This window comes from Chiloscyllium punctatum, chromosome 38, assembly GCF_047496795.1.
Source record: "Chiloscyllium punctatum isolate Juve2018m chromosome 38, sChiPun1.3, whole genome shotgun sequence".
Classification (NCBI taxonomy): domain Eukaryota; kingdom Metazoa; phylum Chordata; class Chondrichthyes; order Orectolobiformes; family Hemiscylliidae; genus Chiloscyllium; species Chiloscyllium punctatum.
In genome coordinates this window covers 37,205,339-38,284,917 of record NC_092776.1, presented here as the reverse complement: position 1 = coordinate 38,284,917, position 1,079,579 = coordinate 37,205,339, and the positions used below count along the sequence as shown (strand labels likewise).

General features: G+C 40.9%; 1 protein-coding gene across 3 annotated transcripts; it reads right to left on the bottom strand.

Annotated features, from left to right (window-relative positions):
- Window positions 1–227,414: 227,414 nt before the first annotated feature.
- Window positions 227,415–967,031, bottom strand: tcerg1l (transcription elongation regulator 1 like). 3 transcript variants are annotated; one of them, XM_072557635.1, is made up of 14 exons: window positions 966,471–967,031; window positions 963,024–963,446; window positions 945,596–945,730; window positions 920,168–920,357; window positions 871,523–871,717; window positions 809,908–810,051; window positions 494,336–494,412; window positions 492,912–493,000; window positions 435,297–435,451; window positions 388,935–389,001; window positions 380,672–380,807; window positions 350,819–350,908; window positions 340,112–340,230; window positions 227,415–228,887 (listed from the first exon to the last, which is right to left on the bottom strand). In XM_072557635.1, the coding sequence occupies exons 2-14, from the start codon at window positions 963,342–963,344 to the stop codon at window positions 228,731–228,733; spliced, it is 1,875 nt and encodes a 624-aa protein (XP_072413736.1). In that variant the 5' UTR covers window positions 963,345–963,446; window positions 966,471–967,031; the 3' UTR covers window positions 227,415–228,730. The 3 variants fall into 3 exon arrangements, with proteins under 3 accessions (XP_072413736.1, XP_072413739.1, XP_072413738.1); XM_072557638.1 differs by lacking the exon at window positions 966,471–967,031 and adding an exon at window positions 966,193–966,276; XM_072557637.1 differs by lacking the exon at window positions 966,471–967,031 and adding an exon at window positions 965,602–965,900.
- Window positions 967,032–1,079,579: the final 112,548 nt, after the last annotated feature.

Genomic DNA, 1,079,579 nt, shown 5'->3' with positions numbered 1-1,079,579 from the left:
CAAGTCCTGTGATGGATCATCAGATTATGTATATCTAAGTGTTTAGATCTATTTAAGTATTCATTTTCCAAGTAAAGGAAAACAAATAATTTCTACCTCCACCTATCCAATCTAACCTTGAATGTGATATTGCACTAACCTCAAATATTAACCTCAGATTGAATCCCAAAGCCTCAAAACTCTTCATACAAACAAGTTTTTCCTTCCCTTTGCTCTAAATAGTTTAGATTTAACCTTGTGGCCAATGGTCAAAAGTACAAGGAAGAGATTTTTTTCATGTTCATTATCTAACCTGTTCACAGTAGAAAACTCTTCATTTGTATTTCCTCATACCGGACAATATTTTAGTCAATCCGTAGTGTATTTATCCTTGATATAAGCTCGCAATTCACAACTCAGTAACTAGGGGTCACAATTTGAAGATTGTCAGTAAGAGAGCTTGGAGTGATATGAAGAGAAACTTCCTTACTGAGAGAGTTGATAGGATTTGGAATGTGCTGTTTGGGAGAGTGGTAGAGGCAGGTTTCATATGAGGTTTCAAAAGAGAGCTGGAAATATGTTTGACAGTGATGACTTTAGAGGGTTGTGGAGATAGAGCTGGAGAATCGGACTAGCTGGGTAACTCTTGAGAGCCAGTACAGACACGATGGGTCGAATGGCTTCCTGCTGTACTGTAAATTCTCTTATTATGAGATTGCTTTTGATAGGATGTGAGCCTTAGATACACTAATATCTGACAGCACTCCCTTCTCAAATTCGTTTCTCAGCCAATACCAACTGAAAGCACTGTTTGATAGACACAAAATGAATTCCATGGGTGTGAACAAAAATAACAGGCTAAGCAAATGAATTGTGAAGAAGAAAAAAAAAATCACTTGTAGACTTTCTGAATGCAGCTCTAATGAAAGAGCCACAGTTTAATCTTCATCCTCATGAATAAGTCATGTCTCACCCATGACAGGTATTTTTCTGATGTAGTAATAAGGAATCCACAAAAGAACTGAACTGTAATAAAAAAAACTAGCAATTAAGAAAAATAACAATTATCATCTATTCTTATTGCTGTATAATTATACCAAATCATTAACTAATTCCACAGGAACTGTTTCAAGATTTTTAACATGATTGTAGGGTGTGCCTGATGTATTAATTTGTACCAAAACACAAATCAAAAGATTATCCGTACATTTTAGGCTGGAATAATTGTTTAGTCCACTATTGCAGTGTTCCTATTTCTAATAAAAATTCCTATTTCCTACAGAAATCTACAACTAAATATGAATAAAGATAGAAAAGAAAAATAATTTAACTCACTTCTTGCTCTATTTCCTGCAGTTATGAAATATCTCCTCACCAGTGCCCTTCTACTTCAGAACATTGGGGCTGATTTTTCACCAGATGCCCTGCTGGTTATTATTTTTGGCATGAAAAGCAGAACCAAAATCAATGACATCAGAATTATGGTGTCCACCATCTTCCAACTATTATTTGGTGAATTGCATTTATGGTACTTGACATGACTCATCAAATGAAACAGCTCATGAGGAGGCCAAATCAAGAAAGTGCCAATACTGGCAATTAGTCCAACCACTCTACAAAGAACAAGCTAGAACCTGATCTTTATGTGCTCTCCAAGCTTTTGTTTGTAGCAAACTCATAGCAATCATACACCTATTAACCCAACCTATTGTTTAAGTCTGCTGTTATAACAACGAGGACCAGTAAATTTCCAATTAATGCCTACCACATGAATGAAAGCAAATTCTCAACTATTAAACAATCCTTTCTCTTCTAATTAAAAATCACACAATACCAGGTTATAGTCCAACAGGTTTAATTACAAGTACTATCTTTCAGAGCGCTGATCCTTCAGGTGATTGAAGGAGCAGCTTTCTGAAAGCTAGTGTGCTGCCAGTTAAACCTGTTGGACTATAACCTGGTGTTGTGTGATTTTTAACTTTGTACACCCCAGTCCAACACTGGCATCTCCAAATCATAACTTCTCTTCTACTTATTCTGAATGGTTGTTAAAATGATTTCCATCAACTATTTGTACAATTCCCTTGTGAAGGATGTTAAAGAAACTGCTTTCCCTTTCAGGAAGTGAATTCTGTACTGTAATGATTTGTCACAAAAGGCAGAATCTATTAGGGGCCTGAATCACATGGGCTATGTCAGATTTATGGTAGGTTCGAGTGAGATAACAGGTTAGGCCTCTCACAATGTTGGGAGCACCTTGCTGCATGTTTTAGACCATAACACGATAAGACACAGGAATAGAGTTAGGCTATTCAGCCCATTGAGTCTGATATGTTTATCAATCTCATTGTCATGCCTTCTCACTGTAACCCTTACCAATCAAGAAAATATCTATCTCCGTCCTATGCATTTGCCACGCAATGAGTTGGGATTCTCATCAGGCAACAGCAAGTTGCCAATTACAGGAGATCATTGCTTGTTGGATGCCTTGTTAAAAGCACAACTCACTTTATTCTTATTCTGTTTCCTTTCTTAAAAATATGTCAAACAAGGGAGACATCAAGAATTCTCGATATGCAAGTCAGAGCATGTACCTGATGAATTCAGCGTACTGCTCAATGTGACCAGCCTCCATGTTGCTCAGCACCACATAGCACCACAGGTAAAGATCAAGGAACATCAGCTACATGCAACCTTTGTTCACTGACATTGGCATCTGACATTTGCCAGCCCCTCATTATCCCTGTGCAGGCCACTTAGGAAGCACTGATCTACACTGCAGACTGCACCAGTGAGAAGTTTTGAAAGGCAGACTCAAGAACCCTTTGCCAAGACAGGCACCCAGCTCACAAATTAGACCCGAGGCTGTACCTCAAGGTTACTCACTTGCTCTCTTAGCACCATCTCAGGTAGTCGAGAGTGCAGTGCTAGAAAAGCACAGCAGGTAAGGCAGCATCCAAGAAGCAGGAGAATCGACGTTTCAGGCAAGAGCCCTTCATTAGGAATGACACTCATTCCTGATGAAGGGCTCTTGCTTGAAACATTGATTCTTGGAAGCTGTTTTACCTGCTGTGCCTTTCCAGCACCACACTCTTGACTCTGATTTCCAGCATCTGCAGTCCTCACTTTCTCCATCTCAGGTAGTGCCTACCTGTATGCTCACATCATCCATACCTTGCCTTACGATATATGTTGGGAGGTCAGCTCTCTGGTCAGAGCAAAAGACTATCGATACTACCATGTTAGCATGCTCTTTTGTGAAGATATACACACACAAAAACAGCTGGCTTGTCATTAAGGAACAGTCTTGGAGAGTGGAGGGTTGGGGAGGGGGACACATCTTGCTGTATAGCACATTGAGACATCAATCTCAAAGCTGCAGCATGTACCAGCTGCCTGCTTGGAGAATACACTGCACAATTATTCTATAAAATCCCCTGTTGGAAAGTGGATGGGGGCGAGTCTTCAGTCCGATTAAAGTGTGGACGGCGGCAGTGGGTGACCTTTGTGAGGGAGTTCCAGTACTGATTGTCACAGGCACAGTGTGCACACAGACAAGGAGCTTCTCCATGGTTAGTCAGCTGCTCGAGCCATTCAGGGTCATGGGATCTTGCCCAATTGTAGTCCATTAAGTAAGGTCATCACCTGCAGTCAGCAGAATTGTGAATCTTCTGTCAGGAAGCTGCAAACACAATGGTCACAGGTTTGGTCAGTCATGTCTCAAAGCTGTTTTAATCATAAGAATCATAGAAGCATTACAGTGTGGATGCAGGCTATTCGGCCCATCAAGTCCACACCGACCCTCCGAAGAGCGTCTCACCCAGAGTCACCCCCAACTCTAACCCTGCAACCATGCATTTCGCATGGATAATCCAGCTAACTCACATATCTCTGGACACTATGGGTAATTTAGCATAGCCAATCCACCTAGCCTGCACATCATTGGACTGTGGGAAGAAATCAGAGCACCCAGAGGAAACCCACACAGATATGGGGAGAATGTGCAAACTTCACACAAACAGTTGCCTGAGGGTGGATTCGAAACTGGGTCCCTGGCACTGTGAGGCAGCAGCACTAACCATTGCTTTTTGAAGTCAGTCAGAGGTATGAGGTGAACACAGTCCTGAAATTCTATCCATGAATCGTTGAGGAGAACCCAGAGTTGGGGGACTTGTAGGGGCACCCTTCCTGCCAAAGGGTGTGGAGATGTGAGGCTAGATTGGGAGGGTTGGAATGAGTAGGGTGGCAGAGGCATGAGTAGAGGTGGGGACAAGGATGGTGACAGGGGAAATTTAAGGTATGCAGGGGACATGCTAGGCTCTAGAAGGCATAAGGTTAGAAGTAAGTTATTCAGCCCATCGAGTTTACTCTGCCACTCAATGAGATCATGGCTGATCGATTAATCCTCAACTCCACTTTCTTGAGTTTTCCCCATAGCCTTTGATTCTCTTACTGATTGGAAATCTCAGCCTTCAAAATACTTAATGACTCAACCTCTATAGCCCTCTGTGGAAAACAATTCCAGAGATTCACAATCCTCTGAGAGAAGAAATTCTTCTTTACCTCTGGTTTAAACATGCGACCCCGTATTCTGAGGGAATGTGGGATTTGTTGTCAGTGACCACCTCCATGTTCTCTTCTGGGGCAGTTGCGTAGAAGAGCAGTGTAGACATTGTTAAGGTGTAAAGTTGGGGTTTAGGGAGCAGGGAGGATATTTGGAGGGAAAGTGCAATGTGTTAGGTCTCCACAAGATAGGGATGGGTGAAAATCTGCTGTTGGTGTTAAAAGTGTATATGGAGACTCTGGGGAGTACAGCCCCTTACTGATGATATCCACCATGATCTATATTCCGTGCCATCACTTGCTATTGTCTAGATGTGAGATGTAACTGGAACCAGGATGGGACAATTCCCAGGGTGGAGTCTGTTTTACGGATGGATGTGCACATCACAAGGACATTGAAGGGGAAACTACATGAAGCATGTGTTTGTAAACTGCAGCTACAGTTAATATGAATGAATGAATTATTTATTGTCACAGATATCTACGGAGATATTCTGTCACCACAATCTGGTGCCATTTTAAGGGACAAAAAAATAAAAAGGAAGTACGAAAAGAGAGTTCATCTTCATCGGTCAAGGTCCCAAATATGGCTCCAGGATGCAAGCAAGATCTCTGCAAGGTCCTTGCACATGGCCTACCCCAACTAGGAGTCCCCACTGCATCACTGTAGTTGATGCTTTACTGCCAATTCCAAGAGTCCATGCATTGGGCCTATGAAGCCAGGAGTTCCCACTCTGGTCATTGCCGACACCGCTCCGGCCTCCCTGTGATATCAGGAATGTGAAGAAAAAGAGAAAAGATGATAAGGAAAGAGAGAAAGAAAGAAAATGCAGCCAGCTTGGGGCAGACCGGCCTATCGTGTCTGTACTTTTATCTTGAATGGCAGGGCTCACTTCGCTCCTCGACGCTGCACCATCGATTCGCTTCTGTTGCCGCTGCTGCCCCACATTTTCTGGAGGCCAGGTGCAGTCACAACCTCCCCCTGATGCTGAGAGATTCCTGTATCACACATCCTGTATCACACAGCATGGAATCAGATGTGTGTTTGGGAGCAGGACATGGCACAATGGATTAAGAACCAGAAATCTCCCCTGACACTGAGAGGCACCTGTATCAAACAACGTATTGGAATCAGATGCTATCATTTCTTCATCCAATTTCAATGCACACAGAGTGAATGTGCTTCCGTATCAAATGCTGGTCAAAGGTAGATTACACCATGCCATTGGAGCCTACAATTCCATTACCATCATCTCAGTGATGCAGGAGTTAGTGGAAATAACCTGAAGGGATATAAATGAATCATTTCCAATGGCACTGTGTAATGAGGGGAATGTCGCTGCGTCATATATCATGAAAGTATGACAATGGGCTCTCCTGAATTCAATAACTTTCATGGTTGATGTAGCTCTGAGATGGGAAGGGGGTCAGAGTATCGAGGCGTTCATTTTTTGATGTAGTTTATTGGTTACTCAGCTGACGTGGCACCTTCACCAAGTTGTTGCACATGCTGTGACTAGGGCTGTACTGCAGCAGACGATAGGACTTCTGAAGCTGTGGTTCTGCTGCCTGAAGCAGACTTGGTGGCCTCTGGTATAGTTCAGACAGAGTGCATTGCTCTACCTTGGCATGCTATGTTCAGCACAACTGAAGCAGGCAGTGAGACAGGAGCAGTCTTCTGAGGAGGAAGACGAGGACATTGAGGAGAAGAAAGCTCTCCTTGTGCAAAAACTGAGCTCAGCTGTTTTGTGCACTAAGGAGCAGACAGAAACCACAGAATTAAGTGTTTGGAGTGGGCAGCTTTCTTGAAATGTTCACAAGAGATTTGTCTGTCAATATGTCAATGGTCCTATAAGGGCAGTGCAGAGCTGGATTTAATTCTGGGGAATAAAGCCTGACAGAAGTTCAAGGTGACAGTGGGGAACATTTTAGTGATAGCCACGTCAGCACTGAATGTCTTAACTTTGTTATGGAATAGTAGAAAAATTATCTGCAAAAAAAAACAGTTTTTGATTGGGGTAAGGCAGATTGAATTAAAATAAGAGAGGATATGGCACAAATAGACTGGGAACAGCTACTTGAGGGTAAACCTACAGCAGAACGGTGGGAGGTGTTCAAAACCAGGGGGAGTACAGGCCCAACATGTTCCCTTTCGGGTGAAATGTAGAAGCAACAAGCCCACAGAATCCTGGAGTCCGAGAATATTCAGGACTGAATAAAAAATAAAAGAAAGATGCATAACAAGTACAAAGGGAGCAAAACAACAGAGATCCTAGAGGAATATAGGAAGTACAGGGGGAGCTCAAGAAAGCAATTGGGAGAACAAAGAGGGGTCATGAAAAATATTGGTGGGCAAAATTAGGGAGAATCCCACGATATTCCATGTCAAGGGGAAGAGAATAACTAGGGAAAGAATAGGACTTATTAAGGACAAGGAGGCAATCTGGTAGGACGTTGGTAGAGTATTTAATGAGTAGTTCACTTCTGTCTTGACTCAGGAGAAGGTGGATGCAAATACAGATGGATTGTGAAGTTTTTGAGCCGATTGATTGAGAGTGAAGAGTTCTTGGAAGTTTTGGCAGATTTAAAAGGGGACAAATCTCCAGGTCTGGATGAGTTGAATCCCAGGCTGTTATGAGAGATGATGGAGGAAATTACAAGAGCTCTGACCTCAGTTTTTAAAACATCTCTGGCCACAGGGAAGATGCCAGAAGACTGAAGGACAGCAAATGCCATTCCACTTTTCAAGAAAGGTGATAGAAAGACCAGCAAGCCTCACATCAGTCTTATGGAAACTATTGGAGAAAATAGTGAAGGAGAAAATTAATCTCCATTGAGACAGACAAAGTTTGATCATGGATAATCAGCAAGGCTTTGTTGGAGGGAGGTCATGCCTGACAAATCTGGTGGGAAGTTTTCAAGGAAGTGACCAAGTGTTTGGATGAGAGTAGGGCATTTTATATGGATTTCAGCAAGACATTTGACAAGGCCCCACTTGGGAAACTGATAAAGAAGGTGAAAGTTCATCAGATCCAGGCTAACTTGACAAGATGAATACAAAATTGAGGATGGTGGTTACAGGCTGTTTGACTGGAGCTCAGTGTGCAGTGGCATACCATAGACATCAGTGCTGGGTTCCTTATTGTTTGCGATATTCTAATCTGACATAGATGAGAATGTGAGAGGGACGATAAGTAAGTTCGTGGATGACACAATGATTGGCTTGTGATTGACAGGAGGCAGGTGTGAGGTTATAGGAGAATATACAGTCAGATTGGCAGCTCAATAGCTGATGGAATTTACCCCTGCTAAACATGAGATGCTGCACTTTGGAAGAAGAAACAAGGGAATATTCAATGAATGGCAAGACACTAGAAAGCTCAGAGGTTCAGAGGAATCTTGGATTGCTTGCCCACAAATCCCTGAACACGGCAGGACAAGTTACTTGGGATGCTTGCCTTTCTAAGTCATGGCATTGATTATAAGAGAAGGGAGGCCATATTGGAGCTGTACAAAACTTAGGTTAGGTCACATGGAGTACTGCGTTCATTCTGGTCTCCACACTATAAGAATAATGTAACTGTACCGGAGAGAGTGCAAAATAAAAGCTTAACCAGAATATTGTCTGGACAGGATGAAGCGTTTGAGCTATGAAAAAGGTTGGATGAGCTTGGGTTGATTTCTTTGGAATAGAAAGGTTGAGGGTGGAGCCTGACAGAGGTGTGTAAAATTACTGACATGGTGATTATAATTCAACTGTTCCCCTGAGTTTGAAGGGTCACTAACAAGGCGGCATAATTTTAATGAGGAAAGTTTAGAAGGGATATGAGGAAAAACCTTTTCACCCAGAGGGTGATGGGCATCTGAAATGCACTGCTGGGAGGGCAATTGAAGTGGGAAACCTTACAATCTTTAAAGAATACTTGGATGATCACTTGGTGTGTCATTACATTCAAGGCTCAGAGTCTAATGCAGGAAGGTGGGACGGGTGTAGGTGCTAGCATATTCAAAGTTTGGTAGAAGATTTGTAGCTCGGTTGCTCGTTGTTGTGGTTCTGTTCGCCGAGCTGGGAATTTGTCTTGCAAACGTTTCGTCCCCTGTCTAGGTGACATCCTCAGTGCTTGGGAGCCTCCTGTGAAGCGCTTCTGTGCTGTTTCCTCCGGCATTTATAGTGGCCTGTCTCTGCCGTTTCCGGTTGTCAGTTCGAGCTGTCCACTGTTGTGGCCGGTATATTGGGTCCAGGTCGATGTGTTTGTTGATAGAGTCTGTGGATGAGTGCCATGCCTCTAGGAATTCCCTGGCTGTTCTCTGTTTGGCTTGCCCTATAATGGTAGTGTTGTCCCAGTCGAATTCATGTTACTTGTCGTCTGTGTGTGTGGCTACTAAGGATAGCTGGTCGTGTCGTTTCGTGGCGAGTTGGTGTTCGTGTATACGGATCGTTAACTGTCTTCCTGTTTGTCCGATGTAGTGTTTTGTGCAGTCCTTGCATGGGATTTTGTACACGACATTAGTTTTGCTCATGTTGGGTATCGGGTCCTTTGTTCTGGTGAGTTGTTGTCTGAGCGTGGCTGTTGGTTTGTGTGCTGTTATGAGTCCTAGTGGTCACAGTAGTCTGGCTGTCAGTTCAGAAATGCTCCTGATGTATGGTAGTGTGGCTAGTCCTTTGGGTTGCGGCATGTCCTCATTCCGTTGTCTCTCCCTTAGGCATCTGTTGATGAAATTGCGAGGGTATCCGTTTTTGGCGAATACTTTGTATAGGTGTTCCTCTTCCTCTTTTTGTAGTTCTGGTGTGCTGCAGTGTGTTGTGGCCCTTTTGAAGTGTCCTGATGCAACTTCGTTTGTGTGTGTTGAGGTGGTTGCTTTCATAGTTTAGGACTTGGTCTGTGTGTGTGGCTTTCCTGTAAACCTTTGTGGTGAATTCTCCGTTCGGTGTTCTCTGTACCATTACATCTAGGAATGGGAGTTGGTTGTCCTTTTCTTCCTCTCTAGTGAATCGGATTCCTGTGAGTGTGGCATTGATGATCTGGTGTGTGTTCTCTATTTCTGTGTTTTTAATTATTACAAAGGTGTCATCCACGTATCTGACCCAGAGTTTGGGTTGAAGTTGTGGTAAGACTGTTTGTTCTAACCTTTGCATTACTGCTTCTGCTATGAGTCCAGAGATCGGTGAGCCCATGGGTGTTCCGTTGATTTGTTCGTATATTTGGTTATTGAATGTGAAGTGTGTTGTGAGGCACAAGTCCAGTAGTTTAAGTATGCCGCCTTTGTTGATAGGTTCAACGTCCTGTTGTCTGTTATGTCTGTCCAGCAAGTTGGTGATTCACCAGAGAGGAAGAAAAGGACAACCAACTCCCATTCCTAGACGTGATGGTACAGAGAACACTGAACGGAGAATTCACCACAAAGGTTTACAGGAAAGCCACACACACAGACCAAGTCCTAAACTATGAAAGCAACCACCCCAACACACACAAATGAAGTTGTATCAGGACACTATTCAAAAGGGCCACAACACACTGCAGCACACCAGAACTACAAAAAGAGGAAGAGGAACACCTATACAAAGTATTTGCCAAAAACGGATACCCTCGCAATTTCATCAACAGATGCCTAAGGGAGAGACAACGGAATGAGGACATGCCGCAACCCAAAGGACTAGCCACACTACCATACATCAGGAGCATTTCTGAACTGACAGCCAGACTACTGCGACCACTAGGACTCATAACAGCACACAAACCAACAGCCATGCTCAGACAACAACTCACCAGAACAAAGGACCCGATACCCAACATGAGCAAAACTAATGTAGTGTACAAAATCCCATGCAAGGACTGCACAAAGCACTACATCGGACAAACAGGAAGACAGTTAACGATCCGTATACACGAACACCAACTAGCCACGAAACGACACGACCAGCTATCCTTAGTAGCCACACACACAGACGACAAGCAACATGAATTCAACTGGGACAACACTACCATTATAGGGCAAGCCAAACAGAGAACAGCCAGGGAATTCCTAGAGGCATGGCACTCATCCACAGACTCCCACACATCGACCTGGACCCAATATACCGGCCACTACAGTGGACAGCTCGAACTGACAACCGGAAGCGGCAGAGACAGGCCACTATAAATGCCGGCGGAAACAGCACAGAAGCGCTTCACAGGAGGCTCCCAAGCACTGAGGATGTCACCTAGACAGGGGACGAAACGTTTGCAAGACAAATTCCCAGCTTGGCGAACAGAACCACAACAGTGGTAGCATATCTTTGATGGTGTAGACCCAATGGGCCACTCTGTTCTGTACAATTATATGATCGTATGATTCTAATTTGAAGGCTCTTTAATTAAAAAGGCTCTTGTTTTTTCAATACTATGAAGTTAAATTCAAGCTCCAGGCAAGTACTCTGAACTTAGTTCTAGGTTTTCAAAATTGATCTTTCCATGAGATGGTCATTTGGCAGAAAGTCTAACTCATGACTAATCTGGCTTTGTGCTTCTTATTGGAAAACTTTGAGGAAGCTGAAAAGAAATAATAATACAACCAAGCTTCAAATCGTTTCTAAAAGAATCTGGTTGGCCCTGCAACTTGCCAATTCAGAAACAGAACATTTTACAAAGATTATTTCCACAGTAAAGAAAAAGATTAGACTTTTTACTGAGTCTTTGGACTGAATTTTCAAAGTCGGATTGGGATAATTTTCAGGTCTTTACCCTACACCACAACTGCATTCCTCATGCAGCACTATTTTGAATGTAAATGCACTAACTGGGCTGGATGCAATGGCCCCTAAAATAACTCCATGAAGGCTGGTGTCACCAAGTCACCCTTTATTTACATGTGAATAGTCATGACTCTGATTCAGCTAGTGCACAGCCAGCTCCTAGAGTGAACAGTACCTCTGACACTCCTGTTTATATCTGCCAGCCAGGTTGGATCAGGTTAACAGCCCCAATCAGGGAACTCATATTCTATGCGATCCACCTGGCTGACATTGCTCCAATTACTACAGCTGCTTGTAGACCACTGCAGTAAAAGCAGATTGAAGCCATAATAGGGTCTGCTGTTGCCTTGCCAGAGAGAGCAGGCAGTATCTAGATTGCCAGACAGCAGTGTTAATGCCTAAAAGGTGCACATATGTCCAAATGAGAAGTAATGCTCAGAATCCAATGATATAAGATTCCCTGTGTCCCATTCTGCTCACCACCAAGGAATCTTTAATTTGGGCTACCTTGAACCTAATAGCTGTGCACTAATATGCACTAGACTGCTCATGTTCAATGAAGTCAGTACTATAAATTGCATTCTTATCTTAGTAGTGCTCTTGTGGTACAATGATAGTGTCCCTATCTCTGAGCTAGAAGGCCTGGGCCATGACCCATCTGCACTGAAAGTGTGACATAATACATTTGAAGAGGTTGTTTAATTTTCATTCCTTATCCTGTTTGCTCCATTAACAACTCCTCAAGGAGCATAATGGACTGTTAACAAGAACCAATTACTTCCCCTGCCACCATACCTTTGAAAATTGGAACATGTCCTAGAGCTGTTAGGATGCAGAGAGACCTTCAATGATTCTTAAATCACACCCATATCTGTTCCTGATCCCACTGACATTTGAAATTATGGCTCTTTAACTTTGAAAGCAGCCTTGTTTAATATTCAGACTTTACGTTGATTTCCCCTCTCTGATTAGTTACCTTAGATTAAATAAGATTTGACAGTATTTAGCCTTAAAGGGTTTCATACCAGCTGTTAACTATAAATTCCGCTGAGTCATTCAAGAAGTTGTGGGCGGCACGGTGGCACAGTGGTTAGCACTGCTGCCACACACCGCCAGAGACCTAGGTTCAATTCCCGCCTCAGGCGACTGACTGTGTGGAGTTTGCACATTCTCCCCGTGTCTGCGTGGGTTTCCTCCGGGTGCTCCGGTTTCCTCCCACGGTCCAAAGATGTGCAGGTCAGGCGAATTGGCCATGCTAATTTGCCCGTAGTGTTAGGTGCAGGGGTATATGTAGGGGAATGGGTCTGGGTGGGTGCGCTTCGGTGTGGACTTGTTGGGCCAAAGGGCCTGTTTCCACACTGTAAGTAATCTAATCTAAACAGAAAAGGAGAATTCCTGGGATAGTCATGCAACATTTCTGGAGTTGTAGATGAGGGAATGTCATTAATGAAGCAGCTAAGGATTTGAATCTGGGATATTACTCTGAGCAATATCCGAGGCTTAGGAAAATGTATTCGAACAACTCCAGATATTTTCCTTTGCATTAGTTCTGATACCAGCTACTAATGTGATTTAGAAACCGATGAACATAAATGGGTGATTCAGGACAGTTTGTATATCCTTGACTGGTAAAAATCTTAACTCTAACTATTCACTTTGATTTGAAACTTATTACCCCACTTAAGAAAACATTAAGAATACCAGTTTTGGAATTTTCAATTTATCTAACCTCAGAAATATTTTGCTAATTAATTCACTTTTATGATGCTGTATTTGATTGCATGATGCCTTGATGTCAGTATGATCAGCACAGTTATTGGCAATGCAGATGACATTACTATGTAACATTATAAATCACACCATAATTCCTTACAAGGAATTTGTCTACTGATATTGTATCTTATTTTCTTACTGCAAAAATGTGAAAATGTGTGCTTAGCAAGGAGGGGCATGGTGGCTCAGTGGTTAGCATTGCTGCATCACACCACCAGGACCTGGGTTCACTTCCTGCCTTGGGTGACTGTGTGGAGTTTGCAGGTTTCCCTGTGTCTGTGTGGGTTTCTCCCACAACCCAAAGATGTGCAGGTCAGGTGAATTGGCCATGCTAAATTGCCCATAGAGTTTGGTGTATTAGTCAATGGTAAATATAGGGTAGGGGAGTGGGTCTGGGTGGGTTACTCTTCAGAGGGTCGGTGCGGATTTGTTGGGCCGAAGGAATCAATGCTACCTAAACATCCACCTCTGCAAAAGAGAATAATGACTTTCATCAAGTAAAGACTTCAAAATTACTTTTGTAACATCGAACCTCAGAATAATAGAATATTACAGCAGAGAACTCAATGATTCAGTGCTCAAAATTCCTCTGATATTCTTTCTTCCCACTTACCTCTTCCTATTTCGACTTTAACTTAACCGTTGATGCAATCTAAGCTTAACACAGAAATATTTAATCTCAAATTTTAATTCGGTGTTTCTAAGACCACCATTCAAAATGTGTTAAATCATTTCTCCGTTTATCTCCAAGGTTTGAATCCCACCATGGCAGATATTGGAATTTGAATTTAATAATAATAATAATAAAATCTGGAATTAAGAGTTTAATGATGACCACAAATCCATTGCCAATTGACAGAAAAACCCACCTGGTTCACAAGTGTCCTTTAGGGAAGGAAACTGCCATCCTTACCTGGTCTGGTCTACATGTGACTCCAGGCCCACAACAATGTGGTTGATTCTTAACTGCCCTCTGGATACTTAGGGATGGGCAATAAATGCTGGCCTCAGCAGAAACACCCACATCCGTGAGTGAATAAAAAAAGGATGGGAAATATTTTTGGTTGTAATGAATATTTCACACAATTGATAAATTGGTTATATATGATTTTATTGAGGATAAAAAGATTACCACTTTCTTCGCATCAACTAATTACTGACGCTAATGCAAAATTTGTAGGGAAAATTTCCCTCCCCTCTTCTTTTCTTCCTTCTCTCATACACAGATATATAAAAATACAAGTCCAGCCTGCACTTATCCCATTAAAGTTGCCAAAGCAAGTTTCTGGCCATATTTCACCTTTTTAATTGCATTTTAGCATGAAGGCACAATAATAGATGATACAGTTTTGGTTAGTGTGTGTTAATTATGATATTTTAATGAAATGGTCATTGGCATTTTGTCTTTAATCCACTCCCTGGTGTAAAACAGATTTGCTCTCAAATGAATTGTATTTGCTTATGAGTAAAGGGAATAGATGGGAGGAAAACAGAAGAATGAATATAAATCAAGCTGATGCACTGATGGAGGCAGCTTTTTTTTCAAAGACCACTATTCACTCTTAATATTTAAATTTATAAATAATTTAACAGGTTATATTAAGCTATTATAATAAATTTTGAGTTTTCACAAGAACAATTTAGTGGGATAGATCCATTAGCCGGCCATAGCTGATACAAATTCCTTGAGACACAATTGTGTCAAAATTGAGCAAGAAGACATGAAGATTTTATTATCTAAGACTGGAGTAAGTAAGTGCAATATGCTATTTGGAAGCTCATTGTGAACCAACTCCAAATGTATAAATTGATGCAAATTGCTGTTTGGGCAGTATATAAAATTGGACATCTGGAGCCTTTTCAGGGTAGTGTGTGGCAGGAAGAGTCCTGACTCCTCTGAATAATTTTATTCTTGACTTAGGTCTTCTGAATTTAATCAAACATCAGAAAATGGCTAATTATCCTTCATTAAATTAAATTGTATAAAACGAGAAAAATGTCATTAAACAAACATTTCTCCATGAAAATAGACTTGAAAGTATTGAAGTAGAAACTAGTATATAGATGAGAAAATGGTTCAAGGCAGCCGTGCATGTGGGAAGGTGTGCATTAGGGGTAATATATAGTGGCACAGTGGTTAGCACTCTAGCCTCACAGTGCCAGAGGCAGTAGTTTGATTCCAGCCCTCAAGTCTGTGGGAGCTTGCACATTTTTCCAGTGTCTGCTTGGGTTTCTACCGGATGCTCCAGTTTCCTCCCACAGTCCAAAGATATACAGGTTAGGTGGATTATGGGTAGATGCTGGAATAGGGTGGGGAGGAGGTAGTTCTGGGTGGGATGCCCTTTGGAGAGGCAGTACAGACTGAGTGGGCCAAGTAGCCTCTATTTGCATTGTAGGGATTCTGTGATTCACTTTTGAGAGTCACACCCCACTCCACATATTTAGCTCAAACTATAGATTTGATCCTTCATTACAGCACTGAGGAACCATTGTCAGATGTGCACCTTTTGGCTGAGATGTTAAACTGAGGCCTCATCTTTATACTCATGTATCACTTTTCTGGTGGGGCTTTATAGAAAATGTAGTGTCTTTTCATAGCAAACTAGGGGTACTTGCCTGCCACAAGCTAACATCTGTATTAATTGAGTGGAGCATATAGGGCAACTCTGATGATGTATGCCACCATTAATAAAAGGCACACTATTTTTGAGGGATTGCTACTCGTTGTGTGTAATTGTGAATTCAATGAAGGGCAAGGAACTGAGTCGTCCTGTTGCTCCCCATTAATGAAATTGACTGTGTTTTGGGATCTTGGAAGCAAGGCTTTTAGTTCCAAATCTGTGCCATTTTGCCCTTACTTCTTTTGGAAGCTGCAGTTTGATGATGTATTACAAAACATTCATTATAAATTATTGTTTCCAACTCCCAAGGAGTTGTGTCAAATCCCTCACTACTGTCCAGTTTTCAGTATTGACACAAACTTTCTTTAGTTTTCAGCAAACAAGTGTGGGGCAATGGGACAGGGTGAAGAAAAAAACATAAATGATGAAATGACAGGAGAGAAATCACCAACTAGGCAAAGTCTACAGATGTAATTGAATCCCAACTGCAATTTCAACTTTTACCTTGACAGGAAAGAAGAAAAGACACAAAGGAAGAGAGTCTATGGCTGGATCAGGCTCAAACATATAGTTTTTAACTTTACTTGGTACTATTCACTGGGACCCATAAGGAGCTATGCCCCACAATGAAATCCTAGGCCTCCCTTGCCATAGGCCTCCTTGTTCCTGGCTGTGTAGTAGTGTGTATAAGAAAGGCTATGAATGCAGTTGTCATGGAATGTTGTTGAAACAAAGGGCAAACCTGAGAGTTTCGTGAGTATGGGAGTATGGTGAGAATGGAAAGGAGAGGCTGATTTCATTGCCTAATTTCGACAGCCTCTGTGAGATCAGAAATTGAAAAACTACAGGAGGGCAACAGAAAGCCAACTGTGTACTGAGAGCTGGGGAAGAAACCAGTTGGTGAGTAACTGGTAAATTATACTATTTATTTTCATATTAATAAGCAGTTTATAAAATTAAGATGCGCCAGGTCAGCTCAACCAAATGGAATGTACATCCTGCGGTATTAGGAGTCACCTATCATAATGTATAAAAAGAACTACATATAATAATAATCAGCATAGATTTGTACTTTGGAAATTGTGTTCAACAAACCTGTTGGAATTTTATGAGGATGTTACTAACAAAGTTGATAAAGGGGAGTCAATGGACATGAAACCACATGGAATATTCCAGTATGCATTAAGGATTTGCTAACTACTAAAAATAGAGAGTAAGAATAAATAGGCCAGTTGCCTATTGGCAGGCTGTGATTAATGGGGTACCACAGGGTCAGAATTGTGCTCCAACTGTTCACAGTGTATATCAATGATATGGACATGGGGACGAAATGTAATATTTCCAAGTTCCCAATGACACAAAACTAGGTGGGAATGTGTTTTGTGAGGAAAAACAGCAGTTTAAAGAGGACTTGGACAGGTTAAGTGAGTGGTCAAATACATGGCAGATGGAAGAGAATATGATGCCATCCACTTTGAAGGGACAAACAAAGGTCTGGAGTATTTCTTAAATGGCTAGACATTAGACAGTCTACTTGTACAAAGCAAACTAGATGCCCATGTCATAAGTCGCTGAAAACTAAACACGGAGGCACAGCAAGCAATTATGAAAGCTAATAGCATGTTAGCTTTTATCACAAAAGGATCTGAGCAAAGGAGTAGTGAAGTCTTTTTTTAATTGTATGGCGCTTTGTTTAGATTACACCTGGAGCACTCTGCAATTTTGCAACTCCCCAAGAAGCAGGTAATTGTCATACAGTGAGTGCATTAAAGGTCCACCAGACTTGTTCCAGGGGTGTAGGACTGTCCTTTGAACAAAGATTTGCAACTGTACTTATATTCTCTTGAGTTTCATTTCCATGTTCCACCTTCTGAGTGCTTTTCCAGTTCTTTTTGGTCCTTTTCCTGGCCCCCTGCTGTCTAGAATTACACTCTGAATGTCTAGTCAGCTTCTGCTTTCTGTTTTCACAGAAAGGCAGCTGATTAAATGTAATTCTGCTGTAACCTGTGAGTTGAGATCTCCTGGGCCCCACTCTATTGTGATCAGGAATGTTGGTACTTACCTCTCTGAATGGGGGCCCTATTCCTAGGCCAGGTTAAAATCTAACTGCATATCTCTTACCAATTTGGCATTTAGAAGGTCAATTGATATTCAATAATTTTATTGATCAAAAGATTTCCACATTGTGAACTGAACAGAAAATTTAAGTATTTTTTGATATTTGGGGAATGTTTGGTATCTTAGATATTGGTCCATGTAAATTGAAGTAAATATATTAAACTTTATTCTTGATAGCTAATTATTCATTTCTCAACATCTCTCAAGTATTAGCTATGCATACATCATTCTGCTTAATACAACTTTACTGCACCACCTGCAGGTCAATATTATTAGCATCGTTAGTGCTGAGGTTTATATTGTCCAAAAATGTTCTATTGAAGAAGGGCATAGTGCCAATATCCACACAAGACTAAAAAATGTCTTTGTATAATTTGCATGACTGACAAAAGGCATGCAAAGAAATCTACATTCATATTAATTCAACACAGGACAAGACCCACAGACAATGGCTTCCTGTTTGAGTTGGATGCACAAGAATACACAAACAAGCTTCATTGCCAATTGAACATATTACAAACACATTCAAATACTAAGCATTCACATTTCAGTTTGAATAAATGTATATTGTGTGGTTAGTGCAAACTTTGATCACTTATCTTTTGGATAGAAATATACAAATAGAAGTTCTTACAGGTGCGATTATGCAAAACAAAAAAATCTGAGTGATGAACCTCAATTCTGTAGATAATCAACAGCCCAGACCTTCTGGTCTCTGAATCATCAGAGACTGAGCATATGAAGTTTGTGACACCCTGATTCCATGGGAATTGTCCAGGTGGACCAGAGAAGCTTCATTAGGCTGATACCAGGTATGGAGGGACTGGATTGAAGGATCTGTTTCCGTGCTGTGCATCTCAATGACTCTAAGTTGGGCCTGTGCTCCTTGGAATTTAGAAGAATGAGAGGCAGCTTTATTGAAACATTTAAGATACTTATGGGATTAATGACCAGAGGGCATATTCTCAGAATATGGGATTGGAAATTTGAGATGAGGAGCAATTTCTTCTCTCAGAGGGCAGTGAATCTCTGGAATTTTTTACCAGAAAGCACTGCTGAAGATGGGACACTCGGTGTACCCAAGGTTGAGATAGACAGATTTTTAAACAGTGAGGTCATCAAAGAATATGAGGAAAAGGCAGAAAAGCAGAGTGCAGGATTATGATTTCATTGAATGATGGAGCGGACTCAATGGGCAGAATGGCCTGCTTCTGCTCCTGCGTCTTATTGTCTTAAGTTTGAAATTCTGATGGACAATTTCTTTTCTGAGTGTTTAGTTTTGATATTGTTTTGCATTGTTATTCACTGAAAATAATTGTGTACAACTTTTACAAAGAAAGCCAAGCTACTCGTTAGGCACCAGATACAGACATCTCAGTTGATCCTATAAAGCGAAGTACTTTATACGCTCCAGCATGCTCTTAGATTTATTGAGGACATAGGAATATGACATCAGCCAACAACCCAGCTTGAACCTGCATGCATAAGTAATTGTCCCTTTAGAGAATTTGGGTCAGCTGGAATCAGTGTGACTGGCTCCCAAAGCAGGCTAAAGGTAGCCATGGGCAGATAATGAGTGTAGCATTACAGGAGACCGACCTCTGTTCACTGGGATATCATCCCAGCACTTAATGATTATTGAGCCCCTTAACCCTTACCCCTCATCTTGCACCTCTCACCGACACCTATACTCCCCTCTACAACCATGCCATATTTTCTATCCCCTTAATATCCCCATGCTCCTCTTAATCCTCCATGCCCACTCATTCAGTATCCACTATTGAAAGAAGTCATGAGTCTTAAAAAACAATGGGAAGTCTTTAAAATGCTCTTGGAATAAATAAATAAAATCATCCATTCAAACCTTACTTGAATAAAAATTCTTTTGGAGGCTCATGATTCTGTAAAATAATTATTTAGCAATGCTAAAGGTTGTCGTGGTTGCGGGTATGTTCGCCAAGCTGGGAAGTTGTCTAGGTGACATCTTTTCAGTGCTTTGGAGCCTCCTGTGAAGCGCTGCAGTGCTGTGTCTTCTGGAATTTATTTGATTCCATACGACTAAACACCACTACCAGCTGTCCCTAGTAGCCATACAAACAGATGACAGGGGCCACAAATTCGACTGGGACAACACAACAATCATAGGACAACCTAAACAAAGGACAATCAGACAATTCCCTGGTGCTTCCAGTAACCAGATCTGGTTGTTCCTTGTAGTGGCTGGTATATTGGGTCCAGGTCAATGTGTTTGTTGATAGAGTCTGTGGATGAGTGCCATGCTTCTAGGAATTGTCTGGCTGTCCTTTGTTTAGGTTGTCCTATGATTGTTGTGTTGTCCCAGTCGAATTTGTGGTCCCTGTCATCTGTTTGCATGGCTACTAGGGACAGCTGGTAGTGGTGTTTAGTGGCTCGTTGGTGTTTGTGGATGCAGATTGTTAGTTGTCTGCCTGTTTCCCCATATAGTGTTTTGTGCAGACTTTGCATGGAATCTTGTCAATTATGTTAGTCTTGCACATGATGGATATAGGATCTTTTGTTCTGGTGAGTTGTTGTCTGAGTGTGGCTGCTGGTTTATGGGCTGTCACGAATCCCATTGACCGGAGAAGTCTAGCTGTCAGTTTTGAGATGTTTTTTGAAATAAGATAGCGTGACTAATGAATTAGGTTGTGGCATGTCCTTGTCATGCTGTTTGTCTGTTTAGCATCTGCGGCTGATGTTGTGTGGATATCCATTCTTGGTGAATACTCTGTACAGGTGTTCTTCAACTTCCTTTCATAGGTTTGGAGTGCTGCATTGTGTTGTAGCCCTTTTGAGGAGGGTCATAATACAGCTCCTCTTGTGTGTGTGTTCGGGTAGTTGCTGTTGTACATGACCTGGTCAGTGTGTGGCTTTTATGTACACGTTTGTGGTACATTCACCGTTCTCTGTTCTTTGTACCATCACATCCAGGAATGGGAATTCATTGCTGGCTTCCTCCTCTCACCTAAATCTGATCCCCATGAGTATGATGTCATTGATCCGGTGTGTGTTCTCGATGTCTGTTCTTTTAATGATAACAAAAGTGTCATCTATATATCTGATCCAGAGTTTCAGTTGGATTTGTGGGTGAGCTCTTTGTTCCAGTTTTTGCATCACCGCTTATGCCATGAGCCCAGAGATGGGTGTGTCCATAGGTGATCCATTGGTTTGTTCATAATATTTGGTTGTTAAATGTGAAGTGTGTCGTCAAGCACAGGTCTAATAGATTGAGTATGCAGTCCTAGTTGATAGGTTCTCCGTCATGTTATCTGTTCTGCCTGTCCAGGAGGTTGGCTTTTGTCTCTCTGGCTAGAGTTTTATCAATTAAAGTGAACAGTGCCATTACATCAAAGGAGACCATTGCTTCATCCTTGTCTATGTTTATGTTCTTGATGTTGTCTAGGAATTCCTGTGATGACTGTATGGAGTATTTGGATCCACTGATAAGATGTCTTAGTTTTTGTTGGAGTTCTTTTGCCAGTTTATGCCGTGGCGTTCCCAGTACTGCTACAACATGTCTAAGTGGTATGTCTGAATTGTGTACTTTGGCTAATCGGTAAAATCTTGGAGTGATGTTGCTTTCTGGTTTCATCATTTGTAGGTCAATCCTGGTTATTAATCCTTTGTTTTTAAGGTTCCGGAGTGTGTTGTTTATTCTAATGGTTAGCTGTGGCGTGGAGTCAAACTCCCTCTGTAGGTACATGTCCGTATCTGCAAGTAGTTTCTCAGCTTTCTGAACATATTTGGTCTTGTATATGATCACCATCATTCTGCCCTTGTCCACTGGCACTATGATTATGTTCTTGTCACTTTTGAGTGTTTTGAGTGCTCATTCACTCAAACTATCTGTATCTCTTTGCTGATTCCTCATGCCCTCATAACAGCATGCACCCTCAACTATATCATCAGCAAATGTGGATACAATAATCTCTGGCCCTTCCCCCAAATCATGAAGTTAGATGGGAAATAATTGAGGCTGTGGGACTTATCCATGTGGCACTCTGCTAGTTATATCTCTTCAAACTGAAAAAAGACTAATTCCAATTCTTTATCTTCTGTGTGTTAACCAATCCTCACTCCATGCTAGTACGTCACATTCAATATGATGAGCTCATGCTTGATTAATCTAATTGTTTTTTAATCAATTAAAAGGGAAGAGTGAATATGGTGCTTGTTTTTTTCTATGGATTTTAAGAAGGTGTTTGATAAAGTACAACATTAAATGCATATTAAAAAGATTGAACCTCATGGAATAATGAGGATTACTGTCCAGTTGGATTTGAAAAACTGGCTTGAAGACAAAAAAACCACGAGTCATGGCAAATGGTTGTTTTTCAGATTGGAGGATGTGAGATATTGTTGTTTCTCAAGGGTCCGTGCTAGGGCCATTGCATTTTTCTTTTGCTATTTATAAATGACTGGAATATTGGAATATAGAGTGGCTTTCAAAATGTGCCAATTTTGAATAGCAAAAAAAGGGTGACTTGGTGGCTCAGTGGTTAGCACTGCTGCCTCACAGCATCAGGGACCCAAGTTCGATCCCTGCCTCGGGCAATTGTCTGTGTGGAGTTTGCACATTCTCCCTGTGTCTGCGTGGATTTCCTCCAGGTGCTCTGGTTTCCTCCCACAATCCAAAGATGTACAGGCCAGGTGAATTTGTCATGCTAAATTGCCCATAGTGTTAGGTGCATTAGTCAGGGGTGAATATAGGGTAGGGGAATGGTCTGGGTAGGTTACTCTTCGGAGGGCTGGTGTGGACTTGTTTCGCCAAATGGCTCATTTCCATCCTGTAGGGAATCTAATCTAATTATAATTACTTTGGAAGAGTGGCAAACAATGAACATGGCACAAATTGCCTGTTAATGTCAAAGAGAAGCCAATAGATTTTACTTACAAGTAACAAATGGAATCTAAATATGAAGAAGTGGGAAGAAGGAATTGAAATAGGCAGTATAGGCTTAATGGTATAGATCTAAAGAATGTACAGGAACTGGTGAACTGGGGTGAATTGACCTTTAAATATGAAGGGACATACTGAGAGTGTGGTTAGTGAAGTACTTGGCATCTTGTGTTTTATAAATTGAGGTGTTGAATACAAAGCCGTGACATTATGCTGAATCTTTAAAAAGTTCTGTTTGGACCATAATTAGAACAGTGTGTCCCATTTTCATCACCACATTTTAGGGAGGATGTGAGAGTCATGAGGGGTGCAAAGTGAATGAGCAGAATTATTGGAATTCTCTCCTCAAGAGGGCTGTGAGAATTCAATCATCGAAAATGTTCAAAGCAGGGATCAATGGATTTCTAGATACTAATGACATCAAGCAATATGGGATAGTATGAGAAAATGGCATTGAGGTTAATGATCAGTTATCATCTGGAATGGTGGAGCAGGCTTGAAGGGTTGAATGACCTAATACTGCTGCTATTGCATTCTGTATGAAACCCACTGGCAGCTAGTAATCCTGACTATTCATTTCTTTACTTCTCTAATTTTTTTTGACTCTTAACATTTGATCTTAAGTATCTACACCTCAGTATCTTTTTGCCTAACATGGTGCTGTAATGCGGCAACTGTAAACTTTTCTCTGTACTCATTTGAGTACGTGTGATAATAAATTCAATTCGATTCAATGCAGCACGTACTGGTCTGAAAAAACCTGTTCATCAAATAAGAATGCCTTCCCACCACAGCCACAACTTTCACATGCAACCCCATTGTCACTAATGCACAGAGAGCATTGGATTTTTCACAATTAAATTTCATGTGTAAATACTGCGCATGAAATTAATTCCACTTTACTCATGTACGCATCATCATTATTTGTTGAGGCGAGCTTGGTCAAGGAGCTGATTGCAATGGCACACCTCATAGATGACACGCATTGACAGTCACAGGAAGTTAGGACCATTTCCTTCACTTTGGAAGAAGCAGAATCTTCGCTAGTATTGAATGATGTGAACATTGGCAAGAAAGTTGGGAATTCACGACAGATAGAAAAATGAGGAGATTTTTGATGTCAAGAGCAAGAATCCAAGTGTTCAATGTTGAGATGAGATTGTCACTAGTGAGCAGTAAGAGACCTGTTTGTATGCATTTATGTGCATTAACATCCTTATCATTACAACACCTGCCTCAGTTATATATAGGTTCTTATTCTCCCAGCCCCTCACACAAATACTCAATTATAACATGAAAGTCAAAGCAAATACCTGATGGTGCAGCTTGCTGCTTACTCTTCTAGATCTCCAACAGTAACCCCAGGATATGATCTACAGAGACCAACAGCATGTATCTCCTTCTGCAGAAACTTAGTTCCTCATTGGCACAGTGGGTTGCCAATTACCACCTGTCCAACATATTTAGAGCGAATAAAATGAACCGTGCAGGGACAATTGCAAATTGTAACCACTTGACTGGGTGCACAAGCAGGGCTTTAAAGATGGTGCAGATGCCAGGAATCCCAGGAGGTCCTGGTAGTGGCCAGTACTTTTGCCTGTTGCCTGTGAAAGAGTACAACAAGCAGGCCACCATAGTGGCATGGTGCCCACAAAATGAAGTGAATTTAGGAAGTTGCATAAGAAAACTTGCTCAGGCTCATGGAGCGAAGCCTTCCATGAAACTTGCTAGAAATGACTTATAGCCAATTTTCAGCCAAAGAGATTTTTGTTCATTCCTTTTTGAACATTCATATTAATGTCTTAGGTTGTACACTTGTAAATATTGCTACCCTTGTAAAATTGGTCAGCCTTTTCTCTAAAGAATTGTAAAGGACATTAGTCAAGATTACATTTCATGAGAATAATTGAACTGGCATAGACTGAGTAAAGTGATGGAAGTTGTCATCAACAGCACTATCAAGCAGCATTTGCTTAGCGATAACTTACTTACTGATGCCCAGTTTGGAATCTGCCAAGGCCACTCAGCTCTTAACCTCACCCAGAGGTGAGGTGAGAGTGGCAACCCTTGACATCAAGGTTGAATATGACTAATTGTGGCATCAAGGAAACCTGATGAAAATGGAGACAACAGGAATTGGATGAAAGCTCTCCAATGTGAAGTGACACTTGGCACATAGGAAGATGGCTGTAGATGTTGGCGATCAGTCATCTCAGCTCCAGGACTGTGCAGGAATTCCTCAGTATAGTGTCCTAGGCCCAACCACCTTTATCTACTTCATCAATGACCTCTTTCCATCATAAAGTCACAGTTGGGAATGTTTGCTGATGATTGCACAATGTTCAGCACCATTTGCAACTCCTTGGATACTGAAACAGACAAATTCAAATGTAGCACAATCAGGACAATATCTGGGTTTGGGCAGAAAGGTGGCAAGTTACATTCACACCACACAAATGCTAGGCAAAATGCATCTCGAAAAAGAGAAAATCTAACCATTACCCCTTGACAGTCAATGCCATTACATTACAGAATCCTTACCTTATAACAATGTGGGGGTTACCATTGACCAGACTCTGAACTGAACATTTAAGTATCTGTTACAAGAGCAGATCAAAGGCTAGAAATCCTGCAATGAGCAATTCACCTCCAGACTCCTCAATGCTGCCCACCAATCATAAGGCTTGAGGAATTGATGGAATTTCCAAGACAACATCCCAGACAAAGTAGCCCATTTGATTGGCACCATATGCACAAGCATCCACTGCCCACACCAGTGACGCTCAGCAGCAGCAGTGTGTAACATTTTCAAGATGCATTGTAGAAATTCACTAAAGCTCCTTCGAAAGCACCTTCAAAGCCCATAAAACCTTCAACTCGAAGGACTAGGGCAATATAAACATGGACACATTCCCATCTAAACCAGTCATCATCTGATTTGAAAATATATTGCCATTCCTTCATTGTTGCTGTTGAATGAGGGAAGGAAGGAAAGAGCAGGGGTGCCTGGAAGACAGGTAATGTAGCTCAATTATTCAAGGAGAGAGCAAGGGATAAACCAGGAAACTGCAGGCCAGTAAATCCAACCTCTGTGGTGGGAAAACTTTGGGAAGCAATTTTGAGGGACAGATTTAATTTGCATTTGGAGAAGCATAGATTAATCAAGAACAGTCAGCATAGTTTTGTTAAGGAAGTCACTTGGTTGTATATCTCAAAGAGTTGACTAGGATAATGCTTTTGATGTAGTTGGATGCCAGTAAGGCTTTTGATAAGGTCCCACATGGGAGACTGATAGCAAATGTAAGAGCCCATGGGATCCAAGGTAAATTTGATCCACAATGAGAGAGTGGCAGGAAGCAGAGGGTGATCTTTGAGAGGTGTTTTCCCAATGGAAGTCTGTGTCCAGTGGAGTCTCACAGGGGTCAGCTTTGGGGCCCATACTGCTTGTGGTTTATGTAAATGATTTAGACCTGAATCTAGGAGGGTTGATCAGTATGTTGATAAATACTTGGTGGGTTTTAAATCGTGGAGAGGTTAGCCTCAGACTACAAGAGTGTACAGTTAGATGGGATGATCAGTAGCAAATGGAATTCAATCTAGATAAGTGTGAGGTTAGGCAGAAGAAACAAGACAAGGGAATACGTGATGAATAGTAGGACCCTGGGAAACACAGTGGATCAGAGCGACATCATTGTACTTGTACACCAGTTCTTTAAGGTATCAGGACAGGTGAGCAAAGTGGTTAAAATAGCAAATGGTACACTTGTCTTTATTAATTGAGGCATAGAAGTTAAGAGCAGAGAGTTTATGCTGGAACTGTATAAAATATTGATCGGGTATTGTGTGCAGCTCTGGAATGCATGTTAAAGGAGGGATGTCATTGTCCTGCAGAAGATTTTCCAGAATGTTGGCTAGGCTGGAGAGAAGTTGTCAGCCTGGGATTGTCTTCCTGAGAGCAGAGGAGATTGAGACAGATAAAACTATGAGGGAAATGAATTGAATAGACAGGAAGAAACCTTTCCGCTCGATAGAGGAATCAATGACCTGGTGGCATTGATTTAAGGTTTAAAGGAGGTGCAAAGGTAAACTTTTTCACACAGTGTGTGGTGGGAATCTGCAACTGTATGCTAGAGGCAAAAACCCTGATAATATTTAAGAAGTATTTAGATATGCACTTGGGATGCCAAGGCATACAAGGCTTGGCACAGTTGGTGGAAAGTGGGATTAGAATATTTAGATTGTTATTTCTGACCAACACAAACCTGATGGGCCAAAGGGTCTTTTTCTATGCTGTAAACCTCAATAATTCTATGACTGTAAAATCCTGGATATCCCTTATCGACAGCATTGTGGGTCTACCAACAGCAAACCGACTTCAGTGCTTCAAGATGTCAGAGCAACCATCACCTTCTCAAGGACAACTAGGGATGGACAATAACCGATGGCATTGCCGGTGCTGCCCACATAGCAAGAAAAACTAGGAGCATGGGTAGGCCATTCAATCCTTCGAGCCTGCTCCACTACTCATTCTGATCATGGTTGGTCCTCTGTGTTAATGCCACATTTTGCTTTCTCTCCATACACCTTGCTGGGGTTCTTCAGCTCACACAGAGAGACTGCAATAAAACTGACCTTCTTGAAGCAGAGAAGAATCAAAGGATTGCTGTGGTGCAGAAAGAGGCCATTTGGCCCATTGTGTCTGTACTAGCTCTCCAGTGAGCATGACAGCTTGATGCTATTCGCCTGCCTTTTCTCCACTACCCTTCCCTATGAGTGAATAAAAAAAAATTCTCATGATTTTGTGCATGAAGAATAGTTATGTTAGGAGGATTAAAAATTAAAAATATGATAGTAGACTGTAGGTTTAATTATAAGCTTTGTATGGCGGCATAGTGGCTCAGTGGTTAGCACTGCTGCCTCACAGCACCAGGGTCCCAGGTTCAATTCCAGCCTTGGGTGACTGTCTGTGTGGAGTTTGCACATTCTTCCCGTGTCTGTGTGGGTTTCCTTCGGGTGCTCTGGTTTCCTCCCACAGTCCAAAGATGTGCAGGTCAGGTGAATTGGCCATGCTAATGTTAGGTGCATTAGTCAGAGGGAAATGGGTCTGGGTGGGTTGCTCTTCGGAGGGTCGGTATGGACTTGTTGGACCTAAGGGCCCGTTTCCACACTGTAGGGAATCTAATCTGAACAGCACACACAAAGACAGATATTGTTTGATAACAGACAAATCTCAAGACTTGTGATCCAATATAATATTGAAATCAGCCTGCTGCCACATGTAATGGAAACAACTCACTGCTTAAAGTATAACAATAATTTTGTGAAACAATTCTTACATGAATCAGAATTATGCATGAACTGTTTCTGTCAGTTAGGTTGAAAGTATAACGTGCTTTTTTAATTGCATTCACTTTATTTTGAAATCAAGCCAGTCTGCATCAAAAGGACACAAAATGAGTTCCAAGTTCAACATTTGTTTTAAAAACAATCTTTTATAAAAGCCACATTTGCAGAATAAAATGATCATGGGTGGAATCTTCTTTGCCTCTAAAAGACTGAGTTAATGAGAAGTCAATTGGGAAAAAATGGCAAGAATGAAAATTGGGATTGTTGATGTTGAGGCATAAAGGATAGATTTTCCATTCAAGGTTTTACCAGTGAGATGAGAATCTTGCTATCGAGCAACAAGAAACCTATTTGCATGCATTAACATCTCATTATATTACCTGCTAATTTATATGCAGTTTATTCCTTTCCCAGGCAGTGGAGAGGAAGTACATGGAAACAATTTCTGACATGGAAGTCTGATTGGATATCTCGTGACTGTGACACATTCGCATTTTCTTCAGGCATTCACGTTGGCTAACGTTCCTCAACACCTCAGTGCCTGCCTTCATCCTCAGTCCATAGACATGAGCATTGGCAAGGCACCAGCCTCACCATATCGACTGAGTACCCTTGGCATTCATTTATAATAAAGTTCACCACTTCAATACTGCATTTTCGAGCTGTCCCAACATCTTATATCTTGCTGCTAGGCTACATTCCACACAGGGACAAGCACGCATTTGAATAGGGTACCTCTCAGGGTTGAAGCTTGCTTTCTTGGCATTCACTCACTTTGTGCGAATTTAGATGCTCAGAGCATCTCTGCCTTGCTTTGACTTTTAATGCAGAGAGATAGCCAAGCAGCTTGCCATGTTTCGCAGCAATGAGCAGTCAAGGAAGACTAGCTTCAGTCAGGTTGGGTTGGTCCTTTGAGATTTAGGTAAGGTGGGGAAGTGACCTGAATGAGTGAATAGGAAGCACAGAAGGCAGGAAGGGTTTGTAGTTTGAGGAGATGGGATGGATGACAGCAGTTTAGGAAAGATGCCGCATGAAATATTGAGTGTAGTAAAGTATGAGCTTTGGTGGGACATGGGAGCTATAGCAGAGATAGACTGAATGTGAGATATTGACAGAGTGCAGAAGATTACTAACTTTTCTTAAGGCCTTACTGCAAGATCCCCCAGACTGTGGACACCACATTGACCTGAGTGGCTACTTCACAACAGTCAGCAATGTCTGGCATGGTGTGCAGCAGAACTTTAAATATGTCACCCACAGTGTGAACCAGAAAATCCTGACTCCAACGAGCATTTAACTGCTGCTGACAGTAAGGTAGTATAAGAGCGGTGCTATAGGGGTGTGGGGTTCCTTGATGAATTGGAAAATTGTGAGAGATAGCACGATGAAACTCAGACAGCAATCCACCTTGAAACTCCCCATGATTGGCAATTAGGTAAAATTAACCCCAAATTTCTTATGTGCTGCTGTCTTATGCACCAGAGGGTGCCAATAATTGGGAGAAATACTACCCTTGAGTGCAAATTATATCATTCCATGTTATAAATTAATCAGGCATCATAAATCATGGAACAATTTTTATAAATTAAAATTCTGTACTTTTGAAAAATTTGACTGTACATATAATTAGAATTTAAATAGGTATTTTAGCCATCATCTAAGAAACTATTATTCTCGTATCAAGCTTTCTTTTCCTGCAATCTGACAATTATACAATTGTACAATTCTGTTGTCACATTGTACTGAAAACCTTTCTCTAGCTTGAAAACTAATGCGGAATACCACATACAAAAACACTTAGTAATTCTCAGTGTTTTAGATGATAGAATATATGGTTGCTAACATCGAAGTGTAGATAAGATCCATTTCAAGATTATGTGTTTAGTGTTGGATTACATTACCGAATATCTTGTTTCATCACAATTAGTGTCAGCCTAAAAGTTTGTTAGAGTTACGTGCTAAGAGGTTTTACATCAAAGTTCCTTTACCTCCTTTTTCATGGAAATTTTATTCTCTTTCAAATGAGTTAACAACTCCATTATAAGAGTGAAGAAAAAAGTCGCATGAACATGCGAGGGGCTTGAAAACTGATGCTGAGAATAATTTAACTGGTATTTAATTTTGCTACTTTTTTTATTGTCAAGAAAGATCCTGGTTAATTACAACACCTGATACACTCTATTAGTTTAGTTACACATGTTTGGTGAATTCTGAGTCCAATTACTCATTCGTTGCCTATTGGTTATTTGCTTACATTTTTTCCAGGGTATATTTATGTCTACTTCAGTCACCTTCTGGGAAGCTAACTGTGGTTCTAAACAGACTTTTATAGAATTTATCATTTGTTTTTGCCCTGCAGCATTGGTGTTTGTAATGGATTTATTGAATAAAATCTATAACGTATTATCATTTTTATTACTGAAACCTGTGGGGAACTAAACTGCCCGTGTCTCTTTGCATCACAGTGCCTATAACAAGATCAAATAACTTTTATAACAAGCAAAACATTTACTCAAAAACTTGTCTTAATGTGGGTGATATAAAATAAGATTTTGTGTTGTAGTTTAACAACTCCATCCCAATCTCAATTGAATCAAACAAGACACTTCCAGAGCACAGGCTACAGATTTGCTAGTGTAATTAGACAGAATTGTAGTTCAAAGTTACACCCTCACAGTTCGAGCTGGCTCCAAAGCATAAATGCCTAAGGGCTGGTGAAGCCTGCACCTAGGCCTCTAGAATCTGATTGTCATAAAACTCACAGAAAGGAAGAGGTACAAAGCATACAAAAATAAGAGGGAAGATATAATCTTACAATGTGCAAATACCATTTTAAATGAATGAATTTGATTGGAGCCAATATTCAACAAGCAAGATAATGAGGCAGTGCTTTAATTGTAGCAGGTAATTTATTGCCCAGATTTTCACTCCAAAACAACCTATCTTACAATTCAGTGGCAAGAAAGTGCTTGTTGTAATTAGAAGGATACTTGTAATATGCAATCCAGGATTTTATACCATCTTTAGGAAACTAGATTAATTTCAGGATGCATTTATGTGAAAGATATATGTTGCAGTTTCTGCAAATGCTTCTCAATTTGAGTGACCTAACTGCTTTGCACCCAGTGAACAGTGTTGCGCATAAATACTCACAAGTGAAATGGAAGGGTTCAGAATGCCAGTCAGTATTAATATGTACAGCTCAGTAATTTCCTTCCGATTGAAGTAAAGCTTGCAGAAGCAGATTTCTTGGGAATTGTGCCTGCACCTACACACATAAGGGCAGAGATGAGTGCACACTCCACCCCTAATGTGAAAGCACTAATCTTGCTTTTCTCTTTGAATCATTACCTCTGTTTACCAAAATACACAGAAAATGTAAGGACAAGCGATTGATGTCTGTATTCTGATTTCTTGTTAGATTACCTTGTATTGCAACTTTCAGAAAACCACAAATGGAAAAAGCAGGCAAAAGTAATCATCAGATATGTGTGAAGCTGTGAAAAACAAATGTAGCAAAATTGATGCAAAAACAAAAAATCGGCAAGCAAAATTATGGCACGTCAACATTTCTTTAAGAATTCAATATCTTGGGTTTTCTGGCTGGCTTTATTTTACTGTTAACCTTTACAGCCTGCTGGAAAATTGTGTTAATCAGAAAATCCAAATTAAACACGCAAAGGACAAGAACATCAATTCACTTGTTTCACATTGGGTTTTGCGGAACAAACCATTTCTAGTGAAGACAGCTGGACAGTCCAAACTTCAGGAATTGTAAAATGGAATTTTAAGCATAAGGGTAGCAGATTTAAAACAGAGTTGAGGAGAAATTACTTCTCTCAAAAGGTCATGAATCTGTGGAATTCACTACCCTAGAGTACGGTTGATGCTGGCACACTGAGTACATTTATGGAGGAGGTAGACAGATTTTAATCAATAATGGATTGAAAGGTTATGGAGAGCAGGCAGCAAAGTGAAGGTGAGGCTAAGATGATATCAGCTATGGTCATATCATATTGGCAGAACAAAGCTGACAGACTAAATTGCTTACTTCTATTCCTCGTTCTTTTGTGAAAAGCGAAACATGGTGGAAATCTGAAACAAAAACAGCAAATGCGAGACAAACTCAGTAGGTCAGGCAGCATTTGTGGAGAGAGAAACCGTGTTAACATTTTGATCTCAATCTTCTTTGGGAACTGAAAAATGATGGTTATCATACTATTGGAAAAGGGGGAGGAGGAGCAAATGAAACAGATGTTGGGGGTGCCCAAAACAAAAAACAAAGGGAGTGCAAATAGCGGTAAAGGAGGGATTGAGAAGAAAAATAGGCATTAATGATAAATTTGACCTAGGAAGACCTGCTCCTGATCCAGCCTTATAATACTAGGTAATCTCAAATAACTTGTCTTGTGTATAATTCTCTCAATCTATTGCAGGATTAATTCTGGCAAAGTTTCCATAACAGGTTGACTTTTCATTAATTAAAATAATTTAAAGGAATGCTATAGATTATTCATTTACTTTTGTCTCAATTCAATACTTCTAATTATAACAGTTAATACAGACTAGGAATATTAGTATATTTTGACATTATTTTTAATATAAAATCTACTGTTTACTAATATTCCTTTGCAGTTAGAAGATGGGAACTTTTAAAATTATTTAAAGCTAAGACTATTTTCTTTACATTTCTTTCAACATTAGAATACTCTAGAACATTGCTATAATTTCAATATAATTTTTACACATTAAAGTGTTATTCAGAAACAGTAAAGCATTATTGGTTGATAAATGTGTTTAATTAAAGTTTGTGATCTGGTTTTTGTGAGTCATTCATATAAATGTCACCACTGTTAACACGGATATGTTCTGTCCTTGCAATGTCCCATGGATGCAGTGGGATTTAAAACAATGAAATAAAAGGTTTGATTCAACAGTAGCTATCTCACATTTGTATTAATGCACTCCAACTCTCTGTCTAATGCTGTACCTCAGTTACATAGCAGTTACATATTATCTTTAACAGGGTGTTCATATATGATAAGCTAAAACATATATTAGTTTTGTAACATAAAAATGAGATAACATCGTACTGAAGGATTCAATAGATTTTTATTACAATTCTTGGTATCTACATAAAGTAAAGTCACAGACACTTGCTTATCTGGGTCAAGCTAAACAACTTGAATGTAACCTGAAGCATGTTTTCCTCCATGTGTTACGCCAAGAGTGAGACTGAGATCTTTGTACTATGAGATCACATGCTATGATATCATGACCATCTTTCTTAAAGGTTTATTGCATGTTAGCTATTAGGAACATCATAACACTTTGTCCTTAAAACTTCTATAAAATTACAATATTTGGAACAAAAGATTATTTGTCAGTTTGGAGTGATGAATAAAAGTAGATTCAGTGTTAAAAAACTTCTTCTTGTCCAGAACCTTACAGTATTTTCATTGATAACAATTGATTATAGTTATAATAATCAAATTGTTTTTCACCCAAGGTTACCACTTATTGAACAATGTTGACATATTAATTTACACTATGATGCAACTAAGTAAAAAGCTAAAAGAAAACATGTTTAAAAAGTCAACTATTTTCAATATTTGCTCTGTCAAGAATATCAGATCCTGAAAAGCGAGAGTAGTTTGCAATTTGGCTATGCTACAGATTAAGAGAATTAGACTGTTTATATTCAATATCTAATCCAGTTAGGTTGGTGTTGTTTCCATTCATAATTGACTGAGCTTCTTAGCAGCATCCATGGGTTAATGCTTTTAAATCTCCAAGTTCTTAGCTGGAAAATTAGCTGAATATCGTTGATCTTTGCACTCCTTGAATTATTTATACCCTTTGAGATCTTGCAGCAGAGAAACTTAAATGCCTTGCATGAAACAGCCAAATGCAAGGATGATAAAGAGATGCCAGTTCAGCAGCATCAGGGTTGATTTAAAACAATGAAATAAAAGGTTTGATTCAACAGTAGCTATCTCACATTTGTGATTATGCACTCCAACTCTCTGTCTAATGCTGTACCTCAGTTACATAGCAGTCAACCCACTGATGAAATAGATATAAAAGAACATTACTTTCCCTGTCCAAAGTTAAAAATCACACAACACCAGATTATAGTCCAACAGGTTTAATTGGAAGCACACTAGCTTTCGGAGCGATGCTCCTTCATCAGGTGATAGTGGAGGGCTCGATCGTCCACGCTGAATGATTGAGTTAATGTGTGTTGGCAGCGGTGCAAAAAAGTTCTTGGATTGCTCTTGCTTATGCTCTCAGGGAAAGGCAAGTATTAAAGAAGGAAAATAGTAGTTTTAACTTTGAATTTTGATGAACTATAAGAGCAAGTTTTATTTCTGTTCACCCTGTTTCTTTAAGTACTCATTATGCATTAACTACTAAATTCATAACTTAGGCTTGATTTCAAAGTGGTTCCTATGAACTGTTGTGCCATGCAGTTTCTTCATTGATGGAGAGCACATTATTTTGGTTGCTGATACTTCACTGAAGCAAGAAGAGCTGCAGTAAGCACATTTATCTTCTACATATTGTATTGGCATCAATGCAGATGCTATAAAGAAATATACAGGATAGCTGTATATAGGCGGCAACACTGGTAATGATGGAAGCCATTGTCATCGACGTTCAGAGGAATTGAATGGCAACTAAGGGTTGTTTGGAGAAATAGGGTAAGCAGGAAGTGCAGTGTTTATAAAATGTCCCACTTTAACTATGGTTTTGGCTTGTTTTTAAGATTAATTGTAGATTACAATGATTTAAGTATGCCTGGAGGCACAAAATCTGAGACTGATAAGTTTTACTGGATCATGTACACACTTTCAGTGAAGGTGTGGAGTGTACTGACTGTCATATGATAATGTGTAATAAGATGGTTCAAGCACAATGTGAAGGGATACAACTTCTTGGGATGACATTGGAAATCTGTTGGAGGAAATACAGTGAAGGAGTGACGAAATCTGTGGGAAACGAAGAATTCACAGAGTCAGCTATTATGGCAGCTATAGGAGAGAGTGTGATGTCCTAGTCGTATTATCACTGGTCTGTTGATCCACAGACCCAGGGAATATTCTGGTTTTGAATCTCACCATGGCAAGTGATGGAATTTGACTTCTGTAAATATCTGGAACTAAGGGTCCAATAATTGTCAGGAAAACCCATCTAGTTTGCTACTGCCCTTTAGGGAAGGAAACTGCTATTCATATCTGGCCTATGTGTGACTCCAGACCCATTGCAATGTGGTTGACTCCTATCTGCCCTCTAGGCAATAAATGCTAACCTAGCCAGTGATGCCTTCATCATGTGAATGAATATTTTCTTGTTCCGATTATATAGTTTACAACATTCGGACAGATTTCTAGCGAATCTGGTTCTGCCACTCTCAATCTTGTTACCTTAAGGCCTTCACTTCTTCCCTGTTATGTTTTACTGAGCATGCAAGTATTAGAGAAACACTTTGCAAAATATTTTTAATATGTCCCGCCAGTAGCACTTGGAATTTAACACAACCCCAGATGCTAATAAAAAGAATAAAACAACTATATAATTATTAAAGTTTGCATGTTAAAGATCAACATATGGTGTATTATGTATCAAATACATATTTATGTATCAGATAATGTTATATGTACATGAAAATCCATTTTTAAACGTACTTTATAAAATGCTATGATTTAATATATTTTTTTAATCAACCTGTTCAGAGGTGTAATTTCGCATTTCTGGATTAGGTGTGAATTGTGCTTAGGCCTCCTGGGTTCTGCAAGAGTCCCAGTGCTATTATTTTATGTACTTACCAGGCCTAATGACATTCATAAATATGCATGTTGTGACACAGTTCCTTAGAATCTGATTTGACAGGTCAGTATGGGCCCTCCCTGGATTTGATCTTAGAGAGGAAGCTCACTGTCATCAACATTTTCCAAACTTTGCCTGTGAAGAGAAGACCCCCTTGCATGAGAATTCTTCTGAAATACTGTGTCCAGTTCTGGGCCCCCAATTATAGGAAAGATACAACTAAGCTGGAGAGGGTTCAGAAGATATTTACCAGGAGTTATAAAAAAAGGCTGGATAGACTAGAACTTCTTTCACTGAAGCATATGAGGTTGAGACGTGACCTTATAGAGGTTTATAAAATCATGATGGGTATAGATAGGGTTAATGGTAGTTGTCTTTTCCCTAGAATAGGGGATTTTAAGACTGGGAAACATTTTTAAGATGAGAGGAGGGAGATTTTAAAAAGACCTAGGAGCCAATTTCTTTACACAGTGAGTGGTTCACCTAAGGAAGTGGTGGGTGTGGGTACAATTACAATATTTGAGATACTTGGATAGGTATATGGATAGGAAAGGTTTGGAGGGATATAGGCCAGGAACAGGCAGGAGGGGACTAGTTTGGTTTGCGATTATGTTCGGCATGGACTGGTTGGACCGAAGAGTTTGTTTCCATGTTGTATGATTCTATGACTCTATGACTCAGATTTCTCTCATTTCAAAGGCTGTGGAGTTGCAGATCAGGAGATTGCAAGGCTCCACTGCAGAAGGAGGGAAAGTGGTTGAAGGGCAACCAAGAGCTAAGCTGCAAAGCCAATACAAAAGAAAAGAATGGCAATAGAGGATGGGAAAGGGGAAACTGACTGGAAGAACAGTGAACTTACTAGGCAGAAGGTAGTAGTGATTCATTGAGCATGGGGGGGGGGAGGTGAAGCTGTCTTTGGAAGATCAGTGAACATCGTGTGTGCAGGAAATGAAGCTGTGAACGAGTATGAGGTCATGAATGAGTCACTACAGAAATTTTCAGAACTCTGGAGAGTCTGTAGATCATGGCACAAAATTGCTGCTCGCAGTTATGATTTCACAATGTACTGATGTGGGCTGTTTCCTATGGAAGAAATGCTATTCCAGTATCTGCAGTGACATTTAATGTCCTTTAACGTACTACACTGCATGGGATTAATATGATTTTATTTCTTGTGATTCCATTTGCTGATTCTGCTACACTACTTTGGACAGTGACCCATAGTTTGAGAACTGTTGTGTTAGAGGCTCCTCCCTGAGTGAAACTGGAGCTTTGATTGGCAAAATAAATTGGCCAATTGAAATGAGAATATGAATGGGGCTCAAGTCATTCAGAAATGATTTTAACTGTGTGACCATCCAATTGCATGGAAAAATTGATTTAAAATCAGTCCCATTTGTGTATCAAGTCAGTTGTCCTTTAATTATTATGCAAAATATCATACAAACATTTCTGTCTTTGTTTATACTCTTGAAAATATTGTACAATATGTCCAGATGGACAGTTTGTGGAATCTCCACTTTCTCATCATAGAGGTTAACATCACCAATAATACTAATGTGTGCGGATTGAACAGACTCGCTGCAGAACCGAGTTGCTGCAAACATAGGTAGGCCAACAGGCAAGACATCTAGATCTATGCACACTCCTTATTGTGCAAATGGGCCTCACAGTATTCCTGCAACTAATTCACCATGACCGCAAGTAAGAGACAATGTGTGAGGAATTATGCTGACAATCAATTTGAGGGCATTTACGTGCACTGGAGGCTACATATAGCAATACACAGGGCCTTGCTCTTTACAGATAGAGAGAACATCTGTACTGAGCCTATTTCAACTCAACAAAATAAAGTGACAGCCATTTGCTGGTTCATTTCTTAGAGAATGCCCTGACTAATCTGAATCAACCTGCCTTGTTTAAAATTTAACAAAGCCCTGCTGTTAACCATTAATCATCATTATTGGGTGCACTCTCCATAGCAATGTCTCGATCAATCAGAGTCTACTTGCCAAACAACGGTCACTGCTCATGTAGCATAAATGTTGGTTTTCACAGTGAATTTGTACTCTCGCAAAATATCCTGATGGCACAAGACAAAAACCTTCAACAAAATACATCTTTTTTTCCCAGTGATAGCCAAGTGGACTTGCTAAGAAAATGAAGCCTCGGATTCTTGAACAATGTTTTGTCTCCCTTCCCTTGTGCCAGTGATACATATCCTTAATCGATTTTCAGCAGTAATCTGGGAATTCTCTTGATCATATCTCATACCAGATTAGAGAAAGTTTAATCGCTGGATTCTGGAAGGCATCTTTGCAAACTCCTTTGTGTTCAATAAAGCGATCAATGGCTTGTGGACAGTTTCAATACAGACCAGTTGGTCTAAGATGTACTAAGAGAATTTTGTTTACATGCCCAGGGTACTGATAGAAATGTTTTTTCAATGATTACACAACTTTGTTCCTGTATGAGTTCTGGAAACATAGTAGACCACCATCCGATCCCATAACCGACTCTGAAATCAGATTGCTCCTGGATCTGTGATACGTTCACCACCATATAATTGGAGGGCAAGGAATTTCATTAAAATTAGCGTGTCTTTATTTGAAAAAAAAGTTTGCTATTCATGCTTCATCCAAAACACCTGATCTTGTTGCAAAAATTACCCAAGAAGTTTATTCAGCCAGTCTAAATGGAGTGAGTAGTTTCCCACCTGGTTCAAATGGTGGAAATGTCTAGATAGCTCCTGTCTTGTGCAGTTTTACCATAATCCCTATTGCCTCAACCACATGACCCAAACCATTATCCATCTCATTGTCATTGTCTGTCAACATAACATTCTGTAACTTTCTCAAACCCCACCTCACCCTGTCATCATATTGTGCTCAAGTAGATTCATAGGTGAAAATGTCACCCATGTGGCATGTGATGCCTTCCATAACTTTGAACATATTAGACGTCATTCATTGGAAGATCTCAGGTGCGGGCATGAGGCTAAAGGACAGGTGGTTAAGACAATAGCATCCAGATGATGTTGTGAGCATGGTTAGCAGCTTGGCTACCTCATCCAGAGAAAACTTCCAGAAGTCATTGTTCACCTTCAGTTTGGTGAGAAGTTGAGATCTATGTGTTAGCCACAGATTGGTCCCGTAATTGGGTTAGCCTTGAAGTACTTCCCCTGATACTTTCCACTGCTGTATAAGTTCTTCCCTTCTCTGTGTAAATTGCAGTGTTGGTCTTGTCTTTCACCTACTGTTTTGTACTGCTACTGGGATTGACTTTTGCACTGACTTGCTGCTTATCTGTAGTTCTGAGGGTCTAGTCACCAATTGTCACTATCTGGTAATATTAGGTCTACATTCAGGTGAGTAAACATTGACAGGCTTTAATAAATATAATTATGTGTAAAGGAAATTGATAGAAAACATCCTCTGTAACCTGACAGACATAGTCTCCACTTGCATATGATCCTACACCACTATGACATGTCTCCTTACCCACATGCAGAGTAGCTAGTTTTAATTCAAAGGTACAGTTAGACCTTATACTCTACTCAAAATGCTCCTCAAATTTCCTCTATACTCCTGTTACTTTTTTTTTCTCACTTCTCCTTTGAATATTCTAAACACACAATTGTATTTTCCACCCAAAAACGGTCAAACGGCTATTTCTTTCTGCTCCATCTTACTCTGACACTATTATCACCTGGGGAGCCCTGGATTTGTTTGAATTACCTTTCCCCCTCATATGTCTATACTTTGACTAAACTCAAACTATTGTCTCTTTGAAGACATTTATGACTGAGCACTTTACAGCCTCTGAACTCAACACTTAGTTCAATGATAGCAAATCATCATCTCTCTCCCTTTATTGTTTTGTGTTTCATTATTGGTTTGTTTTGTTTCTCTCATTTTTCTTATTTTCTTTACTTTGCATTTGGATAGTGTTGTCCTGTATTGTGCACCTCCTCTCATGCTTTTTTAAGTCACTCACTACTGCTCCTTTTGGCTTTGCGCCATGAAATATTTTCTTGTTTAATCTCTCCTGCCCTTCACCTGCTCACAGATGCTCCATTTTATTATTCTTTATATCACCCCCTTCACTTGTACAAAATTTAACATTTCCATCTTTTTCCACCACTCTGATGTGGGTCTGAAAGGTTTACTCTGTTTTTTTACCTCTCCATAGATACCCAAGTAAATATCCAGCTGAGTATTTCCAGCATTTTCTGCTTTAATGTCGGATTCTAGCATCTACAGTGTTTTTTCACATTGCTGTTTGTGGATCCTTGCTGTGAACAGATTGACTGCTGTTTTCCTACATTAAGACAGTGATTACATTTCAAAACATATTTCATTAGATGTAAAGTGCTTTGGGACATGCTGAGGTTATGACAGGCACTATATAAATGCAAATTATTTTATTTCTTTCATGCTAACATTCCTCGGAGTGTTTTGCCGCCCTGCTCTTGATTCAGTGAACAGCTTGCAGGCCTCCCATTGCCTTTATTAAATGGGTGCTGAAAGCCTGCAAGCTGTTTGTTGAAGGAATCCACCACATAATGGCAAGCTGCCATTTTCCAAGACTTGCATTCTGACGTATATTTCAAGTTGATAAATTATGTGTTGTACTTGGTGCATATTTTCCCTTGCTGTTTGCTGCTGTTTACCTTCAACTCAACACAGCTTTTGGTGCACATCTCCCCATATTGCATTTTTATTAGCAACATGCTTATTTGTATGCCTCAAAGAATTTATGACCACAGCCCTGTCCACTGGCCCTGTGCTGAAACTGGTGTCTGAAGAAGTACCACTACTGATGGTGAGTTAGGTTTCTTAATAAAAATGTTTGTGGAATGTGGGCATCAGTGGATAAGCCAGCATTTATTGCCCATGTGTAACTGTCCTGGAGAAAGTGACAGTAAGCTTCCTTCTCAAGCTGCTGCAGTAGTTGGAATGTAGCGATGTTAGGAATACAGTGCCAGGAATTCAATATAGCAACAGTGAAAGAATGATGATTTAATTCCACAACAGGATGGAATGTGGCTTGGAGGAGACATTGCAGCTGGTGGTACTCTCCTTACATCTGCTCCCCATGTCTCTAAATGGTAGAGGTTGCAGATTTGGATGGTGGTGTCTAAACAGTGTCAGTGAGTTATTACAGTGGTGCTCACAGGTAGTACACAGTGCCTACCAGTATGTGTGGGTGGCAGATGGATTGAAGGTGATGCATGGGGAGCTGATCAATTGGGTTGCTTTGTTCTGGATGATGTTGAACTTCTGGAGTGTTGTTGAAGCTGTACCCATCCAGGAAGATGAGGAAAATTCCATTATATTCCTGTACCATAACACCTAGGCTCAACCAATGTTGGCTTTAAATGAATGAGTAGCATGACAATTCACTTCAATGTTGACTTTAATTGCAGTAGACAATGCTCCACATTTTATCTCTAGTAGATAACACATCTTGTACTTGGAGTTACCCTGGGTCACATGACATAATTTTTGCATTGAGACTACAGACACATGCTGTGCCAGACCCAATCATCTTAAGCTGCTTCATTAATGACCTTCCCTCCCTCCACATTAGAAGTGGGATTGTTCACTGATGATTGTACGATATTCAGCAGATATTGGACAGGCATTGAGGAGACAGGGGTGAGATACGCACTGCAAAACATCTAGTCTCTGAACTGCTCTTATAGTCCCTGTATTTATGTAGCTGGCCCAGTTCTGTTTCTGATGATTCGTAATGCTTAGGATGTTATGGGTTCAGTCATGGTAATGCCATTGAATGTTGAGGAATATTGGTTAGGTCCTCTCTTTTTGGAAATTATCATTGCCTGGCATTTATATGATACAAATGTTGCTTGTCACTGGTCAGCCCAAAGTTTAGTCCAGGTCTTGCTGCATATAGACGCAAGTTGCTTTAGTGTCTAAAGGGGTGTTAATGGTGCTGAGTATTGTGCAATCATCCACAAACAAACCTCCATGGTGGAGGGAATGTCATTGATGAAGCAGCTGAAGGTGATTGGGTCGAGTACAGCAAATGTCTGGAGTCTCATGTGACCTTGGGCAAACCCAAATAAATGATGTGCCATCTACTGCAGATAAAATATGGAGCATTGTCTATTGCAGTTAAAACCAATATTGAAGTGAATTGTCATGCTGCTAATTCATTAAAGCCAACATTGGTGGCATTTATCAGAGAAAACCTGCATTAATACACCAATGCATCAAGTGATATTGTTCCCTTTCTGTCTCTTCTGCAGTCCTTCCAAGTGCCCAAATGAGAATGTCATGTTTTTTATGCTGACAGATGGTGTCCTTGTCCATCCACCTTTTTGTTTTATCCCATCTGTTTTTCGACTTGAATGGGGACAGATCCTGAGCTGGTATTAAACAGCATGAAGAGGGCCAACAACGTTTTCTCAAGCTGATCCTCTAGTTGTCAAGCAGTGATGAGAACTTTCTGTAAGTTACATCCCAAGGTCCCAGTTGTGGCAAATAAAGTTTTGTCAAGAAAGAATGCGCCATGTCTATAATCTTTGGCAGCTGTGCCATAGGCTGCTTTGTAATTGCCTCTGTAATTTTTAATAGGAGGAATATAATTGAGCATTCCATATAATTTACCATTTTGTAGCAAGTGTGATCGGATAATCAGGGAGTACGCAATTCATTTGTGGAAATGAGTTGGTAAAAATTATTCCAAAGATGCATATACTATAGAAATTCTTTCTCTTTAAAACTCACCAAATTAGTGTTGCAGCTTCAGGCACTTAGGTTTCAAATGGGAATGATGCTGCTTATTATTTGTAGGCTGAAGTATGGGCTAAAGTGCTTGCTATATAATACAGATTTTGTAAAAAATTTAACAGACACCTGTTAGACTCTCACACTTTTGTTTTCAGTGTGACAAACCCTTTAGACATTTACACCCATGAATGATATGGGAAGGAATCAGCTTTCATAGGATTGGTCACTTCCTATAATTTTTGATTTATGTGGTTCTGTTAAGAATATTTTGCTCCTTCCCAAAATTGTCACTTTCTTGTGGAGAACCACTTCCAGTGAAGGTTTCAGATTTACTGAAGGGGGCAGTCTGGGAACTTCTTCCAGCCACATTCTAATACCTCGGGCTTCCAAACAAGCTGCTACTTCTCATTAAGGTTATAAGATTAAGGGGTTTTGAGGTATAAAAGACACCTTCTGAAAAATTCAAAATTACCTTTTCTTAATTCATAACAAAGGGGCCTCAGCTGTGCTGGACTGACGGGAACGAATAGCCAGTAATCATGAATTATAAGATTATAAGAATTATAGTAGGGTTATATTATATAATGTATTATTTTTATAAATTCTTAAAAAATACGTAGAAAGGCAGCACAGAAGTTTCTTATCCTTCAAAGTCCAGGATCCCTTTAGAAATCCCAGCACAGAAAATGACTTTATTCTTACTTCTAAAGTGAAATTGTTTTGAAATTCCCAGAATTATAAACAGAAGTGGTAGCAAAACTGTGCCACGAAAGAACTTGAGTTTCCAAATTCTGAGAGCTGTGCATTCCTCAATCGGAAATGGTTCAGGTTCATTTTTTTCATTGGCTTAAACTGAATCATCAGGAGTTATCTCACCTCCAATAACAAATGACATCACTATCCCCTAAGCCGACTGAGCTAACATTTCAATGTGTGAAAAAATGAAACCTCTTTTTAGATATAGACAGTTGAATAAACAATATTGCATCCTCTTACCAATAATGAGTACTGATAAAAAAAATACTTATTTCTAGAAGCATTTACTCATCAGGACATTTGCTAAAATAACAATATAAAGGGGAACAATATTCAAGACTATTAGAAAAGTGCTGATTGGTTGGCAAATGGATTGTGATTGGTTAAGGTAATGCTATGGAGAATGCATCACTTCGATGATCACTGTCAGTTAACTGCCACAATTTGTTGAGATTTAAAACACCTTGACTCTGGAATGAACCAGAGAATGGCTGCTGCCTACTTTGTTAAGTTTGGACAGATGTAATATGTATATTTGTTCTGTCCACAAAGAACAGGGTCTTGTGTCTTAATGTATTTCAAATTTGCACAGAAGGGAACCAAAGAAATAAATAATGTCAATGATCTTAGTTCTTCTTTCTTCGAGGTATCTTTCAACAACTGAAACTTAAACTGAAGGAAAAGTGATTCTTTACGAAAAAAAAACAAAAGTTTAAATTTTCAGTAACAACATATTTTACAGCCATAGGTAAGTTCTTTAAGAGATGGAATGTTACAACCTTAGAATTCATTAATCAACTTAAAAGAAAACAGAATTCTGAAATCTCTTTCAATTTCTGATAAATGATCCTTTTTTTCAGTTACATTAATTGTAAAATATAATTGTGTAAAGAATTAAACAAACAACAATTCTAAAATCTCATGCAGGTGGTTTTGCTATAACATGACAGCTGTGTTCCTCTGCAACCTCGTGCTATTGAAAATTGTGCTCTAGAAAGTTGTGACAGAAAATCACACTGTTGAAGATCGATAATAGAAAATCGTTATACCCATTCATTAGAAAGTTCACCTGATCCAAACAGCATCCACAATTTGTCAATCGCATTATATCCAATTTGTGCTAATGAAATGCGCATTAGAGCAAAATAGCCTGTACAAAAGTAGGCCTTGGAGTTTAAAGAATTTTTAGGTTTCACAGACACCGGCTCCCAGACTTACAAAGGACTCAGAGGCAAAGAAATTACCCCTCAATAAAATACCCACCCAATCACAAACACAAGATGCAATTTTCCTTTTCCCACAGCATTGTAAAGCTCGATAGACTTTCCAACTTCCTCTAATTATTTCTATTTAAATTATGATTAAAATCAGCAAAACTTGGAAATGACAGCAATGATCGAACTTATCTTCTACGTTATAATATAGAACTCCAGAATGGACAGCATCATCACTTTACTGGCTTTAACTGATTTTTCTTTCTGGGCTTCTGAACTCCTGACATCCCACCCTTCCACCTATTTCATTGCTCACTGAACTGTGCAAAGAGATGGTTTAAATAACACAAGTTAGCTGACCCCATGAGATACAAAAAGATTGGACTATCAGTCTGGTAATATTGGTAGGCACATGACCAATCAGAAGTGCATGCTTATTGGATTAACTAGAGTCATAGGGCCATATAACACTGAAACCAGCCCTTTGGCCCAACATGTCCATGCTGATCAGGTTTCCTAAATGGTACTAGTCCCATTTGTCTGATTATGGCCCATATCCCTCTAAACCTCTCCTATCTGTGTACCTATTCAAATATCTTTTAAATGTTGTAATTGTACCTGCCCCTACCACGTTCTCTGGCAGCTCATTCCATATATGCACCACCCCCGGTGTGAAAAGGTTTCCCTCAAGTCTATTTTAAATCTTTGCCCTCTCAAAGTAAAGCTATTTCCTCTTGTTTGGACTCCCCTACCCTGGGGAAAATACCTTGGCTATTTACCTTACCTATGTCCCTCATGATTTTATAAACTGCCATAAGGTCACCCATCATCCTCCCATGCTCCAGGGGAAAGAAGTCCTAACCTATCCAACCTCTACTTATAGATCAAACCTTTCAGTCTTGGTAACTAAAATTGTCCTTAATATTACTGGAAGAGATAATTTTAATAAAATACAATACTCTAGGCTGGAATTGATAACCATGATGATTCACATTTAAGTTCTTGTCCTAACTTTCTCTCGTTATTCCTTATTCTTTGGAAGCAGGAAGTATAAGTGAACATTCTATAGATTATGAGACCCCTAAGATGATGATGTTTGTGCTTGAATGAGTGTATGGATGCTCTTGGATAATGCTGTCATGAATCATCTTCACTGGTTTGAATAACTTAACTTAAAGCTTTACTTGAGAGATTAGACGGTAGATAATAAATCTGTTTGACTTTGTTCTGGTCACAGATTCTTGCCTCACAACTGGTAGATGCGTGAACTGTCCTGTCTCTTAAATGTTAAGCTCTTAATTAATGAATTCTACTTGTATCTTTTTCAACAAGATGAAGAATAACTTTGGCATTTACCAGCATGACAAAGCTTTCTCAGACATCCAACATATACAGCCAGCTTGAAGATAATGCGACAAGACAAATTATATGCTAAAGACTTAGAAGTATCAAGTTTTCTGAAGAAAAACACTGCTTTCTTGTGAAACCATTTCGCTAAACTGGATGAGAGAAAAACATTAAAGTTTGGAAGGCCAATATATTGAATATTTGTCCCCGCATTCCATAAAACAATGAGGGTTGTTGAATCTTTCCTGTTAACCGTACAATCTGACTATTTCGTGATAGATGTGTTATTTTGAAACCAACAGCAATTCCAAAGGGCTTTCCGAGGAGTGCAGCAAATAGCTTTACTGACAACTCCCCCTCGCCAGAACCTCGGCAGGGAGAGAGCAATGGGTAAAAACAGAAAATTTCCTAAGCAATTATAAAATGAGAGAAAGCAAAATTATAGGCCAAACAAACAGGTTTGAGGGAAGTCTCGCATAAGAAGACCAATACTGCAAAGGCAGTCAAATTTCAAAGAACAAATGACCATGATAAGTGAAAAGTTTCGCCTGATAAGGGGAACAATTGTGGTAAAATAGAGAAACACAGAACCTGGGAGAAGAAATAGGTCATTTAGTCCTTCAAGCCCGTTCTGCTATTCAATATGATCATGACTTCACCTTAATGGCTATGCATTAGTACCTTATTTCTGCTTTCTCCCCATAACCCTTGATGCCTTTAAAATCTCACAAGTTACAGTAAATCTTCTGTATCTGTATAATCAAGAATCACAATTTGATTACCTGTGCCAAAAAAAAAGTATAAACAAAATTCAACCTCTGCGGGCAAAACTTGCATATCCATGATTTTTAGCTTATTTTTAGTGATTGCTGCATTCGCGAGTTTTATCATTCATGGGAGTTCTCAGGAATGGAACTCTCACTGGAATCACTGTATCCCCTCTTTTTCTTGAATATATTCAGTGAGTTGGACTCCACAGCTTTCTGTTTAGAGAATTCCACAGGGTTGCTACCCTTTGAGTGAAGGTATTCTTCCTCATCAGTTCTGAATGATCTACCCTGTATCCTGACACTGTGTTTCCTGGTTCTAGACCCCACAGCCAGAGATAATATCCTTCCTGTATCTAGTCTGTGCAACCCTGTTAGAATTTTATATGTTTCAATCAGATCCCTTTTTATCCTTCTAATCTCTAGTGAATTCAGGTCCAGTCAAACCAATCTCTCTTCACAGGACAGTACTGCCATTCACAGTATCAGCCAAGTGAACTTCTGTAGCTCTCTCTCTATGGCAAGTATATCCTTTCTTAGTAGGGAGAACAAAAGCAGCACATAATATTCCAAGTATGGTCTCACCAAGGCCTGTGTAACTGCAATCAGACATCCGAAGGCAGAAGTGGGTACTGCAGATGCTGGAGATTAGAGTCAAGATTAAAGTGGTGCTGGAAAAGCACAACAGATCAGGCAGCATCCAAGGATCAGAAAAAAAATCGACATTTCAGGCAAAAGCTCATTCTTGATTAAGGGCTTTTAGCCACATTGTACTATATCTGCCATGTGTTTTCCCACTCACCTAACTTGTTTAAATCACCTTGAGGTTTTGTTGCCTCCTCTTTGCAGCTTATAATTTTGTCATCAACAAACTTGGAAATGTTGCATTTACTTCCCTCATCTAGTTCATTTATATGTATCATTAATAACTGAGATCCAAGCACAGATCCCCCTTGTGGTACCCTTTTTGTCGCTGCCTGTTACTCAGAAAAAAAAATTCTTTTCCCAGTCTCTGTTCCTATCTGTCAATCAATTCATTATCCATGCCAATATATCACTCCCTATTCCACGAGCTTTAATTTTTCCTATTGACCTTAACAAAAGCCTGCTGAAAATCCAAATACTTCACATCCACTGGTTTGCTCTTATTTATTCTACTAGTTACATCCTTAAAAAAAATTGTTAGGTACAATTTGTATTTCATCATCTAATTCTGGCTTTATCCAATTCCATTGTTGCTTTACAAATGTTCTACATAGAACATAGAACAGCACAGCACAGGAACAGGCCTTTCAGTCCTCCATGCCTGTGCTGTCTATGATTCTATTCTAACCTAATCCCTTCTGACTTCACGTGGTCTGTATCTATCTATTCCCTGCTGTTCATCTTTTGGTCTAAATGTGTCTTTAAAACATTGCTATCATTTCTACTGCTACCACCTTCCCTGGCAGGTATTTCCAGACACCACTCATCCATCACTTGGCTTGCATATCTCCTTTAAACTGTTCCCCTCTCACATTAAACCTATGCATTTGACATTTCCACCCTGGGAAAAAGACTCTGACTATCCACTCTGTCCATGCTCTCATAATTTTATATGCTTGTATCAGGTCACCCCTCAGCAAAAACAATCCAAGTTTGTCCAACCTCCCCTGACAGCTAATACACTCCAATCTAAGCAAATCTCTTTTGCACCCTATCGAAAGCCTCTACATGCTTCCTACAGTGTGGTGACCAGAATTGCACACAATACTTCAAAGGTGACAAAAGTAAAGTTTTATACAGCTGCAACTTGACTTGCTAACTTTTATATTCAATGTCCCAACCAAAAGCAAGCATGCTGTATGCCTTCTTTACCAACTTATCCACTTGCAGGAATGATGGTGCTGTACCCCAGGATCCCTCTATATCATTGCTCTGAGCTGTCCTGTCATTTACTGTATACATTCCCATTGCACTTGACCTCTCAAAATGCATTAGCTCACATTTGTCCAGATTAAATTCCATCTGCCATTTTTCCACTCAACTTTCCAATTGATCTTTATCCTCCAGCAGCCTTTGACAACCTTTCTCACCATCCACAACTCTACCAATTTTTTTGTCAACTGCAAACTTATGAATCAGACCATGTATGTTTTTGTCCAAATCATTTATATATATATTATATGCAACAGAGGTCCCAGCACTGATCCTTGCAGAAAACAACTGGCCACAGACCGTCAGTCAGAAGAATGCCAATTTAGCATCCAACTTACCAACTCAGAGTGGAACCCATGTGACCTATTCTTCTGGAACAGCCTACCATGAGAGATCTAATCAAATGCTTTATAAAGTCCAAGTATATTTCATTCACTGCCCTACCCTCATCATATTCATCACTTCCTTGAAAAGCTCAATCAAATTTGTGAGATAAGACCTCTCCCACACAAAGCCATCCTGACTTCTCCAATAAGTCCATTCTTTTCCAAATGCAAATTAATCATGTTCCTCAGAATCTTCTCCAATAGTTTCTCTATCACTGGCCCACTGGTCTATAATTTCCTGGCATATCCCTTTTGCTCTTCTTAAACAAAGGAACAACATTGAATATTCTCCAATCTCGTCTGTGGCTAGACAAAAATACAAAGATCTCCTTCTGGCCCCAGCAATATCCTACATTGCTTCCCTTAGTATCCTGGGAAATGATCCCATCAGGCACTGGGGACCTACCTGCAGTAATGTTTTTCACGACGCCCTGCTTCTTAATAGCGACATACCTACAATGTCAGCATAACCCTTCTTAATCTTCTTTGTCCTTCTTCTTGGCGAATACTAATGCAAAGTACTCATTAAGCTACCCCCACCCAATCTAATTTCTTCAGTTCCTGCCTAATACTGTTATAATCAGCTTTCCCCAAGTTTAGCAGTTTCACTTGAGGACCAGTCTAATCATTATCCATAACTATTTTACAACTTATGGAATTATGATCAGTGCTCCCAAAAAGCTTCACTACTGAAACTTCGATCAACCGCCAGTCGTTTCCCAATACAAACTCTATTATGGCTCCTTCCCAGGTCAGAAAATCTCCATATTGTTTCAAAATGCCCTTCTGGATGCCCCTTACAAATTCTGTTCCATCTAAGCCCCAGCATCTAAGGGAATCCAAGCCAATATTGGGAGTTAAAATCACCCACTACAACAAACCTGTTGTATTTTACATTTTTCTACTTTTTTTAAAATAATAGATTAGCATTTTCATGACTACTGATATTCAGATAACATGTCTGTAACTGTCTGCATTTTCTCTCCCTCCCTTTTTAAATACTAAGGTTACATTTGCCATCCTTCAATCTATTGGAACTGTAGCAGGTCCACAGAAGTTTTTTCAAGTTACCCATCAATGCATCCAATATTTCCAGCGTCATTTCCTCAATCCTCTGTGATCTAGTTCCAGCCCTAGTGATGGTCAGTTCTTAACCCCATTCATTTCCCCACCACATTTCTTACTAATATAGATTTCTGTCAATTCATCCTTCTCACTAAGATCTTTGGCTCCCTAACATTTCTGGGAGGTTATTTGTGCTTTTTGTGAAGACAGAACTTAAGTATGTGTTTAACTCTTCTGCCAATTCTTTTGATCTAGACATTATCATTGTGTTTAATTTTATAATTATAATTTCCCAAGTTCCTGATTACAAGGTACCTAGATTTGTTTGTACTAATTTTCTTCCTTTCACATATTTATAGATACTTTTACAGTCAGTTTCTATGCTCTCTGCAATTCTACTCTCAAGACTTTATTTTTCCCTTGCAGTTGCTGAATTCTAAAAGCTCTCAGTTCTCAGGCTTGCTGTTTTTTGAGCAATTTTATATGTTTTCTGTTTGGATCTAATTCTACCTCAAATATTCTTTGTAAATCATGATTGAGCAACCTTTAATCTTTCATGTTTGTGCCAGACAGAAATGAATAATTGTTGTAATTCATGTACATTTCCTTTAAATATGAACCATTGCCTATCCCTCGTCAGTCCCCAGGGTTCTCCAATTCATCCTTGCCAATTCAATTTATTTAGATTCTGGACCCTAGTTTCAGATTCGACTACTTTTCTCCCCATTTACATGAAGAATTCTACTATGTATAATTGATCTTTCGCCAGTAACCTCACAAAGGAGATTATTGGATATATTTCTTTTCAGATAAAATTAGCTCCCATATCCAGACAAGCATTTCAAAGTTTCAAGCTTCTCAGTGAATGATGGGGAGTGTAAATGAGATCTTGGGTGAGTGGGTGGGTGATGGATGAGTGAGCCGGCAAGTCCGTAGTTGAGTGAATGAGTGCGTGAGGGAGTGAGTAGGTGAGTGAATAGGTAGATGAATAGCTGAATGAGTGAGCAGTTAGGTTAGGTCAGGTTGGGAGTTGTCGTCAGTGAGAAAGTTAGGTTGACTTTGGGTAGAGGAATGGGTAGGGGTTGGTTGTGATTTTCAGTTTAGTTACACTGGCTGAACGCTGTGAGAAAAGGTATCGACTGATGTAACATTTCCAGGGCAATCTAGAAGGTAAGTCACACTTATCTGGCCCAAATCTCTGAAGAGCTTAGTGTTGTTGGGTGAAATATCAAAGAGGAGTCTTGAGCTTTGTGTTCAGCCCTACAAGTGATCTTTATTCCAAGCTCTTTTACCACATATGTGGGAGAGGCCAAAGGCATGTCAAATCTGGTTTTCACATGAGGCCCAGTTCCCCTCTTAATAACACCCAGATCAGAGGAGAGGTCAATGACACCTAGGGACAACCTTTTCACGCAGAGGGTGGTGCATGTATGGAGTGAGCTGCCAGAGGAGGTTGTGGAGGCTGGTACAAATACAATATTTAAAAGGTATCTGGATGGTTATATGAATAGGAAGGGATTAGAGGGATATGGACCAAATGCTGGCAAATGGGACTAGATTAATTTAGTATTTCTGGTTGGCATGGATGAGTTGGACTGAAGGGTCTGTTTCCATGCTATACATTTCTATGACTCTAAGACTCCATGGTCTCATTGTTAGCCACATCCTCTAATCTAATCATCCAATCCCGTAAATTCACAATCTATAATGGACAATTCTATGGACAGTCCTAAGTCCTCCCATAATCTCATGATGTTTACCAGATACATCCATCATTTGTCTTTGGGATCTTTCGATGCATCTGACAGTTAATCTCCTGCCCAGTCATCGTCAGCTGTACCACATTATTTGCCAACAACTTAAATACTTGCTTATCACTGAAGACTCTTGCAAATTCTCTATCAAATTTAGTACATAATATTAGGAAGTATATAAATTTCTACCAATTGTTGTAAAGACTTTAAAATCAAGTTATATATATATATATATATATATATAGAGTGAATATATGGTGACTACAATTCTGTGATACAGCCACTAAATTGGGAACATCACCTTTCTCACTTCAAACTGAGAGATTAAGCAAACTGTCCCTCTGACTTGCAGTTGCCATTACAACCCCTGTTATTTGCATCTGTAAGTGAGTTTTAACCAGAGTTTAGTTCTTGAGTGAATCTTTACTGTTTCCACTCTAAACACTTCCCATTACCATTTTTGTTTCTTAATAGAAAGCATTTATCTAAATTCCACCGATGAGGATGAAATTCAATCACTTTACAATTTTACCAGGTTTTTAAATGAAACTTATTTAGATTCGGCAAATAACTAGGGGACATAACCGCATCTTCACTCTGCTGTTCTAATCTGTCTCTGGAACTCTTCCCTTGATCTTTGCATGTAAAACTCTGCACTTTAAGGTGCAGTTGTTTATCTCTCCTCTTTTGCCCTCTTAAAGGTTATCTGTTACAATATTTATTGTTCCATCTTCCCTCCCAGTGAGGGGGCATCTTTTAATGTTTACAGTTGACTGCTCATAAAATTCAATTAAATCTCTGCATGGATGCTTTTGAATTGCATTTCACAATACTCATACTGATATATTTATTATATAATGACAATTACCCAAAGAGGCTAAATTATTGTGGGATTATGTTTTTTTACTAAATTATAAATTGGGACTTTGGCTTATCTAGGCCTTTCAAAAATGCCCCTTATTAAAATGCTTCTGGTTGTAGAACTGCCTGTTTGCAAATACCCAAATAAGTTCCCTTATGTTTCTTCTCACCAGGACCCTTTCATGACCCTCATGGGAGCTTTCATTATCTTATCCATATATGGAGGCCACAAGTCTGGCAGTGAACATTTGCCTAATGTAGCCACCAACACCTCTTGTCCATCTTGTGTCAGGTTAAAAAAACCCAGGCGGCCATCTTGTCAACTTTAGTCATGGGCTGCTATAACATTCATATCACAGACTGTTGTGGAAGGTCTAAGGAAGTGGAAATCATCCACTTGGGAGTTTAACTTTGCCAGGGTTGGGCACTTGAATTAAAAGCAGAACAAAATAAAAGTTCAAACACTCAAAAACATTTGCCTATCATTGAATTGAAAGGAGACATTGTGTGTCATGTCTTCAGATTGCGGCATCGAACTAAGTGTGGATTTACTGCAACTGCAATTCACTACGTGACCTCTCCATTCACTTTGCCAATAAAATAACCGCAGCTGAGAGAGCAAGTTCTTGCAAGATACAAAATTTTGGCCATTATTATAGAACCTAAAAAAAAATCTGGGGCAGGCCTGACATATGTAACACCTGCAATAAAAACCATTGTAGGAGCATTTGCAAAAGAAGCGTTAAATTTTTTGATGATCCAGCCCTTTCTTAATAGAGTTAAAAATCACACAACACCTGGTTATAGTCCAACAGGTTTAATTGGAAGCACACTAGCTTTCGGAGCATCCCTCTTTCATCAGGTGATAGTGGAGGACACAATTCTAATGCACAGAATTTATAGCAAAGATTTATAGTTCGGTACCATAGGGAGGGCTTCAACTGGGTCCTTGGGTTCATGTCATATTACAGGTGACCACCATTGCACTACACACACACACACGCACACATGGACACACATATACACAGACAGGCACACAGACACTCACACACACCCTTACAGGCACATGCACTCCCACACTCACACAGGCATCCTCTCAGAGACTTAGACCACTCTACACTCACACATATACACTGTCTCTCACAGACACTCACAACCCCCCACCCTAGACATGCACACGCACTCCCACACTCACACATGCACCCCATCACAGACTTAAGACACTCTACACTCACTACACACACATATACACTCTCTCTCACACTCACAACCCGCAACCCAGACAGACAGACACACACAGACAAACAAAGACCCAAATCAATCTAAATATCATGGCATAGACTGAAAACACAGAGGGCTAACACCTTCAACATATTGTCTAGCTAACATCCATTGTTACAGCTAACCTGAGAATGCAATTTAAAAAAAGGTTTTGTGATTTATACATGAACGAAGTGAAACTATCATGGTATTTGAACAGATGAAAGACTCAACAGACAACCAAGATATTTTTCAATGTATAATTTCAGTTACATCACACTGTAAATTTTTGCTATAAGTTCTGTGCCTTAGAATTGTGTCCTCCACAATCACCTGATGAAGGAGCATCGCTCCGAAAGCTAGTGTGCTTCCAATTAAACCTGTTGGACTATAACCTGGTGTTGTGTGATTTTTAACTTTGTACACCCCAGTCCAACACCGGCATCTCCAAATCATTTCTTAATAGAGTTTGTTTCATAGAAGCACTGCACTGAATAGGAAGCTTCAGATTAAAGACAATAGGTGGCAGTGTAGAGACATTAAAGATATCTCATCTTCCATGTTGAATGTGAAATTGCAAAGTTCCTCCTCTTCGTGCTAGTTATATGTTACCGAAGGGAAAAAGTATCTGCTGATTACTTTAAATAATTGATAACAAAGTAATACTTTAATCTGTACACTAACACCACGGTGCATTTGCTGGTATTTAAATCAACTTTTTTCTACAATCAATTTTTCCATTTGAAATTATGAAACAAAAACCCTGCATAAAATATAGCCTCAAATCTTCCAGTCAATGTCACAACAACTGTGTTCGATGCTCATCAGACAGAATACTGAACCTGATATGTTTAAATATGTCCACCTTTCAACACTACAGAAATAACTCCCCAAATGCAGGAATACACTCAAAGGGTACTGATAAAAACCAGTGCAGAAGATTCACCCCTTCATACAGCATGGGTTGATATCAGGTAAGTTTAAATGTCCAGTGTAACTATAGTGACAGGGTGGAATGAGTAAATGTGTGGAGTGATAGGGTGTATTGATGGTTGAGAAAGTAAATGAATTCAATGGGAAGGATGGCAGCCGAGTGAAGTGATAAATGGGTAGCGAGAGGTGAGAGTGATGGCAAAGGGGTAACATGATAGGTTGGAAGGGTCGCAGATGATAGAATAGTAGGTGGATAGGGTAATAGAGGGGTAGGCTGTTAGGGTGGCAGGTGGATGAGGTGAGTGGGTGAGTGATTAGTTAGATGGGGGGAGTGGAATCTGACAGACTAATAAGGTTGTGGACAATGGTCGCTGCTAGCAGTGCAAGCATGATATCAGTTTAAGTGTGGAGCCTTCAGTGCTAGGTATGGAGGTCTTCTGTTGTGGGAGGCTAGGCACATGCTGGGGGTACGGGGTTTGGGATGTGTGGGCATCTGTTGGCAAGGCTAAATGAGGAGACCTTGGCAGAGGTGGTGACTGATTGGGAGGTCTTCCTCACCCAAACTACAAGAAGCATGAGTTGCCAGGCTTTCCTCAGTCCCTGAGGCTTCTGACCTCAAAATAGAGGGCTGGGCAGGAAGCAGCCCTTACATTTGTCAATTGAAAGGCAATGGAGAGAGATGGTGGTGAGGTATAGTGGAGTTTCAGCAGTATATATGTGCAGACTGATGCAGTCATCTTCAATGGTGCCATTGATGGGCAGCATGTAGATAAGAACTGGAGAGACAGGATAGATCCATGTGGGATACTAGTCTTTAACATGTGGGAGGGAGAAGTCAATCTATTGCGGGTGATTCTCTGGCTGAGACAGAGAAGAATGGAACCAAACAAACACAGTCCTACATGACGGATGGTGTGGGGAGAAGCTGAAATAGGATACTCTGGCCAGCTATGTTAAAGGTTGCTGATAGATTGAGAAGGATGAGCAACAGCCACATACAAAAGTTGGCTTACAATTTGCATTTTTCCCAAATCCTTTAAATCACTATGTATGTCTGTTTTTATAAGTTCAAAAGTTTCAGCAATTGCTTCATGATTTTTTTTAAAGAGATATAATTGAAAATTACCATTACAAAAGTTCATTGTGTGGTTTGAGATTCAAATTCCAATACAGTGATGAGGGCCTATGCTGCAGTAATTTCAATGAGATGTTGTTCATGTGGTGTATTTCATATCTATCTGTGATTTGTATATCTTAATATGATTTTTTAAGAGTTTGGATTTTCAGCTAGTGGCATGTGAGTATTGATATATTTGTGTGACAGGGTTGAATAATGAACGAAGTCAGTCTATCCTGAACTATGATTTTAAGCCAGCGTATGTCAGAGCACAGAAAACTCAAAACCTCCTGGAGTTTTAATTTAAATGTGTTTTTATGGTGAGGTTTTATCATAGAAGAGAGACAATTTTGAAAGACATTTGTTTGAAAATAATCAAGGAACAATGTTAACGTAAAAGTTCCCAGAGACTGAGAAGTTTTAGAATAGTTTGAAGAAGTCTTGACTGGCTTCAGATACAAGAATAGTTTTTTTTCTAGAAGAAGGAGATAGTTCAGAGTTGTTAAGGATTGAGTTATCTCAGTGAAGGAGTTTTTTTAAAACTTCCAGACCAGGAGTATTTAGAGTCAGAGAGTCAAAGAGATGTACAGCATGGAAACAGACCCTTCGGTCCAACTTGTCCATGCCGACCAAATATCCCAATCCAATCTAGTTCCACCTGCCAGCACCCGGCCCATATCCCTCTGAACCCTTCCTATTCATATACCCATCCAGATGCCTTTTAAATGTTGCTATTGTACCAGCCTCCACCACATCCTCTGGCAGTTCATTCCATACATGTACCACCCTCTGCGTGAAAAAGGTTGCCCCTTAGGTCTCTTTTATATCTTTCCCCTCTCACCCTAAACTTATGCTCTCTAGTTCTGGATTCCCACTCAGGGAGGAGACCTTTTCTATTTATCCTATCCATGCCTCTCATGATTTTATAAGCCTCTATAACATCACCCCTCAGCCTCCAACACTCCAGGGAAAACAGCCCTAGCCTATTCAACTTCTCCCTATAGCTCAAATCCTTCAACTCTGGCAACATCCTTGTAAATTCTTTCTGAACCCTTTCAAGTTTCACAACATCCTTCCGATAGGAAGGAGACCAGAATTGCACGTAATATTCCAAAAGTGGCCTAACCAATGTCCTGTGCAGCCGTAACATGACCTCCCAACTCCTGTGCTGAATACTCTGACCAATAATGGAAAGCATATCAAACACCTTCTTCACTATCCTATCTACCTGTGACTCTACTTTCAAGGAGATATGAGCCTGCACTCCAAGGTCTCTTTGTTCAGCAACACTCCATAGGACCTTACCATTAAGTGTATAAGTCCTGCTAAGATTTGCTTTCTCAAAATGCAGCACCTCGCATTTATCTAAATTAAACTCCATCTGCCAATTCTCAGCCCATTGGCTCATCTAATCAAGATCCTGTTGTAATCTGAGGTAACCTTCTTCGCTGTCGACTACACCAACAATTTTGGTGTCATCTGCAAACTTACTAACTTCTTATGCTCACATCCAAATCATTTATATAGGTGATGAAAAGTAGTGGAGCCAGCACCGATCTTTGTGGCAAACCACTGTTCTCAGGCCTCCAGTCTGAAAACCAACCCTCCACTACCATCTTCTGTCTTCTACCTTTGAGCCAGTCTGTATCCAAATGGCTAGTTCTCCCTGTATTTCATGAGATCTAACCTGGCTAACCAGTCTCCCATGGGGAACCTTGTTGAACACCTTACTGAAGTCCAAATCGATCATGTCCATCTCACCTGTGAAAATCTAAGATTTAAGTTTTGTGATTATTCAATGGAAAAGGCTTCATTGCTCATAAGGCTGGAATTAAGATTAAACAGTTAAGTCAAACAAAAGATTTGAAGGAAGGAATTTCTTTGGATTAACTGTAAAGTAATGGTATTGGGCTGCAGGCGAGATTTTGTTTGTCCATGTGTTTCGAAATCTTTCAAATTGTATTATATGTGGATAGCTTGATTTGCTTCACTTTATTTTTATTCCAAATAAGTTTTTATTCTTAAGGAATGAAAAATAATTTTAAAATGGAGGTGGGCACCCTGATGACAAGAATAACTGCCCATGGTGATTGGCTGAAAGGGTTCAGACAGGTGATTGGCACAGCAGAAATTAGATATGCATTAATTTGTACTGTACTTGGATGTTATTCAGTGCTCCAAAACATAAAACAAAATCCCTTTGTATCAATAGTATTAGTAAATAAAATTGAAAAACTTTTTTTGTCGATGTGAATATGCTAATAAGAAAGTGATCAGTACAAAGCACAGCTGTTTAAAATTCTCGCATTCATTAAGACAATACATTAGAAAGAAAATATGTTGATGAATTTGGCACTATCTAGTGATCTGCAAAAATAATGGATCCTTTCTGTATTATCATTTTAGGTGCAATTAGTGACTAATTGCACAAATATGTGGTTCTGTAAATCATTGAAAGAGTTATTCTGGCTTGTCTCTCTTATGTTTAAGTACAAAGGCTATCACAGCAAAGCAGCTCTAATATGAGCAGCTGTGGATGCCATTTTTCATAGTAATTAATTCTGCATTTTAATTAGATCATTATCAGAAGAAATTATGCTTTATCCACATCAATCAGAAATACATATTAAATGCATTAACAGCTTTCACCATCCTCACATGCCAGGTCGCATTTCAAAAGTAGCAAAACATAATGAAGAAAATGCTTTCTCCATACAGCCATTGGTGTAAAAACAATACACGCGCAGCAAGGGTGTATTAACATAAGAAAATGTTTTCTTGAAAGAAAAGTAAAGAATGCTGGAAATACTCAGCAAATGAGGGAGAATTGGAGGCATATGCAACAGAGCGCAACCTTTCATCAAAACTGAAAGAGAGATTTAACAGTTTCTAAGCAAGGTCAGAGCAAGGAACAATGGGGTATGGATGACAGGGGGATCAGGTTTGAAGGTTAAAAACAAGAGAATGATCTCTGAGATGAGGTAGGATAGGAGGTTTAAATGACAAAAGGGATGATGGTACAGGTTGACTGGGAATATGGGACAAGCAAGAAAAGAAAGGATCCATCCAGATGAGGTGTAAATGCTCATAGAAGAACTTATACAATGATCTTTTGTCCAGGCAAATGAGAGCAGTGATGAACTAAAGTTTTGAATTTAGTGTCAAGGCTGAACTGTACCTAATTGCAAAAGAGCACATGCAAGATGTTGGTGGAAAGGAGCAGATTGTAAGAGAGTACCAGTAAATTGTCAATTTACACTACACAAAGTTGGGTGGAAAGGAAGATGGAGAATGTTCCATGACACTGCAGCTGCCATAAATGTTGAAGGATGATCCATTGAATGTGGAAGCTGATGGAGTGGGAGATGAAAGACCAAGGAATGAAAGCAGAATAACAAGGAATAGGATGGACCTGACGAAGGATCCTCAACCACACTTGAGAGGACTTCTCAGTTGAGGCAAAAAAAGGACAAATTGGAAACACTGATGTGGAAGGTGACCATCTTTAAGTAGATGCAACAGAGATGAGGTAATTTTGATGAATGAAATACAATCCTACGGAAACATGACAGAAAGAATTTTAGTCAATGCAGCTGAGACTAAATAGTAGTAGATAGTCTACCCCAGAAATGGAGATGAGGATGTCCAAAATGGAAGATGAAAATCAGAATGAGTGCTAAGGACAGAGGCTTGGAAATGAGAAGCAAAGTTGATTAAATTTCCAGTTCAGGATGAGACCAAGAAATCACCTAAAATGGTCATCAATATACCAGTAGCGTGGATGAAGGAAGTGAGATGGATAGGACTGGGACAGAGACTGCTTCCCTTATCCTATTGTAAGACATAGCTATGACCCATAGGGGCTTCAATAGTAAATCAAGCTATATGGAAGAAATGAGAGGAGTTCAAGAGAAAGTTATTCAACGTAACAGCCTGTCCAGTCAAACAGAGTAGACTGGTGGGAAGGAAAGGAAATCTGTCCTTGCAGAGGTTGGGGGTTAAGAAACATGGACTGAGGCCAAGAAATTGTAAACAGTGATAGTGGTAGATAGCGCTAAAAAGCTGTTGTCATATGTCAAAATAGACTAGACAAGAAAACAAATGGTTGAGGTAGGAAGAAATAATTTCCATGGGGTGGAAACGAGCTGAAATAATGGGTCTACCCAGGTAGTTTGTTTCTGAACAAAAACAAAGAACCCCCTGAGGATGCTGGAGATCTGAAACAAAAAAAAAAGAAATTGCTGGTGAAATTCAACAGAACTGGCAGCATCTGTGGGGAGAAAGCTGGGGCAATGTTTTGAGTCTGATGACTCTTTATCTTAACTGTTAGCAGCTCAGAAACAGTGGTATATATGCTGAAGATGAGGTGAAGGAGAGGGTTTGTAGGGGGAGAGGTGAACCAATAGATGAAGGCAGAGCCTAGACAGATTTATGAAAGAGGTAGGCAGTTGAGGGGATTATTCATAACAGGCCAGGATAGAAGAGAATCCGAATAAGAGGTAAGGAGAGCTGAGAGTAGCAGAGAATGGACATGGTCTGCTGAAAGATTTTCCTGCTCCTCAGATGCTGCCTGACCTGCTGTGCTTTTCCAGTACCACTCTAATCTTGAAAGCAAGCCATGTCATGGCAGAATCAGGGTTGTGGGGGTGGGCAATGAAAAATGGAAGGATGGAATAAAACTCTAAAGTTCTTGAACTCAATGTTGAGTCATTGAGGCTGCAGGGTTCCCAAGCAGAAAATGAGATGCCGTTCTTCGAGTTTCCAGTTGCCTGCCACTTCAACACAACACTGCATTCTTGGCTAACATTTCTGTTGCAGGTCTGCTGCAGTGTTCCAGTGAGCCTCAGTACAAGCTTGAAGAACAGCACTTCATATGTCTTGCATTTGCTTTTGTGTCTGTGGCGTCCACCTCCACCTTCTAGAGCTACTGACTGGCCATGGCTTCAGGCCCTCAATGGGCCTCCTGCCCCAGGAGCCTGCCTGGCAGATAATTAGGAGCTTATCAGTGGACACCTTGATGATGAGCCTGAACTCAGGGCCCACATATGGTCCAAATGTCAGGCTGTTGGTGCCCAAGAGAAAGTTCAACTTGTATACCACGTTCTTTCTCCACAGATGCTACCTGACCTATTGCATATTATCAGCATTTTTTGTCTTTATAAAAATGATTTCCAGCACATACGGTTTTTTAAACATTTCATTATGTAGCCGATGAAAAGTCTGTAGGATGGCTTTAACAATTTAACTTCAAGCATCTGGAAGGGAAGAATTTGACAATGCTTTTCAGTAGATGTAACAAATGTACATACTATACAGATATTAACTGAGGCTTCCTGCAGTGAAGATAATTCAGAATTCCCTGATGTGAAGTCAACATAGCATGTATACATTAACATTTACTAAACAGCTGAGTCACACTTCCTTTATGGCTGCAAAATTTAACTATTTGAAATTCTTACAAACACTAATGGCAAGTCTCAAGTAGCCAATATAACTGCTTAAATGAGAATAATTCAAAATGGTATTATCATTACAGGAAGAAAGCATTGATAATGAATATGCATCACATCTTACAAGTGCTGCTCACACTCTTAAAAGGAATCTCAAAAGTGGTAGAGAAGGTTCAGAAGCTTCTTTTAAAATTGACTTGCAGCCTGTGAATAAAGACTCTGTTGCATTTCAGAGAAATATCTGTGGAATACAAAGGATAAAGTCAAGTTGACTCGCCTTCACTGAGGAGATTTTGTGATTTATTGATTAAGCTGCTGAATGAAAAATTTTATGGAAGATTACAATGTTATCTCAGTGCTGAGGAAAAGGTGTCAGAAACATCCCAAGCAATTGCTGCCAGAAAACCAGAGACATATGGATAAATGTTGAAAATTTCCTTGCCTTAGTGTGTTTCATATTCTTTCTGAATTCTTTTTGCTTTTCCAATCAAGGACAAGAGAAGGGCTATGAGACTACAAAATTTATACTATAGGTCATCAAAAAATGGAAAGGAGGTCAAAGAGTAGATTTGAAAGTAAGTTGAAGAAAATGCAAGAACTTTGGAGTAACAATAATGGAAATATAAATTAATCTAAATAGGTTGACAGAAATTTCCAAAATGTGCACAACTGAACATTCCTACAATTCCAGCTTAATGTGGAAGCACATAGTGCTGCATCTACCTTTGAAAAATGCAGTGGGACAAATGAAGTATGTTTCAACAGGAGAATATGTTGGAAAAATGATGGTATGTTTATGTAGTTGTGGAAAAAGATGAAGAAAATTCAAAAGTAAAAAGATGCATCAAGAGGAGGGCTAATTTCAATAATTTAAAAGTGATCTGATAATTTGAAATCAAAGATTAGATAAACAGTAAAAGAGCAATGGGAACTTGTAAAGAAGAGAATGATGCTAATGTTACAATAAAGGAGAATGAAGTAGAGAAATTGGATAGGATAAAAATGGATGAAGAATGGCAGCATTCAAAGGAGGAAACTCACCCAGTCTGAATGGAATTCATTCCTAGGTTACTGACAGCTGACAATGGCCGCGATTTTAAATAGTGCTTGGAATTGGGAGTGAGTCAGAGGATGAGGGCATTGAAAATGATGCTCTCCTGTTCAAAAAAAAAGGAAGAGGGTTAAACCCAGCATCTACAGTCAATTGCATAAACAGCAATGTGATGATGAGCACTTACTTTGTATTTTTCTTTCAATTGATCAATGTTTTGAAGAATAAATATTGATCAGGAGTTCAATACGATTGTGGGCAGGTAGTCAGACTGGGTGATTGGGTTTCACTGTGTGTAATTGGGGGAGTCAGTGCGATAAGATGGGGAGAGAAAGTGAGGACTTGTAGATGTTGGAGATCAATGTCGAGAGTATGGTGCTGGAAAAACACAGCTGGTCAGGCAGCATTCGAGGAGCAGGAGAATCAACGTCTCAGGCAGAAACCCTTCATCAGGAATGAGGATTCTCATCTCCTGATGAAGACCTTATGCCTGAAATGTCGATTCTCCTACTCCTTGGATGCTGCCTGACCTGATATGAAGCGAGGGTTTAGTGAGGAGGAATGAGGTTAGTGTAGATGCATGTGGGATCAGCGTGTGTGTGTAAGTGATTGGGAGTTAGCATGAGTGATTGGGAATTAATATGAGTGATTATAGGGTGTCTGTGTGAGTGATTAGGGATGTCAAGTATGGATGATTATATTGCAGGTTAGTAATAGCGATTGAGGGTTAATGTGAGTGATTGAGGGTTAATGTGAGTGATTGGGGGCGTAAATGTGGATGCTTGAGGGTTAATTTGCGTGATTGTGGTGTGTCAGTGTGGGTGAATGTTGGGGTATTAGTTTTATAGTTGACTGGAGTTAACATATTTAATTGCTCTCATGTTTCCTTATTAACTATTATGGTAAATAAGTTAGAATCCTCTGAAGCCAACAACTCTACCTTTGATTTGTGGACTTTTTCAGAAGGATACAGAAGGATAAACGAATACAAAACCTTGGAATAAAAATGCTTAGAAATGAACACAGTTGTCATACTAGGCCTCCATTTTGAAAACCACACGTCAAGCAAGTCTGTCTTATTTACTAGTTTTACTGCTTTTCTCTTTTACATAACCATCCTTTGGAATTTCAGGATTCCAAGAGGTCCTGAGGTGCGTCTTTCAGAATGTGTCCACTCTCCGACTATTCAGAAATCAGAAGATCTTGGTCGATCTGGATGTTCAATGAAGAATAAACTTGTGCATTCTTGTTTACAAATACAGGTTCCAAAGGTGAAAAGAAATGCAGAAACAATGCAGAAGCAAGTGCCTTCCTGCGTCTAACTCCCACTGAGAACATTTGAATGCCTTCATGTAGACATTTCCACCTAAATCTTTAGGGAAATGTATTGCCATCTCCAATAAATTAAAGACAGGGGAATTGATTAGAATTATTTGAGAAATATTAACAATAAGGGTTGTAAAAAATCTCTATCACAGATTGGGTGTGAAATTTAAATAATGCTAGCCAAAATATATATCTACAGGATGGGAATGAGTACCTTGCTCATCATTCTGGTAAGATAATGAAACAGTAACAGTTACAAAGTGAGAATAAAATCATCTCACATGGAGATGAAATTGCTAGCGTAATGCTTCTGAGCTAGATGCAGAAGAACCTCTAGTTTGGTCAAAGTTGTAGTATTTTTTTTAATTCTCATTGAACACAAACAACAGCAGACACCATCACTCATAAAGGTTTGGCAAATTCAAAGTTAACCCTTTCTGACAGCTTTGAGAAACAGACAGCTTTGAAGTGAAGTTCAGAATTTCTGACTTGTTTAACCAAAGGCTGTGAATGTAATAATGTGAGTGTAAAGTCTAAGCAGTAATGAGAATCTCACAAATGCATGAAAATGTACCTGCTATCATTGCAACAGTAATATTTCTGCAGACAAAAATGAACCAATCACTATGATAGTTAAAGTACAGGACATAGTAATAATGTGCAAGAACTTCCCTTCCCCCATCTTGCACCACCCAGTATCAGCTAAAAGTTGGAAAGTGAGTAACAAATTCCCTGTGCCAGGAAGTAGGCAGAGGTAAACTTGTTTCATAATGATGACATGATAGAAATTTTAAAATTAAGGGTGAATTGATCAAAGTTATCAAAAATGAAAAAGAACAGGTAGGTTACGTAGGAAGTTCAAGATTAAGGGAACCAGTTTCATGATGACACATCAGGCATATTTGTTTAAAGGGGCTCTGTTAACTGTACAGCTGGTTTGTAATGTAGAGTGATGCTAACCGTGTGGGTTCAATTCCGACACTGGCTGAGTTTACCAAGAAGGACTCTCCTTCTCAACCTCTCTCTCACCTGTGGTATTGTGACCCTTAGGTTAAACCTCCACCAGTTGTTTCAGTCTAATGAGGGAGCAGCTCTATGGTCTTGTAAGACAATGGCAACTTTATCTTTATTTGTTTAAATCAAAGACTGCAAGCCAGGCCTGGGTGATAATGCAACTTTGTGGAATAGACCTAACTGACTTTTGAAAGATTCACCGTGTGAACCCCCACAATATGGAACCTTGTGGGGTGCCAAGGAAGTTTCAAAGAGAAAGACTTCAAATGCAAAGATATAAGGCAACTTAATACATGTGCTCAGCAAGAAAACACCTACTATGGGTTATATTCCAGACTATGGAGAACACTTAAGAGACATGTTTGTGTTTTACCCTTCCTGGAACATTTTTAAAAAGGGGGTTAATAAAAGGACCTGCAACCTATTCTGTATGTGTTAGTGAGCTAATGTGCTAGGGTAGTCTCGTGAGCTGTGAAGGTTACAGATTGAATACTATTAAACACCTTGCATTGCAGTTAAAAAGAAAAACAACTTCCAATCGTCCGGGACCTTTCCTGACTCCAGTGACTCTTGAAAGATCTCAACCAATGCCTGTAATGATAATACCATTTTGAATTATTCTCATTTAAGCAGTTATATTGGCTACTTGAGACTTGCCATTAGTGTTTGTAAGAATTTCAAATAGTTAAATTTTGCAGCCATAAAGGAAGTGTGACTCAGCTGTTTAGTAAATGTTAATGTATACATGCTATGTTGACTTCACATCAGGGAATTCTGAATTATCTTCACTGCAGGAAGCCTCAGTTAATATCTGTATAGTATGTACGTTTGTTACATCTACTGAAAAGCATTGTCAAATTCTTCCCTTCCAGATGCTTGAAGTTAAATTGTTAAAGCCATCCTACAGACTTTTCATCGGCTACATAATGAAATGTTTAAAAAACCGTATGTGCTGGAAATCATTTTTATAAAGACAAAAAATGCTGATAATATGCAATAGGTCAGGTAGCATCTGTGGAGAAAGAACGTGGTATACAAGTTGAACTTTCTCTTGGGCACCAACAGCCTGACATTTGGACCATATGTGGGCCCTGAGTTCAGGCTCATCATCAAGGTGTCCACTGATAAGCTCCTAATTATCTGCCAGGCAGGCTCCTGGGGCAGGAGGCCCATTGAGGGCCTGAAGCCATGGCCAGTCAGTAGCTCTAGAAGGTGGAGGTGGATGCCACAGACACAAAAGCAAATGCAAGACATATGAAGTGCTGTTCTTCAAGCTTGTACTGAGGCTCACTGGAACACTGCAGCAGACCTGCAACAGAAATGTTAGCCAAGAATGCAGTGTTGTGTTGAAGTGGCAGGCAACTGGAAACTCGAAGAACGGCATCTCATTTTCTGCTTGGGAACCCTGCAGCCTCAATGACTCAACATTGAGTTCAAGAACTTTAGAGTTTTATTCCATCCTTCCATTTTTCATTGCCCACCCCCACAACCCTGATTCTGCCATGACATGGCTTGCTTTCAAGATTAGAGTGGTACTGGAAAAGCACAGCAGGTCAGGCAGCATCTGAGGAGCAGGAAAATCTTTCAGCAGACCATGTCCATTCTCTGCTACTCTCAGCTCTCCTTACCTCTTATTCGGATTCTCTTCTATCCTGGCCTGTTATGAATAATCCCCTCAACTGCCTACCTCTTTCATAAATCTGTCTAGGCTCTGCCTTCATCTATTGGTTCACCTCTCCCCCTACAAACCCTCTCCTTCACCTCATCTTCAGCATATATACCACTGTTTCTGAGCTGTCCTATTAATAATACCCATGACACTGTCAGATTTAGTAGGACAGGAGGTGAGAGCAATTACTAAAGAAGATGGCTGTAGTAACCCCCTTGTTCAAGAAAGGATCAAGGCAAAAGATGGAAAATTATAGGCCAATCAGCTTAACCTCGGTTGTTGGTAAAATTCTAGAATCCATCATTAAGGATGAGGTTTCTAAATTCTTGGAAGAGCAGAGTCTGATTAGAACAAGTCAACATGGATTTAGTAAAGGGAGGTCATGCCTGACAACCTGTTGGAATTTTTTGAAGAGGTAACAAGTAGGTTAGACCAGGGGAACCCAGTGGATGTGGTCTATCTGGACTTTCAAAAGGCCTTTGATAAGGTGCCACACGGGAGACTGCTGAGCAAGGTGAGGGCCCATGGTGTTCGAGGTGAGCTGCTGGGATGGATTGAGGATTGGCTATCTAACAGAAGGCAGAGAGTTGGGATAAAAGGTTCTTTTTCAGAATGGCAGCCGGTGACGAGCGGTGTCCCGCAGGGTTCGGTGCTGGGGCCACAGCTGTTCGCATTATATATTAATGATTTGGAGGAGGGAACCGGGGGCATTCTAGCGAAGTTTGCCGATGATACAAAGTTGGGTAGACAGGCAGGTAGTACTGAGGAAGTGGGGAGGCTACAGAAGGATCTAGACAGGTTGGGAGAGTGGTCCAGGAAATGGCTGATGGAATTTAACGTGAGCAAGTGCGAGGGCTTGCACTTTGGCAAAAAGAATATAGGAATGGACTACTTTCTAAATGGTGAGAAACTTAATAAAGCCAAAGCACAAAGGGATCTGGGAGTGCTAGTCGAGGATTCTCTAAAGGTAAACATGCAGGTTGAGTCTGTGATTAAGAAAGCGAATGCAATGTTGTCTCTTATCTCAAGAGGGTTGGAATATAAAAGCAGAGATGTACTACTAAGACTTTATAAAGCTCTGGTTAGGCCCCATTTGGAGTACTGTGTCCAGTTTTGGTCCCCACACCTCAGGAAGGACATACTGGCACTGGAACGTGTCCAGCGGAGATTCACACGGATGATCCCTGGAATGACAGGTCTAGCATATGAGGAACGGCTGAGGATACTGGGATTGTATTCGTTGGAGTTTAGAAGATTAAGGGGAGATCTAATAGAGACGTACAAAATAATACATGGCTTTGAAAAGGTGGATGCTAGAAAATTGTTTCTGTTAGGCGAGGAGACTAGGACCCGTGGACACAGCCTTAGAATTAGAGGGGGTCATTTCAGAACGGAAATGCGGAGACATTTCTTCAGCCAGAGAGTGGTGGGCCTGTGGAATTCATTGCCACAGAGTGCAGTGGAAGCCGGGACGCTAAATGTCTTCAAGGCCGAGATTGATAGGTTCTTGTTGTCTAGAGGAATTAAGGGCTACGGGGAGAACGCTGGCAAGTGGAGCTGAAATGCGCATCAGCCATGATTGAATGGCGGAGTGGACTCGATGGGCCGAATGGCCTTACTTCCACTCCTATGTCTTATGGTCTTATGGTCTTATGGTCTCTGAATGTTGGAAAGTATAAAGAATTTCAGGTAATCTACAAAGCCAAGACTGCTATTCGACCAAGATCAACGTAACAGGTGTCTCCCAATATCACAGAGAGCAAAAATAAACAGCAATAGTTGGAAATGAATGTACTGCTTATATCCATTTTGAAGTATAAAAGAGGGTTGGATCCAGAAATCTTGTTTGCATTTTTACAGCTTTATTTGCTCTGATATATGGTCATAATATACCACCATCTATACTTCTTGAACAACCCAGACACTAATCTGTGTATCTTTTTTTGGACTTGTTTCTAATTTCTCATCTGAGTGTTGAATTATTATTCCTTCTCATGTTCAGTAACCCTTAACCCCCTCTTTTTTTCTCAAGAGTGACTTTAAATTGGCTACTTTTTAAACATATAGTCTGGCGGAAAGGTTTCAAATTGGGGAACCTCACCTCAGATTGCTCATAATCATAAATGATAGTTATAGCTAGACCATTTGGGATTGAATTGGTCAAACTCTTGTACAGACAAAGGGTAGTAGAAATCTGGGATTCTCTTTGACAATGAGGAATTGATACTACAAGCAATGTTAATCTTATGAGATGAATGATTTTATATCTGATCAAATGTTTAAAATGTATGAAGCAAAGATAGCTACATGGACTTTGAAAGAAGTGTTACAAAGCAGAAAGATGCCATTTGGTCCATTGTGCCTGCACTGACTCTCCAAATGAGCACCACGACTTAGTTTCCCAGTTTTCTCCGTGCCCTTGCACATTGTTTTTGGATAAATAATCACCCTCTGAAATACCTGCCTCCACTATACTTCAAGACATTCTAGGCTGAACCACCTGTGTGAAAAGCTTTTTTTCTCACTTTGCATTTGCTTCTTTTGCAAATCACTTTAAATTGTTTTAATCCTTTTGTCCTAAACAGTTTTGCCCTATCTATTCTATTGAGCTCTATCATGATTTTGATGTCCTCTTACCCTTCTCTCTAAGGAAAACAGTCCAAACCTTTCCAATCTACCTGATTAAAGGAGATTTCTCACCCCTGCATACTTGCATAAATCTTCTGCACTCTCTCCAATGTGTTCACATCTTTTCTATAATGTTGCATCCAGAACTGTTGTCAATACTCTATGCAAAGTCTAAAAATGTCTTATACAAGTTCATTTTCATCTCCTTGCTCTTGTACGCTATGTCCTATTAATAATACCCATGACACTGTCAGATTTAGTAATTGCTCTCACCTCCTGTCCTACTACTTTCAATTATATATGCACATACACATACACTGCCTCTAGTCCTGCACCCCTTTTGAACAATATTCTTTATGTTATATTGTCTTTCCATGCTCTTCCTGCTAAAATGCTTCTCTGCACACTTCTTGCACTGGGAATAATTGGAGATTACTACAGTTGAGGTCCTGCTTAACAATTTTCCACCTACCTCCCTAAATTCTGATTGCAAGACCACATCTTCCTTCCTACCTATGTAATTGATATCAGCATAGTCCATGACCTTGTCATAGTCACGGAAACAGACCCTTCGGTCTAACCTGTCCATGCCGACCAGATATCCCAACCTAATGTAGTCCCACCTGCCAGCACCCAGTCCATTTCCCTCCAAACCCTTCCTATTCATATACCCATTCAGATGCCTTTTAAATGTTGCAATGTACTAGCCTTCACCACTTCCTCTGGCAGCTCATTCTAAACACGTACCATCCTCTGCGTGAAAATGTTGCCCCTTAGGTCTCTTTTCTATCTTTCCTCTCTCACCCTAAAACTATGCCCTCTAGTTCTGGACTCCCCCAGCCCTTCAGCTGTTTACATTATTCCAGAAGAACCTCTGCAGTCTCTGTGTGACATCCTTGTTCCTCCCACCAAGGATGCGACAAACCATCCTGAAGTCACACAAAAAGGCCCATTTGTTCTCCAGCTAATGAAATCCCTAATCACAATTGCTTTGTCTTTTTTTTCCCTCTCCTCAGTTGGCCTGCTTGTGGTGTCACAAACGTAACTGTTACACTCCCTTGAGGAACCAGCTTGCAAAACAGAAAATCGATTTGTGAGTGGGACCTCCAGGGACTCCTGCATTACTTACCTGTTTCTCTTGGAGTGCCTGGTGGTCACTCCGTTCCTTTCTGCCTTAAGATCCTTAAACTGTGGTGTGATCATCTCTCTGAACATGCAATCCGAATAACTCTCAGCCTTGAGGATGTGCCACAATGACTCCAATCGCTGCTCAAGCTGCATTAGCTGGAGCTCAGGTTTCTGCAGCTGGCAGCACCCTCTCCTCATGTGGCTTTCTTGGACAATGGCAGGATCCATAACTTGCTATTCATTATAGACTGATGCAGGGAGATAGTAAAAACAGCATAAATTGTTTATAGCCCGCAAGCTTTTGCAGAAGAGCAAACATTGATGGTTAAATAATGATTCACATCATTTCCCCTCTCGCAAATAACGTTTTATTTTAAATTTTTTTTAAAAAGCCATTCTTTCCTCCTTATCTGTTTCATGTATTCCTTCTTCCACCAGCACCTAAAGTATTGAGTTAATTTGGCAGATTTTCTCTACATTCAATTTGTTTCTTTCTCCATTAATTAAGTTCTGTTCACAAGAAAACAGTCAATGGTAAAACATGAAGGAATGTTTAGGATATCTTGGCCTGTACATTAAAACGGCACACTGCAATAATTTAGTAAGATGACTGATGGCTGGTGTAAAGAAAAAATTGCTCTGAGTATTTTGAAAGCACATCTGCTGATGTGAAAGCTGGAAATCTAAATTCTTTATTTTTTAATATATGTCTAACAAACATTGAAATGGTTATCAACAGAAATTTCATTGAAGTTGCAAAGAAATGATAGTAGGCCCACACAAATGCAATGACATCAACTTTGTATTCTTAGAGCCTGAGACATGCTTTGTGCTAATATCTTTGTGTGTCTACTAATAACCCTTAAAATTGGATGGTACATTTCCAGAATGCCCTTGATGTCACCTCACTGTAAGTATCAGGCAGTTTTTGGTTAGTTACAGATTCTGTATTCATTCATCATGTGCAGATAACATTTGTGAGTATAGCTGAGCTACAGGAAGATTGTATCATTATCTGATAGATGTGGTGATTGTGCGAAAGCAAAAGCAAACAGACACACATGCTGTGCTATTTAAAACTTCAGGAGAGCAGTCTAGTGTAGCACTCAAACAAGCACAACGACTGTCTCCTGTGATTTACGTTCACACAATGTTACATGTGGCAGTGATTGAAATATTCATTTTATGCACCACATCATTCCGAATACCTTTTTCCACTTTGTGCGAGATCTTGCAAGTAATTTAGCGCATGTAAATAGTGCAATATTAATTAAATTCTCAAGGGGAACAAAACCCCAAGAAGAATCATGTCAGTTTCACATTATAAACAGACTGTTGCTATGCAATGCACCATCTGAAGCTGCAAGTTAACTGTTTTCATTGCAGGTTAATTATACCTTATAGATTATAACTGTTACTAAAAAAAAATTATGCTTTAGGTACAGCACCCGAAGGAAATATTTAAAAACAATGGTGAAGCTTTGAAAACTTCGTGTGAAAAATATTTGAAAACCAATTCAAACAATTTGTTTAGGCCAGCTATTTGAATATCTCGAAGGTAAAATCAGTATTCGGAATAACAGCACTCCTAAATTAAGTGCACTCCAAAGAACAGTTACTGAATCATGAACAGTTATGTATTATAGCAGGAGACCAGTAGGATCCAGAAAGAATTGTAGCCTCACAATTCTAAAAATGAGAAAGGAAAGCAAAGCTACTAATGGTAAAATCAGAAAGAAAACATGAGTAAATTCTGGAAATAAACAACATACCCACTTATATATTAAAGACATTGGTCTCGCCTGCCATTTGGAGAGCCTTCATTAAGGAAGATCCACTGAATTACGTTCACATTAGTCACTTCATCAGCAAATGAGGCAGCCAGGGCACCTACTATTCAGGAAGCCTGAAAAGGAAGCCCTTTGACATTTTCCAGTTGGTTCCCAGGGAAAGGAGCCATCATTTAAAGGCCAATTGGTGATCAAGGGAGCAGCATTGGGAACATGGATTCCCCAAGAATTTAGAATGCCAGAGGCGCACATCTCACTCCTTGAAAAATGCTGGCTGACCATAAGTAGCCAGCTTGCCATTGCTCAAGAGCGCCACTGGGAGATATGGCAGCCACTGGCAATGCATCCATGGGAGACCCAGTATTATTGAAGCGCCTGACAACAAGGGTCACAGAGAGGATGTCTCTGGCTGAGGCTTGTGGGGAGAGATGAATGGGCAAAGGAATGGCTTTCAACCAGCTTCTCCCAACCATCGCACCTCCTCCCTCCCCATTCCCAATGCCATATCCCTTGATCAGACATTGTGCCTTTAAATGAGGGCCCTTTTCCTTGGAAACCCACTGGAAAATACAGAAGGGCTTCCTTTTCAGGCTTCCTGAATAGTGTGTTCCCTGCCTGCTTCTGGCTGAATACTAGCCCTAATGGCTACCTTAATCCTAGCTGTAAAAGCAGCAGGAAACTCAGTGCATTAGTAAGCTGATTGGTTTTAATGAAATGACCTTTGAAAGTGATTCTGCGTTTAGATTCAGTCTTTGGTTAATAATCTTATGCCTAATCTGTCTATTTCATGGTATGTGTCACATTTAGAATAGTAATGTGCAATCATATTTAGATCTGCAGAAATTCTGCAAGCCTGAATTTCTGGATATTTGATTTCAATGCTCCAAAATATTGTCGATCTTAAGTCTAGATCTTTAGCAATGCTTATATGGGTTTCCAGATGACCTATAGAGACATTCTTTGAGAGCTGTCTTTCCAAGACTTCCCACCCAAAATGATGAAGAACATGACTAATTTATTTGACTAAATATGGGTGAATAATTCAACACAAAACACAGAATTACATTCACAACATATTTCCTGTGAATTTAATCTTTGTAATTATGGGTTCGACAGACATTTCTGTGTCCCTGAAGTCCAATGATTTTAAGCACATTGAATGAAGATCTAAAGACCAAAAGACCAGAAAGCCAATGCAGTCAATTATAGGAATTTGTATTTTTTTAAAAAAAAGCCCTCAAGAAGCTGTCAGCCATTTTATAATGACTCCATTAAATAATTTGGTAATTTCCCAAATTTACCTAATCCTTGGTCATTTCTCCTTTCCCTTAGTTACCAAAGGAACATTTCAATTGAACTTCAATAGAAAAGATATTTACAACTTACACTGCTAATTTGTTTTAATGTTTTCCTTCTGTGGAGATATTCAATTCTGGTGATGGCAATGCCACAGTTAGCAGGGTGTTTTAAATCCTGAAAATCTGGCAGCTTTGTCTGCTGCAAATGTTGTAAATTTGTGTATGAACGCAATTTGTATGTTAATTTAGCAATCTGTTCAGATTCCAAGTTAGTATTTTCCAGATCAATCTCACACTGATTTTTAAATTTTAAAATGCATGGAGATTCTCCAAGACAACATCAGCTTTCCACTCCCTGCCCTAACCTTATTCAAGCCATGCAGAAAACAATATTTCTGCTCAAATCCTTCCCAAGTTTTCTTTTTAACCTGATAGATCTAAATTGCCTGTAACATTCAGACAAAACCTGCATGGATCCAATTCAGTATTGTTCAATGTAGCTAGAGCAACAGTATTCACCACAATTATGTTTTTGACATTTTATTGAACCAGCAGATAGATTTCATGTCAAGGCTAAATAGCCAGGTATAGACATTGTTTCACCAAAATAGAACAAACAGCACGATTTTCTTCAAAATGAGAATACCTTGGCACACAATTAAAAATTAAAATTTGATTACACACAGTTGGAGTAAATCAGGATGGTGACTATTAATTTTTTTCAAGATTGCCAATAGTCTAAATTGTTGAATTGAATTGAATTAAATTGAAATAAATTTATTGTCATGTGTACCAAGCAATGCAGGCAAATCACAGAGTTATAATTTGGAGTAGCATAGATAAGTAAATAATAGGCAAACAGTGGCAAAAACAAAAACACAGGTACAGGCGAATGTTAAGAGTTTGTGAGTCCATTCAGTATTCTAACAACAGTAGGGTAGAAACTGTTTCAAAACCGGCTGGTGCGTGTATTCAGGTTTCTGCACCTTGTTTAGCTTTGGCTGTTAATGAGCCAATTATGTTTTTGCTTAGCTACTTCCTTTTTAATAATAGCCATTTCTCCCCTTGAATGTATTTTAAAAATGTTCAGCTCCTTCCCAATCTTCACATCCACTTGGCTTCCAAATGAGTCACCTTATTTGCTCAAGAACACTATTTTCAATCATTAACTGGAATTTATTTCTGAGATCGCTTCATTTGAAACATTTTTTGTGATTTCAGCTTATAAGTGAATAGTTTCACACGGGGTTAGCACCTGCCTATGCACAACATAAATCAGGATAAATATTTAAGGAGCAAATTCAAAATTTGAAACAATTTTTAAAAAATACATCCAATTTAAAATAGCAGATTAAATTGTGATGCAGGCTGTTAGAGTTGCTGGTTTCATCAAATCTTACTCAACAAAAGTAATTTTATAATGCATAACAGAGCCTTTAAGCTGCTAACAAAGCTCCTTAAATGATTACAATACTGGAGTGCATAATTTGTGCTGGGCATGAAAGTTCATAATTTGTACAGAAATGCAAGGTTCGGTAATTAATGGTGCCATCCACAATTTCATAAAGATTAAATTTTCAATATAGAGAAAGAAACAATGACAAGTGGAAAGCAAGGTATTGAATGCGAAATGCGAAAGAAGATACATGACCTTAAGAGAAGTGTGAAAATGGTTAAAATTATCATCAGAAAGCTGTGATGGTCTATTTGTACCATGAGTATTTATCATGTGTATAGCTATATCCCATCAACGTTATTTTTAGCCTTGGTTTCTGCTGCAGGAAACTTCCACCACCCAGGAGAGCTAAAACCCACCTAGCTTTTAACCTTATGATCATGAAATGCCAATACTGCCAATATATTATTGAGTAGAGTGCTGCCCCCACCATCTTTTCTCACAAGGTCTACAGAGCCTACTTGTTCGAAAGTGGTGGAAGAAAACCACTAGAGAGTCTCATGAGAAGAGACTTTTGCTTTCAAAGGCATAGTTTATTGCATGTTAGCAGTCTGGTACAAGTTACATTCATAAGATAGAGGGTCTCATAGCATGTGGTAGTATCTCTACATTTGGAGTAAAAAGATCTGGATTGAAGTCCAACCTGTTCCAATGGGTGTGTTGTAACATGTAAGAACAGGTTGACCAAAAATTCTACAGTAATAAGATAGACTTTGTTATGAAAACTATAAGGAAACCAGATGATAGGTCTATCTTTCTGTAGCAGCAGAAACTTTGATTAAAAAAACATTGGCATAAATCTGGAAAAACAATGGTGCCATTGCCAATCCTTGAGGATATTGATGACAAGTCTTCCTTCAGCCCAAAAGTATACATCAAACTTGACTCTGTTTCCTATCACTCAGCCATTTTTGTATCTAACTTGCTAATGTCCTTTTTATTCCATGAGTTGTAACGTTCTTTTGGCATCACAGTATTGAACACCTTTTGGAAATCCATGCACACCACATCAACAGAATTACCCTCAACAATTCTCTTGGCTCCCTTTTCAAAGAATTCTATCAAGTTAGTTCGACAAACTTTCCATGAAGAAATCCATTCCATCTCTTCCATTATAAGCCAATTTTTCCATATGGCTATAAATTCAATCCTGAATGATTATTTCTAGAAGTTTCCACATCATCAAATTTAAACTGCCTGTAATGGTCAGGTTTATCCTTACCAACTTTGAACAATGTACAATGTTTGCAATTCTCCAGCTCTCCAGCGTCACTTCTAAATCTAGGGAAAGTTTAAATATTAGATCTGGAGACCTTGTCTTTTCCATTCTCATTCCTTCCATACCCTTGGATGCATTTCATTGAGTCCAGCCCTGTAACAATTCTCTGATTCTGTGATTATACCTTGGCAGATAGCTATAGATAACTATACCATGGCAGTTTTATTTTTAGCCTTGCTTTTTACTGCAAGAAACTTCCACCATCCATGCAGAGCTAAAGACATACCCCTGGAATAAAACTTCAAAGGAAGCAGTTGTTACCCAGGTCATGGTGATAAAGAAGGAAACTTGATCACAAGAGTAATTGAACATTGATAAGAAGGATGTGTTGGATTAATGAATCCGAGCAAGGAAGGTATAGTCATTGTATGCTGAAGGGCGCAAAGAGCCCCTCAATACGGGAAGATATATTGACTCAGATACTCCAATCAGAGTCATAAACCCGATTTCCAAACCTGATCACATTAAAATGTAGCCACTTCCTTTTAGATGTTTACTACCAGGTCAGGGGCCCTTTTCAATGAATCTGTCCAGAAATCCAGCTGTGAGGAAAATTTTCATAGACACCACTTTGTTTTGCAGAAGCTGTATCCTGTGGTTTAAATATCCCTCAGCACAATCATCCACTTTGAAAGCTCATTTGAAAGGATACAAATGTAAGGTACATATGGGGTTAGTGTGCGGTCAAGCAAGGGATTAGGCTGTCAGCTGGATAGGGTGCTAAGTAAGTAGGACATCAGTCAGTGTTGGTGTTCTTGGTGTGTATGTGTTGAAAAGTCAGTTGGCATGGAGTGTGTCAACTTCCTTAATGTTGTGAAGGCGCTTTCTCTCCCTAAAAGAAATTAACAAATTAGATGGGTTTCGATGCCCCCTGTCTCTAGCACTTATCAATATATTCTGGTTCTAGAAGCAAAAGAAAATAACTTGAAGCACAGTTCAATGAAATCTCATGCCATGAGATTGTTGAGGTTGTTGGAGGTCAGTCATTTCAGCTCCAGGGCATCTCCACAAGAGTCCCTCAGTATAATGTCCTAGGACCGAACATCTTTAGTTGCTTCATAATCTTCTGATGATTTTCCCTCCATCATGAGGTCAGAAGTGGGGATGTTTACCAATGATTTCACCATGTTCGGCACCATTTGCAATTCTTCAGATACTGAAGAGTTCACATGCAAAAAGATTGGGACAATCTCCAGGCTTGGGCTGCAAATGACAAGTAACATTCACACCATACAAATGCCAAACAATGACTATCTCCAATAAGAGACAATCTAACCACTGCCTCTTGACATTCAATAGTGTTACCATCTCTGAGTCACCCATTATCAATATTCTGGGGTTACCATTGATCAGAAATTCAAGTGTACTTGCCAGACAACCACAATGGTTACAAGAACAGGTCAGATGCTAAGAAAACTGCAGCAAATATTTCACGTCCTGACCTCCTAAAGTCTGTCCACCATCTACAAGACACATGTCAGGAGTATGATGGAATACTCCCCACTTGCCTGTTTGGGTGCAGCTTCAACAACACCCAAGAAGCTTGATGCCATTCAAGGCAAAGCAGCCAGCTTGAAAGGCACCACAGCCATAAACACTCACACCCTCCACCACTGATGCTTAGTAACAGCAGTGTGTACTATCTGCAAGGTGCACTACAGAAACTTAACAAAGATCCTCAAACAACACCTTCCAAACCCACAACAACTTCCATCTAGAAGGACAAGGGCAGCAGATATACAGGAACACCACCGTCTTAAAGTTTCCCTCCAAAACACTCACTATCCTGACATGGAAATATATTGCCGTTCCTTCACTGTCACTGAGTTAACGTCTTGGAATTCCCTCCTTAAGAGCATTGTGGGTCTACCTTCAGCACATATCTGAAGCAGTTCAAGAAAGCAGCTCACCACCAGCTTCTCGAGGGCAACTGGGAACAAGCAATAAATGCTGGACCAGCCAGCAACGCCCATATTCCAAGAGTGAATATAAGTAAAGCTGCATGGAAAATACAAGCAAAGGCTCAAAAGCATCAATTTTAAAGGGACTTTCAAACCGCTTTCTGGTTGGATGAGGGGACTGGCTCACTTGGAGGGTGAGTCAGGCCTGCATGGGCTGAGGGCATTGGCTCTGGGGGGTGTTGTCCAGATTGGGAATGGGAGAGGTGGTCCAAGAGCGGTTGGACCTGGATTATCAGGATCCAGGGGCGTAGTGGGTCAGGGAGGTGTAGTAGGGAGACTTTCAGGTGATCAGTTAATAGTTACCCAGGAACTCTAACTTTTCCTTGTAACTATTAATTTGCTTTTGTTGGAATCTTGTGACTCATGGGCTCCTTCACAGAACTCTGGAGGCAGGGAAATTGCCCACAGGAATCTTCAATTTTCTGGGCAGTTCCCATCGAATCTGCTGTGTCTGGGATTCAGCACGGTCCTGATGTGCAGTTCTAGAAAACACTACTCCAACAATTAACTCGCAATTGGAATGTCTAGGCTAATGCGTCCATGTATTCTGGAACCTATCTTGAAATGGGAAATATTATTTTGCAGCAAAATAAGGAAGAGGGTTCAATATGGCAGTTGAGTTATGTAATGGTGTAAGAAAAATATCAGTTTGAAAGCAAAACTAGAAATAAATAAGCCAGTATCCGCAAAATAAAGTGATCTCAAAGCTGTTTGATTGCTGTGAAAACCAAAATGGTTCACTAATGTCCTCTGAGTCTCGGATAATCAGGAAGATGCAGGGGAGTCATGGAAAGACAGCTTTATAGGTACTGTTATTTCAAGTCACCAAATTATACACTTAATTAAACTTAGTTCTTCTTAACTGTAATAAAAAGTGACTGAATGCAAAATCATTGATTTCGTTCTTTTTAAGTTTTTTTATCACAGTGTAAAAAAGGTAATGTACCCCACCTCAAAGTCTTTTTCTGAAAACAGAAAACTTAGTGCAAACACGACTCACAGGTCTATTATAATGCTCATTAATGTTTTCCTGGAAAGAGTCTTTTAAAGGTGAAATACCTGCTGCAACATATTGTGTGTTAATGTTGATGGAATCCTACAAGTCTGAACTAACAACAGAAACACATCCTGCCATTGTGATGGTAGGCACACGCTGTTACTTCAAGGTTATCAGTACTCTGTTTGAGCACAGAGTAGTGAATTGAAATCCCTGTATCCCTCATTAATTGCGATCCTGTTCCAACTTGTCCAGCACCGAAGCTGGTAATTATCACATTTTGGATTGCTGTTCACGGTCAAACAGAAACAATAGGGTGAGCATCCGTTTGAGAAGCATCTGAACACATTCAATCTGATTCTTCTCAACCCCATTGAGAGATGCTGCTTCATCAGATGTTCAGGGCTAGAGTTTTATCTTTGAGATGCCTAGTGGGAGCTGAAATTTTTTTTGACTCTGCAGACCTTGATAGAAAGTGCTCTGTAAAACCAACTTTTCATTCAGGAATTGGTGGTATGAGGGGAAAAGAGATGCAGGATGGAATTAGGCATATCGCAGAAGCAGATCTGAGGTGAACACAGGTGCGATTAAGTACTGAGACAGTCATCAAAAGGCCTGTCTGAGTTCGCTGGGACTTCATCTCACTCGTTTACTTGTAATTTAGGCGCTCTAGACCTTGTCCCACCCTTACCCATATTAGCTGATGCCCTCTCATCCTTTCCAAATGGCTTTCATATCTTCCACACTAAATCATTGTAATTCAATTTTCATTTGACCATAATGTTACGAAATATTTTGACAGGTACAGTTAAGGCTGCATACTCCAGTCTGTTGGAAGAACAATCTGCTGAGTTTGAAACTGTAAAAGGGACAATACTGAATGCTTACTAAATTGTGCCTGAAGCTTTTCATTTAAAATTTAGGACTGCAAGATAAGAACCTTATCGATCATTTGTGGAATTTGGAAGAAATGTGGTGAGATCAGTGATTTAGATCACACAAGTTAGAGAAAACAAGAATGAAGATGAAAGGGAAATTTTGATCATGGAAGAATTTAGAAAGAACATTCCTGCAAACCTTAGGACTAATTAAAAATTAGAAAAGCAGCAGTTCTGGCAAATAAATGCTTGAGGGACATTGGCTAAGTGTGGTCAGGTGGGACTAGTTTAGTTTGGGATTATGGTCGGTATGAACTGGTTGAATCAAAATGTCTGTTTCCATGCTGTGTGACTCTGACTCTAGAAGGCACAAGTTTAAGGTAAGAAGGGAAAGATTTAAAAGGCATATGGGGGGGAACCTTTTTCACACAAGGGCTGATGCATGTATGGAACAAGCTGCCAGAGGAGATGGTAGAGGTGGGTACAATGACTACATTTTAAAGACATTTGAAGAGGAACAGGGATAAGAAAGGTTGCCTGGGCCAAATGCAGGCAAATGGGACTAGTTTAGTTTAGGAAAACTTGTTAACATGAATGAATTGGGCCAAAAGGCCCCTGTATGCTGAATGCCTCTATGACTCTATAACTATGGTGTCTTGCATAATTACAGGTGGTGAGATGATCATTTGATATCGATAGGGAAATTGGAGGAATAGGAAATCGATGGTTGGAATAGTTATCAAATGTAGGGAACAAACAGAAGAATGCCAAAGTAATAACAGAGTAAAACTAGCACCAGGAAGTGATATAAAGTGATATAAAGAGATTGACATACTTCCATTGTAATAAGACTGGACATAATAAATGGAAATGCTGGTAGTGAAATGGGAGACTGTTTGTAGCACTGGCAATAACTTAGGGATATTCAGTAAAGGGGACATCAGGAAGGGAAATAAGTATTTAAACTGCAGTGTGGTGTGGAGAGAGCATGTTTCCTTGGAATGTACTAAAAATAGAGAGTTGGATCAAGACACATATCAATTAACAAGGAGAATCAGATCACAGGTGGTTTTTTTTGTAATAATCTTATGGGGCATGGGCATTACTGGCTGGTCAGCATTTATTTTCTGTCCCCAGTTGTCCTTGAGAAGATGGCGGTAAACTGCCTTCTGGAAATGCTGTATTGTAGATGGATCCACCATGTCCCTAAGGAGAGAATTCCAGGATTTTTACCCAGCAACAGAGAAGAAACACAATAGAGTTCCAAGTCAGGATTTGTGCCTTGTAGATGGTGGACAGACTTTGGGGAGTCGGGCATGAGTTACTCACCGCAGTATTCCTCGCCTCTGACCTACTCATGTAGCCAATGTGTTTACGTTGTTACGACACGGGGTAAACTGTCCTGCTTAATTTAAACCAGCAACACAGAAAAGATTTATCCCATGCAGGAATCTCTGAAAATTTGGGAGGCCAAGAGCTATTTAAATTAAAAATTAACAACTTTATTTCTTCAAGTATAACATGGAATAATTAATTAACAACTATTTACAACTCCTTCCTTTAACCCATCTTTTACTTTCCCCTCTACAATTCTAGTCCAATAAAAATCCTGATTAAGATTTACAAAACAAAACTTCTTATCTCAAAACTAGACAGCTTTTGGTTCTTCTCTGTATTCCTGTCTTCTTGGGGATTCTGCTTCACAGGTTACTGATCGATAAAGGTACCTTTAAGAGAGCTTTTTTCAGACAGTCTTTACATGCTGGTGGCATAGCAGTTCTCCTCCCAACTGCTCAATTTTCCCTGGTCTTATACCCCCAAAGCATTGGATTGTATCATTGGCTTTTAAGATTATCAATATATTCAATTCAAACTTGATTGGAGGTTGATATTTTTTGGAGTATGATTTAAACTAATTAGCCTAATTCAAATCTGTTTTTGTCTCTCGGCAACCATCCACACTAACTCCTGGACCAAAAGGTTACATTATATCTTTTTTCAGAACACTTGGCACTGTCAGGTAGTTCTCTTTTAACTCTTTTTTAGGTACATACACTCACATCTTCGCAACAATGTGGTCAGTCCAATTGAGTTTCTGATCAATTGATCAATGGTAACCCCCAGAATGTTAATTGTGGAGGTTCAATGATAGTAACACCATTAAATGTTAAGGTGTGGTGGCTAGATTGTCCCTTATTGGTGATGGTCATAGCCTGGCATTTGGGTGACATGAATGTTACTTGCCGCTCTTTGAATAAGAAAGCCTTTCCTCATATCAGTCCTAAATGGTCTACCCTGTATTATTCTGAGACTGTGCCCCCTGGTTCTAGCCTCCACAACCATGGAAAATTTCTTCCCTGCATTTACTCTGTCCACCTCTGTTAGCATTTTATATGTTTTAATCAGATCCTCTTTCATACTTCTAAACTCTAGTGAATACAGATCCAGTCCAACAATCTTTCAAGATACAATAATATTGTCATCCCCAGTAATCAGCTTAGTGACTCTCCACACACTCCCTCTTTGGTAAATATATCCTTTCTTAGGTGGGGAGACCAAAACTGCGTGCAATAGCCCAGTGCAGTTTCAACACCCTATATTACTGCTGTAAAACATCCCTACTTCTGAATTCAAACCTTTTTGCAATGAAGGCCAATATACCAATTGCCTTCCCAATTACTTGCTGTACCTGTCTGGGTACTTTCATCACCTGGTCACAAGGACATCCAGATCTCTTTGTGCATTCACACTTCTCAATATATGATCATTTAAATAATTCTCTTAGTTTCTGTTTGTCATAGAGTCATAGAGATGTACAGCATGGAAACAGACTCTTTGGTCCAATTCGTCCATGCTGACCAGATATCCCAACCCAATCTAGTCCCACCTACCAGCATCCGGCCCATATCCCTCCAAGCCCTTCCTATTCATATACCCATCCAAATGCCTCTTAAATATTGCAATTATACCAGCCTCCACCACTTCCTCTGGCAGCTCATTCCATACATGTACCACCCTCTGTGTGAAAACGTTACCCCTTAGGTCTCTTTTGTACATTTCCTCACTCACCCTAAACTTATACCCTCTAGTTCTGGACTCCCTCAAACCAGGGAAGAGACGTTGTCTATTTATCCTATCCATGCCCCTCATGATTTTGTAAACCTCTATAAGATCGCCCCTCCGCCTCCGATGCTCTAGGGAAAACAGCCCAGTCTACACAACCTTTCCCTATAGCTCAAATCCTCCAAACCTGGCAACATCCATGTAAATCTTTTCTGAACCCTTTAAGTTTCACTACATCCTTCTGATAGGAAGGAGACTAGAATTGCATGCAATATTCCAAAAGTGGCCTATCCAATGTCCTGTACAGCTGCAACATGACCTCCCAACTCCTGTACTCAATGCTCTGACCAATAATGGAAAGCATACCAAACACCTTCTTCACTATCCTATCTACCTGCGACTCCACTTTCAAGGAGCTATGAACCTGCACTCCAAGGTCTCTTTGTTCAGCAATACTCCCTAGGACCTTACCACTAAGTGTATAAGTCCAGCTAAAATTTGCTTTCCCAAAATGCAGCACCCCGCATTTATCTAATTTAAACTCCATCTGCACTTCTCAGCCCATTAGCCCATCTGATTTCTTAACCATGCCCTGAATTCATCTACCTTCCCTGTTAGGCCTCTTGCATTGAGCTTAATGCAGTTTACTTTAACAGTCCAACTTGTTCTCCGTTTTGTCCCTGCCTGCCCTCATTGTTTGAATCATTCCTTTTTTCAACTGTACCAGTCTCAGATTGATCTCTTTCCTCATTACCTCCCTGGGTCTGAGTCCCCCACCTTACTAGTTTAAATCCTCCTGAGCAGCTCTTGCAAATCTCCCTGCTAGTATATTAGTTCCCTTCCAATTTAGGTGCAATCCGTCCTTCTTGTACAGGTCACTTCTACCCCAGAAGAGATTCCAACGATCCAAAAATGTGAATCCGTCTTCCATCCACCAAACCCTCAGCCATGCATTCATCTGTTCTATCCTCCTATTCCTGCCCTCACTAGCTCATAACACTGGGAGTAATCCAGATACTACTACTCTCGAGGACCTCCTTTTTAAAGTCCTGCCAAAATCTCTATATTCTCCCTTCAGAATTTCATCCTTTTCCCTTCCTATGTAATTGCTTCCAATGTGCACAAAGACCACCTATTGGTCCCTCTCCCCCTTGAGAACATTCTGCACCCTCTCTGAGATGTCCTTGATCCTGGCACCAGGGAGGCGACACATTATTCTGATTTTTCACTGCTGGCCACAGAAACATCTGTCTGTGCCAAGGACTAGAGAGTCCCTAAACACAATTGATTTCTTGGAACCCGATGTACCCCCTTATTGCATTACAGCCAGTCTCAGTACCAGAAATATGGCTGTTCATGCTACATTCCCCTGAGAATCCATGATCCCCTACATCTTCAAAAACAACATACTTGACTGAAATGGGGATAGCCACAGAAGACTCCTGCATTACCTCCCTATCTCTCTTACATTTCCTGGAGTTAACCATCTATGTGACTGTATCTGTGACTTTTCTCCTTTCCTATAACTACCATTCATCACCTCCCGTTGCTCTTGTAAATTCCTCATTGGCTCATTGCCGTGGGCAGCATGGTGGCACAGTGGTTAGCACTGCTGCCTCACAGCACCAAAGACCCGGGTTCATTTCCCGACTCAGGCGACTGACTGTGTGGAGTTTGCACATTCTCCCCGTGTCTGCGTGGGTTTCCTCCGGGTGCTCCGGTTTCCTCCCACAGTCCAAAGATGTGCAGGTCAGGTGAATTGGCCATGCTAAATTGCCCGTAGTGTTAGGTGAAGGGGTAAATGAAAGGGAATGGGTCTGGGTGGATTGTGCTTTGGCGGGTCGGTGTGGACTTGTTGGACCGAAAGGCCTGTTTCCACACTCTAAGTAATCTAACTGTCTCTCCTACCCATCTATTTGGTTTATTGCAGATATAATCTTCAGTGACATGTAAACTCTCACATCTGACAAGAAGAGCTTATCACTCTACTAAGGCCATTTTTACTTCTTTCAATCTACAGACCCAGAAAATAGCACTGTCTTATTCCTCACAAAACACTGCTCTAGACTAACTAAATACTTATGGCTTGTATTTTTAAGTTTAATCCAGAGACATATCTCAATAAAACATATAATCAAGAAAGAACCCATCCTACTCATTACTGCGGACTTACTGTAAGACCACACTTAAAAATATTCAGTTAACTGTTTCTGTGCTGTGACCTCTCCCAAATAGGTTCCTCCAAGATTAGTTGCAAATTTCATTGTTTGTTAATTTTCCCAGACACACTCCAATGTCCAGCGATACATGAATTCAAACAGCAAAGGCAGTAACTGCACAGGTTCACACTGATGTATACAACTTAACATTTAGCCATGTTATGCTACATGTGTTTAACCACTCGCTCAACCTGTCTAAATCATCTTGGTACCTGCTTGCATCTTCGTCACAGCTTGCAATCTCACACAGTTTTCTGTCAAGAGCAAACGGCATTGCATTTATCTCCCTCATCCAGGTCATTTATACACATCATGAATAGTTGAGCTCCAGGCATTGATGTTTGCCTGCCACTCCTACTCTTTGTTTTCTGTCTTTCAGCCAACTATAGATAAAGCACTAACCAAAGCGTGAAGAGTGCATGTTCTAACTCTCAAAATGGGAGGTGGTGCTGATCATTCAGAAAATTGATATTGTTGGGGCTCTGGCTTGCATCAGAGCTCAAACATTGAAGAGATGAGATATCTTTATACAGTATCTAACTCCTTCTATGACATTGCATTTCTCCTCATTCCACAATCTCTTTTAAGATTCTGTTCCAAATTACAAACTGCAGATGACATAAGCAAGCACATCTTACTTTCTCCACTGCCCTTCATAACCATGACCTTCCCTTTGTGCCTTTTTCCATTCAGGTGCCCAGGAAGTGAAAAACCTGCTCAATCAATGGAGGAAGAGCCAAGACACCATAATGATGAAGATATCCTGTCAATGATTTCAGACTAGAAGCTATCAAGCCTGATACGTGACACTCTATGTAATTTAGAGGATAGCATCGAGATGAGATTCACTGTCATAAGGCACAAGTGGGCTGTAGTCTGGATAATAGCTACCAATTCATCAGAGGAAGAGGTCACTCATGACTTCTGCTGCAGAGGAATCAAAAAAGAATTTTGATCAGCTGGATGTGTACACAGTGAAATGCTTGGTACATTTGGAAACCAGCCAGATAATTTATTGTTGAGGAGCATCTGAGTACCCAGCAAGAATGTGGCATAGGGCTTTGCATAGAGCTTCAAGATCATTCTTTCTAGCATGGAACTGGTAGCAAAACCCATCTGCACGGCTGCATTCCCTCCACCATACATCACCGCTGAAGACCAATGTTGAATTTCCTTTGCCAGTCAGGAGTGGAAATTCATTCTGCTGAAAAGAAGGACCTAAGGAGCTTCCAAGAAATGACAGCAGCCTAGCAATCTGTCCTCAACCAGATTACTGGGGTTAATGCAGCTCCAGAGTGGGATAGTGGCACAAGGGGAGGGAAGCATTATCCTTCGTACCCATTGTTTATTCCTGTCAACTAGCTGACTCAGATCACTGTTACTCATTCCAAAATGGTAGCGGCCCTCTAGGCCTGGACTTGCTGTGGTCTCTTCATTCCCTCTCTCTCCTACCAATCAAATTCAGCAACTGTCTATAGTTCCGAACTGAAAGGCATAAGCCTTTCACCAGCCACTGGGGACCACTTGGACAACATGCAAGGAAATGCAATTAGTTTCATCTGACATGTCTTCATGAATATAGCTGATTTAGAATGTAGACCTTATGCTAATTTTTTATTTTCACATTGCATGCCATAGGACACTAGATGACCCATGGCAAGCAGATGGTAAGAAGGGTGGGACCTTTGGTGAATAGGAAATTATTCAATGGTGTGACACTTAAATTAGATCTTCAAGTAAAACTGAAGTAGTAAAGATTTTCTCAGTTGCAACATCTTCACTTCTTCAACCTACATTGCCTCCTTCTATTCATCATCTTCCTTTTCCTCCTGCTCATCTTCTGCTCCTCAGTTTTACAACTGCTTGGAAATGCCAGCAACTTTTTCCTCAGATTTGGCAAGCTTCCTCAGCATGTGACAATCCCCCACAGGCAATGGAATTGTTATTTCAATATGTCAATAACCTATTCTAATAGGCTTTCTTGCAGTATTCTGACTCTTGTTGTCTTCCAGATATGTATATGAGTGTGGCATGTGAACTGGATTCTGGGTTTTAAAAACAGAGACATAGATTAGTATGCGAGTGCCAGACAATGATAATCTTCAACAGGAGGCAATCTCAAATCCTTAATATTAAATGCCCCACAAACAATATTTTGGGTCATACATTGATTAGCACCTTAACTGAACCAGCTATATAAATACTGTAGCAATAAGAACAGGTCAGGGATTGTATTTCTGATGCATGTAATTCACCTTTTGACTCCCAAAGCTGTCTGTAAAGCATAACGTTCAGGTTAAGATTGGGATAGAATACACATCATTTGTTTGAACGAGTGCATATCCATTACTGCCCAAGTTGCTTGAAACCATCCAGAACAAAGTAGCCCACTTGACTTTTATTCCAGCTTAAACCAACTTAAACCTTCATTCTGTCCAGTTTAGGCACATAGTGGCAGCAGAGTACATTATCCACAAGGTGTATTTTGGCAACAAACCCAAACAAGTTCCAAGGACAACACCTTTCAAAGTCAGGACCTCTGTAAAGGGTGGTACACATATGAGAAGCCCACAATCTGCAAGTTTCCCTTTGAGTCACATATCATTCTGACTTGGAACTAGTTCACCATTCCTCCTGATACCTGGTCAAAATTCTGAAACTCACTTCCTAACAACACCTGCACCATACTAACTGCAATAGTTGAACAAGGGAGTTCACTGTGACTTTTCAAAGGCCATGAAGGATGGACATTAGATGCTGGCTGTGTCAGTGGAGCTGATGTCCCATGAACTAATTTAAGAAAATACAGAAGCAAAGAAGCTGTGATGAATTAAAAAAGAACCCGCTGGCTTGATCTTAACAACAGTATTGTATCCAATTCTAGATAGTGCTGTATCGGAAGGATATGAAAACCTCAAAGGCAATGCAAATAAGATTTAATTGAATTGTTCCTCTGATGAGGAATTTCAATTATGTCACATAGACTGGAGATGCTGGAGTTGTTCCTAGAGACGTGAATGTTGAGAGGGGGTTTGACAGATGCAACCAAAATTATGAAGAAACTGTTCCTATTGGCTGAAGGGTCAAGATCCAGAGAACACCGATTTAAGGTGTTTGAAAAAGAACCAATGGCAACATGAGGAAAAGTGATGAATCATTAACGTCTTGAATGGACTGCCTGAGAGCGTGGTTGGGACAAATCCTAAAAAGGAACTTGATAAACAACTGAAACGAGGAAAAAATTGCAGAGATTTGGAGGAACATGAGACTCTCTTACAGAGATTTTTATGACAGACTGAATAGTTTACTTCTGTGCTCTAACCATCCTATGAGAATACTCAAAATAAATCAATCAGCAACTAATCCGCAAGTAGTTAAAATCACTTTAAATAATCCTGGTTTTGTGGGGGCAGTTTATTCATGGAGGTTCCCCTCATCTTTTGGAGTACAAGATGTTGAGAGGATGTAACTGAAGCATAATGTGGCAACATTGCCTTCAAAAAACATTGCATGCATAATAACCTCTTTATACATTTGGCATCAGGCACACTTTCATATTGGGCTTCATTTTGGAAACTTAGGGAGTTTGACAGTGTCCAAAGCGATACAACCTACATTTTAACCCTGTGACAGCAATCTAAATTGAGGTACTGTGTTGTCACTTCATCACATTAATATTAAGCAATCACAGGACAGGATAGAGTTGGCTATTTCCTAACCATAGGTTCTGATTTATCAGCTGCCATAACAGTAAATCAGGGTATTTTATGACTATTAACTGGGAATCTAAATGAGAAGGTGCATAATCAGAAATTTCATTTGCAAAAATTGATATAGTGGAAAGAGATTACGAAAGAGATAGTGCTAGAAAAATTAAAAAGTCTTAAAATTGATAAATCTCCTGGCCCCGATGGGATACACCCTAGAGTTCTGAGAGAGTGGCTGAGGAAATAGCAGAGGCATTGGTTGAGATCTTTCAAGAGTCACTGGAGTCAGGAGAGGTCCCGGATGATAGGAAGATGGCTGTTGTAACCCCCTTGTTCAAGAAAGGATCAAGGCAAAAGATGGAAAATTATAGGCCAATCAGCTTAACCTCGGTTGTTGGTAAAATTCTAGAATCCATCATTAAGGATGAGGTTTCTAAATTCTTGGAAGAGCAGAGTCTGATTAGAACAAGTCAACATGGATTTAGTAAAGGGAGGTCATGCCTGACAAACCTGTTGGAATTTTTTGAAGAGGTAACAAGTAGGTTAGACCAGGGAAACCCAGTGGATGTGGTCTATCTAGACTTTCAAAAGGCCTTTGATAAGGTGTCACATGGGAGGCTGCTGAGCAAGGTGAGGGCCCATGGTGTTCGAGGTGAGCTGCTGGGATGGATTGAGGATTGGCTGTCTGACAGAAGGCAGAGAGTTGGGATAAAAGGTTCTTTTTCAGAATGGCAGCCGGTGACGAGCAGTGTCCCGCAGGGTTCGGTGCTGGGGCCACAGCTGTTCGCATTATATATTAATGATTTGGATGAGGGAACCGGGGGCATTCTAGCGAAGTTTGCCGATGATACGAAGTTAGGTGGACAGGCAGGTAGTACTGAGGAAGTGGGGAGGCTACAGAAGGATCTAGACAGGTTGGGAGAGTGGTCCAGGAAATGGCTGATGGAATTTAACGTGAGCAAGTGCGAGGTCTTGCACTTTGGCAAAAAGAATAAAAGCATGGACTACTTTCTAAATGGTGAGAAAATTAATAAAGCCAAAGCACAAAGGGATCTGGGAGTGCTAGTCGAGGATTCTCTAAAGGTAAACATGCAGGTTGAGTCCGTGATTAAGAAAGCGAATGCAATGTTGTCTCTTATCTCAAGAGGGTTGGAATATAAAAGCAGAGATGTACTACTAAGACTTTATAAAGCTCTGGTTAGGCCCCATTTGTAGTACTGTGTCCAGTTTTGATCCCCACACCTCAGGAAGGACATACTGGCACTGGAACGTGTCCAGAGGAGATTCACATGGATGATCCCTGGAATGACAGGTCTAGCATATGAGGAACGGCTGAGGATACTGGGATTGTATTCGTTGGAGTTTAGAAGATTAAGGGGAGACTTAATAGAGACGTACAAAATAATACATGGCTTGGAAAAGGTGGATGCTAGGAAATTGTTTCCATTAGACGAGGAGACTAGGACCCGTGGACACAGCCTTAGAATTAGAGGGGGTCATTTCAGAACAGAAATGTGGAGACATTTCTTCAGCCAGAGAGTGGTGGGCCTGTGGAATTCATTGCCACGGAGTGCAGTGGAAGCCGGGACGCTAAATGTCTTCAAGGCCGAGATTGATAGGTTCTTGTTGTCTAGAGGAATTAAGGGCTACGGGGAGAACGCTGGTAAGTGGAGCTGAAATGCGCATCAGCCATGATTGAATGGCGGAGTGGACTCGATGGGCCGAATGGCCTTACTTCCACTCCTATGTCTTATGATCTTATGGTCTTATGGAAAATATTCAGATGTGTTTTCTGTCCTTTATGTTTACAATTATTTTCAAACCTCAGTGTCAACTTTGTTCGGAGTCTCAAAGAGGAACAAAGCTATAGCTGAGAATAGGAACTTTAATACAAAGCCATTGGACCGAAGGAATTTTTATGTCTATCGGATTCTAAAGAATCAGAATCATTTTTCATGTCCCCAGCTCTAAAAATCTTCATAAAATCCCATGGTTTTCTGCATTGGTTCTAATCATATTCTCCAATGACCTTTTCACTCAGATTGATTGATTGATTGATTTATTGTTGTTACATGTACCAATATACAATGAAAAGTGGTGTTTTGCATGTTATATTAGTGGATCATACCATACAAATTGCATCAGGGTAGCAGAACAGAGTGCAGAATATAGTATTACAGCTGCATAGATGGTGCAAAGAGACAGATCAGACTTTTGAGAGGTCCGTTTAAAAGTCTGATAACTACAGGGAAGAAGCTACTCTTGAACCTGTTTGTAGATGCATTCAAACTTTTATATCTTCTGCCCAATGGAAGAGGGTGCAAAAGAGTATAACCCGGGTGAGAGAGGTCTTTGATTATGTTGGATGTTTTTCTGAGGCAGTGGGAGTATACATGAAGTCAATGGATGGAAGTCTGGTTTGCCTGATGGACTGGGCTGTGGTCATGACTCTCTGCAGCTTCTAACAGTGTTGGGAAAAGCAGTTACCATACTATGCTGTGGTACATCCAGATAGGGTGCTTTCTATGGTCCATCTATAAAAAATTGGTAAGGTTCATTCAGAATATTCTGAATTTTCTTCGTCTTCTGAGAAAGTAGAGACATTGTTGTGCTTTCTTGACTATCATATCAATCTGGGTGGACAGAACAAATTGTTGGTATTTATCACTCTCAGGATCTTGATGTTCTTCACCATCTCCACCTCAACTCCATTGATACAGAGCTGGGGGGTCCTCCACTCCACTTCCTGAAGTCAATGACCAGCTCCTTGGTTTTGCTTATGTTGATGGAGAGATTGTTGTCTTTACACTATGCCACCAAGCCTCTCATTTTCTTTCCTGTAATCTGTCTCATCGTTGTTTGACATCTGATCTACAATAATATTGTCGTCAGCAATGGAGTTGGAGTAGAATTTGGCTGCACAGCTGTGAGTATATAAGGAGTATATTAGGGGCTGAGTACGCAGCCTTGTGGGGCACCAGTGTTGGGGATTATGGTAGAGGAGGTGTTGTCGCTTATCCTTACTGATTGTGGTCTATGGGTCAGGAAGTTGAGGATCTAGTTACAGAGTGGGGAGCAAAGACCTAGGTCTCAGAGATTAGAGATGAGTTTGTTTGGGGTTATGGTGTTGAAGAAGGAACAGTAATCAATGAGTAGGAGCCTGACACAGGTATCCTTGTTTTCCAGATGTTTCAGGGATGAGTACAGGGGCCAGGGAGATGGCATTTGCTGTGGACCTATTATACCGGGAGGCAAATTGCAATGAATCAAGGCAGTTTGGTAGGCTGGAGCTGATGTGAGCCATGAGTAACCACTTGAAGCACTTCCTAATTATCGAGGTCAGAGCCACTGGATGGTTGTCATTGAGGTATGCTGCATGATTTTTCTTTGGCACTGGGATGATGGTGGTCTTCTTGAAGCAGGTGGGGACTTCAGATCTTTGTAAGGAAAGGTTGAAGATGTCTGCAAATACTCACACCAAGCAAGTTTGCATAAGATCTGAGTGCATGGCTGGGGACTCCATCTGGGCCAATCGCTTTCTTTCCCGGCTTTGAATAAGGTCTCCTTGGAAAGGATGAAAATCAATTCTCTCTGATAGCTGCAAGGCCCCCAAGTCTTAAGCAATTAATTTTTGCTACTTTCAACTTGCTGTTGGGTTTTAATCTCACACAGAAACATAGAAAATAAGTGCAGGAGTTGGCCACTTGGCCCTTTGAGCCTGCCCTCACCATTCAATATGATCATGGCTAATCATACAATCTCAATATTCCGTTCCTGTCCTTTCCCTATACCCCTTGACGTCCAGCTCCCTCTTGAGTATATCTAATGACCTGGCCCTAACATCTTTCTGTGGGAGAGAATTCCACAGGTTCACAACTCTCTGAGTGAAGAGACCTGAATTGCTTTTCCCTTATCCTTCGACTGTGACACCTTGTTGTGGATTTCCCCAACAATGGGGACATTCTTCTTGCATCTAGCCTGTCCAGTGCCATCAGTGTTTTATGTTTCGATGAGATCCCCCCTCATTCTTCTAAATTCCAGTGAATACAAGCCCAGTCAAAGTAGCCTTTCCCATGTTAGTCCTGCCATCTTGGGATCCAGTCTGGTGAACCTTCACTGGAATATCCTTTCTGACGAAACTGTTCAAATGTTGATACTAATTGCCAGTTCATCAGTAGCTTCAGAAAGTCTGAAAAAAAAGGCTGGGGTAGTTATGGAATCGAGAGTCGAGAGTGTGGTGCTGGAAAAGCACAGCTGGTCGGGCAGCATCTGAGGAGCAAGAGGATCGACATTTCAGGCAAAAGCCCTTCATCAGTTATGGAATGCAGACTGCCTTTTTAAAAATTGTAGTTATAGCATGCTGTCGAGGCAAGACAGAAATAAATATTTCTTCCATCTAGCTTGTTCTGTACTTGCCCTTGAAAATGCCTGATTTTGCATTTGAATCTAAATATGTATATGCATGTTTCTTATTCATATGGGGCAGATCAAATCAAAGTTCACATTGACTTTTTTATACTGCTGCTTTGAACCATATCATATCTACTTGTACAAGAAAGCCTTTCATCTTTAGTTAGACTTTTAAAACAAAATAGTTTTTCTACCAGCTTCACATGGTGTACCAAATGCAAAAACTGCTTCCCTGCTGTAAAATGTCATGCATATTGCCTCCAGGCCCTTCCTATCAACTGTGACTTTACTTCTTCTGAGGTCTGCACAAAACTCCTGAAGCAGCTAAAATAATAAAAGGTGCAAGTCACTACCATTCATCAGTATAGCATTGATTACTGAGAATAAGAAGTTGTCAAAGTGATCACATCAGACAAATACTGGCCTTCTTTTTCTGCCCTTCTGAAGTAAGCTCTAATGACTCAGTCTGTTCTGCCAGTTTTAAATCAAACTGGAGAACTGATTCCTGCAAAACTCATGAAAATTAGGTCATTAGAGTAGCTGGAAAATACTTTCCTTTCAATTTAACACATATCATTGTCACTTAGGTCAAAATCCTTACGATCAGAACCTGGTTTTGTTTTATGGAGAAGAATTTTAATATCCACTGGAATCAATTCCTTTTAGCCCTCCACTCACCCCTTTTATAATTTTTGATAACAGGCTTGGTCCCTGTGAATAGCCCCCAGGATACCCCTATCCATCAATCAGTGAACTCCCTACGAGACTTGTATAGCTTAGGGAGCATACTGAATATGTTTAAATGTGATCTGACATGTTGGAAGCAATAACACAAAGATCTTTGCTTAGAATTCTATGCAAGGGTCCCAAGGGTCTAGATTTTTGACTGGATGACAATTTCGCAGAATGGATGCATTTTCTTTAGAAAATAGCACCAATTTTCATTCCATTAATTTCAAGAATGCACAATTTGGTCTAGCAGCATTATTGCCCTGTTGGTGATTAGATTAGATTAGATTACCTACAGTGTAGAAACAGGCCCTTCGGCCCAATGAAGTCTACACAATGCATACTTGTGCTGCATATTATAGAACTTGCAGTGCAAATACGCACTATGGATCTGTTTCACTGTTTTACCTCCTGGTATGCAAGTAAGATGCTTTCTAACATCTTTTGAATTTATGTGAACATTTCTTTCTCCTCAACTTTCACAAGTGAGTGAAGAAGTAATTTTGTTAGAAAAGCTCTAATATTCCTTTATTCTAACATTAAATTATACATTCTCCTAATGTAAATAAACACTAACAAATAGTAAAGAAATATAGATGAGGTAAAAACAATGACTGCAGATGCTGGAAACCAGATTCTGGATTAGTGGTGCTGGAAGAGCACAGCAGTTCAGGCAGCATCCAAGGAGCAGCGAAATCGACGTTTCGGGCAAAAGCCCTTCATCAGGAATAAAGAAATATAGACGTCTTGTCTTCCTTGTGTTGTTGGGGTCACTTTTCTTTTTGAACAACACTGCCACAAGCATTCCATTTGCTCTAACGTTATTGAGTGAAATCTAAAGCTTGTGAAATATTAATGCAACTGATGGAGTCATAAGCATCTTTTGAAAAATTTACTCTCAATTCCTGTATGCACGCAAACAACTGGGTCATCAACAATAACCTGTTCTACTTCAAGATTCATGAATATGCTTGCCCCTGTTGAAAGATGAATCCTCACGACTGTCATTGTGTTGTATCAATTATCTGGTAGATTTGCTGTAACCATCCTGTTTCCTGGTAAGGGCCTAGATGATCTGCTTGATATTGTGTGGGTTATAACAATGCAGATGATGGAAACCAGAGTCTAGATCCGCCCCTCACATCATCGCTGATGTCACACGCTCAGTGACTTCCGCCCCCCCTTACTGCCATGTTTGCCACCACTTCTGCCCCCACCAACGCCACTCACCTGCATTTTGCTGACACAACCCCACAGATCCCACTGTCACTATCCCCGCCACTTCCCAGAACCCTGAGGGGAAAGCCACCCCTGCTAATGACTCTACCCCCAATCCCCCCACCACCACACCCACTCCAGTTACAGGCTCCGCCCCCACTCCCAGCTCCACACCCACACCAGATCCCAGCTTCCAGCCCTGCTGAGTTTTCACCATCCATCCAGACCTCCCCCTCACTGAGGACAAATGATCAGTCCTCAGCAAAGGACTCACCTTCATCCCCCTCTGTCCACCCCTCAATGAATTTTAATACACGCCGTGACGTCGAACACTTCTTCCACCGCCTCCGCCTCCGAGCTTACTTTCACACTCAGGACTCCTGCCGACCTTCCGAGGACCCCTTCGCCCACCTCCAACACACTCCATCCACCTGGACACCCCATGCTGGCCTATGACCGGCCCTCGACCTCTTCATTTCCAACTGCCGCCGGGAGATTAAACGCCTCAACCTGTCTACCCCCCCCCTCCCCCACTCCAACCTCTCACCCTCACAACGCGTAGCCCTCCAATCCCTCTGCTCTAATCCCGGCCTCACCATCAAACCAGCAGATAAAGGGGGTGCAGCGGTAGTCTGGCGCACTGACCTCTACACCGCTGAAGCCAAAAGCCAACTCGATGACACCTCTTTCTCCCGCCCCCTCGACCACGACCTAACCCTCCATCACCAAACCATCATCTCCCAGACCATACAGAACCTCATCACCTCAAGAGATCGCCCACCCTTAGCCTCCAACCTCATAGTCCGGGACCCTGCACTGCCCGGTTCTACCTCCTTCCCAAGATCCACAAGCCTGACCACCCTGACCGACCCATTGTCTCAGCATGCTCCTGCCCCACTGAACTCATCTCTACCTACCTCGACACTGTCCTATCCCCCCAGTCCAGGAACTCCCCACACATGTTCGAGACACCACTCACGCCCTCCACCTCCTCCAAAACTTCAATTTCCCTGGGCCCCAATGCCTCATCTTCACCACGGATATCAATCCCTCTACACCTCCATCCGCCATGACCAGGACCTCCAAGCCCTCCGTTTCTTCCTCTCCTGACGTCCCAAACATTACCCTTCCACCAACACTCTCATTCGTCTGGCTGAACTGATGCTCACCCTTAACAATTTCTCCTTTGAATCCTCCCACTTCCTCCAGACCAAAGGGGTATCCAAGGGCACCCGTATGGACCCCAGCTATGCCTGTCTCTTTGTTAGCTATGTAGAATAGTCCATCTTCCGTAATTACACTGGCACCATTCCCCACCTCTTCCTCTGCTACAATGATGACTGCATTGGTGCCACCTTGTACTCCCGTGAGGAGGTTGAGCCATTCATCAACTTCACCAACACATTCCATCCTGACCTTAAATTTACCTGGACCATCTCTGATACCTTCCTCTCCTTCCTGGACCTCTCCATCTCCATTAATGATGACCGACTTGACACTGACATTTTTTATAAACCCACCGACTCCCACAGCCACCCGGATTACACCTCTTCCCAACCTACCTCCTGCAAAAATGCCATCCTGTATTCCCAATTTCTCCGCCTCTGCCGTATCTGCTCCCAGGAGGACCAGTTCCACCACAGAACACACCACATGGCCATTTTTAGAGATCGCGATTTCCCCTCCCACGTGGTTAAAGATGCCCTCCAATGCATCTCGTCCACATCCCGCATCTCCACCTCAGACCCCACCCCTCCAACCGTAACAAGGACAGAACCCCCCTGGTGCTCACCTTCCACCCTACCAACCTTTGCATAAACCAAATCATCCGCCGACATTTTCGCCACCTCCAACGGACACCACCACCAGGGATATATTTCCCTCCCCACCCCTTTCCTCCTTCCGCAAAGACCGTTCCCTCCGTGACTACCTGGTCAGGTCCACGCCCCCCTACAACCCACCCTCCCATCCTGGCACCTTCGCCTGCCACCACAGGAATTGCAAAACCTGCGCCCACACCTCCTCCCTCACCTCCATCCAAGGCCCTAAAGGAGCCTTCCACATCCATCAAAGTTTTACCTGCACATCCACCAATATCATTTATTGTATCCGTTGCTCCCAATGCAGTCTCCTCTACATTAGGGAGACTGGACGCCTCCTAGCAGAGTGCTTTAGGGAATATCTCTGGGACACCCGCACCAATCAACCACACCGCCCTGTGGCCCAACATTTCAACTCCCCCTTCCACTCTGCCAAGGACATGGAGGTCCTGGGCCTCCTTCACCGCCGCTCCCTCACCACCAGATGCCTAGAGGAAGAACACCACATCTTCTGCCTTGGAGCACTTCAACCCCAGGGCATCAATGTGGACTTCAACAGTTTCCTCATTTCCCCTTCCCCCACCTCAGCCCAGTTCCAAACTTCCAGCTAGGCACTGTCCCCATGACTTGCCCTACCTGCCTATCTTCTTTTCTACCTATTTACTCCGTTCACTCCGCCCTCCCCCATTACCTATCACCTTCATCCCCTCCCCCACTCACCTATTGTATTCTATGCTACTTTCTCCCCACCCCAACTCTCCTCTCACTTATCTCTCCACCCTTCAGGCTCTCTGCATGTATTCCTGATGAAGGGCCTTTGCCGAAACGTCAATTTACTGCTCCTCGGATGCTGCCTGAAAAGCTGTGCTTTTCCAGCACCACTCTAATCTAGACTCTGGTTTCCAGCATCTGCGGTCATTGTTTTTATCTAGATTAGAGTGGTGCTGGAGAAGCACAGCAGTTTAGGCAACATCTGAGGATCAGTAAAATTGACGTTTAGGGCAAAAGCCTTTGGGAAAGCCAAACCACTTATTTGTTTCAAGAGAAAATTATGTTGTCTTAAACAAGCTGTAGTTAGAATAGAATAAAAATAACACTCAGGTATAAGTTATACTGATGTGATGGACATTGTTACAGAGACTATGAGGAAGAGCCAGACAGTAGGCCTTACTCCTTCAAGATCCTAACTTGATTTCCCTGCAAATCCATATGACATCATCATAGAGGGTGGTGCTCAAGGCATCCGTCAAAATTAACTCTTCCAGATCCTTACACCTTATGTAACAATCAGCTCCCAAATTTGTTCAAGTTTTCCCTGAACCTCTAGGTTTAAATTTTTCCAAACAGCTTTAAATCCCTGCCACAGTGATAGATCAGCCCTTACGAAAGTCACAACTGATGTCCTCCCTGTGACTGTCTTAATGGCACATTATCCTTGCAAGTTCTACATCTCCAGCTCATTTCAGTCTTTGACATGGTTGATCATAATTCTGTCACTTCATTGAAGCTGAGTGAAGTGACCTGTATGTAATTTCATCCATATTGCAACAAAGTTTCTGTGTGTCCCACCTCTGTAGGACGACATCACTCAGACCTCACCACCTTCGACCTTGACTCTTTTAGTGGCCCGTTGGCAAATTGGTAATGTACGAAATGTATTGTGCTTTCTACCTTGGGCATAAACAGAAATGAAATATATCAGGCTCCAGTGTGAATGGGACATTATCACAAAGATTTTGAAATGACATAAACTTTCTATTTCTGTGCAGCCACAGGCTTCACTAATAGCAGACAGCACAGAACGTAATCCGCATGCATACAATCAAATACTGAACAATTGATCACAACACAAAGAACTCTCCAATTTAAACGTTCTGCAAAAACTGGTGAAGTAGTTTTGGTCACAGTATATCCAGCCAAGTCAAAACTGAGTCTAGTGGTTTTCTTAATCCATACCAACAGCTTGCAAAAGGCATTTCAATTGCGTATCTAAAGTCATTGTCTCACAACTCCTGCTACAGCTCTTTGTTCTGTGATAGACAGCAATTTGTTTTCTGCCCTTTGCAGGGTCTTGGTTCAAGTACTTTCCCACACTTTCCACATTCTAACAGTTTATGATAAAATGCAAGTACTATAAATTGACACTCGATGTGTAACAGTGGATCAGCAGGCAGCACAGGGGACCTTTACCCATGATATCTTGATAGCTCAGCACTCACTTCCTTTGCTACACTACCATCAAATGCAAATGTACTGCACCCTGTGGTTCTTTATCCACATTAATGTTTCAGGCATTAATGTTGTCGATCTCTCAATCATTGCTTGTGCCAGTATGAATGACAATACAATACAAAGTACTGTTTGCTATTTTGTTATGCACTGTTTTACTATTGGCCTGTGAAGAAAAGAAACATAATCTTCTCAGCACCTTGTCAATTTAATTCGTTCCTTTTCAGTACACAAGATGCATGGTATCCATCAGCACTTCATAAATATAATATAGATATGGAAATTATTGTAAATGTTTTAATGCATTGTGATATCATAAATGTGTTTAAAGCAATGTATCTGCGGAGATCCAAGATGCTGGTCATCCAGTAGGTCTGCCCTGCGGAGATCCAGTGTCTCGGGCAGCGCATCGTGGAGGTGGAGCAGTGGCTTCCAAAACCGTGGCAGGTGGGGTCCAGGCTCTGGAATGGCAGGTACGAGCTTTAGTAGAGCAGGCCGACGACCTCAAAAATTGAGGCAGTCAGAAGAACATCTGTCTGATCGGGCTGCTGGAACAGGTGGAAGAAGGCCAGTTAGTCACTTTTTTGGAGCAATGGATACCATGCATCTTGTGTACTGAAAAGGAACGAATTAAATTGACAAGGTGCTGGAAGTTGGAGTGGGCTGGGTGCGGGTCACATGGGCCCACTGGGTCGCAGTGCGCAGGCCCGGGTTGGACCAGCACTCCCGCTCAGTCCTAGTGCGACTCCAGCACTACAGAGATAAGCAAATGGTGCTGAAAACTTCCAGAGCATAGGGGAAGGATCCACAGGCCCTGATATACATGGGATCAAGAATTATGTTTTTCCAAGATTTTTCTGCGGCTGTGATCTGCAAGAGAAAGACCTTTGATGAGGTAAAGAGGAGGATGAGGGACTTGAATATTCAGTACTCTGTAAGATATCGGGAAAAGGCAAAGGACTTCCTGGGCACCTTAAAATAGACTGGCTGGCTCAAATAATATGGGCATTAGTGTTCACTTTGTTTTCTCTGGGGTTTGCCTGGTTTACTGGTTTGTTCTTTTAATATGTAGGGGTCCCCTTTTTCTTTTTCTCTCTCTTCTCCCCCTTCATTGTCCCTTGTTTTTCTATCATTCCCTTTTCTTTTCTCTCTCCTGGTATGGGATGGGGGTGTGTGGTTTGGACGGTGGAGGGGCAAGTTTTTTTTAACTAGGATTCCTTCGGGTCAAAGTATGGATGGGACGGGCTGAATGCCCACTCCTAATTTTCTTGTTATAAGATACATGTAATTTCTTTTACTTTGCTTTGCCTGGGTTTGGGGTGTGGCTTCAGCTAGAAGGATCCATGGAGGGGTAAGTGGGTAGTGTGAGTGCCCCCTGTGGGAAAGGGGGAAAGTCTCCTCTTATTTGTTTGATATGTTGGTTCATTTTCGAAGCAGCTGTTAGACATTTTGATTTGGTAGTTTTTGTAGTTGTATTCTCAAGTTTATACTGTTTTCAATTGGCGCTACAAACATAGTTCTTCCTCCCGGGTGGGTGGAGCACAGATGGTTCTGGACGGCTAATAGTTCATTTAAATGGTGCACCTGGAATATTAAGGGGAGTCATTCACCGATTACGAGAAAGAAGATATTTTCAAGCCTCAGAAAAGAAAGGGTAGATGTAGCTTGCTGCAATAATCACATCAAACCGGTAAGTAACATTTAAAGTTACAGCAGGGAGGATTTGGCTTGGTGTTTTTCTCATCTTTTAATTCTAAAAGCAGAGGAGTTGTTACACTCATCCAGAAGAATATCCCATTTCAACTGTTAGACCAAATTAAGGACAAATATGGGTGGTTTCTGATCCTTAAAGCTTTAATACATGGAGAGCAATACAGGATTTTGAATGTGTACTACCCCCGGCATACCCACTCAAATCTTCAACAGATGCACTTTCCAGGTTGATGGCTCTTGGATCTCATCATATGTTTAGAGGGGGAGACTTAACTGTCTTATAGACCACAAAGTGGATAGGATGCCTAGGGATCTTGCGGGCATATCCCCGCAATCCAGGTAATTGGTGGACCTGAACAGGGAGCTGGGGTTGGTGGATTTGTGGAGATGTCTTCACCCTGAGGGTAGGAATTTCACCTTTCTGTCTAACCCACATAAATCCTACACTAGGATTGACATGCTTTTTGCTCCATTGGCCTTTTTGAATTCAGTGCTGTCCTGTAGGATTGGGAACGTAGCCATTTCTGATCACGTGGCAGGTTAAGGCTGGTGGTGATGGGACAGGCTTGTGGCATTGGCGCATGGATCCTTTTCTCCTGAAGGATAACAGGTTTACTGAGTGTTGTTCATGGGAATTTAAAATTTTTTGGGACATTAATTTGGGTAAGGCTAGTCCATTGGAGTTCTGGGAAACTGCCAAGGTCTATGCAAGGGGTTTGATTATTTCTGACTCGGCGACTCAGAAGCAGCAGAGGGGAGAGCATCAGCGTATGCTCAAGGCCCAGGTGAAGGCAGCTGAGACAGCATACTTTGACAGACTGTCTGCGACCAAGTTGCAATAGATTACAGCCCTCAGGGCTACTCTGAATGCTGTGCTCACCCAGACAACAAAGAGGGAATTTTCCTTTGCAGAACAGAGGTTATTCGAGTATGGTGATAAACCAGGTAGACATCTGGTGTACCTGGCCAGAAAGAAGATTGCCCCCTAGTCTATCACATCCATCAGATAATGTGCTGGTACTCTTACTTGCGATTTCAAAAAGATTAACTTGGCATTCAGGAAATTCTACTCTGAGTTATACCGGTTGGAGGGCTGTGAGGACAGATTGGCGAATATGGAGTCCTATTTTAAGACCTTGGACCTCCCAGGTGTAACTTCACAGCAGGTGTCTCTTTTGAATGCCCCTCTGATAATCTAAGAGATACAGGAGGCGGTGAGGCAGTTCCAGAGTGGTAAAAAGCCTGGCCCAGATGGATTTCAGAGTGAGTTTTATAAGGCATTTATAAACATGATGGCTGGGCCAATGTTGGATATGTACAATTAATCATACAGTCAGGACTGCTTCCCATCCTCTCTGAGAGAAACAAATGTCTCCCTTATTCTCAAGAGAGGGAAAGCCCCAGAGGATTGTACTTCGTACAGGCCCATATTGCTATTAAATATGGATTTTAAAATTTTGTTGAAAATGCTGGCGTTGAGGTTGGAGAAGGTCTTGCCTTTCATTGTGAAGGAGGACCAGACAGATTTTATTCAGGGTTGCAGATCTTCTAACAACATTAGAAGAGTACTAAATATGGTTCAGGTATGCCAGCAATGGTCGATTCCAAGCTTGGTAGTCTCCCTGCATGCAGAGTAAGTATTTGACTGGGTGGAGTGGCCATACCTCTTCTATGTCCTGGAACGGTTTGACCTTGGAGGGGTCTTTGCCAGGTGGGTGGCAGTGTTATATAGTGACCCTAAAGCAGCTGTTCTCACTAATGGTATAAGGTCTGACAATTTTAGAATTCACAGAGGCAGCCGACAAGGGTGTCCCCTTTCATCGTTACTATTTACATTGGTGATCGAGCCATTGGCAGAGGCCATCCAGAGGGACCCCAATATGATTGCCCTGGAAGTAGGATCAGGAGGGCTTAAGATCACCCAGTATGCAGATTATATTCTTCTCTTTCTAACTGACCCAATGATATCTGTGCCCCATTTAATACAAGTGATTGATCTATTTGGTTCTTTCTCGGGGTATAAAATCATTTTTATGAAGTCAGAGGCTATGCCTGTATGGGGTTTTGTCAGAGTACCTGATCTCAGGTGTGGAATCCTATTCCTTTCCGGGTGGTCACAGGGAGGTTTCCTGTATTTAAGCATTTTTATCACCCTGGCCTTTGATGAATTATATAAAGCTAACTTTGTGCAGTTGCTAGAGAAGATAAGACAGGACCTTCAGCGCTGGGAGGATCTTCCGATATCCTGGTTGGGTAGAATAGCTCTGGTCATAATGAATGTTCTTTCTCGTTTATCATATCCCATGTGAATGCTCTCTCTGATGTGCCTGGACGAGCGCTACAGAGGCTTAACAGTTGGCTCGGTTCTTTCATCTGGTGTCTTATTAAGCTTGCCAAATTGCAGCTTCTGTGTGGACTTGCCAGATTTTAAGAAATATCAATAAAGTTTCCAATTTCCTATGTGGCTGATTGACCACAGATCCTGGCAAGCCCAATCTGGCTGGACATGAAGGTCTCCCAGGCAAAATGCCCCCTCATTAATTTGTTCTTTATGGACAAGATGAGGACTGTCATGAAGCATTGCAGAAATCTGATTGGCCTTAACACGGTTAAAGCCTGGAGAATGATGCTGCAAAGTGAGGGCAATTTACAAAAAAACTTCCCCGTTTACTCCCATAGTAGGAATGTTAAGGTTTTGGCTAGGATCAATGGTTTCTGGCTTTCGGCTCTGGGAGTCTAGAGGACTTTCCTGTTTGGGAGATTTATTGGAGAGGGAGGTCATGATGTCTTTCGAGCCGTTGAGCCAGAAATATGAACTATCTCGGAAGGACCTCTTTCGTTACTTTCAGATTAGGGACTTTACAGAAAAAGACTACATTAATGGTAAGTCCCTATAGGTTGGGTGTGAAGAGGAGAGTATTTCAGTCCACGGGAGCTCTCTCGGTCAGCATCCTCTATCATTTATTAGGAGGTAGTATCTCGAAGGACATTGAGGGGCTGTGCGAGATTAGGACTCAGGAATTGAGGCTGGAGATCTCGTCAGAGACGTGGAAGGATATTTGGGAGAGCATAAGGAAGATTTTGATTTGCAGTAGGATAGAGGCTATGCAATTGCATTGGGCTTATTTGGCACCAGAGCAGCTTGCTAAATTTAAGACAGGAGTGTCTCCAATGTGCCCCAAATGTAAAACAGATGTTGGTACTCTTACTCATGTCACAATTGTAGATATTGGGGCACTGTAGCAAGTGTCTTGGAAGGGATCTTGGGAACCGAGGTCTAGGTAGATCTGGTGTCACTCCTCTTGGTCTGCTGAATCTCCTCTCTTTTGCCGTGCATGGGAAGAAACTGTTTAATATTCTTTCATTTTGTGCGAGGAAGAACATTCTGAGGAGTTGGGTGTCGGAAAATCCCCCAGGGCTCTCGGGATGGCATAGGTTAGTTATGGAGCACATCCCCCTGGACTTACTCACAAGTATGGTGCACCAGAAAACAGAACTCTTCTATAGGACGTGGCTACTCTTTTTTGAACTATATAGATGTAGGCTTGTCGCCTCTATTGGTCAGGGCCTTTGTGTAGTCGCAAGGGCTGTATCTCGCAGGCCGGGGGCCCCTGGGAGGAGGAACTCCAAATAAATACAGGTCTGCCAACTGATGCTCCCGGTGAGGAGGAGCTTGGTGGTGAATGTTGTAACTTAATTTAGTTTGATTTGCCTTGGTTCAACTCGGTTTAATTTAGTTTTTTAAATTTAATTATTTATTGAATTATAGTATGGGTATTTTTCTCATTTTTTTCTTTTCTTTTAAACTGATTGTGGAGTAGATTAGTAATGTATTTACTGTTATTGCTGTTATATTATAAGATTGTTATACTATTTCATAGTAATTTTATAATTTTGTAAAAACTTCAAAATCTTTTTCTCAATAAAAATATTTACCAAAAAAAAACAATGTGTCTGATTTTGCTGTGCATTGCAACCACAACAATTATCCCCCATGGTTATAAGTATTGCAGTTTTACTGCCAGCACAGCTGGATTTTTGAAAAGTATGCTATTTGTTGCATAAAAGTTAATTTATCAAATGAAAAGGGTATGATTGAAAGTAACCTGTAACTGGTCAGGTTAGTTCCATTAATGGAAGACAAACTGAAATCAGTCAAATGCTATGACCTTCGGGTTGTCACCAATGCAATTGCTTATAAAAGATAGTGGGGCAAGGGAGAGTGGTTTATTGAGATTAAATCTCCCAGCCTGCATGTGAAACTTAGTATCAAGGGGGAACTAAAATCAAAGCGTTTTTCTCCAGTCCACTGCTATTTTCAAGACAGACCACTGACTCAGACAGGAACCTTGCATGCTTACATGAATTGATGTCCTATTACTTAGCTGGGATCATACAGTAGCTGTCATGTCTTACAAATGGATCCAAATGCTGAATGGAAGTTATAAAACCAGACAATCCAAGAATGACTTCTTTCAAAAAGCTGAATGTTATGTGATCCTCTGCAGATATCCACTAGTCCCTGGCTACCATTCTGAAAAAGACCCATTTGTCCCCACTGTCTGTCTTCTGCTAGTCAACCAATCCTCTATCCATGCCAGTACCTTTCCCTAGCATCATGGGCACTTATCCTATTTAGCAGCCTCCTTGTGCAGCACCTTGTCAAAGATAGATCATACCCACTGGCTCTCCTTTGTCTAACTTGCTTGTTATCTCCTCAAAGAATTCTAACAGAGCTCTCAGGCATGACCTCTCCTTGACAAAGCTGTGCTGACTCAGCTCTATTTTACCACACAGTTCCAAGTATTCCACAATTTCATCTTTAATAATAGACTCTAAAGTCTTACCAACAACTCTCAGGCTAACTGACTTATAATTTCATGGCTTTGGCCTCCCTCCCTTCTTAAGAAGGGCTGTTAAATTGGGCTATTTTCCAGTCCTCTCAGACCTCCCATGATTGCAGTAATTCCTGAGAGATCACCACACAAAACCTCCACAATTTCTTCAGCTATCTCCTTCAAAATCTGGGGATATAGTCCATCCTGTCTGGGTGATTTAAACATGTTCAGACCTTTCAGCTTTCAAAGCATGTTGTCCTTCGTGATGGCCAATATACTCAACTCTGCCCCCTGACTCTTGAAATTTTGGCATGCTACTGGTATCTTCCACTATGAAGATTGATGGAAAGTACCTATTCAGTTCCTCCGCCATTTCTTTTTTCCTCCATTACTACTTCTCAAGCCTGCTTCTTAAAAACCCCAACATTGATACTCTACACCTACCTACCCCAATAGTGACCTCTAATACCTCCCCCAACTCCACCCATGATCCACTGATGCCTAAGACTGACTGTGGAGCACTCTCTGGGTTATATTGATACGGTCTTCCTGTTTGTGACAGTTCTAAGTGAGACCAACCATGCACCAGCCTCTGTATTGTGCATGGATACTACAAGTCGTTCTGCTATAATGTGCATATCATTAACACAAATTGGCTATAACGTGATTGACGAATTGTGGGCAGTGTTTGAATAAGGCAAACTTTCTACTGAACGAGTATAGTGATCTTCTAAAGCGATTTTCTACAGCATGATTTTCTATTTCAGTTCCCCATAGCGCAATTTCTATAGCACGAGGTTGCAGAATAATGCAACTGTTGCATTATAGCAGAATCACCTGTAATGTTGGCTGATTGCATCAGGATCTTCTGAATGACAGAGTCCTTCTTGACATGACTGACTCCCTGTCCCTTTGACTTAGAGACATAGCCATCCAGTTGACGCACATGCAGTGTGTTTGCTGTCTAAGCTGCTAGCATATGCTGTAGGTTTGAGATTGATGCAGCACTGTGCAGTGCACCAACATGTCCAACTCGTTGACTATGACTGCTGTCAGCATGATAAGCTGCCTGGCTTTGTGGCTGCACTTAGCAGCAAGGCAAACCATTCAGCTGTGCTAGAAGCACCAAGGCACAGAAGGCAAGGCAGGGCAACATTGCTGTCATCACTTAGGTAAGTCCTAAATAAGTAAGCGCTAAGAGGACAAGTAAGTAACTCAGAGATGCAACATGGTTCAATCAATGAGATGTGTACTTGTCTTTATGTGTAAAGTGTCCTCATAGCTACATTCTTGTGATAGTTGCTGGTGTGCTCTAAAGTGCAGCATTACAGTGCAAAAATGTCCTGTAAGTGGATTAGAAATGTGCAATGATAGTGTGGAAAGGCTTGGGAATGTCAGATGCCAGTGTCCACTGACATGGGGGATTATGCAACCACTGCCCATGGTTCATGCCCTGATACCTTGGTGATTGCTGACTAAGATAGAGAGCTGGAGGACCAAGCCATCAGCTGGAGTTGCTGGATATGTCAGGAATTCTCAGCATCCAGTTTCTATCTGGTATGTGATAGATTAGCACCCTGTATATTAATGAGACAAGATTTGGTGGTAATGAGGGAGACAGTGAATGATAATCCCTCTTAATAGGCCCCTCAATGCTCTCTAGTGAGAATCTCATCTTGATATCCAGAACTGGGTTGGGAAATGTGACTTGATGCTCCATACGCTGCAATGCAATTCTCTCAGTATTCTCACCAATGTCCATATCATTCAGGGCCTGGGAAGATTTATATCCCTAATTATGTCTCATTGACCAGAACTAGTATAATTGTGGTCCAAGTATAGCATAGTACAATTTAAACATAAGATCCTCAAGTTGGTGTTGACTATATAATGAAGCACTTCACTCTGTTGATCACCACTTCACATTGATAGCTTGTATTTGTGCATTTTGTTGACATTGCATGCACCTGCACATGAATTTGGAAGGGATAATGCAACTTTAGCTGATTTATAGAAAGTTAAAGCACTCTGGACATGTCACTCCCTCCAGTCAGGAGCAATAGAACCGGAGTACCAGATGACAGTGACAAGTTACCGGCGAAGTAACATGCAATTTTACAATTCAAGGTATCTCAGAGCTGCATTGGTGGAGAAGGAGACCATGTGGCCCATCAAGTTAATAATGGCTCTCTGAGCAATTGAACTTAATCCCAGTCATCTGCTTTTCCCCCATAGTTTGTTTCTATTTGAATAATCATCCAATGATCTTCTGAATGCCTAAACCGAACCTGCCTCCACCACACTTCCAAACAGGGTATTCCTAATCCTAACCACTTGCTGTGTGGAAAACGTTTCTTCTCGCCTCATGTTTGTTTCGGTTAAAAAACACCGTAAAACTGTGCTCTCAGGTTCTCTAAACTTTTATGAGCAAGGACAGTTCCCCCCTCATTACTTAGAAAATGTCTATCAAATTTCTTTTCCATTTCCTATCCAAGGAAAAGTGTTACAATTTCTCTAATCTTCACTCGTGACTGAAGTGTCTCGACCCTGGAACCATTCTTGTGTACTGTTTGTATATTCACATCCTTCTGGTGCCTAGAACTATAATCAAAAATCCAGCTGAAGTCTCCATCTGGCAGCAAAGGCATTGGACAAAGTGTGAGGGGAAACAGGGGTGGTCAGACTGTGGTTCTAAATGACCATACGTGGCTGAAGAAACGTGTAGGTCCTGCATCTTCTTCATAGGGTGGGTCTTTTGGTACATGCTATCAATAAAGAACACCTCAGGAACATGAGGATCTTTGGTCAGCACATCAAGTAACATGCAATACTGTCATCCTATGCATTCCATTGCTTCATTTTCTGACCCTATTGAGTATTGTATTTTGTAAAACACACAAACCTCACCTTTAGCTATTTCAACCACACATGAACGACTTATCCTGCAAATTTTGTTATTATGCAGTACTTGCACTTGTAATTTGGTAGTGCTCAAAAGTGGATAAATGGAGTTGATTTGATTGAATTGTTGCAAAGGGTAGAGGGGAGAAAGTAAGGACTGTAGATGCTGGAGATCAGAGTCAAGAAGTGTGACACTGGAAAAGCACAGCAGGGCAGGCAACATCAGAGGAGCAGGAGAGTCAATGTTTTGAGCATAAGCCCTTCATCAGGAAAGGGTAGAGGGCTGAATGGACTACACCTGTTCCAATATTCTTTGCAAACTGTTAGATTTCACTGCATCCAGTAGGGTAGCATCATCTATGAGTTTACATTTACCGCAATAGCTAACATAGATTGGAAACAAAATCACTACAGCATATTAACAGCAACAATGGATTAATTTTGTTGATTCCTATCAGTCATTCTGTGGCAGTTGAGGTGAGGCACTGGATAAATTGGAACCAGACTGATGAGGCTCCCGTTTTCAAAAATAGTCTCAGGCAGTTACATAGTTCTATCTGGCAAAAGGAGAAGAAATGTCAGCTGATTAATTGGATTAAAATTGAGATCTACCTGTATAATAATCCAGTAAAAAGAAGAAAATGGGTTTTCAGGATTCTTACATTTTTACATATTGCATCTTTGTTTCCTTTGAGGATACGGCACCCCAGGTACTTTGCATGAAAAAAAACTCTTTAAAAGTTCCTAACCGAAAGTCTATTAATAAAGCTTAAGATGTTTGTGTTTCATGTTTATAAATTCAGAACAGAGAGAGAAATATTTTGAGGGTAGGAAGCATTTTTTAGCTAAAGGCCATTTCATATGTAAAAAGCTCATGTGCCATTTTAACAAAGAAAAGTATTGAATTTGTCTCCTGGGATGTCCTAACTAATTGTCTTTTCTAAACCAACAGCACAGAAATAGATAACTCAATAATTCTTTTTTGGGATGTTGGTATACAACAATGAGCTGCTGCTTTTGACATCACACAGTTGTGACTACACTCAAAACAAAAACATTTAATTGGCTGTGAAGTATTTTGGGACATCCAAAGTACATTAAGTAAGTTTCATGAATGAAAGACTTTTACAGAAATATTAAATTATATAAAGAAATATAGAAATAGACCTTTGGTCCAACCCAGTTTCGATTCCCATCTACTCAATATAAAAGTAAGCAGTTGCAGTCAAAGTTACTTAATCTTGTTCCTAGTCCTTCATCTTCTGATACAGGAAGAATTTTTATCGAATCCCTGCAGTGCAGAAAAGAGACCATTCTCCTACCATGACAAAGCTACATATCCCTGGATACAGCAGGGAATTTTTAGCATGGCCAACCCACCTATCAGTTGGCAACCCACACAGACATGAGGAGAGTATGTAAACTCCAACACAGGCAGTTATCTAAGGCTAGGATTGAACCTGGGCCCCTGGTGCTGTGAGGCAGATAGTGCTAACTACTGTGCTATCCAATCAATTGTAATCACACTTTGCCATCAGAGTAGGATGCTTGTACAGTTATGCAAGTATGTTACAACAGAGACTGCATTTCCAAGTATTTTATTGTGAAGCATTTTGGGACATCCTGAGATTAAGATGTTGTATAAATGGTGCACAACAAAAATGTTTTCATTAAATTGTATTCCCATTTCTACTTAATTGTTGACCCCCCGCTATCTTAACTACGTCTTTTTTAAAAAAGTCAGGCAAAGTTCCTGTTTTGTTCAGCTGGCCGGTGGATTGTAATTCAGGTTCAACTATTAAAATCCCCCAGAGCCTGCAATGGAAAGACACTGTTGGGAAGGTCAAAGTGCGGACTGCAGATGCTGGAAACGAGAGTTTAGATTAGAGTGGTGCTGGAAAAGCACAGCAGGTCAGACAGCATCCGAGGAGCAGGAAAGTCGACGTTTTGGGCAAAAACCCTTCACCAGGAATGGAGCTAAAAGGGCTTTTGCCCAAACTGTCAATTTTTCTGCTCCTCGGCTGCTGCCTGACTTGCTGTGCTTTTCCAGCACCACTCTAATCTAAAAACTGTTGGGAAGGTCATCAGCTTTCAGAGTGCAGGAATCTAAGTAAGTTCAAATCCATCCCATCATTTTTGCCTCAGCCACTAACCCTGGAAATGAATCCCGCAGATTCACAACTTCCTGTGTAAAGGCACAGCCACTAAAACATTGATTTGGAGGCGCTGGTGTTGAACTGGGGTGTAGAAAGTTAAAAAATCACACAACACCAGGTTATAGTTTCCAAATAAACCTGTTAGATTGTAACCTGGTATGGGGAGATTTTTAACTAAAATACTGCTTGATGAAAGAGTCCTGAACACACTTTAGGAATTCTAATCCCTTTTCTCCACATACATAGTCATAGAGCTGTATAGCATGGGAACAGATGCTTCGGTTCAACTCATCCATGCTGACCAGATATCCTAAATTAATCTAGTCCCATTTGCCAGCATTTAGCTCATATCCCTCTAAACCCTTCCTATTCATGTACCCATCCAGATGCATTTTAAATGTTGTAATTGCACCGTCTCCATCACTTCCTCTGGCAGTTCATTCCATACTCACAACAGCCTCTGTGTGAAAATGTTGCCCTTTGGGTCACTTTTAAACCTTTTTCCTCTCACCGTAAACCTGTGCCCTCTAGTTTTGGACTCCCCCAACCAGGGAAAAGACCTTATATATTTGCCCTATCAATGCCCTTCATTACTTTATAAGGGGCACTCCAGGGAAAAAAGCCCCAGCCTACTCAGCATCTCTGTGTAGCTCAAACCCTCTAATCTTGGCAACATCCTGTAAATCTTTTCTGAATCCTCTCAAGTTTCACAACACTCTTCCCATAACAGGGAGACCTGCAAGGCCACTTTTGGTCATGGCTGGCAATGGGTTGCATCCTCCCTGTTCTAGCTTTCTCCTTCCCTGAAACAATATCATGCGTGACTGAAGAGACCAATACTGGAGTGACAGTCCTGGTCACACAGGTCACACCTCTATGTGATCGTTGATCTGCTAGAGTTGCTGCACTCCTTCCTGCGTGCCCATTTGTTTGCTGCAGCACTCATCAGGGAGACCAGATCTTTGCTATTCCAATTAAAAAGTGATTATTTAAAATCTCCCAGAGTACACTTTATGATATCTCTACTCAGCCCCAAAATCTGATAGCTGACTTCTTTCCTTATCTTTACATTATTTGAAGGGCTGGAATACACCTAACTTATGTAATAGGCTATGTTTCATCTTTGAAATTTATTGCTTCTGTCAGTACTATTTCCCTACTTAAATATAATTTTGACAGTATGTATTCCTCTTGCTTTATTAATATGGCCACCCTGCCTTCCTTTGTAGTTTTTGTTTCTCCTCAATATATTATGCCCTGATGAGGTTTGTTTTCTTCTTTTGTCCATTTTTTGGTTAGTTGGTGTAACTTTGTCCACCCTTTAAGCATGGAGGAGCTTAAAAATGTGTTGCTGGAAAAGCGCAGCAGGTCAGGCAGCATCAAAGGAACAGGAGAATCGACGTTTCGGGCATAAGCCCTTCTTCAGGAATGAGGAGTGTGTGCCAAGCAGGGAGGAGGGACTTGGAGAAGGGGCGCTGGGAATACGATAGATGGAAGGAGGTTAAGGTGAGGGTGAAAGGCCGGAGAAGGGCTGGGGGTGGAGAGGTCGGGAAGAAGATTGCAGTCAAGAAGGCAGTGCTGAGTCTGAGGGTTGGGACTGAGAAAAGGTGGGGAGAGGGGAAATGAGAAAGCTGGAGAAATCTGCATTCATCCCTTGTGGTTGGAGGGTTCCTAGGAAGAAGATGAGGTGCTCTTCCTCCAGGCGTGGTGTTGCCATGGTCTGGTGATGGAGGAGACCAAGGACCTGCATGTCCTTGATGGAGTGGGAGGGGGAGTTAAAGTGTTCAGCCACAGGGCGGTTGGGTTGGTTGGTGCGGGTGTCCCAAAGGTGTTCTCTGAAATGTTCCGCAAGTAGGCAGCCTGTCTCCCCAATGTATAGGAGGCCACATCGGGTGCAGGGGATGCAGTAAATGATGTGTGTGGAGGTGCAGGTGAATTTCTGATGGATATGGAAGGATCCCTTGGGGCCTTGGAGGGAAGTTAGGGGGGAGGTGTGGGCGCAAGTTTTGCTTTTCTTGCGGTTGCAGGAGAAGGTGCCGGGAGTGGAGATTGGGTTGGTGGGGGGTGTGGATCTGACGAGGGAGCTGCGAAGGGAGTGGTCTTTCCAGAACGCTGATAGGGGTGGGGAGGAAATATATCCTTGGTGGTGGGGTCTGTTTGGAGGTGATGGAAATGACGAAGGATGATACGATGTATCTGGAGGTTGGTGGGGTGGTAGGTGAGGACCAGTGGGGTTCTGTTCTCGTGGCAGTTGGAGGGATGGGGTTCAAAGGCGGAGGAGCGGGAAATGGAGGAGATGTGGTGGAGAGCATTGTCAACCACGTCTGAGGGGAAATTGCGGTCATTGAAGAAGGAGGCCATCTGGGTTGTTCGGTTTTGGAATTGGTCCTCCTGGGAGCAGGTGCGGCGAAGGCAATGGAATTGGGAATATGGGATGGCTTTTTTACAGGGGGCAGGGTGGGAGGAGGTGTAATCTAGGTAGCTGTGGGAGTCAGTCGGTTTATAGTAAATGTCCGTGTTGAGTCAGTCGTCCGAGATAGAAATGGAGAGGTCTAGGAAGGGGAGGGAGGAGTCTGAGACAGTCCAGGTAAATTTGAGATCGGGGTGGAAGGTGTTAGTAAAGTGGATGAACTGTTCAACCTCCTCGTAGGAGCATGCGGTAGCGCCAATACAGTCATCGATGTAGCGGAGGAAAAGGTGGGGGGTGGTGCCAGTGTAGCTGCGGAAGATAGACTGTTCCACATATCCAATGAAGAGGCAGGCATAGCTGGGGCCCATGTGAGTGCCCATGGCTACTCCTTTGGTTTGGAGGAAGTGGGAGGATTGGAAAGAGAAGTTGTTCAAAGTGAGGACCAGTTCAGTCAGTTGAAGGAGGGTGTCAGTGGAAGGGTACTGGTTGATTTGGCAGGAAAGGAAGAAGTGGAGGGCTTTGAGGCCTTCGTGATGGGGGATGGAGGTGTATAATAACAGAACCAGAACTGCCCTTTGATATATGGACAATTTCACAGTCACCCTCAGAGTCGCTGTATTCAGTAAAACATATCTAGCAGGGCGGCCCCTGCTTTCAGCTTCTATGACGGCCGTTATGCAATTCACCAACTTGTAGACAATTCCTTCAAACTCCTCCACTATCTTTGGACATTTCTTAGCAGCTTCAAACAGCAGCATAGTCTAAATCAGCCAGCTAACATCTGAGAGATTCAGAAGGTGAACCAACACCACACCGAGATGCCAAGATCTTTACCAATATACTGCATCGATTGCATTTTCCTCCCCTAAAGTCTGGCACTGTAGATAAAGTTATGTAAAAAATATTTAACTTTGAAAGAAAATATCCATTCCTTATTGTTAAGTTGATCAGGGCCAGAAAGCATAATGACATCTAATCACATTCAATCTGTTACAATGTCACATGTCACAAAAAGAAGCTCATCCATTGTTTGTAGACTTTTAGTCTTTATGCACTGGCGCATAAATTTTAGCATATTAATGTATAAAATGCCAAACATTCCCAGCTGTGTAAAAAAGATAAGGAAACAAGAAAGGTTTGCTTTTCTACAATATATTATCACATCTTTCAGAAAAGTCTAACGAGTTGCAAAAGCAATCAATTACTTTGATGTACAGTGACTTGTATTATGTAGGCAAAAATTATACTGACATAATAATGAGCAAACTCTTACATATCACCTGAACATGGCTGACCAGTTGGCATTCTACTTAATATAAGCTTCCCAGAAATTACAAAATATAAACCATGAATTAAAAAGTGCTAAATTTTGTGTCTAAATATTTATTTTGATGTTGTGAGGTGCATTTTCTGTGAGAGATGAAAGAAAGCAGTGAATATTTCTAGTTCACATTTAAAGTTATTGATGGGATTGGAAATGAAAGTGACTGCAGCTGTGGTTTTTCCCACTGATCAAGATTTCCACTTTCTGAACTGCCTGCGTTACCCACCTGTCCATAGATTTACACATGCTGTCCTTGGACAGTGTTGGACAGGTTCACTGACAGAAGAGGTTGTTTCAGGAGGTCATCTCACCTGATTTAGCCAGTCTGGATTAACATCACAGAGACAGTCAGTGCTACTGGCTTGTACCAAATAACTAGAGATCACAGCAACACAAAACTCAATAATCTCCTAAACACCACAAGGGTGAGTGGCACCATTTTCTCACTGCTAGCTCACATTCACAGGTACATCACTCAATTAAATAGCATCTCATGAAGTCTTCCCTTTGGACTGCAAACCTGAGCATCATAAGCCTGATATGAACGTGAATGTTACTTGGCGCTTGTCAGGCCAAGCCTAAAAGTTGTCTAGACCCTATTATATTTGAGCATGGACTGCTTCAGATTATGAGGAGTCATGAATATTGCTGAAAATCATGCAACCTTTGGCAAGCATCCCCCCTTTTGACCTTATGATAGAGGGAAGATCATTGATGAAGCAGCTGAAGATAATTGAGCCTAGGACACTACCCTGAGGAACTCCTGCAGTGATGGCCTGGAGGTGAGATAACTGACCTCCAACAACTACTACCATCTTCCTATGTGCCAGGTGTGACTCCAACCAGCAGATACTTTACCCCAATTCCAATTGATTCCAGTCTTGATAGCGTTCCTTGAAGCCACACTTAGGCACATGTAGCTTTGATCTAAAGGGCTATAGGATGAGGCTGAATAAGTTAGGGTGCTTTCCCTGGAGCATCAGAGGTTGAGGGGTGACCTTATAAAGACTTATAAAATCATGAAGAGCATGGATAAGGTAAATAGACAAGGTCTTTTCCTTGGGGTGAGGATGTCCAAAGCTAGAGGGTATAGATTTAAGGTGAGAGGAGAAAGATTTAAAAGGGACCTAAGGGGCAACCTTTTCACGCAAAGTGTGATGTGTAAATGGAATGAACTGCCAGGGGAAGTGGTGGAGGCTGGTACAACTCCAACATTTAAAGGGCATCTGGTTGGATATATGAATGGGAATGGTTCAAAGGGATATGGACCAAGTGCTGGCAAAAGGGACTAGATTAATTTGGAATATCTGGTTGGCAGAGTTGGACCAAAGGTTCTGTTTCTATGCTGTATATCTCTTTGACTCTATGACTGTCACTCTCACTTCATCTCTCGAATTCAGGTTTTTTTGTCCACGTTTGAACCAAGGCTGTAATGAGAACACAATCAGTGCATGACTGAGCATATAATTGCTGAGCAGGCACTACTTGATAACATTGTTGATGACATCTTCATCACCTTACTGATGATTGACCATAGAAAGATTGGGGGTAGTTTGCCAGGTGGGTTTTGCCCTACTTTTTGTTTACAGGACATACCTGGGTAATTTTCCCCATTTTCAGGTAGATGTCAGTGTTGTATCTGTACTGGAATAGCTTGTCTATGGAGGCACAAAGTTCTGGAGTATATGTCTTCAGTACCATTGCCAGAATGTTGTCAGGGCCCTTAGCCTTTGCAGCATCCAGTGCTTCCAACGTTTTCTTAATATCATGTGGAGTGAATCAAATTGGCTGAAGACTGGTATCTGTAATGATGGGGACCACTGGAGGAGGCCGAAATGGATTGGTTAATTGCACAATTGATTTTCAGATCAATATGCAAAGTTTAGACATTACATTTGCTGCAGTGACTTTCAAGCTCTGCCTGTGACCCATGAAATACCCTCAATACTTTGCATCCTTTATTCTATAGTGCTGTCTGCCCTGATGACCCCTCAACCTCCCCTCGCCTCAGCTGAGCGCCATCACGTGACCATTCATGTTGCTGTTTTACCATCCTTAACTTCTGAGGTGCTGATGGCCTTGCTGTCTCTGCACCTTTCCCCAAATGGAAGTCAGAGGGACAATGATTTGTCTTGACCTCCTAAGTTATCCATTATTCACTCTTTCAAACAGCTCCCAGCCGTTTATATTCAATAGCTTTCTGTGACTGTGGCCATTCACTAAGCCGTCCAAAACAATCAGGCCAATCCCCCTTAGACCTGAGCTGCCTGCAGCCTGGACATACCAAGAACTAGCCTTAAACCTCCATCAGACTATGTGTGAAACCCTCTCTCCTCCCCCACTATGTATGGCCCACTTTTGAAATGAGTTTTCAGACATCCTTGACTGACTGATCAGTAAGACTTGAACTGATTTTTTTTAGATTGCCTGACTGACCATGGCTTAATTTCTGGATGGAAACAGCAAGGGTTGCTGTTGGGCCAACCTGCCTAATTGGCTGTGAACAATTCCTATCTCCTCCCTCACCAACCTGGCTCATAGACTCATGGATTGACTGTAGCAGCACTCTCGAGGTGCCTTCCACATGCACTCCACAAAACATGCCTCCTGTTTTCCTTTCTCACACCACCACACTCTTGATGCACATGCAGTGTCTTTGTTGCATGTGCTGCAGCTGCATGCATCGCCTCTGATGCTGATGCAACACCATGCTGTTCAGTGACATGTGTCCTTCCCCTTTTACATTGATTCTTCACTGTTTCCTAAGGACACAAGCTCTTGCCTTGCCATCAGCTCTGAAGTGTCACCTGAGAGTTGTTGTCTGAATTCTCAGCCCTGAAGTGCCACTTGAGAAACTGATGTTGGTGCATTGCTGTTGCCCAGTTGGATGTAGCAATGGCCCATGCAACACTGTAAGTTTGCCAACATGAAGATGTTTATTGCTGTTGTTGCAGTTATGGTGAAGATGAGGAGCATTGTGAAGGTTGTCATTGGATACAGTGAATGTTGTGCACTCACCTAGATTGGAGGTAGATGACCCACATTAGCAAGTACACACTTGTATATGCTATTGGGTTTCTGAAGTATTGATTGAGCACAAGTTGATTCAGAAGGAGAAGTTAATTCGAGTCAGTAAGGAATTACTGAGATATAACTGTTTATATATAGGCTTTTTGCCACCTTCAGTGAAGGAGGATTTAATTGCGAAAGTTTGAATGTGATTCTTTCTTGCCCAATGAACTTATCACCATGTCAACTATCCCTAATTAGTCCTTGCCTTTCCAAGTACATGTAAATCCTGTCCTTCAGGATTCCCTCCAACAACTTGCCCACCACCAGTGTCAGGCTCACCGGTTTACAGTTCCCTGGCTTTTCCTTACCAACTTTCTTAAATAGTGGCACCACTTTAGCCATCTTCCTGTCTTCTGGCACTTCACCTATGGCTATTGGTAATACAAATTACCAAAATATTTTTTGTTTTACCAAATCCAATTTATTTTTCATCATCAGATTTTATGATCAATCATTGTCCTCATCCATTTCTCCGTCTCTAATCACTGAATTGTACTCTATTTTATTTACACTTGGTTGGCTCTCAATTTGAGACCTGTATCTTTGCCCACACTCTCCTGCCTAGCGTGTGACTCTCAGATGCCGAATTTCTGACAATGATTCATTTTTTATTTCAAACATAAGTAGAAATAAATCATATTTTGACGTTACATTATTCTTCATTATTTACAAATGCACTCAAGGATCTTCTGTTTAATTTGGCGACATTTGTAAAGTGAGCCAATTGTTTCACGTAATTAAACAAAGTCAGCACTCAACATGGGGAGATTTGCTGGCACTATCCTCATTATGTGTAGGGAGCTAAAGGAGCCAGCTTGGGCTTCTGTGGGAAAAGAAAACCACTGACTAATCTAGCTGGGAAGATGATGTGATTGCACGCTAACAAGTTCATTGAATGTTAGCAACTAGTTACTGACTACATTGATATGATAGACATTATTCTAGGAAGGTAAAAATCACACAACACCAGGTTATAGTCCAACAGGTTTATTTGGAAGCACAAGCTTTCAAAGTGAAGGGAGACATGACAATCAAACAAATTTAAAGGCTTTGAACATTAATGCTCAAAGCATTCAGAACACAGTTCGACAAACTGATGGTGCAAGTCGAGGGAAATCAAGGTCAAAAGGATGTGAAACTAGTTGGGGGGGGGGCTGCAGATGCTCAGCAGAAGTTAAAGTAACAGGACAGAGAGTTTGGTAAGGGTTAGGAATCAAACATCAGACACAGCAGACAAAAGAACAACTATGAGAAGGGGGCAGTCAATGCAGGACTGAGGGTAGTGGACTTAAATGCACATGTTATATGAAATAAGGTAAATGAGCTTGAAGTGCACATTGAAATTGATAGTTACAATGCTTTGGGTATCACAGAGACATAGCTGCAAGTGGATCAGGGCTAGGAACTAAATAGGTGATGGATTCTCAGGGGAATGTAGCACGAACAGCCATTTTTCTGGTATTGAGACTGGCTATAATACAATGAGGGGTATGTTGGGTTCCAAGAGATCAATTGTGTTAGGGGATTCTCTAGTCCGAGGCACAGACAGATGTTTCTGTGGCCAGTAACAAAAATTCAGAATGGTGTGTTGTCTCCCTGGTGTCAGGATCAAAAATGTTTCAGAGACGATGCAGAATGATCTCAAGGGGGAGAGAGCCCAGCAAGAGGTCATTGTACACATTGGAACCAATGACATAGGAAGGGAAAAGGTTGAGATGCTGAAGGGAGAATACAAAGAGTTAGGCAGGAATTTAAAAAGAAGGTCCTTGAGAGTAGTAATATCTGGTTCACTCCCGGTGCTATGAGCTAGTGAGGGCAGGAATAGGAGGATAGAGCAGATGAATGCATGGCCGAGGAGCTGGTGTATGGGAGAAGGATCTATGTTGGAATCTCTTCTGGGGTAGAAGTGACCTGTACAAGCAGGATGGATTGCACCTAAATTGGAAGGGGATTAATACACTGGCAGGGAGATTTGCTAGAGCAGCTTGGGAGGATTTAAACTAGTAAGGTGGGGGTTGAGACCCAGGGAGACAGTGAGGAAAGAGATCAATCTGAGACTGGTACAGTTGAGAAAGGAAGTAAGCAAACAGGGCAGGCAGGGACAAAGCAGAGAACAAGGTAGGACTCATAAATTAAACTGCATTTATTTCAATGCAAGGGGCCGGAAGGCAGATGAACTCAGGGCATGGTTAGGAATATGGGACTGGGATGTCATAGCAATTACAGAAAGGTGGCTCAGGGTTGGAGAGCACTGGCTTAATGTTCCAGGATACAAATTCTACAGGAAGGACAGAAAGGGAGGCAAGACAGAGAGTGGAGTTTTTGATACGGGATAGCATTACAGCTGTATTTAGGGAGGATATTCCCGGAAATACATTCAGCAAAGTTATTTGGGTGGAACTGAGAAATAAGAAAGGGATGATCACCTTATTGGGATTGCATTATAGACCCCTAAGTAGTCAAAGTGAAATTGAGAAACAAATTTGTAAGGAGATTTCAGTTATCGGTAAGAATAATAGGGTGGTTATGGTAGGGGATTTTAACTTTACAGACATAGACTGGGACTGCCATAGTGTTAAGGGTTTAGATGGGGAGGACTTTGTTAAGCATGTCCAAGAAAATTTTCTGATTCAGTATGTGGATGTACCAACTAGAGAAGGTGCAAAACTTGAGCTACTCTTGGGAAATAAGGCAGGGCAGGTGACTGAGGTATCAGTGGGGGACCACTTTGGGGCCAGCGACCATAATTCTATTAGTTTTAAAATAGTGATGGAAAAAGATAGAGCAGATCAAAAAGATGAAGTTCTAAATTGGAGGATGGCTAATTTTGACAGTATTAGGCAAGAACTTTTGAAAGCTGATTGCAGGCAGATGTTCGCAGGTAAAGGACGGCTGGAAAATGGGAAGCCTTCAGAAATGAGATAACAAGAGTCTAGAGACAGTATATTCCTGTCAGGGTGAAAGGAAAGGCTAGTAGGTGTAGGGAATGCTGGATGACTAAAGAAATTGAGGGTTTGGTGAAGAAAAAGAAGGAAGCATATGTCAGGTGTAGACAGGATAGATTGAGTGAATCCTTAGAAGAGTATAAAGGCAGTAGGAATATACTTAAGAGCGAAATCAGGAGGGCAAAAAGGGGACATGAGATAGCTTTGGCAAATAGAGTTAAGGAAAATCGAAAGGGTTTCTACAAATACATTAAGGACAATAGGGTAACAAGGGAGAGAATAGGGCCCCTCAAAGATCAGCAAGGCGGCCTTTGTGTGGAGTTGCAGGAGATGGGGGAGATACTAAACAAGTATTTTGCAACAGTGATTACTGTGGATTAGGACATGGAGGATATAAAATGTATGGAAAGAGATGGTGTCATCTTGAAAAATGTCCATATTAGAGGGGAGGAAATGCTGGATGTCTTGAAACGCATAAAAGTTGGTAAATCTGCAGCACTCGATCAGGTGTACCCTAGAACTCTGTGGAAGCTAGGGAACTGATTGCTGTGCTTCTTACTGCGATATTTGTATCATCGATAGTCACCGTTGTGGTGCTGGAAGACTGGAGGTTGGCTAACATGGTGCCACTGTTTAAGAAGGGTGGTAAAGATAAGCCAAGGAACTATAGTCCAGTAAGTCTGATGTCAGTGGTGGGCAAGTTGTTGGAGGGAATCCTGAGGGACAGGTTATACATGTATTTGGAAAGAAAAGGACTGATTAGGCATAGTCAACATGGCTTTGTGCATGGGAAATCATGTCTCACAAACTTGATTGAGTTTTTTGAAGAAGTAACAAAGAGGATTGATGAGGGTAGAGCGGTAGATGTGATCTATATGGACTTCAGGAAGGTGTTCGATAAGGTTCCCCATGGGAGACTGGCTAACAAGGTTAGATCTCATGGAATACAGGGAGCACTAGCCATTTGGATACAGAACTGGCTCAAAGGAAAAAGAGGATGGTGATGGATGGTTGTTTTTCCGATTGGAGGCCTGTGACCAGTGGAGTGCCACAAGGATCGGTGCTGGGTCCACTACTTTTCATCTTTTACATAAATGATTTGGATGTGAGCTTAAGAGGTACAGTTAGTAAGTTTGCAGATGACACCAAAATTGGTGGCGAAGTGGACAGCAAAGAAGGTTACTTTGGATTACAATGAGATCTTGATCAGATGAGCCAATGGGCTGAGGAGCGGCAGATGGAGTTTAATTCAGATAAATGTGAGGTGCTGCATTTTGGGAAAGCATATCTTAGAAGGAGTTATACACTTAATGATAAGGTCCTGGGGAGTGTTGGTAAACAAAGAGACCTTGGAGTGCAGGTTCATAGCTCCTTGAAAGTAGAGTCGCAGGTAGATAGGTGTGAAGAAGGTGTTTGGTATGCTTTCCTTTATTGTCAGAGTATTGAGTACAGGAGTTGGGAGGTCATGTTGCAGCTGTACAGGACATTGGTGAGGCCACTGTTGGAATATTGTGTGCAATTCTGGTCTCCCTCCTATCAGAAGGATGTTGTGAAACTTGAAAGGATCCAGAAAAGATTTACAAGGATGTTGCCAGAGTTGGAGGATTTGAGCTATAGGGAGAGACTGAATAGCGTAAGGCTGTTTTCCCTGGAGCATCAGAGGCTGAGGGGTGACCTTATAAAAGTTTGTAAAATCATGAGGGGCATGGATATGATAGATAGACAAAGATTTTTCCCTGGAGTGGGGGAGTCCAGAACGCGAGGGCATAGGTTTAGGGTGAGAAGGAAAAGATATAAAAGAGACCTGAGGTCAAACCTTTTCACACAGAGGATGGTGCGTGTATCGAATGAACTGCCAGAGAAAGTGGTGAATGCTCATACAATTGTAACATTTAAAAGGCATTTGGATAGGTCCATGAATAGGAAGGCTTTGGAGGGATATGGGCCGGGTGCTGGCAGGTGGGACTAGATTGAGTTGGGATATCTGGTTGGCATGGATGAGTTGGACTGAAGGATCTATTTCTGTGCTGTGCATCTCCTTGACTCTATGACGGGCAGTTGAGCAGAGGGGCTGGGGTTGCCTTGTTTGTAAGAAATACAATTAAATCAATAGCAAGAAGCGATAAGATTGGAAGGTGTAGAATCTGTATGGATAGAGTTGAAGAATTGCAATGGAATAAGGATCCTGATGGAAGTTGTGTACAAGCCTCACAGTAATAGTCTAGATATGGGGCAGAAAGTAAATCAGGATATAAAGGCATTCAAGAAAGGCACGATTACAATAATCATGGGGGACCTCAATGTGCAGGTGGAGTTGGAATATCAAGTTGGTAGCAGATCTCAAGGAGAGGCAGTCATGGCAACTCGACAAGTATTCGTTTTGGAGCAGCTTGTGGTAAAGCCCACTGGAGAATGGGTAATTCTGGACTTGGTGATGTGTAATGAAGCTGGCTTGATTAGGGAGCTTAACGTAAAGGAACTGTTAGTGGTCAGTAACCATAATATGATTAAATTAACCCTGCAATTTGAGAGGGAGAAGCTGGATTCAGATGTAACAGTATTACATTTGAGTAAAGGTAACTAAAAAGACATGAGGGAGCAGCTGGCCAGAGTTGATTGGAAGGGCAGCCTAGAAGGGACGATAATGGAGCAGCAATGGAGGAGTTTCTGGCAGCAATTCGAAAGGCCCAGCAGAAATTCATCTCGAGGAAGTAGAAATGTACTAACGGAAGGATGAGCCAATCTCGGCTGACAAGGCAAGTCAGGGAAAGCATGAAAGCAACAGAAAAAACATACAATGTGGTGAAGATTAGTGGGAAAACAAAGGATTGGGAAGCCTTCAAAAAGCAGCAGAGGCAACTAAAATAAAACAATATTGGTGGAGAAGATGAAAAATGAGGGTAAGCTGCCTAGTAATCTAAAAGAAGATTGCAGGAGTTTTCAGATATATAGAAAGTAAGAGAGAGCCAACAGTGGACATTGTACTGTTGGAAAATGAGGCTGAAGAACTAGGCATGGGAACAGAGGAGTGATGGAGGAATTGAATAGAGGAACTGAGCTGACACTTTGCATCAGTCTTTGCGATGGAAGACACCAGTGCATACTAGTACTTCAGAAGAGTCAGGAATCAGGGGGCAGAGATGACTGTGGTGACCATCAATAAAGAGAACATGCTGGAGAAGCTGAAAGGTCTGAAGGTGGATAAAGCACCCAGACTAGCTAGACTACACCCCAGAGTTCTGAAGGTGGGATGGCACAATGGCTCAGTGGCTATCACTGCTGCCACACAGCACCAGTGACCTGGGTTCAATTCCCCTCAGGCGACTATGTTTGTAAATTCTCCTTATGTCTGTGTGGGTTTCCTCTGGGTGCTCCGGTTTCCTCCCACAGTCCAAAGATAGGCAGTTTAGGTGGATTGGCCATACTAAATTGCTCACAGTGTCCAAGGATACACAGGTGGGTTAGCCATTGGGAATGCAGGGTTACAGAGATACGGTAGTTGGGGGCTGGGTCTGGGTGGAATACTCTTTGGAGGATCAGTGTGGTCTTGATGGGCTGAGTGGCCTGCTTCCACACTGGAGGGATTCTAAAAAATAGCTGAGGAGATTGTGGAAGCGTTTGTGGTGAACTTCCAGGAACCATTTAGTGAGGGAGCGTTCTAGAGGACGAGAAAATGGGTAACTTAACACCCTGTTCAAGAAGTGAAGGAGGCAGAAGACAGGAAATTGTGGGCCAGTTAGTCTGACCTCAGTTGTTGGTAAGATTTCAGAGTCCATTATTAATTATGAGGTTGCGGAGTACATGGAAGTGCGTGATAAAATAGGGCTGAGTCAACACTGAGTCAAGGGGAGGCCGTACCTGACAACTCTATTAGAATTCTTTGAAGAGGTATTGAGCAAGAGGGAAGGGGGAATCCTCATTGAAATTTATAGAAGTTAGACAAAGAAGAGCTATTGAACATTATCTATTTGGATTTTCAGAAGGTCTTTGACAAGGTGCCAGGCTAAATAAGGCAAGACCCTGTGGTGTTCGGGGAGGTATCGGTATGGAGAGGAAATTGGTTGACTGGCAGAAAACAGAGAGTGGGGATAAAGGGGTCTTTTTCAGGATGACAGCTGATGACCACAGGAGTTCCACAGAGGTCCATGTTGGGACAATTCACAACTATTCACATTACATATTAAAGATCTAGACAAAGGAACTGAGGGTGTTGTTGCTAGGTTTGCTTTAACAGAAAGATAGGTGAAGGGACAGATAGTGTTGTGGAGGCAGAAAGGTTGCAGAAGGATGTAGACAGACAAGGAGGGTGGGTAAATAAGTGGCAGTTGGAATACAATGTGGGAAAGTGTAAGGTCATTAACTTTGGGAGGAAGAATAGAAGTGTCGACCATTTTGCAAATGGGGGGAAAAGACTTCCAAAATCTGAAGCAGCAGGGGCCTTAGGAGTCCTGGTTCAGGATTGTCTAAAATTGTAGGCCAAATGCAGTTTCAGTTGGCAGTTTGGAAGGCAAATGCAATTCTAGTATTCAAAAGGGCTAGAATACAAAAGCAGGGATTTACTGCTGAGGCTGTATAAGACTCTGGTCAGACTACATTTGAACTATTGTGAGCAGTTTTATGCCTGGATGTTGCCTGGACTCAACGATCTGAGTTGGAGGGAGAGGTTGGGCAAGCTTCAATGTTTTTCCTTAGGGTATTGGAGATAGAGGAGGGACCTCATAGAGTTATATAAGATTATGAGAGGCATAGCTAGGGTGAATACACTCAGTCTTTTTCTCAAAGAATGTACTGGATTAGGACAGAGTGCAGAGGAGGTTTACAAGAATGATCCTGGGGATGAAAGACTTGCTATATGAGGAGTGGTTGAGGATTCTGGGTCTGCACACAATGGAGGTTCAAAGGAGGAAGAGGGAATCCTCATTGAAACTTATAGAATACTACGAGGCCTAGATAGAACAAACATGGAGAAGATGTTTCCACTTGTAGGAGAGATTAGGACCTGAGGGCAGAGCCTTAGAGTAAAGGCACTACTCTTTAGAATGGATATAAGGAGGATATTCTTAATATTGGCACTGATGGCAGTGGAGCCCAAGTTACTGAGTGTATTAAAGACAGAGATGGAGAGGTTCTTGATTAGTAAGGAGATCAAGGGTTGCAGGGAGAAAGCGGAAGATTGGGGTTGAGACATTTATCAGTCATGTTTGAATGGTGGACAGACTCAGTGGGCTGAATGGCCTAATTCTGCTCCAGTATTTTATGACTTTATTATCACCTGCAAATTATCTCTGCTGCCCTCCTTGTGTCACCAACATTTGCCATTTGGCAACTGTTTCATGTGTCCATGTGCATTGATAGCATTCAGTGCTACTCTCAATTAATTCCGTCAACCCTTAGATAGCTCTGTTTTTTTCAGACTACTTGTTTGTTACTGAGAACTTAGGATCCTGTTAAATCTGTGTTAACTCAGCATGCTGTATTTGGTATTTCCTGTGTAGCATGAGACCTCATTTAATGGTATCACGTTGGTAACTAGCCTTCTGCAAATGTAACAACTCTCTCTATGAGGAAAGAGAAGTCATAAAATTCATCAAGGTCTTGACTCATGCCTCAGCTGACTCTATTATCAATGTAGTGTATTGCAAATAAGAAGGCTTTGGTCTTAGAGTCATCGAGACCGGAACGGAGACAGGCTCTTTGACCCAAACTGGACTATGCCGACCAAAATGCCCATCTATGCTAACCACATTTCCCTGCACTTGGCCCATATCCTTCTAATCCTTTCCTATCCCTGTATTTATCCAAATGCCTTTTAAATGTGGTTAATGTACCTGCCTCAACCACTTCCGCTGGCAGGTCATTCATATGTGTTCCACCCTCTCTGTAAAAATATTGCCCCTCAGGTTCCCTTTCATTCATTCCCCTCTAATCATAAACTGATGCCCTCTAGTCCTCAATTCCTCAACCCTCAGAAAAAGACTGAGTGTATTCACCCTAGCTATGCCTCTCATAATCTTATGTACCTCTATGAGGTCCCTCCTCTATCCCCTATACCCTAAAGAAAAACATCTGAGCTTGTCCAACCTCTCACTCTAACTCACATCGTTGAGTCCAGGCAACATCCTTGCATATTTCTTTTGCACTCTTTTCAGTTTAATAACATCCTTCCTATAACAAGGTGACCAAAACACCATATTCCAAGTGATGCCTCGCCAACATCCTGAACAACTGCAACATAACTTCCTAACTTCTATAATCAATGCCCTGACTGATGAAGGCCAGTGTTTCAAAAGCCTTCTTCACTGTCTCGTCTACGTGTGACTCAAATTTTAGAGAACTGTGAACATGAATGCCAAGATCTGTCTGTTCCACTGCATTCCTTATGGCCTTACCATTCACCATGAAACTCCTACCTTGATTTGACTTTCCAAAATGCAAGACCTCACACTTATCGATATTAAACTCATTTGCCATTTCTCAGCCCTGTTCCCCAGCTGATCAAGGTTCTACTGCAATTTCTGAGAACCTTCCTCACTGTTCACGGTACTGCTTATTTTAGTGTCATCTGCAAACTTACTAATCTTGCCTTGAATATTTTTATCCAAATCATTGATATAGATAACAAACAGTAATGGGCCCAGCACTGACCCCTGAGGCACTCCATTAGACACAGGCCTCCAGTTTAACAAACATCCTTCCACTATTACCCTCTGCCTCCTACCATCAAGCTAGTTTTTTATTTAATTTGCCAGCTCCCCCTGGATTCCATGTGATCTAACCTTCCAGAGCAGCCTACCATGTGGAACCTTACCAAAGGCCTTACTGGAATCCATATAGACTACATGTACTGCCCTGCTCTTGTCAACCTTCCTGGTCATTTCATCAAAGAACTCATCTGTCATAGTTTGTGTATTTTTTTCTTTATCAAATTGCCTAATATGCCATATCTAAACTTCTGCTTCTCAACAATCTATCAAAGAATTGCAATAAGCCATTAGGTAAGTGTGATCACAAACCCCTGAAAATCAGCAATGTCCAGTCTTGCTTGAGTCTTAAACCCTGAGAAGACAAAACTATTTGTTCTTTAAGATCTTGCCCCATTTTTCAATTTCTTGATGGTTATTTATTTTCCTATTGCTGGAGCCCACTCCAGCCTTACAAAATCTGTGAAACTCTTGCTTCTTCTTGCACTGGCCATTGCAAATCCCCACCCCATACTTACTTTTATCCCTGTACCTAGTGAACACCACCAAAAAACAACACATACAAACACACTTTCTTGGATTTATGACTGACAGTCCTGACATTGGCTGTCTAGTATTGTCAGGAACTTGCTTTCTCCACTACTTGACTTCATGTATTCCTATAGCACAATCCCTTAAAACTCACATCATTATTCAAAATGTAGACCAGTCCTTCTAATAGCTCCTTCTTTGACTCTGCATCTACATTTATCCGATTAAACCTCCATGAGATGCTGGATGTTCTCCTCTGTTAGTGGCACTATATAAAGTCATCTCAGTGTGATAATAGATCTGTGCAAAGCCAATTGTAAGTTCAACTTGAAGTCCACTTTCAGATACAATTAATGATCTCTAATTTACCAATGTTAAAATAGGTTTAAAAAATTACTTTGTTGTAAGAAAGTTTGCATTAAACATAAGTTACTTTTTATCATAACAATCACAGTAAAATTCAGATATTAATGCAACTTCTTATTTGTTGTTGATGAATTCCTAACACTATGCAATATTGGAATTAATTTAAAAGCTACTGAATACCTGGCAGATGTTCTCAGACAAATAGATTGCTTTAAACAAACTGTATCTCTGCAGCATTACAGAGAGCTGGGCATTCTTTCACTGTGGGAAACCTAGTCATTATTCATGCACTGTGAAATACACACAGATTTTGTCTGTTCCTTGTGAAGGAACCACCTTAACTGTTAGGCACTGAGCCAGCCTATTCCCTTCACATGGAGCTGAAAATGTGTTGCTGGAAAAGTGCAGTAGGTCAGGCAGCATCCAAGGAGCAGGAGAATCGACGTTTCGGGCATCAGACTTTCTTCAGGAATGAGGAAAGTGTGTCCAGCAGGCTAAGATAAAAGGTAGGGAGGAGGGACTTGGGGGAGGGGCGTTGGAAATGCGATAGGTGGAAGGAGGTCAAGGTGAGGGTGATAGGCCGGAGTGCTGGTGGGGGCAGAGAGGTCAGGAAGAAGATTGCAGGTTAGGAAGGCGGTGCTGAGTTCGAGGGATTTGACTGAGACAAGGTGGGGGGAGGGGAAATCTGAGTTCATCCCTTGTGGTTGGAGGGTTCCTAGGTGGAAGATGAGGTGCTCTTCCTCCAACCGTCATGTTGCTATGGTCTGGCGATGGAGGAGTCCAAGGACCTGCATGTCCTTGGTGGAGTGGGAGGGGGAGTTGAAGTGTTGAGCCACGGGGTGGTTGGGTTGGTTGGTCCGGGTGTTCCACAAGTAGGCGGCCTGTCTCCCCAATAGAGAGGAGGCCACATCGGGTGCAGCGGATGCAATAAATGATGTGTGTGGAGGTGCAGGTGAATTTGTGGCGGATATGGAAGGATCCCTTGGGGCCTTGGAGGGAAGTAAGGGGGGAGGTGTGGGCGCAAGTTTTGCATTTCTTGCGGTTGCAGGGGAAGGTGTCGAGAGTGGAGGTTGAGTTGGTGGGGGGGTGTGGACCTGACGAGGGAGTCACGGAGGGAGTGGTCTTTTCGGAACGCTGATAGGGGTGGGGAGGGAAATATATACCTGGTGGTGGGGTCTGTTTGGAGATGGTGGAAATGACGACGGATGATACGATGTATATGGAGGTTGGTGGGGTGGTAGGTGAGGACCAGTGGGGTTCTGTCCTGGTGACAATTGGAGGGGCGGGGCTCAAGGGCAGAGGAGTAGGAAATGGAGGAGATGTGGTGGAGACCATCGTCGACCACGTCTGGGAGGAAATTGCGGTCTTTGAAGTTACAAGGTATCATGGATGGTTCATCTATTCTGATTGTATTTTTAGAATCTACTATGTATTGTTGATTTTATTCATTGCATTGTTACAATATTTGGTGATTTATTTGGAAAATTCAGATTTATTGCAAAACTTCAAGATGATGGTATGAAGAGACTTGAATACCTTTCACATTTAAAGGTTCCATGTAGTTCTGCATTTATAATTGCTTTTATAATTGTTCACGGGTGCCACTAAACAGCCAGCAGTTATTGACCATCTGTAATTGTGCAGAAGACAGTTAAAAGTCAAGCACATTGGTGTGGGTCTGGAGTCACATGTAGACTAGACCAGGTAAGGATGGCAGATTTCTTCCCCTATCTGAGGTTTACCTATAATGTCTGAGATGTCCAATTCATATGACATATACTTCATGTACAAGTCTTATGCAGTTGCAATGAATGTTGATAAAAAACAGGAAAAAGTACTCGAGGGTTTTACAATTCCAGTGCTAAAGTGACAGATCTCAGTGTGATAAAGGACCACTCAGTATCAGAGCACTTTAAGTCTTGCAGAATACAACAAGAAGCTTCTCTGGACTAGCTCAAACACTGTGAGGCTTGAGAGGCTAAGCAAGTATGAAAGTACTTTATAGAGTTTAAAACCTGCAGCTGATATTTAGAGGGATTAATTCATTTTTTTTCACAAAAGGAATAAGAAATTGCTACAGCAGAGAACATGTCAGTTCCACATCGACTGAAGCCTTTTGGATTTTTTTTCTTTTAACTAAAAGTGCAGCACAGTTACCCTTTTGGGTTGTTGCTGGATTTTCCTCTGCAATGAAGTGAGCATATAGCTGCATGGGAGGAGCTGTCAAAGTGCTCACTGTCTTCATCTTCCAGGAATAATAGGCAAACCAGTTCCCAGCGTCAGGATAGATGTCAAAGTAAAGCCAGCTACATTGCACTGTGTCAAGCAACCTTCACAGGACTGTTGTTTTAAATATCAAATAGCATTATCACATTCTATTTTCCAAGCTTGACATGTGTGCTCACAATGAGCAAGTCATTCTATTCTACTGCCACATAAAATCAATATAGTCATCACTTGACTACTTAGAAAGCAACCTCCATGAATCAAGCTTAGCCATCCATCAACTCTGCACTGCATGTTCACATACTGGCAAACAAGTTTATACTCACTCCACTCTGAGCTTTGCAAACAGGAAACATCACAGAATTTTCCTGAGGGGTATAATTGAACTTATGGGAGTTGGTTTTGGGGAATGGGGCTTGTTGGAGGGCAGTAGGCTGGTGTGCTATCCTAATTTTGAAGCTGCTGCTCCATCTGTTCAATTTTCTGGTTACCCATGCTACCTGGTTCTGCTGCAGGTTCACTGGGGTTCCTGGTCAGGCCTGAAGCACATTCAGGACAGCTACACGACTCTGTTTGGAATCAATCCCTGCTCTGTAGTGCCAAGGTCTGGGTAGATGTCACTGCAAGAAAAGTCACCTTTGGGTTTTATATGATTTTCCACCTTGCCCTGTACAATCTTCAGCTTCCAGAGGACAAGTTGAATATCAGGGCTAAGATATTCCTCAGAAGCAATGGAAGAGGATCAAGAGGCAGAAATAGGTACTTAGAGTGCTGAAATAGGATTTCATTGCTAAGTCAGAATACACATCATTGCAATACAATGTTTCACATTTTGGTTCATCGCATTTACACAGCCTTCTCATTTGGTCAGCTGATCACTATTTTGAACAATGAGCAAGTAACATTACAATGTGACAAAGAGGTGACAAAGCACTGTGTAACATAAACCAGAATCCTCGGGAGAACTACTAAAATTGACATTGGAATCTCTCTTATACTACTGCTCTGCAATTGCTCCTGGAACTGCCACTCAAATGTTGCCTGCACACTTTTGATTCATCCAAAAATGAGATTGATGGAATCAAAAGTGGGATATTATATAAAACGAGATAGATTGCAGAATGTGGCAATACAGAGGGATCTGGCTACATATATAAGAAAAAGTCAGCATATTGTTATAGCATGTAACTAGGAACACAAGTGGTATGTTGATCTTTATTGCAAGGGGAATGGAGTATAAATGTAGAAAAATTATGCTAAAACTGCACATGGTACTGGTGAGATCACATGGATAGTAATGTGTGCTGTTGTGACCACCTTATTTAAGGAAGGATATTGGAAGCAGTTTAGGTGAAGGACACTCGGCTGATTCCTCGAATGAGGGGTTGCTGATGGGGGACAGTTGACCGGGTTGTCCCCATACTCATAGGAGTTTAGAGGAGCAAGAAGCAATCATCTGATTGAAACAAAAATGATCTTGAGGGGGCTTGACAGGAGGATTGCTGAGAGGATGTTTCTCTCATGGGGCAGTTTAGAACTGTGGCTCATAGTTTGAAAAAATAAGGAGGTTTCTTCTTAAGAAAGAGATCAGGGTTATTTGGAGGGATAGTGACTATACACTTGCATATTATCATCTACATATGTTAACTAGTTATTGCACCTTCCCTGAATATGTTTTGTTTTCATAATAAACCTGGTTTTATTTTATCTTGATTTGTCTTTTTTCTTTTTACACCTGATTATAGATAGTGTATATGCACAGCCATCCCAGTAAGTGGATAAGTACTTTTATTTTGCATTATGATCTTGCATTATGGAATAATGAGACATGTATGCCTGCGTACTCCTGCAGCCTCAATTGTAACAGAAGTGACTCCTCTGGGGAGAGTGATCAGGAGATCAACACCCACACTAGAATCAGCAAAATAGTATTCAAGAGGATTCACTTGGTCAGGGCATCCAAGATCATCAACATGGCCATGCAGCTGTGACTTTACAGTCTGTAATAATATGAAGTGAAGTTTATCCCCGTGAGACATGGAAGAGAGCAGCAAATGGGTCACACAAGTTGGACATCATCCATCAGTGCTGTCGACATAAGATCTTGAGCATCACATGGAGAGGCATCATCACCAACAAGGATATGGTAAAGAGGCTTATCAGAGATATCCATGGGACATTGTGACAGAGAGAGATGACTGATATTGGCAAGACACATATTTTGCCTCTTTGATGTACATTGTGCCGGAGTTGTAATCCAGCGGTTGCCAAAAGACTCATAAAGATGATTCAATGAGGTACATTTAAGGAGGATCCTTAAAATGAGAGATTTCAAATAAGCAGGGCTGATGGTGGGAATCTTGCTGCCTATTGTCCTGTGCAGGGCCAGAGGAACTAAATCCAATTCTGAGTATGCTTACCATTCCACTCACGGTGTGGCACAACTTCAGAAGACTGCAAAATATATTCTTTTCTTGACACTTTAGCCAGGGAAATTTGGATTATTGACCTCTCCAAGCAATCTTTAGTGACGTGTTTCCTATTTCCCCTACTCACTTGTGTTAGTTGATCAACCTATACATTATTACTATGTCAATTCCTCAAAACAGAAATTTCTGTATTGAGCTTTGTGTAAGGAGATGCATTTTGACCATTCTCTGGCAAAGGAACCTCTTCCAAATTCCATATTAGATTAATTAGTGACTGTCCTATATTTATGAACTCCCCCTAGCAAGTGAAAACATTTTATTTGCATGTAACCTATTGACTCCTGCTCTGATCATAATGATTTCTTCAGGCCACTCCTTAGTTTTCTTTTCTCAAGAGAATAGAGCCCTGTCTGTTATCTCTTTCCCAATAGGTTTAAACTCGGTTCTGGCATTATTCTAGTAACTTTTTGTTGTACCTCATTCGATGCCTCTATATTCTTTCTGTAATATGGAGTCCAGAACTGTTCAATATTCCAAAGGTGATCTAATCAAGGATCTATACAACTTTTATGCAATTTGTCAGGTTATTGAATATTTTTCTAATTGGCCCTCACATTATCTGGCTGTTGCTGTTGGCATTAATCCTTTGGTCCATCTCCTACTGTATTCTTCTTCATCCAATTTTGGACATTTCAGAGGCTTGACATCAAGCAGCATTGTCTGCTTTGTTTGAATCCCTGCAGCAAAATCTCATGGTTGCCAGTAACAAAACAAGAGTCTCCTCCATTCCCATCCTTCCCATCACAACCTTCCCTCCACGTCACATCCCCATCTACCTTGACATGATATTCTAGAGAAGGCAAGATAAACATTCACAAAATCAGAATTGCAAATCAGCTTGTCACAATACTCACACACCCACCATAATTTTGTCCTGTTGCAACATAAAGACTTCTTCCTGAATGATGGCATGTTCAAACGTGGGATGAAATGTGCACCCAGGGCCTGAGTACTCTACGCAAAATATCTGAATGTGGAAACACAGGCAGGTACATTGAGGCAGAACACATTTGGGTATACGGCCAAAGGAACTTAGGTTCTTGTGATCATCACTAAGAAATTTTGTTTAACAGCAATAGTAACAGGTTAACTTGAGCAGCTTCACTCCACTGTAATTTATCAACCCTGCATGAGGAGCCCTACAGCAATGTCACTGAGTAATGAGAGGTTACTCCACTTGTCACACCAAATAGGGAATATTATCTAACTTCCAATGTCAAACTGATACTTTATTTAACAAAGGTTAGATAAGGCTGGGGGAGGGTATGACATATAGAATAACGTAATTATCCCACAGCCTTTTTATCTCTTAAATGAAGTGACATAAATTTAAACCTCCTGGTGTGAATATAATTGGATTTGACACAAATTTTTGACAGAAATTTCTTATTGTGAGTTTCATGCTGATTATGTGGGGATGAAAGACATTTTAAGCTTTGTTTTATATTGGTACGTAAGTAAAGAACTCTACATGATTTTTTTAAATGACAGATTTCTTTCCACAGTAAATTAATTATGGATTCCAGATTTAGAGCCCTTCATTGGAGTTTACAATAAAAAAAACATGCAATTATTAGTTAGTAGTCATCTGAAATGGCACAGATTGAGTACCAATGACATCTCTTTTCTTTAAGCCTCTTTAGTGATGGTAAAATTTTACAGTCAGATACAAAACTAACCTCTCTGTGATCAAACTATTCAGAAAGGGAATTTGGTGCAGAAGAAGTTTGAAGGTATATATCTTTTAAAAAATGTTTTTGTTATTCCCTGTGGGCCAGGACAAATGAGAAGGCAGAATCTGTCGTCTTTGTTTCTGAACACAAGTATTGCGCCTTTCCCATCAACTCCATTCATCTCTCTGGCAACTATCTGGAGATTTGACCAGACTAATTGCCATCTTGATGTCATTTTGGACCCAAAGGGAGTTTTCAATAGGTATCGCGGCTGACACTAAGACTACATCCACCTCCATAACATCATCCAACATGGCTCTTACCTCCACCCTTCTGCAGCTGAAACCCCTATCCATCTCTTGGCTTGACTATTGCAGCACATTCTTGACTGGCCTCCTACATTCTACCTTCTGTAAACTCGTGGTCATCCAAAACTCTGCTGTCCGTATTCTTCCTTACAGCAAGGCCCTGTCACATATCACTCCTGTGCTGCTGACCCGTGTTTGACCCTAGTCAAACAACTCAGTGATTTTAAGATTCTTAAACATGTTTTCAAATCCCTTCTACCTTTGCAAACTTATCCATAATCACACCCTCACCACATTCCAATGCCCCCCCTCTGAAATCGCTGTGCTCATCTAATTCTGCTCAGTTGTGCATCCACCTTTGGTAATGTGTCTCTAGCTGCTTAGGTCTGAAGCTTTGCAATTCCCTCCTTCAAACTTTCTACCTCTCTGACTCACTTGGGATCCTTTAAGATACTCTGTAAAGTCCACCTTGTTGGCAAAGCTTTAGGTCAGTAACTCTAACGTTGCCTAATGAGGTTTGCTGTATCACGTTGCTTTGGATTGCTCTTATGCCTTGGGACATCTTATTTCATTAACGGGTGACAAAAATGTAAATTTGCCATAATAAACTGAACCTTGAGGTTTTCCACTGATAGACATTAACATTCGCCCGGCAGCAAATCATCTCTATAGCAACAGTGTGAGGTCGAGGAACTATTAACTTCTGGGCCTCAATGGCAAAGTCTCCTTTCCAAAAACAGTCAGAGACTAATACGTGGAAGGAGGCCACTAGCAGGAATTGAAGGAACAGTCAACACCAGTGATAAAATGGATGAAATGTAAACATTTTAAGAAACCTTTATATATTATCAGCTAAAAGGTCCAGACAATCATATCAAGAGCATCTTTGCCATTGGCATATGTCTATTGTGGAGATGAAGAAGAACTGAAAGATAGGATTGATCACTGACTCCAACTAAATGTGTTATGAATCAATCAGATACTCTGGCAACTACAGTCTGGAAAACCTGGTGCCATTTAACTCTGCTACTGATCCCTAGAGTACATGTTCACTTATTTTTGAAAGAGTCAAAAAAAAACTGCAGATGCTGGAATCCAAGGTAGACAAGCAGGAGGCTGGAAGAACACAAAGCCAGGCTTATATAAATTAAGGGTTACACCCATAATGTTGACTTCTCCACCTCCTTATGCTGCTTGGCTTGCTGTGTTCTTCCAGCCTCCTGCTTGTCTGCTTAGAGCAACAGAAAGATCATGTTCCTTTTGTAAGTGTACAATAACCAACATTACAGATGTGATATTTCAATCAATTTCAGTCTCTTGGGTTACTTAGTGAAATTCTGCTTCTCTAGTAAAGAGGACTTTGCGTTTTCTTGAACAGTTAGGCAGAAATTGTAAAAGAAAAGAAACAGAATAGAAATAGAAGACAAAGACCTCTCACTTTCACTTTCTTGCTTCCAGTTTGTAACACAGCACTACATCAAAACGCCTCCATCGTTTTTTTGTCCCGCACCCTGTCAAAATTGATTTCTTTCATTTCACCACATCAGTAACCATTAGTACTGCAGACAGGCATTACCTGACCACCTCTACTGGATCCATGAGCTTCCAGAGTATTAGTTATTTATCTTTATCGTCTTTATTGGGTTATTCCATACTTTGATAGTCTACGATACAACGTTTATCTCTGAGTAAATGCCACCATTCATGGAACTATGATTTTGAATCGTTGGCCTCATTATGAACTCACTTAATGGGAGGGAAAGGATTGAAGGGTGAGTTAAATTTTGAAATGGGATAAATATCTCAAACTGGATGCATATCCTCAGGTAGCAGCAAGCTGATTGTGTGTGAGAGACGGCAGGAGACTTCACTAACATAGCAACGCAGAGCTGAATCTTAAGCTTTTTGGCTAAATGTCGGTTTTGTTGTGTTTCACGGTAGGTTTCTTGCCATGAGGCCTAGAGAAAGCTCTCACTGCATCTTACCAACCTCACCTCATTAATTAACTACCCCACCCTTATGGTGCCACTCTAAGCCAATTCTACAGTCCTGCTATACTCGTTGTTCCCAGAACAACTGGATATCCAATGAAAATCTGGAATCCCTGGCACCCATGCCAGCTTAAAAGACCACTGTGCACCCAGACAGGCATTGGCAATCTCTTCTTGCCCCTCACCAGTAGCAATGCCATAGTAGCCAGAAACCCATGTGGCTGACACTCCATTGCACATACAACAACATTCTCTCATCCTCATCACTGTTTAAATATCAGGCCACATAGTTCACTGGCCCATAGCTGCAACATGTCTAAACCTCTTCTAAGTCAATGCTGCTCTTAGTCCCCAGTGTTCACTGTGGAGCCATACTGTATCATTGTCCAGCAGGGGACCGTCACATACCAGAAAGTAACCAGACAATTTTACTTACACCCAGCAACAGTGAACACAAACAAATGAATAGTGGCTGCAGTTTGCCTGCAAAATGCAATCCAAAAGCAGGCATTTTGACCAATGACTATTTGACAGTTGATGATTTGCTGCAAATCAGTGGCAATCAGTCCTGTCGTGATTGGTGTGGCTGAGTTCTGTAATCCCAAGGCGAGCTTCATCCTCCCCTAGTATCCTTGTCCAGCTTCATGGAAGACAGCTCCCATTCCACCAGTTGCTAGGCACTCAGCACAATACCTCGTTGCAAACTTCAATTGTGCAGAATACAGCTAATCAGGATGATGTGGTGTGCTCTGCTGAGACTGTACTGGAGGGACTCATTCTCTCAACTGCATCTTCAGCAACTCCATAGTCTGGACCACCATAGCTCTGGTGAAAGCATGTATTGTGGACCAGGCCAGACTCCTCAAAATATTTTAAGAAGGTGGCCTAGACTCTAACTTTTTCTTATTCTTTCTTTAAAGGTGGATGTGAAGTACGTGTTCCCGGTGCGATGCAACTCGTCAAATCTCTCGGCTTTAAGCAAAATTTATTTAAACATTACTGTTAAAATAGGAACCAAAGAAAGCCATATTTAGAATAACTATTGGAAAACTTAACCGAATACTTGTTACAATAGCTTAACTAATTAACTGGTCCAATATCGTAACATCCAATAAATACACTCCTTGGCAAAATGGTAAATTCAAAGACAGATTCTTACAGGCAGGAGGGAACAATATCCAGACAGAGATTTCAGAGAATGTCAGTTAGGAATCATTTAATGAAACTTGCAACCTTTCTGGTACTCAAAAATTCTTATGACTGCTACAGCTAAACAAAAACTCGGAAGCCTGAACCGGGAGATCTGGCCACTCCCCTTCCATTGTACAACTGTTCTAAAAACTCTAAAGGCCACCTCTGATTGTTGACTTAAGGCAGTCTCTCATAGCCATTTTCAGCACCTCTGCCTTTACAACCTCTCTTCAAAGAAAAACAGGACATAAATAACCTTTTTAAAGTGACAGCATCATCACAATGGACAGTATTTTATCTGTACTCTGTGGCTGGGGTTGCCGAGCAATGGTTCTAATTTTCTTCCTGAAGTCAATGCTATGATCGGTGTTCTGACGTCAATCACTGTGTGTGGTACCTGGGGTGACTGCATGCGTGCACAACCTTGCAGCTTCAGGGGAATGTGAGTCATGAGCCATGATCTTCATGTGATTAAATTTACTTCTTAACCTCTTGATATAATGTATTCCATAACCTGACAATGCCACACTTGGAAAAAGTAATCCGACTGAGCTTCTGCTATTTTTAATCTCCTTCGAACTAATCTACTAATCTATAATGGAACACGCATTGAGTGTAATTAAATATGTGAGCATAAAATCTTGAGCGCATATTGTCCAGATTTGTGAGCAGTCCCTCAAAGCTACTTACCAAGAACACTGTACCGCTATTAGTTTACATATAAATTGATTAGATTCTCTACAGTATGGAAACAGGCCATTCAGCCCAACAAGTCCACAACAACCCTCTGAAGAGTTACCCACCCAGACCCTTTCCCCTAACTAATACACCTAACACTATGGGCAATTTAGCACAGCCAATTCACTTGGCCTGCGGGATGAAACCAGAGCACCCAGAGGAAACCCATGCTGCCACAGGGAGAATGTGCAAACTTCACACAGTCATCTGAGGCTGGAATTGAATCCGGGCCCCTAGCACTATGAGGCAACAGTGCTAACCACTAGCCGCTGTGCTACCCCTGACCAAACAAACAATTGACTGCACTCTGAGGTATAGCTGCAGAACATAACATCCTATCTTAAATGACAAGTTGCTTTCGAAAGATGCAGGCAATCCATAGTTCATTGGTGATGCTGGATGTTGTCATCCAAAATATTGGATCTCTTCTAACTTCTGCACTCATGGCGCAGCATTAGTTTTTATGTCAGTCAAGAGCCACAGCTATAGTGCCCTGGTCAGGAAAAAATGGAAACCATCTGTACTTCGATTTTTTTTGTCATATGCTAAGTAGGTTAGTTTAAGTTATTGAATTCACTGATATATTAATTTCATACCCAGGTGAGGAAAAGTAATCACTTTTAAAATCTCCTCCTTTGGTTAATCGGGTGAAGGAATTTTGATGCCTAGTGTGCAGTGACTAGGTAATTCCAGAATAGTTTTGTTTGAGTTTGTGGAATAGTGCACATTCCTTATCTTAAGACACCACTGAACTGATCAAATAATCATTTCATTTGTTACCAGATTTCTTGCATATTATATACTACCTAATTTTGACAGTGTCCCTGCTGACTGTATCTACGGAAAGGGCACCCAATTCCAGCTTCTCAAAAACCACGTTAGGCAACTGGAGCTGGAGCTGGATGAACTTTGGATCATTCGGGAGGCAGAGAGGGTTATTGCTATCTCATGCCCCCTTTTTGCCCTCCTGATTTCCCTCTTAAGTATACTCCTACTTCCTTTATACTCTTCTAAGAATTCACTCGATCTATCCTTACATATGCTTCCTTTTTTTTCTTAACCAAACCCTCAATTTCTTTAGTCATCCAGCATTCCCTATACCTACCAACCTTCCCTTTCACTCTGACAGGAATATACTTTTTCTGGATTCTTGTTATCTCATTTCTGAAGGCTTCCCATTTTCCAGCCGTCCCTTTACCTGCGAACATCTGCCTCCAGTCAGCTTTCGAAAGTTCTTGCCTAATACCGTCAAAACTGGCCTTTCTCCAATTTAGAACTTCAACTTTTAGATCTGGTCTATCCTTTTCCATCATGATTTTAAAACAAATAGAATTATGGTCGCTGGCTCCAAAGTGCTCCCCCACTGACACCTCAGTCACCTGCCCTGCCTTATTTCCCAAGAGTAGGTCAAGGTTTACACTTTCTCGAATAGGTACATCCACATACTGAATAAGAAAATTGTCTTGTACGCACTTAAGAAATTCCTCTTCATCTAAACCTTTAACACTATGGCAGTCCCAGTTGATGTTTGGAAAGTTAAAATCCACTACCATAACTACATTATTATTCTTACAGAAAGCTGAGATCTCCTTACAAGTTTGTTTCTCAATTTCCCTCTGACTATTAGGGGGTCTATAATACAATCCCAATAAGATGATCATCCCTTTCTTATTTCTCAGTTCCATCCAAATAACTTCCCTGGATGTATTTCTGGGAATATCCTCCCTCAGCACAGCTGTAATGCTATCCCTTATCAAAAACGCCACTGCCCCTACTCTCTTGCCTCCCTTTCTATCCTTCCTGTAGCATTTGTATCCTGGAACATTAAGTTGCCAGTCCTGCCCATCCCTGAGCCATGTTTCTGTAATTGCTATGATATCCCAGTCCCATGTTCCTAACCATGCCCTGAGTTCATCTGCCTTCCCTGTTAGGCTCCTTGCATTGAAATAAATGCAGTACAATTTATTAGTCCCACCTTGTCCCTGCCTGCCCTGTTTGATTCACTTCTGTTCTCAACTGTACCAGTCTCAGACTGATCTCTTTCCTCACTATCTCCCTGGGTTCCCCCCCCCCCCCTCCCACCTTACTAGTTTAAATCCTCCCAAGCAGTTCTAGCAAATTTCCCTGCCAATATATTAGTCCTCTTCCAACTTAGGTGCAATCCATCCTTCTTGTACAGGTCACTTCTACCCCAAAAGAGATTCCAATGATCCAAAAATGTGAATCCTTCTCCCATACACCAGCTCCTCAGCCATGCATTCATCTGCTCTGGCCTACATGTAACCCCAGACCCGCAGCAACGTGGGTGACTCTTAACTGCCCTCTGGGCAATTAAGGATGGGTAATAAATACTGGCCTAGCCAGTGACACCCTGATCCTACAAGTTAAATTTTAAAATATCAAGATGCTGTGTGTCTTGCAAGGTGATTTGCAGAGCATGGTGTCCCCATGTACCTGCTGCTCCTGCCCTTTTAAATAGTACATACAAACATAAGAACTCAGAGATTAAGTCAGCCACTCAGTCCCTTGAATCTGCTCCACTATTCAATCTACAGTGTGGTTGATGTGAATGCTCTAAGTTCCTGCCTATCTTCTTATAATCTTCACTTTTTTTTAATATCAAGATTCAATTTATTTCTGCTTTAAACTTATTCACCACCTTTGAAGCAAGAGAGTAGGAGTTCTCGTGTCTCAACACCAAGTGTTTGGTTAGCTTGAATGGCTGATTTGTAATGCAGAGTGATACCAACAGCATAAGTTCAATTCCTGCATCAATTGAGGTTATTATGAAGGGCTCTCCTTCTCAGCCTCTCCCCTTGTCTGAGGCATGATGACTCTTAGGTTAAATAACCACCAGTTGCCTCCCACTCGACTGGCTTTATCTTTACCATTACATTAACAAGACACATTGTAGCAAACACATAACTTTTGCCTTATAAATAGAGGGAAAATTCTGGGGAATCATCAGGTGAGTAACTCACTGAGAGATATCAAACATGTGACCTGTTCTTGTAGCCACAGTATTTCTGTGACTGTTCCAGTTATTGGTGACTCACAAGGACATTGATGCTGACTGTCAAAATGAGGTTATGAGCTTCAATAATAGTAATTTAATTGAACATCAACAGGAAATGATTCAATTCAACACAGACTGCTTCAGCATCTGTGGAGTTGTGAATTGAAGTGGACATTGCTGTTCTGGTCATAATAAACACGGACTACCGATATTTAACTTATATCAAATGATTTTAATATCTGAGGCTTTCATGGACAAAAATGATTTCTGGAGAGGATAAATACGGACCTAAAATGGCCGCTGTGATCACCTGGTCACATATTCCAACATGTCCTAAGAGCCCACGTGGAAATCACTGAAATCCACCTCTCTAAACTTACCATTTCATCCAAAAATTGTGAAGAAAAACCATTAAATCAGCATCAAGAAATCATGCATGCATAGTCAGTTCGTATATTGGGCGTTGAAAAGCTGGTTGTGGAACATTCAGTTTTGAAAGGCAATGGAGCTAGACTTGGAAATATGAAAATGAATCATCTTTTAGTTGCTTGTTTGGCAGTGCTGCAGGAGAAGATTATGGATTCATAAGAACAGAAACGATAAGACTTGATGTCTGCCTTGCTGCTTCTAACAACCTGGGAGGTCAGTGCCTGGAGAAAAAGCAACTTAATAAGGCAATATTCATTGAGAATGCCAGAATTGTACACATTGAAATATTACTGAGGACCAACACAACAGCCAAGGAGCTACAGACTCAGATTGTACTTTTGCAATTCAAGGACTCTTGTACTAACCCACTCCCCCACCCCTTTGTCTCAACTTATTACTTGTGTTTGTGCATGCTTTTGTTGTTTTCTTTTGGATTAGTAGTAATTTTTTATTTAAGAACATCTGGTAATTGACTCTTCCATTTCTTAGTGAATAATATTTTAACTGAAGTGTCACAGTTGATTGCTAAAAAGGAAATGCAAGTTATGAGCTATAAATGACTGAGAGGAGTTCAGTAGGGAGAAGCCAACTTCCCTTGTCCTTGCCTGGTCACAACATTATGCAATCATCAGCAAAAATTCCAATTTTTGACTCTACGTGGAGAGAAGATCATTGGTAAAACAGAATCATCAATGGTTCTCTGACACTGTAATTGGGAACTCCTGTAGCGATGTCTTGAAGCTGAGATGATTGGTCATTAACAACCACAACCACCATCTTTTATGCCATGATTCCAATCAGTTTTCTCCTGATTCACATTGATTTCAATTTTACTAGCATGCTTTGATTTTACATTGAGTCAAATAGTGCCTTGATGTCAAGCACAGTCATTTGAATCTCTGAAGTTTAACTCTTTTATCTATGGATGGAGCAAAGGCTGTAAAGAGCTTGAAGTGGTCCTTGTCAGCACTTATTGGTAACTACATGGCGATTGATTGCACAGTTGACGCCACGTTCTGCCTTTTTTATGATGATTGAGAGTAGATAGATGAGGAAGTAATTGGCTGGATTGCAGCTGTTTTGCTTTTTGTGCACAGCACAGACGCGGACAATTTTGCAATTTGTTGGGTAGGTGGCAGTGTTGTAGCTGCACTGGAATAGTTCAGCTTGAAGTGTAGCCATATCTGGAACAAAAGAACCTTCAGCACAACAGCCAGGATGTTGTTAGAATGTCTAATGGGCTCAACTCCTTGATATTACACAAAGTAAATCAAATTGGCTGAAGACTGGCATCTGTGATGGCACAGACCTCAGGAGGAGGCTGAGATAAATCATTCACCAGGTGCTGCTGGCCAAAGATAGTTGCAAAGTTAGCATTGCTGACTGGTTGTTTGTTTTTGCCTGTGAGGCTTCTCTTATCATTATCCTGAGAATGTCATCATAATAGCCTAGCAACCAGTGAGATGGCAGGTCTTGCAACAACATGATTTGGATTTATTTCCTCATCCTTTAGATTACATTTAATTTGCACCAAGACCTACTGGAAATGCAACTTGATAACATCACAGTGATTTCATTGTCACAATGGGACCTTGTGAACATTGATTCCAATACAGCATATCTCCTTAACTAATTAAATTTCAGGATGAAAGGAAACATAACAAATGATAGAGGAAAAGTGTAGAGCACCTGAGAGAAATTAGATACAGAAAGAGAAAGTGAAGAGAGGAAGAGAATAGATAAATATAGTGATAAAGAGACAGAAAGGAAAAGTAAGAAAATGATTAAAAAGAACATGCAGAAGAAGAGTGCACTGTAATCCAGTTGCATTTGATAATTGTTGTATCGTCTTTAAGAGGTTTTTAGAATGGCTGGATAAGTGCGAGAAGGATAGATCCTTCTCTGCAATCTGTAACATTTTAGAACATAGAACATTACAGCACAGTACAGGCCCTTCAGCCCTTGATGTTGTGCTGACCTGTGGAACCAATCTGAAGCCCATCTAACTTACACTATTCCGTTCTCGTCCATGTGCCTATCCAATGACCATTTAAATGTCCTTAAAATTGGTGAGGCTACTACTGTTGCAGGCAGTACACTCCACCCCCCTACTAATCTCTGAGTAAATAAATTACCTCTGACATCAGTCCTATATCTATCACAATGATACATTTGATGTTAAACAATCCAACCACAAATATTATTTCATTGCAATGACAAATATAGCAGTTGTCCTCCAAAAGGTCAGTTTTTGTTGTCTATATATTGCATATACAACATTTGCAATGTAAAAGCTTTCTCGTGAACATTTAAAAAAGTGAAGCTATTTAAAATTGAAGTTTGACTTAATGTAGGGCTAAAAATGACATGAAGCTTGAGAAATGTGATTGGCCCATGCCTTCTGATGTAGGGAGTGCTGAAACTTCATATTGCCTGGTCATTCACATTATTGCAGCAAACCTGAGCACAAGATCAAATCATGAGGGCTAGCATGAGTTACAGCTCGCATGCAGCACGTATGTTGCAACTTTGAAAGGGGAGGTACATTGTAGCACTGAAGTAGGTGCTGGAGCTCATACTGAAGGTGATTCTAATCAGGGCAATAGTCCCACTGCATTGGAGGCTTTAGTGCAAGTGGTAGAAAGCAGGATGTATGTGATTGATTCACTGTTCCACATAACATTTATCGACACAGTTAGCTATGGTGGTCAATTGACTAACCAAAAGAAATGGATGCAATGACATAAAAAGTTCAATAATCTGACTGACTGGTTTCTCAAAGAAATCCAAATGATTCATACTTCTGAATGCCCAATCAATTTTTTGCCCTTAAAATTATGGCATTCCAGCAATAAGAAGAATGTGAATGGAATAACTTCAAAAAATACTGCAAAGCCAGATAAAGAAAAGGACTAAAAATCTCTAGAACATTTCACTATCTACTGGAATTCATTCCACAGCTTTATCTGTCCTCTTTCTGTATTGGTTTCTTGTTGAGTTTCATGTTATGGATCAAAATCATTTAGAATAATTTAGAAGTTCCTTAAGACATAATGACCTGCCCCAAATGATGGTGGCGTTTATAGCACAGATTTGGAAGTTTGAAGCACATCACCCCCCACCTCCACCCCCACCCCCACCCCGAGCTGATATCAATGGATAAACTCATAGTGATGTTTAAATGAAGCTAATATTAACATGAACAGGAAAAGCTGTGGAGCCAAAATGAGCAGTCACACTGTTGAATTAAGGCAAAGGGTGAAGAATTAAGGCAACTAAATGAGATAATTGACATACTGGATGCTGGACTCTACCCAGAGTTAAAGTGGTGATAGAGATGTTTATCCTGTTCTATTAATAGGCACATTTGCATTTTTTTACATTTTTGTCAAGTGAAAGTTACCACTGTTTCAAAACTGTGTCGTCTTCAGATGATTGGGAAGAAACTAAAGAGCAGTTTATATTATACAATATACATCACAATTTTAATGATAAAATTTAAATCATGTATAGCATACTTTTATTTAGAATACATTTTTATGATATAGTACATTTATATTCTCTTCATGCATCAGAATGTCATGGATGTAGGAAAATGAAACAGCCAAGCATAAATGGTATCTTCAGAAAGAACCTTCCCACTTTTAAAACAACTGTAAAGTCTTGAAATAAGAAAAGAAAGAAAATTCAGAATGATATTGAAGCACACAAGATGTGTGGAAACATGGGGTGCTCTATTCCCTCATGAACAAGGGACAGAAGAAGTGTGCATCATTTATAAGGTACGCTGCAGAAATTCTCCAAAGCTCCTTAGGCAGCACATCCCAAACCCATGATCACTACCAAGGTCAAGGTCAGCAGATACATGGGAACACTTCCACCTGCAAATCCCCTTTGAAGCCAATCACCACCCTGACTTAGAAATATATCTCCCTTTAGTATTGTGGGTTAACATGCTGGAATTCCCTCCTTAATGGCATTGTGGGTGTACCCAGCACATGAACTGCAGTGATTCTAGAAGGCAATTCACCAGCATCTTCTCAAAGTGAACTAGGAATGGATAGGTGAGGTTAATCTATGGAAATATACTGGCTGATTGGACTGACTGCCATTATAGACATGCTATGTTACTTCATATTCTTCGATCTCGAGTAACTCTCATTTATATTTGAGAGACAGACAAATTGGAACAGGTTAGCAGTTAAATAGCTTTTGTTAAAGGCAAGAAGCTGGCTTACCTTAATTATTGAAAATTATCTTATTGTTTAGTCATTTCAAAGTTCATAAAGTATTGAGTCAGATTGGTGAGAAATCCAATAAATAAAATTCAAAAACTATAAATTGGAAAATGCTTTGAAGAAATTGTTAAGTAAACATAATAACATCTTAAACTAGGTTGTTTTCTGACATATACACTAGTACATAAATCTACTGAGAATTGGAAGCTGCAACTTACTTATCACTAGTAAAATGTAAATGTTACATTGTTGTCGCTTGACTGTCTCATTAACACATAACAGAATCCTGTAAGTTATGCAGAGCTCTTTACACAGTCACGAAGTTAAATGTGTCTGATTGCTGTCAAACCACAGAAAGTCAGGAGTGAAAGTTTTATATAAGTCTTTAAACTGTGCTAAAAATTGGTGTAAGCCTCCTTTCAGTTGCTTAGTTAAGTGCAGAAAGAAGTAGCAAGTATGATAGCTTTGTTACTATCTTGGCAGAAATCTCACTCATTATCACCGTAATGCTCCATAATGTGATTTCATGCACTTTGCTTTTACTCCAAGACTTCAGCCTCTCCACAAACATACAACATATTTCTATATCAGAAAAGCGGCAGATGGTGGGTGTCTCACTGGAGCCTTAGACAGACTTTCTTGTTTCTGTTTGATTTTATTCCCTGCAAATACCAATGTACATTGAGATAAAAAAAGACACGAAAGAAACCATACAAATACAGGGTTTTTTTTAGCATGGCTAGTGGCAAAACAGGTAAATAGACAATGTGATACAGACTGTTATTACTGTATTAAACAAAATCAGTAACTAATATGCTGAATATCAAAGGTCATGCAATGGCTTTATCATTTTTCCCCATGGATTGGAATGCCTTTTGAACAATGAGATCTCTCTTGCAGTCAAAACCTGAACGTAGCTCATTTATATAAGTGAGTTATCTCAGTCTAACACTAAGATGTTCTCTTTCCAATGGCACTTATAATAAAAACTGAAATATCAAATTTTGTTATGAATTATTCTTGCACAAAGAGAGAAATGATAAACAATTACTGTGTTTGGGCACAGAATTGGGCTTTGTAGTGTTATATCAAGTATCATTTCTGAAAGACTTAATGTTCAAGAGTGCATTGAACTCCAGCCAATCTGATGATGTCATACGTCTTCAGTGAGGAAAGGAGATGTCTAGCTCAAGGTGATGTGTGGGTCATCATGTCGCTGATCATCCTAAGTATTATTTCTGATGAGCCAATGTATCTTGTACCTACTGCTATCATGAAATAAATTATACCAAGTTTTGCTATGAGGAACACTTGTAGGTACTTGTGTTCCCATGTATCTGCTATCATGTTCTTCTAGGTGCTTGAGACTGTAAGCTTGAAAGATATTGTTGGAGGAGGCTTGATAAGTAGCTGCAATGTATCTTGTATGTGTTGCAGACTGCTACCACTATGTGTTGTTGGTGGACAAAGTAAATGAAGCGATGAATAGATTCTTGACTAAATAGACTGTTTTGTCCTAGATGATTGAGCTTCTTTAATGTTGTTGTAGCTCCACTATCCAGGGAGGTGATTCAGTAGGTGCAGACGGGCTGTGAGGATTATGTAGCTGAGTAACTTTCTGTAAAATTCCTTGCCTCTAACCTTGCTTTAGCAACCAGAGTATTATATGAGTGATTGCGTTTCTAGTCAATAGTAACCTGAAGAATGTTAAGAGTGGAAGACCTAACAGTGGAAATGTGATTAAATATCAAAGGATAATGCTTAGATCTCTAATTATTTGGAGTGAACACTCCCCCAGCAGCCTCGCTTAACTTTACATACCTGATGCAAATATGTCAAGCAACATGATGAATTACCACTAGCACTATTTAAAATAATTATTGACTACAGATATGTTAGTTGATTTCTCTTGGCTACTGCAATGATTGCACAATTATTCAGTCCTTTCTACACATCTTCCAAGTTGCAAAAATGGTTCTACAGATGTGATGTGGCAGATGCTAAAAGAACTTCTACTAATTTCAAGGATTCTACTCTAATCCCTTTCTCCAAACATTCCCCTTTGAATACAACAATGAGAAAACACCTTGCAGAGCAGGGCAAGTCAAAGTCCGAGGGAGGAGAAGGTGTAGGACACCCCTGATAGGAAACCATCCCCTTTATTTGCTATTTATGACATTCAGGGAGAAATTCTCCCTTCTGAAGCTCAGTGAGGAGCAACTTGTGTTATGTGTGAGCTTCAGTGAAGATATCTTCATTGAAATTTGCCACTTTATTGCTACATTCACTCTGCAACCCCTGAGCAGGCCAAGGGCAGCACTATGAATGGCTATGACTGTAATAGTGTAATGTTTTTGCACCTGGACTTTTTCAGGCTGAAGATATTTTTAAAATCTTGTGGTTTGCCACCTAATATTGTGTAAAGGAAGTCACTGACGCTCCCTGCAAAAAAGAAAGCTAACTATGTGTAATTATCTTTTGCTAGAGACCAACAGGTTATAGAGTCAAAGAGCTGTACAACATGAAAACAGACCCTTCAGTCCAGCTCATCCATGCCGACCAGATGTGCTGAATAAATCCAGTCCCATTTGCCAGCATTTGGCCCATGTCCCTCTAAGCCCTTCCTATTCATATGCCCATGCAGATACATTTTAACCGTTGTAATTGGACAGCTTCCACCACTTCCTCTGGTGGTGCATCCCATGCACACATCATCCTCTGCATGAAAACATTTAAAATGTCCCCGTTAAACCTTTCCCCTCTCACTTTAAACCAATGCCATCTAGTTTTGGACTTTACTATCCTGCGGAAAGGACCTTGGCTATTCACCCTATCTATGCTCTTCATGATTTTACAAACTTCTGTAAGGTCACCCCCTCAGCCTCCAGAATAAACACGTGGCCTTGCTCAGATTGCAAGCTTCCTAAAGAGTAGGATACAGAAAAAAAAACACAGACGTTATTTTGTGGACACTACATGTCAGCTCTACCGTACTCCAGAGGTAAAGGATTTTGTCAGAGTCTAGATTGTGTATGATCAATGGTTGTGAAATGTGCAGGTCAATGTATAATATTCTGACAGCAGTGAAATTACTCCTGCTCTGTGTGATCTGAGTGTCCTTCTGAATTTGAGCAACTAAAGCAAACCAAAGGATGACTATTGAATGCCAGTGAAATCACTCATGAATCTTGTATACAACTCATGTACTGAAGCACAACATGTGTACGGTGAAAGACATGCTACCATACGTATGGCAATAGATCAGACACCTGGTATAAAACAGCTGAAACAACACTTCTCCTACATGGACCAGCTTGGAGGAGTCAGTGCTGATTAGGTCTCAAGGTTTATGTTGTACGTTGCATTGTCTTGGCATCATAAAAGAACAGCCCTCACCATGTAAGGTGTTCAACTCAAAGGAGGGCAGAGTGAGGAAATAGCCTATTCAGCACCTCATTTGCATTAACAAATAAGTCTAAGTGTAATTCCAGCAATGGTAACTTGAATGTTTCTTCAAAAATTTCACAGCAATCTTCCACCCTGTCACTGACCATTACAGTGTCCACTTGGCCACACTGGCAAAATTGGAGAACCCACATTTTAAACTATAATTAAATGAAATCAATCCACTTTGTACACAAGCATAAACTAGTTATTTTGGACATTTTCTTACTGTCTGCCTTCTGGATGCTTTTGCCTGTTTTGCTGCTGTAATTTCTTCAGTACTTTATTAGCTGCAGCTTGGTTGGTGGAAGGTGTTTGACATGCTGAGCAAGGCACAGTGGAAGGACTTGGGGGTGATTTTAAGGTTAAAAGGTTTGGTTTAGACTGAAATTTATGAGAGGACAAATTGTTGGACTGCAGTGACACTTTGCACGTTCCTGGGGGCAGTGGTGGGAAATAGCATTTGATGATGTATTCATTGACCATAACCACTCATGTGAGATTAAACTTCTTGCAATACTGCATTCAGGTGCTCAGGGCTTGACTCTTCACTTTGACCTTCACAGCTCTCAGTGCCTTTGGCATGTCTGGAGGGCTTTCCAGTCCAATGAGGAATTGGTACATCTCTCCAACATTCCATCACATCCAGAAAGACATCCAGTGCAGAGTCTGAAACACTTTGGCATTCACTTTCTTTCCTGTAGCATTCCATGTTATTTACTAGCATAGAATCACTTTCTGCTTGACACTAACTACGTAACTAGCCACAATGCACTTTCTCTTTAAGCTGTTCAGGTGAATTTTTGTGGTGCTCAGATGTTATATTATTTGTCCCCTATTGATGCATTTGCAAATAATGTATTGGCTTATTGAAATCATTATAATAAAGCAGCACTAAATTTATCTGTGCTTCAATCAATTGCATGGGTTAATCATGCAGCATATTCCTTCACTGTAATCAGGGCTATTCAATTTAGACACCCTTTGTATTTCCATCTTGAGCACTTCCCAACCTGAATCCAGGATTATAAAGGACACAGGTCTATAGAATTATTTTTATTGAAGTTTCTTGCTAATGGGTCACATTGAGACATTAATTAAATCGCTTCTTGTTGTGCGAAGGTTTATAATTATGATTCTCTGCAGGGGATTAAAAATGACAAAGTCTTAAAATGCCTCATAAAAATGCTGAGAATTCTTTTGGAAATACTTTTCTTTTAACCTTACTGGAATGCTGAACCATTTTATAGAAAAACTTAACCGTACTTAGTTTCCGCTATAATTGCTAACTCAGAATCCTACTGGACTGGTTGTGTATTGGAAATGATTAAATCATCAGACTGTAAGAACACATGTTGTCCCACCCTGAACACAAGAAAAAAACCTACAATTTCCGAACCCGGTGTGCTTATCGGATTATATGTTCCTTGTTAATTATTCATTTTTTCTAGTGCAGTTGAGGATTTGGGGTTTTGCAGCTAACCATTCTAATTGTGATTCTCCAACGTAGGTAAATTGGGAGGCAACTGTTGGTAGAACTATTTGGCTCCAGTAGGAGGGAGGCTGGGATAAACAGGGACAGAAATAATCTCCTCAAAATGTTGGGGAACCAAGAGTCTAGTGAGATGGAGAAATTGAAAGAAATGAATATTAGTAAGAAAATGATGTTGGGGAAATTAATGGGGTTAAAGGATATAAAATCACTAAGGCCTGATACTCTACAGCTGAAAATGTGTTGCTGGAAAAGCGCAGCAGGTCAGGCAGCATCCAAGGAGCAGGAGAATCGACGTTTCGGGCATGAGCCCTTCTTCAGGATTTCTGAAGAAGGGCTCATGCCCGAAACGTCGATTCTCCTGCTCCTTGGATGCTGCCTGACCTGCTGCGCTTTTCCAGCAACACATTTTCAGCCCTGATCTCTAGCTTCTGCAGTCCTCACTTTCTCCTGATACTCTACAGCCACAGTATGAAAGGAAGTAGCCTTAGAAATATTGGATACATTGGTGGTTATCTGGAGTAGTTGCTATAACTGGGAGGTGACAAATATTATCCCATTATTTAAAACGGGAGGGAGAGAGAAACAGAGAACTACACACGGGCTAGCCTAATTTGAGTGGTGAGGAAAATGTTGGAGTCTATTATAAAAAAAAGATGACAGAACATTCGGAAAGCATTAACAGGACTAGATAAAGTCAACATGGGTTTAGGGAGGGCAAATCATGCTTAACAATCTGCCAGAGTTTTTTTGAGGGTATAATTAGTAGAACAGATAAGGGAGAGCTAATGGATGTGAGGTGTTTAGATTTCCAGAATGCTTTTGACCATGTCTCTCAGAAGAAGTTAGTGGGTAAAATTAAAAGACATGAGATAGAGGCCTAATGTAGTGGCATACATTAAGAATTAGTTAACAGACAAGAAACAGGGAGTTGGAATAAATGAGTCTCTTTCCAAGTGGCAGGCAGCAATTACTGGGCCTTGGCTGTTCACTATGTATAAAAGCGACCTGGATAAGGGAGTCAAATACAACAGTTCCAAGTTTGCTGATGACACAAAGCTGGGTAGGATTCAGTTGTGGAGAAGATGCAAGGATGCTTCAAAGACATTTAGACAAGTTGAATGAGTGGGCAAACCCATGGCAGATGGTAGCACAATGTTGCTAAATGTGAAGTTATACTCAATGGTGTTAGAAACAGAAAGGATAAATATTATTTAAATAGTGAAATATTGAGAAGTATGGATATACAATGGAGTGTATGCTAGTCAATGAAAGCACCCAGACAAATGCAGAAAGCAAATTGGGAAGGCAAGTAGTATATTGAACCTCATTGCACGAAGGTTTGAGTTCAGAAGTAGGAATATCTTACTGCAGTTATAAAGGAGCTTAGTGAGACCACATCTGGAATATTGCTTGCGGTTTTGGCCTCACTACTCAAGAATGATAATACTTGCCATAGGGAGAGTGCAGTGAAAATTGGGGTCGACAGGATAATCATATATGGAGAGATTGGTGCAGTTGGGGCTATATTCACTGGAGTTTGGAAAGATGCGAGAAAATCTGATGGAAACATAAAATTCAAACAGGATTGGACAGATTAGATGCAGGGAAGATGTTTTTCCTGTTTGTGGAGTTTAGAATCAGGGAACACAATACAGGGTAGACCATTTAGGAGTGAGATGAAGAAAAACATCTTCACTCAAAGGGTAGTGAACTTGTTGAATTATCCACCACAGAAGACTATGGAGGTCAAGTCACTGAATATATTCAAGAAAGGTACAAAACCAGGAAAATACAAACCAGGAGCAGGATTTGGCCATTCAGTTCCTCAGGCCTTATCCACCACTCAATATGATCATGACTGATCCTTTATCTCAGTGTCGTGTTTCTGGTTTCTCCCCATAACCCTTCATGCCTTTAATATCTAAAATGTATCAAAGTTGCAGCCGTAGAACTTGGCCAGGCAAGAGATGTGAGGTCAGAATTTCAGTAGGAAATAGAAGTCAGGAGGTCTCTCACTGTTATGAGCTTACCTGTTACCCAGTAGTGCATGGTGCACTATTTTCAACCAGCTGAGGCAGGGACATTCTGGCATTAGGCCTACTACTGGAGGTGGCCGGGTTAAAGGCGCAGTTTTTTTGGATGCAATCAGCTTAGTTCTGAGATAATTGTAAGGCCTCATAATCCTCACCCTCTAAAGTCTCCCTTCACCCAGTATCCACTATAAACAGAATTCACAATCCTTTTAATAAGATTGGAATGACATTAAGAAGCTAATACATTTGTCAGAATAATCAAACAAAAATTGAATATTTTGCAAAATAGGGTTAATCTTTTATCACCTCAAAAAATGTGAAAGCGAGCAAACATTACTTCAGCAATGATTTAATAAAAGTATCTTTTTACCAGCTCACAAATTTATCAAAATCAACGGACTCACACTCCCTTAACAGCTGTGTCAACAACTTCTGCTATGCAAAATAACTGAGGAGCTGGGAATCAGCCAAGCATTTAAAATGAAATTCTATTAAGCAACTGTATCAACTGTTGCAAGTCAGCCAACCATTTATAATAGGATTTCACAGTATCAACAAACTCTCCTGAGGACAACACATTAAATCCTTTGAAGACAGACGGAATTTGAGCTATCTATTGTAAATTTGAAATGCAACCAAACAGATAACTAATTTTAACTTCAAAGTAGAAGAAATCAAGGTTATGAGGTGTCAGAGCGAAAATGAAAATAAAAACTGTTAAGAATAAATTTAAGTAAGGAGGCTAGTGTCATTCTGAACATTTAAGACAGCCACTTTATATTCCTCCCCAGACATAAACATTTCATTATTGACACTTATCCTTCCCTTCTCTTTATATGTGTAAGGGCTGCCCATGGTGCTTAACATAAAATGGCTGTCCGCGGTTTTTAGTTGACACAAAAATGGCCAAAGAAGATAGTTAGCTGAAGCAGTAATTTTCACAGTCAGAATCATGGCCTTCATACTTATAGCAACCAGATAAGATATAAAGCCTCTTGTAAAAATCACACTACGTGATGTTATTATGAAGAAACAAAAATGTAGTCACTGCTGACATAGAGACGATTTTGATAAGAGACATCTGTGAGAAGTACCACTAGAAGCCTCTCTCCACCTCACCCCTCCCCCACTCCCCTCCCCATTCCCTTGCAAGCTGATTCAGAGTTTGCTATTTATTTTGGGATAGAAGGTGAAAAGCTTGACTCACATGAGTTAAGATCCTTTAGGACTGCAATCACATATACAATTACAGATACACAGGCAGATGCATTAGTAAATAATGGAGTTTTAAATGTGATGGATATTAAGGAATTTAACTGAGTTCCTGTGGATAGACAGCCTTAGGCAGTAGGGAGAAATCCCCAGCAGTATTGGAATCTGGTTGAATAAGATGCATTGTGAAAGCTAAGGATAGGGATAAGGATGTCTGATAAACGTAATGAGATCATGGCAAGATCTATAACTGCCCATCAACTCATCAAGCAGTCACATGATTGACCTGATTGGATGTGTATGTAATCAATGAACAGCACGATCAGTTTGCAGTTGTAAACACTCAGGTGGGATGAACCCAGATGTAAAGAAGTTTATGTCTTTCCTTTGTTCAATGAAGAAGATTTTGAGCCCCCTGAGTTTTTCTTCCCACTGGGGTAACATCGATAAACTCTCTGATACTGGAGTGGACTCCAGCGTTGAGTGTTTCATTTAGTCATTCCGCACCACATGATTAGAAATGGATTTCATAGTAATACAGTGCTATATCGAATAGAAAATGTACTTTAAGGCATCTGAAAACCTTCCCACTTTTAAAATACTCTTCTTTCCCTTGACAACTTGCCAGTTGCCAAAGGTAGCAATGAGGCAAGCAGAGTGTTTAATGATTGCCACTTTTTTCAAATAAAAGTCCAATCATCACTCATCAGATTCAGAACATTCATAACTCATGCTGTAGTTCATGATGGCATATGAAGTTAGCAGCAACTTTTGTATTTACCTTTCATTAGATTGCTGACTCCAAATTATGTTAACTATGGTTCATGAAATCGTTGTGCTGATGCACTTCACTCCCAACACAGGCCCAGCAAAATCAAAATTGTGGAAGATCTAAAATACTCACTTCTACAATGTTGTCAACACTTCCAAGAAAGCAGAGGAAAATACCAATTCCCGGTAAGGCTGTTTACTCACTTCCTTTTCCTCTCACAACTGCGTGACCAACCTTGCTCTACCTACATTTAAAAGTTTGCTGATGACACCACAGTAGTGGGTCAGATCTTAAACAAGCTGACAGAGTACAGGAAAGAGATCGATAGATTAGTGGCATGGTGTAAAGACAACAATGTCTCCCTCAATGTTACCAAAATGAAGGAACTGGTCATCAACATCAGGAAGCAGAGTGGAAGATGCACCCCTGACTGTATCAATGGCGCTGAGGTGAAGGTGTTTCGAGAGCATCAAGTTCCTAGTAATAAATATCACCAATGATCTATCCTGGTCCCTCCATGTCAATGCTACAGTCAAGCAAGCACATCAACACATTTACTTCTATAGAAATCTAAGGAAATACAGTATATCCACAATGACTCTTACCAATTTTTATAGATGCACCTTAGAAAGCATCCAACCAGATGCATCACAGCTCGGTCTGACAAGTGCTATGCCCAAGCCCAAAGGAAACTCTAGAGAGATGTGAGCATAGCCTCATCACGAATACCAGCCTCCCATCCACTGACTCCATTTACACTTCCTGCTGCCTCAGGAAAGCAGCCATCATCATCAAAGACCCATCCCACTCCAGTTATACCCTCTCCTACCCTCTTCCATTGGGCAGAAGTTACAAAAATTTGAAAACACGTATCAACAGATTCAAGAACAGCTTATTCCTTGATGTTAGACTTTTTAATGGACCTCTCATATATTAGAGTTAATCTTTCTCTGCACCTTCTCTGTAGCTGTAACACTATAGTCTGCATTCAATTCTTGATGTACTTATGTAAGGTATATTTGCCTGGATAGTATGCAAAACAATAATTTTCACTGTATCTCTGTATATTTGACAATAATAAATCAAAGCAAAACCAAAATCAAAATTCGGGTCCTGGCCATCATTCCTGAAATTCACATCATGCCCTTTGACCCTATGTGGGGTCAGGAGAATCAAGCCCATTGAGGTCTTACTGATATTAATGACAGCACCTCAGCTGAACAATTTCTGCCTGGCCAGTGGGCAGATGTAGAAGGGCATACTGCAAGGTTGTGGGACTGGTCACAATTAGGGTCCGTCAGTATAGGGTGTTGTAGAAATGTCAGAACCAACCTTATGAATCGTGAAGTCCGAAATTTTCCTTGAGGCCTGGGGAAAAGGGTACTTGCTCTTCCTAGCCTAAGATCTTGCAAGACGTTAGGCAGATACTTCAAGTCTGCTATGGGGAAACCAAAATTCAGACCTCCCCTCTGAGGTGCAGTTAAGCTAATGCATGTGACTTTTGAAAGTTAATTAGGCTGACTTTCATAGCAGCCATGTTGATGGCTGAGTGTGTTTTTAAAATAACTTATCAAGTGGGTATGGGAATGAATTCCCCAGATATTGTAATCTTCCTGACTCTGTTGGAGAAGGAGTATAAAATTAAACCATTAATGTTTCTCATAGGTGATACACATCAACTAAAACCTACTCCTAAGAAAAGACAGTACCGTGAAAGCTAACATGTTGAAAAGGTGAAGATGTCTTGAGAATTATCTATCTTTGCTGATTCTGTTTAATTGGTAATAGGTAAGGATAAGATCTTTGTACCTAGTCTGCATGAGACTTGCTTATAATCTCAGCTGAGTGACTCTGTGCTCATAAATTGTTTGCTCCTGGCTACAGGGTAATCTTTCATTAAAAGGTTCCTGTCCTGGATAGGAGTTCATTAATGAAACACCATCAAAAATAAATGACTTTACAATAAAATGTTTCCCTATATAACACAGCACAGGTACATAATATGTTCAGCTTACTTAGACAAAACACATCTATCACAGTTTGCTAAGTCAGTCACACTCAGAATAATTTTAATTCTGGAGGTAGTAAATTCAACCTTCAAAACTCACAAAATGAGGTTTCCTCTTACTTGCCCCAAATTTTGCATGAATTAGCCCCAGAACACTAGGGCCCAGAAAGGCATTTCCAAATTCAGTTCCAGGCTTTGAGAGTAAGGACTGGATTCTTCTCTTTGAGCAGATTTTGACAGGGGAGTTTTTTGCCCATTCCCTGCTCTGGGGCTGGTGGCTGATTCTGAAGAATCTTTGGCTCTTTTTAGATCCCAAAAGCTATTTCAATGGTTGCTTTAAGAGTGCTGCAGCGACACCAAAGGAGGAGACAGGGAACTTTCAAGAGGCAGTAGCAACCTCATTGTGCTCTTCACGGAGACCCCAGCCTTATCTTGGTTAGTGCTGATGACAATGGGAGGGAGAAGGAACCATTATATGTCCTACTCCAATCATTTCCTAACCTCAGGATTATTAACTACATTTCTTGAAGTCTATCTTTAACATGGCAGCCCTCAGAAGCAAATACTAAGTTGATAATCTTAGGAGAAATCCACTGGGCCCCGGCCATAGCCTGTCTCAATGCATTCCATCCTATCATTGTTTACTGACAGTGGATATATAAGGAGAAACTGAACACAAGTAATTTGGGCAGGGAAAGCCTGGTCAGACAAAAAGATGGGGCTGATTTACAGTTCAAATTTTCCACTTATTCTCTGTTTCTTTTGGGCAGAACTTGCAGAGCAAAATCCGACCCTCGTAATAACGGGATTCACAAAGCAGGTGTCTTTTATATATCGTATCTGGATAGCCCCAATCCTACTTCTGGGTGGTGAAGAATGGACTTGATCTGGATCTCTAGTCAGCAAATTGCTACTTCTTCTCACTAACGCCATGTGTTCCATCAAGGGCTTCCTCCCGGAGCTCGCCAACTGACTCCCCTCCAGTATATACATTGTCACTTGTGACATAGTTTGCTGGGAGGTGCTGGACTAACTTTTGGTAGCAGCAAAACATGTTACCCAGCATTATTGATGAGGCAGTTTACAATGTTCTCCAAATGCTGCGGTGCTTTGGAAAATATGGCAGTATGGGGGAAAGAATAAATCCGCAAATATAATGACCTTAAGTCTGAAGCAAAGCAGATTCCTCTGACATTATTATCTATTCTCAATGTTACTTTACCCAAACCCCTTACCCAGCTACCTCTTCACTTACCCATACACTCACCTTTTCACAGTAGCTTCCCAGTGGTTTGAACTGAAATATGGTGGAAAGTACGGTAGTGAGTGAGGTTGAAAGGTTAGGGTGATGGTGTTTGAAGGCTAGTGTGTCAGGTGGGCGAGGGGCTAATGTACCAGATTGATGTGGGGTTAGTGTGCCAAGTGAGTGAGGGGTTACACATCCAGATAAGTGAATGATTGCCCAGGGTAGTTTGAGGGGGATTTGACTGAAGATGCTTGGCCCAATGGAAGGCATTGGTTTAAATACCAGAGGTTGAGGCAGATCTGGAGTGGTCAGGGAGGGGATGATGTCAGTGTTGGCAGTGTGGAAGAGGTGCCAGGTCCAGTGGGGGTGTGGCAGTCAGGCTAGAATGAGGGTTGGTGCCAGGTTGGGATGATGGGAACTCTAGTTGGATGAGGGTATGAGGAAGTGGGTCCAGAGGGGGTTTCAGTTGTGAGGAGGGTTCTCAGGTCAGGGTATGTCAGGAGTTGATGAGTATCATGAGGGGTGTCAATAATGAGCTGTGCTGTTTAACGGTTACCCAGGAGTTAGAATGGGTTTCAATCCTCTAACCGTCTAAGTGGGTCAAGACCTTCAATACTCACCCTGAGGAGGTTGTTCAGAGGAGTCCAGATGAAGAGGAATTGCTAGATGAAAATTTTGATTTCCTGTCCAAGTTGGACTCAACCGCAGTGATATTTCCACATGGTTCCAACAGACAACCCTAGCCTACACCACAGAAACTGTTATCTGACCACTGGAAATTCCCAGCTGTTGATGTGCAAGATCGTGTGTCCTGAGCAGGGAATATGTTCCTGCTGCTACCCAGTCTGACAGCTCATGGGGAGACAATGGTCTAATGGTGCTTTCGTAGCCTATTAATCCAGAAACTCAGTTCTGTGGATCCCGGTTCAAATCTAGCTGTAGCAGATATTGGAATTTGAATTCAATAAGGAATCTAGAATTAAGGATCTGACTAGAATTGAATATTGTTTATTATCACATGTACTCAAGTGTGGAAATACAGGAGTACAGTGAAAAGTTACAGTGTCGCCCCAGATGCCGCCATCTCAGGTACAAAGTACGCAGGTACAGATCATAGGTACACAATGTAAAAAAAAGGGAAAAAGAAAGGAAAAAAGTTACATTGCTTACTATTATTCATAGTACAAGTTAGAAAAAATGAGAATGAAGTTAAAAAGATATATATTGCAGTCTTTCAGTCAATCAGTGCAGGGAGCTTTCACAGGTGGTCTGCCTGGACTCACAAGCTGCTGACCGCCCACATCGGTCTCAGTCCAACAACTCTCCCCCTCTGCCTGAGCCTCGAACACATTGCATTCAGGGTGCGAGCTCTGTTCCATGCTTTCAGCCCACTCTACCTCAGGAGAGAACACCAGGAGGAGAAAAAGGGAAAAAAAGAGATGAAAATGGGAAATAAACAGAAAGAGTGAAGGAGTGTGGTTGGACTGTCCTACTCGATTGCCATCTTGACATATGATGATGATCATGAAACCATTGTTGATTGTTGGAAAAACCCATTTGGTTCACTGCTGTTCTTCAGAGAAAGAAGTCTGTCGTCCTCACCTAGTCTGGCCTGCATGTGACTCCAGACCCACAGCAATGTGGTTGACTCTTAACTGTCCTCTGAGCAATTAGAGACGGGCAATAAATGCTGGCCTAGCCAGAGACACCCACATCCCATGAGTGAATTTTAAAAAAGCACCAACTCTAAGCAAATTTCACAAAGTAGAAGGAGGTCCATTCATTACAACCAGTTATTTCTGGTGCTCCTGACTTAAAAGTACTATCTGGAGAACATTTTTTTAATGTTCAAAATAAGAAAAATGTAAGTGATTTTCAACTACCATTATTAAGGTAAAAATAATTGCCAGCAAGGCACTGATGTTGTTCTTTCAAAAGGTCATACAAACAGAAACAAGTGTGAAAATGAGAAAGCCCCATCATATGGACATGCAACAGATAGATTAAGAGTAGGAATTGGCCAGTCAGCCCCTTGTGCCTACATTTAATAGGATCATGGCTGTTCTGATCATAACCTTAAATATCCATTCCTTTCTTTCCCAATAACATTCCAACCTCTTGCTTGCCAAGAATCTATCCACCTTGGCCTTAAAAATAGTAAAGGACTTGCTGTGTCTCCAGCTTTACAGGAAATGAGATCCAAAGCCTGTTCATCAAGCTTGTTGTTACTGTTTTATCATCGATTCTATGATGATAATTTTATTTCCTTATGGAAAATCCTGCAAAAAATTCTCTCTAAGTCCCAAAACCTGATGAGCAAATAATTCACTGTTTGTCAACATTGACCAATTGTCACGACTGCCATTCCATGGAGTATCAGGGTTATTTACATATTAAAGAATTAGCTAAGGCATTCACAAGGTGACAAACAAGGTCATTAACATCATGGGGGTATCCGGGCGGCACAGTGGCACAGTGGTTAGCACTTCTACGTCATAGACCCGGGTTCAATTCCCGCTTCAGGCGACTGTCTGTGTGAAGTTTGCTCATTCTCCCCGTTCGGCGTGGGTTTCCTCCGGGTGCTCTGGTTTCCTCCCACAGTCCAAAAATGTGCAGATTAGGTGAATTGGCCATGTTAAATTGCCCGTAGCGTTAGGTGAAGGGGCAAATGTAGGGGAATGGGTCTGGGTGGGTTGCTCTTTGGAGGGTTGGTGTGGACTTGTTGGGCCAAAGGGTCTATTTCCACACTGTAAGTAATCTAATCTAAGTGTATCAATTGTGGTGTTCACTTGGGAAAGGTAGCCAAAGGAATGCTGTCAGCAATTGTATTGGCTGTAGTTTTAGCAAATAAAGAAGAAGCCTCCAGGAGATGAACAACACCCAGAATTAATTAGAAATGAAATAATCATTTACCTTAAATAATGTATGGAAACATTACTGATCAATTCTGAAGTGAACTTTTACATTTCTGCAGCATAAGGCAAAATTAACAGAAAGCAAAATTAAATGTTTATTTTGGTGACAAATTGGAAAAGCACATTTACTGGGACATTTTTGTAATGATTTAAATCAAGATTACAGGTTTACAAAGTAGTTCATATTTAGAACAATGATTATGTATATAGGCAAGTTGAAAAATCAGCAGGACTTAAGGGAATACAACATTTTAAAATGTATTGGAGTTCTAATTACTGCCAATTTGAGACAAAAGTGCCAAATGTATTAAAATGATGTTAATCACAGTCAGAAAGAATTGTGGTAAATACATTTTACTGTAGCAGTTTGCAACAGAACCTACTCTTCACCAAAATGAAAACAGAAATTTCTGAAGAAATTCAGTAGGGTCTAGCAGCATTTGTGGAGAGAAAAACAATTAACATGTGGGTCCAGTGATCCTTTGTTGAAACAGAAAGCTGCTGGGAAAAGATGGTATTTATGCTGATGATGGGGTGGGGGTATGGCAGTGCTGAAATTAAGGAGTGAGATGGCGAGATGGAGACAGTGCCCAGAAATAAAGAAAAGGAAGCAGAGAAGAGGATTGTTGAGAGTAAGCCAGGGAAGAAGTAAATGCTGCCTGGGTGCTTAAAGGAAGCATGAATAGTTGAAAGCGCTGTGAACAAACCATGCAGAATAGGACCTGGGAATGTGAGAATGTGAATGAACATAGAGGATAGTACTGACATGGGTAGAGAATTGGTTTGCAGACAGGAAACAAAGAGTAGGAGTTTTTTTTCCAGGATCCAAGGGTCACAGGTCACAGGTCAAAAATATAGGGTAGACATTTCAGACTGAGATGATGAGCAAATTATTCACCTGGAGAATGGTGAGCCAGAGACTGTCTTACAATGTCTCCTTTATATGTATAAAGAGAACAAATTATTAACAAAAGAACTGCATCTATTATTCAGTAAAGTGGTTTGGAAAATTGATGCTGAAATTTATCAAAGTTTATGCTGAAGTTTCAGGAGGTTTACTTGGAAGCACATGCAGAATCTTCCCATTGAGAAGTGAAAATGCAAAATAACTTGGACTCAGTGGATTATGTTCAATGTTTGTAGTTGCACACTATACACTGGCAGAAGAGACAAAGTTGGTACCTTGTAAAATTTCCGAGAGATAGGAATACTTTGGATTGCACCTTCTGTGCTGTTCCTAGGGGAAGAGGAAGACCTCCTTCTGGATCACCCCTGTTCTGCCATGTCTGGGGCAAATGTCAGAAACTATGCAGGGCCATTCTAGACTGACAAGGCCTTGTGGGGGTACACAGCAGCCCTTAAAGATGGTGTAGGTATAAGGGACCTTGGGGAATTGTGGATTTCTGATTATAGCAGTTTGTTCTGGAAAGGATATGTGGTAAGATGGGACCAGAATTGGATCAAGGGAACCACAGAAATAGAGTAGATAGTTAATGAAGCAAGTTTGGTAAGATACACCAAGAAAGCCTATTTACACAGCATGCTGAAAATTCCTCCAAAAAGCTCAACATAACTTGGACTTAGCCAAAAAAACCATCAATTTCTTTCAGCCCTCTCCGGCACGTGGGTGGCACGGTGGCACAGTGGTTAGCTCTGCTGCCTCACCGTGCCAGAGACCCGGGTTCAATTCCCACCTCAGGGGGGTCGATGTGGACTTGTTGGGCCGAAGGGCCTGTTTCCACACTGTAAGTAATCTAATCTAATCTCTTTGTGTGTCTCTGTCAACCTAGAAGTCAATGTTCAGGGAAAGCCAACTTCGAATTACAACCATTCACTGAGAATTCAAGATCTACAAACTTTGCCGGCACTGCAGAATACAAGTTAACTATTGAACAACTGGCCTCAGGATTAAAATCTGATACTTCAAACAATCTAAAAGCTTTAAATTGCAATTAACTTCTCACTTTTCAACATATCCACCCCATGTTTTAAGCTTAATACCTATGTTTGTATGTGTATTTGATGTTTTGTTTATACTACTTTTTTGGAGTTATTAGGTAATAAAATTCTGCTTTCTTTCACTCAAAAAGCAATGTAATGTAGCTTTTAAATTTTGATCAAGTTAATTATATTTTATTTGAAATGTGATAACTGCATGCCATAAGGAAGAAATTTAAAATATTTTTTTATGACCAAAAGGGAGCAGAGAAGAGGATTGTTGAAAGAGGTTCTATAAAAAGAGGGAGAAGCTAGTTTCCTTTGTTCCTTGGTTGTAACAAATTGAATGTAGGAGTGTAATGCTATAGAATTTCTTGCCTTGCACAGCATGGATTGAATAATCTAGGTTCTCTGGAAACATGGTAATATTTTGAATTTCCAATTGTGAAAAGGATATTTTAGCTAAAGGGTTGTTCATCACTCTTGCAAGAATCTTGCTCATCCATCCTTGTGGTGCCCTACAAACCTGGCACTCTATTATAAGTTTGTCTTAAGGCGAAATTACTTTGTGTCAATTTAACATGAGCTACACTTGATTTATTTTCATTCCTGAATAGTTAGGTGAATTATAAAAGTGAAAGATTCCTGCCAGTCACACCTTATAGGTTTTAATTTAAATACTAATGTGTGTTCTTATTTTAAACCAGATATAAACTTATCTGAATTCAAGAAGGAGCTAGATATCGTTCTCAGGGCTAAAGGAATCAGAGGATATGGGGACAAAGCAGGAACTTGAAAGGTCACTTTCTTTTTTCTCAGATCTCCTCTAACCCACTTAGTCTTAGACATGTCTGCCATAGGGACTAGATTCTTAAGATCTTCCCTGCCTATGCCTCCATAATTTTGCATCTGATCCCCTCTCAGCCTTCTCTATTCCAAGGAAAACCAACCCAGCCTATATAGTTTCTCCTCATAACTGAGACTTCTCATCCCAGGCAACATCCTGGTGAATCGCCTCTGCACCCTCTCCTGTGCAATCAGATCCTTCCAATAGTACGGTGACTATACTGTACTCATTCCTCGGTACTCCCTAGGCAATTACTACTCATTTTGCAAATCCTTCCTTTATTAGAGCTCCCATAATTCATCATCTTGTAATTATCAGGATTAAGTTCCATTTGCCATTGCTCTGCTCAATTTATCAGCTGAACAATATCAGACTGCAGCCTGAGACCATCCCTCTCACTATCTACAACACCAATTTGTGTGCCATATGAAAACTTACTAATTATACCTTCAACATTCACATCCAAGTCATTAATATACTTAACAAACAACAAGGGTCTCAGCACTGGTCCCTGTTTTATTTGCTAGTCACAGGCTTCCAATTCTAAAACAACGCCCCATCTATTTAGAAGCCAATTTTCGATCCAGTTTGCCAACCCACCTTGGATCCCATGGGCCCTTGCCTTTTGGATAAGCCTTTCATGTGGGACCTGCACTACTCTTATCAGTATATTTAGTTACCTTTCAAAAACTCCATTAAATTAGTCAGACAGGATCCATGCTGACTATCCCTGATCAATCCTTGCCTTTTCAAGTGTTGATGAATCCTGTCCCTTAGAATTTTTTCCAATAGTTTTCTGAGCACTAATGTCAGACTAACTCGTCTGTAATTATCTGGCCTATCCCTGTTGCCCTTCCTGAACAAAGAAACTACATTAGCTATACACTATCTATCTGACACTGTGGCCTATGAGGCGTTGAATATCTCTGCCCAGCAATCTCTTCCATTGCCTCCTATGGCAACCTGGGATATATCTCACCAGGTCCTGGAGATTTATATGCCATATCATCGCTGCAACCATCTAATACCATCTCCTTATTAATCTTAACATGTACTAGAAACTCACCATTCCATCTGAAATCCCTGGCTATAAAATCTTTCTGCTCTGTGAATACAGGTGAGAAATATTCATTTAAGACCTCAACCATATCTGCTGGCTCCATGCACAGGTTGCCCCTTTGGTCTCTAATAGATCCCATTCTTTCTCTGGTAATCCTCTTACTCTTAATGTATTTATAAAAGGCTTTCGGGTTTTCCTCAATCCAATCTGCCAAAGATATTTTGTGGACCCTTTTTGCTTTCCACATTTCCCTTTTAAGTAACACCTTACATTTCCTATACATTTGAAGGGCTTTTCCTGCTTTTAATGTGCTGTACCTGAGATATGTTTCCTTCTTTTTGTTTACCAAACTTGCGATGTTCCTTGACATCCTGGGTTCCATGAACTTGTTGCCCTTTTCCTTCATTCTTAGAGGAACACACTGGGCCTGAATTCTCATGCTACTACTTTTAAAAGAGTCTCATTTTTCAAATGTAGACATAGCTGCTCTCAGTTTATATTCGTATTGTCCTGTCTAATGATATTAAAATTAGCCTTGTCCAATTTGGACACTTCACTTCTATCTTTATTCCTTTCCATACTGATCTTGAAGCTTACAGATTGTCCACTGAAACTTCAATCACCTGATCAACTTAATTCACCAGAATTAGGTCTAGCATTGCCCCATCAATAGTAGGGCTGCCTATGTACTGGCACAAAAAGAGCTTTAAAAGTTCCATGCTGTCTAATCCTTTCACACTAAGGCAATCCTAGTTAATGATGGCAAAGTTGACATTCCCTCTAACTATAACCCTGTAACTCTCACATCTTTCTGTGATTTACTTACACACAGGCTCCTCTATCTCCCTCTGACTGTTAGGAGGCCTGTAGTATTGTCCCAGTAGAGTAAACACCCCTCTTATTTATAAGCTCTTTCCAGGTGGCCTCATTTGAAGACCTTTCTAAAACATCCTCTCTCATTATAGCAGTGATGGGTTCCTTTATCAATAATGCAATGCCCCCACCTGTCTTACATCGTCACCATCCCCTCCTCCCTCACGACTGTCAGGCCTGTGAATGAATCAGAAGTAGCTATGTTTCAGGTAGGTAGGAAAGGGTCCTGTGATGAACCAGGAATGAGTTCATTATTCCTCCTTGACCAAATCATTCTAAACAATTATTGGATGAAAAACAATCAATCACCTTCAGACATGGATTCACACTTTCACCACTTTCTAGTGCTGAAATGTCAAAGGTGTGTAATATTTACAATAGTCCTTTAATTTCCAGATTCTTGAGATTGGTCATCTGTCTGTCATCTAAAACAGACAAGTATACAAATTAGGATTAGGAGTAGGACATTCAGCCCCTCAAGCATGCTCCACTATTCAATAAGATCATGGTTGATCGCATTACTCCATATTTCCAACTACCCCAAGAGCATTGCACCCCTCATTCATCAGAAATCTAACTATTCAAAGACTCTGCTTCCCTTGCCTTTTCAGGAGAGAAGTTCAGAAGGCTCACAGCCATCTTGTCTCTGTCTCAGCCAATTAGAAGAATAGCATTTCTGTTCCTGATAAAATCAGAAGCTTCACTGATGCAATAAATAAAGTTTGGAGTCTGAGAAACTTGACTTTATTAAATTTATGAAGAAGGTCCAAATCTGAAGTACAGTAGCTGGCAATGTAGAAGGCAAAATAACTTCTCCTAAGCAGGCTATCTTATTTTGAGAAATATTCAACCTGTTTAGTATGGGCTCATCTATTCAGAAAAGTTCAGGTCAGACCTCAAGGTGATTCTTCAAAAGTAGCTATGTTCAGGTAGAAAAAAAACACCAGTGATGTGCAAAAAATGAGTTAATCAAGCAGTATTTATATATAATACATATATGATGATTCGGCTGTTAGGATCTATGCCAGGGATTGCTTTAGATCCAACTTTCCAGGACAGTCTCAATTATATGACTATTGAGGTGACAGCAACATCACAGCATACCTCAAAGGTTCATCTGCACATTCATTTAACCCTATCACTATTTCGCCACCCAAATACATTTCCATTTCCACATTTCTTCCGGAAACTTTTTTTCAAACATATCATTAACTGAAAATGTTCCCACTTAATTGAAATTGTTTCCAGCCCTGGAATCTCCCCACAATGTTTGCTGTTCCAAGATTCAACTGTTGTGGCCTCACCGTTCTCTCAAATCTTGTCATTTGAAATAACATAGAAAAGTGATGGCGCTATACATTGACTCAAATGATGCTTTCATTCTGAAATTAATTCATAACTTATTCCAGACGCTATGATTCTGAAAAAAATTGTTCATCTCTGGGGGTTTTTTTTAGTATCAAAATTGATGGCCATTTCCCCAAAGGATACCAATTCCTTTTGACTAGATTTGGAATCATCTTATTTCTTTTATGATCTCTCATGTTAAAAAGTTCATTTGACAATGAAAACACATTAGAAACAGCTAATGGGTAGACGTGGTCCTCTACATGAGCAGTATATTGATACATTGAACTTTTTGCACCTTACTCATGGGTTGAGGAAGAAGAGATGACTGAATCATCAGCAAGAAAGTAAAGCATTGGTTTACGTCTTCAAAAGACTTGTACAAGGAATTATTGACAAAAATCTTTGCTGTTGGGACTATTGGGATCACAACTGCAGTTGACGTGAAACATCTGGAAGAGAAATACAGTGTGAGATGAGTGTGACTTTTGTCTGCTAACTGTTCTGACAGAATCCCCAGAAAACTAGATGAAGTTGATGAATCTGCTGGACATTCATACAAAAATAGATTATAATTCTATCTGTTAAGTACTGTTGATGGACTTCCCTGCAAATGTGGAGTTTGTTGCTCTCTATGATTCCTCACTATGTATAAGATTTCAACATGCTCCCGTTGCTTATCTTTGATTGAGAAAAGCTTATTGTGACTACTATGCAGAGTTGAAGGCATTGGTACTTCCATCACAACGTAAATAACCTTTTTCTCCATTCATTTATTGGACGTGAGTGTCACTGGCCAGGTCAACGTTTATTACCTGCCCCTAATTTCCCAGAGGTAGTTGTGTCAACCACATTGTTGTGGATCTGGGGTCACATGTAGGCCAGACCAGGTAAGGACAACAGTTTCTTTCCCTAAGGAACATTAGTGAACAAGATGGGATTTTCCAACAATCTACAATGGATTCATGGTCATCATCAGCCTCCTAATTCAAGATACTTATTGAATTTAAATTCCACCTTCTGCCATGGCAGAATTTGAATCCGGGTCCCCAGAACATGACCAGGGCCTCAGGGTTAATAGTTTAGCAGTAACGCCACTAGCCCATCATCTCCCCCCACCTTATTGTATTGATCTTAACTTGTTTGTCACATAAATTAGCAGTAGGCAGAGGATTCTGCTCATCCTACTCTACTGGAAAGTCAGAAGGATTTTGAAGAACGACATTAATGCCTGGAGAAAGACACCACAGAGCTTTCTTATTGAAAAGCTGAAACTGTGCCTGATAGTGGCACATTCTCTGGTTCACCCACTGGATATTTCTTCCCTCCAGGGATTTCTAAAGAAATAGATTCATCCTCAACGAATGATGGATGAACTTTATCATGAGGCTGACAGACTCTGAGAAAAACTGATGCAACTCTTGTCAATAAACATCACCCAAACTTCTCAGAATAAAACTTCAGTTGTCTGGAAAAGGTAAGATAAATGTTGACAAAATCTCTTGATTCAAAAGTGTGTGTATTCCTGAAGAGATTATGACAATCCCTAAGGAAATGGAATGTAGCCATCAGTATGGAGTGTCCAATACCAATTGTAGAGAACCTCGTTGTATGCTAGCATGCTACTCAATCTGTTCTGATTCTGTCAGACATAAATAACCTCAGTAATAGCTTTACCATTTGTGGCTAAGTGCTGCTGAAAAAAAAAACCTTTAACTGGAAGAGGTTTGCCTCTTTGACCTTGGATTCTACTATCTGATGGTTAAGGGTTTATACTCGATGGTACTTTCTAAGCTATCAGTTAGAACCATAATGGTTGCTCCGGAGCTCAGATAATATTTAGGATTGGAATTCTTGATTTTAAGCTAACTGATCAGCTCCTGCCAATGATTTCTACTAGACAAAGAAAGAGTCAAATTTCCACGCCCTCTACACTTTGGTTAATTTGTTTGGATTCTTCGTTAATCGTTGACTTTAAGCAATAATGTTGAATTACAAAATTATTGAAAATGACTGATTCTAAAGAATCACTGAATCACAGAAGAAGTGTAATGTGCCTACTGCTGGATAATTTTGTCACCTGCGTTACAATGTGGCACCATAAAACCAGCACTTCTAACTAGGTCTTCCTGCCTTTTCCCCAACTTTAGATGGCTTCTTGTTGGATGGAGGGGACATTGTTCGATCTAACCAACTGAGCCCCAGAGAAGCACTGTATCACATTTCAGTTTTGCATTCTTTGCTCATCTTGCCTCACATGCTCTGAAATTAAGTCTTCTTCAGACCGGAAAAAAAATCAGAATGCTTTTTCTTGACGACCAGGACCATTTTAAATAAAATCATTCTTCAGTGTGCTGTAAATGTGTGAACTAACCAATCTATACACATCATTAAGAAGGTTGCTTTCCAATTCTCCCAGCTTCTGGAATCACTGGTTAAACTGATATACTCAATAATGAGGTTCTTCGTGGGTCTAAAATAGTGGTAACCATTGCAAAAACTGACTGAAGATCTCATAATATTTCTTTAAACAATCTGATAAGGACATCATCCACACTGGGGCCCACTGCATATAAGGAAGTACTGGCCTAGAGCAATTGCTGCTGCTTATGGAGGTCATAAGCTGTACTATCCCTGGGCAAGTGTATCTTCTGCAACTCCCAACAAAAGGCATCAGAAGGCTGTGGAAGGTGTGTAGAGGTTGCTTAGCAGGCATGGACTTAAGGGCACAGTCCTCACTTCAGCTATGTTTTCAACTTAAAACACTCAGAAATTCTTCTCAGGATTTTTGCCGTGAGGTTTTGCCTTCAGATTCTGTTGAGGAAAGCATCATCCCCACCATGGTGTCTCCAGCATGTTTTAATATTGCTTCATCTGTTAATGTGAACTCAGGGAAGACCTCAAGGCATTTCTTGAAACACTATTTGTGCATATTGTATTTATGATGATCTAATTGATCTGGCTGGAGCAGTTCTAGTTCCAATCATCTAGCAGAGTCTCCATCATATTACTCTATCATAATACTGTGAACAGAGAACATAAAATATTAAACACAGAACGTTATAGTGCAGTGCAGGCCCTTCGGCCCTCCATGTTGTGTCAACCTGTGAAACCAATCTGAAGCCCATCTAACCTACTCAATTCCATTTGCGTTCATATGATGATTCATTGACCATTTAAATACCCTTAAATTTGGTGAGTCTACTATTGTGTAGATTAGAGTGGTGCTGGAAAAGCACAGCAGATCAGGCAGCATCCGAGGAGCAGAAAAATCGACGTTTCGGGCAAAAGTCCTGCTCCTCAGTTGCTGCCTGACCTGTTGTTCTTTTCCAGAACCACTCTAATTTAACTCTGGTTTCCAGCATCTGCAGTCTATTTTTTTAAACCGAGTCTACTATTGTTGCAGGCAATGCGTTCCATCACCCCTACTACTCTCTGAGTAAAGAAACTTCCTCTGACATCTGTCCTACATCTATCACCCCTCAATTTAAAGCTATGCCCCCTTATGCTAGCCATCACCATCTGAGGAAAAAGGGTCTCACTGTCCACCCTATCTAACCCTCTGATTACCCGCAAGTCTCAATCAAGTCACCTCTCAACCTTCTTCTCTCCTGATTTAATTGATATAAAATCAGTTATGTCACTGCATACCTCAAAGCCTCATCTGCTCATACACTGAAGCCCATCTCTTACATTGGAAAGAGCCTTTCTGGAATCCCTGTCGCAATGGATTTAGATCTTGTTAATCAACCTGTTCAAACATGTTGCGGCTCATGCTTGCAACAAATGAAACTTTAACTCTGTCCCTCTGGCCGGGGGCAGACTACCATTGTGCTACAATAGCCCTTGTAAATCAATGTATGACTGCCTTAATTGAAATAACATTTTACTTCACTGTATTTTATAGTTAGTGGTCAGCAGAGAAACAATAACCAGCACCTACACTTCCCTGACTTAAGATTCCCTGTACCTGAAACTGCAAAGTCAGATTTCAGACGTTCTCTGGGTAGTAATAAGAGTAACTAATTCAATCAAAGCACAAAAAAATCCATAATAACAATAAATATATGAAAACTTGTATCTTACTGAAAGATTTTAGCAGAAAATCAAGATATTTCCCAGAAGAAGCATGTGGGTGTGGGCAGTGTGTTTTTCTGCTGAATTTAATGACAGGCTGTGGTAACAAATTTTTTGACTCTTTCCTGCCTGTAGTCATTCTGCGGCTTAATTGTAGCCAGAGTTAAACTTTTGACATTTGGAAAGCAGCAAGGACATAGTGCAAAAAAGTCAAAACGAAGGAGGAATGAAATGGAGATCAGAAGGTTGAGATGAAGGGGGAGGGAAGATTACAAAGGCCCAGGAAGGGAAGAACAGTGGTGGGACAGGGTGTGGAAAGCATCCATTATGTCTCTGAGGGGATCGGGGAAGGTGTGAAATTGGATAGCGGATTAGGAGAATAACGTAACATAAGCATCACAAACAGGAATAGACAATTCAGCCTCTTCAGGAATTTAACCCACCTTTCTAATCAAGCTGCTCAGACACATTATGACATACCCCTGGAACAGGTGGGACTTGAACCCAATCCAGGGCAGGGACACTACCACTGTGCCACAATCATGACTGATCTGGTCTCAGTCTCTCCTTCACGTTCCTACCGATTACTCATTACCTTCAACCCATTTCTAATTAATAATTTGATGATCTGCTCCTTATACCCCAATGTGTTCTGGGGTAATGAATTCCACAGACTGACAACTCTTTGAGAGAAGTAAGTCCTCCTCATCTCTGTGTTAGATCTGCCACCCGTTAGCTGAAAACTATGACTAGATTATCTCACACGAGGAAGTATCTGCTTTACAGCTACATTGTCAATCCCCTTTTAACATCTTAAATACCTCAATTAGATTTCCTCTCATACTTTTAAACTCAAGCAAATACAGACCTAATCTGCTTAATCCCCTCATTAGATGCTGATTTTGATTAGAGGGCAGTGTGGAATGTGGTCCATTTGTTGCAATGGGCGAGGAGAGTTGAGGGAGAGCATGCCTTCTCCAGCATAGCTATACCAGTTCTGAGAAGGCACTTATGTTCCTCAGGTTTTCCAGGTCTGAGAAACAGCTGCTTAGTGTTAAATTTGAAATGGAGGTAAAAGCTGAGTCACAAAGCTTCATTAAAATATTTAAAGGAGGGACTTTCCGGCTGATAACAGGTTGCCTTCTCTCTGCTCCCCTGTCTGTTAAAATTGACAGCGGCTAAGTTCAAAATCGGTCGGATTTGAGGTTAGCATTACAACAGCACCAACCTGCCTGTTTTTAGAACTGGAAATATCCCCAGTGTATATGTTTTGAACCAAATACCTGCATTGTAGGCAACACCCCTAGTTTGTTTGAATAATGCCAAAAAAAAAACAAATGGATGATAAACTAAATGCCAAAAAGAACAAGTGGAGTATATTGATTTTCAGTGACTTTGAATCTTGAACTTGCATTCCTTTAATCATTCTTCAAATCATTGGGATCTCTTTTAAGCAATTTTGCAACTAATAGATTAAAGGCTGAGAGACAATTGTAGAGTGCAGGATATTGAGGTTGTGTGGTCCAGAAAGATGTGGACCAGCTAAATATTCTGCCCTGCCAAAGGTCACATGATTCACAAGAGGACAACATTTGGTAGGCTAGGGGATATAGATGAGAGTAACCCAAGTCTTTAAAAAGCTCCTTAGTGCAAGGTGAAAAATAATTCATTACAAATACATCAAAATCACAGCTGTGCTAAATTACTTTTGAGATAGTTAATTTCCTGCAACATTACCTACATTGTGATTTAATTTTACCATGTCATCTACTGCTGCTTTACATTCAGGTCCTTACACCTCCAAATTTGCTTGTTACAAAACAATGTTAGCTGTCCTCATGAAATTATCATTGTTACAATGAAGATTTCTTGTTTATTAGTATTTTTTATGAAGTGATGAACATATTCAACATAGTCAGTACTTCTGATTTTAGTACAAATACCAGGTAGAGAAAATTATTTCCAAATGTGCAGTAAATGGCTTTAAACAATATAATAACCATTACTGACATGACTTCTAATTTGTAATAAATGCTACCTCATTATGCTATTTTAAAATTGCATTTGTTACCCCTCACTGAGGTAGCCTGCTGGAAATTGAGCCTTGCTATTTCCCGAGTCATCATGTAAGTTAAATATTTTATGAAGTATGCGAAGTTCCTTAATTTACCTAATTTCCAGATCATGATTGATAGAAAGCACAGAAAAGGTTTGTATTGAACAAGAAATATTATTTATTACAAGTAATTAGACTCTAGCTACAGATAAATAGTGAGAAAACATCAGCATATAACACAACTAAATAAAATTGTGACCCCTTTATAAACTCTCCCCTTATAGACTGTCCCTAACACACAGATGGACAGGCAGAGAAAATTGATCATTGGGCTAAGGGGAAGTCTGGAAAGACTGGTTCAGTAGTCTTTGTTCCTAGGTTCTGTGGTTGAGAGATCTTCATGATTCATCTGCTGATCACCAAATTGCTTCATTTGCCTTTCTCTGAACGATTGCACATGTTGAGAAGAGACACAAGGTGCCCAGTTCATTTCTAAAATAAAGTTTCTGACTTATCAGATAAAATTCATAATATACACCAACTGTTGCAGGAAAGATAAACTGATTTTCTTTAGTTTTATAGTGAGGTTTGAAGACAGAGTTTATAGAGATTGTACCCGAGCTGGGGAGAAACTGAAAACTTCTCCCTCTCTCTCTGTAACTTGTTCCCAGCTCCAAGCTGTTGAGTTATTTGACAGCAATCTCACGGTTGTTGGCAGGCAAAAAAAGACATTGTCATTGATAACTGGATGCTAGTCCATAGACCAATCAATTTCTTTTCATCATCAAAAGCTGTTTCTATGCAACCTCAGCTACAAATGTTCTGCAACTCAAAATTCAATTACTATTTACTCAAATAATTGTTTACACAATGCCTGACATAGCTGTCAGGTTACTTGCTATTGAAAACATACAGCCACTCTTTCCGATGCTGATTCTAAAATAGCTCTTTCACATTTCAGTCCACATTCTTTTTTTGATAGAAGACACAAAGCAAAAATAGACATACTCTTTACAGATTGCAAACAAAACTACACCCATCCTTAATGCTGTTCATTTGAAACCATAATGCTAATTGTCCTAGCTGTGCTCCTGGACAATGGTTGGATCTACATATCAAGAAGTAAAAGGGCAGAAACTTGGATCACCAAGTCTGCCATTTCTTAGCATATCTCTGAGCCTTCCTGGGACTCTAAATCTAATCTGCACCTCTGTTAATGTACACTTATATTGACTTATTGTAAGGATCGGGAAAATAATCTGTCTAGGCCACTCATCTGCTTCACCTGATCAAACATTGATGGATAGTCAGGTCAGAAACACTTCAGCAATTTCACACCAAGGTCTCTCCACATTAGTCTCTTATTGATAAGAGTGACTGTGGGAGTTCCAGATCAGATTGAAGAATTACAGTTGAGAAATTGCCTTCCTGCTTTCCCATCAACCCACAATTTTTTAATGTATCTTTTGTTAAAGTCAAGCCCCTCCTACAGTTTCAGGTGGGAATAAAGAATCACCCCAGCTGTATTTTAAAGAAAATTAAAGGAATTATTACTAACATCCTTGTCAATCTTTATCGTTTAATCAGCATCACAAAACAAGACTATTCTGTCATTATTTGAGGGATCCAACTGTTCACAAATTGGATTCTAAATTTTTTTAACATTAACAACAGTGAATATACTTCAAAAGTACTTTATTGATTGACCTTGTAAAGTTCTGTGTTACAGAATGTATTTCATAATTGCAAGTTCTTAAAAATTTCTTTCAATTGAGACCTACATGAACAAAGAGTGGAAATCCATGTAATTCAAAGGCCGTGCGGGAGTAAGATATTTCATGTGCTCTATTCCTATGATTTTCTGGTTTGGATGAAGCATAAATATCAGCCTTAATTTTTCTTTGTGCAAAACCAGGTAATGTTGCAATTTAACATAAAATGATGAATTAGATGTATTCTGTCCCATCAACACAATTTTTTTCTTCCTCTTAGAAGTTATTTTTGGTTAGCAGACTGTTGAGAGAAAGACTTCTCCAAATTTAAGTTACTCAACAGTAACTTCACAACTATTAAAATAACTGAAGCTTCTGTCATATTTTTCCTTTGCTGAAGTAAGCTATTATGTGTAATTGAATGTTGCATTTAACTTGTAGTAATGTGTTCCACACCAAGACTTCATCATGTCAACTTGAAAGTTTGCCAGAATTGAGCAATATTAAGCTAGTGCAAACTTAACAACTCTGTAGGATACAGTGAATGTCTAAGAATTATAACCAGATTCCTGATGAAGTGCTTTTGACCGAAGCATTGAGTTTCCTGCTCCTCGGATGCTGCCTGACTTGCTGTGCTTTTCCAGCACCACTCTGATCTAAACTCAGAACTATAACCAACAGTTCTGTTTATCTAAATATTTAGCTGTAACTTTATAAGTATATATCTGACAAGACTTTTTGACAAAACACTGCAAAGGACCCATATTGTATCTAGGTATACAGAGCTGTGTTATAAATTCTATTGTTCTATAACAACCAAATATTAATATTTTGTTTGTATGTTTGCATTTTCATATTTTGATATCTAATCTGACAACCAAAGTAAAAGTTTACATAGTTGAGTTTCTTTCTGGGGTGGCTGATTGTAGCACTGACAGAACATAGAACATAAAACAATACAGCACAGAACAGGCCCTTCAGCCCTCAATGTTGCTCCGATCTGTGACCTAAGCACCTTTGTTTTATATTGTATTTATATTTGCAAAATACTTTAATACATAGAAGCAAACTTCCTTCTTAAGCAACCAGACACAACAACATAACAAAACCTGACAATCAAAGTAGATTTAGGCACACGATGCTCTTAATTTCCTAGCCATTTTGCAATCACCAATGGTATTCAATGAGGATGTGCACTTTCATCAGCCCCTTGTCATCTATTCCATAAAATGGGGCAAGACACTTGGACATTGGCATTCATGACTAATACTGTAGTTCGAGGAAACTTCAACTGAAAATCAGCCTCAATTAATACCACAGATTCTGTATATTGCATTGTTTGTAAATGAACAGTATTCTAAAGATATATATTCAGGTGCCTTTACTGAATTATTTTGCACAGCAACAAAAAAGCTGCCTGTTGAAGAAAAAAAAAACACCTGAATGTACAAAAGTAGAAACGATCATTTTGGTTCCAGCATTCAAAACCTAACATAGGAAGCATCTACCAATCAGTCTGATGAATGGACTAAGAACAAACCGCCACAGCCGAACAGATTACTGACCCTGCACAGCACAATACTAATAATATCAAATTAGTAAATGAACATGTCATAATAAATGACAATATGTTATCCTAGATCTGATCACACTTTGACCAGAGATGGGGGAGGTGTGGGATTAGGGTCACGAGAAAACTTAAAATAGAAGATTGTTATAATTAGTGCCCTTACGCACAAATGTGGAAGATAGATGTGCTACTGTTATCATGTTTGACAGCATCAGAATTTTTACCTTCAACACTTGAGATCCTTCAAGCACAGTAAGTGACAGGCAGAGTTAGCAGTTACAGAATCATTCAGTACACAATGAGGCTGTGCTGCACTGGTCAGAACAGATCACTCGTGTGGCAACTCCTGTATGCCAAAAGGATATTGAACACTGAGTTTGAACAGATCCAAGAGAAGCAAGGTACACTGCAGTACAAGGGCACACTCTCTCACATGTTGTTGAATAAGATGAAGATCTTATTCAACAACATTGCAGACAGCTGGAGAAGCTTGCTTCTGGTCATAAGATTGTGAGCAGTGGTACTTCTCAATATTGTCTAACTTGGGCAGGAGGAGAGTAATATTCTGAGGAAATCATGAGACCATGAATAATATGAGAGCAGCACTCCGTCTAATTAGAAGACATTAAAAGGAGGAAATATTCAACAATATGGAAGACTTCTTCTTAGATTTGAGGAGGCTAAGGGGTGACCTGTGAATTATTTTACAGGATTGACATAGAGAAAATGCTTCTACTTGTGGGTGAGACCAAAACTTGGGAACATGTATACAAGATAGTAACTTAATCCAAAAGGAAATTGAGGAAAACTTTCTTCATCCAGGGAGTGGTTAGAACAGGTGAAAGCTTAGGTGCATTAAGAGGAAGGTTTATAAATAGGTGAAGGTGATTTTGAGGTGCAGTGAATATCGTGTGTCTCCGAATGCAGAAGCTCCATTCTAGGACATAATGAGCATAGAAGGTGTGCTCATAATGTAGCCAAAATAAGTTTATTATCAATCTTTAAACTCTACCAAATATGTCTTTGAAAAGTAATAAGAATGGGAACATTCACAACTTGACTCAAACTGTAGCCTCTGGTGACAGACTGGTTGCCTGTTTCAGGAAAACTGGCTATGGAAACATTTATAGGCATTCGATTGTCTGTCTCAAATGTCACTGGCCCTGAGATGGAAAGAAAAATAAAGAAAGAAAATAAAAACATGATGGAGAATATGAAGTAAAGATATGAAACATGAGAAAATGAGAATTGAAGAAGTTGCTGATAGATGTAGATGACGAAGGATAGAGAGAGAGTCATATAGAACATGAATAAGGACATAAAGTTGTTGAGATGAAGACTTGTTTTGATTCTGTAAATTCAATGCCATTCTATGTAAAAATCTAGACCAGAGGCAGAACAAATTAGATGCTGAGTAAAGCTGTTTTTACACTGCCAAGTATGCAGGAGAGCACACTCTTCTCATATTAGCACTGACATCATCAGTATTGACATCAAGATTCATTGAACCCAAACATTCACTGACTATTATTAACTACAGTAGTGCTAGGCTCCACCCAAGGAAAGAGGAACCTCTTCCATACATCCTGCAAGAATATGGTGGTAAACTACTGACCCCTGCCCTACTGACTTTCATTGTCTGGGAATTGAGAAACTTTTGTTTTGATCCTGGGAAATCCAGGTCACAGCCTATGGCTAAACTCCCAGGAGGGCACTACCTCTGCCAATCAGCTGACCAGCAGGCCTGATTTCATTCATGCCCCTAGAGAAGGGGTCAGGAAGTCTGCAAATCTATCTCATGATTCTTTACACATGCACTTACGCTAGTGATGTATTGCACAGCCTGCCCAGTTTCACCTTCCTTCTCTTTGGGTTCATGATGACCTTTAACAATTAAGGGTCCTGGTTTCTGACCTATCCCCTTCCAGGATATTTTTTAAATGGCAAAAGCACGATATTGCTTGCTCCAGAAAACTCTCATCAGTCTGGAAAGTCAGGCTCATATCCTGCAACCAAATGTTAGTTGTTTACAATATATTTAAGAGAACATTGCTGAGAAAAAGACACATTTTATGGGTGGCACGGTGGCTCAGTGGTTAGTACTACTGCCTCACAGCATCAGGGACCTGGCTTCACCTCCAGCCTCGGGCGACTGTCTGTGTGGAATTTGCATACTCTCCCCGTGTCCGTGTGGGTTTCCTCCAGGTGCTCCGGTTTCCTCCCACAATTCAAAGATGTGCAGGTTAGGTGAATTGGCCAGCCTAAATTGCCCATAGTGTTCAGGGATGCGTAGGTTAGGTGCATTAGTCAGGAGTAAATATATGGTAGGGAAATGTGTTTACGTGAGTTACTCTTCAGAGGGTTGGTATGGACTTGTTGGACCGAAGGGCCTGTTTCCACACTCTGGGGATTCTAATTCTAATTCTAAAAAATTCTATTTTGTTGAAGCTTCAATGGAAGAGGGTGCTAATTAATTGCCAAATGAATTCTGGTTGAGGTATGCAATGGAGAATGCACAAATAATGACAAATGACAGTTAACTGATAGTATGGGTTTAAATTATAAACCTTTCAGTTTGTGGTTCACTTGCTGGTTCATTTTTAGAGGGTAATGTCCTGACCAATCAGTGTAAACCTGCCTTGTTTAAAATTTAATCAAAGCCTCACAGTTACCTGCCAATCAACATTAATTGGTGCATTTTTCACGGTAACACCTTTATCAATTAGAGTTCTCTGGACAACAAATCAACACTCTATTCTCAAGCAGTACACATGCTTTGAATTGATATTCTGGTGAATTGTTTTGGTGATTGCAAGAGAAAAGCATCTACAAAATGTATACTTTTCCAGAAATACACAATTATGTATGACCAACTTACTTTACTTACAATAATCTAGAGGTTCAGAGGGACACGAGAACGCCACTGGTTCTCACCTCAAATGAGCTTAAGCCTCCCTTCCCCAACATCTAAACTCAGAAGAACTACCCGACCGTCCAAATCCCTCCACCTGGGGATGATGAGCATTGCAAATGCTGTGAAGTCAGAGTCGATACAGCATGGAGCTGGAAAAAAGCACAACAGGTCAAGCAGCATCAGAGGGGCAGAAGAGCCAACATCCCAACTGGAAACATCGACTCTCCTGTTCCTCTGATGTTGCTTGACCTGCAGTGCTTTTTCCAGCTCCACGCATCCTCCACCTTCCTGATTGATAATATCACCCAACTATCATACACCATACCTGGTCACCTAGTACCGTACTGCCCCAACCTTCCTAATTTCTCCTCCCCTTCCTTACTTAACAGGGGGAGTATTACAACATCGGCAACTCTCCCATTATGAATGCTACACTGTTAGTCAATTGTCTGATACTTGCTGCAACTTCCCAGCTCAGTAAAAATATGATCCACAGCTCTCAGAATTTGCAACCATCTAAATGTTGCCTCTTCTCCCTTGCTCACAAAAGGTAACTGTGATCTTATTTCTCAGTAAACCTGTTTGTTTCTAATCATTCATTGCACAATATTACTCGCTACTTGTCATGAATTCATCCAGAATTATCAAGGCCCACATTTCCGACCAGTTTGGAAATAAATCAAGTAGTTAAGTGCATTAGGAGCTGGTGAACAGAAAGCATCAATCCAGTCTCAACAATATCCCACTGGAAATCTGCTCAAGGGCTCTCCAGTTCAGTTGTCTTAACTTCCGAGAGAGATAATACCTTTCTGGCTGTTCAGAGTTTAATCGGAGAAAGTGAGGACTGCAGACGCTGGAGATCAGAGTGCTGGAAAAGCACAGCCAAGGAGCAGGGGAGTCGACATTTTAGGTATAAGCCCTTCATCAGCCCTTCATCTGATGAAGGGTTTATGCTCGAAACATTGAATCTCCTGCTCCTCGAATGCTCTCTGCCCAGCTGTGCAGTTCAGAGTTTACACAAATCTTACAATTAAGGCAGGTGATTCTGCATAATCTTGAGACAGTTCTCACCGGTAGCATTTCTTCTGATTATACTGGACCTTTTTCTCTGCATCTGTTAAGGTTGCTCAACAAACTTTAATCAGTTTGCTGGAGTCATTAATCATTCCACTTTTAAAACAATGATGAAGAATGTCCTTTCACAGGCAGAAATCCAAAGGTGCAAGAATCACTTGGAAAGCACTTCATGGTAATCCTAAACAGATTGAAAATAAAACTCAGATGAGAATGATTTCAGGAATTGTAGTTATACAAGAGTTCAAATGGCCTCATTCGGATTATTAAGTATTTCCAGTGACATTTTAAATTCACTAGAGATGGTTCTTGTTCTAAGCAGATCTGGTGTTGTCACATATCTTGCAACTATGATCATTTCAAATGCTAAGGACACTATTATTATTGCTGTAGTGTTTTAACTTTCATATAAATTAATACAATGGATTTAGATAGAGCCATAGAGTCATAGAGATGTACAGCACAGAAGCAGACTCTTCAGTCCAACTCATCCATGCCGACCAGATATCCCAACCTAATCTAGTCCCATTTGCCAACACTTGGCCCATATCCTTCTAAACCCTTCCTATTCATATATCCATCCAGATGCCTTTTAAATGTTGCATTTGTACCAGTGTCCACCACTTCTTCTGGCAGCTCATTCCATAAACGCACCGCGCTGTGAGAAAATGTTGCCCCTTAGGTCACTTTTATTATTTCCCCTCTCACCCTAAACTTATGCCCTCTAGCTCTGGACTCCCCCACCCCAGGGAAAAGTCTATTTATCCTATTCATGCTCCTCATGATTTTACAAACCGCTATAAGGTCACTCCTCAGCCTCCAACTCTCCAGGGAAACCAGCCCCAGCCTGTTCAGCCTCTTCCTATAGCTCAAATCCTCCAACCCTGGCAACGTCCTTATAAATCTTTTCTGAACCCTTTCAAGTTTCACAACATCCTTCCGATAGGAAGGAGGCCAGAATTGCACACAATATTCCAAAAGTGGCCTAACCAATGTCCTGTACAGCCACAACATGACCTCTCAACTCAATACTCTGACCAATAAAGGAAAGGTTACAAACACTTTCTTCACTATCCTATCTACCTGCGACTCTACTTTCAAGGAGCTATGAACCTGCATTCCAAGATCTCTGTTCAGCAACAGTCCCTAGGGCCTTACCAGTAACTGTATAAGTGCCGCTAAGATTTGCTTTCCCAAAATGCAGCACCTCGCATTTATCTAAATTAAACTCCATCTGCCACTTCTCAGCCCATTGGCCCATCTGATCAAGATCCTATTGAAATCTAAGGTAAGCTTCTTCGCTGTTCACTACACCTCCAATTTTGGTGTCATCTGCAAACTTATTAACTGTACCTCCTATATTCACGTTTACATAAATGACAAAAAGTAGAGGACCCAACACCGATCCTTGTGGCACACCACTGGTCACAGGCCTCCAGTCTGAAAAACAACCCTCTACCACCACCCTCTGTTTTCTACCCTTGAGCCAGTGCAGTATCCAAATGGCTAGTTCACCCTGTATTCCATGAGATCTAACCTTGCTCACCAATCTCCCATGGGGAACCTTGTCAAACATCTTACTGAAGTCCATATAGATCATGTCTACCGGTCTGCTCTCATCAATCCTCTTTGTTACTTCTTCAAAAATCTCCATCAAGTTCACGAGATATGATTTCTCACACATAAAGCCAAGTTGACTATCCCTAATCAGTCCTTGCCTTTCCAAATACATGTAAATCCTATCCCTCAGAATTCCCTCCAACAACTTGCTCACCACCGACATCAAGCTCACTGGTCTATAGTTCTCGGCTTATCGTTACCACCTTTCTTAAATAGTGGCATCATGTTAGCCAACTTCCAGTCATCCGGCACCTAACCTAGGACTATTTATGATACAAATATCACAGCAAGGGGCCCAGCAATCACTTCCCTAGCTTTTCACAGAATTCTAGAGTGCACCTGATCAAGTCCTGGGAATTTATCCACCTTTAAGACATCCAGCACCTCCTCCTCTGTAATATGGACATTTTTCAGGATGTCACCATCTATTTCCCTCCATTCTATATCTTCCATATCATTTTCCCCCATCTTCTGGCTCCACACATGGGTCACCTTGCTGATCTTTGAGAGGCCCTATTCTTTCACTAGTTACCCTTTTGTCCTTAAAGTATTCGTAAAAGCCCTTTGGATTCTCCTTAACCCTATTTGCCAAAGCTATCTCATCTCCCCTTTTTGCTCTCCTGATTTCCCTCTTAAGTATACTTTTACTGCCTTTATACCCGTCTGAGGATTCACTCGATCTGTCCCGTTGATACCTGATATATGCTTCATTCTCTTTCTTAACCAAATTCTCAATTTCTCTCATTCCCTACACCACTAGCCTTTTCTTTCACCCTAACAGGAATATACTGTCTCTGGATTCTTGTTATCTAATTTCTGAAGGCTTCCCATTTTCCAGCCGTCTCTTTACCAGCGAACATCTGCTCCCAATCAGCTTTTGAAACTTATTGCCTAATACCGTCAAAATTAGCCATCCTCAAATTTAGAACTTCAACTTTTAGATCTGATCTATCCTTTTTCATCACTAATTTAAAACTAATAAACTTATGGTCGCTGGCCCCAAAGTGCTCCCCCACTGACACCTCAGTCACCTGCCCTGCCTTATTTCCCAAGAGTAGGTCAGGTTTTGCACCTTCTCTAGTAGGTACATCCACATACTGAATCAGAAAATTTTCTTGTACACACTTAACAAATTCCTCCCCATCTAAGCCCTTAACACTATGGCAGTCCAGTGTATGTATGAAAAGTTAAAATCCCCTACCATAACCACCTTATTATTCTTACAGATAACTGAAATCTCCTTTCAAATTTGTTTCTCAATTTCCTGCTGACTATTAAGGGGTCTGTAATACAATCCCAATAAGGTGATTATCCCTTTCTTATTTTTCAGTTCCATGCAAATAACTTCCTTGAATGCATTTCTGGGAATATCCTCCCTCAGCACAGCTGTAATGCTATCCCTTATCAAAAATGCCACTCCCCCTCCTCTCTTGCCTCCCTTTCGATCCTTCCTGTAGCATTTGTATCCTGGAACAATAAGCTGCCAGTCCTGCCCATCCCTGAGCCAGGGTTCTGTAATTGCTATGATATCCCAGTCCCATGTTCCTAACCATGCCATGAGTTCATCTGCCTTCCCTGTTAGGCCCCTTGCATTGAAATAAATGCAGTTTAATTTATTAGTCCCACCTTGTTCTCTGCTTTGTCCCTGCCTGCCCTGACTGACTCGCTTCTTTTCTCAACTGTTCCAGTCTCAGATTGATCTCTTTCCTTACCATCTCCCTGGGTCCCACCCCCCAACCTTATTAGTTTAAATCTTCCCGAGCAGTTCAATCAAATCTTCCTGCCAGTATATTAGTCCCCTTTCAATTCAGGTGCAATCCATCCTTCTTGTGCAGGTCACTTCAATCCCAGAAGAGATTCCAATGATCCAAAAATGTGAATCCTTCTCCCACACACCAGCTCCTCAGCCACACATTCATCTGTTCTATCCTCTTATTCCTGCCCTCACTAGCTCATAGCACTGGGAGTAATCCAGATATTACTACCCTCAAGGACTTCCTTTTTAAATTCCTGCCTAACTCTCTATATTCTCCCTTCAGAATCTCATCCTTTTCCCTTCCTATGTCAATGACCTCCTGCTGGTCCCTCTCTCCTTTGAGAGCATTCTGCACCCTCTCTGAGACATCCTTGATCCTGGCACCAGGAAGGCAATACAAAATTTTGATTTTTCACTGCTGGCCACAGAAATGTCTGTCTGTGCCTCTGACTAGAAAGTCCCCTAACACAATTGATAGCTGGAAACCCAACTTACCATTCATTGCATTAGACCCAGTCTCAATACCAGAAACTTAGTTGTTTGCGCTACATTCCCCTGAAAATCCATCAGCCCCTACATTTTCCAAAACAGTATACTTGTTTGAGATGGGGATAGCCACAGGACAGTACTGCACTACCTGCCTACTCCTCCAACCTTTTGTGTAGTTAACCAATCTACATGACTGTATCTGCCAACGTTTCTCCCTTGCCATAACTGCTATCCATCGCACCCCCGTCCTCTTGCAAATTCCTCATTGCCTCTAATTGTTGCTCCAACTGATCCATTTGATCTGATAGGATTCACAACCAATGATATTTGTTGCAGATATAATTCTCAGTAACACATAAACGCTCGCTGAACACCCACATCTGACAAGAAGAGCAAATCACTCTACTAAAGGCCATTTTTGCTCCTTCTAATCTACACAGCCAGAAAGTAGCACTGTCTTATTGCTCCACAAAACACTGCTGCAGGCCAACTTAACACTTATGGCTTATATTTTTAAAATGCAATCAAGAGACAGATCTCAATAAAAACATAAAATCAAGCAAGAACCCACTCTACTCGGCATTGTGGATTTACAGCAAGGCTACACTTAAAGTTACATACTGATCTGTTTCTGTGCTGTGACCTCTCCCAAATAGGTTCCTCCAAGATCAGTTGTGAATTTTGCTGTTTTGTTAAGTTTTCCTGGATGAACTTCGGTGTTCAACAAACCATGAATTCAAACTTTGGCAGTAACTTTGCAGAATCACATTACAATTCTCACTTGCAGAAAACATTGACCAACTCCTGGAGGTGTCAGCTTTGGACCATCCAGTAAAAAGTATCATTCAACAACGGCAATTATTCTATATGCTACTAATAGACCATCAAACATCTGCGTGACTTTATATTGAATATATTTGCTTTATAATATAGAAGTAGATGGGGCAGTTATTTATAAACATTTCATTATTCTTTCATTGCTATGTAGTATTAACACATTCATGAAAGGAAGAAAAATCACCAAGATAACTGTAAGCCATGTATAAAATGGAAGAATGCAATCTATTTCCTCCCATGTTAACAACACTGAATAACTTCAATGTCTGTTGAAGATTCATCTCGACTCAAAACATTAGTTTGCTGTCACCATGGATGCTGCCTGACCCCCTGCGATCTCCACCATTCATTGCTTTCAGTACAGGTTCCAACATCTACAGTAATTTGTTCCTACTTCAGTAATTGCCAAGATGAGAAATATGTGAATGTAATACAATGCAGACATTTTGTCAGCATGACCCAGAGGTAAAACTCTATCGTTCTGAGAAATTATTCTCAGAAAGTTATAAAACATAGCAAAACAGGCATTGTTCCTCATGAACCAGGATTTGGGATGAATTTAAGTGTCATTTTTTGTCTTTGTTTTTCCTTGTATAATTACAGAGGCACTTCAATTATCTGAATCTCGATTATCTGAATATTGAATTATCAAAAGAAGATTTCAAGGTCCTGCAAAAGCGTTAGATCAAAGAGGTAAGTGTAATCAGTTTACCTGTACTGATGAGAATGTGAACATGCTGGCAAAAACAAAGAAACCCAAACAGCTCAAGCGAGCAACTGGATATTTTTTAAGTAAGTGTTCTTACACAGTCCTTTTCAAAAGTAAGCGTTTTACAGTAATCCTGGCAATTTACTGGGTCATTCATTTAAAAACAAGGCTCAACAATGTAAACGTGTGCACGAGGCAGGACTTCCATCTTTCTGTCGCGAGACTGAATTCCCAGAAACTGATACTGTGAATGGTTGCGATTGTAGAAGCTGTTCGGGACCTTGTTTAATGCTGGGATTTCATGTTAAGAGTTTAGATTTCTCATTTTAACCTGTAATTTGCAGACTACAAAGACTAATTTGTTTAAATGGCAGACTCATTAAAATTATACATTTAAACAAATTCTCTGGTAGAGTACAGCATTAGATCAGTATGGCTTCCCCTGGTTGAGTTAAAATCGATTATCCGAATAATCAATCATCCAAACAAAATAGTGCCCGCCCATCTTGATCGGATAATCAAGGTTCCTCTGTGGTTACCTGGGAAGAACCCTTTGGTTGGATCAAAATCCTGAAACTCCCTTCCTAATGGCATTGTGGGTGGGCTTACATCAAATGGACTAGACCAGTTCAAGAATATAGCCTACCATCACCTTCTTAAGGTCAACTAGGTATAGGCAAGAAATGCTGGACAAGCTCGTGAAACCCACATCCCTTGAGTGAATAAAACAACATTGTTGTGGACCAATAAAGCTATTTTTCTTAATGTTCTCATATTTTGATCATCACAATATATTACTACCTTATAATGTTTAAATATTTATGCACTTAAATTTTGCTTCACCATAGTCACAACACAGACATGGCTATAAACAAAACATCTCAGACTAAAAAAAATTTCCAACTGGAAATTTTGCACAATTCACCCAGAATAGGCATAACTGAAGGAAAGTATTACTGTATTTTAACTGCAAATTGTGTCCAGCACAAATCAAGCTTCCATGATCTTTTGTGCTAATTTAAATGTCATTGCAGTAGAAGCAGACCCTATTCACAAAACATGCCATGGCCCCAGTATCATCTAATCACCACTGGCAGTTTCCATTAATTGCACTTGTCTGTAGGCCTTTCAGGGGGTTACAAAAAGAAGCTGGATTTCTAACAAGAACAGAAGAAATAGGAGCTGAAGTTGATGTTACAGCTCGTTTAGTACAATTGTGGTCGATATTAGTCTTCAAATCCACTTTCCTGCCAGCTCCTCATATCACTTGATGTACTCTGATGGCAAAAGTCCATCTAAAACTCAGCCTTAAATTTACAGTTGGTTCTCTTATAACTCGCCTTGCTTCAATGCTAATTGGCTATAATGCGATTGATGAATTTAGATCATTATTTGTAGAACGAGAACTTTCCTTACCTGTCTCATTGGTTTAAATGGTACTGCTAATACACGATTTTCTGAAAACGCAGGATCACACAGGATTGGAACCAACGCATTGTGTCAGAACAGACTGAACTGCTGCCTCACAGCGCCAGAGACCCGGGTTCAATTCCTGCCTCAGGCGACTGACTGTGTAGAGTTTGCACATTCTCCCCGTGTCTGCGTGGGTTTCCTCCGGGTGCTCCGGTTTCCTCCCACAGTCCAAAGATGTGCAGGTCAGGTGAATTGGCCATGCTACATTGCCCGTAGTGTTAGGTAAGGGGTAGATGTAGGGGTATAAGTGGGTTGCACTTCGGCGGGGCGGTGTGGACTTGTTGGGCCGAAGGGCCTGTTTCTACACTGTAAGTAATCTAAGAATTATGGAACAATCAGGGGCAGGGAATTCCAATGATTCAAAATCTTTTGGGTAAAATAATTTCTCCTCATCTCAGTCCTCAGTAATTAGACTCACGTGCTAAGCTCAGGTTCCATGTTTTAAATTTCCTGTCCCAGGGCTCACTGTAGTGAACCTCTACATTTTAAAGTTTATCAATAATAATATGTTCATTTTAAAAGGGTTTTGACTTCTTCTTGAAAAGGTCCAAATAAGTTTTTCTTAACAGTGCACAACAATCTCAAAAGAAAATAGCTCTGTATATTTTCCAGGGTGATTTTCAGTCATTGAACATTGGATTATTCATAGGTGCTAGATTAATGCCATGACTAAGAATGTATACATTTTGTGAAAATCTCATTTTTAGCTGGTCTTCAAAACATAAGGAATATATTTTAAAGCAAGGTCTGTGTTTTTTTAAAAAAAAGTGAACAATGTTTCATAGGCAGGATTTGCATTTGGCAAAGATGCAAGTAGGTTTCAGGGCAAACATGAAAAAGATTTGCAAACTTTGTACAGCTTGTGCTGAAATTGTGAAATATATTCAAAACAGAAACTCTGTCCCATCATACTTATTTATCTCTTAATGCAAGTCTGCATGCTGGATAACTTAGAAATTGGGCAGTTAACCGTTCTTAAAGGGCCATCGCAAGCTATAATAAGTTCTGTGTTTTGGGGTCTCATTTTGAAACGGGGACTGAAATCTTAATTTGGGTTAATGAATTAAAGATAAATAAAGAGCCACTTCTGCAGATATATTCATTCTTCTTTTGTAGAAAGCATTTTCCTTTTGTAGCAAATTGTGTGCATCCAACCCAATCTAGTGGGGGAACTAATAAAGTAACACATTGTACAGAATAGTTCAATTTGCAAAGAAAATAATCAATAGAAAACTCTACAGACTCACTTATAAAGTAATGACAGGGGGAAAAAGCTGATTGGGACAGATGGCTGCTAATGTCTTCCTGAATGTGTTTAACGTAAATACTAAGCCAGCACACAACCTGAAAGAAGAATGAGGACCAGCACGAGGAGTTGGGTCTAGATCCATAGTTATCGATGCAAGCAGGAGATTGGTGAGAATTGGGCCAAAGTGCCACTATCTAGCAAGGATCTTTCCAATATTTCTATTCATCCTAACACTGATCCATATAGTACAACGGGGACTGCTTCTGCAAGTCTGGCAAAAGGCACATAGAATGCCTCACCTTCTTACTTTTCTTTAAAGTTTTATGTCGGAGATGATAAATCTTTTCATTTTCTCAAGATGAGAAAACTAGTGAAATCATAACACTGATCTTGGAGCTTCACAGTACATCGCATCAAGTATTCTGCTGCTGTTTGCAAAGCTTCGAGCGCTTTAGAAAATGTTACAAAATTTAGTTAGAAGTTAAACTGGATGATTGACAATTCACAGCCTCAGGGAAATAGGTCAAGAGCTGCAAAAGAGGAAAAGTTGCCACATGAAAGACACGAGTTCATACGATTGGAGATAAGGTATTAGTATGGATAAATGATTAAAACTAATAATTCTTTTTTACATTGGCAAGATATAACTATTGAAGGGCCACTAGGATCAAAGCTAGGGCCTCAATTACTGACTATCTATATTAATAACCTAGACGAGGGGGCATCTTATTATATCCTTTTTTACCAAACACACAAAAATAGGTGGAAGAGCATGTTTTGATGAGGACATAAGAAATCTGCAAGGGGACATCAGATGACTGGGCAAAAACCTAGCACATGGAGTTTTATGCAGAAAAGTGTGAAGTCATGCACTTAGGTAGGACGAATCAAAAGACAGACTATTATGTGAATGGAGAAAGACTCCAAAATAGAACAGTGCAGAGAGATTTGTGTGTTCTTTTGCACAAAACTCAGAAAGCTTGCATGCAGTTGTAGCAATTAATTAAGAAAGCAAATGGAATTTTAGCCTTTATTGCTGAGGATTGGATTTTAAAAACAGGGAATGCTTGTTCCGATTGTACAGGATATTTGGTGAGACCACATGTGTAGAAATGTGTACAGTTTTAATCCTCATATTTAAGAAAGGATATATTAACATTGGAGGTTGTTCAAAAGAGATTCATTTAATTGATTCCTAAGATGAAGGTGTGGCATATCAAGAATGGCTAAACAATTTAGATTTATACACGAGAGATTAGGAGAATGAGGGATGACCTTATTGAAACATGCAAGGCACTGAGGGGGCTTGACGGAGTAGATGTTGAAAAGATGTTTCCAGTAGTGGGTAAGTCTTGAACTAGGGGATACAGATGCAGAACATGTTGAGTTAGACAAGACCTTCTTCTCCAAGAATGTAGAAAGTATCTGGAGAATTATGGAGCTAAATTACAGAAAGCATTGAAAGTTGAGGTAGGCAACTTTTGGCATAAAAGAAAATTCGAGGCCTGGGACAGATCAACCATGATCTTATTGAATGGTGAGGCAGGCTGAATGGCCTACTCCTGCTCTTATGTCATAGGTTCTTACCACGTTGACTGGAAGAACAATGGCTTGTTAGAATAATGGGCATGACTATAGTCAGGAGCAATAAAAGAGCAGAAAGGATTTTCCGCATCCATCGTATTGATCATGAGAAACCTGCAGTAAATAGCAGAGTGTATGTAGAAGTGATTCCAACATTCCTAAACTTCTATGTAAGGGATTTATGGATATAATGAAAAGGGGAGTAAAATATTCACAGCCATCTCTACAGGAATCATGAAACACAGGGAAAAGCAACAACATGCTTCAAGAGCACTGAAGCTGACATCTCTGAGAACTCCTGTATCAGTGATGCCGGTTCACGATGTATTATTTGGGTTCTAAAGTGGACAGAACCAAGAACAACCTTACATTTGATCTGTATTTTTATATTCTGTGGATTAAGAAAGGAAGACCATAGTTTTAGTGTCATTTTTGAGCTCTGTGAGTGGTCACTGATTGTCTGGAGGTTTGTTTTTATGCATTTAAATAAAGCTTTTAAGAAAACCCTGGAGAAGAATAATTCAGTCTTATCGAAAGCAAGGATAGAAGAGAAAAAAAGGCTAGCAACAAGGTTTTGTATGACATGGGGAGACAAAGATACAAAGAGGGTTTTTTTAAAAATATAAAGTATTATGTCCGAGTTTAGGGAACAGGCTGGTTTATTTCAGAGAAAGAAGCGAGTCAGCCAGAAAGAATAGGCCTGTACCAGTGGCAGTGCAGTTAAGCAGTCTCCAAAACATTCTGGGTCAGAGGAAAGACTCCTCAGTACCTTTAAATTTGTAAGAGCAAACTTCGAGAAAAAGAAAGCTTTAAGTATCAGAGAGGAAGACATCCTACAAGCTTGTTAAATATTTAAGGTTAAGGAACACATGATAAGGAGTAAGTGAGCTGTGTTCGCAGTCTAATCGTCTCAGAAAGAAATATTAACTAAAGAAAATGCTCTGAATTATTGCAGAAATTTGCTTAGAAAAATCTGACTATTGCTGTGCAAACTGAACAGGGAACTCTAAATTGGAAACAAGCTGACCCTTTCACAGGGGTTTGAATAGCTGAAAGCTTGTATTAAAGATAAGAAGGTTGATTTTTTTTTCCTGATATTCATAATATGATTATTTAAACCAGTTCTTACATTTTGTGAATTGGGCTGTGCTTTTGTTCCATTCATATGCATTAAACTTTGATATTGTTTTGTTAAAAGTACATTAACAGACTCTTGTGAATAAATACATCTGAATACTACAGTGAGCAAATTGCAAAAATAAAATCTATTGTCTATCAAGCCAGGTTTTCCTCTGGGAAATGACTTATCCAGTATTACAATCAATTGGGATCACATTGGTATCTGCTCCTGCCAAATGTGATCGAAAGGGACAATGTAGTACTCAACTGTTTATGGTTTGTTATGTTTGCCTGATGACTCTTCATTTTTCTGGGGCTGTTTGTCGTGATTTATGGGAAAGAATCTAAAATCAAGCATCAAGTTGAGGTTTGTATCTATGGCAGACATTTTAGAAGCACTAGAAGTCAAACTCTTATTCAGACATAGAAATTAGTATCAATCAACATATCTTTTATAGGTGTACAACACAACAGTTAAAAATCACACAACACCAGGTTATAGTCCAACAGGTTTATTTGGAAGCAGTAGTATTCAGAGCACTGCTCCTTCATCAGGTGGTTGCAGAGTATGGGATCGTAAGACACAGAATTTATAGCAAAAGTTTACAGTATGATGCAACTGAAATTATATATCGAAAAAGACCTGGATTGTTTGTTAAGTCTCTCATCTTTTCGAATGAACATGTTGGTTTTTGTTCTTTCATATGTAGATCGCAGAACATTTAAAAGTTACATTCTCAAGTGAACATCAACAATTTCAGGGATGCAAGATGGCACCGGCAAGCAAGAAGTTGGTTTGAAGTGTGTCTACTTCAGCGCCAGGAGCATCCGGAATAAGGTGGGTGAACTTGCAGCATGGGTTGGTACCTGGGACTTTGACGTTGTGGCCATTTCGGAGACATGGATAGAGCAGGGACAGGAATGGTTGTTGCAGGTTCCAGGATTTAGATGTTTCAGTAAGAACAGAGAAGATGGTAAAAGAGGGGGATGTGTGGCATTGTTGCTCAAGGACAGTATTGCAGTTGCAGAAAGGATGTTTGGGGACTCATCAACTGAGGGGTAGTATGGGTTGAGGTTAGGAGAGGTCACCCTGTTGGGAGTTTTCTACTGGCCTCAGAATAGTTCCAGAGATGTAGAGAAAAGGATAGCAAAGATGATTCTCAATCGGAGTGAGAGAGACAGGGTAGTTGTCATGGGGGACTTCAACTTTCCAAATATTGACTGGGAACACTATAGTACGAGTACTATAGATGGGATGGGTCAGTTTTTATCCAGTGTGTGCAGGAGGGCTTCCTGACACAGTATGTAGACATGCCAACAAGGAACCACATTAGAAGAAAGTGAGGACTACAGATGCTGGTGATCAGAGCTGAAAAATGTGTTGCTGGAAATGCACAGCAGGTCAGGCAGCATCCAAGGAGCAGGAGAATCGATGTTTTGGGCATAAGCTCTTCTTCAGGAATGAGGAGGGTGTGCCAAGCAGGCTAAGATAAAAGGTAGGGAGGAGGGACTTGGGGGAGGGGCATTGGGAATGCGATAGGTGGAAGGAGGTTAAGGTGAGGTGATAGGCCGGGGAGGGGGTGGGGTGGGGGCGTGGAAAGGTAGTGAAGAAGATCGCAGGTCAAGAAGGTGGTGCTGAGTCCAAGGGTTGGGACTGAGAAAAGGTGGTGGGGGGGGGGGGGGAGGGGAATTGAGGAAGCTGGAGAAATCTGCATTCATCCCTTGTGGTTGGAGGGTTCCGAGGCGGAAGATGGGGCGCTCTTCCTCCAGGCGTCCTGTTGCCATGGACTGGTGATGGGGGAGGCCAAGGACCTGCATGTCCTTGGCGGAGTGGGAGGGGGAGGGGGAGTTAAAATGTTCAGCCACGGGGCGGTTGGGTTGGTTGGTGCGGGTGTCCCAGAGGTGTTCTCTGAAACGTTCCGCAAGTAGGCGGCCTGTCTCCCCAATGTATAGGAGGCCACATTGGGTGCAGTAAATGATATGTGTGGAGGTGCAGGTGAATTTGTGACGGATATGGAAGCAACCCTTGGGGGCTTGGAGGGAAGTGAGGGGGAAGGTGTGGGCGCAAGTTTTGCATTTCTTGCGGTTGCAGGGGAAGGTGCCGGGAGTGGAGGTTGGGTTGGTGAGGGGTGTTGCGGAGGGAGTGGTCTTTCCAGAATACTGATAGGGGAGGGGAAGGAAATATATCCTTGGTGGTGGGGTCTATTTGGAGGTGGCAGAAATGATGGCGGATGATACGCTGTATATGGAGGTTGGTGGGGTGGTAGGTGAGGACCAGTGGGGTTCTGTCCTGGTGGCGATTGGAGGGGCAGGGCTCAAGGGCGGAGGAGCGGGAAGTGGAAGAGATGTGGTGGAGAGCATCGTCAACCACGTCGAGGGGAAATTGTGGTCTTTGAAGAAGGAGGCCATCTGGGTTGTTTGGTATTGGAATTGGTCCTCTTGGGAGCAGATGCGGCAGAGGCAAAGGAATTGGGAATATGGGATGGCGTTTATACAGGGGGCAGGGTGGGAGAAGCCACATTAGATTTGGTACTGGGCAATGAGCCCGGCCAGGTGTTAAACTTGGAAGTAGGTGAGCACTTTGGTGATAGTGATCACAATTCTGTTATGTTTACTTTAGTGATAGAAAGGGATAGGTGTATACCACTGGACAAGAGTTACAGCAGGGAGAAAGGCAATTACAATGCGATTAGGCAAGATTTAGGAAGCATAGGATGGGGAAGGAAACTGCAGGGGATGGGCACATTAGAAATGTGGAGCTTATTCAAGGAAAAGCTCCTGTGTGTCCTAGATAAGTATGTACCTGTCAGGCAGGGAGGAAGCTGTAGAGCGCAGGAGCCATGGTTTACGAAGGAAGTGAATCTCTGGTCAAGAGGAAGAAGGCTCATGTTAGGATGAGATGTGAAGGCTCAGTTAGGGTGCTTGAGGGTTACAAGGTAGCCAGGAAAGATCTAAAGAGAGAGCTCAGAAGAGCCAGGAGGAGACATGAGAAGTTGTTGGCGGATAGGATCAGGGTAAACCCTAAGGCTCTAGCAGTCCTTGTTTTTACCTAAACCCACAGGCTTTCTATAGGTATTTAAGGAATAAAAGAATGATGAGAGTAAAATTAGGGCCAATCAAGGATAGTAGTGGGAAGGTGTGTGTGGAGTCAGAGGAGATGGGGGAGCACTAAATGAATATTTCTCGACAGCATTCACTCTAGAAAACGACAATGTTGTCGAGGAGAATACTGAGATACAGGCTACTAGACTAGGTTCACAAGGAAGAGGTATTAGAAATCCTGCAGAGTGTGAAAATAAATAAGTCCCCTAGGCCGGATGGGATTTATCCTAGGATCCTCTGGGAAGCCAGGGAGGAGATTGCCGAGCCTTTGGCATTGATCTTTAAATCATCATTGTCGACAGGAATAGTGCCAGAAGACTGGAGGATAGCAAATGTGGTTCCCCTGTTCAAGAAGGGGAGTAGAGACAACCCTGGTAATTATAGACCAGTGAGCCTTACTTCAGTTGTTGGTAAAGTGTTGGAAAAGGTTATAAGAGATAGGATTTATAATCATCTAGAAAAGTATAATTTGTTTAGGGATAGTCAGCACGGTTTTGTGAAGGATAGGTCGTGCCTCACAAACCTTATTGAGTTCTTTGAGAAGGTGACCAAACAGGTAGATGAGAGTAAACCGGTTGATGTGGTGTATATGGATTTCAGCAAGGTGTTTGATAAGGTTCCCCATAGTAGGCTATTGTACAAAATGTGGAGGAATGGGATTGTGGGAGATATAGCAATTTGGATCAGTAATTGGCTTGCTGAAAGAAGACAGAGGGTAGTGGTTGATGGGAAATGTTTATCCTGGAGTCCAGTTACCAGTGGTGTACCGCAAGGGTTGGTGTTGGATCCACTGCTGTTCGTCATTTTTATAAACGACCTGGATGAGGGCGTAGAAGGGTGGGTTAGTAAATTTGCAGACGACACTAAGGTTGGTGGAGTTGTGGATAGTGATGAAGGATGCTGTAGATTACAGAGAGATATTGATAAGCTGCAGAGCTGGGCTGAGAGGTGGCAAATGGAGTTTAATGCGGAGAAATATGAGGTGATTCACTTTTGTCGGAGTAACCAGAATGCAAAGTACTGGGCTAATGGTAAGATTTTTGGTAGTGTAGATGAGCAGAGAGATCTCGGTGTCCAGGTACACAGATCCTTGAAAGTTGCCACCCAGGTTGACAAGGTTGTGAAGAAGGCATACAGTGTTTTAGCTTTTATTAATAGAGGGATTGAGTTCCGGAACCATGAGGTTATGCTGCAGCTGTACAAAACTCTGGTGTGGCCGCACTTGGGAGTATTGTGTACAGATCTGGTCACCGCATTATAAGAAGGATGTGGAAGCTTTGGAAAGGGTGCAGAGGAGATTTACTTAGATGTTGCCTGGTATGGAGGGAAGGTCTTAGGAGGAAAGGCTGAGAGACTTGAGGCTGTTTTCGTTGGAGAGAAGAAGGTTGAGAGGTGACTTAATAGAGACATGTAAGATAATCAAGTATGGTGATGGCGAGCACGAGGGGGCATAGCTTTAAATTGAGGGGTGATAGATATAGGACAGATGTCAGAGGTAGTTTCTTTACTCAGAGAGTAGGAAGGGTTTGGAATGCTTTGCCTGCGTCGGTAGTAGATTGGCCAACTTTAAGTACATTTAAGTCGTCATTGGACAAGCATATGGACGGACATGGAATAGTGTAGGTTAGATGGGTATGACAGGTTGATGCAACATCGAGGGCTGAAGGGCCTGTACTGCGCTGTAATGTTCTATTTTCTATGTTCTAACTGGTGTCACGTTAGCCCAGATAATGCACTTAACATGTGAGCTGCCCAGTGGGAGACTGTCTGTGCCACAATGGTCAGGCTGATTCTAATCTAAAAAATGGATTTACAGAATCTTACATGGATTCATGTAGTTTCTGAGCAAAGTAAAATATAATTCTACAAGAATATATTGGGTATTGTTAGTTTAAGGAACAAAGTGCTCATACAGGATTAAACAATGGAAGGAATATCATGGTGAGCTTTCAAAAACAATGCTAACTCACAGAATGTGATAATCACTTAAAGTTGTTCTGAAAAATAATGTTCCATTCTAATAGCTTTGACATACATTTGTTGCCTTTTTCATTTTCCAATGACTTTGTAACTCCATGGTGTCCTCTTCATCCTGATCCATGATCCCTTCCTTTTGGATGGTGTGTTATGGACCAGGCCAGACCTCCTCAAAAATGCTGATGTTATCTAATATGGTGATGAAACGTCTGAAATCAAACCTTACAGCTCAGTGAGCAAACTTACATCCAGCTCCTCAAAACATTTCAAGAAAGTAGCCCATACCCTAAATTTGCTAGCTGTTTTAAACAGGCGTAATGTGGATATTTCAGGAGGGATACAGCTGGTCAAACCACTTAGTTTTAAGCAAAACATAATTTATTTGCAAGATTACTAAATGAAATACAAACAAAAGAGAATGGAATGCCAAATAATTTTATCTATCTGAAAACACAACAGATTATCCCAACTCAATGATGCTGTTCCAAATACTTGCAACAATCCCTACAAACACCCCTTGGCACAAAATGTAAAATCAAACACAGGGTCTTACAGGAGAGATGTCAGAGAGAGAGCGAGAGAGAAAGAGAGAGAGAGAGAGAGTACCAGCATGAACCTGCTTAGAGCCATAGAGTCTGATTAGATTAGATTACTTACAGTGTGGAAACAGGCCCTTCGGCCCAACAGGTCCACACCGACCCGCCGAAGCGCAACCCACCCATTCCCTACATTTACCCCTTTACCTAACACTACGGACAATTTAGCATGGCCAATTCACCTGACCTGCACATCTTTGGACTGTGGGAGGAAACTGGAGCACCCAAAAGAAACCCACGCAGACACGGGGAGAATGTGCAAACTCCACACAGTCAGTCGCCTAAGTCGGGAATTGAACCCAGGTCTCTGGTGCTGTGAGGCAGCAGTGTGCCACCGTGCCGCCCATGAGTCATAGAGATGTACAGCATGGAAACAGACCCTTTGGTCCAACTTGTCCATCCTGACCAGATACCCTAACCTAATCTAGTCCCATTTGCCAGCATTTGGCCCATATCCCTCTAAACCCTTCCTATTCATATACCCATCCAGATGCCTTTTAAATGTTGTCATTGTACCAACCTTCACCACTTCCTCTGGCAGCTCATTCCATGCATATATCATACTCTGCATGAAAAAGTTGTCCCTTGGGTCCCTTTTAAATTTTCCCCCTCTCATTCTAAATCTATACCCTCTAGTTCTGGGCTTCCCTATCCCAGGGAAAATACTTTGTCTATTTATCCTATCCATGCTCCTCATGATTTTATAAACCTCTGTAAGGTCACTGCTCAGCCTCTGACACTCGAGGGAAAATAGCCCCAGCCTATTCAGCGTCTCCCTATAGCTCAAATTCTCCAACCCTGACAACATCCTTGCAAATCTTTGTTGAACCCTTTCTGGTTTTACAACATCCTTCCAATTGGAAGGAGTCCAGAATTGCACACAATATTCCAAAAGTGGCCTAACCAATATCCTGTACAGCCACATAATGACCTCCCAACTCCTATACTCAATGCTTTGACCAATAAAGAAAAGCATACCAAACATCTTTATCACTATCCTATCTACCTGTGATTCCACTTTCAAGGAACTATGATCTTACACTCCAAGGTCTCTTTGTTCAGCTCCCCAGGACCTTACTGCTATGTCTATAAGTCCTGCTCTGATTTGCCTTTCCAAAATTCAGCACCACACATTTACCTAGATTAAACTCCATCTGCCACTCCTCAACCCATTGGCCCATTTGACCAAGATCCTGTTGTATTCTGAGGTATCCCTTCTTCACTGTCCATCTTTGGGTCCAGCAGACTCAAACACTATCTGACTGCTTTCAATGAATAGCCAGACTACCAAAACCAAATCAAACCAGAGAAAAGCTGAGCTGGGAGGACAGGCCACTCTCCTTTTTATTGTACATGTTGTTTCTCATAACTCGAAAGTCTTTTGCCTGAGGCAGAATCTGTTAGCTGTAATCAAATTGGCCTTAAAACCTGTCGAAACCCAGACTTTTCAGAATCTTTGTTTTTACGACCTCCTGGAAAAAGACCAAGGACAACATAACCTTGTTAAAGGAGCGGCTTCATCACACCTTCACCTTTAAAAGAAATCCATCAAAATTCAATGATGGCTTCATTTTTAAAGCCCTTAATGCTAAATTGTTAGTACTCTACAACACCCATATACAGTACATTGAAAGGAATCATGCAAACATGCACTACTACATTTTGTTTTAGTCTGTTTACTCCTGCCACCGAATGCCCTTGTTTGTCATTTAAGTCTTGACAATACGTCGGCAATCATGTTTTCATGTCCTGCCACTTGCACAATTGTCAAACTGAATGGCCGTAAACAACAAGCTCCATCTAAACAGACTGGCATTTTTGTCCTTAAATATTCCCACAAACCTCAATGGGTTATGATCAGGGTAGATGATTGTCTCAGATACGTTACTGTTAACATAAACATTGAAATGCTGTAATGCCAAAACCAAGCACAAAGTCTCCTTCTCAACTGTCAAATATTTCTGCTGATGAATGCTCGATTTCCTAGAAAAACTCGTGATAGGTCTTTTTATCTTCTCATCGTCACCTTGTACGAGCACAACACCAACACCCACATCACTCGTATCGATTGAATGGCTTTGTGTAATTAGGTGTGGCTAACATTGGTGCAATGGGTAACACAGCATTCAGGCTGTCAAAAGCCTTCTGACAGCCCGCTGTCCACTGAAACCTCTTGCCTTTCTTTAGCGATTCAGTGAGTGCAGCAGCCACACTGCTAAAATTTGGAATGAATTTTCAAAAAAATCCATTCAATCCCAGGAAGCGTAATACTGCTTTCTTTGTCGGTGGTATGGGAAACTCCCCAAATAACTTTGTTGTTGCATCCCGTGGGGCCATTTGTCTGTGTCCATCAACAAGGCCCAGGTAAGCGACTTGGGCTTTGGCAAATTCACTTTTAGCCAGGTTTATCAGCAAGCCTGCCTTCTGAAGTTGATCGAACAAATCCAACAAATGTTGCAAATATTCTTTCCATGTGTGATAAAAATCACCAGGTTCACTTCATGGAGCTCAATATTTTTGACTAAAGCTTGCTCTGCCTCAAACACAGTTGCTTCTCTCCCTTGGTAGGCATTCCTGCAGCACTGGTGCCACTCCAGTGTAAAGGCAAAAGGTGGCCATTTACATGGGCTACAATAATCAGGCCATTTACATGGGCTACAAAGCTGGTTCCTTACCACCATATCTGATTAGATGGGGTTCCTAAAAGCACTAATTAAGATGCTAACTCCACAAGGTCCTGTGGCACAGTCAACATGTCCCTACGATTGGGCCAGAAGATCTGGGTTGAAGTTCCACCTCACATTGATTAAAAAGAAGTTGCCTCTGGAAGACTGCATCTGATGTCCTGACTATCATTTGTTCCTGAGCCAAACCTTTTCCAACATTCAGACTGGCAGACAAATGGCAAATTTCAATCTGTTAAGTACTACTCAGAATTAATACAACTGGCTGTTCTTGGCAGGTTATCCAAGATTAGTTAAGATATAAACAACAGCAGCTTTCTTAGAGGATCTATAACATATTAAAATATGCTACAGGAAGTCACTGTTGAATCCATTGGAGCCATTGAATTGTTTATTTGTACCTGGCTCTGTGTTGGCCATTAGACACAATAATTGGAGCAGTGTGTACCATGACAATTAATATATATGATAACACTTCTGCAGAACGTCCTATGAATGATGATTTTTTAGGAGTATGGATCACGTTCTCTTTAGCTAAACAAACTAAAATCAAGTTTGGGGAGCTCACTTCCACTATGTGCGGTGCAGCTCACTTATCTGAACCAGTCTTCTGGTTAAACTGATGTCCTGTTAATTCCACTTTTACCTTCACAGATTTTGCCATACATGCTGAGTATTACAAACATTTCTCCTTTCAGTTTAGATTGCCAGTATCTGCTTTTTGCTTCTGCATTCTTGGTGTGATATGTTGGTACATGCATTTGACTTAATCTGAGCAAGGATAGTTTGTACCATGCAATATATGTGCCCGAAGTGAACTTTGGTTCATCAATGGAATTTACATAGATTTTTGTAATGAACTGAGAGTGGGAAGAAATATTAAGAGGTAGCTAGAACATGGAATGACTTGCTGGGAATGTGGTTGAAGTAGAGCATCTTCACCTTTTAAGAGAAATTTGAATAAATAGCTGAAGTAGAGGAGGGTGATAGAGGTGAATGTAGAGCAGTGTGATTAGTTTTAGATTATTCCAGCAAAGAAACAGTACAAATGTGATGGGCTGAATAGCCTTTTCATGTACTGTAAATTTCTGAAGCTCGATGGTTCTGTGAGTGATTAGGATGATACCTAGTGAGGAAGAGTGAACGTCTTTTAATGGTTAATTTGAAATATCACATTTCATCACACCTGCATTTCATACATAGGAGCGAGTTGTAATAGACATGTACAACTTTTGAGAGGAGTTCTAATTATGAAACAAATCCCAAACACTCAGAACAGATATTAAGAAAAATGATAAAAATCTGTACTGCAACAGTTGCTGCTTAGCGACAGCACTAGCTCAGTGACTCCTGACAGTGAAATGCATATGGCATAACTATCATGCTATTGTTAAATATCAGACACATGAGAGCCTGTTGGAAAACGTGTGGTTATGCTTTTCAAATACTCATCAAAGGCTTAGAAAAAAAGTGAACGTGACCGTACTGCATATCCAGCTAATCCAGTTTATGTATGGTGAGCTTTGTTCTTTTATTTGATTAGCAATTTTCTTTCCTCTTGTCTTTATGAAATCTTTAACCTTCTTAAAAATTGTGTTGCATGATATTTCCTCTGTTCTGTATTAAATACTTGAAGGTCCATCACATTCAATCAATATGAATTTCCTCAGTTGTAGTCCCAATTGGTTATCAAAGAATTTGCAGAAACCCTGGATACATTGAATAATAACTACAGGAAACTCTATTCTAGCAATCAGTACAATTTGCAATCTGGACTGGGAGCCCACTACAAATATTCATGGAATGACTGCCAAGTCAGCAGGTACAAGGAAAATTTGGATAAGCAATAGTGTATGGTCAGTACAATGTGAGGATGAAAAATGTTGTTGCCTCCATTTAGTCTCATCTGAGAATTGTTCTAATAAAAATAATTTCTGGCAAAAGTAAAAGATTGTTTTTTAAAGAACCTAACAAATGGGAGCAGGAATAAGCCATATTGCCCCTAAAGCCTGCATGTTCATTCAATAAAATGATAGCTGATCTGATTTTGACCTGAACTCCATTTTTCTGTTTTTCTATCATTACCTCCATTCTAGCTCAAAGCTCTTCTCTATTTCAGACTTGAATATTCAATGAAAAGGCAGTACTACTTTTGAAGTAAAAGAAATCCAAGGATTAATGACCTTTTCAATGAAAAATCTTCCTCCTCATCTCAAGCTCAAATGGGAGGGTAACTCTTCGTAACTCTGTTCCATTGCTCTCTAAACCCCCACAAAGATGAAACATCCTAACAGTATTTATCCTGTCAAACCATTTGTTTCTACTTTTGAATTTTGAAATAATTTTTTGTTTCAACAAGATTACTTCTCATTCTCATAAACTCCAATAAGTATTGGCCCAAGCTGTTCCTAGTAAAACAACTCCTTCATCCCAGGAATTAATATAGTGAACCTACTCTGGACAGCATCCAGTGTAAATTTAGCCCTCCTCGAAGGAGAACAAAAGAGCATCTAGTATTACAGCGGTTTTCTCACCCATCCAGTTGTAGAAATCACCCCCGATCTTTATACTTTATCCCCTTGGGATAACAGTCAATTCAAGTCCCTAATTTCTTGCAGTTCCTGAATGCCAAATTTTATGTTTCATATATAACAATACCCAGATCTCTATGTGCCACACTGTGCTGCAGTTTCTTTAAATAATTTGTTGTGTTTTATTCTGCCTATCAAAGTTGCAATCTCACATTTTCTTAAACCAAGATGAATCTTCTGGCCACTCACTTAACTTCAGTGGTACTGGAAAAGCACAGCCGGTCAGGCAGCATCCGAGGAGCAGGAAAATCGACATTTCAGGCATAAGCCCTTCATCAGGTCGATTCTCCTGCTCCTCGGATGCTGCCTGACCAGCTGTGCTTTTCCGCTACCACACTCTTCAACTCTGATCTCCAGCATCTTGAGTCCTCACTTTCTTCCACTCACTTAACTTATCCGCTTTATATCCTCCTCACAGTTTACTTTCTCATTTCTCTTTGTAGCATTAACAAACTTGGCTGCAAATTCATTTATACTTATAATTAATTGAGGTCCAGCACCGATTCTTTTGACACACCATTAGTTACAGCTTGTCACCCTGAGAGAGATTAATTTCTGTTAGCTAATTCTCTCTCTTACACAGTAACGTTGCCTTGTCGAAAGGCTTTTGGAAATCGACCGATCTCTCTTTATTCCCGTCACTTGTTAAATATGCAAACAAGTCACACGTGCATAATAGCTACTAGAATGCTAATAAAAGCCTTAATAAAGACAGTTAAGAGCAAATTATGCAAATTTATAGGCTCATTAAAAACAACTTCTGTAAATTGCTGGAGAGGGTGTAGAGAAGGCTCGCTAATAATATAAAAATAACTATTGGATTCCAGGTCATACTTATCAAACTTACCTCATAAGAAGGCTTTGAAAGATCTATGGGAAAGTATGAGATATAAAGACAGCTATGAAGCTGCTTTAAGACATGGATGGAACTCCACATCAGCTGACAAGATGGATATATTTCTAGTTCCTTTCAGGCTGTTTTCAATGGTAGTTATCAGATCAATCTATCTCCGCACACCATTCATTGTCAGTCAAGATCAAGGGATACATTATGGGCTGGGTGCTGGCAGGTGGGACTGGATTGGTTTGGGATATCTGATCGGCATGAGTTGGACTGAAGGGTCTATTTCTGTGCTGTACATCTCTATGACTCTACGATTACAGCTCCTATGAGGATCATGTATAAATAAATGATTTCAGGTAGGTGGCTAATTTTTAAAGTTAATGAACCAGATGGTTGTAAGAATCATGAGTTTCCCCAATTTTCTGAGTTCTTTTCACGCCCTCAATGGATTTTATCATCTGGTCGAGAGGGCCCATGAAAATTCCTATGTTTCTGCCCTCTTTCCTTCTCCCATTTCCCAGATCCAGAAAGGGTTCCCCTTGTGCTTCTTTACCAGCCTCATTTGGCATATCGTCTTCTGTCAGTTAGGGATGGAGGAGAGGGACATCAGATAGTTGAGATGGGAAATAAGCTGGAAATATAATTAAATGATGGTCAGGCAGGAGGAAGGTGAATTGTTAACCACTGTACCTATTTCATACATAAAATCTGCCTTTACCAGTGTGATACTATTAAACATGTTTTCTTGTTTTCTTGACTTCTTTTAATTGTCAGAAGGAAATGTTCTCTCCATAACAACTTGGCCTACTTTTCCATGGCATTCAAAGTCTGTTCTTATTCTCTCTGCTCTCTCAGTGCAAGTAAATGAGATGCCTTTCATTCTGATACTGATGGACAAAATGTCACATTTGGGGTCAGAGATGGTTAAAGTCAGAAAAGCTTTAATACTAGCATATAGATGTAATTCAAACTTTGATGTCTTGTTAAGCCTTACAATTTCTTGGTGCCTCTCAAAATCCCTCTTTTCCTCTTTCTCTAAGTCCCTGAACTTCTCTCTTTTTAGATATCGATCAGCAAGGCTCATTTATTGAAGCATGATTCTGAAAAGAGGAAATATATGTGGCTGCAACCATTGCTCGGTACCTGGCAAGTACCTGGCAAAAGCAGCTCATGACCGGCTTGAAACAACTGTGTTGCTTCTGACCAAACTGTATCTCGAGGTATGATCCATGAACACAAGCTGCATGCTCTCCATCTCCATAGACATTGGCGTCTGTCATGTGCCAATATTTCATGGCCATCATGCACCCTTTCTATTATACTAGCAGGTGGCTAAAGAAACATAGATCTGCATGGCAGGGAGCACCATTAACTCACAATGAAAGGGATCATTTAGTGGGCATGGACAAGCACCCAGCTTTCAGATTGGACCAGCTAGCATCTCAGGGTTATTTGTTTGCACTCATAGTGCTCACTCACTTAACGCCTACCTTCATGCCCGCAGTATCCATGCCCTGCCTTTCCTTGCCGTACCTGTTAGTGCTTTGAAGCTTCAGCCAGATCTAAAGGCTATCTGTCCTGCCACATTGAGATGTTCCTTAGTGCAGACACACATGCAGACTGCTTTGTATACTTGACAGTAGGGATCTTGAAGAACAGCATACTGATATATCATAACAACATCTACAACAGGTACCAACTGTCTGTGGAGCAAACACACTGCATGAGTATTCAACTAAATGGACAGGTCAGATGCTATTTGGGTCAATCCTCAGTCTATTCAGGTAGGGGAGGGAAGGGGAAATGCAGGGGTGGGGGTGCTGCTCTTGCTGAAGAGGGTCTGGTACCATCAGTCATGGGCAAAGTCTCCACATATCCCAGAGGCTTAGACATGATCAGTTGTCCACTTGGCACACTCATGGTCAGGGGATCTTTCCGTTACAGTTTGGAGAGTAGGCAGCAGTCAGTCCTTTAGGATTATCACAAGCAGTAAATGGAATCACATATCATCAGTCGGGGAGCTTCAAAGACTGCAGTCTGGTATCTGGTCAGTCACGTCAAGTTGCTTGAGGTCTTGGATGATTCCAGTCTTGGGGTCCCTGGATTTAGTATTGCCTATGCCTCAACCAGGACCGTGTGGAGCAGACAATGGAGTGATTGAAAATGTGACTCCACTGCTTAAACCAGTCTGCAGGCAAAGTGTGCACTGTCATCCTGTTGTGCTGCGCTCTGCATAATTGGAGCAGGCAACAAGGTGGTGTGCTGGGCGCTGGGTAACTGAGGGAATAGGAGCAGGATTCTGAGGAGGAGAAGGAAGTAATTTGGGAGGAAGAAGTTCTCCTTGACAGAGCTCAGCTATATTGGGTGCTAGAAGCCACACAGAAGCTCCTAGACACTTACTGCCAATAAGCTAAGAGCTGAGTGCAGCAGACGATCACGGACTGTCGTATGTTCATTGTTCATGATACGGAAATATGCATTGCATTGTTGGGGCAAACTCCAACCTCTGTTAATTGTTTTTGCATTTGGTTTTGCTGACTGTAAATAAAAGTTCATGTGTGGGATTATCCAATTGCTTGCCTGTATGTGGTATTCCCGTTCTGGGCATTGACAAGATGCACGTCTACAATGGGCACTGAGCGGGTGTTCAGATGGGATATAATGTGTGGTGTGGTGATTAAACAATGACGAGAGTGAGAGAATCTTCCAAGAGTGGCAATGGCCAATGTATTGGTGCTTTGGATCTTACATTTTTCCAGGATGATCAAGTTCCATATCTCCCGGACTTCCAATCCCAGTTTCTACAGAAATGCAGAGAGAGGACATGAAACCGGAGCCCTTCTTTGCTGCACTTTCTTGTCAGTGCAAACAAAAAAAAAGCACCACCCTTTTTATTCTTTTAGTTGTTGCATTCTGCTGAGCTCACCAGTGAACAGTATTAAACATTAAATAGCTTTTCATTGAGTTCCTCACCAGGTGAGGAAAGTTGACAAGGGGTTAGAGTGGGTGAAGTATATGGGTAGGATGGCAGATGATGAAAGTGGCAGGGTGGGTCGACAGTGAGTGGGTCGGTGGATTTGAGGGTGGTTGTGTTGCAAGGCCAGAGTTGTCAGGTCAGGTCCTAAGTGGGGTTGGGCACGTGGGGTTCTTAGAAGCTGAAGGGAATTGGAGAGTTGGGGGTTAATCAGAGAGGTTGGGAGATAGGTCAGGGAGGGTGATCAGGAGCATGAGTCAGTGGGTTTAAGGGTTAGTTAGAGGCCTTCAGAGTGGTTAGTGACATAGGTACCAGGAATTAACCATAGTTTAAATCTGTCTAGTATCTCTTGGTAAATCATTCAGCAAAATAAATTAGAACTGACCTGTGTTTCTGACCCTAAATCAGGGTCAGAAGGAGAGTCCCAGGGATCAGTGGAATTGCCTGTTTGAAATGCAAACTTGCTGGGCAATTCCTACACAATTAATGCATCTGAGGGGTCCCAACGTGTATCTTTATGCAAGTCTGGTCTCAGACTCTCCAAACCTTGAAAGATCGGGACCAATATGTCCATATGATTATTATTTAACCAGTATTTTGCTAAGTTGTGGCATAACTACTCTCATTTTGTATTCTACTGCTGTAACAATATATCCTACCTTGCATTTTGATACTAAATTATTTCAGTTCGTTGTCCGGACATTGAAACTGACATTTCTATTATTGTCAAGTACTGTACAAAATCTCCCTCCCAGAATTAATTCAATTCTATTATTTATTATAGACTTTTGTCTCACATTTTTAATCTATTTATGAGATAGCACATTTATCTGTTAAAATGAATTTGTCATTTGACTTGCCAATTGAATGACTAACCTAAGATATTGTACAGATCTTTCATCCACAAATGGCAACATTGAATATGTTCTTCCTTTATGTGGTGTACTTTGTCAGAAGCATTTGGAAGCTTAAAAATAAATTGAATTAAAGCTGAAGCTATTGTTCACTTAATCTGAAACTTCAAGGACCTTTATTAAGCAGATGTGTTAATTACAATTACCAATTAACAATACTATTTTAATAAACCAATATCTTGGAATGATAATATTTTACAGTGGTCACATAATGTGTGAAACAAGCACAACTTTTCTGTTAATGTACAGTAATCATCGCAGTATTGAATGTATGTGCACAGTGCATTGGCATCACCAGCAGATTCATCATTGTACCAGAATCTATGAGTGGACCATCATTATGGGTAAACTGCAACAAATAATCAAATGGAGGAGAAACAACAAAACATGGGGCCCGCCATGGATTCTGCTCCACATTTGGAAAGAGAGGGAACTCACGTCCAATTTTAGGAATATGACAAATGTCATTATCTTAAAGAAGCAAAATAAGTCTTGCTGTAAAAATGATTGGAATATATTCCCCTTGTTCATAGCAGAGAAAATCCTCACACCCATTCTCCGGAATCACCCATTTTCCATGGCTGATGAGATTCTGCCAAAATATAGTGTAGCTTTCAACCTGACAGAGATGTGGTCTCTGTTGCCTGACAAACCTAAGAAAAATGTCAAGAACAACCCCAGAAACTCTTCATTGACCTGACCAAAAGATTTCATTCAGTAAATTGCCTGATTTTTCTCCAGAGATTTTAATGTTCAAGGAACGTGTTCATCACCCTGCGGCTGCATCATGCTAATGTGAGTACAACCATCTTAGGGACATTTGAAACAGGCACAGTCAAAGCTCAGTTTGGTGTCAAGGCAGCTTTATGACAGTATCCCTACTACTCACAGTCTGCCTGATGGGCGTCTTCAGAGCACAACCTAGCCAAATTTGAACTTTAGGCTCAAATTGAGGGACAGCCGATGATAACAACAGCGTATTGGTTCCACTTCAAGTTATAATCTGGATTTGTTTTATTTACTCATTCAGCAGAAATAGTATAAGTACTTAAGGATATGCTTTGCCAGTTAGATCACTTTGGATGCAGCAGATAAACATTCTTTGTACTCTGGTGGAATACACTTGTTCATAAAGGGAAGGAGCCTGGTGGAATATATTTATTACCTCAAGAGCAAGCACCAGGTTGTGGCTGCAGAGCAATGATAATGATGTATTTACGAGATATTGATATGGAGTTGCAGAAATCCTGTGATAAGTCTCTCTAGGATAATGTTACTTTACTTATGGTTTGTAAAGCATATGACTTTGATCTGCAGAATGCAAGATCACTATAAAAGTACATGATGGTGCACAAATCACACCTTGCATATATTTTTTGTTCCACCCTCTGACATTCTTTTCACCATTTAAAATTTGTGAAGGAAATAAAAGATTAACTGGTGTTCATCAATTTATTTATCTCTCAGATATCCAGCAAACACGCTATCATCTCAAGGTAGAGGTTGACAAAGTATATCAATTCTCAAATGCAGATTCCACTTTGTGATTCAGTTTGTCTTTGAGATTTTTAAAATTCATTGATGGGTGGGAGCCTTCAGTGAACTGGCCAGCATTTACTCTGTTATGGACCATGCCAGACCCCCTCAAAACATTTCAAGAAGATAGCCCAGACCCCAACTTTGCAAGTTGCTTTAAACAGTTGTAAGAAAAATATTACAAGAGTGATACAGCTGGTCAAACTTCTCAGTTTTAAACAAAACTGAATTTATTTACAGACTACTGAATGAAACACAAACAAAAGAGAACAGGATTAGAATAACAACTATTTGAAAACTTGACCAGCAAAATATCTCCCACAATGTAACAAAGAGCTGTTCCAATTTCCTACAACATGCTATAAAAATGCCCCTTGGCAAAATGATAAATGCAAACATAGGTCCTTGGAGGAGAGAAGTCAGAGAGACCATCAGCATGGAATCTCTTTTCACCCGAGCAGCTATTTCTCTAGGTCCCCAGATAAAACTAAATCAAACTAGAAAAAAAAATGATCTGGGAGAACTGTTCCCTACCCTTTTAGTGTACAGCTTTAAAAAAAAACTCTAAAGTCTCCTCTGTTTTGTTGCCTTAGGCAGTATCTGTTAGCCATTTTAAAAAGTAGCCAGTTCGGCACCTCTGCCTTTACGACCCCTCTTGAAAAACAACCAAAACCATAAGCAAAATGACCATGTTAAAGGAGCAGCATTGTCACAATTCACCATCCCTAATTTCCCCTGAGATGGTCACAGTGACCATCTTCTTGAACTACTGCAGTCTATTTGGTATGGGTACAAACACAAAGAATAACAGGGGAAAGTTTCAGGATTTTGACCCAGAGATAGTGACGCAGCAGTAATATGTTTCAAAGTCCAGATGGTGAGGAACTTGCAAGTTGTGATGGTGCTCCCATATAACTGATGCCCTTGTTCTTCTTGATAGTAAAGGTTGTGGATTTGGAAGTTGCCACCTTTGTATTTCTGTGAATTTCTGTTGTGTAGCAGCTACACAATACCGCTACCATGTATCAGTTGTGGAAGGAAGTGAATATTTGTGGATGTGATACCACTCAAGTTAACTGCTTTTCCTTAAATACTACTAAGCTTCTTAAGTACTGTTGGAGCTGCATTCATCCAGGCAAGTAGGGAGTATTGCATCACATTCCTGACTCATGCCTTATAAATGCTGGACAGGCTATGTGGGGGCAGGAGGTGAATTACTCGCTGCAGAATTCCTAGCCTCTGTTCTTGTGCCACATTATTTAAGGTCATTTCTAAGCTTGGTCAATGGTAACATCTGGGATGTTGATGGTGGAGGAAGTCAGCAATTGTAATGCAACTAAATCTCAATGGCTAGATTCTCTCTTGTTGGAGGTGGTCTTTACCTGACACTTCTGCGGTGCGAATGTTACTTGCGGTGCGCAGCCCAGATATTGTCTGGGTCATACTGTATTTGGATATGGACTGTTTCCAAGGAGAAGCAAACAGTGCTGAATGTTGTGCAACCATAAATGATTATCCCCACTTGCCCTGTGAGATGACAGATTTATTCACTTTCTTTTAAGTAAACAGTCAAGTTGTTGCTCCAGCAATAATACTCTTCTAATTTAATTGATTTAACCAAGTTAAATCCCATATTGTTCAAAATACACATTTCACTGAAATGCTGTGCCTGAGGTGACTTGCCTGAAATCAGTAAATTTCTTCTTCACTTCTTTGATGATGTAAATACAGAATGCAATAGCATTTCATCTCACACAGAAAGTTGTTGTTGTTGTGTGCCAGCCTTTTCCTAAAATGAATATTTGCTATCGTGACATGAAATGCACTTACAAAAAAAAATTACATTTTCAATACTAACATAACTAATGTAACAATTTCACCCTCTTCATGAATATCAGAATCTAGCATGATTAAAACTATAAATATGTCAGTCATTTTTTTGATGGATTTTTACTTTGTTTATTGTTTTTATGCACTTCACATTTACATGGTGAATCTTTTCCGACGAATGATATTCACCACACTTCTGCTTGAATCTTTCCGAATCATCTAAGATTACGAGGCACGTATTGAGTCATCAGCAAAACTAACACTCCAGAGTCTTCTGTTTAAACCTTTGCTGATCTGTGTCAAAGGACAACAGTTTTGGTACTTATGTGTGTTCTTGTAAATTGAATGTATTACAATTTGTGCAATGCTCATTAAATCTAAGTGATTATAGTTTGATATGCTTTGGTAATGTAATTCTATTCAAATATCTTCCAGACATAAAATCAATAATGGTTATGTGACTCAAATTTCAGGAGAGCAAGAGATTAGATATTGCAAACTGAATTCAGATGTGGACCAATAAAGTGAAAAAGGTGCGATGGAAGTGGTATAAGATCCAGCTAGAACAAATAACTTCTAGTCCATTTTATAAAACTCGATTGTTATGTCCAAAGACAAGGAACAGGCTGTAGGTGCTACAAAGTGAAAATGTAAGTGACTCAGATTACCGCAATATTTCTTTGCAGACCCACTTGTGAAAGTGGCTACATAAGTGGACAAGGTGGTCAAGAAGGCACATGGCAAACAGTTGGCTCTGACATAACACAATAGTTCCATTCCTGTGCAATCTTGTGTTATAAGAAAACTGTGTAATCGCCGCGCCACTTAAACTAATGGATCAGAATTGCATTATAGCCAGTACAGGAAAGGAAAGTTTGAATTCTGCAAATAACGGTCTGAATTCTTCAATTGCATTAAAGCCAATTCATGTTGAAGAAACATGTGCTATAGCAGAACCGATGGTATATGCCATCATCAGTCAGGGCAGAGGGTATAAAAATTGGCAAGTCATCTTGCAGCTGTACTGACTTATTTAGGCCACATTTGGAATATTGTGTACAGTTCTGGTCACCATGCAACCAACAAGATGTGGAAGCTTTGGAGAGGGTATTGAAACAGTTTGCCAGGATGTTGCCTGGTTTGGAGGCTATTAACTACAAGGAGAGACTGCACAAACCTAGTTTGTTTTCATTTGAATGTTGATGGGTGAGGAGTGACTAGATAGAAGTTTCACAATTATGAGAGGCATAAAAAGAATGGATAGTGCAGATTTTTTTTTCCCTAGGGTAGTAATGTCGATTATGAGGGGACATATGTCTACGGTAAAAAGGCAAAGTTTAAAGGAGATGTGAGAGGCAATTTGCTTTTTACACAGAGGGTGGTAAACGCCTGGAATGCACTGCCAGAGGATGTGGTGAAGACAATAACAATGTTTAAGAGTCATCTTGACAGGTATATGAATAAACAAAGAATATAGAGACAAAAAGGTTTTTTGTTTTGAAAAGCATCATGTGTCGGTACACTCCTGGTGGGTCGAAGGGTCTGTTCCTGTGCTTTACTATGCTTTATTCTTTGGCCACACAGTAAACTTGCACAGAGCAGTATTTCATAGTTGAGTACCACCAACCTGCTGAACAATTGAAGTGGGTTCGTGGTCAATGTTGCTGGCTCAATCAGCAGCATCAGCAACACAACCAGGGGCAAGTCAGGAACCTGAAGGTTCCTCAACATGGGGAGATCCTCATGAAGATCAATAAAGTTTTTAAAAAATATGTTTCCAAGGGCAGTAAGCACCACTGCTCAGAGGAAAGCTCAACAAGCTGAGTCTTTGAGTCATTGGTCATTTTTCCCAAATTGGCTGCTTGCCTCCAGTTGTTGGGCAGCTGATGTACTGTCCTTTCTATCACTGGGAAACTTCCCCAGTACCCTGACTGTGCCAGGAAACCACCGACGGTGCTGTCTTGACACTAATTCCCTATATTTTTGACACCAATTCCATTGTCCCAGAGCTGGTATAATCCCAGCCAGAATTATCGAGTCACTTACTAGTGCTTCAGCAACAATACACATTCCTCTTATTCAGATCTGAGGTCTATGGTGCAATAAATCAACAGGTCTTTACAAATTCATGTCCTAGTCTGACAACAGATACAGCAACACTCAATTAATAATGATTAACATCCGACTGATTTGAAACAACAGCACTGAGTGTGAGAAGCAGAGGGAGACACTTTAGCATTTGCTGAGAATTGATTGCTTTAGAAAGAAGTAAACTGAAAACCGGTCTTGACATGGAGAATACTGCCAATCCTGCAAAATTGAGAAAAGACTGATTGTCCGAGCCAATGATTGTCTGACAAACTGCGTTCTCTCAAGCACTGTACATGTGAACCCAGGAGACCAATAAATACCATCTTGTGTCAACAAAATTAATTGACTTTATACTAAGTTAAGGACAATCTTGTCTAACTTATTAGACTGGAACTAGCTGCCTGTATTCAGCCCAATGTTCATGGTAATATGGTGTTGTGAACAATAATTTAGTAAATGGCAGCTAGTCTTCAGTTATCCTCAAGAAATCCAATGTTGTTGTTGAGAGAAATTGAATCCTGACACTATTATATTCAAGAATTCAATTTACTGCTATTGTAAGAACACAATAAATGGTTTTCTAATGCTAACATACCAGACATCCAATACACTGCAATCTTCATAAAGAACCATTATTTCTGTCGATGCTAGTCAATCAATGACCTGGAGTCTTTAATTAAAGCTGAACCAGAGTTTTATTTAGAGTTATAGAATCATACAGTACAGAAGCCTTTCGGCCCATCGAATCTGTACTGCCAAAAATACACTACTACCTACATTAGTCCCACTTTACTGCACTCGGCCCACAGCTCTGCATTTTATCACACTTCAAGAATTCGTTCAAGTTTAAAGGTAGTTATTATGATTGGGATCCAGGTAAAAACATAAATATAACTCAGGTTTTATCAGGGATTTAAGTTGATTGATCGATTTGGGTGGAGGATGCACCCTCTTCATAGGGGCTACTGTCCAATGACTGAATCTAGATTTGAACAGTGTTATCTGCAGAAAGCTGGGCCTGTATTAAAGGAAGCTGCAATAGATTATAAGTGGTAGCGTACAGGTAGCTGAGAGCTCATCCCTGCTCTCTCGCTAACTGGTCTTTGCAGCCAAAGAGAGATTCTCATAGATCACCAACTGATTTAGCAGAAGTAGCACTGTAACAAGACAGTCACTGTAGAAATTCAGTCCTTTCATCGAAGAATAAGACTCTCCTTCAGTTATCACAAGCTCAAAGGATTACTGCATTATTTCACTAAAACTTCAAAAGTTTCAAAATTAATGGTCCCACCACCTTTGTGCATATTCCAGGATGTGCCATCTTGCTAAACTTTGCATAGTAGGAAGATGTATTACAATTTAAAGATGAACGTATATATGTTAACAGAGACAGATCTTAGAAACCATCATGGTGAAGAGGCAAACATTCCAGCCAAAAGTCTTCCTTTCTTGTATCTCTAGTTTTCAGCACTTCTTTTTTTCTTGTCTCAGTGGCTGTTGGCTCCCCAGTGCTGTATTTGATGGTAAAATCCTTTTTAATGTTGTCTATACATGACAATGAAAATAATAGTTTATACTATTTCATTGGCTGGCCTGTTCTGCAGCTATCAAAGATAGCCTTTTGAAGGATCAGAAATCAAATACAAAACTTCAATTGCACAAGCAGCATAACTTTCCTAACTGTTATGTTTTAAATTATTTGTGGTTATTTTCAAATATTTGAAGTAACATGCTGTGTGAAACTACTTAATTCAATAGTTTGATCCGAATCACTAAGCAATGCATTACATACTTAATGCCACACAACCAGAATGGAGACAATTTTACTTCCAGCATAGTCAGTAAACTGACTTTGCCTAGCCAGCTGTGTTACTCTGCTTTCAGTTCCATTGAAAGGAATGGAAAGGAAAATCGGTCTGGTCATGTAACAAAAACAGATGTTGCCAGAGAAATTTAGCCGATCTGGGAGCATCTGTGGGGACAGAGTTAATGTTTTGAATCCGGTGATTCTTCGTCATCAGTCAAAGATTAGATTACTTACAGTGTGGAAACAGGCCCTTCGGCCCAACAAGTCCACACCGCCCCGCCGAAGCGCAACCCACCCATACCCCTACATCTACCCCTTACCTAACACTACGGGCAATTTAGCATGGCCAATTCACCTGACCTGCACATCTTTGGACCGTGGGAGGAAACCGGAGCACCCGGAGGAAACCCACGCAGACACGGGGAGAATGTGCAAACTCCACACAGTCAGTCGCCTGAGGCAGGAATTGAACCCGGGTCTCTGGCGGTGAGGCAGCAGTGCTAACCACTGCGCCACCGTGCTGCCCGAAACTTCCACTTTGTTTTCTCTCCACAGATGGTGCCAGACCTGCTGAGTTTCTCCAGCAATTTCTGATTTGTTTCAGATCCCCAGCATCCTCAATCCTTTGTTTTATTTGGTTATGTGATGGGTGACTGCTCCTCAACAATCAGTTTATAGTCCACGCTGAACATTCATGTTATTCCCAAAATTATTTCTTACATCAAAATAGATTGGCTGCCTCCTTCAGAGATGGCAAGCATCACTCATGCTAGTTTTTTTTATCAGAATGACAATAAAGCTATTTTAAGTGGTGTCCATTTAGCTACGACTAGCCCAAACTGTTGAATAAGGACAGGTTGACATAAATGTACTAAAGTCAAGAGTGTGGTGCTGGAAAAGCACAGGTCAGGCAGCATCCGAGCAGCAGGACACTCTCGACTCTAATCTCCAACATCTGTAGTCCTCACTTTAGCATAGCATAAATATACTAAATATAGGTTGAATTGAAAATTTTCTCATGCAACATCAGTAAATCACAAACTCTGGGCCAGACTGCAGCTACTGATAACAGTCCAATTTGACTATGTTTAGTATCTTGACAGAAATGATGCAAGTTTATATATACTGCTCTGAGTTATCAGTTTGAGACCAGTGCTCATAATGATGTACTGAAGCTGTGCTTCCTGGAAAATGTATTTGGTATAGATTCAGATTATTTTCCCATCTCATTTTCACCAAGTCAGAGCCTACACCATTTTGTTGGCATGATGGCTACCTGTTGGCAGGCATTACCACTTGGTTTCTTGAAACATGAATGCAGCAGTTCACCCACTGAACTAAATCCATTCTACGTGTCCTGAATCACAAATTATATAAGATTGCATGCAACTTGATGAAGGTACTGGGTGACAAACACATTACATCCAACAGGGAGTGCTGCTGTCCTTTGATCCACTTCCCATCCCAGACCCATCTCTACCATTCCACTTCTGTTGCATTTGTTAGATTCCTTCATCATACTTACATGGCATATGACGTAGTGATGATCCCCTCGTCTCACAGCTTCCTTGGAAATTTCACAAGAGACCAGCATTCACCTCCTTTTAATTTATTACCTCAAATTCCTAACAATGTTAGATTAGCTAACACCATTGTCTGTTGCACTCTGCCTTTGATCAACATTTGACAAACAAGCATGTTCATTTTGCATACATTACAAATGTGTGAACAAATGTTTATAAATGAAATGTAGCTGGAGTTATTGAAACACATCATTCATGCATTTGTCTTGACAATTTCCCAATATCCTGCAGATGTGAATTTCATGCTTTTGTCCATTAAAGTGACACTGACTCTGCAAATATTTCTGAATACACAGGGTGATACATTTCAACAAGTACAAAAGGGACAAACCAACAGTTTGTGGTTAACTAGAAAAGTTAGAAAATTCATCAAACTTAAAGAAAAAGCATTTCATAGCACTATAGGCAAGTGGCAGGTCAGAAGATTAGACAGGATATAAGAAGCAAAGAATAATTACAAAAATTAATAGGGATGGAAAATAAAGTACAAAAGAAATAAAACAAAAGATAGTAAGAGTTCTATAAGCACATTTAAAAAGTAAAGAATTAACAAAATGCATGTTGGTCCAATAGAAGGTGAGCATTGATAATGCAAAGCAAAGAAATGGGAGATGAATTAAAGAGATATTTTGCATTAATCATTACTATATAGGATATATCCCTACATAGGTAATATTCCCAAAGGAGCTATAAATAAGGAAATGAAGGAGACAGAGTAACTCAGGAAAATTACAATCAAAAAGAAGAAGAAATGAGTAAATTCTAACAGGAGTCAGAAAGCAGGCAGAAATGAGAAATTTTCTGTTTGGCAAGTTGTAATGAGTGGTGTACAGTATACAAGAACAGCGTTTGGATTTCAATTGTTTACAATATGTATAAATGACTTAGATGAAGGGATAGAATGGTATGAATGTATAAAAAAAATGGAAACTGCTAGAGAAATTCTGTGACTATTTGACTCAAAATATTAATTCTGCTTTCTCTCCATTGATGCTGCCAGACCTACTGAGTTCTCCAGCAATTTCTATTTTGTTTCAGGTTTTCAGCATCAGCAATTCTTTATTTTAGTATAAATGCATAGATTTTCTGATGGCACAAAGGAAAGTGAATTGTGACGAGGACATAGGTGACAAAAAAAATTGATAGGTTGGGTGAGTGGGAAAAAATCTGGAAGATGGAGCATAATATGGAAAAATGTGAAATTGTCAATGTTGTTAGGAAGAATAGAAAACATTTTATCTAAATCTAACAATAGATATTTCAGGGCCTGAGATGCAAAAGGATCTGAGTGTCTTTGTGTATGTATCACAGGATACAGAGCGTGATTAGGAAAATTTATGGTGAAGGGAATTGAATACAAACGTACAAAAGTTACACTTCAGTTATACAGGGCACTGGCGAGGTCACATTTAGAGTATTGTGCACAGTATGGTTCATCTTATTTAGGAAGAAAGACAAATTCTTTGGAAGCAATTCAGAGAAGATTTGTCAGACTAATACAAATGGGGTTGTCTTATGAGGAACAGTTGGACAAGCAATGTTTCTATCCACGGGAATGTAGAAAAGTAAGAAACCACTTGGTTGAAGTGTATCAAATCCTATAGGTCATTAACAGGGTAGATGTAGAGAGAATGCTTCTCAGAGAGAGTTGTGAGTCTTTGGAACTCTCTTCCTGAAAAAGATGTTAGAAGCAGAGTCTTTGAGTATTTTAAGGCAGAAATGATGGCTTCTTGGTAAGCAAGGGGTAGCAACATTATCATGGATACATGGGAGTGTGGACTTGATATTACAATCAGATCAACCATGATCATATTAAACTGTGAAGCTGAATGACCAACTTGGATTTCACCTCATCTGCTGTGTCCGTTCCTCTCGATGTGGTCTCCTATACATTGGGGAGACAGGATGTGAACTTGTGGAGCATTTCAGGGAACATCTCTGGGACACATGCACCAAACAATCCCATCACCCTGTGGCTGACCACTTTGACTTCCCCAAGGGCATGCAAGTTCTGGGCTTTCTCCATCGCTAAATCCAAACCATCGGACAACTGGAGGAAGAACGCCTCATCTTGTGACCCTACAACCACACTGCATCAACGTTGATGTCACCAGTTTTCAACTCTCTGCTGTCCCCACCTCAGCCCAGATCCAACCCTCCAACTTGGTACTGCCCTCTTGACTTGTCCTATCTTCCTTCCTATCTATCTGCTCCACCCTCTCCACCAGCCTATCACAATTGCCCCCAGCTGCATCTACCTATCGCCTTCCCAGCTACCTTTCCCCCAGCTTCACACATCCCTCCTATTTATCTCTCAGCGCCCTTCCTCCCCGCAACATACCCCCTCCTACTGATCTCTCAGCCCTCTTCCCTCCCCCATATTCCTGATGAAGGGCTCATGCCCGAAATGTTGATTCTCCTATTCCTTGGATTCTGCCTGACCTGCTGAGCTTTTCCAGTGCCACACGTTTTGACTCTGACTCTCCAACGTCTTAAGTCCTCATTTTCTTCTTGAGGTCTAGAGGGCCTAATATCTTATAACACAACTGGAACAATATCCCAGAGACCTGAGGCAGCCTTCTAACCTGCCCTTTGAATGCCTGACAGCCCCCGAGGTTACGTCGTGCCTCCAGGGTCAAAGAGCCTAACTGCTTTGTAAACAAAAAGCACAAATGTCAGTAACTATTTAACAAAGTGGTTGGGAAACATCTTGAGTTGCCAGTCTTGGTAGTAAAAATTGAGGCTGTAGAATAAATGTGCAAAACAAATCTGGTCCCTCGAATTTCAGGTTCCCTCCTCTCCTACCTATGGTTTTTCATGAAGGCCTTGCCCAAAACTCAGGACAATACATATAAAGTGTAGTGATTGGAACGAGGTCATCACACAGTACGAGTGTCCTGATTGGGCCTGTTAATCGGATCCAATCAGGGAGCCCTGGTTGACAGGTATAAACAGGAGTGTCACCCGGTACGGAGGAGGGAGGGCAGGTCCGAGGACCTCCTCGTGGGTCTGCTCCTGGGCCTGGCCAAACTGGCCATCAACAGGTCCAGGCAGCGGGCCGTGGAGGGGGTCGTTAGGGCCGACTGCCTGCCCCTCTTCCGGGGTTACGTTAGAGCCCGGGTGTCCTTGGAGAAGGAGCACGCGGTGTCCACCGACACCCTGGAGTCGTTCAGGGAGAGGTGGGCGCCGCAGGGAGTGGAGTGCATCATTTCTCCCTCCAACTCTATTTTGATTTGATCCCTACCCTCCCCTTCACTGTTTTGATCACACAGCATTGCCCTGTGGTTTGAAGGGCAGTGCTTGTCACTGGCCACTCGGGTGTCTTTCCTATCAAAAAAAAAAAAAAAAAAGGAAAAAAAAAAAATAAAAAAAAAATAAACAGGAGTGTCTGCTCCCTCTAGAGCTAGCTGGGTCAGTGTCATGTACTATGCATGTGTAAATAAAGGGTAACTTGGTGGTGGGATGCCGGCCTTCGTGGAGCTATTTCATAAGGATGCAGCTGAAACAAATGGTAGTAATGTTAGGAGGACTCAGAGTTTGTCAAATACATCAACCAGAAGGTCACCAAAGGCTATCATTTTACTGATTGAACTTCAGATGAAATCTTAAACTTCAATTAATTGAAGAAATTGGATTTTTGACAGCAAAGCATCTATTGATTTTCCTCAGGATGATAACATTTTTATATTAATATTTATTGAGTTTGTTAATGTGGATTACAGTCGGTAATGAAATATGGCTGAGGATGGCAGGTGGATCAGAAGACAACTCCTTGAAAATGAGTCCCTTCTAAATGCCTATATTTTAGTACGAACAATCAATCAATACGCTGTGATTAATTCCACATGACTAGAATGGAGTCATTGCTTGTAAAATACTTCCTGTTAAGTAACCTGTTATCCTGGTCTTCATTGGGCGGCATTATCTTGAAATCAGTCATTGGATTCATCATTTTCATTCCATTACTATGTTGACTGAGGCATATTCCAGCTAGCAAGTATCAAGTGAAATCCCCACTTGAGGATCTGGGAGCAGAACAGTTTAACTTGGGGCATTCATCACCAATATTGCTTTGTTGTTAATTTCCAGCCATTGATTTTCACTTAACAGCTCAGATTGTCCATCTTGTTTCCTCAGTAACACACAATTTGTCCCAGTGAAACACTTATCAAAGAGTAAAATAAATGTTAATAAGACTAACTATCAGATTCTGATACCATCTTCTATTAAGTAGAATATGGTTTGTTCAATGGAACGGCCTTGCAATATTTCTGGTGTGCTGGACTAACCCTGACAATCGAACAGGAGATAATCCTGAAAAGCTAATTTAGTGCAACAAATTCTTAAATAATGCAAGGCTGCAATTTGGGGGTTTAATCCAGAAGAATTGTTACTTGAAAATGTTATTTTTGTGAGTGAACCCATGGAAAGCAACTGGCCCGGATGGAGTCCCGGGCTGTGTGCTAAGGTCCTGTGCACACTAGTGGAGCAGGAGTATTTGCTGACATTCCTACTCTCTCCTTACTACAAGCTGAAGTCCCCACCTGCTTCAAGAAGACCATCCCAGGACCAAAAAAAAACCTCATGCAGCGTGCCTCAATGACTACTGTCCAGTGACTCTGACCTCCATAATTATAAATTACACAACACCAAATTATAACTTTGTCTACCCCAGTCCACATCGGCACCTCCTCATCATGGCTTCATAATTAAGAGCTGCTTTGACCGGCTAGTCATGGCTCATTTCAAACTCTAGCCTCTCAGCTTGCCTTGATCCGCTACAATTTGCGTACCATCGCAACAACTCCATGGGAGATACCATCTTCCTTCCCCTACACTCATCCCTGGATAATAAGAATACCTACGTGTGCCTTTAACACTATAATTCCAACCAAAGTAATCTCCAAACTCAGACCCAGATCTCTGCTCTGTCCTCTGCAACTAGATCCTTGACTTCCTGACCTGCAGACTGCAATCAGTGAGAATAGGCAAGAACTGCTCCATGGTAATCCCTAACACTAGCACCCAACAAGGCTGCATACTCAGCTCTTTACTATACTCCCTGTACATACATGACTGTGTAGCCCAACTTCATCATAACTCCATCTATAATTTTGCTGACAACACCACCATTATGGGCTGGATTTCAAACAATGACGAGACGGAATACAGGAAAGAGATGGAGTACTTGGTGGCATTGTGTAAAGATAACAATCTCACCCTCAACATTAGCAAAATGAAAGAGTTGGTCATTGACTTCAGGTAGCAAGGTGGAGGGCACGCCCCTAACTACACCAGTGGAGCAGAAGAGGAGGTGGTTGAGAACGTAAATACCTAGGAGTGACAATCACCAACAATTTGGCCTTGTCCATCAACGTTGCTGCTATGGTTAAGCACAATGTCTCTACTTCATCAGGAGGCTAAGAAAACTCAGCCTGCCCATAATGACTCTTCTCAGCTTTTATAGATGCACCTTAGAAATCATTCTATCTGGATGCATCATGGCTTGGCATAGCAACTGTTTTGCCCAGGACAGTAAGAAACTGCAGATAGATGTGTGAACACAGCCCAGTACATCATGCAATCCAGCCTTCCTTCCATTGTCTCCATGGGTCCCAGGTTCGATTCCAGCCTCGGGTGACTGTCTGTGCGGAGTTTGCACATTCCCCCCATGTCTGTGTGGGTTTCCTCTGGTGCTCCGATTTCTTCCCACAGTCCAAAGATGTGCAGGTTAGGTGAATTGACCATACTAAATTGCCCATAGTGTTAGATGCATTAGTCAGGGGGAAATGGGTCTGGGTGTGTTACTCTTCAGAGGGGCGATGTGGACTGGTTGGACTGTAGGGAATCTAATCAAATCAAGTCTAATCTATACTTCTTCCTGCCTTGGGAAGGCAGCCAACATCATCAAGCATGCCTCCCACCCTGGTTATAATCTCTTTCAAACTCTTCTATTAGGCAGAAGATACAAAAGCTAAAACACACAGACCACCAGAATAACTTCTTCCCCATTGTTATTAGACTTCTGAATGGACCTTTAAAATTGCACATTTAATATTGACGTTGTTCTTTGTGCACCTGCCCTGTAGCTGTAACATCGTATTCTTCACTTCGTTCTATGGCCTTTTCAGCACTTTGTATGGTGTGATCTGCCTGTACTGCACACAAAACAAAACTTTTCATTGTACCTAGGTGCATGACAATAATAAATCAATTTTTAAAATTATTTGGTATACATTTACAAAGTGATTACAATACTCATTAGCAAAGTATATTAATGTAGATTGTTAAATTTGTGGTTTGATTATTTAGGGATGTTTAAGGTGAGAAATGTCAACATTAAGCATGGCCATCTTGGAAATGGTACTGTTTGGATACAAAGCAGAGCTTCTTTCCTTGGCTTTGGACTTCCACTTCAGTGTCACTCCAGATGGATATCATACAGCTCCATGCAGAGTCTCCAACTTTATTCTTAGGTTGCCCATAAATTGAATGCTCGTGCTCATGCCCACGACTTTTGTAATGCTGGGACACATTTATTATGATGCAATTTTGGATTTCTTGAAATTGTGTGGTCTCCCATTACAGTATTATCTATTTCCATATTCATTCAGTGCAATCGTTACAACTAGTGTCAACTTACACTGAATCAAAAGCATTTTTGTAAAGTGTGGGGTTGGCATTTTCATATTAAGCAGGGTTGGGGTCTCAATGCCTGGATAATTTCCAAGAATATGCCACCTTATCACCATTCCATCATTCTTGTGATGCTATTTTGAAATGGTAAAGTCCTAATAAAGCTAAAGGCAAATTTATTGTCCAATTAACATGTCCATGATTCAACAGTTACTTTTTAACTCTGTGGTAGGAAACAGGTCTAGGATTGAGAGTGGTTAGTGACGGCAAATACCAGGAGGTGAGCTGCATGAAGAAGGATGAATAAGTGGAAACAAAATAATGAATGGGAACAGAGGTAAAGATAGGCCACAAGCTGATAATCTCCAATGTCTTCATCTCTATCGATGCAAAATACTATCATACTGCATTAATTTTCCCATTCCTCTGGTCTCACATAGCCACCTTGAGCGCCAATTTTAAGCTACTATTAATGGATAGCTCTAAATTTCTATTCCTATCTGTCCCTGTCTTTTAAGTTCTGTTGTTATGAAAATATAAACAAGGAACAAGACGAGGCCATCTGACCCTTTGAGCCTGTTCCATCATTCAACAAAATCATGGATGATCTGATTTTAACCTCAACTCTATGTTCCCGCATACCTCCCATAAACTTTCATCCCGTTGACACTCAAGAATATATTCATCTTGGCCTTGAAAATATTTAAACATTAGCCTTTCTAGCCTTTCCTCACAAGGCAGTCCACTTATTCCAGGTATTAGTTTAGTGGATCTTTCTTGAATTGCTTCCAATACATGAACATCCTTCTGTAAGTAGGATGACTAGTACTGTATTCAGCACTCGAGATGCAGTCTCACCAAGGCCCTGTATAATTAAAGCATAACCTTCCTATTGTTGCATTCAGTTCTCCTTACAATAAAACATAACTCGCATTTGCTTTCCTGATCACTTGCTGTACCTGCATATTAACCTTCTGTGAGTCATGCAATAGGACATCCAGATCTCTCTGCATCTCAGAACTCTGCAAACCCTCACCATTTAGATACTCCGCTTCTTTTTTATTCTTTCTTCATATATTGACTATTTCATACTTTTCTACATTATAATGTATTCGCTAAATCTTTACCCACTGACTGAAACAACCCATATCCCTTAGTAGGCTTTTGACCCCTTTACATCTAGCTTTGTGTCATCAGCAAATTTAGCTATGATACCTTTGATCCCTTCATCCTAATTACTTATCTACATTGTGAAAAATTGAGGCCCCTGCACTGATCACTCAGCACTTGTGACATCCTGCCAGCCTGAAAAGCACTCATTTATTCCTACTCTTTGCTTCCTATTAGCTAGCTAGGGGAGGCGATGGCCTAATGGTATAATTGCTTGACCCAGGTAATATTCTGAGGACCGGGGTTTGAATCCCACCATGGCAGATGATGGAATTTGAATTCAATATACATGAAAAATCTAGAATTAAGAGTCTAATAATGGTCATGAGTCAATTGTTGGGGGAACAACACAGCTGATTCATTAATGCCCTTTAGGCAAAGAAACTGCCATTCTTACCTAGTCTGGCTTATGTGTGACTCTCAATTGGACTCTGGGCAACTAGGGATGGGCAATAAACACTGGCCTAGCCAGCAACATTCACATCCACGAATGAATTTTAAAAAAGCTAATCTTCTATCCATGTCATCTCCAACACCATGAGCTTTTATCTTCTAGAAGAACTAGATTCACAAACCTAGATGGACATTGGTACCAATCAACAGGAGACGATATAGTGAGCGTTGGTTTGGACGGTCAAATGAAGACAAGTAGTAAGTTCATGGAGATGAAGAATCTGAGGTCTGGACTCTGATATCTGTAAAGGAGCTTCTGAAGTAGACAGATCAATAGAATAATTGTCTTTGCCAAATGCTGCAAGTTAACTAATTGCAACTGGATATATCCTGCCAACTGGCTTTAAATTTTTTTAAATTCAGTTGTGGGATTAGGGTGTCACTGGTTCAGCCAGCATTTTATGTCCATCCTTAATTGCCCAGAGGGCAGTTAAGAATCAACTATGTGGATGTGGTCTGGACTCACATGTAGGCCAGATCAAGAAAGGACTTCTGCATCCTTGTACTCTCGTCGTCTAGATATATGGGCCAGCATTCCAATAGCTTCCTAATTATTTTCGGCACCAATAGCACATTTATACAAAATCTTTATGCATGTTAAAAATAGCTAGATATTTTCTAGAATTACTCACTGACCTTCTTAATTTTGGCAGTTGAAGATAATATTAGTTTTTTTTCACCAATTGAGTGGTATTACCATGATTAAAATTTTATATTCAACAGTAGCACACTGTATTTCCTTAATTTGTCCTGAGGATGGTGGTAAAATGTTCGTTATCACTGCTTTTACTTGGTTTGGAGAAAGAGTCCTTCAACACTCATTTTTATTCAAACTTGAGTCCACAATAAATGAAAATGGCTGATCAGCACCAATGAAGATTCCAATCAACTACTGATTCATTCATTTTCCCCACAGGATAATCTGTATCATGTAGAAGTGTATTCAGATCAATTATAGCAGGATAGAAGACGTAGCCTTCGGCACCCTGATTCCTTGGGTATTAAGGCCGCTTTTCTTTCAGATAAATCAAATCAAGCATTAAGTTCTTAAGTGTACAGCTTACCTGCAACTCTTATAACAGCTAATAACCCTTAACATTCTATCTGCGATTGAGGAAAGTACATAGAGAAGTCAGTATTTTTTCTAATTGTCCTTAAGAAAAGTCTTCTATAATTATTGCAAATACTTTTGGTGCACCTCCCCCCCGGGTTGCCATCAAAGCATTTAACTGGCAGACAACCCACTTCACATGGAATTGTAAGTGAACTCAGATTATGCTCAGGTATGTTCAACTCCCTGTGTCTCAGGGTAGCTTTGTGAATGCCTGTTCCAGTACTGATCTACTCAGCTTTAGTCGATATGAAATTCAAGCTCTGAATTCATAATTACGTTGCAATTTGGTGAACGAAATGCAGTGATTTACTATATATTCACATCTGGATAAGCACTGCACTTGGACAGACAGTTGTAATTTTTATATTTCTGACAGTTCTTCCACTGATTTAGCACGAAACAAAAACTGCTTTTCTTCCCATTGTTGATGTCAAAAACCATTGGTTCCTTAAAAAAAAAGAACTGTACACACTGGGATGGTCCAGACAGATCAATATTTTCAATGTTTATACCACTTCATAAGAAATTACTTCTACACCACCTCCTGGTATAATACTTAAGTCAGCTTCACCCCATTTGTCATCTGTTCCCAATAAGGAATGGATGGCTTGCGTATTATTATATCCTATGGGGAAGGGAAAGTGAGGACTGCAGATGCTGGAGATCAGAGCTGAAAATGTGTTGCTGGAAAAGCGCAGCAGGTCAGGCAGCATCAAAGGAACAGGAGAATTGACATTTCAGGCATAAGCCCTTCTTCAGGAATATCCTATGGGGACTCCTGCTCAAGGTATATCTGAGTCCCACAGGAGTTTGCAAAACTGTGAGAAATGACAAAACTCACAGAATAGCTTTGCAATTTCAGCCCTAAATAGTTATATTGTATGTTGAAGTTATCAAAACAGATTTCCCACAGTACTTATTATAGCAACATTTTTTCAACACATCTGAAGCATAAACATCCTGATGTTTCATGTGATTAATTTCTTAGGATGTTAGGGTGAATTCATGCAGAATTATATCAATGAGAGGACAAAGACTTTTTTTTGGCAGAAATAGCATTGATGTGGAAAAAAAAACTATCGATAGTCATTAGATTTCTTAATTTCAGCCATTATTTTGTCTATTTAAAACAGAATATTTCCTGTTTACATTTTTAAGATGAATTAATTCTTTTAGCCTTCTTTCCACATTCGCATTTAAATTCATGCAAGATCTGGTCAATAATGGCATTTAAAGAAAAAATTCCTTTCACTTCCCAAGGGAAAATTGGTTTTAAAAAAAACTACAATTCTTGAACACAAACAAGTAATTTTACTGGATGTCCATTTTACAAGACAAGTTGAGTCAGTGAGGTTCATTTGCAATTTTTACTGTTATTTTCACTTGGGGATGTTAGAAATGACAATATTATTATTTGTAATGTTGGTGGAAGCTGTATTGTTAAACATTTAGTGGAAATTAAGTGCTTTTGATAAATAATGTCTTGGAATAGAACTTTGATATATTTATTAATGAAAAATTGTGGATTATGTACATACTTTCAAAAGAAATCAGTGAACTTATTAAATGATAAATATAATGGAAATTGGTATTCCTTGTGATAAAATTAAAATACTGATTAATTTTTTTAGATGGTTGCAAAAGCTACTCAGGTGTTTTCTGAAGTCATTACACTACAAATCTGTACTGGAAATGGATTACTTTACCACAAGCACAGTTTAAAATCATCACATTATAAAAAGCCAAATTTTAGAATGTTCAGTCTCGTCTAATGCTTTAAACATCAAGCTAGCACTACTAATTAGGCACTCTGCACTTCATGAGCAATAACTCACTAGAAGCAAAACAAATAAAGAGCACACATTAATGTAAATAGTCTGTTATACTGCATGGTTTGCAACCTTTCCATCACTGTTTTCATACACTAATAAAAATACAGAATACATAACTGAACTAAACTTACCATATCATTTTCTTAAATACTGCAATTATAATTTTAAAAGTGCAATTTAATAAGCTGGTACTACTGGCAGAACCTATTCCTGCCCCACTGTTAGTGTGACTGGACGAATACTACCACATTTGTCTCGATATTCAGCAGCAAAGTTATCTGTTTGTGAGTTTACTGCTAAGAACTGAAGGCCCTATTTTTGCTTTTTAGAACTAGCTTTGTTAAAATATAAAACAATAACCAAAATAATGGCGTTCAAATCATGTCACATTATATTAATGCCCCAAAACACAATATTCTCAATCATAATTTGCAATCTCTGCTAGTTTAGAGGTAAAAATTTATGTGGATGTCACTATTATCACCACAATCTGCAGAGAATAATTCTACCCTAAAGTGCCAGTACACTAATCTTGTACACTAGTTATTCACACTGTCATCTGAAGGTCAGTGGGTTTAATCATTAACAAATGAAATTTCTTCAATCCTAAAAGAGAGCATTTTCAATATCATGGAGCTAATTCACTGTTACAGTGTACTGATTCTGAACAATTGATGAGTATTCACAGAAATTAAACGACATTCTCTACACTTAGCTTAATTGACAAGAAAAAACGTGATAGTTGTGCTTTAAATAACAATACAACTTTAGTAGAAAGTCAACACCGATGTAAATGTTTATAATGGAGGCGTGAACTGGTATTACCTGCAACTTTAAATTCAAAATATTATCTTAAGTTGTAAATGTTTTCATAATGTAATTAGCCAAAGACCACACAGAAAGGACTGTCTGAATTCCTTAGTCAACAATCCTGTCACAGCAGCTCAGTTTGTTCAGTGAAGCTTTAATAGAGCTTTATCTGATTTTCCTCAGTCGAATCCTGTTTTCTTTGTCCCTCTTTTTGAGAATATTTATGAATTGATTGAAGAAGTGTTCTTGATCTTTCCTCTTTTGCACCAGTCTAAATCGATGATCCCTTCCATATTTTTCTGCAAACTCCTGGAAAGTGGATCTTGACAAGAAAGACAAGAAACATAAAATGGTGAACACAAAGCACCAAACCTATGAACTCACTTTGAAAGGCACAAGAAAAGCTGCTGTTGGCTCACAGTTTTGAAGGTTTGTATGAAAGAATTTGCTTTAGAAGGTGAAGGCTGTTACCACTCAAAAGGGCTGTATTAAATAGACTGAGGAAGACAAAGAAAGTTTTAATCTTTTCCAGTGAAGCAAACTGTGATGAACTTTGTAAGAGTGACAGTGAGAACCATTTTATTTTTCCGTGGGTTAGGATTATTCAAAGCTTTGTATACTGTCCTTAGTATTTTCTAAGGAATGGAATAGTACTCATTCAATTTTATATTTCTTTGAAAAAATAAACTCAGTAGATTGGTATATTGACTAGTCTACATGGACAATAGAAAGTATTGTCATCATACATACTTGAAATGTGACAATATTCCAGAAGATAGTAGTCGTGTCCTTGCAAACTATAGCAACCATCGACCAGGGATGAATTATAAGTCTGTCATGCGTGGTTGGATGAATCATGTTAGAATGGTACAAATCTGACAGAACAGATGGAAACTCTCAAAACAAACACACCATCCCATAAAAGCACAATCCTAATCTGCCATTCAAAAACTAAACTGTTGTTGGCTTTGAAACAAATTTAATATCACTACTGTACCTTGAAAGCTTACTCACAATTTTTGCCCAGTTATGTTATAGGCTGAGCCACATCAAAATATGAAAAATTAATGCATTTGAATCAGATTCTTCAGTACACTATTTGATTAGAGGTACAGTATAATCATTTAATAGAACAGTATCTCCTGTTCTAGTGAGCTCAATTTAATGTGCGTTATGTGTACCTCTCAAAGCATTGCTCATTGTAACTTTAAAGCTATATTTGTTCTCAGTTAATTATTAATCTGACCAGCAGGGATTATGGGAAAGGAAGGTGTAGGGTGCAGAAACAAGAACAAAGTTACATTTCAGACTTTTACAGTTGGAAATAAGTATCTGCTGATAAGTGAAATGAGAATGGTAACCCTGATGAATGCAAATTACAGAACTGCAACATTAATCTGGACCCGGTCACATAAGGAGGCCTTAACTGTCAGAGGGATGAGCACCGGCTGGTTAAATGCGTATATCAAGCAAGTCATATATTGGCTTTAACCAATTGAAAAGTACACAGGAAACAAATCATCAACAGCAAAATGCTAAAAGAAGACCAGAGAGAAAAGTGAAATGGATTGTGAAAAATGTCAAGCCAATGTGGGAAGAGGAATTGATTCTCCAAGAATTGACAAAATTTATGTTGTTACTAATCAATGTGAAGTAAGTATAACTGGAGAAACTAATGGGGCCTTCCCATGTGATTGATACCCAGAACACTCCTCATGTCATTACTTCTCAATTTGTTTAAATCAATAAGAACTATTAAATAAAGGGATAGAAGACAGGATCTGAAGCTCAGCAACCTAACCCGATTAAACCTTCATCAAATAGATCACTGAAAAGATCAAGCATCATGCCCTTTAATGTCTTGTCAAAACTCATGATTCTGTTTGAAAATTAGGCATTGAACACAATGTTTGTAAATTTCTCTTCCCTGGAAGTGGTGAGAGAAGACTTGAGAAGAGGAAATAAAGGGTGAGTTGGCCCTGAAGAGTTACTCGTCCCCTTTTTACTGTCTCAGTAATTAGATGCTGAATGCCAAGATCCTATTGGGGCAATTAAGGAGCATACCTGGTTGATTAACAGCCACCTAGGGGCTTCAGCTTGCCATTGGTGAGATTACCTACCTCTATTTTGGCCTCTATTTGCTCCAATCTGGGGCGATGGGGCAATCAGTGCATGGATAGAGAGGCAAAGATTTGGCCTCTGAAAGCCACCACTACACTTTTGCCACCAACCCTCTTGCTGCTCTTCTGAAACTACTCCACAGAGGCCAGTATCGCGTCATCAAGTCACCCTTTATTCATACAAGGCAAATCTCTGATACTGATGCAGATCTCTCAAAGCCAGCTCTCAGTGTGAACAAAGCCTTTGACACTCCCATTCTCTTTTTTTTTGCCACCATGCTGCCCTACAGTCCTGTTTTTTTTGCAGGGATTCCTGCTACATTTTTTAAAAAATTCTTTAACCCCCACACTACCGCCTAAATGCGGTAGTGCTTATTTTTTCCCCAGCACCCACGGTGTGTATGTGCAGGTGTGAGACACAGTGAAAGACACAAAGTGCATGAATCTTTATTCAATTTCCACCACCAGGAAGATAGGAAAAACGCCCCAGTGGCCAGTGACAAGCACTGCCCTTCAAACTAAAGGCCAATGTTGTGTGATCAAAACAGTGAAGGGGAGGGTAGGGACTAAATCAAAATAGAGTTGGAGGGGGAAGTAATACACTCCACTCCCTGCGGCGCCCACCTCTCCCTGAACGACTCCAGGGTGTCGGTAGACACCGCGTGCTCCTTCTCCAAGGACACCCGGGCTCTAACGTGACACTCCCATTCTCTTTTTCTTCCACACAATGGGGGAAAAACACCCGAGTGGCCAGTGACAAGCACTGCCCTTAAATCCCCTGTTAATTTTTTTTTCTTTTATTTATATTTTTATTTAACCCCCACTCTACCGCCTAAGTGCGGTAGTGCTTATTTTTTTCCCCAGCACCCATGGTGTGTGTGTGTGTAGATGTGAGACACAGTGAAAGACACAAAGTGCACAAATCTTTATTCAATTTCCACCACCAGGAAGATAGGAAAAACACCCGAGTGGCCAGTGACAAGCACTGCCCTTCAAACCACAGGGCAATGCTGTGTGATCAAAACAGTGGAGGGGAGGGTAGGGACTAAATCAAAATAGAGTTGGACGGGGAAATAATACACTCCACTCCCTGCGGCGCCCACCTCTCCCTGAACGACTCCAGGGTGTCGGTAGACACCGCGTGCTCCTTCTCCAAGGACACCCGGGCTCTAACGTGACACTCCCATTCTCTTTTTTTTTTTGTTTTTTTTTTATTTTTTTCTTTTTTTTATGGTGTGTGTGTGCAGGTGTGAGACACAGTGAAAAGACACAAAGTGCATAAATCTTTATTCGATTTCCACCACCAGGAAGATAGGGAAAACACCTGAGTGGCCAGTGACAAGCACTGCTCTTCAAACCACAGGGCAATGCCGTGTGATCAAAAAGGTGAAGGGGAAAATCTCCTGTTTATTTTTTTTTTAAAAGACACAAAGTGCATAAATCTTTATTCGATTTCCACCACCAGGAAGATATGAAAAACACCCGAGTGGCCAGTGACAAGCACTGCCCTTCAAACCACAGGGCAATGCTGTGTGAGCAAAACAGTGGAGGGGAGGGTAGGGGCTAAATCAAAATAGAGTTGGACGGGGAAATAATACACTCCACTCCCTGCGGCGCCCACCTCTCCCTGAACGACTCCAGGGTGTCGGTAGACACCGCGTGCTCCTTCTCCAAGGACACCCGGGCTCTAACGTGACACTCCCATTCTCACCTGTCAACCAGTGCTCCCTGATTGGACCAGATTAACAGGCCCAATCAGAAAACTGATATTCTATGACGTCCACCTGGCTGACCTTGTTAGAATCACTACACCTCTCTCCTTGATCCCCTTTTCACAAGAAATGAAAGAAAACAATTTCTCATCCTGCCACTGAATGTGCTAAAGACCAGGCCTTGACAGTAGGCCTTTCGATATCTAAAAGCTGCTTACCTGTGGCTAGCCATCATGTGATGTTGACCTCACTACAGTGGCCTTTGATAGGCCATGCCATTCACTGGTCAGCTCTTAACAAGCTGTTTGGCCCATAATGCAGTGGGTTTTCTTGGTGCTGCAAGCAGCGAGTTAGTTGCTATGGAATACGACCACTCCAAGTCTTAGATGGGAAAATGGAAACTCCTGGCCTATATCCTCATATTTAAGGCCAAACAGAGAGGAATTTCAAGCCTCTGCACTGACCTTTCTTTTAACCAAGGTTATTTAGCTGAGGAACCACAAACCAATAAACTCGAGTGCACCCAAAACTCCAAAAGGACTTAAACCAAATTGTGTTTACTCATCATTCCTGGATTTGCTGACCTACACTTGTTGCCGAGAACATTTAAGATTTAAAGTTGCCCATTTTGTCATTCAAATCCCTCTGTATTCAATTCTCTTCATAACTGTTCAAATCTCCCAGCGTTTCTGCACCTCTAAGGTGCTGTGTTTCTCCAATTCTGGTCTTTTATGCATCTTTATTTCACTCTGGGTCATCGCTGGAAGTTTTGCTTCAGCTGTGTCCACTCTCTCTGGAATTGATTCTGACACCTCACTCTTCTCTGCAACTACTCTGTAAAACATACCTTTTTGACCAAGCTTTTGATCAGCAGTTTCAATGTCTCATTCTTTGATCTAATGTCAATTTTGTCTACATCCTATGAAGTGTCTTTTGATATTTTTCTGAGTTGATTTAGACTTAGAGGCTTTCCTGTGTCTAATCACACATGAGACAGACAAAGCCTGTGCTTATGTCTGTTTCCAAAGCTAGTTCTTTTTCTTAGAACAGGATACTAGCCTTTCACCAGAGGTGATAGCTTGAGGGACATTACTCCACATCAGGCATGACTGACCAAGTGTCTCTCCTGCTCTTACCACCTTCTCCAGGTAAAGTGGAACTATTTACAGGATGATAATCTAGCTGTTTGGCTATCTGTTAGTGCTGACGATGGTATTATCACTGCAGAGTGGCCACATCCAGGAGTCACTGAGGAAACCCTGCTGCAGAGAGCTCAGCTGCCATCAGTTTAGACACTGTTCTTGAATTCGATGGGTGACGAACATAGGTCGTCTTTGTCACTGCAGGAAAAGAAGGCTCAAAACAGTATGGAAAGGCAGTGTTTTTGTTTCTTAACACCTTTATACAGGAAGTATTGAAATTGCATGGGCCCTGCGCAGGGGCTGAAATTATGGGACAGCTTCAGCAGTCAGTGTGGATCATAGCCAGTGTGGTGGCTGCCACTAGGTCTGCTGGTGACATTTTCTAATCAATCTGCTCAGGGATGTTATTACATACCTCCGGAGCAGGTGGAATTTGAAACCAGAACTCCTTGCCCAGATGTAGGGATACTATCACTGCACCGAAAGCATCATTATCGTAATGCTGTACAGCTTCCAACAATGGCCATCCAAACAGCGGACCAGCAGCTCATTAGTGTCAATGGCAGTAATGGCTACAGCTCGAACTGTACTTGGATGATGCACTTGATAAAGGAGCAGCACTCCAAAAGCTTGTGAGTCTAAATAAACCTGTTGGACTATAATCTGGTGTAGTGTGACTTCTCACTTTGGATGATGAAGGGCATTGGTGGCTGTATACCCTCCACAGTAGGTGCGGACTTGATGTTTCGAGGCCATTTAAGCAGCATTCGGTGATTGGTGTGTGGATGACTAAAAGCAGGTAGTAGCAATGCCACAGGAGGTCCAAAGGGTGCCAAGAAGAGACTCTCTTCTGCGAAGCTAAACATTCCAGGATACAGGACTTTTTTTTAAAGGCTGACAATGGACAAAAGTATGGAGGCAATATATGTCTGACAATATATGATGATGCAAGGACAGCAATGAGGAAGGATGTAGTCCAGAAGATAAGGAATTAAAATTAGTAATTGTGAAAACAGAAAGAACTAAAGAGATAACAATGGAGTAGTTTATGGATCTCCAAGTAGCAGCTAAATTATTGGACAGAGTATTAATCAAGAAAGAATGGGAATTCATCATAAGGGATTTTAATAATCATTGGGATCTTTAATCTCCACATAGACCAGACACATCAAATTTGGAGGACAAGTTAATTGACTATATTCAAAACAGTTTCCTGGGACCAGCCAAGGGACAGGCTATTTTAGATTTTGCCATGTCTAAAGAAACAGGTTTAATTAATATTCTTGCAGTAAAGGATCCTATATGGAGCATAGCGATCATAACATAACAGTGTCAGCTGGGGCTCAGTTGGCAGCACTGTTGCCTTTGAGTCAGAAGGTATGTGTTTAAGTTCCACACTGCAACTGCACCACAGGGACCTGAACACAAGAATCAAGCTGACACTGTAGTCCAATGCTGATCGAATACTTCAGTCAAAGGTGCAATCTTTTAGAAGAGTTGTTATAGTGAGGCCCTATTTTTCCTTCACGTGAACATAAAGATCCCAAAATACTGTTTAATAGAAGAGCAAGAAATTATTTCCAGTGGCTTGATGAATATTTATTCCTCAAACAATATTACAAAAACAGACTGTTCATTCATTATTAAATTGATGGTTCTGCAAGCGTACTGTGCAAAATTAACTTCCATATTGATAGTTTATATCTAATCTAAAAGTGTTAGCTATAAAAAAAAGTAATGCCCTTGTTATGTGCAGGAATTTTGGCAGTTAATTTTACACAATAAGCTCTCAGAATAATCAAAAGTGCTTCATCAGCAGTAGGATCTCTGGTGATTGTGAAAAGTGCTACATAAATAGAACCTAAGGGGCAACTTTTTCACGCAGAGGGTAGTGGGTGTATGGAATGAGCTGCCAGAGGAAGTGATGGAGGCTGGTACAATTACAACATTTAAAAGGCATCTGGATGGGTATATGGTTAGGAAGTGCTTAGAGGGATATGGGCCAAGTGCTGGCAAATGGGACTAGATTAGGTTAGGATTTCTGGTCGACATGGACGAGTTGGACTGAAGGGTCTGTTTCCGTGCTGTGCATCTGTATGACTCTAATGGAATTTCACTCTGAGCTTGAGAGGGATCTACTTAGCCTTGGAATTGCAGTCCTAAACTTCAATGAAATTAATTACATTGGTATGAGAGTTAATTTGGGACTCACTGAGAAATGAAACAATTACATCTGCTCTGGGTTGAAGGATTGTAACAGGGTTCATAACACAAAACAGGGAACTGTGGGGTAGTAAGCCCAATAGATTTGAATGAACAATGCTGGTATCCATTGTTATTGAGGCTGGATATAGTCACATAGAAAATCACAATATGATTAGGCAGAGTCCAAAATGGTTTTATGAAAGGGAAATTACGCTTGATACTTCATTAGTTTTTTGAGGATTCATTTATAAGAGAGATAAAAGGATTTAGTAAGATACCACAGAAAACATTGTTGCACAAAATAAGGGCTCCTGGAATTGGGGATAACGTATTATCAATAGGCGATTGATTCAAAGACAGAGAGCTGACAGTAGGAGTAAAGGGGTCATTTTCAGTTGACAGGATAATACTGGTGTGGTGTTCCAATCTATAATAATGATTTAAATAAAGGTGGAAGTTAATGCCATCCAAGTTTGCTGACCATGCAAACCTAGTGAGAAAGAAAATGATGACAAGCACAAAGAGGCTGCAAGGTCACAATGACAGATTAAGTTAATGCACAAGAAAGGTGGCCAATGGAGTATAATGTAAGTTATTCATTTTGCTGGAAAAACTACATTTTTAAATGGTGAGTAGTTATTAAATCTTGTTCAGAGGGATCTAAATATCCTTGCCCACAAAAATTGATGAATTTAACATATATGTAGCAAGACATATGTGTTGGTCTTTCTTGGAAGGAGTTTAAGGTAAGGAGAATAAGGTACTGGCTACAGGGATGGTGCAACAAATACACAGTAGAATGGTTCCTGGGAATGTTAATGTAGATGACTATAGATTGAACGGAATGTACCTATATATTCCAGCATTTAGAAGAAGGTTTAGAAACATGAGAGGCCTTAACAGGGGAAATGTGAAAAAGCTGTATTCCCTTGCTAGAAAGTCTAGGACTAGGGAGCATGACTTCAGGATAAGGAGTCAGTCCTTGGGAGTGAGATGAGAAGTTTGTTTTCCCCCACATGGATGATATTTACTCATTGGAATTCTCTACCCTCCTTGGCTGCTCAGCTATTGATTGTTTTCAAGGCGGATTTAAGAAAGTAAGGGGAAATGGGGCTGAGGCAGACAAATAAAGCTGAAGTCTATGGTCAGGGTCAGCCATGATTCTATTGAATGAGAAAACTCTCCTATTTCTTAAGACAAAAAGAAACGTTATTATTCTTTTTGTTTATGGGCTGACAATCTGGATTGGAGTACTGCTGTTCTATTTTCTCTTAAATGGTTAGAATCTACCTGACAAATTGTATGTTTGACTGGTGCTCAGGGTGACAAACTTCAAATGTCAATTGTGTCTCTCCACAGATGCTATCAGACATGCTGAAGGCTTTCAGAATTTTCCGTTTTGTTTCAGAAGTCCAACAACATTTTGCCATTCCTCCCAAATTTTTTTTTTGGGGGGGGGAATGGGGGTGGGGGAGGGGGTTTGAAGAAGGTGCCAAATAAACATTTTGGGTCTACTTACTCCACCAAAGAAATCAGTTTTGATCCAAGTAAGATCGTGGGCCGTAACAAGTATCGACACCACAGAATAAAGAAGATCTGCAATATTGTCTTGGATAAGGGATAGCATTACAGCTGTACTTATGGAAGATTTCCCAAATAAATCCAGGGAAGTTATTTGGATGGAACTGAGAAATAAGAAAGGGATGATCACCTTATTGGGATTGTATTATAGACCCCCTAATAGTCAGCGAGAAATTGAGAAGAAAATTTGTAACGAGATTTCAGCTATCTGTAAGAATAATAGGGTAGCCATGGTAGGGGATTTTAACTTTCTAAACATAGACTGGGACTGCCATTGTGTTAATGGTTTAGATGGAGAGGAATTTATTAAGTGTGTACAAGAAAATTTTCTGATGTGCAATGTGGATGTACCGACTAGAGAAGGTGCAAAATCTGACCTACTCGTGGGAAATAAGGCAAGGCAGGTGACTGAGGTGTCATTGGGGAGCACTTTGGGGCCAGCAACCATAATTCTATTTGCTTTAAAATAGTTTTGGAGAAGGATAGATCAGATCTAAAAGTTGAATTTCTGAATTGGAGGAAGGCTTATTTTAACTGTCTTTGGCAAGAACTTGCAAAAGCTGATTGGGGGGGGGCAGATGTTTGCAGGTAAAGGAATGGAAAATTGGAGTCCTGAGATAGAATATTCCTGTTACAGTGAAAGGAAAGGCTGATAGGTGTAGAGAATGCTGGATGACTAAGAAATTTGAGGTCTTGGTTAAGAAAAAAAAGGAAGCATATGTCAGGCATAGACAGGAGAGATCGAGAGAATCCTTAAAAGAGTATAAAGAGAGTAGGAGTGCACTTGAGAGCAGGAAAATCGAAGTTTCAGGCAAAAGCCACACCCACTCCAGTTACAGGCTCTGCCCCTACTCCCAGCTCTACACCCACACCAGATCCCAGCTCCCAGCCCTGCTGAGTTTTCACCATCCCTCCAGACCTCCCCCTCACTGAGGACGAACGGTCAGTCCTCAGCAAAAGATTCACCTTCATCCCCCTCCGTCCATGCATCAATGAATTTAATACACTTGTGATGTCGAACACTTCTTCTGCCACCTCCGCCTCCGAGCTTACTTTCACAATCGGGACTCCCGCCCACCTTCCAAAGACCCCTTCGCCCACCTTCAACACACTCCATCCACCTGGACACCCCGCGCTGGCCTATTACCAGCCCTCGACCTCTTCATTTCCAACTGCCGCCGGGACATTAACCGCCTCAACCTGTCTACCCCCCTCCCCCACTCCAACCTCTCACCCTCACAACGCGCTGCCCTTCACTCCCATTGCTCCAATCCCGACCTCACCATCAAGCCAGCAGTTAAAGGGGGTGCAGTGGTAGTCTGGCGCACTGACCTCTACACCGCTGAAGCCAAACGCCAACTCGAGGACACCTCCTCCTACCGTCCCCTTGACCATGACCCCACCCCATCACCAAACCATCATCTCCCAGACCATACAGAATCTCATCACCTCAGGAGATCTCCCACCCACAGCTTCCAACCTCATAATCTGGGAACCCCGCACTGCCCGGTTCTACCTCCTTCCCAAGATCCACAAGCCTGACCACCCTGGCCGACCCATTGTCTCAGCATGCTCCTGCCCCACTGAACTCATTTTTACCTACTTTGACACTGTCCTATCTCTCCAGTCCAGGAACTCCACACATACATTCGAGACACCACCCATGCCCTCCAAGACTTCCGTTGCCCCGGCCCCCAACGCCTCATCTTCACCATGGATATCCAATCCCTCTACACCTCCATCTGCCATGACCAGGGCCTCCAAGCCCTCCGTTTTTTCATCTCCCAACGTCCCCAACAGTACTCTTCCACCAATACTCTTGTTCGTTTGGCTGAACTGGTCCTTACCCTTAACAATTTCTCCTTCGAATCCTCCCACTTCCTCCAGACCAAAGGGGTAGCCATGGGCACACGTATGGGCCCCAACTATGCCTGTCCCTTTGTTGGTTACGTAGAACAGTCCAATTTCCGTAATTACACCGGCACCACTCCCCACCTCTTCCTCTGTTACAGTGATGACTGCATTGGCGCCACCTCATGCTCCCGCGAGGAGGTTGAGCAATTCATCAACTTCACCAACACATTCCACCCTGACCTTAAATTTACCTGGACCATCTCTGACGCCTCCCTCCCCTTCCAGGACCCCTCCATCTCCATTAATGACGACCAACTTGACACTGACATTTTTTACAAACCCATCGACTCCCACAGCTACTTGGATTACACTCTTCCCACCCTACCTCCTGCAAAAATGCCATCTTGTATTCCCAATTCCTCCGCCTCTGCTGTATGTGCTCCCAGGAGGACCAGGTCCATCACAGAACACACCAGATGGCCTCCTTCTTTAGAGACCGCAATTTCCCTTCCCACGTGGTTAAAGATGCCCTCCAACACATCTCGTCCACATCCCGCACCTCCGCCCTCAGACCCCACCTCTCCAACCATAACAAGGACAGAACCCCCCTGGTGCTCACCTTCCACCCTACCAACCTTTGCATAAACCAACTCATCCACCGACATTTCCGTCACTTCCAAACGGATCTCACCACCAGGGATATATTTCCTTCCCCACCCCTTTCCGCCTTCCGCAAAGACCGTTCCCTCCGTGACTACCTGGTCAGGTCCACACCCCCCTACAACCCACCCTCCCGTCTGGCACCTACCACTGTCACCACAGGAATTGCAAAACCTGCACCCACACCTCCTCCCTCACCTCTATCCAAGGCCCTACAGGAGCCTTCCACATCCATCAAAGTTTTACCTGCACATCCACCAACGTCATTTATTGCATCCGTTGCTCCCGATGTGGTCTCCTTTATATTGGGGAGACTGGACGCCTCCTAGCAGAGTGTTTTAGGGAACATCTCTGGGATACCCGCACCAATCAACCACACCACCCTGTGGCCCAACATTTCAACTCCCCCTCCCACTCTGCCGAGGACATGGAGGTCCTGGGCCACCTTCACCGCCGCTCCCTCACCACCCGATGCCTGGAGGAAGAACACCTCATCTTCTACCTCAGAATACTTCAACCCCAGGGCATCAATGTGGACTTCACCAGTTTCCTCATTTCCCCTTCCCCCACCTTACCCCAGTTCCAAACTTCCAGCTCAGCACTGTCCCCATGACTTGTCCTACCTGCCTATCTTCTTTTCCACCTATCCGCTCCACCCTCCTCTCTGACCTATCAGCTTCATCCCCACCCCCATTCACCCATTGTACTCTTTGCTACCTTCCCCCACCCTCCTCCCCGACCTATAATCTTCATCCCCAAGCCCATTCACCTATTGTACTCAATGCTACTTTCTCCCCACCCCCACCCTCCTCTCATTGATCTCTCCACACTTCAGGCACTCTGCCTGTATTTCTGATGAAGGGCTTTTGCCCGAAACGTCGATCTTCCTGCTCCTTCGGTGCTGCCTGAACTGCTGTGCTTTTCTAGCACCACTAATCCAGAATCTGGTTTCCAGCATCTGCAGTCATTGTTTTTACCTAGTACACTTTAGAGGAAAATCAGGAGGTCAAAAAGAGCTTTGAGATCGCTTTGGCTAATAGGGGTAAGGAGAATCCAAAGGATTTTTATAAAAACATTAAGGGCAAAGGGGTAACTAAGGAGAGAATAGAGCCCCTCAAAGATCAGCAAGGCAGCCTATTTGTGAAGCAGCAGGAGATGAGGGAGATACTAAATGAGTATTTTCCATCAGTATTTTTTGTGGAGATGGACATGGAAGATATAGAATGTGGGGAAATAGATGGTGACATTTTGGAAAATATCCATATTACAGAGGAGGAGGTGCAGGATGTCTTGAAACACATAAAAGTGGATAAATCCCCAGAATCTGATCAGGTGTACCCTAGAACTTTGTGGGAAGGTAGGGAAGTGATTGCCTGACCCCTTGCTGAGATATTTGTATCCTCGATAGTCACAGGTGAGGTGCTGGAAGACTGGAGGTTGACTTACATGGTGCCACTATTTAAGAAGGGTGGTAGGAACAAGCCAGGGAACTATAGACCAGTGAGCCTGTTGGTGGACAAGTTGCTGGAGGGAATCTTGAGGCACAGGATTTATATGTATTTGGAAAGGCAAGGACTGATTAGGTATTGTCAACATGGCTTTGTGCATGGGAAATCATGTCTCACAAACTTGATTGAGTTTTTTGAAGAAGTAACAAAGAGGATTGATGAGGGCAGAGTGGTGGACGTGATCTATATGGATTTCAGTAAGTCGTTCGACAAGGTTGCCCATGGGAGGCTGATTAGCACAGTTAGATCTCATGGAACACAGGGAGAACTAGCCATTTGGATACATAACTGGCTCAAAGATAGAAGACAGAGGGAGGTAGTGGAGGGTTGTTTTCAGACTGGAGGCCTGTGACCAGTGGAGTGCCACAAGGATCGGTGCTGGGACCACTTCTTGTCAGCACTTATATTAATACTTTGGATGTGAGCTCAAGAGGTATAGTTAGTAAGTTTGAAGATCACACCAAAATTGTAGTGGACCAGCAAAGAAGGTTACCACCAGATCTTGACCAGATGGGACAATGGGCTGAGGAGTGGCAGATGGAGTTGAATTTAAATAAATGTGAGGTGCTGCATTTTGGAGAAGCAAATCAGAGCAGGACCTATACACTTAATAGTAAGGTCCTCAGGAGTGTTACTGAATAAAGAGATCTTGGAGTGCAGGTTCATAGTTTCTTGAAAGTAGAGTCGCAGGTGGATAGGATAGTGAAGAAGGCATTTGGTATGCTTTTCTTTATTGGTCAGAGCATTGAGTATAAGAGTTGAATGGTCACACTGCAGCTGTACAGGATATTGGTTCAACTACTTTGGAATATTGTTTGCAGTTCTGGTCTCCATCCTATCAGGAGGATGTTGTGAAACTTGAAAGGGTTCAGAAAATATTTACAAGGATGTTGCCAGGGTGGAAGGACTTGAGCTGTAGGGAGAGGCTGAGTAGGCTGGGGCTGTTTCCCTGGAGTGTCAGAGGCTGAGGGGTGACCTTAAAGACGCTTATAAAATCATGAGGGATAAATTGACGAAGTCTTTTCCCGGGGTTGGGCAAGTCCAGCGCTAGAGGACATAAGTTTAGGGTGAGAGTGGAAGGGTATAATAGAGACCTAAGGGGCAATGTTTTATTGCACAGGGTGGTGCATGTATAGAATGAGCTGCCAGAGGAAGTGGTGGAAGCTGGGTGGATATATGACTAGGAAGAGTTAAGAGGGATATTGGCCAAGTGGTGGAAAATGGGACTAGATTAGTTTAGGATATCTGGTTGGGATAGACAAGTTGGACTGAAGGGTCTGTTTCCATGCTGTACATCTCTATGACTCTATGACTCTATTGCCTCATTTCCTCTTGCTGCATGTCCCAACAAATTCACTGACAAGCTATCTCCTCCGATAGATTTGCACATAAGGGGACATTCCTTACAGGTGGCAAGACAACCGCCAATACATCATTGAGAATCTCACTAAGTCCTGCCAACAAAATATTGCCAACTGCAATCCTATGAGCCCAGGAAAACCATGATTCTTGAAGTGGATGCATCACAGCACGACCTCAGTGCATTTATTTTGAAAGCCAAAAACCTATTGCCTTTAGTTCAATAAACCTATCATCTGCGGAAGCCAACTACTCTAATATAAAGTGTGAGACATTAGCTCTGTAATTTGGAATTATGCTGTTTCACACCTACTTATTGGCAAGAAATTCACCATTGAAACAGATCATGAACCATTAAAATGATATATTGCAAACTGAAATGAGTGGCCCAGGAGGTTTACATCTGACATATTGAGCAAATTACCAACCGTACAGACAGCAAAATACTTCCCTTGATCTGATCATTGATGCCCTCAACATCAAACTTCCTAAATTATGCAATGGGCCCAGTTTGTACAAAATCATTCAGTAAGACTGAGTCGTGTGTTTTCAGGCCCAACTTCTACTGTCCAAAACTCCAACAGGGGAACAACATTGGAAATAATCTGATAAATTTCTGAAGAAATTGTTTTGGAAAATAAAGTTTACATCTAGCTTTCTCAAAAGTGTGAAAAAGGGATTGAGCCATCACTTAAGAAAACGAGTGGCAAGATTTTTATTTTTTTTTAAATGTTGAATTAATTTTCTTGTATTTTTTGGTCACAATTTATAAAACTGCCATATCACACAATAACAGGAAAACTTGTAAAGCTTTCCTTAAACTTAACGGTCTTTATTATACAGCTATCTAATGCGCATGTTACTGTATTGTGGCACATTCAGCAAAGAAGAGAGCTTTACATTAATGCATGTAAACATTGATTCAGCTTTCCGTCGTGTTGGAAAAGAAGTTGAAACCCCACCAATATCTGCTGCTTCTGGGATATTTAACAAACTCCCACACAAAAGTGTACATACTTAAATAGATAGTAGTGATGGAGAAAGGTCATTAATCATACTTTTCATCAGAAGCACACTGGATACTCAATAATGTCAGCACATCACTAGCTCCAGTTTTACCAAGGCCTTGCAGAAGACCATGTAAAATTAGAACCCCTCCACAAGGTGCAAAGGATTGCTGAGCAGTTGATTCATTCTATGCTATGGTTCTACGAACATTCTATGAACTTGTTGAAAAGGCACCTCTGTCACAATCCAGCCCTAAAACCAGGCAGTCCTGCTCGCTGCTGCAGAGACTGAAATCCTGCTTGGAGCTTGCCTGCCTGATACAATGATTGCAGGAATCTGCTGGATCAGTTTCATGGGAAAGGTTCATCTCCTCATGCTAGTGGGCAGCACAGTGGCACAGTGGTTAGCACTGCTGCCTCACAGCGCCAGAAATCCAGGTTCAATTCCCGCCTCAGGTGACTCTCTGTGTGGAGTTTGCACATTCTCCTCGTGTCTGCGTGGGTTTCCTCCGGGTGCTCCGGTTTCCTCCCACAGTCCAAAAATGTGCAGGTTAGGTGAATTGGCCATGCTAAATTGCCCGTAGTGTTAGGTGAAGGGCTAAATGTAGGGAAATGGGTCTGGGTGGGTTGCGCTTCGGCAGGTTGGTGTGGACTTGTTGGGCCGGGGGGCTTGTTTCCACACTGTAAGTAATCTAATCTAAACTCCAAGAGTAAAGCTGCCACTGAGAAAATAAATAATGGAATGGCCCACTGCCAAGTACATAAATACTGAGGTGATATTAGTAAAATATTAACAACTGTGAAATAAAAATCTGCAAATAATGAATAACGTAAACTAAATTTAAGAAAAGATGAAAGTGAATTTATCAGTAGTACACAGCAGCTTTCAAGAATCACTGATTGCCTAGGGTTATCAGGTTTGACTTGGAGTATCAAAGAATTAAAGACTAACCTCCAGGACCCCATGGAAAACAATCAAGGAACTAAAGCTTAGAGAAGTTTTGTAAATTGTTGTTCAATTTTTTTTCAATTGTTATGGTGGGTGATTAAAATTGAATAATAATTAAGAATGATTGAATGAGGTGATGAAGAATTTGGTTATGTTCCAATTGGATTGGGAAGATGATACATGGTGGGCAGAGACCCCTTCCAGCATCTGTGGAGAGACTGCAGAGCTAATATTTTAGGTCCAGTGACCCTTCAGAACTGTTCTGAAGAAGGGCCACTGGACATGAAATATTAACTGTTCTTCCTCTCCACAGATGTTGCCAGACCTGTTGAATTTCTCAGCTATTTCTGATTTTGTATTAGATCTCCAGCACCAGAGTTCTTTATTTTATTCACTTCTGGTACAGTGCTCATCTAGAATTGTCAATTCTAATAACCTCATATTGTGCTGTGGGCAATATTGTGGACTGTGGACTTTGGCACTGTGTGCTGTTAGATACTAGTCCTTGTCACATTGCTGCCTTCAGGTGAAGGCTGTGGGTCATGTTCTGCCTTTGTCTTCCCCATGACCACAATATTGTTAGCAATGTAAATACACCTGAGTACATTCTCAATAATCTATCCATGCGCAGTTGAAATTTATTTTGTCTAATTGATCGCTCAAGTTGCAACTGCCAAAAACTGTTGCATCCAAATACAGTCCTAAATATTCTTGGGATTCTTCAGCTAAATGGGCAGACTAATATTCATGTTTCACACCCAGCTTTGAAAAGAATCTTGCTGGAGAAAATTTCAGAGCTTCAACATTTTTCAAGAGAAAGACTGAGGTACCAGTCATTGAGGCATATGCATGCAGTGATATTTCTCTTTAAGATACATGTGCTGGAGCTACACCAATCTTCGTGCTGGTTCACTTTCCAAATTAAACTATTTCACTTCAACTTGTTCAGTGCCACATAAAGCTTCTCTTGAGTGTGCAAACTGCATTTCTTTGGAGGATCATTACATCGATACAATACTATCTCTGTCTAAGTAAAGACATTTGAACTTATTGGCTGATTGCACTGTATCAAATGTCATTTGTCCAGCACAATGCACATGCGTTGATCTCATGAACTGTGACAGACCTGAGGTAGGCAGCCTTGCCACTGCTGGACTGTTGACATCTATGAAACAGAAGACTTCAGAAAGCCAAGTGAGTATGCACAGCGGCTCTACAGTGTGATTCTGCTGGGAAGCAGTGATCCATCAAATGCTGTACAAAGCTCTCTCATCAGCTGTACCATAAAGTGCCACTTTCTAAAGTACATGTTTGTTAGAAATTGTGCTGGTAATATGTTGGTGATAGCTGCCACGTTGATTTTAGCTTTCTGAGTGTGTCCTGGTTTTTCAGGAGATGGGATGTTAATGTTTCTAAAACCTCTGATCACCTTATATTGTTTCTATATTGGTTCTTGTCTTAGAAGATCCCAAGAATAGAGTTCTAAACATCTTCCTTGCTGTTAGCAATCAGCGGCTTCATATAATTAAAACATCCAATATTTCAATGAATTTAGGGTGTAGGTTTGCTCGCTGAGCTGTAGGTTTGATATGCAGACGTTTCATTACCTGGCTAGGTAACATCATCAGTGGCGACCTCCAAGTGAAGTGAAGCTGTTGTCTCCTGCTTTCTATTTATATGTTTGTCCTGGATGGGGTTCCTGGGGTTTGTGGTGATGTCATTTCCTGTTTGTTTTCTGAGGGGTTGATAGATGGTATCTAAATCTATGTGTTTGTTTATGGCATTGTGGTTGGATCTAGATACCATTTATCAACCCCTCAGAAAACAAACAGGAAATGACATCACCACAAACCCCAGGAACCCCATCCAGGACAAACATATAAATAAAAAGCAGGAGACAACAGCTTCACTTCACGTGGAGGTTGCCACTGATGATGTTACCTAGCCAGGTAATGAAACGTCTGGATATCAAACCTACAGCTCAGCAAGCAAACCTACACCCTAAACCTTAACCTGAGCTACAAACCTTCACAAACATTGCAAAAATTTCAATGAACAATCAGGAATATCCAGAAAAGACCTAAATGGTTCTTAAAGATCTGTGCAAGTTAAAAATAATTTAGGATTAACCGTGTTACGTAGACAGTAACCCCAAATGTCTACTGACCGGTACAACATTGAGATTCCCAGAAGGCATACAATAAAGTGCCGCATCTCAGGCTATTGTAGGAAGTGAAAGCTCATGGTTTCAAGATAAAGATTGATAGAAGATTGTTTGGCTTATATGAAGCACAAAGTAGGCATAAATGCATATTTTTTAAAGTTGGCAAGATGTAAGAAAAATGCCACAGGGTTCATTGCTGGGACCTCAAACTGTTTCAAATTTATATAAACTACTTAGATGAAGGGACAGGAGGTGTGGTTGCCAAATTTGCTAATGACATAAATATAGTTTGGAATGTAGTTATTTTCTAATCAAACTGTTCAGAGATGTTATCTCACAATGCTGTGAAGAAGACAAAAAGCTAATAGATATGTTAAATGGGTAGACAAACATCTGTCTAATGACGTATATTATCTAAAGAGTGAGAAATTGCTGAGCTCTGAGCTGCAGAATGACTTATGTATCTGAGTGCCTGAATTATAGAAGGCCAGGATGTAGATTCAGAAAGTAATTAATGAAGCTCATATCATGCCATTATTTACTGTGAAGGGAATTTGAGTCCAAAGGTTGGGCACTGGTAACAGCACATCAGTACATGACTTATAGATTTATAGTCATAGAGATGTATAGCATGGAAACAGACCCTTTGGGTCCAACTCATCTGTGCTGACCAGATACACTAAATTAATTTAGTCCCATTTGCCAGCATTTGGTCCATATCCCTCTAAACCCTTTCTATTCAGACACCCATGTTTGGAATTGTACCAGCCTCCACCATTTCCTCTGGCAGCTCATTCCATACACGCACTACTCTCTGTGTGAAAAAGTTGCCCCTTGGGTACTTTCTCCAATCCTCTAACATACACCCTGACCCTTCTCATCAATGGACGGTCCTCATCCTTCACTTCACCTGGAGATCATGCAATCTTTTTTCTTACTCTGTCATCTCAGAAGGAAACGCCAGTAAAACCTGTGAATGAGACGTAGATGGAGTTGTATTTTGATAAATGTGAGGAAATGCATTTTGGTAATGCAAATCAGGGCAGGAAATGAATTAATGGGAGGGCCCTGGGGATTGTTGCTATCCAAAAGAGACTCAAGGTCGCAGACACACTGTTTCTTGAAACTGAAATGGCATGTAGAGAGGGTGGTGAAGAAGGTGTTTGGCATGCTTGCCTTCATTGGCCATAAATTGAGTCCAGGAGTTGGGATGTTCTGTTGCAGCTGGAGAGGAAGTTGGTGAGGCCACTTTTAGAATACTGCATACAATTCTGGTCACCCTTATATAAGAAAGCTGTTGCTAAACTTGAGAGGGTGCAGAAAAAGATTTACAAGGATATTGCTGGGACTGGAAGATTTGAGTTATAGGAAGAGGCTGAATAGACTGCAGCTTTTTTCTCTGGAGCATCGGAGACTGAGGCTTGATCTTATAGAGGTTTATAAAATCATGTGGGGTATAGAGAGGGTGAATAGTCAAGGTTTTTTTTACATAAGGTGGGGGAGTCTAAAGCTAGAGGGCATGGCTTAAGCTGAGAGAGTAAGGATTTAAGAAGGACATGAGGGGCAACTTGTTCATGCAGCGGGTGGTGCATGAACAAAACCAAATGCCAGAGGAAGTGGTGAAGGCTTGTACAATTCCATTTAAAATTCACCTGGATGGGTACATGAATAGGAAGAGTTTAGAGGGATATGGGCCACAAGTAGGCAAATGAGACTGGGTCAGATTAAGATGTCTGCTTGGTGTGAACAAGTTGGACCGAAGGGTCCACTGCTGTGCTGTATAACTCTATGAATCTATGATTTTATATGGTCCAATTGGTCCAATAAAATCCAATACTTCAAAATGGAGCTCCAGAATGACCAATACCTTCATTTCTAAAGATTTTTTAAAACTAGCTTTTACTTCCAGGATTTCTGGAGTTGCAGAAATGTGGAATTTTTATAATGCAGAAGGAGACCATTTGGCCCATCACTGCACACATCCCTATGCTCCACCGAAAAATTCCTAATATCTTTTTGAGACATTCACCTTGCAATTCATGCTCCGTATTGGGTTTGTTCTCCTTCCCCCAGTTTCAATGGTATTTTCATGGTCCCTTCCTCCCAATAAATTCTCATCTACTAAAGTCCACCCTACAAATGAAACTTTATTGGAAGATTGCATTTAACACCATTTGCAATACCACAGGAGCTCGGCAGAGTACTTTGTACAGCATTGGTCTCCTTACTTAAGGAAGGACATTAGTATGTTGGGTGCAGTTCGGAAAAAGGTTACAAAGCTATTATAAAACAAAGAACTGCAGGTGCTAGAGATCTGTAACAAACAGAAACAGAAATTGCTGGAGAAACTCAGCAGGTCTGGCATCATCTGTGGACAGAAAACAGAGTTAAGGTTTGAGTCTGGCGATTTTTCTTCAATTTTTAAAACAGAATGACCTCAAATTTTCATTAAAAGTGAGCACAATAATCTGGTCATTGAAAGCTGCATCATCACAAGAAAATAAAATTAAGTTTCAGTCTTTTGAGTGAGGTTGAACTAAGGAGACAGTTTGTGCTCAGAACATTATTCCCATCTTTATTTACTCCTCTGCTTTCCATTCACACTAAGCACATAAATGATGAGCAATTCTCTGACTTCATCTAGTATCAATGTTATTAATTACTTTAGGTTACTTCCTGGAACTTGTTGCTTAGCTTGCAGCCATATCTTTGAAGCCTCATACCTAATCCACTTCTTAGTAATCAGATTTGATGACAGTGATGTGATATGTGAAGAAACTCTCTAATTGCTGTAGTAATAGCTAACCACCTTTAGTCCAACCCCTCCAGCACTTACAATCTAGTCAATTTTCTGTTAACTTTGATGCATTGCACTATCCTCTCAACAGCAGATCAAATTTATTATTGGTATTCCAATTACATATCTGATATATGTTGCTTATTCTGTACACCTCTATCACTTGAAGTATTGCATTTTACTGTTAGTCTCAAGGGTGACATATAAATACTTTAAAAAGTTTATGTCCAGTTGCTAATGATTTTCTCAAATTCTGTAATGCTGAACAACAACACGTTTTAACTATAAAGGTATGTAAATGAAATGTAAAGAAAGAGAGAGCATAACATCCAATACCAAATTTCTTTGAATGCTACAAATTAACTTGAGAAATCAATAAAAGAACACTGAGCAATTAAACTATAGAAAATCCTTTTGAATATCCTTTCATGTTGCTTTCTTCACTAAACTGTGTGCTTTATCCATGTAATTCTGTACATAATTGCATTACAAACAAAATTCACAAGCATAATGCTATCTATGCAACTGTATTTTATATGATTTGCTAGTCATGGGTTTCTTGTCAAATTTCTGATCATATATGAATTATTGCCTGAAACTCTCTGAAATTCCCAGAGTCACCACCTTAATTGAGGAAACTGGCAAGTTATTGGTCTAAGTGGTCACTAGCATTGAGAAGGTCTCGAATAATACTCCCAAATGTTTTCTCATCGAGATCCTATTTTGAACATTGAAAATTATTTGATCCCAGAGTGATGTTGTGGTGTTGTGTAAGGATCTGAAAGGAGTACTGTTGAGGAATGCATTAAGCACTGCCCAATATGGTGACATCTCATGCACTTGAGCAAGAGAACAGCATTGGACCGCAAAGGAGTAAGGCTGCTAATATCAAGGTTTTCCTCATTATCTTAGTAACAAAGTCTATTATAATGATCTAACTTGTACCTAGTTGCTGTCATACATATAATTGAAATCTTGTTGAAGAGAAGAGTCTCTTCTCATTAGACTACTAGGTGTTTTTCCCCTTGCACATTCGACCACCTAGGCCCTGTGGATCCAATTAGCCCTTACTCCATGATGAACTGTGTTGAGGATGCATCAGCTATAGTGTGGTGTTCTAGAGTTGTGAGCATGGAGAGGGGATTGGGGGGAGGGTGAGTTGATTTGTAAGAGTGAAGGGTTTAGAGATTTGCAAGGGTGAAGTGAGGATGGGAGATTTGAGTGGGAAGTGTGAGATTGAGCATAATAGCAGGTGTTTAGATTGCAAAGTTTACAAAAACACTCTACCTTTTCAAAGTTTATTTTGCAGCAGGAATCAGGCACAGGTGATGCTTGTTAGGCAGTGCCTACTAATAGAAATGAAATGCAAGGACTTACAGAGACCTTGATAGCCTTTGCTGCCCCAGAGCTTGCAGTTCAAAGGTTGCATCTCATTGCCCCACCAAGAGGTCCTGATCCACAATTGGGAAGAATATGGTGCTGGAAAAGCACAGGAGGTCAGGCAGCATCCGAGAAGCAGGAGAATCTAAGTTTCGGAAATTTTCATGTACGTACTTACTTGACCATTCCAGAACCTTCTCCTGGCCTCTGGAACTGCTGTGACACTATTAGACACATGGCTACTCCAGCCACAACCACTGCGGAAATTATGACATCACTTCCATCCCCGCTGCCCCACAGCCCACAGCCACTGCCAACCACACTGCTTCCATGACCATCGTCCAGATAACTACCTCCACGATCACCGGGAAGATGACCACCTCCGCAATCACCGGGAAGATGACCACTGCCACGATCACCGGGTAGATGATCACCTCTGCAGTCACCAGGAAGGCGACAACCTCCACGATAACTGGGAAGATGACCACCTCCATGATCACCGGGAAGATGACCACCTCCTCGATCACTGGGAAGATGACCTCCTCCGTGATCACCGGGAAGGTGACCACCTCCATGATCACCGGGAAGATGACCACCTCCACGGTCACCGGGAAGATGACCACCTCCTCGATCACCCTGGAAGATGATCACCTCCTCAATCACCGGGAAGATGACCACCTCCACGATCACCGGGAAGGTGACCACCTCCACGATCACCGGGAAGATGACCACCTCCGGGATCACCGGGAAGATGACCACCTCCGTGATCACTGGGAAGATGACCACCTCCGCGATCACCGGGAAGGTGACCACCTCTGCGATCACCGGGAAGGTGACCACCTCCGCGATCGCTGGGAATATGACCTCCTCCGTGATTACCGGGAAGGTGACCATCTCCTCGATCACCAGGAATATGACCACCTCCACGGTCACCGGGAAGATGACCACCTCCTCGATCACTGGGAAGATGAAAACCTCCGTGATCACCGGGAAGATGACCACCTCCTCGATCACCGGGAAGATGACCACCTCCGCGATCACTGGGAAGATGAAAACCTCCGTGATCACCGGGAAGATGACCACCTCCTCGATCACTGGGAAGATGACCACCTCCACGATCACCGGGAAGGTGACCACCTCCGCGATCACCGGGAAGATGACCACCTCCGTGATTACCGGGAAGGTGACCACCTCCGCGATCACCGGGAAGATGACAACCTCCGCGATCACAGGGAAGGTGACCACCTCCACGATCACCGGGAAGATGACCACCTCCGCGATCACCGGGAAGATGACCACCTCCACGATCACTGGGAAGATGACCACCTCCTCGATCACCGGGAAGGTGACCACCTCCTCGATCACCAGGAAGATGACCACCTCCACGATCACCGGGAAGGTGACCACCTCCTCGATCACTGGGAAGATGACCACCTCCGCGATCACCGGGAAGGTGACCACCTCCGCGATCACCGGGAAGGTGACCACCTCCGCGATCACCGGGAAGGTGACCACCTCCTCGATCACCAGGAAGATGACCTCCTCGATCACTGGGAAGGTGACCACCTCCTCGATCACCGGGAAGATGATCACCTCCGCGATCACCGGGAAGGTGACCACCTCCGCGATCACTGGGAAGATGACCTCCTCTGTGATCACCGGGAAGGTGACCACCTCCGTGATCACCGGGAAGATGACCACCTCCGCGATCACTGGGAAGGTGACCACCTCCTCGATCACCAGGAAGATGACCACCTCCGCGATCACCGGGAAGATGACCACCTCCTCGATCACTGGGAAGATGAAAACCTCCGTGATCACCGGGAAGGTGACCACCTCCTCGATCACCAGGAAGATGACCACCTCCTCAATCACTGGGAAGATGAAAACCTCCGTGATCACCGGGAAGGTGACCACCTCCTCGATCACTGGGAAGGTGACCTCCTCTGTGATCACCGGGAAGGTGACCACCTCCTCAATCACCAGGAAGATGACCTCGATCACCGGGAAGGTGACCTCCTCTGCGATCACCGGGAAGGTGACCTTCTCGATCACCGGGAAGGTGACCACCTCCGCGATCACCGGGAAGATGACCTCCTCTGCGACCACCGCTGCTAGATCCACCGCCACCGGCACTGACATGATATATTAACCTGATGAAGGGCTTATGCCCGAAATGTTGATTCTCCTCCTCCTCCTCAGATGCTGCCTGACCCGCTGTGCTTTTCCAGCACCACACTCTCGACTCTGATCTCCAGCATCTGCAGTCCTCACTTTCTCCACATTTGGGAAAGTATGATCTAGAAGTTGGTCATTCACAGTATGTGTCAGGACACGTGGACTGTAAACTCCATCCATTAATAGTAAATTACTAGGATACCGACATCCCTGAGTTAATAAATGTTCAAAAACTTAAGTAACCAGTATTTGTTTTTGCAAATTGCTGTCACGCACAGAAATGTCTCACATTTCGAAATAATTTTCCCTCTTTTGGCTTATCTTTAAAACAATTCTGAAAATCTAGATGATTTCCTCAGAAGTGAGTATTACTCTGAAGTTATCAGTTCTAAACAAGAAGCCTCATGGTACCCTGGCAGCAAGCTATTATGTAAGTCAAATCAGTGATCATGTTTCAAGATTAACTTTTAAACTGAATGTTCGATATATTTATGTCCCAAAGAGAATATGTAAGTGCATAGCTACTGCAAATCTTTTATTTTCTCTTGATTTCAGTTAAGTTTGTTTCCTGGTCAATATAGCTGACTGGCAGCAAATAGCCGACACCATTATATAATAGCATCTGCAATCTTAAATCCTTTGAAAAATCAGAAGTGATAAGCAAAACATTGCAGCAAGTTAATACCTATTGGCACAAGTTCTCTGTTCCAGTTCTCTGAGTTTGCTACAATTATTAAGATTTGGGTCAGTAAAGATTTATAGAAAGTGGGGGCTGTGGGAATGGGTTCTGATACCAAATCCAAGAAAATGCCAAATATATAAAATGCAGAAAAAAAAATGAGGTTGCAAGGAACAGAATTATTAGGAATAACGTTTAAAGAATTGCTTGGGAGTAAGTTGAATGGTAAGGAACAATGAGAGAAATTCTACGCTGGTGGTTTCCAGATGTAAGACTTGCAAAGAAGCAAATAAGTTGTTCACAGATGGAGCAAGAAGAAGAAAAGAATCCATGCAGGAGGCCTCATCCACATGAGGGTATTCTTCAACTAATCCAGAAACTTACCTAGTCCATTTATACTTTATTAATGTTGTGGAGGTGCCTGTGTTGGACTGGGGTGGACAAAGTTAAATACCACACAACACCAGGTTATAGTCATTGAGAACTTGTTGAGTCAAGTGACCTGTTTCCACACTGTAGGGATTCTATGATAGGTCCAACAGGTTTATTTGAAAGTACGAGCTTTCGGAGTGCTGCTCCTTCATCAGTCTTAACCTTTGTAGTTGTATCTCACTATTGATTGCAGCACTGAAAGCCACGTCAGTATAGACGGTGGCACCATATAGAAGTCCACTATCCTGGCAAAGCCACATGCATTGTTCTTGCTGCTTCACCTTGCTCAGTGTGAACACAATGAGCTCTCTCTCCTGGCAATGAAGAATCTGTCCCCTTGCCAATGCAGCAGGGGTACTGTAGACATTTGTTCCAGCTTAGAAAGATCCTAACATAAGAAACTCCTTCATCAGGAGCAGTGCTCCAAAAGCTAGTACTTCCAAATAAACCTGTTGGACTATAACCTGGTGATGTGTGATATTGTACTCCAATAAGGAAGTGCTCAGCAAACTTAGCCACCTCTTGCAACCAGACTTTGGACTCAGGGAGAGCGAGAGAAGAGCTGCCAGTGATTATGAAGGTAGCTGTGGCCATGAGTTTCTTCATGTTAGGATCTTTCTAAGCTGGAACAAAGGTCTACAGTACCAATATTTTTCAGCTTGCCTTCCCCTACTGCATTGGCAAGGGGACAGATCCTTCATTGCCAGGAGAGAGAGCTCATTGTGTTCACAATGAGCAAGGTGAAGCAGCAAGAACAATGCATGTGGCTTTGCCAGGATAGCAGACTTCTATATGGTGCCACCGCCTACACTGACGTGGCTTTCAGTGCTGCAATCAATAGTGAGATACAACTACAAAGGTTAAGACTCAATGATTGTATGGTTGATTGTTGATTTAATATGTCAGACAGGGATCACATGTTCAATGCTGAAATGAGATGCATCAAAGAGCAGAATTTTGCGGTGTTCATGCAATAACTTTGCCATTTCGACTGGTGAAATAACAGCAACTGCAAAATAACAATTTTATAGCAACCTGGACAAACCATCCAGTATTCCATACAAACCTCAAAAGCCTGCCTTGTGGATTCACCTGCCTGTACAAACCTCTGGTCCGGCTGCATTTGGAGTACTGCGTACACTTCTGGTCGCTGCATTATAGGAAGGGTGTGGTAGCATTGGAAAGGGTGCAGGGAAGATTTACCAGAATATTGCTTGGTATGGAGGGAAGGTCTAAGGAGGAAAGGCTGAGGTACTTGAGGCTGTTTTTGTTAAGAGAGAAGTTTGAGAGGTGACTTAATAGAGGCATACAAGATGATCTGAGGATTAGAGAGGGTGGGCAGTGAGAGCCTTTTTCCTCAGATGGTGATGGCTAACATGAAGGGGCATAGCTTTAAATAGAGGGGTGATGGACATAGGACAGATGTCAGAGGTAGGTTCTTTACTCAGAGAGTAGTAGGGATATGGAATGTTCTGCCTGCAACAGTAGATCACTTGCCAACTCTAAGGGCATTTAAATAGTCATCGGATAACTATATGGATGACAATGGAATAGTGTAGGTTATATGGGCTTCAGATTGGTTTCACAGGTTGGTGCAACATAGAGGGCTGAAGGGCCTGTTCGATGTTCTATCTTCTATGTTTAGTGCTCCAATGCAGTTCTACTCTGGTGATTGCAGCAAGGCTGGTGGGTACTGCCTTTCAGTGGGGAAAACTGCAGATAGTCTTACTGGACAACCTTGAGCAAGTTGCACCCTTAAAAGCCTGGCCTCAGACTGCAACACTTTGTCTAGTGATAGCTCATGGGAACTGGGATGCTCTCATTCTGAGAGAGGACAATAGCTTTGAGTTTCATGAGGTGCAGCACCTCAGCCGTCCTAGCAATCTAGCAGAGGGGTTGCTGTTCTGCTGTGAGACATTGAGAGCCTCTGTGATGATAACACTACATGGCATCAGGCTGAGTGCTTGTGACCTTAGTCTGAGGGTTTACTGCAGCACTAAGGCATTGCCTGATTTTTGCTTTAACTACAATGAAAGTTGAGATACTGGCCATCAGATATTGCATCAACATTCTCAGGGATTTCACTTCCAGTCCTTCCTGGAAAGGGTGGACTCCAAGTTTTGCCCAAAGCCCAATACCAAGATTCTGCCAACCTCTTTGACAGAGACCGTTCCACCAATACATTAAGCTTCTCCATGATGAAAATTTAGGAGGCTTGATTAGTAAGTTTGGGGTTGACATTAAAATTGATGGTATAGTCGACAATAAAAGAAGTTATCTAAGATTACAAAGAGATCTTGATCAATTCAGCCAAAGGGGTGATAAATGGCAAATAGTTTAATTTGGATAAATGCAAAGTTTTGCATTTGATAAAACAAAAAAAGGGCAGGACTTATGCAGTTAATGGTAGGGGCCAGCGTATTGTTGTAGAACTGAGAGACCTAAAAGGCCTGGTATATAGTTCTCTGAAATTTGCATCACAGAGAGACAGGGTGGCTAAGAAGGTGTTCAGCATGCTTGCCTTCATTGCTCAGACCATTGAGTGTAGAGTTAGGACGTCATAGTCAGATTGTACAGATGAGGGCACTTTTGAATACTGTATACATTCTGGCTGCTCTGCTATAGGAAGGACATTGTTAAATTGGAGAGGGTTCAAAAAAGATTTGCCGAGATTTTCATGGGACTGTAGGGTTTAATTTATAAGGATAGGTTGGCACTTTTTTTTACTGGAGCATAGCAGGTTGAGGGATGATCCTGTAGAGGTTTATAAAATCATGAGGGGCATAGATAAGGTGATTAGCAAAAGTTTTTTCTCTAGGGTCAGCAAGTTCAAAACGAGGGGGCATATTTTTAAAGTGCGAGAACAAAGATTTAAAAGGGACCCAAGTGGCAACGTTTTCACACAGAGGGTGGTTTATATGTGGACTAATCTGTCAGAGGAAGTGATAGATGTGGGTACAGTTATAACATCTAAAAGATATTTGGATTGGTACACGAATAGGAAAGGTTAGAGGAATAGGGGCCAAACGCAGGCAAGTGGAACTAGTTTAGTTTGGGAAAATTGATTGGCATGGACAAATTGGACTGAAGGGTCTGTTTTCATGCTGTATGCCTCAATGTGCATACATCCATCAGCTCTCTTCTCTCCAACTCCTCATACCAGTCCTCTGCAGTAGAACTTGTGTACAATCTTGTCCTCCAGAGAACTGGCACTCACTCTTCCCTCACCACCATGGCTGCAGGCCACTTGTACCAGGTCACTCACTGTAACTGTGGTACACATATGTACTGTGCCAGTATCTAAGAAGTAATAGTATTTCTCCATTATCAATGTCCTGCAACACTTGGCCTTCAAGCTCTTACACTCCTACTTGCGCATGTGGCATTTGTTCTTAGTACCTGAACAGCCACAGACAGGAAGCTCAGATTGTAGTGAAGGAATGATGCAGGGGGTTGGAAGACAGGGCACTAAGGAAGTAACTATTGAGTAATTCATAGCTTCCAGGTTATATGGTGAGGAGAAGTGTCAGAAGAAGGTGGTTGAGGTAAAAACACCTTTAGTGATGACCACTCCAATGAGCCGGTCTCAGCTTACCTGATACTTAAACCGTAAACTAAGCTTCTGTTTCCTTTCTACTGTCTTATCCCTATGTATTCCTGGCTCTTGAATAAACTTTAACTCATCCAAAACTCCATTGACCACGTCACTCTTTAACATCATGTTTGATGCACTGGCTTCTAGTCAAGAATGGCTCAATTACAAATGATACGTCGATGAAATGGATTTCAAAAATTATATATTTCATTGTCTGAGAGAAATGGTGACTTCAACAGAGAATACAGATTGTAACTCAAATAAAGCATTCACCAGTATGTGTCAGTATCAAAGAAAATAGTCCATGATAGCCATTATCTCCATAACAAGATCTTTAAATGTGTTTGGAATATTTTTCATGGATTGTAAATTGTGTTAATTTTCATTATTAATTTCAGATTCCATATGCCAATAAAAGAGGGAATTTACCTGGCATTGTCAGCAAATGTACACATGAAAACAAATTTAAATTTAAAGAAATGCAACATGTAATTTCAGAATTCACAAGGCAATCATTAATATAGAAATGAATTTTTACTCAGATATTTTAACCTTTTTCAAAACACCTAAATTGAAGTTTGTTAATATGGTTAGATGTCTTCACACACCAAAATTTGTCACATTCAGACCAGATAGCCTCAATTCATTAAGGTTTCAGATGAGATAGTCGAAATTGTTAAGCTCACAGGTGAAGAGGGATGAACTGACTCCCCTTCTTTACTCACCCATGGTTGGCTGCCACAAAGTTCACTTTAAAATGATCCCTTCTATTGTAGACTGCTTTCACCCAGGTCACATTAACTTATGTTTTGAAAGCCAAATTTACCAGACCTTGTGTCGTTCATAAGAAGCATGAGTTTACTTCATGACTAACGCAACAGACATACGCAGAGAGTCGAATAGGTGGTGAATTGAAAGAGAGAAAAGCTTTAAGAAAAGGTTACATGGATCAGTCTCTGAATTGTTTGTGAAGAGCAGATAATTGAACATTGCAGCTATTGCAGCGAAGGTGACTGGTAGTGTTGTTGATAGGTTTCATGATCCTTAGTTTTGTAGATTGGTTTAGATTTGATTGTTCTGCTTCATTTCAACAATAATTGAATTCCAACATTCAAGTTTCAAAAGAGACTTTTTGGTGACCTATTGAGAGAGTGCAACATCAGGGTAACTAGGGGATAGTTCTTTGACTGTGACCTTTCTGAGAAAGAAAAGCTCCATGAGAAGGATGCATTATCTGTGGATAACTATGGAAGGTAAGGTTGGTATCAAGCTGAAGAAAAAAATGTACAATGCTGCAAAGAATAGTGATAGAATAGATGATTGGAAAAGTTTCAAAATCCAAAAAAAGCAACATTCTAACAATACTACTAAAGACTTGTATACAGAACCTGCCACACCTCTAGCCAAGCTGTTCCAGTACAGTTACAACACAATGTGGAAATCTGCCCAGGTATGTCCTGTATACAAAATGTAGGACAAATCCAACTCATTCAATTACCGCCCTATCAGTCTATTTTCAATTGTAAGTAAAGTGATGGAAGGTGTCATCAATAGTGCTGACACTATTGTGCTGTAACTGTATTGGAACAGGTTGGCAAGGGGAGTGGCAATTTCTGGACACAAGTCTTCAGTACTATTGTCAGAATGTTGTTTTTGCTGGATTTTGAAACTTGCCCTATCTTCTGCAGCAATGTACATTTCGTTTCTTCAGTTTGATACCAACCTTACCTTCCATAGTTATCCACAGATAATGCATCCTTCTCGTGGAGCTTTTCTTTCACAATAGTGCTGTCAAGCAGCATCTACTCAGCAATAACCTGCTCAGTGATGCCCAATTTGGGTTCTGCCAGGGTCACTCAGCTGCTGACCTCATTACAGCTTTGGTTCAAACATGGACAAAAGAGCTGGATTTCAGAGGTGAGGTGAGACTGGTAGCCCATGACATCCAGACTGCATTTGACAGAGTATAGCATCAAGGACCCCCAGTGGGAATCAGGGGGCAAACATTCCACTGGGTAGAGTCTTACCTAGCACATAGGAAGATGGTTGTGGTTATTAGAGGTCAGTTATCTCATCCCAAGGACACCTCTGCAGATGTTCCTCAGACTCGTGTCCTGGAACCCAACCATCTTCTGCTGCTCCATCATAAGGTCAGAAATGGGAATGTTTGCCAATGATTGCACAATGTTCAGCACCCATCGTGGATCCTCAGATAATGAAGCAGTCAATATTTAAATCCAACAGGATCTGGACAATATCCAGGTTTGGACTGACAAATGGCAAAGAACAGTTTCACCACCCAAATATCAGATAATGACCACCTCCAATAAGAGAACATCTAATCACCGCCCGATGGCATTCAATGGTGTTACTATCACTGAATAATCAACTATCAACTTCTTGGGGGTTACCATTGATCAAAAGCTCAACTGGACTCACTACATAAACATGATAGCTACAACAATAGGTCAGAGACTAGGATTACTTTGGCAAAGAGGTGCTTCTGCAGCTGTACAGGGCCCTGGTGAGACCACACCTGGAGTACTGTGTACAGTTCTGGTCTCCAAATTTGAGGAAAGACATTCTGGCTATTGAGGGAGTGCAGCGTAGGTTCACGAGGTCAATTCCTGGAATGGCAGGATTGCCTTACACGGCAAGACTGAAGCGACTGGGCTTGTATACCCTTGAGTTTAGAAGACTGAGAGGGGATCTGATTGAAACGTATAGGATTATGAAAGGATTGGACACTCTGGCAGGGGGAAACATATTTCCGCTGATGGGGGAGTGCCGAACCAGAGGACACAACTTAAAAATACGGGGTAGACCATTTAGGACAGAGATGAGGAGAAACTACTTCACCCAGAGAGTGGTGGCTGTGTGGAATGCTCTGCCCCAGAGGGCAGTGGAGGCCCAGTCTCTGGATCCATTTAAGAAAGAATTGGATAGAGCTCTTAAAGATAGTGGAGTCAAGGGTTATGGAGATAAGGCTGGAACAGGATACTGATTGGGAATGATCAGCCATGATCATATTGAATGGCGGTGCAGGCTCGAAGGGCTGAATGGCCTACTCCTGCATCTATTGTCTATTGTCTATTGTCTAAGTAACTCACCTCTTATCTCCCCAAAGCTCCTTTGCCATCAAGGCACAAGTCAGGAGTGTGATGGAATATTCTCCACTTGCCTGGATGGGTGCAACTCCAACATCACTGAAGAAGCTTGACACCACCCAGAACAAGGTAGCCTGCGAGTTTAGTGCAACATCCACAAGCATTGACTCCATCCATCACCAATGTTCAGTAGCAGTAGCATGTACTATGTATGAGTACAATCTGTAGAAATTCACTAAAGGTCCTCAAACAACACCTTTCAAACTCATGAGCAATTCCATCTTGACAAAGGCAGCACCTTCAAGTTCCCCTCCAAGCCACTCACCATTTTGACTTAGAAATATGTCGCCATTCTTTCACTGTCGGGTCAAAATCCTGGGATTCCCTCCCTGAGGACATTGTGAGGCAACCCACAGCAGGTGGACTGCTGTGGTTTCACAGGGCAGCACAGCACCACCTTCTCAAGGGCAACTAGGGACAGGCAATAAATGCTGGCCAGCCAGTGACACTCACATGCCACAAATGTATAAATAAAAAAAAGACTTAATGACAGAGAAAGTGAAATATTAGATATAACAATCAACAATTACATAAATATTTATGAAAGTATATATATATATCAAGACATTTATAGCAAAAATAAGCATTGGTCCCTTAGAAGATGAGACAGGAACATTCATATAAGGAAACTAGGAAAGTGAAGAGAGTTTGAACTAGCAACTTGTATAAAAATCATTCCAAGATTAAAGGAAAATCAGAAGGAAGGACTTAGGAAGATCATGAAAACTTGAGAAAAAGTACCTGGAAATCTTATGAGACTAAAGATTCACAAATACCCCACAAGGATCAGCGCTGGGTCCACTACTTTTTGTTATTTATATAAATGATTTGGATGTGAGCATAAGAAGTATAGTTAGTAAGTTTGCTGATGACACCAAAATTGGAGGTGTAGTGGACAGCGAAGAAGGTTACCTCAGATTGCAATGGGATCTCAATCAGGTGGGCCAATGGGCTGAGAAGTGGCAGGTGGAGTTTAATTTAGGTAAATGTGAGGTGCTGCATTTTGGTAAAGCAAATCTTAGCAGGACTTATACACTTAATGGTAAGGTGCTAGAGAGTGTTGCTGAACAAAGAGACGTTGGAGTGCAGGTTCATAGCTCCTTGAAAGTGGAGTTGCAGGTAGATAGGATAGGGAAGAAGGCGTTTGGTATGCTTTCCTTTATTGGTCAGAGTTTTGAGGTCATGTTGCAGCTATACAGGATATTGGTTAGGCCACTGTTGGAATATCGTGTGCAATTCTGGTCTCCTTCCTATCGGAAAGATGTTGTGAACCTTGAAAGGGTTCAGAAAAGATTTACAAGGATGTTGCCATGGTTGGAGGATTTGGAGCAGGAGTGGGCCATCTGGCCCTTTGAGCCGGCTCTGCCATTCAGTAAGGTCATGGCTGATCTTTTTGTGGACTTAGCTCCACTTACCTGCACTCACATAATTTCCCTTAATTCCTTTATTGTTCAAAAACAAAATCTATCTTAGTTTTAAAAATATCTACTAAAGTATTGTCAACTACTTCCCTGGGCAGGGAATTCCATAGATTCACAACCCTCTGGATGAAGTAGTTCCTTCTCAATTCAGTCTTAAATCTGCTCCCCCTAATTTTGAGGCTTTGCCCTCTGCCACCTGCAGTGGAAACATCCTCTCTACTTTTATCTTATCTATTCCCTTCATAATTTATGTGTTTCTATAAGATCTCCCCTCATTCTTCTAAATTCCAATGAATATAATCCTAGTCTACTCAATCTCTCCTCATAAACCAAGCCCCTCAACTCTGGAATCAACCTCATGAACCTCCTTTGCATCCCCTCTAGTGCCAGTACATTCCTTCTCAAGTAAGGAGACCACAACTGCTCACAGTACTTCAGGTGTGGCCTCACCAGCACCCTGTACAGCTGCAACATAACTTCTCTGCTTTTAAACTCAATCCCTTTAGCAATGAAGGACAAAATTCCATTTGCCTCCTAATTCCTAACACAGACCAACTCTCTGTGACTCATTAAAATAAAATTTCAGGTCTGGGCTATGTCTTTGATATATTTGAAGGAGGTTTTGTCTGATCCATAACACAGTACAGAGGGATCTGGGTGTATTTGTACATAAATCATAAAGTAAGCATGAAGGTTCAAATGGTAACTAGTAAGGTAAATGGAATATTGGCCAGGGAGATGACAACTGCCTTGGACCTATTGTGATGGTGGGTGAATGATAGTGGATCAAGGCGATCTTGGAGGCTGGCATTGATGTGTACCATTACCAGCCTTTGAAACCTATCAGAGCCACTGGGCAGTAATCGCTAAGACAGGCTGCTTGATTTTTCTATGGCACCATGATGATATCAGTCTCTTTGAAGCAGGTGGGAATCTCACATCGGAGTAAGGAGAGGTTAAAGATGTCTGCAAATGCTCCTGCCAGTTGGTGCGTGCAGGATCTGAATGCATGGAGGACTCTTTCCACCTAGTCGCTTTCTGTGCTTTAACCCTGACTTATGCCGAACTGATATCTATGGCGGTGACTGCGGGTACAGGTGCACCCGAGGATGTTGGGGCAAGTGACATCATTTCACTGACCTTCTTTTCAAAATGAGTGTACAACGCATTGAGTTCATTGGGAAGGGATGCATTGTTGTCAATTCTACTCGATTTTACTTTGATGCCAAGCATGCAAGTGTCAGATCAGTGGTTCCTTGACCTTTCCTGCAATCAGACTGACTAGTTGAATAGGATCCTAATTGAAATGCTGCACTGAGTAGTTCAGAAGGATTTTGGTGAAGATTTTGTTAGAAATGAAGAGGAATGAGATTCTTTTATGATTATTGAAGAATAATGAGTTCCTTTCTGAGCATACTGGTGGATAACAGAAATGTCTTTGTATTCTTGCAGGGTAGTTCCTGGCTCTCACATAAACTTTAATAACTCAATGAGCTTCTTCACCAAGAATTGGCCTCTGGCCTTGTGGAGCTTTATCATTCAACAGCATTTGATTGAATTGTCATTTCTAATAGCATGTAGGGAGCCAACATAAGAACAGCTAAAGGCAACCTATGCAGCTCATTCATTGCTTCTTCTTTGATACATAAAGGCTAATTGAGAATGTGATCAAAGTGTTCTGCATATTCTTCTCAAGTTTGGGCTTTTTCAGTTTTAGCCTATTGAAGATTGGTGATAAATCAATAGACTGGAGCCTTTTGGCAGATTTCATGTCTATGTAGAATCTCTCCTGATCTCTGTAGTCTGCCTATGGCTTTCTAGTGTCTTGCATCTCTCTGACCTCATACTGGAGAATTATCTGAATGTTTTGGTCAGCACCTTGTTGATTAATGATGACTGCTGTTGAGGTAAAACCTCTAGGGGCAATGCCTCTCCTGGTGTTTGGATTACTTCATTGTTTTCATCAAACTAATCTTGATGCTTACGACAGGTAGGGCCAAGGAACTATAGAGCAATGAAGCACGCTACATCCCTGGATATTTCTCAGTCATCCTCAGTGAAGTAAGGCTGCATTTTCACTAAACACAGACAACTCTCAATCTCTTGGTTAAACCTTCATGTCCTGGGGTCATCTTGGGGCAGAGATTTTTCATGTTTAGGTTTGAACCGATGAGATTGTGGTCAACCTAGCATTCAGTGCCACATGTGATGCTTGTTACATATACATCCTGATATCCCTCTACTTGGTAATAACATCGGCGAAAGTGAGGACTGGAGATTCGAGTCAAGATTAGAGTGGTGCTGGAAATGCACAGCAGGTCAGGCAGCATCTGATGCTGCTTGATAATAACAGAGCTGTTTCAATGCCAATATATGGAACAGGGCTTTTTCAAGATGTCTTGATCCAGTTAGAGAGTGGAAAACTGTTGGCAACTAAGAGTACACTTCAGCACAAACTTTTAGCATGAAGAAGCCACTGCAGTTACAATGACCAACACCATTTTTATTCTGATGTCCCTCTGCATTCTCTCGCACAGCAGAGGAGACAGGGCCATTGAATACATTCAAGGTGGAGTTGGACAGACGCTTGATCTGTAAAAGAATTGAGGGTTATGAGTAGTGTGTAACACAGTGAAGGTAACATCGACTCAGATCAGCAATGAACTTACTGAATGGCTGAGCAGGCTCAATGAGCTGAACAGCCTACTCTTGTCCTTTTTTAAATGAACTTATAAAATTCTGATATATCATGTAATGCATAATTATTATAGACTAAACTGAGTACTCAGTGTTACTTCAGATGACTTGGTATATCTACATGCTTGAGTTGTAGTTAGCAATAGCTGATACTAATTGGAGAATGGTTTGAGCATATACAGAAGAACCAATGGCTATCCGGTGGCATAATGGCAATACCCTTGTCTCTGGGCCAGGAGGCTCTGCTGTAGGGCAGTAGGGCAAATCACTGCCAAACAGGAGGGGTGGTCAAAGTTGGGTTGGGAAAGAAGAGGCATTTTCAGAGGTAGCGACAAGAGGAAATCTCAAGGTGAATGGTGGGGGTGGCAGGGAATGCAGCAATGATCAACATGGTGATTTCCACAGTGAGGAGCAGGCTGTGATTTTGGGATTCGGGGGCATGGAGGACTGTTGTAGGCCAACTTCAATGTGTCGGGCCTCTACAAGGGGCGGGGGAGGTATATGGGAATGGGCTGTTGGTGGAGTCTGAGGTAATGGGGACATGGGGATCTGGAGGAGTACCTGGTCACCAGGTGGGGCTCATTGTAGATGTTAGGAGAAAGTGAGGGCTGCAAATGCTGGAGATCAGAGTCAAGAGGATGTGGTGCTAGAAAAGCCCTGCAGGTCACGCAGCATCTGAGAAGCAGGAGAATCAATGGTTTGGACAGGAGCCTGATGAAGGGCTCCTGTCTGAAATGTTGATTCTTCTGCTCCTCAGATGCTGCATGACCTGCTGTGCTTTTCCAGCACCACACACTCTCGACTCATTGCTGATGTTGTCCATTGTAAAGTGTAGTCACGGCCATCACTTTCAAAGTGTGATAAGAAAACGGATGTGTCAGTACCACAGTGGGTGGAGTCCACGACAATTTCATGGGCAAAAGCATGGAATCCATCTTTGTTGGATGCTAGGACACTGAAGGTACAAATGCATGGAACAGGCAATTGCAAATCCCAGCTACACTTAATTTGCGACCATTTCATCACCCATTTGCTATGCATATGGTGTTAGGGTGCTTGGGTCAGAAGCTGGTTTGCTCCATGCCATTGGTGTTCACATATTGAAAAATGGCATCCCAATGACATTGGAAGTAAGCAGCAATGACATTAAGAAAGGCCAATGCTGACCAAAGGTGCTGCAAGGATGCTATAGGAACTGCACACCATGACTTTGTTATCTGTCATTTAAGTGTAATAGTAGTCTGCACTGAAAGCTGTGAGAAAGTGAATGATTCGTGTCGGTCTTCGATGGAAGGGGTCTCAGTGTGCAGCAGCCACTCCTTTTTTAATGAAAAGGTGTTGTCTCTCAGTCAGTATTGCACCTTCATCAAGTTGCTGCACGTTGAGGCTGAAATTAGATGGATGATGGAGACATGTCCCTGATCATTGGGACACTGTCTGCCTCACTGTATGGACAAATGTGCACAGCTCTCATCTGCAGGGCATGCCACTCAATGACATTCCTGAGATCTAAGAACTCCTTATGCTCCTTTGTGCTCCCAATGTAGGTCAGTCCCACTGAGTGCCTGATACCCTGCTGCTGGTGGCATGTTGGTCACTCGGGCAAACTACACAAAAAGGACCAGGGCAAGATCAGGAGCAGCGAGATCAGGAGCAGCAGCAGGTGAGTGCAGATGATGAATAATATCCAGCTTAGAGGCAAGATACTGTCACAGAATCCCTCAGGATGTGTGGGGCACCCAGGTCAGTCCTGACTCCATTTCCTTGACATGAGCGAGGTGCAGGTTCCAAATATCCCAGGACATCTGTGGTGGAACTGTGTGACATGCTGGAAGCCTACAGCAATAGGAGTACATCTCTGGCAGCTGTGAAAGTATCAGTAACTTTGAACTTCTATGTGAGTAGTTCAAAGTCTCACAGGTGTGGGATCTCTCAGCCATACATCCATCTGTGCAAGATCTCACTGGGTCACCTCTTTTCCGCATGCTGAGATCACTGCTGCAGTCAGGAACATAGTGATCTAGGATCACTGCTACCATGTTCTAGAGATGATGGCCCATTACCCTGGTCAGTGCCACAACTGCTAAACCCTGCAGCAGTCTCGTGCACTTGGCATTTTTTGCTTTCCGAGGCTGGTTATTGGGGGACTATGGTCCAACTCCTGACTGATGAGTAGCACAGGTATAACGTCAGCTATGCATTGACAAGGGCAGTGGTGGACCAGAGTGTACAGCTGTTAATATGTGATCCTGCTGCTTGGACGAGCTTGGGGTGGTCCTCCAGAATAGTCCTGACAGTGTGCAACATTATCTTGCAGCCTGGCCCAGTCCATGAGTTGTGTTTGTGCCCCTGATCGTAAAGTATCCTGCCTGAGGTGAAGCATAGAAGTACAGAAACATCCTCAAAGTGATTCAAAGATGTGCCATGAGGGTTCCCAGAGACTGGCAGATGCTCGTGTCTGTGGATGTGAGGTGTATGTGATTGGTGCCCTTGGAGTGTGCCTGAAATGTTGTTGCTCAGTGTTTAACATGAAGGCTCTTTGTAGCAAGCAAAATGTTGAAGCATCAGGAGCTCACTCTGGCTTCCATGTTGAGTTTTCCCAATGGCTAGTTGTTGCAGCGCGTTTGGTAAGATTGCAACCAGTGGCAAGCTGGGCTGTTAACAAGCTGTTTAACAAGCAATAAAGAGTGTCAATTGGGAGCTTGCTGCCCCTTAGAGAGAATCTCGCCACTATATCTGTGGAAAATAAGGGCGTTGTGGCTAGATGATCTCAATTTCAGGATGACCTTCTTGCCCATTATATCAATCACCTCACTACAGACTATTTCACTCTGAGCCTGGTAAGATTCCATCCAGAGATCTCATGTTTGTGTAATATTGTAAGAAATGTGCTGGCTAATCAGCAGACTTCAATCGAAATAAAAATTGTAAGAGATTTAAAATGGGCTGTTGAGAGTCAAGATTTCCATCTTCAATAATTTAAATTGACATGGTGTTGGAATAGGCATCTAAGTGCTGCATTTGAGATTTGAATGCTATGATAAAGTGACTGCAGTAACTGAAAGCTTGCACTAATTTAAATGCAAATTTATGATTCTATTAATTCTATATCATGTTTCATATCTGATGAAACTTTCATTTGCTCAAAACATCTGACTACAGGTATACAGAATCTCTTTTCCTATTCCACTAATCCACAGAATCCAAACCTCAACCTATTGCCTCAATCCCTTCACCTATATCTTCTCACTAAAAGTATAGATACATCAAAATGCAATTTTACTATAATTTTATGCAACTAAAATGTTCAATTACTTCAGCTGGAAATTGAACTCTATTGAGGCTCTTCAGTATTTTTACCAATAGTCAGGATTTGGCTTCCATGCAAAGTACTTTCCACAATGTATCGATGCAATTAATGTATTGTAACAGCGTATCGTTGAAACAATTTTGAATTCCAGTGCAAAGTTGCTGAAGTAAAATTTAAGCAATTTAAAAGTACTTGATAAACTACTCTCACAGTTGTTTTGCTTGAGTTGCACGATAACAGAAGTCTGTTGTGTTTCCAATAGCACACAGCCACAAAGTTCTTTTTTCATGGTTACAGCATGATATAGATCCTGGAGAAAGATTGCTGGTTCATCCACCATGCTTCAGTTTAAGCAAGTATCACTTTAAGCACTGCCTTTAAACTAAAGGCAGTGGCACAACTGTGCCTAACTACAATTTTTACCCATCCCTGAAGTTACAAAGACTCTTTATAAGATAAATAAGCAGAAACAAATTTCAATATTATGACATAATATTTGCTGTTGCTTACAGGTACCAGTGAATTTTTTTTTGAAATTGAATCTCTCATATGGTTATGAAATTCTGATGCATACTCTGCAGGAACCACTGCACAATATCAGCAGTAACTCTGACTTTCTTTCATGTATGAATGAAATTAGAGGAAGGAAGATACAGCAGCATGAATGATTCAAACTTCTCATACATGATTTTTCAAATTTCCATTAAAACCAATTGTTGTGTATTTCATCTCTTGAATTGACATCACAAATTCTTCAAGTCCCATTGTCTTGTTCCACGATAATGTCCAATTCATGCTGAAGTGTTCTTCATTCACCTATCACTCTATCCTGATGTCACTTTTCGGTGTGCCTAGCAACTACCTGAAGTCAGCAAAGGGCTCAGTTCAAATTAACTAAGGCTCTTTGATTAACTTTGGGCCCAAATTACTAACTTGGTTTGGCTGCTAGGAGATTGCAATGTACAAGTTTTAACTGGCATTTTAGTCTTGAGCTGATTAACCAGTGATCCTTAACATTATTGCTGTAGGCTGTTTAGAAAAGGGCACCAACTCACAACTGGCTCGAGTTATTCGCAAGGATGAAATTACTTCAGTCCTTAACTTTCTCCAGTGGAGTGCACTTTCTCTGTATGCTGCCAAATCATGCGGATGTTAGGGCACTAAGGAATTCAGATCTCTCTATATTTCATTTCAAGTGAACATAAATTGGACAATCAGAGATGTATGTGTTGCCTGTTGTGCTCTTTTGGGGTTGGGTTGTTAAATAAAATAAACACCAAAAAAAATTGTGTGATTTTAAATTGAAAGGATTAAATATATTTCTTAACTAATCCTTAGTACATGTTGCTTTTAACATGAAGTAGGGAAAGACTTTAACAAACAATATTAACTTGGAAATTCCTTTACTATTGCTGTGGAAAAGGGAGACCGCTTCCAGGTACAAACAATGACATCAAGCTTTTCTTTATTCTGCTGTGTGTGTGAAATCATACGGCAAGTATCCCCAACCATGTATCATTTATGAACAGTTCATGAATAACAATTTCATTTTCACTCATGAGTTGCTCAAAACTCTATAAATAAAGTGGAGTCCAGAAAGGGAAGAGAATTGGTAGAGAGGTCAGGCACAGTCTGAAGCCAAAGATAAGATTCTTGGACCACTCATCCCCTTTGTATATAATGTAGAACATTTGTTCAAATGTCTCCCTGGTGGCTTCGGGGCTGCTTGTAGCTGAACGTCCCATGCTGACTACTTTGCTTGCACCTAAAAACAGACGATGATAGGATGAAAATCACTCAGGAAACATCAGTACCAACTTAGCACTTGTTGGCAGACCATTTCTACTTCGGGGCAGTCTGCAATGTAGACCGTCAGGTGCTCCAACCAAGAACGGATAAAAGGTGGGTAGATCTCATGTGCAAAACCAATTGGGGTCAGATATGGAAGACACCTTTCATGACGCAATTTTCCTACCTCTCCATGTTGCTCCTGATTCTGCTCACAAAACAAGTTATCTGAATTGGCACTTAAAGGTGTCAGCAGCTTCTCTTGCATAAATGTTCTTTGATAAGATGCCAGATAATAAACTTGCCAGCATAGTTGAGGTACATAGAATAAAGGGACATAGCGTCATGGATACAATGTTAACTGAGTGACATGAGTCATATATTCAAGGTGAATAGTTGTTTTTCAGATGGGAGGTTAGTATACAGATGGGTTTGCCAGAGATTATCACACAGATCTCTGCCTTGCTTGGTGTTTATTAATAAACTAGTCTTGGATGTCCACAGCAAAATTTGAAAACATGAGGAGGATTTATAGACTTCAAGAGACGTAGAAATGCTGATGGTTGGGAAACTCACAACAGATTAAATTTAATAGTCAGGTCAATGAGGGGAAGGAAAACAATATAAATGGTACGATTCTAAAATGGATACAAGAACAGAGAGACCTGCTAGTATATGCGTGCAAATAATTGAAAGTGGCAGGGCAGGTCGGAGAAGTTGTTAAACAGAGATTTTGGGCTTTCAAAAGAAAGGCATTGCATATAAAACACCGGTTTGGCCTCAACTTGATATTGTGGGTAATCGTGAGTGGCGCTTTTGGAAGAATGTGGATGTTATAACATTTGTGCTGAAAAGTTTAGAAGAATGGTTTTTAAATTAATTCATGTGAGTAAATCGATGAAGCTGGGGTTTGCACCTTAACAAAGACAGGTGAAGTAGATATTTGTTAGAAGTGTTTAATGTCATGGTGGGGTCTTGGCAAATAATTAGGGGTGTTGTTGATTGTGAAGAATGTGGTCTCTGGCTCCATCAGATATTCAGCTGGTAAACTGGGCAGGGCAATGGCAGATGGATTTAATCCTGAGAAGTGCAAGGTGATGCATTTTGGGCAGTCTAATAAAGGAAGGATATATATAATAAATGATAGATCTGTTGGGAATACTAAGGAAGAAAAGGACCTTGGTGTACAAGTCCATACACTCCTGAAGATGTCAGTATAGGTACTCAGGGAATGTTTGCTTTCATTAGCAAGGGTGCAGAATATAGGAGCAAGGAAGCCTTGTTGCAACTTTATAAAACATTGGTGAGGTGAGGCCACAGATGGAATTCAGTAAGCAGTTCTGGTTGCCACACTATCGGAAGGAAGTTATTGCACTGGAGAGGGTGCAGAGGAGATTCACCAGGATATGACCTAAGATGGGATAGTCTCATTTATGAGGAGAGACTGGATAAAGCTGAGTTTGTTTTCCTTGGAGCATAGGAGGATGCGGTGGTCTGATTGAAGTATAAGAAATTATGAGAGTATAGACAGTGTAGGTGGTGAGAATCTTTTCCCTATGTTAGATGTGTCTAAAACTAGGCAGCATAAGCTGAAGGTAAGGAGTGAGTAGTTTAGAGAAAGGTGAGAGAAAGAATTCACCCAAATAGTGGTAGAATTTTAGAACACACTGTCTCAAAGGGTGGTGGAGGCAGCTACTCTTGCAATATTTAAGAATTATCTCAATCAGTGTTTAAAATGCCAGGGCATAGCAAGCTATGGACTACATGCATAGATTAGTGTAGTTTGGTGTTTGTTTGTCTGTTTCTATGCTGTGTGACTCTATGATGCCGCCCTGACTTGAGGAGAAGTTAGATGCATTAAATTAAATTTAATAGTTTACTGACTGCAATTAAATACATTTATAAACTTCTCATTTCTCTGGATGTTACTAATCATCAAGCATAGATTTGCACTTATTGTTTGCATGAATTAGGATAAATTAAATATCCGTATTTAATTTAATTAATTTATAGCTTGTTGGAATAAAGCTCTCAACATTAGATTAAAATCGTATTACATTTATTAATAAAATGCTTAATTAAGCTCACATAAATATTATACTCAGCTAAATCAAGAATAAATGAATTAAAATATAATCTGAATTTATCTTCATTGTCGTCATGTAAATATAAAATGGAGAAGTGGAGGAGACATTTCTGGAGATCATGTGGAAAAAATAAGAGATAATTTAAGGGAAGTCTTACTTTTGAATTAAAGTTGAGTCATTAATTTTCTTCCTCCACCAGAGTCACATCCTGACAATAATGCTTAGCTTTATGCTAACATCACTGCCTTGCTCGTTACTCTAACTGACTGTTATTTGCCCCTGAGATGTACAATATCTCTCTAAGTGGCTGCAGGCTGTTTTGAAGTAGTAACTGCTCTGGTGTATTTTCTGTCCTCTGTCCTAATCAGTGAGCTGCCTTTAGAGAATGTGATTAGCACTGGAAGGCTGCTGATTCAATCTAGATTACATGCAGTCATGAAAATAGCATGTCGCTATGCTGATTCCCAACTGGTAACATATAAAACACTTTTATATTTAATCCCAGTGCAATAGTCCATTGAATACTAAAACTGCAATTTTCTTAAAACTTCAATTACCCCATTTTGTATTTACATGATGACTATGAAGATAAATCCAGATTATGTTTTAATTCATTCGTTCTTGATTTATTGGAGCATAAAATTACAAGGGCTATAATTGAGCATTTTATTAATAAATGTAATGAGGTTATAATCTAATGTGTTGAGGATTATGCTGGCAAGCTATATATTAATTCAATTAAATATGTATATTTAATTAAACCAAATAAATGCAAACTGCAAATGCAAACCTTTACTTGGTGATTAGTAACATGAAGAGAAATGAAACATTCATAAAAATATTGTTTAATAACAGTCAATAAGTTTTAAAATTTAATTTAATAAATCAACAAAGTTTGTATTATGCTTACTTTACTGATGAGAATATATAAAATATATTCTTGGTTGAACTATATGCTGCAAACTCCTTTACTAACTCCTTTCTCCTTGCTGTTTCTCATCTATATGTTACCCCCTTGACAAGATCATCCAAAGACATAGCATTAGTTTTCACATGACAGTATCCAGATCTGCTTCACTGCCATTTCTTGTAATTTCTCCTATTGTTGCTAAATGATCAGACTATTTACTTATCACCCAGTGCTGGATGAGCAGGAGTTTCCTCCACTTAAGTACAGGTAAGACTGAAGCTGTTATTTTTGATCCTTGCTTCAAACAGCAACTATTGATTCCACCCCTCTCCCTGGTAATAAACTGCGATTAAGACTGTTCTCAAACTGGGTGTCACATTTGATCTTGAGATGATCTTCCAACCTCATGCATGAATATATTCATGACATCCCTAAGATAGCCTTTTTGTATCTCTGTAATATTATTCAATTTTTTTCGTACCTCACTGCTTTGCTGCCGCTGATCTTGTTACCTCAACATTTGATTATTGTATTCCATTACATTTCTGACTCATCTCCCACATTTTGACCTCTAAACTTGAGATCATCCAAAACACACAACAATGATGTTTTAAATACAATGATGTTTCATTCTGATGAAAGATCACCGATCTGAAGAAATCCTCATGATTTTGCTCCCTCAATGTTGGGGTGAAATGAGAGGGCAGAATCTTTTTGGGGTTGAGATCTCCCTCACAGCCAGTGAGTGAGTTGGCCTGCCTCTTCAAGTTAAACTAAATGCCAAATAGGAAGTGGCAAGGATAGTGAAAGATACTTCTCTGGAATTGAGACGCTGGGGCTTGAAGTCCCTCCTACAAAGGCCTGCCAGTCAATCAGAGATCAGTAACTCTTGTACTCAGCAGTGCCACTGAGGAACTTGTGTGGCCCCCCATAGAGACCCATGGTTACAGATGATGTGGGGAGGCGGGGGGGGGGGGGGGGTCTTACAGGGTTCATGGGAAGCGAGTTAGATCAGGAGTAGAGAGTGGCTCTCATCAGGGCTCCTCTTACTGAAGTATTTTGCCATGATAAGACACTGTATTTGATCAAGGTATTTTACCCAATTTCTCTCCTCTCCCTGAGGTTACAATCAGTCTGCATAGTTTGACTTTGACATTGTGCATACCACATCATAAGAAGTGGGCTTGCCACCAGGCTAATCTTAGTGATGGCAGCTTGATGCTCTTAAGTGCTTCTTAATTAGCAAAGTAAAGATTTCAACAGGATGCAAAGGTCAATTGAGAAGGTGGAATGCATTGCCTCCAAGTGATGGTGCACAATAAATTGAGCCGTTCAGTCGAGCATTAGATGATTATTGAAATAGAACTAATATTCAGAGCCATGGGGAAAAGGCAGGAGAGTAGCACTGAGCCATAATGCTGACTGACAGAGCTGGAGTATACACAATGGACTCAATAGACTCCTTCCACGCTGTAACCATTTGGAGATTCTGTGATGTGACTTCTGCCCAGAACGTTACTTGAGTGGAAGTGGGAACTGGCGGGTTCGGATACACCACCCCCTTGCCCATTTTAAATCTCTTCCTCAACTCCAAGCTTGCAACCAGTGAGAACAGAAATCTTTCTCCAAAGGGACACAGTGACCAGGTGTGCCTTTTCCACAAACTGGCAAATGAATGGGAGTAGGGTAGCATTTCCATTCAATTAAGGATGATGGACAAGCTCTTGTAACTGGGGAGCCAGTTAGACACCTTCCAGATTGGAATTAGCAGCTGCCAGCTGTTGCTTAGTTAAGATCGACGGAGACACACAGAGAGAGAAAGAGAGAGAGAGAGAGAGACTGCCTTCATCTTGAGATATCCTCTCTGCAATTTTTAGAAGTATTAAATTAAATTGAAAAATGTCCTCATATGTCAGCTTCCCAACACCTGGCAATTTTTAATACAGATTCAAAATTTTAAATGTATAATTCCAAAAAAGTGTTATATTTATACAATTGATTTGAGTGTGATTCTGACTGTTATATATTAACCACCTCAAAAATATTGTAAATTCTCTGATATTCCATATTAGCGGTAGATTCTGAAAACATTCACAATTTTTGCAACAAATGTTAATCAGAGCAATGCTTTCCTGTTGTCCCTTGTACGATAAACTGGGCCAGATAAATGATACTATGGAGAATACTTTAAGTTCAAAATTATGTGCAACTTGAAAACATTGAAATATTGGTCATCATGTTAGTGAAATAAACATTTACAAAGGTCGGAAGATGCAGGAGAATGGAAAGATATTTTAAGCTTCTCGGTGACACCCTAACTACATTAACAGTATATTACTGCCTCCTCATCTAAACATGGATTGCAGTTCAATTATTAAACAATACCTTATGTTGAGGAAGCAGTTATCGTTGTTGAGATTAACAGTCAGCAACTTCAACTGTGAATGGTTGTGATGCTATGATTTATGAATCTCTCAGGTCAGACGTTCAGTTTATTGATGATTGCCTGACTTAGATGGCCACTGTCACAAAACAAAATCTTGTGCTGATCCAATAGTACATGGCTGAAGAAGAACAGGGATTCTTTAAAAATAGATTTGTGCCTCCCCTGTGCAATAGGATTCACAGCCAAGAACATCAATAGTTATACTATTACTGTCAGATTGAATAATATTCATGGTACCAAAGCCAGAATGAGAAAGTGAATCATGAATAAAGACAGAAATTCATTATGCATTTGAATTGATCACAGAATCCGTACAGTATGGAAGCAGGCCGCTCATCCATCGAATCCACACTGACCCTTTACCTTATCCCTGAAATCCTGCATTTTCCATGGCTAATCAGCCTGCACAAGCTTGGACACTGTGGGCAATTTAGTATAGCCAATCCACCAAACCTGCACATCTTTGGACTGTGGGAGGAAACAGGAGCACCAGAAGGAAAACCACACAGACTTGGGGAGAATGTGCAAACTTCACACAGACTGTCGCCCGAGGGTGGAGTCGCACCCAGGCGAGGCAGCAGTGCTAACCACTGAGCCATTGTATGTCATAATTCTAGAAGACTGGGAAACAAGAACAGAAGCAACATGCACAGCAGCCACTAACCAAATAAGTTAGGCCAAAAAGGTGACAGATAAGATCTTGTTGGAGGCACAAGAGATACTACGTTTAAATACAGAATCCATGTCCCAGAGGTCAGAAGTCTAGGGGCTTAGGAACAAACAGTACTGAAGAAGAAAGAAAATTAATTAGAGTTCCTAGCTAAATTACTGTTTGGAAATGAGATTAAAAGCTGAGAAACAGAATCTGATGAAGTGGGAAGCTCAGGAAAGATTGGCAGAGCACAAAGACAAAAGAAAATCCAGTTATTTAACTGAATTAAATGGAGAATTTGGCAGCAAAACTTGGTTTCTCTGGATTCCTGCCCTTTGCCTCCATTCAATCAGAAATTCTAATTGAAATTGGGATGGGTGTATTAAAGTTATGTGTTCCTTGTTTTAGGATATTTAGATAGTTATGAAAGAAAAAGGTGAAGAAGAGGGTTAAAATGTTTTCCATCCATAAAAATTCTCATATGGTTAGCTTCTCATATAGTCACTTGAAATCAAATTCCTACTGCCTAGTGTTTGCATGCCGAATCATGTTTATACCTATTGACAGAGGTGAAAAGGTGAGTGTATACTGGGACAATACTAGGGTCATATGGCCCGCATCAGCCTTGATTCGCAGTCTACTGAGGAGAAAGAATTCTGCATTGACACCCAGCTAAGAGTTAAATAGTAAGATGACAGTGCAGAAGAACACAGACAGTGCCTAAAGGATTGGATGGTAACATAGAAAGGATAGGTGGGCTCTCTAATTCACATAGCAGTATATCTAGGAGGAGTACAACCCCAAATTAAAACCAGCCTCCTTTCATCTGTGATATACATTGAAGCAGTAAGTACCTCAGATGAGAGGGTAAGAATGTGAACAAATCTCATCACCGTTCCAAGTGGAGGTTGTTTTCAAAGGTGCCAAGTCAGTCTACCAAGTCCTGTCATGATGCAGACATTAAAAAGAAGAGCTGTATGAGACTTTGAACGTTAACACTGTTTCTCTCTCCACAGATGCTGCTGGACTTGCTGAGTTTCTCCTGCAACATTCTATGTTTGCTTCTAGTATCTGTAGTATTTTGATTTTATTTGAGTGTCTAAAAACCTTGATTTTTCCAAAGAGGAGCTACGAGAGAGACGCATTGAGGTAATCATCACACTTACACCCGAAAAAGCCTTTAGAAAGGATCGGTTGGTAAAATTATTATTGACGCAGTACTTGAGAATGAAGCATGAAGCCATATGACAGGCAAACAACAATACATGCTTTATGTGTAGCCAACACTATCGCTGCAGGCACTAATCTGAAATATGAAAGTTCATTTTGGCTTCTAGAAATTTTTTACCTGGTAGATACCAATAGTCCAGCAGTGGCAGGACTTCGAATATGCGCAGACCTCAGTACAGTGTATCAATTTGCGAGATCTAAACCACAGCCAATGAGGCAGAATGGAACACAAGTGACACAATCAAATCAATCAATAATCTGTGAGAATATGAGTTTGATACAAAATATAGCCAGGTATGTAGATCATTCTATCTGACACATTCAGCAGTATACCCAACCCAAGATATTCCTCTTGATCTACATGTTGACGCTCTTGATTATAAAGTTGAAGATATTCTCAAGGTTGATCTGTTACACTGTGGCCAGAACCTCAAACACAACCTCATCCTAATATCAAAAGCATTATATCATGCTATGTTCATATTGCATCAGATACTCATGGGTATTGAATGCACAAGATAGCCAGCATTGGACTCTGTGTGCGGTCCAGGGATGAATCGGGATATTCATTGACTCTTGAATTAATGTGAAGCATGCCAAACATATTGACCCCAGCAGCAAAGAGAGACTTTACATTCACTCAATGTTTCATCTGTCCTTGAACAAAAGTTGCAACAGACAAAGTCACCTTGCATGGGAAGATTAAATCCATGTGACAGATTGCTCTTTGAAATTTCCCACACTGGATGAATTACCATCACAACAAGTTTAAACCTTGTTGACACAATGAGCACTCTTTTCAGTTTATTCAGAGTCCTGGATCAGATGGTGTCAACACAGCACAATAGACAGGCAAAACGTTTTGAGACAATTGCACGAAGTAGGGAATGACCCATAAGCAAGTTCAAACAGCTAACAGAACATTTGGTGTGTATTATCAAATCAAGGCACATTAAATGTCATGCAACGATTTAAGATTTTAGTACTGTATCATTACATTTTCATGCAACATCAATGGAGAAAGGGCTACCATCTCAAGCACAATTTCTGTTCAGAAGGAAAGGGCAAATGACCATTTCCTGTGTAACTATTCCTAGGCATAAGATATTCTTCTTCAAAGACAGAAGAGAAATAAAGAGATACATGATGAGTGAGCAAGTACAGAAATAGCAAAACTGTGCACTGGGGAGACAGTGTGAGTTAGAAATACAAATACAAACACTTGGACACCAGAAAAGGTTTCTCAAAAAACTAGCCCAGATCATACAAAGTATTTCAATATTGTACTTAGATTTCCAGAAGGTGTATGATAATGTGTTACAAAGGTTCAAAGGCTACAATAACTGAATAATAACTCGAATATGACAGAAAGCTAGCCAGAAATATTAAAAGACAATAAGAGTTTTGATAAATATTTGAAAAAAGAAACAAGCAAACAAAGTTAGCATCAGTCCTAAAGAAAATGAGGTTGGGGGAAAATTGATAATGGAAAATATGAAAATGGCAGATGAATTGAACAGGCATTTTGCATCAGTCTTCACTACAGAGATCAAAGTGGAATCTCAAAAGCAGTATTAGATCAGAAAATGGAAGGGAAGAAGACCATGGGATAAACTGTTGGAGCAGTGGGCTGACATGTATCTGGATTCTGATGGATTTGATTCCCAGGGTTTAAAAGAAGTGACTATGAGATAGTTAATGCATTAATTTTAATTTTCTAAAACACCCTTGATATGGTGCCTTTGGATTAGAAAATGTTGACTATAACTTCTTTATTCAAAAAGATAGGAAGACAGAAAGTAGGAAGCTGTAACTTAATACCTGTCATAAGAAAATGTTAGAAGCTGTAATTAACGTTATTATTTTCAGGCATTTAGGTTGAAGGTTATCAGCAGAGTCAACATGGTTTTGTGAAAGGGGAATTATGTTTGACTCATCTATTGGAGTTCTTTGAGAAGGTACCATTTATTGTGCATAAAAGGGAACTGGTTAGTGTACTGTATTTAGATTTCCAGAAGGCCAGACAACGTGTCACACCAATGACTATTATGGAAAATAAAAGCTCATGTTGTTGGGGTATCATACTGACATGTCTAACAGGAAGCAAGGAATTGGTATAAATGGGTCTTTTTTGGGTTGGCAAAAAATAATGAGTAGTGTGCCACAGGGATCAGTGTTGGGACCTCAACATTTTACAATCCAATCAGCCAATTAAACAGCAGAGTAGGTTTCAAGGGCTGAGTGGCCTACCCCTACCCTTTATTTAAAAATACCCATCAAGTTAAAATCCCTGACACAGAAATTCTTACAAGGTTCCTTAAACCTGTTCTTGAGAGCATATTCATCAGAGCTCAGCTGGGTCAGCTGTGTGTCTCAAAGAGAGGATTTCTGTGTAGCAGGGGCTAACCTTTACAGGCAGCTGAACATAGTAACCTGTACCATGGGATGCCCAACATGGATATAAGGATATTCCAAAAACTAATCTCAATGCCTATAACTTGGACCCCACTATGCCTGTAAAGAAAAATAAACAGAGGCAACTAGAGAAGTGATTGCCATCAACCAATTTCAACATTTGAGGAAAACCAAGGACAAGTGAAAGCACTACAAAGACAGTGTACTCGCTCATCCCTCTAATAGTGACTAAAAACTATACCTGCAATTCAAACTGCAAATCAAGGTTTGGTTTAACATCACATATGAGACAACAACAAACTAGTTGGTGAACAGCTGGTCTCTGTGCTGACCTTCCATCTATCCAAATGATGTGAGAATCCATATAGTGATGCAAAGGAAACAAAGGAAATTCATCTTACAATGCATTCCCCTTTGTTTGCAATTGCATTGTCTACAGATGCACTGGAGCATCTTATCAAGGCTTTTGTTTTAAACAGCACCCACCAATCTGCAATATCTACAACTTACAAACAAGCTCACCACCATTGTCTCCGGAGTATTGAGAATTCGATAATAAACACTGGCTTTGCAAGTGCTATGTACAACCTACAATTGTATAAGATAAAATAACTGTGCAATAGCAATGATAAGCATAATTTTCATTTAATTACCACTGTAATCCAGCATTTAGGTGGATTTAAATTTTTAAAAAACCCTTTAAGCAAGTTTATTACAATGCTTTCAGGGAGGTGGCCTAACTGGAAGACGGCAGTAGTTAAGATTATCCTTTAGCATTCCAGTCTGACACTTCAGAGCCAGTCATAAGTCAGCAAGAGATTACAATGAAGTTTAGATTACATTACAGTGTGGAAACAGACCCTTCAGCCCAACAAGTCCACACCAACCTGCAACCTACCCATACCCCTAACCTAACACTACAGGCAATTTAGCATGGCCAATTCACCTGACCTGCATATCTTTGGACTGTGGGAGGAAACCGGAGCACCCGGAGGAAACCCACACAGACACAGGGAGAATGTGCAAACTCCACATAGTTAGTCGCCTGAGGCGGGAATTGAACCTAGTTCTCTGGCGCTGGGAGGCAGCAGTGCTAACCACTGTGCCACCGTGCCATTTACTCCCTGTGCACTACCCAGCAAGAACCTTTACAGTTTTATTGATGACCGCGGATGCCTGCTCACAATCTGTAACATTCCTAACCTCAGGGTATTCAATACAGCCAGGCATACATTTACCTCTACATCTCTGCTTGCAAAAGGTATCCACTGGAACTTGTTAGCTGTTTTGCCAAGTATTGCACTTAGCTTTCTTCTATAGTTCCAAATCTTTTCTTTGTATGTTTATTGTTTAGTGGCAGGCTTGCCAACCTGTTGTGTTAGAGAAAGCTGATTTTAAATTAACATTCATCATGCCAGGAACTGAAGGGACATTAGAAAGTTGAAATAAGTTAGAAAATAATAGAATCCCTACAATGTGAAAGCAAGTCCACAGTGACCCACCAAGGACATTCCACCCAGACCCACTCCCTGTAACCCTGCAATTCCCATGGCTAATTCTACCTGCCCTGCACACAATAGGAAACTTAGCATGGCCAATCAACTTAACCTGCACACTTTTGGATTGTGGGAGGAAACCTGAGCACTCAAAGCAAACCCACACAGGCATGGCAAGAATGTGCAAACTCCACACAGCAGCCTGAGTGTGGAGTTGAACCTGTGACCCGACTATTATGAGGTAGCACTGCTAACCATTGAGCTACAGAAACACTGGTCAATACTATTTTGGCAATAGTTTTTTGGATGTCCAAATTATTTTAAAGAAAGTGTGAATTTGCTACAACATTCACAACCAGCTTTGGTCACTATTAGGAATAGATATTGCCAAGGATTGAGAACAATTTCATAGATGTCTTCCTTTTTTATGAGTGTACACACCAATTGTTGATGACTCAGTGCCATCTAAATATATCACACCACAAAAAAAAATCTCCTTTTAAAACTTACACAGTTTTATTGTGAACTCACTCATCTTTAATGGCAAATGTTGAGCGAATTACTGTATCATTCCTGTCATTTCCATTAAAAATATTGATCTGAACTTTGTAATAATATTCACTTGTGAAATCTTCTGAATTCATGGAGCAATGAGAAGTCGTAATAGGAATTTCACTTATCTTCTCAGAGGATGATTGTTTAAAATGATAAAATGAAGCTTCTCCTCAAATACCATCACTTGCTGACAAGGTGACAGGAGCTTGTGATTTCAGAAAAATGGAATTTCTCAGAATGTGATCCTATTACCAGATTGTTATTCATGGAAAAGGAGAAATAATTTAAAGAAGACTTTCACTGACTGTCCCAAAGATTCTAGGCTGCAACAATTACCTAACTATTGTGAGATGATGCTAAAAACCAGGAATAAATTCAGAAAATGTAGGAAATGCTTGCCAATTCCATCAGAAGTTCTGATGAAAAGTCATATACTTCTGTTTTTCTCTTCACAGATGCTGCCAAACCTGATCATTGTGGACAGCACACTCTCTGGTCTAAAAGGAATTTGACCTCCTGGTTTCTTCATACACTACGGAACCGTGAACATTGACTTGCCTAAAATCTAAAGTCACATTACCAAGAAGTTTTGGATACCAATCAAGGCAAAGAAGGTAGTACAATTTTGGAGGTTATTCACAGCATTAATACTTTAAATTTATTACAAATGTTATTAGGGTCAAGCAGTATTATTGTAATTGTACAGAACTTAATGGGATTAAGCCTGGAGTACTCCATAAAACAAAGGCTACAGTTACCTTACAGTGAGTGTCACGAGATCAATTCTTGGGAAATGGGAGGATTTACATTTGTGAAGAGATTGAGCAGACCAGGTCGATTGTCCATAGAATTTGTAAAAATGAGAGGAGATCTCACCAAAACAAATAAAATTCTTGAAAAAACTGACACGGTTGTCCTGATCCTCCTCATCAACACCTAATGCCTGCATTTGAAAAGGTTGTTAGATAACGGCCCTACTTGGAAACCTTCTCGTTTGTCTTTTTGTAGCATTTTTACTGGCATCCTGACAGAGGTCACATAACCCAATACAAACTGGAAACTGAACCAGGGGATTACCTGGATAAATTTGCTTCTCAAGAAGTGGCTCATGGGTGCCACAGTAGTTAGCACTGCTGCCTCACAGTGCAAGTGGCCTGGGTTCAATTCCAGCCTTGGGTGACTGTGTGGAGTTTGCACATTCTCCCTGTGGCTGCATGGGTTTCCTCCCACAGTCCAAAGATGTGCAGGTTGGGTGAATTGGCCATGTTAAATTGCCCATAACCTACACAGGGCTGTATAAGTTTGGAGCATTAGTCACAGGAAATGTAAAGTAATAGGGTAGGGGAATATGTCTGGGTGGGATACTCTTCAGACAATTGGTGTGGACGTGTTGGGCCAAATGGCCTGTTCCCATAGTGCAGGGATTCTATGAATGAATTAACATTTATACTGAGTACCTACATGCTATCCTGTGAACAGACTTTTTTTTCATTTGTAAGGAGTGGGTTTCCATGGCAAAGCCTGCATTTACTACCATCTGTAATGGAGAAGCACAAAGAGGTAGCAGTGAGACACCTTCTTGTTAACATAAAGTGGTGTGCTATTAAGAAGGGAGTTCCAGGATCTTGATCAAATGACAATATATTTCCAAATGAGAATAGTATGTGGCTTGGATTTAAGTAGGCTTGGAACTGGTAGAGATCACACTTTGGAAAATGCTGTTGAACAAGAGAATGCTGCAGCCACTGTATGCTGTGAAGAAAATTAATATTTAAGGTTGTGGATTTGGTGACTATCAAGCAGAGGCACTTTGTCTTGGATGGTGTTGAGTGTTTTTGGAATTGCACTCATTCAAGCAACTGGAGAATACTCCAACACACACATGACTTGTGCCTTGTTGTAATTGGAAAGTACTTTGTAGTATTTCATAATCAGGAAGTGAATTACTCACCTCAGAATTCTCAGAGTTTAGCCTGTTCTTATAGCCACAGTGGCTGGTCTAGTTAAGTCAACTGTGACCCTTAGAATCTTTTTAATAGGGGATTCAATCAAAGTAAGGTCACTGAATATCAAGGGGAGGTGATTATATCCTTTTTGAAGATGGTCCACAAGCAGTTTACTATTTTAGTGTAGTGTATAATTTGTTAGGGTTGACTGCACAATCCTGTTTTTACTGTGGAAATGGTTCTGCAAACCTACACTCTTTACTATGGCTGAAGGATTCATAAATCAAAGAATTGGGGCTCTAATGTGGTGATTCTATCACTGATCTAAGCTGAAGGAGAGCACAATTTCACTGAAATCAATGTGGAATAACATTTTCTACTGTGCACTTTGGCAGAACATTCTGGTGTAATTCCACTGCCCCGCCAATGTGGTTCTAGTAGAAGGACCTGGAATTTGGTTTGATTCTGGATGTACAGTGCATTAGTTTACATTGGGATTTCTTACTGGCCCATGTAAAGAATGCAGATTGGCTTCAATGCCTCTCCACCTTGGTGCCAAATTATGACAGACCAGATATCAGTGACATCAAAAAGTGAAGTTAGAGGCAGCTCCTCACAGCCTGGGACTTTAGTATTTGCAGGAAACATGGAGAATGGGATGTTGAATGATACAAAGCTAAGTGACCTTCAGATGGGTGTAAGGAAGCCTGACTGTGACACTTTAAACAAACGCAGTTTGCATCCCAAAGAAAGGTAAGAATTAGAATCCCTACTGTGTGGAAGCAGGCCCTTCGGCCCAGCATGTCCACACCAACCATCCAAAGAGTATCCCACCCAGACCCATTCCCCTACATTTATCCCTGACACATGCACCTAACCGACACATCCCTGAGCACCATAAGCAAGTTAGCACAGCCGAGTCACCTGACCTGCACATCTTTTGATTGTGGGAGGAAACCGGAGCAAATCCACGCAGACATGGGGAGTGTGGACAAACTCCACACAGACAGTTGCCTGAGGCTGGAATCAAACCCAGGTCTCTCGTGCTGTGAGGCAGTAGTGTTAACCACTCAACCACCGTGCCACCCAATGATTATAGAATCCCTACTGTGTGGAAACAGGTCATAAAAACAAGCTCTGACATCAACAAAGTACCAGGGTTCCTTTGAACGTGTGGAAGTTGAACACTGAACGTGTGCCCAATAGTAGCATGGCTACTGCTTATAAGATATTCTCCTACTTATTTATTTAGTCCTTTTTGCAACAACTGAAGATCTCAAAGTTCTTAATTTTAAAGTCTAGCAACTGTCGTCATTGTTGTAATATAGGAAAATACAGCGTTACTTTGTGTTTAACTGCTCACAGACTGCAATGCGACAATGCCCGGAAAATTTGTTGAGGGATAAATGTGGGCAGGCTACTGGGATCTTTCACACGGATCCAGTTTAACATCTTATCTGGAAGATATCACCACCTTAAACAGTGCAATACTCCCTCAGCAATACGTGGGGCATTAGCTTTGAGTTATGTACTCAAGCCCAGAAATGGGATTTGAATATAAAAACTATTTGATTGGGAAGCAGATATGTTACCAACACAGCCATGCAGTATTAAAATCTCAAGTTTTTATTGCAATAATAATCCTGGATACTGAGTAGTTGGGACCTGAAATGAGATGGCTATGCTAACAGCACAAAAAACATTTTTGAAAATATCATCCATGTGTTAGTCAAGGTCAAAACACAACAGCAATCAGCAGGGGCTGGATATAATGTGATACAACATGGCTAACATAACAGTACTTTGAAGGCATCAGTTTCAGTTCACAAGAAACTGGAAAGAGTGACAGTCAATTAGTAGCTGACAGATGTTCTCCTTCTACAGCCTGATTGTTGTTTGCAATGATACATAGTGGTCTGCAAATTCATTGCTGTCTAAGCATTCTGCAACCTTATTGTAATTATTAAGCATGAGGTCTCATACCCAGACAGAATTAAAGGTCATAAATCTAATCTATTTTACTAAACGTGAATAATGGCATGCAGATATTTCAAATATGACCAATAACCTCAAAGGAGGAAGTGAAAAAGTCAAGATGCAATGTGTGTATGCCAATTTTAAGCTCTTTCATACATAAATTGGTAAACTGAACTGTGTGTTTTAGAATTAATTAAAACCACTTCCAAATAAACAGGTACAGATTCCAGCTAGATTTTGATCCTGTTTTAAAGGAAGATGTTCTGTAGACAGTGAAGGCTCAACATGTTAGAGAAAGAGCCCGTCCATGATCCCAATAGTTGAACTGCAACAATTTAACACTGGAAGAAATGTTAATGCATTTACAGTCATAACCCTTCCTATTCAAATACCCAGCCAGATACCTTTTAAATGTTGCATTTGCACCAGCCTCCACCACTTCCTCTGGCAGCTTATTCCATCCACGCACCACTCTCTGCATGAAAAATTTGCCCCTTAGGTCCCTTTTAAATTTTTCCCCTCTCACCCTAAACCTATGCCATCCAGTATGGACTCCCCCATCTCAAGGAAAAGCCCTTGGCTATTCACCCAACCCATGCCCCTTATGATTGTATAAACATCTATAAGGTCACCCCTCAATCTCTTATGCTCCAGGGAAAGCAGCCTAGCCTATTCAGCCTCAACCTATAGCTAGAATCCTCCAACCCTGGAAACATCCCTTGTAAATCTGAGACTTCTGACTTTATCTTGATAGGGACCAGCTGTGACCAGACAGTGGGTGTGTAAGGGGTGGCAAGGCCACCTGACAGATATTTCTTACCCTTTACCACCAAACTTGATCTTCAAATAAGTTGGTGGGAGAGTGTAAAATCCAGCCACAAATCCTATTTAAAATCAATGAAGAAGAGTCACTTACAAGGGCCTGATTATGCACTAAAAAGTAATGGTGAAAGTTCAACGCTCATCATTCTTTAACAGTAAAGTTTAGAGTAACCTCAGGTGACTGTGTATACACAGTGAGACATGGAAATCAAGAATCTTTCCTGCCCCTACAGAAGGCTAACATACTGGTATTGCCCTGGAAGATTCAACATTCAAATACATAGAAGGGTATGTAATAGCTGTACTTGTGTGATAAATACCCATTGAATTCAACAACAAAAACCTTAGTGCTTGTCTATTCCAGACAAAATTAAATGTTAATGCACAACAATGACAAGCTTTAAAGGCAGAATTTCTGTTGAGAGTAAAAGCCAAACAATTTCCAGACACTAAAGCTCAACTTTGCCAAGAATGGAATTCCATTGCTTCTGTCTTTAATTATTGATGGAAATTATTTTTTTCTCCCCTTTTTATCTTTTTTAATCTCACCTTTCCTATTTTATTTGGCTTTCCATATCTGAGTTTGCATTGAATTGAATATTCTAACTGATGCTTCCTCAGACTCAGATTCTGCACATCTCAGTAAAGCTTCTTCAATCTGATACGTTCAGGGTTAGACCATAAGACCATAAGACCATACTTGCCCTGTTCACTGGAGTCTCAGATTCGCTGCACACTATTTCTGCAGTTATGTTCTATTTGTAGGTCACAGCTTTCTGATATTAAGCACCTCTAATATTTAAGAGCATATATTATATAATTTGATATATGACTCAACAAATTTACAATCTAATATCAATAACGAACAAGACTTTATACTGAGTTTTTATCTTGAATAATATACATGTTGTTATATTTGCAGTCATAATATAGTAGCATTATGTTTATAATTGTTTAGCCTATATCTAACCTACAAACAAAAGGAATAAATATTAGCAATGTAACGAATACCAAGGTATGTCTTTTGACTGGATTTTTTAAACAACCCATTGCAATCAAAAATAAAGCACATGCTTACAGATCATAATGCTTTTTGGGGTTATGTCACATGTGTAAGTAAACAATCATACATATACCTGAACAAAGAAATGCAGAAATTCTTGGGTTTTCATAACAATTCCCCAGTTCGAGGATCGTTTACTATATTCCATTAAACCCTGACAAAATGTCAAAGACAACCAACTAGGACCAGCTACAAAATAACTGACTGCAGTAATGGATCTGAGGCACAACTCACATAATTTGCATGAGTCCTGTATTCATGTAAAAACGGATTTAGAATTGTATTAATTCAGTAGGTGCCTTATTCTATGTGCTCATGAGGCTCAGTGCATTCAAAATGATGCATGACACTTCTTTATTTCCATGTAGTTTCTTTGGAAGAAAATGGGATTGGCTGTAACTCTGTATTCATACAGTTAAAATCGCTGCTATTCAGCACTCAAACATCTAGAATTCTCATGCAACCAGCCAAAAATTTCAAAGAAAATTTACTATTTTTGTACAGATTCTTTAAAAACATCCATTTGAACGAGGCATGCCAATTTCTGATGCACATTTGTTCACCTGTTTCCAGAATTTCCAGAATCCAGCAAGTAAATTAAACTGTCCTTTTGGTATTTAGTTTTAAGATTTTTTAAAATTTAAAGAATACTAGATTGTACTGTATTGAATTTCAATAAGAATATTTCTCATGCAACCAGGAGATTCATTTAACCAGGCAACGCCATTCCTTATATGTTCTGGATGACAGGACCAAAAGAAGGAGGATACTGCATGAGGTGGGTGGTAAAAGGAGCTTCATTCTAGTTCGCTGAGTACTCTTTGGGTTCTAATAAAGTTAAGATTACATACTGGGGAGAACAGAATTTCTGATAGCTACTAACTGTGCGGGAAAGTCAATTGTAAGAAGTGAAAATGTAATTGGAACATGTTCTGCCCAATTAAATAAAATCAAAATACTGTGGATGCTGGAGATTAGAAATAAAAACTAGAAATAGAAACTCTGTAAAGAGTTAACATTTTGAGTCCAATATGACTCCTCTTTAGAACACTTCAGTTTGGAAGAAGTCATATTGGTCTTGAAATGCCATCTATGTTCTGTCTCCAACATACCGCTGAGTTTTTCCAGCACTTAATGATTTTTATTTTGTGCTCTTCCCATTGTTACCTCAGAATTGCATGCAATGCTGAGTTGTTATATTACATTGCTGACACATGGCCGTTCCTGTTAAAGACAATGAGGTAAATAGTGGCAGCCATCCCAAATGAAAAGACAGGTTGGGAAAGAAAAGGTCTAACCCTTAAAATGTTTATGTTTACAAAAAACAGCTACTCATAGACTTATATTCAATGATTATTCACTTATGGCAATTCTAAAGTTATTTGCATTGAAATGCTACTATGTATAAATATCCTTCTCCTGGTTTGCCATAGTTGCATAGCATCAAGAGACTGGCATGATTTAAGGACTATATGTACAATGGATTTGCATAGACTGATGTGAATAATAAGGCATGAGAACAGTTGTGTACATATTTGGTAACTTGGATAACTCAATGTGTTCATGATAATGAACACTATCATCTGCTTTGTACAAAAGGGGGAAATATTTGGATTGAAACGCAATAATGTACAAATGTCTCTCCTGGTCATGTGATCATGAGGAACATACACCATGGACAAACATCTTAAGCTCACCTCAATAAAGTCCTCATGTTGAATACACTGCCGAGTTGTGCACTTAAACCAGTTGTAGCATTGTAGGTGGTCTAATTATTTGGAGAAAGGAACAACCATGTTTCTGAAACTGCCCCATGTTAAGGAGTACTGAAAAAGTGAACTAACGTTGGTAAGTAAAAATAACATCCAGTAGAGTTTTATGTCCTTACTCCTTCTGGCAGTTAAATAAAGCTGTAAAATGGAGGGAGTTATTCACTGGTTGCAGGCATTAATGGGAAGATGGATACTGTGAATGGTTAGTGCAACTTAGCTGCAGGCTGCATGTCCTAAAGAGGAGTTGCAAAGAATTGTGGTAATTTTATCAAAAAAATCATCTGGGCTGTGTTTCTTTCGGCAATGACTGAACATCTGAATATTTGAACAGGTTTTCAAATAATGCTCTGGAGGTTTTGTTGCAAACATTGGAAAGGAGAAAAATACCTCATAACTATAGAGGACAGGAAGTCCTCTGAATCTATACTTATAACACTCACTGGCATACATTGTCAGTTAGGAGGCGTTGCATCACAGTAAGCAGCAGGAAAGTCCTCAATGAGGAAAAATGCATGTGCGCGTTTATACCCAATGAACAGGATGATATGGGAAGAAGCATTGCTAAAGCCAGAGTCAGCGGCAGAGTTGGAGAGGTGACTGATCAGAGTATCTGCTTATACTCGAACCTCTTTCTCTTGTTCCAATTGCCCTCATTCCTGAATCTCTTCTGACTTATATAAGTATATACTTCTTACATTCTCCTCTCCCCTTCTTCATTACACACATCTCAGAACTGGAACCCTCCTAGTTAATGGAGGAAGTGAGAGTGATGATGAATACACACTGTGACTTGATTTTAAACTAACAGCCACTGGTTTATATAATGACACTTTATGTATTTTAAAAGCTTAGACAGAAGAAGGATTTGCACAGAGACAAGTTTGGTCAGGTGATAGGGGAGAGCAGATAGCACAGCTGTCAACTTGCCAGATTGGGAGTTTGCATCGTAGTTCTGTTGAAAGATATAGTTAACAGTACTTTCGGTGTCAGAATGAACCTTACCTCTTTAATTTGTTTCCCATCTAAATGGAGGAGATTGTAAATACACTTAACATAATTAAAGAAATTCCGAAGAAGAAAGTGACCTTTTCCAGGTAAATACACTTCACCTTAGTACAATGGTGACAAATGTTCGTGTGTGCCTTTGTTGTTCTGTACAATGAGCAGGGAGCCAGTGTCAGTTCAGCTTAGTCTGCAAGGATAGGTGACCTCCACAACAAAATACTTTATTTTTAATTCCATAAGGATCAACGTTAGATTGTCTGCTCGCTGTGAAACAAAGTTCAGATGTAGTTAAACTGCACTGTCTCATTACAGTGGTTATCATGTATAGTAAGCAAATCAGGTTGGTATGAATTACGGTGCCTACTATGTGCTTTGGGACTGGAATACACTATGATTTTCTGTCTGCCACCATTCTGGTCCCATCAGGTGGAGACCAGAAAAACGTATCACATCAATGTGCATTAACCATTTGTGCAAAATCTATTGACTTTGTTCATTGAATACTTCACAAAAAACAACCTTATTGATTTTTAAAATATTTTTGCTTTTAGTGATTTTTGTAATCTCCTCATGAAATGGCCTTAAGTAAGCTTTAATTTGCTCCTTAAAAGTTGCTTCCATTTAGCCTTAATTCAATACTTTTATTTTCCTTGCCTCATGAAGAGTAAATGTTAATCAGAAGACCACAATATTAAAACAAATGAAGACCTCATAATTCCGTCATTCACAATGATTCTATAACTCTTCCCCAACTATACTCAACTATCATTAATCACCTATTTTGTAAATAGTATTAGGACTTTCAAACCTTTTGTCTGTTTTAAACTATTGATCCCTTGCCTTCTGTCATAGTTGAAGTTGAGATGCTGTTGTTGATTTAATTTTTCATTGATATCATTGAAAAATCCCATTTAAATCATGCAGGCAATGGTCCTTCCTGCATCAACAGTATCAAGGTAAGTTTACATAGCTTGAATTAGCTCATCACAAATTAAACTTGCATCTTACGTAAAATATTGTAGGTTCTGTTCCAAAGAAGTGATACTGGTCTTGAAACATTAATTCTGTTTCTCTATCAACAGATGCTGCCTGCCCTTTGAGTTTCTCCCGCACTTTCAGTTTTCATTTCAAATATTTAATGGTTCAATTAAATGTTCCATCTTAGCCTTCTCCTCTATAGGGAAAATATTCCAACTTCTCCAATCTGTCTTTACAACTGAACTTGCTCATCTTTGGAAACATGCTCGTAAAGCTCGATCACATATTGTCCAATGCAGTCACTTCTTTTTATTGAAATGCAGTGCCCAGAATTGGTGGCCACAATACCCCAGCTGAGGTCTGACCAGAGTCATTTGTAAGTTCAGCATAACCTCCTTGCTCTTGTACTTTAGAAAAGGATAATTTATAAGTTTGTGGGTGATGCAAAACTTGGAAGCATTGTAAACTGCGCTGAGATCAAAGCAGAAATCCAAAAGTGCATTGAAAAGTTGGTGGAATGGGCTAGAGGAAGTTCAGCGTGGAGAAATACAAAGTGATCCATTTTGGTAGAAAGAACATGGAGAGCCAGTGCCTCATAGAAGTTTGTAAGATTGTGAATGGCATGGATAGGCTTTTTCCCAGGTTGGACGGGTCAATTACTAGGCGCTACAGGTTCAAAGTGCCGGGGAGAAAGTTTAAAAGAGATGTGTGAGGTAAAGTTTTCACACAAGGGGTGGTGAGTGCCTGGAGTGACTTGCCAGAGGAGGTGGTGGAAGCAGACACAATAGCATCAAACAAAACATACCTGGATGAATACATGAATGGGAAGGGAATAGAGGGACATGGATCCTGTAAGTGAAGACAGGTTTAGGATGGAAGGGCAAATGTATCAGCGAAGGCTTGGAGGGCCGAAGGGCCTGTTCCTGTGCTGTATTGTACTTTGTTCTTCTTTAAGTCCTTATTAAGATTAATAAAGTCTGAAATACTGTATATTTAATTAATTGCTCTCTCCACATGTCCTGCCACCTTGCATGACATAAGCATAACCGGGTCTCTCTTCCTCTACGCACCCTTTAGAGTCATATCAGTGCAATGGCTCTCCATGTTCTTTCTATAAAAATGTTGGGCTGTATTTGTGGACAGACAGTAAATGTTTAAGGTCAGTGACCCACATCACAACTGGGAAAAGTTAGAAATATAATTTGTTAAATGGGGGCAGTGGAAAAAGAGTAAAAGGGACAGGCTCTGGTAGAGGGGCAAAAGGAGATTAAATGGCAAGAATTTTCTGTTGTCTTGAGAGATGTGGCAGTAGCTAGAAACATGGCAAGAATGAAAAAAAATTAGATTCCCAATGTCAAGAAAACAGTTTCTGATTGAACAGTCCATCCAGAATCAATGGGTCACTGTGTGACACCTTGCTACAACAATAACACATTTCTAGCATGAACCAATAACTTCTGTGGAATATACACTGCATGTGCTTCAACCAAATGGCCCATGTCTGAAAGTCAAGGGGGATCTAGTCCTTGGTGGAGTGAATGGGCAGCAGGGGCTAAAGTCAGGCAGGGGCTGCCATTACAGTCAGTCAATGGGATCTGCTGATGCTACAATGTTGGCCCAGTCCAAAGCAGAAGCAGTATTTATTACTCATCCCTAAATACCCTTAAAGTGGATGTTAGTCAGCCACTTTCTTGAACTACAGAAGGCATTGTGTCTTAGTTCAACAATGTGGCTTGTTTAGTCATTTTCAAAAACAGGTATGCATTGTATTTAAGTCATGTCTCTGTTAATGCCATCATACTTGCATCATTCCATGCTGCAAATCAATTGCAAAGCCTGGAATTCACAAATTTATTATACTGTTATACAACAAGCATTAATGTAGATACAAGGTCAGACCCACTTTACCATTTCTGCTGTTTTTCAATTTGATCCCTGCAAAGATTGGTATACCTGAACCTTACTTGTGTTCATGTCTGTTTGTCATCTGGTCTCAATGTTTTTACTTTTTCCAATTTGTGAACCTATTATTTCAGCAGTCATCATAAAAGTTAGAGATATTATTAAAATATACAAATTTCAACAATTTATCAGTCTTTTAGACCCAGTTTGACAGAAAGCCTGGATCAAGTATTTTTTGTACTTAACAAGAATTACTTTTTTTAAACAAATAAATAGATTTTAGCTATAAATAAACAACGGGAAACACCTACATATAACTACTCATTAAAATTCTAATGCCTTTATAAAATTCTCTCTCTACACACACATACAAACAGACACAACCAAAAAGGGTAAAAACAATGACTGCAGATGCTGGAAACCAGATTTTGGATTAGTGGTGCTGGAAGAGCACAGCAGTTCAAGCAGCATCAGAGGAGCAGCAAAATCAACATTTTGGGCAAAAGCCCTTCATCAAGATTAAAGGCAGAGAGCCTGAAGCGTGGAGAGATAAGCTAGAGGAGGGTGGGGGTGGGGAGAAAGTAGCATGGAGTACAATAGGTGAGTGGGGGAGGGGATGAAGGTGATAGGTCAGGGAGGAGGGTGGAGTGGATAGGTGGAAAAGCAGATAGGCAGGTAGGACAAGTCATGGGGACAGTGCTGAGCTGGAAGTTTGGAACTAGGTTGAGGTGGGGGAAGGGGAAATGAAACTGTTGAAGTCCACATTGATGCCCTGGGGTTGAAGTATTCCAAGGTGGAAGATGAGGTCTTCTTCCTCCAGGTGTCTGGTGGTGAGGGAGCAGCGGTGAAGGAGGCCCAGGACCTCCATGTCCTCGGCAGAGTGGGAGGGGGAGTTGAAATGTCGGGCCACAGGGTGGTGTGGTTGATTGGTGCGGGTGTCCCCGAGATGTTCCCTAAAGCACTCTGCTAGGAGGCGTCCAGTCTCCCCAATGTAGAGGAGACCACATCGGGAGCAACGGATGCAATAAATGATGTTGGTGGATGTGCAGGTAAAACTTTAATGGATGTGGAAGGCTCCTTTAGGGCCTTGGATGGAGGTGAGGGAGGAGGTGTGTGCGCAGGTTTTGCAGTTCCTGCGGTGGCAGGGGAAGGTGCCAGGATGGGAGGATGGGTTGTAGGGAGGCATGGACCTGACCAGGTAGTCACAGAGGGAACAGTCTTTGCGGAAGGCGGAAAGGGGTGGGGAGGGAAATATATCCCTGGTGGTGGGGTCTGTTTGAAGGTGGCGGAAATGTCGGCGGATGATTTAGTTTATGCAAGGGTTGATAGGGTGGAAGGTGAGCACCAGAGGCGTTCTGGGTAGGGTGGAAGGGCCCCTGGTGCTCACCTTCCACCCTACCAACCTTCGCATAAGCCAAATTGTCTGCCGACATTTCTGCCACCTCGAAACAGACCTCACCACCAGGGATAAATTTCCCTCTCCACCCCTTTCCGCCTTCCGCAAAGACCGTTCCTCTGTGACTACCTGGTCAGGTCCACACCCCCCTACAACCCACCCTCCCATCCTGGCACCTTCCCCCAGATGCTGCCTGAACTGCTGTGGTCTTCCAGCACCACTAATCCAATAACAACCAAAAAGGGACCAAGGGAAAGACTGAGAAAGCAATTCACTGGTTCCTGTCCACAGGGTGACTGAAATGATCCTCCTGGCTGTCAGGACTTGCAGCAACTTGACATTCCTTCTCCAGGTACTTTCACTTGCTTGCACGAGGCAAAGTATGAAGGGAACACACTAATTCTGTCTGTTACTTATCAGTTAAAAGTCACAGCTCACAGCAATTGATGAGGGAAATAAACTGGCTTTCTTCAGACTTGACGTGGTGTTTACTACAAAGAAAGGACAGCTCCTTCCTTCTGGAAGTATGATGCCTTCTGCCTAAACATTCACACTCACAAGCTGTTCAGCTTTTCCATCTGGGAGCCAGTCATATAATTGTTGGTAGTTAGGTGGCCTTTGTCATCAATAAGAGGTCACCATTCCACAGACCAATTGGTTACTGGCTAAATCTCCATTTGTATACACCCCTTGCTTCAGCCTGTCTGCAACTGGACAACTCCCCCCACCTCACTGCTTGAACAAACAGCAATGTAAACAGTACTTACAATGAGGTCAGGTAACTTGCTTTTAATAAATGCAGCAATCTTTGGTTTTTGAAACAGACCATTCTTGTTTTAGTCAACAATCAAAAATGCAAAAAAAAAAGACTTGGTCTTTACAGATCACCTAGTTCCGTCAATCATATACTGTTTGGTATGCAAGTACTGTGTTGTAGCTTCATCTGGTTGACACCCCATTTTTAGGTCTGTTTGGTGCAGTTCCTGCGTGTCCTGCATTTTTATACTGAACCAGAATTGATTTCCTTGCTTGATGATGATAGCAGACCAATACACATTGCCATAGACTTTTTTTATACTCTGTCTATGCTAAGTACTTTATAGCACATTCATTGCTTTAGTTTTTCCAAATGGATCTCAATAACATACTGACAGCAAATCACTCAGGTAAAAGTTGCTGCATCACTGTCTCTATTCCCTTTTTTCACAGTATTTTGCCAGTCAAATGGCAGTAACTGTGTGGGAGTGACAACACAACAGCTTGTCCATGTTAAAAGTCTCTAGGCACAGATTCTTGCCATGAGCAAATGTTGTCCTCATTCCAAGAGGCTACCAAACACAATGCAGCAAGATAAATGATCTGCAGAGTAGCAGCTGAAAATTCACCCAGCAGCAACATGGATTTGCATTTGCCAACAGAGCAAAATCATTTTTCTTGCGATGCAACATTTATAGAGCTCAGATCCTGATGAAACATAATTTCTTTTTGATTGGTAAGCAATTACATTTCAAGAGATAAAAAGTTATGATTTATTAAATATTTGCTTTCACTGTTCAGAATGAGGCCATTTTGAATCCATGAACTGCATTCTCATTAGAGAGCATTATCACATTCCAAAACGTAAAAGGATATTATTTGATATCACACAGTATTTGACAACTCCGTCTAAAAGGGTACTTAGCATAAACTTTCACTTTTGATGAATGTTTATCTTTGGGACATGTTGAAGAAAGCAGCCAATTTATTGTTCACGTGTTAAGAATTCTAAAGTTTGCCAGAAGCAGTTTATGGTAAAGAGACACATGATTTTGATCATGAGGAATGAGAACTGCAGGGAAACAATGGTTCGCATCAGCAGTTCCAGTGATCATTTCTTTAAAATTGGTTCAGACAATTTGATCTGGATCTTCCGATAGCAAGACAGCAGTCTTTTCTACAGGGGCGCTGGGTGTGGGTCGTTGCATAGCAGACTCTGAATGTATTGACTGGGAAATTGAAGATTACACTTGGAACCTTCCAAATGTATCCATTTAAATTGGAGCAATTGGAGAGTTCAGTTGTAGTTAACTGGAAGATCACTCAGGAAAAATTGGAATATTAAATTCCAAGACTAACTCCTGAGTAACTATTAAAAAAGACTCCAACAAACTTCATTTCCCCTAGACCACAAGCACTAACTCAGACAGCACACTTCCCGTCCCTGACATTCTCTGGGACCTGACATGAGAGGTTCAAACTCTAATGAATATGGTCTCACACTCCATCACCACCACCTCATTCACCATTGCTCTGACTGCCCCCATTCTCCCAATGACCTGCCTGCCCCTTCCCCTATCGCTCTCACTGCCCCCATCCCCCCATCACCCTCACTGCCCCCTTCTGCTATCGCCCTCACTGCCCCCTTCAGCTATTGCCCACACTGCCCCCATCCCCGATCACACTCACTGCCCCCTTCAGCTATTGCCCACATTGCCCCATTCCCCCATTCCCTGACTGCCCCAACCCCCCATCACCCTCACTGCCCCCTTCTCCCTTAATCGCTCTTATTGCCACCATCCCCCATCACCTTCACTGCCCCCATCTCCCCCATCGCCCTCAGTGCCCCCATCGCCCTCAATGCCCCCATCCCCCCATAATCCACACAGCCCCCATCCCCCACAATCGCCCTCACTGGCCCCATCTCCCCATTACCCTCACTGCCCCCATCCCCCCACATCCTCACTGCCCCCATCCTCCCATTCCCCTCACTGCCCCCATCCCCCCATCCCCCTCACTGCCCCCATCCCCCCAATCTCCCTCATTGCCCGCATCCCCCCATCACCCTCATTGCCCCATCCACAATTGCCCTTACTGCCCCCATCCCCCCATCGCCCTCACTGCCCCCATCCCTCCATCCCCCTCACTGCCCCACCCCATCAGCCTCACTGCTTCCATCCCTCCATCCCCCTCACTGCCCCCATCCCCCCATCGCCCTCACTGCCCCATCCCCCCATTGCTCTCATTGCCCCCATCCCTATCCCCCCATCGCCCTCACTGTCCCCATCCCCCTCATTGCCCCTATTGCTCTCACTGCCCACATTCCCCCCCCATCGCCTTCACTGCCCCCACCCCCATCTTCCCATCGCCCTCATTGCTCCCATCCCTCCCAATTGCCCTCATTGCCTCCATCCCCCCAATCGCCCCCATCCCCCCATCGCCCTCACTTCCCCCATCCCCCATCGCCCTCACTTCCCACATCCCCCCATCGCCCTCACTGCCCCCATCCCCCCATTGCCCTTATTGCCCCCATCCCCCTCATTGCCCCTATTGCTCTCACTGCCCACATTTCCCCCCATCGCCTTCACTGCCCCCATCCCCCATCTCCCCATCGCCCTCACTGCCCTCATCCCCCCATTGACCTCATTGCTCCCACCCCCCCAACTTCCCTCATTTCCTCCATCCCCCCAATCGCCACCATCCCCCCATCGCCCTCACTTCCCCCATCCCCCCATCGCCGTCACTGCCCACATCCCCCCATCACCCTCACTGCCCCCATCCCCCATCGCCCTCACTGCCCCCATCCCCCCATTGCCCTCATTGCCCCATATTCCTATCCCCCTCACTGCCCCCATCACCCTCACTGCCCCCATCCCCCCATCGCCCTCACTGCCCCATCCCCCCATCGCCCTCACTGCCCCATCGCCCCCACTGCCATCTCTGCCCCCATCCCCCATCGCCCTCACTGCCCCATCCCCCATCGCCCTCACTGCCCTTCCCTCGTTCACCCCAACTTTCCCCCTTACCCCATCACCCGTATCGCTCCTTACCTCCTACACCTTGACATCAGTTCTTTGGAAACTTTGAGCATTCAAAAAAAATCAAAGTGTTAAAAAACTAATTAAGAAGACTTCAAGCTGCTGTGAGAGAACACATCTCTGAAAAACTAAAGATTGAAGTCACGTTTTCACATCAGCAAATTATATATTGCCTAAATATAGAGGAACAACTGACAGAGATTACTGACTGTTTTTAATGAAGATCTTTTTTAAAAAAGGCAAATTTGCCTGATTTTTGGATGTGTAAATGCACTGATGGATTAGTTTTTATTCAGCTTCTTTTTTAAAAAAATAACTAGTTGCTGAGAGAAAGATGCAGGTGAATGCCAATGACTTGCTTGGCAAACTTTCCATTCATCTATCCTTCTTCTCCAATTCTGTGGCTGAAGGCAAATCCTTGACAATTATTTCTCTCAACATAACCAAGTGCCTGTGAATTTTACCGCAGGAAGGCAAGGAGGCAGACTCTGAGACCACTTCAGCAGGAACAGGAATTGAACCCTGCACTGATAGCATCAATATTGTTAGCGTTAACCCAGCACCACCCTCCCACTGCTTTACTGGCATTGGCGACACATTAATATCACACTAAAACACATCATCAGTTCACTTGAGGTAGCAATGTGAAGTTAATGGATTGCTCCTCTGGCTTTCCCAACAAAAAAAAGTAATAACATTTTCTGATTTCTTTTTTAATTTTAGCAGATATTTTCTAACTTCAAATATCTGGAGTATTTTCCAGCTTTATTGATTGATTTGACACAAAATGGTGAGGTTGGCAGTATAACAAAAAATTTACATAACCGAATTAGGTGCAAAGTGATTTCAAATTTGTACCAACATTTAACATGCAGCATAAATCTAACTTGAGACTCCAATTTAACAATAAATGGGGTGTAAATGCAGTACAAAATGTTGGATTGATCCTCTTGGATGCTTTTTAAATTTCTATGACAATCAATTTGAGTGTTTAGAGAAGGTGAATTTAAATTTTACTTGCTAGGGTTTATTGCAGGACAAGTAAATTGAGAACATCATTTGGCCAGTTTCTTTTTGCCATTCTCCCAATAAGGCAGACAAAAAGCACACACATGTGGGCGGCACGGTGGCAGTGGGCGGCACGGTGGCAGAATGGGTAAATGTAGGGGAATGGGTCTGGGTGGGTTGCACTTCGGTGGGTCAGTGTGGACTTGTTGGGCCAAAGGGTCTGTTTCCACACTGTAAGTAATCTAATTTAATCTAATCAAACAAACATTTCCGTTTGAAGTCTGTCACGCGGGATAACACTGATGTGCCACCGGCAGGAACGAATGCCAGAAACATTTTAAATGCTGAACGTTGCATTTCTATTCCCCATAGGAAAGGCAGAGGCACAATGCTGGTGTCACTAGACTAACATTCTGGGGACATGGGTTCAAATGCCATCATTGTACACGGTAAAATTTGAATTCAACAAAAAATCTGTAGTCATAAAAACCAATCTGGTTTGCAAATGCTCTTTAGCAAAGACAAGTCTGTCATCCTTACCTGGTCAGGCCTACATGTGACTTCAGGTTGACCCTTAACTCCTGGCTTAGAGAGCTAATCAGGGACATTCCATCAAGGTGAGGGAACAGATCAGTTTAAACAGCCAAGATAAGCATTCTTACTTGTCTTGGCCCACAAGCAAAACTGGAAAAGCACTCATGTATTCAATGCAGCAATTTACTGACCAGGGGTTTGCTACAGTGCACAAGAAGACTATTGTGTTTGTATCAATGCTCCAATGAGTATTGTCTGTGCTTTTACCAGTTTATGTATTAAAACTACTTTACCCAAGCGCGCTTGTCGATAAAGCAGATAATAGGATACAGAATTCAGTTTGCGGTTCAACTTGATTGTATTAACAAAATATTCCTTATTAGAAACACTGGGTGAGCATTTGCCCAATTCCCACAATATTTACTCTCTCTGTCTCTCTAGCTCTATCCATCTGAGAAAGGATATTACCCTCAATGACCCACATGCTTGAGCTGGGCAGTCGGAATCTCCTTCCTCTCTGATGTAGGGCTGGCTCTCTTCCATGAAGGTGGATCTTGCAGGTCAGGGCAGATCTCCTGGGACGTCTTGGATTGCCATACGGTCTTATATCATGAATCTTGCTGTGGGTCTTTGCTGGGGGGATGGCTTCCAGGTATGTGTTTGTATCCTCCTTGCCCCAGACCTTCCAGAATGTTCTATGGCCTTTGGCCAATAAGGTCATGAGCAGGGTTCAAATCATCCAATGGGGTTGTGCCAGTCCTTCACTCTTGCTATGCCTGGGAGATGGAAAGTGCACCATGCTCAGATACTGGCTGGAAGTCAAGATGGCAAAAAGGCTGATTAAAACTTCTCCAACACACAACCCTCTGTATGGTTGTAACTGGTTTCCCCTTTGTGACCTCTTTGACCTTGGCTTGTACTGTTCTCTGTAGCTGATAACTGCTTGCTGCTGTTTATTTGAGTTTGGCCAATCTTCTGTCAGGCCCAATTTCTCTGGCTGTGGATCACATGAGCAATTTACTTTAATAGAGATTACAGAATTTAGTGCATTATTATCCTGGATGATTGTAATATTGGACATGTCAGATCTTAGAGTGAAACGTGGTTTGATAGATTATGTTTTATCTTTACGGTTTGGTTACCATGGGGATCACTGAACATATTCATATGAGGCTGCAAAGATACTTTCTACAAAACATCCTAAGTTTATTACACAAAATGAATTTTTAAAAGAAAACTAAGTTATGCCTGTACAAGTCAATTTGAAAAGATCTCATCTTAAACAGCAAAAAGACACAATTCTTTTCCCAGCATTATGTTTATAAACATTCATTCCCAAGAAATATCAATCCCTTCTTCACTTTAAGATTTCTGACTTTCTGCACATTCATGAGATGCAGTTTTTCCTGCCTCTAGATTATAACTCAACTTTGTAAACATTCAGCAATTAACTTCCCAGGTCGCTGATTGGGTCAATTCAGCTTAATCCTCTTGTTTTATTGGAAAGGCAACCTTTACTCCACTGTCCTAAATGACTTCTGACCTTTCACAAAAGAAGTCACCTTAACAGAAATGGAAACTAAAATCTCTCTGCCGGACCTGCTGAGTTTCTCCAGCATCCCATGTATTTGTTTCGGATTTCCAGCATCCACAGTATTTTGCCTTATCAGAGGTGAGGAAAAATGTTTTTTTCTTTCAGAGGAACATCAGTCTGTGGAATTCTGTTCCCAGAAACCACTGAAGGCAGGATCAGACATGCAAAGTCAGACAGAGTTTTGACAGACAAGAGAGTCAAAAGTTATGGGCGGCTGTCGGGAAAGTGGAGTTGCAACAACTATCAGATTAAATAGAATTTTATTGAATGGTGAATCAGTTTAAATGGGCTAAACAGCTTATATCTGCTTCTAAATCCTGCATTTCTCTGTTCATTGTATTATCTTCTATGAAGGTTAGCTGCTTGATTAGGTTAAGATTTGGAGGTGCCAGTGTTGGACTGGGGTGCACAAAGTTAAAAATCACACAACAACAGGTTATAGTCCAATAGGTTTATTTGGAAGCACTAGCTTTTGGAGCGTTAGTGCTACAACCACCTGATGAAGGAGCAGCACCCTGAAAGCTACTGCGTCCAAATAAACCTGTTGGACTATAACCTGGTGTTGTGTGATTTTTAACTTTGGTTAGGTTAAAACTTTTATTTTAAGAAATGTATATTTAACTTAAATTTTTACATCCCACCCACTTTTGGTAATTTGAAATTCCTTGTTTAATGAGGTAAATAAAGATTTTTAAAAATAGCACTGGCTTTAGCTCAGTAGTTATTTTGCCTTACATTCTAAGATAGTCGACTTGTGTGCTTGGATCTATCTAACTAAATGAGGAAATTTAGCTTCACAAACTGATTGCTAAAGCAAAAGCAAAATACTGAGCACCCTGGAAATCAGAAACAAAAATCTGAAGAAGAAACCTACTTGGCTGGGAATGCTGATATTGTCTTCCTCTCTCCATAGATGCTGGCAGACTTATAGATGTACAGCATAGAATCATAGAGATGTACAGCACGGAAACAGACCTTTCGGTCTAACCATTTCATGCCAACCAGATGTCCTAACCTAATCAAGTCCTATTTGCCAGCACTTAGCCCATATCCCTCCAAACCCTTTCCATTCACATGCCCATCCAGATGCCTTTAAATGTTGTCACTGTACCAGCTTCCACCAGTTCCTCTGGCAGTTCATTCCATACACACACCAAAACTTGCCACTTAGGACCCTTTTAAATTTTTCCCCTCTCACCCTAAACCTATGCCTTCTAGTTCTGGACTCCCCTACCCCAGGGAAAGATCTTCTCTATTTACCCCTCATGATTTTATAAACCTTTATAAGGCCACCCCTCAGCCTCAGAAGCTCCATGGAAAACAGCCCCAGTCTATTCAGCTTCTCCCTATAGCTCAAATCCTCCAACCCTGGCAACATCTTTGTGAATCTTTTCTGAACTCTTTCAAGTGTCATAACATCCTTTCGATAGTGAGCATTTCCAGTTCATCTTTGTTTTTTATCACTAATCAACCAACTTTTGCTTCTGAGCAGTATCCAACCATAAAATAGGAAAGTGATCTATTCATAGGTGCTGATTCCTACAAGCAGTGGTCATGTTCTTACATTCCAGCATTGATTAACTGTCTTGGTGCTGACCAACTATAGTATCACCTTTATCCGTTGTGATGGAAGGGCCATACTGACTGCTCATTGTGTGGTTTAATTTGCTTCAGTCACATTTCTTTTGAATGACAGGTCATGTTTGGCTAACCAACCAATTCCAATACACCAAACACATTTCACCCTATCATCTGCCTTTTTCATTGCGTTTGCTATTCATTCAGGGATTAAGCCATTTATGGATCATTTCTTTTACAGTAATTCACTTTGCTCCACCATAAGTTAGAATTAATTTTTCTTTTCTGTAGGTCCTAGTTTTGACCAGTTCAGATAATGGGGTACCACATATTAATTGGGGTTTATGGGTTGGGGTGGGGCAGGGATTAAAATTGGAAACATCAAACCTGGGTGTTGTCTACATTTCCATTTTTTTTTTACCAGGATCACTGCCCAGAAGGCAGGCTGAGTAAAATTTAGTTAACAGGCATCCTAGAACAAACTATGGTACCAGGTAAAGAGCCTGAATCTGGGAGCGTAGCGGCAGCTGTGGTTTGTGGGTGCCTGATTTAATGATGGGGTTCAGGCCAGGGCTCTGATAGCATAATCTCAAGGAGTATTTGTATTGGGAGGTGGGGAGAATGTCCAATGCAAGGAACTAAGGTACAGGGTGTCCCCGACTTATGAAGATCCGACTTATGAATGGTTGTATTTACAGATCCACCATCCAAACATTTCTTGTTTTTAAACCATCCTGCATTTTGTTCTAACCTGTGGACAAATCAACTTGCAAACACAGCAAGCTAGGGATTGCCTGTAACTTGGGAACTGTGGAGACAGATTGCAGCTGTTCTGGCCTACAAGCTGAGCTATTGGACCTTGTGCCGAAAAGGACAAATAATCTGCTGTGCATAGGTCGGGTAATTACTACTGTCTACTGAAAGCTTCATGACCTGATGAGTAAAAGGAACTAACACTCAGCAGTTCATGCACCTCCAGCTCACTGACCTTTCAGCTTATTTGTGAGAACTGACATATTTGATTGCCTTTGCATGAGTCAAGGTCACAATCACAAAAGCTATCTTCAAGATGAACACTTCAAAGGAATATCAGGCACTCACATCATATAAGCTTTATTGATTTCCATCAATTCTCGCTCTTTGACAACCTTTCAGTCAGAACCATTTTAACTCCTATCTTCCCCCACACCACAGTATGCTTACAGGAACTCATGTGGACAATCATCACTGTGGGGATTCACAGCTCTGATCTGTACCCATGCTACTGCATCGTAATGCTTCTTTCCTTCTGCAGAAGGATGTGCAAAATAACTGTGAGACAATGGTAGGGGGATGCCAGAGATCAGGCTCCTCACCCACTTTGAGGAACAGACAGCCTAGGGCTGGCAGGCAAACAAGGAAAAAATGTGCCTATGCTTAAGGGGAAATTGGATACTTACAGCTATTTCATGAATAAAGCTTCCCAGTGGCCACTTGCAGCTGCACATCAAGCAGCAAACTCTTAATAAAACCCTGCATAAGGATGACTTGGAGATGTCGGTGTTGGACTGGAGTATACAAAGTTTTAAATCACACAACACCAGGTTATATCCAACAGGTTTATTTGGAAGCACTAGCTTTTGGAGCGCTACTCCTTCATCAGGTGTTTATGGAGTATGAGATACTCCACAACCACTTGATGAAGGAGCAGTGCTCCGAAAGCTAGTGCTTCCAAATAAACCTGTTGGATTATAACCTGGTATTGTGTGATTTTTAATTGGGTAAGGATGGTGGCTTATCACACTAATAGACATTTATGTTTTTCTCTGCCTAATCTCAAGTCAAGATGCAGAGAACCAAAAAACCCCCAGCTTCATTTCTAACAGCTCCCGACGACACACCCCTGAGGAGAAACAACTGGGTTCTCTGGAGGAAGGACTATACAGACATCCCAGTCGAGAGTGTGGTGCTGTAAAAGCATAGCAGGTCAGGCAGCATCTGAGGAGCGGGAAAATCGACGTTTCAGGAAAAAGCCCCAGGAGTGTAAAGACATTCCACCTCATCCTCCTCCATTGCAGACCTGTACACCTCGGTGGGTAATGTATCTAATGCAGGCTTGGTTAACAATCTGGTGAGCACAGTACTGACATATAACTGAGGCCTAGTAGAGGAAAAAATGATCTTTGACATTAGAGGACTGATGCTGAACCCAGTACAGGGGAGAGAGAGCAGCGTAATGTCACTGGACTAGTCATCCAGCGCAATAATGATTGTGGGTATGTGGTAGAATCTCAATTCACTTAACATAGCTGGAATTGAAAACTAGTCTCAGGAATGAATCTATCACTGCTGTCATAAAAACCTACCTGGATGACTTGATTCCTATTGGGAGAAGAAATCTGCTGTTCTTTCATAGAACAAAGAACATAGAAAAATACAGCGCAGTACAGGCCCTTTGGCCCTCGATGTTGTGCTGATCCAAGCCCACCTAACCTACACTAGCCCACTATCCTCCATATGCCTATCCAATGCCCGTTTAAATGCCCATAAAGGGGGAGAGTCCACCACTGCTACTGGCAGGGCATTCCATGAACTCATGACTCGCTGAGTAAAGAATCTACCCCTAACATCTGTCCTATGCCTACCACCCCTTAATTTAAAGCTATGCCCCCTCGTAATAGCTGACTCCATATGTGGAAAAAGGCTCTCATGGTCAACCCTATCTAAACCCCTAATCATCTTGTACACCTCTATTAAGTCACCCCTAAACCTTCTTTTCTCCAATGAAAATAGCCCCAAGTGCCTCAGCCTTTCCTCATACAATCTTCCTACCATACCAGGCAACATCCTGGTAAACCTCCTCTGCACCCGTTCCAGTGCCTCCACATCCTTCCTATAGTATGGCGACAAAAACTGCACACAATATTCCAGATGCGGCCACACCAGCGTCTTATACAACTGCAACATGACCGCAGGACTCCGGAACTCAATTCCTCTACCAATAAAAGCCAGTACACCATATGCCTTCTTCACCGCACTATTTACCTGGGTGGCAACTTTCAGAGATCTGTGTATATGGACACCAAGATCCCTCTGCTCATCCACACTACCAAGTATCCGACCATTTGCCCAGTACCCCATCTTTTTGTTGCTCATACCAAAGTGAATCACCTCACACTTACCCACATTGAACTCCATTTGCCACCTTTCTGCCCAGCTCTGCAGCTTATCTATATCCCGCTGTAACCTAACACATCCTTCCTCACTGTCAACAACTCCACTGACTTTTGTATCATCCGCAAACTTGCTCACCCAACCTTCTAGCCCCTCCTCCAGGTCATTTATAAAAATGACAAACAGCAATGGTCCCAAAACAGATCCTTGAGGAACACCGCTAGTAACTGCACTCCAAGATGAACCTTTACCATCAACTACTACCCTCTGTCTTCTTCCAGCCAGTCAATTCCTAATCCAAACCTCCAACTCACCCTCAATGCCATACCTCCGTATTTTTAGATCACATTATTCTTATCCAGATGTTCATAAATCCTATCCCTTACAATTCTCTCTGAGACTTTGCTCACAACATAAGTGAGGCTCACTGGCCTATAGTTACTAGGGTTCCCTTCTTGATCCTCATCTGATCTTTACGTGACTGCAGATGCACAGTAATGTGGTTGACGCTAATTGTCCTCTGAAGGAATCCAACAAATCTTTTAGTTCAAGGCCAATAATTACCTTGCCAGCAACATCCATATCCCATGAAAGAAAGTGAAAAAAAGATGACACCCGCTCCCCCACCCCCACCCCCATTAAGGAGCTGATGCAGTAAGATGACAGCCTGCCTCTCCCCCACCCCCACCCCCACCCCCACCCCCACCCCCATTAAGGAGCTGATGCAGAAAGATGACACCCCCCCGCTCCCCCACCCCCACCCTCATTAAGGAGCTGATGCAATGGCAAGCAGCAGAATTTCCACCAGTGGTGTCAGAGATCATTCACAGACTGGGAGCAGAGGGAGTGAAGTCAGCTTACGTTCTGGCTGATGTTGCAGCTCCAGGATACAAGCACATTGCAGCCTCCATGAACCAGTTGGTGGAGAATAGTCAGGATCTGGTATGCACCCAGTTTACCTCTCCATCACTCAGTTCGTGGATGCTTTCATTCATTATTGCAATGACAGGGGCCAGAAGAACACAGACCTCCTTCCAAGTGCCCCATTCCTTCACAGTTCACAACATGGGGGAGCAGCATCAGACTGGCACTCAGAAATTGTCAGCTATTTTTCCTATGTTACACTCAGTCTCTTCATCCAAGTCATTAATATAGATTGTAAGTATTTGAGAATCTGGCACTGATCCCTGTGATGTGCCATTAGTTACACTGTGCCAACCTGAAAATGAGTCATTAATCCTGACTCTCTGTTTTCTATTAGTTAGCCAAAACTCCAACCTTGCAAATATATTACCTCCCACACTATGGATTCTTGCCTTGCACACACATTACTTATGTGGGACCTTATCAAATGCAATTGGAAAAATCCAAAATGCAGTACATGTACTGGTTTCCCTTAGCCACCCTGTTTGTTACATCCTTGAAAAACTCGAATAAACTTGTTAGACAGAATTTTGCCTTCACAAGAATGCATTTATATTTCTTGTTTGGGTTAAAATTTTCTGAAAAGTCCTGCTCCCTGAATAATGGAGACCAGCAGTTTCTCAAATGTGTGTCATAAAATTAACACCTCTAGATGGCACAGGGAGTACAGAGGCTCAGAAATTCCACCCAGCACTGCTATGTCACTGTCAAATGGCAGATGTAGTTGCCTTCCAACCAGAAAGTTAACCTACTTAGCCAGCCATCAGGTGTTCAGTGAATCATGAGTAAAGTCCCCAATGCTGACAGCACTCCCCATTCATGAGGAGCTTCCCAGGTGTAATGCTCAATGGTCAGTATTAATTTCCTGGCCTTTGCTTCCACTCTTGGATTCTCAGATCCAGGCTCCCTTGGACATACAGAATTTCGGTCTCAGTAGAGTCAACTGCACATGCTCAGTCAGTGATGTCACTACACATAAAACATAACGTCATTGATTGCGCTACACTGACCCATCGGGTCTGTTGCCAGTAACTGATAATACTGGGCCTGTTTGAGTAGGCAGCCATTTTGACAGCCACCTTTGTGTTTAGACCAATTATTCCATCTTCCCAATGACAAATGTTAGAATAACTGGCCCATGGCTTTCTGTCTTCTTTTTTGTGCTCACCTCCACGTCTCCATGCCTAAATAAAGGTTGCTGTTAGTGTTGCAGTGAATTGACATCTACATCTACTTTGGTGGCGAGTTGCATAGAAATAGGCCCACTGAGATTACATTAAAATGATCCCGGCCTACTGATGGAAACCAATCTAGGAAGACACGGAGATTCCTAAGAGAGAAAAGATTTCTTAAAAACACATTGCTAGGTCCAGTCTGACGTTTACTGAGGGTTGCTGACTTCCATTGACACTGCTGCTGAGCAAGATCACCACCTTGTTCAAGCTTGCATCAGAAACTCCATTATCATCATGCTGTAGTACAGGGCTAAATTTAAATTACATTCCTTGTGGTCACAATCATCTGTGGAAAATATTGGCCCAAATAACATGATCATAACTTTGATCCTTAAAACCAATGCTGACAGTATGAAATCCATAATTAACCATTCCAGTCACTAACATAGTTCAAAAAAAGGAAACTTATGTAGAATTAATAATGAGGCCAAGTGAAATGTTCACACAAGGTGGAGGTCTCTATCCTATGGGCATGTATAAATGAACAGATATGATTTGTATTGGGATATCTATATTAATATTTCATGTACCAAGGATGTAAAATACATGGGCCTTTATCTTTAGAAGGTCCAAGTTTCTCCTACACTACAACGTGAAATGGATGGACCCAAGCCTCTCTCACTCAGTGGAAATGACAATCAAATATTAGGGCCAATGAAGTGGGAAGCCGGCATTGGCGAATCCTTTTCAATATAAATGGCCCACAAGTTAACAACTTTACTCCAGGAGACTGAGGTGTGATCACAAACTGAAGTTCAGTGCTGGTGCAATGTCAAACAGGCAGGCTGCATGTCCCAGTGATTGTCGTATTGAATCAAATGATACGTTCCTGTGGTTGTTTGTAATTGGCAGATTACAAAATGTACTCAACAAGGCTGCAAATGAGAAACACTAAACAAAACTTTGACTGCAGTACTCTGAGATGTGAGCCTGTGCTTACAGTATTTTTGAGCAATTCTGAGTGCAGTAATCGCTAGGCTAATGATCAGTTTAAAATAATCAGTCAAGCTCATTATGTGCTACAGTCATGCTCGCTTGAAGCAGCACACATTCATACATAGGGACTAGTTCTCTGCAACTGAAAGGAATAGGTTCAAGCCTTGCGCCTTTTTCAAATTATACAGGAGTTTGGAGTGCCTTGTTCCTTGGTGTTGTTTCCATGGTAACTTCTTAGCCAATCAGAATTGACTTACCAGCATCATTTTCCCCAATTTATGGGTTTTACATTTGACATCCTTGTATTGCTCTGGTGAGTGCAAAAAAAAAGCTTCCCTCTGTTTATATCTTAACTACATGTTTGGGATCCGACAACCGCAATTTGTTTACCTCAGGAGCTGAACTCCTCTTTTCAATGGTTATTCATTAAGCTCAAAAGAGCCCACACCAAAATAACATTAGTACAACTCAAGTTGGAGATAATTAAACCACACCAGATAACAACATAAATTTGGGACAGCATAAAGAAATTATATGTGTTGAATTGCTTCCCCATTAAAACAGCTTAAGCACAATGAGGCAGATATATATATATATATATATCCCACGTATCTAAAATCACCATTATTTATGAATGAATATAATAATGATTCAAACATATTTCATGCTGGAATAAAGGACCAAATACTTTAATCAACTGAAGGTCCCCTATTCAGGCATAAAATATGCTGCAATGCTCATTATTACCATAATAGTACTGCAGGGAAGACATTTCAAAGCAATTACTGAGATTTTTGATGTGATCTAATGGTACTTAAAAAGCATCATTCCTACAGATGCCATATGCAGTTTACTTGGGTGTATAAGTTGTAAACATTACAAATATAACAGCACATCCTGAGAACTGATGGCTATAAATTTTTCATACAGAACATTAAAATGAACGACTGCTTAGTAATGAAGTAATCTTGGCTGTTCACCCATAAATCTCAATCTCATTTGTTTCTTTAGCCAGCTGATTTTCATTTTTTACCTTTCTTTAATCCCATAACATTCACAATTTTTCCACAAAGAATACCTTTTCTAATAGAAATCAATATGCTACATTTAATAATGTAATGTTATAATTTTTCAAATTCAGCTCTCCCCCAGGTGTCATTAGTCCAATTTCAGCACACTCCAAATGGAACTCTTCATGTTCATATCTTTTGAGCATAATGAACTGACATCTTCTTAAAAGTAACTCCCTTTCATGTTCATTCTGTGCCACCAACCATTCCCTTCATCACAATCCTCACCCGTTTTTTAAAGGCTAATTGTAGCAATTTTCAGACCCAGTGATTAATAGTGATCAAACAAAATGAAAATCCCCATAACAAAATGGAATGTGCAATATTTTTGTATTTATTAGCATGTAGCAATTGTAACGAGGTCAGCTTAGCAGACTTCATAGAATATGAGTTTCCTGATTGGGGCTGTTAATCTGGTCCAATCAGGGAGCCCCGGCTGGCAGACATAAATAGGAGTGTCAGACATCTTGTTCACTCTGAGAGCTGGATCTGAGGGAGCTGGTTCAGTGTCAAGGACTCTCCACGAGTAAATAAAGGGTGACTTGGTAATGGGATACTGGCTTCAGTGGAATCATCTCAAGGTGATGAGAGAAAAGCACACTCCTGAAGAAATTCACTTGCAACAGTTGTCTTTGAGTTGGGCTAAGCATTTCTGGCATCATGCCATTATTTGAGAAGCTTGACTCATTCGATCCTGCCAGGAAAGACTGGGCCCAGTATGTGGAAAGAATATGTTTTGTTTTCAGGCAAATGACATTGAGGCAGATGAAAACAATAAGTAATTCTCCTGACAGCTTGTGGACCTGTCGTCTTTTTGGTTATTAGGAGCCTAACTTTCCTTGAGGCACCAGACACTAAAATCTTTCAAGAATTGATGGATTTAGTTAAGAAATATTATGACCCCAATTCTCCTCTAATTCGAGAAGCCATCTTTTTTACTCGGCAATTACAATCCGTATTGGAATTTTTGACTAGGTTAAGATGACTGGCAGAGGCATGTGACTATGGTTTAACCCTTAAGGAAATGCTGAGAGATCATTTGGTGTGTGGGATTAATGCTACAACCATGCAAAAGCACCTATTAGCTGAAGCCCAACTGGACATCAACAGACATTCCAACTGGCTTTATAATTGGAAAATGCAGGAAGTGGAGCATAGGAGTTGCAGGGTATTCAAATGGAAGTGGATACCCTCACAGTCTGATTGAGTCTGTGGAACACCAGTTGAGTGAAGGCAATTGCATAACTGAATAGACGGACTCTAGGTCAGCCCAAACCAAAACCCCAAAACAAAGCCAAGCCTTGGCCAAACAGTTAAAATTTTCTTCAAGATCTGGGCAGGAATGCCATTATAGTTGCTGTCAGTTTGCAGACACAAGACAGCAAGAGACCTCTATTAAAGCTAAACTGAGTATGGAAACTCATAGGCTAGTTTCTAGGAGAGTGCACACCCTGAAAAGTCCACTTACATCTGGTTTGGAACAGTTAAGTTGCATAGCAATGTCCAAATCCAAACCAATCAAAATAAACGGGTGGTTAAGTGTCACCCAGTTCTAATGGAGGTCGATACAGCCTGGCTCTTTCAGTGATTGCAGAACCAGTCTTTAACAAAATTCACTCTGGACTCCAACCCTGAAGTTGAGCAAGACCTCGGGCAGGCTGAGAACCTATATGAGGGAGCCCCTACAGATTAAGATGACAACTTCAGTTCTGGTGTCTTATGAGAAGCAGCTAGTTCAGTCCCCACTGATTGGAGTAAACGGCTTGGGCCCAAGCCTAATGGGGCAAAATTGATCAAGAGAGATTCACCTAGATTGGCTCCACATTTTTCAGTTAGAAAATGGCTGCCTGAGTCAAGTTCTAATCAAATACTTGGAAGTCGTTCAGGAAGGTATAGGGACAATCGAAGGAGCAAAGGCCTCTTTGCAAGTTGACCAGGAAGCAATTCCATGATTCTGCAAAGCCCATACAGAGGCATTTGTCTCACAGGCAAAAGCAGAGGCAGAAATCAGAGGGTTGGAAAGTTTGAAGAATGAGCAGCACCGGTTGCATCAATTGTGAAGCTCCAAGAGTCAGTTTGCCTTTGTGAGGATTTTAAACAGTAAAGTGCCAATAAGTACCCAATCCCTTGGATAGAGGATGTAAGTACAAAGCTGGAAGGAGGTCTATCCTTCACAAAGCTGAACATGTGCCATTTGTACTTGCAATTGCAGTTAGATGAAGATTCCCAGAAGTATGCTACAATTAATACCCATAAGGGTTTGTACCAATATCTGAGATTGCCACTGGGGTATCATCAGCCTCTGCCATTTTCCAGTGGATGACACAGATCATTTTACAAGGTCTACCCCAGGTCATCATTTATCTGGATGATGTGCTAGTAACAGGGAAGACCACAAGGGGCACTTAGAGAACTTGGACATATCCTTAAAAGAATATCCCAGGCATGCATACGCCTTAGAAGGGAAATTATGTTTAGTGGACATAATTAGAGTCAGGAAGTTCCACCAAAAACTTTGTGAACATAAATTTGTAAGAATAACAGATTACAAACCCCTGCTAGGTCTATTAAAAAGGACAAGACATTGCCACTCATACCTTCAGGCCAAATTTGGCAACGCACTCAAGTACTAAGTGTGTATAATTACAAGTTGGAGGCCAAATAGCAAATGCGGATGCATTGAATCATCTCCTGCTGCCAGATACACCACTGGTGGTACCAGCAGAGGAAGAGTCTGTAATGGTTTTAAATTTTCTGGACACCCTTCCAGTCACAGCTGACAACATCAGACTTTGAAGCAGAAAGATCTGATCCTGGCAAAACAGAAACCACTGCTGGTGATGGGGAGAATGCAAGGACCATCACAACCAAATTGAAACCTTTTTGGACTGGGAGAGACCACATCATCGTAAAGAATGGCATATTATTATGGCGAGCAAGAGTGAGTGTCCTGAACAAAGGTCCCCACCAGATATAGGTTGAACTCCACCAGAGTCATTCAAGGGTATCTAAAATGAAGATGTCGGTAAGAAGATATGTCTGATGGCCAGGCTTGGATTCATACATAGCTGCGTTAGTGGGGCAGTGCCTCGAGTACCAACAAGGACAAAATTACTGCCAGTAGCTCCCCCACATATGTGGGAATGGCCAGGTAAATCCTGGACTCAGTTACACGCTGACTATGCAGGTCCTTTCATGCGTTCTATGTTCTTAATCATTGTGGACACTCACTCAAAGTGGCTGGATGTGCATAGAGTTCATTTGTCAAACACTGGGAGACAATAGAAAAACTACTCGCATCTTTTGCAATGCACAGACTCCCGGAAGTATTGTTTACAGATAACAGACCATTGTTTACCAGCAGTAAATTTGACTATTTCCTGAACTTGTATGGTAATTCATCATATAAGTTCAGCTCCATACCATCCATCATACAACCTGGTGTTATGTGATTTTTAACTGTGTAAATAAAGGGTGACTTGGTGACGGGATACCTGCGTCTGTGGAGTTATTCCAAGTGTGTTGACCCTTTTTCTGAATGTTGACCTTATTTGGCCAAACAGATGTTGAAATGTTTGTCAGAGATGCTTGCTGACTTACATATCAGTGGGTAGTGAAACAGGAAAGGATACCCAATTAAACATCAAGCCCAAGCCACCAACAGCAAAGCAAGGGAAAAAGTTTCCCTCGTTCATACCTTCTGGTCTAGGTCAGGCCTATCACTGTTCTTGCAGCAAACACCAAAGTAAGAAGTGAAATTGTGATAATAAACAACATCCAAATATTTGCCGACTATTTGAATTAAGCATTTTCACTTCTGTCACAGGTGATCAACCGCAATGTGGGGGAATCAGTAGAACCTTACATAGTCTGACCTACTTAGTAGTGCACACAGGACCACAGGATTGGGAAATGGATCCTACTGGGGCAGCAAGGACCTCAACCTAAGAATAGAACCACCAAAGTAACAGACCCTTGATTACAACCTGAGTCATGAGCAAATTTTACATGGGGTAATTCAGATCAGAAGCTGAATGTCTGGCTCAAAGAGTGGTGTGTGTGAAATAAGTTTATATTCATGATACACTATCATCAGTACTGTGGATAGAGGGAGCTGTACCATTGGTATGGTCTTCATCTGAACTTCACTGGGAGCAGTGACCTAGCACATTATATAACTGTTGAAAGGTTTTAAACTGATGGGGGGTGGGGGTGGGGGGTGTGGGTGCATAGGAGTGGGGAGGCTACATGGAGGAAAATTTGAGAAGTCAAAGAGAAAAGACATCGCCTTCGTGCAAGGTACTGATATAGGTAATAATCAGAATGTGATAGGATGGGACAAATTGCACAAACATAAGAATGCATCACAGATTAGACAGTTTGTGGAAAAATGGCTTTAGACTAACAGACAGTAAGGAGGATACTGGTGAAGGCAGATTTAGAAATCCAATGGTAACAGTAGAGGCAATAGGAAGATGTATCTTTGTGGGTAAAACCAAGCTGTTTGTGAAAGGGAAGGACAGTGTTTTATGGCATAAGTCCATTAGAAAATGAGGCGAAAGCAGGGAATGATATTTTTTTAAAAACTGAAGTCACTTTATCTCTACATGTGAAACATCTGCAGTAAGAATGCTGAACTAATGGCACCAATAGAGGTTCAGAGCTAATCACCATTATAAGGTAATCAAGTGGAATACACCAGGCTACACATTTTGAAAAGGTAGATGAAATGGAAAATGAAGAGCGGTCACCTGAAAATAGAACAAATTGAAACAAGATTCTGAAGCGCTGTGACAGAGTAGACATTGAGAGGTTGTTTCCACTGGCTGGGGAATCTAAAACCAGTGGGGTAGGCCCGGGGAACAATGTCACAATAAGGAGATGCTCCTCTATGACTGAAGTTAGGAGAAACACCTTCACTCAAAGAGTTACAAATCTTTGGGATTCTCTACCCCAGAAGGTTTTTGATTCTTCACCACTGAATATATTTAAGGTTGAGATCGATAGATTTGCCGTCTCTCGATGGATATGGGAAGTAGGTGGGAAAGTAGAATTGAGGTTCATGGTAAGTATCATCATACTCATTTACAGAGCAGGCTTGGTGAGTCATGTGAACTGCTCCTGCACCAATCTCACGTGTCCTTATGCATCTCTTCATTCTTCTTGCAGGTTTTTAGATGGTTGCCCACACCCTCCTCCACTAATGCCACTCCCCCTCACCATCCAGTTGGGTAGGAAGCCATTTGACTATTTCCATTCTCATATACCGGCATCTAAATGTGCGAAGAATTCTGCGTGCATGTGTCTCTTCATGGTTACCTCTAGAGTTTTCCAAGGATTTATCCTTGCCTCCCTCCTACTTCTCATTTAAGCACTGCTGCTTCATGACATCATTGGAAACACATCAGGTTCCACATGAAGAGTGAAAACACCTAGTTAGATCTCATCATCGCTTCTTGCAATTCTGCCACGTACCTGCGATTTATGTCACCACTCACCTGTAAGTCAATACTGAACAAGCAGAAATTTCCTCCAAAATTCAGTCTTCAGTTCCTGGCATAAGTCCAGTCCCCAGAGAGAAACTGCATCTTTCTCTTAAGTTACTGCCTAAGGCTGAACCAAAACATTTGCAACTTCACCTTCCATTTGACCCAGTGATGAGCTTCCAACTACATACCTGCTCCAGAATCAAGACCACATACACTAATTTCATGCACCTAGACTCCAACCGCAGCTTATTTTCTGATGGTAATCTAGTCTATACCTTTGTTACCTGGGTCTGGCTGAGAAGGAGGTGTTTGTTGTGGGGATCGGGGTTAAGGGTGGGGGAAGGTAGAGGCAATCAGGTCTTGGCAGCTTGGCAGGCAGAGTTGGGTTTGGGATAGACGTCGTCAGCTCCTTTGGAGTCAAGGGAAGTAGTCATTGGTTACAGGTTTCTAAGGAGTCAGGCTAAGGTCAGAGGTCAAGTCTGGAGGGGGCAGATCTCAGGCCCAGTGGGTGAAGTTGGCAACAGTGCTGGGTGTAGGGTCGAACTCAGTGGGAGTAGTCGGAGGGTGAAGCAGTCTTATAGCTAGCCAGGAGTTAGGGGGAACAGGTTTTAATTCCTTTAACATTTCCTTGCTCGCTATTTAGATAAGTCAGTTGGAGCTATGCAAAGTCTCCAACTCAAGCTCAGCATTGGGAACACTTTCCAGGTGATTGTCTATTGGAAGGTTCAGCTTCCAGGACAATTCTGGCAGTGTGGGTTGCATCAAGAGTTGTAGTGTTGGGACTTCTGCATAATCTGAATGCATAATTCCTGTCTTCAGCCCCCTTCACATAGCAACAATTATCTTTCTATTGAAGGATTTGGTCTTGTGTCTTCAGCTACCGTAGCTTTAGAATTCTGACCTCTCTAGCTTCATCTGCTCCTTGATGACTTTGTTTGAAACTGACCTCTTTCCTAACACTGCACTCTAATGTTGCTTCCCATTCTGTATGATAGCCTTCTGGGAAATACCCTGGGACATGTTACCACGTTAAAAGTGCTGTAATAATGTAAAGTTATTGTTGTCTCTTTGAACTACTTAAACTGCGAGTGTCATAAATCGGGCAGCTTATTGGATAAAAGCCCTTCCTTGATCTGGGAAATTTAATGCAGCCGTGTTCATTTTCTTTTCAGAGTTGAACTTGTCTTGGATATTTCTCTTGAGTTTCAGTGCTGTAATTAACTTTTTCTCTCTGCCCAAGGCTACATTCATCACCATTGCTTCTTAACTACACCAGAGCAACAAATAGACTACTGTGCTGCTGACAAAATAACTCAAGTTCTGGTTCTTAAAAGTCTCAATTCAAGGATACAATGAACCACATATTGCCTACAGGATCAGGCATCAAGGTGACTCAAAAGTTATAAGGATTGATTCTGTGTTCTTCTGCTTCAGGTGGAGAGACACGTTCATGAAGAGTGTGTGTGTGTGTTCTCCCTTTGAGGCTGATTTCAGAATGAAATGGCCGAATATTTCGCTTCACCATGAGGAGTTTGATGGCAGACAGTGGGGCGGGGGGAACACTTAATCAGGTGGAAGGGTGCTCGGTGGGAGCCCTGGCAACTTCCCACCTCCAACTTGATTAATGCCCACCTGACTGCCTCATCCCATTTCTGTTGGCAAGACGTGCTGGTCCTTTCCACAAAGAGGTGACTCAGTCTAGCCAGTGGGTATTGCCTCCACAATGATTTGCCCAAAGTTACAGAAGACTCATAAAACTGCACGTGAGTTACAGTTCAACTATTATTCAAACTTCCTTCTATAAGAACAGTGATACCTTCTTTAATGATTAAAATACAGCAGGCTAACAATCTTAGCTAAATCAGTTCAGCACAGGAAATGTTTATTTAGCTTAAGTACAGTGAGCATGATGCAGTCAGCATGTACCCAGACCTACTGAGGCAGACAATAAGCACCTCTTATTCTAAACAAGTCTGACCCCCTCTGCTGACTGGATGTACATTGAAACATTGGCCCAGAAGCCTCAGTGTTTACACTTATTTAAGCTGGTTTGCAGATTTTAAAGACAGTCTGTCCTATTTAAAAGTGAAGCTGCCATCTTCTTACAGGATTCATTGCAACTGTCTGAGGAGGCAAAAACACAGAAATTGGAGCAAACTCAAAAAAAAAGCTTTCTGTTGGGACACTGCAGGCGTTATGACAGGCACTGGAAAGGAGGAAGAAAATGTTTTTGCAAGGAGTCAAAGCAGATCCTGAGGAGGGAGTGAAAGTAGTTGACCAGAGAAGTCAATTATTGGAGTCTAATTTTCAGAACCTAGCAGCACGGCTGCAAGAAATACACTGATCATATACATGTGGTCAAAGTCAGAGAATGCACCTCGACATGTCATCACCTAACCAATGAACCTCTCAAAATGTTCAAAGCACCACAGCTCCATCATTCTTTCATCAGGCTAGCAACCAGAGTAACAACCTCATATTTTGAAATTCCATCTTGCACCCACACTTTCCAAGGTTTCCAGCTTCAGACCTACCTCTCACTGCTTTTGTGTATATCTAGCCTTCCTGCTATGGCAGGGACATCAATCGAACATACTGCAACAACACCTAGTGACATTCCTCCGTCATGTGGGACAAGGTGTCGCACACCAGGAGGAAGTTGAGCAGAACCAGAGGAAAATAGATCGGCCTCTATCACCTGAACCTTTTGGAGGGACACTGCTTTGAACCATGGTCAAGCAGTGATGGAGGCCATTTCACATGGTATCATTGAGAACAATCAGGATCACAGTGTATTCCTGCCTTAGCATCTTCTCAAATCCCACCTCCACTTCACTAGGCTGATTGGAATTATCTGAAAGCTGTATGTGGTGTGACCATGGACCTTTTGTTGTCCATTCCAACACCCTTCAATCACCCCAAAACTGTCCTTCTGCACTTCTGCTCTCTGATATTGAATAATTGCTGTAACCAGCCATTGCAGTTGCATGGAGAAGGGTGACAGTATTAGCAAACATCTAATGTAGAAGCAATCAATTTACCAACGCACAACTATGTCGCAGGGAATAATGTGGATAATGACAGTATATGTGATGATTCACTATGCCTTAATGGGTTGCAACAAAGTATGGTCAGTTTGACAGCTCTCTGGAGATCTGCTGCAGGGGGCATGATGATGCGGGCTTAAATTGTCCTGATGGAAATGATAGTCATAGAGTCATGCAGCATGGAAACAGACCCTTCAGTCCAACTAGTCCATGCCGACCATGTTCTCAAACCAAATGAGTCCCACTTGCCTGTGTTTGGTCCAAATCCTTCCAAACGTTTTCTATTCAATGTCTTTTAAATGTTGTGACTGTACCCACATCCTCCACTTCCTCTGGCAGTTCATTCCACACACGAACCACATTTTGTGTAAAAAAGTGCCCCTCATGTCCTTTTTAAATCTTTCTCCTCTCACCTTAAAAAATATGCCGCCCTGTTTTGAATTCCCCCACCCAAGGGAAAGGATCCTTGCTATTTACCTTCTCTATGCCCTTCATGATTTTATAAAGGTTTCTATAAGGTGACCTCTATAAAGTCACCCCTCAACCTCCTACGGTTCAAAGAAACAAGTCCTAGACTATCCAGCCTCTTCCTCTAACTCAAACCTTCTGGAGAACATCCTGGTGAATCTTTTCTGTACTTTCCCCAGTTTAGTAATATCTTTCCTAAAGTAGCCTCACCAACATCTGTATAATCTTAACATGATGTCTCAACTCCAATACTCAAAGGTCTGAGCAATGAAGGTAAGTGTTCTAAATGCCTTCTTAACCACTGCCTACATGTGACACAAGTTTCAAAGATTAATGTGCCTGAACCACTAGGTCTCTCTATTCTTCAACATTACCCAGGGCTCTTCCATTAATTGTATAAGTCCTGCCCTTGCTTGTTTTACCAAAATGCAATACCTCTCATTTATCCAAATTAAACTCCATCTGCCACGCCTCAGCCCATTGACCCAATTAATCTAAATCCTTTTGTAATTTTAGATAACCTTCTTCACTAACAACTATACCACTGATTTTGGTATCATTGCAAATGTACAAACTATGACTCCTAAATTGTAAACCAAATTGTTGACATAATGACAACCAAAAGTGGACTCAGTGCCAATCCCTGTGGAACACCTGCTGGTCTCAGGCCTCCAGTCAAAAAAACAACCCTCCACAACCATTATCTAACTCCTACTGTCAAGCCAATTTTGTATCCAATTGACAAGCTCTCCCTGAATCTCATGTGATGAAACTTTACTAATTAGTCTACCATGTGGAACCTTGTAAAATACTTTACTGAAGTCCATGTAAGCAACATCTACTGCTCTTCTCTCATCAATCTTTTTTGGTTACTTTCTCAAAAAAACTCAATCAAGTTTAGGAGACACGATTTCCCTTGCACAATTCCATTCTGACTCTCCTTAATCAGTCCTTGCCTCTCCAAATGCATGTAAATCCTATCTTTCAGAATCACTTCCAATAATTTACTCACCACTGAGAGAGAAGCCTGATGGTCATGCACACTGAGATGTTTGGTGTTTCAGCAGACAGGTCTACCTGATAACATGCTGTCACTGTCAAGGATAAATGAGGATTTCCATTCCAATGTGGCTCAGAGCACTGTGTAGAGATGTACCACAGAGATCTGTTCTTTATTGCTGAATCACACAGTGCAGAAGAGGCCCTTCCCCCTATTAAGTCTGCACCGTCAAAGCTGCACTTCATCTACACTAGTCCCACTTTCAAGCTCTAGCCCTGCAGCCCTGAATTTTATGACATTTCAAGTTCTCATCCAAGTATTTTTTAAGGATTGTGGAGTTTACCACCTCAACTCCCCTCCCAGGAAGTGCATTCCAGATCTCCCGTCACTTTCTGGGTTGAATCATGTTTTCTCAATTTCCTTTCACCCTAAGTGTTTGTCCGCTTGTTCTTGACCGTTTGACAAAGGGAAACAGCTGCTTTCTATTCACCCTGTTCACACCAATATTATACACCAACCTGTTTATATCCCTATAATCTTTCTCACTGTCAATCACCCAGCCAATGTTCTTGTCATCTGCAAACTCATTCACCATCACCTCAACACTCTCGTCTACATTGTTTATATATATCACAAACAATAAGGGACCTAGCACCAATCTCTGTGGTACACCACTGGACACTGGCCTCCAGTCACACAAACAGCTGTCAACCACCACCCTCTGCCTTCTGCCAATAAGCCAATTTTGGATCCAGCTTCTCAAATTACCCTGGATCCCCTGTGCTTTTACCTTATCTTTCACTGTCCCACATGGGTCCCTGTCAAAGGTTTTATTAAAATCTATATAAACTACATCAACTGCCCTTCCCTTCATGCACACACTTGGTCCAATTCGAAAAAGTCAACCGAAGATTTTAGGTATGACCTCCTTCTGACAAAGACATGTTGATTATCTCTGGTCAAAGCTTGCTTCTCAAAATGGAGATTAATTCTTTCCTTCCGAATTTTCTCCATCAGGTTCCACACCACTGATGTGAGACTCACTAACTTCCATGTTCATCTTTACCACCTTTCTTGAACAGTGGAACCACATTAGCTGCCTCCAGTCCTCTGGCACCTCCCCTGTCTTCCAAATAAACCTGTCGGACTGTAACCTGGTGTTGTGCGATTTTTAACTTTGACCTCCCTTGTGGACAGGGAGGAATTAAGAATATTGGTCAGGGCCCCTTGTCTCCCATAGTAGCCTGGGATACCAGTTATTTGGCCCTGAGATTTATCCATGTTTAAAGTCGCCAAAGCCTTTGACACCTCTTCACTCCCTATATCAATCTGTTCAAGAAGCTCATAGTCCATCATTCTTCTGAGTATCGTCTGTGATAAATGTTGTAGATGAGAATGGTTGGGGGTGGTGGGGGTGGGGGGTGGGGGAGAGGGGGTGCAGTTGGCAGGGATGGTAAGTGAGTTCACAGATGACATGGATTGGCAGAGTGGTTGACAGTGAGGAAGACAGTCACAGGACGATATAAATGGATTGGTCAGACAGGCGGTGGCAGATGGATTTTAACCCTGCTAAGTAAACTGTCTGCCAAAGTCCAGATTCAAAAAACAGCATTACTATTTTATTCAACCAAGAGGACTACGAATTCCATTGGAATTTACCGTGATAAATAAATGAAGCAGCTATCATGTCAAAAACAAAGACCTTGAAGGGATGGGGCAGCCTGAGGAATGAATGAACAAATAACCTTTGGAGACCTTCAGCATCAAACAGCTTGTGCTGAAACTATGCAAAGCTGACGAGGCTGGTTAGACAAAGTAATAAACATGGAACTAAATACAGTGAAAATGAAGTTGGCTTGCTATAATCTACGTTATGTTGATTTTACCATCATTATGGTTAATGTGCCAAAAAATAGTTGATGCATGTCACCACCAGGATGATAATGCCATCTGTCACTATTGGAGAAAAAAATTCAACAACTACATAATCTTTGTGGCAGCTGTTATTCTCCAAGCTATTGCCAGTATCCTGTAACAGAATTCATGGTTGAACTACCATAAGTGGGAGGACTGCAAAAAACAATCAAATGGATGAGAAATGATAATATTGATGGCTTCTATGACATTCCAATTGAGATCTTCAAAGCTTTTGGTCTTTTTTTATTCTATCCTGTGATGTGTCATCACTAGTGAGGGCAGCATTCGTTTCTTATTTTTAATTGTTCCTGAGAATATTTAAGAGTCCAATACATGGGTTTAGGTCAGGAGCCATACGTAGACCGGACCAGATAAAATAGCAGATTTACTTCTTCAAGAAAGGACGTTACCAAAGCAGATGGATTTTTTATAAAAATCAATAATAACTGCATGGTCACTAGTTTTCAATTAATGAATGCAAATTGTATTCAATGTTCTTTCCCTATGCTCTCACCCCAATCTTTGTCACCACAGGGGCTGCTTTCATCATAGCCAATCCATTTTCACCCACCGATACATCCATGAGCAATTTTTCTTACTCTCCAGTTCACCATTACCCATTCCTTTGTCTGCCCAACTACTGTTCTCACTCTCTGGGTTCCACCTCCAGCTATCATTCACTTCCTCCCCCTGTCCCTTTCTCCTTCCTCACCCTTGGTTTCTAGCATAAATACAACCTGTTCTTGCTACACTCAGTTCTGAAGAAGAGTCAGTGGGCTTAAAACATTAACTCTGCATAGATGCTGAGTGACCTGCTAAGCTATTTCTGTTTTTGTTAATCTTTCTGAAGCCTTAAGTACTGACACAGTCCATTTCCAAATGTAGCAAGACCTGGTAATAATCCAGGCTTGGACTGCAATTGTTTTATGATGGTCCAAGTGCAACTTCCTTGAAATGGAGATCTGAATCAGGAGTATTAGTATTAGAATCCCTACAGTGTGGAAACAGGCCCTTTCACAATGGCCCTCCGAAGAATAAGCCACCCAGACCCATTCCCCTACCCTATATTTATCCCTGACTAATGCCTAACCTACACATCCCTGAAGACTATGGGCAATTTAACATGGCCAATCAACCTAATCTGCATACCTTTGGACTGTGGGAGCATCTAGAGAAAACCCACGCAGACATGGGGAGGCACCTGGAGAAAACCCGTGCAGACACGGGGAGAATGTGCAAACTCCACATGGACAGTCGCCCGAGGCTAGAATTGAACATGGGTCTCTGGCACTATGAGGCAGCAGTACTAACCACTGAGTCAGCATGCTGCCCAGCCACTTTCAAAACAGACACCTTCAAAATCCAGATCATGATCAAGAAAAGCTATGTGAAAGCCCCTTTACTAATGGTTAGTTATTCAAGGTCAAGAAAAAAAGACAGTGACATTTGTTCAATGCTCCCCCCATTGAATTGGAAGGATTGGCTGGAAGCATTATTGGTGGAATGTCTTGGATTCTTTGTTGCTGAATCACAGCTCAAGTTTTAATATACAAGGACATTAGCTGAATTGGGAAATCTTTGTTGTCAAACACTCACTGCCATAGGTCATAGAAAAGATTGAAAGAACAGCTGATAGCATGTTGGATCTCCTCATTATAGTGGTCTTTTGACAGAGGTCATTTCCAGCAAATGGAAGTGGTTAATATAAATAGGAAGTGGAAAATTCAGCCGATAATTAGATTGATATTAATGTTTTGTTTAGCAGTTCAAACACGGTCTCAGTTTCTTGTGCACAGAATTGAAGAGATCAAAGTATATCAGTCCTAATTTCTACCCAGATCGAAAACTCTTTAACCTCAGTTGTCTCTGTGCCAAAACCAACTGTCTTACCATAGTTAGACATGACCTCCAGTTTGCTGATGACTGCAGGATCATTGTTCACTCAGCATCAGATTAGCAAGCCACCCTTTAAAGACACACCTTCTCTCTTTGAAGTACAGCAGTATTGACATTAATGATGAGATGTTTGTTACCAATCATTCAAGACAACGAACAACTAGTCCACGAAGTTACATACACTTTGAGCCATAATGTCTTAATGATGAAGCACAGCAGCAGTAGCACTGCCAATGATATTGAATCGTTGACTGACACTATGGAACACAGATTCTGACATGGCACAAATATTTATCTTTAATCTTTAAAGGCATAGCTACATTGTGGGCAAATATTGCACCAAGTTGTAGTGTTGAGCTTAAAAATGATATCATCAAATGAGACCATTAAGGGTTAATGGTTATGGGCTAACTGGACGAGCAATTGAAACAAAGTGGAAAATTACATGAAAACAGGCATGATCTAAAAAAAAGCCAGTTTTGGCTGGGAGGTAACTGCAAAACCTTGACTGGCTGTGGAAGCCATTTTTAATGTAATTAAAATGGAGGCTGGAGATGCTTTCACCGTATCTTCTGCATAATGGAATGTTTGGAGAAGTACTGATGTAGTACGAAATGGTGATACAGCACACAACCAGAACAGTATTAATGTCAGGGACTCTGTCTCACCTCATTGGACTTACCCATCAGACTTGGTTCTTGAGACTGAGGACACGGAATCTGACATAGAGCTCCAAGTGCCAGCCATCCAAAGTCCTCAGCGTCAAGGCAAGGCAGTGAGACCCATTTGTTTGCATACATACATATAAAGCAGTTCAGGTAAATAGATTCGCTCGCTGGTTCGTATATACAGTAATTTTATTGTTTGCTATGAACTGAAGTGCCCACGTCTTCTTGTAATCATTTTGTTTGAACTTTAAAGAACCCGTTATATATTTTCAGTCTAACAATATACCAGTACACTATTATTTTGAATGTACAGGTATTAGAGTGTAAAGAGTCATTAATATTATAGAGTCATACAGGACAGAAACAGACCAATTGGTCCAACTTGTCCATGCTGACCAAGTTTCCCAAATAAAACTAGTTCTATTTGCCTGCATTTGGCCCAAATCCCTCAAAACACTTCTGAAATGTTGTCACAGTTGTAATGAAGGAAATGCAGAAACCAATTTGTGCCGAGTAAAGTATCCAGAATTATACACTTTGAACGTTGCACAAGATGCCAATAAATGGGGCGCTGTTAGCAGTGTGAAAGAGGAAGCTTTTCCATTAGGATGGAATCCCCTAAAAGCAGGCTGGAATCAATACCCTAACAAATGAAACAGCTGGTGCAGTAGACAGGGCTTTAACAGGAGTGACAGTTCAGTAAGGGTACAAAGTCAAGGCTAGAGAATAACAATGAGTAAAATCAAATAAATTGGTTGGGGGGCTAGTGTCATTGAGTTTAATAACGGTTATAGGGCGGTGGTCATTAAAGTCATATGAATAAAGAATAGTAATGTTAAAATTATTGGTGCCATATCTGACTCCACGAGGCATTGTAATGATATGCAGTAAACCCTTGGTACCCACGAGTTCACAACTTGTGAGTTCCAGCCACGCCAAAAAGTAAGTAGCAACAAAATTCAACAAGTGCAGGTAAACTCATGCATCTGGGATTTTTAACCCATTTTTAATGGGCTCCACACTTGCAAATTTCATTATTTGTGGGTTTCATATGGAGAAATGACTGTAGATGAAATAACAACAGAATTAAATAGTAGGGGTATAATCCAGTAGTTGTGACTGAGACGTAGTCACAGAGTAACTTTTTCAAATATCAAAAATGCCACCAACAGAAAAACAAGCAAAGCAAGACTGTGTCTCACTGCATGCTGAAAAGCTGCAGAGAAAGGTGGGGCCAGTCATTGTGGCTTGACATATCACTAAAATCTGAGAATCTACCCATCAAGATCATGTAGACAATGACAACACTGCAAAGTCCTAGTTTTGACTTGGAGATGCCGGTGTTGAACTGGGGTGTACAAAGTTAAAAATCACACAACACCGGGTTATAGTCCAACAGGTTTAATTGGAAGCACTAGCTTTTGGAGCACCGCTCCTTCATCAGGTGGTTGTGGAGGACACTATTGTAAGGCACAGAATTTCTAGCAAAAGTTTACAGTGTGATGTAACTGAAATTATACATTGAAAAATACCTTGATTGTTTGTTGAGTCTCCCATCTGTTCGAATACCATGATAGTTTCACTTCCTTCATATGTAAATCACAAAACTTTTTTTTAAAAGTTACATTCTCAGGTTAACTGTAACAATTGGTGTTAGCCAGATAATGTTGAAGGTGTTAGCCCCCACACACAAACCCACATACACTCATATACATATACGTTTGTGGGTGAATTTGTACTTGCAGAGTTACATTGTACTTTGCCCAAAAACTGCATGAATTCATGTAAGACTCTTAACTCACTTTTTAGATTAGAATCAGTCTAAACATTATGGCACAGACAGAGAACACAGGTAGCTAACACCTTCAACATAATCTGGCTAATACCAATTGTTACAGTTAACCTGAGAATATAACTTCTAAAAAAACGTTTTGTGATTTACATGTGAAAGAAGTGAAACTTTCATGGTATTCGATCAGATGAGACTTAACAGACAATCGAGGTATTTCTCAATGTATAACTTCAGTTACATCACACTGTAAACTTTTGCTAGAAATTCTGTGTTTTACAATTGTGTCCTTCACAACCACCTGATGAAGGAGCGGTGCTCTGAAAGCTAGTGCTTCCAATTAAACATGTTGAACTATAACCTGGTGTTGTGTGATTTTTAGCATCGTCCTAGAACACAGAACATTACAGCACAGTACAGGCCCTTCAGCCCTCGATGTTGTGCCGACCTGTGAAACCAATCTGAAGCCCATCTAACTTACACTATTCCAATGACCATTTAAATGTCCTTAAAGTTGGCGAGGCTACTTCTGTTGTAGGCAGTGCGTTCCATGCCCCTACTACTCTCTGTGTAAACAGAATATGTTAAACAAAGTTGTGTTCAGGCTTCCAAGGTCTTTGTAAACAAGTAAATTCAAGAAAAGTGTCAAGAACAACACCAGAATTCTTCACTGCATTCAGTAAACTAACCAAAGGATTTGATTCAGTAAATCATGAGGCTTTGTCTATTGTTCAGTAAAGATTTATATGTCTGAGAAATTTCATTGTAATCCTAAAACTGCTTCATGATGACATTACTATAACTTTTATTTGTTAAAAATTTACTTTATTTATAAAAAGTCTTTACGTACATACACAGATACTAAAGCAGTTCTGTACAGTCTTTGCGTATCAAGAAAAACAAACGTTGGAATTTGACAATTCCTGCGATTGCAAAAACAAAAGGCATTTCTTACTCGCGCAGGACACTACTTACACACATGGAGGCAATGAGAGGGTCTGTTAATTATGATTCTTAAAGGCAAAGAACAGAGAACCTCAGATGTAGAGTAACTAAAGTAGCTGCACATAACCTTACCCAAGACCTTGTCTTTGAACTTACACAACAGTATCCTTGCACATGGTGGGAAAATTCTGTGTACTTACATAATTCTGAATGAATAGCTTGGACAACTCTGATACCCTGCTTGGAAGGCAGCAGTCTGTCAGGCCAAACCAAAGCTGGGTTTGGAGCAGAACCTTCAAAGTTGTTTGCATCCAGAGGAGCCAACCTTTTCACATCATTCTGTGGATTTATACATGCAGTGCTCCTAGTAGCAGTTTCCAGACTTTGTCCTGGCCACCTGGTGGGTAGCCTGGACCAATATAAGATGTGATGGATTTCTGACATGGAATTAACATCCATGAACTCCACAGCATGTTGCACGCTCAGCTGAAAAATGGGGCCTTTGTGATCAAACTACAAGTTTACACTCTTTAGCTGATGGGAGACACTTGGTAACCATCAGATCCATGATTTTCCTAGGGGCTGTACAGAAGTATTAGCTGTGCCTAGCAGTAACCCTACGTCCACCAAATTCTTGTGATCTTATTTCTTGCTCATTTGTGGAAGGCTGCAGTGAGGTCCATAAGATCATAAGTCATAGGAGTGGAAGTAAGGCTATGTGGCCCATCAAGTCCACTCTGCCATTTAATTGTGGCTGATGGGCATTTCAACTCCATTTATCCGCACTCTCCCCGTAGCCCTTAATTCCTTGCGAGATCAAGAATTTATCAATCTCTGCCTTGAAGACATTTAACACCCCGGCCTCCACTGTGCTCCATGGCAATGAATTCCACAGGCAAAAGCCAATGTGTGGTATCAATATGACTCACTTTCATAGCTGGTAAAAGGGAACTAAATACACAGCACTGCTCTCTTGGTTGTGCCATATAATGCACCACAACTTAAACTTCACTGTCCAATCTGACTGCACCAGCTGATTTCTAATGCAACAGTTTTCCAGAATCTGTACTAGAAGAACACTGTGGAATTAAAACTCAAATCCACAAAAAAATCTATAATTTTCCAGATCTGCTTATTCATTCATGTAATGTGGGCATCATTTATCATTCATCCATAATTGCCCAGAAGGCAATTAGGAGTCGACCACCTTGCTGTGTGTCTGGAATCACAGGTAGGCTAGACCACAAGAAGATAGCAGATTACCTTCCTTAAGAAGACATTAATGAATGAGTTTGGGTTTTCCCTGACAATCAAGATTATTATTGAATTCAAATTCTACGATCTGCCATGAACTTGGTTTTGAGACCAGGTCCCCAGCATATCACTTGGCTATCTCAATTACTCGTGTAACAATAATACTACTTGGCTATTACCTTCCTCCATTGTCAACATTAGAAAAACCCACATCAAAATGGAGTATTGAGCAATGTAAATCAAGATATTAATGATATAGCAAGACAAAAATTAGTTTTAGCTTTGCAACCCAAAATCATTCTTCAAAAGCATGAACATTGTGTTCATGTTGATGGGCTACTGAACCAAATGACAGAATGAGTACAAGAAAACTAGATTAATTTTTCACCTCGTTACCCATAACATGCATCAGCTGACTTTCTGATTTTATCCTGTCATTTAGCTTTAGCAGTCAAATAGATGATACATAGGAACAAGAGAAACAAATGATTTGATCACACACTTTGTACCCAATATATTAGGTACTAAGTCAGATTATCAAGACAATGGATATGAATCATTTTCTTAATGTGACATCATACTAATTTCTATTTACTCATTCAACGGTTTCAAAGTTATTATGCAATTTTCCTTGTGGAAAGAGTTCCAATGCATTTGTCTGTGCTTTATGGAGTGTTTGCACATAATCGGATGAGCTTCGTTTTGTTTGTTTAAGTGGCTTGCAAGCACAGTCACATGTTTATTCCTGTAAATTACAAACTACCAATTTCAAAAATCAGAATACAGTCAGAATCAAAGTATATCCTTATATTTGTATTATTTGACATTAATAATATTCAAATCAGATCTATGTTCAGTCTATTAAATTTCCATTGCAGTGTGAGTGAGTTATAATGCAGGCCTAATGGCAGGAATTTTATGAGTGAGTTTCAGTGTTGACAGCAGGTCAAAACAGCTGAAACTCCCAGCATGATTTGGAGCAGCAGGAACTCACGAATATATTAATCTGAGTCTACTCTTCAGCAGATGGGAAATCCTGTGAGACAGAATGGTTTGCCATTTAAATATACTAAATAACTCAGAATTCTGACTTCAAGTTGAATGTGCACAGGTTTCCCAGGCTCATAGGACTCACATGGGATAACAGAACTTAACAGAGTTGAGAAATTGATGGGCAAGAAAGGCTTTGACAATGGAAATATGCTTCCTTGCTTAAGTGAGAGGCTTTTGCTCATAAAGCTTTAGGTGTGATTTCCAGGACATTGATGGTCATTGCTGATCTCTTAAAGTATTTTGCCTTTGATTAGCACTTCCCAGTTGTCAGCCTTTGCAGCAGAATGGGAGTCTGCAAGAATAACACTGACAGCAGTATTCTCTTCAACCCACCAGCTACTGCAGAGAATATAAGGCTCAGGAGGCGATAACCGCAATGCAAGGTAATATAGACAGAACATAATCACCTGAGCCATTACTGAACACAGTGCATCAGGAAGGTTATTGATATGCGTAACCTCCTCAAAGCTCAGGTGATAGTGGTTATCTAAATCACCAATTGTCATGAACCAGACCAAACCCTTTCAAATTATACTAAGAAGATACCCTAGACCTGAACTTATTCTAATTTTAAATGTAAGTGTAAGGTATTGCATTCCAGATGCAAATTAATTGGTCAGACTACTCAACTTTAAGCAAAACACATTTTGTTTCACATTACAGTTAAAATACAGACAAAATAAAATAATTGGCTTAACTGTCATTCTATTGAAATGTTTAACAAAATACACCTCTTAAAGTCACTAGACTTATTGTCACTAAATAAACAAAGAGCATGTCAGAGGGTAGGAATACTGCAGCAAGTAACTCACATCCTGACTACATAAAGCCTGTCCACCATCTACAAGGCACAAGTCAGGAGTGTGATGCAATATTCCTCACTTGCCTGGATGGGCACAGCTCCAACACTCAAAAAACTTGACATCATCCAGGACAAAGCAGCTTGCCTGACTAGCACCACCACATCCACATCCTTCCATCACTGATGCTCAGTAGCAGCAATGTGCACTATCTACAAGATGCATTGCAGAAATTCATCAAAGATCCTTAGACCGCACTTTGCAAATCCATGACTACTTCCATCTAGAAGGACATGGGCAGCAGATATATGGGACCACCACCACCAGCAAGTTCCTCTCCAAGCCACTCACCATCCTGACTTGGAAATATATCTCTGTTCCTTCACTGTCACTGGATCAAAATCTTGGAATTCTCTCCCGAAGGGCATTGTGGGTCAATATACTGCACGTGGACTGCAGCAATTCAAGAAGACAGTTCATCATCACCTTCTCAAGGGAAACTAGAGACAGGCAACAAATACTGGCCAGTCAGCAATGCCCACAGCCCACAAGTGAATATAAGTAAAGATTACATACAGAAAATTGAAAGTTCATGTTCCAGTCCAACTTCATGAGCACACAATCCAGGTTGACATTTCTGTGCACTACCAAGGATGTGCTGCACTGAATAACAGAAATGGTATTGCATGCAACAGTTATCCCTAAGCCAGTATTGTGAAACACATTATTTGGTTATCTATCTCATTATTGTTTGTAAGACAGTGCTTGATGTAAATCAAAATTCAAGCGTAGCTTTAGCTATGCAGTACTTTGGATCCTGAATCCTGAAAGATGCTATAAAAACACAAGATCAATTTAATTTTTAAAAATCCTTAAGGCAGTCCTAAATATCTCATTTAACACATCTGCAAACTCTCCATGTAAAATGATGAGATTGTGCTGATTACAAGAACAAAATATCCTCAAAACATTTCTTGGATACATAACTTTGACTAGAAATTAATCAGAACTGGAAGCATGCCATCCACCATATTGGGAAAATAATTCTCCCAGTTCCACTGTGGTGCAGAAGATGAATATTTGCCTCTCACCTCAGCTCAATTACAATTGCCCAAACCCTCCTAATCACCATCCATGGGTAGCTGACTGTGACAGAGTGGACATAAAGTCAATTACACTTTGTTGACCCAGTGCCTGGAGATGCCAGAAATTGTCCACAACTTACCTGTCTCATTGAAATGTAGGCTGTGTACTTCCATATAGGGTGTGCTTCAGATTTACCAGTTCTGGTGCAGGGGAAACTCCTTCAATGTAATTTCTTGGGATTTAGGTGAGATGGGAATGGTTAATGAAAGGCTCTTGCCCAAAACATCGATTCTCCTGCTCCTCAGATGCTGCCTGACCTGCTGTGCTTTTCCAGTGGCACACTCTCAACTCTGATCTCCAGCACCTGCAGTCCTCACTTTCTCCATGGTTATGCCACAGTACTAGTAACCTAAGGACCAGGCCTAATCCCCTCAGGACAAAAGATTCCAGTCATTCTATGGCAACTGCTGTAATTTAAATTTTATAAATCTGATTAATTTAAAAGATCCAGAGTTGAAAAACGGTATCAAAATCGGTAAGTGTTAAACTATTACTGATTGTTACAAACATCCATCTGGTTCACTCATGTTTGAGAAAGAAAATTGGTCACCCTTGCCTGGTCTAGCTTACATGTGATTCCAGATGCACAGGAATATAGTGAACTTTCAACTGCTCTCAGGGCAATTAAGGATGAAGAAGTAATGCTGAACTTGCCAGCAATACCTACATCCCATGAGCAAATAAAGTATATTTGGCAGAAAGAGCTAAACAATAGTCAATTCATCACTTTTATTGTTTACCAGATTGTAGAAATTAATCATTCATGCTCTGTTTAGTGCAGTGCACTCTTCTGAAGTTTAGCTGGAACACTTTCTGCATAGAATTTAACACCATTATAACAGGTACAATTTGCTCTAACTGTATTTCATTATTTTCAAAATATTGTATTTACCACGATGAGCACTGGGAAATGCATCAATTTTCTTCTTTGGGTGGATAATAAGGACTTTTGTAAACCAAACTAACATAAGCAGCAAGCAAACAAACAAAGCACTATGGATGCTGGAAATCAGAAACAAAATCAGAAATTGCAGGAAAATGTCAGCAAATCTGGCAGTATCTGTGGAGAGAAAGCAGAGTTAACGTTTCAGATTCCGTGACCTCTTCTTCAGAATGGTTCTGAAGAAGGGTCACTTGACCCAAAACATTCACTCTGCTTTCTCTCCACAGATACTACCTGATCTAATGAGTTTTTCCAACCATTTCTGATTTCATTAAACATAAGTAGCTTTCTTCACCGTCAACTGAATTCACAACAGGTGCTCAATGCAAAGAAAATCTAGTACACCACTAGAATACACTCATCAGTACATGGCACACTGTTAAATTCTAAATTTCATGTAAGTTTTCTCTTAATTTGATCAAATATATAGAGGGAGCACTTTATTCTGTACAACTATTATTCACTTACTAAAAAATACCCTTTGGTGGTTCTTGCGGTGCAGTGGTAACAATGAATTTAACAATGTGCCATGTGCTGATGAGTGTATTCTGGTGATGTACTAGATTCTATTTTCACTGAGCACCTGTTGTGAATTCAGTTTACATTGATGGTGAAGAAAGCTACTTATGTTTAATGAAATCAGAAATGGCTGGAAAAACTTATTCTGAGCTAGGGTAAAGTCCCACCTGTTGTGATGTGTGATACCATCTACTAACAGGTTGTTTAGAAAATGTATATAACAGAATTAGATAATGAACAAAGGTGAATGTATCAAGTTCTAGAAACAGATTTGCAGGGCTGAGATATTTGTGCCAATCAGAAGCTGAAAGGGTACGACACAATCTGTTATTCTACAAAAGATCTGTCAGAAAGGTAAACAAATTCTTGTGCACACTGTTTGGTACTTAGAATGTATTTTATTGAGAAAGAACCCCTAAAGCCCATAGATTTCTCATATGTAACAAAATCCATAATGTTGTTTTGTTGTTGCTTCAAGCACAAATTATTCATGCAATGGTACAGGATATTTTTATGTGAACACCTCAGGCACAATAATAAATCATCATTTTCTAGAACACTGTACACTCGAACTTAACTCATGCATACTATCACACATAAGAGGAAACGTGATGACACATTTTAATTAGGTTCTATGTGCTGAAGTCTTTGAAATAAGCCAAATAAAAAATATCTAAATCATAGGAAGCAGCAATTCGATCATCAACCAGTTTCATAAACTAAGTCTCCGTCATGAATACTGTATTTGTCAGCTCAGGTCTCAGAAAGCTAAATCTGCTGTGTAGCTTTGTATTAGATTTCCTGAGAATGTAATACAGAGGCAAACGATTGATTTATTGATTTTGCTTTACAAATATGATGTATACTCGCATTATAATGATATGCAGAATGTCATTAATGCAAGCATAACATCTTGAAATGCTTTGATTACAACTGTGTAATCCATTAAGAATTAATTTCTGATAATCCTGCAGTGATTAATTACATAATTTTAAATTTGCAGTGAGGATATCATCATATATCACGAGGGTATTATAGGGCCTACGGCATGACTATGGAAAATGTTCCATCTGTGTACACCTCCTTTCTATATGTCTTTTATTCCTATTGTTTCTGTAATATCTGTCACACATTCATAACAACTTTGCATACCATAAATTCTGATATCTATATTTATAATAACAGCTGCCCTGGCAAACATGCTATACAGTGAGTACTCTGTCCTTCCTGACATCATAGTACCTCAGTTATATTTCTTAAGCTCCTCAGCTGAAAATGGATAGAAACTTGCAGACTTAATTTGCTTTAAATTTCCCATTAATCTCGAAACAATAATGTAAAATCAGGACATATACAGTCAAAGACAGAATGCATGGCACTAAAATGGGACTGAAATAGACCATCATGCTCAGATTCAATGATCTCTTGGTCTTTGATCCAAATCTATGAAAGGTAAATTTATCCATGACCAAGTGTATGTAATGGCATGGAAGATCAATTGTTTTAAATGAAACATTTGGATTCATAACGAGCTTTTATAGTTCCAAAGATGATCGACCTGGTATCTTCCCAGCAGCTTTACTAACAAAAAGAGGAGAAAATAGTTCTGCATTTGGGGCCCGCTACAATAAAGCATTAGTATTTGGCATCATTAAAGATATTCAGGATGATGGTGTGTTCTAACTCTCACCAATCTCTTCCTGCTGTAATGGCATCGTAAGAAACTCAGATGGCGCCATGGTGGGCCTCTTGCCTTCCACCTCAACTCCAGAATTTACTTTCTCATGTTAACCTTTTAGGTTCCATGGTACTGACACTTGGTCAGCCACAGCAGGAGGTGGAGAGGGAGAGAGAGAGAGTTGCAGTAGATTTCTAAGGAAGATGTACTGCCACTTGGTTTAACATATGCTGCCACCAAGGTTAGTCTAGAGCCAGCATATACACTTGGTAAATCACCAGGATTGATCAGGCTGCAGCCAGACCAGCAGAAAGGACAGCACACTAGAAACCAAGAGCAGACATGTGTACTGCTGCAAGTGACTCAGAAGAGGACTGAAGCAGGGAAGAAAACTGATGAATATGCTCAGTGAGATTCTTGAAGCATTAGCTAGCATGGGAACCAGCACTTTGTCATGAAAATAAAACAAAGAATGGCAGTTGCTAACGATTTGAAACATAGAGAAATCACTGAACTCAAAACATAAACTCTGTTGTCTCCCCACAGATGCTCCAGACATGCTGAGTTCCTCCAGCAATTTCTGTTCTTGTCTCAACCTCTTGGCATTGCCAAGAAACATGGAGGATTCTAGATGCAATACGGAAAGGAGACAATTCAAATCTTGGACTCCTCTGTGGAAGTGATAGCTAACTCCTTGATACCATATGAGGTCCTCCTATGATACAGCACAAAGTCATAGGCCAATATCTCAATATATAAGTGTGAAAAGGAGCTCAGGAGATCTATGCTTGCTGTCATGCTAGTTCAGATTGCTGTCATCATGTCTGCATCATCCATGTGTAAAGGCTATGATCTTTGTTCCCAAGCAGCCACACACAGGTTATTCTTGAAGTTGCAAGCATGATGGAGTGGCTGACATACCTTAACATGAAGACAATGTGCCTTCTGCTAGGATAGCAGGTATTCATCAGTACAACACACTGTGCATATGCTCCATTGTCAGAAATGAGAAGGGGAGGTATGGAGAGTGCTACATGATCACATCTGCACAAATGATGGCAGTTCTGCTTTGTGGGGATCCAGGAGGTTTGCCAAAACCACACATACATTCTCATTCTACCTCTTCCCATTGTGGGGAAAGATGATAGGTTCACTTCCCCTGGTGTAGCTGACCTTTAATACCCACTGAATGGACAGATGGATGGTGTACTGGGAGATGTTGGACTTGTTGATCATGCCCACCTGATAAGATCCAATGCGTAGAAGTTTAATATCACTGTGGTCTCTATGGCTACTAGCCCTGTGCAAGGTTGCAACTAATATTTAGGGTGATGGCATGGTTCTGTGACTACCTTGATCCTAACTGGACTTGTGTCACCTCAGTTTCTCTTGGATTAGATAGAAATATGTGTGCTCTTAAAAACCATTGGCCAATGTGTGTAGAGGCCTTAACATCCTCCCACTTGATGAACATACCCTTCTCTGCAGCCTCCTCTCTAATTCTCAATCCTATTGTAGACCCACAGAAACTGCTGTGCCAGAGTTGGCTAACTGAATCCTCTGGCCTGAATGAATGCAAGCAGCTGCTCACAAGAAAGGCTCTAATGGCAAGTCACTGGCAGCTCTTCCAAAACCTTTGCCAGAGCAGAACTAAGTTAAAAGCAGATCACTTGCAAGTTGATGACAAACCTTTAAAAAACACTAGTCAGGGATCAATCATGCTACTGAATGCCTGTTTGGGTCTGAGTGATTAACACAAGCATTCAGTATGCACTCTGACAATGCTGCCCCTTTAACAAGGTTATTTTGACCTTGGGTTTTTTTTTTATAATGTCTGGGCAAGAGCCTAGTTTAACAATGGCAGGGGAGTGGTCAGTTCTACCAGTTCAGGTTTTTTCGAGTTTCTTTTAGTTGTAACACTGTCCAGAGAAAGGTTCCAAGCTTCGGCAGATGGTTCTTGACTGGCTTCTCTCTCTGCAATCGCTCCTGCCTCTTTGAACCTGTCTTCGAATTTACCTTTTGCCAAGAGGTTTGTTTATGGTATGTTGCGGGGATTGGACCTGCTCCTTAGCTAAGTTGCTATATCAAGTCAGTTGGGCTTTCAAATAGTTAAGTTATTCTAAATTATGTTTTCGTTTGCTTGTGTTTCAACTGTAGTGTTTAAATAAACTCTGTTTTGCTTAATGTTGAGTGGTTTGACCAGTTGCATTACACCTGAGATATCCATTTCACTTCTGCCTTCAAAATAAGAAAAGGTAGGGTCTGGGCTACCTTCTCAACATATGTTGATGGGGCCTGGCCTGGTCCATAACAACACACAGAGATCAATTTTCTGACATGTGAATGAAATCAGCTGGAATAGCCAGGTCTCACAATGGGACCCCTCCTTCAGCTTCCAGTGCATGTGCAGTATATACATATGAGCTCTTATCAGAGCATGCGGAGTCACACTGGAAGTGGTTGAAGTCTTCTGTTTCGGGTTTCTGTCATAACACCACCAGCAGCACTAGTGCAATTTCCCAGGCTAAGATTTCAAAAACTTTAAATATGGTTTGGATTTTTAAAAATAGAATTTAGTGTAGGATTAGCAATAAAACTAGCATTTCTTAATTGACTCAGTTTAGTTACAATCACACAAAGTATATTCTTTGATTAATCTAATATTTTATTCTTCTGCTTAACTGCAGCCAGATCTCAGGAGAAAGTGATGACTGCAGATCAGAGTCGAGAATGTAGTGCTGGAAAAGCACAGCAGGTCAGGCAGCATCTGAGGAGCAGGAGAATCAATGTTTTGGGCATAAGCCCTTCATCAGGAACGTTTCCTAATGAAGGGCTTATACCCGAAATGTCCTTTCTCTTGCTCCTCAGATGCTGCCTGATCTGCTGTGCTTTTCCAGCACCACACTCTCAACTCTGCAGCCAGATCTTGCCAAGATAACACCATGTGATTTACCTCAGCCGATATTGACAAAGAAATGCACAATGGGATTGTGAAGAGTCAAGTTAATAATGTTTTAGGGTTTCGGCTACGAGGCCAGTCAAACAAAAAGCCATTATCTCTCATATCCAAACCACGAAAATTGAGATTTGCTTCTCAAGAGTGGTAGATGTAGCTGGCAAGTGAATCGTGTCTGGGATTGAAATGGAAGTAGGACTGTTCAAGAAAAACACGGTATTACTGGAAGTTAAATAATTTATGATGTCTAATCTACTCATCCATTTTTGTTTTTGCATTTTTTCTTCAATTATCCCAAATTTCATATTGTAGTTTGTTCTGTCAACTTGAACTTTTTCTGCAAGTTCAACAAGTTCAGGAGTGGTATCCCCTCCCACTTCTGTGAGATTTGTAACATGGTTCACTGGGATCTATAATCTAATTGTTGAACACAAAGATGAATTTCAATTTATTGGAAACGGAGACTTGCCAATGCAAACATACTTTTGCAGACATCACAAGTACACAGTACTAGGAACTAGCATGACTTCCAGCATCCATCTAATCTTATTAACACCAAGAGAACAGCGGATACTGTATAAATCAGAAACAAAAACAGAAATTTCTAGAAAAGCTCAGCAGGTCTGGCAGCATCTGTGAAGAGAAATCAAGAGTTAAAATTTCGGGTCCTGAGGAAGGATCACTGGACCCGAAACATTAACTCTTGATTTATCTTCGCAGATGCTGCCAGACCTGCTGAGCTTTTCCAGCAATTTCTGTTTGTGTGCCTAATCTTATAGTTTGTAATGGAAGTCCTCAGGATGGAGTTCATGTGCTCTCTAGCTATTATGTGAGAAATGCAGGCGAGCACAGTGAATTCAGCAGATGCTGACTTGCCACCTACCCACCCACTCTTAACTCCTGCACAATTGTACTAACGGCTGGTGCAATGACCTGTCCATCAGTGTGCCAATTTAGACCTTTAAGTAGGTAATTAATGCCAACCACAGGATGTCATCCTGCCTCTGCTTCAACTTCTGTGTGTGGGCTGGGAGAGGGATTACTCCTTAATGAGCCCAGTGAGTCCATCAAAGTTCATACCAAACAAAAACAACATGCATGATATTTGGAATTTAACAATGTAACATGCTGATGAGAGTATTCTGGTGGTGTAGTATATTCTATTTTCATTGAGAACCCATTGTTAATCCAGTTTATATTGATGAGAGGCTCCCACTGCTGTAAAGCATGCCAGCTCATTAGTTTGTGGTTTTGTACTTTGAGAATTCAACAGACTTTTCTGATCTATTGTGCCAAGGTTGATCCTCTCCTCCGAGGGTTGTTCTGTGTTGCTTCCAAATTCTGGGTTCATTCACCATCTGAATGGATTTCTCGAGGTCAGGGACTTTTTTGACCACAATAAATCTGACAAAGACTCATCAGCAATTCCTAAAACAATTTTGCCTCTTATGAATTCTGACTTAAAGTCATCACATTTCACTCCTCTGCTGAGATCATTAAGAAAGAACAAATAAGGATTCCCCTGGATGCTGATCTCTTCTATTAAATCTCGCTCTTTCACAAATTTTATTAGTTTTGAGGTTGAAGTAATTATCAAAGGATTTGATTACCTTTAATCATCAATACAATATTCAATTACATTTCAAACTATAGGTTAGATTATCTTCCTGAAAGCGAGATGTTAGTTCACTGTGGAAAGCAAGATAGCTATTTTCCTGTTGGAAGAGATAATTCATAGTCAAATTAAGAAATTTTAATTACCATGTTCTGTATATGGCATTTAGAAATAACATACCTGGGAGTGAGTTTGGATTCTTCTAGAAGTTTTCTAAATTCTTCTTTGGCCTGAAGAAGTTTGTTCTTTTTCTCTTTATATTCTTCTTTTATTCTTGCTTTGATAAACTGTTCAAAAATCTTTAGTTTAAAAGGAATGTAACATGAGTTGTAAGCTAAAGGCCAGACACAGTGTTTTCTAATTCAATACATGTCAGAAACATTAATTTGATAATTTATGATGTTACTAAGAACATCAATAATTAAATGAGTATTAATTATAGAAAACAATTTTAATTGAAGCATTATTTTTATGAACTACAAAGATATTTTCATTGCTCTTCTAGGTGCTCACAGCATACATGTGTCATTTTTGACTGAATCATATATATTGTAACTTTATTTGATATTAACTTTCTCCCTGATTTTTAACCTGCCAAAATGCACCAGCTTCTGATTTAATTCATATGAAATACATTTATTGGATATCTCCACAAAAGTCCGCAATGTGCATATGAATGACCCCCCTGTAATGAAAGCAAAGTAGTAGCATAGAAAAAAGGATGTTATTTTTAACAAATGTACTATCAGGAAACAATTACCAGATTATGGAAACTAAATCACTCTTGACATTGACCACATAATTAATGGTTATTTTGTTTACAATGTGGCTTGGTATCCATTGATGGCATTGATTTTGTAATCCAATATACCCTACAGTGTGCTATATGCACTCTGTTTAACTTACTTTATTTGGACTTAGCCTATCAATAGGTGAATGGCTGGGAAGAGGAGACTCCATGATAGACTTTGAAAGGATTAATGGACTGCATGGCTCTTCCTTACTCATTGATTTCTTATGGTCTTATTGTTACAATAAAATTCAGAATGACAATTAAAATCAAAACATGATCAAGATGTAACAGCAAAAGGATAATACACTAGTATAGTCCAGTTTTTATATAGATTATAGAACATTCTTTAAAAAATGGTCAATTTAGATTGCCATGAGGAGCACACTGTTATAATAGGCTCACTCCTAAGTTGCATTGAGTTTTTTTGGAGGAATTCTCACCATGAGATTTTCTCTACATGTCTTAGCAAACTCACCAGATTAACTATCTACCCTGCCCCTATAGTGTCCCTCTCATCTTGTTCTATCCTTATCCTACCCATGTACTGTAGCTGGAACAATTCACACAGCTGGGATATCTCAGAACTGACTTGCATTCTTTGCAGTAATGTCATCTTTTTATGCACCTGGACATGCACTGTCAGTGTGGAGCTAACTGCACAGCTCCTGACATTTACCCCAGACATAGCAAAAAAGGGAAATCTGGCATGTTGCTTTGCCAGGAGGGGCTGGTAGGTCATGTTGAACGAGACTCGATCTTCCCTTCTGCACCACCTACTCACTCGCTCAGGATTAGATTAGATTAGATTAGATTACTTACAGTGTGGAAACAGGCCCTTCGGCCCAACAAGTCCACACCGCCCCGCCGAAGCGCAACCCACCCATACCCCTACATCTATATCTACATCTACCCCTTACCTAATGCTATGGACAATTTAGCATGGCCAATTCACCTGCCCTGCACATCTTTGGACTGTGGGAGGAAACCGGAGCACCCGGAGGAAACCCACGCAGACACGGGGAGAATGTGCAAACTCCACACAGTCAGTCGCCTGAGGCGGGAATTGAACCCGGGTCTCTGGCGCTGTGAGGCAGCAGTGCTAACCACTGTGCCACCGTGCCGCCCACCTGTACCTCCCCACCTGTACCAAAAAAAGGTAAGTCAAGGACCAAGCATCCAGGTAAGTTCAGGGTGTGAAAAGATATCATCAAGGTAACTGTGAGAGTTATTGAGTTGATTGTGGATAACCCAGCTGCAGAAATAGAAACAGTAAAGGTACAAAAGGGAAGGGAAAAGTCAGAAATGGACCAGTTGAAGGTGAGAGAGGGATGGAAATTGGAAGCCAAACTGACAAACTCTTCCATTTGGGATGAGAACAGGAATCAGCACCAATGACATCATTGGTTTATCAGAGAAACATTTGTGGGTTGGGGACCTGAGTAGGACTGGAACAAGGAATGTTCAATATACCCCACAAAGAGACAGGTGTAACTGGGATCCATGAAGGCACTCATAGCCATATCCTTGATGGGTCATGGAGCATGCCTTAAGATTTGGTCCTTAGTGTCCCTAGTTGCCCTCACGAATGTGATGGTGTGCTGCTTTCTTGAATTGTTGCAGATTTGATTTTGGTAGATCCACAATACTATGAGGAAGGGAATTCAGGACTTTGACCCAGTGACACTGAAGGAATGGTGATATACGTTCATGATGGAGAGGTTCCCATGTTGGACTGGCGTGAACAAAGTTAAAAATCATGCAACACCAGGTTATAGTCCAACAGGTTTATTTGGAAGCACTAGCTTTTCAAGCACTGTTCCTCTGTCAGGTAGCTAGTGGGGCAGGATATTGACAAAAAAGCAGCGCTCTAGAAGCTAGTACTTCCAAATAGACCTGTTGGACTATAACCTGCTGATATATTTCCAAGCCAGAATAGTGTGCAGCTTGGATGGGAACTTGGTGGTACTGGTGTTCTCATATATTTGCTGCCTGTGTCCTTCTAAATACTAGTGGTGATGGATTTGTGCTATTTGAGGAGTTTGGTGATGTTCTGCATTGCATCTTGAGGATAGTATTCACTGCTGCTACTGAGCGTTGGAGGGGAAGGGAGTGGCTATTTCAAGATGCTGCGCCAATCGAGTGAGCTGCTGTATCCTGGATAGTGTCAACTGGGAGCAGCACCCATCCAGGCATGTGGGGAGTATTCCATCACATTCTTGACTTGTGCCTTGTAGATGTTGGACAGGCATTCGGGAGATAGGAGGTGAGTTACTTGCTGCAGAACTCCTAAACTCTGTTATTCTATTATTGCCAGAAGAACTTATCAATACTTATTGATATATCTAACCAACTGTTTAAAGATGTCATTCCACATCTCTAGGGCAGATGGCAGTGAACTGGGCTTCCTGACTCAGAGGCAGGGATATGATTACTGCAACACAAGAGTACTTGTACATTTAGGAGAAAGTGAGGACTGCAGATGCTGGAGATCAAAGTCAAAAAGTGTGGCGCTAGAAAAGCACAGCACATCAGGCAGCATCCGAGAAGCAGGAAACATCGACTCTCCTGCTCCTCAGATGCTGCCTGACCTGCTGTGCTTTTCCAGCACCACACTTTGACTACTTGTACACTGAGCTCAGTTCAGTTTCTGGTCACTGGTCACCCCAGAATATTGACAGCAGGGAATTCAGTAATGATGATGCCACTAAACTTCAAAGATGATAGTTAAATTCTGTTTTGTTAGAGATGGTCAGTGCCTGGCACTTGTGTGACATGAAGTTTAATTGGCATTTGACTGCCCAAACCTGGATATCTTCTGGATCATATTCCATCAGCCCGGTCAGTAGTGGTGCTGTCTTGGTCCTCTTGAAGTCTCCCACTCACAGTCCGTTCTGCATGCATGCTACCCTCAGTGCTTCGTCAGTGTGCTGTTCAACATGGAGGAGGGCTGAGTCACCAGCTGAGGGGATGCAATACATGATCATCAGTAGAATGTTTTCTTGCCCATGTTTGACCTGCTGCCTTGAGTTGTCATGGGGTCCAGAGTCAATGTTGAAGACATCTAGCACAGTTCCCTCCTGAATGTGTACCACTGTATTGCCACCTCTCCTTGGTCTAGAGTGTGGTGCTGGAAAAGCACAGCAGGGTCAGGCAGCATCCGAGGGCCAGGAGAATTGATATTTCGGGCATAAGGAATGAAGGATGCTGCCTGACCTTCTGTGCTTTTCCAGCACCACACTCTCGATTCTGATCTCCAGTAACTGCTGTCATCAATTTCTCTAACTCTCCTTGGTCCATCCTGCTGGTGGGACTAGACATAGCCAGGGATGGTGGTGATGGTGGTGTCTGGAACATTGTCTGAAAGACGACTTGAGTATGACTATGTCAGGCTGTTACTTGACCAGTCTGTGAGACATCTCATAATGTTGGAATTAGACCCCAGATGTTAGTAAGGAGGATTTTGCAGGGTTACCAGGGCTTTGTTTGCTGCTGTTGTTTCTGTTGCCTTAGTCGATTATGGCCAGGTGGTCCATTAGATTTTATTCCTTTTTTACTTTTTCAACGTATGATACAACTGAATGGTTTTCTGGGCCCTTTCAGATAGCAGTCAAGAGTCAATGCATTTCTGTGGACATGGAATCATATTTAGGCTAGACCATGGAGAGAGGCAGTTTTCATCCATAACTGCTATTTGCAACATGGTGTTTTTTATGGCAATCAACGATGGTTTCATGGTCATCATTAAAATTTTAATTCCAGTCACTTTATTCAAAATCTGCCATCTGATTTCAGACCCAGGTTTTCAGAATGGATGGACCTTTGGATCAGTAAAACAGAAATTGCTGAGAAAAATGAAGATTCTCAAGAAGGGTTACGACATATGAAATGTTAAATCTGTTATAGAATCATAGAGTCATAGAGATGCACAGCATGCAAACAGACCCTTCGGTCCAACCCATCCATGCCGACCAGATATCCCAACCCAATCTAGTCCTACCTGCCAGTATCCAGCCCATATCCCTCCAAACCCTTCCTATTCATATACCCATCCAAATGCCTCTTAAATGTTGCGATTGTACCAGCCTCCACTACATAGATCATAGAGAAATACAGGCCCTTTGGCCCTCGATGTTGCGCCGATCCAAGCCCACCTAACCTACACTAGCCCACTATCCTCCATATGCCTATCCAATGCCCGTTTAAATGCCCATAAAGAGGGAGAGTCCACTACTGCAACTGGCAGGGCATTCCACGAACTCACGACTCGCTGAGAAAAGAACCTACCCCTAACATCTGTCCTATACCTACCACCCCTTAATTTAAAGCTATGCCCCCTCGTAATAGCTGACTCCATACGTGGAAAAAGGTTCTCATGGTCAACCCTATCTAAACCCCTAATCATCTTGTACACCTCTATCAAGTCACCCCAAACCTTCTTTTCTCCAATGAAAACAGCCCCAAGTGCCTCAGCCTTTCCTCGTACAATCTTCCTACCATACCAGGCAACATCCTGGTAAACCTCCTCTGCACCCGTTCCAGTGCCTCCACATCCTTCCTATAGTATGGCGACCAAAACTGCACACAATATTCCAGATGCGGCCGCACCAGAGTCTTATACAACTGCAACATGACCTCAGGACTCCGGAACTCAATTCCTCTACCAATAAAAGCCAATACGCTATATGCTTGCTTCACCGCACTATTTACCTGGGTGGCAACTTTCAGAGATCTGTGTACATGGACACCAAGATCCCTCTGCTCATCCACACTACCAAGTATCTGACCATTAGCCCAGTCCCCCATCTTTTTGTTACTCATACCAAAGTGAATCACCTCACACTTAGCTACATTGAACTCCATTTGCCACCTTTCTGCCCAGCTCTGCAGCTTATCTATATCCCACTGTAACCTAACACATCCTTCCTCACTGTCAACAACTCCACCGACTTTCCTATCATCCGCAAACTTGCTCACCCAACCTTCTAGTCCCTCCACAGGTCATTTATAAAAATGACAAACAGCAATGGTCCCAAAACAGATCCTTGTGGAACACCGCTAGTAACTGCACTCCAAGATGAACCTTTACCATCAACTACTACCCTCTGTCTTCTTCCAGCCAGCCAATTCCTAATCCAAACCACCAACTCACGCTCAGTGCCATACCTCCGTATTTTTTGCAGTAGCCTACCATGGGGAACCTTATCAAACGCCTTACTAAAATCCATATACACCACATCTACTGCTTTCCCCTCGTCCACCTCCTTAGTCACCTTCTCAAAGAATTCAATAAGGTTTGTGAGGCACGATCTGCCCTTCACAAAACCATGCTGACTATCCTTGATCACATTATTCCTATCCAGATGTTCATAAATCCTATCCCTTACAATTCTCTCTAAGACTTTGCCCACATCAGAAGTGAGGCTCACCGGCCTGTAGTTACTACGGTTATCCCTACTCCCCTTCCCTACTTCCTCTGGCAGCTCATTCCATACATGTACCACCCTCTGCGTGAAAAAGTTGCCCTTTACGTCTCTTTTATATCTTTCCCCTCTCACCCTAAACCTGTGCCCTCTAGTTCTGGACTCCCCGACCCCGGGAAATGACTTTGTCTATTTATCTATCCATGCTCCTCATAATTTTGTAAACCTCTATAAGTTCACCCCTCAGCCTCCGACGCTCCAGGGAAAACAGCCCCAGCCTGTTCAACATCTCCCTATAGCCCAAATACTCCAACCCTGGCGACATCCTTGTAAATCTTTTCTGAACCCTTTCAAGGTTCACAACATCTTTCCGATATGAAGGAGACCAGAATTGCATGTAATTTCCCAACAGTGGCCTAACCAATGTCCCGTACAGCCGCAACATGACCTCCCAACTCCTGTACTCAATACTCTGACCAATAAAGGAAAGCATAACAAATGCCTTCTTCACTATCCTATCTACCTGTGACTTCACTTTTAAGGAGCTATGAACCTGGACTCCAAAGTCTCTTTGTTCAGCAACACTCCCTAGGACCTTACCATTAAGTGTATAAGTCCTACTAAGATTTGCTTTCCCAAAATGCAGCCCCCCACACTTATCTGAATTAAACTCCATCTGCCACTTCTCAGCCCATTGGCCCATCTGGTCAAGATCCTGTTGTCACCTGAGGTAACCCTCTTCACTGTCCACTACATCTCCAATTTTGGTGTCACCTGCAAATTTACTAACTGTACATCTTATGCTTGCATCCAAATCATTTATGTAAATGACAAGAAGTAGAGGACCCAGCACCGATCCTTGTGCCACTCCACTGGTCACAGGCCTCCAGTCTGAAAAACATCCCTCCACCACCACCCTCTGTCTTCTACCTTTGAACCAGTTCTCTATCTAAATGGCTAGTTCCCCCTGTATTCCATGAGATCTAACCTTAGCAATTTCTGTTTTTGTTTCTGATTTCCAGCATATGCAGTTTTTTTTTCCCCCTCTGGATTGCCAGTCCAGTGACAATACCACGAGGTCATTGATTGGCGTGCTCCTTCTGATTTGTAGGTTGTATTAAGCACATGACTGCAGGATTCTGTTCACACATAGGACAGAGCAGGAGAGGGCTCTTGTGGTTCCGTGGTCGATGAAAACATTGGTGTGCATTGTAGAAAATAAGTCAGATCCCGTCTAAAGGGTATTTACAAACCAGATGGGTTTTTACAACCATGCTTTCATGATCATTCTTAGACTTTTAATTCCAGACTTTTAAAAACTCCACCATTTGCCTCAGAGCCAGGAAGTCTGGATCCCAGTGGTGTGTAATAACATTTCTGAACAGGCTGATTGGAAAATATCTACAGGCCAGACCAAGAGAAGGTAACAGATGTCCTTCCTTAAGGACAGCAGTGAACTGCATTGGTAATTGCAATAATTCAGTTATTTTAGGGTCACCATAAATGATATGAGATCTTTATTCACTCTTTTAGATTAACTACTTAAATTCCTCACTTGGACTGTTGTAATTCAAACTCAAGTCTCCATATTATTCATCCAACTATCTGAATTATGTTTTTTGGTGCTGTCTTCCCTCACATATGAAATAGAGCTGAGATCCTAATAGTGATCTTCGGCAACATTTGAGCAGTCTGAAAAATGATATTTTAAATCTTGCATTGACCTAACCTAGCTCACGGTAACAACACCCTCACTACTGTGATGTACTGCACTTTTTGTGCAAAGCTACAATAATTCTTGCCATAATCCAGGTCGTTCAGGTCCCTATAAGCACAATTTGTTCAATGAAATTATTTAAAGTTTAACAATATTTGGAACCAGGTAACTTGGGACAGCCATAGTCCCCCTGATTTGGGAATTCAAAGGTTGCAATAAACAAATATCAATAAAATATGAAGAAGATGGCAATTGGGAAGGCCAAGTAGCATCTGGAGGGATTCTAATAAACATCCAACAAGGTAAAGGTTTATCATTAATTAAAATAAAACAATCCATGTAATATCATCAGTTGAGAAGAACTGAGTTTTAAATGGATAAACCCTGATTTTGCATGGCAAACAATAACAAAGCAACAGTGTTCTGCTTTACTGTGGAACCAATCGTACAGCAACATTTTGGTGAGCCCACACAGACTTAAATGTGCAAATTCACAAGTTGTGGTCCATGTTCTCCTGCTCCTCCACAGGCTCCTACAACAGTACTACCTCAATGATAGACTGAAGATTCATGGAAGGGCATGAGATTGCATCACTTACCTGCAGGTTTTCCATTAAAGAATATTAGGGTTGATTCATTCAGATTTGAGTGAATTTTTAATGTCACAGTTAAGTCATAATTATTGCCTATTAACCTTTCTCTCTCCATGAAAGCTTAATTTTTACAAATGTGAAGTCACACCTCTTCAGAATTATTTAGTATTGGAGGTGCTACAAAACATAAAAAAATGTAAATATTTTGTTCTTATTTCACCAAAGTGGTGGCAGGCTTGGAGAAGGAGGTGATGGAGATTGGTTACATCATGACAGGCAAGGCACGATGGAAGCAATGGAGAATGAGTCGAACAAATGCTGTAGTTATCATTCTTTTGACCCTGTGTGAGCTGTGTGGGACTTGAAAACCACTGGAAACTCATCATTACGGGGAGCAACACGTTTGGTTGAGAGAGCATCTGTTTCACTTCAACTATGTCTCTCCAGCAGTGGATCATGCAGAAACAAGGGCTTCTGTTCTGCTGGATCTCTCAGAGGGTTACAGCCATCAGCAGCACTTTATCCAGCACACCCTCCACAAGTGAAGATATCCTTGCACAGTGAGTACTCTCATATCATGTGTATAGACTAGGAAGCAACAGCTTGTGACCAGGACCAGGTAGTGGAGGTTGTGAAAGATGTGGCCACTCCCTCTTGGAGGATGAGGAATGGCCTCACTGTGCTCAGCTCTGTGCAGGTAGTGAGCTTCAGTTAACAACAGCAAAGTAGTAGATCTTAAAATGAAAGCCTGAAATGTGACAGCGTCTGCCTGAGTTTCCAAAAGACCATTTGCTCTGGTTGTGATTGGTGTGCCACCCTGTCTGTGGCACATGAGCTCAACAAGGTAAGGTATCAGGAGTTAAGTGTCTTTACAACACTGTTTGAGAGTGCTTTTTCCCAGGCCAACAAGCTATCCAATCTACTCTCCTCGGGGATTAAAGAGGACCAGCCTCCCCATCTTCATAGCTTTCTGATCCTTCCGACCCATAATCTGCTTGCACACCTCTATGATCAGACCAACACTATTATCAGAGCCCTCACTATCATCTGCTACACTTTATTCCCCACCTTCCAAAACAGCACATTCTGACCCCCAACCACTAACTCACTCTTTCTCCTCCCCATGGCCTTGCTCATGTTCCCTCTCAGTCTGCCGTCCCCCACCAAAACCCTGACAGTAATCTCCTCTACTCTAGGTAATGGGGCTACCTGTCAGCCCAAAGCCCTTCAGAAGTGATTTTCCAGATAATCTCTTCTAACCTATAACTTCCAGGTTTTGTTCCCTACCCTAACATCTCTCCCAGCCCGCCCTGTACTATTATTCCAAAGTAACATTGGAGTTTACATGTTCAGATAAAGGTTCTTCAGTCAGATTGATTGAATTGACACATAATTGCGTGCAGTGCTCTTGCTGTTACTGCAAACTGAGGACAAGTCTTAGCTCAAAGACTTGCAAAAAGCTTGAGGGCAGTTGCCAGTTTGACAAACAATGAGAGATGCTCCATTGTCACCGTCCACAACATTTGTGCCATATATTTCTTCAGAAATTAACCTGAGTAAAATGATGATTGTAATCTTTTGTCTCTTTCTCTGGATCCGTTATCGCAAGATATTTCTGTAACATGTATTTCAGAGCGAAACTCTCCATGGGTTGCATTCTTTTCCAATCTGTAGGTTGGATCTGCTGTAGTCAACACAAACCTAACTACGGTTATCATTAATTCTGTTACTTCCCAAAAGTAGGCACAATTTAAATAGAATAAGCCTAAAACTCTTTCCGGTTTAAAATGGAAAATTCTAGTGCCATGTTGCAATCTATCTATTAAGTCAACCTGGTCAAAATAGGCATAACTTAGCTATGCACTGCTACTAAGTTTAAGTGATATACAACTTGGCTACTCAGTTATGTTCTTCTAAGTGACAATCAAGTGCTTGAACTAATGTGTCATTTTACCATAAATAATTTATAAAACTTCTTGAATACCTCAAATACAATTTTATACTTATTTGGTTAAACATTATAAGTTTAAAACAAGACAACCACTCTGAAACAACTGCCTGTTGTTTCAATATAACTAATTATTAAAAGAAACAAATTAATGACAGTGCTTTAAGGAATTGATGTCAGTACAAGGTTTAATTTACAATTGCTCAACTACTGTTGTAATGTAAGCTTCATCTATTTGCATCTTCTTCTTTATGAGAATATTTGTAAAAAACAGGAACCTTCTTAGATCACTTATGGTTGTTTTGTTTGCTTCATAGAACATTTGCCCATTTATAAAATATTTACTTCCTCATTAAAGATTTATCTCACTTGTTTAAACATATTTCTGGGCACTTAATGCTGATAAAAAGAAGTACCTGTTTACGTTCCTCAGGGTTTAAAAGGAGATAACGAGGGTCAAACACTATTTTATGCAGCTCCTTTTCCCAAGTAGAAAATGCAGAGACCTGAAGAAAAAAATTAAACAGGTTTATCTTTTATCTGGCAGAGTGCTTCCGAATCACATCACAATTCTGCAGTATTTGTAACTCATTCACCAGAATTTGGCAGCACTGTTACAGAAAAGGGCAGTGCATTCCATTCAGAAGGAACGCAACAAACAGGATACATTAAGAAAAGTTCCTTTGTACTGTGAGGCATTAATGGATTATTCATAGGTATAGGACTAACGCAAAGGTAGCAATTATCTTCCAATCCAACCACAACCATTCCAAGGATGATGCAACATCAGCATGAGAGCAAAGTAAAAGCAATTAACTCCAGTACAAACCTGAGATACATCACTGCCTTGTACTGCAGTTCAGCCACCGTTACTATTTGTAATAATTCAAAGACATGCTTTTATTACACTTGTGAGAGTTTATTTCTGGTAAATAGGTAAAAAGCACAGTAAGTTCCCATAATAAAATTGTGAATATTACTGTAAAAAGACACATTTTGTTGAAGCTTTTCATCTTGACTCATCAGGACAGATCACAATAAATACTATGCTATATGAGAAGCGAGTGCTGTTTGATTGGAAATGGACTCTGACTGGTTGAAACACTAGCATGGCGAATATATCAGTTAGATGATGAATGACAGTGAACTGCCAGTCCTTGTTCAAATTTCAAACCAATCAGGTTTACTGATTGGTCAATGCATTGTTGTTGAAATTAATTAGAGAATTGCTGTCACCTGTTTGGTTGAGTTGACGTATATAGAATTTGGGTTCATCTTCTTTTTGTCTACAAATAACAGGGCTCTGTGTATTAATATATGCATTTTCAAATATTTGCAAGCATGCTATTCTGTGAACCTGACTGACATGCTAAATTGTTAGTCAGCTTAATTCTTAGCAAATTCAGGATTATTCAGCAAACATTGTCTAATTGCAGAATCACATGTGATATGAATATTGGTTTTCCGTTACATTGATATTTCCTGGAAATGTTTTTATTCAGCAATACTGAGATTTTATGATTGGATTAGCATTTTACAGTCTGTAAATACTAGCTGTCTGCACTTGCCAGAATTATCAAGAATTCTAGTTGGCTTCAATTGTCCACAGTTTTAGAAGCAATGGTCAGTTGTGCATTTGGATTCTCACAATTCCACCTGAAGTGGATCAAATAACATTGGATGTGTAATGTTAAACCCAAAGTCTTAACTTACAAATGCTCAGGTTGTTCATATTAACATTGCTTGGTGTAACAATTTTGGATTCATTAATCCATGAAGCAACAGCATTCTGTACAGTTCCATCTAAATCACTCAGTCATGAGATTCAAACAGGTCAAGCAGCAAATAACATTAGGATAAAAAGGACGGAGTTGCTTGGGGTTCTGGCCAGATCTTAATGCTTAGAGGTTACAAACTAAATACTCCTGCCCTATGAACCTGCCTCTCATATTCTTGTGTTGTATTTCTTAACAGATTTACCACTCTCATGCTGATTGGTAAGTGATGTGGTTCAACTTACTTTACTAGAACATCGCAAAAACATTTACTTAATAGACAAACTGATAACTTGCAGTTACAAAGCAACTAATATGCACATCCTCAGAGCACTGCTGCTTGGTGTCCTCATGGTACTGGTCATGTGGTGTCATCCTGGCCCTTCATTCATTAGTGTACTCAGCTCTTAAACAATAATACAACAGTCACAACCAGTGTAATAGAATAAGACAATAAAATCTTCCAAATCAAAGGATCAGTAAATGTTGGCTTTACCTGCACTGAACTACATTTGTTGCTAGTGGAATTTCAGCTGACTATATCTGAAAGCACTGCAGTGATACATTCATCAAAACTTCACAGCTCAGGCTATTGCCAACATTCTGTGAAGAATGCATAATCTGTATTTCAATCATATAGGACCAAATTCAATAAACCTTTAGCAATAATAGCTAAAATATATGAGTCAATATGTGATAAATGTGTACGGACTGCCCCTTTTCACTTCTTTCTTAATGACTTAAATAAAACACTTTGTTTTTGAAATACCAAACAATCTCCATTTTTCTGAAAATGAAAGCAGTTCTCTAGAATCAGAGTAAAGCCCTCGGTTGTTAACTACTCTTCTCTGGTTGATGCATTTCAAAGGGTGAGGATACTTCTGTTTGCTTGGTGAGAAGAGTGATTGTTTAATGTAGAATATTGGAATATAGCTATCCATTTTGCAAATATTTATAACCTGTCAATCAAGAGAACAATTGAGGAAAATTCAACCATGTTTAAGATTAATCATGTCCCTCAGTAAATACCTGTGCTTGCTTTGGAATTAAGCAAATTGAAAGACACATGAACTATGTAAGTTTGCATTTCTATTTGATTAACCCAATTTTCCAATACTGCAGTGCTGTATCCAAAGGGCCATTGTTTAAATGTCTCTGTATCTTGTTATAAACTGTTTCAAATTGACAATGGAAATCCTTTTAAAGTATGCTTTTCAGTCTTTGGGTCCCTTGATGACATTAATCTTCTTCCAAATGTGTCAATAAGAAAGTGTTAGGGTTCAGCTAGATTAATGCTCTCAATTATTTTGTTTGCTTCTCTATACCTGACGGACTTTATTTGGCATCTACACTGAACAATGAATTCTAGGCACAGTGTCCTGTTAGTCCGGGGCATAATATGTCAGCTGGCTAACATCTTTGTCATCCCAGTGATTATTAAAATCAACTAAGTTTTATATCATAAGTTAATTCTGTAATCCAGCTCACCCTTAGGCCTGCAATGCCATAGCGCTACATATAACCAGCCCACATTTGCCTTCTGATTGTTGCTCTTACTTAGAAGTTTGTCACAGAATACAGTAAGCAAGCAGTTTCGTGCAAATCTGAAACATATTTTAAAGTTCACTTTAAGGGCTTCCATTAAAATTGTTGCATTTTCTGGGTCCAACAATAACATTCTCACTAGCTTCTAAGTTTTTGCAATATGAAGGAGTTAGCAGCAAATTACAAAAGAATATTGATCTAGTGAATGGACAGAATAATGTAAAAATTGCATGAAGCAGCACATAAGATTACAAGTTTGAAGTACAGTCACAAAAGACTCACATTCACGAATGGGGATACAGTTTTAAAATATTGTATACTTAATTTAGAGGGATGTTTTGTATCTCATTGATTCAGCTACCAGTTCAATTTAGTAGGGGGTCATTGAAAATTTATGCTGGTGGATTTCACATTGGGAGAGACACAATAGCTACAATATAAGCCATCATTAGCTTGGCCCAGAAGGTAGTTAAGAGTCAACTACATTGCTATGGGTCTGGAGTCACACACAGTCCAGACCAAGTAACGTTGGCAGATATCCTTCTCTAAAAATCATTAGTGAAACAGAGGGATATTTTCCTGACAATTGGGAATGATCATCATTAGACTCTCAATTGAATTCAAATTCCACCTCCTGCCGCGGCAGGATTTGAATCTGGGTCTCCAGGACACTGTTTGGTCTCTGGATTAACAGTCCAGCAATAATACCACTAGACTGCCACCTGCCCTTTTGAAACATAAAGTCTGTCAGAGGCTTTCATTGAGGTGAGGAAGTTAGAAACGCCAGTGTTAGAAGATCTCTTGGTTAAAACAAGTGAATGAAACATCAATGATAGTACACACATTCTTCATTTTATATCATTATGCAAAAACAGATAAATGAATTAACTAACCAAATTTAATCATACCTGTTGCTCTGTATGTTCATTACCTGTTAAACAAGGCAACTTAATGATTCACATCAAGCCTTACCTTAACAATTGTCTGCACAGTTTGCCTTCACATAGATTGAAAGAAGAGGGCATAAAAAGGAATGCTGTTACTCCATCTTGGGTTGTATTACAATACAAGGTGATGTGGGCCATCCTGAGTCCATTTATGGGAGCTATTGACACTTCTGAAAACAGAACTTGAACTTTGGAATTTCTAACAAACTGAAAACTTCTAAATATCTGGATATTTCTATTTCAACTGTTATGTAGCTATTTTACTATCAACTATGTAAAATGGTTTAAATGTTATCATGCCTGCCATATCTTGTCAATAGTAATAGTAGTTTAACACAATGGTTCAAAATTTCTGAAAGATGTAAAATCTTGAGGAATAACAAGACATAGCATTTAGAATCCCTAAAGTGCAAAAAGAGGCTATTTGACCCATTGAGTCTGCACCAACCTTCTGAAAAGAATTCCACCAACACCCAGCCCCTGTAACCACCACGACTAACCCATCTAACTACACACTGTGCATAATTTAGCATTGCCAATCCACCTAACTTATAGATTTGTTGATTGTGGGAGGAAACCAAAACACACCGTAGAAACCTAAATAGACACAGGGAGAACATGCAAACTCTACACAAACAGTCAGCTGAGGCTGGGATTGAACCTACGTCATTCGTACTGTGAGGCAGCCATGCTAGTCACTGAGCCACTCACTTACACAGCACTTTGACAGCAATAAACATTCCAACATGCTTCAGAAAAGAGTTCTTAAATAGAATTTGACACTAGGCCATGTGACAAAATATCAACACAGATGACCAACAAATTTATGGAGCTTTTGTTAAATGATGAAAGTTATGTAGAGAGGCTGAGAGATGAAGGGAGGGAATTGCAGACCTTAAGGTAAAGGCAACTGAAGGAATGGTCGCCAATGTAATCATTAATATCAGGAATACATGACATACTAGAAATGGAGGAGAGCAGACAACCTGGAGTACTGGAGGGCTGGAGGAGTTCACAGGAATAGGCTGGAGCCAGACCACGGAAATACTTTAAAAAGCAGATGAAACATTTGTAAAGCATGGAGCCAAGAGATCTCAGCCAGCATATGGGAGCTAAGGGAATAGGGCAATGTGAAGTAGGATGTGGATTACAGAATATTAGCGAAAGTTTAGAAGGTGCTAGCTATGAAGAGAGATTGAGCAGGTTAGGATTATTTTCATTAGTAAAAAGGAGATGGGGAGGATCCTGATTGAGGTCTACAAAATCATGAAGGATATAGACAGGGTTGATAGAGATAAGCTTTTTCCAGGGTGAGGAATTATAAAATGAGAGGTCACATGTTCAAGGTGAGAGGAGAAAAGTTTAAGGTGGATACACGCAGAAAGTACTTAACACAGAGGGTGGTAAGTGCCGAGAACGCATTGCCAGCGGAGGTAGTACAGGCAGGCACGGTAGATTCATTTAAGGTGCGCCTGGACAGATGCATGAGTATGTAGGGACCGGATAGATACAGATCCTTAGGAATTGGGCGATAGGTTTAGACAGTGGATTTGGATCAGAACAGGCTTGGAGGGCTGAAGGGCCTGTTCCTGGGCCATACATTTCCTTTGATCTTTGTTTAAATTTGGATGAGGTGGAAGATGGGAGGCAAGTCAAGATATAATAACGGTGTGGAGCAGCTTATCTTGGAGTTATTATAACTGCAATTTGCAAAAATCAGGTTTAATCTTAAACAACTGCTCGGTAGAGGGAAGGATTTAGTGGCGAGGGAGGTGTGTTTGTGACAAGAGACTGCATATAACCATTTGGCCTTCCTAATGTTTAGTTGAAGGAAATTTCTGTTCATCCAGTATTATAAGTTAGACATGCAATAAGAAATTGATTACAGCGATGGATTAGTGTGAGGTAGTAGCTAGTTAGAGCTTGGTGCAAACAGCAAATCTGTAAAAGCTGATCTGATCTTTTCAGGTGATGGAGAGCAGGATATAGTCTAGAAATAGGAGGGACCAAGGATCGATGCTGGTGAACTCCAAGTTTAGTGGTGCCCAAACAGGAAGAGAAGCTCTCAAAGGTAAAGCTCTAGCTCCAACTGGATGGATAAGAATGGAACTGGACAAATGCAGTCTTATCCAGGTGAATGGAAGCTAGGTTTTTCAATAAAATGATGCAGCTAACAGAAACAAAGGCTTCAGAAAGAGCAAAAAGGACAACAAATCATTGCTTATCACGTTTATCATCAAGTAAGATGTAATTTGTAACTTTTATAAGGGTTATTTCAGCGTTTAACCTATCATTGGATAGATTAATAGAATTTCGGGGAAGCTGAGCATGATTTTGTGATATGCAAGGGCTTGGGAGAGATAAGAAAGATTGGAAATGTAGCAACAGCTTGCAAAGACAGAAGAATCAATAGAGGTTTCTTAAAGATTATTGAGGGTGGCAGATATGAAGAAATGGCAATACTTAAGAAGGGAGACACACTAAGAATATCAGGTAATGTGGAGTCCAAAAACAATAGTTCAATGGTCAGCTATTTGCTGAGAATGTTGTTCATGAGACAGGAAATGATGCAGAAATGAAAGAAGAATGTGTCAGGCTGGAAGCAAACTTCAGGCTGGTGGAATAGTACAAGGAAGATGGACCTGAGCACATGATGTTAAATCTGAGTGAAAAGGAAGCCTTTGAGCTCCTTGTACTTATTGGAGGAGCCACGGATTCAAGGTGGTTTCGAGTGGTGAACAGCAACTAAGGAATTAACTGTGCATTCTCAGTATTCTCTTGGAATAACAAACAGCTTTCGTGAAGTGGAATAGATCCAATAGAGCAGGACCCAAAATTTCTTCTATCATTTTATCAGATTTGGTAATAGATGACTACCTGACCGCTCCCTTATATTCACTCTGTGACCCGGAGACCTATGGAATTGAGATGAATGCTGCATGAGAGAATGACCAAGGGACAAGAAATTAAGATTTTAATGGGGAACAGGCAACAGGAGGTCAGAGTCCGATTGAACATTTTGTTAGCTGCAGAATTGACAAGGTGAATGGTGGACCAAACCCAATAGTTGAGAATTTGAAAGCAGTTCTTAGAAATGCTTTGTTTCAGGAATAGAGTAAGCTGGTTTGGATGCAGAAGTGCGCTTGATACAGGGAAGTAATCAAAGATGGTCACCATAGTTGAAACCATGTGAGTAGTAAGACTGAGTGAGAGGGCAGGGTCAATGTGGGTGGTCATGAATATGTCTTGGAAAAGTTATATGGAGGGAGAGGTTTAGGGATGATAGTGGCATAATATTGCAATTCAAAACTTGGTTGCAGAATCATACTTTATTTCCTAATGTTGAGAACGTAATTTCTGTAGATCTCTTCATAGTTTCCCAATAGACTGACCATTGCCACATTTTTTAGAAGCTGGGAAGATTCTGCCCTAAGTCCCAAAGTCACCAAGGGCGCTAAGTTGTTTGGTGTTGTGGGCTAAAGTAATGAAGAAATCTCTTTTTTTTCATTAAACATAAGACTGTGGTATGGAAAGACTATTTTGATACAGAGTTTAGAAAGTTTGAACAAGGTGAGATATTTGGGAGAAGAAATGAATAGAAAAATAGACGGTAAGATCAATTGTGAGGTTGTGAATAAAGACATTAGTGTTCTCTACACAGACTGCCTTATAGATTTAGTGTTATGGGAAGGGAAATCATAATCAAATAAAACTAATTGAATAAAAATACATTTTAGAGTCTGGGAGTCATTTTGGCCCATGGAGATCGTGTATATTGATACAATATAGATTAGACCAGAAGATGAAAAGCAGATGCACTGTAAACCTTAGGGCACATGGTTGGAATTGTCATGCAGTTTCTGTACCAGTGCATTGCTCGAGCTCTTGGAAATAAACCGTATAAACTGTTAATATGTAAATGTTTCTGAGCTGCACTGTGTCACTGTCCCCAACAAATGTATGGCAAATACAGAGACACTTCTTAAGAAAATTTCTTAAACTACTTTTTCTCAATTTAAGTACAACATCTAGAACTGTGCTGGTTAACGACTGGTGGGAATGGAGGGGAGCAGCGGCTTTGCATAATAAAGGTTCGGATGCCATTTCATGGAAGGGGCCATCCTGCACCAGTCCAGGGAGGGGACAAGAAGGAACAGTTGAGCCAGAGATTCCATGAGCTATAGAATGAATAAAGGCAGAGGAGAGCATCCGGTTGCTGTAATGGGCCACCCAGAGGTGTGTGTCAGTCTGGCTGCCTGAGTTGTAATTGCTAATTACTTCCCTGAGATCTCTCAATCTTTGAGTGGCTTCAGCAGCACCCACCTCTCACAATACTCAGCCCATTTAGGATGGCCACCACTGAGAAAGCTGCTGAGCTGGTTCCAATGCCAGTGAGTGCAGGCTCGAGCTTACGCATCTGGGTACCAAAGCCAATGGAAAAATCCTGCCTGAGGACACCAAAAAAAATTAAGCTGGAGCGTCACTGCTGAGGGATATCATCAACACGACAACACTGCAGGAGAGCACCTTGATTCTCTAACCTGAAGCAAGTTCCATTTTTTGGCAGAGTGAAGTTTGATGAGAAACGCTCATGTTTGGAAATGGGAAAATACACGTTTGCAATATGCAGTCCCAAGCCCATTTATTTATGATTACTCTCAATAATGAGACATGTTGATATTAAAAAAAAATAATGCATTGGCTACATCTCTTCAACAAATTCTGCACAGAAAATTGCACACTAAGAAATAATCCAATTCTTTTCCCATCAGAATGCAAAAAATATGTTAAATATTATATTGAGGAAACTTTGCAATCCTCCCAAAAATACATTGTTCTAGTTCAATTGCTATGAAATCTATCAGAAACTGGATAATTCATTTACTTTTATTAGGACACCTGATTTATTTTTAATTTCCTAACCCATCTGATTTAATTGTGTCATCTGTGCAGTCCAGTTTGAAAAATCAATGCAGATCCCTGCGCGACAAAAGCAGATACAAATCTCTCTGACTGTGGGTAATTATGTGGATCAATTCAGACTTTAGTTCCTGTTTTAAACCACACAAAAGCTGGATAACCCAAATGCAGGAACTGTTATTTGTCATTCAAAATATTTTCTCGTGTATAGATCAATGAAACTGTCCACAATGAATGTATTAAAAATAAAGCAGGGATCCTGGAAATCAGAAATAATGTGGTGCCATGGAATTGAAAGCACGGATGACCTTGCTCTCTTGAGCGGAATTCTTTACCACAACCGACCCTCAACCATGAGCTTGGAACAATTTTCTAATTGGTTCCATCATATAATTAATATCTAAGGCCAGTCCTCCAATATACAATATCATAGGTGAAAATAAGGGGCAGAATGTCATATCGCGTCTTGTGATGCAATGGTAAGATCCCTGCCTCTGAACCGGGAGGCCTGGGTTCAACTTTCACATATCCCAGACATATGTCAGAACATTTCAGAACAGGTTGGTTGAAATATTTATCCTCCATGTTTCTGGAGACACGCACAATTCATTTTAGAAGGCAGGGGATGACTTAAGACATTGGATCGGTTGCTGGGGGTGGTGTTGGTTTAGGACCCAAAGACATTGTGGCAATATGCTCTCAGGGGATTTTGGAAATGCCTTGCTCCAACACTCCCCTCTGCCTTGCCCTCTTTGCCTCCAGCAACCCAGGAGGAAGAGAGTGCAGTCATATCCATCCAGCTCCAAAGCCAGAAGACGACGGCCAACCACGTCTTCAAAGTCATCAGGGCATATCACTCCAGCTGCAGATGTTGGGCTTGCACCTCGATATAATGGGAGGAACAGAAAGGAAGAAACCTTTGATAGTTCTATTGGTGACATGGGTGTTCAATCTTTGTATATGATCTGCACTACCCTCATTTGCATAGTTGTAACAACTGTTGCAGACTTATTCTCCCAATAAGACATGAGAAAGCGGTGAAACATCTTCAACAAGTAAAGGATGTTCTGAAGAAGAGTCATAACAGAGTGGAATACCTAACCCTGTTCCTCTCTCCACAGATGCTGCCATTCCTGCTGAGCTTCTCATGCATTATCCGTGTTAGTTTCAGATTTCTGGCATCCACTGTATTTTAACTTTAACTAAAAGGACATGCTCTTAACGTGTTTTGAGAAGATTTGTAGCTCAGATTGAGGTTCTGGATTTCTGTAGTTCAGTATTTTCAGCGAGCAAATCTACATCCAGAACTTCAATCTGAATTACAAATCTTCTCAAAACTCGCAAGCACCTCTGGGTGCAATACGCTAAAACTGGCCCAAAAATGGGAAACCAATGCCATCCCTCAGAGCACCACCCGCGAACAGCTGTACTTCCTGCATGAATGCTTAAAGAAGTAGGGACTACCTAAATGTCTTAAATACAAACCTCCCCTTAACAGCTCACTAGCCAAAAAAATAGCAGAGCAAAATGGCAGCAAAGTGCTTAGAGAAATGATTAATGATGCCCACAACAGACTCAGTAAATACAACCAGGAAATTTCACATCAAAAAACTTTACTCACCAATGCAACAGACCATGATTGGACAGACACAGGACAACAAGCCATAGACATTAGACGGCAACGAACACAGAAAATAAAAAAAACTAGACCTGCAGAAAAAAACCCGACAAACTTACACAAAATAGCAACATAGACAACACAGAAGCATAGATAAGAAAGTTATCTGACCAACCTTTAACAGACACTGAAAAAGCCATTTTAGTAAGAGGATTAGATTACAACTTCCAGGATGTGGGATAAGAAAGATTTCTTAGCGGCATTGGAAACAACACTAAAAGACAATCAACTCACAGACGAAACCCAGCAAACCATCAGACAGACAGTCACACCAACATTAAGCAGGAAAAAGGAAGGAAACACACTCAATACACAAGGAAGGAAAGCACTAGAAAGACTAAAAAAAAATGATAAAAACATTGTTATTCTACCTGCAGACAAAAGATGCTTGACAGTCATTTTAAATCAAAGAGATTACAGTGAGAAAGTGAATGTACTACTTGCAGATATCAACACTTACCAACAAGTGGCAATAGGCCTGTACCACAACTAGAGAACCAAATCACAGCCCTACTCAAAAAACTTCAGAAATCTGGAGAAATAAATAAGACCGACTTCCAAAAAATGAAATCATACGGATCCAACCCACTATGCTTTTATGGATTACCCAAAATTCACAAACCAGGAGCCCCCCTCAGACCCATAGTCTCACTACCTGGAACACCAATTTACTGATTGGCCAAGGAGCTACACCAAAGACTAAAACACTTAGTAGAAGACTCACGCCACTCCATCCACTCCACCCAAGAATTTCTGAAGACCATCAAAGACACCAAGATAGAAGAGGATGAAATAATGGTCTCCTTTGATGTAACAGCCCTGTTCACATCCATCAACATCAACCTGGCTAAGAAAACACTGACTTTATTATTAGAAGAACCAAAGACACATACACCAAACACCACCAACTTCATCAGCAAGGACAGTATTGTCAAGCTAGTGGGTCTATGCCTTACCACCCAGTTCACCTTCAACAACAAAACCTATAAACAAACCAACAGAACACCCTTGGGATCTCCAATATCAGGGTTATTAGCAGAGGTAGTAGTGCAGAGACGCAAACAAACAGTTCTGCCAACCATCCAACCCAAACTTTGGGTCCGCTACATGGATGACATCTTTGTCATCGCTAAACGAAACAAATTAGAGGAAATTTTCAAGACCATAAATAATACACTTACTGGCGTAAAATTCACTAAACAGGAGGAAAACAATAACAAACTGCCATTCCTAGATGTTGCAGTAGAGCGAACAGCCAATGAGAAACTTCAAACCATCGACCACAGGAAAACAATGCATTTGGACCAAATACTGAGCTACAGAAGCAATCATCCCAGCACCCGCAAACAAAGCTGCATTAGAACATTGTTTTAACAAGCCACCACACACTGCAGCACAGAGAAAGTATGCAGAGCAGAGGAAAATTACCTGAACAGTGTATTCAAAAAGAACAGGTACCCAATGAACACAATCTGCTGATTTCTCAACAACAAACCCCAACAAGCAGACAAAACACGTTCAGAAACCCTAGCCACTCTCCCCTACGTCAAAGACATCTCGGAAATGACTGCCAGACTACACAGACATCTTAGCATCATGGTAGCCCACAAACCCACCAACACACTGAAACAGCAGCTAATGAACTTGGAAGTCCCTATATAGAGAACAAGCAAAACTAATGTCATTTACAAAATACCATGCAAGAATTGTAACAAACACGACATTGGACAAACAGGCAGAAAACTAGCCACCAGGATACATGAACATCAGCCAGCCATAAAAAGACATGACCCATTCTCACTCGTATCCTTACATACAGATAAGGAAGGACACCAGTTCGATTGGGACAACACATCCATCCTAAGACAAGCCAGAGACATGCACAAGAATTCCTAGAAGCATGGCATTCCAACTAGAACTGTATCAACAAACACGTTGACTTAGATCCCATTTACCACCCCTGAGAAAAAGAACAGGAAATGACATCACCACAATAAATGACATAACCACAGGAAATGACATCACCATCCCAAGGAAACCCAAGCACATAAATAGAAAGTGGGCCATGCCACCAGTGCTTCATCCAGAGCCCGACTGATGATGTTACCTAATATGGTGACAAAACGTCTGAAAATGAACTTTCCAGCCAAGCGAGTAAACCTACATGCAGGTCATGGTCTGTTTTAATTGCACACCTCAAACCTATTACAAAATTAGGAAACAGAGACTAGAGAGAACACCATCGGCTGGGAAGCATACACTAATAAAATGACACCAGGTTATAGTCCAACAGGTTTAATTGGAAGCACACTAACTTTCAGAGTGACGCTCCTTCACCTGATGAAGGAGCATCGCTCCGAAAGTTAGTGTGCTTCCAATTAAACCTGTTGGACTATAACCTGGTGTTGTGTGATTTTTAACTTTGTACACCCCAGTCCAACACCGGCATCTCCAAATCATGACTAATAAAATGGGCATTGTTGTCAATGTGCTCCAATTTAATTTTGAGGAGTCTGAGGGTAATCGTAAGGCTCGGACCAAAGTCTAGAATTGTAATCCTTGAACTGACAATGGCAGTACTCACTTACTGACTAGAGTTTACCCTCGGCCCATTAAGCTTGTCTCCAGTTTCCCTTTAACACACTCCCCTGCTCTTCACCCACATGCAGTGCGTTTGCTGTGTAAGCTGTAGCCACATGCACCATGTCTAACAATGATGTAGTCCTTCCAGCAACATGCAACCTTCTTTTCATACTGGGACTTCACTGTTTCCTAAGCCACATGCTCGGGACCTGCTGTCAGCACTAAAGTGTCCCTGTCAGCCACAAGCAGTCTCATATGCCTGCACCAAAGTCCCATTCTGTGACAAAAGCTCTGCCTGACCTTGTCTGACCAGTAAAAAATTCTCCATTTGGAATGAGCAACACTCAAGGACATATCCTGCCTTATCCCACATGGAGACACCTGCCTGTGGAGATTGCAGAGAAAGAAAAAAGAAAGACAAATGATATGGTTTCCATAGAGACTTCCAAAGCTATGTACTCATGTGGACTGAAGGTTGAGTAGGGAAGTTGCCAGGTACATGTATAGTTTCTGCATTGTCTATCTTAGTTGGGCAGAAATTAATTGAGATGGGTAAGTTAATTCCAACGAATGGTGTAATTAATGAGATGCATGGATTTAGGGTTCTTCCTACTTGATGCTGTGAAAGTCATTTCCCAATCTAACGAGGAAGGACTGAATTGTGGAAGATTAACTTAATGGGTGAGCATCTGATTTTTTGTTTACTCTTTTCCAATTAATTTGTCATGCACCATTATTCTCACCACTGTAGGGAGTAGAAAATTATGTCCTGTGAGCTGATTTATCTTGGTTGGGGATCTAAAACACTTGGGCAAACCCTCAGGATAAGAGGTCAGTCATTTAGGTCTGATAAGAGGAGAACTTTCTTTACACAGAATGTTGTGAAATTACTTTAAGTTCTTCAATATTATTAACTTGCTTACCTATTATTTTTGGTATGTCATTTGTGTCTTATACTGTAAAAGTAGACATAAAATATATTGTTCGATATTTCTGCCATTACTTTATTACCAAAGAGAATATATTTTATCATTTCCCTCAGGAACAAATATCTATTTTAGTTTCTCTCTTTTTTTATACGCCCATAGAATCTCTTGTAATCTGTTTAATTGTCTTGGATAGATTGCTCTCATGTTTAACTTTACTTTTTATCAACTTTTGGTGTCCTTTTGCTAGTTTCTAAAACACACTCCATCTTGAGGTTTATAGTTATTTTTCCTTTCATCTTATCATCCCTAGTACTTTCTTCAGTTACCCAAGATGGAACTTTCTTGAGGAATTTAGGTTTTTAATGTAATGGAATATTGTTAAACGCAGAGTTGTTCCCTTGAATATTTCTCATTGTTCATTTATTGCCTTACATTGTAGACTATTTTTCCAATTAACATTCATCAGATTTCTCCTCATATTCACATGATTAACTTTGTTTGAAGTTAAGATTCTTAATATTGGTAGTTTCATATTGGACCTCTCTCAAATTCTGCCAAAAATAATATTGTAGCATTGATAAAGTTATTGGGTTGTCCAAGTAAATTTCAATGAGCTTCTGGACCAACTGTAGCCTTTACTCTAACACCACAAATAAACCTCATGCAGAGCATATAATGGGCACGCATTCACTTTTGCCTGTTTTATGAACCCACTGGAACTGAACTTGATAATACCTTACATTGATATTTATGTGTGCAATGAAGTCTCTTTTTTTTGTACTTCCAAGACAAAGATAATTGAAAGGGACTTAGCTGTTCACAACATTATACCTTTTCATCATTTTTGCAAGGTCAGGTAAAAACATTCATGCTTCTTCTCAACCCACAAAACTCTTTCATCCTCCTGCTTCCCCTGAGATCCATTCCATACTCTGTAGCCTTTAACAGGCCATACATACCAATCATCCTCACTTTCATCTGGATGATTTTCTGCTGTATCTGGCTGGTGAACTGCAGCAACAAGTTCACAGCTCAATGTTAACAATTAAATGAGGCCGAGCCCAAATGTAGTTTGGGTTCATTGTCTGTGACCGTGGGCAGCCATAGGTGCCCAGTTTAGGTCAGGTTTGATAATCTCCTATTTTTGTAGAATGAAGAAGAAAGAATTGTTGATAGACTGAAGAATGCAGACAGTGATGATAAGGAGGAGAAAGCTATTGATGAGCTTATATTCATGAAATGTTGTTTGCTGAGTTTAAAAACATGTGAAAATTAGGTAGCAAACACAGGGGAAAACATCACACATCTGAAGATTACTTCAGCAATGTAACAGACAGTGAATTATCAAGGGATATTGAAATACAGTAATATAAACACACCTTCTGTAAAACAGCAATGAGATACTTGTGAATCCATAACTTACCAAGTTTTTGTTTGATCTGTAGTGTTGACATGTATATTAATACTTACCTTTTCAACAGATGGTATATTCTCCTCATGGCCACACACACATATCAGGATATCTTTGTATTCCTCAGTATGACATTCAGTAAGCATACTCACTAATGACCAGAGAAACCAATGACACCAGTGACATATATTCTGAAACATCAATTACATCTAGGTGTTTACCCATCAGCTTTTGGCATAGCTCTTATTTATTTGGCATCACATTGGGAATTCAATTTTCTCTTTATTACTCAGCTCCATAACTGGTATTTTCAGACCCCACAACACTCAGATTTTCTTTCTAAAACGTGTGACATGAATTGAGATGTTGTTTGGTGACAACTTCAAATCAAATAGCAAAAGGAGTACGGTGAAATATATTACTGCTCTGGACACTCAGATTGATGATCTGGAGACATGAGTACAAATTTCACTGGGGAATTTAAATTCAGTTATGCAAATGCGGAAGTAAGTGTTGGCACGAGTATTGCTGGCAATGGAACTGCAGAATTGTTTTCAAAAGCCATCTGGCTCACTAATGCCTTTTAGCGAAGGAAATCTGCCCTCCTTACCTGGTTTAGACTATATGTGACTTGACTGAGGACAATGTTGTTAACTCTTGACAAATACTTAAGCTGCAGGATTGTGCAGCAACCTCCAACTCCTTGCACAGGCCATAAAGAGTTTGGTCTGTTTAAGTTACTGTTTGCACAGCCATGCGAAAAACGCAATTAATTAAACGGGCTGCACAGTTAAATAAATCACTGGAGCACTCCAAAATAAAAGTACAAATGTTGCTCTTTATGGCCCTCTTAAAATTTCTGGCAGTAAACCGTGACAAAAGGTCTATAAAGAATCACGGGGGCTCTTCTGGTGCAGTGGAAGTTTCCCTACCTCAGAGTGAAAGGACCTGGGTTTAAGTCCCACCAACTCCAGAGGTGTGTTGCAATACTTCTGAATTGTTTGACTAAAAATATCTGTAATAAGAATTAATTCAGATCAACGACCACCAACAACTCAAACATCAGATTTGACAAAGCCGTAACAGTCATTCCAAACAAAATCTTGCTCGACAGCAGATGGGCATGTTTGATTAAAATTGGGAAAGCTGCCCTGCAAACTGATTTTTGTTTTCTTTCATTTGCATGGGGAAGCAGTTATAGTTTGATGTCAACAGTTAGAAATCTGTACAGTGGCTTCAGTCGATATATGTAAATAGTTGTGAGGCCACCAGCAATACATCTCCCAGTGGGAAAGGTTCTATATATGGGCAGTACTCTGACTGGATGGCCACAGTCAAATTTGTGCTCTTCCTCATGTTCCATTTGTGGAGGAAGTGACCATGTCTTGCCCAGTATTTCTGTATAAGGTTGAAAACCCGGGCTTCACTGCTCAATTAGCTACCAGGTCATGGTTGATGATGCTTGCAGTTGAGAGTTGAGGCTGTTATCAGTTTGTAGATTGTGCAGTATGTTTCAATGGGGACTACTGGATTTCTGATTAACGTGTGGGATTTCTTTTGAGGCCACATGTTCATGGGAGTGCTTTTTTTTAGCTGCCATCAGCAATGCTCTTTGAGAGGATGTTTTTGCAGATATCAGGAAGTTCAATATGTGCCAGCACAGGAAGACACACAAACTGTGCTGGGTGCAACATTTGAGAAATATACTCATGATTTCCTGGAGTTAGATAGCTACCATGTTTCCGTGATGGTCCTGGGTCAAGTGAAGCAGCAGTACTCGGTTTCATAGACCGGGGCAACTGAAGTATAGTGTGTAGAGTGGTACCTACCAATTTCAACTTGAGATACATTCTGAAGGCGATGGATCAATGTAAAGAGTGACTCCTTGGTACTTTCAGTTGTGGGTGAATGGTCAGCCAATGAACTGATTAAGAAATTCTTTCCTGGTTGTTGAGTTGTTCTGATCATGAAATGGGTGAAAGATGACCTGGTTAGTTTACTCTGTTTCTCTCTGCACAGATGTTGTTAGCATAGATGTCCAGCACCAACAATGGCTCAATAACCCCACTCTTAATTGATCTGGTTGCATTTTGATTTAGTTGCTCATCTGTACCTTGTGAGCTGGTAAGGGAAGGAAACACTTGCTTGACTTTATTGTCACCAATCTACACATGTCATAGATACAACTATTTGTGATGTTACTCGTAGGAGTGACTATGCATTGTTCTTGTGAAGCTTAATTCTCACTTTCCCGCTGAGGATAGCAAAGTCGCTACATGTTCCAACACAATACTCACCCTACCATTCCCATCAAGTAGGTAGCCAACACAAGCTCAATACGTATGTCATGAACAACACCAGACGCACTTAAAAATTAGCTGCAACAGGAAGCTGTAACAGGAATAGAAGATTTTCTTATTTCCAAGCTTATGTGCAGAAAATCACTTGACATTTTGTTTCCCAGACCAATACTACTTTCTCTGCCAGGGCAGCTAACTTAGGGAGTGAAAGCAAACAAATCACAAAAAATGATTCTCTCCTTTTTCATTTCTTCCCCTCACCAACTGAATAGGTGCTGGTTAAACATAGAATTTGCACTATAGCTTGTCTAAATGTCAAATGTGAAAAAAAATACACAAAATTGCCTCTATCAACAAGCTCCATCAACAGGAAGGAACAAAAGCTTTATTTTGATGCTTTCCATTGTCTTAAAAAAAGACAGCCACATTTATGATTACAAAGGTTTATCACAGCATTACTGATCTAAGCCCAGGTGTTCAATGCATCATACAGTTAATGGAGCTGAAACACAACAGCTTTGATCCCTTTTCTCATTTATCCCTTTATGTGAAGCTTGCTCAGGAATGGAATATGCCTCATTAGCCTTTTCAAAGGATTCATTTGTCTGTCTACACATTAGAAATATCATGCTTTAAGGGAACATGGCAAAGGTCTGGCTTAAAGCATTCAAACAACCTAGCTGCTTTGGAAAGTGAATGTTTCTATCTGTGAGATGTTGGTAAAATTTTAAAACAAATTACACTCCGTACTCTGTCCATAAACAGATTATGATTTAACTTTTCTCCTTTTTATTTTAAACAGTCAGGGCTTTTTCTCCCAGTTCTTCTGTTGGTATATTCTGACTTTGCAAGGACCATAACAATACGTGGTAAAGTTAAGTCAGAGGTAGTGTTTATTTCATACACTCCTAGTTGTGAAAGAACTTTTGCAATGCAAGTACACCTACAAACATACAAGACAATATAGAATCAGAACAAATAAAGAATCATTCAATTAGTAATGATTTAAATGCAATTTATTAATCTCCTTGCTTTTAAGATGGAGCCTAAGTGGCTGAAGTTTAGTTTGCAATCTGGCATTCCTTTGTGAGGGTGGGTTTATTGATTAGCCAGCAGTTGAGGAGTTGTAGGCTGTTTCTTTTTCTCTTTAAAAATCTCTTTCAGTATCTCCTAAAGAAGTTTAGGATGGAATGTGACTTGTTTTGATGATGGGGTTTTTTTACTCGTAGAATGCACAAGATGGCTGCTTTTTTAGAGCAGTCATTTTGTTTGCACACAGGAGTTAGGGCTGTTGGTTTTGTCTGTGGGTGTGGTATGGAGCAGTGCTGCTTTTTCAAAACTGTACAAACACAAAGGCAGTTGGGTTCACTCCTGTATGAGTCATGTTATTGAGCATTGTAGAAGAAAAGAAACTATTATAATCAAGATAACGGCTTGCATTGCGATAGCTAACTGACTATGGCTCGTTCCAGGGGTTAAGTGGATAGTCATTAACATATCTTCTTGTAACATGGGTATAATTTGCAATTTAATTGTGTTAGGGTTTTACTTGGATACAATCATTTCTGCAGTCATTTCTGATAGAATATTTGCATTTAAGATCCATAAGCAGATACCTGAGTGTTTATTGTCTGGCTGTTGTTAACTTAGAGAAAGTTCTGGAAGGTTGCTGTTTGCAATCACCACTGTTGAGCTATTTCCTTTGTTGTTAAGAATAGAACAGCAGAGGGATGTATTAATTTTTTTGCTCCTTCTGTGGCACGTTTTGTCATGAGGAAAGAAAATTAATTCTACTTTTCTTTCACATATGTTCAATATGCGGGCGGCACGGTGGCACAGTGGTTAGCACTGCTGCCTCACAGCGCCAGAGACCCGGGTTCAATTCCCGCCTCAGGCGACTGACTGTGTGGAGTTTGCACGTTCTCCCCGTGTCTGCGTGGGTTTCCTCCGGGTGCTCCGGTTTCCTCCCACAGTCCAAAGATGTGCAGGTCAGGTGAATTGGCCATGCTAAATTGCCCGTAGTGTTAGGTAAGGGGTAGATGTCGATGTAGGGGTATGGGTGGGTTACGCTTCGGCGGGGTGGTGTGGACTTGTTGGGCCGAAGGGCCTGTTTCCACACTGTAAGTAATCTAATCTAAAGTAAGTAATCTAATCTAAAGAAAGAGGTATCCCCTGATTCTCTCATTCACTCAAGAAAATCAAATGCACCCATTTAGTTATTTGAAGCACTGTAATGTCACCATCGTAGATATGGATTTTTATTCTGGGGATTGGGAGGGGCAGGATGGTAGGGGGTGGAGGTATATTAATTTCAGAATTCTGTGGAGATCTTGTTCTTTGGGAAACTGAACTGCAAGGCTCATGCTCAGTTCAGCTGCAGATAAGAGTCTTCATGGGATTTGTGGTTAATTCCGCGATTGAACCGTAATGGTGGCTGTCACAAAGATGGTCAAACCTTAGTAAAGTTGGTTTGCCTAGTCCTGTTGCTTTGAGTAAGGGTCTGCTGAAACCTGTCCCCATTTTGATTGGGTTACCACTGCATTAAGGTGGCTGTCTACCCCGTCTTCTGTACTGCACTGTGGCTTTTCAACTGAGTGAGGCATCTCCTTCATGCATCTTGTCTATCTGGGAGAAGGCTCTCGGCAGCCTGATATCTTGTTCAGCCAGATAAAGATATAGGCTCTCTCTCATTTCAAAAGTGGATGAGATTCCAAACTCTGCTTGGTTTGGGCATTTTCTGAGTCCCTGGCAAATTCTGGAAAGGGGACACCAGCTGACCACACTTGGCTGGATATCCCCCGATCTTTGCTCCTTCAGCTTTATTGTCCTTGGCTTCTTTTGGTCCGAGCTTAGCCCTTTTAATTTCTGAGGTTTTTACCCTGGCTTATTCTATCCCTTCAGGAAACTGCTGCCCCCTGCAGGGCCACGGAAGCTTATCCAGCTTTCTGTATCTCTGCAGAACCTTGCTGAAGCTCTGAAGAAGGGTCACTCGACCCAAAACATTAGTTTGCTTTCTTTCCACAGATTATGCCAGATATGCTGAGTTTTCTGTTGTGATTTTGCTGACGTAGTTCATTTTGCACAACTCCTTTCCTTTCTCTGGCACAATTTTTAATTGCTCACAATTGCTCATAATTTTTAATTGATTTGAGTAGATTGAAGAATATTGGAATGATTCTTCTAGGAGAGCAGAAGGCGAAGAGGAGATCTGTTGGAGGTTTTCAAAATCACGAGTGGATTTATTAGAATAGATAGGAAAATCAAAAAACAAGAGGTCACAGATTTAAAGTGATGTGCAAAACAGGTAAGGGTGAAGTGAGGATAAACATTTTCACTCAGTTGTGGGTGGCACGGTGGCACAGTGGTTAGCATTGCTACCTCACAGCACCAGAGACCCGGGTTCAATTCCTGCCTCAGGTGACTGACTGTGTGGAGTTTGCACATTCTCCCTGTGTTTGCTCCGGTTTCCTCCCACAGTCCAAAAATGTGCAGGTTAGATGAATTGGCCACGCGAAATTGCCTGTAGTGTTAGATGTATGAGTGTGGACTTGTTGGGCCGAAGGGCCTGTTTCCACACTGAAAGTAATCTAATCTTTTACTCAATGGGTCTCTTTTTGCCATATAAAGTATTTTCTGAAGGCAAGTTATTGCTGGTGTCTCAATGTAAGAAACAGTTGGCAAGGCAAATACATACATCTGTGTGACAGACTTTCCCTTACATTTATAATATTTAGTGATTTTTAAAATTAATAAGTAAACAGGAATGTAATCCATCTGGATCTGAATCAAGTTACTTAAAATATTATGTAATTAGTCTTTGCTATAATTTTTGACATCTGCAATTTCTTTTGCCTCTTAGTTGATGGATTGTAAAAGCAGTTATTTTATATATATAAAATTATTTTTCATTATGTATACATAGGTGTCAAGAGCTGGTTTGGAGTGAAAGACTAATAGCAGCCATGTAAATGAAAGTTCCCATTAGATGATTATTGGAACAGAAACAATGTAAAAGGGAACAAGAAGAAGGCAGGAGAACAGTACTAAGTTGTAAAGGTCATTTTGAACATCAATACAAACAAGATAGGCCATAAGGCCTCCTTTAGCAACATAATGCTTTTGGAATTCTATCATTCACTGTCTGACCACCTCAAAATTCTGGATAGTCTGTGGTGTCAATGCACAATGAACTGAAGTAGCTTTTACCTGATAATAGGAGGAATTCTGAAAGGAAGCCTTAGCACGGATGTCTGCAAGGTTAAAAGGCACATTAGCATGTGTAGCCAATCCGTCATGCCTGTGACACTCAGGCACATGTTAGCTTCTTCACTTCTTTTATTGTATTAAAATAATTGGAAGAATCTATGTAAGGAATATAACTTAGCTAGTAAAATGATTAGCAGTAATCAGTAGGTTAAATGCACTTTTGTTACCCTATGTTGTTGGCTGTACTTTTATGTATCTATGCTTTACAATTGGTGGCGGGTGCGGAACATTGAAATCAAAGTAAAAGCAGTACATTAGCCTTACTTAATCCCTATCACTTAGACAGGAATCATGAATATAATGATATGTTGGTAAATGCCAGGTCCTGCATTGCCACGGTTTAATGTATGAGTGTGAATAATCTTTTACTTAAGGCCAAAACAAAGCAGTTGAACATCATGGTGACACTGATGTGATACTTTGAAATTTTATTCAATTTGGAAACAGTTGGTTCAAAGGTGCTTTCCACTTGCCGGCTGAGTATTCTCTTAACTTGAAGACATCTCCAGTTAATAATGGGAGGATAATTCTGAATGAGGTTCATTCATTTCTTAATATTTACTTTGAATGGCAAGGGGGCCCTAGTAAGAAACATTAACAGAGAAACAGAGAGAGGCACAACAGTGCATGATGAAGAGTGTCCAGTCGAAAGTGGTAGACAGATAAAGCTATTAGTGTTAAAAATGGTAAAAAGCTTAAAGCAACGGTATTACACTGTTTAATGCTGGGATTCAAAGATTAGGAGAGGTAACTGAGTCAAGAGATAAACAAGTTTCAGTACTTACTAAGTAGTGCACAAAATTTAGTGAGCAGCTAGTCACAGTCAGGGAAGAGCCAGGTGATTTCACACACTTGGGGTGACCAGGACTGTCATGACATTGAAACAGCATCACGCAAAGAGCAAAACATGAATTATGACCTACAGGCATTGCAATATGAATATCTGGTGGACATCTGACTGCGCATAATAGTCACAGTGGCTCTTATCAGCACAATTCCTCGGAATGGGGATGGAATGGGAGAGTGGCAAGTAGTGCAATTATGTAGAAATAATGTGATCTGGTGAGGTTCCAAAGCTTCACTTCATTCTGAAAGTTAACTTTCTTTCATTATATTTGTTATCTTTGCAGCCACTTGCAAAGACACATGAAGAAATAGGTTACAATTAACGTGCTATTTTATCATTTCAATTGAGTTTGGTAAATAAAATATAGGCTTGATTTAAATTAGAATGACTGAATTAATTACCTTAGCATTTGTTTATTAAATTCACAGAGTCACAGAAATGTTACAGAACTGTCGGAGGACATTCAGCCTATCATGCCTTCACTAGCTTGTTAAATGAGCATCATCATCGGATGCCAATCTCCTGCTTTTTTCCCAAATCCTTACAGATTATTTTTTATTCAAATAACTATCAATCTTCTCTTGAATGCATCAATTGAACTTGCCTCCACCGCACTTCCACTTACTGAGTGAAAATGTTTATCCTCACTTCAACCTTACCTGTTTTGCACATCACTTTAAATCTGTGACCTCTTGTTTTTTGATTTTCCTATCTATTCTAATAGATCCACTCGTGATTTTGAAAACCTCCAACAGATCTCCTCTTGGCCTTCTGCTCTCCTAGGAGAATCATTCCAATATTCTTCAATCTACTCAAATCAATTAAACATTGTGAGCAACACAATACAAACCGTAATTCTGGTTGCTACATACTGTCTAACATCTCTGGTTCGGAAAATAAGACTAGGTCAGAAGTCGTATGATATCAGACTATAGTCTAACAGGTTTGTTTGACATCACAAACTTTCAGAGCGCTGCTCCTTCATGAGGTGGAGTGACAAGAGCTCCACATAATGAAACAGCAGTGATTTCAAATAAACCTGTTGGACTATAACCTGGCGTCATGTGACTTCTCACTTTGTCCACCCCATTCCAACACCAGCACCTCCACATCATGAATATGAGGCTGTCAGACAAGTGGGCAGCACGGTGGCACAGTGGTTAGCACTGCTACCTCACAGCGCCGGAGACCCGGGTTCATTTCCCGCCTCAGGCGACTGACTGTGTGGAGTTTGCACGTTCTCCCCGTGTCTGCGTGGGTTTCCTCCGGGTGCTCCGGTTTCCTCCCACAGTCCAAAAATGTGCAGGTCAGGTGAATTGGCTATGCTAAATTGCCCGTAGTGTTAGGTAAGGGGTAGATGTAGATGTAGGGGTATGGGTGGGTTACGCTTTGGCGGGGTGGTGTGGACTTGTTGGGCCGAAGGGCCTGTTTCCACACTGTAAGTAATCTGATTGGCAAATTTTTGGAATTTCGGACAAAACCAAGCAGTCAGTTACTTGAAGTGATTCTGATTTTATAATTAGCAAAATGGCTTTAGATTGTGTGACAAGAAGGAAAAGGATTGGCGAATGCTACTTTTGTCAAACTGTATTATAACAGACTAAGGAAACTTGCAATTACATTGTACCATAGTTATGTTTCAAAAGATGTTTGAGTTTGTGGTTGTATTGCTAATTTGCCTTCTAACGAAGAAGTTGTGTTTTTATGGACAACTGCTTTCATTTAATTTTACCAATTAGCAACTTTTATTTTGCTGAAAGGCAAATTCATATAATTGGTATCAATAAGATAAATTAATTGATGTTTCAAATACTTAAGAAAAGAAGTTTAAGGACCTGAAATTTAAGAAAATTGTTAATATTCTTTGGGAGTGGTCTTTCTAAACTTGTAATTATATCCCTATGTGATTTCTTGACCATGAGGAGAGACAATCTTTCTAAAAGCATTCCCTTTCTCATTCTATTAATCAATAGATTGATCCAAGATAATTAGTTTGAATAATAGCTAGGCAGCCTCCTTTGGTAACGTCACTTATTGGCCCGATAACCACACCCCCTCAAGCCACTGTCTCTGCCCCACCTCGAACTCCAGCCCGACTCCAGGTCCTTGTTACCATCCCTCCTCGAACTCCAGACCCACTCCAGATCCTCGTTACCATCCCTCCTCGAACTCCAGCCCCACTCCAGGTCCTCGCTCCCATCCCTCCCCGAATTCCAGCCCCACTCCAGGTCCTAACTCCCATCCCTCCTCGAACTCCAGCCCCACTCCAGGTCCTCGCTCCCAATCCTTCTCGAACTCCAGCCCGAGTCCAGGTCCTCACTCCCATCCCTCCCCGAACACCAGCCCCACTCCAGGTCCTCGCTCCCATCCCTCCCCGAATATGAGCCCAACTCCAGGACCTTGCTCCCATCCCTCCCCGAACTCCAGCCCCACTCCAGGTCCTAACTCCCATCCCTCCCCGAACTCCAGCCCCACTCCAGGTCCTCACTCCCATCCCTCCTCGAACTCCAGCCCCACTCCAGGTCCTAACTCCCATCCCTCCCCGAACTCCAGCCCCACTCCAGGTCCTCACTCCCATCCCTCCCCGAACTCCAGCCCCACTCCAGGTCCTAACTCCCATCCCTCCCCGAACTCCAGCCCCACTCCAGGTCCTAACTCCCATCCCTCCCCGAACTCCAGCCCCACTCCAGGTCCTAACTCCCATCCCTCCCCGAACTCCAGCCCCACTCCAGGTCCTAGCTCCCATCCCTCCTCGAACTCCAGCCCCACTCCAGGTCCTAACTCCCATCCCTCCCCGAACTCCAGCCCCACTCCAGGTCCTAGCTCCCATTCCTCCTCGAACTCCAGCCCCACTCCAGGACCTCGCTCCCATCCGTGCCGTGCCTTCAACATTCTGCCAGTCCTCAGTAAAGGGCTCACCTTTAAATGTCTGTGTTCCCAGATTAGTGAGTTCAACACACGCTACAACCTTGAATGTTTCTTGCTCCGCCTCCGTGCCTACTCTTACAACCAAGACACCCACCCTCCCACCGAGGATTCCTTCTCCCACCTCGGACACACCCCATCCACCTGGACACCCCATGCTGGCCTGCTACCCGCCCTTGACCTCTTCATTTCAAACTGCTGCCGTGACGTCAACTGCCTCAACCTGTCCAACCACCTCACCCACTCCAACCTTTCACCCTCACAACACGCAGCCCTCCACTCCCTCTGCTCCAACCCCAACCTCACTATCAAACCAGCAGATAAAGGGGGTGAGTGGTAGTTTGGCGCACTGACCTCTGCATCTCTGAAGCCAGGCGCCAACTCGAAGACACCTCCTCCTACCGCCCCCTCGAACATGACCTCACCGCCCCCCCATCTCCCAGACCACACATAATCTCATCACCTCAGGGGCTCTCCCACTCACAGCTTCCAACCTCATAGTTCAGGAACCCTGCACTGCCCAATTCTACCTCCCACCCAAGATCCATAAGCTTGACTACTCCGGCCGACCCATCGTCTCAACCTGCTCCTGTCCCACCGAACTCAGCTCCACCTACCTCAAGACTGTCCTACCCTGGTCCAGGAACTCCCCATATATGTTTGGGACACTACCCACACCCTTCACCTCCTCCAAGACTTCCACTTCCCCGGCCCTCAATGCGTCATCCTCACCACGGACACCCACACCCTGTACACCTCCATCCGCCCTGACCAGGGCCTTCAAGCTCTCGATTTCTTTCTCTCCTGATGTCCCATCAATACCCTTCCACTGACATCCTTTTTATTTGACTGAATTGGTCCTCACCCTCAACAATGTCTCTTTCCACTCTTCCCCTTCCTTCCATGGGCACCCGCATGGGTGCCAGCTATGTCTGTCTCTTTCTCAGCTACATGGAACAGTCTATCTTCTGGAGTCACACTGGCATCATTCCCCATCGTTTCCTCTGCTACATTGATGACTGCATTGGCACCACCTCGTGCTCCCACCAGGAGGTCTAACAGTTCATCAACTTCACCAACACATCCCATCCCGACCTTAAATTCACCTAGACTATTTCTGACACCTCCCTCCCCTTCCTAGACCTCTCCATCTCCATCCACGAGGACAGACTCAACACTAACATTTTTTACAAACCCACTGACTCCCACAGCTGCCTGGATTACCTTCTCCCACCCTGCCTCCTGCAAAAATGCCATTGCATTTCCCAATTTCTCAGCCTCTGCTGCATCTGCTCCCAGGAGGACCAATTCCACCACAGAACATACCAGATGGCCTCCTTCTTTAAAGACCAAAATTTCCCCTCCCACGTGATTGAAGATGCCCTCCAATGCATCTCACCCATGTCCCGCACGTCCGCCCTCAAACCCTACCCCTCCAATCGCAACAAGGATAGATCCCTCCCCCCCCGGGTCCTCACCTTCGACCCCACCAACCTGTGCATAAATCACATCATCTGCTGACATTTCCTCCATCTACAAATGTACCCCACCACCAGAGATATATTTCCTTCCCCAACCCTATCTGCTTTCCGCAAAGACCGTTCCCTCCGCATCAGGTCCACGCCCCCTAACAAGCTGCCCTCCCCTCCTGGCATCATCCTCTGCCACCGCAGGAATTGCAAAACCTGCACCCACTCCTCCCCTCTTACATTTGTTCAAGGCCCCAGAGGGCCTTCCACATACATCAAAGTTTCACCTGCACTTCCACATGTCATTTACTGTATCCGTTGCTCCCAATGCGGTCTCCTCTACATTGTGGAGACTGGATACCTTCTCTCAGAGCACTTTAGAGAACATCTCCCGGGACACCCGCATCAATCAACCCACCACCCCGTGGCCGAACATCTTAACCTCCCTTCCCACTCTGCCGAGGACATGCAGATCCTGGACCTCCTCCATTGCCACTCCCTCACCACCCAACGCCTGGAGGAAGAATGCCTTATCTTCTGCCTCGAGACCCTCCAACCCCAGGGCATCAATGTGGACTTCACCAGTTTCCTCATTTCCCTGGCCCCCCACCTTACCCCAGTTCCAACCTCCTAACTCAGCACCATCCTCATGACCTGTCCCACCTGTCAATCTTCCTTCCCACCTATCCGCTCCACCCTCCTCTCTGACCTATCAACTTCACCCCCACCTCTATCCACCTATTGCACTCTCAGCTACCTTCTCCCCAGCACCATTCCCCTCCCATTTCTCTCTCCACCCCTGAGGCTCGCAGCTTCATTACTGATGAAGGGCTCCGGCCCGAAACGTTGATTTTCCTGCTTCTCAGATGCTGCCTGACCTGCTGTGCTTTTCCAGCAACACACTCTCAACTCTGATCTCCAGCATTTGCAGACCTCCCTGTTGCTTAAGCATAAAACTTCAGCCTTAGTAATTTGCTGAAGCCCTCAAAACTGAGGTGACATGTCTTAATGGCGTTGCTGACTTTGGTGAACCTTCTTCAGAAGCACCTGTCTTACATTTCCAAGGTTTACTCGGGCAATATCACATTCGTTCAAAATAAAAAGCAATTAAGAGAGAAGATGCCCAGAGCATCTGTAAGTTTGAGTAGCTGAAAATAATGGCAAAAAAAACCAAGCCAGCACATCTCATCAGAAGTAACAGAATTAACTGCCCTGGGCTAAGAAGCTTAGTGACCTGAATCACAGGATCCAGTCTGGTCCCAAGCAACCAGGAAGCATCAATCTTATGTCCAAATAGAAAAGACATTTTCTACTGATGTGTTACAGTGTTGGTGTTGGTACATTAGCTGGAGAGACTCATTACCCAGTCCTGCGCCACTATGTTTACTCGACAACAGAACATCACCTGCTAAGTATGGCAATGCAGACAATGTCTCAGGATAAGCAACAAACTGACTGAGGATTTTCTGAGAACAATTATGATTCCATAATCACCTTGTTAACCCCTCAACAGCAGTACCAGACAATGGAATTGCTAAGTCATGAACTGTTACAGGTTCACCTGCATACCTTACCAATACAGATGAGATGTATTGACCACAAAACCCAACCAGGGACACTTCCCAAGAACATATGCAGGATCATAACTGTTGAACAGTTGTGGAAATTAAATAATCATGGTTTAAATATGATGCCTCTCCCATTAATTGTTGTTGGCAACTCCTGGAGGACAGCTTGTATAAAAGTTTTTCTTTTGATTTGAATCATGAAGCAACATATTGAAACATGAACAGTTATTGAGTATTGCCACTCAAATTATTGATGGAGGCACTGCCATAGTTGAATTTGACCTGCCTGATTTATCTAGCTTGGCAGTTAACTGTCAGTCATTATCTATTTGGTGCATTTTCTATGGTAACCTCTCCACCAGTCAGAGTGTATCTGTCAGGCAACAAGCACTTTCTTCTCAAAGAGTATAAAATGGTGGGTTCCCTTTGCATTGGGATTTCTTGTGAATCACCTTGATGAATGCAAATCAAAAGGCTTTGAAAAAAAAGGCGTTTTCTTCAACAATATCAAGTTCTGAGCTACCCATCAACAACAGCAAACATTGTTTTAATTAGCACCTTATGAACTGGCACTCTTGATAAACCAACAAAAATGATCCACCTCAAATACTGTGGAGTTTACTGCATTATTCTGTCCAATTATTATAGTTTTTAACTTATTTACCTCAATGTAAATATACTTGTTGTTGAGTCAAATAGCTATATGCAATATCAACATTTGATTCAACTTCAAGTCAATTTCTCCTCAAATGCCACAATCTATTGTGATGTCTGAGTGGTTAGTTGGAGGTACCAGTGAAATGGTTCTCTGCTGATAAGTTTTATTTAAGGCAAAGTTGTACCATTATTTAAGAGATTTATGCTATAAATATAGTATAACAGTGATATGCAGATGCCCCTGCATTCTCTCTCTATTACTTAGTATGTGTCTTTACATTGATTACGAGGATCTCTTGATTATCCAGAATATTTGATCAATTTGCACATTCCTGGTCTCGTAGGTGCTGGATAACAAAAAGGTTTGCTGGACTTGTAAATGGTTTATGATTGAATTAACAGATTAGTGAAAAAAATTGCTGCAGAATGATTTTCTGTGCTCTTCTTACCCCTCTCTCCAGAAGCATATCCCGGAAATGATTTATACGTTCTTCTAACGGGACCATAGTCCGGTGTGGAGTATTTTCCAAACTTTTTCCATTCATTTCTTCCTTTGCTGAATTAGCAATCTCTGGTTGTTCAGTTCTTTAAAAAGAATTTTAGCATATTGATTTCATTTAAGGTAAGAAGGATACTTGGATTTTGTGCTTTTAGAGACAATAACAAATTGGAATCTTGTCAGTTTCCACGCTCTACAGGAAGCATTTGTCCAACAGAGTTTCATTGACTTCAATGTTGGAATCCATACCAATCACAACTTGCTCATTTCATGCTAAGCAATCACCTAGTCTTCTGGGCTAAAAGATCTAAAAAAAAGTTGCAATTTCAAACAGACCATAGCAAGCCAATGGCATTTCAATGATATGAACCTACTTTACCATAGGTAAGCAACAGGCTTGCACCCTTTTTGCCAGGAGTAGTATCTTTAAAGATCTCTTAAAAAATAAAATCCTAATCCTCAAAAAGTAAAATTGCTCTTCATTCTTTGTGCAGGACAGTGAAAAATATGAGACATCAGTTGCGTGCAGTACTGTGTGAGTTTGCCAGTTTTCCAACCCTTCAGGACTGCCCTGGAATATCCAGGAATTAAAGACTGATTTTCAGGACATGATTGCATACAACCCAGGTGAGAAAAATCCACTAATAAATTGTGGTTGTTTTAAAATTCTCTGAATACTTTCATTTATTAGTTATAAAAATATCTGACATGGGGAAAAAGAATAGCTGTTTGGATTATCCTCACTTCACAATCAGCTAATGAAGAGTTTATTCATTTTCTGATTAGTGTGATCAGCCAGTGCAACATTCTTTGTCTTTTCCAAATGAGACAAAACCTCCCAGCTGTTTTCGTCCCCCTCAGTCACCATCTGAAAAATCTTTTCCAATAAAACAAGGCCTAAACAGGTATCAGAAAGCAGCAACTGTCGGTCCACACTCTTGTTAAGGATATACTAGAAATATGGAATAAAGGTCATAACGGAGTAAACTGCCTCTTGTACCTGTTAATTGCTTTCTGTCTTTTTGGCATTTAGCAGTTCTCCACATGTGGAGCATGTTTTAAATTTTGTTGGAAAATATAGCCATTAGGTTATTAGATTAAATAGAAAAACAGTAAATTAGTGATAATCAATTTCTAAATTAAACATGCAACCAGAAGCAGGCAAGTTGAAATCATGGTGATATCATAATATGCTAAGTATCTTTAATAACAGATACTATGTATTCGTAAAATTACAGAATAGGGCTTGTGCCAATAAGCTTCTCAAAATTGGAGCATCTTTATGCATTATGTATCTTTGTACCATTTCAATTCAACATAATGAAACTTCATGACAGTGTCACTATATTAGGAAATGTTCTTCATTTATAACAGTTGTCTTGAGATTCATTACAGAAAATCTAACCAAGATAATGTGTAACAGTTTCAAATACTGCTGGATTTTCAGTTTCAGATCCAAAAATACCACTTTATACACTATAGAGAAGTGCATTCTTACATTCCCATAGCTGAGCATTGAATTGTCTATGAAAAAAAAACTCTGGAAACATCATCCAATTTAAGGCTGAGATCCCCATACACCTGCATAAAGATGCAGGGTGAAATCTTATTGAGACAATAAGGGTCTAAGCCGCTGGATGGACAGCCAACAGAGGTACCTGTGCTACCTCTTTGGAAGAAGGACAACTGCACTTTGTGCCATTCAGGCACTTAACTGGTCAATAGAGGGTCCTCGACAATCAAAGAATGAAGTGCTACCTATTGAGAGCTGTCAGCCAATCAAATGCTGGTAGCTTTTCAGCAGTGCTCCAGGGGGTGATGGTAGCTGCTGTTGATGCTACACCAAACCATGGCCTCCCACTGAGGAGGCTCTTAGGCATGGGTGAGGGTCACAGGGTGAGGGTGGAACTCATTAGGGAACAGAGTTACCCTTAAATGCAGACTGTGGCTTTTATCAGACCCCTCTTATCAATGCTGGAACCCTGAAACAGGCACACAAAGCAGCTTTGAATGAGACCTGTCTGGAAGCCCCTGAAGCAAGGGTATGCTATTCGTTCGGCCTGTTCCATCCTGGATCAATATGCTAGGTCACTATCACTCCACTGCTGGGTCAATATCAAGGTAATGATTAAGCTGTTGAGTGGTTATGTCCACTTAAATATCACAAATAACTGTGGGGTGGGAATCAAGAGTGTGGTGCTGGAAAAGCACAGCCGGTCAGGCAGTATCCAAGGAGCAGGAGAATTGACATTTCAGGCATGAGCCCATCATTAGGAATGAGGCTTGTGGGCTGGGGGCTGAGAGATAAATGGTAGGGGAGTGGGGTTGGGGGAAAAGTAGCTGAGAATCAATAGGTAGATGAAGGTGAAGGAGAAGGTGATAGGTCGGAGAGGAGAGTGGAGCAGATAGATGGGAAAGGTGATGGACAGGTCAAGAGGGCAGTGCCGAGTTGGAGGCTTGGGACTGGTATAATTTGGGGGAAGAGAAATGAGGAAACTGGTGAAATCCACAATGATCTCATGTGGTTGCGGGGTGCCAACGCGGAATATGAGACGTTCTTCCTCCAGGCGTCGGGTGGTTAGGATTTGGTTATGGAGGAGGTCCAGGACCTGCATGTCTTTGGCAGAGTTGGAGGGGAAGTTGAAGTGTTCAGGCACGGGTGGTGGGGTTGGTTGGTGCGGGTGTCCCAGAGATGTTCTCTGAAGCGATCCGCAAGTTGGCGTCCTATCTCCCTGATGTAGAGGAGCCCACATCGGGTGCAACGGATACAGTAGATAACATTGGTGGAGGTACAGGCAAATTTTTGTTTGATGTGGAAGGATCCTTTGGGGCTTTGGATGGAGATGAGGTGGGAAGTGTGGGCACAGATGTGCACTTCCTGTGGTGGCTGGGGAAGGTGCCAGGAATGAGGTATGGGCTGGTGTTGGGGGTTGGGGGGGTGGGGGGGGAATGTGGATCTGACAAGGGAGTAGCGGAGGGTATGGTCTCTCCGGAATGCAGATAGGGGTGGGGAGGGAAATATAGCTCTGGTGATGGAGTCCATTTGTACGTGATGGAAGTAGTGGAATATGTTGCAATTTATATGGAGGTTGGTGTGGTGGAGGATGAGGACCGGGGGGGGGGGGGGGATTCTGCCCTTTCTGCATTGTGGGGTGGGGTTCATGGGTGGAGGTGTGGGAAGTGGACAAAATGCACTGGAGGACATTGTCGACTATGTAGGAGGGGAAATTACGATCTTGGAAGAAGGAGCCCATATGGGATTTTCTAAAATGGAATTGGCCATCCTGGGAACAGATGCGGCAGAGGTGGAGGAATTGGGAATAACGGATGGCGTTTTTACAGGAGGTCGGGTGGGAAGGTCATCCATGAGCCTCCACATTTACTCCATCCCTCCTGATGAAATGCACCCCTTCTGACACCACTTGCCACTGGGAAGATTCTACCTGCACTTAACCTGCAAATACTGTTGAAGCCTACGGTCATGAGAGATCAACCTCAGTTTGTGAAAAACACACATGAAGCTGCTTGTGTAAGTAATACTAATTATATGACTACTAATTCCAAACTTATATGAATAGCTGTAAAGGCTTTTGTTGTTAATATTCATTACATCAGCAAATCTATGACATTCTTAAAACTTGACCTCATCAAACTCTAAATTGGGCAAGCATTTTAATTAAGTGCTCAATTCTACTGCAGTACCTCATTATGTAGAGGAAATAAATGCTTCCTGCACTCCACAGGCATCTAATTCAACAAATGTTCTGTGCAATTAAAACGTAGTTTTGGTCAGAGGGCAGGTTAAGATACTTATGATGAGAAGTGTTATCCATAACAATACAAAGCTAATGTTTAATTCATTACCAGACTACCTCTGGTCATCAAGATGCTTTCAGCACCACACTGGGTCAAATTATTGTCAAATTGTTTTCATTAATTTATGACAGTTTTCATTTCTTGAAAATCTGTCATAGTCCAGAATCTACATTTTAAACAAAATGATAGACAACTCGAACATTCAATTTCTCATCCAAAACAATGCAAACACAAAAGCATTTTGAAGTGGTTTTACTTTCTTGAAACAAATATAGACTTTGGAAATGGTAAATACATGTGAAGGAAATTTTGGTTGATTAGCTAATTTTGATGGTGCATTTTATGATGTTGCCTCTTTTCAATTAATCTGTAAAGATTACATTGGTTTACCCTGGTGACATTAACATGGAACATACTTTTTCTTTTGGTTTTAGGAGGCATAATTAATGAAAGCAACTTATAAAAGATATTCTGATTGTAATACCTGTGAACTGTCAACAATTCTCACCACTTCTGTATGCCAAACTGCCATTATGTGATCACCTTTAAATGCCTCACCTGTTAAACTTACCAAAACTTTTACCAAACTCTAAATTGGGCAAACATTTTAATTAAGTGCTCCATTCTACTGCAGTAACTCATTATGTAGAGGAAATAAATGCTTCCTACTCTCCACAGGCATCTAATTCAACAAATGTTGAGGGGTGGCACGGTGGCTCGCACTGCTGTCTCACGGCACCAGCGTCCCAGGTTCTATTCCAGCCTTGGGCAGACTGTCTGTGTGGAGTTTGCACATTCTCCCCGTGTCTGTGTGGTTTTCCTCTTACAATCCCAAGATGTGTTGGCCAGGTGAATTGGTCATGCTAAATTACCCAGAGTGTTAGGTGCATTAGTCAGAGGGAAATGGGTCGGGATGTGTCACTCTTCGGAGGGTCGGTGTGGACTGGTTGAGCCGAAGGGCCTGTTTCCACACTGTAGGGAATCTAATCTTAAAAAAAATGCAGACTGGAGATGTCAATGAGACTAAAATATAAACTGCTGCAATAGCTATATCTGATTGACAGATCCTGATTAGAAATTAAAAAGGGATGGGCTGTGAAGTATCAAAGAGGTCTTTACTGACATTCCCGAAGGGCTAGCACTGTGTCATTATGAATTCTTAGCTAAATTTCAAACAGTGAATTATCTCAGGAGACAGTTCTGACTTGACATTTGATTGACAGCTTAAAAAGCCTTTGATTTGGGGTCTGAAGAGAAGTTTGTTTTCTTTTCAAGTGATTAACCAGTTGAGGAAATTTAGAAATTTTATGTGAGTTTTATGTTTGGGCATTTTTAAAAATACATTAGACCTCTTCGTATCTTGTGTGTTTTTTTCATTTCACCATCTTGGATTCTGGGCGAATGGCTACATAATTTGCATCAAGGGTACAAGGGACCAGAAGGAGCTGGTTGGGAACAAGATCTACCATTGAAACGTTGAGTTTCCATGTAGTTTGAGGTGTCATGGTGGAGGGAGCATAAATTGGACCTGAGTTGAAATGATGCATTTGAGGGCCATAGGGTGGCTAGGGGACTTGAGCTGATGTAAAATGGATGAGCTGCCATGGAGCAGGAGGAGGGTGATGGGGAAGAAGGTGTTGGTGGAGGTGGAGAGGTGTTGGTGGAGGGGGTGGTGTTGGTGGAGGGGGAGGTGTTGTTGGAGGCGGGGAGGTGTTGGTGGAGGCGGGGAGGTGTTGGTAGAGGAGGGAGGTGTTGGTGGAGGTGGGAGGTGTTGGTGGAGGTGGGGAGGTGTTGGTGGAGGGGGGAGAGCTGCTGGTGGAGGCAGGGAGGTGTTGGTGGAGGCGGGGAGGTTTTGGTGGAGGCGGGGAGGTTTTGGTGGAGGCGGGGAGGTGTTGGTGGAGGTGGGGAGGTGTTGGTAGAGGAGGGAGGTGTTGGTAGAGGAGGGAGGTGTTGGTGGAGGTGGGGAGGTGTTGGTGGAGGCGGGGAGGTGTTGGTGGAGGGGGGGAGCTGTTGGTGGAGGCGGGGAGGTGTTGGTAGAGGTGGGGAGGTGTTGGTGGAGGCGGGGAGGTGTTGGTGGAGGGGGGAGGTGTTGGTGGAGGCGGGGAGGTGTTGGTGGAGGGGGGGAGCTGTTGGTGGAGGCGGGGAGGTGTTGGTAGAGGAGGGAGGTGTTGGTGGAGGTGGGGAGGTGTTGGTGGAGGTGGGGAGGTGTTGGTGTTGGTGGAGGGGGGGAGCTGTTGGTGGAGGGGGGGAGCTGTTGGTGGAGGCGGGGAGGTGTTGGTGGAGGCGGGGAGGTGTTGGTGGAGGAGGGAGGTGTTGGTGGAGGTGGGGAGGTGTTGGTGGAGGTGGGGAGGTGTTGGTGGAGGTGGGGAGGTGTTGGTGGAGGCGGGGAGGTGTTGGTGGAGGGGGGAGGTGTTGGTGGAGGCGGGGAGGTGTTGGTGGAGGTGGGGAGGTGTTGGTAGAGGTGGGAGGTGTTGGTGGAGGTGGGGAGGTGTTGGTGGAGGCGGGGAGGTGTTGGTGGAGGGGGAAGGTGTTGGTGGAGGCGGGGAGGTGTTGGTGGAGGTGGGAGGTGTAGGTTGAAGGGGAAGGTGTTGGTGGATGTGGGGAGGTGTTGGGAAGGTGGGAGGTGTAGGTTGAAGGGGAAGGTGTTGGTGGAGGCGGGGAGGTGTTGGTGGAGGCGGGGAGCTGTTGGTGGAGGGGGGAGGTGTTGGTTGAGGGGGAAGTTGTTGGTGGAGGCAGGGAGGTGCATGAGGGCTAGAAGGTCGAAGAATTCCTAGAACAACTGGGACCAAATTCCCACAGTCCAAGGTGGGCGTTCTCACCAGCCCCCCACAGCAGCTGCCCACACTCTGCTTTCAGAGTCAGTCTGTCTGATGCTACCCTGCTTCTGGCCCCAGCTCTCTGAATGAAAGCTGCCCATTTTGGGGTACTTTTTCACCGAGGTGGGTCTGGCAGGACATGAACTTTCCTGACTTGTACTATCTTCTTCTGTGCCTAAGTTCCACCTGATAAAATCGGCTTTGTTGGCCATACTTAATTCTATTTTTCTAATCTCAGGAAAAATGAAAGGTACATAAGCATTCCAGGAACTATATGCTGTTTATGTTTGCCTGGGAGCATTCCCATTAGGACTGTCATAAAACCGCCTGACACACTTATTGGCTAGATTTTCCTAAAGGATGCAGGACCCCAATGGCAAGACTAAACAGGAGTCCTGAGCCCCTATCTGCAGTGGTGGGACAAACTAAGCAGTTTCATTAGATGCAGTCTCCTGATTAAAGAAGCAGATGGACTCACAGTGCCGTTGGCATGATCAGAGCACCCTCAGCTCTGAGGCCGCAGTTATGAGATGGTGCGACTGTAGCAGAGCAAGAACTGAGAGGGTACGACAGAGGGATATGTGAAAAAATAATAAAATCAGAGGGACTGAGCAGGCAGATTCATTCAAATGGCCGAATAAAGTCCCAGGGTTGGCCCTCTATATCTGTGACCGCAGATTGAACTCCATTTTTTGGGGCATGGACGACCAAGCTCTAATGGCTCCGAGACAGTCATGAGGAGGTCATCTTCATAAAGATATCAGCTTCGCCAAATGGCAGGAAGCAACTCTGCCACCAGTAAAATGCCGATGTGGCCAGAGAACTGACCCTATTTAAAATGGATGCCTGCAATTTAGTGGGCAGTCATTGCGAAACTTGCTCAACATTTGGAATATACTGGCAAGTTGTCTTGACACAGCTCCCCAGCCTCAGTGTTTTTATTACTGCCCAACTCCTACTCTCTGCTTCCCAGCCTGACATTCTAGGATTGAGACAATTCGGCCCTTAGGAGCTGCAGCAAACTGAAGATGTGGCAGAATTAAAATAGTAACTTGCCCATGCACAACACAGAATCATAGAAACCCTACAGTGAGGAAAAGAGGCCATTTGGCCCAACGAGTCGCAATCGACCCTCTGAAAAGCATCCCGCTCTTCCCCTGTTAACCCACCTTGCTTATGCATCCCTGGACACTATGGGCAATTTAGCACTGTCAATCTAGCTAGCCTGCACATCTTTGGTTGGAAACGGAAACACCCAGAGAAAACCCAAGCAGACAAAGTGAGAATGTGCAAACTCCACACAGACAGCTGCCTGAGGCTGTAGTACGGATGTGCTTGTCACATATTTCAATGTTAAAACCCTCAACCAATAGATTAAATATAAATAATTGTTATTGCAAATCATATTTATGTATAAGTTCATTTGAACTTTTTTTCAAATGAATAAGAATGTGCTATTTTAGAAAACAGCTTAATAAACAAAATTAGATATTGTGCATTTACAGAGCAGGTTGTACAGTAAAGATAACGAAAACATCGTACAAATAATATCTATCAACACGAACAAAATAACTGACGTACTTGTTTCTCTTTGTTTTCAAAAGGTGTTCCTCATTTGCCTCCTCTTGATTAGAAGTTTCATCTTTTGCTAATGAAGTAGAACAATTCAAATTACATATTTGATTATGTCAGAGTTCATTTTTAAGGAGACCATTATAATAATTAATGCAAATTTTTGGAAGACTATAATTACATATATATTTAAGACAATATTGTTTTACACTTGATAATCTCCCAAGTAAAGAACATGAGATTAGTCGCAAAATAGATTTTAAAATTATCCATCGATGGTGGGCAAGTTGTTGGAGGGAATCCAAAGGGGCACGATGTACATGTATTTGGAAAGGCAAGGACTGATTAAGGATAGTCAACATGGCTTTGTGCATGGGAAATCATGTCTCACAAACTTGATTGAGTTTTTTGGAGTTATTTTTCCTTCAAAAAGAGGATTGATCAGGTCAGAGCGGTGGACGTGATCTATATGGACTTCAATAAGGTGTTCGACAAGGTTCCCCATGGGAGACTGGTTAGCAAGGTTAGATCTCATGGGATACAGGGAGAACTAGCCATTTGGATACAGAACTGGCTCAAAGGTAGAAGACAGAGGATGGTGGTGGTGGAGGGTTGTTTTTCAGACTGGAGGCCTGTGACCATTGGATCGGTGCTGGGTCCACTACTTTTTGTCATTTATATAAATGATTTGGATGTGAGCATAAGAGGTATAGTTAGTAAGTTTGCAGATGACATCAAAATTGAGGTGTAATGAACAGCGAAGAAGTTTACTTCAGATTACAACAGGATCTTAATCAGATGGGCCAATGGGCTAAGAAATGGCAGATGGAGTTTAATTTAGATAAATGCGAGGTGCTGCACTTTGGAAAAGCAAATCTCAGCAGGACTTATGTACTTAATGATAAGGTCATAGGGAGTGTTGCTGAAAGAAGAGACCTTGGAGTGCAGGTTCATAGCTCCTTGAAAGTGGAGTCGGAGGTAGATAGGATAGTGAAGAAGGTATTTGGTATGCTTTCCTTTATTAGTCAGAGTATTGAGTACAGGAGTTGGGAGGTCATGTTGCGGCTGTACATGACATTGGTTAGGCCACTTTTGGAATATTGCGTGCAATTCTGGTCTCCTTCCTATTGGAAGGATGTTGTGAAACTTGAAAGGGTTCAGAAAAGATCTACAAGGGTGTTGCCAGGCAAGCAGGATTTGAGCTATAGGGAGAGCTTGAATAGGCTGAGGCTGTTTTCCCTGGAGCGTCGGAGGCTGAGGGGTAACCTTATAGAGGTTTATAAAATGATGAGGGGCATGGATAGGACAAATGGACAAGTCTCTTTCCTGGGGTGGGGGAGTCCAGAACTAGAGGGCATAGGTTTAGGGTGTGAGGGGAAAGATATAAACGAGACCTAAGGGGCAACTTTTTTCACACTGAGGGTGGTACGTGTATTAAATGAACTGCCAGAGGAAGTGGTGGAGGCTAGTACAATTGCAACATTTAAAAGACATGAATAGGAAGGGTTTTGGAGGGATATGGGCCAGGTGCTGGCAGGTGGGACTAGATTGGGTTGGGATATCTGGTCGGCATGGTCAAGGTGGACCAAAGAGTCTGTTTCTGTGCTGTACATCTCTATGACTCTGTGACTCTAAACATCTGAGAGCTTGATCCAGAATGCATGCTACTTTGTACAGATCTCGTACCAGACCTCCATTTGACCACTTGGAACCAAAATACTTGAGAAAGAATATAAGAACTAGGAACAGCAATAGACAATTCCGGCCCTTGAGCCGGCTCCACCATTTAGTACAATCATGGCTGATCTCACCTTGACTCAACTCCATTTTCCTGTCAACTCCTCATAACACTTTAACCCATTATTAATTAAAAATGTCTATTTTTTCCTTAAATTCACTCCGTGTCCCAGCATCCACCACTTTCTGGGATAGTGAATTCCACAGCTTCAAGGCTTTTTGAGAGAAGTATTTTCTCCTCTTTCCAATCCCTTATCCTAAAACTATGATCACCCATTCTAGACTGCTTCACAAGAGGAAACATCCTTTCCACATCTACTTTGTCAATCCTCTTTTGCATTTTATGCACCTCAATTCGATGTCCTCTCGTTCTTCTAAACTTCAGGGAGACCAGACCGAAGCTGGTCAATCTCTCTTCATGAGACAAACCCCTCACCTCGGGAATCAATTTGGTGAACCTCTTCCGAACTGCCTCCAATGCAACTACAACCCTCCTCAAAACTGTATGCAATACTCCAGATGCAGTCTCACTAATTCCTGACACAGTTACTGAAACATTTCCCTACTTTTATACTCTATTCCTTTAGCAATAAATACCATAATTCTATTACATAGATTAGAATCCTGACAGTGCAGAAAGAGGCCATTCTGCCCATCAAGTTTACGCTGACTCTCCAAAGAGCATCCCACGCAGACCAGTCCCCTACCCTATCCTCATAACCCCAAGTTTATCATGTATAATGTGCCTAGCCCACTTACCACTGGACATTATGGATAACTTAGCACAGACAATCCACCTAACCTGCACAACTTTGGACGGTGGGAGGAAACCAGAACACCTGACAGAAACCCACACAGACATGGGGAGAATGGACAACCACCACATTGTCACCCGCAGTTGGAATCAAACCCAGCTCAGTGGCATTGTGAGGCAGTGAGTCACTAAGCCACCTTGCCTTCCTTATTACTTGCTTACTAGTTTTCTGTGATTCAAGCACAGATCCCTCTGCTTTTTCCAACCAAAAGAGATAACCCACACTTATCCATGTTAAACTTTATGTGCCAAATTTTGGCCTATTCACTTGACCTATTCATATCCATTAGTGAAACTCCTATTTCTTACTGCAACGTACTTTCTATGTATTTTTGTGTAAATTTGGCTATAGCACCTTTTATCCCTGCCTCCATGTCATTAATACAGATGGTAAATAGTTGAGCCTGAGGACTGAACCCTGTGGCCCCCAAATAGTTACATCATGTCAATCAGGAAGAAGACCCATTTATCCTACATCTCTGCTTTCTGTTGGTCAACTAATCCTTTATCCAAGCTTACAAATTATCCCAAACTTCATGCGATTGTGTCTTGTGTATCAATATTTTGTCCGGCTCCTCACCGAATGTCTTCTGCAAGTCCAGATATACTGCATCTACAAGATCCCCATTATCCACTTTGCTGATGACATATTTGAAGAACTTGAGCAAATTAGTCAAGCATGATTTACCCTTCATAAAACCATGCTGGCTCTGATGGATTGTGTTTTGACTTTTCAAATGTCCTGTTATTACTTCCTTAATTATCGATTCTAACAATTTTCTAAATGATTGATTTTAAATTAGCTGGTTTCCTACTTGTACCTCCCTCCCTTTTTGAATAAGGCTATTATAATCACATGAAAACATTTTCGCATCCAGGGAATGCAACTGGTGGATTCACTATCTGTGTTGCCACTTCCTTTAAGAGCTTAGGATGTAGGCTACCAGGCCCTGAGGACTCATCTGCCTTCAATCCCAATTGTTTGGTGAGTAATTTTATCTTGCGTGATGATAATTGTTCTCAGTTTTGTGGGCACTCACTGCAATGGGAGAGGATCTATGTCAAGAAGCAAGGCTGAAAGGCCTGAAAATACGATCTTACAGGTTGTAGTCACAGTCCTGAAATACCCTATGGGTGTTAGAATTCCCTGCCACAGGAAAAGTATAGGCAGGCTGTTGAGATGTACCAAAAATGGTTCAGGGGTTCACGGTCCCTCTCCAGACGAACTGTTCTCTTAACAACTCAACAAACCCTTGAAGGATCAGTGCTGGAGTGCGAATCAGTGTTATTCTCCCAATGCCCTGAATTAAATCCTTATTTCCATCCTTTTCATTAAATTAAAAATTGATACAGGTTCATTTCTAACGCTTTATTAATGTCAGCATTTACTGCGCAGTACATTTCATGAGCGTATTAACCGACTTTCAATAATCCTTGCTGAATTTCCCTAACGTTCATCATTCTCAATGTACGTTAGGAAGTCATCCTGAAGGAGTGCCATATAGGAGTTCAGAGAGAGCCCGTAGAAATGTCAGGAGTTGGAAAGTCAGCATTTGCTGACAAATATTAGCAATTACCAAGTCTGTTGTCACTATTCACATTTGACTGTTAATTCATTTCCAGAGACTACTTTCTACATTCAATTTCACATACCTGCTTTACAGTTTTGGATGTTTTGTTTCTATCTTTCCAATGCCAGTGAAAACATTTTAAGGGTACTTTCAGATTTAGCAACAGATACCTTCTTGGTTTAAAGTGGTCGTACTATTGTCAATTTGTTGCCATCTTTTGAAATCGTGAGGATAAAAATTGGATCACTTCAAATGAACATGTATATGAACAGAGGAACCTCGATTATCCGGGATTCAAGTATCCGAATAATGGATTATCTGGCAAGATGTCAAGGTTCTGATGCTTGGCTAAACTACGTTATCCTATATTCGATTATCCGGAATTCTCCCCGCTTGTGTCCTTCGGATAATCGAGGTTCCTGTGTGCACTCTCAGCAGGAGATTTGAATGATGTTATGATAGATTTCAACTTCCCTCCCACTTTGAAGCAAAGGCAGATTTTTCCCTGACTACCACCCATAACATCCTCAGGGACGTGGCTGAAAACCTTGGAGAAGGGGGATAGTTCCCCTCATCGTAGTCATCTTCCACATGCAGCACACAGGTAACTCAGGATGAAAACATTGTTGGAATTCAGCAAGACTAGAAGACTATAGGACATCACAGCAGATGTAGACCATCTTAATTTTCTTTTAAGAAATGCATTCACCATCTGAACATGTTACCTCAGAGATCCTGCCACAAATCATCAAGAGAAAACAGCCGCATCCCACTGCTGACATGGTCAACCCACCAACATTATATAATCTGGTCCCAGTGCTTTAAATCACTGGTTCTTTGTGTTGCTGGTATTTCTTAGGCATGCCATAAATCTACAGCACAGATAAAGGCTGTACTTGCTGGTCAGAAACAATCACCTAACTATTGTCCACCCCATCATGCATCACTCTGATTGTCTATTAAAATCAATCCCGTAAAATATGGATGCATCATTAATTGCATTATGTTCAGCATATACCTCCTTAGTTTGTAAACAGGCTGCCTGTATCTTTATCCTGGACTTTCATACAGTAATTCTCATTAATAATTCCCTTTACCTTGAATGATATTTCCTCTTTCAATGATTTCCCACTGAGAATAGATTTAATTCCTTAGCAGCTCTTCATCAATTAGTGATTTAAGATCTGGAAGCATTCATTTACATTTTGTTTGCTTTGGCATCTGCTGCTTGTACTAAGACAATTTGTTTAATGCCAGACTGACTATTGTACATGGAAAAATTCCTTATTAATTTTCTTTATTACTTTTGTAAAACTTAATATTTTTAGTGTATTCCTGCAATTATTTTTAGTGAAATGCCATTTGTGATCCTTTTGTGCACAATGAGATACCTCCACTGTTTACCATTTTCCTTTGAACTTGCAGTTTTCCTGCATACAGTACCTTGGTACATTCTGCACTTTAATGGTTTCATCAGATTTATTTTACTCAGAAGAGCAGAGGTTCTGGAAAGGTACCCTGGGACAATCTGTCTGTTGCAATTGTCCAAAAGAATGACTTCATTTACCTGTTTTTGTAACTTAATATGCAATTGACAATTTTCTCCTTTATCCGAACAGTTTCCACTTTAGGTAAAATGCATGTCTCCAAAACATCTTCTGAAAGTTTGACTTTGTATGTTTCCACCAACTTGGTTACAGTTGCGAGGGGCCATAATATATTATCATTTTAGAACTTGGGTTTTAAAGTTGGGGAGAAATAGATGTATTCGTTTTTCAGCTTTGTGAAGTTTATTCAGCTTTACTTTTAAAAAGGCCAGAAAGACATTTAGAATTTTCTTTTCTTGTTCACTTGTGGGTCGTGGGCATCACTGGTGGTCCATATATACTGCCTATCCTGAATTGCCCTTGAGAAGGAGGTGGTGGTGGTAAGCTGCATTCTTGTGGACCCACAAAGCCTCTAAGGGAATGACTTCTGGAACTTGATATAGAAACACTGAAGGAACAGCGATATATTTCCAAGACAGGATGGTGAGTGGCTTGGAGGAGAACTTGCAGGTGTTCCCATTTATCAGCTGTGCTTATCCTTCTAGATGGTAGGGGTCACAGGTTTGGGAGGAGGTGTCTGAGGATCTTTGGTGAACTTTTGTATACGTAGATAGTACACACTGTTGCTACTGGTCATCAATGGTGTCAATCAAGTGGGCTGCTTTGTCCTGGATAGCACTAAGCTTCTTGAGTGTTGTTAGGGCTTCACTCATCCAGGTTCGTGGGGAGTATTCTGTCACACTCCTGACTTGAGCCTTGTAAGTATTGGCCAGGCTTTGGGTAGTCAGGATGTGAGGTACTCACTGCAGGATTCTTAGCCTCTGACCTGTTCTTGCAGCTACTGTACTGATTACAACCGGTCCAGTTCAGTCCTTGGTCAATAGTAGTCCCCATCATGCCAATAGTGGGTGTGTCCGTGTTGATAACACCATTCAATGTCAAGAGATGGTGGTTAGATTGTGTCTCATCAGAGAAGGCCATTGACTGACATTTGCATAGCATAAGTGTCTGTTGCCACTTTGCAGCCTTGGTCTTGTCTAGTTCTTGCTGCATTTGGTTAAAAATCACACAACACCAGTTTATAGTCCAACAGATTTAATTGGAAGCACTAGCTTTCAGAGCGCCGCTCCTTCATCAGGTGGTTGTGGAGGACACAATTGTAAGGCACAGAATTTATAGCAAAAGTTTACAGTGTGATGTAACTGAAATTATACATTGAGAAATACCTTGATTGTCTGTTGAGTCTCTCATCAGTTTGAATACCATGAGAGTTTCACTTGTTTCATATGTGAATCACAAAACCTTTTTAAAAAGTTACATTCTTAGGTTAACTGTAACTGATGGTATCAGCCAGATAAGACATTAAGATATTGAAGGTGTTAGCCTCCTTTCTGCACCAGAATGTTTACACTGATTCTAATCTAAAAAGTGAGTTAACAGAGTCTTACATGGATTCATGCAGTTTTTGAGCAAAGTACAATGTAACTCTGCAAGTACAAATCCACCCACAAACGTATACATGTATGCGTGCATGTGGGTTTTTGTGTGCGTGTGTGTGTGTCTGGGGTGGGGGGTTGTGCGTGTCTGTGAGAGAGAGTGTGTGTGTGTGTGTGTGTGTGCGCCAAGGCGAGCAGAAAAGGAAAAGTGGCCAAGCAGAGGCTGGTAGCTAAGTTCAGTACCTATGGGGAGGGCCTCAACTGGGACCTTGGGTTCATGTCACATTACAGGTGATCACCATTGCACTACACATACACACACACACACACTTCTATATACACAGAGATACACGTATATACAGACACTCCTACAGACACACACACTCCCACACTCACACATGTATCCTCTTACAGACTTAGACCACTTTACTCTCACAGACACTCACAACCCCCCACCCCAGACACACACAAACCAACATACTCACATACACATATACGTTTGTGGATGAATTTGAACTTGCAGAGTTACATTGTACTTTGCTCAAAAACTGTGTGAATCCATGTAAGACTCTGTTAACTCACTTTTTAGATTAGAATCAGTCTAAACATTATGGTACCGACAGGGAACACAGGGGGCTAACACCTTCAACATCTTATCTGGCTGACATCAATTTTTACAGTTAACCTGAGAATGTAACTTTTTAAAAAGTTTTGTGATTTACATATGAAGGAAGTGAAACTATCATGGTATTCGAACAGATGAGAGACTCAACAGACAATCAAGGTATTTCTCAATGTATAATTTCAGTTACATCACACTGTAAACTTTTGCTATAAATTGAGTGTCTTACAATTGTGTCCTCCACAACCACCTGATGAAGGAGCGGCGCTCTGAACGCTAGTGCTTCCAATTAAATCTGTTGGACTATAACCTGGTGTTGTGTGATTTTTAACTTTGTACCTCCCAGTCCAACATCGGCATCTCCAAATCATTGCTGCATTTGGATATGGAGTTGAACATTGTGCAACCTCTGGTGAACTTCTCCACTTCTGACTTTACATTGGATGGAAGGCCATTGGTGAAGCGGCTGAAGATGGTTGAGCCTCAGACACTGTCTTGACAAACTTGTGTTCAAACAAACATTTATCAGAAGCAAGATGACATCAGTGAAATAACCAGCAGCCCACCTTGAGACATAATTGCTAAGGTATTTGTTGTCATGTGTTTTATGACTACCAGAGAAACAGAAAAAGAACCAAAAACAATTAACAATAGAATCATGGTCATTATTAGGCTCTTAATTCCAGGTTCTTATTGCATTCAAATTCCACCACCTGCTGTGATGAGATATGAACCCTGGTCCCCAGAATATTACCTGTATCCTTGGATTAATATTCTACTGATAATATCACTAGGCTTTTACCTCCCTGAAGAGGGTTAATGAGAAGAAAGTTCTAGATGCAGTTGCTCTGAGGATACTGGAGAGGAAGCCATCCTTTAAAGCTGTTGACGACATAGATTTAGGGAACCCATGTTAAGCAATAGACAGCTGAGTTAGCAGTTTATTTTAATGTTCTCAGGGACAGATATTAACTGAAGAAAATAGCATCAATTGAATGTTTAGCAATTATCTCAAAAGGAAACCAATCACAGTCATGCCAACACAGTAAGAAGCTTCAGCATGGAAATAGGTGTGAATTTTCACTGAGGTTCGAGCATTTGTACAGCCATTGCTGAGATAAAATGGAAGAATCTTTCCTTCTGATGTTCAGAATGAAATTGTTCCAATAGTTCTTGTCAGGGTAATATTGTTTGTATTTTTCTTTTTGTAATAAGCTTTTAGATTATTTTGCTGGAAGTTAATTGAGAGCATTTTGTGAATACATTCAGTGACTGTCCTCCATCATAAACAAAGAGAAAGAAAATGTATGGTCTACTCACTCAGTTTCACTCTGGGATCAGGCTTCATCAGTATTATTATCAGTGGGGATCCTAACATTTCACCATCAAAAGAACTTAAATTTGATTTTTAAATTTACTGAAACTGAAATGATTTCATTGTTCACAATAAAAGTTTTTATCTCTTCTTTCTTTATACCAGACACAACAATTGTCCAACTTTCAGTGTTAAATTAATGGATTTAAAATTGGTAATTTTAAAAATATTTTGCATTAATGTTATATTTAATGAGGTATAAAAACTTCAACACATTTTCTTTACTTTGCACTTTTTGTGGACACTATTCAATGATTCAAGCTTTTAAATTATCATTTATCTCATAAAGAAAATCTCTCATTATCTCACCTTCAAAACACAGGAAAAAGTTAATTCACAAAAAAGTTTGCATGAGAAAGAAACCACTGTGCAATTTGTACTCCTGGGTGCATTCACAATTGCTTAAACCAAATGTCTATTTATCTTGAACAAGCACTGATTGGGTAGTCCACAGTCAAAGGACTCATCCTAGTGCAAGATAGTGCAATACTCTGGAACAATGGTTTACCATTATTCTAGCCAATCTCCAATGGATTCTCCATCATTTAATTACCATCCTGCTACACATCTGCACAGACTTATCTTTGTTAACCTAATGAACTTGATAACATTCTTCTGACATGCAAAGGGATCCTTAGAGTTAAGAAAGTGTTACTTGTAGCCTATTGCTTCCAATTTACCCGGTCTGATGTGACAAAGGGCTCTTTGCTGCTACTCCAACTACTGTAAACCTCCTTTCTCTAATTTGATCAGCCAGACATTTAGATCAGCCCCACAGGTGGTGAGATGGTTGCATTTCTTCTTTAACACTGACAATTCTGTCTCTCTTTCAACAATCCACTCAATCCTATAGTTGCATGGAACCTCATCTCACTGCACTACTGCATTTTCTGAGCTCCCCAAGTGCATCTGCTTAGCACCAGCCACACTTGTCCTATCGGAATTATTTAAATTAATTGGCTACAGGATTTCTGACTGGTTGGTTAGCCCTGATTCAAAAGGTTTAAGTCTCACTCCAGCACACTTACAAAACCCCATTGGAAACCCTGGTACTTTCAGGGGTATTGAACATTCTGTCGATATAAAAATAATATTGTTCTTGTAGACTATACTTTGTACTAGGAGAAAGTGAGGACTGCAGATGCTGGAGATCAGAGCTGAAAATGTGTTGCTGGAAAAGCGCAGCAGGTCAGGCAGCATCCAAGGAGCAGGAGAATCGACGTTTCGGGCACAAGCCCTTCTTCAGGAATGAGGAAAGTGTGTCCAGCAGGCTAAGCATACTTTGTACTAAATTAGATTCAACACAGCCACTCTCTTCAATTCTAGTGTATTGGTTACTCAAAGATGTATCCCTTGCAAAGTAAGCAAATATCATTTAATGAAGGCTGCTCTTACGGAATGTCATCCTTTACATCAAAATTGCAGCTGACTTCTCTTCATCTTGCGGAAAAGTTGGATAAATTTTCTGCCTGACTCATCAAATCAGGAAATAATTGAGCTCGCAGTTTTTAAATGCCTGTGATGTTTATATGAAATATCGGCTTTGACTGAAGCAATTTGAAAAGAAAACCTCTAAGCAGTGGTAACTCAAAACAAAAATTGCAAGCTTTCAGCAGTTTCTTTGAAAGAAATGCTTAGCTTTCCACCATTTGTCATGGAGCCCCCTTGAATAGGGTCCATTAGGGAACTTCTATTTTAAAAATGAAGTTATTGCCTACGCCCAATTATTCTGCGAAGGTGTTTGTTAGTCTCCTTAAGCAGTACTACAGCACCATGGTAATGGTTCTGTGAAGTTGCTTTTCCTACATCCTAAACAGGAGCAGGAGGAAGAGGAAAAGATGGAGGCATGTGAGATAAAGCTAAGTTTTAGTAGAAACCATAAGCACAATACAAACATACAAATTTAGAGAAAGCAATGGGCCACTTAGCCCCTTGAACCTGCTCTGCCATTCAATAAGGTCTGGTCTGATCACTGCACATTCCTGCCTATCATGAAACACCAACTGGTGGCATATGTCTTATAACCAGTTAAATAAAGACACTGTAGATGCCAGACTGTTTGTACAATAAGCCTGTAACATGGTGTCAGAGGTGGAGCTGTGATTGAGTGTGTTGAGGGGCTGAATAGATGCATAGCTACTAAATGACGGATACAGGAATATTCAGAGCTGCTGAGAACTTCTAAAAGCGACTGAATAAGGACAAAGAAGAGACCCACAGCTGAAATATAGGATGAGGCACAATGGTTGCAAAATCTCCTCTCCTAGTGCTGGTCAAAATGTGAGATAACAGGAAACAGAACTGGCAGTTTTTTGATGTGTAATGGCAGAAGTACAAAACTGCAACAGATTTAATTAACAAATTGGAAAGCTATGAATAGCTACACTTTTATCACTGTTGGGGACAGGCTGTTTGAAAATGCTTTCCCTCTACACCTTTCCAAAGAACAGAAATGAAACAGACCATAGAAATTCAGAAAGCCTTAAAGGCAGGCTTTGAATCACAATTGCACACAGCCTATATATGGCTTGTGCTCAATATTAAGTCCCAAGATACCCAAGAGATTGATAGTGTGGCATTGCACACTAAACCATTAACTGTGAAATAGCTCCTAGAGGAGTGCATACAACAATGTGATTACAGATTTAGGATGTTTTCCTGGAGAATATCATCTTGAGATGGATTAGAATGCAAGACAGAACTTCAGCATCTACTGAAGTTCCAGTTGCCCTTAAGGCCACAGAAGAGAAGAGAAAATAATTTGAAAGGAGGGAGGAACAAAAGAAGTGACAACCCTTACAGAATGGATTAGCAGAATGGTAATAGAGAAAAAAAGCTGAAACCGCCCAGAAAGCTCAGAGAATGCATTGACTGAAAGAATCTGAATAAAACTCTGAAGAGATCTCACCAGATCATGCCAACCATCAAAGGAATTTTGTCGCAAACAATGAAAATATCTTTACTACACCAAATGGGAAGGATGGGTACTAGAAGCTGGAAGAAAGCATCAGCTGTAACTCCATTCTGGACTCCCTAGCAAGAAAGTACAAGATATTACAACAGATTGTAATGTCTTCCAGATCCAACTTGAAGCAGTAGCTCAACATGGTCTGGAAGTTATCAATCCAGCATAAATAATAAACACAAAGTACCTTGCTGAAACCAAGCAAACTATCCAACAAGTTGCAGCTCTCCGAGTGTTGGTGAAATCAGTAGTGATGAAAGAATGGCCTGAAAGCATCAAGAACTCTCCATGATCACAACATATTGGGCACATAGAGATGAACTGACAGCCCAGGATGGCATGCTGCACAAAGGAAATAGATTTGTTATCTCTAAGCAGTTAAAGAAGAAATGCTAACGCTTATCTATTTGAGGAACTAAAGAATTGAAGTGAATTTAAGGAAGGCAAGAAATGTGCTCTTCTGGCCAGACATGAGCAATTCAATCAAGGCCCACAGGGTGGCACAGTGGCTCAGTGGTTAACAGTGCTGCCTCATAGTACCAGGATCCCAGGTTCGATTCCAGCCTTGGGTGACTGTCTGCGTGGAGTTTGCATGTTCCCCTGTGTCTGTGTGGATTTCCTCTAGGTGCTCTGGTTTCCTCCCAGAGTCCAAAGATGTGTAGGTCAGGTGAAGTGGCCATGCTAAATTACCCATAATTTTAGGTGCTTTAGTCAAAGGGAAATGGGTCTGGGTAGGTTACTCTTTGGAGATGTGTCTGGGTAGGTTACTCTTTGGAGATGTGGTACGGACTTGTTGGGCCAAAGGGCTTTTTTCTATACTGTAGGAAATCTAATCTAATCTAATCACATCTGCATATTACAAGTTTATGTTTTAAAAAAGATCTGCTTGAGGTGCTAATCAAGCAGTTTTTCCCTTTTGAAATCTCCAAACGTCTTCTTAAATGCAACATAACTAAGAACAGTAAGCATTTTTTATAATTTCTCCGCTCACCTCTGCTGTTTATCCTATTATGCAAAGATACTGAAGATCTAGAGGCAGTACTGGAATTTCACTGTAGTGCAATATTAGAAGCATGTTGGAACTGATGAGTGCCATCTCAGGCTTCTGCTGATGGATCAGCATTCTCCAACTGGCTGCGTTACTAGTGCAGCTTTATCCCGTGTCATAACACATACATGAACAACAACCCCAGGGTCACATGAGTTGTGTTCAAGAAAAATCATTATGGCAAATGGATTGAGGTGCATTACTTAGGCTTACCCCTGGACGTACATGCCAGGTCTGACAGCATCAGCTAGGCCCTTTGATAAGACCATTTATCATTCTTCCCAACTGTTCCTCTAGGTCTGAAAGACAAGAGATTAAAAAGCATACCTTGTATGCTCCAATTAGTTTGGACGTTGAGATGGATGTAGATGCTCGTAGTGTTGTTTCCAGCATCAGGTTGCAGTACTGTGTGTGTTACCTCCTTCTACAGAGATGGCATTGGACTCTGAAATCCCCTGTATCTTCTGTGTTAACGCCTGTCACCTGCTATTTTCATATTTTATTGCTCTGAGACAAAATGAAGGAAGGAAGACCACAGATATGATGATACTGCAAAAGATACTCATGGCTAACAAGTAAACTATCTTGACTGTTCCAATGATGTCATTTAGTAAACCTGTAAATGAATTGTGGAATCCAAAAAATTGGCAATCTTCTCTCCTAAGTGTTAAGTGGGTTGACAGGCCCTGCATCTTCTTTCAGAGGTCATGCAAGTTCAGCACTCCGACATCTGCAGTGTATATCTTTGATCTGGTGAATGAGGTTGTCTGCTTTCTTCAGTGTTGCTATTGCTCCTTTAACAGGTTTATCTTCTCCCTGCTGCACAAGGTATTTGCCTCTTCTTTAGCTGTTTTCCACTTACAGTGGAAAGTAGTCTGAGCAGTTTTCCAAATGTCAGGCAGATACCGACTATACGTGATCCAACTAGATGCTTGTCCTTTTTACATAACATCCTAACAAAGGAAGATTAGTTGAGGAATAAGATAGTAAATAGAAAGTACCTGTTAGGATTAGACAAGGAGAATCTGGGCTGATGGTTTTGGGGGAAAAAAGATATAGCTGATTTACTTTCCAGATCCTATTCAAGGTAAAGATTCATCAATACATGAATGAAGTACAAGGCTATTTTGAATTTTAGAAGCCAATAGTCAGGAAAGACATTAAACTTACAGGATCTGTATCTGCCAGCAGAAATCTTAGAATGATTAGACAAAGGATAAAAATCACAGAACACCATTTTTAACTTATCCACCCCAGTGCAACGCCAGCACCTCCGCATCATAGATAAAAGATGGTTAGCTTAAATATATTCATCTATGTTGATAATATATTGACAAACCTTACAAAGAGAACTTTCAGTAATGGATTGCTAGTGACTGTACCAGGACAGATTGTCTGTCACAGTGAAGAGTGAGATTTTTGACTGAATCCATCAAAGGTTGATTAATGATTTGGAATAGGAAATCTTATCTCCATGGTGACCAATCATCAGCGGCAGTACCAGAGAAAAAGCCTTTGATGACCACACTATTAATTTGAACAGGGACTGCCGTGGAGCTCAGGCATTAGAAGTACCTTTTAGTTATCAACAACTATTCAGACAGGCCCATGTGTCAGATCTATCAAATCACTATGTTACTGAAAGGCAGAAGAATATTTTCATTCTTCCAGGATATCCCTGAGGAACATGCCAAGGCTAACAGACACAGTTAATAGTTTCCGAGGATCAAGCATTCACGATTCAACATGGTTTTACATATAGGGTTCTCATTACATGCAAGGCAGATGGAGGAGGTTACGAAGGCAGTAAATATTGGAAAAGGCTCATAAAACTCAGGAGTCCTTATTTTTATTGCCAAAGTTACACAGCAATGCCAAAAGCTGCTGCATTAAAAGTTAAGCTCATGATAGGATGATGCACTCACATTGTTAAGATAAGCCTCCACTCATCACAACATTTTACATGGATGTTTAGAACATCTCAGGCTGCGTATCCAAGTTGTGGTCTCTGTATGTGGTAGAGATCATGCCAGCACCAAGCTTGAATGTTGAGCAAATGTTTTGGATATTGTTTGCAAGTTTGCTGATAGGGCCATTCTTATAGCACATGGAGCTGTCAGAATGCCAAAGCATTTGTTGCAGTTCTCAAAATACATGACAGCAGTGGATGAACTATAACTGGAAAGCACCCAGAAAATCTTGGAAACTTCAATCAGAGGAACCACTAATCAGAAAAAAAGTCATCCTGAGGACATGATCATTAACAAGTCGCAAATGCAAGAGGGAAGCAACCAGCGATTGGAGGAACAGTGACCATTGGAAATAGCAACAATGACTTGCTTGCAGGAGGAATTTTTGTTGCCAAAGTGGGGGGGGGGGGGGTGTACATTTGGTGAATGAGGCTGAAAATGGGGAGGGGAGGGTTGTTCATGAGGGCAAGGGAATTGCAAGGGGATGTTGTAAGTGGGATGTGAGTCTCTTTGGTGAGTTGGGTTTAAGATGAAGACTGCAAGAGAGCTAGGGGACTGGACAAGAAGGCTGCAAGAGGGGTCTGAGGGTGTAAGCTGACCTCAAGGGATGGGAGGCAGTGGAGAAGGAGGCAGCAATTGGGAAAGAGGGAGAGGGCATGGTGGCACAGCGGTTAGCACTGCTGCCTCACAGCGCCGGAGACCCGGGTTCAATTCCCGCCTCAGGCGACTGACTGTGTGGAGTTTGCACGTTCTCCCCGTGTCGGCGTGGGTTTCCTCCGGGTGCTCTGGTTTCCTCCCACAGTCCAAAGATGTGCAGGTCAGGTGAATTGGCCATGCTAAATTGCCCGTAGTGTTAGGTAAGGGGTAGATGTAGATGTAGGGGTATGGGTGGGTTACGCTTTGGCGGGGCGGTGTGGACTTGTTGGGCCGAAGGGCCTGTTTCCACACTGTAAGTAATCTAATCTATAAGGGCAACAGTAGAGAGAGAAATAGTAAGGTAAAAGACAATGGCTATGAAGGAAACAATAGTTTTAAACCTGTCAAAAAAGGAATACTTGGTATACTGCAGGTCAGGAAAACCTGAAATCACTGAGGTGATTTCCTTAAAACTGAATGTGGATGCCTTAGCTTGAGGCTGCATCAGTTCAAAGGTGAGTGCAAATACAGTAAAAATGTATTAAATGCTACTGTATTAAATACTACATCAATTACAGCTGAGATTGAGATTGGAAACGCAGTAAAAAATAACTGACTGGTTAAAGTATTCCAGCTTTGTGCTTGTGCAAGGGAACCACATCAGCACAGACCTCACTTCACAGTCTGTAGAAGGTGTATTGAGAGTGATGGCTTTTGTGTCTCAAAATTTTTGCCAGCTATTTTGAAAATGTATCTAAGAAATTAAAGCCAAAACACAAGGAAAACATTAAGTTTAAAGAAGGGTGATAATTAAGAATATGGATGGATCTTTCTAATTCTATTTCTAGTCAAATCCAACTATTCTGCCTAGCAATACAACTTAAGCCATTGATACTACATGACAAGAGAAGAAAATAAAAGTATCCCTGAAAACCAAAATGTAGCCTCCAAAAATCAAAAAAAGTGTGTCTTGAGCAAATCTTAAGTAGAGCCTTCAGGGAAAAATAAAATCCAGCTCTTACTAAATTCATCAATGAAGAGTGGGAAAGAATTTGAGTAATGGTAAAATTTATGGGTCTCTATGAGATTCTTCAGGATATTGTAACTGGAGTATGACACATCTTTAAAAATTTGCTCATTATCAGTAAGAATAGTCATGAGACACCCTTGTTTTGTATTTTAGAACTACACTACTGAAGGTACCGATGTGATTTGGAAAGTAACAGTGAAGTGTTCCAGTGCAGTTTGCACTGCAGAATGACAACATGAATTCATATATCCAGGTAATGGGGAGAATGTGGAACAAAACCTAATATTTGCAATGTATTTTGCATGGCCAAAAGTGATTCATCTCCTCAAATCATATTCAATCTTCTTCCTACATAAATATTTAAAAGATCTGAACCTCTGGAAGATAAATCAAGACAGGAACTGCACTGGAAATTTGGCCAGCAGGTACTTGGCCTTGAGCAGCCAATAGCTTCCCAAGCTCAAGCATCTTGCATTAATATAACACTTTCCATGATGTCAGGATGTTCTGAAGTGCTTTATAATTAATGATACACATTTGAAATGGAATCCTCAAATGAATGTGACAACAGAGCATCCCTCTTTCTTCAAATAAAACTATAATACCTCAATATCAATATAACTACACAAATCATTGACCTAATCTATCCAAACTAAAGATTAAGGATTCAATTTTATTAATAAACTGAACACTTACGGGAGTCTTTTTAGCTTGTTTCTCATCCTCAGATGTCTACTTGGTGCTTCTGTAGCAATCTAATACAGTTTTTTAGACTTCAGACTTCTTAACTTTGTACATCATAATGGACATGAATCTGAATTCACCATAAAGTGTGCTGTGGCTGAGTGGACCTATTCATTTCTACACCCCTTCAAGTCCTGTTGAGAAAAGCAGGCATTCTGTTGAATCCGTTCATCTTGCACTCATCAGGAGAGATGCAGGAATATCAAGTTTCAACACCATATATTGCAGGATACATATTATGAGATGTTGGGATGCCTCCATCATGTGGTTTTGGTGTTCCTTACTCAGTTGGCACAGGAGACATGGGTGTCACTTCTTGTGTTGTGCTGGATGTCGTGTCACTTGCTGGTGATACTATTGGTGTTGTTTTGCTGGTTAGTGAGGTTGACGATGTTGTTGATGGCCTTTGCTGCTTTTCCAGCACCCACGTGGAGGTCAGATACTTGTTGATTTTCCTTTGCTTACCAGTTTCAGTTTCAATGATGTATGGCTTTGGAGTCTTAGCTCCAGCAACCACCTCTACAGGACTCAAGGTCTTCATATTAGACTCCACATGGGTGACTTTGTCCTTTTAACAGCTCAGACTTGGATTTTGCATGCTTGTAGAAGTGTTTACTTCTTTCTACTTGTGCAGAGAGATTTTGTCTTCCTTCTGGTCACTCAGAGGAAACATCTTGCATACTGGAGTTATCTTAGAATTTCTACCATTCCACTGCTTTGCAGGAGAATTCATGTAGATTGGACTGACAGGTTCCTCTTCAGTGTACTATGATAGGCTGTCTCTTTTAGACTACCCTTCAAATAGGTTGAAGCTCCATATGCCAAAAACATGATGAAAATCATTTCAGTTGTAGGATGCCACTACAGGAGTTCCTCGGGATATTGTCCTGGGCCCAACAATTTTCAGCTTTCTAATAAGTGGCAAGTTACATTCATGCCACACAGTGCCAGCAAACGACCCTCTCCAACAAGAGTATATTTGATCATCTCCCCTTGGCATTACCATAATTAAAACCTGTGCTAACAACCACACAAGGGTCACCATCAACCAGAAACTGAACTGGATCTGTATTAATACAATGGTTACAAGAGCAAGTCATAAAATAAGAGTCCACTGGTGAATAATACAACTCCTGATTCCCCAAAGCCTGTTCACTATCTACAAAAAGCTTAACATGATCCACAAAGCATCCCATCCAGCATCTTCAATTGTCATTCCCTCCCACACTGGTGCAGAGTAGCAATAGTACATACTATCCACAAAGTGCACTACAGAAAATCATGCAAGGCTCCTTTGATAACGTCTTTCGAACCAGTGGTCTCTATCACTTAAAACGACAAAGGCAGAAGATTCATGGAACACCACCACCTACATCTTCCCCTTTAAGGCACTCACCATCCAAACTTGGAACTATGTAACCATTACTTTGTTGCCACTGGGTCAATATCCTAGAACTCCCTAACAGCATTGTGGGTGCACCTACATCGCAAGGACTGCAATGGTTCAATTAGTGGCTTCACTCCTACTTCGAGTGGTAATAGGGATGGATAATGAATGCTGACCTAGCCAGCAATGCCATTTTGACTAAATGAGTAAAATGTGGTTTGAATTATTTACTCATTAAACTTAAAATTCTGTAGCTTCATCAAATGTATTACCTGCTGCTCTTCATTTGGCTAATGATCTTATAAACGTACACACTCTCATCATATAATAATGTAACACTCTGAAATATAACAGTTGGGGTTTCCCATTCTTTACATAGTCTAACAGTATAATCCACAGTCTTGGTTTAAAATCTCAACCAAATGACAGCACTTGCTCATTACAACAATAAAATGTCAGTAAAGATTTTGTGCTGAAGGCTCTACAAATCTCTAGAGTGGGACTTAAACTCAACCTTCTAATTCAGAGGCAGCAGTTCTACCAATAGAGCCACAAGTGACACAAAACATATTGGGATCTATCTACTCATCATATCCCTCCGATGTTGCAACAGTGCTGATATTTGACAGATAATTACATCTGACACTCTGATGTGTTAATTTTCTAGAGAGTACTGGATATAGCTTACGTCTTTTATGTCAGTCCTTAGACAACAGGACAGAATCATAGAATTGTTACAGATGGAGGCCATTTGGCATACCTTGCCTGTACTGGTTTTTCAGACAAACATGATTAATTAGTGCCAATCTCCTGCTAATCTCACTTTTGAAATATCACATAAATATTCCATAGACTTCCACTGCCTGAAAGTTTAGAGCTGAAATTCTAGGGATTCTGTTTTGATGGCACAAATGTTGTAGGCACTGAACTAACAATTGATTGTCAACCACCCCAGATATTGAGAGAGCAGTTCACAACTGCCATACCTGGCATGTGATTCCCCTCTTCTGGAATGTAGGAATATCATATAGTTATAGTTTTAAGCAACATTTTATTCCGGATAAAGAATAACCAATCCCTTTGATCCCAAAGTCTAAGTAACAATGTTCTCACAATACTTTTTGACTTAGTTTTTTTATGGTCAAAAAGTGTGGTGTTGGAAAAGCTCAGCTGATCCGGGAGCATCTGAGGAACAGGACAGTCAGCATCTGACAGGCTGTGCTTTTCCAGCGTCACACTTTTTGACTCTGATCTCCAGCATCTGGAGTCCTCACTTTCCCTCAGTTATTTTATGACCAATCTTTCATTTGGAACCTCATCACACATCCTTTGCAAACCCATACATACATTTACCATAATCTCATTATGTATACACAGATTTCTGCAACTGATTAACTTCAGACAGTAAAGCATAAACAGCCTTCACAAATCTATCATGATTGGCCTTAACATTCTGTCCTTGCCTTTTAAAGCCTAATTGCAAGTATTAATACAAGCTTAACTCAGTTGGTGCTGGCCTGGCATGTTTTTGTGACCATTTCATATAGCATGAGAAGAAGGTGCTGATTGGTCAGACTATCATTGGCATGCAGGCCCAGCAGAAACAGTTAACTGTCAATCTTAATTCACAGTCCAAGCAGATAGATTTTGATTGAGCCATGGGATGCAGCAGAATTTCAAATGCAAACAAGGTCAGCTCCCTAAGATTCACTAACCCACAGATGCCACTATTCTTCCTCCACTTCATACAATCATAAGATCATAAAACACAGGAGTAGAAGTAGATTATTCGGCCATCGATTCTGCTTGGCCACTCAATGAGATCATAGCTCACGTAAACATTCTCAACTCCATTTTTCAGCATTTTCCCCTTAATGGGGGAGGCGATGGCCTAGTGGTATTATTGTTGGACTGTTAATCCTGAGATCCAGATAATGGGGACTTGGGTTTAAATCCTGCCATGGCAGAATTTGAATTCAACAAAAAATAGTTCTGGAATTAGGGGGTGTAATGATGACCATGAATCCATTGTCAAGTGTCGGAAATACCTATCTGGTTCATTAGTGTCATTTAGGGAAGGAAACTGTCATCCTTACCTGGTCTGTCTCCATGTGACTCCAGACCCACAGCAATGTGGTTAACTCTTAACTGTCCTCTGGGCAAATTAGGGATGGACAATAAGTGCTGCCTAGCCAGCGATGCCCACAGCCCATGAATGAAGAATATTTTTAAAATCTTCGATTATCTTAATATCATAGCCTTGAATATATTTAACAATTCAACTTTGACAGCCCTGTGCAGTAAAGGAATCCACAAATTCACTATCTCTGAGAAAAATAAAAATCTTCTCACCTGTCTTAAATGGGTGACCCCTTAATCTGATTCTCTCACGAGGAGAACCAACCTTTCCACATCTATCCTGACAAGCACGCTAAAAATCTTTCATGTTTCAATACGGTTGCTTCTCATTTTGCTAAACTCCAATGAACACAGGCCCAAACTCCTCAACCTCTCCACACAAGAAAATCCCTCCATAACTAAGATCAACCTTATGAAACATGTCTAGACTGCCTCCAATGCCAGTTTATGTTTTATTGGATAAGGGGACTAAAACTGTTCACAGTATTCCAGGGTTGGTCTCATTAGTGTCATTGTCCTTAATTTTACACTGTATTTCTTTTGAAATAAAGGCCAACATTCCACTTGCCTTCCCTATTACCTGTCAAAATTGTATGCTAGCTTTTGTGATTTATCAACTAAGAGAAAGTGAGGACTGCAGATGCTGGAGATCAGAGCTGAAAAATGTGTTGCTGGAAAAGTGCAGCAGGTCAGGCAGCATCCAAGGAGCAGGAGAATCGACGTTTCGGGCATAAGGCCCCCTCCCACTCTGCCAAGGATATGCAAGTCCTTAGCCTCCTCCATCGCCAGACCATGGCAACACGACGTCTGGAGGAAGAGTGCCTCATCTTCCACCTAGGAACCCTCCAACCACAAGGGATGAATGCAGATTTCTCCAGCTTCCTCAGTTCCCCTCCCCCCACCTTATCTCAGTCCCAACCCTCAGACTCAGCACCACTTTCTTGACCTGCAATCTTCTCCCCGACCTCTCCGCCCCCATCCCCTCTCCAGCCTATCACCCTCACCTTAACCTCCTTCCACCTATCGCATTCCCAACACCCCTCCCCCAAGTCCCTCCTCTCTACCTTTTATCTTAGCCTGCTTGGCACACCTTCCTCATTCCTGACAAAGGGCTTATGCCTGAAACGTCAATTCTCCTGCTCCTTGGATGCTGCCTGACCTGCTGCGCTTTTCCAGCAACACATTTTTCAGTTTGTGATTTATCTCCAAGGACCCTCAAATTCCTCGATGTTGCAGTTTTTATCCATTTAAGTGCAGCTCCTCTATTGTCTGCCAACCACACATTTTTCCCTCATTATATTCTACCTGTTAAGTTTTTTTTTGCCCACTTGTTGAACCTTGGTTAGAGACAAAAAAAACCTGCAAATGCTGGAATCCAAGGGAGACAAGCAGGAGGCTGGGAGAACACAGCAAACCAGGCAGCATCAGGAGGTGGAGAAGTCGACATTTTAAGTGTAACCTTTCTTCAGGATTGGAGTTGGTTGTAAGGGGAGCTACAGATAAAGGAGGAGGAGGGGTGGGGATAGGTGAACACAGGCAGAGGGCAACCCTCCCATCGACCAACCAAGTCATACCCTCTACATGTCTTCACCTAACCCCACCTCACGACCATGCCCCCGTCATCCCCCTTATCTGCAACTCCCCCCACACATCCCCAGTCCAGAAGAAGGGTTATACCCAAAACGTTGACTTCTCCACCTCCTGATGCTGCCTGGCTTGCTGAGTTCTTCCAACCTCCTGCTTATCTCACTTGTTTAATCTGTCTACAACCCTCTATAGACTATATATCATCAGCACCATTTACATTCATACCTATTTTTGTGTCATCCACAAAATTGACTGGAGAAATTTCACATCCATCATCCAAGTCACTAATATATGTTATAAATAATTATGGCCCCAGTGTTCATTCTTGTGCCATTCCACTGGGTGCAGTACATTATCTTTATGCCCCCTTTATCCCAATTTTGTCTTCAATTAGTTAGTCAAATCCTTATCCATGTTGATATATTACCCCCAACACTGTGGGTCTCAGTTTTTTCAGCAGTTTTGTGTGTGTAGCTCTACTTCATAACATTTGGAAATCCAAATACACAACATTTACTGGTTCCCCCTTTATTGGTCCAGCTTGTTAACGCTTGTTAGGGACGGTCTACATCTGAACCAGACCTGAACCAATGTCCTTGGGGGAGTATTTGCTACTGCTGTTGGGGAGGTTTTAAACTAATGTGGCAGAGGACTGGGAACCAGAAGAGACAACAAGTAGGCAGCGAGGTGGAGACTGGAGACTGTAAGAATTATGAAGATAACATTAATAAAGGGAAGAATAGGCAGAGAGCAAGTGAGTGCAAAAGAACAGGTGGCTTGAAATGCATCTACTTTAATGCAAGGAGTATAGTGTATAAAGCAGATGAACTTAGGGCTTGGATTGGTGCCTGGGATTATGACATTATTGCCATCACAGAGATTTGGTTGAATGAAGGGCATGATGATTGGCAACTAAATGTTCCAGGGTACAGACGCTTCAGACAGGACAGGGAGGGAAGTAAAGGAGAAGGTGGAGTTGAATTGCTGGTCAGGGACGATATCATGGCTGTGCTAAAGGAGGACACTATGGCGGTCTTGGGTAGTGAGGCATTATGGGTGGAGCTGAGAAGTAAGAAGGTTGCAGTTACATTGTTGGGGCTGAATTACAGACCTCCCAACAGTGAGCGTGAGGTAGAAGAACAAAAAGGTAAACAGATTATGAATAGATGTAGAGGCAATAGGGTAGTGGTGATGGGTGATTTTAATTTTCCCAACATTGACTGGGATACACTTAGAGTCAGAGGTCTGGATGGAGTAGAATTTGTACGAAGAGTCCAGGAGAGTTTTCTAGAGCAGTATGTCAATAGTCCGATGAGGGAAGGGGCCATATTGGACCTGGTACTGGGGAATGAGCCAGGACAAGTGGCAGAAGTTGCAGTGGGGGATTTCTTTGGGAACAATGACCACAATTCTGTAAGTTTTAGAATACTCATAGATAAAGAAGAGAGTGGTCCTAAGGGAAGAGTACAAAACTGGGCCAAGGTCAATTATTTCAAAATTAGACAGGAGCTGCAAAATGTGGATTGGACACAGCTATTTGAAGGGAAGTCCACATTTGAGATGTGGGAGGCTTTCAAAGATAGGTTAACGGTAGTGCAGGATAGGCATGTCCCATTGAGGGCAAAGGATAGGAAGGGCAAGATTTGTGAACGGTGGATGATAGGAGAAATTGTACGACTAGCCAAGAGGAAAAGGGAAGCGTACATAAGGTCTAGGCAGCTAAGAACAGAACGGGCCCTGGAGGAATATCGGAAGAGTAGGACAAGTCTTAAATGAGGAATCAAGCGGGCTAAAAGGGGTCATGAAATAGTTTTAGCAAGCAGAATTAAGGAAAATCCCAAAGCATTTTATTCTTATATAAGAAGCAAGCGGGGAACGAAAGAAAGGATTGATCCACTAAAAGATAATGAAGGAAGGCTGTGTACCAAACCTGAGAGAATGGTTGAGATTCTGAACGATTACTTTGCATCAGTTTTCACTGAGGAGAGGAATATGATGAAGCTTGAGATTAGAGATAGAAGTTTGATTAGTCTGGATCGCGTTGGCATACGTGGGAAGATGTGTTGGGTATGCTAGAGGTTATTAAGATGGACAAATCCCCAGGACCAGATAGGATCTATCCCAGGTTGCTGAGGGAGGGGAGAGAGGAAATGGCTGGGGCCCTGACAGATATCTTTGTGGCATCCTTAAATACAGGTGAGGTGCCAGAGGACTGGAAGGTTGCTCATGTTGTCCCTCTGTACAAGAAGGTAAGTAGGGGCATTCCGGGTAACTACAGACCAGTGAGCCTGACGGTGGTGGGGAAGTTGCTGGAGAGAGTACTGAGAGATAGGATCTATTTACATTTAGAAAAGAATGAGCTTATCAGTGATAGGCAACATGGTTTTGTGAGGGGGAGATCGTGCCTTACCAACTTAATAAGAGTTCTTCAAGAGAGTGACCAAGTTGTTAGATGAAGGAAGGGCTGTTGATCTCATATACATGGACTTTAATAAGGCATTTGATAAGGTTCCCCATTGTAGACTAATGGAGAAAGTGAAGTCACATGGTGTGCAGTGTTTTCTGGCTAGATGGATAAAAAAAACTGGTTGAGCAACAGGAGACAGAGAGTAGTAGTTGAAGGGAGTTTCTCGAAATGGAGAAAGGTGACCAGTGGTGTTACATAGGGGTCAGTGTTGGGGTCACTGTTGTTTGTAATATACATAAATGATCTGGAAGAGGGCACTGTTGGTATGATCAGCAAGTTTGCAGATGACACAAAGATTGGTGGAGTAGCAGAAAGTATAAGGGACTGTCAGAGAATACAGGAGGATATGGATAGACTGAAGAGTTAGGCAGAAAAGTGGCAGATGGCTTTAAATCCAGGCAAATGTGAGGTGATGCATTTAATTCTAGAGCGAATTATACAATGAATGGAAGAGCCTTGGGAAAAGTTGATGGGCAGAGAGATCTGGGAGTGCAGGTCCATTGTACCCTGAAGGTTGCTGCACAGGTGGATAGAGTGGACAAGAAGGCATATAGTCTGCTTGCCTTCATTGGATGGGATATTGAGTATAAGAGCTGGCAAGTCATGATAACATTATACAGGATATTGGTTTGGCCGCATTTAGAATACTGTGTACAGTTGTGGTCGCCACATTACCAAAAGGATGTGGACGCTTTGGAGAGGGTGCAGAGAAGGTTTACGAGGATGTTGCCTGGTATGGAAGGTGCTAGCTATGAAGAGAGATTGAGTAGGTTAGGTTTATTTTCACTAGAAAAGAGAAGATTGAGGAGGGACCTGATTGAGGTTTACAAAATCATGACGGGTATTGACAGAGTGGATAGAGACAAGCTTTTTCGCAGGGTGAAGGATTCAGTAACGATAGGTCATGCTTTCAAGGTGAGAGGTGGAAAGTTTAAGGGGGATACACGCGGCAAATACTTCACACAAAGGGTGGTGGGCGTTTGGAACGCGTTGCCAGCAGAGGTGGTAGAGGTAGGCATGGTAGATTCATTTAAGAAGCATCTGGACAGATGCATGAGTAGGTGGGGAGCAGAGGGATACAAATGCTTAGGAATTAACCGACAAGTTTAGACAGTAGATTTGGATCGGCTCAGGCTTGGAGGGCTGAAGGGCCTGTTCCTGGGCTGTAAATTTTCTTTGTTCTTTGTTCTTTCAGAAATTCTAATAAATTTATCAGGCAAGATTTTTCTTTGAGTGAAATCATGCTGAATCCACTTGGATAATAAAATGTATTTCTAAATGCTCTACTCTTGCATCCTTTATAATAGACACAAAACATTTTTCCAATGACAGATGTTAAGCTAAATGATTTATAGTTACATGTTTTCTTGCCTTCCTGCCTTTTTGAAAAAGGGAATATTGGCAGTTTTCCAATCCTCTGGGACTGCTTCCAAATTTAAGGATTCTTGGGAGATTAATATCAATGTATCCACTATCTTTGTGGCCTTTTCCTTTAATAACCTAGGATGCATCACTCCAGGTCCAGGTAATATATTGGCCTTTAGCCCCATTAGTTTCTTGAGCACCTTTTCTCTAGTCATAATTATTGTATTTATTTCCTCCCCAACTCTTACCCCTTGATTTATTAGTTTTTCGAATGCTATTAGTGTCCTCCACCACTGATTAAAAATAAATTCAACTCCTCCGCCATTTTCTTATGCCCCATTATTATTTCCTGAACCTCATTCTCTAAGTGGCTAATGTTCACATTTTTATATGTTTAAACATCCTCTTAATGTCCAGTTGTATGTTACTTGCTAGCTTACCATTGCATTTTACTCCCCATTAATAACTTTTTGGTTTTTAAAACTTGCCTAATGCTCTGGTTACCACTAATCTTTACCACATTGTATGTTTTTTCTTCAATATGGATATGCTGCTTAACTTCCTTGGTGAGCAACAGTTTGTTTATCGCCTTCCTAGAATCCTTGTTTCTCAATGGTATATACATTTGATGAGTCATGAACTATTTCCCTAAGCGCCTATCATTTATTTTAGCACAGTGATTTCTGTCCCAAGTTTCTCACTCTCGAACTCAACACAAAATTCTATGATGTTATGGTCACTGTTTTCTACAGCAGAGTAAAATATCAGAGATGAAAATGTGTTGCTGGAAAAGCGCAGCAGGTCAGGCAGCATCCAAGGAGCAGGAGAATCGACGTTTCGAGCATGCCCGAAACATCGATTCTCCTGCTCCTTGGATGCTGCCTGACCTGCTGTGCTTTTCCAGCAACACATTTTCAGCTCTGATCTCCAGCATCTGCAGCCCTCACTTTCTCCTAAAATACCAGAGGAACATGGTCAGGTTGACTCTCATGTTGAGGGCATTGTAGGCTCTCTAGTACTTTTTGAAAGGCTCAAAACAAAATAAAAATGTAGTTATTTCAAAAGGTACAAGAATTTGAACAAAGAATCCAATCAGGATAAATGTAAACAGATTGCAATGTGCATTACAATCCCATATTTTATCAGGACCTGAAATGCATGGTGGTCCAGTACCATGCTATTCCTCAATTTCTACAGGGAACATGAAGTCAAAGCACTGGAAATTTCAGAGGTATAAAGTGGCATCTTCTGGAAGTGTACAGGAGCTACAACGGGAGTCCAAAATAGGGCGCTGGGTTCTGTTAGAGATTTGTTGTGATTCCAGTGGACCTACCAAGTGAAGTTGATGGCTACGTGCATCAGACAAAAAGATATTGCCCATTTCCCATTATACTGTCAAGGTAAACTGCCCTCACACATTTCTTTATGTGTCTTAATATCGCTCTTTCTTAAAATTTCAGTAACAGCTCTTTTATTTGATAATAATCTCCTGTGGGAGGTGAAAACAGAGATAAGATTCTATTTTTGCTAATGTAGTGAAGAAATATTCTGAACAAATGTTCTGTGATTCCCAAGTGCAATTGTGCAAATGTCCAAGAGATTACTACACGGGAATATCAATTCAGCATCTGAACATGTGTTATATTTTAGTAGAAATGACAGTTTCTGTTAAAAATGAAACGCAATGTATTCTAAACAGTAAAGCATTTTGCCCTTGGGTACAGGGGCACACAGTCCCTTTACAAATAGAAAAAGGCATATGGATATCTTCCTTGTTCTTGACGGGAAATGTAGTTGCTGCAGAACAGGTAAGCAGAGACAGGAAAATTGCATGGTTCATCATCAGCACTGCCCCAGATCTCTATCTTTCAGCAGATTTCTTTCCACTTGTGTTGCAAGTGATGTTTTGTGCTCCATTGGCTCTCACTTTGAGAAATAGCAGCTAACTTTCAATATTACTATGAATGATGAAGCTTCTTAACTGGATGGGAACATAGACTATGATGTCTTCCTCTGCATGACGTTGCTGCATATTTTGATTGGTCATAATAGGTGATCTGAGCTAGGATGACATCTTCATTGATGGTGTGCAACAGCTACTTTTCTCCTTCTTCCTCCTAAGCATCTGCACAGGTTTTGATGCAGTCAATACGCAAGCTGAACTAACTCCAAGAAGATCGGTATTCTGTCACCAAGTCACCTTTTATTTACACGTGCATAGTACATGACACTGGCACAGCTAGCTCACAGCTGGCTCCTAGAGTAAGCATAACCTCTGATATTCCTGTTTATATCTGTCAGCCAGCGCTCCTTGACTGGACCAGGTTAACAGCCCCTATCAGGGAACTCATATGAGGCCTGAACTTATCCCAATCCCTACACAGTCCTCCTCCACTGCTTCTCCCATGTTAACGTCCTTTAGTGGCACCACTCCTGTTACAGTCAGCACTGAAAACACAGTATTCCATTCCTACACTACTGTTTCTGATTTTTCCCAAGGATCTCTAAGGAAAGCTGCATCCACGGGCCTATTTTCAGGAGGCAGGCTTATTGATGCTATACAGATCTGACAACCCATGTGATAGAGGATATTAAATTCAGTGGTTGTCAGATTCTTATATTTTTGTGCTCCAATTAAAGCCATCATAGAGTCAATCATCAAATCCAATGAATCAACATTGAAACTATAGATCATTGGCTCATTGGTACAGTTTTCAAAACAATAAATAATCTAATCAAAAAGCACTGGAAACATTCAAGTTAGTTCTGATGAAGGGATACTCCTGAAATAGCCAGCTAGTTTTTACCATCCCCTGATTACACATTTGATAGTGGGGCAGGGGCGGATCAGTAAATTCAGTGCAGAGCTTTCTGAATGACTTGTCTTTGATTTTACGTGAGTGGGAAAGACGTTAGGTAGTCCATAGACCTGCTGAGGTTCTTTCGCACCTCACTCTGCCCGGCTGCTATGAGAAGACCTGCGCCTGAGCCTGGCAGCTTTCTCTGAGAGGACATTTATTGAGCAAGAAAGGGAGATACGTAGAATCTATATTAAGTCCTTCCACTGACCTCGAGCCCCCCACTCTCTTATCCTGTCTCAAGGATAAGGGGAAGTGGAGGAGGACAGTGTAGTGATTGGAATGAGGTCGGGCCTCATATGAGTTCCCTGATAGGGGCTGTTAACCTGGTCCAATCAAGGAGCTCTGGCTAACAGATATAAACAGGAATATCAGAGGTTATGCTTCCTAGTAGGCTGGTATTGCTAATACCTACACTACCTACACTTACCTTCAAGTCCATCCACATCACATGCGAAGGGTGCATGTAATCTCAGCTGTAGGCATACCATAATTCTGGTAGCACTGCTGGGAATAAAGAGTTAGCAGCCAATCTGACTAACTGACAGCTTTCTACAGTGGTGCTTCCTTCTCATGGGACCAGCGAGCTTGACCTTGGGAAGTGAACGCTTCTTCCACAATAAGATATCTGAGGGACAGCTGGCTTTTTGATGGGTGGACCACGACTCATTTTAGTTGAGTGGGTGGGGGTTTGCATGGGGGAAGTACTCTGTAAGGTCCAGCCCATTGTTAACTTTCCCTTGTTCACAAATACTACCCGACCTTTGTGTTTCTGATAATTCATGTTACTTTTTATCACAACTTAAACAGATTTCTTCACTACCTGCTGTACCTGCATGCTTGCCTTCATTGACTGGTGGACAAGAACACCCAGATCTCTTTGTACTGCCCCTTTACCTAACTTGACTCCATTTAGGTAGTAATCTGCCTTCCTGTTCTTGCCACCAAAGTGGATAACCATACATTTATCCACATTAAACTGCATCTGCCATGCATCTGTCCACTCATCTAATTTGTCCAGGTCACCCTGTAATCTCCTAACATCCTCCTCACATTTCACCCTGCCACCCAACTTTGTATCATCAGCAAATTTGCTAATGTTACTATTAATACCATCTTCTATATCATCAATTCATATTGTAAAAAGCAGCAGTCCCAGCATTGATCCCTGCGGTACCCCACTGGTCACCGCCTGCCATTCCGAAAGGGAGCCGTTTATCACTACTCTTTGTTTCCTGTCAGCCAACCAATTTTTAATCCAAGTCTGTATTTTGCCCCCTATACCATGCGCCCTAATTTTGCTCACTAACCTCCTATATGGGACTTTATCAAAGGCTTTCTGAAAGTCCAGGTACACTACATCCACTGGATCTCTCTTGTCCATCTTTAGAGTTACATCCTCAAAAAATTCCAGAAGATTAGTCAAGCATGATTTCCCCTTCATAAATCCATGCTGACTCTGACCTATCCTGTTACTGCTATCCAGATGTGTCGTAATTTCATCCTTTATAATAGACTCCAGCATCTTTCCCACCACTGAGGTCAGACTAACTGGTCTATAATTTCCTGCTTTCTTTCTCGCTCCATTTTAAAAAAGTGGTACAAATTAGCCACCTCCAATCCGCAGGAACTGATCCTGAATCTATCGAACTCTGGAAAATAATCATCAACGCATCCATGATTTCTACAGCCACCTCCTTCAGTACCCTGGGATGTAGACCATCAGGTCCTGGGGACCTATCAGCCTTCAGAGCTAACAGTTTCTCCAATACCAATTCCTGGCAAATATAAATTCCCTTCAGTTCAGGTCCTTCAGCCACTGTTACCTCAGGGAGATTGTTTGTGTCTTCCCCAGTGAACACATATCTGAAGTACCAATTCAACTCTTCTGCCATTTCTTTGTTCCCCGTAATATATTTCCCTGTTTCTGTCTTCAAGGGCCCAATTTTAGTCTTAACCATTTTTCTCCCTTTCATATACCTAAAAAAGCTTTTATTATCCTCCTTTATATTTTTGGCCAGTTTACCTTCGTACCTCATTTTTTTCTCTGCATATTTCCTTCTTAGTAATCCTCTGTTGTTCTTTAAAAGCTTCCCAGTCCTCCATTTTCCCACTTATCCTTGCTGTTATACTTTTTCTCTTTTAATTTTATATGTTTCTTAACTTCCCTTGTCAGCCACGGCCACCCATGCCTCCTCCTAGGATCCTTCTTCCTTTTTTGAATGACCTGATCCTGCATCTTCTGCATTATACCCAGAAATATCTGCCATTGTTCCTCCACTGTCATCCCTGCTAAGGTATTGCACCATTGAACTTTGGCCAGCTCCTCCCTTGTAGCTCCATAGTTCCCTTTATTCAATTGAAATATTGTCACTACCGATTGTACCCTCTCCCTTTCAAATTGCAGATTGAAGCTTACCTCCTAATGGCTCCTTCACTTCGAGGTCCCTGATCAATTCTGGTTCATTGCACAATACCAGATCCAGAATTGCTTTCTCCCTGGTCGGCTCCAGCACCAGCTGTTCAAAGAATCCATCTCGGAGGCACTCCATAAAGTCTCTTTCTTGAGGTCCAATACCATCCTGATTCTCCCAGTCTACCTGCATGTTGAAATCCCCCATAACAACTGTAGTAACATCTTTGCGACAGGCCAATTTCAGCTCCTTATTCAACTTACACCCTACATCCATACTACTGTTTGGGGGCCTGTAGATAACTCCCAAGAGGGTCTTTCTACCCTTAGAATTTCTCAGCTCTATCCATACTGACTCTTCATCCCCTGATTCTAGGTCCCCCCGCGCAAGGGACTGAATATCATCCCTTACCAACATTGTATAAAATACCTGCACAAACAGATGATGCACCTAGAGGAAAATGTTGCAAGTATGAGTTCCCAACTATATCCATTATCAGACAAACTGTCAATATTCATGTCACAAAGTGTTTCCTTTTTGCCTGTTTACTGTTGGTTCAAGTTAGGCTCTCTCACAATCTAATAGCATGTTTTTTTCCACTTAATTGGAAGAACAAATACTTTCAAGCTGCAACGTGCAATTGCAAACTAAACATCATAACGGGCTTCCTATTTATAACTATAGATACATTATAAAGCATAAAACCTAGGTGCCTGATTCATTACTGAAGCAGAGAGCTGAATGCTGGTTCAGCAGTTTTTTTTTCCTATTTCAGTATGTCAAGTCTATAGCGGCAATATTTAACTGGCACAGGGGATGGGATTGAAGGCAAGGCCTGATTGGAAAGTGTTACATAACGGGGGTGGCACGGTGGCTCAATGGTTAGCACTGCTGCCTCACACCACCAGGGTCCCAGATTCGATTCCAGCCTTGGGTGACTGTCTGTGTGGAGTTTGCACATTCTCCCTGTGTCTGCGTGGGTTTGCTCTGGTTTCCTCCCACAGTCACAAAGATGTGTAGGTCAGGCGAGTTGGCCATGCTAAATTGTCCGTAGTGTTAGGTCAGAGGAAATGGGAATGGGTGGGTTACTCTTCGGAGGGTCAGTGTGGACTTGTTGGGCCGAAGGGCCTGTTTCTACACTGTAGGTAATCTAGTAAAATAACTCCTTGAAATGAAAGCCAGATGTGTTCTGGCCACTGACAAGTAATGGGTGCACAAGCTTGCTTGGTGACTGCAGGCACACAATTAAGTCTGTTATAGGAACAAACTGAATGGTGTTTTGAGGAGCTTCCTAAATCTTGCGAGCGGTGTTTATAGTAATATGAGACCTATTCTCTTCTAAGTGACACCAGCAAGCCGTATTGATCACAACAATGCATAGAAGATGGTAAGAGAGGACATGTTTTCTGCACCTCTGTAGAACCAGGCTCCAATTCCATATCAGAGTCATAGAGAAGTATAGTACAGAAACAGGCCCTTTGGTCCAACTCATTCGTGCTGACCAGATATCCTAAATAAATTTAGTCACAGTTGCCAGCATTTGGCCCATGTATCTCTAAATGTTTCCAATTTATATATACCCATCCAGATACCTTGTAAATGTTGTAATTGTACCAGCCTCCACCACTTCCTTTGGCAACTCATTTCATACACGCACCACCCTCTGCCTGACAAAGTTGCCCTTAGGTGCTTTTTATATCCTTCCCCTCTCATCCAAAACCTATGCCCTCTAGTTCTGGACTCCCTGACGTCAGGGAAAAGATCTTGTCTATTTACCCTATCCGTGCCCCTCATGATTTTATAAACCTCTAGAAAGTCACCCTCAGCATCTGACACACCAGGGAAAATAATCCCAGTCCACTTAGCCTCGCCCTATAGTTAAACCCTCCAAGTCTGACATCATTGGAAATCCTGTCTGAACCCTTTCAACTTTCACAATATCCTCCCTATAGGAAGGAGACCAGAATTGAACGGAATATTCCAAAGATATCCTAAGCAATACCCTGTACAGCCGTAACATGACCTCCCGATTCCTATACACAATGCTCTGACCAATAAAAGCAACCTTACCAAGCACCTTCATGACTACCCTATTTTCCTGTGACTCCACTTTCAAGGAACTATGAACCTGTACTGCAAGGTCACTTTGTTCAGCAACATTAAGTGTATAAATCCTGCCTGATTTGCCTTTCCAAAGGCAGCACCTCATATTTATCTAAATTAAACTCCATCTGCCATTCCTTGGCCCTTTGGCCCATCTGTTCAAAATCCTTTGTACTCTGTGGTAAATGTTTTCGCTGTCCACCACACCTCTAATTTTGGTGCCATCTGCAAACTTCCTAACTATACCTCCTATGTTCACATCCAAATCATTTATATAAATGACAAAAAAAGCAGTGGACCCAGCACCGATCCTTGTGGCACACCACTTGTCACAGGCCTCCACCCTGAAAAGCAACCCTCCACCACCACCCTCTGTCTTCTACTTTCAAGCCAGTTCTGCATTCAAATAGCTAGTTCTCTTCTATTCCATGTGATCTAACTTTGCTAACCAGCCTACCATGAGAAACCTTGTTAAATGCCTTACTGAAGTCCATGCAGATCATGTCCACTGCCCTGCCCACCTCAGTCCTCTTTGTTACTTCTTCAAAAAACTCAATCACCTTAGTGAGACACGATTTCCCGTGCACAAAGCCATATTGGCTATCTCTAATCAGTCCTTGCCTTTCCAAATACATGTAAATCCTATCCCTCAGGATTCCCTCCGACAACTTGCCCACCATCGATGTCAGGCTCAGTGGTCTATTGTTACCTTGGCTTTTCCTTGCCACCCTTCTTCAATAATGGCATCACGTTAGCCAACCTCAGTTTTCTAGCACCTCACCTGTGGCTATCGATGTTACAAATATCTCAGCAAGGAGCCCAGTAATCACTTCCCTAACTTCCCATAGAATTCTAGGGTACACCTAATCAAGTCCCAGAGATTTATCCACTCTTACGCATTTTAAGACATGCAGCACCTCTTCTTCTGTAATGTGGACACTTTTCAAGTTGTCACCATCTATTTCCTCACATTCCATATCTTCCACATCCCTCTCCACAGTAAACATGGACACAGAATACTCATTTAATATCTCCCCATCTCTTGTGCAGCCATACATAGGCTGCCTTGCTGATCTTCAAGGGGCCCTATTCTCTCCCTCGTTACCCTTTTGTCTTTAATATATTTATAAAATCCCTTTGGATTCTTCTTAACCCTATTTGCCAAAGCTATCTTATATCCCCATTTTGCCCTCCTGGTTTCCATCTTAAGTATACTCCTACTGCCTTTATATTCTAAGGATTCACTCGATTTCTGCTGTCTATACCTGACATATGCTTCCTTATATCCTTGACCAAAATCTCAATTTCTCTAGTCATCCAGCATTCCCTAAACCTACCAGCCTTGCTTTCACCCTAACAGGAATACACTGTCTCTGGACTCTCGTTGACTCATTTTGGAAGGCTTCCCATTTTCCAGCCATCCCTTTACCGATGAACATCTGCCCATGAACTTTTGAAAGTTTTTGCCTGGTACTATAAAAATTGGCCTTTCTCCAATTTAGAATTTTAACTTTTAAATCTGGTGTATCCTTTTCCATCACTATTATAAAACTAATAATTATCATCACTTGCCCCAAAGTGCTCCTCCACTAACACCTCGGTCACCTGCCCTGCCATATTTCCCAGGAGAGGTTTTGTACCTTCTTCAGTAGGAGCATCCACATATTAATCAGGAAATCATCTTGTACATGCTTGACAAATTTCTCTCCATCCAAGCCTTTAACACTATGGCAGTCCCAGTCAATGTTTAGAAAGTTAAACCCTATTATTCTTATGGATGACTGAGATCTCCTTATAAATTTGTTTCTCAATTTCCTGTGGAATTTAATGCTTCTATTTTGTGTAAATTGTGGGGGTGGACACTGTTGATCTAAGTATTGGGTGGAGATTGGGGTGTCTACATACAATCCCAATAAGTTGACCATCCCTTTCTTATTTCTCAATTCCACCCAAATAACTTCCCTGGATGTATTCCCAGAAATATTCTTCCTAAATACAACTGTAATGTTATCGCTAATCAAAAATGCCACCACTTCCCCACCTCTCTTCCCCCACTTTTGATCTTTTCTATAGCATCTATAGCTTGGAACATTATTCTGCCTACCCTGACTTACTCATTTTTCCAACTGTACCAGTCTCAGTCTGATCAACTTCCTCACTATCTCCCTGAGTCCCACCCACAACCCCACCACCCCACTAGTTTGAATTCACCCAAGCAGCTCTAGCGAATCTCCCAGCCAGTAAATTAGTCCCCTTCCAATTCAGGTGCAATCTGAAGTCACTTGTGCCCCAGAAGATATTCCAATGATTCAAAAATGTGAATTCTTCTCCCCTGCATCAGCTCATCAGCCATGCTTTAACCTCCTATTCCTGGCACTGGGATTAATCCAGATATTACTGCTCTGATGTCTCTATGACATAGCTCCGTTTGCAGCTGCTCAGTAGCTTTAATAACAGTAAGGTATAATTCTCTTTATTCTAAATTCCCCCCAAATTCTTTTACAACATCCTTTCTTTTTTACCATTAACATATGATTGTTAATTTTTAACTTTTACTTTCCTCTTGTCCCATCAAAGTCTCTTTTATTTGCGTTACTAATCCCCACCAGCATTCTCTTAAAGGACATCCACGATGAATGTGCTCTCCTGTCACTTCCTTGAAGAGTCAACACTTTGATCAAGTGGAATGACTGCTTCTGGCCATGTCTGATCTTTGGACTGTAACACTCAGAAGACTTGAGTCTAGCTGCAGTGAGGATTAATCAAGGAGAGACGGATTTGAACAAGAAGACTCCAGGACATGAATGATCACAGCCTCTTGAAAAGGAATTAAAGTTATCATTCCCTTTTCTATCCGCTCTCTGATCTGGGATGAGTGTGACACAGGACATGCTGACAGCAATTTCTAACTTTTCAGCTTGAACCTTGCTTGATGCACTCTGTCATGTCAGTAAAATTACTACCCGTGTAGGGATATGCAAGTTTCTCAAACAGATTCAATAAACAGCATACATAGTTGGAACACATGGTAGCTCTGTCTCAATTGAATGCACAGTTTCTCAGGTCTTGTTACTAGTCTCAGGATCCCCCATCAAATTTTCAGACAGCAGCAATTCAAACTTTTGGTCTCATTGAATTCCTCACTGCACAGCTCACAGCTGTCACTCAAAACAGAACGCAACAGTGGCTGACATGGCCGGTGTCACTCCTTCCCCACAATGTCACAGAGGCTGAGTAAAGGTGTTAAATCTGCCTCATTGCACTCCCACAGCCACCATCCTCTGTTCCATGAATTCACAGCAGTCAGCCTGAGCTGTCCCCACAGGAACAGGAAGGCTGCAGCATGAAGCCATTGTCGTTCTCAGTGATCGAGAGCCAACTTCAGTTCGGCAGTTCTTTCTTAAACATCATTTGCCATGCTGTGGCTCTGTTCCTGTCTCTGGGACACTACGTAGGAGAAATATTACATTGCATGGCAGTGCACAGACAATATCCCAAAGGAAATTCAATGAGTGGAAGGAGTTAATTATATATTGAACAGGTGGATTTTCTGAACAATAACTGAAGTGACATGACAGTGTATGGTTTAAGAGAGAGGTAATTAATTTGTCATGAGGCATGACACCTTGATTTCAATCTGAATATATATAATGGCATAATGTCTTGCTCCAATTGCTCAGAGATTCAGTGAAAGTAAACCTGGAGTAACATGCTTTTTTGGCTTTGATATTTAAAGAAGAGTATACATATACTACAGGCGGTACAGAGAATATCTATTTGATTTATCTCTGAGTCAAGAGGGTTGTCCTATGTCGAGATGTTAGGCTCATGTTCTTCAGAGTTCAGAAGAATGACAAGGATTCTGATTGACACATGCATTATTCTGAAGAGGCTTAACAGGATAAACACAGAGAGCTGTTTTCTTCTCTTAGTTATCACAGGGGCATAGTTTCAGGATAAGGACGGATCATTAAAGACTGAGATAATAAAACAAATCTTCACACATAGGGTTGTGAATTTTTGAAATCCTTTACCTCAGCAGACTGTGGAATGCTCTACTGTTGAAAATACTTGAAGCTGAGATCATCAGCATTGCAAAGCACCAAGGGATATGAGGAGTGGGCAGGAAAGTAGCGCTGAAGTGAAAGATCAGCCACAATCACATTCATTCAAGGAGCAGGCTAGAATGGGCTATCTGACTCACTCCTACTCCTATTGCCTTTGATATTATGATGTTGCCGGAGATGGTTCTCACAGTTGGATCCCGACAATCCAAGGTCTTTTTGAAGACTCCTTATGTGGAAGCTTGGATATCATACAAAGGTTTCCAAATGCCCTCCTCCACTAGATAAGGTAGTTCAGTGGTTAGTACTGCTGCCTCACAGCACCAGGGTCCCAGGTTCGATTTCAGCCTCGGGCGACTGTCTGTGTGGAATTTGCACATTCTCCCCGTATCTGTGTGGGTTTCCCCCGGGTGCTCCAGCTTCCTCCCACAGTCCAAAGATGTGCAGGTCAGGTGAATTGGCCATGCTAAATTGCCCGTAGTGCTAGGTGCATTAGTCAGAGGGAAATGGGACTGGGTAGGTTACTCTTTGGAGGGTCGGTGTGGACTGGTTGGGCTGAAGGGCCTGTTTCCACACTGTAGGGAATCTAATCATACATAGAGGCCTGTTCAGTGAAGTGAGGATGTAGTTTGTTTAATATATCTTCCAGTGACTTCACCTTTCTATTCAGTTTTATTTGGTTGCCTTCTTGCATGAGATTGGCAACTTGCTGATGCTGGAAATTAAGTCTCAGGTCATCCTGAGATGAGCGCTGCAATGAAAACTGCTTGTTTCTCTTGTCATGATTGGATAGAACCAAGCAAGACCCATTTCAAAAGGCAATCAGAAGATGACTTTGGGGGAATGGGATGGCCAAGTGCCAAGAAAATTGAAATTTACTCTTTTTTCCACTTTCTAAGACACAGTGAGCAAACGTTTAACTTCCCCTCGTAGTAGATTGGCAGACAAGCATAAAGTTGGGTCTGATTCTATAGACCTCACCCAGCCCTTTCATGTGGCTGGTGGAGAAGTTTGAAACCTGATATACCCCAAACCTCCGGCTATTGGTGGGAAAGGAGGAGGCTCTTCCTTTATCAGTCCCCTGGGGTCAGAGACCTTTCCCCACAATCCAGGTTTATCCTCTTTTTCTGGCTGACGTCATGTCATTCCATCCTCAGCCCCCCTCCCCTTCCCCATTCCCCCACTCCCTTCAGAGACACACTCTATCCCAGCCTGGTCATCAAATCTCTTTAACTTTTCTTCTTGTTCAGCTCCAGCAGTGATCTTCACTGGCAAGGGGATGGAGTCAGGGTACAGCCACTGCTCTCAGTAGAACTAATGGGAGCAGAGAGAGTAACCAGTCGTTAGATTGACCAGTTTCAAACGGTGAAATATGCTCTCTCTGTTGGTGGTGGGTGAGAGGTGCTTGGAGGAAGTGTCAGCTGAGCCACTTAATGACCTCCCATGGGCCACTTGCTGGAGCTTGACATCAACCGGTTGTCTGGTTAAGGGGTTGAAGAGACAATCCCTAGTCTCTAAAACACCCCCAAACAGAAGTAAAACACTGTGGATGCTGCTAGAAATTGAAAAGACAGAAAAAAGGAACAGGCATATTCAATAGCATCAGTGAAGTGAAAACAGGGTTAACATTTAATATTGATGACTTTCTATGCTATATCTTTTGCTGACTTTCACAGAAGAGAATTCATGCAGAATATATAAGTCCACTGCTTACATGAACTATTCAATCTGACTCACGGCCAAAAATCTTTAGAACTCACGTACACTGAAAGGTTTTATCTTCTTCATTCCTTTGAAGATAGTGCAGTCAGTCAGTAATGATCAAAGCAACAACTGCACTGATTTCACTCATATTAATCACAATATCACAAAGAGCCCACAGAAAGATGAATATTCCTTGACCAGAATCCAGTTGGTTAGGCTCATCAGTGACTGCAGCAAATTGATTTGAAACATATCACTTGGCTATTTTCATACATATCGCTAGGTATTATTGGCATAAAACACATAAAAGTCTGACATTGTACATGACCAAAGCCTTTGTAAACAATACCTGATTGTACACTGAATGACAGGGAACAATTTACAAAGCAACCTTCCTCTCACACTGTCACATCACAGGAACTGGAACAAAATCAACTGCTTTTCCTTTGATGCAGAGATAAAAGACAGCCAATTCAAAGCTATTGGAAGCAAAAATAAACCAACACAAATTTTACAACTTGAGACAATATGCAATCCATGTGTAATGGATGACATAAATAGACAACATTTGGTATTCAGCATGTCACAGCCATGGCATGACTGAACTTTACTTGACTGATACAAGTTTTGGTTTGAAAAGTGTGGACTTTTCAACTCTGATCTCCAGCATCTGCAGTCCTCACTTTCTCCGGACACATGTTTTGGGCCTGGCTTTGAGATTCTCTTCTGTTCAGCAACAGGCATATTTGAAACATTTGCAGAATCATTTCTAGACTGCCCAATATCCAAACCTAGGGATTTTTAAACTTCCTTCAATTAATGAAGAAAACCAAGATGAATTCCAACATTGATATAAGGTCTAACTCATCTAACTCTAAGGTAGTCTCTGCACTCAAATGTGTCACTAAGATCTATACAGAAATGAATTTGGAATGAGTTAACTGACTCTTGGTTGTCTCTGTTTGAAGTAAACAATGAGTTAAGGTATTCCACAAACTGGCTGTTCTAGCGTGCAGATATCTTATGAATAACTATAGCATCATTTAAAGTCAACATAGCATGAATAATTCCTAAATCTTTTCCGTGATGCAAGAAAAAAACAAATATCTTGAGATGTATATATACTATATGCATAAATATCATATAAGTTTACATTTTAGCTCATTTACAAAACATTGACTAAGCTCTTTTCAGAGTTTATTATGGTCCACTGCTCTTCTCTCTGGTGTTTTTATCTAAGCATTTGTTTTTCAAGACATGTAATAGTCCCATCTTTGAGGCACATTATATCTGTATTATTACAAACAAAACCTGCCTTAATATATCTTGCAATTATTAGCATGAGCTGTTATGAACACACTCTGAGTTGAATCTTTTTCTCTGGCTAAGTGTGGGTTATATTGGGCTTTTGTGGAACATTTTTAGCCACAAGGTGTAGCAGAATTTCTCACTCATCTCTTCAACTACCTACCCCACTCCTATGACATCCCTCTTGTCTCATTCTAGCCCCGTTTTACCACATGGCATTCCAGGAACAACTTGGCTCTGAATGGACATCTACTGAAAGATCAACCCTGGTGCCAAAGCTATTTTTAAAAGCCCTCTGTCCAACTGGACAAGCACCAGCATTCTGAAGTTTCCATTTCAATTTGACGGATTCTGCGGTGGCTGATAATAAAATGCAGACTCTGCAACATGTTATGGTAGATGCTAGTTGAGAGGTCAGGCAAATGAGATAGCTGTCACTCTCTCTGATGTTTTGATTGTGACTCTGTCTACTCCCAAAGAAGTCTCATGGTGCATTCAGTGTCTTCCTTGGATGACAAGAGAAGAGGAGCTTCTCGTCAAGAGGAAGGAGGAAGCTTACTTAAGGATGAGGAGGCAAGGATCTGGTACACCTTTAGAGGATTACAGGGTAACTAGGAAAGAACTCAAAAATGGACTGAGGAGAGCGATGAAGGGGCACGATAAAGCCTTGGTTAGAAGGATTAGGGAAAACCCAAAGGCTTTCTACACTTATGTGAGGTATAAGAGAATGATCAGAGAGAGGATAGGGCTGATCAGGGAGAGTGGAAGGAACTTGTGCCTGGAGTCTGAAGAAGTAGGGGAGGCCCTAAATGAGTTTTTTGCTTCAATATTCACTAGACAGAGGGACCATGTTGATAGTGAGAACATTGTAGAGCAGGTTAATAGGCTTGATCTGATTGATATTAGGAAAGTGGGTGTGCTGGAAATTCAAGGAAGCATCAAGATTCATACGTCCTCATGGCCGGACCAGATATGTCCAAGGTTATTACGGGAAGCGAGGAATGAGATTGTTGCACCTCTGGTAATGAACTTTGCATCCTCACTCTCCATGAGAGTAGTACTGGCTGATTGGAGGGAGGCAAATGTTGTTCCTCTGTTCAAGAAAGGGAATAGGGAAATCCCTGGAAATTACAGACCAGTCGGTCTGATGTCTGTGGTAAGCAAGGTATTGGGAAGGATTCTGAGAGATAGGATTTATGACTATTTGGAAAAACATTGTTTGATTAAAGATAGTCAGCATGACTTTGTGAGAGGCAGGTCATGCCTCACAAGCCTTACTGAGTTCTTTGAGGATGTGACAAGATAAGTTGATGAAGATCGAGCAGTGAAGGTGGTGTATTTGGATTTCTGTCAGGCATTTGATGAGGTTCCCCACAGTAGGCTCATTCAGAAAGTTAGGAGGTATGGGATACAGGGAAATTTGGCTGTCTGGATACAGAATTAGCTGGCTGATAGAAGTCAGCGAGCAGTAGTGAATGAAAAGTATTCTGCCTGGAGATTGGTGACCAGTGTGGTCCCACATGGATCTGTTCTTGGGCCTTTGCTCTTTGTAGTTTTTATAAATGACTTGCATGAAGAAGTGGAAGGTTAGGTTCGTACATTTGCCAATGACACAAAGGTTGGTGATGTTGTAGAAATTGTCAAGGCTGTTGCAGGTTGCAACAAGACATTGACAGGATGCAAAGCTGGGCTGAGAAGTGGCAGATGGAGTTTAACCTGGATAAGTGCAAAGTGATTCATTTTGGAAGGTCAAATTTGAATGCTGAATACGGGGGTAAAGACAGAATTTTGGCAGTGTCAAGGAACAGTGGGATCTTGGGATCCATGTACATAGATCCCTCAAAGTTGCCACATACGTAGACAGGGTTGTTAAGTAGGCTTGTGGTGTTTTGGCTTTCATCAACAGGAGGATTGAGTTTAAGAGCTGCGAGGTTTTGCCGCAGCTCTATAAAACCCTGGTTAGATTAGATTACTTACAGCGTGGAAATAGGCCCTTCAGCCCAGCAAGTCCACACCGACCCTCCGAAGGGCAACCCACCCATACCCATTCTCCTACATTTACCCCTTCACCTAACACTACGGGAATTTAGCATGGCCAATTCACCTAACCTGCACATTTTTGGACTGTGGGAGGAAACCGGAATACCCGGAGGAAACCCATGCAGACACGGGGAGAATGTGCAAACTCCACTCAGACAGCTGCATTAGGTGGAAATTGAACCCGGATCTCTGGCGCTGTGACATAGCAGTGCTAACCACTGTGCCACCATGCCACCACACTTGGAATATTGTGTCCAGTTCTGGTCTCCTCATTATAGGAAGGATAAAGATGCTTTAGAGAGAGTGCAGAGGAGATTTACCAGGATGCTGCCTGGATGGGAGGACATGTCTTATGAAGAGAGGTTGAGTGAGTTAGGAGAGAAGAAGGAAGAGAGGTGACATGATGGCGGTGTAAAAGCTAATGAGAGGCATGGATAGAGTAGATAGCCAGAGACCTTTCCCTGGGCAGAAATGGCTGTCAAGAGGGTTCATAATTTTAAGGTGATTGGAGGAAGGTATAGGGGAGATGTCAGAGATTGGTTCTTTACGCAGAGAATGGTGGATGCGTAGAATGCACTGCCAGTGGTGGTCGTAGAGTCAGTGACATTCGGGACATTTAAGCAACTGCTGGACCAGCACATGGACAGCAGTAAATTGAGGGGTGTGTAGGTTAGGTTGATCTTAGATTAAGATAAATGCTCAGCACAACATCGTGGGCCGAAGGGTCTATACTGTGTTGTACTGTTCTATGTTCTCAAATAATGATACTCCATTTTGATTGGTTGCAACTCAAGGATTCCCATGATTCAAGGGGGAATGTTTGGTCACTTCTGAGAGGTTTTGAGGATACCCATGCAGTTCTCTGCTGTCCTTTGGGAATCTCCTACTATTACTGAGTTCTGAGTGGTATGGTTGCTTTGGGGGTCTGATGCCAGGCAAACAACAATAGGTATTGTCAAGCAGGAATGTTCTTGAGTGCTTGACTTTGCATGCGTGAATTAATGCATAATGCTCTGGGTATAATATTTTTCTTGCAGTCCTGTCTGAACAAGTGAAACCAAAAAAAAAACACACTGGAGGTATGAACAATGCAGAACAGCAATATCTTAACCTTTGCCCTCATTAAGTGAACAGTTGGTAAATGTCTCATTGATGTTACTGCAGCTCTTCAGTTGTGAGTCAGTAGCTCTGGAACTTCAATTTACAACAGACATTCAACAAGCTGTCCTTGTCAGTAAGTGTTAATTGCCTTGAGAGAATAGGTGGCAGTGTTCATTATGAAAGGCTTGAATAAGTTTACAAACACTCAAGCTTCATTTCACCCAACTTGAAATCATTTGAGATTTACACTGCAAGCAAAGCATTTTGAAATGGCCTCTCTATGGATGAGCTATGCTGAGGGGTGAGGCTGGGTCATATTGAGAGGTGAGGGAGGATCATGATGAGGGGTGAGGATGAGTCATGTTGAAGGTGTTTGAGGAGCATTCAATAAAAGATAGAACAGAATAGTGTCATTTTTACAGCACTTTATGAGTTTGATGTTACTTTGATAATAGTATTGTACATCATATATGATCTGTTGGAAGCACTCATGGACTGAATTATACCTCATTTCATATTTAGTAATGAAGTTGTCAGTGCTCTATACCAACACAGCCTTAAAACAAAATACCTTGATTATACAACCATATTACCACAACAAAATCAATCTCCCTTCTGGCAGATATTGTACTGATGTAGCAGGAAAATAAATTGTCAGCAGTGCATCTCCAACACTGAATGAATAATCCAACCTGACCCTGAACTTATATCCAAGATTTGGACATGGTTACACTCTGCTTCACTTCCAGCCAATGAGTTGTTTATCACTTTCAACTGTGTACACATTATTCTCTGCATTAAAAACATTTGTTCTTATTTTAGGTGCTGCCTAGGCAATCAATCAGTACTCGGTCCAAAAGTCAGATCGGATAACTTGTAATTTGCAGAAAAGATTTACAAGACTGTTGCCGAGATTGGAGGTTTTGAGCTATAGGGAGAAGCTGAGGCGTTTTTCCCTGGAGCATTGGAGGCTGAGGGGTGACCTTATAGAGGTTTGTAAAATCATGAGGGGCATTGATAAGGTGAATAGCCAAGGTTTTTTTCCCTGAGTAGGGGAGTCCAAAACCAGGGGGCATAGTTTTAAGATGAGGGGGAAAAGATAGAAAAGGGACCGAAGGTGCAATTCTTTCACACAGAGGGTTGTGCGTGAATGGAATGAGCTGCCAGATGGAATGGTGGAGGCTGGTACAATTACAGCATTTAAAAGGCATCTGGATGGGTATAAGAATGGGAAGGGGTTAGAGGGATAAGGGGCAAATGCTGTCAAATGGGGCTAGATTTATTAGGTCGATACAGACAAGTTGGAACTAAGGGTCTGTTCCGTTCTGTATATCGATATAAATTGTGTAACTTCTCAGGCTCAATGGTAGTTTGACTAGTTAGTGTGAAGTGGCAAAGAACAAATCATCCTTCATTTTTATCTCTCTGTATTATGAGTATTATCTGTCTTCTACCCTATAATTTCTTTGGTTGGGTTTTGGCACAGGAAACCACAGTCTCTCTCTTTTTTGCATGCATCAAATGGAAATCAAGTGATCAATGCTGGCATTTTGCACATTCCCCTAGAAATCTGGTAGAACTTTGACATATTTTGATGTACTAAACATCTGATATAGTAGACAGCATGATCACTCTCACTGATGACTGAAATTACACATATCCACCATGTTGGAATACACAATAAAAGCATGTGCATTGTAAGTGCCTGAAACAGGCCTTAAACCCTTTTGCATATCGACGTAAAGGGTTCACCACCCGCTTGAGGCACCAACAGCAATGTTAGGTTGCATTGAAGCACCTGTTGCCAGTCTTGGCTGCATTCCAGAAAACCAGGTCTAAGTGCAATTTCAAAGGAGACTCTTTAGACCAACAGCACAAAGATAAGTTGGTTTTAAAAAAACGGCGTACCTGAATTTGGCGCTAAGGAGTTCCGGCTACCACTTACACCCTTTCAGCCCAGTGATCATGATCTCTTCTAATTGCAACCTCAAACTTCCCCAACACAATCACCTGGCTCTTGTTGTCCCCATCATCCATTCCTGCTAAGGAGTGTTTTGGGCTACTGCTGACAAGCAGTGGCATGATCTTCATGGGTTCCTTGCTTCTGAGCTTTGTGTGGATCCCCATTAGCTGTCTGCGAATTGCTGACTGGACGACAATGAAACCTAGAAGTCGATATGAGCTGAACTCAGACCTGTCCATTGAGGCTCAGGGGTTTTCTGCGTTCTCTCAGCATGCCCATTTTTTTGGGTGCAACTGAATTTATTTTGGCAGCACAAAAATGATGTGCAGATGTTGAACTGCTCCAAACAACATGCATTAATGCTGCTGATACTTACATGTGGCCAGTTCTATTTTCCGCTTATGAGGAGGGTCTTGAATAATTTTGCTAATATCACCTCGACCTTCAAGTTCCACAGGTTTTTCCCAGACTGACAGTTGTATTGAGGGGTTGAAGAAAAACACACGGTCATCCCCAGTCCAGACTACACACCTATGCATACAAGAAAATGTACTGATAAATAATAGACAGATTTATAAGAAATTATATTGATAAAATATTACCAAAGAGATCATACTTTTGATTTCACTGAATGACTCCAGTAAGGTAAATAATTTATCAAAATATAAAGTGCAAGTGAGTATTGTGCATTTTTAGTTCATGTTGAAAATATCGTTTGATTGCATCAGTTTAAGTCAGAGCCCATAAGAGCAATGATTCTGGCATTGGTGACAGAGTCATATGAGATTAAATCACAAAACAACATTATTTAAGTATCCAAAGAAAATTTGCATTTAACAAAATAGGCGTTAGACCTGTTTACAATTTATTTCAACTCAATAATGCTCTTTATTTGTTCTGACAATGCTGCAGTATTTAACACACATAATCTCGAAGCATAAATTGTGCTGCAACTAGCTTTAAAAGTTGTCATAATTGAAAAGAATATATGTAACAAGAGTCTGATCACTTTATCATTCTGATTTTTTTCATCTCCTCACTCGAAATGAAACATAAATCTCTCTTCAGATCTTTTTACATCACAATCATTCTAAAGTTGAAAGTACACACATAAAACTATCTCATTTTTCAGGACGATGTTATAGCCCCCAAATTTAACCGCAGCTGCTCAAAGTGAATGGGGCAGGTCAGGATCGGCTGCCATTGTCACACAGCATTTTCCCTTCTGTTGGAATTTTGCATGGAATTCTTTAGCAGTAAGAATGTTCACTTGGGAAATGGATCCACGGGTAGGTGATGGGGAGGGTCAGAAGAGCAGGGTGGGTCCAGAATAGACTAACATGAGAAAAGATAAATATAGGGGCCACAAAAATCTTCATCAAAAACAAACAGATGCTATTCATTTTTTTCTCAGTAGTGACCTCTTTTAAGAATGTCTGGTTAGACAACTCAGTATTTCTCACAATTAGGTGCTCCAAACTATCAGGATGCTTAACTTTGACACAAACGAAAAAGAGATACAGAGAGAAAGGGAGATACTGAAAGAGTAAGAGACACCAGTACAGAGGTAATAATGGCTACGCACTAAATAACTTCATCCGTGATGTTATGTAAGCATGGATTTTGGTTCCAGCCAAAAATGAAGGAGGGATAAGAAACAGTCAATAGTTCAGAGATAGAAGAGTGTAGTGGTGATCGGTTAGTGCAATAGATATGAAGAATGTAGCTGAGTTCAATATCAAATTGGATGCCAAGGTTAATCAAACTAAGCCAGAGCAGAAAGTAAGAGTTTACTGATATACTGAGAAGCTAAAACTTACAGGGTAGGATAGAAACAAAAGTAGGCCACCAAGCCATGCCTGACACTCAATTTAACCATCACCGATTACCTTTTACCCATTCCTATATCCCTTTACATTGCAGATAGGAACAGGAGACGGCATTCAGCCCATCAGATCTACCCTGTTATTCAATACGATCATGGCAGATTGAACACTGAGGACAGGAAAACTTGTCTTTTTGTTAACAATATGAAGATTTGCCTCAGCAATAAATGATGCATAGCTTAGAAGGCATAGTGTTGGGTATGAAGTTAATATCAGTGGCCGAGGGATAGGCTTGGACTGGACGATTATAAATGCACAAGTAAAATCTATGCAATTAAGTTATTACTGACAGAGGCATCAATTACTGTCTATCCCTAATTATCCTTGAGAAAATGATGGTTTAATTGCTGCAGTGTGTGTGATGGAAGTACTCCATCAGTCCTGATAGATGTGGAGATCTGAAAGTTTGGTCCAGCAATCAATCTCCATGCCAGGAAGCAGTGAGATAGAGCACGGATCTCGAAGGTACCGTCAAAGAGTTGCAAGTTCCTGCAGTGCATCTTGTCGTTGATATGTTCTGTGGCCACAGTGATTAGGTGGAGGGATGAGTCTTTAAGGATTAGGATGGATGTGCTAATCAAATGGGCTGTTACACATTGTGTGGTCATATGCTTCTTGAGTGTGGTTAGAACAGCAGTAAGCCAGGTAAGGACAAATGGTGGGCAGAAGAGCACGGTTGTATGTAGTGAGCAGGGTGTGATATAAACTAAGCGATTGTACATAGAGAACAGGGAACTGTGTAGTCTGTACAATGTCCCTGCTTTCTACATACAACGGTGTTGTGTGCACAATGTCCCTGCTCTCTACATACAACTGCATAGTCTGTACAACACTCATCGACAGCTATGATTGATTCTTCAACTCAGTCAGGACCATTTGTGATCTAAGAACCCAAGAACTCAACCCACCGAAAGTCAGAATGGAATGAGACTCAAAGACAGAGGGGCAGTGACCCTTTCAGAATCTCCTCCACCCATTCTTAGTTTTTGATGTCAGTGCACTCAATCAGAGCATGCTACCTGCCACCACCTTAGCACAACCCAATATGAAGCTGAAAGGCCATAATACAGGTGAGAACCAATAAGGCCACCACTTCAATTGGCAGCATCTGTGAAGAGAAGACAGGTCAATGTTTCAAGTCCAGTGATCTTTCTTCATACAAAGCTCTGTCATGGCACTAACTCACTTTTCCACCATCTTTGCCACAACACTCCACACCATATCAGTGAAAATCCCCATGGGAGTGGAGGTTCTCCACAGAATCAGTGGGAAAATATTCAACCTGTGCAGAACCAAAAGCACCTGAACCTCTGTTGTTGAGCTGCAACTTAAAGATGGTGCTTCCATATGAGCACATTCAGAGGACAGTCCCGAATAAAATACTAAAATATGGCTTGCATACATGACTACTTCTGCCTCATCTAGAGGGAAAAGGTCATACCAAAGTATAACTAAGATGTTGTTAATTCTGACCATCCTCAAGGAAGGACGATTGCAGTCACCATAGAGGAGTACTCTGCTGTCCACCACAGGAAGATCACTGTAAATATCTCCCTTAATCACCTCCTCCACGCTGCTGAAAAGGTCCTGTCAGATCACAATGCAGGCTCGGGGCATCAAGAGGCACAGGTGACATGATTTTCACAACATGACAAATTAAACAAGTGTACAGAGAGCAGCAATATCACTAAATGTCCATCTTTGATCTTTGACTGCCAACCAGGAGGACCTAGGGAGTGCCTTCCTCAAACTTACTTGTCCCCAGAAATCCATCATGACCCTCTGCATGACATGCAAGCTGTGATCTACACCTCACAGACCCAAGACATGAGCAAGCTAGAGTCAAAGAAGAAGTAAACAAAGAATTGCAGATGCTGGGGATCTGAAACACAAATAGAAGTTGCTGGAGAAACTCAGCAGGACTGGTAGCATCTGCGAAGAGAAGACAGGTTAATGTTTCAAGTCCAGTGATCCTTCTCCATATAAAGCTCTGTCATGGCACCAACTCACTTTTCCACCATCTTTGCCGCAACACTCCACACCATATCAGTGAAAATCCCCATGGGAGTGGAGGTTCTCCACAGAATCAGTGGGAAAATATTCAACCTGTCCATAACCAAGAGCACTTGAATTTCTGTTGTTGAGCTGCAACTTACAGATGGCGCTTTCATATGAGCACACTCAGAGGACAAGCTCCAGCCTCTCACTGTGGTGGACCTTAGGAGGCAAAGGAGAGAATGGTCTAACCATACAGAAATCAAAAGCCCTTCACTAACCTACTCCCACTGCACAGGAGTGCATCCTCCCCCCAACAAGATCCACAATTAGCCACTGGACAATGTGGATCAATTCCCCTACTTTGGGAACCTTCTGTTGTGAGGGAAGATATCAATGAATAAAATCAACATCACTTCTAGTGTGCCAGTGCAGCATTTGGCTGTCTGAGGATCAAAGGCATTTGATTAAGAATGCCTTGAAACTGCACGGCATGCATGTGACTTGTCCCTTAGCAGTCATTCATGAATTGAAACCCTGAAGGTACTGTTTTAAAGTACTTTTGCAAATATGAGATGAGAACGTGGAAGTGTCGTGGAGGCAATTTCAGTTGAGGCATTGGATGGTTATTTCAAATGAAATGATGTGCAAGTTGCAGGAAAAGGACATGAAATTGGTACTAAGATATGGTGCTTAGAGATCTGGTGCAGTCACAATGGATCACATGGCCTCCTGCCGCACCATAATAATTCTATAATTCATTGCGATTAGTGGAAATTGAAAATAGATTGTCTTGATAGTGGCCCAGATAATGATGTATTATTGTGGTGGAGGAGCAGTAAGCAAAGCTGCTACAAGTGATTCTCTGTGAGAGAGAATAGACTAAAAGGAGGTAATGGGTTTAGAAAATAGAGTATCGACAGTGAAGATGAAGACCGAGTTGACGTCTTGGAGTTGAAATGAATAGTCGAGGGTATGATGCTGGAAAAGCACAGCAGGTCAGGCAGCATCCAAGGAGCAGGAGAATCAATGTTTCGGGCATAAGCCCTTCCTCAGGAAGCCCATTCCCGATTGAAGGGTGTATGCCTGAGATGTCGATGCTCCTGCTCCTTGGATGCTGCCTGACTTGTTGTGCTTTTCCAGCATCATACTCTTGACTCTGATCTTCAGCATCTGCCATCCTCACTTCCTTCCCCCATATGAAAATGATAGCATTTTTCCAGAGGATAGCGAGCACAGCGATAAGACATGAATAGTCGTAGGGATTGGGTAGTTGCAGACTCTACTAGAGGCTTGAAAGAATAGCTGGTGAGCTTCAAAAAGAAAGAAAAATAGAGTGAGGTGGCTGGGTATCAGGTGGAATGGGCAGTTGCATTGGGATGGGGTACAAGACAAAATAGGAGAAAAAAGAAGAGAACTTATGATAGCGGTGATGAAATGGGTGATGTAGATTTTGAAAGGAAATGTATTCTATCTCATATTTATTACTGTGGATATTGAAGATAAGGAATAATGTAGTAGGGAGATAGGGTGCAAAGGATGAACATAAACAGAAATTTGTGAATTGTTCCTGAATAGTTCTTGATTTCTGAAGGATCACAGAGTAACTCTCAGAGCACCTGGCAATGAGGTGAAGGTCTAAAAGCATTTTTCAAATAATTTAGATGAAAATACATAATTTGAATGCAGGAAAGCAACACAAGTCAGCCCTATCGACATCCGTTATAAAGTATGCAAAGGTGATCCTGTGAATTCATGAATTTTCCAACACACTCCTGCTGAAACTCCAGTGCAGTTCGGTGACATGATTACAGACTACTTTGAGCTCCAGGGCCTGGGCTTTCCTTATGTCAGACCATGCATGGCAAAGCCTGTCTCTGCATGTTCCAAACAAGGCCACTGACATCAGTGACCACGTGACCCAGGTGCAGGTATGTGCAAGTTTGGAGGTTTCATAGAATCCCCACAGTGTGGAAACAGGCGTTTCGGCCCAACAAGTCCACACTGACCCTCCGAAGAATATCCCACCCAAACTCACTCCCTATAACTCTACATTTACCCCTGACTAGTGCACCTCGATTATACATCCCTGAACACTATGGGCAATTTAACATGGCCAATTCACCTGTACATCTTTGGCTTTTGGGAGGAAACCCACGCAGACACTGGGACAATGTGCACACAAATGGTCACCTGATGCTGGAATTGAACCTGGATCCCTGGTGCTGTGAGGCAACAGTGCTAACCACTGAGCCACCATGCCACCTTCCATATCACTTACCTAGCTATCTGGCTTGCTGAGTAAAACCAGGTATACAAGCTTCGACAATGGCAATTGTGGGTCAAACCTGGAATTAAGACTGTAATGGTGACAATGAAACTATTGTCAATTGCCAAAAATCTGGTTCACTAATGTCCTTCAAGGATGGAAATCTGCCATGTGATGCCAGACTCACGGCAATGTGGTTGACTCTTAACTTCTTACAGACAATAAATGTTGGCCAAGCCAGCAATGCCCGCATCCCCATGAATGAATAAAACAAAATCTGAAAGTAAGATACACAATATAACCTGGACTTTAGAGTCATGGCAATGTAGGGTCATTCATCTGAACTCTGAACTCAGTGGGGTCAGCATCAGAGATTTCAGAAGAGGCATGTGCCAGTACTTATTTTAGCAAATTGTTACTGAGTTTTGTTTTGCTCCTGATGTGTTGTTACATTGACCAACTGAATAATTTTTGCTGATGCCTTTGGAGCCAAATCCAAGTCAAATTACTAGGTTTCGTGAGAGATAAACATAATGGGCAAAGCTGTGAAAAGAATGGAAGTAAATCTCTTTAAAAGAAAACATAATGTACTGGTTTTGGTGATTTGAGAGGGGTGAAAATTTGACACATTGATCCAGATTACATTCTGAAATATTACAGGATTGTGGCAGCGTCAGGGTGGTAAAATGTTTGTGCCCTGTTGTGAAAGTGTAGAGTGTATTGTACATTTAAGAGAGTTGAAAACCTAGCAAGGAATGACAAAGCACAGACAGTCCAAAACATTTTAACAATGTAACACTTGGTCAAAACAAATAGCAGCAGATGGGTTGCCATAAAACAAAAACAAATTCAAATTTAGCCAATCAGTTGAAATTATGCCCCAAGATACAAAAATCCAAACAAATTTGAATTTAGACTTTTGATAATATTAAAACCAGTGAAATAATTTGATGTTTTGGGGTTTGAAATCAGACATTTTGAATGGTCAGGAGGAGAACTGGTAAAGACCAACAAATGTAGACAGCTATCTGAAGAGGTCTTTGCAAGGTACTTGTCTGTGGGGAGTCTGTGCAGCATAACATCGAGGTTGACCTGGAGAGAATCTACAGAGAAAAATCTACAAAGGAGAATCAGCAAAGCTGACTGGTGTTGAAATGTGATTTTAAAAAAAAAAAATCTTAATCGGGATTTCTTTATCGGACTAGTAATGTAGAGTGGGAGGTAAAAGATAGGTTTAAGAGAAAGGAGTTGTAAATAATTGTTGGTTTTAATACTTTCTGTTGGACTTAAAGAATAAAGTTGTTAATTTTTACTTTAAGTAGTGACCTCTGGGATAATTCTTTGCCTCTGGGAGTCTGGGTAATCCAAGATGGAGGACGGGAAACATTTCTGGCTGTAACAGCTGCTCCTTTTTTGAGGTGTTTTAGGTTCTGGAGGTGATTTCCTCGAATTCCAGGAGCAGCAATTACTGTTTTATATGCTGTTGTATTGTTTTGGAACTTTAGGAAATAAAAGTAAAAACAACAGCAGTTTTAAAAGGGAGAACAGACAAAGGAAGCACATGGTAAGGTCAATGCAGGAGAGAGAGAGAGAGAGAGAGAGAGAGAGAGAGAGAGAAAGAAACAGACACTGCCTTTGCTGTTTGAATTCATGTATCGCTGGACATTGGACTGTGTCTGGGAAAATGAACAAAAGTGAAATTCACAACTGATCTTGGAGAACTGTTGGGTGTAGTTTGCAGCACAGAATCAGATAAGTTAATTGTTCTTTTAAGTGTGGCCTGAAGAAAGTCTGCAGTAGTGAGTAGAGTGGGTTCTTTCTTGATTATATGTTTTTGGAGATATGTCTCCATAAGACAGTGTTATTTTCTGGGTCTGTAGAATGTGAAGGAGCAAAAATGGCAATTAGTACAGTGATATGTATTTCGTGGCAGATGTGGGAGTTTAAAGAGAATTTAAGGGTTACTGCGGATAATATCTGCAATAAATGCTGTTGGTTGTGAATCTTATCAGATTGAATAGATCAGTTGGAGAGAATTTGCAACAGCAACAGTATGTGATGGATGGTAGTTATAGGAAGGGGGGGGGGATGTCTCAGATACAGTCATATAGATGGGTTAACTCCAGGAAGGGTAAGAGAGGTAGACAGCTAGTACAGGAGTCTTTTATGAATATACCCATTTCAAACAGGTATGCTGTTTTGAAAAATGTAGGGGGTGATGGATTCTCAGGGGAACATAACACGAATAGCCAAGTTTCTGGTATTGAGACTGGCTCTAATGCAACGAGGGGTACGTCGGTTTCCAAGATATCAATTGTGTTAGGGGATTCTCTATCTGAGGTACAGACAGACGTTTCTGTGGCCAGCAGTGAAAAAGCAGAAGGGTGTGTTGCTTCCCTGGTGCCAGGATCAAGGATGTCTCAGAGAGGGTGCAGAATGTTCTTACGGGGGAGAAGAGCCAGCAAGAGGTCATTGTCCACATTAGAACCAGAGTAGAACCATAATGTTAAGGGTTTAGATGGAGAGGAATTTGTTATGTGTGTACAAGAAAAGTTTCTGATTTAGTATGTGGATGTACCTACTAAAGAAGGTGCAAAACTTGACCTACTCTTGGGAAATAAGGCAGGGCAAGTGACTGGGGTGTCAGTGGGGGAGCACTTTGGGGCCAGCAATCATAATTGTATTGGATTTAAAATAGTGATGGAGAAGGATAGACCAGATCTAAAAGCTGAAATTCTAAATTGTAGAACTGTTGAAAGCTGACTGGGGGCAGATATTCGCAGGTAAAGGGACGGCTGGAAAATGGGAAACCTTCAGAAATGAGATAATGAGAATCCAGAGACAGTATATTCCTGTTAGGGTGAAAGGAAAGGCTGGTAGGTGGTGGGAATGCTGGATGACTAAAGAAATTGAGGGTTTCGTTGAGAAAAAGAAGGAAGCATAGGTAAGGTATAGACAGGATAGATCGAGTGAATCCTTAGAAGAGTATAAAGGAAGTAGGAGTACACTTAAGAGGGAAATCAGGAGGGCAAAAAGGGGGCATGAGATAACTTTGGCAAATGCAATTAAGGAGAATGCAAAGGGTTTTTACAAATACATTAAGGACAAAAGGGTAACGAGGGAGAGAATAGGGCCCCTCTAAGATCAGCAAGACGGCCTTTGTAAGGAGCCGCAGAAAATGGAGGAGATACAAAACAAGTATTTTGCATCAGTATTTACTGTGGAAAAGGATATAGAAGATATAGAATGCACGGAAATAGTTGGTGGCATCTTGCAAAATGTCCAGATTACAGAGGAGGAAGTGCTGGATATCTTGAAATGCATAAAGGTGGATAAATCCCCAGGATCTGATCAGGGGTACCCTAGAGCTCTGTGAGAAGCTAGAAAAGTGATTGCTGGGCCTCTTGCTGAGATATTTGTATCATCTATAGTCACAGGTGAGGTGCCAGAAGACTGGAGGTTGGCTAACATTGTGCCACTGTCTAAGAAGGGTGGTAAGGACAAACCAGTGAGCCTGACCTCGATGGTGGGCAAGTTGTTGGAGGGAATCCTGAGGGACAGGATGTACATGTATTCGGAAAGGCAAGGACTGATTAGGGATAGTCAACATGGCTTTAAGCGTGGAAAATCATGTCTCACAAACTTGATTGAGTTTTTTGAACAAGTAACAAAGAGGATTGATGAGGGCATGGCGGTAGATGTGATCTGTATAGACTTCAGTAAGGCATTTGACAAGGTTCCCCATAGGAGACTGATTAGCACAGTTAGATCTCATGGAATACAGGGAGCACTAGCCATTTGGATACAGAACTGGCTCAAAGGTAGAAGACAGAGGGTGGTGGTAGAGGGTTGTTTTGCAGACTGGATGCCTGTGACCAGTGGAGTGCCACAATGATTGGTGCTGGGTCCTCTACTTGTCATTCACTTAAATTATTTGGATGCAAGCATAAGAGGTACAGTTAGCAAGTCTGCAGATGACACCAACATTGGAGGTGTAGTGGACAGCGAAGAGGGTTACCTCAGATTACAACAAGATCTTGACCAGATGGGCCAATGGGCTGAGGAGTGGCAGATGGAGTTTAAGCCAGATAAATGCAAGGTGCTGCATCTTGGGAAAGCTAATCTTAGCAGGACTTATACACTTAATGGTAAGGTTCTAGGGAGTGTTGCTGAACAAAGAGACCTTGGAGTGCAGGTTCATAGCTCTTTGAAAGTGGAGTTGCAGGTAGATAGGATAGTGAAGAAGGCATTTGGTATGCTTTCTTTTATTGGTCAGAGTATTGAGTACAGGAGTTGGGAGGTCATGTTGCAGCTGTACAGGACATTGGTTAGGTCACTGTTGGAATATTGCATACAATTCTGGTCTCCTTCCTCTCGGAAAGATGTTGTGAAAGTTGAAAGGGTTCAGAAAAGATTTACAAGGATGTTGCCAGGATTGGAGGATTTGCGCTACAGGGAGAAGTTGAACAGGCTGGGATTGTTTTCCCTGGAGCGTCAGAGGCTGAGTGGTGGCTTCATAGAGGTTTACAAAATTATGAGGACAAGGATAGGATAAATAGACAAAGTCATTTTCCTGGGGTCGGTGAGCCCAGAACTAGAGGGCATAGGTTTAGGGTGAGAGGGGTAAGATATAAAAGAGACCTAAGGGGCAACCTTTTCACGCAGAGGGTGGAATGATCTGCCAGAGGAAGTGGTGGAGGCTGGTACAATTGCAACATTTAAGAGGCATTTTGATGGGTATATGAATCGGAAGGGTTTGGAGGGATATGGGCTGGGTGCTGGCAGGTGGGACTAGATGGGGTTGGGATATCTGGTCGGCATGGACAAATTGGACCAAAGAGTCTGCTTCCATGCTGTCCATCTCTATGACTCTCAAATTTTTACAGATTACAGCACAAGGCGAATCTTTTCTGTGTGGATAGTTTAAATTATTAGAGGGTTTATCCCATGTTATAACAGCCTATACAGTCCCGCTCACCTGGCTGGCCACATTCTTCTTTTCTTTTGTTTGGTTTCTTCATATTTTCATTTCTCATTTGAATCAAAGTTCACCTATCCTTCTTTGCTGTGGCTGCAGTGGAGGAAGGCGGGTGTGAGTGCTGGCTGCGGTGGCAGCATGGTGGATCTGGATGGCCAGAGTGGCCATTGCTTTATTGAAGGCGTCATCGTCAGTGGGTCTGGCTCATTCCTCCTGGTGGCAGTGCGGCAGTATCAGTGGTGGCTACAGCGGTGGCAGTATGGTGGTTCCAGTTTGTTCCTTGTGGCTATGGCAGCAATGTGACGGCTTTGGGTGGCGACTGTTTGAGAGATAGCTTCAACCCCGGCTACCTGGTGGTTCTGGTCTGTCCCACCTTGCTATGGCAGTGATGCAGTTGATTGTGTGTCTGCTTTGGGAGTGGCAGCTTAGCGGATCCAGTCCAGAAATTCTTGATTTGGTGGCCTCAGGGGCCATTTCCATGGCAACATCCTGTAGCCACTCCATAAACCAGGAGCCATGGATGGAACAAGAGATGAACTTTGTCCTAACTTTGTCTCAATTATTTCTTTTTATAATTAAAATTAAATGGCGCTGAATTGTGGGGTCATGTATGCTAAACCTAATAAATTGATTAGGATTTATATATCATCTGTATTTTTGAATAAAATAGCAATTTATTGTCACTTGGATTTTCATAAAATACAAGTGACAATAAATTGCTCTTCTATTCAGAGATGTCAAGGTAAAGCATGAAGCAACATTGATTACCATCAACTTTGAAGAATGTTACACACAAACATTTGCTGAAACTTTCTTGTACTCAATTTAAATTTTCTACCAAAGGGAGCTGTAGACATCTAACAACAGTAGGGTGGTCAGCCAAGAACATTGAAACTTTCCCACTGACAGAAAACCAGAAAGTAAAATGCATTGTTCTTTTCATGTCATCTGAAAATAAGAGAGACCAAAATAAATGACTACATTGTATTCATGGGATTAAGACTGAAACTGGAAATATCACAACGAAGAAACATGATTTACCATAAATTTCGGAGTGGGTTTTTCAGGACCTTGAAGCTATTGAGCAATAATAATGAACTTAGAATGTCATTAAAAATCCAGTTACATCTCATTCAACAAGTTATAGATTTTTCAAGGATTTTTACAGCAGGATTAGAAGCATTAAAGAGTACATTTTCATCAGTAAATCTATTGCTGCTTAACTGGAGTCTTCCTTTTTATTTTTTCATTGGATATGAGCATTGCTGACAAGGCCAACATTTATTTTGCCTTTCTAATTGCCTTTCAGAATGTGCTGGCCAGATGCCTTCTTGAACTGCTGCATCCTACAGTGCTGTCACAAATGGAGATCCAGATTGTCACCCAACAATACTGAAGTATTAGCGGTGTATTTGCATGTCAGGGTGATGCTTGAGTTATGGGGAACATGCAATTTGTTCCCACGGGTCTGCCAACCTTCTTCTGTTAAAGTCAGTGGTTTGGAAGGTGTTGTTGAAAGAGCTCAGTGAGTTTCTGGGAGGCCCATAAGCAGCACACTCCAGAGGGAAGCACAAAATTACCAACAGCGACTTCTGGATTGACTACAGGGTTGAACTGTATCCTTCTTTATCCCAAACACACATAACTAATCATCTGTTAGGATGAGGTGAAACAGCTCTGCAAGGGGTACAAGTTGGAAGAAAAGCAGGCAAAAAAGGAAGAGGGTTTATATGTAGGAGTTTGAATAAGTTGACTTCTCAGGGTTCCTTTGATCTCCAGTTGCATAGATTCAATTGCTGCCTGTCGCAGAGCAAGAGAAGATCTCCAGACCAGTTTGGGAAACAAAAGAGAGAGCTCTTTCCCATGTAAACCTCTCTAGAAAATGTCAGTTTTCTTCTAACTTTCACTTTTCAGGAGAGACAGAGTTTGTTATTTCAAGCTTTGAGGTCTTTGTCCAACTCCCAAGTCTGTGGCAAAACAGAAACCAAATGTCCAGAGACTGTTGCTAGGCAATCTTCAGCGGTCCCATTTGAACACTCAGTCTGTTTGTCTAGCATCAAAGGTTTTAAAAACATGTGCAAATCTTCCTACTTTGTTGGACGCTAATTTTCTAAAGTTATTTGATTTCCCAGTAATAGCATTAACCCATAGCACTCTTCAACTTTTGACTTGTTCCAAGAAATGATATAGTAAATCTTTTTCAACCCAGGAATTGTCCAAATTTTCTACTTTCCAATTCTCATAATCCATAGATGTATGCGTTTCTAACATGACCAAAGATTCAGTGTTTTCAAGAATTTTCCTTTAATTATTACATTACAGATGACATTTTGTAAAGATTTGTTGGAGAAATAAAGCCAGAATGCATTAGATCTGTGAGAAAATGTAATGATAAACTTGTCATGACCCACTTGAGAATGCACAATATTCAAGTCAGAAACTCCCAGAGTTATCATAATGTTAAAGATTTAATCAAATTAGTCCGAGTCCTCAATTTTCCTGTCTGACTGAATTCAGGTTAACAGTGGCCAGGTTTCCAAACTTAAGAAGAAATTACTATTTATTACAAGTGAATCAATTCTAGTCACAAGCACACAAAACTATGAATTATTAATGCACAACTTTACTAGTTGAAATTCTAACCCCTTTCTTAAACCCCTACATACATATAGACTGACACAGACAAAACAAACAGGCACGTGGATGTTGTGGATAGAGAAAACAAAACTAGGGGAAGACAGCTCAATATCACCTGTTGATAGGATTCGATGAGACATTCTTTTCACCTGACAAGTCTTTCTGCTCACTGACTTCTTATTTCTTTTAAGTTATTTTAGTTCTATATGGAAGACACAGAGTAACTGGCACACTAATTGTTCAGTTTTCAGTCACTGGCTCAAGTCAAGAGATTACAGCAATTGGTGGAGAGAACAGCGGCTGTCTACTGGATTTGGCTACTCCATTGTCTGGACAGAAAGTAAGATAGAGACTTTTCGTCCATTGTAGACCAGAAGTTTTTGCCTTGGTGTTTACACACATGCTATAAGTCAGAGAATTGTGGTCATGTTGATGATTCTTGGCCTCATACTTGATCCAAACCAATCAGAAATCTTTCCCTGGGTGATGCTTGCTCTGCAAATACATCCATCTTATCTTATTGCTTGGACAAAGTAACTGTCAATAAAACATGCAATGAGTAACCTGATTGTTATAAGTACAGCAATTCCCTCCACAGTCCTGGGTTTCAAAGCAGTATGCATTTCCGGAGGAGGAGGGGCCCTCCACCTGTATTGCTCCTGTTCCCCTCTGAAGCTTGGAACTTCATGCTTAGGGAGGTCATCTTAAACCCTTGGCATCTCCGGCTCATCCAGCCACTAACACACCCTTGGGTTGTGCAATCAATAGTCCAAGACCACAGGTTCCACCGTTGGCTCTCTCTTACTCCTTGCTGCAGAACCAGAGAGTTCACTAAGATGAACGTGGCTTTGTCAAGGGCCGGTCATGTCTCACAAACCTCACTGAGTTTTTTGAGAAGGTGACCAAGCATGTAGATGAGTGTAGGGCAGTTGACATGATATACATGGACTTCACTAAAGCCTTTGATAAGGTTCCACATGGTAGGCTGATGGAGAAAATGCAGAGGCATGGAATTGGGGGTGATTTAGCAGTTTGGATTAGAAACTGGCTTTCTGAAAGAAGGCAGCGAGTGGTGGTTGATGGAAAATATTCAGTCTGGGGTCCAGTTACTAGTGGTGTGCCACAAGGATTTGTTTTGGGACTACAAGTGTTTGTCATTTTTATAAATGACTTAGACACAGACACAGATGGATGGATTAGTAAATTTGCAGATGACACTAAAGTTGATGGAGTATGTTAAAGGTTGCAGGGGCACTTGGATAAACTGCAGAATTGGGCTGAGAGGTGGCAAATGGAGGCCAATGCAGCTAAATGTGAGGTGATGCACTTTGGGAAGAATAACAGGAAGGCAGAATACTGGGTCAATGGAAAGATTCTTGGTAGTGTGGATGTGCAGAGGGATCTTGGAGTCCACATGCATAGATCTCTGAAAGTTGCCACCCAGGTGGGTAGTGCTGTTAAGAAGGCATACGGTGTGTTAGGTTCATTCGTAGAGGGATTGAGTTCCGGAACCGCAATATCATGCTGCAACTATATAAAATGCTGGTGCGGCTACACTTGGAATATATGTACAGTTCTGGTCACTCCATTACAGGAAGGATGTGGAAGCATTGGAAAAGGTGCAGAGGAGATTTACCAGGATGTTGTCTGGTCTGGAGAGAAGGTCTTAAGAGGAAAGGCTGAGAGACTTGGGTCTCTTCTCATTGGAAAGAAGAAGGCTCAAGGGAAATTTGATAGAGACATACAAGATGATCAGTGGATTAGATATGGTAGACAGTGAAAGACGTTTTCCTCGGATGATGACGTCAGCTTGTACGAGAGGGCATAACTACAAGTTGGGGGGTGATAGATTTAAGACAGATGTCAGAGGCAGGTTCTTTATGCAGAGAGTGGTCAGGGCATGGAACGCCCTACCTGCTAATGTAGTTAACTCAGCTACATCAGGGAGATTTAAACAATCCTTAGATAAGCACATGGATGAATTTGGGATAGTGTAGGGTGACGAGCTGAGAATAGTTCACAGGTCGGTGCAACATCGAGGGCCGAAGGGCCTGTTCTGCACTGTATTGTTCTATTTTCTATGTACTATGTTCTATGTAATGTGAGGGAGAGGAAGAAGAAAACCTACTGAGGGACACTTTACTGAAACAGCAGATAATGCTGCAGCTGATTGTGCATTTTGCTTTTCTAAATGGCACTGCTTTTCACATTACGTTTGGCTGTTTGTCTCTCTGTGTAACTCCAATGTCATTATTACAGCATCAGTCATCACTTCATGGCTGTAAGTGATGCTTTATGGATGGAGGTCTATGCTAAGAGCTTACTGCATCAACTAAAAGCAAAAGGAACAAGGTGTATACAGGGCTATACAGTGGAACCTCGATTATCCGAATGAAATGGGTGGGCACTATTTTGTTCAGATAATTAATAATTCAGTTAATTGATTCAATGTCTTTCCTCTGGGGCTCAGTGTTTTCTGTTAAGTCCAATCCCTGTTTAGGAGACGAGGCAGCAGCACACCGTGCGTGAACCCTCACCCACTGCCCGCCCATCCCACCCCTCATCTACCCCCAACACCGTCCAGCAACTCCCACGTCCACACCCCCCCCCCCCCCCCCCCACGACCCCAAACCCATCCAACACGGCTCCCTGCCGCCCCCCACCCCTGCCCCCCTCCCACCCCCTCACTGTCCACCACTGACCCCCACCTGCCCCCATCCCGCCCCCCTCCTGTGCCCACAATACCATCCAAAACCGCCCCCGGTTCACCCCCAACCCTGCCCCTGTGCTGCCCCCTCCAAACCACCCCCCACTTACCCCCACCCTGGCCCGTCTCCTATCCCCAAATCATCCAACACCACCCCTTGCCCACTCCCCCAAACCTGCCCAACATTGCACCCCACAACCCCCGGGTGCCTTTTGGCGGGGGTGAGTCTCCAAATAGTGCTCGCTCTACCCCTGTGTAGAACTCCAGGGAAAGTTTGGGAGGAGAGGGAGAGGGCAGGAGGTCAGTCATTTGGAGACTGTGCCTGGGCTCCCATCGATGTCCAGGACTATTCTTGACAGCATTTCAGTAAGCCGAGATCACTTTTAATCACTGTAAACAAAGAATGCCAACAGTGTTGGAAACACATCTTTGATGTAATGTTTCTATCGGGACCTCGAGATCTCCTTCAGATAATCTGATATTTGGATAATTGACATTCAGATAATCGAGGTTCCTCTGTAGATACTATTGGGATCTTTAGCCTTCCTTGTACATCATTGAAATTCTTTCACTGCCTCTGTGTTCAAACATGTTGGTTTCAGTGTGTTGTTCAGCAATGTCTCAGGGAGGTGCAACACACAGAGGGGGACAATGCATGAGGATGTCCAGAGACTAGGAACTCTGCGTCCTGTGCAGTATTTCCAAATCACCTTTCTAGTAGCCCTTCCTAATAATGCCATAGGCTTCATATCTCCCCAGGTTCCCACACAATCCATATACATGTGTCTGAACCTGTCCACCTCTCCCACCCAGTCCTGCATATGATCTAAGTACCAAGTACAGTCATTTACTCTACCACCAACTGCACCCCCTCCTCCAACAGCCAGATTGCTCTTAAAGGTGGATGAACACCTCTTCTGCCCAACCACTTTCCAGGCTATGCTTTACCACATCCCCTGCTTGCAGATGTAGTTACATCCTTTCACAGCTGTCATCACCCTCTTCTCCACTGTTCAGCTCTCAACCCTACTGACTAACTTACAGAGTCTCATTCCCATAGAAACAATTTCCCTTTTCTCCAATTGCTCCCCCTAGTTTCCATAGTTGGAACCATCTGTGCTATGAACCCAACTCAACAGCCCTGTATGGACAGTCCCCAACCCCTGACAGGTGATTGGGCATTTCCCTGATTGCATTAGCCCTAAGCTCTGGACTGGTCACTATTTAGGCATAGGACTGATCACAAGCTACACCATGGACTTGGCTCAGGACTGCTCCCCTTAGACTTTGAGGCACAGCTGCTTGCTTTGTCCACTTGAAATGTGTTGGTCACATATGCTTTTATCTTCTATTAAAAATAAGTGGGAATAGCACTTCTGTAACCTCCTTATTCATTCAGGTCAAATATTTTTAGTTCATAAAAATGATTTCAATTGAATGTTCCACGTTCAATAGAAGTACTTTTCTTGTGACATGACTTCCCTTAAAAGAAGACTTAGAAGATTCACTTCTTAACAACTTTTGCATAGACTACCACCATTCTGGCTGACAGACATTTCTTAATGCAGTCTTTCACAATCAATAATAAAACTGAATAATAATTTCCATGGTATTATGATTGTTATCTTTCAACAGAATAGATATCTTCAACTATAATAATGAGAAACGTACCTACCACTTATATCTTCTGTTAAGACGTAGACCATGTGTAAAATGCTGCATAAACGCCATTTCAATATTTCCAATGATTTGTACTCTTTTATTTTTCATTCTAAATTAATATGATTGATTTGATCTGATTACCTCTCTGAAGTTTACTGTGACAAATCTGGATTGAAGAAGATTTCCTCTCTATGCTGGGACTAAAGCACAAATGAATAAAGAGGGGAAGTTTTATAGGATTCTGAAACAGCTCACATTGCCTATTGTGTTTTTGAATGCCTCTATACCTGTTTTAAAGGTATTAAAAAATGATAATGGATCCATGTCAAATATTTAACAGTTCTCCCTTTACTGTTTCTCATAAATCAAGGAACATAAAAAAACCACTTTCACTCTGAGAATTTTACTCTGAAACCCTTTCCAAAGGCACAGGTATCAAGTACAATCTGTTATGAATAACAGGCAGTTTTCAAATGTCAGATTAACAACATAAGACATAGGAACGGTAGTTGGCCAATCAGCCCATCAAGTCTGCTCCACCATTCAATGAGATCATGGCTGATCCAATAATCCTCAACACCATTTTTCTGCCTTTTTCCTGTGACCCTTGATTCCCTTAATGATTAGAAATCTGACTATCTCAGTCTTGAACATAATTAATGACCATATCTTAACAGCCTCTGCAGTAAAGAATTCCATTCATTCACTACCCTCTGAGAGAAAAAAGATCGTTCCCATCTTTGTCTTAAATGGGTGACCCCTTTCTCTAAGAATATGCCCTCTAGGCCCCAGGCTCTCTCACAAGGGGACACAGTCTGTCCATATCTATCATGTCAAGTCCCCTAAGAACCTTATATGTTTCAATAAGGTCACTTAGCATTCTTCTAAATTCCAATGAGTACAAGCCCAACCAACTGAACTTTTCTTCATAAAATAACTTTCACTATTACCCAGGATCAACATAGTGAACTTTCTCTGGACTGGTTGAAGGTATCTCTCCTTGATTAAGGGACGCAAATATTGTTCATGGCATTCTAGTGTCTTTTGATCAATGCCCTGGATAGTTAGAGAAACATCCCTATATTTTATACTCCATTCTCTTTGAAATAATGCTCAACATGTCGTTTACGTCCACATTACTTGCACACTAGCTTTTTGTGTTTCACATACTAGAACCCTCAAATACCTTGGTGCTACTGCTTTCTGCAGTCTTTAAGTACCGTTCTTCTTATCAAAGTGCATAACCTTACTGTTCCCACATTATACTGCATCTGCCAAGATTTTGCTGACTCACTTAAACTGTTTGTACATCTCTATAGACTTCTTGTGGTATCTTCACTGCCTGCCTTTTTTTGGGCCATTTGCAAACTTGCTGAAAGTCCATTTACGACCCTCATGCAAGTCATGAATATACATTGTAAATAATTATAGCCATATCACTGATCCCTGTGGCACTCCGCTAGTTACAGATTGCCATCCCAAAAATATCCCCTTTATCCCAACTCTACCTTCTTTTAGTAAACTAAATCCCTATGCATTGATGGGTGAAATAAAATACACAGTAAAGTAAAAGTCATGAGCAGCTCAGTATTATTAGGGATATGAATGATCTAAAGGTTTAAAGCAGAGAAACCCATAGAGTGGAAAGTTATTGTGAGGCTGCATACACACATAATGACAGAGGTCTGACAGTAGGGAATGGAAGACAGAAAGAATGAACATTTTATCTGTAATAATCCGCAGAGGCCAGTCCATAGATGGTAAATGAGTACTATGGTTATGAACAAAAAGGAGATTCTGAGTCTGTGATTTTTTTGAGATAAAATGCAATAGAGCACATAGAACTGCCAAAGATAACTGGGATCTGCACATAGTTTTGGGTCATAACACAATAACTGTCATTATGAGTCAATAAGCCTTTAGATGAGCTCTAGGACACTGAGGTAACTCTCTGCTCAAATTCCTGAAATCAGGAGCTGTACCATCTGACTAATCAGGACATTACATGACATTTAGTGATAGCTTTCGAGAGTGTGTTGCTGGAATAGCACAGCTGGTCAGGCAGCATCCAAGGAGCAGGAGAATCAATGTTTCGAGCCAGAGCCCTTTATCAGGAATGTGATAGCTACTTAGAAAGTTGGATATTGAAACTGCAGTGTGACACTATTAGGAAAATAGGTTAACATTCTATTCAGGGAGCATATAGTCATAGAGTCATACAGCATGGAAACATTCAACCAGTCCACATTGACCATGTTCCCAAACTAAACTAGTCCCAACTGCCTATGCTTGGCCCATAACCTTCCAAACCTCTCCTATTCATGAACTCATCAAAATGTTTTTTAAGCATTGCAACTTTACCTCCATCCAACACTTTCTCTGCTCATTCATTCCACACATGAACCACTCTCTGTTACCTTTCATGTCCTTTTTAAATCTCTTCTCTCACCTTAAAAAATATGCCACCTGGTATCGAACTCCCCCAACCTAGGGAAAACAAATCCTTATCTTTCATCTTATCTATATCCGTTATGATTTTACACATCTCAATAAGGTCATCCCTCGACCTCCTACGCTTCGGTGAAACAAATCCCAGCATATCCTATCTACTTCTTTATCTCAAATCCTCCAACCCAGCAACATTCTGGTAAATATTTTCTGAACCCTCTCCAGTTTAATATTTTCCTTCCCATATCAGGGCGACCAGAACCGCACACAGTACTCCATAAGAGGCCTCACCAATGTTCTGTACAACCTCAGTGTAATGTCTCAACTCCTACACTCAAAGGTCGGACCAACAAAGGCATATGCTAAGTGCCTCCTTAATCACTCTGTCCATCTCTGATGCAAATTTTAAAGAATTATGAACCTGAACCCCTACATCTCTCTCTGTTCTACAACACTACCCAGGGCCTTACCATGAATTATATAAGTCTTGTCCTTGTTTATTTTACCAAATGCAATTCCTCACATTTATCCAAATTAAACACATCTGCCACTCCTCAGCCCATTGCCCCAAGATCTATTAGTAATCTTAGATAACCTTCTTTACTGACCACTATACCATCAATTTTGGTGTCATCTGCAAATGTACAATTGTGCTTCCCATTTTACCAGCCATATCATTTATATAAATGACAAACAAAAATGGGCCCAGTAACTATCCCTGTAGAACACCACTGGTCACAGGCCTCCAGTCAGAAAAGCAACTCTCCACCACCACTCACTGTTTTTTTAGCTTTGAGTAAGTTTATCCAATTTAACTGTGGTAAATCGTTTGCTTAAGGTTGTATGGATTTGAACAGCTAGGTTTAAATATTTTGTTTGCAGTTAGAACACATGAGATATACCAAGTGGCATGTGATAGGTAGATTGTCTGCGAATGCGTGTAACTTTATTTTATGCAAAGAAGTCACAACTATTTGTAACTTGGTGGAAAACCAATGAGCTGCTCTCTGCATGCATGTGAATAAGCCACTTCTATCTTTTTTGTGCACGAATCAAATTTCTCCTGTTTATTTTTTTATTTTTTTATTTTTTTATTTAACCCCCACACTACCGCCTAAGTGCGGTAGTGCTTATTTTTTCCCCAGCACCCATGGTGTGTGTGTGCAGGTGCGAGACACAGTGAAAAACACAAGGTGCACGAATCTTTATTCAATTTCCACCACCAGGAAGATATGAAAAACACCCGAGTGGCCAGTGACAAGCACTGCCAATAAGCCGCTTCTATTTTGAACTAGAACTATTTAGTGTTGACTGTGTTATTTAACACCGTCCACTTGGCCTTTCACCATGTTAATACACTACTACCAAAATGATGGGCCTTATCTTATCAAGTGTGGTACCTTATGTGTGGTACACTTATTGAATATCTTCTGGAAATCCAAGCATATTGCATGTACTGCTGGTCTTTATCCATCATACTTGTTACCTCCTGAAAGAGCGATGATAAATTTGTCAGGCATGATTTTCTCTTCAAGAAAGCATGCTGACTCTGCTTGATTGTACTACATATTTCTAAATGTTCTGCTATTACATCCTTTACAATAGACTCTAATATTCTTCTCATGATATATGTTAAGCTAACTGGCCTATAGTTTGGCTTCCCCTCTGTTTGATCAAGGGTATTACTTTGACAATTTTCCAAATCTCTGCGAATTTTCCCAAATCTAAGGATTCTTTGAAGTGCATTCACTATGTCAGTAGCCATTCTCTTTAAACTCCTCGGGTGCATGCCATCTGGTCCAGGGGGCTTACCAGCCTTTAGCTGTATTAGTTTCTCTATTATTTTTCGTGTTATGATAGTTATTGTGCTTAATTCTCACCCCACTCCCAAACCTCTTGATTATTTAGTATTTCTGGAAAGTATGATAACACTTGCAAGGCCAGTGGGGAATCACGAATTAATGGATGTAGGTTTGCTCGCTGAACTGGAAGGTTCATTTCCAGACGTATTATATAAATAGAAAGCAGGAATTATCAGCAGTGCCTCGCGAGGCCCACTGAAGATGTTAGGTAAAAACAATGACTGCAGATGCTGAAAATCAAATACTGGATTAGTGGTGCTGGAAGAGCACAGCAGTTCAGGCAGCATCCAATGAGCAGCGAAATCAACGTTTCGGGCAAAAGCCCTTCATCAGGAATAAAGGCAGTGAGCCTGAAGCGTGGAGAGATAAGCTAGAGGAGGGTGGGGGTGGGGAGAGAGTAGCATAGAGTACAATGGGTGAGTGGGGGAGGAGATGAAGGTGATAGGTCAAGGAGGAGAGGGTGGAGTGGATAGGTGGAAAAGAAGTTAGGCAGGTCGGACAAGTCAAGGAGGCAGTAACTGAGCTGGAAGTTTGAAACTAGGATGAGGTGGGGGAAGGGGAAATGAGGAAGCTGTTGAAGTCCACATTGATGCCCTGGGGTTGAAGTGTTCCGAGGCGGAAGATGAGGCGTTCTTCCTCCAGGCGTCTGGTGGTGAGGGAGCGGCGGTGAAGGAGGCCCAGGACCTCCATGTCCTCGGCAGAGTGGGAGGGGGAGTTGAAATGTTGGGCCACGGGGTGGTTTGGTTGATTGGTACGGGTGTCTCGGAGATGTTCCCTAAAGCGCTCTGCTAGGAGGCGCCCAGTCTCCCCAATGTAGAGGAGACCGCATCGGGAGCAACGGATACAATAAATGATATTGGTGGATGTGCAGGTGAAACTTTGATGGATGTGGAAGGCTCCTTTAGGGCCTTGGATAGAGGTGAGGGAGGAGGTGTGGGCACAGGTTTTACAGTTCCTGCGGTGGCAGGGGAAAGTGCCAGAATGGGAGGGTGGGTCGTATGGGGGTATGGACCTGACCAGGTAGTCACGGAGGGAATGGTCTTTGCGGAAGGCGGAAAGAGGTCGGGAGGGAAATATATCCCTGGTGGTGGGGTCTTTTTGGAGGTGGCGGAAATGTCGGTGGATGATTTGGTTGATGCGAAGGTTTGTAGGGTGGAAGGTGAGCACCAGGGGCGTTCTGTCCTTGTTACGGTTGGAGGGGTGGGGTCTGAGGGCGGAGGTGCGGGATGTGGATGAGATGCGTTGGAGGGCATCTTTTCACCAACACATTCCACCCTGACCTTAAATTTACCTGGACTATCTCTGACACCCCGCTCCCCTTCCTGGACCTCTCCATCTCCATTAGTGGCAACCGACTTGACACTGACATTTTTTACAAACCCACTGACTCCCATAGCTACCTGGCTTACACCTCTTCCCACCCTATCTCTTGCAAAAATGCCATCCCGTATTCCCAATTTCTCCGCCTCTGCCGTATCTGCTCCCAGGAGGACCAGTTCCACCATAGGACACACCAGATGGCCTCCTTCTTTAGAAACCGCAATTTCCCTTCCCACGTGGTTAAAGATGCCCTCCAACGCATCTCGTCCACATCCCGCACCTCCGCCCTCAGACCCCACCCCTCCAACCGTAACAAGGACAGAACGCCCCTGGTGCTCACCTTCCACCCTACAAACCTTCACATCAACCAAATCATCCACCGACATTTCCGCCACCTCCAAAAAGACCCCACCACCAGGGATATATTTCTCTCCCGACCCCTTTCCGCCTTCCGCAAAGACCGTTCCCTCCGTGACTACCTGGTCAGGTCCACACCCCCCTACGACCCACCCTCCCATTCTGGCACTTTCCCCTGCCACCGCAGGAACTGTAAAACCTGTGCCCACACCTCCTCCCTCACCTCTATCCAAGGCCCTAAAGGAGCCTTCCACATCCATCAAAGTTTCACCTGCACATCCACCAATATCATTTATTGTATCCGTTGCTCCCGATGCGGTCTCATCTACATTGGGGAGACTGGGCGCCTCCTAGCAGAGCGCTTTAGGGAACATCTCCGAGACACCCGTACCAATCAACCAAACCGCCCCGTGGCCCAACATTTCAACTCCCCCTCCCACTCTGCCGAGGACATGGAGGTCCTGGGCCTCCTTCACCGCCGCTCCCTCACCACCAGACGCCTGGAGGAAGAACGCCTCATCTTCTGCCTTGGAACACTTCAACCCCAGGGCATCAATGTGGACTTCAACAGCTTCCTCATTTCCCCTTCCCCCACCTCATCCTAGTTTCAAACTTCCAGCTCAGTTACTGCCTCCTTGACTTGTCCGACCTGCCTAACTTCTTTTCCACCTATCCACTCCACCCTCTCCTCCTTGACCTATCACCTTCATCTCCTCCCCCACTCACCCATTGTACTCTATGCTACTCTCTCCCCACCCCCACCCTCCTCTAGCTTATCTCTCCATGCTTCAGGCTCACTGCCTTTATTCCTGATGAAGGGCTTTTGCCCGAAACGTTGATTTCGCTGCTCGTTGGATGCTGCCTGAACTGCTGTGCTCTTCCAGCACCACTAATCCACTGAAGATGTTACCTAGTAGGATGCCGAAATGTCTGGAAATGAACCTTCCAGCTGAGCAAGCATACCTACATCCAGAACCTCAACTTGAGCTACAAATCTTCTCAAAACTTGCTATCACTAATTAATCTCCTTGAGGAGCTTTGAGTCTGAGTTCCCTTGGTAACAGGCAATAACCTTGCAGCTAGAACTCACTACCTGAGTTGTATAAAGGGGACCCACAGGATCGCTTGTGGGACAACTGGTAGTGTCACTTACGCCTGGACCAAGAGACCCAGGTTCAAGTCCTACCTGCTTCAGAGGTGTATAACAACATCTCTGAATTGGTTGATAGAAAAATAGCTTAATAAAAAATAAGGCAGACCCATGACCTTAAGAGGTTTTTCATGTAAATTTTTAATTGGCTACATGGTGGCAGTTAATAGTTAAAAACAAAAAAAAATGCCACAGTGATTTGGTGGTTGAAAAACCATTCAGTTGTGTGTAAGACCACTTCTCGATATGAAGAATAAAAGAAAGCAGACCCAATGGAATCTGTGGACCAAGGATACATTGGTTGTGGGCAAAGCACCCCCTTTTCAGTTACTTGAAAATTCTTTGTTGCGTTTTTGGTCGCACTTCAGCCCTGCGTTCCTGATCTTTGGGCACCTGGTGCAGAGGGGTGTGGGCAGAACAGAGGACCACCTTTGTGGTCCTGGCCAGGCTGGCTATAAACAGGACCAGGCAGCAGGCTATGGAGACAGTCATATCTGCTGACTGTCTGCCCCTCTTCCTCAGTTGTCATCCTGTCTTGGTGTCCTTGGAGAGGGAACAGTGTCCATAAATGCTCTTGATTTAGAGAAGCGGGCAATATTGGAGATACAGTGCTTTATTTCCCCTTCCCATTCCATTTTGATTTAGTCCCTTTCCTCTGTCCCTACCTCTTCCTTACTTCCCTTCTCCTTACCTCCCCCTTGCAGATATTTAATTGGCTACATGGATGATGACTGGTGACGGTTAATAGTTTTTAAAAAAACAGGAAAAATGTCAGTTTATGGTGGTGGGAAAGTCACTCAGTTGGGCATGACAGCACTTCTAAGATGGCATACAATGCCTACAGTATGGAAATAAGCCATTCACCCCAACAAGCCCACACCGACTCTCCAAAGAACATCCCACCCAATCCCCTACACTTACTCCTGACTCATGCACCTAACCTACATGTGCCCATGAACACTACGGGCAATTTAGCATGGCCAATTCACCTAACCTGCACATCTTTGGACTGTGGGAGGAGAGCGGAACACCCGGAGGAAACCCACTCTGGGGGCACAAAAAGAAAAAAAAGAAAAAGAAAGCACACCCAAGCCTCATTTTTGATGTTTTGCTCTGCATGTAAATGCCTGAGTGATTTACGGGTGGCAGTTAATGGGTAAAAACCAAGCAAAAAAGTCACATTGATTTTGTGATGGGAAAAATCATTCAGGTGTGTGTAACAGCACTTCTGAACATGAGGAGAAAAAATAATCAAGCAGTCGACAGACTGTCTGTCCCACACTGAGATTAAGCTATGTATGCACAAGTAGTGGCTCTATTTTGGTGTTCAACAATAAATGGTGTTCCTTTCCAGTCAGGCTTCCTGAGTTATTTACAGAATGCCAATAGAGTCCTCAACTGTGAACAATGATGTTCATATTAGTTGTTCACTGAGCAGAGTCTATTTATTCAACTCTTCTGCTATTTCCTCGCTCCTCATTATTATTTACACAGCCCTGTTCTCTAAGAGACTAATGTTCACTGTTCTCTCTCTTTGTATATTTTAAGGAAGCTTTTGAATTAATAAGGATGTACTTCAGTAAAATGAATTCTCTCATCATTGCATCCTATCATTTCACTTGTTTAAAGAAGAAATGTTTTAACAGTCTTTGGCCTTTGGAGCAGAACACCACTGTACGTTCTTCAAAGCAGCATACCCTTCAATCTCCCATGTAATGTCAATAGTTACTACAGATTTTCAATGATTTTATTCCTCTTTGATGCTCAGTATGTGGGAATTAAATATTTGGACCATTGTTTATTTTTAATCCATCAAGATCCAAGCCTGCAGGGAACATGCAAAACACTGTTACTTACATATGAAACAGGTGTGACTTAAATTGGACAACTGGTTGCAAAAATTAAAATCAGTGAAAAATAAAATAGGGTGGGACTCAAAATACTCCATTTTAAACAGAGTTAATCTGTTATTTCCTTTAATGCTTGTACTTCATGCTTAGCATTTGGCAATTCTAGTAGCTATCCCTGAGAACTCTGCCTTTGTGATAAAAATTGTCAAAAATAGTAAGTGTCACATTTTAATGAGTATTTACTTCTAAATCTAGAAACATCACAGACATCCAGTAATATTTTGCTTTAAGCTCATTTCATTATAAACTAATAAAAGTCTTTATGTTAAGAATTTTAAAGATATATCAGCATGCACACCCTGGCTGGACTTCCCCTTCCTGGTCTGACAGAATAATGGCAAACAAGGTAACTACTTAGGGTAAAATGAAAAAAAAAATCAGACTCTTGACCTCCAGAAAAGCATATCCAAATTTCCTATCAAACTGTCAATGGCAATTTTAGAATCTCATCCTTGAGTCGTGAGAAGTTTATTTCCATGCACTTGTATTTAATTGAAACCACTATTTATCCTGATACAATACACTTCTAATTCTCCTCTCCTATAGTGAGAAACTAGATAGCTCTAAAGTTGGAGCGGTAAAAAAAACAGCAGGTGTCAGGTGACCTGCCTCCTCCATGTGCATTGACATATCTGTAAAGCTTCTGCTGACCACCTCCATTCTCTCTACATACAATCGTGTAGTCTATACAATGTCCCTGCTCTCTACATATGACCACATAGACTGTACAATGTACCTGCTCTCTACATAAAACCATGTAGCCTGTACAACATCCATGCTCTCTGCATACAACCACATAGTCTGTACAATGCCCCTGCACAGTACATAAAGCCACCTCATCTGTACAACGTCCCTGCTCTCTACGTACAACCGTGTCGTGTGCACAATGTCCCTGCTCTCTACATAGAACTACATAGTCTGTACAGCATCCCTGCTCACTACATAGAACTACATATTCTGTACAACATCCCTGCTCACTACATACTACTGCATAGTCTGTACAATGCCCTGCTTACTACATACAACCATGCAGTTTGTACGACATCCCTGCTCTCTACATATAATCACATAGTCTGTATATTTGTGCTCTCTACGTATAACTAAGTAGTCTGTGAGGATCTAAAATCTGGATTTAGACTATTGTCAGGAGCAACCATTTAATGCATGCTTTTACTCACTACAAAATGGCTTCTTAATGCAAGTAACATTAAATAACATAACAAAATGGCTTCTGGGAGCAACGGCATCTAACTCTGCTGAAAACTGCATTCCTGAACTAATTGGAAGAAATTAGCAAACAATGCCCTGTACATAGTATGAATTAACTAAGTAAGATATGACATTATCAAAGTATCTTAAATTGACCTTGGAAAGCAGGTGTCCCAGAGGTAAAGAAGCGCAAAACAAGTCAGTTCCCAGGAAATATCATTGGCTTAATTTTATGTCTATTTGTCATATCATTTCATTTTATTGGATTAATTTTGCATTTAAGGCTGTTCTGCTTGTTAAGAGACCTATAAAAGTTGTCTGTATTTTAAGATTGTGCACAGGTCTTCCAGAGCATACAAAGGTGCTTACCCCTTATGTTGCTGGGTAATGTGTGCCCAGCATCATAATAGATTGTTAAAACTTGCTAAAAGAGACCAATCGTAGGACCAAGAAGCCCCTTTTGGGGGTCCAGATTTACATCTGTACAACGTCCCCACTCACTACATACAACCAAGTAGCCTGTACAACTTTGCTAGCTCTCTACATACAATTGCATAGTCTGTACAACTTTGCTAGCTCTCTACATACAACTGCATAGTCTGTACAAAGTTCCTGCTCACTACATACAACCGGGTAGTTTGTACAAAGTCCCTTCTCAATACATACAACCATGTAGTTTATACAATGTCCTGCTGTCTACATACGACCATTTAGTTTGTACAACATGCCTACTCGCTACATACAACTGCATAGTCTGTACAATGCCCTGTTCGCTACATACAACCACGTAATCTGCACAACATTCCTGCTCTCTATATACAACTGCGTAGTCTGTACAATGTCCCTGCTCCCTACATAGTCTGTATAACACCCTGCTCAATGCATACAACAATGTAGTGTGTACAACATCCCTGCTCTCTGCATACACTGTCTAGTCTGTACAACATCCCTAGCTCTCTATATACAACCACATAGTCTGTACAACGTCTCTGCTCTGGGCATACAACTGCATAGTCTGTACAATGTCCCTACTCTCTATAACCAACTCTGTAGTGTTGCATAGTCTGTACAACTCCCTGCTCACTACAGGCAACTACTTTGTCTGTTCAACATCTTCGCTCATTATATGCAACCACTTTTTCTGCACAATATTTCTACTGCTATCCTTCACCTTCACAACACGGTATTGGCAAGCTACCACACTATCATTACTGTCTTTGGACTAACTTGGCCACAACCTCAGGGCAAGCGTAGCTGAACATGTGGGTGCAGATCTGGTATAGGAAGGAGGGCTTCAGATATGTGGAGAAGGTGGGACCTGTATAAGGACGATGGATTGCACCTGAACTGGAGGGGCACCAATATCCTGGGTAAGAGTTTGCTAGAGCGCTTTGGGAGGGTTTAACTAGATTGGCAGAGGGATGAGAACCAGAGTTGCAGATGAGCGGATGGGGTAGGGGGTGAACAGGCAGATGAGCGTGCAATGTGTACGTAAGGAAAGATAGACAGTTGGTAGGGTAAGCTTGTCATCCATGTGATGGGTTGAAGTGTGCCTATTTTAACACAAGAAGTGTCAGGAATAAGGGTGATGAACTTAGAGCATGGATCAATACACAGAGTTACAATGTTGTGGCCATTACGAAGACTTGGATATCATAGGGGCAGGAATGCTTGTTGGATGTTCTGGGATTTAGATGTTTCAAAAGGAATATGGAGGGAGGTAAAAGAGGGGGACGAGTGGCTAATCAGTGATAGTATCACAGCTGCAGAAAGGGAGATCGTCGAGGAGGGTTTGTCTGCAGCATCAGAATGGGTGGAAATAGAAACAGGAAAGGAACAGTCACTTCATTGGGAATTTTCTACAGCCACCCCCGCCCACCATAGCAAAAGTGCAGAAGTAACAGGGTTGTTCTCATGGATGACTTCAACTTCTTTAATTTTGACTGGAAACTCCTTAGTGCAAAGAGTTTGGATGGAGCAGTTTTGCCAGGTGTGTCCAGGAAGGATTCCTGACTCAATATATATGTAGGCTGACTAGGGGGGGAAGCCATATTGGATTTGGTGCTTAGCAACGAACCAGGCCAGTTGCCAGATCGCTTGGTGGAAGAACATTTCGGCGATAGTTATCACAACTCCCTGACCTTTACTATAGTCATGGACAGGGATAGGAGAAGATGTTATGGAAAAGTACTTAATTGGGGGAGGCACAATTACAATGCTATTAGACAGGAACTGTAGCGCATAAATTGGGAACAGATATTTTCAGAGAAATGCATAACAGAATTGTGGAGGTTGTTTAGGGAGCACATCCTGATAGTGCTGGATAGGTTTGTCTCACTGAGGCAAGGAAGGGATGGTAGGTTGAAAGAATCTTGGGTGACAAGGGAGGTGGAACATCTAGTCAAGAGGAAGAAGGAAGCTTCTACACTTATGTGAGGAACAAGAGGATGGCCAGAGTGTGGGTAGGAGCGATCAGGGATAGTGGAGGGAACTTGTGACTGGAGTCAGAGGAAGTAGAGGAGGTCCTTAATGAATACTTTGCTTCAGTATTTATTAGTGAGAGAGACCTTGTCATTTCTGAGGACAGCATGAAACAAGCTGATACGCTCGAACAAGTTGATGTTAAGAAGGAGGATGTGCTGGAAATTTTGAATAACATGAGGATAGAGTCCCTTGGGCCAGATGGGATATACTCAGGTTTACTACTGGAATTGATGGAAGAGATTGCTGCACCTTTGGTGATGATCTTTGCATCCTCACTGTCCACTGGAGTAGTGCTAGATGATTAAAGGGCGGCACGGTGGCACAGTGGTTAGCACTGCTGCCTCTCAGCGCCAGAGACCCGGGTTCAATACTGTGTGGAGTTTGCACATTCTCCCCGTGTCTGCGTGGGTTTCCTCCGGGTGCTCCGGTTTCCTCCCACAATCCAAAAATGTGCAGGTTAGATGAATTGGCCATGCTAAATTGCCCTTAGTGTTAGGTGCAGGGGTAAATGTAGGGGAATGGGTCTGGGTGGGTGCGCTTCGGCAGGTCAGTGTGGACTTGTTGGGCCGAAGGGCCTGTTTCCACACTGTAAGTAATCTAATCTAATCTAAATGATATTCAAGAAAGTGAATAGGAATAATCCTGGGAATTACAGACCAGTCAGTCTTACATCAGTGGTGGGCAAATTATTGGAGAGGATTCTGAGAGACATGATTTATGATTATTTGAAAAACCATAGTTTGATTAGAGATAGTCAGCCTGGCTTTGTGAGGGGCAGGTCATGCCTCACAAACCTTATTGAACTCTTTCAGAATGTGACAAAACACATTGATGAAGGTAGAGCAGTGGATGTGGTATGTACGGATTTTAGCAAGACATTTGATAAGGTTCCCCATGGTAGGTTCATTCAGAAAGTAAGAAGGCATGGGATACCGGGGAATTAGGCTGTCTGGATGCAGAATAGGCTGGCCCATAGAAGACAGAAGGTGGTTGTTGATGGAAAGTATTCAGCCTGGGGCTCGGTGACCAGTGGTGTTCTACAGGGATCAGTTCTGGGACCTCTGCTCTTTGTGATTTTTATAAATGACTTTGATGAGGAAGTGGAAGGGCGATTTAGTAAGCTTGCCAATGATAGAAAGGTTGATGGAGTTATAGATTATGTGGAGGGCTGTTGTAGGTTGTAACGGGACATTGGACAGGATGCAGAGTTGGGTTGAGAAATGGCAAATGGAGTTCAACCTCGAAAGCTTGAAGTGATTCATTTTAGAAGGTCGAATTTGAATGCAGATTACAGTGTTAAAGGCATGAGCTTGGAGTCCTCAATCCATAGATCCCTCAAAGTTCCCACCCTGGTTGATAGGGTTGTTCAGAAGGTGTGTTGTGTGTTGGCTGTCATTAGCAGGGGATTGAGGTTAAGAGCCGTGAGGTTATGCTGCTGTTCTGTAGAATTCTGGTTAGAGCACACGTGGAATATTGTGTTCAGATCTGGTCGCCTCATTAGACGAAGGATGTGGAAGCTTTAGAGCAGGTGCAGAGGAGATTTACTAGGTTGCTGCCTGGACTGGAGGGCATGTGTTATGAAGGAAGATTGAGGGAGCTTGGGCTCTTCTCATTGGAGCAAAGAAGGGTGAGAGGTGACTTGACAGAGGTGTCTAAGATGATAACAGGCCTAAATAGAGTGAATAGCCAGAGACATTTTCCCATGGTGGAAATGTCTATCATGGGGGGGGGGGGGGGGAGCGGGGTCGTCATTTTAAGATGATTGGAGGAAGATTTAGGGGAGATGTCCAGAGGTAAGTTCTATACACAGAGAATGGTGGGTATGTATAACGCACTGCCAGCAATGGTAGTAGAGTCAGATGCATTAGGAACATTTAAGCGACTCTTGGATAGGCATATGGATGATAGTATGTGGGTTAGTTTGATCTGAGAGTAGGATAAAAGATTGGCACAACATCAAGGGCTGAAGGTCCTGTACTGTTCTATGTTCTTCTAAGTTCTATGTCCAACCATCTATTTTGGGGCAGAAGGAGCCAAAGGAATTCCATGCTCTGTCAGGTTGCCTTGCGCTCGGGGACAGCCACACCTCTCATGGGTCCACAGAGTGGCTTAGCTTGCTTTTTTAGCACTCACTGATCTTAGCGTTCTTTGGAAGCAGTCTGTCTTTGTGAGTGATATTGTTTCCAGTGTACACAGACCTCTGCACTAACTTGGAGACATCCAACCTCTGCGGTTTAGATTGCTTGCTTTTAATACAAAAAGTCTTTAGCATTGAGTTTCAGGCTGCCAGCCTCTATGTGTTTAGATTGCTTTTTGCGACAGAGGAAGAGGCAGGCAGCTTGTAGCAGTAGGCAGCATTGGAATCAGTCAGGCAAGGGGTAGACATGTCTCTGTACAGAACTGTGCCACATCAACATCGGAGCAGCATGGCAAACATACAACATACATATGGTGATGTATGAGAGTCAAAAGGGAAGAGTCCATAATGGATGAATAGGGACTACAATCAGTCAGGGGTATGGCCACAATCACTATAGGGGCATATCCAAATACAGTGCAGGAGTTTGGCCATGGTCAGTCAGGGGCTTGGTTCGATAAGAACCTGGAGATCCCTGCCTGTCAAGTCTGGGGTTAAGTAATGGCCAGTCTTGAGGCCAGGTGTTGCCAATCCAAGTTTACATGTACAGACAGGGTGCTGTTTGTTGTGAGATCTTTCTGGAGGGTGGGTTCTTGCTAGAATGGGCTATTCAACCAAATAAGTCCAGGCAGTGCCCATAGCCATTATGGGCTGTGTCCAATGCAAAGTAGGCAAGGTAATAACTCACTTTGAATCCCTCTCAGATGTAATTGCAGTAATCATGCGTCCACTTAATATGTAATGCCACCTATCTGACTCCAACTTTCACTTCATCTGGAGGTAGCCTCAAGCAATCCTGAATATTCCACTGTGCACACAAATTGCCTCCACATCAGCTGAGCTCAGTAAGTATCATGAAAGCAACAAATTTAAAAGTGAAACCTAAGGTTTCCAGTTGGCAATCACATTCCACAGCAAAGTCAACATATTGCTGCTGTCATTTCCTCACAGTAAAATATAAGTAAGCAAGGACATAGATGTGGTGTGGAAGGGAGTCTTTTTGGGGAGGTTGTTCATATAATGATGCCTTACTGACAGAAAACTACTATCGATGAGCATATACACTTTGGTTGTCCACTGTACAAATGGATAAGTTCACATATCTCAGAGCTCTTTATCAAGGCATGACAATTACTTCCTTGGCAATGCCCCACTCTGTGAAGGTACAACATTATGTCCCATTGTTAAGGATGTGAGCGCTTGGGAGTTCCTGCAGGTGTAGGACTTGAACTCACAAGGGCTGGGTGGCAATCCCATCCAAGTGGCAGTCAGGGGCACAGCTGCCCTAAATGTTTATGCCAGTTGTACATTACATGGAGCAACTGGGGACCTGTGTGATATCTCCCAATACTTCACCAAGCATGTTATCATTGATGTATTTTATCCCAAGCCCACCTCTTTGTATCCTTTTTCTGTGATGTTAATAGTCAAGCACTAGGGTATTGACATTCTCCAATATTACTGGCTTCTTCCATGTGGAAGGTGCTATTGACAGCATCCACATTGTTTTGAGAGTGCCCCATCATCAAACTGCAATGTTGACCAGAGGAGGCTCTCACGCCCTTAATGTTCAAATAATTTGTGACCATCAGTGACAAATGCTGGAGCTCTGTGCCATGACTTATAATACACCAGAGAACACACAGCCGCCTTTCAAGATCCTTAAACAGCACAGCAATGGTTTACTGGGAATTAAGGGCTACTCCCTCCAAATATGGCTCATTAAACATTTAAGAACTCCTCAATCCTCAAAGTGTTACATTGCCCTGTAAAAAGAGGCTGAAAATGCATGGAGACATGAGTATATGACCTAAACAATACATCTAGAGTTGATACTTCTCATTCAGGTCTGAACTGATACAATTGAGCTATCATCAGTTAAAAGCAGTCCCAGTTGTATTTTATTGCCAAAACAAGGGGAAATTTTCAGTCATTTATATGATGTATACCGATGATTTGTTTTGTGAGTTGTGAGTTGGGAGCAGGGAATTTGAAAACATTGTCATTACTGGGTTTAAAGCATAATTCAAATCTGAAGTGAGGCTTCAGGAGATTTTAGAAACACAGCACTGATATTGGAAAGGCTAAGTGGGAATAACTCCAAAGTCTTACCTAGAGAATGTTAATAGCCTCCAATAAATTGGACTGGATCCTACAACTAAGCAAAAAGCAGACCAGATGAGAAGTTTAATTGGGCAATTAAAATGTTATGCACACAAACTAGACAAGATGCATGCTCTGATGTATTAGAACTAAGCACTGTGTTGAAATATGCTACCACTGGAGAGGTGCTGAAGGCAAAAACAGCATTTGAAAAAACTGAGCTTAGAACAGTGTTCACTCAGACTTCTAGTTCTGGGTTACCTAGGAGGAATGTGATTAGTCACTTTTAGTGATGCCTCACACTCTAATTTTCTCAACAGATTTTAATGTATAGCAGGATTGATGATATTATTTGGTGGTAATAAAGGACAACTGTTGTCCACTAACCAGGAAAGCAAAACAAAAATAAAATAAAGAGTATTAAAATCATCTTGGCTGCAGTGATACTTGCATTGAAAGGAATGATAAATGTTTCATATTTTAAAGGAACTCCTCTATAAGGTCCAGTTGGGAAGAAGTGCACCTTTGGAGTGCCATACTGATAATCGTTCACTCCAACTCAGAGAAAACTGTTGCAAATGAAGAGGCTGAGATTTGCTCTCTTGAGTATAAAAAACATGTTCAAATGAATGGAAATTTCAAAAACAAAGTTGATTGACAAAAGTAAACAGTTATCAGATTGCTTTTTTTGCTTGTTGTAACAAATTGCTGGATGGCCGACAGCAGGACTAGCTCGTGTTATCATGAAGACTGAAAGCAAGGGAACATTCATGTTGCAATTTTATTGCATTCTTTTCAATGGGGTGCAGTATAGAGTTTGTTAAAGATTGTATAATGAAACAACATATGATGTAACATCAGTTTCTAAAACTTATTAATAACTTTTTTTTCTGTTTATCAAAAGAGAGTCTTATGTTAATATCCAATTCTGTGAAGAAGATTCAAGATGCCAAGAAGTTAAAGGTAACAAGGCAAACAGCTGTTGTGAACTAATGAGGTAATTGTATTCAATAAATGAGGCTCTTTTGGCATAGTGGTAACATTCCTACTTCTGAGCCAAAAGGTCTAGGTTCAAGTCCCATTTGTTCCATTGGTGTGTAATAACATCTCTCTGAATAAGTTGATTAGAAAATATCTTTTCAAAGGTAAATCAAGGAAAATCAATCTGATGATGGCAGGATGCTCTGGGGTGTGGTAGTTTGTTTGCTCAAAACTCCAGTGAGGATTTGTCTGATTGGAATCTGTCTGAAAGCTTTTAACTTTGAGTGAATAACAATGGGCCAGCTCCCTGCATGAGATAAGATGAGTGATCCAGCATGATGGAAATGGATGCAAGAACAATTAGTGGCTCCTGAATGAACAAGATCATGATGTGGAAGTGCGAGTATTAGACTGGGGTGGACAAAGTTAAAAATCACACAACACCAGGTTATAGTCCAACAGGTTTATTTGGAAACACTGGCTTTCGGAGCGCTGCTCCTTCATCAGGTAGCTGTGGAGCAGGATGATAAGACACAGAATTTTTAGGTGGTGAGATGATCCCAGTGACTGAGTAGAGTGTACAGGAAGGGTTAATGATTACACAGGGTGAGGTGGGTGTGAGCTCTTGTGTGGACATGACGCATGCAATATTGAGGGTTATTGTCCAACTGTATTGGTGATATGCATGTGCTGTGGCTGAACTAAACTGAGGAATGGCCCTTTTAGGGAGACGTAGAAGAGAGAAGTTGCTGGCTTTTAACCTTGCAGAGCACAGATCATCATTGACCTTCTTTGTTCACAGCTTTCTGAACTCTGTTAGCTTTCTCCAGGCTGGCTGGATAGGGGCGTGGCCTCTCTCTGCACTCAACTGAGAAGGCAATTGACACAGTGGTGAGCACTTCTATCCACATGTCACAAGATTCAGCTAGATATGCACCAACATCTCTCTTGCATAAGTAATCCAATGAAGAGCAGGACACTCTGAGCCATGGCAGAGCTGATAGCAGTAAACTCGATTACAATCACACTTCAACTACAGACAGGAAGAATCCCCATCCAGTATTCCAGTCAAGTGGACATACATAGACATGTAAGATTCACTGGAATTTAGATTGAATTTATTCTCTAGACATCTGTCAAAATTGTTAACTTGAATAAAAGACTGACATCAATGAGCCTCTTGAATTGGCTACCTTCCAGGACTGGGGAGCCTTTTGGGTATTTCTCTCTATGAGTCAGGCTGCAGCTTCTGTGTCTCTTTAGTATGCCCACAGAGATGTATAGATATGGTATCAAATGGTGATTTTCAACTTGGTGCTTCGAGCGAGTTATTTGCCATTGGATGTTCTCCCAGAATCTGCGTACTCTGGGCACAACTCTCTGAGGCACAACTTTCTTTAAATGGACAACCTGAAGTTAGTTTCCTGTGTTTCTGGTGGAAAATGCTTTTATTAGCAGTGTAAATATAGAGATGTACCCCAAATTGCATATTTGCAGATGTGTAACATTTCATGGACAATTCAGGTTATTATGATCCATGCAAGAGAATGCCAAAATTTGAAAATTAGCACAGCAATTTGTTTTGATTCAAGTAGACTCAAATTTTAACTTCTTATGTATAAAGTTCTGCTTCCAAGGGCAAGTCCACATTCCCTTTGAATCACGAGGTGACTTGCAAAATGAGTTGGGATAGTAGGTTGTAGTGTGAACTATGAAACCTTTTGTTCATGTGCTATACTCCTGAATTAATATTGCATGTAATTCTGATCTCACTGTTATAGGATAGATGTTGTGAAAGGGTTCAGAAAATATTTACAAAGATGTAGCCAGGGTTTGAAAGTTTGACCTGTAGCGAGAGGCTGAATAGGATGGAACTGTTTTCCCTGGAGCGTCGGAGGCTGAAGGGTGACCTTATAGAGGTTTACAAAATTATGAGGGGCATGGATAGGATAAATAGACAAGGTCTTTTCCCTGGGGTGGGTGAGTCCAGAACTAGAGGGTTTAAGGTGTGAGGGAAAAGACTTAAAATTGTCCTAAGGGGCAATGTTTTCACGCAGAGGGAGGTGCGTCTATGGAATCAGCTGCCAGAAGAAGTGGTGGAGGTTGGTACAATTATAGCATTTAAAAGGCATCTGGATAGGTATATAAATAAGAAAAGTTTAGAGGGATATAGGCCAGTGCTGGTAAATGGGACTAGATTTATTTAGGAGTGGACGAGTTGGACCGAAGGGTTTGTTTCTGCAATCTACATCTCTATGATTCTATAAGTCTAATATCAATTGCCATCTAAGTTCCTGATCTCTTTGACTGAAAGGCAGTTAATTCATTGATAAACTGTGCATTTTATAAACCATACTGACTCATTAATAAAACTGCAGCAAATGTAAACATATAGCATGAAATCTTATATGTGTCTGAGTGCCGTGGGCTAGGACAAGTTCTTTGGCAGAATCAGATGAGTCCCATCTCATTGTTGAGAGCAATTCACTCCATCTTTTTACACTTTTGACGTGCACCTTTGTGAGTTTCTCATTAGACAGCAGTGTATTACACATTGAGAGGGATTATTGCGTGTTAAACACCTTCTCAACTTGACTCAATAACAAGTAGCTTTCTACCTTTCCAAACAAGCTAGATGTTGAGAAATTAGAATCCTTACCTGGTGACCTTTTAGTCAGTTAATTTCTCCTGTCTTCCATCCTATGCCAGAATTTCCTCTTGTCCTTGTTTCACCCAGCCCCTGCTTAAAACCTATTGCATCTCTAATTTCTTCCAGTTCTGATGAAAGCTCATAGTCCTGAAATGTTAACTCTATTTTTCTCTCTATACAAGGATGCTGAGTTTTTTTTTCCAGAATATTCTGTTTCCAATCATGGGATGTGGATATCACTGATAGTGTCAACAAACATTTTCCATCACAAACTGCCCTGCAGAAGATGCTAATGAGCTGCCTTATTGAAATGCTGCATTCTGTAGGGTGCAGGGGCATCCACAATGCTGTTAGGAAGGAAATTCTAAGATTTTGACCATGTTACAGTGAAAGAGCATGATGTAGATCCAAGTCAGGATGGTGTTGGATAGGACATTGTACGCTGTCATACTCCTGTGCTGATGCTACCTTGTCCTTCTACGTGGTAGAGATTGTGGGTTTAGTCGGTGCTGTTGAAGGACGCTTGGAGAGTTATTGCAGTGCATTTTGGATATGGTACACACTACTGCCATGGTGCATTGGTGGTGAAGGGAGTGAATGTTGACAGTGGTGGACGAGGTGACAATCAGGTGGGCTGCTTGTCCTGGATTGTGTCAATTTTCTTAAGTATTATTGTTGCTACACCCATCCAGGCAATCGGACAGGATTTGATCACACTCTTGAATATTTCTATGTAGATTGTATACAGGCAATGGAGAGATGGGAGGTAATCTACTTGGCAGAGAATTCCTTGCTGCTGAACTGCACTTGTAGATGGAGTATTATCATGGCTGGTCCAGGTCAGTTTCTGGGTGATGCTAATTGCCCTAGGATGTTGATAGTGGATTATGCAGCAACTGTAATGCCACTGAGTGAGAAGTGATGGTGGTAGGGTTCTCTGTTGTTGAATAAGGCTCTTGTGTGGCCCAGGCTAGGAATGGAGATATGCACATGGACTGCTTCAGTAAAGAAGTTGGTTCCCATGCCCTTTGATCATTTTATATTCTAATTTTACAAATGTATATTCCTTTCCCTTTCAAATTAAGTTTTATTCTCTATCTCAATGACTAAAACATGGTAAAAAGATCCCATGGTGTTACAGTCCCAATTTTACGACCCTCTTCCTTCATTCTCCTTTGTTCCACCAACAGGAGTCTTTGGTCTCTATTTTCTAACTTCCCAGTCACCCATTATCTTCAACTGTTTATCCAGAATAAGCTCTCAAAGTCTCACTTGCCCATTTACTGGGTGGTCCTCTTTCAGTAACACTGTGCTAGGCTGCTGCTGGCAGTAGCATGTAGAACATTCTGGCCCCCACACTCATCTCCAGTCACATTGTCTGCTCCCAACTTGCCATTCTACCATCCTTCCTCCCTGAGCACTCAGATCCCCAATCTCCATTTCTCTCCCAACACACCCTCAAGAACTCCACTCCTCCAATTGTCAGATCTGCTGAACCAGGATTTCAGAGTGCATGATGCCTAGTCTGTTTTCCTATGAATCGACAGCAGCTCCAACTTGTGTTGTAGCTGCTCTGATCTATGAACTTGATGCACCCATGCAGCATCTCTCTCTGGTACAAATTTCAGGCTGTGCAGCAAATGGTTTGGGGGGGGGGGGGGGGGGGCGTTGGTGGAGAAGCATTGATTTCTTGCTGCATTGCCGTGCATGCACTAATTTGTATTAAAACAAACTTTACTCCTACATTGTAAACAGTTTTATACTTCACTCAACTTTTCTTGTCATTGAAAGGAAGAACGGTTAGAATTAGCCCCTGGAGATAAGAGATGGCAATGTTGAAGGAGTCAAGAAACAAGAGATGAAAAATAAAATGGAATTCTAATACAAGCTTTTTATGTATTATCATGCAAGTCTGTTGGAGATATGATGAATCCTTAACAGTGAACAAGAGCAATTTTTGTGAGAAATAAGATTGTAAGCATAAAAAGAAAATCTTTGAGTTGGCGTATAGCTAGATAAATTATGGTACAGAGAAAGATGTTGTTTATAATAATCCCTTTGTTGCTTGGAGATGCTTCATTAAAATATCCCATTTGCACTGCTGTTCACAGTTAATTCCAAATAATGTGGAAAAGACATGAAAATAAATGGCAATGAGCATTTATGATTAAAACAATAATCACAGATGTCTTTCTAAATCTAGCCCCTAGTGCTTATGAGGGACAATTTGCATTTAGTAGCCCTGACCCTCCCCATCTGCCATGCATTTTTTTATCGGAGTGCTCTTGTTTGATAGAATAGAAAGACGTATAAATGCTCATTTTTTTTCACAGCCGTCACCATATTGGGCATGAAATAGAAAGGCTACAGCTGTTGACATTTCAACAATTTCCACTGATAATGAAAGGCTGCCAAACTAATACAGCCAGTTCTGTAGAAGGGTCACTGCACCCAAAACGTTAAGTCTGATTTCTCTCCACAGATGCTGGCAGACCTGCCAAGATTTTCCAGCCATTTCCGTTTTCATTATTGTTAATAGAGACTGTTAATTGTTTAGGAACAGAAACTTTTAAATTTAGCTTTTTTTTTGGAAGAAACACCTACTAAGAAGTTTAGAGTGACAAATACTTATCAGTGTAACCTGTGGACTGTGGAAAATGAACTATTATATGTGAATAGGTGTCTCACTTAATCATCACATAAGTGAACTAGGTGTACTGTGCCAATTTCATATAATCTATATATCATCCAATAACAGCAGGTATCTGAAAGTTTCTTGAGAATAATCAGAACTATACATGTTAAGAGCTTTCACCTTTTTTTCCTTTAATCAGTATATGCATTTTCTTCCCTTTATTCAATGTACTGCTGCACTATACAATGCCTTAAATCATTTCTTAAGAATTTTGTTCTCAGCAAGTGTCTATTGTGATGGCCCATGTGATTTTAGAGAATAAAAGAAATATTTTATGTCTCAGTATTGATCCTACTAAAAAGCAGGATTTTCTAGGAGTTGGCTTCTGGTAAAGAACTGGAATCCAATAAATGTGTTTTTAGTTTTAGAGTCTTCTGGCTGCCCAGAAATGAAAACACCTCTTTCTAATAGAGTTAATTTTAAATCCAGTGCACTGGCTAAAGAAAATCTAAACCTCTAGTAACTGAAGAAATCCTAACAGCTGAACCAAAGAGACAGAGAAGATTCCAATATTAAAAATATCAGAACCAGGAGAGTTCTGACACAAGGTGACCTTACTTAAGAAGCTATCTGCAACGATATTATATAGGGAGTTGACAATTATGGGATGATTGGAGTAGACTAAAAGGAAAAACTTTGCCAAAACTAAGGAAAAGGCCTAAGTAACTTCAGCCCTTCTACAAATGTTCAAAGACTACTTGGAGTAAATAGTTAATCATCCAAATTGTGACGATTATCTGATTTTGAGTTTTGCAGTTTGTACATTAAATGGATTAGAATTAAATTTAAGTTGGGGAATTAAGTTTAGAACTAACTGTGTTTAGTCTTCCATTATTCTATTGGAACATAATCTCCTGCTTGCTTGATAGTGCTGACTGATCTTTGCTGTTAATATCACCATGTTTTATTTGCACAAGCTTAAGAGGTATCAAATGTCTGCAGTTTCAGCTACTGAAACTTTAAAAAGTCTAGCCTTGATAGCCCTGTAATAGAAAAGATTTATTTTAGAAACGACTTTTACACCTCCCACTGTTACTACAGAGTTCATTGCTTCTATCTCTTTAATAGAAAGGGGTAATTAGCATAGGAGTACCATAGCCAGGAATAAAGGTCATGTGTGTGTATCTCCAGTTGCAAAACAGAGGTTATCAATGGAGGAGATGGGTCTTCTCCTTGATTTGCCTGCTGTAGTAATTGTTTAATATGGCTCAGTGGCTTGCTTGGTTGCTGCATAGAGCAGTTAAGAAATAATTACGTTGGTGTGATTATGGAGTCACATGAAAATCAAGACAGCATAAGAATGCCAAGCTTCCTTTCCAGCTGCCATGATGGGAATTCAATTCAAATTCTCTTAATTATTACTCTCAACTTGTAAACATTTTCCTAGTATAATTGTCTAACTGCCAGACTTAGGATGGGGGGATGAGAGAGAGGACATGGTGACAGATAATGTAACAGGTAAAGCTAAAAGAGAGGGAAGAAATGGGAATTGGTTCACAATTTGAAGGTGCTGAACTCAATATTAAGTCCAGATGGATGTGACGGGCCTAGTCTCGAGGTGACATGCTGTTCCTCCAGTTTGCGCTATGGATTCACTGGAACACTGCAGCACACCGAGGACAGACAAGTGGTTATGTCAGCAGGACGCTGTGTCAAAATGACCGGCTATGGGAAGGTCAGGGTCACACTTGCACACAGCCCGGCAAAGTGGCCACCCAGTCTGTGTTTCGTTTCTCCAACGTAGAGCAGGCGACACTGGGTGCAGCGAATACAATACACAAGATTGGAGGAGATACAAGTCAAATGCTGCTTCACCTGGAAAGAATGTTTCGGCTTTTGGACAGTGACTGTGGGGGGGGGGGGGGGGGGGGGGGAGATGAAGGGGCAGGTGTTGTACCTTCTGTGGTTACATGGGAAGTTTGGAGGTGGTGTTGATGTTCGTTGAATCAACTCGGTTGTTCTAGAGGGAGTGATCCCTGCGAAATGCAGAGAGGGAGACTGAGGGGAAGATGTGTTTGGTGGTGACGTTCTGCTGGAGTCGTCTGAAATAGTGGAGAATGATCCTTTGAATGTGGAGGCTGGTGGGATGAAAAGTAAGGACACGGGGGAGCTAATCATGCTCTTGTGAGTGATGGCATTTCCCTTTTTGCATCCAAACGAAGCAGAAATTCTTAAGAATATTCTACAGGAGCTTTGTAATCCTGGAATCTCCATCCAGAAACCTCATGAGATTTCTCTGGAGCATCCTCTAAACATCTAACATTTAAGATTAGACATGGGGCCATATAATAATTTGCTAATTTCCAGAAAGTATACCAGATTATAAATTGTTTGACAGGATTTGAATGAAGCCCTGGAAGTGAAATGGACTGGCTTGACTCTTGGAGCAGTGGGCTAGTTTCCAAATCCACCCCACCTAAACATAGAGTTAAAATCATTGTCAGAATTATTCGGATATGTTATTGTTCAAGTTTTCACCTTTGCCCGTAAAATTATGATATCATCACACATCTTTTTGAGAAATGCAGGATTATGCAATAATCACTGGTAATATTATTCTATATTGCAGATAATGAATTGAGAAGTTCTACCTCATCAAATATAATCATGTGGGAATAATGCATTTTTTTATTGGACAGATGTAAACAAATCAAATGAAATTTGTGTTTTTAAGTGGGGCAGGAATTATGTTTGCACTTTTTTTCAAATACACAATCAAGCTCAATGGCAGCCAAAGAATTTTGTACTTGCTTCTTCTAGAGTAGTTGTTTGGGTGGCACGGTGGCTCAGTGGTTAGCACTGCTATCTTACAACACCAGGGACCCAGGTTCGATTCCAGCCTCAGATGACTGTCTGTGTGGAATTTGTACATTCTCCCTGTGTCTGCGTGGGTTTCCTCCCACAGTCCAAAGATATGCAGGTCTGGTGAATTGGTCATGCTAAATTGCCCATAGTGTTAGGTGTGTTGGTCAGAGGGAAATGGGTCTAGGTGGGTTACTCTTTGGAGGGTTAGTTTGGGCTGAAGGGCCTGTTTCTACACTGTAGGGAGTATAATTTAATTTCTCAAAGGATTGTCAACAATTGTAGCGAAAACCCATTTGGTTTATAGCTGTGAACAAACTTGGAAATAGTCTATCTTGTCATTTAGATCAAAACACTCCAAAATCTCATCTTGAGAATGAAACTAGACAGACAAGTTACATTGACTTGGGCAACAGACTTAGATGAAATAAAATCACAATTAACTCATTCAACACTGAAAAGTTCTCCGCATTAACATAGCACTCAGGTAAAAATTGGGAGAACTGTCCCATAGACTAGTGGTAGAGTCACATCCACACAATCTGGCAATACTTCATTTTGATGCATGATTATATTATATGTCAACTGATGTAAGAGTTATATCAATTCTATAAATGAACAAGTCCGCTTCCAGTGTGAATAATGGCTTGACAGACCAGAAGTTTTATTTTTGCAATTTGGCAATCTTGATGGTCAGTCAGTGAAGATATTCACTGCCAATGTCTGCTTAACCAAAGAACATCAGAATTTATTACACAGGTAATAACGTGATTTGGTAATTTGAAAATGTCATATCACAAAAGGTTTAAACCTTTTTCCTAGGAATGTCTAACAGACACTCAACGTCAATGTCTTAGTTAAGTGAGGAATTCACAACTGTTTCCTTTCAGCGGATATTTGCTCATTTACCGGATGTGAGTCTTTCTGTTACTGTTTCTTCCAGAGACACACAGACAAAGGCTAACTCACTGACCTTTCTCACTGAGGTCTGAAAAAACCCAAGATTTTTTCCAGCTGTCCTGACTCCCTGACAATGCCTGGCTTAATAGGTATTGAGATGTTGTTTCCCTTGTGGGAGAGTCTAGAATCAGAGGCCATAATCTCTGAATAATTGTTGCCAAGTTAGGACAGAAGTGAGGAGGAATTTCTTTTCTCAGAGGATAAGAAATCTGTGGAGTTCTTACCAATGAAAGCTGTAGATCTTGTTTGTTAAGAATAGTCAAGGCTAAGGTAGACAGATTTTAATCAGAAAGGGAATCAAGATTTATGTGGAAAAGGCAGGCAAGTGGAGTTGAAGATTATCAGATCATCCATAATTTCACTGAATGGTGCAGCAAACTTGATCGGCCAAAAGGCCTATTTCTACTCTGCACTTACGGTCAAATTTCATGGTGATAGCCAGAAGTTCCACCAGTGTTGATCAATCCTTCTGAACTGAATATGCTCTGACCTCTGCATCTATCTCTGTCCAGGTTGTAAATATACCCTTTGAAAATACTTCAGCCATCATATTATCATATAGAGTGTTTACTGATATCAAAGAATGTTGTTTTAACACACTGCTGAAAGAAAAAGACCCATTCCTCACCCTTAAGGAACAGTCATCTTCACATAATTAAAAGTTTAAAAAATGTCGAGTTTACAAACCAAGTTCCCAAATAATAATAAATAATATAAACATGCATCACATTTGTCTTACCAGCAGGACAAGCCAATCACAATGGTGTGGGACAGTGTTGGACCATCAGTAGGAGTACTGGAGTAGTGGTGCTGGAAGAGCACAGCAGTTCAGGCAGCATCCAACGCCTGAACTGCTGTGCTCTTCCAGCACCACTAATCCAGTATTTGCTTTCCAGCATCTGCAGTCATTGTTTTTACCTCATCAGTAGGAGTAGCCTGGGAGTCTTCAACATTGAGTACAGAGTAAATAAATTCACATGGAATCATTGAAATGTGCAAGAAGAACTCTCCTATTGATCAATATCTACTATCCTTCAACAGCCATCCAATTTGAACACCCTCTTGGAAGAAACACTGGCACTGATAAGCAATGCTCCCTGTACTTTATTTTTGATTACCTGGGCAATTTCTTGAAGTGCTTGACTCCATTAAATTTCTTTTCATGACCTTGAATGCACTTCAATTTGTAAGAGCTACCCTGTGGGCAGACTGCACAGGTACTTGCAGGTTACTGTGGACCGGGTAGTTTAAAGGAGAGATGTGTGGTGGACAACTCAATAACTAAGGCAAGGGGCAGACTCTAGAAACACTCCCATTCTCAATAATGATGGGCCACAGCACATCAATGTAAAAGATAATGTGGAAGCATTGACATCCATCAACAAACAGAAATGCTGCATGCACAATCTACTTCAGCTTCCTCCTGAGTCCCCAGCATCACAGGAGCCAGTCTTCAACAAATTAGATTCAGTTCTGAAGAAGAGTCATACTGGACTTGAAACATCAACTCTGTTTCTCTCTCCACAAATGTTGCTAGACCTGATGGATTTCACCAGCATTCTCTGCGTTTGTTTCAGATTGCCAGCAACTGCTGTAAATCTGTTTTTTATTAAGCTGGTTCTATGACTCCTCACTAATGCTGTATAACTAGTGTCGTTAGCCAAGCTGCTCTCGCACATCTACAATATTGACATCTACCCAATAAAGTTGTCCAATGTTTGCTGTCCATAAAAAGTAGAACAAATGTAATTGGCCATTTACTGCTCCACCAGTCTATTCTCCATGAGACCATATTTGAACAGTGCTAACAAGTGTCATTTACTCAGCTATAAGTTACTCACTAAATCTCAGTTTACATTCCACTGGTGCTAGTTAGCTCCAGATCTCACTCCCGGCTTGGCGGAAACATGGGAAAAAAAAGAGTTGAGTTCTCGTGATGAGATAAGAATGACCACTCTGGACATCGAGTTAACAGTAAACAAAGTGTGGCATCCAGGAGTCCGAATCTCATTGAAACCTGTGGGAATCGGGGAGGATTCTCTGTTTGCTGAAGTTATATCTCGCACAAAGGTTGATACTTGTAGCTGATAGAGGTAAAACATCTCAGCTCCTGGATATCACTGCAGGGGTTCCTCAAATTATTACACTAGGCCCAACCATCTTCAGCTGCCTTAACAATGATTGTCCTACCATCAAACAGAATTTTGGCATTTATTGTCAGAGGAATTGCAAATAAAAATAAGGAAGTCTTGCTGCAACTATACAAAGCATTAATGAGAGTGCAATTGGAGTACTGTGAAACTCAATTCCTGATTCCCACAACTTTTCCACCATCTTGAGAGAACAGATCAGGAGTGTGACAACATATTCCCCACTTGCCTGGATCAGTGCCAGTGCAAGCCCAATAACAAGCAGCTTGATACCATTCATGACTAAAGCCTAATTGGCAGGTACCCAGTCCACAGCAGAACACTATGGATTTAATGTGCATCATTCAGGAGATGCACTGCAGCAACTTGCCAAGACATTTTTGACAGGAAGTCCCAACCCTACAACTTCTACCACTCAGGCTAAGAGTAGCAGACAGGGGAAAATACCACCACCTGCAACTCCCCTCCAAGCTACACACCACCCTGGCTTGGAAATATTGCTTTGCACTTAGTAGTTTGGTCAAAATCCTGGAACTCCTTACCTAACAGCCGTGCAGATATATGTAACAAATAAATGTAACTCTCACCTGCAACATCCACATCAGGAATGAAAAATAATCAAAATAAACTGTTAACTGGCAAAAGCAATAATTATAGTTAGATTTAATACAAAGAAGAACAAAGAAACTTTACAGCCCAGGAACAGGCCCTTCAGCCCTCCAAGTTTGAGCCGATCCAAATCCATTGTCTAAACCTGTCGCCCAATTCCTAAGCATCTGTATCACTCTGCTCCCACCTACTCATGCATCTGTCCAGACGCATCTTAAATGAATCTACCGTGCCTGCCTCTACTACTTCTGCTGGCAACGCAATCCAGGCACCTACCACCCTCTGTGTGAAGTACTTGCTGCGTATATCCCCCTTAAACTTTTCACCTCTCACCTTGAAAGTGTGACCGCTCATTATTGAATCCTTCAGCCTGGGAAAAAGCTTGTCTCTATCTCCCCTGTCTATACCCTTCATGATGTTGTAGACCTCAATCAGGTTCCCCCCTAAATCTCTTTTTTTCTAATGAAAACAATCCTAACCTACTCAACTCCTCTTCATAGCTAGCACCTTCCATACCAGGCAACATCCTTGTAAACCTTCTCTGCCCCCTCTCCAAAGTGTCCACATCCTTTTGATAATGTGGCGACCAGAGCTGTACACAGTATTCTAAATGCGGCTGAACCAATGTCCTGTACAATTTTAACATGATCTGCCAGCTCTTATACTCAAATAGAGATTTATCCAAAACTCTCAACATATCTTTAAAATATAATACTTTAAAGCTATTTATGCAGAGTTTTTAATGAGCTCACAGTCCAACCATGTCTTGTACAGAGTCTTTAATTAATTAGCTTGTGGGATGGATGCCTTATTGGAGAAATCGTGTGGCTACAGTAAACCAGGAGGCTCATTATTACAGGATGAAATTTCTGCATAAAAATAATAGCTTTAAAACTTATTACATTTAAATGATTTTCCACACAGTTTTGCAGAAATAAAGTTAGTTCTCTACACAGTCAAATTTCCTTGTATTCTGTTTTCCAAATTATCACATTTACTTTGCAGGATATCACTATTAAAACGAATTGGACACTTTTGACATTATTTTAGTATAGTGGGAATGACTTAAACATGAATATCAAGTGCAACAACTATTTCTTAGTTACTTGCAGTTTGCTCAATTGCTGAAACAATTGCAATTACACACAAAGGAAAATCACATTGAAAGCAAGGCAGGAACCTTTATGGGCTAGACTTTATGGGTTCCCCACATGCCACCAAACAAATCAATGCTCAGCGTGGGAGAGAAGAGGGAGCCTTGGTCAGCAGGCTAGGTGCAGACTGTTGAGGAGGTGAACAGTGGGAGGCTGGAGTGAGGGGATAACTATGGCATGCCCTCCAATGATTCCAAGGATCCTATATAGAGACACCCTGTTGAAAGCTGTTGGGATGGCTACTTGGCATGGCTCATTACTGGGCATGGTGCACATGGCATTTTACACATACTATCTTGCTTGCAACTTGCTGCAGGAGAGCCACAAAGTCCAATCACAAGCTTCACATTTCTTGATGTTAAAGCACATTAAAGTGCTTTTTGAAGAACCGTTGCAATGTAAAAAATTACATTGAGCATGGTTCCAAATTCAATGAAACTACGGAAAACAGATTTTTGTTAGATGTTGGTTGGGGGAAAAATGTTGGTCTTTTCTCCTTCAAAAAGATGCCATACTTCAAACTGTCTACCAGGCAAATTGCAAGTTAGCTATCATGATGAAATTACTCCTTCCAAAAAAGAAGGCATTTTCCTTTTGCAATGGTTATAAGTTGCTTTCCCTTCACCTCGTTGCTGGATTTATTTCAGCTGGCATTTGTCTTCACTGACAAGTGTGTTCACTAATATCTCCTTTGCTGTGTAGACAAAGGTTAACGTTAAACTGATTGATGTAGTATTTGCCAAACAATGACATCTGACAGTATTAAGCACTTCCATGGGACAGGACAATAAACATTATTTGCAAAGCTACCTAACAGAAGTGACAGACAATGTCAATGGGTGCACTGCTGTTGTGTGATAAAAGAAATTTTTAAAAATTACATAATGGAGCTCCTTGAAAGTTAGTCATCCAATCTATTCAGAGTTTAGGGATTTTAATCTGTAGAGACATATTCAATATTACTTGTCAATGCTTTGCTTTTCTGATTTAAATATTGTAAATGTGATCATCTATCACTATATTAATGTATTAGAAACATCTATTCATCAGATGACTTCAAACAATAAAGAAAATATGGGAACCAAAAATTCTCAGGATGCAATTCTAACAGTTAAGATAGGATTATGCAAGTTAACCTCACTGGATATGTGGTTAGGGAAATAATTTGAAAGATGAGTGCAGGTGTCAGTAAAAGACAACATCTAACACGAGCCTGCCTATGCATCTGAAACCCTGCTTCCTGCTGTCATGGGGAAAGGAAGGGTACAAATGTTCCTGCCTGTAGAGTCCATCTGGACTCAATATTGAATTCACCAGTTTTCAGGCTTGATCACTTTGTTCTCTGTTCTTACCCTTACCCCGACACACCAGGCCTAGTTATCACACGGGCTGCCTCCACACACAACTCATTGTCAGCTACTATTAATCCCCATTAACAGCTATTCATTCCCACAGGCTGACCTTTACCCACTCCTTTGTCTGTCCAGCTGCTTTTCTGTCTGTCTCTGGGCTCTGTCTCCACCTATTGTTTTACTCCCATCCCATCTTCTGCAAAAATATCAACTTCTTCCAAACTACCATCAGTTCTGAAGAAGGGTCACTGGACTCAAAACTCTGATTTCTCTCTGCAGATTGTGCCAGACCTGTTGAGTTTTTCCAGTAATTTCTATTATCTAGCGATCTCCTTCATTTCCTTCGTAAGGAGCCTTCAGCAACTCTTTTTACAAAAATGTTTCTCTCTCCATGGTTTGAGGGTCTTGGCCTGACAAGGGCTCTTCACAAGGTGGGCACTCTCTCGTTCACCTGGATGTCAGTATTTGTCTTTACCTTGTGTAATCTTCAGTGATATGATAATGACAACAGTATTGGATTAAAACCAGAGATACAGAATGGGAAGAGTACCAGTGTACTGAAGTGTTGCAGGGCTGGACAAAGTTGCAATGAAGCGGTGAGGTCAGGATGAGAACTTTATAATCGCGGTGTTGTTTAACAGGGAGGCAATGCAGGCCAGGCATTGCAGAAGTAATGGGAAAGTACAGACCTCTGGAAAGTTAGGATACTAGCAGTAGTTCATGGAGACTGGAAGGTGAGGGACCTGCCAAGACAGCGTTGTAATCATCAGGCCTTGAGGTAACAATGGAAGTTCAGCAGCAGTTGGCTGAGGCAGAATTGGAGCCAGGTGATGTTCTGTACATGAATGCAGGAGATCACATTGGTAAAAGTTCATCTTGAGATCAAATATGGTTTGAAGACTGCTAACAGTCTGGCTTAGTGTCCAAAGTTTGGCAGGGAGAGGGACAGAGTCAGAGGCTGATGACCAGTGTTTATGGTGAGGACTAAAGACAATAGAGTCATAGAGATGCACAGCATGGAAACAGACCCTTCAGTCCAACTCATCCATGCTGACCAGATATCCTAAGTAAATCTAGTCCCACTTTACAGCATTTGGCTCATATCCCTCTAAACCCTTTCTATCCATATACACAATCAGATGCCTTTGAAATGGTATAATTGTACCAGCCTCCACCACTTCCTCTGGTAGCTCATTCTATACACACACCACACTCTGTGAGAAAAAGTTGCCCATTATCTTTCTTTTCCTTCTCACCCTAAACATATGCCTTCTAGTTTTGGACCCACCCACCCAGGGAAAATACCTTGTCTTTTTACTCTATCCATGCCTCTCTTTATTTTATAAACCTCTAGAAAGTCACTTCTCAGCTTCCGGCGCTCCAGAGAAAATATCCCGAATCTATTTAGCTTTTCCCTATAGCTCAAACCCTCCAACTCTGGCAACATCCTTATAGATCTTTTCTGAAGCCGTTCCAGTTTCACAACATCCTTCCTATACCAGGGACTACAGAATTGCATGCAGTATTCCAACAGTGGCCTCAACAATGTCCTGTGCAGCCAAAACATGATCTCCCAACTCCCATACTCAATGCACTGACCAATAAAAGCAAGCAAACCAAAAGCCTTCTTCTCTGTCTCTTTGTTCAGCAACACTCCCCAGGACCATTAATTATATAAGTCCTGCCTTGATTTGCTTTTCCAAAATGCAGCACCTCACTTTTTCTAAATTAAACTCCATCTGCTACTACCCAGTCCATTGGCGCATCTGATCAAGATCTCAATGTAGTCTGAGGTAACCTTCTTTGCTGTCCACTACACCTTTAGTTTTGGTGTCATCTGAAAACTTACTAACTATATCTCCAATGTTCACATACAAATCATTGATGAAAAGCAGAAAAGCAGAAGACCCAGCACCGATCCCTGTGGAACACCACTGGTCACATGCCTCCAGTCTGAAAAGCAACCCTCCACCACCACCCTCTGTCTTCTATCTTCGAGCTAGTTCTGTATCCAATTAGTTAGTTCTCCCTCTATTCTTGCTAACCAGTCTACCATGAGGAACCTTGTCATATAGATCACGTCCACCATTCTGCCCTCATCAATCCTCTTTGTTACTTCTTCAAAAAATTCAGTTAAGTTAGTGAGAAACCAATTCCCACATACAAAGATACATTAACCAACTCTAGCCAGTCCTTGCCTTTCCAAATACACGTAATTCCTGTCCCTCAGGATTCCCTCCAACCATATGTCCATTACCAATGTTGGGCTCACTGGTCTGTAGTTCCCTGGCTTTTCCTGACCACCTTTCCTAAATAATGGCACCACATTGGCCAACCTCCAGTCATCGAGGGAATCTCTCGATTTTTGCTGTGTATACCTGACATATGCTTCTTTCTTTTTCTTGACCAAAACCTCAATTGCTCTTGTCATCCAGCATTCTCTACATCTACCAGCCTTGCCCTTCGCCCTAAAAGGAATATACTGTAAGACTATAAGATACAGAAGCAGAAATTAAGTCATTCAGCCCATCACGCTCTGCCATTCATGGCAACATCTTCCCAACATCCACTCTATCCAGGCCATTCAGTACTCTCTAAATTTTAATTAGATCCTCCCTTATCCTTCTAAACTCCATCGAATATAAACCCAGAGTCCTCAAACATTCCTCATATGTGAAGCTTTTCAATCCTGGGGACATTCTTGTGAATCTCCTCTGAACATGCTCAGGTGCCAGTACATCCTTCCTGAGATATGGGGCCAAAAACTGTGCAAAATACTCCAAATGTGGTCTGACCAGAGTGTTATAGATCCTCAGAGGTACACCCCTGCTTTTATATTCAAGTCCTCTCAAAATAAATGTCGCCATTGCATTTGCTTTCCTAACTCCTGACTCAACCTGCGAGTTTACCTTGAGAGAATCCTGGACTGGAACTCCCAAGTTTCTTTGCACTTCAGACTTCTGAATTTTCTCCCCATTTAGAAAATAGTCCATGCTTCTATTCTTCTTACCAAAGTGCATGACCTCACACTTCCCCATATTGTCTTCCATCTGTCTCTGGACTCTCGGTATCTCATTTCTGAAGGCTTCCCATTTTCCAGCCGTCCCTTAACATGTGAACATCTGCCCCCAATCAACTTTTGAAAGTTTTTGCCTAATACTGTCAAAATTAGCCTTCCTCCAATTTAGAACTTCAACTTTTAGATCCGGGTCTATCCTTTTCCATAATTATTTTAAAACTCATAGAATTGTGGTTGCTGGCCCCAAAGTGCTCTCCCACTGACACCTCAATCATTTGCCCTGCCTTATTTCCCAAGAATATGTCAGGTTTTGCTCCTTCTCCAGAAGGTACATCCACATACTGAATCAAAAAATTTTCTTGCACACACTTAACGAATTCCTCTCCATCCATGCCCTTAACAGCATGGCAGTCCCAGTCTATGTTTGGAAAGTTAAAATCCCTTACTATAACCACCTTATTGTTCTTACAGATAACAGAGATCTCTTTACAAATTTGTTTCTCAATTTTCTGTGGACTTTCATGCTTCTCTTTTGTTGAAGTTGTCGGGGTAGGTACTGTTTGATCTAGGCATCAGGTGCCTGGTTGAGATCGTGTGGCCTTGCCAAATAGCTCTGGCCAGGAAGAATGGGAGCATGTCTTCCACTTAAGACCTTTATGTAACTCCTTGAGGGTTCTGTCACATCCCATCATCCACCGGGGTTCAACCCGTAGCCGGCAGGAAACTCAACATGTGAAACAGCTCTTTTACAAGGCATTCCCTATAAGGAATCAAGCATTCCCTACAAGGTCTAGCTGCAGCTTACTGGATAGGTTCCTTGTGCTCAAAGCAGTCTGTATGCAATTAGTAGACCTGTCATCAGGAAGTGGAGCCCCACAGGAAGGCACGGCCTGCCAATTCGATTGAAGTCCACTTGCAGCCCTCGCGGGACTCCCTTTCTTATTATTTATCCCTCCCCCCCACTGTCACTTACCTCTCTTCAATGTTCTGATTTGTGATGAAGGTCCCACTGAAATACAAATAGTAGTTACTGTTCTTGCTGGCCCTGCTGTTACTGGAGGGCTGCTGAATTATTATTATCTCTCATCTCAGGGGTAATATTTCCATTCTGCCTCAGGCTTAGTGCAGTGTGAAGCCCAATGCTGCCCAGGTAAATCCCTCATTGCTATAAATTCTGTTGGACTTCCCAAAAATGAACAACATGAAATTCTCACTGGTTTTCTAGCCAGTGGATGGAACATCCCTAACAGTCACCACATTTTACCCAATGGTTCTGTTCTTTGAAACATTTAACTGGAGGCAATTTCTGTTCATTCAATTCTGCAGTTCTGTCTGAGAAGACAGGGAGAGGCTTGAGAGAAATGATAGTAAGGGAGGACTGGAAGTCATTAACATACATTTGGATCCTGATGCAAAATTCTTCTTATCACGGTGGGCTAGCATGCAGATGTGAAATAAGAGAAAGCGAGAGAAAAAAGATCCTTGGAGGATATGAGAGATACTGCTGCAGGAGCAGGGAGCAAAGGCATTGCAAGACTTTCTCTTTTTATGACCTACCGAGAGCTGTCCCCATCGGCTGGATGGCATGGAGATGTCTTTGAAGAGGATGCTGAACCATTTCAAAGGCGGCAGACAATCAAGGCAGATAAGGAGGGAATCAAACAAATGAGCCAGGTAACCTGGAATTGCAGCCAGAGATTCCCAACATAAGGAGTCCATATCCATGAATTTAACCCACCTTAATGATATTTGCCTTATAAAGAGGTTGTGTTGGTTCTGCTACCTAACAATCAGCAGACACTTGGGACCAATGTCACTACTCTAGCATGTTCCATCAATCATGGATGGGCAAATGTAGAGCTTGTGAGAGCCTGATGTCAAAAAGTACTTGTGAAATATTTCACTTTGATAAATTAATATTGAAAATGTGCTCTATGTTCTTTAAGGGAAATGTTGCAGATCAATAACTGGAAACTACAGATTCAATTTATGTAGGCCTTTGTGACCAATGGCCTTTCAAGCAATCAGACTTTGATTTGTGGTTTCTAAGTATAGCTTCAGGCATCACATACAAAAGAAAACTTAGGTCTTTGGCAGAAAGGATATACGAATGTTGCTTTGTGATCATCAAAGGGGAAAAAACATGTTCTGTACTCTCCTTGTGATATTTGTAACACCCATTTAATTCTACTATCCATTTTCTTAAATACTTCAGTGAAGCTAACGTCTTAAATAAAATGCGTCACATTGTTATGGTAACCTGTCATCAACTACACTAGTTCAAAAAACCCATTTAAGTTACAGCTTTTTTGAAAAAAAAGAAACAGAATGTAGGCTAATCCAAACAATACTTTATTTGCAATAGTTATGGTTTCTTTTTAACTACAATCCCTATGTTCCTCCTTTAGGCTAAGGTTGCAGTCATATCACACACATGCTTCTCCTACTATAGGTGACAAGAGTGTTCCATCAGCAGACCTGCTTCAGCATCCAATCGTAATCTTGGTAAGTGTATATGACAATGCATTATAGGGTGCGGAACTGCAAGGGACCCAAGTCTGGGCAATTCTCGGGCCTTCAGGCCTGCACTAGTACTAAAAGGCTTGAAATAACTCCACGAAGGTTGGTATTCTGTCACCAAGTTACCCTTTATTTACATCAGTACAAAACACTGATCCAGCTAGCATGAAGCCAGCTTCCAGAGTGAGCAGAAGCCCTGTCACTCCTGTCAGTCAAGACTCCTTGACTGAACCAGGTTAACAGACTGAATCAGGGAAACCATATTCTATAGGATCCTACTGGCTGACACTACTCCAATCACTGCAGGGTTCTGCAAAAGGAATCCTAAGCCTCAGTCCCTTTTGAGATTTCATAATAACTTGGTTCTGAGATAATGTTTTAAAGTCATCTTATCATAAGAGAATAAAATGTATGACCATGAGTAGACCATTTGACCCATTGTGTTTGCCCTGCCATTCAGCTTGATCTTTGCTGATCTGATAATCCTCAATTCCACTTCCCTCCCTTTCCCCATAATCCTTGACTCTCTTGCTGATTAAAAATCTGTCTGTCACAGCCTTGAATATACTTAATGGCCCAGCCTCAACAACCATGTGCAATAAAGAATTCAACAGATTCATTACACTCTGAGAAAAAAAAATCATCCCCAACTCTGTCTTAAATGCGTGAATTTAACGTCTGAGATCATATCATCCAGTTCTGAACTCTCATGAGAGGAAACATTCTCATCTGCAGTGGGTTGTTGAGCCTGGGCCATTAAGTATATTCAAGGCTGAGGTTGACAGATTTTTAATCAGTAAGAGAATCAAGGGTTGTGGGGAAAAGACAGGAAAGTGGAATACTTTTGGAATCAGGTGATCTGTCAAACGTTCATGTCATGGCCCACATTGTCAGAGTCCTTTAAGTCCTCACTGTATGGGACAGCATGCAAAACTATCATTTGTGAGTGAAGCAAATGGTGCTTGATCACATTATTAACAACCTGTTCTGTTTCTGATGCTCCCCACACAAGACCATTGGAAACATCATCTGTGAATCCAGCCCTAACAAAGTTAATCACTGTGGCTCCAATGGTATAAAGGCACAGAGGGGTGAAAAGCCCACCAGCAGCAGCAATTTCCAATCGATGCCAAACAGTGAGTACATGAAGATGTCACATCTAATGGTCTCCTCAGGATGTGCAGTCTATTGTACTTGATGCCATTTCCTTCAGGTGACTGAGGCGCAGTATTGCTGCAGACTGTGGATGTCCTGGCACACCATCACAGAATTATGTCATTTGCTGGAATGAGACTAGTGACCCGAAGGGGTGGGTTACCATCCCATACTGGTGGTTGTCAAGGTAACAGCCGAATGAAATGTTTACAAATCTGGCTGCTTCCAAGGATCCACTGAGGGCCTATGTGATACCTAGCTAGCAGTGCTTCACTTGGTGTATGGCTGGTTTTTAAATATGGCACCAGAACTGGAAATCTAGGATGATCCCTGCAGTGGTGAATACTTTTACGGTGGCTTGCCAAAGAGACATGATGCATTAGGGTTCGTATTTAAAAATGATGTGACTAGGATAAAATTGCATGAGAAAACTTGCTAGGGATCACAGAGAGAAATCCTCCACAAAACTCTCCAAAGTTAACATGTCGCCCATTTTTGCCAAAATTTAATAAAGAATGAATGCAAAAACACGTCTTTTCTTTCGCTCCAAACCTCCTTGTGGCCAAAGTTAAATTACCTCACATCAACACCACTGATTTAGAGATATTAATAAATATTAGTCTCAAATATCATGTAAATATATGCCAACTGGTGAGCAATGAAGTTTAGAAATTTAGGCACATCAGGAACAAACTCAAAAATATGCTATGAAAGAACCAAATTGGCAATTTTGATATCAATGTGGTTAAGATTAGGATTCATTTCATTATTTCAAAGGAATTAGTAACTGGTATTACTTAGTGTCAAAATTTGTTTACAAATGAACTTACCAAGGGGAACCTGGTACAGGAGTCGATGCCACAGGCTTGGTCTGATGACGTATCCTTCCTTCCTCACCAACTGCTTTCTTTGATGTGGTCTAAATTTTGAAAAACAGAACTACAACTGAGTTTTTTTTTCCCAAAACTCTTACAACAATAACAACTTATATTTTATAACATTTTTTATCTTAATTGTGTTGTGACGTTGGTTCAAGGATGGAATGAACAAAGGAATATCATGAACTAAAATAATAATTTGTAACTTGCAATAGGTTTGTAAATTGGGAGAAAACAATGATCTTTGATAGGGGAAAAACAAGACTTGTGTTTGAGTGAAACCTTTAATTTAGTAAAGACTGCTGTAATGTCAACATTTTAATTTCATTTACATATTCTGATTTGCCACCAACAGATAAATCTGTAGCAATCTGTATGCAGTATTGTGCTATCTTTTAAAGACAACATATCGTTATCTCCTGTCTAAATACCTGGCTGAATGCCACTGAGTAATTCATTTAAATGTTTTTACATTGTCATTTTAAAGTCACAATTATAATTCACGAGAGATAGAAATTTCAGTATTCTTAGCCAGATAAATATTAAATGAAACAGATCAAGACTGAATTCAGGACCAACACCAGCTCTTCACTTGAATCCCAGTGTAAAGATGCATTTCCTATGCACATGAATCAGTTCAGTGCTGAGCTTCTCACACTGTAAGATGTACAATAAAGCAAACACTTATAAGAAACATGGAATACAAGAGTTCAAGACAGAAGCAATAAAATGTAAAGATATTTAGCAGTGGGGAACATCTCCTACAATGGGAACAAAGTGCAGTTATCCTCTGCTAGTGTCTCCATTTCAATGCCTTCCCTACTGTCCCAATCTCCTCTGCACTGGCACTAATCTAACATGAATGCTTCATGCAGAACACCATCTCATGAAAATTACTGTAAGCTGTAGTTGAAAGCAAATTTTTCTCCAGATTAATTTAGTGAGTCCCATTTAGTATCTTCGTGGAGTTCAGCTGTGGCATCTTCATTCTGGTGATATTTTCATCACTCCTATTCTTGGAATATAATTGAAGGAGAGACCCATGATATTTCCACGACAAGTGCAAAAAAAAATAACATTACAGCAGATGAATCTTTGCAGCAATACTGAGCACAGGACTGACAGTGCTCCATTTGTAGAGTATTGCAATTTCCAAATTGGCTGCTATGTTACTTATATTAAAACATTGGTTACAGTTCAGAGTGCTTTGTAGACCGTAAGGCACTGTCAATGTTTGGAAATCATGACAGGTGCTATATAAATACAAACCTTTCTTTCCATAATCAACAAAATTCAATAGTTTAACCTGTTTAAAATATTTGATGTCATTTGCATTTAATATTATGCATGAATCAAAAATATAATTGAAAACAAACCTCATCTCCATTCTCATCTGATTGAGTCTTCCCTTTTGATCTGGTACAGGATTGTTCACAAGGCTCTTTTTCTTTGCCTATTCACAGAAATAAATAGTTTTGCATTTTAAAGCCAAAATCTGTAACTGTTAACCCAAGTTCTTTACAATTTATAGTTAACATGCATCAAGTAACAACTTTTTATAAAGTATCTTTGCATAAGTAAAGCCTAGGTTTTATATTTATTTAAGCCATATTTTAATAAGACTTTGATGTAATTTACATTGTTTCTATTATTTATAAAGTTTTTCACTCTAGCTCAAATCAGCTATTTGTACCATGATCTTTGATTATGTTTTAATTTGAATGCTCCTGTTAGATCCAAAGATGTGCTGTTGAAAATCTTATTTAATTACTGAAACATTGATGGTATAATATCATGCTTCTGTGATTTTTAAAATAGTTTAAAATATTATTCTGAAACAAAAAAAACTTTCACACGCAAAGTATATAAAAGCAGCAACAGGTAACTCAAGTGTGCATTTCTAAATTGTGGATCCATGACCGGAGGAATGGATAGCACATGGGACATATATTTATGAATATAGCCAGGTTGTCAGAATTAAAGTTTGTTTGATATTGTTAGTAGAATATTCCTACAGAAATTATTTTGGTTAATCTCAATCCAGGTCTTGTTTATACGCAGGTTACAATTATATATTGCTCAGCACAAACCAAGTATAAAATCACATCCAAATGAACTGCAGATGCTGTAAATCAGAAACAAAAACAGTAATTGCTGGAAAAGCTCAGCAGGTCTGGCAGCATCTGTGGAGAGAAATCAGAGTTTACATTTTGGGTCCAGTGACCCTTCCTCAGAACTGTTCCCAGAGAAATTGCGATAATGGATGTATTAGATTAGATTAGATTAGATTAGATTACTTACAGTGTGGAAACAGGCCCTTCGGCCCAACAAGTCCACACCGCCCCGCCGAAGCGCAACCCACCCATACCCCTACATCCACCCCTTACCTAACACTATGGGCAATTTAGCATGGCCAATTCACCTGACCTGCACATCTTTGGACTGTGGGAGGAAACCGGAGCACCCGGAGGAAACCCACGCAGACACGGGGAGAATGTGCAAACTCCACACAGTCAGTCGCCTGAGGCGGGAATTGAACCCAGGTCTCTGGCGCTGTGAGGCAGCAGTGCTAACCACTGTGCCACCGTGCCGCCCAATTACTGTAAGCTGTAGTTGAAAGCAAATTTTTCTTAATTAAATCAAATTAAATAGGTCACATGAAAATGTAAATTCAATGCCTACCCTGCAGTGTTTTATACCTAATAGGAAGTCCACTGCTAAATATTTTTAATAGATAAACACCTTCAATAAATTTGTAGAGACTGGAATTTCAGTTGTACCACCCTGAAAGTTTGTACATTTGCACCATAGTGTAAGTTCAGACACACAATTCAATCAGAATAATATATTATCAAAGAATAGTGAACTGTAATTTTACATGACTTAGGAATATTTGCATTTTAGAATTTATTGGTATTCACAATATCTTCCAATTTGGGATTATCTAAATTTATATACAATATTTCAATGTAAAATTTAAGTCAACACACATCTAAGTTTATTCGACAAAGATAAAAGATTGTTGATTAAGATATTGCTTATATGAGGAGTGAGGAAATGCATTTGGTCTTTTTTCAGTGCTATTTTCAAAGATAAACTATGCCATCTCAATAAAGAGTAAGAGATTTGCTTGAAAATCCATTTAAATATTTTGTGAGATTTATCATCAGTTTTATGTAATACATGATGTGGAATGTACAGTTGGGGCTGACTTTTTTCAGAGGTCACACGATACCAGGCTATAGTCCAACAGGTTTATTTAAATTCACAAGCTTTCAGAGCGCTGCTCCTTCGTCAGATGAAATGAGGAGAAGACACACAGGCACAGGATTTATAATCAGAAAGATCAAAAGATCATATAAATGGTCTTGCAATTCTTTTTTTATATCTCTCTGATTATAAATTCTGTGCCTGTGTGTCTTCATTTCACCTGATGAAGGAGCAGTGGTCCAAAAGCTTGTGATTACAATAAACCTGTTGGACTATAGCCGAGTGTTGTGTGACTTCTGATCTTGCCCACGCCAGTCCAACTTCGGCATCATGCTGACTTTTGGTTCAAACATTGGAAGATATCCATTTCTATATAGTGATCACCTAAAAAAGCCCACAAATAGTAGTTGATTCCGTAATGTTTACCTGTCATATCAAAAACAATAACAATGATTTTAACTTTATGGAAAAAAAAACTCTCTTTGTGATAGAATTGTAATCACATAAAAGAATGAAGAAAATTGGCAACAATTGCAACATGTCATGTTTCCTGACACTAACAATAGACTGCCAGGAAGCGATTTAGTTTTGATTTTTATTGTTGACACAACCTTCGCGTGCAGTCAAGATATTCAGAAAGCATGTATTATAGTCATCAAACAATCAAAATGCAAGTAAACAAAATGAACAGCACTATAATTCAAAACCAAATGACAATAATTTAGCTCCTCTTCTTGCTAATTTTTCAAGGTTCACATTAATTCTGTTTATAAAAAGTAAAGGCATAAATTAGAAATCCTAACTGTTTTAGAAAGATATTCTACATCTGCCATACACCTTATTCTTAGATTTTTATCGATGAATTTATATTATTCAAACTTTTTCCAAAAATAATGCAAATACATAATTATTCTTAGTCTGTTCTTTTCTATTCAATATTATTCAGTAACTACATATTTAAAATTATTTTGATGATCTCAAAATATATATATTTTATGTTATCAGCCATTCAGTATATGGTCACAAAGCTATATGAACAGAGAACTGAATTAGACTTGATTTCCAGCTATAGTTGTTATTTGGATTGGATAATGATGTGTCATTTTGCTGCTGTGTGGCTAGGGCACAAGTTTACCCAAAATTATTGACCATGAAAATTAAAAACTATACATTTTGGAATTTGAAATTGAGAATATCAAACACATGAAGATTATATTAATGAAGGAACTTCTTCCTGACGGTCCTACTGAACTCCACGAACTTGTTCCAAGGACAAGCGCTGGATTTTGTTTTTAACTCATATTCTCAGGGTGATGATGGGACTGCCACTCACCTGCTGTAACTATAACCTCATTTTAATTTTGGATCAGTCCTCATTTATGCCTTCTTTGTTAGGAAGCCTCAATGGTGAGACAATTTGAGGGAAACAAAGATGGACATGAAAGATAGAAAACTAAAAAGCAAAAGTAGAATGCAAAGGAAACAAAGGTTGGAAGAAAATATGGCTAAAGTACAAAAAAAGGTTAAAAAAAAATCTAAATGTATTATATCCAAATACATGACATACTCACAACAAAGTAGTTAAAAAGCAGAAACAAATACTAGGACCAGGAATTGACCATTCGGTCCTTCAAATGAAATGAATCAAATTAAATAACAGTGCAAATATTTGTAGATTTCGACAAGTTGAGTGAGTAGGCTAATCCCTGGTAGATAACCTGGATGCATGTGAAGCTGTTCACATCAGTAGGAAAAACAGAATGGCTCCACATTATGTCAGTGGTGATAGATTTGGAGAGGTTAATGTGTAAAGGGACCTGGATGTCATTGTATATTAATCACTGAAAGCAAGCATGCAGGTGCAGAAAAGAGACAGGAAAGCAAATGTGCTTCATTTTGCAAGAAGGGTTGTGTTCATGTGCAAGAGATTTTTTACTGAAGCTTTACAAGGCCTTATTGAGAGCTTACTTGGAGAACTGTGTGCAATTTGGTCTCCTAAGAGAAGAGATACTTGCCAATAAAGAGAGAATACAGTGAACATTCACCAGGGTGATCCCTGGGAAACAGGTCTGTCATATGAAGAGAGATTTGGTTGACTCGGCCTTTGTGGACTGGAGTTTAGAAGCGTGAGAAAGTATCTCTTTGAACAAAGTTCTGTTGGCTGGAGATACTAAATGCAGTGATGATGTTTCCCCTACTTGGCCTGAGGGAAGGGATTTGTTAGAATTGTCTCAGGATATGAGGTAGTCCATTTCAGACTGAGATGCTAAAAACGTTCTTCACTCAGAGAATGGTGAATCTGTGGAATGTGCTATGAAATAAGATGTCAATTCCAAACCACTGAATATATTTAAGAAAGATTTTTAAACCCTAAAGGTAACAAGAGGGCATTGAGTTAGATGATCATCCAAGATCATATTGAATGATGGAATATGCTCAGTGGGATGGATGCCCTGCTCCTGCTTCTATTTATACTTTTTCTATGCTGTTAATGTAATTAAACTAGAATTAAGCCAACACTAGTGAGTGAGGTCAATAGATACCTCAAATGTAATTTCTTTATTGAATTTTACTGCAATTTATACTCCAATTCAGTGAAAAGCAAACAGTAAATTACAAAAATGCTAATATTCAGAACAGGATGTGCGGAATCTCTAATTTGTGTGCATAGTTATGTTCTGCGGAGATAACACAATTAATAATGATGAAAGTACAACAGTAGTAATTCTTGGAAGGTATTCAAGAATTGTGTCCCAGAGGTTCAAGACCTGCTATTTACAGTGCATAAAAAACAGGATTTATGACAAATATTTGCTTTTAATAGTTAAACTTTATCCTTCACTGCAATAAGCAGATAACCACACAGCTCATTTAACATGTGTGCAATACATCTTTATAACCCAATGCATTTTGCTTCAAAAGGTCTGATAAGGATTAATGAAGATTACTTTTCCTATGCAGTTTTTTGGTGGATATTTTTCTTGAAGTAAATGCCACTTTTGTACAGAGTTTCACATCACTAATCATCTGAGGCAGTCATTCCCTTAATTCTCTTATTTATTTGTACTGAACGATTTTAACAAGTTTCTATTCATAAGTAATCAGTTTGTTGCTTAAGAATTACCAATAGCTTGTATTCTGAAACATAAAGTAAGGCAAAGCTGACTACAATTAATTACTGACAATAGAATTTACAAAAGGAATACAAAGGAAACATTTCTTGTACTCCTTTGTGATTTGAAGCAAAATGCAATTCTCATTCTTTGACATTGAGTTAAACTGTGGACACAAGCCTGATTCTAGACTATGAACTTCTTTCACTTGGCTGATACTTCAATGCAGCACTGGAGGAGAGTTGCACATTCAGAAATAGCAAGTTTTACAGTGAGTGATAACAGCAAAGTCTGTTGTTTAGGGAAGTGTTAAACTCCCCACGAAAAGAGGTGATCTGTCTAAGAAACTGAATCATATGCAACACGACAGGTGACCTTCTGAAGGAAAAGCTAAAGACGAATTTCCACTTGTAGCTCACTTTTGACACTCATCATAAAACAAAACAATGGGCTGAATTTTCCCAAAATTTGATGAAGTATCAATTTTCCATTAATCGTCTCATTGAGTCTGGACCCTCTCTCCAGGGTGCAGCTGTCTTGCAATATGATACTAAACAGTGGTGGAGGAGCTCGTTGCTGTGAGGACTTTACAACCTTCTTGCCATGGGCACATATTTAATCCCCAGCTGGACACCATTTCAGACGCTGCCAGATTGGACTGAAATAGTTCAATGTGCTCTGCTGCTACCTCTCAATCACTCTACCCCTGCCATTCTGCCCACCTTCCACCAAAGCTCACTGTCTATCACTCTCAACATCGCATGCAGCATTTTTCCCTCAATGACTCTTATGCTCACACCCAAACCATTTATGTAAATGATAAAAAGTAGAGGACCCAGCACTGATCCTTGTGGCACTCCACTGGTCACAGGCTTTATTGGTCAGAGTATTGACTACAGGGGTTGGGAGGTCATGTTGCGGCTGTACAGGACATTGGTTAGGCCGCTGTTGGAATATTGCGTGCAATTCTGGTCTCCTTCCTATCGGAAAGATGTTGTGAAACTTGAAAGGGTTCAGAAACGATTTACGAGGATGTTGCCAGGGTTGGAAGATTTGAGCTATAGGGAGAGGCTGAATAGGCTGGGGGTGTTTTCCCTAGAGCGTCGGAGACTGAGGGGTGACCTTATAGAGGTTTACAAAATTATGAGGGGCATGGATAGGATAAATAGACAAAGTTTTTCCCTGGGATCAGGGAGTCCAGAACTAGAGGGCATAGGTTTAGGGTGAGAGGGGAAAGATATAAAAGAGACCTAAGGGGCAACATTTGCATGCAGAGGGTGATACGTGTATGGAATGAGCTGCCAGAGGAAGTGGTGGAGGCTGGTACAATTGCAACAGTTAAGAGGCATTTGGATGGGGATATGAATAGGAAGGGTTTGGAGGGATATGGGCCAGGTGCTGGCAGGTGGGAGTAGATTGGGTTGGGATATTTGGTTGGCGTGGACAGGTTGGACCGAAGGGTCTGTTTCCATGCTGTACATCTCTATGACTCTATGACTCTAACCCAAATCGTCTCCCCAAAATTATTAATCATTGCTGCCTACTGAACCTCTTCCTCACTCACTCACTCAGGACACCTCACTTCCTTTCAGCGTTGAGGGTGGACCAGCCCCCTAACTGGCCACAGTCCCCTTACCAGGACAGCTCTTCCTACACTTTCAGACATGGTTATTTGGTTGAAGCATATATAGTGTGACTGCCACATAGATTGTTGCCACCAGTTGAAAGTGTGATATTGATGTAGACAGTACCATCCACCAACATGCCCACCTCATTGATTGCCCTTTACTGGGAAACATGGCAACTGCCTGGCTTTCTGTCTACACTAAAATGCAAGGCAAAACAAGACAAAGATGCTGTTAGCATCGAAGTAAATGCTAAGTGAGTGAGCGCAAACAAAGCAAGTTAAGGTCCCTGAGATATACCCCATTCTGATGAATCCCTGGCCATAATGTACCTTGGCAGTAGCAAAATAAGGTATCATTGAAATTAAAAGTGCATTAGTGAAGTGTGGAAGTGTATTATAAATTAGCCCAAGATGCGCAATATTGATGTGGTGAGACTGATACTTTGCTGCATCCAGCCTCTGTGGGCAGGGATGCAGGCGGCTGCTACCCATGGTATGTGCTCTGGGATGCTGGGGAATGCATTAGATACACAGGCAAGAGGCCTGGCCTGGCCAAACCAGCTGCTGCTTGGCAATCACTTTGGAAACTGATGCTGTCTAGTTTCTATTGGGTACCTGGGAAAATAGCAACCTGCATATCAATGAGGCAAGATTAAGTAATAATGAGATCTTAATGCATGAAAAAAAAGCCTCTCACCACTCACCAGTGAGTTTCTCATCCCACCATTAAAGCTAAAGTGGATCACTGGATCTGTGTTTTCTCGAATCTCATTTTTTCACTCTCACTGTGTTTTCCTCACTTACTTGTCAATGGTCACTCATTCAGAGGCTGGGAAAATTCAGCCCAAAAGAAAAATTTCCCTTGTAGCATCGTCAATAGCAGCTTTCAGGTAAGCTCTGGCAAGAAAAAGGGAGAGAATAGGAAGAGGCTAATTAACTGAGCCCATAGGAGGTGGTCACAGTAATTAAGGGTGTGTGATAGCAATTGGGTGGATCGGGATTGAGGGTGTATAAGATCAATGGGATGAGAAATACTGGCTGTTGTGTGATGTCTCACTGTACACCGTGAAGAGACATTATATCATCACTGTATCACAGCCTGTAATCTGAGGATGTAAAGGTCTCAGGCTCTGACTTTGGATCACTTTTAAAAGGACAATTTGCTGTTCTGTTGAAATGTAATAGTTTTACATTAGCTCAGACATTTATGTATTGAGAAATATAATGTCTGGATATAATTACTAGTTTTAAGAAATGTCTGTTGGATTCTTCAATATGACAATTTCTATACCTAGATTCTTATTAGGGATATGAACAGAAACATGGCCACATCAGGTAAAATACCTTGTGGGAGGTAAACCCACATCACCAACTTGTCGGGATCTTAGATCACTCTGGAGTGCTACTCATACACATGTAGATATTTTCAACAGATCTATCTTTTGGTGGTGGCCTGCAGCAATCCTATTAAGTCTTGATTTTTACCTATTTATTCAGCACCAGGGTAAATGAGTACGGCAGAGAGGGCCTCAAATTGGTGTTACGCTATTTTTCTAGATTTGCAAAAGCATTTGTGCTGAACATCTATTTTATTTCCTGTATGCTGCGTTACAGCAATTCTTTTGATCAAGGTAATTTGATCCCAAATCCACCATGCATAATTGAGTTTCATTTTAACTGGAACAAATGGTAAAACAAAGTTCTTGAAGTGCTATCAAACCATAGGGCTGCTTTGTCATTAGGGAGTGATGACTAGTGATGTATTAACCTAAGGGCCACCATGCCTCAGGCAAGGTGAGAGGTGAAGGGAGTGAGTCACTCACAGTAACCTCAGCTGGTGTGAGAAATCTGCCCACACTGCAGGCACCACTCTGCATCACAAACAAGCCATCCAATCTCCTAAACTAACTGACTGCCTTCATATACGAATAATGGACAGTGAGATAGTTTTGGGATTAGATGGATAAACAAAACTTTAAACATTAATTTTGTTTCAATTTGTGATTAGTTTTGCTCTCTGGGTTTATATGGAATGAAAAAGACAACACAAATGTAATTTTAAAAATCAATTCTAATTCCAATAGTGGTTACCCAGGTACTAAACAGGAGGCAAATTGTCGAATTTGAATTCAAAAACAAATTCTGGAATTACAAGTCCAATAATGACCATGAAATTATTGTTAATTATTATTAAAAACCCATCTGTTTCACAAATATCTTTTTGGGAAAGAAATTCCCTGTCCTTACCTAGTCTGGCCTACATGTGACTCCAGATCCACAGCAATGTGTTTGACACTTAAATGCCCTCTAAAATGGTCAAACAAGTGACTCAATTGTATCAAACTGTGAAATTTTTTGTTTAAAAGAATAAAACTGAATGGACGTAGACACCAGAAACAATAATGTAAACTCAGCCTTGTTAAACCTGAAAAGTCCTCCTTACTAACATCTGGTGCTAATACCAAAATTAGGAGTGCTGGCTTACAGACTAGTCCAGCTCCAGTTTAACATAATCAAACCTGATGGACAACGTTCTAAGAAACATCTCTCTCCCAGCAGCAGGACAGATCCAGCAGGGGTAATGGCACATTAGTATAGGCTCGGAGGAAATTCTCTAGGAGTTCATGATGTCTGTGGCATTAGGTCAAACATGGGCAAGGAAATCTCCTGCTGATTGCCATGTACTGGCACTCACTGGATTGACAAATCAGCACAACTCTATATTGAACCCCACTTGGAGGAAGCACTAAGGATGGCCATTGTACAGAATGTACTCTGGGTTGGGGATTTTAATGTTCATTATCAAATGTGGTTATCACTGCTGAGCAAGCTATTCAAGTCCTAAAGGACATTACTGCCAGGCTGGGCCTGCAGCGGTGGTGGAGGAACCACCAAGAAGGGAAACAATATTTGCTTCGACTATCAGACACAGGAGCAGGCCAATGAGTCTGCTTCATCATTCAAAGTGACCATGATTGATCTGATAATCCTCAATTTCACTTTCCTGCCTTTTCACCATAATCCATGACGCCAAGACTGATTAAAAATCTATCTCAGCTTTGGATATACTTAATGACCCAACCTCTAAAGCTCTCTAAGTAAAGATTTCCACATATTCACTACTCTCTGAGGGAAGAAATTTCTGTTCACCGCTGTCTTAAATGGGCAACTCCTGTGAGATTACGCCCTCTGGTCTCCTTGACTACACATGTGGTAAACAACTTTTCCACACCTAGCCTAGCAGGTCCTCTAAGAGTATCGTATGTTTCAATAAGGTTGCCTCTCATTTTCCAATACTCTAATGAGTATAGGCCCAACCTACTCAGCCTGTTCCCATAAGATAGTCCTTATATACCTGGAATAAACTTGGTGAGTCTTCTCTGGATTAGCTCCAATGTCAGTATCGAGAGTGTGGTGATGGAAAAGCACAGCCGAGGAGCCACACTCATCCAGCACCACACTCTGGACTCTGATCTCCAGCATCTGCAGTCCTCACTTTCTGCAATGTCAGTATATGTTTCCCTAGGTAAAGGGACCAGAACCGCTCATAGTATTCAGCTGTGGTCTGCCAAGTGCCTTGCATAATTTTAACAAGACTTCTCCATTTTTATATTCTTTTCCCTTTGAAAGAAAGACCCATTTGCCTTCATTATAACTTACTGAACTTGAACGCATGTAAAACACATGCACAAGGATTTCCAAATCCCTTTTGACTTCATCCTTATTAATCTGGCTGTCACATATGCATCTGTCCATGATATTATTGGGCCATGTAAAGTCCTTGTGCAGACAAGGTTCTGTCTTTACACTGAGGATGTTCTCCATTGTATTGTGTGGCACTATCACCATGCTAAATAGAACAGACTTACAGCAGATTTAGTACCTCAAGACTGGACATCCACTTTTGTTCATGTACTCAGACATGAAGTGTAACCTCATGGTTAGGCATATCCCTCACTCTGCTATTACCATCAAGCCTGATGACCAACCTTACTTCAATAATGGGTACAGGCAAGCATACTAGGAGCAGCACCAGGCATGCCCAAAAATGGGATGTCAACTTAGTGTAACTACAACACAGGGATATTTGCACGCCAGCAGCATAATCAGCAGGGGATTGACAGCGATCCCACAAATAACGGATCATATCTAAACTCTGCAGTCCTGCCACAGCCAGTCATGAATGGTCATGGACAATTAAATAACTCACTGGAGGAGAAGAATCTATAACTATCTCCATCCTCAACAATAGGCAAGCTCACAGCATCAAAGTATAAGATAAGCCTGAAGCATTTTCAACAATCATGGGTGAGGAGTGTCAAGTAGATAATTCATTGTGATCTCTTCAAAGGTATGCAGCATCAGGTGCTTGTCTTCAGCTCTGCCAAGCCTTCAAAATTCTCCTTATCAACATCTGAGGGCTTATGCCACAATTGGGAAAGCTGTCTCACAGACAAGTCAAGCAACAGCCTTACATAGTCATAGAGTCACAGAGTCATAGAGATGTACAGCATGGAAACAGGCCCTTTGGTCCAACCCATCCACACCAACCAAATATCCCAACCCAATCTACTCCCACCTGCCAGCCCATATCCCTCCAAACACTTCGTATTCATATACCCATCAAAATGCCTCTGAAATGTTGCAATTGTACCAGCCTCCACCACTTCCTCTGGCAGCTCATTCCACACACGTACCACCCTCTGCGTGAAAAAGTTGCCCCTTTGGATTCTTTTATATCTTTCCCCTCTCACCCTAAACCTACGCCCTCTAGTTCTGCACTCCCCCACCCCAGGGAAAAGACTTTGTCTATTTATCCTATCCATGCCCTTCATAATTTTTTAAACCTTGATAAGGTCACCCCTTTAGCCTCCGACACTCCAGAGAAAACAGCCCCAGCCTGTTAAGCCTCTCCCTATAGCTCAAATCTTCCAACCCTGGCAACATCCTTGTAAATCATTTCTGAACCCTTTCAAGTTTTACAACATCTTTCCGATAGGAAGGAGACCAGAATTGCACGCAATATTCCAACAGCGGCCTAACCAATGTCCTGTACAGCCGCAACATGACCTCCCAACTCCTGTACTCAATACTCTGACCAATTAAAGAAAGCATACCAAACGCCTTCTTCACTATCCTATCTACGTACGACTCCCACTTTCAAGGAGCTATGAACCTGCACTCCAAGGTCTCTTTGTTCAGCAACACTCCCTAGGAGGTTACCATTTAAGTGTATATGTCCTGGGCTGATTTGCTTTCCCAAAATGCAGCACCTTGCATTTATCTGAATTAAACTTCATCTGCCAATTCTTGGCCCATTGGCCCATCTATTCCAGATCCTGTTGTAATCGGAGGTAATCTTCTTTGCTGTCCACTACACCCCTAATTTTGGTGTCATCTGCAAACTTACTAACTGTAACCCTTATGCTCGCATCCAAATCATTTATGTAAATGACATTAATTAGAGGACCCAGCACCAATCCTTGTGGTACTCCACTGGTCACAGGCCTCCAGTCTGAAAAACAACCCTCCTGTATCCAAATGGCTAGTTCTCCCTTTATTCCATGAGACCTAACCTTGCTGACATGGGGAACCTTGTCGAACGCCTTACTGAAGTCCATGTAGATCACAAATACCACTCTGCCCCCATCAATCCACTTTGTTACTTCTTCAAAAAATTCAATCAAGTTTGTGAGACATGATTTTCCATGGACCAAGCCATGTTAACTACCCCTAATCAGTCCTTGTCTTTCCAAATACATGTACATCCTGTCCCTCAGGATTCCCTCCAACAACTTGCCCACAAGTTCCCTGGCTTGTCCTTACTACCCTTCTTAAAGAGTGGCACCACGTTAGCCAACCTCCAGTCTTCCGGCACCTCACCTGTGACTATCAATGATACAAATATCCCAGCAAGAGACCCAGCAATCACTTCTCTGACATCCCACAGACTTCTAGGGTACACCTGATCAGGTCCTGGTTTTATATCTACCTTTATGCGTTTCAAGACATCCAGCACTTCCTCCTCTGTAATATGGACATTTTGCAAAATGTCACCATCTATTTCATTACTTTCTATATCTTCCACATCCTTTTCCACAGTAAATACTGATGCAAAATACTTGTTTAGCATCTCTCTCATTTTCTGTGTCTCCACACAAAGGCCGCCTTGCTGATCTTTGAGGGGCCCATACTCTTGGGAATCATACCTTACAGACAATGTCTCAGACATCACCAACACCATCCCCGGATATAGCCTTCTCAACTGGCAGGACAGACCCAGCAGAAGTGGCAGCAAAGTGGTGTACAGTCAGGAAGGTGCTGCTGTAGGAGTGCTCAACATTGACCCCAGACTCAATAAGGTCTCATTGTTTCAGGTTAAACATGGGCAAGGAAACCTCTCGCTGATAACCATGTACCATCCTCCCTTGGCTGATGAATCAGTACTTCTCCATGTTGAACAACACTTAAAGGGTGACAGAGGCACAAAATGTACTCTGGGTGGGGGATTTCACCACTAAGAGTGGTTCACTCCTGATTGAGCTGGTTGGGTTCTGAAGGATGTAGCTGCTAGGTTGGGTCTGTGACAGGTGAGGTGGGAACCAACAGAAGGGATTAACATACCTGACCCCATCCTCACCTTCATGCAGCTCCAACAACACTCAAGAAGCTTGACACCATCCAGGACAAAGCAATTGGCTGGACTGACATCACATTCACCAGCATCCACTCCGTCCACCTCTGAGGCGCAGTGTATATCGCCTCCAAGATACACTGCAGAAATTCTGAAAAATGTGTTGCTGGAAAAGCGCAGCAGGTCAGGCAGCATTAAAGGAGCAGGAGAATCGATGTTTCGGGCATAAGCCCTTCTTCAGGAAATTCACCAAGCATCCTTCCACACCCACGACCACTTACATCTGAGAGTTGTGCATGCAGCCCAGTCCATTACAGAAGCCTGCCTTCCTTCTACTAACTCTGTCTATACTTCCCACTGCCTTGGTAAAACAGCCAATATAATCAAAAGCCCTTCCCACCCTGGTTATACTCTCTTGCTGTGCTTTTCCAGCAACACATTTTCAGCTCTGATCTCCAGCATCTGCAGTCCTCACTTTTCGCTTTATACTCTCTCGCACCCTCTTCCATTGGGCAGAAGATACAAAAGTTTGAAAACATGTACTGACAGATTTAAGAACTTCTTCCCTGTTTTTATCAGACTTATGAAGGACCCTTCATATATTAAAGTTTATCTTTATCTGCATCTTCTCTGTAGCTGTAACACGATATTCTGAATTCTGTTCTAGTACCCTGATGTACTTATGTAAGGTATCATTTGTCTGGCTAGCATGCGAAACAATACTTTTCACTGTATCTTGGTATATGTGACAATAATAAATCAAAACAATCATTCACAACAGCAGCAGATATATGGGAACACCACCACCTGAAAGTTCTCTTTCAAGCCACTATCCGTCTTGACTTGGAAATATATAACTGTTCCTTCACTGTCATTGGGACAAAATCCTGGAATTCCCTTCCTAAGGTCATTTTGGGTCAACCTACTGCAGGTGGACTGCAGCGGTTCAAGAAGGCAGCTCACTCCCACTTTCTCAAGAGCAACTAGAGACTGGCAATAAAGGCTGGTCTGCCAATGACACTCATGGATTTAGAAAAAACGCACTGCAGAACTTCACTAAGAGTCCTTAGACAGCACCTTCCAAAAGCACAAACACTACCTTCTAGGAGGATAACGGCAGCAGATAAGTTGGAACACTACCACTTACAAGTTACCCTTTATATCACTCATTGACTTGGAAATATATTATTGTATTTTACTGTTACTCAGTAAAAATCCTGGAACTCCCTCCCTAATAGCATTCTAGGTGTACCTATACCAGACAGACAGTAGTCATTCAAGAAGACAGTTCACCAGCACCTTCTCAAGAGGAGCTAGGGATGCACAATAAATGCAGCCCAGTCAGTGAAGCCCAGGGCCCCAACAAATGAAGGCCACACCCCTGAATGAATAAGAGAAGCTCCATATTCTTAAGAGCGGGTGTGGTCCAAAAAGCGTTCTATCAAAGTGCTGTTCTACTGAAATATTTTCATTGAATGATTACAGATAAACTAGATTAGTTCATCAAATCTTTTTTGTACAAGTCTGAAACTGCATGAGAAATATATAATAAATATAATCTTGTTTAGATTATGTTTTGAACACCTCAGTTGCAATTTTGTATGAAAGTGAAATAATTTCATATAATTTAAACCTCTTGCAATCTTGCAACTAACATGAGATAACTATTCAGACCTATCACAGCATTTATGGGATTGATGCACTTTCTGTACAGTTTACTGTCAATATCAGTCGTTAAACATATTGGTAATGTATTATCAGAAGCGCCAAATATATCACTTATACTTAAAAGAAAAGCACTGGAGATCCTTAAAGACATTGAGAGCAAAAACCTCTCACATATAATTATTGGCTTTTCCAAAGACTGTTTGAATGGAAAACTCTGTGGAGCTTGCTGTAATGTTGCATGCTCTGGCACTTGAAGCTGGCTACACAGAAGGTGATAATGTGCTTCAGAATGAACACGTTTCAAACAAACAAAAGCAGCAGACTGCAAAACTGTAGCCCGATAAAAATGAAAACATGACCTGCTCTCTCAATTCTTTCAAAACGCTGCAACTATCACACAGTTGTAGTCCTATTAGATGACAATGCAAAAACCTGGTGACTGAATATCTTTTTATTTTATCATTTTACGGGCTTCCAGTGTAAATTACACTCAACTGAGTTACTGAAGCTCTTCTCAACAACATGGGCAGGATTTTACAGGTGGCAGCAAGAGGGTGTCTAGATGCAGCTGACACACAGGGGAGAATCTTGCATACCACCTGCCCCCGGGATTCTCCCACTTCAGGATGTGGTGGTCCTACCCTTGAGAGGTGTCAGCCCATTTGGTCAGCGGCAGCTCTCACAGTTTTGACAGTCATGATGTGGAGATGCCGGTGTTGGACTGGGGTGGACATAGTTTAAAAAATCACACAAACACTAGGTTATATTTGGAAGCACTAGATTTCAGAGCACTGCTCCTTCATCAGGTCACTTGTGGGCAGGATCATAAGACACAGAATTTACAGCAAAAGATTATAGTGTCATGCAACTGATACGATATATTGAACACCTAGATTGCTGTTAAGTCTTTAATCTATTAGAATGGGTTGCAGGTTTCGGTTCATTAATGTGTAAATCCCAGATCGTCTTTCAATTCACATTCTCAAAATAGCTTAAGGTTTTATAAAAAAAGGTGACATCTCAGCTCAGACAATGCATTAAAGGTGTGAGGTTAGAGTTGAACAGTATCTCGATCTTGAGTCAGACTGGTTATATTTCCAAAGTAGGGATTTATAAAATATCACATGGATTGATTGCTTGCCTTGACTGCCTGCAGACTGTGTGCTTTTTGAACAAAATAGAATGGATCTGCAAAAATACTTCTGCAAATGCAAATTCACCCCATAGAAGTGCATGTGTGCATGTGAAGGAGAGAGAGAATGTGTAGGTATGTGGGAGAGGGTGAGAGTTTGTGCATGTGCATGTGAGTGATTGTGTACATACTTGGTAGAGTGGTACATTCTATTTTGTTCAAAAAGTGCACAATCTGCAGACAGTCAATCCGAGTGACATTTGATCAACTCTGACTTTGGAAATAGAGCCAGCCTGACTCAAGACTGGAATACAGACAGACTCTAGCCTCTCACCTTCAATGCTTTGTCTGAGCTGAGATGGAACCTTTTTTTTCACAAAACCTTAAGCTATCTTGGGAAAGCAAATTGAAAGAAGTTCTGGGATTTACATGTTAATGAATCAAAACCTGTAAGTCATTCTAAACGATGAAAGAGTTAACAGCAATCTAGGCGTGTTCAATACATCATATCAGTTGCATGACAGTATGATCTTTGGTTATAAATACTTATGATCCTGCCTCACTAGTTACTTGATGAAGGAGCAGCATTCCAAAAGCTAATACTTCCAAATAAATCAGTTGGACTGTAACCTGATTTTGCGTTTTAACAGTGTCCATTCAGTAGTGGATTCTGCCAGCTCTGCAGGCAGCAACAGGGAGAAGAATGATGGCTTCTGGACATGTTGGGAGGAATCCTTCGGGAATGTGAATGTGGGGTTGAAGGGGGAAGGGAAGGTCAGGTTTTGGAGGGCAGGTGCCAAGGAAAGGGTGGGGTGATGAGGAGATGTGTATCTTTATGGGGATACTCCTGATGCACACAGGATTCCAACTGAAACTCCCTTCCTGCCCTGCTTTCAATTTACTGTCAAAAACATACTTTCCATTTCCATTGAAGGTTTTTTTTCTTGGGGGAGGGGGGAAATCAGGAACTAAGTGTCACTGTTTCAAAATAAAAGATGGCTCATTTAAGGTAGCGATATCTTTTGTCACAGAAGGTCATGGAGTCTTTGGAATGCTCTTTTGTAAAATGGGGTAGAAGCAGAGTCTTTGAACATTTTAAAGGCAGAGGTTTCTTTAAACAAGGGAATGAAAGGTTATCGGGGATATTTGGGTTCAAGATTCTGAGTGGCCAACACTTGCTTCTAATTCATATGTTCAAGGCCTGTTCAGGCCAATAGTGTCATGGCATGGGCAGCATATCACCTTGGTCAACTAGCTTCCATTATTTATTTAAATAATGCAGAGAAGCTTTAATCTCTCAAAATCTAATATGTCAGGAAGGTTATCATTCAGTATGGTCTATATTGTCAACCACATCAATATGAGTTCCGTAGGGTCTTCAAGTTTGAATTCAAGCCTATCCAAAGGACTATTCCCATATTTTCCTGCCTTTCACTGTATAAAACATGAACATGTCTTGGGTAATGTTTCTGAAACTGTGATCCTTCCCAAAATTTGAATGACAGAGGCACTGAAACCTTGGGAGGGTGGTGGTGGGGATGGGTGGGGGGGGTGGGGGAAGGTGGGGGTGTCTGTCATAGGAGCGAACGTTATGAAAAGTTGTGGTGGCAGAACTCATCATTCAAGAGCAATACTTACACAGTGACATCAATGTGAAGGAATGTATGATTATGACTGAATATTCCTTAAAGTGGCCTGATACTTCACTATTTGTCTTGACATTCATTTGTTGCACCTCAGGGTGAGGAATAGGCTCCTTCACATGCCAGGTCAATAAATTCCCCAGATTTACACACTGTATTACTGGGCACTGCTCCAGGGTGGGCATCAAAGTGGTGTACTGGGATTTCTTAATATTTCATATGCTCCCCTCGCTTAGGCTTTGCCCAGCAGGGAGGGCCATAAAATCTGGCTGCAAGTATCTGTGGTGCTACTGTCTTACTTGATTTAGGTACTTGATGTTTCCATAACCAGCCGCATTTTACTTTGCCTTTCAGCATTCGTAATCTCATTACAATTCTTTCTATGTTGAGAATATAGGTCCAGTTTTTGCAATCTCTCCAAACAGGACAGTCTCCTCAAGGTAGGAATTAGCGGAAGTGGATATCGCAGATGCTGGAGATTCAAGTCAAGATTAGAGTGGAGCTGGAAAAGCACAGCAGGTCAGGCAGCATCCGAGGAGCAGGAAAATTGACGCTTCGGGCAAAAGCCCTTCATCAGGAATTCCTAATGAAGGGCTTTTGCCCGAAATGTCGATTTTCCTGCTCCTCGGATGCTGCCTGACCTGCTGTGCTCTTCCAGCTCCACTCTAATGTAGGAATTAATCTAGTGAACCCTCTCCACATTTCCTCTGCAGAAAATGTAAAAGTTTTACTTCTGCCACACATTTCCACTCATATTTGTGCATTTCTTAGATAAGGAAACCTAAATGACATATAGTTTTATTCCAGGTGCAAACTCACTAAGGTTCTAAACAATTGAAGCAAGATGTCTTTACTCCTATTTACAAGTCCTCTTGCAAGAAAGGTCAACAGACCATTTGCTTTCCTAATTGCTTGCTGCACCTGCATGTTTGCTTATTTAGCAATGTTTTGTGAAATTCTGGAAAAGTTACCTTACCTCATTTACAGAACGTGCTAATTAGCAAAACAGAAACATCTGAATATATTGCCTATTATCAAATGTGGTAATTAACAATCTATCAAGTTGTCAGTTTATGTTTAACACAAAACTATCAAAATTACCTCAACATGCATAAATGGACGCAAACTACATATTGTACTTTTAAGAGTACTGCAATTAGATTATTTGATGAATTCTTTGTACAAACTGACTCAGCATTATCTACCAAATTCCCTTTGATTCTGCAGAAAACAGTAAGTATGATAAACAATGAAGATCGTTTGACCTGACATTGCAGACATTGTCTCCTTTTTGTCTTACCTAAAGGCCCTGTTTCCATGTGAAAGCATAGGGCATGCAATAACTGAAAAGAGATTTCATTTTTTTTTGTTATTTGTAGAAAAAGTTAATCAAATGCATTTGTGTTCACCACAGATAATAACTAGAAGAAACCTTTCCCAATGATGAAACCTTGAAACAATGCAGCTGATTACCTACAATCACCACAGGCATCCATCTACCATGAATAAAGACAGCAAGCTTAAATGAAACCATCAGACAACTGGGCTGATACCAAATACATACGCATTTAAGAAGCTTTCATTTATATATTTTCATTATCAGAGCAATGCAGAGATGAAAGTTTCTACATGTGTAACAAGAATTTATTTACTGCGTTGTAAAATATCTGCTCCATGTTTATAACTTTTGCTTCCAAGAACTTCTGCAGTTTATTTGTTTTTCTCTGAGTTCACATCCAGACTTAACCAAACAAGCAAGGTGAGTACCAAAGTAAACATACACACATAATCAAATATATAACAATTGACTACATTTCACCCTTTTGTTCAACTCAGGATCTTATTTTTTATTAAGCCATCCTAAACAGCAACATTCAGATTGATTTATTTCTTCGAGTTCAGTTTGTTCATTTTGTCCAAGCACAGAAATATATTGAGAAACGGAAATCTCTGATACTCAGATTAAGATCTACAAATTTGAGGTTATTGTTCTACAAGATCAACTCAGATGCATAACCATGTGAGATACTCAACCTCAACGTTTATTGTTACAGGATGATCTGATCATCTGTAGTTATGTATGTTGATGACCAGATCCTATATGACTAACAATGTCTAGTAAATTGCCACATCTACCACCTCATCAAGAATGAGAGTCTCTAATGCTAAGGTACTCTTTATGAGTCTTTCACAAGCTAAAGGCAAAATTGATTTCATTTCCCACAAGAAACATTATAATCCTCCAGCACTCGAGTGCCCATAACAGAGATCTGAAATAAGAAACATCGGTAAGAATAACAATTTTCATGTTTCCGGCATCTCCCAATGACAGAGATTTTAAAATGCAAAGTTCCATTTTTTTCCTCAATATCTTCTTCCACAGGATTTCCATACTTGTCCTCAAGTCTAATACTTCTAAACTGGCATCAGGCCTTGTTTAGGTACCCAGCCAATTCAGTTAACCCATTAGATTTCTCAACTCATCCATTTCAGTTTTGGAAGCCACTGCATCTTTTTATGACGCTCTACTTTGAATAATAGCAATGGGGCTCACATTTTCATAACATTTTGCTGAAGCTGAAATGACACTTGAGATCCATTCTATTGGATTTCAAACGCAATGTACTTACAAACCTCAGAAGCTTGACTTCCAAATTTGAATTCTGCCTTCATCACATTTATGATAATAGTTTCAAATTCATTGTTCCCAGTCCATAACATGTCACCTAACTGCATCATAAAGATGTCTGATAGCTGCTGTCAATGTCAGTAAAACATGCCAGGCTCTAATGAAGACAATCCAATTTTAATAAGGCAGTCCTTACTGAGAAGTACCAAAATCTATAGGCATCATTTTAGTCACATACACAGTTCTTATTCAAGATATTTTTAATCAACGTGTTGCAAAATTTTATGAAACTCCTCTAGAGAGGGTGGGTCTTGAGAACTCAGACCTTCTATTCCAGAGGTAGGGACACTACCATACTGCTATAAAAATCCAATTCTCATGTCACTTGCAACCTTTATCGAACTGGTCTAACCAATTTGTTAACATTGTAACCTCCATTTTTTGTTGTCTCGCTCATTGGCCCTTTGTATATGAATGCTGATGTGAAGGAATGCTTTTCTCAGAATTTCTTTAGTGTTTCTGACACTTGTTCTAGTAATGTATGTTTATCTGCAAATTTAACTCTCACCAAAACTAGAGATCTACCCATACTGATCCATTGACAGAATCCACTAACATAAATACCTGAGAGGGGAACTTCCATCAAATTTCTGCATTTTACATACAACCTACTGAATTGCATAATACTATCTTCAGTCTTTATAAATTCGCCTCATAAGCAACCATACGTCATATTTTTGATATTTATTACCCATGAAAGCAAACAATCCATCCAAACGTTCATCCATGTTCAAGTTATTAACTTCAATTCTGAAAAAAAAATTGCTGCTTCATTTGCTTCTGTAAGGAAACTGCCAAGGCCATATCTTGCTTCATCTTTGGTCAACAAGTGCCCCAGATCCATGTTCCACTGGTCATAAGATTCCTTTTTAGGAAATATTGGGTGGGTAATCATACCCACATTTATATTTTGGCTCAACCATCCTCTGCTGCCAGTGTTATATCCCAATATATAATTGTACTTAAATAGAATTCAAGTCTGCACTTTTATATGAGAGCTTTTATATGATTCCTATATCCCCATATTTATACAATCATTGTATCCCTATTGACTCTGAATGAACATACCCACCTCCTGATCCCTCATTCCATTTGGTCTCAGACATTCCTTCAGACAATATTCCATGATAATATTGGATTTGTGATAAATTGAATAAAATTATTCCTGTTTGTACAAAGGCATTGTTTTCTGGTTTCTTACTGGTTGAGTCCCCTCTATGTTTCTGATACATAACCTGTAGTTAAACAGTTTGCCTTTCTCACTGAAAAGAAATGAATGAGTCAGGTCTTTTGAAGTACAAGCTTACATTTCAAGAAAATCAAATACATATGTATTTATACAGTATGTCATGGGTGCATTTATACATGCATCAATGGATCACAGTGCCATATTTGCATTGGGAATATAACTCTGAAACAATATATGTGCTTCCTGCTTCACAAGATACCACAATGGATAGCAAGGAGGATGTGAGTGATGCTGTTAACATGTAACTAATTATAACTGCAAAATTAATTTTCTTGAAGGCAATTGGCAACCAAAACTCTTTCCCAAATATTAGTAGTGCTTACTTTGTTAATGCAGGTACCCTGTAGGCAAACATTAAGGGGAGACATTTATTGATGCATCAGATTACTCTCTGTATGTTGTTTAAATTGTGTTTATTTGTCATGTAAATATTTACTAACTCCAGTCTCATGGTCTTTAACTTCCATTAATTTACATCATCACCATTAATGTTCATCTGTCAGTCATGTTTATCTTTTTAATACTTTAATAAAGAAAATGTACTTAATAGAAAAGTGCTTCCTCTGTTGAGCTGCTGAGTTTATGACATTAGGTCCTTTCTGTCCTAATGTGTCAAAATGCAAGAGAAAAGGTCACCTCTAATGATAGCTCTAAGTAATAAGTGAAATATAAGAATTATTATCAATCGACTAAAGAATTTTAAAAGACTCATTAACAGACTCATTAACAGACTTGTAACAGAACGGATCAATAGATAATTCAATGTCTTTGTCACATAATTGATTTTGTCTGCTGGTGAAATTTTTTAATTTGTTCGTGTTATACTTCAATGTTAAATTCATTTATTTCTGCATTTGGAAGCCAGCATTACTACTATAACTAATTATGAGGAAACACACTCAATTAGTTTAAGAAAGAGTAGTTCTTCTGCCTATCAATAAAAATCTATGTCTCGCACATGCAATTGGAATCAATAGCAATAAGGTTTATGCAGAACCTTAAACATGGTAAACATGTCAAAGCAATTACAACTGACAAAGGCTAACAGGAGGTACGGGCAGACTACCCGTACCTCCTGGTCATATGAGGTGTTAAGTAGACCTTTGAATGTGGAAAAGAGAAAGCAAGATGAAATGTCTTAGGGAGAGAATCCTATAGGGTATGAATATGCCAACTACTGGCTCTGCCATTGATAGTGATGCAAGGAGAGTGCAAAGAATTAAAAGAATGAAGAGAACAATTTTAGATGTAGGACTCTTAAAGATTGCGTTGCTGAGTAAAGCAATGCAGACTATGTGACAAAAGGCAAGACCTTTTAAAATCAACATGCAAAGTGATGGTGATCCAGTGGAGGGTAGCATATAAAACTATCACATTTGACGCTGGTTTACTGCAACGTGTTTCAAGGATAGAAACTGCTGACTCTAATATACACTGTGTCTGCAATACCTGAAGGAGAAATAGGAAGGGCAAGAAAGTCTGACAAGGCTTTACTTCTGCAAAATGATATGAAAACCACATATGGTTTCCCTCAATATGTCAGAAAATTTGTTCATAAGAAAGTTAAGGCTCAATAGGAAAATAATTTTACAGCAGCACCAAGTTATAGCCCCAGAATTGGAGGGGTCCTTTGAGACTTCAGCAGACTTTCACTCATCATTTTTCAAATTTATCATTGGAAAACAACAGGGGATGGTTTTTCCAGTGTTATTCACAGCAAATTGCCATTCACTTTTCTGGAAGGCCTGAAATCTAAAACTGTCACTCGTTGAGAAAGTATAGGTGGGTATGCTTCCTCAATTGATAATGCCACATAAATTGCCACTGAAGGAGTTCAAAGACAGCAAATAAATCTGAAAAGCTTCAACTGGCAGTTGTACAGAAATTCTGAGCTTTTTGGCTTCTGGAGACAAGTAATTCAGAAGTATTATCATTTCAAGATTTTTGTACATCTAATAACAGAAAGTTTGATATTGACCTTCACATTTTGATATTGTTACTTGACGTTACTTTGGTTGGTTGCAACACATTCTCCATTAGCAGTGCTTAATCCTAAATTTAAGTTAATGCACCTCCTGCACTTGTAAACATGCTGGTGGTGAACTGTAATATTACTGCAGGAGGCAGAGTTAGAGGATAATATTGCAGAAGGCTCAAAGCACTTCTACTGACTTCCACAGGAGTGAATGTACAGGCCTTGATGCAGCTTTGTGCCTAAAGAAAGCAGAAGTATGCAAATGTTGACACCTCTTGATCCCAAATAGGAACCCTCTCCTATCTCACACAGGGAGAGCAGAATTCATCTTGCTTCTATTTTCAAGCGCATCACATATGAATACTAGTACCAGCAGTTTCTCCAGATGTTGTTTCTCCATTCAAGCATCATGATCCATTTTCACTTGCACTGGTCTTAACATTTATATCGCATGATTAATTTATAAACAATGTGCTGTTGCATTTCACGTTGCAGGAGACTGTCTTTGCATAAAAGTCATTGGTCTGGCAGAACATCAAATAACGCAAAAAATTCACCATTTGTTATTTCCCCTGTAGGTTGATTTAAATCTACTCTTAATAAATTCTCATCACTTATTCTATTTTGTTCCCAATTTCTCCCAAAACCGCAAGCTAGCATTCATACCTGCTATGTACATTTCCCATGGGACCAATATTAGATGTTATATTATGTACATGTTCCAATAGTCTGATATGCTATCTTACTGAGAGGCTCACTCGTCAGACATATCTAGAGAGAGTGTATACACTCTAAAACTATTTTTCTGACTGCCCCCTCATCTATAACATTGATTTCACCTTTTTGAATTACTAAGAAGCTAAGGAGGCTGTAATGCATTTTATATGACAACATCTTGGTCACGCAGAGTCCAACTTGGATGTATTTGTTCTTTTGTATAGGTTGCTACAATTGTTTAAAATTTGGCATTCCTGCATTTTCCCTGAGGTACTTTCCACTGCACTCCTCCATACCCTCAAACCCACACTCCCCAATCCCTTCTCTACTTTGCCATGCCACTAACATGATTCCACACTGCTGTTCATCACTAACTCAAGCTTGATGGTACTAAGCCTCCATGCAACAGTTTATTTGCCTGCTCCCCCACCCTTGAGTTGAGGAAGGAAACTTCTGACTTGACATATAACTGCACAAAGCAAAGTTCTGTGCATCACATTTAATGATCGTGAACCATTTGCCTTGGGACTCGCATGCACCCCTGAATTCATCTTGACGGTATCTCTTCATTGTAAGCTGTTTCATGTTTATGAATATTTATTGGCTGCAAATGTGTTACTTTTAAGACTTTTAAAAAACTTTTCTGTATTTTGATTGTGGATTGAAAGGAAAATAACTCTTTTAAAAGGTAAGGATTGCTGCACATTTTAAAAGCGAGTTAACTGACACTCAGGATGTTTACATAGCTGTTTCATCCAGCAATGGGGAAAACCTAGTTACAGGTAAGTTGGAGCCAGAGGACTGGCAGCAAGTACCTGATTGTTCTGTGAAATGGTGACTACTTATTGATGAGGAATGATTCCTGTCTGCTACCAGCTCTGTGACTGACTTCCAGGAGGATCAACAACTTGGACATGAAGGGTAAACAGCATTGGATTTCTGAAAGGGAAGGAGCTGTTTTTTGCTGGGTGTTCATTTTCCCTGCAAGCTGTGTCTTTTCATCAAGAAGTCACAGACCTTTACAATAATGAACCAGTCACCCTGAGCCTCTTGCAAACAAGTGAAAGTACTGAGAGAATAGAAATTGAGAAGCAGCATTCAGATCAGCAAAAAAGATTATCACAGCAAATCCTGTGGATAGCGACCACTGATCTGTTTCCCCAGTCTTTCTCTTCGTACAAAACATTCATGTTTTGTTTTGTGTCTGTTTGAATCTATCTGCATATGTGTACAGAGGAGGAGGTTTTTAAGTGAGTTAGACTTTTAACAAGTAGCACTACGTGTCAACATGTTCATAATTGTTTATCTGCTGTTAGAATCTGTTTATTTGTAATAATTAGTCATTCTTTTTAAATACAGAAACCTGTTTGATGTTTTCTGTCAACCGACATCTAAAATATGGGTAAATTGGGGAATTTTTGCATGCAATTTAATATCTTTAACTTTTGTGACTCTCCAGAAGAGTGGGGCTTGAGTTCAAGCGTGCCACCTCACTGAGGCATAACGTTACACTTGGTGTGACCAGTCCCCTCAGTGAAGTTCCTCAATTTGTTAAGATTCCAGGCAGGATACCTCAAACTGTTCAGTCCTCCGAGTGAGGAGGGATGAACCGAATCCTTAGTCAGTCACCTTCCACTAGATCAGGGATGGGGAACTTGTGGCCTTAATGCCACATGCAGCTTTCTAGGCCATTGTATGTGGCCTTTTGAATGAATCCAAATTTTGCAGAACAAATCTTTTATTTTTTATTAATTTTTTTTGTCCTTTATTATTTTTATTTTAATCTTAAAATGATTGTATTTAAAATACCAGAGAGTAAAAGGAAATTCAATGAAATAATCCTCACAGACTGACCACCACAATTAAAAAAATTGGGTGCAGCCTTATTAGATTACAACATAATGCGGCCTTCCAACGTGAAAGGTTCCCCACCTCTGCACTGGATTGTTCGCAATCTGGTTAATTTTAAAAGAGATCCCTTAAAAGTGCCCTTGGGGGCACTTGCTCCCAGATCAACTTATGTGTTAAGAGGAGCCAATTTAACCAGACTTCCTTGAATTAGCAAAAAACAGCAAGTTTATGAAATAGTAAATGCAAAAAGAAATCACAATGGAACCCAAAAACCTTATATTTCTAATCTATATGTGAAACTAAAAACACAAAAGTTAACAAAAAATATATGAACATCTCTGAATTGTTTGTGAAGACCGGTCAGTGACTGTTGTAGTGAGTTTCATTGAGAGAATTGACATTGGCAGTTGAACAATCAATTTCAAGAACCTTCCCTTTGTAGGTGCATTGAAAAGGTTTTGTCATGATTCCTTTCCATAAGACAATGATATACAGGAAAAGCATTAGGTCATTCAGTTAATTAAATCTGCTCCACTATTTGATCATGCGCTGATATAATTCTCAACTTCCTTCATCTGCCTTTTCCATGTAACCCTAGGTCTCCTTATCAATCAAGAATCTATCTATCTTTGTCTTAAACACCAAGCTACCCTCTACAACCCTCTGTGGCAATCAATTTCAGAGACTAACCAAAGTCTGCTGAAGAAATTCTTCCTCCTCTCAGTTTTAAAGGTTCATCCCTTCATTCTGAGGCTGTGCGCTTGGGTCTGAGTCTCCTAGTGGAAACATCTTCTCCAAGTCCACCTACCCAGGCCTTTCAGTATTATGGACCCAGAGTCTTTAACTGTTCATCCTATGACAAGCCCTTCATTCCAATTTACATTCTTACAAGCCTGCCCTGGACCCCCTCCAACACCTTCCTTAGTTACGGGGCCAAACATTGCTCACAAAATTCCAAATGCAGTGTAACCAAAGGCTTATATAACCTCAGCAGAACATTTCTGCTCTTATATTCTGTCAGCTTGAAACCATGGATAATAAATAGAAGAAACCTTTCTCAATGATGAAACCTTGAAATAATGCAGCTGATTACCTACAATCACCACAGGCATCGATCTACCATGAATTTAGACAGCAAGCTTAAATTAAACCATCAGCTCCAAAAAACTACTGCGTAGATATTTCACAAATTTAGTTTTTTGAGATTGGCTACCAACCTGATTTTCCCAGTTCACTTGCATGTTGAAGTGCCCCATGATTATTGTAATATTTCTTACATGTCTTTTCTTTCTCCTGATTTATTTTCTGCCCCACATCCTAACTACTGCTGGCACACAACTCTCATCGGGGCCATTGTTTCTTTCTGGCTCCTCAACTCCATCCATACTGTTTCTATGCCTTCTGATTCTACATAACTTCTTTCTATTGATTTAATTTAATTTCTTACTAACAAGGCACCCTAGTCCTTCTGCCTAATAGCCTGTCCTTTTGATAGGATGAGAATGCTTGGATATTTAAAACCCAGCCCTATTCCTCCTGCAGCCACTCTCTGTGATGCACTCCACATCTTACCCCAGTTTCAATCTGTGTTACATGCTCAATTACCTTGTTTGTATACTGCGTGTATTTAACACCTTCAATCCTGTGTTGACTGCTCCAGCTTCTCATTGTTGTCCCGTTATCTGCTACACCTGAAGTTTAGATTCCTGACCTTTTCCTTAGTCTCTGTCCTATAACTTATTCTGGAAACTTTAACAACTTCTGCTGAGCCCTCCCTGCCTTTAAATTTTCCATAACTGATCCCACACTTCACTACTTAGTTTAAAGCCCTATCCACAGTCATAGTTATGTGATTTGCCAGGACTCTAGTCCCAGCATGATTCAGGTGGAACCCATTCCATTGAACAGCTCCCTCTTTCCCTAGTACTGGTGCCAATGTCACATGAATTCAAACTTGTTTCTCCTACACCAATCTTTAGTCTTGTTGACCCTGTGCAAATTTCCTTGTGGCTTAGATTACCACCTTTTTTTGTTCTGCTTTCTAATTTAGCTGCTAGCTTCCCTTTTACTTTATCTGCTGAGCAAGAATATTTAATTGGCTGTTCTCAGAGATGTGACCCTCACTATACACTAGCCTGCATACAAGGATTTCAGGGCTCAGGCTACACACAGACTAGTGCTGCAGGGAGCATTTATCCTCCAGTTTTGTATATTAACAGAAGGCCAAAACAGAAAACTTCTGCAAGACTTGGCTTTCTAAGGAGAGGATGAAGATTCTCAGCCATTCATTGTCTCTTAGTCTTTGAGATTTCTACGTGTGTAACATTCCATGGGCCCCACATAGGATCTTGTGGTACAGGTGACTGAATTTACACCTGCAGTCATTTTATTGTCTGCATCGAACTTCCTTTAAAAACATATTTTGGAATTAAATGTTAGCAATGGCCATAGGATTCTGATCTATTGTAATGACATAAGTATACAATTGCCATAACTGTCCTGTTGGCTTGACATTGTGCAAACACACCACTGACTTCTTCTCAGTATCTTTTCCGACAGTCAGGAAATCAAAATGGTGCATCCCGTTTAATAAACTCACCCTGCACATCATATTTCCTGCCCTTGTAATCTCTACAAATGTACCCAACGAAGAAACATTTTAAACAACAACGATATATTTGCATTTGTCTTCTTTAGCTTTTTTATGGTAAATCTGAAGTATAGCTGCTGATTGATTCAATCTGAGCCCTTTGCAGCATATGGCAGGATGAGGTTCTACAATTCAAACTGCCTCAAGTTCATGAGTGCATATTCCTGCCAAGGAGAGTCGGGCAACTCATTATGAAAAATAACTTTTGAAGCAATTCCTTTTGATTTTTACTGAAACAAACCCAATTATTTTGGCATAAAATTTCGACAGTAAGCAAACTTGTAAATATTGAAGCTGGATCATTACAGATGGGACTAATTGATGCAGGTCTCTCATCGCTTGCATGGGGAAAATTATTTGGACTGCCTTAATCTAGTGTGTGTGTGGCCACAGCTCGAAAATGGACTTAAAATGACATTCAGTTTTCAACCTCTTTCAGAAAGACAGGGAATGTCTAGTGTATTGTGGAATGATGTCTCAGATTGCCATTATCTCTCTCATAAATGTTCCCAGTTAACTCATACATTTCCTGAATTCATTCAACTTAATTAACATAGTAGTTGTGAGAGACTCTCCTTGATACAAATACTGTGATAAAAAAGATTCTTTTGAAATATTTCTTCAATCATCTTTCTCTTTGGGTGACAACATAAGCAGTGGAGTAGAATTATGGGGACTCTCGATCCTAGGCCCAGAGAACAGTGTCTATTCCCCTGACTATACTATCCCCAATTACAACTACATTTCCCTTTTCTCCTGTCTCTTGCCCCTGCACTATGGAGTTGTGGTCAATTTGTCCATCCTCCCTTCAGCCCCTGCTCTCATCCACTGAAGAATCAAGAATATCATACGTTAGAGAAGCTCAAAGGATGAGGCTTATTTCAGCATAACAAGCAGTAGAGTAGAATTATGGACATTTCAGTATCGAGGCAAACTATTTCAGTTATCACAGCTACATCTAACATTGGAGGCATCTACTGCAATCAAACTTCTCCATGTTTTATAGCTTTTAATAGTTCTCTCTTTAGCTGTACCTAAATAACTATTAATGCAGTGACTGATTCACTTTCAATAATCGCTTATGCCACTACATTCCATTTTCTAATAATCTTCTACATGAAAACATTCCTTCCTATCTATCCTTTATAAAATTAGTGAATCCCTGATAAGCAAACATATTGATACACAAGAATATAAGATATAGACAACCAAAGAGTGAAAACTTTGAACATTTTTTGTTTGCTCCAATTAGCACACTTCTTAATGACCTATTAGTCTTCTGCAAGAGAATGTTGGAAAGTTCACCAAATTTCCCTCTTGCAAACAGACATTTTTTAACTTTCATTGTGGCCTCTCTGAATGGTTGGAAGTGTAATTCTTTCCATAATTTTAATTTTCCTGATTTTAGTAACAAGGTAAACACTGGCCCAGGGCTTTATTAATCATTTTAACAAAATTGTTAAAGGCAGTTCTAAAATATCACCATCAGTTCAATGTTAGGAACTTTGCTTGGCCCCTTTCTGCCAGTCATAAATTGTGGAGTGCCCCTGGACAAGAGTTAAAAAACTTCACAAGTAAAAAGATCATTCTGAGTCACATGATACTACTAAAGCATGACCACTTAACCAAGAAGCTATGACATGAGTACTGTATTGCACCCAAGAGAAAATTTTCTTTGTAGATATAAAGAAAATGCCTCTGCACTTCCAAAACTACAGATAAATGCCTGAGATAAAATTAATTCCTGAAATCACAAAGCCATGATTCAGAAGTGGTGTTGGACTGGGGTGGACAACGTTAAAAATCACAGATAACTAATTCCTGGTGTCGTGTGATTTTTAATTTAAATCATCAAAGCATGCTATATATTTGAACACACCATGATATTGCCTGTTTAGGTGATACATAATAAAGTCTTATGGCTGGTAACAGAACTACCAAACTACATTTTTCAAAAGGAGAAAGTGAGGACTGCAGATGCTGGAGATCAGAGCTGAAAATGTGTTGCTGGAAAAGCGCAGCAGGTCAGGCAGCATCCAAGAAGCAGGAGAATCGACATTTCGGGCATCAGCCCTTTCCTGAAGAAGGGCTGACGCCTGAAACGTCGATTCTCCTGCTTCTTGGATGCTGCCTGACCTGCTGCGCTTTTCCAGCAAAACATTTTCAGCTACAGTTTTCAAAAGTCAGGCCAAATAATACTATTTTAAATCAACTACAAACTGGTTACTTTCTAGCAAAAAGAAAATCAAATCTGATCAACATTGCTGCAAAACTAAATTATGGAATACTCTTTAATCTTGTTACAATATTCCTCCAGATGTCTGTCTAAGACAGGACATATCAGTCAAAATTAAGTTCCATCATTTTACTATCTGAAATATGCAGCATCAAAGATGATGGAAAAAATATAGAAGAGTTTCTGCATTTTGGAGCTATCAAAAATTTGGATGCAGCTGTGTTCAAAATAATACGATTTTAAGAAGTGCTTTACTCCAGTTTCAGTTCAAATTCGTTTGCATATTGTCAATGTCAAATACTTGCATGAGCCAGCGCAATTAAGTGACATTGAAAGTGTAACATTTCAAAAACGTTGTGTTCCAAAATATTCCTTCCAAATATTTCAAGCAATAAATTATGTCGTTCAATTAATACAGAAGAAACCAGGTAGAGGACAAAAATAAGTAACCCACCTCGTGTGTGTAAACCAATTGAAAATAACTTCAACATACAGGCAAAGCCACTTTCTGATGAGTAGTGCCTGGTAAATTAATTTTAAAACATGATTACCAATGACATTAAATCCTAAAGAACCAGCTTCATTTTGAAGGCTTGCAAATAACTGGTAGTTAGCAGAAGCTCCCAATGGTGATTAATTTGTCCTGGGACTATGCCCAGCTTTGTAAGCTGGCCTGGCTACTGGCACACTGTTTTCCCAAAATATTGCAGAAACTCAATTTCTTGGTTGTAATTTGAGCATAAATTTTCACTTCCCTTTTCGCACTGGTTTGGAAAACTTCAAATTCAGCAATATAAAATAGCACATCAACCTGAAGGCTTGGGTCTTGTTTATTTAAACGACCAAATAATCTTCCCCAGCTTGAGGAGGAGAGTTCATTTTAGGGAATCGGATAATAAATTATTTAAATTAAGTCATTCTCAGAATAGAACACTCGGAGACATGCAGTGCTGTCACTCCTGGCTCTGCATGTAGCAAATCTTGTTTCACTCAACACCAGGTTACAGTCCAACAGGTTTACTTGGAAGTACTAGCTTTCAGAGCACTGTTCCTTCATCAGGTGGTGGTAGGAGCAGCGCTCCAAAAGCTAGTGCTTCCAAATAAACCTGTTGGACAATAACCTGGTGTTGTGTGATTTTTAACTTTGCACACCCCAGCCCAACAGTGCCATCTCCAAATCTTGTTTCACTCATTTGATTGACTTTTTTGAAGAAATTCCAAAGAATATTGATGAAGGCAGAGTGTTAGACGTTGTCTATAGAGACTTCAGCAAAATGTTTGATAAAGTTCCTCACGGTAGACTGGTTAGTAAGGTTAGATTATATACAGGATCCGGGTGAGCTAGTCAACTGGATACAAAATTGCTTTGAAGGCAGGAGACAGGGGATGGTGTTAGAGGGTTGCTTTTCAGACTGGAGGCCTGTGACCATTAGAATGCCACAAGGATCAGTGTTGGGTCCCACTGTTTTTATTGGTATTTATGTAAATGATTTGGACGTGAAAATAGGAGGCATGGTTAGTAAGTTTGCAGTTGACAACAAAATATGTGGTGTAGTGGACAATGAAGAAGATTATCTCAGAGTATAACAGGACCTTGATCAGATGGGCCAAAGCATGGCAGATGGAATTTAATTTAATGTGGGGTTTTGCATTTTGGTTGAATTTTGGTAAGGCAAGCCAGGGCAGCATTTATACACTTAATAGAACATAGAACAGTACAGCACAGTTCAGACCCTTCAGCCCTCAATGTTGTGCTGACCTCTTATCCGACTTGAAGATCAAACTAACCTACATACCCTTCATTTTACTATCATCCATGTTCCTATCCAAGAGTGGCTTAAATGTCTCTGATGTATCTGACTCTACTACCATTGCAGGCAGTGCATCCCACGCTCTCACCACTCTCTGTGCAAAGAACCTACCTCTGACATCTCCCCTAAACTTTCCTCCAATCATCTTAAAATTATGTCCCCTCATGAGAGCCATTTCCACCCTGGGAAAAAGTCTCTGGCTATCCACTCTATCTACATCTCTCAACATCTTGACATATCTTTCAAGTCACCTCTCATCCTTCTTCGCTCCACTGAGAAAGGCCCTAGCTCCCTCAACATTCTTTTATAAGACATACCCTCCAGTCCAGGCAGCATCCTGGTAAATCTCTTCTGCATTCTCTCGAAAGCTTCCACATCCTTCTTGTAATGAGGCAAGCAGAACTGAACACAATATTCTAAGTGTGGTTTAACCAGGGCTTTATAGAGCTGCAGTATAACCTCGTGGCTCTTAAACTCAATGTCCCTGCTAATGAAAGCCAACACATGATACACCTTCTTAACAATCCTATCAACCTGGGTGACAACTTTGAATATCGACCCCAAGATCCCTCTGTTCCTCCACACTGACAAGAATCCTGCCTTTAACCCTGTAATCTGCATTCAGATTCGACCTTCCAAAATGGATCACTTCACATATTTGCAGGTTGAACTCCATCTTCCATTTCTCAGCCTAACTCTGGGACAGGCTAAGCAAAGACATGCCAGAGAATTCCTAGAGGCCTGGCACTCCAACCACAACGCCATAAACAAGCACATAGATCTAGATGCCATCTATCAACCCCTCAGAAAACGAACAGGAAATGACATCACCACAAACCCCAGGAACCCTATCCAGGACAAACATATAATAGAAAGCAGGAGACAACAGCTTCGCTTCACTTGGAGGTCGCCACTGATGATGTTACCTAGCCAGGTAATGAAATGTCTGGATATCAAACCTACAGCTCAGCGAGCAAACCTACACCCTAAACTCTGCATCCTGTCAAAGTACCACTGCAACCTACAACAGCCCTCCACATTATGCACAGCTCCACCAACCTTTGTGTCACCAGCAACCTTACTAACCCACTCTTCCACTTCCTCATCAACATCATTTATAAAAACCACAAAGAGCAGAGGCCTCAGAACAGATCCCTGCAGAACATCACTTGTCACCGAGGTCAAGGCTGAATATTTCCATCGATTCTGTCTCCAGACAGCCTAATTTCTCTGTATCCCATGCTTTCTTACTTTCTGAATAAGGTTACCATGATGAACCTTAGCAAACACCTTGCTAAAATTCATGTACATCACATTCACTGCTCCAACTTCATCAATGTGTTTTGTCACATCCTCAAATAACTTAATAAAACTTGTGAGGCATGACCTGCCCCTCAAAACACCGTGCTGATGATGTCTAATCAGGCTATGCTTTTACAAATAATCAGAAATCCTGTCTCTCAGAATCCTCTCCAATAATTTGCCCATCACCAACGGTGTCTAATTCCCAGAGTTATCCCTACTACCTTTCTTGAACAAGGGGATAACATTTGCCACTCTCCAATCATCTGGTTTTACTTCATTATTACAGTGAGATCGCAAGTGCTCCCTAAACAACCACCAAGCATCAATTCTAATATGGCCTCCCCTCTAATAGGCCTATCTATATATTGAATCAGGAGTCCTTCCTGGACTCACCTGACAAAATCTGCTCCATCCAATCTATTTGCACTAAGGAGGTTCCAATCAATATTAAGGAAGTTGAAGTCATCAATGACAACAACCCTGCTTTCCTGCACCTTTCCAAAATCGGCCTCCCAATTTACTCCTCCATGTCTCTGCTGCTATTGAGGTCCATGTAGAAAACTCCAAACAACTATTCCTTTCCTGTTTCTGACTTCCACCCATAATGACTCTGTTGACAAACCCTCCTCGACGACCTCCTTTTCTGCAGCTGATTAGCAATGCCACTCCTCCACCTCTTTTACCTCCCACCTATTCCTTTCGAAACACCTAAACCCCAGTGCATCCAACAATCATTCCTGCCCCTGTGATATTCAAGTCTCCATAATAGCCACAACATCATAGCTCCAAGTACTGATCTATGCTTTACGTTCATCAGCATTATTCTTGACACTTCTTGTATTAAAATAGACACGCTTAGACCCATCACACTGACTGCAACTTTGCCCTATCAACCGTCTAAGCTTCCTCACAGACTCTCTGCATGCTGTATTTGCCTGTTCATCGGCTACCGGCTAAATACAGGTGAGGTGCCAGAGGAGTGGAGGGTTGCTCATGTTATCCCCCTGTACAAGAAGGGTATTCCAGGTAACTACAGACCAGTGAGCCTGTCGTCGGTGGTGAGAAAGTTGCTGGAGAAGGTACTGAGGGATAGGATCTATTTATATTTAGAAAAGAATGGGCTTATCAGTGATAGACAATATGATTTTGTGTGGGGAAGATCATGCCTTACCAACTTAATAGAGTTCTTCGAGGAAGTGACCAAGTTGATAGATGAAGGAAGGGCTGTTAATGTCATTTACATGGACTTTAGTAAGGTGTTTGATAAGGTTCCCCATGGTAGACTACTGGAGAAAGTGAAGTCAACATGGTGTGCAGGGTGTTCTAGCTGGGTGGATAAAGAACTGGTTGAGCAACAGGAGACAGAGTGTAGTAGTTGAAGGGAGTTTCTCGAAATGGAGAAAGGTGACCAGTGGTGTTACATAGGGGTCAGTTTGGGGTCACTGTTGTTTGTAATATACATAAATGATCTGGAATAGGGCACTGTTGGTATGATCAGCAAGTTTGCAGATGACACGAAGATTGGTGGAGTAGCAGAAAGCATAAGGGACTGTCAGAGAATACAGGAGGATATAAATAGACTGGAGAGTTGGGTGGAAAAGTGGCAGATGGTTTTCAATCCAGACAAATATGAGGTGATGCATTTAGGCAAGTCTAATTCTAGACCGAATTATACAATGAATGGAAGAGCCTTGGGAAAAGTTGATGGGCAGAGAGATCTGGGAGTACAGGTCCATTGTACCCTGAAGGTTGCTGCACAGGTGGATAGAGTGGCCAAGAAGGCATATAGCATGCTTGCCTTCATTGGACGGTGTATTGAGTATAAGAGTTGGCAAGTCATGTTAACATTGTACAACACATTGGTTCGGCCGCATTTAGAATACTGTGTACAGTTGTGGTCGCCACATTACCAAAAGGATGTGGACGCTTTGGAGAGGGTGCAGAGAAGGTTTACGAGGATGTTGCCTGGTATGGAAGGTGCTAGCTATGAAGAGAGGTTGAGTAAGTTAGGGTTTATTTTCATTAGAAAAAAGGAGATTGGGGGGGACCTGATTGAGGTTTACAAAATCATGACAGGTATAGACAAGGTGGATAGAGACAAGCTTTTTCCCAGGGTGAAGGATTCAGTAACGAAAGGTCATGCTTTCAAGGTGAGAGGTGGAAAGTTTAAGGGGGATACATGCGGCAAGTACTTCACACAAAGGGTGGTGGGTGTTTGGAATGTGTTGCCAGCTGAGGTGGTAGAGGCAGGCACGGTAGATTCATTTAAGATGCATCTGGATAAATGCATGAGTAGGTGGGGAGCAGAGGGATACAGATGCTTAGAAATTGACGGACAGGTTTAGAAAGTACATTTGGATCGGTTCAGGTTTGGAGGGCTGAAGGGCCTGTTCCTGGGTTGTAAATTTTCTTTGTTCTTTGTTGTTTACCCATAGGTCTGGATCCAATCTAGTTTAAACCCTCCTGAAGAGCTCTAGAAAACCTCCTGCTCGGGATATAGTACCCCTCCAGTTCAGGTACAACCCGTTAATGGTAGGGCCATGGGAAGTGTTACCAAAAAAATAAGAGACCTAGGAATGTAGGTGCATAGTTCCTTGAAAATGAAGTCACAGTGGACGGGATAGTGAAGGTGGTGTTTGGCACACTTGTGTTTATTGGTCAGAGTTGGGATGTCATATTGCGGCTTCACAGGACATTGGTGAGGCAGCTTTTAGAATACTCTGTACAATTCTGTTTGCCCTTTGATTGGAAGGATGTTGTTAAACTTGAGACAGTGCAGACAATATTTACAAGGATGTTGCCGGGACTGGAGGATTTGAGTTATAGGGAGAGGCTGAATACTGGTGCTTTTTTACCCTGGAGCGTCAGAGGCTGAGGGGTGACGTTATAGAGATTTACAAAATCATGAGGTGTATGGATAGGATGAATAGCGAAGGTCTAATTCCTAGAATTGGATTTGTCCAAAACAAGAGGGCATAGGTTTAAGGTGACAGGGGAAAGATTTAAAAAGACCTCAGTGGTAACTTTTTCACAGAGAGTGTGGTGTGAATATGCAACAAGCTGTGGGAGGAAGTGGTGGCAGTGGGTACAATTACAACATTTAATAGGCATCTGGGTATGCAGCAAATGCTGGAAAATGGGACGTGGTCAGATTGGGATGTCTGGTCATGCAGACGACTTAAACTTAAGGGTCTACTGCTGTGCTATATGACTTTATGACTCTGGTTTCAAACCCCACTCCAGGATTTAATGACCAAAAGAAGGTGCATTCATAATGGGGCCAAATAAACAAATAAGTCCCTCCAACATAATGCCAAATGGCTGGTGGTAAGAGTGGAAGAGTTTTTTTAGGTTATCTATGTGATGGAAATTAGTTAGAGCCTCTACCAACACTATTCATAGTTCCAAACCACAATGTGTATGCAAAAGAGTTTCTACAGCAACTTGAACTTGAATGAATGGTTGGTATGGGCCAGATTGGTGCCAGCAGCATGGAATCAATCACTGGTCAAATTTGAATGAATTTGCAATCTGCCTCTTTGCCCTACTCCTGAGTGAGATCATAGGGCTGTGGGTCAGACCCACCTTCAGGCAGAGAACTCAAGAAGAATTCTCAGAATGTGAATAATGCTGGGAAGACCAGATTTGTTGCCCAATCCGCATGGCCAAGCTGGTAGCTGGTATTTTCGCTGGCCCAGTCATTTCCTGTATATTCCGTTGAAACACACAAAACCTTGACAAGATGTTGCCAGGTTTGGAGGGTTTGAGCTACAGGGAGAGGCTGAATAGGCTGGGGCTATTTTCCCTGGAGCATTGGAAGTGTGACTTTATAGAGGTTTATAAAATCACGAGGGACATAGATATGGTGAAGAGGCAAGGTCTTTTCCCCATGGTGGGGATTGCTAAACTAGAGGGCATGGGTTTAAGGTGAGAGAAGAAAGATATAAAAAGGGACCTCAGGGGCAACATTTTTGCACGTGTATAGTAATGAGCTATTGTAGGAAGTGGTGGAGGCTGGTACAATTACATTTAGAAGGCATCTCGATAGGTAAATGAATAGGAAGAGTTTAGAGGGAAAAGGGACAAATACTAACAAATGGGACGAGATATATTTGGCTTAAACGAGCTGGACTGAAGTGTCTGTGTCCGTATGTCTCCAGGATTCTAAGACTCTATTCTAGGTATTGATCTCTTGCTGTATTGATCTGATCAGAGAAAGCACCAATTACATTTTTTAATTGATCCATTGATCAATTCCTGAACTTGGGACTTGTTTTGCTGTTAATTAAAAATCCAACAGTGAATAATTTGGTTGGAAAGAAAGTACAAAAATTTGAACAAAATGGAAAAGTTCACAAGTTAAAATGATAGGAGTTCTTTTGTTCCAAATTAGATTACCAGAGCCTGAGTTATCTTTGCATACATAGAGTCATAGAGTCATACAGCATGGAAACAGACCCTTCAGTCCAACTCATCCGTGCCAATCAGACATCCCAATCTAACTTAGTCCCTTCAGAAGGGTAACTTTTCCCTCTCACCTTTTACCTTCTTACAACATTGGGAATTTCAGTAAATTCCAAGCAATGTAAGAAATGCAACTGAAAACAGCCACATGTTACATACACAGTGCAACATTATACCCAAATTAAACTTAGAAAATGATTTTTCTGTTTCCAATAGGTAGAAAAGCCATAAACCTATTTAGGGCGATCTATTTATCTGCTTGATATTTGTAGCTAAATTGTAAACGCAGTTCGAAAGCATACATTTACATTTTTCTACAACTAGCCAACAGTTCCTGGAATTGCTGGAAAACAAGGTGTGGCCACAGATATATTAAGTCACATCTTTGTCCTGAAATCCCCATTCAACCTTGTAAGAGGTGGAGCCCCTATCCACCTTATAGAAGCTGAGCAGCTTAAGGAGGCAGAAGTATGGACAGGGACTATGAGACAGAGAAATTCATTTGTTATATCCATTTGACAACTGCTACAAGCCCCCACCTAGGTCTTTAAATTGGTGGGCAGAAATGTGTGCCCATTACATGCCAGAGGTGCGACAAAAGCAAGAGCAGTCCATACTTGAAAGAAGTGTTTGTGGGTTCTGCAAAGCAGGTATGTAGTTTTTATTTGAAGGCACCAATAGAAGCCTGGATTCCCCTGTTGTCAGTCTAGCTGTGTTCAGGAATATACAGGTACTGCTGAGCCACAAGACCGAATGAGAGTCACCTCCCTTCTCCCCTAAAACTCCCCTTTATTTTCCATGGATGGACTTGACCAAGTGACCACTGTCCATCCCTTTGATTGATGTGACCAGACAGCCCCAAGCATGACATGCCCAGATCCCTGACTGGTGCCTATACATCTTTCCATGCCACTAGGACATGCCACTACCATGCCATACAGGAGGTCCTGTCCACTCCCTGGACAGCAGAGGGACAGACCCCATGACCAAGGGCCCCACATGGAAGCCTGATCATGCCCAATTTCCTTGACTCATCTGGGAGGCTGCTCTTCACGTATTGTGCTGGAATCCCTCTATCACTGATATATCCCTCCATGTACTTCAGTAAGGACTACTCCTAAGAATTTAAGAGATGGCTACTTGCTTGCTGCACATGTAGTGTGTTTGTCATGTAAGCTGCAAGGGCCACACAGAGCAGGTATCAGATTGGTGCAGCACACTGGCATAGACAAGATGTGTATCTTCTTGTCTGATGAGTGCTTAGTAGCAAGGCAAGCTGCCTGTCAGTGAGTGTGCTAAATAATATGCAGCTTAGTCCAGTGAGAAATGTGGGTGTCTGTCCCTATACTCAAAACATGCCTGCTGCAGCCTGTTAATCACTGGTGCAGTGTGCAATCCATGTCTGTGCTTCCAGAGGGCACTGGCAGTCAATAGTAGAAGTGCCAGAGTGATTGTAATGGGTTGGCAGATGGCAATGTCTGTAGAGAAGGAATATATGTGCCTGATGCCTGTTAATAATGCCCGGGGCTGTGGTTTGGTCACAGGCAATATGGAGGTTGTTCAGAGCAAGCATCAAGCTGAAGTCACCAGGTACTCACTTTAACTTCCCTGTTGAATTTTCCTGTTGTCTGACTTGTTTGGCGAGTTTGGTAAAGTGGAAGACTGAATAGGACTGGCGTGGGTTGTTGTGTCAACTAAGCGTTTGACAAATGTTAATCCCTATCGATTGGCATCTTACCACAGTCTGATGAGAATCTCATCGAGCTGCTTGCAAAAAGCAGAAAAGCCGGAGGAAGATGATCTCAAAGTCGAGATGGGTTTCCCAGGACATCTCATTCACTTCTGTCATACAACTTGCCATAACCCACATCACTCTCTGGCTAGTTTCCTATTTTCTTTGGCCATTTGTTGCTGTTCTATTAAATTTTTAACAGTAATTAGACAATAACTAGTCTTTAAATAATTAATGCTGAGTTTCCAAAAGCATAAATCCCTTTAAGACCAAAGTACATGTGATGTACAAGGCCACACCCCCTCAAAGCATTTCAAGAAATTAGCCCAAACCCTAACATTTATGAGTTGTTTTAAGCAGATGTAAGTGGATAATGCAGGAGTGATGCAGTTGGCTCAACCACTTATTTTTAAACAAAACAGAATTTATTTGCAAGATTACTGAATGAAACACAAACAAAAGAGAACAGAATAAAGAATAAGTTAAGCTATCTGAAAACCCAACAAATATCCCAACTTAGAGTCATAGAGATGTACAGCATGGAAACAGACCTTTGGTCCAACCCGTCCATGTTGACCAGATATGGCTCTTAAAATTGCTAAAGAGGTTCTGAGGTTTGAAGATGATTCCCAAATTTGTCAAGAAAGTTTAGAAGGAAAGAAAAAGACCTTACCTTTAGAATTAGAAAAGAGGTTAGAATTGGGTTTAACCAAGGACAGAAGTAAAGCTGATACTGGAAGAGGATTACTCAAGCACATAGGTGTGTCAGAGAAACAGAAAAGTGCAGTAGAATTAGAAAAATTAAACTACAATTGAGGAAAATGGAGTTAGAAGATATCTGGTTCGAATGCTCTTCAGAGGGTTGGTGAGGACTTGATGGGGTGAATAGCCTACTTCCACACTGCAGGAATTTCTATGATTCTCTGAAAGCGCTTGAAGTTTCTCATTTTTATTTGACCCTCATTTCCCTCTTTATTTCTGTGAGCATTTTGTTGTACTTTTTCCCCTGTAAAGATAGAAACAAAAAGATTTTTTTTTCCTTTGAATGCAGAAGTACAACTCAGGTAATTTCCCAACATCATGCTTCTGACTCCTAATGTTTCATTCTTGCATTAGAATTTTTGTTTTCCAGAATGGGCTAGATCCAATGCTGCTATGTCCTAAAGCAGACTTGAGGGAGAGGGTACAGGGACTAGCAGGTAAGCAAGCCTGTCTTGGCTTACTGTCAGATGAGTTCATGTTTCATATCACCACACCTCCCTTCATGCCCCACAACTACTCATGTACTACAGACAGAGCTTATGACCCTATAATAATATTGAGATGTCATTGAAGTGTTTAGACAATTTAAAAAAATCATTCAAATTTCAGCTGGAAAAAGAAGTCACTTTTAGACACCCACACAACTGTCAAACAAGCAAACAGCCAATGTAACAACACCCCTTAAAACATCTCACTTCTCATGGTCATTAATCTGTCAAAACAAATAAAAAGCCACTTCACCCTCTTCAAACCATTCCATCCTATTGTTTGCTGATAAAACTATCAATTAAACAAAGTATTTTTTTTCAGCTGTGCCAAAACACTTTCTGAGTTAAATCTTCTAGTAGGGTTGGGAAATCAACCATGAATTCAATATGGGATTACATTGCATGGCTGAATAAACAGTTATATAGGATTCAATGTAATACCATTGGTCAAGTTGCCGAATCAAATCCCACTCATGTATTCCTTTTCTTTTCCCAAAGGATCATTTGTTTTCAAAAAGGAAATCTGATACCTGTTCAGCATTTTTAAATGTCTTACCTGGTTTTGGACTTTAAGTTAATGGAAAACTCAAATCATTGTGGTGTCATACACATATTCAATCCATTTCCCAATCTAATCACACTGACTTTAAAGTCTCCAATGTCCAGGAAATTCTGTATTCATATATACAAATTCTTGATCAAATATTTGCTAGGGGGAGCTGAGACACTGGTTGTAATAAGTGGGCTTTTATTTCATATGGCAGAGTAATAATTTTATCTTCTTACCCAAACTATAGCCCATAGGATTATCATTTCACTGGTCAGTTTTCTGAGTCTTAGAAAACCTTGTGTTGTTATTGAGTCTCAGGATGAAGTTAAAATTAAATTCCAAACATTCATTAACTTTTCCTAAATAGGTTACTTGCATTAGTAACTATCGATGTGCCAACAATAATTAAGTGTTTGACTTTGGTGAATAGGTTTTGATGATGCCACACATTGTATCGCCATTAAAAATAGATTGTGGACTGTTGGAATCAAATTGCCCTTGTGATTCACTTTCCTTCAAAGATTAAGTGTATACTTGATTCCAACCTACCTGTACCAGATTTTTCAGGTGAGACATTTTTTTGTTCATCTAGACAGTAATGCTTCAAGGAGTATAGAGGTGTTTTTTTCCCATTAACCTTGCAAACATCAATGTTTTGCCTAACATCACCAAAATAGATGAAGTAATCAGTTATCACACTTGTTCTGTTTGGGACTTTGGTACATAGAAGTTGTAAAACAATAGTGGCTATACTTCAAAGTAATTCTTTGGCTTTGGCTACTTTTAAGATATCCTGAGGACACAAAAGGTGCTATGTAAATGCAAATTCTTGGGCCTGAAAGTAACTCAACATTCTATGGACAATGCTAACCATTTTCCTTAATGACAACTTATACTTTATTTTATGCTCTTTGACCACTCCGATGATTTAATTAGCTAGGGTCAAAAATTAAGTATAGAATACTATAAAAATATTCATCAACAGCTGTGACAACCCAAGTGTTTAGCCATAATTCAGTCTCAATGTTAAAGTAATAGCTTCTATTCTGAGACAGGTATTTCCATTATGGTCATAACTTCCAATTCAATTTATCAATGTAAACTTATTTTTTTGGACAATTGGGAATCAATGAATCTGAGGATATGAGGGGCAGTGAAGCTGAGATAGAAAATTGGCCATATTCTTAGTGAATGGCAGAATGGTTTTGCCAGGCTGTGTAGCTTATTATTATTCCTAGTTTTTATTGTCTTATCTCATCCTGTAAACACCACCTCTGTTAAATATGATGCTGCAGTGCATGTGGGAATAATTTCACTATTACAGATTGTCATATCTTTTTGGCTTTCAGATTATTGTTCCATTAATAGTTCAATTAAATTAAACCAAGTTTGCAATAAACATTTAAAAGTTTTAGCTTCATATTAAAATCTTGATCAACGTTACATTTGCAGCTTCTACTAATGAGGCCTCAAATTTTCCAGAATGATCTGCATTATGCATTAATGTCTTATCCTGTCAATCCTGTGGGTAATGCTTTCAGCAACCTGTTCATACAGCAAGTGGGCTGAATTTTGAGTTGAAAACTGAAATTGCTATTTGTACAACAATGTGGCAAATTGCATTTCAGTTTCACTTCAGAACAATGTAGAAATACAATGTAATGAAAATCAGTTCATTAGAGATAATGGAGAATCGTTAGTGTTCTTAAAAACCATTAGTACTGCTTCTTAATGTGTCATACTGCATTAGTAAAGCTTTAATTAATTCCATGTTGTGCTGTACAAATTAAACTGTAATTTATTAACTTAACACTTGCAGTGCTGTGGATGAGTTTATTCCTCCAGCTGCTTACACGGCCATATGGGAGGACTCCAGCTCTAACTCATCAATGATTGAATTGATTGTGCACATGATTTGATGATGTCAATCTTGTTCCAAGTCTGACCATTCAATTGTACTAATAAAAAAGGGGTGATGTAATTTATTACTGGCAATGAAATGTGTATAAAAACTTTGCTTGCGTGTCTAAAATTTCAGCAAAGTAACCAATAAGTTAAGCAAATGGTTTTAAACATTTATGTTTTTAGTTACAATCTGGGGCACAGTACTAAAATAGCTCTTCCTTACATCATAAGTGGAATTCTTCGTGACTGTAACTGGGATTATCAAGTATCCAATACAATTAATCATAGCCTCCTCCAATGCCTCCCCTCTGTTTCCCAGTTAGTTAAACAGCCCTAACTTGGTTCCATTCTTAGCTAAGTGTAATCAGAGAATTACATGTTTCCTTTTCCAATCTTCACTGTGTTACCTCTAAAGTTTCTCAACAACCTAGTCATGGCCTTCTTGAGATTTTCATCTACATACTGCCACTTAAAAACATGTTAACTTCCGCAAGAATTTTGATAACATTCAGTTCCATCTGATAACTATCCCCTGAGACCACTCTTGATTTGTTACACTGTTTGTCAAACATCTAATATTTGACAAGCAGAGATGTCCTCCAAGTAGAAGATCGGAAAATCAAAACCGATGCCTATGGTCCTTGCCAGGAATTGTATTTTATATCCACCATTTCTATCCTTATTTGGAAATTATCCTTGTTTTCTTAAGCTGAGCAAAACCATTTGCAACTTTGGTGTTTGAGCGGAGTTGAGCTTCCAATCTTATATCTGCCTATTACTGGGACTGCAGGCTGCTCAACTCTAATCTTCCCTCAGTTTCTCTGCTGCTGAACACTCACACAACCTTAGCTAGCTCTTTACTTGATTATTCTAATGTTACCCTGGCCAAACAAACCAACAGCACACCCATGGGATCTCCGCTATCAGGATTCATAGCAGAAGGGGTAACGCAACGACTAGAACAAACAGCCCTACCAACCATTAAACCAAAAATCTGGGTCCGCTACATACCTTTGTCATCACAAAACGAAACAAGATAGAAGAGACATTTAACATCATCAACAACACCCTCACAGGCATAAAGTTCACCAAGGAGGAAGAAACTGACAACAAACTCGCATTTCTGGACATCACACTTGAAAGAAAGGACAACAGAGAACTACAAACCTGCGTATACAGAAAACCGACAAACACTGACCAAATACTTAACTACACCAGCAACCATCCCAACACACACACACAAAGCTGTATCAGAACACTATTCCAACGAGCCACCACACACTGCAGCTTCGGAACAACTTCGGAAAACATAGGAGAACCACGTATTCAAGAAGAACGGATACTCAAAAAATACAGTACGCAGATTCCTCAAGAACAAACCACGACAAGCAGACCAAACACAGCCAGAAACCCTAACCACCTTACCATACATCAAAGAAGTTTCAGAAATGACAGCCAGACTACTAAGACCCCTCGGAATCCTAGTAGCACACAAAACCACCAACACTCTCAAACAAAAACTAACAAACTTAAAAGACCCAGTACAACCCATGGACAAAACCAACGTCATCTACAAAATTCCATTCAAGGACTGCCACAAACACTACGTAGGACAAACAGGAAGAAAGTTAGCCACCAGGATACACGAACACCAGCTAGCCACAAAAAGACACGACCGTCTCTCCCTCGTAACCCTACACATGGATGAAAAAAAACCACTATTTCGACTGGGACAACACATCTATCCTGGGACATGCAAAGACATGCCAGAGGATTCCTAGAGGCCTGGCACTCCAACCACAACGCCATAAACAAACACGTATGCCATCTATCAACCCCTCAGAAAATGAACAGGAAATGATATCACCACAAACCCCAGGAACCCCATCCAGGAGAAAGATATAAATAGAAAGCAGGAGACAACAGCTTCGCTTCACTTGGAGGTCGCCACCGATGATGTTACCTAGCCAGGTAATGAAATGTCTGGATATCAAACCTACAGCTCAGCGAGCAAACCTACACCCTAAACCCCTTAACCTGACCAGCCTCCCCTATTGCCATAAACCTATGCTCATCCGAAACTCTACTGCTTGTGTCTTAACTCACTCCAGTTCGCAATTTTATATAACCAATCGGTGCTGATCTTCAGTGGCTCCTTGGCCCTGAGGACTGGGAGCAGTTTAGATTTCATCAAAGAAGATCAAAGGTATTAAGAGGGACAAAATGCAGAATGAGAGTAAGTTTGCTGGTTACATCCTAACTGATTGCAAATCTTTATATTAGCATGTAAAGAGAAAACGATGAGTGAAGACAAATGTTGGTCCCTTATAGTCAGAAACAAGGAAGTTATAATGGGGAACAAAGGGATGGCAGACCAATTATAGGCATTTTGTTGTACTGTCTTCACAAAGGAAGGCATAAACAATGTCCCAAAAATTTCATGAAATGCAGGGTCTGTGAGAGGGAGGAATTGTAGGAAATCACTATTAGCAGGGAAATGGTGTAACCTCTCAATTTTGAAATCATCTTTATTTTCAAATACATTCATGTCCTCACTCCTCTCTACCTGTGTAACCTCCTCGAACAGGACAAGCCTCTGTGATCTCTGTGCTCCCCCATGCCCTCCTACACATCTTGATTTTAATTACAACGCTACTGATACTAACGTTTTCCGCTGCCTTGTCCCTTAAGCTTTGCATTTCCAAAACGACTGTCCTCTTTAAGAATGTTCCTCAAAATCTAAGTCTGATCACTCTTTGATTTCTCTGTCCATGGCTTGGTGGCAAGAAAAAGAATAATCACTTTGGGATAAATGTGCTCTATAAATCGAAGTTGGTGTTAAAATAAAGATGAACAATGGAGAGCAAAAGTAATTTTTTTTGTTTAATGTTTAGCTAGAATTTAACCTTAAATGTACACAACAGCTACTAAAGTAAGTGATTCTTGGATTACTATTGTTAATATGATGCATTAGGGTGTAGGTTTGCTCGCTGAGCTGTAGGTTTGATATCCAGACATTTCATTACCTGGCTAGGTAACATCATCAGTGGCGACCTCCAAGTGAAGCAAAGCTGTTGTCTCCTGCTTTCTATTTATATGTTTGTCTTGGATGGGGTACCTGTTCGAACAGGAAATGACATCACCACAAACCACACGAACCCCATCCAGGACAAACATATAAAGAGAAAGCAGGAGACAACAGCTTCACTTCACTTGGAGGTCGCCACTGATGATGTTCCCTAGCCAGGTAATGAAACATCTGGATATCAAACCTACAGCTCAGCGAGCAAACCTACACCCTAAACCTCAACCTGAGCTACAAACCTTGCAACTATGATGCATAATTAGCATTTATTTCAGTACTGGAGCAGGGAAATCAGGGGATGTGCTCAATGCCAGAATCGGAGGGTATGGAGATCTTGGTGGGCTGTAGGATTGGATTACGTTATAGACATTTGGGGGGAGTGAAGTCAAAAACAGACTGGAACAAAAGGAGGAGAATTTCAAAATCAACGTTTTGTCAGAATCAGTAAGCTCAGGAGTGATGGGTGAGCTGGTTTAGGTGATGTCATACATCAAGCAGCAAAGTTTTGATTGAGCTCACGTTCTTTTTATAATATTTATTGATGGAATTCGGAATTATAGATAAACTAGTCATGCAACTATAGACAGGATACAATTGGGATTACAGAGAAATGGCTGCAGGGTGACCAGGAATGGAACTGAGAATACAGAGGTATTCAGTTTTTAAGAAGGGCAGACAAAGAGGTGGGGTAGTATTGCTGGGTAAAGAAAATAAATAATGCAACAGTGTGAAAGGATATTAGTTTCAGTGAAGTGAAATCTGTATGTTTAGAAACTCCAAGGAGCAGAAAACGAGAGTGGGATGTATATAGTCCCCAAAATTTGAGTGATAATGTTGCACAAGGCATTAAACAAGAAATTAGAGACATATGTAATAAAGGTACAGCCGTTAGGGACAACTTTAATCTGCATATAGGTTGGGCAAGATAGTTTTCTGAATCAATACATTGAGGAATCATCTCGAGAATAAAACATCCTGGACTGGGTAATATTTAATGAAAAACGAATCACTGGCAATTTAACTGTGCAAGGCCCCTTGGACAAGAATGACCATAATATGATAGGAATCTTCACTAAGTTGGAGAGTGACATGGTTCATTCTGAGACTGGGTTCCTGAATCTAAATCATGGAAGCTATGACATTATGAAACACAAGCTGACTACAATAAATTGAGGAATGTTACTTAAAGAGGAGGTGGTTGATAAAAAATGGCAAACATTTAAAGAGTGAATGAGGAACTGCAACAATTTTTATTCCTGTCTGGCACAAAAACAAAAGAGGACAAGTGGCTTATCCATGCTAACCTGGATAGAATTATTTCCAAGGACAGGGTATACAAACTGTCTGAAAAAAATAGCAGAACTGAGGACTGGGAGCAGGTTAGGTTTAATCAAAGGAGGTTGAAGGGATTAATTAAGAGAGGTAAATACAGCATGAGAGTAAGTTTGCAGGGCACATTCAAACTGATTGTAAAGGTTTACCTAGGCATATAAAGAGCAAATGATTAATGAAGATGAATATGGGCCACTTATAGTCAGGAACAGGGAAGTAATACTGGGGAACAAAGGAATGGCAGACCAATTAAAGGCATCTTGTTGCACTGCCTTCACAAAGGAGAACACACACAATATCCCAACAACATCATGTTTCCAGTGATGGGAGGAACGGAAGGAGATCAATATAAATAGGGAAATGGTGTTGGAGAGTTGATGCAATTCGTGGCTGACACCTTCCCAGGCCTGATAATGTCTGTTCCAAGGCACCAAAGGAAGTGGCATAAGAAATAATAGATGCGTTGGTGGTTGTTTTTAAGTAGAGAGAAAACTGGGAATTAGAGACTGGCTAGCCTGATATCGATAGTATGAAAAATGCAAGAGTTCATTCAGATCGATTTAATAGCACAAAGTGTTTGAAATCAGTGACAGGGTTTGGGAGATTCAGCTTGAATTTACAAAAAGGAAATCATGCTCCAATAATCTACTGACATTTTTTGAGAATGTAACTGGTTAAGTTAACAAGGGGGAGCCAGTGGATCTGATTTACTAGGACGTTAAGAAACTTTTTGATATATCATAGAAACCCTGTAATGTGGAAACAGGCCATTTGGCTCATCAAGTCCACACTAACTCTCTGAAGAGCATCCCACCTAGACTCACTCCCTGCCCTATCCAAAACTCCCATTGCTAATTGACGTAAACTACACATCCCTGGACACTGTGGGCATTTTAGCATGGCCAATCTACTGAATTTGCATATCTTTGGACTGTGGGGAGAAACTGGATCGTCCGGAGGAAACCTACGCAAACACGGGCAAATGCACAAACTCCACACAGATAGTTGCCAGAGGCTGGAATGAACCCAGGTTCATGGCGTTGTGAGGCAGCAGTACTAACCACTGAGCCACCGTGCCACCCCATCAGGTCTCACATGTAAAATTAAAGCGCATGGTACTGGAGATAGTAAACTAACATAGATGGAAAGCTGGGTGGTAGACAGGAAACCCAGAGTAGGAGTAAACAGGGACATTTTCTGAGTGGCAGCCAATTCTCCATCTATGTTAGTATACTAGCCCCGGTACACCATGCGCTTTAATTTTACATGTTAATCCCTTACGTGAGAACTGACGGGGTGGCACAGTGGCTCAGTAGTTAGTACTGTGGGTTTAATTTCAGCCTTGGGCAACTGTCTGTATGGTTTGCACAGTGAGGTACTGTAGGGATCAGAGCTTGGAACCCAGCAACTCAAAATATATATTAATGATTTAGGTGAGGGAATTAAATGTAATATCTCCAAGATCGCAGATGACACAAAGCTGGTTGGGATGGTGACCTGTGAGCAGGATGCAGAAATATTTCAGTGTGCTTTGCACAAGTTTAGATTAGATTCCCTACAGTGTGGAAACAGGCCCTTCGGCCCAATCAAGTCCACACCGACCCTCCAAAGAGTAACCGACCCAGACCCATTTCCCTCTGACTAATGCACCTAACACTACGGGCAATTTAGCATGGCCAATTCACCTGAGCTGCACATCTTTGGACTGTGAGAGGAAACCAGAGCACCCGGAGAAAAGCCGTGCAGACACAGGGAGAACGTGCAAACTCCACACAGTCAGTCGCCCGAGACTGGAATCAAACCTGCGACCCTGGTGCTGTGAGTCAGCAGTGTTAACCATTGGGTAAATGCACGGTGGATGATGTATAATGTGGGTAAGTGTGATGTTATCCACTTTAGCAGCAAAACCATGAAGTCAAATTATTATCTGAATAGTGATAGATTGGAAAATGGGGAGGTGCAATAAGACCTGGGTATCTTTAATGCAATTGAACATGGCTTTGGTGAGACCACACTTGGAGGATTGTGTGTAGTTTTTGACTCCTTATCTTGGGAAGGATGTTCTGGCTATGGAGGGAGTACAACAAAGGATTACCAGATTGATTTTTGGGACAGCAAGAGTGACGTGAAGGCAAATTGAATTCATTAGGACTATATTCACTGGAGAGTGTGGGGACTTCATAGAAACATACAAAATTCTAAGAGGACTAGAGAGATTAAATATAGGAAGGCTGTCCCTGGTGACTGGGGAAACTGGAATCAGAGGTCACAGCCCAATGATATGGGGTAGGCCATTTTCGATTGAGTTTAGGAGAACTCTCTTCGCCCAGAGAATGCTGAACCTGTGGAATTCTCTGCCACCGAAAGCAATTGAGGCCAAAACATTGAATGTTTTTAAGATGGAGATAAACACAGTTCTTAGAGCTTAAGGTCTCAAAGACTCATAGAGTCATAGAGATGTACAGCATGGAAACACATCCATTCCATCCAGATATCCCAACCCAATCTAGTCCCACCTGCCAGCACCCGGCCCATATCCCTCCAATCCCTTCCTATTCATATACCCATCCAAATGCCTCTTAAATGTTGCAATTGTACCAGCCTCCACCATATCCTCTGGCAGCTCATTCCATACACGTATCACCCTCTGCTTGAAAAAGTTGCCCCTTAGGTCTCTTTTATATCTTTCCCCTCTCACCCTAAATCTATGCCCTCTAGTTCTGGATTCCCTGACCCCAGGGAAAAGACTTTGTCTATTTATCCTATCCATGCCCCTCATAATTTTGTAAACCTCTATAAGGGCACTCCTCAGCCTCCAACGCTCCAGGAAAAACAGCCTCAGCCTGTTCAGCCTCTCCCTGTAGCTCAGATCCTCCAACCCTGGCAAAATCCTTGTAAATCTTTTCCGAACCCTTTCAAGTTTCACAACATCTTTCCGATAGGAAGGAGACCAGAATTGCATGCGATATTCCAACAGTGTCATAACCAATGTCCTGTACAGTCGCAACATGACCTCCCAACTCCTGTATTCAGTACTCTGACCAATAAAGGAAAGCATACCAAACGCCTTCTTTACGATCCTATCTACCTGCGACTCCATTTTCAAGGAGCTATGAACCTGCACTCCAAGGTCTCTTTGTTCAGCAACACTCCCTAGGACCTTACCATTAAGTGTATAAGTCATGCTAAGATTTGCTTTCCCAAAATGCAACACCTCACATTTATCTGAAGTAAACTCCATCTGCCAATTCTTGGCCCATTGGCCCATCTGGTCCAGATCCTGTTGTAATCTGAAGTAACCCTCTTCGCTGTCCACTACACCTCCAATTTTGGTGTCATCTGCAAAGGTACGAACTGTACCTCTTATGCTCGCATTCAAATCATTTATGTAAATGACAAAAAGTAGAGGGCCCAGCACCAATCCTTGTGGCACTCCACTGGTCACAGGCCTCCAGTCTGAAAAACAACCCTCCACCACCACCCGCTGTCTTCTACCTTTGAGCCAGTTCTGTATCCAAATGGCTAGTTCTCCCTGTATTCCATGAGATCTAACCTTGCTAATCAGACTCCCATGGGAAACCTTGCCGAACACCTTACTGAAGTCCATATAGATCACATCTACTGCTCTGCCCTCATCAATCTTCTGTGTTACTTCTTCAAAAAACTCAATCAATTTTGTGAGACATGATTTCCCACGCACAAAGCAATGTTAACTATCCCGAATCACTCCTTGCCATTCCAAATACATGTACATCCTGTCCCTCAGGATTTCCTCCAACAACTTGCCCACCACCGAGGTCAGGCTCACTGATCTATAGTTCCCTGGCTTGTCTTTACCACCCTTCTTAAACAGTGGCACCACGTTAGCCAACCTCCAGTCTTCCAGCACCTCACCTGTGAATATTGATGATACAAATATCTCAGCAAGAGGCCCAGCAATCACTTCTCTAGCTTCCCACAGAGTTCTCGGGTACACCTGACCAGGTCCTGGGGATTTCTCCACCTTTAACCATTTCAAGACATCCAGCACTTCCTCCTCTGTAATCTGGACATTTTGCAAGATGTCACCATCTATTTCCCTACAGTCTATATCTTCTATATCCTTTTCTACAGTAAATACCTGATGCAAAATATTCATTTAGTATCTCCCCCATTTTCTGTGGCTCCACACAAAGACCGCCTTGCTGATCTTTGAGGGGCCCTATTCTCTCCCTAGTTACCTTTTTGTCCTTAATATATTTGTAAAAACCCTTTGGTTTCTCCTTAATTCTATTTGCCAACACTATCTCATGTCCTCGTTTTGCCCTCCTGATTTCCCTCTTAAGTATACTCCTACTTTCTTTATACTCTTCTAAGGATTCACTTGATCTATCCTGTCTATACCTGACATAAGCTTCCTTCTTTTTCTTAACCAAACCTTCAATTTCTTTAGTCATCCAGCATTCCCTATATCTACCAGCCTTCCCTTTCACCCTGACAGGAATATACTTTCTCTGGATTCTTGTTATCTCATTTCTGAAGGCTTCCCATTTTCCAGCCGTCCCTTTACCTGCGAACATCTGCCTCCAATCAGCTTTCCAAAGTTCTTGCCTAATACCATCAAAATTGGCCTTTCTCCAATTTAGAACTTCAACTTTTAGATCTGGTCTATCCTTTTCCATCACTATTTTAAAACGAATAGAATTATGGTCGCTGGCCCCAAAGTGCTTCCCCACTGACACCTCAGTCACCTGCCCTGCCTTATTTCCCAAGAGGATGTCAAGTTTTGCACCTTCTCTAGTAGGTACATCTACATACTGAATAAGAAAATTGTCATGTACACACTTAAGAAATTCCTCTCCATCTAAAACTTTAACACTATGGCAGTCCTAGTCGATGTTTGGAAAGTTAAAATGCCCTACCATAACTACCTTATTATTCTTACAGATAGCTGAGACCTCCTTACAAGTTTGTTTCTCAATTTCCCTCTGACTACTCGGGGATCTATAATATAATCCCAATGAGGTGATCATCCCTTTCTTATTTCTCAGTTCCACCCAAATAGCTTCCCTGCATCTATTTCCGGGAATATCCTCCCTCAGCACAGCTGTAATGTTATCCCTTATCAAAAACGCCACTACCCCTCCACTCTTGCCTCCCTTTCTATCCTTCCTATAGCATTTGTATCCTGGAACATTAAGCTGCCAGTCCTGCCCATCCCTGAGCCATGTTTCTGTAATTGCTATGTTATCCCAGTCCCATGTTCCTAACCATGCCCTGAGTTCATCTGCCTTCCCTGTTAGGCCCCTAGCATTGAAATAAATGCAGTTTAATTTATTAGTCCTACCCGTTTCAGATCGATCTCTTTCTTCACTATCTCCCTGGGTCCCCCACTCCCCACCTTACTAGTTTAAATCCTCCCTAGCAGTTCTAGCAAATTTCCCTGCCAGTATATTAGTCCCCTTCTAATTTAGGTACAATCCGTCCTTCTTGTATCCCCAAAGCGATTCCAATGATCCAAAAAAGTGAATCCTCCTCCCATACACCAGCTCCTCAGCCATGCATTCATCTGCTCTATCCTCCTATTCCTGCCCTCACTAGCTCGTAGCACTGGGAGTAATCCAGATATTACTACTCTCGAGGACCTCCTTTTTAAATTTCGGCCTAACTCTCTGTAAACCCCCTTCAGAATCTCATCCTCTTCCCTTCCTATGTCGTTGGTACCAATATGGACAATGACCTCCTGCTGGACCCTCTCCCCCATGAGAACACTCTGCACCCTCTCCGAGACATCCTTGATCCTGGCAGCAGGGAAACAACACATCATTCTGCTTTTTCTCTGCTGGCCACAGAAACGTCTGTCTGTACCTCTGACTACAGAATGCCCTAACACAATTGATCTCTTGGAAGCCGACATACCCCTCGTTGTATTAGAGCCAGTCTCAATACCAGAAACTTGGCTGTTCGTGCTACGTTCCCCTGAGAATCCATCACACCCTACATTTTCCAAAACAGCATACTTGTTTGAAATGGGTACATCCATAAAAGACTTCTGTACTAGCTGCCTATCTCTCTTACCCTTCCTGGAGTTAGCCCATCTATATGACTGTATCTGAGACTTCCCCCCTTCCTATAACTGCCATCCATCACATACTGTTGCTGTTGCAAATTCCTCATCGCTTCTATCTGTCTCTCCAGCTGATCCACTCGATCTGATAAGATTCACATCAACAGTATTTATGGCAGATATAATCCGCAGTAACCCTTAAACTCTCTTTAAACTCCCACATCTGACAAGAAGTATATATGACTGCAAAGGCCATTTTTGCTCCTTCACAATCTACAGACCTAGAAAATAACACCGTTTTATTCCTCTACAAACGATGCTCCAGGTTAAATTAATAGCTATGGCTTATATTTTAAATTTAATCAAAAGACTTATCTCCAAAAACATATAATCAAGAAAGAATCCACTATACTCACTACTGTAGCCTTTCTCTTAGACACACTTAAAACAACAATTAACTTATCTGATTCTGTGCTGTGACCTCTCCCTAACAGGTTCCTCCAAGATGAGTTGTGAATTTCACTGTTTGTTAATTTTCTCAGATGCACTGAAAGCAGGAACAGGGTACTGAGTTGGTTGATCAGCCATTACCCTATTGAATAGCACAACAGGCTTAAAGGGACAAATGGCCTACTCCTGCTCCTATGTTTAAATGTTATTGTTTGTTGGCGAGGCAAAAAGATGGCTAGGGCAGCACGGTGACTCAGTGGTTAGCACTACTACCTCACAGTGCCAGGGACCATGTTTGACTCCAACATCAGGCAACTGTGTGGAGTTTGCACATTCTCCCTTTGTCTGCGTGAGTTTCCTCTGGGTGCTATGGTTTCCTCCCACAGTCCAAAAATGTGCAGGTTAGGTGAATTGGCCATGCTAAATAGCCCATGGTTTTCGATGTGTTAGTCAGAAGGAAATGGGTCTGGTGGGTTACTCTTCGGAGGGTTGGTGTGGACTTGTTGGACTGGAGGGCCTGTTTCTACACTGTAGGTAGTCTAATCTAAGATTTTGCCCGATACTAATAAACCTCGAAAAGGTGGTGATGAGATCCCTTTTGAACTGCTTCATCTGCATGTTGTAAGTGCATTGACATTGCAGTTGGGAAGACGTTTCCAAGCTTTTGAACCAAGCGACAGTGAAGAAACAGAGATTTATTTCCTAAACAGCATGGTATGAGGCTTGGAACAAAACTTACAGATGGTGGAGCTCCCATGCTGCCTTTGTCCTCCTAGGTGGCAGTGGTCACAAGTTCAGAAACAACAGTTACCACAATACATCTGGTAGATGTTTATGCATTCAAACCCATGCCCTCAGAACATTAGCCTGCATCACCAGTCCAATGACATTAGCATTACTCCATTCCACCCCTGTGGCTGCCTTTGAATATTTTCCTGGCTTCACTGGAACAATTCCAGCCTGCATCACAACCCAAGTCAAACAGAATGTAGGAATGGCAGAGGGAAATGAAATCACAAATAAGAGAAGCAACAAGAGACTATTAAAGACATTGGCAGCCATACAAATAAAAATAATTGGAAAACAAAGGAGTAATTGCCATAGTACCACTGTTCTATCAATTTCATTAGCATGATTTAAAATAGAATGGTTAAAATTTTCACCCTTTTTTGACTATCCTTTGTCCTCCATATGCAATCTAAACAAAATAACAATACTTATTTTTCATTCCAAGTGAAACTGCACTCAATTCAAGTCAGAACTATAAATGCATTTGAATGTTACAATTAGACTTAGCTCAAGTTAGTTTCCACTTAAAATTTATTAAACAGTCTTTTGCTACCCTTTAAATTAGGTCGAGAAAAAGATTGTATCAGGCATTAATATAAACCTTTCTGCAGCACATTATTGGTCTGAAAATTAACTGAAGTGTATCAACCACTCCCTAATCAATTAAATTTAAGCAGCTGCTGTAAAGTGTAAAAGCAACTTAACCATTCTTTTGATAATACGAGGTATTTGCAGCTGTTTTTCTTCAAACAATGCTTGTTTCTGCACTGTACGAGTAATTGCTTCAAGTGGCAAACGTGAAGAGAGGGTTTGGGACTGTGTTCCCTCCAAATTATTTCACTGTTTAAAATTTCTTAGCATGTCCATGCTGAATTCTCCTGGCGCAGAGGTTACAAATTTGCCAATTACAGCTGCCACAAGGAAATCTAGTTCTAACTAAGTGTCATATTTTTGGTGAGATTTTTGTGCATTGTAAAATGAAGCATGGCAGAGATCAAATTTGGGCCAGATTTTCCAGGCATTGTCACTGAGCTAATTTATTATTTATGCAATGAAAGGGCTCCACATTTCTGACAGGAGATTCTGATCAGGGCTCCTTCAGAAATGTAGAACCGTCCTTTCACTCCAGATCCCTTGGAGTGCCAGACAGTTGTGAAAAGATAATCAGGCCATCTTTTCTCATAGTTTCCAATTGCGGTATTCTGTGACATAAAGGTCCAGCATCACACACAGGTCTTGTGAAAGGGTAAGTAGATAAGATGAATGTGTGAGGTGTGGGTGTCAGGAGGCTAGTGTGCCAGGTGATTAGGGTGCCATGCCTGAAGTTGGCAAGAAGGTCAGGTAAGCGATGATGTTTAAGGTCAATTGGGATGCCAAATGCACTGGTGAGAGTAGCAAGTGTTGGGTCTTGTGACTAAGGGTCTTGGATTTCAGGGGAGACAAGACTTCAAGTCCGATGGTGGAGATTGTTGCATCCTTAGGGGAGGGGGAGGTAAATTCAGGTTCTGGAGGATAGGATTTTTGGGAGAGGCGTAATTAGGGTTAGATGTGGTGGTAAGTTAGGGTCAGTTTAATAGTTATTTAGCAGTTAAACTAGATTTTTAATAGCTTAACTTTTCTTGAGTAACTTGTTACTTAATTGCAGCAAAACCTTCCAAATTCTGAGTGAAATAGATACTTCAGGAGGGTTCTGGGTGTAGCAAAATCATAACGCCTGCTACGCTGGGGATTCTGCAGGGGTCCCATGCCTGGCCATCTTAACCGCTGTCTGAAATGGTCTATCGAGCTGCTACAAAGCTGATAGAAAGGGGGGCATCTGGCTTATTCCTTGGTACAGGACACGGAAATGGCAAACATAGCCTGTTGACCTTGCAAAGTCATCAATTTCTGTGGGCTTGTGACAAAGTTGGGTGAGCTGTAAGATAGACTAGTGTATCTATAAAACAGGAGCAGGAGGAGGCCATCCAGCCCCTTGATCCTGCTCAACCACTCAATAAGACCATGATTGATCAAATCAAATTAAATCAAATCAAATCAAATCAAATCCACATTCTCCACCCACCCCCCCCCCCCGGCCACCCCCATGCACCCCCCACCCCCACCCCCGCCATCCCTGATAACTTTCCAGCCCCTAGCTTAACAAGAATTGCTCTACCTCTACTGTACAAATATTCTAGGACTCTGCTTCTATCATGTTACAGGGAGAGAGTTCCAAGGAACATCAGTTTTCTGAGAGAAGAAAAATCTCATCTCTGTTTTAAATGGGCAATCCCTAATGTGTAAACAGTGGCCTGCACCTCTGGGCTGCCCCAGAAGAGGAAGCATACTTGGTACGTCTGTTGTCAATATTCTTCAGGATTATTTATGTTTCAATAAAATCACCCCTCACTCTTCTAAATTCCAACCGCTGCAAGCCTAACCTGTCTAACTGTTCCTCATAAGACATCATGCCCATTCCAAATAACACTTTATTAAACATTCTCTGTTGTCAGTGCATTGACATCAGTTCTTAAATGCCATGAGCAATTCTGTGCATTGTGCTCCAGAGCTGAAAATGTGTTGCTGGAAAAGCGCAACAGTCAGGCAGCATCCAAGGAGCAGGAGAATCGACGCTTCGCACATGAGCCCTTCTTCAGAGTGTGCCACGCAGTCTAAGATAAAAGGTGGGGAGGAGGGACTTGGGGGAGGGGCTTTGGAAATGAGATAGGTGGAAGGAGGTCAAGGTGAGGGTGATAGGCCAGAGTGGGGGTGGGGGCGGAGAGGTCAGGAAGAAGATTGCAGGTTAGGAAGGTGGTGCTGAGTTCGAGGGTTGGGACTGAGACAAGGTGGGGGGAGGGGAAATGAGGAAAATGGAGAAATCTGAGTTCATCCTTTGTGGTTGGAGGGTTCCTAGGCGGAAGATGAGGCGTTCTTCCTCCAGCCGTCGTGTTGCTATGGTCTGGCGATGGAGGAGTCCAAGGACCTGCATGTCCTTGGTGGAGTGAGAGGGCGAGTTGAAGTGTTGAGCCACGGGGTGGTTGGGTTGGTTGGTGCGGATGTCCCAGAGGTATTCTCTGAAATGTTCCACAAGTAGGCAGCCTGTCTCCCCAATATAGAGGAGGCCACATCGGGTGCAGCAGATGCAGTAAATGATGTGTGTGGAAGTGCAGGTGAATTTGTGGTGGATATGGAAGGATCCCTTGGGGCCTTGGAGGGAAGTAAGGGGGGAGGTGTGGGCGCAAGTTTTGCATTTCTTGCGGTTACAGGGGAAGGTGCCGGGAGTGGAGGTTGGGTTGGTGGGGGGTGTGGACCTGACGAGAGAGTCACAGAGGGAGTGGTCTTTTCGGAACGCTGATAGGGGAGGGGACGGAAATATATCCCTGGTGGTGGGGTCCGTTTGGAGGTGGTGGAAATGACGACGGATGATATGATGTATATGGAGGTTGGTGGGGTGGTCGGTGAGGGCCAGTGGGGTTCTGTCCTGGTGGCGATTGGAGGGGCAGGGCTCAAAGGCGGAGGAGCGGGAAGTGGAGGAGATGCGGTGGAGAACATCGTCGATCATGTCTGGGGGGAAATTGCGGGTCTTTGAAGAAGGAGGCCATCTGAGTTGTTTGATATTGGAACTGGTCCTCCTGGGAACAGATGCGATGGAGACGAAGGAATTGGGAATATGGGATGGTGTTTTTACAGGGGGCAGGGTGGGAGGAGGTGTAGTCTAGGAAGCTGTGGGAGTCGGTCAGTTTATAGTAAATGTTGGTTTATAGTAAATATAGCTACCTAGACTAAACCTCCCACTCCACCAAGGACATGTAGGTCCTTGGACTCCTCCATCGCCAGACCATAGCAACATGACGGCTGGAGGAAGAGCGCCTCATCTTCCGCCTAGGAACCCTCCAACCACAAGGGATGAACTCAGATTTCTCCAGTTTCCTCATTTCCCCTCCCCAGTCCCAACCCTCGAACTCAGCACCACCTTCCTAACCTGCAATCTTCTTTTTGACCTCTCCGCCCCGACCCCCACTCCGGCCTATCACCCTCACCTTAACCTCCTTCCACCTATCGCATTTCCAACGCCCCTCCCCCAAGTCCCTCCTCCCTACCTTTTATCTTAGCCTGCTTGGCACACTTTCCTCATTCCTAAAGAAGGGCTCATGCCCGAAATGTCGATTCTCCTGCTCCTTTGATGCTGCCTGACCTGCTGTGCTTTTCCAGCAACACATTTTCAGCTCTGATCTCCAGCATCTATAGTCCTCACTTTCTCATTGTACTCCAGATGCCAGTTTACTGGTACCCTGTTTTATTGAAGCATAACCTCCCTACTTTCATATTTAGCTCATCTTGTGATAAATGAAAATATTCTGTTAGATTACCTAATTATTCACTGTAACCCCACACTAACCATTTGTGATTCATGCTTGACGATATGTACATCTCAAATCTCCCACCATTTAGCTTCATTTTGTTCTTCTTGCCAAATGGACAGCTTTATATATTCCCACATTGTACTCCATTTTCCACATCTTTGCCCACTCAAACTATCAATATCTTCTTGTATCCTTGTGTCTTCTTCACAGCTTGCTTCCTTACCAATCTTTGTGTCAGCAACAAATCTGGCAACAATACCTTCCATCCCTTCAAGTCAGATTCTAGGATTGATCACAGTGGCACTAGTCAAGCTACAGCCTGAGTCAGTCATAGTCATGGAATCAAACCTTATAGACAGTGTCCCATACACCACCATCACTATCCCAGGCGATATCCTGTCCCACTGACAGGAGAAAATACCAGAGTTGATGGCACATCGGTCTACAGTTGGACACCAACCAGGGCAAGTGACACGGGTGAAGCATGTGCATCCAACTCCTGAGCTCTTCAGCATCACAGATACCAGTCGACAACCAATTTGATTCCCTCCACATAACATCAAAAAACAGCCAAAGGCACTGAAACTAAGGCTGAAGCCCCTGACAATGTTCCAGCAAGAGTACTAAAGACTTGTGCTCTCGGACAAGCTACGTCCCTAGCCAAGTTGTTCCAGTGCAGCTGTAGCGCTGGTATGTACCCAGCATTGTGTGTGTGTGTGTGTGTGTGTGTGTGTGTGGGGGGGGGGGGTGGGGGGAGAAAGCCCAGGTATGTCTTGTGCACAAAGCAGGATTACTGCTCTATCAGTATACTCTTGATCACAGTGATGGAAAGTGCTAGCAAGCAGCACTGACAAAGTAATAACCTGCTGACTGATGCTCAGCGTAGTTTTTGCAGTGCCACTCATTACTTGAAACTACCAGTTTGCACAGATTATCTGATGCTTGCAAGACAAACCCCACAAATGGATTCATGATAATTGAGAAAAATGCCATTAAACAAATCAAGGGGAAATTGATGAACACGAATGAACAAAGACTCAGTAATCATGCTTTCAAATGTTCCACGTTAAACAACAAGATGAAGAAGTCTTTTCTTTAATCATGAGAATATTAGTCTGTGCATCACTAACTGTCCCCATATCCAGGGAATGGAAACCCTGAAGGTCAATACAACTAATCTGCATTTTTTTCCGAGAGAAGTGGAGACAACAATGGAATTCCTAAAACACAGGTCTCAGGGCATCTTCAAATTTCTCTGTCATTAAAACAGAATTTATCATATCCAGCTAAATCATAAAGGGACTGAACACCAGAATGCAAAACTGAAAACACTGATTGAAAACTCCACTGTAACAAAAACAGAACTTGACTTATTGCGTTACTGTAAGCCAGTCTGTACTGATGGTTTCACCTTGTTCATGAGAGTTTCAGAAGATGCCATATCACAGCACAGTTAAACATTCCTACACTTTGGAAATATGGCAATAATTTCTACTGTACTGCCTCTGTCTCAGAAAAATCAGTGATGCATTAAAAAGCATGAGTCACTTCCTGAACATGATACTACATTAAACTCTGAACAATAATCTCTACTGGAAGCTCAGAAGAACCCTGCAGCAATTTATATTAAAAGAAGCTGTAACTTTCACTGTCACTATCACAGCAGTTGAATTTTCTGAATCAGCATCGACTTTTGGAGCAATCAACTCACAGATCTTAATGACCTTGCTGCTCAGCTTGAACCTCTGTACATGCTGCTTTTGCAAGATATCACAGTAATTCATCCTCAGCTTATAATTTATACTATCGAGATATTAACTCATTTAATTCAGCCCCTCCTGCATTGTTAAACCTGTTGAATCTCCTACCATGTTTTGGAAAAATCAATTACTCGAGCTAACCTAACCGGAGTGGCAAAAAGGTGCCGGTGGAAAGTTGAACATATTTTGAATAACTGATCACGGTGAATAATTATAAGATGGGATACACAAATCTCTGAGATTAATATAAAGTAGATGTGTTACAACAATTGGAATTTAAGACATAATTTTTTTTTTGATTTCTATCTTGGCACAGACTCAAATGTAACCTTTCTTGAGAATAAGACATCAAAGGTGAAGCATGCATCTTATCGGTATAAGCAAAGGGCCTAGTGCTTGTTTTAGCCATGGCTAATAGATGTTACTTGCTTCACTTCACCCAATAGGCAGATAATGCATTTCCAGCTTGAAATGTGCACATGCATCCTGTCTGTCACATTATCATAGAATGCATACAGTGTGAAAACAGACCGTTGGCCCAATAAGTCCACATGACCCTGTGAAGAGTATCCCACGCAGACTCATTCCCCTACCCTATTACTCTACATTTCCCCTGACTAATGCACCTAACCTACACATCCCTGAACACTTTAGCACTGCCAATTCACATAACCTGCACATCTTTGGATGGTGGGAGGAAACCCACACAGACATGGAGAGAATATGCAAACTCCACACAGTCACCCAAGGCTGGAATTGAACACAGGTCCCTGGCACTATGAGGCATCACTGAGCCACTTGCCACAATTAGGTCATTGTGCCTTGGCTAATGCCAGAAAATGGGTGTTGCACGGACCAACCTTAATGTCAAGTCTAAATGCATACTCAGTGGTTGGAACATGGAATAGTTGAGGTAGGGGAAGAAAAACATTCAAGGTACTTATAGTATATACATGCTGGATAATGTGACATTTTTCTACAGAAAAAGGTGTTTAAGGTAGTGGCTATTATCTCTCTCATATATAATAATGTCACTCTTGCACAATGAGTCTTACTAGCATGTGGCACATCACATGATTTCCACACAATACCCAACTGAATTGCAGGGTTCAGTTTTAACATTCTGACCTGTTTATGGCTGGGGAGACTGGCAGTACATTAGGAGCTGCAGAAGGTTCAGCAGAACATCAGCCAGTGGCTTGTTAATGCAGCTACATTATTTGCAGCTGATTTGTGGGAACTTTCTGAGCCAGTTACAATGAGTGGGCATGACGATGACCTGTCACAGTCTCCTGAGGTATTTAGAGGAACCACATCGGCTTTAAAATTGAAACATGCTAAATGTCTTGACTCACATGGGGATACAATGGAGCATGGCAGTACCTTGCTTCTGGGATGAATCTATTCTCTCTGGATGGCTGGATAAAGGCTGTCTCTGAAAGTAAGCAGGATTAGTGGCAAATGGCTGAAGGGGTCAGCTGCAAGTGCCATGTGCCCGAATACAGGATCAGGAGACATTCAGTAATCTATTAATGGCAGGGAAGGTAAAATGACATGGCACATTCACCTAAGTCCTGATGTGGTTCTAATCCGACATTCCCTTCCCAATCCTTCTCCTGACCTGCATCCCTCATATAAACACAACTTGCTGGCGCACCCACTCCTCTCTGTCTAGACTTGTCTTCAGTTTGCCCCGAACCACTGACACTGAAAACTGTGTGAAATTATTCCTCACAAATTTTGTCCATCCATTTCCATCCTTTCATGTCCCAACCTGAACCAGTGACACTGAAAACAAGCTGAAACTGATGCTCATAAATGTTGCCCTTACGTTTCCATCCTTTGAACACATTCCATTTCTCACACCCATAGTCTTTTCATTCTCTCCTTGCACCTGACTAGAGTACAAAATAGCAGGGAGTAGTATAAAAGTAGAGTTGATTCTCTGCTGTACTCCACTTTGGACAAATGTAGAGGAGCTGCTAGAGGTAAGCCCAGTCTCCACGTGAGTGGCCATTGGAAGCACGTGAGTGGCCATTGGCCAATTGAGATTGCATGGCATTGATGTAAATAACACCCAGTAAAATAGCATTATAATCCCTCACAAATATTTCAAAATATGAGTGGCTTCACAATACTGCAGTCAGAAGCATCTGAAAAATCAGAGACTCAAACATGCAAAATCTTCTTATTTACCCTGTGTTAATAGTGATGTCAAAAATCCAAGTCTTCCTTTTCTCTTCCCAACTTTTATAGAGAGCAGTTTGCACAAGACCTGGATACTCATTTCAGGTTGAAAATAGACAAAATCAGGTGCTGATCACACTATTAAAAAAAAACATTTATTGTCAAAATGGAAATGCTAATTTCAGGCACAATGCAATGCTGAAGACCTAGAGAATAATGAACCACTGCAAAAGTTTGAATTGCACCCCCCCCCAAAAAAAAAGGCAAAACAAGTAAAAGAAATAAAGTGCAGAATCATTTTGAAGAGGCAAAGCTCTCAGTAGCTGTCTGGAAAGGCACTGAGAGACCTGTAGTAGCTCCTTCAGACAGTCCTGCCAAGCATCATGCCAATCAAACACTAGCCAGAGAGGGGAGAAATCCTGCCCAGTAAGAGCTCCTGGACAATCAGAACCCAACAGATCCCGTATTTGGCAGGGCCATGGCAGAAGATGTGACTGCTACTGGAAGCATATACAGTATTGTGGAGAATCAAGGTGAAAGATAAGGAGTTGTGCAGCAAGGTGCTGCAATATTCTGGCATTAGGGATTGCAGGAAAAGAGTATGCAGGATCAGAAGCAATGACAAAGGGATAGCCCTCTGCCCTATATCTAGTCCCTTGAATAAGCACCGAATGCATCCGATCAAGAGAACCAGCTCTCAGCCCACACACATATGCTTACAACATGGCAACAAGCTCACTACCTCTGGGGTCTTTGAAACATGCATGGGTTAGGTCTTTTAAGTCATCCATAAAAGGACTGAATTGGCTGCAGGTCAGGAAGGTCAACCATGGACCTTCCAGCATTGAACTTCATGGCAACAGAGCAGAAGGGATTTGGCTTTTTAAGTAGCTTTCCCACCTCCAAGCATGTCCTGCCGGGAGTTTGAGATTCCAGTTAAAGAGATAACAGAGCAGCTGTATGCGCATCGATCATTCACTGACCTGAGAAAGGAGGGCACCTCTACTTGTTATTAGAAAATCATCTTTTTCCCCAAAAGAACTTGAACGTGCTTGTTGCTGAGAATAAAACAAGCCAGTACAACTACCTATTTTTAAAAAATCACACTTAACTTCAGAACACATTGCAAAAATGGTTCCCAACAAACTACTGTCATTCCATTTAAATAATAGAGACTTTCTATTTCTAATTTAAACAGAAATGCCCAGTCGATAATATTAAGACAACCTTATTTTCAATATCCATCTTAAATTATGGAAGCCACACAACATTTTAATTCATTTCACCCAGATTGGATTCATGAAACATTAAAGATTTTGGGCATGACAATTTCTCATGATATCTACTTTGCAAGAACTGACAATTACTTCTGAAGGTTTGGTTATGATCATTTTTTTGGCTTCAGAACATTCAGGCATTTCATAATTTATCAAAAAACTACATAATGCATATGACCTGAATGTAAAAGACCCAGATGTCTTACCAATCAAATATCTCCTTCAGATTTATTACCTTGAATTTATATCACGGTTACATGATCTATAAAACAGTTAACAAATAATGTAATGCTTTGGGCCCGTTGCCTATATTTTTTTTAAAAAAGAGAAACTTATTTTCTATGCTTCTATTAGAGCTAAAGGGATCAAAGGGTATGGGGTGAAAGCGGGAACAGGGGCATGACTTGGATGATCAACCATAATTGTACTGAATGACAGTGCAGGTTCAAAGGGCTGAATGGCCTACTCCTATTTCCCACATTTCTAATTGAAGAGTAAAGGCCCATAGTTGAAGACACCCATGAGTTTAAAAGCAGAATAAGAGAATGAAATAAATGGAGAAGTAATACACTTGCCTTTATATGTCATCTTTCACAACCCCTGAAAATTCTAGTGTGTTCTCTAGCCAATCAATGAAATGTTGTTTTGTAGGCAATTGCAAATGTTAACCTAAGCACACCTGGGTTCCACAAGTAGCATTGTACAAACATATAATTTAAGAGGAGTGGACCATTCTGCCTCTCCTGCTGCTCTGACGTTTGATAACGTCTGATCTAATTATGGCTACTATTTTCCTCTCCCAGCCCCCACACCACCCACCCCTTCCCACCCCCAGTCAGTCAGTAATGTGTATAACACAGCTTTCATCAGTCAGTAATCTATTTAACTCAGCCTTATAAGTATCCAATAGCCCTACCTCCAGTGCTCTTTGAGGAACAGAAACCCATAGGCTAACAATCTTTGGAGGAATAAAAAACCTCATTTCCATCTTAGAAGGGTGACCCCTTTATTTTTAAAATATGCCCCTTAAGTTTTAGTCTCTCTCATAGGCATAAAATCCTTTCAGCATCCACCTGTATCTCCTTCAAGATTTTGTATATGTTTCAAATGATCACCTCTCATTCTTGCAAGCTCTAATGGATATAAACCATTCCTGATGAAGGGCTGAAACGTTGAGTTTCCTGCTTTTCCAGCACCACACTCTCCACTTTAATCTTCAGCATCTGCAGTCCTCACTTTTACCGAGTTAATAAACCCAACCTGCCCAATCTTTCTTCATAAGACAATCATTTCCACCCAAGAATCAGCCAAATGAAGCTCTTTGGACTGTCTTCAGTGTCTTTTAATCAATTGGGATAAATGACCAGTTGGTGGGGGATATGTGATGACAGGAAAATTATTCTATTCCATTTTGAATATTACTGCGATAAAGTTTACACCAAGGTGAGAATGCTGAGAGGGCCGCATCCTAATGTCAAAATATGGCATTTCCAACAATGCAGCACTCCGACACTTAAGTGGGAAGTGCACTAAAAGCATTCCAGTTGATTTGGATAATGGAAAGTTTGCGCTTTAAATTTCTGAGAAGTTTTTTATTTATTATGTTGATGGAAATTAAAAAGTAAACTGTTACTGTTCAATTCTCCACACTGAAACATTTTCTTGCTTTCTCACTTCTCATTTAGATTTCAAAAGGCAAATCACATTTGACTAACTTGATTTGAGTTCCTTGTGATGAAACACATGGACAAGGTGGAAAAAGGTTGCATAATTGATGTTGAGTATTTGGATTTTCAACAAGTATTTGTTACAGTATCGCATACTAGATTTGACAGCAAAATTGAAGCCTAAAAGATTAAAAGGAAGCAAGTGTGAAGATGCAGAAATGGCGAAAGGATACACAGAATGTAGTAATGAATAATTCTGGTCTGACTGGAAGAAATTTATGCAATGGTATCACCCAGATGTCAATGTGAGCTCTTCTCAATCTATATTCATGACATAGACTATGAGGCATATGGCAAAATATCAAGGTTGCGGCTGAATTGAAACTTAGAGATCTAGCAAACAGGAAACAGGGCAATGGTCCTGATTGAAGTCAGAAACCCTAATCTGAACCTGGCTGGATAAAAAAGAAAAACACTTACTGTAGTAAGACCTCCAATAGCAGGTGGTGGTGGTGAGGGAGGGGAACAAACAGGGGAGATCAAGCAATTGTGCAGACCCTCTCTGAGGGAAAGGGTGTCTTTGTCAAATAGAGGCCTCATGGAGAAATGGGCAGATAGAAGATTTCCCCAATCAAACATGAACCACAGGCTTAATTCCTGTAAATACTGTTCAACTAGGTTCACCATAATTTCCCTCCATGCTTATTTCGACCTGATACCAATGAAATAAAGAATCATTGTTTAAAGATCTTTGGGCTGTTTGTGTGTTTACAGTCCATGTTACATTTCCTTTGAAGGAATTATCCATGTAAAAATCTAGGCCAGAAGCCTTCCCAACTGAACTTAGTAACTATTAAACTGAGGTCTCTGAAGTCTCTGACTGAAATTGGGACTTCTTTGGAAGTTTCCAAGACATCTGCATAATCTTGGCATGCAACTTCTATCCATGTTACTGCAATGACTATTTACCTAACAGAAGATCTGTCCCAAAGTAAACAATAAGGAGAATTGTCTGTCTTCAGGACAACAGAGGCAGTGAATTTGGCAAATTAAATTATTGGTGACGTTTAGACAAAGACATGTGAAGTGATTTGTTTTAGTTGAAAGAATAAGGAAAAGCCATGTTAATTAAACAATATACATTTAGAAACAATACAAGAATATCAAGTCTTATGTTTGTACTGGTACAAATTTGGGAATCTTGTTAGAAAGGCATCCAGGATCTTTGCCTTCAATAAGTTGAGGCTTACTCAATGATAACTGAAGGGGCCAATCTATAAGTGTCAGGTTCTGCCATTAGCGCCATCAGAGGTGTTGCGCATAATTCTGGACACAACACATTAGAATGGAAGTCAAGATGGCTTCAGAATGATGGAAAGGAGAATTACAAATTGGTCACTGATGATAAATTACTTCTGTCATATGGAGCAACTTTAGAAACTGTATTGTTCTCCTTGAGAAAGAGAAGCTTAATAGGAATTTTGATAAAGGTGTTTGTTATCTTGAAGGGCTTGATGTTGAGGAAATAAGGGAAAACAGTTTCCAGCAAGCAGAGGACAAAGACTCCATGTCGTTGACAAAGAAGCAAAGGGGACATGAGGAATAAAATATCACTTGGGATGTTATTAAGATCTAAAATACATTATTTGATAAGATGAAGCAAATTCAATAATAACTTCCAAAAGAAAATCGCAAAGATCATTGAAGGGACAACATTTGTAGAGCTACAGAGAGATACAGGATGGGACTAACAGGGCAGCTCTTTCAAAAGGCGGTACATGGTAGCTCCCCCCTGTTCTCTACTGCTCTATTATGCCATTAAATACTGCCATCCTGGAATGCAGTGTTTCTGAGATGAACATCAGAGCCCTAATTTCTTATCTGGTGATCTGTTATGAGGTACCTCTGACTCTTACCGTTATTCTTAATGTATGTTTTTATTTCTTTTTGCTTTTTTCATCTGTATTTTGCTCTCATTTCTCTCCCTCCCATTATTTGCTGATTTTTAAACCTGGACATGGGCAATAGGTCAGTCTACAGCTTAACAGAATTTATATGTACACGAGAAGGCCAACCAGCCCATTCTGTCTATGCCAGTTCTCCATATGAGGGACTACCAAATGGTTTTCTCCTGCCTTTTCTTCAGAGCTCCAAATATTCATATTTTTGGGATAACAATCCAATTCCCTCTTAAATATCTCAAAAAATCTCCTGGACAATGCATTCCTGATCATAACAACTTGCCAGATGGAAAAGATTTTTCTCAAGTTGGCATTCCTTCTTTTGCCAATTATTTTGAAAGCACATTCCCTTGTTCTTGATCCTTCCATTATTTTGCTGTCTACTCCGTCCAGTCCGCTCATAATTTTGAATCTTTGGTTCGATGAGCAGGATTTTCTGTGTCTCGTGATTCACAGGACAAAGTGCATTCCTTTCTCTGTTTCTATAACAAGCTAGATTTTCCTGGATCAGTTTGCCAATCTGTCACTAAAGGGAGGGGGTACTATTCCAAATCAGGCATGACTGACTAGGAGACTCCTGCTCTTATTATCTGCCACGGGTATATTGGAAATATTTACAGGTTGATAATCAACCCATGTTGGCCCATTTGTTCTACATGACTGAAGCTCAGCATGAATCTTTTCTGCACTCTCTCTCAAGCCTTTTGCATCTTTTCTCCAAACATTCCAGTTGAGGCCACACTGGTGTTCTGCACATGTTTAACATAACCTCCTTGCTTTTGGGCTCTATTTCCCTCTTAATAAAGCCCAGGACATTGTATGTTTTATTAACCATGCTCTCAACATTTCCTATCATCTTCAATGATTTATGCACATGTACATCTCGATGCCACTGCCCCTGTGCACCATTTAGAAATGAACCCTTCATGTACTACCCATGCTCTACTCCATGTATAATCTACCAAAATTAACAGCTTCACATTTCTAGCTATTGCACTTAATTAGCCGTTTGCCCTTTTCACCAGCGTGTCCATGTCCTTTTGAAACTTTACAATATCTTTCTCATAGACAATAATATTTCTGGACTTTGGATCATTTACAACTTTTGAAGTTGCGTTCATGAAGGTCAAAGTCATTTATGTTCCTCGGGAAAAAAAACTGTATAGCTCGAACATGAACCCTATAATTTCACACTTCTTGTCCAGAAACATTAACCACTGCTCTTTCACCCAGCCAATTCCATATTTCATGTTGCTTGTATCCTTTTAATCCCATGTGGGACAATTTAGCACAAAATTCTGATGTGCAGCACTTTATTAAATGCCTTCTGGAAAGCCACACTGACAAAATCACCCTCATCATCATTCTCTGTCACCCCTGTAAAGAAAACTCTAAGAAATAAGTTAAACAAGATTTGCCCTTAGGAAATTTGCACTGGTCTTCACTAATGTGTATTTGCTTAATTTTGTCCCAATTATCATTTCTAGAAACATTCACATCACCAAGGGTAATTTAGCTGGTCTGCAGTTGTTAGACTTATCTTTATATTAGCCAGTTTTGAGAAGATTTGTCTTTATATTATTGAGTGAACCATAGTCCTACCAAACCATCAGGTCTCTCATTAGAGATAGAGAAACAAGTGGTGGTGGTCTAACATTAGGGTGACCATGCCTCAGGCGAGGGGAAAAGTTGAAAAGAAGGATCCTCTATGTTAACCTCAGTGTGTGTGTGTGTGTGTGTGTGTGTGAGAATTGAGTCTATGTTGTTGGCAGCATTCCATTTTGTCAACCAGCCATCCAGCCAACTGAGCTAAATAAATTTCATTGATGCCATAACAGGATTTGAATTGTGAGATGTAGCAAAATCAGTACAATGTACTAGCATGGATTTAAAAAAATCCAACTACTTTTCATAATATGGCTTCTTGCTAAAAGTGATTGAAATGTGTCAACTGGTGCTTAATTTTTCAAAAGAAAAGTAATCAATTCAATGGATACTGATCTGCTTAATTGCCCAAATGATTATTGCATGTGTCTTGCAAAAATGGTATTATGCTTTCTATTCTTGTCAGTTGTAAGGGGAGAGTGCATATTACTATTTTTCACTTTAGTCAGAATTAAAAATAGTTTTGCAACATCAGTCATAAAAAGCTAGTGATAATTTGTTCATGCACATTTTCTCCCATGTTGATTTGCAACATAAATGTGGATAAATCCCCAGGAACTGATGAGGTGTACCCTAGAACTTTGTGGGAAGCTAGGGAAGTGATTGCTGGGCCCCCTGCAGAGATATTTGTACCATCGGTAGTCACAGGTGAGGTGGCAGAAGACTGGAGGTTGGCTAACGTGGCGCCACTGTTTAAGAAGGGTGGTAAGGACAAGCCAGGAAACTATAGACCAGTGAGCCTGATGTTGCTGGTGGGCAAGTTATTGGAGGGAACCCTGAGGGACAGGATGTACATGTATTTGGAAAGGCAAGGACTGATTAGCGATGGTCAATATGGCTTTGTGCATAGGAAATCATGTCTGACAAACTTGATTGAGGTTATTGAAAAAATAACAAAGAGGATTGATGAGGGCAGAGTGGTGGACGTGATCTTTAGTACTTCAGTAAGGTGTTCGATAAGGTTCCCCATGGGAGACTGATTAGCAAGGTTAGATCTCATGGAATGCAGGGAGAATTAGCATTTGGATACAGAACTGGCTCAAAAGTAGAAGACAGAAGGTGGTGATGGAGGGTTGTTTTTCGGATTGGAGGCCTGTGACCAGTGGAGTGTCACAAGGATCAGTGTTGGGTCCTCTACTTTTTGTCATTTATATAAATGATTTGGCTGTAAGCATAAGAGGTACAGTTAGTAAGTTTGCAGATGATACCAAAATTGGACAGTGAAGAGGGTTACCTCAGATTACAATGGGATCTTGACCAGATGAGCCAGTGGGCTGAGAAGTGGCAGAATGGAGTTTAATTTAGATAAATTTCAGGTGCTGCATTTTGGTAAAGAAAATCTTAGCAGGACGTATACCCTTGATGGTAAGATCCTAGGGAGTGTTGCTGAACAAAGAGACCTCGGAGTGCAGGTTCATAGCTCCTTGAAAGTGGAATCGCAAGTAAATAGTGAAGAAGGCATTTGCTATGCTTCCCTTTATTGGTCAGAGTATTGAGTACAGGAGTTGGGAGGTCATGTTGCAGCTGTACAGGACATTGATTAGGCCACTGTTGAAATATTGCGTGCAATTCTGGTCGCCTTCCTATTGGAAAGATGTTGTGAAACTTGAAAAGATTCAGAAAAGATTTACAAGGATGTTGCCAGGGTTGGAGGATTTGAGCCAAAGGGAGAGGCTGAATAGGCTGGAGCTGTTTTCCCTGGAACGTCGGAGGCTGAGGGGTAACCTTGTAGAGGGGTGATTAAAAAAATCATGAGGGGTAAGAGTAGGATAATTAGACAAAGTCTTTTCCCTTAAGTGATGGAGTCGAGAACTAGAGGGTATAGGTTTAGGGTGAGGGGAGAAAGATATAAAAGAGACCTAAGGGGCAATTTTTTCATGCAAAGAATTGTACGTGTTTGGAATGAGCTGTCAGAGGATGTGGTGGAGGCTGGTAAAATTGCAACATTTAAGAGGCATTTGGATGGGTATATGAATAGGAAGGGTTTGGAGGGATATGGGCCAGGTGCTGGCAGGTGAGACTAGATTGGATTGGGATATCTGGTTGGCATGGACGAGTTGGACTGAAGGGTCTGCTTCCATGCTGTACATTTCTATGACTCTATGACTCTGTGTGAACTGGTAATTCCGGATTTGCTGAACTCAAGCAAATAGTCAAGTGGAGATGATACTGATTTGATTGTCAGTTTGTTGAAGGATATAAAAACTGTGGCACCCAGTACTGTATATACAAAGACATTATCTATAATTAATTACGCTCTTTGGTATATGTAAAAAGCACAAAATGGGATTGCACTCTAAAATATTTGCTAATTTAGCTCTTTATTAGGTGGAACTGCAAACTTAAAACACCATATAATATGGAACTCTAAATATTTATTGGAGGTGTTTGTGGCAGAATTACTTATACCATAATTATACTAATAAACTACATTAAAAATAAGTACATTGTGTACTGATTCAACAAAGCAAAGCTGTCAAATTCTAGGCTAATGCAATGCTCTCCCAAAGCTGCACTTTAAACCCTGTGGGCTATATCCCAAATACTGACTTCTAAGATTAAGCTCAGCATTCCTGAGAGATACAGGGATCAAAGACATGGCTACAGTTATTATACTTAAATCATTTTCTTTCTGTGCCTCTGTCTGTCCATGTTTAAATGATCAATGTTTTTTAATGTGCAATCCCTTGGATTTTTCACATTAAATAACACTTAAGTTGTCTGGATCTCGTCGAATGTTATCAATCTTCTCTGCACTGTTCACCTGGTCACACAGCCCAGCATCATCTGTAAATCTGTTCACATATTTCTGCCAGTACAAAGCTGGTGCAATTTTGATCAGCATCTTCACTCAGCACTTGACAACACATTATTACTTATTTAAAATCAGTTTAAAATCGATTATGGTACATGTGGAATTGATTGTATTTATGAATTCCCCTGTAACCTAAAACACAGAATAGAGTATCACTTTATGAAGATTCTTCAAACTGGGGAGCAAAGAACATAATTTGAATTTTGTTTTTGCTTAAAGCTTATACTATAAAGAAAAAAACTCCAAGATTTTTTCAGAGCCATAAACACAAGATTTATTTTCCTCTCATTTTCACTAGAAGTTTTTAAATCTTCACTAATTTTTAGGATTCTGGTCACTATTGGTACTTCCCCAAGTATCCATTATTTATGTAACATTTGAGATGCCAGATTCTATTCTCGCTTGATGTATACTTCTAAGTTGGGGGCACCAATCTGAGGTGCAAACTAAGAAATTCGATTAGTTAATGCAGGACAGTTGAGACCAATTGTAGTATCTCAGATGCTTCTTCAGCTGAGATCAATTTTGCAGAGACTGAATAACAAAGCTGGGACCTTTCTGGTCTGAATCCCTTACCTATTTCATGAATAAACTTGCTATCCATTAGGTGAATCAATGAAATATGATACAAAAGAATGGACATTGTGAAAGATTGTACAATACATTCAAAGTTTTTTCAAAACACAAGGGAGTGTTGTACAAATCAGTGTCTGGGTTACACAGACAAACTGACAAGTCACAATAATTGTGCGAAATTCAATTACACAAAGTTTAAATGAAAACAATTAAGCTTTTGCTTTTAGAATCAAGTGAATTGCTAACTTTCTGAAGAGGTGTAACAGTGACAAGTTTAGTCCACAAATCAAAAATTAATCTGAAATATAGAGACCTAGATGCAGCTGAAATATTTAAAAAGAGGAATAGTTCTTATTGTCAGGAGAATTTATGAAACTGGTCAGATGAAAATATACCAGAGATAACACATAAATTGAATAGTCGAAACAGACTGAGGATAATGGAAGCAAGAACAATAAACCTTTCAACCTGCAGCCCAGCAGTTCCCCCACCCCACCCATCCAGATTTGCATAGGAGACTTATCCAAACCAAATTAAATCATGACATACACTTTAAACAATAGTATTATAGTAATAGGGGAATTTCTTTCAACCAACAAATAAAATAGGAATGTTCTAATAGATAGCAAAGAAAAGCAGGAATAGTGAATATCGTACAAGATGTTTTTTTTTTCGCAAAGTTCCAAAACAATACAACAGCATATAAAACAGTAATTGCTGCCCTGGAATTCGAGGAAATCACCTCCAACACCTAAAATACCTCAAAAAAAAGGAGCAGCTCTTACAGTCAGAAATTTTTCCTGTCCTCCATCTTGGATTGCCCAGAATCCTTAATGGATGACCCAGAAACGAGAACTCTGTGGGAAGCTAGAGAAGTGATTGTTGGGCCTCTTGCTGAGATATTTGTATCATCGATAGTCACAGGTGAGGTGCCGGAAGACTGGAGGTTGGCAAGCATGGTTCCACTGTTTACGAAGGGCGGTAAATACAAGCCAGGGAACAAGAGACCAGTGAGCCTGATGTTGGTGGTGGGCAAGTTGTTGGAGTGAATCCTGAGGGACAGGATGTACATGTATTTGGAAAGGCAAGGACTGATTTGGGATAGTCAACATGGCTTTGTGCGTGGAAAATCATGTCTCACAAACTTGATTGAGTTTTTTGAAGAAGTAACAAAGAAGATTGATGAGGGCAGAGTGGTAGATGTGATCTATATGGACTTCAGTAAGGTGTTTGACAAGGTTCCCCATGGGAGACTGATTAGCAAGGAATACATGGAATACAAGGAATCTCATGGAATACAGGGAGAACCAGCCATTTGGATACAGAACTGTCTCAAAGGTAGAAGACAGACGGTGGTGGTGGAGGGTTGTTTTTCAGACTGGAGGCCTGTGACTTCGGATGTATTGTACAATCTTTCACAATGTCCATTCTTTTGTCTCATATTTCATTGATTCACCTGATGGATAGCAGGTTTATTCAGGAAATAGGTAAGGGATTCAGACCAGAAGGATCAGTGGCACAAGGATAGGTGCTGGGCCCTCTACTTTTGTCATTTACATAAATGATTTGGAAGCGAGCATAAGAGGTACAGTTAGTAAGTTTGCAGATGACATCAAAATTGGAGGTATAGTGGCAGCAAAGAGGGTTACCTCAGATTACAACAGGATCTAGACCAGATGGGCCAATGGGCTGAGAAGTGGCAGATGGAGTTTAATTCAGATAAATGCGAGGTGCTGCTTTTTGGGAAAGCAAATCTTAGCAGGACTTATACACTTAATGGTAAGGTCCTAGGGAGTGTTGCTGAACAAAGAGACCTTGGAGTGCAGGTTCATAGCTCCTTGAAAGTGGAGTCACAGGTAGATAGGATAGTGAAGAAGGCGTTTGGTATGCTTTCCTTTATTGGTTAGAGTATTGAGTACAGGAGTTGGGAGGTCATGTTGCGACTGAACAGGACATTGGTTAGGCCACTGTTGGAATATTGCGTGCAATTCTGCTCTCCTTCCTATCGGAAAGATGTTGTGAAACTTGAAAGGGTTCAGAAAAGTTCTACAAGGATGTTGCCAGGGTTGGAGGATCTGAGTGACAGGGAGAGGCTGAACAGACTGGGGCTGTTTTCCCTGGAGCGTCGGAGGCTGAGGGGTGACCTTATGGTGGTTTACAAAATTATAAGGGGCATGGATAGGATAAATAGACAAACACTTTTCCCTGGGGTCGGGGAGTCCAGAACTAAAAATACCACATATAGCTTATTTCCAAGTAAAATGGACTTCTCAGTCTTTAAGATATTGAAGATCTTGAAGTAATCAAAACTTCAATTCATTTGCTGTAACTGTAAATACCTCCCTCTTAATCATTACAATAATGTTCCTGACTCAGATTTCTTCCAGTGCTATGCTATCCAATATAGTTTTAATTCCTTTTAGGAAAAAAACAACTTCACTTCTTTTCCACTGACTATCTCAATATCACAGATTAAAATGAAGAATAACTTCCTATTTGAAGATAATTTCATTGCTTTAAACTCATCAGGAATACTGTTTAACACATGTAACTCCATCAAAAAATGTCTCAGAACTTTGGAGCTTAATATATGCATCTCTCTTGAACGAAATCCCAGCAATTGAAAGTCAGAGTCTGGAAAGTTCTCCTACTAAGCCCTCTGGGTAACGTCTTGCTTGGAATTATTAGTATTACACTTTTTAAAGGATAATGCTTAACTACAAACACATAAACAAATCCATATGTTTAACTTAGAATTCCAATAAATAAAACATGCAATAAATGGCATTAAAGTACATCTCAGAGGTTCAGCACCACAGCACCTCAGGTTTGCGGCAGCAGGGAAACACTGGTCTGGTACCTTGCTTCAATGCAGCACCACCAAAGGAGCTGGGTTAAAGCATTTAAAAGTTCATACCAAACTTCAAAATGTGCCCACCACAACAGTATTGAACACAAGTTAACTTTGGCAAGCTTGGCCTCTACTGTAGCTTGAGCATGATGTGAAGTAGCCACTTGATGTTATCCTTCCTTTTGAATCTGATTATAAAACTTTTGCTTATCTTTAAAAAGACATATGAATCACCAGTGTCAAAGATAGAGAGCTGTGGGAGCCAGATAAATATGTTTCTGTGAAATTATAAGAGAAAAATATAACAGCTGATGCATCTGTTGTCCACAGTGTAGGTTCTACCACATTTTGAATATGTGCTCATGTATAACAGCAATCACAGAGTAACATTTCTTTTCCTCTGGTGTTAGCATGGCTAGAAAACAGAAATAAATGACAAAATGGGAAGAATTGGGAATATGTACATCGATCATTCATGCACTCCAGATTTTCTGCTTTCTCAATGACCAGGATAGCTTGAACTTAACATTGCATGAGCTATTTTTAAAGAAAACATCAATCTGATTTCTCTCCAAATGAGTGAAGTTCTTTCCTGAGTAGAACGGTTACGTTCCATGGAAATTAAATTGGACACAATGAAGCTTTTTTTCTGAAGATATTATTGTATTGCCTTTTCAAATTTAAGCAGAAATATTTATTGCAGAAGAAAGCATTAAGAAATAATATGTTATTATGTGATAGTTTAATGCATACAGATTTAAAATGCACCTCACCAGTAAACACATTTAAAAAGATAAATGAAATTTCATACTAATAGACACTAATAATTAGTTAATTCACATTTGAATACATCATTAGAAAGAGATTATACTGTAATTATCTTTAAATTTGCCTTTGGAAAGTCAATGCTTGTGTATCCAACTTCACTCTAACGGTAAACTCTTCTTTTCTAAAATACAAATTTTTCTCAATCTATTTTATTGAGGAAGGAAGAATTTATACTTTTATAGAGGCTTTTATGTCATCAATGTCCTGAAGTAGTTTACAGCTCAGCAATTTAACTCTGAAGTGCAGTCAGAGTTCAATTAACAAATAAAGCAGACAATTGTTTTACCCTAAAAGTTATACCCTAATATCTTCAGTAATTCAAAAAAGCTCTGAAGTGTGGCGACATATTATGCTTTTCATTGTTTTATTAAATACAAGTGACAATAATTCAATTAATCAATTATCAAGTAATAAAGTTCCACAGATAACAATTTAATTATTTTTGTTCATGGAATGCGGAAGTTTCTGGCTAGGCCAGCATTTTTGCTTATACTTAATTGCCCTAGAAAAAATGGTAGTGAGCTGCCTTCTTTAACTGCTGCAGTTCATATCGTGTGGGGACACCCACATTGTTGTTAGGAAGGGAGATGCAGGAATCTGTCCCCACAGAAATGAAGGAATGGTGTAACTGTTCCACATCAGAATGGTGCATCTGAGAAGAGAACTTGTTGGTGATGGTATTTCATACATTTGGTACCTTCATCCTACTCAGAGGTAGAGGTTGTGGTTTTGGAAAGTGCATTGGAAGGAGCTGGGTAAGCTGCTGTGGTGCATCTTTTGAACAGTATGCACTGGTGCCACTATACGTCAATGCTGAATGGTATGAATGTTAACATTATACATTTAACAAGCTGTTTGGAATAGTGTTGAAATGCTTGACTGTTCTTGGTACTGCATCCATCCAAACATGTGGAAGCTATTCATTCACACTCCTGACCTGTGCCTTGTGGACAGGCTTTGGAAAGATATGAGGTGCATTATTCATTACATAATTTCCAGCTTAGATACCTGCTGTTGTAGCCACAGTATTTGTGGTGAGTTGAGTTCCGTTTCTGATCACTGTTAAACCTCAGGATGTTGGTAGTGACAGTAGTGTCATTGCCTATCCTGAGAATATGGTTAGTTTCGCTCTTGTTTGAGGTGTTTACTACCTGGCACTTAGATGGTGAAAATGTAATTTGTCACTTGTCAGCCCAAGTCTGAATGTTATCCAGTTCTTGTAGCACATGGACAGGAACAGTTTCAATTCTATTAACTTACATTTTTGATTAATGTCTTATAAATGTACCAACATAAAACTTAAACTGCTCAGTGAGAAGTTTCATCATGAGCAGAAGAATCAGATTTTCAGCCAGGCAGTGTAGATATCATTTTGCCTTCAGAATCAGTTGCTTATTTGAAACTGGCAAATCCGTCACACATATAATCATGATCAAATGACATCAGTTTAGGAGTTACATTTTAAACATTTTTAGGTTCAGTATACTGTTTCTCAATCTGGTATGGTTCATATCGTGTGGGGACACCCACATTGTTGTTAGGAAGGGAGATGCAGGAATTTGTCCCCACAGAATTACTGTATTACTGTATTTGAAAAGATTAGTTATTTTTACTATTGTCGTCAAGTAAAACTTGGTTAATGCCATTAAAATGTTCTGCAATTATTGTAATTGTTCTACATTTTGTTCAAAAGCAGCCAATTTTAGGCTTCCTATCCATTGTTTTATATTGGTCTTGTATCCACTAGAATTGTAAAGAATTATGTAATTTCAAAATAGCTTGTAGATTTTTACAATTCCAACCCTCAGTACATTGTGGAATATCCACAGAGGGATTTGAAATATATGCAGGGTATTTGATCTCACTGCCCGTCAGAAGGAATGGCACAAGTGAGGTAGAGGGGACCATTTAAAGTGACCGAGGTGGAGTGGAAGGATGAGTGTTCTCAGGCCATTTCTGCTCTTGACCATCTTTATGTATGTTAATTTAGACATGGTGCTATCACTGGAGACTACCAGCTGGACTGTACTTTTATATCACTATTGTGACATTTTAAATTTTGAGATTACGTAGACTTATTGGGACTGGCATTGGGAACAAAATCTCAACTGCAGAACCCTGATGGCAGAACCCTAACATCAGAAAATCCAGAGCAGGGATTAGATTTTACATGTTCGCTGGGATAGGGTTGGAGGGGGCAGCGGCCTACGCCAGATTAGAGCAGCTAAGGTTGCCTCCGTGATGTGGCACCCAAATGCTTACCTACCTGCTGCCACAGGAGCGAGCTTTCCCATTGGGGTTGCTGGTTTGCAGCTGGAAGAAGACATCTATTACCCTTAATAGAGCAAACAATTAGCAGGGGATTCCTGGTAAGGTTACGCTGGAGGGTGAGCAAGTGACGAGGGCAGATTCAGTCTCCCTCAGACTCCTGTGTAGGCACAACATGGGATCCCATCGGAAGAGCCAGCCCTAGAATCCCCTGCTGCATGACCAGGACAGCAGAAATCCTGAATCCCTGAAAGTAAAATCTGATGGCAGAACCCTGATTGCAGGACCTTCACCAAACTTCATAGCGTCTCGACTGCAGAATCTCCAATAAGCTGCTTTGTTCTGATTGATGTTGAGTTTCTTTACCATTGTTGGAGTTTCACTCATACAGCTGAGTAGGAAATATTCCATCACACTCCTGATTTGTTGCTTGCAAATGGTGGAGAGTCTTTGAGGGGTCAGATGAGTCTCTCACTATAGAATTCCTAACCTCTGACATTTTGTTTAGCCCCTGAGCATATATGACTGACCCAGTTTGGTTTCAGGGAGTCAGCGATGGTAATGCCACTGAATATCAAGGGGAGGTTGTCCGATTTTCTTTTGTTGCAGATGGCCATTTCCATCTTATTTCCATAAGTTTTTACTTATTCACCTCTGAGATGTGGGCATCACTGACTGAGCCAGCATTTGTTACCCATCCCTAGTTGCCCTTGAGAAGGTGGTGGTGAGCTGTAAATATTATTTGTCATTTATCATTAGGAGCCTGAGTGTTTTCCAGATATTTCTGTTGCTTAAGGGCATGGATTACTTCAGTACCTGAGTAGTTGCGAATGGTGCTGAAAACTGTGCATTCATGAGAGAACATCTCCATTTCTGACCTTATGATGGCTGATGTTCATTGATGGAGCAACTGGAGATTGTCATACCTAGGACACTACCCTGAAGATCTTCTACAGCAATGTCCTGTAGCTGAGATGATTAATGTCTAGCAACCGCAACTATCTCCCTTTATCCTACGTATGACTCCAACCAAAAGCTGAGTCAGCCTGACAGAATGCAAACTGAATATCAGTATACAGATTACTGCTGAATAAATGCCATCTCCTAGTACTGGTGACAATCCCTTCTATTACTGTGCTGATGACAGACAATAGACTGATGGGCTATCCATGTGGCTGGATTGTTTTTGTTTTGGTTTTTATATTCAGGACATATTTAAGACATTTCCACATTGTCAGGTAGATGCCAATGTTTTAGCTGTACGAGAGCAACTTGGTTAGAGATGTGGCTAATTCTGGAACACAAGCCTTCAGTATGACTGAAGACTTTTGCAGTAAGCAGTACCTTTTACGTATTGCTTAATATTATGTGGAGTGAAATGAATTGGTTAAAGGCTGGCATTTGTGTTATAGGGGACTTCAGGAGGAGACTAAAATCAATCATGCGCTAGGCACTTCTAGCAAAAGATGGATGCAAAGGCATCACTCTTGTCATTTGCAGTGATGTTCTAGGCTCTCGAATCATTAAGGATTGCTAAAAACAATTTGTGGGATGTAATGCACCACTGGCTATGCCAGCATTTATTTCCCATCCCTAACTGCCCAGAAGGTAGATAAATGTCAATCACATTTCTGTGGGTCTGGAGTCACATGAAGGCAAGACCAGGTGAGGATGGAAGACCTCCTTCCCAAAAGGACATTAATGAGCCAGATGGATTTTCCCAACAATCCACAGTGGACACACAGTCACCATTAGACTAACCTTTCATTCCAGAATGTTATATCATAGAATCCCTACAGTGTGGAAGCAGGCCCTTCAGCCTAACAAGTCCACACCCACCCTCTGAAGAGTAATTCACTCAGACCTATTTCCCTATCCTATATTTACCCCTAATTAATGCACCTAACTTACACATCCCTGTACACTATGAACAATTTAGCATGGCCAATTCACCTAACCTGCACATCGTTGGATTGTGGGAGCAAACCCATACAGACACCAGGAGAATGTGCAAACTCCACACAGACAGTTACCTGAGGCTGGAATTGAACCCGTGTCCCAGGCATTGTGAGGCAGCACTGAGCCACTGTGCCACCCTATTCAATTCTCAACATCTGCCATGGTCGCATTTGCATCCCAGTATATTCTGGAATCCTATCCAGTGACATTAACACTTACCTCCCTTTAATGGGGATTTTAGTGAAAGTTCCTTCTGCAGTTAGTGTTTAATTGTTCACTTATACCTATTGTAAATGGTGTAGAATTTTCACCAGCCCCGTTGGTTGCAGGATTGTTGACCTCTCTCTATTGCAAACTGTATGCAAATAGTCCTATGTTGTAGCTCTTCTTCAGTTGACACCTCACTTTTAGGTATACCTGGTATTGTCAGCAGTATGCCCTCCTATACGCTTCATCATTTTCAATGGGTAAATTCCCCTAGCTTGATCATAATTCCTTTAGTTGCCTCTGGCTACAGATTTTCATTGAGGAAAATTATTCTGCTGATAATCCACAGTGCCTCGCAGATGCCCAGTTTTGCATTGCTAGATCAGATCAAAACATATCCCATTTAGTTCTGTACTACACAGCACATCTACTGAGTTCACTGTTCAAGTGCTACTTAAAGTTATTCTGTGAATGAATGAAAAGAGAAAACTAACATTCAGCTCATCCAACTTGTAATGTCAAGAAATCCCAACTTAGTGCAACTTATTTCAAAGTAATTTACTTCCTCAAAACTCCTTTTAGACCTTTCAGTGCAGACAATACATACTGTGCTAGGTGACAATTTTTTCCACAATTGATAGGCATTTATGATGACATTATCTTAATGTTCTATTCACGATTTCTCTGGAAAACCAGAACCAATATAAAACCAGTTGAAATGGAAATAATAAAATGATCAAAGCTGCATTGAGGCAGAAAGAATTTGCATTCCAATTGAATTTGCGTTTTTTTCTTCTGCAACACAGTTTCTTACAAAACCAATACATTTGCAAAGTTTGTAGCATTGGAAATGCAGCAGTCAATTTAGACCGGCAAAAGTATAAGGTAATGAAAAAGTCATCTTTTCTTAATTGTATTATTTGATGAATAGGTGTTGGTCTGGACACTGGGGAGAAATCTCTTGTTCTTCCTTTGGTTTAATGTCTAATTTAAAAGATGGCTGTTCCTCATCAGTACTGCAATGGCAGCCTAGATTATGAGGACTCTACAGCACTGCTTACATCCACAACATCTTGACTCAGAGGCAAAAGAACTTTTAGATTAGATTAGATTAGATTACTTACAGTGTGGAAACAGGCCCTTCGGCCCAACAAGTCCACACCGCCCCGCCGAAGCGTAACCCACCCATACCCCTACATCTACATTTACCCCTTACCTAACACTATGGGCAATTTAGCATGGCCAATTCACCTGGCCTGCACATCTTTGGACTGTGGGAGGAAACCGGAGCACCCGGAGGAAACCCACGCAGACACAGGGAGAACGTGCAAACTCCACACAGTCAGTCGCCTGAGGCGGGAATTGAACCCGGGTCTCAGGCGCTGTGAGGCAGCAGTGCTAACCACTGTGCCACCGTGCCGCCCAAAAGTCTGACAAAAGTCAAGGTGAACACATTTATATGCTGATAAAAGGAAAGCATTGGTTTTTAAATGACTACAAACTAACATTAAGATACATTTTATGTAAAATACATCAACAGAAGTGAACTATTTCCTTTGACCTAGTTTTATATGTCCTGATGGCTATCAATAATGGCTGTAGGTTACAAAAATTATAAAGTGTACTTGGTGAAATATAAAGATACTAATGATGGAGTGTGTTCATTGGTATTCTGACTATCTTACAATGATTTTACAGCCACAAAAGTCTATCAGATATGCTATTAAGGTGTATGTGCTTTTTAACCTTGGCCACATTAAAATGCAGTGGATTGCTATAGGTTTGTGATGGCAATTTATTTTTTTTCTGAGAATTCCCAATGCTGTAAAATGTTACCTTTCATTAAGACAAAAACAAGAAAACAGAATTTGATTAGGATCAAAAAAGAGATTTTGTAGGTAAGAATCCGTCTCAAAGAGGAAACTAATTGGATTCAACACCAAAAGACCTTTCTTTGTAAGCAATGAACAATATGAAAAAGGTAGATATTTGAAATAGTAAATATATATATATATCATAAAAAGGTAGACCACAATTCTATCCTGTGCAACATGATAGATATTTGAAAAAACAGTGGAATTAGGGTTAATAGAATTTGTGACACTCTATTTAAAGAAAATTCTTCACATAAATTGAAACAAAAAATGTAAAATGAAATGGTGAAATGTGAAACAGTGAAGGTATGATTGAAACCAACTATTACTTTCACTGTGCATTTGAAACAATAGCAATGGCTGGAGAATGACCTGAGAAAGGATTTTAATAAACTGGCAAATTGAATGTTAAAAGAATAAACAGGCTATCCAAGAACAAAATAAGAAGATATTGGAAATTCAGACATTTTATTACATATAACACAAATATAGCTAGACATTTAATTATAGGAAAAATATAAATGCAATGGCTCTGAAAATCTGCTACTAGTGCAACTGATGATTTTATGACACACCAGTGAATGAATATGTGCCATCATAGTTGTAAACTATCCCAACTATTCTGCTTCAACTCATTGGAACAATTATTAATAACCAATGAAGCTTTGTTCTAGTATAAAAAGCAAATCTAAGTGGGAATCAGCCAACATTACCAAACTATGGTTATATTTTGTTTTTGCATTCATAAAAGGGATGTCAGCATTGTTGACTATACCAGCATTTATTACCCATGCTGAATTACCTTAAGATGGTGGTGGTCAGTTGCCATTCTTGAGCTCTGGGTGTAAGTATACCCAGAGTGGTATTTGCGAAGGAGTTCCAGAAAACTGACCCAGCAGTGAAGGAATGACAATAGAGCTCAAATCAGGATTGTGCATAACTTGGAGGGAAACTCCCAGGAGGTGATTGCTGCAGTGAATCTTGTAGATAACACACACTGCTGTCAAAATCAATATGCATTAAAGTTGGCTGTTGGAAGTATTGAATTTTAAAGTGGTGGATAGGATGCCGAACAAATGGGCTGCTTTTTCCTGGTTGAAATTGAGATTCAGGAATATTTTTGGAGCCGCACTCATCCAGGCAAGAGGTGAGTACTCCATCACATTCCTGCCTTGAGGACGATGGACAAAGGCAAGGCAATGACATGTCAGACGGTGCATTACCAGAAATTCCTAATCTCTAACCATAGGGTGTCTTTGAGGCATACTGTTTTAATCAAAGACAAGGGTAGTTTAGCTGATGTTTTGATTCCTCAGCAGTGGTGAATACTTCAGATGTCCTTTGAATTTTCAGTGTTCTACAGTTTGTTTTTAATCAATTGCCACTGCCAATTCTTCCTTCTTGAAAAACCAAAACAATAATTTCTCCAGTTGCTTCCAGTCACAAATCCATCATCAAAAAGCAGTTTCCAGAAATTCAGTGGTTTTGTGTATTTCAAAATATGAAATCCATAGTTGCAAGCTTGATAATTATAGGTGTCTTTTATCTTCATATAACACAGAAATAAAAATCAAACAGTGGGTGAGGAGTTCTGACTGGGTAGACTAGTTTCCATGTGTTTTGAGAAAAATTGTACTTGGGGCTTAGACAATTTTGTTTATTCCACACTGGGTTCATAACGCTTGGCTAACCTGAATAGTCAACTGATTGCTGTTGCCCTTTTAAGTCAACATTTTCTTCTTTTGCAAAACCATCTCTGTCCATTTAATTTTCCGGCATTAAAATCTGGTGATGCAATTCAGAAATCGTCATATTTTACCACTATTGTGACACTCGTAGCGGTTAGATTGGTGCAGTTGTGTCTGAGGTGAGAAGTTGTCTTTGATGAACTCTGCAACACAAGGGAGGGAAGCAAGAAAATGGCAGCTTGCATGGAGGGTAGGGCCAACAGGAACTAGTCAGGGGCTGGGAGGGTGGCATCTCGGGTCTTGATCTGGGCTTTGAAGAATGGAAGAGGGATAACAGGGATGACAGAGACTGGGATTGAGGGGTGGGGCATTTGATTTGACAGGGGTGTAGGCTCATGAGGCGCATTTTTCAAAGGGCATGTCACAGGATCTAATCTTGTTATAAGGTTGGGGTAATGGAGAAGAGGAAGAATCCCCATGTGGAGTGAGGCCAGTTGGGGTGAGTGAAATTTTAAATGTAAGTTACTTTTCGACTCTTCGACTCTGATCCCCGGCATCTGCAGTCCTCCCTTTCTCCCAGTTGATGTATCCTTAAGCAAAGATTTGGAATGGGAATCACAACAGCAGGAGGAAGACAGACACTCTATGTTTTGTAAAATATGTAAAAGACTAGTGGGAAAATTACAGCAACAAACATATAGTCACCCCAGCAAGAGCAATACACTGTAACCATCCACATAAAATGTAAAGGTCACTGGAGAAGCTGAACAAGTCATTACTTAGTGGCTGGATGAACAAATCCCAAGGACACAGATTTCCATGTTTTCCTTGTTCACACAGTTCACTTGGTAGAATAGCTATGGCTGTCACATACCCAATATTCTTACAACCTCAGAAGGGGGAGAACAGGCAGCCAAAGATGGCTTTCCAGAGACTGCAAGCAGCAGGCAAGAAGTGGTCAGAAGGTCACTGTCCAAGGAAGGGCAGCAGAGAAGGTAGCCATGGATGTAACAGCTCATTTTCAGGATACCAATGAACCACACTCATCTTTCAAACCCGCAACCTCTTCCACCTAGAAGGACAAGGGCAGCAGATGCATGGAAACACTGCCACGTACACGTTTCCCTCCAAGCCACTCCACATCCTGAATTGGAACTCCACCTCTTGGTTAAAATCCTGGGACTCCTTTCTTAACAGCATTGGGGTGAACCTACATCAGACGTATGCCACAAAAACAACTCACTACTGCCTTCTCAAGGACAATTAGGAACACCAGTGAAACCCACATCCTGTGAATGAATAAAAGAAAAAAATAAATTCCCTAGAAAGAGCCAGCTACACATGTAATTCATGAGTAATTCCACTCTCCAAACATGACCTGGATTGACACCAATGGCGAAGAATCATGCAGATCTTGTTTTTGTGGTTCTGTTCGCTGAGCTGGGAGTTTGTGTTGCAGACGTTTCGTCCCCTGTCTAGGTGACATCCTCAGTGCTTGGGAGCCTCCTGTGAAGCGCTTCTGTGATGTTTCCTCTGGCATTTATAGTGATTTGTATCTGCCGCTTCCGGTTGTCAGTTCCAGCTGTCTGCTGCAGTGGCCGGTATATTGGGTCCAGGTCGATGTGCTTATTGATTGAATCTGTGATTGAGGGCCATGCCTCTAGGAATGCCTCTAGGGTCACCCATCTCTGGACTCATAGCAGAAGCGGTAATGCAAAGGTTAGAACAAACAGTCTTACCGCAAATTCAACCCAAACTCTGGGTCAGATATGTAGATGATACCTTTGGAATCATTAAAAACACAGAAATAGAGAACACACACCAGATCATTAACACCACACTCACAGGAATCTGATTCACTAGAGAGGAAGAAAAGGACAACCAACTCCCTTTCCTAGACGTGATGGTACAGAGAACACCGAACGGAGAATTCACCACAAAGGTTTACAGGAAAGCCACACACACAGACCAAGTCCTAAACTACGAAAGCAACCACCCCAACACACACAAAAGAAGTTGCACCAAGACACTGTTCAAAAGGGCCACAAAACACTGCAGCACACCAGAATTGCAAAAAGAGGAAGAAGAATACCTCTACAATGTATTCGCCAAAAACGGATACCCCCGCAATTTCATCAACAGATGCCTAAGGGAAAGACAACGGAATGAGGACATGCCACAACCCAAAGGACTAGCCACACTACCATACATCAAAAACATTTCTGAACTGACAGCCAGACTACTGCGACCACTAGGACTCATAACAGCACACAATCCAACAGCCACTCTCAGACAACAACTCACCAGGCGAAGGACCCAATACCCAGCATGAGCAAAATCAATGTAGTGTACAAAATCCCATGCAAGGACTGCACAAAAGACTACATAGGACAAACAGGAAGACAGCTAATGATCCGCATCCATGAACACCCACTAGCCACGAAACGACACGACCAGCTATCCTTAGTAGCCACACACTCAGATGACAAGCAACATGAGTTCAACTGGAACAACACTACTATTATAGGACAAGCCAAACAGAGAACAGCCAGGGAATTCCTAGAGGCATGGCACTCATCCACAGATTCAATCAATAAGCACATCGACCTGGACCCAATGTACCGGCCACTGCAACGGACAGCTGGAACTGACAACCGGAAGTGGCAGAGACAAATCACTATAAATGCCGGAGGAAACATCACAGAAGCGCTTCACAGGAGGCTCCCAAGCACTGAGGATGTCATCTAGACAGGGGATGAAACGTCTGCAACACAAATTCCCAGCTCGGCGAACAGAACCACAACAATGAGCACCCAAGCTACAAATCTTCTCCCAAACTTTGAAGATCTTGTTTCTCAAACCTTCTGTGACTCACACCTTGGGAGCTCACAGCCTCCTAAGTTTTTCAAAAAGCCTGCACAGAATGATGATTGAATTGTCTGACCCTAGAGTTTGCAAATTGAGTGTGGGTGAGATATAAGGATGGTTGGAGATATAAAGATGAAGTAATCTAAAGACGTGCTATATGATTCTGAACAAGTAATTATGGGGTATTACACTTGTGATGTATCCTGAAGGAGGAGAAAGTGAGGGCTGCTGATGAATGGCTTATGCCCAAATCATTGCATATCCTGCTCCTCGGAGACTGCTTGACCAGCTGTGCTTTTCCAGCACCACACTCTCCGACTCTGATCTCCAGCATCTGCAGTCCTCACTTTCTCCTAGTTGATGTATCCCTGAGCAAAGATCTGGAATGGGAATCATAACAACAGCAGGAGGAAAACAGACCCTCTATGTTTTATAAAATATGCAACAGACCCGTGGGAAAATTACAGTAACAAGCATATAGTCACCCCAGCAATAGCAATACACAGGAACATGTAAAGAACATTTGTTTCCAAAGTAATGCATCAGTACTTGTTCTTTCCAAGCACAACCTCACACTGTAATAAGCTGTCAAAAAAAACCACTCAAGATCCATCTCTAAATCATTGCCATTTGTAAGTTGTTCAACGTCAGGACTAACCCATCATCAGTGCATGCTGGTAAAGCTCGCACAAACCATAGATATGTTGGAAGAGTACAGATGTTTAGTTTATGATGCTGACACAACTAAAGCAGAAGAAGATTCTGGTGACAAAGGCCATTCCCTCCAGATCAGGTTGATAAGACTAGTCTGGCAACTTTGTAGCACAACACAAAAACACAAAATAACCTAATAATCCACAAGAACCATCTTCATACGGACCCCTGGTATGTTAAATATGCACATCTGCGGCCTTGAGATTTTCACACCAGTACTGCAATACAACCACTCAAGGTTTATGGATAGTCGGGGAATATTGTACAATGCACAACTTGGTCATGCAATGCTGTAAATCCTGCATCAGGATGACGTGGAGTTGCAGCCCTCCTCCTCAGATGAGGATGAATGAGATGAACATTAGGAAGAGGAGATGATTGCTTAGGAGCCTTCATTGAGATACAACGCAGGAATAACTACAATCGTTCACAAGAACGGTCACTGGACTCAAAATGTTAACTGTTTTCTTTCTGCTGCCAGACCTGCTGAGTTTCTCCAGCAATTTGATTTTTTGCTACAGCTCATCTAGAGGTGGGATAGTGCATTGAAGCTCAGTTTTGCAGGAATACTCAGGATTTTCAGATAGTAGATGGTCATTCTGCAGTGTGACTGAACTTGTGCAAGTGGGATTTAGGATATTACTTGATGTGGGGATCACCTATCAGTACCAGGAGTTTTTGGCTCCTGGAATTAACCCACTTTTCTCTATCAATTGCTCTTCTCCTGACACCAGGGATTTCACAGCTTCAGGAACCCAGACACAGACAACACTGTCACTTGCAACTCTAACTAGTGACCACTTCAAATTAACTCAAGCTTTTAAACTGTCCGTTTGCAGGGGACAAGTATTCTAAACATAGCCTTGGCAGTAACCCCCTAGAAACTGAATATAACAGAAATTTATAAGTTATTGTCAGCCATGGTCTGTTTTCAAAAGCTGAACAGTTTGTACATTTACTGTCTCAGATGCATTTTCAGTGTCTCTTGAAAGGTCAAAATCATCAACTCACAGCTCTTGGAGGTTTCAAATTCCATCAGTGTTCCCTCAATGCTGAGCCCATGATGCCTGTACAAACTTGACCATGTCTCTCTGATTGATGGTAGCTGTATACTCAAAAACTTTCTGTACAATGAACTGGCCACTGGGTCATGACTTCCTGTATGTCCACACGGCCGCAACAGGGATTCCTGAAAGCGAAATAAAGTCACTAACATTGACACACACAATGTGTCAGGAAAGACTGTGGTCTGCAGGCTTACTGTTTGAAAGAGGTGAGCAGAAATGGAAAGCTTAGCTAGCCATGTAGAAGTCCCAAAGAGAACGTGTTAGTGAATACTGAACGTTCTGATGCTACCGTCTTCCTCTGAGGCAAGTGTGGTAGAGACTGTAGTGACAGAGTGGAGCTTCTGAGCTACACAAGATGATGTTTAACATAAAGTCAATGACCACCATCAGTATATTCTCCACATCCACTGTTTCCACACTTCATGAACCTGGTGATCCCCATTGTGCACAAAGGGCAAATAAGGGGTGAACATCCTCAAGAGTAAATCGCAGAATTACGGTCAATCTTTTCACCCTCTCTTTGTTCCTCCATTCCTCTATTCTGCATCCCACCCTCTTGTGACTCTTCTTCCTGTGCATGTGCTCATCCCACTGCTACACTTTGTCACTGCTATGGATGGGTCTTCCTCTTCTGGTCTCTGCCAAGCACATCAAGGGCTGCACGTTCCACAATGATGTTCACAGTTTGGGCATCTGAGGATTGGGAATGCGTTCCCACGCTGGAAACCTCTGTCAAACATTCACCGAGGAAGTGGGGCAGCGGTTTTCTTCAAGTGGGACAATGACATGTTGAAATCTCCACCTGATCTGCTGCTCAGTCACCTCCATTTCCATGGTCAGTTTCCCAAACTTTAGGAAACTCATGTCGCTCCAGAAATATTTGGATTTACCGTGAGATATGTCAATTAGAGAGCCCAACCACTCTGCCCATTGTCTCCTCTTCCTCTTCCAAAGCTGGTTAACTTCCTACTGGGACTGAAAACCAAGTGAGGAGATGGTGAGTGAAGAAGCAGATTTTATACAAATTGTATCCCATAATATCCACACCAATCTTCAGGAAGTTTGACTATCCTGTGGGCAATCAGAGGTGGAAATATCCCAAATGCTTGGCGAGAAGCTCCAGCTGAGAGAGCTATTTACTTGATGCTTTGTGATGTTTGTCTTGGTGGCATAGTAGACAGAGAAGAAGGTTTTCTAAGATTACAAAGAGATCTTGAAAAATGGCAAATGGAGTTCAATCTGGATAAATGCGAGGTATTGCATTTTGGTACATCAAAGAAGGGTAGAGTTTATACAATTAATGGTAGGGCTTTACATAGGATTGTAGAACAGAGGGACCAAGGGGTGCAAGAACATAATTGTTTCAAGTTTGTGTCACATATAGACAGGATGGTTAAAAAGGCATTTGGCACGCTTGCCTTCATTGCTCAGTCCTTTGAGAAAAGGAGTTGGGACATAATGCTGAGGACATTGCTGAGGCCTCTTCTGGAATACCGTGTCCAGTTCTGGTTGCCCAGTTATAGGAAGGATATTATTAAGCTGGAGAGGGATCAGAAGACATTTACCAGGATGTTGCTGGGGGTGGAAGGTTTGAGTTATAAAGAAAGGCTGGATAGGCTGGGAAATTTTTCACTGGAGCACAGGAGGCTGACAGGTGAGCTGAAAGAAGTTTATAAAATAATGAGAGGTATAGATAGATTTGGTGGTAGTTGTCTTTTCCCTAAGATGGGGAATTTCAAGACAAGGTATATTTTTAAGGTGAAAGGAGAGAGATTTAAATAAGGCGTAGAGGCAATTTCTTTTTAAAGAGGGTGGTTTGCATGCAGAATGAATTTTCTGAAGAAGTGGTAGATGCGGGTACAATTACAATACTTAATAGACATTTGGGTGGTTACGTGAACAGGAAAGGACCTGGAGCAGGCAGGTGGAACTAGTTTATTTTGGGATTATGTTCAGCATGGACTGGTTGGACTGAAGGGTCTGTTTCCATGCTGTATGACTCTATGACTCCATTACCTGGGATAAGCTCATATATGAGAAATGGTCACGTCTGAAGCACCTACTTGCCTATTCTTCCATTGATGGCACAGGTTCACCTGTTTGTTTCCATCAGAATCTGCTTTCTGTACCACTGAGAATTATAAGAGGTAATGTCTGTCTCATGCACACACTCATCACCAAAGACTGTCAGCCAGAAGAACTGATGAGCTATTGCATTCTCATCATGAACAAAGTCTCAGAATATGCTGCATCATTGAAGGTCTTTGTGTTAATGTGAGGTAGTTTAATTGTCTTTGTGAATTATAATTTCAGCTCAGGCATTCTCCTTGACATTGAGTAAAATGGAAGTGGCAGCAACTTCCCATTGATTAGAGACAACCAAATCAACACACACACAAAGGCCGATCACAGTCACGCACCACAGTCCACCAAGTGTCATCAAAATACTGTGTAATATTTAGCCCTTATTGCAAGAGGATTTCAGTACAAGTAGTGAAGTCTAGCCTCAATTATAGAGGTGCTTGTTTAGATCACATCTAGAGTACAATGTGTATTTGTGGTCACTTTATCTCAGGAAGGATATCATTTCTTTAGAGGGAGTGCAACAAAAGGCCACCAGACTTGTCCCCAGGATGGCAAGACAGACCTGTGAAGAGAGAGATTGGGCAAACTAGGCCATAGTTTCAAAGAATGGGAGGTGATCTCACTGATATACAATACTTAAAAGGTCAGACAGGGTGGATGCAGGTAGATATTTTCCCTGGTTAGGGAGGCTTGAATGAGATACACTCTGATGTTTTCTTGACGATCTGCCTGCTTCCCTTCTTCTGACTGATGGTCACCCATTCCTGCCCTGACTGCACTTTCTTAAGCTTCAGGGTAACGATATCTATGAGCTATTCACATAACTCTCTGTCTCATGGATGCACTGCAGTCGCTGATGTTCACACTCTATAACAGGCATGCAAGCTGATCAAAAAAGTGGCATCTCCTGCAGACATGGCCATACAGACTGCAGTAGCATCTAAGATTTCCCATAACTGACAGGACTGAGCTTCCCTACCATTGTTTTAGTATAAATGTAATTAGTCTAAATTTAAAACAAGTAAAAGGTTAATTAAGTTTTCTTTTAAAAAGCTAGAACTCATTCAACAATGCAGCTTTAAAATGATCAAAAATAACTTAGCCTGTAGCTATCAATTCATTCACTGCTTTGTATTGATGCCATTTTCACCAGCTTTTTTGAATTCCAGTGAAATTCCTGTTTGGGTTTAGCTGATGGTCCACCTCAGCTCCCCCTTCAAGCTTTCATTGGGAAGCTCTTCTGTTGCGGTTCACCACTCGGGTCACTCCGATCTGCTGCTCTGGCTGGCTCCCCTTTGAGTCAAATTAGACAACAGACTAGAAAAATCCTACTCTTACTTATGTTCTGAGTCCCACTCAAGTCCACTCTCCCAGACCCTTCACACAAATGCTGATTTTTTTTGCCCCCTCCTTTGAACCTGCTGTGCAAATGACTTCCAGCCCACCTCACAGTTAGCATAACTGCTGCATACTCCTCAGCCTCTTGTATGAACAATTGAGTGTTGTGAAGCTCCTACTATCAGAAAAGATCAGAAAAAACTGTTTATTGCCCATCCCACTTGAAGAATGCATACCCCTATCCTAAAATGTAGGGCTGCTCTGCAAAATCTTCCCCACTTACATACGAAGGCTTTATTCAGATTAGACTGCCAATCCATCATTTAATCAGCACCAGATCAACGACATAAGTATGATTTGTTCCAATATTTACATGCCTTCGACTTTGACTCCATCAACTACTCTGCTGCCATTTCAGGTTAAAGATAGCATTTGGAAATCTTGGTTTCCTATTCTGTCCTAAAATAAGCATTTTATACCAAATCAGCATTAGACAGAAATGGAGCTTTAGTTGTAAAATTAGGAGAGTGGCATATCTATTTTTGTTTTGCCTGGTCAGTGCACTGATGATTAATCACAACTGTACTCTATGTTTCTCAAATAACTTGGCCTGCTGTCCAAGGTCTGAAATTTATTATTTTCAGTTGCTCTAGTAATTCATCAGGAAGAAGCCCATTCACAAAATGAGCTACTTCATCCTCCAGGTTAGTAAGAACTGATAAAATATAACACTTGTTAATTATAACAATTCTAATAAGATAATCACAATTTCAAATCGGATTATATATAATAGTGTAATTTAAATTATTAGTTATTTTGGTATTCACACACACAGATATTAAGGATCCTCTAGGCATTGTTAGAGTTTTGATTTAACAAATAAATATCATACACTGTCCAGAAAGTTGCCTGCCTCAGGGGAACAAGTTTTATTTCATTAATCAATCATCAGGAAAAACACATAGTTAGGTATTGATCGCAAGCTTCTTCTTAATTGAGAACAATTTCTCAAACAAATATCCTACAAATGGGATCAGAGAACTGGAAAAAATGCAGCTGCTATATCAGTACCTAAACAAATAGAGAATGACAATAGGAGAATTTCACATTTTGCCACAATTGTTCCTCAAATATTCCACCAAATAATAAGTCAACATTTCTCTTAGCAAAATAGAGTCGGTTGTCTCTATTTTACAGTGTAATTATGAAGTCACTTATGAGATCAGAACCATCAAGAATGTGATTTCTATGGTTGTATGTTAGTAATAAAACAGTAGCAGACATTCAGTGTATATTAATGATTCTTTAACACTTCCCAAGCAGTTAATTGGCAGCTTGCATGTTAAAACCATAAATGCTCTCAAACCCAGCTGTGTAATGCATTTTGATGAATTTGACTGAATGACAAAATTCTGACATATCTGAAACTTCAGTCACGTTGACACAATCCACAGGAGTAGAGTACAGTCCCAATACAATCACAATGAATTAAAACTCGATAACCCAAAACCACAGTTGTGAATAAGTTATCAGTCATTGCTGCCAAGAATAGGAAATCTAATGGAAGGGTGCTTTTGATAAACCAAAGAAACATACAGCCAGAGAGATTTGCTAGAGGTGCTGAGGAGGAGTGGGACCCAGAGGAATAGTGAGGAAAGAGATCAATCTGAGACTGGTACAGTTGGGAAAGGGAGCAAGTCAGTCAGGACAGGGAGGAACAAAGCAGAGAACAAGGCAGGCCTGATAAATTAAACTGCAGTTTTTTTAATGCAAGAGGCCTAACATGGAAGGCAGATGAACTCAGGGCATGGTTAGAAACATGGGACTGGGATATCATATCAATTACAGAAACATGGCTCAGGGATGGTAGCTTAATATTCCTGGATACAAATGTGAAAGGAAGGATAGAAGGGGGAAGGCAAGAGAGGAGGGGAAGTGACGTTTTTGATAAGGGATAACATTACTGCTGTACGTAGGGAGGATATCACTGAGAATACATTCAGGGAATTTATTTGGATAGAACTGAGAAATAAGAAAGGGATAATCACCTTATTGGGATTGGGATATAGATCCCCTAATAGTCAGCGGGAAATTGAGAAACAAATTTGCAATGAGATCTCAGTTATCTGTAATAATCAGTGGTTATGGTAGGGGATTTTAAATTGACAAATGTGTTGCTGGAAAAGCGCAGCAGGTCAGGCAGCATCCAAAGAGCAGGAGAATCGACGTTTCGGGCATAAGCCCTTCTTCAGAAATCCTAGGGGATTTTAAATTTCCAAACATAGACTGGGACTGCCATCGTGTTAAGGGTTTAGGTGGAGAGGAATTTGTTAAGTGTTTACAAGAATATTTTCTGATTCAGTATGTAGATGTGCCTACTAGAGAAGGTGCAAAACTTGACCTACTCTTGGGAAATAAGGCAGGGCAGGTGACTGAGGTGTCCGTGGGGGAGCAGCGACCATAATCTATTAGTTTCAAAATAGTGATGGAAAAGGATAGACCAGATCTCAAAGTTGAAGTGCTAAATTGGAGAAAGGCCAATTTTGATGGTATTAGACAAGAACTTTCAAAAGCTGACTGGGGGCAGATGTTCGCAGGTAAAGGGACAGCTGGAAAGTGGGAAGCCTTCAAAAATGAGATAAGGAGAGTCCAGAGAAAGTATATTCCTGTTAGGGTGAAAGGAAAGGCTGGTAGGTATCGGGAATGCTGGATGACCAGAGAAATTGAGATTTTGGTTAAAAAAAGAAGGAAGCATATGTCAGGTATAAACAGGAGAGATCGAGTGAATCCTTAAAAGAGTATAAAGGCAGTAGGTGTATACTTAAGAGAGAAATCAGGGGGGCAAAAGGGTGACATGAGATAGCTTTGGCAAATAGAATTAAGGGGAATCCTAAGTGTTTTTACAAACAGACAATGGACAAAAGATCAGCAAGGCAGCCAATGTGTAGAGCCGCCGAAAATGGGGGAGATATTAAACGAGTATTTTGCATCAGAATGTACTGTGGAGAAGCACGCGGAATATATAAAATGTAGGGAAATAGATAGTAACATCTGGAAAAATGTCCATATTACAGAGGAGGAAGTGCTAGATCTCTTAAACTGCATAAAAGTGGATAAATCCCCAGGACCTGATCAGGTGTACCCTATAACTCTGTGGGAAGCTAGGGAAGTGATTGCTGGGCCCTTTGCTGAGATAATTATGTCATCGATAGTCACAGGTGAGGTTCTGGAAGACTGGAGGTTAGCTAACGTGGTGCCATATTTAAGAAAGGTGGTGAGGAAAATCCAGAGAACTATAGACAGTGAGCCTGGTATCGGTGGTGGGCAAGTTGTTTGAGGGAATCCTGAAGGACACGATTTACATGCATTTAGAAAGGCAAAGACTGACTAGGGATCTTCAACATGGCTTTGTGTTTGGGAAATCATGTCTCACTAATTTGATTTTTTTGAAGAAGTAACAAAGAGGTTTGAGAGGCAGAGCGGTGGACGTGATCTATATGGACGTCAGTAAGGCGCTTGGCAAGATTCGCCATGAGAGACTGGTTAGCAAGGTTAGATCTCATGGAATACAGGGAGAACTAGCCATTTGGATACAGAATTGGCTCAAAGGTAGAGGACAGAGGGTGGTAATGGAGGGTTGCTTTTCAGACTGGAGGCCTGTGACCAGTGGAGTGCCACAAGAATTGGTGCTGGATCCATTAATTTTCACCATTTACATAGATGATTTAGATATGAATATAGGAGGTATAGTTCATACGTTTGCAGATGACACCACAATTGGAAGTGTAGTGGACAGCAAAGAAGGTTACCTTCGATTACAATGGGATCTTGATCAGATGGACCAAAAGGCTGAGGAGAGGCAGATGCAGTTTAATTCAGATAAATTTTAGGTGCTGGATTTTAGAAAAGCACATCTTAGCAGGACTTATGCACTTAATGGTAAGGTCCTAGGGAGTGTTGCTGAACAAAGAGACCTTGGAGTGCAGGTTCATAGTTCCTTGAAAGTAGAGTCGCAGGTAGATAGGATAGTGAAAATGTTGTTTGGTATGCTCTCCTTTATTGGTCAGAGCATTGGGTATAGCGGTTGGGGGGTCATGTTGCGGCTGTACAGGACATTGGTTAGGCCACTTTTGGAATATTACATGCAATTCTGGTCTCCTTCCTATTGGAAGGATGTTGTGAAACTGGAAAGGGTTCAGAAAAGATTTACAAGGATGTTGCCAGGGTTGGAATATTTGAGTTATCGGGAGAGGCAGAATAGGCTGGGCTGTTTCCCCTGGAGGGTTGGAGGCTGAGGGGTGACCTTTTAGAGTTTTATATGATCATGACGGGCATGGAAAGGGTAGATAGACAAGGTTTTTTTCCCTGGGGTGGGGGAGTCCATAACTAGAGGGCATAGGTTTAGGGTGAGAGGAGAAAGAAATAAAGGGACCCAAGGGGAAACTTTTTCATGCAGTGGGTGGTGCGTGTATGGAATGAGCTTCCAGAGGAAGTGGTGGAGGCTGGTACAATTAGAGCATTTTAAAGGCACCTGGATGTTTATATGAATAGGAAGAGTTTAGAGGGGTATGGGCCAAGTGTTGGCAAATGTGACGAGATGAGGGTAGTTTAACTGGATGGCATGGATGAGTTGGACCGAAGGAACTGTTTCCATGCTGTACATCTCTATGACTCTATGTGAACTGGTAATTCCAGATTTGCTGAACACATGCAAACAGTCAAATTGTCATATTGATTGATCAGAATTGAGTTCAGACCATGTTCGAGTTCAAAATTATGGGCAAGTCAACAATTGAGATCTCTCTGTTCAAACCCTGAAAGTCTGGCTAGACCTGTGAGAAATTTAAAAGTACTGGAGACAAATCAAAAGGGTGGGAGAAAGGATCACCCACAGTGATTTCCCTTTCAACAATGGCTGAGCTGGATCAATTCAGGACAAGGCACACATCATCTTCACCTGCACGGTAAGTGATGGAAGTGTGGCAGTTGGACACAGACCTATAGTGACAGATGATTGTCTGCAAAATGGTCTTGCCCACATATGCATTCAAGTAAGTTTTAACCCGGACGCAATGGGATTATTATACTAGATCACTTAATGTTTGAAGAAAGAATTAGTAAAAGTGGAAAGCAAAGCAAAGAATGTGTCACTGCTCTGGCTGCATCACCATGGATGGCACTGACACAAGCCGCTGCTTCTTGAGATTGGAAGATTCAAGAAACCACATTGCTTTGCAAGTGTAAAGACACCACCCACGCAGCATGAGATGAAGAAAACTGTCTGGCTGACCTCCATTTTTGAGGTCTGAATCAGAAAAATAGACAAAGTGTATTAATGGAAACAAAATAAGGCTTTCAGCAGTACAGGTCACTTCCCCTGCACAGAGGCATTGCTAGTCACAAGAAAATCAAGCTGATCTTTTTGTTATGGCCAAGTTCTAGCTAATGGATGTCTAAAAACCCACTACCAAAAGCTGCTGATCTGTCAGGTTATACAGGTCATCGAGAAGAAGCAAAACCACAACCCAGTTGTTCCCTGTTCATGCTGAAATGCCATGGAAGATGGTAATGGAAGACACAATCATCAACTAGTTTCACCACAAATGGGTTTAAGCAGATTATGCAATAACAAGGAGTCTGGGGTGAGAAACAAATCTGAAAAGGAGGCTCTTTTTGCTTGTGGTACAACAAAACATTCAGGTGACGTAAATGTAGGTGCAACTGTAGGGGCCGTACATTCTCCAACTGAGAATACCAATGAGGCTGATGACCCTGAAGATTCCAATGAATGTCACATTCTGCTTTTTCTGGCTGAAGCTGCAAAGGTCATTGAGATGCACTGTGGTTTGACTGCATGTTTTATATATATTCAAGTGAGACTGAAACACTGAGGTTTCAAGACCGTACTCTCCATCATACTCCTGGCAAATGACCAAGCCAATGAGAACAAAATGGGAACCCTCCTCCCTAACCTATCACCTTCATCCCCTCCCCCACTCACCTATTATACTCTATGCTACTTTCTCCCCACCCCCACCCTCCTCTCATTTATCTCTCCACCGTTCAGGCTCTCTCCCTGTATTCCTGATGAAGGACTTTTGCCTTAAACGTCGATTTTACTGCTCCTCGGATGCTGCATGAACTGCTGTGCTTTTCCAGCACCACTAATCCAGAATCTGGTTTCCAGCATCTGCAGTCATTGTTTTTACCTAAACTTAAAGTTAGACTCACCTTCCAAAGAGAATTGATCTGTTTTACAGAGACATGGCTCACCCCTATTACACCCGACTGTGCCTTATAACCTTTCTCATTTCACTGAATGGACCACTTGGCGCCCTCAGGCAAGGCAAGGGGCAGGGGGGTCTGCCTCCTAATCGACATCTCCTGGTGCCCAGACGTAGAATATCTTACAGTGAAATGTAACCTGCTGCGCGGGTTCACCTCCACTATCCTGACAGCAGTCTCCATCCCATCCCATGTGGAAGTGAAGAGTGCACTTGATGAAGTGTACAGTGCTACAAACAGTCTTGAGATGGATTACCCTGAAGCCTTGCTCATCATAGCCGGTAACTTCAATCAGGCCAACCTCAAAAATGTGCTACCATGTTTCCACCAACATGTTTCCTGGTCCACTAGAGATCCGAACATCTTTGACCATTGCTGCACAATCATCAATGATGCCTATCACTCCATTCTCCGCCGCATTTTGGAAAATCAGGTTACAACACTGTGCTCCTCCTCCCAGCTGACAAGCAGAAATTGAAGCATGAGGACCCATACAGAAAGTAGTGCAGTGTTGGTCTGAGGCAACAGAAGGGGTTCTACAGGGCTGCTCAAGGTTGGTGGACTGTCTACATTCAAGAACTCAGCTGCCAACCAGAAACAATGAATGAACTGAAAGATCCACACCCTACTGAAGTCCAGGTCTGAGGCATTCAAGTCAGGCGCCCCTGGCCTATAACAGGAAATCCAGGTATGACCTTTGCAAGACATCAGGGATGCCAAGAGAAAATACAAAACTAAGCTTAAGACCCAGACTAACCAGGTATCCTTTGTGGCAAAGCTTTAACAAGGTTAATAGGCTAGAAAGTGAAGCTGAACAGAATCGCAAGTAGTAGCACATCCCTACTCAATGAGCTCAATGCATTCTCCAGTCGCTGTGAATAGAAGGTCAGTGAAACAATGTCACCTATTCCATTAGCCTCAGACACATGAGTAGCCATGATTACCACTGCAAATGTTAGATTGGCCTTCTTAAGGGTGAACCCAAGGAAAACAACTGGGCCCGGTGGTATCCCTGGCCATGCACTAAGATCCTGTGTGGATCAGCTGGCAGGAGTATTCACTGACCTCTCCTTATTATGATCTGAAGTCCCCACCTGCTTCAAGAAGGCCACCTTCAACCCAGTGCCAAAGAAATATCATGCAGCATGCCTCAATGACTACTGCTTGGTAGCTTTCACCTTCATTATTATGAAGTAATTCAAGAGGTTGGTTTCACATCAACTGTAACCTCCCAGATGGCCTTGATCCTCTGCACTTTGTCTCTTGGTGCAACAGGTCCACAGCAGATGTCATCTCGTTGGGTCTGCACTCATTCCTGGAACATCTGGACAACAAAGTCAGACCTCTATGTATTGACTACAGCTCCACCTTCAGCACCATAATTCCAAACAGAATCATCTTTAAACTCTGGGACCTAGGTCTCAGCTCCCCACTCTATAACTGGATTCTCGACTTCCAGACCAACGGACTGCAATCTGTAAGGATAGGCAACAATACCGTCTGAACACCAGTGCCCTGCAAGGCTGTGTACACAGCCCCCTACTATCCTCCTCATACATGCACGACTGTGTGGTCAAATTCCGCACCAACTCTATTTGCACGTTTGCTGATGATACCAGTGTTGTAGGTCGGATCTCAAATGACAACGAGATGGAGTCCAAGAAGGAGACTAAGTGTTTAGCAGCATGGCATTAGGCAACAATCTCTCCTTCAACGTTAGCAAAATGAAGGAGCTGGTCATTGATTTCAGGAAGTGGAGTGGTCGACACACCCCTCTTTACATCAATGGTGCTCAGCAATACGTCTTGGTCCACTTACATTGACAGCAAAGGGCAGCAATGCCTCTACTTCCTCAGAAGGTTGAAGAAATTCGGCACACCCATAAACACTCTGACAAATTTTTATAAATGCACCACAGAAAGCATCCCATCTGGATGCATCACAGCATGGTATGGCAACTGCTCTTCCCAAGACTGAAAGAAACTACAGTGTTGTGAACACAGCCCAGTCCATCATACGAACCAGTCTTCCGTCCACTGACTTCATCCATACTTCTCATATTGGGGAAGCAACAAACATAACCCGGACCCTTCCCAGCCCAGTTATACTTTCTACCAATCTCTTCCATCAGGCAGAAGTTACAAGAGTTTGAAAACACATGCAAACGATTTCAAAAACACCTTCTTCCCCACTGTTATCAGACTTTTGAATGAACCTCTTTAATATTAATGTTGATCTCTCTCTGCATCTTCTTGACAGCTGTAATATTCTATCAGTTCTGTTACTCTGATGCACTTGTATAGAACAATCTGTTTGTGAAGCACATATAACAATACTTTTCTCACTGTACCTCGGCACATATATCAGTAATAAATCAAATACCATATTCATTCATGGGATGTGAGCATTGCTGGCTTGACAACATTTATTGTCAATCTCTAGTTACCCTTGAGAAGGTGACAGCGCGATGCCTTCTTGAACCGCTGCAGCCCATGTGCTGCGGAGAGATCCACAATGCCATTAAGGAGGAATTCTAGGAATTTGTTCCAGCAACAATAAAGGAACTATATATTTCCAAGTCAGGATGGTGAGTGGCTTGAAGAGGAACTTTCAAGTGTTCCCATATGTCTACTGTCCATATTCTTCTGGATGGAAGTGGTTGTGGGTTTGGAATGTCCTGTCTAAGGATCATTGCTGAATTTCTGGAGTGTATCCTGTCGATAATATACACTGCTGCTTCTGAGCTTTGGTGGAGGGAATGAATGTTTGTGCCAATGAAATGGGCTGCTTTGTCCTGGATGGTGCCAAGAGTCTTGAGTGTTGTTGGAGCTGCACCCATCAGGCAAGTGGGGAGTATTCTATCACACTCCAGACTTTTGCCAGAGATAACATGGACAGGCTTTGGAAAGTCAGTAGGCAAATTACAGACAATAACATCAGGGCTAATGAAGGGTTTATGCCTGAAACATCGATTCTCCTGCTCCTCTGATGCTGCCTGACCTGCTGTCCTCTCCCAGCACCACACTCTTGACTCTGATCTCCAGCATCTACAGTCCTCACTTTCTAATAGGAAGTTGAAGTGTCAACATTATCATAACATCAAAACATTGGATATGAATCTGCAACACAGAAATGAGTAATTGTTTAAAATCTATGCCAAACTATTGTCCCGATGCAGAGAAATAGAACATAGAACATAGAAGAATACAGCGCAGTACAGGCCTTTTGGCCCTCGATGTTGCGCCGATCCAAGCCCACCTAACCTACACTAGCCCACTATCCTCCATATGTCTATCCAATGCCCGCTTAAATGCCCATAAAGAGGGAGAGTCCACCACTGCTACTAGCAGGGCATTCCATGAACTCACGACTCGCTGAGTAAAGAACCTACCCCTAACATCTGTCCTATACCTACCACCCCTTAATTTAAAGCTATGCCCCCTCGTAATAGCTGACTCCATACGTGGAAAAAAGTTCTCACGGTCAACCCTATCTAAACCCCTAATCATCTTGTACACCTCTATCAAGTCACCCCTAAACCTTCTTTTCTCCAATGAAAACAACCCCAAGTGCCTCAGCCTTTCCTCATACGATCTTCCTACCATACCAGGCAACATCCTGGTAAACCTCCTCTGCACCCATTCCAGTGCCTCCACATCCTTCCTAAAGTATGGTGACCAAAACTGCACATAATACTCCAGACGCGGCCGCACCAGAGTCTTATACAACTGCAACATGACCTCAGGACTCCGGAACTCAATTCCTCTACCAATAAAAGCCAGTACGCCATATGCCTTCTTCACTGCACTATTTACCTGGGTAGCAACTTTCAGAGATCTGTGTACAAAAAATGTCAGCAATGATATACCAAAGGAGGCTACCATCATTAACTCAGTCCACAGGAAGCTATGATTGGCTTATTTGGGAACAGGTTTTCATAGAAAGCTTTAAGAGAATGGTTATGTAGTGGCTGAGCAGAATTCCTGGGCTATATTCCAAAAGGACTGGTTGATGTACTGGAAAGATAAGATCAAATGGACCAGAGGGCTTTTTGCTCCCCACGAGCCAAGCTACTAATGGATCATACTCGATAAATCATAGACTCCAGGCTATTAACAGGTGCCCAATGTTCTTGGCCACATAGGTGAAGATTTTCAATACAACTGCATCCATTGTGGTGGAGTTAGCAATATGTAAATACTATGGCTATCTCCTCATTCATGTAATTAGAGCATATGTCCCAGTTCAACTGTGCAGTTATCTGGCTATATGTTCAAACGGGGCCTAAGAGCATGCAAGGTTAGCATGACTTAAAGCTTACTTCCAACACTTAAAGGCATCCTCCCCCTCTTAAAAGGAAGGTTCACTGAATAATAGAAGATTGTTGCAAATTAATACTGATGCAAATGTGAACAAAGAATATGAAACATGAGCCTAAGGATATCCCACTCCCCCAGCCCTCACATGTGACACTGGAAACTTTCGTGGCTGAGAAAGACCATGTTTCCACAAAGAGTCAGGAGGCCCTCAGCGTAATCTTTTGAACGGAATGGGGGGGGAGGTCAAAGGGTGATCAATGCTAATGCTGAGGGACTAGCAGCAGGGCTGAGAGGTGTTCACTTACCTCACACAGATGGCCAAGTATCTTAGTGAACGTATCTTTACAGCATTTAGTCTGTACATTTTTACAGACATCTATGCAGACTAACCCCTACTGCTGATATGAATAGCAAAGCACAGTTGTAGCAGCAGTGGTCAATGAGGACGAACTGGTTCTGTGCTAAATGCACAAAATTATATTTGAGGCATATTGTTGGTGCAGACTTAATGGGCCAAAGAGCCCCTTCTCAGCTGTATGATTCTATGTAGAGACCTCGGGACAGCCGCTTTCCAATGAATGAAATGTAAGAAATCATTTGGACTTCTTGTATGTAAAAGGAGAAAGCATAAGTATGTGCCATTCTAGTGTTTGGAGAAAGTATAGATTCTGCAAATGATCTTGACTGTTGACATGTTTTGGTTAACACAGGAACAGGTTGTCAGTATTTATGCCAACAAAATTCTGTGTCATCATATTGCTTTGGTAGAGTCACAGCCAGCGATGTCATTGAAAGCGCTGGGCTTGCACCAATCTGTTATTATTGATAAATCCAATCACAGATAAAGGCAGACGTATTTTCATATTCTCTGGGGCTTTCTGGTTAGTCAGGCTGTTTCTTATCACTTGTATTTTACCAACAAGATAAATATACAGTAGCAGCAAACGTCTGAAATTAACAGTTTCACGTTACAACAAAAGCAAATGCAATGATTAAAACAAAAACTAAACAGACATTAATAATAAAAAGGCAAGATTGAATTAAATAAATTCACGTTTAATCATGGTACGTATTACAGAATACTGTGTAATTGTGTGTTTGTTGTCTGAAGAAAAACAATTTGCAGTAATCCTCGAAGACCTTTGTAGCAGACATATTGAAGAAAAGGGTAAGATTCATGAACCACTCATTGAGATCTTCACAATGCAAGTGAACCGGTTCATCACAACCACCCCAGTCAGCCTGATCACGGCACATAACCATTCCTCTGTCCTACCAAGAAAAGTAACCCTGTTACAGTAGAAACAGGAATAAATGAATGAAAAGCAGAAGTGGGCCATTCAGCCCTTCAAACCTTGATTGCCATTCAACAAGATCATCAGGAGGCTGGAAGAGCACAGCAAGCCCAGCAGCATCAGGAGGTGGAGGACTCAATGTTTTGGGTGTAACGGTTACACCCACCAGCCTCCTGCTTGTCTACCTTGGATTCCAGCATCTGCAGTTTTTTTGTCTCTCTTCAAGAAGATCGTGGCTGACCTACTTGGGTTTTGAAGTCCACATTTCCTTGTACCCCAATAACCTTGGATTCCTTTGCATAATAACAATCTACCCACAAACAGAGTATCCTTGAGAAACTTAACAGGTCTGGGAGCATCTGTGAGAGAGAAACAGAGTTAACATTTCGAGTTCAGTTGAACTGTTCTTCAGTATACTGAGTTATTAACTTATTTTAGTTGTGCACCCCATATGTTCTCTAAACTCCCCTGGTACATTCCTGACCTTGTTCCACAATAACTTTCCATATGGCTGAAACATTCATGTTCAGTCAGAAAGATCCAACTATTTAACTCTGCTTCTAAATATTGCTATAAAACCTCTGAATATTCACATATGTTAAACTCAACACTTTCAGATCTGTCTAAAAGCACACCTCACTTTACTATGCATACAAAGAATTTGGACAAATAACAAATAAAGCTATGCAAATGCAGCTTTTACTTTATTAAATCATATTTTCTATGCTTTTATTTTTATTGCTAGCATTTATTTTGTAATATATTCTCAGTGGTTAACTCTCACATTTCTTTGCACTGGAAGAAAATATCCATCAAATCATATGTTGCAGGATCATAGAATCCATATATTTTTAAACTCACCAGCAGAGAAAGGGCTAGCTTAAATGAGGAAAATCCAGGAAAACGAGTTAATCAAACAAAAAAGGCTTTGGATAAACAGTTATCAATTTGAGCATTGTACTCTGAAATCTTTACTTAGTAGAAGGTTGTAAAGGTGTTTTGTGAAGTGGGGAGAGGAGATTAATCTCTTTTGTATTTTTGACACTTACAATATAACCTACACTGTAATCTGATGGAAGTGTGTGTTTGTTCAACATTTTTAGGCAGGTGTTATGTCAGTAAATGCAGAAAGATATTAATTTTAAAAACTATTCATTTTTACACTGGATCCTGATGAACTGTTAGGATGACTGTCAATGAGTTCAGAGCCCTTGACAACTTCAATACAGACTATCAAGTTTCTAGAATTTTCTAAATTATATTGGTTACGGACATCCTCTTGAATGAAATTACTGACCCTGGATTAGTGGTGCTGGAAGAGCACAGCAGTTCAGGCAGTATCCGAGGAGCAGTAAAATCGACGTTTTGGGCAAAAGCCTTTCAGCAGGAATAAAGGGCTTTTGCCCGAAACGTCGATTTTAGTGCTTCTCGGATGCTGCCTGAACTGCTGTGCTCTTCCAGCACCACTAACCCAGAAACTGGTTTCCAGCATCTGCAGTCATTGTTTTTCCCCGAAATTGCTGACCAGCAGTCCAACTGAAATTTCACATCGAAGCTTGCTTTGAATCACAGACAGTAGGTTCCCAGACATTGTCTTCAGGTTTACAAAATGACAAAGGATAGGGTGGCACAGTGGCTCAGTGGTTAGCACTGCTGCCTCACAGCACCAAGGAGGCGGATTTAATTCCAGCCTCAGGCGACTGTCTGTGTGGAGATTGCACATTCTCCCTGCATCTGCATGGGTTTCCTCCAGATGCTTCAGCGTCTCAGTCCAAACGAAATGCAGGTTAAGTGGATTGGCCACGTTAAATTGCCCATAGTGTCCGGGTATGTGCAGACTAGATCAGTTAACCATGGGAAATACAGAAATATAGGGATAGGGTGTAGGGGTGGGTCTGGGTGGGATGCTCTTTGGAGGGTTGGTGTGGACCCGTTGGGTTGAATGGTCTGCTTCCACACTGGCAGTCAATGAAGAGAGCTATTGAAATCAGGATTCATAAGTTAAATGTAAAAGACCATCACTCATTTTCTGTGGAATATCGATGGCTTGCTAAAAGACTACCATCATCCTTCTATTGTGCATCAATAGCTATTTAGCATGCAATTGAAACTGGTTCTCTGATACAGAAATCTTTTATCCAAAAAGCCAGATGAGACCATGTAGTCCGTGGAATGACACTGGCACTACAGTAACTGCAGAGAAAGTCTGTGCCACCTTTATCAATCAAGTATTGTGAGGCTTACACGCGTTTTTTTTCAAAAGCTGATTCCAAATATTCTGATATTTCACACACAAAGAACCTGGACCTTCTGATACAACAGCATAAGAGTCTCTCGACATAATCTGCTTTCACTTTGAAGCAACCCCACAGTTAATCCAGATCTGATGCTAAAGTGCAAATCAAATCAATAACAATGCCATACAGGGGGAATTTCTGAAGAGTGCATGAGATGTTTTTTTTTGGATCAATACATTGAGGAACCAACTAGAGAATGGGCCATTCTCAACTGGCTATTGCATCCCAAGAAAGGAAAAATTGACAAACTGGGTGTGCAAGGTCCCTTGGGGAAGAGTGACCAAAATATGACAGAATTCTTCATTAGGGTAGAGTGTCACATAGTTTACTCTGGATCTAGAGGCCTGAATCTAAATAAAAGAAACTAGAGTACCTGGTTTGAGGTATGAAGAGGCTATGATAAATTGGGGACTGTTACTCAAAGGGCTAATGGTGGATAGGCAATGGCAGACATTTGAAGAGTGCTTGGAGGAACTGCATCAATTGTTTATACTTGTCTGGCACAAAACAAAACAGGAAAGTTGGCCTGACAAACATAGAGTCCCAACAGTGTGGAAGCAGCCGACTCAGTCCATTAACTCCACGCTGATCCTCTGAAGAACAGTCCACCCAGACCCACCTCCCTATCCTATCCCTGTATCCCTACATTCCCCATGGCAAATCCACCTAACCTACATATCTATAGATACTACAAGGCAATTTAGCACAGCCAACCTAAACTGTACATCTTTGGACTGTGAAAGGAAACTGGAGCACCCAGAGGAAACCCACACAGACGTGGGGAGAATGTGCAAACTCCACACAGAGAGTGGAATCGAACCCAGGTCCTGGGTGCTGTGAGGCAGTACTGAGCCACCATGCTACCAATGGGTAACAAGGAAAATTAGGAAGATAAACTGACCCCAAAAAACCCCCAGATGACCTGAGGGACCAGGAGCAGATTTCAGCAAAAGAGGACAAAGGGATTTATTAAGGGGGAGAAAAAATAAGTTTGTGGGCAACGAACAAGTTCATTGTAAAAGCTTCTGTAGGTATGTGAAAAGAAAATACATTACTGAATGTAAATGTAGGCCCCTTATAATCAGAAATAGGAAAAGTTGTAATGGGGTTTAAAGAGACTGCAGATCATTTAAATAGATAGAGTCATAGAGTCATTGAGATGTACAGCATGGAAATAGACCCTTCCATCCAACCCGTCCATGGGAACCAGATATCCCAACCCAATCTAGTCCCACCTGCCAGCACCCGGACCATATCCCTTCAAACCTTTCCTATTCATATACCCATCCAAATGCCTCTTAAATGTTGCAATTGTACCAGACTCCACCACTTCCTCTGGCAGCTCATTCCAAATACGTACCACCCTCTGCGTGAAAAAGTTGCCCCTTAGGTCTCTTTTATATCTTTCCCCTCTCACACGAAACCTATGCCCTCTAGTTCTGGACTCCAGACCCCAGGGAAAAGACTTTGTCTATTTATCCTATCCATGCCCTTCATAATTTTGTAAACCTCTATAAGGTCACCCCTCAGCCTCCAACGCTCCAGGGAAAACAGCCCCAGCCTGTTCAGCCTCTCCCTGTAGTTCAGATCCTCCAACCCTGGCAACATCCTTGTAAATCTTTTCTGAACCCTTTCAAGTTTCACAACATCTTTCCGATAGGAAGGAGACCAGAATTGCATGCAATATTCCAACAGTGGCCCCACCAATGTCCTGTATAGCCGCAACATGACCTCCCAACTCCTGTACTCAATACTCTGACCAATAAAGGAAAGCATACCAAACGTCTTCTTCACTATCCTATCTACCTGTGACTCCACTTTCAAGGAGCTATGAACCTGCACTCCAAGGTCTCTTTGTTCAGCAACACTCCCTAGGACCTTACCATAAAGTGTATAAGTCATGCTAAGATTTGCTTTCCCAAAATGCAGCACCTCGCATTTATCTGAATAAAACTCCATCTGCCACTTCTCAGGCCATTGGCCCATCTGATCCAGATCCTGTTGTAATCTGAGGTAACCCTCTTTGCTGTCCCCTACACCTCCAATTTTGGTGTCATCTGCAAACTTACTAACTGGACCTTTTATGCTCGCATTCAAATCATTTATGTAAATGACAAAAAGTAGAGGGCCCAGCACCAATCCTTGTGGCACTCCACTGGTCACAGGCCTCCAGTCTGAAAAACAACCCTCCACCACCACCCTCTGTCTTCTACCTTTGAGCCAGTTCTGTATCCAAATGGTTAGTTCTCCCTGTATTCCGTGAGATCTAACCTTGCTAATCAGTCTCCCACGGGGAACCTTTCGAACGCCTTACTGAAGTCCATATAGATCACATCTACTGCTCTGCCCTCATCAATCTTCTCTGTTACTTCTTCAAAAAACTCAATCAAGTTTGTGAGACATGATTTCCCATGCACAAAGCCATGTTGACTATCCCAAATCGGTCCTTGCCTTTCCAATGTACATCCTGTCCCTCAGGATTTCCTCCAACAACGTGCCCACCACCAAGGTCAGGCTCACTGTTCTATAGTTCCCTGGCTTGTCTTTACCGCCCTTCCTAAACAGTGGCACCACATTAGCCAACCTCCAGTCTTCCGGCACCTCACCTGTGACTATCGATGATGCAAATATCTTAGCAAAAGGCCCGGCAATCACTTCTCTAGCTTCCCACAGAGTTCTCGGGTACACCTGATCAGGTCCTGGGGATTTATTCACTTCCTTTTCTGCAATCTGGACATTTTGCAAGATGTCACCATCTATTTCCCTACAGTCTATATCTTCCATATCCTTTTCTACAGTAAATACTGATGCAAAATATTCATTTAGTACCTCCCCCATTTTCTGTGGCTCCACATAAAGCTTTGCTGATCTTTGAGGGGCCCTATTCTCTCCCTAGTTACCCTTTTGTCCTTAATATATTTGTAAAAACCCTTTGGATTCTCATTAATTCTATTTGCCAACACTATCTCATGTCCTCGTTTTGTCCTCCTGATTTCCCTCTTAAGTATACTCCTACTTTCTTTATACTCATCTAAGGATTCACTCAATCTATCCCGACATAGACTTCCTTTTTTTTCTTAACCAAACCCTCAATTTCTTTAGTCATCCAGCATTCCCTATACCTACCAGTCTTCCCTTTCTCCCTGACAGGAATATACTTTCTCTGGATTCTTGTTATCTCATTTCTGAAGGCTTCCCATTTTCCAGCCGTCCCTTTACCTGTGAACATCTGCCTCCAATCAGCTTTCCAAAGTTCTTGCCTAATACCGTCAAAATTGGCCTTTCTCCAATTTAGAACTTCAACTTTTAGATCTGGTTTATCCTTTTCCATCACTGTTTTAAAACAAATGGAATTATGGTAGCTGGTCCCAAAGTGCTCCCCCACTGACACCTCAGTCACCTGACCTGCCTTACTTCCCAAGAGTAGGTCAAGTTTTGCGCTTTCTCTAGTAGGTACATCCACATACTGAATAAGAAAATTGTCTTGTACACACTTAAGAAATTCCTCTCCATCTAAACCTTTAACACTATGGCAGTCCCAGTCGATATTTGGAAAGTTAAAATCCACTACCATAACTACCTTATTATTCTTACAGATAGCTGAGATCTCCTTACAAGTTTGTTTCTCAATTTCCCTCTGACTGTTGGGGAGGTCTGTATTTTGATTCTGCATTCACAAAGGAGGGCACAAATAATATCCCAAAAATACTGTGGCACAGAATTCAATCACACTACTGGCTGGCACTTTGTAGTTGCTAGACATACTTTATAAAATTGTTCAAGGGTCAATTTGATATGTTACGGAGAGGTAGTGAATTAAAAGGCAAATATTTTTAAGCAACCTCTTCAGAGGTATGGGGACACATGTCTGGAGCAGAGACCTGAACCTGGAATCTCTGACTCAGAGATGGACGCTACCATGGCAATAAGAAGGCAAATTCTTAGTTCCAATCCATGAAGAAAAGCAAGCATTTTCAAACTCAAAAGTTTCTACCATGACAAAGATACTACAGTCTCAGAGGATGACAGGGCTGCTCTCTTAGAGACAAGCCACAGGTGACCAGCTTAATCTGAGGGTCACAATGCCTCAGATGAGGGGTAAGTTTGAGAAGATGGGAACTTCATAGAATCCGTGCAATTGGCATCATTCTGCATTGCAAACTAGCCATCCAGCCAACTGAGCTAACCAACTCCCATATTAACATCAGATGATAAGATTAAATATCAAACTGTTTTAAATGAAATATCTTTACAAGTAATTTCCTTTTTACAATATTGAAACAGATGGTAAATGATATAGGGTGGATAGAAGCACCATAACTACCTAAGTGAACAAATGGGGAGTGCACTTTTAGACACACTGACATGGTCATGTTCATAAAGTAATCACCTGATTTCAAGTGCATACCTAGTCATGTTTTACTTATTGATCTCAGAAGGATTGCTAGGATCTGGTCCCTCTTTTGCATGCTCAGGGTTTATTATGCCATGAGCAAAGGGATTATTTCTTGGTCCTAACCCTGTTCGACATTGTTGCGTGCCTTCAGCATGAGTTTCATGGGGGAAGAAAATTCATAAGGACATGTTCATGTTAACTGTTGATTTGGGATGATCAACAGATTTTGGAGGCTAGAGCTAAGGACCATGAAGCAAAGTCTTCATTGGGTGACCAACGAGAGCATTACATGAAGCCCAAGCGGTAGGAGTGGCAGGGAAACACGAGGGCTACAGCGATCATCAGGGCAGCAGCTGACAGCTGGTGGTTTCTGTCTTCAGTTTTTCCACACTCTACGGCAAGGCGGTGACTTTGAAAAACAGAATCCTTCTTATTTTTTGCCAGAAACATTTAAGTCTCCTTTGTCTGTCGTGCAATGCCATCTCTCACTGTGCAGTCACCCCTTCTTAAATGTCAGGGTGTGAACACAGTCAGAGACCCCACATTACACTAACAACATTTTTGAGCTGCAGTAACCAATATTGTGAAGTGGGTCCTTAAGTAGGCTGACTGTACATCTCACTAGTGTGGATTGTTTTCACTGCTGCAAGTTCACCTCCAGGGAAAATGCCAGGAGGTGAGACACATCAGGTGCTAGTAAAGAGTTTTTCAATCAATTTTTAAGTCTCCCTGACTCCAGCACACAGGGCTGATAAAATCCTGCCCCCCCCCCCCCCCCCCCGTCAGCACCAAGTCCTCCTAAAGTAAGAAAAAAATTAGCTGCAGGAAGAATTAGCTGCAGAAGAAACCTTCATAATCATAGACCCAATCAAAATCTACTTCGTCACCTTAGACCACCACCAAATGGCAGGTATGATAGTTTCTCCACACACACTGGTACAATTGTCTCAGTTCCTCCATACTAGTCTTAATTCTGAAATTGCTTCTCCAATTTGCAGCCTTGAATAAACTAAAATTTCTTCCAATTAAACACTGGAAAGACCAAATCTATTGTCTTTGATCCTATCACAAATTAAGGTGCATACAGTCTCAAAGTTGGTGTTCCAGTTGATTGATAGCTGAGCTTCCAATCCATCTATATCATTAAGACTGAACTTTAAATCCATCTCTATAAGTAAACATCACAGGTTTGCACTCTCTCAGCCCATCTGTTGTTGAACTCCTCATCAAAGCTTTTCTTACCTCAAGATTAAACTATTCTAATATTCTCTTAGTTAACCTCTCATCTTCTATCCTCAAGAAATGTGAACTTATCCGTGACATTGCTTCCCATATTTTTAAATACACTAAGTCCCTTTACAGACATGATGTGCTTACTGACCAATACTGACTTCTGGTCAGCCAAAACTTCAATGTTCAAACCCCTCCCTGAATTTACCCATCCCAATCTCTATAATCTTCTCCACAATGAATGAACATTCCTCAATCCTGCATCTTGTGAACATTTAACTCCAGAGTAACATAGAAAGCTAGCTTGTGGTATAAAAGCAGATCGTAAGAATTTCTACGAGTATTTAATTCGGAAAAGAGTAACTAGAGCTAATGCTGGTCTTCTAGAGAGGAAGGCAAGGAAATGCTGGAAACGTTGAAGAGTATTTTGGGCTTGGATTCACTATGGAAAATGACACAAAGATGTCTCAAAAGTCAATTGGTGAAAGAGAGAGGGGAACTTAAAACATCAGGAAATACAGTTGATGGGAAAACCTATAGTCCTAAAGTCTGCCTTGCCAGATCAGAGGAGCTTTAAAAAGTAGTGGTAGTGATAGTTCATGCTTTGTTTACAATCTTTAATTCTTTCTTAAATTGTATGTATATGTATATAGTGACAGAGGACTAGAGAACAATACCCTGTTTATAGAAGAGTAGATGGATACGGATTATATTCAGACAAACTGTTCATTAGTTCTGGCCACCTTTATACTTTTACTGATTGATTTTCAATTTTGCACAGGGGAGGTTGAAATAAACAGCCAAACAGCAATGTTGGCATTTCAAATGTCAATAGCCATTTGTTTAGATGTTTGCTAACCAACCTGTTCAGGCATGTATTATATGGCTCCGGAGCGGGTGGGACTTGAACTTGGGCCTCCTGGCTCAGCTGGAAAGAGATTGCTATTGCACCACAAGAGCCATTAGCCATCTGTTTAAAGAACTGAGCTGAATTACACTTTTCTGATAAACATTATTGAGCAATCTGATTTCAAACATGCTATCTGTTGGAAGAGATTGATTTGGCACCTCTCTGTCACTGACAGATATTGTGGCTATAAAAACATAGTAATAGCCAAGATTTTCACTGGCAGAAAAGTTGGCAGTTGTAAGGATGCTAATACTTGCAGCATTTGCTGTTATTACTGTGTAATACTGATTCAAGGTATTGCATTTGCAATGTAAAGGGGGAAAAAAAGTCACAAACTGCAGTTTGGCATACCCTGATCTGCATTCTCCAAAGATGCAGTCAGCACTGACATCAGTAACGCGATGTGAACTTCAACCTTTACCTTCTGTTCTCATTGTAAATAATATGAAAAAGTTGAAAAGTATGAATTCAGCTGAGATTTTACGGCTCAGATTTTCATCTGCAAGTCAGGTGTATAGAGCTGAGAAAATTGCTGGCTTTGCAAACTGTCTTTTAGAAATGCCAACCTGAATGTCAGGTTTACAGTCCTGGGTGAGTTCTATTTGAAGTTTGAGTGGGGAACCCCAGAAATAGTGAGGAAGATGTTGGGTGGAGGCAGGCTGGGTAGGTTTCATCAGATCTCTGGCATGTGTCCAAAGTTTACACTGAAAGAATAACATATAAAATATCCCTCAAGTCTTCACCCCAAACACTCGCCATTTCCATCTACTACACTTTGCCATTATACCTACCATGTCAACTCATCCAGTATCTACTATTCCCAGATTGCAGGACCTATGTAGCGATGAGTTAAAATAAGCCTCTACAAAGTAAAGTTTTATGTATCTATTGCATCCCCCACAATATTGAGGAACCATACTCATTAATAAAAAAGTTACATTTACAGTTCTTCAACTATTTAGTGTCTTGTAACAACAAACATTTCATTCAAGTGTAATACCCAATCTAACGAGAATTGACTCATATCCCCACTTTAAAGAGTCTCCAACCTCTTACATCTGCCAAACGAACTGAGAATGATTGGCACCCGACTGTGTATGATTGTGTAATAAGTAAAGCAGCACTAATCCAGTAAAGAAAATACTCAGACCTATATCAACAGACAAAGTAAGATTCTAACAACATTTTCTTTCAAAACACTCCAGACACTTTTTTCTATTCCAAAGATATCAAGGGTAGAACTTATAAATGCCTTAACATTTCCTTTTGACAATTGCTTTTGATAAGTTTGACAGTTGCTTTTGGTACTTTTGAGAGTTGATTTTGACTAATCTATTGACAGTTCCAATCAGCTTGACAGTTAATGTGTTTTTCCACTTTTGATGCCCACTCATGCCTACTTTTCATAATTTAACTGGGCATTTCATCTCTCCAAAAGGTCACGTGAATTCTCCAAGAAGTGCCCTGGACGATATCCAAATGAATACCTTACCTCTCCAAAACATACTGTGACATCTAAAGAGATGCACCGAATTCGAAGCTGCTCTTTACATGTCTACTTGGCACACTTTGTGTTTCACACCCATTAACTGCCAAAATCTGATGAGTGGAGGTAGCTCCTGGTTTAAAGGGCTAGCTGCCTCTGTGAAATGAATCCCACATGGCTCCTCATTATGGTGAAATTCCAGGTTCATGTTTTGTACTTAAAATATAATCAAGTTTTTAAAGTGTATTAAATAATGATTAGTACTGAAAAAATATATTTAACTCTGATAATATAAGTTTTTGGAACTGTGGAGTATCACTCCCTGCATTGTATAGACTCAAAAAAAGCATACATTTTAAAATAACAGAATTTATTTTTAGGTTGATGACATTTCAGCTTCAACCACAGTCCATAGTGAATGACCAGACCGTTATTCCATTCTTTGTTATATTGGATGTAGGTTTGCTTGCTGAGCTGGAAGGGTCATTTCCAGACATTTTGTTACCCTACTAGGAAACATCTTCAGTGAGCCTCAGACAAAACAATGCTGAAAATTCCTGCTTTCTCTTTATATGTTTGGGTTTCTTTGGGTTGATGACATCATTTCTTGTGGTGAGGTTATTTCCTGCGGTGAAGTCACTTCCTGTTCCTTTTCTCAGGGGTGGTAGATGGGGCCTAACTCAGTGTGTTTGTTGATAGAGTTCCGGTTGGAATGCCATGCTTCGAGGAATTCTCGTGCGTGTCTTTGTTTGGCTTGTCCTAGGATGGATGTGTTGTCCCAGTCAAAGTGGTGTCCTTCCTCAGCTGTATGTGAGGGTATTAGTGAGAGAGGGTCACCAACTAGCCACAAAAAGACATGATCCTCAACCTGAGCTACAAATCTTCTAAAAAATCTTTGTTATATGCTCTATTGTATTCTTTGTTCTGTGAATACATTCTGAATGCTAATTGATGGCAAATAGAATTAAGAAGAATGCAAAGGGTTTTTACAAATACATAAAGGACAAAAGGGTAAGTAGGGAGAGAATAGGGCCCCTCAAAGATCAGCAAGGCGGCCTTTGTGTTGAGCCGCAGAAATTGGGGGAGATACTAGAGTATTTTGCATCAGTATTTAATGCGGAAAAGGATATGGAAGATATAGAAAGTAGGGAAATAGATGGTGACACCTTGCAAAATATCCAGATTACAGAGGAGGAAGTGCTGGATGTCTTGAAACACATAAAGGTGGAGAAGTCCCCAGGACCTGATCAGGTGTATCCTAGAACTCTGGGAAGCTAGAGAAGTGATTGCTGGGCCTCTTGCTGAGATATTTGTATCATCGATAGTCACAGGTGAGGTGCCGGAAGACTGGAGGTTGGCTAACATGGTGCCACTCTTTAAGAAGGGTAGTAAAGACAAGCCAGGGAACTATAGGCCAGTGAGCCTGATGTCAATGTTGAGTAAGTTGTTGGAGGGAATTCTGAGGGACAGGATGGTACATATATTTGGAAAGGCAAGGACTGATTAGGGATAGTCAACATGGCTTTGTGCGTGGGAAATCATGTCTCACAACCTTGATTGAGTTTTTTGAAGAAGTAACAAAGAAGATTGATGAGGACAGAGCTGTAGATGTGATCTATATGGATTTTAGTAATGCGTTCGACAATGTTCCCCATGGGAGACAGGTTAGCAAGGTTAGATCTCACGGAGTACAGGGAGAACTAGCCATTTGGATACAGAACTGGCTCAAAGGTAGAAGACAGAGGGTGGTGGTAGAGGGTTGTTTTTCAGACTGGACGCCTGTGACCAGTGGAGTGCCACAAGGATTGGTGCTGGGCCCTCTACTTGTTGTCATTTATATAAATGATTTGGATGCGAACATAAGAAGTATAATTTGTAAGCTTGCAGGTGACACCAAAATTGGAAGTGTAGTGGACAGTGAAGTAGGTTACCTTAGGTTACAACAGGATCTTGATCAGATGGGCCAATGGGTTGAGAAGTGGCAGATGGAATTAAGTTCTGATAAATGCGAGGTGCTGCAATTTGGGAAAGCAAACCTTAGCAGGACTTATACATTTAATGGTAAGGTCCTAGAGAGTGTTACTGAACAAAGAGACCTTGGAGTGTAGTTTCACAGCTCTTTGAAAGTAGAGTCGCGGGTAGATAGGATAGTGAAGAAGGCATTTGGTATGCTTTCCTTTATTGGTCAGAGTATTGAGTATAGGAGTTGGGAGGTCATGTTGCGGTTGTACAGGATGTTGGTTAGGCCACATTTGGAATATTGTGTGCGGTTCTGCTCTACTTCCTATCAGAAAGATGTTGTAAAACGTGAAAGGGTTCAGAAAAGATTTACAAGGATGTTGCCAGGGTTGGAGGATTTGAGCTAAAGGGGTAGGATTTGAGCTATAGGGGCAGGTTGAGTAGGCTGGGGCTGTTTTCCCTGGAGCGTCAGAGGCTGAGGGGTGACCTTATAGAGATTTAAAAAATTATGAGGGGCATGGATAGGATAAATAGGCAAAGTCTTTTCCCTGGTGTTGGGGAGTCCAGAATTAGAGGGCATAGGTTTAGGGTGAAAGGGAAAGATATAAAAAGGACCTAAGGGGCAACTTTTTCATGCAGAGGGTGGTACGTGTATGGAATGAGCTGCCAGAGGAAGTGGTGGAGGCTAGTACAATTGCAACATTTAAGAGGCATTTGGATGGGTATATGACTAGGAAGGGTTTGGAGGGATATGCGCCGGGTGCTGGCAGGTGGGACTAGTTTGGGCTGGAATATCTGGTTAGCATGGACGGGTTGGACCGAAGGGTCTGTTTCCATGCTGTACATCTCTATGACTCGATGATACATTTTACTTCCTACTTTGCTGTTGGTGAGAACTCTTCAAACTGATTCGCTGCTCAGCTTGTTTGATAAGTTCACTGCTCTGGCATTCCAGATCTGCTGCCAGAATCAAACTGACATTGTCAAAGGGAAACCTGAAGCTTAAGAGTCTGTTCAATCTTTGTGGAGAGTGTTCTTCAAGATCAGCAACATGTTTGCCTTAATTCCATCTGCAAAATGCAGTTCTGACAGTCTAGATACTGGTATTACGGGTCTCGAAAGGGTTTATGGAAGTGGCATGCAAGAGGATTCCCAGCATCCATTGGATCCTTGTTAAAGCAACATTATAAGTTGTTTAGCATACCTGTATTAGAGGAGTAACAAAGACAGCCATATATTCTTCAAGATTCATATGATTAGGCCAAGCCTTAACCTTTTTTTTAGATCTAGTGATGCAGTGCTGACATCCCTACCTTTGGGCCAGAAGTTCAAGTGCTGTCTCAGGACTTGATCGCCACACAAGGTATATTTATAATGTGTCTAAACAAATTGATCAACAATGTATAAATCCTTCCAATATGCCATGGTAGGTTGTAAGAGAAGAAAATTTCCAGCTCAATCAAAACTATGTGGTAGCTGAAGCACAGCAGTCTTCCCACATTAAAAGACTCTATACAGGGGTTCTGGCCATGAGTAAGTATGACTAACACACACAGAACCACCTTTTTCACCAACTGGATTAAGTGCCATTGAAAATATGATGTGAAGAATGTTTGTCATTCTACTAGAGTGTGAGCAGAGTAAGGCACCAATGAAACATAATATACAATCTGTTTAATTGATTCAGTCGGCTTGCCAGAACTAAAAGTGATACCTCAGTTGTGCATTCTGCCTTTTAAAAAAAAACTTAATTTACTGTTAATCTGTCAGGTGAGGAGTCAACCATACTGTAGAGGATTACATACGGGGCAAAAAAAAATCAACTGATCCGTCTTATTTAAAATGACAGGAAATTTTCCTTAATGCAAGATACATTAATGTAGCTATTTTGTGTAAAGAAAATGTCCATTTAACATGATTAACTGTTTCTTTAAGGAAGCCATTACTTTTGGTCAATACCTCACTAGATGTCAGTGTCCACTTTCTCAAAGAGGAATTTAATCACAGATTGAAAAATCTAGAAATATTGCTCTGATTTCATGTCAGCCTCAGAGAGTGATGGGAGGCGATTAGTTCCAGGACAGGTTTATTTTGAATCCAAAAATAGTAAATAAAAAGATTTTCCAAATAAGGTGCACAACAATTTCTAGATTGCTGATGTTTCTGGGCATTTTGGCACCATGGGTAATTGAATTGAACTGAATTGAATTGATTGTCATGGGTACCGAGGCACAGTGAAAAGCTTTGTCTTGCGAGCAATACGGGCAGATCACAGAGTTAAATAGCATAGATAAGTAAATAATTGGTAAACAGTGGCAAAAACTAAAACACAGGTACAGGCGAATGCTAACAGTTTTTGTGAGACCACTCAGTATGTAGGTTAGACACCGGCTGGTGTGTGTGTGTGTTCAGGCTTCTGTACCTTCTCCCTGATGGTAGAGGCTGTAGAAAAGCATTGCCAGGGTGAGATGGATCTTTGAGAATGCTGGCAGCCTTTCCTTGACAGCTGGCCTGGTAGATGAATTCTATAGGTTGGCCTTTGTGGTGTCCGGGCCGAGTTCACCATTCTCTGTAACCATCTCCGATCTTGAATGGTACAGTTGCCATACCAGTTAGTGATAAAGAAAATACTATCCTTTTCTGAGCAATACCTGGCTTCAATTTTGGGTTAAAAGTTCTGAATTTTAATTATGCAAATGGATACTAGGGATAAGCATAATTATAATGGACAAACCAGTGAGGAAGCTAATTTTCTTTTTTTTTGAAATTATCACCACATATTAGGAAAGTTTATTTCTTGTTGTAAAGGTACACTTAACTCTAAGCACATCTTTAGATAGGATTTAGCATTCCAACAACCCACAATAAAATCTTAATTTTTTTGCAAGAAGTTATATTGATCCAGCTAATGGTGATTTGTTACAAATTACTGAGAAATAAATATTTGTTACTTCAATGTACAACTCAAGGTAATAGAGCAAGCCTAGGTTACAAAGAAACTATAAGTCTCATACAGCTGATCAAAATTTCCCTTCTCCCTCTTCCACCTTGGAGTCAGGATTTACTATCCAAATTGATATAGTGCTAACTCATGTTTTAACTGTTATACCAAATTGCCTTTCAAATAGGAAAATAGAATTCTAATTCAGTTGCTACATCTCAGAAGTAGTTTTAATTAGCTTTCTGCCTGAAACTGGAAGAAAGGTTATGTTGAAAGTAAATGGTGAAAAAGATATAAATCTTTTGGAATTTCTATTTCATCCTCCGTTTCTTACTAACATCACAGAATCATCATCCTGAAGTGTAGAAGTAGGCAGTTTGACCCAACAAGACCACATTAACTTTCTCCCTGCATTTCCCATGTCTAACCCACCTAGCCCTGCATACTATGGGCAATTTAGTATGGCCAATCCACCTAACCTGCACAACTTTGGACTGTGGAGGAAATCCATGCAGACATAGGGACAACTTGCAAACATCACGCAGCCCGAGGCTAGAATTGAACCCAGGCCCCAGACACAATGAGGCAGCAGTACTAACCACTGAGTCACCATACTGCCCTAAAGCCATAATGAATAACATTTTAATTCTACAAGGTAAAACTTGGGCAATTATTTATTTCAAAGTCTTCGTTTCATGAAACCTCTTTAAAATTACTTTTCCTCTGATGTCCTGTGCTGTATACTCTTTCCCACAAACATGTGAACAGTCTTTTTTCCTTGGGTCTGAATTTTATGGGGGTGAGGCTTTTCTGCCCACCTGCTGGAAGAGAAGTAGCCAGGCTGACAAATGTTCAACAAAGCCTCCAGCTGCAGCCATAAAGCACTCTGAGCAGCCTCAGTGGGAGCATGAACTGCCCTTGAGAACTGCCATCATAGTTGGCCAGCAACTCCGGTAGCCCTAAAAGTGTCAGAATTTAGGAACTGGTGCTGCTGGGATGTCAAATAGGCACAATAATGAAATAGAAAATGGATGAGCTCTATTTGTGCCTATTCCAGTTGTCGCTGCACAGCACTAATGCTGCTGAGAAGGGGCCATATTTTACCCTCCCCCAATTTGGATGTGTTTAGGGAAGAGTTGGATAGGATTAACTATGGTATCTGGATCTGTAAAGTCCAGGGTTTTGCACAAGGAGGAATTAGTCAGCCTGGGGAGTAGGTTAAGAGGTATGGTGGGAAGGGTGGGGCAGTGGAGAGAAAGGTCTGAAGACTGGGCAGAGGGGGACAATGGTTGTAAACATCTGTGTCAAGGGGCACAGGGCATTCTCACAAGCTATGACACTCCCTTCCTTTCTGCCCTTTTCAGCAAAGCCATTTTGGCCTTTTGACCCTTACACACCTACTGATATAAACCATATTATGACATGGGCTGTGCAATGTTCATATCAATTGGGCTGTTACCAGTCTCAATTACAAATTATTCCTGCAGATTTAGGTACCTGCCTACCTTCTGCTTTTGTGGGGAATGGCTCAGAGGATGGACTAGCCCTGCCCACTTCTAGAAACGGGTGTAATCCAGCTTTCTGTAGTGGATCACTGAAAAATGCACAAAAGGAACCTCTCCATTTTATTTTATAGTACATCAGCTTGGGGAATGAATTGCCACTGTAGAGCACATCATCGTAATTGCCTAAATGAACAACCCAAGCGGAAACATTATATATGATCCTCAGCTTACCATTTCTTGTCATAGCACGTAGATGGCCCGTGATTGCATTGATGTTTTAGAATACACATTATGGTTTTGCAATATAACTCTTAGTTTTATGGATTAAGGTTTGACAGTAGAAGATGGGGTAAATGCAATTAAGATAATCTTTGTGTCTATTTACATGTTGTCTTAAGAGGTTAATAACTAGAAATGGAAGGTAATTAAAATGCTCGGCTTACGATGATTGCCAGCACAGCTGAAGAAAGGGCAGCTCAAAAGGTTACCAGTGTTTGTTTAATAAATCAGTATAGAATAAATTGAGCCATAAAACAGTGGGTGGGCTTACTTAGCTCGCGAAATTCTAAATGAAGAATAATTAAGTCAAAATTAGTTTGAAGTTACTTCAAAAGAATCTCTGATCTCACGGAGATGGATAGAGCTTAGGAAGGCCATTGAGTTTTGATTTTTCTAGGTGAGCTTTTTAGGTGCAGTTACCACCTCACGTGGTTTGTAGTTCATTGAGAAAAGATAGCCAAATAAATGAGAACTCAGCAGAGCCATACTGTAAGCAGAGTAAAACACTAACTTCATCATGGGCTATATGATGGGCAGATGAGACTTAACCTTGATATGAATATGTGAGAGAATAGAAACCGGAAACAATATCTCATTTATAAAGCTCTTAGGAGAATCTACACTGGGCCTCACGCTGTCTAATTGTTAAATAAACTAACAAGGATTTGATCACAGGAGTAACAAAGTCTTACTGTAGCTGTAACAATGCTTTAGTGGAGACCACACCCAGAGTATTGTGTACAGTTTTGGTCACCTTACCTAAGAAAAAAATACACATGCCACAAAGGAGTGAAGTGAAGGTTCACCACTTTGATTCTGGGCTGGCAGCTGTGTAGTATGAGGAGAGATTGGGTCAACTAGGCCTGTCCACTGGCATCTCGAAAAATTAGAAAGAATCGCAATGAAACATATAAATCTCTGACAGGGCTGGACAGACTGGATTCAGCGATGATGCTTTCCCTTGCCAGGACGCCAAGACAAGGGGTCACAATCTTAGGGTACAGGATAGGCCATTATAGCCTGAGGGGAAGAAAAATTGCTTCACTCAAAGAACGGTGAACCTGTAGAATTTTCAAGCATAGAAGGATGAGGAGGCCAAGTTACTGAATATATTTAAGAAAAAAATAGATATCTAGAGACTAAAGGTGTCAGGAGTTTGGAGACAGAGTAAGATTACAATTTTAAGATAGAGGATCCTCCGTGGTCATGTCAAGTGGTGAAACAGGCTCAATGGATCAAATGGCCTGCTCCTGCCCCTATTTTCTGTGTTTCCTAGACAACATTAGCTTGTAAAGTATTTAAAAAAGTAACCAGAGCAAGGGACTGGGGCATCCGCATTGCTGTCAATCGATGAAATTGAAACAGTAAGCGGAAAACTGTGTTACAAAGTACAAAATAGGTACATCAAAGAAGCTGGGTTTCTTTTTTGGCATGTGAATTGATTTGTTTTTGAAGAGAGGCCCAAATTTGTATGCATACTGGCTAACTCAAAGATGCATTTACATGGGAATGCAGTCTCCTTGGCTATCATGAATCTCCATTTAAGACAAATTTCTGATGCACTGGAATTGGATTCATTGGGGAATTTACAGTAATTTGAAAATAAATGTTATGGTTTTTTGTGAATTTAGTGGAACTTACAGGCATCACTTGAATATCTTAAGGCATAAATGTAATTTTGACATATTTACATCCCTTTGATCTTGTATATTGATGTAGTGAACATTTAGGAAACTAAAGTCTTTGTTATTATTTCACTGGTGTTGGCTTTTCTAGCAAATTCCAGACATGTTAGTGTGCTCTCTATTCTTTGCTTTTATGATTTCATAATATATTCATAGAATCCGTCCAATGTCGAATGAGACCAGTTGGCCTATGTAGGTTTCAGTTCTAAAACCAAATGGTCTACATGGTCATTCTAAAAGATGAGAGACTTAACAAACAATCCAGGTCTTTTTCAATATATAATTTCAGTTACATCACACTGTAAACGTTTGCTATAAATTCTGTGTCTTACAAATTTATTCTCCACAGCCACCTGATGAAGGAGCAGTGCTAGTGGCCAAATAAACCTGTTGGACTATAACCTGGTGTTGTGTGATTTTCAACTTTGTACATCCCAGTCTAACACCGGTGACTCCAAATCATGATTCTGCACTGATTCTCCGAACAGCATTCCACCCAGATCCCTAACTTGTTCCCATAACCCCTCATTTCCCATGGCCAATCCATCTAGCTTACATAACCCTGGACACCATGGACAATTTAGCATGGCCAAACTGCATATCTTCCAGCTATTATTCCTTTAAATGATCTGTTGTTTTGTCTGCTGCATCTTCATTAATCCATTTGTTGCTTCACCTTTGCATCATTAATTAATTTGTTGGTGAGACCATAGTTCTATGGACTTACTAATGTTTTTGGTAGCTATGGCTTCACTAATTTATTAATTTATGGATATGTATTATAGTCAATTTATGTTCACTGATGCTCATCTCACCATTTAATTCTCTGGTGTCCATTGGTACTTCAACATTAATTTGCCTGTTCTATAAATTTATTAATTCAATGATGCCCATCCAATTATTAATTTTCTGGTACCTGGCTATGAGAACTGCAAACTTTAGTAATTTCCTTTTGTTAGCAAGTTACGAATCATATAATTTGAATTGTTTTCACTGGGCTCAGATTTCTTGCTGTGACTACAAGATTCAAGATTTTAGTTTATGCGTTTTTTTTATCTCATGCTGAGATAGTGACAGCTGTGTTGTTCCTTGCTGTTGGGTACATTATTATTACATTCTTTTATGAACAATGGGCAGATTTTTAAGTCCAAATGGTTCAGGCCTGGAGCATGAGTTAGATCACTGAAAATAGTCAGTGTTTTGGAAATCTGCCATTATCCTATCCATTTCTATCTTTCACCTGGGTAGATTCTGGGATGAGCATAAGCATTTATCAGATCAGCCATTTAAATATCCAACTTAACAATTAATTGAGTCTTCAATTCAGAATTCTATTTTTAACAATCAGCACAGAGGCTTTGCTGAGCTCAATCACTCACCAAGGGTCAACTATTTGAAAAGCTAAACTAAGTGTCACATGACAACAAGGGTAATCACTGAGCAAACTAATGGTCGCTGAAGATGGGTTTAGCCCACACAGATCTAGGGGCAACCTTCAATATGCATTCTTAAGACCCTTGAGAACGGTAGTGGGTGTGCTATAAATCTCCATTCAGAAGGACACTTTTTCCATAGAAATGGTCATCAGTACAAATGGCAGAGACATTGTGACACTCATTGTAGAGATAAACTCTTGCAATGTTTTCCCAAATGTGTACACTACCTCTGGAAAACAAACATGCTATCTGCTGTTGCTTCGGAAATTGTCTTGTTTTTATGGATAATCCCCATGTCTCAGGGTCTGCATCCAACTAAGCAGAGCTTAAAGTGTCCTGCAGCCTTCAAACAGGAGCATTCAATTAAAGTTTCTGTCTCCAGCATTTACTTCTGCTCAACACTGATGTGTTCTGCACCCAACCAACCAACTCTACAGGAGTCTGCACTGAGGTGTGCATTTCTGTGCTGGTGAAGAGCATGAGTAGATGATCAGAGTGCCACCCTCATTAGAGGATTCCTTAGCCTCCTGCTCGTTTGGCTCCTCAGTCACCTCTGAAGGATCCATGAGTGACGATAAACAAATGCAACCAAGATTCTTAGATGCGGATCTCAAAACTTCAGTTAGTGGAGTTAGCAATTCAGCTTGAATGACTGCTGTACGCTATTGGCAGTGTGATATCTAATGCTGTTGTCAGGTTTGTTAGAGACCCCATCTCTCATCACCATTGACCGTTTTAACCTACTGATATTCAATGTATCCTCTCCTCTGCGGCGGTCAGTGATTGTAACTGCACAGTCACCCCTGAAACTGTGCACTCTCTATTCCTGAAATGACAGAAAGCAAAGTGTTCTGACAGTGAGAAATAAAATATGTGGAGATGATGGAGTGACAACAGTGGTGGAGGGTGAATGGAATAGATGGGTACAAGTTGAACAAATGAGGCTGTGTGAGTGTTAGATTTGAGGGCATACATTGAGGGAGAAGAATGAATGGAACTGCAAGGTGTGTTGAAATGAGGAATGAAATTTCATAAGGAAGATAAGCGTGGAGTGTTAACATCTGAAGTGGGATGACACTCATCTTTCCTGCCCTTGTGAGATAATCAAATCTATTATGACACTGTATCCACGTTTTCTGAACCACACTGCCTCAGAGACATCTGCCTGGTTTGTGAGGCAGGCCACATTCTCCTGTCTATATTAAGCATGTTTCTTCGGGCCCTCACAGTAGCAGAGAACTGGGGGGATGTGTGGCCTTTCCAAATGCACTTTCAATCTTTCCTGTTCCCGCAGCCTTCAGCAACAATGTTGAATGCAGCCATTCTGACTCCTGCTAGAGTCCATTTAAATGGAGATATTTCTAATGTCTGCTGCAGACTGTCATCACTCTGTGATTTACTGGGATCCAGAAATGGGATGCTAAAGCTGTAGCTGAGTTAAACTGAGGGTGACACTCTGATCATCCACTGATAAAACAGGCTCCTGACCAGCCTGTCAGCTCCCTGCTACACACAAGATAGTTCAAAGTAAATTCCACCTTTGGAAACAAAATTTAGCAACTGCACAGTCCTTGTCACTGTATGCAAAACCGTTGAAAGTTGCCTTGTATGTACAAAAGTTTTAAACAGTTTGAAAAGCGAGATGATTTTACCAGTCATCTTTCCCTGGTGAGTGTTTGTGAAAAATGGGTTGTAAACTAAACATGAAAGAAAAAAAATGAGTTTAAGAACTTAAGAAACTACATTTGAAAAACTACACATTGAGTTTGTGAAGTCATAAATTGAATTAGTCAGTACATCAAGTTAAAGAACAATCACTGGACAGAAATCATATACAATTTTGTTTGTTGTTGAACATTTTTATATGACCAACATTTTGATCCTGCTGCTGCCCTTGTCATCTGTTTCAAACTCATGAGCTCCAAAGCAAGCACATGAACTGATATAATCCCTAGATTTGTTTTATTCTTTGTACTTTAGAATTGACACCGAATATTGAATCAGATCTAGCCGCAAATGTCAACTGTCCATAGGTCAAAACATCTACCTAATTGAATCATAAAGTGATAATGGAGACTCAAAAAACTAATAAGAAAAATGTTGCTCAGTTAAAAAAAAATGATTCCAGCCTCATAAATAGCTAGGCTACAAACAGCATTACTCAAGATCTAGAAAAAAAGTAACGACCAGGAAAAATAACAAGTTTTGCCATACATGATGTAGTAGAATGAAATGCACATCACTAAAATGTTCCAGCTTTTTCACAAAACTATACTGAAAGAAAAGAAAAATAAAAGACTCACAGTAACATTTTTAAAATGTCAATTCTGAAATAATGCTATGCATTTTTTGGAAAAAGTGCACTATACTCCTATTTCAACATGATCCTTGAGCATCAATCATTCTGTATTTAAAATGAACTTTCATCATGATATCCAATGCATAGCAGACAATGCCACAAAAAAAAGCCAGAAATGAAAATTTCAATATTAAAAATGAACATTTAAACCAGTATGTGACATATCTGTTCATCATTAGACTTAATGCACTAATCCATATATATACAATAGGGGTGTCATTTGAATTGTTACAGATTTCAATATTAATATGACCAATATAATTTCCCAGTACAAAAGACTGGCCAGACATTTAAGCTAGAAGTTATATTTCAACGAACAAAAGAGAATACATAAAATAAAAATGTAATACATGTATTTATGTTGTATTGTGAACACATTTCTGAACTTTAATACCATTTAGTTGCAGGAACTGTAATGAAGTTCAAAGCATGACTCCTCTTGGTCTCATGGGAGTGATTTGCAGTTTTATGATAGCAGTAGTAAATTGATGACTTAAACGATAAAGAAAACCAGGTAAGAGTATAAAACTGTCTGCCAATTCACTATGAGGATCAATTGAAAGGCATCTTCAGGACTGAAGTAGCCATAACACTGAATTCAAAGGAACATTTTAAATGAACAGAGTCATAAAACTATTACCACTTTTGAAAGCGTTGCAAAAAGAAGGTGGTACAATATCCCTGCTACATCAAGTAGAAATGCAAAAAGACCTTGGATATTAAGGTTCACCATTTTGCTGAGAGTCAGACATTTGCAGTTGACTGAAAGTCTGCCCCGTGACCAGGAAGGCACACTTAAAATAAAGTGTCCAAAATAGGTGTGATGTGAAACTTGAAAGGTTTCAGAAAAGATTTACAAGGATGTTGCCAGGGTTGGAGGATTTGAGTTATAGAGAGAGGTTGAATAGGTTAGCACTGTTTTCACTGGAGTGTCAGAGGCTGAGGGGTGACCTTATAGAGGTTTACAAAATCATGAGGGGCATGGATAGGATAAATAGACAAAGTCTTTTCCCTGGAGTTGTGGAGTCCAGAACTAGAGGGCATAGGTTTAGGGTGAGAGGGGAAAGATATAAAAGAGACCTAAGGGACAGCTTTTCACACAGAGGGTGGTATGTGTATGGAATGAGCTGCCAGAGGAAGGGGTGGAGGCTCGTACAATTGCAACATTTAAAAGGCATCTGGATGGATAAATGAATAGGATGGATTTGAAGGAATAAGAAACAGGTGCTGGTAGGTGGGACTAGATTGGGGTGGGATATCTGGTCAGCATGGACGAGTTGGACCTAAGAGTCTGTTTCCGTGCTGTACATCTCTATGACTCTATGTCAAAAAGATTGCTGTTTTACCATATTTCACATGTCAGTGTGAAACATTGATCTCATTAGCATGCAGCCTTGGAGCTGTGGTATCATGGGGCATCAGGCTGGAGCTTCTCTGTAATGAGAGAGCAGGAAATTAACTGGGTCCCACACTGAACTAATTGGTACACAGGGTCAGGGTGAGGATGCACCTAGCTCAGGACAGCATTAGCACACATACTTCAAGGGCTAACAAAATTACAATCTTCTGAGGACCACATTTTGACCCGTCCCTAGAAGTGCCTTTTAGTACGGTGATCAGACCCACTCAATGCCTGGTGCAGACTGAAACAATTGGCACAGTTCCATTTGCAACAGAAATTTATAATTCAGCCTCTACACCAGTCAGACATTGATGTTGCATTTTTTGACAGCCGCACGTCTAATTCAAGTGAGCAGACTATTTGTCTTTACAGGCCTGTGTGAAAACAGGACTTTGTGTATTATGTGGAGAAGGCCTGGCGATCCCACGATTTTTCATTGACATGTGATTGTCTTAAGGAAGATTACTGGTGCAACATTTCTAATTAATTGTCCAGCACATTAGTAAATAGGTTAACAACTTCAGGTTCTATTTCAAAAAGAAAATCTTCAATTAAAGTTAAAAAAAGGAACAATTTCACACTTGCCACTATCGTTTGTGTTTGGACTGGGTTAGGGCCAAATAAAATGAGCAGAATATAAAATTCTGATGTCCATTAGCTTGGCAGAGCTGTGGGGAGAGAGAAAGGGGAACCTAAAATTATTTACCAGCCTCAGTCTGCTAACTCCCATTTCACCTGCTATCCATGTCATCCCAGGAACATTGCCATGTAGTGGTGAAAGACCCTAAAGATTCTCGGCCCACAGCTTGAAGATCTGATGTTTCCAGATATGGAATTCCTCACATTTTCACAGGAGAAGCGAGTTCCACAATGTTTGAGTGTGAGTGAGGACTGGTGGGGCAGTGCTAGACATGGCAGCTACATATTATCCTGAAGCTGACCAGACCCTTGCATGTAGAGATGTTGTCCCAGAGAGGTTGGACTTGGTGCTCGAGAGGATGAGAATCTGAGAAATTCTTGCACAATCCAAGAGAGGTGGCTAGGGATAGGTGTGTTCAGAAAAAGGTTGGAACAGTATCACTCTGCATGGTGAAAATATCTGAGATACAAAAATCTGTTTCTGTCTTCATCTGCAGCTTTCTGTTTACTGCAACAGGGCAATCACTAACTGTGTGTCCCTCAACACTCAGCAATCTCAATCAGTAATGGTGCTACTGAGTCACTCTTCATGATAAATATCGAAATCCCTCACATCGAGCATATTCTCCATCCATGCTTTTCCAAAGTGGTGTTCCAATCCCAATCATGCAAAACAAGTGCCAACTCTGACCATTCCCAACAGATGAAAAATGAACAACCTCCCCGTCAATTACCATTACTGAATCTCCACAACCAATACTTGAAGTTACTACTTACTGGAAAATAAATGTACCCAGCACATAAGTACTGACGAAGCAGGTCAAAGGCTGAGAATTCTGATATAAATGAAGAAGAGAGTAAACTCTTATTCCCAAAGTCTGTTCTCCATCTACAAAGCTAAAGTAAGGAGTGTGGTGGGATACTCTCAACTACCTTGGTCAATAAACTTGACACCATTGGGATTAAAGCAGCTGACTTGACTGGCACCCCATGCACCAACCTAAACATTCATTCTCTTCGCTGCCAATGCATGGTGGCAGCAGTGTGTACTATAAACAAAATGCACTGCAGCAACCCATGACTCAGGTGGACCAAAGAAGCAGGCGCATGGGAACACCACTACCTGTAAGTTCCTCTCCACATCACACATCATCCTACCTTGAATGTGAGTATCATTCCTTCACTTTCCCTGGGTCAACACCTTTGAATTCCTCTCCGAATAGCACTGTGAATATACCTACACAGTAAGGACTACAGTGGATCAGGAAGGTAGCTTACCACCAGCTTCTTGGGGACAGTTAGGAATTGGCAACCTATACTGACCTTTACTATAAATTCTGTGTCTTACGATCTTATACTCCATAACTACCTGATGAAGGAGCAGCGCTCCAAAAGCTAATGCTTCCAACTAAACCTGTTGGACTATGAACTGGTGTTTTGTGATTTTAATTTCACACTGACTTTGTCTGCAATACTCAGATCTCAAGAAACAGATTTTAAAATGTTGGAGGAGTACTGCATTTATCAACAGAAGAAGACAGCCAAACAGCATAAGGTTTGCTTGCCCGTGGGTTACAGTCAATGTTGAAGCCTCCCTGGATACTCTCCACACCCGCTTTACACCAGCTCTAGTGTTAGTACATAGCCTGTGTAATGGTTTACATAGAATCATGTTGAATATACGGCATGGAAACAGACCATTCAGCCTATCTAGTCTGTGCTGTAAATCAAAAACAGAAACAGCTGGAAAAGCTCAGAATATCAGTTCTGAGCAAGGGTCACCAAATCCAAAAATGTTAACTCTGATTTCTCTTTACAGATGCGACCAGACCTGCTGAGCATTTCCAGCAACCTTTGTTTTTGTTGCATGTTGTCAATTATGTTCTGCTTGACCCATTTTTCTTCATCTCAATTTATCATCATAACCATCTATCCTCCTCTTTCACAAGCCTGTCTCGCTTCATCTTGAATGCATCTTTCATTTCCACCCACTCGCTGTTGCAGCAAATTCTACATTCTCCCCACCCTGTGGGCGATGGAAAAGCCTGGGATGCTGGATGAAAGATATGATTTTGTAAGTATGATTACGTCAGCCTTACTTGACTAATCCATGAAACAGCTCTCCACAGGTCTTACCACAGGTCCCCAGATAATATTGATGTGAAATGTGAAGGGTCAATCTGCTGGGTGGTTTGTTAAGCTCCTATTCCGACTTCCACATTTATTTCTGATATCCCCAAGGATCTATCCTTGGTCCCACAATCGTTCCTGATGAAGGGCTTATGCCTGAAATGTGGACTCTGCTGCTCCTCGGATGCTGCCTGACCTGCTGTGCTTTTCCAGCGTCACACGTTTCGACCCTCAACCCCTCCTATTTGTCAGCTATGTGCTGTCTCTCTACAACTTTACTTGAAAGCAAGAATGTTTGTTTTCACATGTAGGGTTGAGCACATTCAGTTCTACCCAATATATTCTCTTTTTCCTTCTTACTGTTGCTAAATAATTAGATTTATTAATTGGACGTCCACTACTGGACAAACAGAATTTCCTCCAATTGAATACTGGGAAGACCGATGCCTGGTTAAGAGGATGCAAAGCAACATGTGTGCCATCAATTAGATCCTAAACCTCTAAAAAAAAACTATAAACCACTCATAATTATGGCTTTACCACATTGATATCTTGCTGTGATGACAAAACTAAAGGAATGTTCCTTTCCAGGACTAATTAGGGTTAAATGTTGGTAAATGGGACTAGGTTGGTTTCAGATATCTGGTCAGCATGGACAAATTGGACTGAAGGGTCTGTTTCCATGCTGTATGACTCTCTGACTATGACTCTAATTATTTTAATTTAGGCATAGTGGAAGGTCTTTCAAATGCCCTTCGAGTGATTAGTACAAGGGAGAAAAGGATAGAACCTGGAGCTAAAAATACAATGGATTGTCAGGCAATATCCGATATTTCATCCCACTTCCTGAATTCTTTGATTGGGGTTGGCCCAAGATGTACTTTGTCTATTTAGAGTTTCAGGTCCAAGCTGTCAGAGTTCCCAGTTCATGTAATACCAAAGTTTGTTCACTTTTCTTTATCCAGATGGTTAAAGACATACCATTGCTTTTCTTTAATGGCAATAAAGCCATTCTTCTGTCTATGCATTTATATACAGAAAGCATTTTTTTCTGCCCTGCAGCAATCATTTTCCCTGTCTGCTTTAGCTCAGTGATTTCCCTGATTGGAATGAATTTTAAAACATATTTTATATCTTCAAAAAAATTGTCAAGTGTGAAACTGTACACTACGCCAGCAAATTCTTAGGCTGGAGTTATGCCCCATGGAGCGCTGAACTCCAGGCAATAATTATGCATTCATTACTTGAGAATTGTGTTGGCATCAGTGGTGGGACTCTTTCTAGATGATTCTGGATTGAAAATCATCCATTTCAAGAGTTTGATTTAAAACGCTACCTATGAAAATCTGATAAATAATTTAATTAATTGAGATTACAGTTAGGTGTTCAAATACCAAATAATCAAACATTTACTAATGGACAAATTCATGGTAAAAGAAAAATCAGGGATATTGGCTGATAGCCTTCTTCATAACCTTATCAGAAAATATATGTTTGGTCTATCTGCTGGTTGTGGTAATTTATTATCAGTAGGAATCTAAAGGTAAAACAATAGTTTTTTCTCATGGTATAAACTCTTAATCAATCAAACTCCATTAACAAACTGGTGAGAAACTGTGATCGTTCTTCAGATTTGCTCTGCAATGCTTCATCTTGACATAAATGTGATTTCCTCCCATATGTAAAAGTGCTGAGCTATAAATAATAAAAGCAATCAGAATATAAAGCTGGGTAAGGGCTTGCTGACATATTGTTAATGCCAGAAATGTGCTTGTTAAATTTATTTGCAGAGAAAAGCATGGCACCTTTCCGAATGGAAAAGATACAAAGAAGATGAGGATGACAGTCTCTTGGATTTAAATTTGCTGTTAGTTTAAAGTGTAACTTTAATGTTCATCTGCGAGCATAAGAGGTACAATTAGTAAGTTTGCAGATGACACCAAAATTGGAGATGTAGTGGACAGCAAAGAGGGTTACCTCCGATTACAACAGGATCTGGACCAGATGGGTCAATGGGCTGAGAAGTGGCAGATAGGGTTTAATTCAGATAAATGCGAGGTGCTGCATTTTGAGAAAGCAAATCAGAGCAGGACTTATACACTTAATGGTAAGGTGCTAGGGAGTGTTGTTGAACAAAGAGACCTTGGAGTGCAGGTCATAGCTCCTTGAAAGTGGAGTCGCAGGTAGATAGGATAGTGAAGAAGGTGTTTGGTATGCTTTCCTTTATTGGTTAGAGTATTGAGTACAGGAGTTGGGAGGTCATGTTGCGGCTGTACAGGACATTGGTTAGGCCACTGTTGGAATATTGCATGCAATTCTGGTCTCCTTCCCATTGGAAAGATGTTGTGAAACTTGAAAGGGTTCAGAAACGATTTACAAGGATGTTGCCAGGGTTGGAGGATCTGAGCTATAGGGAGAGGCTGAACAGGCTGGGGCTGTTTTCCCTGGAGCGTCGGGGGCTAATAGAGGTTTAAAAAATTTTGAGAGGCATGGATAGGATAAATAGACAAAGTTTTTTCCCTGGGGTGAGGGAGTCCAGAACTAGAGGGCATAGGTTTAGGGTGAGAGGGGAAAGATATAAAAGGGACCTAACGGGCAATTCACGCAGAGGGTGATACGTGTATGGAATGAGCTGCCAAAGGAAGTGGTGGAGGCTGGTACAATTGCAACATTAAAGAGTCATTTGGATGGGTATATGAATAGAAAGGGTTTGGAGGGATATGGGCCGGGTGCTGGCAGGTGGGACTAGATTGGGTTGGGATATCTGGTCGGCATGGACGGGTTGGACCGAAGGGTCTGTGTCCATGCTGCACATCTCTGTGACTTTATGTTTATCAATTTCAGCACAATTGTGATCGCCATCAATGATAGCCTTTTTCATGCTTGCAACCTTCCACTCCAACTTCCATGGTAGTTCTCCTCTGATCTGCAACCTTTCTCACTGCAAGCAGCCCTCAGCTCTCCAAAAGCTCTGCTGGTCATCGTCTTTGAAAAGACTCCTTTATAGACAGTTTAGGATGCAAAACGAGGTAAAATTAAGAAGTAATAGCCTCAACTATACCACTAAAGGATTACATTTGAATTGCGCTCAAACGACCTCATGACCAAGCATCCATTAATTCTTTTTTATTACTCGTTCATGGGATATGGGCATCAATGGCTGAACTAGCATTTCTTGCCCAGCCCTAATTGCTCAAATGCAGTTAAGAATCAATCACATTGCTGCGGGTCTGGAGTCACATGTAGGACAGACCAGATAAGGATGGCAGATTTCCTTCCTTAAAGGACATTCGCGAACCAGATGGGTTTTCCTGACAATTGAAAATGGTTTCACAGTCATCGTTAGACTCTTATTTCCAGATTATTATTGAATTCAAATACCTCCATCAGCCATGGTAGGATTTAAACCCAGTTCCCCAGAACATTACCTGGGTCTTTGGATTAATAGTCTAGCACTAATACCAGTAGGCCATTGTCTACTCCCTTTAATACCAACTAACTTACCATATTTGAATGATGTCAAATGGACGAAACCTAAACTTTAATTTCCACTGTCTATAATTTCTATCCCAAATAATTACTATCACATTACAAGTAACGTTGTGTATGCTGTAGGCAGACAGTGCACTGCCAAGAGAATATTGTTTGCCATCAATGAAGGTTGTCTCGACTTTTAAGGTATTGACTTAAGTTCTTTGATTCTCTAAACAACCTGAAAGAGCTTAATATTTCAATAATGCTTACTTTTAGTATATACCAAGTTGAATTTGGACCTGTAGTTCGTTCAATTTGTTCTTTATATTTTGTGCATTTATATATAGAATTTTATTTGGATCATGTACCCTAACCTTCTGTTTTGATGTTTTTCTTACACATTTTTATTCTGCTCTTCTGATTCATTTTAGTTACATATTTTTCTTTTAGCTGTAATGTCTAATGCACAACTTCTATCTATTACACTGCTCTTCTCCCTCTTAGTTGTTTTAAATTATTATTAATGCACTTTCCTACCAAGGGACAACAGAAATATTTTCCATTGATTGAATTCCTTTACAAACCAAAGGAAGGTGGTCAGGTTGTTGGGGGACAATCATCACAAACTTCAGGTATTCCTTCCAGGAATTCTTAGAGGATTAAGCTCTGCTGAATCATTTTCAGTCTTTGTTAGTGACCTTATCTATGTCATAATGTCAGAACCAATTCTCCAGAGTTCTGTCCTTTCAGTGATAATATAATCCATCCAGCCAATGGCAGGACTTTGATAATGCCCACACTTCAACTGATAAATGGAAGTGATATGCGTATCATCAAAGTGCGAGTAATATTCAACTTGGACAAGAGAAAGACTAGCCATCATCTCCGAGCTTACAATAAGATTTACTTTTCCATGTTCTCAGCTATCAACAACTGAAATGTTATTCTTGATTAAAAGAAATAAAATATACGAGCTGATTAGAAACTGGCACCACTGAAAATTTCTCGACCTCTCCCCAATTGACAAGGTTCATATGATGAATGCAACAGAATCTGATCACTGATGCAGATACAAATAGATTAAACACTATTCGACAATTTCACGACTGCCAACACACAGAAGTATGCTTGGCTGGTGCTCTTGCCACTGTGCTTAACAGGCATTCTGTATTCTCATAAGCAGACTCTGGCTCTAGTATGTGCTAGCTATGGAATGACTTGGAGGAGCCGGTGTTGGACTGGGGTGAACAAAGTTAAAAATCGCACAGTACCAGGTTATAGTCCAACAGGTTTATTTGGAAGCACTGGCTTTCAGAGTGCTGCCTCTTCATCAGGCGATTGTGATGAAGAAGCTGTGCTTTAAAAGCTAGTACTTCTGAATAAACCTGTTGGACTATAACCTGGTGTGCAATTTTTAACTCTATCTATGGAATGCATTGAATCGACTCACAGCAGTGAGAAGACAGAAACAAGATCCAAATTTCCCTGCAGGTTATTAACTGTTTTGAATTGGACATCTGTCAGCATATCTTCACTTTACTTGGACAATATCTTGGAATTTCCTCTCTGATACCATCATGGAAGAACTGTCATTATGAAGAATGTAAATATTAATTGGAAGGTCCTCGGTTGTTTTCCATGTGCAATTGGGAGACATAAATGTAGCCAGCATCACCCATATTCATAAGGGCAATTAAGTCAAGTTTGTGCTACACAGGAGGGTTTAAACTAGTAAGGGTGGGTGGGGATGTGAGAACCAAAGTGACAATGAGAAAAGGCTGAGGTTGGTACAGTAGATAAGGGGGGTAAGTTTAATGGTCAAGGCAAACAAGAGCTTGGTGGAGAATGATGCAAGACTGATAATCAAACTGCATTTACTTCAATGTAAGAGACCTGACAGGTAAGGCACATGAACTCAGGGCATGATCAGGAACATGGGACTGGGATATCATATCTATTACACAAACATGACTTAGGGAAGGACAGGATTGGCAGCTTAATGTGCTGGGGTATAGATGCTTTAGGAATTATAGAAAGGGAGGTAAGAGAGGAGGGAGAGTGGTGTTTTTAGTTATAGATAACTATTCTTGGACAATCATCCAATGAAGTTGTATGGGTGGAACTGAGAAATAAGAAAGTGATGATCACCTTGCTGGTTTTGTATTATAGGCCTCCTGCAGTAGTCAAAGACTTGTACAGCATGGAAACAGATCCTTTGGTCCAATTTGTCCAAGCCGACCAGATATCTTAAATTAATCTAGTCTCACTAGCTAGCATTTGGCCCATATCCCTCCAAGCCCTTTCTATTCATGTATCCATCCAGATGCCTTTCAATGTTGAAACTATACCAGACTCCACTACTTCACCTGGCAGCTCATTGCAGACATGGCACCATCCTATGCATGAAAAACTTACCCCCCGTGTCCCTTCTAAATCCCTCTCACTTTAAACCTATGCCCTCTACTTTTGGACTCTCCCACCCCAGGGAAAAGACCTTGGCTATTCACCCTATCTATGTTCCTCATGATTTTATACCCCTCTATAAGGTCATCCCTCAGCCTCCAATGCTCCAGGGAAAACCGCCCCACCTATTCAGCCTCTCCTTACAGTTCAAACCCTTGAAAAAGGAGTCATAGGTACACATTATTGAGGCCACTTTTTTCGAATACTGAGGAAAGATGTTAAACTTGAGAGGGTGTAGAATTGATTTAAAGAAGGGTAGCATGCCAATTGAAATGGAAATAGTGAGGTAATCTCTTGAGGAAAATGTTGCAAATGTGAAGCAAAATTTGTTTATTTTGTTAATATCATAACATGTAGGAAGCTGCATTTGATGTCTATGCTTGATTCCACAAAATTAACAACTATGATTGATTTGGCACACACATGCTTCTGGATCATTTTTACATAGTTTACGAATAAGACACATTCCAAATTATACCATCGGATTTCAAATGATGCACTGTTATTTTTGGAGTGCCACCAAACACAGATTCACTGTCAGAATTTCCTGGTAAGGCAGGATGTATGTATATTTTCAAGCAACACTACATTCCTGAACAAACTGGTAGATTTACCAATGTGAACACTTTAAATGGCTAAGTAGATAATTAATGTCTTGAAAAGTCTGGCAGGCTCTGTTAACTTAGTTTTTGTCAATTTCCTCAAATGATACTCAACCAGAAAGGCGAATCTTAACAAATAGTCCCAAAGGAGGTTCTTGTTTCTTCACGCTGAATGTGCTAATCAGTGCTCTCCACTTTTTTCATTCCCTGCACATATTCTGTATTATAATCTGTAGGTTCAACCATTAGAATTATAAAATGATTGCAGTATAGAAAGAGGCCATTTGGTATCTCAAGCCTGTACAAAAGCAACTTGGCTAGTTCCATTTCTCAGTCCTACTTCCATAAAGCTGCAATTTGTTTCCCTGAGGTGCTTAACTAGTTCTCTTTTGGAAACCAAAAATCAGTTTATCACCACCAATTTTTCTGATAGTGCATTCCAGATCATAACTACCCACTGCATGTCACCTTTAGTTCTTTTGCCAATCACTTTAACGCTTCTGCTTTTGCTCTTCCCCCAATGAGAACATCTACCATACTCCTCATAATTTTGACCCATTCTGTCTACAGTAAAACTACAATAAGATGAATTTCAGGAGGGCCACCCATAAGTTTGTGTTACATGGAGTTTCAAGATAGCCAAGGATGTCCTTATGTGTCACAATTTGCTTACAACAATTGCATACATCTAAAAGAGAACCCAATGAAAACACAGTAGATGGAAGTCCTTATTTTTCGATCTGTTCACATTTCACAATAGTCCAAATTTGTATGATAAAAAAAAGTGTGGGAAAACTTTGGGAGTTAGCTCTGGAAAAACCCAGTAATCTTTAGCTACTTAGCATGCTGGCCTTGGATGGATGTGATACAGTTTGCCATGCTGTCAATGCAGTGAAACATGCTTTATGTGTTCTTGTGCCACAGTGTGAAATTCCAGAGCATTTACAGCTTCACTACAGAAACAGGCATGTGAACGACCAGACATTCATCAGACTCTTCAGCATCATGAGGCTTCTGTGGTTAAAGAACATACTTGCTGAGCTTTTCCAGCAATTTCTATTTTCGTTTCTGATTTCTAGCGTCTGCAGTTCTTTTGGGTTGCATTTAGTATTTAACTCACTTCTCTTCCAGGCATGCTCACCTTGAAGATGCTCTACTCCTGTCTCCGATAGGATTTCCATTCCAATCTTTTTCCTTGCCCACCGTCATTAATGTCATTGTTGCTCCTCGTGTTTTACAAGGTATTTGTCAAAACTCATTTCCACAACCGCACCATATTCCTTAGTGACTACCTCTGTCTCAGATTCACCCTATGTGGATTTCAACTCAAAAGTTTCAACCTTCGAGCTTTGAATCCAGCCAGGATAACAGGTATCTCCGTGATGTTCAACATTCCACGGACAGCTGGTCTCGCCACATCCTGAGATCCACATTCAGTGCCATGTGTCATCATCTTCCTGCTATAGAAAGGATTTTGTGAAACTTGAAAGGGTTCAGAAAAGATTTACAAGGATGTTGCCAGGGTGGGAGGGTTTGAGCACTTGGGAGAGGCTGAATAGGCTGTGGCTTTTTTCTCTGGAGCGTCAGAGGTTGAGGGGTGACCTTATAGAGGTTTATAAAATAATGAGGGGCATGGATAGGATAAATAGACAACATCTTTTCCCTGAGTTGGGAGAGTCCAGAACTAGAGGACATAGGTTTAGGGTCAGAGGGTACAAATTTAAAAGGAACTGACGGAGCAACTTTTTCATGCAAAGGGTAGTGCGAGTATAGAATGAGCTGCCAGAGTATGTGGTGAAGGTTAGTACAATCACAGCATTTAAGTGGGATGTGGATGGGTACATGAATACAAAGGATTTTGAGGGATCTGGGCCCACTGCTGGCAAATGGGACTAAATTTATTTAGGATGCCTTTTCAGCATGGATGAATTGGACTGAAGGGTCTGTTTCCATACTATACATCTTTATGATTCTATGACTCTATATGCACACTCTCAACCTCTCCCTCCAGCAGTACCGCATCATGCTGGCTCAGAGCTGCATGGCTCCCCAGTTCCACTTCGTCCCCCGGCTCATGGGATGTGCTAACAAGAAACTTTTCTCGTTTCTCTTCAGACATCAAGACACACAAGATGCAACAACACAGAGATACAGCCTTCTGGTCTCAATATTGCATTCAATAATTTTAGGGCTTCAGCTCTCCCCTGTCTTTACCCCAAACTCCATACACCAGGCCTTGCTATTACACACAACCCATAGCCAGTAACAGTCCCCATTATTAGCTATTCACCCTCCAAGCCTGATTGTTATCCACTCCTTTGTCTGTCCAACTGTTCCTCTCTCTCTTTGGGCTCTATCTCCAGCTACCATTAACTCCTTACCACGTCCCCTCACCCTATTTTCTGTATAAAAGCCAACATTTTCCTTGTTACCATCAGTTCTGAGGAAGGGTCACTGGACCTGAAACATTAACTCTGATTTCTCTCCACAGATGAAGCCAGACCTGCTGAGCTTTTCCAGCAATTTCTGTTTTTGTTTGTAATAAATGCATCCACAATTGTCTCATCTGTCTGTTCTACTGTACAGCGTATGGTGTCATTTACCTTGGCATAAGTTTCCCTGTTAGTCTTCCTCATTCCCCCATTCCACTATCACCAATTTAATTTTTAAACATTAAAGATTGGCCCGGTAAAAGTTTCATTCAAGTTAAAAATGTCCAATTGCGCATACTTATTCAGGATGTGGGTGAGACCATTTTGCAAATTATGTTAAAAAAATCATGTGTCATTGCTGGAATAACTGCTGCATTCTTGCCCTTTGCTAAATGGACCATGATGCTGTGCCTTATCTTGAATCACTCCAGCCATTCATTGCTGCAGATGAACTCCTAATGGTTTAATCTGTTTCAAGGTGGCTCCTTATCCTGCAGGACTAGACTGGAGATAAAATGTTGCCTTAAACTACTTCACAATAGGGAGCTATTCTCATCCTCTGCCTTGTTGGAGAGAATCCTTCTTTGTCAGACTATTCCAAGGTGATCTCCTTGTGTTTCTGAATGATGAACAAACTTAATGATGGAATCTCTCAGTCTTTAGTGATGTTCACTTTATGCTTTACGCTATATTTTTTCACTTGCTGTATTAACTTCACTTTGTCTCCAGTCGACAGCTTTAGCTGTGCTTGCAGTTTTCACACTCCAGCATGGCTTAATTTCATCCCTAAGACAAAAAGCATGCATGCATTCAAAAATTTGGAATTTCAGTTTACCAAGTGCATCATTCCATTGGGTTTATTAATATGCCAGTGGAAATGACTGACACTATTTCCACAATGTGAGCGGCACGATGGCCCAGTGATGAGCATTGCTGCCTCGCAGCACCAGGGACCCGGTTTGATCCCAGCCTCGAGTTTGTACATTCTCCCTGTGTCTTTGTGGGTTTCCTCTGGGTGCTCCACTTACCCCCCACAATCCAAAGATGTGCAGGCCATGCTAAATTTCCCATAGTGTTTAGGTGTGTTAGTCAGGTGTACAAGAAGGATAATAGGATAGGGAAATGGTCTCAGTGGGTTACTCTTTGGAGTGTTGGTGTGGACTTGTTGGGTAAAATGGCCCATTTCCACACTGTAGTGATTCTATGACCTGGAGTTTTGTGTTTTCCAAACTTGACTCATCACAATTTCATTGAATCTCCTCTGGCTTTATCTTCCCTTCTCTAAGAAGAACAGCCTGAATTTTCCAATCTGTCTATATCACTGAAGTTCTGCATTGCTAGAACCATTCTCATGTATCTTCTCTGTACCCTCTCTGAAGTATTCACATCATTCCTAAAGTATGGTGCCGAGAGTCAGACACAAAACCCCAGCTGAATCCAAGCCATTGTCTCAGAGAGGTTCATCATAACTTTGTTGCTTTTGTACTCAATGCATCTGATTATACAGGACAAATGTCTTCTAAATTCATTCTCAATTTTTAAATGAAACATTGGTTAGTCTGCAGCTGGGCTACTGTAAGCCATTCTGCTCACTGCAGTTTGGGGAAAATATGGTTGAAATAGAAAGGGCAGGAGAGGAAATTGATGAGGATTTTGTACGGACGAAAGAATTAGTTGATGGAAGATTGAATGAGCTAGTTACTTTCCTTGGAACAAAGATGACTGAAGGTTTACCTAATTGAAATGTTTCAAGATATGATAGGTTAAGTGGAATGGATATAAAGGCCCTATTTCTCTTGGTATAGGCATCCATAATCAGGTGGATTAGATTAGAGGTATGAAGTAGGAGGATTATTGAGAATTCAAGAGGCTTTCCACGCAGAGTTGTGGGAATCTGGAACCCACTGACTGAAAGAATGGTAGAGGCAGAAACCCTCACTACATTGATGACATTTCATATCTAAGTACTTTTTTGATTTACAAGGATCAAGAGTCATAAAGTGATAATACGCTGAATGGTTCATTGCTAAAAATCACACAACACCAGTTTATAGTCTAACAGGCTTAATTGGAAACACTAGCTTTCAGAGCGCCACTCCTTCATCAGGTGAAGGAGCGGCATTCTGAAAGCTAGTGTGCTTCCAATTAAATTTATTGGACTATAACCTGGTGTGTGATTTTTGACTTTGTACACCCCAGTCCAACACCGGCATCTCCAAATCATCGTTCATTGTTGGCCAACATTGACAAATTAGACCATATGAATATTGTTGGTGCTGTAAATTTCAATGGAAACTTTTCTATAGTTCTTAGTTTCTGTATCTGATTAAGAATCACACCCTTTAGTTTATATTGCCTTTCCTCATTCATACTGCCAAAATACACATTTTCTGTGTTAAATTTCAGTTGCTGTGTATTTACCCATTCTACCAACTCTTGATGTTGAGCATTATGCTCCTTACAGTTCACAATATTTCAGTGTTAAACACTGTGAAGGAAGATGACAAGATGTCAAAGTTGTTCATCATGCAGCCTTGAACTACTTGGTTGTGATCCATGTAGGTACCAACAATATAGATATAACCCAGGGCAGAGGTTCTGCTAAGTGAGTATGAACAGCTAGGAGGTAAATTAAAAAACAGAGCCAACAAGGTAATAATCTCTGGATTACTACCTGAGCCATGAGCTAATTGGCACAGGTTCAGTAAGATTAGGAAGGTAAATGCATGGTCCAAAGATTGGTGTGGGAGAAATGGGTTTGAATTCATGGGACATGAGCACCAGTACTGGGGAAGAAGGGGCCTGTTCTGATGGGACAGTTCTTCATCTGACACATGCTGAGACTAGAGTCATGGTGAAATGTGAAACTAGGGCTTTTGACAGGGCTTTAAACTCAATGGGGTGGGGTGTGTGTGTGTGTGTGTGTGGGTGATCGGTCAGTTATCGGAAGAATTAGAAAATCTGAATTTAAGGAGGAGGTAAGAGTGCAGAACTCAGGAGAGGTTATTAAAGTCTCCAGCACAGACACAAATAGGATGGAGTGTTTGGAAAGGGTTAGCCATCAAACTCCAAGCACACTGGACAAACGAGTGACGGACAATGAGAAGAGGGTCGGTTGATATAGGACTGAAGGTGTTATGTCTGAATGCACGCAGTATAAGGAATAAGGTAAATGAGCTTGTGGTGCAGATTGAAATTGGCAGGTATGATGTGGTGGGCATCACAGAGACCTGGCTGCAAGGGGATCAGGATTGGGAGCTGAATATTCAAAGATAGACATCCCATTGAAAAGATAGGCAGGTGGGCAGAGGGGGTGGGGTTACCTTATTAGTAAAAATTTTAATTAAATCAGTAATAAGCAAAGAAGTAGTGTCAGATGGTATAGAATCTGTGTGGGTAGAATTGAGGAACTGCAAAGGTGAAAAAAAAAATAGTTGGCATTAAGTACAGGCCTTCAAACAGTAGTCAGGAGCTGGTCTGCAAGATACACCAAAAGATAGAAAAGATGTGTAAGAAAGGCAAGGTTACAGTGATCATGGGGGATTTTAATAAGCAGGTGGGCTGGGAAAATCAAGTTGGTAGTGGATTGCAAGAAAAGGAATTTGTGGAATGTCTATGAGATGGCTATTACAGTAGCTTGTAGTGGAGCCCATTAGACAGTACTGGATTTAGTGCTGTGCAATGAAGCAGACTTGATAAGGGAGCTTAAGGTAAAGGAACCCTTAGGAGGCAGTGATCACAAATAGAGACACAACACAAATGCATCCCTAGGAAAAATAAGCATGGTACAGAGGGGTTTGGACAGTCAGGAATAACATAAAAACAAAAGAGAAAGCATATAATGTGGTAAAGGACAGAGGGAAACCAGAGACTGGGAAGCTTACAAACAGCAACAGAGGGCAGCAACAAAAAATAAGGAGGGAGAAAATTAAGTATGAGGATACGCAAACCAGTAATATAAAGGAAGACTGTAAGAGTTTCTTTAGAACGGGCAAAAGAGAGGCAAACGTGAACATTGGACCACTGGAAAATGACATTGGAGAGATAGTAGTGGGGAAAAAAGAAATGACTGAAGAACTGAATAATTACTTTGCGTCAGTCTTCACGGTGGAAGACACAAGTAATATCCCAAAAATTCAAGAGAGTGAGGGGGTAGAGCGAGGTATGGTGGAGTTGTGAGTGTGGTACAGGAAAAGTACAGCAGGTCAGGCAGCATCTGAGGAGCAGGAGAGTCGATGTTTCAAGCAAAAGCCCTTCCTGATGAAGGGCTTTTGCCCAAAACATTGACTGTCTTGCTCCTCAGATGTTGCCTGACCTGCTGTGCTTTTCCAGCAGCACACCCTCGACTCTAATCTCCAGCATCTGCAGTCTTCACTTTTGTCTGGGTATGGCGGACACCACCAAGGAGAAGGTGCTAGAAAAACTGAATGGCCTGAAGTTGGATAAATCACCTGGACCTGATGGACTGCAACCTAGCGTTCTAAGGGAGATAGCTGAAGAGATTGTGGAGACACTCGTAGTGATCTTTCAGGAATCACCAGAGGACTGGAAAATCAATAATCTGACAAAAGAGAGTGAGGCAAAAGACAGAAAATTACAGACTGATTAGCCTAACCTCGATTGTGGGTAAAGTCCTGAAATCCATTGAGAAGGATGAGATTTCTGAATGCTTGGAAGTGTATGGTAAAATAGGGCAAAGTCAGCATGGTTTCATCAAAGGGTGATCATGCCTGACAAATCTGCTGGAATTCTTTGAAGAAGTAACGAGCAGTTTAGACCAAGGAGAGCCAATTGATGTTACCAATCTGAACTTCAAGAAGGCCTCTGATGAGGTGCCACACAGGAGGCTACTGAGTAAGATAATGTCCCATGTTGTCAGAGGCAAGGTGCTAGAATGGATAGAAGCTTGGCTTTTTGGCAGAAAGCAGAGAGTGGTCTTTCTCACAATGGCAGTTGGTAACAAGTGGTATTCTGCAAGGCTCAGTGTTGGGAACACACCATTTCACTTTATACATTAATGATCTAGATGAAGAAACTGAGGGAATTTTGGCTACTTTTGCAGACAATACAAAGACAGGTAGAGGGACAGGTAGTATTAAAGAGGTAGAAAGGCTGCAGAAACATTTAGACAAGTTAGGAGAGAGGGAAAGTAAGTGGCAGATGGAGTACAATGCAGGAAAGTGTGAGGTCATGCACTTTGGGAGAAAGCAGGAGAATGAGGTTGAGAAACATATCAACCATGATTGAATGGCAGAGCACACTCAATGGGCTGAATCACCTAATTTCTGCTCCTCTGCCTTATAGTCTTATAAGAACTAGGATGCAAGAACCGGACTTAGAAAGGAGACACATTTATACAGCACAATAAGAAGGTGCTCTTTGAGTTAGCTGTCAGTTAACAGTTCAGTTAACAGTTAACTGTTTCAGAGTCAAAAACAGATATTGCTGGAAAATCTCAGCAAGTCTGTGGAGAGAAATCAGTGTTAATGATAACTCTGATTTCTTTCCATGAATGCTGCCAGACGTAATGAGATTTTCCAGCAATTTCTGTTTGGTTTCAGATTTCCACCATCTGCAGTTCTTTTGGGTTAATTGGTTCAGGATCTACTGGCCTGTAAGAACTAAGCAGCTCTTGCTGTATCTTTATGCCAGCAATAGCCCAAACAAGCAGTATTCTCTTCTTATGCTGTTGAAATCAGTGCTCCTTTTTGTCAGGTCTGTTTCTGGCAGTGTACCCCCTGAGGAGTGCAATACTTTTTTTTCTTCTTTTAGCAATGTTTAAGCTCTGTACTTCTAAGTAAATATTTATACTTTAGTGCAATCTGCAAATTTTGAAATTTGCTCTACACACTCAAACTGAAGTCATTAATCAACATCAAGAAAGGCAGTAATCCAAGGAATTATCATTTCTAACAGCTTTCCCACTATCAAGATTGAACAGTCCAGTATGTAGTTGCTGGGTTTATCCTTGCACCTTTCTTTGAACACTTGAGAGGGGATCTTATAGAGATATATAAAATCACGAGGGGTACAGATACAGTTAATGGTAGTTGTCTTTTTACTAGGATAGGGGCGGAGGGGGGGGGGATTTGAAAACAAGGGGACACATTTTTAAGGTGAGAGGAGAGAAATTTTAAAAAGATATGAGTGGCGAATCTTTTACGTAAAGTGTGCTTCATATGTGGAATGAACTCACTGAGGAAGTGATGGATGTGGACACAATTACATTGCTTAAAAGGCACTTAGATAAGTACATCAATAGGAAAGATTTTAAGGGATAGGGGCCAGCAGCAGGCAGGAGGAATTAGTTTAGTCTGGAATTATGTTTACATGGACCGAAGGGTCAGTTTTTTTGCTGTATGACTCTATGTAACATTTGCAATTCCGCAGGTCTCTGGCTCCACCATTGTATCCAAACAGGATTAAATCCCACTATAGTATGTCATTACATTCTTCTCTGTCTGTCACAAAGTCATCCAGCATGGAAACACCCTTCAGTCCAACCAGTCGATGCCAAATATTATCCTACACTAAACTAGTCCCACATGCTTCTTCCTGGCCCTTTCCTGTTCATGTAACCATGTAAATATTTTTTAAGTATTGTAATTGTACCAGCATCCACCTCTTCCTCAGGAAGTTCATCCAACACGCGAACCATCCTCGCCCATTGTCTTGAAATTCCCCTTCTTAGGGAAAAGACAACTACCATCAATTCTATCTGTACCTCTCATTATTTTTAAAACTTCCATCAGGTCTGCTTCTTAATTTACTACCATCAAGTTGAAACAAGCAAAGTACCAGGATCTCATTTTACCTTTCAAACAATGTTCAAGATTCCTCCAGCACTATAACTGGTTTAAGAGGTGGTAGCAGAGCAATATACAAGTAATAGGGAGTGACCTGTGAATACTCAATGTTGACTCTGAACCCTATGAAGTCTCCCTCAGCTGATGAATTAATACTCTATGTTCAACATGCTTTGGAAGAAACATAGAGGATAGCAAGGGTACAGAAGTATAGTTGAATGGGGACTTCAATGTCTTCTACTAAAAGTGGCTCAGTACTGCCACTACTGGCCAAGATGAACAATTTCTGAAAGACATAATTATGACGTTGAGTCTGCAATAAGTGCTCAGAGAACCAATATCATGAAAAGCCTTGTCTTCACCAATCTTTAATTGTATCTGGGTAGGATAGCACTAGTATGATTGATAAGTTCACTACTCTTGTGGAGATGACAGAACATCACCACACTAAGTTGTGGGGCACTACCAATATGCAAAAGGGGATCAGAATGATCTAGCTAAAATCTGAGCATCTATGAAGTATTGTGAGCTATCGAAATTCTACTCCACTACAATCTATGAGCTTTGTAGCCCACTCACTGTGCCATTACATTCAGGCCAGCAGCCTGCCCTGTTGAATAAGGAGTGCAGGAAAACATGGGGAGTGATGGTTCAGGACCACATGCATGCTCAAGATCAGAAGCAGCATCATGTGGAAAGGACACTGTGGTTCTATAGCCAGTCAAACAGCTTAAAGTTCTGTAATCCTGTCACATCCAGTCATGAATTATTGCCAATTAACTAGCTAACGAAAGGGAGAATGATGGAGAAGCACATCAAATAAATGGAAATGACAAGACATCTCGACTTCTTCCTGACTTCAGAAAAACTAGTCTTCAGCTGCTTTGATTCATTCCACATGACAGAAAGAAACAGCAGAGTGTGCTGGAATATCCTCATCAATGTTCTGTTATGATGGTAATGACATGTACTCCTAAACTGTGCCATGTCTGGAGCTAAGCTGTCTCAGTGCATCCACAGTTCTGGCATTAAAGTGGAGAAGTTGACATTGGCCTGATTTGCCTAATTCAAAAAAAGCAGGATATATTAAATCTGCTCAATACTGTATCCTATCAGTCAACCTCCAGTCATCAGCAAAGAAATGGAAGGTGTCATGAATATTATCAATTAATTAACAATGGTATGTACTAATAATCTGTTCACTGACATCCAGTTTACATTCCAAAATGACCACAATGCACGAGGTCTCATTATGACTCTGCAAAGAATGAAGACAAAAAGGTGAATTGCAGAAATGAGGTGAGAATGGCTACCCTTGTTGACAAAACAGCATTTGACCTAGTACAGCATCAAGGAGCACAAGGGAAATAGAAATCAATAAGAATTAATCTCTTCATTGACTGGAGTCATATTTCTCACACACGAAAAAGGTTGCAGATTTTGGAGTGCAGGAAATTGTTGCAGGTGTTCCTCAGGGCAGTCTTCAATTGCTTTATCACTGACAGCACCTCCCAAAGCCATGATCTCTAGAAACTAGAAGAACAAAGGGCAGGAGGCATCTGGGATCACTACCACTTCTAAGTTCTCCTCTTAGTCATACATCACAATGACATTAGTAAATATATTATCATTTCTTCACCTGCGTGGTCAAAAACACAGAACTCCCTGCTCATCAGCACTGTGGGAGTACCTGCAAAATGTGAACTGCAGCACGTCTGAAAAAGCCACTCACCTTCACAAAGGCAATTAGGTTTGGACAATTAATGTTGGCCTTGCCAATGATGCTCACATTTCAGCAATAATACAACAGTTCTTGTGACCATAAATATAATCTCTAATTTTCCCATTTCTTTAATTTTCCATCTCATCCTGTCAATTTTAAGATGCATCTGCAGCAACTTATTTCATTACCACTCATCTTTAAGTGTTCAATTTCAATTTTCACATGCACACAATGCCATTGACTATACATAGCAATGAAGCGCTCTACTTTTAGCATAATATTGATTTCATAGAAACAAACACCTCATTATTGATAAATACCTCTCATGAAATTGAAATTCCCTCTTTAATTTCTTCATTGCATTGGCTATCTGATGGCATTTCATGATTGAAGTAAAAAATGTAAATGAACTCACTGTGTTCCACACTGATCACTCAAAGATCAATGATAAAAAGGTCTCCTTTTTGATTACATTGCTTTCAGAATTTTAGCATTTATTTTCAATCTATATTCCAAATGTCTCCCCTTCTCAAGTGTCCTTTGCTTTTCTTTTGCAACTGGAACCAGTTTTGGACCACTGTTCATATTTAAGATTGTTTATTGATTTTCTATTGATCTTGAGCTCAATTTCTGAATCATCAACTCTGTTTCCCATAACGAATCCAAAGTACTTGTAAACAAGACAGAACAATTCAGTTGAAGGACAACTTATGATTGCTGGTAACTCATTGTCAATTCACAAAGCTGCCTGTTGATTCCAGCATTTAATAGTTTTCACGCATTTCCAATCAACCCCATGCTGCAGTTAAAGCCTCCAAAAAATAAATAGCAGTAACTAAAGTGTGTTGTCATAGTACCCTCAGCCCAAACAGCTCTCTTAAGATCCACGAGCAGCCCCGGTAGATTTATCATGTCGTGTATTTCTTCATTCCACCCCTTCGCCATTCCCACAGGTATTCCTCCCAAATTGTCCCCTTGTTCATTCTGTTCCAAGGTAAAAACAATGATTGCAGATGCTGGAAACCAGATTCTGGATTAGAGTGGTGCTGGAAAAGCACAGCAGTTCAGGCAGCATCCAAGGAGTAGGAAAATTGACATTTCGGGCAAAAGCCCTTCATCAGGAATGCAGTATTTCTGATGAAGGGCTTTTGCCCGAAACGTCAATTTTCCTACTCCTTGGATGCTGTCTGAACTGCTGTGCTTTTCCAGCACCACTCTAATCCATTCTGTTCCAATGCTATCCACTATCTCATAGTTTCTAATTTCCAAAGACTAATTATCGCCTTTTCATCATGTACATTAAGTTGTACATGACTCTTCACTGTTCTCTGAAATAGCCTAGCGAGCTGATCCATTCAAGGGCAATTCAGAATAAGCAACAAACTCTAGCTTTGCCAGTGATGCCCATACCATAATCTTAACAGGACGGTGATACAATGGTAATAGTAATCCAGAACCCCAGGCTTATGCTCTGGAAATATGGGTTTGAATCCAAGCATGGCAAATGATAAAATCTGCATTTAATAAAATTCTGGAATTAAAAAGCCAACCATGTAACCACCATTTGATTGTAACAAAAACCCATCTCATTTAGTAATACCCTTCAGGGAAGGAAATCTGCCATCCACATTTGGTCTGGCCTATGTGTGACTCAATATGGTTGACTCTTAGCTGTCTTCTGAACAATTAAGGATGGGAAATAAATGCTGGCCCAGATAGCAATGTCCACATCCCATGAATGAATGAAGGAACACTTTACAGACTCTATTCTCTCAGTTTTTTCTTCTTTTCTACATCTGTTTTGATGAAGAAACCTGCAATATAAATCCTTCTAATGTGTCTTCCATTTTCTCCACTCAGGATTAATTTGGTTAAGAGGATCCTTTCAGGATCCAAAGCTGGACTGAGGTATCCTGTATTTCTGTGGTCAGTTTCATCTCCCACCTGGAAACACAAGAGTTTCCCTTGTTCGCACACCTGCCTTCGCCAGCCTCGGTATTTGTTGAATATGCAGAGATCTCCTCTTCTTTAAAGTGAGCCATACTGGACTTGAGCCATTAACTCTGTTTCTCTCTCCACACATGCTACCAGGCCAGTTCTTCCAGCATTTACTACTTTCAAATATCCAGCAGTATTTTGTTTTCATATATTGGGTGATGGCTGTGTTAAACAGCCCTTTTTAAAACATAGAGTGACTCTGACTTTCTGATTGACTGTAATTTTAACTCTCCACCCCACATCCAATTGGACCTCTGCCTCTGACACTGTTCTAATTGCAATTTTGTTCTAATTCTGTTCTAATTTTTATCTAAAAAAATAAGGACAGCACAGTGGCTTAGTGGTTAGTATCACTGACTTCCAGTACCAGGGACCTTGGTTTGATTCCAGCCTCAGCTGACTGTCTGTGTAAGTTTCTGCCAGGTGCTCAAGGATGTGTAGGTTAGGTGCATTAGCTATGGGAAATGAAGGGATAGAGTAGGGCATGCGTCAGGGTGGGATGCTCTCTGGAGGGTTGGTGTGGACTTGTTGGGCTGAATGGCCTGTTTCCAAACTGTGGGGATTCTATTTAAAAATGTACTGATTTGGTTCAGTTTCTCCCTCTCACTAATTCAATGTAATGGAAGATTAAAGAGCAGCACCTTATTTTTCAAGCAGACATCTGGATTTAACATGAATTTCAACAGTTTTGGATCCTGTCAATTTCGTCTATTCTTTCAGATAGCATTTCCTGATAATGACTTGGGTTTGGTCATTTTCCAGCTCCTCTTAACCCATCTTTTGTTTCCTTTGTTGTCCCATTGCCACTCACTTTTCTCTGGCATCATAATTCCTTTCGCCACATTATTCTCTCCTGCCTTTCATCCGATCACAGATCTTTTTGTTCTTTCCTTCATTCCCCTACTTTTCCTGTACCTGTTTAAAATCTGTTACACCTTGTTTTCCAGGGCTGATGAAAGGTCTTTCATCTGAAATGTTCACTGTTCTTCTCTCCATAGATGCTGTCTGACATGCTGAACATTTCCATTCAGAATCCTCCACATCATCCGATTCTGCTGGATTGATTTTTCATATTTCAAACTGTCAAATGTTTTCTCATAAAGCAATTTTTTTTTGCAACTGCCTGTGTTATCTTCTCATACCAAACAATATTCACCGTATACTTCTGAAATTAATCTGGGCATTAATTAACTCACAGTACAGATTTTATTTTCTTTACCAAGGTTTTGATGGACTAGGCCACTTTGTGGCTTGACTTGTAAAATTTCTTTCTATTCATACTTTATATTGAAAAGATTTTGCTCTGCAATGTGAGCTGGTCATATATGTGGTGAGAGCAGTGGGGAATCTGGCATCTTGATAAACAATGGAGCAATAATCCATTATGTTAACAAATGGAATCACAGAATTGGAAAGGGAAGTAAGAGTGTATGAAGATTAAAAAAAAAGACATAAAGACCTCTACAGTTTAAATCACTCCCTAATGAAGCAGAATAGTACAGGTATTAAATCCTACATTTTCTCATTACAGTTTTTCCCCAAATTTTAGTTTGAAATTTTGAGTTGAAATGAAGAAATGAACTTTGAGCAACAGCATGTTTTAAAAGAGAAGAGAACAAAGACTGAAAGGTGAGGGTGAGCAGCCAGAACTCGTGGTCCAAATTAGTGCAAACAACATAGGTAGGAAGAGAGATGAGGTCTTACAAAGGTAGTTTAAAGGGTTAGGTAGGAAGTTGAAAGCAGGACCTCTAGAGTTGTAATCTCAGGCTGTAATCCAGTGAGGCCAGAAATAGAAAGATAATACTGTTGAATGTAGGGCTAAAATGCTGGCGTAGGAGGGAGGGCTTCAGATATCTTGATCATTGGGATTTCTTCCAGGGCAGGTGTGACCTCTGCAAAAAGTACAGGTTGCACTTAAACTGGAGATTTGCTAGTGACACTTGGGACAGTTCAAACTAGTGTGCCAGGGGTGTGGGAACCAGTGCAGTAGGTCAGCACATGGAGAGATTGAGGAGAAGGTACAGGTTAGGTCAAGTAAGTCTAATAGGATGAACAGGCAATGCCAGGTTAATGAAAACGGCAGCACTGGTGATCTGAAGTGTATGTATTTTAGTGTAAGGATTGCAACGGGGAAAACACATGATCTTAGATCCTGGATTAGTATATGGAACTGAGTTGTAGCCATTACAGAAACTTGATTGAGAGAAGGGCAGGACAGGCAGCTCAACATTCCGAGGTTTAGATGTTTCAGGTGAGAAAGAAGGGGATGTAAAAAGGGTGGGGGAGTTGCATTACTGATTAAGGAGAATGTAACAGCTGCAGTAAGACAGGAAATCAAAGACAGCTGATCCAGCGAGGCCTTCTGGGGAGAATTCAGGAATGACAGAGGTACAATTGTTATGATGGGGTTTTACTCTTGGCTCCCCAATAGCCTGTAGGAAATAAGGAGCAAATATATAAGATGATCATGGAAAGATCTAAAAACAATAGGGTTGCTCTATTGGGTGATTTTAACTTCCCCAATAATGACTGGGATGTCCTTAAATTCAGGGCTTTGATGGGGCAGCATTTGTTAGCTCTATCCAGGAGAGTTCCTGGAAACAATATGTAAATAACCCAATGAGTAAAGAGGCTGTACTAGACCTTGCATTCGGGAATGAGCCTGGCTCGATGATCAAAGTTTCCGGAGCATTTTGGGTCTTGGTAATTGTGTACGTTTTAAGATAGTTATGGATGTAGATGCAATGGGTTCTGGGTTAAACTGCTAAATTGGGAGAACTTAGTGCAGCACAGCACAGTAACAGACCTTTGAATCCATCATGTCTGTGCTGACCATGATGCCATTCTAAACTAATCCCATCTGCCTGCACATGTATATATCCCTATATTTCCTGCCTGTCCAAATGCCTTTTAAACTTTGCTATCATTTCTGCTTCCAGCACCTCACCTCCAACACATTTCAGGCACCTCAGCGTAAAAATCTTGCCTCATACACCTCCTTTAAACTTTCCCCCTCTCACTTAAACCTAAGCCTCTCATAATTTTATATAATTCTATCAGGTCAACCCTCAACCTCTGACATTCTACTGAAAACAGTATGAGTTTGCCCAGCCTCTCCTTACAGCTAATACACTTCTATCCAGGCAACATTTTGGTAAACCTCTTTTGCACCCTCTCCAAAACCTCCACATCCCCTTCCTATTGTGTGGCAACCAGAACTACACACAACACCTCAAGTTAGCCTAAGGAAAAATTGAGGAGGGCTTATGCCCTAGACTCCTGCTCCTCGGATGCTGCCCGACCTGCTGTGCTTTTCCAGCACCACATTCTTGACTTAAATTAGCCTACTCAAGTTATGTACAATATTGACTTGCCAACTTTTATAGTCAATGCTTGACCAAAGAAGACAAGCATACCACACATCTTCTTGTATCACTTTACCCACTTATGTTGCCACTTTCAAGGAGTTATGGGCTTGCACCCGAGGATTCCTTTATATATTAAAGATCCTAAGGGTCCTACCATTTACTGTGTATTTTCCCCTTGCATTTGACCTCTCAAAATATATCATCTCACATTTTGCTGGATTAAACTCCAACTGCTATTTCTTTGCCCAACTTTCCAACTGGTCTCTACCCCTGCTGTATCCTTTGACAACCTTCCTCGCTATTCACAACTCTGCCAATTTTTGTGTCATCTGCACAAAAATTATTAGTTTTTTACTAATTGGACCATCTACATTTTTTGATTAGATTACATTCACTACTTTCAATATCTTTTGTCATCCAGAGTTCCTGAATCTTGCCGTCCTTATCTTTCATCCTTGCAGGAGCATGCTGGTCCTGAACTCTGATCAGTTGGCTTTGAAAGTCTCATACATCAGTTGTGGATTACTCTCAAACCAGTTGCTCAAACAAAAAGAAAGTGTATTCCCATTCAGACGATTGACATAGTTTTCCTCAACAAAATAATATACTTTCTACTGCAATGTTAAGATATATTTTGGTTTTTAAATTATTCCCAGCCTGAGTTTTATACAATTCAGATAATGTGCTTTGCCTTCACAGATTTAACTTACTGCTGGAGTCCCCAGTGCCCATTGTTTTACTGACAAACAGCAAATCAGATTTGTTCCCTTCTACCCAACTGTGACAGTTTGTAGTTCACACTGGCTTCTCTGCATGTTTCTCTCCTTCTTTCTGAATGGCTACTTGTTCACCTCTACGTAAATCTTTAAACTGTTGCTACTTCCATCAACTTGTGCTGACTGATATCTGCTTAAACACTTTCAGCTTCTTACTGATGACCTGAATCTTTCTTAAAAAGGAGAAAGTGACGACTGCAGATGCTGGAGTCAGAGTTGAGAGTGTGGTGCTGGAAAAGCACAGCAGGTCCTGGTGAAGGGCGAACGACCGAAACATCGATTCTCCTGCTCCTCAGATGCTGCCTTACCTGCTTTTCCAGCACCACACCCTCGACCCTTTCTTAAAAATGCAAAGCTCTGAAAGTGGTAATTTACTGCTCTGCAAACAAAAAATCTTCACCTTTGTTCAATCCCTTCTGGAATGTACACAACATTGCCTACTACTACCAGCATGTTATAATATGATGTGACGTCTTGGTGAGTTGTGGTTTAAATAGATTGCTGTCACCAATCCTCTTTCTTATGCCAGGCTAATGAGCTATTCAGTCATCTGTGGTGGTGGATGAGCATCAAATGAGTTTCAGCAGAGAACACTCTTCCTAGAAAGATTAATTTATTTCGTCACCCTAACCATATAGAGGATGCGTCAAATCAAAGGCACATTAAATATTACCAATGCGAGTTGGGCAAGACACGTGTGTCTTCATCAGGAGACCGTGCCAAACTCCAATTGATTCTCCACCCAGTTATATGGCATTACTTGACCCAAGGACAATGAGCACAGGGGATCAGTAAGTACAACTTGGAAGTGAGTAAAGACACGGGCAACATAGTTTGGAAGAACTGATGTATGCACCCAGCTAGCAAGAGTAGTCACAATTGAGGATGTAGCCAGGGATGTTGATGGGTAAATCTGGAGGTATTGACTGTTTTGGAGAGTATAATATTATCAGGCTGTTGTTTGACTAGTCTGTGGAAAAACTATCCCAGGTTTGGCATAAGGTTTCAGCTGTTAATGAGGAGAGGATTTATTTGAATCAATTGAGCTGCTTTGGTCACACCTAAGACTAATGTCAAAAGGTCTGCTCGCTTTCATTCTTATCACACTCTTTTGTAGTGCACTGCTGTAATTGAGAGGTTTTCTTGATCATTTCAGAACAGTTAAGAGTCAGTGATGTTACTGTAGGTCACATCGAGGGCAGGCTTGGTCAGGACAGTAGGTTTCGTCCTTTTAAGGACATGGAAGAATAAAAAATAAAACAAGAAAGTGCTGGAAATATTTGGCATGTCAGGATCTATGAAGAGAGAAACAAGTAAAGTTTCAGTTTGATTACCTGATGAAAGGAATATTTTCAGCAGTTTCTGTTTTCACTTCAGATTTCCAACATCCACAGCATTTAATGTTGCAAACGTTTTTACAAATAAACTGATAGTTTCATAGTCATCCTAGATTTTTAGTCCAGACATACATATTTAAGTAATGGAATTTAGATTCCTCGACTGTTGTGTTTTGGAATGTAAACTCTTGTCTCCAGGTCACTAGTTAGATTAGATTACTTTACAGCAGTAATATTAGATTAGATTAGATTACTTACAGTGTGGAAACAGGCCCTTCGGCCCAACAAGTCCACACCGCCCCGCCGAAGCACAACCCACCCATTCCCCTACATCTACCCCTTACCTAACACTACGGGCAATTTAGCATGGCCAATTCACCTAACCTGCACATCTTTGGACTGTGGGAGGAAACCGGAGCACCCGGAGGAAACCCACGCAGACACGGGGAGAACGTGCAAACTCCACACAGTCAGTCGCCTGAGGCGGGAATTGAACCCGGGTCTCTGGCGCTGTGAGGCAGCAGTGCTAACCACTGTGCCACCGTGCTACAATGTGGAAACAGGCCCTTCAGCCCAACAAGTCCACACCGACTCTCCGAAGAGCAACCCACTTAGACCCATTCCCCTACATTTACCCCATTCACCTAACACTACAGGCAATTTAGCATGGCCAATTCACCTAACCTGCACATTTTTGGACTGTGGGAGGAAACCAGAGCACCAGGAGGAAACCCACACAGACACAAGGAGAATGTGCAAACTCCACACAAACAGTTGCCTGAGGTGGGAATTGAACCCAGGTCTCTGGTGCTGTGAGGCAGTAGCGCTAACCATTGTGCCACGGTGCCAAGTGGATTCCTCATCATGTACCATAACCATGATGTTGCCATGTTCAAGACGCAAAAGAAATGTGCACAGAAGTTGTAGTTTATTTTCTTCACACATTGCATTAAGGTCATATCAGCAAGTAGAATAATACCATTTACAGATATTTCAAAGCTGCAGTGATCAACTTGTGGTGAATAGGACTCATAAATGCTAATACACAGCGGGTAACTAGAAATACCATTAAATCAGTTGTCACACACCAGCAGATTCTGTTAATTATCTCACTCATGAATCACATTACCATGGAAACCTTTTATAATTTCTCCAATGCAGACTTTCAATTGTGAAACAAATAACAAAAGGGCCAATGTTAACCCTGACTGCCCAGCAGAACATGAGGACAGAGCAGGTCCAAGAAGTTAGGTACAATCTTGAATTTTTCAGGGTTTCTTTCTGAGTGATGAGTGCTTCTCTTCTCTCTCCCACCTCCAGTTTAGGCTTCTTAGTACCTGCCTCTTCACTCCTGTTGCCAACAGGTCTCAGCCTCCTTTGTGTTTCATATGCATTTTCTGCAAAAACGCTGTTGCCGCATTCATTAACACTTTCCATATCACTTTATTGTCCATTTTATGAACACTTGCACGAAAGTGTCTGGCTACCCTATCAGACTGGAGTCGGAATCAGAGACATGCAATCTCCTGGGACCTCGTCTCCTTTTTTTCCATTTCTAGGGTGCAATAGAGTTGCAAAGCAAGATTGAAGGACCTACAAATAAAAGCAAAACACTGTGGATTCTGGAAATCTGAAAAGAAAAACAAAAGTGCTAGAAAAACTCATCAGGTCTGGCAGCATCCACAGAGATAAAACAGAGTTAAAGTTTCGAGGCCAGTGTGATTCTTCAGAATGGTGCTGAAAGGGGATGAGTGAAAGAGGATGTGAGAATGGGCAGTTGGGTATGAACATGACATCATCTTGGATGATTTTGGCCCCGCTGCTGGTTACAGTGTAATCATAAATGACAAGCAGCCTCATTCAATAGGCTGAGGAAATGTGACCATGGCGACTCCTGCTGGTTAGGTGCTGATACTTCTCTTTATGTGTTGGTTTGTTTTTCAAGGGAAATGGAAGTGGGTAACTAAGTGTGGTGCAACACATTGGGTCAATTTGCCTCTTGTGGCTGAGTTGAAAAATGTGTTGCTGGAAAAGCGCAGCAGGTCAGGCAACATCCAAGGAGCAGGAGAATCGATGTTTCGGGCATAAGCCCTTCTTCAGGAATATGGCTTATTCAGGCTTATGCCCGAAACGTCGATTCTCCTGCTCCTTGGATGCTGCCTGACCTGCTGCGCTTTTCCAGCAACATATTTTTCAGCTCTGATCTCCAGCATCCGCAGTCCTCACTTTCCCCTTCTTGTGACTGAGTAGCTAGTAGTGTTTTAAACAGTAGGTAGGAGACCTGCAGTTGTGTTAAGTGTGTGAGAGTGAAATGAAGCCTTTTATGAACAATTTGATATGAACCTTGATGGGGGAAACTGGTGAAATATGCCACTGATATGTATTTATTGATCTTGATAAATTGTGTGAGGTCGTTGAATTTCTTTCAGCACTATATTCTAAGCCACTGGGGCTATCATACTGACACTAACCTGCAAGTTTACCTGCTCATATTGCTTCTGTAAGCCTTTTTATTGCACCCTGTGATTCTTTGTTGGTAGGCAGTTTCTTTCTTACTCTCCACCTCCTGGCCTCCAATACTACATCAAAGAACCCTGTTGCCAACTGTCTTTCACATTGCACAAGTCTTGTATCCTTCCTGTGTCTTTCCAAGTTAAAGTGATTTCTACGTGGTAAAGCCAGAAATCACTTGCCCTTACAAGCACACTATTACAGAGACACCTTACATTTAATATTGTTTGAAGGACTTAAGTTTCAAAGGATTGTGGAAAAAGAAACTTATTTAAAATTTACATGTATTTGGAAAGGCAAGGACTGATTTGGGATAGTCAACATGGGTTTGATCATGGCTCACTAACTTGACTGAGTTTTTTTTGAAGATGTTACAGTGAGGATTGATGAAGGCAGAGCGGTGGACATGATCTACATGGATTTCCGTTAGGTGCTCAATAAGGTACCTCATGGTAGACTGGCTAGCTGTGCTAGATCACATGGAATACAGCTATTTGGATACAGAACTGGATTGAAGATAGAAGACAGAGGATGTTGATGGAGGGTTGTTTTTCAGGCTGGAGGCCTGTGACCAGAGGTGTGCCACAAGGATCTGTGCTGGATCCACTGCTTTTTGTTATTTATATAAATGATTTGGATGTGAACATAGGAGGTATAGTTAGTAAGTTTGCAGATGACACCAAAATTGGAGGTGTAGTAGACAGTGAAGAAGGTTACCTCAGAGTACTATGGAATCTTGATTAGAGGGGTCAATGGGCCAAGGAGTGGCAGATGGAGTTCAAATTTAGATGAATATGAGGTGCTACATTTTGGAAAGGCAAATCAAGGCAACATTTATATTCCAAATGGTAAGGTCCTGGGGAGTGTTGCTGAACAAAGAAATCTTGGAGTGCAGGTTCATAGTTGCTTGCAAGTGGAGTTGCAGGTAGATAGGAGAGTGAGGAAGGCATTTAGTGTGCTTGCTGTGTTGGTCAGTGAATTGAGTGTACGAGATGGGAGGTCATGTTGCAGCTGTACAGGACATCGATTTGGCACTCTTGGACGATTGTGTGCAATTCTATAGGAAAGATGTTGTTAAACTTGAAAGTATTCAGTAAAGACTTACAAGGATGTAGCCAGGAGGGTTTGTGTTATAGCGAGAGGTTGAATAGGTTGGGACATTTTCCCTGCAGTGTAGGAGGCTGAGGGATGACCTTATAAATGTTTAAAATCATGAAGGGCATGGATAGGGTGAACAGCCAAGGTCTTTTTCCCAGGTTGGGAGAGTCCAAACTAGAGGGTATAGGTTTAATATGAGAAGGGAAAGATTTAGAAGGAATCTAAGGGACAAATTTTTTACACAGAAGGTGGTGCAAGTATGGAATGGCCTGCCAGGGGAAGTGATGGAAGCTCGTCCAATTACAACACTTAAAAGGCATCTGGAGGATTACTTAAACAGGAAGGGTTTGGAGGGATATAGACCAAATACTTGCAAATGGGACGAGATTAATTTAGGATATCTGGTAGGCATGGTTGAGTTGGACTGAAGGGTTTGTCTCTATGCTGTACAACTCTATGATTCCAAGTTTTGTGGACTACTGAGAGCAAATTCTTGGAAAGACTTTATTTAACATCCACACTTAATGGTAAGGTCCTAGGGAGTGTTGCTGAACAGAGACCTTGGAGTGCAGGTTCAAAGCTCCTTGAAAGTGGAGTCGCAGGTAGATAGGATAGTGAAGGCGGCGTTTGGTATGCTTTACTTCATTGGTCAGAGTATTGAGTACAGGAGTTGGGAGGTCATGTTGCGGCTGTACAGGACATTGGTTAGGAAACTGTTGGAATATTGCGTGCAATTCTAGTCTCCTTCCTATCGGAAATATGTAGTGAAACTTGAAAGGGTTCAGAAAAGATTTACAAGGATGTTGCCAGGGTTGGAGGATTTGAGCTATAGGGAGAGGCTGAACAGGCTGGGGCTGTTTTCCCTGGAGCGTCGGAAGCTGAGGGGTGACCTTATAGAGGTTTACAAAATGATGAGGGGCATGGATAGGATAAATAGACAAAGTCTTTTCTCTGGGGTCGGGGAGTCCAGAACTAGAGGGCATAGGTTTAGGGTGAGAGGGGAAAGATATAAAAGAGACCTTAGGGGCGACATTTTCACACAGAGGGTGGTATGTGTATGGAATGAGCTGCCAGAGGAAGTGGTGGAGGCTGGTACAATTGCAACATTTAAAAGGCATTTGGGTGGGTATATGAATAGAAAGGGTTTGGAGGGATATGGGCCGGGTGCTGGCAGGTGGGACTAGATTGGGTTGGGCTATCTGGTCGGTATGGACGGGTTGGACCGAAGGGTCTGTTTCAATGCTGTACATCTCTATGACTCTCTGACTCTATAAATCACATGGCTGGCAATAACAGCTTAGTTTGTTGTAGAAGCTGCTGGGAATGTTTTGACTATTAACTGGTTTGAAAAGTTTCTTGTTTTATCGAGCTGAGTTGGAGGGAGCCTGGTAAGAATAAGCTGAGTTGAAGGAAAAGTTGCTAGGACCAGACTGCCCAGCTGACCTTGCCCATTTCTGAAAAGAAGACCTTCTACATCAGTTCAGTGTGAACTTTTTGGCTCTTTTGGAAAAATGATTGAAAGAATATCACAAGACTGTATGTCCTCAGCAAGCTGTATCTCCCAGAACTATTCAGAAACAACTGTGTATGGTTAGTGACTTGGCCACAGCTGACAGAACGAACTTCAACAGAATCCAGAACATCTTACATTTTATTCTTTTGTCCTAAAGAATAATCCATTGGTCAAAGCATTTACTTTTCAGAAAGGCAAACTCTGCAAAGAAAGCAACATATTTTCTCTTCCCTTGAATGATGCATCTGTGTTTTAATTTGTGTTTGTGTATTAGAGATATTTACAGGGACAGGCATTTATGGCTCAATATTACTGACTGCATATGTTAACCAATTATTGCATCTTTATTAATTGAGTCTTATTTTGATAATACAACCATCACTGTTTTTATCAGAAACCTGGTTGACAGATGTTTTGATTTAAAATCTGATAAAGTATTTAATTTGTCATTTAACTGATAAAAGTATTTTTTGCAATGCATACAGTAGTGGGACTAGAGCAACAGTCCATTCTTCCAGTCTTGGTCAGAACAACACAAGCATACAAATTTGGAGTAGACGCCAATCAGTCAGTTGCTCTACTATTCAATAAGATCATGACTGATCGGTTTGTGTAGATTGGCCTTAAGTAGCATCGCCACTCCCCCCTTCCAGCAGCACCAATAATTTACCATATCATGCCCTTGTTATCACCTATCCACACCTTTTTATATCTCTCCGACTACTACATGCATTACAACTTCTTGTTATCTACGGCCGAAATTTCCAACCTTATCAGGGCAGGGGTTAAAGCAATCCCAAATTCTTCTTTCCCATCACAAACTACAGATTGCTGACTCACCAGAGTAATAAAAATTAAATTTACCTCCAATGAAGTCTGAAACGTCACATTTAATTGAGTGTTATAAGAAATTATTACTTTTTTGACATGACAATGATTTAATAACAGCACAGGGAATTCGAATCTGATTGTATGAACGTCTGCAAAGATAGATGAAGGGTGACTCAAAAGGCTATCAAGAATATTGCTGCACAACCGATGTTCAAAATATTCATCAGAAAATTAAATCAAACAAAACTCTCTTTCTATACAAAATGCCTCTTTACAGCCCTACCTCTGATTGAAAAAGGTATCTCCGCATTTCCTGTGAATTTAGTTGCAACCTTTTTGTGATTTTAATTTGGTCACTGAGAGGCTGTGGGGAGGAGCACTTAAGATCATACACCAGATTGGGAGTGAATGCTTTTGAAATGGGAGTTGAACAGAAAAATACAAACAGCAAATATGTTGCAGATGGTCTACATTGATTAATTTCAACAAATCACTGAAACAATCATTTTAGGTCAAAGTCTGGAACTGAGTCAATTTCTTTCAGTGTCTGACTATTTTAAAATTTATGTACATTTACACAGTATACATAACATGAACTATTGTAGGAGCACTAGTTGAGGTATAATTCATATATAGAAAAGTAAGAACATCATATATAACAACTTCTCTGGGAAAAAAAAATCCTTGATTCATGTGAATAGTATTATTTGTGGTGGAAGATGCCACAGAAAAATGAAACACATTTTGATGTGTACAGATAATTTACTTCATAGCTATCCTGTAAAGTGGCATAAGCTTCTGTTTAGGAAGCAGGGAGTAGTCATTCAGAAGGTTACACCTAATGAATTAAGGAAGGAGCAATTACCAACCATGTGCCATTGACTTCATCTGCAGAAGATTTCAAGGCTAATTTTGCTGTGGAAGGTGAAACAGTAATGTTGCATGGCACAGCAATTAGAGTGAAACACTGAATGAATGATGAATTTATTGAACCATTATTTACACACACAAACCATGCATAAAATTATTGAACAAATTCTCAGAGACCTCAGGAAATATCAGTAGCAAAAGCCTCAAAGTATCCTGTCACAGAAATGAAGTTTATAGGATTATTATCATTTGGGACTGTGCTTAATTTAGAAAAAAAATTAAGGTTGGTGTGTTGGGTGGGGTTGTGGGGGGGGGGGGGGGGTGGAGGGGGCGGAATTCTGAAGTATGCCTAAAAAGAGACTTAGGCGATGTGGCTGTTAAAGACAAAAGGAAGGCTGGGTTGTTTCATTGGATGGAAGTAGTAGGCTATTCACAGTTAGCGACAATGACAGCAGCATCTTAAAGTGGTTATACTCTAAAATTTGTGTAAGGCTTTGAGAAGGGAAAGGTTTTCTTTCTAGCTCTGAAACAAATGGACAAGGGCAATTTGCTGGGATCCAGGAGGGAGGAGGTACCTGGGCACTGAAGGGTTCTATGGATCATTTTGCAAGAATAAGGATGGTACACTTGGATTGAAAAGACTCATTTTGTGAGGATTAGAAATGAGGTTGGAAATTTCACACAGTTTGTAGCAAATGGAGAATCTCCAGGAAAAATCCCACCTCCGAAAAGACAGATCTGGAGTTAAAAGTTACCAGATTGGGAAAAGAATGGATGTTGTTCGTCAGGCAGTAAGTAGTACTTTGGGTTGAATTCTGGAAGATCAAATGACCACTAAGGAACAGTACAAAATGTACCTGTGGAGTGTTTTGTTTTGAATAGATTTAAACTGAAAGATGAAATTTCTATAGTTAAAAGTACAATTGCCGACAAAAATAAAATTTCGTCAATAGTGCTTTCAACTGTCACAGTAGAAGTTCTAAAATGTGAAATCTTACTATTGCTAAAATGTAACTTTTTAAAGAGGCAAGTTTAATTTCATTGGACTACAGTATCCAGATGAAAATACATATTTTATTCATAACCTGTGCTGAGTTACACAGGTATAACAAAGAAACTTAACCCTCTCAGAATTTTGTAATATTCTTCATCTTCTCATTGTAGACTATCAATTACTGTAAACTATCCACCCCAATATTTCTTCAAGAAAACAAAATAAACAGTATTTTACTGACATCCTTCTCTTTTGACCTCCTGCATACTTCTATATATTTCACAAATGTCTAACTAAGTATGAACATTGATACCTACATTGGAATGTGCCTGAAAGAATGTTATCTAAGGTTACAAGAGATCTTGATCAATTGGGTCAATGGGGTGAGGAGTGGCAGATAGAGTTTAATTTGGATAAATGAAAGGTATTGCATTTTGGAAAAACAAACAAGGGTAGGACTTTAAGACAATTAAAAGTATGGCTTTGGGTAATATTGTAGAACAGGTAGATAGGTAGATCCTAGGGGTTCAGGTATATAATTCTTTGAAGTTTGCATCACATGTAGACAGAGTGGTCAAGAAGGCATTTAACATGTCTGCCTTCATTGCTCAAACCTTTGAACACAAGAGTTGGGAAGTCATGATGAGGCCGTATGGGATGTTGGTGAGACCTATTCCGAAATACCATATCCAGTGGTGGTTGTCCTGCTATAGGAAGCATATTATTAAGCTGGAGAGGGTTCAAAAAAGATTTCCCAGAATGTTGCTGGGAATGGAGGGTTTCAATTATAAGGAAAGGCTGGATAGACTGAGACGTGTTTCACTGGATCATAGAAGGATGAGGAGTGAACTTATAGGGATTTATAAAATCTTGAGGGGCATAGATTAGGTGAATAGCAAATGTGTTTTCCCTAGGGTGATGGATTTCAAGGCTCAGGCGAATATTTTTAAGGTGAGACGAGAAAAATTTAAAATTACATGAGGGGCAACATTTTTTGTACACAGATTGAAGTTCCACAGGAAGTGGTGGATGCAGGTACAGTTACAACATTTAAAAGACATTTCGATAAATATATGAATAAGAAATGTTTGGAGGGACATGGGCCAAGCGCAGACAAGGTGGGACTAGTTTAGTTTGGGATTATGGTTGGCATGGATTGGTTGGACCAAAGGGTCTGTTTCCGTGCCATATGACTTTGATTCTTTTGTCATGCAAAGAAAATGCAAAGAGTAAAAGCAGAGTCTTGAAATTAAATATTAATCAATGGTAAAATCTAATTATATGTCATTTCAAGAGAGGTCCCTGGAGAATTCCAGAAAGGATGCACTTCAGGAAGTCAGGATTGGTTTAACAGCATGATATTCCCAAAACTAGCTTTGTATCAAATGTACTAACTTGGCTAATTAGTCTGACGAAATGGAATGTCACATACAGCAAGAATCATTTACAGCACTTCATTACTGCACATTTTTTTCTCAGCTTTAACTCCAGCAATTTTCCCTCTCCAGTTACCTTTCTGATTATTCACAAGCATGATCCAGGTTCAAACAATAAGCAGTCCCAAATATCTCAACTGGAACAATCCCAGTATTGTCTTACATAAATGGAATTGCAGATATGGGCAGGTAATTTAAGGACAGCTTGTTAAGTGGAGTGCAAAAACCTGGAGAAGTGGAAGAGGAGAAGCAGGAGATCCCTTGTTAGGAAATGGGATCCACCTCTTCCAAAGCTTCCTACACTGGGGTTCTTCATTTCTTTGGTCAAGTTTTGATAGAAAATGTGCACTATGGTCAAGAAATTGTAATTCCATGAAAGTGGAATGCTTCTGCAAGAATTCCCAATTTATGGACAATTGGGTGGAATGGTGAATAGCAACCTCAAAAAGAGGAGGACTGAAAGATCCCATAAAATAAGGAGCAAATATAAAGCCATAGGTATTGCAGCTCCCAACATTACATATGGCATGGATCTTTCGCTTGGTCAAAATATCACATCAGTTTCGCTGAGTAAATGAGTATTATGGCTAAGGATCTCAACAATGTTATTGCTGGAGTATGTTTGCTCAAACACAGACTATAAGAATCATTGAGACACCGGCAAGATTGGCAATGTTGCAAATGGATAATTCTTTGGTTACTTTTTCATGTTTTAAATTATTTAAATTGTTAAATTATAAATGGGCTCCTTTTCAGATAAAGGAAAACCTCCCAATATTGCACCTTTCAAATGACTTAATTGAACCCCATAAATAATCAGGGCTGAGTTGCAAGTTCTTATTGGAAGTTCAAATTCTGAAGTAGGTCCCTTTTATGATGTCTTATTGATACTGACCGAGAGCAACATCAATTCCATTTGCCATTTGCAGATGTGTAATGTTCAGCCATTGTTCATTCACCTGACATAGGGTCTCCATTGAAAAAAAGCATCAGTATACTCAGGTAATCACATAACTCTTAAAAGAATGGAAAGTAATTTAACAGTTAATGAATTTATTTGCTGTCTCATTCATGAGTAGGGTAATTTATTCCTTGATCTTCAAGTTTGCGTATGACAATCATTACCATCCCAAGTGACTTTGAGACACCCAGAAAATTAGGAAGAAGACATCTCTATCCCAACTGCATGTCAAAGTCAAGCAAAGGACTTTTCCCTCTTTGATGCTCTACTTATTATTGGATTCCAATATTTTCCCCAGGATATTTAGGGTTTTTAAAGAGTTCACAACTAAATAGTGAACAAACCTTGGCAGCAACATACCTGGATGAATGCCAGGCACTGCACTCAGTACTACGCTGTATAGATGCTAGCTGCACAGTATTTTTGTGTTGTCCCTGATCTGTGCCCATTAGAAGTCTGGCAGCAATTAACAGTGGCATATGATGACCTCAATTTGCAATCATTTGCATTTTATTTAAATAGCAGTGCTCACTTTAGGTGCTTCTAATTGCTTGTGAAATAGAAGTAGGATGGAAAATCTATGATGTGGTGACAGTTTGAAATTTTACTGTTAAGAGTTAGCATCACTTTTTATTTTGCATTGCACTTTGCAACATAGTGTATTTTAGGTGCAAGGCTCAATAAATTTGCTTTTATGTTTTCGATATTTACCTTTGTAATCAGATTTTGGCAATAGGTCCATATTTTCATTTAATCCATTGTCACAAATTAAGCAAGTAAATTAAGCAAGTAAATTTTTTGGCAGCCAGAAAAAGAGGTTAATTCATTGAAAAAATGCAAGTTTTCATCTGGAAATCACAGTTAATTGATTTAACATTTTTTCATGGAATATGGGCACACTGGCACGATGAGCATTTGTTTCCCACTCATATTTGTTCTGGATGTGAATGACAGGTAAGGATAACGGATTTCCTTCTCTAAAGGACATGAATGAACCGGATTAGATTTTACACGAACTGATGTTCATTGTCATGGTCACCATCACAGAGACCAGCTTTGTTTTATAATTCCAGGTTTATTATTTGAATTTAAATTCTACCATATTAACCCATGTCCCACAGCATTATCCTGAGCCTCTGGATTACTGGTTCAGTGTGTCTCTGTCTCCTCAAGTTTAATAGTTGTGTGCCTTGAAGACTAGTTTAAGTACAATGTTATATTCAAATTTCAAATTTCATTAAACAGATTTGGTTCTGTCTTTCTTTGCAAGCAATTTTATTTCAGAGCAGCTGAACAGAAGTTGGCACATAAACAAGGCCTGCTTCACTTTTCAACAGGATAGTGGTTGACCCAACATTCCTCACGTCTACTGTCCTGCCCTTTCCTCATTACCTTGATTCCCCTACTGATCAATAATCCATCTCAGCCTTAAATATACACATTACATACACATCACAGACCCACACTGTGCCAGCTTGATTGTATTAGCTTGCAACATGGCAGGTCAAAGGCAAACATTTTGTATGGCCCCAACCAGCTTCTATCCAACCCCACTATGAATTCTGATATGAAGGTATGTGGAGTCTTGGGAGCTTTTGTCCCCTATCCTTCAATAGTGATTGATATATAATCTCACCACGTGAACCCCACCAAACTTCCCATCATCCTTTCAAGCTTTGAATGGAAGAAGACAATGTATATGGTGCTTCTAGGTGTTCCAAAAAATGTAATTTGGGAAGCAATAATTTGCAAGCATGGACCATGTGTTTTATTGAAGATCAAAATGTAATTTGAAAAATAACCAAGTAGTTACTATCTTACCGCAGAATGGCAATCATGAACTGAAATTGGAACTCATTTTAAATGCATAACTTGTGCATTCTAAGAGACAACTTGTCTCCATTATACACGATCTCCAACTATGGGATTACAAAGCTTCTGATAAGTGTTCATTTTGGAAGAGAAGTAAACCACTCCTGTATTAACATGAAACTTGCAGAAAACACAAATTATTTCATTTATATCTCAAAATAACTGTCACTTTCTAACCAAAGCAGAAATTATATATCATTAAGGATAAGTAGAAGAATAAATGAAAAATAATGTTCAACTCTATTATTGTTCATCGCAACTGACAGCCTACAGTGCATACAAAAACTACCCAGTTTTCCTAAACTGGTGATTGTTAATGTTATCTCTTTTTACCATACAATTTCCAGTCATATCAATTACTGCTGAAGTAATTGCTTTTAAACATATTACATGCCTTGTTATTTTGCTTGCTATATTTTCCATTTGTTTTTAGCTACTGATAATTCTTATTTAACTGCAATGATGCCTGGAAATCACTGTAGACTCAACAAATACCATTGGAGTGGTCAACACTCTAAAAGCAATCTTTGATTTTAATGCAAAAACCTTTAAAATTGTACAAAGTTTTATGACATTGTTTTCTTCATAAAACATTAAGCCCCATCAAAAACTACAAAGTCAGATATCTGCTAGGAGAAGTTGATAGATCAACACAATAACTATACTGTGGAGATTACTCTATTGTGCAGTTAATATCTACCACTTGAAAGAGACTTTGAAATTCAACAGTATGGTGATACCATTGGGGCTCTTCATAATATTTCTTCACTGCTGTACATGATCTTAGTTCTTAGATTTCAAGGTCACATAGCTGCAAACTACTAGTTTGCAGGCTGGAAATATCAGGACAAGTCAAAGATGATACATTTTTAATTTCTTTGATAGGAGGATTAAAAATATAAACTTATAATGTTCTCAATCACTACCAAGGCACTCTAAAACACTGGCTAGTGTGTACTATACATTTGACCTAAATGCAGCATGGTGTTCTGCATGACTCCAATTGGAGCCAAAGGGAAATCTTGTGTCTCATTCTTCAAGACCCACATGTCCACATAGATTCCATAAACTGATCACTCCCAACCATACCAGAGCATATGGCTAGACATGTGTTTTCCAGATGGCCTCATTCTGAGTACTTGGTTGCGCTCCAGTTGTTAATAGACTCAGTCCTGTGGGCAATGTTGAGGCAGTTTGCAGAGGAGTGGTCAGTTTGGCTGATTGACGTCTTATTACCTTGTAATCATCTGAACTTGCTCTGAAGATGATTTTTTTCAATCTTATGTGCTTATTTGGACAAGATCAAGAAGTGGGAAGTGGATTGAAGATTTCCTCAATGTGGCTGTGCCTGTGACTGATTTACAGCTTTATGAGATGGGAGGAGGGTCAAAGGGAATGCATGTGGGCAGCATGGTGGCACAGTGGTTAGCACTGCTGCCTCACAGCGCCAGAGACGCAGGTTCAATTCCCGCCTCAGGCAACTGTCTGTGTGGAGTTTGCACATTCTCTGCGTGGGTTTCCTCACACAGTCCAAAAATGTGCAGGTTAGGTGAATTGGCCATGCTAAATTGTCCATAGTGTTAGGTGTAGGGGAATGGGCCTGGGTGGGTTGCTCTTCGGAGGGTCAGTGTGGACTTGTTGGGCTGAAGGGTCTGTTTTCACACTGTAAGTAATCTAATTAGCTATTTATTTTTACTTTCTGACTTAGGATTCAACACTCCTCCAGGGTTCTGTGGAGCATTATAATTAACAAGTCTGGCTGCAACAAAGTTGTAAGAAGTTGAAATGCACGCCTCTGTAGTGGAGCCAGTAAGGTCGGTAGTGCTGCATAAAACCTCACTACCCACAGCCATATCCTGTGCCACTAAAATCCAATAGAAATGGGATTGGAGGTGACAACCCTGGAATTAGGTCCTGCTCACCATGTTTAAAGGTTTCTCAAATCAGTGCAGTCTTCAAAAAACTCCAAACAAATCCCATTCACCCATCTCCCTTTTGCTAGCCAAACTACATTGGCTCTTAGGCCCACAGTTGAAAATACTCACGTTAATGTCCTAATCCCTCCACTGTCTCACACTTTCCTATCAAAAACAAATCATCTCTGGATACAAAGATAAGTCGCTACAGTCTGGGGAGTCGATGGACTAGTGGTATTATCGCTCAACTGTTAATCCAGAAACCCAGAATAATGTTCTGGGGACCTGGGTTAGACTTCCGCCATGGCAGATGGTGGAATTTGAATTCAATAAGAAGAATTCTGGAATTAAGGGTCGACTGATGACCATGAAACCATTGTCAATTGTCAGAAAAACCAATCTGGTTCACTAATGTCACTTAGGGAAGGAAACTGCTATCCTTGTCCGGTCTGGCCTACATGTGACTCCAAAAAGTGATGGAAGGGGTCATCAACAGTGCTATCAAGCAGCACCTGCTCAGCAACAATCTGCTCAGTGACACACAGTTTGAGTTTCGCCAGGGTCACTCAATTCCTGATGTCATTGCAGTCTTAGTTCAACATGGACAAAAGAGCTGAAGACCAGAGGTGAGGTGAGAGTGACAGCCTTGACATCAAGGCCACATTTGACCGAGCATGGCATCAAGGAATCAATGGGTAATGGGGGCAAACACTCCGCTGGTTAGAATCATATCTGGCAAAAGGAAGATGGTTGTGGTTGTGAAGAGTCAGTCATCTCAGCTCCAGGACATCTTTGCAGGAATCCCTCAGAGTAGTGTCCAAGGCCCAACAATCCTCAGCTGCTTCATCAATGACCTTCCCTCTGTCATAAGGTCAGAAGTGCGGATGTTCGCTGATGATTGCACAGTGTTCAGCACCATTCACCTCTCTTCAGAAACTGAAGCAGTCCATGCTCAAATGCAACAAGATCTGGATGATATCCAGGCTGGGGCTGACAAGTGGCAAGTAACATTTGCACCACACAAATGTCAGACAATGACCATCACCAATAAGAGACAACCTTACCACTGCTCCTTGACATTCAACAGTATTACCATCATTGAATCCCCTACTGTCAATATCCTTGGGGTTACCATTGACCAAAAACTCAACTGGACTCACCGCATAAACACAGTGGCTATAAGAACAGGTCGGAGACTACAGATACTGCAGCGAGTAACTCACCTCCTGACACCCTAATGTCTATCCACTATCTACAAGGCACAAGACAGAGTATGATGAAATACTTCCCACTTGCCTGGATGGGTGCAGCTCCAACAACACTCAAGAAGCTTGACACCATCCAGGACAAAGTAGTCCACTTGATTGGCACATCTACAAACATTCAATCCCTCCACCACTGGTGCTCAGTAGCAGCAGTGTGTACTATCTACAAGGTGCACTGCAGAAATTCACCAGAGATCCTGAGACAGCACCTTCCAAACCCAAGACCACTTCCATCTAGAAGGACAAAGGCAGCAGGTACTTGGGAACACCTGTAGGTTCCCCTCCAAACTACTCACCATCCTGACTTGGAAATATACCATCATTCCTTCCTAGTCATTGGGTCAAAATCCTGGAATTCCCTCCTGACTGGCATTTTGGGTCAACCCACAGCAAGTGGACTGCAGCTCACCACCACCTTTTAAATGGCAAATGGGGATGGGCTATCAATACTGACCAGCCAGTGATGCCCAAGTCCCACAAATGAATACAAAAAATGTCTCCGCTGATTTCTCAACTCTCTTATCTAACGTCACAGAGTGAAATTCAAATGGTTGAAAATGTTCAATGTTATTCAGCATAAGCGAAAATGGAGAAAAAAAGCATGCACTGCATTTATTTCTGGGAACATTCAGGGGACAGATTGTTTAGTTACGTTAAACATTAATGACTTGGATGAAGGACGTGGATGTACTTTCACCAAGTTTGCAGATGACACAAAAATAAGTGGGAAGGCAAGTGCTGAGGATGACACAAAGAGTCTGCACAGGGATATAGACACGTTGTGAATGGGCAAAAACTTGGCAGATAAAATATAAGGTAAAATGTGCAGCTACTTCACACTTTGGCAACAAGAATAAAAGAACTGAATATTATTTAAATGGGGAGACATTGTAGAAAGCAGAAGTACAGAGGGAGTCAGTTGCAAAAAAACTATCATAGAGTTATAAAGACATACAGCATAAAACAACCCCTTCGGTTCAACTCGCCCATGCTGACCAGATATCCTTAATTAATCTAGTCGCATTTGCCAGCATTTGGCCTATATCCCTCTGAACGCTTCCTATTCATGCATCCATTCAGATGCCTTTTAAATGTTGTAATTGTACCAGCCTGCACCACTTCATCTGGCAGCTTGTTCCATATACGCATCACCCTCTATGTGAAAAAGTTGCCACTTAGGTCTCTGTTCAAGCATTTTCCTCTCACCCTAAACCTATGCCCTCTAGTTTTGGCCTTCCTGACCTTGGGGAATAGACCTTGGCTGTTCACCCTATCCATGCCCCTCATGATTTTATAAACTTCAATAAGGTCACGTCTCAGCCTCCAATGCTCCAGGAAAAGTGGCCCCAGCCTATCTATTCAGCCTCTCCTTATAGCTCAAACCATGCAGCATCATTGTAAATCTTTTCTGAACCCTTTCAAGTTTCATGACATCTTTCCTGCAGCTGGAAGACCAGAATTGCATGTAGTATTCCAAAAGTGGCCTAACCAATGTCCTGTACAGCTGCAACATGACCTCCCATCTCCTATACTCAATGCACTGATCAATAAAGGCAAGCATACCAAACTCTTTCTTCACTATCCTATCTACCTGCGACTCCACTTTCAAGGAACTATGCACCTGCACTCCAAGGTCTCTTTGTTTGGTAACACTCCTCAGGATCTCACCATTAAGTGTATATGTCCTGGGCTGATTTGTCTTTCCAAAATGCAGCACCTCACATTTTAAATCCAACTCGATCTGCCACTCCTCAGCCCATTGGATCAAGGTCCCGTTGTACTCTGAGGTAACCTTCTTTGCTGTCCACTACACTTCCAATTTTGTTGACATCCGCAAACTCACTATATTCACATCCAAATCATATATATAAATGACAAAACAAATTGGACCCAGCATCGATCCAACCAAGCTCATCAGAAGGCAAATGGCTGCCGGCCTTTATTTCAAAGGGAATGGAATGTAACAATAGGGAAGCCTTGCTAAAGCTTTACAAGTCACTAATCAGACCACAGCTGAAATGCTGTGAACAGATTTGGTCCCTTTATCTTAGGAAAGATATACTGGCATTTGAAGCAGCACGGACAAGGTTCATGAGTTTGATTGTGGGTGTGGAATGATTTTCTTATGAGGACAGGTTGAGCAGGTTGGGCTTATAATCACTGGGGTTTTGAAGAATGAGGGAGATCATATTGAAACATATAAATCTTTTGGTGGCTGGACAAAATTAATTGTAGAGAGGTTTTCCCCTTATGGGAGAGTCTAGGATCAGAGGCCGCAATTTCAGAAAAAGGCATCAACCATTTATGATGGAAATGAAGAGGAATTTCTTCTGTCAAGGAAGTCAATCTGTGAAATCTTTTAGCACAGAAAGCTGCAGAGGCTGGGTCATTAAGAATAAAATTCTCAGAGGCCTTCAAGGCTGCAATGAATAGTTTTTAATCAGTAAATAAATAAAGGGTTATGGAGATAAATTAGAAAATTGGAGTTGAGGATTATCAGCTCTGTCATGATCTCATTGAATGAGAGAAAACTTGATGTTCTAAATGGGCTGCTTCTGCTCATGCACCTGATGGTCTCATATTTCAGCTCTTCAGAACCTTTCACAACCCCTCTTTGCCTGCTCCAGTTGTGCAGTGCACAGCATGTTAGGTTTATGTTGCACACTTATCTAGGGTGCAGAGCAAGATCACCCCAGACCTGTCCAATCTTCAGAATCACACCTTGATGAGGCATATCACCTGCTCGATGATGGCCGTGGTGGGAGAACGGGCTGCATTGTGTCTACATTCGGCCTTACTCAGAGGGTTGTTTAATGGAATCATCAGATATGATTGTAGAGGGTAGCCCTTGTTTCCCATAACGTTGTTGTAAGGCATCTGGCATTTGATAGTTTATCACATTCGTCCAAATAGCAGAACACAGAGGACTCTGACAACACAGGGCAAAGAGTGCTTCTACTTATACCTTTGACATGGGAACCTTATTCCAATTAATGCACAACAAACTATGTCATGTGAAGACAATAGATTATAAGTGCTGTATGATCAATGAGAGCATGGCCCTCTCACTCCCCAGAACATTCAAGTAATGCAGCATTGTATGTAAGAGCATGTTGACAAATACTTACAGCTCAAGGTGAGAGGAAATCAGTACCATATCCGTGTGCAGCCTATGAGATTTCGGATTGTCTTTGTGAATTGTGGCCCACAGGTGTCGCCTGTGATCACTATTGCTTCATAGAGATGACTATCTTCAATCTGTAATGACCAATGATATGGTCAAGACTGCTTGTGACTAGGATTTGTATTCCACACAGTCGGACACTATGTATTTCATAAACAGGGTACTCTGAGAACTGATGAGTTCAACCTGCCCTGTGAAAGTCTGATTCATACCATTGCCCCTCGAAGAGCCTCACATCACTCATGAGTAGAGCCTGTGTGCTCAGGCAGAAAAGGAACTGACTTCAACCACACCCAATGTTGCTCTAGTGAATTTCCACTTCCGGTTTGTGCTTACAAATCGTATGAGTATGGAAGACAATGGAGGTTGCATTTGGCAGAGTGAGTCATAGACTCAGCCTGGTAATCAGGGGGGTCTTCCCTAAGCCTCCATGTTCCTTTCTTCTTTGTACACCCTGTCAGACTCATCTCTTCTAAACTTCCACACATCTCTTTCATTTCTGACTTTCTTTCTCAACATTACGGGAAATGGAGAAAAAAACTTGCAAGGAGATCTCAGCTAGCTGTTAGAATAATAGGGTGGTTATGGTAGGGGATTTTAACTTTTCAAACATAGACTGGGACTGCTATAGTGTTAAGAGTTCAGATGGAGAGGAATTTGTTAAGTGTGTACAAGACAATTTTCTGATTCAGTATGTGGATGTACCTAGTGGAGAAGGTGCAAAGCTTGACCTACTGTTGGGAAATAAGGCAGGGTAGGTGACTGAGGAGTCAGTGGGGGAGGACTTTGGGGCCAGCGACCATAATTCTATTAGATTTCAAATAATGATCGAAAAGGATAGACCAGATCTAAAAATTGAAGTTCTAAATTGGAGAAAGGCCAATTTTGATGGTATTAGGCAAGAACTTTCGAAAGCTGATTGGGGGCAGATGTTCACAGGTAAAAGGATGGCTGGAAAATGGGAAGCCTTCAGAAATGAAATAACGAGAATCCAGAGCAAATATATGCCTTTCAGGGTGAAAGGAAAGGCCGGTTGGGATAGGGAATACTGGATGAATAAAGAAATTGAGGGTTTGGTTAAGAAAACGAAGGAAGCATATGTAAGGTATAGACAGGATAGATTCAGTGAATCCTTAGAAGAATATAAAGAAAGTAGGAGTATACTTAAGAGGGAAATCAGGAGGGCAAAACGGGGACATGACATAGCTTTAATAAATAGAATTAAGGAGAATCCAAAGGGATTTTACAAATACATTAAGGACAAAAGGGTAACTAGGAAGAGAATAGGGCCCCTCAAAGATCGGCAAGGCGGCCTTTCTATGGAGCCGCAGAAAATGGGGGAGATACTAAATGAGTATTTTGCATTAGTATTTACTGTGGAAAAGGATATGGATGATATAGACTGTAGGGAAATAGATGGTGACATCTTGCAAAATGTCCATATTACAAAGGAGGAAGTGCTGGATGTCTTGAAACACATAAAGGTGGATAAATCCCTCAGACCTGATCAGGTGTACATTAGAAGTCTGTGGGAAGCTAGAGAAGTGATTGCTGGGCCTCTTGCTGAGATATTAGTATCATCGATAGTCACAGGTGAGGTGCCCGAAGATTGGAGGTTGGCTAACGTAGTGCCACGGTTTAAGAAGGGTGGTAAGGACAAGCCAGGGAACTATAGACCAGTGAGCCTGACGTCGGTGGTGGGCAAGTTGTTGGAGGAAATCCTGAGGGACAGGATGTACATGTATTTGGAAAGGCAAGGACTGATTAGGGATAGTCAACATGGCTTTGTGCGTGGGAAATCATGTCTCACAAACGTGATTGAGTATTTTCAAGAAGTAATAAAGAGAATTGATGAGGGCAGAGCAGTAGATGTGATCTATATGGACTTCAATAAGGTGTTCGACAAGGTTTCCCATGGGAGACTGATTAGCAAGGTTAGATCTAACAGAATACAGGGAGAACTAGCCATTTGGATACAGAACTGGTTCAAAGGTAGTAGACAGAGGGTGGTGGTGGAGGGTATTTTTCAGACTGGAGGCCTGTGACCAGTGGAGTGCCACAAGGATCGGTGCTGGGCCCTCTACTTTTTGTTATTTACATAAATGATTTGGATGTGAGCATAAGAGGTACAGTTAGTAAGTTTGCAGATGACACGAAAATTAGAGGTGTAGAGGACAGCGAAGAGGGTTACCTCAGATTACAACAGGATCATGACAAGATGGGCCAATGAGCTGAGAAGTGGCAGATGGAGTTTAATTCAGATAAATGTGAGGTGCTGCATTTTGGGAAAGCAAATCTGAGCAAGACTTACATACTTAGTGGTAAGGTCCTGGGAGTGTTGCTGAACAAAGAGACCTTGGAGTGCAGGTTCATAGCTCCTTGAAGGTTGGGTCGCAGGTGGATAGGATAGTGAAGAAGGCATTTGGTATACTTTCCTTTATTGGTCAGAGTATTGAGTACAGGAGTTGGGAGGTCATGTTGCGGCTGTACAGGACATTGGTTAGGCCACTGTTGGAATATTGCATGCAATTTTGGTCTCCTTCCTATCGGAAAGATGTTGTGAAACTTGAATGGGTTCAGAACAGATTTACAAGGATATTGCCAGGGTTGGAGGATTTGAGCTATAGGGAGAGGCTGAACAGGCTGGGGCTGTTTTCCCTGGAGCGTTGGAGGCTGAGGGGTGACCTTATAGAGGTTTACAAAATTATGAGGGCCATGGATAGGGTAAATAGGCAAAGTCTTTTCCCTGGGATTGGGGAGTCCAGAACTAGAGGGCATAGGTTTAGGGTGAGAGGGGAAAGATATAAAAGAGACGTAAGAGGCAACTTTTTCACACAGAGGGTGGTACGTGTATGGAATGAGCTGCTAGAGGAAGTGGTGGAGGCTGGTACAATTGCAACATTTAAGAGGTGTTTAGATGGGTATATGAATAGGGAAAGGTTTGGAGGGATATGGGCCGGGTGCTGGCAGGTGGGACTAGATTGGGTTGGGATATCTGCTCAGCATGGACAGGTTGGACCAAAGGGTCTGTTTCCATGCTGTACATCTCTATGACTCTATTACCTCACGAGACCTTCCCCTAAACAGTAGCCATGCCAACAATTGCTCTGCACTGGCTGCCTGAGAAAAGAATGGCTGTGACCATTGATCACTACCTCCTTTTATAATTACTCATGACAGCTAATGCAATATCTATCGTCTCCTCAAGAAGAAATGTTGAGCTCCAACCTTTACAATTATTGTTTCCTCTGCATCCCAGCATTCCACTTCCAATCCCTAGAATAAACTTCCCGATCTTCCTTCCCACAGCAGAAACTCCTGATAACCTCACTGACTTTCACCAGGCTGATATCGGCTTAATTTGCACAATTTCTTAATTGCTCCTCATAACTTAACTCTTGATGTCCAGGTATTGTTCTTGTAAACCTACAATCTGACTCTCTGAGGCCAATATATCCTTCTGAAGGTATGGTAGCCCAATGTGTTCATAGTACTCCAAGTGAGATCTAACCAGGGTCTTGCATAACTGCAGCACAACATCTGTATTTTTGTAGTCCAGTCCACTAAATATCAAGGCCACCATTCTATGAGCTTTCTTGATGATTTTCTGCCCTGGTTCTTGACATTTTAAAGATCAATGCACCTAAATCCTCAAGGTCATTTTGGCCATCTACCATATTTAACTTCATATCATCTAAAAAAATTAGACTACTCTTTTTTTAGTCCAAAATGGGTAACTTTGCACTTGCTTAATTTTGCCACATCTTCCACTGTTTTGCCCATTCAATTAGTGAATCAATACTTGTAATTTTGAGTCATCATCAACACTGTCTATAATGCTGCATAACTTTGTGTCATTAGCAAATTGCCAATGCCCAGACCCTGCCTTTTAATGTTCAGCATTTTTCTCCTTTTCCTATCCCTAATTGTGTTAACTTATTAATAGGATTCATGTTTCAATACTTGGATTTACTAACAGTGGTATTTCCAGTATTGACTTTTTAAAAAAACTGATGTGTAAAGTACAAAGAGAATTGATCAGAAATACTCTGAAATCTCCATAATACAACAAGAATGGAAAAACTGGACATAATGCCAGAGGGACATTGCCATGTTTAAAGAAGTAGAACTATTTCTGTTATTACATTTTACCTGATTTCAACATTACATTTACCTTGCAGCAAGGCATAAGGGACTTCAATGACACCATTAACTCTATGCTTTATTACTGCTACTATAGCAAGAACTGAAGAATTATTACTGAATATAAAATACAGTATAAGGCAAAATGTATTAAGTGAAACCAGATTTATTTTATTTATATACTGTGAATGTTTATGCATATCAACATGAGGAATGGCGAAGCCAAAGGCTCATTGTAGCACCTCCAACTGTTCCTGAACTGATATTAATTAACTCAGCACAAAGAAAAATTAAACTTTTAAACACTCTGGCTAGTGTCTCTTGCTAGCCAGCTGTGCCAGACTGCTCCAGCCACCCTGAAATGCTGCAATCTATTGCCAGATAAAAAAAACACAGAACTGCTCAAGATCAGGTTATGTTTTCGTCTCATGTTTCCTACAACGGGGTCAGAGCACACAAAAAGTAGCAAGCAACAAATGAGTAAATGATTGTTAGGAAATAGAATTAAGGTCAGAGGAAATCACAGTCAAACCATATGCTTTTCAGAGGATACCGTTAGTAACTTGGCCAATATCAGTCTCTGGAAAAACAAGAAGTTGGGAATAAGGGTAGACCACTTGGCTGGACAAGGTAAAAACAATGACTGCAGATGCTGAAAACCAAATACTGGATTAGTGGTGCTGGAAGAGCACAGCAGTTCAGGCAGCATCCAACGAGCAGCGAAATCGACGTTTCGGGCAAAAGCCCTTCATCAGGAATAAAGGCAGTGAGCCTGAAGCGTGGAGAGATAAGCTAGAGGAGGGTGGGGGTGGGGAGAGAGTAGCATAGAGTACAATGGGTGAGTGGGGGAGGAGATGAAGGTGATAGGTCAAGGAGGAGAGGGCGGAGTGGATAGGTGGAAAAGAAGATAGGCAGGTAGGATAAGTCCGGACAAGTCAAGGAGACAGTTACTGAGCTGGAAGTTTGAAACTAGGATGAGGTGGGGGAAGGGGAAATGAGGAAGCTGTTGAAGTCCACATTGATGCCCTGGGGTTGAAGTGTTCCAAGGCGGAAGATGAGGTGTTCTTCCTCCAGGCGTCCGAGGCTGGACAAGCCTGCTCTGCCATTCAATAAGATCAAGGATGGTCTAACTGTTTACTCAACTCCAAATTCCTGCTTATCTGGACAACCTTTCACCCACTTTCTTATCAAGAATCTGTCTGCCTCTGCCTTAACAATAAGCTGAGACTCTGCTTCCACGGTCTTTTGAGGAACAAACCTACAAACATTATTGACCCTACATGAGAAAAGCAATTCTCCCCATCCCTATTTTAAATAGATGACAGCTTATTTTTAAACAGCGAATCTATGTTTAAGATTCTCCAAGGAAAGGAAACAATCTCTCTGCACCCACTCAATCAAGACCTTCAGGTGCTCTAAAAACAAATACTGTAGATGCTAGAAATCTGAAATAAAAACAGATTTTGCTGGGGAAACTCAGCACATCTGGCAGAATATGTGACTAGAGAAACAGAGTTAGCTGTTTTAGTCCAATATGATACTTCCCTACAACATACCACTGATTACATCTTGCTAACCAAAAAAAACCCTCCATGCCTATTCCACCTCCTATTACAATTATTCACAGCACATGCTATTTCTTCACAGAACTTCAATAAAGTGGCCAAACATTGACAGTCTCTGTCTGATTACCTTTCCAAATACCCAACTCGTTACAGCTTCAAACATTTACCCAATGACAGGTGTCAAGATAACTAGCCTGTAATTTCTTTGTTTCTGTCTCCCCTCCCGTTTTGAATAAAGGAATTATACAGATTATTGTCCAATCTTAATAGAACCTACCTCAAATCCCAGGAATTTTATAAAATTAAAATTATCAACACTTCAACTATCCCTCTGGCCACTTCTTCAAAAACTCTGGATGTAGTCCATCAGGATCCAGGAACTTGTTAACCTGCAGTTCCTGCAATTTTCTCAGTATTACTTCCTTCATGACTATAATTTTCCAGAGTTGTTCACTCACTTCCATTTTCTGATTTATAGCTATTTCTGGGGTGTTGCTTGTTAAACTCTATTGTGACACAAAATACCTGATCAATACATCTAACAACTTATTTTCTGGTATTAGTTGCACAGCTTCATTTTCCATAAGGTCAATGATCACTTTGTTAACGTTATCTTTTCAAATATTGGAAGAAACTATGTATTTTTATATTTCTGCAAAAATGCCAGTGTCAGAGATCAGTCTCAAGCTGATGCCTATTATTAGGAGCCTAAGTTATGAGAAAAAAAGACTATCAAGAATTAGCTTTTCAATTAAGGAAGGAGGGAAAAGCAGGGTAATCATATGGTGGGATATAACATATTGAAAAAAATGACCTGCAATCCTACTTCAAATACAATTGCAGGACATGGAATAATTTCAGGACTGAAATTGTTCTTTGTCATGCAAAGAGTGAATTGAAGAAAATAATAAAACAATTTACAGTATAGCTAGATGCAACAATATTGAACAGCAGTGAGTTCTAGATTGATGTTTTCAAATGAGACAATTACATTCCTAATCTGGAAGTATCTTGTGATATGTAACCTTGTCATAAATCTTGTAAGGATGGCTCTGCAAAATAAATGTGCAAATATTGTGCACATGAACTTCCATGTATGTGTTATCAATTGTGGATATTAACCATCCTCTTGATAATATTTTTGTACAATAGCACAATTTCATTATCATCAGACCGAGATAAGATAGGAACATTTGCCATGTTGGTTTTCAGTATGCAGTCAGTAAAAGTAACATTGCACATTATGATAATACAACTGATTGATATTTCAAAAGGAAAGAGACTCAATTTTAGTTGGAAACTAAGATACAGTGTATATTCAGATTTCTGATATGCATTTTTATTGGAGAACTGAAAACCTCTGCTCAATGCTTCCTCTACAATATTGGATAAAAATTAAAGGCTATGTAATGTTATTTTTGATGATCAATGATGGTCAAAGCTTAATGAACTCAGATCAGGTGTATCACAGAATCCCAGAAGAATTATGATGCAGAAGGAGGTCGCTCAGCCCATCATGTCGACACTAATTCTCTAAATGAGTGTCATGACTTTGTGCCATTCTCTTGCCTTCACTCAACTCTCTTGCAAGTTGTTTCTATTCAACTAATCATCTAATGATTTATTGAATGCTTCAACTGAACTTGTCTCCACCACACTCCCACTCACTGTACTTCAGACCTGAACTGTATAAAAAAGCTTTTTTTAAAAAAAATCAGTTTATTTTCATAATGACTTTAAATCTGTGCCTTCTCATTCTTGATCTTTTTGTGAGTGAGCACAGCTTCTCCCTATTCTCTCTATCCAGCCCCTTCATGATTTTGAAAACTTACATCAGATCTCCTCTTAGTCTTTTTCACTCAAGGAGAATAGTCAACCTTTCCAATCTGTCCTCATAACTGAGCCTGATTTTGCCTGGACCCATTCTTGTAAATCTCTTCTGCAATCTCTCCAACGTCTCCAATTCCTTCCCTTTGAATGGTACCCAGAACTGTGTGCAAAATCCAGAAACGATCTAAGAAGTTCCTTATATTAACTGAGTATAACCTCCTTGTACTTCCACACTATGCCCTGATTAACAAAGATCAGGATACAGTATGCTTTATTAACCACTCTCCACCTGTACTTCCGCCTTCAATGATCTATGTACGTTTTGCACCCCTTTAAAATTCTATCCTTTATTTTATGTTATCTGTTAATATTCTTCCTGCCAAGATGTATCACCTCAGATATTTCAAAACTGAAACTTCATCTGCCATTTATCTGCCTATTCCATCATCTTGCTCTTTTGACATTCTTCACTTGACATCCTCATGATTTATAATGCTTCCAAGCTTTGCATCATCTTCACACTTGAAATTGTCCTCTGCACACCAAGATCTACATCACTAATTTAGGAAGAAAGTTAGGGGCCAAATACCAACACATGGGGAACTACACTGTAAACCATCGTCCATTCAAAAAAGTATCCATGGACCATCAATCTCAGTTTCTCATCAATCAGCCAACTTTATATTCACATTGCTCCTGTCCTTTTTATTTCATAAGCAATAATTTTAATCAAGTCTGTTTTGTGGCACTATATTGCAGACTTGATGGGCCAAACTGCTTACTTTGATTCTACATTGAATGGTATCTGACACCTCTCGATATCCCTGTACACCACATCAACTGCATTACCCTCACAGACCAATACTGTTATCTTTTTAAAAAAACTCTAGCCAGTTAATTAATTAAATAGGATTTCTCTTTCAGAAATCCATCAGCTCTTCTTAATGGATCATCTTTTTCCTTGTGATTACCAATTCTATCCTGAATAATTGGCTCTGGAAGCTTCCCCACCACTGAAATGAAACTGATTGGTTGGTAATTGTTGGGCTTTCCTTCCAACCCTTTTTGAACAAGACTGTGATACTTGCAATTCTCCAGTGTTCTGGCACCTCCTCTGAGTCTAGGGAAGAACTGCAATTTCCTCTTTCACTTGTTTACTATCCTTGAATATGTCTTATTCAGTCTTGGTGCCTTGAAAATGATTTTAAACTACTTTTTTACCAAATTACAGTATTCACTGATGGTCCAAACCTAACTGCTCTGGAGATGTTGGTGGTAAATTGCATTCTTCATCTACTAATGTCCAACGTCATGAAGCTTCTCTGAAGGTGTTAGTTAGTCAAGAATTTGAGGATTTTGTCCCAGTATCAAAGAAAGGCCAATGTGTCCAAGTCAAGATAGTATGTGTGATTTGGAGGTGAATTTGCAGATGGTGGTGTTTCCATTTGCTTTAAGCTGTCCTACTTTTAAGCGCTAGAGGTCATGCATTTGAAGAAACCTTAGAGAGTTGGGGCAGTGCATCTTGTAGCTAGTAAACACTACAGCAACATTGTATCAGTAGTAATGCAAGTGAACGTTCAGTCTGATGTATGGATGCTGACTAATTGATCGGCTTTGTCTGGGGTAGTATTACAGTTGTACTGCATCCAGGAAAATGAAGTGTATTCCATCGCATTCCTTAATTGTACCTTGTATATAATGGAAATGCTTTGGAACAACAGGAGGCAAACTACATATGACACAATATCAATCCAATCTCCTCTTTAAATCAAGACCATTTATGTTGCTGGTGTCATTGTGTTTCTGGTAAATAATGATTCACCCTCTCCCTAGAATGTTGATAGTGGAGTTTTCAGCTATAATGTCACTTAAAATCAAAGAGATGTGCTTTTATTCTCTTTTGTTTCAAGTCGTCATTGCCTAAGGGTAGTGTCTCATGAATGTTATTTTTCTCTTATCGGACATGCTTGGGTACTGTTCTGGTCTTGTAACATACAGGCATATCCTGTTTGCTTACCTGAGGGATTGTAAATGCGATAGTGAAATGTACTGTGCTAACATCAGCAATATTCCCATTCTGACCTTATGGCGGGTTGGAGGCTCTGAATAAAGATGGTCAGGCCCTGGGCATTACTCTGAGGAACTCATTCAATAATGTACTCAGGCTGAGATAATTGGCCTCTAACAATCACAACCAACGTCCTTTGAGTTTGATAGTGGAGAGGCTTCATCACCTTCCCACTAATTTAAATTTTACAAGGTTTCTTTGATGCTTCATGCAGCTAAATATATCCTTTATCTAAAGGGCAATCATTTTAACCAACTCTAAATTGACTAGTTTTTTCCATATTTTGACAACAGTTTTGATGAAATTTGGAAATGAGTGGCTCTGTTAGAACCCAAACTGTCCAGCAAGCAGGTTTCTGGTAAGTGCTACTTGAGTATACCTTCCATTTTCTGCGTACACTTTCTATCATTTTGCTCAGGACTGAGAGTAGACTGATCCATGATAACTAGGTAAAAACAATAACTGCAGATACTGGAAACCAAATACTGGATTAGTGGTGCTGGAAGAGCACAGCAGTTCAGGCAGCATCCAACGAGCAGCGAAATCGACGTTTCGGGCAAAAGCCCTTCCATGATAACTGTTCGAATTAGATTTGTCCTCTTATTTGTAGACACAGTACTTATGGGTATTTCATCTTATTGCATATATAAAAAAGGCTTTTTGTGGTGCAATGGTAGCGCCTGTACCTCCGAGGCTGGGGTTCAAGTCCAATCTGCTCCAGAGAATGTAATAATATCTCTGAACATGTCAATTAGTATATATCTACATGCAAGTGTTGTAACTAACGTGAAATAATTTGGCTAAAGCCTAACTAGTTTTGAAGCACAAATCTTCAGCACTTCAGCATCCAGTATACTAGGGCCCATAGCCTTTGCTGCATCCAATATGCTCAAATAATTCGTGATACACAAGGATTCAAATCGGAGGAAAACTATGATGGTGGACACCTTAGGAGGAGACCTAGATGGATCACCTCTGCATCATTTCTGGCTGAGGTCAGTTACAAATATTTCAGTCTTTTTGTTTGCATGCACTTGTGGGGCTCTACCATCATTAATGATGGGAACATTCATGAAATTTCCTCTGCCTGTTAGTTATTTAATTGTATGCTATAATTAACAGTTGGATATGAGAGGTTGCAGAGCTTTGGTCTGATTGATTGACTATGAAATTGTTAAGTTTCATCTGTGTCATGCTGCCCCTCCTGCATGTAGACATGTGACACTGGTCTTGTATCCTCAGTAGGTTGGCAATTTATTGTTAGATACATCTGCTCCTTGCTCCTGGCATGCTCCTTTCCACTTCTTTTGAATCATTGTTGATCTACTGGCTTACTAGTATTGGTAGAGTAGAGGATAGCTGGGCTGTGAGTTTGAAGTATATAGATTACAATTTTATTTGCTAATTTTCCACTGTAACTCATTGTTTTCTGCTATGAGATGTGTTCTGAATCTATCCCATGTGACATGGTGGTAGTGCAACATGACAGAACAGAGAGTATCACCAGTGTGAAAATGGGACTGTGTGTTTCGGGTGTTGATACTTCCCAATATGCTAATGAACAGTTGCTTCAGTGACCAGTAGACTGGTAGAGACAAGGCCAAGTAAAAGCCTCCGTCATCTTGATTCCCTTAGCATTTTCCATAGTCCCAGCCTGAAAGCTTAGTACTCAGGGGATTTCTTGCAATCCAGAGTCAATGCTGCTTCCTATGCCACCCTCCACACCTTATCTCCCTCCTGCCACTCCTACAGACCATGTGCAGCCATCCCCTGGAACATCTTTTCCTGCCAGTGTACCTAGGACTTATAATGGAAATGTTTGGGGTATTAACTGGAAGGTATGATTCTGTGAGTGCTACTACATCAAACTGTTTCTTGGCTAGTTTGTGGGATAGCTCTCCTATTTTTGGCACAAGTTTCTTATTGCAAGATGACAGGTTGAATAGAGCAAATAATTTCTGCCTGATAACATAATGAAAATTAAACTGAAAAATGTTGGTCAAACTTTAATTCTGTAAGCCTTCTAAATTTATTTCTACCTGTAATTTTTTGAGGGCAAATTGAAGTTTACTGAACATGGCTACACAAAAAAAAACAGAACTAACCAAAAAAACAATAGACACAGACAAAATAGGAGCTCAGCCCTTCAAGCCAACTCTTCCATTCATTATAACTATACCTGGCCATCTAGTTCAATGGCCTGTTTTTGCTTTTCCGTCATAGCCTTTGATCCCTTTAATCCCTTTGAATCCAAAGATGTGCAGGTTAGGTGAATTGGCCATGCTAAATTGCCCACAGTGTTCAGGGAGGTGAAGGTTAGGTGCATTAGTTGCACGAAGAACAGCTATGTAAGAATCCTACTCATTGATTACAGTTCAGCCTTCAACACTATTATCCCCTTGAGACTGACTATTAAACTTAATGATCTCGGACTAAGCCCCACTCTCTGCAACTGGATCCTCAGTTTCCTGACCCACAGGCCATAATCAGTGAAGATTGGGGACAATATTCTATCCTCACTAACACTCAATGCTAGAGGCCCCCAAGGCTGCGTACTCAGCCCCCTACTGCACTCATTGTGTACTCATGACTGTGTTGCCAAATATCAGTCTAATGGCATTTACAAATTCGCGGATGACACCACCATAGTCGGTCAAATCTCAGATGGCAAAGAAACAGACTACGGACGGGAGGTGAAATACCCCGAAAAAAGGGAACAACCTAGCTCTCAATGCTGGCAAAACCAAGGAACTCATTGATTTTCGGCGGGATGTTACTCATGCCCCCCTACATAATAACAGCACAGAGGTGGAACGAGTGGAGAGTGTCAAGCTCCTGGGAGTGGTCATCCACAACAAGCTTTCTTGGACTCTTCATGTGGATGCACAGGCTACAAAGGCCCAACTACATTTCTTCTTCCTCAGGCAGCTGATGAAATTTGACATGACAGCGAATACCTTTGCCAACTTTTATAGGTGCGGCATCAAGAGCATTCTGTCTGGGTGTATCACTACCTGGTATGGCAACTGTACCATTCAAGATCGGAGACGGTTACAGAGAGTGGTGAACTCGGCCCGGACAACCATAAAGGCCAACCTCCCATCTGTGGAATCCATCTCCCAGGTCCGCTGTCAAGGAAAGGCCGCCAGCATTCTCAAAGATCCATCTCACCCTGGCAATGTTTTTCTACAACCTCTACCATCGGGGAGAAGGTACAGAAGCCTGAACACACACACCAGCCGGTTTCGAAACAGTTTCTACCCTACTGTTGTTAGAATACCGAATGGACTGACAAACTCTTAGCATTTTCCTGTACCTGTGTTTTTGTTTTTGCTGCTGTTTACCTATTATTTACTTATCTATGCTATTTAACTCTGTGATCTGCTGTATTGCTCGCAAGACAAAGCTTTTCACTGTGCCTCGGTACACGTAACATTAAATTCAATTCCAATTCCAATTCAAATCCAAATTAGTTAGGGGTAAATGTAGAGTAATAGGTTTGGGGAATGGGTCTGGATGGGTTACTCCAGAGTGTTGGTGTAGACTTGTTGGGCCGAATGGCCTGTTTCCACACTGTAGCAATTCTATGATACTAATAAATATATCCAATTCCTTATTAATAGCATACAATGTTTCGGTGTTGTTTACTTTCTGTGGTAGACCAATTCCACTGGCTCATCACTTTTTGGTGAGGAAGTTCCTTTAACATAAGTTTGCATTCTGAGAAATAAGGCAAGCTTAGATAACAATACCTTTGCTAATAAGGATTTATAGATGTCCCCCAAGGCTGCTGCAAAAATGTTATGAAGATTTCCAACTTTAATTTGTCCTTCAAAATAATGTTTGAAGTAATTTCTTCAAAAATATTCACTTAAGTTTTAATGATCTCTGTAAACAAAAACTATCTGCTTCTTAAACATATGGCTTTATTTAAAATTTAACAACTGTTCTTCAATAATGGAAACACCAAGCTTTTATAGAAGTCAATCTGTTTACGGATCTAATTTGTTGACATAGATATCACTTCAGAGTATAGCTTAAATTGCTACTATTTTCGACTTTGTTTATCAGCAATTTAAATCAAGTGTAAAATTATTTCACTCTATCCTGCTGAATAATATTCACACACACTGTTACTTTTCACAACATACTGAACAGATAATTCTCAGTTCATCAAGATGCATTATGACTAGGTTTACAATTGCCATGGATCACTTGTTAACATCATATAAGTAATATTCTTTTCATGTGCCTGCAGAAATACAGCTTAATAAGCTGTTTTCTTCACAGAATACTTTAGCAGTATGATGTGTTTGTAATGACTTAAGATTTTTAAATAGACCCTTTTGCACTTTCTTGGCAGGTGTAACATTGTATCCTACACTCTGTTACCCTAACACACTTGTATTGTAGGATCTGCCTTTAAAGCATGCAAGACAACATTTTCAGTGCACCTCGGTAAAAAATCAAATCAAATCAAATACAACACCCAGCTGGTTGAATCGAACTGGATCATTAAGTCTCGCATCCATTGCATAGGTACCCCAGGATGTCTTTCGAATCACTGCACCTGAAACTGTGACCTCAGTGCTACAAACTCTCAGGACAAACATCAATGATGGACTGAAAGATGCGCACAACAGTTATGGTTCTAATCACCAATATTGCCAACACTGACAGAAGGTACACCTGGATTTTTGTTTACGTGACATCTGCAAATATTAATGGATTGATCTTAAAAGTGCTGAGTCTCTGTAATTGAGTATTTTGTCTTGTGCTTTCACATCAACAGCTATTATATGAGTAGTTCAGAAAGCCAAGGGTCAGACCTGATTAGGTACAAAGGGGAAAGTGTAGTAACGGAATTTGGAAAATGATTATAAAAGAGAGAAACAAAGGTGAGAGGAATGTTGAAGTCCTAACACATTAAATCATTGCAACAACAATAATAATGATCTTTGACAAGCCTTGTAAAAGCCTCAACGTGAGTATTGTGTCCAATTTCTGGGCACTTACTTTGAGGGCGAATGTGATGCTTTCAGAGAGGGCACAGGAAAAGACTTAGGAAAATGGTTCCAGGAAATGAAGGACTTCCGTTACAGGGATTGTTAGAGAAACTGTTTTTATGGAAGAAAAGATTGTGAAGAGATCTCATATTGAAGTTCAAAACTATGAGTGACTGAGACAGTGTGGCAGAGAGAAATTATTCTTGATGGCGGACGAGCCAAAGGGGACATGGGGAAAAGGTTTTTTTCCACACTGAGTGATTAGGATCTGGAATAAATTAACTGTAAAAATGGCAGGGGTGGTTTGAATTGTGGCTTTCAAAAGGAAATTGGGAAGCAACTGAAGTGGGAAAAAAAACTTCAGAGCTATGAAGGAAGGTCGGGAGAGTGGGACAAGCTTCTTGTAGAGTCTGCATGGGTTCAACATGCCAAATAGTTGCCTTCAGTACAGCAGCACATGTCCCTGGAGCAACTCATCACTCAGCTGATATCCTGGAATTCCCCAGCATGCCTTGCACCTGTGCCATCTTTGAAAACCCATTGTTTCCTGGACAAGTACGGGCAGTCTGAAGCTGGCCTGCACAGTTCCTTAAAGTTGCCCCAGATGTGGCAGACATGGGGAAATCATCTCTCTTCATGGATAGGAACTTGGAGGTTCTGCTGCACAGGGCAATGCATAGGCAGGACTTCCTCTTATCCTCAGACCAGCAATGGAGACATGACATCAGAGCATGCCAGCTCAATCTGAGGTTGCCATCTAAGTTAGAGCATTCTCAGCTGTCTGGAGGAATATCCACCACTGTAGGAAGAAGGTCAATGTCATTCTTTACTCTGTCAGTCTCAGTGTTACCATCTTCTCTCTGAAAGCTCACACTCGTTCTTTGCTTCTACACCCACCTTCCTCCAAGGCTCACACTCTACCATTCTCTGTCCTGCCTGCAATGTTTTCCCCACTCATCCTCACTCTAAATCTTGACACCACTAACACTGCACGCCCTCTGCGCTGCCTCCTCACTTGCTTGGGTCACCTCGCCACTGCAACAAGCCTAACAGCTGTGCCACATATTTTAGTCTTCCATAATATCCCTCATGCCATGAAGAAAAATGCCCACAATGGGGAAGAAAGACACAAGCAGGCTGATGTGCAGTAAGCACTGTGGCAAGAAGTGAAGAGCCCAGAGTTAGAGCCTGATCCAGTCTATGAGATGGGTGCCTGTCGTACATGTTGCTGTAGCCCACCTTGCCCAGATCCTCTTTAGATTCTGTCCAATATTTCGCTATTTGCCCAGAGTAAAGTTCAAGGTTTCATTCACTGTTTTAGTGGATGCTTCTCTTTCAATGTTTGTTCCCATTAATGTCATTGTTCAGACTGGACCTACAGGTATTCCATGTCACATGACTATTTCATTCCCCAATCTCCCTTGCTCACTTCAAATGTACCAGGATCCCACAGTTCTCAGTTTCTTAGCTTTCTCTGATCCATCCTTGACCCCCATCGTATAATCAATTCTCCCCTTGCAGCCTCAATTGACAGTGTGACCTATCTTTCCAAACTCCCAAACCCCATCCTCTCACACCCTACTTCACAATACAGGAAGTCTGTTATCACTACTCACCAAATGGCTGATGTACTAATGAAGATTCAGCAATTTATGCAAATGAACGTATTTCTCCATCCATAGATGGTATTTCCCTGGAGAACACAGCATTGCCTGTTTCCACATTAGGTTTCCAGCATGAATGCATTTTATGATTAGCCAATACTAATAAAATTTCTCAAATAAAACATGGTTTACATATTGTCTTATTCTTTCACTATCAATTTGGAATAATGACTTGGAGGTGCCGGTGTTGGACTGGAGTGGACAAAGTTAAAAATTACACAATATCAAGTTTTAGTCCAACAGGTTTATTTGGAAACACTAGCTTTCGAAGGGCTGCTCCTTCATCAGGTGGTTGTGGAGAATAAGATAATATGACCCAGAATTTATCGCCAAATGAGTACAGTGTCATTGGCGATGTGATGATATATTAAACAATTTTAGATCAAGTCTTTCATTTTTAGAATGGGATGTGTTGGTTTCTGTTCTTTGATATGTAAATCCTAGAACTTCTTTTAAATTACATTATCAAAAAAGGTCTACTTATTTTCTAACAATATAAAACTGTAAATCCCACTTTAGAAATAGAACCAGTCTAACTCAACATTTGGACACAGACAGACCTCACACCTTCATGTGTTGTCTGAGCTGAGATGGCACCTATTATTGGAAAAGATATAACTTTTTTGAGAGTGTAATTTAAAAGAAGTTCTGGATTTACTTGTCAAAGAACAGAAACCAACACATCCCATTCTTAAAGATAAAAGACTTAATCTAAAATTGCTTAGAATAGATTCCCTACAGTGTGGAAATAGGCCCTTCAGCCCAACCCGACCCTCTGAAGAGTAACCCACCCAGACCCATTTCCCTCTGACTAATGCATCTGCAACTATGGGCAATTTAGCATGGCCAATTCACCTGACCTACACATCTTTGGACTGTGGGCGGAAACTGGAGCACCCAGAGGAAACCCACACAGACACAGGGAAAATGTGCAAACTCCACACAGACAGTCACCCGAGGCTGGAATCGAACCTGGTACCCTGGTGCTGTGAGGCAGCAGTGCTAACCACTGAGTCACCATGCCAGCCGTTTAATATATCATCACATCTCCATGACACGGTACTCATTTGGCTATAAATTCTGCATCTTATGACCTTATTCTCCACAACCACCTGAGGAAGCAGCATCACCTTGAAAGCTAGTGCTTCCAAATGAACATGTTGGACTATAACCTGGTGCTGTGTGGCTTTTAAATTTGGAATAAAGCACTTTCAGAGAGATGTATCCACAATGTTGGAAGTTTTTTTTTAAACCCATTGCATAAGCCTGGCAGACAGTTTTATGGATTTAGAAGGAATTCAGGCAGATTGAGATATTGAAAAAAAACACAAAAATGGATCAAATCTGGACATTGATGGCACCACTGGAAAGAAGTGTTTTAGACTTCACACCAGTCCAGAAGCCTGCTGTTCTTCCTTTTCTTTTGATATATATATTTCACCAGATTAGCTACATGTCCATGTCAACTAATATAAATGCAATGTCTCTACTCTCTCCGAAGTTTCATTAGCCCAGCTCCTGCGGTGCATTCACTGTCAAGACTTGATGCACTCCCGATGTTTTCTTCATCAACTTGGAATGCCTCACAGAGTAACTAGCATGAATTATTTCAGACACATTCAGTCTTCTGCAATTATTCACACTCAAGTCCGACTCAAATGTCATTTCTCACCTTTAAAAGTGGATATTTATTTGGCTCCCCAACGACATTTGCTAGTTCTGCCTTGTGAGGCTGGGCACCAGACAGGAAGACGCTGAGGATTAAAGTTTTAATGAGCGCATATATTCAAAACAACCTTCTAGCATCAGGTTATTAAAATAATCTATGAAAAATATTTAATGTTTTGAAACATTTTACTCTAAATTTACATAACATATCCATTTGCTCTTCAAGTGAAAAATTCTGATTAAAGCAACATAAGGGACAGATCCATCTCTGAGCATTGCCAGAGAAAAAAAAAATCTTTTAATGGTATGCTAAGAGCTGATAGAATCACAGAAGATTTTATGGGAGTAATACAATAATAAATACCATGAAAAAATATGTGATACATTCTGCATTCTTTTGCTAGCTTACAGAACATCTTATCTAGAATGTAAGATAATATGTACCTTATATTTTTAAATGTCAAAATGTGATAGATGCTGCTTGTAAAAAAAAAATGCCCTGCATTAGTATGCTTTGTGGATCTTATTGTCCAATAATTTAATTTTGTAGAATTGTTTCCTTGACGTTATGAATGGTGTCAATGCCTGTGGTAATAGTGGCCAGTTTATTTTCAGTAGTGTGAAACATTAACAGTGTCAAATGGAAAACTAACTCCAATTTTGATTGATGAAAATTTTAATCTTTACACTGGTAGATGTCATAGTTTCCAATGAAGAATAACATATTCCCATCTGGGTCTTTTGTTTCAAAGAGGTTAGGCTCAATTATGCAAGCTCAAGACCAGATGTTATTCTAATATATGTGTGTGTATAAAATGTATGCACCTTATATTGTTGAGAAGGTGAAAATACTGATTACTAATGACAAAATGAAATTGCGGTCAATACATCTGTGTGAATTTGGGGTTGACAGTCAAAGGATTTGATTATAAGGGTACCCTTAGTAGATGAGCTGATATCAGCAATTATCTGCAAGTATGCAATAAACACAGGAGATTTGAGTTATATTATTGGCCGCAGATTGAATTATGTCTAAGGTCATCAGAATTTTACATTTTGTAAATGCACACAAGCTTGCTAACTGGTTGTATTTCCTGCTGAGAGAAACATCAGTGTGGTATTTATGGCAGAGGAATGATGCTGCTAATCCTGAATCCTTGATTGGGTCTAAATGCCCATTTGTTTTATGATCGTAGACTATCAACAACAATCAAATCTTTACAAAAAGCATCTCTAGTCTTAACTCTGTGCAGTTTACTGCATGATAGCAATTCAGTATAAATTGCATTTGTAAAGTACATAGATACAAAGGCAAAGAAGAAACAGATGGATACAGATCTGGATTCTATGAGAGCATAAGATGTTCTGTCTTATCCCCACCTAAACCAGTAAAATATAACTGGATTATATGGAGCTTAATGCAATCTCCATTATTAACACTTTCAGAACCAGGATCTTGTACAACAGACAGAATTCCACCAACATTAATGTTTTTGCTAAACTTCAGGGGACTGGGTGGCATGTTGATTTGAAAACTTGTCATTCAGCTCTAAAACTGAGGTTCAAATCCAAGCTAGCAAATACTATTAGACCTTTTTGCCTATATGAGGATTCATAAGAAAGCTCATTCTAACCTCACTTGATGTCTAAATATACATCTGGGTGAGATTTGTATGGACAGCTTGCAAAAAAGAGTGACAGAGAATTGGCAGCCTGTTTTATTCTCCACCCATTTTTCCATTGCACTGGCTTCCCAGAGCAGAAAACTGTGTGGAGTCAAATAAGCTGCCAATCATAAATGCCTATTTGCAGTCCCATTCAAGATCAATTTCACCACCATAGAATGTTCACAGCACTTTTATCCAACCTTGCTACTCCAAAGCAACTGATGTAAAGAAATGCCAAATTTCTTTTGGAATGTTCAAGCACATTGACTACTTAATCCGGTTGAATCATAATATTATTTGGAAAAATCAACAAAAGTGACAATGTGTTTGAGTTTTTAAAGAATGTAATGAGTAGTGTGGACAAAGGGTATCAGCAGATGAGATGCATTTTGATTTCCAAAGTACATTTGATTAAGGTGTCATATAAAAGACTCCCACAAAAGATAAGAGCTTCTGGTGTTGGGGGTGATATATTACATGGGTAGATCATTAGCTGACTAACAGCAGACAGGGACAAAATAAATGGGTGATTTTCAGATTACCATCTATAATGAGTAATCTATTACTGAGATCAGTGCTGGGCATGAACTATTTATGATCGATATTAATAAACTGGATAAGGGATATAAACTATATTACAGTCAAACTTGCTATTGATGCAAAATTCTGAGGAGGATACAGAGCATGCATCAGGAAATTGGTGAAGCGATTGGGTAAAAAAATGTCCATGGAATATAATCTGAGTTGTTCATTTTGTTAAAAAGATTAGAAATACAAAACATTAATTAAATGAAGAGTAAGTGTAGATTGTTGAAGCACAGAGGGATCTGGGTATCCCTGTACATGAATTACAAAGTTAACATGTCAGGACATCAACAGATTAGGAAGGCAGATAAAACATTGGTCTTTATTGTAAAAAGGGGAGGGGGCATAAAATTATGGGGAATTTGCAACATCTGTACAGATCATTGGTAAGGTCAAACCTTGGGTATTGTGCACAGTTTTGTTCTCCTCATTAAGGAAGAAACATATATGCAGTAGCAGCAGCTTATGGTCAGTTCACTCGGCACTGTCTTATGTGGAAAGGTTAAACAGGTTGGAGTCAAAATCACTGAAATTTAGAAATATCGGATGTAATCTTATTGAGGCATTTGGGTTTTGTGGGGTTTGACAATGTTTATGCCGGGAGGATGTTATCTCTTGTGGAGGATCTAGAATCAGCAGCATAGTCTTACAATCATGGGTTTCTCATTCATGATAGAAATGAGGAAAACTTTCTTCGTACAGAAAGTCATTGCAATGGTGTTTCAGAGAGCAGCGGGAGCTATGACATTCAGAATTGAGTTAGCTTTTTGGTCAACAGGGAAGAATATAGGACAACAGACAGGAAAGTGGATTTAAGGCCACAATCAGGTCAACAATGATCTAATTTCGTAGTGGAGTAGACTTGATGGACCAAAGAGCTTACTCCTGCTCCTATTTATTGATCATTAGATCATGAGAATTGAGAATTATACCTCCATTTTGAAATAAATATAGTTGCAAATATAAACACTTTGCCTGTTTCTGTTCTTTCAGAACATTAAACCAACAGTTATTTGCATCTTAGTACTAATGTGCTAAAATACAAAATATGGTATTGTTTGCTGGTTGGCACAGAGACTTTGGTAGTGTTGCTGTTTGTGTATCAAATATGCATGTAGCAAGATGAGCTGTCCTAACACAATAAACTACTTGTCTACTCACTGAAATAAATTATTGGTGTTGCTGGCACACATTGCAGTGGCAGAAGGCAAACTGGTTGGTTTACTGAAGGTGGCAACAGGTGGCTTTCTTAATCTGCTTCCAAGAAAGAAAATTAAATGGAAGCCATGTCTCAAAATGGCATTCATTAAGTGGGAAAGGCTGATTGCAAAGTAAATCTCCTTGGATGCCAGGAGATATTCATGTTTCTTCCTTCAAAGGTGCGGCTATCTTCAAAGTATTTTACACTGTTGTTTTACAGTTTTTAATAACAGATTAATGCTTTTCATAAGAGAGGTTGTAATGAAATGGGATATATGATGCTATTGCATTATCACTGCCTTGCTTACAATCACTGGTTGCAGGTAAGGCAGCAGAATGGTTCTGATATGGTGTGGTTTGCTCTGTCATTTTATTTTATTTATTTGTGGACATGGGTACCGTTGGCTGGCTAGTATTTAATGCCCATCCCTATTTGCCTTAGAGTTCCAAACTTGGGCAGAATTAGGTACCCAAGCTGCATTAAATGAAGTTGCTCCAACTGAACTAGATTTCCTCCTTGTGTGCAATATCATTTGTAAAGCAAACATATCATATAAAATAAAGTACTAGTAAAACTGATTTTGCAAATTAAAGCGATTTTGTAAAATGCATAACCACTGTTTTGATACTTATAGTCTATGTTATTCTTAGATAATTAGAATGACTTCTTTGAGTAATTGGCTGTAGCTTAACAATTAATAACCTGAAATTTTCTGCCTTAAATCATGATTGCCTGGTGCGTATACTGGAGTCTCATGCTACCACTATTAAAGACCTTTGTGTCATTTGTATTTTTGCCTATTCAACAAGAACAATGGCAATGTTCCAAAAGCACCAAAGCTAGTTTATGAACATATGTAGATAGGGTAAAATGTTGAATTCTCAATTCACATGTGTGTTGGTTCAACTAAAACTGAATATGAATCATGAAACAAGCATCTACTGCAGAATTCAACTTTGTCATATATGTTATGGGTAATTATAGTATGATGGGTGGAAACCCTTTTTTGTTTGCAATTGGTATTAACCATTATATCTTCTTTTGTTGGAACCTATCACCATTCTGTTAGATAAGATCCATTTTTCTTGGTGATATATATACATTGAGATCAGTTTATTAAACCTGCTAGTTAGATAAATCCACGCATAATATCCTGAACTCCTGTACTGTTTGCCAGATACTCAAAAGCTTATGTCTTTATTTGGAGAAATGTATCTGTATATTGTACACTCTGACATGCCATAGTCGTGGGATCTCTGATGCAGTTCCTTTCAGTCTTAGCAGCAGTCATTAAATCCACTACATAAATATGGTATGAGAGGTGTGGAGCTGAAATTGTGTGAATTTTCAAATCTGTATGAGAATTCAGCTAATGTGAGAAACAGAAAGGAAGAATTCGAACAGCAGTCTTAACTTTGAATTGCTGAGTGAGAGACTAAATAGCTGGTGCTGTGGAAACGAAAGGCAATGAGACAGAATTGTAACTCCTTCCAGTCCCAATAACAACAAAATCATGAAGTTACATGGTTGAACAATAAATCCTAATAAATATGACTAACTCTGTCATCAGTGCGTGGGAAAGGGTGTAGTGATCTGTCTTGCACTCTAGACCTCAATGAGGAGCAGAAAAGCCACAGTGGAGAAATTTTGAAGGTCTTGAAGACACATTTGAACCCTCAACTTATGTTTCTTATTCTATGTCAGAACTCAGGGGAGAGAGCAAATATTGATTTGTATGCAGATGACACAAATCTTGAAGGCAAAATAAAATAGGAGCTACAATTCAAAGGTGGCAGGAGTGCAGAAGCCGGGGCCTAGGTGTATATATGCACAGCTCATTAAATGTGGCAGGACAGATAGAGAGAGCAGTAAGCAAAGCATACAGTATACTCAGCTTTATTAATAAGAGAACTGAGTAAAAGAGCAAGGAGGTGATGTTGAGTTTGAAAAAGGCACTTGTTCCAACCTTACTGGATTATGTACAGGTCTGGGCACCACATTATAGAAAGGATGTGAATGTATTGGAGAAAGTGTAGAAGTGGTTTACAAGAAGATTCCAAAGATGAGGAACTACACTTATGAGGATAGACTGAAGAAGTTGGGACTCCTCCTTGGAATGAAAAAGGCTAAGAGGAGATCTGGCAGAGGTTTTCAAAATCAGGAGTGGACTGAGTAGTTTAGATAGGGAGAAACTGTTCCTGCTCATGAAAGGATCAAGAACATGAGGGCATCGTTCTAAAGTCATCTGTGAAAAGTGCAATGGTGAGGTGAGGAAAAACTCAGTGAGTAGGTTGGGTATGAATGTACTGCCTGCAAGGGTGGTGGGGCTAGGTTGAATTGAAGCATTCAAGCAGGCATTGGTTGGCTATTTGGATAAAAATAATGTGCAAGGATCGTCGGAAAAAAAGCAGGAGTTTGGTACGAGGTAATGAAGCTTATTTAATGGGCTAGTGCAGATATATTGTACTGGTGGCTTCCTTCTGTATCATAAATATTCTGTGATTCTGTAAAGTAAAGGCATTAAGACATCTTGCCTAATCCTGGGTATTTGGACACCTGAAAAAATGATCTTATTAGAGATAGGATTCTTCCAGGTATAAAAAATTCTGCCATGAGAACATAGCTGCTGAAAGAGTAACTTACTCCTAAATAAGCTATTAACATGTGCAGAAGTTCAAAGGTTGTCAATCCTCAGCTACAATATATTGATTGGAAAATGGATTAGGTTTCACATTATAATGAGAGACAGTCCAGGCCTAACAAGAACAACATAATGGAAAAAATGTTTATAGAAGGTCCAGCAGAATGATCTAGGCCAGAGGATGAGATGTAAATATTGTGGAGGACACCAACAAAAGAAAAGTAAGCAAGTCCAGCATGGAAAAGAAAAATTGAATAACTTTGCAGGCAAGTACTCAGCTAGAAAGAAGCAAAGGAACCTTTTAATGTAGCTGCTGAAGAGATGTCGGACAATGATCCTGCTGAATCACTCACACCATACACCACATTGGCATCATCAGGTCCAAAGGTGGTATATGGGGGTTTGTGATGGTTAGAAAATGATGGCTGTAGAAGGAAAGCATTAAGTAAATGTGAAATGCCATATAGACACCAGCAATCGTACAATACCTTGAACTTTGTAAAGTGCCTGAAGATAGTGCCACAAAAATGAAGCCCTCAAAGGTAAATTTAAGACAATTTGATGGAAGTATACATATTCCAATACAGGAAATGAAACTGAGAACCCAAAGTAATGTCAAGAATGAAGAACTGCCATTCCAAGTAGTGAACCTTAAACAAAATCTACTTGTTTCTGCTGAAGTAAGTCTGAAGTTTGGGTAGGTGATCCTACAGAACAGATTTCTGAAGAGATGTAACTGCATTGACTACTGGGCCATTGACTGAATAGAAATTAAATGGTTACAAAGGTGGTTTTACAGGTGTTGGATGCTTTCACGGTGACTATTACCTTGAAGTAAATGAGAGTATGAGACCAGAACAGTATGTGCAGAAGGTTTCAAATCATTCTCAAATCCTAATGAAAAATAAGTTACAAGATCTGAAAAAGGAAGTAATTAAGAAAGTGACTACTATCTAATAGTCTATTAGCAGAATGGTAGTACTGAAAGAAACTGGAAATATAAGGGTATGATTTGATACAAAGAATCTCAATAAAGCTTGATTTGGAGATGCCGGTGTTGGACTGGGGTGTACAAAGTTAAAAATCACACAACACCAGGTTATAGTCCAACAGGTTTAATTGGAAGCACACTAGCTACCACCTGATGAAGGAGCAATGCTCCGAAAGCTAGTGTGCTTCCAATTAAACCTGTTGGACTATAACCTGGTGTTGTGTGATTTTTAACTCAATAAAGCTTGGAAATGATATCATTATACCATGTAAACCATTGAAGAAATTTTTCCATAATTTGTCACTGTAAGAGTATTTACTGCTTTCAGAGCTAAAGATAGTTATTGGTATGTGCAAATAGATGAAAGCAGCACTTTTCTTTCCTCATTCTGGATGGCGTTTTAGTGATATAGATGGTTTTGCATGCCACTTAGCATTTCCATTGCTCTGGAAGAGTATCAATATAGACTGCATGAGACGGCAATTGTGGATGATTTGCTCATTTATTGTTGTGGAGATATGATGAGAAAAAACCATTTAACACCACAAGGAGAATCTAGTGTAACTGACAGAGAACTCACTAGATGAACCCCAAGCAGAACAAGAAAATACTGCAGTTTAAGATAATTGAAGTCAAGTACATCGATTATGGACTGACAGCAAAATGACTTCATTTGGATCCCGACAAAGTAGAACTGTAGCTTGAATGCAGCAGCCAATTCATATGAAATAGGTGCAACAATTTGTTGCACTGACATATGATCTAGCAATTTTCTTTCTTAATTTGATATCAGAGCACCATCTGCTACTAAAGGTCATGGCTAAAGATATACAGCAATGTTGAGACACAAAACAAGAAGCAGTCTTCACTACTATCAAACAACAATTGACTGAAGAAATTAAAATGAAATGATGGAAATCCAGCTTTTTCATTCTTGACATTGCCAAACTATTAGCAGAGCTGAGCACTGAACAGTCAAAGAGGGGGCAAGCATTCAATGCTTTTGACAAGAATCAGCCCACATGCCAATTTGGGATCTGTGTAAAACACTTGTCACCTCAATCATATGCAGAGAATATGAATAATCACTTATATTGTCACAACCACAGACATATGCATCCAACTGGAAAAGCTGCTCTGTCACTGATGAGGAAGATGAGATGTCACCAACTGCACAGAATACAGTCTGGCCATCTGACCACAGGTGCAAAGTCCCTAATAAAGGTAATGGCTCCACAACAACACTTACCATGAAAACAACCTAGCTGTGGTAACAACATTCTCCTGTGAAGGAATATTATCCTTGGAACAAGCTGACACCAGACTCACAGCCAACAACAACATGTACAGATACTACTTGAAGACTTGCACACTTTAAAAATTGCATATACAATGCATGTGAAAGGATAGATCAAAGTCAGCGAGACTAAACAAACTTTTTTTGTTAATGCAAGACAACAGTTTTGTTTTAGTTCATGAGTGACAATTTTCTTTAATATGAGTAATAAGTAAATGCAAATGATAGTACATGTACTTATTTGTTTCTTTGTTTTGACAAGAGAAATGTTTGAAGGTATACTCTAACCTGCCAAAACCATGTGACCTCTAATGCTGTTACTTTTAGTTTAATAGTAGCTATTAAAGCTTTCACATGAAACCGGCAGTGTCTCTGTATCCTGTCATGACAAACTCAATGTTGTCCATCAGTTTACTTACCTGGGCTCTAAAGTCACTGACAACCTCTCCTTGGACACAGAGATCAACAAGAGAATCGGGAAAGCAGCTTCAACTCTTGCTCACCTCACAACTTGAATATGGACAAATCCCAAGCTGACAGCAAAGACAAAAATGTCAGTCGACAACGCCTGCGTCATAATCACTGTGCTGTACGGCAATGAAACATCGACTACATATGCCAGACAGGAGAGAAGACAGAACACTTTCCACTTGAGGAGTATCCGTTGTATCCTGGGCATATCCTGGCAAAACAGTGTCCAACACAGTGGTCCTATCTCACGTTGTCCTTCCCAGCATGTACACTCTGCTCAGGCAGCGGAGACTGCGCTGGCTGGGTCACGTGCACTGCATGGAGGATAGCTGCATTCCAAAGGAGAGCTTGCATCCAGGAAGAGACACACTGAGTGCCCCCAACTGCGCTCCAAGGACGTCTGCGTGAGGAACATGAAGGCACTTGATATCGTTACGGAGTCCCAGGAACGGCTTGCAGCTGACCACCTGAGATGGAGAAGCACCCTGAACCAACACCTCAAAACAGAGGAAAAGAAGCTGATGAGTGCTGCAGCAGACAAGCAGTCATGAAGGAAAGAACACAGCAGCTCCAGCAGGTCAACAACCACATACAGACATGACTTCTGCTACTAGGACTGTCACTCCAGTGTTGGTCTCTTCAGTCACAAGCAATGTTGCTTCAGGGAAGCAGAAAGCTAGAACAACGAGGATGCAACCCATGGTCAGTCATGACCGAAAGGGGCCTCACTCACACTCGTGAAACTATCTTCTTCAGCTGGTATCCAACTGGGAAAGTGATAGAAATGTGTTTCTTAATATTATTTGCAGTAATAAGCTGTGAGCTGGATATCTGGCAGTTCATTTGCAGTGGCCTGAAGAGATCAAAGGGCAACGTTTTGTCTTCACCACCTTGGATAATAATCAAACAGAAGTTTTCATCCCCTGTCCATTACGGAAGGCACCTGTTAGTTGTTTCTATGCATGACATATTTTGTTAGATTATCACCCCATGCAACAAGTGGAAAAGAAACATTATATTAAGACTCAATACCGGCCACTACAGCGGACAGCTGGAACTGACAACCGGAAGCGGCAGAGACAGGCCACTATAAATGCTGGAGGAAACAACTCAGAAGCGCTTCACAGGAGGCTCCCAAGCACCGAGGATGTCACCTAGACAGGGGATGAAACGTTTGCAAGACAAATTCCCAGCTCGGCGAACAGAACCACAACAACTCAATAACATGTGGTACCAGTTCTTGAAGTTGCCTGTAAATAGGGGACATAACTTGAACAATTTGTCATGGCCTCTGCAACAAAATAGAGAAATTAGAAACAGGTCTCTTTTAACATGCTCAGGTGAATGTGGTAGTATTGTTTCACACAACGTTGTGCCCTTAGGAGTTTGTCTCCTAAGTTGAAACATGAATGAATGTGGAATCTTTTAATGAAGCTGGGAAATACTCAGGCTTCTTGCAGCTGAATATATGCTTGCATCAAAAGAACAACAAATTTTTCAGGGACCAGGTGGTGAAAAATGTCTGCTCCTTCTCAGGGCCAGAATGACTCAAATAAGCTATCAGAAGGAAAACCTAATTATCTATTTTAATAGAGTCTTTTCTTTAGCTTCTGCTCCAAATGGTCATTGTGAAACTGGAGTATTTCTTGTAATATCCGATTATATGTCAGAGTTTCACTAAATCAAAAGCTTTATCACATTCCTAATTGACACTGAACTTAGCTTGAGTGCAGGCCCTCAAGGCAATACCATTGCACTGTCCAGCTGCATTAGGTCATGTTGAAGCAACTCAGCACTGAGATGCACCTAATCAACCGATGCCTGATAGTACAGAGGGCAGTGTGTTGGATATGAAAGGGAAATGACATACTTATGAACTTCACACTCCAAATTGAATCAAAACGTTTCTCAACAATGGAAAAGATCAAACAGAACAACATTTTGTGGAATGACTAGCTACTGATCATTTTTAGACTGTAGAAGTATTTTGATTCTTTGGCTGAAAATCATGTAGAGTTTTGTTTTGTGCCAGAAGTTTTCCTCACTGCAGCACACTCTTTGTGAAGGCTCCCCATAGAGTCTACACTTTGAGTCCTCCTTCCTTTGTTGCTTCATGTTTTCAACTAGTTCCAAAGTCTTGTGTGTATTCATTCCATTGACTTCATCAGAGATCACAGTGAATTTAGCATGTGTATAAAATTGTGAATCTGTCTTTAAAATATCTTATCCATCTGCAATGAAATTCTGGTAATACACATTTTATTTCACACTAAGCTTGAGAATTCATTATTAGAAATTTCTTTAGGGCATAAAGTACAAATCGGGGTAAAGTGTTCAGAAGGGGCATGGTGGGAGACAGAAACAAAGTCAGGTGGGAACAAAAACAGCAGCTTTCAGCTCCACTGATGCATTAAGAGCAATTTTCACTGATGTTTTAAACAGGCACAGCTCCATTCATCTTCGAAATGGCCCATGACTTTCAAAGGTGAGTGACCATAGGATGCCATCAATCTGATAGAAATCTGCATTGATGCAGATTTCTATGTGAGGCCCAAGATCTATCCCAAGAGCACAGATGGCAAACCCCAGAAGTATGATTTTTGGCTCTACTGTACTTTTCTTTAAAATGAAGGTATTTCATTTTAAGAAAACAATGTGCACGAACTGCATTTTCAAAGCAATCGGAAGATCTCGAATATCATTGCTTGATTATCACCTGCATTTTTCTCATCGAGAATGTTAACATCTGACAGCAAAATCACATAGCACAAAACTTCTGTTGTGTCAAAGTTGTCAGCAACCCATGGAAAGGAGCAGAGTTAGGGCATGCTACGGCACAAAATCCCAGACAAGCCATTGTTCGACCTCGAGATCTCTCTGTGAAACCCTGCAAGTATAGTTAAATCTGAGAGAAATTTTAAAGTGTTGTCAATTGGAAAAATAAAGTTAATATTGCAACATCATAAGCACATGGGTAGGTAGAACAGTTTTGGATTAGGCCTAACTTCCTAAACATCCCAATGGTCTTAATGACAATGTTTATCTTACTAATGTGACATTTACCGGATTGCATTCATGCAACAACCTACTCTTAGAGGTAGGCCCATTAGACTTTTTTAATTTCAAAAATATACTTTATTCATAAAATATATTCACGATCTGTACAATTGCTCATGCCATACATATGTAAACATTCCATTTCTTTGCGTACAGAGACAGAGTGATCATTCATATATACAGGTCTGTACGATTACTATCCACATATTTAGCAGGGGTGTCTGCGGAGACCCTTACTGCGTCGGACCCCTGTGATTAGGCAGGCAGATGTTACACGGTGGTCTTTCCCCTCCGTGCCTTGGCGGCAGCTGCCCCAAGCTTCGGCACGTCCCTCAACACGTAGTCCTGGACCTTGGAATGTGCCAGTCTGCAACACTCAGTCGGGGTCAACTCCTTCAGCTGGAAGATCTACAGGTTTCGGACCACCCAGAGAGTGTCCTTCACTGAGTTGATGGTCCTCCAGGCACAGGTGATGTTCATCTCGGTATGCATCCCGGGGAGCAGACCGTAGAGCATGGAGTCTCGCGTCATGGCACTGCTCGGGACGAACCTCGACAAACACCACTGAATTCCTCTCCAGACTTCTTCTGCATCGGCACATTCCAGAAGGTGGCGTGTGACAGTCTCGTCCCCTCCGCAGCTACTTCGAGGGCAGTGTGCGGTGCGGCAGAGAGTCCGGGCGTGCATAAAGGATCTCACAGGCAGAGCCCTTCTCACCACCAGCCAAGCCACATCTTGGTGCTTGTTGGAAAGTTCTGGCGATGAGACATTCTGCCAAATGGCTTTGACAGTCTACTCAGGGAACCGCTCGACAGGATCTGCCCTCTCCTTTTCCCGAAGGGTCTCAAGGACACTACGTGCTGACCACTTCCTGATGGACTTGTGGTCAAAGGTGTTTTTCTTCATAAACTTCTCCACGAAGGACAGATGATACAGAACAGTCCAATTACTCGGAGCGTTCTGCGGCAGCGAGGCCAGGCCCATCCTTCGCAACACCGGGGACAGGTAGAACCTCAGTACGTAGTGACACTTGCCGTTTGCATACCGGGGATCCACACACACCTTGATGCAGCCACACACAAAGGTGGCTATCAGGGTGAGGGTGACATTGGGTGTATTTTATATCCCGTTGCCCAGATCTTTGTACAGCAAGTCCCTTCGGACCCGGTCCATCTTTGATCTCCACATAAATCGGAAGATGGTCAGGGTGATTGCAGTGACACAGGTTCTGGGAATAGGCCAGACCTGTGCCACATATAACAGCAATGACAGTGCCTCACACCTGATGACCTAATGTTTTCCCGCGATGGAGAGCGACCGTAGCTTCCACCTGCCCAGTTTCTGCCTCACTTTGCTGATATGCTCCTCCTAAGACTTGGCGCATGCCCCAGCCCCCCCAAACCAAATACCCAGCACCTTCATGTGATCGGTCCTGATGGTGAAAGGGATCGAGGATTGGTCGGCCCAGTTCCCGAAGAGCATGGCCTCGCTCTTGCCTCAGTTTACCCTGGCCCCTGAGGCCCGTTCGAACTGGTCACATATGCACATGAGTCTGCGCATGGACAGCAGATCCGAGCAGAAAACGGCGACATCATCCATGTACAGGGAGGCCTTGACCTGCAGGCCCTGCTGCTAGGAATAGTCTCAGGCTCACATCCTTCCTGATGGAGTCAGAAAATGGCTCTATGCAGTAAACAAGGCCGCAGAGAGAGGGCAGCCCTGCCTGACTCCAGATCTGACTGGGAAGCTATCTGATTCCCACCCATTGATTGAGACTGCACTGACAATGTTGGTGTAGAGCAGTCTGATCCAATTGCAGATTCCCTCCCCAAAGCCCATTTTGGAGAGAACACCCAGAGAGTGGTGGCTGTGTGGAATGCTCTGCCCCAGAGGGCAGTGGAGGCCCAGTCTCTGGATTCATTTAAGAAAGAATTGGATAGAGCTCTTAAAGATAGTGGAGTCAAGGGTTATGGAGATAAGGCTGGAACAGGATACTGATTGGGAATGATCAGCCATGATCATATTGAATGGCGGTGCGGGCTCGAAGGGCTGAATGGCCTACTCCTGCATCTATTGTCTATTGTCTATTGTCTATATACGTGTGTGATATCCTGTCAAAGGCTTTCTTTTGGTCCAGGCTGATCAGGCAGGTATCCAACCCTCTGTCCTGCACATAGGCGATCGTATCCCTGAGGAGTGCGAGACTCTCAGCAATCTTCCTGCCTGGTACAGCACAGGTTTGGTGAGGGTGAATCACCGACCCCCGGGCAGACCTGACCCAGTCGGCGATAATCTTTGACAGAATTTTGTAATCCGCATTCAATAGTGAGATTGGTCTTCAATTTCTGAGTTCCTCCCTCTCCCCCTTCTGCTTGTAGATGAGGGTGATGATGCCTTTCCTCATGGATTCACTCATGGTACCTGCCCGAAGCATACTGACATACACCTCCAGCAGGTCCTGGCCAATCAAGGCCCACAGAGCGGAATAGAGCTCGACCGGTAAGCCGTCGCTTCCGGGAGTGGTAGGCCCCATAGATCCCAATTTAAAAGGAAGAAAGTGGCAGTTTGGTGAAGATCTATCATATAACGCGTTAGGTGTTGTACTTGTACTTTGCCTTTAAGTTCAGATTTAAGGACTAGATGTGTGTACAATGTAACATCTCTGTCTGGCAGTTAGTCTGCTGTGGATCTGCAAACTGCATACATGAATCTATGGAGTTAATCAATTCCTGATGAGGACTTGACTATAAGACAATTAAGGTTAACATATGGTGAACAGCATGCTGATAGGCCTACTGTGATTGAACAGCAACAAGTAAAGTAATTGAGATGGAAGCCACATGGTCGACAAATTTAAATCATGTTAAAGTGCATGAGACAACCCTCTTTGCTGTTGTTCCTTACAGCATTGGAAAGTGCTGAAAACACAGCTTTCTGGTAAACTGACAAATCCCTATCCAGCATCCATTCTTACTCTGCTGAGAAAGTCAATTATCAGGGTGTGTGGCAGATTGATAGGAAGCAAGGGAAGCTCAAAGGCTTTCTGTAAGAATATCCATGAAATTCCTTAATTTAAATTGGAACACAGCGGACCTCCTACCAGAATTTAAACTGTTTAAGCATCATTCAGAGCTCTTTGTGTCTGATGTAGACAAAAACAAACAAGCTATTCAGATTTGCTTTGCAATTGAGAATGAAAATCTACACTGACATAACCTATCATAACTAATCGCCAAAGAGCTGTAAGACCCCCAAAAGATACGGACCACAGGAGAAAACTAATTCAGAGTCAAGTCAATTTTCGACATTCATCAACTGGAATTCAAACAACTTCGACAGACATCTAAACCCTCCATTGGCCACTGTATGAGCAGGTGCAGAGAAAAGAGATCATCATGTGATTTTCAGATAAGGAGATAATAAACAGATTTGTTGATTGGCGATTGCATCTATCCGCATGGAAGCTTTCCAAAAAGGATGTAAAACAAATTTAAAAGTTCATAGCATCAGAGCTACCGAAGGATTGACACAAATATGAAATGATTCCCACAGGTTGTTGAAGCTTATGGGTACTAATACAAACTCAGTGACAGTTACAATCACCAGAACATCCAAACATAGCAAGATAGGTGAAAGGTGTGCTCTTCTGCACACACGAAGAAAATGCCCAGTGCTCAATCAATTTAAGGCACGTAAAAGAAAAAGCTATTAGCAGAGGTAGTACACTGTAGTGAAGGCTGATGCAATTACAATTTGCTGTGCATTAAATAGACCACATAGGAGGTGGATCTTTGAGCTCCAGTTAAAAACAACTGGTAACCTATCACAGGTATGTACATGAAGTGATCGAACAATCACAAACTACTGATTGCTGGAGATGATCATTGCTTAGTACTTATAATGTTATTTGCCACTTGTCAGCTCAAACCTCGATATTTTCCAAGCCTTGTAGCATTTGGGCATGGACTACTTCAATACCTGAGGAGTCATGATTAGTGCTGAATATTGTGCAGTCATCAGTGAATATCTGCATTTCTGCCCTTCTGACAGAGGCAAGTTCATTGATGAAGCAGCTGAAGGAATTCCTACAGAGATGTTCTGGAGCTGAGATGACTGACCGATAACAAACACAACCATCTTCCTATGTGTCAAGTGTGACTCTAGCCAAAGAAGAGTTTTCCCCCAATTACCATTGATTCCAGTTTTGCTTGGGATCTTCAAAGCCACACTTGGTCAAATGCGGCCTTGATGTCAAGGGCAGTCACTCACTTCACCCCTTCTGAGTTAGAGGAATTAATAATTTCTGTACGCTTTTGACAATTACTTTTGTTTGAGAACAAATTACATTCTTGAAAGAGCAAGATTTAAGTGTAGAGTTTATCTTCCAGGATATTCTGTAGTTAGTTGCATTATTGATCTCTGCAGATTAGTGGAAAACAAGACTATGGAGCTTTAATGTAAGAATTTAAAGCAGGCAGTATTACTATTTGAATTACTAATGATTCTGATGTATTTATTATGGTCCATCAAGAATTTGATTTGGGTTAATGCTATTCAGATGGTGAGTGAAACAGAAGTCAAGAAGCAACATAGATCAACCCCAACCATGGGAAATGCAAGGTTGCAGGCATGGGGTTCATTTGGGTGAGATGCTCTTCAAATGGCTGGTTTAGACTTGATGGGTTGAATGACCTGTTTCCACACTCTAGAGATTCTATGATTCTATGATGATTCTAAGAGGAGGGGATCAACCTTATCACAGGAAATTTGTAGAATCCATTCTCTTCTTAAGGTACAAAACTCTAAAGAAACATGTGAGAAGCCAAGAAAGGAAGTAAGCCAAACAACAGATACTAAGCGTCAATGTTAGTGCTGTAGAGCAAGTAAACCTCACAGGCACAAGCAATGTCCAGCTGTTAAATAAAAATGTTATATCTTTAAAATAATTAGTCACTATCAGAAGGTGTCAAGAAGCAGAACAGAGGTGCAGAGCTGTAAAAAAAATTAAATAGCTACTCATGCAAAGATATTAATGATATAAAGCAAATCCTATAATAGAAATCAAATGCTTTCCTTGGGCAAATTGGTGATCCAAGCCATTTCTTTTGCCAAGAAGAGAATTATGTCCATGGACACCTCATTAATTTCAAGCCTAACGCAGGCATTGCTAAATTATCAGTTCATATACCATGCAAGGAGGAAAAGAGGTTACGGCCTACAATTAAATTGCATGTCGAAAGTGTGGTGCTGGAAAAGCACAGCTGGTCAGCCAGCATCGAGGAGCAGGAGAGTTGATGTTTCGGGCAAAAGCCCTTCATCCGCCCTTCCTGATGAAGGACTTTTGCACGAAACATCGATTCTCCTGCTTCTCGGATGCTGCCTGACCTGCTGTGCTTTTCCAGCAACAAACTCTCTACTCTGATCTCCAGCATCTGCAGTCCTCACTTTCTCCTAATTAAATTACATGGTCCAGGAGATCTCAAGGTTAAAATATGCTCCAAACAATTTGATAATACAAGGGAAATAGATAGAAGTGAACATGTGCATACTTCACAATCAAGAACCCTTACTCTTGAACATGAATGTACGCTTTGTACTTAATCATATTCAAATATCAGAAGAAGTTGAATAAGTTTCAATCAACACGTGAACTGGCTAAGAAAGAGTCAGTCAGTCATTCTACAATCCTGAGGGAGACACCAGTCATAGAACTACTGGTCAAGGAACAGCCAATCATGAACTACATAAGAGGGAATGTAATTGGTGAAAGGACAAATAATAAAAAAATTCACAGGTTTCCTTCACTTCCAATAGAATCCAAACAGAAGGCAGAATCCATTGAAATAGTCTAAGTTGGCATAAGAGAACTATTTCTTACTATCAACAGGATGGAAATTTACAACTGTGAAGAGTTAACAAAAATGTTCTCTACTCCTATCATCACTGAAGATGACAAAAACCAGCAAAGTTTGCAAACTGATACCCATGATGGGAAGGATGAGTAGCATGACCCAATTGTGTTTACTGATGATTCTTTGAATGAAGTTGTTCAGTCTGCAAAATAACCTGTTAAAAAAATCAGTGTGGCAAATTTGAATTTGATATTTGATGCTGAGGAGACAAATTCCAGTGGAACATTTCAATTTTTCATTTCTCAAGGAAGAATAATCAGTACTTGTGATGTGGATTCCGCTAGTTAAGCAATAATGATCAAGAAGCACGATGGAGTATGTCAACATTTTAGAATTACCAGTAAAACAAACACAGGGGTAAGTACAAACTTCCAGCCTCATCAAAAGAATCGGAGTACAGAGTCAATGTAATTCAGCACAGATTGGTTGATGGATTAAAAAGAAAGATTTGTTCACACAAATTGGAGACTGTACTCCATGGATGCCATGGACGTCACCATTGAGGTGGGACAACCAATGTCCATAGATTCAGAACACCATCAAGAAGACTCCATTAAGCCATCTGGTTTTGAGATGCAGGGTATTGCAAAGAAGAAAAATACATGTTTCAACAGAATAACTATTTTCCATGACAGATATTCATGAGACTAAAAGCTCCCCAGATGATGCTATGGTGCAATTACCTGGTTCAGCAGCCCTCTGTGAAGGTAACTCAGGAGATTAGAAATCTTCTACATGATGTAATGCCTTGTTGAGAAGAGACAACATACTCTGCAAGCCATGTGCAAAGAGAAAACATCCTCTAATTTGTATGTACTTACATATCTCAAACGGTCAAGAACAAAAACAAAGTCAACAGTTGTCGAGCCAAAGACCTACTGATCTTCCAAATCTGGAGAGAATGTGTTCAGAACAGTGAAACCTCCCGACTTGTGATTTGTAAAATCAGAGATATGAGGTGCTGATGGGATAATGGTAAATGTATGGGGAGAGCAACTAAGAATTTCAAAGGGGACGGACTTATCTTCTTTGATCTCCCAATACTCTTCAAGCAATGTCCATCCTACTATCGCAACTTGAACCTGATTGCTATCAAAGAATAAACTATACCTTGTTTAAGAGCCTCTTCTCAATAAGCTACAAGTGGTTTTCCTTTATCATATGACACCAATCAGTCCCTTTAGATCCCAGTCTAAAAGGAGGATGGGACAGAAATCTATCTGAAGCCAGCACATGTAATGCAACAGACATTGTAATATATTCTCATGCAACATTTGCTTAAAAGCACTAATGTGATACAAGCAAATTTTGTGACCTGTATACTGACTTAAAACACTTAGGAAAGTACTAATGACAAACAGAAACCAGATCACTTGATCAGTAAAATACTGAAATGTCCGATGAAATTCTATTTTTTTGGCTATCCAGACACTATTTGACATAGAAAGCTCAGACATTGTGACCCATATGACAAATATATATTCAGTATTGATCTGTTAAGTTTCCTTCAATATTGATGCATTCCTTTGCAAAAATAAACAATTATGAAAAGTAATGCATCTACATTTTTAATGACAAGGTCAAATTTAAACAGTCAGCTGATAACACCCCTTACACAAAATTTATTTAAGCATATTAGGCTGAAATTTGCCAGAAATCAGTTAAGCAGCAAACTGAGGGATTTTCTTGGAAGGTTTCTCCCCATTGAGCCCCAATGTGTTTTCATGTATTTATCTCCTCTATGTACCATGTACCTATGCCTATGTACCATGCCTCTCTGAGACCTGACCCTCACTATCTTTCACTCAGCAGCAGTGGGAACTCTCAGGATTCCTTGCACCAACACCTTATTAAAAATGTAATTATGTACCAATATAAAGCTGCCCTGCACTGTTCCTGTGGGCGAAGAACTGCCCAAAATACCAGACAGAGGCAAGGCTTCCCATACTTGACCGTCAGGAACCTGGAGAGGAGGGCCATCTTTTTTTACAAAGGATTGCCAGAGGACAGCATGACATCAGCCAAGTTGCCACTCAGGTCAGTGCTGTTTCCATAGACTGGAAGAACACTCATCAATGCTGCTGCACTTCTCACCTCATTGTGTGCCACAATGCATTGCTTGAAATCTACTGCTCTGTATCACTGCTTGCTCCTTCAGGCCTCTGAGTCTGACAACAGGCCCCATCAACCTAGGGCACACTGCATGGGCTGTCACCATCCATACTGCTGTCCAACAGCTTCACTACTTTCATCCAGCCCTACAACCTTCTGGGATAAATTTCATTCTCAATTCTATCCTCTGGTGCATCCTTGATATTAATTGCTTCACAATGGCTGTCTCTGTCGTTTTTTTCCTTTCAAAGGTGTTCCCTACCACATCCGTGATTAAGTTTTATGACGCTTTAGTGTCAAATGTCATTTCAGAATTCTCCTCGAAGTATCCTGGGATGTTTTGCTGGGTTAAGGACTCTATATAAATGCAAATTCTTGCTGTCGTTAATACTTAGTATTCAACTGATTGGCTTATATTTTCCTTCAACGATGAGAGCAGTAACATACCCAGCAAATTTACACATTTAGTGCAACACCGTCATTGTTGATAACTTTCTGCTTATTTACCTCAATTGTTAGTTAGGATAAATTACACTGATCATTGTGAAGAATCATTGGCATTCCCTGCAATCTCCCTCCACCTCCCCCCACCCCCCCCCCACCCCCCCACCACCCCCGCCCCAATGATCCAATAAACACATTAAATTGCACACAATGGAAAAGAGGTCAAATGATCTTTTCTCAAAAATTGAAGTGGAACACTAATACAAAAACCTCAACAATGCAGAAGTGCTGCCATCATTGTGCAGATAGTCAGAAACGTCTGTGCCCATGTGGTCTGATAGTTAAATGTTGTTATTATGTGTGTATAATATAAGAATACTATAAAAAGTAAGGTTACTATATTGTTAATATCTGGAATTGCCTTACAACAATACATCAAGCTTCACTTGACATTCAAAGCAGGAATAAATGCCAGACAAACATCTTGGAACACTATTAAACAATTTCTTGCTACATTTCCAACAAGATGTAAGAAGAAGTCATTACCTTCACTCTAAATTCCACAATAAATAGATCTGCCCTTCTGGCACATTCACTCTGACTCATGCACTGGGAATTGCTTCGAACAGGAACTGTAGCTCACTATCAGGAGCTGAATTGCTCATTGCCCTTCTGGATATAATCTTAATGATTTGCTCTAACTTAAAGTTTTAGTGCAATAGGTAGGGAAAGAATGGCTGGATTTAATTTTATTAAATGCAGGCAGAGTTCATTTGAGGACTCCAGCAGCAAACTGCTTTAATCCTCTGAATCACATGCTTCACAGTTGAGGAAATAATTCCACTTAGTCAATTTAGTTTAGAAATTTGCACACAACATATACGTTGAAAAATATATTCCAAAAATAAGTAAAATGTGTTTCCTTCGCAATTTAAAAGAAAAATTGTTTTAACAACTTTACACACACTGACAGAGAGAATTCTCTCCTGAAATTAACACAAAAAACAGATTATAATAATCAATCTAAGTCTTACTACTTCATTAAAAAAAATTGACCTTTAGTAAATGTTTAAAAGCAACAGAGTCAAAATCAGACCAGATTCAAAACAAATGTTGGTAAGAGGAAGAGCCGTGAAAAAAACTTCAGCATTTTTGACATTGACAATTTACAACAACAGTTACAGCTATATCAACACACATTTACTTTCATTAGGAGCTTTTCTGAGGCAAAATAGATAAGAACAGTCTGGTTACTCTGTACACTTTATGAAGACAAAATAAAATACCATAGATGCTGAAATCTGAAATAAAAACAGAAGGTACTGAGAAACTCATGTAGCATATGGAGAGAGAAATAGAGTTATTGCTTTGAATCCAACAGGACTTCTTCAGAACTGAAAGGGATTGGAAAATGGAGGCTTCATACTTTAACACCTTCATTTACATCTGTTTTATATCTCTATTTCTCTTTTACCACTCTGTCTTTTGCTCTGGGTAGCCTCACGATTTATTCCACTCGGTCCCCTAACCTCCTCCACCAACAGCATTTAAACCACCATTTCCAAGCCACTTTCAATTCTGAAGTCATATTGGTCTCAAAATGTTAAGTCAGTTCATCTCTTCAAAGATGTTGCCAGACCTGCTGAATTTCTTCATTACGTTCTGTTCCCTTTTCTTTATTAAGTCAATGGATACTAAAATCAGGAGAGCTGTACACCAATTGAGCGATATATCGCCCATTTAACAATGCCATCTAAAGTTAAAATTACTTTCAGTAACTTAGGACAAAAGGAAATCAAGTGGAAATTTTTCAACCGTAGAATAATAGACTTGTAGAATAAGTGATTGGATAAACAATGATAACAAACACTGTAAATGGTTTCAAGAGATAATAAAATGTGTTTCTGGAGAACAAATTGGGATGTGAAAGATACGGTGAGAAGGTGAAATTAATCTATTAAATTGTAACAGGTTTATTGGTCCTGCAAGATTCTCCTGTTATTAAAATCTGTACACATTCCCAAGAAACTTTCATTTTGTGATTCTGTGAACTTTATTGACAGACTGCATCTAATAAGACTATTACTATTTCTGTAAGTAATTATTTCTGAGAAGTTAACTGCTTGTAAATTTTGCACAGTCAATTTTCCTTTATCTTGCTTATGATCAAACCTTACTTCCTCTCATATCCCTAAGGACCTTTTTCAGTACATGAAACAAAATTATCCTGTCCAGTGTAGTCAAGAATCTCTCAATTTGCAGGACCAAATGCTTTCCAAGGAATGGGCAGAGCATTTGCACATCCAACTGAGGAACTACTGAGCACACATTACAGTTTTGCAGGAGAAAGAAGATTCTCATATGATTTTTCAGCCCAAAACTATGAAAATGAATCAGTGTGACGGGTACTCACAAAATTTGTCAAGCCCTACTTTGATTGCAGGAAAGGATGGTGGCAGATTGCTGAGGAAACATGACAAGAAACATTAAAAAAACACTTTTCATTCAAGGTCAGCAGAGCAGTCTTTACGCCCTCATGTCGGAAAACATTGGCATTACTGCCACTCTCTCAGGCTGGCAGTAGTAGACATATTTCTGCCTTTCGAGACCCAACACGGGGCCAGTCATCCAGGCTGGTGACTAAGAGGCAATCGATTGCATTTGAGTTAATCTTAGAGAGAATGTGTGTTCTGTGCAATCCAACTGGCTAGTGTCAAGCACAGAAATCATGCTCATAATATTTACATAAATTTAACGCAACTGATTCAGTTTAGGGGATGACAAGTTGGAAATAAATGAGTGATATTGGCATATAAATGTTTAACACAATCAAATCAAATTCCTCTCTCTTCCATCCAGCTGAAGGCAACAACACATTTAAAATGAATTAGCTGAGATTCTACTATTTGATGTAAGCATAGTCAGGAATTATGTAACATAAGGTTCAGTAATTTTAAAATTGTATATTATGAAAGGCAAGCATAGTAACCAACTGATCCATAAAATTAACATAAAACCAGACCGTACTAGAAAACTAAACAGGCCTGGCAGCAACAGAAAAGGGACATGTTTTGAGACTGATATGATTCTTGTATGTACTTTCTTGAGAAGGAGAAATCAGGAACGTTAGCCAGATCATATTTGAGTGCACTTGCAGCATTTTGATTTTATTCCAGTGAAGCGAATTTGCTCTATTTCCTCACCTTAACACCGTATACCCCTGTCAATGTAGAAGCAACCTCTGACTTATTAGTATTGAATACACATCATTATCGGAAAGCTTCCTCATTCAGAACATGATAATGTTTACTGGATGAATGATCGCATTCCAAATGTTTGGGCCTGAGTGCAGAGATCAGCACTGTGTAACGCTGTAGGCACTGGGGCATTTTGTGACTGAAATTCAGGTTGTTTTGTGCAATTATAGGAGTGAAGAGGGGCATCCTCAAACCCCGAATGAAATAGGATATTGGCACTAACAATAAATGCAATTTGGAAAAATAGTTGTATTTTCACTTTTGTTATTAATCATTTTAGGAAGGAATCACAACAGGAAATCTAAAGATCAAAAATAACAGAAACAATGAGATCAGTAGTTATATAATTGCTTCAGTGATATATTGATAATTTCAATGAAAAATGACTCTACTTAAGAGAACCATCCAACAGGTGCTAAATAACAGTCGTGGTCTCCAAGGAAATAATAACAGAAATGTTTACTTGGGTTTATGTGCTTTCACTATTAATTTTTCAGCAGAAGCCTGACAGAAGCACTTAGATGACAACAGAATAAATGTGGATTCAATATTTTTTAGGGTTTAGACTACGCTATGCAGTGAGATTACAAAACTCCTCAACAACAAATTCCATTCTGAACAAGCAAATATTCAGTAAATTCATCAATCTAATAGTTATTAGCCTATCATCAGATCCCACAATTCTCAAAACGACAAATCTTTGGTAAAAAGTAAAAGCAAAGCAAAAGAAAACACAAAGGGTAAACTACTCTCCATTGAATATCAGCTGGTGAATTCACAATAGAGTCAAGATAAATGAAAGGAATTTTCTTCAATTAAAAGTTGATATTTTGTAAATAGGTTGAAGATATAAAGTTTGTTGTTTAGATTCCCTACAGTGTGGAAACAGGCCCTTCAGCCCAACAAGTCCACACTAACCATCCAAAGAGCAACCCACCCTGACTAGTGTACCTACCACTACGGGCAATTTAGCATGGCCAATTCACCTGACCTGCACATCTTTGGACTGTGGGAGGAAACCGGAGCACACCCATGCAGACAATGTGCAAACTCCACACAGACAGTTGTCCAAAGCGGAAATTGAACCCGGGTCCCTGGCGCTGTGAGGCAGCAGTGATAACCACTAAGCCACCATGCTGCCCACATTCAGCACATAAATTTATGATGATAAAGTTAGACTGGAATTATTTATTTGTATCTATAAATTTCAGACTCATAGATTCATTATGTATATAAAACATAACCAATGCATTATAACGACAAGGACAATGCAACATCCATAATTCATTCTTTTTTCCAATTACATTACCAATTATTGATTTCTTTACTTTTTTTCCCTTGTACATTGACCTGCAGGTATACATATTTTTCACTTCATTGAGGAATAACATTAAAAGACCAGTTATTTATGCTTTACTATTGCACTAGTTATATAGTTCTGTTGTCAAATGAAAAGAGAAACTATCACTTATTTTCTCATCTGGAGATGATCGCTTTGTAATAGGAATTGTTTTATTTGGTTGAATATTGCCGACTACAAACTTAAATTAATTGCTCCTGTCTCTGGTACAATATGAGTATTTAATATAACAAATACTTCAATGTTTGAAAGCAAGGTCTGCACACCATGCACTCAGTGTCATAGAGATGTACAACATGGAAACAGATCCTTCAGTCCAACTCGCCCATGATGACCAGATATGCCAAGTAAATCTCGTCCCATTTGACTGCGCTTGGCCCATATCCCTCCAAACCCTTCCTATTTACATACCCATCCAGATACCTTTTAAATGTTGTAATTGTACCAGCCTCCACCATTTCCTCTGGCAGCTCACCCTTGCACCACGCACCACCCTCGGCATGAAACATTTGCCCTGTAGGTCTCTTTTAAAACTTTCCTCTCTCCCTTTAAAGCCTCTAATTTTCGACTCCCTTACCCAGGGAAAAGATCTTATCTATTTACCCTATCCATTCCCCTCTTGATTTTATAAACCTCCAGAAGGTCACCCCTCAGCCTCCGATGCTTCAGGGAAAACAGCCCCAGCCTATTCAACCCCTCCATACAACTCAACCCCTTCAACTTTGGCAACATCCTTGTAAATCTTTTCTGAACCCTTTCAAGTTTCACAACATCTTTCCTAACTCTGTGACCAGAGTTAAACACAATGTTCCAAAAGTGGCTTAACCAATGTCCTCCTGTGTAGATGCAACATGACCTCTAAACTCCTATACTCAGTGCATTGACCAATAAAGGCAAGCACACCAAATACCTTCTCCACTATCCTATCTACCTGCAATTCCACTTTCAAGTAACTATGAACCTGAACTCCAAGGTCTCTTTGTTCAGCAACACTCCCCAGGACCTTACCATTAAATGTATAAGTCCTGCCCTAATTTGCCTTTCCAAAAAGCTGCCCCGCACATTTATCTAAATTAAACTCCATCTGCCACTCCTAGGGCCATTGGCCATCTGATCAAGATCCTGTTGTACACAAATAACTTTCTTCACTGTCCATTACACCTCCGATTTTGGTGTCATCTACAAATTTAATGAATCATACCTCTTATTTTCACATCCAAATCATTTATATAAATGATGAAAAGCGGTGGACCCAACACTGATCCTTGTGGAATGCCACTGATCACAGGCCTCCAGTCTGAAAAACAACCCTCCATCACCACCCTCTGTCTTCTACCTTCAAACTAGTCCTGGACCTAAATGGCTAGCTCTCCCTGTTTTCCCTGTGATCTAACCTTGCTAACCAGTCTAATATGAGGAATCTTGCTGAAAACCTTACTGAAGTCCATACAGATCATGTCCATCGCTCTGTCCCCATCAATCCTCTTTGTTGCTTCTTAAAAAATTCAACCCATTACCTTTTCACATATATACATCTATAATTCAATTGATTTTCTGCAGCTGATAGATAATAATGACTTTGATTTTGTGGAATGAAATTTAGGAAAAACATTCTTGTGTTCATTGCTAATTCAATGTAAAAATAACACTCCTGTTGTGATGCAATATAACATTGATCATAATTAAAACACTCTTGAAAGCATTTCTTTTCTCATACTCAAACTGCATTTTAAGAAATTGCAATGCATATTATTCATAATCAGAAGGTCCTGGCGATATTAATACTTAGGCTTATGATTAGACTGCTATCTAAAAGCCAAAAGCATTAGATCAAATACTGATTAGATAATTTGCATTATAAATGTTCATTAAACCACATTTCTGATTTTACTTCCAAGTAAAATAATTATTCAAGACTGCCTTTCAAAAAAAAACATATTAACTGATTTTCTGCATTATACTGCAGACCATGGTACTTCAAGTTCTATGAAGAAGCTAGCACAATACAATTTAATACCAGTAACCCACAAAACCCAAAAAAACCAATGGTTTCACAGATGTTCAATATAAGAAATCGTTAAGCAATGAATTTCAAGTTGCTGCATTTGCATCACTATTTGAATGACAAGAAAGTTCAAAGCTTTCCCAACGACACCCTATTGTGCCATGGGTTTCTATCATCAATGTCATTTTTTTATGAATAGGAGAGTTTTAATTACATAAATATTCAGATTATATCTGATCATCTGAACAGCAGGTTGATCGAGGTGCCAGGATTCAGTTAATTTATAGGAGTCTATGTCGCAGCCTTATAGAGTCATACAGCACACTTCCATCCAACCAATCCATGTAGACATAACCCCAAACTAAACTTGTCCCATCTGCCTGCTCCTGACCCATATCCCTCCAAATCGTTCCTGTTCATGTACTAATCCAAACTTGTTTTAAATGTTGTAACTGTGCCCGTGTCCACATCTCAAAGTTGTCCATGATAAAATGGATAGATTTGCAGTGACCACTGGTACCTATGGAGTTTTTGGCACATACCCAGTGTGCAATCCCAGCACAACAGCTGAAAACAAATAAAATAAAAAATGCAACTCAACAAAGAATCAGCAATACAAAGGGAATGCTACAGTACAGCTGCAAAATGGGTAATGCATACTGCACAATTGTGATCTCTACAAAGGAGACAACAAAGCAAGGGAGTTGCAAGGTTGGGTTGGATATAAAAAAAATGAAAACATTGAGGCTGGCACAGCTGATTAGGTTCTACCTAAGCAGAAATCATTATATGGAATTTGTCATTGGCTACTCAAGAAAGAAACTCCTTAAAATTGCTAAGGACATGATGCATTCTTACATCAAATTAATCATCAATTGTCACTACATAGAGTGAAGTCGCATAATCATCAAGTAGCATTGTTAATCTTGTTAGAGAAAACTCTGTCAGTTTCAACTTATAATGCAACTGACTTATTGATAAGACAATGCTAGAAATAGTTTATTCTCCGAGTGCTTCCTTCACTGAGGATGGGCAATGAGGACCTGTTCTATGGTGAGGTTTTGTTGATCGATTTCTTGTAGACTTTACGAAGTACTATCCTGATGGGAGAAGGGTGTGCAGTGACTATCCACCTGTTCTCTGAGAAGGCTTCTAGAGATGGGGTGATCCTTCATGAATATGGAATCAGCTGTGGCTCATTGATAATGCTCCTGAGGCTGTGGATTCAAATACACCTGTGAACTGAACCAAAATTCCAGTTATCACTCTAGTGCAGCACTGGAGGAGGAGTGATCAGCTGGGAGGAGTTGGAGACTTATTCAATTTTACCCTTCAACTAACATCACTGAGACAAATCATCTACTCATTGTGAAATTGCAGGTCGTGGAATGTTTACTGTCTGTGAATAGAGTGCCAAGTTTCACATATTATAACAACATGTCCAAATATCATGAAGGGCACTGAATAAGTGCAATTTATTCATTCTTTCTCTTCTTCAATAAGTTCAAACAAAGTCATGAACATATGCTGTTGTAGATGTCTGTGACTAGTCACCTTCTGCCTCTGCAACTTTCCTTCATGAGTGCTGAATGGCACGGACTGTGGGTTGACCTAAAAGTCCCTTCCCAGTTCACTAACTGCTCTTGCCATATTCTTGCTGCTGAGGAGATAAAAAGCATGTTCAGCCAAAATTGTAGAATAAGATTACAAAGTTGCTAAGGTATCATTGATTAGTGTATCAAGGTCCTTTCCAGAAAATCTCCCAGAAAGGTTTCTAAGGCATCAGTTCTGATTCTCCTAAGATTGTGTATGAATTGAGGACATTAGGACATTTGGTGGTAGCTCCCTCCCAACTAACCCAAGATGTGTTAAAAGCTTCACTATATGAAGCAGTCAAACAGTAGGGCATAGAAATGGCTAGTGAACTCTCCCACATGAAATCATTATGATTCACAATGTTTATTCGACATCTTCAATGAACTCAGTTAACTAATACAGCTCTGAAAACAGACTTCTTTTATTGGCAGTTTTGAATAACTCTGGAAGGTGATATCAAACTAGTTCCTTGGCCAACCTCTCTATATTTGCCTTTGTGCTTCACTCAGTGCTCTCAGGTTGAACTCCACCTACCCATGGGACAACATATTTAGGCTTATACTTGCCATAGATGGAAAAACTAATGACTCTGAACATGTGCAAACAGTATTTGGAAGAAAATTTATTTTGCAATCTGCAAAACACTGCATCCAAATTTCAGTAACCATTAATATGAATCGATACTTTCTGTTGGCAGAATGTGCAATTCAGATGTTAAATCAGTGCTTTTTGAACTTCTTGCCACTCTAATCCCATATCAAGGCTTTAAAATTGTCATGACCCTTCAGAAGAAGTGCAAGAGTAGGGAGGTTGTGAGTGGGCTGTTGATTAGAGCAGCAGCACAGTTGCTATGACTCCGTTGAAGTTCCACAGTGGACTTTTTTGCCTCAGCATTCAGGATCTCAGGCCTCAGCTGTAGACACCACTTGGGGCCATGACCTCCATGTTAGGGAGCCCTGTGATATTGATTGAGTTGAGTGAAGATGGTAGATTGGAAACCAGCCTGTTGATCTGAGTGTGACATCTACAAAGCCTAGAGTCAGTTTTCTCATGTATGAGTGGACCCCTCCAATTATCAGCCTTTCCCTTCCATTTTATTTACCTGCAATCGTGAAGAAATTGATTACACTTTCCTAAGGCCTTTTATAAATTAGCAACTGCATTTACAACAGCCTCATAAATAGGAATCCTTCTATTTCCATAACCAGATAACTTGTGGAGAAAATGTAGGCTAGCACAAGCCTGCATTCAGAAAAAAAAAATAGACAATAGACAATAGACAATAGATGCAGGAGTAGGCCATTCAGCCCTTCGAGCCTGCACTGCCATTCAATATGATCATGGCTGATCATTCCCAATCAGTATCCTGTTCCAGCCTTATCTCCATAACCCTTGACTCCACTATCTTTAAGAGCTCTATCCAATTCTTTCTTAAATGAATCCAGAGACTGGGCCTCCACTGCCCTCTGGGGCAGAGCATTCCACACAGCCACCACTCTCTGGGTGAAGTAGTTTCTCCTCATCTCACAAAGTCATGTCTAACAAAGTCATGTAAGTTACCAGAATATTTACCTAGCCTGTATTTCCTGTAGGCAAAAGAAAACCAAACCCATTCTTTGCCGAGGTATAAGGGAATTACTTTGCTAACTCAAGTGAAAACAACTGAATTTTTGAAACAAAATCACATGAATGAAGGCTATTTTGAATTTAAAGAATAGCAATTATTGATGGGTAACAAGTCTAGGCAGGTTGTGTTGTGGTGATGGGCATAACACTCATCCTGTTGAGGTCAGGTGTATAAGACATTGGCAATACTTGTAAGAAGGACCATTCATTGTATTTCCCATTGCTGTCAATGACCTGGATATGAATAAGATACCAAGGTGCAGGTCAACAGAATGCTAGAAAATCGTGAAAATTGTTGATCCAGTTAGGTTTCTGATCGATGATAACTACTAGAATTGTTTTTGCATATGTGGGCCTTCTGTGACAGTAATGCTATTGAATGTCATAACAATAGATACTTTCTTGTTGGAGGTAATCATTAGCACTTGAATGGCATAACTATTACTTGCCACTTATCAGCTCATTTCTGAACGCTGTCCAATTCTTGCTGTCTGTGGGCAGTAAATGATCTCTGGAATATTTTGAATGAGACCAAACAGTGTAAAATCTTTCGTGAACATCAATACTTCTGACCTTATGTTAGAAGAACATCACTGGTGAAATCACTCAAGGATGACTGAGTCTATAGAACTCTGTCCTGAGGAACACCTGCAGTGATACTCTGGAGTTCAGCTGGTGAACTCCATAGACAGCACAACCATGTTTCTTCACACCATGATCCAGCCAATGGATAGTTTCCACCGATTCTCATTTATTTCAAATTTACGAAAATGTCATGATGCCCCACTTGACTAAATGTTGCCTCAATGTTCAAAGCAGTTACTCTCACCTCACCCCTGCAATTCAGCTGTTTTATCCATGTTTCAACCATGGCAGCTACATGACCGTTTAATGAGTAATAGTGTTCCTGGCAGAACCTAAACTAAGCATCAGTGAGCAGATTGCCGCCATGTAAGTGCTGTTTGTTTGCAGCTACCATCATTTGGCTGATCATTGACAGCAGACTGAGGGGGAAGCAATTGACTAAGTTATATATGCCATACTTCTACTGGGTAGGATATACTTGGACATTCTTTCATATTGTTATTGTATTGTTACTGCATGGGAATAGCTCCATTTTAGGGTGTGACTAGTTCTGATGTTGGTGGGGATGAGGTTTAGAGAGAAGAGAGAGAGAAAAAAATGTAACGTACTGGCAGGCAGTGGCAGTGCAGACGAGGGCATTGACACAATTCTCTGCAAAAGAAAGAGCACATGTCTAGACAGCGGTGTTGTCTGTCCAATGCCAGGATTCAGATTATCTGTTCTGGATGGAGAACTGGTAGTAGGAGAGGGGGAATCCAGTGGACATAATCCATATTAGTACCAACAGCACAGGTAAGACTAAGAAATAGGTTCTGCTGAGCAAGGATGAGAAGCTAGATGCTAAATTGAAAAGCAGAACATCTATGATAATAATCTCTGGATTACCATCTGAGACAAGTGTAAACTGGCATTGGAAAAATAAGATAACAAGAAATGAACATGCAGCCCAAGCAATGGTGTGGGAGAAGGTGGTTCTGATTCACAAGCACTAACATGGGGAAAGTGGCACCTGTACTATCGGGATGGAGTATCTCCTACCCACATTGGCAGCTATTTGCTCTCTCAGGAGTCCTGATGAATTTCATCCTAGGGTCTTAAAAGAGGTTGCTAATGAAATGGTAGATAAATTGTGTTAATTCCGTGAACTTCTCTAGATTCCAGAAACATTCCATCAGACTGGAAAGTCACAAACATAACTCCACTGCACAAGAAGGAATGGAGGCAGAAAACAGGAAATTACAGTTTGTTTGATATCTCTCGTGGGTCTGATAATGGAATCAAATAATTAAGAGGTTCTCACTGAGTGTTTTGAAAATTTCAAAGAAATCAGGACCAGTCAGCAAGGTTTTATAAAAGGGAAATCATGTTTAACCAATTTATTGAACTGGAGGAGAGCAGAATTGGAAGTGGTATATAAATAAATTGTGTTGGGGTTTTTATTGAGATGCAAATGAGATGGAAATAAATTGGTGGCCACACATTCACTAGGTTCTGAAGTCCTTAGTTAAAGTTTGAATGAAAAATTGAGAATTTTCTCCTCTTAATTCGAGAATCTTATTTTATCATTCTCACTGCATTTTCTGACTTTACTCACCATTATTCACATCAAACTGAGCAAGGAGAAAATTCTGTCTTTTATTCTTCCTCATGTTCATGATGCATAATCTGGTGATTTAAATTTCCTTTTCACTAAACGTAGTTGATAATAAGTTGAAAAGAGCTGTACCTATTTCCCTGCACTATCTGAAACCAAATGACTTTGGTGTCTGCAGCCTGAAAAAGAATTTTGAAACACGTTCGTTGGAGTCATAAATGAGTTTCCATAACCTATTTATTCCTTGCCATCCACTTAAATCTGGACAAGACTGACAGCCTGCAGGCCACTGAAACTATTGGGATACTGATGATAAGGACTGGTATGTCAATGGACTTTCCATTGTTTGCTATTTTAATTGACATGAAAAAGGTGTAACACGGAGAAGAGGAAAGGAGAGTGAGGCAGCGTGGGAGGAGGGTAATCATAAAATATTAATCTCAAACAAAACCATACCGTCAATGCATATCATGTCATTAGTTCAGTGAGCAGTTATGGGTCAGAAGTGTATTCTTCACCAAAGAGGCAGGGAGTTGTGCTAACTATTAAATGGAGACATCCCTGCAGCCAAGCTAATTTATCTGAACAGCTCTGCCTGTGATCCTCAATGTGACAACCACAAACATGTTTGATGTGACAAGCTTATTTCAAGTGGCCACCGGGGAATCTGTGTAATATCACCCAGGATGCCATCTGGTAACTGTTACACCTTTTAGGACATCACAGAAATGCAATCAGTTTGAAATGACAGAAAAGCAGTGGCATGCTCAGGGCACTCCGTTTGCCCAGTTTCCTGAAGGGAAGAATTTAATAGGTGGTGTCCACGTACCATTCCAAATTCCGGCCACCCTCAGCATTCTGAGCAGGAATGATTACTGCTTGCTAAATGTCCAGATTGTGTGTGACCATGTATAAAGGATCATTCACACTGTCTTTCAGAATTTTGCCCTCCCTGAACTCTTCGTCATAGATAGCTCATGTATACAAAGCTGGTGAGGGGCATAGATGAACCCCCTTCCTGACAAGCGTAGTGACCCTACTAAAGGTTGCAAGTACAACAATGTCATAAGGCATAGGCAATATTTACTTGTGACTCTATAATAGGGAGCACCTCCTGCACTAAGTGTCAGAGCGTCAACTGGCAATATTAAAATAAATACAGTAAACCTTTTATTATTCGGTACTGATGGGACCAAGAATATGCCAATTGATCAAACATTCTGGATAATCAAAATGTCCACACAATCAATGTAAAAACACACACTAAGTAATACAAATGTAACTCTGGGGTGTACATGTTACTGTTATACTTTATTTATAGCATAAATCACCGAAATAATAATGCAATTCTGCCTTAAATAAAACTTAATCATCTGACAGCCTTCTTGCTTGCACCTCCAACTGACGACTCAGACATCATGGGAGATCACAATATTTGAGGAGGAATTGAATGAACTGTTGACATTTCATGTGGTCATTAGATTGAACAACAAGTATATTTACATTGAGGTAAATAGGTGGAAGAACTATAATAATTGGACAGAATAATGCAGTGCACTTTGCAGTATTTGAGGTATATCATTTTTATTGGTTTATCAAACGTGCCAGCTCATAAAGTTTACTGTAAATCAGCTTGACACAACCTATCAATAAAGTTTTAGTTACACACTTTTATAGCTGTGCAATCCTTAAACACATTTTTGTATGCAATTATCAATTTTGCTCTCTATAAAGCATGCTTCTGATGATTCGTGTAATGATGAATATAGAATTAGGAAATTTCAGCAAATAAGGTTCTCAACTTCCAATGTAGATTATTGCTTGTTTTATTTGGAGGACATTTTTTGGTAATAAAATTAATTTTTAAAATGTAATTTGAATATATGTTTAATAAAATTGCGCATTCTAATGTGGAACTTGTAATGATGACTTTGGGATTAACAGCCTCGTTAACTACTCACTGAGCTATCTAGTCTATAAGCATCTTGCACAGAGCCTTAATATCCTGGTTCTAGAGTATAGAGACTCGTTGACATTGTGATCCATTGGATATTAGGAACTGGAATGAATTGTTGCTAACAAATTATTTTTCCTTTTCGGTTGGTTATTTAATGCAATGACATCGATGCCAAGTGTATTACACATGTTCCAACATTCAAATTTTGCCCATGCATCAGCTGCTCCACTGTAGCCTGAGTAAGCATATGCACATGGCCCTGAGACCTCTCTGGCTGGTAGCAGGGGTTATAGTGGAAAATGTATGCCTTTAAAAGAGTTGTCACTGGAAGAATTTAAAAATCTATTCATTGCCCATTCACGTATTTGTTGGGCCTAACGAAAAGTAAACTGACTTAAACCTGACAACATAACCATATTCATTGTAAGATTTTTTGATTACCCGGAGGACATGATAAGGCATTCAATACATGCAAATACTTTATTTCCAGTAGTAGACACGAGAAGAGGAAGAACTTCATGGGTCTGCGCTAATGTGCTTTCAGTTGCCGTGCCTATGAATGAAAATACTTTATTTTCCTGTATTCATTTAAACTGCTGATATTTTCTCTTGCTTAAGAAACTAGAACAACTATGCAATTTGCTTACATAGTAGTTATTGTACATACGTTGTAGCGTAATTGCATACTGGTGTTGAATGCTTTGGGATCAAGATTTTGTTGACCATAATCACTTAGAAAGGAGCAGAATGGAAATGGATGATTAGTCTTGGCGTCAATTTTATGCCAGTTTCAACTTTTAATTGAAATGTGTGAAGTACTAGTTAGACTGTTTACAAAATACAACGATGTATCTGTGGAAACACAAATTAAAATTATTACAAATACCAGCTGTCACTGTGATAGTGCATTAGAACAGACATTTCCTTTAAACTATGCAGGTGCACGGCCTCTCAGCAGTCCAGAACATACTGCACAAGAGATAAACAGATGGCACATCAAAATTATTTGAGATTTGCACATGCGCAGATGTCCTTCCAACATAAAGGAACTTGCAGTGCAACAAACTGGCCATCCACAGCAAAGAGGCATTAGAGGGAACATGGATCATAACTGATCAGATTGTGTGTTAGAAAGTATATTGTAATTATATTGTAATCATCTGCAGTCCTGCTACACCCAGTTGTAGTGGACAATTTAACAACTAATGAGAAGAGCAGAGCCAAGCAGGTCAGTGTAGAAGGACATGGCTGAAGTATTTGCTAACTTCTTTAGTCAGATGCGTTGAGTAAATCAGCCATTTTGTATTTTTCGCCTGATGACCCCTGCATTACAAACACCATTTTCAACCAGTTCAATTCAGTCCACGTTCTGTCAGGAAACATTTGAGTTCACTGGACAGAGCAAAGGCAATGGAAATGGAAAACATCATGGCTGTACGTCCAAACATCCAAATTAGAAGCAGAAGTAGGCAATTCATTCCCTCACTCCTGTACTGCCATTCAATAAGATCATGGCTAATCTGTGTTTTGAATTCCATTTCCCTATCTATTCCCAATAACCTCTGATTCCCTTGTCAAACAAAGATCTAAACCTAATAAAACCCTTCAGTCCTGATGAAAGCCTTATGCCCGAAACATCGATTCTCCTGCTCCTTGGATGCTGCCTGACCTGCTATGCTTTTCCAGCACCACACTCTCAACTCTAGCATAAATCTATATACCTTTGCTTTAAAAGATGCCATGATGCTGCCTTTATCTTTTGAGGCAAAAAATTTCAAAGTTTCGCAAATTGTGGAGCAATGAGTTCTACAGAACCTGAGTTACTCACATTGAGAGGAAGTTGGAAACTGGCCATCTGATTGGAACAAAAACAGAAATTGCTAGTGAAACTCAGCCGGTCTGGCGGCGTCTATGGGAAGAAAGCAGAGTTAATTGTTTTACTTCAGTGACTGTTCATGCCAGGTTGAAAGTCAGCTGCGCAATAAAGTCAAACAATTGCTGCAACTGTGTACTAAATGGCTGGAATAAGTTACTTTTTCTGCACTGGGGAGCAAAGTAAAGCCCTTGTATTGTGAGCCCTTCTGGGGTAATTGCAGCCATCATGCAAGGACTCATTCACTAATGCCACCCATCTGGCTTCAATTTACACGTCATGGGTAAGAGCATTCAAAAACATGGATTGAACATTATATCCTAGTTAACAACCAGCATTGCATTGCCTCCTTGTCTTGTCAGATGAGCAAGTGCAATTTGAATAAGGCACTTAATAGTGGAACCTGAAGTTCCCAATTCACAACCACATTCCATTGATAATCTAGCAAGCAGTCCCTGCTTAGTGCAAAGTGTCAATTTATGCTATCCTCAATCTTTTGAGTTACAGAATAGATGTCTCATCATCTATACTATTCAACAATTGAGATCTTTATGTGAACTCCCTTCAATATATGTTGGCAAAACATGTTGTACTGATTGTTAGGGAAGAAGCAGCAGTCAGTGAGACAGTGCATTGACAATAGGAGGAGCTAAGGTTAGTCAGTATATCACATAGGTTTATGTCATGAAGGCCCTCATGATAACCATTACATTGCTAGAAATCCTGAGGCATCCCCTTTCAACCTTCATATCATTGCTAACCTTTCAGTTTTTCAGAGTGCATGTACACTGCGAAAGATGTTTTGAAATGCTTGAGCATCTTCTAAGCCAGCATTGACCATTCAAGAGGCAGTGTTTTGTGCAGCTTTTGTCAGCAGACTTTGATGAAGTGTGGACATTTGAACTTTCCGTTGTACGTATCGAAGCCTTGAATGGCAATGAGCTTCCTTGAAAGCTTATACATTGAATGAACCTTTCATTTTACAGATGTGCGAACTGATGCATGGAGGCCAAGCCCAAGTACATTGCCTGCACATAGCATTTGGCATCAGTTTTGACAATATTACAGTGTAACAACCTGGATGCAGGCCTCAATAGTCAAAAAGTGTGGTGCTGAAAAAGCAAAAATGAAGAGCTAATGCTCGAAACGTCAACTCTCCAGCTTCTTGGATGCTGCCTGACCGGCTGTGCTTTTCCAGCACCACACCATTTGACTCTGATCTCCTCACTTTTTCCTGCAGTCCTCAACACCTCAGTTCAAAATAATCATGACACCTGACACTATTTGCAGTCAAGGAGTTGGTTGCTTGTGAGACCCGAACAGTGCTTGGCCATTACAACTTCTTTCAACCATGAGATGTTTGCACATCTCTTACCAATGTGACTTCAAACGGTCTGACTGAGAAAAAGATACTGTGGCACATATTTTAAAAGCTATATTTACAAAAATGAAAAGTTATTTACAATGGTGCTTGGTTCACCCATGCATCCTCAGTGCGTTTTCTTCAACCTCCCATGACATTGAAGTACTAATTTGAAGGCAGCCTGCTCTGTAGGTTGCCCCTGCTAGTCTGGAAGACTTGGGTGCTCTCACTTAATGTATTTGGACTGAGCAACCCAGGCCTGCGCACAGTATTGAGCCGAGATGAAGGCTCATCCTCCTCGGGTTAAACTGCTGCTGGCTTTGGGATTGCAGTTTGGGTTGGGGATGGTACAGGGGAAGGAGGGGGAGGTCTCCTGCACAGAAGGCTCCTTGGGGCACATTGCCACTTCTCTTCACAGCAACCAATCACTACACATCTTGCACATTTCAAGTAGTGTATTTTTACCAACCTCAGTCTCCCACCTCCCAACAGCAATTCATCCTCAAATCCTAGCTTGATTATTGATATCAAACCTATTTTCCATTTGACGAAAATGCGGTGTGGTCTTCAATTTTAAATCAGCAGCAAGATTGAATTGATCAAATTTATTGTCACGTGTACCGAAGCACAGTGAAAAGCTTTGTCTTGCAAGCAATACAGGCAGATCACAGAGTTAAATAGCATAGATAAGTAAATAATAGGTAAACAGCGGCAAAAACAAAAACATGGGTGCAGGTGAATGTTAAGAGTTTGTGAGTCCATTCAGTATTCTAACAACAGTAGTGTAGAAACTGTTTTGAAACCGGCAGGTGCGTGTGTTCAGGCTTCTGTACCTTCTCCCCGATGGTAGAGGTTGTAAAAAAACATTGCCAGGGTGGGATGGATCTTTGAGAATGCTGACGGCCATTCTTTGACAGTGGGCCTGGTAGATGGATTCTATAGATGGGAGGTTGGCCTTTATGATTGTCTGGGCTGAGTTCACCACTCTCTGTAACTGTCAACGATCTTGAATGGTACAGTTGCCATACCAGGTAGTGATACATCCAGACAGAATGCTCTCAATGCTGCACATATAAAAGGTGACAATGCTAAATTTTATCAACTGCCTGAGGAAGAAGAGATGTTGTTGGGCCTTTGTAACCAGTGCGTCCACATGAAGAGTCCAAGAAAGTTTGATGTGAATGACCACTCCCAGGAGTTTGCCACTCTTCACTCATTCCACCTCTGTGTCGGCGGGTATGAGTAACTTCCTGCCAAAAGTCAATAATGAGTTCCTTGGTTTTGCTGGCAGTGAGAGCTAGGTTGTTCTTGGTGCACCGTTTTTCCAGGACTTTCACTTTCTGTCTTTACTCTGTAGAGTCGCCATCTGAGATTTGACTGACTATGGTGGTGTCATCTGCAAACTTGTAAATGGCATTAATGTGGTATTTGGCGACACAGTCATGGGTATACAGTGAGTACAATAGGGGCTGAGTATGCACGCCTGGGGGGGTTCCAGTGTTGAGTGTTAGTGAGGATGAAATATTGTCTCCAATCTTCACTGATTGTGGCCTGTGGGTCAGGAAATTGAGGATCTAGTTGCAGAGAGTAGGGTTTAGTCCAAGACCACTTAGGTTAGTAATCAGTCTCGAAGATAGTGTGGGAATCAAAATTCGTTATTTACATATGAGTAATTTTTTTTAGGCAGGAAAACTGAAGGGAGTGCAGAGAAAGCTTCTCCATTTTTGTTCCAAATGAGTACCAACACTTCTCTTCAAAGTGAACATGGACAAGTTGCTCTAATGCTTTCTGCAGCAGTATAGTGTGCTGATGTACAACCCACCATGGGCATCAGCTCTTGCATTAGCAAAGAGACAAAGAGAGCAGGCATAAAGTTATTTGTAGATTAGCAAACATCTGCAAAGTCATTGAAAATAATGAACCACAGAACTGCAGGCTGTAATATGAGCACACAGAAATGCTTTAGTGCTGCAGTGGGTACAGTGAATTTCTGTGGGGATACATCTAGTCAGCAGCTGTCGCTTTACAAGGAAAGCTGTGCAAACCCAGGAGAATTATGCAAACTGTGTTTTGTGCAGTTTTTTCTTTCTTTCCCCAAACCTCCAGACTAGAAATTCACCAGCTCTGAGCTTTTCTACTTATCAGTTGGGGTGTAACTTTCTCCCACTTCATCGAACGGAACACCTTCAAACACGTCCATGTTAATGATATTTTGTTTAAAAGGTTTTCAGATGTCGGGGTGCCATCCAGTCATCACAACAGGAGCATTTTTTAAAAATTCAAGTTTTTAAAGATTTTCTAATCAGCCTGTTTCACAGATGTTATTACACACTTCACGGCAGGTGGGACCCGAACCCAAACCTCATGACTCAGAGTAGACACACTACCATTGTACCAAAAGAAACCTTTAATTCCAGTTTATATACTTTTAATCACGTTTTTATTTGAATAAATCCCCTACTAAATTACCTGTTGTTCTATTTTAAAGGAACAATTAACAAGCATTGTTTACCAAGGGAGGTGCAACAATAACAAAAAGGAATTGGTGACTCCAGTTTGTAGGTTTTTCCAATCAAATCTGTTCATAGCTGTTACTACATGCAGAAGTTGTTGGATCCTCCACCTCCACCCTAGCCACTCCATGGGCCTGCCACTATGGCGCCAATGGACTAACTATGGCCCACGTCCTGAACAGTAGAGGCATGGACCTGCCGACCACAAACATCCTGACCAGACAGCAGGCCTTGGACAACTCCCTGGACTATAAAATGAGGAAGCTGTAGATGCACTATACCAGGACTCCCTGACTGAAGGCTGTACCCATGGACACATGGCTGTTTGATTGCTGCATGTGCAGAGTGTTTGCTGTATAGTGTCAGTAGGGGGCTGGCATAGCTCAAAGTACCCTGCAAGGACCACAACAAATACTACATCGGACAGACAAGCGGGAAAATAGCCACCAGGACACACAAAGACCAACTCGCCAACAAAAGACATGACCAGCTATCACTAGAATCCTTACACACAGACAAAGAAGGACACCACTTTGACTGGGGCAGCACATCCATCCTGGGACAGACTAAACAGAGACACCCATGGGAATTCCTAGGGGCCTGGCATTCATACCGGAACTCCACCAATAAACACATTGATTTTGACCCTATTTACCAACCTCTGAGAAAAAGAATCGGATCTGATATTACTCACCGTTCCTGACCAAGACAACAAATAGAAAGTGGGACAGAACACCAGCGCTTCACTAGAGGCTCAGTGATGATGTTACCGAGCACGGTGACGAAATGTCTGAGAACAAACCTACCAGCTCAGTGAGCAAACTTACAACTTGAACCTCAACCTGAGCTACAAATCTTCTCAAAAATTGCAAATAGCTCATTGCCATACATCAAGCTGTGTATCTCCTCCGCCATCCCCATCTGAGGACTGCGGCTCACAAGACAAACTGTGTGCTTTTGACAGGTGCCAAGTCTGGTTTCTTCTGAGTTTTTAAGACATTGAGCTTGTTTGGTGAGTTTGGTAAGACAGGAGGCTGAATATTTATGAGGGGAATTGTGGCATTAACAAGATATTTAACAATGGAGTGAGACCATCTCAACCTCAAATACAGATGCAACTGTATCAACCTTTTGAGTGTTTCTATCACTTGAGGCTTTTATTCTTTTAAAAAGTGTTTTTTTTTATCCAAATATTCTTTTACTGTAAGATTTCAAGTGCACATATATAGATCCAATACATAAAATTAGCATATTACATTGGGAAAAAAAAGGTGCCAGCTAACATCTGGAATATACAAGTATCAAATAGGCAGGAACTTCTAATATGAACAGAAATCACACAAAACATTCAGAACCACAATAAAACAACAGGTTGGAGTACATTGAAGAGAAACAAGAGAATATGTATTTGCCACATTCCACAGCATTTCCTTTCTGGGGAGGACACCTGCATGTGAAAACCTTATGACCACTTTCCCAACAATATAATTCTCAGCACCAGGTACCTTGCTACAGACTGAAAATAAGTCAAATCAAAGCAAAGCAGCTGAAGTGAAAGCATAGAATGCAGTCGGCAGAGCAAGGGAAATAACTATTCTTCAAAAGAAAACCTTCAGCACTTCATTTGTTCTCCTACAGGGCAAAACAGAGAGTAGCATGTAAAAGGTGAGTGGACAATGAAAAACTAGCCTCCATACAAGTAAAACAAAACTATAGAATTCTACAATTGCATTTTATCCCAACTACTTGGGATAAAAAAGACCCAGCCTGCTAAAATGTAGCATATGACTGTACTGGGTGAATTTAAAGAATGTTCCAAGGTATTAGAATGTTGCATGAGACTAAATAATATTAAAACCCCAGCATGCAACTGCATCTCCAACTCAAGAGATTTCATTGGGAATGATTTTGTCAAGTTGTGAATGAGAACTTTGAGGAGCTGGGAAATAGGCTTGAACAGATCATGATTGATGAAGTTGATGTGCTAGAAATTTTGGAAAACATTAAGATTGATAAGCCCCCAGGGCCAGACCAGATTTATCCTAGGTTGCTACGGGAAGTGAGACAGGAGGTTGCTAAACTGCTGGCGAAGATCTTTGCTTCCTCAATCTCCACTAGCCGACTCCACTGGAGCCGTACCAGACACTTGGAGGAAGGCAAATGCTGTTCCTCTTTTCAAGAATGGGAATAGGGAAATCCCTGGCAATTGCAGACCAGTCAGTCTTACGTCTGTGGTCAGCAAGGTTTTGGAAAGAATTCTGAGGGATAAGATTTATGACTATTTGGAATAGCATAGCATGATTAAAGGCAGTCAGCATGGCTTTGTGAGGGGCAGGCCATGCCTCACAAGTCTTACTGAGTCCTTTGAGGAGGTGACGGGACAGGTCGATGAAAGTCAAGCAGTGGATGTGGTGTATATGGACTTCAGCAAGGCATCTGATAAGGTTCCCCATGGTAGGCGCATTCATAAAGTCAGGAGGTATGGGGTACAGGGAGATTTGGCTGTCTGGATTCAGAATTGGTTGGCTGACAGAAGGCAGAGAGTGGTTGTAGATGGAAAGTATTCTGCCTCTAGGTCAGTGGTGAGTGGTGTCCAGCAGGGCTCTGTTCTTCGACCTCTGCTCTTTGTAGTTTTTATAAATGACTTGGATGAGGAGGTTGAGGGGTGAGTTAGTAAATTTGTCAATGACACGATGGTTGGAGGTGCCATTGATAGTATCAAGGGCTATTGCAGGCTGAAGCACGACATAGACAGGATGCAGAGCTGGGCTGAGAAATGGCAGATGGAACTCAACCTGGATAGTGCAAAGTGATGTATTTTGGAAGGTTGAACTTTAATGCTGAATATCGAATTAAAGACAGGATTATTGGCAGTGTGGAGGAACAGAGGGATCTTGGTGTTCAAGTGTATAGATCCCTCAAAGTTGCCACTCAAGAGGATAGGGTTGTTAAGAAAGCATATGGTGTTTTGGCTTTCATAAACAGGGGGATCGAGTTTAAGAGCTGCGAGATTTTGCTGCAGCTCTACAAGACCCTGGTGAGACCACACTTGGAATATTGTGTCCAGTTCTGGTTGCTCTACTATAGGAAAGATACAGAGGCTTTGGAGAGGGTGCAAAGAAGGTTTACCAGGATACTGCCTGGACTGGAGGGTTTATCTTATGAAGAGAGGTTGACTAGGCTCCGACTTTTCTCTCTGGAGAGAAGGAGGAAGACAGGTGACCTGATCGAGGTATAGAAGGTAATGAGAGGAATAGATAGAGTCAATAGCTAGAGACTTTTCCCCAGGGCACAAGGGGTCATAGTTTTAAGATACTAGGGGGAAGGTATAGAGGAGACGTCAGAGGTAGGTTCTTTACGCAGAGAGTTGTGAATGCATTTTATGCATTACCACTGGTGGTGGTGGAAGCAGAGTCATTGGGGACATTTAAGTAACTGCTGGACATGCACATGGATAGCAGTGAATTGAGAGGTGCATAGGTTAGGTTATTTTATTTTAGATTAGGAATAATTCTCGTCACAACATCGTGGGCGGAAGGGCCTGTTCTGTGCTGTACCTTTCTATGTTCTATGTTCTAAGTCAAGACTGAGCTCAAGTCCATATTGCAAACCCTGAAGTATACATGCATGGACAATGGCTGTAATCTTCCTGGAGGTGATCTCCCAAGAAGCTACCTTTAGAAGAAGCCCAAAGCAGTGAGGGTAATTAATGTAGGTAGAAGACACTCCCTGAATAATGATATAAGTATTAAAGATAAACTTGTTTTCATTGTGGAGATTTTATCCCACAGCTCTGCTTTTCTGGCACTTGTAGATTCAGGAAGTCTCAAGGATCTGGCCACAGCCCTTGCTTTGGCCTCAGTCTGTCCATGAGGTGACCTGTTCACCATGAGAAGGTCCTGGTGGTGTTACCAAAGTGACCCAGACTGAGCACTTTATTGTAACTAATACGCGATTTGCTGTTGATGATCTGGTCAGATCACACCCCTAGCAAGACTGTTTGGAGGCTGGATTCAAGATTCTCTAACATTGTTCCTTGGACCACCTCCAGATGTGTCTCTGCGGGGAACAGTAAAATTCAATCTATTGTATGGACAAACAGAGCCAATGTTTTTGGAGGAAAATATTTGCCAAGCAGTGCTCATCTATTTTATTCAAGCACAACAATACAATTAATGGAAATACCAATTTCATAATTATTAACAATAAAAGCAGAAATTGCAGGAGAAACTCAGCAGCTCTGGCATCTATGCAGAGAAAATGGGGTTAATGTTTCAGTCTCAGGATACTTCATCAGACCTTATCGTAGCTAGGAAAAGGTAGCTTGAAGTATGCTGAAGATAGGGACTGGAACTAAAGCAGCAGAGAAAGACAGTTCGGCAAACAAATGGATGGTAATGATAAACCAGAGAAGGGAAATAACTGATAATGGGAACTATAAAATAGGTGAAAATGGATTGGCTGTGCTAAAAGCAACCCATGTGATGACAGGGTCTGGTTTGTGGGGGTGGGTAAAGAACAATGAAGATGGTGTTTAAAAATGATTTTATCCACTATTGAGTCCTGAAGGCTGTAGAGTCCCCAAGTGGAAAATGAGATTGCATTGACCTTTGTTGGAACACTGCTGCAGGCCCAAGACAGAGATGTTGGCCAGGAAACACGGTAGTGTGTTAAAGTGACAGGCAACCAGAAGCTCAGGATCAGTTTTCCAGACAGGATATAGGTGTTCTGCAACGTAGTTGCCTAGTACGTGGTTCGTCTCCCCAGTGTAGAGGAGACCACATTGTGAACAGCTAATACGGTAGACTACAGTGAGTGATTTGCGGTTAATTTGCTGCTTTATCTGGAAGGTGTGTCAACAGCCTTCGATAGTGAAGAGGGAGGAAGTAAATGGGCAGGTCTTACACGTTTTGTGATTACAAGGGAAGGTGACATAGAGGCTATGGGGAAGTGTTGGGATTCGAGGGGTAAACCAGGGTGTACAGGAGGGAATGGTCCCTGCAGAATGCTGACAAGAGAGGGGAGGGGAATATGTGCCTGCTGATGGCATCCTGCTGGAGGTGATGGAAATGCTGGCTTATGATCCTTTGCGGAGAAAGTGAGGACTGCAGATGCTGGAGATCAGAGCTGAAAATGTGTTGCTGGAAAAGTGCAGCAGGTCAGGCAGCATCCAAGGAGCAGGAGAATCGACGTTTCGGGAATGAAGAAGGGCTCATGCCCAAAACGTCGATTCTCCTGATCCTTGGATGCTGCCTGACCTGCTGCACTTTTCCAGCAACACATTTTCAGTTATGATTCTTTGCATATGGATTCTGTTAGGGTGGATAGTGAGGACCAGGGGACCTTACTGGTGCTGTAAGAAGGAAGAGAAAGGGTGAGGGCAGAAATATGGGACTCAGCTGAGGCCCTGTCAACCATAGTGCACAGAATCCTCAGTTGAGGAGAAAGCTGGACATTTCTAAGGCTCCCTGTAGAAGGCAGCATCATCAGAATAGATGCAATGGAGATGGAGAAAGTGGGAGAATAAAATGGAGTCTTTACAAGAAGTAGAATGTGAGGATGTACAGTCCAGGTAACTGTGGGAGCCGATGGGTTGCAGTGGGTAATATTCATTATTATTAAGTTAATGAATATCCAATAATCAGGATGGTGTGTAAATGAGGGGGAAGTTTGGAGATAATGATATTCTCATGATTTTACTGCTCCTGTTGTTACTCATGGAAGAGTTAATGAAGCTGGAAGCAGTTGACTAAGTAAAGTTTGTGAGGTGCTATGTTGTACCCTTTAGGCGTTAAACAGTGCAGCCACAGTACGCTAGAAATAGTGATGGTGAATACCAAATCTAATGATAAACTGCAGACTAAATGCACTGTTCTTCCTGGATAGTGTCAAGCTTTTGAGTATCATTGCACTTGCATGATACCTGATGAGAAATGAGAATTTTATCACAACATTGATTCCATCACTGACTGCTTTGTGTCTTTGTTCTCAGTTAAGAGGCTCACTCTCTCACTTTCACAACTTAATTTACACCAATTTGCATCTCTTTGCTTCTGTCACCACCATAAGAACCCCTTTGTCCTTTGCACAGTGCCTCTACACCATCTGCTCTCTTGCACTGTCCCTTCATCCAGGTCATGTTTATAAATTGCAAACAGTTGAGGCCACTGCACCGATCCCTGTCGCACACCATGAATTACATCTTGCCAAATAGAAAATGGCCATTTATACCAATTCTGTTTCCTTGCAACTAGTCAATCTTGTATCCAGGATGATGCTTACCCACAAATTCATGGCACTTTTTTGCTGCAATTATCCTTGATGTAACACCTTAGGAACTGCCTTCTGAAATTTAAAGCGCCATACACTTATTCAACAAACACCAATAAGTTGATTTTAACATAATTTCCCTTTCACAAAACCATGTTGACCCTGCCTTACTCCTTTGACCTTTTCTAGGTGCCTTGCTTAGAACACTTTTAGTAACAGCTTTCACTGTGATATATATTAAGCTCACTGGCATGCAGTTTCTTGCTATTAATGTCTATCCCTTTTTGAATAAAGGAGTTACATTCATCATTTTCCAATCTAATGGAAACATGTATGTCTAGAAATATTAAAATCAATGCATCAAGTATTTTTTGGACCACTTCTTTTAAGTTAATCGAGACAGGGGACTTATTAACCCACAGCTCCAAGGATTTATTCAATATGACTTTTCTGATGATGGCAATTTTTCTAAGTTGCTCCTTCCCTTCCATTTTCTGAGTAATAGTGGTTGCTGAGATGTTACTTGTATCCTCTACAGCAAAGGAAAAATGTAAAACACCTGCTCATTCCATCATCCTTCGACTGACTTACAATAATTCCCCAAACTTACTTTCATTGGACCTTTACTGAACATCTATAGAAACTCTTAAAACACATTTTCATATTTGTTTGCTTTCTCTTGGACACTTTTCTTTCTCGCCTTATTAATTGTTTAGCCATAATTTGATTTTTAAATGCTTGGTTCAATCTTCTGAAGTTCCACCCACTGTACACAGCAAAATGTATTTTCTTTAAGGGTTGGTACTAATTTTACTTTTTTTAGTTTACCATTGATGGTGGGTCCAGTCCTTAGAAATTTTCTTTCTTATTAGAGTATATCTATTCTCTGTATTCTGAAATATTCCCTGAACTATCTTCCATTGTATCTCCACTGACCCAGCTTTTAACCCTATTTGTTCGTTCACTCCAGTTGTCTCTGCTATCATGCCCTCATAAATGCTCTTCATAAAAGTTTACAACACTCTTCTCAAGCCTTGAAACTGAATGGAAAATGTAATCATATTATAATTAATAATAATTAGGAGTGCCTTCACTATGAAGTTGTTAATCATATCTCAAAATTAGAATTAAGAAAAAGTACTATCACAGAAGTTCATAGAACTGCATTTTGCTTGCTTCCTACACTTAAATATCATATACCGTTCAATATTCAGGTCCCAATCTATGCCCCCCACAATCATGTCTTTGCAATGGTTTTCAAATCATAATTATTTATTTCTATTTGCAATCAGTTCCTCTGCTTTGTTTTGAATGCCACACATGTTCAGATAAACCCTTAATTTTGTCCTTTAAATGTTGTAATCTGTAGCCTTATATGATTTACTTTTCGATTTATATTGTCTACTCCTTCCTAACATGACCCATTTTTCAGTACCCAAATTAATATCATTTTGTTTGATTTATCACACCTTCACAAATGTGATCCCTTGCTCCACTATTTAGTTTAAAACTCGCAGGTCTTCTCTAGGTATGCAACTCACTAGAACTCTGGGCCGAGCATAATCAGATTTGGACTGTCCCAATGGTACAGCCTCACTCTCCCGACTACTGGTACTAGATTCTGCAGAAAGATAACCCAGTTCTATCATGCTAGTCTTTGAGCCATGCATTAATTTCTCTAATCTTATTTGCCCTATGCCAATTTGTACTTTGCTCAGCAAATAAACCACAGATTATTGGTTTTGAGGTTTCACTTCTCCACTGACCAAGCTGAACCTCTTTCTTTGTTCTATCCACAACAATTGGATCCTTTCCCTCTTGCAATAATGTCTACTCCAGCCCTCAGCAGGTCTCATGAACCATAGCACTGGGAAGGCTGCAAACCCTTCTGGACTCTCGTACTTTGCTGTAGAGCAGAGAATCATTCCCCTCACTATCCTGTTGCCTGCCACCACCACATGGTTTGTTTTGCTCCACTGACTTGATTGGGGTTCTCTGGTCAGTTCGCTCATTCATCTTATAGCCTCCATTGTCATGCAAACAGCTGGACAATTGCAAAGGCTGATGCTCCTGCACTTCTCAGTTTCTGTACAGCTTTGAATCTAAGGAATAGAATAAAACTTAACCACTTATCAGATGCATATCAGTCAACTCCTTCCTCCCATCTACTGGGGTAAGAACCTATTCCTACACAGTGAAGAGTGGTAAAAAGTAAAGGAGCACATCCTTCCCCCCATTTCCCCCACTCATCCAATTCCCAGCACATTGTTCACAGTCATCAATGTTTAGTCACACTGAAGTCCGGATAATTATACACTTTGGGTCAGTTGAGCCCCATGTGCAGAGAAAAATAGTTTAAGCTAGGTTCCTTCATGACATAACCTCAATTACTCGCCAGTGGAGATCTTGTATAACCCTGTGAAGAATTTAGATTTTAAACAATAATTCTTTTGTTGAATGTGAACTACAAATAAAATAGATTTTGAGAAAATAATTAAGGTTCGCTTTACTCTGTCAACACCCAGTACCCTTTTACAAGGTGCATTCATATTGAAGTGGCCTGAGGTGGCAGCCAGCACTTTAGACTGTCTCATTGGGCGTAATATCACCTGTGCTTCACTCACAACTTTACCAAGACAAAATAGAGTTAGAATGGATGCATCAATTTCAAATCCATGTTGAAATCTCTTCAAACATGACTCATTAAAAAGTTGATTCAGCTCCAAAGTAGATTAATTACACAGAGTGCAATGTGCCTCAATTAGTTCTGAAAGAGGATAGCCTGGAAGTGAGTTGGTATTGAAACTTTGATACTTTTACTTTCCCTCATGAACGCAGCCCAGCACTTCTTGAAATTTTATGGGGTGTCACTGGACTAGTAATTCGGAGTATCAGACTAATGTTCTGGGGACATGGATTTAAATCCACCATTCTAGGTGGTGAAATTTGAATTCAATTAAAAAAATCTGCAATTAAAATGTTAGTCTAATGACAACTATGAAACCATTTATTGTTATAAATACCTATTTGGTTTATTAATATCCTTTAGACAAATAAATCTGCCATCTTTACCTGGTCTGGCCTACGTGTGATTTCAGGCTTGAAGCCTCTTCGTTGCCCTCTGAAATGGCTTAGCACGTATGGAAGTTAATTTGGCAGTTATGTAGCTAATTTACTGTTGTAATGCATGCAAAGGATCATATTACAGAGTTTCAGCAACAGATAATGGCAGTGCACAGTGATAGGCTAGTTAAATCATTGATAGATGAGCTAATACTGATGGCAATGGTGTTGTAATGTGATAGGTTAAGTTTAATGTAGTGAACCACTGAGGCAGAAGAGGTCCAAATAATTTTATGAATAAAGTATATTTTTGAAATAAAAAAATAACAGAGTGAACCATGAGAAGAGAGAATAGCTTAGCTGGACTGTGATATACATCAGGATGAACAAAGGGACTGCAGTTGAAATATTGAGTAAGAAAGTTCCATTTGCAAAAGACGATATTGTAAAAATTTCTGAAAAATGGGAAAGAAGAACTAAGGATTTACCAACTAAATGGCCGAGACAGGGTACCTTTGATATAAATATGTGCAATGAAATGGAAGGGTTAATTAAGAATTACAGATTTAAGGATAAATCAAGAAAGAGAATATTGAAGAGGGAACAGGAGGTAGAAATTTTAAAGCTGTTTCGAATGGTAGGGGAGAATTCAGAAATAGCTTTCAGGCACCAGTTACAACCAGGGGGGTGCCAGAGAGCAGAACGAGCAGCTTTTGGAAACAAATACTTTGGAAGAGAAAATCTCCACATGTTTAGAGCAGTACAAAGAGCCTTTGGATATGAAGGCTCAGCACAGGATAACATTTATGAAATCCGAATTACAAAATTAGAAAAACCTCACTCCCCAATTAGGGTGAAGAGAATGTCACACACTGTCCTGTAATAAGGGGACAGTAGAGATAGAGGGGGAATTGAATTGTGAGGAAGCCGACCCAGTGCAGAATGTGTTAAAAATAAAATGAGAGGCAGGACAGGTGAGGATTAGAAGCTTTACAACTGGAAAAAGAGAGATGCGAGGTGAAATTCAAATGTTATGCATGTTAAGAGAACAGAGACTATGAGGAATTTCTAAATCATTCCAGGAATGTTGAGCAGAGATGGACAGCAAGTAATAGGTGAAGGGGAGCAGAGGAGGCAGTAACACAGGCAGGAAGCTGGGAGGAAATACAAGCTAGGTTAGAATTGGAATGTGATGAGGAATCACAGCTTGGCAATTTTAATAAGGGAAAGAAGCCCCCATGGGGGACGATGCTGCCATTGTTCATAAGAGGGAGGAGACCGGCGCAATACACTCCTTGGGGAATCCAGGATCTGGACAGGCTGAAAAATGTATGGCTCAGTTTACATGATGGAGCAGGAAAGTGGATGAGAGTATTTGAGGATGAAACCTCAACAGTTGTTGGCTATGGGGGGGTTTGAATTCAATGTTCATGTAGTCCATGCAGTCGAAAGATACCGTAAAGACAAAAAGAAGCTGGCTGAATAACAAGAGGTGGTCCAAAGAAAGTTGACACAACTGCAATTTGAGGAGCTTAAAACGATAGAGTGAGAGAAAAGCAAGAGGATGTTGCCAGTGACAACTAGGTTGATCAGCACGAATGAAATTAATAACATGCCGATCCAGGGAAAACCCTCTAATGCCACTTAGCAATAGCAGGTAAACTCCATGCTGATAGCAACACTTTTGGAGGAACTTCTCCACAGATACCATACCAAGGGCAAAATAAAATTAACTAACAGCCCAGATGGAGGTGAGGTCTCCAAGGACAGGTAGGAGAAAGTGAGGACTGCAGATGCTGGAGTACCAGAGTTGAAAAATGTGTTGCTGGAAATGTTGATTCTCCTACTCCTTGGATACTGCCTGGCCTGCTATGGTTTTCCAGCACCACATTTTTCAACTCTCCAAGGACAGGGCCAAAGAGGAGTCAGACTTAGAGAGGATCAGAAATAGTGTGTTGGGAGTGTTATCAACCAGGCTATTTTAGAAGAAATTGCCTATATTGGACCTGCTCCTCCTGACCTCAGGGTGTACCTATGAGTCAGGAACATCCAGCTGTCCTGCCACAAAATGTCTACGTGAATGGGCCTATTAATCCATACAGGATGTGCTAGGGGTGCCCAGAGAACCCGAATGGGAAGGGGCAATACCCTATTATAACACAGGAAGCTGAACAGGAACCTATTGTACAGGTTAGTGCAGAAGGACGGTTAACACTTATAATGATAGATACTGGAGCTATGTGTTTTTGAGTCTAACCGCAATATGCCTCCTGCCTTCCCATGTCAGGTAATTACATTGAGACTATAGGGTTCTGGGGTAAACTGTAGTTGATAAGGTTTATAGTTCCAGCAAGTTTACAAATGGACAGTAAAACAGTCGACTTGCCTTTATTGGTCTCCAAGGGGACGCCGATTAATTTGCTAGGTAGGGACACCTTACCTGAAATTAGAATTGAAATTGGAATGTACTCAAAAGGAATTGAGTGTAGAAAGTGAATTCTCGGTTAATATTGCAGGAAGCCAAGAATGCCAATTGGATAGGAGACATAGAGGGTCATATTTGGGAGACTTCGGAAAAATGGAGGAAAGATGTTTTAGCATTACTGCCTGAAGCTAAACCACCCAAGTCTGAGATGCATTGCACAGTGGTAAAGTTCTTTACAACTGAACTTACCAGTTCAGATTATGAGTCTACTTTTATCCAAAGGGTGGTTCAGCTGGTGCTGTAGACTTTGAGGATCAGGCAGGGGTTTGGATGTGTGTGTCATCCGCAGTCACAAGATATGGTGGAACGGGTTAACGGTGCTTTCAAAGCTAGGTTGAATGAAATTTGTGCAAGTGCCTGTTGTAACTGGGTTGATGCACTGCCGGTGGCACTAATGAGTTACTGTATGCAGACTAGCCGCATGGCTAACTTGATGCTGCATGGAATGCTTACCGGTGGACCCATACAAGTGTCCGAGTGGAGGGGTCTGTTCGACGGGCCAAACTTGGAGCAATTGGAACTTGAACTTAAGCAGTACATGTAACAGCTAACTACGATAAACAGGTCTATTCACACATAGGAAATACTGAGGGAGCCGATGCCTGGTAACATGGAGGGGCCTATTAAACGTTGATATCAGGTGTATGTACGGGTCTTCGGAGAAAGTGGAAAGAGCCAAGAAGTGAGGGTCTCTTTATGGTAACCATGGCGTCACCTATTGCCGTTGAAGTGGAGGGTTGATTTACATCTTATTCACTGTACCAGAGTGCAGCCACAGGCACAGATGGACTCCGGGGTTGAGGTAAGCAATTGGATGCGACCAGTCAGATGATGTGGCTGAATAGGCAGGACTGATTGTTGGCTGAGAAAGGTGGGGTCTTGTCATGTTTGGGGAACATTGATGTACCTTTATATCCAATGATACTTGCCCAGAGGGATCTTTTACTCAGGTAATGAGTAAGCTGTGGAATTTACGGACGGAGCTTAAGGAGAATGTGGGGTCCTGCCATTGGTCTTTTGGCTGTTTGGTAGTTTTTTTGGGTGGGGGTGGGGGGCTTGGTTCATTAAGATTGGGATTGGTGTGGGTATTGTGTTACTTGTTGTGGTGTTTGTCTTTTGCTGTGCTGTACCTCTTGTTAAGTCTTTTTAATGCATCTTGCTGCGCGACAGTTCCGTGTGGTTCCAGTGGACTCTGGCCCAGCCCCCACTTACCCTGCAGGTCTGCCAATCTACTACTATGATATGATGTCTGCTGCAGTGCTGAAACTTGTTTGGTCGAAGGCGCCTGAATTGCATGTGTTGAGTGTGCGCTTAAATTGTGCAGGGTTTTGGGGTCTTTTTTCCTGTTCCAGTTATTGTGGGATGAGTTTTTGGTCTGTGGCTCCAGATGTGGAGAGAGAATCCTTTGAGGTCAGGACCCTGGACATTGTTGTTGACCGCTTTTGGGGCTATGCCAATGAATTTGGCCTTTGTGAGTCCAGTCTCCTTGTATTCTTTTCTGTGTGAGACCTGTTGGTCTCAAAGTGGGGAAGTGTATGGAAGTTAATTTGGCAGTTATGTAGCTAACTTAGTGTTGTAATGCATGAACAGGATCATATTAACAGAGCTCCAGTAACAGACAATGTTAGTGTACTGTGATAAGCTAGTTAAATCACTGATAGATGAGCTAATACTGATGGCAATGGTGTTGTAATGTGAAAGGTTAAGTTTAATGTAGTGAACCAGTGAGGCAGAAGTTGATTAGGTTAGGAAGACAAATCAAGTCAGTATACTATCAGATAAACGTGGGAACCTAAGAACATATAAACTACAGAGAAACAAAGGTCTCATAGGCAGAGAGGGAAGACATTTTCTGGCTGTCACAGCTTTGATTTTGCAAGATTAAAGTTTAATTTTGTGAAGGATTTTCTGTGTCTCCTGGTAAGTTTTTTTTTACAGAATATTGAGTGATTCTTCCACAACACAAGCCATTCAGTTCAAAGGCAACAAGAGATGGGTAATAAATGCTGGCCTAGCCAGTGATATCCACATTACATGAATGAATAAAAAGTTAAAATTTCCATTCCTTACCGCTATGGAATGTGAGATGTGATCCACATAAGTAACAGGGGCACAAGTGGACAACACAGCTTCTTTAAACTACTCCAGTATTCAATAGGATCATGTTCATTCCTCAACCTCAACTTTACTTGACCACTCAACTACCTTTAAGTCTTAACTTTACTAAACTCAACCTTGAATAAATTGAACTAAGAATCCACAGCCAACAAGAAATTCCACTTCTCATTGCTCAGCCTTCAATGACTTCTAAGAACATTCCCTCAATGTACTGAGTTCGAAATATCTTCTTGATCCTATCAAGATATCTGCACAAACTCTTCCAATATACCTTGTTACATACCTGCAGTCATTCAATTCTGGTTTCCGATGAATGCTCAAACTCCCCATCACTGATGGCAGAGTAGACAATCAGCTGTATTCTGAACTGTTTAAATGAAATCCTCCAACTTGTAACTTTGCTTCCCACTTTTAGAACATAGAACAGTTCAGTACAGGAACAGGCCCTTTGACCTAAGATATTGTGTCAAACATGATGCCAAACTAAACTAATCCCTTCAGCCCATCCACAGTCCATATCCCTCCATTTTGTGCTTATTTATGTGCTTATCTAAAAGCTGCTTAAATACCCCTATCACATCTGCCTCAAGCAGTACCCCAGGCAGCTTGCCCCAGGCACCTTCCACTCTCTATGTATCAAACTTGCCCCTCATATCTCCTTTGATCTTTTCCCCCTTACCTTAAATCTATGCCCTCTAGTATTAGGCATTTCAACTCTAGAAATAAGATTCTGACCATCAACCTTATCTATGCCTCTCATAATTTAATAAACTTCTATCAGGTCTCCCCTCAAAGAAAACAACCCTAATTTGTCCAGCCTCTCCTTAAAGCTCATACTCCCCAGTTGAGGTAGCATCCTGATAAACCTCTTCTGCACCGTCAAAGCCTCCACATTTTTCCTGTAATGTGACAATCAGAATTGAATGCAATACTCTAAGTGCAGCCTAAGCAAAGTTTTATAAAGCTGCAACATCACTTCCTGATTCGTGAACTCAACCAATAAAGAAACGCATGCCATATGCCTTCTTTACCATGCTATCTATTTGTGTGGCCACTTTCAAGGAGCTATGGACGAGGACTTCAAGAGCCCTCTGCACATCAATGCTGTTAAGGGTCCTGCCATTAGCTGCATACATTCCCATAACATTTGTTCTCCGAAAGTGCAACACCTCACACTTGCCCAGATTAAATGCCATCTGCCATTTCTCTGCCCATTCCTGCAACTGATCTATATCTCACTGTATCCTTTGACAACCTTTAACACTAACCACACAGTCATCTGCAAACTTATTAACACACCTATTTATATTTTCATCCAAATCATTTATATAAATCACAAACAGCATAAGTGCCAGTACAGATCCCTATAGAACACCACTAGTCGTGGATTTCCAGCCAGAAAAAAAAACATCCTTCCACCATTACCCTCTGCCTCCTATAGGCAAGCCAATTCTGAAATCAACCAGCCAAGTCATGATGGATTCATTGCATCTTAATTTTCTGGATGAACCTACCATGAGGGACCTTTTTGAAAGCCTTACTATAATCCATGTAAACAACATCCACTGCTATATCCTCACTGCACACTTTCATCACCTCCCCAAAGAAAATCAATCAAGTTAGTAAGACATGAACTGCTCTGCACAAAGCTATGCTGATGTTCCTAATTAGCCGATGCTTTTCCAGATGCGCGTAAATCCTATCCCTCAGAATCTTCTCCAACAGCTCTGAACCACTGATGTGAGACTCACTAGTGTATAATTTCCTAGATTATCCATATTTCCCTTCTTGAACAGATGAACAACACTGTCCTCAAGGACCTCGCCTGTGGCTTGAAATGATATAAAGATCTTAGTCAATTTTAAGCACCTTTTAAACCAATATTCTTAAATTCATTTTAGTTACCTCTCTAACTTATTTTTCTTTTACCTTTTGTGGTTCTTCTCTGTAAAGCAAATTAAAATATTCACTATGATAAAGGACTATACAAATGTAACTTGCTATAATTTCAGCACAGTATAATAGATAATTGTTCAAAGTTTCAACATCTCATTAAATAATTGGATCCACACCATAATAATTGACATAATTACAGTTTCTGCATTGGCTTTAATGATTTACCCCATGTTAAACATGAAAAACTGAAAGTAATTTCACGCAAAATTGCCAGTTTCTTCATTGCCGTATGTTAACACTAACCAGATTGAAAATAACCCTCAAAAGCCTAATTAGTAAGTTTAATTGCCAAACACTCTCACACTCCAGTAGCTGTCATTACTTTTAGAATAAAGAAGGCAAACTGAAATTCCTGAGAAAAATGTCGGTTCAATGCTTCTGTAATTCTTTTGCTTGTTGATATGCAATAAATACTTTACAATGAGAACAAGCACAAAACTTCCATAAGCATTAATGTGATCTTGGAGTACTTCTAGAGCATTTCAAGTACCACTACATCATTGAGAATGATGTAATTTCTGCAAACGAAACTTGCTGATTCAGCGATGTCATAAATAATTGATCAACTAAGAGATTTATAAGGTTGGGAACAAAAATAGGGCGAGTAATGATTTTTTTCAGGTTGAGTATTTACTTTTAGGTCAGCAACAGAAAAGATTCCCCCAGCAGCAGAATTGAAAGGGCTCATTAGTAACTTGAGTACATTGTTAATTAATTTCTACTGGTTATGTTGAAGCTTGCAGAATTTGATAGTGCATTAAAGTTGCTAAATCACACAAATGGTGTTACATATGCTGAAGATATTGGCTGAAACTTATTAATTATGGTCAGGCTCATTATTCTCCGTCAAGAGGGAGAAGCAAACTTTTTTTTGTGTGGTCCTCTCCTTCCACAACAGGGGCTGTGTTTGAATCTGTTTTCTTATTTTAATCTCTTTATAAGATATAGGTTTCCCCAAACCTGGCTTGTGGAATTTTATTTAAAAATGACCCACAGCAGATTCTTTAGAGTTAAAACAAAGTAGGCCCTCTTGATTCTTTAAAATCCAGAAGAATGGCTTGTAATATTCTAAAATACACAAGGAACTAGAGAATAAGGAAGAGGAGATAAAGAAGAAGAAAATGAAAGATACAATGATAAATATCTTATAGATTGGAGGTACTGGCATGAATATACATTGAATTGATTCTAGCAAGTCATTATTTAATAATTTCTTATGGTTAGCTTTCTATATTTATTTATGTAGGTGCCCAGGTAGAAGTGAATTAGATTCAGAGATTGAGCAATATAATTCTTGCGTACTGGGAGATTAGTTCATTTTTTAGGAGCAATTTTGAATCCTTGCTGAAAATCCATTTTAAGAGATTTTGTGCCCCAGGAGAGTGAGAGCTAAACTTTGTTTTGCTGTATTGTCCTCTGGTGTTAGAAGCAGCCTAAATAAGTCAAATTTGTAGAATCACAGAGTTGTACAGTATGGAAACAGATCCTTCGATCCAACTCCTCTGCATTGACCAGATATCCTGAGCTGATCTACTCCCAATTGCCAGCATTTGGCCCATGTCCCGAGAATTAAAGCTGTTCAAAAACCAGCAGTTTCAGTCATGTGACTCGGGACTCCCAGGTGAGAAGTCAGTGGACAAAATGGATTTGACATCCTCTCATCAAAAACAATTCTGTGTTTTAAGAGACGACCATATAGGCCATCATTGCTATCTCATTCATAATGCACATCTATACCTTCCTTTGTTTTGAACATGCTGAGCGTGGACAACTCAGCTGTTAGCTTGGCTTAAAAATTTAAATCATACAAGAAGTGTGATCTTTCAAGTGGAATGATATAAGCTTTTCTACCTTCAGTAACTGCTGATCCAAACTTATCACAAATTGTGGCCAACTAGCATCATGTACTACTCAAACAAAGTATCTATTTTTAACAAGATTAAGAGAATGTAAATTTATTTTTAAAACCATATTTTAGGATTCCTCACATCATACCTCCAAGTATACACATGGGTGAAACAGTTGTTACCCTTGTGCTGCTATATGAGATGGTGATGAAGGAAGGTGATAAAGAAGAAAGCCAGCACTTCACACAGAGAGGAGGAGAAGGAGAAGGGTTTTATCTAATGAAATTTAGGGGAGCTTGTTATTTATCTCCATCTAAACCAAGAGCTTAATGAGCATTGTTTGCACTGTATGAAAGCGTTGATCACAGAAATCTGCCACATGTAACCAAATTTGAAACCATGGAGGCAGCAAGGATGGTATTGCCAGGAGCTGTGAAGGTGGCTATTATTTTGAACTCTTTATGTCAAAATCCTTTTCGACTGAAATAGGTGATGTCTGTTAACTTCAGTATCAAGAAATTGACAGACCTTTTTAAGTCAGGGAAAGGGGAGTGGGGTGCTTCCTTGTGTTTCCTTTGATCAGAAAGAAGTAGGCAGAGAAGAGGCACAACTTTACTAAGATACCACTTACGCAAGATTTTGCAGGTTCTGTACCTCAATAGTGAGATGAACCACAATTCCAAAGGTTACCACTTGTTGAATGTAGAATTTGCCTGCAGTCACACTCTGCATTATCATGCTAGTGAATTGTTACAGTCAGCTATGGCTCAGTTAGTAGCAATCTCTGGGGTCAAGTCTTACTCCAGGATTTGAGCACAAAAATTAAGGCTGAGGAAAGTGCAGCACTGAAGAGTAAGAGTAGTTTACATCTGCCTCTGCAAAAATCAAAAACCCTATACAATGTTTCAAAAAACACAACCACTTCCACTGTCATAGTCCTCAATCAACATCACACAAACAGATCATTATCTTAATATCACATTATCATTTGTGATAGCTTTCTGTGCACAATTGACCGTTATATGGATGTACGTTTGCTCGCTGAGCTGGAAGGTTCATTTTCAGACGTTTTGTCTCCATACTAGGTAACATCATCAGTGATCCTGTGTGAAGCACTGGTGGTAATGACCCGCTTTCTATTTATTTGTTTAGATTTCCTTGGGTTGGTGATGTCATTTCCTGTGGTGATGTCATCTCCTGTTTCTTTTCTCAGAGGGTGGTAAATGGGGTCCAAGTCGATGTATTTATTGATAGAGTTCCAGTTGGAATGCCATGCTTCTACAAATTCTCATGTGTGTCTCTGTTTGGTTTGTCTTAGAATGGATGTGTTGTTCCAGTCAAAGTGGTGTCCTTCCTCATCAGTGTGTAAGGATATTAGTAAGAGTGGGTCAAGTCTTTTTGTGGCTCGTTGATGTTCGTATATCCTGGTGGCTAGTTTTCTGCCTGTTTGTCCAAGGTAGTGTTTGCTATAGTTCTTCAAGGTATTTTATAAATGACATTAGTTTTGCTTGTTGTCTGTATAGAGTCTTTCACAACTGTATAAATGTTGTTAAAAAGTCTGTATAATTAAAACTTAAGCAAAAAAACTGGTACTTTGCTTCATTTCCTAAGCTAACTGGATATTGAGCTTATAGTTCTGCTGTATCCAATTTCTTGTCAATTGTTACAGTATTGGACTTTTTGTTAAGACCTTCATCATTTTATGTTTTTTAATCGTGCTTGGTTTGGAATTATGAACTGTGAATCATAGAATCCTAAAGTGTGGAAAGTAGGTCCTTCAGCCCAACAATTCCACACCAATCCTCCAAAGAGTATTCCACCCAAACTCATTCCCCTACATTTACCCCTGACTAATGCATATAACCTACAGGTCCCTGAACACTATGGACAATTTGGCACGGCTAATTCATCTAACTTGCACATCTTTGGACTGTGGGAGGAAACCAGCATATCTGCAGGAACCCCATAAAGACATTGGGAGAATGTGCAAACTCCACACAGCCAGTTGCCTGAGGCTGGAATCGAACCCATGTCCCTGATGTGGTGAGGCAGCAGGGCTAACCACTGAGCCACTTACTGCCTCAACTATGAGCTGAGAGCTGAAGGCAATCGTGGAACTGTGAGCAGCAACGTGTTTGACAAAAACAATCAAATGAACTTTTATTTGTTCATGAGAAGAGGGCTGAAAGTTAATTACAGGTTGATTCTGGAGGGGCCTCATGCTGAACCAGATAGATATTTGGCCATTAACGAGGGTAGTACCTGGGAACTGGTACCAGCAAGGATGGGAGAGAACATGATGATCAAACAGAGAAAGGGCCAGTTTTTTTTAAAACTGTTTTGAATTGTGGGTTTCAGAGAGAAGGAGTGATGTCACAGGGAAGCTGTGAACTGATTGGCTGGTAGGAATTCTGCAGTAAGTTTGAAAAAGAGCATGCAGAGAAGTTTAGAAATTAATTAATGCATAAATTTATGTAAATTAATAAAGTAATTAACTTAGTAGAGATGGCTGGGAAGGTGATGTGCTGTAACTGTATGATGTGGGAGCTGGCTGATCCCATTATGAATGGCAGAGACCACATCTGCAGCAAATGTTGGTTGCTGGAAGAACTCCAAATCAGAGATGATGATCTGGAAACTGAGCTTCATACACTGCGGCACATCCAAGAGGAGGAGAGTTACCTGGATGCTTTGTTTCAGGAGGCAGTCACACTTGGTAGATTAAATAATTCAAATACAGGTAATGGTCAGGGACAATAGGGTGTGATTACAAGTGAGTGCAGGATTAAAGGAGCCTCAGCTTTAGACCTTATCTAACAGATATTTGATCCTTGTTCCCTGTGTGGATGAGGAAAAGGGCTTTGGGGAGGATGATCCAGCTGACCAGGGCACCATGGTAGAGAAGGCCATTCAGGATGGGGAAAACAAAAAGACAAGTGGTAATTACAGGGGATTCTATAAGTGGGGGGACAGATAGTATTGTTTGCAAGCTGAATCGGGAGTCCTGCATGGGTGTTGCCTGCCCAGTGTCATGGTGCAGGACATCTCTGACCGACTTCAAAGAATATTGTAGTGGGAGGGGGAGAATCCAGTTGTTGTGGTCCACATTTGGGACTAACAGCATAGGCAAGGCTAGGATTGAGGACCTGTTTGGGAATTATCAAGCATTAGGAATGAAATTAAGGAACAGGTCCTCAAAGGTCATAAGCTCTGCCCGAGCCACATTCAAATTGGCATAGGGATAAGTAACTTAGGGAAGTAAACACGTGGCCAAGAGAGTGGTGTGGGAAAGAGGGGTTCCATTTCATGGGGCACTGACATCAGTTTTGCAGCTGGGGGAGGGGCTGGCAGGGGAGCTGTACCAATGGGTCAGTCTCCACCTGAACCGATCTGGAACCAGTGTTCTATCGAAAAGAATAAATAGGGTGGTCACTAGGACTTTAAACTAGTGGATTGGGGGGAAGAGAAAGGGAAAATGACAGGAAGTATGATGGCAAATAAAAGGGTAAGCAGCAGGTTAGCATGTTTGCAGGAGAGTTTAAGTATAAGGCAGCCTATGAAAGAAGCAAAAAGGAAGGATAACTCAGGAGATATTATTACAGAGGTTGGAAATCATGAGGATACAAAAGCTGGCACAAGGGGACTTTACTTGAATGCTTGTAGCAGTCGTAACAAGGTCATGAGTAAACATCACAAATCACCCGAGAACGAATCAATGACGCCCACCACAGACTCCGAAAATACAACGGGGAAATTGCGCGCCAAAAACCGTTATTCAAACAAGCAACAAATCAAGAATGGACAGACGCGGTAGAACGAGCCATAAACACCAAACAACGACAAACACAGATAAAGAAAAATTGGGATCTGAAGAAAAACTTGACAAACTCACAAAGAAAGACAAAACACAGGGGTATGGATAAAGAACTTATCAGACCGAACCCTATCAGACACAGAAAAAGCGGTACTAGTAAAAGGACTAAATTTTAATTACCGAGATGCTGACAAGAAGGATTTCCTAGCGGGATTAGAAACCACATTGAAGGACAACAATCTCACAGAAGAAACACAACAAACGATCAGACAGACAGTTGCACCTACTCTGAGCCGACAAAGGGAAGGAAACAAACTGAACACACCAGCAAAGAAAGCCCTAGAAAACCTCAAAAAAGACAAAAACATCATTATATTACCTGCAGACAAGGGTCGGCTCACAGTCATCCTGAACAGAAGGGATGACATAGAGAAAGCCAATGCACTACTCGCAGACACCAACACCTACCAACAGGTGGCACTAGACCCGACCCCACAGCTAGGAAACAAAATTACATATCTCCTAAGAAAATTATACAGTTCCGGACAATTAAACAAGATGGAATTCCAGAAAATGCAACCAGACGGGACTAACACCCCACAATTCCACGGACTACCAAGAATCCATAAACCAGGAGCCCCCATCAGACTCATAGTCTCATTACCCGGAACACCAACTTACAGACTGGCCAAAAGAACTACATGCAAGACTGAAATACCGAGTAGAAGAGTCACAGCACTCCATCCACTCCACCCAGGAATTCCTAAAAATCATCAAAAACACCAAAATAGAGGAAGACAAAACACTGATCTCATTCAATGTAACAGCACTGTTCACCTCCATCAACATCGACCTGGCACTTACCACACTTTTGGAAGAGACCATCACACACACCCCAACCACTATCAATCACATTACCAACTAAAACATCATGAAGCTAGTGGACCTGTGCCTCACCACCTACTTCACCTTCAACAACATAGTCTACAAACAAACCAACGGCACATCCATGGGATCTCCACTATCAGGATTCATAGCAGAAGTGGTAATGCAAAGACTAGAACAAACAGCCCTACCAACCATCAAACCAAAAGTCTTGGTCCGCTACGTAGATGACACCTTTATCATCACAAAACGAAACAAGATAGAAGAGACATTTAACATCATCAACAACACCCTCACAGGCATAAAGTTCACCAAGGAGGAAGAAACTGACAACAAACTCGCATTTCTGGACATCACAGTTGAAAGAACGGACAACGGTGAACTACAAACCTGCGTATACAGAAAACCGACAAACACTGACCAAATACTTAACTACACCAGCAACTATCCCAACACACACAAACAAATCTGTATTAGAACACTATTCCAACGAGCCACCACACACTGCAGCACAGATGAACTTTGGAAAACAGAGGAGAACCACCTATACCACGTATTCAAGAAGAACAGATACTCAAAAAATACAGTATGCAGATTCCTCAGGAACAAGCCATGACAAGCAGACCAAACACAGCCAGAAACCCTAACCACCTTACCATACATCAAAGTAGTCTCAGAAGTGACAGGCAGACTACTAAGACCCCTTGGAATCCTAGTAGCACACAAACCCAACACTCTCAAACAAAAACTAACAAACTTAAAAGACCCAGTACAACCCATGGACAAAACCAACGTCATCAACAAAATCCCATGCAAGGACTGCCACAAACACTATGTAGGACAAACAGGAAGAAAGTTAGCCACCAGGATACACGAACACCAGCTAGCCACAAAATGACACGATCCTCTCTCCCTCATAGCCCTACACACGGATGAAAAAAAACACCATTTCGACTGGGACAACACATCTATCCTGGGACAGGCTAAGCAAAGACATGCCAAAGAACTCCTAGAGGCCTGGCACTCCAACCACAACGCCATAAACAAACACATAGATCTAGATACCATCTATCAACCCCTCAGAAAACAAACAGGAAATGACATCACCACAAACCCCAGGAACTCCATCCAGGACAAACATATAAATAGAAAGCAGGAGACAACATCTTCACTTCACTTGGAGGTCGCCACTGATGATGTTACCTATCCAGGTAATGAAATGTCTGGATATCAAACCTACAGCTCAGCGAGCAAACCTACACCCTAAACCTCAACCTGAGCTATAAACCTTCACAAACCTTGCAAAAATCCTGAATGAATATGATTTAGTCGCCATTACGGATACATGGTTACAGGATGGTCACAACTGGGAGTTAAGTATTCAGGGGTATCAGATTATTCGGAACGACAGACAGGAAGAAAAGGGAGGTGGTGTGGCTCAAGGATGACATCAGGGTGGTGTTGATATAGATTCTATGGAGAATAAAGCGGAATCCATTTAGGTGGAAATTAAAATCTTAAGAAGAAAAAGTCACTGATAGAATAGTCTATAGGCCACTAAATAATAACATCACATTGGGGCGGGCAATAAACAAAGAAATAACTAACGCCTGTAAAAATGGTACAGCTATTATCATGGGGGATTTTAATTGACATGTTGATTGGGCAAACCAGCTCGGTCAGGGTAACCTTGAGGAGGAGTTTGTTGAGTGTATCCGTGATAGTTTTCTTGAACAGGAAGTATTGGAACTGATGAAGTAGTGAACTATCCTAGATCTGGTCCGCAAAATTAAGGGAAGCAGATTTAGGACTGAATTGAGAAGGAACTTCTTAACCAGAAGGTTGTAAATCTATAGAACCCCCTGCCCAGTGAAGTAGTTAACACTACTTCATAAAATGCTTTTAAAGCTAAGATGGATTTTTTTTGAACAATAAAGGAATTAAGGGATACGGTGAGAATGTGGGTAAGTGGAGCTGAGGCCATGAAAAGATCAGCCATGATCTTATTGAATGGCAGAGAAGGCTCGAGGGCCAGATGGCCTACTCCTGCCCCTAGTTCTTATGTTCTTATGTTTGGCTAATGAAGATTTGAAAGCTCCTTGCCTAACTTCCCATTATCAGCTAATGGAAGTTCAGTGAAAAGAAAATAAGTATCATTGAATCTTCCTCAGAGTGAACTGGAAAAGGTAGCATTGATTGATGTCTTCAGAAAAATCAATCAAGAAACAATCATTTGTACCTGTGCAACAACACATCCTGTAAACTGTGTAAGTAATCCGGCCAGTTTTGTTATTTTCTTTCATTTAAATCATCTCTGAACAGTTTACTTGTCTGTCCATCTTTTGTGTGACTTTGGGGGCTGAAAATAAAGCTTATTGGGTTTAAATCATGACATTAATCAGATTACTTCATTGCTTCACTTTGCCCTGCTAAAGCTCCTGTGCTGTTAATAAGTTAAGTCTTTTGTTTAAGCTATGAAACCAGTGTCAAACTTTGATTATTCACCAAATCTGGTACTGGTTATAGAGTCACAGAGATGGACAGCATGGAAACAGACCCTTCGTCCATGCCGACCAGATATCCCAACCCAATCTAGTCCCACCTGCCAGCACCCAGCCCATATCTCTCCAAACCCTTCCTATTCATATACCCATCCAAATGCCTCTTAAATGTTGCAATTGTACCAGCCTCCACCACATCCTCTGGTAGCTCCATACATGTACCACCCTCTGTATGAAAAAGTTGCCTCTTAGGTCTCTTTCATATCTTTCCCCTCTCACCCTAAACCTATGCCCTCTAGTTCTGGACTCCCCAACCCCAGGGAAAAGACTTTGTCTATTTATCCTATCCATGCCCCTCATAATTTTTTAAACCTCTAAAAGGTCACCCCTCAGTCTCCGATGCTCCAGGGAAAACAGCCTTAGCCTGTTCAGCCTCTCCCTACAGCTCAAATCCTCCAACCCTGGCAATATCCTTGTAAATCTTTTCTGAACCCTTTCAAGTTTCACAACATCTTTCCGATAGGAAGGAGACCAGAATTGCACACAATATTCCAAAAATGGCCTAACCAACGTCCTGTACAGCCGCAACATGACCTCCCAACTCCTGTACTCAATACTCTGACCAATAAAGGAAAGCATACCAAACGCCTTCTTCATTATCCTATCTACCTGCAACTCCACTTTCAAGGAGCTATGAACTTGCACTCCAAGGTCTCTTTGTCCAGCAACACTCCCTAGGACCTTACCATTAAATGTATATGTCCTGCTAAAATTTGCTTTCCCGAAATGCAACGCCTCGCATTTATCGGAATTAAACTCCATCTGCCACTTCTCAGCCCATTGGCCCACCTGGTCCAGATCCTGTTGTAATCTGAGGTAACCCTCTTCGCTGTCCACTACACCTCCAATTTTGGTGTCATCTGCAAACTTACTAACTGTACCTCTTATGCTCACAACCAAATCATTTATGTAAATAACAAAAAGTGGAGGGCCCAGTACCAATCCTTGTGGCACTCCACTGGTCACAGGCCTCCAGTCTGAAAAACAACCGTCCACCACCACCCTCTGCCTTCTCTATAGGAATCATTGGGGTCGATGGTGTGGTTTATGAGGTATTCTAGTTTTACTGTGCTGCGAAGAGTGAGGTAAGAATGTCAATTTACTTTAGCTTTCTGACTCTGTATCCATAATCCTTTACTGTATGTCTTTTAATTTCACAAATTTAATAGGGTTAATCGTTCATAAATTGCAGCACAAATATATTTCAATGAAAAATTTCAGGACAAGTTAAACTTCTGCCTGATATCAACTAAACCTTCCCAGTGTTGTCCAAAAAAATTGTTACAGGGCCCCAATTTATGTTGAGCACTCAGTCACTGTACAGTAAATAACATATTACCTTGCAGGGTCTGCTGAACCAAAGGTTCTTGCTTCATTTACTCTATTCCTCCACAAACTGTGCTCAGCTAAGTGGCCTCACAGAGATGTGTTGTTGAGCTCACATAATGGAATGAAATTTTGCATCTGCCTAAAAGCTACCCACTTTTTCTACATTATAACACTATGCAGAAGCACTTCATTGGTATTAAACTCATTGCAACATGATTGGGCTGCGAAAGACACAATACATATGCAAGTCTTTCTTCATTTTAAACATGCCAGAAAAGTTTGTGCTTGTACATTGAGTTGTAAGTGACTTTGAATGGTGTCATAAGTCATACAATCTCACTTGAAAATTTATATTCCATGTGTATAGTCTCATTCTCCAGAACTACCATTGGAAAATCTAAAAAAAGATGAATATTTGCAAAATCATGATGGCGTCCCATACTTTGTGAATAATCAATGCTTGATACAGGATTGTACTCAAACAAAAGATGGAACAATTTATTAACAGCACATTGTTGTAAGGATCAAGAACCAGTCACCACTGATTTAATAAAATCTCCACATGAAGAATGGCAATGTTGGGAAGAATCTTTTGGCACAAGTGGAAATGCACTGTTTGTAAGTGTAATGGAGACAGATTCAGTCCTAACTTTAAAAAAAAAGAATTGGTTCATTATCTGAAGCATAAGCTTTGTGGAATTATAGGAAACTGACAGGGACTGGTATGATGTGACTTACTCTTGTTGGAAGCTACAACTAATCTATGATATCTTTTAAAGCTCTTTCTGTGGCTTTTATTTCCAGGTCACTGCCTTTTCTGTCTAATAAATGATTTAAACCTAATTCTTACTTCATGGTTTATATTCTGTATGGCTCAGACTTTTATCCCAATTAAATTTGAGAGATTAAAAAGCACACAGCTAGCTATCATGACACAGAGACAGACAATGTATCAAATTGACATTCCTACCTCTCTATGCATTTGCAACACAGTAAAATTAGAATTCCCAATGACCCTCAACATTGAAACCAATGGTTCCAATGGTTAAATATGGTGTGTTGAAGAAATGCAATGTTTTTTGTCATATTCAGAAATGTCACAGATGCCCTGGAGAGGCTGCAACACTGGAACAGATCATAGATGACTGCATGTTGGCACTCAGAAACCAGAGGTAAATCTATGGCTAACTGTCAGCATAATGACTAGTGAGTACCATACCCTGCAAGGCTGACCATAAGATCCAGGTCATTAAAATCTTCCTGTATTGCAAATGATTCCAGCAATACACTCATCATTAATGCTGTCTTCAACCATCTGTGGCAATATTGCAAACATACATCAGCTCCTCAAGCTAAAATACATTTCAGATATTGTAACTGTCTGTGTTCTGCATTTTTAAAAAAAGCCAGGTTATTGGTTTGCCTGTGGCCTCTGAGCAGCAAAAAAATAAAAATTACATTTACTGCATGACTGGCTTCCCTAGAAATCTGAGTGCCACAAACTGCTGCCACATTGGAGCATCACCAGATTAAGTTATTTCCTTATCAGTTAAAGATTACATTTTGTCAATCTTGCAATGTTAATATTATTGTATCTTCTTGCTACATTTTAACGTAGTCATTACTCAAGACTTTCGTCTCTCAGCAATAATACCATAAAGAATTATACTATTGAGAGTGAATATTTTTTCTGAATGTATTTATATACTCTCTATTTCATAATGAATTTTAATGATGCCTTTTTAATTTTATTGTTCAAATTCTTCATTAATTCAATACATAAAGCTGGAAATATAAAATTGCACGCAGTATATATCTAAAGGTTTGTGAATCAGCGAGTCCACTTCTTTACATACTCGAAAGGTTTATGGCTGTACACCATTGTGAAAGTGATACAGTATCTAAATTTAATCACTCATCTGCAGGTGTCTTGTTCCCATGTATCTGCAGCCCTTAACTTTCTAGATGGTAGAGTCAGAGCTTCAGAAGATGTTATCAGGGGAGCCTTGGTGTGTTAATGCAATGCGTCCTGCAGATGGGACACACCGCTGCATCTTTGATGAAAGGAGTAAAGGTTGAAGAAATTTGATACAGTACCAATCATGGACAATACTTCGTCCTGGGTGGCATTGAGATTCGAATATTGTTGGAGCTGTACCCATCTGAGCAAATACACACTGTTCCACCAAATCCCTGACTAGTGCCTTGTATACGACAGAAACACATTGGAAGAGAAAAGGTGAGTTACTCACTGAAAAATTCCTGGTGTCTGACCTACTCGTTCAGAAAAAGTATTTATATGGATGGTCCAGTTCAGTTTCTTACCAATGGTAACCCAAAGATGTTGATCATGTGGATTCAGCACTGGTAAAGTAATTAGACATTAAAAAACAATGGTTTGATTCCCTCTTGTTTCAGATTGCCATTGCATGGTACATTTGACACATTTCTTACTTAATATTTGTTATCTATATATTGTCCAGGTCATGCCACACCTGGGAAGGGATTGCCTCAGTATCTGAGAAGTCAAGAATGGTACTGAAAATTGTGGAACCATCTGGGAACATCCCCATTTCTGACCTTGTGAAGGAAGGAAGATCTTGAAACAACTGAAGTTGGTTTGACCACTATGCTGAAAAATTCTTGTGATGATGTCCCCAGACTGAGATGATTTGCCTCCAACAACTACAACCATCTTCCTTTGTGCTGGGTGTGAATCCAGCCAGCAGAGTTTTCCCCAGATTCCCACAGACTCAAGCTTTGCTAAGGTTCCTTGATACCGCACTTGATCAAATACAAGTACTTGATATCAACAGCAAGCACTCGCACTTCACCGCTGGAGCTCAGATTTTTTGTCCATGTTTGAATCAAGGTTGTAAAGAGGTCAGGAACTAACTGGTCCACTATCAACTAAACTAAGCATCAGTGAGCAGGTCAATCCTTTGCAGCTCCCACTTGACAGCACTGTTGACTACCTCTTCCATCACTTTGCTAATGACTGAGAGTAGACTGACAGGATAGTAATTGGCTGAGTTAGATTTATGTTGTTCTCCATGAACAAGACACAGATAGCTAGATATATTTCTGCTAGTGCTAGAATTGTACTGTACAACTCGAAGGGCAAGCATAGCCAGTTCTGGAGCACAAGTCTTTAGTACTATTGCTGGAGCGTTGTCATGACCCATTGCTTTTGCAGTATTCATTGGCATCACATAGAATGAACTAAATTGGCTGAAGACTGGCATCTGTGATGTTGAAGGCCTCAGGAGGAGGCTGAGGTTAATCACCCACTCAGCACTTCTGGCTGAAGACTGTTGCAAAAGATCAGTGTTGTCTTTCACACCGATGTGGTGAGTGTCCCTTTCATTGTAGGGATACTTGTACAACCTCATCTTCCAGTTAGATGTTTAATTGGTCATCAGGATTCATGACAGGATGACAAGATTGTACACCTTAGATCTGATTCATTGGTTATTGGATTGCATAGCTTTTTTTTGCATTATGCTTTCACTGTTTAACATGCAAGTAGGCCTGTGTTGTAGCTTAATCAGATTCACACCTCAATATTACATATGTATGCTACCGGTATGCCCTCGGGTACTCTTTATTGATCCAGTGTTAATTTGCTGCCTGAGTGGGTATTGGGTGAGTGGGGGAATATGTGTGAATGTGAGGTTACAGATTGTGTTTGAATAGAATTATGGTATTGCTGATGGTCCACAGGACCTCATGGATGACCAATTTGAGTTGTTAGATCTGTTTGAATTCTGTCACATTTAATATGTCAACAAAGCCACATAACACAATATAACAGAATTTAATTTTCTCTTGTACATGGTCGGCACCGCTTAAAGTTAGCATTGAGGCTTTTGAATGTTATGAGAAAGTAGATGGTGTAGTTCACTGACTGTTGGAACAAATGCTAAGTCGGACTATGCTGTAGCACTTTTAGTGTTAATGATAATTGGAGGAATCTTAGTTTTTCAGGAGATTGTAATCTACACATGGTTCAGTCCCTCTACAATGACATTCGGAACATGTGAATGCTTGCAAATTTTCATGATGAACTTTTATGGTGTGGATCGAGCTGATAGAGTTGCTAGGTTGGCAGGGGGTCAGGTCATTGAGTGTACCATATCAAAAGAGTCCACAGCCTTCAACTAATTTGATTCCATCTACTGTTATTTTTGTATTCAAAAACAACACAAGGCAGATTATAAACTGAGAGAATGATCTGCAGGAATTGATGAAAAAGCTGATCTATGTATCCTGCATTGAGAAAGAGAAGGTATGCACATAACTGTGATGGCAGAGCTCCAGTGCTAACAGTGAGATGAGGTCTGAGTGAAGCACGGTTTGACAATCTTTAGCTTCTTAAGAATGAAAAAAACAATCACCATTCGTCACATTCTTGGGAATGCACCAGAGTGGGTGCTATCTTCAAGTACTCTACATTGGAGGTAAATGCAGTGATATGGGATCAGCTTTGTATAAAACTTTGTAGAAATCCAGTATTTAAATGCACAGGGATCTTATGGAGCATACTGAATAATACCACCTCTCACTACTCCAATTCACTACTACACCCCAGTGTCGCAATTGGGAAATTTCCTGAAAGCTATTCCTATTCTGTCAACCAATCTTCATTCACCCTCATCAGGCCACGCCTGGATATTGTACAGTTATTGCTACAAATGGGCATAGGCTACTTTGTTAACAAAGGAATTATGAATGATGAAGCTGCTGAAGGTGGTTGGTCCAAGGACATTGCTTTGAGGTACTCTGTTAAGAAGCTGAGATGACTGGTCTTGAACAAGCACTACCATCTTTCTTTGTGTTTGGTTTGGCTCCTGTAAGTGAGGAACTTATTCCCAGTACCCATTAGTGCATCCAGTTTTGGACCACAGGTTTTCGTTACTACTGCTAAGAGGTTATTGTAGTCAATAGTCTTTGGTGTTTCCAGTGGCTTCAGAAATTTTTCGTACTACTGGCATCTATGATGATGGAGTAAGTGAGGACTGCAGATGCTGGAGATCAGAGTCAAAGAGCGTGGAGCTGGAAAAGCACAGCCAGTCATGTCTAACCAGCTGTGCTTTTCCATGTGTGATGATGAGGCCAGCATGAGGAGACTGACGTGGATCATTTTCCAACTACTCTGGGTTGCCATTAGTTGCAAATCCTTCAGTTTTGTGTTTTGCAAGCACATTGCTATAACAGATGGCGATGTTCATAAACTCTCCTTTTTCTTGTTCAATGGATGTGGCAAAGCATCCCAAGATCTATCTATAACACGCCCATTTCCAAAAATGAGCATGTATTAGTTACTGCAGGATGACACATCTTCATTAAACATACACTTCTCAGGATTGGTTTCTTGGTTTGAAGATGAGGGATATACCAGGCTGTTAGGTTACAGAGATTCTAGTAGAAGAAAATACAGCTGCTGCTGGCAGCCCACAATACTGCATTGACAGTCTTGTTGAGATGTTAAATGTGTTCTAGCCAAATTAGCATGACATTAGTGGCACTGAACATAATGGAGGTTACCCTCAGTTTGAAGAGTCATAATGATCTACAGCACAGAAAAAACCCTTCAGCCCATTGCATCCGCAACTGTCAAAAATAACCACCAATCTATTCTAATCCCATTATAAGGAGGCCAAGAACTGTAATCTGTGCGGAGAGGTGGGCCACATGTACAAGACCTGCCCAAGACGAGGGGCTGCCACCTACGCACAGATGGCCGGAGGTGGCAACACAAGCTGTGGATCGCCTAAGACCAGCAAGGTACCACAAAACAGCACAGGAACAGTGTCTGGAGGCACCCAGAAGGAAGGGCAGGCTGTAGCGGAGCAGACGGCTGACAGCGGGGAGATGCAGCAGCCGATCCAAGCTCCTTCAAGACAGACAGAGGAAATGGAAGAGGAGGGATTAAAGGAGGCAGAGAATTGGATTACTGTCAAAAGCAGGAAGAGGAAACCTCTCAAGGGCCCCAAAGCCACCCAGTGAAAGGGGAAGTGACACCTACACGACGAGGATACAGGCAGCTCTTCTGACGGTGAGGACTGGCGCAAGGAGGGTCGTCACCAGAGGAAGAGACAGAGCGCTGTGGGGAAAAAGGAGGGCAGCACCGCCCAAGCAGGAAAAGACGATCCCTCTGAGGGGATGGGTAAAGGCCTCCCCCCACCCGGTGAGAACCAAGAGGTTCCCACTGGTCCACAGCTCCAGGTAACTGGGAGCAGCGGTCCTGTTGTCAGATGGAGAACTGGACTGTGTGGACCCTGGGCCCAACCCGAAGACACCAGAGCAGGGAAATGGCTCCAGCGTGGAGCCGGACAGCTACCTCAGCCCTGGGAGGGTCCAGCAGTTTGCCTTGACCACGGGGATGCGCACAGTTACCCCAGAGGGGCAACACCAGCAGCAAATGGACACTGTTAACCTTGTAAACTGTTTAAATGGGGTTAAAAATTGCCAGCATCAATGTGCATAGCATCAAATCGGCTACGCGTTGGCCTTCCTGGCCAACGTTAAAGCCGATGTCCTGTTTCTGCAGGAGTGTGGGATACCGCACCTCAGCAGCTACAGGAGATGGTCGAGCTTGTGGGCCCATGGGCCGTCAGTTTGGTCGGGTGGCAACGATAGCCGTGCCTCTGGCCTGGGTATCCTGTTGCGAGGAGGCAACTTCACCATCTCCGAGGTTAAGGAGGTGGTGGGCAGGCGCCTCCTTGTCGCCGACATCATGTACAGGAATGCTCCCCTGAGACTGATTAATGTGTACGCCCCAGTGAGTAAGAGTGAACGGTTGGCTGTCCTGCAGCAGCTTCCACTGTTGCTGGCTACGTCCAGGCCAGTCATTCTGGCCAGAGACTTCAACTGTATCATTGATGCAGATGGACGATCTGGCGGGGGGGACAATAAACTGGATACCATGTCCACAGTCCTGATGGACACGATAAAAGATGCCAAGCTGCACGATGTCTTCAGCACCCCTGCAGACGGAGCGCAGCGTAGATACACCTGGTCATGGGCAGACGGGTCTATACGCTCAAGGATAGATTACCTGTTTGTGTCCCGAACGCTCTTGGTCAGATCCACCGACGTCAAGCCGGTGTTCTTCTCTGACCACTGCCTCCTGCTGGCCGACTGTCACCTACAGGATGAGCAGTGGGCTGGTAAGGGAACGTGGAAGCTGAACACAAAGCTGTTGACCCCGGGAAACATTGAGGAGCTCAAGAGGGACTACGCAGGTTGGAGAACTGTGAAGCCCCTCTTTGAGTCCCTAGCGGACTGGTGGGAAATAGTAAAAGGGAACATCAAGAGGTTCTTCATCCTCAAAGGTGTTCAGGAGGTGAGAGAGAGGCGGGTAAAACTGTCCCAACTCCAGGAAAGTATGCAGAAGCTGCTCCTGCTGCAGACGATGGGGGTCGATGTCACGGAGGACCTCAAGGAGGTGAAGGGTCAGCAAGCCTCGCTCTTTGCCTCGGAGGCCGGTCCAGGGTCCGCTCGGTAGAGCAGGACGAGACGTGCTCATGTTTCTTCTTCCAGAAGGTGCACAAGGAGAGCTCCGTCCTCAGCAGCCTGAAGGAAGAAGATGGCTCGATAACGTCATCTCAGGCTGACGTCATGAGGATCAGCAAATCCTTCTATGCCAGTCTGTATGACGCAAAGCCGACTGACAGCGCGGCCTCCCAGTCATTCCTGTCCTCTATCACGGAGGTTTTAGACGACAGAACACAGGAGAGGCTGGAGCAGCCGCCAACTCTGGACGAGCTGACCAAGGCCCTCGAGTCCTTTGAAAAGAATAAAACTCCTGGAAGTGACGGCTTACCCGGTCGAGCTCTATTCCGCTCTGTGGGCCTTGATTGGCCAGGACCTGCTGGAGGTGTATGTCAGTATGCTTCCGGCAGATACCATGAGTGAATCCATGAGTGGAAGGGGGAGAGGGAGGAACTCAGAAATTGGAGACCAATCTCACTGTTGAATGCGAATTACAAAATTCTGTCAAAGGTAATCGCCAACTGGGTCAGGTCTGCTCTGGGGTCGGTGATTCACCCTGACCAATCCTGTGCTGTACCAGGCAGGAAGATCGCTGAGAGGACAGAGGGTTGGACACCTGCCTGATCAGCCTGGACCAGGAGAAAGCCTTTGACAGGATATCACACAGGTATATGAGAGATGTTCTCTCCAAAATGGGCTTTGGGGAGGGAATCTGCAATTGGATCAGACTACTCTACACCAACATTGTCAGTGCAGTTCAATCAATAGGTGGGAATCAGATAGCTTCCCAGTCAGATCTGGAGTCAGGCAGGGCTGGCCTCACTCTCCTGCCTTGTTTGTGTGCTGCATAGAGCCATTTGCCAAGTCCATCAGGAAGAATGTGAGCCTGAGAGGGGTGACTATTCTTGGCAGCAGGGGCCTGCAGGTTAAGGCCTCCCTGTACATGGATGACATCGCTGTTTTCTGCTCGGATCCACTGTCCATGTGCAGACTCATGTGCATATGTGACCAGTTCGAACGGGCCTCGGGGGCCAAGGTAAACTGAGGCAAGAGCGAGGCCATGCCCTTCGGGAACTGGGCCGACCAATCCTCGATCCCCTTCACCGTCAGGACTGACCACCTGAAGGTGCTGGGTATTTGGTTTGGGGGGACTGGGGCGTGCGCCAAGTCTTGAGAGAAGCGTATCAGCAAAGTGAGGCAGAAACTGGGTAGGTGGAAGCTACAGTCACTCTCCATCACAGGAAAAAACCTGGTCATCAGGTGTGAGGCACTGTCATTCCTATTATACATGGCACAGGTCTGGCCTATTCCCAGCACCTGTACTGCTGCAGTCTCCCTGGCCATCTTCCAGTATATATGGAGGTCAAAGATGGACCGGGTCCGAAGGGACTCGCTATACAAAGATCTGGGCAACGGGGAGAAAATACACCCAATGCCACCCTCACTCTGATAGCCACCTTTGTGTGTGGCTGCATCAAGCTGTGTGTGGATCCCCGGTACACAAACGCCAAGTGTCACTATGTACTGAGGTTCTACCTGTCCCCGGTGTTGCGAAGGATGGGCCTGGCCTCGCTGCCGCGGAACGCTCCGAGTAGGTGGACCATTCCGTATCATCTGTCCTTCATGGTGAAGTTTATGAAGAAAAACACCTTTGACCACAAGTCCATCAGGAAGTGGTCAGCACGTAGTGTCCTTGAGACCCTTCGGGAAAAGGAGGGCGGATCCTATCGAGCGGTTCCCTGAGCAGACTGTCAAAACCATTTGGCAGAATGCCTCATCGCCAGAACTTTCCAACAAGCACCAAGACATGGTGAGAAGGGCTCTGCCTGTGAGATCCTTTATGCACGCCCGGACTCTCAGCCGCACCGCACACTGCCCTCGAAGCGGCTGCGGGGGGGACGAGACTGTCCCACACCTCCTTCTGGAATGTGCCTACGCAGAAGAAGTCTGGAGAGGAATGCAGTGGTGTTTGTCGAGGTTCGTCCCGAGCAGCACCGTGACGCGGGACTCCCTGCTCTACGGCCTGTTCCCTGGGACGCACACCAAGACGAACATCAACTGTGCCTGGAGGATCATCAACTCGGTGAAGGACGCTCTCTGAGTCTTCCAGCTGAAGGAGTTGACCCCGACTGAATGTTGCAGACTGGCACATTCCAAGGTTCAGGACTACGTGTTGAGGGACGTGCTGAAGCTTGGGGCAGCTGCCGTCAAGGCGCGGTGGGGAAAGACCACTGTGTAACATCTGCCTGCCTAAGAAGAACAGGGGGCCCATGCAGTCATTTGGCCTCTGCTGACGCCTCAGCTAAATATATGGGCATATGATTGAAAAATGTACACACCTGTATATAAAAATGATAAATTCTGATCTCTATATGTAAATGTTTACATATGTATGGCATGACCAACTGTACAGACCATCAAATTATTTCATGAATAAAGTATATTTTTGAAATTTAAAAAAATCCCATTTTCCAGCATTCAAAATCAAATTTCTTATTGACAATAGGTTGTCAATCCTATCAATACTAACATGGAGAAATTAATCTGTGGCAAGTCATTTGGTGAGAACAGGGTCAAGTTAATTTTTTACCTCATGTTCATTCCCTCAGCAACTTCCAAATGTCCAATTAGTAGTTACATTCTCAAGACTTAGCCAGCTCTATTCAGTAGTAGCATTCTGTGCCCTTTCTACCCTTGGTGCTCCTCCCACGTGGTGCTCAGTCTGGATTAATATTAGTTTATCAGCTAAGGGGCAATTGATAGTAGTCAATAGGAGGTTTTGTTGTCCATGTTTCAACCTGATGCCAACATTCATAATGCAATACATACTCAATGTGGAGGACTCCCATGATTACTTCCTCCTAACTATATACTACTCTGTTTTTTTCCTCTGGTGGGTGTGTCTTGCCAATGGATAGGATATAACCAAAGATAGTGATAAAGGTATCAATAAATTGGAATATACAGTTAAGTCTCAGTAATCATGCCACAAGACCTTCACTGGTTGTCATAAAGATCTATCTGGCTCACTGACATCCCATCCCTTATGGAGGGAAATGGGCCATCCTTACCTGGTCTGACTTCCTTGTCACTCCAGATCCAAAGCAACGTAGTGACCCTTAACTGCCCTCTGAGATGGCTGAGGAAGTCACTCAGTTCAAGAGCAATTAGCAATGGTAATAAATGTGTCGCAAGCGACACACATAATGCATGAAAGAATGAAGCAAGAAATTTAAATTCAGAGAACAGATGGAGGCAATGAAACCAGTGATATCTCTGCTGCTTATTTGTCAGAGCAACTTAGAAGTAATTCTAAAGCATCATTCTTTTAACCCCATATCTTCAATGCTTCAAATATTTGTTCAATTCTTCCCTCAAAGGTGCTGTGAGCAGGAAGCAGATTGTATTCCAGTTCATGACCAAATAAACTATGGGACTCAATTTCCTTAATTTCTCTTTTTAAAACAATGCAACAGCCTAAACCCTGACTCCTCTTAGTATAAAGGTATTCTGCAGTAACTTAACCTCTTATTCACTGCTTCAGGACTTACTTTATATTGATGACCCTTTACCATCATGTGGGACCAATCAATTACAATCAAACATTTCATAGTTTTAAAATGGTCCATTAGATAGCTATTCCTTCTCTGCTGTAGGCAAATAATCCTCCCATTGCTCATCTCTCCCCATGACTGTAATTTTGCAAGGCAACTCTGGTCTGAAACCCCCCACTCCTCACCAATGGCATCAAGGCCTTTTGACTGCTGCTACAAAAGAAGAGATTTGAAAAATCACCTGAGGAGTATGGTGGGGGAAGTTAAAACAGGACTGTTGTCTAATTTTCTCTCTGATGGTACTCTTGTGATTCTAGAGTATTCAAAATTTCTACTTTCATTCCAAATTCCAGTTTCATCAGGCAATCAAATAGCTCAGTCAAGAGGGAGCACCTTCACTCTTCACCTTCATTATCAGCATAAAAAGGAACTTTAACCTGAGGTATGGATTTGGAAAATAAATGATTACAAGAGCAAAAGTCAAGAAAACTGCCTCTTCCTCCCCATGTGTCTACCTATCATGGTCAACACTGTGAAATCCTGTGTTTGTCTGAAATAGAAGACCACTGGAGTACTGAAGAGGCAAATACTTGAACTGTTGAACTCTGAATCATTCTACAAGGCTCAGCAGACTACGTGCTTTGGATTCAAGCTCAGTTGGTGAAGGGATGCTTTCAATACACAGTTCATAATCCATCTCATTTCTCAAATTCTACAGTAGCCTCGACACAACTTCTCAAGCAGCAGGAACTGTTAGAAAACAAGATCAGAAAGTTCACCAGTAGAATAAATAGACGGTTTCTGCTTCACAGACATTGAAGCAAATTCCAGTAAAGCTATGAAGAATTGCTGAAGAATAGAAGACAGCAATTTTTTTTCCCTTTCACCCTGGATTAATTCCAAAGCTTAAGGCTGCATATTTTCTGCCAATGAACATCAGTGGATGTCAGTTTAGATGCTAACAATATTTGCCCTCGAGAATAACAAATGAACAAGAGTGTAAGAATTCAGCTGCCTTGGTATCTGCCTAATCTTTCCTTTAGTAGTAAATCAAACCTTAGCAGAATTCACTTTCAGATTAATAAAAACTGTGGACTCATAAAATAATTACTTTTGTAGCACTGGGTTATTTTAGGATATGCAATATACAGAAGACCTGACCTTACAGGGAAATGTATATGCTATTTACAGGGAAATGTATGTGCTATTTACAGCATGACTGGGTCATTCTCCTCAATTCAGTAAATTTTTTTTGCATCTTGCTGCATTATAAATGGGCCAGCTGTTTTAAATTTGCTAGGTTTTACATTTCCCACTTTCTCTCTGGCGATGAATTAATCCATAATCAATGCCATTAAGGAAACACCTTCGCACTGGGCTTTCCAAAACTGCATATAAACATGATGGCTTGATGTTTCCCTCAGACCCCTCCCCCAATTCAGTAATTCTTACTAATTAGGTCCCAACACATTGGCTGGAATTTTATGCGACATAGGTGAAGAAGCCAGAGATGAGGACAAACTGTGATGGGACAGGAGTGTGTGGGGTTGAGATCCTTTCACCTTCCACCTTCTGCGTGGGCCCCATCTACTGCTGTTCAATCTTGACCAGGATCTTCTGAGAAGCTGCTATGCAAACCTGGGTGGAGGTAGTCTCTTATTCTCAGGAACTTTCTGCCTGACGGAGAGATCAGGAATCACTGAGCTACCCTTGGCCTTTGCTGTCAAATTCCCTTCCCCAGTCACAGTCAGCTTCCCTCTTCCCTGCTGATCTTGCCCCACTGTACTTAACCAACCCTGGATGATCAATTGTCAGTCCTCTGAATAGGCCCCCATGCACCATGATAGTGCATACCTTTCCTGATTGGCAGCTGGTCTTGAATGATGAGATATCCATCCCAATATTTGGAGATTCTGGCAGTTACCATTGGCCAGAAAGTGAACTGGACCAGTATATAAATACTCTGCTACAAAAGCAGGTCAAAAGCTGGGATTCTGAGGTAAATAACTTGCCTCCTGATTCCCTAAAGCCTGTCCACCATTAGCAAAGCATCAGTCAGGGTTGTGAAGGCTATATGAATGCAGCTCCAACACTCAGGAAGCTGGCCACAATCCAGAACAAAGTGGTATGCTTGATAAGCATGCAATCTAACACCTTAATAAGTTCACTGTCTTCACTACCAATGCACAGTGGCAGCAGCATGGACCATCTACAAGATACATTGCAGCAACTCGCCACAGCTCCCTTACCAGCACCTTTCAAATCTGTGACCAACTAGTAGGACAAGGGCAGCAAGATGTATGAGAACACTGACACTACCAAGTTCCTCCCTAAGTCACACATACTTCTGACTTAGAAATAGATCAGAATTTCTTCGCTGGCACAGCATCGAAATGCAGGAACTCTCTTCCTAACAACACTGTTGTTATAACTATGCCTTCTGGACCATAGCAATTCAAGAAAACTTATCAACACCATCTTAACACCAGCATGGTGGCACAGGAGTTAGCATTGCTGTCTCACAGCATCAGGGAACCAGATTCAATTTCAGGCAACCGTTTGTGCGGAGTTCTCCCCGTGTCAGCATGAGAGGTGCCACCTCTTTTGAATCAAGTGAATTATTTTAAAAATGATTCCTGCTTCTGTGACATGTGAAGCTGCGTTAACTTTGTTCAGTATTTTCTTTCAATAGAATTAAAGACAAATTGTAAAACTGAAAACATTGGCTATACTGAAATTAAGCAATAAATTCACATGCAATTCAAATCTAAAAATACTGCCCAATGATTCAAAGAGATAGGTTAAATATTTCACCACTACACAGAAAGAAGTACCACCCTTAAATTTTAGCACCAGACAGGCAGTTGGTTAAGTGGTAATTATTAGCCATTTTGGATACTAGTCAAAAGCCTTGAGAATAGGTCAAGGGGTGGGGGGTTCTCTTTTCTTCATAATATAGGCAAGGAAAAGGACTTTAAACTGCTATTTTAAATTGGACCCCCCAGTGAGCCGTTTAAAGACCCTCAGCTTGGTTGACAAATGTCTGAAGAAAGTGCTTGAAGCATCTACTGTCATTCACAGACAATGAGGGTGGGAAGCCTTGATTTGTATATACATTATAGACCTGAGTACAAACACAGAAGGAGGAACAGGTCATTCAGTCCAGTGTGTTATCTCTCTCAGTCCGTATGCAGCATACATGCTGTCACATGCTTGTAATACCTCCACTATGACACAGCATGTGGCCTGATGGTATAAAATCATAGACAACATCTTAATTTGGGCCCCATGAAGCATGACACACTGATTAAAGAGTGCTTTTTGTTATCAACAGATAGCTTTGTCTTCACCCAGATACTGAACTCTGATTCTCGTAAATACATGGAGCTGTAATACATGTTTATTGAAGTTTTCAGTACAACATTACAGAAGCTAAGATTAGCATCGCTTCATCATTATAAATACTCTGCTAGTAGAAAAGCCCATGTCACAGTGGCAGAACATGGTGGCAGCAAAGTGGTAGCAATGGTAAGCAATCATGACCATTCATAAAAATGTCAAAGTTCTCTGTGACAAACATTTTGAAATCTCAACTGGAAGACAACCAAGGGTTCAGAGCATTAGGGTCAAGGATTTCAGCACCAAGATCAAACATGTTTCTTCAGTTTAATATACATGTTCTCTCAAACTAAAAGCCCAGTCTTTTTTTAAAAAGTAAACAAACTATTAGCCAGCTTTCCAATTTAAATGTAACAAATATAGCAGGCAAAGACTTCTTCTAGCTTAAGTGTAGCTCCCTTTGATTAGAAATTGAACTTTTAAAGCACTAACAATCAATTTTCCATATTAAAGAAGCTTATCCATGTGTGGAGGTAGTTCCACCATCTTGTCTCTAATTTGACATCAAGAAAGCAAAGCACTGTGTGACCTTATCATTGCTCTTTGGCTAAAACACAATCTACTGGTACAAATCTGTTAATTAAGGTCTTTATTCATTAAACAGATAATCTAAAATATATGTTGTGGTTCTGTTTGCCGAGCTGGGAATTTGTGTTGCAGACATTTCGACCCCTGTCTAGGTGACATCCTCAGTGCTTGGGAGCCTCCTGTGAAGCGCTTCTGTGATGTTTCCTCCGGCATTTATAGTGGTTTGTCTCTGCCGCTTCCGGTTGTCAGTTCCAGCTGTCTGCTGCAGTGGCCGATATATTGGGTCTAGGTCATGTGTTTGTTGATAGAATCTGTGGATGAGTGCCATGCCTCTAGGAATTCCCTGGCTGTTCTCTGTTTGGCTTGTCCTATAATAGTAATGTTGTCCTAGTTGAATTCATGTCACTTGTCATCTGCATGTGCGGCTACTAAGGATAGTTGGTCGTGTCGTTTCGTGGCTAGTTGGTGTTCATGGATGCGGATCATTAGCTGTCTTCCTGTTTGTCCTATGTAGTGTTTTGTGCAGTCCTTGCATAGGATTTTGTACACTACATTGGTTTTGCTCATGCTGGGTATCAGGTCCTTCGCTCTGGTGAGTTGTTGTCTGAGAGTGGCTGTTGGTTTGTGTGCTGCTATGAGTCCTAGTGGTCGCAGTAGTCTGGCTGTCAGTTCAGAAATACTCTTGATGTATGGTAGTGTGGCTAGTCCTTTGGGTTGTGGCATGTCCTCATTCCGTTGTTTTTCCCTTAGGCATCTGTTGATGAAATTGCGCGGGTATCCGTTTTTGGTGAAATATAATTACAATCCAGTAAAGGAACAGTGAAAAATATAGTGGCAATGGAAGCAGAAAAGGGAAAACTAAAGGAGAGAAAAAAAGTAAAATGAAAGAAACAAAACAAAACCTATATAGACTTAACAAAATGATCAACTTTCATTGAACTGTGGAATGAAAACGCATAAGAATGGATGGGACAGCCAATAACACCTTTAGTGAATTACAACTATTCATGCAACAGAGACAGCTTTATTTTACAGACCATGTGATAAATAATAAATCCTTAAAACAAAAGAAGTCTTTAAAAAGTTAGCTGAATGAGCAAAGAGAAAACAGAGATTGAATAAATGGGTCATTCTCACTTGGGCTGGCTGTGATCTAGCAATGTCTACTTATTCCATGGAAGAAAGGAAAGATACAGAAAAGATCTCAAAAGGTACTCAAAGACCAGATAAAAGTAAGAATTAACTTCAGACTGCAACATGTTTCACACAAACAGAAACCGCAAAAGTCTATAGACCAGTTTATTGTAAGATTCTGCAACAATGGCATGAGTCTGAATTCTCTGAAGAACTTCCAGTGAGATTTATCAAATTAGTAAATACCTCCACATCGATTAAAACTATGTTTTAAGATTATCTGAACTTTTAACAATCATTAACATTGTGTGTCCAGAAAACATAAGACAACACACCCTAATAGTTGTAGTCAAACACTTACCCTTGTGGTAGCTCAATAATCACAGCCAGCCAATGTGAGAATGACACTTTTATTCATTCTGCTTTTTGCCTATTATCCAATCCTTAATCCATGCCAATAAATTACTTTTTATCCCATGATAAGATCAAGTTATTTTTCAATAGGTAAGGTTTGATTTGATGAAGTTAATAAGGAATTAAATTATACTCTGTTTAAATGCTAATCAGTTTTGAGAGAAGAAACCATATGGTTAAATCAAAAGTAAGGTTTATGATTTTTATTTCTTGTTTATGGATCAAACTAATGTAAACATACATTGATAAATGTGAAAATGGTTTGGAAGAGAGAACACGGCTTTTACTTAAAGACATTGTTATATTTTTAAATAGTTTAGTTTTCAGTTTAAAGCATGGAACAGCCCAAAGTACATTAAGTTGTATGTCATTTTCAACTTTAATTTGGTTTAGATGTCAGCAATAATTATGGAGTCACACATGGTTTGTTTCATTAAAGGATATTAAGAGTTCTTAGGTATATCACTTGAGACATTTATTATGATAATTGTCACAAAGCTGGTCCCCTTTTTCTAAAAGCTGTTCCTTTCCTCAAGGTTACTGTAATCTTGACCTTTTTTCAGAGGGGTCATAAAACACTCCCGACTCTGATTAGACTGGTTTGGTACAGAGATTAAAGGGTATTGAGGGGCCTTTTTGTTTATATGTAAACAGATGAGACTTCAGGCCAAAGTGGTCATGATTTAGAAGTGACCTGTATAATGAAAGAGGGGTGGTCAGCTTTCTAGCTGAGCAGTTCAGTCCAGAACTAGTTCGGAGTTCAGCTGTGTAGAAACAATCTCTCACTCTCTCTCTCTCTCTCTCTCTTTGTCCTTCTAACTTCAACCTGTAAGCATCTGTTCATTTTTTAAAAACTGTTTTTTAAGGGGGTTTGCTTATTTGGACTGTTGTGCATATTCAGAACAGCATAATTAAGTCCAGTTTGGATAGACTGAGTTCTGTCGGGGTGCTTTATTCTGTTCTTTGTGTTTCATTGCGTAATTTTGTGAATAAATTTCTGGATGTTTAAAACCTAGTAATCAACTAAACTAACTTACTTCGCATAATTCTCACTGTACATATACCGAAACAAATTGCAAATTTATGGTTTGTGTTGCCTGCTTTAGACTGTGTTGAGTGGTCTGGCCTAGACTATTACATATTGGGGGCTCTTTCTGGGATTTAAACAGCGAGTGGGAGATACTAGTTTTCTTTATTTTGGGTGTTGGTTTGGTTGGGTAGACAATGCTTGGGATAGTAATGGCTCTTTCAGTCACCAAAGATACTAACATGTTTCCCTATTTGCTCCTTTTCTGTTCCACTCATCTGATAAAAAAAAAGTCTTGGATAACACTATGCGAGCTTCCTTATCTGTGCTTTTTGATCACTCCTGCTTCAACTTGTGCCTCTGTGATCTTGTGCTTGTGATCATTTTCTGGATGTGGATGCGGTGAGTTCAGAAGTTTTACAAAAGTTGAATAGGGCCAAATTAGCAAGGCAAAAGTGAGGACTGCAGATGCTGGAAACCAGAGTTTAGATTAGAGTGGTGCTGGAAAAGCACAGCAAATCAGGCAGCATCCGAGGAGCAGGAAAATCGATGTTTCGGGCAAAAGCTCTTCATCAGGAATTAGCAGACCATTTGGGATTGGACCTGCCTGCTTCTGTGAGAGAAGAAGAGATAATAACAGCAGTAGCTCAGCATTTAAACTTGCTGGTGAAATCATCAGAATCCATAGAGATGGCATGAATTCAATTGCATATGAAGCAACTTGAGTAAGAGTTGAGAGATAAGGAACGGGCAGCAGAATTGAAACAGTTTGGGTTATGATTAAAAGAAGAAGAGTGGGAAAAGGAGAGAGCAGCAAAAGAGAAAGAAAAAGAGAGGTTTTGAACTTCAAAAACTGACACTTAAAAAGGAAAGCCAACTTAAAAGGCTGGAGATAAAAGCTTAAGGTAGGCATAGTGAGGAAGAGAGTGAGGATGAGCAAGCCCCTGGTAATCAGAAGCCCAGTGAGAAACTGTTTAAGTATGTTCAAGCATTGCCTACATTTGATGAGAAGGATGTGGAAGCCGTTTTCATATGATTGAAAAAGTGGCTAAGAAAAATGCAGTTGCTGGATTAGTGGTGCTGGAAGAGCACAGCAGTTCAGGCAGCATCCAACGAGCAGCGGAATCGACGTTTTGGGCAAAAGCCCTGGCCAGTGGCATTGTGGGTTTTGTTGATCCAAATAAAACTTGCAGGTAGGGCTAGTAAGGTATTTGCATCATGATCACAGGAGGTATCTGGGGTTTATGAGGAGGTGAAAAAAGCAATTTTAAGTAAATATGAGCTTGTACCAGAAGCCTGTAAACAATGTTTCAGGAATCTAAGGAGGGAACCTGGTCAAACCTACATTGAGTTTGAAAGGATCAAACAGAGTAATTTCAATAGATGGATAAGAGCTTTAAAAAGCAAGTAAACCTATGATGCCCTTAGAGCAGTAATTATTTTGGAGGAATTCAAACATTCACTGTCTGAAGTAGTGCAAACTCATGTGGAAGAGCAGAGAGTTAAAACAGCAAGGTTAGCAGCTGAAGTGGCTGATGAATATGAGCTGGTCCATAAAACTCGGTTTGGCTTCCAGAATCAATTTTAGTCCATGACGGGTAGAAATTGGGGGCAAAGAAAAATCCTCACGTGGAAAGGGAAAGGTAGATCTCAGTCAAGATCATAAGGATAACTTACCACAGGGTAAAAAGGAAACCCTTGAGGGGGACAAAGAAGTTAAAAAGCTCCGGTGCCTTCATTGTAATAAAGTGGACCACACAAAATCGCAGTGCTGGTGGGCTAGGAGAAAGCCAAATGTAGGAAAACCAGACAAGCCTGGAAGTTTTGTTGAACTAGTAACAAAAAGCACAAGGGAAGTTAGACAACTGCCTCAGAGTGTACAAGATGATCAGTAGTTGTTTAAGGAGGAAGTGCCAGATTTGCTTTAAAAATATACATGCAAGGGTAAAGTTTATTCACATAGGCCAGGAGCAGTAGGTAAGGAGGTTACAAAATTAAGGGACACAGGATTCTATCAGTCTGTGATGCTGAAGGATGAGGAGATATGTACTCCTGAAGGACTATTGCCAGAAAAGGTACTGGTAACAGGAATTCATGGTGAGACAAAAAGTACTCAATTATGTAAAGTGAGGCTAGAGAGTTTAGAGAAGAATGGAGAATTTGTGGTAGGAGTACTGGGCAAACTCTCAGCTCCAGGAATACAATTTGTCCATGCAAATGATATAGCTGATTCACCTGTCTCAGGCAACTTAAGAAATGAAGGATGTGTATCCAGAATTTTCCGAGATTATGTGATCACGAGATCACAGAGGCACAAGTTGAAGCAGGAGTGATCAAAAGGCACAGATAAGGAAGCTCACATAGTGTTATCTAAGACTTTTTTTGATCAGATAAGTGGAACAGAAAAGGTGCAAATAGGGAAACATGCAAGTATCTTTAGCTCTGCTAAACTGATTGAGTTACAGCAGAAAGATGAGAACTTAAAACAGTTACATCAAAAGACATATAACAAATTATATCTTAAGGAGTAAGCAGAGACCATCACACATTCAAGCTAATGAGAAATGGACAGAGATTCATCAAATTGTTTTGCCAGTAGTGTATAGAAAGGAGGTGCTGCAAATGGCGCATGAGCTACCACTTAGAGGTCATTTAGGGGTGAGAAAAACACAAGCTTAAATATAAAGACATTTTTACTGGCCTGGATTACACAAGTATGTAGTTGAATTGTAGATGTCAGTTAATCGGAAAACCACAGGCAGTAATAAAAACTGCACCTTTAATACCTATTCCAGCATTTGAGGAACCTTTCACAGGAGTCTTGATTAATTGCATAGGTCCCCTACCTCAAACAAAAAGTGAGAATAAGTATTTATTAATAATAATGGAGGTGTTGACTAGATTTCCACAGACAATCCCATTGCGCAACATCACAGCTAAAAGGGTTGTAGAAGAATTACTTAAAATACAGACTATCAATAGGGATCCAATCAGATCAAGGAGGTTATGGATAATCTGGGAATAAAGCAATTCAAATTTACTGCGTATCATCCAGAACCACAGGGTGCACTAGAGAGAGATGGCATCAAACACTAAAGACAATGTTGAGGCCTTCTAGTCAGGATTATCCAGATGATTGGGATAAGGGAGTCCTGTTTGTACTTTTTGCGATCAGAGATACACCAAATGAATTGACCAAATTCAGTCCATTTGAATTAATTTTTGGGTATGAAGTAAGAGAATCAATACTTCAAGTCGAGTAGTCCTTCACATCTCCCCTTCTTAAATAGTGGGGTGACATATGCAACCTTCCAATCTGCAAAAACCATTCCAGATTCCATAAAATTTTAGAACACAACTGCATCCACATGCAATCTATTTTCTAGCCTGTTAAATTGAAAAACTTTCAATGCTCTTGACCAATGATATTTTCAAGTTCTGTAACCCCTTTCTCTCCATGTGAGCATTCCATTGTTCCAAACTCAGTCTGAGATTTTGCCTTCCTTTTACCTCATCATAGCAGAAGAGCGATCAGTAATTGCTTAAATGAAAAGCTTCTCTTTTCACCTTTAAAAACATTTTCAAAATCTCTCTCCTCAAGTCTTCATCTCACTAAAACTATTGTTTACATGTGTTTTTCAAATGCCTTGGGATAGTTCTTCATGTTCAAGACACTACGTAAATATGAGCTGTTGTGATCATCAGGAATTACAGTGGAATTTGTCCTGTTAAAAATTAAATGGTAATCATGCACACTAGTGAACCGTGCAGAAGAAATGGTATGATAATTGGTGTTCCAACACCATGCACTCCTGTACCCCATCAGTATTAAAAGAAAATCTTTTGAGATTTGTATCATAGCAACAGAAGGTCAAAGACATTGTAGTACAAATCAAACAATATTGCAAACAGGTTTCTCTGGCTGGTAATCAAATGTATTCAAGCATGTTTTGTTATTCTAAGGAACTGGGATCTAAACAAGTAGAGCAGTAATCTATCAGTTTAATATTGCTGTGTAGCAAGTTCAGTAATGTTCGTATTTCATTTGTTTAATGTTTCTAGCAAAAATGTAAATGTCTTCTTTTGAAGCACATTTGTAGGACAGAAAACATGCTTTCTGATGTTATTACATATGTGACTAGCAGAGGAATATTGGTATCATTGCATGGTATCAGAAGTTTATGTTCCACATACCATGGTTCATTAAAGTTGCAGGATTTTCAAATCGCAATCTAAATAATTTTAACCTACATTTGTTACACTCAATTATACAAGCTCTGGTAAATTCACAGTGGAAACCATTCAATGAATCATTTTGGCATAACTGAAGACAATAGGAAAGCTGAAGGTCCTTCACAGAGTCAGATATGCTCGCTTCTTCTAAACCTGCCACAATCGCGCTCTGTCATTTTTACTTCTGCTCATATATGATTTAAGTAAGTGCCATTTCTGAGGGAACATTGCAAATCCTTTGTCCAATATTATGCCATGTTTAAAGCATCCAGTTCATGGATTGTGATGCAAATAGAAGAGCTGAAAAATGTGTTGCTGGAAAAGCGCAGCAGGTCAGGCAGCATCCAAGGAGCAGGAGAATTGACGTTTCGGGCATAAGCCCTTTTTCAGGAGATCGCCAGCATCTGTAGTCATCACTTTCTCCATACAAATAGAAGATCATCCCATCCATGGATTGATTCAGTTATCAAAAACTAACAAGTGACACAAAGATTGCACAACATGATTGCCCATTATCTGCCTCTGATTAGGGTCTGGGAAAGATGAAATGACAGAAATTCAGACTTACCTATCAATAAATTGTACTGTTAATAGAACACACATAAATGACAGAATCACACCAGCTGAATTATTGAAATGGTGTGATCTGAATCAGACATTTTCATTAGTAAATGATTTCCTAGCAAGGCTTAAAAATCTTATCGATAACACTTCTCATCAGTCATTAACATTTGTGGTTCAGTCACACAGCTTTTTTTTCATGTTTCTTAAAATACCTTTTCAACATAAGAACGTAGAACAGTACAGCGCAGTACAGGTCCTTTGACCCTCAATGTTGCACCTGCCTTTTATCCTACTCTAAAATCAAACTAATTTACATACCCTTCATTGTAATATCTTCCATGTGTCTATCCAAGAGTTGTTTAAATGTCCCTAATGTATCTGACTCTACTACCATTGCAGGCAGTGCATTCCATGCATCCATCACTCTGAGTAAAGAACCTACCTCTGACATTTCCCCTAAACCTTCTTCCAATCACCTTGAAATTATAGACATTTCTTCCATGGGAAAACGACTCTGGCTATCCACTCTATCTATGCCTCTCAGCATCTTGTACACCTCTATCAAGTCCATAAGACCATAAGACCATAAGACATAGGAGTGGAAGTAAGGCCATTCGGCCCATCGAGTCCACTCCGCCATTCAATCATGGCTGATGCGCATTTCAGCTCCACTTGCCAGCGTTCTCCCCGTAGCCCTTAATTCCTCTAGACAACAAGAACCTATCAATATCAGTCACTTCTCATTCTTCTTCACTCCAATGAGAAAAGCCCTAGCTCCCCCAAACTTTCTTCATAAGACATGCCCTCCAGTCCAGGCAGCATCCTAGTAAATCTCCTCTGCACCCACTCTAAAGCTTCCATTACCTTCTGATAATGAGGTGACCATAACTGAACACAATATTCCAAGTGTGGTCTAACCACGGCTATATAAAGCTGCAGCATAACCTTGTAGCTCTTAACCTCAATGCCCCTGCTAATGAAAGACAACACACCATACAACCCGATCAACCTGGGTGGCAACTTTGAGGGATCAATGGACATGAACCTCAAAATCCCTCTGTTCCTCCACACTGCCAAGAATCCTGCCTTTAACCCTTTAGTGTTCTGCATTCAAATTCAACCTCCCAAAGTGAACGACTTCACACTTTTCCAGGTTGAACGCCATCTACCAATTATCAGCCCAGCTCTGCATCCTGTCAATGTCCCGTTGCAAACTACAACAACCCTCCACACTATCCATAACTCCACCAACCTTCGTGTCATCAGCAAACGTACTAATCCACCCTTCCACTTCCTCATCCAAGTCATTTATAAAAATCACAAAGAATAGAGGTCCCAAAGCTGATCCCTGTGGAACACCACTGGTCACCAAGCCCATCACATACCACCCGTTGTCTTCTATTGGCCAGCCAATTCTGCATCCAGACAGACAGGTTTCCCTATATACCATGCATCCTTACTTTCTGAATGAGTCTGCCATGGGGAACTTAGCAAACACCTTGCTAAAGTTCATGTACACCACATCCATTGCTCTATCTTCATCAACATATTTTGTCACGTCCTCAAATAATTCAGTAAAGTTTGTGAGGCATGCCCTGCCCCTCACAATGCCATGCTGACTATCTCTAATCATACTATGGTTTTCCAAATAATCATAAATCCTGTCTCTCAGAATCCTGTCCAATACTTCGTCCAACATCGACATCAGACTGACTGGTCTGTATTTCCCAAGATTATCCCTGTTCCCTTTCTTGAACAAGAGAATAACATTTGCCACCCTACAATCATCTGGCACTACTTGAACTGGCAGTGAAGACATAAAGATCATCGCCAAAGGCGCAGCAATCTTTTCCCTCACTTCCTGTAGTAACTTAGGGTATATCCCATCTGGCCCAGGGGATTAATCTATCCATATATGTTTTCCAAAATTTTCAGCACACCCTCCTTTCTAACTTCAATCCAATCTAGCATATCAGTCTGCTTCACGCTGTCCTCAGAAACAGTTTAACATGGGTTCCTATGGGAAGCCATGAATCACTTGAGGTAACAATTCTGAGGAACTGAACCATCATGTGAAATGAGGTCTACCTGTCAGTTTTGTAGGTAATTATACTTTAAACTACATAAAGTGATGTTCCCCTTCAATACTTATCAACTACTGCATCCTCCATGGGTGAAGCAAATAGACCACAGTTGCACTCAGCTTCTAATGGGCTCCTATTGCCCAGTTGCATCAAGTAGTAACTTCAACTAACCATCTCTAGGTACTTTCCTCAGTTTTCTTAAGATTTCTTAAATCCATCACCATCAGTAAAACATGTTTCAATTATTCATTACATCCTGGCCATGCCAGGTTAAATCTTTGAAAATGCAAAAATGGTTGCAGGATGCATCTCTTCAAATAGGCATTGCTGAATCGGATTGTGTTAACTTACAAAATCATGCAGTCTTTTCTCTTCTGCTGACAAACTAACAGTTCTGTTCTGACCTCAGCGTAGCATTATCACCAAGATGTTAACGTAAGCCTGTCAAACATACTCAACCACTTGATAATGTCATGGGGAGTGAACCATGTTAGCTGGACCTCATGCTTAAATGGCAATTGAGAGTGACCAGTGGAGTTGACAGAAAGAGTAGGGATGTAGCTTTCAGCAGGTCCCCCCATATTCCTGATTTTAGATCAATCAGGCACTGAGAGCCTTTAAACAAGAGACAGCCTATCCCCAAGAACCCTGCCCTGAAGGCCCAAGGGGCATCTTATGTAGATTGCCAGTACTTCTCACATGGCAACTGCTCCATTTCCTGCTGTATGAATGCCACAGAAGGATAAGCCCCTTAAATTGGCAATAACTAGCAGCAGGGCTGGGCATAAGATTTCCCGCCACAGACTAATTGAAGTGGAGCTGGTAGGCAGCACCAATCACCAATCTCCTGCCCAATGAAATGTCTCTAAACATGCAAAGAAGATGGGTATTCAATTATATCAATGTCTCATTCTTGCTAGGATAATTTAACATTAAGTTTGCTGACTCAGATGAAGTTTGCTGACTTTGCATGAAGTTACAACTGCAACTTGAAGCATGTTGCTTTTTATGCTTTTCTTAAAACTTGGACACAGAATTGTGTAGCTATATGTAGTTGCTTCAGTTAATTTAGTATTGCAATAGAACTAAAATCTGAAGCATGGTTTGAAGACAGATAGTCATTATCATTGTTCAAGTCAAATTATTTTGAGGTCATTGCAATTTTCTCAAAAGGGTCTATTTTAAAACAAAATTGTCAGGAAAAACAAGTATTTCTAACTCATATCTCAAGTGTTTATAATAAACTTTCCATAGTATTATCACAGCACTTGGCCTATCCTATATGGTTCTTTAAGAGCACAGATTATATTTGTCTTTGAAGACCTGGGAGCTCTGCAAAAGTTGCCTTATGGCTTTTATTGCCCCATTTTTTCTCCCAGAAGTATCGTCTGAAGTGCTCCTTCTCTTTATTCCCTTTATTCTAGGTGGAAGTTTCCTCTCTTGCTGCTAGTAGGATTGAAGGTGGATAAAGGACTTTAGTTCAGTAGGTTGGTGTTGCTCCTCATTGTCGTGTTTCCACATTCATCAGATTTGGTTTATGAGTGGGAAGTTCAACCATCACATCCATCTTCCAAATGAAGCTAAAGTGGGTAATTAATTACCACTTTCCCCATCCCAATCATATCAACCAGCTGGAAATAGGCCTCTCAACATATGGCATGCATTGGTCAAGCTATAGTGGCTTGTTATCTTGTGAGGGATGGGGTGTTTCCCCATCAAAGACAATCAACACCATTGTGGATATTGGAAATAGGGTTTGGGGGTTAATGAAGATCCATCTCTCTGCCCTTGCTTCTAACCTTGCTAAGCCCTATCCCCACAATCCCCACCTTCTCCAATTATATACCTGCACCTTGGGAGTGGAACCTCTACTATCCTGAGAGTTCTGGGAGAGAGTTTGGGGGATGTAATGTGGGCTGGGGAAGAAGAGGTTTGGGAGAGGAAAGAGGAGTAGAAGGGAGGGGAAAGTGGGGGCTAGGGAAAGGGGAAGAGGAATGGGGAGGGTTAAGGGGAAGAGGGGTTGGGAAGGGGAACAGGGAAGAGGGGTGGGTTTGGGAAGTGGAAAGACCAGGATTGGGACAGTAATGAGGTCTCCTTCAAGTAATGCTGTAGAAGGTCGATAGCAACATTGACTGGATGCAATCTGTCTGCTTCAGCACTGGAACCCATATTAGCCTCTGTTCACCAACTTCTGGACATACAGGGTGGTGCAGTGCAATAGGGAGTGCCATATTTTGCTTTTCTGTATGATTGTTTCTATTTATAAATAGATAAAGCAGAAGTAGCAAACAAAATCTAAGACATCACAGTGTAATCACAGAGTTGACGCAAATGAATATTGCAGTGGAATTTCCATGTGCACAGTGTGGGTTTCATTGACTAGTGTCACTTAGTTCAGAAGTAAGAGTAAGAGTGAGCCAGCATTCTAGAACAATGAATGAGGTCCCAACGCAGAGCTCAACAATATGGATAAATTTCCATATCTTTAAAGGTAAGCAATGTTTCATTTTATCCACGCACTCATCTGCAAACACTTCAACCTGACAAGCAACAGCTGTGACTCAGCATAGTTTCCTCCAACTTTCAGGATGTCATGCAGATATTTAAGTGCCTACCAACGATTCTGTGGTATACTTAAACAAAGGCGTTTATTCTATCAAAGTACAAATCCCCAATCTTCATCAGAAAATAATACATGTCAGTCAATGCATCCCAGGGAGTCGCAACATTTTTCATTCCAAAGTAATCAACTCTGACCCATCTCCTTTAAGGGAAAGAGGGAAAGCTGGCACCTGATAGAGCTGATGAAAGCTCTACACAATCTGCAAAGCCCACAGTAAAAGAAATACAAGAGAATTCTCACTAAGCAGACAATTAGAGTGCTGAAATAATGATCAAGCCACAGAAGAGCAATGTTGCTACAAGCTGATGGCCAATCACTGCAGACAGAGAAGATTCAGTTCCCAGTTCTTCCATTGAACTGCAACTGTTCTCTATTACTTTCTATTAGCTGCATTTTCGAGTCACTGAAGAGTCTGCTGAATAGTTCCTCTCTTGAATCATAATGATCCTGATGTGTTTCCATTATATAAACTATTAGGACAACGTTCATTTTTTGGTGAAAATAACCCTGCTATTGAACTATTTCATGAAAGAAATATTAAGTCCACAGCTGAATTCAATAGCTTTCTGTCAATAAGTAAGTTTTAAGTGATTTACAGGGTGTTATTGAGTCTTTAATAAAGGGTGCATCATTAGACTGATTATTTTGCTTCTCAAGCTCATAGACCACATTACATTAAAATTGTCTGGTTACAGACCACTATTTAGTTAGCAGGCCATAAAAGACTTAAAGGAACATTTGCTAGCACTCTCAACAAACAAAAAGGAAAATACTCTCCAGCATCAGTTTCAAAATAGACTCAGATATTCAAAAGATATGTATTGCCCTCTGTTTTCTTTTGCTTTAGATATGCAACCACACACTATGATTGTCAGATTTGTCAAGGTTGCAAGAAAAGTGCAGCTGTAGCGCTCAAAAAGAAAGCAATGTCATAAACTATCACAAAGTACTCCTAAAGGTCGTATTTTTAATTCTACTCCATTCCTTTGATACTGAAAGCCAGTGGAGGAGAGTGCTTTCCTCAAGGTGTTGTGATTTGAGATGCCAATGTTGTTGTTGAATTTGCAGCAGCAAGAAATTACAAACACATATTGGAAAGATTTCATTTCAATGTGTCACCAGATATTTAAAACGTTAGATGCTTTAGGACACTAACTCTTTTGTCAGCTTCTTTGAAAGAAATGAATGAGACCAAGTTAAGATGGGTGAAAATAATGAGTACAATATTTATCAAGGTTTGGTTTTAGGAGCAGAGGACATGATGTATGATCTGTCCATTCCCAGTGCCATTGAAGCAAATAGCATGAAAAGCTGGTGCTGCATCCTCGTTCAAACTCATTGTCACATTGACCAAAGTGAGGCCTCTGCTACTGGTTACCTGAGTGCTCAGCAAGGAGCCCCTGGTGTGCATTAATTTCACATGTTGCAACCAGTCTGCTTCTTCTAAGAAGGGGCTGAACTCAATGGAGAAAGCTGCTGCTGGCTGATGGAAGGAGCTGAAGAAAAGTTCCTATGGTTACGAATGTAGAGCTGCAGTCTTCTTGTAAAGGTTGATGAGGGAGAAAGGTCATGTTTCAGGAAGCTTCAAAGATAAGCAGTTCTGAAGTAAATGAAAACAGATGACCAGGAATATAACATCCAGAACCTGCCCCTCTGACACTGTTATTTCAAGAAGTTCAGTGATCTTACAGGGGACTAGTAAAAGCAAGTGAATTCTTGCAATGGCATCTCATATTCACAATAGCAGCCTGCACAATGATTCCAAAAGCTTTCCAGCTGCATAATTAGCTTACTATCAGCTTACCTGAAAGCTGAATGGCTAGCCATTTAAAATAGTATCGGTGTGGGCAAAGTACTGGATTCTTGTAGCTGAATGTGTTCAGTTTTGAGTGACAAGCAAGTACGTTCAGTAAACCAGCAGAGTATAAGTTTGGAATGAATGTGTTAAATTAACTGGAGCTTCTAGAGTGAGCATGGAATGCTCTCATGAATGCCCTTTCCAATATGGGGTAGACAAATGGGAGGTTGGAAGAACACAGCAAGCCAGGCAGCATCAGAAAGGGGTGAAGTTGACATTTGAGGTGTAACCCTTCTTCAGGACTGGGGGTGAGTATAAGGGAAGCTGCAGATAAAAGGAGGGAGGAGGTGAAGGAGGGTTTGAGTAGGCAGAGGGGTAGGTAGGGATAGGTGAACACAGGTAGAGAGTATAATCTGGTTGGTCAATGGGCGGAATGAATCTGGAAGGAAGGGTCGATCAGAGGATTGGAAGGGAGGGGGAAGGGCTGGGAAGGGAGTTGGGGGATGGGAAGGGAGATTATTTGAAATTGGAGAGCTCAATGTTGAATCTTCTGGGCTGTAAGCTGCCCTGCTGGAAGATGAGGTGTTGTTCTTCCAATTTGCGGTCTGATTTGCTGTGGCAATGGAGGAGGCCAAGGATGGTCATGTCAGAAAGAGTTTGGGAAGGGGAATTAAAATGGGGGGTGACTGGGAGGTCCGGTCAGCCCCTGCGGGCCTGGCTGAGATGTTCGGTGAAATATGCCCTAAGTTCACGTTTGGTCTCCCCAGTGTAGAGAAAACCACATCAGGAGCACCTGATCCAGTAAACTAAGTTGGAGGGGAGGCAGGTGAATCTCTGACTCACATGTAAGGACTATTTGGGGCCCTGGATGGAGATGAGGGAGGCTGTGTGCCAGTGGGTTTTGCATCTTTTACAGTTGCAGGGGAAGGTACCAGGGGTTTTGGGGGGTTTGGTGGGGAGAGTGGTGCGAACCAAGGATTGGTGAAGGTCCTTGTGGAAGCAGAGAGGGGAGGGGAGGGGAAGATGTTTGTGGTGCTGGGGTCTAATTGGAATTGGCGATCTGGTTGGTAGCTGGAAGGAAGGGTCGATTGCCACCATCCCACCCCTCCCCCCACCCAAAACTGTCCCCAAACTCCCACCGCCCACACCCCCCACTCCCCCGTTTATCTGCAGCTCCCTTTACATCCACCCCCAGTCCTTAAGAAGAGTTACATCCAAAGCGCTGACTTCACCACCTCATGATGCTGCCTGGCTTTCTGTGTTCTTGCAACCTCCTGCTTGTCTACATTGGCTTCCAGCATCTGCAGTTTGTTTTGTCTCTTCCCAACCTGGGGTTCAATGTTTACTGCAGTGGAAGTGCTGCACGCCTCCGGCTTCAATAGTGCCACATCCAATAACACTATCGACTCAAGACTCAGAATTTTCCACTTCTCAAATTTCAAGCATGCAACACTTTACATTAAGAGCAGAACTATTTATTAAACCTGAGCCAAATTCTTCAGGAATATTTGATTTGAATATTGCTAATAATCATTAAACTATGGAAAAGCAAAATATTTGAATAGTTTTCTAAAACTTTCCTGCATAATAACAAATTATTCCGCACTGTGTAATATTTCTTTCACACAATAGGAGCTGGTGATGGATGGTAACGATGACAGGACAAACATAATTGCAGTTAACATGACAACAGTATGAGGGAAAAAGGATGAAACATTTGAATAATATTGTACAAAATTGCTGTAAAATAACAAATTATAGTTCATTGTGCAATGTTTCTTTCACACAATAATAGAGTTTGTGACAGTTAAAAATATAATTGCAGTTAACACAACAAGAGCATAGATTTTTCATGGAGTAAGTTCACATGGTGTGCATCTAAACACTTGTGAAGTGAAGACAAAATCTCTATAAACTTTTCAAGCTTTCATACTTGATCACCCAGCTATTTACTCCATGATGGCATTTCTGAGGCCATGCAGAGTCCTGATAATCGCCCAAAGCAGAAAGCTTGACTAATTCTAAGGAAACTAATTTTCCTTAAGAGGAGAAATTTTCATTTTTAACTTCTTCATGCTTCAGCCAGATCTGTTCGTACTGAGGATCAGTGGTTGCTCAAGATTCCACCTTCCAGCCTCCCACTCAAACTGGTGCCCTGATTACACTACATATGTCAAATAAAGATGTTTCATTTTTAACCATAGTAGTTGAACTGAAAGCTTTTTAAAATTAGCCTCTACAAACTCACAAAGGTCCAATAATTATATAAATCTTGATAAATCAGTTCTTTGCATTCCAATCTAAAATTCAAAGATAGTTAAAAAAGTTAAAAATCATTCTCAATTTAGACATGCATGGGCTAAAAGTCAGACTGAAAACAACTGTAATATGTGTTAACAAGACCATATTGTCTTTTTCCATTTACGATAATAGCAAAAGCTATTTGCTTGTTGAAAATTAATTGGCGACAGTATAACTCACAAATTTCACAGGTGTATGCTAGGTATTGCTCAGGTTCACCAATTATTTCTTGAAGCCAATCTCATACACACCCCATTAACGACACTATTTCCAGCTGGACAGCAAGCTAAGAAATAGAGATAGAAGGGTTATAATACAGAATACTTAGGCTGTATACTGTACTCAGAAATAGAATAACTATTGACCTTTTGGATCCAATTCTTTTAATGGAAAGTGGAATAAATAAGCACTCTGCCCAGATGAGGAACAGGTTATGAATACATGAATGAACGGCATGTAATGTTATGTTCTAAACGAGAGTCCTAACATAGACCACTGATTCTAGCTTAATGTTTTCAAAACTTAGTCACTTAGACTGACAGTGCAAACACATTTTACTGCTCCTGAAAAATCCTTGATTGCTCTTTGGCTGAGAGAGAGATGTTGACCCACATGTCCCTGTGCACTTGGCTCCAGCGAACTGTCAATCACAGAGGGCTTTAGATTGAGCCTCTCCCTTTGAATCATGGAAAGAAACTGTAAGTCCTCATGATTTAATTAATGATGCCAGATGGAACTCTTCAATATTGAATGAATACAATCTCTACTGGAAACCTTAGATGCTCGGCAAAAAATAATATGGAACTCGCTGGACTTTTTCTCATTGTTCACTGCTTCAACATCTCACATAATTAAACAACAATGATGCAGCAAAGGCTAGAAATGAACTGTTGTGCCACCACCCCCACAGCAATCTGCAAATGAGTGATTGTAACGAGCTCAGCTGGCTGGGCCTCATGGAATAGGAGTTCCCTGACTGGATCAAATTAACAGACCCAATCAGGGAGCCCCTGCTGACAGAAAACAAGGAGTGTCAGAGATTCTAGTACGCTCAGAGCTGACTCTGAAGAGACAGGACAAGAGTCAAGGACTTTTCATATGTCAATAAAGAGTGACTTGGTGATGGGATACCAGCCTGTGTAGAGTTATTTCAACAACATACAGAGATTTTACCAGCATATTTTCTTTGGGCCTCCATCCTGGTACATTGAGTCATTTCAATCACTAAATCTTAGTTACTCATTACTGGTTACCTATTACTGCCACCACACTGTGGTGGCCAATGTGCACACACCTCCATCAAATCCTTTGGAGGTGGAAACAAGTCTGCTTTATGATCGAAAACTAATCTCCAACTGTGCTCTCAAGTCCCACCCTCAACATTTTCAAACCCTCTTCTGTGGAACCATAAAGAATATGCATCCTAGTTCTTTTTGGAAATTCCTTTCTTTATTTTCCACCTTCAATTATCAATTAGTTTTTGTTCTTCTCAAAATCAGTTTTGCTCATTATCTGAAACTGATAAGGATAAAAGTGAATATCAAGCAAACTTATACAGCATCCATGCAATCCTTTATCCTCTGCTTAATTTACTGCCTCTTTTAAAAGACATGCTCTGACATGTTGCAATATAATATCAACATCTTGGGGATTACCTTTTTACCAGAATCTCAACTTGCGAACATAAGAGGTACAGTTAGTAAGTTTGCAGATGACACCAAAATTGGAGGTGTAGTGCACAGCGAAGAGGGTTACCTCAGATTACAACAGGATCTAGACCAGATGAGCTAATGGGCTGAGAAGTAGCAGACAGAGTTTAATTCAGATAAATGTGACGTGCTGCATTTTGGGAAAGCAAATCTTAGCAGGACTTATACACTTAATGGTAAGGTCCTAGGGAGTGTTGCTGAACAAAGAGACCTTGGAGTGCAGGTTCATAGCTCCTTGTAGTGGAGTCACAGGTAGATAGGATAGTGAAGAAGGCGTTTGGTATGCTTTCTTTTATTGGTCAGAGTATTGAGTACAGGAGTTGGAAGGTCATGTTGCAGCTGTACAGGACATTGATTAGGCCACTGTTCGAATATTGCGTGCAATTCTGGTCTCCTTCCTACCAAAAAGATGTTGTGAAACTTGAAAGGGTTCAGAAAGGATTTACAAGGATGTTGCCAGGGTTGGAGGATTTGAGCTGTAGGGAGAGGCTGAACAGGCTGGGGCTGTTTTCCCTGGAGCATCGGAGGCTGAGGGGTGACCTTATAGAGGTTTACAAAATTATGAGGTGCATGGATAAGGGAAATATGCAAAGTCTTTTCCCTGGAGTGGGGGAGTCCAGAACAAGAGGGCATAGGTTTAGGTTGAGAGGGGAGAGATATAAAAGAGACCTAAGGGGCAACTTTTTCACACAGATGGTGGTACAAATATGGAATGAGCTGCCAAGAGGAAGTGGTGGAGGCTGGTACAATTCCAACATTTAAGAGGCATTTGGATGGATATATGAATAGGAAGGGTTTGGAGGGATATGGGCCGGGTGCTGGCAGGTGGGACTAGATTGGGTTGGGATATCTGGTCGGCCTGGACGGGTTGGACTGAAGGGTCTGTTTCCATGCTGTACATCTCTATGACTCTATGACTCAACTGACCTTGCTGTAAGTATATAGTGGCTATACATCAGGTCAGAGACTAGGTATATTGTGGTGGTAACACACCTCCTGACTCCCCAAAGCCTGTCCATCTTCCACAAGGCACAAGTCAGGTGTGTGATGGAATACTCCCCATTTGCCTGGATGGATACAGTTCCAACAACACTGAAGAAGCTGGCCACCATCCAGGACAAATCAGCCCACTTGAGTGGAACCACACCCTCAAGAAGCACTCACTCCATCATTGATGTTCAGTAAACATTGCAGCTACTATCTACAAAATACACTGCAGAAATTCACCAAAGATCCTTCATCTTTCAAATCCATGACCATTTCCATTCAGAAGGACAAGAGCAGCAGACACATGGAATACGACCACCTGAAGGTTCCCCTCCAAACCCCTCACCATCCTGTCTTGGATATGTATCACCATTCCTTCACTATCAGTGGGTCAAATCTGGGAATTCCCTCCCTAAGGACATTGTGGGTCAACCTAGAGCATGTGGACTGCAGTGGTTCAAAAAGGCAGTTCACCATCACCTTTTCAAGAGCAATTGGGGACAGGCAATAAATACTAGCCCCGCCAGAGACACCTGTGTACCATAAGTGAATAAATAAATAAAACATGTCTGGGACAGGTCAGACTGGAATTTGAATCTTCTGGCTTGGAGATAGGGACAATACCATTGCATCACTAGAGCCCAATTTACTGCCTGTCATGGCCTCTGTTAACCATTCACAACCGAAATCGCATTAACTAGTATGACAGACCAGCACTGTTAAAAATCATCTATTTACACATCTGTTATTGGCTTATTTATTTTAGCTTTTCCACTCTTTATGTATGATTGTTTTAAGTTTCAGAAGTCCTTGGGAAATGTTATGAAGTCCATTTTTTTTTTGCTGACTGCAGAATTCTGCACAAACTTAGTAAGAATTCCCTTAAAATGAAACAAAATCGGGGAAATACACGAGAGATATAATGACACAGTAAACAGAAGCAGGAGAGAATGCTCAGCTATTGACAATGATCATAGTTGATCTAATTGTGGGCTAATTTAACTTTATTTAATTCTTTCTCGTTTACGAGAAGCTGGCTGAGTAAGCCTGAGCTGAATGGACTGCAGGCTTCCCTGGGGTGTAGGTCACTAACTGCATGTATGTTGCTTCACATTTACTTCATACCAATCTTACTACTTAGCAGAACCAAAGGTTACTCCACTCCCTCAACATAAAGTACTTTACACATTATAATATTCATAACCTGGCAGCAGTCATGAAATACCCTCTGTGGCAATCCACTGTGCCAGCCATATTCCAGACTCTGAATGAAAACAAAGGGTGGCTACTGGGCAATAAGGGCTATCTACTGATAACATGCATGTTAAGAGTCTTCTTCACAATTCACACACACAAAATAAGAGTCACAATGGAGCAGATGACTTTTGTCTACTGTCCACTGCCCAGACCACTCTGGAAGAGCACTGCACTAAGACAGAACTGTGGACACTTTCTACATGGATTTAATAGAGCCTTTGACAAGTTTCTGCATGGTAAACCGATCAGTAAAGTTAGATCACATAGGATTCAGGGAGACCTCAGCAAATGGATACAAAATTGGCTTGACGGTAGGAAACAGTGTGGGGTGAGGAAGGTCATTTATCAGATTGGAGGCCTGTGACCAGTGGTGTTCTACAGTGATCTGTGCTGGACCCAAAATTGTTTAACATTTATATAAAGATTTGGATGAGAACTTAGGAGGCATGGTTAGTAAGTTTGTGGATGACACCAATATTGGTGGCACAGTCAACAGTGAGGAAAGTTATTGAAGATTACAAAGTGATATTGAACAATCGGGTCAATCGGCTGAGGAGTGGCAGATGGAGTTTAATTTAGATAAACGCTAGGTGTTGCATTTTGTAAAACAAACAATGGCAGTAGTGCTGTGGAACAGAAAGACCGAGGGGTTTACATTCTTATCGAATCCCTACAGTATGGAAACAGGTCACACTGACCCTCTGAAGAGTAACCCACCCAGACCCATTTCCCCTACGTTTACTCCAAACTAATGTACGTAACCTACACATTCCTGAACACGATGGGCAATTTTACCATGGCCAATTCACCAAGCCTGCACATCTTTGGATTGTGGGAGGAAACCAAACCACCTGGAAGAAACCCACACTTATACGGGGAGAATGTACAAACTCCACACAAACAATCATCTGAGGCTGGAATCAAACCCAGGTCCAACGCACTGAGAGACAGCAGTGCTAACGACTGAGCCACCATGCCACCCATAGTTCTTTGGAAGTTGCATAATAGGCAGACAAGGTAGTTAAGAACACTTATCATGCTTGCTTTCATTGCTCACACCATTGAGCTCAGGATTTGGGACATCATGTTGCAGTTGTGCAGGGTGTTGGTGAGCCAATTTTAGAGTATTGTGCACAGTTCTTGTAGCCCTGCTATTTGGAGGATATTTTTAAGTTTCAGAGGGTTAAGAAAAGATTTACCATGATGTTGCCAGGACTGGAGGGCTTGAGTTATAAGGAGAGGCTAGGAGTTCTTTCAATGGAGTGTAGGAAGTTGAGGGGTGACTTTATAAAAGTTTATCAAATCATGAGGGGCATAGATAAGGTGAATAAAAACAAAGGTCTTTTCCCTGGGTTGGGGGATTCAGAACTAGGAGGCATATTTTTAAGGTGAGAGGAGAAAGATTTAAAAGGGACCTGAGGGGCACCCTTTTCACACAGAAGGTGTTTCATGTGTGGAATGACTGCCAGAGTTACAAACTTTAAGTGAAATTTGGTTAGGTACGTGAATAGGAAAGGTTTAGAGAGATACAGAACAAATACAGGCAAATGGGGCCAGTTTACTTTGGGAAACTTGTTCAGCATGGATGAGTTGGACCAAGGGGTCCATTTCAGTGCTGTGTGACTCAATGCAGCATTGCTTCAGAACTGTAACAGCATCTTTCATGCTACAATATTTTGTCATAAGGGAATGGACATTTCTACCAACTAAATGGCAACATGTTTAGGAGCAGTAGGAATGGATAAAAATGTGTTACTCACTTGCACAACATCATTGATTAGATTAGATTACTTACAGTGTGGAAACAGGCCCTTCGGCCCAACAAGTCCACACCGCCCCGCCGAAGCGCAACCCACCCATACATCTACCCCTTACCTAACACTACGGGCAATTTAGCATGGCCAATTCACCTGACCTGCACATCTTTGGACTGTGGGAGGAAACCGGAGCAAACCCACGCAGACACGGGGAGAATGTGCAAACTCCACACAGTCAGTTGCCTGAGGCAGGAATTGAACCCAGGCCTCTGGCGCTGTGAGACAGCAGTGCTAACCACTGTGCCACCGTGCCGCCCTAAGGTGGTCTAAGAAAACATGGCTCATAACCTTTAAATGAAACCAAATTTTTAAAATGATAATCAAGGATACACAAAAGTACTAGTTCTGCCAACAATAACTTGTGAAATGAGCTGACACAGTGGAGAAGGAAGAGGACAACATTGAAATGCAGATGGAAGAGGAGGATGAACAAGGAGGGAGGTATCTCTTTTCTGTCTTTGCTATTTGTGAAGAACCACACCAGTATCCACGATCCCAATTCCTCACTCATTGACAGTTTCACATTCTTAATTCCTGTCTGTCAAAACTATCACATACACATTTTGGCCACAATTTAAAAAAAAATCAAAAGCCAATTAAAAAAGTACTCATTCCAAGCAAATTTATGAATTAACTCCTCCATGTTCTTTTCCAGCCTCCCAATTTGATGAATTGGAACACGTGGCCACCTTGCCTCCTGCCCATCTCCAGCAAATATTTGCCCTGTTTCACACCACAAGCAGAGTCTGAGAGTCATACATCAAGTGATGGTTTGTCGTCTTCAAACTTGTCTTCATCCTCTCACTTCACTCAGTGACCAGGTTGCTCTTTCCCATGGCCAGTCATTATTGATTGCTGTACTGCAAGCTACCTCCAATGAGCTCAGCACATCTGATGACCACAATGTACTTTCTGTTGACGTGGTGCGGGCTAGGTTTAAACAGTGCCAGCAATTTCTTAATTAAGCAATGACATTGAAACTCTAGTACAACCACTTAACAATGAAGTCAATGCTAGTTATGTGCAGTAATCCTCACTATAATGGGCAGGAAGCACAAAGTTGGTGTGCTGCTTCCATCATATTGAACAGATGGGGTAATTGTGTTCAAGAATTAATCCATTTAATGAAGAAATTAACATGTTAATTATTTTAATGATATTCTCAGTTAAGTAACAAAGATAAAATACAGAATTCAAGATCTGATCATTGCACACTGTATAATGTGGGAGATCGTGGAAAATCCTTGAAGTAAGTTGAGTGGCAGACAGCCAAACACCAATATGAATTGCAGACAGTAATAAGCAGTTGAGCCTCATGATATCAACACAATGAGCTATTGAAGGAAGGGATATATTTTGTAAGACATAAGCTTATTCTTGCTCAACAAAATCTTTGCAAAAAGTACAAGTACAGGTTGTACCTTCATTAACTCTCAAGTCCAGCAACATGTGGTACCCACTGTGGCCCAGCACACACAGCACTTCCAGTTTACATCGCCTATGTGCCTCATTCCTGACAGTACAGACTTGAAACAAAAACAGAAATTGCTGGAGAAGCTCAACAGATCTGCCAGCATCTGTGGAGAGAAAGCAGTGCCAATGACCCTTCGTCGGAACTCGTTAGGAAAATGTGGGATAGATGCTGCAGACAGGGAGAAGGGGTAAAGGAGTGAGAGCATAGTTGGAGACAGAGCTTAGAGAGAGAGAGAGACAAAAAAAAAGAACTGCAGATGCTGGAAATCAGAAACAAAAAACTGAAATTGCTGGAAAAACTCAACAGGTCTGGCAACATTTGAAGAGAGAAAGCAGGCTTAACGTTTTGGGTCTATGACCTTTCTTCAGAACAGTGAGAGAAAGATAGTCAGGCAGACAAAGGGATAGATAATGGCAAGACAGAGAAGAAGGAGAAAAGCTGACAATGGGAACCATAACTGGATGAAAATGGGTTGGCTGTGTTGAAAGAAGTCAGTGTGATGACAACACCAGGGGTGTGGGGGTGGATGAAGGATATCGAAGGAGATGTTACAAAGGAAATAATCGCAAGTTACTAAGGGAGTTTACAGGCCAGATTTGCTAACTATTATATTGGTTGGATCCTCTCCTCACTGTCAGTCACAGAACTCCTCTGGGGGTTGCTGGCATTTCTGAAGCATCTCCTCAAAGTTGTCTTTCTTCAACACTAGTATCTCAATAATTACTTAACTATTCTGATCCCAATGCTCATCTCCTCGGGAATATTGGCAGCCAAGAAGGTGAGAGAGAGTAGATGGACAGTCCACACGCTGGGACATTCTCAGGATCAGGAGATAGCACAGATCAGGAGCCCACAGGAACACATGACCTTCTGTGATCTGACAAATTTGCTGTTCTGGCAAAGACCTGGTCTCAAGGTTACTTAATTACAGAGCTATAACTTGCAATAGCCTGTACTACAGAGACATGGATAAATATCTTGGAGTGAAATAAAAAATGAGATATACACAGACTAGAGAAACCAATTCTGAAACCCAGGGTTAAGGTCTGAACAGACCTCCTCTAAAGAAAGGTTGAGACAAAGACATCTCAAATCTGCAAAGAAGTTATACTTAGAAAATGAGTATAAACTCCTTGAAACATTTGTTTGATTATATATTGTACCTCCAGGTGAATTTGCAGATTGTGTTCAGAGCAGAATTGTCATGTCACAACAATCTTTACGTGAACCAACATTCCTTATTAAGTTGAGACACTGTTAAATACAGTATTTAGTTCTACTAATTAGTTGCCATGCAGAAACAATTCCCCTGTCTTCCATTACCCTCTATGTAATATAATTGATTTTTTAAATAAACATTTCAAAGAAATCATTGAAAGGTTATTGCCTCAAATTAAACTTCAAGGACCCAAAAAACAATTAAGAAAATTCCATAATTCTGAAGTTAGGAGTCCATGCGTTGGTTATTGGTCAACTCACATGAGCTGTTTCTGCTTGACTGTATCTGCAGATATGTTACACCCATAGATAATTTTGATAGGCTGAAAGTGTTATGGATGAGCACATTTCATTAGAGATTTAAGTCTATAGCTCATAACATTGACTAAGATCCTTTAATAAAACAACTTTGTCACATCTGTTCTGGCGGTGCCATCTTCCTCTGGGGTGCCACTGACGTGTCCTACTCTTTCTTCAACCAACGATTCATTCCCAATATGGTTGACAAGTACAACCCACTTCTCACATTTCCGTCCTCCTCTTTCCCTCCCTCCCGAACAATTGGAATTCCTTTGCCCTCTTTTTCCACCTCAGCAATCTGCACTTTCCAAAGTTTCATCCTCCACCATTTCCAGCAGGATATCTCCACCAAAAACATCCTCCTCCCACCTCTGCTGTCATTTTTTGCAGGGACTATGCTCTCTGTATGGCATGGTAAGGTGCAATCCTAGGACTCAGGAATTATTTTGATGAAGAGTGGAGTAAGGGGTTGCAGAGTATGTAATTCTGCCTTTTCACCTCCTCCCTTTCACTGTCCTGGCCACAAACACACCTTCCAGGTGAAGCAGCATTGTATTTGTACATCTTACAATCTGATCTACCATATCCACTGCTCACAATTTGATGAAACCAGATCTAAACCAGACAACCACTTTCCGTAACACTTCTGTTCCCTTAGTAAGAATGCACCTAACCTTCCAGCAGCCTGCCACCACCATCCTCACTGTGTTTATTTTATGTCTTGTTGGCCAATGATAACCCACAGAATGGGATAGTGGGGGATTTGGTGATGGTAGTACCCCTGAATGTCATGGGGGAATGGTTAGATTGTCTCTTATTGGAGATGGTATTGTCAGCCAATTATGTGGCACAAATGTTACATGCCACTAGTCAGCCCATGTCTGGATATTGTCTAGATCTTGCTGCATTTGAACACGGACCGCTTCAGTATCTGTGGAGTCACAAATGGTGCTGAACATTGCACAATCAGCGAACTTCCCCACTTCTTACCTCATGATGGAGAAAAGGTCATTGATGGAGCAGTTGAAGATGGTTGGGCCTAGAACACTACCTGAGAGACCCATGCAAAAATGTCCTGAAGCTGAGATGCTGACTTCCAACAACCACCTTCCCATGTGTCAGGTGTGATTCCAACCAGTGGACAGTTGTCCCATGGTACCCATTGATTCCAGTTTTGCCAGGACTCCTTGATGCCTCACTCAGTTGAATGTAGCCTTGATGTCAAGGGCTGTCACTCTCACCTCACCTCTGTAATTCAGCTCTTTTGTCCATATTTGAACCAAGGTGGAGCTGAGTGGCCCTGGCAGAACCCAAACTGGGTGTCACTGAGCAGGTTATTGCTGGGCAAGTGCTGCTTCATTGCAATACCAAATGACATCTTCCATCATTTTAATAATAATTCAGTGTGAATTGATGGGATGGTAATTGGCCTGGTTTGATTTGTCCTGCCTTTTATGTACAGGCCATACTTGAGCAATTTCCACATTGTTGGGCAGATGTCAGTATTATACTTGTTCTGAAAGAGCTTGGCAAGTTCTGGAGCAATAGTTCTTCAGTACTATTGCTGGAATGTATCCAGACCTGTAGCCTCTGCAGTCTCCAGTGCCTCCATACATTTCATATCGCGTGGATAACCAAATTGCCTGAAGATTGGCATCTGGGATGTGGGGATCATTGCAGGAGGCTGAGATTGATCATCCACTCAATGTTTCCGGCTGAAGATAGCTGTGAGTGCCCTATCTTTTGCACTGATGTGTTGGATTGTTCCATTAGGGAGGTTGGAGGTATTTGTGGAATCTCCTCCTCCAGTGTGTGGTTTAATTGTCCACCACCATTCATTACTGGATGTGGCCAGACTGCAGAGCTTAGATTTGATCTGTTGATAATGGGATTGCTTGCTGCTTATGCTGTTTGGCATTCAAGTAGTCCTGGGAGAAAGTGAGGAGTGCAGATGCTGGAGATCAGAGTCGAAAAGTGTGGCACTGGAAAAACACAGCAGGTCAGACAGCATCAGAGGAGCAGGAGGGTTGACGATTTGGGCATAAGCCCTTCATCAGGAACATGGTGGTCAGGTGGGGGGAGGGAGGTTTAGAGATAAATAGGAGGGAGGTTGTGGGGGGAGGAAGGGGGTTGAGAGATAAATAAGGAGGTATGGGGAGGGGGAAGAGCTAACCCAAACCCCCCCCGCCCATTTATCTCTCAGCCTCTTCCCCCCTCCACATTCCTTATACTCAAAATGTCGATTATCCAGCTTCTCAGATGCTGCCTGACCTTCTGAGCTTTTGCAGCACCACACTTTTAAATTCAAGTAGTCCTGTTTGATAGCTTCACCAGTTTGACACCTCATTTTCAGGTATGCCTGGTGCTGCTCCTGGCATATCCTCCTGTGTTCTCCATTGAACCAGGAATGATCTCTTGGCTTGATGGTAATGGCTGAATGAGGGATATGCTGGGTTATAAGGTTGCAGACTGTGCTGGTATACAATTCTGCTGCTGTTGATGGCCCATGTGCCTCCTGATGCCCAGTCTTACGTTGCGAGATCTGTTCGAAGCCTGCCCCAAGGGGCACGATGATGTGAAAAGCAAGACATCATCTCCACAAGTGCACTGCGGTGGTCACTCTTACCGATAGTGCCATGGACAGACTCATCTGTAACCAGCATATCAATAAGGCTGAAGTCAAGTCTGTTTTTCCCTCTTGTTGGTTGCCTCACCATCTGTCGCAGATTCAATCTAGCAGCTGTTTCCTTTGGACTCAACTAGCTCGACCAGTCGTGCTGCAGTCAGACCATTCTTTGTGGTGGGCATTGAAATCCTTGTGTCCTTGCCACCCTCAGTGCTTCCTCGAACTTTTGTTCAATATGAAGGAGTGCTGATTCATCAGCTGAGGAAGGATGGTACACGGTAATAAAAGGAAGCTTCCTTGTCCATACTTAACCTGAGGCCATGAGACTTCATGGAGTCCGGAGTCAATATGAGGAGTCCCAGAGCAAATCCCTCCTGACTGTATACCATTGTGCCGCCACCTCTTCTGGGTTTGTCATGTAGTGGAACAGGACATATCCAGGGATGGTAACAGTGGTTTCTGGGAGATTGTCTGTAAGATTTGATTCCATGCATATGACTTTGTCAGGCTGTTGCTCGACTAGTCAGTGAGACAGCCCTCCTAATTTGGCACTAGTCTCCGGATGTTAGTATGGAGGACTTTGTCAGGTTGACAGGGCTGTTTCTGCTGTTGTCTATTCCAGTGCCTCGTTCGATGCCAGGTGACTGCCTGGTTTCATTTCTTTGTTGAGACTTCACAGTGATTGACGTAACTGAGTGATATGCTTGGCCATTTCAGAGGGTAGTTGAGAGTCAGACATATTGCTATGGGGCTGGAGTCACATGGAGGCCATACCAGGTGAAAATGGCAGATTTCCTACTCTGAAGGACATTAGTGAGCGAGGTGGGGTTTTTCTGACAATTGACAATGGTGTCATGGTCATCAGATTATTCCAGAACTTTTTAAAACATTGGATTTAAACCTGAGTCCCCAAAACATTAGCTGAGTTTCTAGAGTAATAGTCTAGTAATAGGCCATTACCTTGCCAGAGACCCAGAGCCTGTAGAATAAATGAGAAAAAATTTTTAAGAAGTCTATGAAAAAATATTTAAAACAATTGTATGTTTGTAATGGCACAATGAAATGTATGCTTTGCTAAATATCTTTCTCCTATTTTACCTAGACTGAAGACAGAACTCACATAATAAAATTATTATCCTCATACTCCAGGAAACAAAGTCAGACCGCTTTCAGTCTCAGTGGACTGTGTATTATTCATCTCTAATCCATCATGGGCTGATAGATTACTTACTGTGCAATAAAAGATATGCCTACGTTACCAAAATCTGTTCCTACTTTTACTAATATTTGAATTTTAAATCCATCAGCTTCAAACTAGAGTAATTACATCTTAGAATTTCTGCGTTGTAGAAAGTAAGGGAATTGTGCATAAATTTAAACTATTACTTGGATAAACTAGGGAAACAGAACACAGTACCACACCTCCCAAACAATTATTCAGACATACTGCCACTAGACTAAGGAAACAAATGCATAGAGAATTATGCATTCACCAAATTGCTGCTAGTAGCTATGCATAATGTTTAGTTTACAAACTATATTTGACTCATTTTGGTGATAGCCCTCAGAAGTCTGCTTTAGGGTTGCTATGTTTTCTGAAAAAAGAACTGTTCCAGGTCTACTGAATACCATTGTTTTCCTCCAAAAGTCTCCGAAAAGACAAAGTCAAGCAACAGCGATGCCTGAATATTATCCAAGCCACAATGGGGTCGCAAGTATTTCAGACATTCTTGAAGTGAACGACTTTAGAACATATAATCTTGGAGCAGCAGTAGACCAATCAGCCCTTCAAGCCTGCTCCACTATTCAATAGAATCACAGCAGATTTGTTTCAAATTCCTTATTTCTATCTACCCCCAATGACATTTGATGGCCTTGCCTGATAAGGATCTATTACTGTGGTTGTTGACTTGTTCGCTCATCTGGTAAATTTGTTTGCAGACATTTCATCACTGTACTTGGCAACATCATCAGTGCACCTCCAGTGAAGTGTTGGTATTCTGTCCCACTTGCTATTTATGTGTCACGGTTTGTTGAGATGGGTGGTGTCATTTCCAGGTTTGTGTCTTGATGGTTGGTATATGGGGTCTAACTCTATGTGTTTGTTAATGGAGTTCTGGGTCAAGTGCCAGGCCTCTGGGAATTCCTGTGCATGTCTCTGTCCTAGGATGGATACGTAGTCAAATTGGTGTCCTTCTTTGTCCGTGTGTATGGACACAAGTGATAGTTGATCATAGCTGTTCGATGGTCGAGTACCCCGATGGCTAGTTTTCTTCTGGTTGCCCTATTAAATTGATTGTGGCAGTCTTTACATGGCATCTTGTATATAACGTTGGTTCTGTTAGTTGTGGGTATGGGATCCTTTGTACTTGTCAGTAGCTGTCGCAGTGTGTTTGTTGGTTTGTGGGCTATCATGATAGCTAGGGGTCAGAGAGGTCTGGTGGTGATCTCTGATGTCCTTGATGCATGCGAGGGTGACCAGTATATCCAGACATGTTGTGTTTTTGTGTTGTGGTCTGTTGTGTAGGGACCGGTGGACTATGCTATTTGGGTAATGGTTGTTTTTGAAGATGCCATACAGGTGTTCTTCTTTGACTTTGTGCCATTCTGGGGTACTGCAGTGTGTTGCGGCTTGCTTGAACAATGTTCTAAAGCAGCTCTGTTTGTGGGTGTTTGGGGTGCTGTTGTAGTTGAGTATTTGATCTACATGGCTGGCCTTCCTGTATACACTGGTCTGGGGCTCACCGTTGGCCTTGCATTCAACCACTATATCCAGGAAGGGAAGTCAGTCATTGTTCTCTTCTTTCTTGGTGAATTTTATGCTGGTCACGATGTTGTTTATGAGTTGATGGATTTCTTCCAGTTGAGTACATTTGATAATGACAAAGGTGTCATCCATAGGGTGGATCCAAAATTTAGGTGAGATACTGGTTAGGGCTGTCAATTTTAATCTTTGCATTACAGATTCCGATATTAATCCTGATATTGGTGATCCCATAGGTATTCCATTGATTGGTCTGTATACGTGGCTGTTGAAGGTGAAGTGGGTGGTTAGGCACAGATCCATTATTTTGAGGGTGCTGTCCTGACTGATGGCATTGGTGGTGCAGGGTGTCTGCATTACCGGTCTGCCTAATAGCAAGGCTAGTGTTTCCTTGGCTAGGGAGATGTTGACGGAGGTAAATAGTGCAGTCATGTTGACGAAGATCATCATATTGTCTTCATCTATTCTGATGTCCTTGATGATGCTGCGAAATTCTTGGGTGGAATAGATGGCGTGGGTTGAGCTGTTTATCAACTCTCTTGTTGTAATTCTTTTGCTAGTCTGAATGTTGGTGTACCCAGAAGTGAAACCATTGGTCTGAGGGGGATGTCTGGTTTGACTGCCTTGGGAAGTTCAAAGAAATGGGCTGTCTTGGATCCCTCTGGCTTCATTTTTTGGTAATGAAACAATCAATCGGTTTTATTAATTTCACCGCCTTGTGTAGATTTTCAGGGTAACTATATCAACTATTACTCGTGTCCATACACACAATCAAAGAAGGACACCAATTTGACTGGAGCAACGTTTCCATCCTAGGACAGGCCAAATAAAGACATGCACGGGAATTCCTGGAGGCTTGGCACTCAAACCAGAACTCCATTAACAAACGTATAGAGTTAGACCCCATATACCAACCAATAAGAAACAAACCTGGAAATGATCACCCATCTACCAACCAATAAGAAACAAACCTGGAAATGATCACCCCATATACCAACCAATAAGAAACAAACCTGGAAATGATCATCTCAGCACCATTTATATGTCACCTCAGCAAATTGGGACACAAAAATTGCAAGCAGGACAGAACACCAACACTTCACCAAAGGCGCACTGACGATGTTACCTAGTATGGTGATGAAACATCTGCAAACAAATTTACCAGCTCTGCGAACAAGTCAACAAGCACATCCACAACCTGAGTTACAAAGCTTCTGAAGAACTTCAATCTATTTCTTCAATCTATTTCTGTCTTTACAATGTTTAATGATTCTGCTTACATCACCTTCTGAGGCAGAGGGTTCCAAGTTTGCATGACCTTCTGCAAGAAAAAAAATAAGTCTACTCAGCTGTGTTTGGAGTGACAATCCTTAATTTTAAAACTGTGTTCTTTAGATCTGGACTGATCCTCAAAACAAAACATCCTTTCCACATCGACCATTCAAGATCTTATAAGACCATTCAAGATCTTATACATTTCAACCAAGCCACCTCTCACTCTTCTCCAGTGAAAAGGCGCACAGACTTTCCAAATGATCTTCATGAGGTATCTACTTAATCCAGGTATCAGCCTAATAAACCACCTCTGAACTGCTTCCAGTACATTTACATCTTTCCTTCAAAAAGACCAAAAGCACATACTGTCTTTGAGACATTGTCTCACCTTGCACAATTGAAGCATGTCATCCCTACTTTTATCTCCAATTCCACTCAAAAAACATGAGAGCATTCTATCAACCTTGATTATGCGCTGTACCCACATACTAACCATTCATGACTCATGCACTTTAATATCTAATTCCCTCTGTATCTCCTTTCTCAATCTTCCTGCCAAAGTAAATGACTTCACATTTTCCCACAATATACTGCATTTACTAGATTTTGCCTACCCACTGAACCTACTTATATCCAACTGCAATCACCTTCTCACCTCTATACAACATACTTTACTATCTATTAAGGTGTCATCTGAATTTTCCTACCATGCCTTCCACCTGGTACAAGATACAATACAGAAATTCACCAAAGACTCTTAGATAGCACCTACTCACTTCCATCTAGAAGGACGAGGGCAGTTCCAAGCCATTTACTATCCTGACTTGGAATTATATCACCGTTCCTTCAGTATCACTACCTTCTCAATGGTAACAAGGATGGACAAGAAATGCTGGCCCAACCAGCAATACTCATGTTCCACGACTAACTAAAAAAACAGATTGAGAGAACCTCAAATCTATTGGACAATTGCTGAGGCTGACACTCATCTACTCCTACCCTCAGAGTCCCCTTACCTGCTTCATGCAGAGGGGTTTGGACCTTAAATTTACCTGGACCATCTCTGACACCTCCCTCCCCTTCCTGGACCTCTCCATCTCCATTAATGACGACCGACTTGACACTGACATTTTTTACAAATCCCACCCTAGCTCTTGCAAAAATGCCATCCCGTATTCCCAATTCCTCTGCCTCTGCCGTATCTGCTCCCAGGAGGACCAGCTCCACCACAAAACACACCAGATGGCCTCCTTCTTTAGAGACCGCAATTTCCCTTCCCACGTGATTAAAGATGCCCTCCAACACATCTCGTCCACATCCCTCACCTCCACCTTCTGACCCCACCCCTCCAACCGTAACAAGGACAGAACGCCCCTGGTGCTTAACTTCCACCCTACCAACCTTCGCATAAACCAAATCATCCGCTGACATTTCCGCCACCTCCAAACAGACCGCACTACCAAGTATATATTTCTCTCCCCACCTCTTTCCGCCTTCCGCAAAGACCGTTCCCTCTGTGACTACCTGGTCAGGTCCACACCCCCCTACAACCCACCCTCCAGTCTTGGCACCTTCCCCTGCCACCGCAGGAATTGCAAAACCTGTGCCCACACCTCCTGCCTCACCTCCATCCAAGGCCCTAAAGGAGCCTTGCACATCCGTCAAAGTTTTATCTGCATATCCACCAATATCATTTACTGTATCCGTTGCTCCCAATGCAGTCTCCTCTACATTGGGGAGACTGGATGCCTCCTAGCAGAGTGCTTTAGGGAACATCTCTGGGACACCTGCACCAATCAACCACACCGCCCTGTGGCCCGACATTTCAATTCCCCCTCCCACTCTGCCGAGGACATGGAGGTCCTGGGCCTCCTTCACCGCCGCTCCCTCACCACCCGACGCCTGGAGAAAGAACGCCTCATCTTCCGCCTCGGAACACTTCAACCTCAGGGCATCAATATGGACTTCAACAGTTTCCTCATTTCCCCTTCCCCCACCTCACCCCAGTTCCAAAGTTCCAGCTCAGCACTATCCCCATGACTTGTCCTACCTGTCTATCTTCTTTTCCACCTATCCACTCAACCCTCCTCCCTGACCTATAACCTTCATCCCCTCCCCCACTCACCCATTGTACTCTATGCTACTTTCTCCCCACACCACCTTCCTCTAGCTTATCTCTCCACGCTTCAGGCTCTCTGCCTTTATTCCTGATGAACGGCCTTTGCCCGAACCGTCGATTTCGCTGCTCCTCAGATGCTGCCTGAACTGCTGTGCTTTTCCAGCACCACTAATCCAGAATGCTTCATGCAGAGTCACAACCTCCTGCCTCCGACCACTGACAAAATCAAAAGACCCTATCCTCAGTGGTGTGACTCTCTCTTGGTACAATTAACCTAGATAATTTAACCTCTTCCTGGCGCATCACAGTGTCTATAGCTACGCTCAAAGCTCAAACTGAACCAAATCTGCTAGCTTCAAACACTTGCTGCAAACAAACTTCTTGTCTGGAAATTGATTCTGCTATTTTTTACCATTTGGAAAATGGTCACGTGTCAATTTCTCTCCCAGATATTTCAGGAATTTCACTCTGCTTGGTACTAAAGCAGAATGACGAGTTGCAATTTTGCTGCAGTGCAAAAGATCAATTTCTTAATTTCTAATGTATCTTATGTGAGACCCTTCATTTAGTAAGTACACCTCAGGCTGATACCCAGATCAATACAGAATAGGCTTTTCAATAAGGTATGCCCCATAAAGTAAAAAAAAACACAATTTGTTGTGATACAATCAGGGTCTCAAAAACCGGCATGAGCAGAAAATATGAATGTCAGTGTAAAAATTAATATCTCCCAACATGCATTCTAATTGTCAGCACAACAAAATACAGATAAAAGACAGAAAATCAATACAAAATAAACTGGATGAGCAGGATCAAATAAAGGTTTTGAAGAGCACATTATAATTGGACAATTTAAATCCATTAAGAACCTATTTCAGAACTTATTTCTAATTCAGATATTTGACACTTGCTCAAATAAACCCATGCTGCTTTTCAATCCCAAATGTCATCACTTTTTATTCACAACTATCTCCTTATGAAAAACAACTTGTTCATGCAATAATAATGAAGGTGAAGAAAAATAACAGGTCTAATAACGACTCTGGTAGTGAAATTAGCACTTCCATGATTTTGAAAAACACAGAAAATTCTGGTGCCACATTTCCTGGGTGCAGTAATAATTTCCATTCCTTATGCTGTTATAGGACCGAAGAAACTTTAAAAAAGGAAAGCAAATAAAAAATAAAATTCAGCTCATTAACTAAAACAAAACCAATGCATTAAACAAAGGTTTGGCAAACTTTACTCATGAAATCTGCCATGCATTTCAAACAATGGCTCCTCCTTGTGATTTGACATCGCTTTCTTTGTATACCTTCTTTATTATCTTATTAGCTACTTCACCTGTTGTAACCTGTTACATTTTAATACCTTTTAGGCTATTAAAACATTGAATGCTTTTCTGAATATATTGCCCATTCTAATTGGGTGTAAATAACTCATTCTTTGTTCATGCCTGCCAATGCGCAAATTCTGATGAATCGACAGCTTTGTTTAATGCATTGGTTTTGTTTTAGTTAATGAGCTGAATTTTCTTTTTTATTTGCTTTCCTTTTTTAACATTTCTTCGGTCCTATAACAGCATAAGGAATGGAAATTATTACTGCACCCAGGAAATGTGGCACCAGAATTTTCTGTGTTTTTAAGTGGCCGGAGATCTTGCTCAGCAGCTGTGCAGGTTGGGAAGTTGTAAATGTATTACACATAAATTTTCCTTTTATTTCTTTTAATAGAAGGCAGATTTTGGTCCATAAACTCTGATTCTCCAAAACTCGCAACCAAAAGTCAAGGCTGGTAGCTGAACCTTTGAAATGTGCTCATCAGTCGTCAGATAGTTCTTTCTGATATTATTTAGGAATGAATGCTCTCCTTCATTAAACATGTGGATTCAGATGGAAATACTTTCCATTATTTAATGTGACCAAGTTGTCTGTCATTTGCAGAGTCTGCTTCCTGTGGGTAATTCTCTGCACTCATTAATGGCAATTTTGATTTCAAAATAAACCAACGTGTACTACAGCATTTTGCTTCAATATTTAGGGAGCAAAGTTTCTGTCCATTTGCATCAGTAATAACAATCAGTTGGAATTGGACCAAACCTGTGCAAAGATTGAAGAATCTTAAACATAAGTGAATAATGCCCAAAGCCACTTACCTTTGGCGTTTCCATGATTATTACCCAGCCTCAAGACTGATTAGTTCCGACTAGACTACACCCACAAAACTGGCCAAAACCCTTACCAAATATGGGGGATTCTGTCAATTGCTATTTGTGACCATGTAAACTTCGATTTTACCAGCACATTTCCTGAACACACTTCAGACACAATTTCTCAAATGCACTGAGTTGAAAATGCTGGTCCTTTGTGTTTCAATAACAATAGAAAATATAGAGCAATAATATCTTAAAATAAAATAATTATGGAAAGCCATGAATTACAAATGTTTCTTTTATATAGATAACTTGAATCAGGAAAAGAAATAATGAATACGCTTCCAGCAGCAATTAATTTTGTATTGATAAAATCTGTTATTTTCTCCTCACCAAATGCATAGAAATGTATTTATTCATGAACACTCAACATATTTTATTATATAGCATCAGAACTTCAACCTCAACTTTAGCCTCATACTTCAGAGTAATTTATTGATTCATTTGAAAGAAAGCAACACATTGTTTACTCCTTGTTGCAGAATGAAAAGATGATCCCTGTGTGTTGCAACAACATTCCGAAACAAAGTCAATAAAATACAACTTTGATGGGGCCAAAAATCTGGCAGTTGCAGGTTCAAAGTCAATGAAAAAGGATATTAAATGAGGAGTATAATCAGTGTTCAATGTCATACACTAGAAAATAAATGTTTTTGAACAGCATTCAAATCACTACTTGTAGTGAGAGGTTTATTTCAGTTAACCACACTTCATAGAACCCACACCTGGCTGATTTTGTTTTAATTTAAGCTATTTTCCTAATCAAGCCATTCAGAGATTTTATTAGATACCTCAGGGGTAGGTGGCACTCTCAGTCCAGGGGTAGGGATACTACCAGAGTGCTATAAGAAAGCTTTACCCTACTGATTCTTAGCTCCTGATATTTATACAACCAATTCACATCCAATCAACTCAATTAATATATCCATCACCTGTTTCGTCATGCCTTAGACCATATTGATGTTAATACATTCAATCTGTTATTGCCCAATTTATGAATGTGCCAAATTTGAACTTTAAACCCAACTGGACTTCAGACTAGCTGAAGGTTCTCTACAATCTACATAGCTTGTGTGCTATTCTTCAAGTTATTCAAAGAGATTGCAGCAACTGAATCTTCGTTCTTGAATTTATCAAATCAACCGCAATCCAAATGGTAAATTCTATCCTAGTTTCCAGACTAAAAACCAAACTCACTCAAATTCTTTCCTTGCATTGCTTAGCTTAAAAAACATTAAATGTCCAGTACAAACAATGCTTATAAAAGACATTTGGAATTATAACATACATTTGATTCAGTTACTTATTCCAATTTTAGTACTCCATTAACTCAGATGCTTAAAAGTATTTTCTGAAATCAAAAGCTTCTCAAAGTATTATAAGGATAGATTTGGTCTTCACAGTCTAAATGTTAAATATCATAAGGGGAGTGACTGAAAATCATATAGGAAGAATCTAAAGGACTCTTTCCAAATTAATGTTATCTTCCATATGTTAAATGGGGTGGCAGTGATTGGGGGGAGAGAGTGGATGTGACAGGATCATGGCTCCAGATTCAGTTCCCGTCATCCAATCCTTCAGTAAAATTTATACCCGAGCTTTCAGCAAAACCAATGCTTAAAGTCTCGGTAAATAAGACCAAAAAATATCCCACAACTACACTGCTTCACCAATAATATTCAGTTTAGAGCAGGCAACTACTAAAAACTAAACATAGTACATTTAGAGTCATAGGGTCATAGAGATGTACAGCATGGAAACAGACCCTTCAATCCAATCTGTCCATGCCGACCAGATATCCCAACCCAATCTAGTCCCACCTGCCAGCACCCAGTCCATTTCCCTCCAAACCCTTCCTATTCATATACCCATCCAAATGCCTCTTAAATGTTGCAATTGTACCAGCCTCCACCACTTCCTCTGGCAACTCATTCCATACACGTACCACTGTCTGTGTGAAAAAGTTGCCCCTTAGGTCTCTTTTATATCTTTTCCCTCTCACCCTAAACCTATGCCGTCTAGTTCTGGACTCCCCGACCCCAGGGAAAAGACTTTGTCTATTTACCCTATCCATGCCCCTCATAATTTTTTAAACCTCTATAAGGTCACCTCTCAGCCTCCAACGCTTCAGGGAAAACAGCCCCAGCCTGTTCAGATTCTCAATATAGATCAAATCCTCCAACCCTGGCAACATCCTTGTAAATCTTTTCTGAATCCTTTCAAGTTTCACAACATCTTTCTGATAGGAAGGAGACCAGAATTGCATGCAATATTCCAACAGTGGCCTAACCAATGTCCTGTACAGCTGCAACATGACCCCTCAACTCCTGTACTCAATACTCTGACCAATAAAGGAAAGCATACCAAACGCCGCCTTCACTGTCCTATCTACCTGTGACTCCACTTTAAAGGAGCAATGAACCTGCACTCCAAGGTCTCTTTGTTCAGCAACACTCCCTAGGAACTTACCATTAAGTGTATAAGTCCTGCTAAGATTTGCTTTCCCAAAATGGAGCACCTCACATTTATCTGAACTAAACTTTGTCTGCCACTTCTCAGCCCATTGGCCCATCTGGTCAAGATCCTGTTGTAATCTGAGGTAACCCTCTTCGCTGTCCACTATACCTTCAATTTTGGTGTAATCTGCAAACTTACTAACTGTACCTCTTATACTCGCATCCAAATCATTTATATAAAAGACAAAAAGTAGAGGGCCCAGTATCGATCCTTGTGGCACTCCACTGGTCACAGGCCTCCAGTCTGAAAAACAACCCTCCACCACCACCCTATCTCTTCTACCTTTGAGCCAGTTCTGTATCCAAATGGCTAGTTCTTCCTGTATTCCGTGAGATCTAACTTTGCTGACCAGTCTCCTATGGGGAACCTTGTCGAAAGCCTTACTGAAGTCTATATAAATCACATCTACTGCTCTGCCCTCATCAATCCCCTTTGCTACTTCTTCAAAAAACTCAATCCAGTTTGTGAGACATGATCTCCCACACACAAAGCCATGTTGACTCTCCCTAATCAGTCCTTGCCTTTCCAAATACATGTACATCCTGTCCCTCAGGAGTCCCTCCAACAACTTGCCCACCACCAATGTCAGGCTCACTGGTCTATAGTTCCCTGACTTGTCCTTACCACCCTTCTTAAACAGAGGCACCACATTAGCCAACCTCCAAAGGAGGCACCTCACTTGTGACTATCGATGATACAAATATCTCAGCAAGAGGCCCAGCAATTACTTCCCTAGCTTCCCACAGAGTTCTAGGGTACACCTGATCAGGTCCTGGGGATTTATCCACCTTTATTCACTTCACGACATCCATCACTTCCTCCTCTGTAATTTGGACATTTTGCAAGATGTCACCATTTATTTCCCAACAGTCTATATCTTCCATATCCTTTTCCACAATAAATACCAATGCAAAATTTCTGAAAGATCTTTGGTTTCCTTCTTCACTTTCACTTCCACTGTATTCAGACCACATAAAAAGTCAGAGTAGTTAATAATCTATTCCAGAGTTGATATAATTAGGCATATCAGGTAGAAAATAACAAGATAATTTCATTTCTTTATACCATACTGCTTTATTCATTTATGCTTAAATTGTCTTGGTACAACATTTTAAAAATCACAATAAAATAAATAAATTACTTTTACAGTGTAGATTACTCAGCATACTTATAAATACCAGAAGTGTTGTAGTTAAATGGGCTCTTGTGAAAGAGGACGTGAATCAGCTATGCACTAATATTACAAATATTCCTGACAATTTACATTAATATCTGGAATCATCATTTATATAATTGCCTTGTGCACTTAAGATTACAATAGCCAGCTTTTAAATCAAACCTCTACTTTAAGGTTTTATTAGTCCAAAGCCCGCTTCAGAACTGGATTAGTACAATAGAGTAGACTAATCTCTTTAAGCACTGAGGATTGTCAAAGCCAAATGCAGGGAGAAAAACTGACTGTGAAGAATTATATTGTAGTAATTAAACTTGTCTAATTTCTGGATTACTTAAATAAATGAGTGAAATATCAGTCAGTCCAGCATTCAAATTTATTCCCATGCACCAAATAAACATCAAACAATACAGCAGAAAAAAATTACCTGATCACCCTTTTCATTTCTGTAAAAAAAGTTTTCAAACCCCTGAAACAATTGGTCAGTTTGTGAACAAAATGAAATACAATATTTATTACCAATGTGTAATGTACAGAGTCAGGCAGAACACAATGTTTAACAAGATTATTGCCAAACACACTATTAATGGAATTCCAACCATTATTGTACTTATGTCATTTTGATTTGCTGTACAACTCATTTCCTAAAACATCTTGTGGTGCAGTTAACTACTTTTGCTTTTATAGTAATCCATTCTAAAATATGAAAATATATAATCTCTCTTATTTATCATTATTTTTAAATAGTGAATATATGTGCATACATACGTGACTAGTTTTCAATGCCTTACATCTGGACCCTGCGTTGACATTTCGCATTACTGCCAAAGGTAATCATGTCCCTTGCACATAAACTGGATGATCACTTACCATTATTTAGATTCCTTCCATCACACTGGGCAACTCTTCTGATGTCACAAATTGCAGGTTGACCACATTTATGTTTACTCGAATCTCTCTGGAGACAATAAATCTGTTTGAGGAAACGAGCATTCGGACAACTGGAGGATGTTGCTAAATTAAATGGAAGAAAATGCAATGTTGAACAAATTATTATGATTAAGAAAATGATAATGCAACATAGCTGAGTTTTAACAGCAATAAAATTACATTTGTCACAGATAACAGAAATACGTTGTGTGAACCGCTATTTCACACAGGTTACATTATTATAGACTTGCTATGATAGCTTGAGGTGAAATTTTACTGCCCCAGCTGGACCTTTCAGAAGGTTGGGTGGGAGGTCTTAATTGTGTGGAGGGCAACAATGTCCCAAAGGCAGGTTAAAGTTTTGATATTAAGTTCTTTGAATCTTTCCGGTTAGTCAGGCTTCATTGCTGGCAACTTGCCTTGCATTCATTAACATGTCATGAATACTTGCTTACACACCAGCCTGCTGGAACTCCATTCAAGGGTGCAATCTAATTAGCCAGAAGCAGAAAACACGTATATTCAAAACCGCAACTATGTACAAGAGAAGTATCCCTGCAGGGGAAACATCAGTGCTTATAAACTTCTTCACTAACTTGGCTCATTCATAACCAAGAAATCGATTAGTGTTAACGCTAGAATGGAAGGGATGAAGTCTGACCAGGTCTACTGGCTATTAAGAAGTCTCACTCATATGCAGTCTGCTTTCTTGTAGTTAAACCCTTACAATGTAAAGAGTGAATCTTTTGCATGTGCAATAGCTCATGAAAAGTTTCAGTTATATGTAGTCTGCCTTCTGCAGAAGGACACTAGTAAGTTGGTGTGGACAGCACATGGTGGGGGAGGGGGTGGGGCACGGTGGTTCAGTGATTAGCACTGCTGTCTCACAGCGCCTGGGACCTGCTTTCAATTCCAGCCTTGGGCGACTGTGTGGTGTTTGCACATTCTCTCCATGTCTGTGTGGATTTCTTTTGGGTTCACCAGTTTCCTCCCAGAGTCCAAAGATGTGCAGGTCAGGTGAATTGGCCATGGTAAATTGCCGATAGTGTTCAGGGATGTGTAGGTGATGCTCGTTCGTCAAGGGAAATGTAGAACAGAGTAGGGGAATGGGTCTGGGTGGGATGCTCCTCAGAGGGTTGGTGTTGAGCCAAATGGCCTGTTTCCACACTGTAGGGATTCAATGAGTTACATTTCTGATGAAGGTCAATGCAGAGAGGTACGAGGAGGTACATTTTGATGGAAAGAAAATGGCGGGACAACATAAAGAGTACGACTCTAAAGAGTGTAGAGGCAGATAAACCTGTCTATGTCTGTCATTAAAGGTGGAAGGACAGATAGAAATAGCAGCTTTTAAACCATACAGAATCCTAGGTTTTACTAAAAGGGTAATGCAGTACTAAAATAAGGAGGTTATGCTGAACTTGTATAAGTCAGTAATTAGACAGTATGCTCCGATTGAGGTCACAGAGTCATTGAGGTGTACAGCACAGAAAAAGGCCCTTCAACCTATTTAGTCTGCATTGCTAAAAAAACAACCACTTACTTGTTCTATTAAAAAAGTGAAAGGCTTAATTATTCTAATTAGTTGGCCATAGTCTTGTGTGCCTTAACATAAATGAATATCTAAATGCTTACCACAGAATCACTACAGTGTGGAAACAAGACCTCAGCCCAACAGGCCCACACTGACCCTCCAAAGAATAATCCACCCAGACCCATTCAAGGCACCTAATCTGCACATCCCTGAACACTTTGGGCAATTTAGCATGGCCAATACACCTAACCTGCACACCAGTGGATTGTAGGAGGAAACTAGAGCACCCAGACACAGGGAGAATGTGCAAATTTCACACAGACAGCCGCCCAAGGCTAGAATCAAACACAGGTGCCTGGTGCTCTGAGGTAGCAGTACCAAGCACTGAACAACTGTGTCATTCTTCAAAATTCCCTGGGTTTTTGCCTCTAGCACATGGAATGCCCTGCCAGTAGCAGTGGTGGACTCTCCCTCTTTATGGGCATTTAAACGGGCATTGGATAGGCATATGGAGGATAGTGGGCTCGTGTAGGTTAGGTGGGCTTGGATCGGCACAACATCGAGGGCCAAAGAGCCTGTATTGCGCTGTATTTTTCTATGTTCTATGTTCACTCTTACATGCAATGTGTTCCAGATTCCAGCACTCTCTGGGTGAAAAACTGCTTCCTCACCTCCCCTCTAAACCTCCTGCCCCTTACCTTAAATTGATGTCCCCAAACATAATTCCAAACTAAACTAATCCCACCTGTCTGCGCCTGATCCATGTCCCTCTAAACCTTTTCCTATTCATGTACATAGCTAAGTGTCTTTTAGACATTATAATTGTACCCATATTAATCACTTTCTCAGGAAGTTCATTTACAACCCTGTGTAAAAAGATTGCCCCTCATGTCTTTTTTAAAATCTCTCTCCTCTCACCTTAAGAATGTGCCCCAGTCTTGAAATCACCCATCCTAGAGAAAAGTCACCGACCAGTCACCCTATCTATACTCCTCCTGATTTTATAAACCTCTATAAGGTCAGTCGTAAGTTTGCAGATGGCACCAAAATTGGAGATGTAGTGAACAGCAAAGTTAAATATGAGGTGCTGCACTTTGGAAAGGCAAAGCAGAGCAGGACTTTTACACTTAATGGTAAGGTCCTGGGGAGTGTTGCTGAACAAAAAGAGCTTGGAGTGCAGGGCATAACTCCTTGAAGGTGAAGTCAGTTCGATAGGACAGTGAAGAAGGCGTTTGGGATGCTTGCCTTTATTGGTCAGTGCACTGAGAGCAGGTGTTGGGAGATCATGTTGCATCTATACAGGACATTGGTACGGCCACTTTTGGAATACTGCATTCAATTCTGGTCTCCCTGTTTTTGGAAGGATATTGTGAAACTTAAAAGGGTTTAGAAAAGATTTACAAGAATGTTGCCAGGGTTGGAGGATTTGAGCTACAGGGAGAGGCTGAATAGACTGTGGCAATTTTCACTGAAGCATCGAAAGTTGAAGGGTGACCCTGACAGAGGTTTATAAAATCATGAGGGACATGAATAAGGTAGATAGATATAATGCCTTTTCCCCAGGACAAGGGGAGCTGAAAACTAGAGGGCAAGGTTTAAGGTGAGAGGGGAAAGAGCAAGGGGCAACTTTTTCATGCAGAGGGTGGTGCATGTGTGGAATGAGCTGCCACAGGAAATGGTGGAGGCTGGTAGAATTACAATATTTAAAAGGCATCCAGATGGGTATAACAATAGGAAGGGCTTAGAGGGATAAGTGCCAAATGCTGGCAAATGGGAATAGATTTATTGAGGATAGCTGGTCAGCATGGACAAGTTAGATCAAAGGTAACTCCTCCTTGACCTATCACCTTCATCCCCTCCCCCACTCACCCATTGTACTCTATGCTACTTTCTCCCCACCCCCACCCTCCTCTAGCTTATCTCTCCATGCTTCAGGCTCACTGCCTTTATTCCTGATGAAGGGCTTTTGCCCGAAACGTCAATTTTGAAGCTACTTGGATGCTGCCTGAACTGCAGTGCTCTTCCAGCACCACTAATCCAGAAGTTAGATCAAAGGGTCTGTTTCTGTGCTGTACATCTTGATGAATGAATGACATCTCAACCTCCTACGCACCATGAGAAAAGTCCCAGCCTTTCATTATTATGCAACTTCCGTACCCGTCAACATCCTGGTAAAGATGTGACACAAGGAAGACAGAGTCCTTAAAAAAAATTGACAGAGACTAGATTTGAGGCCAAATGATTTTGCATGAACATTTTGTGCACAGTCAGAAATATTCACCAATTGTAGTGCAGAAGAATTCCCTGGTCTCTACAGAATTCTCATTTTTTACAAGGTACTTTGATTGTCATTGATTCTAATTCAATTGGTTCTCTTTGCACCAATAACCTCGTGTTCAGTTTTCTGGCTAAAGCATCAGTTGAGAGTCATACTGGATTATGGGCCCCATACTTGTCTGACACAAACCTTTATTTGCAAACAGCATCAACTATCACTAAGTTTGAGGGGCTGAACTACACTTATCGACTTCTGAATCCTAACCATGAAGGTGGTCTGTGCACACTCCAACTTATTCCTTACATTTGTCTCCTGCAGAAGTAGAAAGAGACATTGGAATGGGTAATTGAGCATTCTGCCCGCACTGCTAGATACAAATGGAGATGTGAATTCCCACAGCTGTGGTTGTCCATTTTAACTACTACAAGCTTAATGCAGCAAGAGGAAGTTAGGAGTTAAAAGGTTCTGATTGAAAGGTGGCCCAATGTTGTCAAAGCGCTAGAACTGACGGAAATCAATGAAGCTTAATATGTTGTGCACCTGCTATTCCTGCGAGGTGTTCATTCTGAAGGCACTATTTGAACCTCTGACCTCATTGCATGAAAACCTTTGGTGAAAAGCTCAGATATATCTGCTCTCCGAATTGCATTGAAGGGTCAGTGAGCTGGTGATACACCAGTTGCTGAATGTTGTAGCTCCGTTTATGTATTGGCAGAGCAGTAGCACTATGATGCAAACAGTTCAACACTGGCTGCAAGTAAATGACTGAGAGTCACAAGCGATATCTGAGGAGCTGTCTGGCACCCATTCTGTGTAGTGTCAAATCTACAATGCTATCTCATAACCACAGGGACATGAAGCATTAAGTAGACAGACTATATAGCCTACTAGTGCACAGAAGAGGTAGTGGCCTAGTGTACCATCACTAAGCTACTAATCCAGAGACCTTCTTGATGTTTTGGGGACCTGGGTTCAAACCCTACCATGGCAGATAGTGGAATTTGAACTCAATAAAAATCTGCAATTAAAAGTCTAATAATGACCATACAACCATAGTCGATTGATTGTCAGAAAAAAACACATTCGGCTCACTGATGCTTTTTAGGGAAGGAAACTATCATGTGGGCAATCATGGATGGGTACTGAATCCGGGTCTAGCCAGTGGCAGCAAATTCCCACCTAAAATAAAGTTCATTAATCCTCTTGTAGCACTGTCACTCTTAATGTTCCAATGGGCACTGTATCTACCTCAGTCCAAGCTGCCTTGGTCAATTAGAATAGCCTCCTGCAAACAGTACATCTCTCATCTTCTAGAAGACTGGCTGGAGAATGACTAGGGAGGCATTGCTGAAGTTTGGAGCTGTCTTTCGGTAGGAAGTGGAGATCTTCAGAGGTGGGTAGGGGTATTGAGAGTGGTTCAGTGATGCTTCTGGGTTGTAGAGAGTGAAATGCCTGTTCAGGCGCATTTTAAAATATGATGCCTGGAAGTTGAAGCCTAGGAGGCCTGAGTGGGGCTGCAGTACTTTCTGCCTGCCTGCACATTGAAAATTCAGTGTTGCAACTGCAAATACCAAATAATGAGCTCAGAAAAAAAAAACATAATGGCCTGGGAAGGCCTGAGCAGAAATCTGTCTCTTTTCTACGTCCGCGTCAACACTTACTCTCGTGAAAAGAAAATTCTGCCCATTGTGTGAACCATTATTTTAAATAAGTTACAGATAGAAGGAACAATTGCAAACTAGTTTTTAAAAGCTTGATTAGGAAGGTGATCAAAGGCTACAGCAAGAAGGCAGGAGAATGGAGTTGGGAAACATATCAGTTATGATTGAATGGTGGAGTAGACTCTATTCCTGATGAAGGGCTTTTGCCAGAAACGTCGATTTCGAAGCTACTTGGATGCTGCCTGAACTGCTGTGCTCTTCCAGCACCACTAATCCAGAAGCCATGAGCCAAATGGCCTAATATATTTTATGATCTTAATTAAGAAGTTCCAATTAATACCTGTCAATGAGTGGAATTTTAAAAAAACAATTAAAGGAGGAAGTGAGTTAGGGTGTAAGGTTTTACATTTATCAAAACCAATTAGATTAAAGCTCTTACTCATTTGGAAATTCAATAAAGGGCTCTTGTAGCACTGAGCCAGGAGACATGAGTTCAATACCTACCTGCTCCAGAGGTGTGTAATAACAGCGCTAAACAGGTTATTTTAGAAAATATATGGGAAAGTTTCAATATAGTTCCTGGCAGATACATATAGACAGCACCAAGCAGCCACTGATAAATCAATTCAGATAATCTATAAGATGCAGAAAATGGACCAAATGTCATATTGTGTACTCAAGTTTGGGCCTGAGGTATATTGATGAGGCAAAAACAACTTTATTCTTTATCTGACCAGTTTGTATGTTGCTTGTTTGAGAAGTATGCCAAGGAGAAAAAATTGATTCTCAGTGCTCTTTTTTTTAATCAGATAAATAGCATTCAATTGATGCAATCATATCGGATTTCCCGTAAACATGAGCTAGCTGCAAAATTGAAAGTCATTAATTTTGAAATATCCAACATACCTGCTGGAAACAGGCATCAGACACCATGAATATGTAAATCCCAATCCCAATTCATATTTAACACAGACCATAACAAACAAGAGCAGATGTAGGCCATGCAGCCCATCAATTCTCAACTGCCTTTTCCCCATAACCCCGGAGTCCCTTACTGATTGAAAATCTATCTCCGCTTTGAATATACTGTGCTCAATGACCCAGTCTTGACAGTGTTCTGCAGTAAACGAATCCCAACAGATTCACAATTCTCTGGGAGAAGAAATTCCTTCAGGTCTGTTTTAAACATGCAATCTTTACTTTGGATTATGCACTCTTGTTCTGGACTCCCACATGGGGGAGAAAACCTTGCGAATTCCACCTTGTCAAGTCCTCTAAGAAAATTATGCATTTCAATAAAATGTTCTCTTTCATTCTTCTAAACTCTAATGAGTAGAGGCCCTACTTGATCACTATCTGCTGTCAGCCCGAGTGAACCAGCTCCAGTGCCAGTATCACCTTCCTTAGGTACGGGGCCCATAACCATGTACAGTATTCTCAGCGTCACTTCAGTGCCTCACCAGCTAACCAATGATTTCTTATAACAATTGGTCAAGACCACTAACCGACCAACACACGCACACGCATACACACATGAAAAGAAACATAGTAAATATGAATTAGGGATACAAACTGTTATTGTCATGTAACAGGGTAAAAAACAATGACTGCAGATGCTGGAAACCAGATTCTGGATTAGTGGTGCTGGAAGAGCACAGCAGTTCAGGCAGCATCCGAGGAGCTTCGAAATCGACGTTTCAGGCAAAAGCCCTTCATCAGGAATAAAGGCAGTGAGCCTGAAGCATGGAGAGATAAGCTAGAGGAGGGTGGGGGTGGGGAGAGAGTAGCATAGAGTACAATGGGTGAGTGGGGGAGGGGATGAAGGTGATAGGTCAGGGAGGAGGGTGGAGTGGATAGGTGGAAAAGAAAATAGGCAGGTAGGACAAGTCATGGGGACAGTGCTGAGCTGGAAGTTTGGAACTAGGGTGAGGTGGGGGAAGGGGAAATGAGGAAACTGTTGAAGTCCACATTGATGCCCTGAGGTTGAAGTGTTCCGAGGCGGAAGATGAGGCGTTCTTCCTCCAGACGTCTGGTGGTGAGGGAGCGGCGGTGAAGGAGGCCCAGGACCTCCATGTCCTCGGCAGAGTGGGAGGGGGAGTTGAAATGTTGGGCCACAGGGCAGTGTGGTTGATTGGTGCGGGTGTCCTGGAGATGTTCCCTAAAGCGCTCTGCTAGGAGGCATCCAGTCTCCCCAATGTAGAGGAGACCGCATCGGGAGCAACGGATACAATAAATGATATTGGTGGATGTGCAGGTAAAACTTTGATGGGTGTGGAAGGCTCCTTTAGGGCTTTGGATGGAGGTGAGGGAGGAGGTGTGGGCGCAGGTTTTGCATTTCCTGCGGTAGCAGGGGAAGGTGCCAGGATGGGAGGGTGGGTTGTAGAGGGGTGTGGACCTGACCAGGTCATCTTGGAAGGAACGGTCTTTGCAGAATGCGGAAAGGGATGGGGAGGGAAATATGTCCCTGGTGGTGGGGTCTTTTTGGAGGTGGCAGAAATGTCAGCGGAAGATTTGGTTTATGCGAAGGTTGGTAGGGTAGAACGTGAGTACCAGGGGCGTTCTGTCCTTTTTACAGTTGGAGGGGTGGGGTCTGAGGGCGGAGGTGCGGGATGTTGACGAGATGCGTTGGAGGGCATCTTTAATCACGTGGGAAGGGAAATTGCGGTCTCTAAAGAAGGAGGCCATCTGGTGTGTTTTGTGATGGAACTGGTCCTCCTGGGTGCAGATATGGCGGAGGCGGAGGAATTGGGAATACGGGATGGCATTTTTGCAAGAGGTAGGGTGGGAAGCGGTGTAATCCAGGTAGCTGTGGGAGTCGGTGGGATTGTAAAAAATGTCAGTGTCAAGTCGGTCATCATTAATTGAGATGGACAGGTCCAGGAAGGGGAGGGAGGTGTCAAACTTGGTCCATGTAAATTTAAGGTCAGGGTGGAATGTGTTGGTGAAGTTGATGAATTGCTCAACCTCCTCACGGGAGCACGAGGTGGCGCCAATGCAGTCATCAATGTAACAGAGGAAGAAGTGGGGAGTAGTGCCGGTGTAATTACGGAAGATCGACTATTCTGTGTAGCTAACAAAGAGACAGGCATAGCTGGGGCCCATACGTGTGCCCATGGCTACCCCTTTGGTCTGGAGGAAGTGGGAGGATTCGAAGGAGAAATTATTAAGGGTGAGGACCAGTTCGGCCAAACGAATGAGAGTGAATGTGAAAGTAAGCTCGGAGGCAGAGGCGGCGGAAGAAATGTTCAACATCACAGCGTGTATTAAAATTCATTGATGTGTGGATGGAGAGGGATGAAGGTGAGTCGTTTGCTGAGGACTGATCGTTTGTCCTCAGTGAGGGGAAGGTCTGGAGGGATGGTGAAAACTTGGCAGGGCTGGGAGCTGGGATTTGGTGTGGGTGTAGAGCTGGGAGTGGGGGCGGAGCCAGTAACTGGAGTGGGTGTGATGGGGAATGGGGGTGGAGTCATGAGCAGTGGTGATGCTCCCCTCAGGGTTCTGGGGGGGCGGGGATAGTGACAGTGGGATCTGTGGGGGGCGTGTCAGCAAAATGCAGGTGAGTGGCGTTGGTGGGGGCGGAAGTGGTAGCAGACATGGCAGTAGGGGTGGCAGAAGTCACAGAGCTTGTGACATCAGCGATGATGTGAGGGGTGGAAGTGATGTCACGTGTGGTGTATGAGGAATTGTGAGGGGTGGAAGTGGTTGTGGGAGTAGCCATGGTGGGGGTAGAAATGACATCATCAATCAGCATGGGGGTTGTAGCTGCACCTGTCGCATGGCTAATGGAGTCCAAGTAGTTACAGAGGCTGGGGGAATCTTCTGGAATGTTTGAGGAGCACTGGTTCTGGAGGTGGGTAGATAAAAGTTTGTTGTACTTACAGTTTTTGATGTTTGAGATGGAGTTGAAATACTGTTTGAATGCACCAGGAATAGTTATGTTATTGTTAATACATTTAGTGTTGTGCCTTAGACATTCACCAAATGTGAACTGAATGTTTTAAATTTTGGAGGATTAACTACCCACTAATAGCATACTCTAACAGTGTAACAATGACACCCCTGGCTTGTGATCTTCACTGCACATTCACTGCACCAAACAAACCCCTTAATCTTCTCAAAGTCAAATGGAGATAACAAGCTGGTGAGATGAGGCAGGATACAAAACGTTTTGTGAAGTTATTTCGCAATTAAACAATAACAATTAGGGGTGGTCTCAACTCAACTTGAAGAAAACTGCTAGCAACATTAAGATGCCATAGACAATTAAAATGTTATCTGGGACTGATCTGCATATTTATAGAAGATTCTGCTTGCATGGGACAGGTAAAATATATGTCAGGATTCTGTGCTCTACGGTCTCTTTCCCTGGATGCACACTGAGACAAACATCGACTGCGTCTGGAGGACCATCAACTCAGTGAAAAACACTCTTTGGTCTGCTTTGCTGGTCTTCAAGGAGCAAGGAGTTGACTTTGACCGAGTGTTTCAGACTGAAATATTCCAAGGTCCAGTCTACCTGTTGAGGGACAAACTAAAGTTTCAGGCAGCTGCCGCCAAGGCACATTGGGGGAAGACACATCTAACGTCTTCAAACCGAAGTACAATGGGGGTCTGTTCAGTAATCGGACCCTCTAGTCTTGTATAAGTAAGTAATATTTTGAGTCTGTTTGTTCTACATATGTAAAGACTGCCTACAGAATCAAACTTCTCTGCTGATTATGTATCTATATAAAGATTTTTATGAAGGTCACCTCTGGTCCTTCCTTTCCAGAACCTGACTGTTCAGGTGGTGGAAAGATGTCAGGTATTTCGCTCGGGTCGAGCTGCCTGATTACTTGCCCTCCTTGTCAAGTCCTGCCAACTCCACGGGGAGGGGAGAAACCCACCTCCTACTCCCAGGTTTTGCCAGGCATGAGGTTTAAAATTGTGGCACATAATTGGAAACAATAAAGAATTCTGAACAGCTGCTAGAGAAAATCATAGAGGGCCCACACATGATATTTCAGAGTGTGAGGGAGACAGAACAATTACATGCCACTAGGTTCAACATCTGTGTTGGAGAAGTTAACATATCTCTAAGAGAAAATCATGACAGGCATTTAGCATAATACTGAGAAGGAACTTTAAGTGGACATGATGGATTTAATTCAATGCTATGACTGTGGCCCCATCCACCATCCAAAGAGCAGGTGATAACTTCACCATGACCAATTGCAGGCACAGAGATCTTTCCTCTATTACAAGTGTCACTATAAATACTATAGGAACAGAGGAACAGTGTAGGTCATTTAGCCCCTTAAGCCTGTTCAATGATAGCATGGCTGATCTGTAGTCTAAGAGTTGAAAATTGTGGTGCTGGAAAAGCACAGCAGGCCAGGCAGCATCCGAGGAACAGGAGAATCGACGTTTCGGGCATAAGCCATTCTTCAGGAATGAGGCTTGTGTGCCAAGTGGGCTGAGATAAAAGGTGGGCTGGGGGGAGGGGTACTGGGAATACGATAGGTGGAAGGAGGTGAGGGTGAGGGTGATAGGCCCGAGAGGGGGTGGGGGCAGAGAGGTTGGGAAGAAGATTGCAGGTCAAGAGGGCAGTGCTGAATCCGGGGGTTGGGACTGAGATATGGTGGGGGGAGGGGAAATGAGGAAGCTGGAGAAATCTACATTCATCCCGTGTGGTTGGAGGGTTCTTAGGCGGAAGATGAGGCGCTCTTCCTCCAGGAGTCGTGTGGCCAGGGTCTGGCAATGGAGGAGGCCAAGGATCTGCATGTCCTTGGCGGAGTGGGAGGGGGAGTTAAATGTTCAGCCACGGGGCGGTTGGGTTGGTTGGTGTGGGTGTCCCAGAGGTGTTCCCTGAAATGTTCCGCAAGTAGGGGCCTGTCTCCCCAATGTAGAGGAGACCACATTGGGTGCAGCGGACACAGTAAATGATGTGTGTGGAGGTGCAGGTGAATTTGCGACGGATATGGAAGGATCCATTGGGGCCTTGGAGGGAGTTTTGCACTTCTTGTGGTTGCAGGGGAAGGTGCCGGGAGTGGAGGTTGGGTTAGTGGGGGGGGGTGTGGACCTGAGGAGGGAGTCGCAGAGGGAATGGTCTCTCCGGAACGCTGATAGGGGTGGGGAGGGAAATATATCCCTGGCGGTGGGGTCTGTTTGGAGGTGGCGGAAATGACGGAGGATGATACGATGTATCCGGAGTTGGTGGGGTTGTAGGTGAGGACCAGTGGGGTTCTGTCCTGGTGGCGATTGGAGGGGCGGGGCTCCAGGCGGAGGAGCGGGAAGTGGAGGAGATGCGGTGGAGAGCATTGTTGACCACGTTGGAGGGGAAATTGGGGTCTTTGAAGAAGGAGGCCATCTGGGTTGTTTGGTATTAGAATTGGTCCTCCTGAGAGCAGATGCGGCAGAGGTGAAGGAATTGGGAATATGGGATGGCATTTTTACGGGGGGCAGGGTGGGAGGAGGTGTAATCTAGGTAGCTGTGGGAGTCAGTTGGTTTGTAGTAAACGTCTGTGTTAAGTTGGTCACCTGTGGTAGGAATGGAGAGGTCTAGGAGGGGGAAGGAGGAGTCTGAGATGGTTGAGGTAAATTTTGAAATCGGGGTGGAAGGTGTCAGTAAAGTGAATGAACTGTTCAACCTCCTCGTGGGAGCACGTGGCAGCACCAATACAATCATCGATGTAGCAGAGGAATAGGTGAGGGGTGGTGCCAGTGTAGCTGCAGAAGGTGGACTATTCCACATATCCAATGAATAGGCAGGCATAGCTGGGGCCTGTGCGTGTGCCCATGGCTACTCCTTTGGTTTGGAGGAAGTGGGAGGATTGGAAGGAGAAGTTGTTAAGAGTGAGGACCAGTTCAGTCAGTCGAAGGAGTGTGTCTGTGGAAGGATAGTGGAAGGGAGAGGAAGAAGCGGAGGGCTTGGAGGCCTTCGTGACGGCGAATGGAAGTGTATAGGGACTGGATGTCCATCGTGAAGATAAGGCGTTGGGGGCCAGGGAAGCGAAAATCATGGAGGAGGCGAAGGGCGTGGATAGTGTCCCGAACATAGGTGGGGAGTTCTTGGACTAAGGGGGACAGGACAGTGTCGAGGTATGCAGAGATGAGTTCAGTGGAGCAGGAGCAGGCTGAGACAATGGGTCGGCCAGGGCAGTCAGGTTTGTGGATTTTGGGCAGGAGGTAGAAACGGGTGGTGCGGGGTTGTGGGACTATGAGGTTGGATGCGGTGGATGGGAGATCCCCTGAGGTGATGAGGTTATGGATGGTCTGGGAGATGATGGTTTGGTGGTGGGAGGTGGGGTCATGGTCAGGGGGCAGTAGGAGGAGGCGTCCGCAAGTTGGCGTCTAGCTTCAGCAGTGTAAAGATCATTGCGGCAAACTACCACCGTGCCTCCCTTGTCTGATGATTTGATGGTGAGGTTGGGGTTGGAGCAGAAGGAGTGGAGGGCTGCGTGTTGTGAGGGTGAGGGGTTGGAGTGGGTGAGAGGGGTGGACAGGTTGAGGCGGTCAATGTCGCAGCGGCAGTTGGAAATGAAGAGATCGAGGGCGGGTAAGAGGCCAGCACGGGGTGTCCAGATGGATGGGGTGTGTTGGAGGTAGGAGACGGGGTCGTCAGAGGGTGGGTGAGAATCCTGGTTGAAGAAGTAGGCGTGGAGGCAAAGGTGGCAGGAGAAATGCTCGATGTCTCGCCGCGTGTCGAACTCATTGATCCGGGAGCATAGTGGGATGAATGTAAGGCCTCTGCTGAGGACTGATCATTCATCCTCAGAGAGGGGGAGGTCTGGAGGGATAGTTAAAATATGGCAGGGCTGGAGCTGGGAGTGGGGGCGGAGTTAGGCATGGGGGCAGAGATCGACATGGTGGCGGAGATCGATGTGGGGGTGGAGATCAACGTGGGGGTGGCATATCGTGCAGTGTGGTCCTTGAGCAAGTGAATGATGTCACTGGGGGCGGAAGTTGCTGTGGCGACGGCAGCTCCGGTACTGGAAGTGGCTGTGGCGATGGCAACTCCAGGGGCAGAAGTGGCTGCGGCGGGCAGAAACAGCGCTGGTCCCGGTGGCCGTGGATCCCATGGTGGCCGCGTATCTGTCGGTGATGTTCTTCCTGGCGATTGTGGAGGCAGTTGTCTGGGCGGCGATCGCGGAGGCTGCATGGTCGGTGGTGGCTGCTGTCAAGCGGGGGGGGGGTGCGGAAGTGACGTCACCATTCGCCGTGGCAGTGGTGGCTGCAGCGGCCGCGTGGGCAATGGTGCCTGGGCAGTTCCGGAGGTCGCGAGAAGGTTCAGGAACGGTCAAGGAATCCGTAGTGTGGGGGTGAGTACATGAAAACATTTTGTACTTGCTTTCTTTGATGTTTGATATGGCTAGGAAAAAATGTTTGTTCAGTGTATGAATTCTTCTGAGGATGAAGAACAGCAAAGGTCCTTTACAGGTCTGTGAGAGTGTTGTCCTGAGCTGGGGTAGGGCTGACTATAGGGAATGTAGGTAGCGGCACATGGCTGTGAGTGTGGAGCAGAGGATCCGGAGGGAAGTCTGTTGCTGGAGGCTTTGGATTTGTTGTAGGTACTGGTTGTCTTGGTTGGGTCCAAATTGTGTTGGTCTGAACGTAGTCCGGAGTCCGTGCAGGGTCAGTCGGTTCCGCAGGCTGAGGAAGGAGATGTGGCTGTGGTAGCGAGTCTGTTTCAGGACATGGCTGAAGAGATTCAGGGCAGAGGAGATGACCTGGGGGGTGCAGTGAGAGAGGGACTCACTGAGATCCTTGTAGAGGGAAGAGGAGAGCTTCTTCAATGTAGGCATCCTTGCAAGAGGATTCGCAGTAGGTTAAGATCAACTAGGAGAAAATGAGGACTGCAGATGCTAGGAGACCAAAGTGGAAAAGTGTGGTGCTGGAAAAGCGCAGCAGGCCAGGCAGCATCCGAGGAGCAGGAGTATCGACGTTTCGGGCATAAGCCCTTCTTCAGGAATGAGGCTGGTGTGCCAAGCGGGCTGAGATAAAAGGTGGGGAGGGGGAATTTGGGGGAGGGGCACTGGGAATACGATAGGTGAGGATACCAGAGTTGAAAAGTGTGGTGCTGGAAAAGCATCTGCAGTGATCTGTAGTCTAACTCCATATACCAGTCTTTGGCCTCTTATCCCTTAATACCTTTGCTTAACAAAAATATATCCAGCTCAGGTTTAAAACTGACAACTGATCCAGCATCCACCGACATTTGTGGAAGACAATTCCAAATATCTATCATCCTCCCCATTACAGGGAAAATGCAGAAGAATGGGGTTGAGAAACTTATGAGCCATGATTGAATGGTGGAGCAGACACGATGGGTTGAACAGCCTAATTTCTGCTCCTATGTCTAATGGTCTAAATGCTTCCTGGCATGGCTTCCATGGGTGGCACGGTGGCTCAGTGGTTAGCACTGCTGCCTCACAGCACCAGGATCCCAGGTTTGATTCTAGCCTCGGGCAACTATCTGTGTGGAGTTTGCACGTTCTCCCTGTGTCTGCATGGATTTCCTCCCACAATCCAAAGATGTGCAGGTCAGGTGAATTGGCCATGCTAAATTGTCTATAGTGTTAGGTGCATTAGTCAGAGGGAAATGGGTCTGGGTGGATTACTCTTCGGAGGGTCGGTGTGGACTAGTTGGGCCGAAGGGCCTGTTTCCACACTGGAGGAAATGTAATCTTTCCTGAATGCTTCAGCCCTAATTTTTAGACTATGACCCCTAGTTCTCGAATCCCCAACCAGTGAAATAGCCTATCTTCTCTGTCTTTTCCTGGCAATACCTGGAGCACTTCAAACAGATCACCACTTTCCTGTCTAGATTTTTGAGAAAATAGTCTTCATTTGCAAAATATCTCCTCACAATTTAAGCCCATACGTCCACATTGATGTCAATACTGAAGACATCATGTAAATTAGCAACAGACTCAGGAAAATATCCTGGTAAGCCTCTGCAAGCACTTCCAAAAGTATCCACTTGTATGGAACTTATTCAGCAGTTAGGAAGTTAATGTTTCATTGAAAGCTTCCAGAAGAAACAAGCACAGTGGCTTGCATTGCATTTAACAGGACAGAAATTACTGGTGTTATAATCAAATGAATGTCTAATGCAGTCATGTGTCTCATTTTGTCTGATAATTTAATAAAGCTACTAATCTATTCAATATAAATGGACAGAACTTCTCTTAAAATAATGGTTATTAACGTGGTGACGGACCATGTTCTCTGTTCATTTGTTAACATTATCAAATGTAATTTCTTTCCTCTATAGTTGCTTCAGATCATTCCCACTAAGAATTGAGTTTCCTTTACAGCAACTGTAATGACAAAGGTCGTTCTGCTGGGATGATTCAGTCTGCGTGCAGCAGGGTCCACCAATTCTTTCTCATAAAATACACGAGTCCTGGTACCTTGCTTTCAGAACAGTTAGCATCAAAGCCGACAATAACTAACCTCTCACATAATATAAAGCAAAGAACTATGGATGCTGAAGATCTGAGACAAAAAACAGAAATTGCTGGAGAAACTCAGCAGGTCCAGCAGCATCTGTGGCAAGAAAACAGAATTAACATTTTTAGTCTTGTGACCCTTCTTCACAACCTTCCTCTATGTACCTTGGTGAATTTAAAACAGAAAGAATTGACTAAATTGAACAAAAATCAGCAATGTATCAATTTTAGGGAGTCTTGTGGAGGGTTTCTGAGTGTGAGTGCCAGCGAGCTGCCTCGTGCAATTCTCTGCTATTGACCTCATTTTGCATGTACCACGGCACTGCTCTGACACTATCTTCAGCTCATCAGTGGTGGGTGTACTGAATATCACTAACGTTCGACGGCAGGACCTTCCGGGATTTCTGTCACTAGACACCATATTTAAAGCTGAATTGTGCACCAGCTCAAACACTGACAGCCAGCCACAGATAGCCCTACACAGTACATGTAGTGGCACAGCAATTAAAAATGAAAAGCTCTTGAGGGCACTTATGATGCTACAGGTGACACTTCATTGCAAATAGACCCTACCTTTGTAAATTTATTGCTACTTTACAGCAGCACCTTGTTTGATTGTAGTGACAATCACAATAAAAAGAATGAACCTACATAGACTACCCATCCTTAGAACCCAGACACTTATTGAACAATATCAAAGGCAAAGAAAAAAAACAAACCAAATAAAAAGAGCGTATAAAATAGGGACTGCTTGCCTTTGGAGCAGCAACAGGTGTAGTGCCATTGGATGATTACTTCATGTAGCTCAGGTTTATTGGAAGCAGGTGTCAATGAAGTCCTGTCAGGCTTATTACAGTAATGCTGCAGCACTAAATTGTGCTGACGGTGACGTTCCTCTTGCTCAAAGTCCTCATCTTCCTCTTCAAAAGACTACTGCACTTACCCAGTTCTTCAGCTTCCACAACAACCGTTCATTGAACCAGTTGTGTACAGCACATCTTGCAAAGATTATGTGGCACGCACTACCTAGACTATATAGCCAGCAACGTCACCCCTACCACCACACCCCAAACTCCAAAATCAATCAAAGCACCAGGACTTCATCTTCAGAAAGCCAACTGTCTACTCCCCAGTCACCCTTGTGGCAGATTAGGCTTCACTGTACCTTATCTCAATCTCAGAAATTTGTATGATGCCCTGTATGTGGAGGAAGTCAGCTTTTTTGACAAAGCCTACTGCTCAGACTGCAATACTCGCCTCGGTAACATTAATAGCCTTGATAAAGAACAATACAGCACAGGAATAGGCTTTTCCTGTCCAAGCCTGCACTGACACATATTGACCTTCCACATTAAAACTGTCTTCACTTACAGTATCCATATCCCTCCATTCCCTTCCTATTTTTGTACTCGTCCAGATGTTTCTCAAATGTGAACACACACAATTTACAGTTCAGCATGTCTGTGTGGGTTTCCTCCTGGTACTCCAGTTTCCTCCCACAGTCCCACAAGTTAAGTGAACTGGCCATGCTAAATTGCCCATGGTGTTCAGGGATATGTAGGTTAGGTGCATTAGTCAGGGTAAATGTAGAGTAGTAGGGCATTGGGTCTGGGTGGATTACTCTTCAGAGGGTCAGTGTGGACTTGTTGGGCTGAAGGGCCTGTTTCCACACTGTAGGGATTCTAAGGATTCTGAGCATTCCAAGCATAGTGGCACATACAGGACTCTAGAATGAGGGTCAGGGAATGCCTGTACATGTACCTTTGACATAGTGAAACTTAGTGCTATATATACAGCGCAAACCATGTTTGTAAAAAACAGCAGGCAATTGTGCGTGCAGTCAGACTGCATATACATTGTACCCCCATCTCAACACGCCATCTAAAATTGCCCGCACTGCATGTAAAAACATCATGATGAAGGTCCACAGTAAGAGGAAATCAGTTCCACATCTGTGAATTGTCAATGAGACCTCGGACTGATTTTGTGAATTGCACACCACAGATGACATTTAAAAGATTACTTCTGCTTCACAGGGAAGATTTTGATCAGTGATGTGGTCAAGATTGCTGTGGCCAGGAATTGTATTCCACATAGCTAATCTTTGAATGTACTTCAGATGCAGAATTCCATGAATCCAGATGTCTTTAGTCTGTACTGTGTTAGTGTCTGATTCATACAATTACTCCGTGAAGGTCCTCATATTGCTCACAAGTGGAGCCCATGTACTCAGACAGAAAGAAAACAATACATGCCACTCACTCTGGGTGTGGTAGCAGCCATATTCTATTCCCATTTCATATTTGCAATTTGGATGAAGATGGAAGGAAACACAGGTCACACTTAGTGAGTCACAGGCTCAGCTTGTTAGTCTAGATGACCCTGCCAAAATGTCATGCTCCTTTCTGTGTTACACTCCCCATCAACTCAGAGCTTCTACATGTTCACACCCAATTCTTTCATTTTAAGTTTTCATCTCCCAACCTCACCCCTGACCCCCAGGGTCTACAACTTAACCTTGCCAACAATCTTGGTGTACTGTTGCCCCGTCAAAGCCAGGGCGCAGTCATTGTCGATGACAGTGCCCCCCCCCACCCCACACCGCCACCCCCTGACATTAACCTATGTTCCCCGATTCATGAAAGTCTCCCATTCTAGTATATTGAGTTGTCCTGTCACAATTATTGATCCCTCAGCTTCACAGCATACTGCTTCTATTCCCCACAACTGACTTCCCCATTTTCTCTGACACAATGGGCCCTAATAACCTGCATGGGCTTTTAATGAACAGAACCTCAGGACTGACTGTGGCCCATCCTCTGATTAGCTTGGAAGTACAGTCGCAACAGATGACAGACTAGTCTTCCAAGTGATCTTTGTGCAGCTCCCCGACTCTTGTATCTCTCATGCCCTGACAGCACTGAACCAGCTGGATTGACTGTCGCCAATTACTGGGACTCAATGATAAGGAGCCAATGACCCTGACCACCCCAAGCTGCTGAATAACTGTCCTAGTCCCTGGACTGAGATAGGATGCTGTCCTTGACTAAGTGTATACGGACCCCTGCCACAATTGAGGACTATTCCGTTTGGACTTTGAGACATCACTGTTTGGCTGAAGTACATCCAGTGTGTTTGTCATGAAGCTGCTGGCACATGCCATAGGTGTGGCATTGATTGGGTGCAGTACCATACAGCATGTTCACTCCCCTTGGCTGATCACTGACTTTATGACTACCCTAAACGACAGGCAAACTAAGAGTAATGTGATCCTGTCAGCTCTGAATGAGGTAGCAAAGTGATAAAAAGCAAGTCAATGCAAGGGACAGATGTAGGCACTAAGTGAGTCAGCACTAAGACAGGAAGCAAACAGCCCTGAGGTGCACACTGCTCCAATGCACAAGTTGGGTGCCTGATCTATGGGCAAACTGGCTGGCAATAGCATTACAGTGAAAGGTACCAGTAGATTCTGCACTGTGAGTGTACCTACATGAATTGAACTGCAGAGGTTCAAGAAAGAAACTCGCCAACCACTTGTCAGTGACAGCTAGTGAAGAGCAATAAATACTGGCCCAACCAGCCACATCCACATCCTGTGAGTGAATGAATAAATTAAAAATAAACATATAAGACATCTTCAATTTCCAGTAACTTTGCTTCAAGACCGTGCATCATACTGTTTACACCTCCTTTGCTGATTTTCCCTTTATTTTAAAGTTAGGCAAAGCTTTGGGATGTTTTACTGTATGAAAGATGTTAAGACAGAACATCAAAGGGGCTTTTCCCAATATTTTGGAAAATGATTGCCAGAACGCACATGGGAATTCCATTGATGTTATGGTGAAAAATTGGAATGCAGCTTCATAAATTTTATTCTGCAAGATATATTGTTACTGACGGTGGGCGCCAAACAAAAAGTAAACTCATCTTCTCCTCCCACAAAGAACCAAAAGAATTCTAATTTTCAAAAGAATTATTATGCAGTTTACTGCTCAGCCGCAATGATGAAAAATAATTCGAGTGTTACTCCAAGTTTTACATTCCGTAAATTTGTGACACAATTTATTTGAATTTTCCAGTTAAATTTTCCATTCTACTGTCCATGTGTTTCACATGCACTTGCTCTCAAATATTTCATAGGAATATTAGAGGTCATGTAAATTGCTAGAGGAGATGAAAAGCTATTGGGGTGAGTCTGTGATCCCACGATCCCAAGTGGGAATCAGACTTCGATTTAGGTTAGATAATTCCAAAACAGCGTATTAATCCTACCTCCAATTCGTGCTTCTGAGGTCAAGGGTCTTCATTAGAAATATGGTGATGCAGGATCTTCCTACTTAATCAAAGATCTATATTTTAAAATACTCCAACTTGTTGACTTTGATTTACTCAGTGATTGTCTCTTCAACCACAATATATCACAACATCCTGTCAAATTCTTACTGCTAATGTGTCAACTTCTCATATTTTTTTTACAACAAATCACTTCGCCCATGCACAAGTCACACGAACAGTCAAAATTCAGCAGAATGTTGTGACATATTATGGTGAAAAGATACTTATTTATATTACAAATACAAAAACAAATTGAAGTTCATTCTGCTTAACTTTTTATTCAATGCTTCTACAACACCAAGCTCTTATAATTAATGGCTGAAGAGGAAAATCTACATGATTTAGAGTCATAGAGATGTACAGCATGGAAACAGACCCTTCGGTCCAACCCATCCATGCCGACCAGATATTCCAACCCAATCTAGTCCCACCTGTCAGCATCTGGCTCATATCCCTCCAAATCCTTTCTATTCATATACCCATCCAAATGCCTCTTAAATGTTGCAATTGTACCAACCTCCACCACTTCCTCTGGCAACTCATTCCATACTTGTACCACCCTCTGTGTGAAAAAGTTGCCCCTGAGGTCCCTTTTATATCTTTCCCCTCTCACCCTAAACCTATGCCCTCTAGTTCTGGACTCCCCAACCCCACGGAAAAGACTTTGTCTATTTATCCTATCCATGCCCCTTATAATTTTGTAAACCTCTACAAGGTTACTTCTCAGCCTTTGACGCTCCAGGGAAAACAGCCCCAGCCTGTTCAGCCTCTCCCTATAGCTCAAATCCTCCAACCCTGGCAACATCCTTGTAAATCTTTTCTGAACCCTTTCAATTTTCACAACATCTTTCTGATAGGAAGGAGACCAGAATTGCATGCAATATTCCAACAGTGGCCTAACCAATATCCTGTACAGCTGCAAAATGACCTCCCAACTCCTGTAGTCAATACTCTAACCAATAAAGGAAAGCATACCAAACGCGCTTTCACTATCCTATCTACCTGTGACTCCACTTTCAAGGAGCTATGAACCTGCACTCCAAGGTCTCTTTGATCAGCAACACTCCCTCGGACCTTACCATTAAGTGTATAAGTCCTGCTAAGATTTGCTTTCCCAAAATGCAACACCTCACATTTATCTGAATTAAACTCCATCTGCCACTTCTCAGCCCATTGGCCCATCTGGTCCAGATCCTGTTGTAATCTGAGGTAGCACTCTTTGCTGTCCACTACACCTCCAATTTTCGTGTCATCTGCAAACTTACTAACAGTATCGCTTATGCTTGCATCCAAATCATTTATGTAAATGACAAAAAGTAGACCCAGCACCGATCAACTTATATTTAATGGTCAGTCTAAAATTATTCATCACTTTCTGTTTAATTTCATAGGGTATATATTACAGTAATATTACTATAGTATTTATCACTGTATTTGCTTCAAATTCACATTACCACAGTTGTCGGTTTAATCTCACCAAAATGTTAAAGAAAATATTTTTACCAATCAGTCATTTACCTTTGAGGAAGAATTCCACTCCCACTTCCATCTTAAATGGGAGATTGTCTTATTTTGAAACAGTGTTCCCTAGTCCTAGTAATTCCAGAGCACCCCCTTAGAAACCTATATTAAACCTGTACAAACATTACCATTTAATCTTCTGAACTCCAACGAGTACAGGTTCACCATTCTACACAAGAAACCTCTTCTAGCCTAACCAAACACATGAAACAAAGTTAGTGCCGAGTGAAAACACCTTGACACAGAAAATGTAATTTGAGGTGATTTGGCAGATGCTTAAACATCAGTACAGACCATTTCAAGTGAATGACCTGGTTCAAAGCTGTAGATTTAATTGAACTAATTCCAGATAGTTCTATTGATCCCTCTAAAGTTAAGAGTAGGTTATTCAAACCACTGATCAATGGTTAGCTCCATTAAACCCAAGAACTGGCTGAACTCCATGTTGAGGGAAAGCAAGAGCACTGTCAACATTTTTATCTAGTAAATGTAGATACAGTGATGGGAGTATTACAGTGTCTTTCCTTGTATGCCAATTATTTTGATCTTATCATAGTTAAATTTGCAGATCTCGTGGTTTTCAAATTAGAGTCATAAAGATGTACAGCATGGAAACAGACCCTTCAGTCCAACCTGTCCATGCCGACCAGATATCCCAACCCAATCTAGTCCCACCTGCCAGAACCCGACCCATATCCCTCCAAACCCTTCCTATTCATATACCCATCCAAATGCCTCTTAAATGTTGCAATTGTACCAGCCTCCACCACATCCTCTGGCAGCTCATTCCATACACGTACCACCCTCTGCGTGAAAAGCCGCCCCTTAGGTATGCATGCCGATGTCCAGCGACACATCAATTCAAAAACAGCAAAGGCAGTAACTGTGCATGTTCTCTCTCTCTCTCTCTCTCTCTCCCTTGCACTGTCCTCACCATGTGTTTCCTTTGTCTGTTCTTCTCCCTTTTAAAACTGCTGTGGTTTTGACTTTTTTTGCCAAAGTTCCAAAACAATGCAACAGCGTATAAAACAGTAACCGCTGCTCCTGGAATTCAAGGAAATCATCTCCAGTGCCTAAAATACCTCAAAAAAAGGAGCAGCTCTTACAGCCAGAAACTTTTCCTGTCCTCCATCTTGGATTACCCAGAATCCAATCTCCTCTTCTCATACAAAAATGCTCATTTTGCATTTACAGAAATTCTGAAGCCAACTCATTTAGAGTCACAGAATCATAGAGGTGTACAGCACAGAAGAAGGCTTTTCGGTCCAACTCGTCCATACTGACCAGATATCCGAGATAAATCTATTACCATTTGCCAGCATTTGGCCCATAATCCCCTCAACCCTTCCTATTCATATACCTATCTAGATGCCTTTTAAATATTGTAATTGTTTCAGCCTCCACCACTTCCTCTGGCAGCTCACTCCATAAACACACCACACTGTGCATGAAAAGATTGTCCCTTAGGTCCCTTTTAAATCTTTCCCCTCTCACTCTAAAACTACATCCTCGAGTTTTGGACTTGGGTAAAAGACCTTGTCTATTTATCCTATCCATGCCCCTCATGATTTTATAGACCTCTATAAGGTTTCATCTCAGCTTCTGATGCTCCATGGAAAATAGACCCAGCCTATTCAGCCTCTGCCTATAGCTCAAATCCTTCAACCCTGGCAATGTCTGTGTAAATATTTTCTGAACACTTTCAAATTTCACAACATCCACCCTGTAACAGGGAAAGCAGAATTGAACGCAGTATTCCAAAAGTCACCTAACCAATGTCCTGTACAGCTGCAAGATGACCTCCCAACTCTTAGACTCAATGCACTGACTGAAAAAGGGAAACATGACAAATGCCTTGTTCACTATTCAACTATCTGCAACTCCACTTGCAAGGAACTATGAACCTGCACTCCAAGGTCTCTTTGTTCAGTAACACTCACCAGGACCTTACCATTAAGTGTATAAGTCTTGCTCTGATTGCCTTTCCGAAATACAGCACCTCACATTTATCTAAATTAAACTCCACCTGCCGCTCCTTGGCCCACTGGCCCATCTGATCAAGATCCCGTTGTAATCTGAGGTAACCTTCTTCGCTGTTCACTACACCTGCAATTTTGGTGTCATCTGCAAACTTACTAACCATATCTCCTATGTTCACATCCAAATCATTTAAATAAATGACAAAAAGCAATGAACCTAGCACTGATCCTTATGGCACACCACTGGTCACGGGCCTCCAGTCTGAGAAGCAACCCTCCACCACCACCACCCTCTGTCTTCTACCTTCAAGCCAGTTCTGTTTCCAAATGGCTAGTTTTCCAAGTATTCAATGAGATCTAACCTTGCTAATCAGTCTACCATGATGAACGTTATCAAATTCCTTACTGAAGTCCATATAGATCACATCTATTGCTCTGCCTTCATCAATTTTCTTTGTTACCTCTTCAAAAAACTAACCCAACCAGACATGATTTCCCACACACAAAGCCATGTTGACTATCCTTAATCAGTCCTTGCCTTTCCAAATCCATATAAATCCAGTCCCTCAGGATTCCCTCCAACAACTTGCCCACCACCGAGGTCAGGCTCACAGGACTACTGTTCCCTGGCCACCTTTCTTAAATAGTAGCACCACGTTAGCCAACCCCAGTCTTTTGGCACATCACCTGTGGCTGTCAATGATAAAAATATGAACAGAGCTAAAAAGGGTGATGAAATATTTTTAGCAAACAGGATCAAGGAAAATACCAAAGCCTTTTATTTGTATATAGGAGCAAGAGGATAACTAGAGAAAGGGTTGGCCTACTCAAGGACAAAGGAGGAAAGTTATGCATGGAGTCAGAGGAAATTGGTGAGATTCTTAATGAGTACTTTGCATTGGTATTCACCAAGGAGAGGGACATGACAGATGTTGACATTGGGGGATAGATGTTTGATTAATCTAGTTCAAGTCGGCATAAGGAGGGAGGGAGTGAGTGTTGGGTATTCCAATAGGCATTGAGGTGGACAAGTCCCCAGGTTACTGAGGGAAGCAAGAGAGGAAATAGCTGGGGCATCAACAGATATCTTTGCAGCATCCTTGAACTTGGGTGAAGTCCCAGAGCACTGGAGAATTGTTAATGTTATCCCCTTGTTTAAGAAGGGTAGCAAGGATGATCCAGGTTATAGACTGCTGAGCCTGACATCAGTGGTAGAGGAGCGGCTGGAGAAGATACTGAGGGATAAGATCTATTTACATTTGGAAGAAAATGGACTAGTCAGTTATAGGCAGCATCGTTTTGTGCAGGGAAGGTCATGTCTTACCCAACTTAATAGAATTCTTTGAGGAAGCGACAAAGTTGATTCATATACATGGACTTCAGTAAAGTGTTTGATAAAGCTCCCCATGGTAGGTTGATGGAGAAAGTGAAGTTGCATGGGGTCCAGGGTGTATGAGCTGGATGGACAGGGAACTGGCTGGGCAACAGGAGACAGCGAGTAGTAGTGGAAGGGAATTTCTCAATATGAAGAACAGTGACACAGGGACCTCTGTTGGGACCACTGTTGTTTGTGAAATACATAAATGACCTGGAGGAAGGTATAGGTGGTCTGATTAGCAAGTTTGCAGATGACATTAAGATTGGTGGAGTAGCAGACAGTGAAGGGGACTGTCAGAGAATGCAGCACAACATTGATGAGTTGGAAAGTTGGGCAGAGAAATGGCAGATGGAGTTCAATCCAGACAAATGCGAGGTGATGCATTTTGGAAGATCCAATTCAAGAGCGAAATCTACTGTGAATGGAAAAGCCCTGGGGAAAATTGATGTACAGAGGGATCTGGGTGTTCAGGTCCATGGTGCCCTGAAGGTGGCAATGCAGGTCGATGGTGTGGTCAAAAAGGCATATGGCATGCTTTCCTTCATCAGATAGGGTATTGAGTACAAGAGTTGGGAGGTCATGTTACAGTTGTATAGTTAGTTCGGCCACATTTGTAATACTGCTCACAGTTCTGGTCACCACATTACCAAAAGGATGTGGATGCTTTGGAAAGGGTGCAGAGGAAGTTCACCAGGATGTTGTCTGGTATGGAGGGCACTAGCTATGAAGAGAGGTTGAGTAGATTAGGATTATTTTCATTAGAAAGATGGAGGTTGAAGGGGACCTGATTGAGGTCTACAAAATCATGTGAGGTATAGACAGGATGGACAGCAAGAAGCTTTTTCCCAGAATTGGGGACTCAATTATTAGGGGTCACGAGTTCAAGGTGAGAGGGGAAAAGTATAAGGGAGATATGCATGGAAGGTTCTTTATGCAGAGGGTGATGGGTGTCTGGAACATGTTGTCAGCAGAGGTGGTAGAGGGGAGCACGATAGCATCATTTAAGATGTATCTAGACAGATACATGAATGGGCAGGGAAAGAGAAATACAGAAAAATAGGTGACTGGTTTAAATAGTGGATCTGGATTGGCACAGGCTTGGAGAGCCGAAGGGCTTGTCCTGTGAAAAAAAAATCTCAGCAAGGGGCCCAGCAATCAATTCTCTAGCATTCCACAAAGTTCAAGGGTACACCTAATCAGGTTCCAGGGGTTTATCCACCTTTATGTGTTTTAAGCAGTCCAGCACCACCTCCTCTGTAATGTGAACTTTTGTCAAGATGTCACTATTTTATTTCCCCACATTCTATGTCTTCAATGTCCTTCTCCATAGTAAACACTGACACAAAATACTCGTTTAGTATCTACTCCATCTCCTGTGGTTCCGCACATAGGTTGCCTTGCTGATCTTTAAGGAGCCCTATTCGGTCCCTAGTTACCCTTTTGTCATTAATGTATTTAGAAAATCTCTTTGGATTCTCTTTAACTCTATTTGCCAAAGCTATCTCATATCTCCTTTTTGGTCTCCTGATTTCCCTCTTAAGTATGCTCCTACTTGTAAGTAAATGCCATACTGTTCCTGGGCACTCATTATGTCATTTCTGAAGCCTTCCCAGTTTTCAGCCATCCCTTAACCTGAAAACATCTGCCCCCAATCAACTTTTGTCAAAATTGGCCTTCCTCCCAATAGATCTAACCGATCCTTTTCAATCGTTATTTTAAAATTATTCTATTCATGGTCGCTGGTCCCAAAGTGCTCCCCCACTGACACCTCAGTCACCTGCTCTGCCTTATTTCCCAAGAGTAGGTCAAGTTTCCCACTTTCTCTAGTAGGTATACCCACATCCTGAATCAGAACATTTTCTTGTATACATTTAACAAATTCATCTCCATCTAAGCCCTTAAGATTATTGCAGGCCTAGTTCTTGGAAAGTTAAAATTCCCTACCACAACCACTCTCTTATTCTTAGAGATGTCTTTACAAATTTGTTTCTCAATTTCCCACTGACTAGTGGGGGGGGGGGGGGGGGGGCGGTGTCAGAAGAAGTTGCTTGAGAGAAAAATGTAAAAGGAAGGCACCTTATTCACTAGCCTTAAGGCTGAAAACAAAAAATTCTGACGAGAGCCAGAAGCTTTACTTTCTTACAGGATGTGATATAGATATCATCAAAAGCACTTAATGTCACGTCAATGAATTCCTTTCATGAAAGAAAAGGAATATTCTAGCTTCTTTGCAGTAAAGGAATATCTGCTTAATAATAAAATTGCAGGATTGCAATTCGAGAATAGACATGGATGAGCAAATAGACAGAAGTGGGTACTGCAGATGCTGGAGATTAGTCAAGATTAGAGTGGTGCTGGAAAAGCACAGCAGGTCAGGCAGCATCTGAGGAGCGCAGGATCAGTAAATATAGAATGATATGGTCAGTGTTCTGCTGTGATTATAACCATATTATGCATGGATATTGAAAAGTCAAAATTCAGACCAGCATTCCTGTTTGATAACCTTCAGGATTATTTTACATGTTGTTAATGACACCAATAAAAGGGTAAGAAATTTATTTTTAGGAAAAGAGTCAAGGAGTAGATTTAAGGGAGAGAACAGCAGTACCTGATTAGCAAGAACTGCCTGCAACTTGGCAGACATGGATGCCAGCTGGGGATAGAGTCGTAGAGTCATAGAGAAGTACAGCATGGAAATAGACCCTTCGGTCCAACCCGTCCATGCCGACCAGATATCCCAACCCAATCTAGTCCCACCTGCCAGCACCCAGTCCATATCCCTCCAAACCCTTCCTATTCATATATCCATCCAAATGCCTCTTAAATGTTGCAATTGTACCAGCCTCCACCACTTCCTCTGGCAGCTCATTCCATACACGTACCACCCTCTGCATGAAAAGTTGCCCCTTAGGACTCTTTTATATCTTTCCCCTCTCACCCTAAATCTATGCCCTCTAGTTCTGGACTCCCCCACCCCAGGGAAAAGATTTTGCCTATTTACCCTATCCATGCCCCTCATCATTTTGTAAACCTCTATAAGGTCACCCCTCATCCTCCGACACTCCAGGGAAAACACCCCCAGCCTATTCAGCCTCTCCCTATAGCTCAAATTCTCCAACCCTGGCAATATCCTTGTAAATCTTTTCTGAACTCTTTCAAGTTTCACAACATCTTTCCGATAGGAAGGAGACCAGAATTTCACGCAATATTCCAACAATGGCCTAACCAATGTCCTGTAGAGATGTTGGGTAATCAGCAGCTGAGTGGGAATATGATCAAGTGAATATGAGACGGGTGTGCCAAGAGAGTTTATAAATTGAGGAACAAGAGAACAATGCAAATGGTAGATGGCAGAACACTTTACAGGTTTGAATCATGCCTGGCATAAATGTAAGTGCTTTATTGTTGGAGGTCAACCATCTCAGTCACAAGACATTTCTGCAGGAGGTCCTCAGTGTAGTGATTTGGGCCCCGAATATCTTCACTTGCCTTATCAATGATCTTTCCTCCATCACAAGTCAGTAATGGAGGTGTGTGTGTGTGTGTGTGTGTGTGTGTGTGTGTGTGTGTAACTGCACAATGTTCAGCATCATTCATGACAGTGATGACACAATTGTGATGGAAAACTCTCCCTTGGCCTAATGTCTAGAGTTCCATAACACTCAAGAAGCTTGGAACTTTGTAGGATGAAGCAGGCTACTTGATTGGCACCTCATCCACCACCATAGCACAGAAGAGATAAAAAGGATGGGTAATCTATACTGGCTTAACCAGTGACAACCACATTTGTGAATAACTTATTTGAAAACACTTCATTTTTGAGAGAAGAATAAGGGCAAGTTGTAGTTTGCACGTCGGTCTTTCAAACAGATCCAGATTTCCTAGTGGGTTATCCAAAAATGACCTTTGGGCTTTGGGCATTTAAAGAAAAGGCCTGAAACTTTCAGGATTTCAATGAGAGGTAAGATACCCTTTTGGAGAGGAAAGTGCCACTTTGCAATGGAAACTGTCAAACTGTCAAGTTCTCTAGTCATTTACATCCCCAAGCTCTTTAAATATTTGAAAGAAGAGCTCTCTGCATTTGAAAGTGATCAGTACTTGTTGCCAGCTGACTTTCATTATAGGATTAGTGCTGCATGACTGATTCTATAACCTATGTTTATGACTGTGATGAGTTTGTAAGTTCACAATTTGATTGACAGCTTCACAGCTTTGATTGCTCTAAATAAAAATGTGCACTTTTGTAAAGGATTAAGTACTCGAATAGTTTATTAATTTTCATAATGGATTAAGTACTTTGACACATTTGAGTAGCTGTTTTGTTATTTCTCATTTAGGTCTGTAATAGACACTGAGGACGGACATTTTTCTGGCACTGAACAATGGTGGCAATGGCAGATCAACTAGGAAAATATGTGACGATTAGAAAAATAAATGCTGACATCAAGAAAAAACCGACTTTATACTCAACGTTTGACAGCAAGACGTAAATCTCTCCAGTGACTGGTGAGAGACCTATTTCCATGTACTTCCATCTCATTAGTACCTGATCTTGCCTCATTTATATGCAAAGTCCCATGTGTCAGAAAGAAACTAGTCAGCAACAATTCCTGACATTAAAATTTGAATGGGTACCTAGCAACTCCAGATCGCCACTTACTCCTCCAATTATCTATCTTAGCCATCTGTACCCAGCAGCTCAGAGTTACATTCCATGGGCAGCATCCACTTGTAACCCATTATTCACAAAGGTTGGCATTGGACACACACCAACCCAACCACACCATCTTGGCACATTTCGGGCGAACTTGAAAACACAGTTCAGGATGTCAATGCTGCTGTGGAGCACATTAACAACTTACATTGGAATACTGCATTGAACAGATACTCATCTCATGCATCAGAGCAGGCTGCATCTCAGGTCTCTTGGTTTGCTCTCTCTGTGTCACATCTCTAGCATGTGCCGGCAACTTACACAGCAAACGCTGAATGACCATCTTTTAAAGTCCAAGGGAAATGGCCCTCAGTCAACATAAAGGGAACAGTCATCAGTTACGGTGTCACTACAGTCAATTAGGGTGCTGTCCAATCCCAGGCTGCGGGCTCGGACATGGTCAGTCAACCACTTGGGGTAGTCAGAGAGGTGTATAGCCGTGAAGTGGGCCGCAGTCAGTCCTACACGTCCATGTTCTGTGAAAGGCTATTCATGTTTGGCAGTGATTGACATGGTGCACAGCTGGGCTTTAAATATAGCGCTGATGGTGGAAACCTCAGGAGGTCCGAGCAGTGGTGAGTACACAATAGTGAGTGCACAATAGTGTGAGTGTGGCACCACAGAGTCACAGTGAGATACACAAAGGTGAGCAGAGGTGAACAGTGTGAAATAAACCATTGGAACTCAGAGGGAAACTCCATGAAACTCCTCAAAATTGTCACTTAGCCAATCTTTGGTAAAATTCAGTCCATCCAGTTTTATTTTCTTTAATCTCAGAATGGCTCCTGAGGTCTGTCGATGGTGGTGCCTGGGGATATTGACAAGTAATGTGGAAAGGGAAAGGGTGATAGTTTTATGGGCTACAAAGGGTCATGGGTTGACATGAGTTAACGCTAAGTTGGCATAGGCTTTGTAAAGGGCCTTTGAGGGTGGTGAGAGAAGCATTTGTTGGCAAATAGATTATGAGTGGCCATAGGGAGTATCAGTAAGAGGTGAAGCAGAAGATCACACATGATCGTATACCACTGAATTGCAAAGCAGACTCAAGAGACTGTATAGTACATTACTGCTCCCATTTCTTCAGCTTTGGTTTTTCTGAATACCAGAATGTCAGGATATAATATCAGGTGGAGGACATTTGCAGCTAGCTGGAACAAGATCCAGAACAAGGCAAGCTGCCACTTTGGTTTGTTTATTTTGTCTCTTCACAGATTTTTATTCTATTTATTGAATATGGGAACTGTTGGAAGGTTTAGCCATCTGATTATCATCTTGTTGAACTGTCATAATTACTGCTTCTGTGGCCAACGCATCATGTTGTGGAATGGTAACATGGAGCTTCTAGTTCACAGGCAAGGGTGCTACCCATTGAGCCACTGGACCTCCTACCAAGCTTCATCAGTGGCTGTCAAAACTCCTCAGTACTTTTGCCTCTAGATTCTTCACAAGTGCTGCCAGATCTAATTCCTTGGATTTTAATCAGCGACAGACAAATGTATGTGAAGAGGGAACGATGGTCTTTTGCCAGGACTAGCAATTACGTCAACATTGCCTTCAATGAAACACATCGGGAGAAGCAGCTGCTCAGATCTGCAGTGCTAGCTGGCTTTATCCATGTGTAAGATGTCAGTGACTACAAATGTGGAAGTTGAGCAACCCATTGATTGTTCAATGCTATCTGTCAACTGCAAGGGAGTTCCACTCCATCGATATGCGTCTGGTGGAATACCACAAAGAAGAACTTGGTACACAGGTGCAAAAGCTTCTTGGGAAGCTACCATACTGCTTTTCTCATGATGGTTTAGCTGCTCAGACATCTTCACATCTAATTGCTCAGAGACATAAAATGTGGTTGATGCAGAACCTCTCAGAAACAAGCAAAGACTGGATGCTGCCTGAACTGCTGTGCTCTTCCAGCACTACTAATCCAGTATTTGGTTTTCAGCATCTGCAGTCATTGTTTTTACCTTATTAACAAATCAGTCTATCAAGAGGTCATCTGATATAGCTGAAGACTTACTTCAGTAAACATCTGGCAGGATCTCAAGGGTGGTTATAGTGAACTGCAAAATGACAGTATTACTTGGCAGAAAGGATTAGACCTGCAAAATACCTCACAGCAAAGCATAGAAGATCTTTGAAAAAGCTGGAGGGAAAGGTAGCTGAAGATGAGAAAGGTGGTGCAGACCATGCACTACCATCCCCAGGATATTCTAATTATTGTGAGCTGCTGCTAAGTTGGAAAAGTGTATCCATCTAACAACCACTTGCAAAAGTCACTCTTGCAAACCTCTGTCCCCGTTCCTCCAAATGCTACAACTACAGAAAGGTGTGTGAGATTTAACTGAAGTGAATATAATTATGCAGGATATTTTCACCCATTTTTGTTGGCAAGAAACGTATCACATGTGTCATGATGAACAGGGAACCCTGCATTGACCAATGGGATTCTGTGGAAGGGATGTTTGGTTATTTGTCAGACCGGTTTGCATTACATAACAGCAAAATTTTGTTTTAAGCATGGAAGGAGGCCAATAAACTAACCTAGTCTGTGTCAGATGAAAAAAAGCTCTTCAATCTAATTTCACTTTCCAAGTTTTGGTCCACGACACTCTAGTTTATGGTATTTCAGTGGACAACAAAGATTTTTGAAAAAATGTGATGGGGGTTTCTGCCTCCACAATATTTTCAGATGTTGAGTTCCATATCTCACTGGGTAAAAACATTTTTCCTCAATTCCCCTTTAATGCCACTGTATAGAACTTTAAATCCATGACCTGGACACAGGTCTTTTTTTATCCATTCTATCCAGATACCTTTTATATACATTTCAATGAATTCTCCCCTCAATCTCCTTCATTCCAAAGAAAGCAATCCCCATCTATTCAATTTTTCTACAAAGTAAAAGTTGCCAATTCCTGGCAATATCCTCCAAATTATTTTTACATTCGCTCTAGTGCCATCGCATACTTCCAGCAGTGTGCTGACAACACTTATGATGTGTGTACAAAACTTACAATATGCCTTACTATTTTAATACAATTTTAAGATAGTCTACCTTATGTGATACTCAAGGTCCCAACCAATGATGGAAAATATTCTGTATGCCTCCTTGACCCCTTTACCAATGTCCTGTTACCTTCAGGGACCTGCAAACGTGCACTGCAAAGTCCCATTGTTCTCTCAAAATCCTCTGAATTCTGCCATTTATTATGTACTCCCTCACTTATCTTTCTAACTTATCTTCTAATTTTCCAGATTGAATTTGGTTTCTGCCAACATGAGCAGTCCATTGACATCATCTTGTCTGGATTCTTGTTCTCAAACACGCTCCAAATCAGTGCATCAACTGCAAACTTCACACAAGTCTAAATCATTGATACAAACTAAAAAAAGGGACCTAGTACTGAGCTCTTCAGAACCCCAATGAAGCGTCCATTGACATCTGCCAATTAATTAGTTTTAGATCTAATTTGCTAATTTCCCTTGAGTTCCACACAATAATTTTCAGACCACTCTGCCAAGTGGAACATTGTCAAAGTATTTGGCAAGATTTAAAAAGACAAAATCGCATATTCTAGCCACACTGAATCGTCATATTACCTCTTCAAAAATTTCAAATATGTTAGACACCAACTTTCTCTTAACAAATTCGTGATGAGTCATAAATTAAGTTGTGCCTTTCTAATCGACATTTTTGCTGATCCGCCTGAATTCAATCCAGTAATTTTCCAACTACTGAAGTTAGGTTAATTGACCTGTAATTCTCCAATGTCTACCTTCCTTTATTTACAAATAACTGTGCAAATTTAGCTGTCTTTCAATCCTTCAAGCTCACCAGACTGAACATTTCTTGCCATTACCTCCACTAATTCTTTCCTTGCTTTTCTTGTAAGCCCAGATACATTTCAGTTAACATGGTATGTTATATACTTTCAAACATAAATTTAACATTTTCTCTCATGTTTCACCATGCAATATTTCACACTCCTTTTATTTATCCATGGTTGTATGCATCATGCTCTATTTTGTGAAAGCAGACATCAAGTGTTAACAGCTATTACCCATCTGCATACAAAAATATTTTTTTCGTCTCTGATCCTAAGCTATGCTTTTGCTCTTTATGCATTTATAAAATACCTTAACGATTTTCGTTATGCTATGATCCTAGATGAGATCACTGCATTTATGTTGTGATCCCATTAGTAACCTGTTTTTTTGTTGAACAGAGAGAGATCCCAGCTACCTCAGAGAACGCAACCACAAGATTTCTGGGTTTTGAATTAACAACCCAAGCATCTCTACACAAGATTTGAAAAACAAAAATAAATCTATTATGTACACAAATCATACTACAACATGCAGAATTAACCTGAACTATGAATTAATCGACAAACTATTCTCAAACAGCATGCAGACTGCACTTTAAATGGCCAATGCTATCAAGACAGATACCAGCCATAAGTTAGTGGTACTATGGGTCACTAAACTTCATTCAAATTTTGTCTTATTTACAAGTATTTATAAATTCACTTTTGATGACCCACCCTTGTAACTTAGTCAAAAGTCACTCCATCATGGACTGTCTCAAAGAGTGCTCACCACAAAATAGGAGTTCACTCTCTCACCTGAGATTGTTTTCCACTGGATTCCCAACACTGTGCTCCAACATCAACTCACAAGTACAATTCCAGTCCTTTTGTAGATAGTTAAGCATCAGTAAACTAAGAATAGCTCAGGGGTTTATCTAAATTCCAATATCTGACAAACACACCAAACAAACATTGCTTAAGGGCCTCTTTCACCCCGACTTTCAGCTGCACTGAACTATCAATAGTTCCCAGGGATTACTCATGACCAAAGTGCCTGCAGTCAGCTAATAGTGGTCTTGTTCTGCCTGAAGCTACTGGTTTGCTTCAGTTCTCTCTAAACCCCAAACCACTACACACTTCTCCCACTCGTAACACACAATATAAATTGAAACTAAATTATGATGATTGGAAGCTGATTGTTGGTGTGATGTGTTGGGCAGTAAACAATCAATAATGAATGTCATTTGGGAACTTGCCAGTGCCTAGCCAGGATCTTGCTTGTGAAAATGGAGAAGAGTTGCTCCTGACATTGAGATAGGCACACATGGCACTTGTTGCCCAATTTTACCACACATTTTGCCATAGCCCACATCTCTTGGACTCCTATAAAATTCCACCTATTGAATTTTATGAGTTTTATAAAAATAAGAGGCCTCATGTTCCTTATGGACTCATTAAACGCTTTCCTGCAATCATCATCCTTTCCACCCCTCAAATCAAAATTACTTTCTGTCCACTTTAAGCAAATGCTCTATATATTGTTTCATGGAATTGTTGTACTTTGTCCCTCTTTCCTTTTGTACCACATAGTATGCCATCAGTTCGGTCCTTATTAAGCCCCACACATCTCCATGACGATGTAACCTGCTCTGTATCATCCTCCACCTGGTCTATATGGTTCAGTAGCCACCATTTACAGTTGCTTCTTTGTTCTAATAAAGGAAATACGTTTGTACACCTATCATAGATCACTGAATGCTTCTCATATAATATCACCCTAACTCCCAAGCAATCATTTCTCTGGACTGTCATTTCTACAGCAGTATAAATAGCATGATTCTAGCTTTTCAGCTTAGCAAGTTCACCTGCTGTTTTATGATCATACTTTTTAAGTGTAGTAGACTTTAATGTGCTTCAATTGCTTCTATCCCATTTTTTAGTTAAATTTTAATTCCTAAATCTTCAAATTACATACTAAACAAGAGGCATGAACTAGATATTCAACAATGCATGGCAGTATTTCTTCATGGCTTCTTTTAGCTTTCCTAATTTGCTGTTTAATTTCACTCTGCATTTTGTGTACTCCTCTCAGCTTTCTGATGTATTCACCTCTCAGAATCTGGCAGAAACTTACATGTTTTGGTGGTTTTCTTCGATAACTGGATCCAGCAATTCACTTCTTTTTCTTTGTGGGAACATATTTGATTTGAATCCTCTCTATCTCCACCTTGATTGCCTCCCACTGATTTCACTTCAAGAAGCTATTTTCAGGCACTTCTTCAAATCACATCTCAGTTCAGTAAAATAGGCCTTCCCACAATTATAAAGAAAACTTAAGAGTCTATCTTTGTCCTTTTTCACAAATATATTAAATCTAACTGAATAATAATCAAGTCTCCAACTATGCTCTCCCAATGATACCCTACACATCTATTAGCTTCATTCCCTGAAAAAGTTCTCTTCCTCCCTCTCTCTGGTTTGCTATGGACTGTCTGAAAAGGTTCTCTTGAATGCATTTCAAGGATTCTGCATACTCTATTATTTTTACATTTTTATTCTGGTTAACCGTCACCACCACATCATCCAGAATAGTTCGGGAGGAAGCAATAAACATTAGTCAGTCAGTGATGCCTGTGCCCTGTGAAAGTATTTTCTATCATTGTGCTAATTATAATTTGTATTGTTACTGCTCTACTGTTCATTGATTTCTCAGCAATCTTTCAATATTTGCAAATATGCTTCGCCTTGTCCTTTCTATTACTTGGTGCCCTGGAAATATGGGATTACTGTAATATCTCATTTATTATTTGTTTAGCTTCAATCAAGTAGATTCCATCTTTTACCTCCCAAGAACATCCCTTCTCTCTACCAATGCAATATTTTTCTTAACTGAGACCACAATCACACTTCCATTCTTTCTATTCCTATCTTTCCCTGTTTATTTCTTATTAGGAATAATATGCATCCAATCCTTTCCTTCTTGAACCAGGATTCAGCTTCCCGTGAATCATATTCCCATTTGGACACTTACACTGGCAGCTCACCAGCCTTGCTCTCCACACTTTTTGTATTTACCTTATTGTACCGCAAATCTAACTGAGACTTCATTGTAATTGTTCTGATCCCACCAAATTCTGTTTAATTTCTAAATTTAATTGTTTTTGCAGTACTCTGTGTTCTTTGCTTCTACATTATAACATTAAATCTTGTTGCCCAGCTCCCTGCTGACATAGATAAAAGATTTCGTCATCACTATAGTTCAACTGTCAATAAGGATATCAGCCCCTTACTGTTTAGTGAAAACTTGTGCATGTTAAATAGATCACCCATCTCAGAACGGGTTGCCATTTTTCAAGAATCTGGAATCCCATCTCATCAAGCTCCACGACCAGTAATTTCTACTTTCAGTAATGTGTGGCTCAGTAATGTGAGCTATCCAGCAATGGTTAAGTTTGAAGTCCTTGTGTTTTTTTTTAAAAAAAGCTTCCTTCTTAGCTCCTCATGCTCTGACTGCAGGACCACAGCTCTCTTTTTGCTTCTGTTGTTGGTGTTGGCATGGAGCATGACTGTTAGCACTTCACTCTCTCTCACTGCAAAATGTTCAGCACCCTCTCAGTAAATCTTCTATCTGGCACCATTGTTGGCGAACTGCCTCCAGCAAATTCTCACAACTCTAAAGCAGCAACAAAACAAAATGCACAGTAAAGACAGAGAATGGTGTCAACTTCAGCAGATCAATTAAATGTTAATATTCAAGACCATGTTGTTTTCCTGCAGATAAAGAGCAGTTGGGTAGTTCTGAAACAATTCTATTTACTTTTCAGGACTGCACCATTTATTTCCCTCCTCCTAAACGCATGATGCACAGTTTTTCCCGATAACAAAACACATCCCTCCGTCTTGACATCTTTCGACTCCCAACTTTTTTTTTAAGCAACTTAGAAGATATATTCTTAATTGACGGAGCATTTATGGGTCAAAAGCAGAAAACACTGGAGAAACATTGCAAGTTTGGCAGCATCTGTGGAGAAACACAGCTAACGTTTCAGGTCCAGTGCCCCCTCTTCAGAACTGACTTCAACAGTTTCCTCATTTCCCCTCCCCCCACCTCACCCTAGTTCCAAACTTCCAGCTCAGCACTGTCTCCATGATTTGTCCGGACTTGTCCTACCTGCCTATCTCCTTTTCCACCTATCCACTCCACCCTCTCCTCCCTGACCTATCACCTTCATCCCTTTCCCCACTCACCTATTGTACTCTATGCTACTTTCTCGCCACCCCACCCTCCTCTAGCTTATCTCTCCACGCTTCAGGCTCACCGCCTTTATTCCTGATGAAGGGCTTTTGCCCAAAACGTCGATTTCGAAGCTCCTTGGGTGCTGCCTGAACTGCTGTGCTCTTCCAGCACCACTAACCCAGAAAGGTGATATATATGCTGATGAGAGGGGTAGACAATAGGTGGAGATGGAGCCTAGACAGACAGAATGGCAGGTAAAATAATATGCATCCAATCCTTCCTTTTATGAACCAGTAAAATGACAAAAGGAAGGATAAGGCTGAGCAAGAGAGAAAGAAGAGCTGTTAATGGAGACCATTAATCGGTGAAAATGGGTTGGCAGTTTTGGAAGTAGCCCATATGATGACAAGGTATGAGGGTGGTTAAAGGACATGGAAGAAAGTGCTCAGACCTTAATAGTACTGAACTTGATACCTATTGAGTTCTGAAGGCTGCAGAGTCCCCAGTAGTAAATGAGATGATGTTCTTCCAGCTGATGATGGGCCTTGCTGGACAATTTCTATCTCAGGTTTGCTACAGTTCTCTCTGTCTAGATTCCATTTCCACTTCTCATTTAATCTTTCACATCCACCCCCTTCTTCCCATCATACCCACCCATCTGGCTACTGTTCTCAGCATATGTACCTCCTTTTCCTAGCTACAATCAGTTCTGATGAAGGGTTACTGGACCCAAAATGTTAATTCTGTTTTCTCTCCACAGATGCTGCCAGCTAGTTTCTCCAGCTAGGCTGTTTTCACATTTCAGAATTCCAGCATCCACATTTCTTTGGATTTTGTTTAATACTTATCACTGCTGTTTTGTGTATTCTCTTAATGGCAGAAAATGCAGTTACAGTTTAAAAAAATGTTTTCAATTGCACAAGAGAATTTAAAAAGGAGGTTGAATGAAATACTATCTCAAAGTTCACAATTCCTTCTCTGTAATTATTTACTCTTAAACAAAATACCATACCCAGTAAACAGCACCTTGTATTTTGAAATATTTTGCAACTTGTAAGCTCTTAAACAGCTATTAAATAGAATCAGTATCTCAGAAATACATTTGAAAATGATTATAAATTAACTCAAGATAATATAATTTGTATTGTGGCTTAAAGCAGCAAAATGGAGGCACAGTGCACAACTGGTCAGAAACTAGTGAACACATGAGCAATTTAATATAATTGATCTAGTTTTAACAGGATGAGATACATAATTTATCATTGTTATTTATAGCTCACATTATGCAAGTTGTGATTGGAGTAATTACATTTCCTGTGAGATACCATGATCAAAAAGTCCAAGCCATTTTCATGGTCATGCCGTTTTTGAGTACGATTACAAAGTTGCCAGTTGGGTCTTGCACTGGAGTGGTAATGTCCCAGGCTCTGGGCTAGGATACACAGGTTCAACACTCACCTGCCTTAGATGTGTGTTATAACATGTCAAATCAGATTGATTAGAAATAACTAGAACGTTTCTAGCACTCAGCAACTGATGGTAAATAGCCTACAGGGTACAAAAGGCAGGAGGGCTGAAACACAATAGCTCCCAGAAACAAAGCAGGATTCATTTCAAGTGAACAGAAGACCATTTTGGCTTGAGGGGTGGAAAGGGTAATGATTGCAGGGAACATTTTGTGAATCCATAAAGAACACAAGGCCCCTTAAAAACCATTTCGTAAAGTTCAATGGGTAGAATTTTATAGGGGTTCAAATGGCATGGGCTAAGGCAAGCTGAGTGGCACAATTGGATGAAAAATGCATTGAAGCCCATCTTAACAATGGGAGAAACTCGCTCCATCTTTTACATATTCAACAAGTGGTGTGGCAAGATTCTCACTAGGCAGTGGACAGCTGCCTTTTGATAGTCATCACTAATTGTTAAATGTCGTTAACAACCCAAGGCATTTCAAACTAGTCAAACAAGCTGGACGTCAGGAAAGTTCACAGGAAAATCCAGAGTGCACACCCAGCAGATTTAGCTCACCACTTGTTATGAATTACCTCCCTGTTGGGAAATGGTCAGAAACATCTCAGGGCATAGTCCGGGGCAACAGTCGCATGCTCTCCACTTCCTCAGATACCTACCAGTCTCTGAGAACTCACATGGCACATGTCTGATCCTTTAACAGGATGTTTGTATAATTAAATGCTGCACTGCCAGTATGTATTCAGTCACAATGAGAATAGCATGCAACCTGTTTGTATTTTGAGAATTGCATTGGAGTCCTATGTCTGGCACAGGATCCCAATTTGCTTCTTAAAATAAGGCTGCTATCAGTTTGGGACATCGGCCTTCCACTGAGATTCCCCACCTTATCCCAGATCCCAACCTTCCAAATCGGCACTGCCCTCTTGACCTGTCCTACTTGTCCATCATCTTTCCCACGTATTGGCTCCACCCATCTCTCTGACCTTCATCCACAACTTCATCTACCTATCACATTCCCAGATACCTTCCCTCCAGCCCCACCCCTCTTCCATTTATATCTCAGCCCCCTTGGGCCAACCTCTCATTCCTGATGAAAAGCTTATGCTCGAAACGTCGTCTCTCCTGCTCCTTGGATGCTGCCTGACTGGCTGTGCTTTTCCAGCACCACACTGTTTGACATAGATGAAGTCAGTCATGCTTTACAAACCCAATAAATAATAGGGACCATGGCAGACAAAAAATTTCATATCTTGCTGTTACATCTTATGCAGAAGGCTTTAAGAAGATACCATTAAATGCAAGTACAATACTATAACTTGATGAAAAGTGTTTACAACATGCCTGAACTATTTTTAATATTACAACATTTGTTTCAACAAGGGCACAAATGAAATTTGGTTTGAAAACTAAAATACTATCACAATTCTCCATTCACTGAATTTTCATTCCTCCACAGGATATAGGAAGATATATAGAAATCAAATCATCCATATGTTACAAATGATATCAGGCCAAAAAAAGCCTTCCTAAAACAATGTTTTTTTTTCAATTTACCAAATCAGGAAGGACACACTTTAGAAGTGTTTTATATTATCAGTTTCAGTTTCCCGCGGGCCACAAGCTTCCAATGCATCTGTTCTGGACCTATTTGAGTGATTTTTAAAGGGCCTGGTCAACTAGATTATTAGAATGCACTGATCTGCTGCAAAATCTATGAGTCTCCAGACCCTGTGTGGGCCCGATAAAAGGAGTGTTCACAGTAGTCATACAGTGATACATGAAAGCAGAGAGTACTGAAAATATGTTCCAAAGATGATCCTAAGAGGGTGGAGGCAGCTGAAGAGGGATCCAGAAGTTCTGTAAATGTTAGCCAGGAAAATAAATCATAGGAGGAGTTCTGGAATAAGGAGATAACAAGAAGAAGCCAGAAGTTCTGGGATAAAAAAGAAAAGCAAGAAGGAATTAAAAAGGAAAACAAGGGAACACAAACCTGGAGAAGAGGACAAATCTTTTTGTGGACTGGGTGGAGACTATTAAGAAGGGATCACCGGCTCAGGAACTAAGAAGTTGTTCCAGGCAGTGTGTTCAGGCTCAAAGTAAACTGGGCTGAGAGAAGCCCTGGAAGAGCTGAGGAGGAGTTGAATGTTAGCCAGGGAGTTGGTACCAGAACACAGTCTGATAGACAACATTGCACTTAGTCACAGCAACATTTGGAAGGCGCTAAGAGATGGAGTCTTCCAGAGTGAAGAGAAAAATTCCTCTGGAGTAAGATATTGAGATGATTGTGATTCCCACTGACATCTGGGTGGGAAGTGAAATGTTTTATGCTTGACCACAGCTACTGGTGAATTTATTTTTGCCTCATGCTGATTTTACCTTATTTTACCTAGCTATTTTACCTTGTTATTTAAACTTGGCATAGCGAAGTCTAGATTCTAAAACCTCAAGAAACCTTATGCTTTTAATCTATTAGCACGCAAGAATACTAGTGTTGTATCCTGTGCAATTCCCAAAAATCAAGCTGAATAGAGTCATAGAGATGCACAACCTAATCTAGTCTCATTTGCCAGTATTTAGCCCATATCCCTCCAAACCCTTCCTATTCATCTAACCATCTAAATACCTTTTAAATGTTGCAATTATCCAGCCTTCACTACTGCCTCTGGCAGCCTATTCCATACTTGCACCACCCTCTGCATGAAAAGGTTGCCCCTTTGACTGTGACTTTCACCTTGGTTATGGAGAGAGATAGATGTGTGCAACAGGGTAGGCTTTACAATTGGGGGATGGGTAAATACGATGCTGCAAGACAGGATCTGAGGAACATAAGTTGGGAGCATAGGCTGTCAGGGAAGGATGTCGTTGAAATGTGGAACTTTTTCAAGGAACAGAAACGATGTGTCCTTGATATGTATGTACCTTTTAGGCAGGAAAGAAATGGTCATGTGAGGGAACCTTGGTTGATGAGGTTGAATGTCTACTAAAGAAGAAGAAGGAGGCTTATATAAGGTTGTGGAAACAAGGTTCAGACAGAGCGTTGGAGGGATACAGGATAGCCAGGAGAGAGCTGAAGAAAGGGATTAGGAAAGCTAAGAGAGGGCATGAAAAATCTTTGGCGGGTAGGATCAAGGATAACCCCAAGGCCTTTTATGCGTATGTGAGAAACATGAGAATGACGAGAACGAGGGTAGGTCCGATCAAGGACAGTAGTGAGAGACTGTGTATTGAGTCGGAAGAGATAGGAGAGGTCTTGAATGAGTACTTTTCTTCAGTATTTACAAATGAGAGGGACCGTGTTGTTGAAGAGGAGAGTATGAAACGGACTGGAAAACTAGAGTAGATACTTGTTAGGAAGGAAGAGGTGTTGGGCATTTTGAAAAACTTGAGGATAGACAAGTCCCCCGGGCCTGACGGGATATATCCTAGGATTATGTGGGAAGCAAGAGAGGAAATTGCAGAGCTGTTGGCAATGATCTTTTCGTCTTCACTGTCAATGGGGGTGGTATCAGGAGACTGGAGAGTGGCGAATGTTGTGCCCCTGTTCAAAAAAGGGAATAGGGCTAACCTCGGGAATTACAGGCCAGTTAGTCTTACTTCGGTGGTAGGCAAAGTAATGGAAAGGGTACTGAGGGATAGGATTTATGAGTATCTGGAAAGACACTGCTTGATTAGGGACAGCAAGCACGGATTTGTGAAGGGTAGGTCTTGCCTTACAAGTCTTATTGAATTCTTTCAGGAGGTGCCCAAGCATGTGGATGAGGGTAGAGCAGTGGATGTGGTATACATGGATTTTAGTAAGGCATTTGATAAGGTTCCCCATGGTAGGCTTATGCTGAAAGTCAGGAGGCATGGGATAGTGGGAAATTTGGCCAGTTAGATAGAGAACTGGCTAACCGGTCAATGTCAGAGAGTGGTGGTAGATGGTAAATATTCAGCCTGGAGCCCAGTTACAAGTGGAGTTCCGCAGGGATCAGTTCTGGTTCCTCTGCTGTTTGTAATTTTTATTAATGACTTGGATGAGGGAGTTGAAGGGTGGGTCAGTAAATTTGCAGATGATACGAAGATTGGTGGAGTTGTGGATAGTGAGGAGGGCTATTGTTGGCTGCAAAGGGACTTAGATATGATGCAGAGCTGGGCTGAGGAGTGGCAGATGGAGTTCAACTCTGTCAAGTGTGAGGTTGTCCATTTTGGAAGGACAAATAAGAATGCGGAATACAGGGTTAACGGTAGGGTTCTTAGTAAGGTGGAGGAGCAGAGGGATGTTTGGGTCTATGTTCATAGATCTTTGAAAGTTGCCACTCAGGTGGATAGAGCTTGTAAGAAGGCCTATGGTATATTAGCGTTCATTAGCAGAGGGATTGAATTCAAGAGTCATGAGGTGATGTTGCAGCTGTACAGGACCTTGGTAAGGCTACATTTGGAGTACTGTGTGCAGTTCTGGTCGCCTCACTTTAGGAAAGATGTGGAAGCTTTGGTGAGGATGCAGAGGAGATTTACCAGGATGTTGCCTGGAATGGAGAATAGGTCGTATGAGGATAGGTTGAGAGTGCTAAGCCTTTTCTCATTGGAATGGCGAAGGATGAGGGGTGACTTGATCGAGGTTTATAAGGTGATCAGGGGAATAGATAGAGTTGACAGTCAGAGACCTTTTCCCCGGGTACAATAGAGTGTTACAAGGGGACATAAATTTAAGATGAAGGGTGGAAGGTATAGGGGGGATGTCAGGGGTGGGTTCTTCACCCAGAGAGTGGTGGGGGCATGGAATGCGCTGCCTGTGGGAGTGGCAGAGTCAGCATCATTGGTGACCTTTTAAGCAGCAATTGGATAGGTACATGGATAGGTGCTTAAGCTAGGACAAATGTTCGGCACATTGTGGACCGAAGGGCCTGTTCTGTGCTTTACTGTTCTATGTTCTATATTAGGTCCCTTTTATATCTTTCCCCTCTCACCCTAAACCTATACCCTCTAGTTCTGGACATCCCCACCCCAGGGAAAAGACTTGATCTATTTATCCTATTCATGCCCCTCATGATTTAATAAACCTCTATAAGGTCACCCTTCAGCCTCTGACGCACCAGGAAAAACAGCCCTAGCATATTCAACCTCTCCCTATAGCTCAAAACCCCATCTCTGGTAACATCCTTGTAAATCTTTTCTGAACCCTTTCAAGTTTCACAACATCCTTCCAATAGGAAGGAGACCAGAATTGCACGCAATATTCAGAAAGTGACCTAACCAATGTCTTGTATAGCTGCAACCTCCCAACTCCTGTACTCAATACTCTGACCAATGAAGGAAAACATACCAAACGCCTTCTTCACTATCCTATCTACCAGTGACTCCAATCTTAAAGAGCTAAGTATCTGCCCTCCAAAGTCCCTTTGTTCAGCAACACTCCCTAGAACATTACCATTATGTGTTTAAGTCCTGCTCTGATTTGCTTTCCCAAAATGTACCTCGCATTTATCTAAATTAAACTCCATCTGCCACTCCTTGGCCCACTGGCCCATCTGGTCAAGATCCTGTTGTAATCTGAGGTAACCTTCTTCGCTGTCCTCTACACCTCCAATTTTGGTGTAATCTGTAAACTTACTAACTATACTTCCTATGTTCATGTCCAAATCATGTACATAAATGACAAAAAGTAGTGGACCCAGGACCGAACCTTGTGGCACTCCACTGGTCACAACCCTCTGTCTTCTACCCTTGAGCCAGTCTATTTGGAAAAGTCTGAATTGTGTCAAGTTTTTGGAAGATTTTGATAACAAGTGTTCTCACCATATCTTAGCCTACGTACCCCATGGCATCTATCACATCTGATTCCAGCCCCAACTAATATATGCCATTCAAGGAACAACTTGGCATAACAGGATACCCACGGAAAGCCTGACATCCTTTGTGGCTGTACCATCTGTAAAAAGGTTGCTGATCATCCAGAGGAGTACTCACTTTCCAAGGCTGCCATGCTCACTCATGGACAGATTGTGGGGACATCAGAAAGAGAGAAGATGGTACTGATTCCCCGACAGGGACCTGCAGGACCCCATCAAAGGGGCTCTGTAAAAGAACTGAGTTCTCTTCTCGGTTAACTGGCAGAGAAGGCCTAACCACCAAGCCCAGGAATCTGATCTGAAGTTATCCCATAGGTCAGTGCTATGTCCACAGACAGGATGAATGACCAGCAGTGCCAATAAGGAGGTAAATAACTTTCCCTACTGCATCAGATTACGTTCCACCATCTTCTTGCTGCTATCTCACACTCACTATCTCGACAACTGCACCTACCTCCCATCAATGCTCATGCTCTGCCATTCTCACTACTGCAAACAGCATCGTCCTTCACCCACCCTCATGGCAGGAAAAGACAACCCATGACATGGAACAGCAAGTCCCTACGGTTTGAGAGGTGCCCACTATTAAGTTTCCCGACCCGTTACAAGGAACAAATCCTGGGGATGATTAGAATTGGTCTCACAGGTATGCTGAGACATGCATGCCCATCAAGCAGCAAGTTAAGTAAGTTAAGAACCACTCTTCATTCCACCTCAACTCTCACATTAATCCCACTGTCAATCTCATCCATTGCATTCTACCTCATACCACGGACTATGATGCCTTCTTTCTCTCTCTCTCTCTCTCTCTCTTGTGTCTCGCAGGTAGTGCCAGCATCTCCAAAAGTCTGTGGAGAAAGGCCTGGCTTCCTGTCTAGCCACTTTCTCCACCCTGGAGCACAAGAGTATCGAATCCTCAGAGGAAGTATTGGCATAGCTGCCTCGTTCAGCCACACCGACTCAGATCCTGCCATGTGGGTGTGAACGTTGGGCTTCAAAGGTGTGGCAGCACAATCTGGTGAACACCTCACCATGATAGGTCTACTGCTGGCTGGGCTGAATGGTCTCAGGTCACTGGCGCTCAGAGGACTGCCAGAGGCCAACGTACTTGATCAGGCCCAGACAGGAGAGAAGTGTATGATTACCCACCAGAGCCTCCAAACAAAAGCCCAGGCAGGACCAGGCTGCAACAGATAGGTCTGTGAGAGGCAATGGCCCTTACTGCCCTGATGCTGCAGTAGCCCAGCAAATTGGGTGACTGTCTGCCTCTGCAGACAGGCTGTGATGCAGAGCCAATTCCAGCACTCTCAGGATTTGCTGAAGAAGCACAAACATTGGGATTCCAGAAACTGCTCTTCATTGCCCCTTTTCTCACAAGGAGACACGGTGTTGCTATGAGGCACTCAACTAGAGGACAAACCACATGTGCCCCTCTCAGAAGTTTCCTCTCATGACACTTCAAAAGAGCCAGGCCTTCCACCTCGACCCTACCAGCACAGTTGATGTCCCTTGGAGGTCCATGCCGAGGAGGGTCAACTTGCCTCCGACAAGAAGACCCACAGCATCTCTGAGCTGTCCAAGCCATTACAAGCAGCCCAGGATCACCTGACCAAACCTCCAGGGCCAACGCGCTCCACTACTGGGCAGGATCCCTCCATCCAATTGCAGGGACTCTTCCAACATGCAGTGGGAGAGAGAGGAAGGAGATCTATTGACATCACTTTGGTGGTATGCTGACAATGAATTGGAATTGATTTTGCACTTTGGCACTTTTGTAGAAACATCACTGAGTTTAGCTTACACCTGGTTATTTGTTTCTTTCTGTAGGCCTGGAATGTCTTTATGACAGTGTTGAGCATCACGTTGCAGCTGCAGACAAATTCAAGGGGCTGAGAGCTTCTAACATCATCTAAAAGCAAGAGAAACAATGTGGACACAGGGCTGTAGGTGCGGCTGGCCCTTTAACCACACACCACCTCACCCCCCCACACCCCCGAACAACATCCCTATTCTTTCACTGTCCTTGTAGTTATCAATAAGTTGTTCAGCAATGCATGTTGATAACAGGAGCAACACACAGAGGGTGGGTCAATACATACGTACAGTACATGGGTCTGTGTGCCACATTAATTTCCTTTAAAAATCTTCCCTTCAGTGGGTATTGTCACTCTCTCCCTTATCGGCCAAGTCACTTACAGTGCCCAATCACAGCCATTTTCTTCCCCCATTCTGCACTTTGATTTGCAATATGGTGGAAGTCGACAGTGAGCACTCCTTGACCTTTGTCTGCATGTGTCAGTGAGTCCTCTAGGACCCCTCCTGGAAGCAATTCCTGTAAACTCCACTGGGATCACACTTCCTCTGCTTCCCAGCCAACCACCTACCGACGTGAGCCTGCATCTGCCTATCTTTCCTAGTCAGCTCCTTTCCCAGCCCAACTTGACAACTCCAAGTGGAGCCATTCACTGCATTCCCATCCCAGGCTGCTGCTGACTGTGGATGAGTAATCATTCTAAATAACACCCCCCTTCCCATTCATGTTTACCATATCACCCCTTGCAGATACTTTTGCTCCCCCTCACAATTCTCATCACCGCTTCTCCCTCAGCTTGCAATCCCCAGTCTCAAAGACTAAACTGCCAAATCTAATTCCAGTGGCAATGCCTACCCTTGCTTGCTTGTTTGCAGACGGAGCCAACAGAGTGACCATGGCCCACCCCTTGACAGCTCTGGATAAGAAGTACCTGATCTCCTGACCATGTTAGTCTAAAGCCTGAACTGGCTGTGATGAAGCTACAAGATTGTCTGTGACTCACTCCCCAGACTTCAGAGGCTCAGGCAACCTGACTGAGATCACCTCGACCCAATGCCTAACTGTGGCCAGTGCTCTGGGCTGCAATCTGAGACTGTTGCTGACTTGTGCCAGGACCCATGGCTGATGGCTACCTCCATGAAACTCGGTGAGGATCACGCTCCTAAGACTTTGGGACATGGCTGCTTGCTTGGTCCACATGCAGTGTGTTTGCTGTGGTAAGTCAAGCAGCTGTGAGCTTGATGTACTGTCATACAGAAAGATGTACATCCCCTAGACTGAGGACTGTTGGCCAGCAAGCCAAGCTGCCTGGCTGTGTGACTGTGCTAATTGGAACAGTAAGACAAAGTAGAATGGGTGCTGCAAGCAAGCAGGTCGCACTGAATGAGGAAGTGCTAAGCAAACCAGGGAGCATCCCTGAGATGTTGCTTGGTCCTGTCTGAGATCTGGCTTCTGCCCAATGTGCAAAGTGTCCCTTCTGTAGCCTTTCAATGATAGTTGCTGGTGCATCCTGTAATGCAAGTCTATGCTTCTGGTGTGTACTGCCAGTATAACAGAGAGATGCTATGATGTTCCTGAGGGTTGGCAGATGCCAAATGCCAATGTCTGCAGACAGGGGAGGGGGTTTTCTGGACATCTAGTTTGTTTGGCAGATTTGCTAAGGTAGAAAGCTAAATGAGGCGAGTTGGCCTGCCAACAAGGTGTTTAACATGCAATTATCCCCAGAATTGGCAACTTTCCACTGCCACTTGTGAAAAGCATAAAATATGAAACAAGATGCTCCTGACATTGAAATGGGCCTCATCAGGACTTCTCATCCAGTTCTGCCACCAATCTTGCCAAAGCCCACTGCACACAGACCTCAACAAGATTCCACATTTTGACTACTTTAGATAAATGCTATTTACTCCTAAACGGATCATAACCACAGTTGGGGGCCGGCTCCAGAATTGTAACATTAAGAATTAGATTAATACATCTGAGCATAACATGGCATTTGAGAGAATGGTTTTCAAACAAATTATTTCTAACAAACGAATTTTAGTTCATTAAATATGATTATGCACTTCAGATAATAATGTCTGATTATAACCTCCAGGTTTTACCTTCTAATTATACACTATATGATATTATGATACTTGTACACAGACTTATTTTAAAAAGCCAGTAATATTAAAATGATTATATTATTTCAACACTTGAAGTGCAGCTGGGGTGAATACTTTTCAGACGAGATGTACATTAATGAGACGATGTTAATGTCTTGATCTTGGTACAGGATATCATTTCAAATTCTGTAAATGACATAAAATCTAGAAGTGTATGAAACACTGAGGATCATAGCTGTAGACTTTAAGAGGACATTGGCAGGCTTATGGACAACAAAAATAAAGTCAGTGCAGTAAACTGTGAAGAGATATGTTTTGGTAGGAAGAATGAGCTAAACTGGGCATATGGAATGACAGATCAGAGACAGGTTCTTATTGTTCTTACACACAGCATTAGAGGCCTTAGAAGTAAAAGATCATTTTTCTTGCAGAGTACAGGTGAGTACAGTTAAGACATAGGAGCAGATAGCTACATTGTCCATGCTATGAGTCTGAACCAAGGAACTTGATATAGTGCTGCAAAATGTTCAATCACCTCACAGATGTCGGAAAGGTCTGTGAATGTCTTGAAGTGCCATTACTTATTAACTGAACCACAAACCTTCTGTAAAGTTTTCACACACACCAAACCTCTAATATACACCAATCAGCAATCAAAACACATAATGTGTCGAATATTAATATGAGCCACCTCACACTCACAGATTTACCATAGCTGCAAGCTTCCTAGCTACATCTCACATCAATGTTCTTCCAGTCTATCAGTCAAATATATTGTACCAAATACTGACACTTACATTCTCTTGCAGGACAGGGTGGTGCAGACAGCAGCAAAGAACCAGATGGGGATAGACACAAGTCGTGGATGCATGACTTCTTAAAGGGATGGCTGCAAATTATTGGGACAGCAATAACTGAAGTCAATGCAATCACTATTGCCAAGAGCATTTAGGTTAATTGTACATTCCTTGTATGGACCTTCTCAGCTCCCTATTCATTCTCCTCTTAAAATATGATACCATGTACAAGTCCCATATGCTATAACCATATTGTGTTCTACTCAGCTCTTCCTTACACCAATATTCTCTTCTGAAATCAGGAACTGCTGGCTAGTCAGCCAGTGGTGCCTATGAATGAAGGTCCAGAGGAACAGCATGGAGGAAAAAACAGCTATTTGATCTCACACACAGCAACTAATTTGTATCCAGCCATATTGCACACATCACAGAGATAGGATGAACACATTGGGGATGGGCAGGGAGGACGGAAATTAATTCTATCCACAGGCACTGGCTGGGAGGCAGAGAGTGCAATAGAACCAGGAAGAAAGACCAAAACTCCACTGCTACCCTGACCTCACTCCCATCTAGTCTCCAGCCACTTTTGAACAGGTGATACAGCAATGAAGTTTTCTCTGAGAGTGTTAACTAAATTGGTGTGGTCCAAAAAATCAAGTCTGCTGTAAAATCAATTTTAGATACTGATTAAGGTAAACTCACAAAAAACCCATGTAAGACTCCTTTAAAACATGGCAGTTAACATGTGCCACACGGGAAGACAGTGGGAGCATGTATTCTCCCTGCTTTGGCCTTCTACCAGCTCATGTATATGTCAGTGATATTGAAATAAGGGAAATTTATGGCCATGGAATACAAAAGCAAAGAGGTTATACTAAATCCATAAAAAGCATTAGTTCAGCTCCAGCTGGAGAACGGTGCAACAGTCTCAGAAACACATTTTAGGAAGGATATAAGGGCTTTGGAAAGGATACAGAAAAGATTTACTAGAATGATTCCAGGGTTGAAGGATTACAGTTACATGGATATACCGGAAAAGCATAGATTGTTCTCTTTGGAGCAGAAAAGGGCAACATGAGATTTCATAGAGGCATTGAAAATCATCCGATGTTTGATGTAAATAAATAAAGTGTATTTTTTTCTTTGGTTCTGAAGGGTCAGCAATGAAATGGAACAGGTTAAGGTTTTTTGCAGAAGAACCAGAGGCAATATTGGAGAAACCTTTTCTTTTACATCAAATGATTTGGCTTTAAGGTGTCACTATTCAGCAGTAGTATTCAAAAGGGAATTTTATAAATGCTTGAAAGAGAAATAAGCATCACTCTGATCTTAACTCTTTAATTTCTTAATTGACAGGTTGCACACATTTCCTTTGATCTTTCTACACATATGCCAGATATAATTCCCTCTCACTGAGACACAAAAATACATACTAACTCACAGATTCTTTTCTCTTAAATAAAACTTGCGTCTTTCCAGCCTGAAGTCTGACAAATGATCAAACTGCCCTTCTATTGATATGAAATATGATTATGGACTCTGTCTTCCTCTAGTCATAAATATTTCACTTTGCAAACATTCTACAATTAAATTGTAGGTACCTGATTAAATCAGTTAACTTGATGCTTCTTTGGAAATGATGTCTGAACTCCCTGCTCAAAAATGACTTTCTGACCATTGGGGCAAAAAAACACTTGTCCACAACTGACCACTGAAGTCCACTTTCCTCAACTTCAGAATGATTATACTTACAAATCTTTGTCTTGGCTGTACTATTCCATGATTCTATAGTTTTCTAATTCATTCCAAAACCATCTCATAACATTTATATCATTAGACAGTCTGCTATTTTGTAAGTGATTCTCTAAAAGCCTGAGAAATATTCTTGGCAAAAAGTTAATATTCAATTGACAAAACCAAAACACTTCAAAAGGATGCAAAATGAATCACTCCATGAATGACAGAATTTATGACTATTGCCTAAGTAGGTAATCATCATGTCTCTGGCTACCAATGCAGAAATATTACTATAAACTAACTAATCTTACTCTTATTTACTACTGTATAACCAAAGAGGGCGATGGTCCTCTGAACCTCTGCAGCTGCGTTCCACTATCAATAACTATGAAAGGAAAATAATGATAAGTTTGCTCGCATGGCATTCTCTCTCACTGACTGGAACATTTTATTACTGCCAGGAAGAACACCACTTCTGACAATTGCCAACTGACACATCTAAATCTTATTGCTAATAATTGCTTGAAATGATCGTAACTGCAATCAGATCAATAATACAAAATGGCAATAAAATTTAATGTTACTTATCAACTTAACATTAATAATGAAAATAGTATGACCACTTTTCCTCAGTTTTGCATTTGAGGATGACTCAGTTGTCTGGCATGACGCAGGGATAGAGAGGAAAAAGACTTGTAACTTTGCATCAGCCTGGGAATATTAAAGTGAGCTAGATTACATAAAAACACACAAGGAAGAAGTAACAATAAAGGCATCTGCCCTATAATTCCCTCCCTGCAGCACTAGACAATCACCAATCATAAAATGCGTACAGTATTAAATCTTAGGCCTTGCACGAAGCCTCTCTTAGGGACAAATTGAAAGAACAAGCCAGCAAAGGAAACGGACATGCAAAAAGGCACATGTTCTCTTTTTATTAGGTCATTCGTTTAGATCTATAGCACTGGAGGCTTTCATACTGGATAGCACCCAAAAACACCAGAGTTGGCAAGTATTGTTCTCAGGTCTGCAGTAATTCAGTTTCAGTCCATACGTCTGGCATATGACACTATCAAAGAGCAAATGCATGACTGGGTTGCACTGACTAACTAAGGTTAGTCTTCAAAAGTGGGAAAATATCAATATGCAAGGGGGCTGGAAGACTGGGAGAAATTCCAAGAGCTATCCAATAGATTAGATTACTTACAGTGTGAAAGCAGGCCCTTTGGCCCAACAAGTCCATACCGACTCTTTGAAGAGCAACCCATGCAGACCCATTCCCCTACATTTACCCTCTTCACCTAACACTGTGGGCAATTTAGCATGGCCAATTCACCTATACTGCACATTTTTGAACTGTGGGAGAAAACCCACGCAGACACAGGGAGAATATGCAAACTCCACACAGACAGTTGCCTGAGGTGGGAATTGAACCTGGGTCTCTGGCGCTGTGAGGCAGTAGTGCTAACCACTGTGCCACCGTGCCACCCTGAGCCTGATATATCTACGCTCATGGAAGTATACCCATGGATAGATCCTGCTCTACTGACTGGGCAGACACACCAGATGTGGCGGCCCAGAGATGTACAGACAGGACAGAGTTCCCTGGGAGTCCTCAACATTGATCCCAGGTCCAATGAAGTTTCATGGCATCACGTCAAGCATCACTACTTCCTTCTTCAGGGCAATTAGGGATGAACAATAAATACTGGCCTAGCCTACAATGTTAATAGCCATCCAAGAAAAAAGAAAATTCTCTGCTCTTATGAGTACCACAACGAAGTTGTAAGATTTAAATAGTTTGCTTTATTCCTTCAAAATTATAAAGAAAGTTAATAGTGAGACGCTAGTGGGAATAGGATGAAATATTGTGCTCTAGAACTAGCCACACTCATTGCCAAGTCTGTTCCAATACAGCAACTTTGGCATCTATGTAACAACATGGAACATTTACCAGGTAATGACCTGAACAAAAAAAAAGCAACGCAAATTCAACCTGGCCAATTAACACACCAACAGAGTTCTCTTGATCATCAGTAAAGTGTATTGTGAATACTGCTGTTGAGCCACACTTAGGACTACCAAACCCACTGAGTCTCAATTTAAGATTGCCAACCAAGTCTCCGTTCATACACAACCCTTGGCTCCACTTCGTCTGTAACTAGGCTTTACCCACGGCTTGAAATAAATTATTTGTAAAAAGCACTCAGAGTGAGTGTCAGGTAACTTTCTTCAAGAAAAATTGCAGTAATCCTTCAACAATCCTTGGCTTTTAAACTAGTTCTTTTCCCAGTTCAGTCCAAAATCAAAAATACTGGGGGAAAAAAAATGGTCTTTATACTTCCATCTCTCAGCATTCTGTAGTGTCACTCCATTTCAATAACATTCTGCTAATTATGTTACAGCGAATTTTAGATGTTTTTATTTTGAACTTTTACTTTGGACATTAGTAATTAAAGTTGCTGTGAATACAATCTTAGTTGAAAGAAAATGTCAGACTGAGATTCATGAGATCCAGGCAATCAGCTTGCTTAATTTCAGGGTAATATATAATGGCCTGTCATACAGTATGTTTCTAATATTGAAAATACCTCTTGTAGCACCACCCACTGGAGTAATGGGCACTGCAGACACTTAATGAGTTTCAACAAAGTTCAAACACTACATTTCAAATTCACCATAGAATAGGTGGTATCGAGAAACATAAAAATATTTGAACTCCATTTTACTTATTTCCACATATATTTTCCCTCTTGTTTTGAGGGGACTGACTCTTGCTGTGGTATGGTTCAGTATGCAGCTCTCTGTTGGCCAAGTGAGGAATCTTAATGAGTGCACTTAGTCACTAGGCATTGTAAAGAACATCATGGACAAGAACAAAATAAGAACAGAAAGTACTGGAGTAACTCAGTCGGTTTGGGAATATCAATGAAGAGAAAAACAGAATGAAACCTTCGAGTGCAATGTGACTTCTGTATAAGAGGAGTGGCATTAACCATGAATCATAAACTGTTTCTCTCCACAGATGCTGCCAGGCTACTGAGTTTCTCCAGCGGTTTCTGCCTTTCATATAGATTTCCAGCATCCACAATATTTTGCTTTTGTTTTAATGGCCAGGATCAGCCCTGTTCTCAGTCAGCTTCAACATGTGCTCACTTCCCTTCTAAGTAACAATCTTCAAGGCAAGTGTTTTTAAAGGTAATGTCGCGCTCGTTAGTTCCTGAGTGAATCAGTTATTGCCCCTATACTGACCATTTGAATATTGAGTTTGCAAAGTCATGTGAAGTAATTTAGTTATTTGCTGGCCTAGTACAATAAAAAAGATTTGAAAACATTTGAAAAGGGAATAGTGGCTCAGTAGTTAGCACCACTGCCTCATAGCATCAGGGACCTGGGTTCAATTCCACCCTGTGTGGGGTTTATACATTCTCTGTGTCTTCGTAGGCTACTTTTAGATGCTCTGGTTTCCTCTCACAGTCCAAGGGTGTCCAGGCTATGTGGATTAGCCATGGGGGATGCAGGGTTACATGGATAAGGTAAGAGGGTGGGACTGGATGAGAAGATCTTTGAGGGTCGGTTTGGACACAATGGGCCAAATAGCCTGCTTCCATAATGTAGGGATTCACTGACAGATGAGAATATAATTGTGAAGTAGATCAAATATAGAGGACTTTTAATTTCCAAGAGCAAATAAGGGGAAAAAACGAGAGAGTATAAGAAAAGATTGGCAGTTAAAATAAAATGCTTTCCAAAAATTTTCTATAAGCAATTTAAATATGATGAAGCAGGGACCTTAAAGGAGATTAAAGCACAAAAGACACTCAGAATATTTTGCAAGAGTCTTTACCAAAGCATATGGTACTCTGATCATAGCCAAAATTAGTTGTTCGGACGTGGGCCGATGAGCCGAGGAGTGGCAGATGGAGTTTAACTCAGATAAATGTGATGTGCTGCATTTTGGAAAAGCAAATAAGGCCAGGATTTATACAATTAAAGGTAAGGTCCTGAGGGGTTTTACTGAACAAAGAGACATTGAAGTGCAGATTCATAGTTCCTCAAAGCTGGAGTCTCAATAGGAAAGAGAAGAAGGAGTTTAGTCTGCTTTCCTTTATTGGTCAGAGCATTGAGTATGGGAGTTGGGAGGCCATGCTGCAGCTGTACAGCACATTGATTAGCCAATTTTGGAATATTGTGTGCAACTTTGATCTCCCTCCTCAAGAAAGGATATTCTGTAACTTGAAAGGGTTCAGAAACGATTTACAAGAATTTTGCCAGGGTTGGAGGGTTTGAACCAAAGGGTGAGGTTTAATAGGTTGGGGCTATTTTCCCTGGAGCATCAGAGGCTGAGGGATGACCTTATCGAGGCATATAAGGTCATGAGGGGCATGGATAGAGTGAATAGCCAAGGTCTGTTTCCTAGGGTGGGGGAGTTCAAAACTAGAGGGCATAGGTGTAAGGTGAGAGGGGAAAGATATAAAAGGGACCGAAGGGACAACTTTTTCACACAAATAGTGGTGCATGTATGGAACGAGTTATCAGAGGAAATGATGGAAGCTGTTACACTTACAACATTTAAAGGGCATCTGGATGGGTACATTATTAGGAAGGTTTTCGAGGAATATGGGCCAAGTGCTGGCAAATGGGACTAGATTGATTTAGGGTGTTTGGTCATCATGGACAAGTTGGACCAAAGGGTCGGTTTCTGTGCTATTCGTCTCTCTGACTCTACGTGAAGGGTTTACAATTAAGGGAAATGTTTGTAAAAGCTAGGCTGTCTGTATTGAAAGCTGAAAATGTGTTGCTGGAAAAGCGCAGCAGGCTCATGCCCGAAATGTCGATTCTCCTGTTCCTTGGATGCTGCCTGACCTGCTGCGCTTTTCCAGCAACACATTTTCAGCTCTGATCTCCAGCATCTGCAGTCCTCACTTTCTCCTGTCTGTATTCAAAGTTGGTGATGTACCAGGACTGTACACGATGCCATCCAAGGATACTGATGTAAGAAAGAGGAAAATGCAGACGCTCATCATTGGTGTCCAATCTTTCTTTGATTAATGAGTGGTGCCAGAATGCTGGAGAATCTGAAATGTAAGACTGCTGTTTAAAAAAGCTGTAAGGATGCACACAGCAAATACAGACCAGTCAGTTCAACCATGCTGCTGAACATGTTTTAAAAATAAACAATAATATCTCAGTTTAGGCTACTGAATAATTTAGGGACCCATAGTGTTGAGTGTAGTACATTAGCATGGATGGAGGATTGGCTAACTAAAACAGAATTGGGATGAGGGAAGCATTTACAGGATGGCAATGTGTAATAAATGGAGTGTCACAGAGATCATTACCAGGGACACAGGTATTTGCAATAAATATTAACTGACACAGAATCTGGAGAGAGATACAGATAGGTTAACTGAGTAGGCAAAATCTTGGTCCATGGAATATAATGAGGGAAACTGTGAGGTTATGCACTTTGGAAGGGAGAACATAGGAGCTGAATATTATTAAAAGGAAAAAAAAATTCAGAAAGCTAAAGCACAGAAGGATTTTAGAGTCCTTCTGCATGAATCACAAAGAGCTAACATACAAGTTCAGCAAGTAATCAGGAACGCAAGTGGAATGTGGGTTTTTATTTCAATGGGAACTGGAGAATAAAAATAGCAAAGTCTTACTGAAACTTCAACAGACCAGTCAGGATACAGCTGGAATACTCTGAACAGTTTTGCTCCCCTTATTTAATGGAAAATATACTGGCATTAGAGACAGTCCAGAGAAAGTTCAACTGATTGATACTGGGTATAGAGGGACTGTGTTATGAGGAGAGGTTGAGTTGGTTGGACTTGTAGTCATTAGAGTTTAGAAGGAGAGGGAAGCCTATTGAAACATATAAAATTTTTAGGGATAGTAACAGGGTAGATGGAGTAAAGTGGTTTCCCTTTCTGTGAGAGTCTATGACCAAGATATCTGACAGATTAATTAGAAATCTTTGAGGAGATAATGAGGGGGGCATAGAATAGATGCAATACATTTGGATTTCCAAAGAACATTCTACACAGTACTCCACATAAGATCAGAGCACATGGTGTTGGGGATATTATATTAGCGTGGCTAAATAATAGAAAACAGAGTCGGGCTAATGGGGGCATTTTTAGAATGGAACCTGTAACTACTCGAGTGCCACTGGTCTAGTGCTAGGACCACAATTATTTACAATATATTTCATGACTTGAAAGACAGGAATATATTAATGCCAAATTTGCAGATGACACAAAAATAGGCAAGTGATGAGGGTGACACAAAGAGCCTACAAAGAGATATGGATAAGTTGAGTGGACACATTCATTGCAGATGGCATTTATTTTGGATAAATGTGAGGAGAGTCAAGGACCAGAGGGCATAAACCCAGAGTAAGGGGTCAACCATTTAGGATAAAGATGAAGAGGAATTCCTTCTCTTAGAGAGTGGTGGACCTCTGGAATGCTTTAGCACAGAGAACTGGTTTGGCTGGGTGCTTAAGAAAATTCAAGGCTGAGGTAGACAGATGTTTTTTATTAGTAAGGGAATCATGGGTTGAGGGATGAGGAAAGTAGTGTTGAGGATGATCAGATCAGCCATGATAGAGTAGACTCAAGGGGCTGAATGGCCTACTTCTTCAGCTATATCTAGTGGTCTTATTCAATCATGATTAATCATTTTTTGCACAATTAATTGATGCTGTATATATTTATAATGCCACAACATTTAATGTGAATAATTGGTTTACAATACCAAAGGGCACTTGTGCCACAGTGGTAGCATTCCTACATCTGAACCAGGAGGCCTAAATTCAATTCTTTCATGTTCCAGAATTGGATAATAACATCTCTGTCAAGGCTGATTAGAAAAATTCAATAAGCCAATCCTGTCTTTGAAATGTTTTCTTTGCGCATGGCAAGGCTGGCTGACACTCTGACATGCATGATAGATAAAGATTTTAAGGAAATTGGAAAATCTTTACATTCACAAAAGCTCCAATCCACAAATTAATCCCGCTTGAGCTGAAAATTACACTTGGTCTTGATCACACAGGAGAAGTGTGCTATTATTACTAATTTGCTGCCTCATTGTTCATATAAGAAATGTGCTCAAGGTTCAAGACAATATTGAGACCTAATAGGATGCATATCTTACAATGCAGATAAATCCGGGAGGTGCGAGATAATTCCAATAGTGTAAGAAGTAATTGTTGAACATTTTCTACTGGTTGTCCGAGGCATGATATGCATAATATTGGAGCTCACGATTCTTAGCTTCATTTGCCTTTGACACTGACTTCATGCAGAAAGTGTTCTAAAATAAGAGCACTGTAAAAAATCTGGAGTAAAGCACAGAAAAATAATGGCATTGTTTTGCGTGATGTTGTGGCTGTTTTCCTCGAAAGGAGACCTTGAAGAACTTGCACAGAAAATCAAGAAGCCTCTGTCACAAGTGTTGCTTCACATGGTCTGGTCCAATCAATTTCTTTAGGACTTGAATGAGACGTGGTGAACTCTGCTCTTTTTCAATGACAACCAGATCTGAAGGCAAATTAAGTAGGTTACATATAAGATCTGCCAAACCAAATTTCTGAGTCAAAGTCCATTACAAATGGACCTGGGGTAAAAAGAAACCTGCAGGCTGATTTGATTTTGGTTCAAATCAAACAATATTTTTTATTCTCACAGTGAAAGGCAGCTTTTAATTGGCGAGTCTATGTTACTTATTATCAGACACTTTATCTTCAGTACCTAGCTTACCAGATGTAATACACTACAAGGCAAACAATCTTTCTTTCCTATCAATTTGCAGCTAAATAAGAATTCACATTTCACACCAATTCAGAAAATAGATAAAATCAGTTATGCTGAACAGTTTCCATAAAATACTAAATTGCTAACTATATTTATATAAAAAGATAATGATGCGCATAAGTAAGCAGTATTGGTAAGTAATCACATATCCTCAATTCCTATTAGACATTTGGAAAGAGTCCACAAGCAAAAAAAAATGCAAAAGAAAAAATGGCAGTTATGCTGAATCCTTTCCTAGAATCCGAGATCAGGTAATTTTGAGAAAGACATTTCGGGCCAGAATTCAGTGTGAAGCCAACGGTGAGGCTGACAGCACCCACCATTGTTCATATACAAATCAAATGGCAACTTCAGGCAAGTAAAGAGACTTAGTCAAACATCCCAAAATATAGAAAGTACAAGACATGCCGCACCTCTGTAAACTTTGCCTCCTTATTCCAAGGCACTCAAGGAAATGATGTTTACGTTTCCATGTAGATAACAACTATACTCACCATAGAAACTCAGGGCTTCTGCATTTCAGCTCACTTATAATGTTTGAAATGTCTTAACCACTGTCAAACAAGCTATAAATATAGTGCTTAATTCTGAAAATTAACAGTTAGAAGTGTGGAATCTCATATCTACCGCTCAATGAATATTGTAAGAAAATATCAAATTAATTGGCAATTATCACATTGCTGTTTCTGGGATTTTGCTGACAGCAAATTAGTCACTGCATCTGCCACATAACAAGGTGACACTTAAAAAAAGGTCTTCATTGGCTGTAAAATACTTTGGGACATTCAATATTCATGCAAATTCCTACAAAAATGCAAGTCTTTATTCATTCCTTTAGTTGTTAATTGTTGTACATTTTAAAATATAAAATATTAACTTCTGGAATTTTAATGTTTTACTTGTTTCTGTTCTTTCCATCTATATCCCTTAATCCAAACTTCTTATTTTGCTCTTTATATCTCATTTGACCCAAAACTCAACCAATCTAATTTTCATCTCCTTTTCTCCACATGTACAGATTTAATTTCACAATTCTTCAGATGATTACTACGTTCGTTCAGGTCTCAGATGCTTAGTTTTCCTCAGTGTAATCTTCTCAAATTCCATTTGCAGGAAGTTGTCATTCAAAAAGGAATTCAAACGTACAAAGGAAGTCTCACTGATGGCAGATATTTTTAGCTGTCCTGCTGGAGCACCATTTGATTAGTGTTCTCTTACTCAAACAGCCAAATGGTTTTATTCTATCTGCAACACATATTCTTCATAAACAAAACAGAAATTGCTGGAAACGCTGTGTAGGTCTGACAGCATCTGTAAAGAGAAATCATAAATAACGCTTTGGGATCCAGTGACACTTCCTCAGAAAAATTTCTTTTTGAATTACTCAGTTCTGCGGAAGAGTCATATGACCCAAAATGTTAACTCTGATTTCTCCCCACAGAGCTGCTGAGCTTTTCCAGCAATTTCTGTTTTTGTTTCTAATTTCCAGCATCAACAGTTCTTTTGGTTTTTATTCTTCATAAATTCAAACACATTGGAATTAACATCAGGAAGGGCTCTTGTGGCACAGTGGTAGTGTCTCTACATCTGAGCCAGGAGATCCTGTTCAAGTCCACCTGCTCTGGACATGTGTAATAGCATCTGTGAACAGGCTAATTGGAAATATCTTGAATTAATGCAGAAGCCATGCACCATTACATTACTATGAGCAGAAAAATTGACTCAAAGGTTTAGAGACATCCATGTGGAAGATTGACAGAATGCACTTGAGAGTTACAGATTTACAACATCTAGGAAAAACGCTCTTTGCCTCTGAGTCATCAGCAATATGTTGTCCTTTATTAATGTTGCACTGCTAAATTGTACTGGATTTTGTTTTGCAATTATAAGTATTTTGCTGTCTGGAGATAAACCAGTGATCACAAATTTCTAACAGGATATAAATGGAAAAAGCATCAGGAAACAGATCAGAGCTAACTTGAATTGACAATCCTTTCTAGTCATGTATAGCCATATGAAACTTCCTGATAAAAGGAAATTTAGAGAAGACATACACAGAATTAAGCAAACTGATACATGTTAACTTACTTGGAAGATGTGTAGTTAGGAATGGGATTTTGATTGGAGATAGTGTCAGGAGATATGGTTGCATATTTGCAGGAGGCAGTTCTTGTTTTTTTTCTGTTTCAACTGCGACCATTGCTGCTGCTGCTGCTGCCGCTGCTGTAGCTAATACAACTGCCTGATTATTGGTAACCCATTTGAAAGTTGGTTCAGAATCACCTGAGAATAAACCATACACATTTTATATTATATATATATATCAAAAAGTTGGGTTCAAATTTAATATCCACATTGATCTGAAGGTTACCTTAACAAGTGCAAAATGACTGTTTACATTTTCCAACTATCCACAAATAAGACATCAACTTATTATTTTCCTGGCTGGGAAAAATGATGCCAGTACAGACAACAGCCACAATAAAGCAAAACATCATAGAATTATATAGATTAAAAAATTTTGCTGAGGTATTTTATCAATTTCTAAATAATCATTATGCTGCTGAGTTCATAAAAACCGGAGATAAAGTGGAGATGACCATCCAGCCTACTAAGCCTGCACTGCCACGCCACAGAGTCTGGGTAAAAATAATGACCGCAGATGCTGGAAACCAGAGTCTAAATGAGAGTGGTGCTGGAAAAGCACAGCAGTTCAGGCAGCATCAGAGGAGCAGTAAAATTGATGTTTCAGGCAAAAGCCCTTTATCAGGTTTTCCAGCACCACTCTAATCTAGACTCAACAGACTCTGCTCAAACTTTTATATCAATTCCATTTTCCTGTCTATCCCCAAATCTCTTACTGATCACAAATCATCAATCCCAATCTTAAAAACCCTCAAGAGCCCACAATCCTTCTAGGTGGAGAATTACAAAGTTCCACAACTCTCTTGATTGAAGCTAATTCATGTCTCAATTCCAAACAAACATCTTAGACTGCAGCAAATAGAAAACCCCTCTCAGCATCTGCAATCCCCCTAATAATGTTATGTACTTTGATGAGCTCATCTCTCAATCTTCCAAACGCCAAAGAATATTGGCCTATTCTACTCAGTCTTTGCTCATGGAAGTCTCATTCCATAAATGAGTGAATACTAAATGCACCCACTCTATGCCATACCATATCCTTCCTTAGAAAGGACCTGATGGTGCAGTGTCTCTACCTCAATGCCAAAAGTTCTAGGTTTAAGTCCCACCAAAAGTGTGTCATAACATGCCCATTTAAAATGACTATCCTCCTTTAGGTAAGGAAACCAACACTCTTCACAGTTATTCCAGGGGCAGGGTTTTTCAGATGTTTGACTTGCCCACATCACCATCTGAATAGTCAGCCGGGAGCATATTCCACCAATCACAGCAGCCCACAACTGTTTTTACTCTGGGAGTGTTAAATAGATGAGTGTGCACTCTGGCATAGCTCCCAGTGGCAGCAGTGACCAGGACTGGAAACAAGTCAGAGAAAGTGAGGTCTGCAGATGCTGGAGATCAGAGTCCACAGTGTGTTGCTGGAAAAGCACAGCAGGTCAGGCAGCATCCGAGGAGCAAGCAGTGATCCTTACAGTACTCCTTTACTCGTGAAAATTTTGCCATATTGCTGGTTTAAGCCTCAAATAGACTTGTTGCAAACCTGAGGTGACTAAACTTTATGCTCCGACTTTTCTAAATGGACCTTAGTCAATACATTGAAGTATTTTACCAATCATTGGTATTAGGCTAAGTGACCTTCAATTGCCTAGTTTTTCTCTCATAATTTTCGTGAATAGCTTTGTTGTTTCCCAATCCATAGCAAATATTCTCGTATCTACAAGTTCTGAAGTTCAGAATCAACATTACTACTTTCAATGTAACATCCCTTAGAGTTCTAAGATGCAGGCCATCAGGCCAATGGGATTGTTCACTTTTATTCCTGTTAATTTCTGCAGAACCTGGTCTTTACTAATTATTTTAAGTTCCGCATTGGATCATTGCTCTTCACAATTTTCAGTAGGTTCTTTGCATCTATTACTATTGAATAATTTTGTCATTTCCTTTTTCCTCATTAATAATTTTCCCATCTCTGCTTCGAAAGCCCAACAGGAACTTAGAAAATAGGAGCCAGAGTCCATTTAGCCCATTAAGCCATCTCCACCATTGAACTAGATCATTTATTCCTGATATGATAGCCACTGCCTACCTTTTGTAATACCTTTTATCATTGGTCTACCATGGCCACTTTGCTCCTCATACCTTTGTAGTGCCCTTTGTTTAAATTTAAGAACTTTGTCCCAGATTGGACTAACTCACTTTCACATTAGTTGCAATATTCTATCATGGCATGATCACTTTTCCTTAAGGGGTTATTTATAACAAGATCATTAATCAGCCTTTCCTAATGGCACAATGCTGAATCTAAAATAGCCCACTTTCCAATTATTTATTCAATATGTAATTCAAGAAAACATCTTGTATGCATTCCAGGATTTCATCCTTCATAGTACTAGAATTAATAAGGTTTACCCAGTCTAAATGTAAATTGAAATCATCCATGTTTGCTTTATTATCCTTGTCACATGGAGTTTTAAGTTCTTAGTCTAAACTGTGCCCTAAATTCCCCATTTTGACTTCCATTTATCCAAACATATACTAAAAAAAAGGTGGTTTTACATTTCCTGCTCAATATTCCCGTTCTGTTTTCTTCAATTTTGGTCCTTTTCTAATTTTAAAACTCTCTCAACCTTTTGACTGACTACTCTTTGATTCAAAATGTTGCATGTCTCTTTTTACTGTTCCAATATTTAATATAAACAGAACACTCAATGTAAACAGAGCACTAACGTAAACAGAGGCTACGCAACGCATGAATGGACACCGCACAACAATCAGACAGGAGTGCTTCCCTCCACCTCCAGTCGGAGAACACTTCAGTGGTCCAGGACATTCGACCTTGGACCTTCAGGTGACCGTCCTCCAAGACAGACTTTGGGTCAGGGAACAATGCAAATTGGCTGAGCAGAAGCTGATAGCTAAGTTCGGTACCCATGGGGATGGCCTCAACTGGGACCTTGGGTTCATGTCACATTACAGGTGAGCCCACTGCACTACAGGAACACGCAGACGCAGACACATACACATAGACACAGATGCACACTCACAGACAAACATACACATACACAGACATTCCTACACACACACACACACACACACACACACACACACACACACATATACACATAAATTTGTAGGTGAATTTGTACTTGCAGAATTACGTTTTATTTTGCTCAAAAACTGCATGAACCCATGTAAGATTCTGTAAATCCACTTTTTAGATTAGAATCAATTTGAACATTGTGGCACAGACAGTCTCACACAGGGCACCTCACACCTTCAATGCATTACCTGGGCTGACATGACACCAATTGTTAAAGTTCACTTGAGAATGTAACTTTAAAAAACAGTTCTGCGATTTACGTATGAAAGAACTGAAACCAACATGCTCATTCTAAAAGGTGAGAGACTTAGCAAACAATCCAGGTTTTTTTCAATATATGATTTCAGTTGCATCACACTGTAAACTTTTGTTATAAATTCTGCATCTTATGATCTTATACTCCACAACCATCTGATGAAGGAGCAGCGTTCCAAAAGTTAGTGTTTCCAAATAAATCTGTTGGACCATAACCTGGTGTTGTGTGATTTTTAACTCAGAACACTCAAGTTATTCTTACCAATCTGTTTGCATCAGTAGATTAAAATGAGGTTGTCAACTTAAACAGGATCAGCAAAGCAAAAGTGCCTTTATTTCCATCTATTCAGCCAACTTGTTTACCACATGAATATCTATCAAACTTGAAAAAAATTCCCAAAGGTCTTACTTAAGTAGAACATGTAATTTTACGAAAAAAATACATTACAGCTTCGTGTGGAGATCTGCTAATGTCCTTCTGAAATTCTGAAGGATAACATATTGCAATTGAAGATTTAGCCAGAGTCCAGAAAAGCAATTTAATGTTTTATTATATTTACAACCATGGATAATAAAGGATAAAGCGGACTTATAACAATCTTGATAGAAGCATAGCATTGGATTCTTTTTCCACAATTTAAAGCAAGTTGTAAAAGATATTGGATAATTAAGCTATGCAGTGAGAATCATTGAACTTTACCTCATAAAAATATAACAAAGAGCTGTTTCTTGGACACTGAAATATTCTTTACTCTGCAATAATAGCAAAGTTGTACAGCTACCTCCCCACAACCTCTCCAAGTCTGGGTTCAGAAACAAGCCTGTGAAGAAATACCCAGTCTTCAGCATGCCACCTCTACCATTTTCCTTGTGAATAAAATTATAGCGCTTTTTTCTCTGCCATTTTCAAGTTTAATATCAGTGGTAGGAAAAATAATGGATTCAGAAGTAAAACATGTAGAAACAAAAAAAAAATCCAATGAACAGTCAGCATGGATTTCAAGAGGGAGATTCTAACTTGCCCAAACTTATTGAATTTTTTGAGGAGGTAACAAAGTGACAATAATAATGTAATAGATGCAATTTTTTTCTGAATTTCCAAAATGTCTTCAATAAAATGTTCCATAACAGACTAATGAATAAGATCAGAGAATGTGGTGTCAATCAAAAAGTGCTAGAATAGATTCCCAGCTGGCCTTAAGAAGAAAGGCAGTTAGCAGGAATGAAAGATAGTCTGGCAGAGTGGCAGAAATTGAATGTGGTGTTCCATCGGATCAGTGCTAGAACCACTATACTCACAATGTACATGAATGATTTAGAATCATAGAACCCCTACAATGCAGAAGCAGGCTATTCAGCCTATTGAGTCCACACCGATCCTCCGAACAGCATCCCACCCAGACCCAACCCCTCTATCCCCATATGTCTCCATCCACAATCCTGGACACTATGGGAAATTTAGCATGGTCAAGCCACTTAACTAGCACATCTTTGGACTGTGGAAAGAAACCATGACATCCAAAAAAACCCATGCAGACTCAGGGAGAATGTGCAAACTCAACACAGACAGACTGTCACCTGAGGGTGGAATTGAACCTGGGTCCCTTGGCACTGATAGGCTGTGTTGGTTCTGTCTTCCAAATATGAGCGCTGTTGGTCAGAACAATCCATTGCCTTCAGGAGTAGCATGTAGATCTGATACAGTCTTACACCAGGCTACCATGAATTTTACAGTGCACACAGTGCAATCTGCCAGACCACTGATGTGGACAGTGAGAAGAGGCACTACGTTGAATAGTCCAGTTTCTGTACATATCTTCAAAGGGTTTATTAGTGTACAGTAGATCTGTTTTCAAACACAACTTGTCAAACATCAGTCAACGTGTCAATGTGGTATTTTTGAGTCATTGCACAACAGGAAATTTAGTGAAGTAATCAGTCACCGAAAATGTGCCTAAAGTATAAAGACAAACTTTTACTCACAAAAATTAAAATAAAAAACAGTAAAGTAGCTGGTTTCATCTCCTGTCTCAACATCAATAAAACATTACAGGTGCTTAAAACTTAGTTCCAGCTGTTAATATTCATGTTTAATATATGCACCTCATGGGCATGACATTTGAGGCTAACCCCATGAGCCTATACAGAAATAAAACAATTGAAACAACAAGTAACCAGAGGACCAAGACAGCAGAACACCAGGTTATAGTGTCAGGCAAACTGATCAGCCTGCACACCTATTTTAGCAAATTATTCATTCAATTTTATATAGTTACATGTACATAGATTCATGGCTACCCAACTGGATGATGCCCATTTTGCCAAACAAGTACATAAAAAGTAATATGAACACCACTACCTACATGACGTTGTATCTTCCTTCTCCCAAACCTGAGACCTTGTCTCTCAGTTCCAATGTTCTCAAAAATTGCACTGGGTTTCAATTTATCTACTCACTGAAAAGATATTCAATATTTGAACTGACTAAATAATTCAGCTGACTAGCAACAGTACTGGAGCTACGTTGTATTTGATGTTCAACTTTGGTCGTAATTTAACAGTAACTGTATTGAATGAGGACCAAAATGCCTCCAATGTCTATTACATTCAAAATCTGGGTACTACATATTAACATTCAAAGCAACAGTTGCAGAACTTGTTGTGACAATTCCATATACATTTTGATCCTTTTGCAGAGCAGAGGTCAGTTTCATACACCTCAGAGTAAATACTAATATTTCAGTTCTAATGGAAGAGCAACACAAGGCAGCAAATAACTGCTGCACACCTCAGTCTTTCTCTAAAGTTAATTAGTATTTTGATAACACTGTAGATTTCAAAAGGAAAGGAAATGTGACACATTCCATTAGTATTTAAAATGACTTCTGTCAGAATGCAGAGACACACAAACTGAAGATAGAGTTTCACTGCAAATGTGATATTTGGAATCAAAATGGTTCAATCATCAACCTGGAGAAAATTATTAAAGTGTGAATCATTGAACTATTACCACAGCATTTTGGAGAGGAATGAAGATGTGATCTAAAGCATGAAGGTTTATTCTGAAATGCAACTCAATAAAACCTTGGTAAAGCTACTACCATTGCATTGTGGTGTCACATCATACTACAGAAAATGGAAAAACATTTCAAGAGGACTTGCTAGCACTCTTTAAAAAAGGAAATAATTCATCTTACAATCTTGGTCACGGCAAAATTGCACCATAGGGTCTTCAGATGTTCAACTATGTAACTGCTCCAAATGTCTGATTCCAAGTTGTCGCCTACAATGGTTGTAGGGTCCCTCGATATAGGAGACATGTCAAATGTTGACTGCCATATTCAGAAAGAGCGATACATTTAAACAATTGTCATCCATGTGTGTTTTCCACTACATAGCTGGGAGAGGCAATGCTTTGCCTAATATGCATTAATTCAGACAACAAATGTAGAAAAAACAACTTTGTAATGTTATGACTAGCAAGATGAGGGCAACTATTCATATTAAATCTAAAGGACCAAGTCTGCATCATGGTACATAATCAGTAGTGGAACATGGAAAACACCAATATCACTGCTCATATGTGCCACATCATATCGTAGTTGTTTTAGATTAACAATGTTCTTGGATCAGACACAGGCCACAAGGCACACCCTGCTGAACATTGTTAATTAAAGTAGTGGCAAGGGTTCTTTGAATGGTTAAGAAAATTGCTCAGGCCTGTGAAGCTGCAACATAACCTGTTTCCCTATTGTACCTGCATCAGTGAGAAAGCCCAGATTTACCTACAACTGGAATCAGGAGGGGGATGAGGAAAAAGACAAGTCTCAAACTCCTCGGGCGAGACTGCATGAGAGTGGAATAATTAACTCTTGTGCCTTGCCTGAATACCCGAGACAATTTACTTATTGACCCATGAGGTATTTTTTTCACTTACATTCCACATTACTCTGTTATCATGATGGGTCTTAGGTGAGGCTGCATCCTGAGTCCAAACTAGTGAAAGCTGTTGGTAATCTTATTTGTGAATATGATGTGGAGGTGCTGGTGTTGGACTGGGATGGACAAAGTTAAAAATCACACAACATCAGGTTATACCCTAACAGGTTTATTTGGAAGCACCAGCTTTCAGGGCGCTGCTCCTTCATCACGTAGCTGTGGAGCAGGACCATAAGATATAGAATTTAAGGCAAAAGATTACACTGTCATGCAATTATACGATATATTGAACAAACCTAGATTGCTGTTAAGTCTTTCATCTTTTAGAATGGATTGCAGGTTTCGGTTCATTAATGTGTAAATCCCAGAACTTTTTTTAAGTCACATTCTCAAGATAACTTAAGTTTTATAAAAAAAGGTGAGCAAGAGAGAGTGTGAGTGTGTGCGTGTGAAAGAGTGTGTGTTTGCATGTATCACGCTTGGTAGAGTGTGTGCATGAATGTGATGGAGTATAAGCCTATGAGAGGGTGTGTGCATGGGTGAGAGTGTGGGGGTGTATGTGTGTGTGCGTATGAGAGAGGAGGGGTGTGTGTGTGTGTGTGTGTACAGTGTAGTGGGGTCACCTGTAGTGTGACATGAACCTCAGGTCCCAGTTGAAGCTGAATGTCCTGAACCACTGAAGTAATCCCCGACTGAGAGGGAACATCCCTGTCTGGCGATTGTTGCGCTGTGTCCATTCATCTGCTCGGTTTCCCCAATGTACCATGCCTCAGGACATCTTTGCCTGCAGTGTGTGAGATAGACAATGTTGGCCAAGTCACATGAGTACCTGCCACATACATGGTGGGTGGTGTCCCCACACGTAATGGTGGCATTCACGTCGACACTCTGACAGATCTTGCAGTGGTTGCCATGACAGGGTTGTAAGGTGTTGTGGTCGATGTTGACCTGAAGGCTCGGCAGTTTGCTGTGAACAATGGTCTGTTTAAGTTTTGGTGGTTATTTAAAGGCAAGAAGTGGAGGCCTGGAGAAGATCTTGGCGAGGTGCTCATCATCATTGATAATGTGTTGCAGGCTGCGAAGAACATGGTGTAATTTCTCCACTCCCAGGACAGCAAAGGGTACCCTATCAGTTGCAACCCATGTCTGACTCCTGATGAGGTCATTACAGTTTCTTGCTGTGGCACCTCAGAACTGGCGATCAATGAGTTGAGCATCGCACTTTGTTCTTATGCAGGTGTACTTCAGCACCCTCAGGTGTCCGTTATATTCCTTCTCATCTGAACAGAGCTGAGCTGAGCTCGTCTGAGCTGAGATGACACATTTGTTTATAAAACCTTAAGTTATCTCAAGAATATGACTTAAAAGAAGTTCTGGGATTTACATATTAATGAATCAAAACCTGCAACCCATCTAAAAGATGAAAGACTTAACAGCAATCTAGGTTTGTTTAATATATCATTTCAGTTGCATGACACTGTAACCTTTGGCTATAAATTCTGTGTCTTGTAATCCTGTTCCACAGCTACCTGATAAAAGAACTATGCTCTGAAAGCAAGTACTTCCAAATAAACTTGTTGGACTATAATTTGGGGTTGTGTGATTTTTCACTTTTTAATAACTAATTTTCTAACTTTTTATGTTATAAGGTTTAGCACAATGTTTAATACAGGACCACCACTCTCCACAATCTGTTGCTGTTATGTGCTTTCTTATATCACTGAAGGTTTAGGCTGACCATTTACGTAATTAGCATTCATACTTTACACAACAAAAATCATCTTAGCGTTAAGTTACAGGGAAGGCAGTGGCATAGTGGTAAAGTCATTTGGCTCAGGGAATCAGGGTTACGAATTCAACTTCATCCATGAAAGCTGGTGGAATTTAAATTCAATTGATAATTCTGGAATTAAAAGCTAATCCATTAGACCATTGTTGATTGACATAAAAGCCCATCTGGCCCTGGTGTCCTTTGCCTACTTGTGTCTCCAAATGCCCAATAATTTGGTTGATTCCTAAATGACTGCGAGAGCCAAATGAGTTGTAACAAACCACTATTAAATCTCAAGGGAATGAGACCAGATTTACTATCCATCAGCAACAAGAGAGAAAGCCTCAATTTGCATGTCACAGATGCATCTGCCCATGACAGTATGGATCAGAGTGACCATTTTACAGTCCCTTGGACACCTTCTACCTTTTTTTGTGTGACACTATCTTCATGTTAAATGGGATAGATTTTGAATAGATCCAGCAACTCAAAACTGGGCATCCATGAGGCTTGAGGTTTGGCTTCAGCACCAACAGAATTGTACTCCATGACCATTTGCAATTTCACAGCCTGGGACGGCCCAGCGTTTCTAACACTCTAATGTTACCATCAAGCCAGCCATCAAACCTGCTCCAGAAAAAGAGTTCACTAAGTGTGCAAGGATCAGCAGCAGGCACACCTAAAGATGAGGTGTTGATCTGATGAAGAAACAAGACAGGATTACTTGTACGTCAAACTGTGTAAAAAGCACGCGGTAAACACGGCAAAGTGATCCCGTAACTGATGGATCAGATCCAAGTTCTGCTATCCTGTAACAGCAAGTGGTGGTGGACAATTAAACAACTCACTGGAGACAAAGACTCCATAAATATCCTCATCCTCAATGACAGGGAAACACAGAAACGCAGTGCAAAAGACAACGTTGAAGCAAATGCAACCATCTTCAGCCAGAAGTGATGAGTGGATTATCTATATCAGCTCCCTCCTGAAGTACCCAGTCTCATTGATGTCGCTCTCCAATTCACTCAATTGTGGATTCAAGGAATGGCTAAGGTCGCTCAATACTGCAAAGGACTTACAACATTCGGGCAACAAATGGAAGGTTTGGGGACCAACAGCTGCGCCTCTAGCGAAGCTGTTCCAGTTCAACATTATTAGCATCTCTCCAGCAATGTGGAAATTTAAGCCAGTGTCACTTGTCCACACAAAACAGGGCAAATCCAACTCGGAAAAATACTACCCTATCAGACTTCTATTGAGAAGCAGCAAACAATGGAAAGAATCCTGAACACTACTAACGAGCAACACATTGTTATTCACCCACAGTTTCGTTCTGCCACAGCCATTTAGCTCCTGACCTAATGACAGTCTTGGTCAAAACATGGACAAAACAGCCAAACTCAAAAATGAAAGTGTGGATGAATAATTTGACATCAACAGCACTGATGTAGTCATGGGATCTAAAAACTCTATCAAACCTGAAATTAATGAGAATCAGGAAGAAGTATCTTTCTCAAAAGGAAGATAATTGTCGTCAATCATCTCAGATGAAAAAGTCTTAAAACGTCCAACACAACAACATTTCAATCTTTCCCCCAACACCATAACTTTGCAGTGATTCAATGCCAGAGAAATTACACCTTTATATCAATACTTACTTTGACTTAACAGATTCTCCTTCATTTCTGTCTTGTGAACTGTGGAGTCTCCATATATGAACACAAAAACAGAAACTATAGACTTTGTCAGAATCTAAGTAAAGAATAACTCTTTGGCCCCTCAAATCTGTATGGTCAAAAATACACCACTGCGTACACTAGTCCCTCTTTCCCACACTAGGTCCATTGCCTTGAATGGTATGACACTTCAATTGCTCATCTGAGTAGTTTTTAAAGATTATGAAGTTTCCTACCTCAAACATCCTTCCAGGCAACGTATTCTAGAACCACGTTACCACCTGAGTGAAAATGTTTTTCCGCAAATCCCCTCTAAACCTCCTGCTTTTCATTTTCAAGATATGCTCTCTTGTTACTGACTCTTCAACTCAGGGGAGTAGCTGATTTCTACTCACACAGTTTATGGTCTTCATAGTCTGAAACACCTCTGTCACGATCCTCTCAAACTTCTCTGCTTCAAAGAAAACAACCTGAACTTATCCAGCCTTGTATAGCTCAAATCCTCCATCCCAGGCAATGTCCTGTTGAATTTCCTATTTACTCCCACTTCAGTGCAATCAGAGCCTTTTTTTGCACCCTTCAACCATCATCTTCTGCTTCTTGCTACTAATTTTGGAGCTTCTAATGACCTGCAGATTTTCAACCAGACAGTGCTGTTCAGGAAGTCACACACGCTAAACATTTTGACTTAATCAAAGTATTCAACAGTTAACAGTCAACAAATTGAGTCAACATTTTGCAACCAATTCGATTCACTCCATGTAATATCAAGAAATAGTTACAGGTATTGGATACGGCAAAGGCTATGGGCCCTCACAATGTTCCAGCAATAGTACTGAAGACATCATCCCTGGAACTTGCCAAACCTTAGCCAAACTACAACATTGGCATTGACATGAAGATGTGAAAAATTTCCCAAGTATGTCCTATGCACAAAAAAACAGGGCAAATCCAAACCACCCAATTACCATCCCATCAGGCTACTCTCAATCATCAGTAAAGTGATGAAAGGTTAGGGTTATGGTTAGCAGGGTTATTGGCATTAAGTATCTCTTGCTTGGCAATAACCTGGTCACTGACACTCAATTTGGCTTTATCAAGGTCACTCCATTAGTCTTAGCTCAAACATGGTCAAAGGAACTGAACCCCAGATGGGAAGTGAGAGCGACTGCCCCTGACATCAAGGCCACATTTGACTGAACTTGGCATCAAACAGCCCTAACAAAACTGAATTCAATAGGAATTAAATTCTGTTGATTGGAGTCATACCAGGCACAAAGGAAGATGGTTGTGGCTGTTTGAGGCCAGTTCCCTCAGCTCCAGGACATTGCTGCATGAATTCTTCTCATTAACCTGCTCAGACATATTATGACACATATCTGGACAACATGGGACCTGAATGCTACAAAAGCCTCTGTTCCTCAGGGTAATTTTTCTTTTATAATCAACTTGCTCAGAGATGCTATTACAACCTTCTGGAGTGGTGCTCAGAGGTGGCGACACCACCACGAGAACCCTCGTTCCTCAAGATATTTATTTCACATTTTAAATTTCCTAATATTCGGTGATGCAACTCTGAGCAGGCTCAGAGGTAGGAACCTTACCACTGTGCTAAAATAACCCCAGCTACTCAGGATCTTTTTCTTTCCTTCACCAAATCACTTGTGGTATTTTTCCACCGATTCACCACCACCAGGAAATCGCTTGTGTTCCAACTGATAAATTTGCATGCAAAACCTATTGAGGCTAATGTAGATCTCCAAAGGTGAAGGGGTTGGTGTTCCTCAAGGTATTTTATTTCCTTTACTGATAAACTTGTTCAGAGATGTCATGTCACGCCTCTGGCCTCCTTGCTGAGGCGTAGGGACACTATTACTGCACCAGAAGGGCCCCTTCTTACTCAGGGTGGTGTCCTAGGCTCAAAGATCTCCAACTGTTTCAATCAGTTAGTGGAATTCTGCCACAGAAGGTTGTTGAGGTTTGGCCATTAAGTATACTCAATGCAGAGATGGACAGATTTGTGATTAGTAAGAGAATCAAAGGATATGGGTTTAAGGCAGGGATGTGAAGTTCAAGCCTGTCAGATCAGTCACGGTCTCGCTAAATGGCAAATCAGACTTAGTGGTCTGAATGGTCTATGGTCTTCTCTATCCCGAAGGAACCACAAAATTCCAGCCTAATAATTCAACCTAATTTTCCAGTTTGGTTAAAATCAATTTCAAAACAAATAGAAACATTATTTGACCCATTCCACTAGGAGATACATTCTCCATTAAACAATGTTTCTTTTACTTTTTAAATATCAATAGCAACCAAATACTGATGAAATAGCCAAATAAACAAGGATGTTGTTTAACCATCAATCAAGCAAAACCGAGCATGTCAGAAATAAAAAAAGTTTTGAAACAGACTTAAGTGTGAAGCACACCTGAAATAAGGTTTCAAAATTCAATTTAATGATTTAATTTTTTTTGAGGGGAGAATCAAAGGAACTATAAACCTTGTAGGAAATTAAAGATGAGGAACAGATTTTTTTTAAAATTCCTTCACAGGATGAGGGTGTCACTAGTTAGGCCAGCATTTGTTGCCCATCCCTAATTGCCCAGGGAGCAGATGAGAGTCAACCACATTGCTGTGGGTGTGGACTGACATATAGGCCAGATGAGGATAGCAGATTCCTTCCCTAAAGGACATTAGTGAATCAGATAGGTTTTCTGACAATCAACTATGGTCTCATAGTCATCAGACTCTGAATTTCAAATTTTTATTGGACTCAAATTCCACTATCTGTCATGATGGGATTTGAACCTCAGTCCCCATTACCTGAATGTCTGAATTAACAGTCCACTAGGCCATTGTCTTCCCTTTTAATCTACTATTCTTCCTCAAGGGTGAAGTTAGCAACCAATGCCATTCTAAAACCAAACTGTGAAAACTATAATTTCATACATATAATGTAAGAGCTTCTGTTTTCCCAGGATAAGCAGCACCAGTGCAAAGGTTGCCATTACAGCAGTGCAGTCATAACAGCCCAAGTCAGGATACTTTTTCAGAATTTGAGCTCCTCATACAGTCTGACCTCCAGAAAGTTAGCAAAAATGTGGGTGGGGAAGGAGGGTGTCAGGAATACCCCCCTCTTTAGCAATTTCCAATTAATATTAATGAACACCAAACCAATACTGCCTGCTAACCTGTGTGGCTGAATTTGTGATGTCTAGACATTTGCCTGGAGGAATCTCTGCAGCTGAAACAAAAACTCATGAAATGGACTGACTGAATTCTTTTACACAGCGAAGGCAGTACGACACGTTTAAGTGAAACATTACTACCGCTATATTGTTCATTTGTCAAAGGAATAGAAATTGTACTTTATTGAACTGAAAATTTATTGCAATACAAAATTAATTTGAGAAAGATTGTTAAACATTGATATACATTTGAAAATTGTAGTATTTTACTCGTTTTTAAATGACAAATACTTTATAGTATTCTTGCTAGATTGTGAAATGTATTAGTTTTATTAAATTACATACAGGAAATACTTGGTGCATTCTTATTGTCTCCTTCACTCACTCAGTCACTCGTAAGTACAGGCTGCTTGTAAATTGAAGTTGGAAAGGCAATTTTTAAAAACAGATTCAAGATTCCTTTGGAAACAAGGGATAACATCTGAGCAACACAGCCACCCTTCAAATCATACTTCTAAAGAAATGTATTTGGTTTTATTTTTAAAAATCACATGCAACAATACATCAAAAGATAAGTACATGTCATTTTGAAAGGTTTATCGCAAGGATTATTTTTGTGGAGAAGATTGATTAAATTGCCTCTAATGAAGGTTCAATCCCACTGTGGTCAAAGACTTCACAAAGAGTAAGCTTTTAAAATACAGGATTTAAAAAATTTATACATGACTTTAAAATCATAGATTTGAAACAGCAGCAAAGGAAACCATTTAGCCTCTCTCATGTCTATGCTGGCCCTTCCTAGGAAGAATCTAGCTGTTGGATTTCACTCACTTTCTCCCCATGGCCCAGCCTGTTTTTCCTTTTCCAATAACAATCGAATCCCCTTTGAAATTTCCTGATTCAATATGCCTCCACAACACACTCAGACAGTGCATTGTAGATCCTAGCCCCTCATGGCATGAGAGAGCTTTTCCATTGTCATTGATCCTTTAAATTATGCTCTCTGGTTTTTGATCCTACAACGAATGGAAATTGTTCCTCCCTATTATTTCTGTCCAGAATCAACATGATTTTGGATACCTCAACCTCTTCTCAACTTCTTTTTTCTAATGAAGTCTCAATTTCTCCAAACTGTCCATATAACTGAAGTTCCTCAACTATGGAATGATTCATGTGAAACAGCTATTCAAAGCATCCTAATAAGAGGAAAACCGAAACAAATGGGTGGAATGTTCTCCTCTGGAACTGATATGGAAAGATGGGGAAATAAATTGAGTGAGTTGGCTCTGAACAGACACTTGAATCCTTTTACCATCTCACCTGGATTGTGACAGAGTCCAGACCGGACAGGCTTCATAACAACAGTTACATGAAACCACAAGTGTGACGTTCCAATATAAAAGTCACCAGCTCAGCTTCAGCCACTGAGTAATAGCATCAGTGTAATCAGTGTGTATACAATATACAATAACATTGATAAGTACAAGACTCAGGCTGTGACACTTTAGCCTGGTCAGTAAATTTCAAGAGCATGTCCATCTGTGGGATATGTTAAGTGGGTTAACATTGAGAAAAAGACAAACGGCATCAGTGAGTTTTTGGGTGAAATGGTCCATGGGCAATTCTAGCCCTTAGGTACGCAATTAACAGCCATTTAAGAGCCTGAACTCACTTCCTCCCCAATTAACTGTCTTCAATGCAGTGGCTAGATCGATCAGTATGTCAGGCTGGGTGGGTGGTGTTCAGATGCTCAAATAGGGGGCAAGAGGATGACCTCTGAAAGGCAACTCTTTGCCCTTGCTCCAAACCCCACCCACAGGATGCCAGTGTCGAGAACTGTCATCGACCAAGAAACTCCCCCACGTTTGCTTGTCAGCTCTCAATTAGCTGATTGGTGTGTGACTGTCAAATTATTGCAGCAGTGGGGATAGCATGGTTGTCACCATTTATCACATTCACCCTAACACCTAGTCCAAGAAAGGGACTCTACCCCTTTATGGATAAAAATCTACACTTTTGTATTTTTGAAATGAATAATTTTATGATTCTATTTTTGGCTACTGGCTAATTTTGTAGTACTTTCATTCAAAATGCTCATCAGACACGATTCTTATCATAATTGAAAATTACTTCCCTGAGCTGTAAATTTTAGAAGCATATGTTGGTATATCACCCATGACGGCAAGCCACAACAAATCATGCTCAGGCCATCATTCCTTTATACTTCTTTCATAACACAGAGAATAGATCGCATAATTATCTCCATCTGCTTTTTGATTACTTCACAAATCACTGAGGCACTCAAAGGCTGGATGGTATCTCAACAAAAAAACAGAGAAATATGTGCAACGTGAAATACTGTTAGGGGAAAAACTGAAGTACTCAAACTTCATAATTCTGGCTGTATGTCTCTGCCACTAACACTAGATTTAGTCATCTTCTAACAAAAAAACATGTACAATCAGCAGCTGATCTTTTGATGACCAGTATGATGGTAAGGGAAAGCATCAGTAGATACATTTACTCCAAATGCCCGCCAATTTATTTCCTTAATTGATTTAAATAAAATTAAACTACTCAGTACCAGTTAGAGCAAGGTAACAAATGTTGGTCTCATGCCATAAAAGGATAAAAAAAAGGAATCATTTGGAGTTAAGATTATTAAAACACTTTCTATTTATAGAACTTTTATATTTTGAGTACTTTATAGTATTATAATTCAGACAGACATGAAATGGAAAACTTCCTAACTCACCACATCCATCTCAGGAGTAATTTCTTGAATGACAGGACTGTTATTGCAGAGGGAACATAGAAGAGTGGAGGTTGGCCTGCAACCCCACAAGGTACATCGCACGTAGTCACAGGACTATGGAGTGAGAATTCAGGCTGTTGAAAGGGATCACCTCAATTCTCTGGGCTTTTGTTCAAGTGATTTCCTCATTTTTCAGGTCCTCTAGATCTCATCGCTCACTCCCCAAACCCACTTCCAAAATGACCCATCTTACCTACTGTAATCAACTTGGATTCTTCACCTCAAGTATCGTCTCATAACTTTGATACTAACCCAGGCCTCCCATCCACTCCAATGGCTGACTACCTTCATGTCCTTTCACCAATCCTGACAGCCCTTGAGAACCATCACTGTGAACACGTGCTCTCTCAACAGCCTTTTCAGCCTAATACTCTCCATATTAATTCACGCATCCCATCCACAATGGGCACACGCCAAGCTAAGATAAAATAAAATATTGTCCTCAATATTTGTTACAGTCTTTATTAAATTGAAGAATCAATCCCATTTATGAACATCCATCTCTATTCAAAATATTGCCTCATAAATTGCCTCATAACCTTATATGGATTACAGTCACCATTTATTAATCTCTTTGAGCTGTCAGCCAAACTAAACTTTCGACTCACTGCTGGGATAATTGCAGGTTGTGGAATGCAGTGAAGGATTAGTAACAGCATAATGATAGCTGTTAAGGTATCCATCCTTCAAGAGCATTCACATCCACTCTAAAAAAAATACCCACAATGTCAGCTAAGGCCCTTATTATAGTGACAATGGGATCGGTTTGAATTCAGTATCAAGTCCAAATGACTGACCTGATTTCTGGGTTTCCCTCATGTCTAAATCATGCCCTTTCCCTACTAATGAATGGGATCTGATGGAAACGAGGGTGGATCTTCATATTCCTGACTCCACTTGATATTTGGAAGGTCCACTGTGTTCTAAAACTCTAAAAATCTAGGCTAGTGAGTAATTGTTAGAAACAAAACAAAAATAAAAAATGAAGCTGACCTTTTGGATTTGAATTGTTGAATTTATTAAATATTCTGCTTTATTAACAATGATGAACAGTCCAGTGTATTCATGTGTAGCAAAATATGCCTCAACTTGATCATTAGAAGATCTACAGTATGCAAAGCATGAAATAATACCAGAAAAGGAATCATCAAAAAAAAATTATATAGGGAAGATTGCAGTTATTTATGAATAGCTGATAAACAACAACAGAATATATCAGTCTGACAGCTTAAAAATGTAGTAATTTTACTATTCACAATTATAGGTTAAATAAAGACATAATTTATTATCAGATGAAAACATCTGCCGTCTGATTTGTGTTGACAGTTTTTTTCCCCTATATGGTTTTCTTTACAATTATTAGTACAATATGTTACTTGCTCTTATTCAGTTCTATAAATCAAAGCAAAAATTTAAAAAGAATCACTAAAAACCTTGCTATTGAATCAGCATTACAGATCAAAATTAATTACAAAAAAAACTAAGTCACCTGTTATTTGAAATTCAGTCCACGTCTTGGCCAATATATGGGTTTCAAAGCTACTTTCAATACAAATCAAAATTAAAGTAAATGGCAAGGAAGTTAAAAAGCCTCGCTGGCTATAATTTATATGGTGTTATGTCCCTCAACCAAACATAGGATATTTCAAATCTGAAGGACTTTAATAAAAAATACCACAGCTAAATTATGAAGGAGCATGCACTACTGGAAACCAAAGTAAAGATATTATGCACCTTGAAAATCCTGCCAGCTACATCCATCAAAAATCTAATTCTCAGAGGCTTTCAATCTGGATTCGTGCCTGAATTCGCAGTTTAGGGGTGTCTTTTTTTCTATATATTACATAAAGTAATTGGTGCAAATTACTTCAAATGTCTTATCCATCTTTGCGAACCTGTACTTGCATACCAGTTGACATCTGGTTATTGGAACTTTTCTTACATCCTGAACTGGACGATTTTTTCACTTCAATGTGTCATGCATACACGCAATTTTTCAGAAAATCACTTCCTGAAGTAGAATCTCTTCTTATCTATGTGCGATCTGAAAACCAATCTAAACCCACATTCACCTAATGTAGGCTCATTTCTTGTCAGTATATGCCCTCATTTCTGTGCCTTTTCAGTCATTTTAAAAAACTTACATATTAGTTTTCATTCCCATTCCTCTACAGAAAAAACAATAATTGACCAAAGTAAAAATGCAGTACTCTAAGAAATTTCAGAGGGTGAATGGGCAGATGGCCAACAGGCAAGAGAGACTTTTACTTAGGTGCAGTGTATTGTGCAATTACATTCTGATCTTCATTTCATATTCAAGTGTAGGTAAAGCATCAGATTTCAGCATTAGGTGGTAAGAGGCTCTGGCACCTTCCACATACCATGCTTAAAAAGGTTAGAGACAAAAAAAACTGCAGATGCTGAAATCCAAGATGGACAAGCAGGAGGTTGGAAGAACACAGCAAGTCAGACAGCATCAGGAGGTGGAGAAGTCAACATTTCGGTGTAACCCTTCTTCAGGACTGGGAGTTGGTGGAAGGGGAGCTGCAGATAAAGGGGGTGATGGGGCAGGGTGGTGAGGTAGGGATAGGTGAACACAGATAGAGGGTATTCCTGATGAAGGGCTTTTGCCTGAAATGTCGATTTCGAAGCTACTTGGATGCTGCCTGAACTGCTGTGCTCTTCCAGCACCACTAATCCAGAATCTGGTTTCCAGCATCTGCAGTCATTGTTTTTACCTCGTTGATTTTAACCCTACTGTGAATCCTCTTGCAAGGATGCCTGCCTTGAAGAAGTTTTCCTCCTCTCTCTACAAGAATCTCAGGGAGTCCCTTTCCCACTGCAACTCCCAGGTCATTTCCTCTGCCCTGAAGCTCTTCAACCATGTCGTGGATTCCTGATGAAGGGCTTTTGCCCGAAACATCGATTTCAAAGCTACTTGGACGCTGCCTGAACTGCTGTGCTCTTCCAGCACCACTAATCCAGAAACAGATAGAGGGTATGACCAGCTTGGTCAATTGGCGGAATAAACCAATTGGTGGCAGGGAGGAGAGGTCAATGAGACGAATGGAAGGGAGGGGAGGGTGAGGGGCTGGAAAGGGAGTTGGGTGATGGGAAGGGAGGCTATTTGAAATTGGAGAACTTAATGTTGTGTCCTTTGGGCTGTAGGCTGCCCAGGCGGGAGATGAGGTGTTGACTCACCAATTTGCGGTTTGATTCGCTGTGGCAATGGAGGCCAAGGATGGTCCGATTTTAATTCCACTTCACACTCCCTATCCAATATGACCACCTATCCATCCTGCCCCCCACTCCCTTTGTTTGCAGCTCCTCTTACAGCCATCTCAGCCCTAAGAAGGGTTACACCTGAAATGTTGACTTGTCCACCTCCTGATACCATCTGGCATGCTTAAAAAGGTATTTGGACAGTACATCACTTCCTACAAGCCAAGTCTTTCACACAATCTCTGCTCATCACCCCAAACCATTCCTGGAAATGTTTTGCCTGGTTTCATACAAGGCCATGGGCTTCAGGGGTGACCCGCACATGTTCTCCTGTAGGCTAGATGAGAGAAAAAAGATGCACTTTTCGGAATGACGTCAACAGGACTTCATCCAGCATCACCAAGGCAGTCTATACCGAAGTGGCTGTAGCAATCAGCATCCATGGTGGCACAAGAGGATGAATAATGTCTTGTGCACTACCAGAGTAACTGTCACCGCTCAGGAATGTCATATACAAGACTGGATGCCATGCATCTCTATCATATGTCAAATTTACTAACCCACCTCTCAACCTCCTCATTTTAGTCATTTATAAAAACTACAAAGAGCAGAGGCCACAGAACAGAGCCACTCAATACTGACCTCCAGGCAGAATACTTTTCATCTACAACCATTCTCTGCCTTCTGTCACCCAGCCAATTCTGAATCCAAATAGCCGCTGGATTCCTGACTTTATGAATAAGCCTACCATGGGGAACCTTATCAACTGCTTTGCTGAAGTCCAAATACACCACATCCACTGTTCAACCTTAATCGACCTGTCTTATCACCTCCTCAAAGAACTCAATAAGATTTGTGAGGCATGACCTGCCCCTCACAAAGCCATGCTGACTGCCTTTAATCACACTGTGCTTTGCCAAATAGTCATAAATCCTATCCCTCAGAATTCTTTCCAAAATCTGATCACAGATGTAAGACTAACTAGTCTGTAATTGCCAGGGATTTCCCTATTACCCTTCTTGAAAAGAGGAACAATATTCGCTTCTTTCCAATCCTCAGGTACGACTCCCGTGGAGAGTGAGGAGACAAATATCCTTGCCAGTGGCTTAGCAACTTCCTTTCTCGCTTCCCAGAGCAATCTAGGATAAATCTGGTCTTATCAATCTTATCAATCTTAAAGTTTTCCAAAATTTCCAGCACATCAAATTCATCAATCTTGATCTGGTCAAGCCCGTATCCCAGCTCCTCAAAGTTTTCATTCACAACAGGGTCCCTTTTCTTGGTGAAAACCAAAACAAAATACTCATTTAGGGCTTCCCCTATCTGTTCAGACTCCAGGCATAAGTTCCCTCCACTATCCCTGATCGGCCCTACCTTCTCCCTGATCATTCTCTTATTCCTCACGTCTGAACAAAATGCCTTTGAGTTCTCCCTAATCCTTTTTGCCAAGCCTTTTTTGTGCCCCCTCCTGGCTCTCCTCAGTCCATTTCTTAGCTCCTTTCCAGCAAGCCTGTAGTCCTCTGAAGCTGTGCTAGATCCTTGCTTCCTCCACTCTATGTAAGCTGCCTTCTTCATTTTGATGAAAAGCTCCTCTGTTCTCGTCATCCAAGGTTCCTTAATCTTACCCCTTCTTACTTGTCTCAGAGGAACAAATTCATGCATCACTCGCAACATCTGCTCCTTAAATAGTCTCCACATGTCTGCTGTGCACTTTCTGTGGAACAATTGCTCCCAGTCTGTACTTCCCAACTCTGTCTGATTGCGTCATAATTTTCTTTTCTCCAATTAAATATCTTCCCTCGGTAACTGGTCCTTTCCCTCTCCAAGGCTATGGTAAATGTGAGGCAGTTGTGATCACTTTCATCAAAGTGTTCTTCCACCACGAGATCTGACACCTGTCCTGGCTCGTTGCCGAGAACCAAATCCAAAATGGCCTCTCCCCTCATCGGTCTGTCTACATATTAAGTAAGGAAACCCTCCTGAACACACCTGACAAAAACGGCTCCATCCAAACCATCTGCACTTAGGGGGTTCCAGTTGATATTGGGAAAATTGAAATCACCCATAACAACAACCCTGCCTATGAGTTCTTCAATCTCTCTACTGATATTAGATGGTCTGTAGAAAACCCCAAATATGGTGGCTGTTCCCTTGCTGTTCCTAACTTCCACCCATACTGACTCAGTAGACAAACCTTCCTCAACAACCTTTGTTTCTGTAGTTGTGATGCACTTTCTGATTAGCAATGCTACACCCCTTCCTCTTTTTCCACCCTCCCTGTTCTTTTTAAACTTTCTAAACCCTGGAACATCAAGCAACCATTCCTGCCTCTTTGAAACCCACGTCTCCGTTATGGCCACAACATCATAGCATGCATTATTTCCAATCTTTCAGCTACTCGGGGCCACCCTTAAAACATAAAAAGAACTACCGCACTCAGTGGCTCATGCACTATCAGCTCAATGGTCTTTTATTGCAACTATGAGAATGTACATGTCACTGAGCTTCTCACTAAAGGCTTGCAGAGGACATGGATATTGCCAGGGGATATGGGCTTCAGGATGACTACCTCACATAAATATCAGCATACGGATCACTTTCAGTATACCATCCTGAGCAATTCTAGCTCTTTGACCACACTGAATCACTTCTCATTCAGAATCCTTTAACTCTTAACTGCCCTCCATATCACATTCATCTTACCTGGAGCATATGAGGGCAATCATAACTTTGGGGACTGACATCTCTATCCATATCAATCAATGGTGTAGATCCAGCCATCCAGTGAAACAGCCTTCAAACAGCTACTACCAGCTGCACATTGAGCATCACTAAGGTAATGGAACTTGGGTAACAATGGGGCATAGTAACACTAGCAAATTTTAACATATATCTCTGCAGCTCTGGAACAGAAAGTCAAGAAATGACCAGAAGCGGAAGAGACCCAATTCTCAAGCCATCTCTACCAAGCCTACAGCCAACACCTCTGAAGTAGTACAACCTCGCTCCTTAAAGGATGTAGCATCATGGCATTCCACCCCAGCCTCCACCAATGCAAAGACATTCACTTTGGGTTTAAAGAATCTAGAGCATGCTCGGGATCACATACTGGTGATCAGTGTATGTGCAGCTACTAGGGGAAGAAACAGCCAATGGCTCTGACACTCAAGACTGCTACAGAACAGACCTCTGCTGAATCTAGTACAGATGAGGAGCCTCAGGATTAGGCCATAAATGAGCTGACAGAGTTGAAGAGGTAAGCATTGGGAGATCTGACACAGGTGCCAGAGATCTTGCATAGCCCAATGTGAAGGACACAGTACTCTGCCTAAGTTCTGTTCATTGCTGTGTCTGCAGCATCTGAGCACATGCTTGTCTCCACCAAACATGGGACACCCACCTTCAAGAACCATGTCCAGCTGTCTACATATTGGACCTTCACTCCATGACTCAAGCTATGGTTTCATTCAGTCATTCATTAGCTCAGTAAGATGGGGCCAAGAGAGCTTGACACCCCCACCCCTTCCAGATGTTCTAGCCCTCATGGGGTAAAGGTGATTGCACTATGCAAAGACAGGCAGCAGGTATAATACACAGGCATCCTGGAATAAACCTCTCAGGACACTCCAGAGATGCTCTGCTGTACCAGGATGCCTGGTCCAACAAATACCATATTTCGTTCAGGTCAATGTTACACCTGCAGCTATGCAAGAGATACCCAGCAGGCCCGGACCCTCAAGGACCCATGTGATCAGAGTACATCCACCAACATCACCTGAAGCAAGGCAGCCAGAGGATTTTGGAAAGGGATCATTACCTGTGCTTTTTTGGGGATATGCCTTATTACTCAACGAGCGAAGGCTGGAGAAGATGGGGGTTGGAGCAAGAAACAATCTAGGAAATTGGAAGTTATGCAAAGTATAAGCATTGTGACAGTTCCTGGGATAGTGGGAGTACATTTGGATGAATTGCTCCTTGCATTCACAAACAATTTGGACATTGAGAGAGTGAAACCATTTCCTGTTCATGAACATGGCTACATGATACCAGGGAGCTCAGAGTGCTATAGATTTCATTATGGTCCCTTGTCCCCAAGGGAACCCAGCAATAGCTGCAAATCCCATGACTCAGATGGTGCTAATAGCTGGGTCAATGGTGAAAAGGACAAATTGAACCGTTTTCCTGTAAAGAACATTAGTAAAATCATAAAACCACTTGTGGACTGCTGGTTGAGAAATTCTACACAAGTTTCCAATTGAGATTTGAAAGAAGCCAGTGTCAAGGAATGTCAATAAAGCTATGAGATCTTTCGCCCTACAGGAAAAGTGTTTTCTCCCAAGCCAAAAGTTACAGAATTGCCTGAAGAAAGTGGCAGATGTTGGTGATGGTTTCTCAATCAGACACTCTTTGAAAAGATAGGCCCACAAAGATCCACCCTGCTAGAAGAAAAACAGACTGCAGAAAAGCGGAGCAATGCTTAAAACAAAATAAAGCAGTTGAAAAGGGAATTAAAAATTAGAATACAAAACATTGGCAAAATTAGCAAAAAAAAGATAACAGGCAGCTGAGGGGAAAACAAACACTTCCAGTGTGAAAACATGTGTCTTTGCATCACTATTTGCAGGCTAGGAAGAGCAGAAGTGTTGCTTCCAGCCCCCAAACTTACCCCCACCTCAACCTCTTCAGTAGACCATCTCAATTTTTGGCAATTACCACCCAAATAAATTGTGGGCAGAGGTTGGGCTCAGCATCAAGGTCTGTACTTCGCAAGCCCAGTTCCTGGGGTTTGGACAACCAATTCCCTTGCTAGGAATGGGAATTCAGAGAATGCTTCAGAGAAAACCCCATTCCCCTGCCAATATCTACACCCAGCCAGTAAAACAGAGTGTGTCAATGAAGCTGACTTGTGGATGACAAACCTGTCAAAAGACAAGAGATGCTTGCTATTAAGAAATGAATGAGGTGGGGAACAAGTGTACCATTTCAGATAGCAACAAGCTTCCCATGCAAATTCTACACCTTCTGCTATGCATTACATACTTCATCTTTAAAGCAATTAGATCTTTTTTATGTCCTATGTAGTCATTGTTGTTGGTTTGTTATCGGATATTAGGAACAAGAGGAGACCATTGTTCCACCATGGCTGATCTAGGTCCTGCTACACATACTTGCGTTTGGTCCATATCCCTTAATACCTTTGCTTAACAAAAATGCATCTCAGATTTAAAACTAACAATTAATCTAGCATCAACTGCCAATTGTGGAACAAAGTTCCAAACCTCAACCATTCTGTGTGTAAAGGTATCTCTCCTGAATAGTCTGGCCCTAATTTTTACACTGTGCTCCCTAATTCTAGAATCCCAACCAATGAAAATACTTTATCGATCTACTCAGCCCTTTCCTTTTAGTATCTTGAAACCTCAATTAAATCACACCTAACCTTCAAAATTCTAATGAAAACAGGCCGAATCTTTCGTTATGGACCAGACCAAACTCCCTTTAAATATATCAAGGAGGTAACCTTAACCCTAATTTTTATCTTATTTAAAAGAAAGTATAAGGTGCTGTGTTCCAAATGTAACTCGATTGGTCACATTACTCAGCTTTAAGCAAATCACACTTTACTTTTTCAAATAGTTAAAACATAAACAAAGAAAGAAGAACTGTAAGAGAGTGAGAAGGTAAGTGAGAGTAAGAGAGCAAGAGAGCAAAAGCTAGACAGACAGAGAGAGAGAGAGAGAGAGAGAGAGATTGGGAGTGGGGGTAAGAGAACGCAAACATTTTGTGCAGCGGGGGAGATGTATGGCAGCTTCAAAACCCCAACAACTTCTGAAAACTAAACTAATACCCTGGTTTCTCAAAATCTACACAGCAACAGCTACATACTTCTGACATTATGTTCTATGCTGGTTTTAACAATTTCTGTCTTCATGCCTCAATACAGAAAGCAGCTATGCATGATTATGCCAATTCAGAAAAGTACAAACTACAATGACACAGTGTGTACACGCAATTTCCCCACAATGCATCAGCACCATCAGCCAAAAGGTACATTGGAACATTCCACAGTTTCCACCAAAAAATTTTTCAAAGTTATTTTGAGAAAAGCTAGACAATAAATTGTAAAATATATATTCTGAAAATATTTACAATGGTGGTTTATTTAAAACAGAAACTATACTGACATGAGATTAAAGAATATTGTTACAACTTTTACTCGGTTTTCTGGAAGATTCATTCAGTTTCAGTAATTCGTTACAGCAAGTTATCTATGTAGATGAATTTTTTTCAGGCTATTTGTAGTTTCAACATTATATGTCAAGAGTTAAAATGACAAATCCCTAATATTAACCTTTTTGTCAGTTTGTTTATTTTTTGACAAAGAGCAAAGGAGCAGAGTTTGCAGAGCTCCAATTACTATATTTCATCAAATGTCAGCAATTTGAAGCACTGTGTTTTTAAAAGACCCAAGTCAAAACAGGGTCGATATTGGACTTTGTTGCATTCATTTTCAGGTGGTAAATGTGTTTTCCACCATGAAATTGGGCCGGTGTCCTAAACTTGAAAGATGCCAGAAATAGATTTGACAACTACTGAATCAAGTGTTTTTTCCAGTCAAGAATTCCTGGCAGCCACTGTGAATATGTTAATCAGGGTCAGTTTTAGGATCTCTTCATGAAATTGATTTTCTAAAAATGCATTCTTGGGATGTCACTGGCAAGACCAGAATTTATTGCCCAAACCTAATTATTCTTGAGCAGGTTGTGATGAGCTGCCTTCTCAAATAACTGCAATCCATGTGGCAAGCACAATGCTCAGACTTTGACCCAACAACAGTGTACCAACCACCATCTAGTGCCATGTCACATTGGTGTCCGATTTGGAGGGAGCTTACTGTAGTAGCATTCCCATTCATCTGCTGTTATTGTTCTAGGTGATGAAAGTCACCATCTTAAGATTCTGTTCAAGCACCTTGGTAAATTCTTGCAGTGCACATTGTTTGTCATGCATTGCTGGCATTGTATACAAATCATGGAAGGACTGAATACGTTGTTGATTAATCTTGCATGGAGTCTGGCAATTCAAATGATATTGCAGCTGCACCTATACAGACAAATGGAGAGTAATCCATCATAATCCTGACATGTGCCTTGTGGAAAAGTATTAGAGATTTATTTGTGGGCAGCATGGTGGCACAGTGGCACCCGGGTTCAATTCCCGCCTCAGGCAACTGTCTGCGTGGAGTTTGCATATTCTCCCCGTGTCTGCGTGGGTTTATTCCGGGTGATCCGGTTTCCTCCCACCCAAAAATGTGTAGGTTAGGTGAATTGGCCATGCTAAATTGCCCATAGTGTTGGGTGAAGGGGTAAATGTGGGGGAATGGGTCTGGGTGAGTTGCTCTTCGGAGAGTCGGTGTGGACTTGTTGGGCCGAAGGGCCTGTTTCCACACTGCAAGTAATCTAATTTAATTCTCAGCTTCTGGTCTACTCTGGTAGCCACAGTATTTAATGACTGATCCAGGTAAGTTAGTGATCAATGGTAACTTCAAGATTGCTGAAGGAATTCAGAATGACAGTGCAATTGAATGCTTAAAGGAAATTTCTTGATTCTCTTTTCTTGGAGATAATCCTTTGTGGACTCTGGAAGTGATTGTATATAAACATAACTTCCTAGATCTTGCCATATACAGAACTAAATACTTCAGTATTTGAAGAATTGTGCATATATCCAGCACGATACAATCAACAGCAAATAACTTCACATTGATGTTATGTTAAAGGGAAATTATTCAGTGAAGCTATTATAATGGTTGGACCAAGGACATTACCATTAGGAATTTCAAAAGCAATGTTCTAAAACTGAGATTTTTGATTTCCAACAACCACAACAATTTTCCTTTGAGCTAAGTTTTACTCCAATCAATATGTTTCCTTCTATTCCCATTAAATTCACATTTGCTTGGGTTCCTTAGTGCCACACTGATGTCAATGTCAGTCTCTCTTGCTATGCCCTAACTGAATGTACTACTGGACAAGTCAGATCCCAGAAGGAGGCCTTGCTTGATCAGCCAAGTGTATATTTTTTTCTTTTGTTTAGTTAGTTGCAAGGTAATTAGTCAGGGACATTCACACAAAGCTGCAGATTTTCTTGAACATATAACAGAAGTTTATCACAACGACAAAATATCCAAAACAATTGAACAACCTCACATCACATGGCAATATAATCTTTTAACTTGATTCTGGACCTATATGTTCCAGAGACTCAAGTCCAGAGAAATTACTTTCCATATCTCAATTCTTAACTGTGCTACTTATCTGAGTTCAACTATTTCTTAGCCAGGGACTATGAAGGCAATCTAACAAGTCTTTTCCAAATCCAAAATGAACTCTTCCAAACATTTAAGAGCATTAACTCCCTGTCCTAATAAGCTACAACTAGACTCTCCTGGTTTGGAAGGTGCACAACTATGCTTCTGCTGAGGGAACTTATTCCTCGAACTGCCTTGGATCTTTCTTCAATGAGACAAATTAAATTGGCTTCTAAATGCAACCAAGCTGATCTAAGAAAAAGGACTTAATCCAGAACTGAATTTTAAAAAAATATATAAATCTTGCTCATTCTCAAATTTTCTAAATTGAAAACATATTTATGGCTACACTTGTTTACTTCTACCCTTTGTAAACATCGCACTATATAAACATCATACCCTTGGCACCACTGGAGTTGCACTTACCCGCACTCTGATACATACTGGATTAGGTCACTCTTCTGGAGGGAATCTCCAACCTTGCTTTTTCTGAAGGAAAGTTGTCATAAAAGTAACCAACAGCTACATGCCACTGTGTTGAAATTCAAATTCCAAAAATAACATTAATATGCATAAATTATAAATTTATTGTCAGTCTCACCTCATCTCTGCATTCAACTCTTATGTTCATATTTACAACAAAGCAGTAACCCATGTCTGAAGTTGAATAGTCCTTCGGGAACTCAAACTAAGCAAGTTTTTGTTGACTAAGTGTTACTTGATAGCACTATCAGCAACAGACTCATGGGAAAGTAATAGGCTCAGTTACTCAGCAATATAATCATTCCATCCATTTTCACCAATTTCCAGCCAGCCCCTGAGGTTGTATGACTTTGTGTAAAATTATGTCTACAGATTACTGTTTCATTTGCACAGCCATAATCTGCTTATTGAAGCCTGGTTGAGGTTCCAGCTGAGTTGCTCAGTTCTTGACCTCAATACAGCTTTAATCTGAAGATGAACAAAATAACTGAATTAGAGAGCTGAGGTGAGAATGACTGAACATAATGGTTGCACTTGACTGAACTTGGCCTCAAAGATCCCTAGCAAAACATCACTCATTGTGAATCAGATAAAAAATTAACTGCTGGTTGAAGTCTTACTTGACAACAGAGGAGATGGTTGTAGTTGTTTGCAGTCAATCATCTGTATCCCAGGACATCGCGGCAGGAGTTCCTAAATTAGTATCTGAGATCAACTGCGTCATCGCTGATCTTCCCTCCATCATAAGCGGAGAAGATATTTGCTGGTGATTATGCATTCCTGTTCATGAATTTTGATACCATCCAGGACAAAGTAATTTTGATACCATCCAGGACAAAGTAATCCACTAAATAGGCACACCAGCCACCAGATTTAACATGCACTCCCTCCAGCATCAATGCACATGGGCAGAAGTCTGAATGCAATACAAGACACACTGTAGCAATTCATGAAGGCTCCTTCTAAAACTACAACCACTACTTTCTTTTTAAGATGATATTCATGTCACTCTCAAGACCCTGTTTCATTGCCTTCCCTAGCTACACTTAAAGTAAGTGGCTTGCATGGCATTTTCAAAGGGTCTACCGCACTGCTGTAGACCTGGAGTCACATGTACACCAGGCCAGGTAAGTTCTGCAAATTTCCTTCCCTGGAGGTCATTAATGAACTTGATTTTTTAATGGTTCCATGATACAAAAATTGAAATTGCTGGAGAAACTCAGCAGGTCTGGCAACGTCTGTGGAGAGAAAGAAGAAGTTAATGTTCTGAGTCCAGTGACTCTTCTCAAGAGCACTTCTGAACTTCAGAATTTCTGAGATAGGGTCACTGGGGTCAAAACATTAACTTTCTCTCCACAGGTCTGCTGAGGGTTTCTGCAGCAATTTCTGTTTTTGTTTCACATCTTCAGCATCCACAGTTCTTCCTTTTATGTTAATGGTTTCTTGGTCATCATGACTGAGAATGGCCTTCAATTTTGACATTTATTAACAGAGTATAAGGTATATAACCTGCCATGGTGAGACTTTCACATGTCCTCAGTAAATTTACCTGGGTTTCTGGATTACTAATCCAGTGACATTATCACAATAGTAACCTGAAAATACTAGCTAGAAGGGCAAGGGCAGATACATGAGACATCATTCCCAGAAAGCTCCTCTCCAAGCCATACACCATGCCTGATTTAGGACTTTTTCACTGTTCCTTCACTACCACCCCTTGAGAAAAGGAACAGGAAGTGACTTCACCACAGGAAATGACATCGCCAACCCAAAGAAACCCAAACATATAAATAGAAAGCAGGAATGTTCAACATTGCTTTGCCTGAGGCCCACTGAAGAGGTTACCTAGTAGGGTATCGAAATGTCTGGAAATAAAACTTGCAGCTCAGCGAGCAAACTTACATCCAATTGCTAAATATGTTGACCTCCTCATCACCACGGCTTCAGGTCAAATCACACTGCTGTAATTTTCTAAATCTTCCAAATGAAAAGGTATTCATAACATCAATCATTACATAGGAAATTACTGTTAGGGTTCCCTCCATTATCAAGTGCTAAAATGGGAGATAATTGCAACACAATACTGCTACCTAAAATCCTGTGGTAATTTACGAATTTTCTTCACATTAACAAAAAATATTTTGGAATGTCATAAGAATGTTCTGTTTCTGGTCCCTTAATCAGCTGAGCCACGGGGAAAACACTCAGACAAACATTTAAATATTTTGATGCATAAAAAAGGTATTGTCATTCAAAGCAAATTTCTATTCAAAGTATTTTATTACAAACTTGCAATTCACTTTGACAATAAATGACAAAACAGTAAATGGATCTATCTGTTTTGCAAGTAAAATACCAACAAATATAATAAGGTAATGGTGAATTGAGCAGAGCAACAATCACTCAAAGGAATCCTGTTTATGTGGATGCCAAGCTCATTTTATTGCTCCGTATCAATTGTTTTGTCACCATTTTGAATGTATTTCCTTCTTAGAAGCATGGACAGAAAAATCTAATAATTTTTTGAATAGATCAGATCTATAGTTACTTGAAAATAGAATAGCTATATCATTGATTAATGGAATACAGACCAAGTCATATCTGACCCAAAACCAGAAATTCCTTGAACCATATGGTTCTCTTAACAGTTAAGTACCTTCCTAGCTCTTCTGTGAGCCTGGAAAAGCAAGAGGGTTTCCCATCATCACTATAAGCAAACCTACATCTGATTACACTTCCACACTACCCCCTGTACTCCAATCTTTCCACATGCTCCCCATCAACCTACGTAATGTTATCCACCCCAGCCTATGATAACTCTCACTCCCCTCTTGATTAGTCTCCACTATCTTGCTGAGTCAATCTCTACATCCCATTTAGGTTGGGTGGGTGCAAGTCTATTGCAATCTCCAAGATCAAATCTTCCTATCTCAATTATCTGCCTCAGATTGCTATGATTTGGCCCATCAATCACCTCACTGACCCAAACTCCATAATCTACTGCCACAGTCCCCTGATTTTTCCATCCACATTCTCTTAGGCCTGGCCTCACGTGTCCCATCTCCACCCCTCCACCACAAACCCCACTTTGAACTATCCACCCATCCCCACCAACTAGCTCAGCTGATTTTTCCATCTCCTATATCACCTGAATTTCCACAATACCATCCTGATTTACCCTAGCTCTGCTCAATTCACCATTACCTTATTATATTTGTTGGTATTTTACTTGCAAAACAGATAGATCCATTTACTGTTTTGTCATTTATTGTCAAAGTGAATTGCAAGTTTGTAATAAAATACTTTGAATAGAAATTTGCTTTGAATGACAATACCTTTTTTATGCATCAAAATATTTAAATGTTTGTCTGAGTGTTTTCCCCGTGGCTCAGCTGATTAAGGGACCAGAAACAGAACATTCTTATGACATTCCAAAATATTTTTTGTTAATGTGAAGAAAATTCGTAAATTACCCATACATTTTCCCTAACCCCCAAAGACAGAACACACCCATGAAAATAAACCCAATAAATAACAACCAATACAGCTCTTAGAGACAGGGGATCTTGTATAACCAACCAATCACACTTCTTTCTTCCGGCCATGATAACCTAAACTTCAGTAGCTCTCAAATTCCCAAAGATTTTTGACAACAAATTAGAAATGAATGTTTCCCAGACTGTCATTTGGTAGTCTAGAACTTGAGTATTGCAAAGAAAGCCACATATTGTCTTGGACAAACATGAAAATTTGTCAGAGTTATCAATGCACAGGGGAAACAACACTATGCTTTATGACAATGGACTATGGATTGATTGGTCCAGGCTTTGCCATGGTGAATGTGCACTGTTATCATCTACTAAAGGCTGGCATAGCATGCAGAACCAAATCAAAACTAGGGAACAGATGATGGTTTTATATATTAATGAACTGATAATTGGTTGAAACCTAGGTGCATAAATATGGGGAGCATATAATCAATGTTGTTGGAAATAGTGATGTGTGAGATAGGAATACAACTCTAACAATTGTGACTGAACACTGTCTAATCAGCACTTCAATATCTGGGATTTGACAATGGTGGCAGATGTTGATTGCCTGTTGGGAAATCAAGGATTGAGAATTTAACACTATTGAGAAAATTCAGGAAAGATGGCTATATCTAAACGGGAAGTATTGCAATAGGCTTACCCATTCTGAAAATGAATTCTTTGATATGCAAAGGAACAAAGATAACGAAAGTATACCACGATAACTGTCATACCCAAGAAGAAACAAGGAATAAGCCAAACAGAGAATGCTGGAGAAGCTCAGCAAGTCTGGCAGCATCTGTGGAGACAGAGACAAAGTTAATGTTTTGAGACTGGAATGACTTCTTCACAACATCACTTTGGACCTGAAACATTAACTCTGTTTCTCTCTCTATGGCTGCTGCCAGATCTGCAGATTTTTTCCAACATTGTTTGCTTCAGATTTCTAGCATCTGAAGTATTTTGCTTTTATTTGAGAATAAGAGATAGCCTTGACAATTATGACACTATTGCAAGATAAGTCAATGTTTTATTCAGAACTGAATCCTAATGATTTGATTACTGATGGTGCCTTGAGTAAATTAATTTTCACGGACAAAATTTATCTAAAAGATAATTTACTGTTTCTGAAACATAGTCAAATTTAGAATGATTGACAATAGCGCAATAGAAAAATGCACAACAGAATTCAGTTTATTGTACACAAGATTAAAGAATTTGCAGCTAAACATTTGTCCATTTGAGTTGGCATTTATATTATCAGGCAATGTAAAAATATCAAATATAAACTGACTTGTTTTGATGGGAGTTAAATCTGCAAAAACACAAATTGTTGGAACAAATATTGGCAGCATTTTTTTAAAAAAGAATCTTAAAGCACTCATTTTCAGTTACGAACATGCCACAAATGGGACAATCAGCCATATGACACAAAATGGAGCCACAACGTTAACAAGACCATTTTTGATTCGGATCACAGGAGACTATACAAAAGAATAAAACTTGAAGAGGTGAGGACAGAAATGCTTTTGACAATTGTGTGAAGTGAAGACAATGTGGAAAATATAATAAAAAACAAACTGAACCTTAGAAATGCCCAATGGGCAGCCTATTGATGTTTAGGAGTAATTCAAAGTACCGTAATGCCATGAACTGCCCCAAACAGAATAACAGTGTTTGAAACTCAGATAAAAAAATGATAGATCAGAGAGAGAGACTGGAGACCTGGATCAAAGAGAGGGCAATGTATTGGTCACAAGATGTTTCTGTCCAATGATGAATGTATTAGTAGCAGGATCTTTCAATTATACAGTATTCAACCCCAGATGCAAATCTTCAATGTGTGGAAATGACTCTCCATGTAATAAGAATCAGAACAAAATGAAGGAATTTGACAGCTTTCTACCCCTGCCCTGGTTTAATATGTAGGGATAATAAGACAGTAAAATCATGAATAATTCCTTAGTCAGCATGGAAGCAGTGAAAAACCATTGTTATGAAGTTGGCCATTGATTTAACAAAAGTGCAGTGGAAACTTGATATAAAAAATAAAACAGTTTATGTATTTGAAAAATTTGCAAAATTGCAATTTATAAAGCACTACTACAATGGGATAAACCTCTCCAATGAAGATATTAAGGACACATCATCGACATGGAGGCAGAAATTTAGAAGACAGGAATAAGGGAAGGAATGAAGAAGACAATAACCTTATGGAAGAGTGATTTGGAGATGCCGGTGTTGAACTGGGGTGTACAAAGTTAAAAATCACACAACACCAGGTTATAGTCCAACAGGTTTAAGTGGAAGCACACTAGCTTTTGGAGCGATGCTCCTTCATCAGGTGATAGTGGAGGGCTCGATCATAACAAAGAATTTACAGCAAAAAATTTGAAAAATTGATTGTCTGTTAAGCTTTTCATCTGTTAGAATACAGTGATAGTTTCACTTCTTTCATGGGTAAATCACAAAACCTTTTTTTATAAAAAGTTGCATTCTCGGGTTAGTTGTTAACAATGGTGATAGCTAGAATATGTTGAAGGTGTTAGCCCCCGTGTTCTCTGTCTATGCCATGATGTTAAGCTTGATTCTAATCTAAAAAGTGAGATATCAGAGTTTTACATAAATTCATGCAGTTTTTGAGCTCATCGTTCCACATGAATGCATGCAGTTTTTGAGCAAAGTACAATGTAACACTGCAAGTACAAATTCATCCCACAAAATATATGTGTGCATGTGGATCTTTGTCTGTGTGTGTGTGTGTGTGTGTGTGTGTGTGTCTGTCTGTCTGGGGTAGGGGTTGTGAGTGTGAGAAAGTGTGTGTGTGTCTGTAGTGAGTGCAGAGTGTCTTAAGTCTGTGAGGGGGTGCATGTGTGAGTGTGGGAGTGTGTGTGTCTATAAGGGTGTGTGTGGGCGTCTGTGTATGTGTCTGTGTGTACCTGTGTCTGTGTGTATGTGAGAGTGTATGTGTGTAGTGCAATGGTGATCACCTGTAATGTGACATGAACCCAAGGTCCCGGTTGAGGCTCTCCCTATGGGGACCGAACTTAACTATCAGCCTCTGCTCGGCCACTTTTCTCTGCTGCCTGTCACGAAGTCCACCTTGGAGGATGGTCACCCAAAGGTCTGATGCTGAATGTCCTGGACCACATTGTACACCAGGTACATTGATGACATTTTCTTCCTCTGGACCCATGGCGAGGAGTCACTGATAAAACTACACAGTGACATCAACAAGTTTCAACCCACCATCAAACTCACCATGAACTACTCTCGACAACCTGTCTGATTCTTGGACACATGCGTCTCCATCAAGGATGGACACCTCAGCACCACACTCTACCGCAAAGCCACAGACAACCTCACAATGCTATACTTCTCCAGCTTCCACCCAAAACATATTAAAACAGCCATTCCCTATGGTCAAGCCCTATGCATACACCGGATCTGCTCAGATGAGGAGGAACGTGACAGACACCTGGAAGTACTCAAGGATGCCCTCACAAGAACGGGGTACGAGGATCAACTCATCGACCACCAGTTCGACGTGCCACACCAAGGAACCGTAATGACCACCTCAGGAGACAGACACATGCTGCAACTGACAGGGTACCCTTCGTTGTTCAGTACTTCCCAGGAGCTGAAAAATTACGCCATGTTCTTCGTGACCTGCAACACATTATCAATGAGGATGAGCACCTCACCAAGACCTTCCCCACACCTCCACTACTTGCCTTTAAACAACTGCCAAACCTCAAACATATCATTGTTCGTAGCAAACTGCCTGGCTCTCAGGACAACTCCATACAACCCTGTCATGGTGGACGCTGCAAGATGTGTCAGATTGCGGACATAGATACCACTATTATGTGTGGGAACGCCTCCCACCTTGTACATGGCAGGTACTCATGTAACTCAGCCAACATTGTCTATCTTATACGTTGCAGGCAAGGATGCCTGGAGGCATGGTACATTGGGGAAACCGAGCAAAGGCTACGACAACAGATGAATGGGCACTGCACAACCATCAACAAACAGGAGGGTTCCCTCCCAGTTGGGGAACACTTCAGTGGTCCAGGACATTCAGCATCAGACCTTCGGGTGACCATCCTCCAAGGTGGACTTCAGGACAGGCAGCAGAGAAAAGTGGCCGAGCAGAGGCTGATAGCTGTGTTCGGTACCCATACGGAGGGCCTCAACCGGTACCATGGGTTCATGTCACATTACAGGTGATCACCATTGCACTACACACACACACACACAGATACTCCTACACACACACTCTCACATACACACGGACACAGGTACACACGGACGCGCACACAGATGCCCACACACACCCTTATAGACACACACACTCCCACACTCACACACACACACCCTCACAGACTTAAGACACTCTGCACTCACTATATACACACACACTCACACTCACAACCCCCACCCCAGACAGACACACATACGCAGACAGACAAAGACCCACAAGCACACATATATTTTGTGGGGTGAATTTATACTTGCAGAGTTACATTGTACTTTGCTCAAAAACTGCATGCATTCATGTAGAACTCTGATATCTCACTTTTTAGATTAGAATCAAGTGAAACATCATGGCATAGACAGAGAACACGGGGGCTAACACCTTCAACATATTGTCTAGCTATCACCATTGTTAACAGCTAATCCAAGAATGCAACTTTTAAAAAAAGGTTTTGTGATTTACACATGAAAGAAGTGAAACTATCACTGTATTCTAACAGATGAAAGGCTTAACAGACAATCAATTTTTCAATGTATAATTTCAGTTACATCACGCAGTTACATTGCTACAAACAATGAATGTAATTTCAGTTACATCACACTGTAAATTTTTGCTATAAATTCTGTGTTACGATCGAGCCCTCCACAATCACCTGAAGAAGGAGCGTCGCTCCGAAAGCTAGTCCACTTCCAATTAAACTTGTTGGACTGTAACTTGGTGTTATGTGATTTTTTAACCGTATGGAAGAGAGTAGTGATAGATGAAAGATCTATAATGTATGCCAAAGGACATCATCACAACCTATAGGAAATCTACCTTTATCAAGGGATTTCAATGAGGTGATGGCTATGGATTTAAAGGTGTGTGTTAAAGGCAAACACAATTTTATATTTTGTAGATGCGGCAACTAGATTTATTTAGCTGACAATAATACATTGTAAAGGTAAGAAAATAGTCATAAATAAGGTAATGTTAATGTGGATTAAGATGAGACTTAGACCACCAGCAAAATTCCTCAAAGATAGTGGGTGGAGAAATGGAGGAATTTGCTAGTGATGAATTTAGAGCCTATGTATGCAAATAAGAACACAATAGTTATGAAAACCGCAGCAGAAATCCCTTTTAGTAATGTGGTGTACAAAAAGAATCAAAGTAATGGATATGACAGCTCACAAAATTTTAGCAGATCAGCTGCATTGTTAATTATCAACTGCACTGGCACAGACTGTCAGTGTTATGAAGTTTATGATGTTCAAAGGATATACTCTAGATTCAGGTAGAAATCCTAACGTTCCATCAGTAATAGTGAATGGGCCCCAGCTTGGGGAAAGGACAACAATTAGCTTTACTTTTTGGAGTATTTGAATACTCCCCTTGCAGACAGAAAGGCTAGAAAGTCAAAGTCTAGAAGAAATCAGCAAGTTTAAAATATCATTAAGGCTATGGTTTACTATAAGAGAGGGGCTTAAACAGTAGAGAAACCTAGGAATGAGCATTGGTAATAATGGAAAGATAATGATTGTATATCACTTCCGGGTATAAATTTCAAAGTTACAGATTCCAAAGAAGTTATAAAGTTACAAGGAACCAGATATCACTCATGATTATTTATGTGTTGCATAGCTATGAGGAATAGATTGTCACAACAACAGATCATTAGATAAAGGACATACAAGTTCTGAAGATCAAGATGATGATATGACTGAGGAGCGGACTAGGCCATTTGGACCATCAAGCTGCTCTGCCCAGTCCAGGAGGTCACAGCTAATAACTCAATTTTCCTGTTGTTTTCCCACAACTGATTCCTTTATGGATTAAATATCAGTCTATCTCGACACAACGACACAACCTCTATAGCCCTCGGTGGTAAAGAATTGCATAGATTCACCATTCTCTGAGAAGAGATTCTTCCTCATCTCAGCCTTAAAAGGTCAACTCCTTACCCAGATTATACACTCTGGTCCTGAACTCTTCCACAAGGCAAACAACCTCTCCACATCTACTCCGACGAGTCCCCAAAAATCTCATGTTACAATAAGTTTGCCTCATTCTTCTATACTCACATGAGTACAAGCCCAACCTACAGAACTCTGTTCATAAGAAAAACCCTCCATACCCAGGATCAATCAAGAGATCCTTCTCTGGACTGCCTCCAATGCTTTGAAAAGGGGAACAAAACTATTCACAGTATTCCAGGAGCAGTCTGATTTTTTAGTTTGAGCATGACTTCCCTACTTTTATACTCCATTATCCCTAAAGTAAAAGGCCAACATTCCACTTGTCTTCTGTACAGACCATTGAATTTATATGTTAGCTTTGTGTGATTCATACATAAGGAACCCCAACTATCTGTGTTGTAGCTTGTTGCAGTCTTTCTCCCTTTATATAACATTCAGCTCCTCTATTCATCCTGCAAAAGTGCATAACTTCACATTACCCCACATTACATTCCATCCACTAGATTTTCGCTCATTCAGTTAATGCAGTTATATCCCTCTGTAGTCTGCATCAACCCCATTATTTGCTTCCCAACCTACTTTTGTATTATCTGTGAACTTGGCAGTATTATGTTCATTTATTATGGTAAGTCATATAAGTCATTAATAAATATGGTAAATAATTGTGGCCTCAGCACTGATCACTATGGCACTACAATAGTTCCAAATTGACATACTGAAAATGCCCTGCTTATTTGAATTCTGCCTTCTATCTTTCAGGCAATTTTACATCCTGTCTAACATACTACATTCAATAACATGGGCTTTTATCTTGTTAAGTAGCCTCATGAGTGGTAACTTATCAATCTTTTTTGAAATCTAAATATATTGCATTTGATGATGCCACTTAATATATATTGCTTGCTCCCTCTTCAAAAGAATTTTACTAAATTGGTTAGGCATGATTTTCCCTTCATAAAACCATGATGGGTCTGCTTTATTTTATGCTGCATTTCTAAATGCTTCAATATTACACTCTGAATGAATGGCTTCTAACATGAAGACCTATGTAAAGTATCTATCAAACTCTTCTGCCATTTCTTTCATCCACATTATTATTTCCCCAGCCTTATTCTCAATGGGCCTATGTTCACTTTGACCTTTCCCTTCCTTTTTACATGATTTGCTAACTTAACCCTCAACATTTGCTTTCTCCCTCCTCTTTTTGTTTTATTTAATACTTTCTCAATTCTCTGGAGATGTCTAATCTTTGCTACAATGCACTTTTTGTTTTAATTTGATACCATCCTTTACTTGAGTTGAAAAGGGGGGGTGCTGGAAATGCACAGCCGATCAGGCAGCATCCAAGGAGCAAGAGAGTCGACATTTTGGGCATAGGCCCTTCATCAGTGCAAGTGCTACCATCTTCTCTCTGCTATCTCATACTCACTCTGCCACTTTATTTATCCTCCCACCAGACCTCATGGTCTACCATCATTTACTTGCTTGGTTAACCATGATTGGTTGAAATCCTTTCTAGATTCCTTCATTCTGACAAAGATACATCTATGTTGTAAGTCATGACTTACTTTGTTAAATGTCTGCCATTGTTCATTTTCAAATCCAGTCCATCCAACTCTGCCCTCATTCTTTGTAATTATATTCAAGGTTATTCTTGCATTTACATTTTGTACAATTGTTTCTAACCCATATTTCTCATTTTCAAACTGAACGCTAAATTCAATATTGTTATTGTCACTAGCTAATGGATCTTTTATTCTGAGATTATTTATTAAATGTCTCATTATACACTACCAGATCCAAAGTACCCTGATTCCTGGTTGAATCCATAACACATTGTTCTCGAAACATATCCTGAATAAATCTGAGCTGAATCTTATTTTTTTTCAGCAAATTGTCAGTTCTGTTAAGTTTTTTGAAAAGTTTCTTGTCAAGAAACCTAGTGAGATCGCTTGCCATACGTTACCAAATTCACCTCAATACCAGTGTCTCCTGAGCCTAAGGTGTTCTTCACTGATTCTAGTCACAACTTACTATGTACCATTTCCAGAACAATTCACCAGTATATCCCAGAAATGGCCAACATTCCTGACACTGGCATCATCTTTAAAAAGACATTGTACACCTGGACAAACTGATAGACTGGAGGAGCCCTGCACTTTTGCCCCAGAGAAGACTTTCTGGGTAGGGACTTGGATGATTTGGTAGATGGGATGGTGCCGATGTGAGATTTCCCTCATCGTTTAGGATGAACAGTCGAGCTCTCCATACAACACCATGCCAGCTTGGTTCAAGGTTGTCTGTTCAGCCTCAGCTGTCTGGAGGAATGCACATTCCTGTCAGAAGGTGGTCAATGACCTTCTCCGCTCTGTTAATGCAAGTGCTATCATCATCTCTCTGCTATCTCATACTCACTCTGCCACTGTATATACCCTCCCACTAGGCCTCATGCTATACCATTCTCACTACTGCCTGTAATAATCGCCCTTACTCACTGTCACCCACCACAACCCAGATAGCACTAACCCTGCATGCCCTACTCACTCGCTTGGGACATCTCCCTATCGACACCAAAGGTAATAGCTGTGTTATCTTCATCTTCTGTAATACCTGCTCCTCTCTCATTCCAGGAAGGAGGCATAGAGCATCAAAAAGACAAGCTGGGGGTGGGCTGGTCAACATTCACCTTCACGTCACTTATAACGAGAGCATCCTGACTCTGACTTACAGTGCCAGGACCCCCTGACTGAAATCTATTGCCCTTGGCTTGACTGAAGACTGCTGACATTCCTGACAAGTTTCCTGACTTTGCATCTGCGCTTACAGAACACCAATATCACGTTACTAGGAGCCTGGTATCTCTGGCAGAGGGGGGAAAATCACAGAAACTCAAGGTAAGGGATGCTATGAGGATCCAGGTAGTGAGTGAGCACTAGGGCAGCAAGTGAACAAAGTGGTCCAGTCCATGAGCAAGACATGGGGCGCATGCAACTGCTACCCACAGAGATTACCCCCAAGTTGTTGGTGTTCAGTATCCAAACTTTGAAGCAAGCAACAAACTTAAGTCACCAAATGCTCACCCTGACTTGCATAGAGAATTCTTGACATATAATTTGTTTGTGGCATGTGGAAGTGACAAAGTTGTATATTAATGAGGGAAGATGGGCATATTATAAGGTCATTAACTTGCAATAATCCCCATAATTGGCAACTTGCCAATTCCTAGCGGGAATCTCAGCTCAATGCCTGGAACTTACTTAAAACATGCAGCAAGTTGCTCCTGATATTGATATAGGCCTTGGACGTCTGTGCCATTCTGCTACATTTACCACCACTGCCTTGGTAATTCAGACCCCTATAAGATCCCACTCTGAGAATTCTTCCTTGTGGCCACTTCTGCTGATTTGATATTCCCCAATCGACATGAAGATTAAAGTCACTTATGATTAATGTTCTGCTTTTTTACAAGTCCTCATTATCTCCTGATTTAGTCTGTTCCAGTGTACAGCTACTGTTACAGAATCCACAGACTCCTAAACAGCTGTGTCTTTTTCCCCTTGTTATTTGATTTGATTTATTGCATAGTAGTCACATGTACCTAACTATAGTCAAAAGGTTTGTTCGCGAGCAGTACAGGCAGATCATAGCAAGCAAAGACATACAGATCATAAGTCGCTTTGACAGAGTGATGCATACAAGTTACAATTGCACAGAAGGTGCACGAAACAAAATCAATATTAACAAGATCAACATTAGATTAAGTTAGAGAGTCCATTCAACAGTGTAATAATGACAGGAAAGAAGCTGTTCCTGAACCTGTTGGTGTGTGTATTCAAGCTTTTGTACCTTCTGCCTGATGGAACTGGGTTGTAGGAGAGCATTACCAGATGGAAGGGGTCTTTGGTAATGGTGCAGCCTTTCTGTGGCAGCGAGAAATGTAAATGGAGTCCATGGATGGAAGATTGGCTTCTGTAATGGTCTGGCCATTTCTTAATTCTGTTCATTCGAATATTACATTTTCCAATCATTTCTTGTTTTGCATTTATTCTATCTCATACCAAACTAACCCACCAAGCTTTCCTTTCTTCCTATCCTTTCAAAACGTCACATATTTTGAAGACTTAATTCCCAGCTTTGATCTTATTAGTCATCAGTCACAAAGGGCAACTGCCAAAAGTGTGTATGAAAGTCAAACATTTTCTAGAAAGGTTACATCAATGCAATAATTATAAAAGCAAAGCAGGAAAGGCCTCTGGAAAATGTAACAACTGGCTGAGTGTACAGCAAGAGAGGAAAGAGGTTAGAGGTTAGGCCCATAGTGTGGGAACATGTGGTACAAAAATAGGAGGCAAGTAAATGCACTGCAAGCTCAGAGAGTGGCTTTTGAAAGAAATCACAAACCATCAAAAAACATCCTTGTAATAGAAGGAAGAGATCAATAAGAAACAGTCCAGAAAGAGCTACAGGGCAAGAGAGAGGTTGTAGTTTAACAATGTTAAGAAATGAAGTACAGGCTAGAAATTGTTTAAGGAGCATAAGTCCATGATCAGGAAATCTTAGTGTCTAGGAACTAACAATTGGTCAAATAATTAAGTAAGAATTACAAAGCTAGAGAGTATTTGGGGTGTTCACAAAGCTACCAAAGACAAAGACAGACAACCACAGGAAATAACATCACCAAACCAAAGAAACCCAAACATATAAATAGAAAGCAAGAATCATGTACACTGCTTCACCTGAGGCCCACTGAAGAGGTTACCTAGTAGGGTGATGAAACATCTGGAAATGAACCTCCCAGCTCAATGAGCAAACCTACATCCAGACATTGAAAGTTAAATAAATATCTACATGAGCTAAATTATCTCTCTAAAGTTTGACATTTCTCAGGTAGTTATGTTTTATTTAAAATTGTGCTGTTTCCAGTTTAAAGTAGCCTCTTCTATGTTTTATTGGCATGATGGGGGATGGGGGATGGGGGTGGGAAGACAGCTTTCTGGCATCTTTGTGAAACGTATGTGTGGAGTGGGAGCAATGAGTTTTGAAAACACTGCCATAAATGAGCATACAGTGGAATTTAAAATTGGAATTGAGGTTTCATGAGTTTTTAAATATGTTGTATGGAAAATCAGGCAGAATCATAGAATTCACTACACTGTGGAAGCAGGCCATTCAGCCCATTAAGTCCACACCAACCTTTTGAAGAGCATTCCATCCAGATCAATCCCCATACCCTATCCTTGTAACCCTGCATTTCATATGGCCAATCCACCTAGCATACACACGCCTGAACACTATGGGCAATTTAGCGTGGTCAATCCACCTAACCTGCACATCTTTGGACTATGGAAGGAAACCAATGCACTTGGAGGAAATCCACACAGACACAGGGAGAATGCACAAACTCCATTCAGACAGTCACCTGAGGCTAGAATCAAACCTGGTCCCTAGCACTCTGAGGCAGCAGTGCTAACCACTGTGCCACCCAGGGAGAATGGAGAGAGCCAACTTGTATCAGCAATTTCATTTGGAAAATTTAGCCCTGTTAGTGTTAGTCAGTGCAGGGTCTCGCAAATAAAAAAGAAGCATTTTCCAAATCTGAAATAGCGGATTTCTGTAATCTAATTAGACAGCTGCATTGGCTGGCCACCCAAATAAGGCCAGGTATTAATTTTGAATTCTTAGAAATTCCTCAATTCCAATTTTAAATTTATGACTGTGAAAATTCAAATGTGGAGGGTTCGTTTTTCCAAGATGGCAGCAGCAGAAGCAGGATAGAAAGTCTGTGCCCGTACACTCCCAAAGGCTGCATTCTTCTTTTTTTTTGCCCTATCTCTTCATTTTTCTTTTGCAAAGTGCACCCTTCCTTCTACTCTGTGGCTGTGATGGAGGAAGGTGTTTGTGAGTGCCATCTGGAGAGGCAGCTTGGTGAATGGCCAGAATGGCCACAGCTTTACCGAAGGCTTCGTCATCTGTGGGTCTGATGCATTGCCCCTGGCAGCGGTGCAGCGGTAGCGGTATGGTAGTTCTGGTTAGTTCCTATTGGCTATGGCAGCAATGTGGTGACTTCGGCCAGTGACAAAAGTGGCAACGGACTGATCACTGGTACCTCTGGTCTGTCGCTCCCTGCTACGGTGGCGATGCAGTTGCTTCAGTATGTGCTTTGGCTGCGGCAATGTGGTGGGTTAGGTCCAGAAATCCTTGCTTTGGTGGCCTCACAGGTGGCTTCTGCAGTGTCTTCCTATAGCCACTCTGTAAAGCCAAGAGCCGTGGAGGGAACTAAAGGTAAACTTTGTCCTAACTGTGTCTCAATTATTTTTTTTTCTCACATAGAGTCATAGAGATGTACAGCATGGAAACAGACCCTTCGGTCCAACTCGTCCATGCCGACCAGATATCCCAACCCAATCTAGTCCCACCCACCAGCACCCGGCCCATATCCTTCCAAACCCTTTTCTCATTTCTGTATTGTGTGACTTGTACTCATCTCATAGTATTTTCACAAATAGAAGACACAATAAATTGCTGTACTATTCTAAATGCTATTCTATATTATTCAAACAAACAAAGCTTGAAAAAATAATTGGAGCTTTGTGTTTTGAAATTCCTACAATTGGGTTATGCCAGAGATATGAAAATTAGTTTTATTGTGATGCATCTTATGTGAATCCCTGTGATAGGTTCTGAGGTGTAGGAAGTTAAAAATCACAGAACACCAGGTTATAGTCCAACTGGTTTAATTGGAAGCACGAGCTTTTGGAGAGCCGCTCCTTCATCAGGTGATTGTGGAGGACACAATTGTAAGGCACAGAATTTATAGCAAAAATTTACAGTGTGATGTAACTGAAATTATACATTGAAAAATACCTTGATTGTTTGCTAAGTCTCTCATCTATTAGAATGACCCTGGTAGTTTCACTACTTTCATATGGAAATCACAAAACTTTTTTAAAAAGTTACAGTCTCAGGTTAACTTTAAAAATTGGTGTCAGCCCAGATAACGTACTGAAGGGATTCACCCCCGTGTGCTGTTGTCTGTGCCATAATGTTTGGACTGATTTGAATCTAAAAAATGAGTTAACAGAGTCTTTTTGAGCAAAGTACAATGTAACTCTGCAAGTACAAATTCATGCCACTAACATATATGTCTATGTGGGCTTGTGCGCGCGTGTGCGTGCGTGTGTATAGGAGTGCCTGTGTGTGTGGTGGGGAGGGGTTGTGAGTGTCTGTGAGAGAGAGTGTATATGTATGTGTGTGTGAGTGTGGAATCTAAGTCTGTGAGAGGGTGTGTGTGTGTGTGTGTGTGTAGTGCAATGGTGGTCACCTGTAGTGTGACATAAACCCAAGGTCCCAGTTGAGGCCCTCCCTATGGGTACCGAATTTAGCTATCAGCCTCTGCTTAGCCAATTTTCGCTGTTGCCTGTCCTAACGTCCGCTTGGAGGATGGTCACCTGAAGGTCCAAGATCGAATGTCCTGGACCGCTGAAGTGTTCTCCAACTGGGAGGGAACACTCCTGTCTGTTGATTGTTGTGCGGTGCCCATCCATTGCTGTAGCCTCTGCTCAGTTTCACCAATGCAGCATGCCTAAGGGCATCCTTGCATGCAGTGTATGAGATAGACAACGTTGGCTGAGTCACAGGATACCTGCCATGTACAAGGTGAGAGGTGTCCCCATGTGAAATGTGGTATCCATGTCCACACTCTGACATATCTTGCAGCGCCCACCATGACAGGGTTGTATGGAGTTGTCCGGAAAGCTGGGCAGTTTGCTATGAACAATGATCTGTTTGAGGTTTGGTGGTTGTTTAAAGGCGAGCAGTGGAGGTGTGGGGAAGGTCTTGGCAAGGTGATCATCCTCATTGATAACGTGTTGCAGGCCACGAAGAACATGGTGTATATACACACACACACATACAGATTCTCTATCTCAAAAACACTCACAATCCCCCCACCTCAGACACACACACTCTCCTACAGACACATACACTCCCACTCCCACACTCACATGCACCCTCTCACAGACTTAGACCCCTTTACACTCACACACACTCTCTCACAGACACTCACAATCCCTCATCTCAGACACACATACACACACAATTACATTTGTGGCATGAATTTGTACTTTCAAAGTTACATTGTACTTTGTTCAAAAACTGCATGAATCTATGTAAGGCTCTGTCAACTCATTTTTTAGATTCAAATCAGTCTTAACATTATGGCACAGACAACAGCACACAGGGGGCGAACATCTTCAACACATTATCTGGGCTGACACCAATTGTTAATGTTAACCTGAGAATCTAACTTTTTAAAAACGTTTTGTGATTTCCATATGGAAGAAGTGAAACTATCATGGTTATTCCAACAGATGAGAGACTTAACAAACAATCAAGGTATTTTTCAATGTATAATTTCAGTTACATCACACTGTAAACTTTTGCAATAAATTCTGTGTCTTATAATTGTGTCCTCCACAACCACCTGATGAAGGAGTGGCACTCTGAAAGCTAGTGCTTCCAATTAAACCTGTTGGACTATAACCTAGATGTATGTTTGCTCACTGAGCTGAAAGGTTCATTCCCAGATGTTTCATTACCTTACTAAGTAACATCTTCAGTGGACCTCATGCGAAGCAATGCTGAAAATTCCTGCTTTCTATTTATATGTATGGGTTTCTTTGGGTTGGTGATGTTATTTCCTGTGGTGATTTTATTTCCTATGGTGAAGTCACTTCCTGTTCCTTTTCTCAGGGGGTGGTCGATAAGGTATAACTCAATGTGTTTGTTAATAGAGTTCTGGTTAGAATGCCATGCTTCTAGGAAATTAACCTTTCAGCTCAGCGAGCAAACCTACATCCAAAACCTCAACCTGAGCTACAAGTCTTCTCAAAACGTGCTAGGACCATAACCTGGTGTTGTGTGATTTTTAACTTTGTACACCCCAGTCCAACACCGGCATCTTCAAATCATGAAGTGTCGGAGAGTTCATAACCATTCTTTGTGAAGGGAAATTAAGTATTGCCCTTTAACCAAGAAAGCTGAAAAGACTAGGAGGGTTGTAAAAAGTATCTCAGCAGCAGAAAATCTCACTGTCATTAAGGTGGTAAATACAGTATTTTTTGAGTGAAAATATTGGAAGAAATTCAAAAAAGTGATTGAACAGTAAGGCCCATTCAATCCTACATAAATAACAACTCTGAAAAGACTGAGGGTTAGATATTGCAGTTTGAAAACAGACAATGGAGAAGGGAGAAACATGCAAATTGAATTGGGTGGATGACAGCGACTGCTTACTTTTCAAAGAAAGCAGAATCTCTAAGAAACACAGCAAGAAGAGTATTTAAAATTTGCATTATACTGGGGAAGTGTTGATGCATTGATGATGTCACTCAACTAACAATCCAGTATTAATCAAGTTCTGACGGAAAAAAAACAAGATTTATGGCTTAATTTTGTCTAACTAGCATTTTAACTTCAGGTATTTGACCTGCGCCAGTCAGATGATAACTAACAATTAGCTCTCAAACCTTATCTATTTGACTGGAGTACTAACCACAAGACATCTACATTGAGGGACTGAAGGACTACAATGAGATTCACACTCAGTAACAAAAAGGAAGATCGTGCATGGATCTGTTTGATAGATAGGGTTTATAAAGTCTTTAAGATGCAACCAAAAGAAGCTTTTAATGTAAATCAGATACCTAGTGGAATTGAGAGAACAACCCCAAAGCAATACTTATAGTTGCGGCAGGATAATTCAAGAGCGCAGAGGTTCCGGGTTATGAAGGACAAATTACCACAGGTGTCAAGAAGAATTTCTTTGCACAGAATGTACACAGAATGTAGTGCAAAGGTGTTCTAAAGGACAAACAATTGAAAGTATAACAATGAACCAATTTCAAGATGAAATAGTTAAATGCTGGAATGTAAAGGCAGCATATTTGGAATTACACAAGCATACAAGTTAAACATGTTGAAGGGTCTATTTTGTACGAAATAAATACAAATGTTTAACACAAAAACAAAGAAGAATAGATGATTTACATGAACTATTGTAAACATTTTAAGCAGCTCACCAGTTATTGTTTGAGGTGTAACCACAAGGAAGGGTTTGGATCCGGTAGGTGATGCAGGTTTAGTCACTGTTGATAATGCCACTGCTACTTGATTTGCTTTTAAAACAGGTATTTTGTGTCCTTGAAAAAAATTAACTTCCTCTGACTTTCCCCAGGTTGATTCCACAGCAAATGCATTATTGAAATATACCTGTGCACAACAAAAGAGTACATGAATAGACAATTCAGCAGTAAATGCTAGCATTAGTGTGAATAATTATATAGGTCATTGCTTAATATGTGACAGGTAGGAGACAAGCCTAATCAGGCCAAGCTCAGAGGAATAAATATATCTAAGCTGATCAAACGTTTCAAAGAAGTCAACTGATGTAATATTTACCAAACAACAACACACACAAATAGTTACTTTGCATTATTAAGTACACTTAATTACTGACTAGCATTAAACAAAATAATTCATTAAAATTATGCAGATGTGAGCCAGAAGCAGACTTTGATCTATTTTTGACTCTACGATGGAGGCCAACTTATTGCAGACTAATTAATTATTGATCATACACCAAGTATTTCTGAAACTACTGAACACAAATTTTGTAGTTTTTTGATGTTCAAATCATTCCTACTCATTCAAATTGTTCTCTGATTAAAACTATATTACCATCTTTGGTTTTGCATTATTCCTTCATAGGTTATTGAAGTTGCTTACAAGACTAGCCTTCATAGTCCATTCCAAACTCAATGTCGACAGATGAAAAAATATCTTATACATTGCTTAGTTGATGTTGTAATATATTTTTTTCTGCACATTAGTCTTTTGAATTGGCCATCTTTACCTTTCTAAATATTTCCTTTTCAGATATAGTTTCCATGATCCTTTCAAACAATATACAAAGAATCACTAAACAATAAATTGAACTTGGCAGTTATTGATATAAGTCATGTAGTAGGACTGTAAAAATCATAGCACAGCTGCTATGCCATTTGCCAGTAATGGCAAAACATCAGGAAACATAAACCTTTCTTCAAAACTGAGATCTGTTTCAACCACAAATCAAATCTATGAAATTAAGATTATAGAAGCCTTTTTGGGATAAATACATAACAGTTAACAAGTAACCAGTATACACAGATGCTAAAAGGGATGGGAAAGCCACAAAATTACCTTACGACTAAGATCTATTCAAAATAAGAGGAGTAAATGCTGTAAACATATTAAATATACATTTCTGAAGAGTGGAACATGTCAGTAACTATAAATGCTTTGTTACATTTTAACATTTTGGGCTTTTTAAAAACTTGCTGGATGAAATAACCTTGCAGACAATGGTTCGCCATTCCACTTCACAATCGAACTGAAAATAATGAATAAAAATATTTTTAACTTGATTTAAAAATGGAAACAATTTGGCATTCAATAAGAGCTGCATCAAAGCAGAAATGCTTCCATTGGATTGGAACAGTAAGTTATTAAAAAGCTTTTATCGCAAATAATGTCTCCATCAACCTTTCTGATGCATGATACATATGTATCTGAAGTCATAATGCACTTAAATTCCTCAATTTTAATCTACTATCACAAGCAGAGTTTTCTCGAAAGAACGCATTCTGTTAATTAGCTTGATGAAAGCATGTAGATTGTATTATATAACAAAACCAGTCAACAAATTTTAATCACTTAAAAGTCCTTCCATCTAGCTCTTGACTAGTATCACAACAGACAATTTATTATGTCTGTTCCATAATATTTGTTTCACAATAGATTTGAAACTAAATATTTTTCATCAGTAATCCAACATACCCAGACATGTACCCTTTGTAAGTAAGTTATAAGCTGATCTGAGAATATAATTATCTCTAAAATCTGATTTTTTTTAAAAATAGAATGGATTATGCAGCATGTTAAAACTCAGCTCTTTGTCTTGGCTGAGCCTTATGGAAGAAAGCCCCCCCCAAAAAATGTAAGGATTGGAAGGTGTTATCTTAACAATAGCAATCCTGGATCTCTATAACTTGATTGAGCTTGATTTAATCTCCAGAGTTCTCAAAGAATTTATATTTTGAAATGTATATATTTCTTCATCTGCATTCTACTTTTGGCAACATGATCCGAAGACACCCAGCACTACCACTCCTTTCAACTATCTACTTCTAATGTCAACAAACCACTTGTCCCATTCTTTGATTGTTCACCTGGAAGAATTTATGGCCAATGAGAAACACAAAGTCATTTTTGGCCTCCATCAACTCCATACTTTTGGGACCTGTTCAACTATTTAAGGCTGAATGTTCTGAGCAAATTTGGCACTGTAGTCAGCCCAATGCAAAGCTTCACAAAGGCCATTATTTCCACTCTACGACACTGACTTCCTCTGTCCCAGCCATAGCCCAGTTACTAAATTTATACATAACTGTCTCCTTCAGAGGTGACAATTTCAATGATCTACTAACCAGACTGCCAACCTCTACTCCCTTTAAATAACTGATTCGCTAAAGCTCATACTTATATCCTATTCTGCACTAAATCCTATTCTCCTCATCTCCCCATAATTCCAAGATAAAATCTCTCATCCTCATCCTTGGATCCATGCATAAGCTCTATCTTTGCCAACTATAAAAACCAACATCCACTATCCCCAAACTCACCATGCTTCCAAATCTGGACAATTGTGCTTCCCTCCATCTCTCTCCACCACCCGCTCATTCTCCCCCTTCCTCTCTCTCTCGCCCCCTTCAGGTAACATGCCAGGAGGGGTTTGCTCCAGAGCTGGATGATCTTTATTGGTGGTACATTCATCAAGTCTGCAAGATTCTTCAAAAATATCAAGTTTCATAGTATATTTATACTTCACGCTTATTTACATTTATCATACTTTATAACATTATTTCTGCCTAATTATTATAACATTATTTTGATGGTTTTTCTTGTAAGAATGCACCCTCTCTATTTTAAAGATTTTACCTCTATTTATCTATTGCCCCATGGATTCTCTCATGCATTTTGTTTATTCTTTAAACATCACAAAAGAAGCAGAAGTTGGGAACAGCTTTTCTTTGTCTACCTCATCTAAACCAGTTGTAACCGTGAAGGCCTCTGCATAATCTCTCCTCAACCTCTTTTGCCCCAAGATCAACCCCAACTTTCCAATCAAACCTTGAATGCTATATTTCCTCATCCTCGAAGCCATTCTAACAGGTGTTCTTAGCTTCTTAAGTATTCATACATGCTTCCTAAAGTGTGACAACCAGAATTAGACCTAGCCTGAACTTCACACAAATTCAGCACAACTATCCTGTTTTTCTATTCATTGCTTTCATATTTATGAAGCCCACATTCTCAAAATGTTTTTCTAATTGCTGATTCAATATATCCTGCAATCTTCAAAAATACACATCGACCTCTAGATCCCCATGGCTTAGTACACTTTTTAGAAGTGTGCTGTCTAGTCCATTTTGTCTCTGTTATGAAATGGGGTAGACCCTCATGCTTAATTTAAGCCAGCAACACAGAAAAGATTTATCCCATGCAGTAATCTGTGAAAATTCAAGAGGCCAAGAACTATTTAAAATAACAATTAACAACTTTATTTCTTAAAGTATAACAGAGAATAATTAACTAACAACTATTTACAACTCCTTCCTCTAACCTTCCCTTCTATAATATTAGTCCAATAAAAGTCCCTATTAAGATTTACAAAACAAAACGTCTTATCTCAAAACCAGACAGTTTTCCGTTCTTCTCTGTATTTCTGTCTTCTTTGCTGCTTGTTGGGGATTCTGCTTCACAGGCTATTGATCGATAAAGGTACTTTTAAGCGAGATGTTTTGGGGGCAGTCTTTACATACTGGTGGCTTGGCAGTTCTCCTCTCAACTAAATTTGTACATAATTGTCTCCTTCAGAGGTGACAATTTCAATGTTCTACTGACCAGACTGCCAACCTCTACTCTTTAAATAACTGCTTGGCTAAAGCTCTCATGCTTACATCCTATTCTGCACTAAATCCTATTCTCTTCATCTCCCCATAATTCCAAGATAAAATCTCTCATCCTCATCCTTGGATCCATGCATAAGCTCTATCTTTGCCAACTATAAAAGCCAACATCCACTATCCCCAAACTCACCATGCTTCCAAATCTGGACTATTGTGCTTCCCTCCATCTCTCCCCACCTCCCGCTCATTCTCCCCCCTTCCCTGGTCTTATATCCCCAAAGCATCAGATTGTGTCATTGGCTTTTAAGATTGTCAATATACTAAGTTCAAACTGGAATGGAGTTTGTTTTCTTTGGAGGGGTATAATTTTAAGTGATTGGCCTAATTTGAATCTGTTTTTGTCTCCACGCAACCCAGCTAATCTAGCTTTCGACCAAGTGTTACATTGTTAGCTATTGAGAGCACTTGGTGCTGTCAGGTAGTTTTGCTAGCTTTTAACTCTCTTAAAGGTACAGTACATCTACATCTTCATAACAGTCTCTTAATCCCAAGTGCATCACCTCACACTTCTCTGTATTAAATTCAACTAGCCACTGTTTTATGAATAATTCAAAGAAAAATGAAACAACACTTGTGGAACATAAGCTATCTATGTTCCTTTGCAGTTAATGAGTATCATCCTCATGCTGTGCTACACTACCAAATATAGTATCTTTGTCAATTTTTGTGTATTCCAAACTTACTTTGTATTCTAACATCCAAGTTACTTATGCACATCAGAAAATGCAGTGGTCATGGTGCTAACCAATGGGGGACACCACTATCTACTATCTACTTTTTCCTTTTGTCAGGCAAACAACCAATAATACGGATTCAGATTTTCAGTCCTTAAGTCTTTAGTTTATTCATGTTCACATAGGCTTCTGTCTTCACTGAGCAACAATTTTGTTAAAATGCTTTTTGCATGTCAAGTGCTCTGGTAAATCTATACAAACACCTTTCACAGTTACTTCAAACTATTAAACCAAATCAGCAAAACATTATATACCTTTCACAAGTCCATGCTGCCTATACTTAATAAAATCCAGCCTCCACAAGTGTTGTTTCATTTTTCTTTGAATTATTCATAAAACATTATCCACCACAGATGTTAAACTGAAAAGCCAGCACTTGCTAGGAATAATCTTACACCCTTTCTTGAATAAGAGTGTTACATTTGTCACTTTCCAATATTCTGGCACTTCCCTTATATAGGACAAGGATGGGATACTAGACTTTCTGCAAACTCCAACCAGAAGTCCCTTTTGTTATGTTTAAAGGATAAATGATTAATGAAAGCATCCCGTGGAAGACTGATAAATACAGGGAACATCTGCAGTATGATGTTAATAATTACGCAAAAATAATTTAATGAAGTGCGATAAGAAAGATATAAGAGAGACCTAAGGGGCAACTTTTTCACGCAGAGGGTGGTACATGTATGGAATGAACTGCCAGAGGATGTGGTGGAGGCTGGTACAATTGCAACATTTAAGAGGCATTTGGATGGGTATATGAATAGGAAGGGTTTGGAGGGATATGGGCTGGGTACTGGTAGGTGGGACTAGATTGGGTTGGGATATCTGGTCAGCATGGACGGGTTGGGCTGAAGGGTCTGTTTCCATGCTGTACATCTCTATGACTCTATGACTCTCTCAGTGTAAATAAATGTAAAGTGTAAATGTACAATGAAGCTCGACAAAAATGTCATTTTTGAAGAGCCTTGCAGACTTGAGTATACCATCAACAACGATCCCTTAGAAACCTGGGTTGCAAGACATTCAAACAGACAATTTATCTACCCCTAAACATGATCAGCCATTCTGGTACTTCCGACCTATCAATTTTCACTGAGTTATTATTATTTGTCAGGAGTTCAACAGGAACCTTTTGATCAGCTACAATAATTATATCAGCAGTTTGACATTCTTCTGCTGAAAAGAAAACCCACAAGTGAACCTTTTGCTAATAACCACTTGTAACAAACCAGATCAATTTCTTCTTGTGATTGGAGCAAGATTAAATAAACCTAGACGAAGCCATCGAAACTAGAAGCAATAGTAGGCCAAGAAAAGCTTGCTTCGCCATTCAATCTGATCACTAACTCAACACCATATTCTTATTTTCATCTCATACTTCTTGATGCTTTTAATGTCGAAAATTGTTTCAATATATTTTTTGAATATATTCAGAGATGTGCCTCAATAGTCTTCTGTGGTAGAGAATTCCACTGGTTCACTGCCCTTTGAGGGAAGAAACGTTTCCTTACCTCAGTCTTAAATGGCCTACCCTGAATCCTGAAGCTGTAACCTCTGGTTCTAGATGCCCCCAAACAGGGAAAACATCCTTCCTACATCTAGAATATCCAGTCGTGTTAGAACTTTGTGTTTCTCATCCTTTTAAATTCCAGCGAATATAGACACAGATGAATTAATCTCTCCTCATATGATTGTCCATTTATCTTCTGAATCAGCTTCGAAAACCTTTGTTGCGCTTCCATTCTAGTGAGTATGACCTTTCTTAGGTAGGGAGACCGAATACACCTGCATTCAATGCCATGGGTGTGGTCTCACCTAGACTTTATATAACTACAGTCTAGATTAGAGTGGTGCTGGAAAAGCACAACAGGTCAGGCAGCATCTGAGGAGCAGGAAATTCGACGTTTCGGGCAAAAGCCCTTCATCAGGAATGAAGGGAGGGAACCTCTGGGGTGGAGAGATAAATGGGAGGCAGGCGGGGCTCAAGAAAAGGTAGCGAAGAGTACAATAGAGTCATAGAGGCATATGGGTGGATGGAGGTTTTTTTCTTAGATTACTTACAGTGTGGAAACAGGCCCTTCGGCCCAACAAGTCCACACCGGCCCGCCGAAGCGCGACCCACCCATACCCACTCCCCTATATTTACCCCTTCACCTAACATTACGGGCAATTTAGCATGGCCAATTCACCTAACATGCACATTTTTGGACTATGGGAGGAAACCCACGCAGACACGGGGAGAATGTGCAAACTCCACACAGTCAGTCGCCTGAGGCAGGAATTGAACCCAGGTCTCTGGCGCTGTGAGGCAGCAGTGCTAACCACTGTGCCACCGTGCCGCCCACATGGTGGGGCTGAAGGTGATCGGTCAGAGAGGAGGGTGGAGTGGATAGGTGAGAAGGAAGATTGGCAGGTAGGACAGGTCATGAGAATGGTGCTGAGCTGGAAGGTTAGAACTGGGGTAAGGTGGGGGGAGGGGAAATGAGGAAACTGGTGAAGTCCACATTGATGCCCTGGGGTTGAAGCGTTCCAAGACGGAAGATGAGGTGTTCTTCCTCCAGGTGTTGGGTGGTGAGAGAGTGGCAGTGGAGGATGCCCAGGACCTGCATGTCCTCAGCAGAGTGGGAAGGGAGTTGAAATGTTGGGCCACGGGGCAGTGGGATTGATTGGTGCGGGTGTCCCGGAGATGTTCCCTAAAGCGCTCTGCGAGAAGGTGCCCAGACTCCCCAATGTAAAGGAGACCGCATTGGGAGCAACAGATACAATAAATGACATGTGGCAAAGTGCAGGTGAAACTTTGATGGATGTGGAAGGCTCCTTTTGGCCTTGGGTGGAGGTGAGGGGGGAGGTGTGAGCAGAGGTTTTGCAATTCCTGTGGTGGCAGGGGAAGGTGCCAGGGGGCAGGGGGTGGAGGCTGGGTTGTTGGGGATCGTGGACCTCATCAGGTAGTCATGGAGGGAACAGTCTTTGCAGAAAGCAGAAAGGGGTGGGGAGGGAAATATATACCCGGTGGTGGGGTCCGTTTGAAGTGGCAGAAATGTCGGAGGATGATGTGGTTAATGCAAAGGTTGGTAGAGTGGAAAGTGAAGACCAGGGGGTTCAGTCCTTGTTACGGTTGGAGGGGTGAGGTCTGAGGGCGGAAGTGCAGATGTGGATGAGATGCGTTGGAGGGCACATGGGAAGGGAAATTGCGGTCTTTAAAGAAGGAGGCCACCTGGTGTGTTTTGTGGTGGAACTGATCCTCCTGGGAGCAGATAAGGCGGAGGCGGAGGAATTGGGAATACGGGATAGCATTTTGCAGGAGGTAGGGTGGGAAGAGGTATAATCCAGGTAGCTGTGGGAATCAGTGCGTTTGTAAAAAATGTCAGTGTCAAGTCAGTCATCATTGATGGAGATGGAGAGGTCCAGGAAGGGGAGGGAGGTGTCAGAGATGGTCCAGGCAAATTTAAGGTCAGGGTGAAATGTGTTGGTGAAGTTGATAAACTGCTCAACCTCCTCGTGGGAGCACGAGGAGCAGTCATCAATGTAGCAGAAAAAGAGTTGGGGAGTGGTGCCAGTGTAACTATGGAAGATGGACTGTTCTACGTAGCCGACAAAGAAACAGGCATAGCTGGGGCCCATGCAGGTGCCCATGGCTACCCCTTTGGTCTGGATGAAGTGGGAGGATTCAAAGGAGAAATTGTTAAGGGTGAGGACCAGTTCAGCCAAACGAATGAGAGTGTCAGTGGAAGGGTACTGTTGGCGACGTCGGGAAAGGAAGAAATGAAGGGCTTGGAGGCCCTGGCCATGGCAGATGGAGGTGTAGAGGGATTGAATGTCCATGGTGAAGATGAGGCATTGGGGGCCGGGGAAATGGAAGGCTTGGAGGAGATGGAGTGCGTGGGTGGTGTCGCGAATGTATGTGGGGAGTTCCTGGACTGGGGGGAAATAGGACAATACCGAGGTAGGTGGATATGAGTTCAGTGGGGCAGGAGCAGCCTGAGACAATGGGTCAGCCAGGGTGGTCAGGCTCATGGATCTTGGGAAGGAGATAGAATTGAGTGGTGCGGGTTCCTGGACTATGAGGTTAGAAGCTGTGGCTGGGAGATTTCCTGAGGTGATGAGGTTCTGTATGGTCTGGGAGATGGGGGGAATGAGGTCATGCTCGAGGGAGCAGTAGGAGGAGGTGTCTTTGAGTTGGCGCCTGGCTTCAGCGGTGTAGAGGTCAGTCTGCCAAACTACCACTGCACCCCCTTTATCTGCTGGTTTGATGGGAAGGTTGGGATTGGGGCAGAGGAAGTGTTGGGCTGCGCATTGTGGAGGTGAGAGGTTGGACTGGGGGAGGGGTGTAGACAGTTTGAGGCGGTTAATGTCTTGGTGGCAGTTGGAAATGAAGAGATCAAGGGCAGGGTGTCCAGGTGGATGGAGTGTGTTGGAGGTGAGTGAAGGGATTCTCGGAAGGTGGGCGGGAGTCCTGATTGAAAAAGTAAGCTCGGAGGCGGAGGCAGCGGAAGAAGTGTTCGATGTCACGACGTGTCTTGAATTCATTGATGCGTGGACGGAGGGGGATAAAGGTAAGGCAAGATACACTTGCTTCTTAATTCAAATCCTCTTTCTATTATGGCCAACATTCCATTTTCCTTCCTAATTGCTTGCTGCACCTGCCTGTTTACTTTCATCAGCTGATGTACATGGGCACCCAGATGTCTCCATATATCTATACTTCCCAATATATCGGCATTTAAATAGAATCATACAGCATGAATACACTCTGATCGGTCCAACCCCCCCTTGCCAACCAAGTTTCCCCAAATTAATTAGTCCCATTTGCTTGTGTTTGGCCCATATCTTCTAAACTTTTCCTATTCATGTACTTATCCAAATGTCTTTTAAACATTGTAACTGTACTCGCATATACCACTTCCTCTGGCCGCTCATTCCAAATACAAACCAGGCTCTGTTAAAAAGTTGCCCCTCAGTTTCTTTTTAAATTTTTCTCCTTTCACCTTGTGCCCTCTAGTTTTGAACTCCCCTACCCTTTGCTGTTCACCTTATGTATGCCCCTCATGATTTTATAAACCTTGATAAGGTTATCACTAAACCTCCTATACTCCAGTGAAAAATGTCCCAGTCTATCCAGCCTCTCTCTATTACTCAAACTCTCCAGCCCTGGTAACATCCTCACAATCTTTTCTGAATCCACTCCAATTTAGTAATATTTGTCCTATAATACTGCTCATTTTTTTCCACACCAAAGTGTATAACTTCACATACAGTTATGTTGTACTGCAGCTGTCAGGTGTGTGCCTACTCACTCAATCTGACCAAGTCATCTTTAGGCCTTCTTGCAGCCACCTCACAACTCTCAATCCTGCCCATTTTGTGTTGTCAGCAAACATGGAAATGTTGCATTTGTTTCCAAGGTCATTTATAAAAGTCAGGAACAGTTGGGGCCCGGATCCTTGCAGCACACCACTAGGAGAAAGTGAGGACTGCAGATGCTGGAAATCAGAGCTGAAAAATGTGTTGCTGGAAAAGCGCAGCAGGTCAGGCAGCATCAAAGGAGCAGGAGAATTGATGTTTCGGGCATACACCACTAGTCAATGGCAATCACCCAGAAAATGATGTATTAATTCTCACACTGTTTGTTGTCAGTCAATTAATTCTCAATCCATGCCAATATGTTACCCCTGTCCTATATGCTTCAGTTTTTACCCACTAGCCTCTTGAGTGACCTTGAATGGCCTTCTGAAAACGCAAATATACCACATTCACTGTTTCTCCCTTATCTATTGTACTACTTACATTCTGAAAAAAGCTCCACTATATTTAATAATCATGATTTGCCATTTATAAACCCATGATGGATTTGTCCAATCATATTAATGTTTTCCAAGTTTCTGAGATCACATCTTTGTCACAGATTCTTGCATTTCCCATGACCGATGTTAGACTGATGGTAACTGTAGTTGTTCATTCTCTCTCTCTCTCCCTCTTTAAATAGTGCAGTTACATTTGCCACCCAGCAACTGTAGGAGCCACTGCAGAAGGTATAGAAATTTGGTAGATACCTACAAATTCATTCAATACCTTCCAGGGCTTTAGTACTCTGAAATGTAGATTATCAGGCTCTGGAGAATTGTCAGCCTTTAACCACATTATTTTCCATTGCAATATCTTTTTCACTGATGGTTAGATGTATGACCAGAAATCTGTTTCCTGACCCTAGCCTGCTTTTTTAGTTTTAACGTACTAAGATTCTGGGGAGTGTTGTTGAACAAAGAGATCTTGGGTGCAGGTTCATAGTTCCTTGGAAGTAGAATCGTAGATAGACAGGGTAGGGAAGAATGCATTTGGTATGCTTGCCTTTATTGGTCAGAGCATCGAGTACAGGAGTTGGGAGGTCATATTGCGGCTGCACAGGACATTAGTTAGGCCACTTTTGGAATACTGCGTGCAATTCTGGTCTCTCTGCTATAGGTGAGATGTTGTGAAATTTGAAAAAGATTTATAAGGATGTTGCCAGGGTTGGAGGTTTTGAGCTATAGGTAGAGGCTGGAGCGAGTTTCCCTGGAGTGTCAGAGGCTGAGGGGTGAGAGGTTTATAAGATCAAGCAGGACTTAGACAGGGTGAACAGCCAAGATCTTTATCCCAGAGTAGGGGAGTCTAAACCTGGAAGAAATAGGTTTGAAGTGAGAGGGGAAAGATTTAAAAGGGACCTAAGGGGCAGCTTTTTCACACAGAAGGTGGTGTTTGCTTGGAATAAGCTATTAGAGGAGGTAGTGGAGGCTGGGGCAATTACAACATGTAAAAAGGCATCTAAATGGGTACATGAATAGAGAGGGTTTAGAGGGATATGGGCCAAATGCTGACAAATGGAATTAGATTAATTTTGGTTATCTGGTCGGCATGAACAAGTTGGATCTGAAGTATCTGCTCCTGTGCTATACATCTCTATGACGCTATGATCTATCAAACACTGGATGAATTAACAGCTTTCTCAAAATAAGAACACAAACTACTTGTCTACGATCAAGGCCCTTCTAAATGACTCCCCTTGCTGACTCCAACCTGCCCCATCCCAGTGCCTGCAAGCCCCTTCTACCAAGAACACCTTTCCTTCCAACCCCCAGGTCATGACCTCATTCTTAGGATCAGCAGTCCTCATTGTGCCACCCCCTCCTCCCAACTCTGAGCACACCCCATATCAGTTGCCCACTCCTCACCTTCTGATTATCCTCACTCTAACTTCTCTTTCATCAACTCTGAGCTCCAGTGAACCCTCAGATACTGTTCACCACATCCCCAATAATGTTTTAATTCCCATTCTCTAAGCAGATATACTTTGTGTGGTATTGTCAGTGTCCAGCTCCCTGCCCGACTGAGAGTTCAGTTGGCCATCACTTTGATATCCAGAGAAGAAAATGATCACCCACTTTAATAACCACTAAAATGACACAGCAACTGAGAAAATACAGAATTGAGGATTCTCTGCAATTTGAATTAGTCAAGTAGTGCCCCTCGTTGCTGATTGAATATTTGTTTCTTTTGGATGTCCAGCACTCTACACTCTTCCTTCACCTTTTTTTAAAATTAATTCAGGGGATGTAGGCTTTGATTACTGTCAGCAGTTACCCCTAGGTGGCCTTGAGAAAGTGATAGTGAAATGTGTTCTTGAACTGCTGCATTTAATTTGGTGTAGGTACACCCACAGCACTGCTAATGAGGGAATTCCAGGATTTTGAGCCAGCAACAATGAAAGAATGGTCATAATGTTCCAATTCAGGATGGTGATCGACTTGGAGATGACCTCGCAGGTGGTGTTCCCATGTTCCTGCTGCCTTTGTTCTTCTAGAGGATAGAGATCATGGAAGGTGTTGTCTAAACAGCTTTAGTGAACATCTGCATTACACCTACTCACTCACTAGTGATGCAAAACTGTTATTCCCATTTCCTTACTTTCATTGACAATCTAAATTTTGGCAGCTTTCATGCACTCATTGCTTCTGCCACTTCTTTCCACTCATAATTGTAATTATTTTTGTTCAGTAATTTATTTGCATTACTCTATTTAGGTAATTCTGCAGGAAAGGTATATATTTTTACACTTTATGTAATTTTTAGAAATAATTTCTATGTTATGAATTCAATTTTATGCGCTTCTTGTAATGTGTACAAGCTTCTGGTTGATGAAGGGTTAATTCTCAGTATAGTCGCATGGCTTATGTTATTGAGGGTAAAATCAAAGTCATGTAGTAAGGTGAATTGCAAAAATAAAATTGGGACAAACTTCCAAACTATCTTACCAGTCATTAGCAAAGTGTAGGTTTTGAAATGTTTAGATCAGTGGAATTTGGAGTTATAACTAAAATGACTGCAAGGGTTATGGCGCCCAGAAAATGATAATACAGCAATAAGTTAACAATGTGTTGAAGAAATTCTGTCAAGGTCCATCGCCATTGACAAATTGAATAATAAGATCAAAGTATCACAGCAATATTCGTGCATAGCATGAGCCCTGGCTGCAGAGGATGAAAAAAGGACAATGAAAGAGGTTCAATATTGCATACATTTGAAGATGACATAAGGAGAGAAACAAGTACACATTCTACGAGTTGCCTGTAGCGGCCAGAATCAATGGGAAGCAAGTACCATCTGATTTAGAATAACGCCGACCTTCCCTCTGTTGCTTAATAAATTGTCCGAATAATATGGCAAACCTTTCCAAAATTAATTGTTTGCTTCTCAGAGTATCTTTCTATCTGTTTTATCACCCTTTGCCATTCTTTTAATCTCTCCCATTCTATCAACTGTTTATAAATTTTTGTTTGCTTTCTCTTTTAGTTTTATGGCATCTCTTATCTCCTTGGTTGTCAGTGGAGGTCTTGTCCCTTAGGAACCTAACTGGTTTCATATGACAGAGAATCATTTTTTGAATATCCCTCACTATCTCTTGTTTCAACCAGCAACAGGTCTCTGTTGCAGTGTGTAATATAGACAGTCTAATTTGCACTCTGCTGAAGTCAGCCTTCTCTGTATCTGGAATCTCAATAACTGCTCCACATTTCTCCATTTCCAGCACTGAGCAAACTTAATCACACCATGTTCACGCACGATTAGATTGTTAATTAAATCTTACGCGACTCTCATTATAAACCTAGTATGTTCTACACCCTTGTTGGTACTAGGACATATTGTGAAATAAAAAAAAATATCCTGGACATAATTGAAGTTTTTTACTAACATTCTGACATATGTTAGTCCATTTATTCAAGTCTACTTCCCATGCAAGTTAAAAATTCCCGATTTAAATCCATGTTTCATATGATCAGAATTTTACAGAATAGAAAGAGGCCTTTGGCCCAGTGGATCAGCAGTGGTCATCAAGCAGGCCTAGTTCCACTTGATCCATATGCCGTAATATTTCAAGTGATCATCAAAATACTCCTTCAATAATGAATCCCACATCTTCAGGCAGTGTGTTCCAGGTACCCATCTCCCTCTGGGAGAAAGCAAATCTTTCTTCAATCCTCTCTAACCATCTTGGACTTGATCTTAAATCTATGCTTCCTGGTTATAATTCCTCAACTAAGGGGAAATGTTTCTTTTTTTATCTATGCGTTATAAGAAATTCGTGCAACAGCTGTGCAATTTAAACTCATGGGGCAAGAATCATGTTATAGCCAATACAGGTAAGGAAAGTTCACATTCTACAAATAATGGTCTAAAGTTTTCAATCGCATTCAAGCCAAGTTGTGTTGAAGAAACACACGTTATGGCAGAACTGACTGTACGCTTCCTCTAGCGCAATCAAACGTTTTCTATAGTATGACAATCAGAACTACACTCAGTATTCAAGCTTTGGCCTCACTTAACATAGCCATAGAGTCATACAGTCATAGAGATGTACAGCATGAGAATAGGCCCTTCAGTCCAACCCGTCCATGCCGACCAGATAGCCCAACCCAATCTCGTCCCACCTGCCAGCACCCAGCCCATATCCATCCAAACCCTTCCTATTCATATACCCATCTAAACGTCTCTTAAATGTTGCAATTGTACCAGCCTCCACCACTTCCTCTGGCAGCTCATTCCATACACGTACCACCCCCTGTGTGAAAAAGATGCCCCTTAGTTCTCTTTTATATCTTTCTCCTCTCACCCTAAACCCCCTATGCCCTCTAGCTCTGGACTCCCTGACCCCAGGGAAAAGACTGTCTATTTATCCTATCCATGCCCCTCATAATTTTGTAAACCTAGATAAGGTCACCCCTCAGCCTCCGACGCTCCAGGGAAAACAGCCCCAGCCTGCTCAGCATCTCCCTATAGCTCAAATCCTCCAACCTTGGCAACATCCTTGTAAATCTTTTTTGAACCCTTTCAAGTTTCACAACATCTTTCCGATAGGAAGGAGACCAGAATTGCATGCAATATTCCAACAGTGGCCTAACCAATGTCCTGTACAGCCACAACATGACCCCCCAACTCATGTACTCAATACTCTGACCAATAAAGGAAAGCATACCAAACACCTTCTTCACTATCCTATCTATCTGCAATGCCATTTTCAAGGAGCTATGAACCTGCACTCCAAGGTCTCTTTGTTCAGCAACACTCCCTAGGACCTTACCATTAAGTGTATACGTCCTGCTAAGATTTGGTTTCCAAAAATGCCGCACCTCTCATTTATCTGAATTAAACTCCATCTACCACTTCTCAGCCCATTGGTCCATCTGGTCAAGATCCTGTTGTAATCTGAGGGAACCCTCTTCGCTGTCCACTACACTTCCAATTTTGGTGTCATCTGCAAACTTACTAACTGTACCTCTTAAGCTCGCATTCAAATCATTTATGTAAAGGACAAAAAGTAGAGGACCCAGCACCGATCCTTGTGGCACTCCACTGGTCACAGGCCTCCAGTCTGAAAAACAACCCTCCACCACCACCCTCTGTCTTCTACCTTTGAGCCATTTCTGAATCCAAATGGCTAGTTCTCCATGTATTCCGTGAGATCTAACCTTGCTAATCAGTCTCCCTTGGGGAACCTTGTCGAATGCCTTACTGAAGTCCATATAAATCACATCTACCACTCTGCCCCCAACAATCCTCTTTGTTACTTGCTCAATAAACTCAATCAAGTTTGTGAGACATGATTTCCCATGCACAAAGCCATGTTGACTATCCCTAATCAGTCCTTGCCTTTCCAAATACATGCACATCTTGTCCCTCAGGATTCCCTCCAACAACTTGCCCACCACCAATGTCAGGCTCACTGGTCTATAGTTCCCTGGCTTGTCCTTTCCACCCTTCTTAGACAGTGGCACCACGTTTGCCAACCTCCAGTCTTCCGGAACCTCATCTGTGACTATCGATGATAAAAATATCTCAGCAAGAGGCCCAGCAATCACTTCTCTAGCTTCCCACAGAGTTCTAGGGTACACCTGATCAGGTCCTGGGGACTTCTCCACCTTTAACCATTTCAAGACTTCCTTCTCTGTAATCTAGATATTTTGCAAGATGTCACCATCTATTTCCCAACAGTCTATATCTTCCATATCCTTTTCCACAGTAACTACTGATGTAAAAAACATCTTATACAGTTTCATCATAACCTCCACAGTCTTGTATTCAATGCCTCAACTAATAATGGAAAGTATTCCAGACACCTTCTTAACTACTTAATCTTCATGTCTTGTTGCAATCAAGGATCTGTGGAGATGCACACTAAGGTCCTTCCGATCCTCTCTATTAGGAATACCACCACTTGCACATTCCCTTCCAAGCCACTCACCAACCTGATTTGGAAATATATCACAGTTTCTTCTTTGTCACTGGATCAAAATTCTGGAATTCCCATCCTATGGGCAGTGGGGGTCTACTGACAGCATATAGACTGCAATAATTCAAGAAGGCAGCTCACCACCATCGTCTAGAGAGCAACCAGGAATGGGCAATATATATTAACCCAGTCAGCAACACATAACCCATGAGTGAATAAAAAAAATTCTTCAGGCTCAACCATTCAGCATATACTTTCTTGCCTTGTTAGCCTTCCCAAAATGCATCACTTCACACTTTGCAGAATTGAATTCTATTCGCCATTTTTTTTTCTCTCCAGTCCATTTATATTGCCTTACAATCTAAGACTTTCCGCCTTATTCTTTTACCACATCAATTTTCATGTTATCTATAAACTTACTGATAAAACCTCTCACATTCATGTCTAGATCAATGATATACACTACAAACAGCAAGGGAACCATGAAGTACAACATTGGCACAAGCTTCCAGTCAAAAAAACACCTTAGACCATCATCCTCCACTTTTTGCCACTAAGCCAATTTTGGATCCAATTTACCACATCACCCTGCATCACATGAGCTCTTACTTTCTTGATCAGTCTACTATTCAAGTCCTTTTCAAATGCCTTACTGAAGTCCATGTAGACCATATTCCCTGCATTCTGCTCATCCATATATTATCTCACCTCCTCAAAAAACTCAATCAAAACAGTCAGACATGATCCCCCTCTGACAAAGTCATGCTGACTGCTTTTCCAAGTGGAGATTAATTCTCTCCCTCCATTTTTTTAACAATAGTTTTGCCTACTACTGATGTTAAACTTACTGGTCGAAACTTCCCTGGTTTACTCCTCCCACCCTTTATGAACACATCAGTGGTCCTCTAGTTCCTTGCACCTCTCCTGTGTCCAGAGAGGATTTGAAAATTCAAATTAGGTGTTACTGTGATTTCTTCCCTTGCCTCCTACAGCAACTTGGGATACATCGCATCTGGTTCTGGAGATATATTAAACTTTAAGTCTGGTAAAACCATTAAAACCTCCATTTGCTAAATTGTAGTTTGTTCAAGTTTATCACATTTCTCTTCCCTGAATTCTATATCTACATTGTTCTTTTCTGAAGTGAATACAGGTGGAACTATTCATATAAAACCTCAGCTCTGTCGTCCAGCTCCATCCACAATCTGCCATTTCGGTCCATGGAGCCCATTCCACCCTGGTTATCCTCTTGCCCCTAAATATGCTTACAAAATGCCTTACAACCTGCCTGTACTTTTCTCTCCATGCCACCCCTTCCACCCTTCGTTCCCCTCATTTTCTTTTCTTTTTAGAAACCCTGCATTTCTTTACATCTCTCAGACTCCTGGTGTTCTGAGACATCAGAATCTACCATAAACCTCCCTTTTTCTCCTCGTATAATCCTTTACATTCCTTGATATCCAGTATTTTTGGACCCATACTTCATCATAACATCCAAGGCTTTGGGCCAAGTGCTGGAAAGTGGGACTGGTGCAGATTTAGAGTAGCCTTTTTTGTCAGTGCAGACTCAATAGACTGAAGAGCACATTCTGCACTGTATGATTCTATGTATATGTTTGCCCTGAACTTTCACTACTTTCTTTTTGAAAGACTTCCATTGCTCTTTTCCTGAGTAACTGTTCCAAGTCCACTTTCACCAGATCCTACCTTAGCATATTAAAATCAGTTTTCATCCAGGTTAAAAATTTTGGCCCATTTTGTCTTTTTTTCATGACCACCTTAAATCTTACTAAGTTATGGTCACTGTCACCTGACGGTTCCCCTACTGACACAATCCACTTTCCCAACTTCATTCCCTAACCGTAGATCTAGCATTAGCCTGTCTCTTGTTGGACATGTTAGCTTATAATGCTCTCCTGGATACATTTAAAATTTCAGTGCCTCTAAGCTTTTAACACCTTGTCCATCTCTGTTAATATTGGCAAAGTTGGAAACCCTTATTTTTCTTACCCTATTATTTTTACACTTCTGAAATTTGCCTATATATTTTCCCTTCATCTCTTCCTGACTGTTTATAGGTCTATAGTACACTCCCAATGTGATTGCCCCCTTTCTGTTTATGTTCTTAATTGGAGCCTCCCAAAAGATTATCCCTTCATGTTGTAGTAATTGAGTTTGATCAATAGTTTGACACCACCTCCTCTTTTACAAACCCTTCCCTGTCTCGCCTGAAGATTCTGAGGAAGACCTGCCAGTCCAGTCCTTCGCTCAACCATGTCTCTGTGATAGCAATATGGTATACTACCACACGTTAAATCAGCACCCTTGGCTCATCTACATTACTCGCAAGGCTCCTTACAGTAAAATCCAACCTTGCCAGGTTCTCTTATCTTGATTAGCTCGGCTTTCCTTCTATATGTGTCTGCCCAGCACTCAGTACTGTACTTCCATTCTGTATCTTTTTCCACGACCAAATAAAATTCAAACAAATGTCTAATCCTAGCACTTATGAACCCTACAACTTTGCTCTGCTAAGAGAGGACTTATACATGGTTGCCAATCCAGTCTTAAATCCTTTACGATTCCTGAGTTCCATCCAGATCACCTCCACTTTCTGCTTCCTCCTCATTATATCCTCTAACCTTAAGCAAATTTGTCTTCAATCATGAAGGTTATTTGCCTCTTCCTCTTCTACTTTTCTCATCATAGACCGCCTAAAACCAGTTGCCTGGTCTCTCCTGCAGTGCCTTATAAGGAGGACTCTTGTCTTTCTTGAAAAGCTGAGAGAATAGTCTGCAGGGAATTATCACTAAACAATGCCTTCCTTCCTGTCACTTTCAGTAGGTTTGCTGTGGAAGGGAGGCGAGCCCTTTAATGGAACAGGCACATTCAAAGGCAGTGGGCTTAGTCTCAGAACCAGTAACGGGAAGGTTGCACAAACATCAAAAACACATAAAGCTAAGAACATTGCAGTGTATTTATTGACACCAGCATCTATGAGGGCTGAGGTGAATGAATGCTAGTATCTCATCTAACAGGCTGCCAGAAACTCAATTAGTGTGACTTGGCACTGTATTCATCACTTCAGTGGCCTCAGCTGTTCCCTCACTGGTTCGTCTTCCTGCCTACTGGCAGCTAATTGAAATCAGGAACAGCATCTCAGTGGAGGTCAGGGCAGTGGAACCTCAAGCCCAGTCAGTAGGTTACAGGGTCATACCTTCTAAGTTGAATCTGTGTTTGAAATTCATTCAATTTGTTCTTTCAATGCCTTACATTTGTATAAAGCTTATTTAACCTTCTGCTGCAATGCTTTACTTAACATTTATTATTGCTCAGTCCTGGTCTAATAACATGAGATACTTTAGTTTCTTTTGCATTTGAGACGCCATTTCTGACAGTTACTTTACCTCTCTATCTGTTTTTGCATCATCACCTGCACTACCTTTTCCATCTGAACGCTTCTCCAATCTACAACTTTAAAGGTTTAGGGATCATCTACCACGTTCTTCCCATTAGGACTCTAACCACAGTCCGATTTAGGTGGAGCCCACCCAATGGCATTGTTGATCCATGCCCCATTACCATTCTTTATCATGCTTTTGAAACATTCACTGAATCTCACATCATTTCATCGGCCACATAATCATCTTCCTAAACTGCTTATCTTTAAGCCAATTTGTAAATGGTTAATAATTTTAGGGTTAAAACTCCAGAGGTCCTATTATTTCATTTAGATGTAGTTCCTGGTATTCTCCAAAAAGGAGCATTTATCTTTCACTACTTTGTTGGTCCCAACATACATCATTATGGCTCAATCTGTCAAACAATGAGGTTGCCAGTACCACGGCTAACTCTCCAACTGCAACCTAAATCAATAAAATCAAAGTATTGTGGTTGTTAGCAATCTGAAATAAATGCAGAAATTTCTGGAGAAATTCAGCAGGTGGACTGGAAATATAAGTAGAGTTAATGTTTCAAACTATTATGGCCCAATCAATGTCTTATGTAAATGTCAAAAATCACACAACACCAGGTTATAGTCCAACAGGTTTAATTGGAAGCACTAGCTTTTGGAGCAATGCTCCTTCATCACCTGATGAAAGCTAGTGTGTTTCCAATTAAACCTATTGGACTATAACCTGGTGTTGTGTGATTTTTAATTTTGTACACCCCAGTCCAACACCGGCATCTCCAAATCATTATATAAATGTCACCTCATTTCACGGTTTTTATATTCATTGTACTGTAAAAAAACTCAACATTCAATTTGCTTCTTTATGCTTGATTCTAATGTCACTTCCAGATCTAAAAATGCACACATCTGCACTTTTCATCCATCTCACTTCTTCCATTTTGTTCAGAATGTTATCATATAGGACCCAATTCTTTTCAAGTTTCTTTTCCCTCTAAACCATAATCTTCCATATTTTCCTGTACCTTCCATGCTTTCACTCACTTCACTGACCCGTTAAAAGCCATTCTATGATAGCTTGGATTCACTCTCATATTGATATCACTCTTTTTTTCTTCAGCTTGCATATTGGTTGTATAATCAAACAGAACACAGGTCAATCATAGATTTATGAGCATACTATTAGCCACATCCTGTCAGTCTGAAAAAAACATCCATTTACAACTACCATCTGTTCCAGTCCCTTCATGATCTCAGTCCATATGGCTGCATTCCACATAACATGCTGCATAAATTATTGCATAAACCTTTTACATGGCATCTTATCAAGTGGCTACTCAAAACCCATTCATAAAGCCTTCACCGCATTCCTTTTATCAGTGTACTGTAACATTTCAGAGCCTAAAGTACCCTTTGAAGACCCATTAAAACAGACCTGAGCAGCCTATGATTTTTCCAAAGTTCAGTATTCTATTCCTATCATTGATTTCAGGCAGATTTCGCTTTGCTAATAACACGTATATTTCAGTACTAAACCTTGATTGACTCAATTCAAGTCATTCATGACTTGTCAGATAATGGTGATCCTAATGCAAATCCTTACAGGACATCACATCCCACTTTCTACCAGCCTGAGATGCTTCTTTTAATCCCTATCATGTGTTTTCCATTTCATAATCTTTTTCAAGATCTTGTGGTACAGTGGGTAGCAGCCATTAGGTCTGGATTTAAGTATCACTCTGGGACATGATGGTAAATGCGTTCAAAATGTGGCCATACAGGTTGATTTTCAACCTGTAAATCTTCCTAATGCACCTGATGACATGTAATAACAGCTGGTGAGTCTCTTGGTCAGCAATAGTGCAGAAGGTAACAGCAAAGCCGGATGCCACTTGCCCTTATTTTTGTAATAAATTTCTTAAATGACACTTCTGTACATCGACCACATTCACTTGGTCTTTTTTTTTCTGTTACATAGAATCTAAAATATAAGACAGTCCATTGAGCCCTATATGATCCATGCCAGTGTTTATATTAGGAATTACATTCATTATTAACTGTCAAATTACATAAATTGCCTGATTCGATCAGCTTCCCTACAATGCATGAATGCATTTGCATTCCTGTATTCTATATTTAAATAAGTCAGAAGTTCTTTTGAAAACATTTTGCAAAACATGCAAAAATTCACTAAGGGTGATGGGAGATGTCATTTTACTTCAATTCATTCTCGTATAAATTGAAAGCAACAATATTTTATAAACTGCATGTGTTCACAAGTGCCATTAATTATTCTTCAGGAACAACATCCAGTCAAAGGCTAAACTTACGAAGTAAATGAATATTTAGAAATACTTAGAGCAAAAACCTCAAAGAAATGCACTGAATGATGACTGTCGGCAACCATGACAAGCTTCCTGGCTTTGTGTCAGTGCTAACAGACAACCCAAGACAGACAAACTGTGAGCATTGAAGGTCTGGCTTAAGGATCAAAATAGCAAGTGGAAAGACAAGGCAGGTAAGCTGTGAGCAGAGTCGGAAAAAAATTGAATGTTTGGCAAGAGAGTAAGTGAACAGTCCTGAAATGCACATGGTTCCATTCCTTGAGCTGGGTGACTGTCCTTGTAGCAGTATTCCAATAGGCGATTTCTGTATGGTACGTGTATCAAATGAGCTGCCAAAGGAAGTGGTGGAGGCTGGTACAATTGCAACATTTAAGAGGCATTTTGATGGGTATATGAATAGGAAGGGTTTGGAGGGATATGGGCCGGGTGCTGGTAGGTGGGGCTAGATTGGGTTGGGATATCTGATCGGCCATGGACGGGTTGGACCGAAGGGTCTGTTTCCATGCTGTACATCTCTATGACTCGATGTGTACTCCAAAGTGCAGCAAAATATTGTGAGTGGATTTGAGATATTCAGTGATGATACAGCAAGGCTGTTAGGTGGCAAGACAGCATACATGCAGCCACTGCACATGGACTATAGGCTGGAGTATCCAAAATGGAGGTTCAATGGATCAAGTGATGAGTTGGAGGCACAATGTACCTGCTCTGACTTTCATGCTGGGAATTCTTGATGATCAGTTTCTATCTGGCAGGTGAGCAAATGGGAAATGGCATATTAATTTGATAAGATTAGACAGTAATTAGGGATATTGAGTTATCAACCCCATTAACAATCCTATCACTATTTCCTAGTGAGAAGCTCATACCTACATTCAGAACTTGTTTAGAGAATGCAACATTTTGGTCTCAAAGTCAAGATGGGCCTTGCTGGGCTTCTCATCTGATTTTCCCAAATTTTTCACCCATAGCCTATGGCATTCAGAGGCTGGGAAGATTTCTTCTAAATTGTTTATATCTCAAAAATTTGAACAGGAGTTTGAGGAAGCCATTTCACATTGCTATTATACAGTTGCTATGCAAAGAAGGTATGCAATTCCAGGAACATCAGACCAAACAACATGCCTCTTCAGTTGTTCATAATAAGCACAGTACAGACTGTACTCAACCAGTGCCGTGCTTCAAAAAACTAAATACAAAACGTCAACTTTTAGATGTAATTCTATGCTTAAGTGGAACTTGGTGATGGCTTGCAATGGTCCAGCATAGGGATGTAATGGCCTCCTGGTATTATTGCTGATAATTAATCCAGAGACCCAGGTAGCGTTGTGGAGACAGATCTGAATTCAGGTCCTTCCATGGTAGGTTGTAGAAATTGAATTCCATTTCTCAAAAAAAGTATTAATAAGAGGCTAATGATGACCATGAAACCATTGTGGGAAAAACTTGTTTGGTTCATTAATGTCCATTAGTGAATGAAACCGCTGTCTCCACCTGAACTGACCTGGATGTGACTCCAGATCAATAGCAATGTGGTTGACTTGTAACTTCCCTCTGGGCAATTGAGCAACAGGCAATGATGCCCAAATCCCATGAATAAATAAAAAGTCCTGAGTGCATAAAAAGCTACAATAAACAATTTAAAATAATAATTTGAGTGTGTTAGGAGGCTTGTGTACACTTCCTTTCACACTCAGGGACCCATTCTCTGTAAACAAAAGGAATATGTTTGAACCTTGTGCGTGTTTTGGATTAGCTGGACATTTACAGTGCCAATAATTTTTTATTGCTTTCCCCATGGCAACATCTCAACCAATGAGCATTGATTTGTCAACCAATCAGAACACTTCTCCTGTACTATGAATTGTTGTGATTGCTTGAAATTTTTTATTCTGTTTGAAGAGTTAAGTCAAAACTTCAGGAAGACTTATCTCTTTTCAGCAATGTTTCAATTGTTTTAATTAACTTCTCTCTGCTTTACTGCAACTTCAGCAAAAGAAGGAGACAGGAAATGGATGATCAGGTTGGGAAGTTAGCCATTTGGGTAGTTTAGATTTGCTCAGGAAATGTTGCTATGATAGAACAAATTAGCCAATGGTTAAGATGGATTTGGTCATGTTAATTAACATGTTATGCAGTAGAACAGGGGAACATAAGTGCATCAGATCACATATGTGTGCAATACATGCACTATATTCAATATGATGTTTTCAAATACTTTTCTTTTCCTGCCCTATTCTTAATATACTTTTGTTTTGGAAAGCACAATAGTTCTTCTCTCGGCAATCCATCACTGGTAAAGCTTTTCTCCCTCCACTGACCAAAATGAGACAGGTAACAGTTGCTCCTTATTGGAAACCGGAGGAGAAACAGCAGATCAATATTCTAGCACTGTACTAGTAGGTCAACTCTCAAGCTTAATTCAATTCATCAAAACAAAGAAAGTTTTGGAATAAAAAACCTTTGTCCAAATGATGTCAAAAGAATGCTGGGTTATTTTTAAATCCCTTACAATCTGAACCTTAGAATAAGAGTCAGTAAATTGATCCAATTGAGGTATACTCACTAAAAGACACATCCTGTATATTTTAGTAATTGTCAATGAGTCAGACGTTAGATTTAAAACATTGCAAATAGCAGGAACTCTAAAAAATTTGAATTCTTCAATAGCAATATAAAATGAAACTAAGTGCTAAAAACTGAATTATCAGATGACACAAATTAAATAACTGACGTTAATAATTATAATATTAATTAGAAACAATACAAAAGTACTTCAGTACTGAAATTTTCTGCTAATGATTAACTGAAGTTTAAAACTACCAGAAAACTAAATAAACAGTGGACTATAAACGAAAGGTAGAAGACGGGTATTCCCAACAACGCAACCTACTTTGTAGGTCTCTAGAACTTTAAAAGTAACAGCAACAATCCACATTTTAAATAACGATTATAGAATGTAATATACCAAAGCATTTCATAGGAGCACTATCAAATCAAATTTCCAGCAGGAATTCATACATCCCAATGCTTCTTCTCTTTTCCAAAAAAGGCCTCTCATTTTAGGTTTGTCATATTTTTACTGGAATGTAAAACATGCGTCAGGTTCCTCAACAACCACTCTGGGATATCAAGAAAACGAGACCTGCATTTTAATAGTGTACTACATCTAGACATTAATCTTACTTTGCAATCGGGCTTCCTTTTTTCTTCCCAACCTTTATTTGATGGTCTCCAGGAGGTGTACATATGTGGAACTACAGGTATAAAGTCAACGGGTGGAGGAAATCCTACAACTGAAGGATGCATTATGCGGTCCCACTGTAAAAATAACACACAATGTTTGTCACACTTTGCATGCAAGAAAACAAGTTTTATTAATCAGACACAAATTTCTTATAGTTTGATTTACTGTATTAAAACAAAATAAAAATGCTTATCTAATCAGAAGATTACTTAGTTTTGCTGCCTGAAGTGTTTGAACAGAAGTTTTATAGCAGTAATGAATGTGACCAAGTAAAAATCACTGGAATAAATTCAAAATGGATAAATATAATTTTGATTGAGATAGACATTTGTAAATTCTGATTGATGAACCATGGGGGAGTTTTTACTTTTACCACTGGGCAGAACATGATCAAGAGCAGACTAGACAATCATCTTACACACCATTCAATTTTTATTTTCATTGTTTTCAGTGGAAATCTGGCAGTGTGTATACCAGACAACTTGGTAAAGTTCGCCTAAAGCAAATTCTAAAATAATTTCCAGCGAACACAGATTCAACAATCTCCGACCAGCTCAATGCACTTCATGCTACATATGTCAGTGAAAGATGAATACTGTAGCACTCCAACTCTTTCTCGGCACAAATACATAAAAATAACCTTTTATATGTTCTTCATTTCAATATAATTTATCCTATCTATGCATCAAGGGCAACTGAACTTTTCCTTCTTTGCCATCATAGGGAGCAAAACATACTGGAAGCAACACAGGCTTAAACACTTCTGAGGAAACTGTGCACAAAGGCCAACTCATACTATGAGCTGATCAATTTTTCATATTGGAAAGCACTGGGCTTGGATAATGATAGCTTGTATCTGATAGTATTTTACAAAGGCTAGCGAGCACCACTACATAACCACGATGGATAGGCAGCAAGTATAATATTTCAAAGGTTGGGCTAATCTTATTTTAAATGAAACACGAACAAGGACTTTTCAACTAATATTTATTCAGAGCATCAAAAACCCTGAACATTTTCAAAACGAACAGAAAATTTCCTTTTTACACATTAGACTATTCACTTAAAATTTAAAAATCAAGTATAACAAAAATATCCTGTGTGAGTCTTACAACCTGCTACAAACCTTGTCCTACTAACCCATTTGCTGCAAACACTGTCAACCATGGCTCTGTGGGAAGAACTCTCATCTCAAAGTCAATATGTTCAAGCTTTACTCTACAACATTCAGTACACAATTGCCAGCACAACACTCAGGACGTGTTGGGTTGTCAAAGGTACTTCCTTTTGGATGATACATTAAACCAAGGCCCTTCTGGTCTTACAGGTTAATGTAAAGGTCCCATCATACTATTTTGAAGAAGAGCAGAAGTTTTCTCCTTGATCTCTGACAATTGTTCCTCAATAAAAACAGAATACCTTTTTGCTCTTTCACAAGTGTTTGTGGCACCCTACTACACCCAAACCACCTGTTGCACTTCCCTTTGTGAAGCTCTACCTTCTAAGCCTTCGATAACTGCTTACTCCTGGCAGGGTCATACATTGCTCCAAGGTTGCGAGGTGATACCAGACAATGCACAGTCAAAAAGTCAGGAAGTAGCTGTCTAAGGTGTCCTCAACATTGACTCTCAACCCCATGATGTCTCATGGCATCGGATCAAACATTGACAAGGAAACCTCTGCTGATGACCACATTCCACAACCCTACACTCACACCTGCCTCCACAATCTCACATGACATTATCTGTATGAGTGACTAAGTTCCATCTTCACACAAAGAATACTTTCCATCATGTTGACGCACATACGCATATACTCTATCACAGACATACCCATTTATACTCATACACATGCACCCACTCTCTCACAGACACTCGCAACACCCCCCAACCCCGCCACACACACTCACACTCACATGCACACATACAAGTTCGTGGGGTGAATGTATACTTGCAGAATTAAATTTTACTTCACTCAAAAACTGCATGAATCCACGTAAGGTTCTGTAATTTTTTTTTAAAGATTAAAATCAGTATAAACATTGTGGCACAGACAGTATCACACAGGGAAGCTCACACCTTCAATACATTATCTGGGCTAACAGACACCAATTGTTAAAGTTCACTTCAGAATGTAACTTCTAAAAAACATTTTGTGATTTACATATGAAAGAACTGAAATCAACATGATCATTCTAACAGATGAGGGACTTAACAAACAATCCAGGTCTTTTCCAATACATAATTTCGGTTACATCATACTGTAAACTTTTACTATAAATTCTGTGTCTTAGAATGTTATACTCCACAAACACCTGATGGAGGAGCAGTGCTCCGAAAGCTAGTGCTTCCAAGTAAACCTGTTGGACTATATAACCTGGTGTTGTGTGATTTTTAACTTTATACACCTCAGTCCAACACCGGCATCTCCAAATGATGACTTCCATCATGTTGAGGGTATTACCATTGTGCTAAACGGGATGGACTTTAAACAGATCTAGCAACTCAAGATTGGGCCTTCATGAGGTGCTGTGAGCCATTAGCAGTAGAATTGTAATCCAATACAGTTGACAACTGCATGGCCTGGTATATCCACACTTAACCAGTACCATCAAGCTGGGGATCAAACCTGGTGTCAACCTGATGCAGCTATAAAACAGAACTACTTGCATGCCAAGCAATATAACAGCAAGTGACAGAAAGGACTAATCGATTCTGCAACCAATAGATCAAATCCAAGTTCTGCAATCCTGCCCAATCTATTGGGAACTAAACAACTCACTGGAGGTGGAGGTTTCACAAATATCACCATCCACACGAACAAGGGAGCTGAGCACTTTAGTGCAAAAGATAAGGCTGAAGCATTTGCTGCAAACTTCAAACAGAATTACCAAATGGAGAATCAATCATGGCCTCCACCAGAGGTTCTCAGCATCACAGATGTCAGTCTTCAGCCAATTTGATTCACTCCACTCGATATTGAGAATAAGTTAGAAGAGCTGGATACAACATTTCAGCAATAGTGGATTCATAGAGTAAGAGGGTCATACAGCATGGAGACAGACCCTTCAGTCCTACTCATCTATGCCAAACAAGTCTCCCAAACTAAATTAATCCCACTTGCCTGCATTTGGTCTATATCCCACCAAATGCTCCTTATTCATGTACCTGTTCAAATGTCTTTTAAATGTTGTAACTGTACTTGCATCTCCCATTTCTTCTGAACTTTATTCCAAAGAGGAACCACACTGTGTGTGGAAAAAGTTGCCTCTCATGTCCCTTTTACATCTTTCTCCTCTCATCTTAAAAATATGCTCTCTAATCTTGAATTTCCCCCACTCTAGGGAAAAAAACCCTGCTATTTAGCTTCTCTATACCCGTCATGATTCTATAAACCTCCATAAAGTGACCCCTCAACCACATACACTCCAATCAAAAAGTCCCAGCCTATCCAACGTCTCTTTATAACTCAAACACTTCATTCCCTGAAACATCTTGGTAAATCTTCACTGAAACCTATCCAATTTAATAATATCTTTCCTAAGGCAGCGCGACCAGAACTGTACACAGTACTCCAAGCATGGCTTCACCAACATCCTGTGCAACCTCAAATTGACATCTCAATCCCAATACTCAATGGTCTGAACAATGAAAGCAAGCTTGCTACATTTTTTCTTGACCACCCTGTCTACATGTGACACAACTTTTAAAGAACCCCTAGTTTCTCTTTTTGACAACGCTATCCAGGACACTATATTTAATTGTATATGTTCTTTTTTTAAAATTCACTCATGGGGTGTTACTGTCTGGGCCAGCATTTATTACCCATCCCTAATTGCCCAGAGAGCTGTTCAGAGTCAATCATATTGCTGTAGGCCTGGAGTCATATGTAGGCCAGACAAGGTAAGGATGGCAGTTTCCTTCTCTAAAGGATATTAGAGAACCAGATCGGTTTTTCCAATGATCAACAATGGTTTCATGGTTATCATGAGGTTCTTAGTTCCAGATTCTTTTATACTGAATTAGCAGAGTTTCTGGATTAACAGTGATAATATCAATGCCTCCAGAGTCCTGCCCTTGTTTGCTTTCCCAAAAATGCAATACTTTGCATCTATCCAATTAAATGCCATCTACCACTTCTCAGCCCATTGGCTCAATTGATCAAGATCCTTTTGTAATCTTAAATAGCCTTCTTCACTGTCAACTATATCACCAATTTTGGTGTCATCCACAAAATTACTAATCATTCCTCTTAAATTCTCATTCAAATGATTTATATAAAATTGACAAGACCCAGTGAACCCAGCACCAAACCTTGCAGAATATCAATGGTCACAGGCCTCCAGCCTGAAAAATAAACCTCCAACATTACCCTCTGTCTCCTATCATCACTCCAACTGACAAATACAACAAACACACTCTCTCCCCCTCCCCCTTCATATCATTGAAGATTTGTGCTGCAGAACTTGCTGCTTCCTTAGCCAAGCTTTTCCGGTACAGTTGCAACACTCGCATCTACTCGACAGTGAGGAAAGTTGCCCAGATATGTCCTGCACACAAAAAGTAGGACAAATCACATCCAGTTAATTACCACCCCAACAGTCAACCCTCGATCAAAGTGACGGAAGATGTCATCAACTCCATTCCTTTTTTGTTTTAATTTTGCCTCTGTTCTTTCCTTTTGCTTTATTTTCCTTTTCTTTGGCTCTCTGTTTTCTTCTTTTCTGTAATGGGTCGGTTGGCAGTACCAATATGGCAGTGAGAGTGGGCCACATGTGAAGTGGTGGATGTGGCTTCTCCCGGCAACAGGGGGCCACAGCAGGAGTGAGGACATTCTCCCGGTGACAGGAGGCCAGCGGCAGTTCGGGTCCTGTGGCTGTGGCAGCAGCAGTGAGATTATCCTCCCAGTGTTCAGGGCCTGTGGCTGTGAGGTTATCCTCCTGGTGTTCGGGGCCTGTAGCAGTGAGGTTATCCTCCCGGTGTTCGGGGCCTGTAGCTGTTGCAGTGAGGTTATCCTCCCGGTGTTCGGGGCCTGTGGCAGTGAGGTTATCCACCCGGTGTTTCGGGCCTGTGGCAGTGAGGTTATCCTCCTGGTGTTCGGGGCCTATGGCAGTGAGGTTATCCTCCCGGTGTTCAGGGCCTGTAGCTGTGGCAGTGAGATTATCCTCCTGGTGTTCGGGGCCTGTGGCAGCAGCAGTGAGGTTATCCTCCCGGGATTTGGGACCTGTGGCAGCAGCAGTGAGGTTATCCTCCTGGTGTTCGGGGCCTGAAGCTGTGGCAGTGAGGCTATCCTCCTGGTATTCAGGGCCTGTGACAGTGAGGTTAATCCTCCCAGTGTTCAGGGCCTGTGGCAGCCGCAGTGAGGTTATCCTCCCGGTGTTCGGGGCCTGTGCCTGTGGCAGTGAGGTTATCCTTCCGGTGTTCGGGGCCTGTAGCTGTGGCAGTGAGGTTATCCTTCCGGTGTTCGGGGCCTGTAGCTGTGGCAGTGAGGTTATCCTTCCGGTGTTCGGGGCCTGTAGCTGTGGCAGTGAGGTTATCCTTCCGGTGTTTGGGGCCTGTGGCTGTGGCAGTGAGGTTATCCTCCTGGTGTTTGGGGCCTGTGGCAGTGGCAGTGAGGTTATCCTCCCTTTATTCGGGGCCTGTGGCAGTGAGCTTATCCTCCCCGTGTTCAGGGCCTGTGGCAGTGGCAGTGAGGTTATCCACTCGGTGCTCAGGGCCTGTAGCTGTGGCAGTGATGTTATCCTCCTGGTGTTTGGGACCTTGGCAGGGAGGTTAACCTCCCGGTGTTCGGGGCCTGTGGCAGTGGCAGTGAGGTTATCCTCCCGGTGTTCGGGGCCTGTGGCAGTGGCAGTGAGGTTATCCTACTGGTGTTCAGGGCCTGTAGCTATGGCAGCAGCAGTGAGGTTATCCACCCAGATTTTGTGAATGACAACGGTAGTCGTGAGGTCGTTTTCCTGGCACCAGGCCGTCGACAGTGACAAAAAATCTCCTCCTGCGATTGGGGTTGGCAGCCGCTGGCAAGGCAACATCTGCAGCTGGAGCACGACTCATGGCCCCTAGGCAGCAGACCCAGGGACTCCTGGTTGTGGGACAAGTGTGGGTTCAGCAGCACCAGTGAAGTCGCTCCAGTGGCGAAGAGATCATGCATAAATTGGTGGGTCTGGTGCAGGCAGCAGCGAGGTGGTAGAAGTTTCTCTTGAGGCTTGGTGCTGGCATGGATGGGGTCAGAAACCCCGATATTCTGAACTTTTTACTTCCTTATTTTTCCAATTTATTCCTATGACCAATAATGCTGGACTATTTATTTATTTTCCAATTATTTTCATTTCCTAAGAATTTGATCTTAAGTATCAGTACCTAGGTACTTTTGTATCTAAGGTTGTGCTGCAATATAGCGACTATAAACTTTGAGTACAAGTGACAGTAAAGCGAATTCAACTCAATTCAATTCATGACAGCCTTGGTTCAGACATGGGCAAAAGGGCTGAATTTCAGAGCTACTGCCTTTTACGTCAGTGTCACATTTGACCAGGTGTGGCATCAGCAAAACTGAAGACAATGGGATCAGGGGCAAACACTCTACTGGATGGAGTCATACCTGGCACGTAGGAAGATGGTTATGGTATTGGAGGTCAGTCATCTCAGCTCCCAGACGTCTCTAAGAGTTCCTCAGGGTAGTACTTAGGCCTAACCATCTTCAATTGCTTCATCAGTGACTTTTCCTCCATTATAAGATCAGAAGTGGGGATGCTTATTGATGACTGCATTATGTTCAGCACTATTTGCAATTTCCCCAATACTGAGACAGTGTATGTCTAAAAGCAGTAAGATTTGGGTAACATCCGGACTTGGATTGACAAGTAACATTCACACCACTCAAGTATCAGGCAATGGCCATTTCCAAAAAGTGAAAATCTAACCTTTGACATTATCGTGACAGACACCCCATTATCAACACCCTAGTGGTTGACAATGACAAGTGATTGAACCAGACCATTCATGTAGGTGGCAACAAGCACAGGTCAAAGGCTAAAAATCTAGCAGTGGTGTATCTCCCTTAGCCTGCCTACCATCACCATGACACCAGTGATGAGCATGCCTTGATGAGTCCACTTGCCTAGATGTGTGCAGCTCCAATAACACTCAAGCAACTTGATACCATCCAGGACAAAGCAGCTGACTTGATTGGTACAATCACAAATGTAAAATTCCTGCATCACCAGTGCTCAGTAGCAGCAGTGTATACCATATACAAGATGCACTGCAAAATTCACCCAAGGCTCCTTAGATAGCAACTTTCAAACCCACAACCACTACTATCAAGAAAGACAAAAGGTAGCAGACACATGAGTTCATGTTCAAATCACTCACCATCCAGACTTGGAAATAAACGACCATTCCTTCAGTGTTGAGAGGTCAAAATCATGCAAGTCCCATCACCTTGTTAAGGGCAATTAGGGATGGGCAATAAATGTTGGACCAGCCAGCAAAGCCCACTACCCACAAGAGAATAAAAACTAAAGAACTACAATTACAATGCATGAGTTATCAAAACTTCAACGTGATTTCAATGCCCTTGGCCAGACCCTCCTTTGTGTGGACTGGCAGCTGAAGAAACAAACACAGGGATACATCTTCAAATAGAACATCCAACTAAACACTAAGGTATTAGAAGGCACAAGAGTCCAAGTAAAAGAAAAATGATGTCTTAGCCCTAAAACTGAGCAATAAAAGAATGGAATTTCAAGTGTTACTCATGACCAATATGAATATTAAAGATTATTTAAAGAAGAGAAGTTGAAGGTTTTCATTTTGCACTCGTCAGAAGTGGGATGGAAGAAACAGACCCGAAAAGAGGAAACACCATTTTACACCAAATGAGAATGCTGATTATGGTTCAGCTATTTTTGGAATAGTTTGTGCAATCCTGGACTCCATCCTACAGGAAGGATGTTTTGAAACTTGAAAGGGTTCAGAAAAGATTTATAAGAATGTTGCCAGGGTTGGAGAATTTGAGCTGGAGGGAAACGCTGAATAGACTGGGGCTTATTTCCCTGAAGTGTCGGAGGCTCAGGGCTGACCTTATAGAGGTTTCTAAAATCATGAGAGACATGGATAAATAGGTAAGGTCTTTTCCCCAGAGTGGGGGAAGCCAAAACTATAGGGCATAGGTTTAAGATGAGAGGAGAAAGATTTCAAAGGGACCTAAGGGGCAACTTTTTCATGCAGAGGGTGGTGCATGTATGAAATCAGTTGCCACAGGAACTGGTGGAGACTGGTACGATTACAACATTTAAAAGGCATCTGGATGGGTATATGAACAGGAAGTGTTCAGAAGGATGTGGGCCAAATGCTGGCAAATGGGACTAGATATATACAAGATACCTGGTTGGCATGGACGAGTTGGACTGAAGGGTCTGTTTCCATGCTGTATATCTCTATGACCCTATGATTGGTTGGACCATAGTAGGCATAGAGATGCAGCAAGAACAGTTAACTGTCAATCTTAATTCTCATACAGGACAGGTGGATTCTGATTGGTTATAGCATTATCCTGAGGAATGCAGAAGGGTTTAATTGTAAGACATTTTTGTAAAATGTGACCTCCAAGAGCCAAAGCAAACCTGACAGAAAAACCAAACATCATAATTCAAGAGGCAGCACTTCAGCAACTTAACACTGACATCCAAAGACAAATCCCAGGGTTAAAGGACATATGGTAGAGGAGAAAGTCTGGGTGAGGTCAGACTATTAGGGTGGCACAGTAGCTCAGTGGCTAGCACTGCTGACTCCCAGCAGCAGGGATCCAGGTTTGATTCCAGCTTTGGGTGACTGTCTGTGTGGAGTTTGTGCACTCTCCCTGTGTCTGTGCACGTTTTTACTGAGTCCTCTGGTTTTCTCCCACAGTCCAAAGATGTGCAGATTAGGGAGCTTAGCCATAGAAATGCAAGGTTGTGTTGGGTTTTGGCAAGGTGTACTGAGTCTGCTTGGGATGCTCTTTGGAAAGTTGATGCAGACCTGATGGCCTCAATCTGCACTACAGGGATTCTTTGATGTCATGATGTGCAAGCCTTTTTGAAGATATGAGAGTCATCTCTGGACCAAAATCGAACAACAAAATCTTTTCTTCATAGAGTGGTGTCTTGTTTAAGAATGACAATGCCACCTGTCAATACTGGAAAGAACGTTTTCAACAACTCTTCAATCATAAATGAATCTTAAGGCCAGTCTCCCATTGTCCTGTGGTAGAATCTATGGGTGAAACGCCAATGATGCGAGCGTTGCTACAAATAAACAAACGCAAAGAGAAAAAACACCTTGCAGCCCTAATAGGATTCCAGCTATCTTTAAAGGTGGGTTTTGCTGATGTATAGACTCCACACTCTCATTGTAATAGGTTTTGGAGTACTTGGCTTTGACATCAGTTTTCATCTTTTTCTAAATCCTTTCTTAGGATGTGGGCATCACTGGCAAAGCGAGCAGTATTTGTTGCCCTGCCTGAATTGGCCTTGAACTGAGTGGCTTGCTAGGTCATTTCAAAGACCATTTAAGAGTAAAGCACATTGCAGAGGCTCTGAAGTCATAGGTGGGTCAGCCCATTAAAGAATGCCAGCTTTACCTCACCACTATCTTTCTCCATTTTCTTTGACGTCAGATATTGTTTGTCCAATATCCAACACTGCATAAGCAGACATTTCCTCTAATTAAGTACAAAACAAAAAAAACACTGTTTTCAGTTTCTGCCACAAACTCTGTTCCTTTGCTACCAACTTCATCCCTCTCATGAGCAACTCTCTGAACTGAATCCCACCCAGCCTTTGTGTCATATTTCACTGAGATGAGCTTGTGACCATACATCCACATTATCACAAAGATTGTCTCTTTCTATTTCATTATCTGACTTTTTCCCTGCCTCCAATCATCGATTGCTAAAACCTTCATCCATGCCTTTGCCATCTCTAGGCCTCACACTTTTAACGCACTACTGGGTGGCCCCTCACATTCCACCCTCTGTAAAACCTTCAACAATTGGCTGCCTTCTTCCTTAGAATAAGTCCCAATCACCCATCAACCTGCTCTCACTGAACATCATTGGCTTCCAGTCAAGTAATCCCTCGATTATAAAATTCCCATCCTTGCTATCAAACTGCTGCATGGTCTTGCCTCTCCTTTTTATTCATTAATCTCCTCCAACACCACAAATCTCCATTCATTCATTGCAAATCTCCATGCAATCATTTAATCATGGCTTCTTGAGTATCACTGATTCTAATTGCTCCACGCTGGCAGTGACAATAGACAATAGACAATAGGTGCAGGAGTAGGCCATTCAGTGCTTTCTTCAGCTGCTAGCCTTCAGCTGCCTAGGCCTCAATCTCTGGAATTCCATTGTTAAACCTCTCCACCTTCCTTTCTCCCTTTCATCCTTTAAAACCTAAAGCTTGAACAAGATTGAGCTTACATTTTGTGTGACTTGTCAAATTTTACTTTATAATACCGTTGTGAGGCACTTGGAACTCTTAACGACACTATGTAAAGTAGAATATCAGACAGGTTACTTAGCCCAACACGCCTGCATCAACCCTCCGAACAGCATCCCACCTGGACCCACACCCCAGCCTATCCCCATAACCCTATCACTCAACACAACAGGGCAATTTAGTATGGCCAATGCACCTAACCTGCACATCCTTGGACTGTGAGGGGAAACTTCAATACCCAGCAAACACAGGGAGCATGCCAAACTCCACATAGACATTAACCTAAGACTGGAATCTAATGCAGGTCCCTGGCACTGTGAGGCAGTAGTGTTAACCACTACACCACCGTATCGCCCTGAGCAAGCTATTGGTGTTATTGCTAATTGTTAATGATTTGTTAATGATTTCTGTCCCTGGAACTCTTTTCTTATCTAATCCATTCAGACTTTTTTTAAAATATGGGGCAGATGGCAAAGTGAGTAGTATTTGTTGGCCTGCCTGAACGTGTGGTTGATTTAATTTCCTAACAAGCAGAACTGTGTGGAGAAGCTGTCTCTAATGTACCAACATTCAGCTTTTACTTCAGCAGGATAAGCTTTGCGTACTAACCAACTCCCAGGAGGAATGTTGGCAGTTTGCCAAGCCTTGGATTTGCTTTTTTTTATTTTAAGTTTTAACTGTGACAGTTGGGTCTCCCAAACCTTGCAGAAAGGCAGAGGTCATCATGGGAGTGCAGTCTGCGTGGGAGCAAGAATTACCTCTCAAGAAATATCCCTCCCACACTCCACCATGACCACCAGCTCCCCATACCCACACAACCAGAACTCACCCACAACAGAGATCTTCTTTCCCATATAAGAGAACAAAGTCCTTCTCCAAGCCGATCAGAGTCTAACCTTGCTCCTCCCACATGTACCTCACACCCCCACAACCATAATTATGTTTTCTTGTAATTTGTCACAATTGTTTTTTAAACTCTGCTAACTATGATGTGAATTGGCTTTTGCCTTCAAATTTTGAGACTGGATCATTTATATAATCAGTCATCCATCTGCCACCTTCTCTTACCCCACACTTTTAAATCCGTGCCCTTCAAGCTATATATAACCAATTGTCTCTTCCCCTTTCTGTTAGAGAGATGCTAATGGCTGTTGGTAGACTATGGCTAATTACTTACTGCAGAGTCTCAAAAAAATTCCATCTCACCTTTTCCATCAATGCACTAATTGAATTTTGTTATACACATCAATATCAAGGTAATGTGTATCATATTAGAATGAAAAAAGGTATAATTTGCTTCTTTAAAAGTTTACCAAAGTTATAAAAAGAAGAAAATAACTCCCAGCCATTAACAAGGCAACGTGTTCATCCACAAATTGTCAGAGTCACTGAATTCAATTTTAAATTTACCATGATGGCACCCAAATTCTCAACCTCTAAGTTGTAAGTTCAGTACCATAACCATTATTCGAGAGAAGTACTTGTAAATGTTTTAACTGCTAACTTCTGCATTAGCAACTTGACAGAAGAAAAATTGAATGGTGGTGATGCCTCAAGTCAAGGAATTTTTGTTTCAATTTGATAAGATCAAAATATGAAGAGCTAAGGAGGCATTCCTTTTAAATTGATTTATGGGGGAAATGGTAATTTCGGTTATTTTAGTTTTCTTTACTTAAACCTTTCATGGATAGTGAAGAAAATACCTTGTCATTAATCAGGCAGAGGTAAAGTGGCCCTGAGAACTTGGAGAGGGTGGAGGGTGAGGATCACAATATTCCTGTATATTAAATGAATATTGAAGGGGAAAGGAACCTCTGGGAACTGGGAAAGAAAGCATTGTAGTGAAAAGAGAATGGAATCTCAGGAATAATGAGAATGCAAGTTAAAGAAAGCTTTGGGAAGTAATGGCATGTATTCCACTTAGTTTTTTTTAAGTAAAAAACTGTTTCACCATTTTAGAAGTGAATCATCCAAAAATGCGTACAAAAGTAACTGGGGAAATGAGTTCTGTATTTGGATGCATGCAAAATTTAAAAGGTGCCATGAAATAACCTTATAAGAATCTTTGCATTTATTGCTTGGGCATCTTGGATAGGAATCCAAAACTTTTCACAAACTCTTATGCTGTTAATGTCTCTGCAAAACCAGATGCAACAGAATGACCAACTCATGGGATTAATTGACCTAAAAATCCTGCACACCAACTCCCTCCTCCTGACTCACTGTCTCCCCCACTAGGCATCCATCTCACTGCTTTCTGACTTTTCCATTTGCTGCTTGCTTACAGCTCACAGTCTTCCTCCCCAAAACCTCCCATACTGACAGGAAAGAAGTAAGTGAGTGAGTGAGCAGAGAAAATCGACTTTTGAGAGCGAGGTGGCTAATCAGAAGGAAGCAAACAGCCAGTAAGAAGGGAAACAGTGAACAGACCACAGGAATGAGAAATGCAGACATAACTTCGAGCTTCAAGAACTGACACCAGTACATTTCACCTGTTTATTCACACCAGTCTTGGTTTTGTCTGCTAATTTCCTGTTGCGCATGAATCTATCAGTTGTTTGTGGGTGGTTTAGAGTGACAGTAAGCCTCACTTAACTCTAGGATATGTGCAGCTTTAATTATTAAGTGTCCAACACTCAACAGATTTTTGTGCAGCCACACGAGCACACAACAGGGTGGCACAGTGCTCAGTGGCTAGCTGCCTCACAGCACCAGGGATCCAGGTTCAATTCCAACCTCAGGTGACTGTGTGGAGTTTGCACATTCTCCCTGTGTCTGCATGGGTTTCCGCCAGCTGCTCCAGTTTCCTCCAACAATCCAAAGATGTACAGGCTAGGTGAATTGGCCATGCTAAATTGCCCACAGTGTTCACGGATGTGTAGGTTAGGTGCATTATTCAGGGGTAAATATAGGGTAGGGGGGTGGGTCTAGGTGGGTTACTCTTCAGAGGGTCAGTGTGAACTTGTTGGGCTGAAGGGCCTATTTTCACAAAAAAAGAAAAAAAAAGCTTAGAGGGAACGCTAGCTGAAGTCCAAATTAGGTATGTAAACAGTAAAGGAGTAAGTGAGGACTGCAGATGTTGGAGATCAGAGTTGAAAAATGTGATGCTGGAAAAGCACAGTAGGTCAGACAGCATCCGAGGAGCAGGAAAGTCGATATTTCGGGCATAAGACCTTCAACAGGACATTCCTAATGTATGCCCGAAACGTTGACTCTCCTGCTCATCGAATGCTGCCTGACCAGCTGTGCTTTTCCAGCGCCACACTTTTCGATGGAAATACTGAGCCACAGTGCTCTCAAGATTGAATGTGTTGAACACCACTTTCCAACTTTTGTTAGTGTGGGAGAAGGAAAAACCACTTTACCCACCGACCACTTGCTTACAGACACTATGGTTGTCTTTAGCCAAAGAGGTAAAAACAATGACTGCAGATGCTGGAAACCAGATTCTGGATTAGAGTAGTGCTGGAAAAGCACAGCAGTTCAGGCAGCATCCGAGGGGCAGGGAAATCGACGTTTCGGGCAAAAGTCTGATGAAGGGCTTTTGCCCGAAACATCAATTTCGCTGCACCTCGGATGCTGCCTGAACTGCTGTGCTTTTCCAGCATCACTTTAGCCAAAGAGGGCCTACCCATAATGCCACTGCTACCTCAAGTTGGCCACACTCAGGGACAGACAGTAAAAGTGCCATTACCTAAGCCCTTACTGACTGAAGGAACATGTTATCTAGATGGCCTGCTAATAAGATCATAATAGCATCGCAGCCTCTGCAGCCCCGAGGGCACTCCCTTTCTCCCCAGGAACCCAGTCACCACAACGCCCACGCAGACTAAATGACACCAGGATACTGGAGATGAATGCTCACTGCCCTATGAAAATATTGCAGCCAGGATGCTGAATACTAGCACCCATTTCTGTAGATTAACCTCCTGTCGCCATTGTTAACTGACCGATATTGTCGGACTAGCAGTATTGTTCCTGAACTGTGATTGAAACTGTATTGTCTTGTAATTAACATCAATCTCTTGTAACCCTATAAGAACTGACTGTACCTGAGGCTCAGGGAAGAGGGCTTTTGACTCAGCTGTGCAAAGTGCCCATTTACATGTATGCAGTCAATCTCTCTTTCCATGATATTGTGAAATAAACCAGTATTCGTTAATTCCACAAGATCCGCATACAGGCTTTATTTATAATTGGACAAATCTCCAACAGTTAGCCTGAATAAATGCCTTTAATTTCTACTCATTTTATTCCAACTTGCTATCTATTCTGCTATTTGTCCTCTAACTTCATATGCTGCGATCTTAGTCATGATTCTGTATCTTATCAAAGGCCTTTTAAGTTTATTACATTTACACTATCCTGATCTGCTCTTTGTTATGTGTTCAAAAGAATTCAGAAAGACTGTTTTGGCATGACCTTCTCTTTTGAAACTCATGTTAGCTTTTCTTCATGGCATTTTCCATTATGTTCTTAAGTAAAAATCCCACTATCTTGCCCATCACTGATATTCTATAAGCCAATTATTTTCAAGAAATTCTCTCTAGATTTTGGGTGACTCCAAATATTTGCTTTTAATGGTCACTGAGCAATCGGTGTACTTCTTCGTGCAGAATAGGAGACAAGTTTAGTTTCTACCAGAAAATTAGATATTTGTAACTTTATTGCACAGTTGTTGCTCAAATCCAAACATCCACCACATTTCCCTGTGCTCAACAGATGAAAAACTTTCCATTATCCAAACTTTCTATTCCCAATGCTAAGGATTGCAATAACTACCTTAAGCAATAAAGTACATTGGGTATTACAAAGCATAGTTTCCACCCATGTTACCTTGCACCCTATTTATCCCCTCACATCCATATTACTATGAAGAGCTTGTAAATAGCCTAGGTACCAGAATTCACATTCAATTGAAATTTCATGACGCACCTAGAGCTTCTAGAATCATGTGTCAAAAGTAATGTAAGATAAGCATCTCAGAAAATGTATCAACAAAGATGTATGATAAGATGTTAGCAAAATATGCCTGTGTTAGCGTAGTTGTAAACATATTAACATCATTTATTTCCAAAAGAACAGTTAGTGTGCAAGGCAGTAAATAGTCCAAATCATTTACATGGTAATAACTAATACTGAACCTATGATTCAATGTAGATTTTCATTCTAAACTAGAACAAAATGTCTATGCTGAACTATGCTATATTTCTTGCTTCCTAAGTACATTTAAAAATAATTAAATCTGACTGATAGGGGTTTTACAGTTGAGAAATTCTGATGAGCATAAATCACACATGCAAAAGATGAAGCAATTTGTAATTTCAAGTCTCTAAAGGGTGTTATTGTATAAGTCACTGACTCAATCAATACACATTTTTAAAATTACACTTACAAATGGTTAAAGTGCTATAAGCCAAAGCATTGTTGCTTAGATAGGTTTACAACTACAGTGGCAATCATTCTATCATGTAGCAGTGAAGCATCACTACAGCAATTATGATGTTCTGAGATATATGCTGCCACAGGAGGAGAAGGCAATGATTAAGCCCATTTTTCATTGTATCATACTTGGAAACTATATCACTATAACACAAAAAATATTTTTCAGAAGTTCAGTGAAAAGTTAAAAGGTACTTCACAAGTTCCTTGTATATCTTTTGTAAAATGGAATCAGTACTACTTAACATTTGTAGAATAATATCCCATAATTCCTTTCATGACATCTACCCAAATCAGGTTTCCTTGAATGATATGTTATATATTTTAGGCTTTGTGTCTGTCAATCTAGTATGTATAACAAAAATCTATGTACCTTAATTCCCAAATCCTTCAGTTTCATCAGCTGTAAGCTCATATCAAGTTCAGAGTGCATCCTGTTCAATTCAAAACAAATTTCTCTTTATATATGGCCTATTACCAAGTTTTCTTCCTTCCACCTCTCAAGTACCATCATCTCACTCCCACCTTCCATATCACGCCATTCAGAATGATGTGACCACAGTAGGTCCTAAAGTTAAAAACAAAATTTGTTTGAAATACTCAGCATCTGTGGAGAGACCGGAAACATTAACCTTGGTTCTTTCTTCACAGATGCAGCCAGACTTGCTGTGTATTTCCTGCAATTTATGCTTTTCTTTCAGATTTCCAGCATCTGTACCATTTTACTTTTAATGCAGGTCCTGCCTTACTTTCAGCTTTCCAACTGATCACTCTTCCAGAAAATCAACTTTAAGATTCTCTTCCTTACCTTCAAATCTTTCCATGACCTTACCTCTCTCTACCTCTGAAATCTAAAGCAACCATATATCCCTATATGCATTTTCCACACTTCCAACACCGGTCTCCTTCTCATTTCTTGGTTCATCCACTTGTCTTATTAGTAGCCTTCGCTTCAGCAATTATAACTCCCACCCCTTGCTCAGCACCCCCACCTTGTCACTTCATTCCCTTCCATCTAAGATTTCCAAAAGATCCTTTCTTTCTTTCCCCATGCTTTTCCTCCTCCTAAACTATTGTTCAATGGTCAATCACTGTTCAACATCCTACATGGGAACTCTTGAATAGTCTTTCTTGGGAACAATGTCAATGGTTATTAATAGTTTAGTATCCAACAAGCCACCAGAGAAACTGAACCAGTCAATCAAATCAATCATTGTTATTGTTTTCATAAGAGTGAGGTTAAAGATATATCATTGTCAATTTTGTAAATAATTTCAGCCTCTGATTCTAAGATGAATTGATGAATGAACAATGGCATATTAACATTGTAGAAGCACATTAATTTCCTTGCACTTTTTTGTGTATCTTGCAGTATTATTTTAAGAGTATCCTTTTGTTATGGCAGCAAGTTACAGTGGAAGTTACTGTTGTATCACATTCCCTACCTGCATATTTGGACGTGGAAGCTGCAGGACAGCTTGTTCTGGTGGAGAAGGCATCACCATCAAAGGAATGAAAGAATCGTAAGGGACCTGCCATCCCAGTGGCGATTGTAGAAACTCGGGTGGGTTGTGTGGAGAGGCCAGAGGAAGAAGCTGCGGAGGACCAATTATTCTGAAGAGGCCAGGTACATTTGGAGCAGTCCAAATCCAGGGAGGTGGTTCTCCATTCATCTGCCAGATCTGATGTTGTCCTTTTGAACGCGGAATAGGAAGCATTCTACACCTTACATCCCACAGTCCCAGCGTGTTGCCTTTTAGAAACATTGTCAAATGAAGTGCAGAATATATAACAAAGATGGAACAGGGAAGCTGTGCAATGTGACGTGGGAATCAGCAAACATTTGTACAGGTCTACCAGATGTTCATCTAATTTGAGAAAAAGAACATTGTATTATCTACTGGCTAACAACATTCTTCCAAAGCTCCAGAGCAACAAACACTTTGTAAACAATACTTTCAGTTTCTATGCGTAATTAGTTGACACCACTTAATGACACCATGACTTGGTGACAATCAAAGCACATTCCTTTCCCTCACATATGTGGATGAAAGCAATAAACAGTACTTTTATAATAAGAAAATTGTTTAAAAGTTCAATAAAAATGCCATCATTCTCATCCCATCAAAGTGTTCCTCCCCTTCAGTCATAGCAAGCAACAAATTCAAGCATTTGCTTTTTAGGTTTTGAGACATTATATGCAATTTACGGATGAAGAAGTCATTTGAACCAGTGATATTTCAAACTACAACCATATTAATAGGACAGATATTCCACTTGGAATCAAAACTTCTATTTCCATCACTGACTGGATTGAAGATATTCACTTCACTTTGGATATCTTCTGTGCTGGGGATTTCTGGATAGGAGCCTCTTATCCTGAATCTTTCCAGAATGCTACAAGTCTAGCAGCAAAGGGAATCAATGTGCAAACTACACCCAATTTTTCAGCAGTCAATATACCACGTTCAGATTTAATTGTCCAGTAGCACAGTCAGCCACTTTGAAAATTGTTCTGAAAGGGTAAGTATGCTGTGTGGGCTGAGTGTCATTTAGTTAAGGTGTTAAGGTACTTGGTATGTGGACCGAGTACGTGATAGGTTGGTTTGGTGTCAGATCCATGGGAGGGCAAGAGCATGGAAATCAGGCTGGTAGCTGGGAAGGGATCTGTCTGGCAGTGGGTATGGAATGGTGGAAGAGGGTGTTTAGAGATCAGGCCAATAGTAAAGGGTGTTAGTTCCCCAGGTCAGGTGGGATCAGCCGGTGTCTGTTCCAGGGATATTTCAGGCTGACAGCTGGAGCTGTTGGCTCTGGGGGCTCATTGGTGTGGGATTTAGGGCTGGCAAGGGTACAACCTGGCAGCAGGGGTCATGAGATTAGTAATGTGGTGTCCAGGGACACCAGCCTGTCACATCCAGGTCGGTTCAGCGGTATCTGGGAGGGGTTTGTGGTCATTCCACCAACAGAAAGCAGGAGGAGATGGGTACTCTGCTGAAAAGGACAAGTGTCGGGTCCAATAGGGCAGAGTTCAAGGAAGGGGTCATTTTAACCAGAGTTTAGGCTATTGTTTTCAAATCTAACTTTTCCTGGGTAACTATTAATTTTTAGTGAGTCCAAATCCTCTGATTTTTATTAACATTTTCAGGGGGTCCAGGGTAAATGCCAACTTCCCAGCTATTTCCCATTGAGTTAGTTGCATGAGGGATTCCACATGATTCCAATATGCAACTCAAGTCCATGTATATTTTTTAAAAGGATTTTCATCTCCAGTTCAAAATTCAGTCTGAGATTCAGTGTTTACAGCTGCTTTAGATATTTCAATAACCAGATTTCCATTGAAAGAAATCTTTAAATTGCTTATGGAAACTACAGCATCCATAATGCTATGTGCAGACATTAATAGCTTGCCTAATTTCAGTTACACTGCCAATGATAAATGGACTGAAGAAAATTAACAACTAAAGTAAACAAACACAACAAAATAGAGGTTCAGAAGGAAACATGGGATGCATTCTGAATTTGTAGACAGTTCGTTTGAAAATAATTTATTTTTAGGTAAAAAATAAATTGTTAGTTTTCAAACAAACTGTCTTCTAATTCAGCATAAATCTTATGTTTATTTTTAAAACACTATTTACTTGAAAAATGATGTAGTTATTTTTACTACAAATTCTCACCAAATTTCAGTTATAGTAATCCCAAACCTGTCAAAACAATATCACGTGTACAATGCCAGCCTTTACAACTGTTTCAGTTATAACATTCCCATATCTATAGCTCACATCCAATATTATTCTTGCAATACATTCTCAATGACCAGGCGATAAATCTCAATCAAGCCAACTTTGATGTTTTGTATATGCTATTTTTGCAAAAGAATACACATGAGAATTAATAAAATAAGCCAAAGCATAAAGTTGGCAAAATGAAAGCATTGAACTAAATCTTTCAAACAGCCATTAAATAAGATAAATTGCTCACAAAAACATGCAAGAGGTTTAATTTATGGAAAAAAAAACTTACTGAGAAAGATACAACACAATTTGACATGGAAAATGTTGATCTTTTCCAGGTAGTTGTACCAGCTTTAGTAATAGCCTTTGCCACCAAACCCAACAGCAAGACGTTAATTCCGATTTGAAAGCGCAGATTCTTAGTTAGGGGAACAAATGAGTCTGGTACACACATGCGACACAAAGGTTGGTGCTGCCGAGGACTTTTTTTGCAGTATTCCGAGCTGTGTCCATTCGCTCCGTGGAGGAGAGAGCAGCTACAAGACCGCACGCTCTCTCACTGGATCAAACTGACAGCATCCTATCTGGCTGCAAGCAGCTTCGTGACTGCAGTAGAGACAGCTCCGTGCGAGCTTCCCACCAGCACGGCACAGCACAGCAGTGTTGCTCTCCTTCCACAACTGAGGCGGGGGCTGGATTTTGGGGAGTGGGGGAAAGCAAGTGGTTTGTTTTTAATTTTGAGGACACAGTGAATATGAGACAATCGCCGTGTGAGTGGGGAAGGGGAGGGTGCTGCTGACTACCATCACCTGGAATCTCCCGTCCTTCCCGGTCGGCGCTCGCTATAAATACAAATCCCCTCACTCACTCACTCACTCACACTCTCTCAGCTTTAACCCGATGCACGGCCCCCACTACAAGTTTCGGACTTGACAGATTTGGGCAGAGCCCCGGCTCTCCTTCGATTCACCGTCCGGCCAAGCCGATCTGACTGTGGCACTGATGATGAAATGGGGAACTCTTCAAATGTGTGTTTCCCGGGGAGGGGGTGATGAGGAGGGAGGGAAAAAGTCACCGATATTCAGCAAGAGGACACGCCAACCAGGGTAAAGGGGAATAAGCAAGAAGAAAATAATGGAGCACAACAGAGTTTCTTACCTCGAGCAGGCGTCTTCTCTTCAACCCCATCGAGTTTGCAAATTAAAGCAGCTTGTCTGGTTCTCTATTTTTGATAATCTTCTCTGTTCCCTGACGGTCACTGTCTCTGAGAGAATTGTGTTAGACTCCTCTTCTACATTCCCCACCCCGGTCAGTGAAGAGATTCCGGAGCTCAGTGATTGGGGGAAGGTGGGGGAAGGTGTGAGTTTGAGGTTGGCTGAGGAGAGACCTCCGGCTCCCGAATTGTCTGAGGGAACACTCTGTTAAACGCGCTGCTTCTCTTAATCGCCCTGTGTGTGTGTGGCTGGGAGCTCCGGCAGCGCAGCCCCTCACTTCACAGCCAGAGATGGTGATGTTCCTCCTCAGCTCCTGCCCTTCCCAGAGCTAAACAACGCCACAGCCAGCAGCCTGACTCAAGTGCCGCTTGCCCGCAAAAAAATTCATCTTGCATTTTCATATACGGTCGTGCTCCAGCAAAGCCTTGCTGCAATTTGGCGAGTGTCACTTCATCTATTCGACTCTATCGCGATAATTAGAAAGGAAAGCGGGTCAGGGCTTTTATTGATGAACTGATTCTGGGAAACAGGTGTACTCAGACAAGCTGCCTTTCACCGGGCTGCACTGACTTATCGAGTTTGCCATCTATCTCTGACTGGCATCTGTTAACCAGAACTAAAATCGTGGACAGACATTTCCAAATATCCTTTCCCTCGTTGTTTCAATCACTTCTGTTCTTCCAATAGTTGAGAAATGATATTTTTAATGCAATGTAGTTTTAAAAATGGGGGGGGGGGGGTTGGTGGTGGGAAGACATTCACAAAGCGAACAGGGTTGTTAAATGAATTCCATGAGCCGTCGACCAAGCATCTCGAGTTTGAGTTGGAAGTCATATCGTATTTTGTAAGCTGCTGCAATAAGCAAGATAATTTGAAGCATTTTATTGTATTACTCAGTTACAAGTACTGGTCAGGAAAGGTATCAGACTACAACAGGCCTAACAGAGAACCCCAAGAAACATGAAACGCTCTGACAGTTCCCTCGGGTGATTACATCCTGTGCTTCCCTTGCCAAATTTTACATATTGTTAGAATTTTACCAAGCTTAGAGAAAAGCAGTCTTTTCAAACAGCTTGTGTCTTATATGTAGGAAAGTATTAGTGTAATAGTTCCAGTTACCAGTGAAAGTAACTAATGTAGGTGCTTCCCTTATGTATAGGTTAGATTACTTACAGTGTGGAAACAGGCCCTTCAGCCCAACAAGTCCACACCAACCCGCCGAAGCACAACCCACCTATACCCCTACATTTACCCCTCACCTAACACTACGGGCAATTTAACATGGCCAATTGCACATCTTTGGACTGTGGGAGGAAACCCACGCAGACAAGGGGAGAATGTGCAAACTCCACACAGTCAGTCACCTGAGGCAGGAATTGAACCCTGGTCTCTGGCACTGTGAGGCAGCAGTGCTAACCACTGTTCCACCGTGCCGCCCACGATGTCGAGACTTTTAAAAAAAAATAATAGTATGCTTAGCTAGTATGCTAAAGTCCTAAAATATTAATGCAAATTGACACACTTAAAGGAATCCACTGCTTTATTAGGACAAAGTTTAGGTTGACGTGTGTTATTTGGCGAATATTAAGTAAATTAGAGTAAATGGCAATTACGCTTTTAATAAAAGGCTTAAAGTAGATTTTAAAGAAAGAGCACACAAATGGGGAGAGCCAAATAAAGCAATGTTTTTATCAGCTATTTACCCCTTGGGCTTTTTACTGTTCACAGCTACAGGGTGGTAAATCACAAAAATAAAGAGTGACATTGCCGTCATGTTCAATAATAAATCCAAACACAGGCAACCAAGGCAAAATATTTTTTTTGTTGAAATTAAAGTAAATCAATTTACTTGGATATTTCTCTCAGAAAAATGCCATACAAATTACTTCATGCAAATTTGTTTTTTGATTGCTTGAGTCAGAAGATTGCATAAAACTAAAAATATGATACTATCTCATCAACTGCTTTCAGTTGAATTCCCACATGCTAGCTTTTGGCAGGGCATCCTGACATATATAAATGACTATAGGCCACAGAGAATTCAAAATAGATATCCTAATACTAGAAAAAGTAAGTACTTTTTCTTTCAAATCAATAATACTATCAGATAGGAGTCAAAGCAACATTTGTGATAACTACAGACAGTCAGTTGAGATGTAAGGGGAGTAACCTCACAGATTTAACATTTTCCTGTCTTGACTGCACTGTTTTCTTTGGTGTCTATAATAAGCTTTCTCTAATACTTCAAGCCTTGAACAAAAGGGTTTAAAAATATCCAATTCTGAACATTCTGACAAAGCAATTCATTCAATTCTGGTAGATGATACTTGACACATTGCTGGTAATCGAAAAATTTTTACATGTCGATATACAATTTGATTTCCAACACAATATCAGCCTTCGTTTATAAGACCAATGGTCACCCATTTTAGGACTTGCAACTCAACAACGTATAGTAGATTTCTCTGATGTTACTGCTTGGAGAGACATTACAAGGTCAGAGAATTTCATTAAGTCTTTCTCTCAGATGTCAACTGACTCTTCAGAGATACTAGCGAAGATATACAGAGACTTCACAAGAAAAATATGTTAAGTAGAAACACAGTCAGGCTGCATTTTTAAGTAGATTCTTTGGTGTTGGAAATATTCACCACCCACCAAAACTTGACATCAGTTTGTTTTCTTTTAACTTTAATCTTGTTCAAAAATGTTTTTGATATATCAATTTTACAGATAGAACAAGTGGTCACCCACAAAAATGAGCTGTTACTTCTTTTCATAGAGTGCAGATAGTGGCCTTTCAGTTCATCAATTCTGCACTGACGCTCTAAAGAGCATTCCACACAGACCCACCCCTGCATTTACCATGGCTAACCCACTTAGCCTGCACAACCCTAGACACAATGGTGCAACTTAGCATGGCCATTCCACCAAAACATATCTTTACAGTGTGGGAGGAAAATGGAGCACCTGGCGAAAACCCACACAGACACGAGGAGAACTTGCAAACTCCATAAGCCAGGAACCCAAGGCTGGACTTGAGCCTAGGTCCTTAGCGCCGTAAGGCAGCAGTGCGAAGCACTGTACAACCATGTGTGATTTGATGAAAATCGAATATAAAAATAATAAGATAATTGGTTTTACATCTTATTTGAGGTTACTTCTGACAGCCACTGCCTTCATGCCGTATTGATGAATGAATATCATTCAAGTCTATACTATGTGATTGCCTGTTAATGATAGACTCCAAAGTCTAATAATTGCTATCCTAAATCTACTCCCAAATGTGAATTCTGTGGGGTGCATTTTGATTTGGGAGTGCAAACCAGTACTCATTGAAGGGTGATTGGGCTACCCACCAAAGATACCCACGTATATGAGGCTGGATACTTTTAATGGTCAGGCCTCTTGAACAGAGAATGAGGGAACTGCAAACTCTTAAAGAAAGGAAGCCATTGGAAATAAGACTAAAGACTGGATAGGGTACACAGTGCCAAGATTTTCAGCTGTTGCTAGGTGTGTCCTTTTACAAATTAGAGCACCAACGCACTTAAATGCAAAAGGGAATTACTTCAATAAACCTGGAATGAGGTGCTGAGCGTGCAGCAAAGTCGACCCCTTCCTGTGGAAATGAGTGCAATGCTGAATGACATTGAATGATCTGATACATTAAATCAAAGCAAAATATACTTCTTGCAATGTCTCCTTCTCTGCCTCACCTTTCACTACTAAATATCATCCCTACCTGGTTTATTTCTTGAATTACCTTTCAACTAACCTGTAAGACCAAGAGATAGAGGAGATATAGAATTAAGCTATTTGGCCCTTTGAGTCAGCTCTACCATTCAATCATAGCAGATATGATTCTCAACCTCATTCTTCTACTTTCTCCCATAACCTTTGATCCCCTTACCAATCAAGAACCTATCTATCTCTGTCTTAAATGACTGAATGACTTGGCCTACTGAATTCCACAGATTCACCACCATCCAGCTGAAAGAATTTCTCCTCATCTCTGCTCTAGAATATTGTCTCTTCACTCTGAAGTGCTCTCATGTCCGAGTCTCTCCAAGAGTGGAAATATCTTCTTCTTATAAGTTTCAGTCAGATCCCCCCTCATCCTTCTAAACACCATTGAGTACACACCCAGAGACCTCAACCAATTTTCACAGGTCAAGTCCTTCTTTCCAAGGATCATTCTTGTGAACCTCCTGTGAACTGCCTCCAACGCTAGCACATCCTTCCTTAGATATGGGGCCCAAAACTGTTCACAATATTCCAAAATGTGGTCTGACCAGAGCCTTATACCGCCTCAGCAGTACATCCCTGCTCTTGCGTTCAGGTCCTCTTGAAATAAATGCTAACATTGAATTTGCCTTCACAACTGCCAAATGTTAATTTAAAGAAAATCCTCAAATAGGACTCCCACACCATGGAGGAGAAAGTGAGGATGGCAGATGCTGGAGCTCAGAGTGGAGACTGTGGTGCTGGAAAAGTGCAGCAGGTCAGGCAGCATCCGAGGAGCAGGAGAATCAATGTTTCAGGCACAAGCCCTTCATCGGGTACGGCTTATGCCTGAAACATTGATTCTCCTGCTTCTCAGATGTTGCCTGAGCTGCTGTACGTTTCCAGCCCCACACTCTCAACTCCCACACCATGGTCTACTTCAGATTTCCAAAGCCTTTCCCCATTCAGAAAATAGTCTATACCGTTATTCTTCCTCCCCAAAGTGCATAACTTCACACTTTCTCACATTATATTCCATACTTCTTTGCTCACTCTCCCAGCCTCTGCAAGTCCTTCTGCAGCCTCCCCATGTCCTCACCAATAACTATTCCTCTACCTCTTTTTGTATCATCTGCAAATTTAGTAACAACGCCCTCAGTTCCTTTGTCCAGAATATTCGTGATCCCAACCCCTGCAGAACTCCACTAGTCATTGGCTGCCATCCTGAAAAAGACCCCTTTATCCCCACTCTCTGCCTTCTGCTAGTCAGCCAATCCTGTATCCATGCCAGTACCATGCCCCTAACACCATGGGGTCTTACCGTATTTAACAGCCTATGTGGCATCTTGTCGCAGGCCTTCTGGAAATCTAAATAGATCACATCCATTGGTTCTCCTTTGTCTAACTTGTTGTTACCTCCTCAAAGAATCCGAACAGATTTGTAAGACATGACTTCCCCTTGATAAAGCCATGCTGACTTAGTCCTATTTTACCATGCACTTTCAAGTACTCTGCAGTTTAATCCTTAATAATGGACTCTAAAATCTTACCTTAAATTTACCTGGACCATCTCTGAACCTCCCTCCCCTTCCTGGACCTCTCCATCTCCATTAATGATGACAGACTTGACACTGACATTTTTTACAAACCCACCGACTCCCACAGCTACCTGGATTACACCTCTTCTCAGCCTACCTCCTACAAAAATGCCATCCCGTATTCCCAATTCCTCCGCCTCTGCCATATCTGCTCCCAGGAGGACCAGTTCCACCACAGAACACACCAGATGGCCTCCTTCTTCAGAGACCGCAATTTCCCTTCCCACGTGGTTAAAGGTGCCCTCCAATGCATCTCGTCCACATCCCGCACCTCTGCCCTCAGATCCCACCTCTCCAACCGTAACAAGGACAGAACGCCCCTGGTGCTCACCTTCCAGCCTACCAACCTTCGCATAAACCAAACTTTCCGCCGACATTCCCACCACCTCCAAACAGACCCTACCACCAAGGGTATATTTCCCTCCCCACCCCTTTCCGCCTTCCGCAAAGACTGTTCCCTCCGTGACTACCTGGTCAGGTCCACGCCCCCCCTACAACCCACCGTCCCGTCCTGACACCTTCCCCTGTCACCGCAGCAATTGCAAAACCTGCACCCACACCTCCTCCCTCATCTCCATCCAAGGCCCTAAAGGAGTCTCCCACATCCATCAAAGTTTTACCTGCACATCCACCAATATCATTCATTGTATCCGTTGCTCCCGTTGCAGTCTCCTCTATATTGGGGAGACTGGATGCCTCCTAGCAGAGCGCTTTAGGGAACATCTCCAGGACACCCGCACCAACCAACCACACTGCCCTGTGGCCCAACATTTCAACTCCCCCTCCCACTCTGCCGAGGACATGAAGGTCCTGGGCCTCCTTTACTGCCGCTCCCTCACCACCAGAAGCCTGGAGGAAGAACTCATCTTCAACCCGGAACACTTCAACCCCAGGGCATCAATGTGGATTTCAACAGTTTCCTCATTTCCCCTTCCCCCACCTCACCCCAGTTCCAGCTCAGCACTGTCCCCATGACCTGTCCTACCTGCCTATCTTCTTTCCCACTTACCCACTCCACCCTCCCCCCCCCCGACCTATCACCTTCATCCCCTCCCCCACTCACCTATTGTACTCTATGCTACTTTCTCCCCACCCCCACCCTCCCCTCACTTATCTCTCCACCCTTCAGGCTCTCTGCCTATATTCTTGATGAAGGGCTTTTGCCCGAAACATCGATTTTACTGCTCCTCGGATGCTGCCTGAATTGCTGTGCTCTTCCAGCACCACTAATCCAGAATCTAAAATCTTACCAATGACCAAGGTCAGGCTAACAGGTCTATAATTTCCCATCTTTTGCCTCCCTTCCTCCTTAGACAGGGGTTTTGCATTAGCCCTTTTCCAATCATCTGGGACCTTTCCTGACTCCAATTATTCTTGAAAGATAATCACTAAAGCCTGCACAATCTCCTCAGCTATCCCCTTCAGAACCTTGATGTGTAGTCCATCCAGGCTGGATGATTTATCCACTTTCAAACCTCTCGGTTTCTCCAGTACCTTTTCCTTAGTAAAACAAAAAATGAAGAAGGGTCACCAGACCCAAAATGTGAACTCTAGTTTCTGTTCACAGATACTGCTGAGCTTTTCCACAACCCTCTGTTTTTGGACCTTCTCCTTCACTACACTCAACTCTACCCCAAGCCTCTGGATTGCTACTGGTCTCATTTATTGGAAGTTGCTTTTACACTTAGAACAGGAAGATGTTGTGACCAACCACTTCACAGTGAAATCTCTGTGTTTACTCATACATAATTCTATACTGCCACTTTTCTGTGGCATCTCCCCATCCTGCACATTGCTTGCTGCTTGCTATGCTTGTCATACACACATCAATATGCATCACACGTTTACAAGCCTTTGATGCAGGTTCCAATAAGTTCCCCTTTTTTTAGCCAGACAAGAAGTTCCATGTTTGCAGTGACAGAATGGGAACAAGACTTAACTACTTTCAGTTTTTACACCTATGCAACAAAAAAGCCCTGGAGAGTTTGAGCACAAACTTGCCTCAGCACATTAGAAATGGAATGGAACAGCAGAGTCTCCACATGGAATCATGCCTTTCCCCAGTCCTCAATGTGCTGCCTCTTCAGAATAATGACCAATTTGTCACCACTCCACAGGGTTCAGTTTTTGCCACGAGCTGATCTCTGAATACTGGAAATGACATCTGCAATGCTCGCGCGCACTTCCAATGGTAAGCAACTTTGGATGCTTTCTTAATAAATACAGCGCTTCACTGACTCTCACTGATGATGTTACATAGTCATGGTGATGAAATGTCTGAAAACAAACCATCCAGCTCAGCGAGCTAACTTACATATTTATCATATTTATCATCAACCTGAGCTAGAAGTCCTCTCAAAAATTGCAAACACAATGTTAGTCAGCAACATACATATCAGACTGATTATAGAATCCCAACAGTGTAGAAAGAAGCCATTTAGCCCACTGAGTCTGTACAGACCTTCAAAAGACCATCCCACCCAGACTCCTCCCTAATCACCGTATTTTCTATGGCTAATCCACCTGACCTACCCATCCCTGGACACTATGGACAATGTAGCATGACCAATCCACCTAAACTGCACTTCTTTGGACTGTAGGAGGAAATTGGAGCTTCTAGACGAAACCCATGCAGATGAGGGGAGAATGTCCAAGTTCCACACAGATAATTGGCCAAGGCTGGAATCAGTCCAGGTTCCCTGGTGCTTTGAGACAGCAGGGCTAACCATCGTGCCCCCCGATATCAATCAGTGTGAAATGCTGACCAATGCTGCCATATTTGAAGATGATCATTTCATACAGATCAACAGCATATTAAATTGCATGAAGCACACCTTTTTCCTGACTGTGACTGTTCAAAGGAACAGTGGACTACTCACAGGCTAATTATTTCTTCTGAATGTGAACACAATTGGATTATAGTGCAGTATAGTGGTTAGCACTGCTGCCTCACAGTACCAGGGACCTGTATTCAATTCCAGCCTTGGATGACTGCCTGTATGGAGTTTGCATGTTCTTCCTGTGCTTGCATGAGTTCTCTCTGGCCACTCTGTTTTCCTCCTACAGTTCAAAGATGTGCAAATTAGATGGACTGGCCATGCTAAATTGTCTAGGTGAAAGTGAGTACTGCAGACACTGGAAATTACAGTCAAGAGTGTGATGCTGGAAAAGCACAGCAGGTCAGGCAGCATCCGAGGAGCAGGAAAAATGATGTTTCAGGCAAAAACCTTTCATCCTGCTGTGCTTTTCCAGAACCGCACTCTTGACACTAGATTGTCTGTAGTGTCTAAGGAGGTACAGGCTAGGTGGATTAGGCATGGTAAATGTGGAGTCACAGGGTTAGGGTGAGGAGCTAGGTCTGTGTGGGATGCTCTTCAGGAGTTCACTTTAGGGCTGAATGGCCTCTTTCTGCACTATAGGGATTCTATGAATATAAATGCACTACAATTGTACAATGTTGGAATTTGCTTAAAGATTCAATTCCATACACGGAATGGTCCAGCTGGTGCAGAAATACTGCTTTATTTATTTAAATTTGATTTTGAACCAAGTTACTTCCAGGGACCTGATACGGCTTGCTCTTGGAATTCAGCATGATAGGAAGAATGACCAGAGGCCTCAGAGTACAAGAACATTGTGAGGAGAGGAGGGTAGGGAGAAGGACCCTTAGCATCAGAACATAAGAGGAGGAGCAGGCTGTTCAGCCCCCTGTGCCTGTATTGCCATTCTAGATCATGGATGGTAATCTACCTGGATACCACTTTCTTGCAATATCTAAAATCCCTTGGTATCATTAGCATCTAGAAATCTATTGATCCCAGTCCTGAAAACACTTAATAATTGAGATTCCTTAGTCTTCTAGGGTAGAGATTACCAAAGTTTCACTAGCCTCAACAAGCAATGATCAAATCTGATGAATTGGTGAACATAAAATTATTGGTAAGAGGATGGTGGAAGTGTAGAGAATTCAGCAGCAGATAAGGCTGGTGGTATGCTGGGCATGATATATAATTTGAAAATGAACTTATTCACTTTGAGAACTCTTGTAAGATTACTAAACCTGTTCCTACACTGCATCGCTGATCTTACAATATTCATGTTTGCTTCCATTTCTTTCTGGTGAATTCCTTTAATACCTCCAGTAGATTACGTAGAACATAGAAAAGTACAGCACAGAGCAGGTCCTTAGGCCCATGATGTTGTGCCGAGACTTAATCCAAATGTAAAATATAGTAACTTAACCTACGCACCCCTCAACTCACTGCTATCCATGTGCATGTTCAGCAGGTGCTTAAATGTCCCCAATGATTCTACTTCCACCACCACAGCTGGCAATGCATTCACAACTCTCTGCATAAAGAACCTATCTCTGACGTCTCCTTTATACCTTCCCCCTATTATCTTCAAACTATGGCTTCTTTTACCAGTCAATCCTCCCCTGGGGAAAAATCTCTGGCTATTGACTCTATCTATTCCTCTCATTATTTTGTACACTTTCATCAGGTCTCCTCTCTTCTTCCTTCTCTCCAGAGAGAAAAGTCTGAGCTTATTCAACCTTTTTTCATAAGGCAAGCCCTTCAGTCCAAGCAGCATCCTGGTAAACCTTCTTTGCACCCTCTCCAAAGCCTCTGTATCTTTTCTATAGTAGGGCGACCAGAACAGGACACAATATTCCAAGTGTGGTCTCACCAGGGTCTTGTAGAGCTGCAGCAAAACCTTGCGGCTCTTAAACTCGATCCCCCTGTTTATGAAAGCCAAAACACCATATGCTTTCTTAACAACCCTATCCACTTGGATGGCAACTTTGAGGGATCTATGTACTTGGACACCCAGATTTCTCTGTTCCTCCACACTGCCAAGAATCCTGCCTTTATTCAGCATTCAAGTTAGACCTTCCAAAATGCATCACTTCGCATTTATTCAGGTTGAACTCCATTTGCCATTTCTCAGCCCAGCTCTGCATCCTGTCTATGTCACGCTGCAGCCTGCAGTAGCCCTCTATACTATTGACAGCACCTCCAACCTTTGTGTCATCTGCAAATTTATTAACCCACCCCTCAACCTCCTCATCTAAGTCACTTATAAAAACTACAAAGAGCAGAGGCCCAAGAACAGAGCCCCAAGAACAGAGCCCTACAGGACCCCACTCAACATTGTCTTCCAGGCACAATACTTTCCATCTACAACCACTCTCTGCCTTCTGCCAGCCAGCCAGCCAATTCTGAATCCAGATAGCCAAATCTCCCTGTATCCCATACTTCCTGACTTTATGAATGACCCTACCATGGGGAACCCTATCAAGTCCCTTGCTGAAATCCATATACACCACATCCACTGCTCAACCGTCATCGGCCTGTCTTGACACGTCCTCAAAGAACTCAATAAGATTTGTGAGGCATGACCTGCCCCTCACAAAGCCTTGCTGACTGCCTTTAATCGCACTGTGCTTTGCCAAATAGTCATATATCCTATCCCTCAGAATTCTTTCCACAACTTTGCTGACCACAGACGTGAGACTGACTGGCCTGTAATTGTAAGGGATTTCCCTATCATCCTTCTTGAAAAGTGGAACAACATTCACCTCCTTCCAATCCTCCGGTACGACTCCCGTGGAGAGCGAAGAGCCAGCGGTTTAGCAACCTCCTTTCTCGCCTCCCAGAGCAGCCTAGGATAAATCTGGTCTGGCACTGGGGACTTAACAATCTTAATGTTTTCCGTTTCTCCTTTCCATCTTTTCTTCCAAAATCTAAACACATTGGTAATCACTCTTTCATATGTTTAATCACTGCTCAAAATATTATAGCACTAATTCAGTTTGAAAAATGACTCCTGCCATTTTTTGAAGCCATAATGCACTATCCCTTTAAGAGATGCAGGGCACCCTTGTGTAACAGTAGCCTCTTGTAATGTCAGGTCCCCTTTTATTGCATACAGTTTTGGATGTTTCTACTCACTATCCTCTTCCATCAATAAATTAACAGAAATAGCATCAATTTTATTTCAGATTTTCTATCTCCTACAAGATTCTTCAAGTCCAGAAAATTGTATAACAACTTCTCCCACACATGGAAAGTCTGTTGGAGAAACTACGGTATATACTCGAGTATAAATCGATCCCATGGAAAAATCAACCCCCTATTTTTGGTCATACAATCTGGAATTTTCCATATATCTCATGTAAAAGTCAACCCTAGTTCTTCACAGATAACAGATCAACATTTTATGAGTCAGCACGTGCCCGTTGTGCTCCACTCCGGCTTTTCAGTCTGCTGACCATACTATTCCATGCCAGGTCTTCCAGTCCACCAGCTGTCACGCTCCACTCCTGCTTTTCGGAATTACTGTAATTCTTGTGTTTCTTTTCTTTATTAGTTTAGACATCAATTGGGCTTCTGCTAACGATACGGATGAATTTTGACAGCGATGAATCCCAACCCCTCTAATGTGGTATCCCTGGAATAGTCAATCCCATAAATTTAACCTTAAAAAGTCATCAAAAACCTTCAACTACAGAGGAATTTCGATTACCGGAAGGACAGGGGCAGAGAGTATTTTGTTCGGTTAATCGAACACCGGATAATCGATGCCAGATAACATAGTTAGCCAAGCACAGGACCTTGCGATCTTGTTCGGATAATCTGAAATTTAGTTAATCGAATGCCAGATAATCGAGGTTCTGCTGTAATATTCAAATATATGCAGCATGTGTAGATCTACTTACACTTTATGGTATTGGTAACTGGAATACAGTACGACAGCACCATTCTACCATAGCAGGCAGAACAGAGATAGTTACTTTGCAGATAAATTTTCAATAATGGCCATAATTCTTTTGTCTTTTGCTGTTTATTATTTTATATAGAGATCTATCGCTTGTTTGTCCATTTTGTCCATTCATTCCAAGCATGAATTTCATTCCTTCAGAAACAATACTCATGTAATAGTCGACCCCCTAATTTCAACTTATAAAAACCATCTAAAAAATTCCACTTTTACACAAGTATATATGGTAATAATTCCTACTAAGACAGAGCTACTTGTCAGAATGAAACTTTCAAGCACACTCCAAAAATACTCTCAATTTGCAATGATATCCAGGTTTCATTGTGAATTCTGCTCTTAATCATAGTCCTGCCAAATCACCTGCACATTGCAATAAGATTTCATCTACAGGAAATGATAGGACCCCTGTTTAAATAGTTTATACCAATTGGCATAAAGAGGGCCTTATGTTGCAGTGGTCCTGTCACTTTATATGAGCCAAGAGACCTGGCTTCAACTCACACAAGCTCCAGAAGTGTGTAATAATATCTAAACAGATTGACTAGTAAAATATCTGTACCAGCTGGAGGCCTCAACCTACCCCAATCCTAAGTAGAGATGGTATGTCCTCCTCACAAGCCTAAATGGGATGGTAAATAAATTGATAGAATTTTTAAATTATTTATGATCTCCAGAGTAGATGAAAATAGGCTCCAGTGAAAAAAAAATTATTGTTAAAGAAAGATTTAGCTGAAAAATGCATGCATTTTCTTTTCGAATAGCTTTGTTTAATACACAGCAATTCAGCCAGTCTCTGAAAGTGAAATATATTTTAATATTTTGGTTTTGATTCTCCATCAGAATATATCAGAGTTTCGCTATATATTTCTATTGTTGGTTGACCTGTTGTGAATTTTCAGTACTTTATTTCAGATTGTCGGCACTTATGAATTTTTCTCTTTTCTTTTATGTACATATGTTGGCCACTTGTATCCGTTTTCATAATGTACATCAAAAAAAACCACTGACAACGTCACCTATTCCAATGCTCAAAGACATTATGTTAAATAGGACAGAAAACTAGGAAAAAGTAAAGCATCAGGTGGAGTTTCTAATCACTGACTTTTCACCCTTTTAAATTTAACTTTATTTTTGCAAACAATTTGGTATTAGTTTAACACTCTCTTGCTCATTAATACCAATTGAGAGCTTGTTCAAGGCTACCAAATCTAACTAGAAATATACTCTTCAGTGAATGGTGGCACAGTTGACTCAGTGGTTAGCTCTGCTGCCTCACAGCACCAGGACCCTGGGTTTGAATTCTATCTTGGGCAACTGTGTGGAGTTCTCCCCATGTCTGCGTGGGGTTACACTCGGTGCTCCAGTTCCCTCCAACAATCCAAAGATGTGCAGGTTAGGTGAATTGGCCATGTTAAATTGCCCCATAGTGTTCAGGGATGTGTAGCTTAGGTGCCTTAGTCAGGAGTAAATGTAGAGTATTAGGGTAGGGGAGTGGGTCTGGGTGGGTTACTCTTCACAGGGTTGGTGTGGACTTGGGCCAAATGGCCTGTTTCCACACTGTAGGGATTCTATGAAAATTTGTAATGGCATCCTGCAATTTATTTTGTCCCACTGCCTTTCCTTGTAGCCCAGAAATGTTTTGCCCTTTGGGTATTTATCCAATTTCCTTTTGAATGTCACAATTGTTGGTATTTTGCTAATCAACCTGTTCAGAGAGATGCTGTTACATCACAACTCTGGAGTGAGATGGGACTTGTACCTTGGCCTCATGGACAGAGGTAGGGACACTACCTCAAGAGACATCCCTATGCCACAATTGTATCAGCTTTGAGGCAATGCATTGCGTTAATGATACTTACCACTTGTTGCATAAGATAACTTTTCTCTTTCAACCTCTGAACTCTGATTCATGACCATCCAATGGGAAACATTTCTTATCAGCAAGTCTGTCTGAGATACTCATGATTTTTGACATCTCTGTCCTTGAATTGGGGACATCTCAAATTTCCTCTTAAACATCTCTCAGGAGAACAACAACAACTTCTCTAGTCTATCCACAAAACTGAAGTCTGTCATCCCATCCAGTATCTTGACTATCTACTCTTTCATCAGATTCTTCCTCGGTCAAAACACAAAGTGTTCAGTTGATACCTTGTACATAGCCTCTTACTTTTCACATAAATTCTTTTTCTGTTCTCCATCAACCCAGTCCTCTTACTATACCTTTATTGTTTAGCAGCCTGTAGAATACTTCTGAATTCCTTTTTTGTTAACCATATCGACACCATCTCTTTCAAAGAGTTGCAGCTATAGTCTGTTTGCCAATATTTCATTCCAGTTTAACATGGACAGATCCATTCTCATCCCACTGAAGCTGTCCCTCATTCTTTTTACTTTTACTCTTGATTGTTCCTTTAACCTGAATCCCATGTTGCTATAATCACTGTTCATCAAGTGTTCCCCTACTGACATTAATTCATTTGATCCAACTGGCTCCCAGAACCACATCTAGCACTGCCTCCTTCCTCATTGGATTGAAAACTTAATGGTCAATCAAAATCTAATGAAGGCCTATCCCCATCTATAGTTGAATAATTAAAATCTCTCCCCTTATCCTCAACTATATATTTAATATTTCTGAATAATTTCCCTACAGATTTGCTCCTTGTATTTGCTGCTAGTAGTATTATATAGAATATACCCAGAAATATAATGGTACATCTATTGCTTTTTAAATGTTACTGAATATATTGTCTCTGCTTGAACTCTCCAGGACATTCAGTTCTCCAGCATTGTAATATTGCCTTATATCTGCCCTCTGCCATTTATTTTCTTCAATATTTTTCCTAAACATTTCTATTCAGAATTATTTTCATCCACTCTGCCTTGTTTTTGAGTCACCAATGTTACATTCTTGTGAATTGGTCTTCATTTGCAGCTCACTAACCATATTTATCACAATCGATGTGTTCAAATACATGCTTTGCAAACCTCACTTAGACTGCACTGCATTTTTGTTTTATCTGACCTGACCTAATACTTTACTGATTCTTATTCTAGTGCTTCTTAATCTCCCAATTTTTTAAGCACCTCATTTCTTTTTTCTGCCAATTTAGTCTAGCCCTCTCTAAAAGCATTACCAATGAGGTAATCTTTTATATGTACCAATGTTTTCAGAATTGGTACTGATCTCCCAGAAATCTAAAGTGCTCCTCCTGCACTATTTCAGTCACACTGCTCTTTCTGTTTCTTTTCCTACATATTCTATCAAACACTGCTAGGAGAAAAGATAAACTGCAAATCTGAAGGCAATTTGTAAAGACCTGCAAGGTCTATAGAGTGAATATGTTCACTAGTAAATGAGCCAGAATTCAACCAGTTAGCTGTTCAGTGACATTCTTGACCTTGCTTATTAGTCTCCTTTCTACATTCTTAAATTCTGCCCGCTGGGCTTCGTGTCTTTGTGTACCCTTGTTGTTGATGCTGATGTTCACCACAATCTCTGGTTGTTCACCTCTTCTTCTCAATATACTTTGCAGCGGCTCAGTAGTATCCTTCAGTCAGACACCAAGGAAGCAACACTCCATCCTGGAATCACTTTTGTGCTCCATCCTGCACTGACATGATTGCTCACCTAACTATGGAATTCTCTTTCCCATTTCTTTTTCATATTCTTCCTGTTTCCCAGTACAGCTGAGCCACCTGAGATACTATGTTCTTTGTCTTCAGCTACAGTTCTGGGGAACCATTACCCTCATCATTATTTAGAACTGAATGTCATTTGGAGAAGGAGGGACACTCAGGAGCTTTCTGTATTACTTCATGGTCCTCCTTGTCTGTCCGGCACTTACCTCTTCCCTTTCTGCCAGCATAACCTTAGGTTGTGGATGATCACCTCTAGCAACATGCTCTGCACATATCTTCCTGACTAATGGATGTAGCAGAGTGATTTTAACTCCAACTCAAGTTCCAAAACCCTAAGCACAAGGTGCTTTAGCTGATGATACTTCCTGAACCCCTGGTTGTCCAGGGCATCAGAAATATCCTGGATTTCCCATGTGGAGCAGGATGTATTTCTTCAGGAATAAGGAACCCTGTCATATAGCTGTCTATCAGACTATAAATTAATTTGAAATATTTAAATGCAAGACTTTAATAAATATTCACCAGTTAGTGTTTTCTTTGTGTTATGGTGTTATGACTTTATCTGCAAATACTTTACTCAGCTATTATTAAACTACCACTGGAGGCAGGTTCATAATTATAAATTAAGAACCCTTTAATGTCACTATCCCTTATTTAATATTAACTTTATTCCCTAGACCTGATTCATTTAACACTGATTATAATTAGGATAAATTAAGTAATAAATAACAGATAAAATACACAAAGTTAAACATTGTGTACTTTTTCAAATTGGCTTAATTTTAAGTTATATACAAATTAATAATTTAGTTTGCATTATAAGGAGACTAAATTAAATGTTGACCTGAAGATTCACCCTTATATGATTCCCTGCATAGCAGCATCACACAAGAATGCAATTTTCTTCTCCCAGATAAGACAGGTTCTTGCTCTTTATGCTGCTTCATTCCCAGCCTCACATTTTACGCTACACTGTTGATTTATTTTTCAAAATTGCTCAACTCCTAGATTAACTATTTGCATCATTGCACTCCCAGCCTAAGCCTGTTACTGTTATTTCTCAGTTTCTTGTTTCACTCCTCAATTGGCAAATTGATCTGCAGTTGTTTCCTTATCCTCTTATTGGTGCTGTTTATTCCCCCAGTTTGGTTTACGTTATCCCTAAAACTTGGTTTTCCCTAAGTAAATATGTTTCTTGTAGGACTGGTTTCTGTGGTTACCACAGTTCTACATTTAATGGCTGTTACTGAGCAATTTCTGACATAATTTCACCTCTATGGACCAAACACAGTCAGCATGTTTTTTTCAATTCATGGAAATTGAATTTTTTTTGTATCAATGCGTGCTATAATTTTCAAATCCTGATGCCTCTGTATTTAATATACATCTTCTAAGTGATCTGCAGTATTGTGTTGATATTAAAAGTTGTACTTTTATTCATCACTTCCTGTGCAAGATTATGGTTTTACCCTGGGCCAAATAATATACTCTGCTCAGAAATACCACTAAAATCAATGATGACATTCCTGGGAAAGTTAAAAATCACACAACACCAGGTTATAGTCCAACAGGTTTAAATGGAAGCACACTAGCATTCAGAGCGCCGCTCCTTCATCAGGTGATTTTTAACTTTGTACATCCCAGTCCAACACCAGCACCTCCAAGTCATTCCTGTGAAAGACTGGTTGAGGTTTTATTTGAAACGTTAAACATCTACCCCAACAGGTGGATGTTAAAGACCCATGCCACAGTTTCAAAGAAGAATCTCGGTATATCCAGCCAATCTGGCCCATTCTTAGCTTTTATTCAATATTACAAAAACAGATTATCTGGTCATTGCCACATTGCTGTTTGGGGAGGTTTGCTGTGTAAGTTTGCTGCCACTTTTCTTACAATTGATTACACTTCAAAATTACTTATTTGGCTGTAAAGTATTTTGGAATGTTCCAACATCATGTGGGGTACTTTCTGTGTAAGGACTCTTGTGTCTTTAAATAGCTTCCTTCGTCTGTACACTGTAATCTACTTTTACTTTCTTTGCTTTCTAAGAAGGTAGGTACCACATACTGAGAGTTATGAAGATGCTAGATTGAAGTTTAAACATAATTAGGATGTTCTGCCTCTAACTGCTCACAACCATAATAGAATAATGTCAATCTCAGAAGCTTGCTGCAATGAACCTCAACAGCTCATGGATCCAAAGGGCATTCCATTAACATTGGTGGTTGGCTTGTTTTTTTCACAAAAGACTACTGTCAATATAAGTACCAACTCGCTTCACAGGAGGCTCCCAAGCACTGAGGATGTCACCTAGACAGGGGATGAAACGTTTGCAAGACAAATTCCCAGCTCGGCGAACAGAACCACAACAATAAGTACCAACTGGTAAATTCTGACCTTTGACACTCTTTACACTGCTAGAGGCCACAGTTTCATGAGGTGTGCTCATTTACTACGGTTCACAATTATGCTTCAATTTGAGCTTAGAGACATCCTGTTACAAGATAGTCTGCAGTATGAGTTGAAGTGGAATCTCAAAGCTGCCTGCATTTCTCATGTTCAGATATCACAGCTGGAATGCAAGCATCATCTAAACACTTTGTTTATCAGCTCAAACATTTGGCTGCATTTTTTACTTCAAACACATTTGCCTGACACATTTTGATCAGTTTGCTCACAACCTGAGGCACAGGCTGCTTTGGAACATCTGAACATTTCCTCATGAAATTCATTGCAGAACCAAAGTAATTGGATGCACGCATATATTGACAACTTTTATTCATTTAACTGTGTAGAAGAGCAATACAGCCTTCAGCTTAAAAGAGATTTATATCACAGCATAACCTAGGCAGATTCTGAGCAACTAAAGTTCCGGATTAATAATTCTACCTTTCATAAGGTCCCAAGGTCAGTGTTCTATGTTCACTGTGAAGTGGGTGAGGTGCTGGCTATAGTGTTGAATAAATGGAGATTACCGAAGTTCATCACGCACATCTTAAGAATGTATCAAAATGAAAACTAGGAGGAGGATGGGAAATTCAGCCCATCCATTGCCATTTGAGTTACGTTGCCATTTGATCCCATCATGGTTGATGTCAAGTTCATCTTAACTCCACCCTTCTGCCTGTTCTCCATAATCCTTCAACCCAGTACTAATTAAAAGTCTGTATATCTCCACCATAAGTTTACCCAGCATCCCAGCATCCACCACATTGTACCGTAGTGAACTCCACAGATTCACAACCATTTGAGAGAAGTAATTTCTTCTCATCTGTGTTTTAAACCTGCTACCCTTTAACCAAAAACTATGAATTCTCATTCTAGATTGCCCCACATGAGGAAACATTCTTTCTACAACTACCTTGTCAATCCCTTTAGCATCTTAGATACTTCAATTAGAGCTCCTGGCCTTCTTCTAAAGTCCATAGACTGCATAGGCCTAAGCTGCTGAATTTCTCTTCATAACATCTCTGGAATCAATCTAGTGAATGTCCCCTGAACTGCCTCCAGTATACTTATATGAGTTTGATTTATTGTTGTCACACGTACCACAATACAGTGAAAAGTGTTGTTTTGAGTGCTATACAGGCAGATCATACAGTTCTGCATCAGTTAGCAGAATGGAGTGCAGGATTCAGTGTTACAGCCACAGAGAAGGTGCAGAGAGAGAGATCAGAATCAACATTTGAGAGGTCTGTTCAAAAGTCTGATAACAATGGAGAAGAAGCAGTTCTTGAATATGTGTGTTTAAACTTTTATATCTTCTGCCCAAGGGAACAGGGCCGAAGAGAGCATAACCGGGCTGGGAGGGGTCTTTGATTATTTTGGTTGCTTTCCTGAGGCAGCGGGAAGTATAAATGGAGTCATATCCCTCCTCAAGTAAGGGGACCAGAATTGTATACAATTCTCCAGGTATAGTGGTGTACCAGAAACATAAAGTATTGCCCACTTCATCTCTGAAAATTGCATGGAAAAACAAAGGGATGGAGTCAATGCAATTCTGAATGTGCAATCATGACAACTCATAGTGAAGAAGGTCTCACTGTTGGTGGCTATTGGCTGTGATACTTGTCATAGATGTAAAATGCTCAGCATTTGGCATGTACTTTCTGAGGACTGCCAATGATACACCTCAAGTGGCTTTAGACCTGAATATTTCTCTTGGTCAATAGGCTCCAACAGATTGGCATCTTTTCATGATTCTTCCTCCAGCTACCTCTTCCTATTTTGTTAATGTGCTTTTGTATTACAGGTCAATTTAACCTAGAAGATAAAACAATTAATTTTTAATAAGTCTTGATGAAAAGGGGTTCAAAGTTCAAGTTTTATTCATATGAGTAAGGGAAGGATAGCAGTTTGTCATCCCAGAACAAATTCCCTTAATACCCTGTCTAAGATTATATATGAGGCTCATAAATTCAGTAACGCCATCATTAACACACATTGCAAATGGTTGTGCATAAAGCTTCTGCACAGTGCAAACTGTAAAATTACCAGATAGTCTCGATCAATAAAGTTTATTTTTGTTGTTCATACAATTTTTATTTATTAAAGTACTCAATAAACCTTCACAATGTGTGCTGGTACCATATCATTGATTGCAAACAAAATTCACTAATCACATTTTAATAGGTTGATTTCATATAGAAACAGATATCTACACTAGCCACAGGTTCTTTTATTTAATCCTGTTATCTGCTGTCATTTACATACCAAATCTTTATAAGTATACACTGCCCTGTATACTTTTGACTTGAGATTGTATTTAAAAATGTAATCATTAAAATACTTTTCCCACAGTCTAGACTTCAATGGATAAAACATTGAATGTTACTTCTTGGAGGGCATATTAATGCTTGGTCTTGGGTTACTGACTCCAACCAACCCAAAAGATATTTTTAGTTCAAACAATAACCTGTCAAATGAAATGAGCTTTGTGGTACCGATCTGCAACATATTAGAATTATGGTTTTCTCTGCTGTGTTACTGCTTTTGTAGAAAGTAGATGTTAAGTCACCCGAGAAAAGTGTAAAGTCTGTATTATGACAAGTAAATCAGCTGACTAAATAGCCAGAATTCTCATTAATGCCAAAAGGGCATGGCATTTCAGAGGATTCAGATGAGAAATGGGATGGGATAGCATACAAGGGAACACTGTTGGCATGCAGATCCGTGTAGTATTGGGTGCATTGGTTGGCCTGCCAGGAAATATCCTGTCACTGTTAGGGAACATGGAGGAGTCAGGCTCTAAGTTGGCAGAGAGTACAGTGCAGGGTTTTCCCTCTTTGCAGCCCCACTCAATCTTCATGTCATTGCTGCAGCAGTGCCTCTGTTATGGCTTTTGTGTGTGTGCCAACAAGGAACCTAATCCTCTACCATCCCTGTAAGGATGCAGCAACATAGGAAACTCATGAATTCCCTCCCAGCTCTTTAAATAACATTAGTGCAGGGCCCACCTTACAGCAGATTGCTTATTGATTACAGAGTCAGCTACTTATTCTCTGCCAGTGCTTGATGTTTCCCAAATTAGGAATTCTGGCATTACATAAGCCAGTAATGCCACCTGGCATCAAGATGGCTTCAGATCAAACCCTTCTAGTGCATACTGGGGAAACCTGTGTCTGCATCATTCTCAGAGAACAGAAGCAAAGAGGTTAGATTAACATACTAGGTTAAAATAATATAAAATACCAGATCCATTTCAACGGGAATGTTGTATTGAGTTCTGGGATTTATACACTTTATAAAGAATAAGAAGGCATTGAAGAGGGTACAGAAAATATTTTTGAGTAGTCCCAGGGATGAAGAACTTCAGCTAAATAGCAAGATTGGAGTTCAAACCAGTCTCCTTTGAGAAGAGAAGATTGAGAGGAGATTTGACTGAGGTATTTAAAATTCATGAGTGGTTTGGATCAAGCAAGTAAGGAGAAACTGAATCCGTTGATGCAAGGCTCGAGAATAAGAGGGCACAGATTTAAGATGATTGATAAAAGAATCACCAGTGGCATGAGAAAAGGCAATCTTTTTCAGCCGGCACTTGGTTCAGAGCTGGAATGTACTATCTACATGTATGGTGGAGCCAGGGTCAATCAAAATTTTCAAAAGTGAATTTGGTCATTATCTAAAAAAGGAATAAAAAAGCTGCAAAGTGACAGGGAAAATTAAGGGGATTTACAACAGAAATTATGGGCTGAATGGCATATTCTGTCCTGTAACTACACTATGGTTCACTTCACAAAATGCCCCCCATGCTGTGCAGAGGCTGTAGTTTAGGAAAGTTTTGGTTGCTCCTGCTGGGCTCAGAACACACCATTTGCTCCCAGTTCTGGGGCATACAATTACAGACCACTTGAGCTGAAAACTCAGAGGACAATGGGGCAAATGAAAGAAAGAAGACAAGTAGAGAGAAAGAGAAAATTATTAGTACTGGGGCCTCAGCTATTGACAACTTTACAATTTTGCCACAAATGTGCAGGACTTTGGTGTGACCACACTTGAAATACTGTTCTCAGTTTTGATTTCCACCTTAAAGGAAGTAGCTTATTAATGACATTGACAAAGAAAGATAAGGAGTGAAGGTAAAAGTCAAGTCAGCCTCATATTTTAACAGGGCATGATAGTGGAGTCAAGCTCAATGGTGATCGTATTGAATTATAGACTATGCTCAACAAGTCACATGTCCACATTTCTTGAGTTATATTTGAAATTTCTACCGATATGTCTCTGCCCCTCTCTCTCCTCCTTTCTTTAAACAGAGTTTTGATCATCTGACCTAACAGACCGGATTTTCTAAGGAGTTGTAATCGCATGCAAATCACCATTCAGTCTGTCTAGTTAATGCAGGAAGAGAGCTTCGTGGTTTTGAAAGGAGATACTGATCAGGACTCCTTCAGACATGTGGAGCCGTACTTCCATTCTGGCAGTACTTTTGTAGTGTAGAATCACGCAAGGCAAACCATGCCTCTGTCTCAAATTAGTTAGCTGCCATAATCTGAGATTTACACATCTTGACAGTCACCTTGATAGCTGCTGTCAAAGGGCAGGTACATGAGGGAAGTAAGATGTTAGAGTGCTGGGAGGGTAGGGGGCCAGATGAGTAGTGTGCCAGGTAGGCTGGGTGCCAGGTTAAATAGGTTGCTTGGGTTCCAGTTAAGTAGGATGCCAGCTGAGGAGGGTTAGGGTGTTAGGTGGGTAGGATACTAAGTGGGAAAGAAATGGGGTGCCAGGGAGCCAGGTTGCAAGGCCAGGGATGTGGTGTCTTGATTAGGGTAGGTCAAAGTGGGTGGGAGGAGAGATATTGCATCTTGGAAGTTCTGGTCTGGTGGCAGGGGGTTAGGTCAGGACCAGCAGGGATTGGAGTTGTGGGTGGATTCAGATCGGGTTCAGTGTGACCAAGGGTTAGAAATTTGGACCGGCCTGAATTAGCACAGGCCCAGGGAGTATGGGTGGTGTAGGCAGCAGGGTTCAATCAGGCTCACAGTGTTGGGGATGAAGGTTAGGTCAACAGAGAGTTTGGAGGCTGGTGCAGAGGGGGTAAGTGGTGAGTATGACAGATGGTGGGCTCACAGTAGAGCAGGGATAGTGGGGGATGCAGGGGAATCCCTGGGAATACCCCAGGTCAGGATTTGGATGCTGTAACGGGTCTGAGGGCTATAGTCTGGAGTGTAGTTAGGGCTCTGTGACGAATTAGGAGGTGGTAAAAGTTAGTTGGGAGCTAGGCTATGTATTTAATAGTCCAGAGTGTGATGCTGGAAAAGCACAGCAGGTCAGGCAGAATTCAAGGAGCAGGAAATCGACATTTCAGGCAAAAGCCCTTCATCAGGAATGAGTTCATTTGTGATGAAGGGCTTTTGCCCGAAACGTCAATTTTCCTGCTCCTTGGATGCTGCCTGACCTGCTGTGCTTTTCCAACACTGCACTCTCGACTCTAATCTCCAGTATCTGCAGTCCTCACCTTCCTGTATGTATTACTAACTAGACTAACTTCTCATGAATATTGATTTCATTTCATTTCATTGGAACACTCCAAATATTCTGGTTGAAATCAAAACTTTCAGAAGGTTTTAGGTTCTAGAGCAATTTCCCAGCAGAATCTTCAATTTCCAGGGCAATACTTTCAAAGTCTCTTATGAAGGGGACTCTGTGGGCAACAACTATTGCCATTATTCCCAATACCATCTTTTCCATGTGGATGTGCATATGCAGCTATAGTTTCCATCACTGGTTAACTGCTGCTGGTGTCTATAATAGGCCACCTTCTACAGCAAAAGAGAGGCAAGTGTGTCAGTGAGTATGGTGTCTTGAACATGATGTTGTATCTGCTGTAGTTGAATAGTTAACAGTGCCTGCAATCTGAGATAAGACTATGTGGATCCAGCAGTGTTAATTTTGTGAGGGTGAGGTGAAATATATGAATCTGAGGTTACAGTTATTGTGAATTGAGATTTTTGGCATTTGAGTTAAAGAGATGTGATAAATGTGAGAACGACCTTAACCATTCGTGTGAGGTCATTAAACCCCCTTTGGTATACATCCATGTTCTCAAAGCTATATGGTTGGTGCAAACCAATGCTATTGCAAATCCCACTGCTTACAATCCCATTGTTGACAACGTGGAACAAGGACTTCTCTTTTGAGAAGCTCTCTCTCCGTGTAAGTCAGCTGTTGTACTATTTCTCCTGCTTTCTCCAGAAGTTCTGGTTTATTTCAAGTCACCTTGCCCCTCTTACAATCAGAGTATATCTTGCCTTTAAGAGGTGCAGTACAGCTTGACACAGTGCAGGATAGCTTTATGTTGTGCTTGCCTTACATGAGTGAGTCCTCTGCTGAGGCATGTAGTACCAAAGTAGTGTGCTCTGTGCTGAGCTGCACACCACAACAATGGAACATATGTATATGCAAGAGGTTAGTGTGCTGCCTAGATCACTCAGAACTGGAGCAGGGTAATTGTACTCCACAATTCCCATGTCCCACTTCAGGAACTATCCAATTGTGTCTCCAACAAATTTGAAAGGGTGACAGTTAGATTCACTACTACATTTCAGTAATCTATAACCACTGTTGACTGCAGTCAGGTGCTAATTCCACAAAATGATTTCTTGTGGGAATTCCTGTATTTCTAATATGTGGTTCACTGTTAAATAAAAACAAGGAATATAAAACAACAAAAGGCATCACTCATGTACAGTTTTCAACTTCGAGCGCTAATGTTTTTTTCTGTAATATCTTCAAGGCTGCAAAATTAATTATTAATTCTTGTTAAAAGCACATTTAATAGGAAATCTCTTCTACTCAAAGTGATAACTTCCACACTTTAGGGAAAAGGCAGACAAATTAATTTAATTGACGTCATATGGCAGGTGTATCTATGCATTTTCTTTGTAGGCTATCAAGGTGTATAGTCCAACATCCTGAAGTGATGTACCAAGTTTACATGCATTTGGTGATAAACAATTGATCTCCTTACCAAAAACTCCCTGTTGAAGAAAGGTGAGAATTCATCACATTCATCAGTAAGTTACCTACTTCAGCAATTAACAGTTTAGTCTACCCAGAATAGTATTAACACAGATTATGTAATCTTAGTATTAATTATCTACAATAGTCATAACCGAGGGAATTTCATTTTACTACTCAGAATGTAATTTCATTTAATCCAGACATGATTACAGTTTGCAAAAAGTATATTTTTTTATAACTGTTAGCTACGTGTCTCAAGCTATAAAATTACCTTTTGTATCTCCCATATGGATTTCTTTGCACCTTCATCAAAATGCTATTCTACAACACTCAATTTAACAATATTGTGTCTAAACTGCTTTACACACATAGTTTTTGAACCTTGTCCAATGATCTCAGATCCAATTTTCTTCTATTTTGAGAGCCATCTCTCAGCCTTGATAAAGTGATTATAATAGCAGCAGGGAATTCTCATATGGACAGTTGAGTGTTAAGATACAAATGCGAATATCTGTAAAGCTATCATAATAAGACTTATGAATAGAGTCTGTGTCTTTTGCTCTACTATAGAACAATTTGTACCTCAAGTCTCACGCAGGAGATTCCTCGATATTATTCTTGGTGCATGTTCTCCATTTACCCTCTACACTGGAACTTGCCAGTCATAACCATTCAGCACAACTGCTCTGATGGATATAAATACAACCTCCAGAGTTTTTGCTGTGGTGATCCAGAGCTGTTGACCAATTGAACTTTTTTGACTCAGAAACAATCACTTAACATTGAGCCAATGATCACTTTTTCGAGTGGTATCTCCGAAAATGCTTCACAACTATTATTGAACGTATTCTAGTCTGCTGGGGCCATGTGAACTTGGCTTTGAAATCTTTAGTTAATGACTTAAGTATGTAATTTGTGTCACTAAATTTAAAAAATAACTCTGGATGTAATAAGGACCAACTAAAAGGGATCCATTCAATATATAAAACTACTATTTTAGAATGTAAGCTGCAAAACTATTAATTTTGTTGTATTTAAATTCATGTTACCATTTTGAACCAATCAAAATAAATATTCAGGCCAACTAATATGTTTCAAAAATGTATTTAGGTCACCTAAATTAGCACCAGTAACCTTTGTTTATTAACCTATAGGAAGGATAGAAAAGAGCTAACAAAGGAAGATGGGTGGCATTTTTGATTAAGGAATACCTTACTGATGTAACTAGGGAAGATTGTTATAAAGGTGTAAGGGATACAGTACCTTTAAGAGAGTTAAAAACTCGTAAAACTACCTGACACAGCACCAAATGTTCTGAACAAGGTAACAATGTAACATTTGGTTGAACAGCTAGAGGAGCTGGGTTGCCTGGGTACAAGAACAAATTAAAATTCAGCCAATCAGTTTAAATTATGCCCTAAAATACCAAGCTCCAATTGAGTTTGAATTTAGTATTTTGACAATATGAACACCAATGAAACAATCCGATGCGTTGGGGTATAAAACCAGAAAAAAATTGAACAGTTGGAGGAGAACTGCCAAAAGACGAACAAATATAGGCTGCTAGTGAGAACTCTCTGAGAGATACCTGTCTAGAGAAGGAGTTTGTACAGAGAAAAAAGCATTGACACCCACCTGAAGAGCAAATCTACAGAGGAAGATACAAAGATAAGATTCGAAGCTAGCTGGTTTTGAAATTTGAATTTTTCGGTAAATCTTAATCGAGGGTTTTATCGGATTAGTATTGTAGAGGGGAAAGTAAAGGATAGGTTAGAGAAAGGAGTTGTAAACAATTGTTAATTAATTATTCTCTGTTAGACTTTAAAAAATAAAGTTGTTAACTTTTACTTTAAATAGTGACTTTTGGGAATAGTTCTTTGTCTCTCAAATTTTCCCAGATTATACCATGGGTTAAAACATTTCTGTGATGCAGGTTTAAATTTGCAAGGGGTGTTTACCCTGTTTTGTAACAAGATACTTCCGAAAAATCGTTCCGTGAAAATATATGGTTGAAAATTACAAATAAGAAAGGAAAAATCACTTTGATGGGATTGTACTATAGGCCCCGAATGGTAAGAGGGAAATTGAGAAACAAATATGTAGGGAGATCTCAGATATATGTAAGCATAATAAGGTTGTAATAATAGAGGATTTTCATTTGTCAGATACTGACTGGGGCTGCCATAGTGTTAAAGGTTTGGATGGTGAAGGATTTATCAAATGTGTTCAAGAAAATCTTCTTTATTAATATGTGGATACTCCTACTAGAGAACAAGCACAACTAGACCTGTTTTTGGGCAATGAGACAGGGCAGGTGACTGAAGTAAAAGGTTAAAAGACACTTGAATAGATACATGAATAGGAGGGATATAGGCCATGAGCAGGCAGGTGGGATTTGTTTGGTTTAGGATTATGTTTGGCATGGACTGTTTCAACCAAAGGGTCTCTATGATTCTATGACTCTAAGTCTGTTGCACAATAATGATAAAATGCATTTCGGTTTCAAGTTCACAGGGATTTCCTATCTCAGGTGAATCAGTTTACTTTAATTCTTCTTTAACTAAAATAATCTTGCCATAATTGCAAATTAATCATGTTGAATCATTTTATTTCCATTTCTCCTCAGGCTTAAGATTAATTAAAGCTCTGACATTAGAATAAATTGATATAGTAGGAGGAAGGACTGCGGAGACTGAAGTTTGAACAAAAGCAATTGTAAGGAGCCAAAGTAAATTGGCCAGAGTTGGGCAGAAAACTGTCAGTTATTATTTTAAATATTTTATTTATCATAATGACTTCTTTGTTATTTAGCAGAAAATGTTTGTGTGAATCACTTAGCTCTCCTGAACTTTTCTTTGTTACATGTTTTCCATTACTCTTTCACATAAAATTAACATGCAAACCTAAATCTGCCAAATAGATTGTTGAGAAGCTTCTAGAATCAAATTGCCATAAAATTGCCTTTTCATGTTATATCATAGCTAACTTACAGTATATCATATGTGACAAGTAGCTATTATATACAAGATGAATGAACATAAATAATTTTCAGTATCATTAAATGTTCATGAATAGATACTGATATTCTTTCCTAATAGTATGAGTATGATTGTGACACAGTGTTTGTTACAAAATGTGTCTACCAATATGCGTAAGTGTCATTAATTTATAATTATAAACTTTGAGAATTGTTAAAAAAAAAAGAATTTGCAATGTATTAAAAATTTACTTCCTAAGAGCAATATCACTTTTGTGCTTTAATTTAGACTTCATTTTCATGGACAGGATTTCGAAGTCACTGGTTAAGCCTCATTTATTGCCCATTTCTAATTGCTCGGAGGACAGTTCAGAGTCAATCACATTGCTGTGAGTCTGAAGTCACATCTAGACCAGGTAAGTGTAGCATTTCCTTCACTAAAGGACATTAATGAACCAAATTGATTTTTACAGTCAATGGTCCTCATTAGACTTTTAATTCCAGATATTTTTTTCAAAAAATTGAGTTCAAACTCTACCACCTGCCACAGCAGGATTCGAACCCAGGAAATTACCTGAGTTTCTGGATTAATAGCCTGGTGATAGTATCATTCAGCCATTGCCTTCCTTATGGAAACTTGTGCAGGAAAGGACAAAAAATAAGAATTAATTAATCTTAACATCATTCCATTCAAGCAGGCAGTTAAAATTGATTGGGTGACTTGAAGTCACGTAGTCTGCTGCCTTCTGTTTTACCCTGTACTTCTAAACAATCTTCAAGGATCTATAGGTGATAGTTAAATATGCATATTGAATCCAATTATATCACTGGGCCTTATCTTGGAGCTTCCATGGGGAACGTATGTGACTTTCTCATGAGGTGAAGACAGTAAGTGTCAGATTTAGGATTATTGCTGAGTTCCAAGAGGAGCAAAAATAATCATCTGGAAAAGACAAAAACTGTTTAGACTTCCCTTCCCCCATTTCCTCTGATAGGACAGTGCAGAACAGCGTAGCATAAAGTTCAATGAAAACAAAGCCATTTAAGATTAATGTCAGGAAACCCTTCTTTGGACAGTGCCTACTGAAGATTTGACAATCTCGTCCCAAGAAATGTGACCCGAGGGCAAATGAGAAATTCTGAACTGAACTTATATACTTCTGCTAGGTAAGGCTTGTTAAGAATATTGAAACAAGTTGGGTACATTGAGTGAAGATATCATAACTGAAGTGAATGATAGAATAAATTCAAGGGTTGAAAACTTGCACCTTTAAAATAGATTATGTAATATATTGCTGTTTGTTTTCTACTTTAAAACTGTCAGAGTAAAATTTACTGGTATACTTTTCATAAGATGTGACCCCCACTATTTAAATCTAGCCTGTCAGTGATTTTTAGGAGAACTGCATCATAATTGTATGTAAATAATTAATTCTCAACGTTTTCATTGAACACTTCTGTCAAAAAATGGATATTGTTACAAAATGCAAGGCCTAATTTAGTTATCATCTCTGGCTCAATTGTCTTCCATGTGTCCTAAACTTCCACATTTGAGAATAATATTATAATCCAGAGGTGTAATGATAGGGCCAATTTATAATTTGCTCCACATATTTTGGGAGAAACTGTGCTATGTAATAACCATTGTTCAGGTGTTTTCTAGCCTTTTAATGGTGGATAATATGCCAGATGTGTAAGCATAATTCTGACAATACGTTTGCCAGATGCCATCTTATTAAACAGATCTGTGTGAGCACACTTAACAATCACTGATAGCATGCAGCGCAGCCAGTTTATGATGGCAATTGGTGTACAAAGCTGATACCAAGGTTGCCATTTTTGAACACTTCGCACACAGTATGAAGAACCTCATAGCCATATGACATGAAGGAATCATGGACCAATTGCACCGTAGTTGCTGGATTATTTCCTTATGATTACAGATGTTTATAGAGCTTTCACACATTTGAGAAACATTTCCATCATTCACAGGTAATGATTTGGCTGCTTTTTGAATTACATTTTCATTCATTTATAAACTTGCATCAAAGCAAGTTTCTTCCTAACATGTGTCAGCTGGTAGATTTTTTTCTTTGATTTGAGTGTGACTGGAAGACTGAGCTGGACATCTGCTGGAAGAGTAAGTGGAAGAAGAATTCTCAGCAGAAAGCCAAGTCCACAGAATGCCTTTGGGGAGTAACTTTCTTGCCTCAATTTCAATAAAGACCACTGATTGAAAGGACTGTTTTTGACTAAGAAGCTAATGGCTGAAATTGGTCAGCAGATATAAGTTGAAAGATGCATATAGGGACCTCTCTTTGAATTCCAACTCACAAGCAACGTATTAACTGTTCAGGAGTTTAACCTTCCCATGGGCAATTGCTCAACATTTGGAAACTTCTGAGAAAGCCAACGCATTGAATTTAGGCTCACAAGCTCCAGATGATTCTGATGTGTTTACTTTAATAGTTATCCAGGTAAACTTTAAAAAATACTGTTCTAATATCTGATTAATTACAAAACTAACTCACCAAATTCCCCATTGAATTGTCCCCCAACCCATTCAGTCACACTGACCCCCACCCAAATCATTCACATTGACACCCCTCTCCACGGATTTGAATCCCCCTGAATCTGGCTCTGCATTCAACCACCCTCTTGTGGTCTGAAGTGAGCCCCACCACAGATTTCCCCAAAGCTCAGGGGACACGTCTGTCCTCCCCACACCCAAACGTCACACCTTGCCTCCCTCTGGACCTGGTCTGACCTGACCCTGCACCACGAAGCAGTTAAGGAAGGTAGCTCACCACCAGCCTCTCAAGAGCAAGTAGGAATGTTGGCCTAGCCGGTGATTCCCATATTACATGAACAAATTTTAAAAACTTTCGAGCTTCTCCACCCTTTTTCCTTTTATGCTTACTTTGAATTCTGGATTTCTTTCACTTGCTGCTTCATTGGTTGTTTACTCTATGTCCTAATTGAGTTTTTCTACAAGAGGATTATTACTGCCATTTATTTCTGCAAGGACTGGTGCACTGCATGATTTGCAGCTCATTCTTGACTGCACTGTGCATCACCAGTTATATTTGCTGCTCTGTCATTTTCTCTAGCATCATGTGAGTTCAAACTGATATTTCTTCAGCTGCTCCTGCTGAGTCGGATTTCTTGCATATGCAAGTTGTTCCAGGTTTTTCTGTAAACCGGCAGAGGGTGCCAAATATTTAGTTCATCAAGTTTACTTTCGTTATCATGTCGCACTTGATTCATGTTTGTGAGCTGAACAGAGGTACTCCCTAAAGACTTCATTATCTTCAAGCTATATTGTCAAGTTTTGATTTATCCTGGGCTCTTTATTCAATCTTTTCTTTTTGAATTTTCATTTTTCTCCCACAACAGGGAGCTGAGAATTTAACTCCACTATTTCAGAAGGAAGTAAAGTGTTCTGTTCTTTCATATTCAGTTCTGTGAGTGGTTTTTGAATAGTCTGCTGCAATTGTTGATCTGTCTCCAGTTTGACTTATTCCATGGATTGTGTGGAATGCAAGTTCTCTTCATGATGATATACCTGCAACTGATCCAGGAATGTGTGCAATGTAGACTATCTGCAATGTCCAGGTGAGCTGATTGTACGTGCACTCAAGCACAGTTGATTCGGGAAATGTGTTAGTTATTCATGACATTGAGCTGCTTGCTGAAGTGTCCAAACAAGGACCAGTGTGGGTGATGCATGTAGAAAGCATGAAAAGAACTAGGAGCACTAGTTTAATGTTCAACCTTTTATACCATTAATGATTGAAGGTTATCAGTATACTGTGATCTCTATGCTTAGTTTGAAGGATTATACAACTTCCCCCTCTCTTTCATATGGAACCTCAAGTGTTTCTCTAACCCTTTAGTCACCATTCTCAGGACACTTTAGCGAAAGCAAACATCAAATTGCATTGTTTTACAGACAGAGAACTCTTACTTTTGGGTAGTATAGCATTGAAATAAACAATAGCTTCCATAGATTTCGTTGGCATTTGCCTTGCAAACTGCCAGGGCCTTTGTTGACATTTTTTCAGCAGGCCATACAGTTGACCGACCTTTAAATTCTCTTTTTCTCTTTCTTCGTTACTTATGAAGGTGACATATGCTATTCTTCTGACATTTTACCCATTTGGTGAAGGAATAGGGTAGAAATAAAGCCAACTATTCAGCTCATTCCAATAACAGTGGATGTGGAAGACCATTTGAAGCTTAAAGTAAAAATAATTTAATTATTGTCACCAGTGATTGTGTATTCATTGAGGGCTCTTGAGGCCATAAGACCCAGATTGAAGTCCTAATTGCTTTGGAGTTGTGTCATATTGTATCTGAGCAGGCTGATTAAAAATATTTATGAACATATATTCACCATTTCTCAATAATAAATAAACCTCTTGTCTCAGCAGTGCCTGAGTTTTAAACTTATATAAACTTGATATAATTTAAAAATGCCATTCCAATGGAACTCTTTCTCAACTCATCGATAAATAATTAAAACTTTCTGAAATGCATTGATTAGTTTCAATAAAGCATTGTGTCTTTCTTTAGCACACCTAGGAAGCCTTGCTGACATCTTTCAATTGTCAGTTTGGTCACTAGATTTTTCAAAACAACTTACTTGTGAAGTAATTGAAAATATACTACAGGGCATCTCACAAAGTAATTTTTATGCTCTTTTAAGTCAATTGGTGCCTGTGCTTTGGACAGTTTGAACAGTTTATGTATTAAAACCACTTTACCCAAGTGCTCTTGTCAGTGATACAAACAAAGGGACACAGAATTCAGTTTGCAGTGTGAGCATTTCCTAAATTCTCCAAAATTTACTTTCTCTTTAGTTATATGCATTTCAGAAGGAATATTATCGCAATAATCTACCTGTTTGAGCTAGGCCATTGAAATTTCTTTCCTCTCCAATGAAGGGCTTGTTTATTTCCATGGAGTTGGTCTTGCAGGTCAAGGCAGATCCTCTTCTGGGTCTTCTTGGGTTGCCGCCTAGTTCTCTGCTATGCGCCTTGCTGTAAACCTTCCCTGTGAATCTTTGCTGAGTTTCCACAGAATGTTCTGTGGCCTTCGGCCAATTGGGTCATGAGTTGGGCTCAAATCATTCAATGGGGTTGTGCCAACATCATTCATTGTTGCCATGCCAGGATGTGTAAAATACACATACTCAAGCAGTCAGGATAGTGGAACATCTAATCAATACCTCTCCAATACACAACCTTTGGGCTGGTTATAACTGGCCCCCTTGAACATTTGTAACCTCTTTGATCTTGGGTTCCACTGTTATATGTAGATGATAGCTGTTGGCTGTTGCTTAGTTGGCAAACATTCAAGTTCAATTTCCCCCGCTGTAGTTCAATTTAGAATGTTCAATTTTGGGCCCATGGTCACTTGGTCATACAATTATTAAGACAAATTCTCTGAGTATTTTCGATATTAAGTATGAAAGTGAGTCTCTAAATTGTAATTGCTTCACTTAAATTATACTTTCCGTACTGACTAGATTCGATCATATAGAATGAAATAAAATAAATAACTAACTTAATAATTTTTCCAAGACTTTCTCTGAGTAAAGGTTTACCAAGATCACTGTTTCTAATGGAATCACATTATTGCTCCTTTCGATTAGAAAAGCTATCTGACATACTTATAATGCTATTAATATTATTATAGCAGAGGAAATCATTTCTCATGTCAAAACCTAAATTGTTATTAATGTCTGTTAGTTGCTTATAAATTGAATTCTAACATGCAAGGAATATCTTGCCTTTCTTTCTTAATGATTACTGTTTATTAAAACATGCATTAGTTTAATTTTTAACATGCAAGTACATGCTTTGCTGCCCTCAATGGGTAGAGAATAGAAGTATGTTACATTAGCTGTAGTTATAAATTTGTTTTTAAAAAATGCCATTTACTTTGTCCCATGCACACAGACCAAAGCAGTGCCAAATATTCACCAAAGTATTAGAAGATCATTGTATTATGAAGACAGAGCGTTTCTGTTCTGACAAGATTCATTAGAGTTTAGAAGAATTGGGGGATCTGTTAGAAACTTACAAAATTCCTAAAGGGCTAGACAGGATAAATGCAGGAAGTCCAGAACCAGGGTCACAGTTTAAGGATATGTGATAGGTCATTTAGCATGGTATGTGGCTCAGTGGTTAGCATTGCTGCCTCACAGCACCAGGGATCTGAGTTTGATTCCAGCCTCAAGTGTCCGTCTGTGTGGAGTTTGCATGTGTCCCTGTGTCTGCATGGTTTCTGCCAGGTTCTCTGATTTCCTCACAAAAATCAACAGTATGCAGGTTAGATGGATTGGCCATATTGAAATTATCAGAAGTGTTTAGAGATGTGTGGGCTAGGTGGATTAGCCATGGCAAATGTGGGATCATGGGATATAGCTGGGGTCTGAGTGGGATGCTCTTCAGAAGGTGGGTCTGGACTCAATGGGCCAAATGGCCTTCTATCACACTGTAGCAATTTAGGACTGAGAAGAGGAGAAATTTCTTTACCCACAGAGTGGTATGCTGGTGGATTTCTCTGCCCCAGAAAGTTCTTGAGGGCAAAACTTTGAATGTTTTCAAGGAGTGAGATATAGTTCAAAGGGTTAAGAGGATCAAAGTGTATATGGTGAAAGCCAGAACAGGATGTTGAGTTGAATGATCAGCATGATCAATTTGAATGATGGAACAAGCTTGAAGGGCCAAATAGCCTACTCCAGCTTTTATTTTCTATGTTTTTAGTAGTTAGGTACAACATAATACTATAAAAGTTAAAACAACCCATTTCTACAGCCATTAGTAGTAACAACTAATTAAATTATAATCTTCAGGATGTTATGTTTTCTCATTTGTTGACTTTGTTGCATGACTAATGTGTCAAAATTTATCAAGTTAATGCCTATGCCATTAGAAAACATGCTGGTACTATTATATTCAGTTCCCTCTGAAGGAAAAATGTAGATTTGTTGAACATTTTACATTTTGGCTAGAAAACACCCAAGTTACAAATGGTTCACATAGTGCAAAAGTCTTTGAGTATTATTACAGTTATGTCAGAAAATCGATGAAAGATGATACAATACTGTACCTTTTGCATCATGACCTTTCCCTACTCAGTAGTGCTGGCCATGACAGCCATTTTCACAGCTTTTGTGCAATAAAGCTATAAATTTCTGTATGAACATTTTGCTGCAAGATTAAAGAAGACTGCCAAAATTGGCTACATACAACATGGTTTTGATGCCTATCTGCCAGCATCAGGAGAGTTGGCTTTATTGATTTTGCTGAGGCAAGCGCTTCTTCTAATTTCCAAAATTTCTGTCAATTGAGAAGGTCCTTTTAGGCAATTGGTTAGGAGGTGCAAAATTGACCAGGGCAGCAACTTCTGAAGTCCTGCACAACATCATTGATGAGAGCAGACACTTGTTTTATAATTGACCCTTAGTGGAGGAGAATTGCAATTGACAAGACGAAATGTAAGCTGATTGCCCACAAATGTACATCAATGGTTAACTTATGAACGCCATTATTCTACTTTGGAACTCTTCGAGAGCTGTGGGCTCATCAGATTTCCCATCTAATGACTCATTGGATGTCCCTCAATTTGTTGTAAATATTGCACTTTTAAAGCAGTTGTTCTCTTTGGTGGACTGGAAACATACTGCTGCACAGAAGCTAAATACCACTGGGATCTACATAATGATGGAAAGAGCTGACCCCATCCTAGAAGTGATCTGAAAGCACTTTTTTTGGTGCTATTTTGGACTGCAGTGAAATAGGTCTCCTTTGATTCACACAGGTAGATTTGGTGAGATGTACAAATTCAGATTGTCAGAAACTGATGAGAAAACAAACTGTCAGACATATTGATAAATCTGAAGATTTTGAACCTAAAGGAAAATGCTATTTTCATGCTGAGTATTGATTGTTTTTCAAGGAATTTCCATTCTCACAACTTTATTGGAGACACTTATAGTAATGCAGCAAACAACTGCAAGGAGAACCTTTCTAGAAAGAGAAAGCTTTAGCAAAACTGCAGAAACACACAGGGAAATAGGATGTAGCAAATATTAAATACAAAAGGAAACAAATTATCACTGCAAAATGAACACAATTCACTACCAACTTGACTGATGTTGCTTTAAAGAGTGTGTAAAGAAAGCTTTGCCTACAGAAATTTATGTATTCATTTTCTTTGACTGAGTTTGATGCTTGGGCAGAGCTTCACTGAATGCACTTTAATTAAGTGGGTAACGTTATTCAAACAATTATACAATTTAAATGAGGCTTCCCCCCACCTGAGAATAACAGAAATGGGCTAAGTTGTCTTTGATATCATGAGCTGCTAGCAAAGCCACAGAAAATAATGTGAAGACAACTCTTCCATTATGTTTTGCAGAGAATGGACGTCTTTAAATTGCTTATACCTGGTTTTAAAAAAAGTTCGATAATGACAATAAATAGCAAAGTAAAAATAAATGCTCCTTCAATTTCTCCCTGGGATGGCTTTGACCTGACAACAGAAATGCACCTTTTCCAGGAGAAAATGAAACTCAATATTTCTGAATCTATTGTTCTATTTGTAGTCTGCAGTTACTGCTGTTATTAAGTTATTATTGCAGAGAATTTAACAGTGACACATAATTCACTCAATAAATAGGCAGGTTGAAGATTTTTTTAAATGATGTATCACAACATTATCCAAATTATGCATAATGCTATAGCTTTTGTAGCGCAAAGTTTGACTTCAGTTCTTGTATACTTGATATTTATTGCTAGGATGAAGTTACATTTGTTGAACTGTGCCTACATGTCATAATTGCAAATAATTTACCTTCTTCTATGAAACATGCTCACTGTGAATTTAGTTGCAGGCTTACTTTATAAAATGCTGCGGAATACTTTTCATGCAAATGACTTTTGTCACCCATATGTTTAATTCAGCCATTGAAACCAATTTACAATAATTTAGGTCATTTTAGGAGCAACTCTCTAACAATCATGGAATTAATTATCAACAAACCAGGGGTTTCTTTTCAACCTCAGATAGATCTTTCTATTTAAGTTAACAGTTAAGTTTTTTTTAATACCGCCTTATTCATAAAATACATTAAACAACCAATCAAAACTCGTTAGCATTTAGTGTGAGCCTGTTTCTGTCATAATTCAAGTAGAAAACCTTTGGCATCAACATGATTTGCAACATATGTATCGTCCCAAACCTGATTAACACAATTGCTATACTTTTGAAAGTAAGCATCAGTATGATTATTACTATGTATCCAAATGCAACAAAGTAACATTTAATCTTTTGAACTTTCTGATACTGGTTTCCGGAAGCTCTTTAAAATGAAGCAAGGAGGCCAGAACTTGGAACAGAACACAAGAATTCCACCCTATTTAATATTTAAGTGTACTATTTTAAGACACAGTCAATAATTGAAGTTTTTTTTTGTGCAAAAACGTGTCAGCCAATTCAAGGCAGTATGTTTCGGCTCTCTCCCAGGTAGCTAACTGGAAAAAATATGAATATTATGAAGCAACAATATACGTAACAGATACCTCATAGCATTCATATAAGAATAAAGTAAGCTTTAAATGTCTCTCTGTTGTTAAATGTTGTCTCTTTTGAAGCTGGGAATGATATGATGTTTAGTGGTGGTGAGGAATGTATCAATATAGAGAATGAAGAAGTATAGTAGGGGGCAGTCTGTGGAAATTGCAGAGCAACACCAAAGAGGGAAGCTGGGAATCAGTAGCGTTGCATTGTTGGACCTTTGGGGGGAAAACCAAGAATCAGTGCAGATAAGGTGGAGTGGATAGCTGAGGAGTGAGCACAATGGGTGGCACGGTGGCACAGTGGTTAGCACCGCTGCCTCACAGCACCAGAGACCCGGGTTCAATTCCCGCCTTAGGTGACTGACTGTGTGGAGTTTGCACGTTCTCCCCGTGTCTGTGTGGGTTTCCTCCGGGTGCTCCGGTTTCCTCCCAATGTGCAGGTTAGGTGAATTGGCCATGCTAAATTGCCCGTAGTGTTAGGTGCAGGGGTAAATGTAGGGGAATGGGTCTGGGTGGGTGCGCTTCGGCGGGTCAGTGAGGACTTGTTGGGCCGAAGGGCCTGTTTGCACACTGTAAGTAATCTAATCTAATGGAGAAGCAAGATACTAGTCCTAAGTGGAGGAAGAGGATAAGCAACTGGTGGAGGGATGTAGAATGGAGCACATCAGAAGGATTACAGGAGTAAAATGGAATTCACTATTGTAAAGTGAATTTATAACTATTTGTGGATGAAAAGAAATTGCACCTTTGCTCTAGGTACTGAGCATGCACAAAAGAGACCACAACATATGACATCAGATCACATGGAACTGAAACTAGAGTCTTTAGGGCTCTAGGTAAGATGTCTTCTTATTATCCTCTGTATATAGTGATGTTCACTGAGGCCTGTGTCAGTCAAAAAGATATAGATTTTGCATTAATACATGTAACTGTAGTGACCAGATCCACAGAACTGAAGGTAAGAAAAGCCTGAATTGATTGTAAATCACAAAGCCAGTTGAGCAAACCAAACCCAGAGGTGGGGAAAATGCCTAATGTGAAACTCAGAGGTGGTAGAAGCTGGCCATGTTGGACTTTGAGGCATACCACAGGCACAGCACTAAACCACAGAACAGGAAAACTCAACAGAAGCTAAAGAAATAGGACAAGGTGCATAGTAGAATATATGTTTAGTAACAGGAAAAAAATGTATTAGCCATGGTCTATTACACAAATGAAAGTACTTAACAAAGATGGAGAAGAAAGAGGCACTCAGTAAATTAACTGATAGCAAGTACATGAAATAAAGCTGCAGTGCACATCATGAATGAACTCCATAATCAGGAACCCAAAACTGTTCAGTTGAAAAGAGACGCTTGAGTGTAAAGAGAAAGACTGGGGTAAGGCTGAGGAGCAGCACAGAAAATTACAGCAGTAGAGGACACAGAGAAACAGGACAAATATTTCCTGTGAAATGTGACAGATTCACAGCAGGAATGCAACTTATTTGAGGGCACAGACCCAAAGAATGAATTTTGATGTGGAGAAATTGCATTAACAGGCAGGGACACCAACATAGCAGGATAGACCTCTTGGGATGTCAGGGTTCGATCCAGGAATTCTCATGCTACATTACAATTTGGAAGTGGGGAATTACAAGAATTAGACCAGGATGCCAGATGCTGCTAGATTTGGGTACAATAGAAAAAAAGGTTTATAGAGACTTGATATTTAACTCTTGATCTCTTCTTAATTAAGCAGAGCAACTTGAATACCTTCAGACAATATTAGGTTAACATTGCAAGAGGATGGGACAAACCGTCCATTTTTCTTGAAATAGAAACTAGAAACAGTTGGAAATGAAGGTATCAAATAATGCAATGGCCAGTCACCAGAGAGCCATCAGTTCCAGTCAATTATCTGCACTTTCAGAATACAGCTACAGAGAAGCACACTGGTCAATCATTTACCTACATTTGAAAATCTGGATGCATCCCTTCCTTTTGGATTGCAGGGACACTATTTTTGGAACTCTGTCATCTTGTTTGAGGAGAATCAGTCTTTTCTTGAAGAAGAAATGGAGTTGTGTCATTGTCACCTGATAAAGGAATGCAGCAACACCATAGATTAGATTAGATTCCCTACAGTGTGGAAACAGGCTGTTCAGCCCAACAAATCCACACCGACCCTCCAAAAAGTAACTCACCTTCCTCTGACTAATGTACCTAACAACTATGGCCAATTCACCTGACCTGAACATCTTTGGACTGTGGGAGGAAACTGGAGCACCCGGAGGAAACCCACGCAGATATGGGGAGAATATGCAAACTCCACACAGACAGTCACCCAAGGCTGGAAGCAAACCTAGGACCCTGGCGCTGTGAGGCAACAGTGCTAACCATTGAGCCATCATGCTGCCCTAGTTATAGAAAGAATAGATGGCTGGACCACTACTGGGAAGCAAAAAATAACCCTGTAGCATGTTAATCACTAAGAAAAATAAATGAAGCTACAGACAGTTCAGTACCAGTAGAATCTGAGATTCACAGAATTATGAAGTTAAAGGAGTGCTTTAGTCCTGCAAGTTAGAGGTCTCAGAGCTTTGACACAAACTTATCGCAACGAGCAAAGAACAGCAAGCTGAACTTTATATAGTTCAAAAAAAATTTAAACCTTGAAAGAGCCCACCAATAGGAAATTCAACAACTGCAATCAGCTGATGCTGACCTTTCTCAGGGAGAAGAAACACTCAGGTCCAAATTGCATAAAGCCAATATTGAATATTCAGAGATCATTAATCTGTGTAATAGTCAGCTGAAGTCTACAAGTGGCACTCATCAGCAAGACATGGAAACATACAAAGGATATTTCAGTAAAGAAGCAGAATCCTCCTTACACTGCTCCTTCAACTGAGGAGTACCTGAGACAAGCTCAAAGATAAGCAATAAGTGGAACTTGGCCACATGAATTGTAAGCTAGAGTTGGCGAAGTCGATTGACCCAAACAAAACTGTTGAACAAGAAACCGAGCTATGAAGAGTCACACAGCACAATTGTTATGACACAGATGCAGATGGCCAAGTGAAGCAGCCTTTCTGCCTCTGTATTTGCAACACAGTAAAGTTAAAAGGTTGGAAATTCCCCCAAATAGTCACTCAAATGATTCCTGACTTTTGAATAAGCAACCCCAGACTTTTCGAATAATTGATTTCTAGACACCACGTTTAATATTAAACAAAAGATGAAACAATTAATTGAATACAAACCAAAATTAACGTAGAGAAAATTAAACAGCATAATAAGCTGATTAACTTCTGTGCTTTAAATCCAAAACATTTCTTTTCAGCCCCATTTACACAAAAGACAGATAGACAAACAAATACAGTGAAGGCATAAATCAAAGGAAACAACAAAACTCACCAGATTACTAAAATTTCCTTCACAATGTATTGTTCACAGGCATAAATGTGGATTCTTGGCTGTTTTTTTCTGGAACATTGATTAGAGTCATCTTCTCAATTCACCCAAGCAAAGGCAACAATACTTCCCAGTCAGTTTTGACACTTTGAGCTTCCTGAAGCTAGTGTATAAGATTAGGCAACGAGTTTCCAAATCTTCATGCTGTCTCAGCAGCAGCCTAGAACCATCTCACAGAAAATAGTTCAAAAGAATTTTAATTATGGTTCCATCTTTCCAGACTGATTAGTTCTCTCTGAGGCCTCAGTTCACATTCAACAACAACCATTGTTTGAACATAGCATCTCCTTCAAATCATTGGATCCAACTCCCAAGTGCTGACCTTCTTAATAGACAAATTCTGTTGTCTGTTTAAACCCATTGCTCTTCCTGGGAGGAGGGGTGGTCACTGTGTCTGTTAGAATCTTTTAATCAAGATCCAGCCTGCAATTAGCCTGGACTCACAAATGAAAAAAAACTGTAAAAATGAAATGCCTGGTCTGTTCTTTCTTAACGCAAAACTTGTCCTAATATTCATCAGTCATTTCCAGCTCATAATTCAAAATTGATAAAAGGATAAAATAATGGAAAATCTAACACTATCAAGCATCAGAGTCTGAAAGACCAGTGGTTTCTGAGGAAGTGAACAGTTGCAGCAGCTACTGGCTGGGTCAACAAAGACCTCCAAAGCTGGGACATATTGAAGGAAATTGTCATACTATAGAATGCAAGCAAACTCAACAGCTTCATGAACAGGCAGTGCTGTTAACAGTCTCCAGGAAGGTCCTTAGATGAAAAAGCAACCAGACGTCACAGGTGAAAAAGGAAAGTCTACTGTGGCATTCCGTAAGTGCTGTGACAGCCAGAGTTGTTAAATAATTGACACATCATAGAGATACCCTGGTGGGAAAATGCAGCTCTTTTCCTGAAATATTCAAAACCCAAAATCACTGAATTATTAGTGAGGAAAACTTTCTGTTCTAACTATGAGCACTGATCATCAATCTGAAAAAGAAACAGATCTTTGTTTACCTTTGCAGAAGATTTTCCGGGAAAGCAAGCCCTCATTAATGAAAGAGAACAACTATAAAATGATTACTTTTCGAAGAGAGAATTTGAAAAGGATGTGAGGGGAAGCTGTTAGAAACATCTATTTGGGATGGAAATAAGAGTAATATGGAAAAATGTTAGGTTGATTCGGGAGAACTGGCATTGATTTTTAAAGGGAAATCATATTTAAGTAATTCGGGAGAGTATTTTGACGTAGTAACAGAAAGGGTTAATGAAGATGATGGTGTCGATGTGGTCTACATGGATACAGCGCCAGGCAATAGACTTGTGAGATAAATTATGGAGAAAAAAGGAGCAGTAGCAACATGGATACAAAATTAGCTGAGTAACAGGAACAGAGGTTAATGGTCAATTCATAGTTTTCAATCTGGAGGAAGTTTATAGTGGGCATCCCCAGGATTGATTTTGGGATGTTTGCTTTTCCAATACGTATGAATGATCTAGAACTGGTGTGCAGTTTCAAAGTTTGGAGATGATACAAAACGTGGAAGCATATAACGTACAAGTAGGGCACTGTAGAATTCTCAAAAAAAAACAAGGTGCTCATGAGGAATTAAGATTTCTGTCCAAAATAACACCAGAAATAGACAAAAGGTAGCCAATGGATTCACCGCTGATGACAGAACCATGAAGGATATTTGGAGCAATCCAGGCCACAATGGACTAGATGATAGCTGGCTGGGTTTTTCAAGGTGATAGTGAGTAACGAGGACAGGGGATGGCTCTCAATGACCTTAACACCGGCCCCTCCCCCCAAACATCCCCCACCCCATCCCCAACATTTCTTCCTCAATCAGGCATCAAATTATTAATTCACTGCTTAAGGACTTCAGTTGGAAGTAAAATTAATTGCCCTCTCTACAACTTCTTAAGGTTTCAAATTATGAAATCCCTTGTCTGTTGTGTGTCCATTGTGGAGGTAGAACCTTTCCATGGATGCAGCTGAAGGCAGACAGAAGAGGAGGACCTGTCAGCCTGCAAGTGTGTTGGCACCCAGTCTGTAATCCTGTTGTAGTACTGATACCAAGTCTGTAATTCTGCCTAGAGCGTTGGCACCCATTCTGTAGTCCTACTTGGAGTGTTGGCACCCAGTTTGTAATTTGGTTCGTAGTGTTGGTACCAAGTCTGTAATTCTGCCCAGAATGTTGGCACCCAGTCAGTAAACCTGTTTGGATCATTGGCACCCAATCTGCCACAAGAATGAGTCATACAAGGTTACATTGATCCGCAGCAGGACTGAAGGATGCCTGAAAAGTCCAAGGCCATTAATATGCCTTTAACATGGTGAGGGCAGGCATAACAACAACTTTGACATCCTGATGGCTGACTGTTAATTATCAAAGAGTAAAAGCTAATCTTGGTGTAAATATTCAAAATACAAAACCCAATACAGCTGTGGAGTTTAGTCCAGCACAGTTCAACTGCAAGAATTATCTCATTTTACTGATAATCCACTGCGAGCTTGTACAAATGCTAGAATGCGGCATCACACCAATTTTGGTAAGTGGGTAATCTTCAGAGAAGGATGCTTGCTTTGGAGTAGATGGTGAACAATCACCTCAAGAACCTAATTACAATGAGGAAGACTTACATAAGTTAATACCTGAAAGTTATTCACAAGCAATGCAGAACATGCAGACATCTGATGGAAAATTGCAATTGCAAAGAATAGATGTAAAACAGCTGAGCTAATAGTGCAGTTTAAGAAAAATATAACAAATAAATCTTTGGTGAATTGTGCAAATTACTTCATCCACGGCATGATGAAATAGAGAATGTACTTCGCGAAGCAATTGTCATCGGCCAATTCACCTTGCTTCAATCCTCTCTGCTCTTAATTTAAAATCAAAGCTTCACATAATAGAAGAGTACAAAATGCAATCGAATATGGATCCCCAGCTTAGAAAGTAATTTTATTTTGGAGACTGGTTGGAGATTAGAGAAAAGTGAAAAATTTAAACTATGCAGATAATATTGAACTATTCTGATTCATATTGATTCATATATAGTTGGCAGCACTTATTGTAATGATGCACATCGGCTGACAGTTTCACACATAATTTATTACTGAGGCCTGAGCCCTTCTATGCTTCTAATGTGCAGTATAAGTTATAATGGTGTAATGAAAGTTATAACAAAAACATAAAGTCAATAAATTAGATTAATTGGAGACAGAAAACAAGTCTCTACAAATTACTCGACTATCATTAAAAAAACCCATCTAATTCACTTATACCCTTCAAGGAATGTTGTTTGGTCAAATGTGACTGCACACCTAAAAGAATGTGTTTGATTCTTAATTCCTCTCTGAAATGGTCTAACAAGCCATCTAACATGACTAACAATTTGAATTAGAATATAACTAAACCTATCACTCAGCACTGACCTAGGCACAGTATACGGTTAGGAGGGAGTGGCCAGGATTTCATTAAGTCTCACAGCATCAGATCAAACCTCCTGCTGATTTCAACAACTTCTTTCCCTTCACTGATTAATCAGTACTCCTCCACATCGAAACTTTCGTGGGAGAGGCATCAAGAACAGCAAGGACATTGAATATGTTCTAGGTGGAGGTGTCAATGTCCATCATGAAAGATGGCTTAATAACACTACTACTGACTTCACTGAATGAGTCCTGAAGTAGATATTTGATGGACTGTTCTTATACTAAGACACAGTGAGAGAACAAATGTGAGGCACAAAACCTACTTGAAAGAAAACCCCACTATTCAATGTACTGCATATTGATCTCTTCATGGCATTAATATTTGGATTGACCAAGATCCTCATGGAAATGAAGGGTAATCTTCACATTAAGAATACCCTGGCTATTGCTGTATGATAATATGACCATGCCAAATGTGCTAGATTTAGATGAAATCTAGCAGTTCAGAGCTGGACTTCTGAAAGGAAATGTAGGCCATAAGCACCTGCAGAATTGTATTCAACGACAGTCTGTAACCTCAACACCTGGCAAATCCCTCACTCTATTATTACCATCAACCCTTTCCAACAACCCTGGTTCAATTCTGTTTCAAATGTCTGGAACAAAATATGGAGGTGATACATTCTCACTAGAGTGGAGGCTTCAACAACTCAACAAAGGTAGCAGCCAACTTGGTGGATCAGATCCTGTTGAACCAAGCCATCTGTGGCTGCCAGATGGATGTTTGGACCTGTACTCCATGCTCTACCCACAGCTTCATGGTATCAACAGCAAGATGAGAGGGACACAAGGTATCTCAACCTCACTCCATGTTTCCCTCTATCTACTCCCTCTGGCAGTGACCTCTTTATCACCTCCAACAGCTCAGGCAGAGGAAGGTGCATCTTCCCTTCTCAGGCCAGAAGGATATCTCTAAGGTCCAAAACACCAGAGGTTGAGAAATGTTCAGAGTCACCAGGGTGTAGCGCACAACAATGTCCTAGGAGAAAGTGAGGACTACAGATGCTGGAGATCAGAGGGAAAAAGTGTGGTGCTGGAAAAGCACAGCAGGTCAGGCAGAATCGGAGGAGCAGGAGAGTCAATGTTTCGAGAATAAGCTCTTCATCAGGAAGATAACAGTGACCCTCTATTGCAGCTGCAGTTGTGAGGACTGTACTTAGTTGCAGTGGGAAGGAGAGGACATATCAGTGGTGCAAGTATTCATAAATAATTTGCATTTTTGTAACTTTATATTCACTTCCACAATTCTAACATACGTCATAAACTTAATGTGCCAAAAGGACATGAGAATATTCCCCAACATAAAAGAAGTGGAGCATCTTCAACTTGCCAAAGAATGTGATGTGTTTCAAACGTGAACCTGGAACCACTCTCGTAGTGGCAAAGTGGGTACAAGTAGCTGATGGGGTCAATGGTGGAATCTGCAAACTCCAGCAAGGAACAGTCTTCCCATGTCTAGGGTCATCAAAGCTACAGTCCAACATTTAAAGCTATGATAGGTAATGGCCAAAATACTTGTCGGCTTAATGTAAGTGTGGGGCAGAGTTAAAGAAACAGATCTACACTTTGTAGCCCATAGGACTGAAAGTGTCGTCACTGGGAATGCTCGAGGCATTACAAGGGTACAGCGAAGGCATTGCATTCTGAAGTTCTACGGGGATAAAGAGTGAGAACAAAAAAATGCTGGAGATCTCAGCGGGTCATGCAGCATTCATGGAGAGAAAGCAAGCTAATGTTTTGAGTTTAGGTAACTCTTCAGCAGAGCTGATGAAAGGTAACCTAAACTCAAAATGTTAGCTTGCTTTCTCTCCATGAATGCTGCATGACCCGCTGAGATCTCCAGCATTTTTTGTTTTCAGTTCAGATTTCAGCCCCTGCAGTAATTTGCTCCTAGAAACAGTGAGTGAGCAGGTACTTGAGGAGCAGTCTCAGGGATGTGAGCCAACCCGGTATTATCGACTAGGGAGTGGACATCCTGGTATGGCTTATGTGTCTTTTGTTCCAGGACCATTTCAACGCAAACATCCAGTAGCACAAGACTGTGCATTTGTGCATCATATTACAGCTGTTTTAGCTCTAACGTAGGTCAGGGTAAAGTTTTCAGACACAGTTCAGCTTTCATATTTGAAAGGAAAAGTCAATATTTTATTTCTTAGATAAATCAAATCGAAAAATTACACAAATCTTGTGGAATGTGGCACACAGCAGGCAGAGGGCTATCAACCAGCTGCAAAAATCAAATAATAATAAGAGACAAAGCTTTTCACTGTGCCTTGGTACACATGACAATAAATTCAATTCAATTCAAAGGCCTGAACCCAGCTCAGTCATCCTGGAAGCAAGTGGCCATGAGGTTCTTTGAGTTTCAATGGACCATGGCTCTGTTTCCCTCTCTTTGACAGTCATTCCGGTCTATCTCAGAATCTTCACCCTCAATTTGCACTTCAGAGGAAATCTCATTGTTGCACTCCTTCCTCAGCTAACACATCTGCCCTTTACGTAGGGTACGGCACGCTACTGTGAGGCTTGCCACACTGCTCAGGATATACTGCATGGCAACAGCTGACCAGTCCTGAAATCAGAGCCTGTAGTCAGTCAATAGACAATAGACAATAGACAATAGATGCAGGAGTAGGCCATTCTGCCCTTCGAGCCTGCACCGCCATTCAATATGATCATGGCTGATCCTACAATAGCTCCTGTTGAGTCATGTGCAGCCTTCTATCTGACCTTATTGGCAGTGTGAGAATTTCTTAACGGTGGCATCAACCAGGTGTGGAGAGGCATTATCCCCTTTTACCCTTCATGGTATAGACCAAGGTCCGCTGAAAGAGATAGGCATCTGTGAGTGATCCAGGACATACAAGTACTACCTACTAGTACTGACTGAATATCTGGCTTTTTCTCCCAAAGGATTTGAACTTCAATGAAGTGGAATCCTTTTCTGTTCACAAAGAAACGTGGTTCATGATAGGTTGCTCTGATTGCTATGTGGGTGTTATTGGTTGCACCCTGAACCTGTAGGAGACCAGTGATGGCTGAGAATCCTCATGCTCTCACTGCATTTGTCCCCATGTCAAGGGGGAAAGAGATGAATTGCTGGGGTCCTTTAAGGAGAACATTGGTGATACTCCAGGTGCAGTTGTGAGCTGCTGCCTGTGAAATGTCACAGAAACTCTAGTAGCTCTCCAAAATGACTCATTGGCAAAGGGGTGAAGGGCAGCTGTTCCCATTCAGGCTATTGAAATGGAACCGGGTCCTTGTGGTGATATGTTCTCATCCCAACGGCTAGAGACTTCCTGGGTAGAATCTGTAGGAGTTTGAGTGACATGGGCTATAGCAGGATTTGTGGTAGAAACATTGATCTTGATGGCAGAAGCATCTCGTTGCATCTTTTATGCTTTTGTCAAGCAGCAAGGTCTGTTTGTCACTGGGCAGTGGCTAGTTGCCAATTAAGGAGAATCATAGCTTGGTCAAGATCTTAATAATGCCACGACGCACCTCACTTATATTCAACTTCCTCTGTTACCAATGGGAAGAAATCTTAACATGGAAGTCAGAGTGCATACCTACTGACTTCAGCTCACTGCTGGCTGCAAGGAGTTGTCATATTGTTTCACATCCAACAGCACCTCAGGGCATACTCTATTGGGACCAGTTGCATGCACCCCTCATCAATAGACATTGCCATTCAACATTTGCCAATCCCTCACACTGTCATGCCGACTCTCTGATCCACTTGCAGGCTGCTTAGGAAGCACAAACCTCCATTGAAGGCAACAACCACAAACACTATGTGCACATGCATAGGCACCCAGCTCAGGGATTAGACCAGACCGCAATCCTGGACTTCTCAATTGCTCTCATAATCCTCTCTCACCCAGTGTCCCCATCTTGCTCACAGCATCCAGGCTGTGCCTTACCATGCCACAGCTGTTAGTGCATTGCGACTTCAGCCAGAGCGAAAGGCTATCAAGATCGGACTATTGATGGGCTCTTTTGTGCAGACACACAGACAGGCTGCTTGTCACTAGGAATCTATCTTGGTGGCTGGGGAAGGAGGGAACCTCTTGCTGTATAGCAGACCAAGACATCAGTCCACCAGCAGTAGAGTGTGCTAGCGGCCTGCACGACAAACACGGTGCACGTAAAGTCAACCAATTGCCATACGAGAAAGTGGGTAGGGGTAGTCCTCAATCCAATCAAGAGGGCAGCCATTGTTGGTAAGGGGCATGGATTTAGACTTAGTGTGAGTATTTACTGCTTAAGGAAGTGTTTATATCTTTAATTTGTGCAAAACCGATTCAAATTGCATTTGCAGCTGAATTTAAGATGAAATCTACATTTTAAAATTCTATAGTTGTAAGATTTGAGCAGGTTTAATTTCAAGGGGTGCATTGAAAGGACATCCTAATTAAGAACTGGATGAAACAGAATCAGATAGGATCTTTGCTTAGGAACATATAGTAGTTGCCAACTTAGTATGACCAAGTACTTGAGGACAACTTACAGCAGCATGCTAGAGTTTAACATCTCAGGCAGATGAACAGAGAAAGGAGAGAGAGGTGCTTTGTTTATTTTGCCTAAACAAATAATCTGTTCAGAGAATATCTTTAATTCTTAAAGCGAAAGTAAGTTCTTCTATATGTGTTCAGATCTCTTGTCTTCTTTTACTTCTTTTCACTTTCTTCAAAAACAAGCTTGTTAGATATCAATTCGATACTAGTGCATTAAAAAGGGATAATATACAAGAAAGCTTTAAGAGTGGTGATTGTACAAGTGCAAAGAGAAGGAGTACAAGAGTGATTTAATTAAAAACAACTGAAATGTGATGGTGATGGTAGGTCAGGTGATGTGTTGCACCTGCAACATGTGGGAGTAGCTGGACACAAAGGTGATTCAATGCGAACACATCCATAACAATTATTTGCAGATCAAGAAACTTCAGTTGAGGAAGTGGATTTGAAGCTGTAGACATTGCACCATATCAAGGGAGTTGGGGTGGGGGGTGGGGGGTAGCATTACCTGGATACTTTGCTTCAGGGGGCACCTACACCCCTTAATTCAGTTAACTCTAACTCGGCCTCATGAGACTCATGCAAAGTTGTAATTGAGAGTGGGGCCTGTAGTGAAATCTGTGACCTGACCATGACACTGTGGCACAAGGAGCCAGTCAAGTGGAGGAAGGACATAGGAATGCAGCAGTGGTAGGGATCTGTATGATTAAGGTGATTATTAAGGCAAACATTATTGGTAATGCTCGCAGCAGCCATGAGCATGAAACCCTGGTGCCAAGACAAAAGACATTTCCTCAGGGTTGGAGAGGAACTTGGAGGAGGGATACAGTTGTTATTGTCCATATTGGTACTAATGTGATTGAAAGGACTGGAAAGGGGGTACTACTGAAAGTTTGTGAACAGTTAAAGTCTGAACTAAAAAGCAGAATCTCTAAGGTGATAAACTTAGGGTTACTACCTGAGCAACAAGCTAACAGGCTCAGCATAAATAAAGTCAAAGAGATAAATGTGTGGCTTGTAGAATGCTGTAAGGGAATGGAGTTAAGTTCATACGGTACTGCCACTAGTCCTAGCAGAAGGAAAGTGTTCCAGATGGGTGGGCTTCTCTTGAACTCTACTGGGAGCAATACATTGAAGAACTAAACAGGCTTTACAAGCCACTGCAAATTAATTTGAGGTAGGGGAGGGCTGGGGAAGGAAGGTTTAGGATAGGGTTACATAGGGCTTACAACTCAAAATGTTACAGCAGTATTAAATGGCAATTACTTCAATAATGATATCCAGAGTGAAGTATTATGGACCAGACCAGACTCCCTCAAAACATTTCAAGAAGGTAGCCCAGACCCTAACTTTGCTAGTTGTTTTAAGCAGGTGGAAAGTGGATATTCCAGGGAGAAGTGCTGCTGGTCAACTTACTTAGTTTTAAACAAAACGGAATCAAACTGGCCCTAAAACCTTTCAAACCCAGACTTTCTAGAGTCTGTGTCTTTTATGACCTCTCTGAAAGAAAACACAAGAACAGCACAACTTGTTAAAGGAGCAACTTCATTACAGAAGCAATAAGGAACAGAGTGAACTGATGAAGAAATTCATGTCAAAGGGGAAACAAAAGAGAAAAAGGCAAAATTAATGGTTGTCAAGTATATTCAAGGATGAATTAGACAGATTTTCATTCACTAAAGTCATCAAGGGTTGTTGGAAGACAGCAGGAATGAAGTTGAGGATTCTCAGGTCAGCCATGATCTTGTTGAGTGTGGAACAGACTCAATGGGCTGAATGGCTTACTTCTGCTCCTATGTCATATGACCTTATAGGAATTGTAGTACAGTCAGTGAGGAGCACAGTGAAGACATAGTCCAGAGGTTGGGTAAAGGATGGGAAGGGAAAGCAGAGATATTGGTAGAGGTAGGAACAAGATGGTGATGTAAGGAAGCGTACTGAGGATTCCCATCATATCTTGCAAAATACACCTTCACACTGGTGAGTCTTACACCTGGCCAAGGCCTCAAGAATCATTGATTATGTATTGCTTTGGTCCTTGAGGGAACAGCTCCATGCCACCAACCTCAAAGGAACTTGGAGGCATCTACAATTGCTGCAATATCTTCCTGCCTGACAATACCCAATACTGATACCTGATATCTGATATTAATTATCTCACGGAAGAAGGTGTTAAGGTGGCCTTGGCTTGAAGCAGCCATTAGGAGGTCCTTTGTCACAGCACTGTTAAGCCCTAAGTATGGAGGCTGAAGGGTAAAGGTGAAAGATGTGTGCTTCATTCATGCATTTAAGTTTCTGGCACATTGAACATTTAAATTGGACAGAATTGAAAAGGAGAAGGTGTTTATGATGAGTTATGTCATTAATGAGATATATATGTATATTGGACTCTCACTACTTGATGGTAAAAAAGTCATCTTGCCATCTGAGGAAAGAGGGTTGATTTGCGAAAGTTTACCTCAATGGTGAGTGTCTGATTTTGAACTCTCGCTCAATTAAACCTGATTCTCGAGTGGAAAATGGTTCCCATGAACTCTATCCCTGATAATTGGATACCAAGCACTTTTGGAATGGCCTGTTAACATGAAGGTTACTATGATTATGAATCTTTTATACTGATTAATTATCTAACATTGTTGACATTTCCCTACCATTACCTGTGAGTTAATCTCATGTATTGTTTAGTGGCCCTACCCAAACCCAAATGTTTCCTTGGTTAATCATGGAGTTTTGGAATACTTTACAACTCCTATTTACATTCCTTGATAATTTAAATTGTCAAAAGTTAGAAAATTGCCAACATCTATGAGAGAAGTAATACAATTGGACATCAGATTGATATTGTTGTGTTCCCGCACAAGTCATTGAATTTCCTCCTCAATCCATCAACCTTTCAATCATTTAAAATTCTCATTATTAAAGCTATTAGCTAGTGCTTCTTTTTTCAATCTGCTTCATTAATAGTTTCTGTCAGAAAATTCCATATATTTTAAACCATCCTTTTTGAAAAGAATAGGTTTTTTTCTGATGTCCTCGAGTTATCTTCTCTTAATTACATTAAATTTATGACCTTTTTTCTGTTCAGGGAAGTACCTTAGTTCATCAAAACTTTTCCCAATCATTAACAAATTTATCAGGCCAACCTCAATTACTTTCAAGAAACTTTAAATGTAGCCTTTAATAGCTGGTAATATCTACATTGTATCTTTCCCACGACTTTACATCTCAGGTGTAATGATGCCAGAATGATATATTGAATCATGCAATTGATGTAAAAGTCAGAGAATCATACAGCACAGAAACAGGCCCTTTGGCCCAGCACACCAATGCCAACCAGGTTTCCTAAACTGAACTTGTCCCATTAGATTTGGATTGCCCATTAAAAAGTTAATGACAAATGAATGATTAGCCAAATACCTTTTCTTTATGCTGTAAACATACACGGTTTGTGTACTAATCAGGTTGCAAAATTAGCAGTTTGGCCCACATCCCTCTAAACCTTACCGAGCCATGTACCCTGGACAACTGTTCAACAAGACACTGATTCAACTCTACCTTCCCCAGATACAATCCCCATGAACCCACCACCACTGGATCGAACACCAATCCCATCTTCCCAAAGCCCTGCCCTGACTGTAGTGCACTTAATACCAGCCTCACCTTCCCTTGGTTGGTCCTTGCACTGAATCTAATAACTGCCTCACCTTCTCACAGCTGGCCCTTAGTACTCGGGACCCAACACCTAGCCCCACAAGCTACACACACACCTCACCTTCCCCTGGCCTGGACTGACTTGACTGCACTGGATCAAACACCTATCCCACCTCAAAAGACCCAATTTTACCCCCTATCCTTTCCCATGATGCACCCTATGCGCTCACCCATTTAGTTGCCAATCTAACCAATTTCTTCAATTAATTGAACATCAGTTCCTTATGTTAATTCTTGGGTCACTTTTACTCATACAGCAACTTTTAAAGTATTTTTTAACCTGTACATTACTGTCCTATGTTCCTTGTTTATTTCTCCTTATTCTGTCCTCCAAAATGCGTTGCTTCACTTTATTGTTATGTTTATGTTGAACTCCATTTACTAATTTTAAAGGCAAATGAGAAATTTATTCACCCTTCTGGACTTGATCATAATCTTTCCTCAACTGCTCATTTTGTAACCTGATTAGTACACAAACCGTGTATGTTTACAGCATAAAGAAAAGGTATTTGGCTAATCATTCATTTGTCATTGACTTTTTAATGGGCAATCCAAATCTCATCCTATTCCTTCTGCCCATTTGTATGTTCATAGCCTTGCATTTCCCTCTAGTTCAAATGTTTATCGTATTTTCCCTATCAGATACAAGGTCTCAATGACATTTTAGGCAAAGTAGTGCCTGTTCTAAAAAAAGCCCTGTGTGAAGAAAGTTTTCTTAATCTTTCTCTTCAGTCAAATGGTAAATATTAAAATTGTTGCTTCATCATCAATCAACCCATTATCATTGAATCCTGTACACAAAACAACAAGTACCTCTGAGAGCAATGATTCCATCGGGCATTTTTGATGCAGGTCCATCAGACAGGCCCTTACAGTGTCAAATAGTCTCTATCTGCTTATTGACTACATTGGTGACTTTTCTCAGAATAGCGTTACTCAGCAATGCCGATGCTCATGCTACTTAAAGACAATATTCCCCCACAAAACCTGTTGGTGATACTAACATTAAGGAGGGAACTGGGATGCTTGGCAAGCCGGTAAGAAGCCTGCATTGATTCCTCCTGGGATGCTGGTTATGGTGGAGGGTGTAAAAGGGGTCAGCAGCAAAGGTTAAAGTATGGTTCTGAGCAGGAACTCCCACCACCCCTTTCTGATGACAGGTCCCTCAATCAGTCACAAGCAGCCTGGAGAAATGTTTGAGAAGATTTCTCGCTCAGGTTGATGATATATATGTAAGTTAGCTCGCTGAGCTGTAAGGTTTGTTTTCAGACATTTCATCACCATGACCATCATCAGTCATGGTGACAAAACATCTGAAAACAAACTTTCCAGCTCAGCAAGCTAACTTACATACAAGCCTGGAGAATTGTCCATGTCTGCACCATGTATGGTCACTGGCTCACCCATGCTGGAATTATACAAGTGGTAGTAGGAAGAGGAACTTTTTTGGGCATTAATTACCTACTTGAGGCAGTCATTGAACATAGGAACAGAATGGTCCCCTGGATCCTGCCAACCAATCAATTAATGAGGATGGAGGTAGAAAGATGACAGTGTCCCCACTTGTCATCATCCAACCTGAATAAATGCATTCCAACAAACATGCCACAAAGGAGGGCATTAAATACCAACCACTTAATAGGAAACAGGAGTTAGAGAAATTTTGTTACTACAATTTTAAGTTGTATGCGCCAGAAATCAATGCTAGGTCTACTTGTATTCAATGTATATGGGTGACTTGGACTTGAATATTGGGAATATAACCTTAAACTTCCCTGTGACACAAAAGTAGGAGATTTGACAAATAGCAAGGCAGAGCGTAAAAGACAGCAGAAAACAGACAGGTTTGTGGAACAAGCAGGCAGATGACAAGTGCAATTTCATGTGGATGACTGTGAGATAATAGATTTTGTGAGAAAAAGCAAAGAATGGGAGTGTGTACTGAATGAAAAGACTTTGAAGGGATCAATAGGGAATCTTGAGGATCAAATACATAATTCAATGAAAGTGTGATGCCAACAGAATTTTGAGATTTATGAATTGAGACATTTAGAGTTAGAATGAAGCATTATGTACAAATTGGACACAATCTGCAGATTAATAAATTCATCAGTATATTGGGGGTAATGGAGGACTATAATTATGAGGTGATACTCAATTTGCTAGAACTGCTTGAAGTTAACAGAGAAGTCAAACAAAATTTAATAGAGATTTTCTAAAACAGTAATAAAGTGAATTGAGCAAATCATTTTTCTGATTGGAAAGTTAGTCATGGGGAAGTATCAATTTAAATGGTCAGATGAACTGAGGAGAGATTAGGATCAGTCTTGTTTCTCGGAGAAGTTTTTATTTGAAACATGGAATGCTTGCCATAAAGGATATTTCAGACAGAGAACATTTGATCTTTAAAAACAAAAATGAGACAAATACATAATGCAAAGTGGCGTGAGAAAAGCACAGAACTGTGGAAAACTTTGAAGTTGTTCTGCTATAAAACTGGCTGGCTTTATGAATTGTAAACTTCTATGAGGATTTTACTCTCAACATGTTTATCCCACAGACTAAAATATTGGGTGAAATTTCTTCTGAAAAAGGGTTACTGGGCCCATGACATGAACTCTGATTTCTCTCCACAGATGCTGCTAGACCTGTTGAGCTTTTCCAGAAATTTCAGTTTTTGTTTCTGATTTCCAGAATGTGCAGTTTTTGTGTGTTTTTTTTAGCAAAGTTGTTCAATTGCACAATACTTCTCAGTCTGCTGTCACATTATTTTGAATTGAATAAAGTACTTTTTTTCAGAAGTAATTCAAATATCTACTTACCAGGTAACACAAATAATCAATAATAAAATCACTGTCCATTTGTGGTATTGAATAGGAGAAGTAGCTAAGCAAGTTTTTTTTTACTGATTGCTGTGCATTCTTATAAATAACTTTAATTCTCTGGCCATCATGAAAATATACTTTGACCAATAATTTAGCCTCTATTCCCTTGATTATTCCAAAACAACTGAAAATTGCTTCCAACAAAGAGGCAGTTAGAATAAATTCTCTACCTACCTCATCTATATGCTTTGTTGTAGCTGGAATTACACAGAGTACTTATTCTCCACAATGCTGCATATCCCCAATATCACGACAGTGCTGTCTGCCTTCTTTTAAAGAACTATGTTATGTTAGACGTGGGTTAGAATTAGTTTTAACCCATGCATCAGAATGAAAGCAACATCTATGTGCTCTGGAAAAGCTACAACAAGGATATTATTTAATATTGATAGTCGCATGCTAACCCTCAGGTTAAACCACCACCAGACAACTCTCTGTTATGAGAAAGCAGACCTCTGTTCTCTGGGACTTTGGCAATGTTTCCTAATGCTTAGTTTGATAACGTGATGTCATTGTGAGGGGCAGTATTCCAGCTGTCTGGAAATCTTTTATAGTGTTTGCTTTAGATAGTAACTGTGAAATTGTGTATAAGCTGGTGTGTAACAGCAACAAACTTCAGTGATCTTCACCAATATAGACAATTTCTCTGGTATCCCTTGATGGAGTTTGGCAGGTTTCTCTTGAAGCCTTAATGAATGTTCCTCAGCAATACAAAACTGGCTGCAATGACCTTCTGTTCCTCAATGCAGAAAAATTCAGTAAAACCAATGCTGTGGTGCAAGATAAAGTCCATGTGTGACTGCAGTGTTGAAAGTTCTATACCTGGTCAGTTTGGTGTTAGATAATAATCTTTCAGAAATATTGAGAAAAGCAAGTTGGAGATGCATCAAAACAGACAAATAATAGAACTTTCTTCACCAGTTCTGCAATTTTGCACATTTCAATAAGATTAACAAAGGTGTTCAGTTTAAGAGCCATGAGGGCACCTAAGTGATGGTTGTCACACTTTATTTATAAACTTTGTATAATCTGGGTGATAGATCAATATTAAATTCATCTGGATGAGCAGCAGAGAAATTGTATTGCTCAGTTAGACACAATTAGACAAACAAGATTCATTAACTTCAACTCTTAAAAGAATTACCATGTTTCTACAACATGAATAGACAACAAATACAGAGTTTGAATTATTTTTAGCAATTTCTGATCTGTTTTTGTGCTCAATCTTCAGGGGTGCTAAGAAGATGTTGGCTGTATAAATATCCACATCTTTCTACCCATAATTACCAAATATTAGTGTTTCTGATGATACATATAAATTTGGTCTACAAAAGTGGTTAATAATATCGTTCAATCTGTCAGTAGTTTCACAACTGAGGACGCATAGAGTTAAGAGTCAATGGTAGCTACTGAAACCCTTTAGGCTGCTGGGATCAATAAAAAATACAGTGCACCGAGTAATATTTTCAATAGCACTGATGTTTAAACACCTTGTCCTAATCTCCGCAAGCGAACTGAGCTCCCCATTTGATTGAGGTTATTTTTAGTGTGTCCTAAAACAGCCCAGAGAAAAAAAAAACAAAGCCTAACTTAGAATCCATTCAAAGGAATAAAGCCGATCACACATCTTCAGACTCTTGTTTAAACAATCGATTGCGAGTAGTTGTTGGTGAGAAATGCAATTCATTGAGCCACATGATCAAGAATTAATGTGCTTTAGTCCTACATGTAATTTTTATAGTAACAATCTCAATATTGCCATAGACTACTGTTTTACTGTAATTAATGATTTCATTGCTGCTGAATAGCTGGAAGGTGACCTTATTCTGATGCCTGTTTTTCATTTCTCCAAAAGCATTTTATGTAAAGGTTAATGAGTATTCCATAGTTGAGAGACAATTTTCATCTGTTTCTAGCAACAAATTTGTTGATTATTAATCCAAATGCAACATTTGAAATCACAGCAAAGATCTTATTGCAGCACATGACTTCAAATGTATACAAAAAAAAACCACAAGTAAAATATTCATTGCAAGTTAATGTCGACATTATGACACTAATAGGGAGAAATGAGGGAATTTCATTTATTTTCAGCAACTGTTCAAGATATTTTCTTCCCAATAGAATTTACCAAAATCCACGACGTCAATAATTGATCATATTACAGCCTATGTACAATGGAGGGACTATTTTCTTAAATATGCAAGATATAAATGTGTTACTCATGTGCATAAAATTAATAAATAACACTGATGACTCACATACAGTAAAGAGGCTTTAGAATATATTTCAAGTGTTAGGTCAAAACGTGGGGAACTGGCAGAATATTGACTTAGAAGTTTAACATAAGCTGTGGTTCAACTACCTCATGAACAGGAGAGATTGTTTTAATTGGTTTTACACTTCAGCTTATGTAGCACAAAGATTTATTTTCTTGTTTACATGATTAGGCTCAACATAACTCACATACCAATTTCTGATTGTTTTTAAGAAAATCCATGACAAAACTATTGAATTGCAAACAAAACCCATCTCCTGAAATCAATAGAAGTAGAATAATGCTTATATCATGGTAATGTGCAGAAACCTGTCCATACCAAGCTGTGACATATGTCAAGAACAACAGTATTTGTTATAATTTGGATCTTATCTATAAGTCTAGCACACTTATAATCATAAAATCCTTCACAAAACCAATTTTAAACATATAAACAGGAGAAAGTAAGAAGCCTGGAAATTTGAAATTAAACAGAAACTACTGCAAGTGGATCGAAAGATTACCTTCACCCATAAAGAGAGACCCTTCTTCCAATTGATTTATGCTGAATCTTTCGGTTTCAATTGTTTTAAACCCCTCTTCCTCACTCTGTTACTTCACTTTCAAACCCATGACTACTGCCATCTCGAAGGGCAAGGGTAGCAGATACATGGGAACACTACCACCTGCAAGTTTTGCTGCATGTCACTTGGTCAAAATCCTGGAACTCCTTCCCTACCAGCATCACAGAAAAGGGATGCTCAATTAGTACTGGTCCAGCCAATGACATCCATATCTTGTGAAAGAATGAGAAAAGGATTATTTGTTAATTGTAAAGGGTTTACATGAAAAATATAAATTTGAATTTCCAGCAGTTTTTGGTTGAACTATACCAGCAATTCTGAATACTGTTAAAACAAATCTAGACTCTTTTATTGTTGAAGGAACTTCTAAGGAATACTGGACGATTCACCCTGGGTAGTAAAGAGAAAAGAGATTGCGATGAAGCTGGGCTGAATTTTCCCATTTTTAGATAGTGTTTTTTTCAAGTGAGATTCACAGTACCCAGCTCTCTGTGGTCCATGGTGATTTTTCTCACACCACCTTCTGCTCTCCACATTATTAATTATGCTACCTGCTTCAATAGCCCCTGTCTTGTGGAATCACCCAGCAGGAGACATGTAAATACTTGCTACTGGCACCAATCTGCAGTGACACTGTAAGTCAGGATCTGCCCTTCACACTGTGGTCCTGCACTGTTAGGCTCAATGGAAACAGGCAAGTTATCTTCTTAGTTTACTGACAGAGGCCTAGAGATGAAGGTGGATGCAGTACAGTACTGTATCCTGCTCACCAGCAAAGGAAGCCACACCATCAGCGTCAGCCAGCCTAGATCAATATAGTATCCCAGGTCAGTGCAGTTATTGTAGGTGAAACACAATGCAGAGTAATGCAGGGAAATGATGAGTGATGTTCTGCACTCTAGAAGGGTAAGTGGCATTATCTTCTCCCTACTTCCTCATTCTTACAAGGGTCAACATTCACTCAAATGTACCACTGCACACACCTCTTACCAAGTCTTATGAACTGCAACTCTTATTATTGCTTGTGTCTAATCAATGACTCTCAATCACCTCATCCTTGAAATGACAAACTCTTCCTGCCCTCTATGTTTTCTACTCACTCAGTGGGGTCAACTTACCACCACTTGTGCATCACCACTAACCTGCTCTTCCATCTACTGTTATCAAACGCAGTCTTTCCCTTTGTCTCATCTCAGCAAAGATTGGCCCATTCCCCAGGGTGCATTCTGAACAGCCTTATCTGTAACCCCTGTTCTTGTTGCATTGAACTGCAGGAATGTTCATGGCCGAAATGCTGAGTTGGTATGAACAAGCACCTAACTGACTGTGGCCAAATCCCTGGCCTGAAATTGGATGAGCCTTTGACTGAGTGTGCCATACTCGCTGAATGACTGTTGTCTCCCTTGACCTCAGCGAAGGCTGCTCCTTTGACCTTTACACCTGGCCATTTGGTTGAAGTACATGCAGTAAGTTTTCTACATAAGCTATTGGCACGTAAGCTGCTGGCACATGCTGTAGTTGTGACATTGATGTAGCGTTGTGCCATACAAAAACAAACTTCGTGCTCTCGATGGTGACAAAGTGCCTTCCTCCCTTTAAGTGCTAAAGAACAATGCAAGGCACACACCGGCAGTCACTAAGTAAATGCAAAATAAATTAGCACTAAGAATTGAAGCTAAGAGTGGTGAGGTGAATCATGTATAGATGCATGAGGTGCATGCTTGTCCCAGTGTATAAAGTGAACTGGTAGAAACATACAAGTCCTGGGTGTGCTTCAGATCTAGAGTGAGGTTCTGAAGAACTGAAATAGTGTATCAGGAAATCTGAAAACAGGCATGATGAGATGAGGATTTTGGTGACTTGCTGCTGTTGACATACTTGGACAAAGAGAGGGGGAGCAACATTTGATTAAGACAGAGTTGGATGAAGGCCTAGAGAAGCGAGCATTAACTACTGACACTCGTTTACCAATCTGACTTGCATGTCAGGAATCAGTGCGATTTTTTTTCTCTCAGGGAAGGAGTGGTGAATTGGAGGCAATAGGAATCTTGTGGATATTAATGAGATGCAAATACATGGAAGGAAAGTAAGCACCACATCTAACTTGGGGGAAAATCAAAAATGCATTTTTCAACATAGAGAATCTGACTTTTTTTTTGTTTCATTTTTGCCCTATGCTCCCACATTTCTCACCATTGCTTATGCCATTCAGAGCAGCAGAAAATTCAATTCCACTCAAAATTTCACACAAGCATCCAATATAACATTCAGGTATAGTGGGGTGGGGAGGCTCCATTGTATTCAGAAATTAATGGGAAATACATTTTTGACTAGATTCCTACAGTATAGAAACAAGTGCTTCAGCCCAATCAGTCCACACTGACCCTCCGAAGAGAAACCAACCCAAACCCATTTCCCTCTGACTAATGTACCTAATACTATGGGCAATTTAAGATGGCCAATTCACCTAACCTGCACATCTTTGGACTTTGGGAGGAAACCAGAGCACCCGGAGGAAACCCATGTAGACACGGGGAGAATGTGCAAATTCCTCGCAGAGGGTCTGCCCGAGGCTGGAATCAAATCTGGGATCATGGTACTGTGAGGCAGCAGTGCTAACCACTGTGCCACCATGCCACTCCTATGTCATGTTGAGGTTGTACAGAATGTTGTTGAGGCCACTTTTGAAGTACTGTGTACAGCTCTGGTCCCCCTGCTACAGAAAAGATATCATTAAATTGGACAGGGTTCAGCAAAAATTTACCAGAATGCTGGGACGGGAGGGTTTGAGTTATCAGGAGAGGCTAGATAGACTGGACTTATTTTCACTGGAGCTTGTGAGTTTGAGCAACGACCTTACAGAGGTTTATAAAATCATGAGAGACATAGATAAGATAGCAAAAGTCTTTTCCCGAAGGAGAATTTAAAACGATATGGCATATTTTTATTAATTGCATTAGTTGCTTCAAAAGTAATGTTTAATTGATGTTGGTTTTAGTTTGTTACAGTGAATGGCTGAAAACAGGAAATCTTGTCATGTGATTCTTTGCATGGTCATTTTGAAATTCATAATTAGAGTCATAGAGTCATAGAGATGTACAGCACGGAAACAGACCCTTCGGTCCAACGCGTCAATGCCGACCAGCTATCCCAACCCAATCTAGTCCCACTTGCCAGCACCCGGCTCATATCCCTCCAAACCCTTCCTATTCATATTCCCATCCAAATGCCTCTTAAATGTTGCAATTGTACCAGCCTCCACCACTTCCTCTGGCAGCTCATTCCATACACGTACCACCCTCTGCGTGAAAAAGTAGGTCACTTTTATATTTTTCCCCTCTCACCCTAAACCTATGCCCTCTAGTTCTCAACTCCCCCACCCCAGGGAAAAGACTTTGCCTATTTACCCTATCCATGCCCCTCATCATTTTGTAAACCTCTATAAGGTCACTCCTCAGCCTCCGACGCTCCAAGGAAAACAGCCCCAGCCTGTTCAGTCTCTCCCTATAGCTCAAATCCCCCAACCCTGACAACATCCTTGTAAATCTTTTCTGAATCCTTTCAAGTTTCACAACATCTTTCTGATAGGTAGGAGACCAATATTCCAACGCAATATTCCAACAATGGCCTAACCAATGTCCTGTACAGCTGCAATATGACCTCCCAACTCCTATATTCAATATTCTGACCAATAAAGGAAAGCATACCAAATGCCTTCTTCACTATCTTATCTACCTGTGACTCCACTTTCAAGGAGCTATGAACCTGCACTCCAAGGTCTCTTTGTTCAGCAACACTCCCTAGGACCTTACCATTAAGTGCAAATATCCTGTTAAGATTTGCTTTTCCAAAATGCAGCACCTCGCATTTATCTGAATTAAACTCCATTTGCCACTTCTCAGCCCATTGGCCCATCTGGTCAAGATCCTGTTGTAATCTGAGGTAACCGTCTTCGCCGTCCACTACACCGCCAATTTTGGTGTAATCTGCAAACTTACTAACTGTAACTCTTATGCTTGCATCCAAATTATTTATGTAAATGTCAAAAAATAGAGGACCTAGCACCGATCCTTGTGGCACTCCACTGGTCACAGACCTCCAGTCTGAAAAACAACCCTCCACCACCACCCTCTGTCTTTACCTTTGAGCCAGTTCTGTATCCAAATGGCTAGTTCTTGAAGTGGCTAGGGATATGCTGGAAAGAATGCACTTCCTAGGACTGTGGTGGAAGCTGATTTCCTCATGGCATTCAATAGTGAATTAGGTATACGCCAAAGAGAAAGAATTTATAGTGTAGGCAATCGGGAAGACAATGGGAGTGACACTCGTTGCAGTGATATTGTAATGAACCAGCATGGACTGCTTGAGGTAAATGCCCTACTTCTGTGCTGTAATTATTCTACGATTCTAAAGCTGTAACTATAATTCTAGATGATTTTCATCTACAGTAATTTTCTAAAATTGCCAATCTTAAAGATATGGAAGTTAATTAATTGTGTAAGTTCATGTTGCAGATTTACATTTTATGCTCTTGTGGTTACAAGCTTTTTCTCAAAAACATTCTTGGATTGTGTTCAACTCTAAAATTTTCTTCAGGGCCATTTATGGTTGTGCCATCACTATTCTATTTGATCCTCCTGAACCAAGTAGCACACAAACTTCATGCTGCCTCTTCATCTAAATTATTTTGGAGTAGAGCTGAATGCAGTCCATGCAGCTGGTGAGCTGCATTCTGGAAAGGGAGCCCAGCATTGTATGCGATTGGCATATTTTCCAGCTCACATGTTAACAGAATATTAATGGGATCTGCCTTTTTAATGGGAGCTACATCTTTTCGGCAGAAGTTGCTGCTGGTTGTCTGAAATCTTTGGAGAGAAGTAAAGGTGCAAAAAATAGGACAAACTTTAAGAGCAAAACTTCCAGGTTTTCTGATGTGGCTCTGGAGGTATTAGTGTAGGAAGTGAAGGAGAGAAAAAAATCAAATTTTCTCCAGGAGACGAGGTGGCACTGAAAAGTGAATGGAACTAGTCAGTTTCTAGTTAGTATCTTGAAACAGTGCTGCATGAAGTTGACGGGATGTGAACATAGGAAGTATAGTTTAGTAAGTTCGCAGATGCCACTAAAGTTGGAGGTGTACTGGACAGCGAAGAAGTTACCTCAGAGTACAATGAAGTCTTGATCAGATGGGCCAATGGGCTGAGGAGTTTCATATGGAGTTTAATTTAGATAAATGTGAGGTGCTGCATTTTGGAAAGGCTAATCAGGCCGGACTTATATACTTAATGGTAAGGTCTTGGGGAGTGTTGCTGAACAAAGAGACCTTGGAGTGCAAGTTCATAACTTGTTGAAAGTTGAGTTGTAGGTAGTTAGGATAGTGAAGAAGGCATTTGGTATGCTTGCCTTTATTGATCAGAGCATTGTGTAAAGGAGTTAGGAGGTCATGTTGAGGCTGGTGAGGACATTGGTTAATGTTTGGAATATTGTGTGCAATTCCGGTCTCCTTCCTATTGAAAACATGTTGTGAAACTTGAAAGGGTTCAGAAAAGATTTACAAGGGTGTTGCCAGTGTTGAAGAATTTGAGCTATAGGGAGAGGCTGAACAGGCTGGGGATGTTTGCCCTGGTGCATTGGAGGCTGAGGGTTGACCATATAGAAGTTTATAAAATCATGAGGGATATGGATAGGATAAATAGACAAGGTCTTTTCCCTGAGGAGGGGAGTCCAGAACTAGAGGCCATAGGTTTAGGGTGAGAGGGGAAAAATTTTAAAGGGACCTAAGGGGAAACTTTTTCATGCAGAGGATGGTGCATGTATGGAATGAGCTGCCAGAGGAAATGGTGGAGGATGGTACAATTACAACATTTAAAAAAAACATCTAGTTGGATATATGAATAGGAAATGAGGAATATGGGCCAAGTGCTGGCAAGTGGGACTTGATTATGTTTGGATATCTCGTTGGCATGGACAAGTTTTACAGAAGGGTCTGTTTCTGTGCTCAACATTTCTATGGATCTCTGTCTCTAGACCAGACCAGGTAAGGATGGCCGTTTCCTTCCCTAAAGGATGTTAGTCAATCATTTGGGTTCTTCCCAACAAGTTGAATGACCTCAGGCAAGTGGTCTAGATTAATTGCTCTAAGAACCTGTCATGTTGCTCAATACACAATACTCAATGCCTTCATTATGCAAGAGTATTCTCCAACAATCAGGACTTTACTCTCGCATTCAGATATTTCCACAAGACATCTTATAAAGTTCCACATCAGAGTTAATTGCAACAAATAAAAGTGGGAGGCAATGGCCTAGTGGAATTATCACTGGATGGTTAATCTAGAGATCCAAGTAATATTCTGCAGACCTAGGTTTGAATCTACCAGGGCAAATGGTGGCATTTATATTCAATAAATAACTGGAATTAAGAGCCTAATGATGTCCATGTATCCATTATTAATTGTTGGGAAAAACCCGTCTGGTTGACTAATGTCCTTTAGGGAAGGAAATTGCCTTCCTAACCTGGTCTGGTCTACATGTGACTCCAGACCCACTGCCCTTTGGGTAGTTAGGAAAATAAATAAATAAATACTGGTCAAGCCAGTGATGCCCTCATCCCATGAATGATTTTAAAAGAAAGTGAGGATGACGTAAGTGGATCTTTTTCAGATTAACAAGAAAATTAAGCAGTGTGATTAGATTCCCTATAGTGTGGAAACAGGCCCTTCGGCCCAATCAGCCCTCCAAAGAGTAAGCCACCCAGACCCATTTCCCTCTGACTAATGCAACTAACACTATGGGCAATTTAGCATGGCCAATTCACCTGACCTCATATCTTTGGACGGTGGGAGGAAACTGGAGCACCCAGAGGAAACTCATACAGACACAGGAAGAATGTGCAAACTCCACAAAGCCACCCAAGGCTGGAATTGAACCTGGGACCCTGGTGCTGTGAAGTAGCAGTGCTAGCCACTATGCTGCCCATAATCGCCTCAGGAATTGGAGCTGGGACCTCAACCGTTTACAATCTGTATGAATGACTTTGATGAAGGGACAGAAGCTGAAGTTGCCAAATTTGTTGATGACACAAAAATATGTAGGAAATTTGTGAAGAGGACAGAAGGATGCTGCAAAAGAGTGTGGATAGATTCAGTTAGTGGGCAACGATCCGGTAAATGGAATGCAATTTGGGAAAATATGATATTTCCATTTGGCAAAAAGGATAAAAAAGAAGCATGTTATCGAAATGGTAAGAGTTTGCAGAGCTCTGTGATGCCAAAGAATCTGAATGTCCTACTGCATTAATCACAAGTCAGCAAGTAATTGGGACAGCCAGTGGAATTTGATCATTTATCATAAGGGAAATTCAATACAAAAGTAGGGAGGTTATGCTCCAGTGATACAGAACACTGGTCTGCCCACATCTGAAGTACTGTGTATTGGCCACCTTATTTATAGGAAGAATGTAAATGTGTTGGAAGCATTTCAGAGAAAGTTTATCAGGTTAAAACTGGGAATAAATGGGTTGTCTTACGAGGAAAAGTTGGATAGGCTAGGCTTGTATCTGCTGGAGCTTAGAAGAGTAACAAGTGACTTAATTGAAACATGCAAGATTCTGAGGGTAAATGTGGAGAGGAACTTTCCTCTTATGGTAGAATCTATAAGTAGGGTGACTGTTAAAAAATTAGACATTACACATTTAAAACAGAGATGAAGTGAAATTATTTTCTCTTATAAGGTTGAGAGTTTTTGGAACTCTATTCCTGAAAGGTGGTGAGGGGCCAATCCTTGAATTGTTTTAAGCCAGAGGTAGATAAGTTCATGTCAGGCAAGAGGGTGAAAGATTATCAAGAGTAGGTAGGAATACTGATTTCAGTTTATAATCAATCAGCTGTGATTTTATTGAAGGGCAGTAAAAACCCAAGGAGCTGAATGGCCTATTCTGCTTCTTGTTCACATGTTCATATGTTTGTATCTCAACTCATCTGTTACCAACACTCAGCTTTACACCACCTCTCATTGATTTTTGAAATTATTCAGCTCCATGAATTGAATTGAATGGAATTTATTGTCACGTGTACCGAGGCACAGTGAAAAACTTTGTCTTGCGAGCAACACAGGCAGATCATATAGTTAAGTAGCATAGATATTAAATAATAGGTAAACAGTGGCAAAAACAAAAACAGAGGTACAGGCGAATGTTAAGAGTTTGTGAGTCCATTCAGTATTCTAACAACAGTAGGGTAGAAACTGTTTCAAAACCGGCTGGTGCGTGTATTCAGGCTTCCGTACCTTCTCCCTGATGGGAGAGGCTGTAGAAAGGCATTGCCAGGGTGGGATGGATCTTTAAGAATACTGGCAGCCTTTCCTTGACAGCGGGCCTGGTAGATGGATTCTATAGATGGGAGGTTGGCCTTTGTGATTGTCTGGGCAGAGTTCACCACTCTCTGTAACCGTCTCAAATCTTGAATGGTACAGTTGCCATACCATACATCTTGGTGCTGCACACCTGTAAAAGTTGGCAAGGGTGTTCGCCGTCATGCCAAACTTCCTCAGCTGCCTCAAGAAGAAGAGACGTTGTTAGGCCTTTGTAACCAGTGCATCCACATGAAGAGTCCAGGAAAGCTTGATGTGGATGACCACTCCTAGGAGCTTGACACTCTCCACTCATTCCATCTCTGTGCTGTTAATGTGTAGGGGAGCACGAGTAACATACCGCTGGAAGTCAATAATGAGTTCCTTGGTTTTGCTGACATTGAGAGCGAGGTTGTTCTCAGTGCACCATTTTTCCAGGTCTTCCACCTCCCAGCTGTAGTCTGTTTGGTCACCATCTGAGATTGGACCGTATATAGTGGTATCATCAGTGAACTTGTAAATGGCATTAGTCTGGTATTTGATGACGCAATCATGGGTATACAGTGAGTACAGTAGGGGCTGAGTACACACCCCTGGGGGGCTCCAGTTTTGAATGTTAGTGAGGGTGAAATACTGTCCCCAATCTTCACTGATCAGGAAACTGAGGATCCAGTTGCAGAGAGTGGGGCTTAGTCCGAGATCACTAAGTTTAGTAATCAGTCCCAAGGAGATAATAGCGTTGAATAATACATAAGTCATAACCTCAACAACTTGCAGCACAACCATTGATATCCTTCTCTGTCTCTGTCTCTCTCTCTCTCTTACAGGTCAAGTTGGTGCATAACAGCACAGAACAGACAGAATAAATGAAGAGCAGGCAGGTCCTCTTGGATTCTTGTGACTGATCCCATCTGTGAGGTAATTAATATTTTTTAGATAAAATCTGTAATCCATTGCTCCAATTGTTTCCCATCTCAAAACCATCTCTATGACAACATATGTCACATTTGCTTTGTATCCAGGTAGAAATGCTAATTAGCTATCCTTTGACCTCCAACTGCATTCTCTTGGAACTTAACAGACAATTCAAAGTACAGCTAATTACAAAATTTGATATTCCTAACATTACCCTGGGACTTGGAGATTAACAGTATATCCGCCTTTACTGAAGTTGCTCAGTTCATTGTTTACTGTTATGAATATGTTGCAACTATCCCAGTTAAATGAACTGAGACCTTCTTCAGCTTTTGCAAACCAAGCCACCCAAACATATCAACAGAATTCAAAGCACACCTTTTCATCCTTCCATCTTATCCTGAATTAAGACACAGTTACAAAACATAACAATCCTATTTGCAATAATAGCACTGGTACAAGCAGCACTAAAGAGCACAATTTTGTAGCCAAAGAATTTAAAGGCTCTAAGCATCATCTGAACTTGAATTACTCACTAACTGTCTGTAAAAGGTTATCGTGATGATTTTAATCAGTCTGTAATTTTTCGTTCACTAATAATAAAAAGTTGAACAAAAAGACACAATACTGTATTTGCTTATGAAAATGAACATTCATTTTCTTTATACAGAGCCAAATACCTCATAGAATCTAACATTTGTTGATGCCATTGGACTTTATTTGAGAAGATTCATTATGAAGAAAAAATACTTACTATCCTGGTGACAGATTTTGAAAGAAAAATCACTTCACAATCGAATTGACTATCTTTGACAAATATGAACATCTCAGAATCCCCATTCAAACAAATATTTCACAAGGATGATGGATTTTATGAAAGAAGAAATGACTTCAAATTACTGCAGTATGAATAACCTGAAGTAGATACACAATTTTATTGTTTTGATGCCTTTCTCTTTGATCATTGTCATATCTTTAATGGTTTTCAGATTAATAATATCTAGACTAAGGATATATATTTTTCTAGAGTCTCATTGAAAGGAAGATGTGTTAACAATTGATGTTGAATAATTTCAAATAAGCATTGGATTGAAAGAAGGTTATTTTAATACTGTTAGTGGAGCATATCATGGGGGTCTAATGTAATGGAAATAAAGATAGCATTCATCAATTAAACAAATAGATTTTCCCATTACCTTTCTATGGCATTTCAACTCATCTGATTTGAACATGTGCTGGGTCAGTACCCTAAGTCCTAATGCTCCTATACAGCAGCAACAGCAATGAATGCAACATAGTTTGTGAAAGCCACTGACTTTCAAAGGCCAGACATCAGATGGCCTTGCAGGATAACCTTGACTGCATCTCGTCCGGAGGCACTGATTTTGGAACTGTAACATTTCAGCATAAGCAGCAACAGTCTGGGCTATCTGCCTGGCAGAACAGCAATCTGGCAGAATTTCCACCGTCGCCTTATGAACATTCCACATGCTTGAGTTTCAACGAGTCTCCATAACCCTAGCAATGTGTTGAAGGATAACTTGTTGGACTGTTGTGACATTGTACACATCATCTTGAACACTCCTGTATATCACTGATAGCTACAGGATTATCCTTTGTAGTCGAAAGCTTAACTTGTTTGTGAACAGTCCAAGCTTACAAGTTGAACTTGTATGCCTTAAGTCTGAGCTGTTAATGTCATGTCAATTGTACAGTTGCATTTAAAGATGTTTTGATTGATTACCTGTCTATATGGGTACATATGAAAAGGGACTCACACCATGATGTTCCATCCTGCTGTCTAGAGATAAAAGGAACACCCAATGGGAGACTCTTTATGAGGGAGCTTTCTCTTTTACCATTGAGCATTTGACTTGGAGGATTAGATTACTTACAGTGTGGAAACAGGCCCTTCGGCCCAACAAGTCCACACCGCCCCGCCGAAGCGCAACCCACCCATACCCCTACATCTACATCTACCCCTTACCTAACACTACGGGCAATTTAGCATGGCCAATTCACCTGATCTGCACATCTTTGGACTGTGGGAGGAAACCGGAGCACCCGGAGGAAACCCACGCAGAGAGTCGCCTGAGGCGGGAATTGAACCCGGATCTCTGGCGCTGTGAGGCAGCAGTGCTAACCACTGTGCCACCGTGCCGCCCACATGTAATCCCATGCAATAAGAAGTTAAGGAGGTTCACAGATTTCCTGGTGACCTGTGTTTTCTGTGGCTTTGAGGTTTCTGTGTTCTATCTTCTTTTGTGCAGAGTTTTTTTTTACTCCAACCCTGATTTCTATTGACTCCAGTTTTGTTCAGGACCCTCGATACATTACTCTGTTCAATGCTGCCTTGATATCAAGAGCAGTTGCTCTCACGTCACCTCTGGACTTCAGCATTTTTTGTCTGTGTTTGTACCAAGTCAGGAGCTGAGTGGCTCTGGTATAAACCAAACTGAGCATCATGAGCAAGCTATTGCTCTGCAAGTGCCAGTTGATGGCATTACAAAATGACTCTTTTCATCACTTTGCTAAACTGGATGTTTTATAAAAAATGTCAATGATTGCACTGAGACTAGCTTTTTACTGGAGGTTTTGTACCAAATTCAAGTTCCACCATCAGCCTGTGGCCTGGACGTTTGGTTTACTAGTCCAGTGAGATTAGTATTTCGCCACCACCTTCCTTTCTAATGATGTATTCCAACCCCACAGTGATCGCTAGACATGGAAGTTTCAACCATATGCAGAGACCCCCTTTCCAGGGACACCAGGACATGGACATAACTACAGAAAAGAAGCAGGCAGTTGGATCAAACAACGCTCCCTACAGCCTACTGTTCACATCTGTTAATGGCCATGTTTGCCAGGCACCAGAGCAGACCAATGAAGAGAATTACCGACTGGCCCATTCCTCTTTCACCTGCTTCACTAGGTAAACAAAGATCAGATGGATGGTGCTAAAGAGCATATTAAAAAGTGAGTAACAATCTCTTCAAACAGTTTAAAAGGGATAGGGCTAGGGTTAGGTTTAAGATGAGATATAGACTGCTCTATTATCAGCAATCAGAACCTGCTGCGTGAAGGTCATCAGCTCTTCTAAGCTCCTGCTCACCACATTCAGAGTTCCTCCACCTTTTACTCAGCTGTAACTTTGAAATTTTATAAAGTTCTTTCCTACCTCTGGAGTTTGATTTTTTTCTGTCCCTTGAGCTTCATCTTCACTTCAAATCTTAGCTGTGCAGAGTTATTTTATCTAGTTGTTTTTTTCTTGCAGTTTTTCATGAATTCTGGTATCTGCTCATTGTTCTGGATAATCTTGAGATGTGGCCATTCACAGAAATACTGTCACTGAGGTTGCTTTCTCCTTATCTTAAAGGAAAACTCTTCACCTCTTACTTAGTATTGGGATCTAATAGTCTATCAAATATAGCTCTTGGGTGTAGTGTCTAATATATTCACTTTATTTGCTCATTCTAGACTGCTGTTGTCTCTCAGGTTGATGTCAGAATCACATGATCAGTTGCATCATAATATTGTACTTTGTACCAGATTTGGTGTGACCCTATTCTCATCTTTGGAGGTTTCATGGGCTCAGCCAATGCCAAACCAGTACAGAGACAGCCATCTCCTCAGTGGGGTAAGGACATGCTGCCTTGTCTTCCTTCCACCACTGAAATGCTGTTATTGCTGGTTATATGCCCCTTGATCGGTAAAAGAGGAGTGAGTCAATGAATATTGTCACTCCTTTTTAGTGATGTGATTGTCAGAGTTAAATAGCTGGAACAGTGTAATGTGCAAGTTGTAAATGTGAGATGTTAACTGCATGACTGTGAGGTAGAGCTATAAAGCTAGACCTGAATCATGCTTGGGTACTTGACACTGTGGGGAATTGATCAATGTTTGATGCTAGTGTTTCAACTAAGTATGACATTTGTTGATTTTGACCATTTGTGTGAAATTGTTGAACTTGTGGAACTGATCCAGATTCTCAGGTTTATATTGCTTGCACTGACAACAATGGCTATCTTGCCACACTGCTTTTCCAATATTAGTCCTGAATGTCTTATGGCCCCATGTGGGTAGAGACCATGTCTCGCCCTCCTGTACACCAAGGCCTCCAGTACATTATTTGAAAACCATACAGCATCCTGTGTCCTCTGTTGTCCCACTGTCACTCTTCTTGAAGTTTGATTTTCCCTCAGACAGTCTATTTCTGTGTTGGAATGTATTTAATCTCTAACAAGTACAAGTTGGCTTTTCGTAGAGCTAGCCTTGCATGAACGTGGGTCCAATCTCTAAGACATACAGCCACTCAACAGTGTATTTTATGCTGGGCTCCATATTCCCATCAATTAATTGAACAAACCGCATGGTGCAGCTTGCTTCAGAGGCAAAAGTCCTATCTCCTCGTTTCAAGTCCATTCAACTTTTCCCCCAATGACTTTCATTAATCTAAAATCTTTCACAATGTCAGGATATTCCAAATTATTTTGAATCCAATTAAATATGTTTTCTTAAAGTGTAGTCATCATTGAATATCAGAAGCATGGCACCAATTTACATATTCCACAAAGATTAAAAAAACAGATAATTTGTTCAATAATTTTGATTGAGGGAAAAATATTGACTATGACTTTGGTGATAACTCCCTTATTCTTCCTCACAGGATCTTTATGTCCAGCCTAGACAGCAAACAGAGCCTTGAGAGCCTTGAGAGATGGCAGCTCCAACAGTGAAGCCTTCCCTCACATAATCCAACTTTATTGTTTTAGAGTGTGTCATCAACCCCAAGCTTCTGACCCAAGTCTGAAAATGTTACCAACAGAATCACAGCACAGATAGGACATGGGACAAGGCTTTACATTCAGATGAGCAGTCAACTGAGAAGGAGTTAATTGAATCTTACGAGGAATAATGTACACTGAAGTCTCAATGTACCTTTCACTTTGAGACTTAACCGTTCAAGAAGAATAGTGCTGAAAATTCCCTGAGCTTCTAATTGGAAAGTGGATGCTTGAACTCCTTGGAGAAAATATTGCAAGGATTATCTTAGCGCAATGTCAATTGAAAGTCTATCTTCCTAGACCTCAATATGTGTTACATGGTGCTTTCATGTATAAGGCAATTACTTTGCCAAGTGCAGTGAAAAAGCAGCCTTTTGTCATTTGTTCTTGAACACATCACACCACAGACATGTGATTTGGAAAATACTAACAGGAAATCAAATCTTTCACCTGTCTACACTGCACCACTCTTCAATAGTTATATTTAAATTACCCAACTCAGATAGGAATCCCAATGTTAGCAGGAACCTCACCAAGTCCTTAATGTGATTACTATTTTTGAATATAAAAAATGGATTGTCCCTTTTTGACTTCAGAATTGAAGTGACTGCACAAAGGCTGATATCTGTCACCAAGTCACCTTTTATTTACATGTGGAGAGACTTTGATACTGATCCAGCTCCCTCATAGCCAGCTCTGAGTGAACAAAATCTCTGACATTCCTCTTTATATCTGTTATCCAGAGCTCCCTGATTGGACCTAATTAACAGCCTGAATCAGAGAACTCATATTCTATGAAGTCCACCTGGCTAACCTCATCACAATCATTACATCCCTCTCCTTCTGAGCCTGAGGATATAGACACTTTCTTTTTAATTGTCGCTCCTCCTGAGGCATTTTACCACTGGGTCAGATTCCTCCAATTCTGCCTCTGATATGGGCAGTATATGATACACAGTAGCTTGCCTCTTGTACCCAGAGTGTCTTGGAAGAAATTCATTCTGGAAGTGTTGGTCACAGGTGGCGACATCCACCATGACTACTCAGATTTCCCCAAGGTATCTTCAACATTTGACAGAAAGGGAGAACACAGAGGTTTCGGAACAGACTGTTGAAGAGCCAGGCACGTTTTGCTCCTGCCTAATTTGTGAGTTTGCAGCTTCCATATGGTCCACATCCTCAGGACTGTCGTACCTACCTGAAATTTATATGTCACTGGATCTGATCTTGTGTCAACCATGCCCCTTACCCATGCAGGGCCATTCCCATGGTGAATTTGATCCCCTGAAGTAAAGTGACTCTCTTGCCTAGCAGAATCTTGTGTCTGGCATTGGAGTCCTGATGCCATTTCATCTTCACTGCCAGGTCCAGCAAGATCAAATTTAAACTGGTTTGGAGTCTTCTCCCCATTAGCAACTCTGCTGGAGCTATCCCTCTGGTTGTGTGAGGGGTGGTCCTATGATCAAATAGGAACTGGGACAGTTTGGTATCTAGTGAAGCTGTAACCTGTTTCTTTCTGCTTACCTTCAAAGTTTGGACTGCTATTTCTGCCAGGCCTTTGGGTGATGGATGGTATGAATCTGTCCATATAAGACAAATACCATTTGACTTTGGGAAATACTCAAATTCCCTGCTGGTAAATGATTGTCTGTACCTGTGACCAACACTTCCGGAAGTCTGTGTATTGCAAACAACGCGCACAGTTTTTCTATCGTCCCTGCTTTTGACGAATGGACTCGATGAGCATCCAGCCATTTTGAATGGACATCCACAATGACTAATAACATTGAGTCCATGAAAGGACCTGCACAGTACACATATAATGGAGTCCAGAGTTTACCTGGCCATTTTCACAAAGGTGGGGGAGTTGCTGGCAGCAATTTTCATCCTTGTTAAACTCTGGGCACTGCCCCACCAAAGCAGCTATGTCTACATCCAATCCTGGCCACTAGACATACCTGCTCACCAACATCTTCATTTTGGAAACTCCTGGATGATCCTGGTGCAGTTCAGCCAGTATCTGGAGGTGGCCTTTGCTCGGGATAATCACTCTTGCTCCCATAGTAATATTCCATCCTCTACTGTATCTGCCCTCTACAAAAGATTTCAATTCAAGTTGTGATGGCCCTAATTATACGCACTTAGTATTAAAGCCCACGGCTGAATTCAGTTTGAAGCTATGGGTGGCTCTGCCTTGTTCTCTTTAAATAGACTTAGCAGGAATTTGTGGTCTGTAAATATATTAGTGGAACTTCTTGACTTCAAATATGACTTCCAAACCTTCCTTCTCTACCTCGGCATATTTACGCTCTGCATTAGCCAATGTCCTGGATGCACATACTATTAGGTGTTCCTCTCCACTGGGCCACCTATAACCTACTATTATCCCAATGACGTATGGGAAGGCATCACCTACCAGATCTTACTTGGGATCTGTTTCCATGCTGTACAGCTCTATGACTCCCTGACTCAGAGTGTCCCAATCCCTGAGAGGATTATAGCTGTTTCTTCACTTCCCTGAAAGCTATGGCTTGGCTATTCGACCATTTCCCAGGTTTGCTCATTTGTAAGTGTTGATGCAGAGGTGTCATGTGTAGACCAGTCCAGATAAGGATGGCAGCTTCTTTCCTTTAGTGAACCAGATGGATGTCCCCCTGGCAATTGACAACAATTGCATGGTTATCATTAGACTTTTGATTCCAGATATTATTGAATTTAATATCTATCATCAAGGAAAGGGATTCTGGGTAATCCAAGATGGAGGACGGGAAAAATTTCTGACTGTAAGAGCTGCTCCTTTTTTTGAGGTATTTTAGGTTTTGGAGGTGGTTTCCTCGAATTCCAGGAGCAGCAATTACTGTTTTATATGCTGTTGCATTGTTTTGGAACTTTGGGAAAAAAAAGTAAGAACAACAGCAGTTTGAAAAGGGAGAAGAACAGAAAAAGGAAGCACATGATGAGGACAGTGCAGAGAGAGAGAGAGAGAGAGAGAGAGAGAGAGAGAGAGAACCTGCACAGTTACTGCCTTTGCTGGTTTTGAATTCGTGTATCGCTGGACATCGGAGTGCGTCTGGGAAATTCACAACTAATCTTGGAGGAACTGTTGGGCGAAGTTCACAGCACAGAATCAGATAAGTTGATTATTGTTTTAAGTCTGTCTAAGAGAAAGGCTGTATTAGTGAGTACAGTGGGTTCTTTTTTGATTATATGTTTTTGGAGATAAGTCTCTTGATTAAACTTAAAATATAAGCCATAGCTATTAATTTAACCTGGGGCAGTGTTTGTAGAGGAATAAGACGGTATTATTTTCTGGGTCTGTAGATTGTGAAGGAGCAAAAATGGCCTTTGCAGTGATATGTACTTCTTGTCAGATGTGGGAGTTTAAAAAGAGTTTAAGGGTGACTGCGGATTATATCTGCCATAAATGCTGTTGGATGCGAATCTTATCAGATCGAGTGGATCAGTTGGAGAGACAGATAGAAGCGATGAGGAATTTGCAACAGCAACAGTATATGATGGATGGCAGTTATAGGAAGGGGGGAAAGACTCAGATACAGGCACATAGATGGGTTAACTCCAGGAAGGGTAAGAGAGATAGGTAGCTAGTGCAGGAGTATTCTGTGGATATACCCATTTCAAACAGGTATTTGGAAAATGTAGGATGTGATGGATTCTCAGGGGAATGTAGCACAAACAGCCAAGTTCCTGGTATTGAGACTGGCTCTAATGCAAGGAGGGGTACGTCGGGTTCCAAGAGATCAATTGTATTAGAGGATTCTGTAGTCAGAGGTACAGACAGATGTTTCTGTGGCCAGCAGAGAAAAAGCAGAATGGTGTGTTGTTTCCCTGGTGCCAAGGTCAAGGATGTTTCAGACAGGGTGCAGAATGTTTTCACGGGGGAGAGGGTCCAGCAGGAGGTCATTGTCAACATTGGTACCAACGATATAGGAAGGGAAGAGGATGAGATTCTGAAGGGAGATTACAGAGAGTTAGGCAGAAATTTAAAAAGGAGGTCCTCAAGAGTAGTAATATCTGGATTACTCCCAGTGCTACGAGCTAGTGAGGGCAGGAATAGGAGGATAGAGCAGATGAATGCATGGCTGAGGAGCTGGTGTATGGGAGAAGGATTCACATTTTTGGATCATTGGAACCTCTTTTGGGGTAGAAGTGACCTGTACAAGAAGGACAGATTGCACCTAAATTGGAAGGGGACTAATATATTGGCAGGGAAATTTGCTAGAACTGCTTGGGAGGATTTAAATTAGTAAGATGGGGGGTGGGGGACCCAAGGAGATAGTGAGGAAAGAGATCGATCTGAGACGGGTACAGCTGAGAACAGAAGTGAGTCAAAAAGTCAGGGCAGGCAGGGACAAGGTAGGACTAATAAATTAAACTGCACTTATTTCAATGCAAGGGGCCTAACAGGGAAGGCAGATGAACTCATGGCATGGTTAGGAACATGGGACTGGGATATCATAGCAATTACAGAAACATGGCTCAGGGATGGGCAGGACTGGCAGCTTAAAGTTCCAGGATACAAATGCTACAGGAAGGATAGAAAGGGAGGCAAGAGAGGAGGGGCAGTGGCATTTTTGATAAAGGATAGCATTACAGCTGTGCTGAGGGAGGATATTCCCGGAAATACATCCATGGAAGTTATTTGGGTGGAACTGAGAAATAAGAAAGGGATGATCACCTTAATGGGATTGTATTATAGACCCCCAAATCGTCAGAGGGAAATTGAGAAACAAACTTGTAAGGAGATCTCAGCTATCTATAGGAGTAATAGGGTAGTTATAGTAGGGGATTTTAACTTTCCAAACATCGACTGGGACTGCCATAGTGTTAAAGGTTTAGATGGAGAGGACTTTCTTAAGTGTGTACAAGACAATTTTCTGATTCAGTATGTGGATGTACCTACTGGAGAAGGTGCAAAACTTGACCTACTCTTGGGAAATAAGGCAGGGCAGGTGACTGAGGTGTCAGTGGGGGAGCACTTTGGGGCCAGCGACCATAATTCTATTCATTTTAAAATAGTGATGGAAAAGGATAGACCAGATCTAAAAGTTGAAGTTCTAAATTGGAGAAAGGCCAATTTTGACGGTATTAGGCAAGAACTTTCGAAATTCTGGAGTAGTGGTGCTGGAAGAGCACAGCAGTTCAGGCAGCATCCAAGGAGCTTCCTTGCCTGAACTGCTGTGCTCTTGCAGCACCACTAATCCAGAATCTGGTTTCCAGCATCCGCAGACATTGTTTTTACCTCAAGAACTTTCGAAAGCTGAGTGGGGGGCAGATGTTCGCAGGTGAAGGGATGGCTGGAAAATGAGAAGCCTTCAGAAATGAGATAACAAAAATCCAGAAAAAGTATATTTCTGTCAGGGTGAAAGGAAAGGTTGGTAGGTATAGGGAATGTTGGATGACTAATGAAATTGAGGGTTTGGTTAAGAAAAAGAAGGAAGTATATGTTAGGTATAGACAGGATAGATCGAGTGAATCCATAGATGAGTATAAAGGAAGTAGGAGTATACTTAAGAGCGAAATCAGGAGGGCAAAACGGGACATGAGATAGCTTTGACAAATAGAATTAAGGAGAATCCAAAGGGTTTTTACAAATACATTAAAGACAAAAGGGTAACTAGGGAGAGAATAGGGCCCCTCAAAGATCAGCCTTTGTGTGGAGCCACAGAAAATGGGGGAGAAACTAAATGAATATTTTGCATCAGTATTTACTGTTGAAAAGGGAAATGGAAGATATAGACTGTAGGGAAATAGATGGTGACATCTTGCAAAATGTCCAATTTACAGAGGAAGAAGTGCTAGATGTCTTGAAATGGTTAAGGGTAGACAAATCCCCAGGACCTGATCAGGTGTACCCAAGAACTCTGTGGGAAGTGATTGTTGGGTCTCTTGCTGAGATATTTGTATCATCGATAGTCACAGCTGAGGTGCCGGAAGACTGGAGGTTGGAAAACGTGGTGCCACTATTTAAGAAGGGCGGTAAAGACAAGCCAGGGAACTATAGACCGGTGAGCCTGACTTCGGTGGTGGGCAAGTTTATGGAGGGAATCCTGAGGGACAGGATGTACATGTATTTGGAAAGGCAAGGACTGATTAGGGATAGTCAGCATGGCTTTGTGCATGGGAAATCATGTCTCACAAACTTGATTGAGTTTTTTGAAGAGGTAACAAAGAATATTGATGAGGCCAGAGCAGTAGATGTGATCTATATGGACTTCAGTTAGGCATTTGACAAGGTTCCCCATGGGAGACTGAATAGCAAGGTTAGATCTCATGGAATACAGGGAGAACTAGCCATTTGGATACAGAAATGGCTCAAAGGTAGAAGACAGAGGGTGGTGGTGGAGGGTTGTTTTTCAGACTGGAGGCCTGTGACCAGTGGAGTGTCACAAGGATCGGTGCTGGGCCCTCTACTTTTTATCATTTACATAAATGATTTGGATGTGAGCATAAGAGGTACAGTTAGCAAGTTTGCAGATGACACCAAAATTGGAGATGTAGTGGACAGCGAAGAGGGTTACCTCAGATTACAACAGGATCTAGACCAGATGGGCCAATGGGCTGAGAAGTGGGAGATGGAGTTTAATTCAGATAAATGTGAGGTGCTGCATTTTGGGAAAGCAAATCTTAGCAGGACTTATACACTTAATGGTAATGTCCTAGGGAGTGTTGTTGAACAAAGAGACCTAGGAGTGCAGGTTCATAGCTTCTTGAAAGTGGAGTCGCAGGTAGATAGGATAGTGAAAAAGGCATTTGGTATGCTTTCCTTTATTGGTCAGAGTATTGAGTACAGGAGTTGGGAGATCATGTTGTGGCTGTACAGGACATTGGTGAGGCCACTGTTGGAATATTGCGTGCAATTCTGGTCTCCTTCCTATCGGAAAGATGTTGTGAAACTTGAAAGGGTTCAGAAAAGATTTACAAGGATGTTGCCAGGGTTGGAGGATTTGAGCTACAGGGAGAGGCTGAACAGGCTGGGGCTGTTTTCTCTGGAGTGTCGGAGGCTGTGGGGTGACCTTATAGAGGTTTACAAAATTATGAGGGGCATGGATAGGATAAATAGTCTTTTCCCTGGGGTCGGCGAGTCCAGATCTAGAGGGCATAGGTTTAGGGTGAGAGGGGAAAGATATAAAAGAGACCTAAGGGGCAACATTTTCATGCAGAGCGTGGTACGTGTATGGAATGAGCTGCCAGAGGATGTGGAGGCTGGTACAATTGCAACATTTAAGAGGCATTTGGATGGGTCTATGAATAGGAAGGGTTTGGAGGGATATGGGCCGGGTGCTGGCAGGTGGGACTAGATTGGGTTGAGATATCTGGTCGGCATGGACAGGTTGGACCAAAGGGTCTGTTTCCATGCTGTACATCTCTATGACTCTATGACTCTATAACCATGGGTGATTTGAGCATACGCCCCAAAACATTACCTGGGCTCTGAATTCATGGGTCTAACAGTAATATCACTCGACCTTCACCTCCCCATATCATGTCGGCAACCCAGTGAAAAGATACATCTGATGCAAAGATTGGAGTTAAACTGAGATAATGATTGGGAAAGGGGTTGGTTGAGGCAAGGGTACTGAGTATATCGCTGGGATTCAAGGTGTTGACATCAGTCTTTTCACAGCTCAGCTTGACAAAGTTGCAACAGATCTAAGGTTGGATTTCCAGACTGACAGCACAAAGGCACAAAAATATTAATTTACACAGTGGCCCACAATGACTGATATAATGAGCTAGATACATTTAAAATTCTTTCTGCATGTTGCTCAACCTATACAATGTGGTCTTTTTTCAAATTGCTGCCTTGAGTGTTTTCACATGACGACCCAATTCTATGACAAACTATTTGCACTAATCATACAACGGCTGAGATATCATATGCCTTCCTCGCCTCTGTGAAGACAATGAGTCTGAGGACTAGAAATTCTGAAGTCAATGAAAAATGCCACCGGTTAATTTATTCGGTCACCTTGAAGGAATGGTCGTGACCGTAGGATTTCGCTCAGGGCTGTTTTGTCGCAGCACATTGATTTTTTTTTAAGTTGCAGATGTTGTGGAGCTGATTATCAGTTTTTCAATATATTGCAAGTTGGCATATCTGTCTTCAGCTTATGTGGATAGCTGTTGTTTCTTCTTCCTCCATTTCAGAATCCTTTCTTTTGTCAGCTGTTTAACTGTTTTGGATTTGTTTCAATGCCTTATATTTGTCTCAAGGCACCAAGCTTGGCATTATCAGCAAAGGCTATTTCACAGGGAGTGAAATAACATCTTACAAAGTGAATGTGAAACCAACTACATTATATTCTTTACAAAACCAAACAAGAAAAAATGAATGTTTAAATTGTGTCTTAATTTATTGTCCGCAAGCAAAGTTGACAGAATCTAAAAGTGTAAGCTAACACAAAAGGATCAGCCTATCATATAGTGGAATACACAGCATGATTCTGTTTTCATATGCTGCAGGTGAGCAATTGAAGTTGTTTGTGGTAATGCTACATTAATGGAGATGCAAAGCTTATTGTCTTATTGACCAATTGTGGCACAGATCCTGGTGAATTGAATAGTGTATTGTGCTGTGAATGGTGCAATAACTAATCAAACAGGATGAACAAATCCATCTTCACCTGTGTGATTGTTATAAAAATGCACACACCTAGTTAATTTAGTTTTTCTGAAGTACAGAGAATTAACATTTTATACAAATTCCGGGTGAAAACATGGAGTAATTACCAGCTTCAGCAGGTGTAAAAACTTATGTTACTAAGTCACCTACCCCATTTGATTTATGATACATTGAAGTCAATAGAAAGGAAAATCAGTTGCATGTAGAATAGTTGATCTCCTATCCCACCTACATTCACTTTGTTGGAGGTCAGGTCAGTGAAGTATAACTTTAATTCTTAACTGTTTGGATCTTGGATCAGATTTCTTGCACATCCAATTATGTTACCCTTGTTTTCCAAAATTGGAGAATTGCTGCACAAGCCAGCAACGGGATTTATCTCAGGAAATATCTCTTGGTTTCATCAGCAAACACTTTCAAATGACCAGTTTATAAATTTCCAGAAAGAAATGTTTGGATTTTGCATCATATAATAATTTAGAAAAGGGAATACAGTAGACAAGAATGTGAGATTAACATTCAAGACTTTGCCATGAATGAAATTGAACTTGTTTGTCCAATTCACTGAGTGAAGAAAGGAAAATGTCACAAGGAGGAAAGTAGGCTTCACCCTCTAAGTCACATAGCTACATGACCAAAAGACACTGATCATTGACACAAGCTGAAAGATCTGTATTTTTGGCAAGAGAAGATTGTCTACATAGATGAGCTTGAAAAAAATTGCAGTAGATGTACAAAAAATGGAAGAAGAATTTTTAAGTAAGAGTTCAAACCAAATGATTGAAACCCTTTTCCTTGTCTTGGAAACAATAAAACCCCAAAGAAACACAGATGAAGCGAGGTTGAATGGTGTGTTAACATATTGTCCTTTCTGAAAGTGATTTCAATCTAATCGACACTGGTGAGATGATATATTATCCGTCCTGCTGATTGAAGGATAACTATACAAATTTAAATTTGAGGAATATAAAATTAGTTTCAAGTGGAGCAGGTCCATGGCACAAAATTGGTAAAAATACCTGGACAATTCATTAGTCTGACTAGCGTAACACCAATTAGCATATTATCATTTCAGAATTCAGGCAGGGAGTTTTGCATCAGTCCCAAAATATTTAGGATAACATGGAATAAATCTGAAAGATTCATAACCAGCTAAGCTGCTTAAAATGACATCTTTGCTGCTTAAGCACCAGTATCTGAAGGTGAGCATCTGTAGCCATCCAAATAAAATCTATCCCAGGTGTATTTTTAGGATTATAATCTACTCATGTTGGTGACACTGTTACCGTTGATTTCTCAAGTGCTTTGTGTAAACCAGCTTTGACTTCTTTTGCAAATGAGATAAAGAACATATTTATTAAAAAATATCACAATCAATTAATATCATTTTGGTTAAGTCAATACCTTGCAGACAAGGCTGAATCATTAGCAGGCTGCAATCTACCTTATCTTCAAATAAATGTGATAAATCATTTTAAAATCAAGTCTATTAACTGACTACCAGAATATTATTTGGATGTTCTCTTACATTTATTCATCTATGCATATCACTTACAATTCCATATCAAAATAAATTGTGTTACTTTTAAAGAATATTCCTAGCTTGCAGATATTTTCTCATCCTTCCTGTTTGTATAGTTTCTCATTAACTTACTTATAGGAGGTTATCGAATGTACAAAATGACTGCTTACTTATTATGCATATTTTAATTTTTAACAACTTCTAGGCAATAAACCTGACTGCAGATATATCTATCTATAAAGTTGAGACCAGCTCATTAAATCTTGAGCACAATGTACAAGTTTAGTTTCTAGTGTGTAATCTGTAAACTGAGCTTGTTACATTATATTTCAATTAAAATCTGCCTTTTTCAGTAGTTGAACGTTCGAAAAATATATTTAAAGTAAAATTTTCCAACATAAATTTGAAGCAGTATATACTGCTGTATGATCCACAACCACGATGTAAGGGCTTATCTGCAGAGATTGTTTTGCCGTAATTCTATTTCATGCTTTCACGAGGTGATGGTAGCTTGACTGAAAATAAACTTGGCTCAAAAGAAAATGTGCTCAGTAATAACTCCTAAAGGGCAACAGCTCATTATAGAAAGGGAAATTGTGGCAGGTAAATAAAAATAATTATACTGCCTACTTGATCACATATTCAAGGGAGGCCCATCAGACACGATATAATTTCAAGCATTTTACACAAGCATTCATACAGTGCAGACATTCATAGAGTCATAGAGTCTCTACATTCTTGAATTGCAGGCGGCATGGTGGCACAGTGATTAGCGCTGCTGCCTCACAGCGCCAGGGACCCGGGTTCAATTTCCGCCTCAGGCAACTGTCTGTGTGGAGTTTGCACATTCTTCCCGTGTCTGCGTGGGTTTCCTCCCACAGTCCAAAAATGTGCAGGTTAGGTGAATTGGCCATGCTAAATTGCCCATAGTGTTAGGTGAAGGGGTAAATGTGGGGGAACAGGTCTGGGTGGGTTGCTCTTCGGGTGGACTTGTTGGGCCGAAGGGTCTGTTTCCACACTGTAAGTAATCTACTCTAATCTACTCTGCACACGACCTGAGCAACTGCCTTTCATTGTCGGTGGTGGTGACCTATCAGGAGCTGCTTAAGTTGTCAGAATATGGCCCTTTTCTTCCTTTCCAAGTTTTTTCAGGAAGTCTATAAGCCACAGAGGTAAAGGAAGACCTTGTTCTGCCATGAAGCCATCCATGCAGTTTATTTGCAGACGTTAAGCTAGTACCTTTAGACAACAACCATTGGTATGCAAGCAATAGGGTTTTTATGAAGAACCCTAATATTTGTGTAAGTTCCATCTGCCACCCTTGACCTTGACGAAAACTATGTGATTTGTCCAGCAGGTACAGCTAGACAAAAGAGTATTATCTCTTAACAATATAGGGCATTTATAATTTTCTTGATATATGCATGCTCACTCATATGTAATATGGAAAGTGTCACTTGCAGTAGACTGGAGTGTTTTAGTGACATGGGAGTTTCACATTGTCAAATGTCCACTGTGAATACATCAAAAATAACACAAATTTGAAAATAAATGAACTAAGGCATCAAGATAAGAATTCAGGGTGACATAAACAGTGAGAGAGAAAAATCAAGGTGTGGAATGTAAGAAGAAAATTATTGAAAGATAAAGGGAACAGGGGTAGACCAGATGGTCCTTGAACTTGCTTCACGATTCAATGCCCATCTTTCACCTCTTTTTCCCATTCACTCTCCATATCCTTGAATCTCCCTGCAGTGCCAAAATCTGTGCATTAACAAGTGAGCATTCACAACATTCTGGTGTCAAAGATCTCAAGCAGTCACAATGCTTTGAATAGGGAAATCAGTCCTCTTATCTGTCATAAATGATAAATCCCTTATCTTAAGACAATGGATGGAATCTTACTGTCTTTGAAAACAGGCTTTCGAATGTGGGTTTTGAACTCTATAGTCCATGAACCTGCCTGCCTACATGAACAATCAGTAGGCCATCTTCAGGAAGCCCAATCTATTTAAGGGCAGTGGGTGGATTCCTGAAGTAGAAAGGTGAATCAAAAGAATTGCAGCTTTGAAAGGCCAGCAGCAGCCCCACTGCAAGAGGTGGGTGCTGTATAGACAGCAAAGAGAGCAAGGGGAATCTCAAACTTAGCCCTTGCACATATGCATCAAATTTAAAAGTTGAGTAAGGTCCAAATCAGAGATGTTCTGGGAGCAGAGGTGAAGGACTCCAGAGTAATTATGTTATCCTGTGGATGCACCCTCACCTATCCACAACCCCCTCTTGCGCCTACTGCCAAGATCTTGGTAATTCTCAACTGAGACCATTACTCCCCTCGGCAGGTTTATAATTGCTTATTATTTAGCTATTCCTCTGTTGCTAGAGGTACCTCCAACAAGATCTCCTGGAGGGGAAGAACACATGGTTCTGCTGACATAATGCCCTGATTTGTGTCATGTTTGTTTCTGGACCAGTCTTCAAATCCATCTCTGTAGACCAGAGGGACTTTGCCCTGTTTTTCATTGTTTTAGACTCTAAAATATCGCATAAGGTAGCATTTTCATGGCCTTGGGATAGTGTGCTGGTGATTGAGAGGACTGGGGAGAAAATGTGTAGATAATATAGAATCATAAAATCTCTACAATGCAGGAAGAGGCCATTTGGCCGATCAAGGCTACACCAACTCTCCAAGCAGCATTCCACTTTATCACCATAACCCCATAATTACCATAGTCAACCCTCCTCACCTGTATATGCGGGGACACTATGGGCAATTTGCCACGGCCAAACCATCCAATCTGCACATTTTTGGACTGTGAAAGGAAGCCCGTGCAGACGTAGGAAAAATGTACAAGCTTCATGCAGACAGTGACTCAAGGCTAGAACTGAACTTGGATCGTTGGCGCTATGACACAGAAGTGCTAACTACAGGGTCCTTATCGCTGCAACACAGTCCTCCAACTGGAAAGGTTTCTCATTAATATTCATCAGCTGCCCACCAAAGAAGGAAAGGCAGCCAACTTCATTAAACATAAGCCAGTTGCCAGTTGCCACAGTGGACCAGCCACAATCCCCCCAACCTCCAACTTGGCACTCAGTTGTTGTATCAGACTCTCACCTTTGACTGACTGATTGCAGCATGTACCACTCCTCATCCTGAATGAAATTCCACTCATTTCTAGCACTCTGTCCTGAAGTAAGATGAGCCAAGAATTTTCCTTACTCCAACTACCAGCCTCACAGATGAAGGTCCAGGCCATAGATTTAAAATAGACTTCTTCTCAGCTTGGATTTCCAAGTTGGGAATTGTTTAGGGTGGCTTAAGGCAAGATTATTACTACAGATAAGGAAGAATGGTAGGAAGAAGTGATCAGAACATAATAGAATTTAATATTCAGTGAGAAACTTGGGTCGAAAAACATTGTGTTTAACCTAAATAAAGGGAATTACAATGAAATGAAGATTGAGTTGACTAAAGTGAACTGGGTAGATAGATTAGCAGGAATGATGGGAAGCAAGCAGTGGCAAACATTTAAGGAGGTAATTCATGACTCTCAGCAATAGTATATCCCAATAAGGAGGAAAGATTCAAAGACAAGGATAAACCAACCAGAGTCGAAAAGCGTGGTGCTTGAAAGAGCACAGCAGGTCAGGCAGCATCGGAGGTCAACTCTCCTGCTCCTTGGATGCTGCCTGACCTGCTGTGCTTTTTCCAGTACCACTCTTTTTGACTCTGACTCTCCAGCATCTTTAGTCCTCAATTTCTCCTAGTCACTATAAACCAAACATGGCTAACTAAGGAAGTTAAAGAGACTATTAAGTTGAAAGAAAAAGCAAATAAGGAGACAAAAATCAATGAGAGCCCCAAAGAATAGGATAAATTCAAAATCCAGCAAAGGAGAACTCAAAAGTTAATAAGGATTGATAAAAATTGACAAAAAAAGCTTCTTTAAAAATATAAAAGGATGAAAGAGGTCAAAGTGAACAGAGGCCCCTTCGAAAATAAACCTAGGGAAATGTATATGGAGAACAAGGTTATGACAGAGGACCTAAAAAGACGTTTTGCTCCAGTCCTTACAGTGGAAGTACATCAAACATTTCATTAATATAAGTGAATATGGGGGTGGAATGGAGTACTATCACATTGCTAGAGAAGGAGTAATAGCCAAACTAATGGGGCTAAAGGCAGATTAGTCCCTTGGCTCTGACGGTTTGCATCCTAAAATCCTAAAAGAGGTAGCTACATAGATAGTGGATGAACTGGCTGTTACTTTCCAAAAATCCCTGAGTTCTCCATAAGTACCAGGGGATTGGAAAACTGCCAATATCACACTCCTATTCAAAAAAGAAGGCAGAAAGCAAGTAACTATAGACTGATTTGGCTACCATTTATACTTGGAAAGGTATTGGAATCAATTATTAAGGAAGTAATAGCAGAACATCTGTAAAATCATAATCTAATCAAGCACAGTCAGTATGGCTTCATGAAAGGAAACCATGTCTGACTAATTTATTATAATTTTTTGAGGAAGTCTCAATCAGAGTGGATGGGAGGAACCAGTAATTTCTTGTTTTAGACATCCAGAGAGCATTCAACAAGGTACCTCACAAAATATTAAGTCATAAGATAAGAGCCCAAGGTGTTCGAGGTAGTACATTGACATTGAGAGAGAATTGGTTCATGAGCAAGAATCAGTCAGTGGGGATAAGGGATTCTTCTTCCGGTTTGCGATCCATCACAAGTGGGGTTCCACACTACTGGGAATGTCACTGTTTACAATATATTAATGAAGTGGAGGAAGGAAGTGAATGTACTGTAGCCAACTTTGCAGACACACAAGAATAAGTGTAAAGGCAGGTCACAAGAGGGATAGAGACAGCTTACAAAGACAGATAATGATGGCTTAAGTAAGTGGACAAGAAGATGGCAAATGGAATATAATGTGTGTAAATGTCAAGTTCTTCATTTTGGAAAGGAGAACAACAGAGCAGAATTTGGACAAAATGACAAAATGCAACATTGTGGCAATCCAAAAGCTGTTGCTAGGTTGTTTCATTTTACCCAAAGATACCTCATACTAGCCTATGTTACAAAATGTCAAATCCAGCTTCTTCAAAAACATGCATACTTGTGTAACCAATGAGCTGCCATACAATTCCACTTCCCTTTGAGTTGTTGAAAAAGTCCAAACTTCTGTTTTCCAGTTTATATTTCTAAATAAAATATTTTCTTTTCAGTATATAGAATGAGTCTTTGTGGTACAGAATCTACAGCTTGGAATTCAAATGTTAAAGAAGTTTCAGAATTTATAAAACAGTGAGCAAAAGTTATAGAGTAGCGAGGTCTATCAAGAAAATATATTATAAAAGATGACGTGGAGTTAATATCTATTGCAAATATATAAGGCTTTGCACATTTTTAAAATTATTTGATGGAATGTAAGCATCACTGGCAAAGCCAACATTTGTTGCTCATGTTTAATTGTTTTTTGAAGAAGTGGAGGTGAGGATGCCTTCTGAAACTAATTCAGTCTAATGGTGTAGGTACCCTGATAGTGCTGTTGGGAAGGAATTTGACAGTCATAATGATGGAACTGTAATATAGTTACACGTCTGGATAGTATGTGACTTAGAGGGGAACTTATTATGGTGATCTGCTGCCTTTGTCCTTCTAGCTTGTAGAAATCACAGGTTGGAATGTACTGTCCATGGAACCCTGGTAAGTTACTACAGTACATCTTGTTGATTATACAACCTGCTGTCAGTGTATCAGTGATAGAGGCAATGAATGCCGATTGTGGTCATTGCAGCATTAATCAAGCAATCAATTGGTTTGTCCTGGATGATGTCCAATTTGTTGAATGTTATTGCACCCACCCCCAGGTACATGGTGAGTATTCTGTCATCACCTGACTTGTGTCTTGTAGACGGTGGACAAACTTTGGGGAGTCAGGAGGTTAAATCTTTGTCAGAGAATCCCCAGTCTCCAATCTGCTCTTGTAGATTTATGTGGCTATTCAATTTACATTCCAGGTTAAGGTATTCTCAAGATGTTGAGGACTTAACAATGGTAATGTTGTTGAACATCGATGAGAATCGGTAAGATGCTCTCTTTGTTGAGTTGGTCTGTGTCTGCTGATTATGTGACATAGATTGTTGCTTGACAATTATCAGCCCCAGCCTGAACGTTATTCAGATCTTTATGACCATGGAATCTGATGGTGTCTGCACCTGAGGAGTCACAAATAGAATTGAACATTGTATAATCATTGATGAATGGCCCTCCTTTGTTTTAAGGTGGAAGGAAGGTAATTGAAGAAGAAACTGAAGACTCTTCTGGTTTTTAATTCTTAATTCTGACTAACAAAGGAGTCGACCAGGAGTAGGTAGAAACATTGATTTGAAGCTACAATTGGGTTGTGATATTATTGAATGGTATAGCAAACTGGAGGGATTAAGTCATCTTTGCTGCTCCTAATTCATATGATTAGACCTAGAATGCTATCGTGAGCACTCTGACAACATTGCCCTGGGATTGAGATTATCAGTCCCCAACAGACACAACTATCTTCCTTTATGATAGGGATAACTTCACATTAGAGTGTTTCCCCCCAGTTCCCTTTGAATCCTTGCCTTATTGTCAAGGACTGTCACTCAGTCAGCTTAAAATATTGCAAAAGCTTTCCATAAAACCATTTGCTGGATTGACATTCAATATCTAACAAAAGCAGTAGGAAAGCATGAAAAGCTTCTCCAAAAAGTCTCCCACAAGTTTAAAGGCTCTGAAAAATAAATAAGCTAAAGTTGGAAGAATTTGTTTTCAGTTCCTCAGAGTATATGTGAAGCCAAAGGTGTTTCCTGATTCGTGATCAAATGAATATCTTGAAAGAAAATGTGTGTTATTTTGTAAATTTTGGCGTTCACAATGCCCATGGTTCAGTTGTTAAAGTGAAAAGCCATTTATCATTTTGTAGGCTTGACTTTGCTGTTGGAAGCATTAGTATTTAAATTAATTATTTTCTTATAAGTATGTGCTGATTTGAATTTGTTCATTGTTTTGCCTATGTTTATGTCCACACATCTATTACTTTTGAGAAACCTGAGTCGTGTTTTTGGCTTTGACCTGATTTCAACCTGTGTAAATTTCATCCTTGGAATATCGTGTAATGCTTTGAATTCATTACCTTTATAGCAATCAATATTTCAAGTTTGCACAGAACTAAGAAGGTGACATCTGATTGTGTTCATTTCATTTTAAAATTGCACACCCAAAATTGGGCAAATCTTTGGACTTGCTGTTTAGTTCAAGATGATGGTGTGGCTAAAGCTTGCTTATGCTGCTGTGAAAAGCAATGAATTAGATCAATTGAACTTTTCAAGGCACTGTTACTACTGATCTGAGGCCTGCTGTTGTGATTGATTTCTCCAAACTAAGATTTTGACAAGTAAGAAGTAATCGGGTATTGTAAATTGGTTTGAAGAAAAAAACCCAGTAAATTAGTACGTCATGAAATAATGGAGAAAAGGGAAAATTCAGTCCCTTTTCTACTCTCAGAAGTTGCAGGAGTTAATTTGCTTTCAATCTTCAAAAAACCTCTGATTGCTTTAGAACTACAAACTGTGGCAAACTGCTCTTTGTTCCACTCTCTGTGTAGGAATGTTAAAGGCTGTATTTCACTCTGAAAGGTAACCTTACCTTCAGTTACATTCAGTGTTTTTGCAACCATTTAGAAAACACTTTGACGAAGGAGAAAGATAGTGCAATATTTTAGGTTTTCGTAAGCATGTAATATTTTCTCTATGTATTGTAGTTGGTCGATAAATATTGGTCTAAATTGAATTGCAATTCTTGAAGGTGCCTAACCTGTTAAATTGTAAACTCCTGACTGTTATTGTGATCAAATTTATATCTTGGCTGTTGTGCAAAACTCTCTAATTTTGAGCACGAAATTATCACACAACTGATTGCACTTCTGAATCTCTGACCATTGCTGTGGAGGTGATTTGAGATTATTCTAATCTGTTAATATACGTTGGTGACTCTGAAATATATGATCAGGAAAGAAAAGGAGAGGATTGTTATTGCTATTGAGCTGCCTGATCACAATCTGAATACATCTTGTAATGAACTGAAAACATCTTGATTGGACTACAAAAATATTTCACCAAACATTTCAAGTTTAGTAGTGGCATTGCTAATCCATCTCAAGCTAAACCCAGAAGGGAATTGATCCTTTCTGCTGTGAACTCTTTTTCATAAAATGTTTTATATTTGGTTTTGACACGATTTCAACCTGTGTAAATTTCATCCTTGGAATATCGTGTAATGCTTTGAATTCATAATCCTTTATAGCAATCAATATTTCAAGTTTGCACAGAACTAAGAAGGTGACATCTGATTGTGTTCATTTCATTTTAAAATTGCACACCCAAAATTGGGCAAATCTTTGGACTTGCTGTTTAGTTCAAGATGATGGTGTGGCTAAAGCTTGCTTATGCTGCTGTGAAAAGCAATGTTTTATATTGTAGAATTGTATCATGTGGAGATGTTGTGGCATAGTAAGTCATCGCTTCACCTCTGAGCCGGAAATGCGATAATGCATTCATAATGTGACCAAGTAGATTGAGTATCAACCAGTAAATCCTTCCAACATACATCAATAGCAGGTGGTAAGAGTGGAAAATATTCCTGCTCAGTCTTGTGAAGAAAAGAAATTGGACTGTCTCCCATCATTATGCATAGCTCCAGTCCAAGACAGGAATGTTAAGGTGTATGTTGGGGGACCGGTTGTCTCAGTTGGCTTTATAGCTGGTTTGATTTAGATTGATGCCTATGATATAAATAATTCAATCCCTGTTCTGGCTGGGATAGATTCAGGATCTGCCTCCTTGCCCAACCAAAGGTGAAGGTTGTGACGCTGTGGGTTGGACGTCTTTGGGCAGAGACTTTAAATCTAAGAATTCTAACACCTGCTTCAAAAATTCTAATTCTCAATAGCAGTAGCATTCCTCACCTTCTTTCCTCATCATACATTCCAGAATCACCAACATAACTTAAAAATTAAAATCACGTCAATTCCCTGATCAAAAATTCAAATCATTTATGGGGTGTAGGTTTGCTCGTTGAGCTGTAGGTTTGATATCCAGACGTTTCATTACCTGGCTAGGTAACATCATCAGTGGCGACCTCCAAGTGAAGTGAAGCTGTTGTCTCCTGCTTTCTATTTATATGTTTGTCCTGAATGGGGTTCCTGGGGTTTGTGGTGCTGTCAGTTCCGGTTCGTTTTCTGAGGTGTTGATAGATGGTATCTAGATCTAATGTGTTTGTTTATGGTGTTGTGGTTGGAGTACCAGGTCTCTGGGAATTCTCTGGCATGTCTTTGCTTAGCCTGTCCCAGGATAGTTGTGTTGTCCCACTCGAAATCGTGTTTTTTTTCCGTCCGTGTATAGGGCTACGAGGGAGAGAGGGTCGTTTCTTTTTGTGGCTAGCTGGTGTTCATGTATCCTGGTGGCTAACTTTCTTCCTGTTTGTCCTATGTTGTATTTGTGGCAGTCCTTGCGTGGAATTTTGTAGATGACGTTGGTTTTGTCCATGGGTTGTACAGGGTCTTTTAAGTTTGTTAGTTTTTGTTTGAGAGCATTGGTGGGTTTGTGTGCTACTAGGATTCCGAGGGGTCTCAGTAGTCTGGCTGTCATTTCTGAAACTTCTTTGATATATGGTAAGGTGGTTAGGGTTTCTGGCTGTGTTTGATCTGCTTGTCGTGGTTTGTTCTTGAGGAATCTGTGGACTGTATTTTTTGAGTATCCGTTCTTCATGAATACGTTGTATAGGTGGTTCTCCTCTATTTTCCGAAGTTCGTCTGTGCTGCAGTGTGTGGTGGCTCATTGGGATAGTGTTCTGATACAGCTTAGTTTGTGTGTATTGGCATGGTTGCTGGTGTAGTTAAGTATTTGGTCAGTGTTTGTCGGTTTTCTGTATACGCAGGTTTGTAGTTCACCGTTGTCCGTTCTTTCGACTGTGACGTCCAGGAATGCGAGTTTGTTGTCGGTTTCTTCCTCCTTGGTGAACTTTATGCCTGTGAGGGTGTTATTAATTATGTTAAATGTCTCTTCTATCTTGTTTCGTTTTGTGATGATAAAGGTGTCATCTATGTTGCGGACCCAGATTTTTGGTTTAATGATTGGTAGGGCTGTTTGTTCTAGTTTTTGCGTTACCGCTTTTGCTATGAATCCTGATAGCGGAGATCCCATGGGTGTGCCGTTGGTTTGTTTGTAGATTATGCTGTTGAAGGTGAAATGGGTGGTGAAATCAATTATTTGATTTCTCATGTCCACAATTGATAAGGTAAATTGGAACAAATTGGAATATTTAGAAGAAATTTAATGCAATTTTCCAACTCTGTTTTGGGATCCATTAAGGTTAGTATTGGTTTACCAAATGTATTGAATGTGAGACTCCACAGAAATAAATTATTGACCCAGGCTGTGCCAAAAAACGGGTGCATTAGATTACGGTGTTCAAGGACTGGAAGGTTTTACCCAACAACCAGATTAATGTTAACATGTATTAATACAGTGCTGATGACATGAAAGAACATGTTGCTTAAGCAAAGTAACATATGCCAACTTTGCCTGCGTGGGTAACTGAGTACAGAATACTGTTTTATCTTTATTCAGCAAGGAATGACTATTGGTCTTGGTGTTCACAGCCCTGGGAGAGTTTGGGTCTGAATGCATTCAGGTTCACTTGGAAGACTGTTAGTTGAACAATTGTTTGTTTTAGACCCTGTATCACATAACAACATCTAACAACATCTTATTATAAATCTTGGTGTTTAAGTGACCACTTCATGTTGAAATGCACATTATATAGTATAACAAAGGTACTTTCTCCTTGATGTGCAATAGTGTCAAAAGTTAGACAATAAGCTTATCTGTGACATTATTTACCAGGGTAACGGTAGTTTAATATTTGTACAGAATAATATCATCTAAGCAATGTTGAAGTTTAATGGTTAAGTAAATCCATTGTTGATTTGAGGTGTGGTCAATTCTGTGTACATAAATTGATTGTTTAAATGCTTTTGTTGTCATTAATGGCCAGATACATTTTGTGTACACTTCTAGAGGTTGTAATCAAATACATCTATGAGTAGAGTGTGGTAATTTGCAAATGTATACAAAATGATAACATAGCATGATTTTAAAAATATGGACCTGAGAATATGAGTCTGCAACAACTTTACTTCAAATCTAATTGTGCTAATCTTTGGAAGAAACCAACATGGAAATAGAGTACAAGATTTTCATTGTTTCAGTTTTTGAATTAAGTAATTGTTTTGGACATTAATCATCACACTGTTGAAATTGCGAATGTTTGCATTGCTCTGGATCAGATTGGACATGGGAGCTGGTGGATGTTATTGAACTGATGTGGTATGATATCCACCAGTGTTACGAATGCAACAATTCACCCTTTGTGCTGGTAATTTTGATGTATTGCAGATAGCATGTACAAAAACAATGGCTACAACAGAAAAGTGCTGTTGTGTTCACTAACTTGACTATACAAATGCTCTCCAGATAATTCCTGATAGAAGAACGCACAGACAGATTGAGTGAGTACAGGAATGAGTTCACACTACATGAATACATCGATGTCCTGGGTTCTGAGGGGGAGTCATATTAAACTGATATTGGACGTGAAAGATTAACATTGTTCCTTGCTCCACAGACTTAGAATTACTAAATCATAGAAGTTTATAGTACAAAAGGAGGTCATATGGCCCATCATGCCTGAACTGGTTTCTGAAAAAGCGACCCAGCTGGTCCCACTCTCCAGCCTTATCTCCTCTAAATTTATCACATTTTCAAATATGTATCTGATCTCTCTTGAAACCTCATGCAGAATCCACCTCCACCACTCTCCCAAACAGCGCATTTCAAATGCTTACAACTCTTGAAGAAGTTTCACCTTAACTCCTTCCCAGCTGTCCTACTAACAAATCTTGAAATTGTGACCCCTAGTTACTGACATACCAACTAGAGGATACAGAATATCCTTCTTCACCCTATCAAAATTGTTCATAATTTGAACACCTAAGTGTGGTCACCTCTTAATCTTCTCTGCTCCAAGCAGAATAATCCTAATTTCTCTAATCTTTCCTTGTATCAAAAATCCCTTATTCCTGGTATCATTCTAGTAAATCTCCCTTGATCTCACTCCAGGGCCTTAACATCCTTGCTAAAATAAGATGCTCAGAATTGAACACAATACTCCAAATGTGGTCTGACCAATGATTTGTCAAGGTGTAGCATTATTTCCTTGTTTTTATATTCTATGCTCTATTTATAAACCCAAGGATCTTCTGAACAACTGTTTCATCGTGCCTAAATACCTTCAGAGAATTATATATTTGAATCCTGTGGTCCCTCTGCTCCTGTACTCCACTCAATGTTGTACCATTGAGCCTGTATTGTCTCTCCATATTTCTTCTACCGAAATGTGACAGGGTTATGGTAATTCTTGTTTTTGTTTACAAATCTCCAGCATCTACAGTACTTTGCTTTCTTATAAATGTGCTAGATTGTCTGTGGGATCAGCACACAAAGAAGTAAAACAGCACTTTTTTAATTGTAAGCTGTGGATTGGGTAAAGGCATTTAAGGAAAATGTATCCACATAGACATGGTGGATGACAGGAAATGTGAAGGTCTGTGACATCCTGAAATATGCCTGCTTGGTTACTTGCATTTATGGGGTATGAGACTGAGTTTAAGAGGGCACAATAACTATGATAACAGGGTGATTGGAGGAAATCGAAAAAGATGACATTGTTTGGTCCATGTTTGCTATTCTGTCATCATTTATATGAATTTTAGCTTCACTATGATTATTGACAACATGTTTTGGAACCTTAGTGGTAACAGATAAAATTGATACACACATCTTTGTTTTACTTGTTCTTGGACTTTGAGCGTTGCGAGCAAAGCTAACATTTCTTTTCTATCCCTAATTGTCCTTGAGCAGGTAGTGGTGAGCTGGCTTCTTCAACTGGTGCAGTCCACGTAGTGGAGGTAAGTCCGATGCGGCTAGGAAGGGATTTTCAGGATATTCAGCAGTGACCAGGTCAGGATGAGGTATAACTTGGTGAGAAATTTGCGTGTTGTAGTGGTCCAATGTCTCTGATGCCATTGTTTTTCTAGGTAACAAAGGTCCTGGATTTGAAAGGTCCCGCCAAAGTTCCTTCGGTGAGTTGCTGAAGTGCATCTTCCAGATGGTCCACAATACTGAATTGTGTGCTGGTGTTGGAGAGGATAGTTAGATGTAAAGAGGATAAATATTCACGCAGGCTGCTTATTCTTGAATGACATGGAGTTTTGTGAGTGTTCTTGGTGCTGCACTCAACTAAGCAATGCAGGGGAATTATATGACATTCCTCACGAATGAATTGTATATAATGGACAGTCTTTGGGAAATCAATTACTTGCCACAGATTTCCCAACCCCTGACCTGTTGTTGTACGACTGGCCCGATTACATTTCTAGTGAATTGTAAATGTGTTCTCCCCTTTCCTCCACCCATTGCCTCCAAACTGTAGAATGTTGACTGTGAATGAATTATTGTTCTTACAGCACTCATAAAGAGCAGATCCTGTTACAATTGTATGAATGGACAGAAAGTTTTGCTTAAGTTGACAAGGTGAATTTGGAAGAATTACAAATATTGAGCAAATTTTCTACTCACAATAGGTACACCTTTTGCCATCTCTGTGTTATCAAATGAAAACAACCATTCTTGAAAAAATATATTAGAAAATAAGGAAAAGGGAAAATTCACAAAATTGTAAGCTTTGTAAATAAAGCTAGTTAATAGATGGAGCAAAATGCATCCAAGGATACAAATCAGAAATGGAAACCTCACAAATACAGGGGAACCTCAATTACTCAAATACCAATTGTCCGAAAATCGGATTATCCAAACGAAATCTTAAGATCCGGACCAAAACATTACATCAAAGACATGTGTCCAACACTGATCGCATCTTTTGTTTACGGTGATTAAAAGTGCTGCTGAGAACAGTCCTGGAGCACAAGCACCGTCTCTAAATGACAAACCTCCCACCCTCTCTCTCTCTTCCCACACTTTCCCTGGAGTTCTACACAGGGCTGTACCCTAAACCCCCTTCCCCAGAAAATCTCTCTAACATTGTGGAACCTGTCAAAAGTTGCAGTAAAAGGTTGTCTGAGTGTGTCTGTGTCTGAGTGTGTCTGTGTCTGAGTGTGTCTGTGTCTGAGTGTGTCTGTGTCTGAGTGTGTCTGTGTCTGCGTGTGTCTGTGTCTGCATGTGTAAGCTATTTGGAGAGACACCCCCCAAAAGGCTGTAGCAGCAGCAGCAGTCTTATTGTTGGTGTCCAGTCCGGCTGCCCCGAAGAGGGGGTGGGGGTGGGTGCGGGGCAGTATTGGGGGCAGGCGGTGGATGGCATTAGACGGAGTTTGGAGGGTCTGAGGGGGCGGTAGTAGACGGGGTTGGGGGGAGCATGGGGGCGGTGTTGGACAGGGTAGGAGCGAGGGACGGTGTTGGATGGGGTTGGGGGCAGGGGCTCATGCACGCTGTGATGCTGCCTTATCTCCTGAGCAGGAAGTAGACGTTACAGAAAACTCCGTGCCCCAGAGAAAAGGCATTGAATCGATTTACCAAATAATCAATTATCCGAACGAAATAGTGCCTGCCCATCTCATTCGGATAATCGAGGTTCCTCTGTACTTATTTTTTTCCATATGTCGTCTATAGCCTTAGGTGACTATGCGGAGGTTGTGCGTTCTCTCCATGTCTGCATAGATTTCCTTCGGGTGCTCCAGTTTCCTCCCACAATCCAAAGATATGCAGGTTAGATGAAATGGCCATGCTGAATTGCCCTGTAGTGTTCAGGGATATGCAGGCCAGGTGGACTAGCCATGAGAAATACGCAGTAATGGGAATAAGGGTTGGATCTGGGTGGGAAGCTCTTCAGAGGATTGGTGCACCCTCAATAGGTCCAAATGGCGTCTTTCTGCACAGTAAGGATTCTTTGATTCTATGTGCCAACTACGGCTCAGTTGTTAGCACTCATCGCTGAATTAAAAATCTCTGGGTTCAAGTATTACTCTGGGGCTTAAGTGCAAAAATTGGGGTTGACACTTTGGAGCAGCTCTGGGGGTGGGCTCTTGCACTCTTGGCGGTGTAATCTTTGAGATGATATGTTAGACGAAGGGTCCATCTGCTTGCTTGAGTGAATGTAAAAGACCCCATGACACTATTTTAAAGAAATGCAAGGGACGGTGACCTTGTCAATTTTTATTGATAAATCAACAACACAAAATAAACAAATAATTTGGTCATTATCACGTTGCTGTCTGTGGGCAAAGATTGACTGCTGTGTTTCCTTACAACACTAACTTTACCATAAAAACATTTTCATTGGCTATTAAGTGGTTTCAGAGGCTTGGTTATTGTGAAAAGCATTTTATAAATAAAAGCCTTTATTTTTCTTTTTTGCTCTTTCAACAGTTGACTCATGATACCACTGTCTTCCCTCATGGCAGATCTTCATTGTGATTCATGCTAAATCAAATAATGCAATCTTAGGAAAAGATGTAGTCCATTCAGCTCGTTGAGTCTATTCCTCTATAATTGAGACCACAGTTGCCTCATACCTCAACCCAATGTACTTGCCTTTGTTCCATATTTATTGATATCCTCAACTAATAAAAATCTATCAATCCTGGACTTAATTTTCAATTGACCGAGAATCTTCACCTCTGTGTGATAGTGTTCCAGAATTCCACTGCACTTTGGATAAAAAAGTGGCTGCAGGCACTTTTGTATCACTTGCTCAGTGAAACGTGGGTGTTGCTGCTTGGTCAGCATTTATTACTGGGTCATTTGTTGCCCATGAGAAGGTGTTGGTGACCTGCCTTCTTGAACTACTGCAGTCCATGTGCTATAGGTTAACTCACAATGCCCTTTAAGAAAAGAACTCCAGGATTTGTGCTAGTAATACTGAAAGAATGACAATTATTTCCAAGTCAGGAAGGTGGCTGTTTTGGAAGGGAACTTGCATGTGGTGGTGGTGTTCCCATGTATCTGTTGCCCTTGTCCTTCTAGGTGGAAGTGGTCTTTGGGGTTGGAAGGTGCTGTCTAAAATACTCCTAAAAGGTGGCCCAGCTGTAAGTTTCAGATTGCACACTTTTTCTCTAGATTTCATCACCAGAGGAAATGGTATTTGAAAAGCTGAGTCTAAGCATATGTAATAAAATTATTTGGGTTTACTCCAGCACTATTAAAATAAAAAAAGTTATGATCCATAAATGAATTGGATTGTAGTGATTTCTCATATCTGAGTTGTTCCAATCTAAAAATATCTTGATTAACAACATTCATTGATATTCATGTTCAGTTGACCTTGTCGTCAATTTCATACTTGTTGCTTTAGCTGTTTCCAGTTGACAGCAAAACTGTATATTTATGTTGTAAAGTCAGAGGATTTCATTCATAATGTATAGTCAAGCCACTACAGAGTATTTACAATTGGTGGAGATGTTGTTTTATCTTCATCACTGATAAAGCTGGCCGATATTATCAATTGCACTTGTCAAAAATGTATAATTTTATTTGGGATTAATTGTTTTATTATATGCCTGCAAAATAAAATGATGCATTATTCTGGCAATATCCTAACAATTTAATAATGGACAGAGGCTGACCACAGCATTGGAAATAATCTCAGAAATTGTGAGAAACGTTCTTGTGGTTCTGCAACTTATGAGAGTGCTGTGAAGAACTTCAATAACTTAATATTTTAAGAAGTTCCTCATTTGTGAGGCTGGATGAAATCAGCAATGGGCCGACTGAATTACAAACCAATGTGATAGTTTCTGTCTTGTATAAGGTAATGGTTATCAAAACGTTAATGTTGGAGATTGCATTAGGCTCCACCAAATCTGATGATGTCATACAGTCCTGGGTGGTGAATGGAGGAGTTCAACTTTGGGTCCTAATGGAATCAGATACGTCACCCTGGCTGTTGATAGTCTCAGTTATTATATCTAACTGGCCAAGTATAACATATACCTACTGCGATCTTACAATGATGCAAAATATGTTGGCAAGGGAGGTTCCTTGTCTTGTTAAGGCTCATAAGTGGTTTGTACACTATGATCATTGATTGACTGGGCCCTTAAAACACAATAAAAATGGGAATCGATGACAATCGATGAATCTGTCACAACCATCAACCTGCCATGTTTGATTCTGAAAGCATGTGACATAATGATCAGTGGTGGGATTGCTTTTTAAACACCTCACAGTAACAATTGTGAAAAACATCCATTTGGCTCAGGGATAAAATAATGCAGAATAAAAGTGTGATTATCTCTTTAAAAATATTACTGCTTTAAGCATATTATCGCCTTAAGAATTAGCAGCTGCAAGTGCTTAAACAGAAAAGCAATCTTGTAAAGAAATAGCAAGGCACAACAGTATTCCAGGTTAAAACCTTCACCTGTGACCCACACTATTGTCTCACAATGATTCACGTTTACCCTAAAGATAGCTTGATAACTGATGGACAAATTTTAATTTCCTATCTTTATAAGCTGACTTATTCTCTTTTTGAGATTTGTAACTTGTTTATTTATGATGAAAAGCATTTTTCTTTGCATTTTCTTTCATTTTCTTTCTAAATTATTGTTATGAACAATCTCAAAGAAACGTCCTCACATTTCTAACTTCCTGAACAGATTGTGACCTTTGCTAATTACATTTGAGTATTCATGCAATTTGTTTCAAATAGACATTAAGAAAAGCTTCCAGATGCATATATTTCTAAAATTTGTTAAATATTGATGATAATGTTCATCAGGAATAATGATTCATTCAAAATTATTACTAGAGGAGAAATTAGCCAACAGTAAGCAAGGAGTATCAGCTATCATTCTATGCAGAGGTCACTTATAATATCGTTCTTAAAGTAAAGCCCTCTGGTTATTAATTTATTTCTAAATAATCTATCTCTTATTGTTCAGAGTTCCTCACTGAAATACAAAATAAAAAATACCACTCATTCAAACTTTACATCATTTAACCTTCGAATACTAAGTCAGGAACAGTAAGGCAGCATTTTATCAACTCATTCCCTGATATAACAAGACACAGGTTGGGTTATAGATACAAATTCCTTCAGTTATTTCAGAAAAAAGTCATCTAAGCAATCAATCTCCAGAGTTTGTCAACATTAATGCTGTTGCTGATTTGCTCCTGTCATCATTTTAAAGCAATTCAACCTGGAGTCAAACACTTCAAACTGAAGAACTAAAAGTAGTGTATTATTTTGATAACTTATCTAAAAACAACAATGCCTTGCAATTCATGAAAAATCTCAGGAACATAGGCAAAAAGCATATACACAGTCAATGTTTTAAACAAATTGTCAATGTTGTAAGTTGACAAGGTTTTGACTCCTTTATCAACTGCAGTCACTAGATATGAGAAATCAGTTTTTTTTCCATGTGGATTAAAGCCTGTCAGAATTAATGTGATGTTATTTTCTTCTGCTATTGATGCTGCATAAGATAAGACAGAAATGCTTCAGGATAATTTGTTGCCTTGTGGAAGTTTTGCTTATAGATATCTTTTCTGTAGTTTTTCTTTGTAACAGAAATGTTCATGTAGCAATTTTTTTTAATCAAAGAGGTTTTCCGGGACATAACTGAAATCATTGTACGGTAAATATTTCAGATCAGTAATTAACATTATGTGGTTCATTAGTGATTAGTTTTGCCATTAGAAATAAATGACTCTAGATTGTTAGTACTGTGGTAAGTTTAAAATTGCTCCCCTACATTCTCAAGGCTGTCTGTTTTGGTGTTTAGGGAGACCTCATGATGAATGTGCTAATAATGTAGCATAAGTCAAGTTTCACTGACTCTGACAGTGCATAGAAACATTAAAGCATGGAAAAAAATCCATGATAATTCATATATTGCACAAGATTCCTTCTATTCCATGTAGTTCATCGCACCAATCTGCATATCCTTCTATTCTTTTTTACCATAATGTACTTATCTAGCACATTTCTAAATGCATATATTCCATTTGCTCCATGCAACTTGATTGATAAGTAAGGTGACATATTAAATGCTTAAATAATGTGGTCGAAGTCAGAGTTAAAAAGCAGTGTGGATAATCTATAGAAGAATATTTAATTGACTTTAACAAATTCTTTGCAGGATTGCAAAAGAAATCTACTTTACAATTCCTAATTCAGTGCTTTTAAAATTGTCAAGCAGTGCTAAATTGTTAATAATCTCCCAGTATTAATTGATGTTAAATTTTCAGGTAGAATTAAGTTTTTGGAATAGGTGTCAGAAACCTTTTAAGAAAACTGCAGAGAAAGAATTAATTCTGAGAGGTTACCATGACTCAAAGAGGACATTCTTAACGCAAAGGTTGGAGGATTCAATCAGAGTGAAAATGTGATGTCTTCCAGATAATGGTGTCAAAAGGGTCAATTTGAAAGGAATGCGAATAGAGTGCAAAAGGAGTGAGAATAGAGATACACCTGGTAATTAGAAAGGAATTGGGTAACTACTTTAAACAAGAACCCCAGCAATGCATGGCTATGGTTAACAGATATTTTAAATGTGACTTGACTTACCATCATGCGATGAACTTTGTTTTATTTGTTCATGGGATGTGGGTGGCACTGATTTGGCAAGCATTTATTGTCAATTCCTAATTGCCCAGAGGACAGGTAAGAATCAATTACATGGTTGTGGGTCTGGAGTCACATGTAGATTACACCAGGTAAGGATAGTAGAATTCCCTTCCTAAAAGATATCAGTGAACCACATGGGTTTTTGTTTTCCAATAACTGACAACGATTAAATGTTTACAATTTGGTAATTTTTGATTCCAGATTTTTATTAAATCCAAATTTCACCATTTGCCATGATAGAATTCAAACTCATGTCCCAAAATAAGAGCCTGGCATTCTGGATTGGTAGTCCTATGACATTACCACTATGGCACACCTTCCCCATTATTCCAATTGGAATAACAGTGCTTTTGAAATTGTGCATGTCATGGAAGGAGAAGATAGTGACCTTATCAGGCAGAGGGGTTTGTTCTGGTTACTCAAAACCTCAGCCCAGAGATGAATGTTTTCGTCATAGATGCATGCAATCGTGCTGTGTTGGATAGTGAATACATGGTTACAATGTATGGAATCTATTGGTTAAAATGTTGGCAAGATTATTGAAAAAGTAAAGATCAAAGTAAAGTTAAGGAATTTGAGAGTTCTATCTTCTTCAGGTTTGGGGATGTCAGCATGTTGGAATTGCTAAAAAGGTGGACGATTCCCTGAAAAATGGCTGAGGCAAAGCTCTTCGTTAGTATAGATGTATTGTTAAATACAATGCCTTTGTTGAGCAGGCCATTTATGAAAAAGGCTGAAATGAGGTTGGACTTGGATCATAACAAAGCAATTGTTATTACGAATTCAATTAATTTAAAGTTTAAATGGTCCTAATATTATTGTATTCCTTTAATTACAACTAACTTCTCTAATCAGAAGATAAAGCAAATATTATTGGCATCAGGAGATAGGATTTTAAAGGCTAATTACCCTAAAATAACATTGGCAGTTTGCACATCCAAGTTCTCACAAATTCAAAATCCTAATAATGGCTGCAGAAGTGAGAAAAAAATGAGTACACTAAATGTACAGGAGAGATCAGAAATACTACTGATATATTTAATAAATATAGAAGGACACCATCACTGCCCTCAGTAAGATTCCCATTTACAAAAGAGTTTGTAGTAATAGTCACATATGTATAGGATGAGAAAAAATCATTTTCATTTTCCACTTTGCACACGTGACAAGTAAATTCAGTTAGCCTGCAATAACACATCGTAATGATAAAAGAGGAATAGGAGACAGGGTAATTGGGAAATGGATAGGGACCAGTCTAAGGGCACTGACTAAATTACTGACAAAGGGGGCTACTTGTTACAGATAAAATTTAGTGTATATATGACAATATGAACATTATGGTGATGAACCTGTTAGCAGAAAGTCCCTTTAGTAATCAATTTTGTGAAATACTGCCCCAGATTGGGGAATATTCCATTAAATCAAAAGTTAATGAGTGTGACTGAAGGAAACTACAGGCTCGTCAGCATAGGTACTATCAAAGGAAGAATGTCATATGCTATCATTAAAGCTTTTATAACATTTAAAATGTTCAAGTAATTAGGCAAAATCAACATGATTTTGTTGAAGAAAAGCCAACTTATTGGGTTTGTTGAAGTGCCACATATTGTGGATAAAGTGGCTATACAGTACAGCTGAATAGGAAAGTGTCCAAAACTTTAACATTCGCAAATCTGTAAGTTTAAAAATCCATAGTTGTGAACGTTGAGCAAGTTATGTGACTTGTTGGGGGGTGGGGTGGGGATGGTGGCCTCTGAGGGTCACATGATGTCAGATTAAGAGAGTCCATACCTGAGCTCAAGGGAAGGAAGGCAGATTACTCTTCTTGGTTTTCTTGTCTCTAATGAAATTCCATGATGTTGGTAAGATAATAGGTGCTTCCCATTCCAATTCCAATTGCTTCCCATTCCAATTTTCCGACACACAACCCCTTTCTAACTGCTTCAGAAGAGCCCATAAAATTCCACCTGGGGAATCTTAAAGCCCATTTCCATGAGCATTAACTGTTTCAATAAAAACAATTCAAGGCAATGGACATTTTGTTCCTGAACACTTTTGAGCAATGTTGGATAACACTTATCTTATAAAAGAGGCAGCAGCACAGTGTTATGAAACGTAGGTCACAGATAGTTCAGTCAAGTATGTCTCAAATTATTGCCTTCTCTTTTGTAAATTGGAAAACAAAAAGAGCAAGTAGTCAAAATTAACAGAATTTCCATGAGTGTTAGATGCAATTAAAAGAATCCCATCACCGTCACAACATCATTCTTTAAATGTAAAGAGGTTTTATTCCATTTGCATGCAGCTTGTGTGTGATGCTTTTCACCTCTTTTTTTGGCAATTAACCCCATTAATTGAACTTGTGTTGATACATTTAGGAGTTGGCAAATTACCATGCAAACATAGATGAATGACAAGCTTGAATCAATGGTTTACTTGTGAATCAGGATTGTCCTTTACAGTCAAGGCTTCTAACAGAGAAATACAACAATGTACAGAGATAAACAAATGTAATAAGGCCCATGGGATTGCACAAACTAGCAAAAGGCAGACTATTGATACTTGAAGTCTCATTTCAGGTGTTCAGTTAATGCCAGTGGAATCACGCAGTACAGCCCAACTGGAGTCTTGAGAATCAAGTTAGTGTTGACATAAAGTTTCTATGCAGAATGGGTTTCCAGCATCCTCAAACTGGAGAAAATGGTCATGATGATGATAGTGAAGTAGGCACTTCATATTCACCGCAGGAGCAATGGTATAGAGGAAGTAAAACAAGAAAACAATCAGCATGAAGCCATGTGAGAGGAAATGTGCAGCTGAGTGATTTCATTAAATAAATGATGAAAATGTTGTAATGCAACTTGCAATGTAATGGCATCACCACAGCCAATTCCTCTAACCCCTCCCTTCACCATGGCTCCCCGAGCTGGAAACATTACACAACGACTTTTCAGGGAGCTGCTGATCTCATTAATCATCCTTTCATTTCATTGCCTTATTAAACAAATTTCAGGCTTGGGCTTCTAAATGGCAAGAAATAAATAGTCACATGGTGCAAGCACCAGGCAATGACCATCTCCCAAAACAAGTCTAAACACCACTAGTTTTATATTCACTGACATTACTGTTGCTGAATCATCCACCATCAGCATCTTGACAGAATTGACTAGGAATTTAACTGAATAGACCACATTATCACAATGAACCTAAAGACAGGAGGAGTATAATTAAGAAGGAAATCAGGCGGGCAAAAAGGTGAAATGAGATAGCTTTGGCAAATAGGGTTAAGGAGAATCCAAAGGGACTTTATAAATACATTAAGGACAAAAGGGCAACTAGGGAGACAATAAGGCCTCTCAAAGATCATCCAGGCAGCCTATGTATGGAACTGCAGAAGATGGGGGAGATACTAAAATGAGTACTTTGCATTGGTGTTTATCGTAGAGAAGGACATAGAAGATACAGAATGCGGGGAAATAGATGGTGACAACTTGAAAAATATCTATATTGCAGAGGAGGAGGTGCTGGTGTGTTAAAATACATAAAAGTACATGTATTTGGAAAGGCAAGGACTGATTAGGGATAGTCAACATGGCTTTGTGCATGGGAAATCATGCTTCACTTGATTGAGTTTCTTGAGGAAGTAATAGAGAGGATTGATAAGGACAGAGCGGTGGACGCGATGTGTATGGATTTCAAAAAGGCGTTCGACAAAGTTCTTCATGGTAGACTGCTTAGCAAGGTTAGATCTCATGGAATACAGGGATGACTAAGCATTTGGATACAGAGCTGTCTCAAAGGTAGAAGACAGAGAGTGGTGGTGGAGGGTTGCTTTTCAGACTGGAGGCCTGTGACCAATGGTGTGCCACAAGGATCAGTGCTGGGTCTACTGTTTTTCATCATTCATGTAAATGATTTGGATGTGAACATAGGAGGTATAGAAAATAGGTCTGTAGATGACACCAAAATTGGCGGTGCAGTGGACAGTGAAGAAGGTTACCTCAGATTATAATAGGATCTTGATCAGATGGGCCAATGGGCTGAGAAGTGGCAAATGGAGCTTAATTTAGATAATTACCAGGTGCTGCAAGGAGACCTTGGAGTACAGGTTCATACTCCTTGAAAGTAGAGTCACAGTTAAATAGGATAGTGAAGAAGGCATTGGGTATGCTTTCCTTTATTGGTCAGAGCATCGAGTATAGGAGTTGAGAGGTCATGTCGTGGCTGTACAGGATATTGTTTAGGCTACTTTTGGAATATTCTGGTCTCCCTCCTGTAGGAAGGATGTTGTAAAACTTGAAAGGGTTCAGAAAAGATTTCTGTTGCCAAGGTTGGAAGGTTTGAGCTACAAGAAGAGGCTGAAAAGGCTGAAGCTGTTTTCCCTGGAGCAACGGAGGCTGAAGGGTGACCTTTTGGACATTTACAAAATCATGAGGGGCATGGATAAGAGACAAGGTCTTGGCTCTGTGTTGTGGGAGTCCAAAATTAGAGAGCATAGATTTAAGGTAAGAGAGAAAGATTTAAAAGGGACTTAAGGGGCAACCTTTGCACTCAGTAGGTGGTGTGTGTCTGGAATGAGCTGCTAGAGGAAGTGATGGAGGCTGGTACAACATTTAAAAGGCATCTGGATGGGTACATGAATAGGAAGAGTTTAAGGGCTATGGGCCAAATACTGGCATGTGGGTCTAGATTGGTTTTGGATATCTAGTCAGCATGGATGGGTTGGACTAAGGGGTCTGTTTCTGTGCTATACATCTCTGTGACTCTATGACTGCGAGTAATTCACCTCCTGACTTTGAAGTCTATGCACTATCGATAAGGTACAGGTTGGGTGGGTGATAAAATATACTTGCCACTTGTCTGATTGAGTTTCACATCTAAATGTTCAACATCAACTAGGACACAGTTGTGCTTTGGATTGGCATCTGATCCTCCAGTTTACACCTTTGTTCATTCCACCATAGGAACATCTTATCTACAGTGTGTATCCCATCCTCAAGATGTACTGCAACAACTCATCAAGTCTCCCTTCACAGTGTCATCCAAACCTGTGACCTCTATTACATGGGAGAATAAAGGCAACAAGAACATGGGGACATCATGATCTGCAAGTTCTCTTTTAGGTTGTGAACCATTCTAACATGGAAATGTCACTGTTCCTTTATTGTCACTGATCAAAATCTTGCAACTCCATCCCTAAGTGCATACTGCTTGCTTATCAAATGCATAGATCCATACTACAGAGGATTTGTTGTTTGCTCATATACAATTAGAAACTGGATGTGTGAGGATATAGTTTTAACCTGTAAAAGTGTGTAGGCTTGAGAGCAGTCAGCTCGTTAAAAGGATGGCATGTCACAAAACCAGATGACATCTGCATTTGACCTCAACACCATTAGTAGCCTGCATGATCATCCTATGGGAGAGATGGGTTGATAATGGTAATTATAATACATAAGTACTTCATTATCAACTGCTTCAACTAGGATTTGGAATTTAATGGCTTGCAGGCTTTGTTGAACTTGCTGGAGAAATCAAGGTAAGAGGCTAGTGAGATTTGGGATTTGATTGTTTTACAGGAACCATTTCCTTTAAATACTGAGACCTCAGCTGTTTTCTTATCTAGGTGAAAGAGCTTGCTCACAGGGCTTGTTTTGAAGCTGTTCTGGTATGGAGGTAGCATTCAATACTTCCTACCTCTTTGGAAGTGATTGCATTTGATCTCCACTTCCCAGCTATCAGCCTTCAGGTTGTCCTGGGAGACACTGATTCAACATTATATCAGGTATAGATAAAGAACAAGATAAGCACTATCAACTACTCTAACACTAGCATGTAGCATTTGTAGGTATCATACCAGTAGGAGCAGCAGCAACATTTTCAACACTTCACCAGGTCGAGGGGATGAGCACAGAGATCCAACTCAGCAGGGGAAAAATCCACAACAGTGTTTACAAGCAGAGGATAGATATCCTGGAAGTAACAAGATAGCAGTGCTTCAGATGGGTCAGAGTGTCATGTTGGTTATTTACTGATATTTGGATTTTCTAGGAAGAAGGCATGAAAGTAAATACACTAGATAGATCACCATTTGCTGTCAAAGTCACCGTTGCTTTTAAAGGTTGTTCTGCTATAATGCACGTTATGTCAGTGTGATTTGGCTATAATGGGATTGATGAATTGTGGACGTTGTTTGGATAATGCAAGCTTCCTACTGATTGGGTATAGCGATTTTTCTATTAGCAATCCTTTCCAGCACAATCTTCTATAGCGCAAGGTTGCAGAGGAATACAGCTGTCATGTTATCACAGAATGACCTGTAATTCTTCACCTCTGACTTCTTTCATAGATCTGCAGAAGGTTTTTGTCAAATTTTTCAATTTGTTACCTCTAATACTTCTCAGAGGACTGCTGTCAGATTGTCCAGGGTTGATAGGCCAGTGAAAATTCTTAGGTACTCGGCTTTGTGGGTCTGGCTGGCATCCCACAGGTCTAAGGAATCTTTATGTTGTAATGAGGGCACTCCAGATTTGTGAATCTTAATGAGAAGAGAATTAAAATATGCATTACCAGGTCTTGTCTTAAGTAATATATAGTTTATTTACATAACAGCAATACAGCACAAGTTACATTAGTAAATTAAACATTGTTACAAAGAATATGAGGAGAGCTAAGATAATATATCTGTCCTTTTGGCAATCTTAAAATGCTCTGTGTTTTCCCAACCAAGTCCTATGATGTCATCAAACTGGTTGGAGCATAATGCAGTCTCAAACATTAAACTTTTCTGAACTATGTCACTGGACCATTGAAATTTGGGTTCTTGGATGACAGTTGTTGTTAGAATTACTGATGAGTCTTTGTCAGATTTATTACTGTACAAAGAAGATTTGACATTGGGGAAGTCTATTTGGATCATGCTATGTATATAAACTATTATGATACATGTTACAAGCCAACATTAAGAATGGGCCAGACAGCAGGCAATGTCAGTTCTATGGAACAAGGAAGTTTCAAGGGTACAATTAGTGTCCAACTATGTAAAATGAAATATTGTATTTGTAAACTTATATACCAATAATAGGACACAGCTGCAGAAAATCAAAACATCAAATAACTACTCATGTCAAGACGTTAATACAATAGAACACCTGGCATTAGAAATGATACCCATTGCATTCATAATTGAATTTGATGATCCAAACAAATCCAATTTGACTGAAATTGTTTATGTCAATGGACATCTCATTAATTTTAGGCATGATAGATTGGCAGGAGACACTACCTATTCAGATCTTGCACCATGGATAAAGAAACAGAAGTTACAGCTGACATGGATGAAGCTACATCATCCAGATAGAACAGTTCTCGAGGTGAAAGACATATTACAAGCAACATTTCAGTTAAAAAGATGAAAGAGAAGAGATTGTATATGAAAATAATAATCAAGGAATCTTACGCTTGAGTATGCACAGATGTCTTGACCTCAACATTCTTGAAGTACAGTGGCATGGTAGAGGGGCAGCGGTGGCATGGTGGCTCAGTGGTTAGCACTGCTGCCTCACAGCACTAGGGGATCAGGTTCAATTCCACCTTGGGTGACTGTCTGTATAGAGTTTGCACATTCTCCCTGTGTCTGCGTGGGTTTCCTCCAGGTGCTCTGGTTTCCTCCCACAATAAGATATGGTAGTTAAGTGAATTGGCCAGGCTAAATTGCCCATAGTGATCATGGATATGTAGGTTCAGTGCATTATTTAGTGAAAAACATAGAGGAATGGGTCTGGGTGGGTTACTCTTCAGAGTCAGTGTGCACTTGTTGGCCAAATATCCTATTTCCAAAGTTTACAGATTCTATGAAGTAGTCCAACCAATTACAAGTGTATAGAATCCATACAGTGTGGAAACAGGCCATTCGGCCCAACAAGTCCACACCAACTCTCCAAAAAGCATCCCATCATGCCTCACTCCTCTACCCTATCCCTGTAACCCTGAATTTCCATTGGCTACTCCACCCAACCTACACATCCCTGGACACTGAGCAATTTAGCCTGGCCAATCCACCTAAACTACACATCGTTGAACTGTGAAAGGAAACCAAAATACCTGGTGGAAACCCACACCGACACAGAGAATGTACAAAGTCTACACAGATGGTTGTCCAAGGCTGGGACTGAACCCAGGTCTCTAGCACTGTGAAACAGCAGTACTAACCACTGAGCCACCATGCCACCCCAACGGGTAAAGAATGAATGGTCAAGGCTGACAAAGTAATAGCTAAGAAGCGCAGATAGCCATCGGCCAAAATAGGCTAGAGCAAGTTCAACAGGAACAAAAGATTGACCAAAGATGTTACCATAACTCGGCAGTATTGTATTGAAGTTAGCCAAAACAAAAGTCCTGTGAGTTGACCAAGGACACATACTTTGAGCATTGACAAAAGTTTATAATTAGAGACAATGTTCTGGTGTAAAACAGAAGATTATTTTATCCAGCTTCCCTTTGAGAAGGGATCATGGAACAAAGGACCCTTAGATGTACAACCATTGCAGTAAGAGGGTACAAATCATAATCACAGGTTAGAATTTGATGTCAGATGAAGACTCAACCCAAATTCAAGAGGAATATTTAAATTCTTCATTTCCATAGGAAGAATTATCAATACCACTGACTGAGCTAAACTAATGGAAATCCTGACATAATGTGACTGAGGATGTAAAGATGTTTGCTTCACTAGGAAGGCAAATAGATTGTCTGTCATCAGCTTGCACTTTGAGTAGATTTGTGGTGCAACTTTCGCTTTGAGCTAAAGAGTGTAGATTCATATTTAACTTACAATCAATGTCATTAGATTCCCCGTATGGCAAATTTTGACCCAGTCATGTAATGGTGATCTTGGATAGTATGGAATACTTTTTGTCACATTTTCATTTCTAATGTTCCTGTGAACCACTCAGACATTTTATTATATTAAAGGTGCTTTCTCAATAAAAGTTACTGAACATTCTTGCTGTTGTAATTATCTGCGTATAGTGTTCTGCTGTCAGGGCTGTTTATGCAACATAACAGAAGGCCAGCCATGCTGTGGCCATGGGACTTGCTCCATTTGTATTAAATATATCAAAATGCCTGGGATGTACTTAAAGTATTTGTAATAATACCCATTGCTGTTCACAGACAAAATGTACAGGCTGCAAACAACAAATGTATCATTGGAAATTTGTAAATTGAAATACTAATGATTTTGCCCTTTGGGAATTTCACAACTGATTTATTTGGGAGTTGTTGTGGAGGGAGAGGTAGGAGGAGGAACATCAGAGAGCCAGCTTGAAATTTCATGCATTAACAATTCAGAAAGAGGCATTGCTCAGACAGAAACATCATGATACAAATGAAAATCATAACATTAATCTTGAAAGATTATGGCAAGACTGGTCATTTTTTATAAGTAATAATTGTAAATAATTGAAGAAGCAGCACAATTTTATGAAATGCTTTCAAAGCTAAATCAGCATGTGGCAGGAATCACAGAATCGTGACAATGCAGAGAGAGACTATTCAGTCCATTGTGTCTGTGCTGATGCTCCAATTGAGCCTTCAACCTAATGCCAATTTCCTACTTTCTTCCTGTAAACCTGCCCATTTTTCAGATAACTGTCTAATTTAATTTTAAATGCTTCAATTTAATCTGCCTCCACCACACACTGTGCATTCCCAGCCTTAACAAGTTGTTGCGTGGAAAAGTATTTTCTCATACCTTTTGCATATTTTCCTAATTCTCTTTAAGTCTGTTCCCTCTCATTCTCTATCCTTTCATGAGTGGGAATATTTTCTCCAAACATAATCTGTCCAAATTTCTCATGATCTTGAATATTTCAATCAATTCTCCTCTAAGCCTTCCTTTTTCCAAGGAAAGCAGTTCCAAATTCTTCAATCTATCTTCAGAACTGAAATTCCTTATCGTTTGAACCACTTGTGTCAATCTCTTCTTTAAAAATATTAGTGAGGTATACCATAATTGCATTGAATTTCCAGGTTTGCTTTCATTGAAGAGACTTTCAGCAGTGTATTGATTTCCTCTATAATCAACATGAGAAGGCAGGGTTTGCTTCTAAATTTAGGTACTTTATACTTTATTGGGAATTCTTCAAAAATGTATGTCAATTATTGAAGTGCCAAAGGATAGGAGACTGTTCGTTTCAGTTAAATTTAACACTACCTGTCTAAAAATTCAAATACAGACTTTTTAGATTCCATACAGTGTGGAAACAGACCATTTGGCCCAGCAAGTCCACACTGACCCTCTGAAGACTGACCCACCCCCCCCCCCCTACATTTACCGCTGACTAGTGCACATAACATTATGGGCAATTTAGCATGGCCAATTCACCTGACCAGTGCACCTTTTGA

What these genes read in the sequence shown, in the direction of transcription:
- tcerg1l (XM_072557635.1), bottom strand. Translation starts at nt 963,344, where the DNA reads ATGTTTCTAAAAGGCAACACGCTGGGACTGTGGGATGTAAGGTGTAGA. An exon ending in TTCCACGTCCAAATATGCAG is followed by an intron (nt 945,731 to 963,023) that starts GTAGGGAATGTG and finishes TTATTTTTACAG; the next exon opens with TGGGACCGCATAATGCATCC. An exon ending in AAAGGAAGCCCGATTGCAAA is followed by an intron (nt 920,358 to 945,595) that starts GTAAGATTAATG and finishes TGTTGTGCACAG; the next exon opens with GTATATTTCAATAATGCATT.